At 37.0% G+C, this 1,153,433-nt stretch overlaps 78 protein-coding genes, 3 long non-coding RNA genes and 7 other non-coding genes across 176 annotated transcripts in view; 37 read left to right on the forward strand and 51 right to left on the reverse strand.

The window, feature by feature from the left end:
• Positions 1-833: 833 nt before the first annotated feature.
• Positions 834-18,528, reverse strand: LOC106157241 (general transcription factor IIH subunit 2). The gene is made up of 14 exons (XM_086994940.1): positions 18,367-18,528; positions 17,629-17,743; positions 17,211-17,297; positions 16,959-17,064; positions 16,476-16,581; positions 16,089-16,179; positions 15,614-15,701; positions 14,969-15,045; positions 14,435-14,465; positions 12,903-12,960; positions 3,830-3,933; positions 3,115-3,217; positions 2,501-2,540; positions 834-1,567 (listed from the first exon to the last, which is right to left on the reverse strand). The coding sequence occupies exons 1-14, from the start codon at positions 18,486-18,488 to the stop codon at positions 1,412-1,414; spliced, it is 1,284 nt and encodes a 427-aa protein (XP_086851066.1). The 5' UTR covers positions 18,489-18,528; the 3' UTR covers positions 834-1,411.
• Positions 5,770-11,237, forward strand: LOC106157240 (tripartite motif-containing protein 2). The gene is made up of 3 exons (XM_013532832.2): positions 5,770-6,178; positions 7,832-9,178; positions 10,231-11,237. Exons 1-3 carry the CDS (start codon positions 5,822-5,824, stop codon positions 10,525-10,527), a joined length of 2,001 nt encoding a protein of 666 aa, XP_013388286.2. The 5' UTR covers positions 5,770-5,821; the 3' UTR covers positions 10,528-11,237.
• Positions 18,529-18,622: 94 nt separating the features above from the next.
• LOC106157245 (dynamin-like GTPase OPA1, mitochondrial) lies at positions 18,623-33,347 on the forward strand. 7 transcript variants are annotated; one of them, XM_086994930.1, is made up of 30 exons: positions 18,623-18,754; positions 19,246-19,469; positions 19,819-19,952; positions 20,448-20,603; positions 21,079-21,157; positions 21,874-21,906; positions 22,945-23,033; positions 23,564-23,722; positions 24,037-24,123; positions 25,017-25,093; positions 25,333-25,450; positions 25,678-25,752; positions 26,124-26,195; positions 26,623-26,722; positions 27,078-27,208; positions 27,459-27,531; positions 27,879-27,951; positions 28,095-28,210; positions 28,503-28,567; positions 28,777-28,853; positions 29,133-29,225; positions 29,588-29,660; positions 29,996-30,151; positions 30,447-30,555; positions 31,036-31,169; positions 31,439-31,525; positions 31,862-31,978; positions 32,238-32,331; positions 32,673-32,783; positions 33,188-33,347. In XM_086994930.1, exons 1-30 carry the CDS (start codon positions 18,726-18,728, stop codon positions 33,250-33,252), a joined length of 3,006 nt encoding a protein of 1,001 aa, XP_086851056.1. In that variant the 5' UTR covers positions 18,623-18,725; the 3' UTR covers positions 33,253-33,347. The 7 variants fall into 7 exon arrangements, with proteins under 7 accessions (XP_086851056.1, XP_086851057.1, XP_086851058.1 ...); XM_086994931.1 differs by having other exon boundaries at positions 31,442-31,525; XM_086994932.1 differs by having other exon boundaries at positions 22,957-23,033.
• Positions 33,348-35,501: 2,154 nt separating this feature from the next.
• LOC147759864 (uncharacterized) lies at positions 35,502-39,472 on the reverse strand. The gene is made up of 3 exons (XM_086994937.1): positions 38,536-39,472; positions 37,234-37,977; positions 35,502-36,561 (listed from the first exon to the last, which is right to left on the reverse strand). The coding sequence occupies exons 1-3, from the start codon at positions 38,766-38,768 to the stop codon at positions 35,865-35,867; spliced, it is 1,674 nt and encodes a 557-aa protein (XP_086851063.1). The 5' UTR covers positions 38,769-39,472; the 3' UTR covers positions 35,502-35,864.
• Positions 39,473-40,346: 874 nt separating this feature from the next.
• Positions 40,347-45,375, reverse strand: LOC147759865 (uncharacterized). Of its 2 annotated transcripts, XM_086994938.1 has the most exons (4): positions 44,960-45,375; positions 44,113-44,312; positions 42,798-43,541; positions 40,347-42,241 (listed from the first exon to the last, which is right to left on the reverse strand). In XM_086994938.1, the coding sequence occupies exons 2-4, from the start codon at positions 44,304-44,306 to the stop codon at positions 41,515-41,517; spliced, it is 1,665 nt and encodes a 554-aa protein (XP_086851064.1). In that variant the 5' UTR covers positions 44,307-44,312; positions 44,960-45,375; the 3' UTR covers positions 40,347-41,514. The 2 variants fall into 2 exon arrangements, with proteins under 2 accessions (XP_086851064.1, XP_086851065.1); XM_086994939.1 differs by lacking the exon at positions 44,960-45,375 and having other exon boundaries at positions 44,113-44,319.
• Positions 45,376-50,518: 5,143 nt separating this feature from the next.
• Positions 50,519-56,258, reverse strand: LOC106161052 (uncharacterized). Its single transcript, XM_013537902.2, has 3 exons — positions 54,871-56,258; positions 53,534-54,277; positions 50,519-53,174 (listed from the first exon to the last, which is right to left on the reverse strand). The coding sequence occupies exons 1-3, from the start codon at positions 55,062-55,064 to the stop codon at positions 52,478-52,480; spliced, it is 1,635 nt and encodes a 544-aa protein (XP_013393356.2). The 5' UTR covers positions 55,065-56,258; the 3' UTR covers positions 50,519-52,477.
• Positions 56,259-56,391: 133 nt separating this feature from the next.
• LOC106161053 (uncharacterized) lies at positions 56,392-61,146 on the reverse strand. The gene is made up of 4 exons (XM_013537903.2): positions 60,771-61,146; positions 60,218-60,418; positions 58,992-59,735; positions 56,392-58,419 (listed from the first exon to the last, which is right to left on the reverse strand). Exons 1-4 carry the CDS (start codon positions 60,788-60,790, stop codon positions 57,693-57,695), a joined length of 1,692 nt encoding a protein of 563 aa, XP_013393357.2. The 5' UTR covers positions 60,791-61,146; the 3' UTR covers positions 56,392-57,692.
• A 2,853-nt stretch (positions 61,147-63,999) lies between these two features.
• Positions 64,000-66,949, reverse strand: LOC147759866 (uncharacterized). The gene is made up of 3 exons (XM_086994803.1): positions 66,741-66,949; positions 65,520-66,263; positions 64,000-64,940 (listed from the first exon to the last, which is right to left on the reverse strand). Exons 1-3 carry the CDS (start codon positions 66,932-66,934, stop codon positions 64,313-64,315), a joined length of 1,566 nt encoding a protein of 521 aa, XP_086850929.1. The 5' UTR covers positions 66,935-66,949; the 3' UTR covers positions 64,000-64,312.
• Positions 66,950-73,502: 6,553 nt separating this feature from the next.
• On the reverse strand, positions 73,503-86,147 carry LOC106157243 (uncharacterized). 2 transcript variants are annotated; one of them, XM_086995315.1, is made up of 4 exons: positions 85,827-86,147; positions 76,357-76,552; positions 75,213-75,941; positions 73,503-74,447 (listed from the first exon to the last, which is right to left on the reverse strand). In XM_086995315.1, the coding sequence occupies exons 2-4, from the start codon at positions 76,545-76,547 to the stop codon at positions 73,724-73,726; spliced, it is 1,644 nt and encodes a 547-aa protein (XP_086851441.1). In that variant the 5' UTR covers positions 76,548-76,552; positions 85,827-86,147; the 3' UTR covers positions 73,503-73,723. The 2 variants fall into 2 exon arrangements, with proteins under 2 accessions (XP_086851441.1, XP_013388290.2); XM_013532836.2 differs by lacking the exon at positions 85,827-86,147 and adding an exon at positions 77,583-77,729.
• On the reverse strand, positions 80,471-95,936 carry LOC106161021 (uncharacterized). 4 transcript variants are annotated; one of them, XM_086995316.1, is made up of 4 exons: positions 93,230-93,485; positions 84,491-84,686; positions 83,345-84,073; positions 80,471-82,390 (listed from the first exon to the last, which is right to left on the reverse strand). In XM_086995316.1, exons 2-4 carry the CDS (start codon positions 84,679-84,681, stop codon positions 81,673-81,675), a joined length of 1,638 nt encoding a protein of 545 aa, XP_086851442.1. In that variant the 5' UTR covers positions 84,682-84,686; positions 93,230-93,485; the 3' UTR covers positions 80,471-81,672. The 4 variants fall into 4 exon arrangements, 1 of the variants encoding a protein (XP_086851442.1); XR_015331020.1 differs by lacking the exons at positions 80,471-82,390; positions 83,345-84,073; positions 84,491-84,686; positions 93,230-93,485 and adding exons at positions 91,183-91,783; positions 95,588-95,936; XR_015331021.1 differs by lacking the exons at positions 80,471-82,390; positions 83,345-84,073; positions 84,491-84,686 and adding an exon at positions 91,183-91,783 and having other exon boundaries at positions 93,230-93,488.
• A 336-nt stretch (positions 95,937-96,272) lies between these two features.
• LOC106161008 (OTU domain-containing protein 3-like) lies at positions 96,273-107,840 on the forward strand. Of its 3 annotated transcripts, none has more exons than XM_086995319.1 (9): positions 96,273-96,413; positions 100,982-101,397; positions 101,938-102,086; positions 102,404-102,516; positions 104,169-104,291; positions 104,776-104,967; positions 105,278-105,383; positions 105,701-105,840; positions 106,336-107,840. In XM_086995319.1, the coding sequence occupies exons 2-9, from the start codon at positions 101,183-101,185 to the stop codon at positions 106,534-106,536; spliced, it is 1,239 nt and encodes a 412-aa protein (XP_086851445.1). In that variant the 5' UTR covers positions 96,273-96,413; positions 100,982-101,182; the 3' UTR covers positions 106,537-107,840. The 3 variants fall into 3 exon arrangements, with proteins under 3 accessions (XP_086851445.1, XP_086851443.1, XP_086851444.1); XM_086995317.1 differs by lacking the exon at positions 96,273-96,413 and adding an exon at positions 100,052-100,185; XM_086995318.1 differs by lacking the exon at positions 96,273-96,413 and adding an exon at positions 100,057-100,180.
• Positions 96,735-99,137, reverse strand: LOC106161042 (uncharacterized). The gene is made up of 3 exons (XM_013537874.2): positions 98,835-99,137; positions 97,412-98,250; positions 96,735-97,114 (listed from the first exon to the last, which is right to left on the reverse strand). The coding sequence occupies exons 2-3, from the start codon at positions 98,133-98,135 to the stop codon at positions 96,951-96,953; spliced, it is 888 nt and encodes a 295-aa protein (XP_013393328.2). The 5' UTR covers positions 98,136-98,250; positions 98,835-99,137; the 3' UTR covers positions 96,735-96,950.
• A 696-nt stretch (positions 107,841-108,536) lies between the features above and the next one.
• Positions 108,537-117,047, reverse strand: LOC106161027 (uncharacterized). 2 transcript variants are annotated; one of them, XM_086996038.1, is made up of 5 exons: positions 116,894-117,047; positions 115,545-115,629; positions 115,086-115,241; positions 111,193-114,545; positions 108,537-110,191 (listed from the first exon to the last, which is right to left on the reverse strand). In XM_086996038.1, the coding sequence occupies exons 1-4, from the start codon at positions 116,904-116,906 to the stop codon at positions 114,443-114,445; spliced, it is 357 nt and encodes a 118-aa protein (XP_086852164.1). In that variant the 5' UTR covers positions 116,907-117,047; the 3' UTR covers positions 108,537-110,191; positions 111,193-114,442. The 2 variants fall into 2 exon arrangements, with proteins under 2 accessions (XP_086852164.1, XP_013393303.2); XM_013537849.2 differs by lacking the exons at positions 115,086-115,241; positions 115,545-115,629; positions 116,894-117,047 and having other exon boundaries at positions 111,193-114,446.
• A 2,234-nt stretch (positions 117,048-119,281) lies between these two features.
• On the reverse strand, positions 119,282-136,322 carry LOC106158898 (uncharacterized). Its single transcript, XM_086995973.1, has 18 exons — positions 136,119-136,322; positions 133,157-133,350; positions 132,326-132,415; positions 132,025-132,187; positions 131,527-131,656; positions 130,976-131,069; positions 130,745-130,822; positions 130,261-130,406; positions 129,841-129,896; positions 129,484-129,589; positions 129,026-129,202; positions 128,349-128,493; positions 127,434-127,553; positions 126,697-126,748; positions 125,901-126,062; positions 125,527-125,646; positions 121,017-124,119; positions 119,282-120,361 (listed from the first exon to the last, which is right to left on the reverse strand). The coding sequence occupies exons 1-18, from the start codon at positions 136,219-136,221 to the stop codon at positions 119,677-119,679; spliced, it is 5,724 nt and encodes a 1,907-aa protein (XP_086852099.1). The 5' UTR covers positions 136,222-136,322; the 3' UTR covers positions 119,282-119,676.
• Positions 136,323-137,617: 1,295 nt separating this feature from the next.
• Positions 137,618-141,720, reverse strand: LOC106161024 (uncharacterized). The gene is made up of 5 exons (XM_024076472.2): positions 141,219-141,720; positions 140,862-140,949; positions 139,981-140,065; positions 139,155-139,253; positions 137,618-138,527 (listed from the first exon to the last, which is right to left on the reverse strand). The coding sequence occupies exons 2-5, from the start codon at positions 140,878-140,880 to the stop codon at positions 137,894-137,896; spliced, it is 837 nt and encodes a 278-aa protein (XP_023932240.2). The 5' UTR covers positions 140,881-140,949; positions 141,219-141,720; the 3' UTR covers positions 137,618-137,893.
• A 12-nt stretch (positions 141,721-141,732) lies between these two features.
• On the reverse strand, positions 141,733-147,680 carry LOC106161010 (uncharacterized; the record flags this gene model as incomplete). Its single annotated transcript, XM_086995579.1, has 6 exons — positions 141,733-143,264; positions 143,469-143,556; positions 143,847-144,620; positions 144,949-145,113; positions 145,427-147,414; positions 147,499-147,680. Coding segments are annotated over 6 exons (3,390 nt in total), but the record flags the coding sequence as incomplete, so codon positions are not given.
• Positions 147,681-152,581: 4,901 nt separating this feature from the next.
• Positions 152,582-159,090, reverse strand: LOC147759867 (uncharacterized). Its single transcript, XM_086994826.1, has 4 exons — positions 158,969-159,090; positions 154,464-155,147; positions 153,832-153,919; positions 152,582-153,517 (listed from the first exon to the last, which is right to left on the reverse strand). Exons 1-4 carry the CDS (start codon positions 159,039-159,041, stop codon positions 153,472-153,474), a joined length of 891 nt encoding a protein of 296 aa, XP_086850952.1. The 5' UTR covers positions 159,042-159,090; the 3' UTR covers positions 152,582-153,471.
• Positions 159,091-159,262: 172 nt separating this feature from the next.
• Positions 159,263-163,437, reverse strand: LOC106161013 (uncharacterized). The gene is made up of 5 exons (XM_086994827.1): positions 163,102-163,437; positions 162,410-162,718; positions 160,734-160,883; positions 159,937-160,068; positions 159,263-159,496 (listed from the first exon to the last, which is right to left on the reverse strand). The coding sequence occupies exons 1-5, from the start codon at positions 163,175-163,177 to the stop codon at positions 159,363-159,365; spliced, it is 801 nt and encodes a 266-aa protein (XP_086850953.1). The 5' UTR covers positions 163,178-163,437; the 3' UTR covers positions 159,263-159,362.
• A 343-nt stretch (positions 163,438-163,780) lies between these two features.
• On the reverse strand, positions 163,781-177,570 carry LOC106161014 (uncharacterized). 7 transcript variants are annotated; one of them, XM_086996087.1, is made up of 23 exons: positions 177,539-177,570; positions 177,147-177,298; positions 176,475-176,783; positions 174,649-174,804; positions 173,886-174,008; positions 173,289-173,411; positions 172,180-172,302; positions 171,732-171,854; positions 171,168-171,290; positions 170,631-170,753; positions 170,156-170,278; positions 169,553-169,675; positions 169,222-169,347; positions 169,009-169,131; positions 168,673-168,795; positions 168,201-168,323; positions 167,782-167,904; positions 167,551-167,673; positions 167,334-167,456; positions 167,097-167,219; positions 165,749-166,681; positions 165,182-165,266; positions 163,783-164,591 (listed from the first exon to the last, which is right to left on the reverse strand). In XM_086996087.1, exons 2-23 carry the CDS (start codon positions 177,217-177,219, stop codon positions 164,429-164,431), a joined length of 3,690 nt encoding a protein of 1,229 aa, XP_086852213.1. In that variant the 5' UTR covers positions 177,220-177,298; positions 177,539-177,570; the 3' UTR covers positions 163,783-164,428. The 7 variants fall into 7 exon arrangements, with proteins under 7 accessions (XP_086852217.1, XP_086852215.1, XP_086852216.1 ...); XM_086996086.1 differs by lacking the exon at positions 177,539-177,570 and having other exon boundaries at positions 177,147-177,525; XM_086996088.1 differs by lacking the exons at positions 169,222-169,347; positions 177,539-177,570 and having other exon boundaries at positions 177,147-177,525.
• Positions 177,571-178,281: 711 nt separating this feature from the next.
• LOC106161044 (anoctamin-7) lies at positions 178,282-216,027 on the reverse strand. 10 transcript variants are annotated; one of them, XM_086995117.1, is made up of 24 exons: positions 215,867-216,027; positions 212,187-212,269; positions 205,406-205,564; positions 200,698-200,867; positions 192,568-192,609; positions 190,559-190,664; positions 190,147-190,307; positions 189,600-189,707; positions 188,695-188,831; positions 188,137-188,305; positions 187,781-187,946; positions 187,140-187,230; positions 186,507-186,673; positions 185,932-186,152; positions 185,128-185,323; positions 184,537-184,648; positions 184,010-184,064; positions 183,644-183,741; positions 182,984-183,108; positions 182,464-182,669; positions 182,181-182,314; positions 181,636-181,726; positions 181,188-181,319; positions 178,282-180,892 (listed from the first exon to the last, which is right to left on the reverse strand). In XM_086995117.1, the coding sequence occupies exons 4-24, from the start codon at positions 200,821-200,823 to the stop codon at positions 180,815-180,817; spliced, it is 2,721 nt and encodes a 906-aa protein (XP_086851243.1). In that variant the 5' UTR covers positions 200,824-200,867; positions 205,406-205,564; positions 212,187-212,269; positions 215,867-216,027; the 3' UTR covers positions 178,282-180,814. The 10 variants fall into 10 exon arrangements, with proteins under 10 accessions (XP_086851243.1, XP_086851242.1, XP_086851246.1 ...); XM_086995116.1 differs by lacking the exon at positions 215,867-216,027 and adding an exon at positions 212,416-212,563; XM_086995120.1 differs by lacking the exon at positions 215,867-216,027 and having other exon boundaries at positions 192,568-192,606; positions 212,187-212,342.
• A 3,077-nt stretch (positions 216,028-219,104) lies between these two features.
• LOC106165527 (60S ribosome subunit biogenesis protein NIP7 homolog) lies at positions 219,105-221,445 on the reverse strand. Its single transcript, XM_013543737.3, has 5 exons — positions 221,306-221,445; positions 220,904-220,990; positions 220,371-220,509; positions 219,978-220,118; positions 219,105-219,572 (listed from the first exon to the last, which is right to left on the reverse strand). Exons 1-5 carry the CDS (start codon positions 221,359-221,361, stop codon positions 219,453-219,455), a joined length of 543 nt encoding a protein of 180 aa, XP_013399191.1. The 5' UTR covers positions 221,362-221,445; the 3' UTR covers positions 219,105-219,452.
• On the forward strand, positions 221,437-226,431 carry LOC106165526 (uncharacterized). Its single transcript, XM_013543736.3, has 5 exons — positions 221,437-221,612; positions 222,102-223,003; positions 223,314-223,877; positions 224,305-224,498; positions 224,778-226,431. The coding sequence occupies exons 2-5, from the start codon at positions 222,145-222,147 to the stop codon at positions 224,979-224,981; spliced, it is 1,821 nt and encodes a 606-aa protein (XP_013399190.3). The 5' UTR covers positions 221,437-221,612; positions 222,102-222,144; the 3' UTR covers positions 224,982-226,431.
• A 1,863-nt stretch (positions 226,432-228,294) lies between these two features.
• LOC106155122 (uncharacterized) lies at positions 228,295-232,654 on the reverse strand. The gene has a single exon (XM_013529799.2). It carries the CDS (start codon positions 232,239-232,241, stop codon positions 228,795-228,797), a length of 3,447 nt encoding a protein of 1,148 aa, XP_013385253.2. The 5' UTR covers positions 232,242-232,654; the 3' UTR covers positions 228,295-228,794.
• Positions 232,655-237,539: 4,885 nt separating this feature from the next.
• LOC147759868 (uncharacterized) lies at positions 237,540-239,806 on the reverse strand. Its single transcript, XM_086994843.1, has 2 exons — positions 238,379-239,806; positions 237,540-237,800 (listed from the first exon to the last, which is right to left on the reverse strand). Exons 1-2 carry the CDS (start codon positions 239,075-239,077, stop codon positions 237,774-237,776), a joined length of 726 nt encoding a protein of 241 aa, XP_086850969.1. The 5' UTR covers positions 239,078-239,806; the 3' UTR covers positions 237,540-237,773.
• Positions 239,807-240,111: 305 nt separating this feature from the next.
• LOC106155121 (sulfite oxidase) lies at positions 240,112-251,332 on the reverse strand. Its single transcript, XM_013529797.2, has 4 exons — positions 251,077-251,332; positions 245,259-245,486; positions 244,537-244,831; positions 240,112-244,094 (listed from the first exon to the last, which is right to left on the reverse strand). The coding sequence occupies exons 1-4, from the start codon at positions 251,279-251,281 to the stop codon at positions 243,134-243,136; spliced, it is 1,689 nt and encodes a 562-aa protein (XP_013385251.2). The 5' UTR covers positions 251,282-251,332; the 3' UTR covers positions 240,112-243,133.
• A 1,188-nt stretch (positions 251,333-252,520) lies between these two features.
• Positions 252,521-258,617, reverse strand: LOC106155127 (F-box only protein 42). The gene is made up of 7 exons (XM_013529804.2): positions 258,446-258,617; positions 257,090-257,326; positions 256,236-256,509; positions 255,871-255,967; positions 255,411-255,467; positions 254,877-254,996; positions 252,521-254,341 (listed from the first exon to the last, which is right to left on the reverse strand). Exons 1-7 carry the CDS (start codon positions 258,591-258,593, stop codon positions 253,541-253,543), a joined length of 1,734 nt encoding a protein of 577 aa, XP_013385258.2. The 5' UTR covers positions 258,594-258,617; the 3' UTR covers positions 252,521-253,540.
• Positions 258,618-258,692: 75 nt separating this feature from the next.
• Positions 258,693-260,017, forward strand: LOC106155128 (vacuolar ATPase assembly protein VMA22). The gene is made up of 2 exons (XM_013529805.2): positions 258,693-258,841; positions 259,028-260,017. The coding sequence occupies exon 2, from the start codon at positions 259,045-259,047 to the stop codon at positions 259,774-259,776; it is 732 nt and encodes a 243-aa protein (XP_013385259.2). The 5' UTR covers positions 258,693-258,841; positions 259,028-259,044; the 3' UTR covers positions 259,777-260,017.
• LOC106155324 (sigma non-opioid intracellular receptor 1-like) lies at positions 260,015-264,001 on the reverse strand. Its single transcript, XM_013530109.2, has 4 exons — positions 263,810-264,001; positions 263,080-263,280; positions 262,394-262,486; positions 260,015-261,622 (listed from the first exon to the last, which is right to left on the reverse strand). Exons 1-4 carry the CDS (start codon positions 263,958-263,960, stop codon positions 261,378-261,380), a joined length of 690 nt encoding a protein of 229 aa, XP_013385563.1. The 5' UTR covers positions 263,961-264,001; the 3' UTR covers positions 260,015-261,377.
• A 65-nt stretch (positions 264,002-264,066) lies between these two features.
• LOC106155130 (uncharacterized) lies at positions 264,067-278,109 on the forward strand. Of its 2 annotated transcripts, none has more exons than XM_013529806.2 (6): positions 264,067-264,155; positions 272,793-273,272; positions 273,692-273,877; positions 274,097-274,342; positions 274,667-274,762; positions 275,065-278,109. In XM_013529806.2, the coding sequence occupies exons 2-6, from the start codon at positions 273,092-273,094 to the stop codon at positions 276,963-276,965; spliced, it is 2,610 nt and encodes an 869-aa protein (XP_013385260.1). In that variant the 5' UTR covers positions 264,067-264,155; positions 272,793-273,091; the 3' UTR covers positions 276,966-278,109. The 2 variants fall into 2 exon arrangements, with proteins under 2 accessions (XP_013385260.1, XP_086851255.1); XM_086995129.1 differs by having other exon boundaries at positions 264,103-264,155; positions 273,009-273,272.
• Positions 278,110-284,123: 6,014 nt separating this feature from the next.
• LOC147759869 (uncharacterized) lies at positions 284,124-292,034 on the forward strand. The gene is made up of 3 exons (XM_086995497.1): positions 284,124-285,496; positions 285,985-286,079; positions 290,010-292,034. Exons 1-3 carry the CDS (start codon positions 284,242-284,244, stop codon positions 290,643-290,645), a joined length of 1,986 nt encoding a protein of 661 aa, XP_086851623.1. The 5' UTR covers positions 284,124-284,241; the 3' UTR covers positions 290,646-292,034.
• Positions 292,035-292,740: 706 nt separating this feature from the next.
• On the reverse strand, positions 292,741-304,624 carry LOC106155131 (cation-dependent mannose-6-phosphate receptor). The gene is made up of 6 exons (XM_013529808.2): positions 304,332-304,624; positions 296,203-296,366; positions 295,737-295,846; positions 294,986-295,131; positions 294,637-294,763; positions 292,741-294,181 (listed from the first exon to the last, which is right to left on the reverse strand). Exons 1-6 carry the CDS (start codon positions 304,502-304,504, stop codon positions 294,059-294,061), a joined length of 843 nt encoding a protein of 280 aa, XP_013385262.1. The 5' UTR covers positions 304,505-304,624; the 3' UTR covers positions 292,741-294,058.
• A 3,093-nt stretch (positions 304,625-307,717) lies between these two features.
• LOC106155120 (uncharacterized) lies at positions 307,718-352,721 on the reverse strand. Of its 4 annotated transcripts, none has more exons than XM_086995995.1 (4): positions 352,640-352,721; positions 338,117-339,572; positions 312,611-312,901; positions 307,718-309,663 (listed from the first exon to the last, which is right to left on the reverse strand). In XM_086995995.1, the coding sequence occupies exons 2-4, from the start codon at positions 338,325-338,327 to the stop codon at positions 309,326-309,328; spliced, it is 840 nt and encodes a 279-aa protein (XP_086852121.1). In that variant the 5' UTR covers positions 338,328-339,572; positions 352,640-352,721; the 3' UTR covers positions 307,718-309,325. The 4 variants fall into 4 exon arrangements, with proteins under 4 accessions (XP_086852121.1, XP_013385249.2, XP_086852123.1 ...); XM_013529795.2 differs by lacking the exon at positions 352,640-352,721 and adding an exon at positions 349,998-350,234; XM_086995998.1 differs by lacking the exons at positions 307,718-309,663; positions 352,640-352,721 and adding exons at positions 309,670-312,391; positions 349,998-350,252.
• Positions 352,722-356,129: 3,408 nt separating this feature from the next.
• LOC106155125 (DBH-like monooxygenase protein 1) lies at positions 356,130-363,507 on the forward strand. The gene is made up of 13 exons (XM_086995020.1): positions 356,130-356,444; positions 356,688-356,792; positions 356,991-357,137; positions 357,714-357,893; positions 358,531-358,617; positions 358,937-359,119; positions 359,638-359,740; positions 360,014-360,183; positions 360,505-360,690; positions 360,979-361,038; positions 361,586-361,710; positions 362,137-362,293; positions 362,585-363,507. Exons 1-13 carry the CDS (start codon positions 356,250-356,252, stop codon positions 363,011-363,013), a joined length of 2,127 nt encoding a protein of 708 aa, XP_086851146.1. The 5' UTR covers positions 356,130-356,249; the 3' UTR covers positions 363,014-363,507.
• Positions 363,508-364,363: 856 nt separating this feature from the next.
• Positions 364,364-364,435, forward strand: Trnae-uuc (transfer RNA glutamic acid (anticodon UUC)). Its single transcript has one exon. It is a non-coding gene; the product is annotated as a tRNA-Glu (tRNA).
• Positions 364,436-365,132: 697 nt separating this feature from the next.
• On the forward strand, positions 365,133-392,699 carry LOC106161641 (uncharacterized). 2 transcript variants are annotated; one of them, XM_086995021.1, is made up of 8 exons: positions 365,133-365,410; positions 366,680-366,885; positions 367,298-367,406; positions 367,856-367,993; positions 368,369-368,565; positions 368,893-369,178; positions 369,414-369,557; positions 392,020-392,699. In XM_086995021.1, the coding sequence occupies exons 1-8, from the start codon at positions 365,386-365,388 to the stop codon at positions 392,100-392,102; spliced, it is 1,188 nt and encodes a 395-aa protein (XP_086851147.1). In that variant the 5' UTR covers positions 365,133-365,385; the 3' UTR covers positions 392,103-392,699. The 2 variants fall into 2 exon arrangements, with proteins under 2 accessions (XP_086851147.1, XP_023932179.2); XM_024076411.2 differs by lacking the exon at positions 392,020-392,699 and adding an exon at positions 370,309-370,722 and having other exon boundaries at positions 365,140-365,410.
• LOC147759870 (uncharacterized) lies at positions 372,784-386,816 on the reverse strand. Its single transcript, XM_086995522.1, has 8 exons — positions 386,720-386,816; positions 386,276-386,422; positions 385,841-385,957; positions 384,295-384,531; positions 375,583-375,684; positions 374,814-375,110; positions 373,157-374,215; positions 372,784-372,980 (listed from the first exon to the last, which is right to left on the reverse strand). Exons 1-8 carry the CDS (start codon positions 386,814-386,816, stop codon positions 372,784-372,786), a joined length of 2,253 nt encoding a protein of 750 aa, XP_086851648.1.
• Positions 392,700-393,869: 1,170 nt separating the features above from the next.
• On the reverse strand, positions 393,870-406,952 carry LOC106161639 (uncharacterized). Of its 2 annotated transcripts, XM_086995018.1 has the most exons (14): positions 406,828-406,952; positions 406,392-406,538; positions 405,959-406,075; positions 402,875-403,048; positions 401,927-402,214; positions 400,996-401,220; positions 400,516-400,668; positions 400,053-400,268; positions 399,441-399,572; positions 398,644-398,733; positions 397,905-398,204; positions 396,444-397,241; positions 396,036-396,227; positions 393,870-395,683 (listed from the first exon to the last, which is right to left on the reverse strand). In XM_086995018.1, exons 1-14 carry the CDS (start codon positions 406,922-406,924, stop codon positions 395,256-395,258), a joined length of 3,357 nt encoding a protein of 1,118 aa, XP_086851144.1. In that variant the 5' UTR covers positions 406,925-406,952; the 3' UTR covers positions 393,870-395,255. The 2 variants fall into 2 exon arrangements, with proteins under 2 accessions (XP_086851144.1, XP_086851145.1); XM_086995019.1 differs by lacking the exon at positions 401,927-402,214.
• A 714-nt stretch (positions 406,953-407,666) lies between these two features.
• LOC147759871 (uncharacterized) lies at positions 407,667-417,412 on the reverse strand. The gene is made up of 3 exons (XR_015331000.1): positions 417,300-417,412; positions 416,868-416,951; positions 407,667-408,031 (listed from the first exon to the last, which is right to left on the reverse strand). It is a non-coding gene; the product is annotated as an uncharacterized LOC147759871 (long non-coding RNA).
• A 2,069-nt stretch (positions 417,413-419,481) lies between these two features.
• LOC106158924 (uncharacterized) lies at positions 419,482-430,362 on the reverse strand. The gene is made up of 2 exons (XM_086995582.1): positions 427,630-430,362; positions 419,482-423,990 (listed from the first exon to the last, which is right to left on the reverse strand). The coding sequence occupies exons 1-2, from the start codon at positions 430,359-430,361 to the stop codon at positions 420,996-420,998; spliced, it is 5,727 nt and encodes a 1,908-aa protein (XP_086851708.1). The 5' UTR covers position 430,362; the 3' UTR covers positions 419,482-420,995.
• A 3,674-nt stretch (positions 430,363-434,036) lies between these two features.
• LOC106158967 (uncharacterized) lies at positions 434,037-439,839 on the reverse strand. 3 transcript variants are annotated; one of them, XM_086995765.1, is made up of 3 exons: positions 439,611-439,714; positions 438,884-438,973; positions 434,037-437,507 (listed from the first exon to the last, which is right to left on the reverse strand). In XM_086995765.1, exon 3 carries the CDS (start codon positions 437,501-437,503, stop codon positions 434,573-434,575), a length of 2,931 nt encoding a protein of 976 aa, XP_086851891.1. In that variant the 5' UTR covers positions 437,504-437,507; positions 438,884-438,973; positions 439,611-439,714; the 3' UTR covers positions 434,037-434,572. The 3 variants fall into 3 exon arrangements, with proteins under 3 accessions (XP_086851891.1, XP_086851890.1, XP_086851889.1); XM_086995764.1 differs by having other exon boundaries at positions 438,848-438,973; XM_086995763.1 differs by lacking the exon at positions 438,884-438,973 and having other exon boundaries at positions 439,611-439,839.
• Positions 439,840-440,868: 1,029 nt separating this feature from the next.
• Positions 440,869-444,701, forward strand: LOC147759872 (melanocortin receptor 4-like). The gene has a single exon (XM_086994838.1). It carries the CDS (start codon positions 442,768-442,770, stop codon positions 443,812-443,814), a length of 1,047 nt encoding a protein of 348 aa, XP_086850964.1. The 5' UTR covers positions 440,869-442,767; the 3' UTR covers positions 443,815-444,701.
• A 466-nt stretch (positions 444,702-445,167) lies between these two features.
• LOC106159007 (uncharacterized) lies at positions 445,168-449,055 on the forward strand. Of its 2 annotated transcripts, none has more exons than XM_086994976.1 (2): positions 445,168-445,301; positions 446,601-449,055. In XM_086994976.1, exons 1-2 carry the CDS (start codon positions 445,249-445,251, stop codon positions 448,810-448,812), a joined length of 2,265 nt encoding a protein of 754 aa, XP_086851102.1. In that variant the 5' UTR covers positions 445,168-445,248; the 3' UTR covers positions 448,813-449,055. The 2 variants fall into 2 exon arrangements, with proteins under 2 accessions (XP_086851102.1, XP_086851103.1); XM_086994977.1 differs by having other exon boundaries at positions 445,219-445,379.
• Positions 449,056-450,401: 1,346 nt separating this feature from the next.
• On the forward strand, positions 450,402-454,345 carry LOC106159026 (uncharacterized). The gene is made up of 2 exons (XM_013535192.2): positions 450,402-450,634; positions 451,998-454,345. The coding sequence occupies exon 2, from the start codon at positions 452,005-452,007 to the stop codon at positions 454,162-454,164; it is 2,160 nt and encodes a 719-aa protein (XP_013390646.2). The 5' UTR covers positions 450,402-450,634; positions 451,998-452,004; the 3' UTR covers positions 454,165-454,345.
• Positions 454,346-454,730: 385 nt separating this feature from the next.
• LOC106159036 (exocyst complex component 8) lies at positions 454,731-469,235 on the reverse strand. 2 transcript variants are annotated; one of them, XM_086994979.1, is made up of 17 exons: positions 469,086-469,235; positions 468,674-468,823; positions 468,271-468,366; positions 467,790-467,884; positions 467,187-467,329; positions 466,546-466,699; positions 465,932-466,052; positions 462,408-462,566; positions 462,127-462,178; positions 461,305-461,449; positions 460,591-460,771; positions 460,058-460,188; positions 459,538-459,657; positions 459,177-459,282; positions 458,624-458,814; positions 456,793-456,935; positions 454,731-455,407 (listed from the first exon to the last, which is right to left on the reverse strand). In XM_086994979.1, the coding sequence occupies exons 1-17, from the start codon at positions 469,144-469,146 to the stop codon at positions 455,392-455,394; spliced, it is 2,064 nt and encodes a 687-aa protein (XP_086851105.1). In that variant the 5' UTR covers positions 469,147-469,235; the 3' UTR covers positions 454,731-455,391. The 2 variants fall into 2 exon arrangements, with proteins under 2 accessions (XP_086851105.1, XP_086851104.1); XM_086994978.1 differs by lacking the exon at positions 456,793-456,935.
• Positions 463,177-465,377, reverse strand: LOC106172131 (lactadherin-like). Its single transcript, XM_013552771.3, has 2 exons — positions 464,351-465,377; positions 463,177-463,948 (listed from the first exon to the last, which is right to left on the reverse strand). The coding sequence occupies exons 1-2, from the start codon at positions 465,077-465,079 to the stop codon at positions 463,811-463,813; spliced, it is 867 nt and encodes a 288-aa protein (XP_013408225.2). The 5' UTR covers positions 465,080-465,377; the 3' UTR covers positions 463,177-463,810.
• Positions 469,236-469,279: 44 nt separating the features above from the next.
• LOC106158992 (uncharacterized) lies at positions 469,280-472,228 on the forward strand. The gene is made up of 5 exons (XM_013535141.3): positions 469,280-469,469; positions 469,850-469,918; positions 470,431-470,512; positions 470,822-470,956; positions 471,349-472,228. Exons 1-5 carry the CDS (start codon positions 469,386-469,388, stop codon positions 471,936-471,938), a joined length of 960 nt encoding a protein of 319 aa, XP_013390595.2. The 5' UTR covers positions 469,280-469,385; the 3' UTR covers positions 471,939-472,228.
• A 215-nt stretch (positions 472,229-472,443) lies between these two features.
• Positions 472,444-482,579, reverse strand: LOC106159070 (ubiquitin carboxyl-terminal hydrolase 5-like). Its single transcript, XM_013535249.2, has 20 exons — positions 482,410-482,579; positions 482,088-482,213; positions 481,862-481,916; positions 481,327-481,445; positions 480,566-480,672; positions 480,059-480,294; positions 479,501-479,595; positions 478,973-479,166; positions 478,461-478,532; positions 478,069-478,150; positions 477,614-477,736; positions 477,192-477,345; positions 476,943-477,000; positions 476,580-476,702; positions 476,042-476,130; positions 475,519-475,629; positions 475,006-475,146; positions 474,543-474,673; positions 474,083-474,206; positions 472,444-473,835 (listed from the first exon to the last, which is right to left on the reverse strand). The coding sequence occupies exons 1-20, from the start codon at positions 482,557-482,559 to the stop codon at positions 473,660-473,662; spliced, it is 2,466 nt and encodes an 821-aa protein (XP_013390703.2). The 5' UTR covers positions 482,560-482,579; the 3' UTR covers positions 472,444-473,659.
• On the forward strand, positions 482,545-486,265 carry LOC106158907 (uncharacterized). Of its 3 annotated transcripts, XR_015330997.1 has the most exons (6): positions 482,545-482,707; positions 483,154-483,362; positions 483,726-483,936; positions 484,345-484,530; positions 485,005-485,389; positions 485,449-486,265. XR_015330997.1 is itself a non-coding variant. In XM_013535036.3 (5 exons), exons 2-5 carry the CDS (start codon positions 483,219-483,221, stop codon positions 485,262-485,264), a joined length of 801 nt encoding a protein of 266 aa, XP_013390490.1. In that variant the 5' UTR covers positions 482,545-482,707; positions 483,154-483,218; the 3' UTR covers positions 485,265-486,265. The 3 variants fall into 3 exon arrangements, 2 of the variants coding, with proteins under 2 accessions (XP_013390490.1, XP_013390498.1); XM_013535036.3 differs by having other exon boundaries at positions 485,005-486,265; XM_013535044.3 differs by having other exon boundaries at positions 482,577-482,698; positions 485,005-486,265.
• A 117-nt stretch (positions 486,266-486,382) lies between these two features.
• On the reverse strand, positions 486,383-488,268 carry LOC106173706 (lactadherin-like). The gene is made up of 3 exons (XM_013554955.2): positions 487,852-488,268; positions 487,342-487,482; positions 486,383-486,709 (listed from the first exon to the last, which is right to left on the reverse strand). The coding sequence occupies exons 1-3, from the start codon at positions 488,149-488,151 to the stop codon at positions 486,536-486,538; spliced, it is 615 nt and encodes a 204-aa protein (XP_013410409.2). The 5' UTR covers positions 488,152-488,268; the 3' UTR covers positions 486,383-486,535.
• A 1,505-nt stretch (positions 488,269-489,773) lies between these two features.
• On the forward strand, positions 489,774-500,228 carry LOC106159077 (glutathione S-transferase kappa 1). 2 transcript variants are annotated; one of them, XM_086996270.1, is made up of 9 exons: positions 489,774-489,901; positions 490,550-490,690; positions 492,886-492,967; positions 493,461-493,561; positions 493,837-493,965; positions 494,303-494,338; positions 494,510-494,626; positions 494,930-495,023; positions 499,721-500,228. In XM_086996270.1, the coding sequence occupies exons 2-9, from the start codon at positions 490,616-490,618 to the stop codon at positions 499,762-499,764; spliced, it is 678 nt and encodes a 225-aa protein (XP_086852396.1). In that variant the 5' UTR covers positions 489,774-489,901; positions 490,550-490,615; the 3' UTR covers positions 499,765-500,228. The 2 variants fall into 2 exon arrangements, with proteins under 2 accessions (XP_086852396.1, XP_086852397.1); XM_086996271.1 differs by lacking the exon at positions 493,837-493,965.
• Positions 500,066-512,035, reverse strand: LOC106173620 (alkaline phosphatase-like). Of its 2 annotated transcripts, none has more exons than XM_086996268.1 (10): positions 511,787-512,035; positions 508,829-509,061; positions 508,033-508,207; positions 507,389-507,564; positions 506,172-506,273; positions 505,464-505,566; positions 505,061-505,195; positions 504,279-504,470; positions 503,740-503,850; positions 500,066-503,426 (listed from the first exon to the last, which is right to left on the reverse strand). In XM_086996268.1, the coding sequence occupies exons 1-10, from the start codon at positions 511,845-511,847 to the stop codon at positions 503,128-503,130; spliced, it is 1,587 nt and encodes a 528-aa protein (XP_086852394.1). In that variant the 5' UTR covers positions 511,848-512,035; the 3' UTR covers positions 500,066-503,127. The 2 variants fall into 2 exon arrangements, with proteins under 2 accessions (XP_086852394.1, XP_086852395.1); XM_086996269.1 differs by lacking the exon at positions 511,787-512,035 and adding an exon at positions 510,528-510,708.
• Positions 512,036-515,285: 3,250 nt separating this feature from the next.
• On the reverse strand, positions 515,286-543,715 carry LOC106175130 (guanine nucleotide-binding protein subunit beta). 2 transcript variants are annotated; one of them, XM_013557014.2, is made up of 10 exons: positions 543,538-543,715; positions 539,343-539,443; positions 535,548-535,693; positions 534,509-534,523; positions 533,193-533,256; positions 528,068-528,297; positions 527,460-527,589; positions 519,350-519,421; positions 518,859-519,075; positions 515,286-518,545 (listed from the first exon to the last, which is right to left on the reverse strand). In XM_013557014.2, the coding sequence occupies exons 2-10, from the start codon at positions 539,397-539,399 to the stop codon at positions 518,439-518,441; spliced, it is 1,038 nt and encodes a 345-aa protein (XP_013412468.1). In that variant the 5' UTR covers positions 539,400-539,443; positions 543,538-543,715; the 3' UTR covers positions 515,286-518,438. The 2 variants fall into 2 exon arrangements, with proteins under 2 accessions (XP_013412468.1, XP_013412550.1); XM_013557096.3 differs by lacking the exon at positions 534,509-534,523.
• Positions 543,716-545,702: 1,987 nt separating this feature from the next.
• Positions 545,703-549,385, forward strand: LOC106173868 (ankyrin repeat domain-containing protein 49). 3 transcript variants are annotated; one of them, XM_013555208.3, is made up of 7 exons: positions 545,703-545,887; positions 546,127-546,255; positions 546,473-546,664; positions 547,534-547,629; positions 548,078-548,174; positions 548,413-548,573; positions 548,863-549,385. In XM_013555208.3, exons 2-7 carry the CDS (start codon positions 546,163-546,165, stop codon positions 549,196-549,198), a joined length of 975 nt encoding a protein of 324 aa, XP_013410662.2. In that variant the 5' UTR covers positions 545,703-545,887; positions 546,127-546,162; the 3' UTR covers positions 549,199-549,385. The 3 variants fall into 3 exon arrangements, with proteins under 3 accessions (XP_013410662.2, XP_013410732.2, XP_013410809.2); XM_013555278.3 differs by having other exon boundaries at positions 545,720-545,826; XM_013555355.3 differs by having other exon boundaries at positions 545,761-545,930.
• Positions 549,386-552,037: 2,652 nt separating this feature from the next.
• Positions 552,038-555,247, forward strand: LOC106176840 (uncharacterized). The gene is made up of 3 exons (XM_013559426.2): positions 552,038-552,230; positions 552,673-552,813; positions 553,236-555,247. Exons 2-3 carry the CDS (start codon positions 552,693-552,695, stop codon positions 554,582-554,584), a joined length of 1,470 nt encoding a protein of 489 aa, XP_013414880.2. The 5' UTR covers positions 552,038-552,230; positions 552,673-552,692; the 3' UTR covers positions 554,585-555,247.
• Positions 555,248-556,039: 792 nt separating this feature from the next.
• On the forward strand, positions 556,040-556,110 carry Trnag-ccc (transfer RNA glycine (anticodon CCC)). Its single transcript has one exon. It is a non-coding gene; the product is annotated as a tRNA-Gly (tRNA).
• Positions 556,111-556,358: 248 nt separating this feature from the next.
• Trnag-ccc (transfer RNA glycine (anticodon CCC)) lies at positions 556,359-556,429 on the forward strand. Its single transcript has one exon. It is a non-coding gene; the product is annotated as a tRNA-Gly (tRNA).
• A 258-nt stretch (positions 556,430-556,687) lies between these two features.
• On the forward strand, positions 556,688-556,758 carry Trnag-ccc (transfer RNA glycine (anticodon CCC)). The gene has a single exon. It is a non-coding gene; the product is annotated as a tRNA-Gly (tRNA).
• Positions 556,759-557,000: 242 nt separating this feature from the next.
• Trnag-ccc (transfer RNA glycine (anticodon CCC)) lies at positions 557,001-557,071 on the forward strand. Its single transcript has one exon. It is a non-coding gene; the product is annotated as a tRNA-Gly (tRNA).
• A 142-nt stretch (positions 557,072-557,213) lies between these two features.
• LOC106173525 (agrin) lies at positions 557,214-700,137 on the reverse strand. Of its 10 annotated transcripts, none has more exons than XM_086996368.1 (38): positions 699,400-700,137; positions 643,218-643,253; positions 636,896-637,114; positions 636,636-636,647; positions 626,719-626,955; positions 620,019-620,231; positions 613,972-614,193; positions 605,958-606,079; positions 599,436-599,544; positions 592,885-592,982; positions 592,351-592,465; positions 581,618-581,830; positions 580,215-580,323; positions 579,696-579,793; positions 579,261-579,419; positions 578,387-578,483; positions 576,072-576,232; positions 575,484-575,645; positions 574,789-575,001; positions 574,084-574,221; positions 573,182-573,211; positions 570,621-570,743; positions 570,076-570,283; positions 569,609-569,821; positions 569,220-569,368; positions 568,504-568,611; positions 567,839-567,973; positions 567,334-567,471; positions 566,906-567,023; positions 566,412-566,526; positions 565,994-566,110; positions 565,537-565,723; positions 565,162-565,240; positions 564,296-564,331; positions 563,228-563,293; positions 561,187-561,426; positions 560,324-560,427; positions 557,214-560,045 (listed from the first exon to the last, which is right to left on the reverse strand). In XM_086996368.1, exons 1-38 carry the CDS (start codon positions 699,836-699,838, stop codon positions 559,897-559,899), a joined length of 5,487 nt encoding a protein of 1,828 aa, XP_086852494.1. In that variant the 5' UTR covers positions 699,839-700,137; the 3' UTR covers positions 557,214-559,896. The 10 variants fall into 10 exon arrangements, with proteins under 10 accessions (XP_086852494.1, XP_086852503.1, XP_086852495.1 ...); XM_086996377.1 differs by lacking the exon at positions 699,400-700,137 and adding an exon at positions 645,982-646,642; XM_086996369.1 differs by lacking the exon at positions 636,636-636,647.
• Positions 632,613-636,626, reverse strand: LOC106176753 (uncharacterized). The gene has a single exon (XM_013559306.2). The coding sequence runs from the start codon at positions 635,176-635,178 to the stop codon at positions 633,604-633,606; it is 1,575 nt and encodes a 524-aa protein (XP_013414760.2). The 5' UTR covers positions 635,179-636,626; the 3' UTR covers positions 632,613-633,603.
• Positions 700,138-702,749: 2,612 nt separating the features above from the next.
• LOC106173429 (leucine-rich repeats and immunoglobulin-like domains protein 1) lies at positions 702,750-752,865 on the forward strand. 9 transcript variants are annotated; one of them, XM_086995178.1, is made up of 14 exons: positions 702,750-702,877; positions 705,733-705,808; positions 731,774-731,958; positions 733,105-733,219; positions 735,730-735,893; positions 737,848-737,971; positions 740,376-740,557; positions 740,706-740,849; positions 742,265-742,414; positions 742,839-742,977; positions 746,115-746,305; positions 747,098-747,323; positions 749,441-749,498; positions 749,969-752,865. In XM_086995178.1, the coding sequence occupies exons 3-14, from the start codon at positions 731,796-731,798 to the stop codon at positions 750,017-750,019; spliced, it is 1,707 nt and encodes a 568-aa protein (XP_086851304.1). In that variant the 5' UTR covers positions 702,750-702,877; positions 705,733-705,808; positions 731,774-731,795; the 3' UTR covers positions 750,020-752,865. The 9 variants fall into 9 exon arrangements, 8 of the variants coding, with proteins under 8 accessions (XP_086851304.1, XP_086851306.1, XP_086851308.1 ...); XM_086995176.1 differs by lacking the exons at positions 702,750-702,877; positions 705,733-705,808 and adding exons at positions 721,347-721,534; positions 722,681-722,757; XR_015331009.1 differs by lacking the exons at positions 702,750-702,877; positions 705,733-705,808 and adding exons at positions 730,516-730,828; positions 747,547-747,594.
• LOC147759873 (uncharacterized) lies at positions 723,984-729,539 on the forward strand. The gene is made up of 2 exons (XM_086995523.1): positions 723,984-724,115; positions 724,230-729,539. Exon 2 carries the CDS (start codon positions 725,004-725,006, stop codon positions 729,537-729,539), a length of 4,536 nt encoding a protein of 1,511 aa, XP_086851649.1. The 5' UTR covers positions 723,984-724,115; positions 724,230-725,003.
• Positions 752,866-754,533: 1,668 nt separating the features above from the next.
• Positions 754,534-767,128, forward strand: LOC106178262 (uncharacterized). 5 transcript variants are annotated; one of them, XM_086995562.1, is made up of 11 exons: positions 754,770-755,063; positions 755,476-755,599; positions 759,170-759,352; positions 759,701-759,815; positions 760,263-760,459; positions 760,972-761,047; positions 761,374-761,453; positions 761,824-762,081; positions 762,899-763,024; positions 763,527-763,688; positions 764,419-767,128. In XM_086995562.1, the coding sequence occupies exons 3-11, from the start codon at positions 759,199-759,201 to the stop codon at positions 764,478-764,480; spliced, it is 1,230 nt and encodes a 409-aa protein (XP_086851688.1). In that variant the 5' UTR covers positions 754,770-755,063; positions 755,476-755,599; positions 759,170-759,198; the 3' UTR covers positions 764,481-767,128. The 5 variants fall into 5 exon arrangements, with proteins under 5 accessions (XP_013417021.2, XP_086851688.1, XP_086851689.1 ...); XM_086995563.1 differs by having other exon boundaries at positions 754,770-755,040; XM_013561567.2 differs by lacking the exons at positions 754,770-755,063; positions 755,476-755,599 and adding an exon at positions 754,534-754,715.
• A 1,445-nt stretch (positions 767,129-768,573) lies between these two features.
• LOC106172305 (matrilin-1) lies at positions 768,574-787,420 on the forward strand. Its single transcript, XM_013552984.2, has 5 exons — positions 768,574-768,753; positions 769,452-769,865; positions 783,897-784,052; positions 786,092-786,307; positions 786,929-787,420. Exons 1-5 carry the CDS (start codon positions 768,690-768,692, stop codon positions 787,147-787,149), a joined length of 1,071 nt encoding a protein of 356 aa, XP_013408438.1. The 5' UTR covers positions 768,574-768,689; the 3' UTR covers positions 787,150-787,420.
• On the reverse strand, positions 777,493-780,736 carry LOC147759874 (uncharacterized). 2 transcript variants are annotated; one of them, XR_015331263.1, is made up of 2 exons: positions 779,962-780,736; positions 777,493-778,832 (listed from the first exon to the last, which is right to left on the reverse strand). XR_015331263.1 is itself a non-coding variant. In XM_086996442.1 (2 exons), exon 1 carries the CDS (start codon positions 780,725-780,727, stop codon positions 779,366-779,368), a length of 1,362 nt encoding a protein of 453 aa, XP_086852568.1. In that variant the 5' UTR covers positions 780,728-780,736; the 3' UTR covers positions 777,493-778,832; positions 779,362-779,365. The 2 variants fall into 2 exon arrangements, 1 of the variants encoding a protein (XP_086852568.1); XM_086996442.1 differs by having other exon boundaries at positions 779,362-780,736.
• A 14,123-nt stretch (positions 787,421-801,543) lies between the features above and the next one.
• Positions 801,544-816,648, reverse strand: LOC106173342 (uncharacterized). Its single transcript, XM_086995873.1, has 9 exons — positions 816,556-816,648; positions 815,098-815,283; positions 814,423-814,670; positions 804,150-814,159; positions 803,736-803,870; positions 803,390-803,573; positions 803,003-803,101; positions 802,490-802,625; positions 801,544-802,298 (listed from the first exon to the last, which is right to left on the reverse strand). Exons 2-9 carry the CDS (start codon positions 815,119-815,121, stop codon positions 801,933-801,935), a joined length of 11,202 nt encoding a protein of 3,733 aa, XP_086851999.1. The 5' UTR covers positions 815,122-815,283; positions 816,556-816,648; the 3' UTR covers positions 801,544-801,932.
• A 3,705-nt stretch (positions 816,649-820,353) lies between these two features.
• On the reverse strand, positions 820,354-828,800 carry LOC106174986 (uncharacterized). 2 transcript variants are annotated; one of them, XM_086996228.1, is made up of 12 exons: positions 828,067-828,799; positions 826,803-826,953; positions 826,211-826,353; positions 825,519-825,728; positions 824,415-825,161; positions 823,955-824,023; positions 823,617-823,679; positions 823,313-823,357; positions 822,595-822,639; positions 821,399-821,440; positions 821,220-821,270; positions 820,354-821,077 (listed from the first exon to the last, which is right to left on the reverse strand). In XM_086996228.1, exons 1-12 carry the CDS (start codon positions 828,130-828,132, stop codon positions 821,057-821,059), a joined length of 1,653 nt encoding a protein of 550 aa, XP_086852354.1. In that variant the 5' UTR covers positions 828,133-828,799; the 3' UTR covers positions 820,354-821,056. The 2 variants fall into 2 exon arrangements, with proteins under 2 accessions (XP_086852354.1, XP_013412271.2); XM_013556817.2 differs by lacking the exon at positions 822,595-822,639 and having other exon boundaries at positions 828,067-828,800.
• A 1,063-nt stretch (positions 828,801-829,863) lies between these two features.
• Positions 829,864-841,009, reverse strand: LOC106178181 (glyceraldehyde-3-phosphate dehydrogenase). Its single transcript, XM_013561305.2, has 11 exons — positions 840,853-841,009; positions 839,583-839,650; positions 836,936-837,035; positions 836,447-836,553; positions 835,789-835,879; positions 835,241-835,359; positions 832,686-832,824; positions 832,330-832,424; positions 831,972-832,050; positions 831,125-831,306; positions 829,864-830,811 (listed from the first exon to the last, which is right to left on the reverse strand). The coding sequence occupies exons 2-11, from the start codon at positions 839,609-839,611 to the stop codon at positions 830,742-830,744; spliced, it is 1,011 nt and encodes a 336-aa protein (XP_013416759.2). The 5' UTR covers positions 839,612-839,650; positions 840,853-841,009; the 3' UTR covers positions 829,864-830,741.
• Positions 841,010-841,165: 156 nt separating this feature from the next.
• LOC106174569 (mitochondrial 2-oxoglutarate/malate carrier protein) lies at positions 841,166-849,614 on the forward strand. Its single transcript, XM_013556227.2, has 10 exons — positions 841,166-841,347; positions 842,035-842,096; positions 842,378-842,468; positions 842,911-842,997; positions 843,561-843,683; positions 844,830-844,920; positions 845,258-845,348; positions 846,096-846,195; positions 846,811-846,862; positions 847,165-849,614. The coding sequence occupies exons 1-10, from the start codon at positions 841,292-841,294 to the stop codon at positions 847,336-847,338; spliced, it is 927 nt and encodes a 308-aa protein (XP_013411681.1). The 5' UTR covers positions 841,166-841,291; the 3' UTR covers positions 847,339-849,614.
• Positions 849,615-849,837: 223 nt separating this feature from the next.
• On the forward strand, positions 849,838-858,153 carry LOC106174648 (mitochondrial 2-oxoglutarate/malate carrier protein). The gene is made up of 10 exons (XM_013556341.3): positions 849,838-849,986; positions 850,586-850,647; positions 850,929-851,019; positions 851,724-851,810; positions 852,464-852,586; positions 853,298-853,388; positions 853,724-853,814; positions 854,229-854,328; positions 855,155-855,206; positions 855,964-858,153. The coding sequence occupies exons 1-10, from the start codon at positions 849,931-849,933 to the stop codon at positions 856,135-856,137; spliced, it is 927 nt and encodes a 308-aa protein (XP_013411795.1). The 5' UTR covers positions 849,838-849,930; the 3' UTR covers positions 856,138-858,153.
• On the forward strand, positions 851,016-851,539 carry LOC147759875 (uncharacterized). Its single transcript, XR_015331195.1, has 2 exons — positions 851,016-851,135; positions 851,260-851,539. It is a non-coding gene; the product is annotated as an uncharacterized LOC147759875 (long non-coding RNA).
• LOC106174742 (glutathione-independent glyoxalase DJR-1.1) lies at positions 858,150-861,486 on the reverse strand. Of its 2 annotated transcripts, none has more exons than XM_013556457.3 (5): positions 861,281-861,486; positions 860,779-860,937; positions 860,379-860,448; positions 859,809-859,892; positions 858,150-859,326 (listed from the first exon to the last, which is right to left on the reverse strand). In XM_013556457.3, the coding sequence occupies exons 1-5, from the start codon at positions 861,440-861,442 to the stop codon at positions 859,169-859,171; spliced, it is 633 nt and encodes a 210-aa protein (XP_013411911.2). In that variant the 5' UTR covers positions 861,443-861,486; the 3' UTR covers positions 858,150-859,168. The 2 variants fall into 2 exon arrangements, with proteins under 2 accessions (XP_013411911.2, XP_086852249.1); XM_086996123.1 differs by lacking the exon at positions 861,281-861,486 and adding an exon at positions 861,120-861,255.
• A 189-nt stretch (positions 861,487-861,675) lies between these two features.
• On the forward strand, positions 861,676-892,941 carry LOC106173268 (forkhead-associated domain-containing protein 1). Of its 5 annotated transcripts, XM_086996109.1 has the most exons (29): positions 861,676-862,078; positions 865,745-865,954; positions 866,657-866,677; positions 867,455-867,737; positions 868,069-868,139; positions 868,547-868,780; positions 869,158-869,310; positions 870,819-870,911; positions 871,220-871,270; positions 871,964-872,041; positions 872,347-872,559; positions 873,264-873,503; positions 873,847-874,045; positions 874,321-874,509; positions 875,146-875,273; positions 877,109-877,198; positions 878,574-878,811; positions 879,397-879,520; positions 879,838-879,944; positions 880,307-880,466; positions 881,510-881,642; positions 881,854-881,992; positions 883,524-883,643; positions 884,874-885,103; positions 885,504-885,776; positions 886,168-886,281; positions 888,909-888,986; positions 889,461-889,601; positions 889,885-892,941. In XM_086996109.1, exons 1-29 carry the CDS (start codon positions 861,986-861,988, stop codon positions 889,918-889,920), a joined length of 4,239 nt encoding a protein of 1,412 aa, XP_086852235.1. In that variant the 5' UTR covers positions 861,676-861,985; the 3' UTR covers positions 889,921-892,941. The 5 variants fall into 5 exon arrangements, with proteins under 5 accessions (XP_086852235.1, XP_086852238.1, XP_086852237.1 ...); XM_086996112.1 differs by lacking the exon at positions 883,524-883,643; XM_086996111.1 differs by lacking the exon at positions 871,220-871,270.
• On the reverse strand, positions 891,031-897,329 carry LOC106174484 (45 kDa calcium-binding protein). Its single transcript, XM_013556103.2, has 7 exons — positions 897,152-897,329; positions 896,044-896,610; positions 895,657-895,793; positions 894,823-894,942; positions 894,161-894,316; positions 893,318-893,505; positions 891,031-892,941 (listed from the first exon to the last, which is right to left on the reverse strand). Exons 2-7 carry the CDS (start codon positions 896,583-896,585, stop codon positions 892,765-892,767), a joined length of 1,320 nt encoding a protein of 439 aa, XP_013411557.2. The 5' UTR covers positions 896,586-896,610; positions 897,152-897,329; the 3' UTR covers positions 891,031-892,764.
• A 605-nt stretch (positions 897,330-897,934) lies between these two features.
• Positions 897,935-907,419, forward strand: LOC106174191 (cyclin-L1). Its single transcript, XM_013555660.2, has 10 exons — positions 897,935-898,165; positions 898,277-898,351; positions 898,562-898,671; positions 901,117-901,237; positions 901,880-901,944; positions 904,171-904,270; positions 904,586-904,693; positions 904,939-905,062; positions 905,370-905,550; positions 905,844-907,419. The coding sequence occupies exons 1-10, from the start codon at positions 897,962-897,964 to the stop codon at positions 906,217-906,219; spliced, it is 1,464 nt and encodes a 487-aa protein (XP_013411114.1). The 5' UTR covers positions 897,935-897,961; the 3' UTR covers positions 906,220-907,419.
• Positions 907,420-907,621: 202 nt separating this feature from the next.
• Positions 907,622-913,623, reverse strand: LOC106174268 (ATP-dependent RNA helicase DDX19A). Its single transcript, XM_013555787.2, has 11 exons — positions 913,446-913,623; positions 912,952-913,066; positions 912,372-912,516; positions 911,974-912,066; positions 911,440-911,542; positions 910,937-911,048; positions 910,362-910,539; positions 909,663-909,900; positions 909,171-909,333; positions 908,486-908,677; positions 907,622-908,162 (listed from the first exon to the last, which is right to left on the reverse strand). The coding sequence occupies exons 1-11, from the start codon at positions 913,503-913,505 to the stop codon at positions 908,101-908,103; spliced, it is 1,461 nt and encodes a 486-aa protein (XP_013411241.2). The 5' UTR covers positions 913,506-913,623; the 3' UTR covers positions 907,622-908,100.
• On the forward strand, positions 913,619-918,952 carry LOC106174341 (cytosolic acyl coenzyme A thioester hydrolase). Of its 2 annotated transcripts, none has more exons than XM_013555986.2 (8): positions 913,619-913,751; positions 914,724-914,788; positions 915,151-915,271; positions 915,598-915,769; positions 916,148-916,342; positions 916,816-917,025; positions 917,506-917,690; positions 918,094-918,952. In XM_013555986.2, exons 2-8 carry the CDS (start codon positions 914,727-914,729, stop codon positions 918,184-918,186), a joined length of 1,038 nt encoding a protein of 345 aa, XP_013411440.2. In that variant the 5' UTR covers positions 913,619-913,751; positions 914,724-914,726; the 3' UTR covers positions 918,187-918,952. The 2 variants fall into 2 exon arrangements, with proteins under 2 accessions (XP_013411440.2, XP_013411365.2); XM_013555911.2 differs by lacking the exon at positions 913,619-913,751 and adding an exon at positions 913,761-913,927.
• Positions 918,953-920,360: 1,408 nt separating this feature from the next.
• Positions 920,361-973,285, forward strand: LOC106177443 (uncharacterized). Of its 4 annotated transcripts, XM_013560327.2 has the most exons (7): positions 920,361-920,449; positions 932,695-932,756; positions 935,362-935,566; positions 953,192-953,403; positions 967,209-967,431; positions 968,294-968,478; positions 969,136-973,285. In XM_013560327.2, exons 2-7 carry the CDS (start codon positions 932,724-932,726, stop codon positions 969,826-969,828), a joined length of 1,551 nt encoding a protein of 516 aa, XP_013415781.2. In that variant the 5' UTR covers positions 920,361-920,449; positions 932,695-932,723; the 3' UTR covers positions 969,829-973,285. The 4 variants fall into 4 exon arrangements, with proteins under 4 accessions (XP_013415781.2, XP_013415698.2, XP_086852245.1 ...); XM_013560244.2 differs by lacking the exons at positions 967,209-967,431; positions 968,294-968,478; positions 969,136-973,285 and adding an exon at positions 957,282-961,646; XM_086996119.1 differs by lacking the exons at positions 967,209-967,431; positions 968,294-968,478; positions 969,136-973,285 and adding an exon at positions 957,282-961,646 and having other exon boundaries at positions 935,365-935,566.
• An 863-nt stretch (positions 973,286-974,148) lies between these two features.
• LOC106176919 (condensin complex subunit 1) lies at positions 974,149-997,999 on the reverse strand. 2 transcript variants are annotated; one of them, XM_086996104.1, is made up of 34 exons: positions 997,829-997,999; positions 997,032-997,167; positions 996,653-996,728; positions 996,192-996,250; positions 995,637-995,806; positions 994,945-995,093; positions 994,651-994,772; positions 994,134-994,257; positions 993,537-993,684; positions 993,117-993,239; positions 992,580-992,789; positions 992,156-992,240; positions 991,692-991,845; positions 991,382-991,501; positions 991,008-991,096; positions 990,469-990,596; positions 989,888-990,032; positions 989,482-989,590; positions 988,867-988,951; positions 988,470-988,606; positions 987,831-987,963; positions 987,122-987,209; positions 986,722-986,898; positions 986,050-986,375; positions 985,583-985,694; positions 985,274-985,397; positions 984,465-984,620; positions 984,072-984,249; positions 981,862-981,956; positions 981,335-981,415; positions 980,612-980,795; positions 980,152-980,302; positions 975,472-975,687; positions 974,149-975,077 (listed from the first exon to the last, which is right to left on the reverse strand). In XM_086996104.1, exons 2-34 carry the CDS (start codon positions 997,147-997,149, stop codon positions 974,899-974,901), a joined length of 4,551 nt encoding a protein of 1,516 aa, XP_086852230.1. In that variant the 5' UTR covers positions 997,150-997,167; positions 997,829-997,999; the 3' UTR covers positions 974,149-974,898. The 2 variants fall into 2 exon arrangements, with proteins under 2 accessions (XP_086852230.1, XP_086852231.1); XM_086996105.1 differs by lacking the exons at positions 994,134-994,257; positions 994,651-994,772; positions 994,945-995,093; ... (3 more) ...; positions 997,032-997,167; positions 997,829-997,999 and adding an exon at positions 994,062-994,099.
• Positions 997,915-1,010,492, forward strand: LOC106169031 (uncharacterized). 3 transcript variants are annotated; one of them, XM_086996108.1, is made up of 14 exons: positions 997,915-997,964; positions 998,336-998,397; positions 998,691-999,046; positions 999,568-999,810; positions 1,000,322-1,000,405; positions 1,001,236-1,001,307; positions 1,001,560-1,001,806; positions 1,003,084-1,003,205; positions 1,003,438-1,003,624; positions 1,003,869-1,003,989; positions 1,004,521-1,005,566; positions 1,005,874-1,005,973; positions 1,006,511-1,007,734; positions 1,007,872-1,010,492. In XM_086996108.1, exons 3-14 carry the CDS (start codon positions 998,712-998,714, stop codon positions 1,008,174-1,008,176), a joined length of 4,086 nt encoding a protein of 1,361 aa, XP_086852234.1. In that variant the 5' UTR covers positions 997,915-997,964; positions 998,336-998,397; positions 998,691-998,711; the 3' UTR covers positions 1,008,177-1,010,492. The 3 variants fall into 3 exon arrangements, with proteins under 3 accessions (XP_086852234.1, XP_086852233.1, XP_086852232.1); XM_086996107.1 differs by lacking the exon at positions 997,915-997,964 and having other exon boundaries at positions 998,090-998,397; positions 1,003,441-1,003,624; XM_086996106.1 differs by lacking the exon at positions 997,915-997,964 and having other exon boundaries at positions 998,093-998,397.
• Positions 1,010,326-1,018,250, reverse strand: LOC147759876 (uncharacterized). The gene is made up of 3 exons (XR_015331194.1): positions 1,018,095-1,018,250; positions 1,013,227-1,013,385; positions 1,010,326-1,013,055 (listed from the first exon to the last, which is right to left on the reverse strand). It is a non-coding gene; the product is annotated as an uncharacterized LOC147759876 (long non-coding RNA).
• Positions 1,013,406-1,031,582, forward strand: LOC106172216 (ras GTPase-activating protein 1-like). Of its 5 annotated transcripts, none has more exons than XM_086996118.1 (19): positions 1,018,217-1,018,389; positions 1,019,212-1,019,414; positions 1,019,581-1,019,679; positions 1,021,395-1,021,477; positions 1,021,671-1,021,744; positions 1,022,012-1,022,096; positions 1,022,646-1,022,869; positions 1,023,421-1,023,497; positions 1,023,759-1,023,952; positions 1,024,514-1,024,673; positions 1,025,069-1,025,211; positions 1,025,795-1,025,910; positions 1,026,421-1,026,507; positions 1,026,827-1,026,894; positions 1,027,257-1,027,345; positions 1,027,584-1,027,661; positions 1,028,531-1,028,689; positions 1,029,190-1,029,253; positions 1,029,950-1,031,582. In XM_086996118.1, exons 4-19 carry the CDS (start codon positions 1,021,421-1,021,423, stop codon positions 1,029,964-1,029,966), a joined length of 1,692 nt encoding a protein of 563 aa, XP_086852244.1. In that variant the 5' UTR covers positions 1,018,217-1,018,389; positions 1,019,212-1,019,414; positions 1,019,581-1,019,679; positions 1,021,395-1,021,420; the 3' UTR covers positions 1,029,967-1,031,582. The 5 variants fall into 5 exon arrangements, with proteins under 5 accessions (XP_086852240.1, XP_086852244.1, XP_086852243.1 ...); XM_086996117.1 differs by having other exon boundaries at positions 1,019,212-1,019,309; XM_086996114.1 differs by lacking the exons at positions 1,018,217-1,018,389; positions 1,019,212-1,019,414; positions 1,019,581-1,019,679 and adding exons at positions 1,013,406-1,013,629; positions 1,014,603-1,014,774.
• A 138-nt stretch (positions 1,031,583-1,031,720) lies between these two features.
• On the reverse strand, positions 1,031,721-1,082,136 carry LOC106177225 (high affinity cGMP-specific 3',5'-cyclic phosphodiesterase 9A-like). Of its 3 annotated transcripts, none has more exons than XM_086996122.1 (13): positions 1,081,689-1,082,136; positions 1,068,814-1,068,963; positions 1,067,113-1,067,149; positions 1,061,798-1,061,900; positions 1,045,244-1,045,386; positions 1,044,218-1,044,359; positions 1,043,514-1,043,609; positions 1,037,649-1,037,771; positions 1,037,085-1,037,245; positions 1,036,351-1,036,453; positions 1,035,854-1,035,958; positions 1,035,287-1,035,433; positions 1,031,721-1,035,071 (listed from the first exon to the last, which is right to left on the reverse strand). In XM_086996122.1, the coding sequence occupies exons 1-13, from the start codon at positions 1,081,774-1,081,776 to the stop codon at positions 1,034,847-1,034,849; spliced, it is 1,623 nt and encodes a 540-aa protein (XP_086852248.1). In that variant the 5' UTR covers positions 1,081,777-1,082,136; the 3' UTR covers positions 1,031,721-1,034,846. The 3 variants fall into 3 exon arrangements, with proteins under 3 accessions (XP_086852248.1, XP_086852247.1, XP_086852246.1); XM_086996121.1 differs by having other exon boundaries at positions 1,067,113-1,067,152; XM_086996120.1 differs by having other exon boundaries at positions 1,067,113-1,067,164.
• A 4,503-nt stretch (positions 1,082,137-1,086,639) lies between these two features.
• LOC106174052 (echinoderm microtubule-associated protein-like 2) lies at positions 1,086,640-1,105,732 on the forward strand. 2 transcript variants are annotated; one of them, XM_013555467.2, is made up of 22 exons: positions 1,086,640-1,087,291; positions 1,089,035-1,089,835; positions 1,092,311-1,092,515; positions 1,092,965-1,093,135; positions 1,093,529-1,093,618; positions 1,094,250-1,094,328; positions 1,094,760-1,094,909; positions 1,095,032-1,095,101; positions 1,095,469-1,095,570; positions 1,096,294-1,096,389; positions 1,096,842-1,096,883; positions 1,098,195-1,098,353; positions 1,098,907-1,099,065; positions 1,099,268-1,099,381; positions 1,099,993-1,100,130; positions 1,100,559-1,100,709; positions 1,102,020-1,102,157; positions 1,102,503-1,102,606; positions 1,103,080-1,103,167; positions 1,103,432-1,103,527; positions 1,103,950-1,104,080; positions 1,104,422-1,105,731. In XM_013555467.2, the coding sequence occupies exons 1-22, from the start codon at positions 1,087,238-1,087,240 to the stop codon at positions 1,104,563-1,104,565; spliced, it is 3,282 nt and encodes a 1,093-aa protein (XP_013410921.2). In that variant the 5' UTR covers positions 1,086,640-1,087,237; the 3' UTR covers positions 1,104,566-1,105,731. The 2 variants fall into 2 exon arrangements, with proteins under 2 accessions (XP_013410921.2, XP_086852173.1); XM_086996047.1 differs by lacking the exon at positions 1,096,842-1,096,883 and having other exon boundaries at positions 1,104,422-1,105,732.
• Trnas-aga (transfer RNA serine (anticodon AGA)) lies at positions 1,097,632-1,097,713 on the reverse strand. Its single transcript has one exon. It is a non-coding gene; the product is annotated as a tRNA-Ser (tRNA).
• Positions 1,098,601-1,098,674, forward strand: Trnat-agu (transfer RNA threonine (anticodon AGU)). The gene has a single exon. It is a non-coding gene; the product is annotated as a tRNA-Thr (tRNA).
• A 5,425-nt stretch (positions 1,105,733-1,111,157) lies between the features above and the next one.
• Positions 1,111,158-1,141,478, reverse strand: LOC106172762 (ski oncogene-like). The gene is made up of 7 exons (XM_086995037.1): positions 1,140,092-1,141,478; positions 1,118,973-1,119,178; positions 1,117,481-1,117,573; positions 1,116,843-1,116,994; positions 1,116,191-1,116,402; positions 1,114,484-1,114,684; positions 1,111,158-1,112,837 (listed from the first exon to the last, which is right to left on the reverse strand). The coding sequence occupies exons 1-7, from the start codon at positions 1,141,001-1,141,003 to the stop codon at positions 1,112,517-1,112,519; spliced, it is 2,097 nt and encodes a 698-aa protein (XP_086851163.1). The 5' UTR covers positions 1,141,004-1,141,478; the 3' UTR covers positions 1,111,158-1,112,516.
• A 2,600-nt stretch (positions 1,141,479-1,144,078) lies between these two features.
• Positions 1,144,079-1,153,433, reverse strand: part of LOC106178465 (uncharacterized) — a 19,189-nt gene continuing 9,834 nt past the window's right edge. The window contains exons 2-6 of the mRNA XM_013561695.2: positions 1,150,111-1,150,262; positions 1,148,263-1,148,366; positions 1,147,332-1,147,671; positions 1,146,431-1,147,013; positions 1,144,079-1,145,973 (exon numbers count right to left, since the gene is read on the reverse strand). Of these exons, the coding sequence (XP_013417149.2) occupies positions 1,145,788-1,145,973; positions 1,146,431-1,147,013; positions 1,147,332-1,147,671; positions 1,148,263-1,148,366; positions 1,150,111-1,150,262 (1,365 nt within the window). The 3' untranslated portion in view covers positions 1,144,079-1,145,787. The remainder of the gene's footprint in view (positions 1,145,974-1,146,430; positions 1,147,014-1,147,331; positions 1,147,672-1,148,262; positions 1,148,367-1,150,110; positions 1,150,263-1,153,433) is intronic.

Consider the following 1,153,433-nt stretch of genomic DNA (forward strand, 5'->3'; position numbering starts at 1 on the left):
AAGGCTAGAAATGGCCAGCTACAGGTGGCTGGAAATGGCCAGCTACAGGTGGCTGGAAATGACCAGTTACAGGGGGCTGGAAATGACCGCCCGGGGGGGGGGGGGTGTCAAATAGTGCATGGCTGAAAATAGCCAACTGAAGACGGACAGAGAGTGACCGTAGAGGTGTATAAATACCGGTAGGGGCGCACTCTCAGACTATGGAGAGAGTAGCAGTATTAGTATAAAAGCAGCGTTAGATCACTATTAGCAGAGCACTGACGTTTTCAGACTTAGATTTAGAGCACCTACTTACTAGTCATTGACTGTTACTTAGTTTCAATAAACAGAAAGTGAATTTGCAAGAAAAAGCAACGTCGTCTGCCTTGGTTTCTTCGGGTGAAAAACGTAACAATAATACTTAGTGACCTTCAATAGTAGTTCAAGGTTGCCTACATATATACAGCAGATTTAACTTTGCAAGGTTACAATGACTGTGAACTTGTATCAATAAAAGTCATTAAACGTGTGACTTTTCCATCTGTTGATGACATTGAGAGGGTTCATGGTAGTCTACAGAATTAAAACCGTTGGCTGAGCTACATCACTGTTGGTCCAACTTAAAATAACAATAATCATTACCAGAGTACCGCCTTTAGTGATGGTCAACAGATGTCTAGCCATTGACCCACTAGTGATGTGTTATGGGGGGGGGGGGGGGGGGGGGTAACGTGAATATCAAGATTCCCTCTTGGACAGCAGGATTGGAACATTTTGTGATGCAAGCAGAAAATGTGTCTGTTGCAATCAACTACTTATGAATTCAAAATGTCAAGTCAAGCTGACACCAAAGAGAACATTTATAATTTTTTTGTGATAGCTTCCAAATCTATAGTACTGTTTCTTATAATGAAATGTTTTGGAATATTCCCATGCCAACTGAAATATTTCCGAGGAGTAAATTAATTGATTACATATGACAAAAGTTCAACAAAACAGATTTAGACACAACTTGTTCCATTGCCAGAAGTTTTCTAGGTGTCAGTTGGCTGAGCAAATGCAAGCACACTGGTTGACAATGAAAGGAGTGACTGGACACAATTGTTTATTTGCTGACCAGTCCAGAGATCAGTGTCAAAGATATGTCCTTTGTACAACCAACGTGAGCGGTTAACCTTGTCAGAACTTCCTCTGAGATTGCTCTTGTACAAAGAGGTCAACAATCAAGTTTCTCAGACCAATTTTGGTCATTCCCCTGTTAACTCTGCCAGAGCTTCCCCTGAGATTGCTCAAACTTATACAAAAAAAGAGGTCAACAATCAAGTGTCTCAGACCAATTTTGGTCAGTTCTCTGTTAACCCTGCCAAAACTGCCTGCAGGATTGCTCTTATACAAAAAGGTCTAACAATCAAGTGTCGAAGACCAATTTTGGTCATTTCCCTGTTAACCCGGCCAGAAGTGTCCCTGAGATTTGGCGTTCCTGTGTGTGACGGGACCCAGAGCAGCCTGGGCAAGAATGGAGAGCTTCATGGATAAAGACATCACAATCAATGCAGAACCCTTTCTGGCACCGTCCACAGACATACACCTGCAAATACAAGATGAATTAATTTATCATAAGAATTTTTTTAATATTTTATTTTTCATATTAAACAATTCCAACACCTAATAAACAAACATGCATGAATGCATTGCTGAACAAAGCACCCAAAGCACTCAAATTTATCCCTGCACCTTGTTTAATATATGGATATTTTACAAGCAGTTTTTTTTCTCTTTTAAATAAATTTGCTACTATTAGACAAAACACTTACATTTTGCATAATATTTATACGTCTATCTAATATCATTTTTTAATTGTTGCATGTGGAATTTTTATATACTGGAGGGTATGTGGTATAACAATTACCACAAAAATTTTAGGTGGGGGGGGGGGGGAGGGGGGTGGTGGTGGTGTAGGGAGTCAAAAATATAATAAGCAATTATTACACAAAATGTATACATCACATCTTGACCTGATTCAAATGACTCATGAATGCAGCTTTTTATTATTATTCGTTTTTCATGAAACAAAGTTATTACAGTTTTTGCTTCATGATATTTTCTGTGATTTGTGAATTGAGGATTTTATTTCCCATGAACTGTGAACATTACCCCCTCCCAATAAGACCCTCTTAAAACTTAACTGAACCATTTGGGCTGGGAATTGCCTTCAAGGTGTAGGGGATACGTGTTTTTTCTTCTATAACACTTGTTGAAAGGTTAACAGATGTAAATATACAGCTATTGGCAGACAAACTGAGAGCATCTAAATGATTACAAAATACATGTATACAGTATTAGAATCAAATTTTGGATGAGAAGTATTTGTAGGAAATGTAGAATCAGATGTAACTCTTCACAGTCTCTGCAATTGCCTTTTTTACAGCAGGTCTATGCTCTTCAGGTGTTCTTTGTTTCTTTTTTTTAAAAACAATTTTCACCTACAAATATAATTAACCTTCAACAAATCTCTACTTACGGGATGTTCTGTGAATTCTGCCTGGCAGGAAAAACAGTGACTGAAAACCAGAACAAAATCTTCAATTAGTTACAGTTTGATTTAAAAATACAAAATGTTGTTTATATAAAAAGGCCAACAGGCTGTATTTGTACTAATTCTTGTAATTTCAAGAAAATCATGACATTCAATTCATATTATTAAGACTGACAACCATATGGCAAACTACAATAAATAAACCCATCAGTTTATTTAGAAATCTGTCTCACACTAAGCCCTAAGTTTCTGGGCTTACCTTTGACTGAGGAAGGTTGGCTTATTTAATACATACTCATAACTGATCATTTTTTTGTAAAAATATTGTCCAAGTTAACAATGCAATAACTACTGATCCTGGCTTACAGTTCCATAATTCTGAAATGGCCTAATTACAGATGTTCAATAAAGTTGAGTCAACCAATTCAACACTTCATTTTCTTAAAAAAAAAAAAAAAAAAAAGTTACGCCACTCCACATCTGATACACTTAAGATATATGTAGATTTTTTTACATACAAAAATAGAGTAAAAATGGCAATATAGTGACTTAAATTGATTGTTTAATTTAACAAAATGGTTCACATGAAGGCATCTCACCTCTGCAAAACTGAAGATTTATCCTGCACCTCCTTGTACGATTCTAGTGGAAACAAATGGTGGTATGACCTGGCCAGATGTGGAGCCGAAACTAGTGTTAACCCTAGAAAATATATAAAGAAATGATGCTTCATGAATAGCCATTAAAATAGAGCCAGAGCCCTCTCACCTCACGACTACTTTTAATTTTTCACACAGATTACATAACCTTCTATTGAAGCATGAATGCATTCATATCAAATATCTTCAATAAAAGTAAAAAAACTATCAACTTCTGTGTCTGTGTACAAAGTAAAACAAATTTCTAAAAATATGTTTAGTTCCTTTTATTTGGTACCTCCCTTGCCATTGTTACAGCAGGCAGATTGAGCTGTTCATCTCACTGAGTCATTTTCCCACGTGATTGAATTATGCCAGATGGGAGAAGGGATCTGCACTGTGAGAACAGCTTTCCAGCTGGGAGAATGGAAACCAGCTGGGGAAGATGAACAGATCGACCACTCCCAGGCAGACAGGTAAATAACAATCAGATATATGTCAGTCAGACAGGTGGACAACAGACGGATAGATATGAGACCGACAAGAGGAAAACAAACTGATGAATAACAGACAGAGAGGTGCAAAACAAACTGATGGATATGAAGAAGAAGGTGGATGGATAACAAACAGATGGATATTAGGCAGACTGAGATGGATAACTAAAAAATGGACTCACCACAGGCTTTACATTCTACTGGCAGCTCACAGTATTTACTCTTGCACTGTGGACAGAAATATCCTCCACTGCGAAACCCTTGGAATGTCTGGCTGTCCAGGTGACTGAAATGAAAAATAAAATAAAATAATATAAAATAAAATAAAATAAAATAATATAGGCAGTTTTTCAAGATATATTTTGAAAAAATATCCCTTTGTATTTTTTAAAGTCTTGATTTGACATGACTTCTTATTCAAGTTCAATTATAAATAACTATATGTGAATTTCCTCTTGGTTTGGAGACACAAGGGCCAGAATATTTGCAAAAGTGTATTTCAAGTTGGGCAGTAGGTCAAAGGTCAGAAGCTGAAAGAAAATAAATAAAAAAAAACAAGAAAATGTTTCAATACCATAAACTAGAGAAAATTGGAGTTTGTTTTTTAATAAAATAAGAAAAATAGAAATATCTCAGAAAATAGGAAAAAATAGAAACCCCTAGCTCTTCATTAACAGTATGAAAACTGAGATTTAGCCTGTGAATAAATGAATGACTGCTAATTATTACAGAGAGAATAATTATCTCTTCAATTTGTTTGACATTATCTGCTTTGGTTTCAATGTCAGCCAGACAAACTACAATTTGTACAAAGTTCTGGTTTAACATATGTTTGTGCAAAATCCTTAATACACCCTACTTAGAATGTGTCTTAGTGGGAGGTCTCTATGAATAACTGAAATACGCAGATATATGGTAATGGCCCCAATATCGTTTCAACCAAGGAAAATTATCAATTTTTCAGATACATAATTTAGGAATTATTAAAAAATACATTTCTTTCTAGCAATTTGGTGTTTTTACTGTTTAGCATAGAACTATTAAGTATTCTGCCTTTCAATTTTGTTCCTACCACTCAACAGGAATGTTCTTATTTTAAGAATTTATTACTTATAAAAATACAGTATCTGTGAAATTAATAATTTTTCCAGGATGAAATGATCAAGCCATTACCATAATATAACAGTACAAAATAATATTAAGGTGGCTGAGAGTGATTCAAGTGTTTTTCTCACCATTTATTAATAAGGTCCCATAAAAAGTTGGTTCCAAACAGAAAGCATTTTTTTAAATCAAAATAATAACTTTTTCTTCATCATATAAATCTCACAAATTTGTCATGAACTTCATATAATTAATTTGGTGTCACTTTTGAAAATGAATTTAGGATGAAGTTCAATATCTTATTTGGCAGTGCGTTATATCAACAGAATGCACCTTTCAGACTATCTATTTTGGCAACAAATACACATTATGTAGGACACGTACTTTCTATAGAACCAGCTGATGCCCACAGCACTGCAATTAGTATAGCTATTGACATTCAGCTCATTCTCGATTTTCATATGCCACTGAGTGCAAAAGATTTATGGTCTTTTGAAAGAGCTATAAAACTAAATGCTGTAGGCACTGGGTATTCAAAAAGGAGTTACTGTAGTGTTATACTATTTTTTTATTATTAAAAATTATAAATGCTAATTTCTATCAACTCCTGGCAATTAATTTCTGCTAATGGGTGGACTTTTTAAATTATAAATACATTATTAATATTTAATATTATAATATTTATAGCCACTGATCATGATTAACTGTTAAGTTTGTTCCGCAAACTGGAATAATATACATGTATGAATAATTCTATGAATAATTTTGGAGCAAAAAACCAAATAGTTATACTGTGTCAAGGTGCAGCCTACATGTATATGTGATCACACAGTCATTTATTTTTATCAATTTAAAACGGAGCACAGACAAATAAATCTATTAATAAATTGAAAACAGTTTTGTTGTATACATAGAGAGGGATACTGTGATTTTATCTATCCAACATGGCATAATTATTCAGCCATTGTTTACAGGCTCAGATATGCTACCACAAAGCCAAATCTAGGTCAACATCTCAGGTCAACAGAGGTCATGGTCGTTCACAGCAAAACAGAAAGGAAGATCAGTTAATGGCAGCTTCTGAGAGCAAGGGAGGCATAGGGGCACATGCAGCCGCCTCAGCAGATGAAACCTCAGATTTTCTCAAATGTCCTGTGTGCAAACGGGAGTACACAGATCCTGTCATCCTTCCATGTTTACACACGTACTGCAGGCACTGTTTGACTTCCACTCTCCCTCACGGAGATTTGGGTCGGGCACTGCCATTCAAGTGCAGTGTGTGTAAACACGAGGTTATAATGCCCGCTGATAAGGTGGAGGAAGGATTCAAGAGAAACTATTATGTGGAAGGTGTACTGAACAACAAATCCCCTGCTTCGGGACAGAGAAAGTGTGTAGTTTGTGAAATAGTGAAAAAGGGAGGGGAGGTAGGTTTTTCTCTATACATACACTGTACATATGCATATAAACAACATCATCATCATCATCATCATCCACAACGACCACAACAACAAACTTAATTCAAAGATGGTAAAATCTGTTCAGTAAACCTAGACATTTGATGGGTGGATTGCACGTGACGTCACACAGCTGGTCAACAAAAAAGGCAATGTATACGGGTTTGGAGAAATAACACACAATAGTATATATAGGAAAAGGTGCCTACATAGGAACTCAGTCAATATTTCATAGCTCATGAGTACACCTCATTAAAAAGACTTCAGAAATTGCCCTTTAAATACAGAGCTCCTAACATAATATCACCTCATGTCAATTCAAATAACAGATAACATTTCAAAGGGTTAAATTACTGGATTATAAACCAAGCCTTTACAATGTGGCAGCCGTGAATTGAATTGTCATCTGCTAATTACGGAGTCCAACAAAAGTGAATTGGAATTGATGCAGTCACATAAACCTTATACACAGAGTTTTAAGGAATTAATGATGGAGAAGGGGTGCACACTAGATTAAAATGTCAGTAACTGTTTTATTCCTTTGGAATACTTCTAATATTATCCTTTATATCAAGCAACGAGGGGAAAAAAAAACAGGGCCTGTCAAATCAGTCACATGATTCCAGTGACAATGTGTTGACCCCAAGAAACTTTGTAATTGTTTGTGTTACTGGCATAGTAAAATCCTGTTTCAGTTCACGTCTTTTCTAACATATCAGTAACACTGTGACTGTACATGTTGCAAAGTGCTATATATATTTCAGTTATAAAAATTTTTGAGAAACATAATAATCATAAAACTTTCATTATTCACTGTTCATGAATATCAAACATGAAAAATTCTTACAACACACATATCATTCCATCCCTTATTAAGGTAGCAGGCAGGATTTATGATAGAAAAAAATGAAAATTAGGTTTTTCTAATTAATTTTCTGTATTAATTTCTAATTATTCAATAATGCCTACCTTTATGCTGTTTAATAACAATAACAATACCCTGAAACATTAAATACATTCACCTTAACTTTATATCTCATTGCTAAGCATAAGCACCTCACAGCATTTACCGTCCATTTAACATCTTTCTATTTTGAGGTGAGCTAGCAATAGGTATAGGACGTTAACTTCATCCCTGAACAAGATCTTATCAGGAAATTGGTATAAGTGACAACAAGTATATGGGCTTCAGTCCAGGGCCATCAATTGGGTTTAAATATTTTTTTGTCTCGGAGTTTTGAGCCCTATATACAGGCATCGAAAGGTGTTTTTGGGTGCTAAGCAAAAGGAAAAATTTGAGAAACCAACGTTGCATTTTTTATCTCAAATATGTATGAAAAGACAGTCATGTACTTGTAGGCGTTTTTGTTTAACCCTGTCCATAGCCTTAACCCGATCTTAAGTCCAGTCTCTTCTAAATTCACTTATAAAGTTAGTATGTAGCAGTATTATTGGATTATACAAACATTGTATCTGCTGGGCCAGAGTCATTTAAAATGTTGTAGTGCGGAAATAAATTAATCACTAAATCAAATAATTTTAATTAAAGAGTAAATGAATAAATAAGAACCAAAGTGATCACTCTTCACCATTATAACCAAGAATGTTCATGGTTCATTTCAGGTGAACGATGCCTCTTCAAAATGTATCAGTTGCCAGGATTACTTGTGTTCCCAATGTGCAGTTTACCACTGCGCTACAAAGCTAACAAGAGATCACAAAATCCTCACATTTCAGCAGCTAGGGTTGGCAGAGTACCAAAAAGAGATCCAAGCAAACCAGGCCATCCCATGTGCTACTCACACGGACCAGTTGCTGAAGTATTACTGCCTGCCTTGCCAGACACCAATCTGTCGGGACTGCAAGGCACTGGACCATGATGACCACAAATCTCTCTCACTTCCCGCAGCTTTTGAAGTAATCAAACCCAAACTGCTTCACAAAGTGGAGGATTTAGAAAGAAGGCATGACAATGAGAGTGAAAAAGTTGCGAGGCTGACTGAAATGGCGGCAGAGCTTGAGGAGAGTAAAAAGAAAATCCAGGCTATTATACACCAGAGGGCAGAGGGTCTCAGGAAAATCGTGTTATTTAGAGAAAATCAACTTCTAGAAGAAATTGATAATGAGGTCTGCAAACAACAGGCAATATTGGCTGTGTCACGTGACCATCACCATGGCAACCATACTTTGTTTGCAGATGCGCTGCAGATCATTAAAAATATTCTCCAGCAAGGTTCCCCCCTGGAAGTGCTCCTTTTAAAACCTGAGCTCAGTCAACGACTCGAGAATCTCCAAGACACATCCTTTGATGACAGCCTCCCGAATCAACCACAATTCAAACTTGAAACAAGTCAGGAATTTGAGACCAACCTAAAAACAGGAATGGCCTTTGGGAAGGTGGAAATCGATTGGGAAGAGGTTCAAGTTCCCATGCAGCCTCCACCTTCACCAAAACTGCAAGCCAAAGCAGAGTGCATCTTAGAGTTTGATTCTGGATGTAATTTCCAGACTGGTATCTCGGTCAGCCCAGATAACGAGTACGTGATCGTGAATGAAAACCCAGGGAAACTGTGCATCTTCACCTCACAAGGGAAGCTGAAGAGAGAAATCGTTGATGTTTCGGGGACCCCACTGAAGAATCCCATTGGCATCTGCCATCTTCCCAATGGCACCACAGTTGTCACTGACATTGGTAACAATGCTGTCATGTCGCTGACGTCACAATGGGAACAACAACAGTCCCTGGACATTCATTCCCTTCAGGGTGTTGCATTGAACTTGAACAACCACATTGCCATAGCGCAGCATGCAGAGAAATGCATCAGTATTTTCAGTGTTGACACGAAAGGCCTTCTGACCAAAACGGCCACCATTAAGGAGAACAAGAGCAGGGAGATATTTGCTGTGCCCTATTCAGTGGCGTATATGTCCACTGGTGATCTAGTTGTTGGAGATTTGTCTCAGATTCAGGTATAAATTTTTCCCCAACTTTTATTAAAAGTCTGTTCTTTCATTTCTTTTTCTCTCTTACTACGGACATTCATTACATATAACTGCAGTTTAAATTTAACATGACATGTTAAAATCATTGAAGCCAATCACAAGACATGCTTTAAAAATTATTTTGCTATTAAAAGCAAACTGGAACCCCGACTTTGAAATGTTTATTAAATGGCCCAAAAATTACCCAGCCAAGACTAAAATATAATCAATAAAGAAAATATTACATACAAAGCTTTTAAAAATTAAACTGATAATTTAGGGCTGTTGTAATGTATAAAATGCATCTTGCTGTATTGGGTGCAAATTTTAATCAAATTAACTAAAAAATATATAATCCACACCAAAAAAAGTTACCCCAATTTAATTAACTACTGAAATTAGGACCATGCGTTAAAGATTTATTATGCAAATACTTATGTCAAATGTTTGCCACTAAACCCAACCAAATGCCACAGTGTAGTTTCAAATAGCATAACCGAAAGAAATGCCACAGAATTTTGATACGCTATTTCCTGAAAGATGATTATTGTACTGTACAGTACAGATGTTTTCTCCTTATCTTCTGTGTTTTATTGACTGGAGAAAAGATAAGTAGGTCAACTTTAGAACTTGAAATTTGAAAAGGGTGCAGTTTTTAAGCCATTTTTTCTGCTGCCAGAGAGAAGGATTTTGGTCAATTTTTTGGCAATGCACGTGAACTTAACGTTGTGTACAAAATATACTAAATAAAATGTAATATTATGGGCACAAGTCATTCAGTTAATTGTTTGCCTAAAGCTACTTGTCTGGAATTCCTTTTTCTTGACCAAAAAGAGCTATTCGAATTCACTTATTCCCCCCCCCCCCCCAAAAAAAAAGGAAGATTCTTGCAAAGATTTGTGCGCTAAATTCACTAGACCCTTCAGACAAGCAAATCACATAAGCATTTTCACTTGCCCCGGACTGTGCCATTCATTTCCCACTGGACGATATAATCAGTCGAGCCTTATTAATTATGTTCTCTCTTTTTTCCAATTCAGGTCCACATCCTGAGTTACGCAGGCGAACCAAAGCACGCCTACACAGTGCTGGGTCCTGATAACAACAAGGGCCAACCGTATGGTGTCTGCGCGGACAGATACAATAATATCTTTGTAGCAGACCATAATAATCACTGCATTCATGTTGTATCAGCGGAGGGAAATTTTGTCAAGTATTTGGTGACCAGAGATGATGATCTGCGGCACCCTTGGGCCTTGGCCATCAACCATGATGGCGATTTGGTAGTTACCCAAGAAGAAGGGAAGGTTAAAGTTTTCAGATATCTTGAGAAATAGAAACTAGACTTCAAAGGTGACACACACACACTTGACCAAAAATGTTCGGAAACATCATTATTTTGAATAATTGTAAAGTAACCATCAAATAAAGATCTTTATTTTAGGCATAAAGTAGTTAAAATTAAATCTTAAGTTTGTTCAGCATCAGTATCGTGTGAAATCTCCACTGTCAATTGTCAAGACTTGATCAGTCACTCCATTTGCATGACTTGTGCAAATGAAATTCGAAAGGTAGCTGTAATTTCCACAAAGTTCCTTTTGTTGCAAAAATTTCAAAGAGGAATGAATGATGGGTGCATTATTCCTTCAATATTTGGTTAAAATATTTACCTTAGCTCATATGGTTACTTTATAATTATTCAAAATAACGAGGTTTCTGACCTTATTGGGCAAAGAGAACAAAAATATGGTGTGGCACTTACGAGGCCAACGACACCAAAATACATACAGGAAAGAAAATCAATCACTTTCATAAAAATAATTTGACCATGCTGATTTTAAAAAGGAACCTGTCCTTCTGACCACTAGGCCACTTGATAAATTAAAGAAAATTACTTTAGCATTTACAGGGTGAGCAACAGATGTTACCAACGGCAGAGCGAATAGATACATATAGACAATAACATAGAATATATATATATATATATATATATATATATAATAACTTCTGTGCTGTACTTGTCTGTCCTGTATTTGTCTAAAATAAAGTTGAACCTCTCTATACATGTGTTACTTTTTCGTATTAGCACAACTATGTTCCACTCTAACTCATATTTTAAGTAATAATTAGTCAAACCAGATAATTGTTTTTAAAGCTCTTTCAGCAAATTAGTTAACAAGATCCTGTGAAATTATCTGTTAAATGTTCATATTTAATGCCACAATTGTGTTTCACCCTTACCCCTATTTAAAGTAATAATTAGTCAAACCAGATAATTGTCTTTAAAGCTCTTTTAACAAATATGTACAGGCCCGTAGCCAGCAATTTCAAAAGGGGGGTTCTTTTTCTGAAAAAGTGGACCTTTTCCCATAATAACTTCATGTACATAGATCAAATTTTACTCAGAGTGGACCTTTTCCCAGCAAAAGGGGCGGTTCTTTCGAACCCCCCGAACCCCCCCCCCCCCCGGCTACGGGCCTGATGTAAGTTAGCAAGATCCTGTGAAAATTTTTCAAACATTCACACATCCATGGAGAACACATGGAGAATTAATGAAAAAACCCAGGTGCAGCCAAATCTAGTCGAGGAAATCAGCCTTGTGAAAACGAGTTTTACATGTTGAAAAGCAGATTATTTCATGCATACCACGCTATGAAAAATGACAATAAGTGATAGATACAATACGAGTCGCCGAGCTGTACGTGAAATATTACGAGTGTATTGGCGAGCCGCAGGCGAGACAATACACGAGTAATTTTCACGTACAGCTCGGCGACGAGTGTTGTATCTGGCTTAAACCACGGCCTCTGATTGGCTACTACACTAGTAGTGCAACAGACCGTGGAACGCACTCGTACATGACGTGCTTGTATGTCGCATACAGCACGGCCGAGTCTTTTGTTCTACGCGCTAGCCGTGGTTTAAGATATAAAAAAAAAGCCCTGAGAGCAGCCCATTAAGTACAGTAAAAAGTTGAACATTTCATCACTTAAAAATAAAATAATATTTGAAAATGCCTGAAGCGGAGTTGGACATATTAGATGACAAACTTTTCAAAATTATTAAGAAGCCCACTTTCAAGTTTGACTTAATATTCTAACTGAAAAAAATTATGTCAGCGGAGAAATGTCTTTTGAAAAAATTTTCAAGACTGACTAAATTTTCAAGTTTTTACCATATCCTGAAGCATGGCTTTCCCAAAACTTATGTATATAACACAATGTAGCTAATATACACAATAAATTCTTAGTATCTATTTTAATCAGATATCATATTATTTGCCTCAAATCTAGATACCTTGGATCAGTATGCACATTCATAAGGGTCATTTTCAGACACAAGTTTAGAAACTTGGGAGAATACCCACACCACAAAACATTTCGTGAAAACTGACCAGTTTCCAATTCAAACACCAAAAGATGCCCATTTCCACTAAACACAGTAGCTTTATGTCATTGGCATTAGAGCAATTGTGACATCCATTTGTTTTCAAATTATGACATAATGGTCTTGACCCCACATTATAAAGTTTGGACCAGAAATAACCTACACATTCTTTAGTTTGGACCAGAAATGACCCACACATTCTTTAGTTTGGACCAGAAATAACCCACACATTCTTTAGTTTGGACCAGAAATGACCCACACATTCAAAACCTATTGCACAGCAGTCTGTCTACCCAGATCATATATAAATAAATACACTACTCACCACATGCACATTGCTGGTTTTTCCTCTTTGTTTCCAGAGAGTTGGTGATGAGGAAATCCTACAACAAAACATAAAGGACACGTAAAAACAGGTATTTAAGTTGCCAGGAAGAATCCTGGGTCAACTTCACCTATCCTGGCTGACCACCTGATTACAATAACATTTTCTAATCACAAAGTGCCAATCTACACGTAACAGCATTCAACTTACTTAATATTACAATGGTGGTGGTGGTGGTGGTGGTGGGGGTGGGGGTGGGGGGGGTGGGTGGGGAGGGGGGGGGGGCATAAGGATCATAGTGGCTTTTTATGCTGAAATTATCATCATCATCATCACCAGAAAAACTGGGGAGATAATTTATACTGTTCTACAGCAAAGGATGAGACACCATAGGGATAAGATTGGCTTTTATGCTGAAATTATCATCATCATCATCACCAGAAAGACTGGGGAGATAATTTATACTGTTCTACAGCAAAGGATGAGACACCATAGGGATAAGATTGGCTTTTATGGTGACTTTATCATAATCAGAGAGCCTGTGAGTTCATACTTAGTATACCCAGATTTAACACAATGACATACGGCAAAGAATCCTTGTCATATCTTGGGCCAAAAATATGGAATGATCTCTCCAATGACTTAAAGCAAAGCATCAATTCAAATGAGTTTAAATAACTTTTAAAGGGTTCGGGAAGGACCCAAATGCAGATGTAGCCTGTGTAACCTATATGCTTTTAGTGAAACTGCGTAATAATACGACATGTTTACATTTAAAGCTGGCAGGCTAAAGGGTGCAGGTTTAAAAAAAATGAATGAATGAATAAATACCACTCAATATGTACTTTCTATGCTCTAAATTCAAATAGAGGACGCCCCTCCCTCCCCTTTGTTTGAAATTTAGTTTTAAATTTAGCTATATATGTCCACTCTTGTAGTGTTTGGCTCCACTACAAACCACACCTTCATATTGCATTATGCAACTTTTTGAAGCTGTTTTCAGTCACGTTTTTAATGATAGAGAAAGGCACTTGCTTACATATATCAGTACTAAAAATGCCTTCATCTGGCACTTTTATTTACACCTTTTTTTGACACCTGCCTACTATCATTATGGTGATTATATTAGATATCAAACTAAAAGGAAGGCAAATAGACATGCACATAACAGGAAACCAATTACTGTATGCTGATTTTTCATAAGGATCTTGCCTTTTTACCAAGCAAAACCACACAAAATATTTCTATAAAAGCAAAAATTATTTTATCAGTTAAAAGGTGAACGACAGATGTGAGGAAAGCATACACACTGATCAGAACATACACAGATACATTCAATATCTGTATCCAAAAATGTAAAAGGGCAAATGTACAATTTTTCATGCTACTCCTAGTACTTAGAAACAGGTCTCAAGTGGTCAATACTGAATAAAACAGACTGTGTGTTTTGGATACATATATGCATAAATATACTAGCTGGTGTTTTTTTTAATTTTTTTTAGACCTCTGAATTTGTAACAAGATTTACTCACCCATTCTTATTAGAGAAGATTCTGCATTATTCTGGAAGAAAAAAAAAGATATTCCATACACACTAGGCCAACATTCATTTGTTATCTGAATAATTATAAAATAACCACAGGAGCTATTGTGAATATTTTTTATCAAATATTGACGAATAATGCATCCCTGATCCGTTACTTTTTCAAATTTTACCAGGAAAAGAATTTTGTGACAATTACAGAGGCATAAATTTTATGAATATGGATCAAATTCACTTTCACCAATCCTGCAAATGGAGTGAAAAAGTTTGAAGTTTGCAGTTGTAGCAAGTCTTGATAATAAACAGTAAAAAAATCTTAATTTTTGGCATACAATATGTAGGATGCAGTTAAAATAAAGCCTTAAGGTTGCTCAACATGAGTATAATGTGAAACCTCCACGTCAAAACTTGCTCATACTTTGTCATTTCCACATTTCCATGACAGTAATTATCTTTATTGACTTTGTTTTGAAATGATATTGAGGGACACCTTATAGACTACTAGAGCAAAGCCTGGACTTACCCTGGCTGGTGGTGGTGTCACATGATAGGTCAGAAGGTCTCTAAAGTGGGTTTCATCCAGTATAACATGATAGCTACCTGACAATTATAAAAGTTAATTCACACATAACAATAAAGTAATATTTTCTTCAATCAACAACTATATATTGAAATAGTTAATTACCTCCAATATTTTGATGTTTATCAGGTGCGGGTGAATAGCCTCCATACAGGAGATATACTTGCCCCCCCCCCCCCCCCCCCTTTCCCCCACCTGTTGCTTTAAGAAAGGCAGGTATGGCAGGCCTTATAGATGGATTAGGCATTTCCTAACACTACCCACAGATCTTTAAGCACTAACACCTATATTAGCCACCAAACCCACAAATTAACCAACTCATCATACAATTATTTTGCACCAACAAAGCAATACCTAGCACTTACTTTCATCGACTCTGGTAGTGCTGGTTAATTTGTGGGTGTTGGTACCAAAAGATCTGGGATTTTTTTTTAAACAAATAATAATAAATAAATAAATGAATAAAAACTGCATTTCTAATTGCACAAATTAAAAACTTTAACGCTAAACAAATCATGATATATATGATAATCTAATTTTTCTTCAAATTTGTGATATTTCCTCACAGCAGCTACTGCTATTTATTACCTTTAGTTTCTTGACATATTTTTTTGCATATCTGTACTTCTGCAGCCAGGCCAATGATGGAGCACCTGATGTTTAACTCCTTCAAAGACTGAAAACAAATGGAAACAGTCTGATTGACAAAATATTTCACAAATCTGTTTTTTAGTTATGATTAACAACAATCTTTAAAAAGTTTCTCTTCAAATTAAAAAAAAAATTGTCGAGCTGTAGATAACAATGATTCTGCATCGCAAAATTATAGTAAATTTTTAGAAAATTAATGATTAAAAAACTGATAACTGCCCACTACTTATGCTGAAAAACAATGGGACAAAAAAAGTACTTGAAACAGAACATAAACAAAGTGCTCTAGGAAGGAGGAAGATTCTGAATGAAATGTTTTCAAATGACTAATTAGCAGTGTTCAAGGATTTCAGTAACTATACATCTGATTACATACTTAAACATTGTTGTGGTGGGTTATAAATTTCCATACCTTAACAGTTTCATAGATGTCCCCAGGATCACAAGTTGTCAAGCTTCCATAGATGATGAGAATTTCTCTACTGGCATGACCAGGCATGTGTCTGAAATGGTCATGTTGACATCTCTTTAAGTGTATCCAGCACAATGTGTACTTGTATCCAACACAATGTGTAAGTGTATCCAGCGCAACGTGTAAATGTATCCAGCGCAATGTGTAAGTGTATCCAGTGCATTGTGTAAGTGTATTCAGCACAATGTGTAAGTGTATCCAGCACAATGTGTTAAAAGTGTACTAAGGTTTTAAAATGGATATATCACAGACAAATAATAAGTCACAAAACTCACTTTTTTAAGACAATTTATGAAACAAAAATGCCCCTTTAAATATGAAACATACCGTAATGTTTGCATGGCAAGTTCTAAACTGTTCTGCAGAGATGGCTCTCCCTGGCATGGCTTCACTGCTAGTTTCTGTATTAGCTGGATATGTTTTCTGGGATTGCCTGTAAAAAAAACACTCCTTCACTTGAATCTTTTTTTTTTAACCTGTAGGAGTAATATGAATAATAAATTTCAAACGACTCATTTATTTCTCCAATTTTTCATGTCTTCAGAGAAATTAGACAAGGAAGTGTTCAAAGTGTCCACATTCTAATACAGAGTGAAAACTTTTCACTTTTTGTTATATTCATATAATCACCAACTTAGCTTCTCCATCCTAATCAATGACAAGAGCGGCCATGTTAGTCTATTAACCTGATTCCATTCAGCAAGAGTCCCCGTGGAGTTAGTGTACATTAGCTAGGACAACATTACTCATTCAGAAACGGTCCCATGAACACAGACAAAACTCCAAAATCTTTCTACGTTCTTTACCCACCTCCGAGCTCTGTCACTTTTTCTGCTCTCTTGTTTCTGGTGTCTATCACCCCCAGCTGACTGATGGGGTTCTGGTCAAAATACTCCTCTATGAAGCTTTCCAGCAACTACAGAAATAATCAATAAAAAGATTAGAGCAGACATTTGGAAAAGCAGACTAATAAATCCCCAGATCAAATATGGCCGAGTCTAAGTCACAAGACTTTGGGCCATCTGAAATTATTTACATTACGTACCACAATGACCCACTGACCTTTAGAGAAGACAATAGTCTGCTAGGCCTGAGATCCTGATCTTCCATAGACTCCGACATGTCAAGTACTAGAAATAGATGCCGCATCTACAAATATAATGATAATTTAAATAAGAATAAAATATGTATTGATGAACACGTTCACGGATTAGACTTACGTGTTTTTCAACTTTGTTGATTGAACTTGAGGACTGGAAGTGGCAAAAGTGTTTTATAAGGAGAATAAAGATTTCTCACTAAGGAGGATTTTGTACCATGACCACTTTTTAATCACTTTTAAACAAAAAAAGAAAAGTTTTAAGTAACAAAAAATAAGTGACATGTTTTATCTGGCACATAAATAAAAAATAAGGATATATATATATATTGTCAGTGTATAAAAATTCTATTCTCTAAAATCTCCGTATCATATACGTACCATCCCCAACCTGATGTTTGCCTTCTTCTCCAGCAGCCGTTTTCTCTTTCCTTTGTGAATGATGCCATCCACAGCTGTGCGGAGGGAACCTTCATCATCCTCTTGCAGAGCTTCCCTGTAGAGATATGAAATAAAGCTACAGAGTTATAGAACATGGACATAAAAGCCTCAATTTGTTGTATACAGGTCATGAAAATAAGGCTGTAGAGATATAGACTACGGACACAGGAGCTGAATGTGAGTCATTATTAAAATAAGGCTGTAGGGATATGAAAAAAAAAAAAAAAAAGGCTATGGTGATAAAGACTAAAGGCAAAACTGGAACAAGCTAAACTGAATGTGTATTCGTTCTACATATTTTGCAATTAACGCTTTTCTTAATATTTATTTTATTTTTCAAAGATAAAAATCACGATTTTTTGTTTGATTCTTATTATTTTTTTTTTTTCGGGACGGCGGTTGAAGGTGATTTTCCAACGTTAACTATATCTTTTACTTCAAACTCCAGCAATCTCAGTAAACATAAAAATAACTACACTGCAAGAGACCAAAACACAACCGGTCAGGATAGTCGCTGGGGGAGGGGGGGGGGGGGCGGTGGGGAGGGGGGGGCAAGGTTTTCTTTCACAGTTTAAATACTTCACTGGTTATAACGCAAGGTCACAACAAGTAATTAGTTAGTCACATACTCAGCTCTACATGTGATGTTAATAAATCACGTAAACGATGCCTTCTTACCAAGTTCTCTCATATTCGTTTTCCCACGTGTATCCTTGATCGACTTCGTCGTCCGCCATGTTTACATTTGTGTGGTCAATGTAAATAACAATTAGTTTCGTAATAATTTTCATATGTAACATTTAGCAAAAATTTGATCATTCATCAAAATTTATCTATGTAGTGTTTTGAAATATATATTCTGCATGTTGATTTTTAAAAACCAAAATATTACTTTCCATTGCTGTATACGAAATAAAATAATGAAAAATTTGTGTCTTTGCGTCCGAGAACTAAGGGTGACATCTACGTTCGCCTCCTTGAATTTTGCCTTAAGAAGATGCCGTAGTCAATTTGTTAATCTGTATCTCAGTCGCAGAATGTTAAGAATTCTTCGTGGTTCTTTTGGGTAAGCAAATGTGACTTTTGAGCTCATCATTCTTATGTGAACCATGGCATGCCGCATTGCAGACCAACGTGACATTTCAGATTTCAGTTCCGACGCAATCGAAGGCTGTTTCTTGAGTTCGCTGACGAAATTTAAGTAGAACGTTAACGTGCATCTAGTCATCTCTTTTGCTTTTATACATTTGTGATATATTATTTACCAACATGCAGACTGATGCTATGATCAAATACATCAACTTCTGTGGCGGTTTTCGAAAAAAAAATTACACATAAAAAAACGCCATTTTTTACCCTTCTTACACTCACTGCACGAGCAGAATTTTTGTAAAGAAGACATTCTGATGTTCAACCTACATTTTAAAAAGTCTACCCTTTATAGTATATTTGTACCTGTCAGTGCCATTACTGTTGCAGCAACCAATTTTCACATTTAGAAACAAATTAAACTTGATAAAAGTCAAAAATTAAGAAAAGAAATTCATTGTTTTCCAGCCCTGGCTGCCAGGCATGCCTAAAGAATCACATGAAGGCGTGCGCGGATGCACAGAAAACACTGGCCCACAAGAGGGCGCTACTTACCTACACTGGTTTGGCGGGGAAGAACTCTGCGCTACACTTTACACAGAACCACCAGCCCTCAGGGTATAGGCAAACCACTTCATCCTTGGGGTACACTAGGAGTGTTCTGTTAAAGAGCACACTACTATCAGTTGGGGGTCAGTATTTTTTACTGTAGATCTGTGTGCTTGTTATCCCCGCACTTTTGGGACAAAAGTCGGGGATCATGTTATTTAGTATTTTTATGATTATTATTATGCCTTATTTTTTGTTATTTTACTGTGGAAAACCCCACTATTTTCCCATTGTAAAGATCTTACTGTTTCAATGTATTTTGCCTCATCATATAGTTAAGAAAAAGGTTTACAAAAAAGATTTCACAGTGTAACTTTTTTCTTTAAAGAAATGCACAATAAAGGAGTAAAATTTTCAAGAGAAGATGCAGTTCTTGCAGCTGGATTAAAATGGTTTGCAGTATAACTTCTGATGGTGTAGTCTGATTTTCAGGTGTTAGACATGTGAATACCAAACAACAGTACAAAATACCAAAGGTGCTGAAGATTGGCCAATCCACAGTGGCAATGGGACGCGGGCTGATAACACTTGTATTGGGAACTGCCACCACACTCATAATAGTGAAGGTGATCTTCTTTCATGATAATATGACTGTTCAGTTTTTAGATTTTTGTTTTATTTCTTAACTTTTAAATAAGATATGTAAACTTAACTGAAATTTTACTTTTCAGATTTACTTAATTTCTCAGGCATTATTATTTTGGAATAATATATTATTATTTGATATATTTTAATTCAGTTATTATAATATTTGAAAATTATGTTTTGGAATTTTAATGTATGTGAAAACAGTTATTATCATGATTATCATTATGGATTTAAAGATGAACTTTCAGTTCCAAAATAGATATGTTGGAAGCATGGTAGAGATTTAATATTTTTAGTTTCACTAGCGTTGGTAAAGTCCTTAACCTGTTTCAAGATAAAACAAATAAAGGCAGCAACCTCTCCAAAATCTTTGAAAGTCCATCCCAGAGATCACAGCATAAACAAATGTCTTGTGTTTTCCAAGATTAATACGTAATATATGATTGTATATTAATTTTTTTCTCTCCATGTAGACATATGTATTATGGAAAGACAAGGTACCAGATATGGGCTGGGTAAAACCTACCATGGAGAAGTGGAAAAGCAACACGGTGAAGTCTCTGAGGACGGCTTCGGAGATTACTTCAAGGACGTTGGCCACCATGTCTAACGATGCTGCCAGTCTAATGGTAGGAATGAAATCTAGGGGTGGAATGAAGGGTGTGAATTTTAAGTTCTCCAACTTTTTTTTTTTCCTGTGTCTGTAACATTTTTGTCACTTACCTCTAAAAAAACTTATAGCTATAAACTGTATGTTCATAAAAATAGAGTGTCACCTCTGTTATGTTTTTAATACCTGTATTATGGTAGTGACTCAATTGTTTCAATGGGGAAAATTGTGAATTTCACAGATTTTTTTTTTTTTTTTTTTTTTTTTTTTTTTTTTTTTTTTTTTTTTTTTTAGGCACTAATTCTAAAAATTAGAACATTTTATTGAGTAGTAGCAACCAAAATGAAAAAACAGGCTACGATGCTTCCAAGAACTGCACAGAAATATATTTTCAATGATTCCAAAATTGTGTAACAGAAAGATTGATATTTATTCCCCCCCCCCCCTTGAAAGTCATTACTGTAACATAACATTTAATTACTTTTTTACTCCAGGTCACCGTAAAGAATAATTTGCCAGGGTTGTCATCTCTGAGGGATGCTTTAGAAAATATGTCAGACAAGGGAGAAATAGGTAATATTTTTCTCTTTTTTCCTTGGGAGCATTAATGTAGCACTTGTCATACAACTGCTGGGCTCAGTTTCATCAACATTGGCTAACACTGGCTATGGATAAAATTGGTATCTTCTTTTCAGTTATCTGGAGAATAGAGTAATGTTTCACAAACACTGGAATCTTCTTTTGTCTCTGACATTAACATCCAGTGGTTACATATTGCTGTTATCCTCAGGATAACTGTTCAGAGGATAACAATCCTATCCAATGGACAGCATTATCCATAGGACACCAGTATTCACTTGATGAAATTTAATAGGCCCAGTGGGGAAGGAGTTTTGAAGTACATGATGTCAACTACTGTAGCCATAATCAAAGTTGCTTTTTAATGTGTTTAACCTAGTTGCTTTTACTCATTTAACCTTTGTGCACATGGACTTTTTCCCTTTATTTGACCCCAATTTGAAAATTGACCTCGTTGAGATTATTTAGAACAGCGGACTTACAGATCTACGAATCAAATATGGCAGACCTGATTAAATGCTTGTTGTGTAATCCTCACGTGGAATCTCTTCAGTATATAATTGGGAATTGAGCAGCAAGCTTCTTAGTGGGTCGCCATATTTGATCCGCAGATATGTAAGTCCGCTGTTCTGAGTGCGCACATTGTGTCATGTGACCTCTAAAAATATAACCTTGCCCTTATTTGTTACTATTTTGTATATATTTCACAGGGAAGAAGCAACATTTAACAACCTCAGGCAAAGGTTTGTAGAATTCAAGAATCAAGAGAGAAGTTAGTTATAGAACATATAATATATTATTTTTTATATTCCTCAGATTTTTTTATGTCTAAAGTAACTAAGTAAGATTTGAAATATGTAGTTCAACGAAAAATTTTGGTCATGTTTAAATGATCTCATTTTAAACCTGCCATTAAATTTGGCAGTTTATCTCAATGACTTTCTTACTGTGATTCAGAAATTGGAGACTAACTTCAAATTTGAGTGCTGTTCATTCAAAATTATTAGTTTCTAGATTTTTAGATTTAAAAATAAACTGTCGCAAAGTAGTTGTATAATTTCTTGAATTCTGCACCTGCTCTTACCAAGCCTGTGTACTTTTTCTACAGTGCTTGTGGTGGCCTTGTGTGTGCTACATACTATTTATTTATTTATTTATTTATTTATTTATTTATTTATTTATTTATTTATTTATTCAGTTATTTATATATTTATTATTATTTTTTGCATTCACAGCATATACAGTAGTAAAGCTCAGTTGCCCTGTCATATAAAATTTATTTAAAGAAAAGTTACTTTAAAGTTTCATATGAAGTCAAATCTTTACAACTAAACCTGACCAAATGTCACCATTTAGTAACATATAAAATATTAACTTAAAGTGAACTACTTCCCACATTGGCTACTTATCAAAAGTAGATATTTGAACAGATGTTTTCTGCTTTCTTTCTGTGCTTTGTGTGTCATTTTAAAGCTATTTTTGGCTGACCTATTTATTTAATAATATTTGGTTTATTTGTTGGCATGTCGACATTAGAGTCGTATAACAAACTAGTAAAAGTGGTTATGTGTGTTACAAGGAATCTACTCTCGCTTCATATGTAACTTTAAAGTTTGTAAACAATATAACCATGCGCCCTTTTTTCGTTTCACAAAGATTTAAGGAAAAATACCCCCTCCCTTTAAAGAATCTTAAATGAGTAAGTTGCGTTCATCAAAAGAACCACAGACTACTTACTGTACATTTTGTGGTCTCATAATTATTTTATGTTAATATGACAGATTTAACCTTAGACACTCCAGGATCAATTTCTGTATTTAATGCTATGGCAACTCCAACAGATTACGACAAAGCTGCTGAAAAACCAAAGGTAGGCATATTGTTCTTTCTTTTTTATTTAGGGAACAATTATTTGTTAGTCCAAGTGTTCTCACATGGTTTTAGAACACTCCAATTTTGAAGCAGCAATTATCATTTAGCAATGGGGTAACCATGCTGTTTTCTAAGAAGTGGGTTTTAAAATCAATACCAGAATTCAATTTGATAGTGATTCAGTTAATAGCAACATTTTCAGATTAACGGTGTTGGCCATTCAATTGAACAACTTGACCTGATTATTATTTCAGAATCTCCAGTGAATACAAGTGAGATAATAAATAATGAGTCTTCTTTCAAAATTTAGTCTGTAGTATTATAATAAACAAGCTTACTCTTCATTTTTTTTTATTTTCTGTTTGTTATTGATTAATCGATTTATTCATTTAGCTTAATAAATTGATTTATATATGTCAGGAAAAATCATTTTTAAGTAATTTTCCTGAAATAGAAAAATTAATTTATTAATCTAAATAAATAAAAAAAACCCAAATAAATAAATAAATGAAAATCCTTTCACTTTAGACAGAGAAACAGAGGCTGGAGGCAGCCCAGGAAGAGATGATGCAGGTTCAGCTGAGGTACCAGAAGGAGGTGGAGAGATTGGAGAAAGAAAACAGGGAGCTGAAGAAACAGCTATTGCTACTGAAATCACAGAAGACGGGCAAAAAGAGGACCATGAAGGTGGGTAGAGCTTGAAATTGGGGATTGATAATGAAAGATAAGAAAGTAAAGGCATGACTGTACTTGCAGCCTTGGCATAAATGAAACTGATTTAAAATTAGATGCAGTGTATTGCAATCTCTTTGGCGACATTTTGTAGTAACAGCTGTATTTTTTGAAAAAAAATTTTTTTCTATCTGTCTTTCCATAAATTTTTTCTAATGTTGCTTCTTCAAATTTAAATCTTCACAAAAATAGCTTTAAAAAATCTTAGTCTTCCACATTAAAACTTAACTTGATATAATTTTTGGATGCAACTTTTGTTCTCTTTGCAGAAGTCTCTGATTGACATGTACTCTGAGGTGTTGGATGAACTGTCAGGCTTTGATTCCAGTTACAACACACAGGATCATCTTCCAAGGGTGAGGAGAGAGAAGCATTGGAGAGAGAGAGAGAGAGAGAGAGAGAGACATAAGAGAGAGAGATAAAGAAAGAGAGAGAGAGAGAGAAAGAGGGGGGGGGAGAAACGCATTAGAGACAGAGGGAGGCCTTAGAGAGAGAGAGAGAGAGAGAGAGAGAGAGAGAGAGGGGCATTAGAGAGAGAGGGAGAGGGAGGCCTTAGAGAGAAAGAGATAAAGAGAGAGAGAGAGAAGGGGGGAGAAATGCATTAGAGACACAGAGAGAGAAAGAGAGAGAGAGGGGCATTAGAGAGAGAGGGAGAGAGAGGCATAAGAGAGAGAGATAAAGAGAGAGAGAGAAAGAGGGGGGGAGAAATGCATTAGAGACAGAGGGAGGCCTTAGAGAGAGAGAGAGAGAGAGAGAGAGAGAGAGAGAGAGAGGGGCATTAGAGAGAGAGGGAGAGAGAGGCATAATAGAGAGAAAGAGATAAAGAGAGAGAGAGAGAGAAGGGGGGAGAAATGCATTAGAGACAGAGAGAGAGAAAGAGAGAGAGGGGCATTAGAGAGAGAGGGAGAGAGAGGCATAAGAGAGAGAGAGAGAGAGAGAGAGAGAGGGGGAGAAACACATTAGAGACAGAGGGAGGCCTGAGAGAGAGAGAGAGAGAGAGAGAGAGAGAGAGAGAGAGAGCACAAAACAGAGCAAGAATTGGAAAAAGAGAAGGGAAACAAATGCATATTTTTCAGAAAAAGCCAAATTAATAGAGAACAGTACCCAACTTGAAATCAAAATGGTTATTAACTGAGGCAAAATAATCATGATAGTAATAATAAAACTAACTGAAAAAAAAAGGACAGCACATAGTTCAAACTATATCTGTATTAGCCCAGTATGACGTTGAGATCCATTAATATTCCAGATAGTGGTGGTTGGAGACCAGAGTTCAGGGAAGACCAGTGTTCTTGAAATGATAGCTCAGGCCAGGATATTCCCCAGGTGAGAGGATGAAAAGTTATTTTATTTATTTTTAGTATCCAGGGATAGGAGAGCTCACTAGCTCACTTAGCAGGCAGCATTGTCAGTCCGCATGCGTAGTGAATGCTGATGTGCCCAAACTAACCAGTGGTTAATGGTTAATAAATCATTTCCAACATTCAAAAATAGTATTTTTTAAAAATTATTTTACAATTATTGTTATTATGTATCCCTTTTACATGGTAAAATTTCTTTACCAGAGGTTCTGGAGAAATGATGACCAGGTCTCCAGTGAAAGTGACCCTCAGTGAAGGACCCTACCACGTGGCACAGTTCAAAGACAGCTCCAGGGAGTTTGACCTGTCCAAGGAAGCCGACGTAAGCACTGCTGCTCTATATAAAGGATTAAAAAACAAATGTATGATATAAACCTTCTGTGGTGGCAGTGGCAGTGGTCTCTTATAAATTGAAGTTCATCAACTAAATTCATTGATGGTCAGTTGTTCATAAACCACTCTTATAGACCAACATTACAAAGTCAACTTTGTTGTGATAATAAGATTTGATGCAATTATTATTATTATTATTATTGTGTTCTAATTTAGTTGGCAGCCCTACGCAAAGAAGTTGAGATCCGTATGAAAGCTAGTGTACCAGATGGCCAGACAGTCAGCAGTGATGTAAGTACCCGAGTTATTACCTAAAATAATGAACTTTGAAAAATAAGGTAAATAGGATAGAAAGATAAATAAAAGCTGTGAACCAGACAGACAGACAGACAGACAGACAGTCAGCGGTGATGTAAGTACATAGGTTATAACTTACTGAACTTTGAAAAATAACATAATAATATAAGATGGAAAGATAATAAGAGCTGTGTACCAGAAGGACAGACAGCTTTGATTTATAATTATAACTTGCTGAACTATGAAACGCAGAAAGGAAGCCATCCAGTGTAAAGAAGGCTTACACATCTTGATGTTTAGAAAAGAAAAGACTCATATTATAGATCTTTAATTGATGATATTATTGTTCTGCATTTTTGTCACAGGTTATATCAATGACAGTGAAGGGACCAGGGCTACAAAGAATGGTACTGGTGGATCTGCCTGGCATAATAAGTGTAGGTATTACAAAAACGGATATTTGAACTGTGTGTGTGTGTGTGTGTGTGTGTGTGTGTGTGTGTGTGTGTGTGTGTGTGTGTGTGTGTGTGTGTGTTTGAACATTAGTTTTGATTTTATAAAATTGTGAATGAATTAATGCATACTGATACTTGATAAAACATATATTGGGACTGTAGATTTATGTGGTGCTGGTTGAGATATATTATGACCGTTATATAAATGTGAAGTGAGTTTTATCAGTTATGATTTATCATTATTTCAGATATTTCTTTAGCATTTTAACTTTATCAAAATAATTGCCATGGGGACTGTAGCCAGAAAAATATTTTAATTGATTTTTTAAAATTGATTACAATATTGGATGTTGCATTTATCATGTTTTTCATGTGTGTCTCATCTTGTAGTGCTCCCCCTATCTTTCAGACGGTTACCACAAATATGGCTTCTGATACAAGAGATTCCATTAAAACTATTTGCAAGAACTACATGGAGAACCCCAACTCCATCATACTGTGCATACAGGGTATGCTTGTTACTTTGGTTATCTAAAATGCCGCTTAGAAGTCCATTAAAAGTTTGAGTTAATTTTAATTTGATATTTGTGATAATTGATTTATCCATGTTATATTTATATTTGCTCAGTGAAAAAGATCAACTAGAGTCTTAATTCCAGGTTAAGAAAACTTATTTACAAAATAAATATGTCGGCATTTTTGGAGCTGTTTTAGAAATACAAGTAAAACTCCATGAACGAATTCACCAAATTTCTGCACCATTTAGTAATAAATTAATTTCCTCAATGTTGAAATGCTATCACCATACTCTATTGTAAAGAAAAAGTATATTCTCACCCTGACACTTGTTTCTGTCTCTCACAGATGGCTCCCTGGATGCAGAGAGAAGTAACGTGACTGACCTGGTCAGTTCCATGGACCCCCAGGGCAAGAGGACGATATTTGTACTGACCAAGGTGGACCTGGCCGAAACCAATTTACTGAATCCTGAGAGGGTGAGGGGGTTACATTTGGACATAGTTTGGATGCGTCATTATTGCTGGCAACTTTTCACCCTAAACACATAAGTGGATAGCTGTGTGACTCATTATAGTAATCCTCAAACTTACTGTAGTGGTTCTAGGAGAAAAATATGCCATGAGTTCAAAGAACAGCCTCATTTGATTCTTTATCTTAAGAGTTGTTCATTTATTTAAAAAATTTATTTTGTGAATTTTACATTTTTCATTTATTCTTATTTCTCAGATCAAGCAGATACTGGAAGGAAAGTTGTTTCCGATGAAGGCTCTGGGATATTTTGCTGTTGTAACTGGAAAAGGTAGGCAAAGATCCTCCCATCATCATCATCATAACTTCTGTATAGTTTCTTTTAAGAAGGGAAAAGTAAATGTTCTAAACATTTACGTAGCATTTCATGCAGTTAGTAAAATTTTTTGTACAACATAAGGTGAAGTTATATATCAGATAATTTCAGGACAACATTTTTCTAGTATGTTGAATGTTTAAATCTTCATGTGGAATTAAAAGAGAATTGAATTAAGCAGTTGTACCTTAATAACTCTCTTGACCTTATAAGGTTTGGATGGAAGAGGCAGCAATTTTTATAGAGAATATAATGTTACAAAGGGGAATAAATCGATATCATGACCTTCTTTTTGATTCCAGGAAATGCTAATGACAGCATCCAGATCATCAAAGAATATGAAGAAAACTTCTTCAGAAATTCAAAACTTTTTAGGTAAGTTAATTTGAATTGGATAAAATTTTTCAGAATATTTGGCCTGGAAGTTAAGTCCCACTGTTGATTAATAAAAAGTTTTTGTGGTAATTGGTACAGTAATGCCTTGTGTTCTGTCATATCATGATTGAGGTGTTTTGCAGGGACGGAGTTTTGAAACCCACACAGATGACCACCCATAACATGAGTTTCGCTGTGTCCGAGTGTTTTTGGAAGATGGTGAAAAACACAGTAGAGAACCAGGCAGACGCTTATAAAGGTAAAACACAAGTAACATCATAACAACTCCACAAATTAAAACAAAATTATATTTTTATATTAAGGTAAATAGTTTTTTAAAGAGACTGAAGTGGTATTTTTTTACTTATAAGAAATCCAGAATTCTTCAGAAACAATTTGATATGTTTTTCTGCCCTGGACAATAAAGACAGTGGACAACGTAAAATATTTTTCACCAAAAAGGATGTTCATTAGTCTTCTTGCAGTGATGATTTGGTATTATAAGGTGATGAGATAATTGCAAAAAGTCATTTGGTGTGTATCTTTTTCAGCAACGAGGTTCAACTTAGAGACGGAGTGGAAGAACACCTTCCCCAAAATGAGAGAACTGGACAGGGTAAGTGAAAGCTATATTCCTAGATATTTTGAATGTAAAAAAATGAATTTTTTAAAGAAATTTTGTTTTTCAATAAAAAAAGATTAAATTTTGTTAGCATAGGTCTTCACTGCAATTGGTTTGTAATTGGTTTAGATTAAAAATCATAAGTAATACAAAATATGGTTTTCAGAATATCATATCCTAATATTAGTATTCCTTTAATACAGGAGGAACTGTTTGAAAAGGCCAGAGGAGAAATTTTAGATGAAGTTATAAATCTTAGTCAAGTTACCCCCAAGCACTGGTAGGGTTACATTTTCACATTTGGATATTTACAGGATGAAGATTTTTCATACCTACAAAACATTTTTTATCCAAAAGCTCATTTCTCTAAATAACTTAAATGCATGCTTCACTGCAGAACTTTCTTTATTTTCTGAATGAGTGTATTTTTTATTTCTAGTCAATACATTTTTTCTGACAATTGTGATTATTTTTATTATCTAGCCAAGTACAAAACTTGGTACTCACACTATTTTTTCCAAGTTGTACAAAAGAGGATAAATGTCAACTAAACTTTCAGGGAGGAGTCATTCCAGAAAAAGCTCTGGGAGAAGACTGCCACCTATGTATTTGAGAATATCTACTTACCTGCAACTCAGGCTCCCAGTGTTGGGTAAGTTGGGTAATCAAATTTCCCAAAATTAATATGTAGGAATCCAGTATTTCCCAGAAATACTATGTGCAGATCCCAGCTTTTCAGAAAATGGTATCTGGGAATTCCACTTTTACCAGATATTGGTTTCTGGGAATCCCACCTTTCTCAGAAATGGTGCGTGAGAGTCCCAGCCCCCTCCCCCCTTCTCTCTCTCTCAGCTGAACTTAATAAGGAAAATTTAAAAACTAAATAACAACACCATTATGTTGATAAAATTCAGAGGTACCAAAAATTTTCATTGCCTTTGGCAGCTTGGATCATAAAATTGACAGATTTTGTTTATTCACTTTAAAAAAAAAATGTCATATTTAACTATCCAGCACATTCAATACAATGGTGGACATCAGGCTGAAGCAGTGGGCTGAGAAGATGCTGCCAAAGTGCTGTGTGGAGGTAGGCTTTGTCACACTCATATTTCTGTAACTTGTCTGAATAGAATGATTAAGAATTTGTATTCTTGGTTTACTCAGGTTTTGCAGTTGATTACAGAATGGCCCAGACCTTATTGTTTTTCAAAATTAAAATGATGGATTCAGCTCCCACCCTAATCAGTTAGGGAATTAGCACTAATGATGTTTAAAAGCACTTCAAATTGTCCCAAATTGTACTATAATTTGATCCCTAAGTTTGCAGTGAGGAGAGGGGAAGAGGTAAAAGAGTATTTCCGCCTGCCTCTCTTCTTGGATTTTCTTGTTCTAGCAATGATTCCTGTTTTTACTTTTCACCAGGTTGGCTGGGATACTCTAAAACAGGAATTCTCCAGGTTTGTGGAAGAAGACCAGAAAAGCAAAGATCATGATCCGATTTTTGACAACCTTAAGGCCAGCGTCATCAACGAAAGTTTGGAGAAACACGAGTGGGACTCAAAGGCAGAAGAAAGTTTGGTAGGTTTTAAGAGAGGCAAATTAATTTAATTCAGCTTCTTGAAAATAAGTCAGTTTCACAAAGAAAAATCTTGCTTTTTATTATTGAAAAGGAGATTTTTAAGGGGTTTGAACTAACCATCCTTTTAGTCTACAAAAGTACCACTTCGAATCAAAATTTGATCCAAGTTCTGTGATTTAAAAGAAACACATGTAAGAAAAGCTTGACCTATTCAATGCTTTCGAAGACTCAGCCACCATGCCCAACACCTTTTTCTCCCAGTCACATGATTGATTCTTTTTCGTTTGGTCCCAGCGAGTTATCCAGCTGAACGCATTAGAGGACCGTTCTGTTCATGACAAGACACAGTGGGATGCTGCCATTCAGTTCATGGAGGAGGCCCTGAAGGAGAAGTTACAGCAAAGTAAGTATACTGAGTGGTGTACATTATTGCTGGATTTCCTCATTTTTACTAGAGTTGTAAAATACTGCAATGTAGTTTATAATGTGATAGATGTAAGATTGGTATTTACTAAAACTTACAGACATTGAATCTTTCTTTTTCTCAAAAAAAAAAAAAAAATGCTGCACCATAAGTGTCAGAGCTATGCAGAGTCTGCAGTCTTTAAAATATTATTTATTTATTACTGAGGATGTATTGATTGAAGAAGATTCAGGGTAGAGTCCATTCATAATCCAATACTTCTTTGCTATTTTGGACAATATCGAGCAATGTATTCCTATATAACTCAATATTTATATTTTTGCCTCGGGTCCTTTATCCTCTCACAAAATATGCAATGTCATGTGACACAGCTTTAGCCATGAGAGAGGGCATACTTACCAGTATAATGAGGTATATTGTTATGTTATGACTACCTGCAACCATTACACTATGTTTCAGCTGAAGAAGTTTTAAAGAAGATGACAGGCCCAGGAGGAAGGGAACAGTGGCTCTACTGGAAGTACAGGACACAAGAGCAGAAGAACAGAGCCGACACTAAAGGAGAGTTAGAAAAGATGTTAAACTCTGAAAAGGTGAGTAGAACATTCTTAGGCTAATGTATAGACATTTTTTGTGGCATATATTGAATTATTATTGATTTGGAGTTGAAGGAATTGACTTGGAAGGTTGTTTTGTGATGTTGTGAATGTGGAAACGCAGAAAAGGGGTTGCTTGCCTTTTTAATTTTCCTTTTTGATGAAAGAGTGGAAATCTTTACTTTTTTTTCACATAATATTAGTTGCAACACTGATTGGTTTTATCTTTCAAAATGGCAATGATATGTACAATTGTTTTTTTTTAGAAGCACGGCCCCCAGCTACAGCAGGATGAACTCACCACAGCCAGGAAAAACCTGCAGGCCAAGGGAGTGGATGTAGACAACACTTTTGTGAGTGTTTATTCAGCAAGTGAGGGTGGGTGCATATGTGTGTGTGTGTGTGTGTGTGTGTGTGTGTGTGTGAGAGAGAGAGAGAGAGAGAGAGAGAGAGAGAAAGGGGAAGTGAAATAGAAATGTACACAGAAAAGTCATACCTTACCATATTCAGTTCTTAAGTACCAAGTAGTATCTCATCAACAGTTAAACTAAATTATAAGTACAGAAGAAAGATTTTAAAACTATTTAATATGTAAAAACAACTGGATAATTGTGAGTACAGAAAAAGATTTAAAAACAGTTTATGTATAAACAACTGGATGGGTTATCAATGCAGTATTTTCTTGGTAGATTGAAGAGACTTGGCATCACGTGTATAGACATCACTTCTTGAAGAATGCCATCAGCAAAACACAGGAGTGCAAGAAGGGGTTCTATTATTATCAGAAAGGGTTCTCAGATGCAGGGGTGAGATGGTGTAGTTGGATATTCCCATGCACATCGTAGTGTAATATCATGAAATTTTATAAGTTTGTTTGGCAAAATTTCATGATTTTCACACAGTCTTTTTTTCTTTTGAATTTTGAGTTTTTGAGTGCACCTTTTAATGTAATATCATGAAATGATTTTCATTTCTTTTCTTTTCACAAGAGTTTTTTTTTTTTTTTTTTTACAAAGACATTTTGTTCACTATTTATAATTGATTGTTATTTATGTTCATGTACAGCTGGAATGTCATGATGTTGTGCTGTTTTGGAGGATACAGAAGATGCTGCAGATCACAAGTAATGCCCTCAGACAACAAGTGATGAATAATGAAGGTAGGGCACCAGTGGCTCCCCCTAGCACTTTTATCTCTCTTCTCCCTATAAGTCTTTGTCTTTTCTCCCCCCCTCTCCATTTTCTCTTTCTCTAGGACAACTGCCACTCTCACTACTTGCCTCTCTTTCTCTCTCTCTCTCTCTCTCTTTTGAACACCAGACACTCTCATAACTTTTTCTTTCTCTTTCTCTTCCTCCCCCTCTCTCTTTCAGACACACGCACGCACGCACGCACGCACGCACGCATGCACACACGTGTTCACTCAATTACAGGTGCATGTGTACACACACTTGAGCAATTAATCAGCTGCCTTGATTATATTCCATCTCATTTATTACAGCTAGAAGACTAGAGAGGAACATCAAAGATGAGCTGGAGGAATACAGCGATGACAAACCTAAACTATCAAAACTGCTTACAGGGCGTAGGGTAACTCTGGCAGAGGAACTAAGTATGTACTTCTACTTGCATCATCAGAAATGAGCCTTTTTTGCAGATTACAGAATTCCTACTATAAGGGACCATTCCCAGACCCTATTGTACTAACTCTGGAGCGATCTGTCTCCAAGGGGATTCTCGCTAAATTGCAATTAGGGAGTAATAAATTAATGTTAAACAGCTTCAGTAAGCGTGCCAGACATCATAAGCTGCTTAAGCTGATGGCAATTTAGCAAGAAAACCCTTTGGATATGGATTGATCCTGTTATATCGATCTGTGTATGGGAACATACTCCAACTGTTCGGTCCCACAAAAAATGTTTAAAGATTAAACAAAACGTTGCTCATGGCTTGATCAAATGAATATGATATATGGTAAGTGACTGACATTAAAATGTTACATTTTTTTCATTTCAGAGCAAGTTAGACAAATACAAGAGAAATTAGAAGAATTCATAGAAGCGCTAAACAAGGAAAAATAGAGACAAGGTAGTTTTGCATCAGTAGTGCGACCTTACTACACTTAAAAATGTGAGGGAGAAAAGAGAAAAAAAAACAATAATATTTGAATATATAATTATTTTTCCAAAATGAAGGTTGGCACAGCTAGGATAGCACATTTAAAGGTGGAGAACAGTGCCTGGAACTGCTTCTATGTGGCATTTGGAATTGTGGATTACTTTGCTGCCGCTTGTATCACATAATATGATATGTGTGAAATCTGTGTAACTAAAATATTTTTGTGTATGCAGTCTGTATAATATTAAATTTTCATTCATTATTGCAGTGCAATTTACAAAATTAATTTCAGATAAGAAACCTATCCATTGAAGTTTGCCAACTTATTTTCTGGACTGCAAAATGGCTTTGTGGAGTTGCCAGATTTACTGATTTTATTAATTCTCTTTTTGAGTATAGGTGGACACATTTTCCGTGCTGAGGATAAAAAGAAAAATGTCTGTCTATATGCCATGATGTAACTGTCTTCTGAAAAAATAAGGGTATACATTTTTATTTTTCATAATTTTTATTGTAGTTGCCTTACCCAAGTTACATAAGACCCAGTTGGTTCTATCTATATAAAAGCAGTCACATCAAGATTTTTTAACCACGAATTGTTTAATATACACAATTTATTTGCTCATCAATTATATGCCACTTAATATACATTTTAATACATTGAGATGTTTTTCTGCAATGTTTATTATTTGAGTAAAAATATGTGAAGAAAATTATACACCTTTATAAGTCAAGAGGTGATCTTATTTATTAGTTGCAATTATTGCTAGTTATACAATAAATAAACTTGTAAGTGCTTTATTGTCTTGATTTCGCTATAATAAACCGAGTAACATTGATGTAAAGGAGAAATAAAAGCTGGAACATGGAAACTTGTTGTTTATTGTCGGGTTGAAACTAAATCGTCAAAAAAGTTAAATTTGTCAACTTGAGCCTTGATTAAATTTACCAAGGGAGTCGCACGATAAAATGTACACGATTTCTTTGACATCGCTAGTAGCTACGGGCTAATGCGAGTACTTATACATTACGTGAAGGTACTTTGCCATTTCTCTGACATGAACTTGAAGTCGCGTAGGGAAATTTTGGTTGTCGGTTGAAAAGTGATCACACGGAGTCCTTTTAGTCTGCTAGCAGTTGCCGCACGCCTTCCGTGCTTTCTTGAAGATCGGTACGTTGTTGATGCAGCCCCTTACCATTATTTCGCCCATGTGGCCTGAGTTAGAAAACGCACAACTTCAAATCCATACAATTACGCTAGGTTTTAAACATCTTTACTATTGTTATGCACCATAAAACCACCAAAGGTGTAAGGGAAAGAGACCAACAACAGGTTCAACCACTATCACGATTGCCGCAAGTACACGCACAATGTTTGAACTGGCCGGCTGGAACTGTGCGCTTCCATCTACGATAAGGAATCGCTGACGGGCTTCCGATTTGAAAACTTGTCAAAAGTTTAAATTTGACAAAATCGTATAGACTACGGAGGCTGCGAATACGTATCATTATTGCTTGCCTCTGCACAGACGCCGCACAAAAAATGACCCAGGGTCCATTAGAACAGATGATCCGAGGACTAACTGATCCCCCGACTAAATATGGCCGACCCCACTTCAAAAACGACATTCTCCCCGCCTCCACACGAGCCGTCGCTGCAGGGGCCTAGAAACCGGGGAGCCGAGATTTAATCCGTTTAATGGCGGGGAGACTACCGAGAATCAGCGGCATCACTTCTGAAGTGGGGTCGGCCATATTTAGTTGGCTGATCATCTTGTTCTGAATGCGCCCTTACAGGCAGCATATGAGCACCGCACAGATAGGGGAGACCGGGGCTAGTTGGACCCCAAGGTAAGTTGGCCCCCATCAATTTATGACAAAGAATTGATCACATCATTTTGTAAAGTGGCCGTATCCAATAGTGCTAATAAAGCGTCGGCAGTGAGTCCAAATGAAATAATTAAGCATCTTAAAGTAACTTTATTAAAGAGCCTTGATGGGGGGTCAACTTACCCCGGGGTCCAACTAGCCCCGGTCTCCCCTATTGTTTGTCAAATCACTGTCAAATGCCATCCAGGCTTTATCAATATTTTGTAAGACTGTCAGTGTATTTTTAATTTACGTATGTATATAGAAAAAACAAGATTGCTTTCAGCTGGACCAAAAACACTGGGATAAATGAAGGTGATGAATCTCACCGGAAACATTGAACCAATGGTTAATTTAGATATATTGATGTATAGATAGATACAGGCATATAGATATTTCTTCGATATATGGTATAAAGGCAATGAAATAAAACCCAGCACCTGCAACCAATGCTTAATTTAGATATCTCGTAAAATGTTTCTTCGATATATGATATAAAGTCAATGAAGTAAATCCCAACACCTGTCTCTTTCTAGTAATGCATATGTTATAAATACAAATCAATTTTACAACTGAAAAGTATGTTAGAGGCCTTAATCAGTTAGCAGAATTGAAGAAGTTGCAATTTCGTAACGAAGATTAGGTCAATATGTGACAGTGCCAGTTTCGATATATTCAGGCGAAAGCGAAAGTGGCAGAATCAAGCTTAAAAACCAAACCTTCTGGAATATTTTCTTGAATACTTTCTCGCATATATCTTTTTGACAATATCATGATGGTTGAACGATATTGCCGAGTTTTTCACGGCAACTAGCCTCGTTGGCGCCCCACTCCCGTCAACATGAAGCATATGGAAGACAAATGCAGTGTATCCGGTTGGTGGCAGCTTGTCGAGATTGGCCACGCTCTCTATCGCGAGCAGCCTGGCGCGGAGAAAAGCCACGTGGGCCGGGAGAGATGTCGTCTGGCCTGCGTCAACACTATATGCGTCAGTCCCTACTCCGATGATTTTTCGGTTGTTTACCAACCACTCAGCTGCCTCTCCTGAGAAACCGGGGAAATGAAGGAGAGACTGTCCTTGATCGTTTCTCCAGTGGGTGCGGTTAGCAGTTCCGAGGTACTTCTCATAATCGTTCACGTAATTCCCCCATCCACTGTACAAAATTACCAGAGCATTGTCCGGTATCCGACCGTTCTCATATTCCCAATCACGGAGGTCTTTAACAGTCAACGTAGCGTCCGGGTTGTTTGCGGCTTTTTTGGAAATATCCACTCGGATGGCAGGACCAATGAGGGTGTGGGCTGGAATTTGATGGAGTCGCCACGAACCTTTGATGAAGTGCGCAGGCGCATCCAGATTCGTCCCAACATGCTCCGGGCTACAAAAGTCGTTGGACTCGAGCCTAATGATATAGAAGTGTCTACATAAAGGTGACAATCAATTCCAGTTGCTGGTTTATAATTAGATATGTCAAACTAGGGCTTTGAGGCTAACATGATCCACCATTATTCCGTTCAAACGTCATCAGACACTTATGCCACAATTTTAAGAAAAACAGATATTAGATCTTTACTGCCAGCTGGAATATTGGAGAAAAGTAACAGGCCTACCCAACTACCAGACTCGGCACCGAATGATCCTGAATTCACCGGTATATCAGACCACACTACTCGTTTTCAAGGTGTGTGTCAGATTGCATTACACAGTATCATACCCTGAACAAATTTTGAGTGGTGATGCAATGCTTTTTAACCCCGCTGAGAATTGTCACTTTCACATCGCGTACTAGGCAAGAGCGGTGTCACGTCTGATACTGTGTAATGCGATCTGACACACACCTCGAAAACGGTTAGTGTGGTCTGATCTACCGGTGAATTCAGGATCATTCGGTGCTGAGTCTGGTAGTTGGGTAGGCCTGAGTAAGCAATATTACTGAGGATCAACAAATCAATGTAGAACAGTAACGTAACGTGAAATAGGCACACTGAACAACTTTCTGATCAAGTTAATTTTTTCAATTAGCAAAATTTACTATTTAAAAAGAACGTTCACTCGGTGACCAAAGCATACGCACCATACAGTATTTTTGCCCAGTCTGGTATAACCTCTACGTCTCACTAGTAGTTCAAAACTGGCACTACCCGGCCACACTACCGTGTTGTTATCAAGGGTGTGCGTAAGGTCAATTACGTCAGCCGGGCCGGGAGAAATTTGGACAGTTTTGAACGCAATGATCCGCAAGGGGCCACCACTGCCGTCTTTTATTTTCATAGGCAGCATGGCCACTGAATATCCCTTGGGTGGAAGTTTGTCCAAATTGGCCACGACCTCTGCCATGTAGATGTTGTTTTTGCTTAGAGGAAGATGCGCCAAAGCAGTTTTACTTGGTCCTATCGAGGGACTGTCAATTCCAACGGCTGAGATTCTCCTGTTTTCTGCCAGCCATTTGGCGGCGCTTTCGGCAACTGCGGGGAAATTAAGACGGGAGTTTCCGTCACTGTCTCTTGCATTACCTGTGCCGTTATAACCAAAGAATGCAGCGCGATTGTTGATATATTTTCCCCAACCAGTGAAAACAAACAAGATGGCACCGTCTGGTATTTTGCCGTTGACCCTTTCCCATTTCATCAGATCTTCCACCTCAAGGTTGGAGTTGGGATTGAGGTCTGCTTTGGCAGATATGTCGACTTTGATCGCTGTACCGAAAAACCTATGAGGTGGAATGTCTTGCACGTGCCATTTTCCGCGAGCAAAATGCGCAGGCGCGTCCATGTGGGTGCTTTGATGTTCTGGTCGGCAAATGTCATTGCTCTCAAACCTGAAGAGTCAATAATTTAATCATTGTTCAGAACTTGAACAACATATCTTTCTACTTTTGCGTATGCCAATTCTTCTTCAATCAACAGCTAATACTGAACATATTGTTCGTCTCGAATATTTGGAGGTCTATTATAAAAAATTCTCATTTGCAAAAAGAAAGAAGAAGAGGGAAAAGATAATAATGATGAATATTAAATCTACTACATATAGACATGCTTAAAACTGTGACGTAGATAAAAAATATTGCTTTCTACACGCTAGTTGGTACCACGGGATATTCAGCAGAGGCGGATCCAGGATTATTTGAGGGGGGGGGGGGGGGTCCGGAATAACAGGCCTCGGATATGAAGCCGTCCATCGCCGTGTTTTGGAGAGGAAACTGTCATTTGGTACAGATTAGAACTATAATTTGGCTAGTCAAAATTCTCGTTTTAACAGGGGAATATTGGTGCTATATATATTTCAGAAACCGAAGGGTGGTTCAGGACCCCCTGACCCCCCTCTAAATCCGCCACTGATTCATTGCGAGGTATAGGTCTACTATTTATTTACATACCACCCAGCTCCAAAATCCACTGGACCCCTGTAGATACGTTTGTATCGAAACCCATCTCTCTCTCGCCCCGGCCAGACTAAACTGTCCTCTGACACCGCATACGTCATGTCTATGATCTCATGGGCGGCAGGACTCCAGTGCGCATGTACAATGTGGTTGCATAGCAACAGCATTAGAACAGACGACGGCGCCATTTTTAACTGAAGAAAAATAATTTTAATATACATGTGCATCTATGCCGAAAACTATTTTGCTCGAGTAATAAAAAACAGCTAGTTCTTTTGTACAATTCTTAAAGGGATAACAACTGTTCACTTGGCCAAAAAGTGGATTTTCCTGGGGTAAAGGACATATCCCATACTTACCCTACCAATGGTTAATGAATCCATTCCGACAAAGTTAGTTCCCTTTTTTTCTAAAATATTTGGTTTTTGTAATATTTTCTTATGAGATTATTACAGAGTGTAGCTATCTATGGAGGTCACGTGATGTGAAGGCAAGGGCAAATTCTAGAATACATGTAATTGCATCAACTGCCGTTTCAGTGGTAAAATATAATTTATTATATTTGAATGAGTTTTTTACACTGCATTTAATGTAAAATATGGATATCATACGAACAGTTGTTATCCCTTTAATAAGACAGTATTGCAAACTTGTTATCCCTTTAATAAGACAGTAATGCAAAGGTTTACTCTTGATATTGCACACTGGAATAAAGGACCTTTGAAGTTTTCAGATAAGGATCTCGAAATATATAGGTCTTCGGTGGAAGTTGGCTATCATCGTGTACAACATCGGAATAGCTTAGAAGGAATGAATTAGGTGTGATTACAAAATCCAGTCACGGCAGCATAGTCTGGGTAAACATACATAATGCATTTTGTCACGAAGATTTATTCGTTATTCCAAAGGAAAAAAAAAACAATTTTCTGTAGAATAAAAAGAGGCGAATTATGTAGGCCTATATTATAATTGGCCAAGTTTGTCGTTGATGTGGCCTGAATAAATATTGAACTTAAAAGAAATCAAATCGATTTATAAAAGGGGAAATTGAAATTCAATAATTTGCGCGCAATTGGCCAGAGATGCAAAACAGATGCACCGGTCCCACTAAAGTTCCAAATTAGACCAAGAAAACAAGTTTAGCCGTTGTTTTTTAAATGGTTTAAACTGGATATGAAAGTTTAATAAGACGGTATTGCAATGGTATACTCTTTTGCACATTGGAATAGAGGACCTTTGAAGTTTTCAGATAAGGATCTCGAAATATATAGGTCTATGGTGGAATTTGACTATCGTCGTGTATAACATTTGAATAGCTTTGGGGGAATTATATACGAGTGATTACAAAATCCGGCCAGGGCGGCATAGTCTGCGTAAGCATACATAATGCATTTTGTCACGAAGATTTATTCAAAATTCCAATGAAAAAAAGTACTTTTTTTTCTCAATTTACTGTAGAATAAAAAGAGACAAATTATGTAGGCCTTAATTATAATTGGCCAAGTTTTGTCGTTGATAAGCATTATGTGGCTCGAATAAATATTGAACTTAAAACAAATCAAATCCATTTATAAAAGGGGAAATTGAAATTCAATAATTTGCGCGCAATTGGCCAGAGATGCAAAACAGATGCACCGGTCCTACTAAAGTTCCAAATTAGACCAAGAAAACAAGTTTTGACGTTGTTTTTAGATGGTTTAAACTGGATATGAAAATGAATTTAAAATAACAATTCGTGATCACAGCCATATTACATCTCTCTGAGACAACAAACCGCCATCATGTCTATAAAATGGTGCAAACAACTCACGAAAAGTTTTATCTTTTTCAGAAAGAAAAGCCATAAAACGATGGTAAAGATACACAAGTTCTTCGTTGTCTATAAAATGTTATTAGAATATCTATCCTACAATAAATCTGGGGTATAGAGTGTTCTAAACAACAACATAAATGATAATTAACGCAGTTTTTCTTAGTTTGTGAATCTCTCTTTTGATCGAAGAAATGCGTCGTGGATGTTACTCCTTGAATGAATATTGAGTAATTTGATCACTATGGTTTTACTTATATCATTCAAGATTCATATATGTTCAGTTCGCCTATAAAACCCAGCCACAATCTTCATTATTATATCTCTGAGCAACGATGAAACACACCTTCCACACGCACTCTAACATAAGTTTGAAAACCATTCGTAACATAAGGGTTATAGCTTATAACAAAAAGTATATGTTAAAATCATCACACTGATTTTTAAACACAAGTATTTCATCAATGTTTCTTAAAGATTACCTGGTTAAGCTTAAGCACATGTATATCAGTCACTACAGGTGACTTGCCTCTGAATATCTTCTGCAAGATCCTGGGGGTAGGAGAGATCTAGGGAGCTCTTCGTCTATGTGTGTGCAGATTAGATGTTGTTCTGCTTGTGTGCCTTTTGGGCACCAAGGACGTGCCAAGATATGTTAAACCCATCTCACACGTGTTGTGTTGACATTAAGGTACAATCTGTACGTGAAGGAAGGCAATATTAAGGGACAATATATGTCTTATTAGGTCGGTAGCTTAGGTGAAAGATCACAGGATGCACGTACTTATTGGTTAGACTTGTCTTATAATGTCGGTTGCTCAGCTGTGTGAGCGTACCTATTAGTCTCATCGTGATGTTTGTGCAGAAGCTGAGAACAATTGCAGTCCTAGTTTATATGCATTTAAAGAGTATGAAAAATAATGAATTTAAGACATTTGAGTTTAGTATGAACAACTAGTGATTATTTTGCTACACCTTTCCTAAAAAGCCCAGTATTACACATCTGTTTAAACACTTCTAATAGACTCCAATGGAACAAAACATTACTAAAACAAGATCGTTTTCATTTACAATGTAAGATTGGAAAGCGCCTACGTTTGCATAAAGTATAACTATATATACTTGAAAACCTGTTATGCATATGGAAACTTTTTGCAACTGATCTATAATAATGATTGCGTAAGGATAAATAATGAGGGCAAAAACAAAATGGCAGAAAGAGGGTGTAAGACAAAACCACTTGATGCTGCTTTCGTATCATCTGAGTTAAAACTAATTGCTGAATTTTTCACGGCAACCAGCCTCGTTGGCGCTCCACTCCCGTCAACATGAACCATATGGAAGACAAATGCAGTGAATCCGGTTGGTGGCAGCTTGTCGAGATTGGCCACGCTCTCTAGCACGAGAAGCTTGGCGCCAAGAAAAGCCACGTGGGCCGGGAGAGATGTCGTCTGCCCTGCATCAACACTACGTGCGTCACTTCCGACTCCGATGAGTTTTCGATTGTTTTTCAACCACTCAGCTGCCTCTCCTGAGAAACCGGGGAAATGAACGAGAGCATGTCCTTGATAATTTTTCCAATGGGTGCGGTTAACAGTTCCGAGGTACTTCTTATAATCATCTACGTATTTCCCCCATCCACTGTACAAAAATACCATGGCATTGTCCGGTATCCGACCGTTCTCATATTCCCAATCATGGAGGTCTTTAACAGTCAACACGGCGTCCGGGTTGTTTGCGGCTTTTTTGGAAATATCCACTCGAATGGCCGGACCAATGAGGGTGTGGGCCGGAATTTGATGGATTCCCCATGAACCTTTGATGAAGTGCGCAGGCGCATCCAGATGCGTCCCAATATGCTCCGGGCCACAAAAGTCGTTGGTCTCGAGCCTAATGGTGTACAATTGTATATATGAAGGCGACAATAAATTCCAGTTGCTGGCTTATAATTGGATATGTCAATCAAGGCCTTTGAGGTATCATGATCCACAATTATTCCATTCAAATGTCATCAAACATTTATGGCACAATTTTAAGAAAACAAATATTAGTCTTTAAAAACCCCTTTACAATTGACGGCTTCCTTCCTGCGTCCTTTGTGCAACCATAAAACTGGCATGGCTGTGGTCATAGAAAGGAGACAAAAGCATCGCTTTGGTTGCAGAATGAATTGTCGCCACGAAAAGCATTATTTTTTTACTCATAAACGGGGCCGTACTATGGGGCACAGAAAGGACGCCGTCCAGTGTAAAGGGGGATTAACTGCAAGTTGGATGATTGGAGAAAAGTAAGCAATATTACTGAGGATAAAAAAATCAATAGAGAACAGTACATGACAGCATTGTAACGTGAAATACTTAACAACTTTCTGATCAAGGAAAATTTTTCAGTTAGCAAAATTTACCATTTAAAAAGAACGTTCACTCGGTGACCAAAGCATACTCACCATACAGTATTGTTGCCCAGTCTGGTATAACCTCTACGTCTCACTAGTAGTTCAAAATTGGCACTACCCGGCCACGTCACCGTGTTGTTATCAAGGGCGTACGTAAGGTCAATTATGTCATCCGGGCCGGGAGAAATTTGGACGGTTTTGAATGCAATGATCCGCAAGGGGCCACCACTGCCGCCCTTTATTTTAACAGGCAGCATGGCCACTGAATACCCCTTGGGTGGAAGTTTGTCCAGATTTGCCACGACTTCTGCCATGTAGATGTTGTTTTTGCTTAGAGGAATATGTGCCAAAGCAGTTTTACTTGGTCCTATCGAAGGACTGTCAATTCCAACGGCTGAGATTCTCCTGTTTTCTGCTAGCCATTTGGCGGCGCTTTCGGCAACTGCGGGGAAATTAAGAAGGGAATTTCCGTCACTGTCTCTTGCATTACCTGTGCCGTTATAACCAAAGAATGCAGTGCGATTGTTGATATATTTTCCCCAACCAGTGTAAACAAACAAGATGGCACCGTCTGGTATTTTGCCGTTGACCCTTTCCCAGTTCATCAGATCTTCCACCTCAAGGTTGGAGTTGGGATTGAGGTCTGCTTTGGCAGATATGTCGACTTTGATCGCTGTACCGAAAAACCTATGAGGTGGAATGTCTTGCACGTGCCATTTTCCTCGAGCAAAGTTCGCAGGCGCGTCCATGTGGGTGCCTTGATGTTCTGGTCGGCAAATGTCATGGTCTTCAAGCCTGAAGAGTCAATTATTAAATCATTTTCAGAACTTGAACAATAAATCTTTTTACTTATCAGTATGCCAATTCTCCTACTTCAACCAACAGCTAATACTGAACATATTGGTCGTCTCGTATATTTGGAGGTCTATTTTAAAAAATTGCTAATTGGGGAAAGGTAAGAAGAAGTGAGAAAAGATGAAGATGATGGGTATTGAATCTACAACTTCTAAAAATGCTTTACTGTGACGTAGATAAAAATGTTTCTTTTTACACGCTAGTTGGCACCATGGGATATTCAGCAGAGGCGGATCCAGGATTATTGGAAGGGGGGATGGTGGTCCAGAACAATAGGTCTCGGATGCGAAGCCGACCATCGCCCCTTTGGTGTGGGGTTCGGGGCCTGCTCAAGGCCACGAAAAATTTTTGGTGTTCTGGGGAGCAATAATTTAGCCAGTCAGAATTCTAATTTCAAAAGGGGAATATTGATGCAGTATATTTTTCAGAAACCGAAGGGTGGTTCAGGACCCCTGACTCCCCCTCTAAATCCTCTACTGATCCATTTCGAGGTATACTAATTTTTACATACCACCCAGCTCCAAAATCCACTGGACCCCTGTAGATACGTTTGTATCGAAACCTATTTCTCTCTTGCCCCGGCCAGACTAAACTGTCCTCTGACACCGCATACGTCATGTCTATAATCTCATGGGCGGCAGGACTCCATTGCGCATATACAATAGGGTTGCATAGCAACAGCATTAGAACAGACGACGGCACCATTTTTCACTGATGAAAAATAAATTTATATTCATGTACATCTATGCCGAGAACTATTTTGTTCGAGTGATAAAAAACAGTTCTAGTGAGCAATTCTTAAAGGGATAACAACTGTTCATTTTGGCCAAAAAGTGGATTTTCCTGGGGTGAAGGATCATTTTCCATACTAACTAACGGTAAATGAATCCATTCCAACATTCAAAGTTAGTCCCCCCTTTTTTATCTAAAAAGTTTGTGTTTTTGGTAATATTCTCTTGAGAGATTATTACAGAGTGTAGCCATCTATGAAAGTCACGTAATATGGGGGCAAGCATAAATTCTAGAACAATTGCTCTAACTGTCCTTTCGGTGGTAAAATAGAACTTATCATTTTCCAATAAGTTGTTTACGCTGTATTTATTGTGAGATATGGAGATCATACGAACAGCTGTTATCCCTTCAATAAGACAGTTATGCCAACGTTTACTCTTGATATTGCACACTGGAACTGAGGACTTTTGAAGTTTTCAGATAAGAATCTCGAAATATGGCTCTGCAGTGGAAGTTGGTTAAACCACTCGTAATATAAGGGTTATAGCTTATAACAAAAATTATATGTTAAAATCATCACATTGTTTTTAAACACAAGTATTTCGTTAATATTACTTAGAGATTACCTGGTTAAACTTAAGCACATGTATATCAGTCACTACAATGGCCTTGCCTCGGAATATCTTCTGCAAGATCTTGGGGGGTAGGGGAGATCTATGGAGCTCTCCGTCTACGTGTAAGCGGATCAGATGTTGTTCTGCTTGTGCGCCTTTTGGACAAGAAAGACGTGACAAGATATTTAAACCCGGCTTACATGTGTTTTGTTGACATTAAGGTACAGTTTGAACGTGAAGGAAGGCAGCATGAAGGGCCATGTCTTGTTAGGTCAGTAGCTCAAGAGAAAGATCACAGAATGCACGTGTTTAGACTTATCGCTTGCTTGTTAGACCTTGGATATAATAACGAATGAAACTTTCAATCGTGTCTTGAATTAAAATGTCGCAATTTCTCTCCGATTTCTTAGGCTCGGTGACATTTCTTTTAGGCTGGCATTTTTATGTGTCTTTTAAATAAAGATGATGTTAATGTCAAAGGCCCCAATCAAATCTAGTCCCATGCATATAAAGCCTAGACCCCCTGTTGATTACACCCTGGCTGGGCCCATTCTTTAAGGTGTCTCTGCATTGTTAACAGCATAATGGGCAAGTTAATTGACCAAGTTAATTGGCCAAGCTCCCAGTCTGTTTGTAGGTGTAATTATAAAGGGGGTGTCTTAGACCAAGTTAATTGCCCAAGCTGCCAGTTTGTTTGTTTGGCATGTGCAGGGGATGTCTCAGATCAAGGCACATATTATGATACTTACAGGTACTAACAAATGAGACATAGTTGTATTTCATTACCTGTGATTTGTAAAATACATCTGAGGATGATACTTTAAAAGATGTTAAATGTTTAAAGAAAAGACATGTAGGTTGATTTAGTAACATTTACTAAAGATATGTTAAATTAAAGATGGGCTTCATTTGTTCGTGTGTTATTTTGATTATCCAGATTTTATACAGATTATAGGAAAAATTCTGCCCATTAATGTTTTGTTGATCTCAGGGACCGCGAGAAATTGCGTTATCAGTGCAAAAGAACAGTAGAAATACACTGGGTCACAGCGCGCGCGACCTCTATAATAATCTGTTCAGGCTCCAATGGAACTATCAAAACCGCTTATCTGAGACAATGGACGCACATGTCTTCAAAGGGAGATGCTGCGTTTCAAGTCCCTTCGTTGTTAATAATGTCCAAGGTTAGATGTGTCTTATAATGTTGGTTGCTCAGCTGATATGTCCGAGTGTGAGCGTGCCTATTAGCCTCGTTGTGATGTTTGTGTAGAAGCCGAGCATAATTGCATTTCTAATTTCTATGCATTTAAAGCGTATGAAAAATAATAAATGTAAGACATTTGGTATAGTATGAACCTCTGGTTATAATTTTGCTATATATTTCGTAAAAATACTAGTATTACACATCTGTCTGAACACTTCAAATTGACGCCAATGGAATGAAATATTACATACACAAAATTGCTCTCATTTATCCTGTAAGATTTGAAAACGCCTCTATAAACTATATTTGACAAACTTTTATCTATATGGGACATTTTTGAAAATGATATATTATAATGTCCGCGAAAAGATAAATAATGAGGGCAGAAACAAAATGGCAGAAAGAGGGCGTTAGACAAAGCCACTTGATGCTGCTTTCGTATCCTCTGTGATAAAGGTAATTGCTGAGTTTTACACGGCAACCAGCCTCGTTGGCGCTCCACTCCCGTCAACGTGAAGCATATGACATATAAGGCCGTGTAACCATTTGTTGGCAGCTTGTCAAGATTGGCCGCGTTCTCTAGCATTTCTAATTTCAAAAGTTATGCTTTTTTCAGCTTTTTTTCAGCATCTATGCAACACTGATAACACATTTAAAAATACCGATCAGCCTTTTGTCTTGCAACTCACAGGAGTGATCAATCTTACTTATATACAGATCAAGTTCTAAAATGAGCTTGATCGGTCAAGTTTTGATGAAATTATGCCTTTTTTGTCTATAAGTGGTTTTTCCTCAGATTTAATTCTGAGGCATGTTAACGGTCTCATAATTGAACTAATTAGAAACGTAAAAGTGTTCTCTTAACATTTTCTACATCTTAACAATATTGTTAGTTGATTATAAAAAAATGATGGTAAACCTGTTATTGTGTATTGTGTAATAAAGTGTCAAAAACAGAAATAAACTCATATCATTGCAGTTTGTCATATTCAGTAACTCACTAAGTTCAGTATCTCAGTATGGAGCAAGTTGGACATTTAGAATTGTTCTATTGATATTTTTCCTATGTCAACAATTTTCTTAGTTGAACATATAAAAATGACAGTAAATTGATTATTTTGTTATATGTAAAAAAGGTGTTAAAATGGAAATAGATTTATTTCAGTACAGTTATCTTGTTTACTTTTTGACATTTTTAAGGTTTGACTCTGAACTTCCGTGGCCTTGAAGACTTTTGCCAGTCACATTTTCTGAATATCCATGGTACTTTCATATTATTATTATGATGGTCATTATGCTGTTAAACATTATGGAATATTGCATCAAAATTGAAGAAAACACTATTTTGGGCACTGCTTCCATAGTGACCATTAAAGAAACACCATGCCCCTTACTCTTCTTAAACTTACAGGAAAGAACTACAGGACTAAAATGCAGCCTAAGTTGGAGAAGCAGTCTAATTGGCTTCTTTTTTCTTTTGTACATTTTTGTGAATTTTTTATCTTTCACATATTAGCATTTTTAATGTAGGACTTGGAACTCCCACAGGCATGAAGCCGAGTGGTAATCAAAATTTCTAAATGCTCATGTTATTAATAGAATATAATTAAAATTTGGTGGTAAGTATACATTTAATCATTATGTAATATTGCATCAAAATTGGCAAAAAGCCTACAGTGCACTGTCACCACAAACGTTATGATAAAAAGAAAACTGTTACTTTTTTTTTACTTACAAGCATAATTCTTAGGGTTGATATTTAGTTCAATTAAGAAAACCAGCTTTACTGGATTATCATTTTTAGTGAATTAATGCAATTTTTTGTGAAATATTCATTTTTCTCATTTTGCCAAATTCTAAGTGTCAACTTGACCTCTCATGGGTCTGTTTTTTCTTTCAGCAGTATTATCTGTTGTGAGTAATTAAAATTTAAGCATAATGTATTATTGCAGCAGAATTGAATGCAAGTTTTCTGATCTTTATATCTCCAAGACTGGCAAAGATATTCCCATAGTTACTGCTGAGCTTAAATAGGAAGTCATATATTGGCAATCTGTGATCCTGAAATTGACCTTTGACCTAATTTTTACCATGAACTGAACTTTGCAAATTTTCCAGCCCATATACCGGTATCTCTTAAACTGGCAGAGATACGCCCAAAGTTGCACTTTGCAAGTTTTCTGATCTTTATATCTCCAAAACTGGCAAGGATATGTCCATAGTTACTGTTGAACTTCAGTAGGAAGTCCTACACTGGGAATCCTACTGTGACCTGTAGGTTTTCTCTTTTGTCATAGTAAGTCTCCTTACTATGCGGGCCGCTGCGGGTTGTTCATACAGCCTGGCGCGGTTACCATGGAAATAACATTGTCATCCATGCGCTGTTTGGTTTCTGTTAACAATAGTACCATTCCCTGACCCGTCGGGTAATTATCGTGTCTTACTTTTTGCTAACGAAAGAGCCCAACCCTAGCTTGCTGAGATAAAGATCGAAGCTGAGCGAGGTCGCAATAAAGTGTGTTCGTCCAAGCGTTAATTGACCTTTGATGCGTGGTGGCTTCACTCTACTTTGTTCACTCTACTCTGATACGGAGTTATTTTTAAAAGTGACTTTACCAAAAAGATTCGGTGATGAAAGCAACTTCGGTGTACATTTTAGCTATCAGGCCTAACCAACTACCAGACTCGGCACCTACGGATCCAGAATAAACCGGTATATCAGACCACACTACCCGTTTTCAAGGTGTGTGTCAGATCGCATTACAGAGTATCAGCCACCACACCGATTTTGCCTGGTGCGCGATGTGATAGCGATGATCGTAGTAATAGATAGACCCCGAGTCAACGAGGGTTATGTGGCATACACGAGTGCGAAGCAACGAGTGGATGTCACATAACCCTCGCTGACGAGGGATCTATCTTATTTAGACCACGGGTCCATTAGCGGGTTATAACGCATTCATGCGAGACGTGCGGTTATGCGAGTTACACCACGTCTGAGTCTTTTGTTCTTCACTTCCACCGTAGTCTAAAGCGGGGTTGGAAAGTAATGCATCTCATCTAGATTCATGCGCTTCTGCAATTTTCCCTGTTTATGCTAAAAATCTGACAAAACCGCAATTTTTAACATAAAATTTAGGTTCGAACATAGCCAATGATGTTTTGTAAATAGAACTTGCAAACTTATATATTCATTTAGAAAAGTAGACCTAATTTTGATAGCGGAAGCATATTCTGTCGGGGGTTAAATATTTTCTGGACGAGATTCAGTGAGTCGTCTGTCGCCATGTTGTCACTCGGAACTACTCCGATGTCTCCGCACTCGACAATAGTATGGAGCTTGCGGAATGAGCCTAGGATTGCCGATTTCCATGTTGTTGTATTCATACGACTCTTACTTGACGAAAATGAGGCGCGATACCCGGATGACAGGTAGGCTTACAAAATTTGTGATGGGGTATGATACTCTGTAATGCGATCTGACACACACCTTGAAAACGGGTAGTGTGGTCTGATAAACTGGTTTATTCTGGATCCGTAGGTGCCGAGTCTGGTAGTTGGGTAGGCCTGGCTATGAATAGATTGAATTCACATAGAGTTGAATAAATGAATTTATGGGAGATAAAATAAAACACTACTCGTACTTGTACATGTAATATTTCTTAGGCTTCAGACCGTTATTGCTATATACATACTATAAATCAACACGATTGAAATTTTTTATAGAAGTCCTGATAATTCTCTTTGCTTTATTCATGGATGGAATGCATTTTTCCAAAAAGACTTGTCAGTTGTTTAAGTAAGAAACATTTTGTAGGCCATATCAATAATATAATTCAGTCTTTATTTGCAAACAGGATCTCTCCCATCTACACCCGTAACATTTCTGTCCTTTTGAATTTTTTCATCAACAGTAAACAATCTTCCCATTAACTGCACGCAAAAGTTGCTTGGAGAACTGGCCCGTTGTCGAATATCAAAAATTTCTTTATATAACAAGGCGAAGGGTGGCGGACCGAAAGACTGACTCCTTGGTTCTGCAGCACACAAAGCAGGAAGAATTATAATTAAATACGCGTAAAAGAAATTCGCCTAAATTTTAATACAAATGTCTCTCTTTCGTTGTTTGATATTAACTCGCACCTATGTAATTCTAAACGATAAAAATAGTTAATGTTTAAGATCTAAACTCCAAACTTGACCAAAAGCCTTCTTCATACTTAAAACCATCAAAGAAAATTAATTTAAAAAGCTGGATTACAATCTCTAGGGTTAACATTACTGTTTAGCACGTGTCATCTCACATAAATTAACAATCAGTTCAGGTTAGCTTTATTCTTGACAGTAAGTAGGGGAAAATTGCCGTTTTTCCAGGAAAATCCAATTTTTGGCCAAAACGAAGAGTTATTATGACTTTAATATACACAATTTATTTGCTCATCATTTATATGCCACTTGATATACATTTTAATACATTGAGATGTTTTTCTGCAATGTTTATTATTTGAATAAAAGAATTGTGAAGAAAATTATACACCTTCATAAGTCAAGAGGTGATCTTATTTATTAGTTGCAAGTATTGCTAGTTATATAAGAAATAAACTTGTAAGTGCTATTCTGTTTTAGGTAACATTACTCTTTGTGCTTTATTGTCTTGATTTAACTATAATAAACCGAGTAACATTGATGTAAAGGAGAAATAAAAGCTGCAACTTCTGGAACATGAAAACTATCTTGTTGTTTATTGTCGGGTCGAAATTCAATTGTCAAAAAAGTTAAATTTGTCAACTTAAGCCTGGATTACATTCACCAAGGGCGTCGCACGATAAAATGTACACGATTTCCCGTATGGTTTCTTTGACATCGCAAGTAGCTACGGGCTAAGGCGAGTGCCTTTACATTACGTGAAGGTACTTTGCCATTTCTACGACATGAGCTTGAAGTCGCGTTGGAAAAATTTGGTTGTCAGTTGAAAAGTGCCCTTTCAGTCTTCTTGCAGTTGTCGCACGTATTCCGTGCGGCTTTCTTGAAGATCGGTACGTTGTTGAAGCCCATTACGATTATTTCTCCCATGTGGTCCGAGTTAGAAAACGCACAACTTCGAATCCATGCAAGTGAATTACGCTTGGTTTAAACATTTTAGGAAGTTAAAACTATTGTTACGTATGCCCCATAAAACCACCAAAGGTGGAAGGGAAAGAGACCAACAAGTTCAACCATTATCACGATTGCCGCAAGTTCACCGCACAATGTTTGCACTGGCCGGCCGGAACTGTGCGCTTCCATCTACGATAATGAACGGCAGACGGGCTTCCGATTTGAAAAATTGTCAAAAGTTTAAATTTGACAAAATCGTATAGACTACGGTCGCGAGGCTGTGAATAGACGTATCATTATTGCTTGCCTCTGCACAGACGCCACACAAAAAATTGACCCAGGTTGCATTCAGAACAGATGATCCGAGGACTAATTGATCCCCCGACTAAATATGGCCGACCACACTTCAAAAACGATATTCTCCCCGCCTCCACACGCACCGTCGCTGCAGGGGCCTAGAAACCGCGGAGCCGAGATTTAATCCGTTTAATGGCGCGTGTGGAGGTGGGGAGACCATGGGGAATCAGCGGCATCACTTTTGAAGTGGGGTCGGCCATATTTAGTCGGCGGATCTGTAAGCTGGCGGATCATCTTGTTCTGAATGTGCTCTTACAGGCAGCATATGAGCACCGCAAAGATATTGCTTGTCAAATTACTGCCAAATGCCAGATTTTATTAATATTTTGTAAGACTGTCAGTGTGTTTTTAGTTTACGTATTTATTTTGAAAAAACAAGATTGCTTTCAACTGGAGCAAAACTCTAGGTTAAATTAAGCTAATGAATGTCACCGCGTAGGGTCCGGAAACATCGAACCAATGGTTAATTTAGATATCTTGATTTCACTATAATAAACCGAGTAATATTGATGTAAAGGAGAAATAAAAGCTGCAACTTCTAAAACATAGATATATAGATGTTCATAGATGTATATGATATGAAGTCAATGTAGTAAAACCCAACACCTGTAACCAATGGTTAATTTAGATATTTGGTAAAATGTTTCTTCGATATATGATATAAAGTCAATGAAGCAAAACCCAACACCTGTCTCCTTCTAGTAATACATATGTCATAAATACAAATCAATTTTACAACTAAAAAGTATGTTAGAGGCCTTAATCAGTTAGCAGAATTGAAGAAGTAGCACTTTCGTAACGAGGATTAGGTCAATATGTGACAGTGCCAGTTTCGATATAATTAGGCGAAAGCGAATGTGGCAGAATCAAGCTTAAAACCCAAACCTTCTGGAATATTTTCTTGAATATTTTCTAGCATACATCTTTTTGACAATATTATGATATTTGAGCGATATTGCCGAGTGTTTCACGGCAACCAGCCTCGTTGGCGCTCCACTCCCGTCAACATGAACCATATGGAAGACAAATGCAGTGTATCCGGTTGGTGGCAGCTTGTCGAGATTGGCCACGCTCTCTAGCGCGAGAAGCTTGGCGCCGAGAAAAGCCACGTGGGCCGGGAGAGATGTCGTCTGCCCTGCATCAACACTACGTGCGTCAGTTCCGACTCCGATGATTTTTCGATTGTTTACCAACCACTCAGCTGCCTCTCCTGAGAAACCGGGGAAATGAACGAGAGCCTGTCCTTGATCATTTTTCCAATGGGTGCGGTTAGTAGTTCCGAAGTACTTCTCATAATTGTTCACGTATTTCCCCCATCCACTGTACAAAAATACCATGGCATTGTCCGGTATCCGACCGTTCTCATATTCCCAATCACGGAGGTCTTTAACAGTCAACACGGCGTCCGGGTTGTTTGCGGCTTTTTTGGAAATATCCACTCGAATGGCCGGACCAATGAGGGTGTGGGCCGGAATCTGATGGATTCGCCATGAACCTTTGATGAAGTGCGCAGGCGCATCCAGATGCGTCCCAATATGCTCCGGGCTACAAAAGTCGTTGGACTCGAGCCTAGTGGTGTACAAGTGTACTGTATATATGAAGGCGACAGTAAATTCCAGTTGCTGGTTTATAATTAGATATATCAAACTAGGACTTTGAGGCTAACATGATCCACGATTATGCCGTTTAAACGTCATCAAACACTTATCGCACAATTTTACGAAAAACAGAAATTAGATCTTTACTGCCAGTTGGAATATTGGAGAAAAATAAGCAATGATCAACTAATCAATAGAGAACAGTAACTGACAGCATTGTAACGTGAAATAGGCCTACTGAACAACTTTCTGATCAAGTAACTTTTCCAGTTGGCAAAATTTACCATTTAAAAAGAACGTTCACTCAGTGACCAAAGTATATATACGCACCATACAGTATTGTTGCCCAGTCTGGCATAGCCTCTACGTCTCACTAGTAGTTCAAAACTAGCACTACCTGGCCACGTCACCGTGTTGTTATCAAGGGGGTACGTAAGGTCAATTACGTCAGCCGGGCCGGGAGAAATTTGGACAGTTTTGAATGCAATGATCCGCAAGGGGCCACCACTGCCGTCCTTTATTTTAACAGGCAGCATGGCCACTGAATACCCCTTGGGTGGAAGTTTATCCAAATTTGCCACGACTTCTGCCATGTAGATGTTGTTTTTGCTTAGAGGAAGATGCGCCAAAGCAGTCTTACTTGGCCCTATCGAAGGACTGTCAATTCCAACGGCTGAGATTCTCCTGTTTTCTGCTAGCCATTTGGCGGCGCTTTCGGCAACTGCGGGGAAATTAAGACGGGAGTTTCCGTCACTGTCTCTTGCATTACCCGTGCCGTTATAACCAAAGAATGCAGTGCGATTGTTGATATATTTTCCCCAACCAGTGAAAACAAACAAAATGGCACCGTCTGGTATTTTGCCGTTGATCCTTTCCCAGTTCATCAGATCTTCCACCTCAAGGTTGGAGTTGGGATTGATGTCTGCTTTGGCAGATATGTCGACTTTGATCGCTGTACCGAAAAACCTATGAGGTGGAATGTCTTGCACGTGCCATTTTCCGCGAGCAAAGTGCGCAGGCGCGTCCATGTGGGTGCTTTGATGTTCTGGTCGGCAAATGTCATTGTCCTCAAGCCTGAAGAGTCAATAATTAAACCTTTTTACAGAACTTGAACAATATATCTTTCTACTTTTGAGTATGCCAATTCTTCTTATTCAGTCAACAGCTAATGCTGAACACATTGTTCGTTTCGAATATTTGGAGGGCTATTATAAAATTTTGCTCATTTGCAAAAAGTAAGAAGAAGAGGGAAAATATGATGATGATGAATATTGAATCTACTACTTAGAGACATGCTTTACTGTGGCGTTGATTAAAAACGATTCTTTCTACACGCTATTCAGCAGAGGCGGATCCAGGATTTTTTGAAGGGGGGGTGGGGGAGTCCGGAACAATAGACCTCGGATGCGAAAACGTTCATCGCCCCCTTGGTGTGGGGTTCGAGGCCTGCTCAAGGACCCGAAAAATTTTGGAGGGCAAACAGTGTCATTTGGTACGGTTTAGAACTATGATTTATCTAGTCAAAATTCTCGTTTCAAGAGGGGAATATTGGTGCGATATATTTTTCAGAGACCGAAGGTTGGTTCAGGACCCCCTGCCCCCCCCCCCCCCTCCCTGCTCTAAATCCGCCACTGATTCATTTCGAGATATACTATATTTTTACATACCACCCAGCTCCAAAATCCACTGGACCCCTGTAGATACGTTTGTATCGAAACCCATCTCTCTCTCGCCCCGGCCAGACTAAACTGTCCTCTGACACTGCATACGTCATGTCTATGATCTCATGGGCGGCAGGACTCCAGTACGCATGTACAATGTAGTTGCATAGCAACAGCATTAGAACAGACGACGGCGCCATTTTTAACTGATGAAAAATACATTATGATATAGATCTAGGCCTACATGAACATCTATGCTGAAGACTATTTTGCTCGAGTAATTAAAAACAGCTAGTTCTTTTGTACAATTTTTAAGGGAATAACAACTGTTCACTTTGGCCAAAATGTGGATTTTCCTGGAGTAAAGGACAATTCCCCATACTTAGCCTACCAATGGCTAATGAATCCATTCCGACAAAGTTAGTTCCTGTTTTTTTCTGAAATATTTGGTTTTTGTAATGTTTTCTTATGAGATTATTACAGAGTGTAGCTTTCTATGGAGGCCACGTGAGGTGAAGGCAAGGACAAATTCTAGAATAATTGCATCAACTGTCGTTACAGTGGTAAAATAGAATTTATTATATTTCAATAAGTAGGCCTATTTGTTTACACTGCATTTAATGTAAAATATGGATAGGCCTATCATACGAACAGTTGTTATCCCTTTAATAAGACAGTATTGCAAAAGTTTAGTCTTGGTGATATTGCACATTGGAAAAGATGACATTTGAATCTTTCAGATAAAGATCTCGAAATATAGGTCCCTATAGGTCAACAGTGGAATTTGGCTATCATCGTGTACAACATCTGAATAGCTTTGAAGGAATGAATTAAGTTTGATAACAAATTCCAGTCACGGCAGCATAGTCTGGGTAAGCATACGAAATGCATTTTGTCATGAAGATTTATTGTAATTCAAGTGAAAAAAAATTTTTTTTTCTAATTTTCTGTAGAATAAAAAGAGGCGAATTGTGTAGGCCTGTAGGGTATTATAATTGGCCAGGTTTTGTCGGTGATAAGCGTTATGTGGTTTGAATAAATATTGAACTTAAAACAAATCAAATCCATTAACAAAAGGGGAAATTGAAATTCAATAATTTGTGCGCAATTGGCCAGAGATGCAAAACAGATGCACTGGTCCTACTAAAATTCCAAAATTGACCAAGAAAACAAGACGTTGTTCATGAGACTATAAACGTATATTCGTGTGTGTGTGTGTGTGTGTGTGTGTGTGTGTGTGTGAGAGAGAGAGAGAGAGAGAGAGAGAGAGTGTGTGTGTGTGTGTAAGAGAGAGAGAGTGAGTAAGCATTTTCATACTAATGTATATGTACATTCATGGACTGAAATACAGTATATCAGTAGAAAAAGACGTTTTTAAATGGTTTAAACTGGATATGAAAATGAATTTAAAATAACAATTCGTGATCAAATCCATATTACATCTCTCTGAGTTAACAAACTGGTCACGAAGTCACGAAGTCACGAAAAAATTTATTTTTTTAAGGAAGAAAAGCCATAAAACGATGGTAAAGATACACAAGTTCTTCGTTTTCTATAAAATGTTATTAGAATGTCTATCCTACAATAAATCTGCAGTATAGAGTGTTCTAAACAACAACATATGTGATAAGAAACGCAGTTTTTCTTAGTTTGTGAATCTTCTCTTTTGATAGAAGAAATGCATCAAAGATGTTACTGCTAGAATGAATATATATAGTAATCTGATCACTATGGTTTTAATTATATCATTCAAGATTCATATGGGTTACCTTTAAATTTGCACGTTCAGTTCGCCTATGAAGCCCTGCCACAATCTCCATTATTATATCTCTGTGCAGCGATGAAACACACCTTTCACATGTAGGCTACCCTAACATTAGTTTGAAAACATGTTAAAATCATCACATAGTTTTTTTAACACAAGTAAATCGTCAATATTACTAAGAGATTACCTGGACAAGCTTAAGCACTTGATATCAGTCACTACTAGTGCCTTGAATTTCTTCTGCAAGATCTTGGGGGTAGGGGAGATCTAGGGAGCTCTCCGTCTACGTGTAAGCGGATCAGATGTTGTTCTGCTTGTGCTCCTTTTGGACAACAAGGACTTGACAAAATATTTAAACCCGGTTTACAGGTGGTGTGTCGACATTAAAGTACAGTCTGTACGTGAAGGAAGGCAATATAAAGGACCATGTCTTGTGAGGTCGGTAGCTCAGGTGAAGGATCACAGAAAGCAAGTGCTTATTTGGATAGATTTGTCTGATAATGTTGGTTGCTCAGCTGATAGGTCAAAGTGTGAGCGTGCCTATTTGGTTAGACTTGACGTATAATGTCAGTAGCTTAGCTGATAGGTCAAAGTGTGAGTGAGCCTATTTGGTTAGACTTGACGAATAATGTCAGTAGCTCAGCTGATAGGTGAAAGTGTGAGCGTGCCTATTTGGTTAGACTTGACGTATAATGTCAGTAGCTCAGCTGATAGATCAAAGTGTGAGCGTACAGGACTTTTAGTCTCATCGTGGTGTTTGTGAAGAAGCTGAGAACAATTGCATTTCTAATTTATATGCATTTAAAGAGTATGAAAAATAATGTATTTAAGGCATTTGAGTTTAGTATGAACAACAGATGATTACTTTGCTACACCTTTCTTAAAAAGCCCAGTATTACACATCTGTGTAAACATTTCTAATAGACGCCAATGGAACAAATCGATACTAAAACAAAATCGATTTCATTTACAATGTAAGATTGGAAAGCGCCTAAGTTTGCATTAAGTATAACTATATATATTTGAAAACCTGTTATGCATATGGAAACTTTTTGCAACTGATCTATAATAATGACTGCGTAAGGACAAATAATGATGGCAAAAACAAAATGGCAGAAAGAGGGTGTAAGACAAAACCACTCGATGCTGCTTTCGTATCATCTGAGTTAAAACTAATTGCAGAGTTATTCACGGCAACCAGCCTCGTTGGCGCTCCACTCCCGTCAACATGAACCATATGGAAGACAAATGCAGTGTATCCGGTTGGTGGCAGCTTGTCGAGATTGGCCACGCTCTCTAGCGCGAGAAGCTTGGCGCCGAGAAAAGCCACGTGGGCCGGGAGAGATGTCGTCTGCCCTGCATCAACACTACGTGCGTCACTTCCGACTCCGATGATTTTTCGATTGTTTACCAACCACTCAGCTGCCTCTCCTGAGAAACCGGGGAAATGAACGAGAGCCTGTCCTTGATCATTTTTCCAATGGGTGCGGTTAGCAGTTCCGAGGTACTTCTCATAATCATCTACGTATTTTCCCCATCCGCTGTACAAAAAAACCATGGCATTGTCCGGTATCCGACCGTTCTCATATTCCCAATCATGGAGGTCTTTAACAGTCAACGTAGCGTCCGGGTTGTTTGCGGCCTTTTGGGAAATATCCACTCGAATGGCCGGACCAATGAGGGTGTGGGCCGGAATTTGATGAATTCGCCATGAACCTTTGATAAAGTGCGCAGGCGCATCCAGATGCGTCCCAATATGCTCCGGGCCACAAAAGTCGTTGATCTCGGTCCTAACGGTGTACAATTGTATATATGAAGGCGACAAAATATTCCACTGGCTGGTTTATAATTAGATATGTCAATTAAGGCCTTTGAGGTATCATGATCCACAATTATTCCATTCAAACGTCATCAAACATTTATGGCAAAATTTTAAGAAAACAGAAATTAGACTTAAAAAAAAAAACCTTTACACTGGACGGCTTCCTTTCTGCGTCCTTTGTGCAACCATGAAACTGGCATGGCAATGGTCGTAGAAAGGAGACACAAGCATTGCCTTGGTTGCAGAATGACTGCTCAGTAATCGGCCAGTTGTCGGCACGTAAAGCATTATTTTTTAAATTTTAAACAGGGCCGTACTAGGGGGCACAGAAAGGACGCCGTCCAGTGTAAAGATGGTTTTACTGCCAACTGGATGATTGGAGAAAAGTAAGCAATATTACTGAGGATCAACAGTAACTGACAGCATTGTAACGTGAAATAGGCCTACTGAACAACTTTCTGATCAAGTTAATTTTTTCAGTTAGCAAAATTTACCATTTAAAAAGAACGTTCACTCAGTGACGCAAGTATATATACGTACCATACAGTATTGTTGCCCAATCTAGTAAAACCTCTTCGTCTCACTAGTAGTACAAAACTGGCACTACCCGGCCATGTAACCGTGGTGTTATCAAGGGCGTACGTAAGGTCAATTACGTCAGCCGGGCCGGGAGAAACTTGGACAGTTTTGAACGCAATGATCCGCAAGGGGCCACCACTGCCGTCTTTTATTTTAATAGGCAGCATGGCCACTGAATATCCCTTGGGTGGAAGTTTGTCCAAATTGGCCACGACGTCTGCCAAGTAGATGTTGTTTTTGCTTAGAGGAAGATGCGCCAAACCAGTTTTACTTGGTCCCATCGAAGGACTGTCAATTCCAACGGCTGAGATTCTCCTGTTTTCTGCCAGCCATTTGGCGGCGCTTTCGGCAACTGCGGGGAAATTAAGACGGGAATGTCCGTCACTGTCTCTTGCTTTACCCGTGCCGTTATAACCAAAGAATGCAGTGCGATTGTCGATATATTTTCCCCAACCAGTGTAAACAAACAAGATGGCACCATCTGGTATTTTGCCGTTGACCCTTTCCCAGTTCATCAGATCTTCCACCTCAAGGTTGGAGTTGGGATTGAGGTCTGCTTTGGCAGATATGTCGACTTTGATCGCTGTACCGAAAAACCTATGAGGTGGAATGTCTTGCACGCGCCATTTTCCGCGAGCAAAGTGCGCAGGCGCGTCCATATGGGTGCTATGATGTTCTGGTCGGCAAATGTCATGGTCTTCAAGCCTAAAGAGTCAATTATTAAATCATTTTCAGAACTAGTACAATATATCTTTCTACTTTTCAGTATGCCTATTCTCCTACTTCAACCAACAGCTAATAATGAACATATTGGTCATCTCGCATATTTGGAGGTCTATTATAAAATTTTGCTAAGTGGGAAAAAGTAAGAGAAGAGAGAAAAGACGAAGATGATGAATATTCAGCAGAGGCGGATCCAGGATTATTTGAAGGGGGGGGGGGGGGGGTCCAGAACAACAGATCTCGGATGCTAAGCCGACCATCGACCCCTTGGTGTGGGGACCGACACATTTTTGGTGTTCTGGGGAGCAAACAGGGTCATTCGGTACGGTTTAGAACTATAATTTAGCTAGTCAAAATTCCAATTTCAAAAGGGGAATATTTCAGAAACCGTAGTTGATTTAGGACCCTTGCCCTTCTCTAAACCCGCTACTGATTCATTTGGAGGTATAATATAGATTACATACCACCCAGCTCCAAAATCCACTGGACCCCTGTAGATACGTTTGTATCGAAACCCATTTCTCTCTTGCCCCGGCCAGGCTAAACTGTCCTCTGACACCGCATACGTCATGTCTATGATCTCATGGGCGGCAGGACTCCAGTGCGCATGTACAATGTGGTTGCATAGCAACAGCATTAGAACAGACGTCGACGCCATTTTTTCACTGAAGAAAAATAATTTGAATATACATGTACATGTACATCTATGCGGAAAACTATTTTTTCGAGCAATAAAAAAACAGCTCGTCCTATTGTACAATTCTTAAAGGGATAACAACTGTTCACTTGGCCAAAAAGTGTATTTCCTTGGGGTAAAGGACAAATTATTGCACAATGGAAATGAGGACCCCTGAAGTTTTCAGATGAGGATATCGAAATATGGCTCTACAATTGAAGTTGGTTAAACCATGCACTCATAACATGAGGGTTATAGCTTATAACAAAATTATACTAGTATGTTAAAATCTTCACGCTGTTTTAAACACAATTATTTCGTCAATATTACTAAGAGCTTACCTGGTTAAACTTAAGCACATGTATATCAGTCACTACAAGTGCCTTGCCTCTGAATATCTTCTGCAAGATCCTGGCGGTAGGAGAGATCTAGGGAGCTCTCCGACTTCGTGTAAGCGGATCAGATGTTGTTCTTCTTGTGCGCCTTTTGTACACGAAAAAGGTGACAAGAAATTTAAACCCGGCTTACATTTGTTGTGTTGACATTAAGGTACAGTCTGTACGTGAAGGAAGGCAACACAAAGGGCCATGCCTTGTTGGGTCGGTAGCTCAAGAGAAAGATCACAGGATGCACGTGTTTAGACTTGTCGCTTGCTTATTTAGTTAGACCTTGGATATAATAACGAATGGAACCTTCAATCGCGTCTTGAATTAAAATGACGCAATCTGTCTCCGATTTCTTAGGCTCGCTTACATTTCTTTAGGCTGGCGTTTTTTATGTACCTTTTAAATAAAGATGACGTCAACACTGCTGTGTACTTAATATATAGGTTTAATATATCCCTTTATCAAAGCTGGCATCAACACTGCTGTGAACTGCATATATATGTTCATGTTGCCGGCTAATGTCTGCTCGAATTTGGGGATGCTCATTAATATTTTTTACTCTCAATATCGGTTCTCGTTGCAATATGGCATCACACATGCATTTGTGACACAAAAAAACGCACCTGGGGGGCTTTTAATATCCTTTTATCAAAGTTGACACCAACACTGTGAACAGTATATATATATCTATGTGCATGTTACTGGCTATTGTCTGTTCGAATTTGGGGATGTTAATTGGTAATTGTATTACTCTTAATATCGGCCGATACATTGCTTTAAAACCAATTATATATATATATATATATATATAGGCCTATATATATATATCAGCTCAACATAGAACATTACAATCTTGGACGTGATAACAAGTATAAAAGACAAACGCCAGAACCCGTTTTTATGAGGTAACAGAAAAAAAAGAAACTGATAGCCCGAAACAAATTTCCATGTGTTGACGCAAGCCTATGTGCTCTCAACTGCAAGATGGCGGCAATGCTGTATCATAGCAACCACGAGGGACCGCGAGAAATTGCGTTATCAATGCAAAAAAAACAAAAAAACAGTAGAAATATACTGAGGCACAGCGCGCGCGACCTTGATACTAATCTGTTCAGGCTCCAATGGAACTATCAAAACCGCTTATCTGAGACAAGGGCGAATGTGTACCCGAACGCACATGTCTTCAAAGGAAGATGCCGCTTTTCAAGTCACTTCGATATTAATTATGTCCAAGGTTAGATGTGTCTTATAATGTCGGTTGCTCAGCTGATACAGATGTATGTAAGTGTGAACGTGCATATTTGGTTACACTTGTCGTATATATTTTCATTAGCTCAGCTAATAGGTCAGAGTGTGAGCGTGCCTATTAGCCTCATTGTGATGTTTGTGTAGAAGCCGAGCACAATTGCATTTCTCATTTACTGGTATATGCACTTAAAGCGTATGAAAAATAATTAATTTAAGACATTTGAGTATAGTATGAACCTCTGGTGGTAATTTTGCTATACATCTCGTAAAAAGACCAGTATTACACATCTGTCTGAACATTTCAAAATAACGCCAATGGAACAAAATATTAAATACACAAAATTGCTGTCATTTATCCTGTAAGATTTGAAAACGCCTTCATTTGCATAAAGTATAACTATATTTGACAAACTCTTATCTATATGCACCTTTTTGCGAATGATCTATTATATTGTCCGCGAAATGATAAATAAATAGGGCAGAAACAAAATGGAAGAAAGAGGGCGTAAGACAAAACCACTCTGTGCTGCTTTCCTATCATTTGAGATAAAAGTACATGCATGCCAGAAACAGGATAGCGAACTGGAGCATAAAATAAATATTTATAGCCATTTGCTTTTTACCATACAAAAATAAGTGCAAACACTGACTTCTGCACAAATACTATACTAGCTTGTCATAAACTTTGGAAGGATACTCCCAGTAAGACTATTGAATTGAAATATAGGCAAAATTACTCTGGACTCTTAATTATCATATTGATCAAATTATTAATTCAGGGTTGTAGTAATAACAAGACTTACAAAAACCATCAGAAAAGAGCATCATTATTGAGCCATTTCCCCCCTTTTTTTTTTTGCTACTTTATTGATTTCTCATTTAACGCCGAGAATAAATTAAAATGTAGGTATAGTACAACGCAATCTAGCTAGTACTGGGAACCACCTAGTAGTCATACCTTTGTCTTCTTACTGTCTCCCAAACGTCCCTGGAAATGCGAGGTTTACAGCAGAACTTCTCCATTCTATCTGCCTCCTCTGTGGAACAAAATATCTGCAACTATGCATGGTATTTTGCTAGGCGAACTCCCGGAGCCTTTTCAGTCTTATTTCACGCCCTGGTTGATATGAGTGTCTGCTACAGAAAGTAGAAGCTTGATTGTACATGTAACTTAGAACCATGCTATCTCTGGCTGAAATGCTTTGCGATCCGAGGGATTAATAAAGACAAAGTTTTCTTCCAAGCGTCACTCAAGGTGCCAACATCTGGGACTTTGGTATAAGCAATGAGGGATGCAGCCTAGTAACAACTTGGTGCATTAAGTTGAGCAAATTTAAGCATACAACGAGAGCACTGGTGATTATCTCATGACAAAGACAAAGAGGAAACTTGTCTGCAATGATATAACCTATTAACGGTATTATATTTAGAGCAGTTTGTAGCAAGAATAGCGTGGATTTTTACTTATGATGTATAAAGATTAGTATTTACGCGTCTGATGGGTATGTTCTTTCGTTGTTTGTCTTTTTATAGGGAACTATGGAACATTATACTGGTTTATTAAATCATACAGTGACCTGAAAAGGAGTAAAAAAATTATCACTTAGTAAATAGATATAATTGTCTTCGTCTATATTTAAAGCAAACGTACGTCCCATTGTCGTCAGGGAAGTTGTCCGGTTGGTTTCATATCTAATCGAACTAAATAACTATATTTTATATGTTTGATGTCAAAGCGAGAAAAAAAGCTATCATGCCACTCCGTACCTTTGATACTGGTACCACTCTGTAGTCCAATGGAATTTTAATGGGTGATTTTTATATAATATAATATAATATAATATAATATAATATAATATAATATATGATTGTGTATAATTTTATAAATTTCATTTTTGAAAGACAAGAAAGATCAAAACATTGAGTAAAATTGATATTTGTTGTTTACTTAATCCACGCAGAACGTTTAGTAGCCTATTGCACGCCTGTCTCAAGATTTTGAATAAGTCATAAGAGCGAAATAACCCACTACTAGTACATGAATATACATGTAGAATTTTAATCAGTCATTTACATTTAACAATTTAGAAAGTCTTGCCCGCATTAATGACTGTCTTTGAAATTTCTAAATACATGCTTCAATTTCCATTGACTTCAATCAAGAAAGTAAGGACAGAAAATGAGGGCAAAATCAATATAATAAATAGAGGGCGTGTTATAGGACCATATGAAGCTACTTTCCTATCAACCTAGTTAAAACTAATTGCTGAGTTTTTCACGGCAACCAGCCTCGTTGGCGCTCCACTCCCGTCAACATGAACCATATGGAAGACAAATGCAGTGAATCCGGTTGGTGGCAGCTTGTCGAGATTGGCCACGCTCTCTAGCGCGAGAAGCTTGGCGCCGAGAAAAGCCACGTGGGCCGGGAGAGATGTCGTCTGCCCTGCATCAACACTACGTGTGTCACTTCCGACTCCGATGATTTTCCTATTGTTCACCAACCACTCAGCTGCCTCTCCTGAGAAACCGGGGAAATGAACGAGAGCCTGTCCTTGATCATTTTTCCAGTGGGTGCGGTTAGCAGTTCCGAGGTACTTCTCATAATCATCTATATATTTCCCCCATCCACTGTACAAAAAAACCATGGCATTGTCCGGTATCCGACCATTCTCATATTCCCAATCATGGAGGTCTTTAGCAGTCAACATAGCGTCCGGGTTGTTTGCGGCTTTTTTGGAAATATCCACTCGAATGGCCGGACCAATGAGGGTGTGGGCCGGAATTTGATGGATTCGCCATGAACCTTTGATGAAGTGTGAAGGCGCATCCAGATGGGTCCCAATATGCTCCGGGATACAAAAGTCGTTGATCTCGTGCCTAATGGTGTACAATTGTATATATGAATGCAACAATAAATTCCAGTTGCTGGTTTATAATTAGATATGTCAATCAAGGCCTTTGAGGTATCATGATCCACAATTATTCCTTTCAAACGTCATCAAACACTTATGGCACAATTTTAAGAAAAACAGATGTTAGACTTTAAGAACCCCTTTACACTGGACGGCTTCCTTTCTGCGTCCTTTGTGCAACCATGAAACTGGCATGGCTGTGGTCATAGAAAGAAGGCACAAGCATCGCTTTGGTTGCAGAATGAATGCTCAATGATCGGCCAGTCGTCGGCACGTAAAGCATTATTTTTTTACTCTCAAACGGGGCCGTACTATGGGGCACAGAAAGGACGCCGTCCAGTGTAAAGGGGGCTTAACTGTCAGTTGGATGATTGGGGAAAAGTAAGCAATATAACTGAGGATCAAAAAATCAATAGAGAACAGTACATGACAGCATTGTAACGTGCAATACTAAACAACTTTCTGATCAAATAACATTTTTCAGATGGCAAAATTTACCATTTAAAAAGAACGTTCACTCAGTGACCAAAGTATATATACGTACCATACAGTATTGTTGCCCAGTCTGGTATAACCTCTACGTCTCACTAGTAGTTCAAAACTAGCACTACCCGGCCATGTAACCGTGGTGTTATCAAGGGCGTACGTAAGGTCAATTACGTCAGCCGGGCCGGGAGAAACTTGGACAGTTTTGAACGCAATGATCCGCAAGGGGCCACCACTGCCGTCTTTTATTTTCATAGGCAGCATGGCCACTGAATATCCCTTGGGTGGAAGTTTGTCCAAATTGGCCACGACGTCTGCCAAGTAGATGTTGTTTTTGCTTAGAGGAAGATGCGCCAAACCAGTTTTACTTGGTCCCATCGAAGGACTGTCAATTCCAACGGCTGAGATTCTCCTGTTTTCTGCTAGCCATTTGGCGGCGCTTTCGGCAACTGCGGGGAAATTAAGACGGGAGTTTCCGTCACTGTCTCTTGCATTACCCGTGCCGTTATAACCAAAGAATGCAGTGCGATTGCCGATATATTTTCCCCAACCAGTGAAAACAAACAAGATGGCACCATCTGGTATTTTGCCGTTGACCCTTTCCCAGTTCATCAGATCTTCCACCTCAAGGTTGGAGTTGGGATTGAGGTCTGCTTTGGCAGATATGTCGACTTTGATCGCAGTACCGAAAAACCTATGAGGTGGAATGTCTTGCACGCGCCATTTTCCGCGAGCAAAGTGCGCAGGCGCGTCCATGTGGGTGCTATGATGTTCTGGTCGGCAAATGTCATGGTCTTCAAACCTAAAGAGTCAATTATTAAATCATTTTCAGAACTAGTACAATATATCTTTCTACTTTTCAGTATGCCTATTCTCCTACTTCAACCAACAGCTAATACTGAACATATTGGTCATCTCGCATATTTGGAGGTCTCTAATAAAATTTTGCTAAGTGGGAAAAAGTAAGAGAAGAGAGAAAAGATGAAGATGATGAATATTCAGCAGAGGCGGATCCAGGATTAGTTGAAAGGGGGGGGGGTCCAGAACAACAGATCTCGGATGCGAAGCCGACCATCGACCCCTTGGTGTGGGGACCGACACATTTTTGGTGTTCTGGGGAGCAAACAGGGTCATTCGGTACGGTTTAGAACTATAATTTAGCTAGTCAAAATTCCAATTTCAAAAGGGGAATATTTCAGAAACCGTAGTTGATTCAGGACCCCGGCCCTTCTCTAAATCCGCTACTGATTCATTTGGAGGTATAATATAGTTTACATACCACCCAGCTCCAAAATCCACTGGACCCCTGTAGATACGTTTGTATCGAAACCCATTTCCCTCTTGCCCCGGCCAGACTAAACTGTTCTCTGACACCGCATACGTCATGTCTATGATCTCATGGGCGGCAGGACTCCAGTGCGCATGTACAATGTGGTTGCATAGCAACAGCATTAGAACAGACGTCGACGCCATTTTTTCACTGAAGAAAAATAATTTGAATATACATGTACATTTATGCCGAAAACTATTTTGCTCGAGTAATAAAAAACAGCTAGTTCTAGTGTATAATTCTTAAAGGGATAACAACTGTTGATTTTGGCTAAAAAGTGGATTCTACTGGGGTAAAGGACATTTTTTCCATCTTTACCAATGGTTAATGAATCCATTCCATCATTCAAAGTTATTCCCCCTCTTTTTTTCTAAAAAGATTGTGTTTTTTGCAATATTCTCTTAAGAGATTATTACAGAGTGTAGCCATCTATGGAATCACGTAATATGGGGGCAAGCATAAATTCTAGAATAATTAATTGTCCTTTCGGTGGTAAAACAGAATTTATCATTTTCCAATGAGTTTACTCTGTATATATTGTGAAATATGGAGATCATACGAACAGTTGTTATCCCTATAATAAGACAGTAATACCAACGTTTACTCTTGATATTGCACACTGGAATTGAGGACTTTTGAAGTTTTCAGATTAAGGATCTCGAAATATGGCTCTACAGTGGAAGTTGGTTAAACCACTCGTAACATAAGGGTTAATTATAGCTTAATTATAACAAAAATTATATGTTAAAATCATCACACTGTTTTTTAACACAAGCATTTCCTCAATATTACTTAGAGATCACCTGGTTTAGCTTAAGCACATGTATATCAGTCGCTACAAGTGCCTTGCCTCGGAATATCTTCTGAAAGATCTTGGGGGGTAGGGGAGATCTATGGAGCTCTCCGTCTACGTGTAAGCGGATCAGATGTTGCTCTGCTTGTGCTCCTTTTGGACAACAAGGACGTGACAAGATATTTAAACGCGGCTTACATGTGTTGTGTCGACATTAAGGTACATTGTGAACGTGAAGGAAGGCAACATAAAGGGCCATGTCTTGTTAGGTCGGTAGCTCAAGTAAAAGATCACAGGATGCACGTGTTTAGACTTGTCGCTTGCTTGTTAAACCTTGGATAAAATAACGAATGAAACCTTCAATCGTGTCTTGAATTAAAATGGCGCAATTTCTCTCAGATTTCTCAGGCTCGATGACATTTCTTTTAGGCTGGCATTTTTATGTACTAGTACCTTTTTAAATAAAGATGACGTCAACACTGCTGTGTACTGCATATATATGTTCATGTTACCAGCTAATGTCTGCTCTTAGCCTGAGATGCGGCTATAATGAAGCCTTCAATAGTGCCTTGAATTAAAATGACGCAGTCTCTCTGATTTCTACTACTATTTCCTTTTAATTTAATTTATGTATGTCTTTTGATCAAGGGCGAAAATATAGTACTACTAATAACACAAAATAATACAATACGTGATTTTTAAATGTATTTTTATTGCTATAAAATACTATGATTATAAAATTTCTCAAATATTTATTCATGTAGGTTTTAAGGCAAATGTAGGCCAAATTCGACAGAAGCGCAAATGGATTGCCAAATGCTTGTAAAACATTATAAACTGGAGGTCGCCTACATGGATCAAACACCATTCTTCACCGAGGGCGCTACATTGGAAACATGAAGCAGGTCAACTCCATTTCGAGGTCGACCTTGAAAAACTGGTCGCCCTTTCCGCGAGTGTTCGACAATATGGCGTGCTGTTGTGTCAGTGCAGTAGGAAGCTGAAATAAAAAGACCAAAACTTTATGAACATCGTGCCTGAAGGTACACGAAAACACTTTTAATTGGATTTACATACTACAAGGTGCAACAGAGGACCCACAGAGATTGTCAGAACGTGGATATTTCAAGGTACTTAAGTGTCTCAAGGTTTTTTGTTCAGACTGCTAAGAAGCCTTACCAGCGGTAAGGGTACCGTGAGCTTGTAAGGCCGAAAACTGAGGCAACCTTTGTCTTGGCATTTGTCACTGATTAGTGCCTACCCCGGTGTAAAAGGTGTATTAGTGTAATCATATGTGTGGAATTTCATGTCAGATGGACATATAAAGATCTAAAAATTCGTCACAATATTTAAAAAAGATACATCTTTGCACAGCAGTCGTAGATCGGTAAGATTCAGTTGTTAGTTACGAACTACTTCCTGGTTTTCACAAGGTCCTTCAATAACTCTAAAACATCATTATTATTGCAGCACATACCATAAAACACCCAAAAATACTTAGATGTGGACATATCGGATTATATAAATGTCAAAATTCCACATGAGAACGATTTATAGCCTCCTGGGAATTCCTTTCCATTTCTAATTTACTGGTATATGCATTTAAAGCGTATGAAAAATAATGAATTTCAGACATTTGATTATAGTATGAACCTCTGGTGATAATTTTGGTATACATCTCGTAAAAAGACCAGTATTACACATCTGTCTGAACACTTCAAATTGACGCCAATGGAACGAAATATTACATACACAAAATTGCTGTCATTTATCCTGTAAGATTTGAATACGCCTTCATTTGGATAAACTATAACTATATTTGACAAACTCTTATCTATATGAACATTTTTGCAAATGATATACAGTGTATTATAATGTCCGCGAAAGGATAAATAAATAGGGCAGAAACAAAATGGAAGAAAGAGGGCGTAAGACAAGACCGCTCGACGGTGCTTTCGTATCATCTGTGATAAAAGTAATTGCTGAGTTTTTCACGGCAACCAGCCTCGTTGGCGCTCCACTCCCGTCAACATGAACCATACGGAAGACAAATGCCGTGGAACCAGTTGGTGGCAGCTTGTCGAGATTGGCCAAGCTCTCTATCGCGAGCAGCTTGGCGCAGAGAAAAGTCGCGTGAGCCGGGAAAGATGTCGTCTGTCCTGCATCAACACTAAGTGTGTCACTTCCGATTTCGATGATTTTTCGATTGTTCACCAACCACTCTGCTGCCTCCGCTGAAAAACCGGGGAAATGGACGAGAATTTGCCCTTGGTCGTTTATCTATTGGGTGCGGTTAGCAGTTCCAAGGTACTTCTCATAATCGTTCACGTATTTCCCCCATCCACAGTGCAGGAACACCATAGCATTGTCCGGTATACGCCCGTTCTCGTATTCCCAATCATGGAGGTCTTTAACAGTCAACACGGCGTCTGGGTTGTTCGCCGCCTTTTTGGAAATATCCACTCGGATGGCCGGACCAATGATGGTGTGGGCTGGAATTTGATGGATTCGCCACGAACCTTCGATGAAGTGCGCAGGCGCATCCAGATGCGTCCCAACATGCTTTGGGCAACAAAAGTCGTTGTACTCAACCCTGCAGTGATATAGGAAGGAATATAAAGCGTGTACCTGGCCTCAATTAAAATGGCCACCGAAAATGATTTTACTAAATTATTTTACTAAAAGAAGATTAAACTGTACATACATCTTGCACAAAATATATGTAAAATCTATTTGTATACGCACCATACAGTAGTATTGGCTACCTCCATATATCCTTTCTGTACCGGAAGTTGTTTAAAGCTGGCCCTACCCGGCCACATTACCGTGCTGTTTCCAAGGGGATAAGAAAGGTCAACCACGTCTTCAGGACCGGGAGATATTTGGACACTTTTGAAGGCAATGATCCGCAAGGGGGCGCCGCTGCCGTCCTTAATATTGACAGGTAGCATGGCAACTGAGTACCCCTTGGACGGAAGTTTATCTAAGTTTGCTACACTCTCTGCGTTAAAGATGTTCTTTTCATGGAGTGGAACGTGGGCCATATAAGAACTGCTTGGTCCTATTGAAGGACTATCAACTCCGACGGCAGAGATTTTCCTGTTCTCTGCTAGCCATTTGGCGGCGCTCTGTGATACCGAGGGAAAGTGCAGATCGTTTTTCCAATCACCTGCCCCATCATAACCGTAATATGCTGTATTTTTGGTGTAATATTTTCCCCAACCCGTGTAAACGAACAATATAGCGCCGTCTGGTATTTTGCCATTGCTACTTTCCCATACTTCCAGATCTTCTACCTCTAGGTTTGAGTCGGGGTTATTGCCGCTTTTGCAGAAATGTCAACTTTTATCGCTGGACCAAAAAACCTGTAAGGCGGAATGTCTTGCACGTGCCATTTTCCCACGAGCAAAGTGTGCTGGCGCGTCCATGTGGGTGCTTTGATGTTCTGGTCGGCATATGTCATTGTCCTCTAGCCTAATATGAAAGAAATAGAAGACATGTTTTTTAAATCTATATGTTGTAATCCCACTAGACAAATATTATCGATGCACATATCAAATTTTTAAGGCAGAGAACGGTAAATTTTAAGTGCATTGCCACCTTACAGTGGAAGTATATACAGTGCATATGCACTGTCGTACTGTAGGCCTAGGTGCTGTCGTTGTATCTGAAAATGAGCGTGGCGGTAAGCACAATTTTAAATGGTCCTTTATAGCCATTTTCGAGTGATACATACCATCTAGTGCCAACCAGGCCCCTCTGAATACACGTATAGTGAAATTTCATTTTAGATCCAGGCCAAACTGGGGAGTCCTCTGACAATGCGTATGTCATGTCTATGATTTCATGGGCTGCAGGGCTCCAGAGCGCATGTGTAATATGGCTGCGCATGCATAGCAACACAAACAGAAGGAAAGTAGCTGGCGCCATTTTGACTGAAAAACAAATAAAAGAGACATGCAACTTTCTATTATAATCCTCATACTGCACGCAATAAAAACACTGATTAATTTCAAGTATTTTGTATAGGCCTATATGATTAACATGTATAAAAACTTGTTTGTGCAAATGTAGGTACTTTGTACATTTGAATACAATATACATGTATACCCTGGATGTCCATTTGCTCGTTCTCTATTGCCTTCACAACATTTTGCAATTAAAACAATAAAAATCACATTGTATATTCAATACGCAAAAAAAAAAAAAAAAAAAAAAAAAAAAAAAAAAAATCCCAAACATGAACACTATTTTATAGAAACGCAACTCACGTGAACTTCTGTACAATGAATCTGAGACTTCACCGAATCAGAACGAACTTAAAAAACGGAGACTTTTAAGCCTTCTGAACTAAAAGCCAGCTTGTACATTTTGTGACCTCGTGATTGCCAAACGTACCCTGTTCTAAAACATAGTTTGTTCCTTTTTATGTACAGGCGCAGTGTGTTGGCACATACATGTAGGCCTATAGATAAACTGTATCTGTCGTCGTTGACATGCTTTTTTTTTTACTTCACCGTTACTGCAATTGATGGAAAACCGTGTTACTCATTATTTTATAATAGCATGTACAGCTACTAAGATTTTTTTAAACTCATAGAGAGGGCAAAGAATTTGCCCAATGGCAAGTTTAATCAGATGAGGTATTGTCACTGATGGGTGGGGGAAGTAGGTACCTATATTAAATATTGTTTTCCTTTTCAATCTGTGGCTTCGTGCCTGGAACGAATGACATGCATGCCAGAACCAGCGTTGCGAACTGCAGAACAGAATAAATATTTATTGCCATTTGCTCTTTACTAGACACGACTAAGTCCAAACACTCCGTTCTGCACAAATACTATACTGTAATATACTATAACTTGTCATGAACTTTGGAAGGATACTACCAGTTGGACTATTGAATTGAAATGAAGGCAAAATTACTCTGGACTCTTGTCATGTTGATCTGATTATTAATTCAGGGTTGTATTCCTTACAAGACTTACATAAACCAATCAGAAAAGAGGACCATTAATAAGCCAGTTGTTTTCCATTTTTTGCTACTTTATTATTTCTCAGTTATAACGCCGAGAATAATTTAAAATATAGGTACAGTACAATATAATCTATCTGTTGTAATCAGGCCCGTAGCCAGCGATTTCAAAAGGGGGGTTCTTTTTCTAAAAATGTGGACCTTTTACTATGAAACCCTCGTGTACCTAGATAAAATTTCACCCAGAGGGGACCTTTTCCCAGCAAAAAAGAGGGTGGTTCTTTCTTCCCCCCTGGCAACGGGCCTGGTAATGTACTGGGTACCATCTAGTAGTCATACCTTTGTCTTCTTACTGTCCCCTGAACGAAATTGGAAAAATAGGGTTGGTTTCACATCTAACGAAACAAATAATTATTTTATTTGGTATCAAAGCTAGAAAAAGGCTATCACACAACTCAGTATCTTTGATACTGGTACAGTGTACCAGTACCACTCTGTAGCCCAATGAAATGTAATGTGGAAAAATACTTGGGCGTTTATAACCAATACAATCAAATTACAAGTTTTTTCATAAAACAATGTTATGTAAATACACATTCACTTGGATAAAATAGTCTTACAATTTCATGTTTTTTAGCTGATCGTTTTGATACCGAGCAACTAAATTCATTAGAAGTTTAGAGGGCGTGTTCTCTTTTATAATCTGTATTTGAAAAACGATTTTAATCACAGGTCGAGTCTGGACCTTTGCATAATCTTGCATCCCATTTAAAATCAATACATGTACAGAAGCCAAGGCTCGTGCCTGAGATCGTTAGCTCAGATGATAGACCTGTACATGTAACAGTGTAAGCATGCTTAAATATAATATTTATTATGATTTTGTGTAATTTCTCACTTAACATTTGAAAGACTTTGTGAAAAACAATCAAAACAATTAGAGTAAAATTGATATTTGCCGTTTATTTAACTACAATCCTCAAAGCACGTTCAGGAGTCTGTCTAAAGATATCGAAATAAAGTCAAAAGAGCGAAATATCCTACTTACCGGAATATACATGTAGAATTTTAATCAATCATTTACATTGAACAATTAAGAAAGACTTGCCTGCTTTAATGACAGTTTTTGAAGTTTCTAAATGCATGCTTCAATTTTGCAATGACTTACATCAAGACAGTAAGGACAACAAATGAGGGCAAAAGCAAAATAGCAAAAAGAGGACGTGACATTTGGCCATCTGAAGCTACTTTCGTATCATCCGAGTTAAAACTAATTGCTGAGTTTTTCACGGCAACCAGCCTCGTTGGTGCTCCACTCCCGTCAACATGAAGCATATGGAAGACAAATGCAGTGAATCCGATTGGTGGAAGCTTGTCGAGATTCGCCACGTTCTCTAGCGCGAGCAGCTTGGCGCGGAGAAAAGTCACGTGAGCCGGGCAAGATGTCGTCTGCCCTACATCAAAACTGATTGTGTCACTTCCGACTCCGATGATTTTTCGATTGTTTACCAGCCACTCAGCTGCCTCTCCTGAGAAACCGGGGAAATGGACGAGAATTTGCCCTTGGTCGTTCATCCAATGGGTGCGGTTAGCAGTTCCAAGGTACTTCTCATGATCATCCACGTATTTCCCCCATCCACTGTTCAAAAATACCATGGCATTGTCCGGTATCCGACCGTTCTCATATTCCCAGTCATGGAGGTCTTTAACAGTCAACATGGCGTCTGGGTTGTTTGCAGCCTTTTTGGAAATGTCTACTCGGATCGCCGGACCAATGAGGGTGTGGGCCGGAATTTGATGGATTCGCCATGAATCTTTTATGAAGTGTGCGGGCGCATCTAAATGCGTCCCTCCATGCTCTGGACCACAAAAGTCGTTATACTCAACCCTGCAATGATATGTAGAATTTAACACCTTTAAATTTCGTCGAATTTGTCAGATATGAGAGAGTGAATGTCCCGATTCACAAATCAGAATGATATAACAAGAGGAAAATTTAATATACAATACATACCACGGGGCTGATATCAAAACAAAAGGATTGCAGGGACCGATACAGTGAATGAGACGGAGTGACTGCCACGTGCGGAAGATGGGCAGGAAATCGGCCAACTACTCAGAAAACCACTAACGCAAACGAAGATGATTGGACGGTGACCGCAATTAGGCAGTAAACGCGAGGAAAGTCCATTCTTTGATATCACCCCATGCGCGGTGATATCAGCGTGTTCTATTCAAAGTTAGGGGTTTTGGGTGGGGAACACGCACGATTTCCCTTTGTATGTATGACAAATAATGCACTGTTACCCCCTCGCCCGATATCCACGATAGCATGCCTCGCTGGCGCTCGGTCTGCTATCGTGATATCGGGCTCGTGGACAGTGCATTATTTACTACTTACACCGGGCCTACGAGGTCATAACGCAACGATCCAACGTTGCAATCGGGATCACATACAGGTATTATCTTCTGCAGGGAAATGATTGTCAATGGCGGATCAAGTATATGGCCACCTTTTAAAAAGCTTGTCGTCTAATCCCCTAATCTGTATTAGATAGATTCCCTGCAGGGATATGCTTCTCATACCTCATATTGCTATCCTATTAACCTTTTTATTTCGAAATAAATGTAAAACTTATGTTTGTATACGCACCACACAGAATTGTTGCCTATCTTCATATATCCTTTTTGTACCGGAAGTAGTTTAAAGCTGGCCCTACCCGGCCACATCACCGTGCTGTTTCCAAGGGGATACGTAAGATCAACAACGTCTTCAGGACCGGGAGATATTTGGACTGTTTTGAATGCAATGACCCGCAAGGGGGCGCCGCTGCCGTCCTTTATATTGACCGGTAGCATGGCAACTGAATATCCTTTGGTTGGAAGTTTATCTAAGTTTGCTACACTCTCTGCGTTAAAGATGTTCTTTTCATGGAGTGGAACGTGGGCCATATAAGAACTGCTTGGTCCTATTGAAGGACTATCAACTCCTACGGCTGAGATTTTCCTGTTCTCTGCTAGCCATTTGGCGGCGCTCTGGGATACCGAGGGAAAGTGCAGATCGTTTTTCCAATCACCTGCCCCATCATAACCGTAATATGCTGAACTGTTGGTGTGATATTTTCCCCAACCCGTGTATACGAACAAGATGGCACCGTCTGGTATTTTGCCGTTGGCGCGTTCCCAGTTTTCTACATCTTTTACCTCAAGGTTATAGTCGCGGTTGAGTGCTGCTTTGGCAGAAATGTCAACCTTTATCGCCGGACCAAAAAACCTGTACGGAGGAATGTCCTGCACGTACCATTTTCCGCGAGCAAAGTGCGCAGGCGCGTCCAAGTGGGTGCCCTGATGTTCTGGTCGGCATATATCATTGTCTTCTAGCCTAATAGGAAAGCAATGAATGACTGAAATTACCAACTGAAAAACGCTGCTTTCTCTGTGCAAAATGAATTTACGCTACGGATTTTATTCACAATTTGCGGGAATGCGGAAAAGTAGCATCCAAAACCGAAAATAATATAGTGTATAATTAATACGGCTTGCCCTGTCTCTGGACCTTCTATATTTCCTCTAAGTAAAAGTAAAGTTTCAACTTTTGGAGGAAGCAGACGATAAAAAACTTTTATCAAACTGAGACATGCACTAAAACAGAATTTAAATGGAATAACAACTGTTCATAAGAGATTAAAATTCCACAATTAATACATTGTAAACTCATAGAAATATAATATACTCCATTTCACCACCAAAACATCGATTGTAGTGCATCTTTATAGTCATTTTCGAGTGATACGTACCAACCTGCACCGTACTTCCACTGGTCCCTTCTAATACGTGTATAATGAAACTTCATGTTAAACCCAGGCCAAACTAGGGAGTCCTCTGACATCACGTACGTCATGTCTATGATTTCATGGGCGGCAGGACTCCAGTGCGCATGTGCAATATGGTTACATAGCAACGCAAACAGAATGGTAGATGGTGCCATTTTGACTGGAAAAAAGAAGAAAAATTATCATTTAATGTGGATAGTCGATATTCTGGATATTTTTTCAAAATTGTCCAAGTATACTGTAAGTCACATCAAGAAGCTGAGTATTATTATTATGCAGTTCGAAGTAACTTTATCACATCTAAGAACTTGTTTGTGCTGTTGAAATACATACACTATGTATTTATAACCTAAAAGTCTAAAAGCCTAAAAGTCCTTATATGTTGAGTTACAACGTTTGGTAGAACGGGAAAAAGTCATTCTTACACTCAATGCACATAAGAAAAAAATCTTCTGATTGACACGTTTTATAGTAAACTCGCATGACAACTTTTGAACAATGAATCTGAAACGCCGCAAGACCCAGGTGAATTTTTAAGTTATAAAAACACAGCATAAACTTAGACATACTCGGCACTTGATATGAACCCTGAAGTCAAGAAAACTTAGTTTGTTACATTTATAGCGTTACCGTTTTTCAGAAAATGAGCACAGATTCTGTCCACTATTGAATTTAGCCAGACAGGGCATTTGCTTGGAATTTTTCACTGATTGGGTCGGAATGATATACGGAATAGCACTGCCTTGTACTCGTAACTTAACCTGTAGCAACAAGTCTGGAAAATAAACTAATGTATACTAAAGCAGGGGGCAAAACTTCAGCGTAGAATAAATATTTATTGCGATATGCTCCTTACTCTCGGGGTAGACATAACTAAAACAAAAGACTTCGTTGTGCTTAAATAGGCCCCGACTATTACTTGCCATGCATTTTGAAAGGACACTCCCAGCGTTGAATAGTGTTAAACTCAATGTTATCTAACATTAGTATAAATAAAACAGAAAGTATTACTATAAAGCCCCAATGAATTTTTACAATTTTGCATGGTAAACATCAAACAATCAAACAAAAAAAATCTGTTTTGTGTCTTTTTTTTTTGATTTTAGTCATTGTTTGGATGGTACCCTTGAGAATGATATAAAAGATTTGAAAATTATCTAGCAAATCTAGCCATCTGTTGGTGGACATACCTTGAATTTTATTGTCTCCAGAACGTCAAAGGAACGAGTTCGAGCTCTGGCGATTCCGCCTCTCCCGATTACCGTTGAACGTCGACTCGAACGTGCGGTATTTGCCAGAGATCTTTCATCCCGCTCTTGTTTATTGGATCACATTCAAGTCGTTGTTAGCAAAAATAGGCCCCATTCCCATAGACACCATCGGTCTTCGAAGATCGATCCAAATCCATGGGGACTGTTGCAGAAGGCAATTGGCTTAAAAGATAAACACGCGGCCCCCTGGCGTTAAGCAGAATACATATAACTGGCGATTATATGGATTAAATAGAAGACATGTTTTTAAAATCTATATGTTGTTATCCCACTAGACAAATATTATCGATGCACATATCAAATTTTTTAGGCAGAGAACGGTAAATTTTAAGTGCATTGGCACCTTACAGTGGAAGTATATACAGTGCATATGCACTGTCGTGGTGTTGGCCTAGGTGCTGTCGTTGTATCTGAAAATGAGCGTGGCGGTAAACACAATTTTAAATGGTTCTTTATAGCCATTTTCAAGTGATACATACCATCTAGTGCCAACCAGGCCCCTCTGAATACGCGTATAGTGAAATTTCATTTTAGACCCAGGCCAAACTGGGTAGTCCTCTGCGTATGTCATGTCTATGATTTCATGGGCTGCAGGGCTCCAGAGCGCATGTGTAATATGGCTGCGCATGCATAGCAACACAAACAGAAGGAAAGTAGCTGGCGCCATTTTGACTGAAAAACAAATAAAAGAGACATGCAACTTTCTATTATAATCCTCATACTGTAAGACACGCAATAAAAACACAGATTAATTTCAAGTATTTTGCATAGGCCTATATGATTAACATGTATAAAAACTTGTTTGTGCAAATGCAGGTACTTTGTACATTTGAATACAATATACATGTATACCCTGGATGTCCATTTGCTCGTTCTCTATTGCCTTCACAACATTTTGTAATTAAAACAATAAAAATCACATTGTATATTCAATGCGCAAACAAAAAAAAAAAAAAAAAAAAAAAAAAAAAAAAAAAAAAAAAAAGAAAAAAAAAATCCCAAACATGAACACTATTTTATAGAAACGCAACTCACGTGAACTTCTGCACAATGAATCTGAGACTTCACCGAATCAGAACGAATTTAAAAAACGCAGACTTTTAAGCCTTCTGAACTAAAAGCCAGCTTGTACATTTTGTGACCTCGTGATTGCCAAACGTACCCTGTTCCAAAACATCGTTTGTTACTTTTATGTACAGGCGCAGTGTGTTGGCACATACATGTAGGCCTATAGATAAACTGTATCTGTCGTCGTTGACATGCTTTTTTTTTACTTCACCGTTACTGCAATTGATGGAAAACCGTGTTACTCATTATTTTATAATAGCATGTACAGCTACTAAGATTTTTTTAAACTCATAGAGAGGGCAAAGAATTTGCCCAATGGCAAGTTTAATCAGATGAGGTATTGTCACTGATGGGTGGGGGAAGTAGGTACCTATATTAAATATTGTTTTCCTTTTCAGTCTGTGGCTTCGTGCCTGGAACGAATTACATGCATGCCAGAACCAGCGTTGCGAACTGCAGAACAGAATAAATATTTATTGCCATTTGCTCTTTACTAGACACGACTAAGTCCAAACACTCCGTTCTGCACAAATATTATACTGTAATATACTATAACTTGTCATGAACTTTGGAAGAATACTACCAGTTGGACTATTGAATTGAAATAAAGGCAAAATTACTCTGGACTCTTGTCATGTTGATCTGATTATTAATTCAGGGTTGTATTCCTTACAAGACTTACATAAACCAATCAGAAAAGAGGACCATTAATAAGCCAGTTGTTTTCCATTTTTTGCTACTTTATTATTTCTCAGTTATAACGCCGAGAATAATTTAAAATATAGGTACAGTACAATATAATCTATCTGTTGTAATCAGGCCCGTAGCCAGCGATTTCAAAAGGGGGGTTCTTTTTCTAAAAATGTGGACCTTTTACTATGAAACCCTCGTGTACTTAGATAAAATTTCACCCAAAGGGGACCTTTTCCAAGCAAAAAAGAGGGTGGTTCTTTCTTTCCCCCCCTGGCTACGGGCCTGGTAATGTACTGGGTACCACCAAGTAGCCATACCTTTGCCTTCTTACCGTCTCCCGAACGACACTGGAAAATTAGGGTTGGTTTCACATCTAATGAAACTAAATAATTATTTTATTTGGTGTCAAAACTAGAAAAAGGCTATCACGGAACTCAGTATCTTTGATACTGGTACAGTGTATCACTCTGGAACATAATGAAATATAATGTGGGAAAATACTTGTGCGTTTATAACCAATACAATGAAATAACAAGGTTTTACTAAAAAAATGTTATGTATACACATTCACTTGGATAAAATAGTCTTACAATTTCATGTTTTTTTCGCTTATCGTTTTGATACCGAGCAACTTAATTCATTAGAAGTTTAGAGGGCGTGTTCTCTTTTATAATCTGTATTTGAAAAACGATTTTAATCACAGGTCGAGTCTGGACCTTTGCATAGACCCCATTCCCAGAGATTAGATCGATCTATTTTAGATCGACTTAACGCCCTGGGGGTTCACGCTAAATAGCTGTCAGCCGAGTGGGCACGAAAGTTAATTACCCCCTTACAGCTTGTAGTAAGCGGGACGGACATTTAAGCCGGATTATCTGACAGTAATCTAGTGAGACTCACCGCGGTGATAGATCGATCTAAAAGCTCTGGGAATACGCCCATAGTCTTGCATCGCATTCAAAATCAATACATGTACAGAACCGTGAGCAAAGGTTCGTGCCTGCTGGGGTCGGTAGCTCAGCTGATAGATAACAATGTAAGCGTGCTTAAAATATACTGTAATATTTATTATGATCGTGTGTAATTTCTCACTTAATAACTCACTTAATATTTGAGACTGTTAAAAAAACTCTGAAAAAAATCGATCTTTGTCGTCTATTATCCTCGAAGCATGTTCAGGAGTCTGTCTCAAGATATCGAAATAAAGTCAAAAGAGCGAAAACCCCTACTACCGGTATATACATGTAGACTTTTCATCAATCATTTACATTTTTCAATTTAAAAAGACCTGCCTACGGAGCTTTGTTAGTATCATATTAACTTTTTTTATTTTCATTAAAGTTTTATGTCATGGAATTTTCACCGCGGTGAAAATTATTTTCACCGTGGTGAAAAATAATTTACACCGCGGTGGGAATCAATTTTCACCGCGGTGGAAAATAATTTTCACCGCGGTGGTAATTCCTGGCCATCTCGGCCCGGGTAATGCATACATGTAGGTTATACGAATCCAACAATTACCAGATGTCTGGAAAGGACGTTGATAAAGACAAGCATATGCACATGCACGCGGTTTAACCGGTCTATGTGCCAATCATCCCAGGAATCTGGAGGAAGCAGGCAGTATTCGAATAGATTAAAAATCACTGAAATGCTGCAATGTTGTACGTGGCTTTTCCCTTTATAATAACTTGTGCATTATTGGGAATATTGGTAGAAAAAAACTTTTCCGAAGAAACCGAGATTACATCTATTAAGATGAGATCTAAGAAACACATCACAAAATATTTAGTAATAACAATGGGATTCCCTTTGCATAAAACTGCAAGCGGGACTTTAATTTCATAGGTGGTAAATATAGATGGGAAACTTAAGTTAACGGCAGTGGCCCCACGAACAGATCCACCAACCTTGTGTGTATGTAACAATAGCATGCACCGTGACGGAATCTGGCAAATGTAAGGTTCTCATTACCTATTCATCACCCGGGCCGAGATGGCCAGGAATTACCACCGCGGTGAAAATTATTTTCCACCGTGGTGAAAATTAATTCCCACCGCGGTGTAAATTATTTTCACCGTGGTGAAAATTATTTTCACCGCGGTAGAAATTATTTTCACCGCGGTGAAAATTCCATAAAATAAAACTTAAATGAAAATAGAAAAAAGTTAATATGATACTAACAAAGCTCCGTACCTGCCTGCATTTATGACAGTTTTTTTCATGCATGCTTAAATTTTGCAATGACTTACAACAAGACAATAAGGACACAAAATAAGGGCAAAAGCAATATAGCAAAAAGAGGACGTGACATAGGGCCATCTGAAGCTATTTCATCCGAGTTAAAACTAATTGCTGAGTTTTTCACGGCAACCAGCCTCGTTGGTGCTCCACTCCCGTCAACATGAAGCATATGAAAAACAAATGCGGTATATCCAGATGGCGGAAGCTTGTCGAGATTAGCCACAATCTCTAACGCGAGCCGCTTGGCGCGGAGAAAAGTCACGTGGGCCGGGAAAGATGTCGTCTGCCCTGCATCATAACTGATTGTGTCACTTCCGACTCCGATGATTTTTCGATTGTTTACCAACCACTCAGCTGCCTCTCCTGAAAAACCGGGGACATGAAGGAGAGACTGTCCTTGATCATTTTCCCAGTGGGTGCGGTTAGCAGTTCCGAGGTACTTCTCATAATCATCTACGTATTTCCCCCATCCACTGTACAAAAATACCATGGCATTGTCCGGTATCCGACCGTTCTCATATTCCCAATCATGGAGGTCTTGAACAGTCAACACGGCGTCCGGGTTGTTTGCGGCTTTTTTGGAAATATCCACTCGAATGGCCGGACCAATGAGGGTGTGGGCCGGAATTTGATGGATTCGCCACGAACCTTTGATGAAGTGTGCAGGCGCATCTAAATGGGTCCCAGCATGCTCTGGACTACAAAAATTGTTAAAATCCACCCTGCAATGATATGTAGAATTTTACAGTTTTAAATTTTGAGTGTTTGTCAGATATGAGAGAGTGAGTGTCCCTATTCACCAATCAGAATGATATAACAAGAGGAAATTTCAATATATTATACCGGGCGTACGAGGTCATAACGCAACGATCCAATCGGCATCGCTTACATTTACAGGTATTATCTTTGACAGGGAAAATGAGTGTCAATGGCACAACAGCCATTCACAACAGCGGACTATCAAGTCCGCGGATCAAATATAGCCACCCGTTTAAAAAGCTTGTCGTTTTATCCCCTTATCTGTACTCAAAGGATTCCCCGCGGGGATTACCCAACAAGCATTCATGTGGGTCGACTGTATTTGATCCGCGGTCCTCTGACCAGTCACGTGACCAGGTTACATGTACCAGGTCACTGAAACTCATTTCCTTGTTGAAGACCAGTCTTACCGATCACAACGACGTGTCGAGGAATTATTACCTGGTAGGTCCAGTATATAAGACTGATAAGATTTTTCCTATGATGCTAGTCAGGCATATTCGCTTAAGGAACCGTCACCATGGACAGAAATGGCATTTTAAGGTATAACAACTGTTCATTTGGCCCAAAAAAGGATTTCCCTGGGGAAAACGACAAATTTCGCCATACTTACCAATGGTTAATGAATCCGTTCCAACATTCAAAGTAAGTTCTTATTTTATTTTCCAAAAAGTTTGTTTAATTTTGCAATTGTCTCCTTAAAATAATTATTAAGGTAGCCATCTATGGAGGCCACGTGGTGACGGCAAGCAAAGATTCCAGGATAATTGCGTTTTGGTAATAAAATAGAAATAACTATATTTCTATAAGTTGTTTACAATGTATTTCTTGTGAAATATGCTTCTCATATCTCATATTTCTATCCTATTAACCTTATTATTTCGAAATAAATGTAAAACTTATGTTTGTATACGCACCACACAGAATTGTTGCCTATTTTCATATATCCTTTCTGTACCGGAAGTAGTTTAAAGCTGGCCCTACCCGGCCACATCACCGTGTTGTTTCCAAGGGGATACGTAAGATCAACAACGTCTTCAGGACCGGGAGATATTTGGACTGTTTTGAATGCAATGATCCGCAAGGGGGCGCCGCTGCCGTCCTTTATATTGACCGGTAGCATGGCAACTGAATATCCTTTGGTTGGAAGTTTATCTAAGTTTGCTACACTCTCTGCGTTAAAGATGTTCTTTTCATGGAGTGGAACGTGGGCCATATAAGAACTGCTTGGTCCTATTGAAGGACTATCAACTCCGACGGCTGAGATTTTCCTGTTCTCTGCTAGCCATTTGGCGGCGCTCTGTGATACCGAGGGAAAGTGCAGATCGTTTTTCCAATCACCTGCCCCATCATAACCGTAATATGCTGAACTGTTGGTGTGATATTTTCCCCAACCCGTGTATACGAACAAGATGGCACCGTCTGGTATTTTGCCGTTGGCGCGTTCCCAGTTTTCTACATCTTTTACCTCAAGGTTATAGTCGCGGTTGAGTGCCGCTTTGGCAGAAATGTCGACCTTTATTGCCGGACCAAAAAACCTGTAAGGAGGAATGTCCTGCACGTGCCATTTTCCGCGAGCAAAGTGCGCAGGCGCGTCCAAGTGGGTGCCCTGATGTTCTGGTCGGCATATGTCATTGTCCTCTAGCCTAATATGAAAGCAATGAATGACTGAAATTACCAACTGAAAAACGCTGCTTCTTCTGTGCAAAATGAATTTACTCAACGGATTTTATTCATAATTTGCGGAAATGTGGAAATGTAGCATCCAAAACCGAAAATAATATAGTGTATAATTAATACGGCCTGCCCTGTCTGTGGACCTTCTACATTTCCTCTAACTAAAATTAGAGTTTCACCTTTTGGAGGAAGCAGACGATAAAAAAAACTTTTATCAAACTGAGACATGCACTAAAACAGAATTAAAATGGAAGAACAACTGTTCATAAGAGATTAAAATTTCACAATGAGTACATTGTAAACTCATAGAAATATAATGTACTCCATGTTACCACCAAAAAATCGGATGAAGTGCATCTTTATGGTCATTTTCGAGCGATACGTACCAACCTGCACCGTACTTCCACTGGTCCCTTCTAATACGTGTATAATGAAACTTCATGTTAAACCCAGGCCAAACTAGGGAGTCCTCTGACATCACGTACGTCATGTCTATGATTTCATGGGCGGCAGGACTCCAGTGCGCATGTGCAATTTGGTTGCATAGCAACGCAAACAGAATGGTATACGGTGCCATTTTGACTGGAAAAAAGAAGAAAAATTATCATTTGATGTGGATAGATATTCTGGATATTTTATCAAAATTGTCCAAGTATAATGTAAGTCACATCAAGAAGCTGGGTATTATTATTATTATTATTATTATGCAGTTCGAAGTAACTTTATCACATCTAAGAACTTGTTTGTGTTGTTGAAATACATGCACTATATATTTATACCCTCAAAGTCTAAAAGCCTAAAAGTCCTTACATGTTGAGTTAAAACGCTTGGTAGTAAGGAAAAAACTCATTCTTACACTCAATGCACAGAAGAAAAAAATCTTCTCATTGACACGTTTTATAGTAAACTCGCATGACAATTTTTGAACAATGAATCTGAAACGTCGCAAGACCCAGGTGAATTTTTTTAGGTATAAAAACACAGCCTAAACTTAGACATACTCGGCGCTTGATGTGAACCCTGAAGTTAAAAAACTTAGTTTGTTACATTTATAACGTTACCGGTACTATGTATGGATCTGTTTTAATATATATATATATATATATATATATATATATATATATATATATATATATATATATTCAGAAAATGAGCACAGATTCTGTCCACTGTCAAATTGAGACAGACTGGGCATTTGCTCGGAATTTTTCACTGATTGGGTGGGCATGATATACGGGATAGCATTGCCTTGTACTCGTAACTTGACCTGTAGTAACAAGCCTGGAAAATGAACTAATGTATACTAAAACAGGGTGCAAAACTTCAGCGTAGAATAAATATTTACTGCCATATGCTCGGTAGGCCTACTCTCGGGGTAGATATAACTAAAACAAAATACTTCGTTGTGCTTAAATAGGCCCCGACTATTACTTGCCATGAACTTTGAAAGGACACTTCAGCGTTGAATAGCGTAAAACTCAACTCTTACATTATTATTATTATTAACCTAACATTAGTATAAATTAAAGAGAATATTAATAGAAAGCCCCAATAAATTTTTACAATTTTGCATGGTAAACATCAAACAATCAAACCAAAAAATCTGTTTTGTCTGTGTTTCTTGTTTGATTTTAGTGATTGTGTGGATGGTTCCCTTGAGAATGATATTAAAGATAGTTTGAAAATTATCTAGCAAATCTAGTGATCTGGTGGTGGACATACCTTGACTTTCGATTGTCTCCAGAACGCTAAAGGAACGAGTTCGAGCTCTGCCGACTCCGCCTCTCCGGGTTACCGTTGAACTTCGACTCGAACGTGCGGTATTTGCCAGAGATCTTTCACCCCGCTCTTGTTTATTGGATCACATTCAAGTCAATGTTAGCAAAAATAGGCCCCATTCCTATAGACACCATTGGTCTTCGAAGATCGATCCAACTCCATGGGGACTGTTGCAGAAGGCAATAAGGGGTACCGGAGGAGACGAGAATTTATCAGAATTGTACCTCCAGATAAAAATGACCACTCAGCTTCGCGTCTTACACCACTATACGTCACTTCCGGCACAATTCTGATAAATTCTCGTCTCATTCTCTTCTCCTACGGTACCCCTTATTGGCTAAACAGATAAACACGCGGCCTCCTGACGTTAAGTAGAATACATAAAAGCTGGTGATTATACGGGTACGTTGGAAACAAGAAGTGGTAAAGCTGATTTCACTCAGCGGTACTTCCCGCAGAGTTGGGTCGATCCAAGTAGACCGTTGGTGTCTGTGGGTATGGGGTCTTAGTTTCTACCAAAATGAATATACGCTTTCAAGATTGGACGTAAAGGCTCTGGAATTCCAGGCTACAGCGCTAAGCAATATGAGGGAGTGGAGGAGTGTTAAAGCGATAGGTTAGAGTCCCCAGCGTCACCCACGGCTACAGCAACCTGGAGAAAATGATAAAACTGCTTCTGTTTAAACATTGCGGAACGCGGTCCAGTAAAACGGTTGGGCAAATATTCACCAAAAACGTTATCGTACAATAATTACTTAATTTCATTAGATCCAACCAATTGTATGGAGGATCCTCCTCCGTTTCTGTCATCATCATTTGCATTCAGCGTGATCCCCTTATTATGTAGACCGGTTTAGGTACGATCGCAAGTCCAACGTAAACGAGTCCTTGCTGCAAGGGTTTGTGTTTGCATTGTTCTTTACATGAACTTTTGCAATCCCTAAATTATAGGCTTAAAACTCCTTATTAATAATATGTGCTGCCTTACATACGTTCTTTTGGGCAAAAGATAAACCTTCAGTGTTCAGTGACTAAATTAATTAACATTTACACATATGGCGGCACAATTGCGATTTTGGGGTAAAAACTGAAAAGTCGGTTTCTCAAATTTCTCCGTTAGCTGAGCATCTACGATCACCTTTTTTAACTCCAAAATCCTCCTAGCGATTTTTCTTAGAAGTCTTGGGTAAGATTTTATCGCTGATAAAACAAATTAATGCCTTTGTTTAATGAAAATCTGTAATTAGGGACTCATAACTACTTAACAAAAAAATCCAAACCGAAATAGCGGCACGGGATTGTACACTCTAAGTCAACTCTGCCCATATTCGCGATAAAATCTTGTTCAGGGATGAAGTTAAGCCCCATACCGATCGCTTCCTTACCCAAAAATATAAAGGTGTTAAATTGACGATTAAAGCTTTGAGTTGCCTACGCTTATACATTGCAACGAGAAATATAAACACCAATATTTTATAGTTTCGATGTTTATGTTTTTTGTTGTTTTAAATCAGCACAAAGATAGATCCATTATTGAATGCAGGAAACCTCATTTTCGGTATCTGGATGATAATAAAGGGTTACAAGATCCTTAAGTCTAACATAACCGTTCCTATGCGGCAAAGGTTTATGTCTGCAATGTTTTTTCACACGGCCCTGGGCATGTAAAGGTTATGAATTGAGAGAGAAATGCTGGTGACTCTACTAATCCACTCGAAACCATTCACGTTATTGAACTTTGAAATAAGTAACGTTTTTTTAAGCACCAGATATATGGAGGGCGTTAAATTGTTTTTTTTTTTTATGGAATGTTGTCGTGTATTCTTACATTATCACAGGGTTAGCGAGGGATATACAGTGTGCCTGGAACCTAATGCTCCAGCCCTGGCCAAGGGTCTGGGGCCAGTAGGTTACACTGTATAACATTTGCCAGTCGATGTTTGGATCCTTACTAGAATTCGTGCGTCAAGCTGGTATGTGGACGACGTGGTATGGAGGAGGGGGTCTTTGGTTGCTACATGTCGAGAAAAAGAAAGAGAGAGTTATTGACATAGAGGGTGTCTTCTCATCTCTCTGTTTATATTCTTACGGGGGAAAGTGCACGGTGAAGACTACGACGCCGACAGGCACATTCATTTTTGGGCACCAACTTTCTTAAACGATTAAGTTGTATGTGTAGTACCTACCAAAAAATTTGCATATCAACTTTTATTGAATCCCTTGAAAATGCGACTTGAAGGTGGGTGATTTTTCACACGGCCCTGGGCATGTAAAGGTTATGAATTGAGAGAGAAATGCTGGTGACTCTACTAATCCACTCGAAACCATTCACGTTATTGAACTTTGAAATAAGTAACGTTTTTTTAAGCACCAGATATATGGAGGGCGTTAAATTGTTTTTTTTTTTTTATGGAATGTTGTCGTGTATTCTTACATTATCACAGGGTTAGCGAGGGATATACAGTGTGCCTGGAACCTAATGCTCCAGCCCTGGCCAAGGGTCTGGGGCCAGTAGGTTACACTGTATAACATTTGCCAGTCGATGTTTGGATCCTTACTAGAATTCGTGCGTCAAGCTGGTATGTGGACGACGTGGTATGGAGGAGGGGGTCTTTGGTTGCTACATGTCGAGAAAAAGAAAGAGAGAGTTATTGACATAGAGGGTGTCTTCTCATCTCTCTGTTTATATTCTTACGGGGGAAAGTGCACGGTGAAGACTACGACGCCGACAGGCACATTCATTTTTGGGCACCAACTTTCTTAAACGATTAAGTTGTATGTGTAGTACCTACCAAAAAATTTGCATATCAACTTTTATTGAATCCCTTGAAAATGCGACTTGAAGGTGGGTGATTTTGGACTTAAAATGGGGGGGGGGGGGGGGGGGGATGGGGGGGATGGGGAGGATAGGTTAGATTTATAATGAAAAAAAAAAATATTACGGTTATGAGCTTTTAACCCAAAGTTCCCTAAGCGTGGCAATGCCCCTGTCAGTTTGAAACCAGGGTGAAATGCATGTAACAGAGAGGGATTCCAAAGGTCACTAAGACCCCATTTCCATAGATTTTATATCGTTCTATCCCTGTGGGGAGTCTCACTAGATACTGTCAGCTTAGCCGGCTTAAGCGTCTGTCCCGCCTACTGAAAGCTGTAAGGGGGTAATTAATTATGGTGCGCGCTCGGCTGACTGCAATTTAGCTTGAATCCCCAGGGAGTTAGGTCGATCTAAATCTTAATCCCTAAATCGATCTAAATCTCTGGGAATACACCCTAAGGATAAAGTAATGACTTCCTCCATCCTATTTGGTGAAAAAAAAAACTTCCCCTATCTCTTCCCCTATCAGTTTCAGTATTTTTTACATACAAATACCTTGGATCCGACATAAGCAAACAATAACGTCTTTCTCAAGTTGCCTTTGTATTGAAGGAGGTTTAATACATTTAATTATGAAAATAATATTTAGAAACATTACGCACACTATATCCCCTTACTTGCAAATAGAGAACATGTGTGCATGGGAATACAGGAATATTTTAGGTTCATTATGATCGGGCGCATTATTTGAAGATGCTAAATCTACAATAACAATACTCTAGATAAGATTATTGTGTTTGTCAGCTAAGGCGAACCAACGTTCTGACTGATTGCGGTAGTAGAGTCATAGATGTGTCTCTTGAGCACTCCGGCAGTTTCAAGGCCTACGGCTGCTGGGAAGTGGGGGGGGGGGGGGGGGGGGGGGGAGTCTTTATTACATTTCGGCCTTTTCGATTTTCCAAGTTCACCATTTTTATTTCAATCAATTAAATAATTAATTGTTTAAGTGATTAACAAGTTGGTGAATTATCTAATTTATTTATTTATCTATTTTCTCTCTTTGTTTGCCTGGCCTTTTCTGAAATTCCAAATTAAGTGTGTGACGAATATATTCAGGCCTGTAGCCAGCAAAGGGGGTTCTTTTTATAAAAAAGTGGACCTTTTACCATGAAACCTTTGTGTACCTAAAAAAATTTTACCCAGAGGGAACCTTTTCTTAGCAAAAAGGGGGGAGGGATTCTTTCCCCCGGACAACCCTGACTACGGGCCTGAAATTGATAGATGTATAATACAACACATCCTTTAAAAAAACGCTCGTCGTTATCTCTTCTCTTCAGCAAATCATAGAAATAATATCAACGGGAGTGCTTTTTGTTTTCAAGAATGCTTCATCAATCAAACCAAGTGAGTGCATTTTGCGCATGCGCTATTATGAAATAAAAAAAAATCAGTAGGCCTACCGCAGGATGTGAAAATGCAAGGATGGGGGCGGCAATTGTTTAATTCCTACAATTAATGCTAACAGCTTATTTCTATCGCCTGTGGAAGGTTAGCACTTTGCAGGAAATAATGATTACGTTTTTTAATTACATTTCCATAAGTTATAATTTTCATTATTTTGTATATGTACAATTTAAAGCCATTACGAGTTACATGTATATATTGAGCACAAACTATTTTTTCATTTATTATTATTATTCATTTTTTTATTTTATTGTAATAATGATCCATTTAGAATTTTTTTTATAAAAGTTTGATTTAAATGTAATGTACATGTGGGTACTTCACCGTACATTCATTAAAACAAGGCAATTTAATAGCAAGGTCCGTTTGAGCATTAATCAAAATTACAGCACCATTTTTTTAAATGAGGAACAGTAGTGCATATAATCATTACGAAAAATACATGTACAAAGCACCAATTGTACATAAATTTAAGACATTATACAAAACATATGAATGTTGCTCTTTACATGCTGTTGTTAGAGTGCATGATAAATAATCTATGCTAATTACATGATAAATATTTGTTTTCTTCACACGATTAAATGTATCTGTTCTCTTTGAATAAGCCTTCTATTACGTTGTAAATACATGTATATCTCTAGAATGCTTTTAAGATCCTATTTTGTAGCTGTCACATAATTTATTGTTTCGAGGTTTTCTAGATCCTTTGCTGTCTTGAATCACAAGTTAAGCAGCTGGTCGGAGACTACGACAGTCCTCGGCGATCACCGGGTGCGCCCGAAGTAGACTTCGACTGTGATCGACTATCTTCGAGTCAAGCCGTCAACAAAATCTGACATTTTTCGAGACGATTCAGTGTCAGTGATAACTAATGAGAAGTCAGGCACCCTTGCAAGGGGAAACCGCTTCAACCTGGAGTGAATTCTCATTTCTACCAATGTCCAGTTCAAAATGATGCTTTAACATTGTCATCAAAATATGATTTATCAGTATTTGTCCGCTTTCTTTAAACCCACAGCTTTTGTAAAGTCTAATAGCTGCAGCCTGGGATTCTGAAGTTTTGATAACCAGTTTATCGTAGCCATTTTCGGCGCAGAACTTTTTGGCGTGATTCACCAAAATCTTGCCGAGGCCGACACCGCGACAGGATGGAGAAACAGACATGCGCACAAGTCTCGCTGTGCTTCCCGTCTCGCGTAGAACGGCAGTTGTTCCGACGACTTTACCTTGGTACTCCGCTACGAAAAAACTCTGCCTTGGTTGGATATAGCAGCTCATGATATTTTCCCTCACAAAAAATACCTTGAATACTGCGTAGAAATATGGAACGTAGACCAAAATCAACAATATAGCAGGAGCGGCAACGGATAAATATATCGCGTGCGTGTGCCGGTGACATAAAACCGATGTGAGCGCGAATAAGACGGCGATTTGCGTCCTCAGTGTCTTTTTCACGAAGTATGGGATTGTGAGAGTCCACAGGCTTTCTTCGATTAATCGCTTAGCTTGTAACTGTTCGTGTTTCTCTATTGGGCGAATGGTGATTTTGCTTGTGTCAAGCTCGGATCCGGATGCGCCAGTCCTTATTTTGGTGTTGTCAGACATGTTTGTCAGTTTCCTGGAGAGAAATAAACGTAAAAAATTAATAATGTGATAATTTATTGCTTTTGAGATTTATTTCACCATCAAAGCCAACCTATTTTAGTATATAGGATCTATCATAATGCGGCAATTCTACGTATTTAACTAAAAAGTAAACTCAAATTGTAGTCTGTTCGAGTTCAACCGCTTAGTGCGTGGGAATATATGGAATATTTCATTTATAAATCAGGCAAGGATTAAATATCCCCGGCCCCGTGGACCTTTATGTCACCATAATTGCTGTTTTTTTTAAACAAAAGCGTGCGCCAAATATTTAGCCAATTTTTTAGCATTCATAATCAATTTCAGTTTATCCTTTTATCGTTAATCCAGCCCAGTGTGTTATCAAAATAAGTCGCCTTCTCATGTCATCATTAAGTGGACATAATAAAAAGCGTAGTTCATCCTCATTTGTCCCATCATCATAGAAACGGCAGCTGCGTTCCTCCATTTCTTTTTACCTATAAACCTCCCGGTAATATTCTCATCAAGCAAACAAGCAGATTTCTAAGATCTGCATAGTGTATCATTCAGAAACTTACTTTGTTATTGTTTTGGGGCAGAACTCGTACACTTGCAAATTTTCTTTAAAATATTAACTCATATCCGTCTACTGGTTGCGTTAATCTTTAGCAAGTAGATCGAAGTTCAAGACTGCATGAGCTCATTGCGTTCCGCGAAAGTTTTATGTACTATCCGAGCCGGAGGGGCCAATTACGTCACACGCCCCGTGCAAAATGAGGACAAAGACATAGGTCTATATCGTTTTATTTTGTCAAAACTCGATCCAGTGCTGTTTTTGCGTCACACTGACCTGAAATCTTTTCGAAGGCACCATATAAACAGACGTCATAGAACCCCTCTTTTATTTGCCTGCTATTGTATGCTTATGCTTTCGACTATTTATACAGTAGTAAGAGCATTGTGCGAGCTTCTTGTCGAGGCATCGTTTACTTCTGTAAACTGTGTTATAGCCATAGCGAAGTTTGCCGAGTACTTCCGATTGACAACCAACCAATGGTGGTGAGACGTGAAATCACATGGTTAATCACTATACCCATATATGGCCGTAAAGTTTCCGGAGTTTTATTACTTTAACTTTAGAGGTCAATGCATTATCTTTTAGCAGATCGCTGATATCTACCGCTGCTGAAATTATTTGGAAATATAACTTACACTCAAACCAATATGATATAATTTCTGAAGCTAATGCTATACATGTAACACACGATTTTGCTCGAGCCTACAGCAAAGGGGCCTACTTTTATTACCAGTAGGTCCCTACATAATGTAGAAAATCAAAAGAAGGGTGGTTCACTTATGTGGACTATGTAGCTATATGTAGCTTTTTACACTGATTTCTTCAGCCTTTTTACTGTACAATCACTGGTTATTAATAATTTTTCAATATAGCTAGCCTCACCTCGTCAACAATATAAGGTCCCGATGGACACTCACAAAAGATGAAGGCGCATCTCCTTACGGCATTGTTATCTAGTCGGTGCAGAAAAGGCTAACTGCAGCCCCTGTGGTCAATTACCTGATCGAGTTTTAACTGGCATTTCAATTGCTTTAACTAACATTAAAGCAAATTTGGACGAACAACGGGGTTGGAAGCCTGTCAGCTATTGAACCAAGACAAACTACTGAAGTAATTATATTGTCAGAAGTTTGAAAGACGGTAAGTTACCTTATGAACTTCAGTTACAGGTTTGGACAGGATAGTTCAAATACTCTTGTGGGGATAAAAAGAGAACACGCCTCATTTTATATGTAAAAAAATCAACATTTGAACAAAAAAAAATGAAGTTGACAATACTCTGACTTTTAAAAAATATTTTGGTCTTCATTTGTGCAGAACGTTTCAAATTTTAATTTTAAAAAAGAAAAAAGATAGATTCAATTCCTGAAAAACATAGCACGGAGCATAAAATAAAACTTTTGTCCCTTTATAAAAATTATTTTAGACAAATACAGGGTTGCTACTTAATATGGAATATTTTTTATCATTGTTATTTTTGAGTGCTGATTAATTATTTTTTGGCTTGAGTCATTAAAAAAGTATGTCACTGAGTGATAAAAACATCTAGTCTTCTGTTGTGAGATATTTTGGTCAATGATATCAAATCTAACATAAGATGCCATTCAAAAGAAAGGAACACCCCCAGAAAACCATATCAACAGTTTGATGTCAGTATTAACTTTAAGCTAAGATATTAAAGAAAATGATAGCCTCCAGACAGTGATATGTTACACAGTCAAAGAACTCACTACAGTAAATCATGAAAAGTCAGTAACTGCGAGTATGACCTCCAGCAGCCGCTTGCAGCGCCCTCATCCTACATGGCATACCCTGTGACACGTTTTTTAGAGTTTGGATGGGGATATCATTCTACGCAGTGATATTTGCCTGTTGCAGTTCATCACTATTTACCGGCCGAGGACCATAGCTATTAATTCTGTGGGTTATTTTTGTCCAAAGTTTTTCAATTGGGTTCATATCTGGAGAGTTTGCAGGCCAGGGCAGTTGCTGAACCCATTGGTTTCGAAGAAAAACAGTGATTCTGCGGCCTCGATGTGGGGTTGCTCAGTCGTCTTGGTACACAAAGTTGTTCCTGAAGATGACTCTTACCAATCGAAGCATTGTTTGCTGTAGAATGTCTCTGTAGGAACCCTGGTTGAGGTTGCCTCCTAGAAAAACCAACTGGTTCTGGACACCGACATGAAATGCTCCCCAAACAGAGACGTTAACACCCCATGCTTGTACCCTAGGCAGTACACAATTATCGTTTTATGCCTCTCGTACACGTTGGCAGACACGGATTCCACCGCCAACCCTAAAAACTCCATATCTGGCCTCATCACCGAAAACGACGTGATTCCAGTGTTTTGGCTGCAAGGGCACGTGGTCCCCAGTCCATTGCAGACGGCGCTGTATATGACCTGCTGTTAACATTGGTTTCCCTACTGGTCTTCGTGCAAAATAACCAGCTTGCAGTAATCTCTTGTTCACGAGGGACCTTGAAACGGGCGTTTGAATGACATTCTTCCACTCTTTTCTGAAGACACTGGTTGTCTTTGACGACCAGCACGGCGCACTCTATGGAGAAAGCGATCCTGTCTTCCTGATGTGATACGCGGACACCCAGGTCGAGGTATTGGAGTAGGTCCCCTGTTGTAGCATTTCTTTGGAGGACTTTACTAACGGTTCCTGATAAATGTTGCATTGCCTGGCAATGGCTGTCCGTTTCTGGCCATTTTCTCTGAGAGCAAGAATCCCATAGTAAGCTGCGTTGCTTAGCTGTCGAACCATATCTTCACTACGGTACCAGTCAAGTTTCAGAGCGATCCCTTTGTTGCTTCTCTAAACACACTCCAAAGATTGGCCAAACCCATGCGTTTTTATACAAGGGCAGAAATTGCCGAAAAGACCACCCCTCACATTTCTGACAACAGAACATGCAGCTGCATGCATCAATTGTTTCGAGAGTTTTGTGGTAATTAGGTAACACACCTGGCTACACATGGAGTGACACCTCAGTTTTAGATTTAAAGTAGAAGTAAAGTAGAGAGAAATTAAATATTTTGTAGAAAATTTACTCGCCAAAAAATAATATTCCATATTAAGTGGTAACCCTGTATTTGATACGAAGTTCTCTTAAAAGAATTAAAATAAAATCTGTTGGAAATAACTATTAACTATGAATATCAAAACAAAAACGGGATTGCTACTGAAAAACTGAACGCTGAAACAAGACGAAATTAACGTAATAATACTTACAATCAAAGGGTATTTCCCAATCTTATATCAGCTTGCCCACAAGTTTGATATGTCCGTTCTTTATGCGCGTGTGTGAGCATTCCTTTTTTACTGCCGTGCATCAATATCCGTCTCCTGACCGCGATTTTTAATTTTAAAAAAAGTTTCAGAAAGTTCAAAGCTGGCGAACTTTGGGAAATCTCTCCAAAAACTACATGTATATAGCCACTATACCTCACGCGGGTGATAAAGAATTCCTTACTGGACCAAAACCATTTACCTCTCGCAATGTAAGTTTACCGTATCGAAACTTTACACTCGAAAGAAGTATCATGAATAGAAACATCCAATCAATCTCAGTATATATACAGTATACCTTCCAAATCCAGGAACGATGATTTGCAAAAAGAGAAAAACAAAAAGAATAAGAAAGCCAAAATATCCTGGCAAAACAGAATAGCGGACTTTGCGGTTTGAAGTGCCCACGCTTGTCCGAAAAGGGGAATGTAATGACTCGTCTCTTCTATCAAATAATTGAAGTCATTATTGGTGTGACTTGCGTAATCGCAATAATGTCCAATCAGACAAAGGTGAACAGATCTACTCGCGTATAATATAGAAAAGAGTCATCTTAAAGACAAGTGACTAACTTATTATATTATGTGCAGGTGAACAATAAGCCGACTTTGTGGTTTCACACGGGGCAAGCAGCTCCCTATACTATAGACATGTACGTAGATTGAAGGGATAACAACTGTACATTTTGGACGAAGCATAGATTTTCCTGGGGTTAACAACAATATTTTCCTACAAACCAATGGTCGATGAATCCATTTCAACATTCAAAGTTAGTTCCTGCTTTTTTTTCTAAACTGTTTGTTCTTTTGTAATATCTCTTTAATAATCGTAAGTGTGATTACGTTAATCCTCTATTACTCGAATAGGGTTGCCATCTATGGAGGTCACGTGGTCCGATGGCAAGCACAGAAACCAGAATAATTGCGATAACCGCCACTTTTGTGGTATAATAGAATTTATTATATCTCTGTGAGTTCGTTACAGTGTATTTATTGTGAAATATGGATTTCATACGATGCGTTGATATCCCTTTACACATAAATTTTGCTCTTTTTTTGCAATCAATTCTTCACAAACGCGACTGAATCTATAGACTTTATTGCATTTTATTGTCAGCTTCTAAGCATCAGTAATGATTTACATGTAGTAATGAGACGATATTTCAAAAATACCCGCCATTATTGTCAGGGGGTGCAGAGAAGGGGGGGGAGGGGGATCCACATCCACCCCACACCCAGTATGTCATACTGCCCTCTGTCAAGGCAAGGAGTTATAACTCCTTGGTCAAGGGGACCTTAATGGTTGATCACGTCCTCAGGTTTTTCCCATTTTGGTCCAGCTGCTGTGATTGTTTCCCGGATCCTGATCTTGACCCACTGCGCCGATTTAAAGTTGCCGATAAACGCTGTACCCATTTCCATGATTTTGACTTCTCGGAGTCGAGCATTCTTCTCCCGCAGGCTGCAACACCTGGTAATAGTTCATAATAAAATTATAGGCCCAAGTTGTAAACAATGTTTACTTGCCGAGAAACGTTCCAATTTTACCTGCCTATTAACAAGTCATTTGACTAATTAAATAGTTAAATTAAGTAATTTACACAACAGCATTAGACAACAGAGAGAGAGCGAGAAGAAGAAGAGAAAGAAGAAGTACCGGTAGAAGTAGAATAAGAAGAAAAAGAAGCAGAGAGTGAGAGAGAAAGAAAGAGAGCGCCTTTTCAGTATATAACCAAGGACGTCAATTGACGTTCTTGTTATAACTTACAACCCAGGGCAGATATCAGCAACAGCACCCCACCAAGAACACTGAGTATCACGTAGAATGAGACAGTATAAGGGTCTGTCGCATCGTATCCCGTCCGCACTTTCACGCATTTATTAGCAGTCCTAAACGCGTCTGATCTTAGCTGGTCGCGGGTCATCCCGGTAATTGTGGACGTCGGCACGAGACATACCACGTAAAGAACCATCCCAGCGTTCAGTCCCGACAGCGTCGCTGAGCGTGAGGTTACCGTTATAGGCGCCGTGCGGGCGTCACCGTTCGTCACGGCCGTCTCGTAGTATAGAAACGAGTACCCCGAAAGTGACGGCGTGGACGGCCATGTAAAACTCACTGACCTCGAATCGACGTTGTCGGTCACTGTGGTCAAATCGGCAATAGTGCACTGGGTTCCAAAGAAGTGTTGATAGCACTGACATTGCATTTGAGACTCGGCGTTGAGACTACACTGTCCGTTTTTACAAAATGTGTTCGACGGGCACGGCGGGTTTGACGTCGTCGTTGTTGTCGTTATAGTTGTATTTTCACCTGCGGTTGAGGATACGTCTACTGTCGCTGTTGTGGTCAGTGTTGCGTTCGTAGACGCTGTCTCATCGGTTGTGTTTGTCAGAATTGCAGTACTAGTTGTATTGTCAACGGCGTTGACGTCGTGAAAAAATGTCCCCGCTGACAAAGCAACGATGATGAGTCCCACTGCCGCTTTCTCCATTTTGTTTTAATTAGATTCCTTTTATGTTCAGCGAGACCTTCATTTCAAAAGAATCGATCGATAAGTATGTTTTTTTGCTTTATCAGATAAGATTTGGAGCTGGTGCACGGGAAATCTGAAATCAATGAATCGAGAAACGTTAAAATATAATATATTGATGATAATCACGATAAAGGTCTTTGTAACGTTATTGTATTCGTTTATACATGTGATGAAATGATAATTATTGTTAAGAATGGTGACAAAAGCAATGTATTCAGACTTAAATTGGTATATGAGTGCACAAATGTCCTATACACACATAGGCCTACAGTCATATCTTTGTGTTAGGCACCCTAGCCTTTGGTTATTGATTATTTGCGAAATCTCTCTCGCTGTGGTCTTGAAAAGGCTGTGCAACGCATGAAACAAATTTTACACGTTATCCACACCTAAAACCCGGGTGTTTCACCCCCTCCCCTCTCTACCCGTCCTCCATTCACTCTCCTCCTCATCCACCTCCACTCTCTGTTGATGTCAAATACGGTCACGCCGATATACTGTACTCGTAGTTGTCAGTTTTCCACATGCTTTACTTTTACACGCAACTGATCTATAAAAATACGACAGATTTTAACGAACTTGACTCGATTGCGTCTGACAGGTGCGTTGTATGACCTACTCTAAGACCCGAGACACATCCCAAAATTGTAGACATACCTGTAGAGGTGATCGAAGCTCCTCGACTCCACCACTCTTCTTCTCCATGTGCAACATGGCCACCGCCCTATTGAATTACAAAAGGTGGTTTTCCTATTGATCCAAAGGACGAGGACAATGCGACGCATTCCATAGGTGACGCAGAGTGCAACAGTGTGGGTATGCACTAGTACTTGCTTAGCGCTTGAGTAAACTTTAAACTTAGTCAAAACATGTTAGTCCCAAAATATGAGTCAACTAGACCAGACCTTTGCGTTTGTCCAGCGCCCACAATATATTTGTTTGTTTGTCCAGCGTGCCCTGTCCACTCTTTCCTTATTTATTTGACCTTTGGCCACGACTTATTATCTCTTTATCGTGTGCACAAGTTACGCTGTCTAACACTCGTGCGGTTTTGCCTCCTCCCTTGAAGTAATTTGTTTATTTTTCCTTTACCATTGAATTTCGCGCGTTTTTGCGTGTACATCGGGTTAGATTATAATGATAAAAATGGCTTCGGTGTTTTTTGGTTTAAATATGAAAAGACTAAAAGGGAATTAAAAAGATAATCATCATATTTGCATAACCTCTGAGGTAATATTGTGATTATTTCACAAATAGGTTCTATTTAGGGACGAAATTAGGCAAATCCAATCGATAAGATGGTTAAGGAGCGCGTCCGTCACTAAGTTTTAGAAAGTCAGAATTTTCATTTTTACTCCTAATTTTTTTTCTTTTTTTGTCTGTTGGTTTGGTAAGTGGAAGTACCGGTAATTCACAACTGAACCTAAGGAAAACCTTAATGCTGTTGTTTTTAGGCCTTAAAATGCCTACCGCAGATTTGGCATTTCCCCCTTTAAATAATAGTTTTAAAAATTAGTCGTGAAATTTAGCTTTTGTGATCTTTAAAAAATCATGTGTTTAATTTACAAAAATTAATTTTTTTTGTTAACCGACCCTGTATGGTCGCTAACCGACATCTGACCATTGTTAAAACCATCAATTGTGTCAGGCTTCATGATGCATTGTTTTTTAGTTTTCATTACCTTATGATAAAATCGTTAACGATAAGCCACAAAGATAAATAAAAAACGAGCCAACTTTTTCAAGGAAGCAACTGATTGCGAAGATAGTATGTTCGTTATCAGACAATAATCCACATGGTCTCGGAAGTTGTTTTTCAAATTGTGATTGTTGAGTTGCGACTTTCTTCTCTAACGCAATGATCTTATTGCGCATGTCTCTTCACTTAGCAAGTAAACTTCCGGTATATGTCACAACTCTCGGCAACTTCAAGTTGCGGTTTTATTTGCTCAAAAGTTGTCGAATTTAAGATTAAGGCTACAGGTGGACCAAGAACTAAAGCTGTAAGGTACATTTATGTTTGTTTTGTATTATAATGGATAATATTTTATAGTCTAAAGCGTATTTTAACAGTGTTGTCATGTGTCCAATTTAGCGTTTCTCTCACGTCCATGAAAAATTACCCTGTTCTGGAGTAATGAAACCTCACCCGACATCCCATTGTATAGGTTTTCATGTGCATTGAATAGCACATTCATATTTTTTAAGATGAATAAATTGGCTTTAGATATTATGCTTTCATTCAAAAAGATGAGCTCTCTTCAAATTTGTCGCCAAGAAAATCGGGAGATGTGTGTATTTTTGACCTTGGGTTGGACGATGAAAACCAGTGTCACTGATATGTATACTGGTCTCAGGCTATTTATTATTTTCGTTCATTTTTTAGCAAATATATTTTTACTGTTGCTGTGCGTTTATACTTATTTAAAGTGCACATGTGTCATTCCAATGATTTATGAGTTAGATTTTTTTTTTAATAATTCAATCTGGTAGAAAAATCGCTGATAGGACACCCTTAAGCACTCTTCAGCCAGCTAATGTCAGATACATACTAATGCATCATTCTGATACATTTGCTTAGGTTTCTTTATTTTAACAAGACTGCCAGTTTTGAAAATTTGGACAAATTGCTGATAGGAAACCTTTAAGCACTCTTCAACCAGCTACCACCAGATACAAACAAACAAACACACCATCCTTATACATTTTGCTGTAGGTTTCTTTATTTTAACATGACTGCCGATTTCAAAGGTCATGAGAAAGTAACTGACATTTACCATCTAATGTGTTGTATTGCTTTTCAGGTTGTGAAGTAGATGTTTATTGCTGAAGTAGAAGAACGCTTAAGGAAAACATCCAGAATTATCTTGAGGATATTTTTTCTTTAATGTGAGCTGAACCTAGAAAAGATAGATTGTACGTACCCTTTTATAAGTTGTCCAGAGAAATCATTAGTCATACCCTCTTTTGTATGAAGACACATGACGTAGGTACCGTGACTGCACATGTCAGGGAGATCAAAGGGCTCAGGTCATCGTAATTTAACCAAAGGTCAGAGACTCGACGCCATGGCTCGCAAGAAGGACGAGCGTGCAGTCCGGCAAGCGCACCAAAGAACTAAGAAAATGGAGTCTTACCTTGCGGACGATGATAATTTTGGCAGTTTTAAGAACCAGCTTGGGAAGCTTGGGTTGGAGTTGAGAGATATTCCGGGAGATGGGTAAGATGTGGCCTGAGTGTTGTCAGAATAGATTTATGTTGTCAGCAAGGGTTTTCCCAGCAAACTGTCCAGCCGTCTTTTGGATGGCTGCGGCTGCCAACGTCATGGGATGGCCTATATTTTCAAAGATGACTGAAGGTTTTTTTTTTTTTTTTTTTTTTTTTTTTTTTTTTTTTTTTTTTTTTTATGTTTGCTTTAGCCATATTTGGACTCCCTGAAATTTTGTAGGAAATTACAGGTGGTAATTTTGGATTGCCCGTACCCCCAATTACTGGTAGCTTTTACACTGTTGTAAGAAGACACATGAGGTACTACGAAGTTGTCTAATTATAAACAAAGAAAATCCACTCATAATTTTAGCATCATTAATCTGGAAAAAAATCTAGGAACTTAAATTCTACTGACTTCAGTATTAGTAACAAGAAATGTAATCATTATAGCCTTATAGGCAAAGGTAAAAAAGTAGTAATCAAAAGAAAATCCATTTATAATAGAATATCACTACTTGTTGTTAATCAGAATACACTTCTCTTGCTCCAGGAACTGTCTGTTTCGAGCTCTTGGGGACCAACTGGAAGGCCATGCTCGCAACCACTACAAACACAGACTGGACACCACAGAGTATATGATACAGAACAAGCAAGACTTTGAACCTTTTGTGGAAGACGATGTTCCCTTTGAAAGACACAGTGAGTAATGGATTTCGTTTATTTCTTTCTCTCTCTCTCTCTCTCTCTCTTTATAGATAAAAATTTAAAAAAAATTAAAAACAAGTTTAACACTATCACTAAATGTCTGATGGATTCATTAACCCATTGTTTCCCCCATGAAAATCCTTTTTTTTATTAAAACGAACAGTTGTTATCCCTCTAAATATGCATACTAATAAGGACTTATGAGGTGACCTTGGACCAGTTAGACATATGTTAAAAATCACAAAAAATTCCAAATATATATAATTGATTGAATTATTATGTCATTTGATCTTGACCCATTTTTCTCCCAGTTGCTCTACTGAAGAAGCAAGGCACATACGCTGGAAATGACGCTTTGGTAGCTTTTGCTCGACTACATGGAGTGAATGTGGTGATACATCAGCTGAGTTCCCCACTGTGGCAGGTGAGTCGTATTATTGTGGTTACAGTAATGTCTTTTCAGTGAGGGGGAAAATAGTGAATTTTGTATACTGTATTTAATATGGTTAAATATGGTATTAAAATAGTGTATTTTTTCAAGTCATAAACTCTTAAAATTAGGTGTCAGTGGTTGTCAGGTTCTTCTTTTTTCTTTTTCTTTTTGTTTTATTTATTTATTAATTGATTTTTTAGAGATTCCTATTTTTCTCATTTTTTTTCGAGAAATTTCCTAATTTTTTGGTCTAGAAATGATGTTTCGTGCCACTTTGGTTATCATAAAATAAAATGTGGATTGCTGTCAGCTTCCGGGAGCCGAGCGCACACCAAACTTAATTACCCCCTTACAGCTTTTAGTAGGCGGGACGGACATTTAAGCAATCTAGTGAAACTCCTCAGGGGGATAGATCGATCTTAATATCTGTGGAAATGGTCTCTTACACTGGGCCCCAGAATAGGGCACATTTCACTCTGGCTATGGTTTTACTCTATCTGTTGCTGTTAGCTGGAATTTTATGATCCATTGTTGAAAAATCGAATCTCATCTCCTTTGTTTTCTTGGAATTTATTGACATGTTGTTTTCTTGTGAGTCGTGACCTTTGAAAGGTTTCTGTTGCAGCAGTTTGCAGTTGGTCTGAAGAGCTATTGGTGCTAAAACTTTAATGTCGTCTTGGTATTCAAATGTGTCAGTGGATGGGTTGAGGTCATAGATTGTGACCACAAAAAAATAAAGGGTCGTGATTCGAATCTTGTAATACACTGGCATGTCAGTGTGACATGTTAGCTTGACATGTCAGTGTGACTTGTTAGCTTGACATGTCAGGGTGATATGTCAAGTTGCCATTTGCCAAGTTTTAGTGGAACAGGTGATAAGCAGGTTTATCAAGTGAATTCCCATACTGAAAATTGCATAATTAAGGGTGCTTTCCCAGAGATTTAGATCGATCTAAAGATTAAGTTTTAGATCGACCTAACTCCCTGGGGGTTCAGGCTAAATTGCAGTCAGCCAAGCGGGCACCATAGTTAATTACCCCCTTACAGCTTGTAGTAGGCGGGACGGACGCTTAAGCCGGCCAAGCTGACAGTAATCTAGTGAGACACCCCACAGCGATAGATCGATCTAAAAATCTATGGAAATGGGGTGTAAATGGTTTCATAACAAGGTGCCAAGTTTCTATTTTTCCTCTTTTTAACACATTCTTATTTTTCCTGTTTTCTAGAGAAACTTCTTGTTTTTTTCCAATTTGTCTTAAATGTTTGACTAATTGAAAACTTGTCTGAAATGTATGACCAATATGTCTGTTTTCAGTATTAACTATGTGACAAGACTACATTACGTATTACGTATGCACATACAGTAAAAACTCATATTTGTCACACATTTTAATTTTTTTTTTTTTTGAGAGAGAGAAAGTTGGTGTGTGTGTGTGTGTGTGTGTGTGTGTGTGTGTGTGTGTGAGAGAGAGAGAGAGAGAGAGAGGTAGCTCACAACTGTCTGGGCCATTAAAATTGCCAATATAACTTTATAATTTCAATTTGATTGAATCTGGCCACAGATTTTATGATTTAACAGCTACATGACACAGATAAAGTTTTTGGCAGTTTTAAATCTTTACATCAGTGATATTATTTTACAGATACATGGCACGGAGAAGACCAACGCCAGGCAGTTACACATCTCCTATCACAATGGAGATCACTACTCCAGTGTACGGAAGATTGGGGACAAGTCAGAGTCACCCACTAGCATTAAACTACAGGTAAATATACAAAATATATTATGTTATTTTTTTATTTAATTCTTTTATTTAATTTTTTTTACAATGTTTATAAATTATTTGCGACTGACAGTGATGGGATTGGATAATTACGTGAAGTATTTAAATATAGTATGGTATAAAGAAGATGAAGGGCATTACATACTGGGAGGATCTCCCCCTATCTTGGGAGGATACAGCACAGCTGCCGGGTGACAGGCTCTAAAGCTAACAAGCTAACAACATCTTTTTCTGTCATAAACTGGACAAAAATGTGAAAATATTGTGTACTGAGTTATCAATAGGATGTCTAGTTTCTAGGAATCCAGAAATCGTGGAAAATTATAGTAATATATAATATAAATCAGGAATTTGCTTATACATATTCTTTATAATATTAAATGTCTCACAGTTTGTACTGTTCACATGTGTAGTACTAGTTGTGTAATGTATGTAAAATTTAATGTGACTTTTTTGTGTTCTCTAGATTGGTGATGAAGAACCAAAGTCCACAAAATCTAAAAACCCCAAGAAACCATATGAATACTCCTATTACAATGGTGATAACTACGATGCATACTGTGATACTGAGGACTATGGTTACGAGGATGAGGTAGCGAGGATTGTGAGGAGCGAGGAGGATGTGCAGGAAAATGTGATGAAGATGACAGGCTGTGCAGTAAGTTTTCAGAGATTTTTTTTTTCATGGTTGCTGAAAGTTGAAAAAAAACCCATTTTTTTTTCAATATATTTTTAAAAGTGTCCCTTATGGTTTTCATTTTTCAGCCCAGATAAACATTACAGAGGAATGGGTGGGTTGGTGGATGGATGGATGGAGGGAAGAAAGGAGGGATGAACAGATGGACTGTATTTTACACAAAATGCAATTTTTTACAATGAAAACTTCAATGAATTTCTTTCTGATGACAGACCTGTATAAAATACAAGTGAAACATTATTTGACAAGACTTTGTTTTCATTTTCTACAGGATGTCTCTCTGGTCAGGGAAGTTCTAGAAGAAAATAACTATGACGTGGAATCAGCAGTTGATCATTTACTGAGTATAATGGTCACTCTGGAAGACAGGGGTGTTGGTAAGATAGTCAGCATAATGAGAAATTGACTGGATTTCAGTTTCCAAGCCAAATTTCAAGACTCTTGTTTGGAAAAAGAAAAAAAATGAATATGACTAAACTAAGGTAGTTGATTTACCTAAACTTACTTTGCAGTAGTCAACTAAGTGTGTTTTGCAGACTATTAATAGTGCAGTCTAAACTCAGAAGCAGGTACTCGTAACAGCTCATGTTGTCTCTTCTTCTTGAATGATTGTTTATCAAAAATGAGATGAGGAAAAAAAATCAAACTTTCCTATGGGACTGTACACTACAATGCTAAGTGCCGGTATTTTCAGATCCAGGGTCAGCAGTTTCAAGTAGCTTTGCAGCAGCTTCCTCAGACTCCGTCAGTGTGGACAGTGGCATATGGTCACACCATGGGACGGGGACGAGAATTTTTGGGAATCCAGGGGCCGGAAGTGGAGCTAAACCTAAGGTAAGCATTCAGGGTATTGTTATTTCCTATATACAGTTCTGCTTAGTACCCTTGTCTTTTTGCAGTTACAGCTCATAGAATATTTATTTCTCTGCCATTGACGACCCCCCCCATCAGATATTTTTGAAAAAATATATTTTCAGGATTTTACTAAGTGTAAGATGATTTTTTCCTGTCCATCAGAAGTATCTTACTCTTACCTTCAGTAATATACTTTCTTTACCTTCATTCAGTGCCTAGATGATAATAATAATAATAATAATAATAATAATAATAACAATTTTTATTGAAATATTGCAACCCGAAGGTTGAAACAAATATAAATATACTTCTTATTTACCACAGGTGGTGCAAGTAACCTGCTTGCATGTATTGTAGGCCACTTTTAAGTGCTGGACCTTCAAAAGCTGCCCCCCCTCCCCACCCCCACCCCCCATCCAATGGATTTTTTAAAAGTCTGAGACCTAAAATGCTTTTGCCTTTTCAATTTCACAGGGTCAGAATCATCAAAAGGGTGCTACAAAACAACTAGGAAAACAGAAGAAACTTGAGAAGAAGAAAAGAGCCGAAGAACGCCATAGGTTAAAAGTGTTAGGAGAAGTCCCAGATAATCATAACCATAATCATAATGTACCTGACAGTGACAATGACGATACAGTTGTGATAACGAGCAATTTGGGGATGCTTAAAGTATAGTAGATTAGATGTGCAGAACATAGTGATACAATTGTGTTGAAATTCTGCATTAATTTTACATTAATGTTGCAGTAAGAGTCTAACTGATAATGTTATTAGTGATCAGATCTTTTGAACGATAGTTCAGGAGATGGATACATTGTAACCCAGTCTTACTACAATATTGGGATATTGCAAAAGCAATACAGTTACAGTATCAAAGTGATTTCCGGTTTTTACGCAATATTTAGTACTAGATTTATATTTCTCATTATCTCAACTGGAGGAATGCCAGCACTTTCATATTACCGTAGGGACAGTGTCTTTCATTAGACACGTGAAACCAAAACAAACTGTCGAAGAAATTAACTTTCATTGCAAAAAATTACTTTTCCACTTCTGTATTGTGAAAGTAATATTTGGTTTGCCAAAAATTTAACACCATTTTCAGTTTCATTCCTAAGCCAGCAAAAGAATGGTATAATGCAATTCACAATTAGGATACAGTGACATTAAAGTTCTTTACCAGATGTCAGCTGAGTGATGAAATAAGTTCTGTGCACAATTTGAATTAATTCTTGCTGGACAAAATGCAGAGAATTAGCCAGAGATTTGTGCAGATTTCGTAAAAAATGTACAGTGGCAGTGATACCTTATTCATCAACAGCGCACTGTCTGCCGTACATAGACGGTAAAGGTGATGATTGTAATCGTAAGACAGTTACAGTACTGTCACAGACAGTAGAGATATTGAAAGGAAAATCATGATACCGTCACGTTAAGACACGTATATTATGATGATGATGGTGCGACAAACGCAGCATGAACGAAGCACTCGATCTCACTGAGACAGAGACAGTGTTTATTAATTATATCTTAAATAAAATTCATTATTACTTTATTTATAGAGAAATAAATAGCACCACTGATGTTTTATGTGAACGACAACATTCTTGGAGGTATAAATCTGCTAAAATATTTTCACCTTGAAGTGTCTACCATCTAAAACGTAGGAGAGACCCATGGCATGGCTGCATGTTAGAAGGTAGCTAGCAAAAAGACCGCAGAATAAGCTATTCTCTGACCACAGAGATTTCTGTAACAAAATTGATGTATTGCTGATACTTCAATTTTGTATACTATTTAAGAACCCCCTGATGTCGGAGGATAAGAATAAGAATTGTGTACGAAGTCATAAAAAAATTATACCCCAAAGTTAAGAGTGATGAAGAGGGCCTGACGGGGCCTGTGTCAGAAAATCGCCATAACTAACTATAAGTAAGTAAGCTAATAAATTGGAAATAAAAGATAACTTTTTGATACAAGCTCTCCACATGATGTGATTTGTTTAGTTGTAGCTTTTGACGCGAGAACGGGGATAAAAGATGAGTTTTGAACCTCGGATGAAGTGACCAAAAAATTTAGACAAGCCAGACAATGCCATATTTACAAATGTTTTTTGGACCTGATGAGCTAAAAGTAAAAATCTAAAGACATTAAACATAAATGTCTGCAAATTAAATAATTTTTAAGGATGAGAACAATGAGAAATTGCCGAAATTTGTTTTAATCGCCGCGTTGAATCCCATAAAGGAGTCTCATGAAGTAAAAATATAAATAAACATAGTGAAAGTCTAAAAAACCATTATTACGTATACTACCTGTGAACGTGTGCCGATTTTACCATATGTCAGGAACGTATTGGAAATCAAAGGAGACGAGAACAAATAAACGCAATAAATCAGTAACTTGATTTAACAAAAAATAGAATATAAAAATCGATATAGACCACATGCCCGTAGCCGGGAAGGGGGGGGGGGGTCGAAAGAACACCGACAGGATGAGCCCGCGGTCGTCCTACAAGATTTGTTCTGGGGTATGATACCCCGAAATGCGATCTGACACACCTTGAAAACGGGTAGTGTGGTCCGATATAACGGTTAATTCAGGATCCTTATGTGCCGAGTCTGGTAGTTGGGTAGGCCTGGGTTTGCAGCTGTGGCGTACCACTAAATTAGGCGATGTTTTAATCAATTTATTTATTCAGTACATTTTACGATCAACAATATCGTGACAAAATATTCTATAACTACTGTACTAGGACTACATTTAACAATTAAAAATATCAGCAAATAAGTTTTATATTTAAATCTAATCTTACAAGAGCTTTTACAGTTTCTGTGCCATTCTCATTTATTATCCTCTACCAGGGCTGCAGATTAATTATGTGTATTTTTCCGCAGAGATATTTGTCATGTAAAATCCAGAAAACAATCTGTGAATATTTTGTGAAAAATTAATATGTAACCCTGGTAAAGGGTACGCATTCACAATATTATTGAAATTTAATGACGCTCGCGGAAGGCTGTTGAAGCTAAGACGAACATTTAACGCTTAACGTTATCATTTCTTTCTGCCAAGAAATTAACAGAACGAATTTTTAATAATTATCACATAAAGTCGCCATATATAGAGATTATAAGGTTATAATTCAGCGAGAATTAACGAGCCCAGATTGCCACACGTAGGCCTACTGTTTGCTAGCAGAATATTGACAATAAAGACATCCACAGTAAACTTTCAGAGATTTCAAGGTTAACTTGCATTTTCTTATTAAGAAAATTAATAGATATTAAAAGCTATTTCTTTAACTGTATTCTACAAAGACTGTAAGAAACTTGGCGCAGGTTAATGAACAGCGTAGCCTGCATCCAGGCCCGTAGCCAGGGGGGTTCGGGGGGTTCGAAAGAACCGCCCCTTTTGGTGGGAAAAGGTCCACTCTGGGTAAAATTTGATCTAGGTTCATGAAGTTTTTATTGAAAAAGGTCCACTTTTTCAGAACCCCCCTTTTGAAATTGCTGGCTATGGGCCTGCTGCATTGTTTGTTATTTACTGATATTAATTTTATTTTTTTTTTCAGGTCGTTTACTATACCTCTACTCTGCATATGTGTAGACTTGTGAATCTTTTTTTCCATGTCAAATCCGTGCAAATTTATAAGACGTCCTAATAGCTATATCCGGAATTATGGCTTCCTTTTTGATTCAAAACAATAACACGTTTTCTTAAATAAACTGTTTTCCTAAGGTAAACGTAAGCTTTACATAGCATAATGTGATTCTTACTAGTTATTCACATGCATGCAGACATACCTACTGTATTTGATTCCGCTTGACCTATCAAATATAAAGGTGTCAGAGGAAACAGCAATTCTGTCACAATGATAATAACGTGAACGTTCGGCCATAGATAACTGCATTTTTCTGCCATCACGTTGAGAATCTCACTTCTTCAAATGTTTGATTCTTCATATCGTCAATGGCAGATCTGAGAGGATGGAGCGTTTAATTTCCCCCCATCTTCTTGGATATCTTGTCTCCTTTTAGAATACCATTCTACTGCTGTGACAAAGGTAGGTCTGTACCCCCGACCACATGGCCCTGTTTTTCACCATACATATAGCGGTCACCGTTCCTCCTTTTAGCGCCCAACCGCAGCCTGGCCTGTTTCACGGTCGAACAAGGGTCGCACAAGGAACGCCTACCAGCGTGAAAGTTTTTTTTACATATAGCACCAGCACGCGCAGCTGGTTGCCTTCCGAAACTTCTTTGAACCGTACCAATAGATCAGGGGGTTCAAAACAGCGCTCATGCAGTTAAGAGAGGCGAAGAAAGACCTATAAAATATATTGGTTTCCGAAAGATGAAAACTTTTATTTTTGTGAAAACCATTAAATACTTCCCAGCAAAAAAGTGCCACCCCAAGCGCAATTATGTACATTGCTACAGAAGGGAGTTTTGACCCGTCGAATTGCCAGTAGGCTGGGTTGTTTGACGAGAACCGTTCAGAGGGTTACACGACATCATAACGAATCAGGCACAATAATGAATCAACCAATCAGGCAAGATAGCCTGGATATATGGCCGAACGAAGGAAACCAAACCCAAACTAGAAAAGCACTCCGAGAGCGCAGACCTCCGCCAAGGCAGCGATTTTTTATTATTATTAATTATTGATTGATTATTGATCCGGATCACCACCAAAACTAATCACTTCTAAGATAACCCATTTCCCACCTACCCTGAAAATTTCATCAAAATCGGTCCATAACTTTTTGAGTTATGTTGATGACAAACAAACAAACAGACACAGACAAACAGAGGTGAAAACATAACTTCCTTGGCGGAGGTAAATAGGATGTTAGCACGGCTTCCTCGTAGAAAACGAACTTCAGGTGCATCCTCCAAGCCAGAGGATACTGTATAAAAACGTGGCTTTGATTTTCTTACTATGGAGTACCTTATTCACAATTTGTATTTTTGTGTGAAAAAAAATCATTTTATCAGTTGAATAAAGAACATTGATTCATGGCATGATTTCCTGTATCACTTTTCGCGTTGCATTTGGGGTGACGCTTTTTTTTTTTTTTGCTAGGGGAGAATAAGCTTTAAGCTTTTAAAGCCGTTTAATTTCAACTTGCGATCTTTTGCAGCTGTGAAATCATGCAAAATTTGAAGGAATAATTGAATTAGAAAAGGAAGAGAAAATGTGACAAAAAACTAAGTCAGTTCTATGAAATGAAAGTCGACATTTGAGTCCCTAAACCTTTGTCAAACAGATTTTGGCCTTTTTTATCGACAACATGTGAAGTGGACATTGATGCTACATGTAACTTACCTGATATGTTTCAGCTGGGGAGTCATTCCATGCCTGAACTTCCAGGCTCCGATGACGGGTAGTGGGAGATAGAGAAGTAGCCATACAAATAGCACTAAGGCAAACGTCCTTGCCGCCAAGACGTCATTTCTCTGGTGTGGGATCTGCTGGATATCGGGCACCTGCTCGCGTTGCGGTAAATTTTGATCAGTACCCTGGTGAATATCTTGCAATCCTGTTGGATGCGCCCCTTGGTGAATATCTTGCAAACTTGCTGGTTCCACCCCTTGGTGAATGCCTTGCAATTCTGTTCGATGCCCCCATTTGTGAATATCTTGCGAAATTGCTGGATCAGCCCCCTGCTGTTCATGGCCATTTCTTTGAGGCTCTCCTCCACTTTGGTCCTGCACCTCCCTCGGCAGTGCCTGCGGCTGGGTAACACTTTTAATTTGGGTTCCCCTCTGGTCGTCATGATTCTCTACTGTAGTCATTACCTGATGGTCAGTCGGACTGACCCTTGCGTATTTCCTAACTCGGCAGTATATACCAAGATAAGACACTACGATTAGAATGGCGCTGAGGCCAAATACGGGCAGAAATAACGTGTAGTTGATGACTTCCTCTGTCCCGGGTAAATACTGCCGGTCGTCGTTCGTGCATATATAATAAGATGCTTTTGAATAAAAAGTGGCAGCTGTAGCCAGTGTCAGCCCCACCGTCGTGCTGACGACAATAGAGATGAATATAAGCACTCTGTTCGGTTGGTTATTCTGCTTTGCAAAGAACTGAATCAAGCGCAGTACAGAAATAGCACCGAGCAGGCAAACGTTGGTAATATTCGTAAAAACTGAAACGAATGACAGCGTGTAACATTCCCATTGACTAAGGCCCCGCTGACCCAAGATGTTCTGGCGCATATGAAGCGTAGCGCCGAAGAGGCATTGTAAAACGTCCATTAAAGATGTATAAGCTACTAGCGTGTTGATAGAAGTCCTGAACGAGCGTTTCTTTGCTATTGTCAAAATTACGCATACATTTTCAGGAAGTCCCACAACGATGACTATAAACAGAATCATACAGTTTATTAAAGGCAGTCCGTCAGGAAAATTGTTAGCGTTGGCGGTATTTGTTAAAGAAGAGTTTGATGAATTAACTGCATCGTTTATATGCACCGCTATGTCCTCTACACTGGCTGTATTATTAGGCATGCTAGCGTGTCATCAGTTTTACTGAGCAATAAGTTTCTTTGGTTTTAAACAGGAATCTGTCCGTTTATTTACGTTGCGTTTTAGTAACAAATGCCGATATCGAAAATCATTTGACATTACACGTTTTAAAAGTTACATACAGGTATGGACTTATATCCCTTGTTCTTCCATTGTGGTCTTAGCCTGGTCGACCTCTTCCTATTTTGGTAAACATGGCCTATTTCACCCCTCTGTTGATGAACTATATATCCGTTTTACTTCATGACTAGTCTTTGCGTTTTGTCTTTTGTCTTCAGTTCTCCTCTGGTAGGTTATAAATGCATCTCATTTCACATCTTCTTAAATATAGAGAAAACTACATGTACATGTACTGTCACGCACGCCCAGTTGTACCGCGTCTACCTTCTCGTAATAGAGAACGATAAAGTATAATACTATACATGGTTATTTATAGTACCTGCGTCACGATAATTCTCTCCTTTTTCCAGCCAATGGTATGATACGGCCCCATCCACTGGTGTAATGGACATCTGCAGCTGACGTTAACAGTTGACAGTTGAAATTTATCTTAAATATATCAAAACTTATTCACTTTGAAATAGCTCACAAAGTGCTTACATCTGTATTATTATTATTATTATCATCATTTTTTTTTTAGTATTTTCACGTGTCCTAAAAATTCCCGGTTTGCAATATACAGTGATCCAGTAAAATTACATCTGCCCTACTTTAACTGTATAGCCTCTGTATATAGCCTCGCGCGCTATAATATATCTTCATTAGTGACCGCAAATGCCTAAACTGAGAAAAGTGAGAACCTCAAGGATTTTTTATTTTCTGGGCATTGTCAACCTTTAAGTCATTTCACGATTTTAAGTAATTTCATTGATATATCCACAAAAAAGAGCCAAATGCATATATGGATTGATTCTTAACACCAGTCTATGTAAGTAGTTACTTGTGATTTAGCAATAAAATCGCCACAATAAGAATACCTTGACAAGCAATTATTAAGTCACTATTAGCTATATTTTGGACAAACGAGGAATGGGAAATGTTCCTAACGGTGCGTTTCAAGACACGGATGTGGCTGTTATAAAATCCGGGCTTAAATGTATGTTAATTGGGTAAATCCTGACAAATTATTGAGTAGTTTCTAAATTTCCGAAATCAGATATATATACAGTGAGTAATGCAATATGTTGATTTTGTCGCTAATGAGAAGATTAATTTTGTCCTAAATTTGTTTCAAGACACTGACGGCTGTTATTAACTTCAGATAAAAACAGGCACAAAGTACACTGCTGCTCAAAATAGAGTATCCGTACATTTTAACCAGCTCAGTCTGATGTGAAAAGTATGAATAATTAAAAATATAAATGTCTAAGCAAGGATTTTTTTATCTGGTCGACTCACCATTATAGGGACCTGTACCGGCACTCACATGTAGTGTACAGATAAGATACACACACATGCATGATACACCTAAGTGCTGGTCACATTATGAAATGATAATTGAAGGTGAAGTTAAGAATGTTGCGAGGCTAACACCCCATTTCCATAGATTAGATCGACCTACTTTAGATCGACCTAACTCCCTGGGGGTTCACGCTAAATAGCTGTCAGCCGGGCGGACACGAAAGTTAATTACCCCCTTACAGCTTGTAGTAGGCGGGACGGACATTTAAGTCGGATTATCTAAAGTAATCTAGTGAGACTCCCCGCGGGGATAGATCGATCTAAAATCTATAGGAATAGAGCCTAAGAAACACATACACTAGCATAATGTAGTAATGTATGTCTGGGGATGTCTTGTTCTCAGTTTTACGCAGGCTACGAGAATGTTTTCTACGTGCTTATTATTTTCTTGAATTTCTTTCGTCCTTTCACCTTGACCACTATCAAATTTTCCATTTATATCTGAGATCGGGTCAATACAACTCCCTGCATTTGTGAATGAGTCTTCTTCCCAGGAAATATTTTCAGTCATGACCAAAGAACAAGAGCATGGGTCGTCTGCGCTTGGGTTCAGTCTGCCAGGGCCTGGTGATGACGTCATGTTGCTATGGTGACGCCAGACTGGCAGGTGTGTGGTAAATTTCCTCGGATGTGTCAGGCGTTTCCTCAAACATGGTTCCGCTGACATCACTAACTCGACAGCGTCTCCTAGAGAACACAAGCACCATAAGTAACAAGAGTTAAAACAGTGACTTCAACCTAACAGCTGCTTTGCTTAACGGAAGGTTTATTTCTGTGCTTTGATTTGAACCCAAATTTATAAAATCAAATTTTATAAGCTGATGTACGGATGTATTTCAGTCCCCTTGTCTCATTTAGATCTGCCGGTCTTACAATCTATACCATTAAGTCACACAGTGCTGGGTATATCAATTAAACCAAATCGTAAAATGGATGAAACTGATGTAACCCAAAGCCTAGATTAAATTTACCATGCAATGGCCGTACGTTGCTCATATAGGCCTACTGCTCGTAATTCCTTTTTTTTTTCGCGCACGCAGACAATGGCCGTGCGAAATCGCACGGTTTCATGGCCTCCATAATCTCTACGATTTTGTCAAGCTGAAACTTTTAACAAATTAAAAGCACTATTTAAACGGTTTACAACTATAATGTATTTATTTGCATATAACAACACATGAGATTGGAGGTGTGACAACCTGTTTTGGTCAAGAGTATATTTCTTACCATTGAAAAGTCTTGAAAGGATAGCTGGACAGGCTGAAACTAATGGACGAGTTCCTCTGTTGGTCTAGGTTGTTCTTAGGGGTAACAACAGCTGGTAATATGTCGTATATTGGGGTCTTTTTTACAGAAGGCCGTGTCTCTCCTCCAGAGCTATTCCTGGGCACGAATCATAGAAAAATAAGTCTCAATTTCATGGCACTTCACTGATATGTACTGAACTTATGTAGCAAAGGAATTAGATAGCTACACGCAGGACCTACAATTGTAGCTAATTCCTTGGTTTTGAGCAAGACGGTGATATATTGAGGTAATATTGAGATAAAAGTGTCATTTTGTAATTTATCTCTCTGTCTCTCATACACACACGCAGACACACAAACACACACACAGCTTCTTGTGTTTTTTATGGTGCTTCACGCAACGATGCCTGTCTGAGTTAATAAGAAATTAACGATTTACCTTTTTGAAAGCCGACAACTGATCAACAGGACAACCCATACAACTACGATGACCACCAGAGCGGAAAGTATCCCAACACTTAGCCCTGAATTCAGAACATATACCAGTGTTAAGAACGTGTGTGTGTGTGCATAAATGTTTGCGTGTGCACCTCTACACGTAGCAATAGGATACTACTAAGTAAGCGGGTTTATAATGTGGTCGCCATCAGTGAATTTTATATCTATAATACTTTTTTGATGTCCGATGATATTTTCTCACTTTCTTAAAAATACATTTGAAGTCACATTTTTAGCACCAAAGCCGACCAATAACCACCATATAGTTTCATTAACCGGTAGTATATCTTTGAAAAATGCATCGTTTCATTTTACCCTCAAAATGATATTTGAACGGATTTTTTTCTGCTTGCTTTCTGTGCTGTATATAAACTGGGCAGATACGTAGGCCTACATGTAATAATTCACAGTTACTCGATATATTTGGACAAATGAGGAATATTGGAAATGTTGCTTCCGTTGGTTATAAGATTGCCCTTTTAGTACGTATCAAGGCACGGACGTGTCTGTTATAAAAACCAGGCTTAAAAGTTTGTTAATTGGCTAAACCTTGCCCACAATTTCCATAACCAGTTTTAAACAATGAGTAATGGAATATGTTGCTTTTGTCGCTAATGAGAAAATTAATTTTGTTCTACATTATTTTCAACTGTGATAAAAAACAGGTACACAGTGCACTGTTGCTCAAAATGGTTCCCCCATTCTCTAGAATTTGGTTTTTTTAAAATAATGTTATAGGTTTTAAAGTTATATCTATAGAATATTTCATATCTATAATGCTTTTTGATGTCTGATTTTATAGATGATATTTTTTCACTTTCTTAAAGATACATTTTAAGTCAAATTTTTTACCACGAAAGCCGACCATTAACCACCATATAATTTCAAATACCGGTAGTATAATTTTGAGAAATACCAACAGACATCGTTTCATTTTACCCAAAAATTGATATTCAAACGAATTTTTTTCTGCTTGTTTGCTGTGATGTATATAAACTGGGCAGATACATGTAGGCCTAAGTAGGGCAGATAAGTAGGTCAAAGTTACGACCAAAATTTTGATGAAGGTGCAGCTAAAACCTTTTCCATGGCTGAACGAATGATTAATTCGGTTTATTTCTTGGCATGCCGACTTCATTTTCTTCCAATACGTGCTGTTGTGCTAATGCTTATTATCATTATTATGGAAGGATAAACATAGCTTCACTAACATGAATCAATAAAAAAGACAATATTTAATCACCCAGTGAAAGGTATGTATACATTATCGGCAGTTATATTCCTACTCACTCTCATCAATCATCTTGTTAAATATTTCCTCACGTATTCCGTCCCTTGCAATGATCTTTTATTTTCAAATTTACTCCTATATATCTACTGGTTCCATCGCTGATTACATGGTTGATGTTTCTGCACGATCGTTCTAATGACGGGTATTAGAAAAGTCTGCACACGAAGCACAGAAATAACGCACTCTTTGATATGTTGGCCTATTATTCATATGTCATATGACTCCATTTTATTAATTGGTCACTACTTCCCAAATGATAAGTGGGTTAGAGAGTAAATCGTTTAATAAGATAGATAAGGTTTGTGAAATATTTTTGTTTTCCTTCATCGATATCATATGGCCCGCTCTTTGCATTAAGTAGTAACGTTAAAGCTATACTAACATTGTTTCGCGGGAAAAAAGAGGAAAAGAGCCAAAATGCCTGCTACGGAATATTTCTATTGCACTCCGTAGAAAAAATGTAACATAACTGTTGCATGGCTTTAAAACTGACGTCTTGACTTTGGAGAGGGTGGGCGGGGGAGAGGCCGTGGCTGTGTAACATGTACAAAAGAGTAAATCATTTGTCAGTACGATGGTCACTTTGCTTCTAATATGATTGCAAACAATAATTTCACTGAAGCGGATGATTAACTAGTCCAATTTATACCCGGAATCTCGACCGTGTTGAAACTGGCAGGTGTATTTGTTTCTCATTTCCACGTTGCAAACGTGAAATGCTCTGTCAATATCTTTTCGCACACACACAAAAATAAAATTTTCAACTGAGGCTTATTCAAGGTTCCTTCAAAATAAAATCGTGTCTATATCATAGGCCGTTATCACAGTTGCGATAACACGATATTTGGGATAATACTAATACTGAATGTTGTGCTCAATCAACAAATAAGGTGACACTTCAGATAATACGACGCAATTCATGGATAACGCACAAGTATCTGTAGATAGCCCTGCTCATAGGTTAAAGGGATAACAACTCTTCGTATGAGATCCATATTTCATAATAACAACATTATAAATAATTCATTAAGTATAATCATTCCTATTTTACCCCAAAACGGCGGTTATAGCAATCTGGAATCTGTGCTTGCCATCGGACCACGTGACCTCCATAGATGACTATCATCCGTAATAATCTCTTAAGAAATTATTACAAAAACAAACTTTTTTTTAGAAAAAAACAGGGATTAACTTTGAATGTCGGAACAAATTCATTATACATGGCAAGTATGGGGAATTTGTCGTTAACCCCAGGAGAATCCATTTTGGCCAAAATGAACAGTTGTTATCCCTTTAATCTTAATTGCTCTGTAGCCAGAGCCCCGTGTTGTAGCTGTTATTAAACTGGACAAAGGACTCCGTCCAATTTTGTTTACGTAACAGTCAGGACGAACGTCATAAAAATGCAATACGTCTTCCTTCACTATCAGTTCGTTCAGCGGCGTTGAACCTGCAAACACGCTGCAAACACGCTTCGTTTACGTCTAATAAAGCGCGTGACGGTAGATCAGGGCATTGTCTCAATATTTAAGGGAGATAAACACGTTTAAATGGCCCAAACTGATCAAAATCGCCTTTCCCCATTTCTTCGTAACGATATATTTATCTGATAATAATAATAATAGTAAAAAGGCTTAGTGGCTCTTTCCATTTCTTTTTAAAGAATACAATAGTTATCTACTGATAATTATCCAGTCGTAGTGCAATAAAGGTAAACACTTTTGAAGCGAAAGTTTCCTTTTTCATGTTTTGTTCACCACCCCAAGTGCTTCTGCTTTTAAGGTCTGTCCCCGTTTATCGTCAATCTATGTGAATATTTGTGAATTGGTGTACTTGGAAGATGTTGCTCGGTTTTCACGTTATTTTGAAAGTTGTTTCGATAGTTAAACATAATCTTTCATATTTTAAATTATGTTTATTTATTTTTACTAACGAGGGCCACGAGAAAGATAAATTATATATTTACCATGTTTTTTTTCCCGAAAAATAAATAGATTAATTAACACCGTAAAGGAGTCAGATATCACCATGAAAATTGACATATTGTGTAAAATGCAATCCGGCGCCAGGGTTTGTCTACTTGTTTTGTTGATGATATATGATGTTCAATCAAATAAAGGCCGCAGATCGCCCTTTTACTGATAAAATTAGAAGTTAGCCGTCCAAGGAGACATCCTAGCGCTAGATTGTAGCACTTATTGCTGTGAATAAATAGGCTTTAAAACGCTGTTGATAGCTGTTCGTTGAAGGAGATCTGTTAGAAATCGAAAACAATTTTCAACTTTCAGGAAAACGGTGCTGTTTCGTCACTCGAATTAACGAAATCTGATTGGGACAGTAAATCACTGTTTGTAGCAGGTTATATAAAATAAAATAAAAGTCATATGCGTGTTTAAATGTTTTTCATGAAGTAGGCATCAAGTTTGCAAGAAACTTACAGTAATTCATTGACAAAAAATAATTCTAAGCGTGAGAAAATAGCACCACCCACCCACAGATACACGGGTTCTTTTACTGTTGTTCCCTTATATAAAACATGCACGCTTAGCGGCTAATTACTGCTGCATGTAAAGTGCATTTATAATAAACCCGTTAAATCAAAGTCAATGTAAAAAAAAAATTAAACCACCAAATTTACAGAGAATATTTTGTATGGAAGTTTTATAGTGGTACTAAATAATTCCTTTCCCTTTTTATCAAATATAATGATAACTTTACAAGACATATATAAAGTGGTTTATGAAGAGTCATTTTCCTGAGTAGTGATTATAATTATGTGACGTTAATAGTCGTTGGTTGTTTCGTACGTGTAAGGCAGATCTTCATAGTCCGGAAGCACTGACAGCGCATGGGAAACGTGAATGTTACCAGAAGCAGTGGGTCGATAGAGAAGCTGTCTCATATCCCCGACAGATCTTTCAGGAGGTTGCTCTGGTGCGCCATATCCTGCATATGAATTGGTGTAGAAAGGTCGGTCGTGGAAATTTGTTGGGATAGGCATAGCCATTTCTCGAACTGGCATTCCGTACATATCTCTTGCGGTTTGGGGCATACCGTGATTCGAAGTGCCATGGACGTATTCAGTGACAATCACAGAGCCTCGATCATTAAGGGTCTTTTTGTTGTGCCCCCCTGACGCGGAACTGGTTCCGTCCTTGTATGCCTCAGTACTGACAAGTTTCTGCCTCTTTTTAACAAAACAGATGGCAACGATTAACAAGATGATGATTAAGACCATAACACCAACACCACTAACAAGTGCGATCACTATGGTTTTCCACTGCTGTACATCCGTCTCGCAATGGGTGCCCCCAAAATTGACCTTGCACGTGCAAACTGGTTCGCCATCTTGGATCTCGTTGCAGACACCGCCATTTTGGCAGTAAGAGTCGTCACAGACTCGCCCACATGATCGACCTGGCTTTATGGTAGGCAGGGCGGAGTTATCTCGGTAGTTTCCTCTACACCTGTCAAAATTAAGGTGACAATAATGTATTTTCATCAAAAAGAAAAGAAGTAAAGGGGCCCAACGCCCGGTTCTACTAGATAACCATGGTGGATATACAAAATGCCAGATGAGGAAGATTACGTAGGCCCCCTATATGACTAAGGAAGCGTTCGGATAAAACCATCGCACTAAGTGGATCGATCCAACTCTCCATAAGTGCAAACACTATTTCGGCTTGATTGTCTGACACGCCTCCTCGAGTTGCTATGGGGTAATCAACTTGTTGATTTCCTCCTCAAGGAGGCGTGTCAGACAATTACGCTGACAGCACTGAATGCAATTTAGCAACAATCCCCCACAAAGTAAGATGGATTCAGCCAGTACGATGTTTGAGTATTATAGAACTTCGCCACAGGTAAATATCTGGTGCTGTTTCCCTGGTATTAATAATAAAGAATTCGATTTCAAACAAAGAGATTTGGTAAGACAAAAGAGTAAGTATGAAATAAATCCAAGTGGAATGTCATGACAGAAACGAGTAAAGCATGGAAGGTGAAATTTCACAGGTTTTTGTCTCATTCATATCTCCATTAATCCGAAAACTAAAATTAAAGTACTTCTTCAAGAAACAGTAAGTTATCAAACAACATAAATGCATAATTTAAGTTACGCACTTGCATGTATACCCTCCTTCCTGGTTTACACATATGGCACTGGGGGAGCAGTCATTTGTATCAGGGTTTGCACATTCGTCTGCATCAGTGACACTTAGCGAAGTGACGTTTGAATCGGAGTTATTTAATAACTCCATCCTCAGCTCATCCTGGAGCTGTGTGGTATTGTATGTCACAGGCTGCTGAAGATCGTGTTCATAGCCAAGTTCAGTCTCTGCTATAATGCTTCCACTCCTGCATCTCCTAACCCTACAGTGAAATCCGATCCGTCGTCCTCTACGTAGCAATCTACATACCATCACCTCAACCAGTTTGAATCTGGAACTGCTTGGGTCATCCAAGTCAGGTGTGTACTGCAGCTTAAACACAATTATAATCCGGAACCAAATGAAGATAAGGAATCTGGGTGCCATGGTCGTGGTTGTTGAAATCGTGGAAGTACTCGGGCTCGTTGATGATGTGCTGGAAACAGAAGTGGTATGGAGGTTGTCGGTGGTTAATATTTCCTTTGTGGAGGCCGGATTTGGTGAAGTTGTCATATATTCGGGTATTGTTGTCTCACCACTTGTGGTGTATTTTGTAATAGTTGTTGTTACTGTTGTTGTTGAGGGTTCAGCTACTGTTGTGGATTCAGTCACCAAAGTTGTTGCAGGTTCATTTGTTGTCACTGATTCAGTTGTTGACATTGTTGTTGTTTCTGTTGTTGTTGTGGGTTCAGCTACTGTTGTGGATTCAGTCTCTGATGATGTTGCAGGTTCATTTGTTGTCACTGACTCAGTTGTTGACATTGTTGTTGTTTCTGTTGTTGTTGTGGGTTCAGCTACTGTTGTGGATTGGGTCACTGAAGTTGTTGCTGGTTCATCTGTTGTCACTGATTCAGTTGTTGACATTGTTGATGTTTTTGTTGTTGTGGGTTCAACAACTGAAGTTGTTGTGAGTTCACTTGTTGTCACTGATTCAGTTGTTGAAGTAGGTGGTATTTCTGTTATTGTTGTGGTTTCAGCTACTGTTGTGGATTCAGTAACTGAAGTTGTTGCAGGTTCATTTCTTGTCACTGATTCAGATGTTGACATTAATGTGGTTTCTGTTGTTGTTGTCGGTTCAGCTACTGTTGTGGATTCAACAACGGAAGTTGTTGTGGGTTCACTTTTTGTCACCAATTCAGGTGTTGAAGTTGGTGGTATTTCTGTCGTTGTTGTGGATTCAGCTACTGTTGTGGATTCAGTCACTGAAGTTGTTGCAGGTTCATCTGTTGTCACTGACTCAGTTGTTGCTGTTGTTGTTGTAGGTTTATCTTCTGTTGTGGATTCAGCCACTGAAGTCGTTGCAGGTTCATTTGTTGTCACTGATTCAGTTGTTGACATTGTTGTTGTGGGTTCAGCTACTGTTGTGGATTCAGTCACTGAAGTTGTTGCAGGTTCATTTGTTGTCACTGATTCAGATGTTGACATTGTTGTTGTAGATTCAGCTACTGTTGTGGATTCAGTCACTGAAGTTGTTTCCGGTTTATTTGTTGTCACTGATTCTGTTATTGACATTGTTGTTGTTTCTGTTGTTGTTGTGGGTTCAGCTACTGTTGTGGATTCAGTCACCGAAGTTGTTGTAGGTTCATTTGTTGTCCATGATTCAGTTGTTGACATTGTTGTTGGTTCTGTTGTTGTTGTGGATTCAGCTTCTGTTGTGGATTCAGTCACCGAAGTTGTTTCCGGTTTATTTGTTGTCACTGATTCTGTTATTGACATTGTTGTTGTTTCTGTTGTTGTTGTGGGTTCAGCCACTGTTGTGGATTCAGTCACCGAAGTTGTTGTAGGTTCATTTGTTGTCCATGATTCAGTTGTTGACATTGTTGTTGTTTCTGTTGTTGTTGTGGGTTCAGCTACTGTTGTGGATTCAGTCACCGAAGTTGTTTCCGGTTTATTTGTTGTCACTGATTCAGTTGTTGACATTGATGTTGATTCTGTTGTTGTGGGTTCAGCTACTGTTGTGGATTCAGTCACCGAAGTTGTTGCAGGTTCATTTGTTGTCACTGATTCAGTTGTTGATATTGTTGTTGTTTCTGTTGTTGTTGTAGGTTCAGCTACCGTTGTGGATTCAGTCACCGAAGTTGTTGTGGGTTCATTTGTTGTCACTGATTCAGTTATTGACATTGTTGTTGTTTCTGTTGTTGTTGTAGATTCAGCTACTGTTGTGGATTCAGTCACCAAAGTTGTTGCAGGTTCATTTGTTGTCACTGATTCAGTTGTTGATATTGTTGTTGTTTCTGTTGTTGTTGTAGGTTCAGCTACCGTTGTGGATTCAGTCACCGAAGTTGTTGTGGGTTCAGTTTCTGTTGTGGATTGGGTCACTGAAGTTGTTGCAGGTTCATCTGTTGTCACAGATTCAGTTGTTGACATTGTTGTTGTTTCTGTTGTTGTTGTTGTCGGTTCAGCTACTGTTGTGGATTCAGTCACCGAAGTTGTTGCAGGTTCATTTGTTGTCACTGATTCAGTTGTTGATATTGTTGTTGTTTCTGTTGTTGTTGTAGGTTCAGCTACCGTTGTGGATTCAGTCACCGAAGTTGTTGTGGGTTCAGTTTCTGTTGTGGATTGGGTCACTGAAGTTGTTGCAGGTTCATCTGTTGTCACAGATTCAGTTGTTGACATTGTTGTTGTTTCTGTTGTTGTTGTTGTCGGTTCAGCTACTGTTGTGGATTCAGTCACCGAAGGTGTTGCAGGTTCATTTGTTGTCACTGATTCAGTTGTTGATATTGTTGTTGTTTCTGTTGTTGTTGTAGGTTCAGCTACCGTTGTGGATTCAGTCACCGAAGTTGTTGTGGGTTCAGTTTCTGTTGTGGATTGGGTCACTGAAGTTGTTGCAGGTTCATCTGTTGTCACAGATTCAGTTGTTGACATTAATGTTGTTTCTGTTGTTGTTGTGGGTTCAGCTACTGTTGTGGATTCAGTCACTAAAGTTGTTGCCGGTTCATTTGTTGTCACTGATGCAGTTGTTGTTTCTGTTGTTGTTGGGGATTCAGGAGCTGTTGTGGATTCCGTCACTGAAGTTGTTGTAGGCTCAGTCACCGTTGTTACCACTCTTGTTGTTGCGGACACAGTTGTAGGTCTTTCTGCAAGATGATGACATTAGCGTAGAGCATATGTAATAGAAAACTGAACATGATGCGTTTGACACGATTAAAAAAGGGGAAACCTTTAGCGTGTTCACGCGTGCAGCTTTTCTAAATACATGCCACAAAAGACTACCTGCATGAGAACGCAGAAACAACGTTTCAACGACAATTTAATGATCCCATTTAGCACTCCAAAGCCCTGCCAGCGATTCTTCTTTAAAACCTTAGTTCAGATTTTATCGTTGATAAAGCAAAAACATGCCTTATTTAATGAAAATCTGTTATTTGGGGCTCATAGTTCATAAACATATAAACTAAAATGACGGCACGACATTGAAGCCCATACACTTGAAGTCCATTACGCAAATTTGTGTGATAGAATCTTGTTCAGGGATGAAGTAATATCCCACACCGATTGCTATCTCACCTCAACATAGAAATGTGTTAAGTTGATGATAAACGCTTTGAGTTGCCTTTGCTTATATATATATAGCAATGAAGAACATAAACGCCGATATTTTATATTCTCGAAGGAATTCTTATTGTTTTTAAACCGGTAGATTCATTATTGAATAATCAGACGAAGGCAAAAATACTCATTTTCGGTACCTGGGTGATAATTAACCCTTACAATACCCTTAAGCTTATCATTGGAGTAACTATTGAACAGCTTGAGGTCTTCAGAGGGTGAGTGCAAAAACCAAACATTGGACTGTATAAATGAAATGTTATAGAGCATAGAAAACGGCTTACTGGGGGTCCGAATAAATTTATCACATGATCATTTTAAATTTTACCCCCAGAGGGTGAGTGCAAAAACCAAACATTGGACTGTATAAATGAAATGTTATAGAGCATAGAAAACGGCTTACTGGGGGTCCGAATAAATTTATCACATGATCATTTTAAATTTTACCCCCAGAGGGTGAGTGCAAAAACCAAACATTGGACTGTATAAATGAAATGTTATAGAGCATAGAAAACGGCTTACTGGGGGTCCGAATAAATTTATCACATGATCATTTTAAATTTTACCCCCAGAGGGTGAGTGCAAAAACCAAACATTGGACTGTATAAATGAAATGTTACAGAGCATAGAAAACGGCTTACTGGGGGTCCGAATAAATTTATCACATGATCATTTTAAATTTTACCCCCAGAGGGTGAGTGCAAAAACCAAACATTGGACTGTATAAATGAAATGTTATAGAGCATAGAAAACGGCTTACTGGGGGTCCGAATAAATTTATCACATGATCATTCTAAATTTTACCCCCAGAGGGTGAGTGCAAAAACCAAACATTGGACTGTATACCGGTAAATCAAATACTATAGAGCATAGAAAAAGGGCTTATTGAGGATCCGAATAAACTGATCACATAATCATATTTGTTTTTTTTTTACCTCCACATGTTGCACAGCATCTCTCTTGTACTGTGGTCCCGTCAGAGAAAGTCCCTCTACACTGAGTTGATTGGTCGGTGATCGTAGCACAATATGAAAAGTGGTCCCCGTATTCGCATCCTGAAAAATAGATGGTTTGGTTGATTGTTTGTCTTGTTACACGACCGACTGGTTGATGGGCTGGTTGATTGATTCAATGAATCACTTTTTCCTGCTTTCTGAGAGCATAAAACAAAGAGCAGATAAACATACCAATTCACCGAAAACGCGCTCTCTAAACGCAGACAAAATTTTAGACCCAATAGTAATAATTTATTCTTTGAATATCATTTCAGAAATCTGAACCCCCCCCCCCCCAAAAAAAAAAATATTACCAATCCATGTGGGATCATATGCTTCCAAGCACAATAGGCAACAAAGATTTCTGAAGTAGTCCGTGTAACAGCCCCTTGTATCATTGTTTGACCTGTAAGTTTGGCAGGTCGCCTGACTGTTACTGTACACCTGGCTTAAACTGTCCCCATGCGTGCAGTTGTCTGTAATATAAGAGACCATTGCCAGAGACTATGGAACTAACTCTGGATCAAATCACCTCCAAGGGGATTCTCACTTAATTGCTATTCACGTAAGTGGATTAGATGTCTGTCACACCAACTGAAGCTGATAGGGGGTGATTAACTATCGTTTAGCAGCTACAGTAGGCGTCCCAGATATCTAAGCCACTTAAGCTGAAACCAATTTAGCGAGAAACCGCGTGGAGATGGACCGATCCTGTTAGATCGATCTAGGGATGGGAACCCAGTCTGAATGGTAAAACCCCCTTTACACTGGACGGCGTCCTTTTTGCGTCCTTTCTGCGACCAAGAAACTGGGATCGCTGTGGTTGTAGAAAGGAAGCACAAGTATCGCTTTGGTTGCAGAATAAATGATCAATGATCGGCCAGTTGTTGGAACGTAAAATATATTTTCTTTTACTCACAAACGGGACCGTACTACGGGGACGCAGAAAGGACGCCGTCCAGCGTAAAGGGGGCATAAGGCTTTTTTTAAGGTTTATCGACGTAGATTATATCTTTCTAAATATATATATGTACCTACTGTAAAGATATTTTTAATTATTTTTGTCCAAAGTCGATCCATGTATAAGAGGTAAAAGCAAACTGAACTTACCTCTACCGCTAGGGGAGCTGCTGTTATACGTGCACACACCTTCAATACACCACTATGAAAACAGAAAGGAAGGGACAGATATTCATAATTATATATATACAATTTTGAAAAAATATCAGTTGTACGAAGTGGCTTGAGGTATTTATTTTTCGCTGTCTGCCACATTCACTTTTGTCTTCTCACCTATGTAACTACTCTATACCCAAACGCTTACTCAAATGTTTTATGGGTCTTTTAGTTATGAAAGTAGAAAATTTAGACATTTCTCATGCTAATGTTTTTTTTTTTTTTTTCAGCAAGAATGACGGGAATTTACTCCTAACCAATACACAAAATGAATAAAAGGATAAGATACTGTTGTGGATTCAGTCACTAAAGTTGTTGCCGGTGTCATGTACCAGAATATGACAGCGAGTCCGCTTCCCATTCATATGTACAGATGAGCCTCGCCATAAAATTTGACCCACTTAGGTCAAACTAACCCCAACCATTATAACTATGTGGAGGGCGGACTTTCAGTCACACGGACCCTCAGTTTCGTGAAACCGGTTCATTTGTTGACACTGATTCAATTGCTGGGCTTTGTGGGTATTTCTGTTATCTTCTTGGGTTCAGATCCTGTGTTGGATTCATTATCTGATATTGTTGCGGGTTCATTTGATGTCACTGTCAGTTGTTGTCGTTGTTGTTGTTTCTGTTTTTGCCAGCAATATTTTTGTGACAACCTTAATTTTTACCTTATTGTCACCACACTGTGTGCCCCGTGCCGCTCTCAGTCCCGAAGGCTGGCTACACGATGCCTCGTTTGGGTTATAACAAAACATCCGCACACAGATGTTTGCGTCGGCTGTCGCGCCCTTGATGAAAAATGACAATTACATTTATTATTATTTTTATCTGCTTACTTTTACCAGTAGTCACGTCTCCCGGTGACAATGGTTAAGTTTTAACAGCCGACTTTTTCTACAACTACATTTGGCTTATAGTAAAGGTGCTAAACTGCAAGTAACTGATATATCGGATGCATATGCTGTTTATAACAGATCATAAATTCTTGCATTTCCAATGTGTTTCTGAGTTGAATTTACGTTCTTTATGTGCGTGCACAGGGGCGGATTTAGGCCGTCTTCTGGGTCTTCCGGAAGACGGTCAGATTTACATTGACGGGTATCTAATTTTTTCTGTTGGAAGACGGTCAAAAATGGAGGATGGATCAACAAAGATGATTTGGAAGACTGTCAGAAAATATTTCTGAATCCGCCCCTGCGTGCATACATGTAGTTTCCATCCAATCTACCACTTTTACAAAAAGCCACGAGGAACATCATGCTTTGAAGTGTAAACCAGCGCCATTTTTACTTTAAAAACAAAACGAAGATAAGCAATACGACATTAATTATACTCTTTCTACGTTTACTGCTGCAATACACTTGCTGATTGATCATGAACTAAATATTTTTGTAACATTTTAGCAATACTTAAAACAATGCCATCAATACTGCTCTCCATCACCTATCATTACCACTAGTACTTTCACTTTCACTCCAGCGAGCATCCAAATATATTGTCTCACCACACACTAAAAGTTTTAGCAGTTTCGACTAGCCACTTTCACTTTCATTTTCAGCAAGTAGCCGTTACTATTGTCTCACCCCACAGTAATAGGAAAGCGGGCCGTATATCTGCCTGCACTGCTCGTGTGGGGGATACCTTTGTCCCGGTGGCAGGTTCATGTACGCATCCCACTCACTGTCGTTGAAATGAACTGCCTCGTTGAGAAGACAGTTTATGTTGTTGCTGACAATAAATAATAATAATAATGATAATAATAATATAAAGACTTAAACCCACTTATGTTCAATAGATTTTTTAAATATTTTTTATTCCCAATTTATTTTAATTTATTTTTCTAAAACTTATTCTAAATATGTTATTAATATTGTACATGTATAAAATCAATTTGTAAATAAATAAATAAATGTTGTTTAAAAGCTAGACTGGAAATCCCTTCTCACGGGGAACAGATGAATCCTCTTTTCAAACGTTACTAATAACTAAGTGTAGATATTCCTGGTCATGTTATCCCATCTTGTAAAGATCTTAACCCCACAGGGAAATAAGGTGCTCAACTTGAAACTTCCCCTGAGCCCATTCAGTGTGTACAGACAACTTCGAAAAGTGGGACATCTTAAATGTTTGGGCCCTAAATCATTTATTTGCCAACAAAACCTACACAAATCATACATTTTTTGAAAGAAAATACATGTACCTGTACTCCAGGCCAAATGAAAATGACCTCAGCTGTGTTTAATGGGGAAGGGGGTCTTACCTGTTCAGATAATTGATACGTCTTCTGAAGTATTCAATGGAACAACTGGAGAAGTAGTAAGGGTTTAGGTGGGTGAGGGCTGATGTTGCACCGACAGATGGCGCCATAATAAACTGATCTGAAGCAGGACAGGAGTCAGCCGTACCGTCTATTGTCCCGTCATGCCAAGCGCCAAGACTGAAACCGAAAATCACGAACACGACCACTTGAATAAAGGTTATGAAAGACGCTGTCACTGTTTCAAAAACACACACATGCGTACACGAACGCATGCACATCCACAAACCCACAAAAAAGCACATAGCCTACACAATTTTGGTCAAGAGATATAACTCAACGTGCTGTTATTATTTTCTTAACTTTTACTTCTGAAAGACGTTATAGGCAATAAATAAAGGAACAATTGAACAACTTGGCGATTTCTTAATTATATACCGGTAGGCATAACCAATTCTTACTTGTGTCCTAACTCGTGAGCACACACTGTAATGCTTTTAAACCCTCCAAAATCCTCATTTATGGAATGTTTATTAGACCCACAGATGCCGTTTAAATGAGCAGTACCTAAAAAAGAACAAAAGAAGAAATTGAATGGCAACACGTAGGTTTCATCTTAGTTATTGTTGCCAACACACAGCAAAACAAACAATTCGCTTTTACCCATTGTCTTAGCGAAATAGAGAATTAATTGACTGCATATTCTCAGATATGTCTCCGACTTATTCTGCGCTCATTTCAGTGGAAATTTTAGCCCAGAAGTGACGTCACCACTTTAGCGGCATGTAGTGGAGAGTATTTCTAAATAAAGTACTTACCGGCCACCGCTGTGTTTCGGGTGCCGTCAGACCTGTAGTTGCGCCAAAGTTCGTATCTACAAAATAAAACGTACAGCACTTATTGCGACAACATTAATACGAGAGAGAGAGAGAAGTGTTCAAAAGTTATACACTGAAATTACGTATTGTTCAAAATACATCAATATTGGTATGGCGATTTTGTCGAAAATGTTCAAATATCTATGCGTTATTTAGGCAGATCAGATCATGCATCCTTAGGCGTGTCAATGTAAAAAGAGAATCACAAAAAAGGTTCTACAGGAAAATTATGATACTTAAAAGGAAAATTAAAAATAGACAAAAATGAATAAACAAATAATAAAGCGAAGATGATCATGAAAATTATACTGATCATGAAGATGATCTTGAAAATTACACTGAAACATCATTAATAAATACCCGGTAAACAACATCCCGTGGTCGTGGTTGGGTACTTCATTCGCGCTCTCTCTCGCATTAAGCCATGTCGTAAAAGCGTTCAAACCATCTAGAGAGTTCAGTTGGCTGTCTTTTATTGTCTCTATGAAAGATGCCGACGTTGCATCCTAAAAAGACAATATTTATCAAATATTTTAACTCGCTGGATAGTAAAAGAAATACAAAAAATAATTGAAAAGAAAAAGTAATATGTTAAAATGAGCTACAGCGTACAAAACTTTGCTTCACAATTATATTGTTAAGCAGTTATATGACGTCATTTCAATGCTTGACGACCACATGACGTCATGAACGTGCACTTTCCTTCAAATAGCGAAACTTGTGCCCAACCAAAAATGTTACAATGCCATGACAGCGATCATACAAGAAGTGCATTTTAAAAGCAAATTAAAAAGGCGAACCCTCATTCATTTATTTGTGCGTGGTAATGCTGCCCGTGCCTTACCTTCAGTATGACGTATCCAACGAGTCTGACATAAATCGAAAACTCAGAGTCGTCTATATTTCCGTATCGAATATCAATCTAAAAAAGTACAAATTAAAAAAAATGAGGTAGAATAAACACTTTTTATCGAGGAAAATTAGTTTAATAAGGCTAGACAATTAAGTAAATTAATGAATGGTAAATAGCTTGTCATGAAAAGACTGAACAAAAACGACACAAAACACACCTTACCCCGTTTGCTATATGAGCAAAATAATAGCGAATGTCTTCAATGGCTTTCTGTGCCTTCTCTTGTTCGGTACTACCAGTGCTGGTCGTGTAGTACCTTAAATTATACAATACAATGCACTACAATACAATACAATACAATGCAATACAGTATAATTTACAGCACCTATGTGTATAATACATGCGTACGGTGTTACTTTATGTCTGGTGGCCTGTTTTGCTAGAAGTCGTTTGTTTTCCGGATTACTACTATTTCTTCCAATCGTAAAAGCAGATATTCAGTTATAATTACGGAGGTCAATTTCGCAATTTTGTACTCAAAACATTTGAAGAATGATCAACTGGTAATAAATAAAGTTGACAAAACTAATAAGGATATTGCCGGAAAAAAATTACTGTCAAGAGATATTTTTTAAACTTCACAGTGAAAAAACATGTAATTTAAAAATCAAATAGCATGTGCATGATATAAAAAACTGAGACGGAAAGGGCACATATACAAATAACTGAATTTCAATTAATTTACAAATATTAATATTGAACAGAACAAATACCGTGAATAGATTGCATAGTCAATAACCTCCAGCAATTCGATGCCGAGGTTTTGCGTTGCTCGTTTGTGTCTGGTAACAGCTTTGGAATCGAAAATGGGTTGTTGGTTTGCTAAATTCCTTTCAAAGATCGCTGAAAAACAAAGAGCAAATAAAAAACTTCTTTGATTTTACTAAACTGGAAAAGAAAGTACAAACAATCATCAGCTTATAATTTAGTTTTGTAGGGGGTTATAGGCCTAAGTGAGTTTTGCACGTAAAAGCTGATGTGATAGCTACATTTTTGTTCTGACCCCGACATTTCCCCCCCTCCTCCGAAAAAAAAAATGAATAAAGTATACGAAAATACCACCGATTCTCATCTGGACAATAGTAGAATTGCATGAATGTATTTCATAGACACACTTTTCTTTGTGCTAGCATGACTTAGGTAGAACTACATGCACATGTAGGCTACACTGTAACTTTGTACAAGTGACTAGGTACTCCTAATACTTTTACCATCATTCTGAAAGGCGTAAGGGTCGATGGATTTCAGCATGTGCATGACGTGCCACGTTCCGCTGTCTTCAGTGTCGTCTGCATTTCTTCTCTTTCTGCGGACCTGCTCCTCGGTGGCTGGACCAATCACAAACTCAGCGCCGTCTATGGTAAAGTGTCCTTCCTGGGACATATATTGAGTAATTGTCAAAAAATTCCTATAGTCGAAACAATACTACCACACTGGGCGGCGATGCAACAAATAATTATAAAAAATATAAAAAGAGACTACATATTTGAGGGAGAAAGGGGTTGTACTTACCAAAATCCTTTCAAATCCGCCATCCGCTGTTGATCTCTTGGTGACAGACATAGCCGCCAAATATTTACCATCTTGGTAAAATTGAGTATCCTAATATTTGAAAATAAGCAAAGGTTTTGATCAAACACGTTTCAAGCTGCCCATATTTCGGGGTCATTATGTTGGTCTTCCGATGTATCAAGCCAACAAAGTTACCTTGGAAAGAAAGCACATGTAATGAAAACTACTCATGAATTACTGAATTATCAGCATGCAAAGATAACATTTATTTCAGTTTACTACTTTTCAAAACTGCTAAAACTTCACACTAAGAAATACAATACATGGTAAATATTTTAGAAATCTAAAAAGAAAGCGGCGTTTTGATATACTGAAGAACAATCTACACCGCTGATGAAATTAGTTTATTTGCTGAAAATGGTAACAGTAGCACACAGGAAAAGACTCTTTAAAAATATTGAGAGAATTCCCATGCTATATCGGACTACATGAGTCGGTCCAACTCTGCGGCGGGCTCTCGCCTAGTGCAATCAGCTTAACTGAATAACACGCCTCCTCGAGCAGCTAGGGGGTTATTAACAGCAATTAACATGAGAGTTAATTACCCTAGCTGCTCGAGGAGACGTATCAGACAATTAAGCTGATTCCGCTGATTGCACTTAACGAAGGTCTCCGCAGAGTTGGGTCGATTCAAGCAGTCCGATGGTGTGTCCCGAAATGGGGCCATCCTAACTATTAAAAATGATTACATAAACAGACGAAAAAAGAAAGAAAAAAAAAGAAAAGATAAAACGCAATGAAATTGATCTTGTAAAAAAAATTGCATATTACCTCAACATGGGGTAACTCGAGCTTGTGAATCTTCCCGTTCTCCACAACGTACACCGGCGCGTTCATGTTGGTGACGTGGGTTTTCTTTAAGTCTAAAACCAAGCTGCCGTTCAGACTGACCCGCAGACGATCAGGGTGGGGCTCGGGCGAACCATAGTCCTGGGATTGAGGTCGAAGGAAAACGAAGTCGTCATCTATTTATGGTAAAGGAAATAGTTTCAAATATAAAACATAAAGAGAATAATTTTAAAGTCTAACTCCATATATGAATTGCATAAGAAAAAAGAAATCCTTTATAGAATTTTTAATTTTTACCGTCTCAAACGAAATTCACCAGTCTCTATCTCCATAACGAGAGTGACTTTAAAATCTTGGTTGTATGGGTCGTAATTTACCGAACGTTTGGGATAAGAAGTATCTTGATGATTGAGGAAGTGGAATAATAATTTCTCAGGAGATTAATCTTGTGCTGATTTAAGACTGCTAGTCAAGGCTCACGGTCACCAACATTTCTAGTAGACACATTAAGACTTTAGTCTGTACTCCCAGAAATCAGAACAACAATCCGAGGATTACATGTTTTTGCTCGTTGGTATACTTTTAAAATCTTTCGATAAATTTTCATTTATTCTCTATGTAAATTTAATTTAATTTAATTTAATTTAATTTAATTTGATTTAATTTAATTTAATTTAATTTAATTTTATAACATTGATTTCCCTTGACGTGACTGTTTAGGCACCAATTTGAAAAAAGGCCGTGGCCACGCAAGACGAGGTTGTCGGGGCTTCTCTTCCTAGAAGTAGGTATAATTGTACATGTATATAATGTACCAAATTCTTAATCTGTCAGATCTGATAACAGATTACGCCTTCAACCCTTTTCAGACGACATACAATTACATCAACGTCGCTGACGTTTTCCTACGAACTTTGGTTTCTGAAAAAAAAAAAAAAAACACCAATGGTCCCCTCTTAAAATAAGAATTTTGACTAGCTGAATCATAGTTCTAAACTGTAACAAATGGCACCGTTCGCCCTCTAAAATACCAATTTTTTCGGGGCCCTTTAGCGGACCCCGAATCCCAAGGACATTGAAATACACTGAAATACTTTTCAAGAACTGCATTACCAATGAAATGTAAAATTGTAGTTGATAAGATTATAGGTGTCCTTAAAAACTGACGGTGCTGAGGAAAATAATAGCGGCACTTTAAATGTCTTAGCACTCCGTAGCGTATAAAAGTGTTCACTCTGCTTGGGCTCGGCAATTGATCACTTATGCCCATTGTTTGCAGCGCTATTTGCACAACATATAATACAACAAGGTTTAACCTGCATTCGGTCGGGGATGACCGTTGCGGCAAAAAGAAAATATAATAAGAACTGTTTTGAAACCACGCGTTGATGGTCAGATAAGGTTAAATTGATCGTAAATTTATCACGTGCAAAACATTTTGGACCAATTTTGCAATTTCGGAACAATCGTCAATTGGTTATAGGTTCCATCTTGACACTGAACAATAAAAAAGGTGACCTTCCTACTTACATTTACTAGAAAAAAAAAAAAAACAAGGGCGGACCCTCTGAACGACACTGCTGCCAAATTCTTTGGTTCGGTTGGACGAACACGGCAGGGAGACAACTCATTTTTTTATTGTTAAGACTTCAAAACAAGATCAGTTCTAGAAAAGCAATATTCTCTCATTATTACACGCACAGCACTTTTCGCTCTATGGAAGGCTAATTTTGACGTGTTTTTTTCAGTAGTGTTAACGGACAAAATGATCAGAGATTGGACATGAATATTAAAGGGATACGCCTAAAATTGTCACCTGGTTGCAATTGGGGATTTTAAACCCAATACCGTAGGTTAGTGGAGACGATTTGCAAAGGTGAGGGCAACACCTCCGCTTTGTTATACGGGGGCACACATTCAACATCCTAAAATGGTAAAACATTCGAAAATGATATATCATACAATACGTACCCTACGAATAGTGAATAAAAAGATGAAATAAGGGAAATCCAAATAAACATGTTTACATCCACATGTCCTGCTATACGACGCTGTCACAAAGAAGAAAACATGATTTCATGTGCAATTACCTCTTTAAATTATGATCGTCGCCGCTGGGCGGGGTAAATTATTCAATTATAAATTCTCTCGTGATATTATGTAGTTCTTAACCGAATACGCTAGAGCAGTGAGTAGTTTGAACAGTGCCCCTCTCAGTCTGTAAATGCACTCTTAATTCAGCATAAAAAGAAATCTTTAAATAATCAATTTCTCTCGTTGAAACATTACTGAACGGTTGACATAAACTTCTTAAATAGGAGATTTAAAGTAGAACAGGTATTATTTGCTGATGAGTCGTTTGCGTGCTTAACTGCAGCTTCTTTTCAACAGTTTGACGTAAACTTTGAGCTCTTGTCACGGTCTAGAAATTGGAAAGTGAGCAACGGTCAACCGATTCTTTAGGGTTAGAGAACTACGGTTTGTAAATACTAATATTGAATATCAGCCTGTCAGAAAATAAGTAGACAGGAGAAAGTTATTCACATAAAGGAAAATGAATCTAATAACGGATTGTTGGAGCAACAAAGCAACGATACCGCAATGGAAAAAGATCGAGAGACTATCATATCAGAAAATACTGCACACCGACACAAAATTCCTCGATTGAAAAGGCGCCATTATAAGGGAATAATTTCCACCAAAACCCCACTGCCTAAGAAAAGGGGGGGGGGGGGGGGGCATTCTTGCAACCATAGTAATCGAAACCTCTAACAGATTACCGGTAGCTATATTGGTTAACTTGTAATTGTCATTGGGATAACACATGAAACAATTTTAATCCGGACTGGAAAATGCATAATTTCCGCATGTACTTGTAAATTGGAACCCCGTGTAAAATACATACTGTACGTATAAACACGATCATTTAGGAAATGTCACTCACCTGCTCTGTCGCTTTCTTCCGCTGTCTTTCCAAATGAGGGTGATACAAATAAAGATGTGAAAAGCAACCAAAATGTCAGTATTAATAAGTTGCTCTTCTTCATTCTTTTAAGGAAATAACGACCTGTCCGTTGCACAGTCACTATCTTTTGCCTCTTCTGACTTTCTTACATTAGACGCCTCGTTTACTAAAAATCAGCACTTCTTTGAGTGCTGAATTCTATATTCTCACCCGGATCTCGTCCTTTTGTGAAATGACAATATAAAGAAATTCTTAAGGCTTTTAAAATGTTTATTTTCTGTGTCCTGCAAAAAAGAAAAAAAATTGACACGAATAGGATAGTATTACGCCTCCAGCATTAACGCTCTGTTTAATAGTACGTTCAGGGTATTGTGATGCGCATGACTGAGGTAGAATACAACACGAGACCAACAGATGTATGAGGAAAAATCTAATAATTTCAGTATTAATGACAAAAGGAGAGACTGCTGGGCTTGGTGTGCGGTGCATTTGACTATTGTATTCATTGTGTTATCATAATTTGATGTCGGGTGGAGCTGACTGAAAAATTACCACCAAAATAGCTGTTTTACGCACCCAGCCGCTAGGATGTAAAAAAATAATTTAAATTATTGTTTTTCTTTTTTTCTTTTTCAAGAGCTTATAAAATATGTAGGTTTTACCTCCAATACTAGTCAAAAATAAAAAATTAGTTTTCACAGCTGGCCAAGTTGGGCACGGATTTAAAAATTATCGTTATAAATTAAAGAACAGTCCGGTATAAAAATCCCAGTTACGTCATACTCAAAATCCACCTATTTTTCATTTGATAAGTGTACCAGGTCGGGGTGGTTGGGTAGGGTAGTGGTAGGGGGTGGACACCCTGGGGCATCTCGCTTTGTTGCACGGCGAATTTCATTGAATACTTCAAAACGGATTTGGGCATCAAGAAACTAGAATCGTTGTTGCGAATGAAAAAGAAAGGGGGTGGGGGCTCAGCGGTGAAATATACGAGGTTGGGATTGAATGTGTGGAAAGTCCTGGTTGTCTAGCCTTGCTGTACGGTGAATTATGTCTAACAGCTTTCTGGAATTAACCGATATTTTACAGATCATTGGTTTGCCTGCTTACAAACAGTAAGAATTTATCGGGGAATGGGGCTGTGATGGGTGTGATTTCCTATCGCCCCCAAATGAGCCCCTTCAATAACCCCCTCCCCCTTTCTGTGTACCCGCTCCCTGAGAAGTGGTAGTAGATAGAGTTTGGTTTATTTTAGTTTTTTCAAAAGGACTAAAGGACTTCCACATTTCCATAGAAATTTCGACTTAACAATTAAAATGCAATTTCACTGCATTTTTAATCCGTTTCACATGAAAATGTCAACTTTTAATTTTTCATTCAGTTAATAGACAGTGTACATAAAGACAGTGTGCGGTATTTAGAAAGTAAAATAACATGCTGAGATATATTGTTCTACGTGGAAAAACAAACGACGAAGATCAAAATTAAGAAATTTTATTACAAAAGCGAAAAACAATGTCCTTTTGATGTGAAATTTGTCGGAAAAGAAATTTATAGGGTAGATTCATGTAGATCGTCGTACCCACATCAGATTTTAATGTCTACTTATCAACATTTTAATTAATTATTTAATGAATCGTCGTAGTATACTACGCCAGTTCAACATGAACTGCATCTGGCATACACAGCCATCTGACTCTCTGCACAAAAAATTAAACGTGTAGGCCTAGTAAGTTTTTCTGCGATGGAGATATTTATATGTAATTTTCTCCAATTTCACCTAAAATCACAGGACTTGACGTGTAATCTGGTGTGTCACTCTCGCTTTGGTCATCACTCTCACTTTCACTCTCACGAACGAGACAAGCCGCAGGATAGTCGTAAAGAACACACCTATCACCATTTTCTGGCGACGTGCTTACGTCATAGTCCGGCGTGACGTCACATTCCAGCGATTCGTCCTGGAGCGATATGAAGTCACCCGCAAGGCTGTAAAGGGGATCATTGTCATAATCCGATGGTGGTTTGTCTGACGCTGGATAGGGTGGAAGCGGTAAATCTTCAACGGGCATAAACGAATTTTGTGGATAATCATACAGTGGGTCGAAATCCACGCCATCTTGGGCATCCACGACAGAGGAGGGGTTATCAACATCTGGTGATTCGAATGCATTGTAAATAGGGTTTGTGAAGTCTACAAGAGCAATGGAGCCGCGCGAATTAGTCTGAAACACCATATTTGTGTTTGCAAAATCAACAGCTGAAAAACTCGATCCATTTTGATTTTCAAGCGACATAGGGCCATAATTACTTGTTGTTACGTCAGTCTCATCTTGTCCGACTTGCCCAGCGACATCTATGGGATTGTTAGGACGTCTGCTAGGTGCCCTGGGGAACAAGTATAAGAAAATCCTACAGCGATTATTGTGAAGTTTCCTATACTTAAAAATCATTGCTATGAGATGTTCAATCTCTCTTGAATGAATATTCTTGAATGGGGGTTGGGGTAGTATGGGGAAAGAATAGCCTAATTCTGCTGGAGAACGTAAGCTGACGGAAACAATTAGCCTACCAAAAATGTGACTAACTTTGTGGTTTGGTGAGTGATACTGCACTCTCTATACGAAAAATTAATTTCTGTTTATTAGTAATTTATAGTAATAGCCAGTATTTTCACTTTTTTAAACACGAGGGTGGTCCTGTAATAAAACGCAACATGTGAGTAGGCCCTAAAGATGATAAAGACGAAAAAATGATATTGATTTCTATTTATCAAAAACTGCAGCTAGTTTGTCGCTTGGTGAATGACGCTGCCTTTGATATCAAATATTAATTTCTGCTTATTAGTAATATATACTAAAAGTCATTTCCAAAATCAGCAATATATGGGGAAATCATGCTTTGTTAACTGTGTGAGTATATTCACTATTTGAAACACCGGGGTCGTCTTTAATAAAACGCAACATTTGAGTAAAAATGTGAAAAAAAAAAATGATTTTTGTCTCTCTGGCTCACCGTCTGCTCTCCCTGTGATATAACTTTATTTCTTTAACCAGCCGCGCTGATCGTCTGCTGTATCCTGGGATCAGAGCTAAGTTTATCTTCCCCTGGAATCTGAAATTAAACATCAGTAATTGAAAAACCTTGTCAAATATTTCTTCTGAATCACAACAGGATCCAGGGGCAGATGGAGGCCATCTTCTGGGTCTTCCGGAAGACAGTCAGAATTTTTCAAGTTAACATTGACATCTGATTTTTTTCTGTTTGAATGCTGTCAGTTATGGAGGGTGGATCAACAAAGATTATTAGGAAGACTGTCAGAAATGTATCTGGATCAACCCCTGGCGTTCATCTGGCGTGTCTGGGGTACGCCAAAGTCACATTCCTTGCGCTTATTTACCAATGCAATTTATTTGCACTCCCGTTCGCCATGATGACATCCTCATTTCTACAGCTCACATGAGTGAGTCAGCCGTATGAACGGGGTATTTTAGAGTAAGGATAAAAAGGCCATGGCTCATACTCTAAGTAGGTGAAAAAGTCAAAAACATTAACCTGTTCCGTTGTCATTATTCAAAAGTTTTTTTTTTGCAAGCAACTTCGATGAATAGATTTATTTGGCAATCAATGTTACAGTTCTGTAGTGGTTTAGTAATTGTTCACATATTTATCGTTTCACAAACGATACACTGTAGATAATTAAACACGGGAAAAATTCCCAACTTTATCCTGGTCCCCTTTTTTAGAAAGCCTCGAAATCATGAAGCAGGTTTGTCGTCTCGTGTACATGTGCGAACAGTACTGAAATCGAGATTTTTGTTTGGAGATAGGCATACTTTACCTTTTTGCACACACGCAACTAATGAGTAAAACTATTCCAATGACTGTCAATACAAGCAATGCGGCTCCGATACCGATGATAAGTTCTGAAATGCAAAAAATATATATAACACAGTGTGGTCGCCGTTACTGCATACTTTCACTAAAGAAATTTGATTTTTTTCGTTTTGGGATATAAAGGACGCTTTGATGCTCTTAACAGTGGAACATACAATCTGTCTACATGTATTATCTTAGACAACTTCAATATTGAGACATTTAAAACATCAAGTTTATGCTTAACTGATTTAGGATGGACATATTCACTTTGAGAGATCCTAATATGCAATTACACCCTTTCGAAAGTTCTCTGCATGTTCGTTCCCTGTTGTTAAACCATTTATTGGCCACTACGATCGCAGATGCTCCGTTTAAGTGACTCTCTCATGTTGTAGCCGGACTATTATGTTGTCAGTCTCTTTCTGAGTGAACTGGTCCAGATTGGGTCAGTCAAATAAACTGCTCAGTGCGAAACGAGCCTATGGGAGCGTTCACAACCAGTTGATCCGCGGACTAAATATGGCCGACCTACTTCAAAGATTGTTGCGTAACCCCCTACTAGACACTAAATAGGTACCTGCGGGGATTTCGCGGCAAGCTTTTGGCTGAGATTTCAACTGGGTCGGCCTTATTTGATCCGTGGACTAGTTAGTCCGAGGATCAACTGGTTCTGGATGCTCTCTTTGTCTGTTTTTTTTCGGTGCTAGCTGTTATCTGGCTGAATGACATTCGGACAGACAGACGGACAAACAGACTGTCAGCAGTCGCATTACTTTAACTACTTAATGATAAAAGCAACAAACAAAATCTGGATCTATTGTATCTCAGCACATTAATTCTTACTTTCTTCATCGGTGTCCATCTCTGGGTCTGCTTCCGTTGACTTAACTGCACACGCACTCTTTCGCCCCGGTGCTACTGCTTTGACTGACTTAAACATAAGAGAGATAAAATATTTTACTTGCACTGTGGTTTGCTAATTTGTTTAAGGAACAAAACATAAGATTTTACTTGCTGTACTTTTTTTTAAATTCTATTATAGATATAATTTTAAAAGGGACAAAAAGCTGAAAGGAAGCAATGCAAGGGTTGTGGAAGATTTTTCAGGTACTTGATTTACTAGATTTTCGCCCCAAAGAAGTAAAGGGTGACATTTAGAAAATTTTACGAGTGAAAAATAAATAATATTCATGCACTTACCTGTCAATATTTGGACCGAGGACATAAATATCATGAATGCCTCTGTAGGAATATTTTTGATTCATGTGTCACGACATTTACATGTATGTCCCGTAAAATCCGTTCAGATGTAACTAGTTAGACATCCGGCAAATCTGGTAGAACGCTGGTGTGATTTTGTGACTCCTTTATTCGTCAGTTGTGAGAGAATATTAGCACACGATAGTAAGAAGTATCAACGTCCAAATTTCTCATCAGAGCTTTACATTTAACATATTGTTATTTGAAACTAATATAATCCCCGACTGAGACTTGTAAATCAACTTATACTGTAAACGTAGCACTAGTACTTCGGCATTCAACTTGTGAACAGCTGAGTATTCAAAAACCAACTGATAGAATACAAACCATCATATATATATATACACACATTAAAAACACAAGCTTCGTAAAAATAACTAAATGTCATATTAATTTCTGATCCCTAAAGACCAGATATGTCTTCACCCTGCCTGTCAGATTGAAACATGGCGGTTTCATTTAAAACACCTACTCTATGAATCAAGTAGGACCTCCTAGCGCAAGAAAATCAGGGTACAAATTAAGTGTTATCAAATTATTGAAATCTCAGACGAGGATTAGTGGAGATCATTAGTGATACTAGACCTTTGTTCCCACTTGCGTTACTATTGTCTTGACGCCGCGTTATCTATTTCAGTCACTTTTGGCCGTACCCTCAAACGTGAGAGTTAGATAACAACAATGTTATGCATTTATATAAACGGGAAATTAAATTTTGATTTAACGTTATCTACGCACATACTCGAGAGACTTTGCCAGAGTGCAAATGGACCACACGCACAAGTGCTTAGTTTAATATGTGAAACATTTGATCTATTTTCACTTGATTAACGAGTCATTTTTATCATGTGAAAATGAAAGTTTTAATTCATTGGCTTGTTATGAACAGAGATAGTTGCTTTAAACGTTAGCTTCAGTATGAACTTTAATTACGACTTATCTTTATCTCATCTTTATCTTGTTGTGTTAGTATAACTCTTGTTACACTGACCCACTCTCGGCATTAAATTTCATTAAAGTTCATTTAAAGTGCACTGACACTGATGTATAAAATTGACGTTGACTCTAACATATTGTTAAAGCCCCAACTTTCAGGGGGGGGGGGGGGAGTGGGTATAAAATCGTTCTCCAAACGGTAGCAGGCCCTGAGTATTGGGGTTACAGGAACAAGGGCTTAAATAATTAAGGCACCTTTCTATCAGAAAGTTTGCGAGATTTCATTGGGATGCCAATGTTAAACACAACAGGCAGTGCTTCAATTGTTAAGTATCTGAGCACATGTTAATTTAATAATTAATTAAGTACTAATTATATATGATACAAGTACTCATGAAAGGTTACAAATGCTCTAGGTGTGTTTCGTAAAGCTGTGATTGGTATTTAGATGTCTGTACAGGTAAACATTCTAATGTGTGCTCATGTAGTCACCGTCATATTGTATGTTATTTGTCTCGAAGATATTGTTTCCATGACAACAACACAGTGCATGCTATAAATCACCATCTCTAAATACGTTCAAAACTATCTAACATAAGATAACGGTGTTTTTAGAGTCTCTTTGTGTATATTTGGGCATTCATTTTTTGGACATACAGCACATGTAATGCCTTTGTATTACCATATATGCATCCAGTTACACTGTATATACTGTTAGTAATAAGAACAAGTACAAGTCTAATTCGGACCCAGATTTTTTATATCTAATACATTGTTTGTGTGTTCCCAGCAAAGATGTATTAAATTGCTGACGTCAAAACTACAAATACGTTTTTAAACGTCTTTCTGCTACGTCATCAAATTTTGGATACGTCACCACTTTTGCAGTCCATGCTGAATTCAGAGGGCCTTCTATCGCCATATTCCTCGTTTTCTACAAGACCGAGTTCTGATGGCGTCACAGAAAGATTGCGAAACATTGGGTTTTTAAACTCCACCCTCTCTAGCGTTTCGATATCATCATAGTCAGAACGAGGCTGTTTGCGTCTTCTGCAACAAAAAACAAGGACCACCCTTATCTCTTTTGCATGTCGTAAATACTAGTACATGACCTTTGGAACTGATTTCACATTCAGACTGTCGTTTAACAGAAATAAATTTATGTTTATCGAAGATCAAAATGGGTTATTATCAAAAACACGTTTTAACACTGAATGTGGCTTTGACCAACGAACGTGAAAGCATATGTTTTACCTTTGCAATGCTATGACGACTACCACGACTACAAGCACCAGAAGTAATATTCCACCACCTGCGCCAGATCCAATATACGTATACATTTCTGGAATAGGAACTTGTTTTTAGCAGCCACATAAAATGTAGAAAAAGACGTGTTGTTCCATAATGTGTTATCAAATGATGAGAATAAGAATTATCAAAATGTCCTTATCCGTTTCAGAAAAACCTTATTGGTTATATTATTGTCTTAAAATCCTGTGAGCAACACAAGACAAACATTTTTAACAGACAAAGATCAGAGTGCGGGTTAAGGAAACTTAACCGATGAATTCTTCAACATGTGCTTTTCACTAAATTCCACAGTATTTTAATATCAAAACTGACAATACTCACGTTGCTCAGCCTTGCGTTTTGCCGCTTCTTGCTGAGAAGCCGACCCCTCCATTGCGCTCTCTGGTGTGGTCGACTTGCCGGTTAAGGGGCTGCCATTTGATGGTGTTGTCTCACGCGATGGCGTCGTGTCGCTCTTTCTGTCCGTAGATTTTCTGGAGGACGCTGTAGCGACTGTTTTGGTCGATAGGACTGTAAACACAGCTGGACCGAAACTCTGTGACCCCGTTGAGGTGCTCCTAACGGTGGTTGTTGCGGCGGTTGGCGTGGCAGTTGTTTTAGACATATTTGATGAGGTTTGCGTAGTTTTCGTAGTCTTAGTAGAAGTAGGTGTGGTTTTATATTTTGTTGTGGTAGGTGTTGGGGGTGTCGCACTAGTTGATGTTGTAGAAGGCAGTGTTGTAGTAGTTTTAAAAATAGTCGGTGACTTTGGTGCTGAGGAAGTAGAAGTTTTGGTGGGTAAAGACGATGCGGTTGTTGTAGCTGTAGAACTAGATTTTCCTGTACTTGTAGACTTTGTCTTGGAAATATCTGTTGAGAGAACAGCTACAGAAGGCGTATTTGTAGCGGGCATTGTAGTTGTAGTTGGTTTTGTGCTAATTGTTGTTGTTGTTGTTGTTGTGGGAGTGGTTGTAACTGCAGTGGTTGGTATCTTAGTTGCAGTAGATGTAGTTGGTGTAGTAGTTGCAGATGATGAAGTGGTTGTAGTAGAACTAGTAGTAGTGGTGGACGGAGTAGTCGTGGGTTCTGTCTTCACTGTAGTAGTTAGCAACGTTCCTGTGTGAAAACAGTAAACAGATTACATTCACGACACAAAAACATGACATAGTGATTTACTTATCTAAAATAAGTCAAATTTCAGTTCAGTGAAAACTCCACTTTATTTAAACAATGGATGTATTTAATTATTATTTTACAATCAAAACATAATTACGCACCCAATACGTATTACCACTCAGCAAACATAAAACGCTTCATAACGTTACGATAACTTTTTTGGTTAAATAAACGTTATGGTAACGTTCTAATAACGTTCTGTGTTTGCTGGTGTCCGTTATTGTACTTCTCTTACAGACTGTTCATGTTATGTGTTATGTGCCCTCACCGTATTGGCACAAATAGCTGGCCCTGGCAATACAGGTAACGTCATGCCATCTCCATTTGGTGTTGAAAAAGGAGATGCCGTGGTAGATCTGAACACAATACTCGAAACCCAAGTTCTGCAAAGTGTCAAATGGTGGAGTCCAACCAGAGGTGGGGAGAGGGGTGCCTTGAATGAATGTGTGAAATGCGAGACTGGAGCAAGTCGTTGTTCTGCACGTAGAAGTTCAAAAGTTGTACCCAGCAAACACGTCAAGTTGGTAGCACGTGGTTAATCCGTCGCTATGATAATGTGGTAGCAACGTGCTAGCCACGTGATCCGAACGTGACGTGTTTGCTGGGTACAAGACTTTTGCTTCAATGTATAAAAACGGTCACTCAATTGGTCATTATTCAAAACTTTTAGAGGGTTTTTACACAATACATTAATGCATAAACCAAGTACATCTTTACACATTTGTTTTATTATATGCCATATTTACCTGAACCAACCCACACCCACTTCATACTCCTAGTGGGATCATGTAGGCCTATCCACGTGGAGCTATCAATAATTCCCGTCAGTCCGTCCTTAAGTCGCACCCAGACATCGTTATTTATAGCCTCAGCAAGAGTGCCGCCATATCTCCTGCAGTCGTCAAGAGCATCTGCCCATGACTTTTTCTCCGAGTACATGCCCGTCACGTATTCGTAACAAATACCGCCGATGGTTTTTGTCACCACCTTTACCCCAGCTGGTCGGTTTGGACAACTGGCTACTGTTATTTTCTTAGTACTCGACACGATGGGGTTAAACGATGTTATAGAGGTTGATGAAGCTGTGGTTGACATGGTTGTTGTAGGGGCTGTCGTTGTAGTTGGTGTTGTAGTCTGCATAGTTGTAGCTGATGTAGTAGTTGTAGTGGGTGTGGTAGATGTGGTAGGAGTAGTTGTAGTCGGTGTAGTATTTGTAGTGGGTGTAGTTGTTGTGGTAGGAGTAGTTGTAGACGGTGTAGTAGTTGTAGTGGGTGTAGTAGTTGTGGTGGGTGTTGTAGTTGTAGTTGGTGTAGTAGTTGTAGTAGGTGTTGTAGTTGTTGTTGGTGTAGTAGTTGTAGTAGGTGTAGTAGCTGTGGTGGGTGTAGTAGTTGTAGTAGGTGTAGTAGTTGTGGTGGGTGTAGTAGTTGAGGTAAGCGTTGTAGTTGTAGTGGGTGTAGTTGTTGTAGTTGGTGTAGTAGTTGTAGTGGGTGTAGTTGTTGTGGTAAGCGTTGTAGTTGTAGTTGGTGTAGTAGTTGTAGTAGGTGTTGTAGTTGTTGTTGGTGTAGTAGTTGTAGTAGGTGTAGTAGCTGTGGTGGGTGTAGTAGTTGTAGTAGGTGTAGTAGTTGTGGTGGGCGTAGTAGGTATAGTAGTTGTAGTTGGTGTAGTAGTTGTAGTTGGTTTAGTAGTTGTAGTGGGTGTAGTAGTTGTAGTAGGTGTAGTAGTTGTAGTTGGTCTAGTAGTTGTGGTAGGCGTTGAGGTTGTAGTAGTTGTGGTAGGCCTTGTAGTTGTAGTGGGCTTAGTTGTTGTAGTAGTTGTAGTGGGTGTAGTAGTTGTGGTAGGCGTTGTAATTGTAGTGGATGTAGAAGTGGTAGTAGGTGTAGTAGTTGTAGTAGGTGTAGTCGTTGTTGTAGGTGTTGTAGTTGTAGTGGGGTTAGTAGTTGTTGTAGGTGTAGTTGGTGTAGTTGTTGTGGTGAATGTTGTAGTTGTAGTTGGTGTAGTAGTTGTAGTGGGTGTAGTAGTTGTGGTAGGCGTAGTAGTTGTAGTTGGTGTAGTAGTTGTGGTAGGCGTTGTGGTTGTAGTAGTTGTAGTGGGCGTAGTAGTTGTGGTAGGCATTGTGGTTGTAGTAGTTGTAGCTGGTGTAGTAGTTGTAGTGGGTGTAGTTGCTGTAGTGGGTGTAGTAGTTGTAGTGGATGTAGTAGCTGTAGTGGGTGTAGTAGTTGTAGTGGAAGTAGTAGTTGTGGTAGGTGTAGTAGTTGAAGGCTTTGTGGTTGTAGTTTGCGTAGTAGTCGTAGCAGGTGTGGTAGTTGTGGTAGGCACTGTAGTTGTAGTAGGTGTAGTAGTTGTAGTAAGCGTTGTAGTTGTAGTGGGTGTAGTTGTTGTAGTTGGTGTAGTAGTTGTAGTTGGTGTAGTAGTTGTGGTAGGCGTTGTAGTTGTAGTTGGTGTAGTAGTTGTAGTAGGTGTAGTAGTTGTGGTAGGCGTTGTAGTTGTAGTGGGTGTAGTTGTTGTAGTAGGTGTAGTGGTTGTAGTTGGTGTAGTAGTTGTAGTGGATGTAGTAGTTGTAGTTGGCGTAGTAGTTGTACTTGGTGTAGTAGTTGTGGAAGGTGTAGTAGTTGTAGTTGGCGTAGTAGTTGTAGTTGGTGTAGTAGTTGTAGTTGGTGTAGTTGTTGTAGTTGGCGTAGTAGTTGTAGTGGGTGTAGTAGTTGTGGTAGGCGTTGTAGTGGTATTTGGCGTAGTAGTTGTAGTGGGTGTAGTAGTTGTAGTTGGCGTAGTAGTTGTAGTGGGTGTAGTAGTTGTAGTGGGTGTAGTAGTTGTGGTAGGCGTTGTAGTGGTAGTTGGTGTAGTAGTTGTAGTAGGTGTAGTAGTTGTAGTGGGTGTAGTAGTTGTAGTGGGTGTAATGGTTGTAGTGGATGTAGTAGTTGTAGTTGGTGTAGTAGTTGTAGTAGGCGTTGTAGTGGTAGTTGGCGTAGTAGTTGTAGTGGGCGTAGTAGTTGTAGTGGGTGTAGTAGTTGTGGTAGGCGTTGTAGTTGTAGTTGGTGTAGTAGTTGCAGTGGGTGTAGTAGTTGTAGTGGGTGTAGTAGTTGTAGTGGGTGTAGTAGTTGTGGTAGGCGTTGTAGTTGCAGTGGGTGTAGTAGTTGTAGTGGGTGTAGTAGTTGTAGTGGGTGTAGTAGTTGTAGTGGGTGTAGTAGTTGTGGTAGGCGTTGTAGTTGTAGTGGGTGTAGTAGTTGTAGTAGGTGTAATAGTTGTAGTGGGTGTAGTAGTTGTAGTAGGCGTTGTAGTGGTAGTGGGTGTAATAGTTGTAGTGGGTGTAGTAGTTGTGGTAGGCGTTGTAGTGGTAGTTGGCGTAGTAGTTGTAGTAGGTGTAGTGGTAGTAGTCGTACTAGTTGTTGTCAGGAAAGGACCTGAAATCAAAACGTTTTACATAAATTGTAAGGACTGACAAAGGTACCCTTAGCACGGCACAACTGACTTTGCATTGCTGCTGGTTAACTTCCAGAGTACGATGTCAAAATATTTCGAATTAACAATATTACAGTATATACAATATTATATATTGTTTCATACATATCTTTCATGAGTTTTTAATCAATATGACAGCGTTCTTAAATATATTTTTACGTTGTGCGATAATATCTGCTAATAACACTTGAAAAATTCTACAGACTTAATCTGTATATATACTGACAGTCAATGGAAACGCATCATTCATTTATCAAATAATATTTTAAGTTCCTTTGGCACATTAAAAAAAAAAACAGTTTTCGTGTGAAATATGTGAAATATGAAATTGTGGTCAGCCCACTCTCTTATGACCAAACAAGATTCTCGGTAAAAAAAAGTACAAGTGAGTTTTCTGATGCGTTTTCATTGACTGTCAGTATATATTCTCATGTGCATAATCCCATTTTTTTCATTTTAGATCTGTCATATATCACGAATCTTTGTGCTCCAACTTCAATAAACAAACCTTGCTTCAATCACAGATTATAAGACGTCTTTTATTTTCCATTGTAACATTTGATGTTATTATTGAAAATTGTTTGATTAGATTTCCTAGCATTTTCTAATCTCTCAACGTACTTGAAATGAATTAAAACTGCAAAACTTTCATAGCCTCTAGATAACATTATTTAAAATAAACTGCGACTTTCTAGAGTAAAAAATAGAAACCCGTTCTCTTGGGGTCGAATTCAAGTGCGAAATCGCTAGCCACGTTACCAAGGCCCATACAGCAGATGGTAGATCATAGCGTCGTTTACGTCTTTCATTATTTAGTCTTTAAATATGAGATAATACGCTGTTACCTGAGCAAAATATGCCAGAACACCCAGAGTGTGAGGGAGCGGTGTTCAAGGCATTTTATGCGAGAGACTGGCAGTGTATTATCTGACATATATGCATACCGAGAGAAAGTACATGTACTCGCATTTCACCAAAAAACATTCCTTCAACCGAATAAAGCGTATGCCGCCACGGTAACATCTCTATGTATGTTTGTCAATAATTATTCTGTTCAGTTTTACTCACCGTATTGGCATAGGTATTTAGCCTTGTTTGTACAGCTGTTATCATGCCATGACCATTTTTTATTGAACCAGCTGTACCCCTGATATATCTGTACGCAGTACTCGTAACCGCGGTTTTGGTTATTGTCCCATGGAATTTTCCATCCTGTCTCGGGTAGAAGGGTACCTAAAACATGATTAACAGATGATTATGTGACATTCTCGACGCCTCTGCCAAAGTTGGTTAGTATTGTACGCAAGTCAGATTTTGTACGAAAATGGCGCTATCAATGAAATTTATACTTAATGTGCTGGTAGGTGTAGAAGTGGCAGTGGGTGTAGTACTGTAGTGAAAGTTGTAGTTGGTGTACATGTGGTTGCTGTTGACCTTTAATGCACTAGTTGGTTTGCGTTGGCACGCGGCCCCAACATGAAACGCTACTAACAAAAGTTTCTTAATATGTACATTACTTTTTAAAGGGATAACAATTCTTCGCATGGAATCTATATTTCACAATAAAAACCTGGTAAACAACTCAAGGAAATATAGTATATTCTATTTCACCACCAAAAATAATGGCAGTTAAAGCAATTATTCTAAAATCTGTGCTTGTCATCCGACCATGTTACCTATATACATGTGGATGGCTATTGTCTGTAATAATATCTTAAGAGATTATTACAAAAAAGCAAACTTTCTAGAAAAAAAACAAAAAACAGGGAATAAATATGAATCTAGAAATGGATTCATTAACCATTGGTAAGGCTGGGAAAATTGTTGTTTACCCCAGGAAAATTCACTTTTTGGCCAAAATGAACGGTTTTTATCCCTTTAATATTAACTATCTTGCCTGATCCAACCCATTCCCACCGCTTGTTCTTCTGTGGATCATGGAGACCTATCCACGTTGTACTTTTCATAATACTGTTAAAACCATCCTTGATGTCCTGCCAAATTTCACTACTAATTGCCTCCGCCAAGGTGCCGTTGTACAGCCTACAATCCGCCAAGGCATCCTCCCAATTCTTCGAAGAACTGTACATTCCAGACACGTATTCGTAGCAAATACCGTTGATGATTTTTGTCTCTATCTTGATATTTCTATCGGTAGGTCGCATTGGACAACTGACAGCATTGGCCCCTAGAAATAGCATTTATACAGTATTATAGTTTCTTACAGTACCATAAATGAACGCAAGAATAAATATTTTTTCTCTGTTTCACAGGTTAAGCGAAATATCATAGTGAAAATAATTTCTGGGTGAGATGAATACAACGCAACACTGCATATTATTTCTTACATCGAAACTTATTATTTTCTATTTCAATCTAATTTTATTTATTTTTTACTTTATATCGAAAACGTTTTTTCCTAGGTATTGTAATGATATTAATGTTTGTTCTACAAGGAAGTAGATTGGACCTTTATACTTCCTTTGTTTTACATACTCCACCAAAACAACAAATAATAAGTGGGTGTATTTTCATAAAATCGTTTGTCATCTGGCATTACCATTTGACAAGAAAGAAATTCATTGCTGAAATCCATTATACCTCATGTATAATGAAGAAATGTACATGTCTAAATAACTATTAGTGAATTTCCTGCAATGCATTCATAAATTTAAAAAATCGTATTAAGCTTACCCTTTGGTAGAAGTGCAAAAACGCAAATTGCAATCACTGCCAAAATCCTAAATCTTTGTCTAAGACTGTGTTGCTGCGCGTTACTCCCTGTGATTAACATGGCGAAAGCTTAACTCGTAACTGGTCGCACACCTATTGATATACCGTATATTAAGAACTGGAGGAAGGTGAATTTGGTCTGTTCGTGGGATGATATCGATGAATACATGACAACAATAGGGAGTGCACAAGTCCAACATGAAGGCGAAAGTTCTCTTGGCTGTGTACCGTCCATGTCAGCGGTTCAATAAGACAATGCGTTACGTCATCCGCGGCCAGATCAAACACGCTCCAGCTATATAGTTAAAGCCAGTCTTAAGTTTCAAAGCAGAGATTTTGAATATAAGATTTGCGACCTCCTCCTACCTCCATAAATAATAATAATAATAATAATAATAATAATAATAATAATAATAATAATGATGATGATGATGCATCTCAGCCCTGTTTACACATGTACATAAAATCTAAAAATACGCATATAAATTAAAAACTAATATAAAAGTAATTTAACTAAAACTAATAGATACAAGTTAACCAAAATATTTTTGATATCATAAGGTTTTAAGATTTTCATTAAAGCAATGATAACAGTCATTTAAACACACATTTGATTTTTTCATAAAATTGGGCCATATAATAGGAGCAGCAGTCTCAATACTCTTGTGACCATGTTTTAAGAGTCTTTTTCGTATCATTTCGCTAAGTTGAAATTGACCGCTGGATCTAAGGATTCTAATGGGAGTTAAACGTTATATTAAATTGCTTGTGTAAAATGGGCAGGTATATTCATTCTATTTGTTTACACTAAAACAGACCAGTGTCACTTTGCAGATAAACAATGTACCTGTATACTGATATAGCCACTTGAATGAGTACTATACTGCAAGGAAAATATTTCTTTTTAAAATTTACAAAAAAGTATTCTGGCCCCTGCCTAAATATTTAATGTGTCTCGAAAGAACATGATGGGAATGCGTATTATATGTTGTATGGTATATTTTATTTGAAATGCATGCACAGGCCCGTAGCCGGGGGGGGGGGGGGGGGGGTCTAGGATATCTAACTTACCGCCCTTTTCGCCGAGAAAAAAAAGACCCCCCCTCCCTTGGAAATTTCTGGCTAGGGGCCTGTTAAGTATTTGGTCCGGATAGGATTCATGTAGCATGCTGTGTGTGTGTGTGTGTGTGTATGTGTGTGTGTGTGCTCGTTAACCCCTTATTGTTCTATCGACCTCCGTCAAGTACGGCTGATCTGTTTACTTTGTCATCATGTAACTGATAAACAGCATCGGTATAACGTCAAGTACCTCCTGTTTACTACTTGATTGGCATAGAAGCAGTTGGATTTCTCTCCCTCGCTTTCTCAATCTCTCTCTCTCTCTTGCATACTAATACACACGTGTAAGTACGCACAAACAATAATTCTAGTTGCTTTCTTGTTTTTTTCTTTTCTTTACAGCTGGTTCGATTCCCTGAACAAGAAGTTAATTTGGTGGGTTAATAAAACATGTATAGATAAAACTGGAATGAAACTTCAATTCATATTTTTTTTATTAAGTGGATCGAGCACTGTAGCCATCAATTTCAAAGGGGGTGGGGTGTGGGTGTTCTTTTCCAGACAAAGTGCCCCTTTTCCCACCTTAGTTGACAAAACTGACACACAAAATTGATCAAATTTGGACGTTGCGTGGATCTTTTCTAGTCGGAAAACGGTTGTTTAGCATGCCCCCCAGTCCCCTATTCTAGACTTTTTAAAAATATTAAAGTAACCGTCTCAAATATCTGCGTGATATTTAAATATGACAATGCGACATTAAACGCTATTCAAACCAGATTTATTCAAGCTAAAAACCCGTATTATGGAAATGACATTATCATTTCAAACTGGCCACGCCATCGTAACCACGTGACAGCACGCGCTTGTTTCACGTTTTCCTTGTGCAGTACACTGGAATAGTTCTACTTTGTCTCTGTGTGATACTTTTTTTTCTAAACATTTATTCAGACTACTTTCCCAGCAGTTTCCACCACAAAATGTTACATATATGGTGCATATAATCCATGTGCGAATGCAATTTGTATTCCAACTGGAATGGGGGTATTTTCGGCTGACTCCTATCCCGTCTTACTGGCGTTATCAGACATTTCGCCCTCTTAATGCTGTTGGCGTATATCATCTGCCTCAATTTACACACATTACTCGATTTACGGTGAATAATATTTTTTCAACATGAAACAATCATTCAGGGAGGTATTGACCTGAGTATTTAGCGCACAGCTGTTTCACAAAAGGGCTTCAAACCAAAAGAAAGTTTGAAATTGTTTAAAGAAAGAAATCTTAAAAGTGGATATACCTGCACTTGTTCACTTTGGTCGATTATTTAACCCTTTTCCATTCTTTTGAATTAAAACGTTTGTTGAACTAAACCTGCGGCTCTAGTCGAAACTTATATTGAGTTAAATAATATGAAAAGCTAATTTACATGCGTGTGGCAAAAGGCTATAGCTAGTGGAAAACAACTGCTACTCCCGTCCATATTGTCATGCTGTCCTGTCAATGATGCAAAAATTCTTCCTGAATGACTGCCAGTACTTCAGGGTTATAGATGGGTGCTGTCTTGTAGAAGTCTACTAACTTGAGACAAGCTGGAATACAAATAATTAGATAAAAGAATGCAGTTTTTGCTCAATGCAATAAAGTCGACAAAATAAGAAAGGCGACAAAAATTGGGCTATGTGGTAAATTGGCAATAAAAACTGTGAAACTAAAAAGGGTTAATTTATTACGACGCCTTTGGTACAAAACATGCTTTGTGAATGTCTTTTGGAAACAAGTATTAACACATTATAAGTAAAGCATGATTTCTATTAAGATATATTTTTTTTGCGAAAATGTGTCGTTAACGATATCAATACCGCGAATTCACATGAGTTTACTATCGTGTGTCTGTCATTCTTACCGTCTGTATAACACTGACGCAATTATCACTATAACAAACATGAGAACAACTCCCGTTCCATATCCAGCAAAAATAAAGTGGAGTCCCACTGAAAATAGAAAATACAATCAGGCTCATGACGCTGAAAGATTTTACCTTGCAATTGGTTTTATTCTAACTGCTGAATAATTTGGGACTTACTTTATAATGTCGTCGGCGGGAATCAGAAACGGCTTTGACAAGGCAGCTGTTTAATTTATGTACAATGATAATTACAAATCTGCAAACATGCTGCAATCTGTACGTAAAAAAACGCAACTATATCAACTGTTCATATTTTGCAGCTAAAGCGACGATCGATCATGAACATCGATTTTTATGAGAAGTTATTCAATAGGTTTTAAAATATATATATATCAAGGAGTAAAAAAAATCGATTTTGTTTGCGACCCTGATGAGGCCTCTGGGCCGAAACAGCTGTAGGGCCTTATATTAATCAACATGGAGATAACAGATTAACTTTGTTCGTTTTCTTGTCTTTCTATATATGTTATTATTGTAGTTAAAACATATATACTTATATATAATTAACTTCAATACATATATATGTACTTTATTTAAGAAAAATGCATATGTGTACTATGTCTTCTTACATGGCTGTTCATCAAGAATTTCTTCCTGATGAATAGCGAGATGGCGGTAACCGTTCGGCTGTCCGGGCAACTTATGCGTGTCAGGTGTCGTTCCATCACCTTCAGGCTTTGTTGTAGTTGCAACCAGAGCTGATGACGATGGTCCAATAGAGTTCTCCGGCGTCGCTCCACTAGATGCCGCTGTTTCATTGCCTGCAGATGGTGTTGACTGTTCACCCGGTGACACTGATTGCTGTGGAGGGGTATTATTGGACGAACCCGTTGCCGTAGAAACCGTTTCCGTGGAAACATCCGGTGACACTGATTGCTGGGGAGTGGTCTTATCGGACGAACCCGTTGCCGCAGAAACCGTTTCCGTGGTAACACCCGGTGACACTGATTGCTGTGGAGTGGTCTCACTGGATGAACCCGTTGCCGTAGATATTGTTTCTGTCGTTACATCACCGGGTTGCGTGCTGGCGTCATTTATTTCCGTAGTTTTTTCCGTAGTTGGGACTACTGTTGTCATAGCCGTGTTTTCCGTGGATGATGACATTGTCGCCGCAGTTTGCGTTGGACTTTCTATACCAGCGCTCATTGTCTGTGTAACCGTAGTTGCCTGTGAAGTTGTAGTTTCCTGCGTAGTTGTTGGAGTGGTCGATGTAGTTGTTGTAGTCGTTGTGGTGGAGGTTGTAGTGACGATAACTGAAAGTGATTTCGGAGACAAATTATAATGGAATGTTCTGGTGTCAGCACAATTCCTAACAATGCGACAGTAAAATGCCGAATTTCCCAGTGCAGCAGTCTTTATTTCTCTCAATTCTTGCGTTTGTTCAAATTAACATGTCCAAAATAATCATACTTATTTGAAGAAAATGTTAGACAAAGATTAAAGTTACAGAGACATTTGTTAAAATTAGTTGACAAAGATCATCCATTTACTTTAATTCTCCTGCAATACACCAAAAAGCTTTAAATGTACCCTGAGGACGTAACTTGGCTTAAGCCAGATAGATGGCATCAAGATACTAAATTCCCACTGAGTAAATGCAGTTTAACTATGAAGATTCATCTTATCACATCACTGTGTTGATCTTGTTTAAGAAATAAATAAATGAAACTAAAATCGCATGTGCAAAGATCAACTAAAGATTAGAGCGCTGAAGTTAGTGTCTAGTTTCTAGTTTCCAGTTTCGTTTTTCAAAAACGAACCTGGCAACCAGAAACTAGTGTCGTTTTTCAAAAACGAACCTGGCAACCAGAAACTAGTATCGTTTTTCAAAAACGATTCTGGCAACCAGAAACTAGTGTCTTTTTTCAAAAACGATTCTGAGAAGCCAGAATCGTTTTTGCGGAGAGAAACAGGGGTGGGTAGAGGGAGAGGCAACCAGCGGTTAGCGTGTACCGCGATTAGGTAACCCTCACCACGAAAGCCGGGCAGGGTTTTACGGTCTCTCCTCGACGTGCGCTGAGACCGAGACGGTCGCCGATTATTGCCTACGGGGTACGGGCAACCCTCATCGCAGAAACTTGACAGGGTGTTTACAGTGTTACGGTCTTTCCTCGCCGCGCTGGGAGGCCGAGTTGACCGCCGCTACCAGTCACAGGCAGCCTGCACAGTGGTAGCCTGGAATGGAGTTTAAGTGGGGGTGGGGGTGGGGTAATAAGGGTGAGTTGAAGAGCGGGAAGGCCCCCCCGGGGCCTCCCTTTGTAGTTTGAATTGTAATTTTTAATTTTATTGAATTTTTCAAAAACGACTCTGATGCCCAGAGACCAGTGTCGTTTTTTGAAAAACGATTCTGGCAACCAGAAACCAGTGTCGTTTTTCGAAAAACGACTCTGGCAACCAGAAACCAGTGTCGTTTTTCAAAAACGATTCTGAGAAGCCAGAATCGTTTTTGCGGAGAGAAACAGGGGAGGACGGAGGGAGAAGCAAGCAGCGGTGAGCGTATACCGCGACTAGGTAACCCTCACCGCGAAAGCCGGGCAGGGTTTTACGGTATCTCCTCGACGTGCGCTGAGACCGAGACCGTCGCCGATTATTGCCTACGGGGTACGGGCAACTCTAATCGCAGAATATACCGCCTCTCTTACTCGTGTGGCCGCTGATCCGCATCAGCGCGCACAGGCAGCTTTCACCGCGTAGGTATTCAGGGAGTTACGTTATTTATTTATTTATTTATTTATTTATTTATTTTTATCTTATTATTATTAATTTTTTTTTTTTGCTACGCTCTTTCGAGATGTCCGCCGATCGATGCCTATCGATGATGCGGTGAAGTTGATCTGTGCACCGCAGCTAGACATCGATCGGCGGACGTCTCGAGAGAGCGTATCACCTTGCCCAGATACACAGGGAGGTTTACCTGGTCGCGGTAGACACTAATGCATTGCCAGTTCCCTCTCCCTATGTCCACCCCTGTTTCTCTCAGCAAAAACGATTCTGGCTTCTCAGAATCGTTTTCAAAGAAAAAAAACGACAATGATTTCCGATTTCCAGAATCGTTTTTATTATTATTATTATTCAATAAAATTAAAAACTATACCTCTAACTACAAAGAGTGAGCCTGAGGGCCCTTCCCCCTTTTTCCTCTCATCCGCCCACCGTTCACGGCTTACGCTATGAAGGCGGCCTGTTAAGGCGGCCGGTCATCTGGTCCTCACCGCACAACGAGAAAAAAAAGCGTAACTCCCTGAATACCTACGCTGTGAAAGCTGCCTGTGCGGCGCTGATGCAGTTCAGCGGCCACACGAGCGAGACAGGCGTTATATTCAGCACAGCTTCCTCGGTGAAGGCTACCTGTACGCTGTAGGCAATAATCGGCGACCGTCTCGGTCTCAGCGCATGTGGAGGAGAGACCGTAAGAGTTTGCCCAGCTTTCGCGGTGAGGGTTACCTAGTCGCGGTAAACGCTCGCCGCTGTATCTCTCCGCAAAAACATTTCTGGCTCCTCAGAACCGTTTTCGAAAAACGACACTAGTTTCTGGTTGCCAGAATCGTTTTTCAAAAAACGACACTGGTTTCTGGTTGCCAGAATCGTTTTTCAAAAAACGACACTGGTTTCTGGTTATCAGAACAGTTTTTGAAAACTTCAATTAAATTAAAAATCATACTTCAAACTATGAAGGGAGGTCCCGGGGGCCCCTTTCCCCTTTCCCCTCTTCAACCTCATCCTTATTCCCCCACCCCCACCCCCACTTAAACTCCATTCCCGGCTTCCACGGTGCAGGCTGCCTGTGACTGGTAGCGGTGGTCAACTCGGCCTCCCAGCGCGGCGAGGAAAGACCGTAACACTGTAAACACCCTGTCAAGCTTCTGCGATGAGGGTTGCCCGTACCCCGTAGGCAATAATCGGCGACCGTCTCGGTCTCAGCGCACGTCAAGGAGAGACCGTAAAACCCTGCCCGGCTTTCGTGGTGAGGGTTACCTAATCACGGTACACGCTAACCGCTGGTTGCCTCTCCCTCTACCCACCCCTGTTTCTCTCCGCAAAAGCGATTCTGGCTTCTCAGAATCGTTTTTGAAAAAACGACACTAGTTTCTGGTTGCCAGAATCGTTTTTCGAAAAACGACACTAGTTTCTGGATGCCAGAATCGTTTTTGAGAAACGACACTAGTTTCTGGTTGCCAGAATCGTTTTTGAAAAACGACACTAGTTTCTGGTTGCCAGGTTCGTTTTTGAAAAACGACACTGGTTTCTGGTTGCCAGGTTCGTTTTTGAAAAACGAAACTGGAAACTAGAAACTAGACACTAACTTCAGCGCTCTCTAAAGATTGGTATAAAACTCCCGAGCTTTGGAAATATGTGATCTGCCGAAAGCTCGGGAGTTCTGCCCAAGTTTTAGTTGATATTTATAGATCCGTTTTAGCTTAATCTATTTAGAGTCTACTGTGAAACGAATTTAAAACTTAAATTGGCTATAGAAATGTCTTTTGAAAACGCATACATGTATTCCCTATATAGAAGGCACACACAATATTTATGCGGACGTGGTCAAAATTATATAGAAGTAAATGAACGGGGACACGCGATGACGTACGTATTTCTCAACACACTTCATAAACAATTGAAATCATATTGAGCAATCATATCACCTTTAATTAAATATTGAGATATGAGGGATAAACTTCAGCGGTGCACGTACTATTAAGTACTTCATCAGTGTAAGTTGACCTGTGTTGCAGAGCATCCAGTTCAAATTTGTGTTTTTTGAAAGAAATAGTCAAATATGTAAAAAAAGAAATTGGAAGATGAAAAGCACTTCCTACTTCAGTGCATTGGTGATAGAAGAAAAATATAAATTTTATAAAAGTTTTGTCCCCGAACTAATTAAATTATTTCTTCGGAATACATAACAAAAAAAAAACGTAAGACGGCTTGCTAAATTTTTAATTAAAACATATGATAAAAGACACTATAACATTCTATGTGGTTCTTTACATTAGTAGATATCATCATTGATAGCAAGTAGACATGTTCAACAGTTAACCTTGTCTGTCATAAGTCAAAAACACAATGGACTTACGTATACACCTGCCGTCTGCTTTCTCGTACCCTGATTTGCAGCCCCTGCGATCACATCGATATGAGCCCACCATGTTCCTACATTTACCAGCACATCCTCCATTGCTCCTCGAACATTCATTATCATCTGTAAAAAAACGTGAACTGGACTTGTTAATATTAAGTCAGTGAAGCTGCTAAACGATAGTTAATTACCCCGTAACAGCTTCAGTAGGCGTGGCAGACATCAGAGCCGCTTAAGCTCAAAGCAATTTAGCCAGAAATCCCTCGGAGGTGGGTCGATCCTGCTAGATCGATGTAAGTGTGGGAACGGACTCTAATTTGATCGACGACAATGTATAAACTGCATTCTAATTGGTTGTGCATGGAAGAGAGTGAAAGGGCATCCTGCGTAGCTACTTACCTACACATACCGTCCGGACTCGCCTGTACCCCTCTGCACACCCCTTGGAGTCACACCGGTAACCCCCAACTGTGTTCCTACACGTGCCTGCGCAGCCGCCATTTTCAGTGTTACACTCGTTTTTATCTGGCGTAGAAAAACATGGATAGATTTATAAGGGTGGTTTCTATAATATAATGCTTTTAAGAGATATCAGTATAACGTATTTTAAGTAGTGTATGTATTCATCTTGTAGTAGACCTTTGCATGATTGCATGTTGAAATTTATCGTGTAAAAAATCAATTCAGTTGTGAATAGTAATAAAAAACAAAACAATTTAATTACAGGCAATTAAAAGTATTATTAAAGGGCAGTAGAAGAAAACCGACTTATGCCGATGTCGAGTACGCGAAAGTTTCCTGTGATACTGAGTCCAGGTTCCATTGACTTTTACAAGGAGAAACATGCCTAATATATTGCCCCACTTACGTCACGCTAAGCCTAACCTGTTTAAATGTAATGGAGGGGGGTTCTTTGTTTACGGGCCCGCAGTTGCTTTACACCGGAGAAAGTTATGTGTAATTACCATTGCATTTTTTTTCTGCGGAAGAGTAAACGTATCCTTTCCGGCACTTTTTGGTTGCGCATTCGTAAGAGCCATTAGTATTTTTACATAGATCCAAACATCCACCGTTCCCACGGAAACACTCGTCGAGGTCTGAAATAGCATGAATGACATCGTAGCATATGTGATTGTTGAATAGTGTATGACATCATTTACAGCGCAGAAATAGGCCTACGAATATGTACATGTATACCAGTAAACACCCACACCTTTGCTACTCAAAGGTGTATCGCATTTAGAAATTATATAAGCCACATAAGTAATTAGTAATACTAATGAATAAACAAAAAGAGTAGCCTCCTGCACAATGTGCCTACATCCAAACACTCTGCAGTACTGGTACGTACATGTATAGGAGTTTGGTTAAATTAATTTGGTCGTCCTTAATTGGTTGAGTTGACGGTTAGGTTTACAAATGTATGTGTAAATCCGTCCTTTTGTATCACGCGTGGGTACATGTATGATACCATACAGTGGCGTAATTAATAATACAATTAATTACAAATGACCTTGCCATGTAAACATAGTGTATTAAAATCTCAGTTCGATTTTTTAATAAGTTTCGAAATACAGGTACAGTGGTACATGCATCGACGTGACACTGGCATCTGTGAATTAACGAAGTTTTTTGTATCAAAATCTTTTTCTTGTCAAGTTTCTTTTTCCTTTTTATCAATTTATCATCCACTGAACAAAGAATTACAGACGGCTGTGTGAACTAATGCAAAAACAAGTTTCATTTTCTCATTCACACGTACCGTACTGACACATGAACTTCCGCCTGCGTGAGTTCTTATCATCATCCCAGTACCAGCTACTTCCGCCTGCAGTGGTCTCGATATGAGCACAGCACTGGCTTCTCACGTGATTATGGTTTTTCCAAACATCCCACTCACCCAAGGACGCACCTGTTGAAAAAAGTACATTTTGAAACAACATTATGTAACATATTTTATTTGCTAGTGTAAAATATTTAAGTAAAAAAAACAATGAAATGTATTTTGACAGCTTTTAATTACTTAATTTCCATTATGATAAGATACAAAATATTCAGTTCACTCTAAAGATCTCTCTGAATTTAACACATTATACGTCCAAGAGGTTTTCAAAATATATAATTTTATGTTTATTTTATCTGTTCTCTCCATATTCCTTTACCATCTTTCGACTTGCCCTGTGTAATCTCGGATGCTGATGATTCATTGCAAAATGTACTGATAAAGGCATTTATCAGTTTTAAATGCAATGCAGTATAGCCAAACTATATATACGTAAGTAAATGTACGTTTAAGTTATGTATAGTTTATAAAGCACACCTCATCTACCATAAGATGTAAAATTAAGCGTTTTTTAATGGAACCACTCTTCTCTAAAGTGTTTAAAGCGACAAATAATTAATAACGATAAATGAATAATCAGAAAAAACGAAACACAATTATAGTTGCATTTGTTTCTTTCGCTAGCAAATATATACCTACTGTATAGTGGAGATAAGAATGTACATCACTTTGAATTTACCAGCAAAATTACGATTCATTGACAGAAAAACTCAAGTGTGTGTAAAACGACAGATGATTTCCCATAATGCAAAGTTAATTGCAATCAAAAGACTGGTTGTATCTTCGACAGGAACTGCTGTAACTGATTCTAAACCCAATTGAAAGAATAACGCGTGGTTTAAGGATCGTTACTCACAAACATTATCCCCGTCCAATATTAAAGACCCGTATCGATACCAACGCATCTTCTGTGTCCATCGATAATGTGTTGTTCGCGAGTCTTCACAACCTGCAGTTTTATCCACCAATGCAAATTCGCATTAAGGATTGTGGTAATTCATTTTAGCACGTTGATCTTTGATTAATATTGCGTTTACTGTTGGTGGATCCCGAGTTTTCTGTGACTTTTTTTGTTTACTACTGTACTTACAAGCAATATATCGCACCCCCGTCTGTATCTAACACCGGCCGATAATGGTCGAAACTGATAGAAATCGGAGTAAATTCACAGTCTGTGACCTGAGAGCGTGTGAAACATACGTATGCAGACAGAGTTACTTATTTTATGGACTTCAATGCGTTGCTACATCGTCCGAGTCATTCTCAGAACAGCACTCTCCAAACACCTTGATGTACACGGTCCTTATATCATTTATGTTTTACACATTGAGTATACGATTATAAAAAACCAAAGACAATTCAGTTCCTCTAATAGGCATGCCTCTGATACATTTCATACAATGGGCCGCCTTATTGGCCAGTCTGTAGTTAAAACCAATACCACGTTGTCGACATCATATGAACTTTTAGAATATTTCAGTCCTTAAGACTGGCTATACCCCCCCTCCTCCCCCCCCCCCCCCCCCACAAACACACACCCAACATAACCAGAAATTACCCAGAGCAACTTATTCAGATTAATATTAATACCGTACCTGAAACCCATGTCCAGTTATGTCCTCCTTGGCCGGTACTGTGTAAACCAAACCAAACTCCCCCCGACAAGTCTTCATTCTTAAACATGTCCATCACTGCGTTCCATTTGACCTCCGTGTCCAGGACGGCCAGAGTTCCGTGCCCTTGCTCCAAACAGTCGTCTCTGGCGCCAATCCAGGTTTTGTAGTCTCTTGAAACGAATTCATAACAATAGCCCAAGTCGAAATTATTCCTTATAATTGTCCGATGTCCTGCAACGACCCTCCGCGGGCATCCAACTCCGTCCACTCCATGAGTAATACATGTAACTACAACGAGGAAGATTTTAATTAATATAGAAGATGTTCTGGACTGGGCAGGAATAAAGTGTAATAAATGTGACCCCATCTTAAAGATCCAATGAAAGCAAAAATAATCTAATATAATTTATAAAACATAAAAATACATGTAAAATGATAATATATACAATATATATTATTTAAGTCGTCGAAGCCATTTTCCCAGATTTTTTATTCTGTAGCTTGGCATGAGGTTCATGGCTGATTTCACGAAATCAAAAACTATGGTACTGCTATTCGTGTTTCACGTTTCCACTTACCCTCAAGAACAAAATAATAAACAAGCAAATGCTAAATAATATTGGAACATACTGTTTGAGTTTTGTCAAACTGTACTTCACAAGTGCTCTTACCTTGAAGGACAATCACCAGAAGCCATCGACCAGATATGGTCTGGACGCGTTTCCCATGCGTCCATTGGTACCCCATGCCGTTCTCCCGTTTTCAAACGCCTTTTGCCATGGGGACTACTTTACTAATGAGGATTGCAGTGGAAATAGGTGCGTGCTAAGAAATATTACTATCAAATTAAATTATGCTGGTAGTGTGTGTGTCATTACTCGGCTACTTCCTCCGCATTCTACCGCCTTTATGATATGGCGGTATTTGCGTACGCTGAGATGTGCATATAATGACCTAAGAGGTCAAAGGTTGCGGCATAAATACTTATTGATGTACATAGGTTAATTTGACAGTTTAAATCATGGCAGTTTTCAGTAAAAGTCACAGGTCTATTTATTAGACACGAAGTCATGTTTAACTAATGTTTTATATTGTATTGTGTTGGGTGTGCCGTAATAATTAGACTGTGAATGGATCATTAAAGTACAGACCACCAAGGAGTTCGGTTATTTGCAAACTTTTTTTTGTGAAGAGGTTGTTTATAAAATAAGCAAATGAGACAAAAGGTTTAAGGAGCCGTGGTGTTCAAAACACTAGAATCGATTACCGCTGGCGGTTTTGGGGGTTTTAAAAGTGAGGATGTCCTTCTTCAGGATGAGTGTGCGTTTACAATACTACACCTGCATGTAGATTGTTTATTTTTTTTATTATTTATTGATTACCAACAGAAGAGACTGCAATAAACGAATATATACTTAATACAGGTGACATCAGTTTCAATAAACGAAAATGTTATTGAAACAAAACATGTTTATGAAGAAGATTTGGCGTTTAAAACATTTTTAGTGTGTTGATATTTCCAAAGCAACTATAGGCCACATTTACGTCTCCGACCTCACGAAGGAGAAGTCTATTATTCAAATGGAAAACAATTTACAAATATGCCATTGTTGTGTGTAAAAACCCCACATTCTTCTATTACTACATATTAAGTAAGTGTAGCAGAGAAACCGGTCTAATATGACCGGATGTTGTACTGGCAATTATACAGTATATTCGTGTAAACGGGGACGAACTGTAGACAAGATCCAGTTGCAGCATGCTGCACTTTACATCATTCTTCCACGAGCCAGCTACTTTTAGTTCTACATCGTTTCCACCACATATACGATATATGCATATCCTCGCAGTATATGCTGCTTCTTATTTTGTACAGTAGTTAAGTATCAGAAACCATCTAAAATTTCAACTGAATAAAATATATTGATTCCAAATGGCACAAAAAGCATCCAATGGTCCAAAAAAAAAAAATTACCGCTTTTTTCTGGATATATGCTTTCAAGCATCCAGATCGATGTCTATCATCCCATCTTGCGATAAATTTAAGACATCACAGTAGGTGGGGTTTTCGAAAGCTTTGTCCGAGTTCTCCTCTGGTTGAGAAATGTTGTCGTCCAGGTCATCAAAATACAGCCGGTCGGGACCTTTTCCTACACGTCTCCTGTAATTATAGTACGAAATGGTATGGTTTGGCATGGCATGGCCAGATGTATGATATGGTATGATATGACATGGTATGCTATACAGGGGTAGTATTGTGTCGTATGGTATATGGTATGTATGCCTATGGTATTGTATGGCATGGCATAGTACGACATGGTTTTATACAATATGGTTTGGTATTATACAGTAGCGTTATTGTATAGCAGAGAAGAAGAGTAGTATATAAGAATAGTAGGGCATAACATATCATACATGCATAATACAATAAAAAATCTTCGGCTCTTGAGAGACACAATTATTATGGTCGAACAGGTCATTCAAGAAAAGCAGTGAAATTTTAACAAAAAATTAGCACATATATTCTTATTCTAGAAACTGATTAATATTAACAACCAGCATTTTTTTAAAGAACAAAGTACGTTTTTCTAAGAAAGTCCAAGTATCTCAGTCAAAATTTTTAATCTTTCAAACTGACTTTCAGACTGCATTCTGGGGAAACGTTTTCTAGATATTCTTAGTTTTCACAAATTGTAGCTAAATAACGGAGAACTGACAACTTGGTGTTACTGGTAGTTTAAAAGCATTTACCTTTTAATCATAAAAGCAGAGATGGCGGTTATAACGATGATTATAACCCCTGCCCCGACTCCTACGCCAGCATACGTATATGTTTCTGGAGTTGATAATAATAATAATAATAATAATAATATAGTGAAATCATATATAAATACGTGGACAAATTTACGATCCGTAAAACGCCTCGAACAAGAAAATGACCATGGCCCCATTTATAATAGGGGACTAAGTAGTCCGAGGATCAAATATGAATACTTCCCCACTGGACATCTATTCAGTGTCTATTAGCGGATTAGAGTCAAGCTTTTTTAGTGGGTTGCCATATTTGATCATTGTACTTGTTAGTCCCAAATTCTGAATGGGGCCCATGTCAACCATTACCTGATATATTTAGTCATTTAAAAAGTATATACTAGATATATTATCTTTAAAGGGTATGTTGGATTTGGTGGCGACACTGGAATTTTCACAAATGCCCCTACATATGTCAATTTTCATGCTTGTAGGAAAAAAATGCACGATTTTCACCAAAGACTTTTTGCTAGACTTTTTCACAGAAGTGTTTTAATCCAAGCCTACCTTGCTGCTGCGCTTGCCTTTCTGCCTGACGTTTATCAGAAATGGAGGGGAGATCAGATGGTTTTGTCACAGGGTTAGTATTCATTGCAGCTTTGGTACTGTCTTTGGGTGCGTCTGTCTTGTCTACAGATTTCGTATTTTTAGCACCTAAACTAGTTGTCGTAACTTCAATAAATTCAGTCGTCTGTTCTGTGGACTCTTTCGATGTTTGCACTTTGGGGACAGCGGTTGTTTCTCTTCTGGTACTGGTTGTCGTGTATTTTGTCCTGTCTGTAGATAATCTTTCAATTGCTTTTGTAGATTGAAATCCGCCCGCAGTGGTTAATTGCTTCGCGGAAGACGTAATATGAGCTGGAGTCAATGTCGTCTCTACATTCAGTTTCGTAACTGGATTGAGCTTCGTAACTGGCCCACTTGGCAAAGTTGTTCGTTCGACTGATGGTTTAGTTAAACCCACCACGGTTTCCGTAGAAACAGCCAAAACTGACTGTGTGTATTGCGACGAGACAGTAGTCTTGCCACGTAAGGTTGACGATTTTGTGCTTAAAGCCTCATTGGTCTTTGCAGGCATCCTCGAAGTCACTGACTGGCTTTTCACGGCGGTTGTTTTTGCAGTTAAAGCCTCGCTAGTATATGTGTAAACGGGCGAAGCTGCTGATGTGATTTTCACTGAGGTCGTCTTTGTCACGAGAATGTCGTTGGTCTGAGAGGGCATACTCATTGTCGTTGACGTCTTTTCTCCTGTGGACGTTTCTGAGATAAAATACTCTGTGGTACTAATAGGCCCAGCTGGATTGCTTTTGGGGGATGGTTTGGTTTCCGGTGCCAGTGTTTTCTTGGTTTGAGTCGTCGCCTCCGGGGTAACAATGGGGACATGCTCTGAGGTAATAGTTTCCGTGCTGGTCGTTTTTTGTGCTTCTGTGGTTGGTACAGCTGATTACAATACATTGAGATTAATTTTTAGTTATCCCATTTACCTAAGTGTTTATAATTATCATGGCTTGTTATTAAAATGATACAGAATGTTAAATAATATATATACAGATAGCTTTCAGTGAGCGAATATGACAAAATGGTCGGAACCTATACACGTTTTATTGTCCAATATTAAGATGTGCCCCCCTGGGACAGCTACACTGCATAAGATCCAAGGGCGTTGTTACATGTATGTGGACATCTGCATTAGTTAATAATTAAATATCATTAAAACGTATATACACAACTTAAGTGGTTAAGTGGGAACAATTGTTCAAGATCCTGTTGTTACATATCATACATTTTTGCAGGTGCGTCCCATCATTTGTTTGCTTCCAATAATTTCAGTTAATTTAATTTGTTTAGAATATACCTTCACAACTCTTTTCGTCCTTTCTCATTGTGTATCCGTCGGGACAGCTACAGTTGTATGATCCTTGGTAGTTGTGACACGTGTGGGAACATCCACCATTGTTCTTGTTGCATTCATTTACATCTAATATTAATCAATGAAAATAAAAAAAAGTTAAGCAAAACGTTACAATAAAACATGCGTAATGGAAATATATTTAAATTGAAATCAATAATTTCGCCATATCAAAATATATACCTTGACAGTTTTTCCCATCTTTGAGTAAGTTGTATCCATCGGGACAACTACAGTTGTATGATCCTTGGTAGTTATGACACGTGTGTGAACATCCGCCATTTTTAACACTGCATTCGTTGATATCTAAAACATAAACCAATGAAAGAAAAATCACTTGAGAGCCTAATGAAGATACCTATGAATTGAAATCAATAAAAAGTCAAACTAAAATATATACCTTGACAGTTTTTCTCGTCTTTTAGTAAGTTGTATCCATCAGGACAACTACAGTTATATGATCCTTGGTAGTTGTGGCACGTGTGGGAACACCCACCATTTTCAACACTGCATTCGTCGATATCTAGAACATAAACCAATGAAAGCAAAATCAGTTATACAATTAGAACAGGTCTCATGCAGACAATTAAATGAACTGCATTCAATAATTTCGCCATATCAAAATATATACCTTGACAGTTTTTCCCATCTTTAAGTAAGTTGTATCCATCGGGACAACCACAGTTATATGATCCTTGGTAGTTGTGGCACGTGTGGGAACACCCACCATTTTCAACACTGCATTCGTCGATATCTAGAATATAAAATAATGAAAGTAAAATCATTTATACAGATAGATCAAACCTTATGCAAATCTAACAACAAATTAAAATCAGTAATAATAACGTTAATCAAACGTCAAACCAAAATATTTAACCTTGACAGTTTTTCCTATCTTTCAGTAAGTTGTATTTTTAACGCTGCATTCGTTGATATCTAGAATATAAATTGATAAAATTAAAATCAGTTATGAAGTAAAATCAAGTCTGATGCATGTATCTAGAAACTTAAATCAGTAATACTCAGTAAAACTCAAACCAAAATATATACCTTGACAGTTTTTCCTATCTTTTAGTAAGTTGTATCCATCGGGACAACTACAGTTATATGATCCTTGGTAGTTGTGGCACGTGTGGGAACATTCGCCATTTTTAACACTGCATTCGTCGATATCTAGAACATTAATCAATGAAAGCAAAATCAGTTATACAGTTACAACAGGTCTTATGCAGGTATATAAATGAATTGCAATCAATAAAGACGTCATATCAAAATATGTGCCTTGACAGTTTTTCCCATCTTTAAGTAAGTTGTATCCATCTGAACAGCTACAGTTGTATGTTCCTTGGAAGTTGTGGCACGTGTGTGAACGTGTTGTGGCACGTGTTGTTCATTCTGCATTCATTCACATCTGAAATATTCGGCATAGTGAAATAACGTTATTTCCAACATTATACACAGATCTTACATAATACTTGTATATATGAACTAAATAAATAAGACCTAATAACTTAAACCAAACCTTGACAGTTTTTCAAATCTTTCAGTAAGTTATATCCGGCTGGGCAACTGCAAGCATATGTTCCGGCTTGGTTCTGACACGTGTGCGAACATCCACCGTTGTTGGAACGGCATTCGTCGATATCTGAAATATTATGGGACAAGAGCAACGTGGTGTAATGTGCGACAATTATAACTTATCAAAAAATCAAAAGCAGACTTTTCTTATTCCAAGGTATCATAATGAGATGCATACATAGACAGTTTTCTCATATTATAGCAAGTTGTGCTGAAATGACTTCCTAAAATCAATGTCTTCCATAAATGAAGTACACGTGCACGCTGTATCAGGGCTTACCCTTACACGTCTTCTTATCTATGTTTAACTCATATCCATCAGGACAGCTACAGTTATATGAACCCGGATAGTTTTTACATTTGTAAGAACAGCCACCATTACCACTGCTGCACTCGTCAACATCTGAAAGAAAGAGAAGAATGTTTTGTTTCGAATCTGCCTAACAAGAAGGGTATTTGATTTTCACAAAATGTTTCTGCTTCAGTTACTCACCTTCACATGTCTTTTTGTTGTTATTTAGTAAATTGTATCCATCAGGACAACTACAGTTATATGATCCCGGGAAGTTGTTACATTGATGTGAACAGCCGCCATTGCTATTGTTGCATTCATTGACATCTGAAAACAAAAAGCATGGGGAACCATCTCTGTTGGCATGTTATTTTCTGCCTTACAGATAAAACGTAATGTTTTTCAAAATACCTTTATATTAACCGTAAAAAAAAACAAGGAGAATATGTTTGGACTCATTTATTCTAAAAATTATTGTTCATCATGCTTAATAGCAATCGCGTGTAATAGCACCGATGTTCTCGTAAATTACCTTTGCAGCTTCTCTTATCGCCAGATAGAGAGTACCCTTCTCGGCAGCTACATTTAAAGGAGCCCATGGTGTTACTGCAGTTATGGGAGCAGCCGCCATTTTTGTTTCTGCATTCATTCACGTCTTTTTGAACAAACCAAGTATGCAAAACACAATGATAATTAAGAAATTGATTATTTCATAGAAAATAGTTATAAATCATGAAATGATAAACGTGGTTATTTTTCTTTGTCGAAAAAGGGTTTAATCTTTTACGAGTGCCATATAGATGAACATATAACTTGCATATTACATACATATAGGAATAGTTGAAAATTGTCAGGGTTCCCAGCACTTTGGAATATACTCAAGTACCAAATAATGCTTTACGAAAAGATTTATATCTATACCACAAATAAGCCATAAATATAAATTATAAATACAATGTATATCTTTCCCATTTTCTTTTGTTTTTTTGTTCAGAAAGTGGCGTCGTGTTTGCAATACCGCAAATCAGTATTATTCCATTGCAACCAAAGGTCTATACTCCGGCTTTTTTATACTACAACAAACAAACAAACAAACAAATGCATATATAAACAAACTATTCAATAAAGTATTCACCCGTGCATGTTCGTTTATCAGCAGCAAGAGCGTACCCAGTTCTACACCCACACCTGAAGGAACCAACCGTGTTGGAACATGTCTGAGAGCAGTTGCCTTTTTGGAACCTGCATTCGTCTATGTCTGAATAACGTATACAAGTGATTGTAAATGTATCTAATAAAAGGTGCATCACATCTCTTTTATTTGATCATATTTGTACAGTATATAATACTATGCTGATTAGTCATCCAGTAGTACTTTACATAGTTTGAGTTTTTAGATTTATCATGGGATTTACATTGGGATACCAGCTGTAATCGCAACATCATCAACACTGATAATGATAATTCAAGTTATGATTTTAGGAAAATATATATTCTTTGTTTAGTGCACTGTAAGTAATAATAAAATTTTAGTTGTTAAAATCAGTTCTCACATTAGTCGTAGATGTCTGACAAAAAACTAAAGCAACCACATTTGAAGTAATAAATACCTGAGCATGTCTTGCCATCAGAGGAGAGGACAAACCCTCTTTTACAGGCACAGGTGAAGGACCCAGGGGTGTTATGACACGTGTGCTGGCACCCACCATTTTTATTGCTACATTCGTCATTGTCTTTAAAAAATGCACATGGTCCTCTGTCGGATCAATTACAAAGAGTTATTGCAATACAGTAAGGTAGGCACTGCTCAGTGTAAATCAGATAAAGTTATTAAAAGAAAGTGCGTGATAATCAGATGCCTTGAATCATGTTTATAACAGAGGCTAAATATATCCACAAAGAAATGCTATCATAAGAAATTCTTCATTTCATTATATACAAAAAATAAATAAATAAATAAATAAATAAATAAAAAATAATAATAAAATTAAAAAATCGCAGAAAAAGATACAGCCAAATGTTGTTATAATGAAATAGTAGTAATATTGTTGCATGTAGTTATGCCCTTGCGTGTGCTTATTTAAATCTAAGCATTTTACATTTGCTTTTATATCAGTATATTTATTGTGGTTTCTTGTTTATCTTACCATTACACCGTTTTTTGTCTGATGCTAGGGAGTAGCCAGTCCGGCAAATGCACTTAAATGAACCTGGACGGTTCTTACAGATTTGTGAGCAGCCGCCGTTGTTAGTCTTGCATTCATCTACGTCTGAGAAATAATAGGTGGCTCAAAAAGACGTTACTAATTACAGAATTCAATAACTACCACAGTTCATTAGCTTTTAAATTGAAATTTTACACAGATTTTTAATACATTATTAATGGTCAACCTTGAAATTCCAGATGTTAAAATGAAACCGTTTTGGTATTATCAGCAAATCAAATACACGCAAATTACATTGCAACGTCTTTCAAAACTGTTTAATTTATTGAAATAAGTACCCTTTAGTAACATAGCATTATCCACTAACCATTTTCATCGAAAAACACAATTACCTATAATATACAGTACGTGTAAGTGGTTTTTCATTCCTATTTTGCCATCACAAATAAACGATCACAGCAATGACTTCTTAAATCATGATGCGAGCAATGTGAAAACGTATTAAATAGTGAAGTGAGTACATTTAAAAACTACTGTGTAATGTACCTTTGCATGTTTTGGCATCGGTGCCTAACGTATATCCCTTGCCACAGCTACAATTGTATGATCCCGGCAGGTTAATACACGTATCTGAACAGCCGCCTTTTTTATTGCTGCATTCATTTATATCTAGGTTGAGAGGATTAACTGAATAGTTTAGTGATCAGTGAGCAAGCATGTACAATATGATGAGCTGCATAATTCTTAAAACCGCTCGGTTTTTGTTAACATATATGTTTTAAAATATTGTTAAAACAAAAACTGAGTGTTTCACCAAGCATCAAAACATACAAATTAATTCAAATAAATTACCATTTAAGGACTGAACTGATGCCCAAATAAGTTGTATTGTTGCATGTAGTTATGTTCTTGCGTGTGCTTATTAAGATCTAAGTATTTTACATTAGTTTTTTTTTATGTCAGTATATTTATTGTGGTTTCTTGTTTATCTTACCATTACACCGTTTTTTGTCTGATGCTAGGGAGTAGCCTGTCCGGCAACTGCACTTTAATGACCCTGGACGGTTCTTACAGATTTGTGAGCAGCCGCCGTTGTTAGTCTTGCATTCATCTACGTCTGAGAAATAATAGGTGGCTCAAAAAGACGTTACTAATTACAGAATTCAATAACTACCACAGCTCATTAGCTTTTAACTTGAAATTTTACACAGATTTTTAATACATTATTAATGGTCAACCTTGAAATTCCAGGTGTTAAAATGAAACCGTTTTGGTATTATCAGCAAATCAAATACACGCAAATTACATTGCAACGTCTTTCAAAACTGTTTAATTTATTGAAATAAGTACCCTTTAGTAACATAGCATTATCCACTAACCATTTTCATCGAAAAACACAATTACCTATAATATACAGTACGTGTAAGTGGTTTTTCATTCCTATTTTGCCATCACAAATAAACGATCACAGCAATGACTTCTTAAATCATGATGCGAGCAATGTGAAAACGTATTAAATAGTGAAGTGAGTACATTTAAAAACTACTGTGTAATGAACCTTTGCATGTTTTGGCATCTGTGTCTAACGTATATCCCTTGCCACAGCTACAATTGTATGATCCCGGCAGGTTTACGCACATATCTGAACAGCCGCCTTTTTTATTGCTGCATTCATTTATATCTAGGTTGAGAGGATTAACTGAATAGTTTGATGATCAGTGTGCAAATATGTACACTATGATGAGCTGCATAATTCTTAGAAACACTCGGTTTTTGTTAACATGTATGTTTTAATATATTGTTAAAAAAAAACTGAATGTATAAAGTCTTCAACGAAGCCTCTCTTTTTCTTTAATTTTCACCAAGCATCAAAACATACAAATTAATTCAAATAAATTACCGTTTAAGGACTGAATTGATGCCCAAATAAGTACTATTGTTGCAAATGGTCACATCCTTGCATGTGCTACATAGGCACTCATCACATGGATGATACAAAAAATCCAATGTCTATAAAAATCTATATATACAAGTACTAGATACACAAGTGCTAGATAAATGTTAAGATTTTACGCTATTGTAAAGAGTGTAAAATGTTTTTACCTGTACATCTATTCCCTATAGCAGAATACCCTTTCTTGCAGCCACCAGTACAGGTATGGGAGCCGTTGGCATTGGTGCACCGACCGGAACAACCACCATTGTTGACGGCGCATTCATCAATATCTATGAAATGGAACAAATTAGATCTCGGAACTGGTAACATATTATAACCTAGCCATCGGTTTCACATGTTTGGGCATAAAGTAGGCCTATCTCCGATCAATAATGGTTATGAATAAATGGTACTGAAGTTTTGATATTTGAAACTATGCAGTTAGATATGGTGGTTAGGGCCTACCACAGTTCTGGCAGAAACTATGAGAAGCATGACAACATTATTTTAGAAAAAATATGAAAACGTTGAAATACAAATAGCCAAACATAATTATCTTATCTAAAAATTACAAAGCTTGTTCAAATACGTTGAATTGTTTAACTTGATTATATCATTGCGTCTGTTAGATAGGCACTATTCATATGGCTGATATAATAAAGCCAATTGTCGATAAAACTTTAAACAGATAAACTAGTCAAATTTAAAGATTTTAAGTTATCGTCTGTATGAAAAGGGTGTAAAAGGATGTAAAATAGTTGCACCTGTACATCTATTCCCTGTAGCAGTATACCCTTTCTTGCAGCCACCAGTACAGGTATGGGAGCCGTTGGCATTGGTGCACCGACCAGCACAGCCACCATTGTTGACGGCGCATTCATCAATATCTATGAAATGGAACAATGTCGATCATGAACTTGTTACATATTATAATCTAGCCAGCGTTTTCACGTTTGGGCATAAAGTATCTTCGATCAATAGTGGTTATGCAAAAATGGTACTGAAGTTCTGACTTTCGAAACTATGCAGCTGGATATGGTGGTTACCAAGCCTAAACCAATTTGCGTCCATATTACTAGGAGGAGCATGGCAAATTTATTTTAGAAAAAAATGAAATGTGTGAAATACGAACAGCCAAACAAAATTTCCTATCTACAGGTTACATACTTTGCTCTTGTTTGATTGTAAGTATGCATGGATCGTTACATATGAAATATTTGGTGCTTTCCAATCCCCTTTCAATCTTGTTTTTATTTTTGTGTACTTCAGTCACTGATAGGCCTACTTTTTAAAACTGTTTCTCTGATTTTCAAAGGCACCAGTCCCCGATATCCTATACCACCACTTTATTAACATTAAAAGTTCGAGTGTTCTATTTACAATTACACATATGCATTCTTAAACTGAAATAATTATTACTTTTCTCTTATGTGGTGCCTTAACACTACATGTACCATAAATATAAACCTTTAACCCTCAGTTCGTGGTTTGTAAGTCTATTTCTTTAGATATGGCACTTGTACTTACCGTATTGGCACAGATATGATCGTGGCGTGGAACAAGGGCCGACGTACCAATTGTATGCTAACGGTTTCTTACTCTTCCTTTTCACCCAAACACAGTTTTGTGCCTTTGGTGCATAACTTCGAAATGGGATACCTTCCCATTGTACCAAAGAATCACCTGGTAAAGGGAAAATAATCTTGACTTACACAGTCATTGTCTCTCTAAGAAAACTAAAACCGAAGAGTTATTTTTTTATTCATTTCTGTATTGAGAGAGAGAGAGAGAGAGAGAGAGAGAGAGAGAGAGAGAGAGAAATTGGGTTTCTGGCTTAATTAAGCAGCTGTATACACATATTCTTAATTTATCGGTTGTTGGCAAATTTAATAGTTTCGTCGTTATCAAATTACTAAATTATCTAAACATTGTTTAATACTGAAAAAACATGTTTCTAGTGATAATTCTGTGTATAAAGGGAACAGATTATGTATTTACATGACGTCTATTTCATCAAAGGTAAAATAAAGATATATTACAACTACATATAAATATATAATGAGCAACACTGTTCAACATTCTTCAAGATAAACTGTTGATTAAAGATAAATTTAATGATAAGTTACAGTTTAGGGGGAAAGATACGTAATAAAGGTCTAAATTTGGCAAAACAACCTTTTCCATTTTCATTTACGTGAAATACATGTACATATCTTGGTGTTGTTGCAAATAGAATAGTCACTTTCAGAGCACAAACTCCCATTATTGCTGCTTAAAGGACACAGAAGTAAGATTTGAAGTTCACGGGATTCCGCGAGGTTTTGTCACTTCCGGGGACAAGTAAGGCCTAGACTGGGTCCCCATACATAGATCGATCCATCTGGATTATCTGGATCGATCTAACTCCTTGGGGAGTCTCACTAAATTGTTATCACTTAACCGGCTTAAATGTCTGTCACGCCTACCACATCAGCTACCGGTAGGGGATAAAGATAATTACCCCTAACAGCTTTACTAGGCGTGACAAACATTTAAGCCGGCCAAGTTGACAGCAATTTAGTGAGACTCCCCAGGGAGATAGATCGATCCAAATATCTGTGGGAATGGACCCCTAGATTACATTTGAAAAGCGATGCCTGAACTGTGCACGAATACTGCCCGTAATTCCATTTTCGTATAGTGTCTGAGCGGAGGTAGACGGTGGCCGTGCGAAATCGGACGGAATCGTACGGATTTAAGACCATGTGACATAGGGGGCCTACTCGGCGTAGCCTGTAGATCCTTACGGCTTAAAAAAAATCGTACGGACAATTTCCTCGCACGGCGCCCGTGTAAATGTAATTTAGGCTTAATATATTGCACAACATTGAGGCTACAGTGGCTAAAGCTGTCAACGTGGTTTCTGCTTTGTTTTTGGGTGTGTTACCGAGGTAGCACGGAGAAGTGTTCATTTTTTTCGGCATCCTGTGAATAACCTAAAACAGTGTAAATAGGACAGACAGAATCTGAGATGGCGAGGAAATATCGTCGCAGTATTCGCTATATTATCACGCACATGCAAACGAGACTTCAGAACCCTATTAACCACTTCCCTCGTTTCTGATGTCATTTTGATGCAACGGCATTTTCTCATAGCTTGACAATGTTTATATCCGATTAGGTAAGCGGATAAAGCAAAATCTTAACGTATCTGTCTTCCTTCAGAGAGAGAGAGAGGGAGAGAGAGAGAGAGAGAGAGAGAGAGAAATAAAGTGGTTAGCCTTCGGGCGGACAGACAGAGAAACAACACAAAATTCAAACAATCACTCAACAAAATATTATCTAACTTGACAAAATAATCCAAAAACACTTGCCGGTCGCCCAAGTCCATTTCCACCTTTTTCCTTGCTTTGAGGTATGCAATCCAATCCAACTTCCGATAATCTTTTTCCCAAAAAGCTGTTTAATTGACTTCCATACCTCTGCCGACTGTATAACAACAAGTTCCCCTTTGTTTTTAGCACAATCGGCATTAGCTTCTGACCAGTCTTTCCGGATGTTAGTCTTTTTAGGCCGCACGGATTCATAACAGTACGTAGAGGTAGTCGGCGCTTTTGATACTATCAGCGTGTTATTCAGAGTCCTTTTAGGACAGTCCTGTCCATTTACCTCTATTGCGGCACCTTGAATGAATGAAAAGAGGAAACTACACATGCCAGTGTATTTTCAATGAAAATGATTAAAATGAGCATTTAATTGCGAAACCCAAAATACAGACAAAGCAAATTCAGGCATTTCTTTAAAAGGATAAAACTAGAATTACTTTATGTATCATATCAATAACCCAAAAACCAGAACGCAACCAGTCCCTTCTTGTATGATTTTGCTTTTACATATAATCGATATAATCTGCGTTAACTATGACTACTTTAACTAATGCTTAATCTCTACAAGGTCATTAACTTATTTAATTGTGTCTTTAATATTTGTTCTTAATGTGATGAAGAATGTCGGCTTCCCCGATACCTAACAATGACGGTACTCACCCTGCAGCAGAAAACACAGCACAGCCACCACTACCAACACAGAGCACCTGCCCCGAAATCTTCGCCAAACCATCGGATTGTCATACACTCATTCAGTTACAAAACCAGATAGTAATATACAAATATCTTCTTACTTCCACGAAGCCAAATCCCTGAAAAATTCTTGACAAAATGAAATTAGAAGAACATTGCATTAGAAGTGTGAACTTAGCGATTTAACTCCGGTATGAACATCCACTTCGTTGACGTTGGACGGAAGGTGACGATCTCCAAAACTCAACTCTACTAGCTGTAGAGGCGTAAGGCGTTAAGGCGTATTGGTAAGAACTTGTGCACTAGCCTATATACCGAATGTGTCCTTTTTGCAGACTTGTGAACAAGATCATATTTACCTTTAGAGATGTACGCGGCCATAAGATATCCCTTCTTACATAGAATTAAGATAAGTTCGGTTAATTTTTAACTCTATATGATAACAAGTTGCCTCTTGATAGTCACTATTAAATATGTAAAGGTATTGTCGGATGATAAATTGTCTACTTGGAAAGATGGCTCAAGGGTTGATTATTAATAAGTAAGAATTCCTCTTCAATTCAAGTTATGGTGTTAATTGAGTAGCGACCAATTTCCTTATCTTGCGACAATAACGGTAGACAATGATAATATATAGGTTTGCACGTATCCCTGCACCTTTGTTACAGATGTCGGGGGTTGTGATATATTTGACTTAAACTTTTTTCTGTTTGTCTGTCTGACTGGCTCTCTGTTCACCCGTCCAACCATCTTGTACGTGTACTAGCATCGCAGTATCTACCTGCAGTCTCAGTCCAATGTGAGAGGAATGGTACGTAGTCCGCTAGGAACCGAAGTCCGTTCCCCATTACATTTTTACAGGTGAGATTAGTCCCATATACTAACCCCATTTCTCCGACTAATCTTAATCTGTACTAATGATATTATATCGGACCCAGGACCTCCATTCTCAATCGTCATGACACAGGAAGAACAAAATACGTTTGTTGCACTGGTACATGTGTATTTGATGTGTTAGTGACTTAATTTTCTTTTTTTGTGGATAATGATTATTAATCATTGAACCAATATGGAATTATGACAAAACAAGCTTGAAAAAATGTCAAGTCAAACAAGAAATAATTTTATTGAACCTGCTGACATATGATCTCAGAAAAAATGTACATTTAGCATAAATGGATATTTTCTTTCAAATAAGAAAACAATCTTTGTGGTACAACTGAAATGTATACCACTTCTGAAAGTTAAAGTAAATTTCAAGATAATAGAACATCAGAGAACATCACATGATTTAATCAAAACTACGAAAGTATTTTTCGTTTTGGTTAAAGAATAGGCAAAACTCTATAATCTACTGGCCTAAGACATGCGTCTTGTAAGAAACAAATACTGTATTATCATTAATGCATCAATAGCAAATAATTGGTCTACAAAAACTATTCAAATGTGTAAGTCAGTTTAACCCTCGTAAAATTTGCCATCAAATAAATAAATAAATAAATAAATACTAAGGAATAAATGAAAAATATAATGAAATAAAAATAAATATAAAAAATAAATATAATTATAATACACAGATAATTAAGAAAATGCCAAGATGAAATGCATTAATAATGAAAAAAAACTGAAAAAAAAATTAATGCAACTTAATAGTTGTGGCAACCGAGGTATTTTTACAAGTATCATGATAGTCTTACTGTGCCAATACAATTATATACCCCGACTCCTTTTAGCCATAGAAAGGATCTCAACTGAAATATTCTCACACAAAGAAACATGGAAAGGGCATTCATCATATTTTAAGCTCTGAATATAATGTCTCTGTTAAAATCTAAATTTAATAAATGAATAGTAAAAAGTACTATGTTTTTATACCTTAATATATTAAATTGCACATTCATTTCAGAATTAAAATGTAAAAAACATAACAAAACACAATTTCACCCATAACTACATCTTTTAGAAAGGTGTGGCAACCTCCTCCAGCTTGAGGGGGATTTTTTTAGGAGGGGGGGACTCTATTCCCTTCAGGGTAGTTAAACTTTTCAGTCATTTTAGTCTGGTCTTATTTCAAGCCCAGCATAATCCAATCTCTGCCACCTAAACAAGGTAATAAAAGAGTTTATAATTATCCTTACATATAAAATACCACCATTCACTACAGCAACCTCAGCATTCTTACAGCTGAAGTTTTCTTTCAGCCCCCTGACTAAGTAATAAAATATTTTTTGAAAAATGTGTACCTAAATTTGACAATCATTATATGAAATAAATGGCAATTTTTTACATCTAATGTTCTTAGATCAAGACTGTTATATATTTACCACCACTATAGGCCAATCAGACAGTGTAAGAACAAAGCTTTACCCTTTACCAAGATCCTAGTCTTTGCGGCAGCTGAAAAGTTTTACAAACAAATGTATTTCTTCAATGCTGCTACAATAAATAAGCATATTAAAAGACGGCAAGCTTAAGCTCAAAGCCTAACAGAACCTTTGGCAGAAATGGAGTCAATTTGCTAGATGTTAGAAGATGACAAATTATTAACCTACAGTCTTGCTTGGCTGCAGCACAAGACAAAATGCAGTAAGTTCTTTTAAAAACAAACTTCAGCTCAGGGAAAACAGCGGGTTTTTTTTCTTCTATTAACATGTACAGTTTTTCACAAAAATCTATAAGCACAAAATGAATGTGTTTGTTAACACATGTTGGCAAGTTGTTAAAACTACGGACTGCACATTGCCGAGTGTGACATCAATGTCCTAGCAGGATGTCACTGTCCCACTGTGATGGCACTGTCTAAATATGACACCATTGTCAAAGTGTGATGTCACTGTCTAAGCATGACACCACAGCTGAAGTATGATGTCACTGTCTAAGCATGACATCATTATCATAGTGTGATGTCACTATCCTTGTATGATGTCACAGTTTCATGTTGATTGCACTTGCCCCCATATAATTTGACTCCAGTGTGACTGCTGCAGAATGTTCCAGCATTGATTTGAGCACGACTCCAGACGACATGAAGAAAGAGTGAAGAATTCCATATTAAGATCTGTCAGCCTCTCATTTGCAATCATGAAAGTTTCTTTAACCAGCATCTGAGATGAGTGTAATTGTTCTGAAAATTTCGGAGGCCTTTCTATTTGCTTCATTTGGGTAACAACCTGTATCTTTAATGTTTGAAGATAGTGTCTTGAAAGACACCGAAATATCAACGTAAAGTGACTCTAGTCCTAGATTTTGACTGAAGAATCCTGCTATCACACAGGTGGATCCAGCATTTTGCTATGGGGAAAAGGGGGACAGAGGGGAAAATTCTGTGTTATGCCATTTTCCAGGGAGGGAGGAGGGACCTCTGAAGCTGAGAGAGAGAGAGGAGGGGGGGGGGGGGGGGGGAGCGTACCCTTGTGAGCCCTCCCTGGGTCCACTGTATCATGCATGCAGTCAACTGTTTGAGATGACAAATATCTCCACAGAGACCACAATATAGTCAAGTAAGAACACAAATTAAATGGCCTCGGCTGTTCCAATCCCGGAAGCAACAGAAAATCCTCTACAAAATCCATTGAACTGTGAGATTCTGGTTCTTCTCCATATTGTTAAATCAAATTTTATATTTTTCAGTAATGCTATACTGGGTCTTGAGGGACCTGCAACGTGTCCTGGCCATTTTTATCCTCAGGTTCCTCTTCGTCTCGTCTTGCAAGCTGTAAATACACAGGTAATATAAATAAGTGAATAAGACTTGAGATTATTTACAAAACAGTAAAAATAATGGGGAAAGTCAAAAATAATGCAAAAATTACACAAAATGTGTGCAAAGGAGGATCAATTTGGCAGTACCTTGAAGCAGTAAGAGATTAAAGAATCCAAGAGCACAAACAGTTGAAATACATCCAAAATAAATCTGAATTGTTAGCACAATCAATTATTTCTGAATCAAAGTCCCAATGGACACAAACTTTAGGATATATACTCTAAATCAATTATAAAACAACCTACCACCATGATAGCATCAGTATCAGCGAGGGCCTGCTTGGCTAAGTAGCGTTCACGTTTGATTTTTAGCTCTAAGACTTCAGGAACATCAGGTACTAGAACGTCTATAAGACGGCAGATGCCGAATACAACATGCTGAAAAATAGAGGAAAATTACTGTGTTAAGGTTTTTACTTTTCAATTATACACACTGTGCGAAAATATAAATGCCTCATGTGAATTTTAATTAAAATTATGTAACATGTAATGTTGAGATAAGTTTACAGACTAAGTGAATATTGTTGTAATGTAATTCTCAAGCAATGTAACAAAGTTTAACTTTAAATTAAGTTAAATTTGGCTACCTTGAAGGACTGCAAACCATCCTAAGAACCCATTATCAACATACAATTGCAGAAGATATGGCATATATGTTGTAATTCGAACAGAATTGCATGCATGCAGCACTCACCTCAAATACTATGACAAAGGCTAATCGTATAGCTATTAGGTGCCAGAAAAACATGGTATATTTGCCATCTTTATCACGGAAATCTCTATACCTAAAATTAAAATGACAAAATATGCATTTTCGTTCAGTTGAACTGCAAAGCACATTTTTTTTTTGTAATAAACTTCAAATGTTGACAACAGTTAATTTTTTTAAATCTCTCACTGTTAAAAACTACTTTTGCTATAGGAACTATCACTAACTACTACTAATGTAACAGTTACTATGACTGCATTCCCACAGATTTTAGATCAATCTATCCCCCTGGGGAGTCTCACTAGATTACTGTCAGCTTAGCCGGCTTAAATGTCTGTCCTCCCTACTTAAAGCTGTAAGGGGGTAATTAACTTCCGTGCACGCTCGGCTGACAGCAATTTAGCATGAACCCCCAGGGAGTTAGGTTGATCCAGATGGATCCATCTAAATCTGTGGGAATGCAGTCTATGACTACTTCTGCAATAACAACTACTAATACTACTACTGCTACTGCTACTGCTACTACATACCTGCACTCATGTCTCATGGTTCCATTAGGAGAGAATGCCAGTGTGAAGTTAGTATATCCTGTAAGGTCCCAGTTATACTGGTATTTATATAGTAGTCTGGGGAGGAACTCCGACGTGAAAGCTATGAGGAAAGCCTGAAGTGACAAAAGTATATACATCCCTTATTAATTCTTATTTTGAATTCTGTGTAGTTTGAAATAACTCTGCCCAAAAGATACTTGCCACAGCACAACTACGATATAAAATTACATAACTGATAATATTTGAGAAAATCAAGACTCACATTACTTATTACAGCCAACTGTGCTAGACCATCCAAGATGGAGAACCAGACACCTATATCTTGTGCCCTCTCCGCTACAGGGCGCCTCGTTTCTGTCACAAACTTCTGGGCATCTAGACGTATCTCTATCCAGTTGTTCATTAGAGCGAAAAGTGGAGCGAGAGGGAATGCCGCCACAAATATGGTGATGAAACCAAACTGCAGCACTGAAAATGAAAAACATACCTCATAAATAATAAATGTGTGTGTGTGTGTGTGTACTTTTATATGTACAATGGAATTGAAAACTTGATAAAGTAAATACAACCATTACCATTTACAGTGCATGGAAATTAATGGGTTCAATTACTTGTAGCTAAAACATAATTCTAACCAAATCAAAAATTTGAACCATTTAATGGCAAATTGGACAAAAAAAGAATACTGTGCTAAACATGCTGATATGTTGTCCAAAATGACTCAACAAATTGAGCTCATTTTACTACACTATAGGACCATATCTTATTTAATATCAACCCACCCATTTCTAAGTATTCCTGGAAGAGTCCTTCATTTTCTATGAGTTCGTAATCTTCCTCCCATCTCGCCTTCTCGACATTCTTTCCAGAGCCCAGTTTTCTTTGGTGCAGCCATGCTTTCAGTTTTCTAGAAATAAAAGAATGGAAACAGTAATTTACTGTTATCAATGGTGATGCAGACTTTCAAATGACTTTCATTTCAGTTCAGCAATGTAAATGGCAAAACCCACCTCTCTCCCTCTATTGTAACTGGAGATTTTGAATATTGCCTATATTCATACACAGTGGCAGAATCAAGTACATATTCCATGATTGCGCAATAACTGTTTGAAAAAATGGGGACAGCACAAGTGCCCCAGCAAATGAGATGAAATAATGATAAATTCAATTTAAAAAATCCTCTTATTTAAACAGAAATAACACATAAGATATGTGCTGTGAGTGTATGAGTATGGTGGTAGTGGGGTGGGGTGGGGTGGGATGGGGGCAATATCTAATATGAGAGACACAAAAACGTGATTTCTTTAAGACAATTGTGAGCATTTATACAGGACACATAAGCATCATGAACCCCATACACTCACCATAAGTCATTTTACAGCAGTGTTACTGTAAGCTAGAACAATAAATTTTATTATCCAACACCACACTCGACTACTTACGGTACTAATATTTCCTGGGCATTATTGATCACTTGTTTGCCTATCATTATAACACCAAGCTGCTGGGCCAGCTCTACAAGACACCCAGCTTGATTGCACTATAATATAATATAATATAATATAATATAATATAATATAATATAATATAATATAATATAATATAATATAATATAATATAATAAACCCATGGTACATATTAAAAGGCTTCTAGGCAATAAATTAATTTCACCAAAATATAAAACACATCATGTACATGGTTAATTTGGTCATTCAAATTAAATCTAAATCTAAGTATAAGGAGGATACTCATTATGAAAAAATCTATTTCTGCCAAACTTAGCTCCTAGTGCTATATGTGCTTCTTACCTCTTCATTGCGAAGCCCGAAAAGTGTATTATAGTGGCCCGGATATCCCACAAATCTGGAAATGAAACACATATTATATTAAATTTAAAAAAACATTCTTCATATTACATTTTTTTTGTATTTTAAAAGTTTTTAGTTTTTTCCTTTTAAGATAATAACCCAAGCATATTCAGTATTGAGTAGCAACTTCAAGTTAATGGAAAAGTACATCTCTCTTTGAAAAATTTAAGAAAAGGCAACAATGCAGCTTTTTTGCTATATAGCATAATAAATCAAAACATCATTAAATTGCACTTGATTCCTTCTGCCCTCTATAGTACCAGTTTTATTAAAATAGCAATGGCAAACACAATTTATACATTCTGAATCATCGACATTCAGGCAGTTAAGTCTCCTATATTTTTTGCCAAATTTAAGTGACATTCTACAATTTTCCTGTAAAGGATTGACCAGCTAATCAAAAGGAGTCATTGGTATATGGACTTAACTTAACAGAAATGTCATCTGACATGAATATCTTTTCTCACCTTCCTTTAAAAAATCCAATGTAAAAAATTGATGAGTAGAAGTTCACAAATTGGAAAATGAAAACCTTGAATGTCAACTGGTCTTCAAACTCAGTCTGTGTCCGATGCATTTCTAGAAATAAAATAAAACATATAAATTGATAACAATAATTAAAATTTATCATTATCATCATACTCATTATCCTTACATCTCGTATGTCTGGAGAGTTCTTTAAAGAAACTTAAATGTTTTATTAAAATACAAAGTGAAAAGAGTGAAGTGAATTCTTGACAAAATACATAATTATCGTCATGAAGAATTATTGGGCCTATTATTGATGCCTAAATTTCTAGTCTCAAATTGGTAAATATTTTTCAATGTGTCTTCACACACACACACACACACACACACACACACACACACACACACACACACACAAAATAAATAAATAAATTAATTTAAAAAAAACTGTGGCCTATTGAGCCCAAATTATGCTGGCCAAACAAAACTGAAAAAATTTACAGAATTTTTCATGGCCAACCTTCAATTTTACTGGCAGTTTTCATATTAAAGCTACAAACTAATATCAGGAGATTATTTCTACATCTTACCCCATTGTGTCAGTTTATAAGCCAGTTTCTCATAGACCTTACTGAGCACCATGATAAGGATTAAGTTGACCACAGCTGAGGTCATACTGGCTATCATCTCAGCTCGTGGCCGAAATGCCTTACTTTGGAATAAAGGAATGCTGACCAGTACCCGGTACATGATGACTGCTATGATGAATATCAACACTAGTACTATCTGTAAGTTAATAATAATAATAATGATAATGATAATAATAACAAGTACTCATTTCATGGTACATTTCATTATAAAAATCTAAAACTAACCAAAGTATTGACAATAATCAATAAAAGGATGCTGACAACAGATCAATCAGTTATTATAATATTACAATGTGCTGTTTCTAAATATTTATTTTTCCAAATAGGGTAAAATTGGGCTATTAATGCAAATTAGTGTCTGCATTTAATGACTGAAACATTAAACCTATCTAAAAAAAAAAACATTTTCCACCTGTTCATTTAAGAAAAATGACTTAATAGTTACAGACAGAATGCCACCACACACTTCAAATTAACCATTTCTGTCTACAGGATGAGGTAGAAATACATCAATATTTCAAATATATATATATATATATATATATATATATATATATATATATATAATTTTACTGCATATGATTTACAAAACAGTTTCTTTCTTATGCGCAGTTATATTCTTTAATTGAATTTCAAAACCTTAACTAACTTTATTGTAACCAACTGAGGGTAACTTTTAACAGACTGAGCTACTCTAGACTTCCTAGAAAACCCCACATAAAATGACATTAAGTTAACAAATACCATAATGATTATTGCAGCTGCTCCAGAAATAATTCTCGGTAATCTGTCCCTCTCGGGGAAATAGGGCTCTTTGATTCCAGTGATGGGATTTTTCTCATATGTAGGACACAGTACGGTGTACTGAGGCCGGGGGCGCTCTTCTTCCTCCTCGAACTCAAGACAGTCCCAATGATGTGCCAGACTGGCATTTTTACGTTTCCAATATTCCAGAAATGTCACAGCTGGGTAAAAAAATCATGAAACACTTTCAAAATGCACCAAAGAATATCCAGCTAGCACATTTCTGGCAATTCAGGTGATAGGTTTCACTGTCTTAAGTTTTATGTTTTTGGTATTCTAGGTATATGTTGTAAGTAACAATGAGATATTGATGAATTGTCATATGGTTTTAGTTGAAATAAGTGTTAATTTAATTTAGATAATTATATTTAATCACCTATAACTGTATCTTTTACACTGAAAAAAAATTAGTGCCTGATACAAGTTTTCAATCTGTCAAAATAAGGCAGTTTCTGTACAAAAAACTATACCACTCCATGTGAAATGGGGCCTGTGTTTATAATCAAGATACCTACCCCAGAAAGACATGAAGACAGCATAAAACACGGTCCCAGGATGGTCAAAGAGATAGCCTATCTTGGTGTAGAGACAGACGTCTGACAGGTTCCAGTACTGACATCCTATGTGCTCGTCACAGCGAGGACACATCATAAAGTCGTTGCTTGGGTCACACAACTCATTACTGAAAATGAATAACAATGACCTATTTAATTAGTCAGGTATGTTGTACTTTGTTTTTTACTTTATTTAAATATGCTATTAATGCAGCCTTAAAATCTGAACATTTTATTGAAAAAATTTAACCTAATGAACGAACATGCATATCATGCAGTGCATCTTACATATTTTTAGCACTTATCTAACACACTGTTATGCTGAGCATTTTAATTTTAATCAATAACTTTAACCTTAGGGTGGGTGAGGTGGGGTGGGTTGTGGGTGGGGGGGGGGGTTGATAGTACTTCTCAGGCAACTATGACAACTGTGAGTCATTCCCTGATTACAGTGTCTTAATCAAACCTACCATTGGAGCAGTAATAACTCACAGCATGGTTTTTACTGTTTTTGGAAGAAATCATTTCTGTCATTTTGAATGCAATACACAGCTGAATAAATACCGCGCTGGACAAAACTAAATGTATACTTACGCAGGTGTGTTTGCTCCCATTGAAAACAGGCCATACATGAAAACAAGTAATCCAACTATGGAAGATGGCAGTAGCCAGGCTGTGTAAAAACCTGTTATAATATTATAATACAATTCAGTCAATCATACAGTTCCATTAAACATCAGAAATACAGTGTGTCAGTTTTCTTGGAGATGCATATAGAATAGCTGAATAATTAGCTTGTATTGGCATGGAAATACCCCATCAAATATCTTAAATTAGTACTTCATACAAGTTTTAAACTTAAAGTTATGAAAGTTTGACTTGCTCTCAGAATTATTGTATAGCCTAGTGTGAAAATATTGAAAACTTTCATAAAAGATGTGTAAGCCTATGCGGACTTAATTGCATAATACTATTTAGAGTAAAATCATTCATGTAATTTCAACAGTCATTTATAAAAAATAATAAATATTTAAAGTAAATGACAAAATAACATTATAAGTACATGATACTTGGTCATAAATAGCCACAGCATATTCAATAAAAGTTACTAGTTACAACATTTTTTGGAATCATTCATTATGGAGAAACTGATGATCTTAAAATATTCCCTGACACACACACACACAAGTACAACAAAATCAGTTGTCTCAAAGAATCAAACTGTTCAATCTTACCCAACCAAGCAAAGTAAATGCCAATTTTTTCTCCGAAGTAATCTCGTATATGGTCCAGTGGCTGATATTTATACCACTTGCCCCACCTCGCCCAGTATTCTTGCAGTATTTGACGAGGATTTAGACACTCGACTGATACGTAATGCTTGGGTTTTTCATATGGTCCCTACAAATCAAAATAATATGTGGCATCATAAATTCAATCTGTCGATATATACATGTATATCAGTCATAATATGCAATAATTGGCAGTTCTGAGCTTTTCCGTTACCAAAAACTGGCATGAATGGTGAATATTTCACCAAATTTGTGAGATGCATAGTTTTTCAGGAATGAGGTCTTATTTAAAAACTCACATCATGCAATGGGAATGCTGCCTCATAGACTCCCTCTTCCAGTAGGCGTTCTATGCCAATTTCAGCTCTCTTTCTCTTTCCATACGCTGACGTCGAGAGAATTTCCCAGACCACGCGACTCCTTTGTGTTGATGAGAAATAAGTGTCATGATTCTCATTGCCCAGGAACCTAAACGACACAAAATTATGAAAGTATAGAAGCTACATAGAAGCAGTGCCAAATTATCCTTTAAGCTAATTAAATTATGCAATGTGTGAGGAACCATTATTGTTGCATGAGGAAAACAAGATTACTTATAGTTCTCTTCAGGCTTTTATACTTTAAAATATCATTACTGAAATGTGATAAATTGCTTTATTAATAATTAACTGCCATATAATGAAATTTTTGTTTGTCAGACTCTCTCTCTCTCTCCTGATTTAACAAAATATTTTTATATATGCATATACATACAAGCATGTAGATATCTGTTGTATGCAAAGTATCCAGAGAGCATACAACAAAACCTTAAACCATAAACTCTCTCCCACATTAAACAGGCCAATAATGGTACAGACCTATCCAGCTTAGATCTCTTAAAAGTGCATGTGTAGTAGTCTAGAGGGGTGTTTGGCACTTCCTGGTCCATGATGTTAGGAATTCTCAATGTTTCCAGGATCTTCCCTGACCAGTTACTGCTGGGGTTGGGGTGTGCCTGAATTTGAATTTTTTTTTAAATTTAAATAATGATAATTAATATTTTAAGAGTTTATTCAGATAAGACAATTTTCTGTTTACTGTAGAGATGTTTCTCTTTCTCTGTCTCTCTGTGTCTGTATCCTTAGATATGGAAAATCATTTAATATGTCTGGCTCACACTAATATAATTTGAAAGCTTTGCCATCAATACACAGAGCCAGATTCAGTAGTGAAAAACAATCCAAATTCTCCAATGCACTGACATTTGGTTTTTTGTCTCAAAATAGTTCTATTGACTAATCATGCTGATACATTATTTATGCCCCGTGTTTGGTACAAATTCATATGGGGATTTTTTTCTGAAATTAAACCAACAGATCATCCAGAAATGTATCCCAATAGAGAATTTCTGAGTGAAAATTAGAATCAGTTCTTGGAACAATGATTTCAGCCTTAAGTGCATGACACTGACAGTGCCTAAAGAGAATTGTTTGATAAAAAATTAAAACAGTTTCTATTTTGGAAACAGGTATGTCTCAACTGCATGGGACAGAAATAACACAAAAGGAATTCTAAAGGAAAGGAAAGCATCATTTTGTTCTTAGACTCCAAGATAAGTCATTTATTACACAAAATTTGTATAACAGTGAAGAGAAAATGTTGATTTAAAGCAGGATAATATTTTAATTCCTAAAGTTAATATGACAAACTTCTGTCATTTGAATTAATAAATAATTTTGTGAAAGTGGTTTGTGACAGCAAAACAGTAACCATAGAAACCAACCTGCAGTGGCGCCCTCATGCTGAGGTCTTCCGCGTACACACACAGCACATCCCAGGGGGCTGACAGCTTAATGTAGAAAATCATCTTCTTTTCTCCCTGAACAACTTCCTAGAAACATGACAAAAATGTAGACAATATGAAAATCATTTATATTTTCCCTGAAAAACTGCCTTGAAAGACGGAGACCAAAAATGTAGAAAATAGTCTTCTTTTCTCCATGAGCAAATTCTGTGAAATATATTACAGTCACAATTATTATTAAATTATTATTTATTATTATTATATTTATTAATTTAATTATTAATTAATTATTAAATTCCATCAAACCTGGTTTGTCTTGCATACAGGAAACAACAGAGCTAACTAACACATCTCCTCTTGTTTCCAAGATACTGGTATAATCACCATATTTTGATTTTTACTCAAAGCCAGGAGGAGGCATGTTAGTCAGTTAACCTGACTGCATTCAGCGAGAGTCAGTGTGGAATGAGTGTGCATTAACTAGGTCAACAGAATTTGTTGTTAATGGTCCTTATCTCTCTAATACCTCTTCCATATCCAGACCAGCTTTTTTCAGATTTTTCAGGAATTTTTGCCGCCATATTTCTTTTCTTTCATCTTCCGACAACTTCCTTTTCTTGTCTGCAGGGTCGGCAGTTTTCTTCTTCTCTGGCTTTTCCACTTTGTCTTCATATACAAGAACAAAGTCTGAAACAAACAGACATGGCATCCATTTGCTTAATTCATATAAAATTATATGAATCTCATATAAAGTTCTATGTGAAAGAGAGAATAAAAAAAAATCAAATAAAATGAAAGAGAAGACATGAAAAAATGCAATGTCAATTATGAACAGTCACATTATATTATGTATCAAATGAATATATGTATTGAAAAAGGGGGGGGGGGGGCAACTTATTAGTATCAAGCCAAATCAGCATATCACTCATACACTGTACCTATTTTTCTTTTTCCATCCCTGAAGTAACTCCCCTTATCAAGAGTGGGATCATACTTTCCAACGTTATCATGGGGTGCAGGCCCTTCGTCGTCACTCGAGATCATCTGCAATAATACAAAAATAGTGTAATATTTAACACTTCATCATATACATGTATATATGACATTTTATCATCTGAGTTCAGGTTCTTTGTTGTTAACTGTGGAAATCCTTGGAGATGTCTGTAGCCAGGTGTCACTTGCCGATGTGATAACACTTTAAATTAGCATTTAAGTACAATAATATTATATATTTTATTACAAATATTTATATATAGGATTAAAGCATAAGATTTGAAATGAACTGTTCTCTCTGCCATATAAAAAGATGCCAGTCAAAGCTGCTCTAAAATCAAATAAATTTTGACCATGCAGTTGACCTGCATGTTGAAATAAGCCACTTACTTTTTTAGCGATGTCTACATGGTACCATGAACAGCATGCAGTGATTTTATCAAAGCCAATTTCAACAAAGTATCAAAACATACCAGTATCTGATCAATTTTCAAAGTTTCAAAGCCTGGTTATTTGTCTGATAAATCCTCTGCATATAAGCAAAGAGAACAAGTCCATGAAAGAAACAGGTCCTACTTTTCACCTCTGTCTCTTTTATATAAATGTCATGCACTATATCCTGTAGCCTGTCAATAGTGATTTACAGATAAAGATCAGCAAAAGTATGCACAACAACTATGGTGTGCCCCACAAGAAACCAATTAACTGACACCTGAATGATCAAAAACTAATAGACCAAAAATTTCCAACAGGTTTAAGCAAAAGTGATTATTCATACGTACTTCTCGAGTTAATGTTTTGTCAGTAATAGTTTTTAAAATTTAAGACATTTTTTGGGGAGAACAAGTTCCAGGGTTAATCTGGCCCTTCCCTTAATTCATTCTAAACATCTCAGTGTTAATAGACAAGTTTAGAAGAAAGAGCAGAAGGTAGCCCCACGTAGGATCTAGTTGGCGGGGAGAGGGAGGGGGGAGGCTGAAACAAACATATAGGGTGTGGTGGGGGGAGGGGACTGAAACCTACACCTGGGCCATGTAAAGACTCTTAAAGATATATAAGAAGCAAGAATAAATGCCCTGTAACAACATAATATATGTAATTTTTCAAACTGTAGGGTGAAAAAAATAGAGGCTTTAAAGAGGCACTTAACATTTCTTGTTGTAAATTTGATCATAGACTACTTATTTTTCCTCCGGTCTATCAAACCAAGAAAATAAACAGAATATATCTGAGCAAATCTCTTTTTTTTTTTTTTTTGAGAAAAACAACTAGGTTCAAAATAATGTGGTAATATAGTGGTATTTGGCCGGTTTAAATAATAATAACTCTTCGTTTTGACCAAAAATTGGATATTCCTGGAGTAAACGGCAATTTTCCCATACTTACCAATGGTCAGCAACCCCATTCCTGCATTCAAAGTTAGTCCAGGGTTTTTTCCTAAATGTTTGGTTTTTTTGTTAAAATCTCTTAAGAGATTTTAATCTCTTAAGAGATTTTAACTGACGGAGCCCTCTCTGACATTGCAGAGTCACGCGATATCGAGCGATAGTTTCTGGTGACCTACTTAAACAACCTACAACAACGCTACTAAGTATATAACAATTGGCAACGGATGCCTTGACGACTGGGAAGAAAGGCATCGAAAGCCCTATTGACAAGCACAGATTTTAGTTTTACTCCAATAACGGCTGTGGTAAAATGCAATAGAATATATTTCCATGCGTTGTTTACAATGTATTTCTTGCGGAATTTTGAATCTCAAAGGAAGAGTTATTATTGCTTTAAGTAGATAATAATTTGAATTAAGTACTTGCTTAATATGTATCTTTATATGAAAGTCCACTGGTCCAAAGGGTAATGTGCAATTTAATAATCCAGTAATTAAAATAGAGTTATTGTCAGTTTCCAAACACCACGCAAGTTTCCCAAAACCAGTTCAACCCACATATCATACCCTTTCACTTTTTATTGTGTGCTCATCTTCACTTGTAAGCTGCTGAAACAAAATAGAAAATCAAAAGGTTTTAAATTCTTATCAAAAAAAAAAAAAAAGCTGTTTATTCAGTGACATGTGGACTATCACTGGAAAGTCAGCATGAAACTGGGCACAAATGATGAAAAATTAACAGTCACGCATGTCTGCAGTAGTAAGGGCCTAAAACTGAAAGGAAATCAAATGACAGCATTAATTAACATATACTACTACCGCCCAGGATGGTCTGCTTAATGTACACAACATATCCTGACAATCTCCTAAAGAGAAAGAGAGAGGAGAGAGGTGAAAGACAGAGATGAGAGAGAAGGGTGCATTGCTTTCTATCATAGCAGTGTAAGAAGCCAACTTAATTTAGACGTATATATGTAATATATGACTAAAATCTTTATCTTCAAGAATTAAGTCAGAATTTTATATAATGAGGATTATCTTTATATTCTTTAATTCCCTTCAGAAGAGCATTTGCCTTGAAGTCTTACAATCAATTGATGAAAAGTAAAACAATGTAATTAACACCTGAACAATATACAGTCATTCATCCTTAAAAACCCTAAAAAGGGGGAGAAAGCACTCACCAAGGTATCCCCTAATCTTCTGTATTCAGCTGTTTCAGCCATGGTAAGATATTTGATCCAAATAGGTTATAATGCAAACTCCATCAAATCAGTGAAATAAGTAAATTAAAATATTTTGTGCACATATGGTTCCAACGTACAGCATGCATGCAGGACTCCTTTTTGCCTCTGAAATCTGCTTTCATGGAAATGTAGATCGAATAAAGGATGAGTGATCATTCCAGCAGTGAGTGTCTGGATCTGTAGCTATTAACGTCTACCTCACAAGTCTATTCAATCCAAAATCAAACTCCTTTCTAATCCTAGTGTACAAATGGGTCAATCCTCTGGGGTTTTTGAAAGGTCTTCAATCCATCTCTTGATTTGCTATGAATATACAACCAAACATCATCTTGGAGTCTAATTTTGAGAAATCAGTCAAATTCAAAAAGTGTTCTTTGCAGACTATATAATATACAGTGTTTTCTTTATTCCACAAGTGACCAAGAACATGTCACTGAAATCACACTGTCACATGAAAAAATCAAATCAAAATTAATATATTAAAGTTGAGAGATCGCTTTTACATTTTAAAAGTGCCATGACTGCCATCCCTTGGGGGAAAATGCCATTAAAAAAATTCACCACTCTCAAGAAGCAGTCAGTAAAATCCCCAATTTTGGGGATTCTGAGAGGTACTTTATCCACAATCTAAACAATTCTGTCAATCTTCTCAATGGAACCTAAAAAAATCCATTCATTAAAAAATGACATTACTAATAAGTTAAACATAATTATAACAATTACCACTGCTGATCCTCCAGCTATTTCAGTCCCCCACAACATTCACACACTGGCTTCATCACTAACTCTTGTACATTCAAATCAACAACTGACCTTTCACTGAAACTCCTTCACTGAACGTGCATGGATTAAAGTATTATTATGATTACACATTCCCCATTGAGGCTGGACATTGTATGGTGTGTGGACACAAACTGGCCACTGTAGGTGGATTTTAAGTGGTCACTGTACATTGAGCCCAATCATGGTAGCTGGAGCCTGCTGCGTACTTAATATAAATACTTAACCACATATAGCGAATTCAGAACAGAGGAGTGACAAATCTGCGGATCAAATATGACTGATCCACTTGAATGCTTGTTGCATAATCCCTGCTGGGTATCTATTCAGTGTCTAATCAGGAATTTAGCGGCAAGTGGATCTACTCGTCTGCTGTTCTGTATGTGCTCTTATATTTACGTAATACCTGTTTCCAGTGGGGACTGGTTGACCTAGCTTGGAACTGCCCATCTATACTGAGTTTGACAATGAAGACTGAAGTTTTGTCATGAAAATATCTGATTCTCTACCTGAATTTTCCTAGCAAGCAGACTCTTTCTCTTTCACAATATTATTAACAATTCACAAACAGCTCAAAGGAACTCGATCCTTCTCCACTCAATGTCATGTAACTCATATTGCTCAAAACACACCAAATGTATATAAAAAAGTACTTTTTGAAAATACCTGTATTATAAGTCAAATATTTCTGTTACAGTATCACAAATGAGAGGTGCAGAGTTCATAATTCTATTTCTTGCCTTCATTATTTCTGTAAAATAAATGGAAGTTAGAACAAAAAGTTGCTTTTATGTGTAGGCCTTTGTGTGTATACCCCTACACCCACAACGTTTAACTGAATCCTATATGCCAGTGACCTGAGAAGAAATGTTTATATTGAGACCTGAGCCCCGTGTCAGGTGAGGAATTTATGTACTAGTACACGTTTTTTTCCAGATCAGTTACTACTAGTATATAGTTACCAATAAATCTATAGCATGCGATTTGCACCAACCCTCATAACCTTGCTCACAATTACATGCGTACGGATGGATGGATGGATACCCTTACTATTAAATACAAAACATTTCCTGCATCCTTCATTGTACACCAAAATAAAGGCCTGCACTTTTTCTGAAATTTTATCCCCTTAGTTCAATTCACCCAACATGAAAAGAAGCACATAAGGTAAAACCAGTAGCTAGATCAAATTTTGATTCAGAGAGGGCCTTTATCTTTCAATCATCCTGAATCCATCCCGACCCCATCCCGCCTGCTAAAAAATCAAACTATTAGATAGTATCTACAAATGTGCCCTGATGGTTCTTCATCGATGAACCATCCAATACACTATACTTACTCACATCTGCACAATCCTAAATCACAAACTGGAACTCTGGATGCTCAATTTAACTGTCTCATGTCAAATAAATTTCACACAGAATTTTGAATCAAATTAAAGAAATTTCTCTCCCATTATAACATTGTGCCTGTGGTGAAATTTATGGTAATAACTGGTGTTTATTTGCAGCTTTTCAATTTGTGATGATGCTAGAACCAGAGCAATGGAGAGCCCATTATACCATACATGGCCAACCTTGCATGAAGTCTGTCATGGTCTGCATGGTTGTTAAGAGACATGATTCACAGATTTAAACAAAGGATGGATTCCGAAATATTTCAATATAAAACCATTTTTTGAAATCAAAGTTACCAAAAAATGTCTTATAGGTTATGTTCTGATTAAAGGGGAATCAAGGGAATCATTTTGTCATGTGCACTAGTCCTGAAAAGGGCACGAATAGCATTAGCTTAAGCTCCTTCTAGTGAAATGATCATCTCATGCCATCTTCATATGATCATAAGTATTCTATAATGCCATGCCTGCCAAGAAGTTACTGACTAGAGTATCTTTAATATCAGTTATTCCTTTTTGTGGTCTCAAAGGTGTAATTTGCCACTGACTAATTAAAAAAGCATAATGGGGCACTTACATGATGGTAAATATAATGATAAGTGATATTTTCACTCTTTTATTATTTTACTGCGCACATTACATTTTACCCAGCACAGAAACTCCAAAAACTCTTATTCATTTTTTAAGCACTGCATGGTCACAGACTAGATACAAAACTGCACACTAAGAATTATATACAACCCACATCTATATAGAGTACAGAGCTTCAATATACAAATACTATAACATCTCTTAATAATTTATTGAAACAGGACAAAAACCACATAAGCGTAAAACATGCTTCTTTGTCATTATTTCTATGTCAATGCAATTTTGTTTTCATGTTGAACAATACGAATTCTGAAATAAGGTTTGAATTAGTAGAAAACTGGACTGTTTTATTGTCACCACTGTAAATGACTTACCATGTGTCCCTGAAGAAAACTTTAAGGCACAGTCAACTAGAGGGTACCAAGTGTTCTGGGGTCATCATTTTCCTGCCACATAAAAAGTGTGCACTGAGCACTGACCTAAAGCTACTGTATAGGCTGTCACCGAGCACCAAATCAAATTATTCCCCATATCTTGTCCTAACCTCAGCAGGAGGTGACCCAATTTATTTTTCCTAATAAACTTGAAAATAATATCCTCACATCAGTGACCACAAAAGGGTTGTGGATTTTTCAAAGGCATATCTTTTTTCTCCACTGTGGCAATAAACAATCTTTAAAGGTGGGCAGAAATTCATCTTACAGTGGAAACCCTGTTTAATAGTAAATGATACCCTCGATACTGAAATTCACTCCAAGGGTTTTAACCTGTCCAATTATATATAACCTCCAATGACATCTCAGGTACAACAGGGCAGTTTGAAAAGAAAAAAAAAATTCCAAGTTAACAAAAATGTTTAGCTTGAGGCAAGAGAGAATTAATACAGTATTAATATACATGCTTTGCATTTTTACTTTGTCTAAAATAAGTCAAATTCAAAATGTGTGCACAAAAAGAAAAAAAAGTGTCAAAGGTGCATGAACACCACATTTATTAAAATCTCATTTGCAGAATTCCATTTTTAGTCGACCCATGGCTGGTTACTGATTTCTCTGAATAATGGCCCTATAAGGTACAAAGTATGTTTCAAATCATACCAATTGCAGTTTCATTGAAATTTGAAAAAGAAAAAAGAAAATTGAGTCCCATACACTTCACCTAGGTACAGCTGATACAAGCTCTGCATTTGTCAACATTGACCGCTGCTGTCCTAATATGGAATATAGGCAAAATGCCAAAGCTCACACTGTCTGCACATGAGTATCAAGTGTGCTGCTCAATTTTCATTCCTCATTCATTCAAATTTATTCTGTTTCCATAATAACATAATTGATCACAATTTATGTAGTCCCATCTTGAGAATTTACAATTTTGGCAACTATGCCTCTGGTAACTTGATACAAAAATATCCCCGCCTGCCATTATCATCTCTATACATCAGACAAAATAGCTACAATAACAGTTGTATATATACCATATCCGTTTAAAATCAACACAGTATCTTCTAGCCTAATTACTTCAGTCAATCTCCAATTTTGTCAATTTCTCCACTTACACTGAGCACAGACAGGCACTCTGTCATTATTGCCAAAATTTTCAACCTGCCTCTTAAAGTAATGGTGCACATCACTACAGTAACAGTACTGAATGATGGCAAGATTATAATGAAATATGAGTACCTGCTTTTTGATCTTTATGTGCCAGGTATTTTGTTTTTATTCAAAGCTGTTCTGTATCTTTAAATATACTGCTTTGATTTTGTCAACCTAAACTTCTCTTAAGTATGCGCTGACAGGCATTTTTGCAACGATAATGTTGTAGAAATATTTTCAAAACCTTCCTCTTGATAATACTGATGTATGGTTTCAGGAATAAGTTTTGTAAGTAGAATTTTTTTTTTGAAATTTTAAAGTCTATAAAAACCATCAGTTAACATGGATCGGCCCAACTCTGCAGGGGCCCTCGCTGACTACAATTAGCTTAACTGAATGACATACCTCCTCCTGACATTAAGTACTATACAGAAAAGCTGGTGTTTACAGAAGTGCATTGGAAACAAAAGGAAGCATGCCATTCAGTTAAGCTGATTGCACTTAGCAAGAGTCCGTGCAGAGTTGGGTCAATCCATGTAGACTGATGGTGTCTATGAGAATGGGGTCCTACTCAACTAAAAAAAAAACAAAACTTTCTTTTATAGCTTATTTCTATTACTTTTATGGCTCTAAGGCCACATTCACATCGAGTTGAGCCATGGCTCTACAAAGCCACGACCTAAATATGGCGGACGTACATGAAAGGAAAACCGCCTAATCTTTTAATAGTCTCTCCGCCTCTCACACGCCTCCCCATGTGTCGTCCCAATGGAGCCGACATTTAATGACTGTACCCCCGCAGAGAAGATGCATGGGGAGGCGTGTGAGAGGCGGAGAGACTATTAAAAGATTAGGCGGTTTTCCTTTCACGTACGTCCACCATATTTAGGTCATGGCTTTGTTGAGCCATGGCTCAACTCGATGTGAATGCGGCCTAACAATTTATTGAGACACATGTGCATGGAAGCATGTATTGATGATGATAACACACCAAATTTTGTGTTATTTTCCACATTTTTGTCCTTTATCTTTGAAATTGACTGAGACAACATAAAACCATACCGTGAAGAGATAAGACACATGGCTGAATGCATGGCTGATGCTAAATGTGAAGAATTTCACAAGGGTTGACTAGAAAAGAAAAAACCAACTGAACCAGAGAAGATATTTTTCATCCCCTATAGGGAATACATAATGGTCAGGGTTGTTGGACAACTATAAAGCATGAACATTGTTGGTTTTATTGAATATGTGAAAATTAATGTTGTAATGATAAAACCTGCTATGTATATCAAGTCACATGGCTTTTAACTAAAAGACTAAGCATAATTTTGATGAATTTTTTTTCCTGTATGAAACAGACTTTTTGCATGCTCTTTGCGAGCAAAACATTAAAACTGCTATCATTATAATGAGACAATGAGACTCAACCATTACTACCCTGTTATTGTTAAGAATATGTAAATTTAATTGAACCATGACCTGAATCAACATTATTAATAATCAAACTCAATATTATACGATTTTCACTGTCGTAAATTTAATCACCAGATGCACCTATTTTGACATAACAAGTTACATGACTCTTTTGAGGATATGCATTATCAAGTCCCAATGCATGACTCCCTTTCTACAGGCTCTCTGACTCAGTTCACTGATTCTTTTTATACATGTTTTGGCACAGTTTTACTTTTACATAAAGCAAGGTACTTTTACATAAAATAGAATGCACTCAGAACATGGAGGTCATATTGGAAAAAAAATTCAATCCTCAGTGAAATTGTGCTTGATATTAATATCATACTAATAATGATCCAAGCATCCACTGATTTGACCACAAACTACTCAAAAACTATTGCACTGTTTTCTGGGCCAAATCCAAAAAATGATTGGACAGCACAGATGTGCAAAAATTATAAGCGAAATAAATGGAATTAAGTTAACTGATTACCATGTTGTGAACAACATACAATATTGAATACCAGCCTTTCAGCACATGCCTGCAATACAATATATACATCTGGGACCCCTATATTTCAAAATTAGTAATTTAAGATAACCTGTAACTGCTGAAATAAGAAAGCTATAATTTTCTTCATATTGGCAATGATAGTTTAATCTGTCAGGCTTTCAATCATCATATCAAATGTTGTGTCTAATATATCAAGTTGAAATGCATCCCAAACTGTTTTTGCACCAGTGGGGCTTATGTAATATATATATATTTCAATTCAAAGCAAATCAATAGCCACTGATACACTCTAACTCAAAGTACCAAAAATTCCCATTAAGATTTTTTATTTTTAGTTAACTTTCTGGAGAAATTGTTGGTTTTTTAATTTCAAAGTGCAACTCTGTAATTAATTATCTATAATAATTGATCACCATGATAACACTCCACTTGTGAAAACATTTTGAATGTAAAATTATTAGGCTGTGCCAAATTCTAAAACACCCCTTGATAAAAATACCTTCTTAAATTGCTTTATGTAGACAGCAAAATCATATTTTTCCTATTTCGACTATCTCAGTCTATAATGTAATTTGCCAAAAAATAATGATGATGACATCTTTGCCTGCAAGCATAGCAATCAATAAACCAAATTATATTTATTGCTATTATATCATGATGTCCTTAGCATGGTTACCACCAATTCAAATGCATTACTGTAAGTGGACTAAAAAATGGAGATATCATAATGTACATAGCTGACTTAAAGAGGCACTGAGAAAGAGAGAAAGTGAAGGAGGAAGAGAGACAGGCTGACTTTGATGGATCCAAAACTGGCTGAAATGCATCAATCAATACAAAATCTGCAATAAAAAAAAAAGAAAGAAAAACAAAAAAAATGAACATTCACAGAACTGGTTATGAAGCAAACCAGGCTGCCAAACTGAAAAAAAAGAAGAAAAAAAAAAAACAACAGTGTTGATGATCAGTCGACATATTTGTCATCACCTCATAAAATTTAGCCCAATATTCAGCATCAATAAATAACAATATAAACTATGAAAAAAAGATATAATGAGAAAAGTGGATGCAGCACACTGAAATAGATGAGATAGGTTATTGACAATAAATATCACTTACCAATTCATCTTCCCTGATAAAGTTGACCTTATCATCTCCAGAATTTGTTGAAATTGTCCCATAATCCTCCATGGGGACAGCAACGCCATTGATAATTCCTTTTTCTGGTTTTCCACGTAATGACATTTTGTCTGCAACTGTATATCTGCAGTAATTCAAGCTAGGTCATTCTGAAAAATTAGAAAAAAATCCTAAAATTAATATAGTTGGAAATATAAATGCACACATGCACACACATGCACACACACACACACACACGCACACAAATGCATGACCATACCCAGAGCCTCAGAAATTCTCATGCCAGACCCCCCTTTCCACCCTCTAATTACAATGACTTTCTTGAACTTTTGGAATTAACTGCACTGAGTCACAGTGGTAAACAGCAGAGTAAAAAGTCAGAAGAAGAAAATGAGAAAAACAAAATTTAATCTACGACTTGCAGTCCTGCTTGGCTGCACAAAACATATTTAGTAGCTTTTTTTTTGCTATCACTGAAATAATTGAGGTTTTTGAAATTTGTGAGCAACATAGATGACATTAAGAATGTATCATGGGAATACATTCCTGATGACATATGAAGCTTCTTGGCTGTCTACAAGCAAAAAATCTTAAGTCTTTTTTTATTAAAAACAACAATTATTTTAATCTTCACAGGAATAATTGTTTTTTTTTTTTTTTTTTTTTTTTTGTGAGTTATTGCAGCATTTATCAATAATACTAGTGGGCGAAGGTCATGACTTCATTAATACAAATAATTATTTCTTAATACATAAAATATTAATCATTCCACTCGGTAACAACATCTAAGTGGAAATTAAATTAACAGCAGGAAATCTCAACGGTAACCAGGACAGCAAGTCAGACAATTTATACTTAGTGGTTGCAATTTTGGGATTAACACACACAAATACGAATAAAAAAAAAATCAATCAAATGTCCTGAAGACAAGTCTCGGATTGAGAGAACAAACGAGACATGGCGTTACTTCAACAGTTGCTGGATTGGAATGACTGAACAAAATCGTTTCTCCTGTGGTCTGATTATCTTAAAATGATTTTTATCAACCCATCTCTTATGACTTACCAAGTCTAAGGGTACATTCACAATGAATATCTCATGTACTAGGTACTGCACACTCTAAACTCCAAAAGTACCCAATGGCATGCTAGTTGCAATCAGATTAACACACCAAATGTTTCTTATGTACTTAATCACCAGGTAGAGATGTGCTAATCTGTTAATCCGATTGCAATCAGCAAGAGTTCCCCTTGGTATGCAGTAGCTAGTACGCTAGACACATTGTGAAGCCTCCCTTAAATACTGTATAAATTTTTATATTCAGACAATGACAATATAGGATGACTATGTGCCATACATTTCCATTTCTAAACCAGTTAAAACAATTATATTAATTTATCATAAAAAGTACATTTGTTTCTAAAGAGAATAAATGTGTTTTTAACCTTTGAGGCATTTTATGTTCCCATACTTCAACAAAGGGGCTTACAGGTAAGAAACAGTAAAGGTAAGAAAAAAATTAGATTCTTTAAGAACAAATTAATTTTTTATCACAAGAGTCAACCCAAAACCTATTTTAACATTCAATTTTCTTAGCAGAGGAAGTTAAACTACTGGACATAAGCACATATAATGTACCAAATATGAGATGTGTCATTTATCTGGAATAGTTACATTATTATATGTGCAGCCTGTTTAAATAATAAATGGGCATGGACTAGGATACCAAATATCCAATAATTGTCTCCTATATTGTGATATTTGATGAGTGTATAGGATCACAGCTGACGCTAATTACACATACAAGTTGTATGTACAATACAGTCAAGTAAATATGAAATTAAAACATATATTATTGTTTCCACGATGGTTGTCTCACAATATATAAACACCTGCTACTGTCAAATAAGAAACACTTGAAACAACACCTGAGCCATTAAATTGATCGTCACAATTAGTGTAACTACATTGTGTGGTAGAAATACTTGTTTTACACTGCTTTATACACGGGCCTCAAAAAGGATAATTTCTGTTTGCTACCACAAGCCATAGATTTTGGAGCACAAATGTCCAAATTAGAAACTCCAACCACGGATTAAGTACCCAAACGTAAAATTAGTAGCCACGAACACAGCGTCAGAGCGATTTGTAGGTCATAACACTGTGCATGGGCTCTTAATTTGTGGCTCCCGTTGATAATTTTGGCATTTGTGCTCACAATTCTGAGATTTGAGTTCACAAATGCACGATCCCTTTATAAGGCCTGAAACACACGTGAGCTACAAAGTGCTCTAGAAACGTACATTACTCTTCTTAAATATCAGCATACACATGTACCTTGATCTGCCTTTTCCAGTATCAGAGTATTAATAACAGTAAATGCAATTGAAAAATAAAAAGGGAAATACCATTTCCTCTTTGATAGAAATAAGCAACAAATATTTTATATACTTATATCTAAAATAAAAAATAAATAGAAAAAAAACTTGGAACAAACTCATAATATTTTAATCAATAAACAATGTCATTTTCCCTGACATTGTTCACCAAATACATAATTCATCACTGCACCAGATATGTGGGCAGTTTCATCATACCTTCAGAGAATACATTTTGCGGTGTTATGGGTTTGGAGAGATAATCTGTCTGATATGATGCGAATATTGCTGCAAGTCATAATTGATGATTTCCATGAAATATATTATATTGACCTTAAATGGGTTAAGTTTGCTTTTATTTATTTATTTATTTATTTATTTATTTATTTATTTATTTATTTATTTATTTATTTATTTTTGAGGAGAGGGAGAGAGTGAGAGAGAGAAGAAGAAGTAAATGAGATGGAGAAAAAGGAAGAAGGAAGAAAAGAAGAGAGAGAAAGAGAGAGAGAGAGTATATCTATATGAAAGAGAGAGAGAGTATATCTATACTATCCAGGCCCGTAGCCCTTTTTGCTGGGAAAAGGTCCACTCTGGGTAAAATTTGATCTAGATACATGGGGATTATATGGTAAAAGGTCCACTTTTTCAGAAAAAAAAAAACCCTTTGAAATTTCTGGCTACAGGCCTGCTATATCTAGCATGCTATGGTGATTTTGCAGCAACTCCACAGATCACTCCCGCAGGACCTGGTCTCAGTCTTCAGCACTCAATAAACACGTAAATAAGTCATGGCACTTAATCAGTGACACACTGGTCAGTAAGACAATTTTCCATCCAAGGCTTTTGTTCTGGAGGAACCAATTATAGAGCCAGTCTGGATATCGAGATACACGCTTACATTTATAGGACTATATACCAGACCTGGGAATCTGTCTAGCTGCATGAGGCTTCAATACACATCTATAGGGAACATTAAGTCCCCATTATGTGCCTATAGTAGTACACAATTTGATCCAACATGGTATATTTTTTGAGGCAAAAAATTCAAATGTATCCTCTGAATTGACCGGCTTTAGGCTGCTTTTACAACCAGCTGATCCATGGACTAACTAGTCCAAGGATCAAATATGGTCTGACCCACTTGAAAGCACGCTGAAATTTAATTGTCTCAGCTGGAACAGCAAGCCTGAGAGGTATAGGAATCCATTGTCAAGTGCACGCCATATTTGATCTGCAGACTAGTTAGTCTGCGGTCAACTGGTTGTGAACGCAGCCTTAGACCAATGATTCTGTTATGTACAAAACTGCATGACTAAGATCCCATTCTCAGAGATTAGATCGATCCAAACTAGATCGACCTAACTCCCTGGGGGTTCACGCTAAATAGCTGTCAGCCGAGAGGGGTCGAAAGTTAATTACCCCCTTACAGCTTGTAGTAGGCGGGACGGACATTAAAGCCGGATTAACTGACAGTAATCTAGTGAGACTCCCCATGGGGATAGATCGCTCTAAATGTCTGGGAATACGCCCTAAGTCAGACTAAACAGTTCTGATATGTAGGCAGCTTACACAGACTGAAAACAATACATCAATGCCAGTATAGGTTTTCTGGCTTCCTCCAAGTAATTTCATTAACACGTGCCAATATTAAGCCTCACATGCTACCCATGAAAGGAAATTATAACAGCACATTTAACCTCTCATCATCAGTATTATAAATCTTTTAAGGCTTGTGGGTTGCCACCAACACTAGGTTGTTAGGTTATCACCTAATGTACCTAGTATTTGATTTATAAATTATTTTACAATTATTTTCATTCCTTCTGTATTGATATATATTAAGACTGCAATATCATATGTTACCAAATGCACGACACTGTTTATCATAAAATCATGTTATCAAGCTTATTTTCTTACACAGTTCATTCATATCCCAACCAATGTAATGCAATGTAATACAATGTAGAATAATTCTATGAGACTTCTATGGTATATACATAAAATTATATAAAACAAAGTCGAAAGCAATATAATGTCTGAAATACTACAGAGCCTCATGAACAGAAAAATAGACGCATATTCAATACAAAATCTGATACATAAATAGCATGATCCCCATCTTTTGAATCAAAAGTGCAGGGATAAAAATCCTGTTTCCAAAAATTATATATAATTGTAGTATACTGTAAAAATTGGAGAATTCCTATCAAAAAACAGTCCAAAATGATGCACAACACAAAAAATACATAGAATTGAAAAGAGCCAACATGAAAAACAACACTAACTCCATCTAAAACCTTCCTCACCTGAAACAGTTTTTCCAGAAAATGTCCTCAACTGTGCTTAACTCGGCATGACAGCGTTATTTCAACAGCAGCCACATTATCTGAGCACAGTCATCATGTCTGCTCTCAGCTTGGCAAATGTTCTGAACGTTCTGTCCTCAGATCAGGTTCTCTCCCCCTCTGTAACAGAAAAAATGAGAAATCAATAAAAAAGCAGCGATTAGTTACTTTAAAAGCAGTGGAAGCCTGACAATTGTCTACTCGCATAAATATATTATGTTTACTTATTGAATTTTGCATGATCACGTTCCTGAATCTCTTGGGGATTTTCATTGACAAACGGTGCTTCCCTGGTAAAAGACAATTGGGAGATGCCTTGCTGTTCACACTTTGCTTAGTGAGTTAGGTCCTAAACCGGTAATTGAGCCAGAATTAGGTGTTAATTTTTGCTCATTTTCCTGGTATAGATCGAGCAGCATGCACACTAGCTGGAACTGGTAACATTAGAGACGTTTCGTTTTTTTAATGAAATACGTACTCGCTAACAGATATGCAATCCATTGATCTAAACTCTTGAAAACAAATTGCGAGTGACCCAATTATGATGAGAAACTTACTAAAGAACTATTTAACACAAACCAGTTCAAAGATCATAATTTTGTGACATGCTGCAGTTATTTAACCCCAACTATTGGGCAATGAACAATGGACTCCTGAATACCACATGGCCTCTATCATTCACTACTCCAAGGTGGTCTCAACCAATATCTTACCCACGATATATCTTGGAACGGTTACAATACAGTCTCCTTAAGTGCCAAGACTTCAATTTTGCTAACTTACAGCCAATGAAACAGGGTAATTATTCACTGCATGATTACAAACAGTGGCATTTTGTTATTGGTATATAATGTCTTAAAAACAATATTTCAATTATAGTAAAAATGTAGGGGACGATTCTGAGGTTACGAAGGAGCAAATTTAATTCTTGCCATTTCATAACACAAATCATCTTTTGCAAAGGAAACAAAAATTTAAAAAAATAAACAAAAATAAATAAATAAATGAAAATAATAAGAGAAATAATAATAACAATAACAACAACAATAATAATAACAATTATGTGAGGTGTATGAAAATTTAGAAGCATTACCATATTAAAAAATAGTGCCATTTCCATATAATACCTGAACAGGTAGTGCTGTATGTTCAATTACCTGATGATGGTTATTTAATGAAAAACATCCATCATACCAACAGCTAGTAATAGAAGTCTGTTCACACAGGAGCATACTTTAGACTGAAAATAGGGCTAACCCACGTCAGATGACTGGATGGATGGATGGATGCATTGATTAACAGGGAAATGTATATGTCAAAGGCACAGGTGGATGTCTGTACAGAAAATAGTTTCAGAAATAAATCATGATGGATCTCAGGATTGTTGGAAACCACTCTTTTATTTTAGATAGCTCAGCTATTTTAGATCACCAAGCAAAATGGAGAAATTATAGCCAAATGGGAATCTGAATGTCTAGGAAACGATTGGAGATCAAAACAGGCACACAAGCCTGTTCTCTTTGTACATTATTATGCTTATCAGAAAGATTTATGTGAAATTTTGGTCTTGGAGGTTACTCATTCTGATAACTCAAGAATGATGTCATTATATTCTCATCAGATTTAACTAATATGTCTGCCATGATGTATGAATTATAGAATTAACCTAAGAGCTCATTACTGTTGAAGCTATTGGTTTATGCAAATTGATCCAACTTTGCAAGGGCTTTTGCTGAATGCAATGAGTGTACGTAACAGATTAACACGCCCCCTCCTGGTATTGGGTAGAATGCAGTAATATGTGTATGTTGGAAACAAAAAAAGGCTTGTTCATTCACTGACTGCATACAGTGAGAGTCCCCACTGATCAGTTGGATCGATCTACATAGGCTGATAACTTCAGTGGAAATGAACCCTAATGCTCAGCTGAAACCATTCCTCTTTGTTATGGAATGCTATATCACACTAAATAATACAAAAACATTCATGATAAAAATTATACAAGGGTACCTGAACATAATACCCTGAGTTTCAGTATATATTTCTTATAACCTCTGCATTACAATGGCCATATTCAGAACAGTGGAATAACTGGTCCGAGGGTCAAATATGGCAGAACCACATGAATACTTCCCCACTGGAAATCTATTTAGAGTCTATTAGCGGATTAGTGAGTCGCCACATTTTACCCGCGGACTAGTTAGTCCACAGTTCTGAATGCAGCCTATGACATGGGCGTATGACACACTACGGATGTGTCACAAGGAATCTGTCGAACAAGTTACTGTGCACTTATTATCATTTATCACTTATCTTTACAAAAGCCCGGGCACTGCTGCCAGAGAATCAATTGAACAATAATATGTATTACCAGAATGAGTCGAATAATTTCCTTTGGCTTCTTATCCTCTTGGGTCTCCCCATCTCAACCCTGTAATGTCTTTATCATTGCACAGCTGCTTTCAGCAGACATTCAACTGTGTCTGCCTAATTGAATATGCATCAATGTCTAATATGGAATAATGGACTTCATAGAGAGTCATGTTTTTTGCACAAAATTAAGGTATTGAATCCTGGAACCATAGCAGTAGTCTGAAGGTTCATTGGTCAGAATGTTTACTACAGAAGCTTAGGACCAATGAACCCTCGATTAAAAAACTGATGAAAATGATACAATTTTTCAGACCAATGAACCTTCATTTGAATGATCGAGACGCACCCTTAAATCCTATCCACACAGAGACTTCCTGCTCTTTATAAGTCCTAAATTGTGAAGTTTTTTTTCTTTTTTGGACTGAGTCTGTGATACAACAGACTTAATTTATACTGTGACTGTGTAGTCACGTCAAACACATTGTCTGCTAAAAATGGCCATGAAATCACACATTTGTTATCAATCTTATCCTTAATCTCCATTAGTGATGCCCTTCAGGGTTTTTGATCATTTTCAGCAGTCTTGAAATCTATAGTAACTGCATGTGAGTGGCTTAGGTGGCACATGTCCAGTATTAGTCTCTAATATGGAATAACATAGTGTCATTGTGGTTTCTACAATAGGTCATGGAGTCAATTTTGATAAATCTTTTATCCTGTAATAAGCTTTACCTGTACGAGTATTAGGACTTTTTCAGGGGCGGATCCAAAGATATTTTCTGACAGTCTTCCAAATTATCTTTGTTGATCCATCCTCCATTTTTGACTGTCTTCCGACAGAAAACATTAGATGCCTGACAATGTAAAAACTTGAAAAACTGACTGTCTTCCGGAAGACCCAGAAGACGGCCTAAATCCGCCCCTGTTTTTGACAGTAAAAGACTAAGCAGCAAGATAATTAGATAAACTCCTAAACTTAATAACCATCCAGTTCAACAGAATATATATATATACGTAAAAACTATTCTATTTGACCATCCAAATGAATTATTGGATGACGCAAGAGGATCAATTTGCAAACTATTATCCATTAAATAATTCTTATGGGATCCAGTCGTAAATCTTTCTAGCAGACACCTGATAGAAGCCACATACAGCTAATATAATAGCTATAGAACACTCTCAGGTTTTGAGAAGAAGTGTCTTTTACTTCATTGGTTTAATATATTGCCACAGTTTCTGCAAAAGGTAACGAAATCAATTTAGACAAATTGATTCACCAGCATGCTTTTATTCAGTAAAGCACCTGAGTGCATTGAATTTCTATGATGCCATTACAAGTGGATCAGTTGGCTAACTTTAATCTATCGAATAGTTCCAATTAAGTAGATCACAGATGAATCCTCTTGGGCTTCCCTCAGTTCCCGGGCCCTGAACATTCAGGCATTGTTCATCGGCCATTAAATAACTACTCATGGTGTCTCTCTTTTTCTGGCTAATGGAATATGCAATAATGAAAGCCAATATGGTATAGCGAGATCATCACCTCCCACAGAGATACATGTATAATATGACACTGCAGAACACTGCCAATTTAATGTGACCAGGCTTCAATATTATTTAAAGGTACTCCATACTGGATTTACCCACAAAAATTAATTTTTCTCAAAAAATAAATAAATAAATAAATAAATAATAATAATAATAATAATAATAATAATAATAATAATAATAATATTATTATTATACTCGTGATTCATTGCTCTACCAGCATCCCTGCATTTGGATTTAATGCTCTTTACATTTTTCTATTCAGTTATTTGGTTCTAAATGGAAGGCCGGTCACTTAGAATGGCATGTCTTCCTGCACATTAAATATTTTCAGGAGGAACTGTCAATGTCAAGTACTTTTATTTGTCAATGAGGGTATTTATATAATTTTTTAAGGTCTGAATTGGGAAAGATCAGTAGATTTGCAAGACATGTAGACATAGAAAATATATCTTTGGGGATTTTTTTTTTAATGTGTACAGTGTACTTTTAATTATCAAATAAGTTCCAATAAACAGATCAAGGAATAATTCTCTTGGGCTCTGACCCCCATATGATTATTTTCTAGCCTTGGTGATCTTTCTGTCCCCCCCCCCCCCCCCCCAATAAATGAATTTGACATATTGAAGAAAGGTTATATATAATCATTTGTGGACAAACTTAGAGAAGCAAGAATGAAGCTAGAGAAGCACAAATGAAAAAGTTCTGAATATTCATAACTTGATATCATGGTGTCATAATATTTAAATTTCCTGTATAAAAGGTCCAGGTTTAACTCGGGAGGAAACCAGACAGAAAGTAGTCTGAATTGATGTGTAAACTCAAAATTCCGGGCATAAATGAGCAGGAGATGAAAACTGCTGTTCATACTTGCTCAGTTAAGTCTGTAATCCAGGCGTCATTTTTCCATTTTCCCGGCGTAATTCAAATTTGAGGTCAACATAACATGGACGTAAACTCTGAGACTCTAATATATTAAAAATGAATTACTGACTGGCTAAAACTTGATCAAATATCTTATTAGTTTTTTATTATTTATAGGGTTTGGTAAAAATATTTCATTTAAGCTAATGTTTGTTAACATGTATTTACATGCATGGATAATTTTAGCTGCAACTTCACTGTATACTTGTGTTCCATTTTTTACCTCAGTCGCCCTTTGTATGGGGCCATAGTTATTTTATCAAAGGTGAAGATATTCCTTAGGGGCAAAAGAAAAAACAAAAACATCATGATAAAAATACCTTTGTGACACTCAACAGACCGACCTGACTGAACATTCACAGTTGAGGCTTGACACCTTGTGCTAAACAACAAGTTGCCCGGTAGGTATTTCTCCTTTAGTAACAGATTATAGAGGTGTGTGTGTGTGTGTGTGTGTGTGTGTGTGAGAGAGAGAGAGAGAAAGAGACAGAAAGACAGAGAGAGAGAGAGAGAGAGATTAATAGTGCACATGTAGCATGTCAAAAACACATTCAGTTGCACAGTGTATCTCCACCACCTGTAGGCAACTTACCTGTGCCCTTGTTAATACATATGCCTAGATTCTCAACTCCTCTGAGATCACTTATATGGTGTAATATCCATGGCAGAAGATAGACTTAGATATTTCATTCTATTTATCATTATAAAACTACATGTGCACTGACTTTTTTTGTGGTTTCCTGACTACAATGATAGCTGAGCACCATATAGCCTACTTAGTGTTGTTGACAGAGTTCATCATGTGCTAATACATCATCACACGATCACATCCAGTGGTATTTCAGTCAATTTTTTATAAGTTAAACCACAGTACATTAAATAACGTAATGTACTGGTACATTCTTGCCTAGCTAGGTTCTGGCATGTCTCTCAGTGTTCGATCATCCTCCACAGTAAATGTATATTAATAATAATAATAATAATTTATTGAGCACTGAAATGTTTTTACATTTAGAGGCTCTCTAACTACTATACATTATACATACGAAAAGATAGTAATGATAGTAAGTAAATGAAAGAGAGAAAAAAAAAAATTATACTTATATAATGTTACACAATATACATTCTCTTAATATGCAGGTGAGATGCATGAAATCATTTGTGCACTTCCAGTTAATTACGTTTTTTCATAATTTTACTTACAAAATTCCCTACTGCAATCGCACTCTGCTCAGTGGGTGGGTTTAGAATGATGTCAAGCTGTTTGACCTCGTCTGTTAGACCTTGCAAGTTTACCTCTGGTATGCATTCAAACAGCAATTTCCTTTCAATTTTGTGATGGGCGCATTTTAGGAAAAAATGTATTTCATCTTCTACCTCATTACAATGAGGGCATTTTCGTTCTGAAAGTTGTGTTTTTGGGATTGTATGCCGCCCTTTTTCAATTTCTAGGTCATGGTCACTAATTCTCATTTTTGCCAAAAGTATTTTGTGGGTGCGTGAAATATTCATTTTCAAGTATGGTTCGGGTTCATATTGATGTTTAATTTTCCTGTATGTCCTCAGCTTATTATATTAAGGTTTTGTTTTAAACATGTGATGTATTTAATAACAACTATATAATGAACTTAAGCATCTGACTGTCTCTTTGAAAACAAAACTGGAACAATACTTACCTGATCAAGTTTAAGCTGCACATCAAATCCTTTACACTGTTAATAATTCCTGCTGACTGAATTGTCCAGACAAGTCCAATGTACGTGATGTATAATAATGTAATACAGTCAAGTAAATTTATAAATTATAAATCCCTGGTTCCATCTACAGAATGATATTCTGCATCCAGCCTGTCTTTCAGTATATAAAATACTACATTTATATAATATGAATATACCTTGAAATACTTGTATATATCTGTACAGATTCAGTACTTCAGGAGGCGACTTCACTCATTTGAATTCCTATATGCCCATAGTCCTAGAATAAAGAAGATAAAATCTACAGTCATTTGACTATCTCAAAATATCTTCCTGTGTGCATCCTGAACCCCATCAAACATGCCCCCCACATTTGCCAACTAGACTTGGCATAAACCAAGATAACATCTATCCTATAGCATATACCTCCTAATGTATTGTGTTAGTCTGTAAATGCATCCTTAAAATCCCAAGTGATAGCATCTGGTCTGTGGAATACCTTCATGCAGCAACCAACCTGTTGATTACGGCCACCATCCCCACCATATACACACCAAGGCTGGCAAATCAGATATTATCTGAAGATCAGAAATAATTTAGCCTCATGCTCAGTAGTGTGATGGGTCTCTGGAGTTCTCTGCATTAATTTATTTGTTGGGGAGAGGTAATGATTCTCTGTCATGAGATGCCTGGGCATGAAGGACAAATAAATGCCACGTCCCTGATGCAGAGTCCAGCTGACATTTTCGTGTCAACTGCAGACGATAAACTTTGTGATACATTCAGCTCTGTAGTTGTACAATTTTTTTGTTTCGTGACATTTGCGTCTGGTGAATCCAGTTAAATTGTACATGTACCTGCATATACAGGTACATGTACAATGTAGAAGATAATTATTATCATAGAAATTTAATATGCTCATTCTGGGTTGATACAGAAAAAAGGACTGGCATAAACGAAGAATAAAACATTGTTACAACGGGGGCGTCTCGATAGTCCGAAGGTTCATTGGTCCAAAAAACGGTAACATTTTCATCGCTTTTTTAATCAAGGGTTCATTGGTCCGAAGATTCTGTGGTGAACATTTGGACCAATGAACCTTCGGACTATTGCTACGGCCCTGTTACAACAGGTCCATGTACTGGTACATTAGTTGCTGGTCTTGAACATAAAAAAAAAAATTAATGTGCTAATTTGTAATGCTTATGTTAAAATCTTTGAAGAAAAATAAAAGACCAGTCTTATATATTACATAATATTTATTAAATAATTATTATAAATGACCTGTATATCATAATAAGTCAAACATAACCATCAGACTGAAATGGATATATAATAATTTATTAATTAGACTTTTACAACTCTCTTTAACTCTGGGTGTAAGTTGTTGAAATTTATTGTAAGCTTCCATATTGTACCTCTGTTAAAGTACTGTATCAACAAGACTGCAGTAAAATAGAAAACTTCAACAATTTTAACATTCAAGCTGTTATTCCTTTGAGGATTTTGTTGGGTGATCTGAATTTAGGTTGCTTTTATTGATGTGAATAACATGACTTACATCGGGTCATATACCGGTAGAGTGAAATGTATCCTTAAACTTCATGTACTGAAAGCATGCTGTAGATCATAAAAACATCTTCAGTTACACATGCTACACTGTATATAATCTTGTTGTTTGAAGTTCCCAATAATTAATACAAATATGTTCATGAGGACAACATACCTACCTGTACCAAGACTTTCCATTACACTCCTAGAAGAGACTATATAAAATGTGTTAAGTTCGTAACTGACTATAACGGACATATAAAGGGCATGATTTTCAACTTTGTTTGTTTATTTACTCACCCGTACATTATAAGAACGGTCCTTGCTCAGCTGATCTATTTAAATATCAATTCAGGTATTTTCCTTTTGTTGACGCAGGGTGTTTACCAGCTGATTGAATCTACTTATCAGGTAAATAGCAACCATTAGGGCTTAAGTATGAGAAAGAAACCAGATTCTATCAATGGGGGAGGAGGGAGGGGGAGGGGAGAGATGGGGCTAGGGTTGGGGGGTGAGGGTTAATTTTCTGCTTTTCTCCATAACTGGGCCTCAATTCTGTAATGATCTTCAGCAAAAAGTAAGACGCAGGTATTAACATCTTTCAATGGGCAAAACTTTCAGATACACAACTTTATAATCACAAAAATTATATTTCTATCCATATAGCATAGAACTAAGGAGTAGGCTGCTTTCCAATTTTGTTGCTTTAACTCAATAGGATTGTTCTAATTTGAAAATAAAATTTGACTTTGACTCTGTAAAATTCACATTTTTTCCACTTGAAAAGATTGACTAATTACCATACCTAGTATTTTCTAAAGGTTACATAATCCAGTAAAAAAAAATTGCATTTTTCTCAGCGAGGCAGTTACCATTTTGTGTACCTTTACAAACACAAGTGATTATAATCAATTTGAAAGCACTGTCCTATCAATGTCTTTTACAGAAAATTCAAGCTCACTTCACAAAATAAATAATCTATGTAATTCTTATGCTGAGGCAGATATTTTTCAATCCTTAGAAATATTGTGCCATATCGCCCAAGAGACTGTAATAATTCAATTGCGCCTTCTCTCTGTCCAAACACCCAATCCCCTGTTTTCAAATGGACTGTAACCCCAAGGGGGTTAAACCCCTAAGATGAAATTACATTGAGTATATTGATAATGTTGGCATAATGTTGGCAATTTGTCTTTTTACACACAGTAAAAACAATATATGCACAGAATAACTACATACCTTGGCTTTCTTTATCCATGAAGAAGTACAGAGACTTCAGTAAAAAAAAAAAAAAAAAAAAAAACACATGATTGTAAAATTTGTACCTGGCTCACTGCAGGTAAATTTATGGTAATTTAAAACCCTATACCTTATTTCATGCATGTGTCACTCACACAATAGTGAATACCTTGAACAAATTCAATAAAAAAAAAAACATTTTAGGAATTCAGCTGTTCTACTAGTTACTTCAGCTTACAATATCACAATACAACTTAATTTGTTTTCTAACAAGCAACCTGAATACACAGGCACTCCCTCCCTCAGTGACTTCTGTATGTTTTGCTAATATATTAACCCAAACAGAAGAAAGCACCACTTTACCATACTGTAAGAATTACAACCCCTCTTCAAAAGTCAAAAGAAACAGGTTGTTTAACTAAAATGAAGCAAATTGCGCATATTTTTCTACATAATAATTGATTTATTATTTTAAACACATTTTAACAACATTATGATATGGAAAAATTTTGTACAGGTTGGATTCAAATCAGAATTGTATTTTTTTTTTTTGCATGATATATATATTTAGAATGACCACAGCACACTGAAATAGGTTTTTCGTTCAATTTGTCTATGGGCCAATGATGACAAAACAATGAATTGTCTCTTTAAAAAATTGTTTCCATGAAGGGTTAAAACTTCTTCTAAATTATTATCTTGCCCTGTAACACATAAAAGGATTAGTGCTCGTTTCCTACACAACACATAATATTTCCGTGAAAAAAAAAATTACTCTTTCCAGCAGTTGAAAAAACACCAAAACTGCACCTTCTTCAAATTTCTTGTTATATATTTGGCATGCTTATTTTCCCTATAGGCTGTAAAGCACAGAGGGGAGAAATTATCTGTGCAAATATTATTTTTTAATGTAACATAATCTGTGTTATTTGTTCAAGTTATACTATTTGAACCACTATATATATACAGTGTTATTTGGAAATGTATTAAATAGGAAAAATTTGACATATAAGCACTTGCTAAATGTGCATCGTTCAACATCTGATGAAAATAATTTATTTCATATATCATACAATAAATTACTCACCCTCTCTGCAAATTTGCATCTCCACGTTTTTTACCCAAAGTGATGGCAAGTTCTGGGGCAGAATCTAAGACACAGGTGCTCGTCTTTCACTTGATATGAAATGACCAAAGCAATCCAAAAACCTCGATCTGCTGCTGGAACTTTGATGTGCCCGTTGCTTCTCTGATAGCAGACTGGAGATCGAGTCTTTAGAGTCTTTTTTTCCACAGTCCTGTGACAGGTAGTCTTTGGCGGCGCTGGCTGGGTCAAAAAAACAACTGAATCTATCCACACACAAGTGCAAACACACTCACACAACAGACAGTTCTGGTTGGCAAACTGGTGGCAAAAATCAATACTCAGCAACTATCCGACTATCAGCGTGTATTCACCTGTTGTAATATGACACCCTGTATCAAGGCAAGATCTAATTTTCATCGCCACTCACCCACTTGGGCACGGTTAGATAGATATACACGATTGTAATAAGAAAGAAAATGTAGCACGTGTCATTTAGTGTCAGTCGGCCAATGACCTCCCCCATGCAAAATTAAAAAGCAATGCTTTGTTGGAAAATGCTTCAACTGTACGCTATGCTGCTGTGCGTGCATTCCAATAGAATGCCGATGTAATTAGTAATGGCACATGCTTATTTTCATTAGCAGTTCTTGAAATGAGAATCAGGATAAAAAATATTGGATACAGAAGAAAAATTATAAGTAACAAGCACTGACAAAATTACTTCATATAGATATGCAATTTCAGCTCTTTATCTTCATTGCATTAAAAAAACCTCTAACGATTTCTGTCCAAAAAAGACACCACAATCTGTAATTTTTTTTCATTTTTTCAGACACACTTGTTCACTGATATAACACTAATGATTGGTAACATGAACTATCCTGCAAGGAAAAAAAAGCTGCTTTCCTAGGCAATAGCCGGCCAGACTTGGGAGTTGCTGTGCAGTAAATTACAAATCAATTATGCCAAATTGCCAAGCTATTTCCGTGCCTATTGTCTGTATCTCCTTGTACACAGCAGTAAGTGCGCCATATCACATTAGAATAGGCCAAGGTGATAGCTGGACTAACTTATAAATGAGAATATATAAATTCATATATATTACATTGGGAAGGTCTAAACGAAGGTTATATTTAAATAAGATATTTGGCGCTATCTTGATAATAATATTAAATAAAATAAAATTGAAAAATTGAAAAAAAAAGCCAACTGCGTGAAGGGATAACATTTTTGTTATAGTGCAAGGAAGTGTCACCTAGACTTTTACGTCATAACATCAGACATGAGCTTAGGTTTCAAAAAAAAAAAAAAAAAGAAACTCTGAACATTTATCCTGGGACCCAACACCTAACCTTGATGAATCTCAGGAACCCTCAGATATTGAATTTAAAAAAATGCAGAATTCTCGATTTTCTGCAGAAAAAGCTCATGTCTTTATCATACATTCGGCTCTATGTCTGAAGTTTCTAAATGCGTCCGGCACAAGAGTAACATTATCCAGTGACTTCCAAAATTCAGGGACAGAGTAGGTATTTAATTATAACCTCATCTTCCCACGAAAACATTGTAATGGACCTCAAAAGAAACAACAACCTATCCAGCCAAATTATTTTCAATATTGGCAACATTACGTGGGGAAAAATCAATATCTGCCATGACAGTAATGTTACATCACCTCACAATTTATGAGGGAAAACTCACATTTAGAGGCAAAATGAAAATGAAGGTATTGGCTTAAAGCCCAGCATCCTAGAAACAACCTCAGTTGGCAATATATATACACAATTAGGTTTTTGCCTCTGAACTTATCAGCAAAGGGGCATGTCTTAAAACATGCAATATGTGGCAAACATGTTATGTTGTGCAAAAGATTCATTCTATAGGACTTGTGAGGAATCAACCAGAAAAATATGTGGATAAATTATGCCAACTTTTATTCATTGATGCACTGACCTTGTGCAGTCTGTCATAATTTTCAATCCCATTCCCTTCCAAATCTGGCCGAATTGTGCTTAATTTTACTCTAAGGCCGCATTCAGAACAGTGGACTTACTAGTCTACGGGTCACATGTGGTGACCCACTAAAAAGCTTGACGTCTAATCGGCTAATAGACACTGAATAGATGTCCTGTGGAGTATTCAATTAGGTCGGCCATATTTGACCCGATCTAGGTAGTCCACTGTTCTGATTGCGCTCTTAGATGCTTCCCACAGCAATCCCCCTATTTTATCCTACCCACAGATTATACATATACAAAGAAATATATTTCTCATGGTGCTGAGATAACTTTAATAAATCATTTACTTCATGAACTTGGGATGAAAAAAATGGTATTAGCTTTAACTTATCTAAAAATGGCCTACAGACATATTATTGGTTTTGACTCTGATCTCAAAATTATATAAATTATGTGTTGATGCGTTTCCTATTCTGTCTGCTTATTTGACTCCAGAGGTCTGCAAAATGTGCATTCTCGTAAGGAAAACCAAGGCTTCAAACAAACCCAAGACCAATACATAACACTACGTCAACTAATTTGACATTAAGTGAGGCTTGAATGAGAAATTTGCTACTGTATAATGAAAATTAATAACTCGACAAGAAATTGGCTGATAATCTAACTCCACACCACAACAAGCAATGCTCTGATACCATACAAAATAGGGAGACAGTATACAAGCAGACAGAATAGGTTTGTGGTGTATCTGGCTACAGATCTTTGAAGTCTTTATATATAAGAGATTATATTGCAGTCTGTGTCATAATCTTTTCATCTTATTGGCCATTCGACCACCAGTTACATAAAAACTACTGGTCCGAATCAGAATTCACTGGTCCAAATAAAGATTTCAATAATACTGGTCAGTTTCCCCTATTGCATAAATATTAATAAGACCTTGATTTTGCCAAAGAAAAAAGGTACAAATAACTTCCAGCATTCATCAATGGCAACAGACAGGGACCTGTAGCAAGTACAGAAGCACCACTGGGTGACACAGAGTAGCATATATCCTTATTAACTGCAGTAGAGGAGACTGCACAATCGCATTCTCCCAAAACACAATCACTCATTGTAGCTAAGTCCATACAAAACTAAGGATTTCTAAAATTAAACCATGCATCATAAATAACGTAAAGGTATTTCATGTGGATCATTATTTTTTGTAATCAAAGCATATAAGCTTATTGATTATCATCATACACTTTAATTGAAAATCAAATGAAACATAAAGAATATAAAATATAACAACATAATTTATTTGTTCACTTATGCATTTAAATAAGTCATATATCTTACCATGGTTGGGGTTGCTATTCAGTATTGGCAGTTCCTCAATGGATAATCCTACATCTGATTCACAGCATTGAGTGTTTGCAGTATGTGTTAATTATTGAATTATATTTCGTCTTTCTTTTAAGTCAAAATAAACTGCACAGGACAGGCTGACCTGGCCTATGGACCAAGTATTAAAAACACCGAATACATTGGGCCAGCTCATGCAGACAAATGCTTTCATGCAACTGAAATACATTCAGTTTATCGAGATAAACACGGATTAAATTAAATAAGAGTCTGGTAATGTTTCAAGTCAACGTGTCCTCACTTCGTATATATTCCCCAATGTCAGCTTGGTGGAATGTGACTACTGTCATTGGGTCCACCCGTCTGCAGTCTTCTGTCGACTTGGCAGCTACTCCAAAACCCTGAAATTCAAAGACAGTGCATTTTTTAGTTATCCATGTTGCTCAATAATCCAGAGATCAAATCTCAAAATAATAAACTGGGTGCAGGATAAAAACTTGTCATTGATTTAAGTAGTTAATGTGTGTGCATGCGCCATCTTTTTAAAAAGATTAACAATTTACAAAATATACTATTACACATTACAATCAGTGAAAGAACCTGGCATATTTTTGTCAATTTACTACAGTAACTGTGTTTACTAAGAAAAGTTTGATTTTGTTTTAAAATCACAGCTTTTCTACAAATTAAAAACAAATTAATAAGTACTATCAATAAAACAGATTCCAGTTCCTAAAGTGGCCACAAGATGGAGCCAGGAGTTCAGTTCTAAAAGTGGCCACAAGACGGAGCCAGTGCCCACTCACCAGTGGTAGGTCACTCATGGAGTACACTATGACCCCCTGGTACTGGGGGGTGTTTTCTGTGATCCTTCCAAGACCAGACTTCATCACATGGTGTCCATAGAGGAACTGCTGTTCTGCACTGGGTTTCACCCAGATTTTATACTGAATGAAAACAATTATAAAAATGAACATACTAGTATGGTGATATACAACAGAAGGAGCAAAATGAAGAGTCAGTTTGTAACTGTGATACAAAGAATCTCGGTGAACACAATAAAACATTAAAAGGAATATGAAACAACCACAAATCTCACACAAATGCTTTGTAGGGCCTTTGTAGGATTTAATATATATATTTTAATTAATTAATTTTTTTGGGGGGGGGTCAACTTGTATATGGTGTCTTCCTCTTACCTTTGCATATGGTGCCAGAAAATCCAGAGCAGTAATGTGCAAACGAAACTTTCCTGACTTGGTAAATTTTCCAAAACAAGTACCAAAGCTGACCAAATTTTCTCTGGAAATGTTTGCTGCCTTCTTCATCGTCTCTTCCCTAAAACAAGTTATGAATAATGAACAAGTAATTTTATAAAAAGCATCATGATATATATGTTCAAAATAATTGATGCAAATATAAAAACATAAAATACAGTTACAACACCTCTCAGAGAGGATAAAATCATTGATCAGGTTTTGCAATTCTGTAGCACATTCAGTGATGATTGAAAAGTTGCTTTTAAATACATCTGTTAGAGAATAACTGCTGTATGGATATGAATCAGTTATAAGATGCTTGTAGCTAATATAATGTATGTAAGGACTTATATTTATTTGTTTATTCACTGGAGGGTGAGAGGCTAGGAGAATAAAATCAATATGGAAAGAGCTAGGAAGCACAAAACAGATTCATGGAGCTTGCTTGAATTCTGTGTGTTCAGCAGACTTACATAACATAATAAACCCTATCCTTGTGTAGTCTGAAGCAATAGGTACCATCTGGTCTGTCTATCAACAACTTGATGTTTTCACCAATGCTAAAAAAAAATAAAATAAAATATAAATAACCCTGTTGATTAAAAATTTATTTAGTAATAATGAAAAAACGCTGTTATTACAAGCACGTCGGTACTAACATAAATATATGACAATTAACTGATGATATGAGGGCCAGGGTGTGAGGCATTAAGTAACTTAGTGAGGCCCTAAAAAGTAAATTGAAGTAGCCTAGTAGGCATACTAACTTGTACGCTGAATGATTTTAAATCAAATACAAGTTGGGCATATCTATCTAGACAAGATATATCAAGATATTCCTTATAAACAACTGACGTATATAACTATACACTTACTACTTAGAAAGCTTTTCGAAAAATGTTTTGGTCTCTTCTTCAGTTAGTGGTCGCATGTTCTTTTTAGTCAACGTGCCGTAACAACATCAATCCTTGTGTAGCACCTTCGGAAGCACATGTGTAAATTTACATCTCGCGAGACTTTGTGTGACTTCCGGGATTGTTGCCATGTGACCGCGTACACATTGTTTACAAATGGCAGCAGTTTCACTGTGTACGCTGTACCTTTAACTGCCATTTGGAATAACGATTTCGTTATTGCTTTGGTTTATTGAACAACAGCTAAACACGTCTCTGGAGATGTAGAGTAAGTATTATTGAAGTTCTTAAAGGCAACAGAGGATATGGCATTGTTGAAAACACTTGAATTGTGACGTTTTGGTGTCGAGCCCTCTGACGTGACCTTTGTGAGTTAGATGACCACAGCACGGCAAGTGTCAGTTGATATTGTTATTGTTAAATTGACGAAGCAGGGTAAAATTTATATATATCAGGTTGTAATTATCGAAGCACCGTTTTTAATTTTATTATTATTATTGCAGAACATGAAGATAAGTACACGCGTACATAGTCAAAATTACCCTGTAATTATAATTTTAAGTACTGGGTATAACGGTAGCTGCAGGTTTACATATGTACATGTATCTATAAAAAATCCATTTGTTGGAAGGAATAATTTAATTAGTATTAGAATGGGATTTACATACGTATATATACCCCAGTACATTACATACGTATACTGTATATAATGAGAATTGGAATGTAAGCTAACATGATTTCATTCATATTATTCCAGTGGAGGTGGGCGAGAAACTGCAAGAGCTGACATTGAACCAGAAATGATGCTGGTCCAAAGCATCCAGTCACCAAAAACTCCTCTAGCCAATTTTGTTATTGGAGGTAGCACTAGCAATGTGCTACATGGCAAGACAGACCCCAGTGAATTAGTGGACTATAGTAGGGCAAAGACAGCTGGGAGCAGGGGAAGCAGCACCCCTGGAAGTGCCAAGCTCCTTTTAAAGATCAGCCATAGTCAGGGAAACATCAGTTCACCCCTACACCCTGAGAACCATAATGAGTTTGGTGCACTGTCGTCAAACACCCTGCAAGTCACAACACGGACTGCAGCATTACAACCTGGAAATCTTGGTGAATTAAGTTCACAGAGTGCATCTGCCCTGCATCTCACAGCAGGTAATTCTGTGCTTGGACATGCAGGTATCACAGGGGCTGCTACGCTGCAGCATACAACTTCCTATGATCCCAGGTTGGGAGCAACAGATGTGTTACCTAGCATTAACTCCTGTCGTGTCGGCTCAGGGAAATCTGTTTCTTCTGTACACAGCATACGTCTGGATGCAGCAGACATACTGAGATCTGCTGGGTGCTCTAGTGGGACACCAACCATGAGGGTCCCCAGCGCCACCCTAAGACTCCAGTCTCTATTGTGCAATGCTCAGACTAAAACTAGGCCAGTATCCAGTCATTTCTCCATAACACATGTTGATGTCCCCAAAGCATCAAACCTGTTACGGAAACTCAGGGTTGATAGTGATACTGACAGCACCCTGGGTACAGGGGGATACTTACAGGATGAAATACAAGTGGCAAAGACTGTGCTGCAGAGGGAGGACTCAGGGTACAGTGAGCCCCTCTCTAATAGATCTGCTGACACTGAGGAAAATGTATCCAGGACTGGTGAGTTTTTAAAAAAAATTTTTATTTCATAACACTTTTGCTTCCTTAGACAACATTCCCAGTAAAAAGTGTTTCCCCTTATGGCTAAAAAGTTTGCCCAAACGTATATTCTTGCATTTTCTGAAGGCTTGTTTGACTCCATGCAGTGCTGACAACTAAATAAAATCTCCTTTTAATCATTTTCAGTTGAACTCCATTGACATTGGCCAAGGTATTCAAAGTTAGTCAAGACTTTTAAATACCATAAATTTGTTTCAAATTGTCTGTTAAAAATAATACAACTCACAACTGTCAATTTTTGAACCTTCAGGATCTCGCAAGTCAAGACCCAAGTCTAGGAGGAAGAAAAGGAGAGAAAAAAGTTCCAGGGTGCGCCAAGGTCTAAAAGTGATAGGCAACAAAGCTCCCACGAAGCTCAACCAGATCAAGTTTTCACCTCGAAACTCTGAGACAATAAATACCAATAACAACAGGGCAGTACCCAGTCCCAGGGGCCCTAAAAGGGAAAACACAATGAACTTCCAAGTGTACTGCAAGCCTATACAGACACTGCCCCCTTCATACAGGCCCCCTAAGCCTGAGAAGCCTGCTGTGATCAGGCAGTCTGATATAAAGAGTCAGAATCTCTTAACTCTTGGTCATGCTAATACCGTATATACGTCTACAGGCGGTTCCAGTACTCTGAGCTTTAGTTTAAGTAAGAGCTGGGGCTCTATGCAGTCTGGCAACACACCAGCAGGCTCACCAAGGAGGAGTGTTAATGAGAACCAGCTGAACAAAGTGGTGAAAATTTACCTGTCTGAGAAACAGAGTGAGAATATTGTTGAGGCTGGGGGTGTGGTTCCCTGTGCCCCGCCTGCTTCTCCAACTCCAGGTAAGTTGAATATAAACATGTTGTGGAGTGGCTGTTTCATATTGATGGCAATGACTCAATTTTTTCAATGAAAAAATTGAGTCATGACCATTTGTCTTTATTTCGTTATTCTATTTTAAATTTATTTAAAAAAAAACACCATTACTAAAATGATTTATTCCTCTGATTTATCATTATAACCTGTTATTTGATTTCATTTCACAATAATAATTTTTTTATTATGAGTACTTTTGATACATAATGATATCTTTTCTTAAAATTTTGTTTAGTCCCAATTGAATCAATATTACCAAGCACAAGTTCTGTCACCCCCTATACTTGAAACTTCATTTCTTTCTTTTCCCATATATATTCACATTGGTAGGTATATGTATCTGACCATTTATAATTTTTATTTATTCATTTTTGCCTTTTGAATCTTTTTCAGAACATCTCTTCACTCACAAGTATGTACCTAGCATGAGTGACAATGTTGCACAGAGAGCGATGAAAGGACGTCTGGAAGTTTTAGAGAAAAAACAAAAGAAAAAAGAGCTCCAGAAAGAAGTTGAGAAAGACAAAATGATGAAACAACTCCAGAAGGAACAAGAAAAAGAAAAAAGGAAGAAACAGAGACAGGAGGTAGTGTTTTAACATTCTTATATTTTAAAAAATATTTTTTAATATTTGTATAATTGTGCACAGACCCAAGGCCACAAATATTAACAATCTTTGAGTTCAAAAATTTCAAGTATTTGTCTATCATTTAATTTCAACAAATTCGATTGAATGATTGATAGTTCATTCATCTCCATGATAATGTGAATAAAATTGGTCCATGTAAAAAAAGATGAATAATAACCAATGTATTTTAATGATTTTAAAGCTTAAAAATTTTATACTAATTTTGTCTCTTTTTAGATATATGCATTGAACAAAGTGATGACCAATTTGGAGTTCAGAAACTTCCTAGCTTTCTGCAAATTAAAGGGAATCAATATTGAGACAGAGGATACGGATTCGGAGAAAAAACATTCTGGCAAACGTCGGAAGAAATCAGCCAAAAAATCAAAATCCTCAGACCGGGGAACTGATCTGCCCCTGTCTTCACTTGTGGATGGCTAGAGAAACAGACCAAGCTCAACAGGTGCTACCACTTTAAAAATCCACCCCACCCTCCACACATGTACAAAATACTACATTGTCAGTGAGTGTTCACACACCATGCATTTATACACATGCATCCAAACATACACATACATGTACACAAAAGCACATACATGGCCACATGCTCAAGTTTATATGTTATATGTTGCATATGTGCCGGCATATATATTGACTGATAAATTGGGGAAACTTAGTACATAAATAATAACAATAATTATGGTCTGTGGATTTTGTTTTTATGTTGAAATTGTATACGTCTGTGATAACCAGTAATTAATGGTAATTAATGCAGCAATATACTTTCCATTGTATAGTAATTTACCATGTTTTATAAAGGTGTGTTAATAGTTTCCTCTGTGATGGTAATCCAGACTTCCACACAATGACAACTTTTATCTGTTATTATATAGATAAAGTGCCAAAATATTTAGAATGGGTGGAAACATTGTTTAGTAACGTATATATTAGTATCATGAAGTCATGCAGATTTGTTTTTATTGTAAAAAGATATTTTCCAATAATTAAACATGCACACACACACACACACACACATAGAGGAAATGTAGACCATTGGAAGGCACTTTAAAAATGTCTTCCAAGAAATTAAAGGTAGGCATAGTGTGATATCATGACAGGAACAAGACAATAATGGTTTACTTCTTCTTCATCGTGGCAAAAGTTGCAGAATAGGTATGTACTTTTAGCTGCTTCCTTAATGGTCTTTCAAGGATATGTTTATCAGTAGATTTTTTATTTTGCTAATGGCCTGATTATATATATTGTGACACATTTGAAATTTATTTCTAAATCTAAATGAACTGTTTTGTTGTGAATGTTTTGATTATCATGTAGATGCTCAAATGATGAAATTTTAAGTCTAAAATTGTCTTGATTCTAACTATGTTGGTCTAAAGAGAATGTCAAAAATCATGTACATGTTGCAGTAGTTACATTCCCTGTTTTTTTTTTCATTATTCTATAAAGTTAAATTTGATTTGATAATCATGATTTAGAGTTGAAATACCTTACAATTTTACCTGCAAGTCTTACTTGTAAGTTATTCCATGTACCAGTCATTGAATGTGTTTCAAGTGATAAAATAATTTCAATATAAACATGATCTGTTGATATGTAATAATATATGTTATTTTGCTTATTATACCATTAACATTTACTAGATGATTTTAGCCAATATTTATGTAATTATATTGCAATACAAAATATATGATTAGCATTTTTATATACCCATTTATGTTAGAAGACAACTCTTTTAGATTTATACCTAATATATATTTATATGATATTTTTGTGACTTATGTAAATCCTAATCAGACCAAACATTGCATAATACAGCTATTACTAACGGTGTCTTGATGTAAGTGCAATAAATCAATAATGATACATACTTTTGAAGTGTGTGAATGACTTTATTAAAAAAAAACAGATGAAGAATTATTTATTGTCAAGGAACAATTTCATGCTTGGCTGTAACATTGATTGCGTAATGAACATAAAAACCGAATTGACCTCGACATCTATAATAAGACACGAATGTTCCTTGGTGCAAAAAATCTTGATCAAAACCAATTAAGTAATTTAAACAAATTAAATGAAATCGCTATATAAAACCCATAATCTTTTACCTAGGACCCTCGTCCACCCCCATACACTTTGTGTCATTTATGAGCGCAGGGAAGCAGTGGGTAAGGGGGGGGGGGGGGGGGGGGGGAGGCTAAGGGACCCTCTCAAAATGGCGTTACTTTTTTTTATTGTTTTACAATCTGCAAAATTTGATTCCTTTCGTCTGTCTACAAGTAGATCGGTAAGGGGCCGTCCATTTTTATCATCATTTGCCCAGTGTTTCCAGAACCCCCCTCCCCCAGCCCACCCCTTTCAGAGAGAACTAGGCAAAAAGCTTAAAATGATAACCTTTGTGAAATGATGATAAAAATGGATGAGTCCTAAATTATTCAGTTAAATTGTTTTCGCTCCAGTTAATCTTACCAAGAATTGTCTCAGTGTTGGTTTTACATTTTGCGATTGTACTCTTGCAAAAAAAAAAAAAAAAAAAAAAAAAAACAGGAAGTCTTTTCACATTTTTATTAAATATCACTTTGCTACTATTACAAAGAATTCTAATCTGCACGTTTTACAGTATAACAGTTTGGGAAATTTAATAGGACAAACAACTTTAACATTAAACGCAAAAAAAAAAAATCCTCCTTGTGTAAAGAATTTTACAATTGGTTCTTTTCCATTTCTTTCATTTCTAAAAAATACATGCATAACAAAATTTGGTTTGTATACACGATTTGTTTAAGAGGTACCGAGTGCTAGAATGAAGTCTAATATATAAAAATCCGTTGTGCGTGTTATTCAGCAATAAAGATATACTATACACATTTAATTGAAAAGACACAAAGGTGATATTTTTAATGTCTTCATGCTCTGCAAAGCTACAGTGTACGTATATTTCCCAATTCAGACCGTACGAGAAACTTCAAATAAAAATACCTGACGACGACTTTTCCTTCTGAAATACACAGTAAGGCTAGGCAGTCAAAACGTCAGACATTCATAACTAAACCATACCCAGTAGTTAGATACGGTGTAAAACCTCAAATCCAGGTACTAAGATTCATAAGTAACCAGAAATAGCTTTTTCTATAGGTAATTTTGATTGTGCCCGAAAATCCAGGATATGTTTCCTTTAATGTAAGTTTGTAAAAACCGCCTAGATACCAGGCAAAAAGTTTACTCATTCCCCTCCCTGTCCATTTAAGTAAATCCTGGAATATGATCCGATACTAGAGACATTCGGGGAGGGGGGGGGGGGGGTCAGTTTTCAGAAAAAGAACCCCCCTTTGAAATTGCTGGCTATGGGCCTGGTCTCTACAGCTTCTTACATATTCTAAGTACAAATGCCGTAATCCATACACTCCTGTCTTTTCCCCAGCTTATATCAAATCATAAACACAATACATGTATTACTGAATGAATATGCACTGGTACTCGAGTCAGTGCTATACTTATAGACACATAGTCTGTAAAATAATTGACAGCTGAAATATCTGTCAAAACATCAGTGTCCCATTCTCAAAGAATTAGTCCATAAAATCTTATTCGCCATAGTAGTTAGTGCTGGAGTAGTTAGTACTGACTGTTTGTAGAAACTATCCCAAATGTATAACCACAGCCCAGCGTAAATTTAACCCGACTTCGTTACGTTTCGGGGCGAGAACGTGTGCACTGAAGCACGTCCATGTCAACGTAATTTTGCAAGATATGTATTTCTGGAATACATTAACTTACATGTATATTTCAATATTTGGCTAGTACTATTAGATATAAGTAGAGTTCGCTTTCAGAATGCGACCATTCTAGTACAATGTATAGCTGAAAATTTTGTTGACAGTCACGCCTTTGATTTTTTTGTCACAGATAGGCCACGTCCGATACGTCCTTCTTAAGTTCACAATTCTAGGACTCCCTATCCGAGCAAATGTCAAGCAAAAACAATGTCAAATAGGGGCAGACATCGCCAAGTTCACTGCAAAATGTTGTCATTTAATTGGGAGAGCACAAGGTGACAGGAAAAAACCATACGTCAATATATGTTAAACATTAATTCCTACATTATATGTATTTTAGAAAATTTACATATAGTTAAATGACTTGCAATATCTCTCAATATGCGTTGAGCTTGTGGAAGTAATCCGGTACTGACAAGTTAAAGGATGCGTAGAGATGGCGTCCTGTCCCCTACTCCCTTCACATGTGATCAATAATTTTTGCCTTAGAACCCATGGAATCAACAGACGCGTTGGAAATGGTCCTTGGCATAATACAATTGACGCCATATGCTTCCTGTTTCCAAGGTGACAACGACGTCTGGCAGCGGCACGCGGACTTATACAAATCGTACACGCGGCGATTACAGATGAAGGCAAAGAAGATGAACATGCCTTGAGAGCAGTTGAATACTATGAACAAAATGTTCATGGTGTATAAAACGTAACACACGGTTGCCGTATGAGTCGGAACAATTCCGCTGATGACGGAGGAGGCCAGGCCAAACACCCAGGTGAATCCCATAAACGTGGACATGCGCACATACAGCATGACGTCAGCGTGACCGGTGAGGCGACTCACGGACGCTCGCCGTCGGCTTAGTTTTGTCACTTTCATAGTGGCGCGGATGCTTAAAATTGTGCGCCCGAAGAAAAAGGCGTTGACGAAGCAAATGAAAAAGAGCGGCCCACCGAAGACAGTTAGTGTTGCTGTAGGAACACTAATCCAGCACCCAGACGCTTGGATATCAACAGCGGTGTTCATGGCAGCGGAACCGTTTGACGTGAAACTGGTCTCCATGTTGACTCGGCCATACCCGATATTGAAGTCCAACTCCTCGAAGAAGGGTATCTTGTCCACCAAGACACACGCCATGACAATGAGTGCCGGACATCCCCAAGCGTACAACATGTACCGCGGAAAGAATTTCCCCTTTTCGCGCACTCTTGGAAGGATGCATTTTGTGGTGAAAGTCTTGTACAAATCAAACGCCATCACGTTCATCCAGAAAAACGCGGCAAGAAAAAGGTAGTGGGTGCCTACAGCGACAGCAACGCAAAGCTCTTCGTGTTTTATCAGTGATCCAGAGAAAAACGCGGCCTGTCCAAGTAGAAGCGCTGCTGTTAGGTTCATGACGTTAGTCCCTGGGAGGTTGCGCAGTTGACGAAACAGCAGAAACGTAAATAATGTTATTGCCATGGCAACCACAGACGTGACTCCCAATATGACAGTGAGATACGACTCTGCGGATTCAAAGGCACCGAAGATTTCCGAAGCACAGGCTAATTTGTAGTGAGTCTCATACTGAGTGAGCGAAGTGACATTGGCTTCACTACCATTTCTCCAGACTTCCGGTACGCATATCAATAGCTTTCCGGCATCTCTGGTGTACTGATATTCATTAAGCGAATAATTTTTGCCATGGAACTTAAAATGTCTATTTGGGTAAAATTTGGCGTCCGTGACGTTGATCGGCATCTTAGGGCAGGAAGTGTCTCTAAGACGCGGGTGCTTTTCACATACAGTGGCATAACCGTCAAAGTTGTGATGCACGGGACCAAGAAAGTCCCATTCACCTTGTAGGAGCACAGTCAAGTCGAATTCCCCAACTTTGTAAATAGTTTCAGTAACGTTGATGTAGACCCCAGAGCGCGTTAAGTTCAAATTTTCGTCAAAGTACTGGATGAGGGTAAAATTCGACGCGAGGTAGACTCGCGCTCTTCCATCCTTACACCAGTCGATGAGACCGACGTTGTTGTGGCCCCCAGAAATGTTAAATTTAAGCTGATGAAACTCCAGCATAATCGGACGTCTCTTGAAAGCTGCCGTAATGCGATCGATGTAAGCATCCATGTCGTCATAGGTATCTTTTTCCTCTGCCTCGTCCGGCTTTACCAGAAAAATCATCTGTTTGTGGACAAGGTCGCTTAGCTCATCTGGCTCTCCCGAACCTTCGAAGGAGTAATCGTGGTCAAACTGATCAAGTGTCATTGCCTGCTCACGAGAAGCGGAATAATCGATCTTTGTCAGGTTATCTGTAGCGTTGACGTAGTCTCCAAATGTCACATCAATAATTTGATCCGGTCTTATACCCGCAGCGTCACTGACGGCCCGTACGGATTCATTAATAAAGCGATCAAAGCCGGTCTCTATTTTCTTAATCAGACCTCGGCTCATGTAAAAACTCAGCTTGATTTTAAACGGGGAAACAGCCGACGCGGCGTCAACCGGGGCAGCGTCAATTGGTTCGCAGACCTGCTTCTCGGCGTTGATGACGTACCCCTCTTGGCAGAGAATTAGGAAGCACGCTTTCTTTACTGGGTCGAAGATCTGTTCGTCTGTGCAAGAAGGCAGCTCATTGACGGTGTTCGTGTTTTTGGTCAGTTGTTGTGTACTGGTCAGTAGAATGTGGGCTTGACCATTGATGCCAAAATTCATAAGAATAGAGAAAGAGGTTGTGAATCGGTTTGACGCCATCCCGAGTACGTTGCTCGCATCCCTGCGGACGAGGCGTTGCGCATTTGGGGGTGCGGGGTGGTCGCAGTGTTTTATCAACTCCTGAATTTGAATCGGAGGCTGGATCGCTTCAACTCGGCAATCTTCGTCAACGTACCGACTGATGTCCTGCAAGTTCATCGCATGCACTTTGGGTTCCTTCTCAAGAGGGTTGTGGTTACAAGTCACAGATTTAGTCCATATTTCCATATCTGTCACCATATTACACTGAGCACAGAACACGTCGCGATACGTGTTGCCATAAAAATCGGACACGGGCACGTCAGAAAATATGGCGTCGTGTTGGACATGTTCACAGAAGTCTCGGACATCATTGTCCAGCCAGTGGGCCGGACATCGGGACACTACTGCAATACCTGTGGCGTTGTACCCTGGAAGGTGAATACACTGGGGCATTACCGGCCTCGGCACGTACTTGGCATAATCGCTTAAATCAATGGGAGTTTGGGGGACGGCGGGGTGGGGAATGTCTTGCGTTGAAGCGCCTCCGCACGCTGGATTGGATGTAGTAACGCCATCTTCGGATTGTTCGCAGTTCTTCTTGTCCGTCATTTCGTGTTGTGTCTCAGTCTGCGCCTCGTTTGTCAGTCCCTCTTCCTTCCAATCGAGCGTGTCGTCTGTCGATAATCCATTTTCGTCATGGCTTGTGTTTTTGTCCACAGCGTTTCTCTGGTACCGTTTTTTATGTGTTGATATTTCTTTCCAGTCCGCAGTGTTTTCATTTATTTTAATTAACACTTTTCCTTTCATAACCAAGTCGTTTGTATCAAATTTTTTGCTAAACATCCCTGCTTGAATTCTGTCATCGTCGTTGATGTCGACGTAGCTTTTTCTATGACTTAATGTTTTTGCTGTGTTAGAGAAATGTCCCCATACATTGAGTATCTCCGGATGAAATTTGCTTCCTACTTGGCTCCTTTCTTGTCCTGGCGCTTGCTTTTGCGCTTGATATTTTTCTCGCTTGACGCCATCTTTTGATACAGGTAACGTTGCTGCAACAACCAATAGAAGGCTAAACCAAAACATGGCTGTCAACACTTTTAACGATTTCCTTGTCTCTACTGTCAGGAAATGTTTTTCTGTTAACCCAGTCAGTCTAACAAATTCACGTGAAGCGTCGGCGAGCGACATTTCGCATAAAACACACAGTAAAACATGGCACTTTCACAAAATGACGTCGAAGCACGACAGCGCTGACTGTTAGATCCTTCACTAATGTCATAAAGTCGGGGAAGAGAAACAGCTGTTAAGAACTCCGATAACGCGTGCCTCGGTGGTAGGGGCCTTCCAGGCGGAACGGTACCTTTAAGCCTCCTTGATCAACAGGTCGCAACAGCTGTTTCAGGTGTATTGATTCCCACTGAGGCCCATTAGATAATTCAAACTGCAATTTCCCCGTTATCAACCCTGCACACTAAGTGAAGGGCGAATCTTCATTCATCCCGGGATGGGGATTAGAAAAAGACAACACACGCGGCCAACTGGATCGTTCAAATGTGCCCATCCTTTTGCGGTGAATCTGACGGATCTCTGTGTACATTTAAAGACGCCGGGGCGTTTTATCGATAACCCTTCACAACGCTCTCTGGCGCACTAACTGCGCGTGTGCCTATGTGTACACAGCGAATCTGAACAGATTAGACACTCAACTAATATAAACCGCGTCTTTAAGATGTTTTCATTCTTCAACTGTTTGTCATTTATAGCAAAATGAACGTGCACAGGCTCAAGCAATGGTTTTATATTAAAAAATCCCTTTTTATACAATAATTAAAATTAAACAAATCGAGCACAGTCCCGAGTGCACTACAAAGAATAAGTCTCAGTGAGAGGAGATAGGGAGCTATTAATTGTTATAATAACAACATATACGTGATTGTAAATTAGCGTTTACTTTGTAATGGAGACCCGTCACGCACGATCCAAAATTTCAAGTTCACCAAGGCGTTGAAATACAGAATATCTGTTTATACCGGTTATAAATAAAACACTTTACCATTTTTCTACATTGATAAAGGGGTCACAGAATATAACATATTCTATCGAATAACCTTAACCTCAAAAAGCGGCACTGTTACAAGTTACAGATGGTTATTGAAATATTAGAACGTTTTTCAAGTCCTGCTTGTTTATTCTTCGCAGCACATCTTCATTTTAGAGGAACATCGTAGTGTATAGTAGTTCTTCAAGAGACGATGCACTTAAAACGATTAAAAATAATCATTTATACCTTTTTGTCATCCATGTCGCCGCCCTTCTTCAAATTGTTATTTTTGATAAACGCGGTATGTGTTCTTAGACAAAGGAAATTGCTTTTCTAAAATTAAATCTGAAGTATTTAAAATGAAACAAAACAACTCATTTTTGCACGAGGTAACGCAGAATGCCTTTGATATTTAACCTTGTCGCCGTCTCTCATGTAGTAATCCCGGAAAACGCGACATTCGTTCGTGAAGAATTCAATACTTTGTCTAAAATTAAATTTAAATTATTAATTTAAAGTGTTTTTGTATGTAGTAATACGCCGAACTCGAGCCTCATACGCCGTTCGCATCAAGTATATAGCAAAGCACCAAAGCACACGTAATAGGAACACAATATCTATGTTCATGCATTGGAGACATGGAAGTGAATACTGGACCAATAGAATTCCTCTCGACTGTCACGTGAGTCACGTAATTCACAGCTGTTAAATTACCAAAGCTGCCCTTTCCACTACCCTCTAGCAGGGCCGCAGTTATTATTATTATTATTATTATTATTATTATAATTATTATTTATTTTATTATTATTATTATTATTATTATTATTATTATTATTATTATTATTTCGTGGACATTTTTGCTGAGACGGTACAGAGATTAGCCATCAATTAAACCACGCAGAGGCATATCTGTTAATATCTAGTGAAAAATCAACTTGTGGCCCTGGTAGAGGGTATCTTCCCACTACGTCTAGATACCTAACTCAAATGTCGTCATGCAGTCGACTGTAACCACGAGTGCTTCAGTTGACAACATAATAATGTCATGTGTGAAACACCTCATACTACGTGTTCTCAACAATGATTTAGAAAACAGCAATCATGTTTATTGGATTTGCTTGAAAAGCAACAGTTTGAATTGTCATTTGAGATTAATCTTTTTTTCTTCAGTCTAAAGCTCGTCGACAAAATAGCACCACAAGCCCTAGCTTTTCCCGGTTTTATCTCTTCTCAATATAGTGACTGTGGCGATAACGGTGTTGACTTGTGTTTGTATTTAACTAGCATGATGTCGCTTAATGACATTATTTATAAGTGAAACTGTAAACTGTATATGTAATAGAACTAGGTTTCGGATGTCCTAGTTTAGAATTGTGCCAGGCATGATTACAAACTAGGACATATGATCAAGTTACAATCAAGCGAATATTGATAAGACATCGAAACGGGCTAACTCCAATATTTTTTGAAATTCATAGGTCAGGCCTGTAGCCAGCAATTTCAAAAGGGGGTTCTTTTTCTGAAAAACTGGACCTTTTTCCATAAAAAACTTCATGTACCTAGATCAAATTTTACCCAGAGTGGACCTTTTCCCAGCAAAAGGAGTGGTTCTTTCGAACCCCCCGAACCCCCCTAGCTACGGCCTGTAGGTGCAAAAGAAATCGGCCTTTTTCCACATTTTGGCTTGGTATTATTGCTCATTGTCATTTATCACTTAAAAAGGCAAATTCATTTCTTTTTATTTTCTCGGAAGCCATACATAATACTCAATATTTGTCCAGAACGCTGTCTGAAAGATGTAAGAAAATTGGCATTACCGACGAGACATATGTCTACAGGCTACGTTCAAACCAACACTTCTTTAAAACCGACATCGATTCAACTTTCTTTATCAGTGGACCAAACTGCAGAGAGAGAGAGAGAGAGAGAGAGAGAGAGAGAGAGAGAGAGAAAGAGAGAGTCCCAAAAGTGAGCGTCATAGGTCATTGTCTGTGCACTGTGGATTACTTCATGTAAGCCACGGCCATCTGCAGCTTGCTCCTTGAATGGCGCGAGTCGGGTCGATTTTTCGGTCTGCAGCATTCCTGGCTGGAACACTCGGTCGTGAACTTGATGGGGATATGAAACCACTCAACTTCGACAAAGCACTCCGCGCTATCACCACTTAATAGAGCTAACACTGTTAATAACCTCCCTGACGGAACCCTTCAGAGTGCTGTGTCAACACATACGGACGGGCAATTTGTTGCCATTACACGCGCCTGCGTCCTGCTCCCTTCATACGCACAAGTTACGCTGAGATCTGCGGTTAATTCAGCCAAGGTCTTGGTCTTTTGATTTCAATTTGTGTCATTTAGATAGTAGCCACTACCTGCTCGTAATATTCTATTTGTAGATATGAGACACAGAAATGGATTCATTCATAAAATTCACAACTCAATAATGATGAGATAAAAAATAATATATAAAGATACAAAGATATTGACACACTGCACGGCTGACATTGGTTTCGTAGGCCTTGTAATGCTTTAACATGACAACTGGAAGGATCCATTAGTAAGTCAATTAGTTTGTCTAAAATGATCATTGTTGAAATGAGCAATAGTTAGTCTTTGGGTAGTATTTTGGTTTTATGCTAATTTTCATCGTAAGTGCCTGGGTAATTTTGGTCACCATGGGGCATCTATGAGTGCTTGATTTCTGCAGTTCCTCCCTCTCCCTCAGTACTTTATTTCATTCTCTTTATTTATTTATTTATTTATTTTGGAAGATCACTTTTTTCATATGTAAAGACAAATAGTATACTTTTAATAACCTGTACGTAGGAAGGCTCACCAAATGCACACAAAATTCGAGGCACTCAATAGCTAAGCACCTGAGCAGTATAGTATTTTATGGGCACATTTTGGACGAAGAAAGTCAAGATATGTAGTTAGTCTGTGCACATATTAGTTTTTTGTGTACTCTTAGTGATCACAAACAAACACACACACACACACACACACACACACACACAGAGAGAGAGAGAGAGAAAATGTCACCTCCCACCCATCACTCAGGGAACTTCCGTTCAGCCCCCTTGAACCACTCCATGTTATCTTGAAGGTTAGGGCAGATGTCCCGTGAATTACACTGGATGTGGGACCTATCTCCCGCCCACGTCTCGTTTATTCTGTCTGCTGCACTAGCTTGTTAACAGACGACAACTATAGATATTGAGAGAGAGAGAGAGAGAGAGAGAGAGAGAGAGAGAGAGAGTTGCGAAAAAGGAGCAATTTATATAAATGCCTTTGAATTGATTTTTAAAATAAAATAAGTTAGTACATATAAGTTGATTACTGCCAAAGATGCGTTTTTAAAAATGATTACTAAGCTTTTGCATGTATTGGTCCAATGCTGTAAAATTATAAAGCCGTTAAAACCAGATTTTGATATTTAATCTTTTCCATGTATTTGCAGTGACATATTTCACAGATGGATGTTGTTTCTTAAACATTGTTTTATTCAAGCAATTGCTTTAATCCATTTACAGCAACACGGCATCAATTTAGCGTTGGCAAGACATTAACCACCATCAGTTAACTATTTGTAATTATAAATTTCATTTAAGATGATAAGTTTCACAAAATCACAACTGTCTCCAATCAATACGGTCTCTAGCATTCTACAAATTGAACATACCAAACAATTGTTTTACTACTTTTAAAAAGGAAAAACATATTTGATTCGCTATCCATCTGTATACGTTTCGATTGATAAAAGTCCTCAAAACCAAAGACAAATATTGACTCGGGAAAAGTGCGTAAATATGATTGTATAACATAGACGAACTTATTAACAACTGAAAATAATAATTAATAGAGTTATATATGTTAATTAAAATTACTTGACTATTGAAAATAACAGTTACCATTTCTCAATTACCATGTAAACTCTACCAAATATTCTTAATATAAGGACGACCACAAGTATACGTCTTGGAGACAAAATCAGAATAAAATTTTCAGTCCTTAAGGGATAAAAACTCTGCCCTACCTGGGCACTGGTAAATGGGCTGCGTTTCATAGCGGACTACCATTCCTGTCACACCGGTTCAACTTAAGTAGTTTAAATCCCAGCGACTTTGCTCAAAATTATTGTATGGGATAAATCAAAATCTAGATCTGTATAGGCCTTATTGTGCAGAAGCCTCTGAAATCAGAGGGAACCCCTAGATGACACAAGAATGTGCTTGCTAGACTAAGTGAGCATCTCCACCTCCTCCCAAAGGCTTCACTACCACAATAATCATCATATGTTGCAATATTATCAGGATCTTTCATTTTGGTTGAGATTTGCAGGGGTGGGAGGGGCGACAACGGCAGCAGGCACGCGCCCCTTCCTTAGTTTCTGAGGCACCCCCGGCCTTCTCCCCCCAACCCTCTTAACCTCCCCCCTTCAAAAAAAAAAAAAAAAAAAAATCGGTAAAACTAGCGAAATGAGACAAAATCAAGCACCACACCCTCTCTGTGCCGTTCGTATAATATTAAGTTTGTCCCCATCTAGTGTTTTACGCTTGCCAAGCGAAGCAAGATTCTAAATAAAAAAATTCTTGACCCTCCCCTTAATTTTCTAAATCCTGAATAGGACAGTGCCTGCAGAAATGCATCCTGCAGCGCTAATGTGTTGTTGTCCCACAATTATATACCTTTTGCGTGGAATGATGACTGGAATAAAAAAGAAGATATATCGTTACTAAAGCGTGAAATGCTCATTCGAATACATTGTATAAATAGCTTAAAGCAAACGAAAAAAATGGTTTGATAACAATTAAGGACTATCACATCATTTTCATTGCAATGAACGTCCTTGTCGTTTATGAACTACGCAGTATAAACAGAGAATTGTTTTGATCAGTTAAAACAACAGCTCAGATAGTTTTCCTTATATGCTCCTCCACAAAATACAAAACTTTTATAATACGATATTTTTCAAATAACAATTGAGCCATGAAGCGGTGAGTCATTGCAATTGTATTTATCTTTCAGTAAATATCCAATTGTTTGTTGCAATATTTTTACTATTTAGAAGTTTGCTATGGGCCTTATGAGATTTTACAAATGAAAACCATGCTATTTAAGACTTCGATAGCTACAGCAGTGGCTGTATAATTTGCCATCGCAAAAAGATTGACTCAGTCCCATGTAAACCTGCACCGACAAACCATCATTTCAAAGATAACGAAACAGCTACTTGTATAAAGGACATACAGCAATATTCATAAATGAATACTCTATATACTCACCACAATCTTCTGAAGGGTCCCCTTTCCTTTCAGCACAGCAACTGTGAATCCTACAACACTGAGAGCTTCGTCCTTGAGGGCAGTCTCTAGAACCTCCTTGTAATTCTCGGTAGTCAGTTTACCGCACAGGTCACTCACGGAGTCCAGTAAGGCCTCCACGCACTCGCGACTGGCGCTAGCGGTCACTTCGTACTGGATGCGACAAACCTGCCGCATGGTGTCCGCTATAGGCAACAAGACACCGTACGGGTCCCTACCAAAAACCGACACCTCACTCAAATCTGGGTAGAGTGTCAACTTTAATTGATCACGTTCGTCACAGTGACGTAGGTCGGAATCACTGACGTCATCAAATAGATCATCTACTGGTGACGTCATGACATGCACCGCAGAATGTTCGAGCACGTGCAGCGTGACGTTCCCATGGCACAAGTAGATCCAGTTTTCACCGCTCTTGGTTTCTCTGGGTTTGAAATCCAACAAAAAAGCTGGCTCGTCGTCCATTTTGATGCAGATCCCCGTGCCGTTGTACGGCATGCCTTGGACGGGGGTTTGATAAACACACCAGCTAAATTTACTGAAAGGTCTCTGTTTTTTGAGGGAGACCAAGTCTAGCAATGTCTCAAGCCGTTCCTCCAGCTCGTCTGCTAAAATGTCACGTGCATACACGCGCACAAATTTCGTGTTTGATAAAGCCATGCTTGCTTGTTGCTACCTATAAACAGGGAATTTCCTGTTAAATTTCATCCAAATGTTTCTAAAAATTCGGTGCTCGTGGAAGTAGCTAAAGGGTCATTATGTTACCTTGGCAGTCTTTGGATCATTTCAAGTGTCTGTCAGTGGCTTAATTCAAGAGTTCACAAAGATAACAAAACACACTGTACATTTTCTTTGGACAGCAGCGTACAGCGTAGAAGCGTAGAGAACGGCCAGCACCTGGCTGCGGAATCTCTTGCGAGTTAACCACTGCCACTGGATTTTTAACACGATTTTTGGCGCCGATAATAAAAGTAACGAAACTCAAATGTAGTGAGGGTTGCCGATGATCATACACGAAAATGCCGATCTTGATTAGACCGAAATTATCCCTTCTGTGTCGTCTTCCAAAGGCGTGAAATTCACGAGTCCGTGCGGTCCATATAATTATTATAAGGAAACTAGAACTCACAGTGGATCTGTTGACACCGGGTCCTTCATAAAAGACAATGTTTACAGACTGTAGTGTGCCCCTGAACTGAAGTTGCTATGTGAGAAGAGAAAAGTCAATATTGATATTGACTAGTTATGTCAAAGATCAAGAAAACGTCAGTTGTAGGGGCATTGATCAGGCTGTTTAATTAGCCTGTACACGTGCAATGGGCCATAAACAGTGCACATATAGATAAAGGTACTGGTTTACTTGGTCTTGTAGCTCTTTAGACAATAAACTGGGAATATGTTGACAGCAAATGCCTCTCTTCACCGTATATTCTTGTCATCATCTCCCGACGTAAGGCTAATAACGCCGATGTAATATCAGGGCAAATCCATGCTTGGGGGCTTCGAGAGAAAGTAGGCGAAGGACGTGCAATTGCTTTTATTTTGGTTCCCTTTGAATGACGTGCATATAAAAATCTTTAAAAATCCTTTTTTATTGTGAAATTCTCGACTACCGCGCGGTTCATGCAAAAAAAAAAAAAAAGTGTACAACTTTTATACCAGTATGCTAGTAATGACCAAGAACCACTATAAAGTTGTCTTTCGATCCCTTTTATTTTACCAAAACGACAACATATCAAAATATGCAAATTGCAAGTGCTTGCAGTACAGTGGCAAAACTGTATCACACTAACCTAGTTTACTCAGTGTTTTCTTTATTGCCATAGAAACATATAAAGTGACGTCATGGATTTCGTATCATCAGCATTATCTTTGACCCCTTAAGCGACTGACTGGAAAATTTCATACATTGAAGGATTCAAAAGTACAACCATAATTAAAATTTGAATATTATTTTTTATCAACTTGAATAAAAAGAATAAGGATATTTTGCACAAAGAAATGTGAAAAAATTGTTACATTTAATTTAAACAAATTAAGCTTATGATGACACAAACTAAATGACATTTATAGAATTACAAAAAAAAAAAAAAAAAAAAACGCCAATGATTATAAACAATCACTGATATATTTTTAAGAAATATTTGTTAATTTTAGCCTAAGCTTTTGTGCATTAAAAAGATAAGCAAGCCTAGAAATTATCTGCAATTAACACTTATACCATAATACAGGTTAACGAAATCAGTGCTTTAAAAATAAAGGCTTCCATAACCATATAATAAAAACTATACTAAAACTTAGCCTCTATTTTCAGCAGAAAAATTAAATATTGTGCGTTGATAATGGAGACGTAGAGTACATCAGACTTAATGACATCACTTAATGACAAAAAATCATCCTGACATCAATCAGATGCTAAGTTTGGTAGGTTGATGATGTTAATTAGACTTTTACAATTCAACTCAGTCCTGATGTGAACGCACACACCGAGTAGTGTAGAGGTACTCTGTTCATAACCTTAAACTATGTTATATTGCTTCTAATCCCCCCCCCCCCAAAAAAAAAAAAAAAAAAAAAAAAAAATCAACAATCCCAACATTTCATTTTTTATCATTATCAGTAGCTATAAAAAAAATTTATGACATGAAACCAAACTCAGTATTCAAATTCAGTTTTGGAACTATCTGTTTTCATCTATTATTACCATTAGCAGAAATAATGGCAAGTAATTAACCAATTTAATAACCATATTTTACTGCTATTTGGTGTTGCACCAATGCTAATGCCACAGACAGCAATTATACAATAACAAATCTGGTCTCATAGACCCTGTTCCCATACCTAGATTGATCTAGCAGGATTAACCCATATCTGAGGGGTTTCTTGCTAAATTGCATTCAGCTTAAGTGGCTCTGATGTGTGGCATGCTGTTAGGGGGTAATAAGCTATTGTAAAGCAGCTTCAATAGGCGTGCCAGACATCTAAGCCCCTTAATCTGAATGCAATTTAATGAGAAACCCCTCAAAGATGGGTCGATCCTGCTAGATCGCTCTAGGTATGCAAATGGGGTCTTAATCATTCATTCTCAGGCCTTATAAACAAATAAAGCCTCAGATTTGTGAGCCACAAATCAAGAACTCCAACATAAAATATTTAGTTAAAAGCACAACCATAGGACCCACAAACCGTAAATCCAAATAGTTTGTCATGTCCAACGCTGTGCTCATGGCTACTAATTTTCGTTGGGGCACTTAACTCTGGGCTTGTTTGCGCTCTCAAATCTAAAGCTCGTGTTAGCAAGCCACAATTATTGTTTATGAGGCCCGAGTCGTATATAACAGTGTCTAATGATGAGAAAAAGATTCTGCTCATTAGACTTGAGGTATCTTAGTCTCTGTATAGAAGTACATGTACATATAATCCAGAGAGATTTCACTATGTACTTTCTTCTGTTTAATATTATAGGTTGACCAAACCCTTATGGTTAAATGTTACCACTGCCAACAATCATAAATAGATAATAATAATAACAGTGATAAATTTCAAATTGCATAATTAATGCAATTGTCTCACACAAGTATAACATCTACTAATAAAAGCAAAGATTTAATGAATATTCAGGATCTAAACCATTAAAACCGCACCAAAACTTATAAATAAATATATCAATCACTGAACAAGTACCAATCTAATGGTAAAAGTTAAATCAACTTTCCATTTTTTTTAAGGGTTTGGGTATGAAAATAATATGTACTTCTTACATCAAAATAATATTGGCAAGGCATTTTGGAAAAAAGGTAAATGGTTTCAATACCCTGTAATGCTGTATGTAAAAAAAAAGGTCTGGATATAACAGTAACAACTGAAAAAGAGAAAAAGTATCCTTCTTCACCTATTTATCTAGTTAAACAAAACGGGTTAGCTTTCAACTCTCTTGTATATATCTGAAAAAAGAAAAAAAATTGCTCTTTAACTCTCTTGTTTTTACCCAACTACCCAAAAATAAAAGAATATAAATAATACAAAATCCAGGCTGGTAATCTCCATATAAAATTTGTAGTTTTGCATTGGGGTAGATCACTTGGAAATGGCACGTTTATCATGTTTTCATGATGGAAACTATGCTTTCTAAATTCCATGAACAATGCTACAATTACAATTCTTTATTGAGTTTATATAAGTTCAATATCAATGTGTAGAAAGAACAGCAACTAATAAATAAAAACATCAAAAAAGAAACTAGCCTGTTCCTTTTTGTCACTAATAAAAAAGTAAGATAAAATTATCGTATTAATGATTAAAAAATGACTTTGTATGTATTAAAACATTACCAAAAACAGATCAACCACAAGATTAACCTCCTTAAATAAGAAAAGAAAAAAATTTTCATTGCTGTCATTAACCACAAGAGATATTATCTAATAATAAATCATCAATAATAAAAGTTGAGTCATCCTGTATGGGATATTCCCACCAAATCACACTTTTTTCTCTGACAAGAAATAATTTTTTCCTGCTCACAAATATTCCAGACAAAAATAAATTTTAAATCAACAACAACAAAGACAGTAGAGGTTGCTCCACAGCAAGGTAAGACTGGATACAACCAATGCCATCTCCAAAAGAAGAAAACCTGACATTTTTTATTGCAACTGAGAGATGAATTTTTAGTAATCTCTAAAACTCTGATGTGACATGGTTTGAATCAAATTTTATCTAATTCACCTCCACATTAATTCTATGCCATGAGTTATTCATTAGTCCTCTCAGGTTCCATATTCCAGCTACAGAGTCGGGTTGAACGTTGTGCGAGGAATCCACAGCCTTGCATATCAGCTCCATGTTTCCTTTGAAACCATCAGGGATGGGGACGTCCACTTCCCAGAGGGTCCAAGACCACTCCTGATAGGGCCTCTGACCAGGTTTTTGAAGACTGGCAACTTGCCAAGTCTTTCCACCATCGGCCGAAATATCGACACGCATGATGCCTCGTCCGCCTCCGCTCCAGGCATAGCCTTTCAGAGTAATCTCACCCTCTTCACCATCAATTTTCTGCCCCGCGCTGGGGACGCAAATGGCGGATGTGACGGGAAAATCCTGCAGAGCTGGAGACTTTGAGAAGTCCGCTGTGTCCCAGTCGATGGATGGACTGAAACTTTTGTAATCCCTCTGCTGCCAGAAGCTGGGGCTCTCATCAGGACTGACCACAATCTTTGACAGCCATTTCACATTGCGGGCTCCTGCTATCCCGGGGCAAATCACTCTGACAGGATACCCATGATCGGTGGGGATATCCTCTCCATTCATTTCATAAGCCAAGAGAACCTCTCTGAAAGGGTTCATTGCTATCTCAATGGGTACAGAAGCACCATACGGGTTGTTTGACTCGTCCTTGTCAAGACCCTCAAATTGTACGTGGCAGTTTTTGGGATCATCAAGGGAGACACCTGCAGCCTTCAAAACGTCCACTAGGAGGACACCAGACCATTCGGCATTGCTGATGGCAGTGAAAGTCCAAGACAGTCCCTTGACAGGTCTTTGACTTGACATCTCTTTCCTGCGGTTCCCAGCACACTGGAGTGTTGCCGTAATTGTATGCTTTTTGTATTTCTTCTTCAGGTCCTGCAGAGAAAGTGAAATTGGTTTCTTGCCCTGGACTTCAATCACTAATCTGTACCTGAGGGGAAAAAGAGAAAAAATATTTGTTTGGAACAATATGATGTCCTTTCCAATCCACTTTCCCTCTTTAATAACTTTTTTTGCTCTGTTAGTGTATTGTGCCATGTGTGATTATTTAATGTGTATGTTAGATGAGATATTGTGTTAGGTAAGACAATGAAGAGACGTGGCAATGTGCTAGGTGTGATCACTTAATGTGTGTGTTAGATGAGGCATTGTGTTAGGGGTGCCAGTGAAGAGATGTGACAATGCGCTAGGTGTGACCACCTAACGTGCGTGTTAGATAAGACATTGTGTTAGGTGTGACAGTGAACAGAAATGACAATGTGCTAGGTGTCATTCCTTACAACGTGCGTGTTAGAAGTTAGAGGTAACTTTTAAATGTGCATGTTAGATAACAGAGCATGAAGTGTGAGTCAACAGTGCAAATAAATTCTCACTTTTTCATATCCACCTCAGGCACTGGCAGATGATTCCGCACAAAAAATAAACTGCTTGGAGTGATGAAATTATCCACCAAAAGTTCTGGTGGGCTCTCTGCGTTGAATGGCTTTTCTGTGTTTCGCTTGAGTGCTGGATGGCGATCTGGATCAAATCGATATGGGTCGCTAGCGTCCTTCAAAGCAACCTTTCCAGCATCCTTGAAGTTCCCTATGCGATAAGTCTCCAAGATTTCGTAGACTTCAGGTTTTTTGTGTGCAGCATACAAATGCCAAAATGGTTCTAATGAGCCACCTGTAAAGAGAAAAATAAGATTCATGACTCCACCTTTATTAAAAGAAACATTTTCACTGAACAGCCTAAAGAGCAGTAAGCAGTAATATTTCGCAATTAACAATGGGCTTGTATCGTTAAGGTAAAACTAAAGACAGTTCTATGCAACAAATTTGGAGATGACAGGATGTGAAAAAACTCTCTTTTTATTTTCCTTACGCCCGTGTAGGTAGATACACTTTAAAAATCCCCTCTCTTATTTTTCACCGCCATTTGATGCATAATTAATATCATAATTAACTGAAACCAAGGCTTAAAGCTGTCAAGACACAGGTCTCTCCCTTTTTCCTTTAATTTCCTTTTTTAAATCTTGATAGATGTTATTTAGAACTTCAGATACTGTATGGGTTCAACAGACGGTCTGTCAAACCCAGACAGTTCAATGTACCTGCAGCAAGCTTTATCTTTTCTCCTCCAGGGTGCAGTTCTATAAATTCTGTGATATCATAGACGCCATGTTTGTACGTCACCCAGATGCGACTGCCATTTCCTTTATGTTTCTCAACATCTTTCAGGCTGTACTCTGGCAGTCCCGCCTTCCTGTCTCCTCCCTGTAGTTCACCACTCGCTGCGTGTAAAATCCAGAATCTTGATTTTTTGAAGTAAACCAGAACACCTGAAATAAAAGTGATAATTGTTCTTTTTTTTCTTCCTTTGGATGTCTTAAGTTCTGTTGATCTCTTCAAAATTTCTACTGTATGCACATGTAATTATATCATTTACACCTTTGAGACTTGCATTAAGATTTTGCAAAACTTTTCAAAGTTACTATCATGGCCAAAAATACAAGACCCGCAAATATGTTACACAGAAAATTTAGATGAAAAGAAATATTTCCAAATCTAATTAAAGGGATAATAACTCTTCGTTTTGGCCAAAAAATGAATTTTCCTGGAGTAAACAACAATTTTTCCATACTAACCAGTGGTTAATGAATCCATTTTTACATTCAAAGTTAGTCCCTGGTTTTTTTCTAAAAAGTTTGGTTTTTTGTTATAATCTCTGAAGAGATTATAACAGAGTATAGCTATCAATGGAGGTCACGTGGTCTAAAGACAAGCTCAGATATCAGAATAATAGCTATACCTGTCATTTTTTCTTATACAACAGAATATATTATATTTCTATGAGTTGTTCACAATGTTTTTATTGTGAAATATACATCTCATACAAAGAGTTATTAACCCTTTAATTTGCTTCTGAAGTTATTGAACTTTTGATGGCTTTGGGTGACCTGTAGCCATTACGGTATCTTGACTGCCATCTGTGAGAAAGTTTCTAAATTCCACTCAGATATATAGATTCACTTTTAGGGAAAAAATCTCTTTTTCATTACAAATACATTATACTGTGTTCAAATGTATTTTTACATACATGTGTATTCCTACATGTATTTCTGGTGTCAGTGGGTCTTCAGTGATCAAGACAAGGCCAAACAGCACTAACAGATATTGTTTACACGTTTGAGAAAAAACTTAAAGTTCAGGAGATTAATTCAGCACAAAATGTCTGTTAATGTTATTGGATTGAGCGAGAGTTAGTAGACAGTGGAGTTAGTGTGCAGCAGCTACAATGTAGATTCATTGTGAAAACATCCTTTTACATTAGAGTAACTTTAGAAGTAAAGGCATGTGGCATGCCTATTCAAAGTTAAGCCTTGTGTAAAACTACCCTCCATGGGAAGATAGATAGGAATTTTTCAGGCCATGTATTTCTGTATTAGGTCTTTACAAACTCAGTAGAGCAAAGACTCTTTTGAATCTGTACTTCATTCAACAGCCAAATTAAACTAGGCACCAATTTTTGAGATCTTAAGAAAAATTACTAGCTGCTGGTACATTGTGCATTATTTATATTGCTTTAATGGGACTGCATTGATTTTATTGACCACCAAATTGAGCACCTTTTTTCTTTGCTTTTTTTTCCATAAGGCAAGTTAAGAACAACTCCTTCATGCAAGGTTTATACTTTAAAGGACATATCTGCGAGATAAAACTTGAAATTACTTGAAGTGAACTGTACTAAAAGTACTTACAGTGTACTAGCTTTTAACTACAGAATACATGTGCTGAGTATGAATATTAAAACACTTCATTTTTGAACTCCCAAACATTTTATATCTGTTGTATATATATTGGAAGCCAACTGGTTATCGTCATCTAATTTCTGAATAAATAAAATGTTTTCCATAGAAAAAAATAGTGGAAAATCGAAATAACACTTCTATATTATGACCTTGCAACAGTACTATTCTTTTTTTTTCTCAGTGAGACCCTCTTCAAGCAAATTAAACAAATTGCTTTCCACAAGCACACATTTCTGACATGCTGCTTTGGTCACATCAATGTAATTTCCATGAGCATGAAAAGTATTTAGGTTGTTGGGATTACTTTACAAGTGATATGGTTTCAGTGACCTTCACCCAAGGACGTTTCAAGGTCACCTTGAAACATGTTCAAGGGCATGAAGGTCTTACTTGTCAAAAGAGAGGACATTCTTGAAGTGTGTGACTACAGATGTGTGAAATTAAACCATGCAGGCATCAGCAACTTTAAGAATGTTACTGTATTGACTGGAAATAAAACTGATGACACTGTGTGTTTCTAGAATACATGTACATACAGTATGATAATAAATAAATAAATAAATAAATAAATAAATAAACAAACAAACAAACAAACAAACAAACAAATAAATAAACAAATAAATAAATAATTTAAATGCCTTTATCAGTACATTTCTGTAGATCTTTAATGACCAAGGCGTATGTAAGAATTAAAGCTTTCAAGACTGGTTCTTGCAGGGGCTTACACAAATATTTACCTATAAATTTATAGCCATGACTTTTACATCAAAATAAAACACATAACAGTTGTTATAAACTGCAGTGGTGTGTTCCAAGAAAAAATAATGTCATAAAGTCAATGTTTTCTTATTTTGTATGCTGTAATGTTCAACTTCTTCAGACAAAACAATATTTTCCACCTGCTATTAAGGCACATATTTATGTCCTGACATGCTGCTTTGGTCACACCAAGGTAATTTCCAAGAGCATGTCAAACAGGTATTTATTTTGTTTGGATCCTTTTTAATTTAATGTGATGATTTCAATGATATGATATGACCTTCATCCAAGGACATCTCAAGGTCACCTTGAAACATGCCCAATGACATGAAGGTTGACAGAAGAGAAGCTATTTAAGGAACATATATTATAGACAAATGTGAAACTGGGTGTCGGCATAAATATGCCCCCGTAAAAAACTTAAAATGAAACTGATTATACTGTGTGCTTTTATAATACATACAGTAAATTTTAAAAAGGAATAGTTTTAATGATTTTATCAGCGCACTTCTATAAATCTTTAATGACTAAGGTAAGAAAGCTTTCAGGATTTGTTCAGATCCTTACACTGACTGACATTACATCAAAAGAGAGTTTATAGCTTGGATTGCTATACAAAGTTAAGCATATATATATTTGTTATAAACCATGGCATATGTTTCAGGAAAAAAGATGGACCAACTGTTTATATTATTCATCCCAACCAGTACAACATGAACTCTTTTTTTATTTTTATTTTTTTGTATAATGTAATATAATTCAACTTTTCGGACAAAATATTTTCCACCTGGTCCTGCACATTTTTGTCAAGACAAGCCACTTTGATCTTTTCAAGGCAATTTCCATGAGCATGCCAAACTTGTCCTTATGTTATTTTAAATTATATGCAATGTTTTCAATATGATATGACCTTCACCCAAGGACATCTCAAGGTCACCTTGAAACATGCCCAAGGACATGAAGGTCTTGCCTGTCAACAGAAAAGACATTATATTTGTGTACTAGTAGTATTGTAATATTCACCTTACAGCACTCAAAACTGTCGATCCTTGTTAAAATTCATGGTAACATGAGATAAAATAAGACATATTTATGATTATGCAGATTGCAGGGTGACAGAAAACATCACGTTTGTCTCCTCACTCCCTAACCTTTCTTTCTCCCCAAATACCCTGGATCCACCCCCAGTGCATATTTTAACATTCAAAATTGTGTTTAGGATCTTTTCATCTCACTTCAAGGTGCCCTCAGAACATTACACAGAGGCATCAATATCAGTGCCTGGGGGTCAACTGACTTCTCTATCTGAGTATTAATGTGTTCTCGTGCACACCAGCAACTGCCTGACACTCACTGAAAACCCCATTAGTTGCCCCGAATCATGTGTACAATTCACTGGAATTCAGCAACTTAATTAGACCATGAATTACTTCAAAGCTTTTAATACTGTACATTGCTTAATTTATCTATTAGACTGAGAAGACAATGCAACATATACATGTATTATAATAGAATATTGACAGCCAATATATGTATGTGTAAACATCCATCTATCTCACAGTATATATACCTAGTAGAACATCATCCTTGCCTACTTGTATGTATATATCTGGGTCATAGTGCTTCAGTGGATGTTTTTACAGTGATAAGAAAAAGTGGAAATGGGTCATTTAACATTCATCCTATTGTATTCAACTCATGCACCTGTATATGGTAACCCCAGCTGAGTTTCAAAGAAAGTTAATAAACCAGGAACTTCTCTCTAAGTTGTCAACATACACTAGAAATATTAGGAGGTTAATCCCCTGTTAAATGTGAAACGCAGGTTGTAAGAAGTGAAGTTGGAAAAGGGGGGGAGGGGGGGGGGTGGAGGGGACGGGGGAGGGTGGGACAAAAAAATGCATTGAGAGGCTTGGACAAGTGGTAAACTCAAGGGTACAGATTGCACTGATCTTGATCAGAGTGTGTGTGTGTGTGTGTGTGTGTGTGTGTGTGTGTGTGTGTGTGCGCGCGCGCGCACACATGTTCATACATGAGCATGCTGTTTAATTCATTAAAGAGCATAACTGGAATAAATTCGACAGGCTCCTGATTACCACATACAAATATTTGCAGTAAGGTTATAAATAAACTCTCAACTTATCCCGATAACTGATCTTTAGTCCCATTTTGGGATGACATTCATCTGGCACTGTCTGCTGAGTGTAACTGGGACATTGAAGATAATTGTGTCAACCTGGCTGCAGAACGCTGCCCTTGCCTAGACATTTCTTATATAACCAAATCGAAAAACGTGCTCCTCATGTACTAAATGGTTTCAAGTTACCTAGCTAGGTGTCATTCAATGTATTAAAGGTCATGTGTATACTATTTAAAGCACAACAATGCAGGGGTGCATGAGAGGCTGGCTGATCTGGTACAGCTAAAATATGATTTCTTGTATTAATTCAGGGCTGGCAGGCATAACTATGAGATCCCCCCCCCCCCCCCCCCCCCAAAGTGCACCCCCATCCCTCTGCACCAGCCCTCATACTTCATGCAAATGCCTCTTTAGTTTCTATTTCAATAAATGTGTGAAGATGAAAAAATAAATTGTAATGCAAACCTTAACTGGGGGAGAAATGGAGAAGAGCAGAAATCAGTAATGTATACCAGTAAATGCATTAATTAATCATTTATCATTTTGCCTGGTAAAATTCCCATATATCTTTCCAAATCATTCATATTCCCTTTCAGTGATATGGTTTATTTATTAATTATTTGCAGCCTGCCATATATGTTTCTGTATGAAAATACAGATTAATTATTTAGGATGGGGGTATAGATGTTGTGTATATAAAATTATACTTGTATATCAAATGACTGCAACTCTTAATTGTTATATTTGAATGAATTTCACTATCTTGTAAAAACCATTGTAAACTGGAAAGTTAGTTGCCAATTTTAAGTTATTTATTTGAATATTGACAGCCGTTTTATACTGGTTTATTTTTGTCAGAATATGGATCTGTTAAAGCTTATATGGACTATACAATATCAAATGGTAACAAGATTCTTGAAAGACACTATAGCGATGTTTGGGGGCAATACCTTGCAAAGTAACATAGAGGTTTTTTCTTAGGCGCAGTTTACTGGCAATCTAGTAGCAGTATTACTACAATACTGTCTCAAGTGTAAACAAACATTATCCTTGTAGCACGCGAACGCCAATAATCCCTTTAATCTGTAGTGCACTTACGTCTGAGGCAATTGGCACCATAAATTATCACGTTATATATGGTGAAGTATATCATGTGTTATATAAAAAGAATGCAAACTGCAAATAGAATGTAATAATATCGGCATTTTTTAAAAATCTTACCAACGCCAGCGACGGCTGCCAAGCCGCCAAGCAACACTTTTTGATGTCTTCCTTTCTGGAACTTGGCTGTCAGTTTTCCCGGGGACGTGTGCAGCCTTGAGACACGTGCACTGATTCCTTGCACCCCCAACAGACCGCTGAAAGGGCTTACATTTCGCGACACGGCGGCAGAAAGACGCGCACACTTCCCCAGGACAGCTGCCATCTCGCTCTCACTGTCGGTCTTACTGCACCGACGCTTAAATCAATCTAAAATAATGTAAACAAAAACCATGCGCAAGGTCTTTATCGTTGAGACATTTTATTTTGGGCCAATCAGGAATGCGAGTAATAAAAAAAGAATAGCGCTCACCCCTTTTTATTCATTAATAGACATGAGAGCTAAAATGCGAAATTAAGTGGGGGAGGTCCAGAAATTAAGCATTGTGATTGGCTGAAAAGGGCCAAGGTCATTTAGTGCGTGGTTAATTAGGTCGACGTTGAGGACTACGTTTCTTTGCAGAAATTTAGCTTCCATCCTTTGAAAAGAACTTTTGTAACATGTACTGAAAACATACCTAAATCCATACAGAATTTAAAAGCAAATTGATATCAAAACATCATATTTATATTATAATCAAAATATGGCATATTTTATTATGACTAGGAACTGGTGGACATAGCACGGTGCCTGCATGTACCGTACTTTATATTTAACAGTTCAGAAATATTCGATTAAATTACATTGCATTACAAAAGGTCGATCAATAACGATCGATGATTACCGCCTAGGGTACATAACAGTTCCTTAGCAAAATGAAAAGTTTGCAGCAATAATGCTGCAATTAAGCTAAAAGTTTGCAAGAGTTAATTTGCAAGAAAAATTCGCTGCAGTAGGTCTGATATCTTGCTTATAGGGAGGGTAGGGAGGGTATATGTACATGCAGCATGCATGGTTTCATGAGAAAAGCCGTGTTTATAATCATGATGACGATAGAAGGCGTTTGTTAGAAAATATAATAACAATAATAATAATAAATAGATTTATAATTAAATGACAAGATATATAGAAAAAAAAATAAGATGAAATTTTATTTGGAAATTTTATTTGAGGACAAAAATGCATATTAGTAGAGTTTTTAAGGAGTACAAAACCATAAAGCCACTTTACATAAAAGTGCAATTGATTGAATTCAAAACAGGATCAAAACATGACTATTCAGTACTTTGCTTCTAGATTATTTTTGGCTCATTATAAGTTTTTTTTTCTTTTAGTCGTATGCTATTAGGGAATGTGATAGATGCGACAATCTCAATGTGTCCATTCAGTCAGGTGCCCCTGGGCAGTGAAATGTTATTTTTCAACAAAGATAATATATACTATTGTTCCTGGCCCACAGATACATTTAAAAAGACACTGTAATCTGATATACATTAAAGACACATTAAAAAATATCCCAAAGCCAAATTTTTATCCAGTTAAGCATGTTATCTTTTATTTCCCCAATTCAGACCTTACAGACCATAAAGACCCTTAAATAAGTTTATCTGAAGCACACTTACTGTCACTATTTCCTGCAGAACCTTTGATTTTTGCAAGTTGTAAGCCATGGGATTGCACAATATTAAATGATATATAAAACTGTCTATATTATACATGAAGCTAGATCGCAATACAAAACAGGGCATATTTGTGTTATGAAATGAAAATGAGACAAATTCTAATTCTAGGAAGAATACTACTGTGGACATCAGGAAAAATGGAATAAAATACCAAATCCAATTGCAGGGAGGGGGTGATGCTGGATTAGGAGCAAATTGCCCACCCCCTTTCCACAAAACAGAAAATTTGTGTCGGCAGAGAAATGTTTGATATATTTCCTTTAATCTATTCTTGATGAAGGAATTTCTTTTAATTCACTCTTTGAAGATGTTAAAAGTAATGCTGTTAGCATGCATTCAACAGTAAGCATTCTAAATAAAGTGGGTTTATCAAGAGCTTCCATAAAAGATTTATTTTTCCCTAAAAATAAACATGCAACAAGACAGTTTATTTAGATGATCAAGTTTGAACATAATTTATTAACTCAAAGAAAAAAAAATTCATGAAGCCGACATCTTTTCAATAAGAGCTGCAACATCTTTCTCTTGTCCTGATGACAAGTTAATGTATTGCAGTGATTACTACATTGATTTATCAAAAACTGATTGATAATACTAACCACTTTACAGGGATGAGACTGCCAGTTAGTGGAAAAGTTGGAAAATATGGCATGGGATCCTGGGGACCACCTAGGGCAATGATATTTCTGTCTCCAAAAATTGGAAAATCCATCAATAGTTAGAAAAATCTCATCCCTAATCTAAATTTATATATAAATAATAGCATTAACTAAAATTTAACAACAAGAAAAGAGATTTGATTTAAGTTCATGTCAATCGACTAGATAAATCTAAAAGAAAAAAAAATGTACAAAATCTGTAATTATTTTATGCACTCAACGGCAGATATAATCCTAATGTCATTACTGACAACATGTGTGATAGACCCCCTGTCTCTCTGCATCGAATTCAACTCTGTCTTAATTCCCCCAAACATCACAAGTTCTCCCCTCCCTGCCACTAACGAATAAAATATTGTCTCCTCTGGGGCATCCTCCATAAAGTTCTCTCTGATTGGTTGCCACGTGACACACCCCTCTGTGATGGCAGTGCTTACATCCAGCACATGAAGTTGCATTGTATTTTTCTTGTCTCTTGGATAAAGGTAACTATTGCACTTCCTTGCCTTAAACTTTGAGGACTTTTTATGTTGTGCCTGAATAGCTTGAGCCCTAAGTCGATCCTCGTGCTTCCTCAGCATTTCTAACTGTTTCTGTCTGTTGCTCATCGCATTAGGGCGAACAGAAGGCATTCCTGCTCTAAGTGCAGATGGGGAAACATTACACGCACCTCCCTGTTCTCCAGATGGTGCTGCAACCTGTTGATCATTAAAACTGTCACTAGATGGTGCTGCAGACACATTATTATAACTGTCACTGTCATCACTGGAGCTGTCACTAGTATCAATCAGTGCTCTTTTTGAGGGCACAGAATGTGCTGACAGACCAGGCTGAGAATTTAATATCTGACCCTGTGGCCTTTGACCTCTGACCTGATCCTCCCTGGGTGGCACCCATACCCTAGATGGTGCTGGTCTGGGCTGAGGAGGAGGCTCGTGGGAGGAAAGGGCATGTGGGGCTCTGGCTTTGTGTGGCTTGCTTAACACCACCACCTTGTCTCCAACCTGAGGAAAGTAAAGCATTCAAAATATACTGTGAAAAAGAAAAGACAAGAAAAAAAAAAAAAAAAACACTGCAAAGATTGAAAAAGCATTTGTGTACAGAGTCTATGCTTTTATATAAAAGCCCAAACACTACAGAGTTGGCTCTCCAAAACAAAATGGGGCATATTTGATAATTTGGCACTAAATAAAATAATACAATTGGTACAATTGTAAAAAATAAGTTATTTGGCATTCAATAAAACAGCTCACTTGACATGCTTTCAAGCAGCATGATTTAAAGTTGAGGCTTTCCCCAGAGAACCGTCCAGCCATCATTTGGAAGGCAAAAGCCTGCCTATATTTTCAAAGACAGCTGAATAACTTACAAAATTTTTGGAAAATGACAGGTTGTTTGGTTGGGCTTGTTTGGGTTGGACTCCCTGTAAATTTACCAAATCACGGATTCACATTCTGGATTCCCTGTACCCCAAATCTTGGGGAAATCTGTAGTAGAGAATGTGTACCCATAAACATTAAAGGGGGAAAAAAAGCTTACCTGACATGCTGGATGACACCACAACTGAGGGGAACTATTCTCTGGATTATGAATCTCCATTTCCTTCCACTCCCAAGGCTCATCATGCTTCACTGTAAGCAGCCAGATGTCACTGTATTGCTGAAATAAGACGGTAATCATTATTGGAAATAGAGCAAGGAAGTTTATCGACACAGAGTGTATTCATCAATGATTATCATGATAATGATTTGATTATTATATGTATGGCCAAAGGCTTCACAACCATACATAACTCATAAACAAGTAGTAGCAAGTCATGATATCATAAAACACATGTGCACAAGCATGCTTAGCAGCACAAACATTCATGGCAGCACAGGGGTTGAAACGAAAATTTGGAGTCAGTGGTCCTATGGGTCTAGTGACTTTGCTGTGTCATCAGCCAAATTTTAATGGTTCTCATACAGCTATATGCATTTTAGCATGTTAAATTGATGTTTGGCATGACAAAAATATATAATTATATTCATGAAACAGTGTGATCAGACACTGGTTTAAAGTGATGAAACTCACCATATTCGGTCCCCCACAACCTCCAACTATCAGAATATGGTGTGAATCCAGCACAATCTAAAATAAAAGACAATTCAAGTAATCTTAAAATGTGTACTTGAGAAAATTATCCTTCAGAAATATTCTATTCCTATCGTGGTCTATGCACAGAATCTTGCTGCGGATCACAGTTGCTTTGTTTGTTTGTTTTTTTCGCTCGGATAACATCAGTGATTGTAATTATGATAAAGCCTTGCACTGCTGATAAAGGATCTATATTCAAGCAGGCATGGTTTTAATGACTAGGTCTTTTTCAAATGGGGAAAATTCTGTACTTCACAGATCCTGTATTTATTTTTAGGTCATAAATTCTGAGAACCTTCATATTGAGTAATGGCAACCAAACTAAAAAGCAAGTTACCTTATAGTTGAGCAAAATTGTTCATTGGCTTGAAAATTGGATTATCATTGAACGTTTTACCTGAGATTGCCCATATCTGGCCAAGGGCTTGGGACTGGTGGTAGCAACTTTGCTCCATGTCATGGTTTGTAAGTTCAACACTGCCAGGTCATTGCAGCTGAAAGAGAACATACCAGGTAATTTTAAAGCAAAAATATATCTTCAAACATGATTGGCTTTGCCATACCCAGCATAACCAAAAATCTGCTGGCTTTGAGGCCTGTACCTGTCAAGAAACAAATAGGTTGGTTGGTGATCTTTGAGCAGTACATCTGAAGATTGTGACTGTCACAACTAACACAATTTAGGATTGTGACTATTACAAGTAACACAATCCAGAACTTAGATTGTGAGTGTCACAACTAACACAATACAGCATATCTCACCTACTACCCAGTCCATGAGATCCACCAAACACAACCATCATCCCATCGCCTATGATACTGGCTGAATGTCCAGCAGTGGGCAGTGGTGGGCAGTGCGTGTGGACCAACGTCCACCTATTGGACACAGGACTATAGATGTGCAGCTCGTTGAAGAGTCTGGCCGGACCTAGCTGATGTAATGGATAGGGGGTAGGGTGGCTCCATCCCCCAAATAGTATCAGGCTGTCTTTATATTTCACCATGGAAGCGTAGCCCTTTGGAGCTGGGTAAATACCTACAATAGATATAGAAAACATAATAAGACAGCTGATGATGCAAAGTCTTATATACTTACTGTCTTTTTAATTTGCATTACAGTCCCAGATAAAAAGATATCTGTTCAACTGATTGTGGTTTAAAGGTATGCTATCAGTGTTTGGAATGTCTCAAAGTTATATTTCAGACAGTTATGCAAAGCCACTCATTTTTCAAAATAAAGATTTTCAAAAACGAGAAACCCCTCAAATAAAATCACCTGACAGCAATATTTCCTTATGAAATGTAAAGGAAGACAGGGCAGTCTAAGTAACTTTCCAATTAAATCCATAAGAACTTAATTTTTTAATGAGTAATGGCATTACAAAAAGTCAAATCCTCAAGTCAGTGTAAGAGGAGTTACTGATACTATATAGTGAAGGGTATAACTTTTCATATGCCTAGTTGTACATGGAATAGGAACCTAGGAAAGCCAGGAAAGATACTACAAGAGGGCATAGTGCATATACAACATGTGGGTTGGTTTAAAGCACTGTTCAGAGTAAAACCCCACGAGCAAATGGTTATTGCTTAGGGCTTTATCTTCACCCTCAACTTACCCATGGCTAGTGGCCTTATCCATTGTCTTGTCCCAAGGTCATACCTCCAAATATCATTGAAGGTAGTATTCGTTGATGTACAGCCACCAAACACATACATCGACTTGTCAAAGTAGCACACACTGTGAGAGTATCTCTCCACTATGGTGGGGCCATCCTCTGGAGGAATAAAGGTCCAGGTGATATTGGACTCTGTTAGGGCACGGTAAAGGGCTTGTTGTTTATGGACCATAAGACCTGAAATTCAGGTGAAAAAATAGATTAACAATAAATTTGAAAGTATAGCTGTGAATAAAAGAAAAAGTGTCCTCAGCTAAGCAGGTCAAAGAGGACAGTGTGTTTTACAGTATTAATAATATACTATGAACATTCTTTGTGACACCGGTCTCTTAGTCTTACCTTGATTAATTAATAAAAAAAGAAATAAAATGAAAAAAATAAAACGGTCTAGATGGGTATATCACAATCCGCTAGGGGCGCTACAGTAGTGACTATCCAGGGGTAGTGAAGTGTAAAACTGATATCAGCCTGCTGACAGCTCACCTATGGCAACCCTTTCTTAAATCTCTCTTTTAGCGCCGTGTAAATAAACAAATACAAGCCATTTACTAGATAAGCTGTAAATCAAAGAGTAAATTCCGGTCATGTGATTTTCCGTGTTGCAGTCTTAGAGAACTTTGATTTGAGGACGTTTTTAAGTTTTGCCTCGACAAAATGTTTAAAATTTCAGATATGTACTGCATGGGAGTTTTTGTAATTTATGCCGTGTAAAGTTCATGAAATTTGCAATATTATGCCGAAAAATCGTGAAAATTGAACCATGCTAAGTATAGTTTATTTGATGAGCAATATTTATAGTACATGATATGCACGGAAGCCATCCCAGCCATGTGCTTGTGCGGTCCCCAATTGGGGTTTGTTTCCAGGTCATTAGATTAACATACAGCCCTAATTGCCCTAATTTGGTCACAAGCAATTTGAGCTGCAGCTACAGCTGAGTGATCACCGCTGGTCAGTAGTTACAGATTCTTAGCTGAAGAGTGTGGACACTTTTGGTGAATTTTTGCAGTTAAAAAACTTCAATATCTTTGTTGCTTGTAGGAATATTTCAAAAATTCCAAAAGAATTCATCTGTTTTTTGTATCACCTTTCAGAAGATATAAGTATAGTAATTTTCTGATCAGTTTGAAAAATTTTCTGATATACCTAGTCTAGGAAAATTACACTGTAATTTCCTTTCACTACAGATACTAATAAAAAATAAAAAAGCTACTTTTCATTTAAGAAATAAATAAATAACTTGTTTCATCTTTACAAAAGAGCATAAAATGTTAGAAAATAACCCGTGTTTCTTACCTTTCACCACTCGGTTCCAAGCTTTGCACACCTGTAACGCCGATTTAAAGTCTTTGTAAGGCGACAAGTACCACAAAATATGCTCCAATATTTCTTCTGGTAAGTCATCGATAGCGGTACAAAATACTGTATTCTTTGATCCATCCATTATTTCAATAAGGACTTAAATACCGAATCAATTTAATCAAAGTTTACACATCAATTTTGTATTCGACTGGAGGCAGCCATTTTTTGTGCCGTAGTAGAACGCTAAAGGTGATTGGCCAGAATTCCTAAGTTGGCCTATTAAAGAGCATGTTCCCATTTCTGCGTGCTTCTTGTAGAAAACTTCCGGTTCTGGGTCAAGTGACAGCTCAATCCACAGGGCTTTTTCCGAACAAGAGCAAGACATATTTAGTAGGTGGCACTTTACCTTTTTGTTGAAACAGGTAGTGGAGAAGTAAATTGCCTTTTCATGGGACAATACCACACATACATATTTGTTTTTATTATTTGATCCATTTGGATCACAAAAATTAAATGAAAGCTGCGCCAATACATGTACATTGACATTATAATTTATATTGTAACTTCCTGTTGCAGATTGTGGGACCACCAGCATGGAAGACAGTGATCAGCTGGACAAGGTATGCAGACAACTGGATCAGCTTGTCTTGGACTTCTTTAACACTCTGGACTCTTTGTATTCTGAACAAGCTAATCTTGACCTACAAATGAAAGATGGCTACCTCCAGATGTCCAAGGCTCGCTACACCATGGGAAACAAAGCAGTGTCTTCTCTACAGTATGACACCAGAAACATGCAAGCTGTGGTCAAAGTTGATGCAGTGGCGCCCTCTGTCGATGGTGGTGGAAACGATTACGTGTTTTCTTTAGTGAAATGTGGCGAAAAAGGAGAGGGTGTTGCTCCATCTGGTGGGGAAGGAGATGCAACATCAAAAGGCTTGAGGCACAGAAATGTGAAATCGGAAAATGTGAAAGATAGTGGTTCGTCAGATCAGCATGATAGGAGTAAGAAAGAGGAAGATGAGACGTGTGAATTGGAAAATAAAGAAAGCACGGAAAATGAAAAATGTGCAAATGATAATAAGAAAAAAAGTGAGGACAAAGTCTCATCCAAGAAGGAGAACAATTCAGCTGTTCGATGTTACGATCCTCTGAAATGGTTTGGGGTGCTTGTACCACAGAGTCTTAGACAGAGCCAAACTGATTTTAAAAAAGCCATTGAAACTGCATGCAAAATTGCAGAGCTTCGCACAAACTTGGAAAAAACTCGTATGAAATACGGATCTCTACTACTACAGAAAAAAGAATTACAAGCAGAACAGTAATCCTCCAACAACTGGGATAAGAAATTGATTTAAAATTGCATTAAACTCAATAGTATGTGTACACTACCTTTTTCTTTTTTTGATTTTATCTTTCACATTTATTAAATATATGTAATCACAGGATATTATGCGGAATATGATAGCACAGCTGGGTAATTGACTTTAACTTGCTCCTGAATTTTATCCTTGGGATTAAAGTGGAAGTGTGACTGTGTCAAAGAAATAATACTTTAAGAAATCACTTGTATAAGGTTTTTATTTTTCGTTGGTGTAAATCTCCTCTTGAGGACATGATCAAATTGGTTGGTAACATGATCATATGAGTACAAATAAGAGTTAACTTCACTTAAATATTAATAAAAACCTGTGTAATGGAAAAAAAAATTTGAAGGGGAAGTCGTATGCACATATTGTGCAAAAAGTTTAACAATAGCTGGGTGTTTGACAATATTTACATTAAATTGAGTATTAAACAGCAAAACTAACAACAGATATGCCTCACAAATTTATGCAATAATTCATTTTACTTGTGCACTACAAAAAAAAAAAAAATCATATCTAATATTATGGCACCATATACGGTTAAATTCATTCCCATTCAGAAGTAGCAAGCATGAACATTTGTGCTTTGGATGAAGAGAGTAATGTTACATGACATTGTACATCAAATAGGAATGTAAAAATATATGTATAATATGTTAACTGTCAATGACAATAATGCTGTAAAAATTACAGAATAATCCTTTCTCTGAAAACCAATTGAACTTTAAAATACATGATAAAATGTTTTGTAGCAAAATTTATAATCACAATCAACAAAACTAAGAGATTTTTGTTAATCATTAAAGTTTAAGTTAGAATTGAACTAAATACAAACAGATATGGAAAAAAATTAAAAGCAGAAAAAGTTCAAATTTAAATAACGACATAAAATTTATAATAAGCAAAAATAAGAAAAAAATGTTTTGTTTTTTAAAGATCAGTTTTGTGATTGTTTTTCTGTTAAACAGTGACCTTTTTTCAGAATAACACCGATATCAGTGCTATGGAAGATTGCTATGCATATTCCAACAAAAGATCACAAAATGATGAAAAGAATCTATTTCTCTCTCATGCACACACGAACAAACACAAACCTAGTCTACAGTGCCTGGATAGGAAACAAGGTTGTGGTATTTTATTTGCTGTACTTATTATGACAGAAAAAATAAATTTTGAAAAATACCCAAAATATGCCATCACAAACCTAAGACAGATGGGATAAGGTTATTTATAAACAAAATTCAATCACACGCTCTAGTCCTCTTTATTGCTCTCCACCTTGTTTTGCACTAAAATTTTCTTAATGTTTTCCACAAATAAGTATCGTGACATCTATAAGATTCTTTAGAATCTTACACAGTGTATATGATCACAGTGTTCCCAATATTAAATCTCAAGAATTACAAATCCCTTGCCTAACAATAATTACGTAAATATATCTGGTCAATCTTCATCTAATACATCCTGTTCTGGTAAAAAACCTAATTACTGGGGGGGAAAAAATAATAAAACATGAGCCCATTTCAATTTTAAAAAAATGTTGCTTTCACCCCATTAAATCACAGATTTCCCTTTAAATAATCACGGAACTCCCCGACAAACAAAGACCCTTCCATCCACAATGCCTTTGCATACACCCTCACGGTGTAGAAAGCTGTAACAAAGTCTGTGGTTCCAAACACAGTGTCCGCCAGGGCAAAGGGAAGTGTGGATGGTATAAATCCTCGGCCATACTCTACCATCCATGTGTCAGCTTTGAAGTTAAGAGATGTGACCTCTCCCATTCCATGATAAATGGTGTCCCCTGAAATGTATTTGGCGAGAAGGAGATTGATATTGCAGTGATGAATAAGTAAAGAAGCAAAGAAATAAGAGTGCATAAAAAATCTGAATGAAAATTATTTAAAAAAAGAAACGAGTGATTGAGTGAATGTGCATTTACAGGGTGGGTGAGTTGATATATATACCAGTGAATGAATTAATGAAAAAACAAAGAAACAAACAAATATATTATGAATGAAGGTCTATCACATCTTACAACTATTTGAGGTAGAGACTATTAACGCGGGTAACACATCACCATACACGTCAACAAGTCTAAATGGTGGCTTGAAATGTAGCTTATGAATCTCATCATCAATAACTTAAAGATGGCATACAAAAGTGTGCTGTTAAGCTCTTGTTATTAATGTGATGGTATATCAGGGGCAGATCCAGAGATTTTTTCTGACAGTCTTCCAAATTATCCTTGTTGATCCAGCCTCCATTTTTGACCGTCTTCCGACAAAAAAATTAGATACCCATCAATGAAAAATTGAAAATCTGACCGTCTTCCGGAAGACCCAGAAGACGGCCTGAATCCGCCCCTGTATATAGCAACGTAACGGTAGTGTATGGCTCTCATTATCAATAAAAAAGTGAACAGAAACATAGCAGATGGGCCTCTGAATTAATTCTGTATATATTGGAGTCAAGAACTACTGTGTTTTATCACCAGGTCCTATGTATTACCAGGCCCATAAAGTATTAAATCTGTATTGAAGTCAAGAAAAACTGCATTTTATAAACTCCTTACCAGGTCCATAAACAGTGCTTTTCATTTCCCCTTCCTTCCACTGCAAGTATTGTCCAGTGATCAATGTATCTGAGATATTGGCCCAGTACCTGCCTGTTTAAATAAGGGACATATATTTAGACAGCTGGCTACTAGATGAAATTTGTAATAATTGGGAGGAAAACTACAAAATCAGAATGCAAACAGATATTCTTCTTTAGAATAAGGCTGCTGTATATTTCTGCTGTGAATACTTGCACAATCAGAAATATTGAGTTGTGTCATGGTATCTTTGTCACCTCATAAATTTCCTTGGGACTCTTACTCTCCACTCTTAAGAATGTAACAAATGAAAAGATAGGATATAAAAATATGACTCCTCATCTATGTATACACCAAAGCCCAAGGTATAAAGTCTATGGAAACTCACCATACATGGCTAAAGAATTTAATACTTAAATAAAAATAAAGAATAGAGGCACAATCAGCCCTATGATATCCAGTGTCTGGGGTAGCGCTAGCAATTTTTGTCGCTTAACCAAATCACCACTTTTTTGTCAATTTGTTATCAAAATGGTTATAATTTGACTAAAACAACTCAAATCAAGCCCTTTTTCTTTAGCCAATTTAAGTAAGTTTTAGCATTTGGCTAAATTGGCCAGTGTTAGCGCTACCCCAGAGTGTAAAAAACTTTACGTCTGTGATACCTGAGTGCCCTGCTGTATCGATGGCTGTACCAAAGAAGAGAACATACTCTGTGAGGGAGGCATGAACCACCATCATACTCCCCATCCAGCCTCCTGCATTGACAAAGATCCATTGATGATCTCTACTGGGAAGTATGTGCCCTGGGTACAGATCCTCTAGTTCTTTGAGGATATCTCTGAATGCTGCCTCAGCCTCATAGCCTGAAAAATTAAGTGTGTTAGGTGAGATAGTGAGCTGTTTGTTATTGTGCTTGGCGTGATAGTGGGCCAAGTGACAATCTGTTAGGTTAGATAGCTGTGACAGTCTTAGAAAATGTCAACAGACAAATGTTAGTCTTTGTAACTGTTTTTTTTAAACAACTATTACTGTTATTACTAATTTTTACCATATTATTTAGATTATTAGATTATGTACTTGGTGTGATTGCACTAGGCGTGTTAAAGCACTGGAGAGAAAAGGTCTTGTGCAGAGGCATTCATTTTCTTTGAATGAAGGATTAATTTGTTATTCAGTGGCATCATGTTCTGTAGGATTTTTTTAGGAAGCAGCTCTCTATTCACAGCCTGTCAGTGATATTGCATTAGACTAGGATAAGGCAAAATATTTCATTAATTTACGCATCTGTGCTGAATGACACAAGCAAACGATTCACTGATCGTCTATGCATGGTCATAGGGCTCGTACACAATGAAAACAAACGATGTTAAACAATGACACAACGGTAAATACCTGCATATTTCTCTGATATCTTGGCTATCTTCCCTGCATCAAACACATAATCTTTGTTGGATAGCCAAAAGTGTATACCATAAACAAGTACACCTAGAAGTAAGCTAATTTTAACTAAAGAAATGATACATCTTAGCATGCAGACCACCATTTTGAACCAAACAAACTTTGCCGCTTTTCATTGGTCGAGTCTTGTAAGCATGACCATGATTGGCTTATTTTTTAAATAGTTTTCCAATCTCCTTAAAAGAAGATTATTCAGTTTATCAGGCAATGAGGTTGTAGTATTTTCAAGACTGCGGAGTTCTATTTAAACAATTTAATAATTACTTCCGTTTTAGGACAGGTGAGTTGTTTGTGGTTACCTAAGCAAGCTAAAGCTTTTCCCGTGTTACTTATTTTTTAAAATGCAAATTGAAGTGAAAGCAAAGAGTTTTGTGTGACCAAACTTACAGTTCTTTTGGAGTTGTGCTTAATATGTCTAACTAGTCGATTGCTTGTTCAAAAATTAGTTAAAAATTTAAAAAAATAAACACGCCTTGCGGCATGCTATCGACGAATTCTTAATTAAAGCCGAGCTTGCCTAAGGGTGCACAAAACAGCAAAAACTTGGAATTAGATAATAATAATAATAATAATAATAATAATAATAATAATAATAATAATAAAACGCCCCCCCCCCCCAAATTAAAGAAAAAAAGTCCTCGATCATTACAGTACAAACATGAGACATACAGTAGCTCTCCTGAGTCCTACCCGAAATGAAGAGACCGAGGATGAGAAATTGAAGAAAAAAAATGCTGAGCTCATTACACAAAGTTGATATCAAACAACTATCATTTGATATTTAATTTTTAGTTGTATCATGAGTGACTCTTTCTAAAAGTGATCTCGAAAACTTAAACATTTAATCTTTATTTTCTTATGATCACCATCATTGGTGTTTTTCAAAACTTCCAAGAACCCTTGTTTTGCAAAGGCAACTAGTAACTTCAGATACATAGACAACACATGGTATCACAATCATTGGTGTTTTTCGAAACTTCAAGAACCCTTGTTTTGCGTAGGCAACTCTCAAGACCCTGCAGGAACTGGTAAAAACACGGTCAAAAGCTTTCAATATTGCGTCATTTCCCTCTCGAACTTGTCGCCCATGGGGAGGATGCACAATTTTCCCATCAATATGTCATTTCTTGACAGAGAGATAACAAGCTGACAGTGTGCTGAGGGTCAATTAGCTATGATGTCTTTGGATCTGACCAGCTGATCCAAATCATATCCAGCAAGATGAAATGACTTTGATTGCTACTTGAACAACCATTTGGAAGACTTTGATTGTCTCTAAGGAAACATCACCCTGAGATTTTTGGTGAACCTCTTTCTTGACATGTTCCTCCAGTCCACATGGGAAATAACTTTTTCACAATTAGATTTAAGACTACTCCAATCTTGCACATCGTCAAACAAGTTTCTTTGGTGCATTCTTGTTCATCTTGTGTAAGGGTCTTTGTAATCTCATCTTTTCTGATGTGGTGGCCAAAACCTTTAGTTTCATTCTTGAGATGGTTTGTAAGATATTCTCAGACTCACTTTGAATAGTTTCTTTAAGCTTACACCATAAAATGTTCCAAAAATGTTTAGTAGCTTTCCTACTGATTTAAATTCGGACACTGTGAGCTTCTTTTGCATATTCTTGGATGGTGTCCAAAAAAAAAAAAAAAAAAAATGGACATGAATGATGAATTTCACCATGTTTTGTCCATGTTTTCACCATTTATTTATTTTCAAATAAAGACCAAAGGAACTATTTAATGCAATAGAATTATATGGCAAAAGATCAAACACTTATTAATTGTTTTTCTAAAATCCTCCATACACTTAATAATCTCTGTAAATAAGGTTATTATTATTATTATTATTATTATTGATTTGTTTTCTATGGGTTTTGATTTCTTTTTTTAGGTTTATAAATTATGAATTAATTTTATTTGTAACAGTAATTAACATGCAAAAATGATAAAAGAACACTACTTTAGGGTCTATGAGGAATGGGTTGTCTGTGAGAACAGATGATTTTATTTATTTATTTATTTATTTATTTATTTATTTATTTATTTATTTTTATTTTGTTTTTATGTTTAGAATGGATTAATCAGTACTTACAAAACAGAAAATGCATGAAGGCAGAATACACATGCTGTTATTATGTTTTTCATCATGAGTAATCAATACCCAGACTAAGCCCAAACTAGCCAACAGGATTGGCATGAAAGTACAGCCTAACATGACTGAAATTTGTCAAATTAAAAATAAACAGAGCTTTCTACCTAAGGAGAACTGATGTAGTTTTTTAATACTGTAAGTTGTATTATAATTAAATTACGAAAATATTGAGTAGAATACATACTAAGGGAGGTAGACTGATATATCATTGCGTGCACATTTCTAATCAAAACTCCATTCAGCACAGAGGAATCAGTAACACAGACAACACCTGGCATCGCTATCATTAGTGAGAAACTTCAAGAACCCTTGTTTTGCGTAGGCAGCTATCAAGACCCTGCAGGAACTGGTAAACACGAGTCGAAAGCTTTCAATACTGCGTCATTTCCCTTGATCTTGTCGCCCATGGGGAGGATGCACAATTTTCCCATCAATATGTCCCCTCTTGACAGACAGATAACAAGCTGACAGTGTGCTGAGGGTCAGTTAGCTATGATGTCTTTAGTTCTGACCAGCTGATCCTAATCATATCCAGCAAGATGAAATGACTTCTATTGCTACTTGAACAACCATTTGGAAAACTTTGATTGTCTCTAAGGAAACATCACCTATGCCCCTGAGATTTTTGGTGAACCTCTTTCTTGACATGTTCCTCCAGTCTACACGAGAAATAACTTTTTCACAGTTAAGCTTAGACCATAAAATGTTCCAAAAATGTTTAGTAACTTTTCTACTGATTTAAAGTCAGACACTAAGCGTCTTTTGCATATTCTTGGATAGTGTCCAAAAAATGGACATGGCTGGTGAATTTCACCACCATTTGTCTTGACATTTATTATTATTTTTTTTTTTTTCAAATGAGGGTCAAAGGAACTATTTTATGAACAGAATTATATAGCAAAAGACCAAACACTTAGTACTAGTACTAATATTGTCTTTCTAAAATCCTCCATACTCTTAATCTTCGTAAATTAGGTTATTAATTTTTTTCTTTTTTTTAACATGGATTTTAATATTTATCTATTGGTTTGTAAATTATGAATTAATTTTATATGTAACAGTAATTAACATGCATGTTTTATAATAAGGAACAACAATTAAAAAATGACACTACTGTAGGGTGTGTGAGGATTGGGTTGTCTGTAAGAACAGATGATTTTTTTTCATTATGTTTTTATGTTTAGAATGGATTAATCAGTACAAAAAAAAAAAAAAAAAATGCACAAAGGCAGACTACCTATGTTGTAATTATGCTATTTTTCATCAAAAATCAATACCTAGACCAAGACAAAGCTAGCCAAGAGGATGAAGGTGACAACCTAAATGACTGAAATTTGTCAAATCAGAAAAATAAAAAGAGATCTCTACCATAAGAAGGACTTATGAATTTTTAAAATATTTTAAATTGTATAATAACTAAATTTAGCGGATATTGAAAAGAATATATACTAAGGCAGGTAGACTGATTTATCATCGCGTGCACATTACTAATCAAAACTCCATTCAGCATAGAGGTATTTTAGTAACATACACAACACATGGCATCACGATCATTTTTCAAGACTTCAAGAACCCATGTTTTGCGTAGGCAACTATCAAGACATCCATTACCTCGCACAAACTGGTAAACATGTCAAAAGTTTACAATACTTTTACCCTTACAATACTTTCTAGTAATTTCCTTCTCAAATGTCTTGTTATCACTTTATGTATTGGCTCTTTCACAATTAGGGGTACAAAATAGGGGTCACATTGAGAGAAAAATGAACTCTGATGCATGTGTTTAATTTTGTAACAGATAAAAAGAATAACATCTCAACTATGACATCCAACATTTTCAGAACACAATATTAATTTTTTTTTGTTTTACGTTCAAATTAACAGAACGCCTCTTAGGCTATGATTTGGGGGTACGGACAATACACATTCAAGTAACTGATGCTTTTGTAACTGAAATATCATATTGTTTACCAGTTATTTTTGCCAACATTCTAAAATATCAAAATAAATATATAACAACAGTACTTTAACCAAAAGGATACAAGTACATGTATTAATCAAAATATTTTTTGGAGAAACACCACAGCACGTTTTTCAGTGGATGCTGGCGCTTGGTTGTGTGTCATTCTGTTTTACTTTTATTCACCAGACATTAATTTAAACTTTTTCTTTCTGTTGCTTGGTCTTTTTATTTATTTATTTATTTATTTATTTATTTATTTATTTATTTATTTATTGATTGATTGATTGATTTTTGTTTCCGTCTTGATTCTTGTATTTCGAGTCTTTTCTTCTTTTTCATCTCTCGTTAATTTGCACCTCTTGCTCTGCTGCTTTCAGGATTGTTGGGTTTCTGCTTCTCCTTGACTCTCTGTCAGTATGCCCTTATTTCTTTCTCTCATCTTTAGTCTTTCTTGCTGGACCAGCCTTGGATGATTCTTCATTTTTTGCTTCTCTGCTATGTTACGTCCATTCAACATCTTCCTTACGTGCTTCAGCATGACTACTAGCTCTTTGACGTTTTTTTTTTTTTTTTTTTCAAATTATTTTTACTGACAGTAAAAATTTCAGGTTTCCCTTTTCTTTTCCTATTTGGCTTTTGTTCATTGTCATCCATGTTTGATACTCTATCCACTGAGATAAATATACCTCTGTTAATTATGCATATATTGTAGTGTCCGCACCCCCTCAAAATATATCATATACATTAATCCATAGAATATGAAATTGGAAGCAATATTGCTCATTTTGAATGCAAAGAACTCGGTATCTTTAATGATATTATTTTTTTTGCAAAATGTCTTGCCTGACTCTTATTAATTAGTATCACTTTATCGAATATACATTTATATACAATGTTTTTGCTACACGTCATAGGACATGAATGCATTTTATACAATCTAGAACAATATTTTGTACCATATTTTGAAGTTTTATCATCATTGATAAGTAGCCAGTTATCCAATGGTTAATGTATAACTTGGGGGGTACGGACACTACAGTAGGGGTACGGACACTACATAATTCTTGCATATCTTTTCATAATAAGGGGCAATGTGTTATTTTCTTCCTGAAAATAAGTGTCAGTGTGGACATACATAAAATAATAAAATCAGACAGAATATGCTGTGATTCCTATATAGAACAGATAGGGGGGTACGGACACTACAAAAATTAGGACACACCAAGGGGCTCATGATTATAAATGCCATAGCATTATTAATAATGGTTACATATGCACAAATCCTTTATTATGTTTAAGTCATAACATGGGAAATTCATCTTATTATCGCGTAGGTGATTTCAAAGTAATATTTGGCCTTATCAAATATGGTTTTCATTGCATTAACAAAAATAAGTAAAATGTGTACAAAAGCCTGTTTCAGCAAAATGGTAAAAATAATTTTTTTCTCAGAACATTTCTTTGGAAGAACCTGCTAGAAGAGAAGACATGTTGTGGGAATTATATACCAATATCACATTCACCATAAATCATTGCCATAAAGAGCTAGTACATCATATTTCCTTTTTGAACACATAATTGGCTATATTTTTATGTACAGACTACACTGCTCTATTGATATTTTTCCCATCTCATCAATTTTCTTAGTTGATCATATAAAAATGGCAGTAAACTGTTAATTTTGTTTAATGTTAAAAATTGTTAAAAATGGAAAAAAAAATTCAGAACAGTGCTGTCTTGTTTACATTTTGGCATTTTCAAGTTGTAACTTTGAAGTTCCATGGGCCTGAAGACCTTTGCTAGTCACATTTTCTGAATATCCATGATACTAATATTTTATTATTAAAAATTGATGGTCAATATGCTGTTAAACATTATGTAATATTGCATCAAAATTTGAAAAAAACCTATTTTGGGCACTGCTCCCATGCTGACCATTTAAGAAAAACCATGTCACTTCAGAATCTCAGAATGGAAGAAATTGGACATTTAACACTGTTTTATTGATATTTTTCCCATCTCATCAATTTTCTTAGTTGATCATATAAAAATGGCAGTAAACTGTTAATTTTGTTTCATGTTAAAAATTGTAAAAAATGGGAAAAAAAAAACATTTCAGAACAGTGCTGTCTTGTTTACATTTTGGCATTTTCAAGTTGTGACTTTGAAGTTCCATGGGCCTGAAGACCTTTGCTATTTACATTTTCTGAATATCCGTGATACTTATATTTTTTTATTAAAAATTGATGGTCATTTTGCTGTTAAACATTATGTAATATTGCATCAAAATTTGAAAAAAACCTATTTTGGACACTGCTCCCATGATGACCATTTAAGAAAAACCATGTCAACTACTGTTCTCAAACAGTACAGTAAATATATATAGATGTGTCTGTACATATTGCCATCACCTGCGTCTGTCGTCGCCGGCGCCGTGCACTTTCATTGTAAACACGATAAGTGGAAGGCAGTTTTACTTTTGGGCTTTATATTTACAAGCTGATGAATATTCATAAAACACAGGTCAAGTTCGAAAATCAGCATGATCGTGCCATTATTGCAGAAGTTATGCTTTTTTTTTTCACTTTTCGGCATACATGCAACACTGTAAACACATTTCAAGGAAAACCGATAGGCCTGTTGTCATGAAACTCACAGGAGTAATTATCTTACTAAAACGCAAGTCAAGTTCGAAAATCGGCATGCAGCCTGAGTTGGAAAAGCAGTCTAATTGGCTTCTTTTTCTGGAAGTTATACATTTTCAAAGTGTGAACTTGAACTCCCATGGGCCTGAAGCCTTATGCTTGTTACACATTTTACTTACATTGGTATTACCTGTTGAGCATAATTAAAATTTGATGTTGAATTTGCAGTTTAACATAATGTACTTTTGCATCAAAATTGACAGTAGCCTATTTTGTGCATAGTTATTTCCTGCTTTTTGTCTGTACATTTGACAGCTTTGCTGCCTTGTTGTAAATTGTAGTCCAATTATTATAATTCTTTTTTTTTATTTTGCTCCTATGAACAGTGTCTTTGATATCAGTCTATCAGCAATCTCTAATCATAAATTGCTAATTTATCAGACACTTGTAACATTAACCACATTTAATTGTTCACCCTGATTGTGAAACAGCCGTATATATGTAGTACTTATCACTTCTAAGCTTGCCATCCACATAGGTCACATAGGTACCTTTTGTTTTACCAGACAGTCAAGCTAGTTCAATGACAAGCTGATAACAAGCTGACAGCTTGTTTAGAGTCCAATTAGCCATTGATGCCTTGCGTTATAACAATCTGATCACTAGCACATTATCCTGTAAAAGGAGACCACTTGGCTCGCTGACACGCACTTCTTGAGATTTTACTGCAAACTTCTATTCATATAATAATGAGTATTCAGCAAAATTGCTGAAATTCCCAAGAAAGTATGGTCTTCCTTGTAATATTGGTGCAAACTTGCATGTTTTTTTTTTCTTGCAAACTTGCCACAAATTAATGTGAAAGTATGGTTTTCTCGTGAACTTGCCACAAACCCATTTGTAAGATATGATTTTTTCATTATGTTTTTATGTTAAGAATGGATTAATCAGTACAAAAAAAAAAAGGGAATGCAGACTACCTATGTTGTAATTATGCTATTTTTCATCAAAAATCAATACCTAGACCAAGACAAAGCTAGCCAAGAGGATGGGCATGAAGGTGACAACCTTAATGACTGAAATTTGTCAAATCAAAAAATAAAAAGAGATCTCTACCGTAAGAAGGACTTATGAATTTTTAAAATATTTTAAATTGTATAATAACTAAATTTAGCGGATATTGAATAGAATACATACTAAGGCAGGTAGACTGATTTATCATCGCGTGCACATTACTAATCAAAACTCCATCCAGCATAGAGGTATTTCAGGTAACATGCACAACACATGGCATCACGATCATTGGTGTTTTTCAAGACTTCAAGAACCCATGTTTTGCGTAGGCAACTATCAAGACATCCATTACCTCGCACAAACTGGTAAACATGTCAAAAGTTTACAAAACTTTTACCCTTACAATACTTTCTAATAATTTCCTTCTCAAATGTCTTTTTATCACCTTATGTATATGTGTAGTACTTATCACTTCAAAGCTTGCCATCCACATAGGTACCTTTTGTTTTACCAGACAATCAAGCTAGTTCAATGACAAGCTGATAACAAGCTGACAGCTTGTTTAGAGTCCAATTAGCCATTGATGCCCTGGGTTATAACAACCTGATCACTAGCATATTATCCTGTAAAAGGAGACAACTTGGCTCGCTGACACGCACTTCTTAAGATTTTACTGCAAACTTCTATTCATATGAGTTTTCAGCAAAATTGCCACAAATTAATGTGAAAGTATGGTTTTCTCGTGAACTTGCCACAAACCCATTTGTAAGATCTGCTTCTTTCCAACCAGTCACTTTTTTGAAAGTGTAAAAGTTCTGTATATTTCCAGTAAAATGTTAATATTCCAGCAAATATTTGCAGCAAATGTTATTCTCTTTGCAACATCCTGCAAACTGTTATAAATATATTAAAAAAAGTTATCTACATTTTTTTTTTTTTGCCTGTTTGATTTGAACATACTGTAAATGTATATATATATATATATGCAACAAATGTAAACGGCATTGCTACAGACAGATTATGCAAAATACAGTGCAGAACCCATGAGTACAATTACATGAATGCAGCACATGATATATTCCTTTTACATTTTTTGCTTTCACATATGTAATTTTTTTTTTGTTTGTTTGTTTTTCAGAACCAGAAACAAATACAAGATGTGGTCACATAAAGAAGAAACAAAAGAAAATGCAGTGAACACTCCATAGCAGTCTGCTGCTCACTACCAATCACTGTATTTTATTATATGGACCCCCTTATTGTCAAAACCAACAAGAAAAAAAAGTTCTAAAACTTCTGTAAGTTCCTTTTAACTGGATACAACAAATGAAACAATCTTAAAACTTTATTGCAGATGCATTCCTAACTACGAATAATGAGATGAAATCAAAATTTGGTCTTGATGCGGTATAGCCTCACCAGCAGAGTGATAATGCAATGGCAGCGAAAGACACAAGACTCCACGAAGCAGTGCGTTACTGTGATATCGATCAGGTGCGTGAGGCGCTCAAGGATCGTCTTAGTCCCAATGACATTGGGTTGTACCAGTGGAGTGCCCTGCATGAGGCAGCACAGCAGGGAGAGCTGGAGATTCTAAGGCTGTTGCTGAAACATAAAGGTAAAAAAAGGAACCATTCCCATAACCCTGTGGCACTAGCTGGATCGATCTAACTCCTTGGGGATTCACACTAAATTGCACGCAGTTTAAGTGGCTGAAATGTTTGGCACACCCCCTGGTAATTTCAAGTACTGGTACTTGGGTAAAGTTGGAAAAACTTTGTTGTCCATGATTTTGTTCATATTGCTCTGCTTTGCCAGACAATTAAGAGGTTTTTACAGAGTATAGCCCTTTATGGAGGTCACGTGGTCCAATGACAAGCACAGATTTCAGAATAATTGCTATAACTGCTGTGTTTGTGGTAATATAAATTATATTTCTATGAGTTGTTTACAATGTATTTAGTGTGAAATATAGATCTCATTTGAAGAGTTGTTATCCCTTTAATAACTGAACGTACATTTATTTTTTAACACCAGGAGACCCAAATAAAAAGGACCACCTGAGAAACTGCACAGCGGTACACTATGCAGCAAAAGAGGGCCATATGGAATGTCTAAAACTGCTGATTAAATATGGCGGTAGATATGATGTCCTCAACAGTGATGGGGAGTCCCCACTAGATGTCGCTGTGGGAGAATGTGAGAATTTGTTACAGACTCAAAGTAAGTAACGCGATCATTTATTACTAGGGCTTGAAGATAAGATTTTTTTATTATGCAGGATTGATATTTTATCATTGTTCTTGGAAAACATTATCCTAAGTCAGATGTATTTTCTTTTTTAAATTAAAGTTACTGTATGCAAAATGTTTGTTTTTAGGCATGAATTTATGCAACAGGACATACTATTTCCTAATTTTGTTGCATATTTTGTTTTTACAGTGGTTCAAGATTTGATAAAAACATCGAGACAAGAGGCAAAACATCAAGCTGAAGAACAAGCAAAAAAACTGGAAGAAAAGAAAAAGAAATCTCTTAGTATTGGGGAAAAGAATGACCTTAACCTTGGCCCCAAGGGCAATGAAGATGACCTTGACATTCAAAACATTCCTCGTATTATTGAACCTCAGAAAGAATCTTCTGGATTAAAGGCTTGGGAAAGTGAAAGGGATGGAAAACAGAAAGATAGTAAGAATTTAAAAAAAACTTATGTTAATTCCATTAACAAGACTCAAGGTATAGATTTATGTAAATTTAAAAGAAAATCACACAGCAGTGAATAAACTACAAGAATTTTGATCAAATGACATGAAAAATAATTTTGTTCATGTGCCTTTCAGTTGTGCATTATTCTTATTTCACACTTAATCACCAGGCTTGAATCAATCCAGATTTTTATGGTTGGATTATATTATCTTATTATTCCAACTTCACAAATGGCACAATGTACATGTATGACGTAAGACTCCTTTTTTCCGCACACTCATAATTCGAGTCATCTTTATGTTTCAGATTCTGCATACTTGCAGCTGTCATTTGAGTATAACTCCCATAAAGCCAACCTGAAGATCCGCGTCTGGCAGATTAGCAATATCTTACTGCCACCTCGTGAGTTGACAAATATACTAATAATTTCTATATTTTAATGCAGTTTAATAGATCATTTTTCAGGCATGTGATGATCATTCATCTGAAATGCTACTTTTAAGTATAAAATGTGATATTAAAACATCAAATGCCCATTGGAATTTCATTTCAACCATGTATCTAAATCAGAAGGCCCTTATCCCCAGGAAAATTAGAGCCTCAAGGTTTGCATAACAGGAAAAAATGTAGAGGTGTGCAAATCATTCTCTATATGTAAGATTTTTTTAACTGAAAAAAACCTGTAATCTTTTCTTTTGTTTTAGCTGAGAATTCCATGATCAGCACCATCTACATCAAGAGCTACCTGATTCCTGACAAAGATAAAGAGAGCAAAAGGAAAACTGAAGAGGTTAAAGTTCAAAGTAATGCCAAGGGTCAAGGTCAGACAGAAGAGGTCAAGTTTGATTCGAAAGCAGCTCAGAAGGATGACGGTAACCATCCACCAATTCAAATCACCCAAGTCGTGTTCACACCTTCAACTTTTAAGTTTTCAAAACCATTGGAGTATGCAAACCTTACCAAGGAAATAGTGAAAGACAGGACAGTAGATATTCAAGTGTTTGTGACGCAGAAATTCACCAGGAAGAGTTACATCATCGCTTATACGCGGATTCCACTCAGAAGTGCAGTGAAAAAACTTATCAGGGAGAAATTCCCCCTGACCCCTTGCATGGGAAAGGGGATTCCTGACAGCATGAAAGTATATAGCTCCAGTGAATATCTACCACATCATGCCTATAGGAATTTCAGTAGCGATCCTAATCTTAGGCATCCATCAATGGCAAGTCTTTTTGTGCCTCACGCAGAGCGTGCATCCAGTGACACAAATCTGCGACAGATTAAAAGCGAGGAGCCTGTCCACAAGACGCCTTCTGTGGAAATTACTGTCCAACCTGACAGAGAAGGAGCTGCTGCTGATGATGGTGATGATGAATACCTTGCTGCGGTCAGAGTTCACAGTGCCAAAGAACGCCATGCAGGACAGAGTAAAAGCATGTTAAATTTGAGCATCCCAATGCCGGGTGAGATCTCCTCTGCTGATGAACCAGAGCAGGTCAGAGTACTCAAATATGAACATCCTAGCTCCACTTATGTCAAAATGCCTGGTGCCATGAAAAAACTAGAACGTCGCAAAAGTTTGAGCACCCCGGAACTTACCACCACAGATGATTCAGAGATGAGTGAATTGGACAGCTCTTTGAATAGTCAGAAAGGGGGGCTTGTAGGGAGAATGACTCAGCAGAGACGGGATGTTTTATCACAGCTAGAAAAAGGGAAAAGACGGACAAAGATAGACAGGGTGGCCAGGCGAGTCCAGTCACCTCTTGTGGAAGCGGAGACCAGTTTCTCCAACATCGCTGGTGTACATCAAGGTCCAAGTACAATTGTGTCATTAGGGCGACGAAAGTCACAGTGTAAGAGCCCTGAAGTATTGAGGTCTTTGTCCCCTCCAGTTACAGTTTCAATAGAAACAACAACGCGCGTCAATTCATTGAGTCCCACCCCTCATAGTGTGGGTCATTATATTGCTGAACATGAGCATAAGGAAAATGAACAGACACATTTGCCATCTATACAGACACGCAAGTCGCTGCGCTCAGCATCCAAATCCAATCACCGACCACCTTCTGTCCCAGGAAAGGCGGCCATTGTTGACTCAGCTGTCCACTTTGAGGATGACCTGACTGGACAGAGGTCACCAGGAAAACAATATATAGGTGGACGTAGAGACAGTTTGCAATCATTCCAACCCAAACCAGTTAGAGATTACTCCCCAGCTAAATCACCCACAAGAACTAGGTCAAGGTTATCAGGGGGTCAAGTTCATCAAGGCCAAGGTTGCCACAGTAGGAGTGGGACAGGTTCAAGCAGAGATTCTGATACGCCCACTCCAAGTCCTAGGGAGTCCATAGAAATGAGACATCTAGATAGGGATGAGTTACGGAAACAGTATTTGGACAGGGCAGCAAAAATCACCATGACAGCGACCCCTGAGGTCAGAGTTAGAATGTTTCAAAGAACTGGGAGGGAGCCACACCCTGCCACACCCCACCATCTCAGAGGAAAGCATCAGTTTTCAGATAATCCTGAGGATGACAGTTTGGACCCCTTTTATATTCCAGGAACTCCAGTTGACTCTCCTGCCCATGGAGGGAAAAAGTGAATTATATTTGACTGGAAAACATGGGAAAAGAACTAGATAACATGAGGTGATAAAGTGAGGGGGAAATCTAAAAAAAAAGCCTCAGTTTCTAAAATTTTAGTATATTTTCCCTAGGTGCTTTTATTGATTGTCTTTTATGCAAAATGTGCAGATAATGTGCATGATTTCCAAAAAGAAATTACTAAGTAGAATGTTAATAAGTATGGAGTAAATAAAAGGGGGAGATATTTGTTATATGTTCATATACTATACTAAGATATTATGATACTTAGATTTTTCTGACACAGGAGTGAAATTTCAATATTAGCATTAGTATTTTAGACTTTATTTCCCATGCGTTTTACAGCATCTGACAGTTTTTTTTTTTTCGTTAGCCAGTTTGTGTTTCTTATATACAGATTTAGGGCACAAATATTTCAAACACATTTTTTTACTGCAGCAGGGTCCAATAAAAAGTGAACGAAAAGCGCAAGAACTTCGAAACAACCACAGGTTTTGTAGAAATTTTGAAAAGTGATCTCTATTCAGTCAGTTTAAGTGGATATGTATGTAGGTGTTATACACGAAGCTATTTTCCATCCTCTGTCCGTGGTTATTAAGTTAAAACCAAGAGCATTCCGACTCGGCCATTCTCGGGTGTTTTCGTATCAAACCTACTTGTTACGGAAATGGATTATGAGAGACCCGTATGGAACCGTGCATTCAAAATCATTATTATCTGTGATTAGATTTTTAGTGTTTCAAGAGAAGATTTATTGAGTATTTATTCATTATCAGTTTTTCGGTTTTTGAAAACTGTTTTTGTATATCTTGTCTATGTGGAGATAAACGATTAGTTTCCTGTTTTAAATACAAATGATGTTAGAATACGCACCAAGTTAACTTATTATTTACTATCATGTTTTCTCTTAATATTTAGGTTACCGTTCATAAAACTTCATTTAGAGTATATTTATTAAATTTCTGTCTTAACCGCACAAATGATTTATGCATTCAGAAGAAAATAATGAATTTGTAATATTAAACTAATTCATCATACTGTGAAAACATTTTTTTGTGTTTAAATTAATTGGTGCATGGGTTAATTATACTAAAATAACGCAAAGGTTCAGCGATTTGTTAAAAAATAAATCATTGAAATGTTTGTGTGGATGCGTTGGGCGTTTCCTGATTTTGGTGACTCAGTAGCAAATATTAGCGTTTTCTTTTATACAATGGCAAATATTAGCGTGTTGCATAATTTAAATGTCCTTTTTACTTTAAATTTTGGATAACTTGACATGTTTTAACTTCTTGAATTTCGATCATTTGAAGGTTTTGGTAGACTTCTGACATTTATAACGTTATTTGAACCTAGTGACCTTTATGAAACGATTCGAGCAATAAGAAACAAAAATATTTTGTACTATATTATGGGGACTCGGCAGTTAAATATGCTAAGTTGGGAATGGAGGGGGGTTAAACATATTTATTCGTTCATGAAAAATATATAATATTTACATCTAAAGAATTGCTTTAAGACCTGTACGCTCATCTTAAAAGAATCTAAAAATATAACCAATTAACTAATAAATATCTAGTGAAGACGGAAAAAAAGAAATGTTTTATTATGAGAAATACTATATAACAGTAATTAAAGAAGGGTTGGCACGTGTTGAGGCGGTGAGACCATAAGGAAAATAGGCGGCTTTGCTTTCAGTTGGTAACGGCCATATTTCTTCCGCGGATCAGTTAGTCCGCGGATTATATGTTCTGAATGCGGCCCAATGGGTCCATGGATGAAATATGGTCGACCCACTTGAAAGCAATGCCGAATAACCCTCTTCCAGTTTTGGAAATAAAAAAAGGGTTGGATAATTTGCAAAGGTCATTTCATGGTTCGTGGCTGCGATCTGTTAAATTGCAAGGCCCCGGCAGGCCCGACGTGTGTATAGTGGGCGGGGAGACCATTAACGTTATACTGAAATATGGACACGACAAAAACGATTGAGAATTCAGCCAATAGTGAAGGGAAAAATCGAAAAGGTGAGATTGACTCCTCCTAAGGTCTTTACATCACGTATAAATAAATATATAAATACATATGCGCAGAGCAAATGCCACTTTTTCTATGCGCAATGATGTCCATGAATTCGTCCAGCGATAAGATGGCAACAAAAAACGAAACTAGCCTGTGGAATATGCCAGGATTTTTTGATGATACAAGATGGGCAAACATCACCGTGACTCTGTTGACCGTCATCTTTTCAATGCTTGGTACGTTCGGTAACATTTGCGTTATTATCATCACAAGAAGTACTCCGTCTCTGAGAACATGGTGGAATTCATTCCACATTAACTTAGCAATAGTCGATCTGTTCATGTCCACCGTTGGGTGCCTGGGAGCCATTTTGATTGTTTGGTTATGGGATGAATCGACACCTTCTATCGTTTGCTTTCTAGGGCGCATTTTGGCCATTGGGCCATTTATGAATATTGTTATTTTGACGAATATTAGTATCTTGCGAGCAGCAAAATTTCACAAGCCTACCTTGACCATCCGTAAATATATTTTTAAACTATGTCTGACTGCACATTGGATTCTTGGCGCCGTATTCATCATCTTTCAAACAGTGTCTGACAATATAGTTGTGTTACCCCTGCAATGTCACACGGGCGAAGAGCGATCACTCGGGGTTTTGTCCGTACTCACGTATACATTTGTGATAACTTTCATTTTACTTTTAGCCTTGTGTTACACGTCAGTAATAAAGAAACTGATGAAGCAACACAAGGCCATTAAGCCATATTTCGCTGGCTACTCAGTGCAGACGATATCGGCCAGTGTCGCCGATATGTTTTTAGCGGACGGTGGCAACAATAGAGGGGAGTCACCTCATCCGAATTTTACTTCGTTAGAGCGTGTCTCTAGGCGGGAGCAGGGACAAAGTGTTCGAGTACCAAAATCTGCAAACAATGTGCCATCCGAGATAGAAGATCTTTCAGATAGAGACGGCCAGGGACTACCAGGAGTTCCATCTCCACCTTCTTCTGTCCTGCAGCAAACGAATGTAATAGAATTCTTTCAAAGAGAAAATTGCGCGAATGCTCAAGTTCGATGGACAAGAGGCAACGAGAACCCTGACACTATAGATATAACACCGCAGGCAACAACTGACGTGATGGATGTTCGCGTAGGTTCGGACACGCACTACGTAGAACTCATACAGGTAGACCAGCAAGTAATTTTGTCTAATTTGATTTTAATGGGCATATTTCTAATTAGTATTTTGCCATTTCTGATAGCTAATTTGGTGTTTCAGTTACAATCGCCAAATCTTAATACGAACCAGTATATTATCAGTCTTATTGCAAGTTCATGTGGATTTATAAATACATGTGCTAATCCTTACATATATACGCTGCGATCCCGCGTGTTTCGGGAGCGCCTTTGGTCCCTAGTTCACGATGGTACTAATTGCTGTCGACGTAGCTCCACCTATGTTGTAAGGAGCGAATTTATTTAGGTGCTGAAGTGCTTTATTTCCATTTGATGAACTAAACATCAACATGAACAGAGTGTTTTTATTCATATCTTCTGGGGATGTGAACGTGAACATAAATTTTGTACATTTACACGTGGTTTTATAACGTTCTTTGCTTTAGCTTCCCCCCCCCCCTGTCCCCATTATGCTTTAGCGAAAGATAACAATAAATATCTGATAACGTGCCATTGCTTGTTTCGCTCATGCTTTTCACATGTATTGACAGTATAGGAAAAACGTGCATTTATTTGTATCACTAACAGGAATAAAGGTAGTTGTCGGCGCCATTCTCGTGCCAAATAATCTTATCATTTTGGTATGGTTACCATGGCAAAATCCCCTTATAGGCTTTGCTACATCAGAAATGTCTACTACTAGACAGGTATCAAATTTTAAATTCTGATTCATCCTGTTGTGATATTCACAAACAAGAATATTAACTCTAATACTGGGCACTCACGTTGATCTATGAGATGTTTTGCAGAGACTTCGACGTTTCAAGGACATCTTCAGGAAATTGTCACTACAGGTGACGACAATCAAGTGACGACTGCAATACCACCGGCAGTGTCACCCATAGTGACAGTTCCCTGAAAATGGCCTTGTGATAAGTCAAGACAATGTGATCAATTAGTTAAAGAAACTTAGTTTTGACAAACCCAAATGTTTTTCTTAAGAAAAATGATCTTAATTTTACTCCAAAACCTATACTTACATGCCAAATGTGTTTGAATTTATTTCTTGTGCTATTTATTAGTGATGTGACATGAAGAAATAACTAAGGTCAAAATTCATGAGACTTGCGGATAAACCGTGAGTTCGACAAATCTGCAGGCTTTAAATATCTGATAAAAAACAGCCGACGCCTCCTTTCAGTTTCTGTACCTACACATCCATTCTCATAAAAAAAGGTGCATATCGGTATTAAAATACAGGAAAAAAACTGAGGAAATAATGTTCACAGTTAAATATTGATCAGTGGAAACGCACAACATTTCAGTGCTGAACGTGCGGTATCCGCTGTTATATCGCACGCGCACACACACACACACACACACACACACACAAAGAATTCCTATGACCTGTAGAAATCTGTAGAAAAAAATCTAAACGCAACAAGATTTCCCACAGATCTTGTGATGGTCTGAGCCATGCCTAGCTTTCTTCACTGTTAAGGATATACAAGTGAAGTTGAAAATTCTTAAAAATCAATTTCTGTTGCACCACAACTGATCATATCATACCTCCCTACGGCGGGGGCGTATTGAACAATGTATAAGGAACCGACAAGCATACCCAAAGACAAAATTAATGGCTTTATGGCTTGAATGAATATTGGTGCATATGATGCAAGTTTTGAAAAGTAATGGAATTGAAAAAAAAAGTGCAATCGAAAATTTTAAGGAGAATAAATATTGTTGTCTTTGGAAGATCTTTTATGAAATGAATAATTATCACATCGAACATTGCCGTTATGGGTCTTGCACAAAGATAATATGAGTTTTTACCTCCACATACTGCACAACATGGGCCGTTTCACAATATCTCTTGTACTGTGGCTCCGTCAGAATAAGTCAACTTACACTGAGTTGATGGGTGCGTAATTCCTGTAGAAATAACGCGGTCACCTTAATATACCTAAATACACTGATGGTGTGATTGATTATCTGTCTGGTTATACGACTGACTGACTGACTACTCGATTTATTGATTAGCTGGTTGGTTATTACTGTATCCCCCCCCCTCTCTCTCTCCTGCTTTCATTCAGCATAAAGCAAGGAGCAGACAGTCTTATTTCGTACCAATAATGCTCCTACTTTCAATCATGTAGACAAAAATGCATTTTTAAAGGCTAACAATCATGTGTTTGATAAACTGACTTCGGTCGTTTCTATTAAAAAAATAAATAAATAAATAAATAAAAAAAATTACGGCCACGGAATTCATCTCAATAACAAACAAACAAAAAGAAATAGACTGTGCAAGTTTGAGTTTTTCCATGCAATAAAATTGTGGAGATACACATAAATATCCCCTTTTTTGTTTCAATGAAATAAAAAAAAAACACGTTTGGAATTGCAAACAGGATTTTTACGACTCCCGCATTATGCATCTGAAAGATTTTTCACTGAAAAATGAATACTTTACAATCAAAGTTCAAATTACAGAGATATTAGTTTCGTTTACTTATGGCGCACAGCTTTGCGGGATTTTAAAAAAGAAGATCCCTGGGGTTATTTGGATTCCAATTAGTAAAGATATACGTTTTACTGTAATTTAGACTGTGCTGACGTCACTGGAATCGTTATAACGAGGATCATCCAAGGAATCAGCACCGCCAAACAACTTTCCGTTTTTACTTGTAACTTTTCAGATAACGCACTTGATACAAATAAAGATATAAATGACAAGCTCTGAAGTCCCTTTTCCTGCTCAAGCATAAAGGATAGGCATTTCATGAGCATAATTAGCGTCGTATTTCGATACCCCAGGTGAGCCAAAGGGTGAATATTATCGGCAGAACCTTTGCGCAAGGAAGACTCAATTTACATGACGGTTCCTCGGAGTAATTATCGAGAAAGCCACGCCTGTCTACAACCGTTACTTAGACAGAAATGGCGTGACTGAATACTTTCTGTCAGTCATTTGCATGTAGTGCTGAGACACACCACGCAGCTGAAGCATGAACCAATGAGTGGCCAATGGCTGCAGACTTCTCGCTGATGTTTCGCGCATCTCTTCTATTTGTGAAATAGGCTCACGTAATCAGTCTTAAACGGCAACAACTCTTAGTATGATATCCATACTTCACAATATTTACATTGTAAACAGTTTATACAAACATAACGAATCCTATTTTACTACAAAAACGGCAGTTATCGCAGAGCAGCCATCTAGGCCTATAGAGAACAATTGTCCTTGCTATTGGACCATTGATCTCTGTAGACCTAGATGGCTACTCTCTCTAATAATCTACTAAGAGATTGATTATTACAAGAAACGCAATTTTTTAGGGAAAACATTGACTAACTTCGAATGTCGGAACTAATTCATTATCATAGAAAAGTACATGTATGAAAAAAAAAATTTTCTCATTTTATCATCATCGGTAAAAAAAACCTGAAATCGTGCTGGACCGACGTTTTAAAACTAATGTTTCAACTTAAAATATTCACAGAGGTAATTAGAAGGCAGAAAAAGCCATAACATGAATAAGGTATCAGGATAGCTGACCGTGCATGCGACCACAGCTGCCAGGGAACACTGCCAAACACTGGGCTTAAATTTATTCATTTATATTTTATTATTTTATAGGCATATACATTTTCTCCTACACTCTCACACACTCCCATTCAAGCACCTTCTTCTACATATAAATATATGCTGATATATACTCTTCCACTTACATTATTTTTTGCATATGTATCGCGCAATATATTTATTTTATTTATTTACATATTTATTTATTTTACTGCATCGCAAATTTGAACTGTCTGTGGTGTCATTTAATAAACTGACCAATATCGACGAGGAATTGTTTCCATGAGGAAGTATTGACATTTTCTCATTGCTGAGAAGGTATGGCAACTGCTATCAAATTCTCCAATTCGATGAGTCATGCAAGAAGGCGGTGACAAACATCCATGTCGTAAAGGTATAAAATCTCAAAATCACGAAACCTGCCTAGCAGTGCCGGTTAGTCCGTGGAAGGCGTACTATGAAATAGCCGGAGATTCGTAATCAGTGGCACGATGTTCAGTGCCAAGTCTACTCTCAGCGGCGTGTTTCTGTTTCTTGTTCTCACAACGGTCACTGGGCAAGGAAACGGCATTCCCGAGCTAGATGCTACAAATTACGGGAGCACCACGCCAACTTTTCAAAACACAACGGTTTTGAATTCAACTTTCACCCAGGACAGTACGTCCACTCAAAATAAAACCAGAAATGACGAAAACGCAAAGGAAGTGTCTACAGTACCTTGGACCTCGTCGGACTCTAGTCTTGAACAACCAGAAACAAAAACAGCGATTACCGCGGGATTCAGTCGTCCAGAGGCGTCCACTGGCAAGACCTCTTACCCTTGGCGCGGGTTCACAGTTGCTTTGTCCTTTCAAAATAGTACCGGACAACACAGCGAGGATCCCGCTCCTCTCACTACTACAGTAGCTGGATCCAGTTCGGAATCAAATTCAGGGGATGCAGGGCTGATTTTTAACCGTACTTTTCCGCCACAGATCTGCGCCAGAAACCCAGACAAACGTGTTAAAGTGTTTTGCTACTGCGATGAATTCTGCGACGTGTTCAATGATTGCTGTCCGCCGCTTCACACCTGTCCGGAGAGCTCACAAGCCGAAGAGGATCACGGGAAAAGGAGGGCGCGAGTGGGACTTGGACGAAATAACATTGCTTGTAAGTCACAGTCCACAATACGTTTAAGAGGAGTTGTAAGTCATAACTTTTGGATGATATCAGCGTGTCCGAATGAATGGGGTAACGACAGCGTTCGTGATAAATGTGAAAATTCAACCAACAGAAATGCCATTGACCGCCTTCTTCCTGTATCGGATCCCGTCACAAAATTGGCATTTCAAAATCAATACTGCGCGGAGTGCCACCTTTCTACCAACCCAATCAAGTGGACGTCATATGTCACGTGTTTTTGGCCCGGCACAGTTGAGGGTCTTTCCATTACAAGCGTGACCGATGTCATGGATCTTTTGAAATCAAGACCGTCGTGTGGGCTACGCTTTGAACCGCCAGCAGATTTATCCGGACGCCCATGTGCCCCGAATGGAAACCCACCAGCCAGGTTTTTGTCGTGGCAAACCGGGCGACATTGCGGACCGAATGCGGACCCACGACTTAAAGAGCTGTGTTCCACCGGACCAATGTTAATTACACGCGTCCGACAGGAATGGCGTCCCTCCACCTACATGAGAAACGTCTTTTGTTGGCTTTGTGAAAAAGACAGCGTGATGCCGGCGGATATAGATTGTCCAGAAGAGAGTAAGTTGTAACCGAAATCATATCGTATATAACTATTGGGTTATTTAGACATTGTTGCAAGTAAATATATGTCACTGTTTGTAAATCTGCTACCAAAACATTGCATTATTGAGGCCAAATCCACCACATGATAAAACTTAAGTTGTAACTACCAAATAAATACCATTTTATTTGTGTCCAGGCCATTGCTTAATAGTTCTCTAAATACATTGCACATGTACTGTATGTTTCACGTTGTTAAATTCGACCGAAGAAATAACGTAAGATCTCATTAATATGTTGATGATGCCTGGTATCCTTTTAAATAATTTAACTAATTGATGTTGGACTTTTGGGATAAAGTGTCCATTAAGTAATTCAAAATATTCTCTTCGAACTGAATTTGGTATACTTTTGTTCAATATTCAAAGCCACATTCAAAACCGAAGGCTGAAACGTAAAAAAATCCCTTGTACCTCCAAAACCCATGGTATTGATCTTATTTTCAGTCCCAGATGGTGCCCGCGGCTTCAGTCCCGTAGGCCTCACAATGCTGCTTGATCCCTCAGCCGAACATTCTAAAGCCTGTAAAGCAGTGCGAAAGGTGAGTTTGTCGTAGATCACCATAAGAAATTTCAGCTGAAGATGGAACAAAAACAGGATAGGAAAAATTATTGCATTATAATTATTTATTATTATTATTATTATTATTATTTTTTTTTTTTAATTTTTTGCTGTATTTAGAAAAACAAATTCAAGATTTTTTGGTTGTCCGTGCTCTTTTTCCAAACTATGTTGCTTTAGAGGATGGTATTTTTGTACAAAAAATTTTAAAAATTTAAAATTTAAAATTATGTCCGTAAAATTTAAAACGAGTTTTTTGGAGGTTCAATTAGTTTATAAACCACGTCTTTGAAGCCAATATATTGTAAATGTCGCGTGTGTACACCAATCTCTTGGTCTTTTCTTTCTACGTCTATTCAATCGCGAAACGGTCTTAAAATATTTTTGAAATAACCATTGGATTGCAGTTTGAAACATCTGTGTGGCTTTTTGTGGTTTTTATTTTGCTTGGATGTGGTACGGTTTATTTCCGAATTTTAAATTACAAGCAATTTTTGGGAATTTTGTTGCATCTGCGTCCTGAACAAAAATCGATTAAAGGGTACATTTTCTAAAAAATAAAAAGAGACAGCCTCAGGGGTTAGAATTACATTTATTTTATTTGTATTCTTTATTTTTTATTGCATTAAATTAACTTTATTTTGTGAATTAATAATTTTACAGAGCGTTTAACTTTAAAATGTGAACATCTGCATTACGAGCGGAATTTAAAAATTATTTTCCTACTGCCTTTATTAATGTTTTTAAGAAATTCATACCCTAAAATATTTTTTATTCATCCTCTCCTCATACTAGTTCTATATCAAGCAAAGACCAAATAAAATTGCTTTAAGACGTATTTGATGATAAATAAAACCTTTATTACAAATCATTATGAACGGCTAATTAGCATGTATGGACGGAAATGCAACTGTACATTGTTACCTGGGTACAACAGGTGTACAGAGAAACTTCATATAATTTCTAAACCGATTCAGATCTTTTAAAACTTAAAGAGGATAAAAGATAAAGATTATTATGAATTGAAAAAAAATTTGAAAGATAAAATATTCAATGAATACATATTTTGTATCAAAAAGTGCATTCTCACTTGGCAAATCATGTAAGTGACATTGTCATCCATAGCACGTGTATAGTTATTAACACAAACCTTGTTTATGATGCATTGTTTCTTCAAAGTATTTTCAGTTACTTTAAGTGCAATTTCAGGAGGCTTTTTCACTCCGTTCTGAGTGTCCCCGAAAGTTTATCACCCCCTAGCTGCTCGTAGAGGCGTATTATTCAGTTAATGTGATTGCATTCAGCAAAAGTCCCTGCGAAGTTGGATCGATCTACGTAAATTCATTAGGAATACGCTTCGTGTATATGTTTGGCACTTGGAGATATTTGCTATCCGTGATTTTCCATCCGTAATTGCAGATCGTCTTTCAAACTTTCGCAACATTTTTTTCAAAACTTATCTTTTACGTTTCTTATATTACAATTAGAGTTATGAATTAACCATTTCAAAATAGTTTATCCTTTAAATAGATCACTAACAAAGAGCAGAGTTTTGAGGTTTTGAGATAATTTTCCGTCCAATAGTTCTCAAGCTTTTCAATTTTTTCAAAACCAAATCAAGTCAGAAGCTTAGGGTTGCACTTGTTAATATTTGACAAACTTGAACAATACATTTCTTATAGTTTTTGTGAAAAGGAACAATTTTAAATAGAAAAATTCCTTCCGTACTGCAAAACGAATGTCACGCTTGCATTTTGAGATTTGCTGTGGTGTTTCTAGCAAGGTTCTGTTTCAGTTAATCAATCAATTAATCAATCAATTCTTCATCAAAAGCATACTTTTTGTAGAACTTGCACCCCCTCCCCGTGTTCTAAAACAAAATAGGTAACATTACATAGCAAATTTTGAAAGAAACATCTCTCCTCTCAAAGCAACAATTATTCCAAAAAACATGCTGACGACACTACCCTCATTCTCAACGGCAGCAGACTCTCATTTCTTGCAGCATTTAATACACTTGATTTCTTTTTAAAAATATCAGGTTTGGCGATAAATAAGAGTAAGACTAAATTAATTTGGATTGGCGCAAAAAAGTTTAGCAATGAGGTATTTCACCATGTAAGATGGAAGATGAATTGGGTTTATGACAGTTTTAATTTGTTAGGTATTGAATTTACATTGAAGTTGCAGGATATGATAAAAATAATTTTGAACAGTACATCGTGAAAATTAAAAGAATGTTGCAACAATGGGAAAGGAGACCTTTGACGCCCATTGGCAAAATCACTGAACTGAAAACCCTTGTTGTATACCCATGTTAAACCACCTATTCATTTCCCTTCCCAATCCAGATGAAACATACATGAAAACATTAAACACAATGTTCTTTCAATTTATATGGGACAAAAAGTCGGGTAAAAGTGAAAAGGAGTGTAATAACTGGTAACTATGAACAAGGTGGTCGTAAGATGTTAGATTTATTTGACTTTATTGCTTCTCTTAAATGTACTTGGATTAGAAGAATTAATTCATCAGACAGACAACATATTATGGTCCACTTCTCCAAGCTATTTTTGATCGAGATGTAATAAGTTATATATTTGCTTTTGGGAACGCGTATTTAGACAAGCTTATTAAGGACTGTAGTAACTGTTTTTGGAAAGATGTTCTGGTTTCCTGGAAAGTAGTGATAACACGCTTACTAGAAAGAAAAAGTATAATATCTGTGGAGCCGATTTGGTATAATGATAATTTTAAGATTGGAGGTAAGCCTATGTTTATAAGGAATTGGTTTAACAAAGGCGTTAAAATTGTTGGCGATTTTCTTGAAAATAACAGAATTTTAACAAAGGAAGAATTTGAACAAAAATTTAGCCTACAAAACTGTGGTGAGCTTACATTTTACGGTATATGAAATTCTATTAAGCACAGGCTTATGAATAAAACACAAAACGATGTTCTTGAGATCACCTTTCATCCATTTTTGCCTCAAGCAATAGAGCTTCTTATCAAACATAGTAAAGGCTGTACAGACTTTTATCAAACTCTCTACAAGCCAGCTACACGGATGAAAAACGAAAAAAAAATGGAACGCAAAATCAAATTTTGATATGCATTGGAAAGATGTCTATAAGAACTGTTTCGAAACAACAAAGAACACCAAACTGCAGTGGTTCCAATACCGCATAATACATAGGCTCCTGCCTTTTAAATCATATTTAAAAACTATAGGGCTTGAGAACGATGACGTCTGGTCTCTTTGAAAATTTGGGAAGAACTGAAAGCTTACATCTTTCATAGAACGAATAAAAACATTACCTTTAATGAAAAATGCTTCCTTCTCGGCTATCCAACAAACCAAAACAGCCCAATTAATTTTGTTACTCTTCGTACGAAATTTTATATTTACAAAAGTTTCAAAAAGAAAGAATGTATGCGCCTTTCTTCACTCATAAATTACATAAAGGATCAATTTATAATAGAAAGATTCAATGCATTAAAAAAGCTAAATTTAACAAACTTTGAAAAAAATGGGAAAATTGGTCAGACATGTTTGAATTTAATTAGTATTCATCTGTTTCAGCAAAATAATATATTGCACTTTTGTCTTGTTTAATAATCTATTGTATGTTTGATTGAATACATTGTGGTATCGATCTTTATTATTATTATTATTTTTTTATTTTTACATCTATTGTTCGTGAGATTATATACGTATATTCGTGTGTGTGTAAGAGAGAGAGTGAGTGTGCATTAACCATACTTAGGTATATGTACATTCCTGTCCTGAAATTTTTCAATTAAAAAAAAATTATTCCAAAAAAAAAAGGAAAGGAGCAGTATGACAGCCTGTACACGTTGAGGTAGATTTGTTTGATAGAATATGAAAGTCAGAATGGTTTTCTTCCAGGCATCTTGCGATGATGATGATGATGATGATGATGAGAGCCAATGCCAGTCAGTGATTTCATCCTTGTTTAACGTGGAGTTTCCTTTCCAAGTGGCTGTCATCGCCAACGCTGCTTTGAAAGCTTCGGCCTACCGTGGTGTTTGCGCAGCTGTTTATATACATGCTAACAGCGTATTTGTTACGGATCCACCTCTTTACACTTTGGCTCATACACCATGGCATTTCAGTCGTGGCAATGGCATGAATTGCACGGAGATGGCAGAAACACAAAATGGACAAAACACGACCCACAGCGTTGTAGCAATTTGGTCCATGGGGATTCACTTGCGGGAAGATATCCAGCAGTACAGCGAGGGTCTCAAGAGGCTCGAATCTTTCAAAGAAGAAGTTAACAGAGAGCTGCTCGCCAGGGACGAAAAGGTTACGTATGGCGGCAAGACGTATCAACTTCGTGTTTTGCTTAATGAAGGTTTGCATTGCGCAAACGTCACAACAAGGAATGGTTCCAAGATCATGACTCCAACGGCAACCAATCCAGGAGATGTCCCACGTTCTCGAGGGGAGGTTGCTTTCGCACCACCGACACATGCATTTTTATTTGTGGCATTTTGGTTTCAACATTACCATGAGCATTAAGTGTGAACTACGCTTCACAGACAGCACCAAAGCCGCAGTCTTTAAACACTTCAATGTGCATTGTTTAATTTTGTCTCCGAATGATAATTGCATTATGAAGATAATCTTGATAAGAACGGAGTATACATAATGTTTATTTGATTTATTTGATTATTTGGTCGGTCAGCTCCAAAATGCGATTGTAAATTCTTGTTAAGGGGATCAGGACGTCGTTATAAATTTGGCAAAATGGCTTTTTTGTTTCTTATATGTAAAACAATTACCTTAATATTATTGCAACAAAACACGTTAAGAGTACTGTTAGAACGATTTTATTTATCCAGTTTACCGGTCTCTATGTTCTGTAATATTTACACCTTTAATGTTATGGTTTAGAGCTAGCATGGACACCTCATGAAGCATGGACACCTGAAAAACTTAATATAGTTAGATCACACCATCTCCAAGCATTCGAAAGATAAACGTTATGTTAGAAAGTAAATTCCACAGAAACCTTCCACAGAACTTGTTACACTGCAGCGTGAAGTATCAAACTATGATAAATCCTGTATAAGTTACTATGAAAGTTATATCAAGGTGTAGATATTAGTGTAAGCTTCTCGTAAGCACAGAAGAAATGCTAAATCAGAGAAAAACACTGTTTTGCCTTATCACCGTGTTCTCATATCTATTCAAGAAGCAGAGAAGAAAGGCTAAATCAGAGAAAAACACTGTTTTGCCTTATCACCGTGTTCTCATATTTATTCAAGAAGCAGAGAAGAAAGGCTAAATCAGAGAAAAACACTGTTTTGCCTTATCACCGTGTTCTCATATTTATTCAAGAAGCAGAGAAGAAAGGCTAAATCGGAGAAAAACACTGTTTTGCCTTATCACCGTGTTCTCATATTTATTCAAGAAACAGAGAAGAAAGGCTAAATCGGAGAAAAACACTGTTTTGCCTTTTCACCGTGTTCTCATATCTATTCAAGAAGCAGAGAAGAAAGGCTAAATCGGAGAAAAACACTGTTTTGCCTTATCACCGTGTTCTCATATCTATTCAAGAAGCAGAGAAGAAAGGCTAAATCGGAGAAAAACACTGTTTTGCCTTTTCACCGTGTTCTCATATCTATTCAAGAAGCAGAGAAGAAAGGCTAAATCGGAGAAAAACACTGTTTTGCCTTATCACCGTGTTCTCATATTTATTCAAGAAGCAGAGAAGAAGGCCAAATCGGAGAAAAACACCGTTTTGCCTTTTCACCGTGTTCTCATATCTATTCAAGTAGCAGAGAAGAAAGGCTAAATCGGAGAAAAACACTGTTTTGCCTATTATGGCCGTGTTCTAGATTATTCCAGAGAATATGTGTAAAGAAATCATTTAAAGGAAAGAATAAAGCACCATATTTAACCGGACTCTGGACTCGGTTGATCAATTACGTTTTACCCTTGTGAACAACAACTAAATCGCGGTAATAGTCCGAAGTCTCTTTTCGTTGCGTTATTCATCACTTAACTCGCTTTACGGGGTTCGACTGGGTGCCCAACCGTTAATTTTCCATTTAGCTGCTTTGTAAATTTGGGTGAGGTAGCAATCGCTTTTCGACGAAACTCCATTACTCGGCAAGCTATTCTCATGCAAACTGGCCTGGTTGACGACCACGGTGGCAGCATTTTAGAATAAGATAGGAGAAAAACATTGAAAGTGCGAAATTACAATCTCATCTTGATATTACCCAGGATACTAAAAAGGCTTAATGGAGGAAATAATACCAATCTAATTCACTGGAGACTGTAAAAACTGACATAATTAAAACTATCAAGACAATTTGACGATATATATTCAAACAAGAGGAAAGGGGCTTTAATACAGATGTTTCTCAAGACATTTAGTATGGTTAAGCGCCGTCAATTTCGCTTCCGTTCTTTCTTTCTTCAACACAGTTACTTCAGTTTCCGAAGCAAGGCGCTGGGCGATAAACACCACATTTTACGTATTTAATATGAAGGCGCTTTCAGTTCAGTGGAAAATAATAAATAAGATTGCTAAATAACCGAGAAAAATATTTTCCACCACGAAGATTACGAACCAACACTGCAGCAAAAAACCTTTGAAGACCAGTAAGGTGTCTATTATCCATTTTATTTCTCTCTTTCTTAAGAACTGAACCCATTAATAAATAGCCAACAGGAAAAATTACAACCTTAATACATTAACATGATTGGAGAATACTGAAAGCTGTCACTGAGGGTTACAGGGTCTCAGGGAGTGAAAATAGCAAAAAAGTCTGCGTCCCACCCCTTACTTGTCCACAACTTTCTACCACTACGTAGTGCTGGCGTCCATACAAAGTCCCCACATGGACTGCTAAACGTTACACAAGCATATCTACCCAGAACATGACCATTTGTCTACTAATCAACAAATAATAGGAACCAGTTTATCCCGGATAATGTTAAATTTATCACAAGGGCTCTGTAAAGCTACAGAAATCTTCATTAAGACAAAATAGCCCCCCTTCTGCTAAATTTAAGCACATAAAAGTACCCCCTTTTCTCTAAAAATACAGAAAAATTTGTTTCTTATTTATGTTAATTTACAATAGTTAAAATGGCCATACAAAAACAAGCAAATCTTCGTACAGTGCAACAAACAACACAAAGCCAAAAAAATTCGAAAAGTGAAGAAAAGCTAAGCGCAAATGAGAAATCAATCTCAACTACAAGTTTAAAACGCAGAAAAAATCTACCTTGCAAAATCTTTCTTCTTAGCTTTATTGTACCTGGAATGTTACAATTGTGTCTACGTGTCGGCTTCTCCAAGACAGTCGCCATTCAGGCAATTGTGTCAGATGTGACAGAGCGCAATCAGTCACTGATGCAGAAAAAACATTCTGACTAATGATCATTTGCAAAAGGTGTAAAAGCACAGTCAAGTGCTTTGCGGATAGGGCAGCATCAGCCTCTGATGTTTGTGTTTTATACAAATATATACTCTCTTTAATAAAATAAAATGTACACTGTGCTACCTGTACAAACAATTTTTATGTCAGTAGTGAATCACTCGATTGTCCATGGAGCCTATCCATTCCAGCATAGAGGAAGAGCACTTTTTTCATTAACACTCATGGTTTTTAAAAACAAGAAGCTACCACGAGTTGAAACCAAGAGTCTTGCACGTAACATGTTCGTAGCTCAATTTTGCTTTAATATTCACCCCATTTTGGGGAATTGTGCTTGCTTTGAAAACATTTCAGAAACATGGAAAGCTTTTCTCTAAAAAAAAAAAAAAAAAAAAAAAAAAAACTCTACCCCCAGATAACGAAACTACTGACATTATAACCGCAAGAGAGAGAAACAGCAGGGAAGTGAACAAGAACAATGAAATTCAAACAACATTGTACAAGATACAGAAGTTGCCTCCTCTCGACTTCAACCTTTCACATTGGTAGTAAGTGATCATCTATATCCTGTTCATCGTCCCCTAGCTGGTCATCGCCAATCCCTTTGTACGCCCTTGAACTAAATCTCTGGCCTGAACGGCAGACGAGGTCACAGCCATCCTAGAACAGAGGGTAAAACTAGCCTAAGGTCTGGATGTAATAAAGCCTCTGAGGAATATTGCTCAATATTAGAAAATTAAATCTAAGACACACAGACTTGCTACGATAATACTAATAATAATAACAATAATAATAAATAGTCCATAGCAGAATAAGAGGATACCTATTCGTAGATGAATACAACCACTGAGGCACCCTCAATGGTTTTTCTTCTTTTTTTTCTTCTCCATATTACAATAAGTTTAGAACTGATACCAGTACTTACTATTACAGCAATGTATTTAGTATTTACACTCTCTCACGTTTAATTCCAAAAGAACTTTGCATATGAGAGAGAGAGAGAGAGACTCAGAAAGAGAGAGGGTTTGAGAATGTGTGAATGAATGCATGTGTACATGCTCACTAGCTTGCACATGTGCATGTGTCTGAGCACCCCAAGGCAGGTGCACACTTACTGCTTGTAAATTGCCAAAATCTTGCCAGAATGCATAGTTTGGAATCTGCTCCATGCCCTTAGCACCCCGCACAAACCTCTGGTATAATAAGCCCACTATGCAGTACAAGGCCATAAGAGAGATAAATCTGAAATTAAATCAAGTCAGTTTACTATCTTGGATAATATTTGTGTCCACTGAAGGTATATCTATACATATTATTTAACATAAAATGCCACTATGTTCACCAAAGCGACAAAACAAGCAGTTTGATAACCATAAATTCAAGTGTCTTGTGGGTTCAATAATTAAGCCCCCCCCTCCACTTCTCAATATCTTCATGCCAGTGCCAAGCCTTTATCATACTAACATTATGATGATGACAGATCCAGCACTTAGTCCCTGCAGTAGCTGGAACGACGGAACCTCTGTGCACACGGCGCTGTGGGAGTATTCAAACAGGTAATAACACTCATCTGTCTTCTGGTTATTTTCTTCTACCACTTTACCATGACCCTGAAAAGGAAAAGACTAAAGGTCATATTTAACATTCCTCTTCCTTTGATGAACTAATATAGAATACAACAGGATTTGGCATGAGTGAGTTGGAGTGGGCAGTTCTGCCTAGTCCACCCATGTGTTTGCATGCATGATTGTGCATGTGTGTGCACAAATGCCTATGTATGCATGTTGACAGTAGATTTTTACACGACAAACAGGTGTATGCACAGCCTTCAAATAATTATGACAATTAACAACAGGATGACTAGTCAATTATGCAACTCAGGGCCGGATCCAGAAATATTTTCTGACAGTATTCCAAATTATCTTTGTTACCATCCTCCATTTTTGACCGTCTTCCGACAGAAAAAAATAGATACCTGTCAATGTAAACTTGAAAATCTGACCGTCTTCCAGAAGACGGCCTGAATCCGCCCCTGCAACTGCCTTTCAGTTAGCTGTGTGAAATATCAACACTGGACAATGCACATGCATCCCCCAACCCTGCCCCTAGTCTATGCCCCCTTTTTGCAGGGAAACTGACAATGTTGATAGAACATGTTTGCATGGAAACAACTTAAAAGAATACATGTATATTAATCATTCAATAAAATAACCACCTCACTATCATTAGGATCACAGACAATCATGATGATAGCTTTTTTGTTCTCGTGTGTACAGTGGGTGCCGTAGTTTTCTCCCCCGCGATATTCTAGAGATATCCAGTCAGCTAGTAATGAAAGAAAACCAGATTATACAATATATTTTTGAAATCAATATTGCTTCAGGTATTTTATTTTTATTGAAAAAATAATATATTCCACTCATATATGTTATCTAAAAAAAATTTAAAAAAATAAATAAATAAATACAAAGATAAAATCCTAAATGTCTTATCAAAACCTTCACTAGATCCACGATTAAATGAAAAACACACTTATGCCAAAGGTAGTCAATGTTTAATGAAAAAAAAATTCCCACTAGAAATTTTTTCAAACCTTTAAAAGAGAAAAAGAATAAAATCCTTTATATTTTACCAAAACTTACATACGACCCATGGATGAATGAAAAACATAAAATACTTACTACCACCAGTTAAATGCGAGTCATTGTAAAATCCAATCCTGTGTTTATGTTTATCTTTCACCTTTACTTGGACTACTCCTACATTATCCATAGCGTCATCATCTGCTTTAGTACAGATTCCAATCTTGTATTCATATTCCCCTTTATCGTCTTTATCTACAAATCTAAAGGAAAACTGATATAAAGAAAAATGTAAAATTGATATAAATGACTAAGACCCCATTCCCACAGATTTTAGATCGATCTATCCCTGTGGGGAGTCTTACTGTCTGCTTAAATGTCTGTCCCGCTTACTAAAAGCTGTAAGGGGGTAATTAACTACCGTGCGCGCTCAGCTGACATTTTAGCGTGAACCTACAGGGAGTTAGGTCTATCCGGATGGATCGATCTTAATCTCTGGGAATGCACTCATAGAGAAAGGTCTCAGTTGCCATATCTGACACTCATTAAGGCTACTAATAAGGTCAGCCCTGAAGAGTGGTCTGGACCCCCCTCCCCCCCCCCCCCCCCAAAAAAAAAAAAAAAGGTTGGGTTGCTTCATCACTTTTCATATAACGACAAAATGATATGTTTGTTTTACCTTAGGAAGGCATCATTACACCCTGTGTTAAAAACTCCCAAGGCTACATGTACAGTAACACCGCCGACAAATAGAGAGAAGGACCCCAATTTCACACACACACACACACACATACTTGTCTATGTGTACCAACCGAGGACATCAGCACAACACCATACAACCGAGGACATCTTATTCCTTGGTTAAATCAAAATAAAAACATTCAATTTGGGTAAAATCTATTCGAGTATGAATGTTATAAATTAATTTTTTATAAAAACTAATTTTTTGCTGACAAGAATTTTACATTCTAACCGAGGACACACACGGACACACACACGGACAGACACTACACATTACAACCGAGGACATGCATGCATCTACATGTAATAATGATTGTACTTTTAATGCAAAGCAAATTTTATATAGCGTTACTTTGCAGCAACTCACATTTTTATGAAATTCTTTCATATTTAAGGTAAATTCCAAAATAACACCAGAGGTGATGATTAAATGAACAGTTATACAATATTTAATGCTGGGCTTTGCCACTTTTTTAGAATTGAAGATTATCAGATAAAACATCAATTAATTTAGGAAAAGAAAGGATACTGATGAAATAAAATAAAAGACCAAAGAAATTCGTTTTCAAACATTTTATTTTCATAATGCTTATTTTCTATTTAGCACTCTTTTATTATCATGAATTTTGTATTTTGATAACACAAAGTGTCGTCCATTGGATACAGACTTGAACAGTACACAATTTTACAATTGAGGACATCATGCCAGCAGCACCCAAAATTGTGCTTTCTTCCAATTTGATGCAATATTATATAATGCTTAACAGCATAATGATCATCAATTTTTTATAATAAAATATTAGTATCATGAATATTCAGAAAATGTGACTAGCAAAGGTTTTCAGGTTCATGGAACTCCAAAGTCATACTTTGAAAATGCTAAATGTATACAAGAGAGCACTGTACTGAAATGGGTTTCTTTCCATTTTTAACTTTTTTACATAAAATAATACAGTTTACTGCCATTTCACATGATCAACTAAGAAAATTGTTGAGATGGCAAAAATATCAATATAACAAGTTTAAATGTCCAATTTCCTCCATTCCGAACATTGTGAATGATTGAATCTGACAAACTACAATGATACGAGTTCATTTCCATTTTGGCACTTTTTTACACAATACAAGATAACAGGTTTACCACCATTTTTATATAATCAACTAGCAACATTGTCAAGACGCAGAAATTGTCAAACAACCCATTTTACATATCTAGTAAATTCAATAATGAGACTGTTTACATGCCTGACAATCAAATCTGAGGAAAACCACTTATATACAAATAAAAGCTGAAGTCCCTCAAAACTCAACCAATCAATCTTATATTTAAATTTGATTTGTATATAGATAACATTGATCACTCTTGTGAGTTTAATGACAACAGGCCTATCGGTTCTCCCTGAAATGTGCTTACAGTGTTACTAATATGCTTTTACTAATAATCATCAGTTCTGTGAGTTTCATGAAAACAGGCTTTAAGTTATTGGTTCTCCCTGAAATGTGCTTACAGTGTTACATATATGCTGAAAAAAAAAAAAAAAAAAAAAAAAACAGCATAACATTTGAAAGAAAAGGGCCTGGTCTTGCTGATTTTCAATCTTGACCATTCTTTTACTAATAATCATCATTTCTGTGAGTTTCATGAAAACAGGCTTATTGGTTCTCCTTGAAATATGTTAACAGTGTTGCATGTACACTGAAAAAAGGAGAAAAAATGCAAAACTTTTGAAAATAATCACCCCATTTCCTCCATTTTAGGACACTGTATTACACAGTACATGATAACATGTTTACCGTCATATTTATATAATCAACTAGCAATGTTGTAAATATGCAGACAATTTCAGAGAAACACTAACATATTTACATATCTAGTTAATTCAATAACGAAACTGTCAACATGCCTGACAATCAAATCTGAGGAAAACCACTTATATACAAATAAAAGCTGAAGTCCCTCAGAACTCAACCAATCTATCTTATTTTTAAATTTGATTTGTATATAGATAACATTGATCACTCTTGTGAGTTTAATGACACCAGGCCTATCGGTTCTCCCTGAAATGTGCTTACAGTGTTACTTATATGCTGAAAAAAACCAGCATAAAATTTGAAAGAAAAGGGCCTGGTCATGCTGATTTTCAATCTTGACCATTCTTTTACTCATAATAATCAGTTCTGTGAGTTTCATGAAAACAGGCTTTAAGTTATTGGTTCTTCCTGAAATGTGCTTACAGTGTTACTTATATGCTTAAAAAAACAGCATAACATTTGAAAGAAAAGGGCCTGGTCATGCTGATTTTCAATGTTGACCATTCTTTTACTAATAATCATCAGTTCTGTGAGTTTCATGAAAACAGGCTTATTGGTTCTCCTTGAAATGTGCTTACAGTGTTACATATATGCTGAAAAAAAACCAGCATAATATTTGAAAGAAAAGGGCCTGGTCATGCTGATTTTCAATCTTGATCATTCTTTTTAATTTACTAAATTGATTTGTATATAGATAACATTGATCACTCTTGTGAGTTTAATGACACCAGGCCTATCGGTTCTCCCTGAAATGTGCTTACAGTGTTACTTATATGCTGAAAAAAAACCAGCATAACATTTGAAAGAAAAGGGCCTGGTCATGCTGATTTTCAATCTTGATCATTCTTTTTAATTTACTAATAATCATCAGTTCTCTGAGTTTCATGAAAACAGGCCTATTGGTTCTCCTTGAAGTGTGTTTACAGTGTTGCATGTACACTGAAAAAAGGAGAAAAAAAAAAGCAAAACTTTTGAAAATAATCACCCCATTTCCTCCATTTTGAGACACTGTATTACACAGTACATGATAACATGTTTACCGTCATATTTATTTAATCAACTAGCAATGTTGTAAAGATGCAGAAAATTTCAGACAAACACTAACATATTTACATATCTAGTTAGTTCAATAACGAAACTGTCAACATGCCTGACAATCAAATCTGAGGAAAACCACTTATATACAAATAAAAGCTGAAGTCCCTCAAAACTCAACCAATCAATCTTATTTTTAAACTTGATTTGTATATAGATAACATTGATTACTCCTGTGAGTTTCATGAAAACAGGCTTATTGGTTCTCCCTGAAATGTGCTTACAGTGTTACTTATATGCTGAAAAAAAAACAAAAAAAAAAACAGCATAACATTTGAAAGAAAAGGGCCTGGTCATGCTGATTTTCAATCTTGACCATTCTTTTACTTATAATCATCAGTTCTGTGAGTTTTATGAAAAGCCTACTCTGAAGTATCGAATAAAAGTACTGATGGAATAAAAGTACTGGGTGGAAAAAATCTCAAAATTTAATAAAAGTACTGATGGAATAAAAGTACTGCGTGGAAAAAATCTCGAAATTTAATAAAAGTACTGGATGGAATAAAAGTACTGGGTGGAAAAAATCTTTACACCGCTCCCCCCCCCCCCCCCCCCAAAAAAAATGAAATAAATAAATAAAAGTAAAGAAGAAGAAGAGAAAGAAACAAGGCAGCAAAGCTGTCAAATGTACAGACAAAAACCAGAAAATAAAAACGCAGGAAATAGGATACTGTCAATTCTGATGAACTAATGTATTATGCTAACTGTAAATGCATAGCCAAAATCAAATTCTTATTCTGCATAACATTGGATTAGGATGAAAGTAAAATGTGTATCAAGCATTAGACTAAGTTCCCATACCTAGATCAATCTAACAGGATCAATCCAACTCCAAGGGGTTTCTCACTAAATTGCTTTCAGTTTGAGAGTCTTAGGATTCTGGCATGCCAGTTTCAATAGGCGTGACAGACAACTAAGCCACTTACATTGATTGCAATTTAGCGAGAATTCCCATGGAGATAGATCGATCCACAGTTAGCGTGATAGGGTCTGGAAATAGTCCCTAAGGTGTCAGGCTGATAAGAGTTAAACTTTGGAAATGCCAGAATGAGGTACAGTGAAAATTAAACACAAAAAAAATTGCTTAAACTCATTAAAATATATATATATATATATATATATATATATATATATATATATATATATATTATTAATTTTTTTTTTTTTTTTTTTTTTTTTTTTTGCTGTATGTCAATCCTAAGAATCATTCTTGTAACTTAACAAAATACAGAAAATGTTAAAAGTAAGAGTACAGGGCTCCTGGCAGATGGGAGTGATAAGTCACGACTTGAAAATGCCAGTATAGCACTCTATAAACCTGCATTGCCTCCAAAACAGAAAACAATCACACTGGTTTTCAAACACAAGCTGCACTTCTGTCTTATGAAACTTTTCAGTAAGTTTCAGCATCGTAAGTAACATGGTTTTTCCCTTAACCGCTATCCTGGCAGCAGTGTCCAAAATAGGGTTTTCTTCAACTTTCATGCAATAAACCATAATACTTAACAGCATAATGACCATCAAATTTTTTATAAAAAAATAAAAGTATCATGAATATTCAGAAAATGTGATTTGGGAAGGTCTTCAAGGCCATGGAAGTTCAGAGTCACACTTTCAAAATGCCAAAATGTAAACAAGAGATAACTGTACTGAAATGATTTTCTTTCCATTTTCAACACCTTTTCTAAAACAAAATGATCAATAAACTGTCATTTTTAAATGTTCAACTAGGAAAATTGTTGACATAGGAAAACTATCAATAGAACAATTTTCAATGTCCAATTTGCTCCATTTGCAAATGCTGAACATGGTGAATGATTAAATCTGACAAACTGCAATGATGAGTTCCTTTCCATTTATGATACTTTATTACACAATGCACAATATTATAACAGGTTTACCGTCATTTTTATATAATCAACAATATTGTTAAGAAGCAGAAAATGTCAAAACAACACTTTTACATATCTTATTAGTTCCATAATGAGACTGTTAACATGCCTAAGAATTAAATCTGAAGAAATAACAATTATATACAAAAATACAGAAAATGCACAGCACTTCTGGTGGATGGGAGTAAAAAATCACATCTTGAAGATGCTAGTGTTTGAAAAATAATTTAAAAAAAAATTAAAAAAAAAAAACGTAAAATATTCCAATAAAGCTGCTATTCAAACTTTTAATCTAGCTGTATTAACTTGATATTAATAACCCCACCAAGTTTGAGAAAAATAAAGCACTGTTATTCATCTATAGCATGTTGGCATAACACATTCTTTTTGTTGTAAATTTATTTGCAATGTTTAACACCATTTATCTGCACAATTATCACCAAATCCTAATTTTGTGACACAGTTAAGAGAGCTAAACCTATGGGACTTTACAGGGAAATCTCAAGGAGTGTTTTATGTAATCTCATTTAATGGCCAATTGAAAATTAATGAGTAGGCAAGTGACTTTATAGACCTTAATTTAATTAGTGATCACCCAAGGGACAATTTTATAGACTGCCATCCATACAGTACCATCATATAGCACAAAGGTGTTGCATACATGCTGAAAAAAGTGAAAAACAGCATTACTTCCCTAAAAATGACCCAATCACGCCGATTTTCAAACTTGACCTGCGTATTATGAATATTCATCAGTTCTGTAAGTTTGAAACCAAAAGGTAAAATGGTTTTCCACTTATCTTGTTATCGGTGCTGCATATATGCTGAAAAAAGTGAAAAAACAGCATAAATTCCCTATAAGTGACCCGATCATGCTGATTTTCGAACTTGACCTGCGTATTACGAATATTCATCAGTTCTGTAAGTTTCAAGCCAAAAGAAAAAAACAGTTTTCCACTTATCGTGTTATCGGTAAAAGTGCACGGCGACGACGGCGACGGCGACGACAGACGCAGATGACGGCTATATGTAAAGACACATCTGTGTCTGTACATAAAAAGCTAGCTATTGATCATTGTAAAAAAAAAATTCACCAGGTAAAATTCACTCAGTATTAAAATTCATCTTAAAAACGGGATGAGTTAAATTTCATAATTGTCAGGGGCCGAAGACCCAGATATATCGCACCTAAGCCGCCTCCGAGAGCCATACGGTTCATACTAGTAAATTTATTCTCAGATATAAGGTTCGTTTTGCATACCTGTAAACTCCTAAGGGTTTATCTTACATAGAAATGTGATTTAACATCGTTTAAATCATAAATCGGCATGAAATAATTGACGTTTGAAAACAGACACAACTTCTTTGCTGCACTTGAAATGACCTCCTTAGCTATAAATATGATCCTATCACCTTGCGACATTGCATCATTCGATCGATATACATGAGTAGTTGTCACTTCTGAAGGGAAAGCACGTCTATTTATAGAAACTGAAATCAGGTGACGCATGTACTGTTGTGTTCAGAGAGCGACTTCCGCTTGACCTACTTTCCAGTGCTGTTTGTGGAACAGTAGGTAATGAGTTGAGATCTCGATTTTCTTCTCATTATACTTAAATTTAAGAAAATAAAAAGCGTGACTTGTACTTGTGTAATTTCCCACCGGTACAATAGGTATTTAATAAACATACCGGGTGGAAGATTTTTGAAAAATTAATAAGCGTAGGCTACTGGGTGAAAATGGAGCGTACCGGCGGGAAGAAATTTGGAAAATTAATTAACGTACCGGTACGTTTATTTGATACTTCAGAGTAGGAGAGCTTAATTTGATAAAAAAGACCTTTAGTTTAAAAATATGAACTTACTGAATATATAGACATCTGAGATACAACATTAGTTTCAGTTTAGTCTGCCCTTTACAGCACAACCGAGGACGCGGAATTTGGTCTGCCCTTTACAGCACAACCGAGGACGCGTGTGTATAGCCCGATTTCAGACAAAAAGTTGGACAGTATTTCTGATACACTCGTGGCGGGAATTTGGCCCGCGCTATACAGCATAACCGAGGACTGGCTCAGAATAGCGTCAAATTTCACCACCTAACTTGAAATGGGCCCCTTTATGCATTCCACTGCTTATGTCAACCGAGGACGTCCTCGGTTGGAGGTGTGTCCTCGGTTAGTGGGTTTCGGGCGGGTGTGTGTCCTCGGTTAGAATGCGTGCACAAGAGCACACACACAGACACACACATACACACACAAAAAAAGGAAAAAAATAAGAATAATTTAGTTCCCTGGATACATGTAATGCCACTGACAATGGAAGCATTGCATGCTGTATAGCAGGTTATAAAATTAAAAAAAAAACTCAAATTGGTGCATCAATCCATACAAATCGCCAATGGGAAAATATATAACGGGATGCAACAGAGGACACACAGTTTTCTTAGGACGTGGATATGTACAGCCTTGAAAGGGTGAAATGTGGCTCTACCTGTGATAAGTAGCAAGCATACAAATTACATGTAGTACAACGTACTACTACAGGGCCAAAAACTGAGAGAAGCCCCACCCCCTTGCAAAATACCCTCATGTACTGGTGCTGTTGGTGTTACATTTAAGGCACTGTTGTTATAAGATCAGGAAAAAATAAATCACTTCATTTGTTTGAAACAGTATGTCAACTTACCTTGTTCCAGTTAGCTTAGTTAATACTCCTAACGCTCTTTTTACTGCTGGTGGAAGATCTGTACCGGGGTTGTGCTTAGGATAGGCACAGATATCTGTGTTAATATCATCAGTCATTACCACAGAAATTAAATAAAATACTACACAGTTTCTAAATACTGTCTTCAGCTGCATTGTTAAAATATGTAAGCTGCACGAGAAATTATCTCCTCAGTCGAATGAAAAGTGAAAGATAGAGGAAAGTCTTGTGCACATCACAACAAAATTTCACGTGACTCTTTCTCATGGTTCCTGATGTGTGCGTACTTCTGATTGGACGACTGGTCACAAAAGCAGCTCCGTCGATATAAAATTACTAGCTATGTTGGAATTATGTAGGGCAATAGGAAAGAATTTCTATTTTTTAATATCATAAGTATCAAAAACTGATAGAGAGGGGGTGTGGTAGATTTATAGCACGTTTTTAAACACATTTAGTCACTTGGAATTCTCTGTTTGCAACGACCAATCACAGTCGATTTGACATGCGTGACATTTAGGGTCTCATAATACAGAAGAGCTCGGCAGGAGAATCCGCTACGACTTCAATCGGCAATCCTCGGCTCATTCCGCAAGCTCCATACTAACTCATTGTCGAGTGCGGAGACATCCGAGTAGTTCCGAGTGCTACGACTTTGCCACGCAGGCGAACAAATGAAATATGAGAGATGAGGGCGGGATGAAAAATTTTACTTTATGAATGAAGATAAATTTATGGTTCTCTTTTACTGTCTCCATATCTCTGCCTTTCCCTTTATTAAAAACTGTCTTTGTTTTTTGTCCTTATTTCTGTAATCTTTTTTTTTTTTTTTTCAAAAATAAGTGGGCCTATAGGCCCCACATGTAGGCCCCTATAATGTGCCGGTAGGGGCCAAAATAGATAAATGAATAAACAAATATATAATAAAATAGATAGAAATAAGTAAAATTGTATATAATTAAATGATTTTTCTCCGCACACTTGTACTAGTAGGGCCTATATTGAATAAATGGGAATACTGGTAGGCTTAATGCATAAAGAATTAATGATAATACAATAATGATAATAGGCCTATACCCGGTGCATGTATTGAGAAGATTGCACAGTGATTGCAACCCATTGGATTTGGACTTTAAAATAAATGCACGTGGAATAAAATACTATATTTTACTACTGAAAATTTAAAAGAGCATATGGAATAAAGGAGCATGAGAATCTTTTAAATTTTCAAACGATGTCTACTGAGTATTGTTTGGTCTTCAAAAAGACAAATGGATTGCTGAATTAAGATATAATTCAGTTTGTCAGAGGGTTTGAAGTCATTTTCTAATTGAAAAATTCGCAAAGATCTTCCCTTCGTTTATCTAAAGTAGGCTAAGTATATAATGAACAGGACCAGAGCTTCATCATAAGGTAAATTAAGGGGGAATTACGTTGATCTATTAAATTAATTATTAGAATATTACTTTCGTGTGCTGTACAGGTATGGCAGGAGTGCACGTCCTAGTACTGTTACACCGACACAGACCCGCCAGGATTTCTAAAAAAAATTACATGTATTTATAAACTGGTTAATTTATTCAAAGGCCGATAATATTTCAATCCGTCTATCCGTTTTTGGCCTCCTTTACCCAATCAACTAATTAATCCACTTCATTAAAATTATCAATCAATTGACGATTTTCATTTTCTCCATGAGGGAAATTGCACCGTGGAAAAAAAGAGTCCTTTTAATGTCCAAACACATGGAGTGGTAGGCTACTAAGAACGTTAACCGTGCCTGGCTTTACGTGCTGTACGTGTGTCCTAATGCTACAATTCCCATAAGCGAGATCGATACTTGGGATTTTCATATAGCTCCCAACGGCCAAGTCAGAAAAAAAAATATGGGCAGACAACATCAGTAGAGCCGGAAAGAAATGAAAGTTTAGCAGGTTTGGCCAAGAACAGGGCACCGCATTTGCGCCTAACATTTCGAAGGCGGGGAGAAAACCTCTGAATTAACTGAATTATATTTTAATTCAGCAATCCATTCGTCTTTTTTAAGACCAAACAATACTCAGTAGACATCGTGTGAAAATTTAAGACAAAAAAATCTCATGCTCCTTTATTCCATATGCTCTTTTAAATTTTCAATAGTAAAATATATTATTTTTTTCCACGTACATTTCGAAGGCGGGGAGAAAACCTCTAACGATAGAAGACCAACGGTATTTTAATAAAAACCAGAGAGGGTTAATTGTTCTGGGAGACTTTGGCAAGACAACCGTTGCATGTCAGTGAAAAATCTAATAATACAGTAAGAGACGTCGGATGACCATTCCTACTGTTCGCCGCATTCAGACACTAATGCACTGCTAAAATTTGTGAATGACAAAAAAAAAAAAAAAAAAAAAAAAAAAAAGGGGGGGTTATTTATAAATTTGGGGACAAAGTACACGATCGTCAATAATTTTCAGAGTAATTGAAGAATATACGATTTGTAATATTATGTCGCACCGACTTGCAACAAGCAAAAAAAGTATGCAGTGGAAAACGATGTGCGGAAAGAACATTATAAAGATATGAAGATTTAAAGATCTGAATGTTGAAGATGATAAAAAGAAAGAAAACACTTTCAGTATGAAGTTATTAAAGGAGAATCCAGAACCTGTAAAGTTTTAGACAGGGTTTGCAACTTACGAAGAAATTCAAGAACTTTCATGATTCCTTGTATCCGGATAGGCCTATTACTGATAGTTTACTATTAGAGTTCAAATTACAAAGACAGAAACACAGAGGAAAATGCAACTGGCACATGGACATGATATGGATCATATGTTGTTTTTTATTTAATGTACAAAAGCCTTAATATTGTCTGATTAAATGTTAAAAATTATCATATGCAGACTGAATATTGTCAGTGTCCTGGCAAGAAAGGGACAATGACCGGGGAAACCAGAACATCTGAAGGTCAAGTAACAAGAATGTAAATATTTTATAAAAATTTAAAACTGTTCCATCACAGATGGATGCCTTCAATCACAGTACACCCCTGACAAAATGATGCCAGACAAGGGGAAAATTATCTCCCATGTTTTTGCCCTCAACTTATATTGAAAATGAACTTGATGAACTGTGACGTCATTCTGGATACATTTTTTTAGTGCAGGTCCCCGCCCTATATAAGTGAATCGAATTACAAAAAATCCGCGAGGAAATGTTAAAATATGATTTCTTGAAATATCACTCAATATTACACACATACACACAAACACACACACACAAACCGACCAAGCATACAAACCAACATATTCCAGAAACCCCCCAAAGGGAAATCCGAGGTACTAAAAACAAGAAAAATAATGAAAAAGAATAAAGAAAGAAGATACAAAAATGAATTCTTATTTTCGTGTTAGCGGTGGTTACAAAACTTCAAAGTTATATTTGTACACCCTAAACGTTGAAAAGAGTGCGTTTTCACCACAGATACGTAAACAAATTAATGGGTAGACGGATAAATAGACGGTTCCTCTGTCTTGTTATGTTGAAATTGTTGAATTGTAATAACAATACAAAGAACAACACTTCTCATGTGGGCTGACGATATCTAAAACAACTGTCATGGTTATACCTTGTGCGGTAAGAGAATATAAGCCTCAGATTATAATTTCAATAAGCTAAATAATCGAGTAATACCAATATCAAATTACGCACTTGTAGACTCCCTGTGGCTACAATACTGCTTAATAATAATAATAATAATAATAATAATAATAATAATAATAATAATGGCAAGTATATAGGTCCCTTTTTTAAAAATAATATGTTTTTACGCTATTTGAAGTGATTTTCATGAGATGTCATGCATGTATAAACCGTTGCAATTCAGGAAAACAAGTTAACTGATTTTTGAAGAACACATTGTACCAAAGCTAATGTTGCTGAAATGAGCAATTATGTTCAGCACCTTCATTGTCTCATCAGCAAACACGCATAAAATAGATGATCACAGATCCAAATGCAGCATATATTATAGCATAATGGCGCAACAAGCGCGCCCCCTGATCTCAACAACCGCAGCGATTGATTGTGCTCAGTTGTCGCACCTAACACAATGAACACATCTGTTCTTATTTATTTACCCTCACAGAGAATTATATTGCTTCTCGCATTGTCACATTTGGATTAACTTGCGTAGGGTATGTGCCTACGGTTATTCACCTTACACATAATATCTGGATGTGCTGCTTTTCCGTACATACCACAATATATAAATATACTTAAAGTTTTACACTGAAATAATATCCCGATTGTCGACTGCTGCACTTGGTTACTGGTAAATACAGCAAATAACCATTTCCTTATAAAATTTAATGTATTTTTTATATGTTTGCTACCACTGATGTAAGTAATCATTTATAATAAAGTATGTCTTTGCACCAGCGAGTGTCATTCGTCCGTGTCGATTTATTGTATCTTTTATGCTGACTGTATAAATGCATTAATACACGATTAAGGCCGAGAAAAGGAGGGCAAAGTGTTAAATCCTGAACAAAACAAAATATTTACGTGCATTGTTTTTCCTACACAATAGGGACTACAATGCACTGAAGTAGGCTACGAATTTCTGTCTCTCACATTGTACCGTGCCTCATGGTCATCAGAAGACATCACAACAATGTTCACAGCTCCTGGTATTCTCTGACCTGCAAAACGAACCCTCGTAAGTGTCATCTTCTTGTGTCCTGTGGTATGGGTACACGACAGTAAACGAAAACAAATGATCTGCATGGTTGTATTTCCCAGTCGTAACTGTAACAATGTGCGCGAATATCCCTTCGTAGCACGAGTACAAATGGACTTATGTTCCTGTGACGGATAAGCAGAATGCGCGCTGCTTTTATTTATATGTCACACCAAGCACAATTGGTGCACCCCATCTCACCTATCGCAATAGGCGCATGCTTCGTACCACAAGTCACAAACAGCACGTGCTACATTTTCGTCACCTCTTCCTCAATGGTCACCGCAGGCATGGACGCCAGTGTGTGCATCCTTTCAAAGCGTTTCTCTCTTTCTATCATCGTAAACGACATCTGTCGGCTGTAACTCTTATAAATCACACTATCATTGGCCCGTTTTACCACTTTCACGTTCTCCAAGTTCTTTGGGGAGTGTTTATATCTGTGTTCCCTTGCCGGCAAAACTCTGAGATTGCTCCATTTACATATAAATATTGATATGGACACACCCCATGCCAGGAGGATCATGCATATTATTAGAAGGTCCACCGGAAGAAGCATTGCGCTTGCGCGCTTTACCAGCTCGGCATCTGAAAGTAGCAAAGGGAGTATGTATATTAAATTTATAGAAAAGTCAATCTTCCTTTTTTTAAATTAAGTCTTAATTGACAAAAGATAGTTAGAAAAACATATTCAAATTAAAAAAAACGATGAGTCTTTTTTTTAAATTGTTAACAAGCAATTGGAACCATCTTTATATCTTCTAGAATAATTTTGCAAAATGGGCTAGAATAAATCAATAGATTAGTTATAATGAAAATACATGTACATGATAGAATGCGCTGGTCGTTCTCTTCAGTCGTTACTACATGAACCACAAAATACAAAATGTTTTTTTTTTAGATATTCCTTTTCCCCCTTTTTCACAACTAAAACAATGGAACGGTTGTAGAATGCATATATCCCTGTAAAGTTACAAACTGTAGTTGGGGGTGTTCCAAAACAACAGAGTTTTGATTGGTTAGTTCTACAAAATTGTTGAACATCTAAGAAAATTAATTTCTCTAAGTTATGTGCTTCGTCGTTTTTTGTTTTGTATCCAATTGCAACATTTTCCTAGTTTGACAAAAACCAATACACTTAATGAAAAAAAACCTACCATGCTACGACTCTGCAAAATGAAAATAATTAACTAAAAGGAAAATCCTTGCGGGATGTTGTACTGGGGCTAGGGACTATGTCATTAAGCTTAAGCCCTTCCAGTTCCTAAGTTCGGTTTATTGATTCAAAGACAAATCAAAATTATTGGCAATCAGTTTCGATAGTTTATAGTATATGTACTAGTACGGTGTGGTAGCATAAACATTTTGTACATATTATCCAATAAAAAGCACAAAGCGTACACAGAACTTATAAAAAAAGTACTGCGGGTAACCATCTACACGGAGCCTCCGAGGTCGATCCTGCCAATAAATTAACTTAACTAAACATCGGCTCGGCTTACTAACTTGTGGAGAGCTTGACAAAGAAGTTCAAACTTTTTTTATACATGCTAGGTTCTTCCTCTAAGTATACCGGTACAGATATATATATAGCTTAAGTATACCTTTCGTCCAAGTTGTTGCCATAGATAGATAGATAGGTAGATGAATCTAATAGATAAATAAGATTTTTCTGAATTGTGAGCCGAAGAAATACAAAAGGAACCCCCGACCAGCGAACTTTTTTTCGCGCTACTATATTAGGTCATGAGACGAAATTAGGTAATTATATATTTATAACACGGACGCCCATATTCATTATCATTCAGTGGTGTGCATATGCCATTTATTCACATTTATTCATTTACATTATGGGCCACAGCGGGGAAGACCATGCGACAGAAATGGTTTTCAAAGGACTGGAGGTCTGTGATCCCATCCGGTATGCCGTGATCCCATTCGGTGGCACTAGTAAAGGTAAAGGTTAGCCGGACGTATAGCGGGGTCAGTGTATAGGACGGATATCATTTGTATGAATTGAATTGATACAGAAAAGCAGACTACTAGTACCATTCCGGTCATAGGGTCAGGGTTGAAATCTGAGTACAAACTAATAAAAAGGAGCATCAGTCACGTGACAGCTATGATAGATCTAACGTATTGCAGAAGTCTGTAAGTCCATTATTTATCGCAAAAGTGGAGGAAACGAAATGATGTCTCAGAATACCACATGTACAACGACGACAGCTCCCAGATAATCTTTTCACGTTATGTCTTTTTGGGCATAATTTCAATCAATACAAAACCGTCCCATATGCATCGTTTTGCGTCACATTTAAGGAGATTGTGTATGCTGAACTACTTGAGCAAATGACATTAAGTAGACTTGTGACATTATGTAGACGAGAGATGAAAAGTAAATCGTTGAAATTGTCGTTTAAGTATTTGCGAGCGTAGACTCTGACACAGACAGTAGGCTTACACCTGGCGGTTGGCCTGCATCAGAAGATCGACGTCGCTGGACTTTGTGTACAGAAAACTGCACTCTCTGTCCGTAGCTGAATACCCATTAACGGCTGCTGTGGGAGATTGATCATTTTCCTAAACAGCATGCGGAAAGCAATTTATCATGGACACACTTTGCCTGATCGTAATGGCGACTAAGTGACGGGCAATTAGTTTTCTTGGTCGACAGTTTGAACTTTGCCAAACGACACGGAGTAATTTCTGTGGTAAAATTGTTAGGATAAACAAATGCTGACTTTACTACTGGGATTCAGTAATTGCTTCATTCTAGATGAAAACAATTTATTGCGGGGGCATTCATATAGATTTGTCATTGCTTCTTTATGCCCATTAGCAACTTTCATTTTTCCCGCTTTCATTTTTCTATACGCAAGCTGTAAATTTTTACGCTATTGTATCTTTGACCAAATTTTAAAATAAAAATAAAAACATTCAAAGAGTTTCATTAACAAAATGGCACCAATATTTTGTCAAAATTACAGCTACTTAGAGTGTACACAAGAGAACCTCACGTGTTATTTGTTTGTACAGTACAAAAGGAATAATAGGTTAAATGCACGTGCATTTCATAAGTCTCGTTCCGGTAGAAAAGAATTCCCCTAGCAACAGTTTTTCCCCGAACCACATTTCCTTTAAACCGTCTCCGCTATAAGCAATACCCATTACACAACTATACAGGATGTAGGTAGGAGCTCTTTTTGAATTCGCGTATTTTTTTTTTTTTTTTTTCAAATTTGGGTATAATTGTGGTAATGTGGAAATGTATACTTTCCTGATCAGCAGGTTGGGCATTGATTTTGATTCATTTACACTGAAAAATGAAGGTACAAGGAAACATGTTAGACACTGCATTCTTCGTGTTATTTATCCTTATCATTCAATATAGTTAGCGTGCATGCACGACCCCTTAAAAACATGCAGTCATCACATCTTTTGCTCCTCGTTACAAAAAAAGAAAAAGACTTTCTAAATTAATCAATTTTCATTCTCTTTACACTGAACAGAGATCAGTTGATTAGTTTGTACTTACTGGACCGTGTAAGGAATATCACGATCTCGCTACTATTACTCATCCCTGCTATGAACGCCGTCAGGCTAACTTCGTACTTGGTTCTTTCTAATAACCCGTTTATTCTCAACGCGCTGGTTGTTCCGTCTAGTTCTATCACAGTCCTGCTTTTAGATGTGCCCATGGCCGAGAAAGTTCTGTGACTGAGTTCGAGATACGTAACATTCCATGTGGAGGAGATGTTCCAAGCTATCGTGGCGGCTGTTGGCTCGATGTCAACCACTGTCAAATTGAGGGATATGTGTCCGATATCTGAAAAAAAATTATGCCATATATATATATATATATATATATAAAAGAAATTTACATTTTTGAGATATTGAAAATGGAATGTCATATGCGCTGAGAACACACCCCGAGACGAAAATGCAAACAACGATTGCCAGTAAGATCTCTGGAATGAAATGTTTAGATGTACTTATCGTTATTACGTTGGCGTCCGTAGGGAAAGCTTCCCAGTTATCTGAAATCACTCAAGAGGATACATATTAATGCGAAATTAGCATGTTTAGCTATTTAGGGCACATTCTGTAACGCAACTTTTGACGTGAAGGAAATTAAACAATTTATGGCTTCTGTCGTGTTTCAGAAACAAATAAAACCAATCAAAAGAAACCTATAAAACGCCCATCTTTAAAAAAAGTAAGTTGATAAACTGATTGAAAGACATGTAAGTAGCCAAAATAAAGTAGGAAAGGTAAAAAAATCAGGAACCAATTAAATTTATGAAGAACCAAAGAGGCCAATAATGTAGTTTATAGTTACTATCTATATATCTGTAATTTGTTTTTGTACACAGCATTAAGCAAGCCGTCCTTTCTATATATATAGTATTATAGTAATGTTTTCGTTTTACATAAATACCTTTTGACTGTTATTTCTTTGTGAGCTGAAACAGTTTGTTATAAATATCGGGCACTGTCTTAACAATAAAACCAAATTACTTCTATCTTATTCACACTATATACCTGTACGTAGCAGGTATGTCGGAGCTAGATTCACGCGTGGTGAGTTCCTCAACAAAAACGGTAATATATACTCATCTCTTCGTGTTTTTGGTTGTTATGACTTTTATACCCCAATAAACCGTACTCAAAAGCAATCAAAGTCACTGAAATGCTTTTATAGGCCTAACATCAAAATATTTATTACGGCAATGTGTGAATTGAACTAATTACAACTATTCATTAAGTAGTCTAAATTGTCTGTATGACCAGATATCTCAGGTAAGAATTGCTTCCCCGTGTGTTCCACGCAGTATTTTTCTAATATAACAGCCATGTTATCAAATACAGTGAGAGATGCTGTTTATTAGGGTGCATTTATCAGTTTAATGTTGCCAGTAGATAGAAACTGCCTGGGTTCTAGTACCCATGGAGTACTTCGATTGAGATATACGCTATCCAGTGGGGTTGCGTTGGCAACACCACAGCCAGAATGGTGAATAAATCGAAACAACTTCAGGCCGATATCAGATATAAAGCTCTATAGCTTGCGAACTTGTGATCCCAGTTAAGGAACAGTAATGGCTTATAGACAAGAAGGAATGAATTAATTCCAAGATGACAAGAATGTCGCAGGGATGAATCCGCTTAGCCGGGGGTTGTCTGTCTCGTTGCCTAGCAGCCTCTCCATGGTAACCATAGGCTGTGCTCTAGCAATCAACTCAGATTTAGTTTTTTATTCTCGTAAATCAAGATTGTCGACTGCTACAAAATGCAGACACAGAGAAATGTCACAAAATAATTGAAAAAGTTAGCAAATAGTTATGGGTATGTTTATGTTTATGCCAGATTATCTATTCTTCCTTAAATTTACTTAACGGATTTTCATAAATTTAAAAGTAAAAGAGGGGGGATTGAAAGGTATGGTCACGGTTACCATGGTTTCCAGGTGTCAAGAGACTCAACGCCTACGCTCTCACAAAAAAGGCAGTTAATGGCATAGCACACATAGTTGTGTTATCCAAAAATGTTTGGAGGTATGGTTATGAAAACAATGGCGTATCTTTACACGCAGAAAAAACGTTTCAACGCCGGCATGTTGGCAATATCGTGTTCTAATACCAGAAATAATTGCGTCACGTAAGTTTTTATTCTATTGCGCAAAAATACAGATTATGGCTGCTTAGCATTCCCATGTGAGAATTTAGCACCTGAAAAAATTGACCTTATTTCCACGACAGAAAATAATCAACCGCTGTAGTCCTAATAAAATATAAGGTTCAGATTTCCAGCAGAATCGATTGGAATCAGAGGAAAAAAACTTTGTGCTATGTTCACAAACAAAATGTCAAATGAATTTGATGCAGAATATCCACCTTCACATCAATGTTCTTCATCCAAAAGATTTGCACTTAATCTTCATGATATCAAATAGCAGGAAACAAGACTATAATTCGACCATGTATATTAATTGCATAATACCTTCACAATTTTCCAGAACAAATACTTCGCCATAGTGGATCGAATTTGTGCGTACAGAATTGGCCTACACAGATTCACCCGTTCATCCACCAACGCCGTAAATACTAATAGTATTAGTAATAGTTTTTTTTTCCTTAAATACGGTTACAACCCACGATATTTCTTTTTAAATTTTGAACAGAAAAGTGAGGCGTCACCTAATTAAGTCTTTCACGGTGCCGATACTCATGTACGCGTACGTACGTCTTGCTTATGACCATCGTAAGGTGATCAAAGAATGTGAATATCATTAAATAACACACACACCCACCCACATACGAACTCGGACACAAACACACATGCGTGTGTACATACACACACTCAAGCACGCCTGTGGTCGCATCTCAAACTATTTTATCTATTATCCAAAACACAGCGTGCATGTCGTGTGACACAACACCCTCAACAGTTACAAACGTGACATTAATGTCTACTGGTTAAGTACCCTAAAAACTACCCCGATATCAAAACGCACACCAGCCAGACCATACTCCTAGCAAACACAGAACGTTATTCTAACGATAACATAATGTTTATATTAACCAAAAACATTACGGTAACGTTATGGTAACGTTAGAAAACGCTCTGTGTTTGTTGGACTTGGATTATACTTGCGTGTTACAGTTTCAAGCGACAACTACAGTACGACACCAATGTGTCTCCCTGCCGATCCAAACCAGTTCAATGACCTTCCATGCAGTTGACTTTTAAAAAACACAAAGTCAAATTCACTTTCACTAATTCCAGTCCATATGCCTTCAATCTGTCTCCAAGTGCGATGAACACAATTCTGCCAAATGCGAGCACTTCGATGATTTGAAAGTCTCTGCGTGTAAAAGATACGGTGATCCTCAAAACTGTGGGAACACCATAACCACTGGTTGTAATTGTGAAGACGCTATTGCGGTCTTATCACGTATTCGTTAAAACTGATACAAATACTTATGAGAGACCCTGTTTGTTCAGTCATGTGTTTATGCAAAGGCTATTTGAAAAGGCTCTTTAGACCAAGAGTATGGTCATTTTTCTCATTACATGTCGGCACTTGTCTACAAGAAAATGATAAATGGAATGCATTTGGTAAACTCTGTACGTAGAAGTTAATCTGAACCTATTGGTGGATGGCAACGTGATTATTGGTTTAAGAAACACAGTTAAAGCCTCAGTGCGTTTCTCGGCACGTTTATATTTAATAACACTGTGAGGATCGTCACGATTTGAATCTGGAAACACGACGCAAAGTTTGAACACAATGAGATTAATTGTCGATGTTCTTTAGTGTTACGCTGCATTCTTTTTAAAGGTATTAGAATAAGGCCCAAGGAAACACGATTTTAACCTTACGGGTGCATGTCCACGGAATAAAATGTACTGCTTAGCTTGTTAAAAAAACCCATTAACTAACTGATTGAGGTACACCTGTTCACTAAAACAATCAAAGGGAAAACAACCGGTCGTTTTGCTCACAAAATCGATTTTCTCGGGGTAAAGGATGTTATTTCCATACTTACCAATGGTTGGTGAATCCATTCCGACATTCAAAGTTAGTCCATGTTTTTTTTCCTTATTTTCTTTTGTAATTACCTCTTAAGAGATTATTAGGGAGTTATAGCCATCTGTGAGGGACCACGTGGTCTGATGGCAAGCACAGATTCTTGAATAATTACCATAACCGACATTTTGCTGGTAAAATGGAATTTGTTATATCTTTATGAGTTTGTTTACAGTATTTTTATTGTGAAATATAAATCTCATGCAAACAGTTGTTATCCCTTTTATTGTGAATGGTTATATAATCGTTGAATGGCGTTCATTGTTATGCAGCCAGGTTTTATTATGACGTGACCTGTGAAGCACTTGAAACCGTGTTATCTTTTATTTTACGTTCAGTCATGCGCTTCCGTGTTGGCAGAAGATAAAATAAAAAGATAAAATGCCAGTGATTTATTGTTTTCCTTTTCAATTCAAACAGTGTGTTTCAGAGATACGCGTATCGTGTGCTCTTTATTCGCTCTTGGTATTGTGCATGTTCACAACAGTCTCATCTACATAACGTCATTTCGTAATTATTGTGAAATCATATATGACGTCACATATTTGCCATGGCAATATCGTTTTCCTCTCTGTATGTGTGCTTGCATCTTCAGAATAAGAAAGTCACATATGTATATGTATGACTGTGCTATGGACGTTATTAACAGTGTACATTCAAGTCGATCATACAAATTAATACTAGTACAGAAGCGCCACAAGATAAATTAGAAAAAGGATAACTAAGTTTTCAATTTGTGGAGTGTGGTTAATGGTTGAGATATGGCGATAGCATGGAAGAAACAACTTTGATAAATCATTCATGAAGAGAAGGTCTACTGCCTCGGATGTCAATTTCGAAGAAACACCTCCGCTGAGTTGTGCTTCTAGGGGTCTGACATTTTAAGGTAACACTTACAGAAATCGGCGCTTAATCTCACGGGAATCTAAGAAAATATGGCATATTGCTAAATGGATTTTATTTTGACGTGTCCTTTTGATAAGTTTCAATCAGGATAGGAGGAAGTAGTCAACAATTCTCCAAGGGGTGAAGAAAAGTCAAATAAATCAGATTATATTTCGTTGATATAAAGCTAAATACTTCATGGTATAGAGCAAACATTCGTTACGATTGAAACAGCTTGTATTAATTTTGCTGTTTCATTTTCATGGAAAGATCGGGGTGATCATTTTGTAGTAAAGGGGGGCGTATGAGAAATTTCTGAAGGGAAATTTATTTATTTATTTGCCAGTTTGTATATTGACTGATTACGATTTACACAGCACAAGTACCGGTATCAATAAGAGTGCGAATAGAATGTGTTGATCGGGATAAAATGCTACGTTTCAAAGCAAAACGTGAAAATTAATTTCGAGTACTGATCATACTAAATAATTAAAACACCGATTCGACTTTGCAACCTACGCCAACGATTTTCAAGATAGAAATGATGTCTGGGACTCAGTGAGCTGGTCACGCCTGACCATTGCTTTTATTATTTCCTAAGTCAAGTATTAGATTTATTTTTTTTCTTTAACTTCTTATGTGATATCGGTGTGATATCACAATGCTGGATGAAACAGAATATTCACCCTGTTGTTTAGAAACAAACTCTGGTTGGAACTCAAACAATCGTCCATTCTTGACACACAATGCCATTTAAGCATTTTTATTGAACGATTTTTTTTCACTTCGAAAACACACATTTCCTTTATCATTGCCTACTTCCTACTTGAAGCAATCTTAATGTTTTAATGGTACTCAAGCTTTAAAAAATGCTGCTGTATGACGTCAAAAGTTAATGCCCAGGAAGCAACAAGCTGATTTGAGCCATGGACTATGCAAAAGCACACGGCGACACGCACGGGCGTGTATATTTAGATGGTTTTATCTTAAAAGAAGATGCTCGCTCAAGGACTGTCCTGATATACGCGTCATCGTTAATGGAAAGATAGACCCTAAATACTCCACATGCTCAGTGATTTAAAACACATTTTATTCAAATGTGCATGCGTGTGCTAGGTTTCTGAAACGCAAATGAAACATACTAAAGTTCTGTATTCGTTTTCTGCGAGTTGCCTATAGATTCAATGTCCGTTACTTTTACCAGAAAGTTTCACAGTTTACGTGATATCATAATGGATTATTTGATGGCCATTGTTCGTTGAACCACATCAGTTGTTGTGCCAATACTCTCTGAAAGCAATCTAGGTAGAAATATTGCCTCTGCTTCCAAATGATCACGTTATATATAATGAGATTTTTCGTGTCTGACTACTAACCTACTGGGTATGGGTGATGGACGCAAACGAGGAGCCAGTGCGCTTTTCGGAAGGCTATGCGAGCGTGGTCGATAGGATCTTCATCAGCTATATAAGGTGTTCATCAGCCTATTAGAACGGCGGAATTGAAGGAGGTATTCTGACAAATTACCAGAAGGATTCAAGACGGGGGAATATTGCATTTGAAAACTTATGACACTTTAGCAACTTTATGAGAGTTTACAAGGGTTTACGTTTTTTATCGTATGATTATTTTAACAAAACGGTCGACTGGAAACCATAGATTGAACTTATTTATTATTAATATAATTTTTGCTTCTACGTCTTTGCCAAAAGAAATTGTTACCTTTAAACATTTATTGACCGGTGGGGTTTCCGTTAAGTATCTACAGAGCGATGCCATCATTTCCAGTCACTGGGTACCAACCCTAAACCTAGCGTTTTGATCTCCCTCACTGTACTTCCACGTTCAAAATCCAATATAGTATATGTAAAAGCTATTAATGCGATAGTAGAACCAACACAAAATAACTGAAACAATATATCTAATCTTGCAGCTTTTCTGAGAGGTTTTTAACGGCTGAATCATATATTTCAATTAACGGAATCAGGTGTCAAGGGCCCTCATAGGTTATAAGCATGCAGTAATGTTGTCCAAATAGGACGCGCTGGTTTTCAATAAAATCCCACTTAAAACGCACACACTATCACATGCTATGCAGAAAAATGAAAAAAAAAATTCAAAGAGACGATTGTCAAAGCAAAACAAATGGATAAATGCCAATTTCCTTCAGTCTAGTTGCAAATTGAATTCTGACAAACTCTGCGCGAACATTACTTTTCATTTGCCTTCATAAAGAAATTAATAATAATTCGTGCCACAATTAAGGGTCTTGCACAACACTCAACTGCACCTAAGCCTTGGTAATTAATCGAGATTTATTGATCTTGCCCCAGTGTTTTGGTGTTTATGATCATTTGCTGGCAAATGCATTTATTGCTTATGTTGTCTTGAAGGATAAAAGGAGCCACGTGAACACTTTATTTCTTAATTGCCTTGTGTTAAATGTCTGTTCATCGGACAAATACATCATACACGCACTAATACACAAAGAGAGAGAGAGAGAGAGAGAGAGAGATAGAGAGAGAGAGAGAGGTGGAGGTTTGATTCACCAAGCAGTTACATGCAATTGCACGTTCAAACAACATTTTTCGAAATTGAGAAAATGATGTAAGTTGCACAAAGCAATACATGTACCATCCGGCATTGTCACTTCCAAATGGGATCATAGTGCAAGACGCCAGTACCTTCATTTTACACCGAAAAACGATGACTTGGACTCCTACAATAAATCAATCGTAGACCCCATTTCCAGAGATTAGATCGATCTACTTTAGATCGCCCTAACTCCCTGGGGATTCACGCTAAATAGCGAATAACGAAAGTTAATTACCCTCTTACAGCTTGTAGTAGGCGGGACGGACATTTAAGCCGGATTATCTGACAGTAATCAAGTGAGACTCCCCGCGGAGATAGATCGATCTAAAAGCTCTGGGAATACAGCCGTAGTCTTGTACCTCATTCTGGGACAACTCCTAAGAGACCTGGTACAAATCAAAACATTCTTCGAGACCAGATGTTTCCTACCAGAATAACAATGCAGATCTCATTACTTTACATTCATTAAATAGACTTTACCATATACGTAGCAACGCCTGTCACCTCTAATAACAAATCAAATAAGACGGAAGGTCATTGCAAAGAGAAAGAAGTGCAGTTCAATTCAACAGCCATCCGTAATTTTTTAAGTATGTTCCCTATGTATGTGGGTGTAGGATCGAAGAATGTTTGTTGTGAGACAGGTATATAAATACATACTTTCTACCAAGTAAACCAAATGCTATAATGAAAAGAAACATCACAATTTTCACTACTAGCCAAACCAACAAGGAACCCAATATTCTTCTATATGGCCTACAGTGAATATGTGGTGCGGTTGCGATATTCATGAAAAATTTGTAGAGGCCATTGTGAACAGTGAAACTGCATGCGGTGACATCCATTTTACATCAGTCTATATGTCAGTGAACATATCTGTAAAAACTGACGGCACAGTTATGGATAAGGAGTTATCTGCTATAATAAGAAAGGCAAACGAGATTCTGAGAAGATTACGCAACAAAATACTTAAACTCCATGATGTTACCATGGCACAAACTTAAAGTGTGCGAGATTATTCCTACTTAACAGTGACATCATAGACTTCCGGTGACAAAATAGCTGGGGCATTGTTAGTCCAGAATTGGACTACATGTGGACTGCATACTAGCTATATATGAGGACTCTCAAACGCCAGTAGCTGGCTAAAATGTGTAAAGTCTTCCTCGAACCAAAGGACTACCATTTATGTAAAAATTAATTAGTGAAAAAAACATTTCAAAGTCCGATTTCCCCTTAATATATACAAGCACGGGTTACGAGCAATTTATCAGAACAGTTTTTTTACTTGTGTTATTCTTTATTTTTTATTATCTCTAAGGACAATAACGCTATTTCACCCAACCAAACACTTTGATTCGAGGCGATGTCACCCGCTGCGCCAAATGACCTCTAGAAAATATGAACTATCAGACCCTAACCGATCATATTAATAAAACTAGTCAAGATGGCGTCATTCGCTGACCTACGCCTAGCATTTACAACGCGAAGTCAATCGTTAAGCAAGTACTTGATTTTCTAAACTGAAATTAACGTCCCAAAGATTCCCTACTTCCGGCTTGTGTGTTCTGTTAACCATTCACACTAGATCTTTTGTTGGATGTTCTTAATCGCTTTTGAGAGTATCAACGTGCAATTTACTGAACTTTGCATTTATCGTGGTATGAATTGAGCAGCCAAAGCTTGTAATCGTAAAGTTAACGCACGATTTTTTTTCAGGACCTAGGTATTCCGACAAGCTCTTAGGCAGAGGCAGTCCAGATCGCGAACATTCAGAGTGCACATCGCGGGTTAATGATTTATCAGCAGTCCTGAGTGTAAAGCACACATTAATAACCTGAACAAGAAGAGTTACGCGACAGAGCAATAACTGCGGCGTAACAATAATAACCTACACAAACACGTACAAGTGGTTTGTCGAAGCTGAAAATCCATTTAATTTTACCTTGCCACGACATTTGTTTCTAGTTGAATTAGAATGAAGATATCACATCCGAATTTTGGCTTATGTTGTACGATGTGCTTGTTTAAAACCTTGCACCATCTAGAACCAAAACGACACACTGTTCTAGATCTAGACCTTTGCTTCATTTGATTTTGTATACAAATTTAATTTTGAGTTTATTTGTGCATCCATAAGGCATGCTGTACCCTACGGATGACACTAGTTTCAATGGGTTATTGTTACTGCAGGAGAAACACGCATTTCCAGATATAGAAAACGTCAAGCATAGTTTGATAACACATTGTTGCAACTCATTACAACGTTATTGAAAATCAAGTCGTAAAATCCAATTACAGGTGCCTTTCATTATTAATCCATTGTTATCTCATAGGTTGCACTTCATCTTTAGAGCGAGAAAGCAATCAGTGTTGAACAAGGGGACGTATCGGGGGATTATATCATCCTAACGACGTAAAATAGAATCAGATTAGTTGCTATTAATACCCGGAAAATTAACACATTCACCCGTGCTAATACCTCTGGCAGTTGAGTTAATTGGAAGCTATTATTGACAGGCCAGAGCGACAGACTTTGCAACGACTCGCTCCACCTCCGTGTAGAACGCTGAGGCTTCCTTTCAAACATTCCCAGACAATTGTGCGCCAGTCCGTCAATCAACGGCGGAAATGCCACAAATTATTGAAAAATGTAATTTCTTTTACGCATTAGCGGTTTTCCGAAATGCAAAAACAACTAAAATTGATTTTGTGTCAAACTTTTATATTTTGAAAAGAGGCCAAGGAAACGCAAACAGCAATTAATTCGAGTCAATAGCAGAATTCCAAGGCGAAGTCATTGATTCATATTGGTTTGAAGAAAATTACACTCGCTTGTCGTATTCTTGGGGTATCTAACAAATCCCTAGAACTCCAAGTTTTATTACAAACCATCACCTTATCATTTTAAGCACATAGTCTTTAAAAAAAAGCAGGGAATGATATCTTCCAAATCATTTGGGGCTAGTTAAAACAGATCAATATTCTGCTTGGAGACGGCGAATGCTATTATATCATTATATCACCGTATCAATCACGGAAAACAATTAATGATTTGACGGCAATTCCTTTGCGATTATCAAGTGAGCCAATCTGCGTAACAATCACAATGATTGGACATTATGTTGATTGACATATTTTCGTGGGTGGGCTAAAAGATTGACTGTGAATAATATTATGTTCAGACCAATTTTTTAAACAATTAACTTTCCATAAATCGTGATCATCTCACTTTGTAAAATGTTGGGAATATACATTAATTCCGTTGCAAATCAAATATATATATCCATGGACTGTATATCGACAATGAAAAAAAAATTACGTCATAAATAATAGTGCTTCTTTCTTTAGCAGATCTTTTAAAAGATACTCCAACCAAATAGTGATAGACATTAATATATTACTTGCAGATGCCGTGATAGCAATGTAATGTCATGTTTTTATCGATACCAATCTGTGCATCATTGTATCATAATTACATTGTATCGATCATGTAATAACAGTCGTTTCACTTGCCTACAATTCTTGAAGGCTTCCTAACACCGAGAACAATAAGGATTGATGAGTCTGTTTGGTTGGGTACTTAAGGTTTCCATATATATATATATATATATATATATATATATATATATATATATATATATATATATATATATATATACCATTATTTCCTATTGTGGTATATATTTCCTTCAAATTTTCGTGTCCATATTTCGGAAGATGGGATTGAAAATTCTATTCCTTTATTTCATATAAAACCCAAGCAGAGAAGTTTTTAATTCATCTATTTTATGGAATAAATCTCAGTTCTTTCTTTTTTGAATTGTAAACATTCCACGGTCCTATGAACGATTTGTTAACCCATGAAAGTCATGACATTAACCTTCTCTTTAGCGGAGATAATCTAGTAGAATGGTGTCAAACTAAGGAAACTTATGCTCATGATCTCAACGGTCTTTAACATACCAATACCTGAATGGTAAGTGTGGTTTTAAAAAAGCAAGACAATACGAGCTACGTTGAATTACACCTGCATTTTGCAATGTTTTTAATATTTGCATTTACAAACTGTCATGTTGTTAGTAACGAATCTACTTATATTGATAAAATTTAAACCCGTCTAAACCATTTATTTTCATTCATAAGTTTAAGTTGCCCTTTGGTTCGTTAGACCCAATTTTACGTTAAATGATATTTGTTCTTGCCCGCCGTTCGTGAGAAGTGTTCCCATTCTCTGACAGTAGTTGCCATACAACTTTTCAGACAAATGTGAAACGGTTTCGGGCCAAGGTACACAAGGTTTGGTAAACCTTGGGGTCGATTATCGAGACCCCCCCACCACCACCACCACCACCTGCAGCTGATGGTCAAGGTCAAACCAAACCCATGTCCATCGTTTAACCTATTTAACCAATATGTCACCTATGCCTTAACTGACGCTAATGTAAATAAAAAAGACTTGAATTTTCCTCAACTTACAGTCACACGTTAAACAATATTAACTCTCAAACGTCTTAATTTTGACAATAAAGTAAATAAGATGATTCGACTTTACATCAACTTATTGTCAGATGTCCAACACTGCCAGCTCTAAAAAGTCTCCAATCTGACAAAAATGAATAAGACAAATTGGATTTACTTCAACTTATTGTTAGGCGTCCAATATTTTCAGCTCTCAAAAGTCATAAATGTGAAAATAAAGTAAATAAATTCATTTGAATTTACCTCAACTTACAGACGGACGTCCTACACTGCCCTCTCTCAAAAGTCATAAATGTGACAAAAAAGTGAATGAAATGGCTTGAATTTACCTCAACTTATACTCAGCCGTCCAACATTGTCAGCTCTCAAAATAAAATCCCCGTTGGAAGAAGATGAAGCAAAGTCGTAAACGCTTATGAACATTCAATGTTGATGAGGCCAGGAAAACATAACATAGAGTCTATGGCGCTGTCTGTCACTTACGGCTAATTCCACCCTGGCGTGGTTTATATTTTCTCATAGCTTAATGACGATCGATATTCTGAAACAACCACTGTGTATTAATATGCGGCTTTCCGTATTTTTCCGCCTATTAACTGTTGCACAAATCCCATGTTAAGATCATCGCTTTGATGTTTAAAGCTAATCATGTCTGTCTGCCATTCTCTTACGCGTGTTTGAGACATCAGCGAGACTCTTACAGTAAGATTGAGTTGCAGTCACACCTAATATAATGTTGATCGAGCAGCGAGCAGGACATACAGCGTTTTATTTACCTTTACGTCGTGTAATGTTGGGGTACATACATGTATACCGGGCCAACATGTACCGTTATTATATCTGAGCTTGAATTTGAGTTTGAGCCCATTTTTTGGAATGTCTCAGACAACACAAAGCTAGGAGGTGATTTCACTGGTGCTAAAGTTTGCTATGTTAGGAGAAAACTGGCCGACTGCCTTAAATTACACGTGTTCTGCCTGTTGGCGAATACGCATTGGATCAAATTACGTCTGATAAGCTTTACACGAACCAACTGTATTCATCCAATGTATTTTTCTCGATTTATGTCGCAATCACCATTAACCAAAATATCTGATATATATTGGAACCGACACAGTATTCATACAACCAATGATGATATTGGAAATGTTGCATGGCGCCGACCGGCTCAAATCCTGAACCACTGTTGGCTTCAAAGGGCAATTGCCATTCGTCTGAACTAATTGCTGATCGCAAATTGCGCTCTAAAGACAAGGATTGATAACGGTGAGGTGACAGAACTATTTAACCAAGTAGAAAGTTATTTTATTCCATTCAGATTTGATAACAAGATACCAATGGCCCAATACTGGTTCCAAACCGACATACGGCTAATAAATCGGTCAATTAATCTTTCTGGCGTGCATGGAAAAGTGGTTTTCGACAGAGTCCGATGAAAAATCGGTTTTCAGAATCAATTACGCAACTCACCAACCCCATCAGTCACGTAACTGTGATACCGTTACCAAGCTTTACGTTCGCTTTGAAGCGGTCTAAAATGCACGCAATGTCTTTGAGTACAATGCCCACTAAATCCAGCCATGGTTCCCAATGACTGATATGTGATCATCCATTCTGAAGATTATCGAGCTCAACGGTCGATTAGACGTCAATGTGTGTTGTTCTTGTGATGTGCACTTACGGGTTGACATTTCCCATTAACTGACAAAAAAGTTGCGGACGTGAAGGCTCGGAGTGATTAATGGGACTTTTTGTTGTCCCGGGAACCGGAGAATAAAGTCCATCCTTTTTTATCAAAAACGCCTGTTAATGGCTTTATCCCTCGTTTTAATGCGCCACTTCAAAAAACCTTTAATTCGTCCATTTCTCTACACGCCAATATATTTAATTACCTGATATCCAAATAACCAACATTTATGCTTCTCTGAAATTCAATTCGTAGCATAAGCTGCGCGATAAATCGTAAAATGAGTAGGCCTATATCTTCAAAGGCGCATCTGTATGTTAAGTTTGTCGCATGTAAAAACTTTTACTTTTACTGCCATCACATCTGCAGATGGACAAAAATGCAAACTGCTTGCATCCATATAATCCCAAATGACTTCATAATTGCGAGTGTTTTAATTTGCTGGTGAACACAATCAGAATACACTACCAGGTACATTGATATTGCGTGACGGACGTTCTATGTAATTTATCAGTCTTAAAAAGCACAACCAGTTTACGAACACGTTTCTCTCCTGCTACAATTCGTGCTTTCAGCTACATTATGCAATTTTTCCACTGATAAGCGTTGTCATGTGAAAACTTGTTTTGAACTCACATAATTAGGTAAACGAAATATAAATGGTATACATACATCGTTTTTAAAGTTTTCAAGGAAGATCAGTACGGAGTTATACACAGCTTTTACATGAACCAAAACACGTTAGGTCCATCATCAACATCATCACCACCATTATTATTATTATTATTATTATTATTATTATTATTATTATTATAACTATTATTATTATTTTATGTGTCCGAGCAGCAATGGCATAACATACAGTATATCTTAGGTGTCAGTAGTTAATGGCATTTCTGAGCCGAGAAAAAAAACCTTAATCCACTGATTGCATGTCACTGCATCCATACAGCATAGCGTGAAGTGGTAATAAATTTTCAGTTCATTTAAAGAAGAAATTATTGATAGGGAGAAGACCTTTATGACTTAACCTTGTTGTTTGGATTGAGGAAATGAGGTTCTTTGGCACTGTGTCACACGTTTGAAGTGCAATTTGGCCAATTTGTTGCTTGATGATTTATTCTATTTTCGACATCAAACATTATATCTAGTTCTCCATCTTGATAGCACCGTGGCTGATGGAAGGATGGAACGATCGAGCGATTTCAAATTGACGATAAAGGCTTAGGCTTCTTTTCACATCGAGGATTATAATTTGTTACTTTTTATTTCAGAACAGTCTCCACTCTTTGAGAGTTCCAGCACAGCAAATGAATCAACTTAACTAAATGGCCGAAGCGAATTTTTTGTGGACATCTTGCGAAAGGACGTAAAACCAACCACCTTTAGTACAGTTTACATCTTAGCCATAAGAGATACACATCGTATCCCGTAAAGATACACTCCATGAGATTTATATGCCAAAATGGATTTTCCAGGGAAAATAAACAATTTTCACGTACTCACGAATCATTTATCTATCCCTCGCTGCACTTGGATTTGACCTTTGGTAAAATTCAAGGTTGATTTTAGTTTAAAATAACTGGCCATGCAGTCATTGTCAAAGTGACCATTTTCCTGTAAGCTCTATTGGAAAATAACAACATCGGGTACGCTCCAGAAAATATACTAAAGGGGGTTAGATAATTTTAAGGTGTATGTCAGGTTTTATAAGAAGCTGTGACTGGCAAAATTGAGCATTTTGGGGATTTTCAAACCCCTGGAATGCGCCTTTAAGTATACCGCTTGACGTGAAAGGGGGCTAAGCTAATAAACTTGAAAATCAATAAAAGAATGGATGGATAGATGAAAAAGGGATGAATAAAAAGGACGAGATGACAGGAAAATGAAACCGATAATGAAATACGTGACTCGTGGGTGTGAAAGTCATAAAACCTCGAATTAAATGAAACACCAATTCGTCTCCCTCAGTCCCAGATTATTCCGCTGATACCGAGCTTACGTTATTCTGATCCCAGGGACATATTTTATTATATTATCAATTCCGGAAATGTTATGTCATGTCTTGGTAAATCAAATAACACTGCCGCTAATGTAGATGAAATTATATCACCGTCCTTTAAAATTATATCGCCCCATGTTGAACAACTGAACAAATGTAATTTGTCGTGCTCTTGACATTTTCTATTTTATATGTGATATATCTTATTTTATATTCTACTTTAATCAACAAAGAATACATGCTTTTGGCAAGAGCATAAAATCAATACAGTATACAGCGTTAATCGTGCGTGAGTTGCTCGTTTATTTTGAAGGCATTAATTGTGTTTGTCAGTACTCGGTGGTGACCTGATTTCATCGCTAAATGTACGAGTTTGTTCACAAATTTTGGTTCTTCGCAAACAGAAGCAAATTAAGTAACAAAAATCGGTTCTTTTTCGCATCTGTCCCATTTCCAGTGGTCTCAGTTATAGAAATCACCAACACTGTAACACGTTAAATTTAGGAGTCAAAATAGAGCATGGATGTCGAAAAACGCATTGTATAACACATGGAACCGCATGCTGTCCCTTTCATTAACGAAGAAAAATGAACTGACACGCCTTGGTTACGAAAATCCATTGCAATCAGTGCCGGTGGTTGATTGCTTTATAACGTCGCCTAATTTTAGAATAGTAGCATATTGTTCTTATAGGCCTACAGATACCAATCGCTAATACGGTACTTGCAATACTGCTTATTCATATATTGTTGAATTCTATTACTGATAGTACAGTATAATGCAATCAACGCAACTCTGCGACGTTGCAGTCTTTTTAGACATCCAGAATTAATTAATACCCTCCTCAGTTACCTCACTCAGCCAGCCTTTCTCTCGCCAACATCATTGTTATCAACACAAACAGCAACATCACCGATGTCTTTTTCAACAGCATCAGCATTAAATTCCAACACCATCTTTATCATGTCCTTAATCATCAACAAAAGCATCAACAAGCACAGCGTCATATACAAAATGAACTTCGTCAAAAAAAAAAATCAAAATTATCATCATCATCATCATTATAATCATCAAATCCATGGTCATCATTATAACTATCAACGACACCATTATCATCAACATCATTAACGCCATATATCTGATTACATTATGGTTGAAATGAACGACTCTGGTTTATTGCTTGACAACATGCAATAAACACATACAGAGTCCATGACAACACTCTTATCTAGTCTCGGTCTCAAACCTAAACCGGTTTGAAGAGTGGGAATGGTTCTTTTGCACATTTATCAATTGGTAAGTTGCTCTGCCATAATCATCATCATGATCATTAAGCGCTAATTTGATTCCTTATCACGATTTAAATGAACGATCGAAAAGGCCATGTAATTGATAATAAATCTCTCAGGACCCAATGCTCTTTAATTCACCAAAGATCACACAGTCCAAATCAATAGAATGTGCGGTTAAGTGTTTCTTTTGTATTGCGGAAAAACAGTTTCCATTCGTGCGTACCGCATCAACTTGCTGTATGACTGCGGTTTCTAGTTTGAAGTGCTGTGGTTTTAAGGTTCCAAGATCAATTGTTTTTGACACTCCTGTTTGTACGAGTCTAAAATTGTGTGATTTCAAGGTCTGCTAAGTAGGAACATGTAGCTATTGAAGACTTATCAAATAAGATTATTTATTAGTAAGGCAAACGCTATTGAAGAATCCTTCAAAACGTTCTTCCTGAAGTGGTTTTGAATAAAATGATTGCAATATATATATATGAAAGTCAAACTCACGTTTTTCTTAGAGACAAAATTACGCACTCTCAAAGTTCGATGTTTCCCGGCAAGCACCAGCGATTACTGTAGACTAGATATTTCTTCATGATGTCAAAACGCAAGTAAATCAAAACGCACACATCAAACGATAAAAATGCCTACTTTGTAACTGCCATGACAGCACTGGATGATGGCCATCAATCAATGTAAATAAATAAATAAATAAATATACCTTAACATTATACTGCAACTGCAAGATGTACGTTTAAAACACTATATATTGGAATCGCGTAATTAATATAGAATGTGTATCTAATTTTTAGGTTTGACTGACAGTACAGGTATATTTGGTGGTGTTTCATAAACAAGATGCAAAGGTGTATAATGTTGTATAATGTGGATACACAAGCGGGAACGCGGATCGCACATTAGGATTGTGTAGTAAATTATGCGACGTTTGAAGTCGAACGTTTGTTTGTACAGGTGTGATGTTCGCTAAATAATAAGCCCACGTTTTACAAGATTCCATGTAAGACATAACATAAACTTCAGCGTCCATAACTAATATTTACAGATTACTGACTTTGGCAAAACGTGACTGCTGTGCGTTATGATGTAGGTAATGGGCAAGTTTGTTTGCACAGTGGACAATGAATACTTTTTACAGTTGCGGCTGCCTGATTTCCAAGATCAGCGCTTCCAAGGTATAATGTTTATTATTCCCGGCAAAGCGTTTTGACGGCCATGTCCTATAAGCCAATATTAATATCACTCTCCTATAAGTAATGTTATTTTCAAAAATCAATGGGAAGAGAGAAAGGGAAGCAAGTGGCATTATAACTTCCTTTTCCTAAATTCACGGATGTACGTCAAAATGTTACGAAAGCCTCTTTTTCTTATGATATCAAACAAAAACACGCTTGCTGTCTTGCACACTGCCAACAAATGCGATGTCATGGCTTTACAGGTAAGGTGTTCTTAACTTTGCCCATACGTTGATTCTCAAAAAGAGACACATAACAAAATGATCAAGAGGAGCAACATATTTTCTCTGTATAATGCATGGGACATTTGATATGTTTTAACAAATGTCAGAATCTATGATATAACTCTAGTTGATAAAAATCTGTTAAAAAAGCTGATGCATATACGTGTTATATTCTTTGTTTTTCTGTATTTTTCTTCCCTTAAATTTAAGTTTAAAAAAACATGATAAGCTGTTTCACGTATCTACTTATATCTAGGTTTGTACTAATTGTAATTGTTCTATACTTTTCTCTAACCATAAAAATGGAAAAATTCTCACGGATGCCACTGAGCTGAGAACTGACGCTGTAGTGATGACCTTTGAAGTTGGGGACGCTTTACATGAAATACAAAGTAATGACGTTAAGGCAATGTAAATAATTAACAGGATGCTATGACAGGACAATATAATGCAAGAAATTAGGTATTCTGACAGGACAAGTTAAAGACTGAAGAGATGTGGCATTTATAATAAAGGAAGAATGGCAAGATACCTCTCAATGGGAATGAAGGATTCCATTGTGTTTTCCAATGTGAATGTATCTCTCTCTCTCTCTCTCTCTCTCTCTCTCTCTCTCTCTCTCTGTGTGTGTGTGTGTGTGTGTGTGTGTGTGTGTGTGTGAAAGAGAGAGAGAGTCGTATAATGCATTAGCGTAAAAAAGCTCAAAAATGTCAATATTGATTATTCTAATGTAATTCAACCCCATGTTTGTGAGAATGGAGGAAATAACAGTGAATACATTCCGTGATGGCTGTTGTTGCCTTGTTTGTCATTATACCAATAAATCAAAAATTTATAATATTGATTGTTGATAAAACTGCCTGCTTACCCTGTAAATCAATATGAAAATTCTATCACTCGTATGTTTCCAGTAATTGGTGTAAAGTGAAAATGTATATCACCTTTATCATTGGTGTTTTTACTTTGCAGCAATGAGCCATATTCAATCCGCATCGCGCTTACTTAAGCCCCTGATGCAACTTGGCTTGGCCATTACTTGTAGAACGAATAGTGCCCACCCCCATCTTGCAAATTTGGGGCTTGACACTTTTTGACAGTCAAGATCAAGTTGGTACATCAGTGTTGATGAACGTAAATTTTTCACCTTTTTCTTTTATAACGTGTTTTTGAGAGTCGTCACAAGTGCGGTGTAACAGGAGCTAAAGGGAGTCTATTCAAAGTGCGTGTGTGCGCGCGCGCGCGTGTGTGTGTGTGTACGTATATGTGTGTATGTACGCGCGCGCGTGTGTGTGCGTGTGTGTGTTTGGAGGGGAGTGGTAACCATACAGAAAAAAATAGCTACGGTTCTGTGTCCATTATTGACGTGGTTGAAAATGGTGAAAAGGGGGTTAATTATATATATACTAGTAAGTCCTTCCGGTACTTTGCCAATACTCATAAATATAGAGTCCATTTCTTACTTTTTAAATTCGCTGATCCAAGATGCCAAATCACACCCTCTCTCTTTATGGCACGTAAAATGCGCAGTCATTCTAGATCTCCTAGCAACTGCAAACAAAGGTAATGTCACAGGGTACATTTGCAGTAACTTTCTTATTCATGATCACCCTTTCTCTCATATAACCTTCCATTCACTCACCCCTACGGGGGGCTCCAAGCTTTTGTCCTCACGGAAAAGGGGTCGTTAAAAAACCAATTTCCTGAGCTACTTCGCCCTATTAACACATATGAACATCACATAATAAACACTGGCTGGCAATTGCCGGCCATTCTTCCACCATGATCAGCTTCAATCTCATTAGGCAAATGGGCATTTCATGCCAAATAAGATTAGTTGGATGGGGACATTTTTTCCTCCAGTTATACCGGTTATTATTTGGCGGCTTTCTTCTAGTAATTATAAAACAGCATCTTTCGAGATAGTCTAAAAAGAGGCCGATGGTAGAACGCGCTTGAAATAATAGGTGATTAGAAAAAGGGAAAGAATCCGCGTGGGGTGGGCTGAGCTTTTCAGCACTAAGGTTAAAGCACCATGTGACGGGGATAAACACAAAAGTGACAAACAAAACATGGCAGTTTCGTACTGTTGTGAAATAGACGTGTATATTTTAAAATAATGTGTCCTAGCACGTAAATTTTCATGTACCGTCCTTTCTTTTATTATATTTATTCATTTATTTATACTTTAATAATAATAATAATAATAATAATAATAATAATAATAATAATAATTTATATAAAACTCGCAAAATTTCATTTTAATATTGATGGGCTTTTCAAGCCGGGAGTCTTTTTATTTGTCATTTATTTGTTTATCTATTTATTTTTCAATGTATCTATTTCTGCGACGGGTTAATATGGCATTACGTGCTTCTAAACCTATCAACATTTTCAGCGTTTGATAATTAATAGATATACATCGTGCATCATACTGAAATAGCTCATGTCGTATTTAGTTTGAATTATGGTAAGTGGTTTGTAAAACAATGATAAATCTGCTATACACTTAGACAGTTATCAAACAACTAAATCTAACCTATATATCCATACTTAGATTCTCAACGTAACAAAACTTATTCTACTGTAATAAATCTCATTCCATCGTATTTTGGCCATGTTACACATCCACAGTATACTCGTTGGCGCAAATATTGGAAAATGACTGGTACCGAAATAAATAAATAAATAAATAAATAAATAAATAAATAAATAAATAAATAAAAACTACATTAAATAATATGACAAATATTTCATCACAGTGCTCTCTCGGTTGCCAGTGACATTATATTGTATATTCCCATCCACTGCCTACTTTACCCAGTTGCTTCAGGTAGGTAATTGGAAATCTGTTTAGAAGTAACTGGGTCTTAATTTGCAGCTGTGATGGTAAAGATATTACTTCACCGCATATTGTTTGCGCCAGCTGTTTTTGCTTTGTGTAAATTCCCCTTGGGGAATGGGATCCACCGACGCATAATGATGAAAAAACAAAAAAGCTGGGGCAGCCCATCGATTGAATACCACATTAACTGTTCACGTGCCAGAGTAGATCGGCTCAGATCATGTGGAAAATACAGATATACATTTACCGGAGATTCTTATTGAATTTCACAGCAATAATGTTAACAGCTATATTTGGAAGTTCACAATATTCAGTATGGTAGAAGAAGGGATTTTAGAACGCCCACTCAAACGCGCTTGTGTAATTTAAGCAAAGCAATTGTGTCAGACAGAAAAGTGACATTTGCCTGTCTTCTGGATTACGTTGGAGATTATAACTTCGTATTAAAATTACGATGGAATATTGGAACGCCCAAATACTCATGACGATTGCATGTGAAGAAATGTTTGATTCTGTTTTGTTATTGTTGATAATTGTTTTGGAAGGAACATATTCATGACTGTCAAAGGTTGTCGACGTAACGCCTCTGGTAAATTGGGATTTTATGCAATTGCTGCTTGGCGGAAATTGGTATTGCTTTTGCTAAATCAAGACCAAGGAAAGCGTCCAAAGAGTGCAATGTTATGATTTAAGAATACAGTGTAGTCAGATAATAAATGCACTGTATTTGAAAACATATGAAAAATGAAACCCATGATTACCCTTAAGTCTCTGCATGGACAAATATGAATAGAAGTGAGACCAAGTGTTAACCTCAGTTGACCGGTAATGATCTGCTGTTGTCTGCATTATAATCACCGTATTCAGTGTCCGTCTTCTATCATGAGTTTGGGTTTACATAATTTGAGATTAGGTTTGAAGATATATTTTATCCAAAATTTCCTTCAACGAATTCGCCATGACAAGAATGGTAGTCCGCTAGGAAACGTATGTGTACATTACTTTGTACCAGTACAGATGACGTTCGTCCCATATACTAACCCCAATACTACGACCAACCCTAACCTATACTTATCATATAGGACCCCAGACTACCATTCTTAAGACTACCATTCCTGTCACCAAGGTTTACATATTTTTGCAGCGCCAAAGATGAGAAAGGAGCTGAATTCTTACAATCAGAACATCGTTAAAGTACAGTATGTGCTATATCCGCCCTCAACATACACCCCGGCGTCATTCCCCGCGTTAAATTGGATAATCAGAAAAAGACACTTAGTCCCAGGAACCCATTATGATTTGATGAGGAGATACGAAATCTCTATAAATTCTGAGAATTCTGGCATGTGTCAATGTAAAAATGTGTCCAGAAGACTTATTATTTTACATTAGTAAAAACCTATGTCTTACAGGTTTAAGTGTTTCTACGATGTTTGTATATCTTATCGTGTGTCGAAGCATGTCCGGGAGCACGTCTCTGGATTTTCTAATAGTGCTGCGTTACACGGACGTCAAAATACCTTAAGGGAAAAAACAGCCCAGATTACCTTGGACCAGAGAGTTAAATCACTTAGATTGACCAGGTTGTAATCCCAATGCACAAATGCCGTTTGTTGGAATCGAGACCAGTTTTTGTACTCGTGTTAAAATTCAGTTATCAGATCCGTCACAAGTGAAATGTGAAAATGCTTCTCTTATTAATTGACAATGATGTTCTTTCTATTAAATTTCATTGGAGCTGTTGGTAGAGTGGATGGTGCAATCTGGAACCTATATCAGGAAGGGATTGGTCTTACATGTATGTTTTCCACCTTAACTTTTAAAGCGCATTCAGAACACGGACTTACAGATCATCGGATCAAATATGGCGTTCCATTAAAAAGCTTGCCGCTTAATCCCCGATAAGATACTGAATAGATTCCCCGCAGGGATTACGCAACAAACATTCAAGTGGGTCGAACATATTTGATCCTTGGAACTGTTAGTCAGCGGTTCTGGATGAGCTCTTAGTCTATACTGCTGTGCTTTATGTCTACCAATACACAAAGAGAAATTAAGAAGTAATTTATATCTCTTACAATACTTATTATTCCGTAAAATAATCCACGATTATATATCCAATACACATAAAATTATTTTCAAAAGAAATAAAAACTCTGTGCAATTTTGTCGAATCTAAATCATTAATATATTAATGCGAAAGAAACTTCTTATTTCAAACCGTGCTCGAATGTTCATTTATGTTACTAAGGCAACGAATCATTAGCGGATCATTAGTATGCTGTCGACAGTCGCTCTTTATCGTTTTATCCGATGGTCCAATTAAGTACACCATATGTTGCAATGATTATACCAGAAAACTGTGTTAATAATCACCTAATTGTGCAATGACACACAACGAGCATATAACTGTGTTTTAACAAGCATGGCGGTAATGCAACATTAATAATAATGGAATGTCATTTTATCTCAGCTTTATAGAAGACTCTCTGTACATTTATGGTGAATCCGGTTGCATACTACCTGTATCTAATAGCACGAACCACAATAATAAATAAATAAATAAATAAATAAATAAATAAATAATACAAATTGCACAAGCTCCTTGATCACTTCGTACTGATATAGCTTTAATGATAACGTTATGAACACTGAACATACAGTAATGGGGTGGTGGGTCGGTGACTCCACACTCATCTCGCACAAAGATCATGATAAAAATCTCAATCTTTTAACAATCCACCACGGCTGAATACTTCACTGCGTTTATTCAGTCACTTTGGTCAAATATACCACTGTTTCACCTGACTATTTACTCTACTCTTTCCCGCTAAGTATAAAATCAATACACGGGAAATCAGAACACGAAAGCATGGCAATGGGCTTATTTCAATATTCATCGATGCTATCCGCAGAAGTCATGGGTAGCCATGTGTAACAACATATTATTGGTAGTCCACTGATTGGCCCCTTGAAAATAACACTTGGATAGATGGGGGTATGGAAATCTATGTACAAGTATACGCTATCATGCTAGTTAAGTGTGAGGGTGGTATGGGTAATTGTTTTGGTGTTTACATTGGATGCCGATAACTCAAGTGCAGGATTCTTGGATCGAATGATAAAGGTGTACAGTACGTGTATATACTGGGTGATGTAATGACAAATAGCACTGGTGTGTGTGTGTGTGTGTGTGTGTGTGTGTGTGAGAGAGAGAGAGAGAGAGAGAGAGAGATGCACGGACGCACGTGTGTACGCACGTGCGTGCGTGCGTGCGAATGTATGTATGTATTTTGTTATAAGCTCTGTGTACGCTTGTGTGTTTTTCTTGTGCATTGTTTATTAAATATTTATTTTGCCACACCGTAATATACAGGTATAATAAACTGCCACTGTGTGTGTGTGTGTGTGTGTGTGTGTGTGTGTGTGTGACAGAGAAAGAGAGAAAGAGAAAAAAGAAAGTGACGGTACTAGTTATATCGCTGTGTTATGATACGCACGATTTGTTTATTTCTGCATGCAATATTTCATATTTGAAATGTGGCTGATACATGTATCACTGACAGTGTCCTCCTCCTTCACTTTAATTTCTCGTTGTTTTCCATTGGTCTCGCTCCAGTTTATATACATGTATATGACAAAACTATACCCGCACGTGTTGAACACACGTCAGTAATTGGCTATTTTAGGCCTACAGCACACCTCCATAGCGTAGAAGAAAGCGTGTCACATTATATGTGTTTTGTTCATGTTTGTAACGGTGTGCCTGTGGTTGTTTTAGAGCGCGTGCATGTGTGCGCCACAGGAGACTTGGGGTCGTGTGTGATTATCTTCCCCTGTGTGTGTGTGTGTGTGTGTGTGTGTGTGTGTGTGTGCGTGAGTGAGACGATGAGTGTGCGCGCATGCTGTGCCCGTACATGAAGCTCCTGGGCCTGCTGCTATATCAGTGAATGGGTCTTTACATGCTTCTGTGCATTTTCATGTGTGCAAACCATGAATAGTAAAATATCTTGAACACATGCTATCCATACCAAAAAATACGTTTTATAATATACCTCAACGCAAACTAGAGCCTCAAACTAGAATGTATAGCCGCTTATGACTACAATTCCAAGCACACACACACACACGCGCGCGCGCGCGCGGGCACACACACACACACAAACACAATGCGACACTCCATTCACAATATCAACGTACCTGGTTGTAGAAGCCTTGACTGCGCCATCTCGCCGACCATGGCGAGAATTATCAAGATCACCTGATGGACGTAAAGAGTCTTGGCAAGCGTCCTTAGTGCTCCCATTCCAACGGCTGTCTTCGGTTGACTCTTTGTCAAACAGTGGTTCTGGCAATTCGGCAATAGCACCATTGGTTTTCCTAGAGGTCTCTCCGTCTCACTGACGTTCATTATTAATTTGATGCCTCTGATATGACAACAGATTGGTCCACTGACATCTAAGCATGCCTCTACACGTGCTGGAATGACGTGTCTCGATCGTCAAGCCACTCAGGTGCGCTTGACAGGCAGGCAATGTGTCAACTCTGTCTCCAGGAACACCTGCCTTTGTTTGTCGTGGTCAGTTAAACGCCATGGTTCCTTTAAATGCATCGAAATTCCCCTGCACTTCTCTGTTTATTTACGTATTGTGCGTTTAATGTCTGGTTCTATGTTAACATATCGAGCTACTAATTTGACTGTTAGTGCATATGAGGCCCTTGGTTAATTCATTCGATATGCACGGCAATTGGATATGTTTAACCTGAAGTCCATTTTAAACTGTGCATGTTGTCTGTACTTTCTACCTCTTCTCTCATCAGACTGTTGCAAATGTGTTCTCTGTCAGTGATCCGGGCTGGAATCTTGAGTCATTTTGGCACTTGCATATGACAATGACCAGGTCTTGGTAAAATACAAATGACGGCCTCCGAAACAATTGTAATTCGATAAAAAGAGAGCGGATTTTGACAAGCGTTATCAACTCCCGCAAATCCAGTTCCTTTACATAACACTAGCGTTATTGTGGTTCCCTTTCGCAGTAACAAACGCTATATCATTCTTACAAAACGTCACCACATCAATTATTCAACGGGCCAATAGCATTAGTAAGTATTTCCATTTAACCGAGGCCTGTCAATTAATGAAGTCCTGTGTTCATCAATTAACTTCCCTGAAAAGTCAACTCGTTACCACCGACGCCGCGTTCGAGGAGGCTGGATTAATGCTGATGGATTCCACGTTGAGTTGCAAATAGAAAACGTCGTATAATGTGGAACTCCTCGATGTGTTAACTTTGGCTAATACAACGGATCGTCGATATAATCCTTAACGTATATAATCCCTCCAGCAATAAGCTATGTCTTGTTTCGTTTCTAAGGATTTACGTGACAGCGTACTGTTCATGTAGATGTCGATATGAAGGAGGCTGATAATGCCATCGATGATCCTGGCTTTCAAAAGAAATGAGCTGTGGTTTTTGTTGTGGTGGGTTCTGAATCCAATACCAAAGTGGTTGACCTATAACAACGAAGCTATCAGAACTGCAGCCCTGTCTTTAAAAAAGGAAGAAAAAATAACAAGTTTGTTGTTGCTCCCAAGGTCGTTGATCGTGTTTGTTTGCTTCCTGACTTCCTATCGACGATCGAGCAGGGTAATCTGAAGCAGAAGAAATATATTGGTTATTTTTTAGACTTACACGCCGACACGCGGAGAATTGTATATCACACACCCGACACGGGTAGCTATTATATCTGCAAGTATATGACTTGGAATCGGAGGCGGAAACTGCAGTGAACAATCGTGACGGTAACGTTCACACATCGTTCCATTAGAGCGAGGCTGAACCAGTTCGTTTGACGTCTCTCTTCCATGGGAGACAAATGACAATAATGATGCAGCCTATTAATACAACCATTACACGTGCACTGACTATCCACGTTGAAGTTGGAGAGGTCACTTTCCGAGTTAATTGCAATAAAAAAAACGTAGACACTTTCAGGCAGGAAGATTGTCCATAACGACTGGGCAGTGCGCTAGTATGTTTGTACATCTTGTTACCTGTCGCCTTAAATTTCAGACTCCCTTATTTTCATTCTTACATCTACCTTCGCCCGTTTCGCCAGCCGCTATGCACTCCTTAATTATCTTGACAGCCTCTGTAAACGCGTACGGTTAGTGTTAAACAAGCCGTCATAGACGTATCTCATTTTTCCAGCTTTTATTTTCGTTCAAAGTGAGTACGCAATCTGGTAAATTTCCTGCAACTCCTTCCGGCAACCTATTGTATTTTATAACAGGAATGAACTTAACGTGCCTTTTTATTCTTTTATTCTCAAACCTTCATTTTATCAAACTGTTTTACAAGTACACCTTATTTCATCTCGTTTCTCTTGTTATTTTAATAACCTAATCAATCTTCTATTTCACAACAGTCAACAGGATAGCGCTCAAATCTACCTATTACTAGCTTGCTATTACTGGCTTTTATTTTATCTTTTGTAATAAACGCCGGAGTTTCCATGCCACGGAAGTAAATTAAACCAGCGCCGTTAAAATGTTTGGATCATGCATTTACCGTATGGCAAAGATACATATATGACTCTAGGTTATATGCCCTTGACTTTACACAGTGCCTTTTATATAAACACCTGTGTTAAGAGCGTCATTATTTACATGTTGTCATGGAAACCGTCTTGCTGCAGGAAAAAGCACAACACAATTAAAAATATCATTCACTGTTACCTGTGTCAACTGAACATCGTATTGACATTTGACAGTCTTTTCTTTGGTCTCAGCTTAATTGTCTAACAGCAGAAGCCCTTCATATTGCGCTGAAAATATCGCGTTGGAATTTAATCCTTAGACTATATTTATAGTTGTGGAAAACGTGTATCTTTTGCGGTCAGATGAGTAAAGTATATTAAATTAGATGTATTCATGTAAAATACTGATCACAGAATGGCAATGCACTAATTGTATTATTTTATCATATATAATATTGGACAACGTCATGATAATCTATATAACAGCTAGTGCAGAAATATATTGAATTGAACTGAATTGAAGAAATTACCAAACCGCTCTCACTACATTGTATCACGGTAAGGTTCTCACGTCTCCTCTTGTTTCATACGTCCTCGTATAATAACCTGCTTTTCTGTATTCTACACAACACCAGGAGGAGGCGTGCTCATCTGTTAAACTGATTGCATTCAGCGAGAGTCTCCGCAGAGTTGGATCGATGTACATAGACCAATGGTGTCTATGGAAACGAGCCCTCTAAAGCGAGAAAATAACAGCTCGCAGCTATAAGCATTCTGTGACTTTCACCCTATCGCATTTGAAAACAACGGAAATTGTCGCTGGAAAAAACTCTAGAAGCCAAAACATCATCACTGCTTACACAGGAATCTTTCCAGTGACAGAATCCGTTTCACACGCACGTTGCTACATGTATCAGGGCCCTAGCCTCCGGGGGGGGGGGGGGGGGGGGGGGGGGGGGGGGGGGGCAGCTGCCCCCCCCCTGGAATTTGGAATTTTACACACCACACCCTCCCCCCTCGGTAGCTTCGCCCCCTCGTGTCCGCTTACTGCCCCCCCCTGGCATTTTGCTCAGGCTATGGCCCTGTGTATGTCACTTGTTGTGAACTGATATGGCGCATTTAAATCTCTTGGTGTACAGAATCACACGAAAATACAGGGGCACACGAAAACACTGGTACATATAAAGCTGAGTTCCGCCCATTGCAACGTTCTTTTGCTTGTTCGAACAGTATAAAATGATCATACCAAACGTATGCTTTTTGCCTTTTAGCATTTTAGGACTCAAGAAGGTTTTAAACTAACGTGGCATTTTTGTTCAGGTTAATGGTGCTGTTGTCTTAGAAACAATTCAAACTGTAATCGAAACTCAAATGAATTATAGTTCGACACTTTAAGCCCCCTTTACACTGGGCGGCGTCCTTTCTGCGTTCCGTAGTACGCCCCCCCTCCCTTTGAGAGTAAAAAAATAATACTTAACGTGCCGACAACTGGCCGATTATTGAACATTCATTCTTTAACCAAAGCGAGGTTTTTGTCTCCTTTCTACGACCACAGCGATGCCAGTTCCATGGTGGCACAGAAAACGCAGAAAGGACGCCTTCTAGTGCATAGGGGGCTTAACCGACAACAGCAAATGTACTTGCAATCTTGAATATTGCAAATGCACAGATGCGGTGGTTAAAGGAACAACCGGTAGTTAACCTGTATGAATTCACGATCATTCAATAAACTTATGCTGAGGAAAGTATTCACAAGAAAATTGTCACCGCCTGAGATACAGCCGTCTTTACAGAACACCCACAGAAAGACTCCAGGGTATTTTAGGGACAAAAAACACGACTCAGAGTGACGTAGGCTACGACATATCCTTTTCCTTAATGAAGTAAATACATGTCTCTAGGTACCAATACAGAGTCATGGTATACGATTTTACGTTAACGTTGTCTTGGTGTTATCTACCTGCGAAGGATTCGAGAAAGCGTGCCATTGTATTACAACCGCAAAATACGCATTGTGAATTCACACCTTAAGACATCTCTGTGGTGTAGAATTCGATTTTATCTGTTGACATCTTTGCCCTCTTTTTCTTTGTGAACAGCTGAGACCCACTTGTACATGTACGTGCACACGAAATATATTTACATGATATATATATATATATATATTTATATATATATATATATATACACGGTATATATATATATATGCAGATATGTTTAATGTATATTTTTCCAACTTCCTATGCATAAAACACCTTGTTGGAACAATTGTATGGGAACAATTACATGCTTTCTGTCACTCGTTGTACGTATTGTATGAATCAGAGGGAAATGCTAGAGATATGAATGATGGATAATATCAATTGCTTCTTTTTCTTTCTTTCTTTCTTTTTGTGCTCAAAATAAAATAATCATAAGCACTGTTGAAGCTGATAAGACTCAAATAATACCACTCAGCTTGCGCAGAATAATGTCAAAGGATGATTTTAAAAAGATTCTCTCTTTTTTTTAATTTCATGGTTGAAGTTTTTTTTTAAGCATGAATCTATTAATGTAATGTTGAATTTGCCCTTCAATTTACACACATAAATACAATTATTATTATTTTATACCCTTCGAAATTAAAGGACGACAGTAGACAAAAACTGAGGACGACTCCACGATGTAATGCCATGCATTATCCAAGTATATTAATTCAGGCCAAGAAGGGAAAATTGTCCAACAAGTATGTACAACCTCCAGATCGCTGTGAGAATGCATACAGGTGATCGGCTAGAATTTACAGAGAAACACGCGTTAATATGTATGTTTTTCTCGGAACACTGTTAGTTTACCGATGTGGGACTCTTGTTATTAGAAAACATTGAAACGCCCGTCCACAAGTTTGAAAACGACAGCAGGAGAGTCTCCCAACATAGCCCAATCTACCTAGTACATTTACACCTGGGTAAACAACGGTCTTCTCTCACCTTGAAAACACAAACACAAAACCAGTGTCACCTTAGAAGCAGATGATCAGATACGTTTAATTCAATACTGTCATATTTAACGTGAAGCCAAAGGTGTTGAATTAAAGGTGTGGAGTTACTTAAAACAGTGTTGGGCGTTTACCGTGTTAATTAAGCTCTCTCGCGTTACAAGACTTCCGCTCGATCTTCCCTAGGATGTATCTGTAATAACGTTTACACCTACAACCTGTTTGGTTCAATTCAATAGCACAACGCGTGCATGGCATTAGGAAGAGTTTGTAAGTGGTGCTCTTGTTCTGTTAAATTTACGCCGTTTATCATATCGCCTGCTACTTGTTTCTGCCCTGTTGTGATGCAGAATAGTAGATCGACCGCATCGAGCTCGCCTGGGGGCGGAGGCGTGTCTGTTAAATCGAACCTATAAGCTTCAACCACCTAAGCTTTTCCCGAAAAAATAAACGTTCAAAACAGAGCCGAGTAGAGCTTCAAACCAACTATAAAACATACAGTATAAGGCCCACGGAGAGTGTTTTTATTTTGTTTATTTATTTATTTTCTGGGTGGGGGAGGGCTGTGTTACATTCTTTATCCCATCTACTATTATCAGCATTGTTTTGTTTTGTCTTTTGAGATTTAACAAAGTACCTCAACGGGTTTTTTTTTATTAACCACAAGCAGAATTCTGTGTAATTCTTTGAGAATCTAATACAGTTGAGAGAACTGTCTGTATCATCTTGGCACGTACTTTTTTATAATCATCTTTTTTCTGCTGGCCTCACAATGTATTCTGGTATATACAGCTACACGCGCCGTTAACACTATACTGAAATGGAGCCCGCTCCTAATGCGCACCTTCCAAAAACCAATCCACATGCCACTGTCTACACCTAAACTCTCTACAGTTAACACTACAGTTAGCCTTAATTGTCTTTTCTAAATATTTCTATGCAGATGCCAGCATTCCACCTAAAAACCAAAATCGGACAAAAGATTCGCGCGTAAATTCGGCGCGTCCGAGAGCCTATAAGGGGCAACCGTTGTTGAATTAAGTGAGTTTAAATGCTGGAAAATGATAGATGCGATTAAATCTACAATTCTAAATCACAGAAATCAATTGGCCTGCTGGCTCAGACTACTTAATCCTTGGGTGTACTTTGTAGTGTATTTCAGCTGTGCTCCACGTGCGTCATTGGGGCGACTACGTATATATTTATGTAAATATAGTACGGATAGTGTACATTGAAGTCTATACATATAAAAGCAACAACTAGGTAATTTTAGATTTTGACAAGATGTGTAGTTTAAAGACTATACATATAAAAGCAACAAATAGGTAATTTTAGATTTTGACAATTGTTTAGGATAACTAGCATTGTCGAATTCAACGTTTTTCGCATAACGATCACGTGTGCCTTAAGAGTTTGCACTTTAGTTCGTATACATGTAGAGGCTCTATCAAACAAAAATTCTTTCGATATGAAAAAATTGTATGTCTATATGAAACAAGTCTCTAGCATTAAGCAGTATACTGTTTTACATCAATTTTACAATTTTTATTTGGATCAATATTAAGATGGATAAATCGAATAAAACGTTCGGAACATTTACATTAATAAAGCAATTTCTATTCATAGCGTTTTCTATCGGGTATTTTTAAAATATTAAATAGCTGGCTCAGACTACTTAATCCTTGTGTGTACTTTATACATGTAGTATAATTCAGCTGCTCTCCATGTGCGTCATTGCGGCGACTACGTATACATAAATGTAAGACTATACATATTAAAGCAATAAATGTTTCATTTTACAGTTTGACAATTTGCTATAGCTTGTATAGCTTGTACTGACAAATTCAACGTCTTTTGCATAGCAATCACGTGTGCTTAAAATTTACACTTTTGTTCGTACATGTAGAGACTGTACACTGTATCAAAGAAATCATATTCTTGTATGTTTATATGTTTATATAAAATATTTCTGTAGTATTTAGTAGTCTACCATTTTTATATCAATTGTACAAATTTATCAGTATCAATAAAAAGATGGATAAATAAAATAAAACATTCGAAACATTTACATTATCTGTAATAAAGCAATTTCTATTCATAGTCTTTTCTATCGGGTATTATTAAAATATAAAACAGCTTTAAGTGCAATGCTTTATAAATGACTATGATTATCTGCCCCAAGTTAAAAAAGGCATCCTCCATGACATATTCGTTTCGACGATCGTCATTTCTCGGCAATTTTTGTTTCCTTGCTGACCTACGCTTTGTTAAGTAGCGAAGTTTTTTGAGTGCGCAGTTCCTGAGAAGGAAACAGCCAAATTAGTTTTCAAAGTGCACATTCCTTTGATGTGTTTGTTTACAGCTCAGGCAACGTGGAGCATTTCCTATCCAAACTATGAGAAAATCAATCGAGTTTAATAGTGAAAAAAGGTAACTCCAGATGGTACAATTATGATATTGCTCGCATTAAGCTGTAACTGTTGTCTGAGCAGTGAACCCGCGCCGCCGCATCCAGGGACCCATCTCACTTTTAGATTCGTTTTATTATCTAAGTTTACACATAGGAACTTACGTTTTTCGGCGGGCTTCGTCTAGACGGCTTAAATCGGATAGCCGACTATGACTACGACTTTGCGATTTATGATCAGTCTCACAATTTAACGAACATTTGGTAAACTATAAATGTACAAATGTAATTGGTTAACACTGATATTTATAGACCATCGTCACCACTAAGAGTAAAACAATGAACATTGCCAAGACAATCAAGACAATTGACAATAGCTCTGTAGGGTATCAGTAAAACAGCTGAAAAAAAGTAATCCCCCAAGTAGCAAATTTATGAAACGCATTTTGCCAGGCTTAGGCTGGATTCTTAGCAGTCTCCTTTCAAACTGACTTTCACCGTTTTGCTAAGCAAGCTCCGGGGGAAAGGGGCAAAGGGCACGCGACAATGTGACAACACGATGCCCAACTCAGAAATCCCCACAGACATCTGAAATAACGAATAGAAGGCTGTGATTCAGAATGTTATCTGTTTCAAAATAAACATACAATAAAGCAATTTAGACAGCAGTGAATTATATTCAGTTACTTGATAAATGTTGTTTTTTTTTTCATATATAAATGTTAAACACTAGTGAACCGCATTCACTGGGGTACAGGCGAAGATGGCCAAGCTAATGAGCTTCTCTCTTCATTGCCGTGTTGCGTTTGACAAAAGTTGACTCCATAACTCGCATTGCATGTAGGATTCATGTCGGAAATAATCTTCTTTTATACAAATCCATTCTTTTTTATGAGGGTGTTCAATCTCCGTGTTTTTGCTCGCTCGGTGCCCAGCAGGCGATAGTAACATTACGAGCAGACGTAATTCATTTGAACGAAAACCACCGATAATTTTCAGACGGTTATCATGCAATTGCCGGATCCCCCTAAAAAACTCATCATTTTCTAATAATGATTCACAGAAAAGTGCGATGAATGAGGTAGGGAGTTAAATAGAGTTCAAATTTGACACTTAATCTTATCCAGATTTATTTATTTATTTATTTATTTATTTATTTATTTATTTATTACAGCCCTAATCGTTAGTGAGAAATTTAAAGTTTTTTGTTCCTGGTAAAACGTGATTAAATTTTGAAACATTTCAAGTTACAGTCAAATGGTTCAAAACAGGCCATATAGATAACGCACCCCAGAAAGCCTGCAAGTCGACAAGTACAAGGTGTTAAATACTGTAGGCAGGTACCGGCACGTGTAGCAAACTATCTGGGCATACCGGTACCTAGAATAAACTCTTGTCCAGCAGTCTTCTTGTTTATTTGACATAAAACCAAACAGGAAAATAGGCAGAAGGATTTCACGTGGATTTACGCGCAATTTTCGTCCGCTCTAGGTTGAAGGTCAGACACTCCGACGCTGACCCTTAGAGGGCGTTCACGTTCACACATATCTCGGACCTGAATCGACACGAACCCGGTCCAATTCACGTGTAGTCACATATGGCAGTTGGGGGATTGGTTGCATACTTTCCGAAGAGAACACAGAATATATTAATTCTAACCTACTAATGATTTATTGCAATCTACATGTATGTACTTCCTTCACGCCAACTGACCCTAGCCTTGGAAATCAGCCATCTCGACAATTCGAGACCTAATTGGGCTAAAACTATATGTGTTTTGCTCTGTATTTTCCACTATATATATATATATATATATATATATATATATATATATATATATATATATATATATCATTGTTATTTTTATTTTAGCAAGAGTAATCGACGTGTACGAGGCAACACTATTGATATTTAAATCTGCTAGCAAAGAATTCTGTCCTGAATAAAGGCTTTAGTGAGTTAGTATATGATGAGACAATCCACAATTTGTGTTCCTATCTCCAACTCCCTCTAAAGGAAAGTCATGTTTATGAAAGGATCATTAAACTCTAGGCTTTTCCCTCGCAACTTCCTCATTCCCAATCCTAATTACGTCCTGTTGTTCTTTCTGTGCACGTAAACGGAGTGGCTGAGTGCATTTATAGCGATGCTCATAATAAAGCTTTTCTTAATGTGTTTTTAGCAAACTGCAGAACTGCTGTAATCATTGCAAAAAATAACTTCGCTAATGCACGTTTTAAGTAACTTTTATCAAAAGAAAATTCATAAACCACATGGCGCATTAGGGTGGAAAAAAGTTGGCTATCCCATCCTTGTGCTTTCAAGTTAGGTCGGCAAAGTAAGCCTTGCGTCTATTTTTATCTTTTATGCCCAAAATTTATTATCTTGTTTTGGCACAAGAGGTACATCTAAGACTGCATTCCCACAGATTTAAATCGATCCATTTGGATGGACCTAACTCCCTGGGTGTTCACGCTTAATTGCCGTCAGTCGAGCGCGCACTATAGTTAATTACCCCCTTACAGCTTTTAGTACGCGGGACAGGCATTTAAGCCGGCTAAGCTAACAGTAAACTAGTGAGAATCCCCACGGGGATAGATCGATCTAAAATATGTGGGAATGCAGTCTGAATTTGATGGAAGCGTCCAGTGACATAAAACCGACTGAATTTCCGCTTATGTTCCCACTGCCAATTTGGACATAATTGTGATGATTCAATTGATTACTAATCCTGCATTCCTTACACAATTTTGCAACAGCGTCTGTATCCTTAACGACATCAGGTGCATGTTTAAGAAGCATATCGTATCGTTGCTAAAAATACCAGGTCAATATTAAAGTTGAAGTTTTTTCCCGGTCTTTTTTTCCCTGACACCTGTTATAACTCTCAGTGTTACATTGTCCTACGGGTTGCAGTATATAAATTAGTGGTTTTAAACAGGAATGGTAACATAACAATATTTCTCCGACTCTCAGTCATTGTTAAAGTACAAAAAGGGTTCAAGTCAGTCAAATGATTAGACTAACATGGTGTATTCCGCAGACACAGAGCGGTATACTTTATCGATACAGATTGGTCTGGCCATATCGTAAGAGAAACATCCTAAATGGTAAACATTGGAAAAGAACTTGTAAACGAACCCCCCCCCCCCCCCAACCCTCTAGGCGCAATTACGTGTTTGAACTCTTTTAAAGTGTACCGATCCGATACGGACTGCGTTAAATGATCCGTCCTTGGTCTATCCACTTACGGGTTAAATAATTGCACAGCTGAAACCATGTATTGTTTTAATCCCTCAGGACACCGCCAACCATTGTTTTGTTAACCCACATAATTAACAACAGGTGATTTATAAACCAATCATTGAAATTACCCTGATGGTATTTCCCAGATCGCTTTGGGAGGTAGCTTTAGGGAAGAAAAAACGTAATTTTGAAAGGCAAAATACGCAGATTAATTACCAAGTAATGTGCAGAAGCCCAGAGAGGCATTTTTTCTTTTTCTTTTATGAGACACAAACTAAATGTCTTCAAGTAGTAAATTGCTAAATTGTTTACGGTTGCGATCAGCAGAGCTTTGGGAATGAAAAGCAATAGACTGTGTCATAAATAATTGCGAAGCGGCTATTAACGAAATGAGACGAATTGACGAATATTAACGAAAAGAAAAAAAGACAGAGGAAGGAGACGTTTATTTTTTTAACCCATGTTCTAATACTTTGAAGTCCCTTTCACTGCATGAGCTCCGGTCCGATGCGACAAAATAAGGCAAACATTACCGGATTTGAGAAAGACGTAAAATAATTGGCCTATAGTGTGAAAAGGTATATAACAGAACGGTTAAATCTAGTGCAAGTAAATACAAAAAGAAATGCAGCGCAATCCGTCATGATTTTAAAGAGACCCACTTTCTCGCTTTTTGAATCTAAGCATAATGTTGATTATTTAAATTAATATATTTCTGATACCTTAGAATACCAAACAATGCCACCATTTCTCCACTATATTGGACATCTCAAATTATATGTATATAAAAGTGAAAAAAGGAGAGAGATAAGCTCAGTTATTATTCTACGAGAGAGAGAGAGAGAGAGAGAGAGAGAGAGAGAGACAGAGAAAGAGAGAGAGAGAGAGATGGTTTCACGTCAACTTACCTTAAAAACCAATCATGAAAAATTCCAAATTTGAACTCCAACCATTTCCCGCATCAAAAGTTGCTCGACATGTTTCAACCATTCACGTCGTTTATGATTTAGTGTCTGTTCTAGTGTCTGTTCTTATTGTGTTAGAGCTATGCATCCCATCATCAGCGAAATCCCCTCGCTAATTACGTCTCTTCTTTATCCACTGAAACATATGATCTTTGTCCGTTCAATTAAAAGGCCAGCTAACACGGCTTAGCACGTGAAGCAATGTGCATATTTACCGTAAAGCTTAGAGTCCCGTTCAAACTTAGCTAAAATAGTTCAGAGGCAAATCGGTCGATGTGACGTCTGTTCGAACTAATCAATAGCAGTTGCAATTAACCCATCGCGCACTTGGATTTTAATCTTTGAACCATGGCAATGATCGGTTCGTTTACGCATACATTTTATGTAAATAGTTTAATTACTTTGGAACAATACATTCCATCAGCCTCATACATACAGTAAGATCACATATACATAGCAGATCTGATACACGCTGGCTAATTCGATAAGCGTTACCTACGGCCGTAAAAATCACCGGGAATCGATCCACCTGAGGGTGGTGTGAATGTGTCCCCGGGAATCAATACACATTTCCCGGAGCCGTGGCTAATGAGTCTGACTGACGACTGGTTGAGCCGGAGACATAATATGCCTCATTGTGCTTTAAGCCTTAGTGTGTGTGTGTGTGTGTGTGAGAGAGAGAGAGAGAGAGTGTTTGTATGTGTGTACATGTGCGTGCTCGCGCACGTGTTGTGTGTGTTGAGGGGGTGTCTTCTTCTTATTGTCTACAATGGGGATACAATAGCCATATAGTGTATACTCAAATGACAATGAATTAGAAAAGGAGCACCGGTCACGAAGAGAGTTTGGCGATTTGGCGATTGGGGGGGGGGGGCTTTCTTGTCTACAATGCATGATGATCTACATAGAGTATATTCAAATGACAACAAATAAAGAAGGGACACTCTGCAGTAACACAAAGTACTTGCCACAGTAGATTATCTATGTAGTAATACTATTGTGGTGCAAACCTTTCTCATATAATAATGAGAAGTATCAATGCTCAAAGTACATGTTGTCTTTCTAGGAATTTGACTGTTTTATGTGCACCGTCACTGTCTTCTATCCTATTGGAGAAAGTTATTCTTTATGTAGATAGCTGACAAATGTGGATATGCGTCTACCAGAGCACAATGACCAATTATTATTATTATTATTATTATATACGTGTTTGTACAAAAAGCCGTCCCATGACTGTCAATGTTATTAGCATTGTATCCGTTTTGTACAATGGCACCATAATCGTTGCACGGTTGGAGATGCCATCTGCTCTCTCTCTCTCTCTCTCTCTCTCTCTCTCTCTCTGTCGAGGGAGTGTTTTTTCTTAAGGTTTTTCTTGTTCGTTTAAAAGGAACTGCTATTTAATTTAATGTGAGTTAATTTAATATCAGTCAGCAGTCTCGTATGGCTTATCAAGGTACTAGTTGTTTATGTAAATAGGACTCTAAAAAAACAAATTATCCCCTTCTTAAAAATTTATCAGAGGCAAAAAGAAAGATATATATATGGCATTAAGTCCAGTAAACGCAGTCATTGATCCTAACACGACTTTTATTGACTATCCCGTTAACTTCCATTTATTGTTGAAAGTATTCTTTTGGGGAGATTTAAGAATTTCTCATCGGGAAACTTTTAAAAATAAGCAAGGAAACGGGCCATCAATTATACAGCAAGCGACAAGACTTAATGTGGCTAGATCTGTAAGAAAGTCACATTTTGTGTCAGCAAATGGGAGATAATGGCGCTAGAATATATTGATATTCGTTTTAAGACACTCTGATGTCCCCAGCGAGCTTTTAAACCCATTATATACCAAATTTCTGGATGTGGTGAAAAGTCATTCTTTAAAATGTGCTATCAAGTTTTCTCTTTAAGATTATTTTTGGCTAGCTCTTAATGTTCATAGATACAGTGCAACAATTTTTCTAAGTCTATCGCGTAATATCAAACGTCAATCGTTAATGATATTTAACGAGTCTACCACATCTGACATAGAATTACACGCAAGATTTACATTTTGCACATCGATTTTTCTCGCGTGCTTCTAGTTTCTCTTTACCTCAACAATCAAATATCACATATTCTTAGACCGTTGCGCTTTATTTCCCTTGATCGTTTTGTGCGTCTCCTATCTTTTTAAGATAAGAAGTGTAGATGCACGTTTGCAGTGAAATCACAAGACATCAGCTTTCATTTCTACCATCCCAACACCTTTAGACAAAGATCTCACAATAAAGTTGTCAGTGCTTCCATAACCTTATCTTAAATCTGACGAGCGCTTGTTTCCATCGCCCTTCTATGTCCGACAGCGAAGACTTTGAGCGAAGTCATTTTAATCGGCTACGGTTGACAGAGCCTCTTTAGAGAGCATTGCTCTCTTTATGGGCATAATCAATTTCCCTTACGAACTGATGACAGAAAGACACTTAACGTAGTCATTGCAGTACAATTGACCCCAAACAACGGGGGCGAGCCACTCAATCTAGAAGGCACGCTCAAGTGCGAGCGAGAATCGATCATAAGAAAATGAAAAAAAAGGCACTTACCGGAAAAATTCTCAAGATATATATGTACAAAGTCCAAAATTGTGTTTATGTTTCTATACTCGGGTTGTGAGGGACACATTCTTTAAATGGCGGTCGTTCGAAATCTGGTGTGAAGTCACAGAGGGGTTGGTGCCCAATGATCAAGCTCAAGGTAGCCCAGCCGTAGGTATCGACCCACTGAATGGTACGTCACGCTTATCCTATCCTGTACGAATCTAATGGAGGACGGACTCCCTGTTATACGGACTCAAGTTTTGTCACAGTGACACCGGCGTCGACTCTTAACAAAATGACAAACTGTTCAGAAAAATGGGTCGCAAATTTGTTGCAGACTTAATTTTTGCTAAGGGGGGAGTGCACTAAAATGACAAAGTGTTCACTCCTGGAGGGTATGCAGACATCACCGTACACAACCTCTTAATATACCGTGATCGGCTTTCATTTTTCAAATCAAAAGATCAATATCAGTCCACTTAGTCACCTAATCGTAATTTGAATATGGCGTGAAATTTCTGTGTGGCGGCCGATCGCCCTAAACACATCTTGCGTGTCAGAAGTCACTTGAAACTCTCCTCTATTAATAATACGCCGTTTCCAATAACGGCAAAAGAGGAGGAATTACAGAAAACCCCCTGAAACGCAGGTTACTACATGTATGAAGCGCGCAACTGTTCGAAAGATGACACAGAGTAATCACAGTGACGGGATTGTGCCGGTTTTTTGTAATGCGTATTCAGGTGAAAAAATACACGCAGAATCTTTTAGGATATAGTCTGATTTAGGAAGCATTATCGTGAATTCTTCACAGTTTCTTTGATTTTTTATCAGTTTGTGATATTTTTCGACTCATTTCTTTCCCTTTTTTTTGTCTGCTTGATAAAATGTATACCTGCCTACCTGTCTGCCCCGCCGTCTGGCTGTCAGTCTGTCTGGCTGTCTGTCTGTCAGACTGATAACCTGGTAGCTTTTCTTTCACTCCTCTCATCCGTCCATCAATCAATTAGTCCTAATCTGCATCCACTCACCCGCTCATCTATCTTCAAATATAAATTTTTTGCTGAAATGGCGGTCTTGTCATTCCTTTAATGTCCTTGTACATGATTTATCCCATCACTTAACGATCGCTTCGTAAATTATTTAGGGGCGTTATCAGATGAGCGGCAGGGCACAGGGGATTTGCACTTTAGATTTGCGATGTAGAGGAGTGAGAATGCCCCCATTGATGTCCGCTTAAAACTTTTAGTTCAGGTCCAAGTTTTTTTTTTCATGCTAAAAGTGTGCCATAAATTGTTCTTTGCACAAATGGAAGTGTCAATTTTCCTCTACGGGGTACGATTAATTTTATCGTCATAAAGCTACAGACTTGGCATTTAATGTGGAGAATTTATTCCAAATCATTTTTCTTTTTTTTTTTTGTTTTTGCTGATAAATGAAAACAATGACTAACATTGTTTTAATAACTTTTAATAATCTGTACAATGTAATTGTGACATCGATGCATTAACTGAATTCACCTAATAAAGCAAACAAAAATACGTGGCCGATTCTAAATCGTACATCAACCATGAAAAGTGTTATTTTGATCTCCACATTTTCCAAATTATAATCTGTGAAAGAAAACAACACTATTATCTGCAAATACAAGTGCTCCGTGTGGAGGGATATTTTCATTTTGTAAAATGAAATTGTTCCTGAGGTGCCCCCGGCAAATTTGAGGCAGTTGGTTTTCACCAAATGGGAGGTAGTTGGTTTTCAGAATATTCCTGCATTTTATCTGGTTAAGGTTTCCAACGATGACTTCAAATAACGAACATATTTTAGCATATTACATATATCTAACATCTTACATTTACTTTACTGTACTGAAGTACATTTTTACCTATAAACAGCACTGTCTTTGCGCGCGCGCGCGCGCGCGTGTGTGTGCGTGTCAAAAATATCCAGACTATCGACCACGGTATATCTTACCAGCAAAAGAGGCAGCGACGTTATACAGTAGCTAACCAAGTAAGCAATGCATGCATGTCGTATTCTCACGAGAACTGAATTAATCAATTGCAAATATGATTTTCAAATTAATTTCATTGCTTTCTTTAATGAAACAGGTGATGGTCATTCATGTATTTATGTGTTGCACGTTAGGGATCATTTAGCCGGGGAGTGCGAGTACCCGATCGATTTTCTGCCAAAATCTCGGGTACACGGAGCAAGGGAAATCTCTGCTTCTGGGTTATTATCAATATAAATATAAATATCAATATCAATGGACGTAAACGTCCTCCCCCAGGGCCGAATTTGAAAGTGGTTTTTGATGACTTTCAAAAGAAGAGAGAAAAGCAAGGGTCTTCTCATGACAATAAAAGCATGCTTCTTTCACAAGATTTGCAATGTTATTACATGTATAACGGGTAGAGTACATGTTAGAGATGCCAAATAGGTCCCTTATACACTTTGTTAATAAATTTGCACAAATTATTGAGTTCTTTTTTTCTTTTCTTTTTTGTTGAGAATAATTGACTTGATTACATTTGGTTTGATACATGATTTTCTTTGGGATAAATAAACTTCTTTCTACAAAAGAGGAGCAATTAAATATATAGTGATATTCACTGCTTATATCTTCTTTACACAAGTTACATTATCTCTAATTCCTAGGTTGTTTGTCCATCTTCGAAGTCGAGCACTATGGTCAAGGAAACGGGGGGCACGAGTCATCGACCGGAATCTCGAAAGTTCTCGCGTTCTGGTGGAGCAACTCGATTGCACCACCAACATGAGGCGAGTCGCATCTGCTGCATTCGTTAAACACATCGCGGCCCAACACATAAAAGGGTTGTGAGCTGGCCTGACAAGCATTTCCTAGTTTTATTAATGATCTTACGTTTTAAATTTTGAGTCTCATTTGAGTGAAATATAAAAAATAAGACAGAGTATAATATACATATATTCATCCTATACGCCTATGTAAGTCATTTTCATCACCTTCCAAGTGTACTAGCTTTAAATATGAGCAACATTTCACTTTTGAAAACACTTTCAAATGTTCAAAGAATTGATTCAATAATAATTTAGACAGGATGATACATGTACATGTACCGGCATGCATGCCTATTTGTTTACTTTTGTTATCTTTCTTTATACTGTTAATCGGTTTATGAGACTTATCTGAGTAACGCGAGGCAAAAGGACTCAAGTTCCCTATGTCAAAAAACTTTCAGAAAAAAGGGGGGGTATATGTACATGTAGTGCCTCATTTGAGATTGTCCAGGTGAATAACGCACAAGATGTACAATCATATACCTTTTTATAAATTGATTAACAAAGGGAGGGAATACTTACAGGTGTATGTAACGAACTCAAATTAAAGCTGTTGAGACGTTTTATTGATAAGATATGCAAAACTGACCCTCGCAAGGATTGTTACTTGTGATTTAAAAGATACAGTTGATGACCCCCCAATTTACTCTGCTGTTATACCCCTACCGGTAATTATTCAGCCGCAGACCCCAGACAAGACGCTTATCGCATATGGGTGAATATTGTAGTTAGTTTAATACAGTGTATATAGGACAGGCACATTTCCTGCTTACAAACTTTCTGTTAGGCCACCATGGAGAGGATTTTAGTCTGTTCTGTGTTGTGGATATTTGTGTGTGTCGTGATACATGTACATGTATGTAATGGTGATGTACCGGTAGCTGAGTCAAAGGATGGTGGAGGTTTTATCCACAGCGCTGTGCTCAAGTCTGGGATATTTTATTTGTTTTGGAAATATGACGACAATCGTATTACATTTGAAGTACAGGTGGGTTAGGACAATTACGGATATTTCTTAGTATTGAACTCGGGCTTATTTGTAATTCGCCATGGTCTCGTAATAATGATATACCGGTATATGGCGAAAAAATAGAACAAGTGGAAAGTTTGCTATTGCCTACATTTCATGCACATATATAGTTTAGATACATACATACATGTACATGTATTTACTAGTTCTCTTTGTCTAAAATATCATATCTTTATTCCTCTCTTTTTACAATTCGTAAAGGTTAGGACTGCCGGGTACGTAGGCGTAGGATTCTCACCGAAAGGTGGAATGGCGGGAGCAGATATTGTTTTAGCTTGGGTCAAAGACGGTCAAGTTTACGTTAAGGTAATGTTGAATTTTTTGTCATTTTATTTCATTAATGAAGTGCATTTTGAAGTAACTCATGTAAAAATTGAGAAATGTAGCATGTACTGAATAGTTTAATACTTAAAATATACAAGTACATACCTTGGGAATGACAAAATACACTTCCACCCCCTCCTCCTTTTTTTATTTATTTATTTATTTATTTTTTTTTATCAGGACTGCTTCGCTACTCACAACGGACAACCTGCCATAGATAAGACGCAAGACGTAAAACTTGTTTCTGGCAGCGAGAACGGAACGTTTACGACAATCAGATTCAGCCGAGAATTAAACACGTGTGATAAGAATGATAGAGATATCACTGTGAGTATTTTGCTAGTTGAAATGATAATAAATACTTTCGCGCTAGGGCATAATTCGGTTCGTACTGTATGCCCTAGTTTTGCGAGATTAAGCCTACTTTGTAAATTGTGGCTTCGGAAAAAATTCTGATAAATGTTTATTTTTCTCATATCATGTCAAGTGATATGATATTATTAATGTAAAAAACACCTGCGTCCTATTCAAGCACTAGTAGCAAAAATGGCTTGGGGTTATCATTCCCCTGACCATCGTTTCGTTGCATCCTTCTTAGACAGTTGCAAATGATATTTTTAAGTACTTTTGGTCATACTTCATACTGGCAAGATCATACGAACGTTCCTCTTTTGTCCCTTAGTGATTTGCGGCTTTAATCCTATATTTCTAGAATATCAAATTGGTTCTTGGTCATTACGTCCCTTATTGTTTGATTACACTAATGGGTTTGACTATATTGGTTCGATCCCACGAGTGCGATGTCACGCAAAGTTAAAGACCAAAAACATACATCGAAGCGAAATCAAAATATAGGCTGACACGATCTCGTAGTCTTTAATTGGATTTTTCATTCGTCTTCAGGAGGGCACGGTGCGGTTAATTTGGGCGTACGGCGATGCTAATCCCGAAACAGAGGCCAGTATGAACTACCACGGCGTTAAACAGCGCGGGACAAAAAGCATCCAGCTCCTTGCAGCTAGAGCTGCTGCCGTCAGAACGGTTCCTTCCGATGCTTACAATATTGATATGCTTAATCTAAATGTAAGTGTAATTATAACAGTAAACGAGCTGCGTTAAGCAGTAACTTATATACTTGTAAATGCATAAAGCTCATTAGTTTAGCATGGTTCCTTTTCACATCTTTTACTTCTTCGCCCCATTTTGAAGGACTTAATTATAATGTAAGTTGTACTAGTACTTACGCTATAGGGTTTTACTCCCTTTCATAAGTTCGCCTTTAACTGTATCGACTTAATCAAAATTAATCCGGTTAATCTAGTGAGAGGACTCTCTTTAGCAATAGCCAAGCTATTCATTTAATTGTTTACATTTATCTTCCGAAATGGTGCAAAACAGTTAAGTCTATTATTGGAATACTTTTGTTTTCTGATATTCTACTCTCATCTATTTTGCTTTAAGACTTTTGCTTAAGTTATATTTCAAGATAAAGATCTCATTAATAACAGTATCATTACTCATAATTTTACCAAAAAAAGTTGAAATCGAGGCTGGTGTGACGTCATGATAATATGAGTACTATCGTTATCACAGCAACAAGTTAACGCTTTTGACATTGTTTTCGTTTTAATCTTTTTATTAAAATAAGGTATCATACTATCGAGCTACATGTACAGTACATAAAGACGTATTGCTTTAACAGAATTGATCTGATTTCTAGGTCACAATAAGGTCATCAGAGAGAACACTGTATTGGTGCCATGGAATCAAGTTGCCCTCTTTTCAAGGCGTACATCACGTGATAAAGGTGATACATGCTCACGTTTTCCGTTAAGCTGAAAATTTTGGTGGCGTTTTAGACACACACACACATACACACAGAGAGAGAAAACAGATACAGTTGACTCCTTAATGTTTATATTAAACAGAAATCAATATCTGTTTCTTGGTTTCTGAACAACCAAATAAAAATGTACGGGAAAGATAGAATAATGCACTTAAATAATACAACTTGCTTAAAAAGCCAAAAAAAAAAAAAAAAATCAGACATCTCGTATCTTTAGTACCCCAGCACTGCACAATTAAAAACAACGCCAAACAATGGACTTTTTTCTTTAATCCTTCAGTACGAGGCGATTATCCCAGAGAAGCACAAGTGGCTGGTCCATCACATCTTCCTGTATGCTTGCTATCACAAGGTGGACGTAGACAAACACGACGGGGCGGCATGGCGGTGCTATTCACCAATTACGCCTCCTGAACTGCGGGACTGCTTCAAGGTTGTGTTTGCCTGGGACAAGGGAGGAGAGGTTTGTATGGGCAAGAACCTAGAAACAGGAATAGCTACTACTCTGCTTGTACAATTGAAGCTTATTGTAATGGGTATATCGGCTATCTTTTGAGCTCCCAAATACTATCGCACTAACTTTGGATCGAACTATCTCCAAGGGGATTCTCGCTTAATTGCAAGCTTGGGCGGCTTAGATGTCTGTCACACCTACTGAAGCTGATAGGGGGTAATTAACTATCGTTTAGCAGCTTTAGTAGGCATACCAGACGTCTAAGCCACTTGAGCCGAAAGCAATTTAGCGAGAGACCCCGTGGAGATGGACCGATTCTGTTAGATCGACCTAGGGAGGGGAACCCAGTCTTAGTTAAATACCTCTAGCGGTTCACCATGCAGCTTTTGAATTAAAATTTTGCACAGATTGTTTGGTGCGTAATTGCTGGTCAACATTAAAAACTTAAAAATTTGAAGTGAAACAGTTTTGATATTATCATCAAATTGCATAATTGATCTTATTTTCTGAAGTTTTGTCCCTTTCAGGCATTCTACTTTCCCGAGCATGTGGGGTTTCCATTGGGAGACGACCAAGGCCCAACGTTTCTTATCATGGAAACCCATTACAATAACCCATCTGGAGAAGAAAGTACGGAGAGAGAGAGAGAGAGAGAGAGAGAGAGAGAGAGATGTCACACGTTAAAAAAATAACGTAGAGATGATTTATATATTTCTTGGCATATAATACCGTTTCATACATAGCAAAAATATAAACGGGCATATAACGAAAAACAGGAAAGGTAAATCATTACTCTTAACCATCTTAAATATTTTTCATATATAGAGACGCCCTGCTTTTGGTTGTTCATGCACATTCAAGACGAGATATGGTAATAATAACCATGCATTCTTCTGTTTAAAGTTCGTCAAGAAACCTCAGGTTTGCGACTAACTCTGATACCACGGCGGCGCCAGTACGATGCGGGTTTGATAGAGGCGGGAGTGACTCCAGTGAACATGCCGTTAATTATACCACACGGTCAACCCGGGTACAAAATCTGGGGATACTGCCCAGCGTCCTGCATTGCTAGGGTAAGGGAATAGTTTCGTTTTTGATTCAGTGCGACTAGTTGTCTTTTTTCAGTGAATAGTGTCTTCAGTAACCAACACTTGAGGAGTTCTGCCTTTAAATTAGCAGATCACACAATAAATAGAATTATTTGAGTGTCAGACCAAATACTAAATGTGCAAATCGCAAGTGTTTCTGTTATTATAAAAAATAAAAGTCTTATATTTTCCAAATACACCATCACTAGGATTTTGTATTTTTCCGATGTCCTGTCGGTGTACGGGTAGGAGAGAGGGTCAATAATGGATTGATTATTTATTTCTTTCTTTCGCTGTTAACTTCAGGGTATGGGAGAAGTGAAAGAAATCAGGGCTTTCGCCATAACCTTGCACAGTCATCTTTTAGCAACGAAAATGCACATTCGCCAATTCAGGGATGGTATAGAGCTCCCCTTTTTAGCAGCAGATGAAACTTATGATTTCGATTTCCAAGAAATTCGCCATCTTAAAAAGGAGGTGGTTATAAAAAAGGTAATGATTATGCGTAAAAACTGATTTTTCCGTGCCCTTAACTTTATGTGTTTCCATTTATTTATTTATTTAACATTGTATGCAGTACATTTTATCGGATATTATGTAATGCATTGTATTGAATTTTGAATGTAAATAGGAAATTGAGCTTCTCTCTCTTTATCAATAAATCCAATAGTTTTGAAGAGTTGCAATGTAATTTAAGATATTAAAAATGTTCTTGATAAATGCTGAAAGATTCATGCCTCTACCTTAACAATCGTGTTTTTCGTTTTTTTTTCCTCACAGGGCGACTCGCTGGTAACAATGTGTACGTATAACAGCACCAGAAGAGATAACCCCACATGGGTAAAATACTGCTTTTTCTGTTCTAATATTATTTTTGGTACATTAGAGTACATTGCATCTGCATTTATTTTTAGTAATTTTTACAATTACAGAATACCATAATGCTGTGATAATTTTCCGCTATTCTAAAGTGAGCGCAGTTATTTACATCTCGTTTGTTACGTGCCTTGAATGCAATTTTTGATTCTTTTCCACGAATTGATACAGAAAGTTTAAACTTTTTTATTACTGAGAAACAAAATTCAGTCACAACCCCTTCCAAAAAATTATGTGAAAAAAAAAAGGAGTAGAAGAAAAAGAAAATGCATAATAATCCCTCAGGGGTGCCTTAGAATTCCGATGTTGTTTTATTTCCCCCTTTTATGTTATTTCATTTATCTGTTTGACTGTAGATCTCATATTACTGATACACTGTAAACATATGACTTTAATTCTAGTTATTTGTTGATGATAAATAACCTTGGAATCTCTAAAACGCCTTCTCTGTCCTCATAATGTTATACATGAATATCACTTTTTTTTATCGCCGATTAAAATATTATTTCAGGGTGGTTTTAGCACAACCTCAGAAATGTGCCTGGGCTATGTCTTCTATTATCCAAGAATCGACCTCAGTAATTGCGAAACGTCGGTGAAAATGGACAAGTATTTTGATACCGTCGCAGAAAAATTGTAAGCCATTTTCTGTTGAAGTAGCTTTATTTCTTAATTGCAAAGAGTGCGTACTTGTTTGTTACAAAAGTTGCACTTGTTTGTTACAAAAGTTTTACACTCAGCGAGGAAAGCGATGTCCAAATGGCATTTTCAAACCATGAATTAGGCAAAGTAGTCTCTGTGTCAATTTTTTTAAGCGCGTGGGGGTTATTTTTCACAAGTTTTCTCTTTTTTATTGGCTCTATGGGAGTTTATGGGTGTTTAGCGACATTCGTTTTGAATACTTTAACCGATTTTGATAGTTTTTTTTTTTTTTTTTTTTTTTTGCTTTATGGTGCTTTTTTGGTTTTTTTTAATCATGTAACATTTTACAATAATCGTTTTCTTACCAATCAAGTTGACATCCGAGCGTGGTTTTCATGTTTTTTCTTTTCTTTTTTTCAGGAATATTACCGGAGATAAGGATAACCCTCTTTACCGAGTGTTGTTCCGGAGGTACATTAAACAGTTTTTGGAATTACCTGGAGGCGCAAAGACCCTTCAAGAAATGGAATATACAAGCCCCAGGGTTCAGAAATGCCAGGGACCAACATTTTTCGTGGTATGTTCAAAGGTTTCCCATTATTTCAATAAATGATACAATTAGCATAAGAAATTGAAAAAAATGATCGAGCGATTTTCTGCTAGATTGAGTCGTCATTATTTTTGTTTAATTAAGGAAGGACTTTCTTGTCCCTTAACGTGTTATCACTCCAAAACGTATTGACTGAACATGCTGGATATCAGGTAAACCTCTACATGTAATATAGAAAATATACCGACTGTTTATTTTTTGCTCAAGGTTATTTTAACAAATGAACAGTAAAAGTCTACACAAAATGTCTCTTCACAGAATGATGTGGTACCGCCATTGAACATCGCCAGCCCATACACACCACCAGCGGGAAGATGTACGGGGCCGAAAGTTCTCAATCACAATGACCAGATGAACGCTTTCAATGAAACAACTCCGTCTCATGAGTGGACATCTCCGTCTGGTGACAATACATTTGCATCTAATACTAATTTGGGAAAGATTGAGGACAATCAAAGATCTGTAGCAGATCCTGGACAACCGAAAAATACATCTTCTTGGCACACGAGCGGTCCGCTTCGTCATGATATTGGATTTAACGTTGTCCTCATCATTCTTATCATATTAGCAATATTCGGATTGTTTTACCGTTATAAAGACAACTTTAAGTCCTTTGTCAGTACCCAGTGGCAAAAATACCGGAGAGTTTCGTATTCTCTTGTTATGAATACAGACACAGTGGCATAAATGTAAGATAGCAATGTATTATGTTAAGATACGCCCCATCAGGATAAGCTGATCAGGGTGTAATTTTCATTTTATAATTTATATTAATTTTTTCGTATAATATTTAGTGGTTAGGAACACAGAGGAAAGGGTTACAGGTGTACCATGAAAATCTGACTCCCCTAAAATGTGACTCCCCAGTCAGATTTTCACCTTCAAACTAACAGAAAGTGCCAATGTGTCCTCCGTTATGCATACTACAAGATCATAGTCATTTACTCAAATAAAATGAGATCACAGTCATGTACTCAAAATAAAAGACGATTTATGAAGTTTTGTGGAGGGGGAGTCAAATTTTCATGGGGGAGTCAGATTTTCATTATGAGCACATTTTTAATTTTCTTATTTTTTCATGAAAATTTTCACCTGCTAACTACAAAAAAGTGTCAATGTATTCCCATTTTACATACTACAAGATCACAGTCATATACTCAAAATAAAATAAGATTTATGAAGTTTTGTGGAAGGGGAGTCAAATTTTCATGGGGGGAGTCAGATTTTCATGGGAGTCAGATTTTCATGTTACACCGGTACACGTTGCTTAATATTTCACAATGAAAGATTCAACCAAAGATTACGACAAAAACTTACTTATTATGCCCTCTACCAGGGTGGCAGATATTATAGGGAAATTTTGAAAAAGTCAGAGAATGAAATGACTATTTATCTAAAGTCATATCTGTGAATATCTTGTGAAAAATCAATCTGTCGCCCTGGTAGAGGGCATACTAAGTATGAAATTGAAAATGTCTGCAAGTCGTATTTTTATGTCTACCTCGAAGAGTTTCTTGTATATTTATCGTTAATTAGACATTAATTACATACTACAGTACAGTATACTAGTACACGCGTGAGCAGTGTTAGTCAGTGCGTTGTCTAAATGATAGCAAAAAAATGGTATCATCCTTTTATCCACATCATACTGGAGTCACCGTGAGTAATATCGATAAGTGGAAATTATCAGCGTACAGAGTTTTCAATCTTGAAGTTCAACCCACTTCACGCGGATTCGCGCATTTTTTTCTCGTCTCGAAGTCAATAGTCTCGTATGATGCACAGCCGTCAGCTTCTTTTTCTGCTGTTTCGAATACACAGATAAGCATACTAGTAACACGTCTATGGTCTAGTAGTTAGAATTCCTGGTCTTAACCCAGGCGGCCAGGGTATAGTTCGATAGTATTGTAATATGTTAGGTAGAAAAATTAAGGGAGGAACATCACAAAAGTGTGTTTTCGTCATCTTCTCTCTTGTCTCTTGAGTTGAAATTTTCCCAGGCATGAAAATCCAATAATAAACAGGTAGAACATACAGTCCGGTATGGTCTAGTGGCTAGGATTCCTGGTTTTCACCCAGGCGGCCCGGGTTCGATTCCCGGTACCGGAAAATATTTTTGTCTGTACGTGAAATTCACGCCAAGGTAGTCGACGGTGTAACGCCATTTTGACCAGCCAACCAACGGACGTTGGTATCAAGTATTATTTCAAAATCAAGTTTTATCTCTAATCAATATATATTGGATATGATAATGATGCAAATTTAAAAGAAGAAAAAAGAAGAAACGGTATACCGGTATATTAAAAGTAGCCCGCGAAAAAGATTTTCCCTCGGAAAACTCTGCAAATACTAGGAAAAACCTCTGTTACTCCATCCTGACACTTATCATAACTCTGAGACAATCTTGGGGAAATAAAGTTTTTAAGTCCGCCATCACTTCCAAAATAATCGTTACCTACATGAACAGTAGTACATGTAAGTACAGTTTTACGTGTAGACACTACATGTAAGTACTAATACACTGTGCCTATACAACAAATAGCATGAGATTTTATCAAAGAATCACTCAGCTGTCTAAAATCTATTGATCAGAACTAAGCTATCAACAATACGGATAACGGTAAATGTCGCGTATAAAACGGATCTGTCTCCGGGGTAACAACTATGTGACCAAGTAATAAAGAATGGTATGGTATGATAAGGATGATATATGACGTCAGCGACCTCTAAGCAATAAGTGTTTGCATGCGGCAATGCAGTTCAGCAAAGGTCTTCATCATACTTCTAAACTGAACAGGGTAACTCGTGCGATGCGCTACACCTCGAACAGGTACAATAGGCATAATTAACAGTGATTTATTGCTGAGACGTTATTGGTTGAGGTGAGATAAACAAATACTAGCTTCCCTTTTAAGATCCGGGTGTAAATTTTATGGGAATTTCTACAGGGGAGGCCCAGTGTATATAGACAGCGTACACGGCATAAGATCAGGAGGCGAGAGCTACAGTTATTTAGTACATATTGGCAGAGAAACAGTCTCAGCAGTTGGTTGCGGATCATGCGGGCGTTGCTGTCTATTTTAGGTGAGCTGATATTACTCGTTCTAGTACTCTGGTATAAGTGAATGAGTGCTGGAGTACGTCAAAACGCTCGGGCCTGCTAGGCACGTGAGAAAGTAGGTGTGGCGGGTGAGGAGTGACATATTACGAGTATCACTCTGAATGAAATAACCGAGAGATCGTGATTTCACAGCAGTATTGTCCAGTTGATTCCGCGAGGTCTTTATAGTACTTCCTGGTGTAAATGCCGTCCTGGTGTCTCACTGCTGCACTTTATATGAGATGTAAACAGCTATCGTTATACAATATATTATAGCATGTCTGAGCAGTGACCTATATTGTATAAATTGACAGTTGTCTGTACTAAAATAGGTCACGGCCCGATTTACATTGGTCCTGGTGAGGATCTTTTTAATTTTCACGTATCGTTTATAAAAATTTAGAGCAAATGCTACATGTAATAACATGGAATGTCATATAGAACACATATCCTTACACGCACGTATACCCTTCTATTGGAGGTGGGTGTCGGTTCGATGTGCACATTCCACACATTCTATATGTTTATATAATTGGACTGTTTAACCATAGGGTCTTTTATCAAGTTGATTTTTACAGGCGGGTTCCTGTAACGTGTGCAACTATGGTGGGGGTTACTCACATAGACTATACTACAAGTACAAACAGTGTGTACATGTACCTACATATGTTACGTGACCGAGGCGATATACGCTTTATTCGGTTTTAGGGTTGTTTTTCTGGGTGAAATGTGTAAATCATTACATGTAGATACCGGGTACTTATGTGGTATTATTACCATTCTTTTTTCAACCATTGAACGCTCTTGAAAAAAGAATGGTATTATTACCATTCTTTTTTCAAGAGCGTTCAATGTTTGATTATGTAAAAGCCAATGACAAAGTCGTAAAAAAGTACTGTAACAATTTTGGTGGCAGTTTTTAAGTTTGAAATACATGTTGGGCATTCACTCGTATCAACTGCATTCACAAAGAAAAATGCAATCTGTATGACGGTTGAAAGCCGTTTCACCATCAATCATAATTAAAATAGCATACTGCAGTACAAGAAGGATACGTCTGTTAAAGTATTTTACTACAACTTATTGATTCAAATAAATCTTGCAATGCCTGAAAGTCCTACTGTATTCGTTAAAATACATAAATTCGATAACATTCGTCATTCTTTTTATGCACACATTTCCTCCTTAATATATATTTTTTTGTTTTAGGCCCTATTTAGAATTATTTATTTCTAAAGCAAGTGTTGTTTCAGTTATTGTCCAGTTGACTAGTGCCAGCAAGATTGATATTGGTGGTACGTCATGGATAAAGGATGTTTTGCTGACTCATTTCTCGTTCACGCGACATCCCGACGTGAACGTGACTGCAAAGATGGCGGCCCAGCTTTTTATTCAAAATGGGTTTAAGGCGTACGGATTAGAAGTTCTTACGAACTCTTTTCCAACAACCAGATCTGACGTAAGAACTATTGATTACATGTGGTAATAATAATGTTAAGAAAAAAGAAAATCAGTTTAACTTGGCGTTAATTCGGTTTGTCTTAATAAGTGCACCTGTCTCTGAACATTTCCTATAATCAATTAGAAAATTATTGAAATTGCATCGGGAATAATTACAAGGACTTATTGGAAAAAAGAAATCAAAGTAATGTACTTTCTAGTGGGCTAGTGGTTCAGTAATCTACTTAAAAGATGCAATTTAAGTACTGATACATTTGCGAAAAGCTATGCAGTATTCCTAACCATATTCAGATAAAAAGTCTTCCGCTCTGGGTGGTTATTTGACCAGAGAAAAGAAATTTGAAAACCACTACATAACTAAATTTTTTCAATTTCATCTTTTTCCTCTTCATTTTTTTTTCAAAATGTAGGTGACGGGATATAATTATATTGGCGTAAAACGCGGTTTGCGCTATGGGACAGCAGACGACAGGCCAGTCATGCTTCTTGCCCACTACGATACCGTCAGCACAACAGAAGGTAACACCTAAGGCTGCGTTCACATGGAAAATCTATTTTCTAAAAATCTAAAAATCTATTTTCGGTATCTTGTGATCACGGTCTGTGCCCTGATTACCCCGCGGCGTAATTACTGGCAGCGCCGAGAATTAATTACAGCTTTGGAAGTAACTGGCTCGCGCTGCCCGTAATTACGCCGTGGGGTATTCAGGGCACAGACCGTGATCACAAGATACCGCAAATAGATTTTTAGATTTTTAGAAAATAGATTTTCCATGTGAACGGTCCCTTAAGGCCCTTTTCATAACGAGCGTTATACTTCAGCGATTCAATCTGTACCTGTACGTTTTGTAACCGTGGACGCTTTGTTTAGATTACTCTTGTAGCCTACGTAATGTATACGTAATTAACTTAATGATTAATTTTCAATTAAATTTTGTTATATTTGAATATTTGTTTTAACAACCCAGGGGTGGACGACAACGGCTCGGGGATAACTGCTTTACTTCAGGCGGCTAAAGCTCTGACGTCAACAGGGTGCACCTTTAATTACACTTTGATGTTTGCTGCAGTCGACTTCGAAGAAGGGATTGATTTGGATAATGACAGTGAGTAGTATTTCAAAATAAATTGTATACGACTTACAACTGCATAAACGTCGATTGTATTTTGCAACATACCATAACTGTATGCAGCAGTAAGGTCTATCGCATATACATGTAACCCTTGCTTATATTGTTTTAAGAAAGGAAGGCGCGCGCGCGCACACACACACACGCGCACGCACATGCCTTCACATGATATGCATTTTCATCACAGTAATAAATGATACCAAACCACTTATATCAATCCAAAATTATATTCATTGGTTTCTAACACTGACTCAATACGGCCTAAACTCACTAATACCTTCATTTAACAAATAAAATGTTTTTGAAAAGCAAAAAGTTCTGGTTTGAAATGATTAAAATCGATTTTACAAGCCAATCAACAGTTCAGCTGCAGAGGTTTGTGTGGAAGCAAGTTCTTGGCAGACGACTGGCTACCCAAGTGGTTTCAGAACGTCAGCGCCCTTGACCAAAACAACAACCCAACGTTTCAAGGCGCCATTGTTTTAGAGACTATTTTGCATATCAATATGACCAATGACAGCCAAATCGTCCCAGGCGCTTACAGACCGGTAAGTGTATATCTCTGTGAACTTGCACCCCATTTTACACCAAACTGCACGTTAGTGTCTTTGGGTAAATAATTATGAAAACTTCAATGTATAAGGCTTAAAATATTTGGAGAAAATTCCTTTGTAGGCCCTATACAAGGCCCCTTGCAGATGATTTCAGTCACCATCAACACTTGCAAATGAAACAATAGCTCAACAGAAAATGTTTCTTCATTTGTCTTTACACAACGCTAAACAAACCCCGCAAACAGAAGCGGGCAGATTAATATAAAAACAACGCTTTCAGGGTAACCAACCTCCACAAATGGCGCTTAATTTCCATTGCAGTACTTCCCTGACGTCTACACCAGAATCGAGGCCAGGGGACGGAGGGGAGACTTTATCGCAGCCATGGGTCGAGAGGGTCAACCTGAGATGGCCTTGCTGGACGCATTCACGGCCAGTTGGAAAGCTCAAAGCGCGTCACCGGAATTTGACGTAGAGAGGTTTAATATGCCGTACATCTCAAACCTTACATATGACCTGGCATGGAATACTTATCGCGACTTGGTTCGCAGTGACCACTTGAGGTTTTGGCTGGGCGGGCTCCCGGCCATTTGGATAACGGATACAGGTGGGATATTTTGAATTGTATTAAATGTATATTTTAACCATTAGACTTATCCAGACGTGAATTTACAAGTTCACTCCCAACTGCTTAATACAATCAGAAATAATCCATTTACCTTAATTGCTTCGCCTTGCGCGAGGTTTCCGTTTAATGAGTTTCTAAATGTAATCACTGAGCTAGTTTAATGTTGGCCAAAATGGTTATTTGTAACGCCATTAACTTATATATTTCATACCAGCCAACTTCCGAGGTTCCATGAGAACATGCTACCACAGCCCATGCGACAACCGTCACCTAGCAACCGAGCAGAGCTTGGACTTCCTCGGGAAATCTACACAGTCATTGGTGGATGCACTTGCAGCGCTGGCTGAGTTCAATGTCTGTAAGTAAATGAATACGCACGATGGTTTTGCAAATACTGGTACAACTGTAACGTTAATTAGCCGAAACTTAAGTTAGGTCAACACCTACACCCACAACAATTACAGAATCCGCAGCAGGTATGGTAGTCTCGGTTTGTGATCTGTTAGAGAAAGATTACTTCTAAAGCTACTAGGGGGGTTCCACCTCTAGTCCTGCCTTGCTGCGCCGCGAGTAAATTAAAACTTGCGAATTGTAGATTTAGCAAGAGGGCAAGATGTTTCCTCGTTCCGAAGCAGGTGACTGCAGTTGTTTCATATCATTCATTTGTTGTTGTACGTACATGTAAGACCTCAGTCGCTCTTTCTCTCTCATATTTTTGTAAGAACTTCTGTCTGGAACATCATTCTGTAATTAAGTTCAGACCCGTAGCCAGCAATTTCAAAAGAGAGGATTATTTTTCTGAAAAAGTAGACCATTTACCATGGAAGCTTCATGTACCTAGATAATACTTAACTCTGAGCGGACCTTTTCCCAGCAAAAGGGGGAGGGGGTTCTTTCGACCCCCCGAACTCCGCTTCCCCGGCTACGGACCTGAAGTTGGTAGAGTGTGACTTACGAACTAATCAAATATTGCACAAAGGTATTTGTGAAGAAATAAAAATAAAACAAATTTATTCTTTCTGTAAAATTGGAACTCCAATATGTGCTGCATGCTTCATTCTTTTGAAAATCCAACATAAAAGTTAAAGGTCCTGTTGATACCTTTACAGGTACAATGTCTACGACAACCGGCCCCGTGTCCGGAAGCAACTGCGTCCATGTTGACTCCATGTTCCTCACTGCGGCGATTTATGCCATATGGCAGAGCCTTTAGTCATCTTTGACTTTTTTTCTCTTCGAAAATTAAGTGTTGACATATTACGTTTGTATATGTTGGCATACTATGTTAATGCCGATGGTGATTTTCACGTGATATACAGACTTACAAAACAAATGGCTTACTAGCGTTTTGAACATGTTTGAAAAGTATTACAATTGACTTGTAAATTAACGTTAAAGCTAACATATTTGTGACACGTGTTTTAAAGGAGTAATAATTCACATGAGGGCTTACAATATATATATAACCTATGTGTTTCATTCGCAAAGATAACTTACAAGCTAGCAAATACAAAACAAACCAATTTAGTTGTTTGTTTTCTTACGGACTCTTAATTCACAACAGATTTGTTTATATACTCTACGTTATTCTATTGAAATGACGTATTTAAATGAGCTGCAGACTTGACATTTGATATGAAATATTTCATTTTAAAATGTATGTCATTAAATATAAACTTTCAAACTTTACAAACTTTCATCTCTTATGAGCTACTTGAATAAAAGAATTTGTAATCAAAGAAAAATATTCCACATCAATGTCTGCATATAAAATGTACGTACAAGGATGGGTTATATTAAAATACATAGAATTAAAGTATGTAACAACAACTTACTAAACTTCAGATAATCCAAAGATCACAAACTATTTCAAAAACCAATTTGTAAAACAAAGAATTAAAAAAAAACATAATATAATAATGAACTCTTAGACATTTACTAATGTACATTTAGTGATTAAGTATTCAAAAACATTTTCGTAACCTTATCAATAAATTTTGATTGACTAATTCTTAAACAAGTATTAAATTAATGCACACTAAGTAATAAAAAGGGATAACAACTGTTCATTTTGACCAAAGATTTTCTTCGAGTAAACGACAATTTTCCCATACCTAACGATGGTTGACGAATCTTTTTCGAAAAAATTTGCCTTTTTGTAATTATATCTTATTATATCTGAAATTTCAAAAAGTAGCCATATATGGAGGTCATGTGGTCCATTGGCAAGCACAGTTTCCAGGATAATTGCGATTTCTACCGTTTTGGTAGTAAAATAGAATTTATTGTATTTCTGAGTTTCTAACAATATATTTATCTATATTTTCTCATACGAAGAATCATTCTCCCTTTAGGAATTTAAAAACTAAAAATTGGTGGAAAGATATCGATAAATTATATAATTAATCAACTTTTTTTACATTTATGAAACTATTCCACTATTCTTTATAAATTGTTTGCGCAATTCCCCGTAAACACTGCCTATACGTCCCCTCTTATACCTACGTGCAACTTAATTAAATGGTCACCCCCTTCACTTTACTTACTTGGACTCTGTAAAAATGACCCCCCCCCCCCCCCCCCCCCCCGCTATACGTTAAGCGTCGTAACAAATTTCAAATTAAGCAAAGATTTATGGAGCTAGTGCTTTCTCTCTATATATAGCCCGAGTGTCCTAGCTTCAACGATATATTTGTATCATATATTCTTTATGTTACGACGCAGTTACTAGCCTATATCCATGACTGTAACTTATTTGTGCAGGTGTATATCAATAAAGGTATCTGAATCTGAACCCTACGGTCCAGACAATGAGTGCCCCGCCCCGCCAGTTCTCCCAGCAGTCTCACCTTCAATCCCACTTCCGGTTCCGGTTTGTCCTCTTCTCCTTTCCCCTCTTGCCTTTCTGAACTTCATATTATCACTTCCTTTAATTACTTTACTTGGACCTTCTTCAATCGCTCTCTCCTCGACCCACCTAACGGCGTGCACGGCGTTGCGCTTCAATCGTCGGCCCCTTTTCCAGAAGCAATTTAGGTTTCTTCGCATGGGTTTGGTGTGTCGATCCATAGATAAGCAATCTGAGATCACGACGCTGCCGACGAGGCACAGCAAAATCAACATACCCGTGATACCGTAAAATGGTCCTTGCGGTGACTCTTTGGGTGGTGTCGTTTTCCTTGAAGACTTCGGCATGGCAAATGCGTTCTTCACCTCGGAATGGTCTTTGAAAATAAAGAAAATGTAAAAACGTGTACTAATTGCTATAAAATTTGAATTAACTCTCTATGAGGTGCTCTGAATAAAATTCATTTAAAAATAAATTGTTCTTAAATTCGAGACTGGACTTTTACCGTCTAATTTTACTCCATTATTCATCTCTAGGAAACCGTTTATACAAGTTTATACAAATGTGCCGGTACAGGGTATTATAGGCCTCTACTCGTTTTAATTACTAGCACACGATATATATATATATATATATATATATATATATATATATATATATATATATATCATTATCAATGTTTCCTCAAATACAATAAAATGGACACACATTAAAATAGCTTCATTGTAAATGTTACTCAACTGTAACATTCCATCAGCTCAGGCTCCCAGTGGCCGTGGCCATAACACGTGGTTACCCGCTGGCGCCCCCCTGAGGAAAACACTTTATCGTCTCTGCACCAGTACCGAATCTTGGTGCCATAGCTTGTACTATTGTAGGGTTCTACCTCCACGCTTGAAGAGTTCAGTAACTGATCACTTGGACAGATGACCACTGTAAATATAAATTAACATTTAAAATACTTTCGTAATCAACATACTTGTATTTGTTTAATGGACTTGAATTCTTGATTTAGGACACACATCTGTCGTCATAAATGATCCTTTAAATATGCCTTTCTTAATTCTATGTTGCTGAAATACTATGTTGATGAAACGTGTAATAATTACATTTACAAATATCCGGTCTCCACGTGCCGTTCTGGGAACATGTCAACGCCTTTGTTCTGGTTTTATCATTAAACCTGTAGCCGTCTTTGCACCGGGTCATCAGCGTGGTGTTTACACTGAACTTGTTCTTGTTTCCCATTGAATCGAAAGATTCTGTGTCCGCAAGGGGAGCTTCAGAAAAATTAACCTTGGATATGTTTAGAACGGACAGAGAGGCAACCGCAAATGGCAAGGCACAGCTGGCAACAGAGACGTTGGGCGTGAATTCTGTAAATGTTGGCGTGGTTTCAAGGGCGGTTGTCGTGGTTTCATAGTCGGAGGGCGTAGTTTGGTTGAAAGGAGGTGTATATCCGGAGAAGGGAGGTGTTGTCTCGCCGGCTGTTATGGTTTCGGTGACAAGCCGCGTGGTTTCGGTGTCTATAGGCGTGGTCTTCATAAATGGTGATGCATTCTCGGTGAGTGTGGGCGTGGTCTCCATGAGGTGTGACGCGTTCTCGGTGACTGTTGGCGTGGTCTCGGTGACTGTTGGCATGGTCTCCGTGAGGGGTGACGCATTCTCGATGACTGCGGGCGTGGTTTCAGTGACTGCAGGCGTGGTATCAGTGAATCTTGACGCATTCTCGGTGACTGTGGGCGTGGTTTCAGTGACTGTAGGCATGGTCTCCGTGAGGGGTGACGCATTCTTGGTGGCTGTGGGCGTGGTTTCGGTGACTGTAGGCATGGTCTCCGTGAGGGGTGACGCGTTCTTGGTGACTGTGGGCGTGGTTTCGGTGACTGTAGGCATTGTCTCAGTGAGGGGTGACGCATTCTTGGTGATAGTGGGCGTGGTTTCGGTGACTGTAGGCATGGTCTCAGTGAGGGGTGACGCATTCTTGGTGACAGTGGGCGTGGTTTCGGTGACTGTAGGCGTGGTCTCCGTGAAGGGTAACGCGTGTCCAGTGACTGTGGGCGTGGTCTCAGTGAATTTAGGCTGGGTGTCAGAGACACTGAAGATTGTGACGTCACTAGTGATGTCACCAGGGCTTGGCATCGAGGCACATCTACTGGAAGTAGGTGTTCCTGGAATTCAAACAAATAAAATCAATGCTTTCACTCTGAATTTAGAAAAAAATCCTTTTCCGAGCATATGATTATAGATAGATTTCACTCCCAAGATACATGTCAGTTAGAGTGAAAAAGAGTTCAGAACGATAGAAATGAGAAAAAAAATTACAAATATCCCCGTACAATTAAGGACCATGAGTAAACTGAAAGAAAGTTATAACCCCCAAAAAAGACACCAGTCCAAATATTGCTTATGTAATACTGGATGTACTTGAGTCTGTTTCAAACAGTCACTGAATAGCTTTTTTTTTTTTTTTTTGGGGGGGGGGGGTGCAAAAATAAAAATTAAAAGTGGACGCGCAAGTTCCTTACGACAAGACAGGAATGGCAGTTCTAAGAATGACAGTCCTAGAAATGCTAATCATGTTAATTGTAGTCCAAGCAACGGTAGTCCTAGGAATTTAAGTTAGAAATCCCACTAAATGAGTACAGGCTAGGGTTATAGTCTGAGTATCTGAGTTAATATATGGGGAAAATGTCAACTGTTCAAAGTAACTGAGAATTACAGACTACCGTTCCCAGCAGACCTGTCACAGTTTAATATTTACTATACCTGAGACACAGGTGTACTTGACTTCAAGGTAATTATAATCTCCAGGGCATTCATTTTGGAGTGACAAATCCAATAATGATATAGACCCGGAGGTAGTATTCTCAAACACTCCTACAACTTTCTGGTAAGCTTGGGTGGAATTGCAGGCTGGTAAACTAGTCACGTGGTATCCTGAGGACTCACACATAAACTGTAGCTCTCTTCCGTACATGGCATCTACTATATGGATGGTAGAGTTAACCGGACACGTGATAGTCAGATTATCTTGTCGACATGCTCTTGTGGTATTGTATCTGTCTGAAAATGAAACCAATCGGAATCGTGGCGTCAACCATGTGGATGACTTTTAAGGTTGTATATTAGCACGAAACATGCAATGATTGATTTTCTACCCGATCGTCCGAGCAATGTACAAAACAGCATCGCTTACATTGATAAATAGGGTCTGTGCATTTTCGTTACACGGAAATTGATTACGCCATATTACTTGTATAATGTACAGCATGAGAAAATGTTGATAGCCTCTACTTGAATGCACTACATGCATGGTAGTAACATGTTACATAAATTATAAGGCGTAAGTGAGGAAAAAAAAACATCGGAAGCAATGAATGTGTTCAATAGCAAACTTCTTAATCAGAACGGGTAATTAAGATCAGTGACCAGAGCGTCTGTGCCAACTTTTGGTTTTCACGCTTAAGTATAATTTTAATAAAACGTGAACACAAGAGGAAAGGTAGTCTACTTTGATGGTTATCACAAAACGTACCATAAACGCAAACGAACTTGTTGTCTTGGTCACAATGCTCTTGTAGAAATGTACCATGTGCACCAGTAATCTGCTGGAGACAATATGAAAACTCGTAATCAGCTGGAAGAGAAATGCCGATATCAATCAACCATTCTTCCATACACTGACAAGTCTTTGTGTTGTAATAACATTGCCCTGTTTATGATATTCAGTATAAATTATTTCGCACTTAAAGCAATTGTTGTATAAAATTTTATTTTACTCTGTATATTGCTCCAAAAGGAAAATGATTTCCGATTTTAATAATTGGCTAAATAAACTCTTATCTTATCTTATCCCTTTACTCAACACAAAAAATAGCATTTTTCTAACATCCTACATGTAATACCATTCTTTGGCCAAGTTTAACTTAGCTGGTTAAATTATAAAAACAATTCTATTTTGAAATCATACAGAGAAGTTCCGTTTCTTTTGTGGCGATGGGACAGCTTTAATTGATATACATATGCTTAGGTAATATTTGTACTTGTGTTTCATTTTCTTCGTGTGTCAATTTTTTATTCTTTAGATGAAATATCCCAACACTCTTCTAGACTTTTATGAGTACCATATCTGAAAAGTCTGTTGAATACTGGAAAGTGATGTATTTTACAAAACCACAATATTCCGTTTTTTTTAACTGTTTTTAAACTGTAACATGTCACAATTAAGCATTTAAAATCAGGCACTCTTTGACGTCCAATATTCTGACACAGCTCAGTTTTGGGAAAAAATTGAACAAAGAACTTTCATTATTCTAATTTTCATTATTGTGTTAAATTAATTTTAAAATTCCATAATAGAGCAATCTATTTTGCCAAATAATTTTGTGATATTTAAAAGTATCGACCTACCAGGAAGAATTTCTCTGTTAGGACAAAATTGCTGAGCAACACATGGGCTGTCACCAGATTTGAGCCAGTAACAACGACGGTCGTTACAGTAATGAATGTCCTCATTGGGGTTCCACGCAAAATTATCTGAAAATGCAATCATCACGGTTCTTCGTCAACAAGGATAACATGCATTAATATATATATATGTGTGTGTGTGTGTGTGTGTGTGTGTACAAAACGAATGCACAATACTATTGCGTGTAAGTAGATGCCGTGTTATTGAGAGAGAGAGAGAGAGAGATAGAGAGAGAGAGAGAGAGTATCTATCTGTCTTGACTTGGGCATATGATTTTATTCCACTGGTTTAAGATATATAGTAAAAGAGTAATGAAATACCACGTTTTTCAATGACATGAGTGTCTCTGTAACTGACACTTAAATATGTATATACAAATCACACATACAATCCAATCACACTAAGGTATTGATACAGAGTGAGTATTTAGTTCTTTACAAGTCCATAATACAATTTTGAGGTTTTCCGCCATTCTATTTGGAGACTGCTTAATTAACAATTAACTATAAAATACCTACCGCAACGTTTCTTAATAAAATCATGTTCTTTGTCGCGGACTAGATTTTCTGTCTTATAATGTAAATAGCAATGTAGTGTGGGTCTTTCAAAAGTGGCACCCTTGCACCTGATGTCACGAAGACATTCTTTTTCGCACTCATGAACGTTTGCCGTGCGCATTTCACGAAGGTTGGACCCATCGTTTCTGTATTCTGCTCGTATCGTTGAATAACAATCTAAAAGTAATGCATATTGGTATTTATTTTGTAAATACATACTGTTTGTTCATACAAATGCCCATGTCACAATCGAGAATATTTTTTATTCCCCATATTCAAATCAGAATCGACATATATTAACTAGTACACTGTATACAATTACTAGAAACAAAAGTGCATATTGTCAGACTGGTTTGGATACTTCTAGTACACTTACACCTCGTAAGTCAATTAAAGATTGCATGCAAATTACTTACAATGCTGGCGCATGCAAATATAATTTCTGGTCACATTGCAGGGGGAGTTCTGCCAACCCCACTTTCCGTCGTTATACTTCAACGAAACGCATAGTCTCCCATTTCCACAATCTTGCTGGCCCGGGCTCCAATATGCCTCTTCAACATTATTCCCTAACACAATTAAATCTTAATTGTTTTTAATCCGTTGATGTGCCTTTGACTGAACCGATGATACTGATACTGATAATATTGGTGATTCCGGATTTTATGCTTTTTTAATAAGGAGTAGGCTACGTGGGTTAATTTTGGCTATATCTACTCTGTTGAAAGTCGCGCTTTTGGTTAAATGAGGATATAACATTTTGAAATTTTTCAATTCACCCGATCGGCATACCTAATGAAATTTGAGTTAAATTATCTGGCCGTTTCCCAGCAGGCATAGTGACGTTGGATCAACGTTGAAAACAGGTTGGTACGTTGAATTGACGTTGATCTACCTAAATTCAACGTAAAATCAACGTTGATCCAGCCACGCCAAAACACCGTCATAATGTGAACGTTGTTTGATCTTCGTGATGCAAGACATGGATTGTAATTTAAAATATTAATTATTGAAAACGTGATACTTTGTTTATCAATACTGTAACTAACTTTATCAAAATAATAAAAAAAGGTGTTTTAAAGTTAAAGTGACAGTTGTTTTGTGTCTTTAGTGAACTAGTGAATTTTCTTAACTTGTTATTCAGAAATACATTCCAATAAACTTCCTTGCAAGGTCAGCTAACACTAGGATGAATAAGTCGCTGTAACTGTGATTGAGTGAAGTTAACCAAGTTGACAGTTCTCGGTACCCTGTTATAGATAGACAGGTTGAGGTGGCCCTGACTTTGTTTTATATATATATATATATATATATATATATATATATATATAAAAGACTAAACCTTGGAAATTCTAACTTAAAGGCCATACATATATACCCTACATATATTTAGCCATCAAATATGTCGTACTGCTAAACACATCCAGGCTAAAAGAGTGAACCATGCTTAGGTGCAAAACATGCTAAGGAGCTAAATGCGTTGAAAAAATCAGACAAAGCAGGCACTTGGATATTTTTACAGTGTACGTTATACATGTAATTGTGTACCTGTGTTTGTACCAAAAATAAAAACATTTCAGGTCATTTTAATGTCTTTTCATGCAAGAATGTTGTCTAACAACTGGGGTTGATACAATGTTGTTATCTAACGTTGATCCAACTTCCAAATCCAATGTTTATCCAACGTCTTATCAACGTTACGGTTCAACGTTGTTTCAACGTTAAAACAACATAATTTGCCCGCTGGGTTGTTTGTCTGTCCTTCCGTCTGTCTGTTTGTCTTTTCGTCTGTCTGTGTATCCGTCTGCCTGCCTGCCTGCCTGTACGTCTGCCTGTCTGTGTATCTGTCCTAATCGCAAGGACATAAGCATATAATTGCATACCATTTACAATGACCAACACTTCCAACGCAACACTTGGCTTTATTGCAACACATGTCATTTTCTTACACTAAATATAACAATACACAACAGATATTAAGATTAAAATCAAAAACACACTTTGAGAGAATGAAGAGTAGTTTTCATTTGGTTTCAAATTCATTGCATCAGCTGAAGGCGCAATTCACCGAATTCGATATCTTGTATGGTCTTCTCTGGCGTCACGCACAGCCTGGATTCTGCGATGCATGGAGTCAATCAATTGCCGAATTTCAGCCTGTGTGATGCGGTCCCATTCCTCTTGGAGTGCTTGACGCAACTGTGGGACTGTGGCCGTTCTGGATCACGTCTTCTCACTCGGCGACCCAGAATATCCCATAGATGTTCTATAGGATTATAAATCTGGGGAATACACATGTAAAGCCTCTCTTCTGGTCCTCAAATCAAGTTCGGTCCCTTGGTTCTAAACTGTTTACCAGAGGCTCTGTTCTGGTCCTACACCTGTTAATGTCCATCATGACGTGTTCTAACGTGTTCCCCAAACGTGTCCTTGGCTGACTCTCTTTTGGGCCCCAAACTTTTTCTGCGGTATAGTCTTCATTTGGAAACCTGCCAGTATGACTTTCGGGGGAGGGGAGGGGATTAATTACTTGCAGTTAAGCAACTCAACTAACGGACATTTGGTTGATTCGCGAGATCAACGGACTATCTGGCTATTATTTCACAGCATAAATGGAAAGATATAAATTGCAGAGTAACCTAGTGTCGCAAGGATACTACTTATAGTTATATATTCCCTTCATGCTCCCTCTTCCTCCCCCCCCCCCCTCCCCGGGCACTTGTAATTGATACTCCGTATCTTGATTAATGTGGAAGAATTGAAAGATGAAAAGAGCGCCCAGACGTGCTTTTGACAGGTCAGGTCACGAAGTAACGGATACGGCATCTCAGGCTACAAAATATGGCTTCACAAGACAGTGAACAAACTCGAGAAATTCCCCTCTCCGACAAAATTCCGAGCATATATGGTAACCCTGCTTCCTATATGTCTTTACAACAATTCAGTATCATTATACTGAATTCTATTACTGTTCTATTACTAATGTTGTATTCAACCATTTAAAAAAATTTAATATTTGAAGAAAATTTTATTGCAGGATTTTACAATATCACTACTTTGCACCATTGCTATTATATGGCGCAGAGTACAGGTTCCAAACAGGTATACCTGCAAACAGTAAAATTGTTTGATATTAATAAAAATATAAACAATAATGTTGATCATAATAAGTAAACCACTCAGCAGTCTAATTGGCTACGGATTATTGCCAAGATGTGTTTAGTTTATAACACTCTCCCCTAGTTCGGGACATTTACAGAATGTCTTGACCTCTCTCTCCCTCGTCATAAATCTGACATTTAAAATTAGTATTTCAATTCAGGATATTTACAGAAATGTGTGAACATTATATTAATTTGAGAAAGGGTATTTTACAGTGTTCGTAAATGTTACAAAGGAAATTACCAAAAATATATAGATTTCCATATTGAGAAGACATGTTCCTCTACTCCCCCTCTCCAGATTTCCTGGCCCGAGGAGCAATATGTTTGTCCTAAGCTCTGAAGCTCTGAACGCGCTTAATAGAAACCAGATGTGGAGATAGTAAGATTTTATTGCCCTAGCCAGACTACCGACTTTCCAATCTTACAGGTTGAAATTAGTGTGGGGGGGGGGGGTATATATCTTCTTAACCGAACCATGATAAAGTATATCAGTAGAAAGGTTCAACTTGACTTTTTTTTTAATTTCAAATCGTTATTTCATAACATAATTTAGTTGCTATGCCCTTATGCCCCCTCCCACCCTGAACTCTTGTAATAAATATTCATTTTTTTTTTTCATATGAAAAATGAGAGCGTAAATTAACTTATCCCAACTGCTCACGTTTTGCATAACGTTTTTATGAATGTTTCACATTACTTTAAATAACTGCTGACGGCTTTCCCTATTAGAGGGTACAATAACATAAGCCAGTGAAAATTAATGGAACGTATCATATTCTTATTTCGATATTTATCTTAATATATGTGGCTCACATTATCACTTTTTGTTGAAAGTTTTCTCACATCGAACTTAATTGGGTTGGAGTGTCTACATCTGTAGCGGTGCTTTAAAAGGTCATAAAGTGACCAATTTTTTTAGATAGCGTTATGCGGGACTTAGGTAACTTTTATATAAACTGAAAATAATATACTGTAGATTGATTCACAACTCTGCCGCCGGTCGAATGCAAGCTCATAAGGACCTACCAAAATTAAATGCCCGTGTCTGGTGCGAGTCCTCACACATAATTATAAAACATAGCAAATTACAGTATTTTATTCCATAAGTCTTGGTTATAAAATTATCAAAGGCATTCCAATTATAATTGACACATAAATTGTATTCATATTGTCATTTTCATCCACACAAGTGGATGCATATGTTACAGTGAAATAAACTAAACTAAACTAAACATAAACCATACCCCAACCAAAAATTAATCCCTGACAAAGCTTAGATGTAACGAATTAACACAATCTTCCAACAATCTGCTTAAAAGCTCTAATTAGTATTGGCGCTCTTTTGAATCTTTCCCTTGAAGTGGTAAATTGAAACGGGGATGTTAGCCTTTAATTTTGCCCAAGGGAGAACGGCGTTGTGTAACAGTAAATTGCATTGGTATGCATACTTATACTACGTAGTTATACTGGATCTTTCCTCTACCATTAGTCCCTCAAATTTACTTTGGTCAGATCACTGGGATTTCATGATATTCCCTTCACTGTACGCTCCTAAAGCAATACAATTGGGATGCTACATGTAAGTTGTCATCCAGTAGCAAAACATCACTTGAACATTATCCGAATGATATGGGATATATAGCTTGTGAAAGCCTAGGTATAAATACCAACAAGGTATACAGCTCATCTCTAAACCAGACCCGTCAATCAAACACACATTATCTTCACTTGCGTCTTAGTTTAAATGCAGTCGAACAGGCTATAAATACGAATATATTGCGCGTTTATTTTAGATCCGCTGATTCGAAAATAATATAATCCATTTCTACTACTTGCACAAAACGCCTACATTTTGGTATTTTTATAGTGACCATACCTATACCCTAAATCCTGAAAATTGAAAAAAAAAATTCTGAAACAAAATGCGTGAATGAATAAAGTAGCTAGACTATCCTTCATAGGGAGCTCTTTACATAAATTGCAGTATTAATAGATTTATAAAACGTATGTAGTAAAAAACCATTATACTGTGCCTATATAAGCTCTGAATCACTATAGTTCTTGACAGTCCAGTGGACATTTAGGAAATTCACGGGAATAAACGCGTCCATATGAAAATAAGAGCTTATACTAACTTGAAACGGAATAAAGAACGAGTGAGTGAGTGAGTACACCCCCACTCCACACACACACACATGCACACAATCACCCACGAATGTAACTGTCTTGAAAACAAGAAGAAGAGAACGCCATAAACATTTCAGAAGTATTAGGCATCCTAAAGGTAGTCACGCAGCAAAACATGAGTGTTCTTTAAAAAATCTGAGAATATATTATAGCAAATATAATACAATTTAAATAATTGAAATGCATTTCTTTCCAACATTCAGTCTACGTACGTTTTTTGGTAGCCTCTCAAAGTTTTAAACCTCAAATATTGGAGACCATAATAGAGTCAGCCAAGGACACGTTTGGGGAACACGTTAGAACACGTCATGATGGACATTAGCAGGTGTAGGACCAGAACAGAGCCTCTGGTAAACAGTTTAGAACCAAGGGACCGAACTTGATTTTAGGACCAGAAGAGAGGCTATACATACGCAGGCCAATCAAGACACTGAACATTATTCTGCCTCAGCTAGTCCGACATGTGGTCTTGCCTTATCCTGTTGCAGCGCTAGGCGATAAGATTGACGAGTGGAACTGCGACAGGGGTCAGGATTTCGTCACGGTAACGGGCCGCATCGAGGTTTCCATCAATGAAAATGAGGTCTGTCTTGTGTCTACTGCTTATTCCAGCCCAAACCATTACACTGGGTCCACCCCACGCTGCAGGATGGTAGCGTCAGCGTAACGTTCCCGTCGCCTGCGCCAAACACGCAGTCTTACGTCAGCCACACTCAACTTGAACCTCGATTATTCTGAGAAGAGCCCCCTGTTCCACCTGAGACCATTCCAGCCCAAATGTGCCCTTGACCATCGCAGCGAGTTGCAGGAGTCAACACCACACCACGTTGGATGTGCAAGTTGGCTTCGCGCAGACGGTTGCGTACGGTTTGGCCCCTAATCTGGTTCTGGTGACAACCTCTGGTCTGGGCAGCAGTGAATGTAACAGGCAGGAAGCGATTGCGTAGGTGCTGGAGGCGAATATGGCGATTCTTCTGAGGGGTGGTGACACTTGGTCTGGGGGCACGTGGTCAATCACTGGTGCTTCCTGTTTCACTATACCGGCTCCAGAGACGTGATATGGTCGCCATGTGGACACCAAGGTTCCTGGCAATGGCAACGTGTCTTCGCGACATTTCACCAATGAGCATACCAAGGGCTCTCTCTCGCTGATTTTGACCTAGGTGCTGCATGGTTACACGTTGACCCAGAAAAATGCAAAGGAATATTTAAATTGCCCATTGCCAGGCTAGTCAAATTTTGGAAGGATTGATCAGAGTTCTACTCAACCTTGGCGGGAAAGGCAAAATTCTAAACAATGTGCTATCAAGCGGAACGAGCTGCCCACACGAAAAAATCAAAACAATTTTCTGAGCTTTTAAAGGTACATACGAACCGAGCATCGGTGGAGTGTGGATTCCCAGTAACACATGTAAACCACTTCTACTAGATTCTTATATGACTCAAATAATTTCGACATGCCAAGGGATAAACTGAATAGATCACTCGATCGGCCATAAAAGACCTTTAGACTGCTCCTTTCTTTAAATTTATGGTTGTAAATTTAACCTACTTCCGTGACCTACTTTCCTGCCCCATTGACATACAGCTTAGAATGCCAGCAGAAAAATCTGTTCAAACATCACTTTGGGGTAAAATTAAACAATGCCTTTTGGTAATTCTCTTAGTTATACTACTTGTAACTATATGCTGGCATTTGGTTGGTTTTTGTGACAAAAAATTGACTTTGTATGCATCTTTAAGGTGTAGTTGATATATATTATATCATGACTCAAAACCAATATCCCATTTTATGTACATTAAATGTTTCAAAATTGTGTGTTGCGTTGGAAGTTTTGGTCCGTACAGATGTTTAAGTTCGAATGTCTTACCTGACGGCCACTGCCAATGTTCAGTACGAAATCCTCTCCTTGCTCCTATCCAGAATTCAATATCTGCGTGATCATTCTTTGTTAAGATGGCTGAGATAAAATCATTCATGTACTGGTCGTGGATTTCTGCCAACATGCCATCGTATTGCTTTACACAATGTCTTGCTGCCTCGGACCACGTGAGATTATAATCTTCGACGATATGAAAGGAATAGCCTATCTGGTATCTTGCTTGTGCTGAATTAGAAAAAATTAATTTCAATATAAGATGGACATTTTAAAACTATTTTGATATGATATTTAAGGGCCGATAAAGATTGTGATAAAGATTGAGCTGCTAAGACGCTGAGCAGTAGATGCTGTAGACGTGCTTATATATGTGCTTGATTTTACGACTGCTCCTTTTCGGGAGAGTTAAAAAAAAGGAGGGGGGGTAGGGTGAACCGTCGCTGACAAATGTGTTGCTGGAAGATCCCATATAACAATGTACAGTACCATCTAGTTTCACTGCATTCCTTGTCACTTAATATTACATGCAGGCGACTTAATGTGTGTGTCACAAATGCGACCATCTAACTGACGTAGATATGTGTTAGTGTTGTCGTGTTAGGAAGTGGCCACTTCCTTTGTCCAATTTGGCAAATGCAGGGAAGAACAAGCACTTGGCCAGACTACAGTATGTCATTACAATCGCTTTATGTGGCAAGAGTACTTGGAAACATTTGCTCTAGATTTCGACGAGTTCCAGTCCAAATTGGACGCAAAGAACAACGATTTATATTATGCAAATCCTGACCGAAACATCATTTTGGTGCAGGGCTCCAGGCCCACGTAACCATAAAACACGGGTCGTGCAAGACGCTCTGCAACATATCAGTATCCAACATATTGGTTGACCTATATATTCGACAGGACAGACCTCCGTGTCATAGAATATGCTTTATATATGATTGGTAGGGCAGATTGGTAAAACTGATTCTGCATATTTCGGTGCAACATTGTTCATAAAGCCATTTGTGAAATAAAACTCATCGTGTGGTGTCTTTTCTTATAATGGAAACGCTCACTTTTAGATATGCTTATAATATGCTTTGGATGTGATTGGTAAAGCAGTGAACGAGAGGCAACCCCAAATGCAAAAATAAAATACAGACAACTCTAGCAGACGAGAAATGACAAGTGAAATAGGCTCCCAATACCAACTTTAAAGAATCTGCATTGTGGCAAGTTGCACTCTTTTTCCCCCCTGAATCCAGCACTAAAGGGGTTCAGTTTAGATTAATTATCAGAATAAACAATCTCAGGGCAGACTATTCTTAAAAAGTTTTTAATTTATTGTTCTACCTTTACAGTCTTTTTAACGCTATGCAATTTTATATTTTTATTCAATTGTTAAAGGTGGTTATATCAATAAATGAATTAACTAACAATCCAGATTTTATTTTCATAATAAGCTATTTTAACCAGGTGGCATTGTTTGCTGTGTTAGCATACTTTTTAGTCATGTGCGTGTTTATGTGTGTGTGTGCGTATTCAGTTAACCTACCATATTCGCAGCTGGTTCCGCTAAATCCAGAAACGCAGGTACAAGAATAGGAAAACAGCCCGTCTGTGCAGTTTCCGCCATTTTGGCACGGCCCGCTGGCACACTGGTCTACCGAGTCTGAATATTAACATAATTTAATAGTGTTACTGCACTGATAAGTAACTTTTAAAATTTTGATTTAATTAATTTTTATTAAAGTACAGTACGTGTACGGACTTTCACAGGACAAAATTGTTCTGTTTTTGTCCCATCACTGTAATTTTTGTATTGGAATGAATGTCAAATTTCACTTTATTTTTAACGATAATGAATAAGGATGGAATAAACTAGTATTAATCCAAAACTATTTGGCATAAGCCAAACATAGGAACTGTATAGGTATAAACTATAACGTGAATACGTGCATTTGAAAGAGAATGAAAGAGAGAAACTCACCTGTGTAGTCTTGTGCAATGCATTTATTCATGGCTTCTGTCGCGTCGGACGTACTAATCAATGTATCAAATAAAAACAGGCATCTCACGTATCCCATGAAACGGCTATTGGACGGAATGTTTTCGCAGTCCCCCGTATATTCCTCACCTGTGAATAAGTGATTGTATGTGTTATGGACTTGATGCAGCTAAGCTTGCGGGGCTGAGTGAAAACAAACAAAATAAATTAACAAGCCAACAAAGAAACAGATTGAAACATAACAAAATAAACCCACACCATGTAATTGAGCACCTGTTCAGCAGACCCCATTTACCTAACTAATTGAAACAATAAATTATTTAATAACGTTACAAATCAACCATTTTGCTTTCATGGTATCTGGGTAATTTTGGGTGCCTTTAAATAGTTGGTTCGCATGTCTACAAAACATTTGAACACCATTACCAATGATAATGTCTCCGGACATTTTAAACGGTCCTTCAATGGAGGTCAATTTTGCTGCAGTCGGATAAGACGTACTGGTGCCGTAGCGTAGAGCCATAACCTGGCTGGGGGCGTCGTAAGTCAAAAACAACCAGGAATCCGAAGTAAAATTTATACTTCTCTCTGGAACGAATTTGTAGATGTCTACGGTTATGCGTACGCTTCTAATAAAAACAGTGCAAGAATTTTCTGCACAATATGTTCCCATAAGTCTTGCTTTTTTGTAAAATACGTGTATCTACAGTACCATTGGTGACCTGTCGAATTATAGAATGTTAATGTCATATCTTTTCTTTTACTGCTTATATATTAAAGTGTGTCCACAGTTCAAACATTAAGTGTAACGACTTATTTCTGGTGGACTGCATAGTCCAAATAAGTCAATTTAAACTTTGTTCACATTTTTTGTAATAAGAGTAAAACTGAAAACCGCCCATGTAGCAAACGGATGATATATTTTCTGGTTTCTTTGGATAACACAGTTGAGTAAATAAAGCGAACAGCAACCACCAAAAACGAAAAAAAAAACAGTACGTTTTTTTTTTTTCAATTCCATTTTTTCTATTTTCTACCACATGCTTGCTTTTAAATAACGCTTATTTTACCCACCAGGTGTCTGTAGTAGTCTGTGACAGGACATACACGGTGTCATTGCTGTAATGGCGTACCCCCCGGTGTCGATGGAGAGGGTAAATCCACCGTCAAATTGGAAAATGACAAAGTCATCAGAATCGAAGTTGCCAAAATTATGATGGCGTAGTTTGATCCCCACTGAATTATTATAAAATCACAATTAGAAATGCAAAAAATAAATCAACAAAAAACTTAATACTTAAAATAGAATCAAAATACATGTCCGTTTGGTGTGTATTTTTGGAACATGCGGTTTCTTAATATCAACTTTAACTGTTAGTCTAGAAACGTGTTACGATGTGTACACAATTAAGTACCACATTTTCGTCCCAATGAGAAAAAGGCATTCTAGTACTAGAAAGAAACACGCTAAACAGTATTGAAAAATACAACAGATAATCTTCGATACTAACTTATGATACTAAACGACCCAGTCATCTGGTATCGTCCCCCGTTAGCTATGGTCACGTCGCTAAAAGGCCACGAGAGAGAACTGGCCAGATACCTGGACGTTTCGACATCATTAAGTAATGCATCATTGCCACTGTCGCTTTTGTCTGCTCCGAGCGTGTCTTTGTGGAGAGGCCAAAAGCCTCGGAGGCTTGCAGCTGTACCTGCAATACACACGGTACCACCAACACTTTCAAGCAAAAATGCTAAATTACCTATATGTAAGAACCCAAATATCACAGAAACATGCTGAAAGTATCAATTCCTATTGAGTGAGGTTCTGTCAGTCATTTGCAGTTTCTATCAAGGTCACCATAGGTCAAGGTTATAGCTTAACTATAAGCTTAAACTATAGCTTAACTATAAGATCAAAACATTCAAAAATGTCATCATGGTAACATTTTGATAGCCCAGTGTCACAAAAACATATTTAAAGTATCAATTCTTACTAAGTGAGGCATTGCCTTCCATTTGAAATTTTTTCCTAAGGTCACCGAGGTCAGTGAGAAATACACCATCATTCCCCAAACATGTAATAAGCCGTCTTTGAAAATATAATATTATGATGTCAGTGGCCGCCCAAATGAAGGCTGGACGATCCTCTGTGTAAAGCTTTTCCCATTACCACTTTCAACGTCACAACAAGTAGACCCATTACATTAGCCACAGGATAGCAGTAAGATCCAATTAGAGTTGCCATTCTCCTAACTCACCTGGTGAATACCACAAGGTTCGGATCATGCCTATATATTGGTTTCCAGATTTAGCAGGTAATATGGGAACAAAGGACTACTATTTTAATGTTAAAACACTGGTGAGCGCACCCCATAAAACAGCACCTTCCAGCCTTGTCGCCCAGAACACACATTTTTACTAGGGTGTGTACTTGCGGTCAAGGATGTGCTCCCTGGCAAATGACTTGCATTTACTTGCAATATCCTAAAGACCAAGCAGCGGGATGTTCAGGACACCAGATGAAGAAATGACACTCCAAAGAGTTTTAACAACAAAGAGATGTCCTCGCGCAAGATAACTTACTGATCTGCCACTCAGTATCTTATTCAATGAATCAACAGCACAGGAAGAGGATAGCTTTCAGCCTCATCCATCCGTGATGGGGTTTCTTATTGAAACCACCAAGAATCAGCACATGGCACTTTTAACAACTTACATTGATGGCTGGTCTTTGATGGTCGTATAAGCAACCAAATACAGTTACTGAATAAATGTGCCAGTAAACATGCTATCAATCCTCTCTTCAATGTCACACAGTTACTCTCAAGTGGATAATACTGGTAAATACACATGACCAGAACGTTTTAGGTCAATCATTTGACAGACAAGAAGAGAGCCGATGCCTATAATATGTATTGGAATAAAGTACCTACCCCTGTACATCTAACCACAATGGGCCGGGCGTTCCATAAAAGGTAACGCTTGCCATGGACAATAGGGATGTATATTTTTCTCTTAAACTGTCTTTTGGGTGGTATTTTGATCACCGTAATATCAATTTTTTTTTAATAAAGTTTCATGATGGCCTGGCAATTACAGTAGGTCATGCTTGGTTCTCTTGTGACTAAACATTGTTACAGTCAAATAATTGGCAGTGCCTTACAAGGAATTGGCTTACTTAGATATATAAACATTTTAGGCATTTTCGCTTGAAAAGCCAATAACCATGTACTTGCATCATAACTTTGACCTCTGGTAACCTTAAATTACATGTACTTGCACCCGATCGGTGATTCCTCACTTAGAAAGAATTGGCACTTAACAAACAATGACATTGGGTTACCAAGATAAGATACCATGGCATTTGTTACTTACAGTTTCGGCAAATTGACAGACTGAACACTAACGCCAGCAGGGATATCCACGGTACACCTCCTCTTTTTAGCCTCACTGCCATCTCTACAAACAAACAAACACATGTTTACATGTAGTTTCCACGTACAATCTTCTTTTACACCCGAACATTTAAACGTGTCAAGTTTTAAAAGAATGACTTTTACAAAATGCTGTAAGCCATAAGCTTCAAAACACTAAAAAATGACACTGTACATATTGTATGTAGAGTTTTCGAAGATAAAGAAGATCTGGTACTTGCGATGAACACATATGCAGAATCAGAGAGAGAAAGAGAGAGAGAGAGAGAGATAACTATAAATGAAATCACAAATAAATACGTATCGACTCTCACAAAGGAGAGTGTTGATGTTCACATACCTTTTGCGTCATTGACATCCGAGGAAACTCGTATCTGTGACTGCAAAGTGGTTCCCTGGTTGTTAAATGCATGGGGCACGATACCTTGGTGTTTATAAATCCAGTTGTTATGTTGAATGGAAAATCGTAACTCTTCTCTTGCTTTAAATAATTCATGGAGACCGTCTACTTTTTTCGCGACATGCATTAATCTAGCAGTATAGAGTATGCTTCTGCTGCCGTTGGACTTGCACACTTGGGTAATTCATTTACAAACGATATGCCAGAAACTTACAACGGCGTACTTTAGTGTATGATCGCTCCACTGACAACAGTTTGGAAAGTTTGTATTGTTCTGTATTTGTAAAAACAACTAAATGGATCCGATTCACTTGAAAATCCAATCAGATAAATACTCATTGAACAGACAGACTTAATCACTTTCCAAAAGGGGAGAACAGACTAACACTAACACTGAGAAATAATATTCTTGATTTTTTTCGCAATGGTTGACATCTTTCATCCCCCATCTGTTTAGTCTATTACTCATGCACCGCGACCCAATATCTGATGTATAGACGTTTAATTACAGATTGATGTGGGCCATGACAAACAAACTTTAACTGCCACCAAGAGATAGGAAGTATACCGAAGTATTTCAAAATAATAATAATAATAATTATTATTATTTTTTATATTTATTTTTATGCATTTGTGAAAATGAATATTTTAAAGATGTTTCATCAACATTCAGGGATTCAACCAACACATTTTCTACGTTTACAATAAGTGTAATTTAGGATTCGGAACAAAAATAGGCCAGACCTTATGGAGGCTGTGGTGGACATTATTGAGCTTAGTTTGTAAAATGTGAGAAGAATAACATACCTGGCTGAGCCGCTAATAGAAGCACTTACTTCCTTCACAGAGAGAAGTGTTGCTCATCAGTCCAAGTGACCCGAGGTTATACATTATATGGTTAGGTTTATTCTTTCTTTCTTTCTTGTAGTCGTGAAATCTTCGTTCTTTAAACCCAAATAGTCTCTCTGTACTATGGTTCTATGTTGTGATTTACAGAACTGCAGCATAAATTATATACCACGGTTTCTCCTCGGTTCCAGGTGAGAAACTCAAATGCCAGCTAATTGATATCCCATATCTTACTGACGAGACTGATAATAATAATGAATAATATACGTATGTCAAGTGCAGGACATGCAAGGTTGTTTTTGCCAGGGTTAGTGTGATGTGACATTTAGAGTGTTAATTTGTACTCAGTAAAATCTGTATTATTTTCTTTTAGCAAAAGGGTGAGTGGCAAAAGTCTGTTTAAAGAGTTAAAACCCACACAAAGAGCTAACTGACAAACATTTCTTGTGACAAGCAAGAATGATAATTTCGTGATATCATTTCTCAGCAGCTTTTGCCAATATTTTGAAAACTTACTATTGTGCAGTTTTTTTCTTGTGATTAAGGAACGATTCAAATCCTAGAGACAGCTTGCTTTTGGGGCCTATTTTTACTGTTAATTGTTTACAGCCATACATGTATTCAGACCTAGCTTAGGATCGTCTCATTATGTTAAAGTACGTCAAGTCGGGAAGGGTAGACTGTACTTCACTTTCTTTTTTCATTTTTTCAAATCATTTTAAAGTCTAGTTCAAATCCTAATTATTTAGATCAATTAACCCATAGAAGTTTGCAAAAAAAAAAAAAAGAGAGAGATTTTAAACTTGCCAATTAAAAGCTGCAAAACAAACATTTAGCAGCTGTCACTTTTTTATTTTCAACATGATGATTTTTATTATTTACGAGAAAATGAATTTTTGTTAGAACATTTTCTAGTCTGAGCAAATTAATTTAAAAAGCATACAAGTAAAGAAAATAGAATTCATTTTCCTTTTCCTCAGGTGTTTGAAGATGGTATCAAATCGAGCTAACTTCTGTGCTTCTTTTCATTTCTTCCACAGCGTGCTGTTTCTACACGCCTTTGACGAGACAGAGTTTAGCGGGGTGGAAACAAAGGTGCAATGGCAAGTTTTCATCCCGTTAAATTTCTTCAGTTCCTCCCACACTCTCATACTCTCTTAGTACACACGATTGCTAGAAAAATATATACACCATCCAATGTGGCAGTGGCAATAAAAATATACCACATAACATCGGATACAGTGTAACAAATTGGCAATGAGGTACATTTACATGAGGAACCGTTTTCTCGACCCTTCCGATCGGTCGGATGTCAGTGACGATTTCGAATGCAATGGCGTTCATCAACAGGAAAAAAACAGTAAACTTCTATGGAACAGTACAGTAACAACTTGGCATCCGACTTCGTTGCCAGGGAAAAAAAGTCTCATTAGGAAGGGACCGTCGATATGAAGTGGTCGAAAACGAGGCAAAAGTCTCCCTGGAAACGTCCAAAAGACGGCAACACACGGATGCAAGACAAGCCTTATAAGAATACATAAAGATGTTAGACTAAACATATTACAAGAGAACAGTTATATTAGCTCTGTATGTATCAATTTAAATTATCGTTTTTCTTTTTATCAAGACCTTATAAAATATGTGGGTATTACCTCCAATATTTCTGTGACTGTCAGTCACCATCATCAGGAAGTAAATGACTAGGGTCATGGTTATTATATTTCTATGTGTGTCTATATATTTCTTTTATAATGTATTTATAGTGGAATTTAGAGCCCCATACGAAGAGTATTTATGATTTCCATATGACAAGTATCTCTGGTACGGTCTACAGGTGGTGGATAGGATTCCTAGTTTTCAACCAAGCGGTCCGGGTTTGTGATATTTAAATTTTGGATAAAGATTTTTGATCCTGTGAATTAAAACGTGCTTTTCTACCCAAATCTAGTTTGATAGTGCTCGATTAAATGGAACAGCTGTAATACGTTAGATAGAGAAATTAAGGGAGGAACTTTGCAAAAAAAATTTTTTTCGCTATCTCCTTCCTAGTCTCTGGAGTACGTTGAAATTATCCCAGGAATAAACTATATATAATTAGTGAGTAGAATACGCAGTCCGGTATGGTCTAGTGGCTAGTATTCCTGGTTTTCACCCAGGCCAACCGGGTTCGATTCCCCGTACCGGAAGCAGTTCCTTTGATTCCAATTTTAAATGTTGAAGAAATGTTTTTGATGCTATGAATTAAAACGTGTTTTTCTACATCTGTCTAGTTCGATAGGCGCTGGGTTAAATGGAGCACCTGCAAAACGACAGACGGAGAATTAAGCGAGGAATTTTGCAAAAAAAATCGCCATCTCCCTCTAATCTTTGGAGTTGAAATGATCCCAGACATGAAACCCAGATAGTTAGCAAGGGGATGTGTAGTCCGGTATGGTCTAGTGGCTAGGATTCCTGGTTTTCACCCAGGCGGCACGGGTTCAATTCAGGGAAGGTTTATCTTTTTATCTATACTAGGCCAAAGATTTTCTTGGGGTAGACTGCATTTTTCCCATACCTAACAATGGTTGATGAATCTTTTCCGTAATAGTTTTTCTTTTTTTGTAATAATATGATATTATATCTGAGATTTCAAAAAGTATCCATCTATGGAGGTCATGTGGTCCATTGGCAAGCACAAAGTCCAGAAATAATTACGATTTCTACCGTTTTGTAATCAAAGAAAAATATCCCACTTTAATGTCCGTATATAAAATGTACGATAAGGATACGTTATATTAAAATACATAAAATTAAAGTATGTAACTACAACTTACTAACTTCAGATAATCGAAAGATCACAAACAATGTCAAAACTAATCCATAAAAAGAATTCAATAAATATGGCTTAATATTTTATTCTTACACATTTATTACAGTAATGTACATTAAGTGATTTAGTATTCAAAACATTTTCGTAAGAGGATCTCAATAAATTTTTGATTGATTTATTCTTAAACAAGTATTAAACTAATGCACATTAAGTAATTAAAAAAAGGATAGGAACTGTTCATTTTGGCCAAAGATTTTCTTGGGGTAATTAAACAATAATTTTGCCATGCCTAACAATGCTTAACGAATCTTTTTCGAAAAAGTTTGTTTGTTTTTTGTAATGATATCTTATTATATCTGAGATTTCAAAAAGAAGCCAACTATGGAGGTCAAGTGGTCCATTGGCAAGCAAAGATTCCAGAATAATTAGGATTTCTACCTTTTTGTAACCAAAGAAAAATATTCCACATTAATGTCTCTATATAAAATGTACGATAAGGATACGTTATATTAAAATACACAAAATTAAAGTATGTAACTACAACTTACTCAACTTCAGATAATCGAAAGATCACAAACAACGTCAAAAACTAATTCATAAAAAGAATTCAATAATTCAATAATTAATTCTGACACATTCATTAAAGTAAAGTACATTAAGTGATTAAGTATTCAAAACATTTTCGTAAGAAGATCTCAATAAATTCTGATTAATTAATTCTTAAACAAGTATTAAACTAATGCACATTAAGTAATAAAAAAGGATAACAGCTGTTCATTTTGACCAAATATTTTCTTGGGGTAAACGACAATTTTCCCAAACCTAACAGTGGTTGACGAATCTTTTTCGATAAAGATGTTTCTTTTTCTTTTTTTCTTCTTTTTTTTTTTTTTTGTAATGATATCTTATTATATCTGAGATTTCGAAAATTAGCCATCTATGAAGGCCATGTGGTCCATTGGCAAGCAGAGATTCCAGAATAATTGCGATTTCTACCGTTTTGGTGGAAAATAGAATTTACTGTATTTCTATGAGTTGTTTACAATATATTTATTTATATTTTCTCGTATAAAGAGTTGCTATCCCTTTAATTTTTTAAAACCTTATAGGTCAAAAAGTCTCGATAAATTGTATAATGAATCAACTATTATACATGCATCAAACTATTGAACTATCCTCTATACGTTATTTGCGCAATTCCCCGTAAACACTGCCTATACGTCTCTTCTTATACCCACATATAAGGTTGGGGTCACCCCCTTCACTCCTTCACCCCCGCCGCTACATGTACATGTATGAGTAGAGCTAGTGCTCTCTACATGTACATATATAAAGCCCAAGTGTCCTTTATCAATGATATATTTGTGTCATTTATTCATTTATTTTACGACGCAGTTTGTACCCTTCATCCACGATTCTAACTTGTTACTGCAGGTGTATATCAGTAAATGAATCTGAATCTGAACCCTACTGTCTGGACAGTGAGTACCCCGCCCCACCAGCTCTCCCAGCAGTCTCACCTTCAATCCCACTTCCGGTTCCGGTTTGTCCTCTTCTCCTTTCCCCTCTTGCCTTTCTGAACTTCATATTATCACTTCCTTCAATCACTTTACTTGGACCTTTTTCAATCGCTCTCTCCTCGACCCACCTAACGGCGTGCACGGCGTTGCGCTTCAATCGTCGGTGCCTTTTCCAGAAGCAATTTAGGTTTCTTCGCATGGGTCTTGTGTGTCGATCAATAGATAAGCAATCTGAGAAAACGACGCTGCCGGCGAGAAATAGCAAAAACAAAATACCTGTGATACCGTAGACCGGTCCCTGTGGTGACTCTTTGGGTGGTGTCGTTTTCCTTGAAGGCTTTGGCATGGCAAATGCGCTCTTCACCTCAGATTGGTCTGTGAAATTAAAGAATATGTAAATATACAATTTAATATATAATTTGAATGAACTCCCTATGAAGTGTTCTGAAGAACAATTCATATAAAGATTAATTGTTCTTAAAGTCGATACTGGATTTTTACCGTCTAATTTCACTTCATTATACATCTCAGGAAACCGTTAATACAGGATTATACAAATGTACTAGTACATGGTATTATACTTGTTTTAATTACTAGCACACCTATATATATATATATATATATATATATATATATATATATATATATATATATATATATCAATGTTTCCACAAATACGATAAAATGGAAACACATCTAACTATTTCAATTATAAATGTTACTCAACTGTAACATTCCATCAGCTCAGGCTCCCATTGGCCGTGGCCATAACACGTGGCTACCCGCTGGCGCCCCCCCGTGGAAAACACTTTATCGTCTCTGCACCAGTACCGAATCTTGGTGCCATAGCTTGTACTGTTGTAGGGTTCTACATCCACGCTTGAAGAGTTCAGTAACTGATAAGTTGGACAGGTGACCACTGTAAAGATAAATTACCGTTTAAAACCAATACTTAATCGATTGAAAGACAACCATGACTAATACTTTCGTAATCAACGCACTTGTTTTTGTTTTGTGGACTTCTTGATTAAGATGCATGTCTGTCATCATGTCTAAATGATGCTTTACATGTAGACACACCCCTCTTAATTTCATGTTGCTGAACTGCCATGTTGATGAAACGTGTAATAATTACATTTACAAGTATCCGGTCTCCACGTGCCGTTCTGGGAACATGTCAACGCCTTTGTTCTTGTTTTATCATTAAACCTGTAGCCGTCTTTGCACCGGGCCATCAGCGTGGTGTTTTCACTGAACATGATCTTGTTACTCATTGAATCGAAAGATTCTGTGTCCGCTAGGGGAGCTCCAGAAAGATTAGCCTTGGATATGTTCAGGACGGACAGAGAGTCAACCGCAAAAGGCAGGGCACAGCTGGCCACAGAGACGTTGGGCGTGACTTCTGTAAAGGTTGGCGTGATTTCAACGGCGGAAGTCGTGGTTTCATAGTCGGAGGACGTAGAGTAAGCGGAGCTTAGCGGAGCTGCTGTCAACATCGGGATGGTTTTGTTGGCTTGAGATGCGGTTTCGTCGACTGTAGCCGTGGTTTGGTTGATAGGTGGTGTATTTCTGGTGACAGGTGGTGTGGTTTCGCCGGCTCTTGTTATGGTTTCGGTGACATTCCGCGTTGTTTCGTCCACTGTAGGCGTGGTCTCCGTGACGAGAGACGCGTTCTCGGTGACTGCGGGCGTGGTCTCGGTTACTGTGGGCGTGGTCTCAGTGATTGTGGGCGTGGTCTCGGTGACGGTGGGTGTGGTCTTGGTGACTATGGTGACTGTAGGCGTGGTCTCAGTGACGGTGGGAGTGGTCTCACTGACTGCGGGCGTGGTCTCGGTGAGTGTAGGCTGGGTGTCAGAGACACTGGAAATTGGGATTTGACTGGTGGTGCTGTCGCTGTTTGCCACGGAGTCACATCTGCTGGTATTATATGTTCCTGAAATTCAAACAAACCAAACAGAAATATCATTTTAAAATACTTTCACTCTGAATTTAGAAAAAGTTTCTTTTATTGTGCATATGATTATAGATAGATTTTTCTCCTAAGATACATGTCAATCAGAGTGAAAAAGAATTCAGCACTATAAAAATATATATATTTACATATACCCCCGTATAATTAAGACTAACAAACCAATCAACTTGATGCCATACAGGATAATCAATGAAAAAAACACCAATCCAAAAAATTGCTTTTGTAATGCTTAATGTTCTTAGGCGTGTTTCAAACAGTCACTGCATAGCTATGGTTGATTTTTTTTTTTTTTTTTTTTTTGGGGGGGGGGTCAAAACAAAATAAATTAAAAATGTGTCATTGCAAAAGTGAGCGCGCAATCCTGTACAACAAGACAGGAATGGCTCCTAAGAATGACAGTCGAAGAAATGTTTATGCTGTAAATTGTAGTCCAAGTAATGGTAGTCCTAGGAATGGAAGTCCGAGATCCCATTAAACGTTACAGGTTAGGGTTAGTCGGAGTATTTGGTTTAGTTTATGGGACGAATGTCAACTGTACAAAGTAACTGGGAACGGACTGCGGTTCCCAGCAGACTACCATTTCTGACACATTAATATTAATATTAACATTAATATTTACTATACCTAAAACACAGGTGTACTTGACTTCAAGGTACATGTAATATCCAGGGCATTCATTGTGGAATGATGAATCCATTAATGATATAGACCCGGAGGTAGCATTCTCAAACACTTCGACAACTTGTTGGTAATTTTGGGTCAAATAGCAGGCTGTAATAGAATTTTTCTGGGTGCCTGAAGACGTGCACAGGGGCCCTGGTAGCTCATTTCCGTACAAGGCGTCCACTATATGAATGGTAGAGTTAACCGGACACGTGATGGTAAGATTATCTTGTAGACATGCTCTTGCGGTATTGTATCTGTCTGAAAATGAATACGATCGGCATCGTGGCGTCAACCATGTGGATGACGTTTAGGTTGTATATTAGCACGTAAATGCAATGATTGATTTTCTACCCAATCGTCCGAACATTGATAAATAGGATCTGTGCATTTTCGTTACACGGAAATTGATTACGCCATAATCTACAGCATGAAAAAATCTTGATAGTCTCTACTTCAATGCACTGCATGCATGTTAGTAACTTATTACTTAAACCATAAGGCGTACGCGAGAAAAAAATACCAGCGGAAGCACTGAATGTGTTCAATAGCAAACCTCTTGATCAGGACAGGTAATAAGGTCAGTGACCAGAACGTCTGTGTTTATTATTTGTTTTCACGCTTAAGTATAATTTAAATAAAACGTGAGCATAACAGGAAATGTAATATACCGTACTTTAATGGTTATCACAAAACGTACCATAAACGCAAACGAACTTGTGGTTTTGGTCACAATGCCATAGTTGAAATGTACCATCAGCAGTCAGCTGGAAACAATATGAATTCCCACCTGGAAGAGTAAAACCGATGTTGATCAACCAGTTTTCCATACACTGTCACGTCTTCGGTGTTGTAATAACAGTGCCCGGTTTTTTATATTCAGTATAAAATTATTTTGCATTTAAAGCAATTGTTGTATTAAATCTTTCCTCTACTCTCCACAAAAAAAAAGCATTTTTCTAACATCCTGATACCATTCTTTGACCAAGTTTTGCTAAGCTGGTTAAATTATAAAAACAATTCTATACTGAAAGCATACCGAGAAGTTCCGTTTCTTTTGTGGCGAGGGAACATTTGTGATGTACATATGTGTAGGAAATATTTTTACTTTAACTTGTGTTTCATTTTCTTTCATGTGCCATTTTTTTTTTTTTGGGGGGGGGGGGTGGGGGTGATGGAATAGATAAAATATCCCAATACCTTTCGCCACGTTCATAAGTGCCATATCTAAAACGTTTATTGAATACTGGGAAGGGATGTATATTCTGTCTTTTGAAAACTGTTTATAAACTGCAACATATCCCAATTAAGCATGTAAAATCAAGCACACTTTGACGCTCAAGCTTTTGACACAGTTCAGCTTTTGGTTAGAATTTTCCCATCTTGAAAAAGAACATCAACTATTCTAATACCCTTACGTGCAATAAATTGCGAAATTTCATTAAAGAGCAGTCAGCTGGAAAAAATTATTTGTGACATTTAAAAATATCGACCTACCAGTAAGAACCTCTCCATCCGTATCCTGACAAAATTGCTGGGGATTACTTGTGTTGTCACCAGATTTGAGCCAGTAACAATGACGGTCGTTACAGTAATGAATGTCATCATTGGTTTCCCATGCAAAATAATCTGAAAATGTAATCATCATGGTGCGTCATCAACAAGAATAACATTATTATGTTTATTTACAGTATATGTACATAACAAACGCATCAATATAAATATATGTATAAAACGAATGCACAATACTATTGCGTGTAAGTAGATGCCGTGCTACTGAGAGAGAGAGAGAAAGAGAGAGAGAGAGAGAGAGAGGGCAACAGAGAGAGTATTTAGCTGTCTTGACGTGTGCATATGTTTTTATTCTACTGGTTTAAGTTTTCAACGGCTACTAAATGGCTAATGAAATATACCGCAGTTTTTTAATGTCATCAGTGGCTGTATAACTTGCATTAAAAAATGTTTATACAAACCAAATGTACAATACAATCACACTAAGGTATCGATACAGAGTGAGTATTTAGCTGTCTTTACAAGACCATAATACAATTTTGAAGTTTTCCGCCATTCGGAGGCTGCTAAATGACCAATTAATTATGGGATACCTACCACAACGTTTCTTAATGAAATAATGCTTATCTCCAGGAACTACATTGTCTGTCTTATGATGTAAATAGCAACGTAGTATGGGTATGTTAAAAGTGGCACCCTTGCATCTGATGTCACGAAGACATTCTTTTTCGCACTCATGAACGTTTGTCGTGAACAGTTCACGTAGGTTAAACCCATCGTTCCGGTAGCCTGCTTGTATTGTTGAATAACAATCTAAAAATAATGTATGCTGGTATTTATTTTGTAAATACATATTGTTTGTTCATACAAATGCCCAAGTCACAATCGAGAATATTTTTCATTTCCCATATTCAACCGAGAATCCAACCTGTATTACAGGGTATACAAGAAAGAAAAATGCATATTCCCAGACTGGTTGGGATAGTTCTAATGTAATTACACCTAGAAAATCAATTCAAGATTGCATACAAATCACGATGGCAACATGCAAATTACTTACAATGCTGGCGCATGCAAATATAATTCTTGGTCACATTGCAGGGGGAGTTCTGCCAACTCCACTTTCCGTCGTTAAACTTTAAAGAAACGCAGAGCCTCCCTTTTACACAATCTGGCTGGCCTGGGCCCCAATGTACCTCTTCAACATTATTCCCTAGGGGAAATAAATGTTTTTAATCCAAGGATGTGGCTCTCACTGAACTGATACTGATACTGGTAAAGCGTTTTTAGTTTTAAATCTATAAATGAGGATATAACATTCTGAGATTTTAATTCACCCAATCGGTATACCTAATGAAGAAATTTGAGTAAAATTATCTGGCCGTTTGTTTGTCTGTACTTCCGTCTGTCTGCTTGTCTTTCCGTCTGTCTGTCCATCTGTCTACCTGCCTGCCAGTACGCCTGTCTGTCTCTGTATCAGTCTTAATCGCAAGGGCCTATAATTGCCTACCAGTTACATGTTTTATTTCGAATGTCTTACCTGACGACCACTGCCAATGCTCAGTAAATTGTTCTCTCCTTGCTCCTATCCAGAATTCAATATCAAACTTTGTTATGATGGCTGAGATAAAATCATTCATGTACTGGTCGTGAATTTCTGCCAACATGCCATGGTGTTGACTTTTACAACGCCTTCTTGCCTCGAACCACGTGAGATTATCTTCGACGATATGAAAGGAGTAGCCTAGCTGGTATCTTGCTTGTGCTGAATTAGAAAAATTAATGTCAATATAAGATGGGGATTTTTTCAACTATTTTTACATGATATTTAAGGGCCGATTAAGAATGTGTTCATCTCGCTTTGCCCCTACCAAAGGCTTTGCCATTACGACACGGTGCTTTGCCCTTTTTAACCAAAGCATTATAAAGCATTCCATTAAAAACAAATGCTTGACTTTAATGAAGAAAAAAGCTAGCACTTACTTGCATACACGTATTAAGCTTAAAGTTGGGTATAAACTGTTTATGATTACGTTATGACATACACAGTGAGGCAAGAACCACTCTGGAGAGCAAACACCAGAGGCTCTCCATGGAGGACGTCACTTGCTTTCTAGCATGCTGGAGCCCAGCAACGTTCATGTTGAACTGTCTCTACCATTGGTAGGCTTCAACAACTGGACCAATGTTCGGATTTTTGGCTACTTTTGTCTTGAGTGCTTGCTGTGCATTAATACACAAATCTTAACAAAACAAACAAACAAAAAATAGCCGTAGAGTTTGGGGCCCGCTGAAAGGGCACGAACATTTTTGATATTTTAGAGGGAGAACGGTGCCATTCGGTACGGTTTAGAACTGTGACTCAACAAGTGTTTTTTTTTTTCAGAAATCGAAGGGGGGGGGGGATCAGGACCCCCCTGACAACACCCTTAAATACGCCACTGGTCGGGTTTACCAACATGCCTGTTTACCTTGACAACTATAGTTAATCTGTAGGTACTTGAAGGTTCCTTCACAAGGATCCTGATCGAATGTTGACCTATTTGCTACCACAGAACAGGACTGCTGACCTTCGCATGCTTCAGACACAACGCTGTAGGAATTGCTGGCGTTGCAGCCTGTGTTGGACATAGCAGTGTGCTTACACGTCAAATTGTTGGTCCGGCCATACAAAGCGTCCACAATATGGATGACATGGTTAGAGGGACACCGTGGTGCTGCTGTCTTCTGTTCGCACGCAACCTCGATGCTGTAGCTCTCTACATTAAAATGTAACAGTAAATATGCGCATTATGCCAGTAGACAAGCAAATCATCACCATTTAACCCGACCACATACAGGTACCACCAAACAGTTTCAAATAATGTACCCTGAAGAAAAGACACAGAGTTTCGTTTCATTTATTACGAACTGTAAGGGACGGATAAACAGGTCAAGTGTAAGACCATATATTAAAAGAAGGTGCGGTTTTAGTATTTTTTCAACTGACTGAGTGATTTTGATATTTAAATATAGTAGTAACTGATAATAGTAATCTGTAAGCGTTCCATGGAATGTACACAACTATACTCTAGTTTATTAGACTTAATTAATTTCAAAAACAAATGGATTTGAAGCGGGTGTAGTAAAGAAATGCGAAGAAAGGGGAATACTCTGTAGCAACCCCGCCCCTCCCCCACCTCCCTAGCTTTTTTTCGCTTACGGCAGATGCGACTGGAAAAAGAGGGGAGAGGCTAAACCGCCATTCCCATTTACTGTCTTTCTCCTACGCAATTCAGCCACACAATGAATTATTTCCACAGGTTCCAAGGTGTCTCTCATGGCTAAATCAACTCAAAACATTGATCACTGGCCTCACATACGTGTTCATTGTGATAAAAGAATAATAAAAAAAGGGACATGAACTACGTTATGCATACCACATACGGGCTCCTGGCCGCTCCATGTCCCGTTATCCTGACACACCCGCACGAGGTCGCCCTTTGTCCGCGAGGTACCAGTAACACACGTGTAGGTGATATTGTCCCCTATGTGTAAACCGCCGACCACCTGACAGACGTTGGCAGGCGTTGCGGGAAGAGGACAGCGTTCAACTGGAACAAAAATGTCAAGCATCAAGGGCTTAAGTTAATAAAACTGTTCCTATAGATACACGCTTTTGGCAAAACTTTATTCCGACGACCCGTGTAAATTTTGACTGCAACAAAATGCGGGTTTAAAATGAGCTGTAATAACCGCCCTTTTTCCAAAGGTCATCAACGAATGTGCAGGTGTCAAATGATCGTGCAGCCACCTTTGCTACCCCCCCCCCCCCCCCCCCCCTTTACACGGCGTTCTTTCTCCGTCCCGTAGTAAGGCCCCGTTTAAGATTAACAATAATGATACTGGCCGATCATTGAGCATAAATTTTGCAACCAAAGCGATGCTTGTGCCTCCTTTCTTCGACAACACAGCGATGCCAGTTTCATGGTCGCACAAAGAACGCAGAAGGACGCCGCCCAGTGTAAAAGGGGTTTAAACAGTTTTGAGGAGTTTTTATGGTCACGACGAGCGTAAAAAAAAAAGTCAATTCGCGACAGATTAAAGAGAAGTGCTTCCGAAAGCCTATATAAATTTGATAATATTTCAATTTGATTTAATAAAATAAATTTTACTTTGACTGATATCTATTATCAACGGACAACTTTCTGTTGAAAACCTGTAGCTTACAGGTTACCTGTGTAGCTAGAAAAAAAGGCCAACATATAAGCTAGATGCTTCGGGCCTGAAAAATGGTTTTATTTCTTCGGTAATCTATACTTGACACGGGGTGCGAAAAATAAAGAATACTTTCAATCAAATAGGTGATTTTGAAGGTTTAAGAACAAACTTTCTTTTCATAATCACAATTGAAAAATATTATTTTCTTTACTATTTCGGCAAATTTATTATGTTGGTGGTTTGGGGGCGATCATATTTCTCTATATATTGCACTGAGAGTAGTATAATTTGCCCTGTTTATGAAAAGGTATTTCTAATTATATAACCGTCATAAGAAGTTGCACTCATTGTATGCCTTAATGCTGCCCTTCATTGATGATCCAGAACTGTTATTTTCGATATGTGATGGGCAGCATTACGGCATTTATTGGAGTGTTGCTTCATATGACAAATATAACTTTTAATGGACAGGACAAATTGTATTATTTTCAGTGCACTATAAAGAGAAATATGATCGACCAGAGACCACCAACACAGTAAATTTACCGCAAGTTTCAATTATGATTCTGCAAAGATTGTTTGTTCCTTAACCTTCAAAATCATTTATCATATTGAAAGTAATATTGTTGGTTGATTCTGAGATTTTCGGGATACAAGTCACTTGTGAAATTACGTAATCACCAATAAAATATTGACAACAAGACTAAAATGTCCATTTTTGCACCTTTCGCTGACTTTAGCGCCCTGTATCAATGTCACGACCCATTGGTTTTATAGGACGCCCACCCTGAAATAAACCGTCATGCATCATAATCCAGTGTCAAACCGAGTACAGATCACCGAGGAAATACAAGTTAGTTTATAAGCCTCTTTTCAGGATCAGCGTCTACATGTAGTCTAAATAAATACAATATCAACATTTTCCTAACATTTACGTATTCGTATGAATTTAGTAATTTATAAAATACAGAGAACATACTTAAGAGTATCCAAAGTTAACAAACTACACGGATTATGTCACTACCATGTTGACTTTGAAATGCATGTATCTGCAAAATTTGGAAACCACCCGGTGTATTTTGCTGTTTACATAATCAGATTTGCAGTATCCACTGTACCAAATAAAAAACAACGCGCCAAAATCGCTAAACTCGTGCTAAAATTTTTGCTAAAATATATCAATGTATATTTCAGCTTAAGCGGCTTAGATGTCTGAAACGCCTACTGAAGCTGCTGAACGATAATTAATTACCTCCTACACTGTAGCAGCTTCAGTAGGCGTGACAGATATCTAAGCCGCTTAAATTGATTGCAATTTAGCGAGAATCCCCTTGGAGATAGATCGATCCACAGTCTGTACGACAGGGTCTGGGAATGGTCCCTTAAACACATGCTGCATCACTTCCTAACAGCGTATATAATTTGACCTTTTGAAGTGTGTCGTTAGTTTCCCTACAATGTCACGAAAACCAAAATCGGAAACAATATCTACCACAGTGGATTGAACAGGCCAAAACACTTTATATTCTCCTAATACAATATCAACATTTCTAACTTCAATAGGGGACCAAAAATCGAAGGGGGGGGGGAAGGACCCACCCCCCCCCCTGACCCCCCCCCCCTCTAAATCCATCACTGCATAAAGGTCGTGCAAGACACTGCGACATAGCGGTTCCAACATTGGTTGACCTATATATTCGACAGGACAGACTTAAGTGTTGTAGAATATGCTTTATGTATGATTGGCAGAGCAGTGCACGGCAGGCAAACAACAATGCAAAAACTGATTCTGCATATTTCGGTACAACTTTTTTCATGAAGCAATTTATAAAATAAAACTTATTGTGTGGTGCTCTTATAATAGAAACGCCCACTTTTAAATGTGCTTAAAATATGCTTTGGGTGTGATTTGGAAAGCAGTACGAGAGGCAACCCCAATGCAAAAAAAAACTTAAAAGAATCTGTATTGTGGCAAGTTGCACTCTTTATTCCCTGAATCCAGCACTAAAGGGCTCAGTTTAGATAAATTATAAGAACAAACAATCTCAGGACAGATAACTCTGAAAAGATTTTCAACTTATTACTTTATATGTACCTTTACAGTCTTTTTAACGCCTTGTAATTTTATGTTTTATTCCATTGTTAAAGATGGTTATATCAATAAATGAATTAACTAGCACCAATCCAGATTTTATTTTCCTAATAAGCTATTTTAAACAGGTGGCATTGTTTGCTGTGTTACCATACCTTTTAGTCATGTGCGTGTTTATGTGTGTGTGTGTGTGTGCGTTCAGTTTACCTACCATATTCGCAGGTGGTTCCGCTAAATCCAGAAACGCAGGTACAAGAATAGGAAAACAGCCCGTCTTTGCAGGTCCCGCCATTTTGGCACGGCCCACTGGCACACTGGTCTACCGAGTCTGAATATTGACATAATTTAATAGTGTTGCTGCACTGATTATTAACTTTCTAAAATTTGTTTTAATTAATTTTTATTAAAGTCCAGTACGTGTACGGACTTTCACAGGACAAAATTGTTCTGTTTTTGTCCCATCACTGTAATTTTTGTATTGGAATGAATGTCAAATTTCACGTTATTTTTAACGATAATGAACAAGGATGGAATAAACTAGTATTAATCAAAAACTATTTGGAATAAGTTAAACATAGGCGCTGTATGGGTATAAACTATAACGTGAATACGTGTATTTGAAAGAGAAAGAGAGAGAAACTCACCTTCGTAGTCTTGTGCAATGCATTTATCCATGGCATTGGTCGCGTCGGACGTACTAATCAATGTATCAAATAAAAACACGCATCTCACGGATCCCTTAAAACGGCTATTGGACGAAAGTTCTCCGCAGTTCCCCGTATATTCCCCACCTGTGAATAAGTGATTGCATGTGAAATAGACTTGATGCGTGGCTGAGTGAAAACAAACAAAAAATTAACAAGCCAACAAACAAACAAATTGAAACATAACAAAACAAACACACACCTGTTCAGCTTACCCCATTTACCTGACTAATTGAAACAATAAATAATTTTAATGACGTTACAAATCAACTATTTTGCTTTTCATGGTAGGCTATTTGGTTAATTTTGGTTGCCTTTACATATTGATTTTTCAAGTCGGTTTGTATGACAAAAAAAAACATTTGAACACCATTACCAATGATAATGTCTCCGGACATTTCAAACGGTCCTTTAATGGAGGTAAAGTTTGCTGCAGTCAGAGAAGACGTACTGGTGCCGTAGCGTAGAGTCATAACCTGGTTTGGCTCGTCGTAAGTCAAAAACAGCGTGGAATCCAAAGGAAATATCGCACTATTCCCTGAAACGAATTCATATACAGTATGTCTACTGTTACACGTGCGGCGCCTATTCAAAAAACAGTGCAATAATTTTCTTCGCAATATTTTGCCATAAATCTCGCATTTTTGTAAAATATGTGTATCTACCATTGGTGACCTGTCGTGTAATTAAATGTTAATATCTTACAACTTTTCTTTTACTGCTTATATATTTGTTGTAATAAGAGTAAAGCTGAAAACTGGCAGTGGAGCAGACAGATGATGTATTTTCTGGTTTCTTTGGATAACATTGCTGAGAAAATAAAACGAACAGCAAGCACCGGAAATGCGAAAAGGCAACACGTGTAGGTTTTTTTTAAATTAATTTTTTAATTCCATTCCGTACTTGCTTTTGAAATTAACTCTTATTTTACCCACCAGGTGTCACTAGTTGCCTGGGACAGGACTTACACGGTATCACTGCTGTAATAGCGTACCCATTTTTGTCGATGGAGAGGGTAAATCCACCGTCAAATAGGAAAATGACAAAGTTGCCAAGTTGCCAAGAGGGTATTCTGATCCCCACTGAATTATTATAAAATCAACGTCATCACAACTAGAATCCATATGCAAAAAATCAATAAACAAAAGAACTTAATACTTAAAATAGAATTAAAAATGCATGTCCGTTCGGTGTGTATTTTTGGAACAAGCGGTTTCTAATATCAACTTTAACTGTTAGTCTATGAAGGTGTGACGATGTACCGCTTTTTGTCCCAATGAGAAAAGGCTACAAGACATTCTAGTACTAGAAAGAAAGAAACAAAGAAACACACTATACAGTGTTGAAAACTGCAACAGATAGTCTCCGATACTAACTTATGATACTAAACGACCCAGTCATCACGTATCGTCCCTCGTTAGCTATGGTCAGGTGCGCGTCGCTGTAAATCCACGTGAAACGGTTATTCAGATACGACCATTTGACATTACTGAGCACCGCGTCATTGCCTTTGCCGCTTTCGTCTGCCCCGGCCGTGTTTTGGGAGAGGGGCCAAAAGCCTAGTAGGCTTGCGGTTGTACCTGCAATAAACACGGTGTCACCAAGACATTTGTCAAACAAAAATGCAAAAATTACATATATATATATATGCAGACTTGACATCTAATATCGAATATTTCAGTTTCGAAGGTATGCCTATGTAAAAATGCGTTCTTTTTTCAAAATACTCCGATGTCAAATAAGATATGTGAATGGAGAAGTGTGTAGTCAGGCGTGTCGCTACCAATTAACTGAATACCAGGTTAGTTGAGCTGCTGCATTATGTAATATGCAGTGATTTAATTGGGTAGTGCTCCTTTGGGCAGGTCAAAGCTTGGCTTTAGCAAAGCATGGTCCTGTCAAAAAAGTATCCATATGTCGACAACTACTGCATAAAAGAATTTGAAATTTTGCATGCAAGTGGTAGGTTTTGCAGTGTGTAAAAAGAGCTATGCAGTGCTTTACAAATTTGTTAATCTGTGGCAGAATGGTGCGTAAAAGACAGACATTGCCAGACACATAATAAAAAATAAAATAAAAATAAAAAAGGCTGGACGGTTCTCTGTGGAAAGCTTTTCCCATATCCACTTTCAACGTCACAACAGGAAGACCCATTACATTGGCCAAAAGCTAGGGCACAATGTATGACCTCTAAGAAAGGATGGCAGTGAGAGCCAATTAGAGTTGACATTCTCCTATCCTAACAGGCCTGGTGAATACCACCAGGGTTTGGAACATGTCTATAGACTGGTTTCCAGATCTAGCAGGTAATATGGGAACATAGAACTACTACATGTAATAATACTGGAGAGTGCAGCCCATGAGACTGGCAAGCATGCAGCTTCCAGCCTTGTCGCCCAGAACACGCATCATCTATAAGGGTGTGTTATTGTGGTCAAAGATGCAGGGTCGGATCCAGAGATATATTCTGACAGTCTTCCAAATTAACTGTTGATTCATTGTCAATTTTTGACCGTCTTCCGACAGAAAAAATCAGATACCAGTCAATGTGAACTTGAAAATCTGACATTCGTCCGTAAGACCCAGAAGACTGCCCCTATGGCTGGTCTTTGATGGTGGTACAAGCAACCAAATGCAGTTATTGATTAAATGTGCCAATGAATATGTTTTATGTGAAGATTAACGTTTGTTAATCTGATTTAAACGCATCACACAACGCCAGCTGCCAATGAATATGTTTTATCAAGCCTCTCTTCAATGTCAAGCAGTTACTCTCAAGTAGATAATACTGGTACATACAAAGGACTAGAAAATTTTAGGTCAATCATTTGACAGACAAGAACAGAGTCGATGCCTATAATATCTATATTAGAATGAAGTACCTACATTTAATCACAATGGGTCGGGTGTTCTATAAAAGGTAACGCTTTCCATAAAGAATAGAGATGTATATTTTTCTATTAAAGATGCATACAAAGCCAATATTTTGCCACAAAAACTGACCAAATGCCAGCATATAGTTTCAAGTTGTATAACTAAGAGAATTACCAAACGGCACTGTTTAATTTTTCCCGAAAATGATGTTTGAACGGATTTTTCTGCTAGCATTCTATGCTGTATGTCAATGGGGCAGAAAAGTAGGTCATGAAAGTAGGTTAAATTTTCAACCAAAAATTTAAGGAAAGGAGCAGTCTAAAGCTCTTTTATGGCTGATCAAGTGATCTATTCAGTTTATCCCTAGGCATGTCAAATTTATTTGAGTCATGTAAGAAACTAGTAGAATTAAGTGGTTTAGATGTGTTACTTGGAATCCACACTCCACTGATGCTCGGTTCACATGTACCTTTAAACTTTCTTTTGGGTTGTATTTTGATCACCGTGATATCAATTTCTATCATTTCATGATGGCCTTGGAATTACGTCATGTCTGGTTCTCTGAAGTTACAGTCAAATAATTGACAGTGCCTCACTTACTAAGAATTGGGTTACTAAGATATATAAACATTATAGCTTTTTTCGCTTGAAAATACAATGGTCTTGTAATTGCATCATAACTTCGACCTCTGGTAACTTTAAAATTATTTGCAAATATTTGGTGATCCCTCATTTACAGGGAATTGATACACTTTTCAATGACATTAGTGTTGAGGATGGAACGAAGATTAAAAGGCAACAAGTTAAAAATAAATCAAATAAATAATGAATTTAATGTGACGGAAATAATAGTACAAAATTATGATAAAAATAAAAACAGACTGAAAATTGCTGCTGGTGAGATTGCTGACGGCTAAGCCGCGAAAACGCAGAGTAGTAGATGCTACCGTCAAATGTGTAATCTGAGCAGTAGAAACTGCCCAGCTTTTATGTGTGACGGAGTTTACGACTGCTCCTTCTCGGGATAGTTTAGAAAAAGGAGGGGGTGGGTGAGCTGTCGCTGACAATTGGTTTACCAAGTTATAGATAACATGGATTCTTTGCTCTAAAATGCTGTGACCTTGTAATATTCCTGACCTCTGGGGACCTTGAAAAGGTTTGCAAAAGAGTTGTAATAGTGTCTCACATGGAAAAACTGGAATCTTAAAGCCTGTTTCTGTGACATTAGGTAAATAAAATAAAGACATAACGACATTTTTGCTTGAAAAGTGATTTGACCTTGTAATTAGGCCATTATCTTGACTTCCCTGACATTGAAAGTTTTTGCAAATGACTGGTGGTACCACGCTTAGTACAGGTGTGAGTTGATATTTTAAACGTTTCTGTGAAATTTGATTGACTTACGTACATGTTATGAAGAATGTTTTTCAAATAATCGATAAATAATTAATGTTGATAATTATTTCCCAATTTTTCGTAAACTTATAATGAATAATTCAGTGTTTTTGCCTGTTTTCCACCTACCTAATTTAGATTCATGACCTTATTAATTGTTCAGATGTTGAGGCAAAAGGAAAACTGACCGTCAAAAGAAAGTTTTGTTTGAATTTTCTACAAGACAAAATTGTGCTTCTAAGACAAATTATTTTAAGTGATGCCTGTGTGCTTCGGTGACCCGACTGGTACTAATGTACCCCTGTGATAAAGTAGCTTGCGGTAATGAACTATTTCTTTCCCTCTTTCTTTTTATCCTTCCCCTTACCCTTTTTCCCAATTTTCAAAGCGACAAATTATGCCTAGAGGGAGTTGTACACAGCAAAATAAATCCTGGTGGGATAATTGTTTATTTAGAAAACAAAACTAATCTAAAATGTAGACACTAAGGATAACGACAAATGTAGGTTTGGATTTATAGTCAGACATATACATGTAGCACATGAACCCCTTCTTCCATCAAAATTCCAATATGTGACTTTTAACCTACTTTATTGGGTAGTCCTCTTTCGGCAGGTCTTACAATGTACCATTACTATGGCAGCTATAGAGCATGCATGTTCTATTGAAAAGTGCATGTCTTTAACGCCTGCATAGATGACTCCGACATTTTGCATACTGGTACAATTAACAGTGCGTGAACTATGCGGGGCAGTACGTGTGTCATAACATAGACCCCATTCCCACAGATTTTAGATCGATCTATCCCCGTGGGGAGTCTCACTAGATTACTGTCAGCTTAACCGGCTAAAATGTCTGTCCCGCCTACTAAAAGCTGTAAGGAGGTAATTAACTTCCGTGCGCGGAAAATTAAGCGTGAACCCCCAGGGAGTTAGGTCGATCTAGTTGGATCTATCTAAATCTCTGGGAATGCGGTCATAGTTGCTCTGCCCCATATGTTTTTGGCAGTCCGTGTTTTGATTGTTATTTACTTGTAAAATCTTGGCATGAAGGTGTTATTTTGTTAAAAGCTTAACCCAGAAAACAAACAATTGTGTTAAAATATAATAAAGTGATTAATTCCGGCCACAACATATGGTTAAAATATATATAAATATTTTCAAGTCAAACAAAGCCCAAAAAACTAGTTAGACCGATGAGCCCAATGTCAATTCTCATCCTTCCTCTGTGGACTATTACCTGTAAGTATCATTTTTTTTTTTTTTTTTTTTTTTTTTTTTTTTTTTTTTTTTTTTTTACGGCGCAGATTATTATTATCTGATTTAATACAGACCGTCACTTACTAACTGATGTATACCTATCTTTCATGGCAATCGTATTAAGCAATAAAACATCGACGGTGTACCCGGTATGTTTCTAAAACGGTATTGATGTATAGTGTGTAACATGTGCAAAATGATAGACCCTCTGCAAAAATCCTACCCGATGTGCAAAAATATTCCAATGGGATTGTTGTGCTGTCGTTATGGTGATATCCAAGCAGCAACAGCACCATAAAATAGGATAAAATCCACAAGAACACTTCAATTTTTCCCGAAATACAATATTAATATTTATCTAATGCTTACATATCTGTATGCACTTCATTGGATAAATGCCCTGATTTTACTGACAAATCGACTTCATAGGATAAAATGCGACTTCATATCCACATAAGATATTGCCTGCTACTTCATGGGATAAAGGTGAAAAAACTATTGTTGGCCCAACGTTATGAGAGATAACGTTTTTGAAATGTAATGTTTTTGTACTTTAAATATTATCCAAAATAGGTAAACTGTACGTTTTAATTTACTTGCATGACTGAGTAGGGTTTCTTAAGTGGTATTGGATGCATGTTTTGAGCAATTTTACAATACACAGGCATATGCAGGTGAGGATCCAGGATTTCTGAAAAATCAGTACATTATGGGGATAACAGTCAGCGTTGAAAAAAGGGGGGATCCAGATCCCCTGGGCCCTCCCTTCCCAGATCCTCTAACCACAATGGGCCGTAAAACTACTGGATCAGGTAAACCAGGCTATGATAACATTATTTACCCGTGGGTTATTGGACTATAAGATGGATAAATAAACAAATAGGAATAAATTATTTAACAGAAATAAATAGATAATAGTGTTGAAAAAGAAGCAGAGAAGGCATATAAATGTGCACTACAGTCGTCTTGATCAAGTCGCATCCCACTCTGAAAATACTATTTTTCCATGAGGAAAGACACACGCAAGTGTAATGTCTTTACGTCTGTCTCTTGGTTTCCGAGGGGCTTTGTTCTGGTCCTACACCTGTGAATGTCCATCACGGCGTGATCAAACGTGTTCCCGAAATACTTAGCTGGCTCTCTTTTGACCCGAAAATATTATCTGCGGCACAGTCTGCATTTGGAAACCTGCTAATAAGGCGTTCGGGGGAGGGGGGTTACTTGTTGTTTAGCAGCCTAATTAACGTGGTTGATCTGCGAGATCAACAGGCTTGTAGTATGATATTTATACAGAATAAATTGATGAATCTGAATTTAAAAAGTTAAGTTGCAAAGTAACCATGTGTCTCAAGTATATTGCATATGATTGCTTATTTCTTTCGTGCTTCCACCTCACGCGAGCACTTGTAATTGATACACTGTTACTTGGTTTAAGATAAGAGCGTAAATTAACTACAGCAACTACCGCCTAGAGAGTCATTCCACATGACAGTTGTAAAGCTGCATTTTGCAACCAACAAAATACGTGAAAATGCAATCTGCAACTGTAAGTACGCATTTAGCAACCAATTTCTTTAAAGTAACTGGAACAATTTGAAATAATACAGAGATAGAATTGGGATGGGAACGGGGTTGCCTTGACACAATAGGCTGAATCTGGTGTCTGCCCCCAAGGTGGGTGATTTATATTTTATACATATATCACAATTTCTGTCATCTCCCCCAAGAACACAACGAGCAGTTTTTAATTGGATTCCTTGTCCTACATTCAAGCACTCAGCTGTTCAGCGCTGTGTGCTGCCCTTCTCTTTTTTCAAGGACCCATTCACATTCATAATGACAGTTGTAGAGCCGCATTTTGCAACTGCAATGCATTTTGCAACCAGGTTTTTTTGTAAGTCCCTGAAACGGTTTGAATAATGGGGTGTGGTTGTACCATAGGGTGGTTGATTGTAATTTTCACATCGTAATTTCTGCCATCTACCCGCAAGCTGAAACATTGGGAATTAATAAACCTATATGCAAAGGCTCTTCGGAATTTTAGTGTGACTTTGCAGTCCTTTGGGGGGGTATATTTTTATATCGCTGTTACTGTTATCTACCCCTATCCATTAAAGTGAGGAACATGAGACGTTGGGCATATTTAAACTTGCCATTAGGCATGTGCACATGTCTTCGGATTTTTCTGACTATGGGGGTCGCCGTCCCTAGGGGTGGTTGATTATTATCTTTGCGTTATATTTTCTGCTATATACTTATAGGTGTTTAGGTTGAGGAAACTAAATAGTCGGGGTAAGCATAGGCACATTTTTTTTTCTTTTTTGTGACTATGGGTGTGGCTCTCCCTGGAGGTTGTTGCTGCAATCTTTCAATCGTATTTTCTGGTGGACCTTATATTAAGGAAATCGAAATGCAACGTGCTTGGGCACATCAGAATTTTGGGTGACTTGGGGTCTTGGGGTGTAGCCATCCCTGGGGATGGTTGACTATTATCTTACCGTACTTATTTCATCTTCTCCTAGACCATTCCAATTAGGAACATGAGTCTTTAATTAGTGCTTGAGTGGGCTACATGGGAATTTTAGCGTGACTTGGGGTGTGGCCGTCCCTAGTGGTGGAGTGATTGGTAGTTTGTCAGACAATGAAGCTGATTTAATTGCACTTAAGTCAGATTCCCCGCAGAGTTGGACCGACCCAGCTATAGTACGATGTGTGAATCTAAAGGCGGTCTTTGGGTTATAGGAAGGAAGGGGAAATGCAGAGAAATTAGCAGACAGCACCTGATAACAGACCTTCAGTCGTATTCTTGAATATAGGTCAAGTTAATTAAAACTTATGGAAGCGTGTAAGGGTCACAACACCAAACAAAACTCACAACACCAAAAACAAAACTCACAACACCAACAGTGTGAGTGGTCGTATAGTGCAGACATATGATACGGTATACATGATACTCAGGTTTGTTTAAAGCGCTCTTTATTTGGTGTTGTGAGTTTTGTTTTTGGTGTTGGTGTTGTGAAGTTTGTTTGTTTTTGGTGTTGGTGTTGTGAGTTTTGTTTTTGGTGTTGGTGTTGTGAGTTTTGTTTGGTGTTGTGACCCTTACACGCTTCCATAAAAACTCCATTCAAGACCCCATACTCTCAGGAATCCTAGGGTCCAAGTCCCGTTGTTCTTTAACATAAAACACACATGTTAATTACTGCTCTTGGGTAATTAACATTTTTGTTTTGTGTTAAGACACAACAGCTAGCAGTTGAACGCTAGGATTCCTGAGTGGGGCCTTGAATTAGTTTTTAATTGGATTCCCTGACCTATATTCATGCATATGGCTGGCGTTTAGTTCTGTATGTGCTTCTACTGTTCTCTGCATTTCTCAAGGACCCATGCACATTCATTAAAAATGTCTGATTCATCAATCCTCAACGTTTCGTGTTCCTTAAAATTTCAGGGTATAGACGGCAGAAATAACGACGTGAAAAATAAAATCAACCACCCCCACCCCCTGGGATAGCCACACCTGAAATATCATACTAACATTCCCGGAAATCTATGTATATCCTCAATGGTAAGCTTATCAGCATGGAAGGTTTCATGTTCCTAACTGTAATTGCGTAAGGGTGGAAGCAGCCAGGAATAATGATGTAAAATTTAAAATCAACCTCCCCAGGGACGGCCACACCCAATTTCACAAAAAAGACCCAGAAGGACCCATACACATCCCCAAAGACAGGTTTTTCAGTCTAAGGGTAAATAGCAGGAATTACAATGTCAATTAGACTCATCCGCCCCCAGGACCACATCCCCAAAAAAAATCCGAAGTGCCCTTCCACATCCAAAATGATATGTAGCTACGTTTCATGTTCCTATCGTAAAATACGATGTAAAAATTATAATAGACCACCCCCAGAGACGACCACACCCCAAGTCACAATAAAATTCGGAAGAGCCTTTGCAAACCCCAAATGATAGGTTTATTAATCTCTGACGTATCAAGTTCCGCACTATGATGGTCTAGGAAGTAACAATGTGAAACAGGTTATGCATGTATATAATTGTCCACACCAGGGGGAAGCTTGACGAATGTCGGCGTACTTAGCCGAGGCAACACCGTCCCCATTCTAATTCTACCTCTATAGAACTTTACACTATTTAGCCACCAGGAAAAAATTCCTGGTTGGAAAATGCGTTCAGCTGCAAAAATGCGGCTCTATTTGTAACGCGGCATTTTGCAACTGAATGCATTTTGCAACCGGTTGCAAAATGCGGCTCTACACCAGTTTTATGAATCCCCAGCATATCATTCTCCCCGACATCTATCTGGACAGCTGACCGTTTCAATTTATTCAGATTTCAGTCTTTCCGACCTTAAAGGTTAAAGGTTTTTATTTTAATATACTTAAAAGTATATAGGCCAGGGGGTCTATCTTTGTAATCGATCGAGATATTATCGAAATGTTATGTTGCATATCAATAGAAAAGCTTATTTTGACAGCATGTTATTTCAAGCAACACTTCCAAACCAGCGCAACTAATTTCATATTTTGAACTGTGTCTTTTGTTCCCTACAGTGTCACAAATACCAAAATCGGTAACAATATCTACATATATCATAGTGTATTGAACAGGCAAATACACTTTATATTCTCATAATACAATATCAACATTTTCCTTATATTTATATATTTATATATTTATATTCAGGTATGTATTCAATAACCTCACCAGCGCTCATAATTTGGCCTATTAAACTGTGCCTTTAGTTCCCTATAAATCCACGAAAATCATAGGTGACAATATCCACCACAAATTTGGTTTACACGAAGATATAAAAACGGAGATATAAAAAAAGACTATACCCTAAACAAAATGTTCTTTTTATGTTACTTACGGTTTCGGCAAACTGCCAGACTGAACACTAACGCCAGCAGGGATATCCACGGTACACCTCCACTTTTTAGCCTCACTGCCATCTCTACAAACAAACACGCACCTCTTTAGTTTCCCCGTACAGTCTTATTTTACAACATGTCAAGTTTAAAAGAATGACTTTTACAAAATGCTATAAGCTATAAGCTCAAAACACTAAAAAATGACTCTGTACATACAGTATGTGGATTGCGGAAAATGAGTTCATTGAGTCGTCAAATAAAAAAAAGATCTGGTACTTGCGATGAGGCATTCGATGCAACAGGAAACAAAAATACATGTGCTATGGGACTTGCATTGTCCAGCTTCAGAGAGAGAGAGAGAGGGAGCTATAAATAAAAAAAATCACAAATTACATACCGAGTGTCACAACAGAGTGTTGATGTTCACATACCTTTTGTGTCATTGACATCCGATGAAACTCGTATCTGAGACTGCAAAGTGGTTCCCTGGTTGTTAAATGCATTGGGCACGACAACTTGGTGTTTATAAATGCAGTTGTTATGATGAAATGGGAAGGTTTAACTGTCTATGTTAAATGGGCAATCGTACGTTTTTCTATTGCTTTAAATAATTAATCGCGATCTTCTGTTTTTACACGACATGCATCAATCTAACAGTATAGATTACGCTTCTGCTTCTGCTGCTGTTGCAAGGGACGTACAGAGTTAGGTAATTCATTTGCAAACGATTTTGCCATAAACTAATAACCGCGTACATTAGACCCCATTTCCAGAGATTAGATCGATCTACTTTAGACGACATTTAAGCCGTATTATCTGACAGTAATCTAGGGAAACTCCCCGCGGGGATAGATAGATCTAAAAGCTCTGGGAATACAGCCTTAGTGTGTTATATCGCTCCACTGATGACAGATAGCACAAAACCACTGGAAAGTTTGTGTTGTTCTGTATTTGTAAAACAACCAAATGGAATCTGATTCACTTGAAAATCCAATCAGAAATATACTCATTGTATATATAGTAATACATTGTAGTTACACGCACGTGCTACTTCTTTCAGAATTAAATGGAAATGCGGTAGAACCTTACAGCAACAGCACAAAATGTAAATCTATCAGTGATTTAGTGAATTTTAGTAATTCCCTTATGAAATTAAGTTAAGTGCTATTATGAGGACAGAATATACAAGAGAGAAAATGTAAAAAAAGAATCACTTCGATAGAATACAAGGAACCACTCTCCTTTTTTTAAATCAAAATCGAAGTGTACGACTCCGTCTAAATCACTTTCCAAAAGGCGAAATAGACTAACACTGAAACTGAGAAATAATATTCGTGATTTTTTCCACAGTGGTTGACATCTTTCATCCCCACATCTGTTTAGTTTTTTAAGCCCCATTTACACTGAACGGCGTCCTTTCTGCGTCCCGTAGTACAGCCCCGTTTGGGAGTAAAAAAAAAAAATAATACTTTACATGCCGACAACTGGCCGACCACTGAGCATTCTTTCTGCAACCAAAGCGATGCTTGTGTCTCCTTTCTACGACCACCGCCATGCCAGTTTCATGGTCGCACAAAGAACGCAGAAAGGACGCCGTCCAGTGTAAAGGAGATTTTACTCACGTCCCGCGACCCAATACCTGGATTTTGTCATTCAGCGTATGTTACGATACTGAGACTCTGAGGTATAATAATAATAATAATAATAATAATAATAATTATTATTATTATTATTATTATTATTATTATTATACCTTTGTTGTGAAAATAAATATTTTTAAATATGAATCGTCATCATTTAGGGATTTCAACCCGCATATTTTTTACCTTTACGATGAGTGAATTTTTTTGTGGATTTGGAACAAAAATAGGCCAGACTTTATAGAGGCTGTGGTGGACATTATTGAGCTTAGTTTGTAAAATGTGAGAAGAATAACATACTTGAGTGTGTCGCAAATAGAAACACTTTATTCCTTCAAAGTGTTGTTCATCAGTTCAAGTGATCCCAGTATATGCATTCTATGATTAGGTTATATCTTTCTTTATATCATTTATTTATTTATTTATTTATTTATTTATTTATTTATTGTAGTCGTATAATCTCCGTTCGTTAAATACAAGTAGTCCGTGTACTATGGTTCTGTATAGCTTGACATCAAATGTGATTATACAGAACCACAGCATAAATTATATACCACGGTTTCTCCTCGGTTTCAGGTTAGAAACTCAGATCGTGATGGCAGCCGATCGATATCCCGTATTCTTCTAATGATAGACTTATAATGATAAATAACATACGTAGATCGAGTTGTACTCAGTATTATCTGTTAAATTTTTTTCCGTGACAAAAGTGCGAGTGGCAAATTGACAAATATCACTTCTTGGCACTAACAAAAATGATAATTATGGAACGTATTTTATCAGCGGCTTTTTGAAAACTAATTATTGTGCTTTTTTCTTGTGATTAAGGTAACGAGTCATATCCTAGATGCCGCTTGCTTTTGGGGCTTGTTTTTACTGTAAATTGTTCACAGCTATACTTGCATGTAAGGGAAATAGGTTACGATTTCATCAATTTCATCAATCGCAAAAACATTAAAACATCAAATCCAAATAAACAAAAGCCCAGTAAGTTATTATCGTAAGAGTCAATTGGTGCGAAATTGTTTTCGTATTTGTCGAGAAAGGACATTTTCAAAGTCAGATGAGCTTTTGATTGATTGGTTAATTTCATATACTGTACATAAAGTGATATTCCATAACTTGACTAACAGCTACAAACTAGTAGACTTGGGCCCTTTAATGTGATGTAATAAAACAAGAGGCGTAAACAGGGGCTCATACAGATTGCCTTATTAGGAAAGACCGATTAGTTCAAAATAAACAATAGTACAAAATAAAGTCCATGTAGGACGGAAGATTCCAATAGTACATAAAAGCTGACGTAAAGCAGATAACGAGTCCTCCGTTCGGAGAGAAAGAGTGTATATAAATATATAAGAGACTGCATGTCAAGAAATTGGGGATCTCAATTTCATTTTTTTTTTTTAGGATCTGGTTTATCTTGACGTCTTGGTCCCTATAAATTGCTGTTACATGAAAATCTAACTCCCCCATGAAATTTTGATCCCCAAAAAAAACTATATCTTATTTTATTTGAGTATATGACTTTTATCTAGTAGTATGCAATGGGAGTACAAATCCTATGGCTAGTTATTTTTACCACCAAGCTTTCAAATACTAATTAAATATACGTCACAATGCAAACTATGTGGAAAATCATGGTATGGTGACTAAATATAAAATAGGGCCTTTCCTTCATGGGAGACCAAATCCCATGGATATGAAAATGAAAGATTTTTCATGATTTTTTTTTTTTCATTTTTTTTGCACCCAATATTTTAACACCAAACTTGCAAATATTTCCAATATATTTTTATAAAGTACACTAAAAAGAAAAAGGTTGAAATGATCACCAAATATCAAATAAATAGCTTTTTCAAGAAGAGTCATTGGGTGGTAGAATACACATTTTTAATTTTCTTTTTTATTGAAAATTATCACCTGCAAAGTAACAAAAAGCTCCAATGTATTTTCCATTATGCATACTACAAGATAAAAGTCATACAGTGTATACTCAAATAAAATAAGATTTGTGAAGTTTGTGGGGGGAGTAAAAATTTCATTATGAAACTTCGACTGGGGAGTCAGATTTTCATGAGGAAAATTTGACTGGGGAGTCACCTTTTAAGGGAGTCAGATTTTCATGGTAACTCTGGTTGAAAAAGGAAGGGTTGAAAAATTGAAAACTACCTGCTCCTATGTTCTTCAGCGTTTCGATATTCTCTCCTTTCGAAGCACTTTATATACAACATTTCCCAAATATTCTAAAATTATAACGTGACATTTTAGATTACAATACACGACCTGTGTTTTGTCACATTTCGCCATTAAGATCGCCCGGTAGTCTAGCAGCTGTCATTTTTTAAATCTTCAACCTGATAATTCAATTATTTACTAGAAAATGACGAATCTCAGAACATTTGTGAGTCTGGCTAACTTGACAAAAAACAGAGTAGCAAAGAAAAGAAAATCCATTTCCTTTTCCTCAGGTGATTGCAGATAGTATCAAATCGAGCTAACTTCGGTGCTTCTTTTCTTCGACGGCATGCTGTTTCTACAGGTATTTGACGAGACAGAATTTAGCGGAGTGGAATCAGATGTGAGATGGCAAGTTTTCAGCCCGTTCAATTTCTTCAGTTCCTCCCATACCCTCTTGGTACACACGGTTGCTATAAAAATATATACACCGTCCAATGTGGCAGTGACAATAAAAATATACCACATAATATTGGATATAGTAGGGTCGTGGAACAAACTGGCAACGAATCCAAAAATCCAATTTACTCCCATCAGGACAAATATTTTAACGTATATAGCAAATGAGTGGTTTTTATTCTGCGAGGAACTGAGTCCCTCTGCTCTTTTCATAGCACCGCGGATGGAACGGGAGATGATGACAAAAAGGATCAGGTTCACAATAATGACCAAACCAATCGGTGCTACCATGAATATAATCAGAGGAAATTTTTTAGAAATCCAGCAAACCCCTGATGTGTAACTTGGTTGGAAGTTTTCGTCGATGTGGGCATAGTCCAACACAAGGCATGACACCACGACAATGACCGAGCAAAGCAAGGTATAGATGTGGTACGTGAAGAACCGTTTTCTCGACCCTTCAGATCGGTCGGAAGTCAGTGACGATTTCGTGCTAAATGTCCGCGTCATGTCGACTGCAATGGCGTTCATCCAGAGAAAGGAACACAGTACACTCCAATGGAACAATACACCAACAATTTGGCATCCGACTTCGTTGCCTAGAAAAAATGGTCTCATTAAGAAGAGAACTTTCGATATGAAGAGGACAAAAACGAGGCAAAATTGAAGTCTCCCTGGAAACGTCCGAAAGACGGCTACACACGATTGCAAGACAAGCCTTACAAGAATACATAAAGATGATATGACTAAACATACGACCGTTACAATTCCTTCCGCTTGCGTTAAGTTACCGACGTTCTGGCTGTTTCCCGTTAAGTTATTATTTGATAGTTCCTCTGATATATTGACAACATCAGCACATACCCATGCCCGATTATCCCACACTTGATAATTCTTTCTGTCTATCAGGGTGTTTGAGACATGAACTAAAATGGACCCGTTTCCCGAAATGTCATAATCGGACGTATTAAGGCCAATACGAGGGCAGTCACTAACCCCGGAGTGGAAAGGATCGAAGCTGTAGGTGTTACCGACGTATTTAAATATTTTCTTTGAGTCATTATTAAAGACAGAAATTATTGATTCAAGTGCAATGTCCAGCGAGAGGATGAGAGTTGCATTTATTTGGCTTTGGGTAACGTTTGCCTCTATAGATTTTAATAAAAAACGGCTTTCCATGGTAGCAGCTCGAGGATTAATAGTGTCAACATAGTTCGTCACAACGGTTCCATATACAGGAAATCCAGTCTCAAAGATCTTTGACAGTGTTCGGGCTATGTCTGCCTTCTGCTCTTTAAAATAAGGAATTTTCTGAAAAGGACTCCCTTTTACGAAGGTTAGTCTCTCGTTTGGGTCTTTCGTCACCCATGACGTCACGATTCTCACATCACTTAAAGGGTATTTATACATGCAGACGCCTTCCACAAGCTTGAAGTCTAGTGAGCACTGAATCGGCTGGCAAGATGCATCAAAAACATGACAGTCTAATAAAGTTTCTCTACCAGCAATCTCTCCCTCATCCTGCTGTGTATTGACGCCAATTCGAAGACCATCAAGGCTGTTAAAATCCATGATAACTCTAAAGGAGAAAAATGAAATGTCAGTGCCTGGTTTGCCACTAGGGGCGGTCACTGGTTTACACCCCAAGTCAGGTAAATTCTCATGGTTGCACAAGGCACAAAACTTGTTTTTGTAGCTGTCTCTATTTTCGACGTACAATTGGTAACGATGGCAGTCGCGGATCATTTTTTCATTGAAACAGTCTTTCGAGCACTCCCTGATAACATGCTCGCACGTGCGGATGGGGCTCCAAGCTGGGGGAATAATGGTTTTTGTGCATGCGTCACTCTTTTCTAGTTCGATGAAGGGGTTCGAAGAATTTTCAAGGTAGACAGGCCGTGAACAATTGAAATTTACTTGCCAGAACGTATAGTTCTCGATCCCATGGCAGGTGGCGCAGTAAGCGTTACGAAAATGCACGCCTGTGTTTTTGTCGGTAACTGGTAAAATGTATTTTAAATCAAGTTCCCAAGGATTGCCTTCTATCTCACATGCACCCGAGATTGTGTCAGACACCCAGTCCGTTGGACACTTACCAAAAACAAGCACATTCATTATTGAGCTCATGTATATTGAGGCAAAACGGTACTTCAGAGTTTGGCACGTGGCCCCCGGATGATAGCTCAGGTTAAAGTTCAGGGTTGTTTTTCTAAGCTCATACTTCGTCTTTTCATCCGGGCATTTTGCTTCTACATCCGGGCAACAATCCCCGTAAAGATAACACTGGTGGTCGCAAGAACACCACTTTGGAATGCCGCCCCGTTGACTGCTGACGTTACCGCAATGCCCTTCGCACGTTAACATTCTGGCGTAGTGGGAACAACTGGGTATGTCATTGTGGCCAGGGGGCGGGGGCTCGCGATCAGGTCCTCCACAGACGTACTCTGGAGAATCAGGTGGTGGAGACATGACTTTTAGAAGTGGAGGGGGTGGGGGTGTCATTGGGATCCATTGCGGAAATTGGTCGACTGTTAGTGTGCTCCCGTTATATCCCGTTGTTGTTGTTGGTGGTGGTGGTGGTGGTGGCGGCGGCGGTGGTGATGGCGCTGCTTTTACTCTTATTTTTGTTGCTGGTGGAACTTTTGTTATTGTTGCTGCTGCTGCTGGTGATGCTTTCATTGCCGTTGTTATTGCCGGTGGTGAGAGTGGTGGGGGAGGTGACAATGCTCTTGCTGTCGTTGTAGCCAAAAGTCCATTTACATCCCAAGTACAGCAGAAGAAGTACAAGCACAGTGCAACAGCACTCATAGTTCTGTAACGTGGCCCTGTGCTGGAATTCATGGTCCTGAAATCAATTAAATTTAACTGAAGTGCGGGGTGTTGCACACATGGCAAAAGATATATTCTAAAACACACGCAATATGTTTTAATTTAAAAAACCCGCTGTCTGAATGAGGCTCATCACTCTGCTCAGTCGCACCTGTTTAATATGGCCTGTTTATTCGTCGGATGAGCTATTTTTAGATGAGATGAGACAAGGTGACAATATTGTAACCGCCATACTCGTCATAAGTGAAAAAGGAGAGTGTGATGAATACATGAATATAATTTGAATTCAGATTAGGTGTAACTGCGGTTGTTGATGATTTCAAGATTTTTCAAAACTAATCTCTCTCTCTCTCTCTCTCTCTCTCTCTCTCTCTCTCTCTCTCTCTCTCTTGTTCCGTGTTCCTATTTAATATTTATCTACTTACCTTTACAAGTTGAGATTCTTTTTCATCCCAGCTCTACCCACTCCGCCCCTTTTATCGCTCTCACTGAACTTAAGAGTAGAGCTCATATTACTCGTACAGTATTGTACGGAACAAGGCTCACATTAAGGTACTACTATGCCTTTCAGCATTCCTTCCATGTCCTTTAAGATATTACCTTATCACTGGCTAATACATGTAATGCAACTTACCAGAATAAACTGTTATCCGTTTTAAATTCTACATTTCACGAAACAACATCATTTCCCATATAAATTGTTATGGATTTCATCTTCCTATTTGGAATAACACATACATGTCGTACCCATCCTGTCTTGTGAAAATAGCTCTTTTTCAGTTAATTTTTATAGCAGGTTCCTGACCTTCTTCAACCGTGCAGAGTCCACAAAGAAATAACTGGTGTTCATCTACCGTAGGCGTTTAATGTCTGCGCGCATGCCACTTAACTCAAGTCTTACGGGTCCCTTTTCCCTAAGCACTGAATATAAATTGACTAAGATCTTACTAGCATAAACTCGTGTGCTTATTAGCCATTTGTTACTGTCCTCCTTAATTGGATGGGACAGGGGACGGGGTAAACCTTATCGAATACTAAAAAGGTAAGTTCACAATGAAACTGTTGTGCCAGGTAGTTTGAACTCACTCTATATCCCTCCTGTTGGCTTTGAGTAGAAAGCAGAAAAGCGGGTACTAAACAAGAGGAGGCTTGTTCATCTGTTATACAGACTGCATTCAGCAAGAGTCCCCGCGGAGCTAGTTCGAACTGCCTAGTAAGAAAGTTTCATTGTAAACGCACCCAAAGTCAAATACGCTAGTGGAGATTGTCACGCTGTATTCTATGAAATTATTAGAGCAGTTGACAGCTAGATAGGTGTTATTTTGGATAACGTTGAACCCGTGTCACCTGCCTGTCCTGAATTTGAATCAAGGTGGTATTCAGGTAAATAAGCGATGACTGTTTCTCATCTCGCTGAATATTTATAACTCATGACGTCCTTTAACCATGGCTCTCGCGCTGAATATAGTAAACTTTGCATAACAATAACTATTTTTGTCTGTAAAGACGTCGAGTGGTTGAGGAGATATTTCTATAAAGCATTTTTTTATATTGAAAAAATCCTTTTATTGCCTATTTCTAACAGATATATACTGACAGTCAATGAAAACGCATCATTTATTTATCAAATAATATTTTAAGTTCCTTTGGCACATTAAGAAAATAACAGTTTTCGTGTGAAATATGAAATAGTGGTCAGCCCACTCTCTTATGACCAAACAAGTGCATTTGTACTCGTTAATATGGTTGGAATCGATTCTCGGTAAAAAAAAAAGTAGAAGAACGTTTTCTGATGCGTTTTCATTGACTGTCAGTATATTTTTACGTTTAGCATTCCCAGCGATGTTTGAAAACACGTTTTCAAAACCCAGCATTGCTGACGCGATAAGCACAATGCAGCGGCCTATATTAATACACGCCAGGATTTGTAGAGTGAGGACCTAAAGAAATAAACAGGAGAGTACAGGTTCATGAAAAACCCGTTAGATAATACGTTGACATTTTTACAACAGTTGATGATAATGATATTATGAGTGTTGTCTAGGATTGATCTTGTCACGACTTTTGAAAGGGTTTTTAAAAGTAGCGACCTAAAAACTATGAGTTGACTTAGATTTTGATTGTTGAACAAGTACATGTATGCCTTCAGGGACCGATTTCACAAAACGGCTATGGTCTCAAAGTTGGTCTAAACTTTTGTCTTCTTCCGGTCAAAATAAACTCATACATTTAGATGAAACATTGACCTATAACAGCAGTTTTATCGCACATGTTGTAAAATGGGCACAGTATTTCATTTAAATGCCTAATGTCAAAATGGACACAATTTTTCTTCTTTAAGTTCAGACCAATTTTTTTTTTTTTTTTTTTTTTTTTTGGGGGGGGGGGGGGGGGGCTGTGGTCGTTTCATACAACCGGCCCATGTAGTTTTCCGGGCTGCAGCTCTTATTGTTAAATAATATTTTCTAAGTCTAGTGCCAAACACCGATTAAACGATTTTTCGGACCCCCATAAGATGCGGTAACTTCAAACTCCAGTTTACTGTAAACATGACGCAAAAAAAGCAACTGTCTCTCCGAAATGAATTTACGGACAAAACACTACAGGCACTTATTTTGACTTTGTCTCATTTCTCTTGGCAAAATGTAAACTCTTCTTTAGATGTGCTGACGTGAATATAAATAATAAATGTAATCGACGTGGGATTGTTCATTAATGTATCATTCTCGGTGAAAACATTTCATTGAAAGGCAGCGAAGCAATGAACCGTCCCTCCATTGCCAAAAACCTACTTTTAAAACGATATCTTATTCACTTCCTGTTTGCGACGATCTCTTCAGTTAACTAATTGGACTAACTGCTTAGAAATGGGGTGAGTGTTTGATCTTTTTATTGATTACACCCGTGACACCTGGGAGCACTCTAAGAGATCAGAACGCCGTATAATCCAAACAACAACTTTTATAATCAAGCAGACAGCACCATATACAGGGGATTTAAAACAGCGGCTGTGTCAACTTACACATTTCAAATAAGATGCTTTATTCATTATAACGAATACATCAATATGGGTAGATGAAAATGTACCATAGGAATAAAATTATAGATACATTTACTATTCAGTAATGATAAAATATAATAAAGACATTTTATTCTGGGATAATGAATGCTAATAGGTTAAGGCTTGTAAAACCTGTCAGTGACGCACCTTTTAAATGGCCCCGGGCCAACTGGCGTGATCTCCCCTATTTGAAACAGACAGCAGACAAGTTCTGCTAGTTGCCTAAATGGTCATTTTCTGTAAAATGGATTTTCTAGAAAGCAGTTTAAGTATAGAATAGTAGCATGCTTTTTAGGTGTCAAATGTAATACATTAATATATATTATTAGAGAAATAAGAGACAAAACGTCCTGTGAATTGTTCTTTGTGCGGTTTTTCATTGATTCTGGGACTTCAATTATCCCTCTCCGTTCATAGTACAGCCTCTGTGAGCTGTTTTCGCCACAGTTTCAGATATTCTCTGGGCTTTCAATGTTATTCGTGCAATCACTCTCACATCAGAGATACGTTTTACATGAGATTTTATTCTTCGACGCTCCTTTTTGGCGAGGCGGGAAGCACAGGTGTAGAGCCCGTGGCATGGTGGCTTGTTTTCAATCTGATTTTTTCCTCAAATCTTCCAATACTCTCTTGGTGCACACTGTAGATAAAAAGATGTACGCACCGTCCAATGAGGCTGTGACAATAAATATATACCAAAACACAGTGAACACTGTTGGGTCACTCATCAGACTGGCAATAAAACCAAAAATCCAATGTGCTCCCATCAATGTAAACAACTTCACGTAGATGAAAAAGGGGTGGTTTTTATTTTTAGAAGAGTTCAGTTCTTTGGCGTTGTTCATGGCGCCATGAATTGCTCGGGAGGCTATCGTGAAAAGTATCAGATTCACAAGGATAATCAAACCGACTGGGGCCACCATGAATATAATAAGAGGGTATTTCTTGGAAATCCAGCAAATTCCTGACGTGTAATTCGCTTGGAAGTCTTCGTTGATGTCGACAAAATCCAAAATGAGACACGTCGCCACAATCAACCCGGAGCAAAGCGAGGTATAGATACAGTACGTGAGGAACCGTTTCCTCGACCCTCCAGATCGGTCGGAAGTCAGAGGCGATTTCGTACCAAATGTCCGCGTCATGTCGACTGCAATGGCGTTCATCCAGAGGAAGGAACACAGTACGCCCCAATGGTACAATACAGCGACAACTTGGCATCCGACTTTGTTGCCAAGAAAAAATGGTCTCATTAGGAAGAGGACTTTAGATATGAAGAGGACAAAAACGAGGCAAAACTGAAGTCTCCCTGGAAACGTCCGAAAGACGGCAACACATGGCTGTAAGACAATCCGTATAAGTATACATAAACAAGATATAGCTAAGCATATCACAGTTACGATTCCTTCAGAAGCGGACAGATTGTTATTTATTTGGTTGACGTATGGATTAGAAGAGTTTCCCGTAGAATCATTAACCTCATGTCTTCTGAATAACGACTCCAGGGTATCAGCACATACCCATACCTGATTATCCCACACTTGATAATCCTCTCTGTCTATCACGGTATTTGCGACATGAACTGAAATAGACCCATTCTGCAAAATACCATAGTCAGAAGTATTAAGGGCAATACGAGGGCAGTCGCTTACCCCAGAGTGGAAAGGGCTGAAGGTGTATGTGTTACCGATATATTTAAATGTTTCATTCGTGTTGTTATTATAAGCAGCAACTATCACGTCAATGACTTGACCAAGCGCTATTATGATTGTTGCATTAAGTTGGTTTTCGCCAACTTTCGTATCATTTGTTTTCAGTAGAAATTGGGTTTCTATGTTGGCAGCCCTTGGATTAACAGTGTCGACATAGTTCGTTACAACTTCTCCATGTGATGGGAATGCTTTCTCAAAGAACGTTGTCAGTGCCCGTGCTATGTCCGTCTTCTGTCCTTTAAAAGGGTGAAGTATTTGAAATTTGTCAATGCCCAAAGGAACCGTCTCGTTTGGGTCTTTCGTAGCCCATACCGTCACGATTTTCACGTTACTAAGAGGGTATCTGTACACGCAGACGCCGTCCTGCAACAAGTAATCTCTTGAGCATTGAATCGGTTTACACGACTGGTCAAAGACAAAGCAATTTGACAGTGTTTCCTTGATAACTGCCCTCTCTTCTTCCTGGGACGTTTTGACACTAATGCGAAGGCCATCGAGGCCGTTAAAATCCATAAGAACTCGAAAGGAGAAAAAAGAAATATCCGTGTCCCGATCACCGATTAATCCTCCAAAGCAGTTCACGTTAAGCCGATCCTTAAAGTTACACATACCACAGAATTCATTTTTAAACTTTTGTCCACCAAAGACGTATAATTGGTAACGATGGCATTCGCGGACCAATTTTTCATTGGTGCAGTTTTTCGAGCAGTCCCCGACGGCATGCTCACACAGGCGATACGGACTCCAGGCCGGAGGCATGATGGCCTGTTTGCACTGGTCACTGTTCTCTAGCTCAGTGATGGCGTTTGATGAATTTTCGAGGTAAACAGGTTGAGAGCAGTTGAATTGCAGCTCCCAGAATATGAAGTCGCCTATACCGTTGCAGACGGCACAAAAGGAGTTTCGGTAATGGACTCCGGTTCTTCTGTCGGTTACGGGCAGGAGATATTTTACATCGAGATAAAGGGGATTGCCCTCTTTCTCACAGCCATTGGTAACCATCTGAGATGTCCAGTTGGTGGGGCATTTTCCAATGACAAGCACATTATTACTTGAGGTCCTCTCTGTTGAGTAAAAAGGATACTTCATCCTCTGGCAGATAGTTCCCGAATGGTAATCGACACTCATGTTCAGAGTTGATTTCAACGCAGAATACTTCGCCTTTACATCCGGGCATTTGCTGTCCACATCTGGACAACAGTCGCCGTTAAAATTACACATGTAATCGCAAGAGCACCACTTCAGTCGGTCTTTCCATCGACTGCTGACTGCACCACAGTGGCCTTCGCACGTCATGTTATTGGCGTATAGTCCACATGGGGGCGCGGTTTCGAAGCGCGGAGTTGGTGGCTCGCGGTCTGGTTCTCCGCAGAGAAACTCGGAAGAAACCGACATCGTTTTGGTCGACACTGTGTAGGCTTCGATGGCTGTGAACGTGCTTCCGTTATACCCCTCTGTTGCTGTTGTAGTTGCTGTTGTTGTCATAGCAGTTGTTGGTGTTGGTGTTGACGTCGCCAAAAGTCCATGTCCATCCTGTATACAGCAAATGAAGTACAAGCTTAGTACGAAATAGCCCGCGTGTCTGCAGCGTGGCCTTGTGTTACGGGTAGAAACCATGGTGCTGAAATGAATAAACGTGTAGTGAAGTACGATCCCTTATAAGGATGCTGTCCTTACTAATGTCAATCATTGACAGTAATAATTATTGAAACATTGCAATCCTGCCCCATTAGTGCCTATTAAATATCGATCAACTGTTTTGCAAATACAAAATCAATGATTAGAGGATACGCTTAAGGATATTGTCACCCTTCGACCAAAATTCTTTTTGTACTGCCTCACACATTATTTTGGGTATTAAATAATTCTTCAGTGTTCATTTACACATATGTTATCTTACGAGTGACATCATAATTGCGATTATGAGGTAAAAACTGGAAAAAATACGGTTTCTTAAATTTCTCTTTTACCTAAGCACCCAAGAATAAAAGCACAGGTACAACTATCTCTAATGTGAGAGAGACTGCAAGGATACCATTGATATTTCCGAGGTTTTTTTCATTGTTTTAAATCTCCACAAAGAGATGAATTATTGAATACATTTGATTCAGGAAAAAACTCATTTTCGGTATCTGAATGATAATAAAGTGTTACAATATCCTTAATGGACTATGTAACAGCTTTCAGTCAACGCCGATTTAATGACACCATTTAGTGCTCTAAAACCCAGACAGCGATTTTTTTAAAGGCTTAGTTCAATTTTTTTTTTACGTTGATATAACAAAATAATACCTATGTTTTATGAAAATTTGTACGGTATCTGAATGATAATAAAGAGTTACAATATCCTTAATGGACTATGTAACAGCTTTCAGTAAACGCCGATTTAATGAGACCATTTAGTACGCCAAAACCCAGCCAGCGATTTTTTTAGAAAGGCTTAGTTCAGATTTTATCATTGAAAAAGCAAAATGATACCTTTGTTTTATGAAAAGTTTGCAATTATGCGCTCATAACTCCATAACAAAAACATTTAAACCAAAATGACGACACAGGACTGTGGCCTATGCACCCCTGGTCTACTATGCTAATTTTTGTGATAAAATCTTGTTCAGGGATGAAGTTACGCTCCATACCGATTGCCATCTCACCTCAAAATAGAAATTGTTAAACTGACGATTAAAGCTTTGAGTTGCTTATGCTTATACATTGCAACGAAAAATATATGAGTTCAATGCCTGTCTTATGTGCATCGTTATCTGGTAGCGCATTTTGTTTTAAAGGCCCACTAAGCAGGGTAAACGTGATCGGTGCATGATGAGAGATGAATGTGCCCGATGAAAACTTCGCAATATTAGTAAAAGATATGGATTCAGCTAGCAGCTAGCTTGTTATCAGTCATACAAAACATCCATTTCTTGTTTTTGTAAAACTAAAATGGCAAAATTTGTCCCGTTTAATTGGACTGTTTCTGAATTTTCTACCTTTGTGATAAAAATTTTCATTTGAATCTTAGGTCTTACAGTTTTACCAACCTTTTTTACCGCTAAAGCGCGGCACTGCTCTAGTTTCGTTTGCGTGTCTTCGAGATCAGGCATACGAAGGGATTGGGCGCATAACTTTAATATGGGCGCAATAAAAACAAACTGATCTGTGAACTTACAGATCTGCGGATCAAATATGGCGCCACCCACTGGAAAGCGTGCCGTGATATTTAACTGCTCTGCCCCCGCTGGGACGGTGTTCGTGGGAAACGGAGATCCATTGTAAAGTGCTAGTGAGTCCGCCAGTCAACTTTGTTGTGAATGCTCTCTGTAATATACGATGACTTTGAACTGTATTCTAAAACTACCAACTCCCGACATGTGTACCTTTAATTTGTGAGAATAGCTTTCTGATAATTGGGACGACAAACAATGACTGAAAGGCTGCTTAATGAACCTTGGATCCATAAGTGATGGCTCCAAGTTTTTTTTTTTTAATTGTAGCTACTGCCATTAGTTTTAAGGATTATGATACATGCTTAACACATTTATCTCTCTTCTGCCATTCATATTCTTTCAAAGGAACTAAAGAAAGAATAGATAATAAAACAGCTGAACTCATGGTGATACAAATGTTAGTAAAACGCAACGGTCCATACCGGTAGCCGACTTTGATAAAAGTACTTTTTATCTTTGTACGTTTCAGAAAAGTACCGTCAGAATTACTTGGGCCATTTTATGCTTCTTAAAAGGACATCAATGATTTAACCAAAACATTGACAAAAAAATGCCTCACCTACATATGCACTATTGCCTTAACCTTGAGCGGGTTTTTTTTTTTTTTTTTAACGATACGCAAGCTAGGGCACTATGAACTGTAATGTGCGTAAGCTCCCGAACACACAGTTGGGCATGTGTATGAATTGCAAGTACATTCCCGTACATATGTGTAAAAATGCACTTCACTACCCTTTTTACATATACTATACATGCACAGGTAAGTGGTAGAAAACTCCCCCCCACCCATCAACCCGTCCATTAACAAGGGTATCTACTGTGGTAAACACTTAACACTATCGTTAAGTCGTCAACATACTAACTCCAATACTCCAACTGACCCTAACTTGCACTAACCATTTGGAAGCCCGGTGTCATATACCAGAAAGTCCCCCGTGACAGAGAGTCCGTTTCCCATTACTTTGAAGAGGTGAGCCGCGCCCTAGATTTTGACCCACTTAGGTCAGACTTACCCTAACCATTATAAATATATGGAGGGCGGACTTTCTGCCACACGGACCCTCAGTTTCGTGACACCGGACTTCCAGCCCTATTACACTGGGACAATTAGGCTACTATAAGTTACTATAAGTAACTGGCTCGCGCTGCCAGTAATTACGCGGCGGGATATTCAGGGCACAGACCGTGATCATAAGATAGCGCGAACAGAAAATAGAATTTAGAAAATAGACATTGCATGTGAACGAATCCTTAGTGTGTTATCTCTTTTCAAACAGATATCAGACCAATTGCAGTTCTGCTTTACATTAGTTGCCTAAATGGTCTTATCATCTGAAAAGAGAAAAGATTATAAAATGCATTGTGACATGCTTTTTAGGTATCAAATATAATACATTTAGATATATTATTAGACAAATAAGAGAAAAAACGTCCTGTGAACTGTTCTTGGTTCGATTTTCGCTTGATTCTGGGATTTCTTTTATCCCTCTCCAATCATAGTACAAGCTCTGGGAACTGTTTTTGTCACAGTATCAGATAGTCTCTGGGCTATCCTTGCAGTCTCTCTCACATTAGAGATAGTTGTACCTGTACTTTTATTCTTTGACGTTCCGTTGCTCTAAGAGATTAGAACATTGTATAATCTAAAAATTTTTATAGTCAGGTAATTCAAAACAGCGGCTGTCAAGTAAACTCCTTGTTAGATGTGCTGACGTGAATATAAATAATAAATGTAATCGACTTGGGATTGTTCATGAATGTATCATTCTCGGTGAAAACATTTCATTGAAAAGCAGCAAAGCACTGAACCTCCCCTCCATTGCCAAATTCCTACCTTTAAAACTATATCTAATTCATTTCCTGTTTGCGACGAGCACTTCAATTAACTGATTGGGCTAACTGCTTAGAAATGGGGTGAGTGTTTGATCTTTTTAATGATTACACCCGTGACACCTGGGAGCACTCTAAGAGATCAGAACGCCGTATAATCCAAACAACAACTTTTATAATCAAGCAGACAGCGCCATATACAGGGGATTTAAAACAGCGGCTGTGTCAATTAAGCCACACATTTCAAATAAGATGCTTTATTCATTGTAACGTATACATCCACATGGGTAGATGAAATTGTACAATAGAAATTGAGGTTATAGATACATTTAATATTCAGTAATGACATAATAAAATAAAGGCATTTTCATACAAGGACAATGAATTCTAATAGGTTAAGGCTTGTAAAACCTGTCAGTGACGCACCTTTTAAATGGCCCGCGGGCCAACTGGTGTGATTTCCCCTATTTGAAACAGACAGCAGACAAGTTCTGCTAGTTGCCTTAATGGTCTTTTTCTGTAAAATGGATTTTCTAGAAAGCAGTTTAAATATAGAATAATAGCATGCCTTGTAGGTGTCAAATGTAATACAATTATATAAATTATTAGAGAAATAAGAGACAAAACGTCCTGTGAACTATTTTTAGTGCGATTTTTTATTGATTCTGGAATTTCAATTATCCTTCTCCAATCGAAGTACAAGCTCTGTTAACTGTTTTTGCCACAGTTTCAGATAGCCTCTGGGCTTTCAATGGTATCCTTGCAATCTCTCTCACATTAGAGATGCGTTGTACCTGTGCTTTTATTCTTCGACGTTGCGTTGCTCCTATTTGACGAAGCGGGAAGGACGGGTGTAGAGCCCGAAGCATGGTGGCTTGTTTTCAGTCTGATTTTTTCCCTCAAATCTTCCAATACTCTCTTGGTGCACACTGTAGATAAAAAGATGTACGCACCGTCCAATGAGGCTGTGACAATAAATATATACCAAAACACAGTGAACACTGTTGGGTCACTCATCAGACTGGCAATAAAACCAAAAATCCAATGTGCCCCCATTAATGTAAACAGCTTCACATAGATAGAAAAAGGGTGATTTTTATTTTTAGAAGAGTTCAGTTCTTTGGCGCTGTTCATGGCGCCATGAATTGCTCGGGAGGCTATCGTAAAAAGTATCAGATTCACAAGGATAATCAAGCCGACTGGGGCCACCATGAATATAATAAGAGGGTATTTCTTGGAAATCCAGCAAATTCCTGACGCGTAATTCGCTTGGAAGTCTTCGTTGATGTCGACAAAGTCCAAAATTAGACATGTCGCCACAATCAACCCAGAGCAAAGCGAGGTGTAGATAGAGTACGTGAGGAACCGTTTCCTCGACCCTCCAGATCGATCGGAAGTCAGAGACGATTTCGTACCAAATGTCCGCGTCATGTCGACTGCAATGGCGTTCATCCAAAGAACGGAACACAGTACACTCCAATGGAACAATACAGCAATAACTTGGCATCCGACTTTGTTGCCGAGAAAAAAAGGCCTTATTAGGAAGAGGACTTTCGATATGAAGAGCACGAAAACGAGGCAAAATTGAAGTCTCCCTGGAAACGTCCGAAAGATGGAAACAAATGGCTGCAACACAATCCGTAAAAGTAAACATAAACAAGATATGGCTAAGCATATCACCGTCACGATTCCTTCAGTAACGGACAGATTACTGTATATTTGGTTGACGAATGGATTAGAAGAGTTTCCCGTAGAATTATTAACCTCATGACTTGTGAATAACGACTCCAGGGTATCAGCGCATACCCATACCTGATTATCCCACACTTGATAATCCTTTCTGTCTATCACGGTATTTGCGACATGAACTGAAATAGACCCATTCTCCAAAATGTCATAGTCAGAAGTATTAAGGGCAATACGAGGGCAGTCGCTAACCCCAGAGTGGAAGGGGCTAAAGGTGTACGTGTTACCGATATATTTAAATGTTTCATTCGTGTTGTTATTATAAGCAGCAACTATCACGTCAATGACCTGACCAAGGGCTAGCATGATTGTTACATTAAGCCGGTTTTGACCAACGTTCGCATCATTTGTTTTCAGTAGAAACTGGGTTTCCATGGTGGCAGCCCGTGGATTTGCAGTGTCAAAATAGTTCGTTACAACTTCTCCATGTGATGAGAATGCTTTCTCAAAGAATGCCGTCAGTGCCTGGACGATGTCCGTCTTTTGTTCTTTAAAAGGGTAAAGTCTTTGAATGTGTGTGGCGGAAGGAACCGTCTCGTTTGGGTCTTTAGTAACCCATGTCGTCACGATTTTAACATCACTAAGAGGGTATCTGTACACGCAGACGCCGTCCAGCAACGTGAAATCTCTTGAGCATTGAATCGGTTTACACGACTGGCCAAAGATAATGCAATTTGACAGCGTTTCCTTGATAACTGGCTTTTCGTCTTTCAGTGACGTTTTGACACCAATGCGAAGGCCGTCGAGACTGTTGAAATCCATAAGAACTCGAAAAGAGAAGAAAGAAATATCTGTGCCCGGAATGTCGCCAGGCAATGTGCCTTTAGAACAGTACATGTCAAGCAGATTCTCATAGTTACACATACCGCAGAATTCGTTTTTATAGTCATTTCCACTTGAGACGTACAATTGGTAACGATGGCATTCGCGGACCAATTTTTCATTGGTGCAGTTTTTCGAGCACTCCCCGACGACATGCTTACACAGGCGATACGGACTCCAGGCCGGAGGCATGATGGCCTGTTTGCACTGGTCGCTGTTCTCTAGCTCAGTGATGGGGTTTGAAGAATTTTCAAGGTAAACTGGTTGGGAACAGTTGAATTGCAACTCCCAGAATATGAAGTCATCAATACCGTTGCAGACAGCACAAAAAGAGTTTCGGTAATGGACTCCGGTCCTTCTGTCGGTTACGGGCAAGAGATATTTTACATCCAGATAAAGGGGATCGCCCTCTTTCTCGCAGCCATTGGTAACCATCTGAGATGTCCAGTTGGTGGGGCATTTTCCAATGACAAGCACATTATTCGTTATTTCGTTCTCTGTTGAGCGAAAAGGATATTTCATCTTCTGGCAGATAGTTCCCGAGTGGAAATCGGCAGTCATGTTCAGCGTTGGTTTCAAAGCCGAATACTTCACCTTTTCATCCGGGCATTTGCTATCCACATCCGGGCAACAGTCGCCGTAGAAATTACACATGTAGTCGCAAGAGCACCACTTTGGGCGTTGGTCTTCCCAACGACTGCTGACGGTACCACAGTGGCTTTCGCACGTCAACTTATTGGCGTATTGTCCACATGAGGGCACGTTTTCGAAGCCCGGAGTTGGTGGCTCGTGGTCTGGCCCTCCGCAGAGAAACTCGGAAGAAACAGCCATCACCGGGGCCGGCACTGTGTGGGGTATGAGTGGTATTGGCGTCGTCTGCGGGAGGTTTATTATTAAAGGCGGTGGAGTTAGTAGTACGGGCGCTGGGGGTGTCATAGGAATCACTTCGATGACTGTGAACGTGCTTCCGTTATATCCCTCTGTTGCTGTTGTAGTTGTTGTTGTCGTAGCAGTTGTTGGTGTTGTTGATGATGTCGTCAAAAGTCCATAACCATCCCGAATACAGCAAATTATGTACAAGCTTAGTACGAAATAGCCCGCATTTCTGTAGCCTGGCCTTGTGTTACGGGTAGAATCCATGGTGCTGAAATGAGTAAACGTGCAGTGAAGTACGATCCCTTATACGGATGCTGCCCTTATTAATATCAATATTATTGACAGTAAACATTATTGAAACATTGCGTCCCGGCCCCATTAGTGTCTATTAGATATCGATCAACTGTTTTGCAAATAGGATTAATGATTAAAGCATACGCTTAATGGACTATGTAACATCTTTCAGTTAGTTGTGGGCAATTATCCGGAAAGGAAATCCCAATGGTTGAATGAATGATTTAGCATTGACTTTTAACGGCCATTAATCATAGGAGTTCATGAAATAAGGACAGAGAGGGGAGGTTTGCGCTAATCTTTTAAGCCCACTGCCAATGGGACTGGTTTGCCTCAGACATACATGTATGCCTGGTGGTCAGAATTAATAAATAAAAATTAATTCGTTCGAAGTTCTTGAAATCGAAAGGTTATGCAAAATAATCCAAGCCAACCACTAAAAATTATTTCCAGTCAGACCCAATTAGTCACTTCTCTCGAACCCGCCCACCCTCAATTTACTTTCTCAAAACGAAGTGCTTTTTATTAAGCGAGAGAGAAGGCGCGCGGCGGCCCGTTTTCTTTCTTTCCCATATTATACACCACAACTTTGGTCTACGTCAACCTTTTTCCTTTAATATTTGGCGTTGTTACCGTAAATAAAAGCTGAGGGCGTGGACGAAATGATTTATGGTTTAAATGTCCCTAAATATATGCATGGAGTTAGTCGTATGAGAAAAACGGTCAGCCACATACATGTGTTTGCTTTTTCGCCTACGTGGCACTGCACAAGCGGTTTTTTATTAAAGGGATAATAACTCTTCGTATGAGATCTATTTTTCACAATAAAAACATTGTGAACAACTCATAGAAATATAATATATTCTGTTTTACCACAAAAACGGCAGTTATAGCTATTATTCTGATATCTGAGCTTGTCTTTAGACCACGTGATCTCCATTGATGGCTATACTCTGTCATAATCTCTTAAGAGATTATAACTTAAAAACAAACTTTTTAGAAAAAAAAAAAACAGGGACTAACTTTGAATGTAAAAATGGCTTCGTTAACCATTGGTAAGAATGGGAAAATTGTTGTTTACTCCAGGAAAATTCATTTTTTGGCCAAAACGAAGAGTTATTATCCCTTTAAATACACGTGCGCCTTTTTTATTTGTGACTTGTCTAGTGTGGAAAATGATATCCTCGATTACCTGTGAAAAGGTAATATACAGCGAGTAACAAGTGCTTAATTATCACCGTCTATATATATATATATATATATATATATATATATATATATATATATATATATATATATATATATATACAATACCTGTGTTACTATCCGGTGCCCGTATGCCCCATGTACCTGTATAATTACACCTTTATCTGTCTCTTGTGCTGAGCCTTGGTCACGGCCAAGGCGCCGAGTAGTTAAATAGGATCTTCAGCACCTTTTCTTTAGATGGGGTCATTGTAAAGCAAAATATTTACCAAATCAGTCACGGCAAAGTCAAAAGAAGAAAAATTTTCTTTCTGCGACCTACCAGCCGTGTTTATATATATATAATGTCAGACAAGTCCCCTCCGAATTACTTGGGTCATTTTATGTTTCTTTGCAAAGTATATCAATGATTCACCGAAATGATGCACAACAAAATACCGCACCTACAATGTACCTATGTACTAGGATCCTAACCGGAGCTTGAACGCGTTTTAACAATATGCAAGCTAGGGCACTGAGTACTGTAATTAACACCAGCTTCCGACCACACAGGCGGGCCTGCATATGAATTACATGTACATTCCTGTACATATGCACATTCCTGTATAAAAATGCACTTGACTACCCTCCCTTACACATACTATATATGTACAGGTAAATGGTAGAAAAGTTCGCCCACCCACCAGCCTGGCCATTAACAAAGGTACCCACTGTGGTAAATACTTAACACCGTTACGCTGAAGGTCCTCAGTTAGGCTTACATGTACTCAAGAGGGGTGTATGTACTGTACTGTCTTATTTCCATCCTACATCTTCATAAACTAGGACCAAATCAATGCCGTTTAAGCTGTACATATTTTACACAACTCACCTGTAGATTCTGAATAAAACCGTGCCCTTTTTAACTTCTACATTCCCCCTAACAAAACAGTAACAGTTTCTGGTAACGATATTAATGCTGTCATTGTCATCCTGCGTTCTAGGAAGGTTGACGTCATAGCCCATCCCGTCCACAATGCAGGCCGCTATTATTCGAGTATGTAACCCGCGACGACATGCCTAGGCCTAGAGTGAAATTGCCTGCGACGCGAAAAGTCAAATTACCCCTTATCGTTATATATCGCCGAGCTGAACTTGAATTACGAGTGTATTGTCTGTGGTTATAATTATCAATTGAAAAAAAATAATCTGAGGTCCCGGAAGAGGATATTTAGGGTCCGTTGTGATCACTTTGACCACGCATCATGGACGATAAAGGACGAGAGTGAACACGTGTCTTGGACACATACTGCTACATGCATTTTAAAAATACCCACGTAATCTCTTTAATACAATATATAGCGAAAGATGGACCACCCTAGAGATTTGAAGATCCTCCAGACAATTCTACATTCAGCGAGAGTGTACACGTCCGTTACCAGCGATTTTTAAAAGGAGTTCTCTTTCTGAAAACATGGACCTTTAACCATGAAACCTTGATGTACCTAGATCAAATTTTAACTCAGAGCGGATCTTTCTGGGCAAAAAAGGTGGTTCGTTCGCACAATCCGACCCCCACCGTCCCTAGCTACGGGCCTGATATGGCAATTAGGATATCAGCACATACACGTGCGCAAGTACTAAAAGCATTGAATTTGTTCTGCGAGTGACGCACCTGGCGTAATTTCAGAGAGGTGGCAATAAAATTATAAAGCAAATAACTAGGATACACTACTTCTCCCCCTCAAGTAATGAAATTAAAAGAAGCTTGACACTCCACGTGTCTTTCCAAATTTACATATGAATTCTTATAGTTTATGACGGCGGAAAATTTTATTTTTCTCTGGAAGATTAGATTAAATACATTAATTTTATTTTCACATTCTGTACTTGAAGCTCAATAAAAAGAGCTTGTAAATTACAATTTGAAGACAAAAATGTGAGTTTTCATTTCAGCATGGTGCGCAGTTTGGATAGATACTGATTCATAGTATTGGGATTTTATTTCTGCAAGATGTGCGGTAAGATCTAGGTTTCAAAATACAGAAACTAGGTCTAAGTTGGAGACACATTCGCGCAAGACGTGCTGCTTGAATAATACAGTAGGGAAGAGGCCTTTACTGTACGCGCTAGCCGTGGTTTAACTAATATCTATCTTATGTATATCTATAAACCATTATTGTCCATGTACGTAGGGGTCACGTGGTGGCAATGAATGAGAAAGCAATTTAGTTCTATTGGCAGAATGCCGTACTATTTAATTATTTAGCTCAATTAATACCCAGTTGTTATACTGTAACGATGCAGCAATAAGACAAAGCGTGAGATCTAACGATACGGCTTAGGGCCCATGGTGTTTCCACGTGCAATATTTTACGATTTGTCATTTTTAACAGTTATTTATAATTACTCTTTGTGTACTGTAGTGTACACATGGTAACAGAAGGAATCAACATTTCTTATCATTTATTTGCTGGTATTTAAAAACGTTCTTAAAGGTATTCACAATATTTGTTTTATTATTATTATTATTATTATTATTATTATTATTATTATTATTATTTGATCTTAATCTGCCTAGCCTTGGACAAATACACCGAGAGCTTAGCATGCATGTAACTCACAAACTACATCTTTATTGATTACCAACTCAAACAAAATTGACGCGAATTGAAATACCCATTAGTGTTGAAAGGTTTGACACAAATTAAGTCATATAATGAAAGGCTGATGTTTTATTGAATAATAACGCTCTTATCTCTTCAGCACGTTTGATAAATGCAAAAAAGCCATCCATATTAATGTTAAAAACAATGACTAAAACGCGGATGAAAGTAAGTGCAAGGGAACTGAGTGCTTTCTGTTTTAATCCTACTTTAAAACTAGACCTGTGCTTTCACGGGGGAAATTTGCACGTAAGGCACGGACCTTATTGAACCTGTGGTGGATATTGCTTCTTTGGAAAAATTATAAAAAATTATTTTAATGATGAAGATTCAATCATCGATCGATGCCAATAGACCTACAAAACTGCGCCGCAGGTATGGATGGATTGGGGAATTTTGCTTAAACCTAAGGTTTCTAAAACTTATCCATCATATGAACACATAAGTACCAAAAATACATCAAACCAAATATTACACTGGGCGTGTTCTTTGGCATGGAGTTAGTTGCTACATACTGTACAGTTCAGCCACAGATTGCCCTGGCTTTGACATGGCATCCGATAAGCGTGGGGTTTTGAATCTCGAAATTGATGAATCATGCTGTACAATATATAGAACTTTCACACAGTTTATTGGACCGGTCAAGAGCAATGTAAAGACAATCTTATCATTGCCCTTAGTTATTCCTAAGCTTGTTATGAAGTTAGAATATCACGACATTCACTTCACCTTTGCTGCCTCCACTTTGCCGTGATTGCTATATCGATAAACGGTGCCATTAGAGTGTGAGTTGGACAGCAGAGTAAACGGTAAAGATTCAACGCGTGGGCACAAATTTTAGTTGAAAAAAAAAATAATGATGTGCATGTAGATATATTTAAATGCGACTCAAAAGTTATCTTACACGATCAAACACGTCATTGGATGGCCTGAACTATATAAATAACTGGTACAGCAACAAAAATGTATTTGGCCGCTACGAAGCGAGGAACAGTAATGGGCAACAACAGAATATACTACAGAGTCGTCTAACAAAAAAGGGACACGGACTGTCAAAGAAAGCTGGCCTTTTTGTCAGTAAATGGGAAGAAAGGAAACATTCAATTGATACGTGTGGACCATGACATTGATCATGACAACAACTGATCGACGAAGAACTGATAACGCATTTAGTGTGAAGTATATGCATTTCTTTTTTCAACAGTTTAAATGAATGAAGGTGGAAAAAGGCCTACGAATTTGTTCGAAAATTGGTGTACTGTGGTCATTGATTTCAGACGGCCAATAGTACATGTACAGCACGGGTGGAGGCATTCTCTGACAGATTAAGTGACAGGCTCATTTCACAGGATATCATTGAAATAAAGAAAGATCGACGCAGGAATGTTTGGTACCAACAGCACCGTTCCTGTGAACAACAGTTACGTGGAAGAGAGCGTAACCATACTCCGTGCGGGCGCACCTGTGATGTTGATCTTTTCCTTCCTTGGGTTCGCCTTCAACAGAATATCACTAGAAGCTATCAGGATGGTGCGTCCTACTACCAAACCCTACCACCTTCTCTTGTTGAACCTTTGCCTGGCCGACATGTTTGTGTTCTTTTGCTTATTCTGGATGTCAGTTCTTTTGATTGTGTACGCGTACAGCGGAGACGGTGAGATAATTGCCCGCATGTATGCCATGGACAGCAGCATCACTCGATGTCAAGTTGCTGTCGATAACGCCATTGGACTTATCCCATTGCTTGCCTCGGCATTGACAATTTTAGTTATTGTGCTAAACCTGTATATAGCAATAAGACACCCTTTTCGGTACAATACTCTCATCACAAAGAAGAGGGCGGTAATTGTGAACATTCTGGTATGGGTCGTGGCTTTCCTGCTCGGTGGACTAAATATATTTGTAGCCCTCGGAAACTTATTGCTAACGTCGCCGAAAGATGCCACATATGCGAAATTTTGTTTGCTTCTCTGGAAAACCGACGCTCAAGGATACTACCTAATTCTTCCTATACTTATAGGGTTGGAGGTCGTTATACTGGCCTGTATGAAGTTGAGAGTGTTTCTGACGGCAAAGAAGAAAATGTGCGAGCCGCCAGCCGCCCAACTGCACACTTTGTCTCAAAGTTGTAGGTTCAAACTAGCAAAGTTAGTCATCACATTGTTTGGAAGCCTCATTTGCTGTTGGTTGCCCTTTGTATTGTCAAATTTCATTTATAACATAATTGAGCCCATATCTGCTATTCGACTGCAGTATCTTTCGTTCTTTTTGCTGCTTTTCAATTCCATATTGAATCCCTTTGTTTACGGATTAAGTTTGGCCGAAGTTAGGGAGGCACATCGCTGTCTCTTTAAAGATGCCTTTAAAAACATGTTAAAGCAAGAGCCTTTTACCATAAGCATAACAGCGGGAGAGGAACAGAACACCTAGATCTAAGACGATAAAGAGCAGAACGCTTAGAAGGTAAAATGACAGCTGTGCAAGTCGCTTATCCAAATCGACCAACATGAATAATGACAATGAAGAATTTATTTTTGAACACATAATGAATTATTTTGTAGATGCATAATGTAAGATTATTGCATTGTGCTTAAATAGGTAAAGTTAACAAGGTAATTTGTTTGTTGAATTGTATATCCGCTTTCACTGTGTCAGTGTCTAGATGCCTGGAAAGTTACTTATTATAAAAAATCTGTGTTGTCGATATCTCCGGTGTTTGGAGTGTATTTAGACTCAGGTTATTCTAATTAATTGTTGACAGTGCAGTTTTTCAATTTGAAACAATTTTGAAAGGGCAAAGATAAGCGTACCACTGAAAATAAATATCACCACTATTCACGAGGTTTAAATTTGTGTTGGTGGCCTTGATGTTTATTTTTACCTTTTTCCGAAAAATTAATCGCACCTTTGAAAAGATAGTGCTAGCTAAAGAGAGGCATGGTGATAGTTCAAGCGCAATAACAACGTGTTGGGCACTTGATTCAAAACAAGTCGTGCCAACTGTGACCTGTTTCACAGAACAGACTGTGTCGGAAACAAGTCCTTACAAAGCTTAATAAGAAATTGAATGGGTCGAGTAAGTTAGGTCACTTACCTTTTTTATTATGATTGTTTACAATAAGAAAATTAATAATAATAATAATAATAATAATAATAATAATAAAACAGTAGGCCTACCTCTTTCATATATTTATTATTTTTTAATCCCAAGAGCAAATTGTGACTGTAATAATCTTTTGAATTGTCAATAGCGACAGTAGACCTAATCTCTTGGGAAACATACTGCAGTCAACAATATGTAGTCGCTATACACTTAAAGGGATAATAACTCTTCGTTTCGGCCAAAAAATGAATTTTCCTGGAGTAAACAACAATTTTTCCATACTTACCAATGGTTGATGAATCCATTTTTACATTCAAAGTTAGTCCTTGGTTTTTTTCAAAAAAGTTTTGGTTTTTTTGTTAAAATTTCTTAAGAGATTTTAACAGAGTATAGTCATCAATGGAGGTCACGTGGTCTAAAAAAGCTCAGATATCAGAATAATAGCTATAATTGCCGTTTTTGTGGTAAAACAGAATATATTATATTTCTATGAGTTATTCACAATGTTTTTATTTTGAAATGTAGATCTCATACGAAGAGTTATTATCCTTTTAAGTGTAATACGTTAGACTTTTAGTTAAACAGCAACTGGGTATCACACTGGCGAACACCTCATTGTAGCAGTTGAGATCAACGCAATGGAGTCCCGCACAGCTTCGCGTCCAACAACCAATCACGTTACCTTTAGTTGTAGATTCTACGTCACGAGTTATTTTTAGAAAAATGGGAAATATACGGAAGCGAATGTGATCCTTGTATATATGCATATCAGTCTCCACAATACCGGATATTGGAGGAAACCAGTCGCACGAAGGCAAGTTTACAGTGTGCATGCTTGTAAATGGTGTGAAGATCAGTAGAACTTTTCGGAATTATACTGCCTTATCTGTTGGTAAGTTATTTATAAACAACTAAACGTATGGGGGTACGAACGTAGGTACTTGTTAGCTATTACAGTATTTTCACCAACGACGGTGGTTATGTTATATCGGAGTTGGTTCGCCGGTTTGTAAGCTGACGAAACATCATCGATAGTTCGTCACAAGTTTGGATGGGGCTTTCAGGACAGACGGTTATGCAGAAGGGAACAAAGTGGTTAGAAATATTATTTATCGGCTAGGGTAGTATTAGACCTTATTACACTGTGCATGTGTAGGCCTATTGTGTAATCAATCTGGAATCCAAGTTCAGGTTATGATTCCAGAACGACTCGAGTGGATATACTTTGATGTCAGGATTTTCTATGACTAATTAGCCAAATAAACAACACGGTGAAAAATAGAATTGATATTCTAAGAATTATGCGCAAATAGGCACGTGTAACCCCGCTTAGCTACGTTCAAGAGAGACGGTTTGGGGTATTCACTGACAATGGTGAAACAAAGCCAGGCTTTATCTTAAACCTATTACCTTCTACACGACCCAACTCCTTTAAAATCAGGGGCGGATTTAGGCCGTCTTCTGGGTCTTCTGGAAGACGGTCAGATTTTCAAGTTTACATTGTCAGCCATGTAAAGTTTTCTGTCGGAAGACGGTCAAAAATGGAAGATTGATCAACAAAGATAATTTGGAAGACTGTCAGAAAATATCTCTGGATCCGCCCCTGAAAATGTATCCTATACATTTCGCTGGCGTTAAACAGACGAAACAACCCCCGATAGCACATTGATTGGATTGAAGTCATGAGGTGTATATATATATAACCCTGTATATAAACATATATATGACTGGCCGTGTGTCAATGAGATAATGGGATGGAAATACCAAGTCCTTGTTTACTAGTCGACACTGAATCAGTGCATGCGCTAATGTGTGAATTATTCAACAGGTGGGCGGCTATTGATGCGGTCGCATATTATTGCCCGAATACCACTGGTGCGCTACCTGTTGCTACACTACCGTGGCTCTGGCTAGGTCTACCTTTACCTCTTGAGGGCGGCTCCTGTATTAGAAATCAAATTACACAACTCTTGCTATTATTCATGCTTAATTCATTAGTTTTGAAAGACCTCTCCAAACAAACACTATGATTTTTTAAAACGCTGAAGTATTGAAAAACATATTCTCTAGCAAAATCTGTCAATTTTTTTAGAATTTTTTTTCTGTATTGCAGAGTCCTTATGGAACTTGACCAAAAAGAAAGTCTGCGGCGCCATCGCGTGGCAATAACTGATGATTTGGAGCCAAAAGAGGTGTTGGACTACTTAAATCAAGATGGCGTCCTCACAGATAACGACTGCGAGCTTGTGTCCACGGGTAAGACAAGAAAGGTGCGCTGTCAGCTGCTGCTGTGTCTCCTTCCTCGCCGAGGACCCAGTGCATACGGGGCCTTCACTCGCGCCCTTGGTGACGCTCGATACGAACACATTCAACAGCTGCTCATGCCTGCAGACGACAGCGGAGAAATTGGTTCTGGAACTGAGGCATTTTCGACGGAGATAAAAGAACTCGTTGAGACATGCTCAACTGAAAGAAAAGAATTCGAAGATGCGTGTTCGACAAGGAAAAAAGAAATTTCTGATTCAGGTGACGAAACTTTACGTAAGAATGTCTTAACCAATGCAATGAGTGATGAATCTCAACCGAAACGACAAGCATCCACGACCGCAAACGCAAGAAACGATGCAGAACACAACCCTTGTACTAAGTGCCGAAATCTTCTCATTGGTGTATCAGGTAATAAACAATTATCCAGTCTTTTACACCGGCATTGCTGTCTCTTTTTCGATAACGTTGAGCCGATAGATTTGATTGATCATCATTTCCAAGAAGGCGTTTTGAGCGATGATGAATGCGAGCGCGTGCGGGCAAGAGCAACGCGAAAGGACAGATGTGAGACTCTGTTCAAGGAGTTGGCAAAGCGCCCAGCAGCCAACGGGGTTCTTTCAACGTTAAGAAAATCTCTGGAGAAAAAGTACAACTTCATTCTTGATCGCATTGATGATGATATCCACGGCCAACTGACAGAAGTTCCTGGCGATTTATCACCATCAAGAAAACAAGAGCTACGCCAGAATCGACATGAAAACGTACTCCACGACGATAATTCACTCACTACTGTTGACCGTGCCAAAGCGTATGTTGATAAATTGGCCAGCAAACTCTGTCAGAAACAAGAATCTCCGCATCCAAAGAAGGCACCTAAGTGCCATAATCGAGTTGCCACACCAAAAGTAAGTTCTGATACGGACTCCGACGGTTATCTTCAGATTGCGACAAGAAAACGGCAGCAGCGAAGGCGAAAAACACGCCAACGTGATGAACAACATGGCGACGTGGTTGTCATTCACCATTCACCCAAAACACTATTTACGACAAAGCCAAGCTCGACGTTCACTGAATCTGCCGCTTGCAAACGCTTGTCAGTGGCCTTCAATTACCTCAGCACTCTCATCAACCAGGGCTGTTATGAGGAATTCGAGTCAGTTTCTGCCAACCTCCAGAACCAGTATGTCCACGAGCCCGACATGACTTGTCTGCTATCGTATCTCCACGCAAGTAGGGACCTGTTTAAAAACGACTTTGATGCAGCAAAGCGTCACATTGACCTCGCGTTTGAGACCGTCCCTAAGACCTCGGACCCAAAGTACTTCACGGTGGAGCTCTTTACCGCAAAGACGCGCATGTACGTCACCCAGAAGAGACTCGAAAAGCTCGAGAATGCCCTGGATGACGTCAAGCAAATCATCGAGACTGATCCAACCGGATGCACCGGCCGAGCCGCCGGATGGCTATACATGAACGACGGTCGGAGCAAAACCTCGCAAATGACCACGCTGAACCCTTACAACCGAAACTACTTGACCAACTACAGCCAGCTCCACGCCATGGCCAAGGAAAGCTTTCAGCGTGCCCTTGAAAACTTCCAGCGGGACGGGGGCAAGGATGGGCCGCTTGGAAGCGGCTACGCGATATGCCGGCTCTGCATCCTGCTCCTCAAATGCGGGGACAACGGTTTGACAATGAACACTCTCCACCCTTCCGAGGACGACGTTAAAACCGCAGGTGGTTATATTCGCCAATTAGAGGACTCCTCTATTCCAATTCCCAAAATTCTCGAGGTTCACTTACTTCTTGGGAAGTGCGACTATCAATTCAGAAGAGGAAACATCGTGAGAGCCCTAGAGCACGCAGAGGCTGCTCTGAGCCTCGCCACGCAACTAAACATGCTAGAGTTTACAGAGCATGCGCGGAATAGAGTCGTGTTTTTGAAAACGGAGACCCCGTTGCAGTTAAAAGAAGTGACGGATGAGAAAGATCTGGCAGTTCTGTTTGAGAAAAACTCGGAAACAGCAGAAGAAACTGATGGAATTACATCGGCTTAAATGCTACGTTGTTGCTAATTAAAAGAGACCATCGAGAGTCTCACTAAAAATAACCTTAAAAAGTTAAAATTTAAAAGGCTATAGGAATTCAGCAGTGGGACAGAATAATGTATAGGCCTACATACGCGAAGTAGAGGGTAAATGGAATGCCAACAGCAGTGACTGATTAATATTTTTCTTCGGAATACGAGTTGGCCTCATTATAAATTTTAACATATTATCAATAAATGTTTAAAAATATAAGCTACGGTCTTGTGTTTTCAACAAAAATTGTAAAGAGGAACGATAACAATGACTATTTATCAACGAAGTGTTATTACATCAATTTATGAACTGAAAAAGATATTAGCGCGACATTCTGTAAACACGTTTTCTTTATCCGTGTAGGCCTACTTTATGATAAAGATAAAGGATAAGTCAATAGTGGGCCTACCAGTGATATGCCTTTGATATTTCAATAAGTAATTAACCTACACTAAGCTTGAATTATTTTCAATTAGACAGAAAAGAAAAAAGGAATCAATGCTCTGTCATCTAGCTTTGTGGTATCCTACCTTTTTTATGATAAATTTTAATCTTCTATTGGCTAAAGTTCACTTCACTGACAAATACCAGCGCAAATATTAGCAAACTGTCGGACAAGAACTATGTAGGGATATGTAAACAAACGAATGTATACATGTATAGGGCCTATACAAATATTACACATCACTCGGAAACAGTAAGTAATAATGGTATTTTTAGAAATAAAATTATGTTGAATGAAGTCATTTCATAACTAGAATAGCTGCAGGAAATGTAAATATATAAATAAGTGTAACTTCAATAATGTCAGGCTAGGCTTACATAATTCAGCTAGCACTTTTCAAAACGTTTGGCAGACAAAACTCAGTTATTCCATCTATTCCTTTCTCTTTCCTTGAGAGGTGATAAATCGTGAACTTAAATTTAGATTAAAGAACCAAGCTGTTTCTCATTCAATAACCGATTCAACTCTTTTACCCATGTCCATATTAAATCCAGATGAAGTAGCGCCATCAAGCAGAGAATAAATTGGACCATTAAAAAATCCAGAAATGCAGCTCTATAGTGTGGTCCGGGGCATAAATACAACATCAAAAATAACCTTATTTTCAGATAAATACGAAAAATATATCCATCTCTCGGATCAATAACACAATGAATTTGGGTGGCAAGACGTATAGTGGCGTAGCACTTGGTTAACGTCGTCAGCTGTAGTTTGTATGTCGTATCCCGTTCTCTTCTGAAGGGGACGGGGTCCTTCATCCGCGGACTCCCCCCTCCCCCCCCTCCCCCCCCCCCCCCCCCCCTTCAAATAATCCTGAGTCCACCCCTGCTAAATTACTTGTATTTTAAGAAAATGCCTGTGAATTGATTTGCACCTCTATATTGAGTATGGGTGTGTGGCAACAATAGGACCAGTCACTTTTGAAACTCACAAAGGACTTGCATTCCAGACCCATCTTTATGTACTTAGGCGTTAAAATATTCTATCGATGCGATACTAAATGTTACTTTTCGTAGATCTAAAACGGCCCCGAAGACATTTACCCTGGCGAAGACTTTCATTGCAGCAGTTGAGCTTAACGCAGTGATGGTAAATACTGACTTGGGTGGAATTGATGACTCACTGTGTCTGTGTACGCAATCCACGTCATGAGTAATTTTAGAAAGTGAAAGAAGCGAGCGGCGTTTACTCCTACTGTAAACGGGGAGTATATTCAAAACAACTTCCGTAGGCCTACATACCGAATGTTGGAAGAACCTGTTGAAGACAGTGCAAGCTTTCGGAATTATACTGGCAAGTATTTCCAGCGTACTTACGCCAAGTTAATTTATTAATAAGATGGTTGTTTTGGTTTGTCAGTTTGTTGAATGTTGTTTGATAGACAGTTTTGCACGAGAGAGAGAGAGAGAGAGAGAGCTGTTGCATTATTATACAACAAGGAGGACAATTTTTATTTTCTCCCTCGTTTGTCGTGTTTGGCCAAGGTATTTGTCGAACTCCCAAGACCGAAGTTCGAGTTCGTTGAGTACTGAGTATACATTTTTCCAGAGCTGATTTCGAAGGTTAGTTAATTTTTCACTTAGGTAGGATGCACGAATGCCAGTACTGTAAACCATGCGAAAAATTGACTTTTACCAAAATCTACATGCATTACTTCCAGAAAAATTATCTTGTCAGGCTGATTTTTCCAATTCAAGCTCTGTTTTATTCCTATGAGTCTTTCCTGTAAGTTTGAGAATCGTAATCTCAAGTTTTGAATTAACATGTACCTGTACGGGTATTTATTTGGACCAAAAATTCGAGCCTGTATATATATGCTTATAAAATAATCCAAGGTTCCCCAGACCTCACCCTGAACTTCAGAGAAAACTTGACACTAACCTCTTCACTATAGCCTATCTTCATCGTGTCAATTAAGTAAGGATGAAGATAGGCTATAGTGAAGAGTTTAGTGTCAAGCTATCTCTGAAGCTCAGGGTGCCAGACCTGTTCATGCACAAGCAAACCATTTTGGCACTCACATGAGACTTCCATCAGTAAGGCAGGGTCCTGTGTTTATGACGTTACACAATCGCACACCTGTATACGTACAGCTGATATAGTACATGTATAAGTATTTTTCATCTCTGGGTGCTGCTTTTTTTTTTTTTCAGCTTACTGTAAGTGCAAAATTAGGGGGTTTGCTATTGCCATCATTACATGTATGACTGGATTTTTTTTTTTTTTTTAATGTCCAAGAAGTATAGTTTCATGCTAAATGGATGTTATTTTGCATGGCTGCTAACAAATGATGACAAAAATGGATATTCGTGCAGTATACAGGCTCAATCAGGATATTGCATGGCAAATGTAACCTGGGCTTTAGGCTGTAAGGTTACTAATATCTATAATGTGGGGATGAGCATTTGTCTCTAGTCAGTTGAGTACTCTACCTGAGGTTTCCACATGGACCATTTCTTGGTTTGCACTTTTTTATTTTTTATTTCAGTTCTTCTGTTTTTGCATTTTCTTCTTTAGATCTGTTGAGTTCATGCTAAAATTTGATATTTAGGTGCACTACCTGTATAAACAGCTATCAAGTAAAAAAAAATGTAAAAAATCTTTTCTGTGAAATCTGTCTTAGTACGTTCTTTTAAGATTTGTTGCTGTATTTCAGAGACATTATGGATCCTGACCAGGAAGAAAATTTGCGCCGCCACCATGTTGCAATAACTAATGATTTGGAGCCAAAAGAGGTGTTGGACTACTTAAATCAAGATGGCGTCCTCACAGATAATGACTGCGAGCTTGTGTCCACAGGTAAGACAAGAAAGGAGCGCTGTCAGTTGCTGCTGTCTCTCCTTCGTCGTCGAGGACAAAGTGCGTACAGTGCCTTCACTAGCGCCCTTGCTGTCACTCAATACAAGCACATTCAGCAGTTGCTGATCCCTGCAGAAGAAAGCAAAGAAATTGGAGAGATTTGTTCAATTGGACAAAAAGAATATGAAGAAGCATGTTCATCAAGCAGTAAAGATATCTCTCATTTAGATGATGAAACGCTTCAAGTATGTAGAAAACATAGACATGTCTTAACCAATGCAAGAAGTGATAAATCTTGCATGAAACGAGCAGCATCCACAACCGAAAACGTGAAAAACGATGCAGAATACAACCCTTGTGATAAATGTAAAAATCTTCTCACTGGTGTATCAGGTAACAATCAACTATCTAGTCTTTTACACCGACATTGCTGCCTCTTCTTAGACAACATTGAGCCTATAGATTTGATTGATTATCATTTCCAAGAAGGCATTTTGAGCGATGACCAATGTGAGCGTGTTCGAGTGGGAGTGACACGAAAGGACAGGTGTAGGACTCTTTTCAAGGAGCTTGGGAAATTTCCAGCAGCCAATGGGGTTCTCCCAACATTAAAAAAATCTCTGGAGAAAAAGTACAATTTTATCCTTGCTCACATTCATGACAACATCCAGGGATGCCTGTCAGAAGTTTGTAATGATTTATCACCATCAAGACAACAAGAGCTATGTCAGAAGCAACAAGAAAACGTACTCCACGATGATAATTCACACACTACTGTTGACGGTGCCAAAGCGTTTGTTGATAAATTGGCCAGCAAACTCTGTCAGAAACAAAAATCTCTGCATTCAAAGAAGGCACCTAAGTGCCAGAAACAAGTTGCCACTCCAAAAGTAAGTTCTGATACGGATTCTGACAATTATCTTCAGGCTAAGACAAGAAGACGACATAAGCCAAGGCGAAGAACATGCCAACTCAAACAACACAGTGACATGGTAGTCATTCAGCGTTCACCCAATACACTATTTATCACAAAGCCAAGCTCAACATTCACTGAATCTGCAGCTTGCAAACGCTTGTCAGTGGCCTTCAATTACCTTAGCACTCTCATCAACCAGGGCTGTTATGAGGAATTCGAATCAGTTTCTGCAAACCTCCAAAGTCAGTTTGTCCACCAGCCCGATATGACTTGCCTATTATCATATCTCCATGCAAGTAAGGATCTGTTTAAAAACGATATTGATGCAGCAAAACGTCACATTGACCATGCATTTGAGACCCTTCCTAAGACTTCAGACCCAAAGTACTTCATGGTGGAGCTCTTCACTGCCAAGACACGAATGTATGTTAAACAGAAGAGACTCGAGAAGCTTGAAAATTCCCTGGATGATGTCAAACAAATCATCCAGACAGATCCAGCAGGATGCACTGGCCGAGCTGCAGGGTGGCTGTACATGAATGATGGCAGAAATAAGACCTCACAAATGACCATGCTTAATCCTTACAACCCAAGCTACTTGTCCAACTACAACCAACTCCACGCCATGGCCAAGGAAAGCTTTCAGCGTGCCCTGGAAAACTTCCAGCGGGACGGGGGCAAGGATGGGCCATTTGGAAGCGGCTATGCAATATGCCGGCTCTGCATCCTGCTCCTCAAATGCGGGGACAATGGTTTGACAATGAACACTCTCCACCCTTCCGAGGATGACATTAAAACAGCGGGTGGTTATATTCGTCAGTTAGAGGACTCTTCTATTCCAATCCCCAAAATTCTCCAGGTTAACTTACTCCTTGGGAAATGTGACTACCAGTTCAGACAAGGAAACATGGTGAGAGCCGTAGAACATGCAGAAGCAGCTGTGAACCTCGCTAAAGAACTGAACATGTTCGAGTTTGCAGAGCATGCACAGAAAAGAGTCATGTTTTTGAAAAAGAAGACCCCTTTGCACATAGAAGAAATTACAGAGGAGAGGGATTTGATAACTCTGCTTGGGATAAACTCCGAAACAACAGAAGAAACTGATTAAATTATATCAGTTTGAATAATGATGGAAAGAAGAGAAATTTTAAATTTTGACTATAGATTATACTTTTAGGCTCAGTATTCAGTATTGGTTTTGACATAAACTTATAATTTCACATTATTTTATCCATGTAGAAGGGGATTGATAACAATAATAGCACAGTAATAATATCTTCTTATGAAAACATGTCAGTTTCAGTTATAAATGTTTATGTATTACAGGCAGGGTGGATGGGAAATTCAAACAAAATGGCTTCTTTGGAAGGAAAAAGATCTGCTCTGAGTCAATATTTGTTTTGTGCCAATATCTTTCAATCAAATGCACTTGTACTACATGTATTTCTTGAACAAGTTGGATTATTCATTTGTTTTAAATTATATATATAAAATAAAATGGACAGAAAAGAAAAAGAATTTACTGTTCTGCCTACCAGTTAGGGTATTCAAACTTTTTGGTGATAAATTTTAATTCACTATCAACCACAGTTCACTGCACTGACAAAAAAATCAGCACGAATAAACAAAAATAAAATTCAAAGAATTGCCTGACAAACAAGACAACTACGTATGTACATAGGTAAACAACAGAATGTATTTATACAAATATTACACATAGGTCACAAATAGTGAGTAATGAAAGTAATCTTAGAAATCAAGTTTTATGAAGTAAATAACTGACTGGCGGAAATAGATGAATAAGTCTCCCTTTCAAGTCAGTATTTCATTATTTAGTCAGCACCTTTCAAAACGCTTGGCAAACAAAACTGCCAATTCCTCCTCTTCTGAAAATTCATGTTTTTCTCTGTCCTTTGTGATAAATCGTGAACTTAAATATTTATTACACGAAGTCTCTCTTTCAGGAGCCAGGTCAATTGATCTACCCATGTCCATAATCCAGATAAAAAGCATCATCAAAAACAGAGAGTAAACTGAGCCTTTAAAAAATCAGGAAAATGTAGTTCTATTGTCACTGTGGTGGACATGGGCTAAAAAAAAACTACAACATCCAGAGAACCGTATTTCCAGATAAATCCTGAACAATTTTTTTCTTGACTGAAAAGCAGTTCCTGTAGGTTTATTCAGACCAAAGCACCACTTGTCTCCCAAATCCTCTTCAGTTTTTTATATTCCTTATTCAGGTTGATAATATCCTTTGGTGTATGCCCCAGTTTTTCCTTGAACATTTTCTCCGCAACAGGAAGTACCGACTTGGCCAGAAACTTGGCATTCTTTACGATGAAATCATGCTGGAATGGAACACGGTATTGTTACAGGTCTGTCAGCATAACACATAGCACAGTTTTATATATAACTCCATTCATTATGCGTTAAACATTGGAAAAGCCTTGAACTTAAATAGGCACAAAAACAGTCAGTGGTGGTTGTAAGGTGAAATTACAAACACTGACATTAATTCTGATATGATAATGACATGGTGTTAGATGTTTCAATGACATATACATTTCACTGTGAGACAGGCTTGTTAAAACATGACGTAACGAACTAAATATGATCTTTGTAAAAATGGACAAAGAAACGACACAATATATTACACCAAGCACAATAGTTTTACTAGAAAGTAGATAGTTAAGAAATTAAAAAATTGCTTGGAAAATACCTAGAGAAGCAAGCAGCTTTGCAACAAGAAAACACATTTAAGGAATAAACATTCAATCACACAGTTCAGTTTATGATACAATTAAGAATCCGAATAAAATATAAATTGTGAAACTTTTCGCTGAAATTCCAAAATTATGATACTATATTATTCCTTCATCAGAAATTATAAACAAAATCAATAAATTCTGGTGCTTGGGGAACAGTCATCAATTAATATCACTGACGGTATAAAAAATTATAATTTTTCAATTTGATATAAAAATATAAACAAAGAGCAGCAGGGTGAGGCAAAAAAAAAAAATGTTCATTAGTTTAAACTAAAGTTAATTATTTAAATTAAAGGGTTTTGCTAGCTTTTCAAAACTGCTGCTACAGACAATATGAAGAAGCAATTACAATCCAATTGGCTAAAACCTCTCAACAAATTGGCTGAAGATTTATAATAACAATAATAATAATAATTCAATTTTCACATCTTGGTTATTCTCTGTAAAAGACTGCCAAATACATGTACCACAGAACTGCTTATTAATCAGTTTACTTAGTTTACTTTCATGTAGCCATATCTTTACCTTAATCAAGATGATGTTAAAACTAAGGAAAGTATTAAAATATAGTAAGTTACACTAAATCATTCACTGGAAACCTTTTATAATCTGTAAATATTACAATATAAAATTACAATCATTTGTCCGTTAGTGTGTTGCAAAAATTTGGTAAATCAAATAAAACCAATCTGAGGCAGCAGTATAAAAAAATGACTTGTCTAAAGCAGGTCCCATCACCAAATGAAGAAGCTATAAAACGAAAATCAACTTTTTATCATCAAGGAGATCCAAATGCCAGCCTATAAGAAGCCATTAAATAAAATGTAATAATTAAATTTATTTCACAGCAACTAATCAGAATGGATCACCCAAGAAAGAAACTGTTAAATAATTAGAAGTCTTTGTTTCACAGCTACAAATAAGAATTGATCACCCAAGAAAGAAGCTGTAAAATAAAAACTAACTTTCTTTCAATATTATTCAGTTCCTGATGCACAGCGTCAAACTCTGTGCAATCCTGCTGAGTGTGACCTTTAACCCTTTCCTCCACCAGTGGCACTAGGGCCTCATTGAGAAAACCCAATGTGCTCAGAAACAGAGAATCATGCTGGAACATGGGAGAGAGAGGGTTAGTGTAGACAGATGGAATGTTAGGTGAGTGAAAGAAGCTTTAGGTGACAAAAAGGTGCATTGTCTTTGACCTAACTTTCTTTTGAAACTTAAATCTAGAGAACAAATTATAACAATCATACATTAAGTTTTCTATATTTCACCCAACTTTATGTCTCAAAGTCTTAACCATAAAATAATAAAATAGAAAAACTCTTTTACTGTACCTAGATGCAAAGAATCTGCAGTAGAAGATTTTTAATAATCTTTTCAAAGATATCTACATGATGTTCTTATTTTCACAAATGGAAAGCCCAAAAGGAAATATAAGCACTAACTAAAATACAACGTATCACTAAGGGTCTATTCCCACAACTTTAAATCGATCTATCACCACGGGGGGTCTCACTAGATTACTGTCAGATAATCCCCCTTAAGTGTCCGTCCCTGTCTACTACAAGCCGTAAGGGGTAATTAACTCTCGTGTCCGCCTGGCTGACAGCTATTTAGCGTGAACCCCCAGGGAGTTAGGTCGATCTAAAGTAGGTCGATCTAATCTATGGAAATGGGGTGTCAGGCTCATCTGACAAGTAGTATATTCAAGAAAACGGGACTACATTACAATAAAAAGAGACTTGGACACACAAAAGTTAGTATAGAATCATGCACACATAAGTTAGTAGAGAATCAGTACACAAATAAGTTAGTAGAAAATATAACATAAAATACAGTAAAATGTTTTAGATTGGATGCAGAAGGTCCATTCAAACAACTGAAATGGCATGATTGACATTTTAAACAAAATTGAAATGTTCATCAAATCTCATTCAAGAATACCCCCCCCCCCCAATAAAAAGGACCATTTTATTTATTTCAAGCCAAATACTAAACTTAGCTAAATTTCCTGTGATCAAAATTGAACATTTGACATAACGAAGCAGGTTTAAACAATAAAACTAATCGTCACTGCTTATTATCATTAATAATGGCTGACTAAGACCCCTTATCAGCTAGACACAATCTGTTTACATGGTTTGACCCAACTCTGAAGGGACTCAAGCTTAATGCAATCAGCTTAACATTCTAACACGCCTCCTATTATTTCCAACATACCTGACATATATAATCACCAGTTTTTCTGTATTCTACTTAATGCCAAGGAAGTTTGCTATTCAGTTAAGCTGAATGCAATCAACGAGAGTCTCCCCAGAGCTGGGTTGATCCACACAGACCCATGGTGTCAATGAGAATGGGGCTTTAGAGTGTATCTTAATGTAACAATTTTCAAAACAAAAGCCTACAAGGCCATTTGTAGAAGAAACTGTAATCCTCTGTACCTGCAACACACTCTTTGCAAAATACTCAGCTTTGGGCTCAAAAACAGTCATAAGACCCCATTTCTATACCTAGATCAATCTAGCACGATCTATCCATCCCCAAAGGATTTCTCTCTAAATTATATTCAGCTTAAGTGGCTCTGCTGTCTGGCAGGAATACTGAAGCTGTTAGGGGGGTAATTAACTATCATTTAGCAGCCACAGTAGGCATGCCAGACATCTAAGCCACTTAAGCTGAATGCAATTTAGCAAAAATCCCCTCGGAGATAAATCCATCTTGCTAGATCAATATACTTACAGAAATGGGGTCTATGACCAAAAAATGCTATCAACAACCACACCCCCTTACCTCACGCAGGAATTTATGCGAGTTCAGCGAAGTCTCCATGTGCTTGCACTGGCTTTTAAAGATGGCCACCAGTGAGGTGACCACCAGGTGGTGAAGCTCTGGGATGTACAGTTTCAGGAGATCATCAAGAAATGAGAGGTACGATCTAGTGAACTGCACTGTGTTGGTGGTGAGTGCTATGAGACAGCCATCTACAAAGAAAAAAAATTTTTGTACCCTTATTAGTTTTTAATAGCAGGTGCTGCAACTCAAACAAGTAATCATTTATTTAATACATCAGTACTCGGTAAAATATAATGAGTGTAAAGTTTAAATTTTTTTGGTCAAGTAAGAGATAAAGCACATAATCAAGAAATCAATAAATTATCTATTTTGATTCCTTTCACAAGGGAAATAACTAAATATCTCTCTCAATTAAAAAAGCATACATCTACTTACTTATATATATCTTAATTTTATAATAGTGTGTGTGTGTGTGTGTGTGTGTGGGGGGGGGGGGGGGGGGGGGAGGGGGAGAGGATAATTCTTATCTTGAATTCTCTCCTGAACCTACTGTAGATGTACTTGTCCATGTGTGCTATACCCAGATCTTCTAACTCGCTGACAAACTTATCAACAGCATCTTCATCATGGAGGTTGATGGGGCGCCACAGGTCGTCCTGAGAGATATGACCATACATTTTTACTTCTAAGATCATATATATTGTAAAGTTAAATGTTTGTCAGTAGCATACATTCTACGAAACTGAAATATTTCATGTCTTAAAAGAGACTGAAAAGAGTTTGAAATTAATAGAGATTATGAAGGCTCTCTCTCTCTCTCTCTCTCTCTCTTAAGTTTCACTAACAAAATAAATCTACCAACTCCATCTTGTTCGAATTAAAAGATGATATACAGTAAAAAAGGCACATACAGCAGCTCTGAGCTTGGTAGCCTCTATCAGCTGGTCTCTGTTGTCTGCCACCGTCTTCTCCACGTCTGGTAGCAGCATGGTGTTGAGGTTAAAGGTCAACTCTAGTCCTATATCACTCAGCTGGAACATAAAACAGAGCGCATTCAGAACAGACGATCCGTGGACTAACTGAGAAGTCACTGACTAAATATGGCCAAATCAAAGTTGCCAATTCCCCAATGGTCTCCCTGCCTCCATACGTGCCGTCACTGCAGGTGCCTAGCAATTAAACCTCGGGGCCGAGATTTTATCTGTTTAATGGCGTGTGTGGAGGCAGGGAGACTATCAGGGAATCCGGCATATACACACAAATATAAATATATAACATACACTGGTGGAACAGTATAGTATAAGTACCTGATTGCAGTGTTCCCTGACTAACTTCACACAGTCTGCTATAGTGGTGAGACTCATTTGACTGGCAAATACACACATATATAAATATATAACACACACTGGTGGAACAGTATAAGTACTGTACCTGATTGCAGTGTTCCCTGACTAACTTCACACAGTCTGCTATAGTGGTGAGACTCATTTGACTGGCAAACACCTGGCGTCCAAATAAACTCACAAATGACTGCAACTCTTCACTGACCCAGACTACAAAGGCTGAGAGAGACAAAAGAATTTATTATTTAACTCATAAACGACTGTAGCTCTTTACAGCACCAGAATACACGGGATGAGAGATGGAAAAAGAGAGATTATGAGAAAACATCTTACAGACTTAAAATATTTGATACATTATAACTTACAAAGTTGGCCAAAGAATCAACAGAATGAGAATAAATGACACAATGCTAATACAGTAACTGTTATACCTATATGTAAATGTGACATACATATCTGATAAAGGAAATTTAAAGATCATATTGCTGATAATTTTTCATCTTATTTCTACCCAAAAAGCATGCATTAGGCTCTCAAAATGCTTTGATTAATTCCTTAAATAAGTTTTGACAAAAACCAAGTACACATAAACCAATTCTGATATCATGGTAATAAATGTACCTGAGAAGCAAGCATAATGCTCTGGAAATGCCTTCATGAATTCCTTCCCAGTTTCTTTCAGGGTGTTAAAGAACACATTGCACAATGTACGTATGTAGATGGTAGTGGCCCCTTCAAACTTCAGCTGCTTCAGGTTGAATTTAATGATGGCACTTCTGTTTTTGAGGAATAAATCACAAGCCTAATGATAAAAAAGAGAAATGATTTAACACTGATGTTCTTACACTTGACGGGTACCACAACAGAAATGTTTTATTTTTAGAAACAAAACACAATTTGAAAGATTTTTTTTTAATGTAAGTTTTAATTGTAAAATTTGAACTGTTTTAAAATGAAACAACTGCCAAGCATGCTATTAAAGGAAAGATCAAGAGATACCCAAGTAAGCCAGAGTAATGGTATCATTCTTTGAAAAATTTCAAAAGAATACAGAAAAAAAATCGCAACAACATAGAAAAAAAATCAACACTTCAAACCAAAAAGGGGAAAAAGCATTTTGGCTCTATTCTGTATACTGTTAATAGAAAACAACACATTTTGAACATTTATGACTTTTATGGACCCTCGAATTCATTACAATTTAAACTCAATAGCATAGTCAAGAAGGATAAGAGTCTGACAGGGTTTACAATGTCAGGATATATGGCACAGACACCTGTTTAAGATAACACCTGGTCTGACACAGGGAGCATTATCATGGTTACAGGTACTTACCTGTGCTGATTTACCCAGTTTGACGAGGTGTGTGACTGCGCGACGTGCAGCACGTGGTCCTCCTCTTAAAGATCTCTCTGGAGATACCTGTAGCTCATGCATCAGCACCTCTGTGAGTTGTTTTACTCTGTGGTCAATACGTACTCTATGACAAAAGCAAGGTGAAAAACTATAAGAAAAAGGCATTTCTTTTTCATAGTAAAAGTGCATCAAAAAACACAAAAAACTGTTTTTGAATAAAGAGCTGAAATATTTAAATTTTCATCATCAAAATATACTGTAATAGTACTAAATTTATTATGTAAATGTAAAAGGAAAGAATAATGTCTATGACATTTAAAAAACATACCCATTAAGTTGAGTTATAATAATGTGAGCAAATGCCAAAAATGACTTAATCAATTGTTAAAGGTACATACGAACCGAGCATCGGTGGAGCATGGATTCCCAGTAACACATGTAAACCACTTCTACTAGTTTCTTATATGACTCAAATAAATTGGACATGCCAAGGGATAAACTGAATAGATCACTCGATCAGCCATAAAAGAGCTTTAGACTGCTCCTTTCTTTAAATTTCTGGTCAGAAATTTAACCTACTTTCGTGACCTACTTTGCTTCCCCATTGACATACAGCATAGCATGCTAGCAGAAAAATCTGTTCAAACATCATTTTCGGGTAAAATTAAACAATGCCTTTTGGTAATTCTCTTAGTTATACTACTTGAAACTATATGCTGGCATTTGGTCGTTTTTTGTGACAAAAAATTGACTTTGTATGCATCTTTAACTATCTTTTTTTTAATATTTTAAATTTCTCACCTGTACTCCTTGACAGAGGCTGAATTTGGAATCTTCTGTAAATGTTCATTGACTGAAAACAAAGTGAGTAAAAAGCTAGTTACAAAGCCATTATCTTTATCATTAATCAAACTGTAATACATAGGAATACTATTCAATTTCACATAACATTGTGCACATCATGAAAAGTTATAATATTAACCATACAGGTGAGTATACCTGCAAATGCCTCTGACTGAGTATAAACCATGCATCTCAACGAACTAACACACTCACACATGCAAACACAGACACTCATATACCTCTATCTATCAACTCCACGGCTCCTTCAAAGTCTCTCTGTGCTATGCACACATCCAGGTCCTCGGGTAGGTCTTGGACCCATTCTTCTTTTAATAACAGGTCCACCTCAGACGGAATGGTTAACGACTCATCTGGCTCATCATCATCTTCATTAAATGCTGAAAGTGTACGTTTTAAGAAAGCTAGAGTTTTGTGGTGAGGTACACAACAGATTGTGTTAGTTGTGCTTGTTGTCTGCTTGTGTTGGTTGTGCCAGATTGTGTCTGCTGTGACTGATTGCATTAGTTGTGCTTGATTGTGTTGGTTGTGCCTGTTAGTGCTTGTGGTGGGAGATTGGTGCTGGTGGCTGATTGTGTTAGTTGTGCTTCACTATGTAAGTTAAACATGGTTGCCTGGTTGGGCCCGACTGTATTGCCTGGGCCTGAATGCCAGATCCATTTTAGAGATGCACCTGGATAAGATAATCATTTTATCTTAATCAGAATGTCTTTATTGACTGTAAATAACCCCACTGAAAAACTGTTGTTATGTCAGTGCCTGTTAGGATTCCCCTCCAATTAAAATACAATATTTTATGAAGTACATGTAAAAGTATTTCAAGGAGTGACTGTGTTGAAAAACTAGAGTGAATGTGACAAAATCATTTTAACAACTTACTTCTAGCTTGTATATACTAGAAAGGAAAAAAGGAAGAAAGAAAGAATGGAGGCTAAGGGGAAGAAAGCATGAAAATCTAATAAAAGGGGAGAGGAATAAAAGAAGAAAAAGAAACAATCGATCAATATGATTGGATATTCTTTTTAATAAAAATAATTTTATGACCATTACAAAATTTATTCTTAAACATTGGACAAAGGTATCAAAAGAAGTTCAATCCTAGCTATAAAATCATTATCCATCATTACCATCATTTATATTTCATGTATTAATTGATGGTCACATTTCTTGCCACTGTCAGAGACAAGGGGAAAATGAACTTGTATGTAGCTCCTATACATATCTGATATATACTGACAAATATAAAACTTATCTGTAATTTCCCTCACTTGACCCCTTAAGCAAATGGCCACATCAGAATATCAATATCTCACTTGATAATCATATCTATCATTTCATTTACTCAAAATTAACCTATCAATTATCAGTTCAAGCTTTCATATAACACATTTCATGATCTCACTTAATGTCAAAGCATTTAATTTACTTTTAAGTTTAAACATTACAAATTTTAATTCTGTTTAATTATTTCAACAAAATTTTTTTTATTTATTTACCAAATGACCATCTGTTCAATAAATTTGTGCTTTAAAAAAAAGTTCATTCCATGAAAAAAGTGCTCAACATTCAACTGGCATAATACAACTCTAGCAGGTAGCAGAATGTTAAATCATAAAGCCCAAATCTAACATCCACGAACATCAGCCCTCATACAAATGTGACCTTGCCAGGATGTTGGGTTGATTCGCAGATACCGAGTATATATTGGAGGGGTCAGAATGTTCTCTTTGACCGTGTCCAAGTCAACATTTCCTTGGAAGGTCTGGAAAATATGTATAAGAATTAAGGTTAGGCTATTTAATTTACAGTTGCACTAATATATAAAAACATATTCTTCTAAATAAACAACAATATTATCATTACTAAACATGAAGAAAACATAAATGTATAATCTTATTCAAATCTTGACAAAATCATTTTTACACTTTTTAAAATTCACAAAAAAACTGTACAAACAAATTCAAAGCTAATTCTATAATGTGCTTTTCCAAATGTCAAGTACAACATGTACCTCTTATCAAATAAACAACAACTTTGACTAATGAAAAATGAAAATGAATGAAAGAACAAAATGAATCAGATCTGAACAAACACTAAAAAAAAAAAAAACAAACAAATCATTAACGCACAAAACTAGACACACAAAAATGTATTCAACACAAACCTCAATCTGCCCTTTTGAATTTGTGTATGGTTTCATCAACAACGTGTTATTTCCATAATGTAGCTGGAAGTTCATAACAAAGTAGTACTTCATGTTTGTCCCCTTTGTCAGTATGGCAGTCACTTTTCTAAATCTCCCAAAATCATACTGCAGCCACTGAGTCATGTCATTGCTGTGGGCACACCACCCACCATACAGTGAATCAGTTGTCACGTAGTATATTCTAGAACGAGTGCTGGCATACTTTGCATTGTTACCAGATACAGAGGAAACAGTAATCTGGGAGTCAGAAATGGGTGTCTTTCCTGACACCAGTAAATCTCCACAGTCATCAGGCACTTGGGGATTAGCTGACTCCAACTGCTGCATTTTCAACTCTGTTTGCTGAACCTTTGCAACAAGGTTTTCAATCTGCACTTTTTGCTGGTTCAACCGCTGGCTGAACGTCTGTTTCTGTTGCATAATCAGCACGCTCTGGGATTCCAGCAGGCTACTCTGATCCCGAACTTTCTGCTGAAGCTCGGACACCAAGGCGGCAGTGTGTGCATCCCCACTGACTCCAGCGCTTGCAGGGAATTCAAACGTGTAGCTCACTTTAGTGCCATTGCTTGAAAAACTCTTTTGACAACTGCAAGATGGGGGTGGCTGTTGAATGTTAGGCCTCTGGGCTAATACAGAACTGCAGGAAAATGCTACGAACAGCAGCAATGACATCATAAAATAGCGCATCTTGAAAGAACTACAAACAGCCCTCTGTGTTGGCCTTGAAGACAGAGTGTGAGAGTGCAATTTAATTCAGTTCCCCCTGGGTGCACATCTTTTATAGCTGACACTAGTCCTGTTCACTCAAAGCACTATGTTATTGTTAGTGCTGAGCACATTCTGAGTCGGTTAAATGGTTTTGTGTATTAGTGTGTGTGTGTGTTTACTAGTATGTGAGTGAAGAAGGGGAGGGATTGCATTTCAGTGCCCTGGTGACACAGCATGTTGTCAAGCAGTCAACTTTGACGGGCATGGCTGAGAACAGAAAAATGTGTGAAGAAAACACTATCACTTTCTTTTTTGTCTTCAAAAGGGAGGAAGAAGCCCATCACTGGCATATTTTTACAACATCCGTGTGCATAAATACTGATGATATAAACCTTAACTTTCAAAATGCAGAAAATATTTACTGTGGGGGATAAAAACTGTGAACAAATCAAATCATTTCTAAACCAATGCAGAAATGGATAATAATCAAGTTATGTGAATGCGACCATTGCACAAATTATGGAGTATCTCATGACCTTCATCCGTACAGGCACCTGTTGTTGTTTGTACATCCCCGGCATCAGTTTTTCGAAGGTTTCAAAGCTGATATATTAAGAAGAGTAAAGCATATAATCAGAGACTATCTATGAAAGTGGTGATTTGCAGTCCTTGAATAATCTGCTTTGCTATCTGGGATCACAGGTTACAAAGTAAACAATTTTGGTGAGAAAGTTTGGACATAATGACAGAACTGTCTTTCTTATCTTTATATAGATGTGTGTAGCCATAGCCTTATTTTTATTACTTTTTAATTTTTTTTTTTTTACTTACGATTCCCTGAATCCACTGATAACGTGCTGGTTCGCTCTGCCACCTGTGCCACCTCCTTTTTCAGCGTGTCTGACACCATCTTCTTTTTCTTGGTCTCTTCTATGACATCCAGCCATGATCTCTATTATGACCAGTACAGTGACCATTATACATTATAACCATATACTTCTATGACATCCGGCCATGATCTCTATTATGACCAGTACAGTGACCATTATACATTATGATCATACAGTCCATTATGTGTGAGTCGATGACATATGACTATGATGTATTGCCCTTTCCTCTCTCCCTCTCTCTCTCTCTCTCTCTCTCTCTCTCACACACACACACACACACACACACACACACACACACACACACACACACACACACACACACACACACACACACACACACATTTACTCTCATAATGGAGATAGAGACTGGTGAATTTCACTGGTAGCAGTAAAAATTAGAAATCAAGAGCTATAAAAACAAGGTTTTTAGAAATGGGCCAAAACATTTTCTCATCTGTTCTCAGCTATGTCAAAGGGAAAATTACTAAACTTCTTTCCCTATGCAAAATAAGCCTACTTTTTAACTACATTTAGTGGACAGGGGAATACACCCACCTTTGCCTTGGGAGTGTCACACTGGTAAAGCTTGCTGTCAGGAAACATGAGTATTTTGAAGGCATTTCTGACTGAGCCCATATCACGGACATTGACCACAGCAAAACTGTCCAACTCGTATAGGACCTGGAACTTATAGCGAACTGGTCCCCTCCTGAAAAAGTATAAGATAATGAAAATATTTTTACAATTATAATTGTAGTCTCTCTCACAAGGGGGGGGGGGGGGGGATACTGAGATAATTCTGAAAATCACTGTTGGATGGAGAAAATGAAAATGAGGCATGGGCAAAAATTGTAAGTTTCCAAAGTTTATCAATTTGCTAACAATTCCAAGGCACAATAGAAATCCCATACTGCAATATGTAATAGGCATCATCATTGAGTAAGACCATTACAACAGATTCTTCAGATAACAGTTAAAAATCTAATATTCACAAGCTTAGACACCAGGGGATGAGGCTGTAGGTGCTAAAGTAGCCACTAACTTGGAGTATAGATAGTCCCCCCCCCTTCTTTACTCTGATTTAAGCAGTTGTTTGAAGAATCCATTACAACTGTTACTTTGAGTGATGAAATTCTTTGCTTGGTTTATGTAACATAAAGAGTTCAGTGAGAATGTGTTAGATGAGAAGGCCTCACCTGGAGGGCAACCAGTCAGCAATCATCAAGCTGTCATTCAGGAGGAAAGCGTGGACTTTCTTCAGAGCGGAGTAACTCTCTGGGTCCAGTTCTACGAGGTCTCCGTTGTGGATCAGGTGGCGCCCAGGCACCTCTGTGATACTCTGTCCATTATAAGATAATTTTCAATTGTTAGTTGTTTCTAGCGTGCTTTAGATCAACAGTAATTTAATAAAGACCAATATTCATTTGTTTAATATGCATTCTTCATTTGCCCTTTTTTTTTTTTTTTTTTGGGGGGGGGGGGGTATTGAACTGCAGTGATATTCTGCAATTACAAATTTTAATCATGATAATGGCAACTGTTACCTAGAATGGGAAACTGTGTACCTCTTTGATTTTAAATTTCAGTTTGACAGTTTGTTTTAATATTAACTAGAACTGAGAACTTTTAATTTTTTCTTGTAATACCTTGTTTAATAGTCTGTAAACATTTAACAGACAAAAGCCAAGGGCAAAAACCTGTGATCTTAACATGAGGCTTTAATCTTTGTGACATTTCTAAAGCAGCTTCAAAATTGCTGAGGGTCTCATTATTCAGCAATTTTATTTTTCACCACTTACGGAACATCCCTCCACTTTCTCCAAAAGGAAAGCTAGGTTTCTCCTTGTGTCTTCTTCTGGGGTTTCCTCTTTTACTTTCTCCTTAGGAAGTTCAACTATGGAGGTAAAAAGTCCATGATTAGTTGCTATGTGTCTTAAATAATTTCAAAAATAAATAACATGAAACATTTGACTCATCTCTTTTGTTATTGCAAATTTTGAAGCCCTTTTTCCCAAAAAATTTTGGAAGTCGAGTCTGCCAAATAGAAATTATACATTTGCTCATCATTTAATCAAATTCTTTTAAAAATTCCAAGTAATTAATATTCCCATAATGATCATCATTTAGTATTTAATAACAGAAATCTATGACATAAAGATTTTCAAAAGAAAATCAACAGTTAATATTATGACAATAATTAAAAGCTCAGTACAATTAAATAGCATCTAGTCCATAAATGAGACGTAAAAATATGTTTATGTGTGAGTAGTAACCACCTACTTTTGTCACTTGTGAGAGAAGTTTCCAACATAGCCCCCATGATAGCTTTCTGTTCCAACAACATGTGACTCAGCTGGTACATCTCTCCTTCAAGGACTAAAAATCACAGTGAAGGAACACACATTTTGAAGACAGGAAATCTTATAGCTGTTCAATTTTACATGTATAAGTGCTTTACAAAAAAGATCAAGGCCAAAAGAAAAGGAATAAATGAATTACCTATTCTCTTATCTTGTTAATATAAGATTTACATGTATTTAAATGGATAACCTGATCTAAACAGCGATGAGACTGCCATTTAGTGAAAATGTCAGAAAATATGGCAAAGGGGTCCAGAGGGCCAAGTTAATCAGTAAATTCTCATCCCTCTTTTAATCTTATTGTATTGTTGATATAAGGATACTGGACACCTCCTTGGCAGTCTCAATAAACTGTGAATAGTTCCTGTAAACATTCTTCTTCAAGGCCTGGGCGGTATCTTCTGCTAAGGATTGTATTTTTCTTCTGTTATTCTGCAGGTCTTCCTCGCCTCCCTGGGAAATGCTATTAACAACTGAAATATTAAAGTTCAATAACAGCTAAGAAAGCGAGGGAGAATCAGCTTAAAATAAAAAAAAACATTTAAAAGAATAGGTTAAAATGCATGATGTGTACAGGTATAATGTTGAAGCTTGTCATGCAGTCAATCGATGTGTCAGTGGCTTAGACATATTCAAATCACAAATAGCATGAACCAGAGCATAAAATGCTTTCATACATAACTCTCAGGACACACAAACACGCCAAGGGAACCATATCAATTCCATCTCACTTACATGGTTTAGGGTCAAACCCTGCTTTCCCCAAAACTCTGGCCAAGCCCCCACTCTCCGCCATGTTTACAATTTGCAGACGAAATCTCGTTCATAGTCTCGTTTACTTGATTTCCTTGATGTGGTGCTGATACCTAAAATCGCTACGTATTGCGATAACTTTTTCCTGATGGTATCTATATAACATATTCATAGTTTTAAATTGGAATAGTACAATTTGTTCACCTAAATAACCGTAAATTTTGGTTAAATTTCTGGTGTCACGTGATACAAAAAATCTAGGACACGAGAAGTAAACTCAGCATGGCAGATCGTGGCAAGCCGCCGAGACCGAAAAGTGGCAACAAGAAACGACCCCCTAGACAGAAACGAAAAAATGAAGGATCAGTAAGATGAAAATGCACATTTGACCCATTTTTGTAAATACACAGTTCTCTGTGTGCCTTATGTTTCAAGAATGTCTGTGTCTCCGTTGATCTATTGACATACAAATGTACAGTAGTCGTGCTAATCATGCAGTTTCATTCAATCTCATTATTTTGATAAGTTCACACGATGCTCAGATTTTAAATAAGGACAACCATCCCACGTTTATAAGTCTCAATCGTTGGTCCTGATAATTACATTGAGCACATTTTAGTAAACTATACAGTGTCTTAAAGGATCTAAAAGAGATCATATTTTTAAATTAAAAGTTTTGAAAGAGGTTTTTAACTTTTATATATAATATTAACTAATATAATTGTTATTTGGACTTTTTACTTCAGTCAGATGCTGGTGGAGATACTGGTTCAAATACAAACCCTGACACACCAGATAATGGACTCTCCCCTGAGGTATAACATAATTAAAACCAAGTTCAGGAATAATTATTCTGTTCAACATATTGATTCTACTGCATACTAACAGCTTGGTGTTATGGATATACAGGTTAATTTGCCTGAACAGTTTATGCCAATTAATTCTTTATGGATCAATTCATGAATCTTTCTCGAATGCACAAGGGGTGTTTTTTTGTGTACAACCCTAACTGCTGCTTATGTAGTTGAAATATATCTAACTAGCATTTACAGTTGTCTAACATTGTATCACTACCATTCCGATGTATTAAGCTCCAAACCTTTTGTGTTGACTGCATAGTAAATCCAGCTGGGGATGTCAGGTGTCCATACATGTTTAATGACCTTCAATATTGGTTTTAGAATGCTTTAAGTAGCCAAACAAATTTTCAAGAGGAGAAGATAGAGAAAGCTTGATATGCACATAAAATCATTCTCAGACATTGCATGTCAACATCCCCAGTTTTGATTCAGTTTCATATGAAAAAAGAAAATGTTTGCCATTTTAGGAAAGTCTGGAAAGAGAGCTGGTGTGGTGTATTCAGCAGCTTGAAGCTGGGCTGGCATCACAGAAAGCAGATTCTAAACAAGGTACGTAGTCATTTACGTCTGCTTTGAATTAGTACCAAAGATGGGCTGGCATTGAACTTCAATTACAATTTATTTTGAGTGTTCCAGGAAAGGATAAAAGAAACTTTTCATGCCAATAGAAAAAATTCAGAAGACCATTTTATATTTTATTTTTTTTATTTTTGCAAACTTGGCTCTGATTTGGTGATAAATTAGTCATTTTATATCTACTGCTTGTCATTTATTTACACACACACACACACACACACACACACACACACACACAATTTACACACAAATATGCACAAATATTTTAATATATTTTTCCAGTGCAAGACTCGCTGAAAATCCTCAAGACTCTTAAGAACCCTAAGGCACCACTTGTGAAGAAACGGCAAATGATGCGCATGACATTTGGCGATTATAGAAAGAAAATGCAAGAAGAAGAGAAGCGATTTGCTGCAAGTAGGTCTATTTATAATACTTTAGCCCTACCCCCAGCCCACATCCCCACCCCTCCCCATCTTCAGGGTACTGGTAGCATCTTATTCCTACCAAACATATGCTCTGTGATACTGCTACTGGAATGAAGAAATCAGAACATTTTTTAAACTCGCCTAGTTACAGCTTTTATGTAAGAGTGTGTGTTTGTGTGCGTGAGAAAGAGAGAGAGATGGTTAGGGGTTCATATAACAACAAAGTGCTGATAGAGCAGCAGTGTTTTGACATACAGTACAAGAGATTTTCGTGAAATGTTTAAGTTTGTGGTGCAACATCTTAATGTTTGAAATTACTGATAAGTAAAAATGGTATGCTGTTTTTAATGATTCATGGATAATAAATTATTATTTGCACAGGTGCCAAGAAAATCTGCCTCAAACCCGCACCCCAGAAACACTCCCAGAAGTCAAGTACTTTCCTCAGAAAGTCTCAGCATGTCACTAGTCAAGGCCAGACAAATGATTCACAGAACTCCAACACATCTTGTGGCTCTATAATGTCCAATACAGGATCTGGATTTACGTTCAGTTTTCAGTTGAACTCTGACAAAGGAGATTCATCAGAGAAATCGGCTGTGGGTGGTGTAATAACGGAAAATGGGAGGGAGCCTGTTGTTACGGCAGTTGATTCAAATGCAAGTGTTAATTACTACAGAATGATGCCCAGTGGGCAAAACTTTACATTCAATTTCTCAGCAGGAAAAACAGAGAACAATAGTGATCTAATAGTTGATACAAAAGTGAAACCCACAGGTAGTGACAGGAGAATTGACAAGGCCAGCACCAAAGGTAGCAGTGAAATAAGTCACCAGGGTGGAAGGCAACAAGGAGAGACTGAAAGCAATGCAACAGGTGCTGTTCAGCACTCGACTACTGACCCTTTGAGTGTTGTTACTGATGAAAATTCTGCCAAATTTGCTGCCATGGAAATATCAGAAAGCTCTTGATGTTTGTTACAGGGAACTAAATGCAGTGCATTTGGCAATGAGCACTGAAAAAGTTAATAAAACTGAACAAAAATAGATGGAGCAATGTGTCAGATGTTTATGCATATAGTCAAAAACTGGATGACCAAGACAAGACCAACTTTGAGTTCCTGGCCATACAAATTGATGAAATAGGGTAAAATGAAATCATTGTTTATTTAAATAAGCCTAAGGGAACAGGGCATTACAGATGTTGGATATGCTCAGAATGACAAGGAAAGTAATAAATGGTGCACTTTTCATTTACTGGAGATGCCTTCGTTTTCTTTTTTCTGCAGCAGAAGATACACTGATGTATTTTCACCTTATTTATAATTTTTAATTTTGCCTTGTTAAATTGCATATTTTAGAAATTTGAAAATTTAATTACAATATTTAATAAAATTTTTGGAGAACATGTACCCAAGCCTCCACAAGAACAAATGGCATAAGACATTTCTTTTCAGGTATCAAAATCAAGACAAAGTTTAGTAGATTTCAAGAATATTTTAATGACAGACAATGCTGTTAACCTGCATTTTAAACATCAACCAGTGGCCACAGCAATTTCTGAATCTAGCAGTACAATGCATGTAACAAACATAAACAAGTAATTTTTTCTCAGCTAACTTGTAAAACAGTGACGACCTACTGCATTAATTCAGAAAGCATGAAATTGCAACCCACTATCCATAGCTTCGGCACAATTTGAACATTAAAGTCCACTTTTTTTGTAATGGGACAATTGCATCTCCATCAGAACAAAGGGTTTTGAACCCTTGTGATGCTCTAGAGTATGAGATAGATATTCAAACACCTGTACAAACTTAACCAGGTAGACATAACAAAATTGAAAACTTTTAAGGATTTTGAACCCATCCAGTTTCACCAACTAGAGATAAATGTTCAAGTTGTACTTGTTAAGTTATACCAAGTTGACCTTGTGATATTACAAACTAAGTAGAAGATAGCATGCAACATATACGAACTACTGATGCATCATGTTTTGGTAAAAATTTCCAACATTAACAAAAGGTTATCAGAGCGACTTTTCCCTTCTACATTACAAAACTCCTTTCAATTGGCAGTTTTCACGTGTTCTTGTTACAATATGTATCACTGCAAATAGGCCCATCACGTCCCCATGCTCAACCTTACATTAATATAGTAGTGAACATAAATGTTGTACACAATGAACCCTGTTGTGTAAAATCACTTATCTAACATAGCAGATATTAGCATTTAAATGCTATGTGTTTTAAAACTGACATTTACATAACGTCAACTCATAATGACATAGTCCACACAAATAACCAAAAGATGAAAACAGAGAATTATACAATAGACACAACTGCACTGAGTTTGTTTTGAGTTTTGATAATTTTTGCAGAAATATTTTATGAGCCCTCTCAGTTTACACCTTTCCACTTGACAGTCCTTTACAGAAGGCACTAAATAATAATGGTATACATTTAAGAATAGTTTTGAGTGAAAGTTTAAAACCTTATCTATGTGAGTGACCCAGTTTTTTTTTGAAGCAGAACTTTGACACAGCTAACTCTAATTCTTCTTCACATTTACTTTGCAATATTTTGTGTATTCTCTGAGAAAAACAGAGATAGGCTATATCCTTAGGAGTGTGTTCAGAAAGCACAATTTCCTCTTTGAAATTTGATTCTGTTACATTTTACAGTATGGAGCCCTTACTGCACTCTCTGATATACATATAGATAAGCTAAGTCCTTTGGAGGGTGTTCTGAAAGTGCAACTTTCTCATCGTTGAAGATGATCCACCTCCCTTCCTTTCGTATGTGGCACACGTAATGGCCCACTAGGGTAGATGTTCCCATGTGACTGATGAATCCAAGAAGTTTGTACTCTGAAACAAAGAGAACAAGGTTACAATACATACTGCAAAAAGGAAAAGACTCTTTCTGAAATGTGTAACTGAAAAAAAGTTTAAAATACAGCTAACATGTCCAGAGATTTTCAAGTATAATAAAGGTGTACTTTAGGAAAAATCATCTTAAAAAGTGAAAAAAAAAATGTATTTAAATGGAAAAACATCAAGCCTGATGTTGAAAATAGATAATTCCTCAGAGCAACGGTTCGACATGGACACTTACTTCCTGGCCCATCCCTATACTTTGGCTGTGAATCAGATGCTGACTCTGCCTCTGTCTCCATAGGTTGGTCTAATTCGTCTGCGTGACTAAATATCCAATCCACAGCCCTCTCTGTGTTATTGTCCTATGAGAATCGCAATGAAAAAATTTACAATTACTTAAATCCTCACTACTTAAATCCTCACTGTCTAAACCAAAATCATTTCCCAAAATATCTGTAAACCACATCAAGTTCCCCCACCCCTTTATACTAGGTTTAATTTCATGATGAATGTTCAAGGACAAAACCTAATAATTATTCCTTCTTGTAAAAATCTACAAATCTTTTTTGTAACACAGTGATATAGGTTGATAAATCAGAAAAGGAAAATCTGACTTATACAGAGAAAAACACACCCACGTGGTGGTGAAAATACACAAGGTAACAATAAGAAAACTTGACATGCTGTGATCTACTCACTGTTGCTTTCAGGGCTCTGACGGCCTGCTCGCCACTGAAACCCATGGACATAATCATGGCCAGGCCTTCCTCACTCACGGCAAAGTCATCTCTCTTGGGTTGCCCCAGAACTTGAAGAGGCTCAGCAAAATCTAGGTGAAAAGAGGAAAGTGTTCTTCACACCAAAGGCGCTTGACTACATACCTTGAAAAAAGTCTGATGCCCATATGACATATGGTTACAAATTAAGAATGGATATAATAAGTCATACTGGTAATTCTAGAAATCATGGCTGGATGTGATAGGAGAGAATAGGAAAAAAAGATGAATTAGTGTGTCACTAAAATAAGGCATATCTTGGTCTTCTTAATATTCTTTATCTAGTTAAACACACACACACACACACTATCACATGAGAGAGAGAGCGAGTAAGAGAAAGCCATGAGATTTGGGTGAGAGAGAGAGAGAGAGAGAGAGGACAAACCTTGATCGTCCATGTGTTGCATGACCCAGTTCATAGCTGACTCCACCCCTGTGTTATTAGTATAGTACACGGCCTTCCTGCAGGCATTGGCAGGAAACCCCATGTCTGCCAGCTGTTGCACCACAGCTTCATCCACTGTCACTGAATGGTGTACAAATAAATACATCTTCATTCATCATTGTCAGCTTTAACCCAAATGTTATAGAATAACAGGCAACAGGCCCATTCAAATGTTTAATCTGTCGCTTTTGGTTGACACTAATGCATGTGCCAAGAAAACTGCAGAGATGCAGTTTCTGGATTAACTCCTTCACGTTAATCTGAATGAAATAATATGCCTAACAAGCTGAGCTATAAAATTCACTGAAAAGACTTCTAAAAGAACTGATTTAAGGATAGTTGGAATTTCTAATCATGTAACATTTGAAAATATCATTTTAAAACATACCTACTAAGTAATACTGAAATGAATTTCAATGTAAAAATGTGCAAACATAATAGACAGCTTCTAACCTTTTTCACTCTGATCTCCAGCTTCCTCAGGCAGCTCTTCCTCTCCTGGCTGACGACCTTGACCTCTCAGGTCACTAAGGTCAAGGTCATCTGGGATATCAACAGAGACATCTGGAACACAGCGTATATGATTGTCAGTGTTAATTTTTAAAAAATTATTTTGATAAGAACATAACACCATAGTATACCTACACATGATTATGTCAATTTGGACATTTTGACAACTTACTTGTAAATCTCAATGAAAAATGTAATTATTAATCTCTCAATGTAATAACATTAATAACAATGCAGACATATTTTGAAAATATGCTAGATAGATGCAAAATAAATAACTGTAATTTATCTGTATTTCATTTCCATATTTTTCACCATTTATATCTAAATAATAAAGAACATTATTGTATAGCAAATAACTCAGAAACACATATTATTGCAGAACAATATGGAGATTGCAAATCAAAACAGAGGATAGAAATCCTCAAGAGCATCTAAACATTATCAACTTCATCTCACTTCTTACCTAACTTCTTTGGTACCCAGTCATCCCCTATTGTGAATTTCTTCAGCTGTATGATCAAATAATCTGGAAATGTGGACAACCGCGTCATTCTGAAATTGGAAAACATGTTGTATACTGTGACAAGTTATGCTGAAAACACTGTCAGCAAGCAGAAGGTTGGCTGGTAAAGTATTAGCTTATTCCTATATCACAAAAAAAATCTACATTTCTGTTTCAAACAATAATTTATTAATATTTACTTCTTTTTTTATTGGTTACTGACTTAAATTAATTTATTTCAAGCTTAATTCAAATTGAATGAATATATTTATATAGAAACTCGCAGTCTTTAGTTACATTCAAATGTGAAAATTGTATAGCTTCATTCTTGTTTAGCTAAATATTAATATGTAATCCTACCTTCACATTATAAGAAAAAATCTGTTATTTGACTGAATTTTTCAGATGTGCTGGATGATTTTAGAGGATGCAATTATGCTTCATAACTGATATACAAATATAAAAGTGAAAACAAGCAGAATATATCAGTTTTACATACTTCTGGGCCACTGATTTGGCCTTGAGAGCAGTGCTGTAAAAGTCATCAACCATTTCCTGGGCAGCAAAGGCTTCTATACACGACTTCAGAGGAATCTTTGGCCTGACTAGCTCTTTAGGGTCACTGAAACACCACCGCATAATGTGTTATTTTTGAGAACTAAAAAAATGCTACAGCCAATCTACACTTCTTCACTGTCATTAAAGAGATGCAAATTTAAAGATAAGCTTTAAGGATTTCAAGAAATAATTCTAGAGTATCAATACTAGACTTAATTGCTTTTAGAAGAAGTAGTAAATTGAACGATGTTATTTGTTTTTAAAATATGTAAAAAAATGTATTTTTTAGAGTATCATATCTTACAGTCTGTCACCGCTAGCCTCTACTTCCTTCCGTTTTGATTCATATGCTGCAAATTCATCTGAAAGTGGAAGGTAACCTCAATACTTGGAAAAGTGACGATGCACAAGTTTTTGAAAAGTTAGCTGGGACTGATCAAAAAGTAAACTTTGTGTTTGAAAATGTCTAATTAATCTTGATAAGAGCACAGAAAAAGTATAAGAAAAAAAGAGCTCAGCACCTTAACAAACTTTAATTAATCTCTTATGTTACCTTTGTTGACTAAGGCATCCAGTGGGATGGGTAAAGCTAGAATGTAATCTGCCCTCTTTGTATATTTAACTTTCTGGCTTTGTATACACTTGATTCTCTCCTCTACCTCAAACCTAAAGCAATCACATGGATTGGAAGAGTTACGACTGTTTCTCTGAAAAAGAAAGGTGAACAGACTTCCTTATTTTTCCAAAAAAAAAAAATTAATTCTTCTTATAATGCAAGTTGTTACACAATGAAAGCAATATATGAAAAAAAAAATGTTCATTATCTATTTATGTTTTTCAAAAACTACTGATTTTACATGCTTGTTTTAAATTTCTGATGTGCTTACACTGATATCTTAGAATCCTATAAATGAACAATATGCATTTTGAATTCAGTGAAATTTGTTACATGTTAAGGAATGTTATAAACATTACCTCTATCACTGATATTAAGTGTAGTAGAAATTCTTGTGCATCTTGCTGCCTCTTAGTGGAGAATTCAGGATGTCCTTGCCCTATTAAGTTCTTAAACATGTGTGGACGAATCCCATTTGGTTTCTGCAAGGGAACACAAGCATATTATTATTTTTTTTATTCCATAGCAAAAAACTTAAATCTTACAACAGAATCAAAACCAGCAATATGGACATTTAAACCAGTAAATCACACATATACACACCCACTTTCTCTCAGTATAAGTATATTTAGGTATAGTAGTACACGTAAAAAAAAAATAAAGATTGATCTGTAGTATTTCTTTTTCACCTAACACTTCAATTTGACACACCAGCACAATTTTGTCATTTCAAACATTTCTGGAAAGTTATGCTCACAAATTTACACTCACACTATCACTGACAATTTCCAATGTCATATGCTAGTATACTTACTACAACTTTTATTCCATTGCTGTCTTCAGGCTCCTCTGGCTTAGAATAATCACCAGACAATAGACCATGGCCAAGTTTGGCCCTAATAAAAAATGAAATTCACTGTATAAAATGTCATCAAATGTTAACTTTTAATCTAAAGACAAGCAAACTGATATGCTTTACAGTATGTAAACAGCTATGGTAGTATTATATTTACTAAATGATTTGGCCACTTTCTCATCATGTCAAGAAAGTGCATGAAATTTCACCAAAAATTGTGCCAAAGGTAATTTTTTCTCTTATGCTTTTACTACTGGCAAATTGTTTTAGCACAGACACTTTCCAATCCATGAACCTATTTGATTAACAAACTATAAAATCTTCCAGATCTTTCAAGCCTCCATACTTACATCTGAACATTAAAATCACTGGTTGGGTCTAATGGGGCACTGTCATAGTAGCTCTCAGCTTGGTCTGCATATCTATGAAAATTAGAGCAAAATTTTTAAAATTATGTTTCACAACAAGCTTTTTTGTGAAAATGCGCCTCAAACATACAACTCTATGTAAAAAACAGCAGATTTGTCTTTTTTTTTTCTTTTTGGACATACCAGAGTGGCATGAGCTGTAGCTTTCACTTTCTGAAGTTGAAAATCTTTGATAAAGCATTGTGAAATACAGTGGTCCTAATCAAGCCTGACTGTCATATACCTTCATCTGTCGTAGGTGAAATCAAGACTTCCAGATAAAATATGCTATAGACTAGTATCCAGTTTAAGTGAGTTTGTTATATGTGAGCCCTATATCCAGTTGAGATAATATAAACATATTTCAATCAATTTCTCTTCATCATAGCCATCTTCTTTTGGCAAATGTTATAAGCCCAGGAAAAGATTCATTAAATGTTTCAAACTGTACTCACTTCTGTTTAAACTCTGGCACGGAAAAGAGCACTTGCATGGTGGAGTTCATGTAACAGCTGTTGCCTAGGTTATGCATGCCAGTGTAACCGGAACCATAGACAGGCTCTAGCTTGCTCCCTGCTTCCTGTATGACATCCCATTCTCCTATCTTCTGGTTCAAGTCTATCTCCAGTTCTAGCATGGTTTTATCAGTCTAAAAATTATATATGTGAGGATTACCATAAAGATGAGTCTTACTTGTCAGTAATACAAAAATGAATTTAAAAAAAAAACATAAGCAATCATGCCAATGCAACTCTTTACTTCTTTTTCTGACTCATGGAGATAATGTACATTTTTCCAGTACGAAAATGATTAGGTTTGATGTTTTAAAAAAATGAATCAGATTTTCCATCTTTTATATAAAGTGAAAAAGAAAATGTCCTGACTCTTATTATTATTATGGGTCATATTACACATATAAAACAATAAACTATGGTGTCAGTCTATAACTGGACATGATACAAAATATACCACCCTCTGCCTACCTTTTCCATGGCAGCCACATTAATACCCCAGTGAGCCAGGTGCTTGGCCAGATATGGATCTTCCACCATGTCATCTTCATCATAGGAATACACATCTAAAGGGAAACCACAATCTTAAGATAATGCAACGTATAAAAAAAAAAATACGCTCAGCAGCCACTTAATTTAGCATCATATGGCATTATCTTTCTTTCATTTATTAATTTTTAAAACATATTATAATAGCTCAAAATAATAAGTTCAGATATGAATATGTATCAGCTCTAAGTAAAAGAACAATACCTTTAAACAGAACACTATCATATCACCAAACAAATGCTCTAAATATGATTTAATAAGCAGTTAGGCTTTGTTTAGCAAAATCTTTTACTCAGTGCTTGTTTGGCCAAAAAAAAAAAAAATTAATCATACTTTTCCTACTGGCCACATTCTGTATTAATTTAATCCAATTTAAAATACTGAGATAACTAAAACTAGATATTTGGCAAAAATAAATAAGTAAATAAATAAATACTGGTCCCAAAGTGGGCTAAGGGTAGGGTGTAAACTTAAACTTACCAGCCCCGTCTGGAGTAATAGTCCCCAGTTTCACAGCAAGAGGGTACTTGGTTTGTGCATAGTAATCAACAGCATGATTGTTTCCACCGGAACCATCAAAGAATTTACGTCCACACAAGATGGCGCCATCAGTCAAGTTGAGCCAGAGGTTTGAGGTCAGATCACACATTTCGCATTTCCAACCTTTGGGAGGGATCTTTTTGCCATTGTCTAGTTGCACTAAGTTTTCAGCATGTCTAGCACAAATATGGGAAAAATATCAAATACAGTGCTAAGTCTAAAATGCTTGTTTTAGCCTATCAGCATAAAATGTTCAGTCTTACATGTGTTCTTTCCAAACATGTAAAAAGTAAAAGGAGAGAAATTCACTTAAATTTTATATCCATGTATGGAAACTTATTACTCTGAAATATTTGGGGAATAATAACCCATGGCCAAGTAGTTTAGATTTATATCTTTTAAAAAGCATCACGAACCACTCATATAAACATAATCTGCAACTCTTACTTGGATACAATTCTCTTTTCTCCTTCCCATGTTCCAGCCATGGCTGCAGCCTCTGCCAGTTTGGTAGCAGACTCTGCTGCCAACACTGCAGCAACTGACAGAGATACCTGTAACAAACAGCAATTTGACGGAACATTTCATATGTAACTAAACAGTTCATGGATTTCCTATTAGTAGTACTGTTTAAAACTACTGTAAAAGACAACCGTCTGGATACTGTAATCAAACTGGTCTTACATATTTCTCTATATTTATTTTTTTAATAATTTTACACTGTTTATTTAATATACATATACTGAAAATAGCATAATTATTTAATTATCATCATCATTATAACTAGAGTCTGCGTTGTAAGCCTTTTGCTCTTCTTAGCCAGGAAAATTTTGTATGGACCAACAGACTTTTCACAATGTGTGAATTTATTGGTCAAATATGGCCATTAAACTTTTTTTTTTAAGTTTTCAAAATAGATTACAGTTTGATCTAACTTTTCTGAAATGTAACTGCAACATGATTTTATTTTTAAAAGGAAGTTTGAAAAAATCAAGGTCTTGTTATCACTAATATTAATGCAATAGAGGAAAATGGCCAGTCTTATTGAAACTTTAATTTCGGAATGGCCAGTCTTCTTGAAACTTTAAGTTCGGACCAGTGAATCCTGTTTCAATACTAGGATAGTGTTGCTCCGTATGGCCAGTAAACCATAAGGATCAACAACTCTTCAATTTATGTTGTTATTATTACATAATCGGTTTTAATACCATGTCAGGGATCTCTGTATTGGGAAGTGGAATCTTGGTCCAGTCTGGCAGGACCACCACAGAGTTGTGTTCTTCAAAATCATACTTCTTCTCATCCACTGCAAATCCTCCTTCAACACCTTAAATAATAATAATAATAATAATAATAATAATAATAATAATAAAGATCAATTGTACATTAAAAATATTTTGAATACAAATGTGAAATATATTGACTATTCAAAAAGAGTAGCTAGTTCATTTTACTCCTACATATAATATTATATTACAGATTTAGTAAACAATTTTCTAAATGTTAATATTAACTGGGACTACAATTACCGTAATTCCTTTAATAAAAAGAAAAAAGACCCTTTTTTAATTCTTTCAATGAACAGAAAAAGACAGAGTTTTATATGATAAAATGTTCTAATAAACTCTGAACCTAAAACTTTCACACAAATTCTTTCATTTCAATTTCAAGCAAGGGTCCTCTCTGTGTTAATGGTTCAATCTCCCCTGACAAACACACACACACACACACACACACACAAACCTATGGCAAGCTTGGTAGGCTTCTTTTTCTCAGGTTCTTCATCTGACTTGGGAAGCTGTAACAAGATAAAATAGAATACATGGAAATGTTTTATATTCATTACTCAAATACAGGGCTATCACTTGTAAAATATCAATGACAAGTGTCACTGTAATTGGCTCCTGGGACAACCCATTTCCAGAAATCCATTATTAATTTTAATCAAAGTGGATGTGTCTTCACATACCTCTCTTTTTATCCTTCTCAAATGAAGGAAAACTGCATTCCCAGTCTTGCGAAAATACCTCTCAACGTGTCTTCTTCCGAATCCCAGGAAAGAATTAAGACAAACATAGAGTCCTGTCTCTGATTCCTTTGAAAATAAGAACAGATGATAGAGAACAATCCACCATTCCATGCAGACATGAATGGAAGTAGATAACAACACAAACTTCATTCTTCAATAACATTTTGCCGGCCCAAATAACTACAACAAATTTACGGATCCTGAGGACAGCACTCGTAATCTATATAAAGAGAAAATTATAACGGTTTATTTGCATACTTACTGGATTATCGAATGAGAAAACACATTCATCTTTGTAGACTTTTTCGCCTCCTGATGGGATGCGAATCTTTGACAAATGCTGCATCATGGAGGCCGCCATGTTTAAGAATGAGATTAGATGGCCAATCAAAGAAGCCGATTCATCAGCCATTAAATACCCTGCACTTCCTTTCAAGTTCAAACACAAATTTGATTGGCTAGAGCGCGAACTTTAAAATGAGCTGAGTTTATGTTTTCAGACGGTGAAAGGTGCTCTGTAAATATTTCATTTAATGTTCCATTTATTACAGGTTTGTAAGGTAACTGCATTTTGGATTGCCTGTATGTTAAAGTAAATTTTGTTTAAGTTGTATCAAGGATATCTTTACAATCAAAATTGTCTTTTGCATTTCAATCTGTTGTCAACATGTTAGGTTCAGTTCGATGTTTAGATCTAGCTTTGTTGATATGATTATTATGACGAGAAATGTTGGATTTGAGTTGCAATGCAAGGGTATGTTCGTTGTATTGATCTTTGTGGATTGAACTTTATACCATCTCTATCTGCACTAAGATGAATGGAACTTGAAAGATAAACATGAATAATCAGCATTTAGTTTAATTTACGATTAATGAAGTCCCCTACTGTACTAAATGTGGATATAAATACTGGCCCTGAAGCTGAACCCTCAATGAGTTCCAAATTTTAAAAGAAGATATCTTGTATTTGGAATTTTCATACAAATTTTATTTATTTTTTATACAGGAGTCGTCTGCAGCAGAATAAATTTTTCAAACTGAAACACAGTCATCGTCTGCTTGTAAAACACCATGGGCTCGGTGAATTCACAGGAGTTTATTGAAATATTGAATGAAGATGAAGACCAGGTTTCCCCAGCCTCAGCAGTGCCCCAGAGAGTGCTGAGAATGGACCCCAGGTCCCCCACTGTTGGGATCAACAGAACTCCTATTCAGGTATTTACTAGTAAATTGAATTTACTAGGAGGTGAAATTGATAAGTAGATGCTAAGAGGCTACATTTTTTAATTAAGTAATAAGAAAATGCATAGTGTCTCATTCTTTAAAAAAAAAAACTTGGCTAACAGAAAACAAAAAAACTTGATCTTTCTAAACTAATTTTTATTATAGCCTAAAAATGAATTTCGTTTTAGTTAGTAGATTTAATAATTAGGTAGAGCTTACACCGTTACACGCACATACAGTGAGTTAATCTAACAAATTGAGCACTTTAGAAGCAGTGTACACCATGCCAACAAAAACAGAATATCAATTGTACCACTGCTAGTAAATAAATAAATAAAACATCATTTCTCTAAGGTTGAGAAAACTCCAGATGCAGACTTAAACCATGTGGCTAAAACCCCACAGCAGGAGAAGAGTCTGCCGTCACACCTGGACCCCCGTTCCCCGACCACCCACATCACTCGCACACCTCTCCAGTTGGAGAAGGTCAAGCTGGCCCAGGCTGACCCCAGGTCACCCACTGTGGGCATCTGCAGGACACCACTGGTCATGGACAAGGCTGAGGGTTAGTGTTGTATAGGTCACTTGATGTTGTTGGTTTGTTAGAAATGAGGGAAAACTTTTTTGCTGAGAAATTAGTTTCATTTTTTTTTTTTTTTTTTTTTTTTTTTTTTTTTTTTTTTTTTTTTTTTTTTTTTGGTTCTGCTAATATTACTTTCTGTAATGGTGAGAAACAGGATGAAGAAAATATTTTGTTTGCTTATTTATTTTTATTTATTTAATCTATTATGTATTTTTTGTATTTAATGTCATTGTTATTATTATTGATAATTTTATTGAATTTTGCTGAAAGTTTCCTCTGAATCTCATCTAGACTGAGTGACTGATTTTATTTATTATTTTGAAGTCAGTTGTAGAAATATGAGTCAGTTCAACAACATATTTAAATCAGTACTTATTCTTCCTGCTGCAGTTTTTCCTGTAGAAGATGGTGATACCCCGCTGAGCACCCTGAACCTTGACGACTCTGGTCTGGACCTCCCTCCACTAGAGCTGCCCCCTGACGAGACAGACAGCGATAATGTCACCACGCTGCTTCTCAACAGGTCTGCCTCTGAGCCTGATCTGACTTCTACACTCCCTGCCAAAACTAACTCTGGTAAGTCAGTCACTTTTATCATTTTATTTTAAAAATGGCAGTGTGATTGCCAATATTCTAAATGTGATATTTTTTTAAATGAAAAAATTGAATTTCCAATGCATCTTATAGTTTGGCATTGCTGAAGAGAAAAAGATCAATGAAGCACTGGACTGAGTATAAACAAAATTCTTGTTTATCCTGTTTCAGTCTCATTTTCATGGTGTATGAAAAGTAATGTCTGTTGAAAAATTACATTTATGTTCTTGAAGAACTTCTAATGATTTACTTGGTAGTTTTTATACTGAATTATCAGAAACACTATCATTGTAAATTTGTTTATTAGTTATAATATTAATTTTTAGTGGTTTTTATATTGCTTAGTCAAAGTATTTAAAAATGGAACAATTTTTTTCCACAAAGAAATTTTAACTACTCCAGTTACTCCTTTATTATGTTGTTAAAAATTGTCACAATTATACATTATAACTTCAGGTCCAAACTCTGACAAGAAAGTCAAGCCCCTTTCTGCCAGGAAGCTAAAAAAGCGCAGCAAACCAAAATCCCTCTTCCCATTGGACAGCTCAACGCCACCGCGATCGCCTCTGGCCTTCATAGACAGCAGTTCTCCTCGCGTCATTATGCAGAAAAAACAGCTATCCAAATTCGGACTACACAGACACGGCAGTCAGGCACTGGGAAAATACCAACCCATCGTGGACAAGGAGAATTTGCAAAGTGAAACTAACAAGTGAAATGGATAGGTGTTAAGAGATATAGTGGGCTTAACGCAGTACAGCTTTGAGTGAACTGGACATTTGGCAATGACTTGGTATTACCCTTATAATAACCGTGAACATGATACATTGTAATGGGAAATCTTGGTCACTTTCAAGGGGCTTTACATATAACATTAACAAACATAAATTTTAAAAAAACCTTTTCCAATTTGTATGTTACATGCAATATTCCTTGAATTCAATCATAACTTTTTTATGATTATTATTGGGGTTTGGGTGAGAGAACAAAGTCCATTTTTAAACCTTTTTCCCTCAGTTGCATTTGATAGATGAATTAATCATAAAAGAAGCCAGTAGCTGGCTAAGATTTCATGATGTGGAACTTGGATGCCTGTGAAAAGTCGGCATGTGAAAAAATGTCGGTTTTTGCCCTGAATTTAGATATAAGAACTATAAAGGGCATAAGCTACAATGTCAAATGAACCCAAACGATTGAGATTAAATGAGAAATGTATATGTGGTGATATAGAGATCTAGGAGGATAATGGATGGAAAAATGTATTGTTAGCATGTTTGTTTTCCTGTTAGTTGGTTAATAGTTGATCGGTGATTTTTTTGTGACTTACATTAATTACAAAGAGATACTCTTAATTAATCCTCTGCAATTGTAAGCAAGAGTTATTGCCATTTCAATTTTTTTTTTTTTTTTTTTTTTTTGTATGAACATTCATGCCACCAAATATAATGCAGCATTGTCTGTTTTTGGTACTTTGCCATTGGTTTAAAGATGGCATGATGGATGTTATGTTGTATCCATAGGGAGATGAATAATGAAGTTTTCATGTGATTGCAAATGCTTTGAAGCTACACGAGGGACCATTGTTTTTCTTTTCAAAAATGTGTTGAATATTTGTGAATTTGGTAGTGGTGTATAAGTTGAATGAAATAAGTTTGTGTTAGAATTGTGAGAGTCATTTGTGTAAAAATTTAAAAATAAAATAATCCTTCAAAAAAGATATTTGTCCATTGACTCATGAATAGGTTGACCTCGAAATTCAATTTTTAAAGCAAACTTATCTATTCCATTTTCTCTATTGCAACGGTACTGGACACTCTTGAAATAAAAAGAAACATTTTATACCAAAGGTTTATTTCCACACAGTCTAAAAACTGTTATAAACTGCAAGTTACAACAACGACAGCAAGCTTTTTGTGCGCAAATAAATACTCTGAAATGGAAACATTGCATTGACTTCGTATCGTATGCCAATTCCTATCTGTGTCCACTACCCAATAATAGTGGCCTTGCTGGTGTCCGTCAGTGGACATCCAAGAAGGTCAGCACGCATGGACACGTGGTTGTGCCACTTGACTGGGTTAATCCGGATGTACCTGGCGTTGATAGGGGGGTCAAGGAGTTGCACCTGCGGCGTGACGGGGTTCCAGTTGGCACCAAACACCTGGAATTGCACGTTTGGGAATAATGAGCATTATCACCTGTTGATGTATGGGTTTATTAAACCATCGTATATGTATTAGTAAATTTCAACTTTCATAAATTTCACCATTTCCCCTTCACCTTTTTCCTACGAGCGCATTATAATTCTTCGATAGGATTTGACAATATTTAAAAACTGATAAAGACTTTATAACCTCATAAAAAGCGAGCAAAAGCACTGTATTTAGTATTTGTAAGAAATTTCCATTTGGAATCTTACACAAAAGATGAATATTGATAAAAATAGAGCTGGCGCTTGTGTCGATTATTTTTCAAATTCGCAAAGAACGATATGTTAAAATCTGACTATAACTTTTCCAAAATTCTTTAATTATATCATCGAAATAATGAAAAATATTCTAAAGTCCATCGTATAAGCGAACATGATAAATTAATATATTTACAGACACTTAAAAACATGTTTTTTAAGTATGACCACATCATTTGAGTCGGTCTTTTGACAGGAGGATCGAATCGCAGAGTAAAAATGAAACAATGTGTGAAAAATATATGAAAACAATTAACTGCATTATCCAGTCATTTAGATATAAACATAAGCCGTCTAAGCTTTCTTCCACCAAATAGGATGCTCACCCCTGGCTCGTAGTCGTGGTCACTATAAACGCTCATATCATCGGTTGCGTTCCCGTACTGGAGTCTGTAGGCGGTCACGTACTGCCATCTGCTTTGGTCTGTTCCATACCCTTGTCTCCCTTTGGTGATCACGCCCGTTATCTGAATGCCATAAAATTTAAAAAACAAATATTTAACAAAAATTTATGTTTGTTGCAGTTTTCCACCGTTTTCCAGCCTGAGTGTGGGAGGACACAGGAAACAGCCAGGACCTCGACCTGTCGCTTCTGCCGCTTCGAGAATCTGAAATTCAGACGCTGAAAACGGAAGAGTAATGCTAAAAATGTATACGCTTGTTTCGTATGTCTTTGATTTGCTGCCTTCTCAGCCCCCCTCCCCGCTCTCTCTCTCTCTCTCTCTCTCTCTCTCTCTCTCTCTCTCTCTCACACACACACACACACACACACACACAGACAGAGAGAGAGAGAGATTTCAGCAGTAATTCCCACTTTCAATCTTAAATAAAATTACCTTCCTAGAAAATCCCAGATCAAACTGCAGCCACTGTTTATCGTCGTTGAAGTTTGCGCTCCACCCTCCGTTGCCGACCGCGTCAAGGCCTAGATCAATACGGGACCTTTGCGGAATGTGCTTCGTGTCCACGTTAACGGCCCAGGTCGAAGACGCCGTGATAGCGCTGTCTGGAACAGGGTTCTTCCCAGATACGAGCAATTCACTACATTGGCTTCCGTGAGCATGAACAGCCTGAACAGCAGCAGAAATTATTAGAAAGAAAAAGGTGAAACCGGAGAGCAAGTTTTTGGCAACCATGACGTTCACTTTTAATTTGCTCAAATTATTCTCATCTAAATATAGCTATGTATACTTCCTCCAACCTCTTCTATTTATCTTCAAATCCTATGTACATGGTACGGATGTTGTATTCTCACGACAAGGATTATTATGAGTAATATGGGACGTGCACCGGACATACTCCGGTTATAGGGGCCTACTCAACGTTCACCACGTCAATCTCTCCGTCTCCCTCCCCCCCCCTCTCTCTCTCTCTCTCTCTCTCTCTCTGATCAGAGTGTATTAGATTTTCATAAACTGAGGAATGTGTGCAACCACGCTAGGCTGTCACCCTGATGCCACCTGATAAACGAACCTAAAAACCATGCTTGTCAACCATACTTGTCCAACATCAGTCGAAACATAATATAAATAAATTAATTAAATTAAAAAAACGCTCAAAAGCATCGAAATATTTTTCAACAAATCTAATAAAATCGCCATATACACCCCATATAGACCATAATTTATGGAAGCTTATGAAACGTAATCTCGGGGAAAAAAGCGATTCAATCCAAATAGAGTAGGCCTACCCAATAGAAGCAGACCCTGGATCATGCATCCTCGAACACGTTACCGTGCATCTTTCTTTAATTTCCATGGCTTCACCGGCTTAACTAAAAAGAATGAGATTTCAGGCCCGTAACCAGCAATTTCTGAAAAAGTGGACCTTTCACCACGAAACCTTCGTATTTAGATCAATTTTTACCCAGGGCGGACCTTTTCCCGACCAAAAGGAAGGTTTGTTCGGACCCCCACACCCCTAGCTAAAGCCCTGGATTTTGATGAAATTTTCATGCAGGCTAGGTCACAAAAATGGACTAAATCAAAAGTGATTACAGTAGATTTTAGTGGTGTTCCGGTTAACCATCTGGTCGCAGGAATATTTCAAAGGATTCTTCACCATTGCGAGATAGGATCAGTTAGTTTTTTTTCTTAAAACTACACAATTGATGATGAGAATAGCTATATAAGCTATAAAATAGTTATTTGATGAATTGATCAATAAATAATAAAGAGAAATGAGGGCCTTAGCTGAGGTTAAGCTGCGCTCTATGAGCTGCGCTTTTCTAGTTTATTCTGAAAAGTAGCCTACAGGAAGACATGGCGCTGTCTAAACGTATTACAGGCAACTTTCATTGTCATTTAGAAAGAAATTATTTCATTTATAATAAACGTGAAATGCAAGAGCAGGGACAGGACAGATCGAATACTGATTTATGTGTGGAAGAAAATTACTTTTTTATCAAGGAGAAATCGGTTTTGCGGGAAAACTCTGATAGGATAGTCTACATGTAGGCCTACCTAAGCAACACGCCCGTGAAATCAGTTGTCGCAGGTGTCAAAATAATTGTAGCTGTGTCTTGTTCCATATTGGGCTACTTTTCTGTAGTACCAACCGATGCTAGATAAGCTCTTATTGTCATGTCTGGAAAGGTACGTGGGTATTTACTGCAGGTGGCTGTTCCATTTTAGGCCTAACTATTAAAATATTTCAGTTGACATTTCTGTTTAATGAGTATTTCTGATTTTGTTTCTTTGTCTTTCTTCATTTAGTTCCAGGCTAGTTAATTCGTGTGAATTAAGTTACAATGTGAACTTAAGTTACAATGATAGCGTTGATAATAAAGATAAGGATAGCGTAATTTGACCGACTTGAGATTGGTCTCATCTTGCCGATGTACACCTATCGGCTACTTTTAAGATCCAACTCTGCCTCCAGAACTGTGTAAGTAGAAATGAGATTGCTTGATAAGGCAATGTCAAAAGAATTGTCTATATTAAGCACAATTTTTGTTGTGATCGAGTAACTTGGATAATGTTTATATGAATGCTATTATCAAGACAGAAGGTGGTAGGCGGTAGTTGGCGGGGGGGGGGGGGGGGGGGGGGGGGGGGGGGCATATTTTGATAAGTGTTCACTTCTAGCTGTTAGTCCTGCATTTCCGATTATGCATGTGGTCCTAATATCTTCACCTCTCGACCTCATTCCCCACACCAGTACCTGCAAATTGCTGTTATAATTATAAATATCCCAATGTTTATAGCTATATTGTACCCTGTACGAACAGTGACACTCAGTGACACTGTAACACACGCCACAGTGTGTGTGTGTGTGTATGTGTGTGTTTGTGGAGTTCAGAGGGGGAGGTTGGTCCAGACACAGGGAAGTGCTCGTAACACACTCACACACACACATGCACAAACACACACAAAATTGTGTGTGTGTGGGGGGGGGGGGGGGGGGGAGACAGGTGCTGAGGTGATAGACTGGGCTTGTACAGTACCATGTGCACATGCTACCGGTAGATCTTACTTGCCACCTCCTTTTCAAACGTGAAGTAAAGCAACAGGGTTGCACTGCTGTTTTTTCCAGGGTGACCAAATCACAGATTTTGGTGCTAAGAGGATTGTGAGCTGACTGTCATAATTAGTACACATAATGGGCTCCCCAGTGAAGAAAACTGTAGAACTCTTCTATGATGTGATATCACCCTATTCTTGGCTGGCCTTTGAAGTAAGTATGCCTGTTGTTATTAAAGGTATCCTGTCTAGGAATTTCCCACCAAAGAGCAGATATATGAATCTATTTTTATGTACAGACACAGATGTGTCTGTACATATTGCCATCACCTGCGTCTGTCGTCGCCGATGCCGATGCCGATGCCGATGCCGATGCCGTCGCCGGCGCCGTGCACTTACCTTGTAAACACGATAACTGCAAGGCAGTTTTACTTTTTGGCTTTATATTTACAGAGCTGATGAATATTCATAAAACGCAGGTCAAGTTCGAAAATCAGCATGATCGGGCCATTATTGTAGAAGTTATGCTGTTTTTTCACTTTTCAGCATATATGCAACCTTGTAAACACATTTTAAGGAAAACCGTTAGGCCTGTTGTCATGAAACTCACAGGAGTAATCAATCTTACTAAAACGCAGGTTAAGTTCGAAAATCAGCATGATGGGCCACTATTTCAGTAGTTATGCGGTTTTTTCACTTTTCAGCATATATGCAACACTGTAAACACAATATAAGAAAAACAAAAAGCCCAATTGTCATTAAACTCACAGGAATGGTCAGTCTTACTAAAACGCAGGTTGAGTTTGAAAATCAGCATAATCGGGGCATTATTTTAGAAGTTATGCTGTTTTTTCACATTTCCTCAGATTTCCTCAGATTTAATTCTTAGGCATGTTAACAGTCTTATTATTTTACTAATAAGATACATAAAAGTGTTTGTTTGACATTTCCTGCATCTTTACAACATTGTTAGTTGATTATGTAAAAATGATGGTAAACTTGTTATCGTGTATTGTGTAATAAAGTGTCAAAAATGGAAATAAACTCATATCATTGCAGTTTGTCAGATTCAATCATTCACTATGTTCAGAATCTCAGAATGGAAGAAATTGGACATTTAACACTGTTCTATTGATATTTTTCACATCTCATCAATTTTCTTAGTTGATCGTATAAAAATGGCAGTAACCTATTAATTTTGTTTTATGTTAAAAAAAGTGTTAAAAATGGAAATAAACCCATTTCAGAACAGTGCAGTCTTGTTTACATTTTGGCATTGTTAAGGTGTGACTTTGAAGTTCTATCGGCCTAAAAACCTTTGTAAGTCACGTTTACTATTTGTCCATGATACTAATATTTTATTATTAAAAATTGATGATCATTATGCTGTTAAACATTATGTAATATTGCATCAAAATTTGAAAAAAACCTATTTTGGGCACTGCTCCCATGATGACCATTTAAGAAAAACCATGTCACATACTGTTCTCAAATAGTACAGTTAATATGTAGAGATGTGTCTATACATATTGCCATCACCTGCGTCTGTCGTCGCCGTCGTCGCCGTCACTGGCGCCGGTGCCATGCACTTTCATTGTAAACACGATAAGTGGAAGGCAGTTTTACTTTTTGGCTGTATATTTACAGAGCTGATGAATATTCATAAAATGCAGGCCAAGTTCAAAAATCAGCATGATCGGGCCATTAATGTAGAAGTTATGCTGTTTTTTCACTTTTCAGCATATATGCAACACTGTAAACACATTTCAAGGAAAACCGATGAGCTTTTTGTCATGAAACTCACAGGATTAATCGATCCTACTATAACGCAGGTCAACTTCGAAAATCGGCATGATCAGGGCACTATTTTAGTAGTTATGCTTTTTTTTCACTTTTCAGCATATATGCAACACTGTAAACACAATATAAGAAAAACAGATAGGCCAATTGTCATTAAACTCACAGGAGTGGTCATTCCTGCTAAAACGCAGGTTGAGTTCAAAAATCAGCATAATCGGGCCATTATTTTAAAGAAATGCAGTTTTTTCACATTTCCTCAGATTCAATTCTTAGGCATGTAAACAGTTTCATTATTGAACTAATAAGAAAAGTAAAAGTGTTTGTTTGGCATTTCCTGCAATTTTACAACATTATTAGTTGATTATGTAAAAATGATGGTAAACTTGTTATCGTGTATTGTGTAATAAAGTTTCAAAAATGGAAATAAACTCATATCATTGCAGTTTGTCAGATTCAATCATTAAAATTTTGCATCAGAATTGACAGTAGCCTATTTTGTGCATAGTTATTTCCTGTTTTTTGTCTGTACATTTGACAGCTTTGCTGCCTTGTTTTGTTTTTGTCTGAAATTTTTTTTATTTTAATTTTTGCAATTTTCTGCTCTTTCAGGTATTAACCAGGTACAAGACAAAATGGAATATGGACTTACATCTGAAACCTTTTTTTCTTGGTGGCATTATGCAAGGGGCAGGTAAGATATATCAGTTACACCCCGAGGGACACAGTCTAGGGACCACTTCCTTCTATGATCACATTCGGAACAAGTTGATCCGAGAACTAACAGATTCTTAGACTTAATATGACCTCTCCACTTAAAGCAATGCTGCTAACTCCCTGATGGTTTCCCCTCCTGCACATGCACCATCCCTGCAGGGGTCTAGCAATTAAAACTCAAGAGCCAAGATTTAATCCGTTCAATAGCGCATGTGGAGGCGGGGAGACTGTTAACTGTTAACAGAATCATTCTGTAGTTTATTTGGCCATGCAAAATCATGCCCCTCTGTCAAAATTGGAAAACATTTTAAAGAGAACTAGCATTGCCTGGTAATCATTATATGAATTATTTTTATACTTTTGTGTACAAAATCTCTTGGTAGGTTTATTGGATGCTGTCATTTATACATTCTTTATTTTCAGACTGTTTTGAGTACAGTTTTATACTAAAAATGACTATCATATTTCAGGTAATAGACCACCTGGTCTGGTGCCAAACAAGATGGCTTACATGGACAAAGACTTGAAGAGATTAGGAGAATATTTTAGGGTACCTTTAAAAGCTCCATCGGTAGGCAAGAAAATTTTCATTATATATTTGTTGCTCTGTTTGATTGGTGGGGTCTGGACATGTAAAGCTTAAACAATGCACTCAGTAAAAAATTAAACTAAAACCAATAAAAGAAATATCCTTTCTGTGCAGGGGTTTAGCCAAGACCAAGAGTGGGGTGGGGTCTTCTGATAATTTTAAAAATCTGTTCAGCTAAAAGATAGGCCATCCTCTGCTGGAAGTCTCACTGGTTTAAACTTTGTTTCTGTATGAAATAACCCCTGTTTGTTATACAGGATCCAGCAGATGTCATGTTCAATAAAGGATCACTGGCCGCCATGAGGTATGTCCTGTCTGTAGACTTGTTACAGAAGGAGAAGACAGAACCAATCAGCAGAGAGTTCTGGATGCGGGTCTGGAGCAGGGTAATTATTACCCTTTACCAGGGCGACAAATAGATTTATCTTTAGATACTCACGAATGTCTCTGGCTAATTCATGCCTCATTTCTCTATGGCAGAGAAAATGGTCATGGATTAGCTAGGGCCATATCTATGAATACCTAGTGAAAAATCAATATTTGTCCCTGGTAGAAGGTAGGAATTGTAGCTCTTAGACTAGCAAAATTTCTCTTGTGTATCTTTCAAAAAAAAAAAGCAAGTGCTATATTCAATATAATGAGTTTAATGAAGTCTATGACCCTTTACACAAAGGAAAGTGCTCACAGTGACAGGTTATTTTTATATGGATTGTTTTATTCCAGGATGAAGACATTACAAAGCCTGAGAGTTTTCTACAGGTATGACAAGGTTTTTCTAAGATAACTTGCCTTTTTTTTGAGTTCTTGAAAAAGCATTATGAAGTGAGTGTGTGTGGCGTCCCTGTGTGTATGTCCTTGCAAATATGTAATCGTTGATGGGTATTTTAAAATTCAAATGTATTTAAAAGATGATGTTGCATACAATTTTAGGCAGCTGCCAAAGCTCAACTTTCTGATGATGTTGCAAAAACTGCATTAGAAAAAATGACCACAGATGAAATTAAAAACAAGCTAAAGGCAAATACACAAGAAGCTCTCGACATGGGGGTAAGAATGTGAATCTCTCAATCTCTCTCTCTCTCTCTCTCTCTCTCGCTCTCTCACACACACACACATTTCAAACAATTTCTACCTAAAATATGTTTCTATCATTTCAGAAAAGTTATGAAACAAGCACACACACATTTCAGTGGAAGTAATACTCAAGTTAATTGCATTTCTACCTGCGCAGTATCCCCATATTATATCACTCCATATCTACATTTCTTTACCCATGTCTCATAATTTGATTTTTTTTTTTTTTTTTTTTTTTTTTTTTTTTTTTTTTTTTTTTTTTTTTTGTGAAACCAGACTTTTGGAGCTCCCACCATCATATTGCACAAAGATGGAGAGAAACATCTTTTCTTTGGAGGGGATAGGTTTGAATTAATGGCACACATAATGGGTAAGCATATCTTTCTTTTCCTGTTATTAACATTTATCTGTAAATACTTCTGGTATGCAATGTGAGGCTTTGCTTCCTTCCCCCCCCCCCTGGTCCCCACCCCCACCCCCAGCCCCAGCCCCACCCCCAGCCCATCCCTATCCTAATCCTCATCAATTGTGGGCATGTAATAGGCCAGTAAACGAGCATATTTTCCCCATTGAGGTTGGAAAAAATTGGTGACAAAGGTTTCTCAACTGATTCTGGTCCGTTGAAGGCCCAATATAACCCAAAAAATTTCCCCCATGAATCCCCCCATGGCAAAGTCCTGTTTTCGGCGAAAATCCAAAATGGCCGCCATTGAATGGGGTGGGTCACCTTGAAGTCCATATCTTGGGAACACAATGTCACAGAAACATGTTTAAAGTATAAACTCCTACTAAGTGAGGGATCCCCAATCTTTTGCAACTAGTCTCAAGGTCACAGGAGGTCAAGGTCATGACCTAATCCCAAGATCTATACATTTTGCGAGCAAAAAAATGACGTGATGTCCATATATTGGTAACCTAATGTCACAAAAACATATTTTAGTCTTAACTATTATTGAATAATGTACAGACAATCTTTTGCAAATTTATTCAGAGTCATTAGAGGTCAAGGTCATGACCCTCATTTCAAGGACACTGCATTTTTCGAGCAGAAAATTCCCATATTATCTAAACCTTTGTAATTGGATGTCACAGAAGCATGTTTAAATATCATTTCCTACTAAGTGAGGTTCTGCGAATAATTTTTAAATGCTTTCTAGGCCACCAGAGGTCAATGTCATGACCTTATTTTCAAGGTCATGTCATTTTTAGCTTGAACAAAATGCCATCATGTCTATATTTTGATAACCCTATGTCACAGAAACATGTTTAAAGTATCGATTCATACTAAGTTACATATTGCCGATCATTTGAAACTATTTCTAGGATCACCACCGGTCAGAGTCATACCCTTATAACAAGGTTGTCATAACATTTAAGAAAAATTGATTTTACACTAATCAAAAACAACACAGGTGATTGTTTAAAGAATATTTCATTACAGAAAAGGCATCGGCACTACTGCATAGTACTCATTTAAATCAATGACATTCGGTTTACAAGGCTTAAGGGTATACTGTACCCATTTCAAAATCACTAAATGTTATACAGTTATATGTTTAAATAAAGCTGTGTTTTACATTATACAGGAACTAAAAGTGAAAAAAAAACATTAAGTACCTGAACCTTGTGTGAATATTCCACTATATGTCAGAACTACATTGTTCAAAACTTCCTATTCTATTGTAGGGAGGAGTTGAGCAATGCTTTGTGTTTTTTTCCCAAGATAAATTTCATTTCTTCAAAAATCTTCAAATACATGTGGGAGACCTTTAAAGCTTAATAACATGATATAAACTTGTTTCATACTGGGCAAAGACAGCCTATTACACTATAACCATTGTAGCCTCACATAAGACATGTAAAAATTGGAATATTCAAAATCTTATTACAGCATTCTATAATACTGCAATGGGGGAATTAATTCATTTTGGGTACATAAATATTTAGATAAAATATTATGGAATTAGAAATGAGGATGTTTTATATTGGCCACAGGCTGGGGGGGAAATATAACCAGGTGGAATGGCACCTTTTTATGGTATTTACCTTCTTTTCCAGAAGACAGGTTGCTACACCATTTGAACATCCGTAACCGTTTCTCTCCAGCTTTTATACTAACAGTAGGTCTACATGTAGTTGTGGCATAAGCAGTGTTAGGTATGGGTCAAATAAAAGTGTCCCTTTCAGAGAAAAAATACATTTTCCTGGAGAAATTCAAGGAGCAATTTGACTGCATGATGGACAGTGGTTAAAGGGCAAATGTGTCCTCTGCAGATAAGTTGGACTATTTACTTCAGTGCAACTTGAGGATAAGGCAGTCTGCATTAATGCACAACATTCAATAAGCATTTATTACCACCTGATCAACTGATATTTGTTAGAAGGCTATTTCTACATGATGAGCTTCAAACTGAAGGATACAAAGTCCTTTACATACGTGTTAGATCCTCGCCCACAGCTACAACTGTTTGTAAGTCCCTTGTCCTTGGTGCTTTGACCATCAAATACAGGCCTGTAGCCAGTGGCATTCTGGGTAAAATTTTATCTAGGTACACAAATATTTCTAGGTCCACTTTTTCAGAAAAAGCCCCCCTCCCCCCTTTTGAGACTGCTACCTTGTCACAATGACTGTCGAATGAGATGCAGCAAAGTAAACGAAGGATGATGGTGAGAACCTGTAGCCAGTTTCCTATCCTAACAGACCTGATGAAAACTTCCAGTTTGCAATCATGTCTCAGTACTAGTTCTCCAATCTGACAGGAGCTGGCATGATTTGAAAACATATAACTACTTTTGACACAGATGAGCACACCAAAAAACAGCGGCTTTAAAGTTTGTTGACCAAAACATATTACACTTTCTAATAGAGAGTTCACTTGTTGTGAACAAGTTCTCCCCAGCAAGTGGCCTGCTGCTTATTTCAGAATTCCACTGCAGGACCAAGAATTGGGATATTTAGGAAAACAGATGCTGAAATGACACTCAAAGGGCACCATCTACAAGTGTGTCTTCACACAAGACAAGTTACTAATTTTCCACTCAGCACATTAAAATTACCCAATTAACCCAAGTATCGACTTGCGACAGCATGCTCAGTAGGCTTGGGAGAGGGTGTAGCTTTTAGACCTCGCCCATCCATGATGGAGCAGAGTCGGAGCTACCGTATAGGTATTGAATCAACCATTAAGAATTAACACATTTTAACATTGGCAATTCAGTAATGGCTAGCCTTTGGTTGTCATAAAAGCAACCAAATACAGATACTGATTAAATGGGCAAATAAATGTGCTTTATCCACTATCTCCTCTCTACAATGGCACACAGATACTCCGAAGTAGATCATACATACAAAGGTGGCTTTAGGTCAATCACTGGGCAGACATGAAGACAGCTTATGCCAATAGTACCTGTATTTAAATGAAGTATTTACATCAAACAACAATGGGCTCAGCTCGCTCTATAAAATGTAACATTTATCATTAAGAATGGAGATGCATATTTTGCTCTTAAACAATCTTATGTGTTGTACTTAGATCACCCTAGAATTAAATTTTCATTAAATTTCATGATGAACTTGCAATAAGGTCAAGCCTGTACCTCCTAGATTTTGGAAATAAATAGTTGCAAACGATAAACAGGACCCCATTTACAAGGCATTAATGGCACGCTTAACACGTTTCTGTAACATTTGGTAATTGAGAAATTATGGAATTTTGCTTGAAAATCTCACGACCTTGTAATTAGCGGCCATAACCTTTACCTCTGGTGACCTTTAAATTAGTTGCAATTGATTGTTGACTTCTCATTTAGTAGGAATAGATACATTAAAATGCATGTTTTAGTGACATACGGTTACCAAGTTATAGATAATATGATGTAATTAACTTGGAAAATACCATGCCCTTGAAATTTTCTCATAATCTTGGCCTCTGGTGACCTTGAAAATAGTTGCAAGTGTTTGGCAGTGTCCCACTTGGTTGATATTGTTTCTTATAACATGTTTCTATGACAACGGGGGAACTGGCATATAGACCTATGGGGTTTTTTGCTCCAAAAATGCTTTGACCTTGTAATAAGGTCATGACCTTGACCTCCATTGACCTTGAGACTAGTTGCAAAAGATTGGGGATCACTCATTTAGTAGGAGTTGATACTTAAAACATGTTTCTGTGACATTGGGAAACTGTCATATAGACATAACGGGTTTTTTTTCCTCCAAAAATGCTTTGTCCTTGTAATAAGGTCATGACCTTGACCTCCAGTGACCTTGACACTAGTTGCAAAAGATTGGGTATCACTCAATAAATAGGAGTTGATACTTAAAACCTGTTTCTGTGACATTGGGAAACTGTCATATAGACATTATAGTTTTTTTTTTCTCCAAAAATGCCTTGACCTTGTAATAAGGCCATGACCTTGACCTTCAGTGACCTTGAGACTACTTGCAAAAGATTGGGGATCCCTCACTTAGTAGGAGTTGATACTTAAAACATGTTTCTGTGACATTGGGTTCCCAAGTTATGGATTTCAAATCCACCCACCCCATTCAATAGCGGCCATTTTGGATTTTTGTGGAAAATGAGACTTTGCCATGGGGGGATTCATGGGGGAATTTTTTTGGGCTATATTGGGCCTTCAACGGACCAGAATCAGTTGAGAAACCTTTGTCACCAATTTTTTCCAACCTAAGTTGTTTATTGACTGGCCTATAACACAGTAAACACATAAAGGCTACAATTAGAAATTTAAAAGTGTTACATCAGTTTTCAAGTTTTGTCCTCCCATGCATGTTCGACCTTTAAATTAAAGGGCAAAATAGACTTTTTTCTTGGAATATCTGCCGATTTTTTCTTTACCCCTATCCCTATCCAATTGATTCCAAAAGCAAATTGTGGTTTATGAACCTGTTTTTGAGTTTTGAATTTATTAGTAGTCGTATGTATATCAAGATCACTTGGAAGATGCATGCACCAGAAATCTGTGATCTTTTTAATGTAAATTTTTAGATTTTAAATTGATGTAATTCATATTACAATTTTCAACTGCTGATTTTTTTTCTCATTTTAGGAGAAAAATGGGAAGGTCCTCTTCCAGAACTCAGTAAGATGTAAATTAATTGTGAGGATTTGAAAAACAAAGAAGCCAGGAGCAGTGCCCTACAAGGGCAAAAGTGATTTTACAGTATAAATGTTTTTGTTGACACTTTAAAGTATTGTATTTTTAATATTAACTGTCTCTGTAAGAAAATTCAGTATGCTGTATACTTAATCACGATACGTTCCCAATCACGATGTGTAATTTCATTGTAATATGCACAACACCATTTTACAGATGAAGATTTCTATTTTTATAATTTTATGATGAGTATATGTTCAAGTTCTGATAGCATAAAAATAATCACTTTTTAACACCTTTTCAGCGTATTTCTATCTTTTATTATTCATCAATAACAATACATGTAAAAATGAGTAAGAGATGCTGCACATGATAAAAAATAGACCCTGAAGTTCTTCAGTGGTTGTTTACAAAATACTGGACTGACATCAAGTGTTTATTAAATTGAATTTGCTTCTCATTCAAGTTTTCTTTATTGTATACAGCAAATTAACCAATCCTTGTTTTCTATACACCAACGTAAGATTGGAAGGAACAAGTCAAAAAGCGATCGCTAATCAAACGGCTGTTCATAGTCGACTAATATGCCTGCACAGCCAGACAAAACCCCCTATATATCTGTATGTACCCTGATCACTGCACTGTATCCGTATCTGTCCGCCAATGTTTTCGCCGTCCAACACCTCACTAGTCGCTATAACTAGTCGCAATAACTACCAAACTATGTTTTAGTTTCAATTTAAATTTACCGAGTGGCTCTGCTTGATTGAAAAAAAAAACTGGTTTCTTTTTACAGGCGTTATTGATTGTGTGCATGTGCGTTTTTCCTCGTATTATATACTTCCATGATTTTAAATAAGTTCAAATTCTGTTGCATTGGAATATTAAATCATTTTAACATCTCTATGAAAATCTTATCTTAACAAATAAATGCTCCTATGATTTTCTATTTATATTATATTAATCCTTTTTGTTATTCAAATATCAAATACTGAATATCTCTCTGGTTAAAATGAATATTCTGCAGTGTGGTTATGTAGATAGAAAAAAATGTAATCTATTGAAGTAAGGACTAAAAAGCTAAAACAGAGTTGCTTTGTTTATATACACTAAAACAGATAAATGTGGATTATCAAATAATATAAACGTGTAATGCTATCATCTTACTGATGAAATCACAGCGATTTGAGTGTAAACGAATCCTGTCTGACTTTCAGATTATGCACTTGTATAGAAAAAAAAAAGGAAACGGTAAAGTAACAAGGCAGCAAAGCTGTCAAATGTACAGACAAAAAGCAAGAAATAACAAAACAGGCTACTGTCAATTCTGATGCAAAAGTACATTATGCTTAACTGCAAATTCAACATCAAATTTTAATTATGCTCAACAGGTAATACCAATGTAAGTGAAATGTGTAACAAGCGTAAGGCTTCAGGCCCATGGGAGTTTAAGTTCACACTTTGAAAATGCCAGAATGAGAAAAATGAAAATTTCACATAAAACTGCTTAAATTCAATAATAAATGATAACCCATTTGAGCTGGCTTCCTTATTTGAACTGCATGCCAATCCTACAAATCATACTTGTAAGTTGAAAATAATAATAAGTAACACAGTTTTCTTTTCATAATGTTTGCAGTAGCAGTGCAAAAAGATTTTTGTCAATTTTGATGTAACATTACATAATAAATTACAGAATAATTATCACCAATTTTTGATTATTGACTAGCATGGACATGTAGAAAATTTGATTACCATTTGGCTTCATGTCCATGGGAGCAGCACCCAAAATTGTGTTTTCTTCTATTTAATGCAATATTACATAATGCTTAACAGAATAATGACCATCAGTTTTTAATAATAAAAGATCCGAATCATGGATTTTCAGAAATGTGACCAGCATGGGTCTTCAAGCCGGTGGAGATTCTTAAGTCACACCTTGAAAATGCCAATATGTGAAAAATTAAATTTTCACAAAAAACTGATTAACTGCCAAAAAAATTTACCAAATAGACTGCATTGCCCACTGAAGCTTTATTTAAGTCCCATGTTTCTTCCTGTAAGTTTGAGAACAGTAAGTGACATGGTTTTCCTTAAATGGTCATCATGGGAGCAGTGTCCAAAATAGGGGTGTCTTCAAATTTTGATGCAATATTACATAATGTTTAACAGGATAATTACCATCAATTTTTAATAATAAAATATTAGTATCATGGATATTCAGAAAATGTTCCTAGCAAAGGTCTTCAGGTCCAAGGAACTTCAAAGTCACACCTTGAAAATGCTAAAATGTAGACAAGACAGCACTGTCCTGAAATGTTTTTTTTTTCCATTTTTAACAATTTTTTAACATATAACAAAATTAACAATTTACTGCCATTTATATATGATCAACAAAGAAAATTGATGAGATGGGAAAAATATCAATAGAACAGTGTTTAATGTCCAATTTCCTCCATTCTGAGTTTCTGAACATAGTGAATGAATGAATCTGACAAACTGCAATGATATGAGTTTATTTCCATTTTTGAAACTCTATTATACAATACATGATAACAAGTTTACCATCATTTTTACATAATCAACTAACAATGTTGTAAAGATGCAGGAAATGTCAAACAAACACTTTTACTAGTCTTATTAGTTAAATAATGAGACTGTTAACATGCCTAAGAATTGAATCTGAGGAAATGTGAAAAAACAGCATAACTTATAAAATAATGGCCCGATTATGCTGATTTTCGAACTTGACCTGCGTTTTAGTAAGATTGATTACTCCTGTGAGTTTCATGACAACAGGTCTATCGGTTTTCCTTGAAATGTGTTAACAGTGTTGCACATATGCTGAAAAGTGAAAAAACAGCATAACTACTAAAATAGTGGCCCGATCATGCCGATTTTCGAACTTGATCTGCATTTTAGTAAGATTGATAACTCCTGTGAGTTTCATGACAACAGGCCTATCGGTTTTCCTTGAAATGTGTTAACAGTGTTGCATATATGCTAAAAAGTGAAAAAACAGGATAAATTCTACAATAATGGCCCGATCATGCTGATTTTCGAACTTGACCTGCATTTTATGAATATTAGTCAGCTCTGTAAATATAAAGCCAAAAAGTAAAACTGTCTTCCACTTATGGTGTTAACGCTGAAAGTGCACGGCGACGGCGACGGCGACATGATCGGCGACGGCGACGGCGACGGCGACGACAGACGCAGGTGATGGCAATATGTACAGACACATCTGTGTCTGTACATAAAAAGAAAATGGTCCTCAAAAAAGTAGAATGCTTCAATTCTGCTATAATTCTTTGAAAAACTATAACTGTGTCAGGAAATGATGCCTAAAGATGTATCCGCTAAAGAATGACTGCTACCATCACAGCGACTGCCATTTTCGTCACAACCAATGCCTTTGTCACAGAAAACTCTAAAGAAGATCCACCGGAAGTGGTAGGGGTTGGTGGCGCCATCTTGCAGTGGTCTTTGTTGGGCCCCACGCACGCCGCGTACGCCATGACGTGTGCGATGTAACTCTGCTCGTATACAAAATCGAAGAGGTGAGACATGGGGCCTTGCGCGTAAACCGGAACCTCCTCTCCTCCGTGAGTTTCTGAGGCTGTCAAAACTGCGCTTTGGTACACGTAATTCCATGATGCTGAAAAATGTTCAATTTCTGTCATCAGTTTGTTTCTTTTACTTTCTCTCTTTATAATTTTGGATAATAAAATTATCGAATAACGAATCAAATCAAAGTAAAAATGGTCAATTGCAAAATATACTTGTTTGTATTACGTGCTTGATAGATAGAATCTAAGATAGATTTAATAAATAAATACAAACCTCTTATGAGATCATTCACTACATTTTGTACACCACCCCATCACCTTCCATATACAAGATTAACCCTACATTTTAACCGTTAATATTGGGTGATTAATAATTATTCTTACGTTAACCCCTGTACTTACATGTATTGACGGTGGTCGGGTCCTCACGTGGTGCCGTGTACCCAGGGCCGTTCCCGTACGATAGCACCGTGTAGGGAACGCCGTTCTTGTCGCTCTCTGCATCATTAACACCTGGAAATGTTGGTGACATTGCTTTCACTGACAGATTATATGGAGACTGTATACAACTTTTTTTGAAAGGAAAAAAACACAGAAAAAGAAAGAAAGAAAGAAACAATCCTGAAGATCTCAATTGTTTAAGTACTTAGTCTGTTCTATTCGAAACTTTTTGTCGTTCGGTTGCTAAACTCTATGGCACAGGTATTGTATTGTTAAAGATTTGATATGCAACGCCCCCCCCCCACCACCAAAAAAAAAAAAAATTAAATAAATAAAAAGAATGATGATAGAGAGTAGAAAAATGGCCTGAAGCTGAGCGGTAAATGTTGCGCAGAAATTGACCCCCGCGGATGATTCTACCAATTAACCTTATTGGATACGACACGAAAAGAACAATGCCCTTTCATCAAGTCGCGCATTTCTGACAATATGTAAATTACCCAAAATCGGGATACCCCGTCCGGCATATCCACCGATGTTGAAGACGTGGGAATGGTCTGCAGTGACCACAGTCAACGTGTCATTTGCGCTCGTGAGTTCCGCCGCCTTTTTTACCGCCGCCTCCATGGCGATGGTGTCTGTGACCGCATGGCGAGCTAACGACGCATGGTGGCCGTGGTCTATTCTTCCACCTAGACGAGAATTTAAAAAGTTCAACTGAAGAAGGCCTGCTGAGGTCAAAATGTTGTGACTGCCGTTCCGAAACATAAGATCCAGTATGGGAGTATATTTCATTTCAATGTCAAAGTAAAATAAATAGCATAGCCTACAGTGCAATGTGGTATCTATACAACATTTTTTATATACTCATTTTAAGCAAAACTCCGCCTTAAATTACACACAATGGACAATAGAAGTGTCACCCCTACTGAGCCAATACTTTGGGGGAGATAAATGACTGTGGAATGATATGCTCCTGGTATCATTTTATTAACATCAAATTCCAAAAAATAAAAAAATGTAGACCAGGCATTATAACTACTCAAGATCTGCCTACTTTGATTATTGATTACTTAATTATTATTTGATTACTCTGATTCATTGGGTGACACTTCTATTGTCCATTGTGTGTACGCAACGAAGGGACTATTATGATCCCACGTCGAATGTTGAGTATAAAAAAGATGTATCCATTCCAAAACGCACTAAAATGTATTAAGAGTCCGCAGGGGTACTCCACAGAATTCAAAATTTAATTGTAAATATAAGCCTTGTTTCTCACCCTCGACAAGGAGAACAAATCCCTTGGCATTTTTCTTCAGTATTTTGATGGCTTTTTCGGTCATTTCTGCCAAGGACGGCTCCATGTCATGGTTCCTTTCACCTTCATACTGCATGTGACTCGGCTCAAATAGGCCTAGAAAGGGGGAAAGAAAAGTAGATTTTCAACATTACAATCGTGTGTGACGTGTGTTGGAATACCGCATGGTGGTCGACTGTGAGGTTAAATTTACTTTCACTCTGTACTGAAATTTAAGAGTGGTGCAAGGGCAGTGCGTGCCTGCATGAGAGAGAGAGAGAGAGAGAGAGAGAGAGAGAGAAATGAAGGGAGGAAGAGAGAGAGAAAGAGAGAGAGAGAAATAAAGAGAGAGAGAGAAAGAGAGAGAAAGAGAGAGATGAGATACCTATTAAGAAGTCGACATCTGCGGGCTCTACGCTGTTGAACCCAGTGCTGTTCCAGACATATTCGGCTCTCATATTCATGTCAGCCTTAGCTTGGAGCCATTGCTGAAGAAAACACACGTATATTTTATCAACGTTGTGCATTTATTGTAAAAGGGTTACTTTGAAAGTGGCCACCAGCTGTCCCTACTGTACTTTTTAGTATTTCGCCGGCAAGAACGGGGGCGAAGGGGGTGTCCTCCGAAATGAATGTTATATAGACACACCTGAGTAACGTGACAGAGAGTCCCCCATGATAGAGTCCGCTTCCCATGCATTTGTACAGATAAGCCTGGCCCTAGATTTTGACCCACTTAGGTCAGGCTAACCCTAACCATTATAACTAAATGGAGGGCGGACTTTCTTTTACACTGACCCCCAGTTTCGTTTCAGCGGTCCGAAGGGAACGGATGTCCACCTAGTAAGTGGTTATATAGGCACACCGGAACCTTTCACCTGTGAGACTAGATTGCTCTTGTTTTTTCATTTACGACAGCAAGCAATGTTAATGGGTTCCAGAATTTAGTATAGCGCCCTTCTACCGCGATTTCACGTTTTACAACTGCTCTTCATTTTTACAATTCTCGACTTATTCTGTTTAATCAAATAGATAGATATCTGCCTCTTTGGTTTAATAATATAAAAGGGAACAAATTTTTCACAATACTCACATTGATCAGATTTCTGTCCGTTCTCTTTCCTTTCACATTTGGGTATTCTGGATCGCTTTCATTTCTGTGATAAAACTGCCGTCTTCCTCCTCCTAAAATAACCTGAAACAAAGTTCACTTCAAACGTATAACAGAGACCTTCGTATCTCTTCCGTTCATCTTTCGTAATTGAAATTGAAATCTGGAATAATATCTGTCAATTCTCCACGAGAAAATACACTATTGGACAAAGGCCCGATTCACAGATTCTGTCCGCACATACAATAATACATGCATATGCATTACTATGTACAATAGCAGCTAATAAATTTATATAAACAATGAGATGCCTAATAAGATTGTATGTAAGCATACTGTACTCAGTTTACGTACATACATACATACTATAAAGGAAGATTATATTTTGAAAATGATGAAAAAATTGTTAGGTTGGTAAATAAATACAATTGCAAGAGGATGAAACATCAAAGAACCACCAAACGCCACATTTTATTCTCTAAGCTCAAATGATTTTGTTAAAATGTAGCAATTTTAACGCATCCCTGTCGGTAGTACGTAGGTTTCATATTGCATCTCTTTAGCAATTGTAGGGAATCATTTTAGTGAAGGTAGACGGGAGTCTCTCTCCATTATGCAGGCGTGGTATTGCATCACAAATGAGCTTAGTCCTAAACATAATTTTGTTGACAAGATCAACATGATTTGTTTGTTCTTTTGGACGTCGGTCAAGTATAATATGAGGCTGGGTTGTTTGCATTTAGACCAAGTTTTGCCGATGCACAGTGGTTATTAATGGCGGTCACTGCGTCTGTGTTCTAGTAACTTCTACTGGGAGTTAAGAGAACGGTAAAAGTTCAATTAACGAATTTAAGGAAAAACTTAATTTACACTCATATCCCGTCATTGGGAATTTTGGGTGAAGACGGTTTTTTGTTTGTTTGTTTGTTTGTTTGTTTTTGTTTATTTAAAAAAATTATCAATTTTTCTTTTGATTGAATTAACTATATTGTCTCTCTCTTTACTTAATTCCAGTTTATTGGGTTTAATTTATTTATATCCTTTCTCAGAGCTGGTTGCGGTGTCCATATTTAGGATAGGGCTATATAATCCTCCGTTATTGCATTCAGATACGATAACCATGCCAAGTTGTGAGTGCTGTGTAACACTTTTCAAAACATCATAAAACCTTCCTTGTTTAAACTGAGCCTCCAACTTACCTTGATAAAACTTCCATCTCCTTCGATCATTTGTTTTGCTATGTCGGTGCACGTGCCGCGCGCGTCAGCAGGAAGATCTGCGTCTGCTTCCCAGTATCTGCTAGCAGAATGGGCGAACCCCGAAGCGGGGGTGGCGTGCGTTATGCGAGTCGTGGTGATGATACCGGTGGACTTGCCTGTAAAAATATTCTATTTATTTTTTTTAACAAACATATGCACTTTTTAATAAATAAGTGTTTAATAAGTGTTTCATAAGCAAAAAAAAAACTAAAATTTACTAAAATTAAGAAAAGTCAGGAGCACAAGCGAAGTCGGCTGTCAGTATAAATCTGCCACTAGAAGCACATGTTCCAGACATAAACCTAAGGGCGCATTCCCAATGACAATATCGTTCTACTTAGTTCGATCCCAATCAACAGGTACTCCAGCTGAATGCTATCAGATTAATAGATTAACAGGCTTCCTATTGTTACCAACGCACTCGTATAACGACCGGCTTTTCTGAATTGCACTCAAAGGCAAGAGGAGGGATGTTTAAACAGATTAAAATCTGTTAAGCTGATTGCATTCAACGAGAGTCCCCGCAGAGTTGGATGAATCTACGTAGAACGATAGTTTCATTGAGAATGATCAATAAACATCACCTTCAGCGTTTGCCCATTTCAGTATGGAATCTACCGAGGCGCCCTCTTCTGAGGTGCAGTTACCAAACGAGGTGCGGTCGTCCACACCAATCAGCCCAAATTTGGTCTTGACGCCACACAAGATGGCCGTGGCTGTTCCTGCAGAATCGCTGACCATCCGGTCCGTGTTATACGTCTAGAAATAACGATTCCATGTTATGTATGCATGCAACAGCTGTTTAACATTTATAGTTTTTGACTCTACATGTAGGGCCTACTAATACATTTTCATAGTTGGAGTTGATTACCCCATGATGACTTTCAATTTGTTTGAGAACAATTACGTTTGAGTACATACAAGAAAAAGAGAAAATTTATTTGTGGGAACCCTTTCATCCGACGTCACGTGAGAAAGGAAAACGAGCGAGAATCCGCGTGAGGTGGGGCTACTCTATGCGCCGGGAAGGTCGTCTTGGGAAGAAATACCCGAAAAACATAGTGATTTCCTACAAGAGACTGAGATTTGACAGAGCTTAAGATGAAATAACCATAAAAACTTAAACTGACTGCCCTTCGCGAGAGTCCTGCAGAGTTGGATCGGTCTATGGGAATGGGGCCTTAGGAACCATTCAGAATAGGAGACTAATTAGTCCGAGGGTCAAATTTGGCGACCCATTACAAAGCTTGCCGTCTAATCCGCTGATAGACACTGAAGAAATATCCATCGATATCTTTTCAAGTGGGTTGGCCATATTTGACCTTCGGACTACATGTAGTCAGTCCCGTATTCTGAATGAGGCCTATGTCACCTACATACCTTAGACAACCCGACATACGGGAAATTCTCGAAAAACAGACTCCCCTCTTCCCCTGTTTTGCCTTGTAACTGTCCCTTGTGGATCCGAGCTGCTGTCACTGTTGACACTCCCAGCCCGTCTCCTATAAATATGATGACGTTCTTGGCGACGTTAGTGTTCGGTTTGGTGTTCAGTTTCTCTCTGAGTTTTCTCTGGCCGAGATCCATCCAGTAGTCCTTGAGTTGCTGAGGCCCTGTGTATGACATGAAAGTAGTGAGATTAAGAGAAATAGATATGTAGAATGTATTTTAATTTGTAGAATGTGTAAATAAGGTAGGGGCCTATTTTTAAAAGATGCTTAAAACATGCAGTTATCGCACATAAGCTAGGTGTTTATGGCGACATTTGTGTTTGGTTTGATTTTCCAATTACACTTCACCGTCTTCTCGACCAGCTTCACAAAACAATTAAACGTTATTTATCAGTTCATCTGATTGCACTCAGCGAGAGTCCCCGCGAAGTTGGATCGATCTACGTAGAACGATAATGTCATTGGGAATGAGCCCTAGGTTCAAACCATCCCCCGGGGCAAAGAGTTTGTGTTGGAAAAATGATTATTTCTTTTCACAGCGGCGTGTATATCTGTCTTAGTTATGCAAGGTAGGGCATCATCCATACTTCTTGACATACTTGAATGAGAGCCGGGAAAAGGGTGATTTATGAAAAGTATACGGTTAAACCAGTGTATGACTATATGTTAGACTCCATTCCCATTAAGACACAATCTATTTTAATCTTTGAATCTGTAATTCTCGTGCCCCAGGACCCATTTTCATAGACACAATCGGTCTACGTAGATCGACCCAACTCTGCCGGGACTCTTACTGAGTGCACTTAGCTCAATAAAGTAAAGCTAGTAATCATAGGAGTACGTTAGAAACAAGAGGAAGCGTATCATTCAGTTTAGCCGGATGCACTCAGCGAGAGTCCCCACAGAGTTGGATCGATCTAGGTAGACCGATTGTGTCTATGAGGATGGGTCCTGGGGCACAAGAATTACAGATTCAAAGATAGGAATAGCGCTGTCATGTATTATCATAATAATACCTCAACGTCATGTCTCTGTATATAAGTTTATGTAATAAATGATCATATGCCTGCTCGTGTATGAATAATGCCCGTTGGGACGAATGGTGTCTATGGGAATGGGGTCTTAGTGAACCTAAGGATTGCGAGTTCATGTTTTTTTGCATATCATGCGTGAAAAGAAAGTTTCATATTACACGCCGTTATACAAAGTATGCGTATACTAATACCACTCCTCGGCCTTACCTGAATACCAGTATAAGATGCGTATAAATAAAAAGAGTAATTTATGCAATTTTTACTTGATGACGACTGTAAAGTAACTCGTTTATTTGGAGGGGATGGTCACACACTTTGTCTTGGTTAAACTTTTGGATAGATAACTACGTTTTGAATATTTGAATAAATGAAATCCGATAAGTTTTGTCTGATAAAAAAAAAGGCATGGCGAATGCCAAAGTCCGAAGATAGATCTGCCTAAGTTATTACAACCCAAACTAGTCTGACTTCGATATGCTCTTAACCATTGAACTTAACGTATCTCAACTTGTCGTGATTACAATGGCGAGGGGGGATAACAGGGTGATTAGAATGGCCCCTGTTATGAGCTAGTCGTATTTGACAGCTGCTCACATGAGTCTCTCTAAGTTAGATCGCCCCTTCTACATTGGACACTGGCTTCTAATGATAGCATGTTTTCTCTTGTTTTCGTAACGTTGCGTGAGTAAGCCCATTTCAAACTTGGGTGCAGTTTGCCCTCCCAGCGTCGGCTGATGATAAGTTAAATGTGCCATCTAGATAAACATAGGGAATACGGAACTAATTTGTTCAAGTGTGCTTTCCTAAAACACAAGTCAAGCTGATTGCAATAATCCCAAAATCCTGGTTACGAGGTCGATTGAATGCAGCTTGCATCGTGATTGAAATACAAGTCGGCGAGCTACAAACACTGTATATTTACTTATGACTTACACTATTTACTCGAAAATTGTAAATATAACTCCCGTACCACATAATTCATTGATAAACGGAAGTACCACTCGGAGCTTCAGGGTTTGCTTAAACTCCAATCCCTCAACAGCTGCATAACCATGCCAACTGGTGGCTTGATAAGGACAGCGTATGCTGTAGGCAAAACTAAGGGGGGGGGGCGAAGCAGGGTCTGAGAGGGGGTTCCAAAGAACCTCGATCCTTTTGGTCTGAAAAGGCCAACATTGGACACAGAAGCCAAAGATTGCCATTAAATGAATGAATGTCTTTGGAAAATTCTGGGACTTATCGAACTAAGTGAGTGTGTTGGTTCACAGGATAAACCATTAAATCTTAACCTCTTATTCCACAATCTGTATTTCTGTTTATAACTGGTGGTAAATGTTGGCTGTACCTGTACCCTCTACCAGAGCCGCAGATTAACCATCAGCCCCGAATTATGTGGGATTTTCCTCAGCAGAAAAACTTGTCACGAAGCAGCCAGTGACATTTATATATGTGAATATGTAGTGAAAAACCATTGTGACCCTAGGCCTGGTAAAGTATATAGGCAACCTGAGAGGGCAAAGGCCCGAAGAAATCTTTGTACTTTTCATATGTGCCTAGAAGCCATTAACCGTAGAATGTTGGGATTATTCCATTATAATTTGTCCAAACATTTGTTCAGAAATACTCGCCACTGGAGACGGTTCCTAAGGCCAAACTGATTTTCCAAAATGTCCTCAGTAAAAGTAAAATGCCAAGTCCAAGGTATGGTTTAAATGTTGCTTAACAGCTTTATAGGGCAACCCGGTTTTATTTTTGGGACGAAACACCCAAGCAACCTTAGCAGTGCACGACCTATCCCTTAAAACGCACGTTCATAACAGAGTTTACACTTTGAAAGTCGGGTTTATACTTACGTTGTAAATCCACCGTAACAAAGACACATGCCAGTACAAGAACCCAGAACGCCTGCCTCATTTTAATAGCTAATAGTTTGCCCGAGGAGTAGAGCCAGTTTCCTTGTCAGTCAGTGCCTGGTGGTGCTGGAATGCTGAAACGGTGATTGTTTTCCTGACCCGGCTGAAATGGGGATTGCTTTCCTGACCCGGATACCTTACTCGCTAGCACGAGTGCTGTGTTGCTTTTATGTAGGTAAAAGAGGGCGCGTTGTTTGCATTGGGTGTACTGGCTTGTGGGGCCAGGGGTCGTTTTGAAAACGTATGCAGGACCGTAGGCTTCGTGTGTCGGATGTGCAAGTGTGTGTGCGTGTGCGCGCGCGCGCGTGTGTATAGGGAGGGAGAAGGGGGAGCAACTGTCCCTTCTGCACCCCCGCCCCATCTCAGGTATGTATTTTTTATATTTAGTATGCAAAACAATATTCATTGCATGTAAGGTATATAGTCTATGTTGTGTGCGTGCTTTATGTGCTAATACAGTGCTGCTGTTTTATCAAGTACAACCAATCGTGTTATTCTTAAAGAAGACATATATACAAGTGTATACAGGTATATACTAGATCTTTTCAATTGGCAATTTTTTTTAATTTTACAGATACTGTATAACATATTCCCGTTGAGTTGCAGCAATAACAATATTATACTACAAAAAAAAAAAAAGGTTTCTATATAGTTCTATTCTATTCTCTACAATACAATCACCATAAATGTTATATAGAAATAATTTTTTGTTATAATAAAATTGTGTCTGAAAATTTGATCGTTTTTGCCATTGAAAAGTTCATGTCATTACCGTATTGTGCACAGCTCTCAATCTACAAATACATGGCTTTAATTTGTGATACAGATAGAACCATTGGCCCGATGATTGACGGGTCCTAGTTTAAATGTTTTAGAAAAAACTCACATTCATAAAAATAAAAAAAAACATTTCACCTAAGAATTCTAACCCTTTCTTTTTAAATGTGTTACATGTATAATAAGAAAAGATTCCAAGTGTGCGTCTTCGGTCGAATGATGAGTTAATTAGGTTGTTACCCTTCATCTTGGCTGCCAGCACTATTATTTATTTGTTGAGTCCCAGTTTTTATGCTTTACCCTGCGAGTGATTTTAATACCGGCAGGTGTTTACACTTATTGACGTCATACCTGTTGATTTTTCATCCCCTGATTGACATGTGACAGTCGAAACAGATAAATGAACAACACTTCAGTTGTTAACTTTATCATTATTGTTCATCTTGACATTTCAGTCGAAGATTTAATTACATTACTGTTGTATAATAAACACGTGTTTGTCATATCTTTGATTCTGAAAACAATGAGATAAGTTTGTTGCTGGAAAGCGTGTATCTTCCCATTTATTTTGATTCTTTGCCCGATAATGTTTAAAAATCATGTCTTCTTGTGACAAGAAGGAGGAGGAAATCGAAATGGAATATGTAACCCCGGTTGGTTACTTAATTCCGAGCGAGTAGCAAACTTGAAAACACCGAAGACATCAATGGTATCTCATGAAGATCTTTATTTGTTGACGGGCTACAATCTGGCACGCAGGCAGGGACAGTCACGACGATCTCCCGGGGTCTCTCTCTCACTAACTGAGAAGCCCTCATTTTATAGGGAATCGTTCTAAGTCCTGCGTGTCCAATCACTATCACTAAATGTGTGTAATTTATAGGAATAATAAAGGAACTAAAGGTAACATACGTGATTAATAGGAAGTATCAGAAAACTAAATACAGGGACTATATTACATTTCATAGTAGCCCTGAACACGGATATGTTCTCCGGGTAGGAAGGTTACATAACGCTCGGACCTGGGAATGGCCTCAACTGAAATTTCCCCAGGTGTAGTGACTGTTTTTGGTGGAAAAGATCAAAAGAGCGAAATGACTATAATGAGGCCAAAGTATTTCTACAATTTTAGAGTCGGCACCGGGTTTCCATTTTCTGTCATCTGAAAGGGGTGTATCTTCAATTACTTAAATAAATTACTCTACCGAGATTTTTGTTTCTAATTTTGGTTTCTCTTCCGTGATTGAAAATGTGATTTAAAGGCAGAGACAAATTGTATAACACTACCGTGTTATAAATATAAAGACGAGGATATTAATATTGCGAAACAAACGATACAGAGAGAAAAACTGTGGTCACCTGGTTAATCTTCAGAAAACAAGACAGAACAGAGATAAAAAGAAGAAAAACAAAAATAATATGGGGTAAAATATTTGTCTAACAGCCCAAACCCCTGGGTAAAAGAAGTAAAGAGCACAATAAGAGACGCCTCTCTCTCTCTCTCTCTAAAAAAAGAAGAAAAAAAACTGAAAGCAGTGAGGTTTCAGGTGGAAATAAACTGATTAAAAAGGGAAAAACATGAGTTGTTTTGGGGCAACCAATCTACTCGTAATTTGGCATTTCAATTAGTAACTATCTATAAGTAAAAATTAAGGTGTCATTCGTGTCGTCAGGGGTTGCATTCGATCCCCTTCTATATATCGCCTTTACCATGTGTATCTCCCATCGCCAATTTCAATTTCTCGTGTTTTTTTTTTTTTTTTTTTTTTTTTTCGCATTCAAATGCAATAGGAGAATATAGTGGATAACATGATTAACAGCGACTAAAACTTCATTAGATTAGGTAATGGTGTGTATCCACGCAGATTTAAACAGGCGTGACCATACCCGACCTGGTCTAACCTGATCTAACCTGACCTGGTGAAAAACACGGTGACGCTTCACCGACTTCGTACTACCTTAGAATATAACGCAATGGAATGAATTGTACCTGGAAAGTCAAATCGATTGCGGTAGTTGTGCTGTCGCAACCAGTGCAATTGTGAATGCATTGACAACCAGTGTCACGAAAGAGATTCCTTAACTTGATCACCCAATTCCTTTTAACTGGCATATTGGCCTCCATCGCTATACCTGGTCACTTTCAGTTTCGTTTTTGCTGATGACAATCCCCCCCCCTTTCCATGTTTGCCAACACTTTACATAACTGATCTTTACGTGTTTGGTAGACTTCACCACAAAAATCGTATACTTCCCCCCCTTGCTTTCAACTGTACCTAACTGCGACATCACCAGTACGCGAGCTGATTGACGGGGATTTCAGTGGTCGCGACTTCACATGGTTGTTATGATTAGATATATTAGGTATAAGGAAGTATTGAAAACTTTCTCAAAGGCGGATGCTCTACCCATTACCAAAGCGTCAGGTTTTGCATTGCATACGTGATATACTGGTCGTTTTGGTCGAGACTAGCTTCTTAAAATTATAACCATTTTATGTTTCGACTCTGCTGATTCATCCATAATTATAAACTGTTACGTCTGATAAGACCATGGCATTTGTAGAGCAACAGACAAATTTAAGTGCCAGTTATCCATTTTTACCTCGTTCATCATGTCTTTCTCATCTATTTTGCCCATTCAAAACACAGAAAACAACCAGTATTGACAAAGAATTTATTACACTTACTTACAATACAGTTACACGAAAAGTATGCATGTTATATAAGAGAATAAGAATAACTGCTTGAGCCAAATACAAAGCTTCACGTAATCGCTTCACATCATTATCATCATCCTCATAATTGTACTATGAAACATCATTTACTAAAGTATTACCAAGCTTGATTAATAATATCAATAATATATTAACTTTATCTTGATAGCACTGCCCCATACAATAAAACCAAATTCTGGGCTACTTTTGCCACGCAATCTACTTCAGTTCTCTTGATATTACACTTAAAACAAATTTTAGGGCTTCTTGTTGGCCGCGCAAGCTATGATTTATCTTATCATAAATTGAGAAATAAAAAAACTCTCAATCTCATTTCACTAGATTCTATGAGGTTTCACAATATGTTGTTCTGTAGATATTTTCCATCTACAAGAAGTAATAATAATAATAATAAGAACATGAAACAGTGATACTGTACAAAAAAGTTTTCTAGCTTATACTTACTTACACATAATTGTTTTCACACTATAGAACTATACAACAACAACTTTGTCTGGCCCGATAGTAGGAATAATAATCATAATAGTGTTACATCTTATCATATCGTAATGTTAATGATATAGGTCTTGCAGTCAGTTACGATTTGAAGAGGGAACAGGCAGGATGGCAGTTTAGAATTAAAGCAATGCACACTTTGGTTACAACTCTTCTTGCACAAGACAACAGAGTCGGTGACACAGGACTCAAACCAATGGCCTTCACCTCTTAGAAGGTCACGGTGTCAAATGTCAACCATTTGAAGGTCAAAAGAATTAGGCCAATGACAAAATTGGGCTTCACATTTCCGGGTCGATCAAATGAGACTGCTGAATTATATATCCCCAACAGTTCATTCAAGACTGGGTACAATGGCAAGTATGCATGTACCTCTCTCTCTCTCTCTGCCTTTGAAAATGAATGTAACTAAACATGCCAAATCATTTATCCATGCCAGTGACTTAACTTTGTACGTAAATTTTATCAGGTCATGACATAATTGAGTATCATCCATACCTATCAAAAGAACCCAAGGCTTTGCCTCTTGTAAATGAACTTTCAATAGCATTGTGTTTCATTTACAGTTGAATATTAAGGGCCATCAGGTAAATGACTGCTCTCTTTCAAAATGCTAATAAAGCCCAATATTTCCATTGCCAATGGCATAGTGTACAAGATTCTCTATAACAGCATGTTCAAACCGAGAAGAATATTCAATTCACTGGCTACAGCTCAAAGACCATTACTTCACCAAAGCTTCCAAGCACAAACAAATATATTCCAGAAGAGGATTTGCAAAACATTTTTTTTTCCAATTCAACATCAGTCAATGACCAAGTAACTCGAAACTGTCTGCTGTTGTTAGAGGCATTGTGTTGACCTCATTTAATTTTTTTCCAGAAAATAATCTTAAAAAGCCCTTCCAAATATAACCTAGATTCCTTTGTTGCTGCTTCAGTTGCCACTGGTACTTCTAGGGCTTCCCCCTTTCCCCTTGTTTCTTTTTTAAATGCATGCACTGAATATTCCATTCATCTGATACCCCCCAGCCATCCTTCCAGAGAGACTATACCTTTCCAGATGAGCCAAAACTAAAACAATGTAGATTTCACAAATTTTCAAATAAATTTTTCTATCTTACTCAATTTTGTAAAACTGAACCCTAAGTCAGTGTCTCGGCCCACCTTGCCATCATGCCCCACTATTGCCTCCTATAATCAGTGCTATGAACAAAAATGATGGAAAGCGGGTGCCTTGACTTTATACCTAGTGAACAACGATACAAAAGCCTGCCATGCCACAAACTTGACTGTGACATCATCAATGTGCGAGTCTCTACAAGGTAGAAATTTCTATACACATACAAATGTACATTGGCTGTATGCAATGGCAAACAAAGGTAGAGCAAGTTCAATGCAGCATGGGCAGTAATTCAAGCGAGCCAATGGAAACTTGTCCTTTGCCAAGATTTCATACTTTTAGAATTTCAAATATCACCGAAACCCAGCAAATGTGAAAGTGACATTCCCACAGTTTCCAATCTATTGTGAAATACACATATCACTTAAGCTTAAAGGACTTAAACACTGCTCAACAACTATAGTCCTTTACCAGCCCCAAGCCTTAACATACTCGGTACATTACACAAGCAACTTAAAATAAACTTTTAAAAAGTTTTTTTAGATTTAGAAATGAGACCCTATTGCACTGTAGGAAAAGATCCTCCGTATCAAAACAAATCTCTCAAGACAATTCTTAATTTTTTTCTTGCTCTCTGCCTGCAATATTTTCTCAACTCGATCTTCTAGAGAGAAAAAAAAAAAAAAAAACACTTGGTGCACAAAGTTGGTTTTACTGAATCTGATGATATAACAAAACCTTCCACAGGAGTTACCTTTTACAGCCAGCAGTCATTTTTCACTGTGTGCTGGTAAGTAACTTTGAACCCCTGCACTCTTACAAGAGTGGTCACGCTGTTGACTAACCCAAAGCCTCAAACCTATAAATGAGTTAAAAGTTAAAGCAAGTGCTGACAGATCAAGATCCTGCCATATGTGACATAGCAGTAGCACCCCCTTCTCAAGGTCCCCGTGACCAGTGACCTTCACCCTTTATGCTCAAGGCAATAACCTTGACATGCCCTTGACCCTGGCAACTACTGCTACAGAAATAAGCAGCACGTTTGCGGTCTCCGTTGAATATACTTTCAGAGGAGGGGCTTCCTTCCCTTTTGACAGCACAAGAAAACTATAAACACACACACATGCCTGCTGACATACTGACTGACTTACAATTTAGTTACTAATGTTTGAAATGACTTGTTGTTCTGACTCCCCTTTGATGTGCCCTCCTCTTCCGCAGTAAGCTCACTACGGAGAAAAAAACAGATCATCATAAATATATAGAAACAGCCTTGCCATAGTTGATCTCGAGTCTTTTTATGTTGCTTTTTTTTTTAATGTCTTCTTTGTCTATTTTGGACTTCATGATGATGGAAATTTTTTTTAAAAATGTCTTTTATTCCTCCTTTTCTTCTTCATCTTGTTTGATATCTATATGTTTGTTTATTTCCTCAACGTCTGTGCGTCGTGCCTGGGGAGACTAGTTCCATATCTTAAGGAAACTGTCCCAGGAGCCTGTGGCTACAGCCATGCCGTCCTCTGTGACGCCTAGGCAACTCACACGATTGTCATGACCAGCCAGCACACCTGAAACAGTCATAAAAACGGGGTTCTTTATAAGACAGAAAAGGCCTCACAGTCCAGCAAACATATCATTTCTAAGGGAACCAAAAAGGTCTTCATTTGACTAAAAAGGTCAGGCAAAAAAATGAAAATAAAAAAAATTTAAGACCCACTTAATGAACTGTCATTAAGGAACAAACATTTATATTTAAATATCAAGATATTTTCAAAATTAATAGGTGCCCTTCACACAACTGGGCATAGACTATCACTTTCCATCAGGCATCAAATGATAATCTACATATGCAACCACAATCACCACACCAAATGTACTCACCGGCTCTGTCTTGCCTCAAAGTATCCCAAACATTGCAGTTGAAATCATCGTAGCCGCCCAGTAGAAGTCGGCCACTCTTGGAAAAGGCAACTGACGTGATCCCGCAGATGATGTTGTCGTGTGAATACATGCCGATCTCCTGATCAGCACGAATGTCAAATAACCTGCATGTGGCATCATCCGAGCCGGTGGCAAAGGCATAGCCGTTGGGAAAATACTGAAGAAGATATTGTCATTATGTCAGGGAGCAGAGCATGATAAGATGGGAGGCCTGGGGAAAGACACTTGCCATTTTTTAATCCACTGCACCATTGCTGATGGCACAAATATAATTATGAAAGCAACCAGTCTAGTAACAAATAACTTTTCTCATTAATTTCCAAGTAAAAAGATGTTAAGAAGTACTGACTGAAACATTTAACTAGTACATGGAAATAAAAAAAAATGCACTTTTAAAATAAAACCTAAAAAGTCCAATTAGATTTACTCACTGTGATGGCATTAATATCAGATTCGTGTCCTGTGAAAGTCTGGTGACACATTCCGTCTCTGGTGTCCCATAGCTGCAAGGAGAATAGAAGAAAACATCAGTTCATCTGTTGATAAAAGCCATGGTATGCATGTGGAACTAGTACTCTACTTTCACAACTGACCTTACTCTCAAAAGCAGTGTTGTAACATGTACTGTGTTGTGTGTGAGTTTTTGCCTTAAGTGTGTCCTCTATTTTATAGCTTTTTAATTTATTTCAATGTAAATGTAACAACGAGAGATCAAATTATTATTATTATTATTATTATCCACAAAAGGCTTTTAAATCACAGTGACTGACATTGCACATAAAAAATAAAATGCTTATTTTGGAGCACTAAATGTGAAGCACTACACGAGAAGCACAAGATTTAAACCTTCGGAGTGATCTCTTTTTCTCATTTTTATTGAACTCATAGTTAAAATAAACCCAATGCCTAAAAAGGTACGAGAGAGATGAAGATGGACAGATAGAATGAGCTCCTATCTTGTGTGATTCCATTTTCATCCTCTGTTTGAAAACTACAACTGGGTAACCTTAATATACAGCATTCACAAAGCTAAGAGGAATTCCCTTGTAAGTTGGGTACTATCATGGATGTAATTTGCCCAATTTTTTGCCGAAAACAATATCTCTGCTGTAATGAGTCCAATATAGCATCTCTTTAAACTGTTTAACTGCTACTATAGATATAGACAAGGATGTGGAAATATTCTTGTAGAAATGAACTTAAAACTGTTAATAATTGTATGTGTAGATATAGACAAGGATATGGTCAATAAATAGAGAATCTTTTTATTGATTTTCTTGGAATCGTTTAACTGCTATTATAGATACAGACAGGGTACAGACAATACACATTCTCTTGGAAACATTTAACTGCTTTTGTAGATAAAGACAAGGATGTGAGCATTACATATCATGTCCATTTTTAGACCTTCTTGGAACATTATATACAGAATATCAATTGACATATTCCCTAGAAATTGTTAAACAGCTATTGTTGTCTGTTGATATAGACAAGGGTGTGAACATTATAAATAGAATCTAAATTCACATATTCTCTTGTAAATGTTACACTGCTATTGTAGACATAGAAAAGGGTGTGAACATTCTGTAAAATCTCCCTGTAGAAATCATCTCCAAACTGTTAACTCTGCCCAAGTGGAGGCCCAGGTGTGCTGCAGAGAACAGCACTTACACAACATGTACCATTTTTGCCCTCTGTAGGTAAAAGCTTCCTGCACATGAACTACTACCCAGCTGTTACTATCTCCATTAAAGACGTACAGTTAAGACTTCCCTTCACCAAGCACCTGCCTGCTTATAAACTCCGATTACTCACCAAACTCGACCAATCTTGCTTAAAAATATTTTCACAATAGAGATAATTGGTTGATTTATAAAATTTCAAAAGTCGAGTGAGGATATTGTCATATACCAAGCTTTTGGTATGAACAAATGATTTTATGTCTGAAAAAATTAGACATTAGATTAATAGGACGAGTTGTCTGAAAATTTTGAGTAATTGCCCTACCTTTTTTTTTTCCAGAAAATATCTGACAAAATAAGACATGACATACAGTAGAGCTTGTAGACATGAGAGAAGTGTGGAGAAGTGAGGCAGGTGCTATAAAAAGATGTGCATCAGATGCATACATGGATTTCTTTATATTATCACTTAACATCCTCAAGACTGAGGAGATTTTTTGCATTTTTTCCCCTTTGTAATGAGCCAAGCAAACATGCAAACTTTCTTACACAAAGGTAAAAAATTATCTGTAATATATATTTCCTGAGGTGGAAATAAGGCAAATAAAATACAGGAGATAATTCCTACTCTCCCTCCCCCTTCTACACACTCACATTTTCACTCCTATTTTTTTTTTCTTTTGAAACTCATTTGCACACAAACCAAAATATCCTCCAAAAGAAACAAAATTTGCAGCCCAGTTCGCTGTCAGCCAATGCTTTCCACTTTAAACAGAGCCATTCAAAATCTCAGATGCCCCACCTTCCAAGCGTTGGTACGTAGGCGTTCATAATGTGAAAAGTATTGATCCATATAAAGGTCATTAGTATGACTGAATGCACTGGAGACATAGCAAAGGGGGCTCTCTGCATACATTTCACAATTACCAGTCCCATAGTTTTACATGTACCATACACTCATCTGATTATCAATCTCCTTTGTTCTTTCCCTTCTTACTTCCTTTTACCATATAGACTTACATATTATTACTCTTAAATGAACATTGATTAAAAAATGATTCCTGTTATGCAAGCTACAAAAATCTTTTTTATATTCATTAATTACTCTCTAAATTTTAATCCAAGGTAAAGATCCACGGTAAACCACATCTTCACTCACACATGCCCCCCTATAATACATATTCATTCATATTGACAGTGTAAATCGACACATTTTCTGTGCTTTTGTGTACAAAACCTTGGTTTGTGCCTTATGTACACTTTCCCAGAACCTCTCAACAGAATTGATTTCCTGCAGTCTTGATTATTACAAATGCATAAGGTTACTTATCTATATACTCCTCATCCCATATACTATGCAGCCTACACCGTACTATTCAGCCTATATCTGACAATGACGATTAGTCAGGGGAAGAGCTACTAAACAAAAGCAACCAAACTTTATCCTGTGTTTTGTAGTCTGCAAGGTAAATAGGTCCATCTTTCTTGGACTGACCCTTCTTACTTGGCATGAAGCATAATGCTCAAGGCCACCAAATAAATCTTTCAACAATTTTTCTTAATTAGCAGTAGATGTGGTAAATTTTAAAGAAACCCAGAGGGCTAAGACATTTTTTGGGCTCAAGTGTTCCCCCATCAATGTGTTTAACACCAGTTCTATTTCACACAAGAATATCGCAACTGCACATGACATTTTATAGTAGACTGGCTTTCTGCCTTATTAATATTGAACCAGCATAATATGAATCAAACCCTAACATATAGTCTGTGGCAAGGTTTGGGAGCCATCAAGAGAGAAACAGCCTGATACAGAGATCAATATATAGGTTTCCTATAACAACTGGAAATGCCCGTCATTTTTTTCCATTGTTGAAATAGCATTGATCAACAGCAATAAAAACTGGTATGTTTACACCCTTTTCCCCTGGGGAAACAAACCTGGTCTGCTCTAGTTATTAATTCATTTTATGTCTCTGGTGTGCATGTGTTTTCACTTTAAACTAGAGGATCAGAGAGGCGATACCGCCTCCGAATATTGTACCACCAGCTGGAGCAAGCGCATTCATATAGACCCCCACATATACAAAATAAGGAACACAGCCACCAGTCTTGTGCTTGACAAGCTGTAAAAATGCAATCAACAAGAATTTTCAAAATATGCAAAAAATATATATATTACTAAAAATGGTACAATCAAAGTTAAGTTCATCGCAAGGTAGGTCAAAGGTCAATTCCAAGGTCACAGTAAATTGCCAGTATATGACTTCCTATTCAACTTCAATAGTAACTATGGGCCTATCTCTGCCAGGTTTGGAGTTAAAAGAGAAAGAAATTAGCAGAGTTCAGTTCATGATAATAAGTAGGTCAAAGGTCAATTTCAAGGTCACACTTAGATTGCCAGTATATGACTTCCTATTCACGTTCAATAGTAACTATGGACCTATCTCTGCCAGTTTTGGAGATAAAGGGGAAGCAAACTATGCAAAGTTCAGTTCATGGTGAAAAGTAGGTCAAAGGTCAATTTCAAGGTCACTTTAAGATTGCCAGTATATGACTTCCTATTCAACTTCAATAGAGACTATGGACCTATCTCTGCCAGTTTTGGAGATAAAAGGGAATCAAAATTTGCAAAGTTCAGTTCATGGTGAAAAGTAGGTCAAAGGTCAATTTTAAGGTCACATTTAGATTGCCAGTATATGTCTTCCTATTCAACTTCAATAGTAACTATGGACCTATCTCTGCCAGTTTTGGAGATAAAAAGGAAGCAAAATTTGCAAAGTTCAGTTCTTGGTGAAAAGTAGGTCAAAGGTCAATTTTAAGGTCACATTTGGATTGCCAGTATATGACTTCCTATTCAACTTCAATAGTAACTATGGACCTATCTCTGCCAGTTTTGGAGATAAAAGGAATCAAAATTTGAAAAGTTCAGTTCATGGTGAAAAGTAGGTCAAAGGTCAATTTTAAGGTCACATTTAGATTGCCAGTATATGACTTCCTATTCAAGTTCAATAGTAACTATGGACCTATCTCTGCCAGTTTTGGAGATAAAAGGGAAGCAAAATTTGCAAAGTTCAGTTCATGGTGAAAAGTAGGTCAAAGGTCAATTTTAAGGTCACATTTAGATTGCCAGTATATGACTTCCTATTCAAGTTCAATAGTAACTATGGACCTATCTCTGCCAGTTTTGGAGATAAAAGGGAAGCAAAATTTGCAAAGTTCAGTTCATGGTGAAAAGTAGGTCAAAGGTCAATTTTAAGGTCACATTTAGATTGCCAGTATATGACTTCCTATTCAAGTTCAATAGAAACTATGGACCTATCTCTGCCAGTTTTGGAGATAAAAAGGAAGCAAAATTTGCAAAGTTCAGTTCATGGTGAAAAGTAGGTCAAAGGTCAATTTTAAGGTCACATTTAGATTGCCAGTGTATGACTTCCTATTCAAGTTCAATAGTAACTATGGTCCTATCTCTGCCAGTTTTGGAGATATAAGGGACTAAATGTTATAATTTTGGAGTTACCATAATGTGCCATAAATTTCCTACAAAAAAAATTAATTAAAATAAAGACAAGGTCATTTTGGTCAAAATTCTTGAAATGGGAGGTGCTCTGAAGTTCCAGATGTTCAAATATGATGAAATAATGTCATTTTTGACCACAAGTTGTCTGCTTTGCCAAGCCTTATGTTTTATTTTTCCGGAGTTCAAAATTTATTATCCATTACCGTACTGCACATTTTGCTTTCACCACCAATATGTACTTTTTGATACAGCGTAACTCGAAAACCGTATGGAATACAAAAAAACGGAGACCACCTCCAGTGTTGGGCTTTACATGCTCTACAAAATGCAAAAAAGAATGGGTGTCTAGCATTAACGGTTCCCGAATTAGAGACAGTTTTCAGTTTCGATATCTTATGGCCGCTACTCCCGTGAAAATGCACCGATTGACCCCAAATTCACGGAGATGAAAGATGACCTGAAGGGTAACACTTTCCATTAATATTATTAGTTAAGTCTGTGTGGTGTCTGAATAAGACCGCAAATAATTTTTTTTTCGGCAAAAATTTTGTTTTTTTGAAAATTTTGGCCCGTTTGACCTTAAAATAAAGGTCAAAGGTCAAATCCAAGGGCATATTTGAAATCTACACATATGACTTTAGGAAAGCTGTCTGTAGAAATTTTTCCCATAATTCCTTCTGTAGGGGAGATAATTAGCATTTAATTTTGCCATTTTTGGACAAGGGTGCATTGCAATGAGTGCCACACCTAGACCCCAATACCGACAAAGCCCAAATTTTACGTGGAACGAGTTGAGATTATAGGTGACCTAAATCCAAGAGATGGGTATGGAGGCTCTTACCGTCTAGGAGGAGAAGCGGTAACGGTGACTTGGCGGCGGAGCCGCAGGAGCCGGCGGAACATACGGGTCGGGACTAAAACCATGTGTACCGCCAGCGCCTACGCTGGTGGTACAATAACTTTGCTTTACTAGACCTTGCTCATTTTTTAAAATCATTTTTATTTAGTAATGCTTATTTCTTTTATTTACAGGTACTCTCATAATAATTATACATTATGAAATATATTTTTTCCCACATAAATAATAATCTTATAAATTAGTTGTGCAAAAAGAAAGAAATGGTTTATATTTTCACACTGACAGTAATTATCGATTATCTTGCCCACCCAAACATCCAGTCTTGGAAGTGCAGACCTGCTTTTTGGCCATTTTTTCCCTTTTTTTTTTCCCTCTTTTAAACTAAACAGATCAAATATCTCTCTTTTCAACACATTACTAACACTAGAATGGGCACTCAGTACTAAAAACTAGATTTGTGCCAAAACTGGTCCAAATCTTCTATCATGTATAGTAAAACAGCTGCCAAAGCTTCTGATCTAGGTTTGATGTATCACACCAACTAGAATATTTGCAAGAGGTGCCCAGGACAGCAAAGCACTTATGTTGGCCATTGTAGAAGGCTTTGGCATTTGGTAACTAGATAATAGACTCGATGTGTTCCGATGGGACATATATGGGACGAGAGGAAAAAAAACAAAAAAAAAAAACAGAGCAGTGGAAAGCAATTGAAATCTCTGGATAACATGATCATTATTCTATGCAGAAATACCATAAAAACAGACAAAGAGACAGCTTCAGAAAATTGTAAAATTCAGCTGGGCATGGGGTACTACTTTTCTGCTTAGCTTAATTATGGAACGCCATCCACGCAAAAAATCAGACTTGCAATTTAATAGCCAAATGACATTCTAACAGCCTACAAGAAATCTAACAGTGGTCAAAATAATCTAATAGCCAACTCATAAAATTTAACAGTGTTGAAAAATCTAATAGCCAACTCATAAAATTTAACAGCGTTAAAAAATCTTACAGCCAACTCATAATCTTACAGCCAACTTCTCAAAACAGGCAAGTCAGCATCTAACGCTAGAGGTCACTGCTGTCACGGGTCTATCCGTGGACGGCGCGTAAAGTGATGACGTCATTTAAATATGAATGTAACTCCCAGTGCTTGTAATATATTCTCTTTTCTGTATATGAACATGTAACATAAAGATAAACTCCCAAGTACGCATATGTTTGTCCTAATTGAATATTTTATGTGGTTTTGATATTAATCTGGAATGAATTTAGCGTGAAAATGTAAGAGCAAAAAAGCCTCAGTATACATAGAATTATTTCCCCATTGTTTTGGTCCCTTTACCATATTTTTATTTTATAATAAAAATCTTTTCAACAAAGCGTTTGTTTTATCTTGTTCTATATATTAAATCACTTATAAATATATGTTTCTAAAAGAATCATTTTAAATAGAACGTTCACTGTCATCCCATCGGTGATTGTAATGCGATGAACGTTGGACTTGTATTACCATCTTACCAGATTATGTATTAGGTGAAATTAGGTCACAGTTTTGATTCATGCATATGCAGATTACGTCCAGTTGCGGCCTATGATAGGACAATGCGTCCTAGGCACCGCCATGTTTTACCCTACGCGATGTAACCTTGCATTACTTAGTGCGGGGGTTTGAAACTGAACACCGTTTTCTTGTGCATCTTTCGAGAAGGAACTCCACGGATTCCGGTGGCAAAATACTCTTTCATATTAGTTCTGATTCGACCTTCCATCCACGTAATGTGGATGTTAAACAACATCTCTCAGGCTCCAGATGACGTCATCACTTTACGCGCCGTCCACGGATAGACCCGTGACAGCAGTGACCTCTAGCGTTAGATGCTGACTTGCCTGTTTTGAGAAGTTGGCTGTAAGATTATGAGTTGGCTGTAAGATTTTTTAACGCTGTCAAATTTTATGATTTGGCTATTGGATTTTTTATCACTGTTAAATTTTATGGGTTGGCTATTAGTTTATTTTGACCACTGTTAGATTTCTTGTAGGCTGTTAGAATGCCATTTGGCTATTAAATTGCAAGTCTGATTTTTTGCGTGGATGGCGTTCCATACTTAATGTATTCATTTTTGACTCATTCTTTCCCCACTGACAAAATTGGCAGGAAATCTTGAACAACACATTAGAGGTAATAGATTACTCTATTCTTTTCTATAGTCTATAAATTATGTTAATTTTTAAAAACTGAAAACCACAGAGATTTTCCATAACCTTTATCTCTGCCCCTTCTCATGCATAAAATATTCCTAAAACTGAATAAACCAGCATTTCCAAGACCTACCTCGACTGATGAGACACAAGCGCCACCTACATATCTCAGCTATTAATCTCTTGCTATCATTTCAAAACTTAACAGAGGGATAGCAGAGAGGGGTTTCTTTTCCACTAAAATAATAAACCAAGTCAAAAAATCTTCACCCATAACCTACCTTAGCTGATGCGTCACATGCACCAGATACAAAAGTCCTCATGTCTGGTGCCAGAGACAAGCTCATGACGTCTCCAGTGTGCCCTGCGAACGTGGTTGTGTTCTGACCTGTCTCTATGTCCCACAATGCACTGAAATGTACAGAAGTTTGATGTGAACACAAGGGTGCTGCAAAAGCCATGTACTTGGCAAGGAGTGTTTTTTTTTTGTTTTTTTTTTTTTTAATCTTCTGCTGAGTCATTGCATACTTTTTTTTTGCTAAAAATTGGAAACAAATCATTCCACTGAAAGTTCATGGTAATTCTTATAATGGCTGATACTAAAAAATATGAATGCAAACTTATTCTCCATCAAATAATTTACATTTAGATACTTATTCATAAACATGCATTCAGGGATTATACACAATCAAGAAAGAAATCAGATATACAATTTATTATCTTTGTATTAATACAAAACTTAAACTGAAGGTAAATCTCCATCTGATTCAATATTGCACTATTTCGGAAGATACATCTCATTTCTCAAAATCCCCCCCCCCCCTCCTTTTTAATTCTTGTTTAAAAGTTAAACGCACAAGAACCTCTCCACAAGAATCACACCACTCACCAAGTCATGTCTCCAGAACTTGTGACTATTTGATTATCGTCAATAAATCGACAACAGGATAGGTAGCCAGTGTGGCCAGGTAATTCTCTAGTCACTCGCACGTTGCCTTCCCTCGTCTTAAGACTGTAGATGGAACAGATGTTGTCTAGGCCGCCGCATGCAACGAAGCTCCCTGACGGGGCATAGGCACAAGTCATTACCCAGCTGGAGCGCAGAGGTATAGCATGGACCTGGAAATAGAACGCCTTGCTGCAGTATACGGGCGATACTATTACAACAAGCCTAAAAATGTTACACCAAAGAATGCCAGAGAGATTATGAATGATATTATCATGAAAAAAGTTAGTATTTTCACAAAGAAGCGATTACATTTAATGTGCTTTATTATTAAGAGGTGTTGTCGAAAAACTTACTCATTGGCAGCAGTATACAGGCAATACTAGTACAAGTGAAAAATCTTACACCAAAGAATGCCACAGCATGTGTGATGTATGATGTATGACTAATATTATCATAAAAAGTCAAAAATCTTTACCAAAAGATTACTGTTAATGCACTACATTATTAATGTATATTGTCAAAAATTATCTCGATGGCAGAAACTTAGAAGTTATTTCCAGATGTAATTGTCTCAAACCATAATTAACAGTTGGTAGTATAAGGGTGATATCATTAAGTTGTCAGCAAAAAATGTTATCGGAAAGGTAGCTGTAGTAAAGAGGTTATTTTTATACAACCAGGTTGAAAATCCTCGCCGATAGATGGCTGTAGTGTATGCATGAAACAATACAAGTTGTCAAAAAGTCAATTGAGATGGCTTCAGTTTCACAGTAATACCAATATAATATTGACAAGCTGATACTTGGCTCAAGTTTATGGGTGATACTGTTGCATGTTGTCAAAAATTAGGGCCACCATGATAAGCATCACTGATCTTATCCAACAACAGTAAATTGCTATTAATTATTATGGTGGGAGTTAGCTGATGCTCTCTATTGTTGAATATGACACTTCCCACGTGTGTGTGTGTGTGTGTGTGTGTGTGTGTGTGGGGGGGGGGGGGGGGGGTATTCCCAAGTCGTCTTCACAAAGGATTATTTTAGATTTGAAATCAGTCAGATTATAAACACCTGAAGACACTTAATCTATCTTTACTTAACAATTTGCACTAGCTTAAAAAATCAGTTAACTTTTTTCCCTTTTTTTTTTAAAACTAAAATCTTAGGTGAAGGACCTAACCCATCTCAGTCAATATACATACCGATCATAGTGTGTGTGGACAAGAGCCATTTTGTGGTACAAAAATTAACACCACAAGCTAGGGGATATATTACGAGAGCCACACTTCCTGCCTCGGTGACACCAGATGTGATTTACAAGGATTAAACTTTATCCGAGACATCAGTGTCTCTTTTCTCAGACTTCAGCCAGGGCTTCCAAGTCACAGGGGTCAAGCGGTAATAACAATTTGCACATCATCCAGCTTATTCTTCTTCACAGATATGACAGTGGACTTCTCTGGAAACTATTCCAGAAAATGCAAACAGCAGAGGCCATTAGCTCTATGTGGGGGAATGGAGGATATGAATACAACGCCCTAAACATCCGTTTTCCAAATTTCTTACTCATTGACACCTCAAGGTTAGAAACTGCAACCACACACACCCTTTCTGACTCTTCAGCATCCCTTCGTGATCTGAAAACAAGCTCAGATATCAGAATAATAGCTTTCTGAAGTTGCAACCACACACACCCTTTCTTTTTTAACTCATTTTTGTTCATATTTCACACGTGAATCCACCTTCACGTGCACTGGAAAAAAAAACATCACCACCTGTCATTTCAACCAATAATCAATGGAAACAATATCATTTAAAGGGGGAGGGGGGGGGGAATGTACTTCAATTAGACACCACTTTACAAATCACACACTTCCTTCAGGACCCACCCACCCACCCCCTTCCATACACCACCCACTTTACACCCAAATGCATATTGATACATTCAGCCAGATTCAGCATAGTGGCAACAATCTACAAAGCCTTGTGATAATCTGAGAAATTTTCCTAGAAATTGAGAAACACTTTCCAGGAGCTTTATTGATCTGTTTTTGTATTGCACACGCCATAGTGCTGCAGACAGCAGTCACACAGAGACCAAGGCAGTCCTTCTGAATTGGTCTGAATACAAGTCAGTCACAGCAACAAAGAAACTTGCCAGGATGGCAACATCCTATGTAATCTACTGAGTGAAATTTCACCCATAGCAGTCATCTGCATTTAAAGCAGTAGGGATGTTGAGATGGGCTTTGCAGCATTTAGACTCGATTCCAATCCAAAACAACCTAGTGTAAACACGAGCACAACGTGTAGGACACTGAAGTCGTCAATGTTGTTATTGTACTCCATCTCATGCATTAAGATTAGACTCAATCTCCCTGCTTACTTTTATGTCCTACCACGCAACATATGCTTTTGTGTGATTATTAATTTGTATTTGGTCTGTGTTTGTAAACAGGTTTTACCTGGAATAATAGATGAAACCCTGGACTTACGGGTTTTTGTTATCAAGTTACATTTATCATTGAAAAGTGGTGGAAATTAGAGGCAGTAAAAACATGAGATATCAAGTAATAAAGGCAACAGCTAGGAAAGAAAGGGACATCTATGTGTCTGATATCAATGCCCTGGTGCCTTATTTTTTGAACTGTCATTCTCAGCATCGATTCAAGTAAGTCGACTAAACATTTCAAATGGGCCGTTCTGACATCAACCAAGCTTAATTTTTAGTCATTTGCAGTAATTTTCTGCACATTTTGCTCACTTTAGGGTTCTACACAGGGAAGTGGAAGGTTATTATCCAGTTTAACACCACCAACGCAAGTGTAGATCTCTGCTCACTACAAAGTGTGCTAAACATCAATGACGTCTATGCTGTAACAAGCATTAGAATGGGCGTAGATCTACACTTCCACCAATGGCGTAAACACCGTCTGTCAACCCCCACTACCCATGTTTACCACTTAATCACAAGGTGAAGAAAATGACTGTGAAAGACCAGTAGTTTTCATTAACTTCAGTTTTGGGCTCTGGAAAGTGATTTTTACCTATGAGAGTTGGAAAGTATAAACATTTTCACAAAGTTATCACAAAAAGACAATTGTGATTAAAAATAATAATAACACCAAAACTGATGTCTTCCTCACACAGTATTTCTAGCAAGTTGCTGGAACAGCAGTCTGTTTTTAAATGTTTTACCCTACTGGCATTTCAGGCTGCATGGGAATAGTAATATACTGACCCATGCAAGATACAGTCGTCAGTTATTGAACACATTAACAAAGATTTACTGGCTGTGCTCAGATGCGACAGGCCAGGCATGGGGCCAAGCAGTGGTTAGGGCAGCACACTGGAACAGTGTATGTAAATAGAGCCTATGTTGTGAAGTAAGAAGGGCCATGTAAACAGCAACATGGACTGGGAGAAAGCCACCCTGGGAACGGCAAATTAAGAGGTGGAAAGCAAACATCAGCGAAACTGATGACAAGGCACTCAAATACACCACACTATAGTAATTTCCTTTTAGCCAGGGATATTATTTCTCAGTTCTCTCATAATACAACAAAGCTATGAGGTATGGCAAATTTATAAGGGTGAAAGCGACATGTCAATAAACGAGAGGTTGCTTAGGAAAGTACAATCATACATATAATGGAGATGTTTTGTTGTTTACTGCCAACAAGCTATTTTGATGAGATTTTAGCACTACACTTTTTGTGTTTCAAGTCAAGTCAAAGGAACCCAGTACAACCCATCTGAGGAAACAACCGAATTACAATTAACCAACTAACCACTAAAAGCCATTGAAACAGCATCCAAATTATAAACTGGGACGGTCTAAAAAAAGTCACATAAGCGATGTAATTAGTAAGACTCTACACCTTTAACTGGATTATAACCGATTTATCTTGAGCTAAGATCTAAGTCCTGTGTTAAAGTTGACTTAAATATTAGTCTAAAAGTCCAGACCAGGTTTCATAAGTGAAACCCAACTCTAGTACTCAGCAGAATAGTTCAGCCATGTCTTTTCCAATTTGGGTGAGAAAAATTAAAACATTCTAATTTTTTGTTACTTCTGCTGATAAAAAAAAATTATATATAAGCAAGAATCTACTTGGAATTTCAACTCAAGATCCAGTAACATCAGAGTGGCTGAACCAGGTCTTAACATTTTAACATTTAACTAACAACAGCAATAAACCATAACAGTGACATAAGACGAAAAAAATGTGACAGCACACAAAGACAATAACTATAACAAGCATAATGCACAGCCAAAATCCCTCTGAACATGCTGTTAATAAAGCAAAAACATACACTACGAGTTCTTTAAGTAGTTAAACTAAAAAAACAATTGTTAGAGATTCAGGAAAGGTTTCAAAGTTATAAACTCAAGAAAAAAAAAAAAAAATTAAGCAGCACAGCAAAATTTATGCAATTCCTTTATGCTAAACATCAAATGCAATATAGACAATGTGGACATTATTCTTGAAAGTTTCCTTCAATAGGTCTGAAAACTTTTAATAATATCTGGCCAAAAATGCTGTGCTCAAGTGATCCCAGAGTGGTATGATCAAACACCAACTTCATTGGTGGACAATTTAAGAACGACCGAAGGCAGACATACAAACTAATCAGGCTAACAAACTAGAGTGGACATCTGCAAAGGTCAAGGTCACCAATAACATAATTAGGTCAAGATCAAGTCCCAAAGAACCATCTGACATTAGTCTCGACTGAATTTAAGTTAGCTGAGAGCAAATAAGCACAAAGGATATATCCGTTCCCAAAATGTAGTTCAATTTGTCTATATTTTCCTGCTTGTGGTTCCTAGCTTTCTAGGTCCAGAAAAATAAGCTTTGTTGTACACAGTTGTCCATGCCATTTTCTTTCTTTTTTCTTGTCATTTATTTTTTTCCACACGATATGTTTATGATGTTGGTTCAGGTGTATTGATGTTATTTACTGTGTGCAAACAAATATAACCACATTTTGTTCATTGTGATATTACTGCAAGTTTATCTTGTAAGCTTTCATTTACAAGTATGCAGTTTATATATGCCTACCTTATTTGTTGTATAACCATCCCATACAATTAATTTACCATCTTGAGAAGCTGATACTAGATTTCTGTAATAAAGACAAACAAACATTTAGTCTACTAGAATCTATATTCCATGCAGGGGGCTTTCCAAACACAGGCCTCATTCTGGATGCTATAATTAAGGTGCATAATAGCACCCAGGATGAGGCACTAAAAAATCTACTGTATCATCCTACTTTAGCTATTTGCATCTATTCAAAGAGAGGAAACTTTTTTTTCACTAGATTTACTTTTTTTTATTAAAATCACTAGATATATCCACAATTTTTTCTTTTGTGAAATTGCAAAACTGGATCTAGTCAACAACATGCATTTTTATTTCACAAATTGGGTGAATTTTGTTTCAAACACACAACAAGTCTGCTGCTGCTAAACTAGAGATAATACAGCAGTATTTAAACAAACAAACAAAAAAAAAATTGAAGCTACTGTATTGTACATGGCCCCATGTATTCAAAATGGCAGTCAAAAACAAAATGGTCTACTGAACTTTTTTTAAATACATGAAAATACCAAATCCATATTTCTTTTGATGATGACTTTGCTCTTTAAACTAAATGATCCAGTCACCAGATATTTCCATAATTGAGTTTTTTCTGCACCTCAGTCCATCATCAAATGTTTCAAATCATTTTGGGAGATTAATTGCCATTTTTATCGAAACTTGTACAAACAGTAGTCTTGCAAGTGCAAGTTTTGCATTCTCAGAGCCGAGGAACCTCACAGGCTGAAATGAGTAGCTGGCAGAAAGGTATGGAACCAGTTTTATACATGAGTGAAATTCAAACCGAGATGTGACAGGTAAACATTGGGCGTGTGTGGCGTTCATAATTATTCTGTACCAGTACACATAAAAATTGACAACATGGAATTTTGACCAAATTGTTTTCAAAAGAGGGAGTACATCAAAACCAGGTGTTCCATAAACTAGAACCATTTCTATTATCTATCTTATTGTTTCACTAGCAAATGTTTCATTGTGCATTTTAAGCATTAATGGATTGAATTTTTTTAAAGTATATGCTTAAACATTTGCAACTATGAACTAAATGGTTCTTTCTAATTTGTTACCAAATACATAACTAATATGAACAGTACACACAAAAAAGAGCTAGGGTTTCATTTGCCTTCAACCAACAAGCGATCAAAACTGGTTCTCATTCCATTCAAACCACCAACTCCCCAACAGATAGCCTGCCATTCCTTAGCCATGACTTGACAAGGCTCTAGAAGAGGATAAAAATAATTGTATAAAAAACCAAAGAACATATAACTTGCCTGTTGGTAGCTCCACTGTGTATAGAGATGGAAGAGAGCATACGAGTGTGGAGTCAGTGTATATACATATATATTCATATTGCAGTAAAATTTCATATATATCAACTCAACAAAGTCGGCAGTCATTTGCATAACCTGAGTATCACATACAGTACTTGGGCTCACTTAAAATTTCTTGGATATAACAGATTTTTGGAACAAGACTAGGAGAAAGAAGATATTTCACGACCAAATTTGATAGATTTAAGAAATTTTTAGTTCCTTACTAAAAAAAATATTTTTCTTGCATCCACAATCAGTTATATGTGGCATAAATTTTATAAATATGAGAGAAGGAATGAAAATTACCACACTAACCACAAGCTCATATTAACTCTTAATTTTTTTTCTGACAATATCCAGTGGGGAAAAATTTTTGACTGACAGCTCAAAAGCATATCTAGATTGTTTATTTGCCTTCAAAAAAAAAAAAAAAATACTCTAGTGAGCCCAATAAAATACCAGTGCATGGATGAATGTGAAGGAAAAGCTGTACATTTATAGCAGAGTTTAACTGACACAATGCATCAACAAAGCAGTCTTTGATGTCTCTTCCAATATGGAAATTGAGATCATAAAAAAAAAAATACACAAGTTTTACAACCAAAGCCGATTCGGAAACTTAAAGTATCCATTCAAGTGTCTTTATTTAACTGATTGGAGAAATGATTCATGAGTTCATGCTGGTATCAAAGATAAAATATTTTTAAAAGGGTCATTCTGAAAAAAAAAACATTTAAACATATCTAAAATAGATAATTTCATATCTGACTTTCAATCCATACAAACGCCAACATACTTCTTCTGGGCATATTTACCATACTTTCTCTCCTGAGAAGTTCCACTTTAGTGAATCTATGTCTCCTCAATATATCTGAGGTTTTCCCAAACTTTGGCCATCAAACTTACAATTAGGCCAACAAATATGCACACAGACCCCCCCCCTTTCCAATACACACACACACGCACACATATATCCACACATACAAATATACCTCACCTTGAATCTGTCGCCCAATGCATGGCATAAATTTTTGCAAGATGTCCACGCAGGGTGCGCCGCGTACGCATTTGTATCCTGCCGACGGGTTCCACATTGGCAGCTGCTTGTGCAAGAGATGTGTCGCAAGCATTTTTTCTAGCATCCTGAAAGTAATCGTGTGAAATCAAAGTTAAAATATAATCCTTTAGTTTCATATGAAGAATAAATAAAATGTGTACTTTTTGCTTTTTGAGCAGTTGGTTTTAGAATAAAAATTAATAAGCTGATGAAAAATGCCGGTGGAAGGAAAAGTTTAAATTGTTTCTCTTTGTCAATTTTCTATGCTGATGCTGAATATTGTTGTATTTTTAACAATTAACTTTGCTCTGCAAAATATCGCCTTGCTCAATTTGGACATATTTTTCTTGCAAACAAATACATTATCTTTTTTACAAGTATTAAGCAAAAACTTATCTTATTACTATTCAAAACCATTTTCCTATTATGAAAAACACAGTTGCAAGACTTTCTGCATTAAAAAAAAAAAAAAAGAAATAGCACCTTATTTTCACAATATATCCGATCTGCCAGGTTCTACAATACCCTCCAGTAAAAATCATGTTTTTCTCTGATATATGCAGCTTTCATATAAACCCTTAACTTAAGCACTGCTTTCTTAGTCTATATATATATATTGTCCTTGTATGGTTACACAGCTATAATTTCTATCAATATTCTCACATGGAGAACCATTGATTTCTTGCTCTAATGCATTAAGGGCCTTATGTACGTCATCTGTGAGTCAGCGTGGACGTAATGTTGATAAATCATGCATTGACAGTGTGTCGGTAGAAGTGCTTCTGTTGATTAGGATTGCCCTCGATAATTATAATAATTCATCAATGAGCCCAGCAAAGCCATGAACTTCTGTATAAAAGTCAGTTTTGGTGACTAGTTTTGTTTTAACCAATAAGGTGAAGCATTTTGTATGCAAGTGCAGTGTTTCCCCTGCACTTAAATGAGCGAGGCGCCCGCCTCGATGATATTTGCAAGCGCCTCACTGAAATTTGTCAAAAGCACCGCCTCGCTAGACTATATGAAACAACAAAGTATATTTTCACTCATGCTAACTGAAAATTATATTTATTTCTAAGCAAATATGGCATTTTCTGTTTACATACGTAATCCCATGCTTCTGAGCACTTGATTTAGTAGTAACGTAAAGACGCATGCGCGTATGCCTAAAATAATCAGCAGTTACTATCTCCCTGTGAGTGCCTCGTTTTCGCAGTTCTGTGCCTTATTTGAAGTATAAGAAACAGAGCGAAACGAGGCAACTGTTCTTGACACCATTTAATCACGTGTCAAGAATACACTTTCTCTATCACTTCATGTTCCGAAATTCAGACCGCCTGTTGTTTGTTTTTATAGTTTACGAATATTCACTGATAAAAAGGAGTAAATAAAGTGGACTTCGTTGATTTTATAAACTTGGAGAAGATTTTCTATTGATTTACGGGTGAGTTTTGTGAAAGCAGTAGCGTTGTAAAACTGGGTCACGTCAGTATTTCGCGTGGAAACCTATGCATTGAATATGAATTTCCATGACTGAATAGAACCATATAAATTAATAAACGAAGAACTAAAATTGATGATAAGTGTGATTTTCATCTCTTTAATTCCGAAGCATTCATTTAACGGTGTTTGAAGTTGTTGATTATAAATTACATCTCAAACTACGTATAACTAGTAGCGGGAGTCGCTTTGCGCTGAACGACAAGAGAGAGAACTTTTGCGGCAGTTTTATATTAGGATGAAGCGCTCCCACACGCAAAGTCAATTGACCAGTTACTTTCACAAGAATGTGAAAACGGTAAAAACAACATATTTTATCAACTTTTTGGTCAATTTAAAAATAATTCAATGTAGTAAGCCCTTTTTCCCGTTTCTTGTAAGTATTAAAGTAGTTAACTTTTTTTTTTTTTTTTTGAAAGTATTAACTTTTTTTTTTTTTTTTTGAAAGAGTATGTTCTATAAACTGAAAAGGACTAAACTGAGTGAATGCACAGACTGGAAAATAAATTTTGTCCAAACCTTTGTTATGTCATTACTGAATTTACTCCTCAAAACATCTAAAACAAGACAATTCAGTGCCACATAAAATGTAAAAAAAATCAGTTCTAAATACCCTAAAATGCACCAAATTGCACCTCGATTTAAAAAATTTTCCGGGGGGGCATGCCCCCGGACCCCCCTAGTATTGCTGGGATCGCGGACTGCCTACCACCTCGCAGAGCTTGAAAGCCAGGGGAAACACTGCAAGTGACAAGCCTCAACTAAGGAATTATGAAATACCTTATTTTTGCAAAAGCCAGGTTTCAATACTGCAGATGTCTATAGTGGGAATCATCAGAAATAACCAAAATTCCTTCAAACTTTTCAGAAATGGACAGGAATGTGTCAGAAATAATTGCAAAACAGTGAGTGCATCCAAGAAAAAACATTGATTTTATAACACATCCATTTTATAATTTTCTGCTTCTGTACAATTAGATATTTGCACAACTGTATGTATTCACCATGTTTGGAACAGTTTTTCAGCTACTTGAAAAAAACGTCTAGAAAATATAATTTCATCTTAATTGATTAAAGGTCAGCTTCATCTTGTGCAGATTCTTGTCTGTTTTCTAGTCTCATGACAACACGCAGCACAGCACCTTTGCTCGTTTTATTTATTAACTTGTTACTAAAATTTCTATGACAATGATAAGTAATATCCTATGTTGCAGGATATCCAATTTTAGTGCAATTTTATCTGATTCGAAAAAAAAAGTAAAATGTTTTTGCAGCACGCAACTTCATATACTACTAGTATTTGACCAAGAAAAAAATTTATGTATCCATTACTTCAATCAATTTTCCTCCCAAAAATGTCTTCATATTCTTCTCTATTATCAGCAAACTTGATTGACCAAAAGAAATTTTTTTCTTTTAATATAAAATAAGCAGCCACAAGCACCTCAAAAAGTATGGATAATTTGGCCAGCTTTCATCAGGGTCTCTTGGCTGTACAAATACAAGACATTTTCTCTTCTTTCTACTTCTTTGATGAAAGAGAAAGGATTCTTGACGTCCACACCATAAGAGTGCATTCCCAGAGATTTAGATTGATCCATCCGGATCAACCTAACTCCCTGGGGGTTCACGCTAAATTGCAGTCAGTCGAGCGCTCACGGTAGTTAATTACCCCCTTACAGCTTTTAGTAGGCGGGACAGACGCTTAAGCCGGCTAAACTGACAGTAATCTAGTGAGACTCCCCACAGGGATAGATCGATCTAAAATCTATGGGAATGGGGTCTAAGTCTCAAAACAAATTAAACCAATGTATTCCTATAATCTACTACCATTCCGCATATTAATATGACATCAATGTGCTCTCAACAACCTCCAGGATATCGGAACGGGAAGGTAAGCAGCTATATGGTTCACGTTTTGTAGAATGGCGCTTGCGCCAGCTAATTTTACATTTAATTTTACATAAAATTTTACAAATTGTGGCTCTAGTTGTTAATTTGGGGTTTCAAGCTCACAAACCCGAGGCTCCAGCTCGCAAACATCTTTTTTAGGCCTGTTGGATATAAGCCCAGAGCATCCCACGTCCAAAGACATCAATAAATGTTATGATATCGATTTTACACAGAAAAAATTAAAGATGAGAGGTTTAGAAACAGAAAAACAAAATAATTAACAGTCACCACTAATTGTTAAAGCATAATGATTCCACTTAATTCAATGACAACTTTTTAACTCACCCTAATTTGGTTTTTTAGCTGCTCTGCTTCCTGACGAAGCTGTTCCAGCTCACTCATTGTGTACTTCTATGTTATATGTTTATATATTTATATATATGGACCTGAAAAATACAAATAAAGATTTGAACACAAGGTACAAAAGGTATACCACATTCATTGGGTATGTGTAGTTTTCAAAACATGCAAAGAAACATTTTCTTCACCTATTGTACATGAGGCTAGCAAATAAAGAAATAAAAAATAAAACACAGAAAACGTTGTGTGTAGTGAACATATGTGGAACTGGAGAAAAAATGGCTGAATTCTTACTGGCATTCAGCTGAATTTTTCTGCCAACCCAAGTTCATCTACCATAAAAACTATTAAAAATTTTTGAAATACATATCAACTATAGTATTGGGCCTAGATTCCATCTGTTAACATTAGCTAAGGAAATACATAGTGGTGATTGCTGTGTTTATAAATATACAGATATCTGTTAAGTAAGCTCACTGCCAGACATATCAATCTAGACTTTAAACATATATTGATTGTCTGCCCAAGAACTAAGTCAGATAAAGTATTATATAGATCTGGGTATATCAAACAAACTTGCATGGTTACACCGTGGGACTATGATGAGTTGGGTACCCCATGATGCTATCCCAGTAATTAATGACTTTTTCATGCATTTTGATGAAAAAATTAAATGAAATGGGGTGGGGCAGGACCACAGGACAATTTGCACTACACTTGCACTGTATAAGGTGAATATATGAAAAAAAAAAAAAAAAAAAAAACGCAAGCCAACTGCATTTCAGTTTTAGCGATTTGGCCATATTGGCAAGTGTTAGCACTACCCCAGCATCTAACATATAAGAATCACCATCGTTTACGTATTCTATGTTTATCACATTTAGTGAAAGTAACCAATTTTGCTTTCATCCTGCAACTACTATTCCAAATAGGAAATATAAGATGCTTCACCTACACTGTTTTGCTCTGCAAAACAAACAGATACAAAAGAACAGCACACACCAATTTTCAAGTAACCTGCATGATAAGCCTTGCCAAACTGGTCATTTAGTAATCATATAGATATTTGGGAGTTTCAGCCTCAATGCCAGCAAGATAAAAAGTGAAAACGGCAATTTATACACATGTCATGACAGGTAAAACTGCAGTCTGAACAATGTATTAAAGGGATAGTAACTCTTTGTATGAGATCTATATTTCATAATAAAAAACATTGTGAACAACTCATAGAAATATAATATATTCTGTTTTACCATAAAAACAGCAGTTATAGCTATTATTCTGATATCTGAGCTTGTCTTCAGACCACGTGACCTCCACTGATAGCTATACTCCACTATAATCTCTTAAGAGATTTTAACAAAAAACCAAACTTTTTAGAAAAAAAAACAGGGACTAACTTTGAATGTAAAAATGGATTCATTAACCATTGGTAAGTATGGGAAAATTGTTGTTTACTCCAATTAAATTAATTTTTTGTCCAAAACAAAGAGTTTCTATCCCTTTAACTTTTTCTCCAAATCATCAACTGGGGTCTTAACAATATATTAACTTATTTATCCAAAAATTTAGTTTACTTTAAAAAAAGATGTGGCAAAAACAGACATAAAACAATCTTAATTGTTATCAGCAATGGCAAAAGAGGATGATTTTTTCATCTGAACCATTTACAGATCACTAAATGGTCTTAACCATACTGTAAGTGAGAAATGAAGATTAGACAAATCACAATTTAATCACTACTGAAATCAAGTAAAAAATTTAAGGGTATTTTTATTATAGGGTGGCATAACTGAAATTACTTTATAAAATATAAAGAATAACTGAGATTTGAATTTTTGTTGTGTAAATAAGATCACTTGAATGGATGTGAACAAGAGATGAGCGTGCTTTATCCAATACCAGTGCCAATTAGCCATCTACAAGGGAAGAACACCTGCCAACAAGTAAACTATATGTTTTTTTAATGAGATTTGGAACCCAGAGTATAGAACTGATCCAAAAATATAACTTATATTCTGCTTTAACAAAATTCAGAGGTGAGAATATAAAAGAATGCTCCTAGGTGAGAAATTGGGTTAATCCTAAGAGAAGGTATCACTTTTTTTTTTCAAGCAATATGCTATAGTAACTTGCTACACCACAGTCACCACACGTGCATAATTTCATGGCAAGGAAGTGTAAATGTTTATATCCAATTTCTTCCCCTTGTTAATGCAAACACTCCAGTCAAATTGCAAGATTAATCAAATTTCAGAGCTTTAACTGTGCCTGGGATTGTGAATTTTTTATGGTAAATAGTGGTATTTTTTACTAAACATAATATTGAACTTGTACAAAAAGAGGAGGCAAACGGTATTGTCAGTAGAGAACTACATGATATCTATAGCACTCTTGTAGAATACAGAACTTGTAATAAAATCCCCAGGTATGTTATTTACCATGTAAAATATATGACTATTGACTCGGTCAAGATAATTGATACAGTTCTTATATATAATGCATAAGTGGTAGGACTTTCTCGATGTGTACTGAAACTAAGTCAGATAAAGTATAAAATAATACCTGTTCAAAATTCAACTAGCTGTAACTTTACATTCCATTGATGAGAATCAGAGATATATGATATGTATGGGCATGATGAATTTTCATGACATAACTTAAAAGGTGACCTAAGTTCGAATGGAAGTTTATAAGTATTGGCAGATGACAATGTCCTAGAGCAATATACAGTACAGACCAATTTTTTATTATTGGGATGGGGATGGAGATAAATCCAACCAGGAAACTCATTCCTTGACAATATCCGAGAAACAGAAGCATCCTCTGAAGACTGAACAACACTAAAGAAAATGATAGTTTCATTTTCTGAACAATAAAACAATTGGTTTCAATTAGCTCTCGATTGTTATAGAAATGACACAAAATTTGATCAGAACAGATCAAATGTTTTTACTATGGGCAACTACTTAAAAAAAAAAAAAAAAAAAAAAAAAAAAAAAAAAAAAAATCAGCCCAAAAGTATCAAGCTAATATAAAATGCACGAAGGCCCTTTTCACAAAAAGTAAAAACTTTGGCATACAGTCTACTGTGAGAGGTCTAGCTATATTACTATCATGTTAACTTATTGCTTTTGCAGGTTTAACACCTTTTAAGGCCTTTCTGGGAGATTGCAATTAGAGGACATTCAAAGGGAAAAGATTAAATATATATACACAATTTCCATGGGAGTCCAATTATATCAAATAAACTTTGTTTGCATGTGTGTGGGGTGTGTGTGTGTGTGTATGTGGAAGGGGTGTCCAGTGTACATAGTCTGTCAATTTGGTCAGTATCAATATACCATTATTCAATGTGATCTTCACTGTAAATGAAATGAAATATCAAAATGCATGAAAATAAATAATGATCCAAGTGTAAGGTTACACTTAACAGAATACACAAGTCCTTGGCAATGTCAGCAAAAGGATGGCAACAAGGAACCTAGAACAAATAAAACATGCCTAGTTTAGACCATGTCCTCTTTAGTTCTGTATGGATAATAGCACTGACGTGTGTTGCAAGTAAAAATTAATCATTTTACAAAATGAGCAAAGGACAGCTTAACACCACAAAATGCAAAAGTGGTCCCTAACTTCAGTAAAAGCACAACTGGAAATTGAAATGTATGAGTGTTGCTACTTGATGTACTGGCACTGAATCAAAAGCAATGTCATAATTTCAATGAGTTTCGGTACAGCAAATAATTACAACAGAGAGGGGATTTCAGGAGCTAAGAAGGTGTCTGCTGACTATAAAAAATTACGAATTTCATTTACACTGAAGATGTATCCAAACCACAAAGAAAAGCAAACAAGCCAGATCCTGCAACAATCCGCCATTTGCAACCGACGACAGCAATTTTCAGGGGACTTCTACAAATCTCGTTTTCCGTATCAAGGTAGCATTAACTATATCAAGACTGGGGGAGATTGCGGCATAGATCTCGACTTCAATGTCCGACATTATAATGGAAATCTTTCTTTCTAAACACAGAATAAGTACACAGAGGCTGCCATTTTCCCCCAATTTGCATATTTTTGACGGACCGGCTGCAAACGTTAGGCAGGATAAGCATCAATTTCGAGCGATCGGAACGAAATCAAGGAGTGCCAAATAAATTGAACGGTGCATACTTACCTAAAGTCTTTTTATGCAACTGTAGAAAAAGGCTAGATCACCATACACAATGTAATTGTACTCCTTTTGAATGAATAAACATAGGACTTCTTTTCTAAGGGTGCGGCGCCCTTGCAATAAACTCAGGAATCCCCGTAAGTCCTCATTGCGCAGGCGCGATTGTCCCTGATGACGTCAATCCTTGGAACAACTAACACAATCAGGCCTAACGTGACGCTTGAATTCGGGGGGAAATGTTGAGAAATAATTTATAGTCATTCAGGCCTGCTTTCTGGTCCTCTGATCAGATGAATTATTTTATCCTTATACGGGTACACTTCTATGTAACTGATAACAGACAAGTCCTTTCAGAATACAGTAGCCTATCTCATGCTGTTATAAAAATATACAGTAGGCTATATCCTATAATTTTCTATGTACATGTAATTTAAAGTGGAATGAGTAAAGAACTACATATTTTAATGTTTGTTCTTGGTATAAATCATTTGTTGTATCTTAAATGACAAGGCGAATGAAATTAACGTTTCCGTTATGTAAGGGCTGCAAACATTGTGTAATTCGTTCTGCAAGGGTTGCAAGGAAAATAATTTTATAATTTTTCTTTGTTAACTAGTAGGCCTACCAATTAGCGCAATTTTATTACACATGCCAGACCAGTAAAAGGAAATCCCGATGTAAAAATAAAAATGTTTTATAAGATGTACTTAAGGTTTCGTAACATTTATTTTCCCCTAGATTTTATGTTTGAGCAGTGGCGGATTTAGGGAGTAGTCAGGGGATCCTGCCTCCCCCCCCCCCCCCCCCCCCCCCCCCCCACACACACACACACACACACACAACCCTTCGATTTCTGAAAAAAAAAAATCCCACCAACAGTCCCCTCTTGAAATTGAAATTTGGACTAGCTAAATCATAGTTCTCAACTGTACCAAATGGCACTGTTCGCCCTCCAGAATACCAAAAATTTCTGAGGCCCTCAAGAGGGGGTTGAGGGTCGGGTAGCTTTCCAGCCTATTCCTGTCATTCCTATCAAACTGGGCCTCCTTCCCCCGCCCCCTTCAAATAATCCTGAATCCGCCCCTGACGAGGGTCCCATTTGGGGAAGGGGGTAGTCATAACACTTGACGGGAGATAAAATAATCAATCCACAAATCACAGTAAATAAAACATCATTCATATATCTTATTCAACATACGAGTTGAAAATCACGCATCACTGAGCATAGTGACAACGTTACACGAATGACGAAGAGTAAATGAAGCCGCTTGAGAATGGTGTTCTTCACGTTTCGCGCTTAATAATATAATACGAACGGTTTACGCATCTCAGCTTTTACGGGTAGCGATAAAAAAACAAGTGAACCCTCATGTAGGGCCTACTAATACACACACTGGACTATTAAAGAAGTGTCATCTCTACTGAACCAATACTTTGGGGGGAGATAAATGACTGTGGAATGATAGATCTATTGTCCATTATGTGTAGGCCTTACTGAACACATTATCATTGGTTAGCTACGCCCTACAATGAATTCGTTCATGACCATGTTAATTTTGATCTGAAATCCAAAATAAAAGTGACACCTTTTTTTTTTTTTTTTTTTTTTTGTCAAAATGTCAAAATGAAACCCAACTGTAGGCCTGAATGTTGCCATGGTAGAGCTCTCAAGGGTGTGTATATAATATTTATGAACTTAGAAGTAGCCTGAGGTACGTCAGCATCATAGGCCTTACGAATGGCAATAGGCTATACTGTACCGTAGGCCTATATTATTACTATATAATATAGGCGTAGCCTACGTGTGCAAATGACACGTGCGTACATGTATATTTTAATACCATTTATTATATAACGATAGATGTGATGCAAATAACGTAAGAAACTTCTTCTGTTTTACACAATTTAGAATCTATATTTACATAGACTGCCGGGGCATACACCTACCGGTAGGAGTAACGATAAAGAGAATTTATTAATAAAGAAAATTTTCAGAATAATATCCATCCGCTATGGTTGTGTAACATGCATGTGCGTGGTTATGAAATTAAAATATGAAATACACAAATAGCTTAAATAGAGTTTGTACCGGATACGAAGAGGCTATATATATGTTTTTCTTAATTTCCTTGGAACTGATTATATATATTGTCTATATACAAATGTCAGAGGACCCGCTTCTCGCGAATGTGTTAGGTGTGACAACTTAAGCTTCCGGCGGAAGTAAATCTGAAAAAATACTATTAGTACAGCTGTAGTAAACCTAGTTGCTACTAGAGGTAGAAGAAAAAGGTTAGCAAACAGCAGCTTTTTTACCATTTCACATTGGACATTTTCCACTACCTGAAGTAGGGTGAGGGACTCACAATTAATTCGGATTTCATAATAAATGCAATGTGCGTGCATCGCTTTTTCACTAGGATACATGGAAAACACCATGGACCTTGTCATTAGCATTGCCATTTAGCATTGTCATTAGCAGACTACAAAATACATTAAGTAGTAGTACTTCTCTCACTTTTACTGCTGTAAATTGTCATATGTAAGGTAGAATTTACAGCTTAGTATAATGCCTCTGTTGCTTTGATTCAGTGATTGCAGCAAGAATTTCCAAACACCATGTAAACCATGGCAGGAAGCGATCCCTTGAAATATGCCAATGAATTAGAATCGGTACTGAACCTTCTGAAAAATGATGCAGACTTGCGTGAAATGTTTAAGGTAAATGTGCTAAATAGTTTTGATCAGTATTATCAACATGACAGCTTAATTGCCCCCCCCCCCCCCCCCCCTTAATTTGCATCTCTTATTCATGTAATGGTAGTACTAATATTTGAAATATTTTTTTATTGGGATATTGGGATTTTCATTTTGCTTTATTTGACAAAAGACCTAATCTAAAAATGCCCTTTTATATTAATTTTGTATATATTTGCAGGAGGGAGAGGTCTCTCAAGCCTTCAAGGAAATAGCCAGAGATCCATCAGCCATACCAAAATATCAGGAAAATGTCAAAATTCAAAAGCTTCTGAAAATGATGGGAGATAAAATTCAGGGGTTTGCCACATCGGTTGTAGCTGAAAGTGACGCTTCTGCAACCACAGCCTCAGCTCAAGGTGACACTGTGGAGGTAATCACTCTTTTTTAGGTTGTTACTAAGTAAATTTGTGTCAGCAATAAATATTTTGTCATTATAAAGTCTCCTTAACAAACATGCTCCACATTCATCTTCTTGCACTGTAAACAGTACTGAGATTCATACACAAAATTCAGAAACTTACTGTTGTTAAAGGTACATGTATACTCCACATGTATGAAAATCACCCATGAAAGTCATTTATTCTTATGGGTGCATTCCCAGAGATTTAGATTGATCTAGAGATTTAGATTTAGATCCGCCTAACTCCCTGGGGGTTCTCGCTAAATTGCAGTCAGCCGTGCGCACACCATAGTTAATTACCCCCTTACAGCTTTAAGTAGGCGGGACAGACGCTTAAGCCAGCTAAGCTGACAGTAATCTAGTGAGACTCCCCACAGGGATAGAGCGATCTAAAATCTGTGGGAATGGGGTCTATGTCTTCACATATCCTGCAAAGCTACTACTCTTTCCCAATTCAGACCCTTTAAAACTATAAAACCCTAAAATAAAAGTAACTGACATCAGCAGTTCTCTCTGAAATGTACAAGAAGACTCAGTGCACTGAATGACTGGCCAGTCATTTACAAGTAATCGATCATTAAATTTAAATGGAATAAAACAACGAATCTAAGGGTAGGGGTGGGTCGAGCAATGATCTTTAGAATGAGAATTTTTTTCCTGAAGGAAATTCTTTTTGATGGGTGATGCAAACAGTACCTTTGAATTAATCATAGTTACAGTTACTAGTGCATGCGAAAAAAGCGCAATGAGTACTGGTAATTTCTTAACTGCACGTAAGACATTCATAGTATCAGTTTTTAGATAGTCTATGTTTTTAAAAAGAAAACCTTATTTTACAGTCATCAGAGGAATTAGCAATGGATGGAGAAAGCACAGATCTATTTGATGAAGATGCTGCAGTGCAGCCTTTAGTGGGAGTAGATGTATTAGAACAGGTAAGGAAGATAAAAAAGTACAAGTTGAAGATTGCAATACCTCAGAAGACAAATTGGCACATTTCACATAATATCAGTATTTGCAAGTAACTGAAATCAATTAATGTGAAAAAGCTCATTCTACTGAAAAAATGAATATATTGGACCAAAGGTCATGTCAGTGGTGCAAAAATTTTGTGTAATATTTTCATAATTGTTACATTTATCTTCTTCATTACTGTGTAGCATTAAACCGCAAAAATACTGGGGCGAGTCAAAATTATGCAACATGATACAAGATATTTACCACTGATTTGACTTAAATGTTCCCTTACAGACTTTTCTGTGAAATGACTCTAAAAATGAAATAATTGAAATCTGTGAGTAATCTCTTTATATATAGTTAGGTTGCAAATCTGATTCTTTCTTTTAATACCTACTAAGAATTGGTGATATTTTCTAACTCTAGATACTACGTGCCAAGAAAGGGGACCCCAGCAAGTTTCAGAGTCACTGGGAGCAAGATGAAGAAGACATTGATTTTGCCACAGATGAGGAAATAAAAAGTGAGATACAAGAATTGCCAAATGTTTACCCTATAATATTCTGTCCTGCAGATGTTTTCATGCATTTAGTTTATTTAATTTTATTTTTATTTAGTTCATTTGATTTTTATTTATTGTCATTTGGAAAGTCAAATCAGCTTGGTTTCTGCTTGAAGAAATTTGATTACTTGTCATCAAGCATATTAAATGCTCTACTTACTAAATTATTTATTTATTTATTTATTTATTTATTTGAAAGACAATCCAGTTCAGAGAATTCTGTGGGCTGCAGAGAATGGCGAAGTGGACATTGTGACTGAACTCTTACAGAAAGATGCATCCTTGATTCAAGCTGTAGATAAGGATGGCTATACACCTTTGCACAGAGCAGCCTACAATGGAGAGATGGACATTGTCAAGGTTAGATACCTAAAATTATACGTTAATGGCACTAAAGGGGTATCTTTATATTATAAAGGCCTAAATTTGTCAAAAATAGCTATTTTCATTGTTTCTTTTATGTGAACTACTTATCTAATATTATTGCAGTATACATAAACATTTTTAGAGTACTCCATTTTTTGTTCCTTTATTCACCATCCCACTCTTTTCTGCACATACGTTCAGGTGAAAATCAAATTCTCTGGTATTCTCTGTTTTGTACATTGGGGCTATTCTAAGAGAGAATTAAAAAAAAAAAACATTTCAGATATTGCTGTCCCAGGGAGCAGACGTCAATGCCCAAACCAAAGATGGCTGGCAACCAATACACAGCGCAGCGAGATGGAACCAGGTTGAGGTTGTCTCTCTCCTACTCCAAAATGGCGGCAATATCAATGCTCAAACAAATGGCGGTCAGACACCTCTGATGTTGGCAGCGTCAAACAGGGAAGGGAAAGAGACCACAGAGTTTTTGCTCATGAATCGTTACGTCGACCCACATTTGATGAACAATATTGGAGAGACAGCATACACATTGTGTCAGAGATACACTGGATTTTACTATCTATTTGATATTGTTCACCCGAGTATAAACAGTTTTTGAATTTGAATTGGAACCTGGGTGAAATGAGAAGATAGCCTGGAGAATATGTGTAGTATATGACTACTTGTCGCTGTTGTTTTTTCTTTTAGATAAATCGTTTATGCCACCTTTCTTTTTTTTTGTTGGTGCATATTTTAACAAAACTTCGCATGAGATCCATATTTCACAATAAATACTTTGTAAACAACTCATAGAAGTATGATACATTTTATGTTACCACAAAACGGCGGTTATTGCAATTAATCTGGAATCTGTGCTTGTCATCGGACCACGTGGCCTCCAAATATGGCTACCTTTTGTAATATTCTCTTAGATTCATAACAAAAAACTTTGTAGAAAAATTGGACCAACTTTGAATGTTGGAACGGATTAACTTACCATTGGTAAATGTGGGAAAATTGACGTTTACCCTAGGAAATTTAATTTTTTTGCAAAAATGAAGAGTTGCTTAACCTTAATTAAATGCCGTCTTTCTTTTATCTTGGTGCATACTTTATTTAAGGTTGATCTGCTATGCGGTTATTATGATTACGAACATGTAGACGCTCCGTTTTCTCTGAAATCCATTATGCCGATTTGTACCAAAATGGCGCAGCGACTCGAACGTTTCCTCAAGTCCGACAAGGAGATCACTTTTTACAAAACATTTCTAACTACAGTATTAATATAAGTCCTTGTCTGCATTTAAAGAGTGGATGCACGTACAGGTAAAATAACACGAGATGAAAAGAAAATAAACACGGATCAGGATCAGGGTTGGGTTTCGGGCTCGTCATGTTTTCAGAATATGGTCTGCCACATGGGTGAAAATTATGCCCGATTTCAGGATTTTCAGACTTCATTTTGATCGTTTCTAAGTGCGGTGAGGAACTGCAAGCTACATGTACGTTTTCAGAATTTTCAGTTTTTACAACTTTCACCCACACTCACACTCTTTACCCCGAACTGAGTGGAAAGTTGGATGGCTACCCTCCGTCATGGCTTGTATATATGCTTTTATATTTAATATATATCAATAACCCTCGAGAAAATGATCCATATTTTGTCACTACCTTTTTGTTAAAATATATTGACGTAGTTTTTGTTGTTGTGTTTTAGTCCCGGATTCGATGTACAAATAAACGTTTTGTATAACGATCTGGCCCAATGCCAATATACTCGGTGCATTGAGCTAGTAAATAATCACCATGTAAATCGCCGAGATAAAAATGCAAGTTTTAAAAATTATTTTAAAGATGCGGTTGTCAAACAACACGCGATTTTTAGTTCATTAAAATTCATCTGGAATCCGCATTTACATTTATTGTTTTTTTTCCTTTCCATTTTTTGAAAAATTATTTTAGTATACAAAAAATGTGACACGTTGGGGCTTTTATTCTTTTATTATTATTTTGTTGGGGGGGGGGGTCACAACGCGATAAAAATCCCTCCAATAGTTTACCCTTTGCCTTCAATATGTACCATTACGCGGTGACTAAAAACTTTACACATAGTATGAAGAATTAGTGGAATACTTAACCATTTAGATCATTCGACGAAGATTACATTTACAAACAAGTGACGTATTTTTCCACCGCACTCTCACAGTCACGTGACAAGAAGGATTGCGGACACACCTTGAGGCAGATTAGATGGAATGATAATAAACTGTGTCAAAATAGACGTATGTATGCCTGGTCCTGTATTTTTATCAGTAAAAGTCCGGGATAGAGTCGCAGTCTTTTTTCCTTCTCGTGAAGTTTATTATGTCAGTGTATAATTGTGCAGCGAGGTGTAACATTTCCTCATTCTACCTGTATTGACGAGGTCAGTCTTTACGGCAATTCACGGACCTTGACACGCCTACCCTTTCTATGTGTTAATATATGAGGGAGGTGGATACAGGGAATTAATTGCCAAATATTGTAAAAAATGTGTTTCTATTGAAGCTTTTTTTTTTTTTAGAGAAATTGAAATGTAAACGTATTTTGTCGTGCAGAGAGATGGCAAATGAAACACTATCGTTTTGAGCTCAATACATTTTATTATTATTATTATTATTATTATTATTATTATTATTATTATTATTATTATTATTATACGCTCCATCCTCTTAATCTACATGTTTAGTTGGACATTTCCGTGTGTTTAATAATTCTATTTTAAATTTTGTTTAATCACGGATAAACAAATTGTTTGGGTAAAAATCTGGCCAAAATTCTGATCAATTAATTTTTATGTCGAGACGAACAATATTTTCTTTTTTTCTTGCTTCTTTTCGTAAATGTATTCATTAAATTTTCTTATATACAAAATGCACCGGAAATCGAAAAAAAAATACAAGTCGCATTTTTTTGGGGGGAGGGGGGGGGACGCTTTTTTCTTTGCGAAAACTAGTGCCAGTTGATGACAAAATAATTTTAGACGTTATTTCCAGGAAGAAAACGCTTTAGTTTACAATTAAGCTGGCTGTCACGGGGGCGGGGACGATGTTATCCCTCAATTAACGATAGTGCTGAGCTCGATTCCTTTACGCTAGTATCTCATTTCCTCGTTCAAATGAAGGAAACCGTATGGCAATTAATAAAAGTGAAAAAATTACATGCCCTTAAGTTGTAATAAAGCACAACAAACACTGTGAACGCCTATGGCCAGCGTCCAACCGTACATTAAGATATAAATCACAAACACGGAAATCTGGCCAAGGACACCAGGGAACGTGAATGATAAAATCACCGGAACCGGACCGCTACGGTCTAATAAAGACGTCCAATGGGTTGATGAAGAAGACGTCCAATACAAAACAGTGACGCTGACATAAATCATAGACAAGGAAGTGGAGTACTGAGCTAGGTGTATATAAGTAAAGGATTTGGAATGTTGACATCAGTGAAACTTTTCTGTGTTAAAGCGTGCACAGCCGAGGACGCCGAAAAAGTTGACATAATTTGAAGATCTCATATTCGCGATAGTTTTGTTTTTTCAGTAACAGCCAGTCAGGGTTGTCTTTTTGCGGGACGAATATTGGTGGACCATTCTGTTATTTTTGCAAGGTAGGTGTCCGTATATTAACATGCAGCTCGAGAGCGAGGTGAATGTTGGGGGAAAGTTATTTATTTATTTATTTATTTATTTATTTATTTATTTTACAATGTGTTGGGAGTGTGTTTGCATCTTTGACTGTTTAGGCATTCAACTGCGGTTTAACAGGTCCATTTCCCGTTTTGCGGCTTAAAACTATTTTTCGTTCATCCCCTTTCATACAAAAAAAGGGCTGAAGAAAAGCGTTACACATTTTAAATTGATTATCACGTTTTTGACTTCACAACTTCATAAAGTGACAAAGTAATTAACGATGATTACGTTATTTTGTCTAGATGCGAATATATTTTACATACGGCACATCTGAGGGAAGCTTATAGATCTAATGTAGATGCGTATGATTATTCATGACACTATTGTGACGTGCGTTGAGGTTTTTACTGTTCTTTACAGCGGCCGCTCGATCACTTGAAATGGCGACCTCAATTTTCTCAACCATTCCTTTGTTGTTTTGTGCGGCGATCATCAGTTCTTCGACAGCATTCCGTCTTGACAGACTAGCATCTTTACGTCTACCTGTAAAAGAATCCATTGGTAAGTTTTTGTCATTTTTGTAGTTTTTCATCTCAGACTAAAAAACGGGCATTTGCCATGCATACAGTGCCGACAGTATATAAGACAGTCCCGGACATGAATATTTCTGTTATCACAAATAATATAATATAATATATCCATAACTGTACAAGGTAATACCAAGAGAAACTTTCTTAAAGACTTAAGCATACTAGTGCGACTTTTGAGCAAGTATTCATAATTTACATGTATATATTCTTGTGCACTTCATGTAACAACAGTAACCAATATACCACCTGCAACATGCTTATTTAAAGGAGAATTATAGAACTGTTTTATAAAACAGTATGCAGTGTGTGTGACACAACCTCAAGGTCGCTTCATCTGCATAAACTCTTTCCATAATTACGTAACTCGATCATGGTTCCTTTTTCTAACTTCAGCGATACCGCTACCGTCGCCATCATGCCCAGCTGGACAAGTCCAAGAACAGACGTCCTATCTTCATTACCCACAGCAAACCTACAGCACCGTATTCTGTAACTCGGTGGCCGCAAATGCTCAAAACGAATGCGGTTATCACTGCAAGAAAGTGTGTAGAGATAACCATGGAGCGTCTGCTACTGTGGCCAGTGTTACCCTGAACGCGTGCGTTCCGAGTAGTTCTGTGCCAGGATTTTCTTCCGGAACTCTTGTGAAGATGGATGTTTGCTGTTCTCCTCCACCGCCGCCATCTTGCCCAAGCGGACAGGTGCCAGAACAGACGTCCTACCTTCATTACCCACAACAAACCCACAGCATAGCATTCTGTAACTCGGTGGCCGCTGATGCCCAAAACGAATGTGGTTTTCACTGCAAGAAAGTATGTAGAGATAACCATGGAGCGTCTGCTACTGTTGCCAGTGTTACCCTGAACGCGTGCGTTCCGAGTAGTTCTGTGCCAGGATTTTCTTCCGGAACTCTTGTGAAGATGGATGTTTGCTGTTCTCCACCGCCGCCATCTTGCCCAAGCGGACAGGTGCCAGAACAGACTTCTTACCTTCATTACCCACAACAAACCCACACCACGGCATTCTGTAACTCGGTGGCCGCAGATGCACAAAATGAATGTGGTTTTCACTGCAAGAAAGTGTGTAGAGATAACCACGGAGCGTCTGCTACTGTGGCCAGTGTAACTTTGAATGCTTGCGTCCCAGGAAACTCTGTGCCAGGATTTTCTTCCGGAACTCTTGTGAAGATGGATGTTTGCTGTTCTCCACCACCACCGCCATCTTGCCCAAGCGGACAGGTGCCAGAACAGACGCCTTACCTTCATTACCCACAACAAACCCACAGCACGGCATTCTGTAACTCGGTGGCCGCAGATGCTCAAAACGAATGTGGTTTTCACTGCAAGAAAGTGTGTAGAGATAACCATGGAGCGTCTGCTGCTGTGGCCAGTGTTACTTTGAACGCGTGCGTTCCGAGTAATTCTGTTCCAGGATTTCCTACCGGAACTCTTGTGAAGATGGATGTTTGCTGTTTGCCACCAACTTGCCCAGCTGGACAAGTCCAAGAACAGACGCCTTACCTTCATTATCCACAACAAACCCACAGCACGGCATTCTGTAACTCGGTGGCCGCAGATGCACAAAATGAATGTGGTTTTCACTGCAAGAAAGTGTGTAGAGATAACCATGGAGCGTCTGCTACTGTTGCCAGTGTTACTTTGAACGCGTGCGTTCCGAGTAATTCTGTGCCAGGATTTTCTACCGGAACTCTTGTGAAGATGGACGTTTGTTGTAACCCTTAAACTAAAGTTCCCAACCCGAGTGTTGACAGTGTTCTCCTTTGTATTTGGAAGAACATCGTAGAAACTGCACGTTGAGAATATATGCTTTTTCAATCAGTTCATTTACTGCATAATTAGTTCTTTATGCATCCATGCTGTAACATTGCATAAAATATTGAAAATTGTTGGTAAAACTCTTCATTGAGGGTTTGATTGTTATGAGCGTACTTTGTGAAACCCCCTTTAAGGCTCTTTATTTGCTTACATCCATAATCAGAGTATTTTTACAGCTTTTTTCAAAACTTTGAAGTGTCTAAACATACCCGTATACCCGTCGATTTTGAGAAATATGACTACCAGAAACATTACTAATCTTTTTTTATGAATATAATACGTTTAACTTATTTACAGTCATTTAAATATTCAAATATGTTAGAAATTTGTTGCGATTGAAACTGTAACTTGCAAAATGTCTCATAGTTTTATTCGATAGAAATATATCTTAAGTGGTATTCAGGACTCGCCAAGAGGATTATGCACGATTGAGAGAATTTCGCGGTCTTTTTCTACGTTCTGTTTTTACACATCTCTTTGTAGATATTCTCCATTTCACTAAACACTGACATTTTATTATCCATGTGTACGAAATAAATGGAATTTTCTTTTGTTTGTTTTATCAAACAACTTGTTATCGTTTCTCATTCAAATCTCTTATAGCTTAGTATCGTTTGGATTTGAGAAATCTAGATACAATATTTGGCGTATTCATGAAAAAGGTCTATATATTCAATAAACATAAGTAATTTATATATTATCGAATACCTTTGATTTAACAGAGCCACTCCCGTTATCGGGTGGCGTAAAATATTGTTTCTGTCACACGAATCTTTATTGCATATCAATGGCAACGATTTTTACTTCATGAATTAAACGCGCTGCTTGAGTAGTGACATTATTTAAGAGAGTCGTTCTCCATTTGGACGGAGAATCATTTTTACTTACATTTTGTTAATTTTGTGACATCAAATCTTAATTTTGTGTAGCAGATCATAAAAAAAGCGTCGCTTGGTACAGTGGTATGATGCATTGCTATGATGTTACATGCATTGCATTCCAGGAATTAAAAGTGTTATCTATTTTTTATGATTTGGATTTGCAAACGAGCGACGTAAATCTGTGCGGCTGGTGTAGTGGTATTGTGCAAAATTCCCTTTATTGCGACCCTTTATTCGATTCTGGGGCGGCGCACTGATCTTACTGATAATTTATCAAAAAATTTGTATTGAATTTGACTTTTAAAAAATTATGATATAAGTGCAAAATTATTATGTGCAAGTACATGCAAAAAGTGCCATTGCTATCAGAGGTATTATCATTTTTGGCGTCGCAATAATTTTATTCACTTTTGTTGAAGTATTTAACATGAAATAACAACTAAGAAAACTTTTTGCAACTCTCCGACCTAGTATACGTGTGGCGCCGCTGGTGTAGTGGTATCATGCAAGATTCCCATTCTTGCGACCCGGGTTCGATTCCCGGGCGGCGCATACTTTTTTAGTTAAACTTTTCTTGATATGTTTTACTCACCTTAATAGTTTCATAGTTAAGTTTATAATATTATCTTTAGCACTGATCGCCAAAGATTCCTGTCCCCTGTCCACTGGAATTATAATTATGTAAGATTTTTACTTTTGCGACACACATTCTATTCCCTGGAAAACCTTACAAATTGTAGTCTATTTCATATTTGACTGCAATTTCCATGAATTCGAAATCGAACAACAGAAGAATAACAGCGCCGCTGGTGTAGTGGTATCATGCAAGATTCCCATTCTTGCGACCCGGGTTCGATTCCCGGGCGGCGCATAAATTGTAGTTAAATTTATATGTAAATCACTTTTTCATATTTATTAAACTAGTAAAACTTATGCGTTACTCACCTTTATAAAATTATCTTTATCACTGATCGCGAAGGATGCCCCTGGTTCACTGGTTTGGTGAAAGATATTTATATTTGCAATATGCATTCCATTCCCTGGAAAGCCTTTTAAATGTTTCTTTATAAATTCTATATATTTTATATATTTGTTAACAATTTCCATGATTACGTAAGTCCGATATAAGGCGCCGCTGGTGTAGTGGTATCATGCAAGATTCCCATTCTTGCGACCCGGGTTCGATTCCCGGGCGGCGCATAAATTGTAGTTAAACTTTTATGTAAATCACTTTTTCATATTTATTAAACTATTAAAACGTATGCGTTACTCACCTTTATAAAATTATCTTTATCACTGATCGCGAAGGATTCCCCTGGTTCACTGGTTTGGTGAAAGATATTTATATTTGCAATACGCATTCCATTCCCTGGAAAGACTTTTAAATTCTATATATTTTATATTTGTTAACAATTTCCATGATTACGTAGGTGCGATATAAGGCGCCGCTGGTGTAGTGGTATCATGCAAGATTCCCATTCTTGCGACCCGGGTTCGATTCCCGGGCGGCGCACATGTTTTTCTGATATTTTCTCAACTGTTTTATGTCGAGTTTATCTTAAATGCTGTCACGTAAATTTGATAAACAATGCGTCTGTATGTGTGTGCGTGAGCGGCTCACAGCTATACGAAAAATAATGAACAGAAAGCAATGCTTTAGGTACAAAATATTTTATTTAAACCATTATGAGTGAAACGATGAATTCAACACGCAAGTTAACATATACAGTGCGCGTATCAAGCAACACACATGGGTATGGGTATTACAAGTAAACCGTATGGATAAAACATTAATTATCGTAAGAGAATTTGCCAGCACATATGGCATGCGTGTACGGATTCTAAATGAAACTGCCCTGTCTGTACATCCATTACGTACAAATTCCAGCACAGATGTGTCATTAAAATCGCGAAAATAACGGTCTCTAAAAGCAGTATTTTACTTCAAGGAAAAAATATTCTTTAAAATAAGGCAAGCTGTATGTAACATTTTACCACACAACGGAGTTTAGATAACATTGTACAGGGGAATAGAGAGTTTTTTTTCAAAAGTTTTTCATCAAGCATACAGATACAGTGTAGCAAAATATGACGTATACGATTACAATGTGTTAATGTACAAAATAAGTAAACATATCAATACATTCATCATTTTTTGACATAATAACAGTATTTCATTCACATGATGTTATACTAGTTTAAATAAATATCATTTTACTGTGCAATTACTTCATGAGGAATATTTCATATTCTGTATCTCAATATACAAAAACTAAGTAGACTATTACCGTCATTAGCTATTCAAGTGCATCTTAATACTTAAGTTTTGAGTAACACATTACCTTGTTAGCTATATAGTTTATATCTATATGGTATCGTACAAAAAGTGGTTGCCATTGTCACTAGCGAGGGGCCCCACTTTACACATTGCGTTAGGTGAGAAATAAGCACAACTAATCTCGGCAACAAGTGCCAAACAATAAAAGAGCTGACATTTTTATAGGAAATTGCAATATTACGGCTCTAGCATATTTTAAATTCGTCTTATGGGGGCGCATATCAGGGACCAATTCTCAGCTGCCATTACATGTCAAGATGTTTGAGATAACCACTAATGATTCAGCCCATTCCATACAGTCAAACACTCCTTTAAATGATTCCTTTACAGTATTTGCAAGACTATTACAAATTCGTCATATGCAATGTGGTAATTCTAGCCCCCACTCCCCCAGGCCTATACTATTATTCAGCATAATGTACCACTTATTCTTATCTTCACAAGAGTTGTATATATTTTACACCTATGCCAGTGACAATCCATTCATGATGCACAATATGCAAAAGAAAAAAATTAAACAGTGAACATTTAGCTACAAACAGCACCAAGGAGTTTTACCTGATAAACCTATATCATGATTTTAACATATAATTTACATATATTAACTTTTATGTTGACATCAAGGTACTGGTTTAGAGTTTGTTCATTTTAAAGTATCAATGGGGGCGTCTCGATAGTCCGAAGGTTCATTGGTCCGAAGGTTCATTGGTCCGAAAAGTGGTAACATTTTCATCGATTTTTTAATCAAGGGTTCATTGGTCCGAAGGTTCTATAGTGAATATTCGGACCAATGAACCTTCGGACTATTGAACCTTCGGACTATTGCTACGGCCCCGTATCAATTACAGAAAAGGATTCAAGTTATCTACTTTTGTGATTTTTTGAGGGAATTCGAGTAATTCTCTCATGTAAATCAAAAGTTTTAAATCTCCAGGTTTTTACTTGAAAATTAAAGAACCTTGTGGGACAATTGATCAGTGAAGAATAACTTGATCTGAAGACAAAATATGTTGGCAAACCGTCTTTTGTCAAAATATGCCTAAGTAGTTTTAATTTCTTAACTGGGGTTTGTAAAGCAAAAATCCACTACAATATGCTCCATTCTAATCACAATGTAGTAGTACCAATACTTACAAATTGGGTTACTTATACAGCAATATATATCTCAAACTGCTTTGTGTCCCAATTTTTGACATGGAGAGACCCCAATCTCCCCCCCCCTCAAATATTGGCATGCAAAAAGGTTCTTGGGAAACTTGAAAATTACACAGATTTTCAATTATGCATTAATGTATATATTTGCACATTAAATCTGTCCAGTCATTGAGCATATGATCACGTCAGTCAGAACACTTTTGGCATTTTAAAATTTATAACACGACACGTACCGAGGAACGGAAAAAGCAAAGTTTTTACACTCTAAAAGGCTTATAGTATGTACACTGCTGTGATAAGTTGTTATATGTGTCTTACAGCTCTCAATATGCTAAAACAATTATTCCTTAAAAAAATTGCATGGTTATCCCTAGATACATATTGACTTCATGCGTTGTGTGTAAAAAGGTATTTCAAAATTAATACTTCATATTGGTGGGATAACACAATGCTAGAGCCTCAGTTCTGTTAGGTGAGATGGTATGGCAGGATGCCATTGCATTAAAAATAGATTGCCTTACAGACAAACGTACATACATGAACTATTAAATGCTGTCATTTATACACAATGACCAATGAGATGTTTGTACCACAACAGCATGCTGTAATTGTGTACAGTAAAATGCAGTCACTTTTGGCAGAGAAATTTCCAAATGTTTAATAAGACGTGTAGGAATTAGGTTACAAAACTGGGAATGTGGGCCATATAATATTGAATGCTGCTTATCATCACCCTGGAGTGGAGAAAAAAAAAACGATGCTGTTACATGGTACTGGCCATCCAAACTGGGTTAAATTCGTTACATAAATGCACATATATACATATAATATTAACTGAATTTACACTATGTTTTGCAAAATTTTATAGAACTTCGTCCTTTCCGGTGGTCAACTAAATGTAACTCTTCTTTGTCCAGTGTTACGTATTGGATACAGCCCTGGAAACCTTTATAGTATGCTCTTGGAAGGCCATCTGGGGGCATGCGTTTGCCGCCTGGAAAAAAGTTCAATATCAATTACACTTCTTCATACTTGTCTTTAACATTTCATATTGGTAATTAAATACAAAGCCTGCAACCAGCATTTCCCTGGGGGGAGTTTTTTTTTTTTATCTGGAAAAGTGGATCTTATTTCCTTTGAATTGTCACAACTTGAGAAATGGCTGGCATATAGCCTTGATAGAATTTGAATTCAGAGCAGTCTTATTTCGGAAAAAAAGGCAGTACTTTCAAACCCTCCAAACCTGATCACTGAATTACATGGCATACTGACCTATCCACAGCTGACCATCAGTGTCCAGTTGAGTTGCCCCTTGCCTCGACACCTTGGTTATCGGCCGATTTCCGTCAACCGTTAACACTCCTTTCCTCTTGTCCCTAGTGTAACAAAAATAAGTTTCACCAAAGCTAGGTAATTTAAAGAATGTTTAAAATGACAAAAGACAGATTAACAAATTAAGAATTATAAATTAAGAAGACAGATTAAAATGACAGATTAACACCCCCTCCTTTGCAGGCACCCTGCTGTGATGTAATAATCTCCAGTAATCTGACTACGTATACTCCTCTACCACAATATAACATTTACCTGTAAAAAAGAGCAGACAGTTGCTCCTAAAAAGTCCAGATAAAAGAAATTCCTATGCAGAATGATCTGCTTTTTATTTCCGGGTATAAACATATTGCTGAACATGTTATAAATTGAATAAAACCTGGACGCAGTTAGTAGAAATCACAACCTCTAAGCTCAATTGCTCTAGTTTAGATTATGTTACAAAATGAGGAGTCTACTGGAGTGAATAAATAAATAAATAAACAAAATCTTTATGTCTGATACAAATAAATTGTACTATGTAAATGAAATTAATGAAAGCTTTGTGCCAGTAATTGTTGCTGAATGAGCAAATTGCAAGCCTTGAAAAAATTACTGATTTAAAATAGTACATCGATGGAACTTTAAAATACTATACTCAGGCACCAATACTCAGACACCTTCATTATTGGAACAAAAAAATAATAATAATAAAAAATAGGAAATAAAAATAAAAAAATGGCACTTATATCTGAAAATTTGTAGAATACTCAAAAACTTAATACAATTGAGAATAATTTGCAGTTAAGAAAACAGTAAGTTACCTCTCAGCTATTATTGTATGCCAGTCGCCATCATCTACTCGCACTGCAGATCTTATTTTATGGATGTCAGTGGGTGATTGTTTTCCTAGATTGTAGCTAAACTCTACGTGACCATTCACTATAGCTAGGGCCAGGTAATCTCCTCTAATGGTAGGACTTTTGTGAACTATTAAAACAAGGCCGTTCTTTTCCGTCGTTCTAAGTCGGATAAGGTATCTATTTTGCCTTTGACTGCGTTGTCTGAAAAAAATTGAAAAGCAAATCAAAATTAAGTGTAATTTTTTACATTTTTTAAATGAAAAATTTTAAAACTTGGTTCAATTATGGCTATCACACTTAAATTTCAGTGACACCACTAATAAAAAAAAAAATTAATATTCATCCTTTCAGGCTGATCACTTGAACAATTCTAGATGGTAACCAAACTCTCTTTCCTTAACCTGAAAAATTATTTTTCAGGAATCTCCAACTGCAAATTATTTTGCAAAATACTTATTTAGTATTACTTGTCTATAAATGTAGTAAGAAATTGCCATACCAACAAGTTTAAAAATCCAAATAATTAAAATAACATATAAGTTAAAGGTTTCAAACAAAATTTTAAAATAATTCCAATGACAATAAAATGCACATTTGGAAAGCTGTATATTATGTACTCTTATAATGATTAGTCCTTTTTTTAAAGTTCCACATAATGCTTTTTCTCAATACAAAACAAAGCTAGTAATAATAATAATAATAATAATAATAATAATAATAATGTTATTATTATTATAATTATTATTATTTCTTGCACATTAAATAACTATATTCTATTAGTGTGTTTGTGAAAAAAATCTGTGAACTGCAATAAAAAACTGTGACCAATCCTGTGATGAAATATTTAGGCCCTAAACTAGAATGACTCTGCTAAAACTGCTTTAAAACTAAAGGAATGAAGTAGACAGTTTTCATGAATCTGCAGCAAAACCAAACTAATACCTCCAACCAGTATATTTCATTGAGTAAAAGTCATCTTCTTCCTCGAGTTGGTTTTAAAACAGTTTTAAGTGACCCGTTGGTGGATGGGGCCTTAATCATTAGGTGAAATGGGGTGAAATAAGTATTTATAGTACAGACAAAAAACTCTTTCATCACCCTCCAACAGTTAATTTGAAATATATCAAGAGTAGTCTACATAACTGTGTTGTCTTAACAGTTTTCAAACTTCTACATTTTTTTCACATTTGAATTCTAAATAATAAGAGAAACATTAACACTATCAACCCAATGTGAACAGTTCCTCTAAATGTGATGAATCAAGTCTCTGAACACAAAGATGTGGCATTAAATAGTATTGAAAGAACAAAATGAGAAGAACAAAATGAATAATGTGTAAAACCATGGAGTACCTACTAAACACAACTTCAAGGTTGCAAGACTTAGTGATATACAGCAGTATACTACTATTGAGTGAAGGTATTATAGAAGTGTTCAAGAAATTGTCACAATACAGATGAAAATAAAAATACTGATAAAATCACATTCCACCTTCTGAAACTTTCAAGGCAGATGAAAAAGTGCCATATTGCTAAAATAAGAGAACAAAGTGTTTTCTTTGACATCATGTTCTCTTGTTCTAAAAAGTGAATATTACTAGAGAGAAGGCAGATTTGACTAAATCTGGGTTTAAAGCAGAACAAAATTTTCTTCACAAATCAATTCTTTACACAATTTCACAGTATTTAAATAATATTAAAAACATATCAAGGCCAACGTAGAGAAAGTTTTCAAACATCTCTATTTTTCTATTTTACTCTTTTTACAATTTATCATCTCAAACATTTACAACAACAACTGTCTATTCAAAACTTCAGCATTCTTTGGTAGAAAATACTAACAAAACATGTCTGAAGGGGGGGGGGCAATCATCACACTTAAAGTCAGCTTTAAAATATCTGCCTTCTCACACACAAAAAAAGAATAGAATGCCAAATACTAAAACAAAAGAAATAACAGGCATCTTCAGGAAATAATACTCAGTTATCAGAGACCCGTTTACCTGCGAGCCAACTCCACTAACAGCTTTCCTAATGTTTTAACATCCATTCCTTCCATTACTGCCCAGCTGGATAAACATACGTGGTAATAAGGTGACATGCATTTTACATGCAAGTGTTACATTAAGCTTTCAGAAATATCCCCCTTTGATGGAAATCCACACGCTTATTTTTGTGTCAAAATTTTTAAAGGGGTAAGAACTCTTCTTATTGGCCATAAAAATGCCTTAAAAAGATTTTCCTGTGGTAAACGACAATGTTTCCATTACTTAATAATAGGTAACGAACTAGTTCCAACATTCAAAGTTAATCAATTGTGCTTTTTGTAATTATCTATTTTAAAAGAGATTTTTATAGAGGGTATCAAACTATAAAGGCTCATGTGGTCCAATGTCACACACAGATTTCAGAATAATTAATATATTGCAATAAATGCTGCTTCATTGGTAAAATGGACTTCTCTGTGCTGTTTACAATGTATTTATTGTGGAATTTTGAATCTCAAATGAAAAGTTGTTATCCCTTCCAACAAATTTCAAGTGTTTTTGCCTTATATAGTTCATATATGCCCATAAAGCACTGTTAGACCCTTCTCACAGTGTGCTGTGTGTTGTTTTCTGACATATAATTTGCTCCAATTTGACAGAATGTCAACCTGATAGCCTGGATTTTAATTCAACCTTTACAAATTTTATTTTTATATAATTATTCATGAATACCAGGACATTTCTTATTTCAATGGATGACATCTGTGGATTTCATCAAAATATTGGGGATATATCACTGAAGTAAAAACAAAAATACCATGCTGTAAGATTAAAAACAAACACCTTTTTCAATTTCTGTAAATAATAATAAAAAAAAAAAAAAAAAAAAATCACTTGACATAAAATATGTCAATATGCATATTATTTTCACCCAATTATTTAACACGTTTTGTTAATTTATTGTTAAATAACTCAAACCAAACCTTATCTAAATTAGTGAAAAATCAAACATGTGAAAATGTCTCAAAATAAAAATAGTGCTAAAAAAGAAAAGAAATCTTGGGAAAAAAATTCTACACATACATCGCTGTCTTGTCTAGGGTCTTGTTCTTGAGTGGGCTGCAGAATCAAACATTTGAGGCTTGTTAGAAGTATAATGCACACTCTAAATCACAACCAAACACAATGAAGAGAAGTCTCAACTAATGCATTCATAGCACATAGAAAATATCATTCTACAGCAAATATATTCTCTATACAGCAGCTGTTTGCTACACAGTTTCAATACACACACCTACGTGCTGTATATTACACTAATCACAAAAAGATACATATTTTTCTAATTAAATCTGAGATCAATCAGTTATTAACAAAATTAACAAATATACAGCAGATCATGTTTTGAAGATAAAAAAAAGAGTGATCTTAAAAGTAAAATTGCTCATTATTCTAATGAACATAAAAAAAACAGAGATTTGTGCATAGAACTGAAAATGGTGGTTTTTATTTCATTCCCTCTAAATACATGCCAATCAATAAAATCTATGTGCAACTTAAAACCTCACAGCCTTTATTTGTCACCCATGGTGTAACAGATAAAAAGAGTGATATAATAATAATAATAATAATAATGAAAACTGCCATAACCTTTGTATTGAGTGCATTTCAAGGTCCACACATTTTACTTGAGAGAGAGAGAGAGAGAGAGAGAGAGAGAGAGAGAGAGAGAGAGAGAGAGAGAGAGAGAGAGAGAGAGAGATTCCCTATATACAGAACATGTGGAGTGTAGCATTAAAATTTCTTTTATAATAACTATGGTGGATGCAGTGTGCTCACTGGTAAGAATATGAACCAAAAACTCAGATTATCCTCAAACCAGCATGCATCTATGATAAAGGTTTCTTCTTCCCATTAATAATTATGTAAAAGGTAAAGAAATGCATACTTACTTCCTCACAGCTTGGTTATCATACTGTAGAAAAGTTGACCCGTCAAATTGAACGGGACTGTTTTTGTCGATGTCAGTTTCTGAAAATGAAAATGAAATGAACTGAAATTATGGGTGTTATCAAAAAAAAAAAAAAAAAAAAAAAAAGAAGAAAATCAATCAGGGAATATACAGACCACGTGAATATCAATACTGGAATCTATCAAAAATCAAATCAAAATATTATGAAAGCATATTCATGTACCAATATTAAACCACATACTAAATATCATTTTAGGAATTAAAAGAATTAATATGAAAATTCAACTTAAACTCATAATTAGTAAAACCATCAAAACAAAACAAGGCATTATCACTATATATTACTATAATATACCTCTCTGACAATGTTCCCCAGTATATCCTATTCTACATTTACACTCGTATTCCGCTAATTTTGGCTTACAATAGCCGCCATTTTGACAAGGGTTGCTGGTACAGGGTGGCCCCTGATATATACCCATATGTTCATTGGCTACTGCACCAGCCAGTAAATTATCATACATGCGCCCATTTATGTACAGCTGAAAGTATATACAATTGACCCCATTTACATTTCACAAGAAAGTTGAATATGTGATAGCAACTTTAAAAGTAGCAAACTGACTTTCTTCAGTGCTTATGACAATTAATTGTAACATCATATTTTATCTAAAAAAGGATTTGATTCTGAACATAGTTTACTTTGAATATCAATTCTTATACATAACTCGGTATAAACTGAGGGTTCCATCAGCAGCAATATTAAATTCCTGCTTCAAAATATTTTTAAAATAAAAAATAAATTTACTTACTCTCTGTATAGCACCATGGAAACCGGACTTAATACCGGAGTCTGGGTTGATAGAGCTTTTGTCTTTAAAACCACCTATATAAAGCGGCTGTCCAAGATTAAGATCTTTCAAAGTTCCCTAGTGAATTATGAAAAAAAAGTAGGTTGTATATAAAAACTAAGAATGAACATGATCAATGTGTTTTCTCTGAAGTAAAAGCATCACACACACACACAAACACACACAGATACATTGTACAATCTCTTCTTCTTCTCTCTCTCTCTCTTCACCAGTGTTCTTCCAAAAATTCTTGAGAGAAACCTACACAGAAATCAACCTGTTAAGCAAAAACTTGTAAGCACAGTGCATACATGTATATGCCTACTATCACACTTAGTTTCCAATTTTACTTAATGGCAAAGTTTAAATTCATCCTTACCTTGGATTGCCCTGACTGACTGACAGAGGTGCCATTTATAATCATGTTGCCTTGACGATTTCTCCTCTCAACCGTCACTCTGTGCCACACATTCAGAGCAATGCGTTTGGGTGATCTGAAATTATTATAGTAGCTCCATATGAATAAGATATGAATTTGGTGGTATGAATTTGCCCCAATAGGTGGCACCCCAGAGCATGCTAAGAAGTGCAGATGAAAAACATAAATGAATATTTTGGGCTCTGTCTTCCAATTTTGTACACATACTTGTCCTGGCTTATCCATAAGTAAAGATGCTACATAATGAACTGAAAACAATTATGATTTTTAAGACACAGTAATCTGATCTACATATAATCTTCACATAAAAATGTGTATCAAATTGCTAATTTTTTATATAACATTGTCTGAGAAAATAAAAGAATAATTTTCTTATACAACCCCAAAATTCTTAAAATCACATTATATTTAAGAGGAAAAAAATTCAAACTTACTTTATATAGGCAGGGCCTCCACCAAGATCAAACTTGAATTCCAGGAAGCCATTTTTAAGGTTTAAAGAAATGAAGTCCCCTTTCCCATTAGCTCTCTGGCCACAGTATAAGATCATGCCTAGCAAGATGATAAGGACACATTTCTACCATACTACTTATAAGTAAGTTTTTCAAAGTTTTTTTATTTTAAATGTCTGAAATTCTGAATTGAATCAATTAAATTCATTTATCCAATCTAGATATTGAGACAGTTTATCGGCATATTAAAAACTGCAGATACATTTCAATATAATTAACAGATAAGGAAAGAAAAGGTTAATAAAAAAAAATGTTTATGATTTGTATGTTTAAATTCAAAGTATGAGAAAAGGAAAGATGAAGGACAAGGTAGTCAGAGCAGAGGGAGGGTAAAAGAAGAGCCATCATACCATTTCCTTTGGTGGGTAAAAACCAGACTTCAAAGGCTATTGCCCTAAGGACATTGTCATTGAATTCCCTTTCTATGTAAGAATTTCCATTGAATTCAGGGATAGTATAGAGTGGCAAGGTCGTTGGTGATACAAGTACTGAAAAAATATATATACACTTCAAATGATACAACTTTTAATGAGGAACATATAAAATTAGTCAATTTTAACACCCAAGTTTGATATATCAACAGAAAATGTAGAAATACTATATAACACTGTCAAAAAGTTGCATACTCTGAGATTTTAAAAAATTTATAAAATGAAATGTGCTCAATGGCAAGTTTTAAAGTACTGATAAAAACTTCTAATTTCTGAACAATAATATTAAACTAGTCTGAAAAAACAAACAAGTTTAATCAAATTAGATTAGTTTAAACACACAAGCACTTTCATGCTCCCAGCTAGGAAACCAGACCATTTCAAAATTATGTCACAAAGAACTATTTTTAACCATATGACCTACAATTTTCACAATACTGGCCACTCCTCCCACTGGGACAGTTGCATTTGACCTCATTATCTGACACCACCTGACAGGTGGAGCCACCTTCACAGGGGTTTGAAGAGCACGGGTCCCTCCCCTCTGCACACTGTGGGCCTGGTGAAAAAATTACAAATAATAACAAAAATAAGTTTAAAATGTTGAATTTGGAATCACAACCAATATACTAGTAAACATTTACTGAAAGGTGATTAAATAATGCGATTTTTGTAAGTATACATTAAATTGGTAGCACATAGAATAGAAGGAAGCAGTCAAATGAAATTTATTTGACAGACATGCTGTGTGTGCTCACGCTTGATTGGAATCAAACATTTGAAGTGGTATCCTTGTATTATATAAACAGAAAATACAATGATGTTTCAGAAGTTACAGATGTACTGGTACTGCTAAGGTGGAGATTTCTTTATATTATCAATAACAACAATATAATTAACTGACAATATCAAAATTTACCCATATTCACAGAATAATCTATTTTTCAATCCAAAATGAACATGAAAAAAAAAACTTAAAAACACAGAAAAGCAGTAGGCCAAATGGCATAAAACCATATAAAATTTTTCAATTTTTTTAACCAAAATTAAATTTTTTTCATTAAAAAATAAATCGATTAAATATCTCACCTTTAAACCCTGGTCGGCAAACACACAGGAAGTTTTCTTCATCGCGGAAGTAACACGAGCCACCATTTTGGCATGGAAGACTTCTGCAAGGATTGTCCCTGCATTCACCTTCAATATAAAATCAGCATATTTTTTACTGATTTCATAATTCAGAAATAGATATCCTTAGTTTATTTCACCACCATCAACATCACTCAAGTGCACATTTTACATATTTTTAATAATTAATACTACTCTCTGGTTCCTAATTGCCATCTGGTTTTGAATAGTAGTACAGGGTAGAAAAATGCTCAAAATCTAATAATAGTATGGTCCCGTAAAAACATACAGGGTTGAAATTTGACCAATAAAGAACCAGAAATCTATCACGTGATGTGAGTGCGACTGGATGTGATTGCGTATATGCCTTGAAATGCACTGTTGTCACAATCTACAGTAAACACAGGGTGCCGCCATATTGAATTTCTCTTGAGTGTTAAAATGGGTCAACACACGTATGTGGTGCATGAACAGGTCTGGGGAAACTGGGATTTTTAATAAGCGTACAGTCTCGAATATGGCTGTACAGTGTGGAATATTGTGACAAATAAATACCCGTACATGTACAGCAATTAGGAACCAGAGAGTATACAGCTAATAACCACCATGGGGTGGCTTTCGGGAATGCAAAATTCCCCGAAAGCCAACTTAACAATTCCATGGTACAGTCAACTTACCAATTCCATGGTGAGACACAATATCGCCCGATTGTGGCAAGTCCAGCGTGTACGCTCGGGTAGTGATTGAATTGCCATCTGATTTAGATACTGTTAAAGCAAACACACAGCCAACTAGGCCATGGCCTGTGCCAATCTCTGTCACCACACTGGAAAGTTATGAGCATAGCATTAGCATTAATAAATTAACATATCATTAGCATGTCATTAACATCTCTTTAATTTAGCTTTCAATTTAATTTCGAACATGCTTATTTTTAGTTTCATTATTACTATTATTATTATTATTATTATTATTATTATTATTATTATTATCTGTTAAAATGATTCCCACTTAAGGTCAAGACTTTTAGAAAATCGGGCAAAGTTCAAAATTGAATTAATCTTACTCATTGGTCATGTCTGGAATCCCACCAACATAGAGTGGCTGGTCAAGGTTCAGTGACCGCAGATTCCCCTGTGAACTGCCCAGGACCTCCTCTCCATTGTCCACTTGTAGCGCCCCCTGGCTACCAGATCTGTTGACCATCACATGATGTTGTTTGTTGAGTTGGATGGGCTTGGTACTTCTTATCAGAGCTGGGCCACTGCCAAGGTCATACCTAGAAAACAAAAAAGGAAATGAAAAAGTTGCAATAATAATAATAATAATAATAATAATAATAGTAATAATAAATTACAGTGTCCTCTTTGGAACATATACTAAGATAATGGATGCAACTAAAAAGGACTGCATATATTTTAAATTAGGTATGAAATATTAATATAATGCTCAATTTAATATTAATTATAAACAATTCTCAGCCCATGGTTTTTATACAGTTATAAATCAATTTTATCCTTCACAATTCCTCACCTATACTCTACATAACCATTGACAATAGCCAGAGAAATGAAGTCCCCTCGCCCCTCCACAAACTGGCTATTGTACAGCAATATGCCATCCTTATTGTGGGTCTTAAAGGTAATCTCTATCCTATTAAATTTATCCACACCGGTAAGCATTCTAAACTGAAGCCAAGACTGATTGCTGAATGAAGGGGTGCTGATGCCTGATGGATTGGCTGAAAAAAAGGGCAAAATAATTTGGTGTTGGTGTGACAGATAAAATGTAACGTATTCGACAATACCATCTGAAGACTGCCGCAATTTGTTTAACCTATGCTTCCACAACTTAAAAGTTTATTTAAGTATGTCAAAATACAAGATGCCTAAAATGTAATGAATGTGATTGTATGTTAGATGTGACAATGTGTTAGGTGTGACAACAGTTTTGTCAGAAATTGTTTCATTGATCAAAGAAAAATAAACCTCAAAATAAAATTTTTAATTGAAAAAAAAAAATAAATAAATAAAAAAATCAAACAACTGAAGCATTGGAATTGTGAATGATTCCCGTACCTATGCACAGACTGTTGAATTCAGAAGGAATGAAATCTTGGTCACATACACAGAAGCTGCGTTCGCAGTGACTGTGGGCAACAGAACACTCTTCGTCAGTTTGGCACACATCCCCTATCCTACCTGTAATATAGATTTTCTCTTGAATTAATTGAACATAATCTATATTTGGGCCATTCCACAAAAAAGTTACTCTGAGTCATGCTAGTGATGTACATATTTGGTGTGACATTTGCATGTTTCACATCACTTTTAAAATACTGTTTTTACATTGGAGGGCACTATAGTTTAAATTGGCACAAATAATGAGTTAATCAAAAATCATATATAAACTGTGAACATCACTGACATGACTCAAAAATTTTGTTCCTTTTTTGACATGAAATAAATCAATTTTTCATAATTCATATTTGTCCTTTTTTTGGTCAAGAAATAAAGTTAAAAGCATCCCAAACAAAAAGCTTGAGTTTTAAAGATTACTCAGAATCACATGTAACTTCTATTATCAGCAAGCGTCAACAATGTTGATATTACTTTCCAGTAACTTCTCAATTTTAGTTTGTCAATGCAAAGACGTATACATCAACTGCTTTATCAAATCCGAATTGTTCAGCATAATATATCTTTACCAGTCACTGTCCCCATATCCATTATGTAGCTGTAGAATATTCATTCAAATCTCCAATTTATATATTCTCATTAGACAATTTCTAGGGCATTTAAAATATTTGACAACTTGCAAGCAAATGAAAAGCTGGACTATATGATGCTGAGTTTGTAAAAACCATCTGTAATCCATTGATAGTCTTCAGTCCTTCAATCAATATGATTTCTGTATATTTTCTGTAGTGGATTAATTAGGATAAAAAACAATTCATTCAAATTTAAATGTCTATAAAACTATTTAAAATATCAATTTAAGACTTATTATTTGTATTATTCATAAAATGAACTGCGGAGCTAGAGTACATCATTCTATTCTTTTATTTAAATTATGATACTAATATGTTAGTTACTTAAAATATATTATATCACCTATAACTATCATATATATATATGGATATTTAGCTATTGTAATTATCATATCTGTGTAACTTCCCCATTATCTTTCTAAAATAATCTTTCTAATATTTCTACCACTACAGAACATAATATAGTAGTATACTGTATGTGATAGATACAATACGAGTCGCCGAGCTGTACGTGAAATATAACGAGTGTATTGGCCAGCCAAAGGCGAGACAATACAAGAGTAATTTTCACGTACAGCTCGGCGACGAGTGTTGTATCTGGCTTAAACCACGGCCTTTGATTGGCTACTACACTAGTGAGTAATGGGAGTGCAACAGACCGTGGAACGCACTCGTACATGACGTGCTTGTATGTCAAATACAGCATGGCTGCGTCTTTTGTTCTATGCGCTAGCCGTGGTTTAAATATTGGTGTTAGCATCTTGAAAAGTTAGAATATTACAGTAGTTACGTTGTTATTTTGACTACTTATTATTCTATGTTCATATATATATTGGAGTACAGTTACAACCCTTAATAATATTATGTACTATCATGTAGATATATATATATAAATGTTAGACATTATTTATTTTAAGATCAGGTATGCAGCAAAGGATAATTTTTTAACAGGGATCACTCAAGCTGATTTGTTACTTCTTGTAAGCCTGTTAGATTTTTATAATTATATAGATCTAACAGCAAATTTGGGCTCTGATAGCCTTTCATTACACTTTGTGCAGTGACAGTAATATATATTAGATATCAAAGATATATCATTTCAATTAAAAAATTTAGACAATCAACAACTGTAGAACAGACATAAATTTAAGTGATCAACCACTTAATTCATACTAAAATATTTAGTAAATAAAAAAATCGTGTGAACTTAAAAGTAACAGTTAATGTAAATTTTTTACCCACAAAATTAAGACATTTCAAAACAGTTTCTAATAATTAAAAAAAATGGTTTCCTTTATCATGGTCATTTCACCTGCACCCAAACATAACAAAGTCATGCAATGTTACTGTATCTTTGTTTGCGTGCATGCACATGTGTGTTTGCATGTACATTCAAGTATGTGTGCATGCATGTTACGATATATGCACAAGCATATAAAACATAATAAGCATCACCATGCAATGTTATTTATATAAGCATATTCATGCAGTCAGCGATTAAATGGCCGTTGGTTGTGGGGAAAAAATTTGGGGAAGGGTTCTGTGACAAAAACATGAACTTTACTTTAATATTTCAAAAATCAAGGAAGTAGATAAATTCTGTGGCATGTTCCACATATTTCCTCTCACCCATCAAAAAAAATAAAATAAAAAAGTAAATAAATAAAAAAGACCAGAAAATGTCATCTTTTTGGCACAGAAAGTTTATTTCACAGCAAGATGTATATGTGAGCATGTGTGCAAAGCGCGTGTACCCGTATGGAAATGCATGCATGTCTTCTGAGGGAGGGGGGGGGGTAAAGGTGGGAGAGGGGTCGAAGATTTCTTACATCACCAACAGATTTGTTTACAACAAACAAAAGTACATACCGTAAAAAGGTTGATCTGACAATGAACCGCCTACAATGCAATTACATCATGTTCTTTTGATAACTTGAAAATCAGACATATATATCTAGCAATCAGTGAGAGGAAGCTGAGATGTACTCTAAAATCATGAAATTTAAGTATGTTCAGACATATTTGGCAAAAAACAGAGAAACATGGCGATTTTTCATACACTTTAGTAACCTTAGTTATTCCTATATTATTTTTTTGTTTTAATCTAAAAAGTTATAGCCAATAATGGTGTATTAATACACATATAATAAATTCATCGATAAATTTGAATCATAAATTATTTTCCCCTCAAGTATGAAAATGTAGTTTTTTAAAGTAAGGAATTTTAATCTCATAATATGTGCCAAAATGTCTGAAGCAAAAAAATCTCATGATTAAAAGAGCAAACATTTAAAAAATGATTTTTCTAAAGCATACATCCAAATCAAAACACATAAATCAATCAGTGTGTCAATCTTGCAGTAAATTGTGGCAATGCAATGTTAATGTGACAATTAATGAAAAAAGTGACATAGATTAATGGCAACAAGAAATGCCAAATAGGAAATTGAAATCTTCTTAGCAAGTGAAAAAAAAAGCTGATGTGTAACTATATTGACAACAGAAAAAAATCTAACTTGAATTTATTGATAGGTGGATCATGAAGGGTAAAAACTAGCAGGTGATCAAATTTGCTAGACAGTCTTAGCTTGGACAATAACCTCTTACTGACTGTGAATGTTACATGTAAAGGCTATCGCCAGTCTAAAACTCTCTGTTAAGACTAAAATGTGATTTTAAAAAATGCAACAACTTTAGAAGCTTCTGACCAAGAGCTTTATTTCTTAAACAAGAAATAATTCATCAAGATTAAATGACTAAGTCAAACTTACCAAATTTCTGGTCTTCTTCTTCTTCAGGTGGTTTTTGTGTTGGTTCAGGCGGACTAGAATCAGCAAGATGGCGTGTGGTTTTTCTTGAAGAGCCATTTGGTGGGGGACCAGTTGTGCTGCTCTCTAGTGGTGAAATACCTATTTATAAACATACCGTGTATATATATATGTTATGATTTTTACATGATGTATTTATGACATTACATCCTTCAATTTAGTAAAGAAAAGCTTCTAAGACAGCCACTAGAACCAATTTTGATTACATCTTTATCCCACTAGTTTAAAAGATACCTGCTTACTTCTCTTCTGTTTGTTCAAGGGACATCTTATTTTGTATGTAAAGATTAGAAGTACACTAAAAAACAGTGCATGGAGTAATTACACATCTTGGCTTTCTTGATCCTAAATGCGCACTGAAAATGTACACATGTAGCACACTGCTTACTTCTGCCCCAATTAGAGTAAAATGCAGGGGTGGTTTGAAGCCATCTTCTGGAAGATGGTCAGAATTTTTCAAGGTTACACTGCTGGGCATCTAATTTTTCTGTTGGAAGACAGTCAAAAATTGAGGATGGATCAAAAAGGACTATTGGGAAGACTGTCAGAAAATATCTCTAGATACACCCCTGCATTGGACTGCTCACCAAGTTGGAGAAATCTTTCATCATTTATGGAAAACTTAAATTTCCAACTTCAAAGGCCTACCTGCACAACTTCCTTTCTTCACAATTCTAATTTCTTTCTGCTCTCGACATTGGAACTCTCTCAGCGTACACTCATCAGGGTATTGTCTGCCATCAGAGCCACAAACTTTACCAGGTGTTGCGCCTGTACAATCCATTTTACACCTACATTCTGCTTGTCCATCTACAACTTCACAGGTGGCACTAAAGTTGCAAGACAAGCTCTCACAGCTAGCTGAGAAGAAAAGAATGACATAATTCATACAGACTGAGTGAATGTAAAAATGTGACTGTACCTTTGTGTTTTATTTGGGGGGGGGGGGGGGGGGTTCTAAATTATATGCACTTTATCAAAATGTACCTAATTACTAGTGTGGTATGTTTTTTACGAGTGGGTTCTGAAAGCTCAAGTCAAAAAGTCATTAAATAAACAATTTGGGAAGTTTTTAAGGAGCTCCTTCTCAGGGATGCATGGGGAATATCTTTATAAAAGTTAATCTGGAATATCTTTATAAAAATTAAATCAGATTAACATGCCTTTTCTTGTTTCTAACGAACTCATATAATCACCAGCTTTTTTGCATTCTATTCAATGCCAAAAGTAGGTGTATTAATCTGTAAATCTGATATTGTGATCCCAGTTCGTCCCCCCTGGAGTTTGTTTCAACTACTTAGTATGATCGTTTCACTGTGAATGGACCCTTAGAGCATGCTTACTTGGACCAGGTGTGTCACATCCATTAGGTCCTGGAGGTTTGCCTGAAAGACACCTGTCGCACTTGTCACCCGTCACCCCGCCAGGAATTTGCTTACATAAACAGCGTCCCTTTGTCTGCTCACAGTCATCCCGCTCCGTCCCATACCGATTACAGTTGCATGCTGGGAAAGGAAAAGATTTATTTATATAGTGTTTTTACGACATACCCTAATAGTTTTCTGTTATTGTTGCATGTTGAGAAATGCACATGGCAGTGTTTTGTTAATGGCAAGCTACAGTACAAATCCAAAGCAAAATTAATTTCCTCTCCGTAAAACTGAAAATTCAGCTCTAAAATAGTTTTAATTTTTTTTTTCAAAATTTGAACAGAAAAATCTAGTTGACTAAATCTTAACACCTTTGCTATCCAAACTTTGTGACATTACTCCAACGAAATTTGGTCTAAATCAAATGAATATAATTGTGAAATTTGATTAACTACCCTAAATAAAAAATGAAATTATGAAATAAAATTATTTAAATCTGCACTTTCATAAAAAGCTAACTTTTCTTCAAAAAAAAAAAAGAGAAAAAAAGAAAAAACTTACGAATGCAGCCACTGTTACCATCAGTTGTAATCTTACGAAATCCCCAATAACCGATTTCGCAACGATCACAATGCAGTCCACTTACGCCGGGCTTGCACGAGCATTGTTTTGAAGTGGGGTCGCATGTCTTTCCGAATGAACCAAAAGGGTTACACTCACAGCTACCTTGAAAGCGATAAAACAATATTAAAAAAAAAATTTTGAAAAAAAGTTAATGAAAATGTTCAATAATGACTAAAATGACTGAGCTACAAAGAGAAATACATTTCAATTCTACACTTGTGAAAGATGCAGCTTATGATTATTAATAACAGGTGCATCATGCTTGTTAGGCAAAACAATGCATGGATATTGATCATTTTCAACAATGCAGGTTACATACACTGTACTACAGTATACTTATAACTAGCATTTTATAGATTATCATAACTTTTTTTAAATGCTCTCAAGTATAAGACCCCATTTCCAGAGATTAGATCGATCTACTTTAGATCGACCTAACTCCCTGGGGGTTCACGCTAAATAGCTGTCAGCTTAGCGGACACAAAAGTTAATTACCCCCTTACAGCTTGTAGTAGGCGGGACGGACATTTAAGCCGGATTATCTGACAGTAATCTAGTGAGACTCCCCGCAGGGATAGATGGATCTAAAAGCTCTGGGAATACAGCCTAAGTATGGCACTATTCATTAGTACAGTATTTGAGATTTCCATCCCAGATGCAAATATGCAGATGCACTACATATTAATTACATAATTATGGACAAAGGCAGTCATCAACAGAGACATAACTACCTAAAGTGCAGATGACATGGGATTCTCGATTAGAATTTCCCATGTTAAGTTCCTGGCTGTAGTCCTGTTTGTGAATTGCATGACCATAAAATAGTTAATACGTACTGCATTCATATGCAGTGTTAACAAGAAGGTTAAATATATTACAGGATTTTAATGTCATGCATGCAGGCTGGTTAAATTTTAGAGAGATCATTGTTAATATATTTTTACATATTGATATACACATGTACATGCTCAAATATACGTGATGTAGTACCAAAATGCTTTTGACTATATACTAATATATCTCAACAAAGCTGAAGCAAAGCTCAAGAAATATTGTTATGATAATCACTTCAATTATTGATATCAAAAAATTTTGTACTGTCAAATATTTCACAAATGTTCATGTTTTTAGTTGAAAACATACTGCTGTAACCCTGCTTTTCTTCCTGTTCCATGTGTAATTTTATTCAACCGGTATACATATTGTGCTTTGATGATGATTATTAGATTTTGAAGCTGGAGCCTATATGTAATCGTATTGCAGTAAGTTTTGTTTTCACTTGTCAATTTTTTTTTCACAAGCCATCATCCATAAAGAGTCAGTCGCATTCACACAGGTCCTAAACTCAAATGGTTTTGTGCCCAAAATGCATTGCCAAAATATTACCTAAAATACACCCGAGTTTAAAACATGTCAAGGATGGATTTACTGTGTAAAAACTGGGACTAGAAATATCTGTCCCAAGTTGTAAACTCTTTAGTGTTCTGGGGATGCACTGATACCTGAGACGGTTCTCGGTCCCTCCAAAACCTGTCTGACTGCACCTTAAGAGCTCACCTTTGCTGGTTACATATAATATTGGAAACTCATGGAAGCTGAAGCACATAACTCAATACCCACAAAGTGAATAAGTAATTACAGCCATAAGCTGTTGCAATTTTAACAAAGTCTGAAAATTACTTTTCTGATAAGTTCAAATTGTTAATTCATATTATAATTAGATAACTTTACCATTATTCATTTATGGCATTAAACTTCATATGCATGTTAAATATCAGATGCAGCAAGTTGAAGCATAGACAAGAAGTTAAATGTCTGTTTTAAAGAAAGATACAAGAAACCTTACACCATCCACATTTCAGGGGGGTAGTACACAGCAAAAAACCACATAACCAGCATCAACCCATCATCCTCTCCAAATGTCGACAAAATTTGTTACAGTAGCACAAACAGTAAAATCAGTCGTTTATTTCCATAATGAGTATCATTGAGCAACAGATTTAAAAAGAATGATTCATATTCACAAAAATATTAACCAATCGCCCTTAAAAATGGATTATGACATCACAATGAAAACTCATAAATTGTACCAGAACCACCTACTAGATACTTCTTTTTGCACATTGAAGAAATTAAATGTAGGTCATAAATGATCAACTCCCTCACACATGCATGTTCGTGCACACACACACACACATACACACACACACACACACACACACACACACATGCATGCATGCTACACCTAAGACCTACTAGGACATCCGGCTCCATTGGGACCAGGAGAAGACGTCTTTCCGTCAGGACAGCAGCCATATTTACTCTCCGCACAAGGAATAGGAATAGGCTCTGGAATGTAAAATTTAAGTACTATGTATACATCTCGGGGAAAATATTTTTATATTTTATATATTAAAATACTTAAGCAAAGATGAGCTGCACATGTGATGCACACTTTTCATTTTGCTAAGGGTAACCTTTTGCTCCTGCCAAATGTGAAAATACAGCGGTAATAGCATCTTGTGAAAATCTGTAAACAGAGACATAAAGTAATCAAGCCACCAAAACCCCTTTCATAATAAATCATGAATCATCGGAAATGACCAAAACTCTATGAACTGAACACAAAATCAAGTAAGATATGGCAGAATATGGAAGAGAATGGGTCGAGAAATAATGGCAGGTTTCTCGCACATTTTTAAATCTCAAATAACATCATGCAGTGTTCACAGCCTCAATTTCAGTTACATTAAGAAAATAATTGCACCTACTTATAACTTCCAAACAATACAGTATATATAAATTTAGTTGTAATGACATGTTTTTTCATCTCAAATATAATAATAATAATAATAATAATATTTATTTCTTATATAGCGCATTCCATTTTTTACATTTCAATGCACTTTACAAATAATTAAAAAGTCTAAAAATAACAATACTAAAATACTTTAACATTTACTGATAAAATTAATTAATTAAAGAAAGCAGAGAAAATTTATTGATATAACTTTAAAATACTACTAAAATTAACCCAAGCTAAATATGCCATCATGCAGTGTACACAGCCTCAATTTCAGAAACAGGTAGCTCAGATGATTTCTGTTCCAATAATTTTGCACCTACTTGTAACTTCCAAACAACATTTGGCAAACTTTGGTCCCTTGTGGCAGTAACTGTTAGCTGGACAAGGGTCATCAAGACTGTCAATGCTGCAGTCGTAGTCTTTGCCAGTTCTTGGGTTGACCAACGGCGTCTCTCCATCACAGGCAATCGAAGGAGGGCCTGGAATTGTCATTAATATTGAGTCATTAAAAATAAATAATAATAATAAAAAATAAGAGTCATGTCAGTGATGTATGAATTTTGTGTTATATTCACAATTTTTTGACTAGCCCATCACTTTTTCTGTTTTATTATGAAATACCCTTAAATATAACTTCAAGATAAATAATTGTATGCATTCTAAAATTTTAAAATTTGCGATTAAGAAAGATCCATCATCTATTTATAACATCTGTTTGATATTCTAATGCAGAAAATTCAGCTGAACAACATTACATGGTACTTCTTTGATCTCTCTCTGGCGTTTACACATGGCGACTTCCAAGTGACATTTACTCATGTACCGCTTGCCGTCATTGCCACAAACTGGCGACCTGGTAACAAAAACACCATTTTTTTTTCAGTTGTAATACTAATTTACAGACTAAACATGCATTTACACTGCAGAAAGAAGCCATTAAAAGAAAGTATTCACCCCTTTGCTCTTTGTAACAATCTCTGTTTAAATACTAATACAGTATGTATGATAGCTAGAATAAATGTTTGTTAATTAATTCATGCTGCAGTCTTTTTGTCTCAAAACTGATCATAGTTTAAGTCAAATGTTCCACTTGTCAGAACAACGTCCGGGTGTATGTAACACCCACTCACGCTTCGAACTTGTTTTAACAAGTTAAAACATCGCATTCACATGGTGGTTTTGTGGTGTATCTATAAGTTTAGACAAGAACTTCAATAGGTACATTAACTGACATCATATATTACAGTTATCAAAAGAAAGTTGGTAACATTTACCCAATGGCTGGGCAATCTGTTTTACAGACACATCCATTTCCTTCTGCGTCAAAGTCACAAACTCCACCAAAGCGACATGTAGTTTCTTCACATACTGTTTCTCCTGAACCTGTGTGTGTTGAAAATGCCTTTAGTGGTATAATAACAGAATTCTGTTTTTAAATTACCCAGAATAATAGTTGCAGTTCCAAACTGCAGCCCGATATATTCATCAGATTTGTAGCCACAATGATTGCACTTTAGAAATTACTGCACTACAAGTATAAATTCGCAGAAAAGAGATAATCATTTGGTTAACCCCAAACCAAAGTCATTTGCATATATTTTAGTTTAGCAGCAGCCCAAGATGTTAATGCTGAAAGTTATATATTATATGTTTACATATAATTTATATCTGATTCATTTAAGCAAAATTCATCACAAGATGGCAGCACAAAGCCAAAAATGTCCCTTTTTCAGCACAAGACAAGCCACTATCAGTTACCATACCAGATTATTTTTTCTTTAAGTAGAATAAGGCCTCATACCACATCAAACTAATAATAAGTTTCTCTGATTAAAAGAGTATGAATATGAAAAACAACATTCTCCAATACCACGCAAAAATAATGACAATAAAGCAAAAATAAGGTAAATTTACCAAAAAGAAAGCTGGCAGTAAAGAAGTATACATGTACTTACGGTCTTGAAAACGCTTAGTTTATAAAAAATACCAAATATTCAGCAAAAAACTAGATTCTGCAATTGCATCCAAAAAAGGTTGTCTGTGTTATTTTCAGACTAAGAGATCCTGATTGAATTTGAGCTTTGCTTCCTTTATACAAGTTAGTTATGATAAACATTCATATGCAGTCATGCAGTATTAGAAGCACTATCTACAGGTTAGATGTCAAATCTAGTGAAACTACTAGTATGATACTAATACTAAAAGGAACCATAGTCATAGTTCTATACACAAAAAATGAAAGTAAAAATTTCATATTACTGTACAGTTATCACAATATTCAAAATAATCACATTTTTTGGCACTCTGAGATTATATGCTATTCAATCCAAAATTTTACTGATTCTAATATAAAGTAAATTTTTATTAGTTCATGATCAAGATTACGCTTACACAGTTAACATTTAACAAAGTCACCCTTTACTCCATTATACATTAAGGTATAGAGAGGTCTCATAAATCACAGAGACAAACACTGTAGCTTGAGATTTAGACCGTGTTAGTAAGACAACTTCATGAGCAAATTTCCACAAATACTCGCTCTAATCCCATTTCATAGGAGTGCACATGTGGAGATTTGAAAATGAAGAAGCTGGTTCACACAGAATTGAATTCAAGCTCAGCTAGGTCAGGGCGCTGAGACAAAGTGGCCCCGAGAAACTTAATTTTCTTCATCTACCTGACCCAGACAGCTCATCACAAACACCCTGATGGTCTATGCTTATCTCAGTGTTGGTAATACATGCTTCCCGATTCATCTCGCATTCGTTATCATAGGTCTCTCCATCTGAGCCACAAACGGGGTCGTAATGATTTGGGCAATCTTCACGACAAATGCAGCGGCCATTTTGACAGGTGGCATTGTACAGGCACCGTATATTTGAACAATCACCTATGAAAAGAACAAAATCAATAACATTTAAAACTGATTTATAACTTTAAATAAATATAAGTAGCAGAGTTGTGGTAAATCAGCTGGAATAAAAAATCAACAGCTGTTAATGATATATATTCTTCTCGCCAATCTTCAATTTTCTCTCTTCCAGGCAACTTATGTTTCTTTTAGGAAGTAGCCAGACTCTTGTTCCTGATAGGAGCCAGTTGCTTTACTTTCCTATCTTCACAAATACCTGCTCACATGGCAAATGAACAAATGAGGGGATTTATAAAGTAGCGAATGTGACATTCATTGGGGCTCCTAGTAAAAAGTAGTCTGGTTCTAATATATTTATATATATCATGGAGAATATAATCGATTGACTTTCGAAGAGTGTTCTACCCATGGGGACGGACCATGGGGAGCTGATACAGAAAGACATTATATATATATATATATATATATATATATATATATATATATATATATATATATATATATATACATACACAGTACTGTGCTATAGCTTACAATATGCCTAGAATGTCTTTTGGCCTCCTGGAGACTGGTATGCATCAATTGTCACCCCCCCCCCCCCCCCCCCCCCCCCCCAAGTGGTGAGTATAAAGGGGAAGAGGGATTGGTCTAGACTGACAATTTTCACAACTATGCATGTACTTTCAATATTTTAGTGTGATACATTTTTTATTATAGCATTAGGAATGACATTCTGAAAAATAATTCTGAGAACTTAAGTTCAAAAGTTAGGAGAAAACTGTTGGGATAGCAAAATGGCCAACATAAGTAAAATGGCAGACAAATGAAATTTACACTTACAGAAAACTGGCTTGACATTTTATGTAAGATAAACTAAATTATTGACAGACATCAATAATTGAAATTTATTAAAATGCTGATCTTTCAAAAACAGCTAGAAAAAAATGAAAAGTAGCACATTATCAAAGAATTAGCTATACATACCTCACACCAAAATTATTCCAATACATATATTCCAAGCAGCATTGAACAAATGAATTGACATTAAAACTTAAAATGTATTCAAAATAATTTAATGCACTTCTAGTAGATGAACACTGAGAGCAGCCAACATGAATGATTTTTAAAAGATTATTGATGGAAATATCATTTAAGTTTTTCCAATATTTGTCAGAGCAACATTGCAGCCACAGGCACATAAATATAGATAAAACCCATGACATTAAAAATCTTCCTGACAAAGATATACTTCAATTTTAAAGAATAGCCTGTATATCATATGTTTACACAGACACAAATGAAAGATTTCATCAAAAGTGATCTCGTCTCATCCAAAATGCAATACTTTGTGTTGTGCTTCACTCCTAACACAATGAAGGGGTGATGGTGGGGTGGGTGGTGGAGGTCATCCCTCCCACTCAATTATAGTGCCACACACGAAAAACAAGTGAACTACGACATATGTGGACTGTGCTCCAGTGCGACAGACTATGTGCAGTACCTAAAATATGCTTTTTCTTATACAAGGCACAGCATGTGCATTTGTGTGTGTGTGTGTGTGCGTGTGGGGGGGGGGGGGTGCGTGCATATGTATGTGTCACAGCGCAACATCTGTTCACATCAAATCAAACAGCCACACTGCAGGATTAGCTCAGATCTTTATCCCTTAATTCCCTTTAAACTCTGAAACTGACCAGTTTGGTATACTATTTTCACAAAAGTCCTTTAGACAGATAATTTTTTCTAAACTTTAGACCAAATATTTCACCAAATTTGATCTAAGACAAGACCATACTTACAAGGATAATTATATCTTTGGTCAAAAGCATTAGCCATATATTTCATTTAATAAAACAGCCAAAATATTTATTTGTACTCATTATTTGTAATTGTTTAGGGTCAAAGGACACTAAACACTTTTTAAGTCTGGAACAATTTCTAGCCTTAAGTTCTTTTTGTGGAACCAGCCTATGGTATATGGTAACATATAATTCTTTAGTTTTTTTCTCTGGTCTTAGCCAGTCCTGCAGTGTGAAAATGACCTTGGTGAACATGAACTACAGCCTTACAATTATATGAAACATACTGTATATGAAGGCAATATCAAAATGTTGGGCACATGTCCAGATGCTTTCATAACAATAATATCATAGCCACGAGGTGACTCAACAGTAACTATCAGGGGCAGATTGAGAGATATTTTCTGACAGTCTTCCAAATTATCTTTGTCAATCCATTCTTCATTTCTGACCGTCTTCCGACAGAAAAATTAGACACCCTTCAATGTAAACTTGAAAATCTGACCGTCTTCCGGAAGACCCAGAAGACGGCCTAAATCCGCCCCTGACTATTGCATAATTTGGTAGTCTGGATAAGCCCAGTGCTTTGTGAACATGATTTATTTTGTACATTCTATCATACTATTCTCTCATGTAGTTTTAAGCTGTGTTATAACTAAATAAAATGCTGTCATTTTATGTAATACAATATACTTTAGAGACATAATGCAGTAAAAGTATCTTTCCATTGTTTGACTGCCCCAAAAAATGATCATTTCTTTGGTAAAACAAAAATGGCTTGTCTCCACAAGCTGAAAAATAGATGAAACTTGTAGACATCAAAGCATTTAGATACTTTACATATTCAGGGGCAGATTTAGGCCGTCTTCTGGGTCTTCCAGAAGACGGTCAGATTTTCAAGTTTACATTGACAGATATCTATTTTGTTCTGTCGGAAGACGGTCAAAAGTGGAGAATGGATCAATAAAGATAATTCGGAAACCTGTCAGAAAATATCTCTGGATCCTCCCCTGATATTGTTTGTAAAACTGTAGTTCGTGGTAAGAACATTTGAAAACACAAAACACAACAACACTTTGAAACACTTTTCTACAATACAATCATCTAACAAACCTGAATCTGCTTTCAGTTTGGAACATCAGTGAAGTAATTGGAGAGAAAAAAGATAAAAAATGTCAATTCTTTGTTCTCAAATTGATGACTTTATAAGTAATCACTTTATATTTTCCATATTTTCTTTCTTAAAATAAAAAATGGTTATTAATATCTTTTTCCATGTGCAAACAGAAAATAATGTTCAAGATCAAATACTTCCGTTTGTTTATCCATATTAATATTTGTCTATATTGATATTAATTTATATTTTTGTCAACATGATCTGCCTAAATATGAAACAGGCTAAGAACATCTATTCTGTAGGGGATTCAGGCATTTACAATGGAATGCAAAAAAATCATGCAAATCCAATGGAAAATAAATGATAGCCCATTTTGAAACTAAGCAGAAAATCCAAAACAACATGTATGGTATGGCAATGATCAAATTAAAATGTCAAAATGCAGTCTCTTTAACTGTTGTAATTTCTAATATTTTTTGCATATTAAATACCATAGGACTCTTATTTGGGAATAAATCCCCCTATTCATATAGTATGAAATATTGTCGTTTTTTCCTGTGCAAAAATGTTCATTTCTGTATCCAAAATTCAGATTCATAACATACATTCACTTATGTAGAATGTTCAAAATGCAGAACAAGCTTGCTTTGGTATGTTTTAATTATTGCTGGAAATATATTAATATGCAGTTCTTTAAGTTCTTAAATTGAATGAAGGCATCATGCATATAGAAACAAATGATAGGGCAATTCTTCATTTTTTGTTCTTCATTAAAAATCATCATGCCATCAATGCTCTTTATGTAATCAATAAAATGTAAGCACATTCCTTAAAAAAAGAAAAAACTGAACATACATGTATTGCATGCAGTAAAAACAAGTTCTTTGAAGGTCAAATTTAAAGCGACATAAAAAGCCTTGTACTGATCACATGACATAATGACATCATAACTCCCTTTTTGTTAACACGAAAAAAGAGGCATCATGAGTCAAACCCGGATCACATGATATGGCCATGACATCACAAAGGAAACATTATAAAACTGTGACATAACACTCAGGAAACATTCATATTGTGTTGCATTCATATAAACGATATCACAATAAATTTTTATCTAGTAATTAACTAGAAAAGCACCCAAAGAGCGCAGACCAACACCAAGGATCCTGTACTGATATTGGAGAGTACATCCATCGCATGAGGCCAAGGTCATTGGCCCTATTTTGCAATGGTAACAAACCAACAGACAGACAGAGGTGAAATATAACCTCCTTGGCATAGGTAAAAATGGTCATATGACATTCATATTCATATCCAATATTCTGATCACATTTTGCATATCAAAAACAATGACATCACAATCCACTTCCTGACCACATGAAAGGACAATGATCTGCCTTCACTGAACACCATGTCACATCACATCACAATCACTGTCACAACTAACACAATTTCAAAGCTGTGCAACTATGCATCTGAATAAACAGAGAGTCAGGTTTGCCAAATATACAGTTCTATCTGTATTATTTGCATTTTTGGTCAACAGCCATCTTTCTGTTGGGACAAATTAAACATTTTATACATATATATACATGACGTAAAGCCCCTAATAATTTCAATAATGATATCTTTGGCAACCTGTGTCAGTAAACTTGTACTTCCAACTGTAAAATCAGAATAATCATCCACATGTAGAGTAGAGCCAAGAAATGTTAGACTTCACAATAAGTACACTGACAAAATGTAGTACTGTAAAGGAAAAAGGTATGAACAAAGAAAAGAAAGGGTGTGCAATTTATGCCCAGTTTACATGGTAAGTGTTGAACATCATGTAAGGTCCATTAAAGAGAAGTTATATATCATGAACACCCTTACGAAAAAGTCCTATAGGATCCTATAAGATCCTATAGGATCCTATAGGAAATTGGGCCAATTTCCTATAGGATCCTATAGGACTTTTTCGTAAGGGCAGTATTAAGCTTAGCAGTATTAAGTCTATCAATAAAGATACAAGTTCAAGGTCCAGAGTGAATAAAACTGCCAATAGCACGGTCTCAGTTTGCAAAATGTTTGAAGACAAAGGTTACTTCTATGGCCTACAGACCTGTTTGGCTGCATTGCAGTTGAAAATGCCTCACATTCGAATTATCAAAATGTTTAGCAGTTTCCACAATGCCTGCCTCCTTACAGTTTGAATAAACTTATGCATTATATCATAATTTGGACAAAGATTTCAAGAAATATAGATGGTTAAAACAATGACTGGAAGACATTTGTTTAGATTATTGACCATGTAAACAGAGTATAAGAAAATTACTTGATTTTCAAGCAGGTATATAATAAGAACATGCAGCTAACAATCTTGCATGTTTTACTCTTAACATTGAGACATCATTATGAGGAGAGAACAGCTAATATCTTGGTATAACAGAAGTCAAGAATTTTCAGTCAGAACATTTCAAGCCACTTAAAAATTGAGACAAATAGGTGCCAATTATTTTGCAGCTTCCAGAAACAGCTCATAAGCAATGGCATAACACATGACAAAATAAAATGCAGTGTTTATATAATATAGCGCTAAAATTGCACCGATCTTAGATAAATAATGTTCTAATGCTTTCTTAAAAAGGAGAAAATTTACTGCTCATGCTACCAGAAGGCTAGTATTTATGGAATAATTATTTTCTCTTTAAACTTGAAAAAAGATGTCTCATTCTGGGTTTAAATCCAAAATTTTGGCTATCCTTATGCTGTTTTTTTTTTTCGAAATCTTTTTGGCAAATGATCGTCTGAAGAATTATGAATAGTTTTGATATTCATTTGCTAGTTTGTTTGTTCTTAATCTTTATTTAAAAAGTATAATCAGACAAAAAAGACAGTGCCATAATTAATCAAAAGATATTTTTCACCAACAAAAAATTGAGCTTTTACTTCAATACTGATAAAAATTCACTTCACTTCTAGCCCCATAGACATCACAAAGATCTTGCTTGATAATCATGTGTCAACTAACATTTTTACCCACAAAAAAGGTAAACATTTTGGCACCTAATGTCACTTCACTTTTCTCACTTAGACTTCATCACACACAGCAAGCAACTCGTAATACTTTGCGGGGGTTGGACTAAGTGATAAAAACATTCAAGAATAACTAAAGGCATCTATGGTAGGTACTATAATCAAAAGATGATATTACTTTTCTCCAATAACCGCCAAACATTGTAAATTGTTCTTGGGATAAAGTCAGTCAGTTGTGGATTCTTTAAATCCCCTGGCTGTATCGATGGACGAGAGGTGACGGTAGAGGTCAGATTAGATGCAGAAGGTGAGACATCGGCGGCTGCATGGACAAAGAGAGAAAGCGACAAGAAAGAAATAAAAGTTTCACAACACCTCTTAGTTTTCTCATCATTGCCATTCATTCCAGTAAATAAAATGAGCAAGATTTGGTTGTGAAAAGATGAAGAATCATAAAAGCTAATTCCTTTCATTCCATTCAGTAAAACTAGCAAGATATGGTAGTGAAAAGACATAGGATCAGATCATTGTAAGATGCAAGGTGTGGAAGTGTGTTAGATGTGACATTTGAGTGTGCTTGGTTGAGACAGAGTGGGATGCATATGAAAGTACATAGGTGAAAGTATTTCAGTACTACTTCAGTGAACCTTGGTGAAAACTGCATTCAGTGTTGAAAACAATATATGCAGCTTTCCACATCCAAACAATGTGATAATTATATGAAATTGGTTAATAACAATGGTCTGACATTGGAAATCCCGTAAAAATTAATTTCCAGAAAGTTGACGACAAAGCAACCATACAAACTTCAACCAGAAATTGTCCAGTTTACAAATATAAGAAAAACAGAAAATACAGGGAGTGTGTGCTGCCTCCATGTGATTCACAGCAAATACATTCCTTCTCTTCTCTTGTTTATGTCATAAGGACCATTCAGATCGAGAAGGGCTGAGTGCTAGCAAGGCCGCAAACTAAATATGGCGGACCTACATGAAAGGAAGACCGCTTAATCCTGTAATGGTCTCTCTGCCTCTCACACGCCTCCCCACATGTCGATTCTCCACCGGTTGAATTGAGCCGAGATTTAATTACTTCCTTTCATGTAGGTCCCCCATATTTAGTTCGTGGCCTAGCTAGCACTCGGCTCTTCTTGATCTGGATGGTCCCATATATGCCCATTGCTAGGAACCATCCACAGCTTACTTACAATTAGATCAAGTTAGCTGTCTATGATAAAGCAATACACTAAATCAAGTGGCTAAGATGGGTTGACTTAAGATGGACCTACTTAAATTGACTCTAAATACACCTTTTGAAATCAAATAACAAGCAATTTCATTGTCCATTGACAAAATGGACAATTTCCAGTTCATGTTTATATGGTTTGGAGGAGCACCAGGGTTCTAAATATAATAATTATTTATTATGCTGAGTAAGGCTTTTCTCATGCTGTATGTGTAAACTATGGGGCATGTCAGAGGAATTATAATCTGAACAAAGATAAGAGCTGAAAACATGACAACTTTTTCAGTACCAGTTGGTTACAGCACATAACAATAAACATATTTCTTTTCAATCATAAATAAACTTGATACTGCCCACAAAATCCTAAATTATAATAACTGAGATGATAAAATTCAGAAAGTAAAATATGAAATACATGTAAGCAATGGTAACTTAAATGACAGAATAAAATAAAATGGAGAAGAAACATATTATTAAAATGTCATTAAGCCCTTCTGACATGAATTACGGAAAATATATTGAAATTTCAAGTATTTTACTCACATTTCATTCATTCATTTTATTCAATTTTGAAAAATAAATAAAAGACAATTGAAATGTGAATCATGCATGCCAGTAGATAAAGTAAGCAAATCAAATGAGCAAGATTAAAAAATATAAGAGGAAAAAACACATGTATTCTGAAGGTTTGGGGATCAATTGTAAGAGGTTGAATCAAAAAGGATATAAATTATTATAATTTTTTTTTTTGGCAACTTATGAGATATAAAATGACGGTGTATCATCTTCCCAGCATCCACAAACACAACAAAATAATCCTTACATAATAAAATACTCCAGTTTACAAATTTTATGTTTACTTTGATGTAATGTAACTCAAAGCATTACAACTGAATTACCCAGTAAGTCTTTCTGGGTGTGGATGTCATAATCATATATAATCATACATACATACATTTCATGCAACACAATAGAATTATAAATATCCAGTTGAATAATTTGAGAGAGAGAGAGAGAGAGAGAGAGAGAGAGAGAGAGAGAGAAATTTCAAGCAACCACTAAGTACAACATCAATTATATATGAACAATAATGCGTACAACATCCCTTTCCCAGGGTTCCAAACATTTTACCGAGACAAAGCTCCCGATCTTTCTCTGATATGACCCTGATGGGAGTGAATAATTTAAAATCAAGATTTAGACCTATTTCTTGCTTTAAACATCTTCAATATACAGCTCTTGTAGGCCCTAAGACATAAACAATTGTTGTTTGGTATGGTCAAAAGCTGAGAAAGTCTGACCAAACAAAAATTTGCTGATTCTTTTCTGATTTGAAAAACTTTTTGGAAGTCCCTGACTGAGAAAAGGGGAAGTAATTTTTGAGGTTTTACCCCAGTTCTCAGGTAGGCTAGAAAGCCTGCGTCCTACTTTAAAAAAAAAGCATGCTCTTAACAGCGGTCAATTGCAGCATGCTACATGCTTTAAATCAAAATGTGCATTGTGTCATGAGTGAAACCCCCAAACTGCTCTTTTATTTGATGTTTAGGTCAAAGTAAACCCAACGCATGCAACCCAATTTTAAATGAAAATTTGCACAAATAGCTAGACCACAAAAAATTCTAGATAAAATTTCACAAACAAAAAGTTGTGCCTATAGTTTGTGATTCATTGTCTTCTCATTTGTCTGTCCAATTTAATATTTTTATTTGTTAAAAAAATATCTACTCTTGACAAGGAGATTCCTACTGAAACAGTAAAAAATTAATTTTTCCTTGATTCTAGTGTGCTGGTCAATCCCCTAAACTAACTATCATAAACCATTTCTAAATTATTCTGTGAATGAAAATGAAATAAAATCACATTAATAAAGTGAACATAACACATACACATATACACACACACACATACACCCATGCACACATGCAAGTTTGCCAACACTGTCCATTCCTGTGTATTCTAAATATTCTTTTGGTTCTTTTGGTTCTTTTTCAGAGGCGGATTTAGGCCGACTTCTGGGTCTTCTGGAAGACGGTCAGATTTTCAAGTTTACAATGACGGGTATCTAATTTTTTCTGTCGGAAGACTGTCAAAAGTGGAAAGTGGATCAATAAAGATAATTCTGAAGCCTGTCACAAAATATCTCTCTATCCGCCCCTGTTATTCATATATATATAAGTGTGTATTTACAATGAAACTATCAGAATAGTTAGATCAAACTAACTCTGCAGGGACTGTTTCTGAATGCAATCAAATTGACAGATTAACATGCTGCCTCTTGTCTGAACATATGTATAATGATCACCTTTTCTGTATTCTACTACATTGCCAGGTAAAGGTGTAATACTTTTAATCTGATTGTATTCAGCAAGAGTCCCCACGGAGTAAGTTTGAAGTGCCTAGTACAATAGCTTTATTGTGAATGCACCATAATTCTTCTGTTGTCAGGCCAAAAGACAAACACATTTCTATGAACAATTTTGCTGGCATACCTGAATATGACATACATCAATACAAAGCATATTAAGTTACCTATCATTCCTTCACTAGTTTCTGGGAGCGCAAGATGAATAATTTGGTAATAATTGTTTTTAGACTAATATGAGACTTCTGTTTAACTGAACTGTATTAAAAACAACTACGTTAAAAGGTGGTGTTAGGATGGATTGGCTTGAAACTGTTCAAACTGATTTGAATTTATGAAAAAAAAAACATTTTAAAAAATCAGCACATTAAAAGTGTTTTTCTGAAAAGACAGCACTGTGACAGTCTTCCATTGATTCCCGTGAACATCACAACATGATGCATTATTTCTAATCTACCAAAATAAATACAATATCTAACAAAACATACAATACCAAACTTCGTTCTACAACTATTCAACGCAACAAACAGCAACACATATATCATATGGACAAATACTATATCTACTACTACTATTGGGTTGGTCAAATTGATTCCATCCAAGCAAATTAAACAAAATGATGATGCATTTATTCTTATATGTCATGTACAATAATTATCAATATGCACCTCCAATAAACAAAATGTCATTGTATTGTCATGATATATAACTTTCATGTGAGTTACACATTCACAAGCAAATTTTGCCACTAATTCCACACCATAACAACCAATGGACATGAATGGGAACCTACAGGCAGAGATTGACTGCCAACTTTCAATTTCAACACTTTTTTATGTAAAAAAAAGAAACTACCAATAAGAATGTGAAATATGCCATGTACACATGGTCATCAGTCCCCATTACACACATGCTTCTGTAAAATGCTTAAAAAATTTGTTAAAATACACAACAATGAGCAATTGGAAATGGTGCAAAAATTATGGTGAGAACTTACCACATGCGCCCTGCCTACGGACATGTATTGGTGTCCTCTTTCGACAAGATTCCAACTGAAGTTCACACTCATTGTTGTAAGTTATGCCGTCTGTGCCACATACTTTGTTGGTAGTCTGTAAAAAAATTAAAGAAAGTAAGCTTGAATGGAAGTTAAATTGGTACAGCTGATATACAGTACAAGTATATAGTACACGCCTTCGCTGCAGGGGCCTAGCAATTAAACCTCGGAGCTGAGATTTGATCTGTTTAATAGCACGTGTGGAGGTGGGGAGACTATTGGAAATCAGTGGCATTGCTTTTGAAGTGGGGTTGGCCATATTTAGTTAGCAGATCAGTTAGTTCTCGGAACACCTATTCTGAGTGGCCCCTAACAGAGCATCTTCATCAGGGAATGTGGCTATCCAGTTGAATAGCCTCCATTCAGGAAATATACATGCCATTTAATAAAAAGTAGAGGTCCAATTTGACTAGAGACACGCCATGTAATAAGAAGCAGCGGCCCAATTTGACTAGAAATATGCCTTGTACTGACCTGCTGACAGTCCTCCTGACACAAACATTTGGCATTGCCCCTGCTGTCGGCCACACAGATAGAATTAAACTCACACTCCGGGTTAGGACCACAACCAGCTGTAAGAAAAAAGACATTATAAAATAATATCTTATCAAAATATATATCATATAATCAAACATAATATTATGTATCATAATGTAAAAAATACATATCATATTATCACATATATTTTATATAAAATAAATTGAATAAAATAATGCTGTTCCAGTAGCATCATCAAGGCTATAGTTTTATTTTTCGATTCAGGCATTTAACAAATCCAAAGCAAAGATAAGGATGCAACATACTGTATTTCCTTCGTTTATCTTTATAAAATGCTCCAGTTACCTTTGCAAATTTTAAGTAAACAACATAAAATATTTGAAATATTTTGCCAATTCATAAAACATAGCTATGCTTAAAGATTTTAGATAATATGGCATATCATTTCCTATGTGGCTAGGTGTTTGCTAACTTGTGCCACATAATAGCCTAACAACTTTCTTAAACTTTAGAGAAACTCTAAAGAAAAGAAAAGAGAACAAAAAAGTTATTTCCGTGCACCTTGCCTGAAACCACCTTTTAAATAAATAATCACTGACTGTGTCTTTGTCAGAAATCCCACTGCTGAATATAATATTTTCCATCAGGTTCCATCATCTCCATAGAGGTGGATATTTGTGGAATTCAGTTCTGACTACTTAAAAATGTGAAATCATGAAAGATCACATCTTTCATTTGATCAATGATGAAATTTGGAGAAAATACCTATTAGAGGAAAAAAAAATACCTGTCACAGTCACAGTTTGAAAAGCTCTTACTAAAGTTGCTACTGTACACAATTTATTTACTCCTAGAAATTTGTTCAAAAAGTTGATTATTGCCCTGTACTAACCAATAATGTTAAGACACAGCAAATCCAATGTCACAGATTAACCTACACTATTTTGATAAGACACACTTTGCTATTAAAATACCAGGTTACCACATGTGATGGGTGGCAAGAAGATGTGACATGGAAAAACATGTCAGGACAAAAGATGTGACATTCTATAAAAATGTGACACTGTTATAAATGTGACATAGTGACAAAAATATGACATGGTGACAAACATGATGTAGTGACAAATACATAACATGGTGACAAATGTGATATGTGGATAAATGTGATAAGGTGACAAAAATGTTTAGTTATGGTAACAATGTGATAAAGCAACAAAAATATGACACGATGATGAACTCATGCATGTTATAGTGACAAAAGGGACACCCCAATCAAATACCTATCAAGATCACAACATGAGCATGGCAATCCTCAATGTGGAAACACACACAGTGACAAATTTCAATGGAAAGGTGACAGTTGTGCTAGTGAAATGATAAAAAAATACCTAGGGGTGGAGGGGTGGTGGTCTGATATCCCTCATCATGTAAACTGAAGACTGTAGTGGGAATCACTATAAAACCAATGAACACAAACACATTAAAATAATCTTGCACAATAAAATGATTACATATGATCCCTTTTAGAGCCAAAAACTTCAGTTATATTTACAAAATATTACCTCCAATATAATCATGTTTTACTGTTTGTTTTCTCAAATTTTGAGATGAAAATAATATTTTTTCATTTCTATCCGTTTTTGACACTAAATACTAACTGTTCCAACTGAAAGACTTGGCTTTCTGCCAAGTCGTGCAGCTGTGGTTTGGCTTATTCAGGTTTAATTACACTAAAAGAGATCAGAGAACCATTTTATTAATTCACAATGAACCACAGAAATATTCATAGTTTCATTTTGTTAAATGCTTGGTGATTGGATCTAGGCATACAATATATAATACATAAAAAGAAAAAGACTCAAGTCATGAAAACTGAAATTTCCCCGAATGAATAAAAGTCCCTTGTGCCATGCAAAATATCATTTTTCACATATCATATCCAAGTTATCTAACCTCCCTTTGAGCTGGTGCATGGTCATTTTATTTATCTCTTCATCAATTTTGCAAAAGCGTTTCATCATTATTAACATTTACCTGGGAGGAGAGTGAAAACATGAAAGCATGATTACACCAGAAAGTACAGCCTGGAAGTTGAGTCAAGTACTTAAAAAACATCAGAATATGTCCCTTAAATCCAACACGAAATAAACCCCCCCTCAGATATATCAACAAATTATTATCAGGTTACGTGTTTTCATGCAACCCTTACAGCTATTTATTTGCAAGGATACCTAAGTACTGAAAATTGGCAAATATCTCAATCATTGCTTGAACAGTGAATGACAGATGCAAGATGGGTATCACTTTTTCAGAAAGGGGTGTTATACTTAACTAAAGGGATATGGTGTAAGATTTTAAAAAGTCATGACATTATTAAACGATATAAGGTAACCTAATTTATTGCCTCCATAAAACCTTGCCACCTATTTACCACATTGAAAAAGTTTTGAATTGCTTTTAAGACAGGGAGGTCAGAGCTCCAAATGATGGTGGAATTTGAAATCTATGCTTAAGCCTGGGTTAAGGACTTTTTTGCATATTTCCAGGTTTTTAATAGATAGGGCAAGTATCACACAAGGAGGACCAAAGGTTGGTCAGTTAAAGGAAAATAGTTTACGCCCAGAAATTTTGTTAAATATCAGTTTTTTGAGGGAAAGTGTAATACTGAGCATCCTTTCATGATGCATAAGCATGATACTGTCCCCTTTTCTCTACCCATTTCTTAAAGAAAAATTTTGCAATGTTTAAACATACAAATAATTAATTATCATCAAGTTACATGTAACCATGCAACAGACATATTTTGATGCTTTTTGCCTTGTGTGCAAGGTATTCTACATGCAAAATTGCTTTCAAACAAAACCCTAATTTCCATCGAATTGTTTTCATGGAGCCAAAAGAACACTGTATCCCTATAAATGTCTCTTCATCCAATAAATTGTCTAAGGCTGTATTCCCAGAGCTTTTAGATCGATCTATCCCTGTGGGGAGTCTCACTAGATTACTGTCAGATAATCCAGCTTAAATGTCCGTCCCGCCTACTACAAGCTGTAAGGGGGTAATTAACTTTCGTGTCCGCCCGGCTGACAGCTATTTAGCGTGAACCCCCAGGGAGTTAGGTTGATCTAAAGTAGATCGATCTAATCTCTGGAAATGGGGTCTAAAACTGCTGGGTCATATAAATCATAAACTGGTGAAGATAATATATTTTTCATTTCTTTTAAGAAAATTTCATTTCTAGAGTTTGGAAAAGGATGCCAAAAACTTCGAATTTTATTACTTATAAAGACAAAGACAATTAAAATATTTGTAGTCCCAATTTGAAGATGGGGCACATTCAAAGAAGTAAAAGAGTATAGCCTTTTTTTACACAAAAAAAAAAAACTTAGCTTTGGTATTGTTATTATTAAACCATTTAACTATCTTTTCTGCAATGAACTTTGCAGGAATAAAGGTTAGTTTGCCCAACTCATGGCTTTGCAATTGTTTAGCTACCAGTTCATTCCAATAAGTGTAGTTGGCAACAGATATAATGAAAACAACTGTGTTGACTTAGCATTATAATTCAATCATCATACAATAGGGCAAACCAAATACCCAATCAGTTAATAATTATCTCCCTGAAAGACAAATTCCCTAAAAGACATACTTAAAGAGTGCAGTTCCTGGAAAGGTTACATTACTGTGATGAGAAAGAAGTTCCCAGAGAAAATATATTCTCACAGAGAGCAATTCTGTGGACATTTCTTCTAACTGTTGGTGTATTTAAGGCAATTCCCAAATAGACCTTCTGTCAGAGTGCAATTTCTGGACAAAAATTACCAGTAGTCAATTTTCACTCCTCAAATCTTCCATTTCATCACATAATAAACAGACCGGATCCCTGTTATCTGTACTTTGTGATATAGTTTTTCAGCCTCCCTTTCAAGGAAGTCCCAAATGAGTTCAAGCAGACAATTTGAAAGGCAAATGAAATTTACATTTCCTTGAGAAGGACGTGGATTAATCTGATAAAACTTCACGTATCCAGTGGAATATATCTAGACAACCACAAGTAAAACTCACTTTAAATCATATATATCCTTTACCTTTATGTTAGTTATATTTTACAGTTCTATTCTCTAGCACATACGGTAATGACTTAATCTTTTCAATAGGAAATATTATCAATATTTCAGATACATAAACTATGAAATCATTAATATTAATATTCTGTATAGAATTTTTGTGCCTTCACTATGTGCTTCCAATATCAGGTAGCCTGCTTATCAATTTTTTGCTACAACTCGACAAGAATGTGTTAATTTTTAGAATTTATGATTAAAAAAATTACAGTATTTGTACAATTCACAATTTCCTCAATTGAAAGATCGAGGCACTACAGTAAAACTCTTGGAAAATCAAGCTGTTTTGCTGGCAAAGCACATATATCCATCACCCATGTAGTATACCCGGTAAAACAAATAAATTGAGAAATGCTACTCAATATCAATTTACTAGCACTCTCTCTCTCTCTCACTCTCTCTCTTTCTCTCTCACTTGCTAAAAGCCAGCCCTGCTCCCAAAAGTGCACACAGCGGGGATTAAATGAAATGTAAGCTAGAGAAACTTTGCAAAATCTAATTACAATCCCAAATAAGATGGATCTATTTCAGGGTGTTATTTTGGATAGGGAAGGAAAACCGCTCCAACTGTTTCTTTTATCTTCTATAAAACACCCAAATAGACCAAAATCAATCAGGTTCTCAACTTCGCCAGTCCCCAGGGGGAGCCACATAAGGGAATGCTCCAAATATATCATACAGAATAAGAGAGCCATCAAGTTAAATTGCAGTGACACATTACGTTCAAAAATGTGAATATTACAATACAGTAAGTTCAATACAATACTTCAAAAATTAAAAAAAAAGCAAAAAAATGGATCCGACTGCAAAAAATATACAACAGAATGTACAAGCATTATAGCCATTTGATTTGACTTTGCTACATTCTGTGTAGTGAAGATATCATATATATATATGATATCTGCTTTTGTGGTATGAAGATATCATATATATATATATATATATATAATGTGTAGTACGTCCTATACATCTTATCACCTATCTCAACCTTAGTCTACAAAGTAAGTATTCTCATATTGACTAATTTCCCAAGGTAGAATTTCAACAGGATAATCAAATTCTAGTATTAACTCATAACTCAGTTTTCAACATTACTAGGATTGCAATTTCATGTTCTGCCACATTCACTGTTCCTTAATGTAAGGGCTCCGAGTTTAAGTGCCGGAATCAGAGTGGAAATCTACATCTGGGACAGCAAGGGATTTCCAGAAGAGTCACGAGTACTAAAAGCATTGGGGGTGGATAGAACTGCATAAAAACTTTGAATGAAAAATGTCCACTTTGTGTAGTCAGAAGAACACTGTGTGTGTGTGTGTGTGTGTGTGAGAAAGAGAGAGAGAGAGTTTAGATAAGATATACTATATAACTGTTTACTAATAATAACTGAAGTATCACTAGGAGCTAGGTAACAATTACACAAAAGGCATTCCAAGTAAAACAATATTTCATTGGAGACTGTAATTCATTGATCTTCAAATCCAATCTGCCATTCATGTATAAAATGTGTCAAAACTGCTTGGAAATAAGAGATAATATTCTATGCATGAGTGACCGTACCACTGATGAGATATTTGCATGAAAGCAGAACAGGGATGGGCCGAGAATTGCGAAGCTGGAACATGCCCGAGGACAGTTTTCAGCGTGTCATTTCAAGCTAGTTGATTTTATATACGCAATGACTCTCAACATTCAGGCACATCACTGGATGAACCCACTTAATATGTTGTAATGTTACTAAGCTGTTAGTTCATGGTCTAGTAGATTTCCATGCAATGACTCTTGTCATTTAGGCATATCTTTGGCACCAGTGCAACATGCTGACAAACGAATAACCAGAGATATGTCTCTATTCCAAGAAAAATGAAAACTCTCAGACCCTTTTAACTATCAATCGAGACAAAGAGGATAAGCACTCGCTATAACCTATATCACCTCTTCTCTTACTGTAATCCAAAGGCAATCAACACTCCCTGTCTTAGCAAAATGAAAAGTATGCAGCAATATTGCTGCAAACTTTAGGCAACAAGTTTGCAAAAAAATTGAATATGCTGCAAATTTGCTGCTAAATTGCAAAAAGGAATTGCAGTTTGAAGCAAAATTGTGGCAAATCTGCAGCAAATTTGCGGAAGGCCTGACATTTTGCTAATATATACAATTACATGAATGGTCTAGTATAAAGCAACTGGGGATAAGTGTAAGTCAGTTATAAACCATTATGCCTCCAATTACAATACAATTCAAACAAAGTCTTCAATACCAGACCTTTTCCCTTTTCACCTAACTTTATTTGTTCTCTCTTTTTCTTCTATCTGAATTCAAAAGGCTGTCTTCAATATCACTCATTTTTTTCTCTTTCTGTTCAGCAATCTAAATTAAAAACGCTGTCTTAAAAGCCATACTTACGGCAGTGGCCATCATGTGACTTGTTCACCTTAACCGTTCTTTTCAGCTCACAGTTTTCTTTTTCAAGCTTGCAAAGATTAGGGTATGTAATGCCATTGCTTCCACAGACCTGAAGTGAAAAAGAAAACAAAAAACAATCAATATTTCATAATTTCTTTTTACTTCATCATGTCATTTTACAGGCATGCCCAATTTCATAATTTCTTTTTACTTCATCATGTCATTTTACAGGCATGCCCAGTCTCTTTTTGTATTTTCAAACAAATTAAGTTTTTATGGTACATGCTATCACTTTCAGATTGCTCATCATTTATTTGTCAAAGTTTAATTTAGGTAAATTAAAAACAGTTTCTGCTAAAATGGTTCCTGACATTTTTATTTGGACTGAAATATTATGTCTATGTTCATGCCTACAAAAAAGGAGCCAGATTCATAACCATGTTTGTACCATAAAGGATGGAAGAGGGCCAGGCTGCAGAGAGTACGGAGGCCATTTGGTTCTTTTGTACGGATAAAGATCTGGGCACCTTGGGAAAATATGCGTGAACATAGTACTCTTGAACTCTTTTGCAGCTAGAAGAATCACCTTTGGGTGAAAGCACTTAGATCAAATGGACCACACCTGACTCAAACTCCATAGCATTAAATATTGATGGAAGAACTCACTTGAGGCTGTAATTATTATCAAGAAAAGTGAATACATCGTACGCGCTATACAAGGAATGTGCGTTGTCATGCTTTAGTGAATGTCACTGACCAGTCTTAATTGAAAAGAAATCTCGCAGGATTTTAACTTCCAGAAACATCAACATGCAAATACTGTATATTGTTCAAACTTTCTTAAAATAAATTGCCATGAATAGAATTCTATCCCAAATGCTTCAAGTTTCATGAAATAGACAAAGTAAAAGGCAATTTAACATGCAATTAAAGCTATGAAAATTAGAAGGACAGAAATCACATGCATGCAATGCATATTCACTACAAAAAAGATGAACTCCAAGACTTCACCATGAAATGCCAATGCGGAAATAAAATGACTAAAGGGAGAAAAAAACATTTTAGTCATTAAAGTTCTTTGTGCCAAAAAATAATGTTCAAAACATGGATATACTGAAAAGCTATATCACTTATATAAATGATGACAAATGTCGAAATTCACCCTTTTCAAACACCTTTTATTTAGAAAAGTATTTAACCTTTACAACTGCATGAAATGTCTGGACCCCAAAAGCAACATTTAAACATGTACTTTCTATTTAATTTTCACTATGAAATATGCTGTCTGTATCAAGAATAATCATTAGTAAAAATAAATATAATTTTTGGGTCCAGATGTTGATACTATATTATTACTATTATCATTATTATTATTATTGTTATTTTAATGAAAATATACAATGATTCCGAGTCTGATGCAACATGTCAACAGGTGACACTTCCCTTTCCATGACAAGTAGAAGAATGGTGGTTCTGGGACATATAAAACAGACATTTTTTTCTTCTGTTTGTATTTATTTTTCACAGAATATCTTATGAATATGTATTTTAAATGTATATTCCAGTAATATTGTCATCTATTGTAAACTGCACTGAGACACAGTGAAGTAAGAACTGGATTTTAATTTTTTTTAAGAATTTAAACATTTTATATTGAAGGCAACATTGCAAGGCCACAAAATGAATACTCATGAATAAAAAAAAAAAGAAAGCCCTGAAAACTCTGACTTCTGAAAGCTCTGATTAAACTTTAAGTCCAAATGAGCCAACAACTTAATCTATATCCATGCATGCCAGACCCCACGTCTTGAAAAAAGGTCCCTGAGGACTGATTGGCTGGTTGATCTGAATCATAGTACAATTGATACACCTAGTTTTACTCGATAGTATAATTAAGGGATTTCATTTTTGATAAAAGACTACATGGCCTGTGTATGTGTATTGATGTACAAGGTCAGATGAATTAGATCTTAGGACTGCCTGCGACCTTCCCAACGTTCAGTTCAAAGAATTATTCGCCTTAGATTTGACCCAAATTAACGAAATCAATTGTACATGGTTCACACCACTAAATTTGCTGGAAGGAGTTCAAAGTGAGCATGAGCATTTTTCAATTTAGATAGAAGTGAGGCATCCATGTGTGTGTGTGTGTGTGTGTGTGTGTGTGCGTGCGCACATGCACGTGCGTGTGCGCACATGTGCATGTAAGCATGCCTTCTTGTCGTGACCTTGTCGCAGAATCTTCCCCTCCAAGGCCAACCCATCATCATTAGACAATGACATTATAAGTGATCAACATCTGTTGCAAATTACCAACAGTTGATGGTATCATCTGCCGATGCAATTAAGTATATTTTTTTTGCTGCTGCTGTAGGGCATCTCACAATAAATGATGTCCCCTAGTATCTGTCAGTACATGTAGTTATGTACCTTGTGGTGTTTCGTAATTGTTGCACCAGAAAAAAGACCAATTGTGTAAAAAAGGACAGTGTCTGTTGCACGGTTAGGTCAATTTTAGATGGCAGTAGCAATTAATTCACAATAGCAGGTATATGTATAAGGGTCCACTTCCAGACTTTTTTTTTCTTTTTTGAAATGTAATTTATGAGAGTAGAAGGATGTGGTGCTAATTATCCAGGTATTACAAAGTAAAGCAATTTATCATTCCAATATTTAATTTTTTTCTGGGTTACTGTTTATTGTAAAATGTTTTCTGTAATTAGTCTTACAAAACATTAAAAAAAAATTTCGAAAATAATCAAGTCAATTTAAGTATAAAATAAATCCATTATTATCATTCTAGTACTAGTCCACTTAAATTAAGTATCACGAAAGTATTAATCTGAACCGTAAGTCATGTCTTAATACTTATAAAACAGGCACAATATTTCATTTAATTTGGCTGTTACTTATTCATCTTCAAAGTAAACTCAATCTTTGGTCTAAAATGTTAGACCCCTTTTTGGGCAATAACTCTGGAAATGATCCAATTTACATTTTACAGCTTAGGGATCTTTTTAGTATAAGAAAAGGTAATAAAATTTTGTTACTGAATATAAAATTAATGTCTTATCAACTTTTGGCAAAATGTGGGGAATAACTGCTACTGTAACAATTATTGTAAAAACATGTAATTTAAGAAAATTTCAAAAACAGGCAGGGACAGGGGGATACGGGGGGGGGGGGGAGGAGGTTCAAAGGAACTCACTGCAACACTGATTGAAAAAGATCCACTTTGAATCAAATGTGATCTGTTTCTAAACCATATCTCAAGTAGGGTCAATTAAGGGGATAAAAAGGTTCATGGTTCACTCATTTGTTTAGCCAAAGACCTCAGAGTGTTCCCCTATCCAAAAGTATTAAAGACAGGTCTGCATTGCACAAGTCTCTTTATTTCTCTTCTTTCTAGCTAGCTGTGAGACAAAGTGTAAGGCCGCATTCACATCGAGTTGAGCCATGGCTCTACAAAGCCACGAACTAAATATGGCGGACGTACATGAAAGGAAAACCACCTCATCTTTTGATAGTCTCTCTGCCTCTCACACGCCTCCCCTAGCGTCATCCCAGTGGGGGTACAGTCATTAAATCTCAGCTCCATTGGGACGACACATGGGGAGGCGTGTGAGAGGCGGAGAGACTATTAAAAGATTAGGCGGTTTTCGTTTCATGTATGTCCACCATATTTAGTTCGTGGCTTTGTACAGCCATGGCTCAACTCGATGTGAATGCGGTCTAAGATTATAATGGATATGTCTACTTAATTCTTAGTAACCTTGCTTGAAAAAAAAGCCATAAACTAATCCATGTTCCCTTGAGATGCGTGTGTGTGTGGAACTTTGCAATTCTCTGACAATAAATATCTGCAAGAAATTAATTTCAATGATATCTCTTATCCCAGTGTCACACTAATCCTTCTGGAAATCTGCTTTGATAAAAATAATCATTTCTTTTCCCTTGTGCTCAAAGTTCATGTAAATATAAAACTTCTTATCGTGTCCTATCATAATGCATTTACCTACAATATGGTACTTGGTACACATCACTCAATGACAGCGAGAATGGCCGACAGGAAAATACACCGGTCGTTGGACAATAATAAGGGCACCATATTTGTTCAGAGCTCAATTTTATTACACCAAATTCACCCAATTTCATTAAAGATTAATATGAGATCACGGACATTGATATTTCAATCTATTTCCACTTCAATCAACTCTCAAAGCACATACAATGACAATGCAGTCATGTAGCTATCATGGCAAATGATTATTTTGCTTGATACACTGTAATAAAGCATAATGTTAACGACATTTTTTTATGTCTTAGTACGAAATCCGACACTTTGCACACTAATGATATGTCACCTAGAATGGAAAATAATTAATTAAATCAAATAATGCTTTAATATCTGGTGTTTAAGATAATTATGTGTCAATTAATTTATAATGCATGTACTTAATTAATAAACAGATGGTGCTGACAGATGAAGTTCGTGGCTATATGGCTATTTTAGTTGACAGAATTTGATCATGTGTAATTCATAATTTAAGACGGTACATGTAACTTTGTTTAGAATTTTAAATTTTAATCTGCAATCCTCACATTGTAGAGTGCTGAGATTAACATGGAGTGCTGTTTCAAAGAAAATTATTATTATTACTATATAGTGCTTGTCCATATAAAACATGTATTTCAGTCAGTTAAACAAAAACATAATGATTCATAGAAGTCTTTCACACAATACATAAATTGCATGTGTAACAAAATTGCTTAATGAAATAGCTTCCACTCAAAGGAAAAATTGCAACGACACTTCTCTTCCCCATGTAATCACTGCTGTGATCAAACCATTCAACGACATTGTGTCATTCAATAGTGTGTGGCATTGGAACGGTTGCCAATCACATGCTGTTTACCTCCCTGGGGATTAGTGACTGAATGACATAATTTGTTCAAGCAGATTTGAGAACTGTTCAGACAAGATCAAATTTGAACCGGAAATGTGATTTCAGTCAAATCAATCGATGATATTTCATAACCACACATTCAAATGTCTTACTTAGACAAAAATTGGGCCATTCTATCAGAGGTTCAGACTACAGGGAATAAATTCCACTGCAACGTAAAGCACTGTCTGATGAACCTGTTCAGTTCATGATAAAGCTTTGTCCAAATATCAGTCCAGAATGCATTTCATGAACAATTAATTTAATAAGACTATAAAAAGGTAAAAGGTAAAAGCAGGACTTTAAAAAGCCATACTAATCAACTATGGAGTGTGTAAGGTGATGGTTTCCAAGTTATAATACTATGAGATTAAACCACATGCAATTGTATGTTAACTTAGTCAAAGAGTTTTTTTGTCTGAATATCAATTGCTTTATCATTTTTATTTCTAAGGGCCTATACAGAACCAGCTGATTCATTGACTAAATATGGCGCAATCAACCTACTTAAAATCATGCCAAGATTTCACTGCTCTCCCTCTGCAGGGACAGCATACGTGAGAGGCAGGAATCCATTGTCAGGTGTACACCATATTTGATCCCTGGACTAGTTTGTCTGAGGTTCAACTGGTTGTGAACAAGCCCTAAAACACACCCACACATATTCCTCTCATCGGCACATAAGACATGTAGCCTGGAGATTGTCAGAAAACATTTTCAGACCAACAACCACTAATTTGACCTAATGCCCCCCCTCCCACTGTTCTTAGACATCACAATTAAGTTAGCTTGACTAGTTTTTTTAAACATATATTATTCAGTGCCCATAAGCTTAATGGAAATTGCTCAAGCGTTAGGGCATTCGGGGACCCCCTGGGGTTTGTAATTTGCCCTTGTGAGTATTCCACCTCTGCTCTTAAATGTACAGTGCCTTGTTGTACACAGAGAGCTCGTTATTATATCTAAAATTGCTGGTAACTTCAGTAATAAGGATAATAGCCCATATTTTGTATTCAGACACTGTACCTTAAATTGATTTTTTCATCTTTCAAAGATTAATTTTTGTTTGCTTCATTCAATTTAATTAATCAAATTATATACAAGGTATCTATATAATTGCATGTAAAACCTAATAAACTACATTTACTCAAATTAATATTGATGTTCATGTAATCATTTATGTCAATTTTTGTTTGCTTTTGTACAGAAAAAAATTAAGCCATTAAATCAAAATAATAATAACAACACTGGTGTTAGTTTGTAAGCAGAGTGCCCATATAGCAATATACTACACTAACTGACATAAACCCCAATCTTACAATATAATTATTCAAAAAGAAAAAGAAATATATTCCAACTTTTTTCAATCAACAAAGGACGAAATATGCATGCTTCTTGTCTTGACAAAGCAAAAGAAAGAGATAAATACTTATAAATTGATAATAATGTGCAACACACAATGGGCTAACAAATTTAAGAAAACTCTGTACAAAGTGCAATAAAATAATAATAAATAAAAATATTAAAAAAAATAATAATTTGTATTTAGTATAATCAGTAAGAAAATGCCACCTACCGGTTTATCGTCATCGGGACACGTCTTACATGTGCAAACACCCCTGCCTTGTTGAACGGTGCATACGCCTCCGTGCTTGCATGTGACAGATTCACACGGGTTGGTCACCATGGGTCCAGTACCTGTTATAACAACACAAACAACTGTCACAAAGGCGAGAGCAGTGTAAAATGCAGTCCTCTCATCACACATCCCAGAATCCTCTCCTGCTGTCACTGTCGTCTGCTAATTTCTACATTCAAGATGGAAAACTGTTGAATTTTTAAAAATTCACTGTCACAAAAACCAGCGCAGGACATTTTTCCCCATCATCAAACATCCCATAATGATCAACTGCTGGGCCGTCTGCTACTTTTCTGTCATCTGTTAATGTCTTCTTCCAAAATGGAGGGAAAGTTGAAAAAAGAAATCAAATTATATGAGTGATAGGGGTTAACCATAGCAATCTTTTATGTCTAAATGAGCAAATAGTTTTTCCTCCCTGTAAGTCATTCACTGTGTCAGTTTCCAAGATGGAGAAACGGACTTCCAAAAAACAAGTCCTGATACAAGTTTGACGTTGTTATCAAGATTTTGTCAATGAGGCACTATCATGCAATAAATCCCTCTGCGATAAATCTTGTCTACGGCATCTTAGAAAACAGTCAACTGGATCAGTTATTGAATATGAAACCAACTCGATCCTCGACGGGGTCCCTAAGAAAAATGCATTTGCAATAAATATCCCAATATCTGGAAAAAACGTTCCCACAAAACAACCAAATTAGTGGCTATCAACCTCCTTCGTCTGGCTTGTCCGATGGATTTGTGATCTGCCAATTTTACTTTCATCGGTGGCTTTCATTCCTCCTCCTTGCTTTTAATGAGTTTGCAAATACAATTATGACACTGGGCTTAGAAGGGAACTCAGAGCTATTGATCCTTCCAAATGTTTTTTCGGAGAAGGCGGAGGCTTTCACTTAATTGGCTGCAAAATGTAGCAGCCAACTTCAACTGTCAAGAAAAAATGTTTTAACAAACTGTTGCCTTGTGGCCAATAATTTAAGGAATTGTATAATAAATTAGCTTTAGTCTGTCTTTATAAAACTGATATCCATAAATAAGATATTTCAATGAGCTAGCTAGGACACTTCAGTCAAGTGTTTAAATCGTCACAAATGAATCAAATGGACTCCCAGCTGAGTACCTTAAATAAAGTTTCCAGAGCTTACCATTAAAAAAAATGGTCACTCATTCGTCTGACTCGTTTCAATCTCCACGAGTTTTTTTTTCATTCATGCAAATTCAGTATCAGCAAAAAATATACACATTGTCATTTTTCCATTAATTGCTTTCCTCACGTCACATTCGTATTTTACCACCAACAAAAAAAGCTCTTCACTGATGAAATTAGGACATAGTGCAATCAAGTATCATTTTCTATCCTAAAATTCTGAAATGTTCCTAATCCATGCACTGATCTGTCTTCAATTAACTAATTAATGTCTTATAAAAAGTCTCAAAAGACTTTCTACAGTAACTGTAAGAGAATAAACCCAGACAGGATTTTTTTTAACCACGTTAAGTCTAAGAAGCTACTCTAAGATGCTCTTTGATGAACTTAGTTCCACAGTCAACAAACAATGTGATCCTGGCATCTCAACCCAAGACTTCTGGTCTGTATTAAGTCAACCGATCTGGTTATATACCGGGTACATACACCAAGATGGACGCAGGGATCCCAAAGGGGATATTAAGGTCCCCTTGGCTTTCGCAGCCTAAATGGAGTTCATAGAATTTCTTTTCCATATTGAAATCTAATTGTGGCTGATTATGTTCAGTCATCTGTAAAAATGAAGAGTAATATTATCACAGATTATGATGTCTTAATCAAATAGGCTGTATAGTTTTCTCCCCCAAGACATACATACGAACATATACGTGTCGCTTGGTTAAAAGGTTTGATTCAAAATTTACTGCCTTCTTCATATTTTTGTCTAAATAAAATGAATTACAAATAGTTTGCTCAGTTATACAAATCCCTTGCTTGACAAATTTTAATCAAAATTGTCTCTGAAGTATATAACCCAGTAATCTCGATACTTTAATCAAAATGTCTTGCCAATTCTTATTCTAAGCCAGATAAAACGTTTTTTGTCAGAACCACTCACTCTGCCCTCCCCTCTTGAGGATATTTCCTCTCCCTCTGAGCACTTAATATTCTTTCCTTCAAAACCCTCTATATTTTTCTGTCAGTAAAATTGAAAACCAAAGTAAGATGTTCTATAGAACTCCCAAGTAATTCCGTTACAGCTTCCTACAACTAAAAGAGCACTTATCATTTCTCCAGCACAACACTGTCATCTCGTCAAAGCCATTGAAAGCCAGAAATAAGCCTTTCTATAAAGAAGAAGACAGGGTTTTCTTCTCACGCAAGCCAATTGACTACCAATCGATTTTACGCTATTTAATTTGGGTTAATTAATAAAATGTGAAGAGACCATTAAGCATCTCTCCTGACATCTTGATTGGCAGGTGGTATGGCTGGGCATCCCTGATGGATCTGATATGTCTGGGAGTGTACTCACAAGAGATTCTGAATAGCTTGTGAAAAGCAAATTCTTTCATTTTGTAAATATTTATTTATTAGTTTGTTTGTTTGTTTGTTTTTTAACATTATGTACCTGAAGGGAGATATTATTCTTGCTTCCAGGCAGCCAACTCTAGCATTTGATGCTGGAACTTTTGCCCACATCAAGATGTCAGATTTTGACATTTTCAAACATGCTGATGTATCTCGAGATAAAATCAATAAACTAAACTGGTCAGACAAATCAATAATTAAAAGCTCTGACAGTCTATGGCTATGGGCAAATTCACACAAGATTCAGCTAGATCTCTTATGACAAATATTAAAAACTCTTCTCTAAATCAGTGGCTAAGAGCTAGCTTTCAGTTGTAAATTGCAGGAATGCCACATATATTGTGCAACACTTTTTGGTGTGTGTGTGTGTGTGTGTGCGTGCGCGCGTACGTGTTTTTTTTCACATGTACTTGGTGTGTATGCATGTGTGCGTGTATGTGCGTGTGTACATGTGCTTGGTGTGTATGTGTGTGCACAAGTGTGATATGGATGTGTGCATATGCATCTGTGCACAGAGACATGCACATATCTATTTGCATGCATGCATGTACATGCATGCACATGTACATGAGCCTTCAAGTGGAAGGCATATATATCATAACATAACCCAGAGCCTAAACCACACTAATCACATCAAATACTATCTCCTATACAGACAGCCAGCCAATTATCCCCAGTCAGGAATTATACCTTCATTCCACAATAATGGAAGGGTGTTTATAGACATAAAAACACAATCAGCTGAGATCAAAGTATTTGCTAATGATGACTAGTGTATGACTAGGAATTCTAAGTTCATTATGAATTGCTGTTCTTCTAATTTTTTTCTGCAATAAATTCTCCCATGTGTTTTAAAACATTGTGGAAAAATGAAATTGCCCAATGAGTATCACAATTTTATCAATTACCTCTTTTTAATGGTGACATTTTATCCCACTGGTAGCTTAGACTTGAAATAAATCACCAACATTTTGTTTTCCTTTTGTTCTTTTTCTTCTACCTTCAAAAAATTTCAAATGGATGTTTAAAACATCTTCAGTCAAGCAAATTTGTTCTATTACTGATCTTAAGATTTAAATGTTCATATACAAGTAATTATTAACTCTCTAACTGATGACACATTCCATTTTTTTAATTAAAAAGTTGAGACCTAGCTTAGTGGCATATGCAAGAGACTTTTGCACATCACTTGAGATTTTCTAGGGAAATATCCCTTGAAGTTTTCTTGAAAAAAAAAAAAAAAAAAAAAACAGGCGAAATACTTGAAATCATGCACTGCTGCACTGCAAAAAAGAGCCACAACTCATAATTTTATTTATGAAGCTCCCCTCATCTTGCAATCTAAAATACTGGGATGACTTGGGCCTGGGAGCAATTACAGAAACTATCTCGTCTACATTTTCTTTTTTGACAAAAAATATATACTCTCTCGAAGTTAAAAAACTACAAGGCAATTACAAGGAGCATCTAATCCCACTGCTGTGGTACCATTTTCTTGATAATCTAAAGAAATCAATGCTTCTGGGACGCCAGAGACTCAAACTAACACGGTGAGTTGATTGGTATATTTACAGTGGAGTCGGCTCGGGATTCTGACACCCAGTAATCTTATTGATTTGAGAGCCAATCTCTTTTCTTTTTCTTTTTTTTTTTCTGTCTCTTACGATTTTCGGAGTCCTACTCGTATCAGCCCTCAGTCTTCCTACTCTGGGATGAAACCAATCTCATGAACTTGTGCAACATAAAAAATACTGATTTTAATATGCCATTGAAAATCGAAGAAATAAGGTCAAGATATTTACTTTTGAATGGGCATGGTCTGTTTGTTTCATTGTGATCAGTGTTACGATGAATTGGTAAACACTGGTAGACAAAATATGTTGGAGCTTGCACTGCAGTTAAGGGATTCATAGAAAAAAGCCTTAAGACTAAAAAAAGGATATTCAAATAATATTCAAATATTTGGAAAAATATTGAGTGTCCGATAGTTCAAATTTTTCTTAGTCCGAGGGTCTGCTTTTATGATAATGGTTATTGATGCGAAAGCTGCATGTGAAAGAAGAGCTTTTAACTATTACATGCCCTGACATTTTGTGTATGGATTTCATGCGTACTATTTTCTCTTACCTATTTTGAATATACACATATAAACATGAGTCCATGTACTATTATTATATTACTATTGTTTGCCTGTTATTTCGCAACATGTGCATTTGCATATCATGCATATAGAGTTAATTCTTCATAGCAGAATATACAGTGTCCATTTTATTCCTGACGCCATTTTTTGTCTGCACTCAAATACTTTAGCCCATATACTCATATACATAAGGCCTCAGAACAGCATTCCCTAGATACACTGGTCCCTCGGTACAAAAGACCTTCAGCACAATGAACCCTTGAAACAACGCACCCTAATTCTGAACTTAACATATTTGTTACGCACGTCCCTTTGGTGAATTACTTTATTAAATAAACATGGCTTTGCTCCTACTATCTACTCCAATCAATATTTGTAATCTGATCACTGTAGGAAAACAATATCTCACTTACACATATTCTAAAAGGGGCCAAATTTTTAAAAGTGCGAACATGCCAACTGTTTCTTAATCTTGTCTCTCCATATGTAACAGGTATTCCCACTATTTTACTACTTAATCCTCCTTTGATCAGTTTCCATTATTATCATAAGTTGTAGTATTAGTGGTAGTAGTAGTAGTAGTAGTAGAAAAAGTAGTACTTGTATGATATTTTATTAGTTAATTCTACTTTGATCAGTTATCATTATTATCATTGTTCTGTCATTCTGTTATTGCCATCTGTCATAAGTAGAACTGGTAGAAGTATGCCATGTAGTTACTGTAGTAGTCAGGGGCGGATTCAGAGATATTTTCTGACAGTCTTTCAAATTATCTTTGTTGATACATTCTTCTTTTTTGACCGTCTTCCAACAAAAAAATTAGATACCCGTCAATGTTAACATGAAAATCTGACCGTCTTCCGGAAGACCCAGAAGACGACCTAAATCCACCCCTAGTAGTAGTACATTTAGTAGTAGCAGAAGTAGTTCCTAGCAGTAGAATGTAGTAATACCAAGCATGAATGTACCAATTATAGATTAGCATAAAATTCCTCTTTATATATATATATATATATATCTACATAACATGAGGGAATTCTTTTCAAAAATTGCCCTTTTTGTTGGAAAAGGTCCTTGCGAACTCAAAATTTCAACTAGTTTCTTTGCCATTTCTCAAGCTGGGTAAATTTCAGTCAGTGGTAATTAAAAAAAACTGATGTTTTCAGAATAATCCTTTGAGGCTTTCAAATGTCTGACTGGAGGCCTGATTGTACAGTAAGCATCAACTGTCAATTCCAAGCTACTGTTTGTCAGGACCAATTAGTCAACCATCTGATAAAGAAATGTGCTGACTAGTTAATTAACACACACTATCAGATATCTCTGTATGGAGCTTTTCAAAGAGTTCAGTGATTAGCAGAGGAAGTGAACTGAGAAACTGCTGACACATTCACTACTCCTCTCTCTCTCTCTATATATATATATATATAGGTACTTGTATATACATACTTGTAGCACATAGTAGTTAGAAAGCCTTTAAATGTAAAAACATTTCTGTGCTCAATAATAATAATAATAATAATAATAATAATAATAATAATAATAATAATAATAATATTATTATTATTATTACAAGTAGCTCCTTGCAAAAAACTGGATAGGCATGAAGCAAGTGATGGCTACAATATAAATTTATGAAAACATCAGATTTGCTGAAATACTTAAAACATCTTTGGCTGGATTAGCTGTAACATGGTATTATCAAACCCCTTGACTTACAGTGAAAAACCAAAGAGCAGTTTTCTTTATAAGTAATGAGTTTGTACAAACAATCTGCAAAAAAAAAAGTATTTTTAAAAACTGGTAGTATTTAGGTTCTTCATGCAACACAATGTGCAATGTTATATCTTGAATCTGATAAAAAAAAAAACAAGAACAAAAATCGATAAAAGAATCATAAAAACGACTCATTTCCAAACTGCTCTGAGTCCTCTTGCTGAAAGATAAGTGGATAAAGTGCGGAAAGAGCATCAAACCCTCACCAATATGTTTCATTTATTTATATCCCAAAAACATACACTTGATCTTCTGGGAGAACTATAATTGTCCATCGTTGGAATGGTGGATGGTTCTTAATTCGGTTTCGGCACATTATGTGTTGACATTATCTAATTTGGATTGTTTTTGATAGTTTTCTTCCTCAGCTCACAGATACATTTGAAAAGAAAACCTCATCAAGTGTGCATGATGGTGGCTATAAAAGGAAAGCGTGGTCATTATCAAGCAAGTGCTTTTTGTGTTTTTGCTGTATACATGGACTTTTAATTAGGGTGTACTGAAGTTTCATTTGGTGGTAAATTGAAATATCAGTCCATTTTGTCATTGAGCAGTACAGTTTTCTGTACTGTTTTAGTGTCAATTTCCAATACTTATGAACTGAGAGTGTGCTCCTATAATGTTCAGTAAAAGCAGGATAGGTCAAACTGAGATTAAATATATTATGCCAGTTTTATCTAGTTCCTTGTGAGTCTGCATCAATTTATCATTTATCTTTCCAAACTCTTTTTTTATGGACAAGACTCTTATACAACTTTTTTAACTTTGAAATCTTGAATAAATTTATTGAGTATTGCAGTTTATAACAATTCATGAAGAAATTCAATCAAAACTTGATTAAAGGGTATGTACCAATATCACATTCAATTAGTTTATAATAATAAAACAAATAAGAAAATTAATATAATAATTTACTGAGTTCAACATAAGGTTATAGTGAATAATGTTTATATTCAAATTATAAAAAGTGAAAGTAAAATCCTGCAAAGAATGTGTTACATCTGACAGAAATTAACAGGAAAGTGTGTTAGGTGTGACAGTGATGAAATATAGCAAAGAAAACTGAATGTGCTATATTCAACAATTTGTCAGAGAGAGAAAATAAAGAGTATAATAATAATATAAAAATAAAGAGAAGATCAAAAATGATACTGCACAGTTTATTAAATTGTTGGTAATACAAATTTAACCAGGCCAACATTAAAACACTGAAAATCTATCCCTACATCCATTTTGTTGTTATATTCAACAATTTGTCAGAGAGAGAAAATAAAGAGTATTAGAGAAGATCAAAAATGATACTGCACAGTTTATTAAATTGTTGGTAATACAAATTTAACCAGGCCAACATTAAAACACTGAAAATCTATCCCTACATCCCCGATATTTTTTAACAGCTATGAAGAAAGCAACCAATAGTGAAAATTTATTTAATATGTTTCCATACGGTAAAAAACAGTAATTATACAACTTACCACATGCCCTTTCATGCTTCAAAGTCACACCTGAATTGGTTTCACAAGCAGTCCTATTAAGCTCACACCAATTCGAGTATGTCTTTCCATCCGTCCCGCACACAGGTGACCCTACAGGTTCGCAGTGGCCACATGTGCATCTGGCAATCTGGAGGCGATCTATATAGCATACTTTCAGTGGTCCACAGTTTATATTTCGGCAGGGGTGAGGCTGTGGCGAATCTGAAGAAGATATGATGAAGTATGCATATTAATTTTTTTTACGATAAATCTAAATTATTTTTAAAAATTTGTATATATTGCACATCCCATGTACATTTCACATCCCCCTTTCTTGGAAATTTGAGATAAATCTATTTAAAAAAAAATTTTTTTTTTTTTGGGGGGGGGAGGTGGAAGAAAAATGTCAAACGTAATAGAATTCTAGAATTTTTATATCACTCCTCAACTAATCAGAAATTTCCCTAGCACATTATTGTAATTCAGTGCTGTTATATGATTAATATAAATTTAAAGCTTTCCTTTTGTGGTAACAAAAGTTTTTTGTTATTTGATTTTTTTTTTCATAGGCAAAATTTTCAAACTATAAATATATGTTACCATATCTAACCCCTTTTTCCTTTCCAACTGCAGGAGAGGGCAGATTGTTCTTTTCTCAAAACTTGCTTTGTTAAACACAAGAAGGTACAAACATTACAATAAACGTAAATAAATTGCAATATAAATACCAGGACCCAACCCAAACGCCAAAAAAATTATAGTCAAACCAGCACATCGTTTTGTGTATTTTTTACATTCAGCCAATGGCTACTGTTTCTTCATTACACCAGTAGATTTTTAGACCCTGCTGGTCCATTGGGGCCAGTGAACAAGAAAGTTTTTATTATAATTATAATTATTGTTTATTTATTTATTATTTAATATTATTATTATCATTATTATTATTATTTTATTTTTATTTTTTGCAAAGGCTGATTTAATATTTCAGAAAGAAGTGGGAATACTTGGTGAGTGGTTCCATTACAGCAGTCACTAGTGTACAGAACTGCACTTGTATTGACCCTCGTGAGAGTGCCTGAACGATTATTCCCACGTTTTCAAAGTTTTTTATGTTTGATGACGTGTGTTGAGGGATATGAACTTATTTGAAACAAGTAAAATAATTGAATCAAAATATATAATCTAAAACCACTGAAGAACTTAATTAACATATTTCCCAAACCAGGTGTTCAAAATGGCTAACTTAGTTTTATAAAAATATGACCCTGACCTTGTCACCATGCATACAATTTACCTTTTATTAAACAAATGAAATCAATAAAATAATATTTTTTGGATTTAAAAGGGTAACATTCAATACTTATCCATATACCAAATAAACAAATAAGTTTAATATGAAAAGACAAAAATTGCATTACAAAATAATCATCTAATCTGATTATGTATGTATATATATATCATTCAAATCAATATCAATCAGTTAAAAGATAAATATTTCTTTGGGAAAAAAGACTAAAAAACACAATCACAGACATCATGCAAATGGCTTCACTGTCACATTCTATATGCTTGGTGAATGGTGCAAGCAGATTCTCAGCAGTCTAATGTGTTAGTATGTGTGCTTTACAATAAAAAGTGCCATAGTGTTAAAATCACATTCAACATTTATCATTATCTGCAAAGTAATAAAAAATTAATTTAATAAGTTACCATAATAGTGTCATCTTTTCTTTCACAAAAAACTGCTTTTTTATCATTATGTCATTAAAATCCAGACAAGCTTGAATGAAAAACTGGTTCTCCCTCAAGATGGCGCCAGTTGTCCATTTCCCAAAAAAAAAAAAAAAAAAAAAAAAAAAAAAAAAAAAAAAAAAAAAAAAAAATCAGCCAAGCAACATTAACAGCCAAATAAGCTGCATTTTATACAGAATCTAAAATGCCCTGTATCTTCTTTATCCCCTTGAGCAAACTGTGGTTGTCTTGATGACAGCTTCAACCCTCACTAGTGACAGTAGCCCATTTAGGTATGTCAAATACACTTACTGTGGGCCAATTATTATTGAAAGCTCTTAGATCAATATAAAAAGGCCTTGAATCCCACGTGAATGTTTTATGGCATCTGCAAAACTTTTAAAGCTTTTATACATCGAGTCTAGCTTTGAACTTGTCTGAGCATAATTCTGGCTCACAGCCAGAGCTAAAAAATCTTGGTAAACTATGATCAGGGGTCTGATCATGGGAGTGGGTAGGGAGGCTTTGTATTTTTTTTTTTTTTTAATTTTTTTTTTTTTTTTTGGGGGGGGGGGGGGGAGAAGGGACAAGCTTCTTCCCAGGGGACAGGTTTTTCAATGTGATAAGCCAGGCCAACTTACGAACAAAAAGCTTGAGATAAAGTGCAAACATGCTCACTGAGAGTTTATGCTACAAGAGATATTTCCCAGTGGATAATCTCAGAGAGTTCAACTAGGAATTTTCCTTTAAAAAGAGGAATTAAGAGTCTCTCATAATGGCATAATTAAAGATCAACTCTGCTCTGTATACATGGTATTTCTGAACATAAATCAATTAATGGAACAGACTCCTGAGGTTTTCTAGCACACATCCCACTTTTAATTTGTTTAAACAGACATTTAAATGCCCTGGTACTCCAAAAAGACATTATAATTATGATAGTTAGATAAATAATCATGGTGAAATACTTGGAGCAGTTGGGCAAAATGCAATAAAAAGTCCATTACCTCTTTACCGACGTCTACCTATATAGGGGTTTGATCATAAATTTCACTCTTGCTTGAACATAATTGTAGAGATTAATAAAGATCATTGTTTTTTAATTCAGAAAAAAAATATTATAACATAACAAGAAAAATGCCAAGCACATCATCCCAATGTATCAAGTCCAGTTGCTTTATGTTGTTATAACTTGCCATCATCTAAAGAATAAATGTAAGGTAATGCAGTGTACCAAAATAACAGATGATCAGTGGACTAACTGATCAACGGATCAAATATGGCCGACCCACTTTCCGTGTAAATCACTTTAAAGAATTCCTCCAGTGGATTACGCAGCAAGCTTTCAAATCCATGACTCAAACCGGTTCTGAACAGGCCCTTAAACATACGTTAGCACTGGTTCTGCTGCCTGATATAATTAATGGACAATATGTGCTATATTCAGATAATGCAAACATCCTTCCATCAGCAGAGTAGATAAAAATGGAAGTACATCTCTATAAAAAGCAGATTCGTCTTCATTTGTCCTGGTTTAATGGAAACAGAGAAGCTGCACTGTGTCAATTAGTGCTCGAACATGGAGAAAATGTGGTAAAATATGGATTCTGGTTTGCATTTAGGATATGATATTCTCTTTAGGATGCAGCTTTCTAGCAAAACTGAAGGGCCAGTAAGACTTTATAAGATTACGATACGAGATCTTGTTAAAAACGAGACATTTAAGTTTGAATTCTCAAATTTTCATTCAGTTAACTTTGTTGGGCATATCTAAAACAACTGAAACAGTCCATAAAATTCAAATTTTCTTTTTAAGTTAAACGTGGTCTTATTAATCCGATCATGTTACTTCTTAATTATAACATGAAAAAAAGAGAGAACAAATTTAAGTTTCTGGGGAATTTTGGTGAGGGACAGAAACTCACATTTACCAAAACCACAGTAACAGTATTTAAATACAAGTGACAATATAAAAATATAACAAACTAGAATCAGCATCATACTAAATGGATGTCACTTTACTAGTACATCAAGATCAAATATCATATTCATGTTCTTTTTTTACTGTAAAGCAAAGTTACATCATCTGATAATGTATGCAACTTTGTATCAAACTGCATGTATAACATTGCATCTTTATTTAATTATGACAATGTAACTCAATGCATATAATATTCTATTACAAAATTGCAAATTGGGTGAATTTACCTGTAAAAATACACTTAATATAAAAGCAACAATTAATAACAGTAAATGTTACAATGTGTTATGTTAAAGTGTCACAATCAGTGCAGAATAACAATTGTACTGCTTGTAACATTGCATCTTTATAGCAGTAACAATGTAATACATGAAACAATGTATTACAATGTTGCCAAACAGGTTCTGAATTTACCTGTAAAAATGCACTTTAATATATGAAAATAACAATGCATGACAATAAACATAACAATGTGTTACAATATGTAACAATATATAACAAAGTGCCACAACTACATATCAGTGCATAGCTATTAATAGTAAGGTGCAGAAATTGGCACAAACTGTGCAGTTACCAGGATTGCTTGTGCGCTGCAGCGGGTTCCTCGGACTCAAAGTCCGATCTAGAAGGCGTGGAAAGATATGCTGGGTTACTAAAAAAACAATATTGGCAATACTTGTGCTGTATGTGATCCCGAAGTGTGCACACATGAAAGAATGTCCCGTTTTATCATAACGACAGTCACTGTAATCTTAATTAAAAATTGTCTCCCTTTTCATCTTAACGGGTATAACAATAATATATTTCAGTAGCAATTTATTTTTATTAAACAATGTGAACATAAACTGTTTTCACAATATATACAGAAAAACTCCCAGTCTGGATAAAAAGATAAGAAAATATCTTTCCATTTATATCAAAGACCCCACCCCCACCCCCTCCACGCACACACACACACACACGTCCCACTTTTTGCTTCTCTGGGCCCCCTGTGTATTATGTGATGCATACTCAGTAACTGACAATTAAATTATTTTACTTTTAACAGTCCTCCTCTGCTTCCAATTTAATTAACAGATGACGCCAATGTGACTCATGCCACAAATGAGTGAAAACATCTGCATTGTTGTGGTTCCATAGCCATGATATTACATTTTTACCTTAGTTCTTCCCACGTTCATAATACAAGTACATGCAAAGCGCTTCCGTTCTTATCTGCATTAACATGATCATGTGTTTTAGGTTTAACCTGCTAATGAGAAAGTATAAACATATTCCCTTCAGTTTCACAAAAGAATTAATAACCAAAAGTTGATTTCAACTCCTACTCAACTTGTAAAACTAAATTTTGGTGTTTTTTATTCATTCAAGCTGCCAGTAAATATGGTGTAGTCCCCTATTTTAGAGTGATTATTGGTCCAAAATATTTTCCATTTTTTTTTTTTTTTTTTGTTATATAACAGATACAATACATCATTTAACAAAGGGACTTAGTACTGATTTAGCCTGAATCATAAGAGACAAAATATGGTCACAGTGTTTAGACCATCACAGGGCTCAAACAGTTTTCAAGTCAAACAGGTACCAGAAGAAAACTGCATTCAAATTTGTTTTAATATTCAAGATTTGAAGCAGATCACTATATAAGAGTAATTGTTGGTCCTACCTAAACATTTGCCAATTTTTTCTTGCCATTAAACAGGACAATATATCAATTTATCTCAAACAGTTCCCAGAATTAAGCTGCATTCACTTTTTTTCCACATAATCTGTTTTAAGCTTTATCCTGGAAAGTAACATTAATGGGAAGCATCCTGTGTATAATAATTAGGACAAGGTCTCACGCATATGATCAAATGAAACTTGGGATCTGAACGAGAGTGGGGTTAGAAATAATGGCACACTAGCAAGCATAGTGCATCATTGAATAAAAAGTGACAGAATATTATAAGTTCTGTTAACTTAAGTCTATTTCCACAATGTACAGAAACAAATGTTGCTTTTGCATTGCTTTCTAAGATGACATGCCCAACATGTACTGTAGTTCAATGAAAAGCTATAATTTCACCTCGTCCCACAAATTCCCACAAATTCTTGCAAATTCAATGCAGCTTTAGAAATGGAAATATCTTGGAACAGGTTCTTGCCTGTGTGTCAGAGAGAGAGAAAGAGAGAGAGAGAGAGAATGATTCAAGTTATTTCAGTGGGAGATATTAAAAGAAATATAACTGTGTAGAGTCAACTTTTTTGTTATATGTCAGCCAGATCTATAAAATAGCATCCCAAATCAGGATTTAAAAAACTGCAGATTTTGCACAAAAGAATTTTTTCTTACCATCACATTTTCCTTGGAAAAATACATGAATCTCCTTCTTCTGTTTGCATGCCTCGAGTTTCAGGAAACACTCATTACTGTATGTCTTTCCATCCGTACCACACACGGGGGCGAAATCAGAAGAGCACAGTCCACCGCATTTACACACAGGTTTTCGGTTTGAGTCCAACTGACACATTTCTGTTGCATTACATTTGTGGTCTTTACAGGGATCTAAATAAATTAATTAAGAAAAAAAGAAAAAGTTTGAAACATACTAATAGGGACAAAATTAAATAAAATGACATGCTAACCCTGACATGAGAATCAAATTAAAAATCTCAGAATTCCATGGTTCAGAGGAAAAAGCTTAATTATTTATGCTAAATGCTAAAATACACAACCAATTTTCAACCAAGTATTCATGATGAAAAAAAAGATTGAAACATATTAACTCAGCCAAAATTAAATAAAATGACATGCTAATCCTGACACGAGAATCCAACTAATAATCTCAAAATTCCATAGTTCTGAGGAAAAGCTTAATCATGTATGCCAAATGATAAAATAAGCAACAAATTAAATTAAACAATTGTAAATGAAAAAAAATTTTTTTTAAATTATTAAATGAAATCATTACTTATATGCAAGAAATCAATCCAAGGTTTTAATACTTTCAATATTTCTACAAAAAAAAAAAAAAAAAAAAAAAAAAAAAAAAAAAAAAAAAAAAACGTGCTATTCACCAACATAAAAAGAAGATTATAAAAAGGTGTTTTATATATTCCATGACTGCTTTCGATTAAACACAATTCAAAATTACTTCAAAATGGAATTGTCATTAATTACAAACTAAGAAAAAATGATAAATAAAAACATTTTTCAGGTCACTGAAAGAAAATGTCTTATCTATGAAAATAACTACAAAAATTGTCTGGGAAATAAATTACATTTTACATTTAGGGTTAGCAAAATAACTGCATAAGAGATTATAACCAATGAAACAATTGTTTTCAGTACTCCTGCAGGTCAAATTCAATTTGTTCAAAAATTAAATAAAATAACATTGGGATACCAACACTGCATTTTTAAGACTTCATAGCCAGGTTTGCCAATGCAACAAAACTCTTCTCAGAATGTGCATACATATTGGTGAACATTATATAAACACCACTCTAGTAGTACATCGACACCTTAGGCACTCAGGAAAGTTGATTATGCAAGTACAACTGCCAGCTAAGGTGACTAAAGATGGCTTAAACCATAAGCGATCTAGACAGCTTACACTTCTTATCACCATCACTGTGTGGGAGTATAGTGTACAGAGACGTTCTGTTGGGGTTAATACCGCAAAATCACAAAAATCATGGATTTTAATATGTATATTTAGGGCAGCTTGATCTAGCCCCATGATTACAACAATTAGCCTTGGTTAATTACTGCTCACTTGACATAATTGCCAAGGGCATAGGCTGGTGAAAAATTACAAGGTAAACTGCTCAAGCTGAAGGTTCTGTCCCAGCCATATCGTTTCAATCAATTTGGGGATATTCCAGATAGTCTTGAATTAGTGAAGTTTATTGCCTGCCTTTAACTAGTTATGCTTTCAAAATAGGTAACCATAACATTCACACACATACATATGCATGTGTACATACAGTGCACACATACCCCCCCCCCCCCCCCCCACACACACACACACACACAAACTCAACACAGATACGCAGATAATCTAACTGGCCTACAACCAGCAATTTCAAAGAAGGGGAAGAAGCTTCTTTTTCAGAAAAATTGGACTTTCCTTCCCTTCACTGAAACAACTTTAACCTAAATTTTAATTCTTCTCTGGCAAAAAGGTGGTTCTTGCACTCCATCTCCTAAGGGGTTTGTTTATTAAAAACTGCACTTATTATTACTTTTCCGTCTATGGATGTGTGTACATGTGTGCGCGCACACGTGTCTGTGTGAAAATGAGTACCTTGGTGACTTGAAAGAATGTCATATAGAACCTAGATCAGATTTGGATTCAGAATGGATCTCCATTGGCAAAAAAGGTGGTTCTTGCTCTCCATCTCCCAAAAGGGTTTGTTTAATATTGAAAGCTGTATTATGGTAATAAATCAATCTTTTCAATGAGGGCAAAATAGTGAATTTTACAGATACTGTATTTTTAGAGTCATAATTTCTTAAAATTTGAACAATTTTATTGACTGGTGGCAACAACATTAAAAAGCAGGCTATAATCTATAATTCTATTCGGTGTAGTAAAAGCACCCCAAAATCATTACCATAGTGTGTGTGTGTGTGTGTGTGTGTGTGTGTGTGTGTGTGAGACAAAAATTAGTACCTTGGTGACCTGAGAAAACATGGTACAGATGCATTGCAAGAACTAAATTGCCCATTCAGATCTAAAAATGCTTGAAAATCGTCAATCTTCCTCACTTACAATTCCCATATGCCTAAAATAAAAGAGTAACATTACAAAAAAAGGCAACTTCTTCTGCTGTTTCATTAGATTAGTGGTTAGCAACAATTCTACAGCTGTGGTATATGGAGGATCATGATCCATAGTTCTATTGCCTTCCTTTTTCTTCCAATATTCTTCTTTGTACAAAAATCATCCATCTACTAGCTGTAAAATTTACAATTTTTCCTTAATATCCAAAGACTAATTTCACAAGAGAAACTAGTTCCCTTTATTAATTTTTTTCTCAAGATAATCATCTTATGGTAATAATGGATCTGGAAAAAGGAAAACATTTAAAAAAGATTTGGACTACTAAAAGAAGAAAAAAATCCTTTAAATGATCTTAACCTTTTTGATTTTAATCCTGTATTTATTATTGCATTAACACAGGGTTCATATTTGAAAAATGATGTGGTTGGTTTTCTTATTGCTCTTTTATCATGAGGTTATTCCTTAAATTGTTCCTTACATTTCCTCCATTCATTCATGCAATGTTCTGGTCTCATGTCTTTATGTAAGACCCGTAAGGCACTGTAAAGCCATCCTCATCTTATAATTTTACCAAAGTCTTTAAAGATTTAAAATCAAAATTCAAATCTATTTTACTACTATAATATTTTTCAAGTTAATAGTTTTATTATTTTGAAGCTGGCCAAACTTGAGATAAAATTCATGTCTACATTCATAACATTTCTAAATACACTGTAGAAGAGACAGGAAGGACACAGTATCCTTGTAATCAAATCACATTCAACTGGCACAGAAATTGAATGGGAAGCATTTATCAGATAAGGAAAAAAGTAATGGATGATGTCTACATCCGGTGGTAAATGTATGCATCAGACTGGAAAAAACGGCATGGGTACATGCACAAAAGGAAAAAAACATTATAATCAGTGATAAAAATAGGTTTAAAAAAACATGTTTAGTTTCTTAAGAGATTATTTGCTTTTTCATTACCATCCTACAAGATACAATAAAAAAAACTGTACTTCAACATATTCTAATTGGGGTGTAAGTTTTTGTTGTTTTTTTTTAAATTTCTTTTAGCTGCACTCTTTTATATTGAGGGTACCATTATTATATAGAGTGGTGCTTATTAATAAGGCAGTTTGTTACTTTATTTCAACATTGTATAATAAGACAGCAAAAGCTATATTAAAAAGGTATGTACAGACATTGACCATATTTTCAATATCAAAACAGCATGTGCTACAAATTTATATCCATGTAGTTTTCCATAAACAGTATAATTATTTTAAACCAAAACTGTTGTTCAAGTTCTTCAAATTATTATTAACAGGATCATATAACATACACTAACCATCTCAGAGTGATAGCCAATATCACAGCAAATCAATGTCTGTACATAAAAAATGGAAAACAGTTGATGGATCCCTTTTGCCAATTAATTGTAACTGAGAACACCTGTTTCTGGCATACAGACTTGAGAACTAGACACATTGGTCGCATTCAGAACAAATGATCCTCGGATCTACTGGTCTACGGATCAAATATGGCTGACCCTACATGAAAGCAAGACCATCTTATCCTTTCATGGTCTCCCCGCCTCCACACAGATTAAATTTTGGCTTCAAGGTTTAATTGCTAGGCCCCCACAAGGATGGTACATGTGGAGGTGTGGAGACCATAAGCGAATCAGTCAGCTCTTCTTTCATGTAGGGTCTGCCATATTTGATCCATGGATCAGTAGACCCTTGGATCTTCTGTTCTGAATGACCTCCTAGACATACAGACATTGAAGAAGTGGTCATCATGGAAGATTAAAAACAGTATTCAATAAGTTGTGTCATAGGCCTGGAAAATACATGCACACAGATGTACAGTATAACTGATAGGGTTCCTTTTTCCTTATTTGAGTTAATTTATTAATGAATAAAATATTGGTTTGACCTGAGCTAGATCAATGAATCTCAAGGCCAACACTCAAATCTGATATAATTCAATTGGCAATGGAAGGCAGACACAATTGTTCTGCAGTGCCAAAACAGCATAGTTTCCAAGACAGGGAGCAGCCAGCAAATTGCATTAAACAATATAATAATACTACTTGAATGTAAAGAAACTCAATTTCAATTGATTTTGCCTTCTCTGTATACCTTGAATATGTGTATGTTGAGCATATAGGGAGGTTACACACACAAACACCTATGCCATACAGAAACAGCAATGAACAGTGTTCCAATTAGATTTAAGAAAAATGTTTCCGAATCGTTAATCACTAAGAGAAGAGATGCTAAATTGCAAACTTCAACTTTTCTATTATAAATTTGAAGTAATCCAAAAGTTCAGGGATCAAAGTTCAGCACAATGACTTAATGACGAATGGGTGAAATCACAATTGGGGCAGTAGGAAGGATAGGAATTGCAATCAAATCGCTGTTGGCTCATTAAAAATTTTGGATTAAAAAACCATCACTACATTTTTCCATCATCCATTTTCACACAATAATGTATAGCATTCACTATTTTTTGCTACAATTGAGATATTTTGTTTTTACTATATGCCATATGTGTAACTAATAAAAAATTACACATACCATGTGAGATAGCACAGTCAGACAAACCATAATGTATTCAAATGAATAAAAAATTCAGGCCAACATGATTACAAACATACTGACATATACATGTACAAGCAAAAGCACATACATGTGCATGAGAATTTGGGACATGCACATGCATGTGCACATGGGCCCATACATATGTGCATACACACGCACACACACACATACACACACACACACATACACTAAAACAAACACACATACAAGCACAGTTACAAATGCCTATTTTACAATGTATAAAACCCTGATCATGAAACTAAATTCCATAATTTAATATGACTAAACACAACCCCATATCTGCTACATGGTGTGTACAATATATTTCAATCAAGTCTCATATAATAATGACATAATAATTACCGGTAACTTCAATAATAATCAAGCATAACATTCAACTAATTGAGACATCAGAATCAATCACATTTCCAAGGATGCAGTAATTTACAGGAAAAAGGGTGGACCAATTTCCAGTGTGACGATGTAACATTATATTAATCTACAGTAAAATTACGCTCCATTAAGCAACTGATCAAGCAGAAAACATACCATAACATGTTTTTTTTTTATTTGTCACAACACAGATCAATGCGCGAGCACACAGTATAGAGTATGTGGCCAGCCATTTTGTTTTCTGCTCCAATCATGGTTTAAGTCAGATAAAGTGCCTGTCACAAAACTTGACACAAAAATTGCGGAAACAACTGTCTTCACTTCACCTCAACAAAATTTCATTTCCACTCAACTTTGTCTCGAAAATTACCTCCTTTATTTTGTGTAAAGATTTAATACTCAAACTTTAGCTACTGAAGTTGGTAATAAGTAACCCAAACTATTACTTTTTGGAATGGTCCCCACAACTGGGGCTGTTTCATATCAGAACTTTGGATCAAAATTTTGTTCTATTTCAATTCATGATAAATCTACTGTATCGCAACTGTTTCGCATCTAAAAAAAAATTAGCAATTACTTTCTTGTTATTAAGTGGGTGCAACATTTCATATAAGTGAAATACTTTTCAGTAATAATTTAAATTATAATATTTAGATCAATCTCTGTGTCAAAGTTTTATGCTAAAATTTTGGTCTACTGGTAAAAGTTTCAACCAAATTTCTGTCCTTTCAATAAACAGGCCCAAGAGCACAGCTCTTGATTTAATTCAATAACAATCCCAGTGAGCAGGAAAAAAGAAGGGTTAGATCACTATCATCATGCATCCTTATCTCATGGTCTGCTGAAATGGTTGATTTATCTCTGTTGGACTGTAGATTTGCCCACTGACTGATGACAGACATTTGACTTAACCATGATGTTTGTCCAATCTACAGGCACAGTAGTTGTATCCAATAAAATATTATGATTATCGTGACAGTTTAAATTTCCATATGCTTGTATCTAATTAGCTAAATGAATCATTTTGATATAGTCTAAGATACCTATATAGAGTATATACTCTAAAATAAAAGAGCTGCATTGATGAATCAAATAAATCAATAAATTTAAGTTCCTGGTTCCATCCCATCCAAGTGCAACTATATATATAAATCTTGAATAAAATATACTCTTGATAAGAAAATCATTGTGGCCAATATTTCTCATCAATTAACTCAAAAGCAAACTTGAAATCTGGAAAAGAAATCCCCATTACAAAATAAATAGTAAAACTTACTGCATTTTCCATAATATAGCACCCTGAGGTCACTCTGGTTCCTGCATGCCTTGGCGTTCATCTCACATTCATTTTTATAGTCTCTCCCATCTGAGCCGCATACTTCACGATCCTGTAAGCTGTCGCCATAACTGTAGCACACGCTCGGACACTGACATTGGTATTCCATTCCCCCTTCTGCAGGCACGCACACTCCCTTGAAGGGGCACGTCACATTTTTACACGGATCCTCGATACCTTCGTAAAGATAACAGCACTGTGAGACTGCAACTAATGACAGTAGGAGAGGTCCATATTTATGCAATATGTGTACGGACCAACACTGAATGACCAGATCAGAAAATGTGTCCGAATGAAACTTCATTGTTCATTGTGAAGTGAATGATAATCAATAGACTTTCACCAGCCAACTTTATAAGTGGTGACTGACACTCGGAAGAAGTTAATGTAATTCAGATCACTGTCAGGATAGCGAGAAGCCCTCAGGTGGCTCAACAATCCCCCATACGCTTCTCGGAATTAATCAACACGGTAACAACGTCACTTAACCTCCGCTGATCTGAATTTTTGCTTCTCGTCCTTTTGGTCAATGAAGTCATGTCCCAGAGCCCAATTAAATACAATTAACTATCGGAAAACTTCCCGTGAGGTAATCAGATTAAGAGATATTGGAGAGACTGGTGGTAGGTGCATTTGTGTTCTAAATTTATTATGTATGTGTCTGCCTTCCATGCAAAATTACCTGTCAAATATTATCTCCTCATTCAGTGACTTTTAGTAATTGAAAGTAATTTAAGGGACTTTCAGTAATTAATGAAAAACCAAGAATAAGGTTTTTAAAACTTGGACTAATATGTGTTGCTCATAATTAGTCCTTTATTCAATTTCTACCAAATTCCTCTTCATAATATACTTGGTAAGTGCAATATCTGTATTCAATAGATCAGACGATACATATATAAATGATGAAAAGTTGTTAAAGATTTTGAGAGAGGCATATGAATAAATGTATCCTTAATCTATTCTGATGTTTGGCATCTACATTGTATTTCTCCAGGAAGGGCAGCAAGCAGACGTTTCTTCTTGGATAGATCTTTCCAGAAAAATTATCAGTCAGATCTCCTGCATTTTCCAATGATTCCTGGTGATAATCCTAGGTAAATTAATTGATTCATTCAAGTCCCCATTGCGTGAGATTTGCAGGTCTCCTTGTCTCACAAAAATTCCTGGCAAATCCCGAAGGATTATGGGAAATGAGCCACCAGCACAGCCAAATAATGAAGAAATTGCGATGAATCTTTTATGTGGATCGAGAGCAATCCAGAAAAAAACCTGAAAGTTCAATCCTTATTGCTCCTGGGATACGTAACTTGAAGAGGAGGCAAGTTGCGCAACTCCCCAAAAAAGTAATGCTCCTAAAATTCCAGGAAACTAAATTCAGATCTACTACGAGTGAGTTCTCTTTAGTGTTATCTGCATTTTAAAAGAGAATGCTTCCTTCGTGTTGAGGTAGAATTTAAGAAAAAAAAATACTCAGACAACAAAACCTGGATTCTCTCTGTTTCGAATCTGGATCAGTGATTGTGATTCCTTGAGAAAAAGCACAAATTGTGAAAAATATGCATTTTCTCTACAAGCTGTGTGCTCGATCAGAGGAGGTTTTTTCAGGAATTTCATTGGTAGATTTAACGTTCTCCAGCAGCACTCCTTCCTTGAGGTCAATGATTCAAAAAACAAAAGTAATATTTAACACCTGAAGTCTCCTAGGCCCCAGGAGACACCAACCAGTCATGTAAGTTTACAATTACACTGACATCCCTTCCTCTGAAGAGCGAAGAGTCAAATAAAAATGTGTCTGCTCCGATGGCACTGACATTTGCTAAGTCAAATTTCTTTCGCACAAGTGAAGATTTTCAAAAAAAATTTGGAAGATTAAATATCTTATACACATACCCCAAAGCTATACTGGGCGAGTCTGGCAGTTTCTGCAGGATTAGCAGACCATTCACAAAGTGAAGGACAATTAAGACAAACCTGAAAGTAGAGCTGCGGCATCAACAGCATCACCATAATGATTAAAAATGGATGAAATCTCTATAGGGAATGGTACTCATGCAAAAACATTCACTTTGAACCAGCTCAGCTGAAACTGTAACCGTGAATAGAGAAGAAGCAATTACAGTTCAGTTCACACTGGTCTTGACTGGACCGAATCTGGTTAAGTCTGAAATATGTCAACCGTTCTAATTGTAATCAAACCAGCAAAGTGGTCACAGGATTAGCATTTCAGTGACAATATCCACTTCTGTGTGCAATTACCAGTGTGCGGGAAAAAAATATAGAGAATATAAGATAAATAACTCATCAAAATAGGGGCATATTCACATCAGTAAATGGTGGATATTTGCTTTTAAATTTGTCTAAATTACATAAGGGTTCAGTTTTGAAGGTGCTGATAGTAATCAAGTAAATTTTCTCAGACCTTACACTTGCCTCGAAAGGCCACCATTCTGAGTATAGCACTTCACGAAGCAGTTATATAAATTCTTTAAATTTTTTAAAAATCACATTTTTAAGATTCAAAACCAACCAAACCGCATCACGTGTGAACAGGTCTTTAACAGTTAGTGACAATGTTGAGAAAATTGAAATGGCATAATAATGGTATGGGGGTTCCTATGTCTATTGCCTTTAATAATGCATTATAATTGTTCCTCTCTCTTCCCTAGCACTTTTCACAAGTAGATTACACGATTGTGGCACTACAGAAAGAACTCCCATGATGCCCATCAATATATTAGACCTCAGAAACATACAAAATACTATTAAGAGTGGGGCACAATCATTATAAACATTTTGAGGCCATTCCAGACAGAAGATCCAAGGATCTGCTGATCCACAAATCAAATATGGCAGACCCTACATGAAAGAAGAGCCAATCAATCTGCTGATGGTCTATCCACCTACATACACGCCTTTAAATGGCTTAAACCACGGCTCTGAGGTTTAATTGCTAGATCCCGTGTGGAGGCAGGAAGACCGTCAGTGGATTAGTCGGCTCTTCTTTCATGTAGGGTCTGCCATATTTGATCCATAGATCAGAAGATCCTTGGATCTTCTGTTTCTTAATGGCCACTATTAGGGATCATTCTCATTCTCACTAAATTGCTATCAGCTTAACCGGCTTAAATATCTGTCACGCCTACTAAAACTGTTAGGGGGTAATTATCTTTACCCCCTAGCTGATTTGGTAGGCGTGACAGACATTTAAGCCTATTAGTTGACAGCAATTTAGTGAGACTCCCCAAGGAGTTAGACGGATGCCACTGGATCGATCTAGGCATGGGAACCCAGTCATATTTTAACTTCTAAGGAGTCTCATAACTGTGCAGGTAAATGTCAACATTGATTGGTGCCATTATCTGACCTTTGAAATGAGAGAAACTTCTCCGAAATAAGAAATTACACCACCAATTCATAATATCTGTATATCAGCCATTGATGAAGATCCTTCTTTCAACATAGAGAACACTGAAAGTCAATGCTCTCAGCTCTTGAGTAAACCAAACTAGACCATGCCACAAGTTTGACACCTGAATTCAACTCAGCCGCCCTCTTTTCAAGAACATAGGGGCACTTCGAAGCCAACTAGACTGTGAATGCCAATGTCTTTATACCGAGACCCTACAGTTATATACTCCCTTTATCAAAAGAATGTTAAAGGAAATGTCACTATCTTTATATCAGAATGTGCACAGATGTATGTGGTGCCTGCGTATAATCAGATTGAATTTTTTTGTAAAGAAGAAGTGTAACAATGAGATCGCTTAAACATGCTATGGGCTTTAAGGTGCATGTTTATACAGAATCGCTGACATACATGTAATTATGTACAAGTCATGTTACTCAAGATATTATCCCTCTGCAACAATTTGGCCAAAATGGGATTGGTTAAATTAATTACACATCCATGAAACCTTTTAGTTTTCATAATTTTTGTTATATATTTATTAATGAATTAATGCCTTGGAGGTAAATCTGTTCATCATACTGTACATCTTTATAATTTCACAATATAATTTGTCAATAGCAAAATGTCACCTAAATACATGAAAATATGATGATGAATACAAGCATGAAATGCTGCCATTCAATTTGATTGTCACTGATGGTATAAATGAGCAATTATAGTTATGACATTAAGATGCAATTAATAAATGATTAAAATGAACAATTCACATATAATAATGATTCATGTGGCATTCTGCTGAACAATCCTTGATAAACAATTTGGAAAATGAATTCACAGTAGTAATAGGATTATTGTAATGGCCCATTATTTTGTGCAGAAATGGATTTCTTGGTAGTATGGCACTTATTATATGAACCTGTAATTCCACAGTATCCCCCCCTCTATAACAGATTACATAGCTCAATAAAACTTATTTCCCACTTTAATTTAGTTTTTATATACTTAAAAACAGTTTAAGGTACTACATATGAGATTTACCCACCAAAATTAAATTTCCTTGGGGGGAAAAAGCAATTTTTCATCCTCACAAATCATTACGCAAACCTGTTCCTGCAAATGGATTCGGATGATTTTGTCTCAACTGAATGGCCAGTCATTTAAAACATCATGTCTTCTTGTTCAGTGCAGAAAAATATCAGCATCAAATTCTTTTATTTGAGTTTTTTTAATGTTCTTAAGGTCTGACTTGGAAAAGGCAAGTGGTTTTGCAAAATATGCAGTAATTAAGACATAAAAATATATATATTCAGATAATATGCCTCTGAGATAAATCGCAATTAGTTTTGAGTTTGTAAGACCAAGGGGGGGGGGGGGGGGTTACAGAGTGGGAAAACTCTTGTGAAATGATCCTAAAATTAACCCATAGCAGCATACAGTTTTATATAGTTCATATCTGTACTTCATAAAAAAGGACATTTGCCTTCAAAAGTCCTGTGAGAAGTTAATTTTCACAAACTTTAATTTACTATCAAATACCTCCCTTTACTGACCTAACATGATGCCAAAATGTAACAAAATACATGTGTTGTTTTGGGAAGAGTATTATATTGGCGTCACTTCTCTCTGAAATGAAATGGATTTACCTAATCAGGCAAAATCTTCATGACGGCTTCCATTTAAGAACAAGGATCAATACATTAACACTTCTTTTCCACTGACAGCCAATTTTATCATAAAGAACATCTACTGTAGCTAAGCAAGCATTTCTCACTCCTGAGTAGAATTCAATGAGCAAGATCGTAACGTTATTTTTTAAGGATAATGATAATGCCACTGTGCCATGGTATAATTTTTTCATCGAGCATTTACTTTAAATTAAAATGGTACAACTTGTAAAATTAATGGCTCTTATTTGCCCACACAGATACTAATTTATGCACAGCATGTGTATTTAATCTCTCATATTGAAATAAATTAAATTTATCTCATCATTTCATTGGATTAAGACCTAACCAATCAATGGTGATGACACATTTCCTTCCCCTGAGTTTCAAAGTTTAGAGGAGATGGAATTGGCAGGAATATATGCATGTTCACAATAGATGGTGACCAGCATCCAGCAAAAGAAACTTGGTGTACTTTTAATAAATTATGGTAATTACTCGATCTTTTTTACATGTATCTTGTTATAACGCATATTGTATAATGCTATATTTATTATTTCATTTATTTATTATTATTACTACTAATATATATATATATATATATATATATATATATATATATATATATATATATATATATATATATATATATATATATATATATATATATATATATATATATATATATTACATAGCAGTTAGAAAGCCTTTAAATGTAAAAACATTTCTGTGCTCAATAAAAATCATTATTATTATTAATTTTTACAAAGCTTTCTATAGCTACAAACTTAAAAAGAGGCTGCTTTATAGTTCTAATTTATGCAGTAAAAGCTCGCAAACTAGAAATATAATTTTTGTGAATATAAAATAATATACCTGAAAGTTTGATAATTTTTGTTCATTGAAAAGATTGAGTCATCACAATATATTGTACTCTGATAAAACATTCTGTTTCAAGCAATCAAGACGAATAAATGAGAAAATGGCAGCTAAGCACTGTCCGGAGTACAGTTTCACTTGACCTATCAGTGATCTTGTTACATTCCAAGAATAAAGTCATCAGCCTTTCTAAATGTCATTTTAAGAGCAGCATTTATCATTTACTGTAGTTTCAAATAACAAAATTGTTCAAAAAGACCTTTTAACTCCATAACAGACAGTGATATGGAAGGATGGTTTAATTCAATCAGATCAATCTGTATTTGTTCCATGATTGAAATACTATCATTATAATAACCTTAGCATTTACATCTTGCTGCCAATCCAAGTGACATTCTTTTAAGCAGTTTCTGTAAAATATAACAGATTCATCTATTGAATTCAATTAAAAGACAACACGTATCTCATTTGACAAGTTCTAAATATCCAGACTGCATTACATTTTTCACTGTCAAAATTGAAATCCTTAGACTGCACTTGGTTGCACCTCATTGTTTTACATAGACATGTGCCACAGGAAACATCTATTCAGATGATTTTCTTTACAAGATTTTAATACACAACCATTATCCAATTGGAAAGCTAAGACCTTTAAAAAACACTAGTCAAGAGCAACCATCGACCCACAGGATACTGAATAAGAACAGCATTCCATCCATGTATCACATGAATAACATTGTAAAATTTACGAAATGATCTCCTATTTGATTTTTTGTTGAGAAATGAAACAGGCAGGTCAAAACAAACCATGAAAATATTGTTTTTACCAATGTTTTTTTTCTGAAAATATAATAAGGTGTAAATACAACTTTAGTCTCTGTACTTGAAAATCTGTATTTTTCCCTTGCACTCCGTCACAACCAGGTGGCCATCGCTATCAACTTCAATACCTCTAGGATACTGCAACCCGTCGTCCTTGGTAACCAGGTCACGTATAAACTTCCCATCAGGTGACACCAAGTGAACACGATGTGTCACCCAATCGGCAACCATAATGTTCCCTAACTTATCAACACAGACGCCCCTTGGTTCGCTCATTTCTTCACCCTCACCAGACCCTTTGCGACCATATCGAAACACAACATCACCCTCTAGTGTTAAACCACACATGCAGTATTTTCCATTATCTGAAACTACAATCACATTCTTGCGAGTTTTGGTGAGAAACCATGGGTGGTCAAAAAGCTGATTTCCTTGACTGTCAATGGCGATGGTTTTTAGCTTGGCCCCATTTATGTTGACCAACGTGACTGCTTTGGTGGCATCCCCCACAAAGGCTAACTCATTCTGACTGAGCCATACCACACCTCTGCACTTTGGTGCTACAAGGGCTTTTTTCACTCGGAATGTGGAATCTAATATAAAAAGGCTATCATTTCCAGTGCTGGCCACAGCAATGTTGCCATCTTGACCACAGGAAATATCCCAGGGGTGGTCAAGATGGTGTCCACCATCCCCTGACCATTCATAAATAAGATTGCCACTCTTCTTGAAAACTTTGATTTTGTGGTTGTTGAAGTCCGTCACAAGCATGGTGGAGTCCTTGGCAATAGCTACACCTGCAATCCAAGGATCACTGGCATCTGACTTTGACCGAGCATTAAATTCTTGGACTTTGGTGGCTTTAGGTCTGATAGCGTACGGTTCTTGTTTTCCTGGTTCCACATCTGGTTGTGATTTGTCACCCTGGCTAACTGTAGTGGCAGGCGGCTGATGGCAGGAATGTGTTGGATTACACGGTAATGTGTTAGGTGTGATTGTGCTAGGTGTGACACTGCAAGGAATGTCACTCTCAATAGATGGCATCACAGGCAGCTGGACGGTTGACTCAGGATTTTCTTTTCCTGTTAACCCTAATTCTAAAATTCCTAATGGAGATGTCATATCATCAGTGACTTCTTTAATGAATTTGTCATTTGGAATAAACTTTAAAGACCTTGGAGACACTGGGTGATGTTTCAATGCATCCTTTTCTTTCAAAAGTTTGGTCTGGTCATAGATTTGTTGGGCAACTCTTTTCACTTCAGCTTTTGATCTGGAATGTGACACGCTGCTGCCCAAAGCCAAGGAGCCCTCAATCTGATGCTGAAACAACGACAATTCAGCCATCTTGGTTTTCACTTGACGCATATCTTCATCAGCTACTGTGTTAACTTTGCTGTGTAATTTTGCTTGGTGCTGTCTGATAATATTTATAACCCTCTCACAATGAGCATCAATAGTATTTCTCATTTCATCCTGCTGTTGAGAAATTTTGACTTCATTGTCTTTCAGAACTTTGACATGCTCCGCACATTGTCTCTCAATGAACAGAAGAGATAATCTATTTTTCTGAAGCTCATCTAATACATCCTTTGCATCTTCACAATCTGCTTGACAAGACATTTTTCTAAGGTTCACTCCTTTCTATCACTCTGTTGACAAAAAAATCACTTTTTTCCCAGCACCTACTTTGGAATGGTGGAACTCTGCGTGACAGGAAGCCCCATAGGGCTCTCGAAGGCTGTTACTTCTATATATGACTAACTTTCAGTTCAGATTATCAAAGATACAGTGATATTGATACATATAGTATGAAGTGGACTGAATCATTGATATCATTCACATGAACTGAACTCTTTATCTGCAGAATGATATCCATGATTGAAATTTAGGTCAGAATAATTTGATCAGGAAACTTGCCTATATTAGCTTATGGCAAGTTCAACTAGTACCTTGATGATTATCATGTTTGGGGTTTCACCCCGAGTTCCATACATACTATAACCTCCAATGCCAGTGCCAGTAACATGTGTAATTGATGTATAAGTAACCTTTGAATCTCAGGGACAGCAGAGAATGGGAAAAAATAAGATGAGATTCTGATTTTCCCAGAAAATCTCGAAACATTTTTTAGTCAATGCCTGACAGTGTACGGTACCTCATTCACCTCTTTCAGAAATGAAAGAAGAGGCTATATTTGGTGGGTTGGACTGTCAATAAATTCACCAAGGCAGAAATGCACAATCATTAGATAATAGGCAAATATTCAATCTACATCTATATGTGCGAGGAATTATAAAAACACAAATTGGTCTGCATCATATGAGTGTGGTAAGAAATCAATTGCAAGTCAAACATAAAATGAGCAATGTGTTACAAGCAGTGTGGTAGTTGAGAAGCAATCTCAACCTGGTGCAATCAGTATTTTCACTTCAAGGGTCTGTTCAGAACCAAGTTGATCTGCTGACTAACTGATCATCGGATCAAATATGGCATATACTTGACAATGGATTCCCTGCCTCTCACGCATGCCATCCCTGCAGGGACAGAGCAATTAAATCTCTGCATGCTTTCAAGTGGGTTGCTCCATATTTGATCTGTGGCATAGTTAGCCCGCGGATCAACTTGGTTCTGAACAGGCTCCAATACTCAACATTCACATAGTTTGTTTTGGTAGTTTCCTTCAGCTATCAAGAACTTTTTTAAACCAAAAAATGGGAAACTTTACACATGAAATTGTGCATAATTAGTAATCTCCTTCTAAAACAGGACCAAAAACAAGCATCAACCAAGCCCCCTCGATATGTAAGAAGTATAAAAGAGATCCATCTCTAATAGGGGACTTCAAAACAAACACAATTTACTGATGAAAAGTGCCAACAGTTTGGTAATTATAATAAATTGAGTGTAATTGGTATCTATAAGATCAACTAATATAAAAAAGAAAAATATCCTTTTTTTTAATATTTTTATATTTTTTATCAGTTGATCTTATAGATTTATCTATCTACATTTGTCACATGGGTGAGAATGTTTAAACATGTGCAATGAATGTGCTGTAGTCTGTAATAGACACTTACCAACTTCACTTTCTGCAATAATTACAAAAGCAAAATGCTTTAAATACATATGGTGTTATTTAAAATATTGTAATTTCTAAAAAAAATATGCATAACAAACCCTTTTTTATCATGAGAACCACAGGTATACAGAATACAACAAACTTAAACTGATATTTCATAATTATCCTGTCTTTATCAATTTAAATCTGAAAATTATTGATTAAATATAACGAAAACAAAATATATCTTAAATGTTAAAAATAAAATAAGAACCTTACCATTAACACAAGCACCTCGTAGTTTCTGTACGATCCTCCTCTGCGTGACACAGCTCAGTCGGCGCATCTGACATTCACTCGAGTACGTGACACCATCGCTGCCGCATACTGGCGCATGCACAGAGGAACAATGCTCGATGCATTTACAATATGGCTCGTTTGTTGTGGCATTGACTAAACACTGTGCTCCAAAAGCACAGTAGAGTTTCTCGCAGGGCTCTGCAATGTGTATGTGATAATAACATTTTTACATATTTTTTTAGCTATAATGTTCAGATCATCATGAAAAATTACTACTATTATAAAAGTTGGTTTTAAAATTCTCTGGCATCTATCCAAAAATAGGAACTAATCTAAAAATTTCTCTCTCTCTCTCTCTCTCTCTCTCTCTCTCTCTCTCTCTCTCGGGCCATTCATACTAGCAAGTTAACCCCGAAAGAATCGTGGTCAAACAAACCCACTTTCTTTGTGTTCACACTGATACTAGCAGTGATAGCCTTTCACCAATCATATTTCCTGCTTAGCATGTGTATTATTGTTCTCATTAAAAAGTAATAAGAAGAACATGGCTAGAGTTGGCAACAATGACTCTTATGCTGCACAAAATATTTATTTTACCAAGAAATACTTCCATGAGAAAAAATTACAATTTCTGCAAATATGCGTGGCAAGGAGAAGAAATATTATTGAATATGATGTGCCATGTCTGATAAAATCAGTATCAGTATACTGTCAGAAGTTCCTGCGAAATCTGACTACTGCACACAAAGTTCACTTCGATAGAACTGTAGTTCCGATCTGGTTTATTTGGACAGCAGTCAGGGTACATAGTCCACTAGAAAAGTTTAGACCTGATAGGACAGCGATCAGGCCTTAACCACAGTCAAAATTAGCAGTGTGAATGGACCTTCTCTCTCTCTCTCTCTCTTTCGCCATAATGCCACTAATTTCACACAATGAGGTGAATTGGATCAGCACAGCATACATTCCATACTTCTGTGGTTGCAATTACATCTCCATTAGCTTGATGCTTTGGATCAATTCCATCAGCAGGAGAGCCATTTTTTTCTTTCCTCTCTGTGTTCTATATTCAGCACATCTAATGAGAAAGATTATTGTGTTGCATTCCTTTGGGAATAATAACAGGGGCACTTTGGCATGTTCTGGGGTATAGTGCGGTCAGGGGTGTGACACAGTCAAGGTCATGTAGTTGTCAGGGGTGTGACACAGTCACCAACGTGATACAGTCAGGGGTGTGACACAGTCAAGGTCGTGTAGTTGTCAGAGGTGTGACAAAGTCACCAACGTGACACAGTTAGGTGTGTGACACAGTCAGAGACATGAGTCAAGGGTATGACGTGGTGAGGGATATGACAGTCATGGACGTGACAAAAGGGTGTAGTGTGGTCAGGGATATAGCACAGTCAAGGTATGACACAGGGGTGTGAACTGGTCAAGGGTATAGCACAGTCAGGGGTGTGAAGTGGTCAGGGGTATAGCACAGTCAGGTGTATGTGTGAGGTGGTCAAGGAAATGACAGGTGACAGTTTAGAAAGGTTGACACTACTAAAAACAAGGGTTAAGTTCAGTTTTCTTTTTCAGGGCATCTAAATTATTTTTGAAATATATCTTGTTGTTTTTGTTGTTGTTTTTCTTTTTTATTTTTATTACCTTTTCTTTTTAGTAAAATTACCACAAAAGATTGAGAAAAATACCCCAACTACACCTGTAAACCCACATGACAATTTGCCTTTTTATAAGTCAATATTCACAAATTAAACTTGATAAGATTTTCTTTTTTTGTTCAGTTCAAATGTGATATTTTCCCCCCAAATCTTAACACTGAAAAATCTTGACAAAATTGCTGAACTGAGAAGTACTTCTAAAAGCTATCCTCATCCACATTCTTTAATTCTATTAAAATATTAGTTCATTTCAGCAACCTTTATATAAAATGTGCAAAATATCTATATTTAGTAATTTAGCACCAGAACATGACAGATCGGCTGTTTCCATTTGTAAACCTTTTGCTAGTATCTCTAAGCTATTAGGCTGTTATGTCAGTTATCAGGCCAGACATGCTCTTTCAGTAATTTAAGATATTACTCTCAGTTGGAAATATGTATTACAGAAAGGCCAACATTTTCTGCGCGATTCTCACAAATGCTCTTTATGCGCACTTAGAGTGACATATTGCTTTTAAGCTGTTTCCCAAATGAAAAAATGTGGGGTAACTTTATAACTTATTCATCAAGATTCAGACTGTATACAAATGTTGGTTTTGCCTATGTTTTGTTTTTCTTCCTGATAATGATTGCTTCAGAAACTCATATCAACTGCACTTCAAATATATTTTGAAAAAGTTCTACAAACAACTAGCATCAACCTTAATTTTTTAACATTCAATTAAAAATATTCTGCATTCTTTATCTTTCTACAGTCAAGTAACTTAGACCATTTTTGGACAGTTTTATAACATAATTATTACCAATGGATAAGAGCGGCTGTGAAAAATGTGTTGCTTCACTACTTTAATCGAGAAATATTCATTCTACTCACTTCAAACTGTGCAATGAGAGGTTTCTAGGTTATTTTGGAAAAAAAAACAATCATAATCTTTTTTTTTCCTTTTCAAATGGAAAACAGAAGCCATGCACGTAATCAGGCTTATTCTGTCTTAATGGAAGCCATTTTGCCAACATCCCCTATGAAAACACAACACCTAATTCAGCTCAAATAATGTATATTGAATGGCACGCCTTTCCATCACAAAACAAGAAATTAATCAAGAAAAACAATTAAAGTAATGGAAAAATGGAGAGGTTTGGACATACACGAGATGGGTTAAATCAGCGGTGTGTGCATGCAGTACATCTCTTGATAAGCAGCATCAACCATCTTCATCAGTTTTAATAAATAAAATGTTTTGTACTAATCAACCGCACCCTCCTTTTGTTTGAAAGTGCTTAAGGACTCATTCGACATAACACAAAGAGCAGCACACTGATGAGAAATGACAAAATATAATGGCATATAGTGTCATTTCTTTGGTAACCATTTTAGATTTGATTAAGCTGAATCAATCACCTTGTGGCTTGCTCCCCCATGAATGCTTGGGTGGCAAATGAAAGCGAATTGTAAACTAATCATCCACAAAGGGACGTAATTTAGAGAAAAATTCCCGTTATCTACACTCATTATCGTCAATCAGTGTAAATCACGGGAATGATTCATTTGTCAGCGCCAGGTTTTATCTCGAATGCTACTGGTACACAAAATACTGAGAAGATCACACACAAAATGGCAGTCATCTATCTCATTTCACAGGTAGTTTTTTTTTCTACTTTTGGGAAACCACCACATGGAAAAAGGTGACACAAAAAAAAATAAGAACATGTTATATCTACGACTGGTTAAATAAAAACAGAAGAGATTTACCCTGATAAGATAAAAAACTAGTAAAAACAAAGACAAAAAAGATGCAGGCTTTAGATAAAAATGTACATATAACTACACAAATAAAACCATGTCACAAACTGCTGCTGCAAATTCCCACATGTTATAATGTGTCTCCCTCTCCACCCTCCCCCCTGTCATGCTCAAGAAACCCCCAACCCCATTATGCTCTAGACCCCCTCAGCCATGATCCAACACCCCCTCAGCCATGCTAACACCCCTCCTATCTCCACTCCAGCCATGCTCCAGACCCCTCCCCCCAAACCATGATCCACCCCCTCATGCTCCCCCCCCCCACCCCAGCCATGCTTGACAGGTATCTATTTTTTCTGTTGGAAAACGGTCAAAAATGTAGGATGGATCAACAAAGCTAATTTAGAAGACAGTCAGAAAATATCTCTGGATCCTCCCCTGCCTTGCATATTCAATTTACTTAGCATGTGTTGGTGGTAGCCAAACTAATTATGGCAAATGAGCAGAGAGAATGTGTCAGATCACTAGGGATCTTGGAGAAGAAAAAAAAACTTGCTTTTAAGTTAATAAATGAACATCTCAACAGGTGGACAGACATGTGCTGAACACTTATTAAGGAGCACGTTAAAGTTACTGTTGTGACCTTTTGTCTTGCCCATTTGTTATCTAGGTGATCAATTCTAATAAGGAAAATAAAACCATCTTTCTCCCTGGCACTGTATACAGCATTTTATTTGACTCTATGACCTGAGATGGTCACTGTACTTCTAGTCAATACAAGCACATTTTATTTGTGCTAAGTGTTCAACATCTCCTCCCCCCCCCCCAAAAAAAAAAAAAAGGTTTTTAATAAATAAATTAGAAAGAAAGAAAAGAAAGGAAGAAAAATATGTTTTGGATTTGACAACACTATATTAGTATTGTCACGGCAGTTGTAAAGAATGCATATAATAGTGACTAGCAAAAAAAAAAAAATCACTTGATTATCTGATTATCAGAGAAATAAGGGGTGTACATAATCAAAAATTAAAAGAAAGAAAGAATTAAACGATGCTCAAGATTTCTGGTATATTTTGTTGTAACTGTCTAATAAAGTGAAACAGATGCATTTTTGTGATCTCCAAGTCTAATTCGGCACTGTGTGTATGATTTTCACTGCAATCAGTTGGTTTTGAATGGTCAGAGTTTTTAAAGTCTTGTATATGCTGCCTAGCTTGAACTTTTCAAATCAATTACATCTCAGTCACATTAAGGAACCTTGGACAAAGCGCGTCATTCAGCTGATTGTCATTTCATAGAAATCCAGGATATTATTCATTAGAAGGGGCCAGGGATCCGTGACAGGTTTCTGGAGAATTGAATCAAACATGACATGTCTTTAGGTCTGTTCACACACTGGGCTAACTTACAAAAGATGTCTTTGGGTCTGTTCAAACACTGGACTAACTTACAGAAGATGTCTTTGGGTCTGTTCACACACTGGGCTAATTTACTTACAGGAGATGTCTTTGGGTTTGTTCACACACTGGACTAACTTACTTACAGAAGATGTCTTTGGGTCTGTTCACACACTGGACTAGCTTACTTACAGAAGATATCTTTGACTATGTTCACACACTGGACTAACTTACTTACAGAAGATGTCTTTGGGTCTGTTCACACACTGGACTAACTTGAAGAAGATGTCTTAATATGAGTCTGTTCACACAATGGATTAATTTAATCATGGATAAACTGACCGTATGGTAGTTCATTTTCAAATATAAAAATACTGGGCCTGTTCACAAAAGTTAAAGTAAAAAAAAACAGAAATAATGCTTTGGACAATCTTTTTGATTACTACTTCTCTATCACCCCATTTCCATAGATTTTTAGATCGATCTATCCCTGTGGGGAGTCTCACTAGATTACTGTCAGCTTGACTGGCTTAAGCGTCTATCCCGCCTACTAAAAGCTGTAAGGGGGTAATTAACTATGGTGCCCGCTCGGCTGACTGCAATTTAGCGTGAACCCCCAGGGAGTTAGGTCGATCTAAAACTTAATCTTTATATCGATCTAAATCTCTGGGAAAGCACCCTATTCCTACCCAGGGTTCTGGTCAAAGCAGATCAAAAACTGAAGGTCTTCAATTTAAGACTAACTTTCAGCTCAAGTTCTCAACCAAAAATGGTATTGGAAAAAAGGATTGCTGTGACAGTCCCAAGAGTTACGCAGCATTACTCTAATGCAAAAACATGCAACCATCTCATAAATGTTTACAGGATAAAACCAACTGAAAACCTTATCCACTGGCATTTCTAGAATGAAAACAACATCCAATAAAAAAATATCAAATTGTCATCATTCACCCAGAGCTCGTAAAAGTCCATAATATTTCTTTTATCATAACATTACAATCATTCCCTATCTGTGGCCCGGACACAAAAAAGTCCTGGAACTCACAGATCAATTACCTACAGCCATTACTGTCTTGACGTCAATCAAAACGACATATTTTCTCATTTAGAATAATCTAAATCCACCACAATGAGAGGTCCCATGCAGATCAACACTTAAACTGTCATTACGGTTTCATCATGTCAATGCTATGGTTTTTTCCGTGCTTTTTGTAAGGAATGTGCGTATGAAGGTAGAAGCGAGATGAGGAGAGTGGTTTTACATGATTTTTGTAAAGTATGTGCATGTGCACATTGTGGCGTGATAGGAAAATCAAAGAAAGGACCCTTTCTCTCTCTCTCTCTCTCTCTCTCTCTCTCTCTCTCTCTCTCTCTCTCTCTCTCTCTCTCTTATTGATTTTCTTTTAGCCAAATAGGATGATTTTAGCCATTTGACTAAAATTGTCATACAACAGTGAGCTAAGAATGTTAAAATTAAATTAAAATAATAGCCTTACCTTGTGGGGGTGGTGGCTTGGGAACAAATGGCATATCTGGAAATAAAAGAATGAACTGTAAATGGATTCATAAATCTTGATTATATTATCAAATTATTTTCGTTAAGTATTACATTTGGAGATTAAATTTATTGAGTAAACATCTCAAAACAAAGCAAATGTTTGCTTGATCAATCATTCTCTCTCTCTCTCTCTCTCTCTCTCTTTCTCTCTCTGTTATTTACACCCAACAGTTGAGAATTAATTAAGTAGCATACCATTTTACATTTTGTAAAAAAAAAAAAGGTATTAAATCCTAAATAAAAAATTCATTTTAAATAAAAGAGAAAAACATCTGCACTTGAGAACCTTTGTCAAGAAAAAAGTTCAATGATGTACTTCTACAGGTAGGTCCTACATATCTCAATCATTTACAAAGACCCACTCAAAATCTTAAAACACTTTTAACTGGGCCATCTGACATTAATGTATATATCAAGAAGTGCTTATTCCATAGGAAGCACCAATTTGATGGTTTATAATGAAAATAAGAATCTCATAAACATGGCAACCCACTTGGGAAGTTGGCAATCATATATTAAAGGCCTACTGCGCTCTAGGAACACATAGCGTTCACTGCTTTTTTTACAGTATAAAAACTATAAATCCACGTCAAAAAATTGTTCTTTTTAAGTTTTAGAGAGAAAAGATGAGATTTAGATGAGAAAATTCTGATTGGTCAGTTTCTAGTGACGTAACCCGTGGAGTAGCTTCCCACAGCTGTACTAGTAATAGTATATACTATGCAGTAGGCGACTAAACATCCAGGTGTCAGAAAAACAAATGCCGCAAAGTTGTGTTGCTCCCGGGTGCCGTAATGTAGGTTACAATAAGAAAGACATCTGCTATTATATCCTGCCTGCGGATGCCGCTAAACGTAAAATTTGGCTCAATTCTCTGAAGTTAAAAAATCCCAGCACAGTGTCAAAACACGCGAGGATCTGTAGCGACCACTTCGAGCCGGAATGCTTCGTACGTGACCTGCGAGCTGAATTGTGCGGTGGAAAAGCAAGGAGAAAACTAAAAGATGATGCTGTACCCAGTATATTCGATTTTTCGGAGTACCAAAATGCGACAGTAAATGCCAGAGCGCTGCCGACGAGAGTCTTACCTGTAGGATGTGTGCATGATGCGGCCGTCGAAAGGAAGAAGAGAGCAGCTTCTAGAGCCCAAAAAATAGTTCGTAGCAGAATTACGTTGTCGAATTTTTTGGTTATGTTAGTGAAAACGTTAATATTAACATGATAGTGGAATCAAATTTTTACTCGACATACTGCTGCACTGATCACGTGTAAGGCAGAAGTAGCGAGGTAAGTTGCAGAGGTGTGAAATGTAGTGTCCGATGCTATCAGTCCGATATCTTTGGCCTTTTGTCCACTGACCTGGCTCTCCCGGAATGACACTGGTAAACTGCACGGGTGTGAAAAATAATGTTAGCTGTCACACCTGCATGTATTAGGTAACTTTCTCTTATCAGTCGGGATAAGAACGTTCAGCCGACGCGACAGATGGGCAATGTGTGAAAAACTGTGTTCGCTGCCCTGCTTCCAAACCTTTACTGTTAACATAGTTTTGGTGTATTTTGTTGGTTAATAAATGGTAACCACGTGGGGAATTCATCTTTTTTTGTGTATCTATCTTCAAAAGTTTGAATTTATAAATGATCATGTAGTGATCAATTGCGTGTATCGCTTTTAGTTTGCACTGCTAGCAAGCGGATAGCTGATTCGAATATGGCTTTCTGAGCCTTGACGCTAGTGACGTCACTCGCCTTAAAGCGCCACCACGCGGGAGTATCATAAACTACATTCACACCTGCATAAAATCGGCTTTAAAAACTAAATAAACGTAAGAACTTTTTTTTCATTACTCAAAAATGACTTTTGGGCACCTAACGGATAGTTTTAACCCGTTTTTTCATCACAGTATACCTTTAAGCCAACTGATGTAACATCTCCACAGGGAACAGGTAGTAATACCAGCTCTGCGACAGTGAAACTCTATAGGAGAACTAAACATATTCTTCTTGGTGCCTGTGGGGAATTGCTTCTGTATATCATGCATGAGAAAGTTGGACTGTTGTGCACTTTCTGATTCCAAATTAACGTCAAGATTTACAATAAGAACTAGTGAAAGGAAAACTCAACATGCAATGCAAGAAGTCCAATAATTTTTGTCAAATGGATTTTTTCTCTTTTTTATTGTTCATATAAATGCTATAGCATGGTACAATACACATAAAATGCTGGAAAACTGTGCAGACCCATTTAGAGATTGAATTATCATGATAACCTAGTGTTCTCATTAATAACTCATTAATTTAGATGACAGTATTGCCTGATAATACATCATTGTGTTACGAGCTATCGTAATTTCTATCAGGTAATAATCACTGTAATTGTGGAATTATCTGTATACTATTATTATTATTGTTATCATCATTATTTTACCTTCATACATAAGCATAAAAATTCTGAAATAATCTAAGAATAGTTTATAACAAGTTTACAGGAGGTTCAAAAGTGGAAATTTAAAGTAAAGAGTATCCAAAAAACCCATCCCCTCTCTCCATCCCGGGACACACACCCATAAAAAGCAATATGTGTTCTTCAAACACAGAATCAAATATTTCCCACATATACTGTGCACATTTCTGGTTGTTTTTTTTTTTTTGTTTTGTTTTTTTTTTACCACAAAAATTATATTCCACATGAAAATTAGTTACCTGTAGGATTCTGGCCGGCCTCAAACATGTGATCCAGGTAGCCCCCATATAGTAAGATCATGGAGCATGCTAGCCCACACCAAAACAGACCAAACAGAAAGCAGACAGCAGTCAGTACTCTACGTCTGCTGCAACTGTCCTTCAGTTTTATGTGTCGTCTTCCACTGACAATTATTTTTGCCATGTTTTTTGGTCTGGTTGCATAAGTATCTTTTTCATATCCTTCTCCAGTATTTTTCCTTTGAATATTTTATATTTGAACTGTATCCTGTGAAAATACTCCCAAATAATGTTAATTCTTGGAGTGGATGTGTCACAATTTTTTCATATCTTTCTCTACTTTTCTTCTGAATATTCTATGATCTATTCAAATATGAACCCCTCTCATAAGAGCCCCTAATGGAAAACTGGGCTTATCATTGGATCATATATCTTCTGATACATTATAAATAACTGGATCTTCTTTGGTCTAGCAGTATATAACACTTAAAGCCTTCCCTGTCCTATGAAAAGTTCCCATTTTTTACATGTCTTCATTATTACACCCATGTAAATATCTAACGTCATTTTTTAGGAATTTTTTTGAGCAGAAAAATCTGTATTTCATTTCAGTATTCTCTCACTTTTACATTTGTCTCAGTCATGAGTCCTGAAATGGGAAAACAACATCAGCGTGCACAAATATTCACATATCCATTTTGAGATACTGGTAAAAAAAAAAAGCATAAAAGTGAAAAACTTAGTTCTCCCCACACAAACAGCCTTCAGTTGTACTCTAAAGATATGTGAATATTGTGAATAATCTAAAATCAATGAATAAAATGAATATATCCTAACTGTAATGTACTGTTACAAAGTACATGTGAACCATTTTCATGTGGAATGAAAATAAAACTATCCTTATAACTTGGCTGATTCCCTCGGGTTCTACTGACCTTAGCAATACCTTAGCAATGCCAAGAACATTTCCTACCCAACTTCAGGCAATCAAATAACAACTTCTAGATTCCTATTTTAGTTTTATAAGGAACACAGTTCAGTTGACATTTAACGAAATTCATTTAGTTGACAAATGAAGTGTCATGTCACACTGTACATCTTCATGCACACCCAGCGAGCTCCAAGTTCCATAAAAAAACAGGACATCAGTGTTAATGATTCCTACCTTTCCATTAGAACAAGCAACTAAACTGGTGTTTCAAGTCATTTTTATCGACTTGACTCATTACCACCCATCTCTAAGGGACCATTCCCAGACCCTATCTTACTAACTGTAGATCGATCTATCTCCAAGAGGATTCTCACTATTGCAATCAACTTAAGCAGCTTAGATGTCTATCACTCCTACTGAAGCTGCTAGGGGGTAATTAATTATCGTTTAGCAGCTTCAGCAGGCGTGCCAGACATCTAAGCCGCCGAAGTTAAAAGCAATTTAGTGAGAAACCCCTTGGAGATGGATCGATCCTGTTAGATTGATCTAGGTATGGGAATCCAGCCTAAAGCTAGCTGCCTCATAACCATTATGTTGCTCACTACAAGAAGACAAGCTAACAAATTAAAGGCCTAAGAAGCATATTCAGAACAGATGATCTGCAGACTAACTGATTACCATCAGCAGGCCTATGGCCAGCAATTTTAAAAGGGAGTTCTTAATTATTCTGAAAAAGACGACACTTTTGACCCTCTTACTTGACCCAACTAAAGAAATGACATACAGGCATACATAAAACCTTAGGTTCAAATTTTGTTTCAGAGCAGGCCGTTTCTGGCTAAAAAGGTCCTTTGACCCTCCCCCCACCCCACCCCCCAAAAAATGAGCCACAACACCCAACCTCACCTATGGGCTGGAAATATTCTAGACACTCAATACTTCAAATATTCAGGACACTCAATACTTCAAAAATTAAAAGGTGGCTGTCTCAATTCCAATGCAAGCAAGACTATTTTCTCTTGGATGGTTTCAAACACCCTAATGGTTTCATTTTCTGATGGCAATGGTTTCACACACTCTGAGGACAATGATCTATCTTCTCTCCAAAGATGTTTAGAACCAGACCTCCACTTCTTCCAAGTAATTACTTTTTAATATCCACAAAAGCTTGACCTGATCAATAGGAAAATGGCATTTCTCAAACAAAGACTGAGCATAGTACCTATATATAAAAGTATAGAATATTTCTAAAGGAATTTCTCAGCTGTGTACCATGATCAGGATTAATAAAAAGACCAGTTCACAACTGTGAAAATGCTAACAGCAAACATTTTAACTGACAGTCATCAAATTTCAAGATCACCAGAGGAGCCCAAATTGGAACCCTCAGTGGTCCTAATTTGAGCACACTTTTCCATACCCCATGCGTAAAACAATCTTTTCAACCAGTAAGGTCTGTTATGCACTGGTTCAGCTTCAATAAGTGAGAACTCTTACACAGGTTGCACTATGTTAGGCAAGTCCAATCTAACTAGAAACACGACTTTCTGGTAAAGTACATGCATGTCAATAATAGCTGTCTCCATTCCTTAAGATAAATTGTCCTATGTGTAATCCACGTTCCTCTGAAAAAGTTCCTGGAAAACAATTGCCTAGTAACTACCTGTACATGTAGTATTCCTCCCATATGCAAGTATTTCAAGGATAAAAATTGAGAGGATGTGAAAATCAAGAGTATATATTTGCTACAAGTACTGAGATATCCACATACTTCATCGGCAGTAACTGTGAAATGTACACTACTTAACAAGGCTCCACACTAACTTTGATGACCGCCTGTCCTATTCCTGTGTTTCACATTTTAAATGTCTTCCATTTTCCATGATAATTGATGGAAAGTTTTCTATGATCCAGAAACGAAGTTCCAAAATATCATCCACTGAGAAATCTCCAAAACAGTTCTAAATAATAAATGAGAAACACCGAAAAATGCCTTCTGTCTATACCATATAAAATGTCTCAGGAGATCCTGCTTTTTCCTTAAAAATCATTAAGAAAGCATGGAACACATGTTCTTTTGGGCCGGTTCTTTCTATAAATCTCATGCAATCATTTCTAGGATACTGTACTACAAGACTCCTCCTTCTGTGATTGGTTCATTTGGATCACATGGTTGCATGAGAACAACAAATCAATTTTAATACAAGTTTATATCATCAATTACCACTATCACTGAAAAGCCCTTGGTTGAACCCTGCATGAAAGAATCCACTTTGGTATTATCAAAACAGATTTATATGTTGAGCAGAAAAGTGGAAAGCAATCATCAGTTTTGTCTGCATGCCCTTGAAGTGCTTACAGATATATAAAGTACAGTACAGAAAAAGAAGACTACAGAGTTACTGTATTTATCTCTAGGAATAATGTGTACAGAATTATCTTTGTAATGTAGCAATTCTTTGCAGACATGTTCTTGATTGTATGCAATAACTGTACTTTGCTGATGTCCGCTGTTTCCCTGTACCGTTCTCTATGGTAGAGATGTGAACCAATGACAATTACAAAAACAGGAGTTTCTGTTTTTCTTTCTGGTGTGTGTGTGTGTGTTTGTGTGTGTGTGTGTGTGTGTGTGTGTGTGTGTATGTGCGCGCATGCATGCATGAGGGTGTGAGCAGGCATGTGTACTAGTAAGCCTATGCATGTGTCCATGCAGTTAATAATTTTGGTCTAATTTTGCATTATATAACATCTACCTTAAATGGCGCAATCCTAAATATATCTGCCAAAATGAATTAGAGAGAAGGAAATTATCTTTAAAATCAGTTTCTTGTAGAGTTAAGCTAAAAATAACATTGAACAGACAGCAACATGTCGAAGAAGATCCTACAAAGAAAAAAAAGAAGGAAAGAAAAAAGGGAAAATGTGATGATTTCTATTGCAAATCAAACCTTCAGAGATCTGAACAGACAAGAACTTGGAAATAAATTGAAAAGAAGCCATGCTTCCCATCTTTTTGTTGGGTTCGAAGAAACAAACTACTTCATCAAAAGATTTCTTTAATTATCTGGTCTGACTGTAGAACAGCTTTTAAGCATCCACATCCATTAAAGCAATGTACTGAAAGGAAACCACGGCCTGTGTCTCTTTCCACTGTGTAAAGGGATCGCCTGAATGCACAATTAAGGGTATGTGTTATCTGGTAATCTCGTAGGAATTCCCAAGCAAACGACTGCTTTTTTAAGCCTGACACAAGCTGCACACATTGAGTTAGCTGGACGTGATGGGATTTATCAAGTAAAATGAATGATGCAACAAAGGCACTTACGCAGCGTCCACAGGGATGAATCCTATCATTGATCTTTTCATTTATTCATTCCTTTTTGTTCTAATCTGTGAACTGTTCTTTTTTTTTCCTTTTTGTTTCAATCCAAGTTGCAATTGTTTTATTTCAATTTTATACCAAAGCCAAACAAACATAACATTTATCAGTAATAACCCATTATGCATGTTATACATTTCATATCATACAGTGTTTTATCCAAAAAGTTGCCTTACTCATCCTTACAATTTTCTTTTTTCCATCAAAACCCCTAGTGCATGTATGTCAACCTTGAGCAAAAGACCTCGGTTTAAAGTCTCTTCAATGCCTAGTTCCACTTAATTCCTGTCAGCTAACTCTCCTCAAATGGATTCAAATCCCAGTAAAGATTAAAAGATCTAATTGTGAGCTGTGTATGTGGAGACATTTCCAGTCTCTAATTTTTTCCCTTCTTTTAAGCCATCAGACTTTATATAGTCTGGATATAAAAAAGATAGCAGAAATAAAGGTTAGTCTACTTGATTTAGAAACTTTGAAAATCTAATTTTTATCTTGTCACTTGTACAATACCAAAGCATGACAGATGGACAAAAAGGCTGACAGAATGAACCCCAAGATGTGGACACAGAGACCAAGGGAAGCCTCGCACGTAAGAGGTAGATAGATGAGCTAGATGAATATTAGAAGAAAGCAAACTGGTAGTCCAAAGCCCAAGGTAGAAGACAGTGGAAGCATGCTGAGGCCATTGCCCAACAGTGGAACACTTTTGGCTGAGCCGCTCTTCTATGAATACCAAAGCTTGTTGTCTTACGACTTGTGGATCAGGTCAAGATAGTCTGATGATGATTTCCTTCGATAAAATCTTTTTTCAAAAGCTATTTTTTAATCGCTTCGCTCAGCTGACCATACTGATATCTTAACAATAGTTACAATTGGCTGACAGGAATATTACAGCCTGATAGAGTGCTAACCATCTGATTGGACTGAAGTTCAATTCCCTGAAAATCAATGAGCATGAAAAACAATTTCATATTCAGTCCAGTCCTCCTTACATCTGCAATGATCCTATTTCTACCACATTCTTCATGAGTATCTAAGCTCTCTTTTTTTTTCAGCATGAGAAATGACACGAAGATTCATCATTCTGCCCTCATCGTAGGTATGAATGTCAGTAATTTTACCTAATAATACCGAAACCTAACTGATACTTCTCCTGAGACCTGGACAAAAAGATACTACCGCGGCATACAGAGGGTTTAGATGTCAGTAATTACCTTTACTCTGAAGAACTTTTGGGAATATCATAAATCTTTTTTTTTTTCCTCACGAAATTGTAGACATAATCATTAATCCATTTCCTCAGCTTCTTCTGAGAAATAGAAAGAATAACAACGATGATGACGAATCATCGACCTCAAGACTAAAATTACGCCCCCCCGTGCTCAGTTGGAAAAACTCTCTGCTCAAAACTAGAAAAGCAATCAGTGTCGAAATTAATCTAATAAAAAAATTCATTCTGCATTGCTTTAAGTAATGATGGCCTTAAAGTAATGTCCCCTTAAATAACCCACCATCAGTTTCAGTTCCAGGGGTTGATTTCTCATCCAATATTCAATTTGGATAGATTTTCCTCCAACAAGAGATGAAAGATTTTTCCACACTACATGCCTAGCATGTCTTTTCACTTTAAATTTCCAGTTATTGGCTCTTTGTTCTTTGAACAAGTGATACATTCTCCCTAAGTCAGTTTTTAATCCTCAATCTGAGAGCTAATTCTACCACACCAAGCAGGTCTTATTTTCTTTTTTTTTTCTTCTTCTTTTTTTTTTTCCTAAACTGCCCAGGTATCTGAACTGTCCAGGTATCACTTGAATTCTTCTGGCAAGGAAAATATTGTTTTCCTGATAGAGGTCAAAATCTTCATCCACAATTAGAGCAGGAATTCTTCCATGTGATTTAAGTGAATAAGACTTCTTTCTATACAGGGACATGTCTTTTAACCCAAGCCCATAGGCAGGGCGGGGGAGGGGGGGGTGCATGGTTAGTAAAAAATCCCTTGTGGCATGAAAATGATTGATTTTGAGTCCAAATTTGATCTAAGCCATTCCCCAACTTGGGTTAACTAAGAGGGTAAGAAGGTACACTTTTTCAGAAAAAAGAACCCACGCCCTTTAAAATTGCTGGCTCCAGGATAAACCTTTTCATCTGACCAAGTAGCATTTGAAATATGATGAAATATGTATGATGGTGGTGGGGTCACATGGCCAGACCTGTACATCTCTCTTCCTCTCTCACTTGAGAAGCACTGATTAAAAACAACAAGATGATCCCTTTTATCATCTCCATCCATCCCTTTAAATTGTCCAGACATTTGTCACAAATCCTCACAGCAATTTTCCAATCAAACCTGTCCATGGGTGAGAAGATCAACCACTAATTCAATGATTATTTTCAAAATGAACGGTCTTAAATTATCCAGGCCATGCTCTCTGACAGGCCATACAACAGGCAATTCAATAAGAACGAATGATGAGTCTGCCCTTGGTCAGCCATCACTGTCTTGTCAGGCCTTTTAATCACTTAAAGTGAGGGGTCACTCAGTGTCCAGAGGCCATACAAAAGGACTGACCACTTACACTGCACACCTGACCTGTGCACAGGTGTGGTATGTTTTCTGGCAGATGCCCAGAAGATGTCAGATTTGCAATTTGTCCAATATAAAACATATTCACTCATGAATACTAGTGTTTTGATGGAGAGAGTGGTAGAAGACTGAAAATCTGAATTTGGCAATTTTCCAAACTATACACAATAAAAACTCCTTAAGTTGGAGACAGTGAATCAAATTTTGTAATTTTTTTTTTATGAAATAAAGTAATTTGAAATGACTACACCATGTTCCAATGAATTCAGTCTACACATGCCATATCTGAGAAAACAAAAACTGCAACAGATCATTAACGATGTTCACATACCATTTTCACATACAGTTGTCACTGTAGAAAAAAATATTGAAATTAAAGTTGCTTAAAGTCACAGCCAACAAGGCACCTTATCATAACAGTTTCCAAAATTAAGCCCTCACCATTTTTTTCTCCATTTATGCACATTTCAGTGCACGATACATGTCAAATAAAGCACTTATACCTCCAATTGCCCAATCCCCACCATTTTTTCCACTTCCCCCCCCCCCCCCAACCATCCCCCCTTTCCCCACCAATGAAAAAAAAAGATGAAAAAGTTCAACGCTTTGGAGTAAACCTTCTCACTAAAATTCATCTTACAAAAAAAAAAAAGACTGTGACAAGAGTTCTGAAATGTGCATTATCTATCACAGTTTTCTCATAACTTATGCAGTAAGCAAGCCTCCGAACTGTGAACTGGCGCTAGGCTGTCTTAATGTTTTAGTAGCTAAAAGGCAATCATCCCGCGGGGATTCAAACAGACAAAGCATACACACACCATGACATTTGTACAAGCAATACATTATATGCTGATACTTCTGCTGGAAACTTGTTAAATAAGTGCGAACTGTTTGCTAGAAGATGTCCAATATCCTAGAAGTTCTCCATGCAAAATTCCTGTCATTAACCACATAAACAATCATTTATAAAATTCCCAGAAATATCTCCAGATAAAATATGGTTTCTTTTTCCTTTTCTGGACTTTCTTTTGCAAGCCTGGGTTTATATAAATGGATCGTCCTGAATACAAGTCATCTGTATTAGATTCATTTCAGAAAAACAATTTTCAGGAAAAAATTGCTGACAGATGATTGCGTTGTAATGAAATTATGCTTTTTTTCTTGTGTTATATTTCTCCTATTTGATGCTCCCCTCTGGGAATAAGTCTTGGACTAATGGCAAACATCAATATTTCAAGAAACTAAAATTGTCTCAGGATCAGAGATAGTTGTTGGGTTTCTTATAATGTCTTCTGCTGATTTATTTTATTACGACTTTTCCCCTTAAGTTTTTAAACTAAAAAGCTTCATTTCTTTTTATCTATTTTTACCGAAGATTCTGTATTATAAGTACAGTTTCCTTATTATGTATAAAATGTTGCAAAAGCTGTAGCCCAATAAACCAGCCAGTAAGCCACACATTCCAGCATGAGGAAGAATTTCTAATCCTATGCATTACAGGCCAATATAGGCAGGTGACTGGGGGTGGGGTGGGGGGGGGGGGGGGGGGAGGGGTAAAAAAAAAACACCCTTTTGGCAAGAAAAGATCTGCTCTGAATCAAACTATGATCTGGATTCTATGCCATTTTCTAAAGTTGGGTCATGTAGGGAGATAATTTTGAAATATCACTCCTTTCTGAAAAAGACCTCCCTCCCCCTTTTTAAAGAGTACTTATACCTGTTCTTTTAGGTATCAGTGCCCATGTTATTACGTGTTTATCATTAATTGTTATGTTTAACAGCAGCAAACCCCTTAAAACGAACTTTGTGCACATTTTTCTAAAACTTTGAGCATGCATCTTCAAGAAGACAGTAAAGACCACCTCAAACTACGATCTCTAAAACTAAAGGATTACGTCTGCAACAGCTTGCACAGTTTACATCACATTATTGTGCATTACAATAGACATGTGAAAAATCATCAGTTCATATGCAATGACAGACTTCCAATAACACTCCTGAATCTGCCCAATATAAGGCTGCATTCAGCATCATACTTACTGAAAATGTTTTCAAACATATAATAGTGTTCCAGGAAGTTACGACAACAGCATGATTGCAATATTTGTGCAATATTTGCCATGCTAAAAAAAACCAACATCAACCTGACATGCTTGACTGATTTCTCTTGTAAGTGACCTGTTCTTTGAATAATAAACATACTAACCAGCCTCTATCACTTTAACTCTCCATTTACATGTCAACCTGAGACACAGATAATAGTTAGATGATAAATTAAATGGCCCAAAACTTCTAAGATGAATCGAAAAGAAAAAATATTTTCTATTATCATCTATCTATGATCTACATTCAGCATTGCTAACATTCCTAAATATAAAAGTTTGTCCAAATGACCTCATGCCTCATTTTGAAAAAAAAAAACAGCTAGTAAATTCCTTGTGAATTTCTCTGCCTTGTTGATTATGCCATTTTGTGTCCAGGTAAATCTTGCCCAAAGTCTCCAGATTTTACTCCCAGTATCTTCTCTAAGCTTTAGTATTCAAAATAAACCTGAGAGTGTGAAGACTGACAGAAAAGTGCTCTGTCGATCCACCTTCCCCGTGTAACAACATATTTACAGAATACCACCTCTCTTTGATGTAAAGTATATCTATCTTAGTTCGTCACTTGGCTGATGTCAACCTTTTCAGTTACAGATCACAATGAAGCCATAAATTATATTCCAAAAGGAGAAGTCCTTCCTCCATACCATGCAGCGCCAAACTTGGGATACACTGTATACAATCTTCGACTTGTATGTATCATTATTATCATGTTTCAAGCTAACGTGGTGATTTATATGATCCCCAAATACCTCCAAATCCCCAGTGAATACAGGGCAGACAAATGGACGTAATAATTTTGTCATGCACTCATGCGAGGCATCTCATTTGGGGGAAAACAGATATTCAATATTTTCGTTCTTACAAATATTTGGGAGATCCTAGTGTTTTTGTTATTGGCACGTTGCCAATTGGAGTGGTTCACAATGAAAAATGGATATACTATGGTGTTTAATTTTCTGAAAGTACTTTCTATTATGTGACTATGTTATTGATACCTGCTTCATCACGATAATTATTGTAATTATGTTGTCAAACATGTTTTCACCTAGGATTTGGAGGATAAAACACCCCATGACCCTCATTTCTCATAATGTAATCAAAAGTCGTTTTTCAGTCATTTTGGGTCTTACCCCCACCCCAGCCTGTTGTTACGGATATCTGCTATATCATGAAAATTTTCCTAATTATCTTGTCTCGTGAGTCTCTACTCACTTACATGATCCCAACCTGGCACACATTTCCCATGAGGTCATAAACAGTCAGGCTAGCTCCACCTAATTTAGCACCCCCCTCTCTCTCCCCAACCCAACCCACCCCTACCCACCCCTTCATCACATTTCAGCAAGCAATCTGGTTATCTTAAGCTTATTACCAGGAGAACAAAATCTTGCTGCCATAGACTGGGTTCCCATACATAGATCGGTCCATCTGGATCGATCCAACTCCCTGGGGTGTCTCACGAAATTGTTATCAACTAACCGGCTTAAATGTCTGTCACACCTTCAAAATCAGCTAGGGGGTAAAGATAACCACCCCTTAACAGCTTTACTAGGCGTGACAGACATTGAAGCCAGCCAAGTTGACAACAATTTAGTGAGACTCCCCAAGGATTTGGATCGATCCAAATATCTGTAGGAAGGGTCCCATAGTTTCATTTCTCTTTGCAAATGAAAAAAGACAGGTGCTAGAAACAATGCTAGGGACAACCCTCTGCTTTGGGCTGCCCCAAGTTACACCAATCCTTCTTCACTAGAAACAGGCCTGGGTTGCCAACATTGTGCATCTCAACACATAGATCTTCTGTTAATCACATAATTAACAATAAATGAACACCAAAAGAAACTAAGGGAATCAATTACCAGAATTACCTAAATTTGTATTAATACAAAAGAGCTGGTATGGTAATTACTGTATAAATTTGGACAAAAATTAATTAACAATTTTTCCAATAAAATGTTAGTTATATTCTAAAATGCAAATTCAAATGCATTAAAAAGTAAGTTGACACTTACTGTGATTAATAAAAATTTATTTATAAGTCAAATAAAAGTTGTTTTAAAAGACATGAGACATTTGACACTTTTAAGTAATTACCTAACTTTTTTGTTTATACTGACATAACCAAAGTAAGGCTAAGTTACCTAGTCCTAATTGGTAACTAACTCTACCTAATTCTTAACTCTGTTCCATACCTTTTTTGTGTCAAAATAAATAAGTCACTATTCCCTGTACACTTGTTCACATGCAAATTAAACATCTGTATTTAAAGGACCTACAGGCAATATTGTGAGCCAGCTTTGTTTTTTATCACTGTTTTTAAAAAGATTAAAACCTACATTGAACCCCTCCATATAACTGAAGGCTGATTATATGGTCTCATAACTGATCTTTGTCTTCCATGTAAACCAATTTACAAACTTTAATGCATATGAAGGGAGAATGAATGAATGAATGAAAAGATAAACTTTAAGAATAGACATATAAATAAATGAATGAATGAATGAATGAATGAAAAGATAAACTTTAAGAATAGACAAATTAAAAATAAATAAATGATTAAAAAACTCTCTCAAAACTCTCTTAAAATTCTAACTGGTTAAATCTCCACCATCTCAATGTCAATTGGGATCACCCATTGCTTCAAAATTTGCAATCCACTTCAAATATTGATTCCTTTGTCACCTAATTGTCGCAGCCTCCATTTGACAAGCCAGAGAAGTACATCTCCATCACCTGCCAAGCCAAACATCCATTATAATAATTCCATGTGTGAGGGAGAACATGAAAACTCCATCACCAGGATCTTTCACCAGCATTGAGATGAGCCAGGTCATCCTTCATCATGAGATGTCCTCCGTAAAACACAACAACCAAAAATACGTTCAAAGGTGCCTGGAAACAGCTTGGAAACTTCTCAGCTCAATCACTGTTCTTCAAAACTATAGATCTATAAATTGTCCATCACATTTTTAGAAACAAGCTATAACACCTGAAAATAAGGGCAATCGCAATCCAAACATGTTTAGAACATGTGAAAATGTGCCTTAAACTGGCAGCATGAAGACTTTCATCCATACTTGTACTTGTATTCAGATATTGTGCCTCCAGTATGGAAAAACACCATGCCTAAGGAGTGTCTAGTGTGTGTAACTCGAAAAATCAAAGGAACATTCGCTCAGTAATCACGTTAAGACAGGTTAAAAGCTTTAGCTCATAGCTATGGAAAGGACCCTCCTTGCGCTGTTGTGTTTGCTTAGCATGGTTGGGCTACAAAGGGTATCTATCACATATAGATGATGAGAGACTTAAGAAGCGCGGACATCCATCATCTGTACCTCGATAGTTATGAAACAAGATCAAGACAATACAGATTTGGCGTGTCGGAGACCATAAATTCCTACAAAATTTTATTTCAAGGTAATTAATAGGCCAAATGAAAGGGGGCTTTTTCCATAGTATGCTTTATGATCACTAAGATTTTCAACCAAAAAAGCTCATTTCCAATGTCAAAATAATATCTTAAATGACAATACTTTCCACTCTCAATTTTCCCATAAAAGGCATCTTTTTAAGCCTTCTATCAATATAACAAAGAGCACTTCACCTTTGCAAAAAAGTTCTTACGTACAAATATAAATAGCTACCCTCCCCATCTGTAGCCCTACAACTTAACATAGTTAATTGAGCCAGATTTCCGATACTTTTTCTTCTACGGAGTGAGGAGAATGATTTCAGCAGAGCATGCTCGTACAGTTTGTCATGTGCTGGACCCATTATTCTGATCACATTACATATAATAGATATGTCCCTCCTTGCTTGACATGAGTGCGACGACACAGACATGCTGGCAATGTATGGGTGTGTCACAGTGAAGGTGGTCTACAGCAGAAAACATGAAAATAAATAAATAAATAAATAAATAAATAAATAAATAAATAAATAAATATATGTGCAGATGGATAAAAAACCTCTTATCAAGGAATAAAAAGTCAAAGTTCAGTTGAACAAAGACAGGGAGTTAACAAATTGCTGCTGATCAGCTAACACTAGAACTAAAGCAGAGAAAAATGAGTGATTTGAAGTTTCATAAAACCAAGACAGAAACTCATTACTCAGGATATATTTTCAGTTTTGTAACAACAAAACAAGCTGACTGCATTCCCAAATTACATATGACAGGTAGAGTATGGGTCCAAATGGGTGAGGCAACAAGATCGCGACAAGAATTTCCATTTTTCTCTTTGAGGTGTCAGGATCTTTTCCATGGTGGTTTAAATTCAAAGGAGAAAGTAAGCAAAAATTAGATGTCATTTTGAAAACGCACCATTGATTGAGACACTCAGGTCTAGCACCCAAAATAATGACTCAAATTATTAGTGGGCAATTACTGAAGTCAAATACATGGAAGCAGACTTCATGTCTATTAAAATTTGTTGTGTAAATGTCACAGTCTGTGTGTTGTGTGTTCATCTCTTATTAGGCAGATGATGGCTCATTTACAACTGGTTAAATGGTACAAGTGGCAGGTAAGTGGTTGTAAAGCATGCTCTTATGTCAGCTTATGAATAAAGCGGTTTATGATGAATAACAGATGGGTGGATTCATTCTCTCTCTCTCTCTCTCTCTCTCTCTCTCCTGAACAGAAGGGCAATATCTGACAAAAGCCCCACACCATCTATCAAATTTTTTCCCCTTCCCATAACTATGATCCAGTTTGAAGTGATCCCTTGCTGTTTGTCTGCTTTCATCACTTTTTTCCTATTCAACCCACAGAATTTCTTCTGTGGATATATATCTGTCTATGATATCGATATCAAATTGAAGGGTCTCATGATCTCATCGCGAGATACGATTCATTATAAATCACTCTCCTCAATACAGTAACAGATAAGAGACGGGTTAAACTTGTGGAAGAGAGATAGCGTCTTAATAACAGATACATCAGATGTCAGGCAAACTAATATTTTAAGTGTTTTTTTCTTGTTGCTGTGGGGAAAGTGAATATGATTTAACTTTGTACAAAAAAAAAATACATGCATTGCTTGGAGCTATGGAATTTCGTGTTTGAAGTCGACATTAATGTCAATTTTGACTAAACATTCTGTTTTACCTGCCGTCATAGAACTAAGTTACTGAATGGGAAAAAAACATGAAAAAATACCTGAGGTAATTCCACACATCTTACCCTATTATTTCGCATAAATATTTGCATATGTTTTAGACATCAAAGAGTTTTGGTAAAAAAATATATATCGCTTTTTCCAAATGGAGGAATAGCATTTGGTCTAAACAGCCAAAAATCAAGAAAATTTCTTCAATTTAAAAGATTGTAACTTATAACTCTACACTGAAAAAAATTATATAACTAAAATTTCCTTAAACAATCCCACTGATATGGTACAAGTTTTGTATTGCAATTCAGCTTTGTCACACCAGAAAGGAATTTTCTTTAAGTAAACCAAACAACTACAAAACAAACATGAAAAAAAAATGATATTGGAACAGGAGAGAACGTGATATTTAAAGATTGATAGATTTCTGGCTGAAAAAGGACCACTCGGAATCAAAAATTGATCTAGGTTTTGCACCATGATTCCAATTGGATCAAATAGGAGGTAAAAAATGCTCACTTTTTCAGAAAAAGTCCCTCCCCCTAATGAGAGAGAGAGAGAGTGAATGGTCAGATTATGGAGGGGTTTAGAAATAAAAAAAAAATGAACTATTCACAAGAAAGTGGATCAGAGAAGAAGAAGATGAATTCCAAGGGGTAATTCTTAAAGCACATATCACCCTCATATCACATTCCAATCATAATGATGAATAGGATCATTCCTCTTGTGATCCGAGATAGAGTAAGGAGGATATTGCCTTCAGAGATGACATTTAAACACAAATTGACCCGTGAGAAAAGCGTGATAAGAATCTGTCACTGTCTGCAGGGTATATGACTTTCAAGTGTGAACTGGGTGCTAATATCAATTTTCTTCAACATGTGCCTGGAACAAAACAGAAGATGAATGAGTTTTTTTTTTTTTTTTTTTTTTTTTTTAATGCTACCTTGTTGGAGGTGATAGGTTGTCCAAGAATTATGCCAAAAACCAGTCCATACAAGTACTAAAGACAAATGGGTCTATCAAATAATAATTTTTAGACAAAGTTTTGAACCATAAAAGTGGCAAATTTTACTTTGAAAAACTAATTAATGTATACTTTTCTGAGTAAAATTAGTAAGAATTAGAACATCTTTAGCAACTGTGCTAAAATTATCTACGAGAGACCAAACAGAAACACACAAGCAATGGTTAGTGGTAAGTACTAACATTTACAGTCTGCTACGACACCGATCATTACACATTTAACTTTTATGTATTTTAACTGTAGCCCCCTTTCTGGCACACCACTATCCTAGTCAATTTAACCTATTTTTACACTTTGGTTCAAAATTAAAAAAAAAAAAAAAAAAAAAAAAACATGACATTTTTTCAGCACACAATTTCTGACCTTAACCTTCCTAATAAGCCTAAAAAAATGAAAAAATAAAAAAAAAGAAAAAACTAAAAGAAAAATATATATAGTTTATCTATGGAGTTTAATGTTGGACTAGCACACAATTTCTGAACTTCACCTTTGAATTCCCAAGCTTATAAAATATAAAAGCCAGGAATAAAAAACCTAAAGAGACAAAATGCATTTTTTTCCTACAGAGTAAATGTTGAATCACTTATTTTCCATATCAAGTAAGCAAAAAAAAAAAAAAAAAAAAAAAGAAAAGAAAATTACAATAATGTTCACTATAAACATAATACATCATTTCTATCCATTACTTCGGTCTCCAGGGCATTTTTACTACATACAACACGGCACAATTATCTTTCCCTTAATTTCTTTACACAAATTACAATCCCCTGATGAATCAACTACCATGTTTCGGCATGCAAGTGTGACAAGCAACGAAACAAATAATTACACGCCCTATTGACTGGTAGGACACAAAATGACTTAGCGTGCAAGTCTTTTGTGGTTCAAGGAGGTATTTTGGAAATAAAATAAAAATGCAGTGCATATTGTGTCCTATGTAAAATATTAGAAATAATATTTCAAAAGCATATATTTTGTACAGGTCGCACTTATGAGGATGGTTATAACTTATATCATATGGGTAGTTAACATCTGACACTCCATAATAATACAGGGGCGGATTGAAGCCGTCTTCTGGGTCTTCTGGAAGACGGTCATATTTTCAAGTTTAAATTGACGGGTATCTAATTTTTTCTGTCGGAAGACGGTCAAAAATGGATGGATCAACAAAGATTATTTGGAAGACTGTCAGAAAATATCTCTGAATTCCGCCCCTGATAATACACAGTACTGATAACAGACTAAAGCCCCCTTCAATTTGGTTTTACAATTACATGACACAGATACTAAATTACCCCCCCCCCCCCCAACTCCAATCCTCAAATTCACATAATCCATTTTCCAATCTCTGAATTTACATGAATGCTGGATATGTGCCACAAAGTATCTGCACGCCAAAATTCGGACTCTAAAATATTTAATGACTGACATGGATCTGAATGAATTGATTCACAAGATCTGAGAGTAAAGCAGTGGCGAATGCGTTAGTTGTGCTTCCACCACATCTCAACCAAGCAATGACTGACTGTGCTTTTGTCTTTGCCAACACAACCTGCCATTATGAAGAATTGCAATGAAATCAAACTAAATGAACCGGCAACAATTATTGTTTTTCCTTGTTGTAAGCATGTTCATATGGATCCCATCTAAATAAATAAAGATTTAACTAGAGATTTGGGGGAAAAAACTGTAGGCTTTCCTGCCCGGCAAAAAGACATGCCTATGCATGGCACCAGCGGACGTATCAAGTAGGCACACAAAGTGTTTCCTTTGTTTCTGCAGGATAAAACATCTTTAAATTTGGAAGAAACATTCATTAATTAATCCAAACAATGCAGATGGCAAGAAAAATGTGGTCCTTACAGAAAAATGAGCACAGGAGAACTTTCTTATCAAGAGGAAAGACATGTGTTCAGCAACTGATAGTAAAAAGTTATAGGAAGGGCATGCCATTAGTCAGATATGCTGAAAAGAGAGAATGAAAGGGGTTTCACTTTACCATTTTAACTCTGGAGCATACTGATCTAAACAATAATGTAAGGTCCCATAAAATGAAAGCATGTGAACTGCATCTGGCACATTTTTTAACCAAAAATTGTTTCAACTCATGATACACTAGGGCGGGGCGGGGGCAGGGGGGGGGAGGATGAAGGTCTGTCTCATAAAGCTCACACTAAAACACATTATAACAAACATAGGCCTTACAGATTGCAGCCATACATGTAAAACCCATTACCTCTCTTTCAACACCAGATGTCAACCATCAAATTTTGATACCATCGATGCTTTAACTTTATTCAACAACTTCAACAACATCTAAGACTTGGCTAACCTGCATACTCTACATCTCATGAGGTACAGAGTCTGTACAACATTTGGCAATTAGCTGACATAGCTTGAATAATGAACGACTGTTTTTTTTTTTTTTTTTTTTTTTTTTTTTTTTTTTTTTTTTTTTTTTTTTAAATCAAAATGGCTGAAAAAGTTGCTGTTTAGTAAACATATCTTACAAAAAAGAGTGTAGCCAAGTATGGGGTATTGACAGTACCTAGAGGACTAACATAATACATACACTGATTTGCAATAGTTTCGCCAAAATTAAGATTTGGCTCAAACTTCAACCTGATCTACAGTACGTGTGAACTCAGAAGCTCCAATTTTAACTTAAACTAGATTATAAAAAGGAACCAGAATGAAAATGAGACAAAAATTGAATTCCATATATTTCAGCTAAAATAATTTAATTTACCAGTGCTTGGAGCATCATGTCCCTTCATCAAAAATGATGCTTTTGTGAATCCAGGACAACTGACATATTTGAACTTCGCTTATAAGTCCTAACCAGACAAATTGTGCTACTTCCCAGAGTGCTGAGAAACATGAATTCCTGATTACCCAGTATCAATAATTCAATAATTTCATTTCAGCAGTGTTCAGATGTTCTATTCTCCTAAACACCAATAAATGAGAAAATATGAACCACAAATTATGGTAAATGAAATCACACCGTACACAGCTGGGCTCAGTTTGGCAATACTGATACAGTTTAAACATCTTACGTACTGCCTGTTTTCAATGCCTACCTCAAACCAACTTGCTTTTTTTCAAGATCAGACAGGGTGGGTTTAATGTCAACAGGTTGGGTTTAAAGTCAGACAGGATTCAAAAGAAATTGTACTTGTTTGAATGAATGTTACAGAAGAATTAACTGACAAAGTTAAGAGAAAATAAATGGTTAAAATATACCATAATCCAAACAATGCAAAAATTATAGACAACATAAACCTAGTACATATCTATGGAATCATATATATCTTATCTAATATATCTGGCATGATTCTTTAAAGGCTTAACATCTAATTTGGGATTCATAATAGATCTAAAATGGTGGATTTCAACTCTTCCAAAATCAAATGCCATAGCTACTGGTCATCTTGGTGATACTTAAGTGCAAATTAAACACCCCAGACCCATAGCCAGCAATTTCAAAAGGAGGGCTCTTTTTCTGAAAGAATGAAAGCTTTGTTTACTTGGATCAAATTTTACCCAGAATAGACCTATTCCTCACTAAAAGGGCGGTTCTTTCAAACCCCGACCCCCCCCCCCACCCCCCCCGTTACGGGTCTGCACCCTGTCATCAAAGGTTCCATGCACTAAACATGTCTAATTTGGTGCACAACTGTGTGAAAAAAGATTTCTCAAGAAACATGTGACTCTCAGGGTAATTAAATGAACTGATCAACTTTATTGAAGCAGTCAACCTAGGAGATCTACAGACACATAAGTTCTCAAAACTTAATTTAGAAAATTCAATTACAGTACTGATTGTGGGTGATCAGAGACAATCTGTACGTGTGTGGTGGGTGTTTCAATTCTTAGCAAATATAATTTTTGTCTGTCTTTATTGAATGAGAGATACACTTATTTCATTACACTTAAAAATATGGTATTACCAAAGCCAAATTCTTCTGTCTGCTGAATTATTCCAATCAACCTAATACAAACATTAGGTTTTTGATTAGATCTGACAGAATCTTTCATTTTTCTCAATTAAGAAAATGGTTCATCTCAGATATCATAGAATTCAGTAAGGGAGTTGCGGTGGGGCTTCTCCCCCCCCCCCCTCCCCCCCCCCGTATCAAACCCTGACAAAACATTCCTGAGGTGAGGGGTGATCATAAGATAACAGGGGCTATGTGATGTTTGCACTTCCGATAAACTAACATCATTTGCTTGTACTGAAAGTGATTACTGCATGCTGCCACCTTTGGTGTTCAATTTATGAAATAATTTATACTGATAAGGCCTAATTAATTTTCTATTGATTATGCAAAAAGGGAGAATCAATTACCAGAATGAATGAATGAATGAATGAATAAATGTATGAAAGAAAGAAAGAAAGAAAGAAAGAAAGAAAGAAAGAAAGAAAGAAAGAAAGAAAAAGAAAGAGAAGGTATAAAATCTAATACTGGGTGTGGGTATTTAATATTCTGAATATTAGCTGTTATTATGCATTAAATTAATGTTAAGGGAGCACCAGTAAAAAGTGAAATCTGATTTGAAATTTAAGGGAATGAATTCTGGAATAACTGCTGCATTGCATTTATCACATCTGAAATGTTTTACACCTGTACTTATGTGCACTACTGCTCTTTCAAACAATGGTGATTTTTAATGTATTAAAAGTATACTCATTCTTCATACAACAGTTTTGATCTCAGAAATAAATATATGTAAGATTTTCTGTTAAAATATCCGAAACAAGTTGATAAACATGCTCCCAAAATTCTATTTAAAAAATAGTGCAGTCAGCTCCTTCCATGTCTTTTTTCAGCTTGTTTTTGCTGTAAAAATGTTTACAATTAACATCTGTTATGATCATTTAGGGGTCAAACCTTCAAGTGTTATATTTTCACCAGCTGTCAACGTAACTGTGATAGGGGAAGCCTTAAAACAGGTGTCATTATGAAAAAAATAAATGTCATTCATCTCTGTAATATTTGAAGTGTGTTACTTGGTAAACAAATGTTATGTTTTTTTACAGTCTCTTTTTTTTTTTTTTTTGTCCATTAAGTATTTATTTATTCTACTTGGTGCCAATATCCCTCAGATCATCTACCACTGGGCTGGCATCATTTGAGTTAAGTGAAGCTGAAATATTTCACAGCAGTCTGTATGTAGTTTTTCCCTCTCTCTCTCTCTCTCTCTCTCTCTCTCTCTCTCTCTCTCTCTCGTAATAGCTAGATTAATGAGATGTGTTCAATGGTTTCTGTGCAAAATAATTCATTAAGCACAGTTTATATTTGGCACAGTACTTAGCACATCAAAGGCTTCAACCTACTCAAGTACAGCTTTAACATTTCCAGGCAGGTAAGTTGCTCTCAGGTTACTTGGGGAGTATCCCAAAAGTTTTCCAAGTAAAAAAAAAAAGAGAACCACTTTAATCACTGGCTCCAGTGGCTCCTTGCAATGTTATAGACACATACAGGGTACAAATAATTGCATATTTATCATTTGATGTGCAAATGGGAGATATATCATATTATAACGTGTGTGTGTGTGTGTGTGTGTGTGTGTGTGTGTGTGTGTGCATGTTCGCGTACATGCTTGACTACATTTTTTTGCCTGTGTACAACTTTGCAACTATGTTCATGCACACTTGGAAATTCTAGCTTTTTTCAAAACACTCCACGCTTCTCCACATACCCACAATACCACAACTGCTGAAAAAAAGACAAAGGTTCACCACAAAACAAAACATACTCTAATCACCAATTACAGCCTGTCTGTGCATTTGATATAGAAGGCCTGTCAACTTTGATTTCTTTTTCCACTTTACCAGCTGATTTGTTAGCAATGAAGCAATCAGTCTGCCCCCACACAATGAAAACACAGAAGGTTATTGCCCTTTCTTGCAATTTTATTCTCAGAATTCCAAGACTGCAGTGTACATGGGCCGGTAAAATGTTTTAAACTGGCATGTTTTAACGTCAGTTTTGTACGTACAATGTTCAACAAGAAACATAAAGATGCATGGCTTTGTCTGTAATCCAATCTGCTTACTCAATTTAATTCATGATTTAATATCAACTAAAAATCACTTTATTCCCATTTGTACAATTTCAGAAAAGCTATTTCTGCATTTTCACTGGAAAAAGTGCCTCAGCAACTGAGCAATTTTAATTAAAAGATATAAATAAATACAATGGGTTGCCTTTCCCATATCCAAGCTTAGCTATTGTTAAATCTTAATTAAATGTACATTTAAAAGAAAGATTGCCACCCACATGGATTCTGAAACAAATTTCTCCAAATTAAGTTAAGTATTACTAAATCATATTTCAGAACATTTCTATTTCATCCAATAAAACCGAACAAACATTCAGTTTGTGCTGAGTACATAATGTGAATGAAGTCTTTGTTATATTTCATCTTCACTTCATAAAATTGTCATGGGAAATTGTCCTGACAGAGATATCGACAACAAATTTCATCAAGAAAACATATTATATATTGGTAACATTTTCATTAGTTCAAATACTATTACTATTACTATTGTTTTCAGCCAGTCTGGTTAGAATTATTCAATTGAAACTAATAGGAAAAAACCCTAGAGCATGTTTTTAAAATACATTTGAATTTTTCCATAAATAATAGGCTTCGTTCACATGCAATGTCTATTTTCTAAATTCTATTTTCTATTCGCGCTATCTGATGATCATGGTCTGTGCACTGAATATCCCGCCGCGTAATTACTGGCAGCGCGAGCCAGTTACTATAAGTTACTATATTACGCGGCGGGATATTCAGTGCACAGACCGTGATCATAAGACATGCCGCAAATAGAAAATAGAATTTAGAAAATAGACATTGCATGTGAACGAAGCCTTAAATACAAACTAATTACTCACTTAAAATGTGCTATACAACATACTGGTAAGTACATGTACTGTAGCTATTAAAAAATGGGAAGGGAATAGGGAGAAGGAAAAAGAATTCAAACAGAGAAGAAACTTGCCAATGGGTCTTTTTTCTGTTGGCATGAAGATTACGTCATTAAAAATATTGTCACAACTGCAAAGGCACTTTTCACCTGCTGGCTGCTACAGCTGAAGCTTAATCTTTTTTTTTTTTAATTTTTACAAAATATTTCATCTCAGAGAGGACATTACATCTACTGTCAGATCATACATGTATTTCTTCACGGCTTCAGATTATGTCTGCAAAATGCTTTCCACAAGTTCAGAAAAATACCAATCAGACCATAAGTATGCATTACAGAAGTACATCATACTCTTACACCCCATTTCCATAGATTTTTAGATCGATCTATCCCTGTGGGGTGTCTCACTAGATTACTGTCAGCCTGGCCGGCTTAAGCGTCTGTCCCGCCTACTAAAAGCTGTAAGGGGGTAATTAACTATGGTGCCCGCTTGGCTGACTGCAATTTAGCGTGAACCCCCAGGGAGTTAGGTCGATCTAAATCTTAATCTTTAGATCGATCTAAATCTCTGGGAAAGCACCCTTGTACAGTGTAAATGTTCATATACCAGTAACTTCCAAATGTCCTCAGCAGGTGGCTCCCTCTATAAACTAAGGTAATTGCAATCACCACTATTAAGTCAGACCATTTGTATCTGAGATCAAATACACAGGAATCTAAATATTTAAGTCTGATTCTGGCATTCCACAGTAATTACACACTGCAGTCTTACCATAGGGCTGTCACCTAATATGTTTTCTTAGGGTTATGTAGACCCAGCAAAAAATACATGTCGTTATTAGTGTAAACTACATGAAGGCCTACTGCCCATGGGTGTTTACACCGGGAATCTTATTTTTAAACAAAACTCTGGGCGGGTTAATGTGTACTTTTATTACAGTAGCGGGGAGAATCTGTGTTCACCATGACCTTTTTTCTTTACTTTTTTTCCCTTTTATTTACTGGTAGTGAAATATTTCTTTTACATAAAACAAGAGTGATTTGATTTTGATAAAACATGCATTTTTCCTGGGCCACGGTATTACCGAGTACAGTGAGTGACTAGTAATAGCCTGTCTATGCATGGTAATGAATTGCTGTAAGACAGTAATCGATGCTTTTTTTTCTGTTTTTTATCTCAAGAGAACAATCACTGCATTACAACCAAAGTCTAAATGTGAATGGTTCACTTGTTCTTTTTATTCTTTTCATCAACCGATCCACTTGGGAGCAGAAGAGGACGAAAAATGACACCACAAAAATTCAGGCAATCATCAAGGGCAATGTTTTTATATAAGAAAAATTCAACCAATAAATAAACTTGCTATCTGCAAGCCAAAACTGTGAAAAAATCATCAAATTAAACACCATATTTTCACAACAGAAAGTTACTTTATTAATAATATTTTTCTATAATCCCTGTATTTTCCAAATGGAACACAAAAAGTCCTTTTGAGAAGATAAGCCCAAGTTGTATGAGCAAACACAAAATTGGAGACCATACTTGCTCAACAATAACAGGAAACAATCACAAAACTAAGAAACATTTTCACAACAGAAACCTAACATATTTTCACAACAGAAACCTCTACTGATTTAAAAGATTAAAAACTATTAGCTCAGAGTTCCCTAACTACTACTAGTCCATACACTACGCAACAGTGTACACCTTATATGCTCCTAAGCGTATTTATATTGTAAACAGCAACTACTGTTTGCAGCATTACAGCAACAGTAGCCTTCTCACACACCTTTACCCCCTGAACAATACCAACATCAACACACCTATTAACTCTACGTTTAACTGAACAGCTTGCCCACAAACATCATAATTGGCCAGTTCAACCGTCCAAGTGTGCACAACATAGGGCTTAATAATGCATAATGCAAAATAATGCGATTATGCTTCAGATTAGTGCCCTTGTAAATGGCCGCCCTGTGCCAACAATGGCCCCGCGCATTGTCATCGCTAACACAGGGGGATGGAAAGAAAACATTGAGGGGTGAAAGTCTGGTGTTTTGACTAGGATTGAGTGGATAAAAGGCACCGCCCCCCTACGGCAGCACAATAATGCTGGGTCGAACGGTGCATGTTGAACTAAGGGAACTCAATGAGCGTTGCTTGCATAGCTTTGGCTCTCAAACACCGAACTTCGATCTTTTCTTTTGGCACATGTCCCATGGCAGTCAAAATGTTCAACAACTTAATTAATAAATGCTAAACATATATTATTGACAAAGTTTATGTGCAAAAAAAAAAAAAAGAAAGAAAAAAAACTTGCTTGTCACAATTTTTTGGTCAAACATGCACAATACGGGGTATTTTAAGAACGTGCGGGCATGCTGACAGCGACCCTTTCAGCTCAAACAGAACAGAAGCCACATGAGTCAAACAATGAGAATATACGCAGCCTATTCATTTCAACAAATTTCACAGGACTGAATGTGATTTTAGACCCAAACATCAGGAACAGTGCTGCTGTCTCAATCAACACAGCAATTTCCTTTTCCAGATGGAGCAACAGTGAGCTGTTAACAACAATAAAACCATGTTGGCACTCTCATCTGGAATTGCTCAATATTTCACCAATCAGTACCACAATATATACAGCTGTATTCTGATCAATTGACATAATGTGACTACATAATGACATGATGATAATTAAAATAAACAATGATACAGACAATTGCAATGTGACATGGATGCAGAAACACTTCTGCACATTATCTGCACATTCTTTTATCAAATTTTGAATTTTCTTATTATTGTAATAAATGCAGTCCCTGATGAGCTTCTTATAATATATTTACAGCCATGCCAAATATTGACTTAATTGTTGTTTAATATATCAGCAGCTTGGATAATCAGATGATTAAATGTGCACAACAGAAGTAGGAAATAATTTTTAGACAAAGAAAGACATTTTCACAAAAAAAAAAATTGCAACATATGGGGATTCAGCCAACTTCTTTTCTTAGAATGATACAAAATGAAGGAACAAAATAAGATTACGTGTAAAAAATAACAAAGATTAGGACAAAAAAAAAAACGGGGAAAAAATCTTTTAAACATTCCTCCTCTGACTAGTACCTCTTTCTACTTAACATAAAACAACTTCATTTCCCCTCGTAAGATCAGGTTATCAGTCATTCAATCTTTCTCTATTGAACCACAGGCCCCTCTCAATTTCACAAATTCTAAAGCACAGAACCTTGTGCTCAACGTCTCTGTTCACATTAGTTTCATTTGGACGGTTATGAATCGGTTTTAGTTATGCCAACTAAATAGTACCATAAGCTTCTTATTGTAAATCATCAACTTCGCTGGGTTATGCACTCAAAGGATCAAGTTGTGTGGATTTCTGCTATGTTAACAAACTTTTTAAAACCACATTGGATGTCAAAAATGAAAGATGCAGATATGGTACAGCATCTAGCACACACAAACATTGCCTTCAGTATGAGTATGAGTTGCACCATGCCTGGGCCTATTTTTATGCTATTGTATATGTCATATGTACATCTTGTAAGCAAAGCATACATGATTTTCACTTGTGATTTGCACCATGCACATCACATGCACTTGGCTGCCTCAGTGAATATCTATTTCATAAACCAGCATGTTCCATCAGAATCACATTATAAAGGATGCACCACCACCACCCCCATTCAAACACAGGATCATTAATTTTTCTAGGCATTTTCTTGATTATAAATAGGTAGCCAGTCATACAGCATGCGACTTGCCTTAACTGAAATAGTGGAGGGTGGGTCCACAAAGGGATTAGAGTAACTGCATGAGGTGAGCTGATCGCAACCAGAACTGAGGTGGAGATGGATTGTACAATGATAGGTCTAAACAACCTGACTGGGAACACGGCTTTGAGGTTCAGAGTTTGAACATCAAACATACTTATTTATCATCTTGATTTTAGTAATTGCAAGCGAGCAAGAGAGCTCATAAAGAAGGTTCATATCCAGAAAGGTCACCCAAATTTGATTATAAATCAACCTCAAGCATCTCAACCATCTCAACCAACCATTTCAACCATCTTAACCATGGATTTAAACCATGTGCAGGCCAACTCAGAAGCAGACTAACAAACCAGTGGAGTGAACTGAGCCCACATGTTCCACAATTTGAACATCAAAATGCCTTTATTAAGTCTCCAATTCCCACCCTATTTATCTCCATTTTGTTAAGTATCTCTGGTCAATACATCAACTTCGGGGTAGATTTCCCTCATAAACTGCTTGATTGTGCCAGGAAAATAAGCTTCCGATTGAGAAAATAGAATAAAAGAGACATAAAATGATGCTGATGTCGCGATCGCAGGGGTCGATAGGTTGGATTCACAGGTAAATAAAGGTTTCACCTCAGTCTTGGGACTGCTGAGAGAAAAATGCCTAAAATCACAGACGCGTTTGTGAAGAATCAAGTGGAAAAGAGGGAAAAAAAACACAACAAAAATACAACTTTTTTTGACAAAAGTTTCAGGAAGAATACATGCTCACCTGTGTATATAAAGGAAGTTTTCATTATCTTGCTCAAAAAAAGCCACAAAAACATGATACTGTTGAAATATTTCTGATAAACTTAAGAACCTTTTAAGATACTTTTTTTGGGAGGGGGGGGGGCTAAAAAAAGGGCTAAAAAAAGATAAAGAGCAGGCTAGTAGCCAGGTGGGATTTGGGGATTCTAAAGAACTGCCCTTTTTGCAGAGAAAAGGTCCATTGTGGGTAAAATTTGATCTAGTTACATGGAAGGTTTGATAGTAAAAGGTCCACTTTTTCAGAAAAAAAAAACCTTTTAAAATTGCGGGCTCTGGGCCTGCTGAGTTATCTATGTTTTACAGTTACCGACAAAATATTCATGCAACCATGATGGATTTTTTTTTTTTTTTTTTTTTTTGGTACGTAAATTGTTTATCCACATCAATCTATAATTATGAGAGACTTATGAGACTTAAAACTTAGAAACTGGCATTCATTTCAGGGATATGACATTGGATTCATGCCAAACTGGTTAAAATGGGGGGCAGGAACAAAAAAGCTTATACAAAAGGAGAATATTTTTTCAGTTTACATATACTCACTCTGCTGTAAAAATAAATACTGGTGGAGTTTGGAATTCATATCAGCAGTAACTAATCCTTAGTGTCAGATACCCTATGGAGATTGATTATTGAAAGAATGTGGGAGAAAATGGGAATAAAAATGCATCTGTTTGGTAAAAGGAAAAGATAAATTGCTCTACATGCTGAGAAAGATATATAAACGCTCAGGTGAACTTGCACATATAAACATAACAACGCCTTGTTTTTTCCGGATGTGCAATAAATTATGACTGTTGAAATAGACGGTGACACCGAATTATGTATATGTCTGTACTGTAAAATGAACAGATAACATCTCCGCTTACTGATAGATAAAATAAACACAAAGGGACTTCTGAACAGAAAAGCATTTCTGAACATAACACCTTGCAGGTGTGCTTTCATTTTTGATTGCTGAAAAAAGATGAAAATGGGAAAACAAAAATGATATTTGGTGCATGAAAAATGCTGTATAAACAAAACATATGAGCAGATATATAAATGTTTATGGGAGGGTCCACAGGAGAGCTTGCCATCTTCCCTGGTGTCACCTGTTTATGGCCTTTGGTTTAAGGACTTAATAGCTAGGCTGATATGAATAAAGCCCTGTTTATTTGAAGAAATTTTGATGTTAATGCAGAAGTTTAAACAAACTGCTCAGGTAACAGAAGACATATTGATATGTTCATGTCCCTCATAGAAGACTGGTACAAGCAAGTATGCGAGCCCTCACCCACTTGTACAGTCCTTTCTGTCTCCATCTCTCCCTCTCTCTCTCTTTCTGTCTCTGTATCTTTTTCTCTCCCTCTCTCTCTCTCTCTCTCTCTTCTCTCTCTCTCTCTCTCTCTCTCTCTCTCTCTCTCACACACACGTACACAAACACACACACACTCATACATGCACACACACACATTCACACACCGATGTACATTCTCATACATACACACACATTAACATGTATGTGTGCGCACACACACACACACACACACACACACACACACACACACACACACACACACACACACCAATCTGACAATCACCAGCTATGTTTAGATTCACCCAATTTCAAGAAGGAACAGTATTAAAAGAAGTCTCTTTTCGAGCATAAATCACTCATAAATGTGTATGTTGTAGCCTATTCTAATCTGATGTTGATCTTACATTAACTTCCTCTTCATAATGTGACTAGCCTGATAAAAAGAGCACACATGTCATTGAAATGGAAGCATGTCTAAACATTTAGCCTATTTCTCATCTTACAGGTGGATTGGGGCTGCACACAATGACAGACACAGCAAATAGCTGAAAAGTTCTTTAATTACATTTTAATGGCATTTTAACGACTTAAGAAGAAGGGCTGATGAAAATGTATGTTTTGTGAAGTGATATATGTGAATAAATAACACTGGTGTTACAGACAGAAGCTACCTGACAGCCTGTCATGTGCCAACCATCCTAAAACTTTAACTACAGAGAAGCCAAACCATCTTCAGAGAGAGAGAGGGGGGGGGGGGGGAGAGAGAGGGAGAGAAAGCAAAGGGTTAAATTTCTCAATCCCAAACAGTCAGAGAGAGAGAGAGAGAGAGAGAGAGAGAGAGAGAGAGAGAGAGAGAGAGAAAGCAAAGGGTTATATTTCTCAATCCCAAACATTCAGAGAGAGAGAGAGAGAGAGAGAAATACAGCAAGCAAAGGGTTAAAATTCTAAAACAGTCTCCTAATACAGTTTACTTAGGCACAGTCGACCTCTTCTAAATCCCATTCAAGCTGCCGAATCTGTCAATACCATCAACATCACACCACTTATAGGGTGCTGTGCACATTGGGCAGGGTTTAAACACTGATTGCTGCTCACACCCACACAGTCAGTTCATACAATACTAAGTATTTTTTAATGACAGAGTATTTTTTATTTCTGTTTAATCTAATTAGCTTCTCCCTTTATAAACATTCTTTCAAGGTATACAGGAATTGGTATCATTTTTGAAGTTTGATAAGAAAACATGATCTGATTAATAAATTGCAGGGAATGTAAGACAACCATTCTAAAGCAAGGGTGATTGATATTTTTTAGCAGGGGGGGGTTAGATATTCAAGATATATTCATCAAATAATTTGTGGGAAATATAAGCACATTTTGGTAATGGCCCTTTTGGCTTTGTCAAACAAAGTAGCAGGAATGATTCAGCTAGGAAGAATTCCCTGACGGACTGAGCTGTGCTTATCAAAAATTAGAATACCCCAGAACAAATAAGCTCAAATCAAGCAATATGTATGCTGAACTTCAAAACCTTTGGTAAGATTCTGTTCAGCTCTATCCATATTAATAATGATAATAATGGGACACACAGCTTATACAGAATAGCTCTCCATCTTAGGAATCTTTTTTAAATGAAGGTAAATCTCCTTGGTTAATAGTAAGATAAATTTGAAGACACTTTATTAGTAATCCCACAGAAAGTAATTTACTAGTACTTAAATCTAGGACCCATCTAGCACAAATGGGATACTAATCTAAAAGTAGTCTTATTAAAATGAGCAAATTTATGGGAGAATTATCAATGTTTATCATAAATTATCATCCCATGTTGTTAAGTTGCTTTCCGTTGTAGAGCCAAAATCTTCTCATTTGTGATAAACAACACAAATCTTTTTGCATTCTTCTTATCATAATGCTTTTGATAGCCACATCAAAGTGACCGCTCTGACGTTGTAAGTTCTTTGTACTCTGACTTAAATGCAGTGCTGTCAGAAAATGTGTGAATCTGATGATGGATTCTCATAATAGAAACTTTTATAACAGAAGCTTTCTTGACATGATCTCCTTGTTGAAACATTCTCAACACAACATATCTTTGCAATGCCAACAAGATACTTTCTCTACATCATTTCCTCGATGATATATTTTCAACACAATATATATATTTACAAGACAAACAGATGACAGGGGACATATTCTCTTTCCTTGTGCAAGCTGCATAAAAATTTTGAGCTCTCTTCTACCCCACCTCACCCCTCACTATTCATAAAAGATAGATATTACACCAGATCCGGAACACCTGCAGCTGACAAGATGCTAATATATCGTCCCAGTCAGGCCATGTTACTTTTTTATGACAGAGATTTAAGTATTTTTCTATGTTTAAACAAGATATTCTTTATTCCAGTATCACACAAACACCAATGTAAACGTACACCAGATTAATGCACCTGGACGTACATCATTTATTCTTGAATTCCTTCTGAAAAGCAAACAGGAGTTTTTTTTCCTCATAAATTTCACATTTTCACATGGGGACCCCACCTATGAGGCTTGACACTTCAACCTATCATTTAAAATTACATTGGCAGCAAGCATAGATTCCCTGTAATGCATATAAATAACTACCCCTAGTTTCTTACATGATTCAAATAAATTCACAGGGAAACTAAATAAATAATCAATCAGTCAAAAAATAGCTATAAAAGTGCACCTTCTTTAATTTCTATAACTCGCTTCAAATGTATCTTAAAGTATCAGTTTTTTATTCCTTCATTTTCCAAATGCCACTATTCTCTCCTAATAGCTATTACTTAGACTAGCAGTGTCTTGACTCCCAAATGAAGTATAATTTGGGTCTGGATATGATAAGGGCCCTTAACTCACTAAATAAAGCACTTTTTCAGGTTTTGCTGCTCACAGACATCACCGAGACCTTCGGGTTTAAAAAAGGAAAGGTTGAACGCACATCTGCCCAATTCATGTTGACTAGAATAGATACAGTAGCCATTAAATGACAGTTATTATAGGACTTAACGTGATCTTAGCACACTTCAACTGGGAGGAGATAAACTTTTAAGTGCCTGAAGTACCTTTTCAAGATCACCTAAATGGTCTTGTAATCGAGCATAATGGCGTTAGTCACCGAGACAGGCATGCAAAAATGCAGACCTAACTAAAGACAGAACTAAAAAAAGAGAGGAAAGTTTATAATTTAAGATTGCTCAAAATTAAAAATCAACTACTTCATGCAGAATGCTCACTCTGTGCTAAAACTGGGACAGAATCTATATCTTTTTCTGTTTACTGGAATATTTGTTTATATTCTTCAAATAAAAATAATCCTCTTAAAGGTTATTCTATTCTTGCACTTCACAAAAATGCTGAACCATGGCATGTTTCCAGTCACACTGGCCAAATCTATGATAAATATATAATTATCATTATCGTTTTTCTTCATTTAGCAGATTTGGTAATATTGATGAGCCAATAATAACCAGGCCTACTGGGATAACCAAGTTGGGTAGACCCAAACTTGAACAGAAACAAGGCGACAAACCAAGACAAGGACAGTATCAACACCCAATATTGGAAGCCAACCAAAAAGAGCTTCAGTCAAGTTCAACTACAGAACTATACTAATAACTCTCCTACAAGCATGATAAAAAAGTATCATTTTAACAAAGAAAATGACCGAATGAACAAGAATAATGACTACTTGTACGAGAATAATGACCACTTGCAGATGATGGATGACCTGTGTCCACTTCAGATATGACACGAGGACAATGACGGAAAAGTTTCCCTTTGAGTTAAGTGACACCTAAGAAAGTGTGTACCCTCTACTTAGGTGACACGGTCTGGGCGTGCACTCAGTGTCTCGCGGCACATTGGACACCAGCTGCACACACGCATGCCAGCGGTCTTTTTTTTTTCGCAATCATTTTACATCATGCAGAAGAATCAAGGTGTGGCAAGAAAGGATCAGAATTTCAGAGTTTTAATGTTCCTTTGGTATTATTAGTCTTTTGAAATGATCAACCCCAATTTATGTATCTTTTTATACCTATATAACATATCTGATTCAGGGAACAGTTTTATTTTTTAAATGAAATCTCTCATATTAACCACTCAAAAATCATTACTATTTAATTCACTAATCTCTTTGCAAGGATTTATACACAAAACAAAGGTCTTTTCTTAATAAAAGTTCTCATTCTAACCACATTTCATAAGATGCCATATAAAAATACTCCTTCAGGACAAAATGTATAATTTGTTCTCCGCCCCCTCTGAAACTGACCCTTTCATTACCAGTAAGCTAGCTAACAACTGTTAATCTCTGTGGTAGAAACTAAAGCCCACCCTCTATTTACAGTGTCAGATAAACTAACTGTGCTCTCCATATTTTATAACCACAGGTATCTGACCACAAGATTGAAGGTTATAATGGTTGGGCTTTAAAAATGGGATGAAAGGCGGGGTAGAGGTAGGGGAAGGGTTAGTACGATAAGACATATGGGGAAAGAGGGGTAATAGGTACAATTGGGTAACTAAGGCGAGGTGGAAGGGAACTGAACATGGACTTGTTGGTTGTATATAAGGGTCTGTCCAGAACCAGTTGAACGGTCTATCAGATATACGGTATAGAACCAAATATGGTGCGAAATTGACAATGGATTCCCATCTTCCACGCTGTCCTTGCAGGGGCAGAGCAGTTAAATCTCAGCATGCTTTCAAGTGTGTGTTAGTTAGTTCCCGGGTCAACTGGTTCTGAACGGACCCTAAGGCAGCCTGAAGGATGAGAGGGAGTGAGGTAGAATGTTTATGGTTGAATCCTAGGGCCAGGCCAGGCAGTAAAGGGTCCGGTTAAAGGTGGTATATAGTTGTGGGGCAATAAATACACAAGTAGGCATAGCACTAGTGCAATGTACTGTCAGGAAAAAAGTACATATTTCAAGTGCAGTTTTAAAAGCACCTGGTTCAAATTCCAACCTCAATTGTCTACCTAACCCACTTAGTCCTTTTCCCTCTAACCACTTCATGTTTAACCTATGGCCCAGTTTTACATAATCCTAGACTGGGTTCCCATGCCTAGATCGATCCATCTGGATCGATGTAACTCCTTGGGGAGTCTCACTAAATTGCTGTCAACTACCAAATTAGCTAGGGGGTAAAGATAATTACCCCCTAACAGCTTTACTAGGAGTGACAGACATTTAAGCCAGTCAAGTTGATAGCAGTTTAGTGAGACTCCCCAGGGATATAGATCGATCCAAATATCTGTGGGAATAGTCCCCTAGTGAATACGGGAGTTTCTGTTTCAACATGTGACTATAGGACAATGAAAAGATTTTACCGCATCTTTTTTTCTTCCTTTGTCTAGTATACTCAGCCTTGCATAAGTGCATGTCAGTGCCTTTTCTCTTATTTGTCAAAGTATGTTTTCACTTGCCGCAACAAAGTTACACAACCTAAATGCCAGAACCAGTGCAAAGGAATCGTGTGTGCATGTGTGTGTGTATGTGTGTGTGTGCATGTGTGTGTGTATGTGTGTGTGTGTATGTGTGTGTGTGTGTGTGTGTGGGTGTTTGTGTTTGTGCTGGATTACCTATGCTAGGTTTGTTACATATATTTATGTGTTTTCGACTATATAAAAATATATACACATGTATTCACAAAACAAAGTGTCAAATTGAAATAAATATCCAAGGTATGGAAGTAAACAGTGCGTTATCTGCTTCAGAAGGAATGCTGTCTCACCTGCGCCCACGTCAGCAGGGTCAAGTATGGGAAATCTTTAGTTAGTAAAAGTAATTACCAATCAAGTGTCTGTTTGATATAAAAATAGATTGTTGAACTCAGTCAAATATGGTGGGTGGTAGGCAAGCACAGGTCTAGTGTCACAGACACAAGCAGTGCCAGTGTGGGTGTGAGTGACTGCATTTTATGGTGCATTACGATGTAATTTAGGGTGCTTTCCCAAAGATTTAGATCGATCTAAAGATTAAGATTTAGATCGATCTAACTCCCTGGGGGTTCACGCTAAATTGCAGTCAGCCGAGCGGGCACCATAGTTAATTACCCCCTTACAGCTTTAAGTAGGCGGGACAGACGCTTAAGCCCGCCAAGCTGACAGTAATCTAGCGAGACTCCCAACAGGGATAGATCGATCTAAAATCTATGGAAATGGGGTGTAAGTCTGAGTAATCATGTTCAAACATGCTTTTAGAGAAGAACTTATTTCAATAATGTTTCTAGGCCAACGCTTCTTATACTTGAAACAATGCATGGTGGTAGCCATATTTGATTTTTGCAGGGTTTAAAATGTAGAGTAAATGTTGAGACTAAAATTTGAGTCCAATTTTTGAATTTCTTTTACAAAACCGGTCCCGAGTCATCCACAGACAGGCCCAACTCCGTCAAAACATGCCCTCTTGTTTTTATGTCCTGTTCTCCGAAATATCCTATAACAAGTAGCTTATTGTCCCTCCACATGAGAACTGAACATCTTTATCCCAGACGTTATTGCAATGGGAAAGAACATCCTTTTTTGAAGTCTTTGATGTCAGAAATCGAGCCCACCCATATCTTCTTTACCTTTTCACCTTGATATCTCATCACTGAAAGACTATTTTCCTTTTTTTACTTTTTCAAAAAGGTAAAATAGAGCAATTCTGATTGGATGCACTACAAACTTCTTGGTATAACAGTTGTACATGGTAATTAGCCTTTTGTTTTGCTCTGGTTGCAACATTAATATTTAAATTCAGCTGTCAATCATTTCCCTGTCCTAATAAATGGTCAAACAGACACCTTTTTTGCCATATGAAATATATGGTAAAAGATTTCATATTTTACCTATCTTTATATCTACCAGATTTTCTTTTTTAGCTCTATTTATCAAATAATTCACCATAGATGATTAATTACAAGCCATCCTGTTATAACGTGACCTTTCGATCCTTCCAACAGGCGTCAGAACAGCTTGCCCAGCAGTCATCAAATCACAGATGACATTGTGACAAAATAATACCAAGATTGGAATGATTGCAATCGCAACACAAACAGAGGGAAATGCTATGTATACTTCTGTGTCCAAACAATTTAAAAAGGTAGCCTGCAGAGCAACAATTTTATTACCCACAGGGGTCATACAATTAAGATATATTCATAATAAACACTTCTGACAACTTATAAAGGTATGTAAATTGAACACAGCCAGGGCAGGAATTCTTACTAGACTGGCAGGGCTGAAATTTCAGATTTGGCTGTTTCATTTTTTTATCCATTTTCTTATAGATTGACTTAAAATAAAGCAGAGTGTAAAAAACACCAGATCAACATAACTACAGGCGTCTAAAATATAAAAGTAAATCTGCTGCGAATTTTTGGTTAAAAAATATACTTAAATAAAAAGTCAATAATGATAAATACTAGAATTTTATGAAGCATGTCTGAAGTTGTTCCAAAGGGTAAATTTTAGAATTTCTACTTTTTACATGACAGACTTTTTTTGGACTTTTTTCTCTCTTTCTTTTTTCTTTTTTAGCAAACAAGTTAACAACCTGACTATTATGTGTAATATGGGTGGCATTTTAACATGAGATATCATGCTGTCATGGGTTTGAGTGGCAATTATGGAATATGACAGCTCGCTTTTAAATGCATGAAAGTTGTGAAACAGCTAGATCATTATCGAAAGACTAGGAGTCCTTGATGACTTCAGGGCTTCTGGCGCTACAAGGATGTGTTTCCATTTGATCCTTTGACAGCTCACAAAATGTGCATTTTTTGAGCAAAACTTTTGTACTTGATGACTTACTAAAGGGCCTCTTTCAGCACTGTTTCAGATAAAATGGTTTTTTATTATCTCCATAGTGGGCAGTAGAAATTTTGGCAATCAATAACTAGCAGGCCACAATGAGGAGCTAGGCTACATTATAGTTCTCGCAGGCTTAGATCCATTAATTTTCTTCATCCATTTCTTTGGTACAAAAAACAGTATGAAAACAATAATTATAATAAATTTAGTTCTGCTAGCCCATGTATAGGTCTAGTGAAGATTTTAACTTCAGAAAAATCTTGTATTTTAATACCCTGGCAATTACACTACAACTCCAGCTAAATGGAGACCTGTAGAGTAGTCATTTTTGCTGGAGTTGTAGTTTTCTCACTCTTTGGTGATAAATCTAACCCCTTACCTCATGGATGACATTATGGTTGATAGGTAAAACTACACTCATTCACCTCTGAAGTTAAACAAAATGTTAACTTTTTTTTTTTTTTTTTTTTTTTTTGGGGGGGGGGGGGTTCATGTATAGCAGTTTGAAAGCATGGATGACACACTGTAGTTAATGGGTGTTTCTTCGTAAATCGAACTAAACTTCAAGCAGATTTGGTTAAAATGGTCTCAAAGAACTGCTTCCCATACATGTACAGGCATAAATATCTACTGTTATCAACACCACAGTCGAAGATATATATTGATCAATTGACTTAAAATAGATAGGATTAAAGCCCACTTCTCAATAAATGAGGCTATTCATTTCTTAATTTAATTTGATTTTAATCCCACCTGATCCATTGGGATATGTCATCCTCAGTTATATGACACCGCGTGGCCTTATTGAATGGCTTCGACTTTGAAACGGGTCACAGGAGGATATTTTTAAGACGAGGAATGGAGGAAATTACAGACAAGAGAGGAAAATTCTTGCCTTTTTATTTCACCTTTTTTTGTCTCATTATAGAAAAGGGTCACTATATAAGTGCACAAATGTCTGTGAAATTTTTCTTCTTGCAGCATGAAGTTTTGATAATTGTGCCTGTGGAAAATTTGAAAGTAGATATAGCTCTTTTTCAAGACTGACATTGTGGAGAACTTGTCTTTTTTTCTGGTGAATCAAATGCATAAAAATCAATGTATGGACATTAAATAAGCCCTTTTGTAAGGGTCATTGTTTTTTTTCTGTGCACTGAAATGAACTATAACAAGGACTGGAATACAGAAAACTGGAGGGTACCAGCAATTTTAGAAAAACATGACAAAAGCAATCAGTTTCATGACTATAAACAACTTTCTCCTAACTTGAGATCTTAAGAAGTTTAATTTTTTCAAACACTGAGCAATAAGTGTATGTGACATGCTTTCTTTATACAAAATATATTGTATTTTTTTCTAATACACATCTGCAATTATTCATCCATGCACTGTAAAACAAAGACTGACTTTTATGGCCTGGCCCCAACATAACAGAAAAAAAAAAACATGAATTATGAGCAATTCTCAACAGGAATGTGAAGAACTGTCTGTACATCTTTGAAGCCCTCCACTTTTATTGTATCTTGTAGAGTTTTAGCATACTTTTTACAAGCACCTTCGTCTTCAGGTTGGAATTTTCCCAGCAGGCAAGTGTTTCATGTGAGGTATCAGTAGTGATCTGACTGAACATTTTACTGAATGACCTGTGTCATCATCTTCAACAGCCTGATGTCTATCCAGTAAAACCCAAGGCTGAATAGCCACATTTTCCTCAAATCTGCCTTACCCTCTGGTAACAACAAAGAGTCCCAAAGCCAGGTATGCCTGAGACATTGTAAATCCAGAATTAGACCATTTAGCCATGTGAGGACTCCTAAAACACCTGAGCAGCTAACAGAAAGTCTTCCTTGAATCAAAGGACTACCATTAATGAATCAATTAATAACTAGCATTTTTATCTTGTTTTTCTTTCTGCATTTTCATTTATTCATGCATTTATCATCTTTTTTAGCCAAATAAAGTATATTTGATAAAATTAAGTGATGTTGGCTTAATTCAAGTCCTAGGTTTAACAGCATGTCAACATCAGGCTCGAATAAGAAGAGTAACACTTTGAAAGGCTTATGGTTTAGTAAGCTATAGACAGGTTAAAAAAACGTGGCTAGCAATCAGTCATATGTTGATTGCTTAGCAGCGCATTGCAGAAGACAGCAATGCATTGCAACCTACATGATTATTTTTGTTTGTGAGTATATTGGAATTAGAGCTGTGAGAATTTGGTCTCTAATCTCAATCTGCAACCCTAACCTTTTCCTTGGGTCTTTTGCTGCTTAAATGCATTGCTCCCACAGAATCCATAATGTAAATTGAACTTTTTGATGCACACCGCCTCGAGAAAACATTTGCAAAAATTGTTTATAATATCCTTCCAAAATACACACACATTATTACTGTAAACCGTCCCAGGATTTCTGTCGGTTTCAGTCAAAAGGGATTTTAACAAAATTATCAAGGGCTGTTTCAAGAGGAAATAGACCTTATATGAACTGGAAACAAATTTGATACAGCTTTGTTTGTTTTACTTTGTTTGTGAGGTATTTAGCCTGGAATTTTATTGATGTTATTTATTATTTTGTTTTGTGTACATAACCTGAGGGAAAGTTTAACCCAGGGCTGGGTTTCCACTATATTCTCTGTTTTATGATTTCAAGGGGTCTTGACTCGACCTAGGAGATGCTTCAATAAAGCTATCTCAGTCCTTCAGTCACAGACTGATCATACCCCTTCCAGACTTGAATCAAGGCTTCCTATATTCTTTAGCTAAGACCACTGCATGATATTATCATGCCTCAACCATTATTATTTTTTTCATAAATTCATAATTTATAGTGTTTTTATCATTACAAAAATCCTGTCATGCAACTTGCACATCTTAATTTGGAAATATTATCTTTCCTTACAGCACTTTATGTTCAAGGAAATTACAGAACAGTCTGAAAACAAGGTAAAATATAATGACCAAATATTACACAAAGTGGGTACATTTTACGTTACACAGGTGTGGAAGAGATGTCTGCAAAAAGATGTCTAGTACAGATTACCACCCACGCACATACGGATTTGTATCAGGTGTCTAATACACTTCAAAAGGCTGATGCTTAAGTACCTAGCTGTTAACAAGCACAATCTTCACCTTATGACAGCCAGCTAAATCTTCATAACGTGCTACTGATTACTAGTCCATACAACCCCCCTCCTCTACCCTGCAAACAAAGTCTTTGCATTTTTTTTTTTAATTCTTCAAATGCCAATGAAGACAAAAAATGATACACCTTTGTTTAAAACATTGTACATCAAGGTAGCGTGAGCACCCTTTTCTCTTCTGTGAGTTAAACTCTCTTTAATGGGCTTAATCTTAAACATTAATCTAGACATATACAGGTAATCCCCTGCCTCTGACTGATTTGTGGCTTTCTTGGCAAATTGGATTAAAAGGAACACAACAGAGTTGTTGAAGATAGATCAAGGTGTGCATGTTTTGCCAGGTGGAGTCTGGTTCAGAATTATCACAGATTATATCAAATATGTATTAATCGTGATATCAAGAATCTATTACCAAGAATGTGACTGTGCAATGTGCAATCAAAATTGTTGAAAATCAGCCGTGTTTGTGGCATAGGTTTTGGATGGCATTTTCAGTTTCAATGCTGTAAACACACACCCACACAAACACGCACACACACAGAGAGAGAGAGAGAGAGAGAGAGAGAGAGAAGAAGAAGAGAGATAATTAGAGAGATAATTCAATCTCTTCAACTGTAAAGCACACATGTGTACACACACATCTGAAATCACATTTGCAAGCAATTTCCCTATAAATAAGTGTTAATACAGTAATACAGTTACAAATCATTAAAACATACAAACAAATGGAATTTAGTGCATAATCTAATTCACCAATTCCGTCAATTTATTAAGTAACACAACAAACAGAGGATAAATTTCCACTACCGGGGCCTTCCTCATCTTGCTGGTGAATTTTATCAAGTATCAATATTTACCCAGTATTCTGAAGTCTCCATCTTTGATAGAACAAACAAGCCCAAATCTATTCCCCAGTGAGGAGGCGTGATTATGGGTCATGCTCTTATATAGCGCATGGGTATTTTTTGTTTCTTTTTCTTTGTAATATGTGAGAAGAGTTCACTTCATAGTCGATGAAACTGGGCACCACTTTTATGCTCCTGCTGGCTACTTAATATGTACTGGTCAATGCATGATGTCTGGATTCTTGACGACATTATTGAAATTTTTATCATATCGTAGTTGATACTCAGGAGATTAAAAAGTTATAAAATTTTGCTCTGGTTAAGTTCCATGTGTGTGTGTATGAGCATGTGTGTGGGTGTATGTGTTTGTGCCTGGACGTGTTTGTGTTCGTGCATGCTTGTGCATGCTCTGCTAAGTTTTGTAGTCAATAAAGCAAACTTCCATCTTAAACGGACTCTCCATAAACATAAGCATGCCTACTGGTTTGCTTTTTTATTACTTTATATTATCTTCCTCCATACTGGAAGCCAGTTTATGAGAAAAAAAAAAAACAAACTTCTATCTTGTGTCCAAACTTCCTTTCATACCACCCAATGTCTACCAAAAATAGGAAACATGCACTATAAATGACAGAAGATTAATCTGGACAATAAAACGCAAAGTCTGATAAGAGTCAAAATATCCTGGGTCAAGTGGCATTCTAATTCGATGTTTTAGTGCCTCAGATGTTGGTTATGACAGGTGGACATCCAGGGATGATTTGACCGTTAAGTATTCAAAGAGCGCATTCAGAACAGTGGACTAAGGCTGTATTCCCAGAGCTTTTAGATCGATCTATCCCCGCGGGGAGTCTCACTAGATTACTGTCAGATAATCCGGCTTAAATGTCCGTCCCGCCTACTACAAGCTGTAAGGGGGTAATTGACTTTCGTGTCCCCTCGGCTGACAGCTATTTAGCATGAACTCCCAGGGAGTTGGGTCGATCTAAAGTAGATCGATCTAATCTCTGGAAATGGGGTCTAACAGATCCACAGATCAAATATGGCCGACTCACTTGAATACTTGTTGCATAATCCCAGAGAGAAATCTATTCAGTGTCTAATTGGGAACTAAGCAACAAACTTTTAAGTGAGGCACCATATACTTGATGCACAGATCCCTTAGTCTGGTGTTCTGAATGTGCTCAAAGTGAAAACCACTCCACTATGTCTACAGGGGTGACACTTGTCCTCTTGTAAGATATGTAGAGACAAACTGACATCACTGTTGTTTGTGTGTGTTTAAGATGTCAGTCTTGTAAGCTGGACAGTGGTCTTATCGGATGGTATATCAAATGACCCTGTGTGTGTGTGTGTGTGTGTGTGTGTGTGTGTGTGTGTGTGTTGTTTGTGTGTATGCATTCATGCATGTGCATGCGTGTGTACACACATGCCTGTATTTGCATATACAGCACATTTGGCATTAAACATGCATGTATACATTCAATTCATGTGTATATATGTATGTGTACATGCATGCACACACTAACATCAATGTCTCATGAAGGAAGACTTTTTTAAAAAGCAGAAACTTGTCAACCCTAACCCTCCACCATCATCTTCATACAGAAAGTAAAAGATGGACAAGAAAATTACATGTTTCAACCCCAATGTTCCAAAAGTACCACCATTCTCGAACACAACGATTTATGAAAGGTACACCTACATGTAATTATTGTCTCTATTTCAGTGACATCAAGGTGTCCTCTTATCCACATCACACAACTTTGCAGTGAATCCTCGGCATGGTCTACAATTACTATTACACAATAACCGTATCACACCATTCTGAAATGACCCATCAACTTCTCAGCACACAATCATCAAATAAAGATCACAATTTTCTGAAATGTTACATTGTGTGATTAATGTCTTTCTTCTCTTAGATTATGTTCCTGATTATGTGTATTGCGACCATTCTCAAATGACATTTTACTGTCATGATGTCTCTGATCCTTCCTCTTGTATATTGTACTATTAGATAATGCATAGAAAATGACAGATTAATTAGTCATTTATTACACTGAAGCAACTGAAAGACCACTCATATCATGACGTCTCCTCCACTAGACTCGTTTTACTTTCTTCTTTGTTACAGCTATTTCTTACAACAGGTATGAAACAAAAAAAAAATGATTTAATTCTCTCCTTTAAATAACCTTTTGTCCATAATTCCTAGAAGTTTGATCATGACATTCAGAAAAGCAAATTATTTTAAATTAAATTTCCTCTTCTGATCTATACATTTGATTCTTTATCATTCTTTCACCACTAAAGTAAAAAATTAGCCATCAAAATAAAAATATAATCGAAATAAATGGTATGTGAAATTTTTGAGCAATTACTGTAACCCCATTATGTGATACCACACTGCTTATCATAATCCGTGTGTCTTACAGTCCACTTATCACACTGGACAGGTCATAATACACTAATTATCGGACCCTTGACAAGATGAAGTGGACACTCATCATTTTACCTCTGAGGCTTTGTTTTGCAAAATAGCTTTCACCCAAAAATGTGTCTCTTTGGTCAAACTTTTCATCAACATTCACATATGATAAACCAAGAGCAGTTCCAGAAAATGGAATATTGTTCCCATTTTATAGCAAGAAACATCTCAGGCTAATTCCTTTTTTTATTTATTTCATGTTAGAATGCTATGGCAGGCCTGTAACCAGCAATTTCAAGGTGGGGGGGGGGGGGGGTCTTTTTCTGTAAAAGTGGATCCTTTACCAAGAAACCTATTTCAAACTGTACTCAGAGCAGACCTTTTTCCATAACGCCCCCCCTCCCCCATGGGCCCCCTCTGGCAACAGGCCTGTGTGGAGTAATTTTGAGCCAAATAAGGCCAAATTTCCCATCTAAAAATTAAGACCAATTTCTAAGCTAAATTTCTTTTGTGAAATCTATTAAAATGACTCTATCCATGAGGATATATTATATTGCAGTGCTTTAAACCTGGTAACATATTTGTTCATCAGATTTCCAAAGGGCTTACGTTGTTTGTATTCAAACGCATTGTGGGCACAGACGTCTGGGGAATTATTGACATACGGTAACTTTGGTTTTATATTCTCTGCAGAGTGTGTACTGGACTACACTAATATCTGAGCTGTGAATAAAGCATCTCCCTTGGCATTATTTCTGAGATACTCCACCCCCAGTACCTACCCACCCAACCCCCACCCCCTTACAGTAATTGATTATATTTATTGTATTAACTTGTGTGGTATTATAAATGAATTGATAGTCCTTTTAATAAAATTTTGAGAAATGAGCTATGTTTTTTCTGTATGTTACTGCAGTGAAATGAAAACAGATATTAAGGGCTGTATATATGCTACTGTTTTTGATTGCGAAAGGTAGTCTTGTTTTGACAGAAAATTTTCTGACTGGTTTCTTGAAACTTTCTTCTCAACCTTTTTTTCTTTTTTGTTTAAACTATTGTTAATAGGTCACCACTTGCTGGAAAGACAATGTGAAGCGACACTCCCCCCCCCCCCCCCCCCCCACCCCCCACAACTCTCTCCACCCAATTTTTTACGTACAGCCACCATCATTTTAACTGGTTCAGGTCACCTTCAACTTGTTAAAGTTTATATCATTATGCTGATGTACAAGTTTTCTAAACACAATTACATCAGGTGCTACTGCTTCTGTTCAGAACTGGTTTGAATTTTAAGACATGTGGCCGAGTTACTATGCTATGCTTGGGGAAAAAATGAGAATATTCCAGTTCACACAATCCCAATTGAAAGTACAATGTTGCAGGAAGAAAACAAAACAGCAAGATGGTAAAAAGATGTGTATACTATCGGGAAGTGTGTAGTTAATCCATTACCAGAAAATCAAATCAGCTGCAAAACGAAATCAGTTCTTATAAGGTCAACTGAGAAGAAAACCAAAGTTGAAATGAAAAGATCCACTGCCAAAATGGCAATTTCCAAATGTAGTTGAATCTTCTCTTTAAGCGAAGATGGGTTGATCCTGCTAGATTGATCTAGGTATGGAAACAGGGTCAAAGCCAATGCTGCTAATATACTAGTAGAGAGGTGACTTTCAAGTGGCCTACAGAACCCAGGGTGAAGATAACTTGAGTCAACAGCAAAATTCTTGTTCACAATACAATATATAAGATGCCTACACTGATCTTTTTCGTTATCTTATTTAAAAAAGCTAGATCACCTGAGCAATAAGCCTTGGTGAAGAATTATTAAAGAGCAAGGTGTGAACACACTTAAATCCATATTCTGGGCCCCATTTCATTTCACCAATAGGCCTGGACCATGTATGACCTCGACTTTGTTGTGATTTCAGGTGTGTATTTACACTGGAGTCAAGTGCGTTGACCCAGTTAAAATTAAATTGAATCAAAACCTTCAAACACCTCTGGTACTTTTGTGGGAACCATTTTCAAAGTCATGCACCCGATTTGCGTCAAAGTGAACAAGGACAGATCTTCTGATGACTGAACGCCCTCCAAAGAAAGTATGTAAAGTTTGGAGCCTTGTTTAGCCAATTGAGGAGTCACTCATGATAAATATTTTTGAATTCTCATATAAAATATTGCTTTAAGCAGCGTTATGAAAGGCCCTTTGACTCCTGTCAACCGCCCGTCACCTCGGCAATTCAAACTGACATGCTATGTCTAAAGTCACCATTTCCGCCTTTGGGGAAGTAATAACATGTCCGCCCGTTGCAGACAAATACTTGGTACACATGCTGGGTTGTAGTTTTGTAAGATGATGAAACCTATACATAAAATACACAAACACCTGGTCTAACAACAGCATGTTGAATTTCCAGTAGTAGGAAGAATGACTCCTTGGGCTGAAAATTAATACTTCTGATTTATATATATATATTATATTTTTGTCCATTTTTTCTTATTTAACCCTAAATAACTCAACAGATACTAATCTATGTTTAATGGCAATAATAAAAGGTATGCTCGGAGAGGGACAAAAAAACAACCACAAATAGATCAGGGCAACCACATTAAGTACGAGAGGCACGCAGCTGAAGGGAGACATCAAAGAGACAAAGGGGATGACATCACATTTTGGCGAGACTCCGGCTTGTTACCTTGGAAGTTGTGCCAATAAGGTTATTGGTACAGGGTGTTTGAAAAAAATTGTCTACCACTGACATGAAAACAGCCTTGGATCATTTCTTATTTACACACCAAATGCATAAGTTTATCAAAGTTAAAGCTTAATGGGGAGAGAGGAATAGAGGAGATTCTACTTCTTAAAAACAATTTTTAAACATTTAAATTTAGTATTTGCTTTCAAGAATCCAAAATAACCAAAAAAAAAAAAACTTTTTACACCCCCTGTACAAGGCATTTTTCTAAACAAAGTCTGTCAGACAGGCACAAGGCTTCATATTAATCTACAATCACAGGCATAATCCCACTTGTACCCTTAAGTAACATATTTAAGGTGATGGAATGACTGCCAATTGAAAACATGATCCTCCTAGAACGATGACACAACTTCAACTTGTTACAGCCCCATACAGGTGTATTTTTCATTCCAAGAGCATGTGGTTCATTTCCAGAATCGATTCAATTAAGCTTGTGCACTGGTTCAATTACTGGTCCAACAAACATACATGTATGAGAAACCAATGGAACTTTCAGGTCCACTTCCATTGTAAATAGATCGACCAAACTTATGTCTCCCTATTTCATAATGCTGTCCAATGACGTTTAGTTCACCATAGAACGCAATCTAATCACTTTGATGTCCACCATTATTGGGTATAAGTCATTGTATGCCAGAAGACTGGCTTTTATTTGTTACGATGAACTTATCCCTGTCAATGACCTTACAGAAATTGTCAGAAAGGTTAAAGACATAAATTAAGGATAAACCCAGTTCTCCACTAATCACACGTCTTAAAGATCAACAATTTAGTTGTTTTTTTTTTTTGTTTTTTTTTTTTCATGACAGATGCATGCGTATTGAATTGGAAATATTTCTGATTTATCAAGAGTGAAAGTAGCCTAAGGCTCTATTCCCATAGATTTTAGATCGATCTATCCCCGCGGGGAGTCTCACTAGATTACTTTCAGATAATCCGACTTAAATGTCCGTCCCGCCTACTACAAGCTATAAGGGGATAATTAACTTTTGTGTCCACCCGGCTGACAGCTATTTGGCGTGAACCCCCAGGGAGTTAGGTCGATCTAAAGTAGGTCGATCTAATCTATGGAAATGGGGTGTAAAACAACCTGGGCCCCATAACGCAAAAGCATCGCGCACTGCGACCTAGCACAAGCATCTCGATTCCATAACTGGCCCTTACTCGCCCGAATATGGGGGTTATGGAATCGAGACTTGTGTTCAGTCGCAATGCACAATGCTTTAGAGTTACAGGGCCCTGGTCTCAAAGTTAAATAAACTTTAATTCTGGTATAAACTTCTTTGTATCATTAAACCAGCGACAGAAAACCTGCAGAGATGGGCCATATACTAGTACTAAAGCATGCCATCTCTCCATAAAAAGGGTTTTAAAGTGCATGTCATCAGAAACTATCTTTAGGCAACGTCACTGCTTAGGAGAGTCCTAAGGCATGGTGGCGTCTATCTCGGATCACAAGGGCAGTGGTACTTAACAAGATTTCATGACACCTTTTATTATAATGCCATTAGTGTACTTAACCAGATTTCATGATACTGAATACAATGAAACCACTCATCAATTAAAATTGATCTTTTTATCTTGTTTCTCAAGTCAGACCACAATTTGAGTTCAGTTGTAAATGAAGGTACAAATAACATAGCACCTTGCATCTAACAAAACAAGGGTAGTTATGCCATTTATTAACCATAATGATTTTCCCTCAGTTTTTTTCCCCTTCTCTTTATTCAATTCACTATGAAGCCTCAACTTTTAATGTACACATGCTATCCGGTGACTATCTCAGTGGACCCCATGTGTACGATTTCTTTCCATAGGCTCCTGTTGAAATTCTAGGGAATAACAGCATTTGGAGCATTTGCTGGGTTCACAGCAGAGGCACTTAGTCCGTGTGAGAATCACAGGGAAAGTTTGTTTGTTTAACACCACTCACTCAGTATGTAGCTTACACACTTGCCTTGGTCAGTATTCTACTGGACGGCTGAGTGATATTAGAACCTGACTGGTGATAAAAAAAGATTTGGTTGTATACCTATTGATATAATAATGCAGCATGTTTCTGCTATCTTTCATAATTCTGAAAATATTCCATGTATTAATTCTTTTTTCATCTTTTTATTCCGATTCATTTTCAGATAACCTTTCTTAATTTGCACTTTTTCTCTTTTTTATGTCTTTGATCTTTTCATAGCATTTAGTAACATCCAACTCTTTTTTAAAACAAGGCAGCAAAGCTGTCAAATGTACAGACAAAAAGCAGGAAATAACTATGCACAAAATAGGCTACTGTCAATTCTGATGCAAAAGTACATTATGTTAAACTGCAAATTCAACATCAAATTTTAATTATGCTCAACAGGTAATACCAATGTAAGTAAAACATGTAACAAGCATAAGGCTTCAGGCCCATGGGAGTTCAAGTTCACACTTTGAAAATGTATAACTTCCAGAAAAAGAAGCCAATTAGACTACTTTTCCAACCCAGGCTGCATTTTAGTCCTGCATTTCTTTTTTGAACATTTGGCAATCATAAGTAACATGGTTTTCCCATAATGGTCATCATGGCAGCAGCACCCATAATTGTTTTCTTCTATTCTGATGCAATATTACATATTGGTTAACAGCATAATGACCGTCAATTTTTAATAATAAAATATACGTATCATGGATTTTCAGAAAATGTGACTAGCATGGGTCTTCAAGCATGCATGTAGAACTTCAAAGTCACACCTTGAAAATGCCAATATGTGAAATATGCTGAAAAGTGAAAAAAAGCATGACTTCTACAATAATGGCCCGATCATGCTGATTTTCAAACTTGACCTGCATTTTATGAATATTCATCAGCTCTGTAAATATAAAGCCCAAAAGTAAAACTGCCTTCCACTTATCGTGTTTACAATGAAAGTGCAAGGCGCAGGTGATGACGGTGACGGCGCTGACGGCGAAGACAGGCGCAGGTGATGGCAATATGTACAGACACATTTTTGACACATCTGTACATATTTACTGTACTGTTTGAGAACAGTAAGTGACATGGTTTTTCTCAAATGGTCATCATGGAAGCAGTGCCCAAAATAGTTTTTTTTTTCAAATTTTGATGCAATATTACATAATGTTTAACAGCATAATGACCATCAATTTTTAATAATAAAATATTAGTATCATGGATATTCAGAAAATGTGACTAGCAAAGGTCTTCAGGCCCATGGAACTTCAAAGTCACAACTTGAAAATGCCAAAATGTAAACAAGACAACACTGTTCTGAAATGTTTTTTTTCCCATTTTTAACAATTTTTAACATAAAACAAAATTAACAGTTTACTGCCATTTTTATATGATCAACTAAGAATATTGATGAGATGGGAAAAATATCAATAAAGCAGTGTTAAATGTCCAATTTCTTCCATTCTGAGATTCTGAACATAGTGAATGATTGAATCTGACAAACTGCAATGATATGAGTTTATTTCCATTTTTGAAACTTTATTACACAATACATGATAACAAGTTTACCATCATTTTTACAAAATCAACTAACAATGTTGTAAAGATGCAGGAAATGTCAAACAAAAACTTTTACGTATCTTATTAGTTTAATAATGAGACTGTTAACATGCCTAAGAATTAAATCTGAGGAAATGTGAAAAATATGCTGAAAAGTGAAAAAACAGCATAACTTCTACAATAATGGCCCGATCATGCTGATTTTAGAACTTGACCTGCGTTTTATGAATATTCACCAGCTCTGTAAATATAAAGCCAAAAAGTAAAACTGCCCTCCACTTATCGTGTTTACAAGGAAAGTGCACGGCATCGGCATCGGCATCGGCATCGCCATCGGCGACGACAGACGCAGGTGATGGCAATATGTACAGACACATCTGTGTCTGTACATAAAAACAAAATAACATATTTTAAGCAAACTGCCTGCTGATATCCCTATATTAATGACTAATCATCAATATTTCTCGGTGTGAATTACTGGTTGGATTGATATCAATTACCCAAATAAAGTATACATTACATAATGCCAGAGACAATATATCAACAGCTAACAACATGACTGATCCCCATGAGCATCTTGGAATTAAATCAAAAATTATTATCAAATTCCACAACCACCTGCTGTAAAAAGGAAATAAACTTGACTGATCGTTTGCCAGCGTGTATGTATGTATGTGTGTGTGTGTGTTAGAGAGAGAGAGAGAGAGAGAGAGAGAGAGAGAGAGAGAGAGAGAGAGAGAGAGAGAGAGAGAGTGTGTGTGTGTGTGTGTACGCACACTTCATTATGTATATGTGAGCACTCACTGCGGCCTTATGACAAAGAACAGTTCAGTCAGTTATAAATAAGAAACGACATCTTTCAATAAAGTTCACACACAATGAACTGAAATTTTCAATTAACAAACATGTCTTTCCAGAAATTTAATTCAAGTCACATATCAACCTTTAAATCACAGAACAAAATTACCCTGAGTTTCAGAGCTTACTGTAAACTCATCTTTATTATTAACATATCTCTACTGTTATTGGAAATGATAAAATTAATTTCCAGTAATTGCTGACACTAGTGGTGAACAGTATTTGGCAACAACATCACATTAGGCACACTTCAACTGCATTCTACCTGTGTAAATCCACTCCTATCATCTCTTATGCCTTCTCTACTCAAGGGGGATAAACCACTCACATTCATACCTAGAAATGAATAATATTTTCACAATAAGTAGCAAATACCTCTGTCAGTTATGTAACTCTTTCTGCTTAGAACCACTTAGTCATGGGATATCCTTGTGAATGTCCATAATTTTCTGTAATAGTACGATATGGGGAATATAGGAAATACTAGATGGAAACACTTGGAGCTTGTGAATGAATAGACAATTCAAATACATTATTTGAGCTGCCATATATGATAGGTGACCAACAAATAGGCAAGGCTGATGTAAAATCAATTTAAAAATAAGCAAGGATAAAATTCTATGAAGAGTTGTGGAGAGAGAATATGTAATCGAAACTGGAAAGATTGTGGACTGTAGCAAAATCAAAGCCAAGAAAATGACACAAACTAGTGAGGATTCACAAGTCATGTATGACTTTATCCACAGAAATAAAAAAAACACCAGCATTCAGGTCTTAGGTGGCTTTTTAAAGAAACTGGCCTCCATAAACTTACGTATGCATCACTTCTGACAGCATTGAACAAATCAAATGAGCATCTAACTTTCAAACAACCTCAACTTCCAAACAACAGCAGAAAATGCAAGATATTTTTTAAGAAATAAGTACTACAGATCTATAACAATCTTAAAGTATCAGTGTCATATAAAATTCTAACAATTCGACATTCAAATCAGAGTCTAAGACACCCTGAGTAGCGAGGTGAGGTTCCGGTGTGACCTATGAACATCAGGGTGAAACCTACCCTACATTTCCAGACCCTGAACCTTCGATTTCAGAAAGGGGATCTTTTTCTAAAAAGAGGTCAACCCCCCCCCCCCCCCCCCTTGCTCCCTTAATGCAATTTGAAAAATGACAAAGATCCTTCCAGGGTATATCAAATTTTGATTCAAAAGACTCAGGCCTTTCAAATATATCCCCCCCCCCCCCCCCTTCATTCGTCCTAACCTAAAATCTGCCTGTTGAGTGTCATCGCAGATGAATAAGTCAACCTCCAGCTAACAATGCCTGAAATATTCCCAGTCTGATGTTTGTGATGACAAATTACCAAGTCCCCCACCTGGTATTACCTGAGGTGGGTTCACTTTTGCGACCATGTAAGGGTGCTCTATTTTGTCCATTAAAGCCCATTTACACTTTTTAAAATGGATCAATTCAACTGGCTCAAACGAAAAAAAAAATGCAAATGCGTGAGTGTGAGAGAGAGAGAGAGAAAGAGAGAAAGAAGCAAAAGAAAAAAAAGAGAGAGGAGAGGGAGGAAGGGATCAGAAGCATAGCTTTATAGCCACTCATACAGCAAGTTAAAGTAGCAGACACTTGATTGCAATTAAAGTGGCTGCCTCCTGAATTAGATCTACTGTAGCTGTTGTAGTAAAAGGGGATGCAAAAGAAGACTTGATGTTCCACAGATCTGAGCATATCACAAGCACTTGATTTTTTTTTCTTTTTTTGCATCCTTTCAACAAGCCCACAGGTGTGTGTTTACATTAAATGACAACATGTTTACATGCATATCAGAGGTCGTATTTCCAGTCAGGCAATGATGGCATAACTTAGGCAGTACCATCTGAGCAGATCATGTGGCTGTAAGTTCCAACCAGAGGAAGACACATCTAGAATGACTTACCTCTATGGCAATGGGACAACAACAAAACTAGATAAGTTTAACAATGATTAGACGTAATCACAGTCTGCTGAGACAGCATGTTCTAATTAGTTAAGCTGTAATAACATCACTAGAAATTGATCTTAAACAAACTCCCAATACATTATCTGTATAAACCAGACACAAATAAAAATTGTCATTCTTTATCTTGAAATGTACATCCATCTTTACTATATTTCCTTTTTTTCTAGCCCATAAACTTTTTTTTCTAACTGCTGTTTACATTTACCAGGTGCACATGATTCTGGAAGAAGATAAGAATAATGGAATTTAATGGTACTGTACATGAGGAGTCATGTCTGAGTATATATGCAGTTGATTCCCAGTGCAAAGACCACCAGAGTTCTGTAACTCGAAAGCATTGCGAATTGCGACAGCGATATAACCTTTTTCTCAATGCTATTACGTGGGGCGAATAAATGCCGAGTTATGGAATAGAGACACTTGCGCTAGGTCGCAATTTGCGACGCTTTTGAGTTACAGAGCCCGGATCAACCCAAGTATCAAGTTATATTTGAAGACTAATGAAGATGCATATAATTGTCATAAAATCAACATAAAAATAGTGCAGTGGTTCGTAAGAAACTAGAATCTTTGATGGAAGATTATTATTGTTTCTGCATTCACAGCAAGAGCTGTACTCTGATATATGCATAACTTCATGCCGTATATATTAACCTACAGGATAACATGGTTGCATAAGTCAAAGATAAAAACAGCACATTCTTTGTAATTGTTCTTTAACATTCATTTCAGGACAACGGCTTTAGGCAAGTATGTAACTTATAACCTGGCAGAGCTGAAACTATTCTGCACAATGTAAAATTTGTTCTTCTTGATGACAATTGCATTCTGGTTACACAACAATACTGATGCGTTGTAACATTTAACTTGTCAGTTGTTTGCGGAAAAATTCTTTTTAAATTTGCTGTCCTGGCTCTCTTTATAAATTCACTGTCTGCTACTATAGGCAGTCAACACACAGTTACAATATAGTCAATGTAGCACAAAGTGTATTATACCAGCTCTACACAGGCACTGCTTGTATACAGCCCTGATAACATCTCCCTCCCTCCCCCTGCCCTTCTTTTACCCTCCCTCCACTATTCACAATTCTCGTTATCCATCATCAAGAGAACCCAACTCCTGGGTGGCAGTACATTGTAGCAGTTCCCATTCAGTAACATTAAAGAAAAAAGTTTCCTGTTCATTCTTATAGAATGTGGTGGCTGTGTATTGAAATAAACAGTATAACAGTGGTACATGTATTTAAGTACACTGACAAGGGGTTGTGATTTCATTTGCCTGTTTATACAGGCCTATTGGACTTGGGCACTGATGCTGAAATAAAAGGCCCTTACAGGAACAGGCTGCAGCTTTTAAGGTCCTGTTAATGTCTTTCAGATCTGATTAACTGTTAAAGATGTGTGCCAATGTGTGGTACACAGGTAAATTGTTAATGTCGGGCACATTGTGTCGATATACCTAGCTGGCATTCCGTCATGTTCACAAACCATGCAGTTCCACGACAACCCATATATAACTCGCTACTTCATCACAATACATAAACAACAGATCATATGTATGATATACTAGTAGCTGTATGTGCAATATATTACACAAATGCCAGACTCACTATGTCATTTTTAATTTTTCCCACTAGCTAAAGAAAATTGCCTCTAATAAACAATTGATGAGTATATATTTAGCAATATTAATGACATTGCACATGGTGGGAGAAGGGTTAATATTTGCAAAGCAATTTTTTTCTTTTATTTGACTTTAATTGGTATTGGGTGGCTGGTGAGTGGGAACAAGTGGGAATTTATCTTTTAAAGGAAAATATATAACAAAAGGAATATAATTTCACAAGAAAAAAAAGTTGACGCATCAGCAATGTGTTTTCAAGTTGCTCCACCACTGTACACTGTATATTATCTGTAGTGGTTATGATAATCTATCCCCTGTCAACCCCCCCCCCCCACACACACACACACACACACACAAAACACCATCCACACAAGCAATCCATTTGGCACCTAGGTCTACTTTTCAATCTCCATTATAATCACACTCTCATCCCTTCACCTACCTTTGACAACCGCGTCAGCATGGTCGATGTTATTCAAAGTAATCCGCATGACGCTGGAGTTCAGCTTCAGCTTTCCATGCCCGTTCTCTGACAGCAGAAATATCCGAGTGTCATATTTGTGAACCATGCTCTCGCAAAGGTCCGGATCCCCAATGCCATCTACCATTACCATCTCGTGCTTTCGATCGGCGGCGGGGAATGTTTTGATCATGTTTTGTCCCTTCATCACTCGCTTGATTTCCACCTCCCCCATGTACATTTCAGGGTTGTCGGAATGAGGGAAGAGTTCTCGCACCGTGCCCGTCATGACAACGTTCGCCTCCTCTTCTCTCTCTTCTAGACTTTTACCTAAGTCTTTACAACGTTTGGACTGTACAACCGAAAGTGGACTTACTATCAGAAATGATAAACAAAACAACGATAATAGTTCCAACCGCATCGTGATGCTGTATGCAGTGCGACTAATTTGTTGTTACCCGCTGGAATCCTTCGCGAGGAGGTCTCGCACAGGTGGTTGCACGAGGAATTCCCCGCGAATATTGACTCAAATAAGCTCCACAGTTTAACACCGAATCTCTCTGACTTTTCTTCTAGCCTTGATCACAGCGTCTACAGCGTCAGATATGTGATCCACAGTGATATATAGCCTGGTTTTCCTCTTGAAATGCAGAGGTCTCTCCCTCTCTTCTCATTCACTCGCCGGTTGCGGCACAGCTGATTTTAGTGCGTTTCCGGAAGTCGTCGAGGGTTGCCGGAAACATGCGGAAATTCTAGATAACGATTGGCTGAAAGTTTTGTAATGCAGGTGGTTTGAGTTGACATAGAAAATTATTTACAGGTCTTCTCCTGTTTTTGTTTAGATAGCTGCACACGGACGAAGAGAAATGTTATGTATTGGCATTCAGTAGTAGGTTGTTACTTTCATGGCTTTACCTTCCTTTATGTCAGTAATCATTACACTCCACAAATATTCAACGAAATTCTGACATTTATAGGTGATAAATGAGATAATTAGAAAAGCAATTAGTTTCACAATAATGTTAGATGCATGATAATATGCAGTTATTTACTCCCCCATGAAAAGTTCATCTTTCCGAAAGCTATAAAAAGTTGCTTCAGTGTATTTTTCTTCTTTTCGTTTGACCTTCGTTTGTTTGTTATATTTTCTATTATGACTATATGAGTTTCATCAAAATGTGGTTTCTCTTTACGTAAATAATAAGTCACTGCACCAAGTGTCAAAAAAAAGTTTTCTGAATGTTGATTTCGACAATTGGCCTTGTCGGGCTAGTTAAAATCTAAATTGTGTTAGTTGTGATCGTCTTTGGTCTTTTTTCAACTATCGCATTCAAAGAAAACCTCCTTAGTAGGGACATTGATAGTGACGTTATTTTAACAAATGGCACATAAATATGGTAAATATAACACGCATGCTATTTCACTGGTGGATACAAGATTTGGATACGGGGGTGGGGTTGGATGTGAAGAACAAAATAAGAACACTTTTGTCTCTCTTTACTCTATAAATATAAGACGTAATCGGGGACTGTTTTACAGATATATACAATGTATACTAGCTAACATACTGTAAAATACAAATATGGAAAAGTTGCTACTGTTATCCTCTGCATTCTTCACTCACGCACTTGTGGATTTTTTTTACATTTTATTATTATATTTTTCATGCTACTAGCACTTTGTCGGCATTGAGCAATGGTCACGAATGAGGTGCTACTGACTGCGCTTAAGCCTAGTAAAACGCTTTCAATATTTCACTGAACATCGTTCAACACTCAGTGAAGGGAAATATTGAGAGCGTTTTAAAACCCTGTTGTGTGAACGATGCTCAGTAAAATATTGAGAGCTTTTTAACTGGGGACGCATGAACTGCACATTTACCTATTTGGGGGCCATTTAATACGTGATTTACACGCAAAATCTATTTTCCTAAAAAGAGAAAAAAAGCAAAACCCCAACTTACAATCTTGGTCTGTCTCTGCACTTGTTTTCCATGTTTATTTCCCTGTTTCTTCTCAAATAACTTAGTTTTGAAAGAGACGATTCTTGGACAGAGCGACACCGACGATAACATTTGGCCGAATACTGGAATCATATACAAAAATGCTTTGCGTACATTAAAGACTGGCGTAATCTTTCACCTGGTGGTATAAAAGTTCAGTACATGTGTAAAAATAAATAAATAAATAAATAAATAAAATAAAATAAAATAAAATAAAATAAAATAAAATAAAATAAAATTGTATATGCTATGATATCGCCGCAAGACTCGCGTTTTTCGCGCGAACTATAGTAAGCTGAAATCACGTAAGAGCTGTAGTTTTAATTTAACATTATGATTTTTCTGAATTATTTATTCAGACCGAGATATGAGCTGGAGAATAAGCCCTAGCATTTTCAACCCAAACGCTTGTATACCGCGAGGTAGAGTTCTGGGCCCCGTATCTCGAAAGCTTCGCTTAAGGCGAGCGGGCGCAAGCATGGCGATTCCTCGCTATCCCATATCTCGAAAGCTTCGCAAATCGCGACCGTGCGCTAATAACGAAATCACCATTAGTTTTGAGGTTATTAATTGCTATCTGATATATGTACAAAGAACGGTGACTTGTAGGCCCATGAGGCCGGGTGATGTAGGCCCTACTCATATCATATGTCACGTTAATAAATAAATAATATTTGCGGCGATACAAACTAGTCGCAGTGGCCTCTGCGTATGCATAATAAGCCATTTTAATGTGTCTTTCATGTAATTACACGTGGCGGCATGTTTGGGTTGCTAGTCATAATAGCACATTACAAAACATATAACAAAAACATGGAAGCTTATAATAGAGTGAATCACTCGGTACCTCTTATAGAAAAACTTGCGGAAAATATCCACGTGATGAATGCTAAAGTCATCTTTTATTATGCACAAAAATTTCAAAATTAAACATTTCATACATCATTTTAAATTTTCTTACGAATATAATTCATCTGCGTGGTCTATTGATAATAATCATAAATTTAAAAGTGTCATTTTCCACACAAAATGAAAAAGCAGACTGTCTGCAGAAACAAAGCATTCGGTCGCACCGTGACCTTCCTCAATGTCTATTATTGTGATCAGTCATGTGTCAGTAATTGTGTCAGTCCAAGCTTCGCTTATTGAATTGTTTTTTTTCTCTTTCGAGATACGGGGTGTTGGATCCATGTACGCACTTTCAAAGCCGGCATGGTGACTCACACAGCTTTTGGCTTCGACAATGCATTGACTTAACGCGAGCCAATCAGAGGCCGTTAAATATTAATCCAGGTGGGCATGCGAATTATACTTCTTGAAAGTTCTATCACAACATTGACCATCGGAAATTTAGGACAATATCTTTCTGTGGAATTTGTGTACGTGGACTGTCATTTATAAACAACGAGCGGTGAATAACGAAGTAGGAGATCCGGCGAAACTTTAACAATTCTACAGGTGAGGCGAATACTTTTTCACCCATAAACGAATATATAAATAATCAATATGGATGTAATATTTTTTTTTTCTAAAATGGCCGGTGAGGCGTGGTTGGTGATGAGCAAGGCTTTTTCCAGTGTGGTACACAGTTCTATGGCCTCTTAGACCACCTACCCTCTACCTGGGCGACAAATTGATTTTTTTTTCACAAGATATTTACAGATATGTCTTTTTGATATGGCTTTTTGAAATTTTACCTATAATATATCTGCCACCCTGGTAGAGGGTACAGACTAGCCAGGCAGCAGAGTTCTGATCTGCCGCTACGGGGACTTAAAACAAACCGGGTGTCTGAGTATTTTAAGGGAGATGCGTCTCTGGGTGATCTGGTCCCGATTTTTTAAAATATGTAGCCTGAGTTTGGAATCGAAACTTTGTGCATGTTAGCAATTACACAAGTTAAAATTCACCACTAATGCTTGCACACATAAGAGGTCTTTATATGTGTTTTATATGATTCTCACTTAAGTCACCCTGAGCTTCAGAGATAACTTGACACCTCTTCACAATAGCTTATCTTCATCGTGTCTCGATGAAGATCGATAGGCCATAGTGAAGAGGTTAGTGTCAAGTTATCTCTGAAGCCTAGGGTGACTTAAGTCCGTGTAAACACGATTTTTTTCACGCATATCCCATATAAGACACCCGCATTATTATATTTCCCATTAGTAACCAAGCATACCAACAGTATTTCAGCGTAAGATAATGTCCCCCACTCTGCATTTGATATGAATACAAAAAGAACGTATAGAAAGTATCATGATCTGTATGATAGATACGATACATGATACGACTAAATATTACGTGTGTATTGTCAAGCCGCAAGTACGTCACTGCCCTTGCGATATTTTACTCATACAACTTTACGGCTTACTCTTTTCCTGGGGCCAGCTGAGTGGTGAAAAATTAATTCCAAGCAAAATAAGTGCTGGAGAAAAGAAAAATTGGCAAGAAAAATCCAGGTGCGTATCTTTGAATTTTAGGTTAAAAATCTATCTGTGAGTCCCGGTAGAGAGGCGGCCACGATAAATTACTCTAGTTAAGATACACTGTTCAATTGACCGTTAACTAGTGTCTAAGACCCCATTTCCATAGATTTTAGATCGATCTATCCCTGTGGGGAGTCTCACTAGATTACTGTTAGCTTAGCCGGCTTAAGCGTCTGTCCCGCCTACTGAAAGCTGTAAGAGGGTAATTAACTATGGTGCGCGCTCGGCTGACTGCTATTTAGCTTGAACCCCTAGGGAGTTAGGTCGATCTAAATCTTAATCCCTGGATCGATCTAAATCTCTGGGAATACACCCTAAGTATAACCAATGGTCCATTTAAGAAACGTGCAAAACAAGATACATTACCTCAATGTGTGTGTGGTTGACAGGACCCCGCCCGATTTTTTATTGAGGGGCCTCTCACAGAGATACCTCAGGGGAGACCGTTTAGATGACCAATCCTGCCCCCCCCCGCCCCCCCCCCCTCCCCGACGTTCCGTGTCATACTATGGGCTATTAGAAAAAGGATTTATAATAACATTTTGGGTTAAGCCTTATCTTGCCCAGCACGGGCGATCACTGGTCAAATATAATATCCCCTCGATCTCAAGTAAGCTGTTGGGTTATCAGTTCTTTTATTTTCTTTAATATATTTCTATTACATAAACCAAGGAGTTATAACTAAGCAGACATCCCATTCACCTTACATTGCAGTAACGCAGTAAAGGTGCATCTTATCATTGCCCTTTGCCTATATTCCTTGCCTTCTTCTCCGAAGTTTTTTCTTTGTTCCAAGGGGCTTGTGCCAAAATATTATCAGTTAGTCTAAGTGTTCTCGGCTTCAACATTTCTTCTACCTCGCCCGGCCCAAAAGGTTACAACTTCTTGCCCGGCCCCACATGCGGCTCGACAATACACTCGTTATATTTCAGGTACAGCTCGGCGACTCGTATTGTATCTATCACTGACTTCCCTTAACCAAGGTGTCAAATATTATAGGCACAGTTTTCACATCCCAAAAAAAGCAAATGACCATCAAAAGGGTAATAATCGACAGCCATGAGTGAATAAAGAGTGGTTTCGTATCTCCTAGCTTTTAACAATACTAAATGAAACTGAATCGACATTTTCTCATTTTTTTCGCAAAGCAAAGGACTGTAATGTAAACAGGAAAGAAATCAATAAATGACGTGAAAGTATTTTACGGTGTTGTATTTACTATCAACAAAAGATAAAGGCAACAGCTTTGGCTTTGATAAGACGTGCGCCGTGGACAACCCCATTCCGCAGCTTTATTTGTTTTCTAGTTTTTCAACCTGGTTTAGCTATGAAGATACCAGCACTCCCTTCTATTACATTATGGAAAGTTGCTGAAGCGGACACCTTATGGAAAGTTCCGTAACCTTAGATTTCTAGCCTGTATTTAATAAATAACGTTCTCTCGAGGCTACATAAATGAATTCTTTAAGTTTAACAGGAAAGTCTCGCCAGTGGAAAAACTCTTTTTATGAAGGTTGATAACAGTAATATGACATCAGATAACTTTTGAAGGCGCTCTCAAAGAAAAAAGAAGGCAACATTTAGACTTTTGGCACCTGTAACAAAACATAAAAAGAATAACATAAGAAGGATCGTCCCTCGTGGAAGTATATATAATTAGATGACCCAACTACTAGTCAGTGTGAGCAAGGAGTTATAACTCCTTGATGTAAGCTAGCTGTGCTGTCAGTAGGACGCTTAATTCATTTCTCTGGCTCTTCACATTTGTTTGTGGACACTTTTTGCTTCTTAGGACAATTTCTTCTTTTATTTGAATTTTCGTAGGTGGACTGTGATTTGTAAGCAACCAGCAGTGAAAAACAAAGGAGGAATCCGTGGAAAAACGTTAACAGTTCTACAGGTGAGGCGACTACTTTTTCATTGATTGGTATAAACGAATATATGAACAATATGGATGTAATAATTTTTTTCTGAGGCATGGTTGGTGATGAGCAAGGCTCTTTCCAGTGTGGTACACAGTTCTATGGCCTCTCAGACCACCTGCCCTCTACGTAATGAAAACGGGAGGAGTTTCTTTGGAGGTTCTTTAGCTTTTTTGGGCAGAGATAAAAATTAAAAGAAGAGGGGGCAGGAACTAATTGGAAAGTAGTTAATAATTAACATGACAGAATATAAGGGCGTTGCATTTACTACCACGCGTGACGGCGTTATGTACAACATAAGTTAAAGACAACAACTTCGTCACAATATTATTGTTATTAATCGTTACATGTATTGTAAGGTTGGTGATTTATTACCCTCTACTAGGGCCACAGTTATTATTCTGTGGATATTTTGCTGACAGTACAGAGATTAACCATACATTTAACTAGAGACATATCTGTGAATATCTAGTGAAAATTCAATCTGTGGTCCTTGTAGAGGGTAATGATTTACAGCTATAAGTGAGTAAGATCGGGGAGTATTTTGTAGATAATTGATTACATATCCTCGTAGTTCATTAGCACGCTTGAGTTTTATTTCGCGACATGGGTCGTGTCAATCTCGCATCTATGGAGTTCAGTAAGTGGCGAAAGAGACACAGCCATGTCATTTACGGCTCTCAAAGCTCTGTAGTAAAAGACAAACTCGGCATATAGGCATTGTCGTTTTCGCATGTAAAGGGGCGTCTAAAACACGCATGCGTAGGCTTCCATCATTATTCATTGCTATAGTAACAATCAGTTCTGGAGCTTCTCGCTCCATTCAGATATTAAGGACTCATTTATAGTTTAACGGAAAAGCTGTGCTCTCAGTAGGGCCCTTGATTCATTTATCTGGCTTTTTTACACTTGTTTGTGGACACTTTGGTGTTAGTTATTTGATTCTTAGGACAATTTCGTTTATTTTGAATTTTCGTACGTGGACTGTATTTGTAAACAACGAACGGTGAATAACAGAAGAGGGATCCGGGGAAAACTGAAGCAATTCTACAGGTGAGGCGAATCATTTTTCACTGAATGGTATAAACGAATACATGAACAATATGGATGTAATATTTTTCTAAATTAGCCGGTGAGGCGTGGTTGGTGATGAGCAAGGCTCTCTCCAGTGTGGTACACAGTTCTATGACCGCTCGGACCACCTGCCCTCTACGTAATGAAAACGGGGAGGAGGTCACTTAAAATTCTTTGAGGTAAAGAAAATAATAAAAGAAGAGGGGGCGGAAACTAATTGGAAAGTAGTTAATAATTAATATGATTGAATATAAGGTCGATGCATTAACTAGCAAGCGTTAAAACATAAGTTAAAGACAACTTTATTACAACAATATTATTATTATTATTATTCATGTGTATTGTAATGTTGGTGATTTATAGCTATAAGTGAGTAAGAGCGGATAGTATTTTGTAGATAAACTGAATTTATTGACATATCCTTATAGTACTTAAGCAAAGGAATGTAATGTTAACTGGTAGAAGGCCGCTACAGATTGCATGGGATAGATATAGACCCCTTTTCCAGAGATTAGATCGATCTACTTTAGATCGACCTAACTCCCTGGGGGTTCACGCTAAATAGCTGTCAGCCTGGCGGACACGAAAGTTAATTACCCCCTTTACAGCTTGTAGTAGGCGGGACAGACATTTAAGCCGGATTATCTGACAGTAATCTAGTGAGACTCCCCGCGGGGATAGATCGACCTAAAAGCTCTGGGAATACAGCGATAGAAATGGAAAGAAGGGGCGCGGAATCTAACTAAAAAGAAGTGAATTAATAACGTGAATGAATATAACGGTGTTGTATTTACTACCTCGCATAACAACAGAAGTTAAAGGCAACAGCTCCATTCCCGTGCCACTCGGGATGCAGGTTTATTAGCTGGTACATTTTTCAAACCTATGAAAATACCTATTGAAAAGACCAGCCCATACATGCTTGCGAAGTATTATTTAATAGCCATTCTGTAAGTGGCACACCTGGTGTAATTTCAGAGAGGTGTCAGTAAAAGACAGTGACCAAATACCCCCCCCCCCCTCATACACACACCCTATCACGTTATGCAAAAAGTGATATCTTGACACTCCACGTGCTAATCAAAAAGTAAATGGTTATAATTTAAGATGGCAGATACTCACTCGAAGAACATACAGTAGACTTTGATTTCCATTTGCAAGAAAATATAGAGATATTTATTAAATATTGCAACACATATCATGCCATACTGGACTATATAGGTTTTATTTTTGCAAGACTCGCGACAAGAGCTAGGGTTCGATACAGCTATATATTTTGTCCATGTGACATGCTTGAGTTTTATTTTTTGTCCGGTGTGCCGTAATTCCCTTGGATAGATTTATAAATGTGTAAGGGGACGACAAGAGTGACGTGTCAGCCTTAGGGCGCATTCCCATAGATTTTAGATCAATCTATCCCCGTGGGGAGTCTCACTAGATTACTGTCAGACAATCCGGCTTAAATGCCCGTCCCGCCTACTACAAGCCGTAAGGGGGTAATTGACTTTCGTGCCCGCTGACAGCTATTTAGCGTGAACCCCCAGGGAGTTAGGTCGATCTAGTTGGATCGATCTAATCTCTGGGAATGGAATCTTGAAGTGGTATTAGAGGATGGAAAATATGTGATCAGTGCTGTGTTCAGTTTCGTGTGTGGTGTTGCCAGTTCGTTTGGTGTTTTGACTTTCGTGTGGAGTTGTGACCTTTACTCGCTTCCGTAGCCTTGCGTTTGGGAGTGTGCGTCTGCTTGAGCAGAATACAAAGACAGATTATACACTCAAATTAAATGCACAGCAAGAACGTGTCGTTCTCACCAGGGAATTATATCCAATATAATTCCCTGTTCTCACCAAGGTGTCTAGCCTTTGTATATATAAATATGCTTACCTGCTAAGCAGATCACGCGGGAAAAAAAGCGTTCCGTAGTGTGTACAGATAGACATGCGTCGCTTAGATACAGTGTAATAAGTTAAATGGACCGAGCTACTACAATAGCACATTGCCAAAAGTAGAGAAATGTGATTGCTTTTGTCTCTGTACGTGACATTAGCGTTTCACTTCATAGATCCAGGAAATTATCAGTTTTGGTTTAATCATAATTAAATAATTAATAACCAAAGAACCGGGCAAATCATGAGTATAAGTCGGAGGTCGAGAATCAATGTTTTTAATAATTAAATAAATGTTGATCCAAGCTTCTACCCATGACGTGAGAAATTAATCACCTGTCACCCTTATTTTGTTACAAAAAGAAGCGTTTTCCCGCATTTGCAGTCGGGAAAGGAAACGTGTAATAAAGCCTTCGAACAAGGAGATAGATAGAAGTAACCATATTTTCTATCCTATTTTAGTTTTTAACTCTAAACTAAAATATGAGAGAAAATATGGTTGTTCAATCAAAGGGCCTTAAGGTCGGTGATAGGGTTAAATACGCTTAAAATCGTGTTTTTGAGTTTTTTGTGTGTTTATATTAATCAAAAAAGTATCTAATGTTGGATGTAATAATTTTTATGAATTTGCATCGCAAAATGCGTCTTTTGATGAGTTTTTCAACCGGCACGCGCCCCAGTCAGGCTGACAACTAAGCCACGCCTCTGTTACTAAGGGCCGTTGCCATGAGGGGGTCGGAGCACAGTTAATGAGTTATAAGCCGATTACGTGTGCGGTAATAGGTCATAAGTCTTACATCAGCTTAGCAGCGAAGAAGTCTAGCTAGTACACTATGGGGAAGAGAAAAGTTTGTGTTAAAAGTCCCTTTCCAGAGGAAAGAAGGAAAATTTTAAGAGTAAGGCCTATGCGTGGCGGTTGGGGAAAACCGGCCCTATTTGTTCAGTCGGATGACTGATTTCTGTATACCTAATAAATGGGTGAAAGAGTTAATCGAAACGTCTAAATTAATTGACAAATGAAAGAAAAATCGATAAAAACATAAATAAAAAAAGCTAAAAAAGGATACTTTTAGCCTAGCCTTTAATTTTTGCGATATATATCGTCGAGCGTATCTGCGACACGTTACGAAACCGGAAATGATTGTTGGTCGCCGTTTGCAAAAGGTAAATCTAATGTTGACAAAATAAAATTTTATTCTCCAAGATATGATATTATGGAGCTTGAGAGACACGCGAAAAATTGTGATTTGAATGGCCAAACAAGAGAAATCCAAGCAAAGGTTGACAGCATGATTAAAACAATAAAAATAAAAACGCATGTTAGCGGCTTTGCATTTTGCGATATTTGGAGAAAAACAATTTCAAAATCACTGATCAAGCGGGAAGAAAGAGTTCAAGTGTCCAAAAATGAAAATCACAAAAAGACCCCGAGAATAGTCAAGGGTAGCAGGTAAAAAGCAAATAGGGTCTAAGTGTCATGTGTGTAAAAATAAAATATTTATTCAAAAGCCTTCTCTCAGCCACTTTTACCGCTGAATCTTGTGCAGCTGAGCGTCTCCCCTTTATCTTAGCTGGCATTTTGAGCGAGACCGCTCTGAAGTAATCACTGGATTTTTCCGTTGATCTGACGACTACCAAGTGCCGTGCAAAATAATCATGCAGCGTTACCCGTCAAAAAACTCGTATCAACACAAGTGACGGACACTTGCTCTCGACACAGTTTTATCTGATCACTTTGCCGATAACAAAGAAGGAATCTCTCAGGTAAAATTACTCGATTGCCGAGGAAGAGCCATTGAAACGTTCAAATGCAACTTCACACCTCTAAATTGCGGTTAAACGTAATCGCCTTTGTTAGCGCTTCCTTCTACATATCCTTGACACCCTACTGGGCATCACAAGGCTAGGGCCCTCTCCAGAGCTGTCAATCAAAATGGCGGCACGCTTACACGCCTAACGAGTGGTCGGAAAATGTAACAAAAGCACGATTTTCTGCCCCTTCAAAGCACCCAAACAAAATATTTTTAGATGACAATAAGCAATGGTTCCAGCTGATCGTATAACCGATAACAGGTAAATTTGCCAGCTAAGCATTTTACTAATAAGCCCTGTTAACCAACCTGTGAACGTTTTTGGCTGTTTTAACAGCTTTCTATATTGACGAGATAAGTGAATCGCTGCCAAGTATATCTCACTATCTGAGCAACCGATCGTTACAAAAGTTGCACCTATTGTTGTTAGGAATGTGGACTACAGCATGATATCAGGGGTTTAAGAGAAAATTGTTTGTTTGAAAGATATCGCCTTTTGAAGTGAATAAGCCATTGAAATATGGGGTAATTTAACGTAAAAGATGATAAAATCAAAAGTAAATAGTTTAAGACAATTCCCTGGTACCGCGCTGAAGTGCTTTCACCCAGCTTTATGAGGCCTTTTGAATCACTTGAATAGCTGTCTTGGTTATAGAGAAAATCCCAATACCGAAAACGGCATTTTTCCCCTCAAATTGGCGCCAGAGCGTCATCCGTTGGACACTGTACTTAATCCCCGTCTTTAATTGGCCTTTTGGGAAGTTTATTTTAATTTTTTATAAAAACTTATAAGCCCAGGGCTTTGTTTCTATGACTTTGGTCCTTTTACTATCACCGCCCTTAAACTTGACAATTGATTGTTCTTTAATGGCCACTGAAGTGGGTCAAGTAGAGTGGTTATCTAATGCAGACATGATACGGTATACATGATACTCAGGTTTGTTTAAAGCGCTCTTTGTTTGGTGTTGTGAGTTTTGTTTTTGGTGTTGGTGTTGTGAAGTTTGTTTTTGGTGTTGGTGTTGTGAGTTTTGTTTTTGGTGTTGGTGTTGTGACCCTTACACGCTTCCATACCTGGTGAAAACAAATATACTTTGAATATTATTGGCCCTCGTCACAAGAAAAGTTGCCTCGATTACTTGTCATCTTGGCTGCCTTACAACATTATTTAGTTAATTCGAACACTGATTTTGCACACCGATCTGATCATTCACCATTCACGACCTACATGTACTTTGAAAGCCGGGGTAAAACATTTTAAAACCTAGTACAGTACTTGAAAATCTCTCGGTTGAAATATTTCTCGTGTGACAAATTTGGTTTACGAATCACTTTACGCACCGCCGCGGCTATTCCAAATCTTTTATTTTTTCTGTTTTTGAGGGGCGTGACCTTTCTACCACACGTGCACAATACGAGTCGATGTCAAATACAGCACGGCCGAGTCTTTATACCCTCTACCAGGGCGAGTGAACTCAATTGAGTTGAGTTCACAGATATGTCTCTAGCTAGATAGATGGTCATTCAGAGCTCAACTCAGTTGAGTTGAGAGCTCAACTCAGTTGAGTTGAGCTTTAAATCGATCACCATCTATCTAGCTAGAGACATATCTGTGAATATCAATAAAAAATCTATCACTCGCCCTGGTAGAGGGTAGAGTCTTTACGCGCTAGCCATGGTAACGTTTAATATCATGTAACAACCAGTTGGGGTTGAAAAGATCCGCTGCCTCATTTACGTGTGTCACTCAACTGAGGTACTCCTGGTTAAGGGACCGTTCACGTGGAAAGTCTATTTTCTAAAAATCCATTTTCTATTCGCGGTATCCAGTGATCACGGTCTGTGCCCTGAATACCCCGCGGCGTAATTACTTGCAGCGCGAGCCAGTTACTCCCTGCGCTGCCAGTAATTACTCCGCGGGATATTCAGGGCACAGATCGTGATCACAAGATACCGCGAATAGAAAATAGATTTTTAGAAAATAGACTTTCCATGTGAACGGTCCCTAAGTTTAACGGGAAAGTCTCGAGAGTCCAGTGGTAAGCTAGCTGTGCTGTCAGAGCAGAGTACAAAGACAGATTATGCACTCAAATGCACAGCAAGAACGTATCGTTCTCACCAAAGTGTCTCGCCTTTGTATATGCGTATCTGCTAAGCAGATCACGCGAAAAAAAAAAACGTTTCGAAGTGTCTACAGATAGGCACGCATCGCTTTGATTACAAGTTAAATGGACCGAGCTACTACAATTGCACATTGTCAATAATAGAAAAATGTATCTGACATTAGTGTTAAACAAACACTTCATAGATCCAGGAAATGACTCGTTTTTGGTTCAGTCATAATCAAATATTAATAATCAAAGATCCGGGCAAATCACAAGTCTAAGTCGAAGGTCGAGAATAATTGAGTAAATGTTGATCCAAACTTCTAACCATGGCGTAAGAACCATACCCTCTACCAGGGTCGCAGTTATTATTCTGTGGACATTTTTGCTGAGGCGAGTACAGAGATAAGCCATCTATTTAACCAGAGACATATCTCTTAATATCTAGTGAAAAAATCGATCTGTGGCCCAGGTAGAGGGTATGAGAACCACCTGTCACCTCGTTCCGCTTAACGCGTCTTCTGCTCAGGCCCCCAGCGTTCAGCTCCAACTCTTCTTTGCTGTTACCGATTGGTCGATATGAAGAGGCAATTTTTTAGTAAGTAAATAGTCTTACTCATTGTGATTGTTTGGTAGCATATTCACTTTTAACTCTTTATTTGATCCTTGAAGCACCCCATTCCCAAGCCATTCGCGCCGCAGGTTAATTACTCTGTACATTTTCACGCCTGTTGTTGAAGCGAACAGTTTGGTGGTGCGTTTTCCTTATTCTTCGAGTCTGTATTTAATGACCAACGTCCTCTCGAGGCTAATTAATGAATTCCTGCTTCAGTTTAACTGGAAAGTCTCGAGCGTGGAAAAGTTCTTTTTTTTTTTTTTTATGAAGGTTCATAACAGTAATATGACATCAGATAACTTTTGACGGCGCTATCAAAGGAGATAGAACCACCACACCTTTGCACACGTATCAATAGCGAATACATATGAAGAATCGACCCTCGTGGAAGTATTAAAGTTAGATGACGCAACTCCTAGTCAGTGTGAGCTAGCTGTGCTGTCAGTAGGACGCTTTATTCATTGTTCTGACTCTTCACACTTGTTTGTGGTCACATTTTGGTGTAGGTTATTTGCTTCTCAGGACAATTTCATTTATTTTGAATTTGCGTACATGGACTGTGATTTGTAAACAACGAGAGGTGAAAAACAAGAGGGATCTGGGGAAAACTGAAAGCAATTCTACAGGTGAGACGAATACTTTTTCACTGATTGGTTTAAACGAGTATATGAACAATAGGGATGTTATTTTTTTCTAAACTGGCCGGTGAGACGTGGTTGGTGTTGAGCAAGGCTCTTTCCAGTGTGGTACACAGTTCTATGGCCTCTCAGACCAGCTACCATCTACGAAATGAAAACGGGAGGAGTTTCTTTGGAGGTTCTTTAGCTTTTTTGGGCTGAGATAAAAATTAAAAGAAGAGGGGGCGGGAACTAATTGGAAAGTAGTTAATAATTAACATGACAGAATCCCTATAAGGGCGTTGCATTTACTACCACGCGTGACGGCGTTATGTACAACATAAGTTAAAGACAACAACTTCGTCACAATATTATTGTTATTATTCGTTCGTTACATGTATTGTAAGGTTGGTGATTTATTACCCTCTACTAGGGCCACAGTTATTATTCTGTGGATATTTTGCTGACAGTACAGAGATTAACCATACATTTAACTAGAGACATATCTGTGAATATCTAGTGAAAATTCAATCTGTGGTCCTTGTAGAGGGTAATGATTTACAACTAGCTACAAGTGAGTAAAAGCGGGAAGTACTTAGGATGCTTTCCCAGAGATTTAGATCGATCTTAAGATTAAGATTTAGATCGACCTAACTCCCTGGGGGTTCACGCTAAATTGCAGTCAGCCGAGCGGGCACCATAGTTAATTACCGTCTTACAGCTTTTAGTAGGCGGGACAAACGCTTAAGCCGGCCAAGCTGACAGTAATCTAGTGAGACTCCCCACAGGGATAGATCGATCTAAAAATCTATGGAATGGAATGGGGTGTTAGTAGATAAACTGAATTGATTGACATATCCTCGTAGTACATTAGCACGCTTGAGTTTTATTTCTTTGTCCGGGGTGCTGCAATTCCCTTGGATAGCTTTATTAAAACAGCGGTAATAGGGGTCGGGAGAAGGGGTGATCAGTGCTGTGTTCAGTTCCGTTTGTGGTGTTTGAGTTCGATGGTGTTGTCTTTCGTGTGGAGTTGTGGCCTTTACTTGCTTCGCCTTGGGAGTGTGCAGAGAAAAATTATGCACTCAAATGCACATCAAGAACGTATCGTCCTCACCAAGGTTTCTAGTCTTTATATATATATACATGGGCGTAACTAGGCATACGCACGGATGTACTGTGCGTACAATTTTTTGGCCAACCATGATATTATTTTATATAAATTTAGTGTATTTTTCACGGAATATAAAAGAAAATCCTCTGCTTATTAAAGTCACCTGTATACCTGTATACAAATCCTCTGTATCAATTGTATAGGCACAATTGTTCTGAGTCATGTATGGGTCATGTATGGTGAGGTGGCAACGTCTAATTCCGATTTACAAATAATAATGAAAATACCACACAAAGAGTATTTACTCAATGCAACGCGAGCCAATCAGAGGCCGTTAAATCCAGGTGGGCGAGACATAATATTATTGTACAGCAACTCGTATTTTATCACAAGTGTGAGTGACTGACGGTAGAATTGCATACGAATTAATACTTCTTGAACGTTCTATCACAGATGATTAAAACGGCAACATTCACCATCGGGAATTTAGGACAATATCTTTATGTGGAATTTGTTTGCGTGGACTGTGATTTATAAACAACGAGCGGTGAAAAACGAAGTAGGAGATCCGGGGAAACTTTAACAATTCTACAGGTGAGGCGAATACTTTTTCACCTATAAACGAATATATATATGATCAATATATCCAAACTAATATAATTGCAGGAGAAAAGAAAAATTAACAAGAAAGACGCAGGTGCGTGTCTTTGAATTTTAGGTAGTCTATAAAAATCTATCTGTGGGTCCCGGTAGAGAGTATTTACCTGTACCTGTAGGTCCCCTTTTTGTCGCTTTGCCCATGTCTTGGACTATTGAAACGAGTGTGAACGCATGTCTAGGACGTAACATTTTAACATACCCACGTAATCTCTTTTTATAAGATTGAGAAAGAGGGACCAAACAGACATTTTTACAATTTACAGTTAGTGAGAATGTACAGGCCCGTAACCTGCAATTTCAAAAGTGGGCATTTTACCAAACACACCTTCTTGTGCTTGACGACCTTTTCACGACAAACGGCTGCACGTATGTGGCTGGCAAAATATTGCTCTTTAATACTGTTTCGAAGTCTAAGAAAGATCGTGAGACAGTCACACGACAGTGTGTCAGTTTTACCTATGTATGAAAATTGCAGTCTGCCGGATTTCCAGTGGTGGGTGTGGTCGGGGGGGGGGGGGGGGGGGTCCAAAACATAGGCCACTCAAACCCAGCTAGCGGGACTTTTTAGGGGAACCCTTAGAACCCTATTGGGGGTCTTTCAGCATGGTCTCAGGTATACTAAATAGATACTGACAGACAATTTGAGTTGCGAGGTGTGGCCGGCAGACCCTGATTTATAGGGGGTGGAAATCCGGCTAGCAGGACCTAAAAGCTAACCCTACAAAAATAACTGCCTTATATCTCCACTAGTAGAGAACCTTAGATATTATTGTTGATAATTACTAAAAATTTGGACAAGGGGCCTCCCATAAATTAAAACACTGGCGTTGCCTTTTCCCTAAAAATTTTGCAACATCGACGCAAATTCTTCTATTTCCTGGCTACACAATCGTAAAACATTTTTGCTTCCAACAGTTTCGATTTGCATTCAAGACTTTTTAAATTAATTTCATTGTTGGTTAGGGACTAAGTAACTGAAATAGTTTTCTGTAGGGGGATAACATTTGGCAGAAGTTAAAAGGGTCTTCAGGCAAGTATCTCAGCCCAATAAGGTCAAATTCTGTTAACCTTCACCTTGCCCCACTTGTCTGGTGCTTAAAAAAAACTGGCACTCAATGAGAAAAAAATATAAAAAGTCAATGTTAGTTTTGATAGTATTACTGTAGCTTAGAACGCACGAATAAACACCTTCAGCACAATATTTTCATAATTTCACTTCAAGTAGTACCCTATACATACGAGTATTGTTCCTTGTGGAACACGATCGCTTTGATATTAGAAGCCAGTCGTATAAATTCAATAACGGGATATTTTCGTTTGATTGAATTGGTTATTTGCACAGGGACCTAAATGTTACAACAGAACAAACAAGCGATTGACTTATTCGTGCTTTATTTGTAGTTTATTTGTGGTGGCCTAAAAGGAAATTACAAAAATAGCCATTTTAATATAAAGAAATGAATAAATTTATACTCATAAAGAAATGATTACATAAATAATTACATAAATTCAAGATGTACATTATGAAAAAATGTGAATACCTATTCAATATTAATATCCCCTGGCTATACATCCCGAGATGCGTTATACCCCCTTTACACTGGACGGCGTTCTTTCTGCGTTCTTTCTGCAACTAAAATTTGGCATCGCTGTGGTCTTAATAAGGAGACACGAGCATTGTTTTTGTATCAGAATGAATGCTCAATGATCGTCCAGTTGTCGGCATGTTAAGATTAGATTAGATTAGCGTTGATTTCCGATTCAGGTTCCTACTGGATCCTCTTTATCGGACTCTTCCTCCAAAACTAACTTGTGACTTCCGATGATGTTGATTTCGGACCTATAATTGTCATATTTGATTTCCTGGTCATCCCACCACTTGTCTAATCTGTTCTTAAAAGAGTTGAGGCTTTTTGCCCTGACAACTTGATCGGGTAGGCTATTCCATATTTGTGTTGTACGCACAGTGAAGCTGTATTTTCTCAAGTCTAATTTGGCTCTTTGAGGGAATAGCTTAAAACAATTTCCTCTATTACCATTCTATCTTGACACTCCACGTGCCTAATTAAAAAAGCAAATGGTTATCGTTTAAGATGGCAGGTGCTTACTCTGAGAGCGGAGACTTAATATTTGATTTCCATTTGCATGAAAATATAGAGATATTTATTAAATATTGCAACACATATCATGCCATATACAAGACTACATAGGTTTTATTTTTGATAAGAGCTAGAGTTCGATACACCTGATACCATTTTGTCCATGTGACATGCTTGAGTTTTATCTTTTTGTCCGGGGTGCTGTAATTCCCTTGGATAGCTTTATAAATGTGTAAGGGGACGACAAGAGTAACGTGGTATTAGAGGGTGGGAAAACGTGTGCTCATTGCTGTGTTCAGTTTCGTGTGTGGTGTTGCGAGTTCGTTTGGTGTTGTGACTTTCGTGTGGAGTTGTTGCCTTTGCTCGCTTCCTTAGCCAGAGCGCTGAAGTTAGTGTCTAGTTTCTAGTTTCGTTTTTCAAAAACGAACCTGGCATACCGCGACTAGGTAACCCTCACCGTGAAAGCCGGGCAGGGTGTTACGGTCTCTTGTCGACGTGCGCTGAGACCGAGACGGTCGCCGATTATTTCCTACGGCGTACAGGCAACCCTCATCGCGGTAGCTTGCCAGGCTGTTTACGCTGTTAGTAGTTACGGTCTTACCTTGCTGTGCTGGGAGGTCGATTTGACCGCCTCTACCAGTCGCAGGCGGAAGCAGGGAATGGGGCTTAAGTGGGGGTGGGGAAATAAGGGTGAGAGTGAATAGGGGGAAGGGGACCCCGGGGTCTCCGTTTTTAGTTTGAAGTATAATTTTTGATTTTATTGAATTTTTGAAAGACGATTCTGATGCTCAGAAACCAGTGTCGTTTTTTGAAAAACGATTCTGGCAACCAGAAACTAGTGTCGCTTTTCAAAAACGATTCTGTGAAGCCAGAATCGTTTTTGCGGAGAAAAACAGGGGTGGGCAGAGGGAGAGAGAACCAGAGGTGTGCGTGTACGGCGACCAGGTAACTCTCTCTGTGAAAGCCGGACAGGGTGTTACGGTCTCTCCTCGTCGTGCGCTGAGATCGAGACGGTCGCCGATCATTGCCTACGGCGTACAGGTAGCCTTCACCGCGGAAACTGTGTAGAATATAACGGTCTCTCTCGGCCGCGTGGGTAGGCCTAGACGGCCGCTGATCCGCATCAGCGGCGCACAAGCAGCTTTCACCGTCGATGCCGGGCAGGGTATTCAGGGAGTTTCGTTTTTTTTCTGGCCGTGCGCTGAAGACTAGATGACCGCCTCTACGAGGCACAGGCCGCCTTTACAGCGAAAGCCGTGAAGGGTGTTTAGGTGGGGTTGGGGGTGGGCGGAAGAGAGTGAGAAGGGGGAAGGGCCTCCAGGGCCTTTGTAGTTTGAGGTACAATTTTTTATTTTATTGAAAAAAAAGATTCTGGCTTCTCAGAATCGTTTTTAAAAAACGGCACTAGTTTCTCGTTACCTGAATCGTTTTTTAAAAAAGACACCTATTTCGTTGACCGCTAGGTACCGTCTCGGTCTCAGCGCACGGCGAGAAGAGAGCGTATAACATCCTTTCCGACTTCTGCAGTGAAGGTATCCTGGTCACGGTAGACGATAATCGCGCGTTGCCTCTCCCCCGTCCACTCCTGTTTCTCCCCGTAAAAACTATTATGGCTTCTTAGAATCGTTTTTGAAGAACAAAACAAGTTTCTGGATGCCAGAATCGTTTATCAAAAAACGACACTGATATTTAGGCATCTAACCCAACCTTACCCTCAACCCCGCCTTCTCCCGCCAATCTTAACATCTTGCCCGGCTTTCGCAGTGAGGGCTACTTGTGCGCTGTACATAAAGATTTTGAAATAATCTCATTTATATGCAAGGATTTTGGAGTCGCTTCCTGAGCCACAAATTGTGTCTCATAAGTGTTATAAGCTGATGTATACACCCGCCAGTCGCTCCTCCTACTACTCCAGAATAGACCAATAAAAACTTGCGCATGTTCGTCACTCAACACAACGCGTGATACGCGCGAGAACAGAAGGCAACAGCAGATCGCTTCTTTACATAGAAGAGACAGCACGGTGGTTAATAAAAATGACGCCACATTACACAATAGGAAGCAAGTATTTTACTTATTAGGTTTAAAAAATATAAAGGAGTTATTCATCTCTGGTAAAGATTTGGAATTAGAAGTGACTCCAAAGTCCCAAAAGTTGAAAAATGACCATAAAACAGAACAAAAAATACTCGCCTTTTTTATATTCCTCAAAAATCCGTAGCTGTTATAAATAGACGCTTATCAGCGGGCGTCTCGGTCTTAGCACACGGCGCGGAGAGTTTGTAACATATTGCCGGCTTCCGAGATGAGGGTTACCTGGTTGCAGTAGCACGCCGGTTGCCTTTCCCTCTGTCCACCCCTTACCTGTTTTTCTTTGCAAAACAATTCTGGCTTCTCTCAGAATCGTTTTTGAGAAGCGACACTACTTTATAGTTGCCAGAATAGTTTTTCGAAAACGACACTAGTTTCTGGTTGCCAGAATGGTTTGTGAAAAAACGACACTGGTTTCTCGGCATCAGAATCCTTTTCAAAAATGCAATAAAATTAAAAATTATATTTCAAACTACAAAGGGAGGCCCCGGGGGCCCCTTCCCCCTCTTCAACCTCACCCTTATTCCCCCACCCCCACCCCCACTTAAACTCCATTCCCGGCTTCCGCTGTGCAGGCTGCCTGTGACTGGTAGCGGCGGTCAACTCGGCCTCCCAGCGCGGCGAGGAAAGACCGTAACACTGTAAACACCCTGGCAAGCTTCTGCTGTGAGGGTTGCCCGTACCCCGTAAACAATAATCGGCGACCGTCTCGGTCTCAGCGCAAGTAAAGCAAGGGAAGAGGTTAATAAATAACATGAAAGAATACAACGATGTTGCTTTGGCGCACTAATAGTCTAATATTTGACGTTGTCCGTGAAACACCACATTCCCATGCCACTTGGGGCGCAGGTTAATTAGTTTGACAATTTTCAAGCCTGATTTAGCTATGAAAATACCACTCCACCCCTCTATCACGTCATAAAAAGTTGTTGAAGCGGACAAATTTGTTGCGTTTTCCTCGGGCTTTGAGCCTGTATTTAATAACATTTTTATCTTTCATAAACCAAACAAACACCCCATTCTACTTACATTGCAGCAACGGTGCATATTAATAATGAGGCTAATAAATAAATTCCTGCTTCATGTCAACAGGTAAGTCTCAAGAGTGGAAAAGTTATTTTTATGAAGGTTCATGACAGTAATGTGACATCGGATACCTTTTGAAGGCGCTGTCAAAGAAGGAAGAATGCAACAATTTTCTATTATTGTCACCACGCCAATGACTCCGTTGACCTTCCTTATTATATACATTAACCGTGCTGCCACACGTGCACAATACGAGAAAATACAGCACGGTCGAGTCTTTACTTGCCAGCCGTGGTTTAATACCATGACAAAAAGTTTGTTGAAAAGATTCGTTGCCTCATTGACATGTGTCACTCAACTTAGGTACACCTGGTTTAGTTTAACGGGAAAGTCTTGAGAGTCCAGTGGTAAGCTAGCTGTGCTTTCTGCAGGAAGCTTTTCTTCATTTCTCTGACTCTTCACACTTGTTTGTGGTCACATTTTGGTGTAAGTTATTTGCTTTTTAGGGCAATTTCATTTATTTTGAATTTGCGTACGTGGACTGTGATTTGTAAGAAACGAGCAGATGAAAAAAGGAGGGATCCGGGGAAACGCGCTCTTCAGTTCTACAGGTGAGGCGACTACTTTTTCATTGATTGGTATAAACGAATATATGGACAACATGGATTCAATTTTTTTCTGAAATGGCCGGTGAGGCGTGGTTGGTGTTGAGCAAGGCTCACTCCAGTGTGGTACACAGTTCTATGGCCTCTCAGACCACCTACCCTCTATCAAGGCGACAGATTTTTTTTCACGAGATATTTACATATGTCTTTAGATAGATAGACAGTCATTTATATTAATTAATTGACGTCTTCATAGCACTTAAAAAGGAATGTAATGAAAACGGTGAGGAGGTCGTTTAAAATTTTGAGGTAGAGATAAAAATTAAAAGAAGAGGGGGCAGAAACCAATTGGAAAGTAGTTTATTAACTTGATAGAATACAAGGGCGTTGCATTTACTACCACGCGTTACAACATAAAGTCAACAACTTCGTCACAATATTATTGTTATTATTCGTTACATGTATTGTAGGGTTGGTGATTTATAGCTATAAGTGAGTTGGAGCGGGGAGTATTTTGTAGATAAACTGAATTGACTGACATAGTACTTACGCAAAGGAATGTAATGTAAACTGGGAGAAAGCCGCTAGAGATTGCATGAGATAGATTTAGAAATGGAAAGAAGGCGGCGCGGAATCTAACTAGAAAGAAGTGAATTAATAACGTGAAAGAATATAACGGTGTTGTATTTACAACCTTGCGAAACAACATAATTTAAAGACAACAATGTTTATCTAACGTGAGCCGTGAAACAAGCGATACTGCTATCATGAATGCGTCTTTTTATTCCTCGTGCTTCGTGCGTAAGCTGATTCATTATGTGCGGGCCGCAAGCGAGACAATATTCACGGCTTATTTTTAAATACAGCTTGATGACGAGTGCTGTATCTACCTTTATTCGTTTGTACACTTTTTAAGTCTGATTAGCAATGAAAATCCCAGCCCACACATGCCTGCGAAGTATTACTAAATAGCCATTTGTAAGTGGCACACCTAGTGTAATTTCAGAGAGATGTTTCAGTAAAAGACAGTGACCAAAAAATACCCCCCCCCCCCCATACACACACACACACACACACCCTATCACGTTTTGCAAAAAGTGATATCTTGACACTCCATGTGCTAATCAAAAAAGTTAATGGTTATAATTTCAGGCCTACCCAACTACCAGACTCGGCACATAAGGATCCTGAATTAACTGGTATTTCGGATCACACTACCCGTTTTCAAGGTGTGTGTCAGATCGCATGTCATTGCTTCATATCGTACCATTCATCTAAATTTCAAAAGATTATTTCAGATGTAAAACGTAAAAAAAACTATTTATGGATCTGTCTCAGCCATTCCAAAAGACTCATACTCCTCTTTCATAAATATTTGTTGACTTACATGGCTGTTGTTGTTAGAGTCTTTTGGATAAATACGGCGTGGCACAGAAGATTAAAAAGCAACCTGCCAATCAACGGAAAAGATCAACGGAAAAGATCATTCTGCCTCGTTTAACATAGATCACTCAATGATTCTAATTCTAAACAAAGAAGGCTCGAGTGTCCAATAGTTCTTTCATGGAGGTTGAAGGTTCTTAGACCACGGTGGAAGTGAAGAACAAAAGACTCAGACGTGGTGTAACTCGCATAACCGCACGTCTCGCATGAATGCGTTATAACCCGCTAAAACACACATATACTACTCATCGAAGCACAGAACCGTAAACACACCTGAAAGCAAGTTAATTAGGGACTGAGCGTTTATCACCACATATGAAAAAAGAAAGAACAAAAAACAAGCTGTATTATATTTCAAAAGTGATCTTTTTGCCGTTTTTTTATTATTACAGCTTTCTCAATAACAGAAGGTATTTCAATTGTTAAAATTTTGTCGTCCTTTTCCGTATTTTGCTTCATTGGAGGTGCCGATAAAGAGCTTGCAGGCTGGGTTGAAGATGACGTTACTGAAGCGCACGATGCTTTTGAAATTCAAAATATAGTTGTTTCACGAATATTGCATATTTATTTGAAATGTCTTAACAATATTGAAGCAGGGTGCTGCTGCGACTTAAAAGATAATAACGAATGATAAGAAAAATTAAACACACCTGGCGGATAGGAACTGCCATCTTGGCGCTTAATTTCCGTTATGAATTTAGCCAACCAATAGTCCAAAATCTCTAGATTTCCCTCCTCAAGGGTTGGAATAGGCCAGTGAGGGTCGGCCATAGTGACAGTTCTAAAATTACGCCACGTGAGCCAGTCCTTAAAGATATTACATGCCCAGGTCGTATTTTTCTGTGTGTTTGCTGGAATTCTGTCTGCAACCATTTTTTCAAATTCAGCGGAATGTACTGGCTCTTCGAACCGCTTTGATTCTGCATCGACATCCACCTTATATAACGATTGGGTTGGTAATAAATCTAGCTGAGACGAGGGTGACGTCCTCCTCCGCTCCAAACATGATGAATAGTGTTAAGGTTTTGGCCCGTCTTAGCTGTTATGCACATCGGTGGAGATAGCGTTTTACTTTTTTGACTAGAGCACGCGCTTATAGTTAGTTATGTTCTGATCATTAAAAGTCACTAATTCCCGCAATGAGGTAAGACTTTATGAATCATTTAGTAATTTAAACAGTTAATAAGAACTTTATAAGTTGTAATTGTAACATAATTTAAGGATAATTTCTTAATTTGATGTATTTTGTTCATTTCAGTTTCTACGTGACAATTTCAATGACAAGCAAATAAAATAGATGTGAAAAAGACTAAAGAAGTTTGCTTATTCGTAACAGTAGAAACTCAGCGACGATTTAGTGAAAGATAATAGAAACTGAGCGACGATTTAGTGAAAGACGATCAGCATAGTATTTAGAAAAGATGGCAACACAAGCGGAAATGTTACTGCTGCAAGCAGAACTGAAAAGGGTAGAGTCGGATATAGACCAAACCATGTGTGAGTTGGAAAAGCATTTTAATTTCACAAAGTCAAATATAAAAAGACATCTACGCCCAAAAATGCACTAACATCTTGTGCCCCACTCACTTTGTGTGAGCAAACTACGATAGCAAAGGAACTCAGTAAACCAAGAATTCAGATTCAAGTATTTGAAGGTGACCCGATCAAATATGTGCTGTTTAAGAGACAGTTCAAAAGTAGAATCATAGAAACATGCGACTCTGACGATGAAAAACTGAACTATCTACTGCAATACACCAGAGGTGAGCCTCATGAAATTACGCTAGGATTCGCTCACTTAGATGCATCCATTGGTTTCAAGGCCACATGGAAGGAATTTGAGAGAAGGTATGGGGACCAAGAACAGATTGCGACATCGTATATAAACCGTGCCTTACAGTGGCCAGTGATAAAGCATGATGATTATGTCGCATTAGACAAATACGGCATATTTTTAAGGGAATGTGAATATGCAGTAAAAGAAATAGATGCCATTCCAGTCCTCGAGTATCCCGATAACCTTAAGAGGCTAATGACGAAGCTGCCGCTCAAATTGCATGATAAATGGAGAAGCATAGTATATGAAAGGAAGGAAAGGGGACAGAAGATAACCTTTCAGGTTTTCGTCGATTTTGTGCAGAAAGAAGCACGAAAATTGGCTGACCCCATTTTTGGAAAGGTTCCACCGCCACCAGAGAGACCTATACCAGCACCAAGGAGAAGAGTTCCAGCACAAACAGTACTGTCTAGTGCCTCTGCATCCAGCAACGAAAGACACGTTCACAAGTGTATATTATGCAAGGAACAACATAAACTTCACCAATGCCCAGAAATGCAAGAAAAGACAATGGATGAAAGAATCGGCATTATAAAGAATAATGGGTTATGTTTTGGGTGCCTTGCATATGGTCACAGAAAACATGAATGCAGAAGTAAAATGAAATGCCAAAAATGTAACTCTTATCATCCAACAATTCTACATGATGACAATTACACTAGTAAAGTAGTGGGAGCAGCTGTATGCCATACCACCCACAGTTCTGAGAATGTGCATTCCATGATAGTGCCAGTTGTAGTGCACCACGAGGATAATCCAGACGTTTATTCAGTGGTATATGCAGTACTAGACGAGCAGTCAGATGCCTGCTTTGTAAAGTCCTCGACCCTCAGTGAACTCGAATGTAAAGGGAAGCATGTAGACATCAGACTTTCAACCATACTTGGAGAAAAAACCGTCCCGAGCAGGAAAGTTGGAGGACTTGTTGTGAGAGGTCTGAACCAAGAGACATTGATTGAGCTCCCAGATACATACTCCAGAGACTCCATTCCAGTTAAGCGATCACAGATACCCAGACCAGAAACTGCTAAGAAATGGCCACACTTGCACTCAATTGCTGATAAGATTACTCCTTATCGCCCAGACATAGAGGTAGGACTGCTGTTGGGAGTAAACTGTATGAAAGCCATTAGAGGTCTGGAATACGTACATGGTAGAGGAGAGGATCCATATGCATACAGATGTAACCTAGGTTGGGGTATAGTAGGGCCAGTGGACAAATCAAGACCCATAGATGAGAACAAGAGCTTTGCAACACGCGCCTTTGCCTTTAGAACACAAGTGACAGAGATCAGCCCCGCTGAGGTTTGCAGTCTCTTTGACCAAGGTTTCGACCAACAGAAAGATGAGAAGTTAAGCCTTCAAGACCAGAAGTTCATGAAGATTATGGAGGAGGGCATACATTTCAACGAGGGTTTTTACGAGATGCCACTACCATTTAAAGACGGACATCCAGCATTGCCAAACAATAAACCAGCAGCTGAGATCAGACTAGAGCAGCTAAAGAAAAGGCTAATCCACAACCCGAAGTATTATGAGCACTATAACAGTTTTATGCAGGACCTCATAGATAAATGCTATGCAGAAGAAACACCTCATGAAGATGGAGGTTGGTACTTACCACATCATGGTGTATATCACCCCAAGAAACGTGAGAAATTACGAGTGGTGTTTGATGCCAGTGCAAAACATGAAAATGTTGCGCTAAACGACTGCCTGTTGAAAGGACCTGATCAGAATAACTCGCTCATAGGTGTTTTATTGAGGTTTAGAGAGCAGCCAGTAGCAATCATGGGTGACATGGAGAACATGTTTCACAGGTTTAAAGTGAAAGAAGAGGATAGAAAGTTTTTACAGTTCCTATGGTGGAAAGACGGTGACCTCAGTAGTAATCCCATCACATACAGAATGACGTCTCATATATTTGGAGCGATAAGTTCACCAGCATGCGCATTGTATGGACTGAGGAAACTAGCAGAGGACTACCAAGATGAGTATTCACCAGACGTCATTGCCTTTCTTAAGAATGACTTTTATGTAGACGATGGACTCAAGAGCATCGAGTCAAGTGAAGAAGCTATACGTCTTGTTAGAGAAACAAGAGAGCTGCTGAACAAAGGTAACCTAAGACTTCACAAGCTAGTATCAAACAACCGTGAAGTGATGAATACAATCCAAATGTCAGAGAGAGCCAAAGAAATGAGAAACATTGACCTTAACAGAGACACATTGCCAATATGCCCAGCTTTAGGGGTACAGTGGTGTGTAGAAGCGGACAGTTTTCAATTTAAGGTCCAGATCAATGATAAGCCATTAACAAGAAGGGGAATTCTCTCCACTGTAAGTTCCATATTTGACCCTTTAGGCCTTGTCTCACCATTCATCCTTGCCGGTAAGAAAATTCTCCAAGAGCTATGCAGAGACGGTGCAGAGTGGGATGATCAAGTGCCAGAGAGTATTAGATGCAGATGGGAAAGATGGCGCTCAGATTTGCTGAACTTAACCAAGTTGAATATACCACGGTGCTATAAGCCAAATGATTTTGGTGAAGTGACTACTGCAGAACTTCATCACTTCTCAGATGCCAGTGTAGAAGGCCTAGGTCAGTGCAGTTACTTGAGACTTAAAAGCAACACAGGAAGAATAGCAACCACATTAGTTATGGGCAAGTCCAAGGTAGCTCCCTCTAAACCAGTGACAGTCCCACGCCTAGAGTTGTCAGCAGCAGTGATGTCTATAAAGGTGGGGACCTTTCTTGCCAAGGAGTTAGAGTATGAGGACATCACCCATGTGTATTGGACTGACAGCAAAGTTGTTCTAGGGTATGTCAATAATGATGCTAAGAGATTTCATGTCTTTGTAGCAAATAGAATACAACAAATTAGAGAAGTCAGTCAGCCATCCCAATGGAGGCATGTTAAGTCCAGTGACAACCCAGCTGATATAGCCTCCAGGGGAACAGGTGTGACAGAGCTATTACAGAATGAACAGTGGTGGAATGGGCCAGACTTCCTACTCATTGATGAACCACTATCTACCACTGATACCCAATTCAGTCTAGCACCAGATGACCCAGAAGTACGCAAATCTGAAGTCAATGTATTTGCTACTAAAGTAGAAACCAACCAAGATCACTTGTCTGATGTATTGAAAAGGTTTTCTTCCTGGAACAGAGCAACACGAGTTGTTACGTGGTGTTTACGATTCATACAGAAGCTGAAACAAGCTAAGAACAGGAAATCTACACAGCAGAACACAGTTGAGACCAGCAATGAACCGTTGAATGTTCAAGAAATACAAGTGGCAGAAAAGATCATTCTCAAGTCAACACAGACTGCTACATTTGAGAAGGAAATTGAAATACTGAAAGCAATTAACAGAGAAGATAACAGTGAACACACAGAGAGAAAACAGGCAAGATATCGCAACAAACAAATCAAGAAAACCAGTTCACTATACCGCCTAGACCCATTTTTATGTGAAGATGGACTACTCAGAGTAGGTGGTCGTATAAAGAGGGCAAATCTACCCAGAGAGCTAACACACCCAGTGATTCTGCCTAAGCATCATCACGTTACAAATCTCATAATCGACCACTATCATACCCGATGCGGACATTCAGGAAGTGGCATTACTCTTAATGAAGTCCGAGCTAGTGGTTATTGGATAATTTCTGGCCGTGCCAAGATTGGATCATATATATGGAAATGTGTGACCTGTCGTAAGCTTCGAGCAAACCCACAGAGTCAGAAAATGTCAGATCTTCCAGCTGACAGACTGGAACCAGCACCTCCATTCACCTACAGTGCAGTAGATTTCTTTGGACCATTCTATGTGAAGGAGGGAAGAAAGCAGATTAAGAGATACGGTGCAATGTTTACATGTTTAGCATCACGTGCTATTCATATAGAAGTTGCATATTCACTCAGCACAGATTCTTTCATTAACTGCTACAGACGCTTTGTATGCAGGCGTGGACCAGTACGTCTACTCAGAGCAGACCGTGGAACCAATTTCATTGGAGTTAAGGGAGAACAAGAAACTGCCTTTATGGATATGGATCAGAACAAGATCAGGAGAGAACTTCTGAAAGACCATTGTGACTGGATTCAGTTTGAAATGAATGTTCCTCATGCTTCACATATGGGAGGCGTGTGGGAAAGGATGATCAGATCAGCCAGAAATGCTTTATCAGGACTTCTCACAGCTCACAGTGACCGTTTAGATGATGATTCCTTGTCCACATTGTTAACTGAGGCAGAAGCCATAGTTAACAGTAGACCTTTGACTTACATTGATACACAGTCACCAGATTCTCCAATGCCTTTGTCTCCAAATCAGCTCCTGACCCTGAAAACTAAGGTCGTGATGCCACCAACTGGGAATTTCATAAGGAAAGACACATACCTTCATCGAAGATGGCGACATGTTCAATATCTAGCCAATGAATTTTGGAACAGGTGGAGAAAGGAATTTCTTCCTACATTACAAGAGAGAAAAAAGTGGATCAAACAACATAGAGATGTACAAGTTGGAGATATTGTTCTCATGATAGATGACAGTGCACCAAGAAATCAGTGGCCACTTGGTCGCATAGTAGAAACCTTTCAAAGTGCAGATGGATATGTGCGTAAGGTCAAGTTGAAAGTTAGGGACTCTACATATGAGAGACCAGTGCACAAGTTAATTCTTTTATTGACCGGAGAAGACCCCGTCGAGGAGCCAAAATAACTGTTAACTGTGACAATGTCAGTTTGTTATGATTCTATGCTACAGTTTGTGTAGATTTAATGAACACTTTTGTTTTCTAAAGACAGTTACATGTTGAGCTATTTGTGTTTATGGGATTGCAAAGTATTTTATGTTTTAATAACAGTAAGTTTTGATGTTCCTTAAAGGTGTTTAAGGTACGGTAATTCTTAATAATTTCCGAGCAAATATTTTTTATACGTAATGATAAGGTAAACAGTGTATATTGTGTAAATTGCTTTCACAATTTAGGGGAGCCATGTTAAGGTTTTGGCCCGTCTTAGCTGTTATGCACATCGGTGGAGATAGCGTTTTACTTTTTTGACTAGAGCACGCGCTTATAGTTAGTTATGTTCTGATCATTAAAAGTCACTAATTCCCGCAATGAGGTAAGACTTTATGAATCATTTAGTAATTTAAACAGTTAATAAGAACTTTATAAGTTGTAATTGTAACATAATTTAAGGATAATTTCTTAATTTGATGTATTTTGTTCATTTCAGTTTCTACGTGACAATTTCAATGACAAGCAAATAAAATAGATGTGAAAAAGACTAAAGAAGTTTGCTTATTCGTAACAAATAGTGTGGTAATGAAGATAGCAGGGTAGTTGCGTGAGTGTGATGTCGTGAACTGTTGTTGAAGTTAATGGACCGTGGTCTAAGTAAGATAGACCCCTCGTCAGCGAGGGTTATGTGGTATACACGAGTGCGTAGCACGAGTGGATGTCACATAACCCTCGCTGACGAGGGGTCTATCTTACTTAGACCACGAGTGCGTAGCACGAGTGGATGTCACATAACCCTCGCTGACGAGGGGTCTATCTATTACATAATCAATCGTTAAAAGAGACAAATTTTCGCAGAGGGAGTTACCTGTCATTACCTGTCTTAGTGAGTGCGGCGGTGCGTAATTAACAAGTTTTATTGTTTACGAGCTCTATAGCGTATCATCTGGTCAACTACCAGGCATTTTAATTGCTTCAGCAAAAAGTAAGTTTGTCAACTGATGATGTGATCTAAACCACTCGAGGCGACTGTAGTTTCGTGGCATCTATTGTCACCGAAGTGAGTAAAGCTCCCTTCAATTGGGCGGCGTCCTCCCGTTTGAGAGCGAAAAAAAAAAAAAAAAAAAAAAATTACGCGCCGACAACTAGCCGATCATTGATCATTCATTCTGCAACCAAAGCGATGCTTGTGCCTATACTATTTACGACCACAGCGATGCCAGTTTCATAGGCGCAAAAAGACCGCAGAAAGGACGCCGTTCAGGTAAAAGGGATTTAACTTAAGGAAGTCATGGAAGAGCGTCACAGACAAAGCAAGATAAATCTTGGGGTCTTGGTTTTTATATCCTGTCGATATAAAAAAATTACATGTAGATGTACGTCAAAGTAAACTTGAAAAAGCTGACCTAGAACTAGGATCCAAAAAAAAACTTTATTTTGGATCCTAGCCTAGAAGTCGGTCTCCATCCGCCCCTGAATTGTAGTATTACCAAATGCGCGAAGTTTCTGTTCGATGTCTTTGAAAATTTCCGGTGTGTCACTGTTAGGTCCATTAATAGTCACAAGGTTAAAGCGCGTTTCTTGCACAGTAATATGTCTAGGATGACAAAATTTCCATCGGGGTCTAATAACTTATTGTGTATTCTGTAATTAGAGGAATTTCGGAGAAATATCACTACTACTGGGTACCTTGCTTTGTCAAGAGAATGAGCTCCACCCTATTCATTTTTCCACGTAGCCAGCCTCTTTTTTTTTTTTTTTTTTTTTTTTTGCAGTTTGTATAACTATCTGTTAGCAGGGCTACATTAGTTTTTTTTTCTCTTCTTTCAAAAAATCTCTCCTTTTAACTCGCTCTGAACTCAACCACCTAAAGTTCACACATCCTATTTTAATACTCGCCATGATCACTAAATAGCAATAGGTAATAGATATTATACTGATCATAACACCACCAACTACTGTCTTTTGTATTTGAATCCAATAAGCTCTAGTACTAGTACATTCATGCACTCAAACACATATACAACAACACTACACACAACAACATAAGGGTTACCGGGGTCACGTGAAGAAACCGTCGTCGTGAATAAACCGAATTTCCAGCCCACCTTCCACCTCAGGGAGACTCTTTTAATGAGAAGCAATTGGATACACATTATGGAATTTTCAGTGTGATTTTGAATTTCAACTTAGCCGTTTCCTTTTCCAGATACAAGGACAATTGAGAAAGCATGCTTGAGAGTTGGAATTTCTTCTGTCTTTTGGCTGTTATGCTAATACCTGCACCAAAACTGTGCCTGGGGACGTCTGCCATTCCCTCCGATGATTTGATTCAAGTTAATAATCAATATTACAATCAGGATGTGAAATGTGTGAATATTAAATGTGCACCTGGTACGTCATATTTTTTCTAATTTATTTTGTTTTATTGCATTTAATGTTCATTTTATCCAAAGTTGAAGAACACTATTTTTGGTGCTGATGCCATGATGACTTAAAAAGGAAATTCATGTTATTTATGATTCTTAAACTTACATAAAGCATACTTCAATATATTGTCTTTAAACTTACAGGATTGATCAATTTACTTAATTTGCTAAAATACAAGTTCCAAAGTTAGTTGGACTGGATATTTTTGGCAAAAGGTTTGCTTTATTTCCTGTTTTATGCATATTTTAAAAGTTAAATGGTAAATATTTCCCAAAATGAAAGAATCATGGGAAAAGTAACTCTATATGCTGACAAAAAGTCATATTTAGAGATTTTGGATATGACTTTAGATTTGACATTTGACCTTTATTTCAAATTCAAATGGGCCAAAATTTAGTAAAAATATAAATTCTTATGGAAAAATATTTATTTGCGCTGAATTGTTTTGACAGTCTGGAGAGAAGTTACACTTGGTGCCATCTTTCATTATCTTGAGCTGGGGTCAATTGGTGCATTTTCATGAGAGAAGTAGTCATAAGATGCTAAAACTGAAAACTCTTGTCATTCTGGAACAGTAAAAATTTGATCCCTCTTGTTTGTTGTACTTTGTAGAGCTTTTTATGTGCAACACTGCAAGTGGTTTCATTTTTTGTTGTTGTTTATGTTTTTGTTAGTTTGTTTTCCATCTGGTTTAGGAGTTGCATTATTTCAAAAAGTAATGCTCATTGATGTTTTTTTTTGATGTTTTTTTTATGTCTGAAGTGAACATTTGGACCAGTGAACCTTCAGACTATTGCTACGGCCCTGATATTTCAATTGCTTTTCCACATTTTGCAAATCAACTAACCCACATTTGTCTAGATGCAGCTAAAATGGATCCATCTATTGCTATGATATAATTTTATTGGGCTTAATCTCTTAAAAATTAGGTATTGATTTTAGTGTTAAGCATCATCAAAATTGACAAAATAACCTATTTTTGCATCATTATTTACTTTTATGTCTGTATGTATATATATATATATATATTACATCTTTGCTGCTTGTATTCTTTAATTTAATTATTGCTATAATTATTATTTTGTTTTAAATATAAATTTGTTTTTCTAGGTTATCAAGCAGAACCATGTGACCCAAGGAACAAATCTTCCGCCTTTTGTAAAGAGTGTCCGGATGAGAGTTTTCAGCAATTTGAAAATGATTTGACGGTCCGCTGCTCTGATAAGTAAGTATATGCATATAGATGGGAATGCTCTCTTATCTCTTATTGTGCAATCATTTCAAAACTGACAACTTCTGTTGAAACATTGGTCAACTTTATGATAAGCATATCTTTTGACTTGGCAAGCTTTCAAACATGCACTTTTTAAATGTACAGACACAGATGTAGATGCACATAGCCATTTGTGTCTGTCCTCGACATCATCAATATTGCCATGCACTTTCACTGTAATACAAATAAAATGAAAACCATTTTACGTTCTATCTTTAAACTTTTGATAAAATGCAAGTCAAGTTGGCGGATCAGTCTGGGCTCCTTTCCTCAACTTAACATGGCAATTTGTTACTACGCCATAACTCAAAACTGTCCCAGTTTTCAATTTTCGACTGAGCGCTAATATTGATATCACTTTTACATTTGAGGCTGTTACATTCGACAAGTAAATTCTGTCACAATTGCCTTAATTTGCACATGCATAATTGGCATTTTATAATGTCTGTCATGTACGTAATCAAATATGGCAGCAAGTTCTGGTTGCTAGTCAGAATAGCATATAACAAAGCATGAAAGCTTATAAAAGATTGAGTCAACCTCTAATGGGGAAAACCTACAGTAAATTTAAAAGTGAAGAATGCTATGTATATAGAATATTATTTCATTAACCCCCCCAAAAAAAAATATGATGAACATTTTATAAAGTCATGATTTCTCATTATTTATTAAAAAAATCAAAGTTCAACATTTTGTGCATTATTTGATATTTCTGATGAATAAAAATCTGTGTAGTGTATTGATAAAAATCATGTTTTAAAGTTTCATTTTCTGCACAAAATGAAAAAGCAAAAACAAAGCATTCGGTCACACCATGACCTTCCTCTACTCTCTACCAGGGCGAGTGATAGATTTTTTACAGATATTCACAGATATGTCTCTAGCTAGATAGATGTTCATTTAAGCTCAACTCTGAGTTGAGTTTAAAATGAACATCTATCTAGCTAGAGAAATATCTGTGAATATCTGTAAAATATCTATCACTCGCCCTGGTAGAGGGTAACCTTCCTCAGAGTCTGTTATAAGACTGAACACTACTAACCAATGTATCAATCCTTATAAAATAACATATGCTTTTCACTTATTGAATTGTTTTTGACATTTTATTGATGTTAACTCTTCAAATACACTGTAAAAGTATTTGTAATTGTGATACTCTTGTTAATTAAAACAATCTCTTGGTTATTTATGAAATTACATTTTGTAACTGTGTTATGACATCTTTACTTTATGCAGCACTTGAACTTTAGTAGCGTGACAGGCTGTAGTTGTACTTCTGAACACGCAAATATTGCATGGTGTTTGCTAAAGTTTTGAGTTAACAGTTAAAGGGATAATAACTCTTCGTATGAAATCTGTATTTCACCATAAAAACATTGTGAATGACTCATAAAAATATAACATATTCTGTTTTCCCACAAAAACGGCTGTTATAGCTATTATTCTGATATCTGAGCTTGTCTTTAGACCACGTGACCTCCATTGATAGCTATACTCTGATAAAATCTCTTAAGAGATTTTAACAAAAAACCAAACTTTTTAGAAAAAAACCAGGGACTAACTTTGAATGTAAAAATGGATTCATTAACCATTGGTAAGTATGGGAAAATTGTTGTTTACTCCAGGAAAATTATTTTTTTGGCCGAAACGAAGAGTTATTATCACTTTAAGTGCTATCAGCATCACAAATAACGATCCATCATTATGTTTGTGTGTGGTCGCAATTTGCAATGTTTTTTTGCACCATTATACAAAAGGAATAAAAAAGGTTTTAATTTTTGTCTTCAAAATTGCAGAACTGATTAATATTCATTAAAGCAAGGCCAATTTTGAAAATCAGCCTGATCGGACCACATTTTTCCAAATGTAATGCTCTTTTTATGTTCAGATACTGTAAGTGTCTGGATATAGTCTAGCTGATTGGTTCGTCTGTCAGTGTTGTTGCTGTCCCCATCGCTTCGCCTTCACTGTCACTGTCCCATAATTGCCAAACAATGGCTTTTTTTTTGTTTGTTAAAGAGGCAGGTTGCTTTCAAAAGTTGGCACAATCGGTTTACATTTAAAGTTATTGAAATTGATGTTAAGTGTAATGTAACATTGTTCAAAAATTGATAGAAAATGTTTTGTGTGAGTTGCCACTGCAATACTCTAAAATGAAAATTGTATTATTTATTATTTTGTAACTGACAAGAATGGTTCACATACTGGTGCAGCTTAAATTGGCAAACCAGCTTTTTTTTTTTTTTTTTTTTCTTGTTGTCTGTGCATTTGACAGCTTTGCTGTCTTGCTGTATGCAAACATAAGCTCCAGGTTGATATTTACAATTATGATTCCATGTTTATTATAGTTTAAAGCCACATTTTTAGTAGTGGGTCATGACACTGAATATTATATTAAATAATATATATTATAACATTAAATATTATATTTTGATGTAATAATTATGTTCATCATTTTGAAGGCAGAAGTGTAGAGACCAGCCAGAGTCTGCGCGCCGTTGCACGGTGTATAAAAGCTATGGTTCCACTACAGAGGACGCCAAGTGTGGATGTCTGGACGGCTGTGAATGGCGGAAAAATCTAAACGCTTGTATACCACTTTCTGGGCATACTGCAGATGACAAAGGTTTGTGTTGTCCCTTGATCTCCTCTCTCTCTCTCTTTCTTGTTTTACCTTAACTTTTCTAAGATCAATACAATTACATCATGTGGATGCATGCATATAGTGTGAATATTGTTATTCAGTTTTTATGAGGAAAGGAATGGAGGGGGATATATTTTTATGGGCTCAGCTTTTTTCACTGACTTTAAATGTATATACATAATAATATTTATTTATTTGCTATAATCACCACCCAAGTGTTGAAGTTTTACAATGTATCATGTATAAAATCATAAGGTATTTAAAGGTAACTAAAAATTATAAGGTTAAAGACCAAAGCTAAAAACAAGACTTATAAGTGTGGGGCAGTATTTTACATAAAAAACTGTGCATTATAAAGGATGATTTAAGATGCTCTGTTTTCACTCTTGGTATTAAAAATTTGTTGCTGACCCTGAGATTTCTTGGATTCTTTTCTTAAAGCAGATGGTGTATTAACTTATTAAAATTCTTGATTTTTGTAAAATAGTTCTTAAAAAAAAACATCACTTCTCTCCCTTAGAGAGGTAAGATTACTAGCCTGTAGGGCATCCTTGTAAGTTTAAAATGGGTAAATATATATATATATATATATATATATATATATATATATATATATATATATATATATAAGGAAGCCATACCGTTCATATCAACATATAATCCAAAAAATCCGGAAGTACACAATGTCATAACTGGAAACTTACCTTTGGTAAAACAAGATGACAAAATGAATGAGATACTAACCGAAATGCAGATTATAAAGAGTAAGAGACAAAGTCCATCACTAAAGCAAATTTTAACAAAAGCAAAATTTGAAAACAATTCCAGGACAAATGTGGAAACCTCAACAATACAAGTACAGAAATGTGAGGTACCCAGGTGTGGCACCTGTCCACTAATTAAAGAGGGGAGCCATATAACATTTAAAAATGGACTCACATTTAGAATTAAACACCCATTCACCTGCACTAGCTCAAATTTGATTTATGCATTAACTTGCAGTGGATGCGGTGAGAACTATATAGGACAAACTGGAGACACTCTCTGACATAGAATGACCGTTCACAGACAACAAATAAGACAACCTAAATATCAGTGCACGTCTGTGAGTGGGCACATTAGGGATTGCTCTATGAACAAAAACAAGGACTTTACGGTATTCCCATTTTATAAATTCACTAGGGAAACAACCCAAACAGAAAGGAAAATGAAAGAAAATCTATTCATTAATAAGTATAAACCTACATTGAATAGATAAAAGCATTGGTAAAAGTAACAATTAAACACCCATTGTTAAAGACGTCACATTTTAGCCTTTATGACATCACCTAGTAACATATATATATATATGTAACATCTTAAGGACACTTATAAGGACACATTCCCCTACATGTTTAACGATTATGACGAGTTTTTTTTTGGTGATGATAAGTTCAGCTACCATGAAATTCCACTTAATTAGGTATGGGCATATCAGATAACATACTTGCAAATATTCCACATGGCAAGATTTACAGACTCTGAGAAATTTTTCCCATGACACTCTTTGTCCCGCTGACAGCATATCTCTCAAAACAAATTGACTGCAAACTGAACCTTTAAGTAGCATAACATTTTTTCATATCATATGTACCTATTATTTATACAAGTATTTTCTCCCCAAAACACTGCAAGAAAAAAATGTTATCTCACTACATTGTTGGAAAATCTGCTTTTTTCTCTTAGCCAACATCTTCACTCCTGTTCACCTCCAGCTAAATTTTGATATTTATTTTCTTCGTTTTACTTTAAGATTAAAATTCTGTATTTTCAGATAAACTTATTTAAAAACACTTCCTTCATTTTTTAAGGTTCAATGAGGTCTTTGTCCCCTTTATGTAGCGATCCATGTTAGAACTCATCGTTATCATTGCAATAATCATAATTATCATTTCAGCTTATCCCATGGCCAACAAAGACCCAGTTCTAATGTGCAATACTGCACCAGAACCTTCTTCAGGAGCACCTTTTGTCTTCTTAAAGGGAGAAAAGATGACTTTGAACTGTGATTGTTCTGAAAAGTAAGTGCATATAACTTTAAATTGAATTGCCACTCAAAATCTTGCTTTCCGAGTTACATATATTAAGCAATGAATATGGATTTGTTTATTGTGGAAAAATACCTCAACTTGCCTCGAGACAATTTAATTTGCCAGTTGCAATCAAAATATTATGAACACCACTGTAGTGGTTCGTCAAAACCTAATGTGCACATTACCAAAGTACTTAGACCCCATTCCCAGAGAATAGATCGATCCAACTGCCTGGGGGTTCACGCTAAAAAGCTGTCAGCCAAGCCGGCATGAAAGTTAATTACCCCCTCACAGCTTGTAGTAGGCGGGACAGACATTTAAGCTGGATTATCTGACAGTAATTTAATGAGATTCCCCACAGGGATAGAACGATCTAAAATATATGGGAATGTGCCCTTATATTCCATATTTTATGTAAATAAAGATTAGGGAATACCTTTTGCGTTCCGCATCATGGGCCTTATTTTTCGAGCGTGATTCTGCATGAAACATGATTCAGGAATTCTTGGGATTGGTGATTGACCTGTTTGTTTCCACAAGATCCATGGATGAGGTTTTAAAGCCAAAACTATGCTTGTGTGTTCAACCTGTCAACTATATTCTAGCAAACACAGCTAATGGTTTTATAGAAAATGTTTTGCTTTGTTCCTAAATACTTAAAAATATATAAAAAGACATGTTTGTCAGACAGTCCACCCTTGTCATGTCCGACATAGATATCTTTTGAAGACATATGACGTAATGTGTTGTAGGGCAAATAGCTCTTAAGTACTGGTAATGTGGCGGCCTCTTTACATAGCGCCGAAGTAAAGAATTCAATTAACTATGCAATTAAAAGTAATTAGAGTTGATGTACATTGCACAATAGTGCAGTTTTCAATTCAATAATTAATTAGTATGTAAGCGATGAGAACTGAGACCTTAGGGACAAGAGAGAGAGGAGACAGGAGAAGGAAAGGAGACTGGGAGCGACAGAGTACTGAGACATAGATTAGAGCTAGGAGTTGGAGACTTCACGTAGAATATGTACAGTAGCTACCGCGCGTCAACTAATAAATTGTTTAACTGGTCATTATGTGGACTTGGGTTTTCTTTGCTTGACCTTACGTAAATCTGACACGAACCGTGGGTTGCGTTATCCACTAAGTTAGACCAAAACGTATTGTCCTATTTCGAGCACACCCTTGAATTAAGCATATAAAATTATATAAGTTTAGGACATGTATTCATTCCATATGTATGAAAAGGTTCATTACACCCTGTCCAAATCTTTACCTATTCGGACTGAACTTTCGCCTATCCCAGACTGTCAGACATGCACTAATATGGAGTCCACAGTCATAACTGTGCTTCCAGTTCATTTTGTGTCAAAGCAGACACAATTATACTAGATTGATCCAACTTGAACTGTGCAGGAGATTCTCCCTATAGCTAAGTGATCACTGTAATCAGTTTAAATGTCTGACAGACCTAGAGTTGTACGAGACAGGGTAATTTAGCTGAGTGCACATGAAAGTTAATGGGGTCATGTCGATACTACCTCACACCGTTACTCCCCCGCACCGATCGATATATTCCCTTGCACCATTACTCCCTCGTACCGATAATCCCCCTTAGTAATTTTTTGTATTATGCGCATCAATACCGATATTGCACACCGATAGATCCCCGCACTGGTACATCCCGGCACCGATACTCCCCCTCAGTATGTCTGTAATTGTGGGGGAGTATCCGTGTGGGGTAGTATTGGTGCGGGGATGTACCGGTGTGGGGGAGTATCAGTGCAGGGGATGTATAGGTATATATGTAACCAATTCAAGTTAATCACCCCTAGCTACTCAAGGAGGTGTGTCACACAAATTAACTGATTACACTAAATACGATTTACGGAGAATCCCAGGCAGTGCTGGAGTGTTCCAGCTTGTACAAAATGTTTGAATCTCACATGGTCTAAAAGTTTTGACAACCCCAATCATTGATATTGCATTCTTAAACCAGGACCAGTTGGCCAAAAAGTTTTTTGCACCTGAGGTGGTTAAAGGGATAATAACTCTAAGTATGAGATTTATATTTCACAATGAACATTAACATTGTTTTACCACAAAAACGACAGTTATAGCTATTATTCTGATATCGGAGCTGGTCTTCAGACCACGTGACCTCCATTGACGACTATATACTCTGTTATAATCTCTTAAGAGATTTTAACAAAAAAAAAACAAACTTTTTAGAAAAAAAAAAAAAAACAGGGACTAACTTTGAATGTAAATTTAAAATGGATTCATTAACCATTGGTAAGTATGGGTAATTGTTGTTTACTCCAGGAAAATTCATTTTTTGGCCAAAATGAAGAGTTATTATCCCTTAAATTCAAATGTCTATTTATTTTCAGACCTGACCCCACCATTGGCTGGTACAAATTGGCCGCCAATGGCACAGAAACGAACCCAGATGGCATTGCAGACAAGATCCCAAGCCTGTTCATTCCAAATGTGACCTTTGATCATGAAGGGACCTATCGCTGCACTTTGTCCAATGGTTCTCGGAGCGAAGAAATTCAAGTTGTTGTGGAAGGTGAGCCAGTTTAATTTACTCTCTCTCTCTCTCTCTCTCTCTCTCTCTCTCTCTCTCTCACACACACACACACACACACACACACACACACACTATAGCATTGCCAAACAGTATCACTGACTTATTGATTTCATCTTGTCTTGCTTAGGTGCCCCCGACTGGACAAAACCTGGGAGACCTAAGGACACCAATGTTACACTTACAGCTGGTGATGATTTTACCTTTGAATGTGATGCTGAGGGAATTCCAACTCCTGACAAACCCAAGTTTTATTCCAATGGTCTGGAACTGGGTAAGCTAGGCTTCTGAACACTTTTCATATCATAGCAAACATTTCTGGGGTTTTGCAGCAGGGAGATATTAAAAAATATGAGCACTGCATATCCTAATTGGGCACTTTTCATTATATAGTCCCCGACAGAATGTGCACAAATTATTTTTTTTTTACTTAACGACTGTCTTCGTGGGTACAAAGAAAACAACTTTCAGTTTAGAATTACTAGATATAAATATGTAGTCAACATCCTTTACATCATTTTAATATAACTACCATACACACCCAAACCCCATTATTACTTAATGTGGCAACCACTCTTTCACTGTTCCCCCTACCCCAATATTGCAACTATATAGTCATAAATGAATGACGACATTATATGTCAACACAAAGTTATGCTATCCAAAGACATTATTCAATAGTTTGTGGTAACTGACCAACCAGAGGCCTACAGTGCTACAAGAGTCAATCATATACAGTAATATAATAAAAGAGTACTCTCTACCAGGGAGACAGACTGATTTTTCACAGATATTAACAGATGTGTCTCTAGATAAATAAACAGTCATTTGGCTCTGTGACTTTTCCCATTTTTCCCTATATAATCTGCCACCTTGGTAGAGGGTAATAAAAGAGAGTGTCATTGTTACAATAAAAAGAATGTTTTTTTTTTTTACATGTTAGGGTTTAGAAGCTCTATTTGGCTTTGAAATTCAATAAATTTGTGTTAAATTTTAACCACCACCAGAAGCTAAATTAAAACTGAAAGAGTGCAATGCTCCTTCACAATAGATAGAAGCAATAGAATCATAGCCAAGTTAACTTAATGTTGGTTAAAACAAAATATTAAATATTAACCTAAATATAAACCTAAGAGGTGCGACATCATCAAAGAACTTTGATAACATGACTTGATGTCAATCCCCACTGACACAAACATGTTTGGTCTTTTGGGAATAGTTTACATTTTTATCATCAATACTGTATACCAATACAATACTCTCTACCAGGGCAACAGTTTGATTTTCGAAAGATATTCACAGATATGTCTATAGATAAAAAGGCGATCATTTTGGTCTGTTGATCTAGAGACATATATCTGTGGAATATCAATCTGTCGCCCTGGTAGAGGGTACCAATACAAGATACATGTGTTATCATTTCACCATAACCCAGTGTATAAGGGACTGTTCACATGCAAAATCTATTTTCTAAAAATCTATTTTCTATTCGCGGTATCTTGTGATCACGGTCTGTGCCCTGAATAACCTGCGGCGTAATTACTGGCAGCGCGAGCCAGTTACTTCCAAAGCTGTAATTAATTCTCGGCAGCGCTCGGAGTGATCACAAGATACCGCGAATAGAAAATAGATTTTTAGAAAATAGATTTTTCATGTGAACGGAGTCTAAGTCTATTTTTCATGTGATAGATCTCAGTGAGCCCAGGATTGTGTATGATGAGCAGGAGCCGACCAAGTTTACCCTGAAGAACGTCAGCAAAGATGATATACAGGCATTTCAGTGTAACGTCAGCAACAAACATGGCTACCTCTTGGCCAACATTAACCTGAATGTTTTACGTGAGTTGAAATGCCCTCCTTTCCTACTCAAGTTTCATCTTATCTTGTTAAACTGCCCTCTATAGTACAAAAGACGGAATCAAGATTAGTAATCTTGGTGATCCTGTACACAGCTTTATTGTTAATCATGCTGCATGAATATGAACACATGCATGTTCTAACACACACACACACACACACACACACACACACACACATTACAATCACTGTTATTCTGTTTTCTTGATCACAAGATTCAGATATAGAGTATCACATTCATTTTGATATTTGTTGTAAGTAGCTAAATTACTAGTTACTTTTGGTGTCCTGTTATCTTTCCATTTGTTTTATGGTATTATTTATTTTACTAATTATTCATTTGATTGTGTATTTCTTTCTTTCTTTTTTAATTTCTTTTTTCTTTCTTTATTTATTGTATTATCAGGAAGGACTCAGTTGCTTGTAGATCCTGAACAAAAAATTGTCTTTGAAGATGACAATAAGCCAACTAGTGTTAGGTTTAATTGCTCTGCCAGGGGAGACCCAAGCACCCCACTGAACTTCTCCTGGTTGTACTGGTACAGGTAAGCAGCAAATCAGGGCCCCGTATCTCGAAAGCATCGCGTATTGCGAATTGCTATATCAAATAGAATCTACAATGCATTATAAATATGGGACGAGTATGGGCGAGTTATGGAATCGAGACGCTTGCGCACATGCGCAACATAGCGAACCTTTCAAGATACGGAGCCCAGAACATCGTGGTTCTATAGGAGCCCGCTCTTGAAATTTTGATTTGCGTCATTTGTGTGGTGAATGGTTTTTATGTACAGACACAGATGTGTCTGTACATATTGCCATCACCTGCGTCTGTCGTCGATGCCGGTGCCGATGCCGATGCCGTCGCCGTGCACTTTCCTTGTAAACACGATAAGTGGAGGACAGTTTTACTTTTTGGCTTTATATTTACAGAGCTGATGAATATTTATAAAATGCAGGTCAAGTTCGAAAATCAGCATGATCGGGCCATTATTGTAGAAGTTATGCTGTTTTTTCACTTTTCAGCACATATGCAACCCTGTAAACACATTTTAAGAAAAACCGTTAGGCCTGTTGTCATGAGACTCACAGGAGTAATCAATCTTACTAAAATGCAGGTCAAGTTTGAAAATAGGCATGATCGGGCCACTATTTTAGTAGCTATGCTGTTTTTTCATTTTTCAGCATATATGCAACACTGTAAACACAATATAAGAAAAACAGATCGGCCAATTCTCATTAAACTTACAGGAAAGGTCAATCTTACTAAAACGCAGGTTGAGTTCGAAAATCAGCATAATCAGGGCATTATTTCAGAAGTTATGCTGTTTTTTCACATTTCCTCAGATTCAACTCTTAGGCATGTAAACAGTCTCATTATTGAACTAATAAGATACGTAAAAGTGTTTGTTTGACATTTCCTGCATCTTTACAACATTGTTAGTTGATTGTGTAAAAAAGATGGTAAACTTGTTATTGTATATTGTGTAATAAAGTGTCAAAAATGGAAATAAACTCATATCATTGCAGTTTGTCAGATTCAATCATTCACAATGTTCAGAATCTCAGAATGGAGGAAATTGGACATTTGACACTATTCTATTGATATTATTCCCATCTCAGCAATTTTTTTAGTTGATCATATAAAAATTGCAGTAAACTGTTTATTTTGTTTTATGTTAAAAAAAGTGTTAAAAATGGAAATAAACCCATGTCAGAACAGTGCTGTCTTGTTTCACATTTCCTCAGATTCAATTCTTAGGCATGTAAACAGTCTCATTATTTAACTAATAAGACATGTAAAAGTGTTTGGTTGACATTTCCTGCATCTTTACAACAGTATTAGTTGATTATGTAAAAATGATGGTAAACTTGTTATCGTGTATTGTGTAATAAAGTTTCAAAAATGGAAATAAACTCATATCATTGCAGTTTGTCAGATTCAATCATTCACTATGTTCAGAATCTCAGAATGGAGGAAATTGGACATTTAACACTGTTGCATTGATATTTTTCCCATCTCATCAATTTTCTTAGTTGGGCGTATAAAAATGGCAGTAACCTGTTAATTTTGTTTTATGTTAAAAAAAATTGTTAAAAATGGAAAAAAAAAACATTTCAGAATAGTGCTGTCTTGTTTACCTTTTGGCATTTTCAAGTTGTGACTTTGAAGTTCCATGGGCCTGAAGACCTTTGCTAGTCACATTTTCTGAATATCCATGATACTAATATTTTATTATTAAAAATTGATGGTCATTATGCTGTTAAACATTATGTAATATTGCATCAAAATTTGAAAAAAAACTATTTTGGGCACTGCTCCCATGACCATTTAAGAAAAACCATGTCACTTACTGTTCTCAAACTTTCAGGAAAGAAACATGGGACTAAAATACAGCTTCAGTAGGCAATGCAGAATGTTTGGTAATTCTTACTGCCAGTTAAACAGTTTTTTTTTTAATTTATTTTTTCACATATTGGCATTTTCAAGGTGTGATTTTGAAGTTCCACGGGCTTGAAGACCCATGCTAGTCACATTTTCTAAAAATCCATGATACATATATTTTATTATTAAAAATTGACGGTCATTATGCTGTTAACCATTATGTAATATTGCATCAGAATAGAAGAAAACACAATTTTGGGTGCTGCTGCCATGATGACCATTATGGGAAAACCATGTTACTTATGACTTTCAAAAAAGAAATACAGGACTAAAATGCAGCCTGAGTTGGAAAAGCAGTCTAATTGGCTTCTTTTTCTGGAAGTTATACATTTTCAAAGTGTGAACTTGAACTCCCATGGGCCTGAAGCCTTATGCTTGTTACACATTTTACTTACATTGGTATTACCTGTTGAGCATAATTAAAATTTGATGTTGAATTTGCAGTTTAACATAATGTACTTTTGCATCGGAATTGACAGTAGCCTATTTTGTGCATAGTAATTTCCTGCTATTTGTCTGTACATTTGACAGCTTTGCTGCCTTGTTTAAAGCTGTAGGTCTGGGATGGCATATGCCTGTAATTGAATAAATTAAACTATAGGAAGCTACTAATTAATTACTGAATTACAATATAGCACTTTTTTTAGGATTTTAAACATGTGCCTCTATATATCAACTTACATGTATTTTCCTTTTAATTTTGAGATGGCCCATGCCTGTATAATTAAACAAACAATAACTCATCTTCCATCATATGACATCCAAAAGTACATGTGTGAGTCTCTATCAGCAGGTGGCCTATGTATTTCAAAATCCTGAAGTGAGACATATATTTAACTAGAAAAGCACTCCAAGAGTGCAGACCTCCTCCAAGGTAGTGGTTTTTTATTATTGTTGATTATTGATTGATTATTGATCCGGATCACCACCAAAAACTAATCATCTCTTCCTTCGCCCACTTCTGACAGTTCCTGAAAATTTCATCAAAATCGGTCCATGCATAACTTTTTGAGTTATGTTGATGACAGACAGACAAACAAACAAACAAACAGGGGTGAAAACATAAGGGGAGGTAATTAGTGGTCTAGTGCGTCGATGTTTAGTTCAGTTCTGTGACATATGTAAATAAGTTACTGTACACTTAATAATACTAATGCCATATCGATGTTACATATGTGAGTACCGGTATATGTAAATCACGAACTGTATGCTAAATGTTACTTACGCTTCTTCTAGCCCCCCAGGCACTGAGAAATGGATGCCTCTCTCCTCAGAGGGCCCGTACACCTTCATCAAGGACAATGAGCATGCGGTGGACTTGAACATAAGTCTGGAGAAGGGGCGAGTCCATGACCAGTACAAATGTGTGGTGGATAACGGATATGTGCCAGTGGAGGTGTTGGCCTCCTTGAGACAAAGGGACACAGGTAAGAAGACAGGAGATTTGATTTGAATTTCTTTTTGATTTTTAATGTTCAACATTGTCAGTATTTTTATAGTTGCATGTACTAGTATAGCAAATTTAAATTGAATATCCATTTAAGAAATCAACTGAATTTTATACCAAAAAAATTGCATATTTTACAGACAACTATTCACTTAAATATTTTGATGATATTATTGTGTTTTTAATGAGATTTTTTATTTACTTAGTCAGTTAGATTTACTATGACCTTGAATTTGACCTTTGACCTACTTTTCACCATAATCTGAACTTTGCAGAGATTTGCACATAGTTACTGTTGAGCATGGATGGCCGGGAGGTCTTATATTGGCAATGTTGCTGTGACCTTGAATTTGGTCTCTGACTTACTTTTTGCCTTGAACTTAACATTGCAAAATGTCCAACCCTTATTTCTCCAAAACTGGCAGAGATGCACCCATAGTTGCTGCTGAACCTCAATAGCAAGTCATATATATATATATATATGATGTGACCTTGAATTTGAACTTGATTTACTTTTTCCCCACCATTAAGAAAAAAATTCTACAAAAAATTGTTTGTGGCTATCTTTAAAAAATACAGACATAAGCTTTAGGATTATGATGGATCAAGGAGCAAAAACGCATGTCACCCAGAATCTGCAGACATATTTGGGGAGAACACATTTTTTATGTATCTGATAAAATGCCATGAATATTTGGATGCACTTGCACATAGTTGTTATGAATTTTACTATTAGTTCAGTTCATAACCAAGGTTTGTTCTTTACTTTTAGGAACTAAAAAAACAGATGCTTCAGAGAAAGGAGGTCTCTCACCTGGTGCTATTATTGTCATAGTGATTGCCAGCATGACAGTTGTGTTCCTGATTTTTCTAGACATTCTTTGCTGCTTCAAATACAATCGTGGTGTGCTCATGTGCTTGTGCACTCACCTGCGTGGCAAGGAAATGCCCTGCGGTCCAGCTAACTGTAAAATAGCAGATGTGGAGAATGGAACTGGGTAGGTGATCCATATTGATATGCTCGTGCTTTCATCTTCTGATCCACTTCTCCACCTTCACCTCTGATCTTTCTTCCAGCCTCTTCTTGAATTGTAAGCACTATAGTCTCTCTGATAGTAGCTTTCTGTAAGGACTACAACATGCTCCCAAAGGACTCTCTGGATCAAAGAAAAATATCTTATCCATGTGGCTTTGTGACAAAGATGCCAAATAATGTTTCAGTTACCTTTGTTGAGCTGAGCTGAATTTCTTATAAGAAGTGGATTTGGGGTATGGCGCTGCTCCTGACTTAGGATTGGCTATTTTTTTGCACTGATGAGCATTTTTTTTTCATTAAATCTAAAAAATCATTTGTTTGGTGGTGGTAGAGGTTAACAAATGTTAACAAATGTTAATTCTGTTTGTAGATTGCCAGTAGTATCATCTTGTTTGAATTGTTACAGTAAGTTCGCTGTTCTTTCATGTGTTGTCTTAGCATGTGCCCAGTCAAGCTGTGGATTAACAATTAACTGCTTTGGTTGAGAAATCTCCACTTGCTTGTCCTAACACAATAGTCAACCCAAAAAAATGTAACCAGCTATTGCAACTACTACAACAGACACCCAGAAATATACCGAGTTGTCACAATTTCCACAATGGATTACTAAAATGTGTCTATCTGTCACATTGTACCAACTTATGCCCAGATAAGACCAGTTGAAGTTCTTAAGAAGAAAGGGTGACAAATTAATCATGGCATTTGCTATATATATATAATTGTGATATTTGTTTTGAGTTTGCAACCAGTATTTTATGAATTTATTTGAAAAGATTTTTTATCCAAACAGGGATAAAAAGGCTTATTCCCAAAAGTTAAAATCAAGCTGCCAAACAGAAAACTGTCTGAAATTGATGTCTTTCTATTCAAACTTCTTTAAACTGGCTCTGTCATCATAAGTGTAGTGTCAGTAAAATCGTCTTTGTTCATGTACACTCCCAAATAAATGAGTTATTCCTGACATTGTGTTGCTTTATTTGTTATCGCAGAGAATGTTAGCAAGCATTGCCTGAGGATGATAAGATTCGGCCAATAGATGGAGCTATACTGAGGCAGCAAAGGAGTAAAATGCCCAGCATGAAAGTGTATTTGTTATATGTGATGTGTCCAGTGTCATTATCCTGTTATTTTTGCAAGCCTGTTTCAGCTAGCCTGTGCCCAGACCTTTAAACCTGTAGCTACAGTCAAAAAGGCCACCAAGGTCTGAGAATCTACAGGCATTAAAATAAGTCCGAACATTGGCTGCTAACAGAACAAAGCTGAAATGTGAAAAAAAAATGTTGGAAAACTGTCATAGCTCTTTATATGTTATGAAGTCTTCTTAGGGCCTAGCTAAACCTGTTGTTTAGTTCATCTAAATAAGCCAGAATTGCCATTGTGTTACATAAACTGTTAAACAAATGGCTTATTTTTCAAACCAACAAGTTATTTCATAGACAACTACAAATTTATTTGTGAGAAATTGGAAATATGGTGGCTTAAAGTTAAGACCAAACTTTAGTCCCAAATTCCATATTAACCGAACCCCCTGCTCAATGACCTTGCCATTGTGGTGATTGGCATACTGTCCCAGGGATGACTCTAAACATTTTCCCATTGTCTGCTGGGATCAATAGCAAGGTACAAATTAAAGTTAGGCTATTACAGCTTTGATGTAGTATACCTCAAAGGGCGGAGTTTTCATCAGCCTTGTTATGAAAAATGCATGTTTATTATTTTCATTATTGTTGTTGTTGTGACTATTATTATGATTATTATTAAAATTTAAAAAAAAAACATCTAAATGTATTTTTTTATCTTCTTTTCAACTGGTTTGGTAAAATTAACTCCTTATGTTTTTATTTATTTTTCACTCACTTCAAAGGTGTTTTTAAAGCCAGTTAGTTGGGTACTTTTGAAATTAATATTTAGACGATGAATGCATCCTCAATCATGTATGTTAATTCAAATAAGAGATGGGGGTAATTCAACCAGGAACATTTGGTTCTTTACTGTTCTCGCCACAAACATTTCAATAATGAGTTGACTGACAATTGCATGCTTAATATGTTACTAGTACTGGTTTTTATTGTCTTGCAGTGACGAGAAACAAAACCTTAAAGGTGACACAGAAACAGCTGATTGTGAAGATAAGAAGGTAATTACTTTTAATCCTTAAATTTTTATATTATTTTATTTGCATTTGTCAGCAGTAGAATACACTGAGACTAGAGAAAGAAAGTCAGAAGAAGATATATCATGCAAATCATAAAATGTTCATTGGTGTTCTCGAGATGTTTTTAAATTTCAGTTTTATGTAAATTTGCTCAAATTTGAAAAAAAAAGTTTTTTAAATTCTTTACTCAAGATGCATGTCCTGAGCATTTGGTAAACCTTTTTTTGCACTGTATTTTTAAATGGAGAACATTTTTGATAAATTCTTTATATTTACTGTGTCAGTGGAGTTCTTTTTCAAAATGCCTGTCAAAATGAAAAGAAATTACTTATTTTTATGCTACTTCTGCTCATATGGTTGCATTGCTTTTGGAAATCCATATTTGTCGACATGTCATTGGACTGTGTTTGTTACACTTTTATTGGACTTTTATCATTTGTTTTTTTATATAGCCTGATGCAGGTCCAGAGGAGATAGAACTTGAGGAGAAGACCCCCCAATAAAAATCATGCAGAGGAGAACAATGAAGAAAGAGAAAGAGAAGAAAGGAAAATGCATTACCATCCTTCCAGATACTATGAAAAGAAAGAAATAAAGATGAAATATAAGAAATTAAAAAATGAATTAATGGCTGGATCAATTAATGGAAGAATTCTATTTTAACAGAGTAAAATCAGTAGATTTTGAATCTAGGGCAGCCATCTAAAACTTGAAATGCTTTATTATGCTTACCCAGAAAGTACTTTTTTTTTATTAGGAAACAATGACAGATAAGTCAATTTGTCTTTGAAAGTTTGTTACAATCTCAAATATTTGGCAACATTCCCATTTAAGATGAAATTATATTAACACTACAGTATTATGTTATAATAGGGTACCTTTATATAGATTTGGATGGTGCTTAAGGCACCGTTCACATGAAACATCCGAATTCTAAAAATCCATTAGTGGTATTAATGGTACCCTGAATACCCCGCGGTGCAATTAACAAACAGAGCGAGTGAGTTGTTTCCAAAGCTGTACTTAATTCTCAGCTGTGCTTGGAGGAGATTCTGACGCCTGCTAGTTAATTGCACTGTGGGGTATTCAGGGCACAGACCGTGATCACTTGATACTGCCAATAGATTTTTGGATTTTTAGAATTTGGATTTTTCATGTGAACCGTGCCTAAAAGGTTGTTCTTGTCAGCTTCCCCCTCCCACTGTACATCACACGCTTAATGATTTTGAAATATTTATTCACCATTTTGCATTTAGCCAAGCAAACGAAGATTTAAAAAACAGGCTGAACAGTAAATTGGCATTTTTAGACATTACAGTCAAAATATGAGTAATTTTATTCATATATTTATATTGTAGGTTAATCAGTTTACTTTTTGAAATATATTTCTCATTGGGTATTTGAGAACATTAGCATATAATTCTATGAATATTGGTATCAGTGCTTCAGTTTAATCAGGAAACTTAATCATTCCATGACATTTTGTTTAGAATTTTTAACATCTTCCATGTGATTCCAAATTGCAAGGTGATTGAGGATTGATGCTTTTAATCTCATTATCTAGTCGGTATATAGAAAGGAAGGAAAAGTTACAGATAAGTCCTGATGATGTCAAAATTTACCATCACATCTATGGTGCATTTTTTTTTTCAATGTATTTGGTGAACAGTCATTATCAGACAGCGTTGCCTGTATCAAGAAACAACGAAACTGCTGCCTCAGTTCCAAAATCAAGGTTTCTTTATTCAATTTTAATCACATTTTTTAACAATTTGCCAGTCAAAATAACATTTTTATCATGTGTAACTTTTTTTTTACTTTACACAGTGAGGTGCATAATGACTATATATGTAAACTGAACATAGTTTAAAAACCTTCAGAAGTCTGATTAATTTATTTCATTTTGTTGCGTTGGACAATTTATTATTTTATTTATAATTTTATTTTATGGTTTGTAGTGAATAATAGTTCAAGTATTCAGTTACTATGGATACAGAAAAACATTATAGTTTAAGTATCTGATGTCCTAAAGTCACCACTATCTAGTATTCTTAGAGTGGTTTTGTAACTTAAACAAGTCTGACAACAGAGACCCTTCCTAGGAACAATTAACACGTACAGTATGTGGAATATATCTCAGCATACCCAGAAATAGTTGCTTTTCTGTTTGAGAGTTGTTCTATATGATTCTCTTCATGATAGTATAATGTTCATTCAAAAACAACCCTTGAAACTACGTATTTCAATATATTTGTTGGATTCCAGGACAATCCCCCACCCCCCGAACATTTCCCCCCAAGGAATATATTTATATACAAATATGAAGTAAAGTTTTAAGGACAAAACATTTCATCCTTTTTCTTTCAAAATATTTTTAATGTGATAATGCAACACCATCATTTAACGGACTATCTTATAACAAATTCCTTTTATTTATTAAATATCCAGAATCAAAGTAAAACCACCTATCTTCCAGGTTAAGGTGGGGTAAAGAGATGAACGGGTACACAACATTTTATGAATATTTTTATTGAAGTGGGTAGTGGACAAGCAATTAAAAGTGACAGATAATCAACGAGATACCAAGATAAGTGGGAAAATAAGTTTACCAAACCTCTACCTAGAGATGCACCTTGATTCAAAGCAGGCAACTTGATCAATTAAAAGTAACAGTTAATTCATCAAAGGGTTACCTAGATCAGTTTGAACATTTGTTTACCCCACCTTTAACTGGAGCTATACTTTGATTAGATTTTTGCTAAATTTTCTGTACTCAGATCTATTTCAAAAACTTTCTGTGTTTGTACTCCATGAAAAGCATTTGTTAAATGAAATTAATATTCTGTCTTCGAGTTGCATCATCACACTAAGAAACCACAGTATTGAAGACTACAGTATTTTAAAAAGTGTTATAAGTATTTTAAAAACTTTGATACATGATGTATCATTAACTTTATCAGTGCATGGAAGCCTTTGTCTCATAAAATCCACACTTGGGAAACCAAGATGTATACTAGTAAGTAGCTTTAGATTATATTTCACATCTAGCAGTTCAAAATTGTTAAAATGTCCTTTGTTTCAAGCTCATAATCTGTTAGTTATCAAGCACTAACATGGGAGTTACCCAGGGTGCTTACCATGAAGGGGTGGACTGATGTCTGAAGTTACCAGTCAGTTTATAATTAAGTTAAATGATTGACAAGTTTAGCATAAATATCTGTGAACTTATATCTAGAGGAGGATAAACAGGAGATTGAGATAGGGGGAGAGACTGAGGAGAGATCAGTTTGACGTTGAGAAGTTACATTTCTTGTAAAATGTTGGGAAATATATTCTGTTGAAGTTGCAACATGAAGTTGTTTTATTCTTTTCTGTGTGCATATATAAGACATAGAACCTGGGAATCTCTGTAGCAGTATTTCAGATTGCATCATCATCAAGGATATGAGCCCATTGTGCCCAACCCCTGGGGTTTTATTATCAAAGGTATATGTCATGTAATGTGGGGGACGGGCGGTCATTAAAAGGGTCCCCCACAAGTGGCAAGCTTGCCAGGACATGTCTGGAACAGTGCAAAATTAAGCTATGAATCAAATTTAGAAACGGCCTTTTTAATAATTCATGCAAAAATTTATGTGATCATGGACACTAACGTCATTCAAGTTTAGAGAAAGTTGTATTTTTGCTAAAGTCATTCAAGAACAGTACATTTCTAACTAGCTGAAAAGATTATCCCTTTAAAAGAAGTCATGGGTGGGCTTAAAAGCAATTATTGCTTCAATAACCAGAGAATTATATCCGATATAATTCCCTGCTTTAAAGGGATAATAACTCTTTGTATTTGTATGAGATCTATATTTCACAATAAAAACATTGTGAATAACTCAAACACCCCATTTTCAGATCGATCTATCCCTGTGGGGAGTCTCACTAGATTACTGTCAGCTTGGCCAGCTTAAGCGTCTGTCCCGCCTACTAAAAGCCGTAAAGGGGTAATTTACTATGGTGCCCGCTCGGCTGACTGCAATTTAGCGTGAACCCCCAGGGAGTTAGGTCGATCTAAATTTTAATCCCTGGATCGATCTAAATCTCTGGAAATATACCCATAGAAATACATTCTGTTTTACCACAAAAACAGCAGTTAAAGCTATTATTCTGATATCTGAGCTTGTCTTCAGACCACGTGACCTCCATTGATGGCTATACTCTGTTAAAATCTCTTAAGAGATTTTAACAAAAAAACAAACTTTTTAGAAAAAAAACAGGGACTAATTTTAAATGTAAAAATGGATTCATTAACCATTGGTAAGTATGGGAAAATTCTTGTTTACTCCAGGAAAATTCTTTTTTTTTTTTTTTTTTGGGGGGGGGGGGGGGGGGGCGAAACAAAGAGTTATTATCCCTTTAACAAATATCACTACCTGGCAAGGAAAACAAGTCAAACAAGACTATTTCTCATCAATTCTATATAGCACAGTATTTCTTAGGATCAGTGAGACCCTTATCACAAGGGATACTAGGGTGATAAGAAACGAAGGCAAGAATATAATTTCTCCTTTGCGACAGTGATTGCACGTGTAATTTCAACTCCACAAGTCGTCCCTGATACTATACATGTACATGCGCACGCTTAATGACGACTGACTAGTAACTGTGGGATATTTAGGAAATTTAGAAAGTGTTCTTTACCCTGAAATAACTAAAATTACGTCAAACAAGAGACAAATTATAAGCAAGTAACCTTTTTGGGGCACGACTTAAATATTCTAGTTGCCTGAACCTTGGACATAATGACGTCATTATGTCCAAGCCTGAACAGATCCTCCCCCCCCCCCCCCCTCCCCTACTATCTGTCATTGGTAATTTCATTTCATTGGTAATTATCTTAGCTTGAGCAATTAGGCAAGAAGGCACGTCTACTACATATGGGATGTCATGAGCCTGTAATTCCAGAATAAACAACCAGGCAGAAAACACTATATATGGATCAAGCGTAACTGTTACATGACTATTTAAACTCTTTAGCCTCAGCGGGTACCTGCTCTCTGACATGACCCACTGAGGACAGAGGTATTTTGGATACTATTGCACATGCGCGCCAATGATAAAGAATAGACTATTTATCGGCACGCCCTACATTGTTAGACGGTGAGGTAATTGATAACCACCGCGAGACCGAGCTGCGAGATGTCAGTTAATGTGAGTTTTTACTATTAAAATTAATGTATTAGCTGCAGTTTTTAACAAATATCACAACACACTGTTATATTAAAAACATAATGTGAGATTCCTCCGCAGAAGGTTGTAGAAGGTTCTTGAAAGTTCGAGAAGCCTCGATTTGAGTAGGGGAATCCCCCCCAAAGTTTAGAAAACTTTACCGCGGCACAGGAGTAACTTGGCTCATTCTTACGCAATAATATAAAATATCAACAGTATATTTTACGAGCACCAGACAATTTAAAACGTACAGAGACAAACGATTGGCGAACACTGTGAGAAATACAAAGAACAGTCTGATTCGCAGGTGAGTGGCACAACAGTCAACAGGTGGGTGTTTTTAAAACTTTTTTCTTCATGTCTTACTGCGTAGTTTAAGTATGACTAATTACACATGTACTTAACTTCAGGTTAATATTGTATTCAGCTTCGTAAAGAGAATACTTCATGGAACATGAGAAACTCTGAATCTTTGTTTTCATAAAAATCAAGCCTTGAAGCCGTAGATTTAGTGTTAAGATTGAATAAATGAGACGAGGAGATTGGGGCAGTTTGGCCCATTGATCGAGACACTTATAGACTTGCAGATCGAATCAACTAGTTTAGAACAAGTTTAAAAGATTTGCTTCATGCCGTCAGAATGGCCTGAACGGAACATATTCTTCAGAAAACATGTCCAACTAACGATATCTTTATTCAAATACACAAATTAAAAGCTCATTTTGTAAATTTTTGGCTTTAGAAAACGTCCTATTTGCCCGGCCTGGGAGTTAATGAGTCACATGGTCACGTGGTCCGATGACGACAATCGTGCCACCGGAGAACAGAGCGTGCTAAGCTGTCAAACTGAGCTGCATTGTCTACCTGTAAGATGACTTCTCTGGCTTCTGATAAAAGTTTATACTCATTCAAATCTCTTACCCGAGGGGTCTAAATCCTCGTAGGGCTGTGTAAAATCATTTCCCGTCTAGTCAATTCTTTAACAAGCATTTAATTATGGTTATCCCAAGTTGTATAAAACACTGCATTTGAATGAGTTAAGGGTACTGTTGATTACTGCATATGAGGTCCATGTTATTTGTGAAATTCAATAAATTTTATTAAACCGCTGACACTCCGTCTTGCATACTTTTATTAAACTGAGGTAAACAATGCCCGTTACCTTTACAAGTCCTATCTTAATCATCCATCTAACTGGAACTTCCTTTACCTCTTAATTAGACGGTTAAATGACATTCAATTTGTCTTGCTTGTATGGAACACACTCTAAGCTTTACTCCAGTTATCTCAGGTAAAAATCTATCTGTGCGTTAGTTTCAAAGAGCAGCTCCCGTAGACCTGGGGGTACTAGATAAAATCTGAACACCAGGTTTATCGAGGAGTTACACCCCATTTCCATAGATTAGATCGATCTACTTTAGATCGACCTAACTCCCTGGGGGTTCACGCTAAATAGCTGTCAGCCGGGCAGACACGAAAGTTAATTACCTCCTTACAGCTTGTAGTAGGCGGGACGGACATTTAAGTCGGATTATCTGAAAGTAATCTAGTGAGACTCCCCGCGGGGATAGATCGATCTAAAACCTATGGGAATAGAGCCTTAGAGAAAGAAAGGAAGAATTTTTCCTGCACAGCTTCATAGGAATTTTAACACGGACTTGATCCAGCTTAGACCTCCAAACTAACAGGGTGACATGGGCAATTTTCACAAACAAATCATAAAACTATATTTCAGTTAGCCGCCTTTAAAATAAATATACCGTTCTGGGTAAATTAGAATATTTATTAAATCACGAGAATATTTTTGACTTCAATGATGATTTTATTATAAATGGGAATTAAGCTACTATATGAGGTACATTTGCTGTGATTACGCTATCCTTCATGTTTTGCGTAAGTCTACATTTTGCTGTACGTGCTTGTAATTTTTTAAAATCCGTGCGTACAATTTTTGCAGGTCTGGTTACGCCCCTGTTATGAGATGAGAGTCTTAATTTTGCAATTAGTTCCTTAGCTTATTTAAATAGAATTGCAGTGTAAAATTTCAACAAGATGTTGGCGAAATAGCCCTTTACTCTTTGTAGATATTTCCCCCGTCAAAGTTTGTCTAAAATTATCTTTCAATCTTTACTCTTTCAAAGATGGTATAAAGTTATCTGACATATTTTCGTGTTAACTTAATAAGCCAAGTGTCCCCAGTTCATTCCATACTCAATTTTACCCAAGCAAATTTTTTTCTTGGGTAGACCTTTATAGCACGGTGTTATAAGCTTACAAATTTGCAAAAAGTTTTGCGTACAGACGCAGAATTTGCGTTTCAAGTTATAAAATGATCAATCTTTTAAATTATTTAATATTTCAGATGAAATAATCTTCAGAAACAAATCCTCAAGGCATAAACGAATTAGGATTACGAACCATTTTATTACAGCCGTTCCCATTTTTTATGTAATATAACGTTCTTTTTCCTGTTTTTCCTCAACACGTTTTCTTCCACGGAAGTATAGCCTGGGCATACGCATGCTTCAAGATACCCTGAGAGCAATTTCTTTTATTAATGTTCGCGACCGTGTTTGAACTTAATTGTTTAAATATTGATATTTAACGTCATTTACAAATACCAATAAAATAACCATATGAAATAAATAAGATATATTGAAAAATATGAAAGCCCACCAAGACGAGTTTCATACCTGTTATTACCTGGGTTGGGAAGTGCAGCGGTGCATATTTAACAGGTTTGTTGTAAACGAGCTTTTGGTCAACTACAATGCATTTAAAATGCATCAGCAATCAGTAAGTTTGCCAACTGATGACAGTTAATCTGAAAGACTACCAGCTCTTGATATGATCTAAACCACCTGAGGTGACCATGATGCACTTTTTTTTTTTTGAAAGCGTTGTAGCCATTTTTTTATGCTAGAATAGAACGTGAAAATTTTCAAAAGTAATCAGAAATGTTATTTTTAGAACAATTTTTTTTAGTTAAGACTGTTTATGTGATTTCAACATGTCAGATAGACCAATTCAATTGAAAAAAATGTCAGTAGCAGGCCTGTAACCAAAATTTTCAAAGAGGGTTTCCTTTTTTTGAATAAGTCGATCTACATAATACTATTAAGGTTGTTTGAAACTTTGATGATTCAGCTAGAAGAGGCCATTTCCTGGTCAAAAGAGTGTCTTTCAGAACCGTCCCACCCCCTTGAACCCCCCTCCCACCCCCACCCCATGTCCGCAGGCCTAGCTAGTTACATAAATGCCTTAATTATGTTGGTCATGAATACAATCAACTGACTTTTTATGTAGAAAGATCTTCTATTTTACCCTTTTTAACAAGTAGTCCATTAACTGTAGCAGTGATAAACTGAGTAGGGTCCATAGTCCCCCTTTTATCCTGCTTATGATATCAGAGCGTGCATTGTGGAATTATCTTGGGGATTTTTTTTATCACCTGCTTACTAAATGTATAGAACAAAAAAGGGATGGGCAAAGTCACTTTAAATACACATTTAAAACAAGATGATGCATTATATTTTTCTTTTGATATCATGATTCTGTTGTTTTCTTTACTTTTCTTCTGCTGTAATATGGAATGATAGCATTGCTAGTTTTTTCATTTGTTCATGCAATTTTTTATTCTTGAAAGCATTGAATGTTGTTGGATTTTTTATGACAGATACATGTACATTTGCCTTGGTTTTGTGTTTTCTTCTCTTCTTTTATCAATTAAATTTTTATTTCACTCATGAGGTCATCGGCAAAAACATATAATGGACCTGTTCCATGATCATGTCACTAAAGCTATTTTGTTTTAGCTGATTATTAACTTGACAAGTGAATTTAAGTTCCAAACACGTAGGATTTGGAATTTACAGTTTTAGATAAAGCACTTCTTGTTGAACTTGTTTTGGTGACAACCAACTAAGTGATATGCCATGGTGCTTTATTAATCAGTGATATGTTACTATTATGTATTGCAAGTTCATCATGAACTTTGGTCAACAAGTTTTGGAAAGCTAGTATGTTGAAATATAACTGTGACCTTGACATTGTACTGATATTAACAGGAATGATTCAGCAATTTTTCAAATAAATATGTTAAGGTTGCTAACTAAACATGAAAAATTTGCCATTTTTTTCACAAGATTCCTTCATTCATTCAGTTATTTATTTATTTATTTATTTATTTATTTATTTATTTATTTATTTATTTATTTATTTAATCAGATGTTTTTTTAATGGGGGGGGGGGGGGGGGGGGGGGAGCTCCAGAAGGCTGATAATACAGTTCAGGCCATTGTGATTGGATAGGATGATAATTGTTATGTGGTATTCTCCCCACCCTCCCCCCTCCCATTAAAATCAGACTTCTTATAGGCACAGATTTGTTAGTGACTTTTATGTATGATTTTGTATCTTGGCCATTTTCTTTTCCAGAAACAAGGATAATTATAGAAGGCAAAATAATGTCAATGAGGTTGATGATCCTTCTTCTGGCTGTAATGGCTACACCAGAACTGGTCCTGGAGGCGTCTGCTGTTCCTGTCCCCGAGTTCGTTTGGGTTGAAAATCCAGATTACAACCAAAAAGTGTATTGCAGGAATATAATTTGTTACCCTGGTAAGTCATCATGTTTTTTTTTAAATTTATTTACTCATAATGTTTTACTGTATTTTATTTTTATTTCTTTCAATGATTTATATCGATTTATTTAAGAACTTGGATGTAGTGTTTGGTCATTATACTGTGCTCGCTTAAAAATATTTCAGAGAAGTCGAGTAAATGCGATACCTTTTGCTTCAAACTCTATGATTACACTTGTTGGTATTATACAGCCCAAATTTGAAAATAAGCATGATCCTTGTATTCTTCATAGTATTTTAAATATAATAATAATAATAATAGTTATGATTATAATAATAATAATAATAATAGTTATTATTACTTAATTTGAATTTGTGTTTTTAGGACAGGAAGCAGTACCATGTAAGCCATGGGACAAATACTCATCCACTTGTAGAGACTGTAAGAATGGGACTTACCAGACATCAACAAATGATTTGCTGAACAATTGCTCACCAAAGTAGGTTGATGTAAAGAACAGTAAAAACTTGAAAATTTCGTCACTTAAAAATTAATTAATATCTTGAAATGCTTGACCATACTAGGTGACAAAAATGTCAGATTTATCAAGAGGTCCATTTTCAAGTTTGACAAAATTTCAGAAGTGAAAAATTTTATGACAGCAGAGAATCGTCTTCTAGCAAAATTTTCAAGACAGACTAAATTTGCAAGTTTATACCATATGCAGGGATGGGAAAGCTCTGTCATCTCTCTTTCCCTGCTAGCATTTTGATATGAAAGGAATGTGTCACTTGATAAACTGATGACAATTTGGTGATCAGAATTACATAGACTGACTGATATGCATGAGTAATGTTTTGGCATACTTAAAAAAGAAAAGTTTATTTTTTAAACATTTTTTTAACATTTATAGTTTGATGTAATAATTGTATTCATTGTCTTGTAGGAGGATCTGCAGTGACCAGCCGGAGTCTGCGTACCACTGCACAGAGTATGAATCCTGGGGTTCCACTACAGAGGACGCCACGTGTCGATGTCTGGAAGGCTGCTATGAGGACAATAATGCCCGTGCTTGTCTACGAGCACCTGATGTCCCCACCACCAAGAAAGTGTGCCCCCTGGGGAGAATTGCAGATGGGAAAGGTATGTTTCCCTTCCTCTTTCTCTCTCTCTCTCTCTCTCTCTCTCTCTCTCTCTCTCTCTCTCTCTCTCATGTTTTACCTAAACTTTTAAAGGTCAGTGCATTATTATCTAATATAGAATTACTTTAATACAGATTACTGAATAAATAAGACGGGAAGCCATGATGAAGGGTCTGAAACAACGCGCCAGGCACTACTTTATTGTTCATATTCATGCGCATAACAATGTGCGGCTTGACATATAGTACACAAATACATATAGCATAGTACATACAGTAGAGTAAACAGTTCTACTTAACTACATACTGTTACAATTACAGCATGCATGTAGTGTAAATAATAGTTTCTTCACATTATTCAGATTTTATTGGGTAAGGGGGGTATCTTTAAGGGTTCATCTTTAATTGAATTTGATATTTTCTATTGTAAAACCTAAACTTTCTTATATACAAAATGCCTGAGCAGTACATGAACATTGGCATGAGAATTTTAATGACAATTTCCCTCCACAAGGTGACTGCTCAGATTGTCAAGACGGCTGGTTTTCCAAGACAGGCCTCTCTGATGTCCCTTGTCAAGAGCACACCAAGTAAGTTTTGTCAGTCGATATGTAGTGGTTCCTTTGTGCTGCTTCAAAATTTGATGAAAGAATTACATGATTCAATTGCATTCCATTCCTAGTATTCACCCGGTATTACTTTGTTTGCATGCTTTGATATTTCATTTGGTTCAAAATTGGAAATATTTTGGTCAAGTGAGCTTGTATAAAACTGGTAGTATATGCACAGGATCTTAAAATTGACAACATTCAGTGTCACTGATGATTTTTTTAATGCCATTGAAAGTCTTATATATACCTATTAGAAATCCATCTTGAAATTCTGTTAATTCTATGTAACTGTTTTAACATTTCAGCTGTACGTCTTTGGGAAAATGTGTAATCCAGAGAGGCAACAGTACTGCAGATAATGAGTGTTCTGTCAAAACAGTATCTGGTAGGTCAATTAAGGCACTGGTGGAGGCTCTACTCTGCTGGGTTGTGCATAAATGTTTGGTCACAGTTTCAGTAACTAGAAACAACGATTACATTTATTTTGTTAAGCATTTCTACTTTATTTGTTAATACTGTACAGTTGTTTAGCTTTATATGTTTTTTGTGAATGTGTGAATTAAAACTTTTTTTAAGTAATTTGTTTTAATATTTATCTGTAAAATTTTGATGATTTTGACATGGAAAAGTTTTTTATTTGTTTTGTTCTGTTTTACTTTGTTAGCATATACTGTAGATTTTTTCATGGTAAGATAATTCTTGTAAAATTGTTATTTCTACCATTTTTACTACTATAACACTCTGTTTTATTTTAGATCCCTCAAGCTGTGGACAGACCCCTGATGAGATCCCTGCTATACCAATTGCTAAGGATGATGGGATATCAGTAGGAGGATGGGTCGGCATTGCCATTGCCATTGCAGTATTTACCTTTGCTGTACTTGGTGTTTGCTACTGTATGCACAAGTTTGAAAAGGGTTGCTTCAAACACTCTCCTCCAAGTTGCCTCACTTCTGAAGACATTGGCTCAAGGGAGGACTTTGTAGATGGAGACTATGCTTTTCAGAATGAAGGTATGTGTTAAAGCTGTCAGAATGTTTTAGTTCTGCACGGCATGGGGGGGGGGGTGATGTTCACTTGCACTAACATGAGCCTTCTGTACAATGAGAGAGAGAGAGAGAGAGAGAGAGAGAGAGAGAAAGCAGGCCCGTAGCCAGCAATTTCAAAGGGGGGGGTTCTTTTTCTAAAAAAGTGAACCTTTTACCATATAATCCCAATGTACACTGTACCTAGGTCAAATTTTATCCAGAGTGGACCTTTTTCCACCAAAAAGGGGGGTTTGAACCCCCCGAACCCCCCCTGGCTACGGGCCTGGAAAGAGAGAGAGAGAGGCCTCTGTTGGGGCTGGCTGTTGGTTGAACTTGTATCTAGGACACACCTGACAGGAGTCATAAAATTTATAAGCACCTGGTAGGAATTGATAGGCAACTGAAGTCGCCTATTATTAAAATTTTTTTTTTCATGAAATAAGAAAACTTTTTATTTCATGGTGTGCTGACACTTTGATTTTTGAATGTTGCTTTTTTCTTATCAAAGAAGTTTTCAATGCAACGTGAACAATTAATGTGCCATTATAGTATTAACAAAAATATGCTGGTTCAAATTATAATAATAATAATAATTATTATTATTATTATTATTATTATTATATATGTTTCATTTTTGGTATCTTCAGTTATTTCTGATCACCCGTACTTGCAGAGGCTGATGGTATAATACATGTGTTTTTGAAAATATAGATACTTGTATGCACAAAGTTGAAATGGACAGACAAGATACCCATTGCATGCATTTGTAATCCTAATGATCTCACTGTCATTTATTTTTTAGTGCTTAGAGAGGTTTTCGAACTCCTAGAAAAAGAGATACCAGAGTGCTGGGAGGAACTTATAGGACATCTTTGGCCAAATGATAAAGTGGAAACCATTCGTGCTTCAGTTTTTAATGACATGGGAGGTGAGTAATTTATAATAAATTGATAATAATAATAATTTATAGAGCACTGAAATGTTTTTATAATAAAAAAGGCTCTCTGGCTACTAAATATGACTCCACACTTGCCATCCTTGCCTCCTACTGATATCCCATCATCCTTAGCAATTGGTATAGCAGGGATCTCATCAGGGGTCTGTCCACAGCTTGAGGGATCCTTGCAACTGTGGAGCCGTGATTTAATCTGATCAGTGCACCTGTGGAGACCATCAGCGGACTAGTTGGCTCTTCTTTCATGTAGAGTCTGCCATATTTGATCTGTGGATCAGTAGATCCTTGGATCTTTTGTTCTTTAAGGGATTAAGGTGTCTTTACTGTGCCAGGTTCGTGTATTGAAGTTGACATGGGTGTATGGGGGTAGGATAGGATGTTGTGATGTAATGAATTACGGTCTGATTTTTTGTCATACGAACAAACCCATTTTGTGGTAACTTAGATTTTTTTCTTTTATTTTTTCATAATTTAGAGAAATCAAGCACTCTGAGGCAGAAAATGAACTGTGTGCTACACTTGTGGAAGCAACGGAATGCCGAGCAGGCCACTGTGAAAGTTTTAGAGAAGGCGGTGAAGAAAATTAGCAGCAACAAAGTCAAGGCAGTGGTTGAGAGGATTCATGATGTTGTTAAAAGTTTGTATATTATATTTCTTTATTATTTTTCAAAATGAAATGAATTATTGCTTCTACCCAAAAGGTTCTATTTTTGGTTGGTTTGTCTGTTAGCTAGCAACATTATGCAAAGAGTTATGAATGGGTTTTTGATGTAATTTTCAAAATAACACCCCATTTCCATAGATTTTTAGATCACTCTATCCCTGTGGGGAGTCTCACTAGATTACTGTCAGCTTGGCTGGCTTAAGCATCTGTCCGGCCAACTAAAAGCTGTAAGGGGGTAATTAACTATGGTGCTCGCTCGTCTGACTGCAATTTAGCATGAACCCCCAGGGAGTTAGGTTGATCTAAATTTTAATCCCTGGATCGATCTAAATCTCTGGAAATACACCCTAAGTCAGAAATTGGCTATCAGGAGAATCAGTTGTAGATTTTAGTAATTAACCAATTACTCATCTTTTCAATGGGCAAAAATGATCACACTTTAAGGTGCACGATTTTATAATCACAAAAATCATATTTCTGTATGTGATTTGTGGTGCTTTTACTGCATAGAATAGAACTACAGAGTACCCTGCTTTTTAATTTTGTTGCTAACACTAAATAGGGATATTCTAATTTCAGAAAATTATGACCTAAAAAAACAAGGTATCATTAAAAGAAAATGCAAAAAGCTCACAATTTTCCCCCATATGAAAAAAGATGTTTTTCGGAAGCAATTTATGAATTCATATTCATTTATTTGTAGAGGTCAGGAGTTTAAGAGATGGGGACCAACCAGAGAGCTCCTCTGTTGAGATCCAGCTGTGACCAAGGTGAAGGTCATGGACTTGACAATTTAGACAATGACAGAAGCCAGGATGAGAGGGACCCAGGACCAGAAGTAATTGTAGATGTCGCTGAAGTTCACTATAGCAACAGACCTTCAAGTCAGTGCGAAGGATGTTTAGGTTTGGAACATCTCCAGCGATCAAGTTCAGAACACAGCATGAACAGATTTGCCTCACAACCATATCTATCACCCCTCCGCCACTCTGTCTCTGAGCCCAACAACGAACAGGAAATGAAACTTTGCGAAATGAGGGCGACTCAGCTCAAACATCTGGCATTGATCTCTCTTTCAAATCCTTAAATGTTAGTTCTACAGATGTGGCAATGGTACAGGATTAGTAGCCAGTCGTGATAGTCTAGGTTCACTAAGTGTAGATTCTTAAAATTTTGTATTCTGTATTATGTCAAAAGGGGGTAGCCTTGAAAGGTCAAGCAAAGAAGTCACAACAGGAAATTTTTTTAATATCCCCTCCCCCCCCCCCCAAAAAAAGAAGACATTAAAAAGATTTTTAAAGATTTAAAAGAGATTAAGAAAAATAAAAAGATTTTTTAAAGATTAAAAAAAAAAGATTTAAAAATATTATAAAGGTATGAAAGATAAAAACTAATATTAATTATTTCTTAACCAAAATATGATATCTTGTAGAGTGATAGTCTGATGTTTTTAAGGTATTTTAATGCTGGAGATGAAGAGGACCTGAGAGTGTACATAATATAATTAAGAATTATTTGTATGATTAACCTAAATGCACAGTTACTTAGAGTATATACCCAAAGGGGCCATTCAGGATAGATGATCCGAGTACTAACTGTACTTGGATTATCTATTCTGAATGGCCCCAAAATGCTCATAGGTGTAAGTACTACCAATGTTTAGACATATGCATAGACAGTTATTTTTTATCATCGAAAAGTTCATTTTTGTTATTCATTGTTATTGATGCAAACTTAAGATGCACTTGGAAATATGCAGCAAATAATTCTTGCAACTTTTTGCAAACTTCCTGAGATGTTTGCCTCAAACTGTATAGCAAATTTATTTATTAGAAGCAGTGATTAGATACATAATGGTTTGCTAAAGCAGTTCTATTTAATAAGCCTGAGATAGAGTATGTAATAACTTGGATATTTTCCCTTATGTCATTTTTGTCACAGAAAGTGCTTGTATTAATGGGCATTGTTTTTTGGGAAACTTCTGTGTGTTAAAAGAATTAAGAGTGTCTTAGGGAAGTGAAGAATGGTGTTTGATATTAATTTTTTTTTAGACAAACAATGAGCGCATTCAGGACAGATGATCCTCAGACCAATTGATCCACGGACTAAACATGGCCAATCCCACTTAGAAGCAAGCCAACTAATCCCCTAATGGTCTCCCTGCCTCCACTTCTGCCATTAAAGAGCTTAATTTTTGGCTACGCTATTAAATTGCTAGGCCCCTGCACGGACAGTGTATTTGGAGGTGGGGAGACCAGTCAGCCTTGTTTTTAAGTGGGTCAGCCATTTTTGATCCGTGGATCTGTTAGTCCGCGGATTAACTTGTTCTGAATGTACTCAGTGACAAGGCGAAAAAAAAAAATTATGAGACAGAAATTGAGTAGAATACAGAAAAGCTGATATTACACAAGATTGTTGGAAACAAGAGAAAGCTTGTAACTATCCATGGAGACTGATAGTGTCATTGGAAATGAGCCAGTGGTTGATTTTTTTGTGTCCAAGTTAGAAGCATGTATAAACAGACAATTTCGCACATCAAACACGGTGGTATTCTTGCCAAATGCTGGTCTGTGTTATTGACATACAGACCTTTCCAGATGTCACATCACAATCATGGAATCGGTGACATCACATATGACGTGAATGCAGGGAGCTCTTTAGCTGAGCTTACCATTTAAGGTTGTTTGCAATGGGAATGAGGAAGGATTTCCAAAACCTGGTGGGTTTTCAAGGTCAAAATTGTGGGTACAAGGTTTGTTATGAGATTGAGAGCTAGTAAGAAAGTTGGAGGTTTTACCCTTTGAAAACCCACCAGGCTTTCAAGCCCCTTCCTCACTCCAACTGCAAAGCAGTTTAAATGGCAACCTCAGCCTAAAAGCTCTCTGCATTCCCGGTCACATGTAATGAGACCCCATGATTGTTCTATCATATCCGGAAAGGTCTATAAAATGAGCTTTGCTGGTGAACCGAAACCGAATGCCTGCTCAAAGCTGGCAAATGATTTCACCAAAAGAAGTTCATTCTGTTTGCAATGACAGAGCAGCATTTGGAGAAGAATGACTTGTAATTTTTTTTTACTTCCCTAAGACACATTATACTATATAAAACTTTCTTTTAGGCTCAAATGAATAAAACAAGGTTTAAAACTCAGTTTTACATATCTGAGCCTAAACTCTACTTGTATATTTGTACATATGGTAATTTTGCTGTGGTTTAAGTAAAAGTGTTTATTGAAAGAAAATAAAACAGTTGCCTGATGAACGTCACAGTGGAAGGTCGTGGAAATTAAGTTATAATGAAAACAATGCCGTCTAATAATTGAATGTGAATTTTTCTGATGTATAACAGCATGTCTTGTTGTGTGTAAGATGTGGATGATCCTGTATAGTAATAAAGTTTTCTTTAGATGTGCAGCAGCAGTTCTTTTGTTGTAATTAATATAATTTTTCTTTCTTCGCCTGACTGGGTTGCCGTACACCACAAGTAACAAATGCTTTTATGTCTCCTTGATCTAAGCCGACTCGAATAATATGACATACTGGTACCTATTAAGAGAATAGATCAAACTCAAGCATGATGTACGAAGTTTAGTCGATAACGTCGTATTTATTATATTATAATGAAGCTGATTAGTGATAAACATTGAATAGTGTTGATAAATGATATTAACGTAATATGTACGCCTGGAATATCTACCTAAAATGTAATTTCCAAACAAATAGTGCACACATTTCAATTTTTTGGGCTGCACTCCCTATAAAATTATATACAATAACCCCTTGGGCTATGAATTTTTCACGCGTCTCGGAAATGTCACAAAGAAAAATTACATAGATCTACGTAAGGGTCAATTATGTGAAAAATAAATTTTCATGCAACAGATAAATTCTGGAAAAGGGTAAGGGGTTCCAGTTATGATGAGTACACTGTAGTGTGGATATGATGACTATTAAGTCACTGACCATATACCTTGAGAGTTCCCGCCCCGCGAGTATTCGATCTCCACCAGAGGCCAGTTGACATAAATTCTAAAACACCGTGCAAAAATTCACCAAGTAGAGAAATGTGCTAGTGCACATAAGTAGTTAGAGAAATTTCCGTGAAAGTTTGCGACCAGTGAAATAAATTTTTGTGATCTTCTTAGAGGATTCCCCTGCCTCCCTCCCCTTCCCCCACGAGAGACTACAGTTACCGGGATACGTATGCATCAAACACGGACTGAATGTGTATGTATTGTCACTTGTCATTTTCATCTGGGACTTAAAACTCATTAATTTCTTGCCCTTTGCTCTTGAATGAAACATCCTTGACATCTCTTTAACAGGAGGTCCAATACCAGCGCATGTACAGTACGTGCAACTCACTGAAGGCCTTTTACATTTTATTGTAACATCACTTTACACTCTGAAATTACATGTTATTTGTAAACAGCTTTGAGCCGTTTGTGTAGCGTACATTATTATCATTATTTTAGATTTAAATTGTCAGTTCAGCCTATTTCATTCATTTTATGTCTCCCTTAAAGCCTTTATTAATTAATTTATTTATTTATTTATTTATTTATTTATTTATTTATTTATTATCTGATAACCATTATAAAGCACCTGTTTACTTATCTATGAGACATAAACGTAACCAGTTGAAGAGTGACAGAGGAATTAATTAGGTTGTTATCAAATTTTCTAGTTAATTCCTCTGCCACTCTTCAAATGATTTTATCCAAAATACTGATAATGGAGGACGTCGCTGGCTGGCCATATCACCATTGACCTTCATCAATTTATTAATTTGGTACCTTTTGAAGTGAGCAATCCTCGATATCACAACCTTTTAACTTCATATACAGTATATGGTTTAACCCCGTTCTACTGAGCATAACTGTGAAGTGCGAATTCAGTTTATATACAGGCTTCTGTATTGGTGATCTGTATTGTAGTTATCACTAAGGTTGGGAAGGATACACGTAAAGTTATAATGAATCGGTGGAAATTACTGCGATTCTGTTTCTTACTACTCTTCGTCATCCCAACTGAAAGCAGTAAGTAATAGTGCTCTGTGCGTTAAAGGCATTCCTGACGAGAGTTGTCGCGTCATGTTTTGGTATTTAAATGAGCATGTAAGTTTTTTTCTCTTATACAAATTTGAAGCATGCCCGTAAAATATTTCCAGTGTAAGGCACCTTGCAGATGTTTTTTTTTTTTTTTTTTTTTTTTCGTATCGAAACGCTGGCAGTATAATTTCATGCTATTTGATATCCCTGGCTTTTGTTTCAAAGTTTACATGATCCGAATAAATATTTTTTTCAGAAATTATTATCATCATCATAATCTTGTTCTTATTTATTGGCTTACACGCTCAATATTATTATCGTGTGTTGTTGTTGCTTTATAAATACAAAGCGAGCATAGTCTCTAGTCTCTACGTTGGTGTACAACTTACAGACGGTGCGTCTATAAAGATACATGAACCACTGTCGTAGGCTACATAGGCGGTCCAAGAATCCCATTTTTCAAAAACATGATGGGTGGATTAAAAGATTGTATCCCGACCAACGTACAAGTATGACTCGCTGAAGTGCGTCTAAAGGTCATATTTGATATGTTATAGCAGATTATTTTTCGATGGGATTGTGGGAAGGAAAGAAACGGAGGGGGGGGGGGGGGGGCAACATAGGACCTCTTCTATCTTCATACCTAATATTCGCCAATGTATAGAATACAATTTCTCTTTCTTTAGGTTTCGGTCCGAAGGCTGATATTGCCTTTATTGTCGACGCCTCTGGTAGCGTGGGGGCTGACAACTGGAAAAAACAACTGAGCTTCGTCAAAAACATTGTTCAACGTTTCGACATTGGTCCAAACGCCACTCATTTTGGAGCGTTATCATTTTCCACGGGTTACAGATATGGATTTCATCTGCAAGAACACGAAGATAAACCTTCAGTCTTAGCAGCCATCGATAAAATGAACTATCAAGGAGGCTCTACCGCAACCCACAGGGCACTCCATATATTAAGGATGGGGATGTTCAACCCAAGAAACCGAAGAGGACCACGTGCTGGAGTACCGCGTGTAGGGATTCTCATTACAGACGGACTGCCGGACGACATAGCAGCCACAATACAAGAAGCAGCATTTGTCAAACGATCAGGTAGGACTGACAAATGTACATTTTCTTTTTAACCCATAAGCCGAGATAGCCTCATAACGAGGCAGTCAGACCTGTGCAACGTCACAGGAGAAGGGAAAAGTGCGAGAGTTCTCGTGAGGTGGGGTTTACTTTTAACGATAAGGGTGGGAGTCTGTGCGCCGGGTATGTTGTTCTGTGTGACGTCAAAGGAGACTAGGAAAGCACTAAAACCGGCGTAACGCATCAGTGTGTTCGGAACCAATTTTAGACAGCTCGCACCGGAGAGCTTTGATCCTTGTTATAGCTGTTCAAAATTTGTAATTTACAGTCAGGAGTGAATTTAGCCAATCCCCATATCCCCTGCTGCAGTGAGTGGAAATTTCAGAAACTTCTGAGAATTAACAACTTAGAACACAAACTATCGTGCCTATATCTTTCGATATTTCGTCATGCAACTACACGCTAATTCAAAACCACGAAACTGAGACCACAAATTGTGCCTAAAATAAGAATCTTCCCTCTTCCCTTTAATTGCAACTTTCTTTATGTAAGCACAAAATCTGCCATGCCTTGGTGCATAGAAGTAGAAAAAGTATGCTTAGACACACACACACACACACACACACACACACCAAGAATAGAATATTGCTTATGAAAATTATTTTTATTCCCTCACGAGTACTTACAACAAACAATAAGTTAACTAAGGACTTTGGTACATTTTCAAACTCGCAATAGTATACCTGTAACATATTTTAGGCCTACGATTACACGATATTGTCAAAGCTTTAACGCTATAGGCTTTTGTCAAACGCATACACATATAACACTCGAAACTAATACGTTTTTAGTCATTTTCAGTGAAAGATAATTCTAAACTGCGGTGAGTTATATGAAATCTGTTGACTTGTGTATAAAACGGTGCTACTAGTGCACTGAGGATTATACTTAACTTTATGAAAAAATGATAACAAAATGCCATTTTGACCAATATTAATAAGAAATTAAACATAATTAGCAAATTAATTTACGGTATTTGGAATAAAGAAACTCCACAGTGAAAGTTGGTCTTGCTATTTAGACGAAAAATTAAGCCGTTTTTATTTCATTCAGAGTGATTTTACGGTAGTCCACTAAAATAAAATGAGAGTTGGATTTCCCAGTTACCGTTTCTTTCTTTTTATACAACAGATACCAAACATAATTTTTCTGGTATACCTAACGTTGGTCAAACAGACTCAGTTTTATTCTAAATGAAATGTTTATATTAACTGTCGGTCTAAAATGCTTCTGCAAAACAATCCCCAATACCGTTCCACTAGAAGACTTTCATCTCTGACCGAAGGAGGTAATTTTCCGTTTCTCTCGGGAAAATTTCACCGTATCTAACCACAGCATATTGTGCAGACTTAGTCAGTGACCTTCTGTGGTATTTGGTTTTTATAGTCACATCCTCAACACGCGATTGAAAGCTGCAATTATATTTCACAGAAACCTCTTACCGGTCAAAAAGAGCTTTGAACATGCGATATCTTCTCTAATGTGACCTGATCATACTATCGGTTCCATTATATGATCACGATCTACATATACTGATTATTTAATTATACTGTTTACAAAACACGTAATGGAAGTTCTGTTGTCATTCTGGGACATAATCCAGTGTCTAACGTCCAAGAGTGACAAAATGTCCTAAAATTACCCTCTACCAGTTGATTTTTTCACTTAATATACACAGACAACATCTCTGGTTAAATATGTAAAACTTTCTTACTGCGGAAAATGTAAAAATGTGCCGATAATATCTGCTGCCCTTGTAGAGGTATACTAACATAAGTGCTGGACGAAAGCTCTTATAGATTTAGATGGCTTACGAGTCATGGGAAAAGAGTGAAAAGTTTAAAATAGTTAAATGGCGTAATTTTCCCACACAGTATGGATTTCAACACATTTACAGCAATGAATACACCATGTAACGCTGCAGGAGAAATGCATGCGTAGATGGGTTCCATGGGTTGGGGGGGGGGGGGGAGGCAGTGATCAGAATTCACCGAAACTGAAATCAGCCAATCACAAATTACAGTACGTAGGACTGTTCATATCTAATTGATGATGTGAGTCAGCCGCATTTAAAATCACCGAGTTCAATGTTTCCCTTCACGGAGAACGAGGAATAAAAAACCGCATGCACGAGTAAAACGACTTTGCGGTTATTCACGGATCACGCTAAATAATATAAACGTTTCACGCATCGCGGAAAAAAAAATGGGTTTCACGAATAACAAATTAAAATAACCATTGGGACCCTCATACAAGTGATAATGTGATCTTAATTAATGGAGAGAAATTAACGATTACACATTAAGCTGTCCCAAGGATTAATTTCCTTTGCATTTTCTGTTTTTTTATTATTATTCATTTACTCGTACATTGGTCATTTAAAGACATAGATTCACTTAAGTCCAAAAATGTTTATAGCCCATTGATAAAAGAATTAAATCGATAAACCAAGGAATTGTAGAAACTTCTTGGGTAAACTATTCGAAACCAAAATAATCACTATATTGGATCAAAAAGACACGTTTTATAAGTATTATACCTAGTAGTTATAATTTAATGGCATGTTAAAACAAATAGATGACACTTCTTCATATATTTCATTATTTCTATGAGTCTCATTGAAGTGAAACTTCTGACCTAGGTTGAGCACTAAGGGTGCATTCCCAGAGATATAGATCGATCCAGAGATTAAGATTTAGATCGACCTAACTCCCTGGGGGTTCACGCTAAATTGCAGTCGGTCGAGCGCGCACCATAGTTAATTACCCCCTTACAGCTTTTAGTAGGCGGGGCAGACGCTTAAGCCGGCTAAGCTGACGGTAATCTAGTGAGACTCCCCACAGGGAAAGATCGATTTAAAATCTATGGGAATGAGGTCTAAATAGACTAAAAGCGCATTCAGAACAGTGACCCTACAGATCTACAGATCAAATATGGCGACCCACTAAAAAGCGATGTCGCTTTATTCAGGATTAGACACTGAATAGATTTTTTGTGGGATTAAGCAACAAGCATCGAGTGGGTTGGTCATATTTGATCCGCAGTTCTCTTAGTCCGCTGTTCTGAATGGGGCCTAAAATAAGACATTTGCCGACTAAATATGGTTGACTCCACTTAAGAAGCGATGCCACTATTTCCCTGAAGGCCTCCACACGCGCCTCCACACGTGCAGGGGGTCTAGCAATTAAACCTCGTGGCCGAGATTTAATCTGTTAAATGGCGCATGTGGAAGCGGGAAGACCATCAGGAAATTAGGGACATCGCTTTTAAATTGGGTCGGCCATATTTTGTCTGCTGATCATATGTTCTGAATGCGTTCTTTGAGGCGTGTTGGCTAAGATCTGGACCTAAGCTCGTGTGCTGGTTGTGCTAGGAAAAAATAACATCTTGAACTGTGACCTAAATTCCGAACCACTGATCAGAAACACCAGTAAGTTGAACACATGATACAGCAACTCGGAAAGTCTGCCAATATAAAAGGTGTAGGCGACAAACCAAGGCAAATCTTCAGTAGATTTATATGCCATTATGACCATGCTAATAACAGATGTCGTGCACATGAATAGAAAACAAACAGACGAAGCCAAAAGAGAAACAGTGCTAATTATTTCTTTCGTCTTTTTTTCGTCACCTCTTCCAGACGTGAGTCCTTTTCGAGCTTTTCTTTGAACCCAGATAAAGTGTATTATCTTTATGTTCATCCCGGTAATGGTGAGTAACATCATGGCTCTTCCGGAGATACGAATTGCTGTTACAATGCCTAGGCGACTTTGCCACTGATGGTAGTTCTGAACAGATATCGCACAGGGAGCATCGGTGTACATCAAGCTTGCAAACGCCACGGTCCCGGATGCTAATGCTGTGGTAAAGACAATCTGTGAAAATAAAAAAAGGTGCCAGTTTTCCGATAACGGTTTATAATCTAAGAGAAGTGACGCTTTGTGTCAAATAAGAGTATGGTTTCTTATTTAGGTTAGATGGCTTAAGTGTATGTAATTGGCGGGTCGTAGGAGGCAGTTTGGGCCACGCGCAACCAGCTTTGGAGATACCACCTTTCCACCCCCATCCCCCATATAATTAAATAGAAAAACGGTATAACATAACATGCAAAACGAGGCAAAATCCAGCAATGTTCAACGAATGGGTCCTATGTAATACGGTCCTATTTCATATTTCAAACTCAATGCCTCAATGAGCAAAATCCTGAATCCATTTATAAATGATTCAAATAATCTAACGACTGTATCTTTCATTTCTTTAAGTCTAAAATACTTACCGTTTTGAAGAGCATTTTTCTGGAACATATGAAACTGGTTTTGAACGGCCAACAGACGAAAAGAAACCGATCGAGTGTTATGACGAAGATGAGAACTGCAGACCAGTCGGAGGTAAAGATAATGGCAAAGGCTGAAATGTCACAAATACCTAAGGTACTTGAATCCCAGCTGGCATTTTCCGACTTGGTCAATATCGCCAGTACGCACTCACTCACTGCACTTAGGCAGTGCGCTATGCCGAGGGTGCAGGACAAAAATGACTTGGTTTCTGATCTTCCTTTGAGTCGCCTTTCGCCGCTTACGATGACAAAGATGAGGATGATGTTGCTCAAAAGGGACAACGGAGAGAGCGCAAAAACAGTATATATGTAAGCATTTAACGCCGTGATAATTTTATCCACGTTATGAAGCGAATTCTCGGAAAACCATATGAAACAGTCTAAAGGATCGCTTTTCACAACCATACGCGGATTTCTCTCTTCCACATCCATCGGGCATACGCGCTTTGCTATTTCCCACGTTTTATTTAAAACTTCAACCGGAAGTGCTTTGGGTCGAAAAGGGCAGACGTGATCTGAACCTTGCCGAACGCAAAGATACAACTTATTTCTGGTTTCTTCACTTCCTTGTGTATTACCGGCCAGGCACTCTTCTTCTTCCACCCCGTATAGCACCCTGGGCGTGAAAAGCTCCTCCGACAGCTCAACGATCCCGCAATACTCAGAATATGTACCGTTAGAAAACCAAGAGTCAGTCTTTCGAAAACTGTCTGTTAGTCCACTCGAAGCCTTTGGTGAGCAATAGAAATATCTGTCTTCGAAAGCAGTTTTTAAAACTGAGGTATCATGATCTAAATTCACATGACGATTTCGAGGTGACGCTTCGATGCATACATACGTGCTAGCTGTAGAGTTTTTACCTCGTGTAAGGTTACGGTGGCCACTTGAAATGTTTTTCTCTTCATTGTCGGCTTCGAAGACGATTTGAGATATGCGGTTAAGGCCATCTTTTATCAGCTCGTCGACTGTTTTCCTGAAGTCAACAAAAGTGCTTCGTTTTGCGCTATCTTTCAGCTGAGTGCAATTGTCCCCTTCAACTCCTGTTAATATAATAGGCCCACGTCTCGTGCCCAAAATAGTGGTGTAATTAAAGAAACAAGTTGAATCCATCGTTTTCAGGACTTCCTTTGCCTCGACTTGCAGCCCGAATGTTGCTGTCATCTGGTCGAATAATTGCCTCGTAAGGTTAATGTGACACTCAGAGAGAACTTGAATCTTACCTACTCTTCGCGAAACAGGATTTTCAGCAAACAAGTTTCTTAACTGAAACAATGTGAGCTGCATAATACAAATAGGAATAATGTAGAACACCATGATTTTGACTTGGAAATAAACGCAGAATTTCCTATGAATTGTTGAAGAGTAAGACAAAGTGTGCTTTATTTATATTAGGCATTAATAATAGCTTTAAAAACATTTTCATTGGCAGATGCCATTAGCCTATCAGCAGTTCTTAAATAGCAGTGTAGGTTGTTTAATATCAATTTAATATGTTAATATGTTGAACGACTGATGGGTTGCTCCTGTCTTTTTCATGTTTACCTGCTAGTTAACATTTCTATAAAAACACGTTGTAAGTAACGTGTTTCGTTGAAGCTTTTGGGAGTATACAGGAGAAAGTAAACAGCAGAAGTATACGGCTGTAAAAATACAATTTTTAATTTGCTATTATTTTATGAAAATACGTGCCTTTTAGGTGAGCAGGGGAATTAATAATTTTAACATCTCCACTTGTTTAAATTATCATGCGTTATTTTATCACTAATTCTCAGTATATACATGAAATCCATCAAAAGCGAACAGAAAACTGAAAAATTAACTTAAAGATAGCGTCGTGATGTCTACTTTTTCTAAATATCCGATAACAGGGAGTGATAAATCTAGGATTTTTTATATATCATTTTACAGTTTATAATTTTATTAATGGCTAAAATATTGCAAACACAATAAGAAACTAAAAATAATGACATGCGCCAAAAGACGTAGAGAAGTTTTGTCAATTTTTAAAAACTCGGCAAGATCGCTTTAGTAGACGCAAGCTGAGACATTTTCTAAGACGTGTATCAAACTCGCTTCCCGAGGAGTTGCAGATTTTCTATTTTAGTAAAAATAGATTAAATTTATTGTTTTGAGATGGTGCTGCTAGCGACAGTAACAAAGGTTTAAAATTTGGACTGTTTATGTTGTTTGTGTGAGAACAGATACTGAACCAATACTTTAATACTTTGGGGAAGATAAATGACTGTAGAATGATATGCTCCTGGTATCATTTTATTAACAACAAATTTCACAAAAAGGCCAACAATGCAATTCCATGGTACAGCGGTTTTATACTCATTAGTCACATTATAGGCCCAAGTAGACCGGACATTATAACTTTGATTACTCTGATTCAGGGGGTGACACTTCTATTGTCCATTGTGCGTAGTTTCATGTCAGTTAAGTTCCACTTGGACAAACAATTCTTACGCTGGCTTACTTTTAATTTTTTTAAATGTTAAATGAACCTTTATATTGAATGAGTATATACTCTTAATGTAATACATAAAACTTACAAAAAAAGATCGAGTGGAGTACTTTTTGGGCAGAGCATTTGGGTCGAAGGTTCGATCTCTGGATCTGATCAAATCTGTAAAATCAGTGGTATTCAATGTGTCTTAGCTATATCTAAGCAATCAACATACAGGGGTTATGCAACAAATGCTCGTGAGTTAATGAATATGACACTCGTGAAGTATTTTTTGTCACCAGTGTTTATAACATTTTGAAAATTTTTGAAAAAGTTAAAAAAAAAACATTTTTGAATTATATGTCATCAAGGAAGTCAAACGGCTTACAAAACAATTCATTTCAAAACACTGCATACTTGTCCATGGTTAACTCTACAATGAGCAACAGACCTTTGTATTGGAGAAACGGATTTTCCTAGAAATGTATCTTATTCTCAATCACAGAAACCACCATCCAAAACTGAAGAACAAGGTACACTGTACCATATTTTAATATGTTAGCTTATTCTTAGTTCTCAGTTTCTTTTTTATTCTATCTCTCTCTCTCATTAGTGATTCAAATTATGAATCTGACGACGGAACTTGCAGACAGTACTTTTTTTTCACGTAAAAATTTATTTTATGATACTCTTAAATTCTTTTCGAAAATTTTTAAATTGTTAATATCACCAAAAATTTGACCGATGGCATATATAGCTGCACTGCATATCTGCTTAGAAAAAAAGAGAAAAAACTGTATAACTTATGGAAAATTGTTCGATCAAGCAGATTTTCGAACTCGACTTGTATTACATGATTATATATCAGCTCTGTAGGTTTTAAGACAATGGATCAAACGGTATTTCACTTATCTTGTTTTCACTGAAAGTGTGCGTGATACGACACCGCCCACTTTTATTAATTGGCCTGTTTTGTATCGTACTGTGAAAACGCAGTTATTTTAATATCAAATATGGCTTATTTCCCGTCACATCAATGATGCAACAGTTTCCAGCTTCCTTTGAGCGTGACTCGGCGGTTTTGGGTAGGGTGTGCCTTTGTGATTAAGGGAACGTTTATAGGAAAATTAATTTTTGCTGTATAAAGGTGAAACGCTAGGTTGACTACTGTGTTCCCGTCACACCAATGATGCAACAGTTTCCAGCTAACATCTGTCGACTATATATATAGCAGACCCAACTTAAAAAGCGATGCCGCTAATAAAGGGTACCGGAGGAGACTGATTGTGCCCGGAAGTCACGTGGAGTACATACCACAAAACACCCAAAATTACTTAGATACATCACATGACATCACACTTCCGGCACAATTTTAACTAATTCTCGTCTCCTCCGGTACCCTTTATTCTCTGACGGTCTCCACACGTGCAATCGCTGCAGGGGCTAACAATTAAACCTCGGAGCCGAGATTTAATCCGTTTAATGGCGCGTATGGAGGCGGGGAGGCCAGCACGGAAATAGCGGCACCGCTTTTTTAAGTGGGGGAGGCCATATTTAGTCCGCTGATCATCTGTTCTGAATGCATTCTTTGAGGTGTGCTGGCTAAGATCTGGACCTAAGCTCGTGTGCTGGTTGTGCTAGGAAAAAATAACATCTTGAACTGTGACCTAAATTCCGAACCACTGATCAGAAACACCAGTAAGTTGAACACGTGGTACAACGACTCGGAGATTCTACCAATATAAAAGATGTAGGCGACAAACCAAAGATATTCTTCTGTAAATATATATGCCGTTAGAACCATGCTAATAACCGATGTCGTGCACATGAATAGAAAACAAGTAGACGAAGCCAACAGAGAAACAGTGCTAATTATTTCTTTCGTTTTTTTCTCGACCCTTTGTCCAGATGTGAGTCCTTTTCGAGCTTTTCTTTGAGCCCAGATAAAGTGTATTATCTTGATGTTCATCCCAGTAATGGTGAGTAACATCATGGCTCTTCCAGTGATCCGTATCGCTGTAACAATCCCTAAACGCCTTTGCCATTCCTGGTATTTCTGAACAGATACCTCACAAGGGGCGTCGGTGTAGATTAAGCTTGCAAAAGCGACGGCTCCAGATGCTGTTGCTGCGGCAAAGACCATCTGCCAAAATAAAAATAGGTGCCAGTTTCAGATACTCGTTTTTAATATTAAATAGGTAACGCTTTGTATCAAAATAACATTATTGTAGCCTATAGACGCTATAGGTGGCAAAAATATATTTTTCGCTCAAAAATCCAAAAATGGCGGTCATTGAATAGGTTGGGCAACTTTAATGACAAAAGCGCTTTCGGAAAAAATAATAAAAATGATGATAAGGAGCTCGCCTTCCCCACATCGAGCGAGGTGGCAAAGGTTATCATATTAGCTTTTCGCCTTTTACTCTCTAATGAAAATTATGATAAAACTGATGACCCCTTAATGATGTTTTTTTTTCTTGGATTAAAGTCACGTGACCAGTAGCAACCATAAGAGTGACGAATATTGAGAATGGATGGTGTTTTCATTGATTTAAAAGGATATATGCACTAGAGGTTTAAACATTATCGTTTAAAGAAAAACAACGAGATTAAAAAATTCCAAAAAAATCTAACAACTGTGCCTTTCATTTCTGTAAGTCTATAACACTTACCGATCTAAAGAGTATTTTTCTGGAGCACATAAAACTGGTTTTTAACGGCAAACAGACGAAAAGAAACCTGTCGAGTGTTATGACGAAGATGAGAACTGCAGACCAGTCGGGCAACTTTAATGTTTGCAAAGGCTGAAATGTTACAAACAACACTTGATTCCCAGTTAACTGTTATGTTGGTCTCTATCGCCAGTACGCACTCACTCACTGCACTTAGGCAGTGCGCTATACCAAGGGTACAAGACAAGAATGACTTGGTTTCTGATCTTCCTTTGAGTCTTCTTTCGCCTCTTACAACAACAACAATGAGGATGATGTTGCTCAAAAGGGACACTGGGCAGAGGACATAAACAGTATATATGTAAACATTTGACGCCGTGATAACTTTATCCACGTTCAAAAACAAACCTTTGGTAAACCATATGAAGCAGTCTAAAGGATCGCTTTTTACAACCATGCGCGGTTTCATCTTTTCCACATCCATTGGACATACGCGCTTTGCTATTTCCCACGTGTTATTTAAAACTTCTACCGGAAGTGCATGGGGTCGGAAAGGGCAGATGTGATCTGAACCTTGCTGAACGCAGAGATACAACTTACTGCTGGTTTCTTCATCTCCTTGTGTAATACCAGCCAGGCACTCTTCTTCGCTCATCCCGTATAGCAACCTGGGCGTGAAAAGCTCTTCTGACAGCTCGACGATTCCGCAATACTCAGAATATGTACCGTTAGAGAACCAAGAGTCAGTCTTGCGAAAACTGTCTGTCAGTCCACCCAAAACCCTTGGTGAGCAATAGAAATATCTGTTTTCAAAGGCACTTTTTAAAACTGAGGTATCATGATCTAAATTTACATGAAGATTTCGAGGTGACGCTTCGATGCACACATACTTGCTAGCTGTAGAGTTTTTACCTCGTGTAAGGTTACGGTGGCCACTTGAAATGTATTTCTGCTCATTATCGGTTTCGAAGACGATTTGAGACATGCGCTTAAGGCCATCTAGTATCAGCCCGTCGACTGTTTTCTTGAAGTCAACAAAAGTGCTTCTTTTTGCGCTGTCTTTCAGCTGAGTGCAATTGTCCCCTTCAACTCCTGTTAATATAATAGCTTCACGCCTCGTGCCCAACGTACTAATGTTATGAAAGGGACAAGATGAATCCATAATTTTCAGGACTTCCCTTGTCTCGGCTGGCAGTCCGAATGTTGCGGTCATTTGGTCGAATAATTGCCTCGTTAGGTTAATGTGACACTCAGAGAGCACTTGAATCTTACCTACTCTTCGCGAAACAGGATTTTCAGCAAACAAGTTTCTTAACTGAAACAATGTGAGCTGCATAATACAAATAGGAATAATGTAGAACACCATGATTTTGACTTGGAAATAAACGAAGAATTTCCTATGAATTGTTGAAGAGTAAGACAAAGTTTGCTTTATTTATATTGGGCATGAATAATTGCTTTAAAGACATTTTCATTGGCAGATGCCGTAAGCCTATCACCAGTTCTTAAAGAGCAGTTAACGTTATTCAATATCACATGTTGAACGATTGAATGGTTGCTCCTGTCTTTTTCATGTCATGCGAGTTAAAGTTGCTAGAAAACCGCGTTGGAAGTATTGAAGATTTTTGAAGTATTGAAGATTTTTGAAGTATACAGGAGAAAGTAAACAGCTGAAGTCTACGGCTGTAAAAATACCATTTTTCAATTCGCTAATTTTCATTAAAATACGTTCCTTTTAGGTAAGTAGGAAAACAAGAATATTTTTAAACATACCTATTTGTTTACATGATCATGCATTACTTTATCATTCATTCTCACTACATGTAGGTCCACTTAAAGCAAACAGAAAATCGATAAATGAATTTAAAGATAAAGGCGTGCTTTCTACCTTTTCTAAATCTCCGATGACATAAAGTGATAAATCTAGGATTGTTTTTATAAATCATTAAAAATGTTATAAAATTCACGCCTTGCTATAATGGGGACGAAGCAACGAAGGTTTAACTTATTTTGGTGACAAAAGTTTTAAAAACAACTCTTTTGGATAACATTCGGACGTTATTAATACTAACAAAAATTAGACTGCGCTAGAAGGGGATTAGGATGCACTTTTATTTTACCGACACGTTTGTCCTCCACCTCAAATATGTTTTTTCACAATGCCTGTTTCGTATAAAACATTTGACTGGGTCTTATCACCATATTCTCTGGCTAGTAATGGATAAAACTAAATTGAAGATTTTATCAATGGCTAAAATATTACAAAAAACATCAAGCAACTAAAAATAAGGACATGCGCCAAAAGACGTAGATAAGTTTTTTTTTAATTATTGAAAAACCAGGCGAGTACGCCATACTAATCTAATATAGATGTACTTCTCAGAATTGATCATTACTGATTGAAATTATGAATCTGAAGATGGAACTTGCAGACAGTATGTCTTTTTATTTTTGCACGTAAAAAATTATTTTATGATACTTATATTACCCAAAAATTTGGCAAATGGCATATAAAGCTGCACTGCATATATGCTTAGAAAAAAAAGAGAAAAAAAAGCATAACTTTGTCCGATCAAGCAGATTTTCGAACGCTGTATAACATGAATATTTGTCAGTTCTGCAGGTTTTAAGACAACGGCAATCTGCTAAGAACTGTAAAGTTCTCCTGTATTAATTGCGTGATACGACACAGCCCACTTTTGTTAATTGACCTGTTTTGTATCGTACTGTGAAAACACGGTTATTTTAGTATCAAATATTGCTTATTTCACGTCACACCAATCATGCAACAGTTTCCAGCTTCCTTTGAGCGTGACTCGGTGGTTTTGGGTAGGGTGTGCCTTTCTGATTAAGGAAACGTTTATAGGAAAATTAGTTTTTGCTATATAAAAGTAAAACGCTAGGTTGTACCATTTAGTCATCTGATTACCTGCTTTGTGAATCATCTTAAAATGATATCATTTTCGTGTTGAAGTGTGATTTTGAAACATTTCAAAACTTTTACACATTGGCGAAAGAAATATTTCATAAAAATTCCACGAGCTGGCAACACATACAGGCATACTGCTTTACACTATAAATATTGAGTGGTTACATATAGCTGAGTACAATTTATATATTATTTTGGCCACATTTGCCAGGAGATGAAATACAATGACTCAATGTTGTTTACAACAAACAGCACTCTTTCATTCGATCTAGCCCAGGGGCGGATCCAGGATTATTTGAAGGGGGAATCCAGTGTTTTTTAAGAATGGCAGGCCTCGGATGCGAAGCCGACCCTTGCCCTCTTGATGTGGGGTTCAGTGTTTTGGAGGGCAAACGTCGCCATTTGGTGCAGTATAGAACTATGATTCAGCTCTTCAAAATTCTAATCTAGAGGGGAATGTTGCAGTGTTTCTTTCCAGAATCCGAAGGGGGGGGGGGGGTGTGGTCAGGACCCTCCTGACAATTTCCCTAACTTCGCCGCTGTGGCCTGTCTGTTTTACGCATGACAATTACAGCATATGCATGGGAAGAAAAATGGAAAAACGAATCTCAAAAAGTTGTGTATCTCACAGTTCTTGCAGGGCAGCGGACTAACAGATCCACGGATCAAATATGGCAGACCCACTAGAATGCTTGTTGCGTATTCCCCGCTGGAAGTCTATTCAGCGTCTTTTCGGGAATTTAGCGACAACTACTTGATCCGCGGATCTGTTAGTCCGCTGTTCTGAATTCGCTCTAAGGTAAACGAGTTTCTGTACACGGTAAACATAAACTCATAATATCCCATCATTATTTCCACGGAAGCTGCATGCATAATGGGTAATATTCAAGATCTCTCCGGGTATCACTTTAAGGTATAGGCCCCATTCAGAAAATGTGACTCACTAACTAGTCCGAGGGTCAAATATGGCCGACCCACTTGAATATTTCCCCACGGGTTGTTTATTCAGTGTCTATTAGCGGATTACAGGGCAAGCTTTATAGTGGATCGACATATTTGACCCTCGGACTAGGAATAGTTAGTCCCCTATTCTGAATGGAGCCTTACATGAGTGGCCTAACCCCGGTCGCATTCACAACAGATGATCAATGGATCTACTCCATACTCGCCTTACCTAGAGGTGCCTAGCAATTAAACCTCGAAGCCGAAATTTAATCCGTGTGGATGCGAGGAAACCATTACAGGATTAGGCGGTCTTGCTTTCATTTAGGGCCCGCCATATTTGATCCGCGGACTAGTAGATCAGAGGATCATCTGTTGTGAATGCGACCTTAATATTCTCAGACTGACTGCCCTGACAGCATGCATCTGATCGATGCATGAAATATCAGATGACAGTATACCCTGGGGGGAATGAATGTTATAACATTATATGTTTTACTCATTTGAAATACCACATTTATCAAAAGCAAATCCCTTCAACGTTTTTTTTTTCTCTTTTCTTTTTTATTTACGCAAATATTCGAAAACATGCTTTATTTCACTGATGGCCAACACACGATTGGGTGTAATGGAAGTTAAATGTTTCCATCTTCTATCTGTTCAGGCATAACATTGTTCGCGGTAGGTATAGGTGACCAGGTGAATGAGACCCTCCTGTCCACTCTGGCGTCCATTCCGTCGGACAGACACCTCTTGACCGCGGCGGACTTTGACGGCTTGTTCCACTTGGCTGACTCTCTCGCAAATCGCATCAACGCAGGTATGATATGCTACCATAGAATTTTCCACTAGATGTTGACAGATACCTTTCCGCTGGATAATTCTGTACAAATTTTCTTAACTTCCAAGCGTGAAATGTTCACAAAAAAAAATAAGCTAGGGATGTGATAAGCAGGCCTACCCAACTACCAGACTCGGCACCGAATGATCCTGGGCTCGGAATCTCGAAAGGTTCGCTATGTTGCGCACACGCTCTAGCATGGCTAGCGTGCGCTATCCCGTATCTCGAAAGAATCGCTATTTTGAGCGCCTGCGCTAGCATGGCTAGCGTGCGCTATCCCGTATCTCGAAAGCTTCGCAAATCCCGGCCGTGCGCTAATGTCCAAATCGCCATTAGTTTCGAGGCTATTATTTGCGGCGATACAAACTAGTCGCAAAGGCCTCTGCGAATGCAAAATTCGTCATTTTGATGTGTCTTATATGTAATTAAACATGGTGGCAAGTTTGGGTTGCTAGTCATAATAGCATATAATAAAACATATAACAAAAACATGGAAGCTTTTAATTGATTGAATCACTGGTACCTCTGATAGAAAAACTTGCGGTAAATATTCAAGTGAAGAATGCCAAAGTCATGTTTTATTATGCAGAAAATTTCAAAATTAAACATTTCATACATCATTTTATATTTTCTGGTGCATTTCATTCATCTGTGTAGTCTATTGATAATAATAATAAATTTAAAAGTGTCATTTTCCACACAAAATGAAAAAGCAGAAACAAAGCATTCGGTCGCACCGTCACCTTCCTCAATGTCTATTATTGTGAGACTGAACACTACTCACCAGTGTGTCAGTAATTGTGTCAGTCCAAGCTTCGCTTATTGAATTGTTTTTTGACATTTTATTGGTGTCAAATACTTTAAATATCAGTATTTGTTATTATGATATTCCTATAAATTAAAACAACCTCTTGATTTGCGTCATGGTGAAAAAAATTGCATTTTGTGTAATTGTGTTATGACGTCTTCACTTTATGCGGCAATCGAATTTTAGTAGAGTTTGGGGTTATAATTGCGTTGCGTCTGCTAAGGCTTCGAGATAGCAGGTGGGTGCAATCGTACTAGCAAATAGCGCACGCTAGCTATGCTATAGCGCGTGCGCAACATAGCGAACCTTTCGAGATTCCGAGCCCTGATCATCGGTAGATCAGACCACACTACCCGTTTTCAAGGTGTGAGTCAGTACGCATTATACAGTATCATACCCTGAACAAATTTTGAGTGGTGATGCAATGCTTTTACAACCCCGCTGAGAATCGTCACTATCACATCGCGTACTAGGCAAGAGCGGTGTCGCGTCTGATACTGTGAAATGCGTACTGATACAGAGCTTGAAAACGGGTAGTGTGGTCCGATTTACCGGTGAATTCAGGATCATTCGGTGCCGAGTCTGGTAGTTGGGTAGGCCTGTAGTAAGGCATGCAGCCAGCTTTTTCAAAAGTTTCGTTTTCGGAAAAAAGGGGATCCCTGTACCCAATTTGACCCAATTTGGGAAATGGCATAGAAACTAGAACAAAAGTTGATCCAGAACGTTGTCGATGTTTAAGAAGTTGAATGAAGTGTCGATTATACACAGGCCTACCCAACTACCAGATGTGATAGTGACGATTCTCAGCGGGGTTGAAAAGCATTGCATCACCACTCAAAATTTGTTCGGGGTATGATACTGTGAAATGCGCACTGACTCACACCTTGAAAACGGGTAGTGTGGTCCGATCTACCGGTAAATTTGGGATCATTCGGTGCCGAGTCTGGTAGGTGGGTAGGCCTGACACAACAGAGCTGAATTTTTCAAAGATGGACTGTCCACTTGCCCATGCCTTTTCCGAACCTGCTTCGGAAGTTTTCGTTTTGCCTCGATAAACCATTCATCCCATCTGCATGCATATTTCTTTACTTATCGTTTACACGTTTTCTAACACAAAAAGGTCATTTTTATCAACTTTTTGTTTCGACTTGTTTTATTCACAATGCATTCACAAGGCAATTTGAGTCACGCCCCACGTATCTCTTTCCAGATTTTTCTGGTCATTGCCCGGCATCCTGGATAGAAATACGAGGGCGTTGTCTGCTACCCTCTGAGAACGAAGTCAGTTACGAAAAGGCACGAACCGAGTGCGCGTCACGCCATGAGCGGGGATCTTTAGCTACAGCAAGCAACAAAATACTTTATAAGGACTTGACGAAGCGACTTGTCTATCCGCTTACAGGATACGAGTTCTCTTATTACATTGGTGAGTCTGGGTCTGCTGGGGCAATATTAATGATGCCAAAAATTTACACTTTAAAGCAAAATGAGCGAATATTTACGTCTGAAGAGTCTGCAGGTGGAAGGGGCGGAAGCTTACCTTGACTACTTGTGCAATTTCTGTGGATTACTTTGAACATTTTAATAGAGATTTCTGCCAACACGTCGAGAATGACAACCGTACTCGAAGGGTCGGTGGAAGAATGGCAAAGCATTTTGCCAGGCTGACCGAAATTTTAAATTTTTAAATTGGTCTGCCGTACCTCATGCACTTAGAAAACGCACCTAGTAAAAGTGGCTTGGAAGAGTGGACAGCATCGTTGTAAGGTTAATAATTTATCGTCAGAATAATCAAATTCGTTTTCATAGTTTATTTGAAAAAAATGGCCACATCCCATTTTTGCTACTGGAGCTTTTACCGCACTGCATACCCATTTTAGTCGAGATAGAACAGCGTGTGATGTATATCAAACAGAAAATAAGAGAGAAAAACAAAGAGTTTAATTGATTCATTGTTCAAGTATCGACGTTCCCGCTCTATTAAAATGCAGAAAGAAAATTAAAATTTATTGAAATCATATTATAACCTTGGCTTCTTTTCCCCTAGGATTGGATGACAAAGCTGAAAAGGGCGTGTACGTCTTCAGTGACGGCATTACGATTGATGGAAATTATTCAGAGTGGATTCCATACATCAAGCCGTATAATAAAGAAGGTCCCGGATGTGTTTGCCTTGACAACAACGAGGCGTTTATGTGGAGAGTGACAGATTGTATGGAGAGAAAGCGATATATATGTGAAATTATAACTGGGATGTTAATATTGTAACACAACATTATTTTTAACGAGATATATTTAAGTCATGTAATTGATTAATCGCACAACTTGCTTTATTCGGGCACTGATAATTTCCCAGAATTCTTCGGACTCTGATGATTTCCCAGGATACTTCGGGCACTGATAATTTCCCAGGATTCTCATAAAACTCATTGCATATTTTTATTTCCTTTTATCGAGATTACTGAAACAGAAAACAACCCTCATTTTTTTCTTCATAAAGTAGCATAATTCTTTATTTCGTAATAAAAGTATTTAGGTAGCCAAATGTTCAAAAGCACAACGAGGATACTCTTGAGTAAATTGGAGGAAAGCCTGGAAAGGTCTGGGCCTGGTTTCACAAAAAAATTTAGTCAGGTTCCCTGTCCAAGAACTTATTTACCAAGGTTACATGGTCACGTGGGCATATCTTACCCTATCAGGAGCAAAGTAACAGCACTTCTCTGGAAATCCTATTCGACTAAGCCAAGGAACTGACTAAAGGGTATTGTTACCCTTTTTTATCATCCAGATTCCGAAAATGAGGTTCTTCTACATTTAATTATTAAATAAGGCATCTTTCTTTGTTCTGGGATAAAACAAAAAAAAAAACATCGAAAAATATAAAATATAAGCGTTTATATTTCTCGTTGGAATGTATAAGCATAGACAAATCAAAGCTTTAATCGTCAATTTAACACCTTTCTGTTGTGAGATAAAAGCAATCGGTAAGGGGCGTAGCTTCATCCCTGAACTAGATTTTATCACAAAAATTGGCATAGTGTACCCTGAGTGTATGGGCTACAATCCAATGCTGTCAGTTTGGTTAAATGTTTTTGTTATATAGTTATGGGAAACTGATTACAGATTTTAATTAAGCAAAGGCATTATTTTGCTTTATCAACGATAAAATCTGAAGACTTTTAAGAAAAATTGCTATCAGGGTTTTGTAGTATTAAATGGTGTCATCAAATCGGCGTTAAAAGGGTGCTCGTGTGTACTCAGGTGAAAGAGAAATCTGATAAACCGATTTTTTTCAGTTTTTATCCCAAAATCGCAATTATGACGTCACACGTAAGGTGACATAATGATATTTATAAATGTTAAATGATTTAGTCACTGAACACTGGAGATTTATCTATTATCGAAAAGAATGTATGTAAGGCAGTTATTGTAGACGACGTTAAGCATAAAATGTCTGAATCCTTTATTATTTATACAGACAGCACAATTTGTAACAATTCCGTTAGCACAATAGAAACCGTGACACGTTTGTTCTTTGTGTACTTTGGACTTTTTGTGCAAATCTAAAAAAAAATGAAAAAATTACGTAAGTATGCGATAAATAATAAACTCAAAGAAACTAATAGAAACAAACTACAATATATGCGTTAAACTAAAAAATACATTTTACAATTACTCACATTATATGCTATCTACGGTTCCAAACACAGGTGACCGACCGGTATGCTTGCTACTTGACTACTAAATTCTCTCGAGATTTCTATACCATCCACACCCAAAACCACGTGACTGATTACTGTTCAACTAACTAAGAGTGACCACAGGGTCATGTGACTTGGCGCACTAACAGCAGTAAATAAGGAGTTTTGGGCGAAGGTTGAATATAACCTTATTTATTTATTTATTTATTTTTTGTGAAACTGGGGCCTGATGTCATATTGCTTTCAATTTGAATTTTAAAAGAAGCATTTGATCTTCGAGTTCCATTTGAATTACAATAAATCACTGCATTTTTATCATTAAACTATGAGGAAAACGCAGCAAGCCCACAGTTTATTGATGGAGCATTCATACTTTAGATCCCCCTTCCCCAAAAAGAGAATAGTGGTTGTAAAATTGTTTATTCCACCACGAGAACCTTACAACTAACAATGAGTTAATCGCTGACATTCATTTTTTGTGCATAGACACTATTAAAGTTATTCTGTCTGAGAAGATTAATTTTCTCCCTGTACTTGAATTCGATGCTTTCTGTCATTTCCGACTTCGTAAAGTGAACTCCTTAATTCCCGAATTAATATCAACATCAGTTAATGTATAATGCTTGAATGTTTTCTTCCTTAGAATAGAAAAAAATGTGACGAGTTTTGCATGATGTGTAGGCAAAGAGTAAAGGACTTTGGATAATTCTTAAACTCGGAAGTATACCTTTAATATACCTTATACATGTATACTTTGGTGCACTGCACGATGTTTTCAATTTGAACGCTTCTGTTAAAGCACGAACACATTCAAATACATATAATACTCGAAACTGTTACGTATTTATACATTTACTCTGAAAGATAATTCTAAAATGCGGTGAGTTATATGAAATCTGCAGACTTGTGTAAAGTAAAACGGTGCTACAGTGCCGCCGGAATCTCCCCTTACTTACCCTCCGGGTCGCTGCGGGTTGTACGGACGGCCTCTCTCGGTAACTATGGAAATAACATTGTCATGCATACGCTGTTTGGTTTCTGTTAACAGTAGTTCCATACCCTGCCCGTCGGGCAATTATCGTGACAAACTTTCTGCTAACAAAAGAGCCTAACCCTAGCTCGCTGAGATAAAGATCGAAGGTGAGCGTAGTCGCAATTAAGTGTTCGTCCAAGCATTAATTGACCTTTAATGCGCGGTGGCTTCACTCTACTTTGATCACTCTACTCTTATACGGATATTTTAAGTATAAAAACTTGCCAACAGTGATTTTTAAAAGTCGCTTTACCAAAAAGATTCGGTGATGACAGCAATTTTCATGTACATTGTAGCTATGAATTGATTGAATTTACATAGAGTTTAATAAATGAATTTATGAATTTATTAAAGATCAAATAAAACACTACTCGTACTTGTACATGTAATATTTATTAGGCTTCAAACTGTCTTTACTATATGCATATTATTAGCAAGAATGAAATTTATTTTTATAGTATGTCCTTATATTTCTATTAGCTTTGTTCATAGACGAAATGCGTTTTTTCCAAAAAGACTTGTCAGTTGCTTCAGTGATAAACATTTTGTTAGCCATATCTTTAATATTGTTCAGTCTATATTTGCATATAGGATCTCTCCCATCTACACCCGTAACATTTCTGTCCTTTCGTATTCGTTCATCAATCGTAAACAACCTTCCCATCAACTGAACGCAAAAGTTGCCTGGGGAACTGGCCCATTGTCGAATTTCGAATATTTCTTTATTTGACAAGGCGACGGATGGCCGGCCGAAAGATTGATTCCTTGATTCTGTAGGACACAAAGTAGGAACTGTTTCTCTGTCATTGTTTGATATGTAATTCAAAACGATAGGAATAGTTCATCTTTACGATCTAAAGCCCAAACTTAACCAAAAGCCTTCTTCATACTTAAAAGCATCAAAAGAAATTAATTTAAAAAGCTGGATTACAATCTCTCGGGCTAACTTCACTGGTTGGCACGTGTCATCTTACATTAATTAACAATCAGTACAGGTTAGCTTTATTCATGCTGGGTAAACACAGTGATTAAGCCCTGACTATTACATAATCACTACTGTGTGACACGCGTCGTCTAAAATTAATGTTAACATTGCGATGACGCTCTCCAATCCAAACTAATCAATTGCACATAGTTCTAAATCAACTGACACGTGTCAACAGGATTGTTTGTGTACCTGAACTTCCTAAATGGCCAATAAGTATTTTGTTTAATATGACATGTTTATGTCACTGATTTCCATGCCATCGTGTCACCTGCCAAGTGAACGGTATAAATCGACACTCAAATTTTCCAAATCATCACAATTCCAAGATGCCTCTTAGCGATTACGTGCGTCTGCGTATCATCGCCCTCCGAGAACAAGGGGTGGGAATTAAAAACATAACCGCACAAATGGAAAATGAAGGCCATAAAGTGTCGCGACAAGCCATTTACTTTGTGTTAAAGAAATACGACGAGTGCACGATACAAATGGAATCTAACAGTAAGCTGATGTATTAATTGGTTTCGCTCCCCTCCAGAAAGCCCTGACCTTAACCCCATTGAAAACGTATGGGCTGAAATCAAACATCACCTGCGTACGCGTGTTAAGCCTACCACGAGAGAACAACTTGTTGACGGCATTAGAGAGGCATGGGAAATATTAACGCAGAAAAGTGTAATAAATATATTAATCACCTTAAGAAGGTGATTCCAGCGGTAATTGAGCGAGAAGGTCGTGCATCAGGCTACTAAATTAGCAACACATGTAATAAAGGTAATGAGGCATTGATATTTATTTGATGTTTTAGCTATTTAAAATTTTCCATTTTAACTACGCTTTTGTTGATCGTGACTTATTATCATCAAATAAAATTGTTATACGTGTTTTAAAACTAAGCCTGATTTGTTCTTCAGAGTTTTGTTCTAATATTCGACTTGCCTTTACTCAAGTCTTCTGTTGCAGTTGATACATAACCCGGTATTGTTTGCTCGTGTCGATAGCAATCTCTTTGCATCAGCTATAATAGAAACCTTACGTGAGGCAATTAAGAAGGGGCAGACCGTGTTCGTTGAACCGACTAATTTGGTTGTCCGATAAGGATTGCTTGGGGATTCCCCTACCCTGTAATTATCATACGGCCTCTATTGTTCGACCATATGGGGCAGGGTTGGGAAACCATACGGCCATTTGGTAAGGGGACATTCCGGCGGCACTGTACTTGTACATGTACACTGATGATTATACTTCACTATATATAAAATGATAACAAAGAGCTATTTTGACCAATATTAATAATAAGCTAAACATGACTAGCAACAACTAATAATCTTTAACTAAATTATTTGGAGAAACTGCACACTGAAAGATTGGTCTTGCTGTTTAGACCAAAAACTTAGCCTACTTTTATTCAGGGTGGTTTTACAGTAGTCCACTGAAATAAAATGAGTGTTGGATTTGCCAGTTACTCTTTCTTTCTTGTCATAAAACAGATACTTTTTACTGGTATACTGCTGAATTATCTTTGGTCAAACAGATTCAGATGTGTTCTAAATGAAAAGTTTATACTAACATTCAACCACAAGTTCGTCTGTGGAATGGTCCACAGTACAGTTCCATTAAGAAAACTTTCGTCTCTGACCGCAGGGCGCAATTTTCCGTTTCTCCAGGGAAAATTTCACCGTGTGTAAAACCTTAACAATATCGACATCTAACCATTTGTTGTGATCGAGTCTGTCAGAGTGAGCAGACGAAACAGTCAACAAGTAAATCAAATATTGTGGATCTATCATAAATGAAAACTTTTCAACTATCAAAATTACTTAATTTCGCTCCAAGCCAACATGCGATCATTCGGTCCGTCTGAGGTATTTGGTTTCTGTACTCACATCCTTCACACGCGATTGAAAGCTGTAACTATATTTCACAGAAATCTCTTATCCAGTCAGAAAGAGCTTTGGACATGCGAGCTCTTCTCTCATGTGACTTGATCATACTATCGATTTCATGATTTGATCACGATCTACCTATACTGATTATATAATGATGATGATTACTAAACACGAAATGGAAGTTCTTTTGTCTTTCTGAGACAAAACCAAGACACCAACGCCCTCGAGTGACTAAAGAAGTCCTAATAATTATTACCCCCTACCAGGGCCACAGATTGATTTTTTCACTAGATTTTTACAAACAATTAATGTCTCTGCCTAAATATGGTCAATCTTCTAACTGAGGAAAAATCCGCCACTGAGTCATGTGAAAACGGTGAAAAGTTTAAACTATTCAAATGGCGTGATTTCCCACACAGTATGGATTACAACATTAATGTAAGTTACAGTAATTCAAATACAGTACGTAACAAAATGTACCCAATTGGACCCTCGTACAGGAGATAATGTGATCTTGATTAATGGAGAGTAATTAACGATTGCACATTAAGTTGCTCTGGAGATTTAATCTCTAAATTCATTTTTACATGTTCTGGTATCAGTCAATTTAAGGCAAAAATTCACTTCTATCTGAAAAATGATTAATCCACTGGTAAAAATAATAAGATCAATAAACCAAGGAATTGGGTAATCTTCTATAATAAAAAATTCGAATAATCACTATATTGGGTCAAAAAGTATTATATATTAAGTTATATATAGCTAGTTAAGGCATGTTAAAACAAATGTTTTACACTTCTTCATATATTATATTGAATTTTTACTGAGGTTAGACTTGTGACCAAGGTCGAGCAGTGCTACATCAAGTGACGTGCTGGTCGGTGTCACGAAACTGAGGGTCCGTGTAACAGAAAGTCCCCCCTCCATATAGTTATAATGGTTAGGGTTAGCCTGACCTAAATGGGTCAAGATATAGGGCGAGGCTTACCTGTACAAATGGACAGGAAGCGGACTCTCCATCATGGGGGTCTCTCTGTCACGTTACGCCGGCCCTAAGTTCGTGAGCTGGTTGTGCTAGGAAAAAATAACATCTTGAACTGTGACCTAAATTCCGAACCACTGATCAGAAGCACCAGTAAACTGAACACGTGGTACAGCGACTCGGAGATTCTACCAATATAAAAGATGTAGGTGACATACCAAGGAAATTCTTCTGTAAATATATATGACGTTATCACCATACAAATAACAGATGCTGTGCACATAATTAGAAAAGTTATAGACAAGCCTAACAGAGAAACAGTACTAATTATTTCTTTAACCTTTTTCTCACCCCCTCTTCCAGATGTCAGTTCTTTTCGAATTTTTCTTTGAGCCCAGATAAAGTGTATTATCCTTATGTTCATCCCAGTAATGGTGAGTAACATCATGGCTCTTCCAGTGATCCGTATTGCTGATACAATCCCTAAACGCCTTTGCCATTCCTGGTATTCCTGAACAGATACCTCACAAGGGGCATCGGTGTAGATTAAGCTTGCAAAGGCCACGGCTCCAGATGCTGCTGCTGCGGAAAAGACCATCTACGAAAACGGAAAGCATTAGTTTAAGATACTGGTTTATAAAATTAGGGAGGTGACGCTTTGTATCAGAATAACATGATGATAGATTATAGACGCTAGATGGCAAGTATCATTTTCGCTGAAAATCCTAAATGGCCGCCATTGAATAGGATGGGTCACTATGTCAATAGCGCTTTCGGAAAAAAATAATAAAAAATGATGATAAAGAGCTTTCACTCCCTCATGACGTGTGATGGCAAAGGTAAATAATTTTTAGCTTTTCACCTTGTTCCCCCTAAAGGGCGGAAAGGGTCTGAAAGTGAAGCCTCTTTGCAATCTTGTGAAAATTATGATAAAATCGACGACCCCTTAATGATCGCTTTTTTCTTCGATTGGATTAAAGTAACGTGACCAGTAGTAACGTGAGTGTTGAGAACGGATGGTGTCTTGATTTAAAAGGATATATGCGCTTGAGATTTAAGCATTGTCGTTTAAAGGACAACAACGAGATTTTAAATAATTTTAAAAATCTAACAACCGTACCTTTCATTTCTGTAAATCTAAGATACTTACCGATTTGAAGAGTATTTTTCTGGGCCATATAAATCTGGTTTTTAACGGCCAACAGACGAAAAGAAACCTGTCGAGTGTTATGACGAAGATGAGAACTGCAGACCAGTCGGATGTAAAAATACCTGCAAAGGCTGAAATGTTACAAACAACACTGGACTCCCAGATACCAGCTGTGTTGGTCACTATCGCCAGTGCGCACTCACTCACTGCACTTAGGCAGTGCGCTATACCAAGGGTACAAGACAAGAATGACTTGGTTTCTGATCTTCCTTTGAGTCTTCTTTCGCCGGTTACAATAACAACAATGACGATGATGTTGCTCAAAAGGGACACCGGTAAGAGGGCATAAACTGTATATATGTAAACATTTAACGCGGTGATAACTTCACCCACGATCAAAAGTGAGCCCTTGGAAAACCATATGAAACACTCTAAAGGATCGCTTTTCACAATCATACGCGGTTTTATCTCTTCCACGTCCATCGGGCATACGCGCTTTGCTATTTCCCACGTGTTATTTAAAACTTCTACCGGAAGTGTATTGGGTCGGAAAGGGCAGATGTGATCTGAACCTTTCACAACGCAAAGATACAACTTATTACTGGTGTCTTCATCTCCTTGTGTATTACCGGCCAGGCACTCTTCTTCGTTCACCCCGTATAGCAACCTGGGCGTAAAAAGCTCATTTGACAACTCGACGATTCCGCAGTACTCAGAATATGTACCGTTAGAAAACCAAGAGTCAGTCTTTCGATAACTGTCTGTCAGTCCACTCAAAACCCTTGGTGAGCAATAGAAATATCTGTCTTCAAAAGCAGTTTTTAAGACTGAGGTATCATGATTTAAATTTACATGACGATTTCGAGGAGACGCTTCGATGCACACATACGTGCTAGCTGTAGAGTTTTTATCTCGTGTAAGGTTACGGTGGCCACTTGAAATGTTTTTCTCTTCATTATCGGTTTCGAAGACGATTTGAGACATGCGCTTAAGGCCATCTAGCATCAACCCGTCGACTGTTTTCTTGAAGTCAACAAAAGTGCTTCTTTTTGCGCTATCTTTCAGCTGAGTGCAATTGTCCCCTTCAACTCCTGTTAATATAATAGCTCCACGTCTCGTGCCCAACGTACTGATGTTATGAAAGGGACAAGTTGAATCCATTATTTTTAGGACTTCCCTCGTCTCGGCTGGCAGTCCTAATGTTGCTGTCATCTGGTCGTATGATTGCCTTGTAAGGTTGAAGTGACACTCGGAGAGCACTTGAATCTTACCAACTCTTCGCGAAACAGGATTCTCAGCAAACAAATTACTTAACTGAAAAAATGTAAACTGCATAATACAAATAGGAATAATGTAGAACACCATGATTTTGACTTGGAAATAAACGTAGAATTTCCTATGAATTGTTGAAGAGTAAGACAAAGTGTGCTTTATTTATATTAGGCATGAATAATTGCTTTAAAGCCATTTTCATTGGCAGATTCCATTAGCCTATCACCTGTTCTTAAATAGCAGTGTACGTTCTTGAATATCACTGAAGGGTTGCTCCTGTTTATTTCATGTTTACCAGCTAGTTAATGTTGATAGAAAATCACGTTCGAAGTAACGTGTTTTATTAAAGCCTTTTGAGGTATACAGGAAGAAAGTGAACAGCTGAAGTATACGCCTGTAAAAATACAATTTTTAATTCGCTATCTTTTATTAACATACCTTTTAGGTGCGCAAGGGAACGAAAATGTTTTAAACATGTTTGTGTTATCATGCGTTACTTTACCACTAATTCTCAGTATATACATGTAGGTCCATTTTAAGCAAACAGAAAAGTGAAAAATGAAGTCCAAGATAAATTCACTGTGATTTCCACTTTTTCTAAATTTCCGATGACAGATAGTGATAAATCTAGGATTTATTTTTTAAATAAAATATTGAAAATTTGAAAATTCACCCCTTGCTAGTATAGGCACGAAGTAACGAAGATTTAAGTTATTTTGGTGACAAAAGTTTTAAAAACAACAACTCTTTGTGATAATTTTTGCACGTTATTAATACTAACAAAAATTAGACTACGCTAAAAGGGGATTACGAGAGGCATAATTATTTTACCGACACTTTTTGTCCTCCACTTCAAATATATTTTTTCACAATGCCTGGTAACGAAGGTTTTGCAAATTACTTTCTATGAGGATGCAGATTTGCCGTGTTTCATCCTAAATATTTGACTGTGTCCTGTCACTATATTATCTCGCTAATAATGAATAGAACTAAATTGAGGAGTTTATTAATGGTTTATTAATGGTCCATTTTTTTAAAGAATGGCTGGCATTGGATGGTTTAGAACCATGATTCAGCTCGTCATGATTTTAATATCAAAAGGGGAATATTGGTGTGAATTTTTTCAAAAAGCTGAAGAGGGGGTCAAGACTCCGCTGATACCCCCTAAATCTGCCACTGTGGCCTTTCTATTATACGCATAACAATTACAATATATAACTTTAATATACCCGTATCACGTTGCTAACAATCGTAAGTATCTATACCCGGTTAACATAAACTCAAAATATCCCATCCTTTATTTCTACGGAAACATTTGGTCGTGAAAACACGGAAGGACTCGTTTTGTCATACATCTGCACGTCCACGATACTGGGTAACAAAATTGGGACATGGGGAAACATGGCGTCGATCTTGGCAGCACTTTTTCCGCTTAGAATACGCATCGTATTTTACTTGATATTCATAATTCTGGAAAATGTAACATTAAACACGTTCAAAGATTATTAAGAAATAGTAAACTTAACTCCACAGAGTTGAGAAAGCACGCTGCGATCCTGAATCGGCAATAAAACAGCGATGACATGAAGTCGTTTTTGGTGAGTTACACGCCCAAAAGTGTGAACCAGATAGAGCTTATTTAATTAGACTCATTTAACATTCATGTGACCGGGTCATAACGTCATCAGTGAAAATTTCCACTCTTTAGTCTAAGTCCCTGGGCCGCAGCTGAATGCGGAAACGGAACTACACGCTAGCTGTGGTTTCGTTGTCGTGCGAGTCTGAAGGACACGAAACAGGATTGGATCATAACATCTGTGATTACACGCTCAGATGTCAGGATTTCCTTACACGTTGTTGTTTTTTGAAAGGCAGACTGTATTTCAGATATCTAAATTGAACGATATGTAGTTCAAGTGATTGGGAGATAATACAAATGTACTTCTCAAGTTGAAAACGAACACAAAAGTAACGCACAACAATCCGTTTTTGTCACCCATCAGAATTTGCGACGAAGAGTAATTTTTGTTTTTCTCTAGTGTGTGTACCCTGATATGACAAAAAAAAAAAAACATGACAATATTTTTCTGAGAGCTTTCTTTTCCATAATATACAGCTGCAAAATGGGCTGGTATGTCTGTGTCCCAGATTTAAGCGCTGTTTTAGTGTAATTTTCTGCTAAAATTTAAAAAGTTTAAAATACACAGCAATATTTGGAAACATGAAATTGTCTGTTGTAATAAGACAAATCCACCCCTTTCACATGAAAGCACCCCCATTATAATCCAACGCATAGGAATATTTTAACAGACTTTCAAAGATGATCACCACCTGCTGTTACCCAGTATTGTGGACGTGCAGACATTATATTGCATGTTGTTAAATGAAATGTAAACCTCTATAATAGCTTGTAATTGGCTAACGGTATTGCCCAATTACATTGTAATACCTACAATCATTTATGTCGTCACCACATAAATTGGATGACAAAGCCGAACAGGGCGTGTACGTCTTCAGTAACGGCATAACGATTGATGGAAATTATTCAGAGTGGATTCAAGCCGAATGAAAAGAAGGTCCCGGATGTGTTTGCATTGACAACAACGAGGCTTTAATGATCAGAGTGACAGATTGTATGGAGAGAAAGCGTTACATATGTGAAATTGAAACTGGGATGTGAATGCTTAAATGTATTTTTCTCTCTCAAAAGAGAGTTTTGATATAAAATTAATTTAAAAAATATTATTGGAAAAGCGTTTGGAAGCAAATTTGATATTTTACGCAAACGAAAATTGTACATTTGTCGAGAACGCTTATATAAATGTCCGTAACTTCATGATCGAAGAATACACTTTGATTGCAGTACATTGCGGTGTAATTGAGTTGTTATCGCTGAGATTACGCACTGACGTTACAGATTATAATTTTTAACTCCCGAACAACACGGAGGGGCCTTTCAGACAAAACATGCATGAATCCTTGTAAAGGCTAACATTGTAAGACAACTTTATTTTTAACGAGATATATTTTAGACATGTAATGCAAATTTATCACACAACTTGCTCAATTTGGGCACTGATAATGTCCCAAGAATTTCGGGCACTGATAATTTTCCAGCATTCTTCGGGCACTGATAATTTTCCAGAATTCTTTGGGCACTGATATCTTCCCAGAATTCTTCGGGCACTGATAATTTCCCAGGATTCTCTTAAAACTCACTGCATATTTTTATTTACTTTAATCAAGATAACTGTAATAGAAAACAACCCTCTTTTTTTCTTCATGAAATAGCAAAATACTCTATTTCGTAATAAAATCATTTATGTAGGCAAATGTTCACAAACACAACGAAGCTCGTTTTTTTTTGCTCAAAATTAAATAAGAAACAAGTCCATATGACTGATATTGTCATTTATTAAAACGACGAAATGTAATGTGATACGAAGTTAAGGGGCGTTATTTCATCCCTGAACAAGATTTTATCACGAAAATTAGCAGAGTTAAGAGTTAAGTCATAAATTAAAGCTTTTCAACTATCAAAATTACTTAATTTCGCTCTTAACCAACATGCGATCATTTGGTCTGTGACAATCTGAGTTATTTGATTTCTATACTCACATCCTTAACACGCGAGTGAAAGCTGTAACTATATTCCACAGAAATCTCTTATCTAGTCAGAAAGAGCTTTGGACATGCGAGCTCTTCTCTCATGTGACTTGATCATGCTATCGATTTCATGATTTGATCACGATCTACCTATACTGATTATATAATGATGATGTTTGCTTAACACGAAATGGAAGTTCTTTTGTCTTTCTGAGACAAAACCCGGACACCAGCGCCCTAGAGTGACTAAAGAAGTTCTAATATTACACCCTAACAGGGCTACAGATTGATTTTTTTCACTAGATTTTCACAGACAATGTCTCTGGTTAAAAATGGTCAATATTGTAACTGAGCTAAATTCGCCACTGATTCATGTGTAAACAGTGAAAAGTTTAAAATATTTAAATGGCGTCATTTCCCACAAACTGTAACAGAAAGTCCGCCCTTCATTTAGTTATTATGGTTAGGGTTAGCCTGACCAAAGTGGGTCAAAATGTACAAATGAATGTCATGGGGGACTCTGTCACGTTACACCGACCCTAAGTTCGTGTGCTGGTTGTGCTTAGAAAAATAACATCTTGAACTGTGACCTAAATTCCGAACCACTGATCAGAAACACCAATAAATTGAACACATGTACAGCGACTCGGAGATTCTACCAATATAAAAGATGTAGGTGACATACCAAGGGAATTCTTTTGTAAATATATATGCCATTGTCACCATACAAATAACAGATGCTGTGCACATAATTAGAAAAGTATTAGACGAGGCCAACAGAGAAACAGTACTAATTATTTCTTTAAACTTTTTCTCACCAGCTCTTCCAGATGTTAGTTCTTTTCGAGTTTGTCTTTGAACTGTGTTGGAAGCAAGCAGCACTCTTTGACCCCATTCCCATACCTTGATCGATGTAACAAGATCGATCCATCTCCGAAGGGTTTCTCGTTTAATTGCTTTCAGATTAAGCGGCTTAGATGTCTGGCAAGCCTACTGAAGCTGCTAAACGATAGTTTATTAAAATTATATAATTATATAGATAGATAATTAAAATTACCCCCTGAGCGTGACAGACATCCTCTGCGAAAATTTATCTTCACTTACGGTTCTCAATCTATTTTAGAACATTTGGTGTATTTTTTTTACAATTCTAATGTTGTTCTGTAATGAATGTAACAGTTCGATAACTGTTTTGGGGAAGTCCTTCAAAATGTCCTATAACAGATTAAGAATTTTTTCATTAAATGAGAAAAATATTAGGTTCTTGGACAGATTGAGAACCGCAAGTGAGCGTTAAATGAGACAAATTTTCGCAGGGGATTTTCAGTACGTTATAATGTGTACGTTATCGGTGTTTGCAACATTTGTAAAGGGTAACATTGTAAGACAGTTATATTTTTAACGAGACATATTTAAGTCATGTAATACAAATTAATCACACATCTTGGTTAATTTGGACACTGATAAATTCCAAGGATTCCCATAAAAATCATAGACTATTTTTCACTTCCTTTTGTCGGGATTACTAAAATAGATAACAATTAACCCTCATTTTTTATTCATAAAATAGCATAATACTTTATTTCGTAATAAAATTATTCTCTTTAAATCTTATATACACCTTTGTACACGTTATTTATTCTTATTTACATTGCTGTAGATGTATATAGAATAAAAGTACAAGTAAAAGTTGGAGGATCCAAATTTCACGTTTGAAGGAAGTGGCGGGTAGAGAAGATTAGTTTGACCTTGAAAAGGGTTCCGAATGAACTTCGGGTCAAGCCACCCATCCGCTACAATACGACAGAGGTCTCTGTAGTGTGAAATAGAAATAAAATACAATTTTGTTCAACTTTGTAACAAACTACAGAGACCCCTGCCGGGCGGTACCCCTCCTTTCTCTTCCTTTTATTTAGTTCTGCTGCATATCCTCCCTGTTTAGATGTGAAATAACGTGTTGCGCACAATCCCATTACTACTCAGGCCCATAGCCGGGGGGGGGGGGGGGGGGGGGGTTCGAAAAAAAACACCCTTTTTGCTGGGAAAAGGTCCACTCTGGGTAAAACTTGATCTATGTACTTGAGGATTTTATGGTAAAAGGTCCACTTTTTCAGAAAACGAACACCCCCTCTGAAACTGCTGGCTACGGGCCTGCTACTAAAATTACATGCACCCAGGCGTGGTCACATCACTGTGTGCAATCTGACCTCGCTGTAAGATCGATGTTTGGCTTGGTGACCATATCGGAAATCAAATCGTTCATGATTATTGTTGTTTGGCATAGCTTTAAGCCTACTCGCCCTCTGCTTTGTGTATACGACAAAGTTGTGAAATTCACAATGGACTGTTTTTCAGAGAGAGATAAACAAGCGTTTTACAACCAGTGTTCGTTTGTCTGGCAAATTCGCTTGGTAAATGGTGTTTTTATGGTTTTTACATGAGCGTGCTTCCATCTTGACTCTCGTCGTCTCCAATGGGTGGTAGGGGGTCGACATTGTACTGAAAACGTCCAGGGCGTCCGAACCTCAACGGGCCCATTTTCGCCCGCTTTCTGATAATGGCATAAGCGTTCGCTATCCGCAATGAAGGGAAACTTTTCAAATCTTTCTTGATTTTGTTCAGCGGAACGGTGCTGAAGTTGTTTTTCGTCGAAACTTGAGCGACTTGAGAGGAGTGTTCCCGCTTTTTCGCCTCTCGTCTGCCGTAGGTGCTGTCCCACGAGCTGAGCATTTTGGACGGTACGTTCAGAGGTTGGAATGGAAGCTTTATACGACCGTCGGAGAATTTGACCCTGGGGTTCTGAAAAGTCAATAAAATGTGAATAGAAATCGTTTTTACGCATGTTTTTAAAAAGATGCACGTTTAACAATAAGGGAAATGTCTTAAACATATAACTACCAAAATCACACTATAATGTTTAACAAACAAAAATGAAAGGAAAACACAGGGATTCCATTATTTACAGCACCAAGAATGTTTTTATATCTTACCTCTTCAAATGCGATCTTCCTCTGTCCCTGTCTCAATATACTCCTATAAGGGTTGGGGGCTATGGGAGGGAGTACTGTGTGCTTATTAAGCTGACTTTCAGCCGACGAGGGACGCTTGCCAACAGCTTCCTTTTTCCTGTCAATAAGAATTTAGATTGTAATCTAGATCTAGATACAAGCAAGATTTTTTCAAACGCGTCAACATACATTTACATTTCTTATAAAGGAAAGGCCAACAGTTAATTTGAATTTGAATAACTAAATGAGAAGCGTTCATAGTGTTTGAAAATTTAAGGGTAAGTGAATATGTTGTCAAACTCAACTTTATTACAACGGATTCTGCTTTGATGACGTTTTAACAACACAATGTACAAAAATCTTTCCTCTATCCAATATCATTAAAATGTTTTCACTGTTACATTTCTACGTAATATAACGCTCAAACAAGCAAACTCGTTATATTTCCACAATAAATGATTGGCCTAGTTTTTCTTCAAAGCTAGTCTCGCGTACCTTTGGGACAGAACACTATCAGCGGAGAGTGGCAACCCTTCCCGCCTGGCCTGGCTACTGCTCCGTAACTTACTGGCCCTCCGAAGGGCAAAGTCTTGCCTGAAGGGGAAGAAAGGTTCCAACTGAGTTGAAGGAAATGGGTGGTAAAATACGTCAGAGAGAAGAAATGAGTATTGGGTGTTTTTATGTGCCTTTTTCACTTCTAAGAGATACATGTACCATGTTTCTTTATTTTCATGCTTCACAATGGAGGCGTGCTTATGAGATAATTGCTGCCTTGTCAAAATTAAGAAAGAAATTTTTCTCTCTTTTAAGCATTCCCTATATCTTTTGACATCTTATATTCTATCAATTTTTTTAATCACTCGTCTTTCGCTTGTTTCTAACCTGCGTTTACTCCTAGCAGACAGAACGCTCTCGGAGCTGCTGGCCACGGACTCGCTGTCGTCGCTGCCGGAAACTACCGAACCGCTGTCCGCCGAGGACCCGCTGTCCGCCGACGATGCCCTGGTGGATGACGTCACCCACTTATCATCTTGCTGCTTTGGTTTCCTCGGGACAGCATTAAAGCCTAATGATCATTATGAAAGATAAAACATCTTAAAGAATAATATTTGTGTTGTAAGAGAAATGGTATTAAGTTAGTTAACTAATAAATACAGCTACATTTGATCATTATTATTATTATTAAATATAAGTCATTTTTGTGTTTACGTGTTGTAATATACAGTACCTGCCCCAGCGGCTATATGTTTCTTTTCTGACGGTTGTTCCTCGGTCTCTGTGTCCGAACCCTCGCCACTGTCCGTTTCTGTGTCGGATTCGGAGCCGCTGTCTTCTTCGTCATTGGTAGCGGCCGTAGGGGCGGCTGAAATTGGCAGTCAACAGCTTGGTTTAAAGTACAGTGTAATACATATGTAATATATAAACGTATAATTTAATTATTTCAATACGTTAATTTTCTTATTGTAAACCTCATCATCCATATGTGACAGAGCATTTTTCTACATTTTTTAAATTTAATAAATGATATCCATTAGGTGAACCTTCAGTGAGTGGATATAGACGTAACACCGATCTAAATTTTACGAGGTAAAGCCAGATGAACATGAATGGTCAGTGAATTTTTGCGTATACTATACTATACCTTTCACCGTGTCTGGTGCACCATCGGGGCCAGATTTTTTGACCGTTTCCTCTGTCTCCGTGTCACTGCCACTATCGTCATCAGACCCCGAGTCACTGCCGCTCTCGTCATCGTCGGCTTTTGCCGAGGCTTCTTCAGTCTTAGTTTCGTTCTCTTCCTTGGCACCACCGGCTGGCTGTTGATCAGAAGAGGCGGTGGCCGTGACGTCATCACCAGCTTTAGTGGCTGTGGCGTCATCAGCAGCTTTGGTGGTTGTGACGTCATCACCATTTTTGGTGGCTGTGGCGTCATCTTCAGCTTTGGCGGCTTTGGCGTCATCACCAGTTTTTTCGCCCTCTTCTGGGGGTTTGGCCTCTGTAGGCGTGTCCTCTTTAGGGGGAACAACGAATGTTCCTTGTTTGTCCCCATCCCCTGGTTGGTCTCCGTCCGGTGGCTTTCCCGGTTCTGTTGTCTTCTCATCGTTCTTCTGTTCATCCTTTGTTGGTTCGGCGCTTTCGGCGTCTGCCTTTTCCTTTTCCTCCTTTGCCTTGTCTTCTGTTGAGTCGCCCTCATCTTCACTTTCACTTTCACTTTCACTTCCACTGTCACTGTCATCTTTTTCACTTTTTGGTTTCTCAGTGGTGACCTCTCTAGCTGTTACAGGCTCCTCATCCTCGCTATCACTTTCGCTTTCACTGTCACTTTCGCTTTCACTTTCTGCTTCCTTCGTGTCGGTTTTAACCTCGGTTTTGTCCTCTTCCTTTTGCTCTTTTGGATCCGATTCATTTCCTATATTCTCTGGCTGATTTCCTTGACCGCTGTTATCGGGTGCATCGCCAGCTGTATCCTTGATCTCGGCCACATCACTGTTAGCTTCTTGGACCTCGTTTATGTTATCCATCTCACTGTCTACAGGAGTGGGCTCCCTGGCATTATCCATGCCCGCCTGTTGGAATAAGGTTGGCAGTGGAGTGATAAAAGGACCATTATATTTGGGTCCAAGCTCATAAACAAAACTCTTGGCGTATTGCTTTTTCCTGTATTTATTAGCGGAAAATATAGGGTCAACAATAGGGGGTTCTTCCACAACTGGGGGCTGTGCTTCTTTCTTCTGTTGTTCTTCTGCTTCTCCTTCTTCAGCTGGTTTCACGGATGTTTTGTCTGTTTTGCGGTGAGGCGGTTTCTTTTTGATGAGAGAAAGGACGTTGCTTCTGTTGGTATTTACCAAGGGAGTTTTCTTCGCCCCCAAGTTGTTTCCTTTAATGTCTGATTTTGTCTTCTTTTTGGGATCTCTAAAATAGTTGGTAACCGATTCCATTCGCCCTTGTCTTGGACCTGGTTGGTTTTTCACCACTCCTGTTTTGTTAGCTTTCTGTTGTGGTTTCGTTTTCTCCTGCTTAGGTTCTGCTATACATTCTTTCTCAGTTTTCTCCTCGTAAAGCTGTTCAATTACTATCGAGCCTTGGGCGGCTGGAACATTTGCTTTCTCTTGATTTTCATCAGAGTCACCTTCACCTTCACTTTCACTTTCACTTTCGCTTTCTCCACTTTCTTCACTTTCCCCGCTGCTTTCGTTTTCTTTGTTGTCAGTTTCCTTGATTTCATCCTCCTTTTTCGTACCTTCTTCTTGCTTGTTGTCGCTGTCTGACTTTTCAGTGGCGGAAATCTCCTCTTTATTCACATCCTCTTCGTCTTCACTTTCCCCACTACTTCCTTCGTCACTAGTGTTAATGATCTTCTGTGTAGGCGACGATACTTCTTTGCGTTTTGGCGGCTCAGATTTTGCACTGCTGACTTTGGATTCGGCCTCAGCAGCCTCACCAGAGTCTGACTCGTCGTCTTCTGAATCAGAGCTTTCTTCCCCATCATCGTCTGCAGTCTTTTGCTTTTCAGCTGTTTTCGATGCTGCTGTGGTAGTGCTGGCATCATCCCCTTCTTCGTTGTCATTATTATCTTTTTCGTCAGCTTTCTCAGTGACGCCAGTGGTTTCTCTGCTTTGGGTGGCCTCTGTCGAAACCGTTTCTTTCTTTTCCGTCTGGTCTGTGGCCTTCACCGTTTCTTCATTCTTTGCAGTTTTTGACTGATCACTGTCGCTATCTGCATCCTCATCATCATCATCTTCACCTTCCGACGATGACCCACTGTTTTCTTCAGAGTCACTTTCACTTCCTTTAGTGTCAGCTGTTGTCTTCGTTGATGCACTTGCTTTTCTAGTATTGTCTTTTTCTTTTTCGTCATCGGCTACATCGTCACTTTTTGGAGCTTTAACTTCGATATCCTTTTCAGTACTAGCTGGTTCTTCCTCCTTTTGGCCAGATTCGTCTGCCTTATTCTGGACAGCTGCAGGTTTAACAACCACCGTCGTTTTTTCCTTCTTTCCTTGGACTTTCGTGTTTTCCTTTGCTACTTTTATTTTTGCGTTGGACCCCTTTGTTGGGTTAAGATAGGAAGGAGTCTTTTTCGAACCCGTCTCCGTTTTGTCGAATGTTTTAGATGGCTTAACTTGAAATGTTGACTCTTTTCTTGGAGCAACTGATGCCTTTGTATCTTCTCTCTTGACGTATGTCTTGTCACGGTTAGACAAAGATACTTTAGTGCGTTGATTTGTAACTGGGGCAACAGGTTTTCTTTTAGTGTTTGTCGCAGCCAGTGTTTGTTTCTTTTGCTCAGCCACCTTCTCCCTACGCAATGTGCTCTTAGACTTAGTCGTCTCCTTTTTAGCAAGAATTGACGCTTCTTTGGTTCCAGCTCTTTTTAGGGGTTCCTTTTGTGTTGATGCAACTGTAACTGAAGCGTTGGTCGCTCCTGGTGCTGCCTTTTCAGCTAAAGCTGCTTCTGTAAAAGTCACCTGTTTCTGGGTACTTGCATGTTCCTGGTCGTCTGGTTTCTGTCCAGGCTGTGGTTTAACGGGTCCTTCTTTATCATCCTCGTCATCCTCGCTTTCTTCATCATCAGAGTCCTTCGAATCACTTTCACTCTCCGATTCTTCTTCGTTTGCCTTTTCTGTTGCATCAGTTTTTGCAACGGACTTATCAGCTGTTGCGTCTTTATTTTCTTCTGATTCCTTCTTAGCTGTATCCTCTGTTTCTTCTTTGGATTCGTTCACCTTATTTTCCTCTAAACCTTCTTTTGCATTTTCTTCTGTTTTTACCTCTGTGTTCTCGGCATGGTCAGGGATTTTTTCCTTATCATCTTCTACTTTCTGCTCTGTTTTGTTGGTATCTTGCTGACTTGCCTCTGTTTTAACAGCATCAGGACTTCCTGTCTCGGTACCAGACGCCGTTCCTTTCACCTCGGCATTCTGCTCAGCACCCAGTGTTATTTCTTCAGGTTTAACTTCTTTTTCTCCTTTGACATCTCCCCCATTGTCTGATGACGTAGTTTCCTGTTCAGCACCAGGGGTTGTAACTTCCGCCGCTTCTTCCTCACCTTTCACGTCTGCTTCCTTTTCCTCGATAGACTGTTCCTCAGACGAAGTAACTTCTTTATTTTTGATCTCCTCCGTCGTTTCTGTCTTGTTTACAGCACTTTCCTTTACATCGTCAGTGACAGTTGCACTTTGTCCTGTAGTCACTTGTTTCGACTTCTCTTTCATGCTTGTAGATGTGGCCGTTTTACCTGGTGCAAGTTTATTTGACGTTGTATTGCGAGACATGGGTGGTTTTTGGGAAGTTTTTGTGGGCTGTCTGCTCAGATTTGTTTTCGTCGGTGCCCGAGATGATACAGTTGTGTCATTCTTCTTGACTAATGTGTTGTTTTTGGATACTGATCCCTGGCCCTGGTTTGTATTTTCTTTTTTGAGAGAGGTTGTCGTTTTTGCTTTAGTCGCAGTCGTATCTTCTTTTTTAATTGATGTTGAAGTTTTGCTGGCAGCTTTAGAATCTTCTTTTTTCAAATCGGTTGACGTTTTGACTTTAGCTGCTGTCGTATCTTCTATTTTCAATGACGTTGAAGTTTTGCTGACAGCTTTGGAATCTTCTTTTTTCAAAGTGGTTGAAGTTTTTGTTTTTGGCGTTGTGTCTTCCTTTTTCAGCGACGTTGACGTCTTGGTCCCAGCTTTAATGATTTCTTTTTTTAAACCCGGTGTCGGCAGCGGAGGTTTTGACGATTGCGAAAGCTTGGAGTCTTGTTTTGAGATATCCGTCTTCTGAGTGGTTGACAGTCCTCGCGTGGGCTGTCTTGTAGCCTGTGGCGGCTTTCCTCTTCCCCTAGGCGCCGACTTTCGGACAACTTGGTTATCTTTCCCAGGTGCTCCCTGAACAACCACTGACGACTTATCACTCTGCAACATCGTTATGTTAACAGACATTTCCATTTCAGAAGGGGTTTGCTGGGCAGACCTACTTGTCCTGGCGCTGGATTTCGCTGTTGCGGCACTGGCATGTCTGGCAACGACTTCAGTAGAATTTTGGTGTTCATCGGCCTGTTTTTCATTTCCACCCGTGTTGGTCAAATTGGTATCATCTTTGTTTAAGGAGACTGCAGTGACCACAGCTTCACTTGAATTTGCTTTATCATCATCGCCGCTTTCACTTTCATCTTCCTCGTCTTCATCCTCGTCAGAACCATCATCTTGCTGCACTGGTAATGTGGGAGGTTTATCGTCACCGTCTGCTTTACTAATTGAGGTGTCTTCTGTTTTTCCTGTCTGGTCGTCTGCCTTACTTATGGAGGTTACATCTTTAACAATGGAGACCTGAGTGACAACTGCATCGCCATCTTTGTGTACCTCTGTGGCCGGTGCGTCTTCATCATCTTCGTCCTCGTCTTCACTTTCATCATCCGCGCTGGAGGCTGTCTGCTCACGCTGAGGCACTGCTAATAAATCCTTTGTATCTTGAACCACGACGGTAGAATCTTCGGTCTTTGTTTCAGTAGGTGTCGCTGCTTTTACTGCGCTTTCTTCCGTTTTGGAGATTGCTGTTTCATCTTTCTTTGTTTCATTGACAATAGGCGTTGTCACGCTTGTTGCCTTGTCTGTTTCGTCTCTTTTTTCCGTTGTGCTACTCTCTGGTTTTGTTTCGACGACAATGGGTGTTGCTGCTTTGTCCTTATCCACAGTTTCTTCTTTGTTAAGGGCACTCTCTGGCTTCGTTTCAGTTGCAGCAGGTGTTGGTGCTTTTTCAGTGGTTTCTTTGTTTCCGCTTGTGTCAGCTTCTGGCTTGTTTTCGTTTACAACAGGTGTTGCCGCTTGGCCTGTTGTCTGACTGGTCTGGCTTTCCTCTTTATTTTCAACCGACGTGCTCTCTGATTTTATATTGGGCACTGGTGACGTTATTTTGTCATCTTGCTTGGGTTCAGTAGCAACAGGTGTTGCTGTTTTATCCACACTCTGGGTAGTTGTGTTTATCTCCTCACTTTTGTCACTTTCCTCTTTTGTTTCAGTTGCAGCAGGTGGGGTTGGTTGACCAGCGCTTTGAGTTTCACTTTTCACTTCTGTTTCGATCACAGCAGGTGTCGTTGCTTTAGATGGGGTGGCAGTGATTTCATTCTTGTCATTGTTAACACCTGGCTTAATTTCAGCGGCCACTGGTGTTGCTGCTTTGACAGCGGTTTGATTTTCTTCCTTTGTTTTATCCTTAGCGCTCTCTGGTTTTGTTTTGGCGGAAGTAGGAGTTGGAGCTTTTGCATTTTTGACTGTATCTTCTTCCTGGTTATTTACACTAACTTGGGTGTCAATGGCCCTATCGTCTTGATGGTGTGATTTTTTTACTGCTGCGTCTTCATCATCAGATTCATCTTCATCCTCGCTTTCACCGTTACTAGCTGCGGTGGATGCAGTCTGTGCCCGCTGCGGGACAGCAAGTGAAGTATTTGTATTTTGGATTGCGACTGGTGGTGCTTTGGCCACCTCGGTTTCCTTGGAAGTTTCTGATTTCACTTCGTTGGCAACAGCTTTGACATCACCATCTACTTTCTGCTCCGTAACTTGCCCTTCTGCCTTCGTGTTGCCACTGTCTTGAGGCTTTGGTTCTTGTTCAGCATTACTGACATCAGCTTTGGTCACGGAAGTCTCCTCCTTGGTGACCTGCACCTGTGAGATGATATTAGCATCAAGAGGCTTTGTAGTAGGCTCGTCCTCGTCACTTTCTCCGTCGTCTTCTTCTTCCACTTCTTCATACTCACTGGTAGTTGTAGCTGACTTAAGTCTCTTAGCAGCTGTTTCCTTTTCGTCCTTGGGATCTGCTTTTGTGATGCTAACAGACGGTGGCTGAGCGACAGGTGTGTTCTTCTGATCCGACGCCATGCTTCTAGTAGACTTTGTTGACGCTGGTTTACTTTCAGTGCCACCAGTCTGGGATTTAGCGGTTGGGCTTTTGCTGGTAGATTTGATGGACATTTGAGAGCCTTGTTTCTGTGTTGCTGGCGACGGTTGACTGGGGACTTTTATTGACACTTGGGAACCTTGCTTCTGTTTTATTGAAGAAGTTGGACTGGGACCTTTGAGTGAAGCTTTTGACCCTTGTTTCTGTTTTGCAGACAAAGCTGAACTGGGTACTTTGAGTGAAACTTGTGATCCTTGCTTCTGTTTGGCAGAAGAAGCTGGACTGGGAACTTTGAGTGAAGCTTGTGATCCTTGCCTCTGTTTTGCAGAGGTAGCAGAACTGGGGACTTTCAAAGAAACATGAGACCCTTGCTTCTGTTTTACTGAAGAGGTTGGACTAGGTACTTTGAGTGAAACTTGTGACCCCTGCTTCTGTTTGGCAGAAGAAGCTGGACTGGGGACTTTCAGGGAAACCTGTGACCCTTGCTTGTCTACCCCAGGTGATTTAGCTTCTGATCCCTTGGGTGTAGGTGAAACGCTACCCTGGGGTACCTGCAACGTCAATGATGCTCGAGACGGATTCTTCCTACTATCATTAGCTGAAGGTGGTTTTGACGCAGTGGGATCCTTTGGCACTTGAAGTGACGGTGAGGGAGTTGGTGCTTTTGGACTTGCATTATTTGTCTCTTTCGTTTCTACACTTTTTGGTGGCTCACTTGTCCCTTTTTCACCAGAGTTTTGAGACGAAGATGTCGCACTATCAGATGTTCCCTTTTCTTGCTCTATGGTCAGCTGAGTCTGTGTGTTTTCAGTATTCGATTTTATCTCATTGTTGCCAGCTGGTTCTTGTAGTGATGTTGTTGTAGGAACCGGGGTGGTTTTCTCTGACTTAGCTCCTGTTGGGGTTTGATTATTGGGTGAAGGTGATGCAGGTGCTTGAGATGTTTTCTCCCCTGTCGTAGTTTGAATTTTGCTTTCTGGGGCAGGCGATGGAGACTTTTCTTTATCTGGAGCAGCTGCTTGCAACGATTCTGAAGATACCGCAGTGACAGCTTTCTCAGATTTTGCTGATGAGCTTTTTGGTGTCTGTGATGGCACATTCGGAGTGGTATCTACAACGGGGACATGTAATGTTGCTCCACCTGTGGTGGGGCTGGCTCGAGGGACTGGGGAGGAAGGCTTGGAGGAAGGGTTGTCTTGGGGAACCAGCAGAGAGCTGGCAGTTGGCGACTTCTGGGGAGAGGGTTCGGCGTCCACTGGCAACTGCAGGGATGCGCTTGTTACTGGTTCAGTGGGTTTGGCTTGCCCTGCTCCATGGCTTTCTTGTTTGATAATTGTACTCGGTGCTTCATCTGCTGCTTTGTTTTCTTTTGATCCATTCTCCTGTGTTGCTGGGACATTGTTACCTGAAGCTGCCGCACCAACCGTAGCACTTGTCTCAAGCGGTATTGTGACGGCAGTAAGTGGTTGGGGAGAAGGTTGAATGGCTGAATCAGGCTTTTTCTCAGAGACTGGAGGCGAAGCGGCTTTTGATGTCGACGATGACATTAATTTGTCATTTGTTTCTATCTTCACTACTGCTTGGGAAACCGTGGTTGATGAATTTTCTGATATTGTTGTTACATTTTTGGTTGCTGTTGTAGTTGCAACTGTCGTTGCTGTTGCTGTAACTGGTGCTGATGCTGCTGAAGAAGTTACTGTTGACGTCGCTGATGACTTTGTTGTTGTAACTGTTGTTGCTATTGTTACTGCTGCTGATGTAGCTGATGATGACGTTGCTGATGATGTCACTGTTGTAGTTGTTGTTGTAACTGTTGTCGCTGTCACTGCTGCTGAAGCTGATGATGAAGTTTCACTCGATGTAACTGTTGCTGTGGTTGCTGCTGTAACTGGTGCTGTTGTGGCTGTTGTAACTGCTGCCGTTGCTGTTGTTACAGATGATTTTGATGTATCTACTGTTGTCGCTGTAACTGATGTAGCGGTTGATACTGTCGCAGTTGTAGATGGATTTGACGTGGCCTGTTTTGTAACTTCTGTAACTGTGGTTGTTGTTGTGGACGCCGTTATACCCGCAGATACGCTGCTCGTGTTTTTCGTAGCTGCAGATGTTTGCACCTCATTCTTCTCTGTCTTTTCGTCACTCTTTTTTGCCGTGATATCGCTTTTACTTGTTGACGTGGCTATCACTTCCTTTTTTTCCTCAGATTCTTTTGTGATTGACACTGCAGTTACAATATTTTCCTGTGAAGGCACATCATCTGCGTCTTCATCAGTTTCTTCCTCGTCTTCATCAGTTTCGTACTCTGATGACCCTTCTTCTTCCTCTTCCTCCTCCTCTTCAGCTTTTGCAGTTTCAATTATTGGTTTCGTTGCTGTGTTGTTGGGAGATGTGGCCTGCTTTGGAGTATTATTTGGTGCCAACGCAGATGGACCTTGTGGTTTGGGGGTTGCGTTACTAACTGTTGTAGATTGTTTCTGGGCGGCATTGCTCACTGTCGTATTCTGTTTCTGTGTTCCAGGTGGGACTTTTTTCAATGTTGAGTTGTTAACGGATAGTGTTGTGCCTTGTTTCTGTGTTCCGATTTTGTTAGAGACATTTGTTCCTTGTTTATGGGCGACTGATACAGTTGTACCTTGCTTTTGAGCTGCAGATACAGTTGTGCCTTGCTTTTGAGCTGCGGATACAGTTGTGCCTTGCTTTGGAGCTGCTGATACAATTGTACCTTGCTTTTGAGCAGTGGATACAGTTGTGCCATGCTTTTGGGCGGTGGATACAGTTGTGCCTTGCTTTGGAGCTGCAGATACAGTTGTACCTTGCTTTTGAGCTATGGATACAGTTGCGCCTTGTTTCTGGGCGTTGGATACAGTTGTCCCTTGTTTTTGGGCAGTGGATACAGTTGTGCCTTGTTTTTGGGCGGTGGATAAAGTTGTGCCTTGTTTTTGGGCGGCCGATACAGTTGTGCCTTGTTTTGGAGCGGCACTGTTTGTGGCAACTTTTTTTTGACTCGCGTTATTAACAGTAACGGTCGCTGTCTCTTTCTCTTCTTTTTCAGAAGTACCTGTAATAGATACTGCGGTGACAATATTTTCCTGCGCCTGCCTGTGGTTGTCAGCATTTTCATCTTCGTCCTCGTCATCCGTCTCCTCCTCTGTTTCTTCCTCCTCATCGGTCTCGTATTGGGCACTGGTTGGCTTTGCGGTGGGTTGGTCGTCTTCGCTTTCTTCACTGTCACTATATAAGCGGTTTCTACCTTGGATCGATTTTTCATCCTCAGTGTCACTAGGTGGCGGCTTGGACGTTTTGGGTGGCGTGGGTGTTGGAGTGTCGTCATCATCGCTCTCTTCCACTTTGGCAGCCTGTGGCTTACCATTTGTGGCATTTGACTGCACTGCTTTAGAAGGGGGTGCCTTCGATGCTGTAGCGGGTTTCTGGGCTGACTTTTGAGAATTTGCTGCATTTGTTGCTTGTTGAGTTTTCGTGGCGCCGGGTTTTGGGGGCGTTTTGACAGCACTGCCTTTGTTGTTTGTGGACGCTTTTGTGTTAGCGTCAGTTCTGGGCGTTATAGTTACTTTTGGCACAGATGGCTCTTCCTCTTCTTCCTCCTCAGTTGATTCATCTGAAGGCGATGGCTTTCCGTTGGTTGCTGCGTTTCCGTTAGCTTTAGGCGCAGTTTTGGAATTATTATTGTTTTGTGCATTTTTCTTTGTCGTCCCTTCGTCTTCACTCTCTGTGTCGCTGTAGTTTATCTTACCCGACCGGATAGATCTGTAACATTAAACCCATATAAATAAGGATATATTGATATAAATAAGAAATAGAAAATTAAAAAAGCTTACTTCACAAACAGAAGTTACTTTCTATGTGCACGTGATTAAGATTTTTTCTGATCATTTGGTACAAAGGCCAATATTTCCAAGCATTGGGATGATTTCCGTGGCAATTCCCAAGACCAAACAAATAACATGCGATGTACAATGCAATTTTTTTTTCAAATTTAATTTGGTTCATGATGAAACATTCCACTGTACCTGGCTTGGCTTGTCACAGAACTTCTATCATCGTCACTAGGTAGGAGAGAGAAGGACACGGACTTCTTGAGCCCTGGCCTCTTCCGGCTGCCAGCGCTACTTGCTGTAGATCTGACGTCGTCATCGCTATCATCACTGTAGGCGGGCGCCACGATCTTCTTTCCCCAGCCCGCGCGCGTGGCCGCGGGTTTGACGGGCTCGTCGTCACTGTCCGTGTCATCGTCCGCATCAGACGGGGGTGCTTTTTTCTTGAAAAGAAGTTTATTGTGATGAGTCATTTTAAAATGATATTATAAAAATGCTATTTTAAATATAAACGATGCTACATTTGCAAGTTCAAGGAAATGGAAAAAAAGAAAGAAAAGAGAAAGAAGCAGTGAAGCATTTTGAGAGACAGGCTTAAAAAGGGGGGACATTAGAATATGTGAAAAATAACGTAACACAGTAGTTTCTTGGAACTAAAACAAACAGTATAAGACACACAATCAAATAGGAGTAATTTAGTTGGACCGCTAGACAATGTGAAAGGGCATGTACTGCCGTTTGCATATCACACCTTAAAATCATTCACATGTTGTAAACAGTGCGACTTCATGAAAATATTACAATTTTTACAGACGATGGAATTTACACTAAGGGAATATGTTTTCTTTTTAAAGGACTTCCGCGCAGTACCATGATTGGTTTTGGTGGCGGCATTTCGTCTTCACTCTCCGTTTCTTCGGTTGCTATGGATGGTGACTTGTTCTTTTTCCAGAGTTGGTAGGTAGTTTTTGGGGTCGGTTCTCTGCTCTCGTCGGAGTCAGTAGAGGCAAAAGAGGCTGCTTGGGTATACTTAAGCAGTTTTGGAAGAAATTGAGCCTGAAAAAAAAGAGCATGGACAGTGAATACTTTTTTCCCTGGACCAGTTTCACCAATAAACTGCACAGCATGAACGGAAATAATGACATCGCAATATACCAATATTATACCAATATTAAAAAAAATATGAAAGAAAAATCAGAAAAGAAAAATGTATATTCACTAAATAAACTGACTAATACATGCACTTTTAAAAACGCTTTTGAACTCCAAGCCCTATTGTTGAGAAATTTGATGGGTTGATGACGTCATAATTATATCACATATGTCGAGATGGAGTACCCAGTTATAACTTATTAATTTCTACCTTTCAAAAGTATCAAGCAACAGAAATATGGATTTTTCCATAAATGGCCAAGTATATGTAGTCTGAAGATATTTAGACCATTAGGCATTTTGTTGATTTTAAACCTTGAAGCATAAAACTGTAGTGTAGAGAGATGGAAATGGGAAAATGTATCATTTAGATCTCAATAAACTGTTTTCATTAGCATTATCATTATATGAGACATGTATTTTGAGATTCAGAGAATATTGTCTTCAGTATATAACTTTTGATAAGACACAACATTTTGCAAGGCGCTTCTTTAGCTTGTGACATGAATTATAGCAAGAAATTTGCATTATCCACAATTACGTCTATTCTGTTAAAATGCAGGTCAGTGGAAAAGCTACACTTTGCACAAACACTAACTATAAAATCACGTGTTTATATATCATGTGTTATATCATTTACAAAAAATCCCTGAAGAAGGCCTTGTACTGCAATATTTATTGCATGGCATTGAACACAATTTTATGTAGTGAAAGTTAACATTTAGATATTTTTCCAGCTTTCCATGATCAACTGTGTACGGTTAAAACTGTTAATCACTATATCATACTACTAAGAACCAGGCTGTAGTCAGTCGTAGTCTACCATTTACCTTTTATCTTTAACAAAGCATCAAAAACATGACAAGTTTTATTTTGACGTATTCATTAAGCGTTACATCTATCTATCTATCTATCTATCTATCTATCCATTATTGTTTTTGGCATTTTCCCGATTATTTTTTTTTTTTCATACTTTTCCAACACTACATAACACCATATTGCCGTGCGCCAAGGAATAATCTCAGTGACACTCTACTCACCACAACACCCGCCGTCCCAAGATTAAACTTCTTCTTTGGATCCATACTTAACCTTATTATCTCAATCGATGCAGCTTATTATAAAGCAGAGCCTGAAAGAAGAATATCACTTATGGTTATCCACTCACTAACTCACCTCTCTTTTTGGTCTGTTTCATAAAATGTCTGTATTTTTTCGACATTTTCTGTCTACAGTGTTTCTGACATTGCAGGGCTCTCGTGGTACAGAATTTTGTTTGGTTGCTATAAACCTCCAGCTTTTCTGCACCAGTCGATATTTAACCCATAAAATCGAAGAAAATCGGTTCTACTGAATGCAGCTCCAGCAAGCATTCTTTTGTTTATGCATTTTATGGGACAAGCGATCACTAGGCTCATTTATGAATTATTGATATTGTTCAACTCGTAAGAATCAATCAGACATTGTAAAAATGGCGATTGAGTTAAAATGCTGGCGAGTGTATACCACATAGCACAGCACATTAAAATGTAAAGAATGAGGGGAATCAAGGCCCGTAGCCGGGGGGGGGGGGGGGGGGGATTCGAAAGTACCGCTCTTTTTGTCAGGAAAAGGTCCATTCTGGGTAAAATTTGATCTAGGTACAGAAAGGTTTTACTGTAAAAAATCCACTTTTTGGGAAAAAGAAACCCCCTTTTGAAATTGCTAGCTACGGGCCTGATATTTGATAATGGATTGTTTTAGATCATAATTGATTCCCCTTACATAAAAAGGCAAAGAGATACACACTGTATCAAGGATCATTGATATAATGCCATCATCATTGTCATCACTGAGGTGCCCTTGACACGATGAAGTGTCGTTTCAGCACTTATGTAAGCGGTCTTGCAAAATAAATAAATAAATTTTTTATTCCGGCATTGAGTTTTTGGACTATGAATATTTAAACCGAGTACCAGAGGGGTGTTATGATAACTGTTGTGTAAAAGCTTTCAAGTAACAGAGACATAACTATGATACAGTAAAAAATGAAATTTCATATAATGATGACAGCTAAGGCTTTACCACACCGCTATTCCAGGTCACATTAAAGCAAAAATAAGTTTATACAAAATCTGAAAGGGAGTCGCCAGTCACTAAACGATATTACATACATTGCATGTAACATTAGGGGCAGGAGACAGCCCCTCCGCCGCCCCCCCCCCCTCCCCAGATTTTTTGTAAAAGGCTAGCTTTTTCTTGCCATGAAATTCAACAGCTGAAATTCAACAATTCCTCCTTCAAGCATTTTAACCCTACGGTCCTGAATTTAAATTTGTATATTTTTTTAAAAAAGTATGGCATTCCTTCTTTCGCCACAAATGTCACATTAAAATAGTTGTGTGAGAAAGGTCAATAAATACATAGATGAAAAAAGTCCAGAAATAAAATACGTAAGATGTGACTGGTCAGAATAGGCAGTTTTTAAGTTCGAATTTGGAAACATGAGTAGCTTTGCAGGGTAATAGACATAAAAAATCAGTTATTAGTATGTGAAAGCTTGTCGGGATCCGAGAAGCAAAACATAATAGGATCGGTTTAGCATTATACCCTAGAGCAAACAGGAGCAAAATTGAATTACCACTTACGATATTTAAGACATGAGAGTCAATGAATATAATCGCCTAATACAAACACAATGAGCAAATATCAATTACAAGACCAACATCCGCTTCAATGAGCAGTAATACCGACGAAAGGGGGCGCCAATGAAGTTTGCTTAGTTACCCCGCTATCCAAAATCAATTATGCGATCGATCTGAAAGAAAATCTCCGCAGTAAGACTTTTTGTTCTTGTGTATAGCTGACATCGATGAAGGGTTCATTTAAGGAATAGTCATGCACCGATTATAGAGTTTGATTCGTGTGTTGTTTCGCAATTTTGACAGTTATGCCTCAACATGGTACTAATGTTTTGTGTGCTATTTGGTTCAAAAAATGAAAATTGTCATCGAAAGAAAATTACTCAGAATCGATAAAAATACAAATTCAAAAGTCATATCGTCATAATTTTGAAGCCAAAAACTTAGTGTTATTGCATTTGGGGTGTATTTGATATGTTAGATAACCTGTCTGGGCAAACAATAAATAGAAAAAAACTATCATAGAACCTCATACGGTTTTCATATTTTTTTCCAATAATCAAAATAAGCCTCCATTATCCGGGGACTGATTCTAAAACATGATAATAATAAAGAAATGGAAAAACATATTACTCTGCTGCTATATACAGTATACCCCAGTACTTAGTACCGCCCACATCTATCTTTAATAATTCAGCTTTTATTGTCCGTGAAAAACCTAAACCAGTGTTACGCCACGATAAATCGATTAAATAAATATTGGTGTGTGTGTGTGTGTGTGCGTGCGTGCGTGCGAGCGAGCGAGCGAGAGAGAGAGGGAGAGAGCAAAGTCACAGTAATGAACAATTTGCAAGTTATGATGAAAAAATCTAGCTATGTTATATATAATTGGGCAAAAAACAACAGTGGCTATTTACTCCTATTTAGATACTTTAATGTAATGAGTTTGTGTTTAAGAAACAATTGGGCATAAAATTCAAGATACTAATCCTTCGTTTTTATTTGTCATTTAATATTTATCTTTTACGAATCTAATCTCTGCTGCGAATGAATATGTTGACTAAAAAAAAGATTAGTCTATTTATAATAAAACTAAAGAACAGGGCGGTTACCATTTTTTAACGTGCCTAATATTTTAGTTTAGACAAATTTAAGCAAAAGATCAAAATTTAAGATAACACGATATTTAAGAACCAAAAATACTACTGATTATAAGTTATCGTAGTCAAAACTTATGTTTGCTGTTGTTTCCTTTCAAAAAGATAAAAAATTAAGATCGATATGCTCACCGTAAACTGAATAAAGCACCATAACTAGCTTTCTGGTAAGTGGTTTTGTTGGAAGACGAGCAAACGCATACAATAAACCCAGTTCAGTCATGCCGACACGAAAATTGGAGACTTGGCAAAAAAAGCTAGAAGCACATCCCAGGTGACTCTTTCCGATGAGAAATCCCAAAGATCCTTCTGAATAAATACTTCAATAAAGCGCAGATAATGTATTTCTCAGACTATGTGATTTCCCTGATTTTAGCACCAGTAGTTCCCGTTCGCTGTGCTCGTTATTTCTTAATTTTTTCTAATCGTACCATTTTCTGACTCTATTTGTTTGGCTGAGCGTTTTAAGACGACGATTAGCAACCATTGCTTCTCGGATCCTGACAGGCTTTGAAATACCAATAATGTTAGCAAGTCGCTTCATACTCGGTAGCGTAGTTGCATTTATTTGACAAATGGAGTTGAAATCAATTGTAAAACACTTTGAAGTTTTGCCAGGGTCGAACGAAAAAAATGACTCGCGGATCGATTGGCTGAAATTTCATTAGTCAATTAACCCTTCATAGAACACAGGTAATGTTAGATTGTATACGTGTAGTTGTAACAGGTGAATGCGTTCCCTCGGATTTTTCTCCGTGGTTCTATGCGGAACAAACATTTTGAATTATTCAAGTCTTAAGTGTTGTTGGCACTTCCACTGTATACGGTATAGCTTAATGCTGTTATTATGTTTGACTTCATTTGAGACAATACGCAGTGTCAGGGTAGTATTACTGTGACATCGGGTTCAACTGACTGCTAAACAAACCGTCGTGCACGCATGGGCGTTCGTTTTCACGTGTTTGCGAGTGTGAATGTGCTTGTGTAAGTACGTGGTTATTTTTCATACTACATGCTCATAACATAAAGATTATTTGTTTTCCATATTTGCGGGTTAACATAGCTCATAATTCTTGCACAAATTAAATGCGGACTTCTCCTTTAGTATTGGTATTATACCATGCTTCATTAAAAACCACATAAATCGATGGATTAGACATAATATAGATAATCAATAGTAAATACAAACATATCGGTAGGAATAGCTTTATTTTCCATTATCAGTTGCTATTTTTAAAAAGCATTACCTTTTAAAAATAGGTAGTTAATGACTTTTTTCGACTAAAACACTTTCAATTTTCTTTTTTATTATGATTATCAGGAATATATAGATAACAAGCAATTCAACAACCATATTGTTAATAGGGATAATAAATTCAGAAAATTTGCTTCATTATCATATTTAAAGTACAGTCCTCCTAGAAGAGAGGCTACATGCTTTTATATACAGTAAAAAAATGTAACTCTGTGTAGGTTTCTCCATGAGCTAAGTTAATATGCAAATAAATAAATCCACGCTCTGTCCATATAAAGAATTATCATTATAAAGCGGCGTTTTTACTTTATTTCTCCTTTCTGAACACTATCTATGTAATCATACGTCTTAAGAAAGGTTGTTTAAAAATGCGTCTTTTGTCAGTTCTTCGAGAAAGATCGATATACAATATCTGTATCTTTAATCCCGTACCTGTAAACGGCCCGTTTCGCTAAAAAACGTTTACTACTAAAACGAAACCTCCCCTAGAGTTCCAGGTATTTTCTATTTCTCTTTCTGGGAAATAGCATAGTCGCTTCATCTGAGCGGACTTCTAATGAATCATAACCAAGACAGAAGTTGTTATTCCTTTTTTTCCAAAATTTCAGCCTCTTTGTTCCATTCAAAAATGTCTTGTGATCACATCACACCACTTGCTGCGCCCCCTGAAATAATACAAAATGGGTTAAAGACGCCCTTCTGGTGAACTCATCTAGATATATTAAAAAGAAAAAGCACACATTATCAAGGGGCAATCCAAAGTGCACGCTTTTAAGGGTGCGCATGCGCAACAGGAAGGAAACTCACCGTGGGAGCCATGGTGTCGTGGGACACGGCGAGAACCGGGGCAGTGTTAGCCTGCAAAGGAGAGAGATAGAGATGTTTCATTTTTAAAAACTATATTTTTGATCAGTGTTTTTAAATTAAAGTCATTGTGTAAGATATAGTGAGATTTTAGTGGTAGGGGTCAATATTATTATTATTACCTCTGCTGATAAGACTGTGATTTCTGCTACCGCTGTTATGTCCTGCAACAAATAAAAATGCATAAATTATGGTCCTCATCAAAACAATTCTTTAATAAAGTGTTCAATTATTTGATAATTACAACTATCAGAAATCCGCAAAAAAAAGGTCTTCAGACTAAAAAAGTAAAACACGAATTAAAGTCAGAAGCACAGCACATATTTCCCTTTTTTTTTTTTTTTTTTTTTTTTTTTTTTTTTTTTTTTGTTGTTACTTTGTGAGATCATTATTTCCAAGACTTTTGACTACAGTTACCAAGTGTTTCCGAAATAAGAAAACTGCATGAAAACTGGTAAAGTGGTATAACTGGGCATGTGCAGGCAAGGTTTGGATAGAAACAAACGGATGACACCAGTCACTCTCATGCAGGTTTATAAAACACTTTGCACAACTGATTACAGGTAACATTCTCTTGCAAAACAAAAACATCACGGAAACCTGCATTGGGCCAGCCTGATTATCAGAATCACGTTTTACAAGTCTGCATTGCCATAGTGCCCTGGGAAAGCAGTGTTATACAGGGTGGTATTGGGCATGCGCGCAGAAAGCTCAAGACACTCCCACGTGGAGCATATGTAGGAATACACAAAACATGACAGCATGCAGCAATAAACCACTGAATGAACAAGCGAAAGCACATTTAAAGCGTGAAACATCAGAGTTCTCATGCAAGTACTTCCCCATCCGCATTGGTCCAACCCCACTACCGACGATTTCTGGCGTCAGTTCCACAAAACGGCGAGTCTTGGCAAAGATTTGTGAGAATTTTATCCAAATAATTTTCTTTTAATCAAAAAGGCCGCTTTCCTGACCTTTAAGTCTCTTCTTAACAAAACCATAAAGCATAGTGCCAGGTCGACTAAGCGTAGTTGGCTATCCGAAACTGAGCCCCTGTTGCACGGAGCTTGCAACAGCATGGAAAACGAATTTTGGTCCACTGTCGCTATAGTAACAGTGGGCCCAAAATTCGTTCTCCAAACGGTCGCAGAAGCGGTGTAACAGGGGCTTTAGCAGTCATTTGTTATGAAATGAAATAAACCCCAGAACGTGAGGCCTTTTGAAAAACAGACCCCTGAGGAAACATTTATCAAACAAGCCACAACATGTATCACTTCAAAAGCTCAACCACCGCATATGTTCTTCTTTAGTTATGTACCTCACTGGCGCCGGCTTTTACTTTCTTTTTCTTCTTCTTTTTCTTCTGTTTTGGGAAAAAGGAAATAGTAATAAAAGCTACTCTAAACACGTCTAAAATGTTTTGCTGCTTTCAAGTACAAGAAAAGAAAAAATACACCTCTAAAAATATGTCTACACTAGTGACTTCATCTAAGAATGTCAAGTATATTTGTATACTATTGCATATAAAAAAATTACAAAAGGGGCCACGTTAGCAACGTTAACATTGTGCAATATTGTATACTGTAAGTCAAAATCCATTTGGAATCAATATTGCTTACAGCCTTAAACAAATCAACAACGAGTCCGACAATACTTGTTTCGACTTTTTTACATTTTCTTTTTGGAATAAGTTTTTTATATATTGGTCAATATCTTTTAATGGTTGTAAAATAATGTTGTTGGCCTGAAGGGAAAATGTCGACATCAGACACTTTTTTTGTCTGTCTGAGACTCCCAAAAAGTGGTATAGGTATCTAAGACAAAACAATGATTAGAAATAATTCTTCGTGTTAATTATTGAATAAAATATGACTCACTTGTGCGTTTGTGTTTTCGTTTTGTGATTTATAATTTTTGGGAGACTATTTTGTTAAGAGAGATGGCTAGATGTAAGTTTCACATTTCTTTTATCGTTTAAACTATGAAGGTTATTTATAACGTTATTCATAATTTATTCATGTTATAACAACCCTTACCTTTTCATCGCCTCCCGCGTCTGTCGCTGTGGCGTCAATCTGCGGCTGAATTGTAAAATATTGTATATGTATAAAGCACTTGCCAATTAAAAAGTGAGAGCTTGAGACTCACTCAAATCGAACACATTAAATTTTCATCTGTTACATGTTTTCAAGACTTAGTTATACGCTTGAAAATAAGTGGTGATGCGCACGCGAGCGCGTGTATGCAATGAATGCGCACGTATATCTATACATGTAAGTGTATTCAAAATTAATTTAAAATCCCGAAAGTTTGGGATTATACGCATGGTTTTCTACTTACAAGGGGAACAACTGACGACTGTGGTCTATGTTTGTTTGCAGTCTTTGGAGTTCCAATAGTTGGCTGAAAAGTTATACAATATTATGTTAAATAATTCATCCTATAAGTTAAATGATATAAAACTAGGTGTTCAATTCCCCTTTTTACAGATTAATTTGATAAATGATTCTTTTTTAAAAAGGGGGCTTACCCCTGCCATCAATTGTAAAACCTTTAGTCTAAATAGCAATCTGTTTATGTCTTCAAATATCCGGTCAATACGCTGTATTATTGAATTACGTATGTTGGGATCTTCAGTAATATCATTATTTTCTAAATATTAAAAGCGTCGCATTTACCAAAAAGGGCTCTCCTTTGTTTTTATTTTCCCCTTGTTGTTCTTGTTCAGAGTTTGTGTTTGGTGCATCCTGTAAAATACAAAATGGGGTCTATATGAAAAATAACGTTATATAAATAGAAAAATGGCGGGCCAGAATGGCTCTGACCTTTTCACTGACTGTGGGAAGCTATAAGTTTCAGGAATGACTGAGAACGGCGGGACTGCCCTAAAGCAATTAACATGAGACTACAAGCTCTTCGACAATATATCAATGAAGCATTAAGGTATGTAAATATGAAGTTCAAGCAATCGCCCATTATAGCTGTAACATAAGAATTTCAAATTAATACACCATTAATCGATTGGGCCTACTATATCAAATAATAGGTCAATACAAATGTTTGACTGTCAAGAATTACCATTTCCCGACTTCCATACTAAAGTGGCTGGGATGACAAAAACAAAGAACAGAATCTCACCTCGCCATTGGAAAGAGGCTCTGCTGGTATCACTGGTTCGGCACCCGATGTTATCCCCGTTGCTATGACAGCATTGGCAGCAGCTACCAGCTTCTTCTTTTTCTTTACTTTCTTCTTTTTCTTATCTGCCCCTTCATCGGCATCTCCGTCGGCTCCTTCGTTTTCACCAGCCTCACCGACTTTCTTTTTCTTCTTGATCACTTTCTTTTTCTTGTCGTCGGATGCGGCTTCACCGGCTAACTCAGCGCCATCTTGCGGAGTAGCTGTGTCGTCTGGGTACGGGTTTTTCCCGCCTATTCCTGGTAGCGGTTGGTATGGATTCAACTGAGGTTCTCCTTTACTTTGAATTGTGCTGGTCACCGTGGTAGAATCGTTCCCTCCTGCCTCTTGACCATTGGGTTCGATTTGACCGTCACTATTATGTTCTGTTACAGATGTAGCCGCAATCGTGACGTCAGTAGGTGTTGTGACGTCAATATCGTTCCTCGTGGCAGTTTTCACCTCTGAAGAAGCTTCACCATGTTGCGAATTATTTGTCACTGTTTCTTTTGAAATTTCCACAGGTGTAATGTCACTAAAAACAGGGGCGCCTAATTTTGCATCTGGCTCGACAGTTTTTTGGGCGTTTGAATTGTTTTTAGTTGGCAAAACAGTATTGTTTGAGTTGGTCGTGACCGGAGTGATGATTGCCGTTGTCTTCATTTCGTTATGTTTTGCCGGCGCAACAGCAATCGCTGGCTGAGTTGTCTGAAAAATATGAGATTTCACATTTGAAATCTGGCAAAAATGTTACAGATGTTCAACGTTATCGTTCAAAAACCCACTTTGAATCCACAATTAGGCCTATAAACAGTATTGGCATCCACAATAAAATGTCATTCACACGTTTTGTCTTATTGACTACCCGATATAACGAAGACAATATATGAATATACTATATGAAACAATTAACCCCAATTTTCATCTCGAGCGCAACAACGTGAAAATTTCAAGTAAAGTAATTTTATGCCAATTTAACAAGCGGCTCTCTAATAAAAAAAAATTATATCACAGAAAAATAAAGATGATACAGGTTTACTCAAAATAGACTGGTAGCGCATGTACCTGCTCCGTTGCTGAAGATACAGCCGCGTTCGTTGTGGGGTCAGATGGCGTATCGAGATCTGTAGCTTTTTTCTCTTTCTTTTTCTTCTTAAAGGCATTTGCCGCTGTGATGAGCGCGCTCATGGACGAGATGACCTGGGCGTCTACTGGGACTGTCTTGGTCTTCACCCACAGGACCTTCTTGATCTTTTTAACCTTTGGTGGCGGCGCCTACAATAAATTAAGAATAGGAATGAACGAATGAATGAATGAATTTATGGATTAGTGAATTAATGAATGGGTAATGAATGAGTGATATATGGGGGAAGGGAGGGAGGGAGTGAAGGAGGGTTAATGCCAGACATATTGTGAGTATATAATGGAGTGCTTAGGTGAGTTATGACGTGAATTGGTTAATTAAATATTAAATTAGTTAATAAGTGCATGAGACAATAAATTGGTGAGCTAAGAAAGAAGTGAGTTAGTGTATTAGTGACAACGGGCACTAGAGCCCAGGAAACATGAAGCATTTATATACTCAATGTTGACAATATATTGTTATATACATAAGATTTTAAGCAAAATTTGCCTTTTTGGGGGGCACAAGGGAAATAAAACAAAAAAGAAATTACAATAACGAACTTTCGTTTCGAACCTCTTTCACCTGTAGAAAAATATCGGAATGACACCCCTTAAATGAAATTCCTTCATACCTGTTCCTTTTCTTCTTTCTTTTCCTCTTTATCTTCAGACACGTCCTCCATCACGAGAACCTGCACCTCGTCTCCTGTCGTCTCAGCGTTCGCTTTCGTGTTGTCCGACAGGATGTCCTGTAAATCCGGTTTTCGGCGCTCCTCTGAAACGAGGCCATTTCACAGTGTTAACAATTATTTTCTTTTTTTGATTCGTAATTTTTTATTTAAACCTAAACCGTCAACGCTTCGCATGCCTGAGCCAACAAAAACTCTATTGATATGGAACGTTGAGGATAATCACAATTTAAAGCACATGTGACAACGTGCAAAATAACTAAAAAAAAAAGCCTCTTAGATATGACGACAAATGACGCCAAGTATACAAAGCGCCCTCTTACGCAGGTATTTTCTAAAATAATAACTATTTCAAAGTAGTATTCTTTAAAAGATAAATTTAAATTGTTTTTAAGATGCAGAAATTATATGAAAACATATAATTCCTTCACAAAATAAATAAATAAATAAATAAATAAATGAGCAATCCACTTCCCCATCTCATCCTCCTTCATTTCTAGATCCAGATTCAGGACGGACAGGAAAGATAACATACCTAAGACTCCCTTCAACATGGCTTGTTTCTCCTTCAATTCTTCATAGTCTTCATTCATCATCTTCACCGTTTTCTTCGAGTGCCCTATTTGCGTGAGCACGCTGCTGCTCTCTTTGGCGTAGATACGCCTCATCGCTCGCAGAAACACGATCTAAAATTTATCAGAATAAATATTTACTTGAAGGAATTATTTGATCATGCAATATATGCTCAGTATAAACCTGATCAAGTTGAATTTCATTTCTGTATCTTCGTCGTCCTTGAAAAGGTCCCAACCCTTTTTTTAAAAGAGTATTAAAATACTCTACTATTAATAGTCACAATGCACTGATGCACTATCGGTCACAATTGAAATATATATAAAGCCACGCTTTAGAGTTTGCTACCAAGACCGTAACGTATCATTTACTAATTCCGACAACAAATAAAATTCCGCTGATATTATCAGATAGACATACACAGGGTACACGTATTTAGTGAGATGCATTCTTATGTGTGGCACACAGGATGAGATAAATTATGCACGAATGTGGACGGACGTGAATTCCAGCGTTCGAGAAAGGTCACGTCCAGCTAGTTTTCTTTCATAAGCAATTAATTAATTAGTTAAATACACTGCACGAGATGTTTTTCTCGGAACAGGCCAAGAAACGTAAGCATGTGCGCGCACGCTAGAGTATGTCAGTGATTTTATATCCACTTTTTATTCTTTTACAAGTTCAGCAGAGTAAAATAGTGGTGTTTTTCTCTGCCCAGATGACCATAGGCGAATACTCTCTCAGAGGAGGTAGAGTTTAAAAAAGATTGACACATGAATGTAAACTGAACGAAGAAAAAATATGAGAAAGAAACAGTAACATGTCAAGTTACCGTGCACGCACAGCAAGGCATTCTCCCACTTATGCACGCGCAAACAAACACACACAAATCGATACAATTTCATGGTGGTTTGCGTCTTAAAAGTGTCAACAAGGGGTCCATTATCTGTGTTGTCACCTCTTAATTATTGTTCTTTTTTATTGTTTTAACGGTTAAACTATCGTTAAAATTAAAAATACCGTTTTTCAGGTTTACCACAGCTGTAAATGTTTTAGTGTAACTATCACGTTATGCAAATACATGTACACATTGTAAAAAAGTAATATTAATCCTGCTTTATGTGCCATACTTTAACCGTTGATTTAAATCAAGGAGGCAAGAGAAATTTAAAGAAACTTAAAATTAAAAAGAAAAGAGGCAGAAAATTAAAAGCAAAGGGTCTCACCTGCATCTCCGGCTTCATTTTGCTCAGTTTATCCTGGACCTCCTCGTTTTCCCAAATGTCACTCATCTTGATCTTTTTTGTATTATTTCAATAAGCAGCCTTTATTGGATGTGTCATCGAAGAAGTACCACAATTCAGTTAACAGTAAGACCCCTGTAAGATTCCCGTTGTAACTGTCACCATACATGTACATGTATCTCTCCTTTGGCTAGTCATGTCAGGCTGGAGGAAACGTGACAGACCTTGTGGTGAAGTTTGTCAGAAACGCAGGCTTAATTTTCTTGATTTTTCTTGAAGTTGTTTATCCAATGACTGAAGAGTACTTGACTCCGCTCATTTCTAACTTTATCATGAAGTTAAACGCCTTTCTTTGGGAGAAAAAGTGTCTAAGAGCTCAGTTGAGCTGCCAAACGCCTTTCTCGTCCTCCATTTTGAGAAAAGTATCAAATTGATTATTGGGGCTTTCGCAAGAAATCAATTCGACCATGGTGAAACAGAAAACACAACATTTCTTGAAAGAAATATCGAATAATTCAATATAAAGGACTGCGTGTGCTATGGATATTGGATTTGTGCAATATGGGATGCAGAACAAGAGGTTGGTTATCGTCTGCTGGGTAGAGCCTCCTTATGCAGACGATTGTCAAAACGCCAGGTGGTGAACGGAACTGAGAATAATTTCTTTAAAATCAGTTAACGGTTTTAGGAATTTAGTTTTGACATCCTTATAAGTCGGACGCAACATTTTGGTGGCTTTCTTATTTTTTCATCTCAAACAAACAAATAAAAAACTTGTCTTTTGGGCCTTTTTATGATATTGTCCATCGTAGGGCTTGGGGGTGGGGTTATATTTGAAATTCTTAAAATCATGCGTTTGTTTGAAGAGATCACTTACTTTCGAACCAGGAACTCCAGAAAACAGAAAATAAGAATTGCTGAATTTATATTAAGACCTTTTTGAACCAAGAACTCAGCCTCCTCCCTCCCAAATAAACAAGAAACGGTGAAAAGTTAAAATACCACACAAAAAACTACGCCATATTGTTAGACGACCATAAATTTAACACGACTCATATTTGACCAATATTCTCGGTCTTGGTAATACTAAGAATACACGGATCATTACACAAATTTAATCGTGCCGGCTGTGGCAGCGGGTATTGACGATTGATCCCGGGGCCTACCTACCTGTATTTTGGCAACCTGGTCCAAGATCAATAGGGGTCATTAAGTTATGTATATATAAACTGGCCTGGTGTGTTACTGTGTTTAGTAACGATGTCAAAAATCAAAACATAGACAATCATTCACTGCCTGTTGATCAATCGGCATAAAATGAGGCAAAGGAAGACGGGATTGAGGCAAATTTACGATAAAACGTCGACCACATTGTGTAGGTTAATCAATTTTTAGAATATATCTGTTGTAAAAAGTTCATATCTCATTCGACCAACATTAGGCGATCTCACGCCTGCCACGTGGTACGGAATTAGACGAAATTACCCGAAGAAATATCCGTGTTGCCAATGCGAGCATAGGTTGAGTTGAGACGTTAATTATTCTCTAACCATTTGAACCCCAATTTAATTACATCCTTAATCAAATTTATGTTATATGCAGGAGTGTGCGCTTATATAGCATTTTTTTGTATCACAGAGTTATGCCCTGTCCAAAAGTGTTGAGAAAATTCCGACCTATAAACCCGTTTTGAAGTTCTCATTTCTAATTTTGAACCAGAAACATTCAGCTTCAACAAAGAGTAAGACATTCTCGTTCATCAAATCAACAAACAACGAGTCAAAATGTTTAAAACATTTTAATGAGTTTTAAGCCAGTTCCCCTCCAGTATCGTTTGGTGCCTGTGGAAAGACCAACCAACGCACACATTAACTTCAATAATTACACTGTTAGCTACGGTTTGAAAAAACAAAACCAAAAAACAACTTTGTTCAACTCCTACAAAGTATCTCTATTAAATCTATTCAAACCCTTTCACTCTCAGTGCAAACAATTTCAACTGATAACAGGTACGGGTCTTTCAGACCTAACATGGACAATTATTGTGATACAAATATTTACTGTCTTACTGAATCAATAAAAGGGAAAGATCTTCCAGGAATTTCCTGATCCAATATCTCCAATGTATTACTGGCAATATGCTTTATAATATATATTTTGCTTAATTCATTGTGACAAAGTTTAAGTATACAAGTAGATGGCAGCACCCGATTTGGTCTTAGTATTATGCAGTACTGCATTTCTAGAAGTCAAGCGATGGTGTCCAGCAGTTACCTTTTTAGAGTCCACGATATTTGTGGTAACAATCCAAAATTCTAAGTTAATGGTTGGGAAAAAAAGGGTAATAATTGAGACAAGACAAGACAAAAATTTCTACAGGCTATTATCTACAACCCTTCTTTTAAAAAGTCAACTGAAATAAACAAATGAAGATGGCACAAGAAAATAATAATAATAATAATAAAAAAACACTGAATTCACGCTTTCACAATATTGGCAGAACAGGAGTGGCTGGTTTTCTGTTACCATGTAGAAAAATCTGTGGTAGCAGAAAAAAAAGATCTCAAAATTCCTTGGCGCTGGGTCCCATTTGCGAAGGGCTGTGAAATAAAATGACTGAGAAATGTCTAAATCTTGGAGGTGACGGCTCGAGGGGTTCATTTCTTGCTGTTGATGTATGCTAGGAGGTCCACCACTCGGCAGCTGTATCCAAACTCGTTGTCGTACCTGAAAAATGACCAATGAATTTTAGGAACTTTTATTTTCAGTAGGACGCAGAGATAATTTCTTAGGATTTCAGTGTGACAGAAATGGCAGTTCGCTTGGAACCGTAGTCCATTCCACATTACTTTGTACAGGTGTCATTCACCCACATACTAACCCCAATACTTCGTCTAACCCTAACCTGTACTAAAAATAAGGGGCCCTGGACTTCCATGCCTAGGACTAGCATTCCCGTCACACAGGCACTCAATGCCAAGAGACACATACTAGGCTTTCCCTGACTATTCCCATAACTCCCTCTTTCACCCCTACTTACCAGGAGACGACCTTGACAAAGTTGTCATTCAGGGAGATTCCAGCCTTGGCATCGAAAATGCTGCTGCGCTCGTCTCCATTGAAATCGGAGTTGACAACCATGTCTTCGGTGTAGCCTAGCACACCCTTCAGTGAACCCTCCGAAGCCTCCTTCATGGCAGCACAGATGTCAGCATATGGAGCCTGTCATTACAAAATAAATTTGGTTTCAAGGTTTATAAACGTACATATTCTGATAAAGTATGTGTTTAATACAGTTTTTGTAGCTTTCCAGGCCTGTAGCCTGGGGGCAGTGGGGGTGGGGAAGGATGGGGTGGGGATGTGGGGGAGGGGTTCCTGGGGGTTAGAAAGATCTGCCCTTTTTGTCAGGGAAAAGCTCTATTCTGGCTAAAATTTGATCGAAGTACACAAACGTTTCATTGTAAAAGGTCCAATTTCTTTTACAGAAAAAGAACCCCCCTTTTGAAATTGCTGGCTACAGGCTTTCATTTCTGAATCGCTCTCTGGTGCTGGTCTCAAAATAGAATTCGGGTCGAAATTTGGTCTTAAGTGAAACACTTGAGGTTTTAGTCAACTCTGGCCAAGATAAATCACTGGTAATGAGTATCGTCCCTTTACATATGAGGTAACTCGTCACTTAAAAACTAAAAAATAAATATTTTTGAATGTGTGAATCCCACGGAGCCATTTAAGGTGACAAACTTCTCAAAATTACCAAGAAGCCTATTTTCAAGTTTGACAAAATTTTCAAAGTTAAAAAAATAACGTTGGAATAGAATTGTATTCTGACAAAATTTTCAAGATCGACTATATTTTCGAGTTTTAACTGTATCCCATCCAGCACTTACCCCTGCCTTCAGGCGGCACGTCAGGTCCACAACTGAAACATTGGCCACCGGCACACGGAATGCCATACCTGTCAGTTTACTGGAAACCAGAAAGGAACAATTACATAAAAATAATACACGTAGAACTTAATTTTTGCACTGAGCCTCAGGCTTTCAAAGGCCAGCAGGCCTAGCTATTTTGTTTCAGAAAACAATCACATTTTGTACTGTAATCTTATAAACAGAAAATATTTCCTTGATAAGAAAAATATGTATATGCCCCCCTCCAAAATAAATAAATAAATAAATAAATAAATAAATAAATAAAATAAGAAGATTAATAATAATAATAATAATTAATAATAATAAACACTGTTACCCATTGAGTTCTGGGATAACTTTGCCTACAGCCTTGGCAGCACCAGTGGAAGAGGGGATGATGTTTGTAGCAGCTGTACGTCCACCACGCCAGTCCTGTAATAACAATATATTGGTATGTCACTGGGGTCCTCTCTAGCACAATCTAAATACCTCACAGCTGTCTTCACTAGAGCCAACAAAACCTAAATATGTCACAACTGCCTTCTCTACCGCATTTTTTAAATCAAAGAACACAATCTTAAAATGTGTCACATCTGTCTTCTCTGTTGCATTTTCTATACCTTCCAACACAATCTACACACATGCCACGCCTAGGACTAGACATCTGGACCAGACCATCCACAAAACGCTCACCTTGGCACTTGGTCCATCTACAGTCTTCTGTGTGGCCGTGTAGGCGTGGACAGTGGTCATCAGTCCCTCCACAATGCCAAACTTGTCGTTAAGCACCTTGGCTACGGGAGCCAGGCAGTTTGTTGTGCAGGAAGCATTACTGGATATAAAAAACATTATATAATAACAGTAAGTTTTTTTTTTATACTATTTCCGTTAGTATAAAACTGAATTTTTTGCAACAAATTCATTCTTTCCAAAGACAGCAAGACAGCAGTTGATGGGAGCTGCTTAAAACAACAATTCTGTGCATGTCAGAGGACAAGGATGAGACTTTTTGTGCCCCCCCCCCCCCCCCCCCCCCAAAAAAAAAAAAAAGTAAATCTCAACCCTCAACTAACAATCTCTCTTCGTAAGATCTATATTTTATAAACACTACAGCACACAGGGGTCGAAATGTTTAGAAAATCATACTTTCCCTGCCGGGAAAGTGATTTTGTACATTACTTTCCCTGCAAGAAAGTAGCTTTCCCTGACAACAAAATCATGAAAACCGATTTCCCTGATATTAAATTAGATTATTTTAATAAAATGATGAATTATAAAGGTAAGAACATATCTTTGAGAAATGAACGTTTATTGATATGAAATAAACTAACATGGCATCCATATATAGTGTTTTTTATAGCAACTAGGTATATTTGTTAACATTAATGTGACTGAAATCTTAGAACCAAATTCGTATGCTGCATCTGTAGTGCTGACTGAAAGGACCATCACAATGGCCAAGAGAGCACGAATATTAGGGTAAATGTCTTTAAGTACAGTCAGCATTCTACTTAAAAAGGCAACTATGTCCTGGCCCTTTTCATGAAGTTCCAGCATGGATTTTTTTAATGAGGCCATTCAGCCTGGCACGTTTGTTTTAAAGCCAGCATTATCCAGTGTCCTAAAATGTTCTGAAAGCCTTTCAACTGTCTCATCTCCATACTCGTCACTGTCTATATTCTCCATGGGTCCATCTTTGGCAGCTAAAAAGTAAATATTAATAGTAATTGATTGATTGAGATTTTATTGCAATTATATACAGTTACAGAGAAATAACTGGAAACTGTACACTAGAATGGTAATGTGAATACTTTACTATGAACTGAAGGCAGACTTGCAATTATCATGTAATCATGGTCAAACCAATAAACAATTGGACTTGTTCCTAGTGTGCACAATGATTAATTCCATTTGAAACTTGGGGCATTTTCTTAATAGTAGACAATTTCACACCAATTAGAAAAGGGTAAGTTGAAGAAGTGCAGTGAAATTTTGATGTTACAAACACTCCATTTTCAAAATTAAAGGGAATAAAGGTATTAGGTCCTTAATTATAAAGGCTAGAATAACCCAAGACATCTTTAAAAAGGTCATCAGTTTGGTAGGAGTTCAATGAAAAAGAAATCAATCACTTCTCAAATAAATTAAATAAGTCCAGGTGGAGCTCTTGAGAAGAGCCGAAAATTCGAGGGTAAGAAAAACTCAGTCGGTAAAAAGGCCCATTTGTTTTTCAATACATCATGTCTTCAGCAAAGAGAACGAGGTAGGGCAATTTTAATGTTTACTACGTAACAGAAAAGTAAAAACGTCTTGTTTATCATTAAATTTACAGTTCATTGGATATGAAACTTGTTAGACATTATTATTTACGACGTACCTGTATCGTCGCCATGTGCACCTGCTTCACCCTCATTTCTTATCGTGTCTTGAAGTTTACATGTGTCTTGTTTAGCGAGTTTGCTTGGTTTTCCCTTGCTTTCGTCATTAATTTACCACTTGAGGAACTTCATTTTCTGACCATCAACCCCCGTTAGACTTGAGCCCGACTTATGCGCGCAACCTGAATCTTGCATCAGCTGATCGTGCATAAATGGCTGACCGATATTCGTTCCCCGTACTACGCTGTCTGGTGCCCGTTATTTGTGTAGGCTTGGACGCGGCGTCAACTTTGTTCCCGCACATTAATTTGTTTCCGTGAGCTGCGTAGGTTTGTACTTCTCTATGTTATACCTGCTAGCTGCGCAGCCTTGATCCTTTCTATGTTTAACATTGTGTAAATGGGATAGGGAACGAGTCAGATATACCACTGTAAATGCCTCGAGACGATTTTGATTGACAACTCTCTTGAAATTCAAAAGGAGGCCCCGTAACAAATTCTAGCTAGTCACGTGCATGCGTCCTTAGTTTCAGAGTGAGTACTTACGTCGAGCTTACTTGCGTTGTGGAAAATGGTTAAATAATTGACGGCTTGGTGCCAGGAAATAAATTTCATTATAGGTAACAGTTCTTCGGGAAAGCGACTTCTAAGTGCGGTTTCCCAAGAGGTTTTTGCATTTCCCGGGCATTTCCATTGATTTACCGGACGGGAAAGTAAGATTTGACATAGATTTCCCGAGCTCGCAATAGCTTTCCCACGGGAAAGCGGGAAAGTAACATTTCGACCCCTGAGCACATGTAACTGTTGATTTTCAGTTGGCATGCATGCTCATTTGTAGGGTCAAGAGACTGCATACATGAGTGCACCTTACCTAATGACAGGCATGCTGGGGTCGTATTTTCCTTCATTGACGCCCATCACAAACATGGGTGCATCTGCTGAGGGTGCAGAGATCACCACTTTCTTTGCTCCGCCCTTTGCAATATGAGGCTAAAACAAAAGAAACATACATACAGGTTGTACAACAAGTTTTTTATACGAGTGACCATATCACGCTCAAGAGCTTTTGTTAACTATGTATTCAAATGTCAAATGCAGTTTGTCCACATCTGATTGTTCGTCCCGATTCAATGCATTCTTTCCTAGAACCCATTAAATTTAGGACTAAATTAATTCCTAGCAAATTTGTATATGTGTGTGGGGGCGCAGACACAACTAAAAAGAGGATACAGATAAAATAATGTCTTGGATTCAGACCCCATTACGGGGTCCACTACTCTTGTCTGTTTGTGAAACAGATTCTTTGGTTGTTGTGATAAAACAGTCAGATTCATGAGGTTACTTCAATACGATTTCAGTTTGAATGTTGCTGTATTTTCCAGACGCTAACCAAGTAATCACAAGTTATACTCTACCTACCATTGCCTTTTCCACAGTGGTGAAAACACCCGTGGATTCTACTACATACTCGGCTCCAGCACTCCCCCACATAATTTTTTCAGGCTCTCTCCTGAAAGATTATAAAAAACATCTAATCAACAACTTTTCATTAAATCATTTATAAAGGACTGGAAATAGTTCTACATTAACTGCTACTACTTCACTACTTTTATGGTCGTTGTGAGGTCTTAATTACTTCACACCTTATGAGCTGTACATCAAACAAACTCTCCTGCTTGAGGGTATATCTCGTATCATGTAACATATACCATCCACTGCCACGCGGGAACTATAAATATACAGAATGCATATTATCCATTACTGCCAGCAATACACATTTCCTACGTTATGTGTTACTGCTATACTGCTGCTGCTACTGTAATAACTACTGCTGCTACTACTAATGCTACTACAAACTGTAGCCAGCAATTTCAAAGGGGCGGGGGTGTCTTTCTCTGAAAAAGTGGACCCTTTAGCTAGATCAAATTTTACCCAATGTGGACCTTTTCCCCCCGCAAAAGGGGCAGTTCTTTCGAACCCCTCAAACCCCCATGGCTACCACCTGTACTACTACTAACTGCTGCTGCTGCTGCTACTACTGCTACTGCTGCTACTACTACTAGAGCTGTAAACTTACTCTTGGAATACAGTAATGGCGTGGCCATCCACCACCAGCTTGCCGCCCTCTGCCTTCACTTCTCCAGGGTACCGACCATGGGTGGAGTCGTACTTAAACATGTACACCTAGGGAGAAAGACCAGTAATAATGACTACCACATGGGTTACAGACCAAACAGACCATGAAGCAAAATTAATTTATCCAGGGCCCCGTATCTCGAAAGCATCGCGCATTGCGACCATGCGCAAGCGTCTCGATTCCATAACTTGCCCATACTCGCCCCATATAATACCTTGTAGTCTCTATGTGATATCGCCATATTCGCAATACGCGATGCTTTCGAGATACGGGGCCCAGGTTAACATAAAAGAAAACACCTTCTTTTTTCACTCTCGATTATATCACTGAAAGTTCATGAGAGCTGCCCCCAACTGCTGTGTTCTTAACTAAGGTAATTGTTGTGGGTTCCCCATTTACGTATTACCATGTTAACTGTTATCAGATTACCATGTAATCCAGTGCAATGAAAGGATCGTTGACCGCTACTACATTGACTGTTCCTTTCTTGAGGGCAGCTCGTAGCACGAGACGACCAATACGGCCAAATCTGCAAAAATTTAATAGCAATTATAAATATAACAATCATATCTTACTGTTTATATTTCAAGACCTAATATTATATGTCATGTTTGAAATGAATATGGGTTAAATACATTGACTTTTTATAGAAAAATGATTTTTTTTATTTCATAAAATTGCTGAATTTTACTTAAAAAGTTAAACCATGCAAATATTTTAATCTATATAGGAAGGAATGAACGAATGGTGTAAATTTTCACAGATCTTTCAAAGTGCAGAAAGATACTGGTGTGGGGTAGTCAACACATGCTTTGGCCACAAACACTGAATGGGGATCGCACCAATGTAATTATTATATAGGTCAAGGAATTTATTCAGCACCACAGGTTCACCTGACATAAAACAGGATGTAAAAAGTTTTTTCTGTTTCTTAATCTGTAAGCCAAAGCAAGTTGCCCTTTTTAGCATTTGGTTAACAATTCCTCAGCTAGCCCTGACCTCAAATAAGTAGTGAACTAGCATTCACTAAATACTTCTTTATTGCAAAAATTCAAAAGCATCCTTCCAAAATCAAAAGTGAATCCTAAGTAAAACTGAAACTTCACACTGATCTTCTTACCATACTCATTAAATGAAAATGAACTTAATTTCACCATTTTCAATTAGATGTATTCCAGGCAAGGGGAGTTTTAGGGGCAATTCACTGCAACAAGTAGGCTTACTGGACATAAATCATAAAAATCTAGGTCATACGGAAGCAGGTATCACTCAACCTCCAACACAAACTGTACAATAAGCCTGTGCTCAACCCTGCACAATTTGTGTCAGTATTGTATGTACAACTTGATTCCATATTCATTGTAGTACAGCCAACCTTTGTCAACTGCTTATTTATATAAAAAAATTCTAGACGGCTGAAGAAAATGTCAAAGTCTAAATAATTTTTGACAAAGTTTGTCCTTGATTTGATTCGACATTATGATTTTGCTTTAATCATCCAGGCATTAAGAGAAAAAAATCCATCCCCCAAAATTCAAGTTAAGCTTAAGATAATTGGATCTTTACTCAATTTTTTGCCAAACTTTATCCTTGATATAATGGCTAAACTCATCAGGGCATCTGGCAAAGAAAAGGAAAAAAAAATACAACAATTTTCAGATATCACTGAAGAACCCTCGACTTCTATGACAGCCAGCACAGCAACCCTCTCCATCAGTAAGGGGCATATATGCAATGGAATGTACAGGTAGGACATATATGCAATGGAATGTACAGGTAGACCAGCAGAGGCAGGTATATATTACAGCTGGCACTGTAGACTGAAGATCAGACAGATCAGGTTACATTGACCAGGTACACACTAGCAGGATACTGGTAGATAGCGTTCACTCCCCTCTGACCACCTGCTGCATATATATAGACTTATATCATGATAACTGTGTGCCAGATACTGAATTAATTCTTCAGTTCTAACCTTTAAAACTATATACTTTTAAATACAAGTGCCTAGCATGTAGCTCTTTTAAGGGTGGGGTAGGGGGATATGGTAACTCCCCCCCCCCCTTCATAACGCTACTTGGCATAAAGGCAGAAGAGGAAATAGGTGGCAATACAGTCTTCTTCACCAGGTGTCCCTCAGCCTGTATGAGGTACCTGTACTTATATAATGGATAAATTATTTGACCAGCACCTGTTGAACAGACACACATAAATCTACCACCTGATATAAGGCAATGATGATCATGGGCAAGACACATCCGGGTCAGTCATACAGAGGTGACTGGTTTATCTTAAGGCACAGACATAAGCCGGAGTTAAAAAAAAAAAAAAAAAAAAAAAACTGAACATTTATCATGGGACCCAATACCTAAACTTAATGAATCTCAGGAATCATTAGAGAGAGAAAACAAAAAAAAACAAAAAAACTTCCACTTTTCTGCAGAAAACACTCATATCTAAAGACATATTCAGACACAGCCAAGACATGTTTCCAGTATTGTTGGATCTAGCTATCTCTCTACAATACAGATTACATAAAAGTCCATCTTAAAGTGCATTCAGAACAGCGGACCAAAACCCCATTTCCAGAGATTAGATCGATCTACTTTAGATCGACCTAACTCCCTGGGGGTTCACGCTAAATAGCTGTCAGCCGAGCGGACACGAAAGTTAATTACCCCCTTACAGCTTGTAGTAGGCGGGACGGACATTTAAGCCAGATTATCTGACAGTAATCTAGTGAGACTCCCCGCGGGAATAGATCGATCTAAAAGCTCTGGGAATGCAGACTAACAGAGCTGTGGGTCAAAAATGGCAGACCCACTTGAATACTTGTTGTTTACCATAATCCCTGCGGGTAATCTATTCAGTGTCTAATGGGGAATTCAGCTGCAAGCTTTTTAGTGTGCCATATTTGATCTGCAGAGCTGTTAGTCCACTGTTCTAAAGGCCATCTTGTGTCTCTCTTAGTATTGGACTTGATCTTAACAGGTCATGTATTTATTGATGGTAACCACAATAACAAAAATACACAGTGACAGACAGACAGACAGACAGACTTGTCTCCATTACTTACCCATTGATGCCAACATTTGCTTTTGCCATGTTTGATGTTTGGTTACCACTGAGAGACACTATACAAGCCTGAAAAAAATATGCACATGTAAAACACCCAAGTACTAGTAGGCATACATAAGACTTAAAGGGGGTTTTGGTGATATATTAACTTCAGTTGCAAAGAAATTAATTTTCCATGAAAACTTTTACCGGATTACTCATTTATCCCAATTAAAGCAAATTTGATGCAAAATTCTTCAGAAAATAGAGATCGTATGAAAGGTTACCAAAAAAAAATTCAAAGGCAGCGTTATGAAAACTGAATACATTACAACATGACCAAAATCTGAAGGTGCAGTTCAAAGCTCTTTTGCAGCTGATCGAGTGATTAATTCGGTTTATCCCTTGGAATATCAACTTTATTGGAGTTATATAAGAAAATGGTGAAGAAAGTGGTTTATATGAGTGACTGGGAGTCTACACTCCACTGAGTTAATAAATTAAGAAAGAATAATAAAACAACTAAAAAAAAAACCAAATGAATAATGTAACCCATACTAATATTGGCAAAAATAGTAAAGCATATAACATTTATAGGCCAATTTAGAGTACATTTACCACTTGTTTGAGCTTTCCTATGTCATATTACTTCAATCTAAGATATCAATATTTAAAAGCTGTATAAACTAAGTCAATGTCACATATAAGTCAAGGGCAACTGCTTATCACGATTGTTTGTATACGATATGGTCAATGTCATTGTAATGTCCTCTCAATGACAACTGCATCGAATAGTAAGACAATTGCAAAGGAAGGCAAAAGACAGGCGATCTTCATATAAAACCAGAAAAGGTGTTAAACTACAAAAGATGTCTTTCTTTCATGTTGTCCTTTTCATGGTAAAATAAAGACAAAGAACTCTGATAAAAATGTGCACGCTCTGGCTGACATACAGTACATGCCTCCTAAGCTTTATCATTAAACAACAAGTCAGCATTCGAATGGCACAAAGTTTTTTTGAATTTCTCTCAACATTCTCCCTAAAATTGACAAGGTCAAAGGAATAAAAAACACGCTGTTTTTTGTCAGCCATGTTTTTCTCGTCTCCGATTTACCGGTTAAATTTCGCAATCGAATAATTAATGCAGTTCACATTTACAGCTTGCAATAACTGGACGGTCAGCTACTAGAATATGTACTTAATCATGACGTCCAAAAGATAAGCATGGTTCTTAGATAATGTGACAAAAAAGCAGAAGACTGAACATCTTCATACGGAAAGCACTCACCTTGCAGGAGTGAAGAGTCAGCCGGGAAGGGCATTGCTCACGTGACCTCGTGACGTGATGATAAAGATTTTTTTATTACTGACATTCAAACCAAAAAGAAAATAATGAAAGAATAAAATTTTGGTGTTTATTATGAAGCGACAATTTAAGTGCAACATTTACAAATTAATCGGCATCAAAAGTTAATGTAGTTTTACAAAAAGGGTGGTTATTTCAGAAGTTCCCGTCCAAAAGATCTTTAATAAATTAGAAAGGTGCACCTTATTTGAAAAGTTTGTGAAAATATCAGTATTTACACAGCGTTTGGGTTATTTTCCAAGGTTTTATTGATTTAATTATAGATATTATATGTATATTCCATAAATAGAAATATTTGTGTCACATGACATGTTCGTGATAAGCTGTACGTGGAGCAAGGTAAAGGTCACCAAGCGGCAAGATGGCGGATCAAGGGATACCCAAGAGTGTTAATTTCCTCTTTGGGGGAAGCGCGGGGTAAGAATATGTTGGCATTTAGTAAAGGGGCAGCTCCAGGTTCTGTGCTATTCGTCATTTCAATTTTCTTTTCATCGCAAAACGAAGCGAATGAAAGATTTTGCCCTGCGATCTTCCGAATGAACGGGAACGCATTGGTATTTAGAGGTCAACGATGTCATTACAGATTTTAGCAGAGAGATTTTAAAAGGTTCCTCCTGTGCCAAGACCATTGTGAGATTAGACTGTACACCAAATTTTAGAAGATAACGCAAACATGTATGGGTACTTCCACTGTATTACCCCCCCCCCCCCCCCCAAGTGTGGTTGCTTAAAGCCCACTTTGATCAGTTAGTGAATTGAAAAAACATGTGAAATGATTTTACAATACACCACCCTAGTAAATCACAATGCAAAATTACATCTTTCAAGTATTTTTAAACAAATTGCATAAAAATGCCTGTTTAATACACCCTTTCTAGCTTGTTTATATTCCATATCATGCAAGATTTCTGAACAAAGAACATACAATAAAAACTCAAAATAAAATAATTAGCATTGTCATTTGACCCTCAATACATGCCATGCTTACAGTACCCTACATGTTGCAGGCTGCAACCTCAATCCATATAAACACATTTATCTTTTAATGATTTTAAGTTACAATGTTTATAAAAGGTGCAAACATAATATTCCATTGCCTTTCAGCATGCTGGCAACATGCTTTGTGCAACCCTTGGATGTGGTGAAGAACAGATTGCAATTAAGTGGTGCGTAAGTTTCCCAGAACATTGTACATAGAAAAACAAAGTACTGCTTGTTTGATTAAATTAGCTATATAATGCATTTCACCAAAAATGCACTGGCATCGGTCTGTCACAGTCAGTGTGTGTGTGTGTGTGTGTGTGTGTGTGTGTGTCTTTTTGTATCAGTGTATCTGTGCTCCTGTTTTTACGAAGAGGCATAAGTAATTGACTACCCGAATTTTTCTGTATGTTTGTCAGCTTTGGTGTCTAGTCAAGCCAAGTACGGATATCACATTATATTCTAGGAGAAGGAGGGGCGCCTAGGCTCTACAACAGTTCCTTTGACGCCATCAGGGCCATCTATGTGAAGGAAGGATTTAATGGCTTGTTTGCTGGGTAAGTACACTTTCTCTCTTGAGACAGGCTGTTAGACAGACAGACAGGGTAAGCTATGCTGAGATGCTGAGAGATAGTTGAACAGACAAATGGGTAGACATGCAGACAGATACAGACATACGAAATGATAACATTATTGACAGATAGACAATCAGACAGACTGACAAGGTGACAGATAGACAAGTTGACAGACTGCCAAGGTGACAGATAGACAATCAGACAGACTGACAAGGTGACAGATAGACAGACACATACACACTCACACATTTGGGCATAGATGCTGAGAGGTAATTGAACATGCAGAAGGATAGACATGCAGACACACACAGACATACGAAATGATAGCATTATTGACAGATATATACTGTCAGACATTGATATGACATCAAAGATAATATTAATACAATTTTGATTTATTAGTTCTCTCTCTTTTGATCTGCAGTCTTTCAGCAGGGTTGCTAAGGCAGGCAACATACACTACTACCAGGCTTGGGATCTATACTACTCTCTTGGATAGGGTCAGGGCTAGGTAAGGTCAATTTGCATTCAGTTAAAATAATGAAACTGAGAGTGTATTCAGAACAGCGGACTAACAGATACCCTGGTCAAATGTTGTGACCCACTATTGACATTGCATTCATGCGGACTGACCATATTTGATCCTTAGATTTGTTAGTCTGCTGTTCTGAATGTGCTGTAAGATACGTTGATAAAAAACATTATTGGAACTTCCAGTTGTGAGAATGCATTTTCATGACTTTTTTTTTTGTTCTTACTGTTAACAGCCCGAGTCCTTGTAAAAAGTTGGCAACATTGTCTAAGGGCCTGTTCAGAACCAAGCTGATTTGTGGACTAACTGATCTGCGGATCAAATATGGACGACCCACTTAAAAGAGTAACGCTTAATCCAGTAATGCATTCCCCACAGAGATTACAGGCATACTTTCAAGTAAGTCTGCCATATTTGATCTGCAGATCATTGAGTCCATGGATTCAACTTGGTTTTAAACAGGGCCTAAATCATAGCATTGCAAATCAGTGAATTTTAGACAGGGACATTTGTGGATGAAAGTGTTTTCTTGTCTTTCACAGGAACCAGGGGGAAAATCCTAATTTTGCTTCTTTGTTGGCTATTGGTCTTGTTGCTGGTGGTTGTGGGGCAGTCGTTGGAACCCCCGCTGAGATTTCCCTCATACGAATGTGTGCTGATGGCAGGTAAGTTTGTGTGAGTTTGTGCACACGTGATCGAATGCATGTGTGCATGTTGCACCAGGGCCTTACAAAAACTTGATGCTCAAAACCATTTCACTCCCAAGGGGATTAATTTTTTTGTTATGAAATTTTTCCCACTAGTATCAGCACTAGTGGGCTAGACATGGTCTTAAAGTGCAATTTAAGTTCACAAGTGATCTTACACGATCTTAATCATTACAACAGAAGTCTTAAAATGGACTGAATCTGCTTTTAAGATCAAAAATGATCTAACATTTATTTAAGTGGTCAAGCAGTTTCCTCCCGTCACAAGGGGACACCTCCCCTCACAATAGAGGACACCTCTGCTCACAATAGGAGAATGTGTAAGGGGAGGTCTGGTCTTACACATGTTTTAAGATCATGTTTTAAGATCATTTGTGTTTTTTAATTGCACTTTAAGACCAAATGAAGCCCACTAGTGCAGCAGATTTCCAACTTTATGGGAGCCAAAAGTATTATTTTTGAGCCAGATACAGAGGGCCTCATGCGATTTTTTTCAGAATTTTTCACTAACTAGCAGTCTCATCCCTGGTATTTAGAAACACTAAATATGTGCACTCGCACACGTGAAAGTACACACACATACATACACACGCATACATACACTAAGATGTGTGCAGGTGAATTTAATTTCTTTTAAAAATTTAACTTTTCATGAGAATAACTTACCAGGTCTTTTGTTGCTTTCAATTCTACATTGTTATGTAAAGAAGAATATGATTGCAGCGGAAGGAGTGAGGGAGGGGCAAAAAAAGAGACAGAGAGTGAGAGCAGACATGCTGAGAACTTTTCAGAATGGTCGGACATTTGGACTGGCAGTAATGACTGGCTTACTAGTACTTTATTTGTGAATGTGACAGGTTTGAAATGGAAGTGAAAAAACACTTTGGGTCTTATATAATTTTATTAGTGAAGTATGCCGAATGATGACTGTAAATTCAAAATTGCAGCTCTTAAAACTCTTGTCGGTCCTTTGGACCGACCGAGTCCAATTTTTTTACCAGTCCAGACAAATTTTGCCATTCATGCTGATCAGACCGACAGTTTCAGCATGTCTGTTAGAGGAAACCCAAATAAGCCTGCAATACACATGTTGCAATATTCCAGGTTACCAAAAGAACAACAGAGAGGGTACACCAATGTGTTTAATGCTTTGTCAAGAATAACGAAAGAAGAGGGAATTGCCACATTGTGGAGGGTATGGCTACTTTATGTGATATTTCAGTTATTCTGAAAAATTCCATAATATGAAATGAAGTAAGCAATGAAACACCACATCAGGAATTAAGCCATGAGAAGCTTAGAGAAGTACATGTTAATGAATGCAATATTTATTTATTATGTGGTAGAGAACAAGTGTGGTTTTTTGCTAGATTCATGTTTACAAAATGACACCTATTTTAAACCATCTGTCTTGAACTTAGTATTTTGGCCTCTACTCTCTGGCTTTACCGCTGCACACACCCCTATCTCTCACCTTGACTGTGTTATTGACCTTGACCCTGTGTTGAACTATGACCTTGACCTGGTTCCAGGGTTGCCTCCCCACAGTTGGCCGTGCTATGGTGGTGAATGCTGCACAACTGGGCACCTACTCCCGGGCAAAACAGATGCTTCTCAAAACAGGTGAATGTTAGGGTGCCTCCCATAGATTTAGATCGATCTAAAGATTAAGTTATAGGGTCTATTCCCACAACTTTAGATCGATCTATCACTGCGGGGAGTCTCACTAGATTACTGTCAGATAATCCGCCTTAAGTGTCCGTCCCCGCCTACTACAAGCTGTAAGGGGTAATTAACTTTTGTGTCCGCCCGGCTGACAGCTATTTAGCGTGAACCCCCAGGGAGTAAGGTCGATCTAATCTATGGAAATGGGCTGTTAGATCGACCTAACTCCCTGGGGGTTCACACTTAATTGCAGTCAGCCGAGCGGGCACCATAGTTGATTACCCCCTTTTAGGTGGGACAGACGCTTAAGCCAGCCAAGCTGACAGTAATCTAGTGGGACTCCTCACAGGGATAGATGGAACTAAAAATCTATGGAAATGGGGCGTAACACACATGTTCAAATGCTTGCACACACACACACGAACACACACTCAAGTACAAACCAACAAATGCGCTCACAGATGTGCACACTAACACACTCTCATACATGCACACACACACACATACTTTTACACGTATACATGCTTCCATACACACATTTATCTAATTGCGTTATGACTGATTTATCATTTTACTTCCTTTGGTAAATTATTTGAATCAAGGAAGCAATGAATTTTTTTATTTTTTTGATTGATAAAGAGAAAATATGTCAAGTGAAAATTATTTAATTATATATACATTTGCTGTGTTTATGGAATATTTCAGGTTATTTCCGTGATAATCTTTTCTGCCACTTTAATGCCAGTATGATCAGTGGTCTGGTAACAACCATTGCCTCCATGCCAGTGGATATTGTGAAAACCAGGTATGGCTTCCTTCCTGACTGTATGAAAATATTGTAAAGCTCGTTGAACTGTTATTTTCTAAACCAGGAATGTCATTGTTCTTGTCATATATGTAATAAAAAAAATATGTGAATAGTTGCTAAAATTGGGTTTTAACCATTTGTAGAGCTTGTTTCTTGGGAAGAAATGTGAAGCTGTTTAAATCCTTATTTTTTAAAAATCAGGTTAAAACCAGATATGGTTTGTTTCTAGTAAAGTAATATTAATCCATATGAACGCTAATTGTCTAAACTAGGCATGATTTGTTTCATGTATAAAAGAAGGCTGATTGGACTGAAGTTGGGATGAAATGTAGGTTTTTTTGCAGTTTCCTGGGGTGCCTACTGAAGCTGCTAAACAATAATTAATTACCTACTAGCAGCTTCAGTAGGTGTGACAGACATCTAAGCCACTTAAGTTGATTGCAATTTAGCGAGAATCTCCTCGGAGATGGATCAATCCACAGTTAGTACGATAGGGTCTAGGAATGGTCCCTATGAAGCAGAGTGATGTTCGTTACATGTGAATAAGCAGGTAGTCAGGAAGATGTGAAAATGAACTTGTCATTTTATAGCCCACTTTCTGTCTTGTTTTAGGTTACAAAATATGAAAGTCGTAAGTGGAGTGCCGGAATACTCTGGTGCCATAGTAAGTATTGATATATGATGTTCAAGTAAAAAAAAATAATTGTTAGAAGATAGTTGAGATAAAAGATTTGCTGTAACTTTCTCCTGATACTTTTAGTTTGTTCTGTCTAGTTTGTTCTGTTTTCAGTCCTACAATTCATCAATCTCAGTGCGTGAAAATCTGTTTTTCAATGAACTAATTTTTTTTACTCCTATTATTTTTTATCAATGAAAATATCTTTTAAGATCTTAAGATATTTTACATTTAAAAACATTGCTCTCGACTCATTTTAATCCCTTATTTGTTTTATTTTTTAAATTCAGAACTGCTTCACACGCGTAATCAAGGTAGAAGGCGTGTTCAGTCTATGGAAGGGTTTCATGCCGTACTATTTCCGCCTTGGTCCTCATACGGTGCTCACCTTCATATTCTTGGAATTTTTTATCAAGACCTACAAGAAGACTAAGGGCATTGAAGGCTCATCAGGTGGTCTCTGAAGAGGGTTTCTCTTAAGATCCAGGAAGGGAGTCCCAGAATTACAAAACATAGGTTTATGTCGGATTCAGTGCAGAGCAGAGAATTACAACATTACAACTATCACACAGGATGCTGTTAATATAAACTGTTAGTCCTTAAATATTTTTGGTCTTATTCAGTTCAGGATAAGTCTGCAGTTGTCTACTAAAACAGAGTGGAGAATATTTTATTTAGAACAGAAACTATTTCTTTCTTGTTATCACAAGGATGCAATGTTTGTTTGAATTGGACTGCCAGTGCTTTGAGTAAGACAATTTTTCCTTCTTTCTTTTTTTTTTTTCTTTTCTTTTTCTTGAAACAGGACCATGGTCACATTTTCTTTCTTTAAAAAGTTACAATATTGCATAGACTCTAACTTCTACCCATTTCATATAGATGGTTACAATGAGGGTGGCATTTGCAGGTCCCGATCCAGATGTGCTCGCTACCAAGCCATCTGTAACAGGCAAAAGGGACCGTAAGCCCCCTTTACACTGGAAGGTGTTCTTTCTGCATCCCGTAGTACGACACCGTTGGAGAGTGAAAAAAATAATAATCATTTAAAGCAATAATAACTCTTCGTTTCGGCCAAAAAATGAATTTTCCTGGAGTAAACAACAATTTTCCCATACTTTCCAATGGTTAATGAATCCATTTTTACATTCAAAGTTGGTCCCTGGTTTTTTTCTAAAAAGTTTGGTTTTTTGTTAAAATCTCTTAAGAGATTTTAACATAGTATAGCCATCAATGGAGGTCACGTGGTCTAAAGACAAGCTCAGATATCAGAATAATAGCTATAACTGCTTTTTTGTGGTAAAACAGAATATACTATATTTCTATGAGTTATTCACAAGGTTTTTATTGTGAAATATAGATCTCATACGAAGAGTTATTACCCCTTTAAGGGATAACAACTGTTCATTTTGGCCAAAAAATGGATTTTCCTGGGGTAAAGGACAGTTTACTTTATTATGGTTAATGAATCCATTCCCACATTTTTTTTCTAATAATTTTGGTGTTTTATGATTTCTCTTAAGAGATTATTAGAGTGTAGCCATCTATGGAGGTCACATGATGTGGTGGCAAACAAATTCCAGAATAATTGTGTTAACCATTTTTGGTGGTAAACTAGAATTAATTATATTTCTATGAGCTGTTTACAATGCATTTATTATGAAAAATAGATAACTTACAAACAGTTGTTATCCCTTTAACATGCTGACAACTGGCCGATCATTGAACATTCATTCTGCAACCAAAGTGATGCTTACCTCCAGTTTCATGGTCACGCAAGGAAGGACATCGTCCAGTGTCTTGTGCAGTTTTGAAATCCTGTGTGTCTTGCCTAGAAATGTCTTTAGTTGTGCAAGTTTTTTTTTTTCTTTTAGGACTATAACTAAGCTTGGTGTAAAGTATTAATGACACAATTTGCTTCATATAAATGCTTCGACTTTAAATGCCACAAACCTATTTTTGGGACCTGTACTTCGGTTTAGTCAAATATATATTATATAATTTTACATGTATTACTAAATAAATATTGTTTAAATGCAAAGTACTTTATAATTTTTTCCCCTCATTGGAGGCACATTTTTTCTTAATTACTTTGTCAGATAGCTGTGAGCTTTATACTACTATACATATTTTTGCCATATTGTCAACAGATCTGAAGAAAAAAAAATTATTTTGATAATATCCACCAGTTTTATTCAGAACTGCCTTTTTGTGTAAGGTTTCACAAGTGCATAGGATCCTAAGGGGGGGGGGGGGGGGGGGGGGGGCACATGCAAAAATTGTCCATATTGATCATGTTTTGTCTTTTTGATACCTCTGCAATGACCCCACTCATTGGTGGGTAAAAAAATTGCTTTTTTTCTTTTAAAAAATTACCTTCAGCATACCAGTTTAGATACAAGGATACCATTAAATACAGTGCTTTAGAAGTAACTTGATGTACAAAAATGGATTCCTTTTCATTACTGAACATATAACTGAAAGAGTAGGACATAATATTGGTGGTGCAAAGATGCTGAATTTGTTTTCTCTGCAACTTACTGTTGATAGAAACAATTTGCCACAAGAAAAGAAAGTAAAATAATTGTGAATTTCAAAATTTGTTAATATTCAGTATAACAGTTATTCAGCTAAAGTCTATAATGTAACTGTAGAGGCTTGGATGTATGTGTGGCACAGTTTTTTTTCTCTTGGTATGTTTCTCCTCACTGTTAAAGAATAAAAAAAAGAACACTGATACAAAGTATTTGGAATTTTTTACTTCAATCTCCTTGAAAACTGAGCACCTAAACTCAAACGCACTCCTCAGGTAGAAGGTACAATAAAATTATTATAGGCCAAAAATGGTTAAAGCAGTGACCTTTACCTTGCTCCATACAGCTTATCACGAACGTGTCATGTGACACAAATATTGATATTTATGAGAGATACATATAATATGTATAATTAAATAAAAATGAAAAAACAAACATTGGAAAATAACCAAAAGGAAAATAGAAATGTTTGTGTCACATTACACGTTCGTGAAGTGGAGAAGGTAAAGGTCACCAAGCGGCAAGATGGCGGATAAAGGGATCCCCAAGCGTATTAAGTTCCTCTTTGGGGGAAGCGCGGGGTAAGAATTTGTTGTCATTTAGTGAAGGGACAGCTCCAGGTTTTGTGCTATTCGTCATTTCAATTTTGTTTTCATCGCAAAACGAAGCGAATGAAAGATTTTGCATGGCGATCTTCCGAATGAACGGAAACGCATTGGTATTGCATTGATAGAGGTCAACGTAGCACGTAGCACGAAAATTCATGCGAATAAGCACTCCTATTGACGATTCTGATATGTACTGGCTATGCTTACACATATGTGGTAACACCTTGATAAGTTAATGAATTGAAATAGCATGTAAAATGATTTTACAGTACACCACGCTAGTAAATCACAATGCAAAATTACATCTTTCAAGTATAACAATTTGCATAAAACTGCCTGTTTTTATACACCCTATCTATCTTGTTTTTATTCACAATGCCAGCTATCAGAACAAAGAACATACAATAAAAACTTATAATAATATAATTAACATTGTCATTTGACCCTCAAAATATGCCATGCCTACAGTACCCTACATGTTGCAGGCTACAACCTCAATCCATATAAACACATGTAGCTTTTGAAGATTTTAAGTTACAGTGATGCAAACATAATGTTCCATTTTCTTTCAGCATGCTGGCAACATGCTTTGTGCAACCCTTGGATGTGGTGAAGAACAGATTGCAATTAAGTGGTACATAAGTTTCCCAGTACATTGTACATAGAAAAACGAAGTACTGCATGTTTTATTAAATTAGATATGTAATTATTCATTTCACCAAAAATGCACTGGCATTGGTGTAAGTCACAGTCACTGTGTATGTGCGTGCGCATTCGTGCGTGTGTCTTTCTGTATTGGTGTATCTGTGCTCCTTTTTTTTGCAAAGAGGCTTAAGTAATTGACCACCCTGATTTTCCTGTATGTTTGCCAGCTTTGGTATCTAGTCAAACCAAGTATATCACATTATATTCTAGGAGAAGGAGGGGCGCCTAGGCTCTACAACAGTTCCTTTGATGCCATCAGGGCCATCCATGTTAAGGAAGGACTTAATGGCTTGTTTGCTGGGTAAGTACACTTTCTCTCTTGAGACAGGCTTTTAGACAGCCAGACAGACAGGGCAACAAGCCAACAGTTAGTCAGACTGACAAGATGGCAGATAGACAATCAGACAGACTGACAAGGTGACAGATAGACAGAAAGACTGACATGGTGACAGATAGACAATCAGTCAGGCTGACAAGGTGACAGATAGACTATCAGACAGACTGACAAGGTGACAGATAGACATTCCAAAAGACTGACAAGGTGACAGATAGACAATCAGTCAGGCTGACAAGGTGACAGATAGACTATCAGACAGACTGATAAGGTGACATATAGACATTCCAAAAGACTGGCAAGGTGACAGATAGACAATCAGACAGACTGACAAGGTGACAGACAGACAGGCACACACACACACACACACACACACACACACACACACACACACACACACACACACACACACACACACACACACACACACACACACACACACACACACACACACACACACACACACACACACACACACACACACTAGTATTTGGGCATAGATACTTAGAGATAATTGAACATGCAGATGGATAGGCACACAGACACACATAGACATACGAAATGATAGCATTACTGACATATACATACCGTCAAACATTGATATGACATCACAGATAATATAAATACAGTTTTGACTTATTAGTTCTCTGTCTCTCTCTCTTTCTCTGCAGTCTTTCAGCAGGGTTGCTAAGGCAGGCAACATACACTACTACCAGACTTGGGATCTATACAAGTCTTTTGGAGAGGGTCAGGGCTAGGTATGTTCAATTTGCATTCTGTTAAAATAATGACACTGAGAGTGCATTCAGAACAGCGGACTAACAGATACCCTGGTCAAATGTGGTGACCCACTATTGACTAAAGAACTTGTCGCTTAATTTCCAATGAGACACTGAATGGATTCCCTGCAGGTATTACGCAGCAGGCATTCAAGTGGACTGACCATTTTTAATCCGCAGATTTGTTAGTCTGCTGTTCTGAATGTGCTGTAAGATACGTCACTAAAAACATTATTGGACACGTCCAGTTGTGAGAACACATTGCTAAAAATTTCTTGACTTTTACTGTTTTTTTTTCGTGTTTTTTTTTTTGTTTTTACTGTTAATAGCCTGAGTCCTTCTAAAAAGTTGGCAACATTGTCTAAGTCACTGTTCAGAACCAAGCTGATTTGCGGACTAACAGATCTGCGGATCAAATATGGACAACCCACTTGAAAGTGTACAGCTTAATCCAGTAATGCGAATACACGGCATGCTTTCAAGTAGGTCTGCCATATTTGATCCGCAGATCAGTTGGTCCATGGATTCAACTTGGTGTTGAACAGTACCTAAATCATAGCATTGCAAGTCAGTGAATATTAGACATGGACATTTGTGGATAAAATGTCAAAGTGTTTTCTTGTCTTTCACAGGAACCAGGGGGAGAATCCTAATTTTGCTTCTTTGTTGGCTATTGGTCTTGTTGCTGGTGGTTGTGGGGCAGTTGTTGGTACCCCCGCTGAGATTTCCCTCATACGAATGTGTGCTGATGGCAGGTAAGTTTGTGTGTGTGCATTTTGCACGTTGCATCAGGGCCTCACAAAAACCTTGCTGCTCCAAGTATTAATTTTTTCGTTATGAGATTTTTCCTACTATCAGCAGATTTCCAACTTAATGGGAGCCAGAAGTATTATTATTTTTGAAATCGATACAGAGAGCCCCATGCCACATTTCAGAATTTTTCTCTAAATAGCAGTCTCCACCCTGACATTTAGAAAACACTAAATATGTGCGTTCGCACACATGAAAATGCACAGACACACATACATACATACATACATAAACACACACAAATACATGCACACATACACATACACACACCAAGAAGAGTGCAGAAGAATTTGAATTTTAAACAATTAACTTTTCATGAGAATAACTTACAGGTCTTTTGTTTCTTTCAATTCTACTTTGTTATGTATAGAAGAATGTGATTGTAGCATTTAGCTTTTAATTGCCATCGGAGCTTCATATTTATCACATGCTTTGAGAAAAGCTTTTTGGAGTTCATGCTGCAGATATTAGGCATATAAAGTAAGACAATCTTGCATGCGCAGAGGGAGAGAGAGCAGGGGAAGTAGTGAGGGAGGGTCAAAAAAGAGGGAGGGAGGGTGGGAGAGTGAGAGATGGAGAGAGAGAGAGAGAGAGAGAGAGAGAGAGAGAGAGAGAAACCCTAATTAACCTTTAATACACATGTTGCAATATTCCAGGTTACCAAAAGAACAACAGAGAGGGTACACCAATGTGTTTAATGCTTTGTCAAGAATAACGAAAGAAGAGGGAATTGCCACATTGTGGAGGGTATGGCTACTTTATGTGATATTTCAGTTATTCTGAAAAATTCCATAATATGAAATAAAGTAAGCGATGAAGCACCACATTAAGAGTTGACCCATGAGTAGGTTTGAGAAGTACATGTTAATGAATGATATGTATATTTATAATATGATAGAAAATAAATGTTTGTTGGCTAGATTCATGTTTACAAAATGACACCTATTTTAAACCATCTGCCTTGAACTTAGTATCTTGGCCTCTACTCTCTGGCTTTACCGCTGCACTCATCCCTATCTCTTACCTTGACTGTGTTATTGACCTTGACCCTGTGTTGAACTATGACCTTGACCTGGTTCCAGGGTTGCCTCCCCACAGTTGGCCGTGCTATGGTGGTGAATGCTGCACAACTGGGCACCTACTCCCAGGCAAAACAGATGCTTCTCAAATCAGGTGAAAGTTACACACATGTTCAAATGCTTGCACACACACACACACACACACACACACACACACACGTACAAACCCTTGCTTTTTCTCATACACATAGACACAAATGCACTCACAGATGTGCACACTAACACACACTCATACATGCACACATACACACATACTTTTACACGTATACATGCTTCCATACACACATTTATCTAATCGTGTTATGACTGATTTATCATTTTACTTACTTTGGTAAATTATATGTCAAGGAAGCAATGAAAATTTTTTTTGATTCATAAAGAGAAATAATGTCAAGTGAAAATTAAGAAACAGAATTTAAATTGTATAACTTGCTTTCTGAATAAAAAAAAATTCATCCCAGTAGAGCATTAATGATTATATATATGCTGTATTTATGAAATATTTCAGGTTATTTCCGTGATAATCTTTTCTGTCACTTTAATGCCAGTATGATCAGTGGTCTGGTAACAACCATTGCCTCCATGCCAGTGGATATTGTGAAAACCAGGTATGGCTTCCTTCCTGACTGTATGAAAATATTGTAAAGCCGGTTGAACTCTTATTGTTAAAACCAGGAACGTCATTGTTCTTGTCAAATATGTAATAAAAACTGTTTGAACAGTTGCTAAAATTGGGCTTTAACCATTTACATGTAGGGCTTGTTTCTTGGGAAGAAATGTGAAGCTGTTTGAATTCTTATTTTTTCAAAATCAGGTCAAAACCAGATATGGTTTGTTTCTAGTAAAGTAATATTAATCCATATAAACGCTAAATTTTGTCAAAACTAGGCATGATTTGTTTCATGTATAAAGGAAGGCTGATTGGACTAAAGTTGGGCTGAGATGTAGGTTTTTTGCAGTTTCCACCCCCTGCCCCACCCTCTAACTCTCTAATTTTAAATGTTCTTCAAAATTAAGTTATGTGATGACTTTCATTGTCTCTCCTATTCAAATAAGTTATTAAATTTACTAACTCATTTTTCATCTTTTTTTTTTAATGAAACCTTCAAGCTCCATCTCCGAGGGTTTTCTTGCTAAATTGTTTTCAGATTAAGCAGCTTACATGCCTGGGGTGCCTACTGAAGCTGCTAAACAATAATTAATAGCAGCTTCAGAAGGCGTGACAGACATCTAAGCTGCTTGAAAGTTGATTGCAATTTAGCGAGAATCCCCTTGGAGAATCCCCATCGGAGATCAATCCACAGTTAGTACGATAGGGTCTGGGAATGGTCCCTCAGAAGCAGAGTGATGTCTGTTACATGTGAATAAGCAGGTAGTCAGGAAGATGTGAAAATGAACTTGTCATTTTATAGCCCACTTTCTGTCTTGTTTTAGGTTACAAAATATGAAAGTCGTAAGTGGAGTGCCAGAATACTCTGGTGCCATGGTAAGTATTGATATATGATGTTCAAGTAAAAAAAATATAATTGTAAGAAGATAGTTGAGATAAAAGATTTGCTGTAACTTTTCAATTTGCTCTAATGTTGGAAGATATAAAAAAAACTATGTTTCTGGAAATTTTTGTAAATGTTTTGCTTTCGTTACAGCATTTGTAGATTTAAAAAGGATAACATTACCACTGTTTTCAAAAAACTTAAAACTATATTGGTGTAAGTGAAACTTGGTGGCCTTTCTGAACTGCATCTGACCTTTTTACCAATGTGTTTATCAACGCTGCAGACTTTTTGTTAGGGAAAATCATTTTTGCTGTAGACTTATTTACAGAAAACTGGATAATTATAATTATTATTTCTCCTAATACTGTTAGTTTATTCTGCTTAGGCTTGTTTTAACTCCTTATATTCATCAATTTCAGTGGGTGAAAATCTGTTTTTCAGTGAACTAATTTTTTCTCACTCCTATTATTTTATCAATGAAAATATCTTTTAAGATCTTAACAGGGCTTGACACTAACTTTTTTCGATACTGGCCTGAGATATCGGTAAACATTCAAGGATGATTGGACACTTGACATTTTACTTGCTCTTTGGGCCAGTGACCCCATTCATTCAATGGCCCTAGGTTGGTTTTCAGTGGCCCAGGGCCATTGGGCCACCCTTGATGTGAAGTCCTGCTTAATATCTTTTATGTTTAAAAACATTGCTCTCAACTCATTTTTATCCCTTGTTTTTGTTTTAATCCAGAACTGCTTCACACGCGTGGTCAAGGTAGAAGGCGTGTTCAGTCTATGGAAGGGGTTCTTACCGTACTATTTCCGCCTTGGTCCTCATACGGTGCTCACCTTCATCTTCCTGGAATTTTTTATCAAGACCTACAAGAAGACTGCTGGCATCGAAGGCTCATCAGGTGGTCTCTGACGAGGGTTCCTCTTAAGATCCAGGAAGGGAGTCCCAGAATTACAAAACATAGGTTTATGTCGGACTCATTGCAGAGCAGAGAATTACAACATTACAACTATCACACAGGTTGCTGTTAATATAAACTGTTAGTCCTTAAATATTTTTGGTCTTATTCAGTTCAGGATAAGGTTGCAGTTGTCTACTAAAACAGAATGGAGAATATTTATTTTATTTAGAACAGAAACTATTTCATTCTTGTTATCACAAGGGTGCTTTTTCTTTCTTCCTTTTTTCTTTTTTTTTTCTTTTTCTTGAGACAGGACCATGGTCACATTTTTGTTCTTTACAAAGTTACAATATTGCATAGACTCTTAACTTCTATCCATTTCATATAGACCGTTTCAATGAAGGTGGCATTTGCAGGTCCAGACCAAGATGTGCTCACTATACCTAGCCATCTGTAATGGGCAAAAGGGACCGTAAGCCCCCTTTACACTGCACTATACCTAGCCATCTGTAATGGGCAAAAGGGACCGTAAGCCCCCTTTACACTGGAAGGCGTTCTTTCTGCACCGTTAGAGAGTGAAAAAATAATAACCATTAACATGCCGACAACTGACGAGCATTGAGCATTCATTCTGCAACCAAAGTGATGCTTGTGCCTTCTTTCTACGTCCAGTTTCATGGTCATGCAAGGAAGGACGTTGTCCAGTGTAAAGAGGGTTTTAGAAACTTGTGCAGTTTTGAAATCCTGTGTCTTGCCTAGAAATGTCTTTAGTATTGTTGTGCAATGTTTTTTTTTTTTTAAAGAAATCTAGCTAAGCTTGGTGTAAAGTATTAATGACACAATTTGCTTCATATTAATGCTACACCTTTAAATGTCACAAACCTGTTTTTGGGACCTGTACTTTGGTTTAGTCAAATATATATTATATAATTTTATATGTAAATTAATATTGTTTAAACACAAAGTACTTTAAAATGACTTTCTCCTTCACAGCACATTTTTTCTTAATTATTTTGACAGATAGCTGTGAGCTTTATACTACTATACATATTTTTGCCATATTGTCAACAGATCTGAAGAAAGAAAAATTCCTTTGATAATATCCGTCAGTTTTATTCAGAACTGTCTTTTTGTGCAAGGTTGTGCAAGATTTCACAAGTGCATAGGATCCTATTGGGGGTGGGGGGGGGGGGGGGGTGGGGGGGGGGTGACCATATGCAAAAATTGTCCATATTGATCATGTTTGGTCTTTCTGATACCTCTGCAAGGACTTATTGGTGGGTAAACAATTGCTTTTTTTAAAATTACCTTCAGCATACCAGTTTAGATACAAGGATACCATTAAAGGGATAATAACTCTTCGTATGAGATCTATATTGCACTATAAAAACATTGCGAATAACTCATAGAAATATAATATATTCTGTTTTACAACAAAAACAGCAGTTATAGCTATTATTCTGATATCTGAGCTTGTCTTCATATCACGTGACCTCCATTGATGGCAATACTCTGTTATAATCTCTTAAGAGATTTTAACAAAAAACCAAACTTTTTAGAAAAAAACCAGGGACTAACTTTGAATGTGAAAATGGGTTCATTAACCATTGGTAAGTATGGGAAAATTGTTGTTTACTACAGAAAAATTCATTTTTTGGCCAAAACGAAGAGTTATTATCCCTTTGAATACAGTGCTTTAGAAGTAACTTCATGTACAAAAATGGATTCCTTTTCATTACTGAACATATAACTGAAAGAGTGGGACACAATATTGGTTGTGCGATGACCAAGACTTACTGTTGATAGAAACAATTTGCCACAAAAAAAGAAAGTGAAATAATTGAATTATTATATTGTGAATTTCAGAATTTGTTAATATTCAGTATAACAGTTATTCAACTTAAAGTTTGTAATGTAACTGTAGAGGCTTGGATGTATGTGTGGTGCATTTTTTTTTCACTTTATGTGTGTTATGGTATGTTTTTCCCCTCACTGTTAAAGAATTAAAAAAAGAACACTGATACAAAGTATTTGGCATTATTTAATTCACTCTCTTTGAAAACTGAGCACCATTCCTGCCATGCTAGTCAGGATCATGCAGCAAATGAATGTAATTTTGATAAAGATTAATTTTTTCTATGGATTTTAACCATTGTCTACTATGTTGACAAATGCCATTATAACTTTTTTCAATTTATAGAGGTTACAGTTTCTACTAACTTAATTTCGAACTCGAAATCAGATTGTTATTATCACGGTAACTGAAAAAAAAAAGTTCAGCTCAGCCCCAGTTTATACTTCCCTCTCTTAAAAAAAATTAAAACTTGTTATCCAAAGTTGCCTTCCTTAAAACCTGCCACATACTGTTAGGTGCCAACTTCTACACACAGAATAATTACACATTTCATGTGTTCAATTCCACATTTTTATAAAATGATGATATATATTTAATATCCAATATTTCAGAAGCATACAGAATGCATCAGTGCACTATTTTTGTTAACCAACATGAACCAGGTATTGCTACCAAACCCTTAAAGTCTTGGGTCCTTATTATCAAGTCTATGTAAATTTGAGTTCAAAGTCCTCAATTTCTGTGTATTCAAACATTTAAAAAGTTTCAAATAACACCTAAACTCAAATGCACTCCTCGGGTAGAAGGCACAATAAAATTAATATAGACCTGTAGCCAGACATTAAAAAGGGAATGGGAAGGGGGGTTCTGCTGCAAAGAAGAACCTTTTACAAATTAAGTTGACCCAACTCGAAAAATGGTATAGAACCCAGAAAAATGGTGACTCAAAACAAACTTTTGTCGGGCAGTTCTTTTGAATCTACCTTGCCAAGGGGCCTGTGTAAACCACCACCACCCCTCCCGAGGAAGGTGTCTTGTGAGACACTAAAATATTGATGTGCAAACAACTTCAATTTTAGATGCTGCTTGAAGAAACTAATAAATAAGTTGTAATTGTCCCTTCTGACTCAGGGTCAATATATCAACCTTGATTACGGTCGTGGCCAGGCCAGTGACAGACTGACCAATCAGGCCTTGACCAGCATTGGCGGGATGATGGCGTCCCTCTTCTCTTTTCCCATCAGTTCCTGGACAATGTCCAGAGCAAACTCAAAGGCAGTCCCTGGCCCTCTGCTGGTCAGCAGCTTCCCATCCTTGACCACTCGCTCCTCGGAATAAGTGCAACCTGAAAGACGGCAAAGATAACAGGGCCTTGTTTCACAAATTAAATGAATAGTGGATATGTGAAGATAGTACTTAAGTTTTAAAGACCATTCTACAGACATTTAGATCGATCTATCCCCCTAGGGAGTCTCACAAGATTGCTGTCAGCTTAACCAACTTAAATGTCCGTCCCGCCTACTAAAAGCTGTAAGGGGGTAATTAACTTTTGTGCGCGTTAGGCTCCCGGAAGCTGACAGCAATTTAGCGTGAACCCCCAGGGAGTTAGATCGACCCAGATGGATCGATCCAAATCTGTTGGAACCCAGATAAGTATGGTACTTTATTTCATTTTTTTTACGTAATTCCTCTCATTGATTAAAATTTAAAGTCATAAAAAATTTCCTTTGGTAAAATTATAACATGCTTAAAACACAGGTTTAACAGTAAATCTTACTTGTTTTCTTTTTTAATTAACTGCCAACAAAAATTGTTTAATTAACTTACCGGGCAGCATCTTGTCTTTGACTGAGGGATGAGATGTCATAGTTTTACCTTTGCAAATACCATGACTAACAAGGGCTATGGGAGCTTAAAATCAAAAACCAAAATTTGAATATTTCATTTCACTCAATTGGAAAATAAATCCATGTACTGAAAATAACAATCTGCAGTGTAATGGTGTAATCAACTATGTACTTTGAATGAAAATTTTTAGAAACTTTTGGACAAAAATGTTATAGGCAATATATAAAGACCAGCACATGCACTAGTAGCAGAGATTTATGGGAGAAGATGATTGGTGACTCTTTGTCAAGTGACTTTAACCACAGTTTGAGGTAAAAACAATAGTCTGTGCTTTACTCTGTTATATATATTTGTGCATCATGTATGCCTTGACTCTGCAAGAATTGAACATGGTGCGAACTATTATTTTCTGCTCAAACCATAGCTCTAAAAATCCATATAGCACTGAAACTACTTGTTATGCAAATGATATAAAACTTTTAAACTGATAAATACAGAAGAACGAAATTAATCAATTTAATTGATGAGACAAATTTTAATCTCTCACACCTGCACAAATGGCTGCAATCCATTTTCCTGAAGCCTCCTGGGCCTGTAACACTTCTTTCACTTTGTTTGACTGTTACAAATAAAAGGCACAGTGACTGTTATTTACATAAATTCCATCAAATTCAACATAAATAAGAATAATTTCATCCAAATTGGACAGCAAAGACAGCATAATAATAACAATGATAATTAAGATTTATAAAGTCAAGATATGCCTACTACAATTTCTTCAATCTTATCAGCTTAGACTATTTTGTCAGAAAGGTTGTGGACTGAAGTGTAATTGATGATATATGATTAAAAGTCACATAAAAAAGTACAGTAGAAAAATTAACAAATAAATATTTAAAAAAAAAAAGAAAATAATGCTTAAAATGCCAACTATATCATTTATTCTTACCTGTGAAAATGTGTTGGCACCTCCCAGGCCCCCAGGCAATACCACCATGTCGTAAGTATCCTTTGTGGCCTCGTCCAAGCTTTTATCGGGGACAACAACAACCCCACGACTACACTTCACTGGGTCTGTCCCTGTGACACCTGCCACTGTCACATCAATCTGGGGGTAAAGAAAATAAGTTTCTACTGGACAAGTTAAATTAATTTTATCTCGTCTTTCTGTTTATCTTGTATAATCCTTCTAAAATGTATTAGTTACATGTATTAGTATTTAAATAAGCAATACATATTACACTGACTGAATATGGAAAACAAGATAGATGTTTTGCAAAATTAGAATACCTTTTTACTTCAGTTTTGACCTGTGGTAAATGCAATAATATACCCAATTTCTACAAGGAGAAGATGAAAACTGAAGCATTCCTTAAAAAATGAAATGTTATTGTTATGTTAATGAAACTGAAAGCGAATTTGTAGGGGCTGCATGGATCGAGGTCGCTCACCCCTCCGCGTCTCATCACGTCTATAGAAATGACTGCCTCCATCTCTTCACTCCCTTCAGCGACCAGCAGAAGTGCAGACGGCATTTTGGCAACGCTGCAATAATTTCTGTTAACCAAAAGAGGAATTCGGAGTAAATTTCTGCGTAAGACGTGTAAAACCATGCAAAAAGTTTACAAAGACCTTGACCCAATTAAGAAGGACATAGCCTCAATGCCTTTTCCGGTCTGAATGATGTTTCTTCAATTTTTGCCTTATATAAGAAGGTTGAATACAGATTTTATCTAATCTATTATTTGTATAATTCATTTTCTTTCATAAAATGATAGCAAAGATATACATTGACGTCATGTTTTGGGGAAATTGAGTAAAAACACAATGTTTACAGTTTCTAGGTTAGAGAGTAAAACAATCTGGTTGCCATGTTGGTTTGGAGCAGAGGTTGAACTGTCAAGGTTTTCTATTATAATAGGTTTCACTATACATAATTTAAACTACGCGAAAAAAAGAAGAATTTTCACATAAAGCTCAGCAGTACTAAGACCACTGTAAAAATACAAAATATTCAAATCGACAGAAGAGGGTAGAATTTGGTTATTTTGGACCTACGATAGCGAGCACCTGCTGAAGAGAGTCAGCTAATTCACATAAGATTGGACTTTAATTTATCATATGGGATTCCTAGGGATTTGGACGTTATAGCGACCATGAAAGGATATCTTAAGGGACCCGAAGGTGTTTTTCTACTGGCCCCTAAAGTGACCACTGTTGGAAGAGAGGGGTGTGACCTGGCCATTCAGGTAAGGACTGGAACTTAGTATGTGTATAAAGAACAATTAAAAATTATATATGTATTTTATAATCTTACTTAAGTTGAAATATATAACATCATCTCTCTCTCACACACACTCTCTCTCTTACACACACACAGTTTTGAACATGGTTTATTCCCCCCCCCCCCCCCAAGGCACCCAACACATACACAACAGGTACATTAAAAACCTATGCAAAAATAACAAGTTAATGAAACAAGTAAATCCTGTGTTAAGTTACTTTCAAATATATTTATTAAACTAATAAAGAACATTTGAGCAATACAAGTAATATGAGGAAGGCGGAGAGAGACCATGTTATTAATATGTCTACTTTTTCTTTTTTTAATACATTATTTTATAGTAGTGTGAGAAAAATACATTCTTTGCATTTTTTGTTCCAAATACCTTCTCTCCCCTTCCCAATGTGCAGTAATTATCACTTTAATCAAAGCTATAGGACCATAGAAGAGCAATGTTAGAAGCTTAGCACCATTAAAGACATTGTTTTTCTATAAATTGCCCATGATAACATGTGCTAATAGCCTCCAGCAACCAAACATTACCATTACTCACCCTGAGCTTCAGAGCTAACTTGACACTAACCTCTTCACTGTAGCCTATCTTCATCGTGTCAAGTAACCTCTGACCAGATTCGATTGCCTCCGCCGCCCGCCAATCAAATTTAAAAGCCCGCACTCAATGACTCATTAAACGATCTAGCCAATGAACGCGAACGAGTCAAAGCGCGCTTTGTTCAAATCCGGACCAATCAAAGATAAGGCTGAATATCAGGGACTTGCCGTAACCTGTGGGCAGCACGCAAATAACATCGTCTCTCAGTAGATAATGATGCAGGGCTTCAAACTGCTAGACCCTATGGTTTCAATTCCGATTTACTCATATTTTGCAAAGAATCAAGAGATAACTTAACACACTCTTTTTCGTAGTCACTCGCCTTGCTTTCTTTGTGTACGGTAATACACTCGGAACTACTCGGATGTCTCCGCACTCGACAATAACTATGTTGTTAGTATGGAGCTTGCGGAATCAGCCGAGGATTGCCGATTGACGGTCAACCAATCAGCGTTTTCACCAAACTTTGGTGAAAAATTTTGAAACATGGATTTGATTGGCTTATATAAACTAGGTCAAACTATTTTCGTCAGAGGTTACTTGACACGATGGAGAATAGGCTACAGTGAAAAGGTTAGTGTCAAGTTAGCTCTGAAGCTCAGGGTGCCATTACTGGACAGGTATGCCAAATCTTCAGATATGAAGCAAGATAATGTCTGACCAACCTGAAGCAGTTAGACCCCATTCCCATAGATATTTAGATCGATCTATCCCCCTGGGGAGTCTCACTAGATTGGTGTCGGCTTAACAGGCTTAAATGTCTGTCCCGCCTACTAAAAGCTGCAAGGGGGTAATTAACTATGGTGCGCGCTCGGCTGACTGTAATTTAGTGTGAACCCACAGGGAGTTAGGTCGATCTAAATCTAAATCTCTGGATCGATCTAAATCTTTGGGAATTCACCCTTAGTTACCCAATTCTCTCCATGGAACATCACACACTGGGCTGTCATCAGAGATCACTGTTGCCCCCATGCCTACCCTGAAACCTAATTTCCTGGGACTGTCTTCTGGTTTCCTTGGACCTTTCTCTCTTCCCTTACCTTGCTGTGCCCACCTCATGGTTGCCCTTGTGATGGGGTCTGGGTACTTCCCGTTGACATGTTCGGTCCATCTCATTGTTGTTGTTTTTTTTTAGTGACAGAAGAGTAGATCCACCAGAAACTTTGGTTAAATTAGGAAATTTATTTTAGATCAGTCTGCTGTCAGAACAAAAAGCTCTGTCAGATCTACAGCAACTGATTATCAACTGGTATAGATGTTAGCGTGCATGCACCTGTATACACATGCATGTGTGCACACTCACTTGTGTACAAGCACATGCAGTCCCATGCACTAGCTTTCCATTTACACAGAAATGCATTTTATACTTTTAAAAAAATTAATCTAAATTAATGCAACATACAATATGTTTGAAGAAGAAAAATTGTAAATAAGGTAATTTCATCGTGAATCATATGAAAAAGTGAATAGATTAACTTGAAGGTTATATTTGTTTATTAATTGTGAAGATTTCTTGCCAAATAAAGTAATTGAGCCAAAGAAGAGATTAATTGAAAAAAGATGTCTTTTTTATTTTTAGCCAAATTTTCGTCAAATACTTTATACACTACAGTGATATCATAGGAATTATCTGATTCACATGCTTAAGTTTGCTGCTGGATTGACTCTTAAATGTGATTGTTGAAACTCTGGGATTATAGCCTAATTGCAACAGGTGTTATGTGGTCTATACAACCTGTGAAAATCAATTTGCTGTTCTTTTTTTCTACCTTAATATTTTTTTTCGGTTTGTACTTTTTTTTCGATATAAATTGTATAGATGAAATTTTAATTTTTGAAAAATATTTGAAAGTGAACACATTGAAATAATGTTTACAAGTTTTTGCATCAAATTTTGATTTCCACTTTTTTTTTTACATACCAGTAGATTGTCTCCAAGTTAGAGGGATAATAACTCTTCGTTTTGGCCAAAAAATGAATTTTCCTGAAGTAAACAACAATTTTCCCATACTTACCAATGGTTATTGAATCCATTTTGACATTCAAAGTTAGTCCCTGTTTTTTTTCTAAAAAGTTTGGTTTTTTGTTAAAATCTCTTAAAATATTTGAACAGAGTATAGCCATCAATGGAGGTCACGTGCTCTAAAGACAAGCTCAGATATCAGAATAATAGCTATGACTGCCGTTTTTGTGGTAAAACAGAATATATTATATTTCTGTGAGTTGCTCACAATGTTTTAATTGTGAAATATAGATCTCATACGAAGAGTTATTATCCCTTTAACTTTGTTGTTCAGGTGTTCATGACTTATAATATTGGATAAAGATTTTTGGTCGGAGTATTGAAAAAATGATTATAGCAAGCACACAGTCAATGTACCCTGAATGCAATATCAATATGCTTGACATCTGTCGCGACTGGGAAGTGTTTGTTGTCATTTCTGCCCGAAACCATGCCTGTGACAACGCCAGATTATTTTCTTGATTATGACTATTTTCCAGACTCGTACAGTTTCAAGGTACTAGTATTTAGATTTATCTGAGTGTCCAAAGCCTGTGAAGCCAAGGTTTCTTTGGCTGGGGCTTTTGGGTTGGTTTGTTGAAATTTTGCTACACAGGAAGCTTATAAAATGACACAGGCCAGTAGTGATTTTTTCTTTTTTTGTATGGGATGAATTTGTTCAAGTTTTATGCATTTCTTTTCATATTATTAAGTAGAGTATTGAAAGTATCTAAAAAGGCCAAAGATAAAACAGGATGAGTGACTTAACCAGAATATATATAACAAGAGCAGTAAAAGACAAGAACTTTATAGAAGCATTTCAGGAAAGGGCTCTATAAATGGATTGATTTAACCATGGATTGAGATAAAGATGAGGAACAGGTCTTCAGGCTGATAGATGGGACTACCAGTGGTTGGATTCTTTAAAAAATGTGACACCTGACATCAAGTTTTGGCTTATTAGTATCATATTGTTAGATGAAAACTAAGACTGATATTCAACTCTTTTATTTCAGTCGTCCAACGTAGACCAGCAACATGCCGTTATAGAGTACAGCGACCAAGAGCAGTGCTACGTATTACAGGATTTGAATACAGCGACAGGAACCTATGTCAACGACTGTCGCGTGCAGAATGCTGCAGTCAGACTCGCCCCTGGTGATGTCGTTCGCTTCGGGTTTAATGGGACGCCTTACGAGCTGCAAATTGATAATACCCAACAGACGGTAAGTAACGCTTCTGGCTCAAAATGGTGTTTTGATGTTTGCAATTTTTTTTTTCTGTGCTGATAAAATATGGAACAAAGATGTACAGGCAAATTCTGTGTTCTGAATTTTATTTATTTATTTATTTATTTGGAATGGAGGTGCAGAAATAGATGATGCACAAAATTTAAGTGTATTTGTTGAAACGTTAGAAATTTATGCTGAAAAATGGGCCCAACTTTCTGGGCTATTATTGCCTTCAAACTGCTGAGAGAAAGGCAACCCCACAACCAATCAATAATAACCCATTATTATATTAACCATTTGTACAGATGTGATTGATTTATGACATTTTGTTCCATTAATTGGAAGCCGAAAGGCAATTCTTATCACTAGGGAAAGATAAATGTGGGTGGGATTTTGTTAATTTATTTCCAGTTTTATCTATTGGGATTTGGATTTTATAGGCTCTATTTTAAAAAGCAATTGAGAATTTGATGATAACTAAACATCGGAGAAAATTACGTCATTATTGAATAGGAAATGGGTTAGGATTGATGAAAAAGATTGGTTTATTTTTATGTTTTACAATTTGTCAAAGGAAAAAAAAGCAATACTACAGCTACTTATACTATGGTATATTTTATTCATTGGCATTTGTTTTTCACATGTTTTGTATTTTTGTGATTATTTCATTTATTTTTTTAATCATAATAATTCCAGGACTCATTTGAACCAATTGAGGTAAAAATGTCTAGCTTCCTTACTGCCTATGAAATTTAAATTAATATGCTTTGTTCCTGAAATCATCTTTGTGATAGGGTATGGTGAGGCGGTTGGGGGGGGGGGGGGGGGCAAGAAGGGAGGGGGGATATGAGGGGAGGATACAGCTAAAGGGCTCCTTCATTTTTTCTCTAGATGTGCTACAAAATTAATGCATTACATTTTCCAAAAATCAGCAATATCAGAATGGTTTAATGATGAAATAGACATAGATGGATGGAAATTATGCTTCATTTCTTAAAGCTTGATGAAGAATTATGTGTGCCTTTCTTAATTTTATTTCTGAAGAAATTAATATGTAGTGATCATTAATGTTTTAGGAATATGAACAATTTTAATAGTACTGTGATTAGAAGCAAATTTGATCTCAAACAATAGTTGATGTCTAGGCATATAATCTTCTTAGATTCTTTGATCTGTTTGGAGCTATTTGACGTCTAGAATTAGAAAATTCTAGCTAAAACTTTGTTTTGCCAAAACATTTTGCTTGTCTATTTTCTGAGCTTTGGTAGCAATCTGCTTATATGTTGCCATGGAAACAGGGTTGCTAAATCTTTGCATTCACACGTTGTAATTACAAAGTTGTAATTTACACCATTGTGTACAGGTATTAATCTATAAATAATAATTATTGATAAACAGATTGTTTTTGAAAATTTTATATATTAAATATTCTTTTTCCTAATTTACACCCACCTTTCCCATATAAATTCTATAATTTTACTTTACCCTTTCCAGCCCCAGCCAGGTTACCCAGTGCACCAGCAGATGCGCGCAGCATGGACCTCCCCTTATTCCAACCCCGTGCCTACCAGTAGCCTGCCTTATCTAAGCATGCCTTCATCGCAGCCAGTCACCACATGGGTGCCAACAGGGGGCGCTCCGGGGGCACTTCCCCCTCACCCGCCCCCCAGCACACTGAGACAGAGGCCACTCAGCGCTGGCGCCAGGAGGCCGAGTTACGAGAATTTGCAGAGAGTTGGAGCGGCGACTTCTGGAAGCCCCATGGTACAAAATAAAAGTAAGATATTTTGTTTGTGTGATTGATTTATGGGCATTTAATTTGATTTAATTTTTTTTAAAAATGATATCGACAAGTTTAACACAAATTTTAGTGATATCAAAAAAGTGCTGAATTTTTAATTTTTCATACTTTTCTTACTAGGCATAAAATTTGAATCACATTCTGTAGAGTCAATTTCTACACATGCACACACACACACTTTGGTATTTAAGTTTTCATCACAGACTGGAAGGGTTGATAATCTACCGTATATAAATTTTTTGTTACCAAAATATTGTTAAATTTGTTTGTGTGTGTATATATTTATATACATATATTTTTCTTTCAGCTGTAGGCTGGCAAGCCAGTAGGAGCGCAGGAAGCTCTCCCACCAATGATATTTTACTCCTGCAAGAAAAGGTGACTTTCATTTTTATCAAAGAAAAAAAATAATGTAATTTTGTTGACTTGAGTTATACTCTTGAAAGGAGCCTTGATAGAAACTGGAAGTTACATATATGTTATTTGTTCAAGCTGATGGCATAGAATGCTGCTTTGGATACTGCATTGTGTAATGCAATCAACTTTCTTTAGTTGAATTTGTTAGATCTGCTTGGTCATAGACAAATAAATTAATGCTCAAATAAATAAATATAATAAACAAATTTGAAAAGAGGAGAAATTGTCTAAAACTACATGTAAATGGACAACATTTGTTAAAGAAATTTCATTTTAAGTCAATCACATTCCAAGACAGTCATTTGACAATGTAAAAAAAAAAATCATTCATAGAAAAATAAATTCATAATTCTCATTCAATCTTTCAGGAACAAAAAATCATGCGAATGGGAGATGAAATAAATCGGCTGGCCGCCTTTGAGGCAGAAAACCAGCGTAAAGATCAAGTTATTGCACAACTTCAGGAGGAAAACAACAGACTGCGAGCTATTCAGAACACAGGGGGAGTTTTTGGAATGGATGCTCAGCTGACACAGAAGTTATTGGAATTGGAAAATGAACTTTCAGCAAAGAAAATTGAAATAGGGCACCTGCGAGATCAGGTAAAAAACGTACTGTATTTTGAAGTATACTGATAAATGGAGTAACCTGTATTTCATTTATTAAAAAAAATTATGGAGAAGATGAAATGCAATTTGATATATTCTTAAGTTTTCTTGGTAACATCTTAAAAATATGATCACTGTCAGTCCAGTTTTTTTTTAGAAGGTTTAAAGATGCAATGGTGAGTGCTGAGTAACTTTAGTAGAAAAAATCTGTGCAATTGTCATGATTTTCAGTAATAAAATGTGATGTTCAGCTCAGCAGTATTTCTGAAAGTTATACTATTTGAAATGCTATGGATGTATATGCTGGGGTTTAGTGGCAATGATTTGACACAAGTACTGGCTTAACATGCATCTTTAACTTTGAACTTTAGCTGAACAGACTCCAGCAGGAGGCCGCCTTCCGGGGTCCGACCACGACTCCGGACGATCTCAAGAACATGAAGAACGAGCTGGAGAGGGTGAAGAAGGATAAGAATATCACCTCTGGTTTGGTCACCCAGATGCAGAGGGATATGTCTAACAAGGTGAGAGAAACTTATGCTCAGTGACATATTTTATAGTTAAATCTATATGCTGGACTATGTGCTGGCTTTCTGTATATGATTTCTGTGACTTTGATGGCATTGCTAACAATTCCAAAATGTTTCCCCCAAGTTTTTTTTTATTTTTTCGCATGGTGTTAATTCTTTAAAGGAATGATTGTCATTGCAAATTCATTGCTACATGTAAAAAATTTATTTGTCCTTCTTTAAAATTTTCATCACAAAATATTACTAAATTTATTTTGATTATTTGTTTGTTTGTTTTCCTCAGCCAATGGATATAATTTTAATTGCACAAGCGGTGTTAAGCACATCTTTAAAAAAAAAATGGTGTAAATGCATTCTTCCAAAATCGGTTCAAGAACAGTTTCAAGAGGCTAAAGTTAATTAAAAAGCCTAAAGATTATTTAAAGAAAATAGCTTTCTGTATAGTTTTTACTATTCAATATACACTCCCTGGGTTGCGTTCAGATAGAAACACATTAAACAACATCCAGCACCCATCTAAGGCATGTTGCCATGGTAACTGATCTAATCAATATTACACTGTGTTGTGTGTAATTATATCGTCATTGATTGGAATGTTGGTATTAGGAACATTAAGGTTACCCTTCTCAAATTTCATAAAAATCCTCTCATTTATTCTGATATTTTATTTTTTACGTGTTGTCATTTGTTTATCATTCATCATAATTATGAGAACATTTAAATGAATCCAACCCTCTCTTAGATACTGCTGAATTATTTCAAGATATTGTTTGAAATGTTATTTGGGGAAAATGAATGAATACTGTTTGTTCAAATTTAGTGAGGAATTACCGTATTGCAATGATATTGTGCGGAAATATCCTTCCCAAGTTCAATAATACACCAAGAATCGCTATTGATTTTGATACCTACACCTATTATTTCCTTCTGTACTACCTGTATATGTGCAACTGAGGTTGCCCTACAACAATTTTTTAAGCAAAAGGCAAATTCCTCAATTATCTAGAAATAAATTTGGAAATGGCCGAAGATACTCAAATGTTTTAAGATGATTAGTACTTAGTGAAGGTTCTTTTTCATCCAATGAGTAATCTCTGAAGCATTTAGGATCTTGCATTTTACATGTATGCATACAGTGTTCATTTTGCAATCAGAAAAATTACTCCATCTAATTTTTGATTGTGTATCATAGTCAGAGCCAAGGTCAGGTTATATACAAGGTTCTCTCAAACAATATCTGTCTTTTTAAAGACTTTGAAAACAGTTTTCCAAATTTTTTTTTTGATTTAGGACAATAATTGATAATTTTTTTTTTTTTAACCAAAATTAGGAAAATAAGTATGAGGTCAATTTGGTGCAGTCCCTTTTTTCCACATGATTTTTAGCTTTTGAGACCTTCCCCCATTCTTTTCAGGCATTAATTAATACAATTCCCTGTAGTAAGTCTCTCTGGAAATTACTGTTAATGATCTATATCTAATTATTTGCTGTGGCCATTACAGGACTCCACCATAAGCCGCCTGACACGAGAGATCGAGAAGTTAAAGAAAGACGTACGTGAGAAAGATGTACAGATGACAGCAATGTCGGCCAAGGTAGTGCTTTTTCAAACATTATTTTCTCAATTATGAGTTTTATTTAATTGCAGTAGCTAAGAAATACTTGGATTGTTTCTGCTGAGCCCTGTTGTAAAAAGAAAAAAAGTGAGGGATTGAAAGTAATAAGCAAGGGGCAAGAAGGAATGAATGAGTTTACAATATGAATGCTTCATTTGCTGAATAGAGTTTGTGCATAACTAGTTATAATCTAATATCACTTGGATATTCTTCAATGTTTAATGTATTTTGATTAAGAAAATGAACAAAAAAATCTCAGTGCCTGATATAACTTACCCATTTAACAGCCTGGCAGTAAAATGGAGAAAAAATTACTGCTGAAAGCCACTGAAGAGCAGGTAGAAATCTGCAGTGTTTTTTTTTTTCAAAGATAATGCTTTAGTGCTTATTGTGTGCATTTCAGAGGTTACATCTACCTGCATGTACAGGGTACCATAAGGTTGAAGTGAAATGAGATTTCTGCAATGATAGTTTCTTCTAAACAACATCTCCCATTTTAACAAACGCCTTCAGTGATGAAGCTGTTACGATTGCTGACTAATTTTTGAGGAAACCGTTATTGTTACTTTGAGTGCATATATAACTCTGTTGATGAGAATTCTATGCTGAAATGAGACTTTTGCATGCAAAAATTATTCTTTCATTTGCACCTCTGTTTGATAAGATGTGATGGTGGAGGGCCCCTGAAATGGTGATCAATACACATTCAACCAGATAGACATTTTAATATTTTACCATGTTACACATCCATATTATATGTCTTTAGCCACTTGTCTGAGGCAGTTGACTAGAAGATTGGAAGTGTTAGTAGTAAAATCAGATTCTTCTGTGTTGACATTGAGATACATCCATTGTTTTATCATTCACCACCTGTACTACTGTATATAAAATTCCCCTGTGGATTAGGCTATTTTGATTCAATCTCACATGATAGTTCCGAGGCCTAACATTCTGGACAGGTGACCAGAAGTGTAGGCTGAATGTAACCTTTTTTTTTTTCGATCACGTTAAAGTTTTATTTTTAATTCCAGGCTGCCAGATTGAGAGACAGTAAGAAGGTGGATGAACACTCTGATGCTAGAGACAAGGAATTGATGAGCTTGAGACACGTAAGGGAGCATTTAGATAGACACATCATACTAGTTGGGTCAGTTCAGCTCTGTGGGGGATCTTACTAAGTGCAATCAGCTTAACTGAATGACACGCCTCCTGGAGGGTAATTGTATCTGGGTCAATTACCCCTTAGCTGCTAGAGTAGACATCTGACAATTAAGCTGATTCCACTGATTGCACTTTGCAAGAATCCCCGCAGGGTTGAACCAACCCATTTAGACTGTAAATAATTTGCCAATCTCTAAAAATATTTTAGATAGATTTTAGATTTCTAATTTTTTTTCTAATTTCTACCCAACAGAAATTCAAGGCAGCAGAAAACAAAGTCCAGGACATGAACGATTTAGTGAAGTCACTGAAAGAAGAGATCGAGAAGCTGAAGACATCAGTGGGAGAGGAGAAAGAGGGCCAGAAGAAACTACAGGCTGAAGTGGACCACGGAAAGCAGCAGTACCTGGACATGCAGAGGGCCGAGAGGCTGGTCAGGGTGGACCTGGAACAGGCGACAAAAAGGGTGAGATGATGGTCACTGGTTTCCTTCCTTTCTTCCTTCCTCCCTCTCTCCTTCCCTCTTTCTTTCCTGCCCCTCTCTCTTTCTCTTCCTTCCTCCTTCCCTTCTTTCCTTATTTAAGACAGTCATCTGCACTGGACAGTTAACCCAGACATGCTGAAAACTTTTTTGGAATGGTCGGACATTTGGACCGGCAGTAATGAAAAATGTGCTGGTTTGAATGGATTTTTGTCGGACCGAAAATCACTATTCGTTTGAGACAGATACTACCAGTACAATTAGGGTAGCTTACTTTGTTTGTGAATGTGTTGGATTTGAAATGGAAGGGAAAAATCACTTTGGGTTTTATAAAATTTTATTAGTGACGTATGTTGAATGATGACTGTAAATTCAAAATTGCGGCTCTTAAAACTCTTGTCAGTACTTTGGACTGACCCAGTCCAATTTTTTACTGGTCCAGACAAATTTTCCCAGTCATGACCGATCGGACCGACAGTTTCAGCATGTCTGGTTAACCAGACTAATTTTGAATGGTCCAAGCAATTCAAATTGAACTTGTGAAAGGGAGTAACCTCTCGCTATTGTTATTTCATGTTAGAACCAATCAAAATGGTGTGAAATAGAAAATTGGAAGGAATGCTATGAAATGAGCCTTTTTTAATACCCACAATTTTTATTTGCGTATGTCTTCTTTCTTTTACCTATAGCTGGAGCGCTTCAGAAGCCGAGTCGTTCAAATAACTTTCTCCACTCCTGGAATAAAAGCCCCAGACGGGGAAATTAGTGATGATGAACTGTTGACAAAATTGAAAAAAGTTGTGGATGACAGAACAGAATTTCGGAGAAAACTTCAAGACACAAAAGAGTCATTACAAGTTGCAAATACTACAAATAAAGAGGTGGCTGACAGTTTGAAGGCTTTGAAACAACATCTCAATGATGCTGAGGTGAGGAAAAAATATTTGTTGTAAACCACAGTTGGTTTTGAATTTGGTAAATATTTACCAATTTGGAACACAACTTATTCAAAGGTTTGCAATATTTTGAGATGAAATGAAAAGCCATAAACCTTGATGAATATCTTGGAAATAAAAAAAAAATTATTTTGAAATGAATTAGTAAATGAATAGTAAATGTATCATTTTTGAAATTACCATAATACTATTTTATATATTTTGAACACCAAATGGGCAAAATGCAGTGCATGGTATAAATTATGCAAAAGCTGCTGTCATTTACCGAGCATCTACCAAGTTGCCAAAATCATCATGTTTATTATTTTTCCTTCAGGGCCGTCTTCGAGACAATGGCCGTCTTGCCCGCCAAATCAAACAGGAAATCAACCTTCTGCAGTCTGTTGGGGTCGAAGACAGCATGCAGTGGGTAAAAGACAGGGTGGTCGCCTTCATGTCTTCAGAGTTGTCATGGGAACAGGACATAGAGAATGCCCTGGAAAGATGTGGGGTCAATGTCAAGGTCTCTACTGATGGTGAGTTACCAGGATGTTGATTTGTGTCGTCTGCTAATGAAAGCATTATAATGTTTGTATACTTTTGTATTTTGTTGGCTATTAAAAATGAACACAGAATTAACATGAATTAAAAAGTAAAGAGGTGATACAATAGATAAATGAATGAATAAATAAATTAATTAAAATGACAAGATAGATAAAAAGTCATATTATTATTGAAATTTTACAGATGTCTTCACCAAATATAGTTTGTTTTTTTCATTTCATTTCCTTTTGTTTTTCTAAAATTTCAGAACCAGGAAAGCACATCGCCAATCTGTATAACAGATGGGAGTCATCCTTGTCTGAGAAAGAAAAACTGAATGCTCAGATTGCTTTACTGGAGACTCAGCACAAGGCAGACATCCTAGAGCATGTGACCAAGGTCAAGGCTGAGATGCAAGACAAGCTTACAGATGCTGTGGAAAAAGCTAAACTAGAAAGTAAGTTTAGGTGTTTCTCTTTGGGATACGTGCTTTGCTGCAAGGTTGATTTTATTTTCCCACTATAAGAGATGTTTGGTTTTCATTAAAAAAATTTCATTCACCTTTTCAGAAATTTAAATAATAATTCATTTTAAAGCAAAACATTATGAATAACACCAAACAGAAATTGGAACATGGCAGGTATTGAATTTAAGTTAGATCTTTTAATCAAGAGTTTTTCACATAGCAACCTGTGTGGGTATAAGGCCATTATTGTTCAAGTGACAAACAAACCAGTTTTGGTGACCCCTTTTTACATGACAGTGTCACCACACAGCTTCTCTGTTGTTATATAATATGCCACATGGAGACCAAAAAACTGAGACCTGAATACTAATGCCTAAACTGCATGCAAATCATACATCAAAGTATTCTTATTCTAATGATTTTCAATAATTTTAAAAGGAAGAATTAGTCACCCCTTTATTTATTCTCGACCTTTGACTTCCTCTATTGATAATCTATTGATCTGCAGCAGACAGGCTTGATTTTCGACAAAGACGGTCGATACAGGGTACAGTTGTGAATACCTATATTAGTCCCAGTAGCAACAATCGATGCTAAGCAAACAAATCTGATTTCGGTTTGTTTTAGGTGAGGAAAAAATGAATAAAGCCATTGATGAGATACGGAGTGTGGAGCAAGAAAAACGAGAGAATGCTGTTGAAGCTGAGCGAAAGAAAATAGAAGAGTTACAAGGCACCGTGCAACAACTGAGACAGGTAAGATTGGGGAGATACAGTGTTGATAAGGTTTGTCAAAGAGTGAGTGGATTAAAAGGGGAGAATGAAAGAATTGGAATATATTATTTGTTACACATTATTTTAGTGTACAAAATACACCAACTTGAGTAAACAGACTATGACGTATCTCTGACAGCTTTTTAATGATTTTGTAAAAATGACATTGGTAAACTTAATAAATAGATGAATACTAGTACTATATTATAATTATACTTTGTATGTTGCAAGTTCAGTGGATTTAGTTATAACTTTTTTCATCAGTTACAATGGATTTGTATGAATGCCCCCATTACCAGCTTTCTTTCTTCCTTCAGGTGCATAAAATGAAAAGATAGCAACATACAAACATAAGTTGTGTCATACGTAATCCATATGTTATCCATTGATAGAAAACTGAAATGTAAAACTAGAGGGTAAAATCCAATGATATCCACTTTATGTGCAGAAAGCGCTGATAAAAAAAAAATTGACTTGAATTAAACATGGCAAGGTCACATTATATTATATGTACCTGATGCCGACCAATCAGAGTCCGTCCCTTTTAGGTTTTATTTAAATATGAAATCTGCTTATATGAAATTGCAAAGGAAATTTATCAAATGCAAACAAAATTTGGTGACTGCAAGTATGAATCAAAAGTTATTTGATTTACTCCAGCAGAAGAAGGTATAATAGTGTAAGTGGGGTCTCATTGTTTGTTTGTATTTGTGCAACAGCGACATTGTTGATATTTGCACAAGCGATTAACTGTAAACAGTCCAAGATTGTATTAAAATATTAAAATAAGAAAAGAAGCTCCAGACAATATTCCAGTACATGCAAAGTATCATGACAAGGTTAAACAAATGTTTTCCACGGTCTGAAACAACACACAAACCCAGGAGTAATATTGACATAATTCTTTATGTGGAACAAATCCTTTCTTACATAACCCACTGCATAGTATAGCAACATTGTGCATTATATCAGTACCCGGCACAAAAAAGATCAGGGGTTTGACCCACTGATTTGTTGCAATCAATACTACCTGAGGAGTTGATTAGTATGGGTTAAATGTTTCTATAGATACTGGAAGAGAGTCACTGCGTTGAACTGCTTAGTGTGCAACAAACTAGTTACTGTGTGGGCCACGTTAGAGGAGTCTTGCCAAAAATACTTCTTCGGGCCAAGCTGCGTCTTTTTAAAGCAGTGATTTTAGCAAAGTTAGCTTAAAAGCAGTTATTTTAGCAGAGTTGACAAGACCATGGATCCACAACTTTAAATCTTAAATTGCTTGAAGGTAGTTTTAAAAAACTAAGGTCCGATCAACAGCCTAGGATGATTTCCCTGGAACTTACAAGTTGTCAGAAGAATTATCAACAATGTGACGAAAAATTTGCTTGGAATTTTAGCTGATTTTTGTCAGTTTTGATTCAAAGAATAGCACACAGCGATATTATGATATGAAAGATTATTAGAAATTCATAACTTGTGTCACGATGGACACGGATGTGTTCCGACTGTGGCATATACATGACAGGGTAAGTCAGGATTGCATAGCCAACAACTTGAAAAAATCCTGGGGTTTTTTTTTATTTTATTTTATTTTATTTTTTTATTTTTATTTTTTTTTTTTTTGTGAATAGTCCCGACTGGATAAATGGGTTTAAATTTTGATTCAGAGGGAACTTTTCTTTCTCCCCTGAACAGCAGCAACAACAACAACAAAAGCTGCCTGGGCCTGGAGCATGTGGATTGGTTTTATGTATTACAAATTAACTTGGTGGGATATTTAGAAATACAGTACATGTGAAACTTTTTTCTCTTATTTCCAGAATTTGACAGCTAAAGCAGAAGAAGATAAAGAGACATTGGAATCTGCCAAAGAGGCCCTAACACAGGTAGAAGACTACAAGAAGTTAGAGGTAAGTAAGGATCTAGAAATTGCATTTGGTATTTAAAAGACTGATTGATTGGTTAATTAAACACAGGGATATTAGGCATTGAGGTTATATAAAATTGATAAATTTGTACATGAGGGCAGCCAACCCTAATTTTGAGAAAATCGGATTTTGTTGCTATTTTATTTTCCTGCTTGTCTTTTAAAGTTTGACTTTAAAATGCTTATGTGTTAGGATTAGGATTAGATTTGGGAAATAGATGAGTGCATCTGATCCACAAATAAATTCATTCAATATTTCATAATCAAATTGAAAATAAAATTTGAGGAGGGGGGGAGGGGGGTAACATATGTTGAAGGTAATTTAACATTTCGATATTTCCTTCCCATTTTGACCACTGTTCTTGTCCTGTGCATTTCACAATCACATCTTTCATGTTTTTTTCTTTTTTAATCTCCAATCATCATTTGACAGTCTTAATTTCAACCTACTGATAATATAAAAAAAGTACAAAGATGTCTTTCCACTTACCTTTTTCATTGACTCCATATGAAAAATTGACAAGTTGACATAGAGTGTAATGGATTATTTTATTGATATAGGGATAATACAACCTGATTAATTTACTGGTCTCAGCGTGTTTGTATTGAGTCTGCCTTTCATTGGGTGAAGGTAGATAAAAAGTAAATATACTTACGGGGTGTTGCTTGGTGTCCGATTGTGTTTGTGCGATGGTGTCTGACTTTAGAGTCTGAGAGCCCACTATTGGTATTGTAGATCCTTAATATAGTCAGGGGAAAACATTTTAGCTTCTATTCAGTCTGTGTTTGAACTCTCCAATTGATGCAGGATATAGATAGGTAAGGATAAGATGGGGACTCTAGATATTACTTTATATCTTGTAGGAAGTATACATGTATATTCAGTATATTAGTATGCTATAGGAGTGTTTCAAGATATGACAGTAATCCAACTGCTGGTTATAGCTTTGAGATAAGATATTGCATTTTAAAGTATAGATAAAGCTTGTTGGTATATACATTTGTACATATGTATGTTTTAAAGCAAGGTTCAGCTTCAGATTTTAAGTCTAAGTTTGGGTCTGATTTTATATTCTGGTAAAGTGTAAAATACAAAGGTGATTCATCTAGAGAAGACAGATATTTTGCATTCACCTGAATTAATATAAATAAATCTAAAATATAAACATGAGGCAGCCCATGTAATTATAATTCAATTTGCAAATTTCTTAGAGTATAGACAGAAAAAAATTAATAACAAAGTGTTTTTTTTTTTGGTTTTTTTTTGAAGTCTAAGTTTTGCTGGTATTTTGTGGGGGATTTCTTCATTTCTTTTTTTTTCTTTTTTTGACTAAATATTAAATTGTTTGCCTCTGCAGGCCGAGCTTCGTGACCAGCTAGCAAAACTAGAATCGGAGAAGAATGCAGAGATCGCAGAGCTAAAACTGTCCCGCAGCGACGCAGCAGAGGAGTCGAACAAGGAGGTGACGAGTTACAAGGAACAGATCAAGCAGCACTCCGTCACCATCTGCGCCATGGAGGAAAGGGTGATGAAACTGACCAAGAAGAACAAGGACTACCAGACTGAAGTGACCGCTCTGAAGCAACAGATCCAAGGTTGGTGGGCATTTTGTTACAATTTGACCACAGTGGTCAAGTTTTGTCACCTTTGTGGCATTGAATAATTGATAATGAAGACTACTTCTTCCCTGACTAGTATATACTTTAAGTTGCTTAAAAGGAAAAAAAAGAGTGAAAGGTAGATCGATCCAGTCTGGTGGCTTATAATGTTTGTTGGAGAAAGCTTAATATGATACATTAATTATTTGATATAAATATTTGTGCTGTACAACATTCCTTACTCCTGACCAATAGGTACATACTTTATTATTTTATGTCTACAAACAAACCTTCACATAATCTAAACCACCATTAGATGTCATCAAACTTGATAATCTTTTATTTAATTATAAATAACACCCGTATCACACCATTATATCGAAAAACTGCATCTGATTTAAAGGAGATATGAAAGGGATGGGATGTTGGCATTAAAATAATTGTCAGTTATTGTATTGTGCCGAGATGCAATTGCTTGTTGGTTATATATATATATATATATATATATATATATATATATTATTTTATTTTATTTTATTTTTTTTTATCAATTTGATAAGTAGTGCATTTGTGTCATTTTAGAATTGAAGAGCAGGCCCCCACCTCAGCCAAAAGTTGTGAGACCGAAGACGCCGCCCAAGCATACAGTGGTGGTAGAACCAGGCCCTGATGTGGCAGCTTTAGAGCAAATACTACTGGCTGTTAGGTAAGACCCCCACTTTCTCTTTCTTCTTCTTCTTCTTCTCCTCTCTCTCTCTCTCTCTCTCTCTCATTCTTTCAAATAATATCCTAGTAGTATATAAGTATGTTTGTAAATATGTGTTATGCTAACCAAACCCAGTTTTAGAAAGCTGTAAAATTTTATGCGATATTTAAAAGAGGACAGTACTATTTGTTTTCGCTCTTAATTTCTTGTTCTCAGAAGTGTTTTGCTGTGATAGTAATTTGAAAATATTCTTTATTTTGTAATATTGGTGATATTTTCTAACTTATGGATGGATTTTTGGATTCTTCTGTTATTAGGCGAGAAAACCAGGAATTGAAGAGCAAGCTTCAGGAGCAGCAAGATGTCATCCTTGCTCTCAGGCGAGACTTGGCAGGTGCTTCAGCCAGGATGTCAGACATGACAGGTAAGTCCAAATTGCAATGTCAGCCAGGACAGGTGAGTCCAAATCAGAATGTCAGCCATGAAAAGTGAGGTCAACTAAAAATGTCAGAGGTGACGTGAGCCCAAATTCAAACGTCAACTTTGCCCAGCGAGTCTAAATTAGAGTGTCAGCCAATGACAGGTAACTAGAGATAAAATAGCATATATATATATATATATATATAGGTGTAAAGGACTAAAGAACATTTAAATTAGAGACCAACACAAGACATTTAGTTATTTATAAGTATGTGGTATATCACAGTTAATGTTATTCAAAAGAATAATAATAACCTCTTTACCACTATTAACAATACAATAAAATATCCCATTTTGCCATTCCAGGTGAATTAAGTGAGGCTCAGAAGGAGAAACTGGAGCAGAGCACAGTGCAGGTCCAACAGAAGCAAAGAGAACTGGACGAGGAAAGACAAAAACTAGCCAAAATGTCTGCCATTGTGGACAGTCAGAAAAAGGAAATACAGGACTACTCCAATGAAATGAGGTAATTTTGTGTGGAATGGATGATAAACTGATATGCCATTGTTTTGTTTAGTTAGAATAAATAAGTTGAAATTATTAAAATGTGTGTGATGGGTGATGCTTCAAGTGATACAAAGGAGGATATTTGTATTCAGAGGCTGGCTTGTTTACACAAGTATAACTGTACTTAAGGTTGAAATCTGTAATAAAAAGACAAAATATGCTTATATAACTGAAAAAAAACCTTTGAAGCTTACAGCACATTATATAAATATATATAAAGATACTTAAATAGATAAATATTAAATACAAATGAATTAAATAAAATAAAAAAAGAAAACAAATGACAAGCTACTTGCTAATAATCTGTGGCCCAACAAAGGAAACAAAGAAAGTAAATTAACAAATGACAAACTACCCCCAATAATATAATAATATGCATAAAAATGTGACAGTGCAAGTTACCGCACTTCATTTGAAATAATACATGTTGGCCAGACCCCAATCTAAACTCCTACAAAAACAACATTATATTTATCAAAAAAAAAAAAAAGTAAATAAATAAAAACCACCTCCAAATATAAACATTAAACTATTAGTGACAATGCAGTATGACATCTGAGAATAAAGGGTGAGCAAAACATTGAACTTACAATTTGATGTCCTCTTTTGCACCACTGAATCTTTCTAACTTCTTACTTCTGTGATGTCTGCTGTGTGAATGAACTACTCACTCTCAGTGGCACTGCCTATTACTGACTGTGGGGGGTGTGGGTCGTACTAAGTGCATAAAGCAAAGGGGTGTAAGGTTATCTGTCCTTTACTATCTCAATATTACAATGATGGCAGTGATGGGATGAAACGTGGTGGCAATTTGTCCTGAAACAATTCATTAAGAATAATATAGCAGTGTGAATATAAATGTTTATTGCTTCTATGCTAAAACTGTGTGTGTGTGTGTGTGTGTGTGTGTGTGTGTGTGTGTGTGTGTGTGAGGAAATTTCAAAAAAGAAAAAATATATGAGTATTTCAAAATTCATAACTTTTAAATTAATGTAATTCCAGCAAACTGAAGTCCCAGTTGAACAAGTTGAAGACAGAGACAAGTGATAAAAACTCTCAGGTCCAGGAGCTGGAGCTGGCTCTGACCAGGGAAAAAGATGAACAAAAGAAACAGCTCAGCTTGGTAGAGGAAGAGGTAAAAATTGTCCTCCTTTTAGTTATTAATTTGCTTTTTTTCTTGCTCAAATTTTTTCTCGGGTTTGGAGAAATGTTTTCATTTGAGGCAACTTTTAAAAAGCAGAACAATTAAGATTAAGAAGACTCTGGTCCCTTCAATGCAGTGTTGGCGTGCTTTAACACTTGTAATCTTGTTGTCAAGTTGCATTTTCTTTATTCTTAATTTCCAGGGTCGCATAACCTCAGAGCTGACATCCTATGGTGCTCAATGTAGAGGTGAGAGACATGAGCAGGTCATCGCCAGGCAGAGAGAGGCTCTGGCAGAGCTCAGGCAGCGCATCAAATCTCTGGAACAAGTCAGACCACCAGGTGGGGCTGGAAGCATGAATGTTCGTTCATGTGTCCTGGGTTTATAATTCTTTTGATTATTGAACTGGGCACTTGAAAGCAGTCAGTAATTGTTCCTAAAATTAACATTTTTATACATATACATGCAAAATTGTCAAATTTTTATCCATTTGAGACAATTATGAATGCTATTTTGAGCCCAGTTTTATCTATTCATATCGACTAATATGAAGTAACAATTAGAATTAAAAAAAAAAAACAGCTAACTTAAGTGTGTTGTTTATTACTAATGAATGTGTTGAAATTAATTCTTTAAATACAACAAAGAACCTGGTTACAATTTCACTTTTCAGTTTTGCATATTTGTAACATCCTAGACCTACTCTTTTTTTAATAACATGCCATCACTAACATCTAGCAGCATAATCATGCTCTGCCCTTTTCAGGGCCCCCGTTTCACACTTAAGTCTTTATTTTCAATCCAAGTGCTGTTGGCTTTGACTCTGTCTTTGCTTAAGTGACAAAATGGCTTTTAAACATTATATTTTCCAGTTAAGGCTGAATACTTGCTGAAGCACACCCAAATAAGCATCCTGCATTTTCTTTTGTGTTAAATACGCATGCTAATTCTTGCTTATTTTGTTTTTAGTGAAAGGGCAATTCAAACATATCAACTTTATTACTTATTTTCATATGCCATCTTAAAGTCATTTTGTTTGTTTCTCTGACATCTGTTTCTTATATTTTAGGATTATTTAGGCAAGCTGAGTGTACTGTTTTTTCATTTGTCTTTTTCCAACAATTTGGAAAACAGTATTACAAAACAGTACTTAACAGTAGTTTTGTGTATCTTGCAGGCTGTGCTTTTTAGTTTTCACCTTTTGCCTTTTTTACGGCTATAGCAGACTGAAAACTTTACATGTGTCATATGAAACTTTTATGTGTCTTTATGTATCTTCCTGATGTTTAGGTCTAGCCTTTGGGTATGATCCATATGATATCTGCCTTATCTATCAAGTCTTGCGGATTCATCTGAATATTTTAGTATACATGTCTCTACCTGCTTTGAACACAGCTTTCAATGTTTTTTGTTTTTCTTCATGAGTTCCTGTTTAATTTACCTGAATCAGTTAACTCTAATTATAATAATGGAAAATCTGTTCTTTACCTTATATCCCAACCCACATTTTCCATCAAGCTTTTTGTGTTTGATTCACTGCCTGCATGACCCTTCACTCTATTTTTTCTCTTATATGTAACATTCATGTGGATAGATCTTTTACCAGTCTTAAACCAGTTTGATTGACAGCCATCTAGATTAAAAACTAAATAAATAACAACAAAGAAACAAGTACAAACAATCATGAAGCTATTATTAATACTTTTTTTGGTTGGAGACAGTATTATCACCTTGCCTGATGATATCAGTTACACTGGTTTAGAACTGGCTTCACTTTCTCCCTAAGACCAATCCTTTTTGACCCAATCACCAAACATCAGTAATCCCCCTAACACTTATTATTATTTTTTTTACTAATCCCTCTGAACCCAGGATTTGGCATGGCACCCCCGAGCACATGTGGCAGTGGTCTAGGTATGAACATCACCAAAGTGCCCTCCAGTCCCGCCCTGACTTCCTACCCCGCTGGTAACTCTGGCGGTGGGTCTTCAGGTCAGAAGCGCGTTGGTTATGGAGGTGGTGGTGGTGGTGGTGCTAGTAGCAACAGCCCATTACCCATTGGAAGTAGCAGTAGTATACACACAACACATCAGAATAGATCCCAGATGCAAAATGGCCATGGAGGGGGTGTGGCTGGCATTCTGGGTGGGGGTGGGGGTGCGGGTGGATACGGTGGGAGAAATAGCCCCAAGAACCCCACCCCTCCCATCGGAAACGGCCCTAATTCTGCTGCTGGTATGCACCGCTCCGTGTCTTACGGTGGGTCTACTGTCAATGGTTATGGTGGTGGTGGCAGCGGTGGGATGAGTAGTGGTTATGGTGGTGGCAGCGGTGGGATGAGTAGTGGTTTTGGCGGTGGCAGCGGTGGGATTAGTGGTGCCAGTAGTTCAGGCTTCAATATAAGTAGCAACAATGCTGGTAGCCCTAGCTTCGCACAAACCAGTGTCTTAGATTTGATTGATAATGGTCAAGGTAATTCAGATGTGGTGATGCGAATGGAGAGCAGTTTGTTTAGTTCCACTTATGTCTGCATGTTTGTTATTTTTTATTTTAATGAAACCTTTCCTGTTGATTATCGTGAGTGAATATATATCATGAATGAATCAGATTATTTACTTTTCAGCTGTTATTTTGTATTGAAGAGCTTGTTTATTTGATTTTGTGTCTTTTTGACTAATATTGCTTTTTTACTGCATGCATGTTTTGGTGCTTTCAGATGCATAACAATAATGTACTAACTTCTTTTCCTCATTACTAATTTTTTTCCCTATTTTCAGGCTTTACACACTAGTTTGCTTTCATCTGTTGTAGATTATTTATGTCAAAATGATTTGTACATGATTTAAAAACAACAGAATTTCTTATGTACAAAACACTGATTAATATTTGAATGAGATTTTTCACAATTGGATGAAAGTCTTCCAATAATCAATGCATGGCATGATACTGACATGTAGGCTTGTTAATTTTGTCCACCGTATTTGTAGATATTATAAGAATATAATATGTTAGATGACAAGTATTTTGAAGTTAGAATTGACATGTGTTATATTGTTGCAGTGGACCACCTGTAGTAAACAATTTAAAGATCTACTTACTTTTAGCCTGTGACGACATCATTAAAACTTGTTCGGTAACTCTCCCAATAAATGGCACCCACAGTTTATCAGCCAATTAATTTGTTCTCACATACATTGATCATTTTGTTCTGTCTTATTCCAGTACCCACTCATGACCAAGCCTTACAACAGGTGGCGCTGTTGAAGAAGGAGCTGGCCGAGCTAAGAGCCAATCAGGCGCTGGCAGAGGACAAACATATCATGGCAAGCACGTCATTGGATCGGCAAGTGAGCAAGGCGCGGGGGATCATCCACAGCGTCAATGCCGAGGCAGATATCGAGAAGAGTGCACACAGGGAGACTATGGATGCCTTGGACGATAGCGAGAATTCGGTATGTGTTTATTAGGTGGCTTTTACTCTGTGATTTTTAATATTTTAATTTTTTCTTCAAGTTTGTAATAGCTTTTTAGCTGCAGTGCAATCAAGTCAATATAGATTATAACATTAATTTACTTTGTATTAAACTTCATCTTCTTACATTTTGCAAACCAATGCTTATACAATCTGCTGCAAGTTTTGTTAGGTTTGAATTCCCCCCCCCCCCCCCCCCTTTTTTTTTTGAGATAAATTAGATGCAGATATTTTAGTTTTGTTAGTTACTCTTTGACCACAGTCAAGAGATGGTGTAAATTTGACTCACTTTTGATATGAAATTGTTCAATTCACTCACAGGATCATAATAATCAGTAAGGTCATTGATATTTTAAAACTTAATATTGATGAAATTTCAGTATCTTACCCTGCTCCGTGCTATAGCCAGTTCCCTTGAGATGGAGGAGGTCAAAGGGCTCCGTTCCATGTCGCACATTCCAAAAGACGAGCGCCGTAAATTGTACGACGATCGTGAAAAGTCATGCGAAATGCTGGCCAGTCGAATTAAAGTTTTGAAGGAAAGAATAGCGAGGAAGGATGAACTTTTACAAACTTATGAAAGAGACTTAGCGAGGTTACGGCAAGCAGAGCAGTTGGCCGAGAAGAAGAACGCACAAGTAGAAAGTTTAACTGTGAGTAGAAGTATAACACAACATTTTTTCTATAATAAACCATAGTCAGAGTCATAAAGGTCCTCTTCCACCCTTTATCCATATTTTTTTAATAGGTTTGATCTTGTGAACAATGTATTATCTACATGATAAATCTTTTTAAATGTAGACCTTAATTTTCTTGTCTGGCAGTGGAAAATATTGTTCATTTGTTATAATTAGCTTTCATTGTCTCATACGGCAACTGGGCTGTATCCTCCCCAGGGAGGGTAGAGCGCCAGCAACCAGTTTGTATCAAGGCCAATAATGACCAAGCATCCTATGTAAACATGGAGTGTGGTACACAAGAACTGTACTTTACTTTATATTATATATTTGAAAAGAAAATGATTAAAAATTGGTTTTGTTCCAGAATGATGTGATAAGTAAACTAGATGAGACTCAGTATCTGAGGGAGTCCCTGAACAGAACCAGAGACAGACTGGACCAGGAGAAGAGGCTCAACTCTGCAATAAAACAGAAAAAGGTGAGACTGAAGTAGACTTAATTCACTAATAGGTTTTTTTTTTACTGAACAGAAAATCATTTTGCAGACTGATGGTTTTCCATGAATCCAAGTAGTCTGCCTTCTAAATGACAAGGTTCAAATGTAAATTCAGTTACCATACTAGAAATCTTAAACTTTCGAAACTTTTTTTTAAAAGTTTACAAAGTTTAACCTTATCAGTAAAGAATCAACTTGTAATTAAATGGGTGGACATTAGTCTTCTTCAATTTGTCAGTTTTTTTTCAAGAGATTATGACCTTGTCTATCATATCAACTGTACAGATGATATTGTAATCATGATAAGGCAAACACATTTTGCAACCAGACCCAAACTAAATTTCAAAAATTCAATAGCACATTTTCAGCATGGTATACTTCATAATTGTACCACCAGCGTTAGCGCTGGCGGTACACATGGTTTCGGTCCCGTCCGGATCGTTCCGCCGGCTCCGCCGGACGGCTACCGTTACCGCTTCTCCTCCTAGACGGTAAGGGCCCCCGTACCCATCTCATGGATTTAGGTCACCTATAATCTCAACTCCTTCCACGTAAAATTTGGGCTTTGTCGGTATTGGGGTCTGGGTGTGGCACTCATTGCAATGCACCCTTGTCTAAAAATGGCAAAATTAAATGCTAATTATCTACCCTACGGAAGGAGTTATGGGAAAAATTTCTATAGACGGCTTTCCAAAAGTCATATGTGTAGATTTCAAATATACCCTTGGATTTGACCTTTGACCTCTACTTCAAGGTCAAATGGGCCAAAATTTTCAAAAAAATGAAATTTTTTACGAAAAAAAATTTTTTTGCCCTGTTATTCAGACACCACACAGACTTAACCAATAATATTATTGGAAAGTGTTACCCTTCAGGTCATCTTTCATCTCCATGAATTTGGGGTCAATCGGTGCATTTTCACGGGAGTAGCGGCCATAAGATACCGAAACTGAAAACTGTCTCTAATTCGGGAACCGATAATGCTAGAGACCCATTCTTTTTTGCATTTTGTAGAGCATGTAAAGCCCAACACTGGAGGTGGTCTCGTTTTTTTTGTATTCCATACGGTTTTCGAGTTACGCTGTATCAAAAAGTACATATTGGTGGTAAAAGCAAAATGTGCAGTACGGTAATGGATAATAAATTTTGAACTCTGGAAAAATAAAACATAAGGCTTGGCAAAGCAGACAACTTGTGTTCAAAAATGACATTATTTCATCAAATTTGAACTTCTGAAACTTCAGAGCACCTCCTATTTCAAGAATTTTGACCAAAATGACATTTTCTTTATTTTGATTAATTTTTTCTGTACGAAATTTAAGGCACATTATGGTAACTCCAAAATTATAACATCTAGTCCCTTATATCTCCAAAACTGGCAGAGATAGGTCCATAGTTACTATTGAAGTTGAATAGGAAGTCATATACTGGCAATCTTACTATGACCTTGAAATTGACCTTTGACCTACTTTTCACCATGAACTGAACTTTGCAAATTTTTCTTCCCTTTTATCTCCAAAACTGGCAGAGATAGGTCCATAGTTACTATTGAACTTGAATAGGAAGTCATATACTGGCAATCTAAATGTGACCTTTAAATTGACCTTTGACCTACTTTACACCATGAACTGAATTTTGCAAATTTTGCTTTCCTTTTATCTCCAAAACTGGCAGAGATAGGTCCGTAGTTACTATTGAACTTGAATAGGAAGTCATATACTGGCAATCTATATGTGACATTATAATTGACCTTTGACCTACTTTTCACCATGAACTGAATTTTGCAAATTTTGCTTTCCTTTTATCTCCAAAACTGGCTGAGATAGGTCCATAGTTACTATTGAACTTGAATAGGAAGTCATATACTGGCAATCTAAATGTGACCTTGAAATTGACCTTTGACCTACTTTTCACCATAAACTGAACTTTGCAAAATTTGCTTCCCTTTTATCTCCAAAACTGGCAGAGATAGGTCCATAGTTACTATTGAACTTGAATAGGAAGTCATATACTGGCAATCTAAATGTGACCTTAAAATTGACCTTTGTCCTACTTTTCACCATAAACTGAATTTTGCAAATTTTGCTTCCCTTTTATCTCCAAAACTGGCTGAGATAGGTCCATAGTTACTATTGAAGTTGAATAGGAAGTCCTATACTGGCAATCTAAGTGTGACCTTGAAATTGACCTTTGACCTACTTTTTATCATGAACTGAACTCTGTTTATTTCTTTCTCTTTTAACTTCAAACTTGACAGAGATAGGTCCATAGTTACTCTTGAACTTGAATAGGAAGTCATATACTGGCAATTTACTGTGACCTTGAAATTGACCCTTGACCTACCTTACGAAGAACTTAAATTTGATTGTACCATATAAATTTTTTGCAATGGTTTAAAAATTCTTGTTGATTGCATTTTTACAGCTTGTCAAGCACAAAACTGGTGGCTGTGTCCCTTATTTTGTATATGTGGGGGTCTATACGAATGCGTTTGCTCCAGCTGGTGGTACAATATTTGGAGGCGGTATCGCCTCTCTGATCCTCTAGTTTTGTACGAGTTCTTCAAATTGAATGAATTTTCCACTAAGTTTTATTTTTCCCCCTTGTAGACCTACCACATGGAGAATGAGAAGCCAGAACCAAAGTGGTCCAAACACAGGTGTCCCCCAGATGACATCTTTGGCAAGGTAAGCTGTTGAATCCGTCACTCTGATATCCCAAAGGATGGACCTGATATTTCAAATGCCTGTGAGCTTTAATGAGGGTCTCATTCAAGGGAAAGGGGGGGGGGGGGGGGATTGTGATCACAGTTCACAAGAAATTTTATTATTAATTCACAAATCACAGTAGGTAAAATCTTATTCATATCTCACTGATAATGTGTTCTGATATTCCTGAAAATCAGAAAAATCAGAAAGCAAGTGCTACATTTAATTCCTACAAGATAATCAACAAAAAGCATACAGCTGTCAGAAGAGGAGAGGCATTCTCTAGATTTGAACAAACAAAATTTTACAATTGGAGATATATAATTTGTTGAGAATTGTAGATTTATAATTCAGTTGTTGATTGTGTTAACTTTATAGTTTTGTGCTTTTGTTTAATATGCAGAAATAGCAGTTGGGTGTGAACCATTTTGTATATTTTTTGTATATGAACAGAAAGCAGCCAAAGAGAGAGCACACAGAGAAAAAGTAAAGAGGAAAAATTACGAGATGAGAGCTCTCAAAGGTGAACTTACGGAAAGGGACCGGGAGCTGGTCCAGGCCTCGAGGAGAATCCATGACTTAGAAACTAGTCTGGTGAGGGGAATTTTTGTCTTTAACTGACTAAGCCCAGATATATGATCATTTGTTTGGGCTTGTAATAGAGAGGGTGTCCTCTATTTACATGCTGTTAAAAGGAAAATGTTAAATATCGATATTCGAAATGTTTCTTTTTTCAAGATTTACACATTATTGAAGGAAAAAGTCTTCAAAATATTGATATTTGAAATTTGATAGGTATTTATTTTCTTCTGTTATAACCTGGCTACAAATCACACTGGAAAGGGTATCTTATTTGCCTTCTTTTTGTAAATTTTAGGGACTTGACAGTGAAGAGTTCGTGGATGTGGAGTAAACCAATGTAAAAGCATCTCAGCGACACACGCAAATAGGAATTTTGAAGAATTAGCATAGAATAAGAGAACTTACATATATAAAATCCATGCAGGCTCAGGGTCTGACTGGAGAGAAATATTGATGTTAAATATCAATTCTCCAACAGAGTATGACATTTTTTTCTCCATGATTTGTGTTTATATGATAAATATGACACGCTTTGTTAAAAAATATCATCTTTTCTGTAAAAACAGCTGCTCATGCCTCAATTTTCACTGCAGTTTTAAGCAGGAGACAAATTCATGTTGCAGATATATTATCTTGTACATGAATCAAACCATTATGATTTGTGTGACAAACTGTATACTACGAATCAATTGCATTTATGAACAAGCAAGAGTAGAGTGATATGGTAGTATTTTTTATGCTTTTGCATTTTGCAAGCCAAATGATCAAAATTGTTTAGTAAAAATAGTAGCCGCAGTGGATGCTGATGTATGATACAGTATCTGTACTTACTTATTTTAACAGCATTCTGATTAAGCCATTTTTTTTTTTTTTTTGCTACACCTCATTCCGTCCTCTGTATTATTTTATTTTCATCATCTGTTGAGCTGTAAAACAAAGTGGGCCACACAAGTGATCTCATGTCATTATTTTTTTTACTGCAAGTTTCAAGTTAATGGTCATTTAAAGCTTAATTGACACAGAGATAAGCTGCTTAAAATGAGAGGAATATGGTTTGTCTGTATTTGTTGTATTAGTTTGCATTTAGTACATGCTTTTTTAAAATTGTTTTTGTACCTAAAAATAATGTGATTTGGAGATCATTTTTTTTATGAAAGACGGTAAATGTGCAATATAAACATCTATACCGCACTGTACATTTATTTTCTCACTCCAGCATTTTTTATACAAATGGTTGAATGTATTGAGAGATATTTACACCAACTATTCATTTTTCTGACATTTATGAAAGATGAAATTTATTGTAAATTAGTTATTTTATGAAAAAAAATCACACATGTTCAGTAATATTTTTAGCCTTTAAACAAATATTCAGTTTTACCGTCCTAAATAAATTTTGTAATTAAGATTTCACTTTAAAGAAATAATAAATATCTATGTATTCTTTTTTTATTATTTTTATTTATTTTAAAGCTCTTTATACTTTCTTTCTTTTACTCTGTCCAAAATAAAAATGGACAACTATGAATATTTCTTTATCTTTAACAACTTATGTGCTACTCTAACAGGAGATTTTAAATTACTTCACCCAGAAATGTCTCGTATCGTGTAAAAAATAAACAATTACAAATAAAATGAATTTTAAATAAAAATTGCTTAATATTTTAGTAAACAAAATTAACATATGATAATTTTCCAAAGTAATTTGCAATAGACAACTTGAGTCATATTTTAAAACTGACAATTTACGGACACAAGACTGCTTTTCTCTTGCTAACAAAAAATAAATTCCCTCCTATGTTATACACACAGTACGTCTAACATGCTGAATTTTTTTAAAACAGATACATATTTAGACCCTTATCCACATCTCTACACTAAATATATTTTTGTATACTTACACCATGAACCAAAAACGTAAAAACATAGATGTACAGAATGTATGATCAAGTCACCTCCCCCACATAAAGGAAATTAAAGAACTGGCTACCATTAAACAAGGTAGGTCTTGCCAATCATCAACAACAACTGTATTATGAAATGCCAGCATGGCCAATGACAATGTGAAAACAAATGCAATTATTCCCAAAGAGTTCAACTTTTGATTATGAAAATTATATATGAGTGACCTTGCACTTTTTGGGACTGGAAGATCTGCAGTCTACATTAGGTTTATTTATTGCCAATTTATCAATGATTTAACACAAAAATATTAGTTAACATGTCAAAAACAAGTGGCCCCTCCACCCTTTTAGCTTGGAAAGGAAAAATACTGACATTAAGCACACAATTCTCCATTTGCATTTAAGGCTGAATAGTAGCCATACATGTGACCATCTTAAAAATAAAACAAAAATCTAAACAATGTGAAAATACTTATATGTTGATATATCCAAATAACTGTATTTAACTAGCATTTCAGAAAATACTAAAAATAGGGCCACTGACAATGATCAATTTTTGCCCTGTAACTACACTTAAATCAAAGTTCGAGCAGGAAACAGTAGATCCTGTCATGCTCTACCATGTACTACAGTAACGACACGCACAAATGCAATTCATTAACCAACTGTGGTTTAAGTCAGATTAAGAACTTGCCTTGCCAATTAAATTGGATTCCTTTATTTTGTGCAAAGCTCCATTGGTTGTCTTTATAATCTATTTCATAATATCTAAATGCACTGGTAAAGCCCTACTAATTTGGCATACACATCAACCTTTTCCACAAGCTCAGGTGTATTCTTAGCTTATCTAAGGGAGATGCAATCCCAGTGGTTGCAAAATAATAATAACAATAATAGTATGTAAATGACAATACGTATCAGACAAAAAAGAGAATTCTCATCCAAATATGTTTCCCCAGAGAGAGAGAGAGAGAGAGAGAGAAAAATCCCCACACCAATTTTATGCTGAAAAAATTTATCCACACACTATTTTAATGCTGAAACTGTTTATCTTAACATCCTGTGGTTAAATGACCTCAATTAATCTTTGTAAACAAAACTGCCAAGTCCATTGGCTTCATGAAGAACAAGATACTTGCAGGCGAGATCTAGCCATCTGATGGATAAGGCAAACTAACGACGCCACAAAAAGGTGTAGATAAAGGTTTGTTATTACTATTATTACTATTGTTAAGAACTCCTTTCCCTGTTAAGCACATGATAAGGATGAATCAAAACTCATCGTGGAAATTTCTTCCAGCATTTATCATTTTGCTGCCATAGAAGAGATCGGGGTTGTTTAGCACTTCTCTGAGAGAAAGTTTTCCATCTTTATCTCCATCGGCTATTGCAATCAAGTTCTCCGCTTCTTGTCTGGCATTGTTAGGATTTTTAGGATTAACATATTCCTAGAAGAAGAAAACAATGCTTAGTATGAAGAGTTATGAATTTCCAACTGATGACAAAAGCATCATATACAATTTTTAGGATTTCGCCCACATTCTTGGGTTGTTTGAGTCACATGATGCAGATTCTCAGGTGTAAGAGTCATATGACAGTCATATAACAAGATGTTTAAAGGAGCCGAAAGACAGTTATAGAATTTAGAAAATAAAAGTAGAGTATGACTGACATGCTAAAGTTTAAATAACATTTGTCTTTTGCTGATCGTTTGGCTTTTCAGATATCAGTTCTAAATTTCTAATGTTCTGGAAAGTTTTCAACTTGATTTAAAGTAGGTATCTCGTTAATCTACCATGTTCTTTTGTCTTTCTTTTTACTCACAAATAATTCATCTTTGGTCAGATTGCCATCTTTATTAATGTCAATAACTTCGCGGAATGCAGTTTTCCTCTCGTCCTGCCATCTTTTATCTGACGCCTTCCATTCATCTGTGTTAAATTGTTCGTCCAGTTCCCCACCAGGGAGCGCTGCAAACTCATCTATGCTGAGTATGCCATCGCTGTTGCTATCTGAAAATAAAATTAAGAAATGCATGGTTTATCTGTAAACTCTAATATAATGAAAATAAATAATGATAATAATAATATTTTAAATAGTAATCTTCCTTTCTTGAGTCTGAAAGCTAGTAAAAAAAGTTTTAAAAAGTTTCATCATTTTGGTAGATTATTTTTCTTTCATTTGTAACTAACTGCAAAACAAAGTATTTTTACCAACATATAATAATACTGTCAACAGACTCAACACCAACACAACTATGAATATACTACAAGAGAAACATTCAGAACACACCACCTGGCCCCCTTCCCAAATCTTAAAGGGATAATAACTCTTCATATGAGATCTATATTTCACAATAAAAACATTGTGAATAACTCATAGAAATATAATATATTCTGTTTTACCACAAAACCGGCAGTTATAGCTATTACTCTGATATCTGAGCTTGTCTTTAGACGACGTAACCTCCATTGATGGCTATACTCTGTTAAAATCTCTTAAGAGATTTTAACAAAAAACCAAACTTTTTAGAAAAAAACCAGGGACTAACTTTTAATGTAAAAATGGATTCATTAACCATTGGTAAGTATGAGAAAATTGTTGTTCACTCCAGGAAAATTCATTTTTTGGCCGAAACGAAGAGTTATTATTGCTTTAAGAACTCACCCAAATTCTCCAAGATATCTCGAACCATGTTTTCGGTCATTTTTTTGCTCCCCTCAGGGTGCATAAAATTTTTGAACTCCTCCAGCGTCAGTTTGTTGTCGTTGTCATCATCAGCCTCGGCCCACCGAAACTTGTTTGTAATCAGCTGATCACGGTCTTTTTAAAAAATATGAAATAATTTTGACTGAATAACATAAAAAAACAAGCTGATGTATAGGTTGATAAAAAAAATCAACAAAAAAATATCCACAACTAGTTGTACATTATTAAAAAGATAACATAAAAATATTACACGAGCAGCTCTGAAAGTCCATAAGAAAGTAGGTAAAAACTTAATCAAAAAGAAAATTCAATGGGCAAGAGCAACATATTAACTCTGTCAGTCTCTTGAAATAACAACTGAGCACCATATTAAATAAGGGTGACATTTAGCAAACTGCCACTGTGATAGGTGAAACCATCTTTTGACTAAATTCTCTTCATGATCATCTAGTTTGTGTGCAATGGCTGCTTTTCGAAGATCCCAAACAACCAATAAATAAATAAATAAATAAAATAATAATAAAAATAATGATAATTTTTTAGCTTTGCCCTGTAATACAGGCATATCTACTACTCTTTCTCATCCCACACTTGACTTTTACTCAGATTTAGGATCTTACGTTCGCTCTCCACTCCTTGCATTGCCTTCTCGGGATCTCTGGCCTTGACCTCAGCATCTGCTCGCTTCCAATTCAAAGCCACCAAGAACTCTGTGAGGAATTCCTCCCAGGCTATCTGTCCTGAAAGAACATGTACTTCAACTTATAGCCTGCTAAATAACTGATTAAAAAAAGACTATTGCACATAATGATAATAATTATTATTACTATTATTATCATAATATTCAACAGTCCCAAAAGAACATTTACTTCAACTTCTAGCCTGCCGAATTATTGATTAATAAACACTATTGCACAAAATAATAATCAAAAATATAATAATAATAATAATTTTCACCATTATATTCAGCAGACCTAAAACAGCACTTATTCAACTTATTGGCAGCTGAAATACTGATTAAAAAACACTTTCACTCATAAAATGTAAACTTATAATAAATAATTGTTAACATTATTATAACAGAAGAAAAATGCATGATACTCCCCACAAAAAATATACACATTCTGAGAACAGTTGAAGAATTTAGACTTCCCTATAGATGTATTTGCCCAGTACACTCAAAAGACACTGTTACTCATTAAACACAATGCAATATTTATGACAGGCAATTCAAATAACCAAACATTCCTCTCATTCAATATTTACTATGAGATGAAAAAGATACTGCACATACTCATTCAATGACAAACTTAAATATATTGTATATGAAAGACAATCAAATATTTACCATCTGAATTCAAAGATAATACATTCATTCAAAGCCATATAAATGGTGTATCTATTGCTATCAATTGAGAATGGTGCACCTAGAATGTGACATTCATATAACTCACCATCATTGTCAAGGTCTAAAGATTTGAAAATATCAGCATTCTCCTTTGCTGCCTGACCAAAGTGTTCTTCAATCTTCTTGACTATCCAATCTTGAATTTCCTTCTGGTCTATGAACTCATCTGTGTTTGTATCTACTCTGTGAAAGACAAAAATACAGTAATTTTTTAAAAATTATTTTCTTTTTTTATTTTTTATTTTTAATATAAAAAGCTCAATAATCATATTGTTAGAAGATTTAACAAAATCATTTGCAGTTATCAAAAGTAAGATAAAAACTTATGTTTATCTTACAAAAAATTAATATAAATGTATACATTTCCTCCTCTCAACAGTAATGACACAAAATCATATTTAAAAACAAGTTTATAATTATGAGAACAACTTACATGTGAAATATCCCAGTTAGCCTCTTAGCTTTTTCTTCAGGGGTATCTTTTTCCATTTCTTCGTGTTCACCGAGCAGAACCTCTTTTTTATAATCACGGTTAAGATGTCCATCTTGCTCCATTTTTACAGCATCAAGATGATCTGGGGGTTTAAGTTTCTTTACTGAGAGTTTGACATCAGGGGCTTTCCCATATTCCAACGTCCCACCATCCCCCTTTTTATTTTCATGCCCTTCACCAACCTTGACATCAGTGTTCTTTGCCTCTGCATCAATGTCCCTGACCTTGGAATCAACAACCTTGACCTTAGGATCAGCAACCTTGACCTTGAGATCAGAATTTGGTTGGCTGTACTTTTGAGATGCAACTGGCAGCTGTGGTGGATTGGCTGGACTCTGCTTTTCTACAATCTTTTGCTGCTCACCCCTATTCCTCCTTACATTACTGGGGACAATGGGAAGTGTCCATATTGCATTAGGAATGATCACAGTAATACATAACACCAAGGTGAAATGTCTGGACAGATCACAGTTAAACAACATCTTCCTGCTTCTTGACTGTATGACCCTGAAAATAGTAAAAAAAAAAAAAGGGGGGGGGGGGCAATTAACACTGATGCCATGGTAAATAAACCTCAAATTTAAACAAAATGAATTCATAATTTATCTCTAAACAGCATTTTGTTAGTTTGAAACTGGGTAATTGTAACTTCAGTTATTCTGAAAATCTGTCCATGCAGTCATTGACTGGTAGAAGATACTGTTAACGAGTAATTTAAGAAATATCTATCTGTAAAATCTCCAACCTTGAGCTAGATAAAACACAAAACGTACACCCATTACCAGACGAAGAGGCATATTTTTCGTCTGTATTACTGGTTTTAAATAAAGCGATGCTGATACGTATGGTGATAATGTTATAATGAGGGTACACAAGCAGCAGCAGCAGTCGAGAGTAAGTTCCAACTTTGTTTTTCACGTCCAAGTTAGTTCGTAAATAAGTAAACTTACAAAAACAAAGGGATGTTTGTGATACGATAAACAGGATGTTATTAAAATATATCACTCATGCATATGGCATACAAATAAGTAACAATACCATAGACTACCTTTTTTAGCGCGTTGTCAGCAAGACTTCGTCATCGAGTGTTCTACCTGCATCGTTGATCTTCTTCAGCTAACTGAGTCAAGGCCATTCTACAATATACCACCCAACCACCGCTACCGCTGGAGACCGGGGATACGCTATTAGAGGTCACAAGATGGCTGCTACATGTCATCTCAGGCCAGTCAGTTCATCATTTAATTTTTCTTTTTGCTAGTTCAGGATTTTCGAAGCTTAAATATTATGTTTCATTAAGTTTGGTATTGATCCACATGGCACCTTACATAAAAATCAGCTTAGTTTAGATTTTTTTTATATAAAATGGCCATCAGTTTTTACAGAAAAATTCACCATTCTATTTTGGGTTATATATATATTTATACTATCTCCATTAAATTGTGCTTTAGAAAATTGTTATGTGAGTACCATTTATGTAATGATAAATAAAATTTGAGTCCAGATTACTTTAAAAAATGGTGTGTGTATGTAAAAAATAATATATAGTCTGACGGGACATAATGTGGTCTGTCAAGTTATTTCTGTGGGCTCTAGCTAGTATTATATAGGACTTTCTCTGACGTCATGTCACCGATTAACAGCTGTAGTGATTATTTTCTTTCGCCTTAAAATAGTCCATGTATCGGCAACCGATACATAAGATAAAGGCGTTTTGAAATTAAATTTGTAATATTAAGTTGACTTTGCCTTGTATTCTCTTAGCGAGCATTACGGAAATGATTGTATTTTATTATGTGCGAATGGTTATCAACGCATTGATCACATGCCTGGAACTATTTGCTTACAAAGAACCAAAATGGCGGAAGTCAAGGAAGAGACGAGCGTGAATCAGGAATATGGAAGGGTCATTTTAACCCTTGATAATGTTCTTATTCCACCAGAGAAACTGTCTCCAACTCCTTCAATGTCCGATGGACTAGACCACGAAGCAGAAACAGACTTGCGAATATTAGGATGCGAGTTAATTCAAACTGCTGGCATCCTTCTCAAACTTCCTCAGGTCAGTCGGGCTTTGTCTGAAAACTGGTTTAAATTTAAATAATCAGATTGATGTTTATCATTATTTAAAACATTCCAAGTTTTCATAATTATCTTTTTGTTTTTTTTTCAGGTTGCAATGGCCACGGGGCAGTTATTATTTCAACGTTTTTACTATTCTAAATCATTCATTAAACACAGTATGGAGGTGAGTAGTGTAATTTTTTCTTTTTCGAAAATTGGCTAAAATTACAAGCCTTGGTTAAAATCTTCAAATGGCACGGTCTTTTTAGTTGAAAGTTCCAATGTAACTGAGTGGTGGTTTTCTGAAATAAAGTAACAAATTAATTGCATTTTGCAACTACTAATCATTTTGTGAGTATTGCTGATTTTTAAAAAACATTTCACATTCTAACAGACTACAGCTATGGCTTGTATGCACCTTGCATCAAAAATTGAAGAAGACCCACGAAGAATAAGAGATGTTGTGAATGTGTTCCACCACATCAAGCAAGTAAGGAATGGAAAGTAAGTATTATTTATTTCTCATGCTAACAGTAATTTCAAAATATGACTTTGTTTTTTGTAGAACTTTGCCTTTTTTTAATTTGTATGACACCAAATTGGAATTTTTTTTTTACACATAAAGATATTTCTGTGGAGGGGGTTTTACTCTTGCGAGTGAAAATGTGAATTTGAATTGCATTTTCTCAACCAGGAATTGAATTCCTTTTGTAACTAATGCATTTTATTAATAATAACAGTTCTCTTTCAGGTTTAATAGAAATTGCAGTTTATTTCCACTTTTCTTTTCTTTTTTAGCCAACATTTCATGTTTTCTTTTAGTCATTTAATTGTTCTGAGATTATGCCTTATATCAAATACAAGTTGAACACAATTTAATTAGTTTTCTTCTCTTTCTTTCCTTACCATCTCAGTGGTCTGCAGGGATTCTGGAAACAGCTGAGTAACTCGGCGTTACAAATGGCATCACACTTCTGTGTTGGCCTACTAAGTCACGCAGGTTTGTAGACCTCACCACGGGTCCGGGGGCAAGGTACATTGTTTAGTATACAAATCTGTATGCATGCATCAGTATGATTGTCCAGGTTTACTTTTCCATGCCATATTATTATGGATAGTCCATGTTTTTAAATCAATTATTCCGTACTGTGTGGCTTATGCCATACAGACTATTGGGTTATCTGTATCGTGTAACTCATGTCTTGAAACTTCTTCTGGTCTCATATAATATGGCTCACTTGATTTATGAAGCAAATGGAAAAGATTTTCCATTTTACTATTTCTTAAAGGCAGAACAAGGCATTTCAGAAATCCAAAAATGTTTCTTGGTGAATAAATCCTTGTACTCGGATATCTTGTAAATTGATTTGCTTAGACTTCCTGCAACTAAAATGTACTGAATTCCCAAGTTAAACAGTTGTAGATTGTGCCATCCATTTTATGTTTTATTTTAATGGAATGAATAATTATTCCATGGCACATTTGAGACTTGTTCCTATTTTACCTTTGTTGCGAATGATGTTATAAAGTATTTTTTTTTTTTTATTATTTTATTATTTATTTATTTTTTTTTTGTTGGGGAGGGGCTTTTGTTACACTATTAATTAGTCAATGGAACATTTCAGAGGAGATGTGAATATTTATTTTCTTTGGTAAAGATGCATATATATATATAGTTGACTAATTTTAAGCATAGAAAAACTATTATGACACAATATTACAAAAAAACTTTTTATAAAAAGTTTTTGGTTTCTTCATCTTTGGATTTCAGACAGTTTTTGTCTTTTTCTGATTTTTTTTTCACTTTGCTCCTTCATACTAGACATTAACTTTTGAGACTTAGGTGTTGATTTGTTACAAAACATATCTTTTGGTGCTAGATATATGTACTTCACTATAGAAGAAGTATAAAGTGTTTCAAGTTTTTTTTTTTTTTTTTTTTTTACCAAAGTGAAATACCCCATTGTTGCTATTGACCCAGTATGTCTGAATCATTTATGTTATGTTAGTATTTTGATATCTTCTCTAATTTTTTTTGTGGTCCGTAAAAACAACCAGGTGTTTATTAAGTATCCTGCATAAAAACTATCTGTTAATAGTTCAGCTCTTGAACATATATTTGTATAATAGAAGTTGCTATGGTATAATGCTAAGTTCATGAGTTATTAAGAAGGGGGATTTTTCGCTTTTGAAACTGTCAGTAATAGTCTGCCAACACTTGCATTAAAACATGAATAGATTATTCAGCTGTCACTTTGTTCCCCCCCCCCCCCCCCCTTCCATTTTTACCAACTTGTCATCCTATTTCATTCTTCTATACTCAGTTGATGCTCCAAGCTGGCAGTCTTCTTTGGTAAATTTAAGGGGAAATTATTAGGTCTAAAGAGGGTATCTGTCAATAATATTCTAAATCTAAATATTTTAAATCTAAATGTGCTTTTGCTGATGTTATTAATAAGACGACAATTGATTGTACAACACCTATGCAATCATACTGATGCAAGTTCTTGTTGTGACCACCGAGTCCAATGCATGACAATGTACCTGAATCCCAACCCCATGGTGACCCCACTAGAGATGGTAAAATTAGGTTTAGGCAAGGAAAAAAAAATTGCGGAAAATTGTTATTCAAAGAGGTCTTGTTTATTATTATTATTCCTCTCTTAGTCAGATGACATTTTTCAAAAGAAGAAAAACGATGTTTTTACTTACCAGCATTCAGATCCAATTTGTGATTTAATGGATGAACCTTAGCCTATGGTGGAGAGCCAGTATATTACTTGTGTGACTGACCGTTTTAATTTCCAGAGGCAGTAAACTAAACGGACCATGGCACCAACAACTATTCAGGAACCACCAGCTGTTTTTATAACCAATGGATCTACTGGGGGCGTATTTTGTTTGAACATGTTCTCAGTTTGGAAACCCTTGTTTTTCTGTCTATTTCAGGATAATCAAGCCTTTGATCATAGACGAAGGTTACGTCAGTATAAAGAATCAAGTGATCAAGGCAGAGAGAAGGGTCCTGAAGGAGCTGGGCTTCTGCGTTCACGTCAAACATCCACATAAGGTACGCTGATGTCCTAAAATGCCTGTGGGTTATTCTTACAATGGCTCCTGTAATAATATGTGGATTTTCCTGTTGCTTTGTCGGCTCTTAATGGCACATAAAACATTATGGCTTTGGCAAAGAGTCTTTCATTTATTGAGGATATAGAAATTCTTTAAACATTCACAGAATGGTCTAAAATTTTAATGTCATAGATTTAAAGCTATTTGGCAATAATAATATGAATAATGATGATAAATAAAATAATAATGAAAAGGATGTTTCCACCATTGTTCATGGACAATTTGTAAAACTAATCTTCATGGCATTTCCCTGAATTTGATGTTGTAGTAGTATTTGTATCCTGTAAATCATTGCTGCATCTCTCTTGAGAATCGCCTGATAAATTGAAGCAGAAAGACTCTGTGAAGGACATGGACTTTTTTATTAGTCTTCTAAATAGATAAATGCTTGGGTGATCAATATATTTTTCCAACGCCTCGTGATGGCATATGCTTCAAGATTGAGAGCAGAGATCTAAAACTTTGAGGGCTGAAGGCTGGTCTTACCTACCACCACTACAACAAGGTAAGTGAGGGCAAGGGACAAAGGAGTCGAGCTGTACCCTAGATAACATTGCCGTTTTCTATTTTCTATCCTCAGATCATCGTGATGTATCTACGAGTGTTGAAGAGCGAGCGTCACCAGCGCCTTGTACAGACAGCATGGTAAGTTCCGGGTTTCTTTAACACTCTACGAAGTTTGTTTGTAGTCCATTAGCATTGTTGAACTGGGGTTTTAAGGTTAACTGTATTATGATGTGTACTGAAAGTAAAAGTAGTAAAAGTATTGAAACAAGAATCATTGTAAGAAAGTCTCAGGCTAGCATATTTGTCTTTGTTTCTTGTCTTTATCCTAAATTTTTTTTACTGTATGGATTGCAAATTGGAAAATTCAAGAAATGTCCTTTGTTTTCTTGGTTGAAGAAAGGACCTTGAGTTTTGATGAGATTGTATGTGCTAGCGTGAGACTTGTCAGAAATTAAGAGGAAAAAATACTCATTCAATATATAGATGTTGAAACTGATGTCGATTCTCAGATGTTGGGCGACTTCATATCAGTCTTCTTGTTATGTATGATTGATTAGGTCATTGAGTAAACAAACTTATTGTTAAAAGAATTACATTGTAGGACATGATTATTGATTCTTTAAGATGATTTTCTATAAGCTGAAATGTATGTTTTTGTGTATTGTTGTGAAAAACAAATGCAGAATGTATTAAATGTATGGAGAACAGTATATTTTCACTTGTAGTCATTTACGTGGTGTCTGCTGTCAATGAAAAAAATTGTTATTAATGTCAGTAAAAGAATACTATATTTTTAGTTTGTGCACAAGATTTTTAAGTTTTAAAGCTTTGGATAAATTCATCGAAAAAGGAGTTTGACAAAAACCTCAGAGATTAAGTAAAGAATAGTTGAGGTCTCTCCAAAGTGATTGTAGAAATTTTGAAATTTTGTGCACAGCCCCAGTGCAACAATGTATGCAGTTACTACAAGCATTCTTCATAAATTGTTCATTATTAATCCACAGAGACCTGTATTAATACTTTACTTTTTCCTTTTGCCTACCCAGCTTAGGTGGGTAGAAGTGAGACACATGAGTTGATCAGAGAACAACCAGATGTCCTTGACCTCTCCCAAGCTGTGATTGGTCGGGATGTGTAAAAGGTCAAAGGTCATGTACAACAGCCTGTGACTGAGCCAGTGTAACCTATTCTTAACATCATAATGGTCGCCACATATCTGGATGCAAGATGGCGGAGAAGATGCAACGCTTGCCGTAGGGAGCATGGTACATGCTTCCTCTCATAAGGGGGGCACATGCTACAATGGTGTGAGCAGCATGCGTTCTCTTGATGATCAAAGTTATTAACATGTTTTTACCTCTGATAAAATGCAGTTGTATATATATGCATTTGTGTATCTTTTCATTTTCATTTTCTGGCAGTTGTGACTGCTCTCTAAGTAACTGTTACTTAACTCAGATGACCGACTTTCTTTCACAAGGTTCAAGTATATGTTGGTCTTAGAGATGTGTATCTATGTATTTGCAAAAGAAAGAAGGCAGTGAGTAACTTTGTTAAAGAAAATTTTGCTGTAAGGAGAAAATTGAACTTACAAGGTGTACAGGCAAATGTTGCAGGTTGCAGGCGTAGGACTTGATATCATTCATGGCTAAAAGGATGTGGAATAGCCTACTAACTCTCTCCAAGCAGATCAGGGCCAGCCAGATTGGAAAGACTTAACCAACCAGGCATTGTATAGACCAGAACTCTATAGTTCCAGAATCATGGAAGGATCTCCAAAACATGGAGGGAGAAAAAGTGTCCCAAAAAGAACAATTGATGAGATGTGTGTTTAAAATGTTGCTCCCATTCAGCACCTAATATCCAGGATGTGTATTCTCTTGAAAAGGTTTGGGTTGATCAATGCTCTGTGTTTCCACCACCCTAAGTTGTCTGTATAGAAATGTTGATACATGCGAAGGTGAATGTGATATCATGTTTCCCCTCAACCCATGCTGAGTTCTCACTCTACCCACCTAAGCTGCAGGTCAGGAAAAGGAAAGGTAAAACTTAGTGTAAATATTCCTTGCTCACCAATGGTGAATAGGCGTATATGTATATATATATTAAAAAAAAAAAAAAATCTTACATAATGGTCCAATGAAAAGGGGAGTTGAAAATCTTGCATAACCATTCATTGTAAAAGGAAGTTGAAAACTTAAAAGGGTACTGTATTCTCTTGAGATGCGACTTCGGAAATTTCGGACAAAATCATGTGTGCATCATAAGCTCTGACAAACATTCAGTGTTTTAGCACCAGCTTTGACAATCGATCTCTGTGACATTTGTATGCCTCATTGTGCATGCTGTTAAAATATTTTGTAGGAACTACATGAATGACAGTTTCCGTACGGACGTGTTTGTGAGGTACTACCCAGAGACCATAGCCTGTGCCTGCATCTATCTGGCTGCCCGGCAACTCAGGGTAAGAAACACTTGACTGGCTTTTGCTTACTTTTAAAGTAAGCTATTGCTTAAGCTACATATATTTATTATTTTTTATTGCCCAACCTGGAGGTTGAGACTTACTCTCACACAAAAAAATGAATTGCTAAACATCCTGGCTTACATTTTCAAACTTTTATAAGAAGGTTACATTTTCAGACTTTTATTACAAAGTTATCTCTAAAAACTTCTGTTTCTCAAAAGAAAAGATTAAAAAAATTATTAAAAAAGAAAAAGTAAAAAAGGTAAAGCATATTACAAAGAAAACTTACCCCGTCCTCCATATTTCTTTCAGATTCCTATGCCTAGCAGTCCGCGCCCCTGGTTTGAACTGTTTGGTGTGGAAGAAGAAGACATCCGCGCCATCTGTATGACCTTGCTCAAGTTGTATGCCAGACCTAAGGTGAGAAGCTTGTTTAGAATACTGGAGTTGTATAATGATAGAAAACCCATAAATTTATTTGCTTTTTTTTTGGAAAAAAGGAAAGTTATTTCTTTTGTAACATAGTATTTTTGTGATGGATTAGAAAATTTGTTTCTAGTAAGTGATTGCGGATGGTATGTACAAATGTTTTATATTAACTTCTTTTTGAAAGACATAAAATTAGAAAATGAGCAAGAATCAAATGTAAATGATTTAATTTCCAGCCTAATGCAGAGAAGCTGGACGCTCTAGTCAAACAGTGCCACCAGATCATCAATGATAAGAAGAAGACGTTAAAGGACCTAGGAATCTCCGCGGGAAATACTCCAAACTCCACTTCAAGGCCTTGTAAGTTCTTTTTTTACAAAAGAAAAAAAAATGCATACGGATAATTTTTCTTGAAGAGCGCTTTTAGTTTGTGACAGTTGTAGACCAGTTTCTCAATGCTAGACATGTAGTGAAATTTCTCAATGATGCACACCTTGGAATACTAAGAGAAAGATTATTTCCGCATAAATCCACAGAACACTTTTGCTTGATGATTGATTTGTACTGCTTCTCTGTCCACTTGTTAAGATCTGAAACTGGTAACTAGCTTTGTAAAGAATGAACCTTTGAAAAATAAAAGTCACTTTCTCTTTCTTTCTCTCTGTAGCATCCCCAAAGAATGTCAGCCCTTCTCCCCACACCCTAGTCGCCAAGGTGAAGCAGGAAGAGGACAGGTCGGACAGGAGTGGAAGCCTCAAGGACTACAACCATGTAGATCGCAAGAAGAAAAGAGGTCACACGCGTAGCAGGAGTAGGAGCTCTTCTGTGCCAAGAAGTTACAAAAACAGGTGGGTTTTGCAAGGCGCTGGCCTTATAATCTGTAGACTTGTTTGACACAGTTGTAGAATCTGGCGAATATTATTACGTGAAGATAGCTGACTGTATATAAAATCTGCTTTGTGATTTTGGTCTCAGGGCCTTTTGTTAAGGATAAGGGGACATTAAATGCAAGTGACATAACATAATTGGTTTGTGGTCAGTTTTGTAAGGAATATCTGGATAATGCTATTTGTATTCTAAATAAGTATTAACCTTACCCTTTCTTTTGTTCAGCCTCCTGGTATTATCTTTTGTATTTCAGAAATACCTCAAGCAGAAGTCACAGCAAAAGTCCATCACCTAAGAAGAAACGACATTCTCCCCCTAGAAAATATAAGAAGGACAAAGCTTACGACCACTACGATCCCAAAGACAAGCATCGCAATGTGCACAAGCGTCGAAGGAGCAGGTCTCTCTCGCCTCGAGCAAGGAGCCGTAGTCGCTCTTACAGCCGCTCTCCCGATCGCAAACACTCCAAGAAGAACTTGAAGGAGAAAGAAAGATACAGGTCAAGGTCGAGGTCAAAGGATCGCCATAGGTCCAAGAAACACGGAGGCAGCGCCAATGGGCATCACAAGTCCAGTGAAAAGTATAAAGCCTATGATAAGCATAGATATGATGATAGGTATAGAAGATGATGAGTCCTGATTTAAGTTCTGTTGTGAAGTATGTACTTGTATGATGACTCTGTTCTGTTGCCTTTACATTGATTGGTACCTTTGGTGGTGGCGTTTTGTCTTTTTTTGGCAAATTCGGATTTCTTTTTTCTCACACTTTGGCAGTCTAGTGACAGCTAGGGAGAAGCATAAATTTATTAGCGAAAAGATAAAATCCAGAAGTTAAAGTAAAAAAAAAAGGCTAAAAAAATATTATGTAAACTTAAAGAATATGAAAGAAAAACTTACTGACTTGCACTTTCCAATGAATAGGTTAACATGTGAGATGTAGGAGAGGATGCGTCTCAGGGATCCTTTGGTTGTATAGCTTGAAATGTTTGAAGAGTAAGTCAACTGATTAACGATACACGTTCACTGTATTCTGTTTATGAAATGTTTGGGGTATAGTTACCAGAACATATGTAAATAAAGCATATGACAGCCCATATGTATGTTGTGTAGCACTAAGCTAAGGTAGACTTGAAAATTTTTGTGAAAAACATGGATTAAAATTTTTTCTCCTCAAGTTCAATCATGGGATGCGACAGTTTGTAGAAAAAAGGAGTTTGTAGTTGTTGTTGCATATATTTTTATTTATCTTGAGTCTACTCGAAACTGAGAGGTTAGGAAGCAACATTTCCTCCCACAACATGTAAGAATTCCAAAGTACTGGGAATGTTGTTCATATCTGTTGAACCATATACATCAGGCAGTTATAGAGGCTTGTAGAAATGTGCATGTCCAACTGAATTTAGAGCTTATTTTTATAGGCTTGTCTATTTAGGAATCTGCTTAATCCTCTTGGCATTAGATGTACAGTGCCTTACTTGGCCACATTTGCTTCACTGTGTAGTTATACATTTAATTGATGTTTTGTAATTTTCTTTCTGCAAATTGTGAAAAATGAAATAATCCCCCTTGTATATATGTAAAATAGTGAAAATATTTATTTTTATTGTAATACTTCTTAGATATAGGGGCTGCAAAATTGCAGTCTCCCAATTTTCAGGTTTGGAAGGGTATTCACACAAGTTGTTGACAAGACTGGACGATAAACAAAGTGCCATCGTGCAATTTTTTCCTCTCAAATATTACAGACAATAAGTTTGAGCCTTATTGTTGCTACTCATTACAATAAAGCCAGTATTTTAATAAAAAAAAAGTCAAAATGTTTTTGTTCAATCTGCATTCTTTATTTATAGAAAATATACTTTGAACAAGTAAATGTTCATTTTATAATAGTTTGCGGTAATGAAATGAACAGTGCAGTCAACTTCTGAGTCCTACTGCCAAGTGAAAAAATAATAACTTGATGGAATCTCTTTCAACGTGTTGCATCACCCAAGAGCTGCCAAAATCAGAAGTTGAGCAGAATACCTAAAAATGCATGTTCTTCAGCATATTTTATTTGCAGATCTAAAATAAGCATTGCAAATTGTCCTCAAATTAAAAATAGTGAATACTGAATAGACCTTATGGGTAAAAGTAGTTATAAAACGTCACACTGTTCTCAATAAACCTTTGGCTCTATAGTTCAGTGTTTGCATTTCAAATATGAATTTGACAAAACCAAATAATTCACCTAATGTCATATGAACTTTCTCAATTGTCAGAATTTTTTTTTCAATGGTTGGAAATTTTCAGATTTGTGCAAACGGCAACCCAGGAAAATCTCCAAATGACGTGACGGTCCAGATTGCAACATAAGTTCTGTCATAAGACTGCAGTGAAACTCAAGATTTCTCTGGCAGCTCTTCAAAGAAAGGCAATCTGTTTATCTTCTAAAACTACATCCTGTAAACTTGCTGCTTAAATAACTGCCTGTTTTCTTTTAAAACTTTAAAATCTGTCATAACACATCCACTAGGAGGTGATCTTTTCTATTTCATCCATATCTTCAGCATCCAGATGATAGATCTTCTTGCCTGAAAAACATCAAAAAAATCTGTAACTTGCTGATTTAACTATTATGACACTGTGTGAAACCATTTATAAGTACAGTTTCTTTGACATAAAGACAGTTTCACAATTACCAACATTGGTTGTCTTTTGAATATAACTTTAGATTCTATTATTTCTCAAGTTAGCAAACAACCTATCAAAAGAATTTTTTCAATTTAAATTCTACATTTTATTAACAGGATGCTAAAAATTTAACTTTATAATGAGTACAAATGTGACAATAAATAGCTACTATTACTATCAACTGGTATCAAGATAGTTACAATCTTTAACCAAAAAAACTTACCAAAATGAGCTTCAATCTTCTTCAAGTTATGCAAGTTTCTGTCGCTGTCTATCATGTTAATAGCAAGACCAGACTTTCCAAACCTGCCCGTCCGCCCAATCCTGTGGAGGTAAGTTTCACAATCGGGGTTCCCTTTTTGATCTATAGGGAGGTCAAAGTTCACCACCACGGTGACCTGCTCAATATCTATACCTGAAAGAGATGACAAAGACTTGCTGCTAACAAATTGTTAATTCAATAATCCAGAAAAAAATTAAATGATAGGTTGAAAAATTTGGTCTGAAAATGGGGAATACATCTTAACGCCCATACAGATATGGACATATTCAAATTGGAAATCAGACCAGAATGGGTTCTCTTATGGGCAGATCACCTTGAAAAGGGACTCTACAGAGCCAGTAGCATATTAAAGATTAAAATCACCCCTGGTTAATCAATAAATTTCCATTGTCTGATGACACAAGCCAGTGTAACAAGAAGTGAAGTCTGGGCTCCCATATGATAAGTATAGGTTAGGGTTAGTCGGAGTATTGGGCTCAGTATACGAGATGAATGTCACCAAAGTAAAGGGAGTAGAAGTAAAGGGAGATGGACTACGGTTCCTAGCAGACTTCCATTTCTGTTACACCAGCTCTGATTTCTGGTCCAAATGTTGACCTGGTCTGCCCAGACCTTCCATACACACCTCTGGCAGACACATTGGTGGTTATCAGGACCTTCTCTTTTCCCTCCCGGAACCTGTTGATGACACTGGACCTCTGTTCTACCGTCAGCTCTCCGCTGAGAAGTGCCACGGCATGACCCTCTTTGCTCATCTGCTCAGATAGCCACGACGCAGTGCGACGAGTCTGGAAAAGGAAGAAGAAATCTTTGAGTTCATCTTTTAAGACAGACAGCCAAGATGCAGTGCGACGGGTCTGGAAAGAAAAAAGAAAACTTGTCTATCTTTTAAGACAGATAAGCAAGACCCAGTGTGATGGGTCTGAAAAAGGAAAGAAAGCGTTGAGGTCATCTTTTAGGACAGATGGCCAAGATGCAGTGGAAGGGTCTGGAAAAGTGGTACAATTTTTTCCCAATTGCATTCAGCAAGAGTCCCCATGGAGTGAGTGCGTGTCAGCTAGGTCAGTATAAAGAATGGTCCCAAAGTCAAGTATTTAAACCTAAATATCGCACTTACATGACAAAATATCATGCTCTGACCGATGGAAATGGTGCCATATATATTGGACAGTGCCTGGAATTTCTCCTGCTGATCTCTGCACATGATGTAGAATTGCTTGATGTTGTCGAGACTCTCCTCCTCCCTGCGTAGACGTATTACGACTGCATCTCGTACCACTGCCTGCGCAAATCTCATGACAGGTTCGTCATAAGTGGCAGAGAATAGGAGCATCTGGCAGTCCTTTCTTAGGCCTCTAGAAATATTGAAAACACATTTTATTGCAGCTTTATGACACTTAGATAACTTATAAGAATACCCCTTGAATAAAAAATGGATGAATCCAGACCTCTAGAAATGATTAAAAAAGTTAACTAAATATTAACAATTACTTAACTTTATACAAAAGATAACCTTTGAAACTAAAGAAGAACCATCTTGCAGTCTTTTCTAAGAGCTCTAAAGATAACAAAAAAGAAATAATTTGACATATAAGAAACTTATACTCAGAATAGTCCTGAAAGAAGCAATAAACAAACTCAGTTTCTGTAAGCTAAACTTTTTTCAAAACATCCCAGGCCAATTCCAATTCCATGCCATTACATCAAGTACATACAGCTAATATTGCACTCATGCAATCTACTGACACAGCATCTACGGAGTTGAGCCAACGCAACTTTAGTGAAAACACACCCTAGGTCACACACACAAATATACCTGTGTATACGGACAGACTGGTCTTGGTGACCTTGAGTGGCGATCATGACGTCCGCCTCGTCCAGCACAAACACCTCGATTTTCTTGAGATCAAATGCCTTGAACTTTAACCCCCAGTCCATCACTGTGCCAGGCGTGCCTATGATGATGTGATCTGTTAGCCTCTCTCCTCTGCTCACTAGAAAGATAGGTTGATTGTGTTAATTTTTTAAAGCATTCTGGGTGCAGCAAAGAATTTCTTTTTTTACTACTCGCTCAATGAGAGAGAAACTGCCTTGAATTCATGCTTACTGAACGATGCTGCCACACTTAGAGATTGGGGGTCATCAGAGCACAAGACAAGACAGAAATGCAGCAGCACATACACACAAACAAACATGCAAACACAAAAACACACACTAAGTCAGCAACAATCTACTACTAGTAATGAATGTTGACATTTTAAAAGAATCCAGAAAATGCAAGCACCAAAGTGGGCAACTCTATACCGCAGGTCTGAGGAGAATATATTAAATAAAGCACCAAAATATCCAGATTATCCGCAAAAACCTGGAAGTCTTACACTTCAACATTACCTCTCTCTCCTCGAACTGCATATCCTATCTTGACTTGCATGAACTGGGACATCTGTTGAGTAACTTCCCCTATTTGTAAGGCTAGCTCATAGGTTGGAGCAAGACACAGGCACTGTAAGGAATTGACAGTATATAAAGTATTGCTATCCTACCAACAATTTCCCCAAGTTTTATTGGCACATATGTAGAAAAGGTTTATCTCCTTGCCAAATCTTGTGTTTGCACACACAAAAAATTCTTAATTTTTAATCCCCCCCCCCCCACCCAATTGTGTTTTTGTGCTGAATATTCAATAGGCCTAATAGTACGATTTGTTACCAGTGCCTCATTTAAAACTGTGAAAATGATACTAGTAACTGAAAATATTGACATGTTGAAAGACACCATTTAATATGCAAATCTATTCTTTTTTCCACTGTAAAGCACTTGCATTTTTCAAAATATTGAATAAAATCTAAATTTATCAAACATAAAATCTCCTTAGTTTCTAACATTATACAGACCTGAGGATAGTGTCTAGTGGGGTCCACTCTACTTAACATTGTGAGGACAAATGCTGCTGTTTTTCCTGTACCACTTTGAGACTGGGCTATCATATTACTGGGTCTGAAATAGTATCAAATATTAAACTTCATATTAAACATAGGCAGTTTCACAGTACTCTTACATGAAGTGTATTCATTAACCTGGTGGTTAAAATTAGTTTTTCCTATACCACTCTGGGACTAGGTTATCATATCTTTGGGCATTGATTTATGTATATGATCTCATGGTGTTCCAGCTTTATTTATTTATTTATTTATTTGCAATTATTATATAACGTGTGAATCAGAGGGACAGACAGTGCCCTTTGAACAGAAATGCTGTTTTAGCCATGCCAATTTCTTGAGATTAAACATGATAAATTGCTTTAAAAATCTTTCAATTGTACTTTTTTTCTGTCAGATTCTCTAATTCAGATCAAATTCAGATTCTCTAAAATATCCTAGACATCAAACCTTTGATACAGTTCTATAAAGTAAAGAGAGGATACTTACGGGTCTGCAAGTAGTGTAGGTAGAGCCGTTTCTTGAATCTTTGACGGTGCATTGAAACCCATTGCATACACACCCTTCAACAGCTCAGGTTTACTAGAATCACCAAAGGAATCATTCATTTTTTATTCCAAAACAGGAACGGGATGTCATGATTTTTGTAGAAAAAAATTCTTGTTTATTTTTTAATACTTTACTCGTTTTATTGAGATAAAAATTGCGCTTGAAAATTATAGAAAATCTGAATTATCAGTTTCTTTTTAAATGCCACAACTAAAAAGAAACTTTCCTTTACAATGGCTAGCTTGAGTAAAAATTGTACATGATATCATTTCTTTATTAAGCACATCAAGGGTCTCTTTAATTAAAATGTTATGGTCATTTCTATCCATAATGCTCACAGATTCAAAGCCTCGAAAGACTTGACAGAATACAAAGGGGAGTTGGGATCTTTCTGAAGTACTTCTAAATCTGATTTGGTTTGGACAAGTTTACTGTGTAGTTTCTTCATCAGCAGTGACTGTGTAGCGAGATCTGCTGCATCACCTGGAAATATAATGACCATTAACATTTAATTATTTTTCAATTTGAAAATCTTAATTTTCTGCTCGCTTGTTCAATGTACATACCTTGTCAAAACACTATAATTACAGTCACACAAGCATGTAGTTTTAGATACACCAGTATTATTATTATTGGAGCTCTACAATACCAACTCTGTCAATTTGGGGTGCACTTCCAATGAGCTTTATTGTTCTAGCTGAGTGACTCCATGAGCAAGTAATTACAAAAATTAATAATAAATTAACAAAATATAATTTGAAACAAAATTAATGCTTAGAGTTGGATAATACAAAGTGATTAAATATTCAAAGTACTAGACTTCTGTACTTTGAAAGATCATTTTACTGTTTTCTTTTTTCTATCTCTTTTTTTATTATTTATTTATTTATTTATTTATTTTTATAGAGCTATGCTTACCCTCCTCGCCCTCTGGGGCAGCTGAGGCAGTAGCTGAGGGGGTTGCTGAGGGGGTTGCTAAGGGGGAAGCTGCGGGGGCATCTCCCTGTCCTGTTGCAAGTTTAAGATTCTCCACCTAGGACAATTAAAGTTATGAAGCTTCTCTATTTTTTATTCATGAATACGCTTATTCATCTGTTCAGTAATGTAAATGTTAAGAAGTTAGAAATTCAATTCAAAGGGGAAGTACAACTTAGTTTGATAACTAAACTGGGATGACTGTGCAAATAAGAATATTTTAAAGAACAAAAAGGGTATGTACATGTATGTATTTAACCCTCATTCAAAATCACAGTCATTTTAAAACATCTAGTGGACAGTATTCAACAAAAAAAGCAGAGCGTTCGATAAAAAAAAATCACCAATAACAAAAATGAAAACTCACGAGGACAAAACGCCGGTAAAATCACGCAAAACTACAACGTTATCTACTGACTTTTATTACTCTTCCTTACCTTTTCTGTTATTTGATTTTCCTGAGCATCAACAGCCTGTGCCCAGTCGTCATCTGCCATTATGTTTTATGAAAAATACAGGGATTTTATACCAATAAAAGTTTGAGAACCCCTGTGACTGTTCGGATATAAATGGTCTTTTTAAGTTGAAGAGCTCGACAGCTTCAAGATAAGACGGTTTCCAAAGCGCAATGAGTGGTTGCTTTCACCACATTCCTAAAAGGTTTAAAACGAAAAAACCAAAAAACCGAGGAGCATTTAATTCCACTGAGACTGAAATAGGATTGTTGATGCCTTCAGATAAGTGTGAGTGGTAAAATGACATCATCTATTTTGACTTTGAATTTTGCGTCACGACGTGCGGTCAACCAAAACTGATGTTGAAATGTTATGCAGTATTAACACAGTGTCGAAACGCTGTGTTTTCTTCTTGTGCTGCTGCTTGGCCAACTTTTCCTCGACATTTGCACAACCCAAGACGTGTAAGGAAGATATCTCTCTCAGGATCCTCTTGTTTTCACATTGATAAATAATCAGTGATTTGGTTAATTTCATGTCATTACATGTTATTGTTTGTTATTGTTTATGTCTTGGCTAGTATATGTAGAATTTCTTATAAACTGTACATGGAATAAGTATCATGTTTGCATATTTGTTCAGACCTACCTTTCTTTGAATTCATTGTTCTTACAAGTTTTTCAGACATATGGATAAGCTGTTGTAATTGTTAGTTTTACGGGGGCGTCTCGATAGTCCGAAGGTTCATTAGTCCGAAGGTTCATTGGTCCGAAAAGTGGTAACATTTTTATCGATTTTTTAATCAAGGGTTCATTGGTCCGAAGGTTCTATAGTGAACATTCGGACCAATGAACCTTCGGGCTATTGAACCTTCGGACTATCGCTACGGCCCCAGTTTTACTGCAGTACTCGGTACATGTACATGTGTATCTATGATATGACCTTCATCAATCTTTTCTAATTTTTATGTAAAATTAAACAGATCGATATCATATAACACTGTAAAGAGATTGTATTATGTAGTACAAGTACTAGTGTGTAATTTCTGTGAGAAGTCTAGTGGTGCAATTTTCTCTGGACATGGTCGTAGACATGCTCCCATGTTCAAAATGGATATGTGCATCATGCAGCTACAGGTACATGTATATCATACCCAGTACTGTATATGTCATGGCATGTAGTACTAGTACATCATGTGTATTAATATTTCAATTATTTGGTTGATTGTTAATTGATATTAAAAAAAAAACTACTTTTCAGTTTATGATGGCAGCTCTCATAGAAGAGGACCTGAAACATTGCCTAGAAGGCGTAACAGTCTCCAGGTAAAAATAGTTGAAATAAGAGACAGGAGAAGAGACTTAATATTGTTAAGAAAAAATTACATATTATTTTCCAATTTTGGTGAATTTAACAATAAGTCTGTCCCTGTATCATGAAAAAAAATTTTTTAGGGCTGAAATACGGATGATGCTGAGCATTTGTATGGCCCAGATTGTCTTAATACATTTTCAGCTTTCAGAAAGATGATATTGATATAAACTAAAATATTTTAAAATATTCATTCATTCATTCATTCATTCATTCATCTCTCTCTCTCTCTCTCTCTCTCTCTCTCTCTCTCTCTCTCTCTCTCTCTCTCTCTCTCTCTCTCTCTTTTATTCACTTATTTTCATTTTTCTTTCAGGTTGATGGGTCCCAATGAAGCCAATTTTGCTGGGAATGTTCATGGTGGGAATATCCTAAAGCTAATGGAGGAGGCAGGGTGCATCCTAGCCACTAGATACTATAATGTGGCTGGCAAAAAGGTACACCAGTACAGTCTGTGCCATAAAATTTATAGCTTAATTTGTACATTTGGATCACCAGTTTTCTAAAATCTAGTGATCCAAACCAGGATTCACTGGTACAATGAAATATTCAATTAGACTGGAATTTTTTCACTCACTGCCAAAGTCAGTTTACTTGGAGTGTGCATGTGTACAAATGTGTTGCATCACATTTACAAGTACAGCAAGAAAATAGCAATGGAAGACGAATTAGGGATTAAAGAATATGCAATGCTTCACATATATTTTTTTCAGAACAAAATTTGTTTGCTTATTATTATATACTTTTTGCTCGATGTTTTCAGAACCTCCCCAACTACCAGCCAGGTATGGCAGCGCTGGTCAGGGTTGAACGCACTGACTTTTTACAACCCATGTATATAGGTGAGGTGGCCGAACTCCACACAGAGCTCACCTTCACCTCTGCTCACTCCATAGAAGTCTTAATCACCGTATTTGCTGAGGACTGTATCAAGGGTAAGTAGTTGTTTATGTGAACCTTGACCTGGTAACTGGTACCATGGGAACAATATGGTATTATGCCTGGTAACTGGTGTCATGACAACTGTTGTCATGACAACTTTGGGAGAATAATGTCTGGCAGCTGGTCTTTTTGAGATATTAGTCTATGACATTGCCACTCTAGAAATATTTTGATAATGGTAATCTGTAATGAAGAAATATGAATATATGTTTCAGTTTATTTTTTAGATCTAAATGCTTTACCAGATTGGAATAGCATTTCATGTGATCTGATTATATTTAAGTGTCATTTAAGTGTCTTATTCATAAATGTGTTTTTACCTTTATTTATTTATTTATTTATTTATTTATTTATTTATTTATTTTATGCAGGACAAAAACGTCTCACAAACAGAGCTAGACTATGGTACGTCTCCATGAGCTCTGATGAGAAGGTGCTGCCCATTCCTCCACTACCTAACACCAAGAAAATAGAACAGGGAAAAATTAGATATGAGAAACAGAAGAAGGAGCGTGCTGGCCATAGACATACCAGGATTGAGAGAGTTCCGTCTATTTTGCAAGAAGGTAAAAATAAGAAGACCCGGTGTAGAATAATTTTCAACCAAACTTTTTTTGAGTTCTAGAATATACAGGCCTGTATAGCCACCAATTTCAAAAGGAGGGTTCTTTTTCTGAAAAAGTGGACCTTTAACCATGAAACGTTTGGGTACCTAGATTAAATTTTACCCAGAGGGGCCCTTTTCCCGACAAAATGGGGGATTTTTTCGAACCCACCACAACCCCCCTGGCTATGGGCCTGATATTATTTCACTGGATTTGATAACATCATGCAGTAGTTTAGTGTCTTAGATGCAGTGTGCAGACAGGTTCCCACCATTATTCTATTTATTCCAGGGAACTGTCATGTTAAATGTATTATATCTCTCTCTTTTGGACCTTTAACTTAGTATTTGAGTTCCCTACATTAAAAAATCACATTTTGAAATGACTTGGTATTAAACAAAGAAAAAAAAAGATTCATTTCTGCTCTCTTTCAGAACTGGATCCTCAAACTGTGGGCTACTCCCAAACTACACTACGCCATCTAGTGGGAGTGGTAGATACTAACAGCGCGGGTTATGTAATGGGAGGAGTCATCATGAAGTTAATGGACGAGTGTGCCGGACTTGTGGCGGTCAAACACTGCAAAACTAACGTGGTGACAGCCAGCATGGATGCGACAAACTTTCACCAGAAAGTTAAAAAGGGTGAAATATCATTTTAAAATGATTCATTATTCCACATATTTATTTCTATTTCCATTCTTTTTAAGTATGTTTTTTTCTTGTTTTTAAATTAGATAGTTTGGTGATAGCAATTGTGTCTGTTGTCCTTGCCACCCACAAGAAAGGGATAAATCTTCTAATGACCTTGGAATAATACTCTTTTTAATATCAGCGGGTAATGTCTGGATCTATGAAATAACTGCTGTCTTGAGTTCCAAAAATCAAGGTTAATCTTAAATTAATTTCACTGCCATTTATGTAAATTGGCATGAGGAAAATTGAATTTCTCCACGTTTTGCATTTCTTTTTTCCACTGAGAAATTCTGGAAGTCAACCCTCACACACACCTTATTAATACAAACATAACTCTTACTATTGCTTTGCCACAGTGACTCAGCATAGTACAAAAAAACTTAACTCTATCATATTAATATTTTAATTTATTATATTCTTGTAAACCAGGTAGCTTGGTTACCTTGACGGGGTTCATCACCTTCACCAGTCCCAAGTCAATAGAGATAGAAGTTGTAGTCGATGCAGAGTTTCTAAGATCTGGGTCAGCTCAAAAAGAGAGGGCAGTCAGTTCTTTCTTTACGTTTGTCTCTCTGGACTCAAATCACAGACCAATGCCTGTGCCACAGATTATGGTAGGTTATGCTGGAGGGAAAGTTGAAAGGGGAGAGGTTTTTCAGTTTTTACATGTGCCAGGCCTGTAGTCAACAAATTCGAAGGGGGGGGGGGGGGGGGGAGAGGTAGGCTTTTTCTGAAAAAGTGGACTCAGGCCAATAGATGTCGCTACTGGCAACAGTTATACCTGAAATATTGTGGAGCTAATTTTGGAAACTCATGAAATTTAAATGATACCTCAGCAAGGTAGAGGCTTGTTCATGGTGTGAGCTATATTTATTGATTAATGATGACTATGATAGTGGACTTAGTCCTGAAATAATTCTTTTTCAGTGGTAGTTAATTCTTTGTAGTATCAGTAAATAATGGCTTCAGTTTAGATGTTCTTATTTTGACTGTTTTCAAATTTCAATTCTTCACCAGCCTGTGACAGAAGAGGAGCTAGAACGACACAAAGCTGCAGAAGAGCGATACCTGGAAAGAAAACGTCAACGCGAACAAGAGAGCACATCTTAAACAACATGCCAGAGATGGGACTAAGTCAGCCATTTCAGGGCTTTCCCCCTTTTATGTGGGAAAGAAGGCGTGGAGTAGTTTCTTTGTTTTGTATAATTGTGAAAATGCAATAATTTTATTTGGTGGGGAGGGGTATTCTCTCTTTCCATCTCTGCAATAGAGAAGGAGAGTACCTGCCAAAATTGATTTAAAAGTTGGAACAAATTTTAAGTCACAGATTGGTGTTCAGATACTTTGTTGTTGATTAAATGCACAATCATTTAATTTTATTGAATGAGCCTACTGTTAGGAATGATGTGTTATATTGCTAGAAATTAGTGATTTTATTGAATTACGTTGCATTCCATTTTTGTTTTGTCAGAAGAATCTGAGTAATTGTGGCAGTATTTCTGCATTTACATGATCTTTCACTTTAACTTTTTAGCCGTTTTGTGTTTGAAGGGAAACTTTGTCTTAAACATTTCTATTTGAAATAGACTGTTATCATGTTATTATGTCCTTTATGTGCTTTTTGTGTGAGGAATTAATGAGTGGAATCAAGCAGAAAAAATTAGGAAATCAAAGCTTTCATTAAAACTTATTTATTTTAGATATTTTAAATATTGTGAACAAATTAGATTATTGTTGATCAGTGCCACGGTAAAGTTTTTAAAAACCCTTACCTAAGTTATTTTTCCCTTTTAAGATAATTTGTATACTAATGTCAGTTTAAGGTCAACATTTGATAGTCCTGCACACAAATAAAGATTAATTTAAGAGAAATGAATTATTGCGTTGAAATATCTAAAATGTGTAATGAAATATACACAATTTCTGAAAGTAAAGCTGCATATGTCACAACTAGCACAATAAATTGCTACTGATACTTGGTAAACGTAGAGCACTAGCAGTACCTTTGCCTGTCAAGCCACACATAAAAATACCATAAAGATGGAGTATTAAGGTTACAAAAGGTCGACATTACCCTTCTCAATCTACTTCAGCGTGAGGAGTTTCAATGAAACCAAAGTAATCAGCACTTTGAAAGATCCAAAACTATCAGTTGGTAACCTTTCAAGGAAAGCAATATTTCTTTCAGTCAATGGGCCTATACCCTCCCCCCCCTTACACACACACACACACACGCACACACACACACACACACACACACACATGGGACCTAATTTCTGTTCCTTTTCATCTTTGGGGATCATAGTGATCAGAAAGCCATAGTTATATATTTTTATTAAAAAATTAATAATAATAATTTTTCTTTAAAAAATTAATAATAATTGAAACTACCATACTGGATTTAGTTTAAAACTACAAGTACATTGTACGTCGTTTTAGTTATAATAGGTATAGTAGTATAGAGGGTACATCAGGGATAATTTTACCCCATATATTTTTATATGCATATATTTTTGCCTGTGTCTGAGTAAAACAAAAACCACATCAATGTAGATAAACCATACAAAGTTTGATAAGAATTAGACTAATATTATTTTTACAAGGTATTTAAATTCATGATCCCTGCTGAACCTCCAGCTCTATTGTGAAGCATGAATAAGCATAAAAAATGTGGAAGTACCTTTGAGCCAAACACAATAATATAACAAATAAAAATGGTAAATTATTTTATTGCACAAACTTTTTTTTTAGTTCACACAATCACAAATTTACACTCTAAAGGGGATGTTTAGATTATTTAAAAGGAAGTTATTATAAATTTAGGCTTCTGCTTTTGTAAAGAGAGTTAAGAGTACAATTTTTTGTGTAGTAACCCTTGTAATTTTGAGTTTTACATGTGATTGAAAAGCATATTGGAAAAAGCTTTTAGATATTTTATCATTATGCGATGTTTCAAAAGCACATATTTCTATAAATAAGAAATGTATCACTGAAAATACGGGCACAAATAGCGTTCCTGTCGATTATTAACTAGAGTATAGTACCTGCACCTACTAGTATGTCTAAAAAGATATGTCTGGGATAATGATAATAAAAAACATTTTATTCTTAGAGCAAAAATAATGGGAAATTTAGAATACACTTTAAGCATTAAATCAATTTTATTAATTATCACACTCGTATAAATCGTCCGTCATGACTGCAACCTTCAGTATTATAAGAACGGATATTACGCAATATAAAAAAAAATGGGAATGAATAATTTATTGATGCCGTCAGACCTGGAGCTATAGCAACAGTACGCATGCGTTGGTGAATGACAACATGGCGCCTCGAGAAGACTAACCTAGAAGCATATCCTGAAGAATTTTATGTAAGTAAACTTACTTTTTTGATGCAATCGAGTGTACACTCCCCTTAATAATGATCTATATGCCCATAATTTGCTCTAGATAAGAAAGTCATAAAAGGTCCATTCGTGACATCGTCATAAAACCCGCGGAATTTAGACCGGGGTCTCGTCCAGAAATTGACAAAAAAAGTAGAAAGAAAAAAGTTTACGAGGTGCAAGCATTTGACATCAAACGCGTTTGGTTGGGCTTAAACTGTGTTTTATATGATCTTTCTTGGTATTGTTGGCACTGAATTGTCCATCTGAGTTTGTTTGGCAACACATTGATTGTGAGACCTAATGAAATTGGGAGTTCAATAAGCATCAAAAGTAATTATACAATAAGTATTACTATGTGCCTTTGTACACTGTCACCGTATAGTACTAATTGTAACAAGTAGTTCTTTAAATTGCAATTTTGCACCTTGCTAACATTTCAACACCTGGATTAGCACTAGTAACGGGTTTCCACTGACACTTTGCAATAAACAACATTTTGCTACAATGTTTTTGTTTTGAATTTTGTTTTAAAAATATTTTCATGATATGCAGTGCATCATCTGTCTCACTGATCACCAAAATAATGCGAAATGACACTCTGAGGTTGCTTAAAAGCAAAATGAGGAGATGACGTGAACTGCCATCTTAATCATTTCTGGTCATTTTGGTGTTTAGTTAGGCGGGTACATCATAACTTTTGTTTTTGCAAATTGTTCTAAATATAAGTCAATATTATACAGGGAAAGGAGTTGAGAATATGTGGAATTGAAGAAAAACATATTGTCTCCAGTCTAGGATATGTGCTTTGCATTAATTACATGCCTTCCCCATCCCCCCCCCCCTCCCCTTACACACACACATACATAAAGATACACATACACACCATTACATGTACTAGATGTTTTCCCCCCAAATCGGAAAAGCTGTTTAAAATGTTTAAGGAATTATTAATGTTAAGTCCACTTTTTTATGAGAAAAAAAATCAGATTTCTCTTACTTCTCAAATCATTGATGGATCTAGCCCTGATTCTGGTATCATTGTTTTGTACCATTTCTAATTTTTTTTTTCTTAGTTCTTTAAAAACAAAACAGTTAGATTGGTTAAGTAGTCTTTCTGACATTTCAAACGGAAATATTGCCAACAGGTTCTGTTTTTTAAGGGGTTTTATTGTTTTTTAACGCATTATTAAGGAAAAATAAAGAAGTATAATTTTGTGATTATAAAACAATTAGTGTATCTGAAAGTTTGTTAATTTTTGCACATTGAAAAGATTGAATCATTACCGTAGCTTTACAGGGCATTGACATGAAAAAATGACCTTGACATTATCAAATATGTATAATGTATCTTTAAACCCTTGAAACCTACACAAATTATTTTGATTGATTTGTAAAAAAAAAAAAAAAAGAAAAAGAAAAAAAGAAAATAGCAGTCTTAGAGTATGGACTAGATTTTGAATGGAAGGAGGTGGGCGATGGTCTTGATATCAAATGAAGAAAATGGGAAAGGGGAGGTGGAGGGGCATTTTAGAATCATTGTGCTAGATAATAAAAGTACGTTTCATGAATGTTTTAGCAAATGAAATGCCTATAATCTGTCATCTTAAAAATGCAGCTTAACTGATATGGGAGATATAATACAAATCTTTCTGTTGACATCTTTAAGATACAGGATGCTCTGACGTGAATTGGTGTGCAAGAGGTGAAGGATAAACGGAATTAAGATGCAAGTTCCTTGATAGAATAAAGCTGATGTAACAAAATTGGGTATAAGCAGACGTTGAGCATAGGCCAGGAAGAGTAGAAAAATTCAGTTCATGTTTCCATAGAGAAAGGGTGGACAGTTCAGATAGAGAAACACCCTTTTTACCCAAAACCATGTCTGGCCAAATCATATCTAGGGGACCATTCCCACAGATATTTGGATCAATCTAACTCCCTCGGGAGTCTCACTAAATTGCTATCAAACTATCTGGCTTAAATGTCTGTCACGTCTAGTAAAGCTGTTAGGGGGTAATTATCTTTACCCTTAGCTGATTCAGTAGGCGTGACAGACATTTAAGCCTCTTGAGCTGATAGCAATTTAGCGTGAACCCCCAGGGAGTTAGGTCGATCCAGATGGATTGATCTAAGCATGGGAACCACGAACCAACAGATCCACAGATCAAATATGGGTGACCCATTGAAAGCTTTCCACTTAATACCCCTGTTGAATATATTTATTATCTGTTAGGGGATTATGCGGCAGGCCTTTTAGTGGGTTGGCCATATGTCATAGGGATCTGTAAGTCTACGAAAAAAAATGGGAGTGATGGTCAATGTCAGTGGTCAACGCCAGTCTTGCTTTGTCCACTTTGGATATTACACACAGGGGGTCCCTACATTGATCTGGTCAGTTTATTATCGTCCATGGTGGTAGATGGCCAGTTTAGAAAGTGAGCTGCTGTACTTTTTGGTTTTATCTCGTGTGTCGTTTTTCTTTTCTGTAGTTCAGTCTGTGACTGAAATGAATAATTAAAATCTAGCACCGTGGCAGCTTATGCAATGCCAGACAGTGGTTAAAGTTTTAATGTGCAGGCTTGCATAATCTTTTTTGCAGGCAGTCGATATGTCTTTTTTAGTATTGAATATTTATCAGTAGAGATCTCAGACTGTGTGGGTGCATGTACGCAAGACTAGAGAGAGAGAGAGAGAGAGAGAGAGAGAGAAAGGAAAGACAGAGGGAGCGAGAGAGACAGAGGAAGAGAGAGAATGAGCAGGCCTGTATTGGGCAGTTATGAAAAGGGGGTTAACTCACTTAGCCAGGGTCTGATGGAGTAAAATTTAAACTTTACATAATATGCAGTGCAGTAGCCAGTTTAATTGCAGTTAGTACTCTGAACATTATTTGGACCAGTCAGCAATTCAATCTATCTCAGTCTAGTGAGATTTTGGCTTGATGTTGGGTTCTCACAATATGATCACTTTATAAGGTGCAAATATGATGCTTCTTAATTAAAAAAAAAAAAAAAATGACAAAACCAAGGTCTTGTTTATTACTAATATTAATGCAATAGGGAGAAAAATGTCCAGTCTTACCAAAATTTTTATTTGGCAAGTGAATGATTTGACTTGTTTTTTTTTTTTTTGTCAAGTGAATCCCAATTCAGACCAATAGATTGTATGAACCTGGTGGCAGGAGTGGCCAGCAAACCGAAAGATTTTTTTGCACAAACTACTATCATGCCGTTAATAGTAAACCTGCTGTGTTCTTCCACACACGCACACACACGCTATCGAAAGGACAATGCAGTGTTGGTGTCTGGGTTAGCGATAGCAAATACTCGCCACTTAAGCCAAATGCTAAAACTAACTTAAATTGGCTAAACAAATTAGGGTTGATATGATTTGTTTTTAGTCAAATTTAAACCAGTAGGGGAAAAAAGAGGTGAAAAAGTAGTGATTTGGCTTAGTGAAATAATTGCTAGCGGTATTTCAGAGTGCCCCTTGTTTTGGATACAGTATTGATCTCATTGATTGTCCTTATCACAAGGCCACATCTATTGATTGGACATTTTGTCAATATTGACCATCAGGGAGTGAGTAATAGTATTTAGTATTGACCATTTGAGGTGGAGGGGGAAGGGGGGGGAGGTGAAGTACTTGATATACACTGAAACTACTTGAGCGTAAATATTGGTGGAGCCAATTATCCAAGTTTTTTTTTTTTCAGCATAATCAATGACATTGAACAAATTATCATGTGCTTTAACTCAATTAATTTTGTTTGTTTTTATGTAGTTGATGAAAAGGGTTGACTTATGTAATGCAAACTGGATTTTAGTTCCCCGATGAAAATTAGTAGAAAGTACTTTTTGATGAATTTGATGAACAACTTGCTGTTTTTTCATCATTATCTGTATCTTATTGAATTTTTTATCTGGTGTAGCATGCAGAGAGGAATCAGTTGTGGCAGTTTTAATAATGAAAAATACCAGTATGATATTTAGACCATGCATTTAAGAAAAAAATATTTTTGAGGTCAAGAAAGCAAAAACGTTTAAAATACTGTTTAACAGTGTAATGATAAGGCATTGAATGTAAATCCAGTGTAGACTTGTTGATTGTAAGAAAAATCATCCACATTTGGTCTTAAATATCAAGCAGCTGTTTGTCCACTTCTTCATTAACAGACAGGGGACATGTTAATTAATGGGTATAAACCTCAAATTTTATACTTATTTCTTTAGACTGCTAGTAATTCATCTTACATCAAAGTACAGAGAGAAATTTTGATCTGAAACTTAATGCACAGACCATTATTTATTATTATTATTATTATTTTTTTTTTTTCAATTTTATTTTTATGAAACTGATCCCAGGCAACTTCTAACGGAGGACTTTGGTTGTATATTGAAAGCTTTTGGACCGAAAAAATGTCCTTCTTGGTCCTGTCTGAGTGGGGCTTAATTGAAGCAATAAGGTCACACATACCAGTCTAGACTGGAAGTAAGAGGTAATCAGATAGGAATGTGGAGGGAGAGAGAGATGGACAGGATTATTTCTCTAAGGTCCATTACACCACTGGAGGGGCCATGCTGATATAATTTATAATTTAACTTCTGTTTTCTTTTTACAAATTTCTGGCAAATGGATTAAAATAAGTGCCCACGTCACCTTAGTTTTTTTTTTTCAATAAGTCAGATGTCGTATTTTACACTTTTTTTTCGGTGTTTTATTGCATGGTTGATTAGGTTAATCCAGAAAAAGGAAACAAATGCACAGAAGGTCAAGGTCAAGGTTTTTGTTAAAATGCAATACCTAGGCTACTCAAAAATTTGTATCTCTTCTGAGATCACAACTCATCAATTTTTGAACTGGAACAAAAATTCTGCTCACATTTTTTTTCTTTGAAAGAGAGAGTTTTTTTAAAAAAATTAAATAAACCAAATAAATTCTTAAACCAAATTGGTTAATAAATCAGTAAAATAAAAATTTCGCAAGGTTCATTTGGGCTGATTAAAATAATTACAAAGCCTGTAAGTTATCAGCAAGTTCCAATTTAGGTGCGTGTGTAGTAGGTCAGGGACTTTATCAGGATTCTTACTGTTGCTTTATTTATCAGGATTCTTTCCATTTCTTGGTTACATAAGATGAGAGAATGATGAACATTGGGGCAGTCTGAAAGATATCTAGACTGAGTGATAGACAGTGACTGGTAAGCAGGGTTGGGTAGGCAAATAGAGAGACAGGCAGACAGACAAACAGACAGATAGACTAGCTATCTTGACTGAATTAGCTATCTAGAATGGAGCAAAAGTGGAAGATAGACAGCTAGAGTGATAGATACTAGCTATCTAGAATGAAATAAGAGATAGATGACAGTGACAGGTAAACAAGTGTCAGGCAGACGGATAGACAGACGGACAGACAGGCACAATGGCTGGTTAGCTGATGTATATGGTGTGCCAGATGGACCAACTGGTTTTGCAGCAAGAAAATAAAAAAGGAAATAACTAGTGAAATTTTAAACATTAAACCCTAAGTATAGGCCAAATAAGAGTATCAAGTTGAAACAGTCAAGATTATCAGATCAAAGTGAAGTCCACATTTAGAAAAAATTATTTTAGCTAATTAAAATTATTTTTGATACATGCTAACTCTCCGTGCTGCCTGAACCTAGTCATCTTGCTGCACGGAATATGACGGTCCAAGCAGGGAAAAGGGAGACATTGACTGATTTACATATAAGCAATAGGGGCAAAAATATCTATAGAATATTGAAATAAAAACATTGAAAACAGAGTTGTTCTCAGCAAGGTGAACACATTGAAATTGCAGTGGCTGCTGTAAATGAGGTTAGTGTAAAAAGATATCAATATACAAAATTATTATTTTGAGGCAAGTGTCTCATTTTTTAAGACATAAGTGCAAAAATAAGTGTTTTAGCTACAGAAAAAGTTAAAACTATATTAATGATTGAATCATATATTCAAATTTTTGCAGAATGGTGGCTGTGAATCATACATTTACAAGCTGTTGTATAATGGTAGCATTGAGCTTCAACATACCCAATGCTTGATTGTATTTTCCCTTTCTCCCCCTCTCTCTCTCTCACTCGCGCGTGCATGCACACACACACACACACACACACACACACACACACACACACAACCCATGTGTAGAAACACATACACACGTGCCAGCGTGCTGTGCCAGGGCCGCACTCGCCAGTGTATCCAGAAATTTGTATCAGTTTTGGTTTCACTGGAGTTCAGAAGGTCATCTCCCCTCTAATGTGTTGATGGATAGATTGACAAGGGCTGCAGTCCCAGATAGAGTGTATATCATCAGCGGAGGGTGGGTCTATGGCTGCAGACACCCGGGGTCAAAAGGACAACGCATCTCCCAACCTTCGTTGGTGGATAATTTGTGCCGATGGGAGATCATTCTTTATGTTGATGTGGAGGCTTTAGAGTAAAAAAGAGGAAATTTATGCTGATGGTGATTTAATGAAAATTCAGATTTGGTGGAGAAAGTGCCTTTGTACTCAGGGATGGTTGAAATGTGGTAATACGGTAATTGTGCCTGAACCTCAAGCGCTAAATACTATATTTAGCATATTGATGTTTATGGAGATTCATCATGTTAGTGGAGTTGTAAACACTTTAGCAATAATGATAATAAGGTTTTTAGTGCACTTTTGTTACAATTATAAATATCTTCCTTAATTTATTATAAAATCTGCGTTTTGTTAAATCCGACTAATACTAAAGAAAGGACTTAAATGCACCTTTATCAGTCATCAGTGAAGTGATGAATGGAATCCGTCTGAATTTAATGATTGTCCCAATTTAAGATTGAAACAGACAAGTATGTTCCATGGGGACATACCACCACACCACGATTCCCCACACATTATCTAGTCGTATTTAGCAGGCAGGTTTTAAGTGACATTAGTCTATATCTTTGGTCTAACGAAGTCTTCAGTGCAAACAGGCCCACTGCCAGGTTTCTAACATGAGATCTACACCTTTCGTTTAAATTGAACGTGATTCAAGCATGCTCTACTAGAATTACACACCTAGATTTTTTTTCACATGATTAGTTATTAGGTATTTAAATATATGTTGTGGTCAATGAAGGCTCAGAAACTTGTTATATATATATATTAAAATTGTTTAACCACGAAGATATATTCTCATTGGTGTGGAAACATCTGGTCAAGCAAGGTTGTTGACCTGAGCTGAATAATATAACTTGATTGGTACAGAGTAGGAAACACTGTCATGTACACTTTAAGTGGAAGAGATTCAGATAATTGCTATTGTTAGTGCAGTTTTGGAGTCTACTTCCATTGTGACTGGTGTTGTGATTGTCACCTGTAAGGCAGATAATAGAACAACCATCTTCACTAACTTAATGCCACCATACATCCACATCCACCTTGTGTCCTCCCACACCCACCTAAAGTCACCACACACCCACATCCACCTAAAGTCACAACACACCCATATAAAGGCACCACATATCCACACCCACATTAAGTCACCACACACCCACACCCATCTTGTGCCACCACCCACCCACATCCAATGTCACCACCCAACAACCCATCTCATGTCTCCACACCCATACACACCTCACATCACCATACACCCAAACCCATTTTGTGTTACCACACACCCACCTCATGCCATCACTCAGTCATATCCATTCGGGTCACCATACACCCACCTCATGTTACAAAATGTCCACACCCATGTTTTGTCAGTGTTCATATCTTATGCCACACATCCATACCCACATATCACCATACACCAACCTCATGGCCAAACACCCATCACCATATACCCATATCCATCCTATATTACCATACACCCGCCTCATGCCATCAGACACCCATATCCTTATTATATAACCACATACCCACATCCACCTTGGGCTACCACACACCCACTTTATGCTACTACATAGCACAACACACATTTCATGCCATCCATACCCACCATACATCCAGACCCATCATATGCCATCACACACCCATATCCACCATATACCCACACCCACACCCATCTTATGCCACCACACGCCCACACCCATCTCATTCTAACATATACCCATACCTACCATACTCCTGCACCCACCTTATGCCAGCCCACACCCACACCCATCTTATGCCACCACACACCCATCTAAGGCCACCACAAAACCACATCCCCCTTGCTTCAAGTGCATATCTTTTATAAGGCTGATGTAGCATTCAGGTAGTGAGTATTGCGACCTACTCATGCCCAGACAGCCTGGTATTGATCCATGGGGAATGACACAAAAACACACACAGCTCTGTCGCATTGTCTGGCTGAAATCGAATACAGTAATTATGTATATTATAAGGGCACGATAATACTCTTTTTTTTTGTCAAACTCGGACTGTTTTCATTTCTTCATTCAGTTTTTTTTTTTTTTTTTTTGATAACTTGTTGGACACCTTTGTCAGGATAACAGCGCACAGGTCATTGGCCTGTAAAGTGTATTTTAAGAATCGTGTGACGGAGGCTGTATGGTGTGGGCCCCCCCCCCCCCCTTCCTCTTCTCCTCCCTCTCCCTCAGTCTACCTCCAGTCTTGACCTTAAGGGCTACAACCTGATCAAGATGGCTGACAGGGGACCGGAAATTTGTCAGTGAGGAAATATTGAACTTTCTGGGTTTTATAATGACACTGTTATTATTACAATGCCAGATTTGAGAAAGATTCCAAATTTATGAAAATTTAAGTGTGGATGTTCTAATCCAGGAAATAAGGGATGCATTTGGAATGTGAGGCTTATCAGAATAGATAAAAAATGTCTTCGGGGACATGATTCAGTAAAGCTGATTATATTATTGAATTACTTTTTAACACGATAATGGCATGTACATGATTTTTGTTCAAAGGAAATTGGGAATTATATGTTTTCATTTTCTTTTATAACAGTTATGTAATTTGAGACCAGGACCTAATTTAGTATAGAAATTTTAGCAGTCCTTGAAACACTTTTATGTTTAAAAACCTGAAATGGTTTTGGAAATTACCCCCAATTTCCTTTTATTTCCAGTTCACACTTTCTAATTAACTTGAAGATTATCATAAACATATGTCATTATTGTAATAAAAAGTTGTTAGGCTACAACCTTTTGTAAAAAAAAAAAAATGAACTAGAACCATTATAAATATTGAATGATAAATGTCAAAATCAAGTTGAAATCCCAAAGTCAAAGGTTATAACTAAGTAGCAATTCAAAAACCTACATCTTTACATAGAACAATATATATCTTCATTAAACCTGTTCTGTATCACAGGTGAAAAGAGAATTGATGAAACAACATCATGTACTGTTTAACAGTTGGAGTTGTATTGTTCGGCAACAGACATACCACTCAAAACACACCTGGGCATCAATTTGTGTATAAGGGCAGGCCCGTAGCCGGGGGGGGGGGGGGTCAAAAGAACCGTCCCTTTTGCTGGGAAAAGGTCCACTCTGGGTAAAATTTGATCTAGGTGCGTGAAGTTTTTATGGAAAAAGGTCCACTTTTTTGGAAAGAAACCCCCTTTTGAAATTGCTGGCGATGGGGCTGATTGACTGAAAGTTATTAAACATTTTAATTAAAACCAACGCTAGTATTTATCTGGTTTGAGTGCAGTAAGAAGTCTGGATCTGAATGGGACCGATTGAAGTATGTGTAATCGGTCAGTTGTCCAGTCCACGTTGGTCATTTTGCTGATCATTCAACTCCTGGATTATAAGTCAGCTGGTGGATGCAAAGCAGTGGAAATAGCCCTCAAATAGGAATCGGCCTTGAAACGAAATTAAGGTGAATCCGTTGATGAATGGGGCCCTGTTGTGTTTCTTTCTATTGAAATATGCATTAGTGAATAGAGTCTGAGTGAAAAAACAAGGACATAATACCAATTCATGAGGGCTTATCTAAATGCTGGTAACAGCTTACAACAACCCTGTATATGTGCGGATGATATTATGGCTTGAGAATGAATGCCATTTTTGGATATGTGTAAGAAAGATGAATCTTCATGTGAATTATAATATTATTTTGTGTAATTGAGATGATCTGAAAATTGTAAAAAACGGAAAAGGCAACAACTTTTCTGTCTATTTGATTATCTGTTTTGGTTGTCTGGTGCTGTGGTTTTATAAAGCTATTATGTTCATACAAGGAAAATAATGACTATAAAGCTGTTAAATTCCTATATTTTTATTGTCATTTTTTTGTAGCTTGAGCTAATACTTTACAAAAAAAAATCCTGTGGCATAAACAGCAGGGTGATAAAACATTGTTTCACATTTCTCTCTTGTTCCCCCCCCCTCCCCCCCCCCCCACCTCTTACACACACACACACACACACACACACACACACACACACACACACACACACACACACACACACACGTATTTTTTTCCTGTTTTAAGTTATACCTGGATTTTAAACAAGGTTTAAAAGCTCCTCATGAAGTGAACCGTATCTTGTGAAGAACTCGTCAGTGACCCAAAGGTAGTTATAAAATAGGTGGTTCAGGCGCAGCTAGGAAAGTTCTAGTGTTATCAGCAGACAGTTAAGTAAATAGCAAAACGGAAAGGTAATCTATAACAGCCCTTACAGTGGTGTCTGTCTGGCTGGTAAATTTAGAGCTGCAAGTGTCAGATGTGGTCACTATGGTCCAGTCCAGTGTAGAAATTTTAGAAGGGACAGTGGAAAGTGTTTTTAAGAAATTAGGAATGCGTAGGTGGTGATTTGCGTTCAAGGCTGGAGGTGTGTGTATGTATTCTTGTATGCGTGTGTGTGTGTGTGTGTGTGTGTGTGTGCCCATGTGTGAGTGTGTGTGTCCATGTGTGAGTGTGTGTGTCTATCTGTATGTTAAAGAAAGATATAGAGAAAGTTAAAAGGTACACAGCTCAGATATTGAACTTCCTTTTTTTTTTTTGTATTGATCTGTTATTGGTTCCCACAGGAAAATCTTTACACATACTTCACCATTGTTACATTTGGTAAACAGTCTTTAGAAAACCCCCGCGACATTCTCCATTTTATCCCTACTTTGTTAAACATTAAACCTGAGTGAAATTTAACTCTAAGAAATCTTTTCTAACCTGTTCAGTTGATGCAATACCCCCCGTCTAAAGCATATAGAACACAAAAAGATATCAGCTTGTTTCTGACCTAGATAATCGGCCACAGTAACTGGGTCAAGACTCAAGCCCACTGTGGGTTACATTTTAGCATTTTAGACAAATGACTTGATTTATTTAGTGAGTTTAGTGAGAGGGAGGGGGAGGAGGCATTTTAAATAACTATGATGCTATCAGAGGGGATGTTTTAGATTTTATAGGCATTACATTGGGTAAAACTTACTTTGATTTTTTTTTTTAGCAGATTTTTTTTTTCTTTTTTTTTTTTTTTTGACATAAAAAACCCTTTTAGAGAGATTTAAATGATTGAGAACAATTTCCAATTTGTCTGAGAGAAGTATGGAATGTTTCACTTTTTTGTTCTGAGTCACAAAAATAATCTTCCGGTTCAAATTTTTGAGTAACTTACCAGCAAAGATAGTTGTCTTAAAAAATTTTATCTGAAAGTTAGCCTGATAAAAGCTTATACTAGATGTCCATGCTGCTCCACCCTCTTGTATTTCATTTTTACAACAGGGCGTATCTGCTTTTTAAAAAACCATGATATCAGCGGTCACTCCATCATACCTCTATACAGAATCACATGGCAAAATCTACACACCATTAATGTATTGTAATGACTCCAAATGTCCTGTCGAACAAGAAAAAGATGGGGGAGGGTTTCGGTATTTAAGATGTGATAGAGATGGTCAGACGTACTTAAAAAAAGATTATGTGTAATTTGTATTTCATGATAATCGGTCAAACTGTCCGTATGATGGGAAGTTGAGTGTGGTGCCACATTTTTTTTTTTTTTTTTGGTCTTCTGTTAAGTGGTAGGTTTAAGTGGTGACCGTTCCGTAGGATGACCACCGAGGGGTCAGTTGAGATGGTGTGATGGCCAGTCTGTATTTCACTCAGGTCATTTTAAAAGGAAAAAAAAAAATGAAGTAAAGAAAAACTTGTATTTTTCTCCTAAACCCACATTTTGCCACCACAACCACAAAGACAAAAAATAAGCGTTTTTGTTCACAGTAAGTCATATTTCAATTTTTAATGATTTTGGAATCTTTTCTTCCAGATCTATTTTGACGAGGGATTGAGTCCGCCATGGCAGAAGCATATGTATGGAGTCGACTACAGGTGAGTTTTGACCAGTCACATTATATATCTAAGTATCCAAGTACACACACATATGTATATATATACACTCAGGCCAGTCCAGGGCAGCTAGAATGTAATAATAGGCATTTTAATTTGTTTTTAAAATAAATTTGGTTTACAATACTTCCATTGCCTATTTACCCTAGAGTATTTTATAATATTTGCCTAGTTAAATTTGTGTAAATCGCGTTGAACTTATCAATGGTCAGAAGCTGTTTAAACTAAACAAATGTGCTTAGTCTTTGCCTATTAGTGACAACTATGGGTTTTGAGATTCATACTTCAAAATAAATACATTGTAAACAACTCCTAGAAATATAATATATTCCATATTGCCACCATAACAGAGGTTAACTTAATTTTTCTGGAATCTGCTTGCCGTCAGACCATGTGGACCTTCATAGAAGGCTGTAACTCCTTAATAATCTTTTAAAAATTATTTAAAAAAAAAGAAAAAAAAAAGATGGACTAACTGTGAATGTAGAAATGGATTCATTAACCATTGGAAAGTATGGGAAAATCATTGTTTACCCAAGGAAAATCTTTTTTCTTTACCAAAATGAGCAGTTGTTGTACCTTAAATGAATAAACATCAAGGTCAATATTTCTGGCAGTAATAACATGAACCCCATTTGACTTACATTGTTTTAAAGGCATTCTATCCAAGACCCCCCCTCCCCCCGTCTCCCCCAAATGAAAATGATAATAATAAAGGACTAGCCCCTACACTTGGATTCAATGTTTCACACCAAGGCATTTCTAATAAATGATCTAGAGTGGGGAATCACATGATTTTAGTTCTAGGGTATAACCATTTTGATAGTTTGAATTAGAAAAGATTGCCAACTTTGCAGGATAATTTAGACATAAAAATAAGGAAAATTTTGAGATGTAGATAGTATACCTTAAAGGTTGAAAATTATAGTCCAGTATTATCCTGAATTTGTGTGAAGAAGTCCAGTAAACTGTATGAACTGTATATAATTGCTTGGTTTTTTTTTGGAAATAAACCTAATATCCTAATTAAGTGGGCTTATACTGACTGATCGTGGATCAGTTTAGACTAAATTTTTCCTATCTCCTTTTCACATAAGTTCCTGAAATATCAAAAAAGAAGGTAAGTCGTTACAACAGATAACTAATTCATGTTTTGTGAAAATTATTAATTAGGATATGAAATTCAGTTGAATAGTAACCTGTCACTGGATTTTAGTACAAAACTTTTAAGCTGCTGGATAGTAATAACTAATTTCTAGTCTGAGTCTTCCCATGTGTGAACAGGACAAAATAGAATAATGTATTTTCCCAATTAGCAGTTTATCCAGTATTTATAGTAATCTTAATGAAGCCGTAGTGCCTGGATTAGCTAATCCATAGTAAGTTTTAAAGGATTCCTGACAGTTGTAATACCCCTTTAATTGCTGGGTTGGGCGGGGAGGGATGACGATAATTGGTAAACCAAAATAACCCCTACATCTTGATTCACACAATTTGCTTAATAGGTCTCCAGCTCTTTGTGTCCTTCTTTAGTATTTTTTAATACTGGATTGCCATTTCAGGGATTCAGTCTGCAAATCTGAGGGTGTGTTCACACAAATTGATTTGTGGATCGGTTTGAAGTGGGCGTAATGTTCAACAAAGGCCACATCGAGCACCATTTTAATCCAAATCTTTCAAGGCTTATTAACAGTATATTAGTATAATTTGAATGCCTCCAGTAGCCTCCTTCTCTACCTATTGTCTTGACTGTGAGATAAAAGGAATAAGGCGAACTTCACCAGTTGGTTTTCGAAAATCCCAACCTGAGCAGAAATCATTCAAGATAGTCTTAGGCCCCATTCAGAATGGATGATCCGAGTACTTACTGATGTGCTGACTAAATATGGTCGATCACAGTTCAAAAGCGATGCTGCTGATTCCTGATGGCCTCCCCGCCTTCACACGAGGAGCAGAGATTTCATCCATTTAAAAGGGCGTGTGAAGTCTGGAAACCATCAGGAATCAGCGGAATTGTTTTTGAACTGTGGTCGGCCATATTTAGGCGTCAGATCAGTTATTACTAGGATCATCCATTCTGAATGGGGCCTTAGACTTGGCATACATGGCATCATGTGACGTGTGAAAACATGCATAAATCCTCATGAGTTGGGATTAACTTTTCAGAATCTCAGTTATAAGGGAGAAACACTCATTAACCAGGAATGATGTTAGATAAAGGGTAACAAAAGTGACACGCAAAACATGGCAAATTTTTACTGTTATGTAAAAAAGATTGTAAGAAAAAAAAACAACAAGAAAAATATCCATGGATAAATTCAGGCTTTTCTGTTGTTGCCACACCACACTTACTAGTTTGCCAATTATTTTGTCCCTACTTTTCTCAAAATCTTGTGAAATTGCACTTGATTTTACAATAAGTCACAAGACTTCAGTCTATATAAGGTAATTACCATTACAGAGAGCTTTTCCTGCACCTTACCCAAAAAACCATAGATCTACATCTACATTTCAATTAAATACAACATCATCAACATCAGTAACAACAACAGTAATGACGCACAGCATTGTTTTGTTTTTTTTCCAGCAGCACCATCAGCTACAGCAACTGCACCAGCAGCATCAGCTGCAGCAACAACATCATCATCATCACCATCAACAGCAGCAGCCACAGCATATGCAACAGCAGCAACAACAACAGTTACATAATCAGCAACAACAACAGCATAGTCCTGTGGCAAGCTCTGGTTGTAGCAGTTCAAGCTTGACTCTGAATACAAGAAATAGTACAGGTAAGTGAGGATATGGTGTAGTGTGGTATGGAATGCCTATGGTATGGCATGTGGTATTGTATGGTATACTATACCTATGGCATGATATTCCCATGGTATGCCTATGGTATGGTATTGTATGGTATTGTATGGTATGGTATGCCTATGGTATTGTATGGTATGGTATGCCTATGGTATGATATGCCCATAGTATGCCTATGGTATGCTATGCCCTTAGTATGCCTAAGGTATGATATGCCCATAGTATGCCTATGGTATGGCATTACAGTTTGTGCCATTAACTTTTCAGCTTTCTGGCCATTTGGACCACCAATTTCCTGAAATCTACTGGCTGGAACTGTAATTCACTGGTCTGGATAATAATTTTAATAAAAGAACTTTAAAAAAAGCCCCCCAAAAAAAGCAAAATATAAAGCTGGATATTTCAAAAGAGAGAAAAGTCATGTATGAGGTTCTTTTGCATATTTCCCGGTTTTGCCAAGATTAGTAAAGTGATCTCGATATTCACATACGTCCACCAAGAAAAATAATTGAAAAGGGTCTCAAAGCCCACATTCAGTATCAAAAAGGATTTTTCATCCAATGGGACACTTGGTCGCTGACAATTTTAGTGAAATTTCCTGTATTTTCTTTAAAACTTATTGCATCTAAGACACTGGTTCCTGAACAATAAAAATGAACAGTATAGAATGAAAGGGTGAGGACAAAAAAAGGGGACAACAGGCCCTGTAGTTTAACCCTCATTAGGTTGCCTTCACCTCTCCTACACGGGTTACCAGGATGACGCAAGGGGACCGCATTTACCAGCACTTGTTTTTCCAGTTTATTGCTACAATTTCTAATTGTTTGGACAGACAGAGCAGAGTTGTACATATTGCTCCAGGTCCACTTCCAACAGTTTCTTACACAAGGCAGGTTTCCACTTTAGAATATATGCTCGATTATTGATCTTGGTGCTCGGTTCACTGAAGTCAGTGGCTGGTTTCTGAGAAGAACTTTAGCCAAAAAAACCTGGCCCCAGTTTCACAAAAAACTTAGGTCAGTTTCTTGGCTTAGTTGACTAGGACTTGAGATTGCTGTTACACTGCTCATGATAGGGTAAGATGTGCCCAAAGGACCATGTAACCTTGGTAATTAAGTTATTAGCCTAAGTTTTTTTGTGAAACCAGGGCCTGGTCTAAACTTCTAGACTACAATTTGAGCTACTTCATTTCAAGCTAAATTTAAATTAGTCTACTTTAGTTTAAAAAACAGGCCCATACCAATAACCATTGCTTTCTTGCTGTTAAAAAAAAAAAAAGAAAAGAAAACAGTGAAACATTTTCCTGAATAGAACAAAATTTAAATATCTAGGGTCAAATCTGTCTGTCTGGTCTTAAAATTAAGACTAAATAATTTTCAGGTGAAAGTTTTTTATGAAACATCTCGGGTTCAGATTGGGTTATGAAGAAGCTATTTTTGGGCTGAATTTTATCAGCGGAATTAATAAGTTTGCAGTGATTAAAACATGTAGGCAGTTACTCATGAATCATTGCTCAAACCATCACAGCCTGCATTCGAATTCATTTTTTTCCTATTTTTAATTGAATAGTTTTGTTCTAAATGTTTGGCCAGATGCCACTGTCTTTCTGTATATTTCATAAGAAAATAGCGACATCAGGCACTTCTATATGAGTCAGTTTAAAATCTTTCATACGGGAAATACAGGAAGCTTTGTAAAATATGAAATCAAAAAAGAGATAGGACCTTTTTTTGACTTTTTAAAACATGTATAGTATACCTTAAATTGTTACATCATAAAAACATATACTTAAAATATTTGAATAAGAAAAAAAACTATAATTATTGTTTCGGAATTAAATAAATTGTGGCTTTCTAAGGTTCTTGTTTCGCCGAGTCTTTTGATTACAGCAAAACCATAAGCTTGTTGCAACTGGTTACCCACTTATGTAAAAATAGTCCCAGTAAAAGACAGTCATTTGATGATGACCGATGACCAAGTCCATGATGGCGGGCAGTTTAATGGACAGTTGACCAGGAGAAGGATGGTTATGGGAAAATAAGCTGCCTGTTACATCCATTTTGGTAGCCACAACAAGTCTGTACATTTTTTTCCTTTCCCCTTTTTTTTTTCTTCAGTATTATTTGTCCTCCTTTCTTTGGACTAGAATTCATGTGGAATTGATAGTTTTGGCCACTCTCAAACACTGGTTGTTTCTTCTCAAAAGGAGGTTTGAATTATTGATGCTTCAACATGGTTGTGTGATGGGTTATGGACAGACTTTGGTCAGCCAAATGGAGGGTTTACTGTCCGAAGCATGGTGACCATAACGGTGCCCCTACAGAGTTGTATTGGTATAGGGAAATGTTCAGAAAACCCTACTTTCCCTGCTGGGAAAGTGATTTGGTATATTACTTTCTTGAAAGAAATAGATTTCCTTGATACAAAAAAATGAGTTAAAGCAAACAACAAAAATTATTTGTTTTTAAGATTTTTGTTCCCATACAGTTGTTAATGTCGATCCCTGTACATTTTTGTGTCAGATCATTGGGAAAGTAGTCTCTGATGGCGATTTCCCTACAGGTTTCGGCATTTCCTGGATTTTTTTAATGATTTACTGGACGAGAAAGTAAGATTTAACATAGATTTCCCAAGCTCGCAATAGCTTTTCCATGAGATACCGAGAAAGCAACATTTCGATCCCTGATAGCAGTTTCATCGTGATTGTTCCATGAGATCTTAGTATTGCTACAGTAAGGGCAGTTTTTAAACAAAAGTTTGAAAACAAATCCACATGTATGATTTTATCTCCAGCTGCTAAATATGTCACAGCTTCAGAATCAAAAAAGATATTTGTTTGTGATTAATTTTCACTTTTCACAGTTTATCTCAGTTGGCAAAATAGACAATTTTATGTTTGTTGTGAATACAAGGATATCATTTGAGGTATTTGATTTTTTTCTAATTGTGGAGCCCTTTGTTATCTTAATCAACAGACACAATGATCTCGTTCTCTGAGGTTTTTATCACAATATGTTTTTTGATCTGAATGATTAAAGATTGTCTTTTGTAGCTTTTAGAATTATGTAACCTGGATGAGATACAAACGCACGTGTTCGTAGCAGTGATGTTGATGTGAAGGGAATCCCTCAAAGCCAAATAGAAAATGTTTTGAAAGTGGCTGTAGAAAGGTTGTTCAAATAGAGGCTTCGGGGATGTTTTGCCGCTGCCTGGTAGCCAGTGATGGTGTCTTGCATTAATTTTTTTGCCGGAATTTTAAGTGAAGTTGACATTATACAGAGAAAGTTCAGTACTGGCAATGAAACAGACATTAGTGGGCAGTCAAGATTAAAAAAAAAAAAAAAAAAAAAAAAAAACTATCAGTTGTATTTTATGAAAGACTCCAGTTTCCAGCAGAAGCAAAAAAGTGAGATAGTAGAGGTTCATTAATTCCTCACTATATTCAAACAAAATTGATAAATAATTATGTATGTTTGGCTTATAATAGCTGGATCATATTATTCAAAAGGTTCCTCAAGAAAGTTGAGTTATCAAAGACTGCATTTATGAGTGATTTGAAATAATATAATAAAATGGGAAATTGTCCTGTAATTGAAATTTATGAGAAATTACCGTAAAGTGTACCACTTTTACTTTGTCAACCATAGTGGAGAAAGTTTCCTATCGTTTGTATCTTTATAATAACTGTGAGGTTTCTTCTTTTTTCTGATTTTTTCATGTTTTTAGTAGTAACAGGCTTGCCCATAATGATACAGTTGGCATAAAATTTGATGGGTCTTTGACATTTGATTGGAGAAAAAAAAAATAATAATCAACATCTTTTGGTTATTTTTACTAGTGTTAAGAAATCGTCTGTGCTGGCTGTGTGAAATATGAGTCTAGCCATTAATAGCTTAACCGTTTAATTTGGCATAATTTGGCAAACTTGTAGTTATTTATTTTGAAATAGTTCTTTTGAATAACTTTCATCTTTTGTGTGGTATTTTGCCAGGTTGGATTCTGGTTCTGGTTCTGGCTGCTTGGGTTGAGGTTCCAGTGTTAAAGGGCCCACTTGTTTCATTCCCCGACCAACATGTCTTGGCGGGGCCACCGTATATTTACACAGGTGGCAGTGATAACTGCTCAGCATCTCCTGTATTTCTTCAGGTGGCTGGACAGGGAAATAGAACAGCACATGTCAGTGGAGATGAAATCGTCCGACTGCGTCGGAAAGTTTTCCTGGCAATCGGAATAACCATGTACTGACTGTCTATATCTATCTTCAGATTTACCATACATTTTCATAAAAAATTAGCAAATCTGTTTGTTTGTTTGTTTTTTTGTTTCTGTAATCAATTCTTGGTGTTTCAAACTGTTCTGTACAACAGATTAATTTTTTTTTTAATCTGATAATTCATGTTTATTGTACCACCAGCGTTAGCGCTGGCGGTACACATGGTTTCGGTCCCGTCCGGATCGTTCCGCCGGCTCCGCCGGCTCCGCCGGCTCCGTTGGCTCCGCCGGATGGCTACCGTTACCGCTTCTCCTCCTAGACGGTAAGGGCCCCCGTACCCATCTCATGGATTTAGGTCACCTATAATCTCAACTCGTTCCACGTAAAATTTGGGCTTTGTCGGTATTGGGGTCTGGGTGTGGCACTCATTGCAATGCACCCTTGTCTAAAAATGGCAAAATTAAATGCTAATTATCTACCCTACGGAAGGAGTTATGGGAAAAATTTCTATAGACGGCTTTCCAAAAGTCATATGTGTAGATTTCAAATATACCCTTGGATTTGACCATTGACCTTTACTTCAAGGTCAAATGGGCCAAAATTTTCAAAAAAATGAAATTTTTTACGAAAAAAAATTTTTTTGCCCTGTTATTCAGACACCACACAGACTTAACCAATAATATTATTTGAAGGTGTTACCCTTCAGGTCATCTTTCATCTCCATGAATTTGGGGTCAATCGGTGCATTTTCACGGGAGTAGCGGCCATAAGATACCAAAACTGAAAACTGTCTCTAATTCGGGAACCGTTAATGCTAGAGACCCATTCTTTTTTGCATTTTGTAGAGCATGTAAAGCCCAACACTGGAGGTGGTCTCGGTTTTTTTGTATTCCATACGGTTTTCGAGTTACGCTGTATCAAAAAGTACATATTGGTGGTAAAAGCAAAATGTGCAGTACGGTAATGGATAATAAATTTTGAACTCTGGAAAAATAAAACATAAGGCTTGGCAAAGCAGACAACTTGTGTTCAAAAATGACATTATTTCATCAAATTTGAACTTCTGAAACTTCAGAGCACCTCCTATTTCAAGAATTTTGACCAAAATGACATTTTCTTTATTTTAATTAATTTTTTCTGTACGAAATTTAAGGCACATTATGGTAACTCCAAAATTATAACATTTAGTCCCTTATATCTCCAAAACTGGCAGAGATAGGTCCATAGTTACTATTGAAGTTGAATAGGAAGTCATATACTGGCAATCTTACTATGACCTTGAAAGTGACCTTTGACCTACTTTTCACCATGAACTGAACTTTGCAAATTTTTCTTCCCTTTTATCTCCAAAACTGGCAGAGATAGGTCCATAGTTACTATTGAAGTTGAATAGGAAGTCATATACTGGCAATCTTACTATGACCTTGAAAGTGACCTTTGACCTACTTTTCACCATGAACTGAACTTTGCAAATTTTTCTTCCCTTTTATCTCCAAAACTGGCAGAGATAGGTCCATAGTTACTATTGAACTTGAATAGGAAGTCATATACTGGCAATCTAAATGTGACCTTAAAATTGACCTTTGACCTACTTTTCACCATAAACTGAACTTTGCAAAATTTGCTTCCCTTTTATCTCCAAAACTGGCAGAGATAGGTCCATAGTTACTATTGAACTTGAATAGGAAGTCATATACTGGCAATCTAAATGTGACCTTAAAATTGACCTTTGACCTACTTTACACCATGAACTGAATTTTGCAAATTTTGCTTTCCTTTTATCTCCAAAACTGGCTGAGATAGGTCCGTAGTTACTATTGAACTTGAATAGGAAGTCATATACTGGCAATCTAAATGTGACCTCAAAATTGACCTTTGACCTACTTTTCACCATAAACTGAACTTTGCAAATTTTGCTTCCCTTTTATCTCCAAAACTGGCAGAGATAGGTCCATAGTTACTATTGAACTTGAATAGGAAGTCATATACTGGCAATCTAAATGTGACCTTGAAATTGACCTTTGACCTACTTTTCACCATGAACTGAATTTTGCAAATTTTGCTTCCCTTTTATCTCCAAAACTGGCAGAGATAGGTCCATAGTTACTATTGAACTTGAAAAGGAAGTCATATACTGGCAATCTAAATGTGACCTTAAAATTGACCTTTGACCTACTTTACACCATAAACTGAATTTTGCAAATTTTGCTTTCCTTTTATCTCCAAAACTGGCAGAGATAGGTCCATAGTTACTATTGAACTTGAATAGAAAGTCATATACTGGCAATCTAAATGTGACCTTGAAATTGACCTTTGACCTACTTTTTATCATGAACTGAACTCTGCTAATTTCTTTCTCTTTTAACTTCAAACTTGACAGAGATAGGTCCATAGTTACTTTTGAACTTGAATAGGAAGTCATATACTGGCAATTTACTGTGACCTTGAAATTGACCCTTGACCTACGGTAATGTGCCATGAATTTCGAACAGTAGAAAATAATTAAATTTGGGAAAAGATCGTTCTGGCCGAAATTCATGAAATGGAGGTGCTCAGAACTTCTGAAAGTTCGAAATTCATGGAATTCTGTCAATTTTGACCGGAAGTTGCCTGTTCGTCGCTTGGCCTTCTGTTATCTTCTCCCGACGATCTATTTAGAGTTACCATAATGTATGATGTGTGAGTGTCGGTAATTGCGACCAAAGGTATACACGTACTTTCACCCGATCACTGTGTATGGTCCATAGATAGAGCGGTACTGTTGTCTAGGGCCGCAAAACAGCATCGTTATCAGTAGCATCGTTTTTCAAAAGCGATTCTGGCAGCCAGAAACTAGTGTCGTTTTTCAAAAACGATCCTGGCGCTCAGAACGGGAGTGGACGGAGGGAGAGACGGCCGACGATTAGCGTCTGCCACGGCCAGATAACCTTTACTATGGAAGCTGAGTGTTACCGGTGCTCCTTTCCGTGCACTGAAACCGAGACGACAGCCGATCAGTGTCTATGGCGCACGTGCAGGTAGCCTTCATCTGCGATTTATAAGTGTCTTCCGCGACCAGGTTCGTTGCCTTTACCGTTAAAGTCGGGCGGAGCTTTACGCGCGAATGCGTCCTCATCTCGCCGTTCGCGGGTCGGTGTCTCCGACGCATACGTAGCCTTCCCTGCAGAAGCCGGCCTCGTCACTACGGCCTCTCCTCCGTGCGGGGAGGCCACTACGACCGCAGATCGGTATGTGCGGCGCACAGGTAGCCTTCGCCACGGCAGCCGAACTGTGTATTACGGTCTCTCTCCGTCGTGCGCTGCGACCAAGATGACCGCTGATTGTTGTCTTCGATCAAATATACTAGGTTTGGGGGTTGGGGGGGGGGGGGTGCAGGGCCGTTTTTTTTTTTTTTTTTTTTTTTTTCGCTCAGGCAACCCAATCTTAATCAGCAGCAGCAACTGATTTCCTGGCGCATAGTTGCGTCAATGTACGCATTTGAAAAGCGTGTACGTTTTGTCATTGAAACCATTTTCAAACAAACGCGAGAGATAGGTAATCTAGAGTAAACCGAAAAGGCAGTTTTTATATTCGTTCAAGGGACTGGAAGATCGTCAATGGGAGATAGTGAGCGATCTGAGCGCGACAATAAGCCAATTTCCACACTAGTTCAAGGGACTTCGTTACTATATTCGTCAGCAAGAGATCGTCAGCGATCCGAGCAAGCATAGAAGCTTGGACTTTTTGTCCATGCTAGAAGGCAATTTTCATGTAGTCAGCAGGATATGGTTTGCTGGTTTGCGACAGGGGCGTAACCAGGCATACGCACGGATACACTGTGCGTATATAATATTTTGGCCAACCATGATATTATTCTCTATAAATCTAGTGTACTTTTTAAGGAATATTATCGAAAATCCCCTTCGATTATAAGTTAACGTCACCTGAATGTACAAATTCTCTGTATAATTTATATATGCACCATTGTTCTGACACCCTTCTCGTTTGCTTTCACAGAATTGAGGTAAACAATACTCCTTATCATCTGAAGTCCGATCTTAATCGTCCATCTAGCTGGAACTTGCTTTACCTCTTAATTAGAGGGTAAAGCGCCCTTCAGCTCACAGGTAGCTTTTGTCTTGAGTGTATCGAACGCGATATTTATCTCAGATAAAAATCTACCTGTGTGTTATTTTCAAAGAGCTGCTCCAGCAGACCTGGGGGCACTAGATAAATCTGATCATAGGGCTAAACAAGGAGCCAGAGAAACAAAGGAAGATTGATTTTTCCTGCAAAGTTTCAAAGAATTTTGACACGCCGCTGACATCACCGGACGGCCTATATTTTCAAAGACGGCTAGACGGCTTGCGACTTTTTTTTAATGACGTCTTGGCTTGTCGGGACAGCCGTGGACGTTGTAAGAAATTTTCTTAGAGTAATTTGACGTACCTAGCTTTTATGATGCGTCACAGATGAATGGTACTACTTTGTAGTGTACGCTGATATTCAGTCACGACGAAACTACTTCCTAAAGCTTACAAAACACAATAAAATGCTACGAAATTTAAGATACACATTCCACGCCGTATGCAGCAGTGACAAGAGTGACCTTCATGCGGTACAAAACACTAAGCAAACTACAGGCCAATTTGTGAAAGGGGACACCTGCCGGACCTTCATACGCACGGCAACTGACAAAGCTGATTGACAAAAAGGAAAATTTCAAATTTTCAGCGAGAGATCGTTCGCAATCCGAGAGAGACCAGGAGGCAATTTTCATATTTGTTAAAGAGACTTCGTAAGCTATAGGGTGAGACGAGAACGCAATTTTCGTATCGTCAGCGTCGCAATCCGAGTGAAACGAGAAAGCTCATACTCGTTCAGTGGCTTTCGTTTGCGGAAGATCGTCAGCCGGAGATCGTTCTCGATTGTTTTTAACCCTCCATCCCTCCCCATTGGAATTTATAATTTTTAAAAATATTTTTCATTTCATTTGTACATTTCAAGTGACTTCATTAGCGGAAGATCGTCAGCGGGAGATCGTGAACGATCTGAGCGAGACAAGAAAGCAATAATGGTAATCTTTTTTGCAGCTCTTAATATTGCTCTTTTGGTCTGTTACTGAAGTCTCTACTGTTAACAATGCTATTGTGCGCCTCAGCAAAACTACCGATCGCTATCTCACACCGAATACTGCGGTAAAGAAACAACAGCCCGACAGTACAACTCTTAATAGATTCTCCTGTTATCTGAATGAATGAATATGACGATGTTGTTTAGCGTCCTAAACTAACTGTACCGATCGTTATCTTGCACCTTGGGCCGCACACGTAGTACTCAGGTAAAGGTACGCTAGGTCAATATTGCCGACTGTTAGATCTTTATAAGCGTGAGAATAGCCCGGTGGCCGATTTTAAGGTGTACGAAATACACGAAATCAAGATCGCGCAAAATTGCTTACTGGCCGAAATTCATGGTCCAGAAAAAACTCCAGACGGCCGATTTTAAGATCGTTCGAAATTCAAGAGCCGTTCGAAATTCATGGCACTTTACCGTACCTTACGAAGAACTTAAATTTGATTGTACCATATATATTTTTTGCAATAGTTTAAAAATTCTTGTTGATTGCATTTTTACAGCTTGTCAAGCACAAAACTGTCGGCTATGTCCCTTATTTTGTGTATGTGGGGGTCTATACGAATGCGCTTGCTCCAGCTGGTGGTACAATATTCGGAGGCGGTATCGCCTCTCTGATCCTCTAGTTTTATGTTATTTTTGAAAGAATTTTTGAACGTCTTCATGATAAATAATATAAGAAAGATCAAGGCAAATTTTGTCTTTTGGTTCACATACAATTTCACATGAAATATTACAAGTGCTGGAAATGAGGAAGCGTGTCATTAAGTCAAGCTGATTGCACTCAGCTAGAGTCCCTGCAGAGTAGGATCAATCTAAATAGAACAGTGGTGTCCATGAGAATGGAGTCTTGGACTCTGTGTATAAGATGCCCTGGCCTTGATAGTCCGACTATGTGATTATATCAGCTCATTGATGTTGACATAAAAGTGGATTCTTTGAAGATTGGTTGAATTTTTTTTTTTTTCTTTTTTTTTTGCCAGACAAACTTCCATGAATAGTCTCTGTCTGTCTGACTGTCACAGATTTGTGATGAAAGGGATGAGTGATCCAATACCTCTCATGGAGCTATTGGATCAAGTTGCCTAATGATTCACCTTGACCTTTTCAAGGTTTATTCTGAAGGGGGGGGAGGGGGTAAAATTCCTTTTTAAACAATCAGCAAACTTCTCAGATGATCACCATAAAGAAGAAGATACATAGATGCATATGCTCATTAGATTTTTAGTATGTCATTTAAGGTGTTGCCATGGACCCCCCCCCCCCCCCCCCCAGCATCTCTGTATTTCTTCAGGTGGCTGGACAAAGAAATAGAACAGCACGTCATTTTTTGTATGTCATTTAAGATGTTGCCATGGAAACATCCCCCCCCCCACTTTATCCATTAATTTACACCCTATCAAAAGAGTAGGTTGATGAGGCAATTAATAATAATAAGTTTATTGAGCACTAAATGATGTGAATACATTTGCAGGCTCTCTAGACTACAATATTTACACAATATATATATGGATATACAATTATATATGTTTACATATGTAGTATGTTAAATCATATATGTGTTAATGCAAATTATGCTATAATATTAATTAATTAAGCTATATAATTAAGTATCAGTAGTATCAATTTTAAGACGATTCATTATTTTGGTATTATGTGGCATAAATTTTATAACATTTTTCGTGATTTAGATCTTGTCACAAGAGTAAAACAAAGCTGTTTCTTAAAATTTTACTCCAAAGTGACTGTAATCATCAAAATGTTATTAGATAGAATTCCTTGAAACCATGAATGATCTGTTAGATAATTAAATGTCAAAAATTGTTTTCAGAAAAGGAAAGGGGTTGCCATAGTTAAACTCTCAGATTTTGGTTTGGGGAGAGTGTCACAGTAATCTCCTTTTTTTTTCTAAGCCAGAGGATATTATCCCCTTCATATGTCATGTTTAATGGGTGGAAATCACGAAAGTCTGTGGCATCATAACACTGAAGATCATGCAGCCAAAAGATTGTTAAGTGCTTTTCAGTTTGGAGTCGATATTCTAAGTAAACAGGTGGTGGGGATTGCGGGATTGCGTTTGGCTATGTCTCAAGGTTGAGTGTCTGAGTGCATTAATATTCTCTGTCAATATGCAGGGCAAACGGCGATGAGTCGTCATGTATTGGGAATTTCGTGTTTTGTCCTGTTATGACACATAACCAGGTTTAATAGACTACGTGCATGACTTCAGGGGCAGAAAAAGGAAGAAATTATCCTGTTGGGTTTTTTTGTGTCATATTTGAGATTTGAGTGCTGTGGAGAACGGTTGCCAAGGCTAAGTTCCTATGTTAATGAGAGGCATAAGAAAAAATATCAGTTTTAAAATGAGTAATAATGATGTAATAGTATAATTAGTGCATCTTCCACATATCACATAAGGTGTCTCTGTATCTAGTAAAGAAATAAACTCTTGATTCTGGGGGAGGGCGAGGGGGGGGGAGGCTCTTACCATTTAGTATATTTTATCTGAAATTAATATAATAATATCAATATGGGAAATACACCCATTTAATATGCTTTGATAGTGATCTCTTTATCTTGGTAGCACATCTGTAAAACTATGCTGGCAATCTTCTAGAAGGAGATGTCTCGGCAGGGGGAAAAAAGGAGCCATGAACTGCAGAAGCCTCCTGATCATTAAAAGGGAACTCGATCCATTTATCAGTCGATTAAGACCTTTAAGTCTCTGAGAATTGCATGGGCTTTGTTACTTTGTATCAAAGTTCACCCACCAGTTGGGTCTGATAGGCGGATTGGGAGGCGATCTTTTGGCCTTGGGTTCTGGGCTGTGATAAAGTGTTTCTTCCCATTATTATATGTACAGGCGAGGCTTATAAATATTTTGTTTAAATTATGTGTGGAGAGAAAATCTAGCAAATCTTGCTCTGGCAAAACAATATAATTTTTCCAAATAAAAAAAAAGGCAAAGAGGCGATTTGCCTTGACTGAATTATTGAAAGTAAAATATATGTTTGGTGGCATTTGCATGTGATTTTTGAATTCAGCTCAAGCAAAAGATGTCATAGTGCTAGTTTCTTCTGATGGAAGGCTATCACTTGAAAAAAATGTGAAAACTTGTTTTATTGGAAGAATTGTATCAAAAGCTCTGCATGGAAAGTGTAGGTGATGCTCTTTTAGATTGTGCGCTATAGCAAAACTTTTTTTCTTTTTTGCAAAGATTTTTTCTAAGATTGTACCATTTAAATGTTTCCTTACCTGAGGCTGAGGTAGTGTTTACTGAAATGATGATCTCTAATGTTAAGAGTGTCAACTGACAGAAATGCTTTGAAATAGTAGGAAAAACTTTTTTGGGCTTGAAAAAATGTTGCCATGTTTCTTACACAGGTCCGTCAGAGAGAGAGAGAGAGAAAGGCAGAGGAGGGTGGTGCTAGCTGCACTCCTATTGGTAGAAACCTCTTGTCTATATACCACCTAGATCTAGAGCCTCAATCCATGATGAAAATGTGTCGTGACACAAAGAGATATTAGAAAAACAATAAGTCTGAATATTTAGCTGTTTTTGGGAAAAATGTATTCTAATTGACTGCAATTTTGATTGCATAACTCACAATCAGTCAGTGACATTATTTCCTGGAAAACACCAGTGAAGCTGTTTCGTGTTTCATTCCTCTCACTAACTAGAACCATTGGTAGATGAATGAGGTCATCAGGTAGACAACTTAGGTGTCTGGTTCTTTTCCATAGACATATAACTAGTAACAACTTTCTGAATGCGGAATATGTATTTTCAACAAAGTAACAGAGAGCAAAAGGAAATGGCAGGGCATATGTGTGTTTGTGTGTGTATTTTTGTGTGCGTGTGTGTGTGCGTGTGCATGTGCATGTGTGTGTGGGTGAGAGAGAGAGAGAAGGGAGAGATGAGGGAAGTTGGGGAGAGAGAGAGAAGGAGGAGGAGATGGAAAAAGAGATTCAAAGTGTTAAAATGAGTTTAAGGCTTTAGAACATTGCACTGTGCATTGTTCCAGATAAACATACCTCTGTGAAAAAAAATGGAATTGTTTTCACAGTTGCGGTTAGTTGAAGGTTAATCTTGCAAGCAGTTGAGTGATTGAGATTCAAGGGAAAAAAAAACTAGAGAAAATTGAGGAACAGGCGCCAAAACTTGATTTTACAGCCTCAACCATCATTACCTCGGAACATTTAAGAGAATGGGTTTGGTCTATTTTCAAGTAAATTGATATTAGTTTTGCTGTTTGTATATTCAAGCATTGTTTATTTTTAGAATTATTTTCTAGTTATTTATTTTTTAGACAATGTGAGAAGTACATATGATCTGGTGCAACCCTCTAAATTTTTTTTAAAAAACACATATTAAGTTTTAGATTGATTGAGGTTTCTTTGCAAACAACTATTTCTTAAATATATGGTGATGTGTTTCTTCCTCTCCTACTCCTTCTTTCCCTTTCATTCTAAGGGTGGATTCAGAACAAGCTGATCCATGGACTAACAGATCCGCGGACCAAATATGGCCGAGCCACTTGAAAGCTTGTTGCATCATCTCCTAAAAGACACTGAAAAGATTTTACTGCTGGTATTACGCAGTGAGCGTTCAAGTGGGTCGGCCATGTTTGATCTGAGGATCTGTTAGTTCGTGGATCATCTTTGGTTGTGAGTGCTGCCTTTGCTCTCTGTCTTGCTTATTGTCTTCCCTACTAAAAAATTCCAACAACATCAAAAGAACCCCGAAAACAATTAAATGGATAGCTTTTTGTCAGGTACTGTATACGCTAACAAAGTTTATACGATGGCAACAAGCAATTGACATGTCGAGCTTGCTAATAGGTCTCATGCAGGCAAATTGTGCTTTGTTTTTTTAATGGGCCTTTGCATTTATACTTCCCCACTTAATCGATTAATATGGTGAGGTAAGGCTGTGCAAACATGTGACTTGAGACTCTAATGATAAACCTCATCAATTCAGCGGGTGATTTCATACCTCACTACACCAGTGAGGATCAAATTGGTTTGCCTGATAATACACCTTTCTGAGGTGGAAAAAAAGAAGCTAAATAGTATGCTGATAAAAATTAGTTTAAATATTCTTCAGTGTTTATTTTTAGACTCATATTTTCATTGTGTGAGTGTATCTTCAGTATAGCAGAAGACTGATTAGCAGAGAACTTGTGTATCTTTTGGTGTTTGATTAAAAAGCACAGGGAATATAATTGGTGAAAATACTTTATGAAACAGGTTATGATTGTGATTTGTAAGCCACCTAATATGTATATCATGATTATGCTTGAATGTGTGTGTGTGTCTGTGTGCACGCGGGCGTGTATGTGTGTGGCACTTTACACAAAGGTCTCGCACTTTGTTAAAAGTATGAAATGGTCAAACTGAGCTTTTTGTTGTTGTTTTGCCTGGAAGTTAAGCAGAATGAAATAAAAAGAGCTGATGATTATGTAGAAAAAAGTAAGCTATTGGTTATAAAAAGAGCTAAATTAAGAAGGGAAAAAACAGGTCTTTTCAGGGCCAATTTAAAACCTCTTAAGGCTATTTAAAATTATGAGGTGTTTGTAGGTAAGAGACAGGACAAAGAACCAATATTTCCTTAAGCATGGAGTTAGGAAGAAAAGATGAATAACTGTTTATTATTCTCATCACTTAATTGTGGATAAAAAATGATTTGTAAGACGTTTATAACAGTTTTTAAAAAATTGTTTCTACTAAAAAAGGCATGCTTATACACAGAACAACGAGAAGTTATTGTTGGCTGCCATCGAAAAGATGCCATTAACCTTATTTAATCTGATGCAATGGGAGGAAAAAGCAGGAAATTTATTGAATTAAAATGAAGTGAGAAGTGGTTTTAATTGAGAGAAATTCAAACTTATCAGCTCTTGGTAACAAGGAACAAGCACATTGCACGTCCCAGTATTGAAAGGTCAACCATGTGCCTTATGGCATGGAGAATATGGGAACTGGTGCAGTGCTAGCTATCAGAACAAGGCCGCAATGTATTAAGAGCCTGTTAGTGAAATGGACTCCAGACGGGCGTAATATAATCCTTGCTGTAAGCCACCAGGCCGCCAATTGGAGGCACCCTACCTTAAATTGTCTGTTTTGTAATCCAGACACGCTATTACACGAGGACCTAAAACCAGAGGTTAAAAGAGTCACTGTAACTGTTTGTTTGCCCTCATGATAGAATTTGGTGGTCAAAGCAGCCCACAGGTTTCGTTTTCACCTGGAACCGCTTGTACTCTCTATTAGGGTGGAATTTAACTGGAGTTGCCAATATTCTGGGCTTGCCAGTCTTTTTTTCCAAATGGGTTCCCGCTGCTAGCCCAGACTCCTGACAGCTTGGCCTAAATATTTGGGTACAAAGGCTTTGGGAAGTGGTTGGCAGTTGTGGAACGTGTTGAAGTGAAATAGTAGCGCGGGCACAAAAGGAGGACAGAACGGAATAGCGCTGGATTTCTTGTACAGTCCTTTTGACAGAAACCCCTCTATGGGTTTGACCTCTCTACACGACCAAGGAAGCATGAAGTTTGAGGGATTCTCTCCGGATTGCTTCTGGTTTGGTAGGTTGAATTGGAACTGTCTGTAGGGTTTTTTCTCCCCTTCCATTTTTTTTTTTTTTTTACTGAATCATAGGCAGTTCAAGATGGTTGGGAAACAAAGCACTGAAAAAATGAGTCACCACATATGGAGGGCTGGTTCGGACTCCTGGTGTGCTTTACAAGATGGAAGGTTGGGAAACTCGATTTTTTTTTGTTGTTGTTGTTGTTGTTGCTGTTACATAATTTGGCCTTAGAAAGGTGATTTTTTTCAAAAGTGGAATCAACCAAAGAAGGCAGAGGGAAATTTACTAGTATGTTGACCAAAGATTGTATGATCCAAGATGGCCGAAATAAATGTCTCGCATAATTTGTTTCAATTAATTAAAGGTAACAAAGATATAATTACATTTTTTTTTTGCATATTTTATATTTTAGAATTTAAAATCTTGAATAGTTATTTTACTTTTGCCGTTGTTGTATATGTTTTTTGTTTTTATTTAATTATTGGTTTTATTTTTTAATGCAAATTTCATCATGTGTAAGCTTCAGATATCATGTTTTCACATATATATGTTTACAAACAACACACATATTTCTAACTTATCATCGTATTCCCGAAAACATACTAAAGCCACAAAAAGTGGTGTTCCCCTTAAAGACTTCAAATGCCTTGGTAAAGAAAAAGTTTGAAGAACAGTATTGAGGCAGAAAAAAACTGCCAAAAAGATGTAATCTTACGAGAAACTCGTGAGGTTTGCAGCATTGCAAAAGACATTAAATTGGTGAAAAAAGTTAAGATTAAGAAAAGATGACTGACAGGCATTGACAATAATGGTGGTCCATCGTTCTTTTACCCTCATCGCAATTTCTGCAGCTCTGTCTTTCTTGATGTCTTTCTTGATGTGTCTCCTGTTTCTGAGACCCCCCACACACACACCCGCACGCGCACACACACTTCTCTGAGGTTTTTGAAAAGAAATTATTGTTTTAACTTTGTCCATAATTACTGTGATTTTCACTCAGGTTGAAAGAGAATTTTGAAAACCGTTTTAGAAACGAATGCTTTGAATGAGTGAAAGAAGTTTAAGTGACAAAATATCTAAACATGAGCAGAATGTTAACCTTAAGTATATTACATTTAATGTATCTCACCAGTCAATTGCCCATATGTGTTTAAACAAAAATACATAATTTACCTTCATTCTCTAATTTTTTTTTTCAGTCTTTGTCAAATCATCATTTTTTTTTCACCTTTGAAAAAGCCACCATAATTGTGTCGTTCAGTGTACAACTCTTCAGCCTTTTTTATCTCCAATTGTTTCGGGACAAGACCCGCATGCATGGAGCTTGATCAACTATTAACATTAGTGAAGCTTGAAGCTTCATTTATTTAATATTGTAGTGGAAAAAAGAGGTTATATTTTTACCATAGTGGAAAAATACCTTATAATATGTTTTAAACTGAAAAAGCATGGGTATTCAGAGCCTGTATAGCATATGAAGGTGAAATAGAAAAAAAGGGATCTCAGCCAATCTATAAAACTGCAAGGTTTGAAATTTTCAACACATTTTACCAACTTTTATATTTTATTCACTGAAATATATCATTCGCCTGAACAGTTTCTGTTATTGGAAGCAAAAATGACAGAAGTTGGTCTTGGAGGTCAGCTCTCTCATATAAATCACAATTTGCCTCATTCCATCTTTTCCAGAAAACCTAAATCAAGACATTTTGTTCCCTCCTCGACAATTCACCAGTGGTGTTGCTAGTGTCCCCCAGACGCCATCACCGGAGTCCCACCATTCGTCGCCCATTAACAAGAGCCCCACAACACCGCTCTCTCCGAATCAACTTGTCGTTCCACAACCGGTGAAACCAAAAGCTGCCAGCGGGAAGAGTTACCAGTGTAAAATGTGTGAGCAGGTAGGATTGCATGGTTTTCTTCGTGAACTTTTTTCATTTCATGCAAATACTTTAGTGTGTGTGTGTGTGTGTGCGTGCGTGCGTGTGTCTGGATGTTGCAGAACTTCAAATTGAAATGCGTTTTACTTGTCCGATCTCACAAAGAATTTTTAATATTTTCCATAATAATTTATGTTACAAGAAATCACATGATTATGAACTTGAAAACCCTAGCTTGAGCGAACTTGGTAACAGAATTTGTTTGAATAATTTATTATTATTTTCCTGTATTATTTTCCTCCATGGTCTCATATTTAAAAGAAATGGAAAAAAATTTGTACTCCTATGTCATTGTGACTCCAATCTAAATGTGGCATGGTAGGCGTTTGGTCTTTGTGATCGCTGCCCCCCCCCCCCCCTCCCCTTTCAACTAATTGCCAATAACCAAATGAATAGCAAATTTGATTCGTTAAAATTCATGCAAAGTTGAAGGATGCATACTTTTGATTTTCTTATTTCTACAGTCTCATTAACTTGACCTACCTTTCAAAATGCAATATTCATATATTGTGGCTTTCTTCTCATATATATTTCAAAAAGAAAACCCTTTTGCTGTGAGGCATAGTTTGATTAACAGTAGGTCACCTTAATCATAAATGAATGCAATTTTCCATGGAGGTCTGATTGGTTGTCTGTATAGCCATCACCTGCGTCTGTCGCCATAGTAGGTGGCGTCAGCACCACCTTGCACTTTCACAGACAGCACAATAAGTCAAAAACTGTTAGACTTTTTGTCTTCAAACTTACAGAACCAATGAATATTAGTAAAATATAGGTTGAGATGCAATCTCAGCATGATCTGACCATTTTCTGCAGATCATTTAGTCCCAGGATTAAACTGTTTTAAGCGGGGTCTAAAATTGCATCGAAAATAACAGAATAACCGATATGTGCATCATCATTTGCTTTTATGTTGGTACATTTTACAGCTTTGCTGCTTGTTGATCTACCAAATCAAGCAGCCCCCCCCCCCCCCCTGCATACACATACACACACACACACACACACACACACACACACACACAGAAATAAATCCATAAAAAAGAACCCTGTGACCCTTCTGGTAGTGTTAAATTAGTATTAGGGTGTAGGCGCTCCTACCATGGCTCCCAATGGACTGGTACCATATGGGGCCCAGAGACTGTTTTTTAACCCGTCCTTTGCCCGTTCTGTAAGGAGAAATCTCCCTTCAATGGCCCCAGAAGCTGGCCTGTTGCCCAAAACCTTTATCGAATCCTAAGGTCAGAAAGGCAATGAACATGTGGCTGGCGGCAAATGCAATCTCTCACCCCATGTATTGTGTTTGCATTGGTAATTGAAGAATTATGGAGGAAGGATGTTACTGGGGACCACTGGAAAAGGTTGAACTAGTAGTCCCTGGTTGCTGTTTTATAGTACGGGGTAAACAGTTGCTACCTTTATCCAAGTCCTATTACAATACCAACCGAGGGGGGTACAAACAAACCAATATCCATTATGATGGTTTGGGACTTAGATGAACAAATACACCAATTTTCATCAAAATCCAAGAGGCTCATGTGCCACCCTATTCTTAACCTCACAGAGACTGGTACAGAGCTCCTTTGCTCTCCCTCCTAGGTTTAGCCCTGAAAGGTCATGTTTTGTCTTGTACCCTATAATTGTACTCTATATGTATTGAGGAAGAGTATTTATTGGGCAAGGATAAAAAAATAGCAGAGAAAGTGGTATCTCTCAAATTTGTAGTGTGGTCAGAACCTTGCCAAGTAAATGGAGATTGTATTGAACTTGAACTAGAGCTCTGCTGTTTTTGTTAGTTCATGAAAATTATGATTTAGTAATAAGAATGATAACTCTTCTTACTAGATTCAAAATTTCAAAATAAAAACATGGCAAACCTTTATAGGTGACTACCCTGGCCTGCATAATAATCTTTTAAGAGATATTACAAAAAATGAAAAAAAATAAAAATAAAAAAAAGAATAAATAAATAAAATAAAATAAAAACAATTGACTAGCTATGAATGTCAGATCAGATTCATTAACCGTTGGAAAGTAGGAGAAAATTGTTGTTTCCCTTGGAAAATCCGTTTTATAACACTTTTCCTGCCAAAATGAAGAGTAGTCATCACTTCAACTTTGCAATAAACACCCAAAGTTTAGACGAGGTCAGCTTGAACTGCATAGGACAATTCATAATGAGTCAAGTTGTTAGGTGTAATGTTATATCAAAATGCAGACCTTTCCATAAGACTTAATTAACCATATCATGGAGTTTTGTATGAAATAAAAAAGAAAAGAGGAAATCATGGTATGGATGATTAGTGAATGTGTCTGTTGTAACTCTTTGTTGCTTCAGCCAGCATCTTCAACCAACCCACATGCGTCCCTTGTCTGTTTTTGTTGAAAAATGAATAAAACACGCTAGTAGGTATTTTAATTTTAGTCAGCTGGTTATGACATTTATGCAGTTCTTTTATTTGTCAGTCTTTTTAGGGCTTGGTATTATGTTTCTTTACTTTGATTTGATTTGATATGATTAAACTTTTCTTTCTGTTGGTATTTTATTATTTCGGTTATTCTCTTTCTCTTTTCTCTCTTAATAAAACGCCAGGAGACATTAGGTAGCACGGTTTAATATATTAACTCACTTTGATTATTAGCAGTTATATACTATATTAACTAAGAGGGGAAAGAGAGAGAGAGAACATAAAACTTAATTCTAGATTATTGATAAAGCCCTACCCTGTTTAATCTAAACAGGTCGTCCTTGTATTATTTACACAAATAAATATCTGGGAAGTCTTTTCCATACTGTATTTAAATATTAATGTAGAAATTACCACAAAAAGTATAACAGGTCATCCCAATGCCACACAAATCCAAAACCATTCACCCTTCAAAATTTTAAGTCAGACTGATGATGGATAGGACCTAAACCAGTGGAGAAACCAAATCCATTCATCCTTCATTGCCTGATGGTAAATAAATGGAGAACCTAAAAAAAATTTTCATTTATTGATATCTGTGTCCCATTGCCCTGATATATTATTTATGAAGGGAATGTAGGGATGGAAGCAGGGAGTTGAGTCAAGTCACATATGTGGTCTACGTGGGAGACATTGGGTTGGAGTGCAGAGATGTGTGCAAAGTTCCCCTTCATTTTCTGAGCATGGCACTACTGGTTTACTTCAAAATATTCATCCAAATTTTGACTTATTATCCTTTATTCAACACTTGACTTTATGTGGTGGTGTTTGAGAGAAGAAACTATTTGTTTCTATTTTTCTGTTGTTGTTGTTATTATTATATTCACATATATTTTATTACATTTCTTGTTTTTATGTCACTAAACCCTTTTATATTGAAAAAAAAAAGGAAAATGATGAAAAAGGAACACATTTCTTTGAGATCAAATCGCATGGTGGATTGTTGCCCTGACAACAGTGGAAAAGTAAGTTACCGTCGTTCTTCACCCTTGCAGCTCCATGGAAACGCAATGTCGACCCTGTGTAACAGAAGATATTATAATTGAAGGCGGTGCTGTGGTCATGTGACTGTCAGGTGTTTGCCATGTGTTACCGTGTCGACCTCCCGTTACCATGGAGCGCGCAAGATGTGTGGAGATCTCAGCCAGTCAGTGATTCTAATGTCTTAAGGTCTGGTTAACTTCAGATGCCCATGAAAGCCGAGGAAAATGATCCAGAAGAAGAAAGTGAAGATCAACAGAGACGTTTGGCTTATTTTCAGATCCAGACGGAATGTGGGATCACTGAGGCCTGTTGCGGAGAAATGCTCTTTTTGTAAATGTGAACAAACACTGCACTGTATTTGAATGCCCTGTCTTTGTTCTATTGCAGATGTTTGAGTCCAAATCCGACATGCTCGTTCATTGTCAACGAGTGCATAAGCAGGACCCCAAGCCTTACAAATGTAACACCTGCGGCAAGAGCTTCGCAAACTCTTCGTATTTGTCGCAACACAACAGGATCCACGCTGGGATCAAGCCGTACAAGTGCGAGATCTGCGAACGCCGCTTCACGCAGTTGTCCCATCTCCAGCAGCACATGCGTACCCACACAGGCGAGAAACCGTACAAGTGCTCGCACAATGGCTGCGGGAAGGCTTTCACCCAGCTGGCCAACCTACAACAGCATTCACGCTCGCACATGACCGACAAGCCTTTTAGGTGCAACTCGTGCTACAAGTGTTACTCATCGGAAGAAGAGTTGCGGGAGCACATCCCCAAGCATTCGGACACGAAGCACCTGAAGACGCACATTTGCAACGTCTGTGGAAAGTCGTACACACAGGAAACTTATCTGGCACGTCACATGACCAAGCACGCCCTTAACAATAACAACAACAATAACAACGGCCCCAACAAGCCGGCGCCAACGCCCAACAATGATCTAAGCCCCGTGGAAAGCAACCACAGCAGTAGCAATACGAAAACTTACACTAATCACCAATTTGGCAACAACAACCACCACGAGATCAAGCAGAATGGGGACCTGAGCGGGGGAAAGTACAGTATGCATCATAATAACAACAATAACAACCCATACGACAAGCTGAGGCTGCAGATCAAGCAAGAAGACCTCAGCTGTCTCTATCCCGGTGAGGACCTGCGCAAGCCAAAGATGTCCAACTACGACATGAACATGCTGGACACCATGTGTATGTACCTGGGCTCCAAGTCCCCTCCCGGGCAGCGTAGTCCACCAACCCCCAACCATCATGGCGGGTCTCCCCCAGCGGCAGTGACCAAGACGTCGTCGTCTGCGTTCATGTCCTTCTCGCAGCCCAACTCCACCATGATGTCCCCGACGCTGCCGTCAAACCTGTCCAACTTTCCATTCCTTCCCAGTAATACTCTGAACCATCCCTCCAGTCCCCACCTCTCCTCCATCACCTCGCAGAGGTACTTCCCCTACGAGCCCATCAGCTTTCGCAAAGATCACGTCAACATGGACAAGACCCTCCCCAGCAGCCGCGAGGGCGCCATGATCGCCAACAGCTTGTTGAGCCTTCAGCATATCAAGAATTACTCCTCACATCAGATGTACGCCCAGGGAGTGCCCCATGGAGGCATGAACTGAAGTTGGGACAGGGGTGGAGGTTGTTGCTCTACAGGGTACATCAGCATCAGGATGACACACTTTTGTTTATAAACTACTCTATCAGCCTGTGAACTGCATCCTTTGTATTTAGGATATGACTCTGAGGACTGTTTGAAAGATACTCTAGTTTTCTGAGAACAATAAGAACTAGAAAGCGATAGTTGAGCTAAGACTGGTTATTGATTGAGTTGGTGATGTGGAAAAAGGTCGGAACCTGCCAGACAGACTTTGAAAAAGACCGAAATCTGAGCCATAGTCAGAACATTGAAGGAATGTAATTTTTGAAAAATTAAAGTGACTGCAAGAATCATAAATATAAACAAAGTTCAAAGGTCTTTTGTGGAAAAAAAGTTTTAAAGACCATGAGTAGCCGTAGGAAGATCTGGAGATGTCCGTAGGAAGATTTGGAGATGTCGGGGGAGTATCTTTTAACTGTCAAAGCTGGTCAAGTTCCTGCCAAACAACACATACTGGCAGCTGTTGGGCAAGTGACATCAGAGGAAGTAGTTTATTTGTTCACCTGTGCTGAAATCAGACTGCAACTGAAAAAAAATATATAACAAGAACGTATTGTACTCCATGACAATTCTGTGCCGAAGAGGAGCAGTTTAAATAGAGGTGTAAGAAGTCATTTTATTGAACAGTAATAATCTGAAAAACTGATGTGGTGACAAAGCCGTGCTTAACACGAGCAGGTTACAATGAACACGACAAGTTCAGCCATTCTGAACATTCTGAATTAGAGCTGTATGTATAGACTTTTATATTACCCTGTATACCCATTATATATATATATACACACACACATACATATAAATATATATATATTGTCTGTACCATGGAGTACAGGGGTGCCCTAAAGTTTTTAGGGGGCATCACACTGATGTTTGCGACTGACCCAGTTTCACTGAGAGTTTGGAAATGGGCCTGACAATGACGACATATTCAGATTTTCTGAATGTAAATTATGCTTAGATATTTCATCATAAAATCTATGATGCTGGTATGTTTTTTTTTCTCCTCCCTCCTTTTTTAATCTTTAAGAGAAAAGTTGAGGGTGAGTCTGTAAAATAGGTAATAGGTAAAATAGGTAAAATAGGTAAGATATATGGATGGGGGGGAAAAGACGTGGAGGCGACACAGGGGCGGCAATATCAGCACTGCTCTGACAGAATAACAAAATACGGCCAGTGCAATTGACCATGAAGTGTAGAAGCAATCTTTAAAGGCTTCCTTTTTATAATCAAAACAGAAAAATCTGTGATTTATCATGTGTTCCATTCTGTAACCATGTTATTTACCAACAGCACAAGTTCCTTTTATTTTTGTTGAAGGGATGCTTTTTTTTTTTTTTTTTTCCTTAATTAAGGTATGGTAGACAGGGAATCCTTCATTGTCACCTGCTTATTAAAAGTTAAAAATGGATTCCCTCCCCCAGGAAATAGGTTATCTTGGTCCACTTCCCCAAAGTGCCTAATGCCACTTGAAAAATTATATATTTTGCATAAAATGTCTCGCATTACAATAATTTTTGATACTAATTCTGTTCAAATTACTGTAACAGGAAGCATGTCATCCTGCTAAAGGGAAAACAAAAAAAAGACCTTCATTGCCATTGAAAGTTATCATTGACATCAAAAGTCTAAATATTTGAAAGGAAAAAAATAATTAACATGATCAAGTGGGTAACCATGGGTTTTGTGGCATTTGTTAGTTTAAAATTAACACATTCTGTTAAAGAAATGCTCCTTCATAAAGCAATTACAGATATTTTGATAGTATCGAGTTGTTTCTAGGATTGCCAATAGTAGTTATTGAAATGTTGAAATAAAAATCATCTGTTAGTAATAAGTAGCTTGGTCAAAGGGCATACCTTCCAAAGGGCCTTATTTTGACCTTGATCTGACTGGCCAGTCAGAATTGTTCTTTCATTGGCTACCACATTGCTTCACAGTAATCTAACCAATGATATTCCCTGTTGCATGTCGTTGACCATGAAGATGGCCTTTTTTTTTTTTTTTTTTTTTTGTCAGAGCAGTTCTGTAATGAGGGCCAAGTTCCAAAGTGCCAAAAAGAAACTTACGTAGATAGTTGGTATGAGTTATAAAATAATTACAAGTATTTCCTCCTGGTTGCCGACTAGGTGTGCTGCTGCTACAATGGCTACCTATTGAAATTTTATTTTATTTATTTTTTTTTTAATCAGAAAAAAAGCTCATGTTAGATATAGAATGATCTCAGTGAGTTTCAAAGAAAGTCACATGATTGCTCCTGACCAATCAAATTGAAGAAAATGTTGTAGCCATTTCTTGAGTATTAATGTTGTTCTAACACTTTCTCCCCTGTTGTTATATTTAGATTTATAGTCAGACTAATTACATATTTGACTGATGCCTTGGCTCCTCCTGGCGAGAAATGGAACATTCCAACCTTGTCGAGCATTTCTTCTTTTACACAGTAGATTATTCCATTCTCAGTCAGAGGGGTGAGAGGTTGTACAAAAGATAATATAAGGCATTAGTGGAATATAAGGTTATTATCATGGTGACCAGGGTTTTTTTAGGGAAAAAAGACCTGGATGATTTTTTATATTGACTTGAAGCATGTATTTATATGATATGCTTTAGTATATAGTTCTATACATATACATATGAATGTTTATATTATCAATGGTAAGATTGGTGATAGCTTAGTTAGATATCCCAAAGTTAGACGGATTATGCTATTAGGAAAATATCATCATAAAATTTTTGCAGGTTTGGGAGATTCTAAAACTTAAGGAAAAAAGAAAACAACTTTGTCTTTATGTTTATATCCCTTTATAAAGGGCCATTCCTGCATAATATTTTGATGGAATGATTCCTTGCATTTCCCAAAAATTAGAGCTTCATTTCTTTTTTTTTTTTTCCTGTGGGGATGGGTTCCAACGTGAACTATGCACTAGGTTAGTGATGGTTGTATATCACTTTAATTTTTTATTTATTTATTTTTATTATTATTATTTTTTTTTTAAATAGATCCCTTAACATTAGACATTCACATAGGAGCTAAACCATTTCAATTAATCGTCTGGTAGAAACTGCACACAAGGGGGGGGGGGGGGGGGGGGGGGGGGGCAACATCCTAGATCATATTTTGATTCAGAGTGGACTTTTCCATTCTCTGAACCCCTCCCGCCCCTGCCCAAACACCACCCCAATTCTCCCTTTTTCTTTCCTAATGTAATGGTTTGGCTTGTGTGGTCAAGCTGGCTATCAAAATTTCGAGTGTAGTTGGTCAAGTGTCATGAACTCTGTAAGCAGCTTGCAATCGACAGAGCCTGCACAACATGAGTGAACCAACTCATAACTGATCTGAATTCAGTCTGTCTATTGGGAACAGGGTCTTTTATTATTATTATTTTCATTTTTTTTTCATATCTTTTGTTTCTCAGCATCATGTAGTGTAAAGACTATTAATGTGATGGATCTCGGTCTAGTCCCTGTAATAGGAATTGACAAGTATTTTAAGAGATAGGAAACAAGCATATATATATATATTGCCATGGTGAAATCAACCCTAGTCTCTCTACTGTTGAGTGGGCTTTCTGAGGTCTGACTTAGTAAGTAGGTCAACTTTATACTGGAATCACCTGTACCAGTACTGCTTTCTTGGGTGTAAGGGTTCAGTAATTGATAGGTCGGATTTGCACTGGAATTGTGAGTGCAGTTTTGTAGTCTGTTTTCTATAGATATATAGATAGTTATATTATCAGTACATGCTGCAATTTTTTCAAAGTGTTGGTGCTTCACTACTTTTTATGTGCAGTAACTAGTTAAGATGGTTTTGTTTTCTTTTTTCATCAGAAATGATGTTGACTGCTTACCTTTTTAGTAAATATAGGAATATTTTGCCTCAAATCACAACAAGGAGTATTCAGTTTTTTATGATTTAATCAGCTTGCCGGACATTTTGATGCAGATAATCAACACAGTGTATATAAGCCTTGTTGGTGTTATGATTTTAATATTCTCTGCTAGGGATTTAAAAAAAAATGTTATTATGGTAATCTTTGTTTTGTATCATAAATTGGATTTAACCATGGCATTGTAGGAAGAGCTTCAAAAATCAAATTTACAATTTCAAGCACAGCTTGGTGGTTTGTGGTAGTGAGCCATTTATAATATTCATAGGTTTATGTATTTTAATATTTCATATGGATGGAAGATGTTACCAAGCACTCCTTTCTTACTGAGAATGTCACAGCCTGTCCCCATCACGCGAATAATCAAACCTTTGCATTATAAAACGTGAATAATATTGTAAAGGATTGGATATGATTGTTTATGTCAAGGTTTTTTTCTCTCTATACCAGAAAGAATTAGACTGTTATATTTTTGGTATATTTATTAAATTGGCTGAGCATTATTCCCTGATAGATAATAGATAGAGCAAGACCTTCAAAAGGCAAGAAATGTCCATGGCATATTTACTATATAGGATAGCTTAATTCAGAAACCTTTCAAAGGCTACACACAAATATGTATATTTTCTGCCAAAAGTCATTGTTTATTGAATTTTTAAATAATATATAGATATGTATGTTTATGGCAACAAAACAGCTATACTAGATATTATTTTTATTTAAGCTTTACTATAGACCTTGCCTTGTTAGCCTTTTGTAAAATTTGCTTTGGAAAAAAATCAAAAGATTAAGATAAAGAACACATGCAATAAGCTTAAAGCAAATGGTAAAATATGAATGATCTTCATTGTAAATGGGGTCATTTCTGTGCTTTGGAGTTGCATCTTTTTTTAATCGACTATCTTAAGTGCTAATTGCTTTGTTTGGTTGCATGTAATTGGCTTAATGTTGGTGAGCTTGAGCTTCAACTGCAATACTTACCTGTTTATTTTATACCTATATCTTATTCATTTTATACTTATATTCATAGTAATAATTGTTGATATTTTATTCAGCCTTTGTTTTGAATAAGGATTTTTATTACACATTTGCCACCTTGTTTTTAGTTGTTTGCAAAAGTGAATGGTAGTATAAGATTGCTAAAACCTACAGGTTTTAAATGGCCATTCTTGTACTCGCTCAAGCAAATAGTTTCAAATATTTTGCTTCTTGTGGACTTTTAGTAAAATTGCTAGTTCTTGAGAGATTGGAAAAAGGTTACAAGGTGATTGCTTGTATCCGTCATTAAAAAGATGGAGTGGTTTTTACGGTTTTGTGGCAGGCAACGGGAGCATGAGTGCTTAAAAGCAGTTGTTTCTAATTGCCTTAAGGTGCTATAGAAATAGGGAAACTCATCTTTACTACTGTTTTTATCACAATTTTTCCCTAAGATTTACCTTGTGATGACACATGCATATCATGTTACTTTGTGGGTGTTGTAACCTTGGCGGCAGCTGTGGGATAGTTTACCGTGGTGGCAGCGGCGGGATAACTTTTTAAAAAGAAGTAAGCTGCTTCCACCATTGTGTATAATTACAAGTAAAGAATCATTCTAGTTTATGACAAAATTGTTCTTGCCTTTAAGTCTTGCTAAGAAATAGCTCTTAAGAATATGATATGGTATTGGATTGAAAGTTTGAAACCTACATGTTCAACTAATTTTATGTAGACAGTCCTTAAAATATACGGTGCTTGCTGTAGATGGGCTTTTAAAAAGTCATATTTGAGTGACAAAGGGATCCAATTCTGACCCTAGTAAATGGGTGAAGAAGCTTTCACGAGTCACTCTGAGATAAAGAAGCTATAAGATTCCTGTAACATAGGGCTGGAAAACTTTTTCATACTATGCTAACTTAACAGTACAACTGAAACGCCCAGATAAAAATATATGTCACAATTATTTTTGTTATATTCAGCTTTGCTCTTGAGTGCAAAACTTTTCTTTACTCATTTACACTAAACATTTTTAGCAGTTATTAATAATAATTTCAGTTTTGCTTAAGCTTAATAGGTTCTAGGGCTGAAAGAAATTTGTGTACAAAACTTTATGTAACCCTGTATATGACAAATCTACGGCACAAAATTACGACTCAGTAGATCCGTTGATCTATGTTGTATGTTACCATGTGTTCAGTTTATTGTGAGCCAATCGCTGCATATTTGTAATGATTATTTAGCAGTATGACTATTATGCTATAAGTATACTTTTATTCATACTATTATAACTTTGATATATTATTAGTCGATTCAGTGCTCTGTCAAAGCCAACTAATGTGTTTGTGATCTGTACATCAGCACAATGACATGTGACAAAAAATTGTCATGAAATTATTTTTTATTCTTACCCACAGTGCATTTCTTCCCTGTATTTAAATCAAAAACGAATGGCACAATCCCAGAGCTCCATTTGAACATTCAGCAGTAAATTTTGTCATGTCTCTGACTGGTCAATTGTATTTTTTGATTGACTTTTTATAATATTTTTTTGGGGTTGGTGCATTTTTTCCCTTTTAAACTACCAGTACATTTCTTGTCACATCCATTTCCAGGAAATGTGGTATTCAAAGTTTGTTATTTTTCACGGAGGTAAAGGCAATTCAAAATTGTATGCTTGAAGTGCATTGGGGTCGGTAAATGTTGAAAACGGCTTTCAAAAAAGCAAACAAAAAATCGGTAGTTATTCAGTATTTATGTAGATGGAATAGCATATGCATGTTACAAGGTCACCCTGCGTTTCATAGCGTCATCGCCCATTTTACTCAAAAATGAGTACATTCTAGGTAAAAACTGGGGAAATGTTTGCTCTGAAACTCTGGGTTGCCTCAATTACCAGTTCATATAATTGTCAATTGAGAACGCACTTCGTTGATCTTAAAAACAAAAAGTAGTGCTTGACTTCATTTTGTATGACAAAATGTAAACGTGTCTAAAAGCAGCACGAACAAATGAGATGTTAAGTGGTAATTGTCTGTGGACTTGTTGTACTGTTTTGTCTTTTCCTTACGAGGAGGAACCCTGCTTTGTAATAAAATCTGAATTTCAAACAGAAGAGTGCATTGTTTTTACTTTAGACAGTTACATTGATATTTAGAGAAAAATCCATGTGAGTGTGTACTGAATCTACATGCATTTTTCCGTTGATTTTGCTATGTCTCTTCCTGGATAACCCACAGTAAACATGAGTGTAATAGAATAGACTAATACATATATATGACGAAATAGGGAAAGTTTGGACCCCGAAGAGGTCATTTTGAAATGCAGAATCTTACAAGTTTCTGTGATATATGTCGTCGTGAGATGAGGTTACTACTGGTTGAATTTTGTTTCTATTGTGGAAAACGCGGTTTGACACAATGCGATGAAATAATTATGATTTCAGAAATGTGATAACACTATAAATCGTCGCTGGTTAGAATAGGTAAAAGTACATGTTGTTGACTGAAGATCAATGAAAAAGTCCAAAATTTTCCCTGAAGTCATTTCCAAAATTTGGGTGGAGCGATCGCCCCTTTAATTTCCCGTAAGGGTGGATTTCTTGGTAAGATCAATCATGCCAACCTTGAACTGCGAACAACTTATTACAACTTATTTCCTCACTAAGTGTGAGAGGTGTCTGATCAGGTTGGTGGTCGTCTTTGATGCCAAGAGGGAACTTCCTCGCGTGCTCGCGTGCCGCAGTCACCGTGGGGCAAAGACCCTGGACCAAGCTCTTGACCCTGGCTTTGAAGTTTCAGTGGCGATTAGCCACCCTGTATTTTAAAGTTTTATTGGATACACTTCCCCTGGATCTCGACAATCCTGTACCAGGGTCACAGGCTGATTTTTCACTAGATAGTCACAGATACGTTTCTGGGTAATTCATGGCACAATTCTCGCGTTGGAGCAAAGTGCACAATAACCTGTGGCTCTGGTTCACGTAAGACTTTCAATTTACAAGAACACTAAATCTTTGCTCAGTCAAACATTGGTTGCAACCAGTTTTGAAATTTGGTACATGACCATTTTAGAGTTTGGCTCCGTCCACAACCAAGCTGATCCGCGGACTTACTGAACCGCGGATCAAATAAAGCACGAGCCAGTTGAAAGCTTGTCGCGTAATCCCGCGGGGAATCCATAAGGGAATTAAGCGGCAAATTTTAAAGTGCGTTGCGTCATATTTGATCGACGGATTAGTTAGTCCGCGGATCAACTTGGTTGTGAACAGGCCCTATGTAGGGTCTAACTGAATATTCAGTGTACCGACTGCATGATTTTGTAAATTGATTTTATAGGCCGAAAATTTCTTTTTATTTCTAATTTTTTAAAGATAAAAATTATATGTCCAGCAACTACGTTTCTGTTTTATCTGATGCAACTGGTGGCTCAAGACTTGAGTAAAGGCAAAAGAGGATTAAAAGGGACTGAAACTTTTGAAATTTTGCTTTGCGCTTGAAGGGGTGCAGTCCGCACTAACCCTCTTCCCAACCCCACCCTTCACATGACCCTGATACCTACATTTACAATTATTTGGCATACGATATGCAGGTTCGTAGCCAGGGGGTTCGGGAGGTTCGAAAGCCCCCCCCCCCTTTTTTTAGCCGGGAAAAGGTCCCCTCTTGGTATAATTTTATCTAGGTACACGGAGGTTTCATGATAAAATGTCCACTTTGTCAGAAAAGAACCCCCATTTGAAATTGCTGGCTACGAGCCTGATATATGTATATTTTTCTTGAAATTCTCAGAGATTCACGACCAAGTCCGAGGCCGTGCAGCACACCCGCAACGACCACGGGAAGGAGGAGAAACGCCACAAATGTCCCGAGTGCGTGAAGTCGTTCCCGTCGTCCCAGCAACTGGCCCAGCACATGCTGGTCCACACCAACGAGCGATCTCATCACTGCGAATACTGCGACAAGTCCTTCAAGCAGCTGTCCCATCTCCAGCAGCACCGGAGAAGACACACGGGTACGTTAAAGACCATTTCCAGAGCCTATCGTACTAACTTTGGATCGATCTATCTCCAGAGGCATTCTAACGAAAGAGCTATCAACTAAGCGGCTTAAATGTTTGTCATGCCTACTATAGTTGTTGGGGGATAATTAACTACCGTAAGGCCGAGCGTGCACGAAAGTTAATTACCCCCTAGCTGATTCGGTAGGCGTGACAGACATTTAAGCTGCTTAAGTTGATAGCAATTTAGCGTGAATCCCCATGGCATGGGAACCCAGGCTTAGTCGAAAAGTTTTCATTTATGATAGATTCACTTTTCGACTATTAAAACTGAGATCCAATGAAACTATTTTCATATTCACACACAGGTATGCTTGTGAAAATTGCAGAATGAAAATTTAACAGTTGGAAAATGAGAAAGGGGAAAGGGGATGACATTTTATTTATTTATTTATTTATTTATTTATTTATTTATTTATTTATTTCTAATTTTATATATTAATTTATGTATGCGTTTCTTTGTTTCTTCCTCTCTTTTATTTTTGTGCTCAGTAACTAGACAAATCTTACTTTATTTTTTTCTACAAATGTGATCAACAACTAGATAAATTACCTCTGAAAACATTGAAGCTGGCCAATCTTCAGCAATGCATCGGAATACATATACTTTAGTAAAATGTCCCAAAATTGGACGTATACTAAAGCAAAGACTAAGAGATAGAATGGGGGTGAACTTTTTTATTTTTAAGAACATAAAACAGACGATGAGGCAACGAATTGTATTTCTGTCCAGCAGCCGGGTATATTTGAAAAAGAAAAATGTTTTTTCTTCAACAATATTCTAATTACGTATTGTCCTCGTTTGTGCTCTTACCAGGTGAACGTCCATACAACTGCCCCATGGAGGGGTGCGAGCTCGCGTTTGCGCAACTCTCGAATCTTCAACAGCACGTGCGTAACCATGCCAACCAGGAAGCGAAGTCCGCCAGCCGAGATTACCAATGCGAGGTTTGTAAGCGGAGGTTTACCACAGTCTCAAGCCTGCAGAAACATTCGGCGAAGGTGAGAGGAGGCGAACGCCATGACTGTCTCATGCTTCGTATGTGCACAAGTGCCTTACGCAATTTGGTCTCGTTAAACTTCTGCTCTTCATGTGTTATTACAGAGCGCATTCAGGACAGCGGACTAACATCCGCGGATCAAATATGGCCAACCCGCTTGAATGCTTGTTTCAAAATCCCTTTTAGTGGGTCGCCATATTTGATCCGCGGATCTGTTAGTCTGGTGTTCTGAATATGCCCACAGTCTTAAGGTGAAGAGGAGTGATTTTAACCCTAAAATTTTGCAAGGGAAGAAAACGTTGCTACATATTAATTTTTATGTAACAGTTTCTAAACATCTTCATCTGTAACTATAGCTGGCCTAGTATAGACAATGTTGGAAAGTTGGGGACCATTCCATGTATTAGTGAAAGAAGCACCTTGCGTATGCCTAAATTCCTCCGTTCACACCATGTATTGACGTCAACCCAATGATGGCAATGATGTACATAACTTTTTACATGTGCCCTATTTGTTCCAGTCATTACAGTAGTCTTTTATGATACGCTTCATGACACGATGCAACTGTTTCAATTCGCAAAATAATATATAAATAAATAAATAAATAAATAAAAACTACATGATTATTAACACAAAAAATATATATATTCATCTCCAGGTTCACATTCACCTCGTGCCATCCCCCGAACAGATGATCAAGGAAGTCGCAGAGAAACTGAACAAGAGCACCAAGCCAACAAAGAAACGCAAAGCGACAGCCACGACGTCAAGGGAGCCCACAATGGTCCCAATCCATTACCCGGATCTTCAGCTCCGAGACCCCAATCTCGGTCCGTACCACCAAACGGATCAGAGGCCGGAGCGACCCGAGAGACCGCCCACTATAATATACCCCGACCTTCAGTTGAGAGATCCCAACGTCGATTCGTACAGAAGCAGTGAGAGGGGTCGAGAGAACAGAGATGGATCGTCACAGGATGACCTCAGAGGCGAAGGTCAAGGTCAAGGCCGAAGTCTATCTGAAGGTCGTGGTCATGAAAATCAACCTTCATTCAATACGCTGCCGCCGCAGCCGTCGTCGTCGTCTTCATCCTCGGGTTTGTCCGCGCTTCCGCCGTTCTCGCAAGCGCTCTCCCAGCATGCTCCACAGGATTCGTCGCCCGCCTTCCCACGCCTGCCGAACGACGGAGATCCGCGGGTTCCTTTTCATCATTTCCCTTTGCTTATGCCGCCAGATCGCCACCATCTTGGACCCCCCAGGTTGCACCCTCATCAGACACCAATCTCTGTCCACGAACACCAGAGGGCAGCAGAGTCGGAGAGAACCGAAGAAAGAGCGAAGGATAAATAAATAAATAAGTCTTCGTGTGTTTAGGGTAAGATATGAAGTATCTTAACTAGAAGTGTACCTTGCACGTACACATGGAACATAAGGAAGTTTCGTACTTGTAGTCATCGGTAACATTCATCGCCGTCGGATGGGGGGAGGGAAAAATAGTGTTCAATGTTAGCTGTTAAGTAAAGTATAACGTTATTTGCGCGCTTTCTTTGTTTATAAGGGTGATTGGGTATATTGAACCGGCAGTCATAAAATGAATGGAAGTGCATCTGACCGGCAATTTTTTTAAAAAATCTGGTCTTATGTTGTATCGATTGTGGAGCTATTTACCAACATTTCCTGTGTTAGAGAAGTGCGTGCACACGATAAGCTACAAGCTGAGTTATCTGTTCCGCACGGGCTGAGCTTCAAGTTCAGCTTGTGCGCGGTCCCGAGGCACTCTGATTTTCTTACTATATCTGAAAGTCTCGGTGACTCAAGATAAGATGAGAGAAGCCAATCTCTCGAGGGCTCGATACATGTAATTTTAAAACACTTTAAAAAGTGTGGTAGTCAGGCTGTAGATAGATGGAGTAAAATGGCCCGTAGAAAAAACCGTCACGTGTCACTTGGAGCCATTTAAAGTATTTCATTAGTTACTACGGGTCATCGTAGTAAAGCACTTTAATTTAGCTCTGTTCAATTGTTGTATCTTTTTAATGATATTGTATTATGCATTTTTGTTAGCGATCTGTTGTATAATTAGCAGATCTTTTTGACCACATTTTTATGTGTGTGAACGTATAAAGTAGAAAAACGACTTACTTTTCTTTAGAAATTTATAATTGTCAAGCATTTTTAGTTATAAATTACTATTATATATCCCAGAAAGGTTGGTATCTTGCTGTTGAGAAACGTATTTGGGAAAATGAATAGTGCCATTTGTCCCTTGATTTCTGTTTGAAGAAAAATATTTCAAGATGCATGACCTGCTTAAAGGGCGACGGCCTATAATCAGAAGTATTATTATGTAAGATTCTAGGAGTTATTAGAAAATTAAAAGTTTTCACGAGGCGTGGCTTGTCATAGACGTAGGCTATTTTGTTCTGCGTTAAATAATACAGTACCCGGCTACCTATCAAGCGTGCAATCCTTTTTTGTTTTGTTTTTTTCATGTTCAAAATTAGCAAATTGTAGAAAACCTTATAGGCGGTGCAATATTTCAAGTCACGCACATTAAGGAAGGTAACGTGATTGTGTAACCAATGTTTGCATCAAATTCACCTATTCGTTGCTGTTTAGGTGGAGAGAAACGCCTGAAGAAAATGGCTCCGATGAAGACTTAGATTCATGTTACTGCTCTCGTGTCTTTTTACGCCTTATAAAGGCAGGTGAAGTGTCAAAGATCATGTTACTGATTTTTTTCATGATTGAATACACCGGCTGTGCCATACGCCTAGTGCACCTAGTGAAAGTTCTTTGAATAAAGTTTTTAAATTGATGTATATATTCCCTGGCAAGCTGCTCTCTAAGGCCTCATTCAGAATAGGGGACTAACTAGTCCGAGGGTCAAATATGGCCGACCCACTTGAATACTTCCCCACGGGATATCTATTCAGTGTCTATTGGCGGATTAGCCGGCAAGCTTTGTAGTGGGTGGCCGTATTTGACCCTCGGACTAATAACCCCCCTATTCTGAATGGGACCTAAGGCGGCTGACTGTTTATGTCACAAAGTGCATTCTGGGTGCCTCGGCGTATAACGGTGATCATCTTTTTACTGACATGCTTTTGTTCATCTTGCTCTAATATAATTTCCGGATATCTAACGGCAGTACGAAATGTGCACCAGTACACCGACGTGGCCAGGATTTTGCCTAGGGGGTGGGGGGTGGGGGTTGATTGGGGAGGGGTGTAGAACAAGGATCAAAATGTAAAACGGACGAGGATAATTTTGCTATAATGTGTAGGCACAGGGATGGAAAAATCGATCGCTTTTTTCTCTCGTTTTGCTCGCTATACTTTTTTTTGAGTGGGGATACAAGTTCGTGACGTAACCTTAGGTGCTCTCTGTTAAAGTTTGTGTCATGTATCAAGGCGTTGACTTCTTTCAAAGGTCGTCGTCACGTTAGGTGTTTTTTGTAAGTATATCCGATTTCATTTCGATATGAAGAAATGAGTTTTTTTATGTGAAAAAAAGATGTACCTGTTGTCGGTTCTTGTGAGTTAATTTTGTAGCACGAGAAGCGTTTTTTTCGGAAAAAAAGTTATAAGTCCAGAAGCAGGTTGTATTATATTCGATCTCTCTAAAAATATAACTGTCGTTGGCACAGCAGAAGGACACCGTTGTTTTTAACCTTGGGTAGCAAAAATAATTTATCAGTTATATAGATTCAATTTTTCTATATTTTTTTTCACATTTTTTGTCAGATTGTCATCTCAGCGGTCGGCTTATTCAGTCGAATGTGACAAGTATTAGGTGAAAAAACTGAAAAAGTAATGGAAAAATTGAAAATATAATTTACTGATGTGAACATAATATATTATAAGAGTTAATCAATGGTTGGTTGTTGATCCACTGCTCCAAAGAATTCCAACTGGTTGATTTGGAGGACTTAAACTACTTCTGAATTGGGTTAGCTTTTCGTAAAGCAATGTACCTATATAGACCTTTTGCAATGTCGTCATAACATAAGGGAGGAAAAAAAACAGCAGACCCTTGCAAAGGCAACCCTTCTTAGTTTTATAGGCCTAGAGCAAAATGTTTAACTTTTAATTTTGCCACATTCGAAATGTCAGCTTTCCGAATGGAATGGCAAAAAAAAAAAAAAAAGAATGCGTAGTGTTATTGGGAATGAGGTATTCTCGTAAGTTTCTCTGTCCATTTACATGAAAATCCTCGACCGAGTTGCCAACTACATAACATGTCCACAGTCGGTGTGTGGCGTCACCGCAATAAGGTCTATAGAATATACAGCAGGTATGTGACGTCAACGGAATAAGATCTGTAGAAAGTCATTTTTTACGATTCAATATATTAATAGGTGATGTTGTAAACGTCCCTCTCGCTTCAATGTCGTACAAAGGCATTTTTGCCTGCTTAAAAAGCATTACTGGTGCACATATTTTACTATTACTATTTTCTGTTTAAGGTTATTCTGTAGGCATTATCACAGTAGTGATATTTCTTTATGATATTAGTTTGTTACATCATTTTTTCCAGTTATATTTTATGTTAGTCAGAGCTAGTTCAGTTATATTTTATGTCCAGTTCTATTTTCAGACTAAGCAGTTGGTAATTTCCTTTTTACTTATCAATGGTAATGCAGTTTTCCACATAATATAAATGCTTTAGTTTGCACAGGCAGTCATGAAAACCTTTAGAGATTTGTCGGCAATGCAATAACTCCTTGCAAAAGAGCATGGATCAATAACAATGCTTATTTTAGGTAGAAAACTAAGTTACGTAATAAAGAAATGTTTAGATACCACGTGTAGTATTCCTTCTTTAGATTTTGACAAAGGATTTCAACTACAGACGGAGAGAATCGTGTTACCAACTATGTTTAAGCAATTTTGACTGTCATATTCTTGGAATATCTTATCCAGTCGATTCTTGGAAAAGATATTGCGGATTCTTTTTTAAAGAAATACTTGAAGAAATGCTTGGCTTCTTGTATGACATGGATTGTTTGTGCGCTTTGCTCTATTTGATACCATTCTGTTCAGTTACTCGAGTTTCGTTCAATTATAGGTTCACTACCTCGAGTCATCGTCGGCATGCTCAACCACTCATTCCACGTCCGCTGAACCAAGCTTGTTTAACAGACCCGTAGACACGTTTTTCCGAAATAAAAAAGGAGAAATTCCAGGAAGTTCATTGTCACAGACATCGTGCTTTGTTACAGTGTCATTAAAACATTATGTTGATTGAAAAAGAACCCAGACCCTATTCTGGTGCAAAAAGATGACTATAATTTGTTATGCGGACCAAGAGTACGACCATAAATTTTTAATTAAATTACCGTTTATGAAAGTACAGATAGATTGCACAGCACTCTCTTTCTTTTGTTTGGTCACATTACTGCTAAATTACGTGCGCGACAAACATCAGTGTTATTCACTCTTAAAATTCCGTTTTCGCGCGCCAGGCACTCTCGGTTTGCTGTGACGTCAACTTAATTACCCTTTCATAAATTAAAAGGCTGAAATAGTTACTTGAATAAAAAATAATTATATTAATTAAATAAGACCCACGACTTTTTTTTGAAGTATGTAATGTTCTATGGAACAAGAATTGTTGGCAATCACACAGACATGCATTCAAGTATAGACAAACCTGAAGAAGTAACAGTAAAACTGTACACACGATTTATTCTAAAATTCACATGTAAAATAATTATAATACATAAAATGATACCAAGTCAGGTATATTCTCCAGAATATGTATATATAATTTCTGACACAAGACAAATTGTGTTGACACTAATAAAGTCTTTTAAAAAATCACCATTCAACATCTTTTCACACCATTCTTCTAATTAACACCGTTCACACATTCTCTATCAGATTTAAATTATTTATCAATAATCCATCCACAGAACATATGTAAAAATGTGAAGTATTCCAATAGGTACAAAATAAGTCATTATAACAGGAAATATCCAGACGTGCGGAAGCACACACAGAGAGAGAGAGAGAGAGAGAGAGAGAGAGAGGAGGGGGAGGGTCGCTTAAACTTAAGGACAATTCATTCACTATTTTCAGTGATGCCAAAGAGGCTGACCTTCACTGTGTCTGCACAGGTCAATACATTCTTGAAGACATAAAAGTCAACTAACGACATAAATTACCCAACAGTTTATGAGATATAAAAAGTGTGAAAGAAACATCCTTTTTGTGAATGAGATAGCGTGCCTGATTCTTTCAAACCATATCCATTTTTGATAGTCATTCCAAGTACTAAACAAAAGGTTACTTCTTTAAAAAAAATAAATAAAAAACATTAACAACTCTATACCACTAAATGCTCTTGCTAAAATTGTCTCTGCTGTGTCTATTCATTAGTAGACATAACATGTAAGAATAAAACATTCAGCCACTGTTAGCACTTCTGACTTCGTGATGCCCTCGTGCCTCGTTTTGGTATGACCTCCGGCCTCCGACAGGAGACTGATTTTTTTGGTTTTCGAACGGGAAGTGGAGAGGGACTGTCCACATTGGGATTCGTGTTTTCTGCATCGCTGTCTTTTTCTTCTTCTTCGACCTCCACAGTTTTCTCTTCTGCAAAGTAAATAATGGATAATTTTGCTTAATGTTGTTTAATACAGTATGTATAGTCCTTTAATACAGTGTACAACCTTAACTATAAGTTTTAATCATCCTCCTGCAGTTGTGCAAAAAATGAAAACACAAATATATTCTTCTTAAAAATCTACACCATTCAGAGATGAAAGTGGACCTTTTTAAAAAAAAATCACGCAAAGCACAAAAGGCACGTTTCTATATTGGGGGTCCAGGCAGCATAATTATCACACCCAAATTTTAAAATTTCAGGACAAGTCCTAATACTCTCTGGAAGCCTTATCTAAACATGCTAAAAATAAATGAGGATATACCAGAAAAAAAAACTAAATTAAAAAATAAAAAGATAGGAAAATCATCCTCCTTTTCTCACCTTTCCCTGAGACATCATAAAGCTCTATATCGCTGTCGTCACTAAAGACCAGTGCTGGTTTGGCCTTGCCAGCCGCCTTATGCCGCCCTCTAGCAGCAGGATTGGAAACCTCCTCTGTCTCAGCCCCCTCCTCCTCCCCCTCACCGCCTTGGTCGGACTCCTCGTCCGAGTCCTCAAACCTCCGCGTTGTCCTACCACGCCCCTTCTTACCCTTTCCTGCAGCCGAAAAGACAAGTGTCACAAAAGGTTAAAACAAGGCAGCAAAGCTGTCAAATGTACAGACAAAAAAAAGAAAATAAAGATGCAAAATAGGTCACTTTGTCAATTTTGATGCAATAATAAATAATGCTTATAATAACACAGTCGGTTAACACTGATTTTTAATCATGCACAACAGGTAACATGGTCAATAACAGGAGCAGATCCAGAGATATTTTCTGACAGTATTCCAAAAGTATCTTTGTTGATCCATCCTCCACTTTTGATGGTCTTCCAACAGAAAAAAATTGATACCAGTCAATGTAAACTTTAAAATCTGACCGTCATCTGAAAGACCCAGAAGACGGCCTCAATCCACCCCTGCAATAAGATTACAGTTTCTGGACTATGAGAGTTCAAATTCACATAATGAAAATCCCAATATTTGAAAAATGTTGACAGTGCATAGAATAATATTACATAATGTTTAAAGACATAAAAACCTATGCAACTGCTTATGTGGAAATACAGAAAATCTGAAGAGCTTCAGGTGGATGGGAGTTCAAAATGCCAGTGTTTAGAAAAAAAATTAAAAAGAAAACACACACACACAAAAAAAAATCCAATAAAGCTGCTATTCAAACTTTTAATCTTGCTGTATTAACATGATATGAATAACCCCAATGTGTTTGAGGATAATAAGGCACTGTTATTCATCTATAGCATTAATGTTGGCATTACACAATTTTTTTTCTTTTGTAAACTTATTTGCATTATTAAACAACATTTACCTGCATAATTATCACCAATTCCTAATTATGTGACACAGTTAAGAGAGCTTAACCTATAAGACTTGAATGGGAAATCTCAACGTGTGTTTTATGTAATCTTATTTAATGGGCACTTGAAAATCAATTAGGCAAGTAATTTTATAGCTCTGAATTTAGCTAGTGATTATCCCAAGGGACAATTACCACCATCCATAAACAGTAGCCCCATATAGCACTCCATAGAGCTGCATTGCCTCCAAAACAGAAAACAATCACACTGATTTCCAACACAAGCTACACTTCAGTCCTATGAAACTTTTCAGTAAGTTAGAATATCATAAGTAAAATGGTTTTTCCTTAATGGTCATCCCAGCAGCGATGTCCAAAAAAGGTTTTTTTTCATCTTTTATGCAATTTAACATAATGCTTAACAGCACCATGGTCATCAATTTTTAATAATAAAGTAAATGTATCATAGCTATTCAAAAGATGTGACTAGCAATGGTATTCAAGCCAATGGAAGTTCAAAGACTAAGTCACACCTTGAAAATGTCCATATGTGAAAATTTTAATTGTAACAAAAAACTATAATGCTTAACAGCATAATGACCATCAATTTTTAATAATAAAATAAAAGTATCATGGATATTCAGAAAAATTGATATGGAAAGGTCTTCAGGGCCATGGAAGTTCAGAGTCACAACTTCAAAATGCCAAAATGTACACAAGAGATAACTGTACTGAAATGAATTTCTTTCCACTTTCAACACTTTTTTTTACATATATATATATCAAAATAATCAATTTACTGTCGTTTTTAAATGATCAACTAAGAAAGTTGTTGACATAGGAAAAATATCAATAGAACAATTTTAAATGTCCAATTTGTTCCATTCTGAGATTCTGAACATGGTGAATGGTTGAATCTGACAAACTGTAAAGATATGAGTTTATTTCCATTTTTGACACTTTATTACACAATGCACAATAACAGGTTTACCATCATTTTTATATAATCAACTAACAATATTGTTAAGATGCAGAAAATGTCAAAAGAACACCTTTACATTACTAATTAGTTCACAAATGAGATTCTTAACATGCCTATGAATTAAATCCGAGGAAAAAAGACTTATATACAAAAAAAAGGCACAATTTCACCAAAACTGAACCGATCAAGCTTATTTTCAAACCTCATCTGTATTTTAGTAAATCTGATCACCCCTGTAAATTTCAAGACGATTGCCCAATTGATTTTCCTTGAAATGTGTTATCAGTGTTGCACATATGCTGAAAAAAGTGAAAAAACAGCATAACTTCCATAAAAGTGACCCGATCATGCTGATTTTCGAACTTGACCTGCGTATTATGAATATTCATCATTTTAGTAAGTTTCAAGCCAAAAGGTAAAACGGTTTTTCACTTATCGTGTTATCGGTGTTGCATTTATGCTGAAAAAAATGAAAAAATAGCACAACTTCTACAAATATGGCCCAATCACTCTGATTTTCGAACTTGACCTGCGTATTATGAATATTCATCAGTTCTGTAACTTTCAAGCCCAAAGGTAAAATGGTTTTCCACTTAACTTGTTATCGGTGCTGCATATATGCTGAAAAAAGTGAAAAAAACAGCATAAATTCCCTATAAGTGACCCGATCATGCTGATTTTCGAACTTGACCTGCGTATTATGAATATTCATCAGTTCTGTAAGTTTCAAGTCAAAAGGTAAAATGGTTTTCCACTTATCGTGTTATCGGTGCTGCATATATGCTGAAAAAAAGTGAAAAAACAGCATAACTACCCTAAAAATGACCCGATCATGCTGATTTTCAAACTTGACCTGCGTAATATGAATATTCATTAGTTCTGCAAGTTTAAAGCCAAAAGGTAAAATGATTTTTCACTTATCACGTTATCAGTGTTGCATATATGGTGAAAAAAGTGAAAAACAGCATAACTTCCCTAAAAATGACCCAATCATGCTGATTTTCGAACTTGACCTGCGTATTATGAATATTCATCAGTTTTGTAAGTTTCAAGGGAAAAGGTAAAATGGTTTTCCACTTATCGTGTTATCGGTGCTGCATATATGCTGAAACAAGACAGCACTGTTCTGAAATGGGTTTATTTCCATTTTTAACACTTTTTTAACATAAACAAAATAAACATTTTACTGCCATTTTTATATGTCCAACTAAGAAAATTGATGAGATGGGAAAAGTATCAATAGAACAGTGTTAAATGTCCAATTTCCTCCATTCTGAGATTCTGAACATAGTGGATGATTGAATCTGACAAACTGCAATGATATGAGTTTATTTCCATTTTTGACACTTTATTACACAATACATGATAACAAGTTTACCATGTTTTTTACATAATCAACTAACAATGTTGTAAAGATGCAGGAAATATCAAACAAACACTTTTAGGCATCTTATTAGTTAAATAATGAGACTGTTAACATGCCTAATAATTGAATCTGAGGAAATGTGAAAAAACAGTATAATTTCTTAAGTAATGGCCCGATTATGCTTATTTTCGAACTCAATCTGCGTTTTAGTAAGATTGACCACTCCTGTGAGTATAATAACAATTGGCCAATCCGTTTTTCTTATATTGTGTTATCAGTGTTGCATTTATATTGAAAATAGTGAAAAAACAGCATAAATTACCTAAAAGTGACCCGATCAGGCCGATTTACAAACTTGAACTGCGTATTATGAATATTCATCAGTTCTGTAAGTTTCAAGTCAAAAGGTAAAATGGTTTTCCACTTATCGTGTTAACGGTGCTGCATATATGCTGAAAAAAGTGAAAAAACAGCATAAATTCCCTAAAAGTGACCCGATCATGCTGATTTTCGAACTTGACCTGCGTATTATGAATATTCATCAGTTCTATAAGTTTCAAGTCAAAAGGTAAAATGGTTTTCCACTTATCGTGTTATCGGTGCTGCATACATGCTGAAAAAAGTGAAAAAACAGCATAAATTCCCTAAAAGTAACCCGATCATGCTGATTTTCGAACTTGACCTGCGTATTATGAATATTCATCAGTTCTGTAAGTTTCAAGTCAAAAGGTAAAATGGTTTTCCACTTATCGTGTTATCGGTGCTGTATATATGCTGAAAAAAGTGAAAAAACAGCATAAATTCCCTAAAAGTGACCCGATCATGCTGATTTTCGAACTTGACCTGCGTATTATGAATATTCATCAGTTCTGCAAGTTTCAAGTCAAAAGGTAAAATGGTTTTCCACTTATCGTGTTATCGGTTAAAGTGCACGGCGACGGCGACGGCGACGACGGCGACGACGGCGACGGCGACGACAGACGCAGATGATGGCTATATGTACAGACACATCTGTGTCTGTACATAAAAATAAAGTTAAAAGAAATTTAGAACTAATAAATAGATTTAATAGAACATGGTTTTCTCAACAGTTTTGGATAAGGCACAGCTTGGGGGTTAAGAGAAAATTGATTTAATTTCCAAAAAACAGAAACGACAAACATTACAGCAGTTAAAATAGGAATTTAAAACGGTAATTTTCAAGACAGCTTTGGATTGGATATACCATTGGTGATGAATGAAAAAGTGTTTAAAATTCAAGGAAAAATTATGTATTTTTTCATGCAATAAAAAAGGTCTAACATGCATTGTCTGTAATGTTCCTCCATGGAACTGGTCCAAGATCTAAATCATACCTGGTGTTTTGGCTGGTGTCTTCCCTCTGTTCTTTCTTCCCCCCGCTGCTGCTGCCGCAGAGGCCTTGGTGGCCTTCATCATGGCAGCCTCGTCATCCATCCCCTTGGTGTGGCACTCCTCCAGCCTCTGCTCAAACTCCTCAACCATGGCCTGCAGTGGGGGAGAATACAATGCCATGAGTAAATAAAGAAAATAAAAAGAAAGAGAGAAACAAAAAAGAAAAGAAAAAACTAAAAAAAAATAGACATTTTTCGCTACATCCTTACATTTTCTAGAGCCAAACTGTAAGTTAGACTTAGTATGAATGAAAATGAAAAAAAGTTTCTGACTGGTGAAATCAATCAATCAATCAATCAAAAAAAAAAAATAATAATAAATAAATAAATTTTGTACAGGTCATGAACTGCCATCTGGTGGCCAGCCACACACATTACTGTGAAGATTATTTCTATCCACTACCTTGGTCTCAGGCTTGGCAAACTTCTTGGCTCCACTGATGATGGTGGTGAAACAGCTGTACACTTCTTCCTCGTGCAACTTGTCCCCGAAACATGCAAAATTCTCCTGCAGTTTACGAATGCTCTTCTCGTTGTACGACAGCATGGACAGGCAAAATGATAGGTCGCGCCACTGTCTCTCGGTCCTGTTGTAAATAGGAATAGAAAGATATTCATAGTGGTCACAAACTAACAGAGGACAATTTTCCTTTCCCAATTTTTGCGATCAGGTTTATTTTGGAAAGGTGGGAAGAAAATTAAAAACAAAGATTTGAAAATAAAAACACATGAAAGAGGTAAAGTAAAATACAATGCTCAACATGATTGTTTCTCACACATGATTGTGGTCTGTCCATCCACCACTCTTTGGGTATTCCAATATGTTAACAGTGGTTGCCACCACCACCGCCTACCACAAATGTTATATGTTTGTTTTTCTGGTTATATGCCTATGTCAAGTTGATTCGGCAATAAACTATACTATACTACACTGTGATTTTACATAAATCAACAATCACACTGTCTAAAACAAAATCATGTGCCAAACTGGGCTGATCTCAATATCTGCTAGATCTGTTATATCAAGATCTGTTAGTCCACTGTTCTGAATACACTCTTAAAACAAGGCTCCAGATATGAAATATGGACCTAACTATTCAAAGCTCCAATGAAACCATGTCCTCACCTTGTAGCTCTAAACCTGTGACAGAGTTTCTCCACCAGACTCTCACACTGCTTGTCCTTCTGGATGAATGAGAACAGATACCTGAAATTAAGAAGAGATCGAAAAACAGTTTAACATTTTTTCTCCATGCGATGATTCAATAGGTTCTCCATAAGTTAGTCATGAAATCAGTGTCCTTCCATGAAGGGTCAAAAGATGTGACATGCCTCAAAGATAAAAAACTGTGACATATTTAGTGAATAAAAAACATTTTCTCAAATATGATGTTAGCAAAAGGCAGGACATAAAGAGTTGATCATTTAAAGGGGGGGGGGGGGTTAAAAACACGAGCTGAGAACTATTTTCAACCAATGTGAATAAGTGTCTGTTGATAACTATAGGTAATTCCTCTAGCAAGGATGAAATTGTATGCAAGGACTCTGGTGCATTAATATTTGGGGATGGGGGAGGGGGGGGGCACCAAAACCACCAACTATCCACATAAGTCTGGAGGATAGAAGACTGTCCTTCCTACCCCAGGGACTCACTTCATGATTGTCTTGAAGTTTTCTTCTTCCACACCAACATCAGGGTCTGACAGCCTGCTGATCACGTCCGGCATGATGTTGTACACTGCGTTGCCCTGGAAACAAAAAACAAAAGTAACGATGAAGATATTAATAATTACAATAATAAAATTAATAAATTATTTCTTTAAAAAAAGTACTACTGTCTTAGTGCTCGGTACATGTGCAGAATTAAATCAACTGAAATTAACATAATAAACAAGGCAGCAAAGCTGTCAAATGTACAGACAAAAAGCAGGAAATAACAAAATAGGCTACTGTCAATTCTGATGTAAAAGTACATTATGTTAAACTGCAAATTCAACATCAAATTTTAATTATGCTCAACAGGTAATACCAATGTAAGTAAAATGTGTAACAAGCATAAGGCTTCAGGCCCATGGGAGTTCAAGTTCACACTTTGAAAATGTAAAACTTCCAGAAAAAGAAGTCAATTAGACTGCTTTTCCAACTCGAGCTGCATTTTAGTCCTGTGTTTCTTTTTTAAAAGTTTGACAATCATAAGTAATATGGTTTTCCCATGATGGTCATCATGGCAGCAATACCCAAAATTGTGTTTTCTTCTATTTTGATGCAATATTTCATAATGCTTAACAGCATAAAGACCATCAGTTTTTAATAATAAAATATACGTATCGTGGATTTTCAGAAAATGTGACTAGCATGGGTCTTCAAGCCGGTGGAGATTCTTAAGTCACACCTTGAAAATGCCAATATGTGAAAAATTAAATTTTCACAAAAAACTGATTAACTGCCAAAAAAATTTACCAAATAGACTGCATTGCCCACTGAAGCTTTATTTTAGTCCCATGTTTCTTCCTGTAAGTTTGAGAACAGTAAGTGACATGGTTTTCCTTAAATGGTCATCATGGGAGCAGTGTCCAAAATAGGGGTGTCTTCAAATTTTGATGCAATATTACATAATGTTTAACAGGATAATTACCATCAATTTTTAATAATAAAATATTAGTATAATGGATATTCAGAAAATGTTCCTAGCAAAGGTCTTCAGGTCCAAGGAACTTCAAAGTCACACCTTGAAAATGCTAAAATGTAGACAAGACAGCACTGTCCTGAAATGTTTTTTTTTTTTCCATTTTTAACAATTTTTTAACATATAACAAAATTAACAATTTACTGCCATTTATATATGATCAACTAAGAAAATTGATGAGATGGGAAAAATATCAATAGAACAGTGTTTAATGTCCAATTTCCTCCATTCTGAGTTTCTGAACATAGTGAATGAATGAATCTGACAAACTGCAATGATATGAGTTTATTTCCATTTTTGAAACTCTATTATACAATACATGATAACAAGTTTACCATCATTTTTACATAATCAACTAACAATGTTGTAAAGATGCAGGAAATGTCAAACAAACACTTTTACTAATCTTATTAGTTAAATAATGAGACTGTTAACATGCCTAAGAATTGAATCTGAGGAAATGTGAAAAAACAGCATAACTTATAAAATAATGGCCCGATTATGCTGATTTTCGAACTTGACCTGCGTTTTAGTAAGATTGATTACTCCTGTGAGTTTCATGACAACAGGTCTATCGGTTTTCCTTGAAATGTGTTAACAGTGTTGCACATATGCTGAAAAGTGAAAAAACAGCATAACTACTAAAATAGTGGCCCAATCATGCCGATTTTCGAAATTGATCTGCATTTTAGTAAGATTGATAACTCCTGTGAGTTTCATGACAACAGGCCTATCGGTTTTCCTTGAAATGTGTTAACAGTGTTGCATATATGCTAAAAAGTGAAAAAACAGGATAAATTCTACAATAATGGCCCGATCATGCTGATTTTTGAACTTGACCTGCATTTTATGAATATTAGTCAGCTCTGTAAATATAAAGCCAAAAAGTAAAACTGTCTTCCACTTATGGTGTTAACGCTGAAAGTGCACGGCGACATGATCGGCGACGGCGACGGCGACGGCGACGACAGACGCAGGTGATGGCAATATGTACAGACACATCTGTGTCTGTACATAAAAATGACCACTGAAATTGAAAATCGTCCCTAAACAGCATTCACATTGCCACATCCTGACAGTGTAATTCTTCCTTTATAACTTTTATCACAAAAAGCGAAACGGACAAACATTTTCAACCTCGACCTCAATGACCTTGACACCAGTGACCTTGACCTACCTTCTTGGACAGCTCGTGGAAGAAGAGTCTGGCCAGTCCTGCGATTCTGGGGTCAGGGTCACATAGACAGGTGGCCATCTCGCTGATCTGACCTTTGACCTTGACCATGTCGTTCAGGATCAGATGGGTCAGCACCATCATGGTATTCTTGCGGACCTGCGGCGAGTCATCGCGCAGCCTGAAAAGAGGATGCAGTAGGTAAGGGTTGGTTTATTCAAAATTCAGGGGTGGTTTTCATCTTTTTTTTTTTTCAGAAGCAGCTGGACTGAAACCACCAAAATATTGACCAAATGCTATTAAAAAATATAATTAAATTTGATTTAATTGAAACCAAAAATTCAACATCCATAATCATTTATCATCTTTTATCTATTTATCCTTAGTGTCTACTACCTGGCATATAAATGAGGCGTCCAAGGCTCAATCAAGTTAGGAAAGCGGAAAGTCAGGTCGCCCAGGGTGATGATTGTGTTGGCACGAATGACAGGATTCTGTGACTTCTCCAAGATGGTGAACAGAAGCTGCAAGTGAGCCTCGCAGAACTCGGAGCTGGAAAAAGTAATAAAGTGATGCATTAACTTTTAATTTTTGGTCTGAAATTTTTGAAAAGATCTTTCATGAGGTGGGAGTATTTGTATGAAGAATAAAGAATGTCTTCATATTAGCACAGGATCAACTGTGGTTTTGAACATATCACCTAGCTGCAAAAACATCAATTTAAGCAGTTTTGAGGTCTATGTACTCTAGGCAAGTCAACCAATGTCGCCATCTTTCACTGCAGTGGCAGTTTTTCATTTCTCTCTCACCCTCTGCCAAACAGGGCTGGAAAAACTGCATCCCTGATCATAACCAAAACGGGAATAAGTTTCACAAGCAATTTCTAAAAACTGGAATAATACCACCACAGTTCAACACTTCGGCCATGACAAGACTATGTATTGGAAATCTGTTCTCTGTCTGGTTCTCAGCATACATATGGTAAAAATTTGAACTTTTCATCACTTAAAGATTAATTAATATTCGAAAACGCCTGAATCCAACATGCCCACATTATGCGAAGAACTTTTCAAAATTATCCAGAGGCCCATTATCAAGTTTGACAAAATTATGTAAGTGAAAAAAAAAATGTCAGTGGAGAATGGTTTTCTGAAAAAAATTTCAAGACCCACTAAATTTTCAAGTCAAGTTTTGTAAATACCTACCTAACCATCATGAACTTGGCCAGAGCCAGTGTGGCAGCAGTTCGTAGTTCAGGATCTGGGTACTTGACCTGGTTGTTGCATACGGCCACCAGTAGAGGGCGCAGCATGGCCAACAGGTTGCGACCTATATCAGTGTACACATGTTAATGTTTATAGAAATGAAACAGAATACCCAAAAAACATCTCTTTCAAAAAAATGTTACTGTATAATAAGTATAATCCTTAAGAATTTCTCACCAACTCAGAGAGAGAGAGAGAGAGAGAGAGAGAGAGAGAGAGAGAGAGAGAGAGAGAGAGATATTCTCTCACCTGTCACAATGTCAGTCTCACATATCTTCCTGATGTACTCGGCCTCAGCGTCATCAGCAGTGGCTCCAGTCAGTCCCAGCTCCTCCTCTATAGACTCCTGCTGAGTGGTGTCCTAGACATGATAAAATCACATATGTTAGCATATGGACAATGTACATGTATGCAAAGGGCATGTGCGTGAGTATCTGTGCCTTTGCATGTGCATCAGTGCACACATTTGAGTGTTTGTATTTTCACAATTTCTGTACATTTTTGGGATGAATTAGTGTGTCTGTACATGAGTGCATGTCAAAAAATTCCCTTTTCTTGTGACTCGAGCTAGATGGTGTTCTCAAAAAAGCTGGTTTTTCTTTAAACATACTCATCTCCCCATGCCCTACCAATACTCATACACACAGCAATAGCATTTACACATGCACACACCAGTGCAGACTACAAACACACCAAACATTTTAATTATACCATACCTTAGTTGTATTAGAGCTAGCAGTAGTATTAACAGTGGTGTCCTTAGATTTCTTCTTCCCGCTGTCGGCCTCTCGGAGCATGTTTCTCCTCTTCAGCTCCCCCATCACGCTGTTATCCAGGAACACCAGTTGGCGCAGTGCCACGTGGCCCGCCAGGGACAGCAATCGAGTCAGTACACCTGAGGGACAGGTGAACTCCTTGTTCTGGCTGAGAGGGAGGTCCTGGCCTTGACTTGGCTCTGTTTGACCTTCACCTTCAGTGTGATCTTCAACTTCATTTTCACCTTCACCTTTGCCCTCAGTATGATCTTCAATTTTCTCTTCAACTAAAATGAAATTGAAAACCCTTGGGTTTACTTCAGTCAATGTTTTCAGGATTTCTGTGTAAGAAGTGTTGCCAGTGCTAGAGGCACTCTTTGTTATTTCATCTAAAAGTAGGATAATATTAAAAAACAGCCCCAAAAGGGAGGCCTAGATCAATGAAATTTTTGGCTCCCAGAGATTCGGAAATCTGCCAATAGTAAGAAAAGTCTCATCCCTGTATCACATCTTACAGAAGGATGACATTAAAAAAAAAAAAAAAAAAAAAAAAAAAAAAAAAAAAAAAAAAAAACTTCCACAAGAGAGGCCTAGATCCAAGAATATGCAGTGGAAATCCAATGCACTCCTCACCCTTGTTCTCCTCTGACGCCATCTTGTTGTTCGTCTGGTTCATCTTCATGACCACATCTGCCAGCCTCTTTATGAGAGTCCCACAAATGGCGTCTGGGTGCTCGGCCAGTTTGTAGGTCGTGTTCACGGCCTGCTCCGCCATTGGGATCCAGTAGCAGTCCTCCAGCTTGGTCACGCCTGGATCGCAGAAATGTTCCATGTTAATACTGTGAGCTTCCCCATGACTGCCACATTCAATATGTGCACATTTAGAGATATCACCAAAAAATGCATTACATATTACTTAATTGTAACTCTTAGTTGACATACATTATTTTATCAAACATTGTTCAATTTGTCTCAATTTATGTTTAACATAATGATGTACTGTAACTAAGAAAGAGGTAGGGAAAGCCCCTACCATTGACAATGATGTCTGCCAGTCTCTGGAATATGGCATGCTGCTGGGGAAACCTGAAAGGTTCTGCAGCGGCCTGCCCTGGCTTGGTCTAAAAGGAGAATGGCTCATATATTTAAATAGGCATATTTTTAGGCTGTTACAAGGAAATTATACACAAAGATGGCCACTTTTAGAGCATCATTACAATTTAAGTTTCTTTTGTTTTTTTTATGAAAACACATGCATGTTAACACATGCATGCACACACACCAGGTCACCCACAAACATGCACAGACAATGCCACACACACACATATAGACAAGAACAAAAACACTCACTCACAGACAATACCATATAACACACACACACACACACACACACACACACACACACACACACAATACCATATATATATATATCTGTGCACAGAAAAAAAGCACACACACACACACACACAAGCACACATAAGCATACCAACATCACACACACAGACAATACCATACACTAACACACAAACATACCACAGCACCACATACAATACCACAAACATGCAGACACAATAACACCAACACGCTAGCCAGGCCACACACTCATATACATGGTCAACGCACGCTCACACAACCCACACGCATGCAACTTCAAACAAAATCCTTATCTAAAGTCACACTCTTCCCTGGCTTCATCTGAAATTAAAAAAAAAAAAAATGCCAGCCACCCCCAGTATACCCACCTTGTTGTGTGCTGCTATTTTCTGCAGTGCCAGACAGGTGTCCCTGACCAGCTGGAAGTCCTCCTCTGCCCTGGGTCCCAGCCCCTCCTTCAGCAGTACCTCCACATTACAGTGGATGATGTCCACCTGGGCCCTGGAGGTGTGGAAAATGTCACAAAAACAAATATCAGAAAACAAGTATTAGAAAATATGAGAAAATAGTACAAGCCACAGTTCTAAAAAGCTGCCAAACTGTCCGTATCATTGTAGATGGTAGATAAATTGAACTCTATTCTAAGGGAAAATAAATAAATTAATTAATAGTCAAATAAATAAATAATTAGATAAATAAAACAAACCAATAAATAACTAAGCGAATAAAAATTATTCTTAAAATTTTTACCAAGAAAAGGTTTTTATTTTCCTAAGGATAGTAAAAAAATATGCTACATGGCTGACTGTACCCTAACGGAAGCCATGCCCATCCATCATAAAAGACCATAATGGGGAGATGGCCTTCTCATGAGAACCAAACCCCAACAGGTGCCATGCACAGTGGCTGTATCTAACCACCCATTACAACACACTATAAAGGCTGGGGGAAGCGGAAGGGGAAGATTACTGCCAAATGAACCCCAAAAATCATAGGGGGGAACCTACCCAGCAGCCATCCCCAGCAGGACCAGAGCCAGCCTGCTCTCCTCGGCTGTGGTCCCCTGGATCTTCAGGGTGAACTTCTCCCACAACATCTGGATAACACCGTGGCCTAGGTCCTCCGACTTGACAAACTCCGCAATCTGAAATTGTGAAGTACTCCAGATATTATACACAAACACACACCTGCAGAACACGCTTGTATTGCACCATGCCCTGTGTCCACAGATTTTTAAATCTCTGAAGAACTGAAATATTGAGTAGTGACGCTAGGATTTCCTATAACAAATCTGAGATAAATTTTTTACTGGGACAACAGAATTACAAAAAACAAATTGAAGAGATAATACCCACAGAAGGAGCACATTTTAATCAAAAAGTTTTAATATTTAAGCTTCCCTACCAGCTCCTCTAGGGAGGTGAGATCTCCAACACTTGCTCCCTGACACAGAGCCACCAGGTTGTTAACAATGGCCAGGGACTTGGCTCTGAAATAAAAATAAAACACTCTGCATTTATACTGTGCCAATGAGCATGAGTATCACGTGGGCATGGGTAATAGCAGTGGTAAAAATTACCAGTAAAAATTTAAGCCAATCCTGTGAAATTTTGAAAAAAAAAAATTGTCCTGTAACTGGCCTCTGTTTCTGTTTTGGGGCAGTGGATTCTTAGACCATTTGGTGGTCTGATTTTAATAGAAATGCAGAAGTTCTTTTGTTAAAAGCTTGAAAAAAAAACTTATTCAGCCAATTTTTGATGGCCCCATTTCCTGATGAGGTTTCACTGTAAGCAGATAAAATGACGGTTAACAAATAACTTAGAAAAAAAAAAATACAATTCCACATGTTGATAATTCACCCAGACATGCTTTTGGGCTGTGAGAAAAAGTAGAAAAAAAATGGCTCAGTGACTAGACTCACCCTTTGTGACCAGGGGTCTGGGGACCATTTTAGGCAAAAAAAAAAAAAAAAAAAAAAAATTTTTTTAATTTTAATCAGGAAAAAAAATGTCTTGGTACCTCTGATTTCCGCCCTGAGGTCTGAGGTAGAGTCTCTTGTATGCATCCACAACTCCCTCCTTGACACCAGCCTCCTTAGACCAGACCAGGGCCAACATGCGGCGAATACCTGGAATATGAATTTAAAGTCATTATCCAGGGGCGGATTTAGGCCGTCTTCTGGGTCTTCCGGAAGACGGTCAGATTTTCAAGTTTACACTGACGGGTATTTAATTTTTTTCTGTCAGAAGATGGTCAAAAATGAGGATGGATCAACAAAGATAATTTGGAAGACTGTCAGAAAATAGCTCTGGATCTGCCCCTGTTATCATCATCATTATCATCATCTTTCCCCAGGATATGGGGTACAAGGAGTCAAAAATGTTACAGGTAATTTGGTAATAGATCTTCACCAAAGCTTTCTTACCCGTCATGGCATTACTGACTCCAAACTCAAACCCAGTGACAAAAAACTCAATAGCTTCCATGATGTCGGTGACATTTTTGGAGCCCAGCAGTTGACAGATGACAGGGGTGGCCGTCTGGATCTGTGACACAAATGTCATGGTGTCCTGGAAGAGGAAACAAGGTGTTGACATCTGTGCCAGCAAACAAATGGCAAGACTTAAACATGATTGTAAGAGGCATCTTGAATGACTTTTTGAAACCTAGATTTTCCAGTTTTTTTTGTTTTTTTTGACAAGATAATTTGTAGAGTAGACACTTAACACAATTTTTACTAATTTTTTTATTCATTTGCGTAAACTTACAATAGTGCTAAGATATAAGACCAGTAATATCTAAGAACAATATACAAATTCTAAAACTTTGGGGAGTTAAATCTTTGTCAGAATTTTTTTCTGAGAGCTAAGCGTCCTTCTTAAATTTGTCTAAGATAACCCTACCAGGATCTGTTTTGTTGACCCCACAGTGTCTTGTGTATTGATCTTGACCTACTATTAATTTGACCTTCAATAACTTCAATAACTGAAACTTTTGCTTACGTACCTTTAGATACTGTACCAAGACCTGTTGCTTGGAGACCTCGTTGACGATGGCCGTCTCTGGCGCTTCTTGCTGCTCCTGGGCAGCTTCTGTGACCCTGGCTAGAGCAGCAACTGTGCTTTCATCTTCGCCTGGAGGAAAAATAAAAAAGTGCTTTTTTGTTTTGTACAATCTCAGAAAGAATTTTGCATCAAAATCTGGACATACAATCACTTAAGAGACATAAATATCATCTTAAGATAAATATTTTTGTTTAAAAGACTGCTTATAAACATAAGTTGAAAACTGCAAAAACAGAAAAGAAAACAAAAACTTTAATGACAAGATCATATCCAAAATAGCAGTAAAACACATTCAGAGGATCAAAATTATAATAATTTGTCAACATATTTATCCACTTCAGTGGATGTAAAAACAAAACACACACCTATGAACAACATCTAAAAAGCTCTCGGTTAATGTAAATAAAATATGCTGTTTCTTTCTATCAAGCAGGACACAAAACATCCAAGATACATATAGTGACAAATCAGTACACTTACTAGTGAACACAGCTTGTAAACATTTCAATAATTTAGACTTCTGAACTTCTACTTCATCCTCTTCTTGTTCATCTTTCTCTTCATCTCTTCTGAAAAATAATAATTACATAGATTACAAGTAACCCGGAAGTTTTCAAATGTTACACACGCGCGTGCACACACAATAAAAAGAATCACATACATAACTACAACAGCTGTTTAGTCTGATACAAGGTTAAACATAATAAATAAATAAACAAACAAAACATATCATACTTTCTACACAGTTCAATAACAGTCCAAATCAAAATTATATCAGAAAGCTACGAAGATACAAAGAAAACATCTCGTTCGATTAATTGTCTTGTTTCAATTCAGCATCATGAAGATCTTACCCGTCTTCTTCTATAAGAAACAATTCATAAGTGGGCCAGGCTTCCAGGGCAACCTGCAGTAGACGAACAGCCTTTTCTTTTTCCTGGGCCTTTATATGACTGTGAATCCTTTCCACTACACTGCAAATTTTTGAAAAAAAAAATTCAATTTAAACAACCTTTTTATACCAGAAAAATCCTAGTACAGCAAAATATTCTCCTCCTTTTTAGCAAAATTGAAAAAAAAATTGAATGAAAAAATTCATTACAGATAAATAAAACATAAAACAAAGAATGCACATCAGCAAATCAACAAACTTCAAATAAAAACCTTTCAATTGTTTCGCTTTCTTCAATCAGCATTTCTTCTTCAATGTTCTCTTCTTCCTCATCTCCATCTTTGAGTTGTTCCAACACCTTAACAATGGCCGCCATCAACTCTGGCTCCATGTTCTTCCACCCGGCCAGAGGATCTTCCGTTTCTCCTGTCAACAAAATGTTAGAACACATTTTTTAAGTTTTTATTAAAATACATACTACTTCTACCTAACCAATGATTTTATACAGATATAAAGATTCAAACAGCAGGCTGTTCAATTTCTTAATTTGGAACTTGGGAACCAAATGAAATTTTTGGCTTAACTTTCCCAACAAGAAGAAAAAAATTCCAGAAAAAAATGGCTAAAGAGAATAAAAATAAACCTACTACCTTTCTTTGTTACTTAGCTTTAGCATACGAAACGAGAAATGAAAATAATTTCATGGAAAACATGAGTGAACATTCCATGTACTCACCAGACTCTTCCAGTGTCTCCGGCATCATTTCTTTCAGTTTGTCTCTTTCCTTCTCATAATTCTCCTTCAGATCTTCTACAGACAACTAGACAAAATAAAAAAAACAGGCATTTACAAAACAGTAATGACTAAATATATTTAAAAAGTAAATGAACAAATTCATATTTAAAAAATATAAAGAAGTCTTAGATTTCAATTCAAATAAACTTAAGCAGCAAAGAATTTGATCTAGAAAATATCTCAATTAAAGCAACCTTTGGCCTAAAACATTTGTAATTTCTTACATTTTCTGATACATAGGTACAATATCTTCATTTAAAGGGACAACCACTAATTCTTCCTGAGTCAAAAGAAACCAATTTTTTTTTTTTTTTTTTTTGGAAATTGGCAGACATAGCCCAGGCTTTACCCCCAATATACTAACCTTAGCAGCAAAGGGGTTACTCCTCAGTAAAGCAGTGATCAGCTGTACAGCATATTTACGCACTTGGCTGGACCGATCCTGAAGCCTCCCTATCACAAGGTCCACCAGGTGGTGCTGCCGAGGCAGAGGGAGGGCCTTCTCGTTCACGACAGTCAGCCAAACCTGAAGGACTTTGCTACGGACGAATGCATGGACGTCATGGATATGGTCCTGTTAAAACAATTTCAATTTTTTTTAAATTTTATAATTATAAAACAAGAAAATTGCATTTTCAAAACCTGACAAATTCAATCATTTGCAAATTACATACAACTAAGCACATTAAGACATAATTAACTTCAGACCAGTGCTTAAGCTTATTGTCTTTGTCTTAAAATTTGGCACTATTTTCGAAATCAAAATTAAGCTGCCAAAAAGTAGTTTTTTTGGGCAACCATCAAATTTGCACTGCTTCTATTTATAACCCCCCCCCCTCCACCCCCTAAGAATAAAAATAAAACAAAAAAATTTATTATATCAAACCAAATTCAAACTCACTTCCAACTTATCCAGAAACTGGTCCCTAGTGTTTTTCAAGTTGGCATCCAGGTCTTCTTTGCTGAGTACCTTCACTAGGATCTCCCCAAGTACTCCCAGCACCCCGTTACGCATAGAGTAGGACTGGAAGATAACACGCGAGATTTTGGTACAATGACAGAACATAACAGAATTTCTGGGGAAGCCCTAACACTTGCCAATTTAGTCAAATGCTAAAACCAACTTAAACTGGCAAAACAAAATAGGGTTGATTTGACTTGTTTTAGTCAAAAAGGCCTAAAAGGAAAATAAATTGATTACAAAACATACCAGGCAGCTGAAAACACATCTGAGAAAAACAACCTTGTGATATCCTTGCAATAAAAAATTACTTCCCCATCTGAGAACTACAAAAAAGTTGAGATGCCGCAGAAAACTCACCTCCCCATCCAACAGTGGTATAAGCACACTGATATTGGGCAGCATAACCTCCGGGATCCTCTCTGCTAGCTCCACCATGAAAGCTGCATAAGCCCGCGTTCCGGAGTTGTCCCGAGCCAGGTCCCGGGGGTCCATCTTGCCAAGCTCCCTGGGGTTAGATGAGTGAAAAAATTGAATGAAACAAAATCAATACCAAAGTTATTTGAACTAAAATAAACATATCAAAGCAACTATCAATTCATCACAAACCATCATCAAAACTGTTAATCAAAAGACTTATGATCCAATTTTAGAAAAATGAATGAGGATGTATGTCCCAAACATTGTGAAATAATATGGATGCATGTGTGTGTCTAAGCTTATGGATGTGCACAACTTTTACCTGTTAATTTCACCTTCCATCTCCCTTCAACCCCAATAATGTCAGATACCCCAATACACACCCACCCTTACCTCATAATCTCACCCACCACCCCCTTCAACCCCAGCTCTGTCACCCACACCCACCCTGCAGACCACCCTTACCTCATGATCTCACCCACCACCCCCTTCAACCCCATCTCCATCACCCACACCCACCGTGCAGACCAACCTTACCTCATGATCTCACCCACCACCCCCTTCAACCCCAGCTCCGTCACAAAGAGCTCCAGACCCTGGGCTAGGGGGCTGGACAGGTGCTCGAAGTGCTGTAACAGCTGAATGATCTTCAAGCTGGCCCCTGAAACAGAACCACAGACATATTACTACAATACAGGAGCCATTGAAATGCGATTGCACAAACAACAATGTAGCTTAAATCTTCATCACCTTGCCTTTTCAAAATTGTAAAAATATTTTGGCTACAAGATACTGTTTTTTTATGTGTTCTCTCTCTCTCTCTCTCTCTCTCTCTCTCTTTTTTTTTTTTTTTTTTTTTTGCAAACAACAGGAGCAAACGAGCGAGAGAGAGAGAGAGAGAGAGAGAGAGAGAAAGAGAGGGGGGGGGGAGGAATTTGGTTAATTCTCTCGATAATGGCCAAATACATTGATCAGAGGGTCAGAGGGGCCTAAGTGTACTCCCAACAACAACAAGTTCAAAATCCTAATCCATTCTTACACACAATCTACTCACCAAGACCATGATTATATTTCTTGACCATGGTCCCCAGGAGGTGGAAGATGGCGTCTTTGGTGACTCTGTTCTTGGTGACACTGGGGTTCTCCAGCAGCTTGTAGCAGCAGCAGGTGACCAGGCTGGAAGGGAAGTAGAGTCATCTTGAGAAATCACAGGGAACGAGACAGTAAAAGTCCAGGGCCCAGGGATCCTAATGCAGAGCACTAGTTACCCTATGAATAAACCCCCAATCCCTGTGAAATGAAGAGCCTCATTAGCCATTAGCATAATCAGATTTGATGAGTATCTTACTTCACAAACTCCTCCTCTGCCACAGGCGGGTCCCACAATCTGTTCAGGTTGAGCTGCAGCACCTGGAGCAGCGTCTGCACACTCTTCTCACGCTCCGCCTCCCAGTCCCAACCTGTCAGTACTTCCTTCTTCTTTGCCTTGCCACGCCCCTAGTGGGAGGAGTTAGCATACATTTGCATAGTTATTTCATTCAAGTATCAGATGATGCACAGTTGTGACCTTATGGTTCATATATTCAGAAGACATCTCTATTAGCTAGACCAAGTATATCGATCCATAAATGCTTATATAATAATAAAATTTGTTTAAAAAAAAAAATGAAAGATGTTTGAAACTTTTTTATTATGTTAATTCATAAGTTTTTGAACAAAATTTTGATTTGGGTGAATTGAAGTTGGCTAACATACACATTTGTATGTAATTATGTGCCCCCAACACATGCATGCACACTGGCATACATACACAACAAACTCAAATAAAAATGTAAGTGTGAGCCAAAACGTAAATGTATTAATATACTAGTAAGCACTTTCTCCAACTTCTCTTTCTCTATCTCTCTCTCTCTCTCTCTCTCTCACACACACACACACACACACACACACACACACACACACACACACACACACACACACACACACACACACACACACACACACACACACACACACACAGACACACACATGCACGCACACCTTTGTTGCAGCGTTCACGCTGGGTTTGGTTGCCTCAGCCTCAAAACTCTCCACAAACTGGCACAGCAGGTATGTGGTCATCTTCAGGATGTTCAAGTGGTCCAAGCGGTCATTACTGTCCAGTTCTCCATCCAGGATAGATGGAAGTTGACTGCCGTGTGCTGTCATCACTGGAGAAGATGAGGCAAAAAAATAATAATAGAAGTTACAAGTAGGTTTTCTATTCATCTTGGAATTGCAATAAAAATGGCATTTTTTGAGTGAATGGAAAATGACTGACAAAATTTTGCAACTGATTATTGTATCATTTTCAAATGTTAACCACTTATATCTGAAGATTTCTTTAATCCTTTTTTTGTTTTCATTTTAATTTTATTCCACTGATGTTCTAAGAAGATTATGAAACTTATTATGCAACATATCCATAAAATATAACTGGTAACCATTTTGCCATAAATAGTTAGACAAGAGCTCAACTTCAACAGAAAAAAGGTGCCATTCTTATGAGCATTGGATGGAGATGAAATGATACGTTAAAATAAACAAATCCCAAACCTTTCAGTAAAAGTTCCCACGTTTCTTCCCTTAGTCCAAACTCAATGTTATGCTGATGTCTGTCAATAAAAAATTTAAAATCTTTACAGTAATAAGGAAAAGGATTTTAAAAATGTCTCAGACATAGCATCATGTAAGATAATAAATTTGTGTCAAAATTTATTTTTCTCACAATATTACAAGTGCCAGTCCAAAATCACACAATATTACAAGTGCCAGTCCAAAATCACACAATATTTTATTACAAGTGCCAGTCCAAAATCACACAATATTACAAGTGCCAGTCCAAAATAAAATTTCCAATGTAAACAGCAGCTTATAAAACATCCAACACAATAGCAGATTTGCTGATTACAAGCACAACAAGCCTGTGCATCTTAATATTTCATATTCATTTTATATTTCATATTTTATATATATCACATATTAAAATGTTGAAAACAAATATTAAAGCAACTTACGTAAGAACACTGAAAAGTGAATCAAAGGCCTCTAACATGGCTCTTGGTCCCTTGGCTCTGAAAGCACTTCTACATTCTGAAAGAGAGCACATCCATCAAGACTTGAGTGACTGGAACGTCAAATTACAAAACACACTTGCCAAACATTAATATACCATAAAATTGGCTTTTCATGGCCTCTTTGTAATGCTGACTGAAGGAATGTTTAGTGGTAAGAATTGTGCGTGTGTGCCCGCATGCACATGTGTATGCATGTATTCATGTTTGGGCACGTGACAATGTGTGTGAACGCATGTGTGAGTGAGAGAGAGATACCACGGTAATGTTTGTAATTGTTTATTTCTGTAAAAAATTTTTTAAATCAGATAATTAAGATTACCCTGCAGCTTGCCCGGCAGCTGCCTGATACTGTAGACTTCATCCACCACATACTGGCTGGCACCTGTTCTGTTCAACAAGTCATCTTTACACAGTGGCAAGGTGAAATCAAAACTCATCTTGGATGAAGGCAGCTTCTGAAAAAATAAAAACCATATTCAGACAACTGATTATTATTTAATTATATATGTAGGCAGCAATGAGTATTCCAAACATAAAAAAAAATCTATTCTCCTTGCCATTTTGGCAATGGGGGTCTAAATGTCGGCTAGTGTTATATAAAATTAAAATGTTTTTAGTAGTCTAGTGCCTTTTTTTAGTATGTGAGCAACTGCCACGGGCAAGATACCTATGACTCTGACTGAAAAATTTCAGAAACTGTACCTTTAGTAATCAATTTGTTTGATTAAAGGGAAAGCAACCCTTGAATTCAGTGAACTTGCTGTAAAATGAGTTAAGACCCCCCCCCCCCCTCCCCCGCTCTTATTTGGTGAGACGCACCTGGCATTCTCCGAGGACTTTATGGAAAATTAAAAAGTGAATAACTGTTAAGTAGTGCTTAACCTAGGAATATTGGAGTCAAGTCTAGCCTAGAGAGAGAGTGAAACAGTCGTAACCAATCTATTGCCACTACCAAACCTCCCTAGGAAGGAACAAACACTAAAATTAGCAAACTGCAATAAGTCACTTCGCAATGATTTCCGATTAAAGACGATGATCGTGTCCAATGACATATATTTAGGAATATTTTTCAATTCTGAATATGGCATATAACATGGACAGTACAGCAGTATTTACCTTTCACAGGAGTAAATCCCTGTTTAAACCTTCCGAAATGGCCGCCTATTTTCGAATGGCCTATTTGATTTATTTTGACCAATCAAAATCGCGTTCTGACAGCGGCCCTTATTTTCTGCACGGTGTGCGTGATTCAGTAAGATCTTTTATTTTCATTTCGTTGTTATTAAAATATTTGATTTTGTGTAGCATATATGATTAGTAATATAGTATACTAGCCGATGTTTTGTATAAACCATATACCAACATTTGATGTTAAAAACCAACGTAATGACCGTATAATTTGCACAATATTTGTCTCTTCATTATCGACAAAGACAAATCACACGACGTATTTTCATTTAATGCTGAAAACTTCCTGCCCGCCATCTTGTTCAAAAGATGTGCGAGGGTATTTGAAAATCATGTGGGAAAACTCGCAAAATATTCGCCTTTTATTTATATCCACGTCTTTATTTCTTGGGGGATATATTTTAGGACTACATTACACTGTTGTTTTGTGTATAGTATGCCTAATCGGAGCTGTTGCAGTGAAGATCTGGAAAGTCCACCGCGGTTGTCTGCTCGAAGTAAGTATGCCTTTCATTGCTGTGGAAATGAAGCAGACCTTGTCAGTGTCAAATGTTACAGTACGGTTTCATCAAAATTACACTGCAAAATTAGTTGAATCAATTAAGTATTTTACCCTCAGAATTAGTGTAATGTTCATGTCACAGCATTATTGGGGCATTCATGTTATGTAGACCATGGAAGTTTATCCAGAGAAAATTTGAAAAATTGCCCTGTTGTCTGTCACTGTCAGCCAGGCTTTCTATTAAAATAATCTTTTGAATAATCACTCATTGACAATTTTTTCAATCAGGTTATACTGAAGCCAGCAGAAATGATGAATGGATTCAGCATCAACAAAATGCAACCGATGTCTCAGACGGAAGGATTTCACAAACTCAAACACTCTTCACCAAAATCAAACTCAAAAATGAACTCTTCCTACAAAGAAAACAGCCACTTTTACAATTCAGATTTATCCCTGAACAATGGGTCCATGGGTCTGCAGTCTCCAATTAGGAGTAGGACCAATACCCCGAATTCAAGTTTTTTATCCTCAAGTTTTCTGAATGCAGTTCCGAGTAGCGGAAGTTTTGTCAGAAGGAGACTGGGACCAGAGGCGGGAAACCCACTTCCTCGAGTGACACGGGTTCACCCTCATGTGGCAAGGTCAGGCAATAAATAAGAAGTTCCTATCTATTAATCTATCTATCCAGTCATCTAACTCTCTGTCTGTCTATCTATCTATTTTATTTTATTTTATTTTGTTTTGTTTTATTATTATTTTTTTAATGGCAAGACAGATACTGGATGAATGATATAAGTCTTTGGTCACTTATGTCATAATTTCACATGGCCTTCAAGGCTTGAGAAAATATCATTCATCTATTAAAAAATGTTGACATTTTCTGTAACATTTACAGTGTTTGTTTCTCTGTCAGGTATTCTGCTTTTTTTTCTTTTGTTTTCACAAGTGAACAGATAACACTGTTTTCTGCAGTTGTGAAGATGAATAACTTGAGAGAAATTATGTGGTCAAAAAAGTCAGATGTTTCTGAAAAGGGCTAACCATTACCTATGATGCATGTCTTTTGACCTTTTGGTCAATTTTCCACCTTTACACATAAGCCATTTGAAAAACCTATTTCACCTGATTCTTATAATATTACTTAAATTCAATTCCACTTCAGTCCTGCTAGTGTTGACAGACCCAGTGTGACCGCACCCTATTCAGGGAGATCTACATTATTCGAGTCTGTATGTTCGCCGGTGCCGGAGACAACACACCCGGGGCTAGGTGTACCCACAGTGCATCTGAAGCCGTATCAGAAGCCACTGTTAAACTTGAGCCGTGTAGCCGAGATGAATGAGAAGAGGTGCACTGTGAGGATAGCTAGCCCCAATCCCGGGGTTTCTCCATGGAGTCATTCTATGTAAGTTGCTGTGTGTGTGCGTGCGTGCGTACATGCGTGTGTGTGTGTGTTCATGTGCATGTGTGGCACAAGGATAACTTTGCATTTATATGAAGAGCACAGGGATGGAATGATTACTTGATTTAGCCATTGACAGAGAGAGAGGTGGGGGGGTTGGAAAGTGAGAGGGAGGGAGAAGGAGGGAGAATGGGGGGAGAAGACAGAGAAAGCCAAGTAGGATGGAAATTGTCTGCCCATGAGAGCAGTGTGCATGTTGGAGTTCAGTGTTGTATGTCTCGATATGCACATAGCTAGTACATGTATATGTCTTCATGCATTTGTCCTTGTCTTTCATTTTTGTAGTGTTTTTTGGTTTGGCAGAGTAAAAGTCATGTTTTCTTCTACTTAAATTAGGAACATTGACATAATAGTAGTTGTTTTTGTTCTGTATGCAAAAAAAAGGAAATAATAAATATGAAGTAAGAAAACAAATTGAAGTATTTTTATAACCCCATGATGATGTCCTTTCCAGACTCCAGAGTCCTGACGGCAGTAAGAAGCCTAACCCATGTGATGCCCAGACTATCATAGCTGCACTCAAAGAATCTCAGAAAAGGTTAGATGGCTGCCATGCACACTTACTAATGGTAGATTTAAATGGGGTGTGGGGCCGGGGGGGAGGGGGGGGGGCAAGAATGAAAAGAAATTGTCTTCCTTTGGGCAAATATAATATAGTTGGCACGATTTTATGCATATGGATGGAAAATTTGCCAAATTCTGTCTTGTTGTGCACATTGGGAGGGGGGGGGGTACCCCCTTGAAGCTAAGGGAGGCCCAGGCTGTGCCCAACCCTTAAATGAGTTATAATGATTAATTGACCTGTGTTCTTCAGCAAAGAATTCATTCGCTATTTTGTGCACTTGCAATGAATGTTATATTAGTTTCTGTAGAGGGCTGAAGATGACTTACTTGCATTCTTTTCACTTACTATTTTGGTATCTGTTGTTTGGAGAAACTATTGTTGTAACGCATGTTTTGTTTTATTACTGGGTTCACTGTACTAAGATAACTTTTCTTTTTTCCCAAATGTGGAATGATTTTTTAGGCAGATTGGGATGTGGAACTAAAGAAAGGATATATATGTTTAAAAAAAAAGATTGAAATATGAAAAAAAAGTGAAATATTTTGTTTTCTTTGGTCAAATTGCAATACAAAGCATATGCATCAAATTTAGTATATTATAATCTTGTCTGCTGTTTGCTCATGAATGAGCTTCAAATAAAGAGAAAATATATACGGTTTAATTAAGAAGATATGCTTAGATTATAATGATAAAAATTAGTGGTATACATCTAAATGTCCTGTTTCTTACCCTTTTTGACTGACATTAATCAGTTGTCACATTTTGTCGATATTAAGTATTTTGTAAAAATTTGCTCAATTCAGAAAAAGAAAAATTGCCACTGAGGAAGAACTGAACACCACTATTTCAACACCAGAGAAAGCCAGTAAAAAGAGGTAAATGCCATGATATTACCAAAGCAGTAGATATAGCCCAACCTGGAGTTAGATGTCCAGCCATTTTCAACATTAGTTTATATACCTTTTATGAGAATAGACTCCATTAAACATTTTAATTAAAAACTTAATTTCTAGGTATGACTTACGGAATTCTATTTATATTGAGAAAACCATCTTGGTTTACATTTTACAGTGCAGAAAAACAAAATTGATTTTGAATTTTTTAAAAATTCTATTTTTAAAATATAGGAAACAGATGAAAATGACAGAGAAAAGTCCAGAGACCCACATGCCAGCTTTTCCAAATGGAGAACTGGGCATGAACTTTTCCCCCAAAAGGATATCCTCCTTAAAAAGACCTGCACTGTCGTCTGCTGGACAGGATAATCGGGAGTATCATATAAAACACAGCTCGGCAAAAAGAGCCAAAAGCAACAAGAACAATCCCATTCTCAGTTCATTGAGCTCATCTAAAAGATGGATTCAGAAGCAGAAGGTAAGAATTATCTGGGATATTTAACAGCGTAGTGGACAACCATTTTTATCTTCATTTTCACAAGTCTGCACACTGTACACTCTTGGTGTGGAGAGGTTAATGCCCTCTGTACAATAGAGTCTTTTCCACGGTCACGTGTCTTCCGCTAAATTATCCGTGGGAACGCGAGATTTTGCGGGATTTGAAGTTTCAGGGGGAAAGTGTGGAGTGTACACGACGGACGCCATATCGAGGAGTGCTCATTTCAATCTGAATTTTCAAAGTTTCGTAACATGTTATCACTTGATTTTTTTCGAAAACACATTCATGGGAGCAGTTGGAATAGAAATTAAGCAGAAGTACCTGATGACTTTTCAATGAAAGAACTAAAAACTTACCTCATCGACAGCAAAGATAGGACATTCGGTACTTTTGAAGTATACCCCCCCCACCCTGTAACTTCCTGAAACCTTCATTTTTCAAACATTTTTTACAGTGTCTTTTGCACCTATGTCAAAGCTGTTGAAATAAAATGTTTTTGTAATTACCTGTGGTCTTTTTATTAGTTTTAATCACGTTTAATCCACCCCATTGAAATACAATGTGAGAATTTACAATGTAACCGCAGTCAATAACTTGCTGCGTTTTTGTTGGCTAACTCTACCTTATTTTATGTGAACATAGGATTGATACATTGTATACTTGGATTTCCTCTGTGAAATTATTATGAGCTACTTGTTCACATAAAATTACCTTAGAGTTAGCCAACGAAAATGCGGCAAGTTATTGACTGCGGGTGTAAATTGAAGATTCTAACTTTGTATTTCAATGGGCTGGATTAAACGTGATTAACACTAATAAAAAGTCCACAGGTAATTACAAAAGCATTTTATTTCAACAGCTTTGACATAGATAAACAATAAAATGTAAAAAACTGTTTGAAAAGTGAAAGTTACAGAAAGTTACAGGGTGGGGGGTATACTACAAAAGTACCGAAGGCCCCTTCTACTCAGTGCCTTCTACTCTTTCCCCCTGAGAAACAGTCCCGCACAAAATGGCGCGAACTGCGCATGCTCACGATTTCGTGGAAAAGACTCTATTGGGTAAATATTAAATATGGTGATCTAAAGTGCTGTCAAATTCTTCATCAAAGGTCATCATTTTTACCTTGGATCACTCATTAATGTCCTTTATGGAAAATTGTAGTAGGGTTCAGTGCCTATTTTGTGCTCTTTTGGTGGATCGTTGTAATGACAGCATTAGTGACTTTTTTTTGTGAGTTTTTATCTGTGTTTCAGCTCAAAGAAAAGAAGAGGAAATCTATATCCAGTCACAGCAGGGCCAGCACTCCGGCCAGCTTGGACAGAAGTTCTAAAGACTCGGACAGTGCAATAGGAGATAGCAATAGGAGTAGCCCAAGGTAGGACCCTCCACCCCCTGCCTCCCTCCCTCCCTCTCCTCTCTCTCTCTCTCTCTCTCTCTCTCTCTCTCTCTCTCTCTCTCTCTCTCTCTCTCTCTCTCTCTCTCTCTCTCTCTCTCTCTCTCTCTCTCTCTAACACACACACACATCTTTCATCCATTGCTGATAGTAACATTGGAAGACTACGACTGGTAAACCTTCATCAGCAAGAAGTTTTCTTATAATTTTCTAGTAGAGAAGAAGCAACAGCAAATAAAAATGATGAAGCCCCTGCCTCAAAGGAGAGCCAATCAGAACATGACGAGGTCTCCAACACTATGTCTACTCCAAAGAGAAATTTATTTCCGCAGAAAACGATAGGTTCAGCAAAACGAAGAATGGGGCAGATACATATCGCACCAGATATGCTGAATAAACAGGTAGAGTGATAGCAACTAATTCCAAACATCAGGCTTATGACAGTATTGAATTTCTCACAATATTGAAACTATATTAATTATATTAAAGGTTTTCTCCAGGAAATTTCTTGGGGGAAAAGGAACATTTTCTCCTTGTGATGAATCATTGCTTTATCTGTCCCGACATATGTAGTTGATAGTTGATTTTTTTCCTTTTTCTTATTATTTTTCTGTTATTATATTTTGATTATTTTTTTCTTTTCAGAAACAGGTAGAACCATACTTTATACCCTCTCCAGAAGATTATGAAAAAGATCGTGAGATGGCAGAGAAGAGATTGGATCATATGTTAGCCATGGTGGACAAAGGGTTGCAGGAGAAGAAAGGTATAAACTTGTGAAGTAAATTGTCTAAAATTTAATTTTGGTGTGAGAAAAAGTGTTTTTATGATTTGTTTAAAAACTTTTTTTGAATTAAATCATAAAGGAATTATTATTTGGTTTGGAGAGAGGCTCATAAAAGCATACACCGTGCATTAGTTGACAAAAAAAAAATTATTACAAACTCCCAAGTGCTTTAATTCTTATTTTTAACATCATGAGTGAGCACTCTTTATAAACCTGATGCAAGTGTCTCAAAAACTACATACATGAACTCAAAAATGGTTTTATGGATTGTAATACTGATAACAGTTTTATAAATTGTAAACTTTGCTTATAAAGACAAAAGTGTTGAAATGTCCAGAAAAAATGTTTTTTTTTTTATAAGTCTAGCATTCAGTGTTTGTCTTTGATGAAATAAGATAGCAACATTTTTTGACAAGCTAGCTTATAGAGCTCAATTGTTTACTGTTGCATGATTTTTATTGTAATTCATGTATTGTGAATTATTTCTGTTGACGTTTAATTATGTTACAGATAAACAGAAGTTACAACAGGCAAGTGAAACATCTTTGGCCAGTCAAAGCAGCACTCTGTCCACTGTGACCACATCGATATCGGTCAGTAACATTTCCCTGCCCACAACAGCAGCAACAACAACTGTAAGTGGTGGATTTTCTTTAAATCTGCCATCTTCAAGTTCCAACGCTTCATCGTCATCAACAACGGGTACGACAACTGTATCAACAACAGCAGGAACAACAACTACTTCTGCCACAGGTTTTAGTTTGACATTGCCTACTCCTGTCAGTCAGAGCACAGGTTTGAGCAGCTTGCCCACGACAAGTCAATCCAAGACTTCAGGGTCAGAGACTGTTGCCCATGCAACTGCAGTAGCACCTGGTGGCTTGCAGTTTGGTGCAGCCGCATCAGATAAGGCAAACAAAAATGTAGGTGGAGACACTAAACAGGAAAATACCAGTTCTCAGTCATCTGCTCAGACTCAGTCACAGTTTTCATTTAAGCCAGCATTCCCTGTTGTGTCGGCCACTCCCACAGTAACATCATCACAGTCCTCCTCCATAGGTGGCAGCACAAACTCCACTCCAAGTACAACTCCAGCAGGTGGGATTAATTTTGGAACGTTGGGGGCATCCCAGGCTTCCACAACACCTAGTTTTACACCAGTTTTTGGTCAGAGTACAAGCAGCCAAAGTAGTGCTGCTGGCTTAGCTGGTGGCTTATCTTCTGCAGCCACATCAACAGCGCCACCTACAGGAGGTTTCTCCTTTGGCAAGGACCCAGCCACAACATCTACTTCAGCCATGGGAACGGGAGTGTCAACAGGAGCTGCCCCGGGTGCGAGTGGGTTTAGTTTCGGTATGACAAACACCACCTCTACAACGTCAGGAACTGGCACCACCACCACTCAGCCGAAAAGTGGGTTCAGTTTTGGTGGTGTTGGCGGTGGCACCCAGCAGACAACTACGCCTGCAGCACCACCTCCGGCCTATGGTGCCATGTTTGGGCAGGGGGTTGGTGCTACGTCACCAGCTAATACCACGGCGCCTGTATTTGGCCAGGTGGGTATTGAAAAGGGTTGTGGGTCATTATGATCATCATCATAGACTTTACAAATCTATCAGCCCCAATTAAAATTAATTCATCTGAATGTGATATCTACAGATAGAGTGTTATTACTAATAATCTGTTAAAAAATGAGATTTAAAAAATATAATTTCCAATAATGAAATCAGAATATTATCATTGAAAAACCACTGCTTTACTTGAAGTAAGTTAAATCCACTGCTCGTAATTTGTTGCCTGGATAACAGCAGAATGAAAAAGAAATTATCCATTTAATAATGTATTTGTATATTTTTTTCACAGACTAATACTGTGACAACAGTTGGTACTACAAAGGCTACCTTTGGCTTTAGTTCCACCACCACACAGCCATCTCCAGCACCTGGTACAGGGTTCTCTTTTGGTGAGTTATTTTTTGAGACTGGAGGCTCAGCAAAGAAATAAAGTGTTAATTTTGTTTGCCTTATTCCCCCAGTTGGAGTTGCAGTCAAATAAAGAATTGAAAAATTCAACCCCACACTGGACACACTGGCACAGATTGTAGCTGCGACAACAGTGACAATTAGTTTGTTTTCTTAGTGAAGCTTGTTATATATAGATAAAATGTCTGAGATCATGAGTCTTACTCTAACATGAGGTTCTTTATATGAAGGAAGAGGTTTCTTTTGTGTCGACTTCAGTTCATAGATTTTGAAGGGTAATCATTTATCAGTAATCTGAAAGAAGCTTTTACACCATTTAACTTTAATTATACAGAATTCACACATTTTAAAAATTCACAAAGAATGTTTGTATAATATACCTTCAAGTAATCATTTTCATGTATTACAAACAGCATGGTATGTTAGAACATTTGGTTTTATCAGAATTAGGCAGTTGCAGTGATAGACATTTAGTCTCTATGTGATGAGTGTGTTTATGTTCAACTTCCTCACTTCAGGTGGGTTGGGAGCTACTGCAAGCACCACAGCAAGCACCACCACCACTTCAGGCACCACTGGATTTACCTTTGGCACCACTTCTACTGGTGCAGGAGGAACCACTGGCACGACATTTGGTGGCTTTGGCACTACTTCCACCAGCGCTGGAACCATTGGCGCCACTTTTGGTGGTGCTCCAACTACAGCATCATCGGCACAACTGGGGTTTGGCTCGACAGGGGTCACGCAGAGCAGTGTCTTCTCCTTTGGTGGATCTAGCAACACTACTGCTGCCCCAAGTGGTGGCACAGGATTTGGAAATACGAACACAACCCAAGCTAATGGCGTCTTTAATTTTGCTGCCTCTGTTGGTACTGCAGCATCACAAGCTAAAGGCACAACAGGGCCCCTTTTTAACCCTGGTGGTGCCACTACACAAACTACAACAGCCAGTAGTGGATTTAATTTCTCTACAGGGATCACTCAGTCCTCAGCAGGTTTTAATTTTGGTGCCGCCGCTGCCTCCCAAACGGGCACTGGGTCTGTCTTTGGTCAGACAGCTGCCCAAGTAACGGGAGGTGTTGGAGCCAAGCCGTCTGGTTTGTTCACATTTGGCAGTGGTAGTAACAGTACTTCTAACAGTAATAACAGTACTCAGCAGCAACAACAGCAGCAACAATCTCAATCCAGTGGATTGTTCATGTTTGGTGCCACAGTTGGTGCGAAAAGTGACACCCAGACAGCTGGTACTGGGCTGTTCAGTTTTGGTGGTAATTCTGTAGGGCAAAGTGCAGGAACGGCCTTCGGAACACAGGGCTCTAGTACTGGAACAGCCTTCGGAACACAGGGTGCTAGTACTGGAACAGCCTTTGGAACACAGGGCACTAGTACTGGAACAGCCTTCGGAACACAGGGTGCTAGTACTGGAACAGCCTTTGGAACACAGGGCACTAGTACTGGAACAGCCTTCGGAACACAGGGCTCTAGTACTGGAACAGCCTTCGGAACACAGGGCGCTAGTACTGGAACAGCCTTTGGAACACAGGGCACTAGTTCTGGAACTGGCTTTGGAGCGCAAGGGACAGGGTTTTCATTTGGAGCAACTGCGACTCCTAATGCATTTGGGAATCCTCAGAAACAAACCCAAAGTGCATTTGGTGGAGCTTTGCCGTCCCAGAATGCTTTTGGAACAAGTGGGCCTTCCCAGAATGCTTTTGGTGCTAATCAAGGTCAAGCAGCCAATGGTAAGTTAAAAATGTGGGTTTTTGCATTTATAAATGAACATATAATATTTAATATTTCAGTTAAATTTATATACTTTATGAATCATATTAATTTCATATTTTAGCTCTTAATAGATTTTTTATTAATTTATTCCTAGGAACCCAGCAAGTGTCTTTTAACTTCGGTCAGTCCTCTGGGCAAACACCAGCGTTTGGTCAGTCAGGGAAAACTGGACCTCCGACCTTTGGTCAGTCCACGCCCGCCCCGCCCTTTGGCACTCCTGGCGGTCAGGGTGCCACGCCTACCTTTGGTCAGTCAACGCCAGCAGCTCCAACGTTCGGAAGCCCTGCTGCACCTGGATTTGCCCCTGGCACCCCTACAAACTTTAACTTTGCTGCAGGCACATCAGCGCCGCGACCACGTGTTGCTGCACGTGGAAGGAGAACAGTTAGGAAGCGCTAACTGTGTTAGGTTTTATTAAATGTATGTACGCACTCCAGTCCAGCTAACGTAACTGCTAACTCTTTGTGGCTGCTCCAGTGCAGCTAACAAAACTTGACCATCAAAGAAATTTAGCCACAGACAAGTAGACAGCTAACTGTTTGTGGCTGCTCCAGTGCAGCTTTCTTACTTTACCCTCCATGAATTTCAGCTGCAAGCAAGTCCACAGCTTAATCAAGTGTCATCAGAAGTGCCGATAGATTCGGAAACATTTGCTGAGGAAAAAAATCAAGTGTAATTGTGATTATATCTGTATGGAGGCACTACATCTTTTCCCAGCACTTCCTTCAGTGATAATTCTCTGCAAGTACTGCTGTGTTGCTTAAATGTGCTACATATTTTAACAATATTTATATATATGTATATTGTACAAAGATATGTAATCAAATATATGATATACGATATAGGTCATCAGAAGGGGATTCACTCGGTCAGCTAAGCTGCCATGGTTTTCCACGTTTCCAGTTTTGCCATAGGTTGCAGAACGTGGATTCTGTGAAATTCAAAGAATTAAGATTACTGGAATACCAATTAGTTTACTTATTAGTAATGAAATATGAAAAAAAATATTGTTCTTGGAAATCGAAATTGTGTAATTTTCCAGACAGTGTTCTTCATCTTCTGATATGTATGTTGATTTCTAGAAACTCTTGTAATATTAACTATTCTTGTTTGTTACATCATTTTTTTCAGGATATAAAAAAGATGATGGGCATTTGGTGTTTGTTTTAGTAGGACAGTAATGTTGAGTAAACTTGATAATGTTCATGTTGTCACTATAGAACTTTTTTTTTCTCTTCATTAATCTACTCTCAGTTACTAGCTCCTGTTAATCTTCAATTTCACAATTTTGATTTGGAATCTATTTTTTATTAGAATTGCAGTTATGTAGATGTGAACTTACTTTTTGCAAAGGAAAAAAAAAGAAGACCACAATTACACAAAGAAAATAAATAATTTATTTTTCTACCATTTTGCACTAAGAATTCTGAATTCTGAGAGAGAAAGTTAGTTCAGTTAGCAAATGTTTTGCTTAAGTTGTTTTATATGATGTCATATATTTAGTTCAAATGTCAAGGGCATAAAAGGTCAAATATAACTGTCAAGTAATTAAATTTGTATTACCTTTCCTGAATGTGAGAAACTTGTATCTTTGTCTTGCAAAAAGAATATGTGAACCATTGGGGGAATTCAAAATGTTTGCTTTGAACATGAAATGATAATTTTGGCATGTGTGACACATTAGATGAAAAAGGGAATGCTTCAGTGAATTTAATAATTTATATTTCGTGCAAAAAGGTATACTTGTTGAATTTCAGATTCTATGTATCTTTTGTAAAAGTGGAGTGGATATTTGAGTGAGACCGACTCTGTTACAGTGAATGTGTTAAATACTGTAGCATAGTTAATATGTGAACACATGATAATGTTTTAGCATTATTAGTTGTATATTAATGTATTAAGTTGGGATTGTATTGCTACCATCTTTGATAAAGCTAGGGCACTGAAGTTCTTCCTTTTTGGTGCTATCTTTGATAAAGTTATGGCACTTTTTGGCAAAGTTCTTCCTTTTTGATGCTATCTTTGATGAAGATAGGACATTTTCGGACAATTTTTTTTCTTCCGTCAAGCCTGTTATATAGGTAAAAGCAGAAGTTGAAAATAAATTGTAACTCTTTAAAAATTAATTTTACATTCTTTTCAGACAGAACTGGCATCATTTGCAATTGGAGAATCCTTTTTGTGCTGAAAATGGTTTTATATCAATGATTTCAAAGATTCATTACCAATGAAATGGCTGTACCACATGTAAAAATGTGTGAATAGGTAGTTTTTCTTTTATTAATGGCTGGACACTTTTCTTAGCTTATTGACAAAGTTTAAGCATAAGGCCAAAGTAATTAAAGAGTCACCTGTTGTTTGATATAATAAGTATGATTTATATGGTGAAACTGTCGAGATGTATGTCGTGTAGTAACTTTTGAAAAGGGGCAATTCTTGCTAGGGTCATGGGAGATGGTTTTGTTCTCTGTTACAATCAATATTTTAAGAATGATTCCTATTTTAAAAAACCCTGCTCAGCTTATGATACAGAGCAAGATGGAGCTACTTTAATTTTTTTGTGACTGAGAAAAAAGGCGATATTCTTCATGAGAGGCTAGAATTTCTCCTTGAGTGTAAGATGAATTATATTATTTTAAATGCCTGTGTGAATGTAGGTAATGGAAAAGATGGAATATCATATCATGTGTTGGCAATAAATTTGTTAACTTTTTTTATACTGTGTTTTCCTTCTGGATATAGATGGTTTTTACGTTAATAAAAGCCTCAGTATTCGTATTATTAGTACCACCAGCATGTATGCTGGCAGTGCTCATGGTTTAAGTCCCGGCCCGTCTCATACAGCTCCGCACTCTGGTGCCGGATACAAGTCACCGTTACCACTTCTCCTAGTTCACAAGGACCTGTGTCCCCATGTCTCGGTTTTAGGTGACATATAATCTCAACTTGCACCCCATGTTTTTTTTTTCCTCAGTTGGTGCGTTGGCCTTGGCGTGATGCTCGTTGAAACACATCCTTGTCAAAATTTGCAAAATGGAATGCTAAATGTCTCCCAAACTGAAGGAATTATGTGGAAAATTACTGTAGAAGTCTGACTGAGAGTCCTGTGGTGATTCCAAATGGATTTGACCTTTGACCGTTATTGCAAGGTCAAACAGGCCAAAATTTTCTAAAAATGAGAATTTTCTGCAAAAAAAAAAAAAAAAAATTGTCCCAATTTTCAGAACCTACACAGACCGATGATATTATACTAATGTGAGGGGTTACAATTAGGGACTCCTTTCATCTTCAGGAGTTTGGGATCAATCGGTGCATTTTCACAGGAGAAGCAGCCATAAGCCATCAGAATTAATGTTAACTGTAACGTTAAAACATTTACCCCAGTTACAAATAAGCTAACAGCAAGCTAAGCCCATGAGCTAGTTAACCTGAATTATTTACTTCAGCTTCGAAAAAAGGTGATGTATTCTTGGTACATAATGAGGAATTAAGGGACAGCTGGATATGGGTGACATTCTTGGTACATAATGAATTGGTGGACGGCTGGATATGGGTGACATTCTTGGTACATAATGAATTGGTGGACGGCTGGATATGGGTGACATTCTTGGTACATAATGAATTGGTGGACGGCTGGATATGGGTGACATTCTTGGTACATAATGAATTGGTGGACGGCTGGATATGGGTGACATTCTTGGTACATAATGAATTGGTGGACGGCTGGATATGGGTGACATTCTTGGTACATAATGAATTGGTGGACGGCTGGATATGGGTGACATTCTTGGTACATAATGAATTGGTGGACGGCTGGATATAGGTGACATTCTTGGTACATAATGAATTGGTGGACGGCTGGATATGGGTGACATTCTTGGTACATAATGAATTGGTGGACGGCTGGATATAGGTGACATTCTTGGTACATAATGAATTGGTGGACGGCTGGATATGGGTGACATTCTTGGTACATAATGAATTGGTGGACGGCTGGATATGGGTGACATTCTTGGTACATAATGAATTGGTGGACGGCTGGATATAGGTGGCATCTCTTACAACTAAAGAGAGTGGCATTGTGTACTAGGAGCTGGTCATAGATCTGGTAAGAATCTTTTGCATTTTTAATATAGATTTAGTAAGTATCTTCATGTTTACAAATTTAAGATTTTCTGTGTTTAATTATACATAATAGGCCTTCTTTGCGCCTGCACGCTAAACTGAAGCTAAGCAGTAATGGCCTTTATAACAGATGCAATTGAACTTAGTAGTGTCCATTTGACCTTACATTTAACCTTCATTTGGAGAATTTATCCAGATTGCACATCAAATGAAGAAATCAGAAATTCAAGCAAAAAGAAAATGTTGCTGTTATTGAATAGAAAGACCAGACTATGGTTGGAACATTTAACTATAATTTTTTCAGCTTGTAAACATGGGAACAGGAGGAACATTAATGGGTTTATAGCAAGGATGTCATTTATACAGTTATGAAAACTGGTCTGTACATCAGGCATCTTAGACTGGGTTCCCATACTTAGATTGATCCATCTGGATTGACCTAACTCCCTGGGGGTTCACACTAAATTGCTATCAGCTCAAAAGATAATTGCCCCCTAGCAGCTTTACTAGGTGTGACATACATTTAAGCCAGCCAAGTTGACAGCATTTTAGTGAGACCCCCCAGGGAGATAGATCGATCCAAATATCTGTGGGAATGGTTCCTTAAACTCTTATTGCTTTTCTGGTTTTTCTCTGAATCGCTCATTTTACTGTTGTATGCTAAAACTTCAACTTGTCAAATGTTTCTTGTTGAAGGAAGCACAATGTTTTTCTTTTGATATTAAGAAAGGCAGTCATGATCTTGTGGAAAATAATCTTTGGTTTCATCCAGGTATTGCAAAACAAGAGGTTTCCCAGAAAAAGAAAAGACATCAAAATTCCAGTAATTTTCATAATTAAAATAATATATTTATGTTTAGTAATATATTTTGATCAAATGAGTCTGATAAATTGTTTTGATGTCAACTGTTTTACATCTGGTTCTGGTAGTTTTCTGGTCAGACCAAGTGAAATGGCACCTGGAGACTTCACACTCTATTTTTATGTTGAAATCAAATTCAGAAGTTAAAAATATCTAGAAAAAGAAGGGAGCCAATTTGCCTTAGGAGGAGGATATTTTGAAAGGTATGCTTCTAATATGTTTTCTGGTGTGTCGATGAAAGTCCAAATACCACTGTGACAAGAGTTTCAAAAAGTACTTTGTCTCCTCAGTCTGAAAAAAAACCAAAAAAAACAGTGCTTATACATTCCAACAAGAAATATAAATGCCGATTTTTTGTTTTTGAAGGTTATTTGTTGTTTTAAATCAGCGCAAAGATAGATGCATTATTGAAGATGCACGAAAAACCACATTTTCGTTATCTGGATGATAATAAAGGGTTACCATATCCTTCAATTTCTCCCTCCACCTGTCAGTTCAAGCTGGCTTATAAGCAATTTATTTTCAAAATCTTGAAATGTGGTTTGCCAATCTGCATCCTTCTCAGGTTTTCATTATTTTATGTCAAATTACTTCTCTGGAACCCTTCAGGCATATTAGGACCTGAAATTTTATAAATTGAATTATGTGTCACATTCAATTTTTGTGACATCAGCATATGTATATATATATATAATATTTTGTGATATTTTTGAATTATTTTGTACTGGAAAGACAAAAGGGTAGGATGGCTTCATTAAATGGTGATTCTGATGCTTCTTGTTGTTTTAGTATAAGGGCCATAACAGGTAGGTACAAAAAAGAGGAAATCGTTGAAGTGGACACGTTAGGAGATCCTGTTCTACAGGTAAGATATCATGAAAGATTTGTAATATTTGTCAAGATTTAATTAATCATTAGACAAAGAATATATATGCACACATATATATCATCCATATGACCAAAAAACTTCAGACATATTTTGTGATTGTTTGAAAATGTCATCAATGGTGTTAATGCTCTGGAAAAGAAGAGATAAATTAATGATGCACAAAGGAAACGTGGTCTTTATAGAGGTCACTTATATTTTTTTATGTCAACTTAGTCTTAAAGAAACCTGTATAGAGATAGTTTCATGTGGTCATCACCTGCATCTTTCGTTGCTGTCAGCATTGCCTTCGTTGCCATGTGCTTTTTACCCATAAACACCATTGAAGGAAAAATGTGTTACATATTATTCTCAAACTTGCAAGAATGATTCACTAAACTTTTAAGTGTAAAAAACTTTAAAAACAAGAATTATTCACTGAACTAATACAAAAAAAAGTCTGATTGGTTCACTGATTGACTTTTTCTGATTGGTTTCTTTTCGCTTGAATGTAATGCATATGTAATGCATTCAAAGCCTGCTAGGATTAGTTAATTTTTCTTGAAGTTGTTAAGTTTTTTTGGAATTTTTCATTTTTCACTTTTACCACTTTCCAGGTGTGACTTTGAGTTAACATGGGTCTGAAACCCTTTTCTTGATCTCCACAGTAAAAATTGTATATAATGTACTATTGCATCAAAACTGACAAAAAACTGGTACTGTCATTGTTACCTTTATTGGGTTTTCATCATTTTCACTCTGTTACAGGACCAATGCTTAATAAGTTTTATCATTTATATGTCTGCTCTTTTGCCATCTTTGCTGCTTTGTTTTTGTTTGGGCATAGTTTGTTGCAGTGATGTAATGGTTACAGAAAACTTTGTTGTTAAAAATACAGTTGTAATAAGTGTGCCCATTAAGCTTTAAGAAATATTTTCATTCTTTTGATTGAAGATTTGTTAAAAAATTACAGAATGCAACAGAAGATGATGAATGTATCTATGAACTGGATACAGATGAAACAGATGCAAGAACAAGACAGTTCTATCCTGCAGTTTGGCAGATGCCAAGTACCAGTAGTGGGTCAAATTTTCTCATCAACAGAAATGATCACATTGTCCTGAAAGGATTTTTGAACAAAAAAAGTAAGTCTCTTAATGTCTTCAGAATCGCTTGAAATTGATATTATATTAGTAAGAAATTTATTTATTAATAACAATCGTAAGGCTGCAGGTACCTTAAAATATTTACAAAATTACTACTACTAAATACGAGTGACTGAAAATATAGATATGTGTTCACCACAACCTGTTTTTGGTGGCGCAGCGCCACCTTATCTCGATGCTGCGCCACCTGATGCGAGCCTGCGCCACCTAATGTGATTGGACCGCTACCTTATATTTCAAGCATTGAGAAGATCTTAATAATATTTTCTGGTAGAAATATAAGATATTAAACTTCATTTTGTATAAGTCGACTGTCGTTTTTGCATCAGTTCAACGCGCTGTCAATTAAACACTGCGGCCGGCAGTAGCCGGGCAGTCTGGAGCCGTAGCAATAGTCCGAAGGTTCATTGGTCCGAATATTCACTCTAGAACCTTCGGACCAATGAACCCTTGATTAAAAAATCGATGAAAATGTTACCACTTTTCGGACCAATGAACCTTCGGACCAATGAACCTTCGGACTATCGAGACGCCCCCGTCTCGGAACAGTTTACCCGTAATGCGTTTTTCGTGAGAACGTATTATGCGAGCGTCAGGTTTCATTCCGGCAACTCTACCTCTCCGACACAGATACCACAAGATACTCAGTTTTTCTCATTAGAATCTCATACAGTGGATTTACAGACCTGGGAATAGTCAATTAGAAATAAAGTATATAATCATAACAAGCACAAGCGAATACGGCACTTACTAGAACACTTAAGGCTACTGTACCGTTCACCTCCCGGTAAAACGAATTTATTACTGCTAAAACAATAATCAAAGGGAATTATTCCCATTTTTCCAAAAGTCTGAAGAATGAAAAGCCTACTACTAGTATATGAAACTTTCAAAGAAATCTGCTGACTTCTACCAACTATAACTACAAAAGTACCTTTAAATGTAGACGTTATATTAGCATGGCGTCGTTTTTAATGGTGCGGAGATTCACCTTCAACAGACAAAATCATGGAAGCGCCCAAAACAACAGGTGAGATAAAGGCTTTGGAACCAGTAGCCTAATTTCGAAGGGACATTTACGCTCTTCGTTTGTGTAAGCGTGGCTTCGGCATGAACCAGGGGAAGGTAAGTTTACTACAAAATTTGTGGTTATAAAATTTCAGATATTTCGTCGTATCTTAATTGTGTCATTACTCGCAGAAATCTAAACACAGGTAGAAGATAACATTAAAACAAAACACTTTAGCAATTAATGTTGTTTTTAATTCAGTAGTATATCTCTCGTAATGCTGATAGAAATGTGTGATGAAAAACGTGGTGTAATCACGTAGACAGTTTTATCTAGATTTAACTAGTTTCAGTCATGTGCTCTTGTTTGTGACAAGTAGTCATGCTTTGCGAAGCTTTGCAATAGGCTGAATCTGCCACGTGTTCTTATTAGTCCCGCCTTTATACCTTTTAGGGCGCTGGCAATCACGTACACACAGTATGATGTAGGCCTACTCTGTACATCGTCAAATGGGAGCACTGAGTCGTTATCCCCGGGTGTGATCTGTGATTGATATTTTAGAAGAATAAAAGAAGCTACATCGAGACTTTTGAACAGATTGTGCATAAAAATATCAATAAAATATTTTAATAAGGTATAAGTGCACTCACAAACGTCTATACAGTGTATCAGTGTCAACACAGAGGGGCTGGGAGGGGGGCATACGACGACTTACATGTATATGCGTCCGACGGAAGATCGTTACGTCGTTAAGGGACGGATGTACCCAAATATAGCTAAAAATTGGTTTTTTATGTCTAATTATTGGTTAAATGTGTATCTAACGTTTAACAGAATAAATTTTTTACAATTTGAACAAAAAGGAGGATTCTGATGCTGCACACATCGGCACCGGTGGCCTGGTCTATGCGCCGCCTTCGTTGTCAAGGGCCGTTGGCATGGGTAAACTCGGTGGGCGGACCTTAGCAGCATCAGCACGTCTAGAGAAACAATAGAACAGGGATGCGCCATGCCCCCTTTGTCATAAACAGCGATCGGCAAAGCAGTGCCTATTGTTCCGCTTAAGCTGTTTTGATAGTCACTCTTGATTGTGATCAGCGCTAAGATGAATCTTTTCCGACACATTGGATTTTCTCGAAATACGCGTTCTCCCTTGAATATTGCTTGTTGTTACACGCGCTCTTTCGATTTTCTTGTTAACTTTTTGAGATACGCAAAAAAAGAAGAAAATTCCGTTGCTTGCTTCCCGTGACAATAATCGTCATACTTTCTATCCATTTCTCCCCCCCCCCCCCCCTCCGTCTTGCATACTGTTATTGAACTGAGGTAAACAATGCCTGAAACCTTAACAAGTTTTATCTTAATCATCCATCTAACTGGAACTTCCTTTACCTCTTAATTGGAGGGTTCAGTGGCCCACAACTCTCCTGAAGCCTCGCTGGCGATATTTAGCTCAGGTAAAAATCTACCCGAGTGTTATTTTCAGAGCATCTCCCGCAACCCTCAGGGCACTAGATAAAATCTGGACACCAGGTTTTCTAAGGAGCTAGAGAAACAAAGCAAGGATTTTTCCTGCAAAGCGTCAAAGAATTTTGACACGGACTTGACCCAGCTTACCCCTCCAAACTAACAGGGTGACATGGGCATTTTTTACAAACAAATAATAAAACTTAGATGTATCAGAGCTCTGTCGTGTCGTACGGTTGGTTGTTTTGGGGAGCCATGCATCCACATGTAAGGTGAATGAACATGTATGTTAGTTCAACTCAGAGGCGGATCCAGGATTATTCGAAGGGGGTTCCACGTATGCGAAGCTAGCCTCCTTTTAAATAAATATACCGTTCTGGGTAATAAGTATATTGAAACTTTTTTAATTGCGAGAATATTTCTGACTAAATGATGTTTTTATTATTAATGGAAATTAAGCTGCGATGTGTGGTACATATGCTGTGATTACGCTGTCCTTCATCTCTTGCGTTAGTCTACATTTTGCTGGGAATTTTAAAAATCTGTGCGTACAATTTTTAAAGGTCTGGTTAAGCCCCTGAATCTATGCAACTTGGGCAATTCGGCCTAGCATCGAGGCGCAACTAGTCCCTAGCCCTCTCTTAATTATTTCTGCTTACCATTGATCATCGGAAAATCAACAATGATATTATTTAACCTTTCCACCTGAGACACAGTTAACGCAAGTGTCAAGATGACATCAAGCTCTAGTTTTGCTAGCATACTATACTAATTTTCTGCTTATCTGCAATCATTTATTTGTGCATCACCTAAAGTTAAATACCTTGATTTCGGCTTATTTGCAACTTAGACATTTCCTCTAACAAAGCCTGTCTATTTCTTGTTGTTGATGGTGCGATCGGCGTCCTGTAACACGACCGTGTTTTCAAACCATTTTTCGCTTGGCGAATGTGGACAAGACCGCCTGCGATGCTGCTATTGTGTGCACATCCTAGAGCGCATCCCTTAACCTTTCCCCGACGGCAATTGACGTGGCCACTGATTGCTTGAGTCAGTAGGGCTTACTGTCAATCATTCTGGCAGTGCTAGCGGTAACCCCTTGAAGTTACTAACAGGAGGTGAGATTGATACAAAAATAAGATTTTCTGACATCCAAATACATGCAAACAAGCTAATTTCAACCGGTAGTAGAGTACCCATCTTCGCGATCGTCAGAACGATAACAGGTAAAGCTGTCAACAATTTAATTTGCTAATTTGGACAATTAACCTCCCTGAAAGGATTTTTGCTCGTTTCCTTTGCTTTCAATATTGACGAGATAGCGTTATCTTAGCAAGCTATAAATGTCTACCTGTACACCTCAGGGAGACCAAATTCACCATGCTAATCATGAAAAGTATGCACTAAAAGTGCTTTTTAAGAAATTTTGATTGATCCCCTTTTTTCTAATTTATAGACTTTGAAAGTGAAAATTCCCTTATATTTTGATGTAATTTCACGTTTTTATAGATAAAATCAACAATAAGTGTCTAAAGAAAAATCCCTGACTCCATCCTGTAGTACTTTGTTCAAGTGTTATAATGCCATTAAAAGCAAGTTTATAGCTGTCCATATGCCTTAGAAAGTCAGGTGTATAAAAATGGTGTTTTTGTCCCCAAAATCCAAATATTACGTCACACGATGAAGTTGGAGCTGTGTTCCAAGCATAATTAGATATTTTGAAGATACATTAAATGAATGTGACAAGAATAAAAAAGCCAAGACCTTTATTTTAAGAGAAAATCTCAAACCTACATTCCCACCTTAAATTGTATCGCTAATTGCATATAGTTAATGTTTAGAGAAATGCAAGTTTTCGGGTGTGCTTTGTGTGTTGCTTATCTTGCAAAGTTAGTTTTTAGTTATTATCATTATTGTATTTTCTTTCTTTTTCGCCGCAGCTGGCATCAGATCATTACCAAGCAATCATAGACCAGAACGGCTTTATGGCACGGGGACCACAGTTGTCTCAACCCTGCCAGATGAATAAAAATTTGCAGTATGTATTAAATTTTATCACTGACCATACAGACCCCTTTGTTATGTTGACTCAGCTTTCTAAAAGGAACCTGGTTTGCCAATATCAGCCGCACACCGACTGAAAGTAAGAAAAAATCGGATTCATTTTTGACGTAAATGTGCTTTATATATGTCATATTTTCATTACTACTAGTAATTAAGTGGATGATACGGGTTAGATAAATACTAGTTATATCATTTGCAATGACTACACAACTGGTTTAATAGATTACAATGATTTGATATTTCAGACTGTGAGAGAATGTTCTGAAATTTTCTGTGGTCCAAAAGATGGAGACCAGGCTGAGAAACACCAAGTCGGGAGACTCTCCTGCCAGTTTCAACTGAAGGTTTATCTCTGAAAGAACTTATTTGCACTGAAGCAGCAATGCTATGGTCTCAATGAGGAAATAGAAAGATCTCTTTGGATGCTTAACATTGTCTGTCATTTTATTTTATCTTATTTATAGATCTGCTACTTTCTTAGAGATTAATTTTCCAATATTGTTTCAGTATAGTGTTGAGTGTTTTGCTTAAAAAAATTGAGTATTATGATGTGCTAATTTGGAATTTTAGTGTTTCTTTAAGAATTCATCAATTGTTGCTTGTATATGCAGAGTGTAAACTGAATCAAACACTGTGTGATTATTCAGAACTATGTGTTTTTGTATACAGACCTGGATGATCCTATGGTAATTTAAAACCGAAAAAGTTGCTCTATACTATGTATGATAAGCAGAACAATTCTCCATGATCACGTCACTGTAACCCTTCAAACTTTTTCAATATCCTGTTCAATGCCTTGTATTTCAGGCAAATTGAAAAATAAAAGTGGTCCAGTTGTAATCCTTCTTAGTCTGTCTTTACTCTTGGAGACTTGAGTCTTATATTTCTGATTAAATGACAAAACATAAAAGGGATTTTCCCACACTTGCTACAATATTCCAAGAAGAAACATTTTTTCTCTCTGCAAGTTCTTCAATGACATTTATTTCATGCAATTCAATCTGATGGATTTAATATGTATTGCCGTCTTAAATTAGTAATTTTTGGTAATACCACGGTCTTTTAAAAAATGACACTGCATAGGGACCTCAAATTCTCTTTTAAAAATGGGCAGTGAAAATGGATTTCCAAATAATTTAACTAATAAGTAAATAATTTAATTTTGGCATCTAAAATTGCTTAAAATACATGAAATTGCACCATTTTTTCAAAATTTTCCCTGGGAAGCATGCCCCTGGACCCCCCCTAGCATTGCTAGGACCCACACCAAAATTATTCTCCCCCACCTTATAATTTTGACTTGTGGAGAAACCTGTTAATAGTTATATTTTTACAAAAAGTCCTGTTCAGAATCATGGAAAGGGAAAAGGTTATGTTACATGCAATGATTGTAAAATTGAATTCTTTTTACCTAGAATAATCTCAGTTATTGTTTTAACAAAAGATCAAGGGATCTTTCTCATGATATGCTAGTGTTGACGGATATCTTCTTTGCACATTCATTATGGGTCTTTTTTTTTTTTTTTTTTTTTTTTTTGACATACAAACGTGGTTTTGCAGAGCAGGATTCTTCCCTTGCCAAAATGTCTCGTAAAAAATTTGAATGGACACTCCACGCCCAAACATTTTACACATTCCATAAGCATCCAAGGCCCCATTCAGAATAGGGGACCAACTAGTCTGAGGGTCAAATATGGCGACCCACTACAAAACTGGCTGTCTAATCCACTTACAGAAACTGAATAAATATCCCATGGGTTGGGCATATTTGACCCTCGGACTAGTTAGTCCCCTATTTTGAATGGGGCCAAAGATAACCCTTTTCCCATCCAACCACTGATGGTGCTATTCATTTGTGTGTGTAAACATTTTCCAGTATCTTACAAGAACTTACAAGTTCATATTTAAACACAAAGGATGAGTGAAAAATATTAAAATTACAATTTTTGACTAAAGCAAGGCATTATACCATCATAAGGAAAGATATCTATTGTACCTTGTAAGCAGTTTTTTTTTTCAGTGAGTCAAGTTAAATGATGAGATGCCTTTACATTTGCAGGTGAAAGGGGAAACAAATGGGAAAATATGCACTTTGTACTGAATGGGACCAAGCAGCAGCTGTACTTTTTCGAAAATGATAAGGTACAAAGATCTAAAAATTCCTATTGTCTTAAGTGTTTTCTTTCTTGGGAATCCAACGTTGCATTTCACTTTTTCATGTTCCAATTTTATTGTTGTTTTGAAGGGTAAATGAATTCAAATTACTGAGTAGGCTAGGTTTTGAGGTAATTTGCCATTGGATCGTGTAATTATATACCCAGATTTACTGTTACAGCGCTCCAAACCAAAAGGTCTGATAGACCTACATTCCAGCTCCCTCTACCCAGTTCATGACAGTTTATTTGGAAGGTAAGAATCCGTTCTAAAAGAGATGTAATCTAACCATAATTTTCCATACGTTAATTTATTCATTTATTTTTATTATTATTATTTTGTTATTTTTTATTGATATTGTCATTTATCTAACTAGTATTAATACCTGCAAGTTGATAGAGTTGACATTTTTTGTTGTGTTCTAGTATTAACACAATCTGTCAGTGCACACTTTCCAGTTTAATTCAGTTGACTTTTATGTACGTGTGTTTTGTTTCTATCTTTTTTTTTTTTTTTCCGCAGGCCCAGCTGTTTTCAGCTGGTGGTTAGAGCCTTAAACGAGTTTTTAGTCCATTATTTGTGTGCTGAAAATGCTGATGCTGCACGGGTAATATTATTTTCTGTTATTTCCTTGCCTTGACTCAAGTGATATTTGGTGAGTCTATCAAATATTTCAAATTTAATCTCAGATTACCAACACTTATGGTTAGACCACGGTTAGGATTTTTATATATCACATAAAAATTAGAAGCAACACTGGGAGCCCAAATTAGCTTTGGAAATTGCTAGCCAATGTTCCATTGTGTAGCAACAATTTACACAAAACAATTAGAAACTACATAGGTTTATTGTCATAAAATGATAAGTGTTATATATATATATATATATATATATATATATATATATATATATATATATATATATATATGTTTGTTTAATCCTAACCCAAACAGATTTTTATTTGATTGTTCAATGTTGTCTATCAGAATATGTTATTGGAATGAAGAAAACCTGTCCATATACTGAATAAAATATGGAGTTTAGCATCATAAGGCTCATTTACACAATGATGAATGTTTACAATATTTCTGATGAAATTTTTTAAAAATTAATTAATGTAGGCCCATTCAATTAATTAGTTTTTTTTTCACCATAGGAATGGGTGCAGGCTCTGAAACCGTACTGTATCAACTCCACTCCTGCGAAAAGTTCCTTAAGACATCTGTTAAGTTTGAACATTCACGTATTCGATGCCCATCATCTTCCCGTAAAAAGCGTGCCTTATCCCTACTGCACAATTTCAATAAATGAGGTGAAAGTTTGCCGCACAGAGGCAAAAGAGGCACCAAATCCAGTTTGGGAAGATGACTTTGTTTTGGAGTAAGTATCAAGTATGAAAAGTATGGATTTCATGTGCAGTTTACTTTGTAATATATATATATATATATATATATATATATATATATATATATATATATATGGAGTAAGTATCAAGTATGAAAAGTATGGATTTCATGTGCAGTTTAGTTTGTAATATATATATATATATTCGAGTAAAAAAAGGATCCTATCGAAAATCAGATTATTTTTTTGATAACTGTTCAATTTTTTTTTATTTGGTGGTCTTTTTATGTATTTTGGAGACATTCTTCCTTTAATTACCAAGCCATTTTTTTGTTTGTTTGTTTCATTTCAAATTTCACTGAGTGACTTTGTTTATTAAAAAGGAAGGTTCCTTTAAAATTAACAATATTGAATTATTTATTTATTTATTTATAATAAAAATGTTTATTTGTTTTTTCTCTATTGTGGCTGTATATTCTCCAGCAGTTTCACAAGCTTATTTGTACCACCTGCGAGAGTGCTGGGGTTAAATGTGGCTTTACCTGGTACTAGTTTCTAAAGATTTCAATTTAAGCATGTCCTTTCAGGGACATTCCTCAAGATGTCTGTAGCTTTACTGTCATTGTTCACAATAAGGGAATAAGGTCCAAAGATACAGAAGTTTGTAAGTAGAATTAATTATGTTCTTAGGAAATCATAAAGAATACCATTAATGAGGCTTTTCTATAATTAATTGCTTAATTTTCTGAATTTTCTCTTGGATTTATACTGGCATTTAGATGAGTATAAAAACACGATAGCTTCATTCTCTAATGAAGAGAGCTGTAATAACTAAGTTATAGCTGTGTAGCTCAAACTGTCATTATCCCTTTGAGTGTATGACACAGCTGATGAAATTCTATGCTACTTTGTAAATGTATTGTAGTGTTCAAGACTGTCTTATTGAATGAGGTGAACCAGGGTGAGTGCAGGGAGGAGTGGTACTGCCTGTCCCCCACATCAGTCCAGGCATTTCAGGCAGTGAAAGGCAGGAAGGAGAAAATGGGATCAATTCGAGTCAAATGGAAATTCTTGCATGAGATGATCATGCCAATCAATGAATACTCTAGCCTGAAGGAGGTGAGACCTGTATGATCTGTCAGGGACTGGTTTCTCCAGAAAAAAAAAAATGTCACCAGAAATTTTGTCTTGAGTTTTAGATTCAAATGTCTTTTTTTTTTTTTTACCAGATTTAAATCTGTGATAGCCTTATTGACTGGAATATTATGCCTGTTTTATAACAGGAAAGATGAATGACTTGTGTTTCAAACCAATACTTAATTTAAGCGGACTGCTATGGTGTTATCTTGAAATAAAAAAGACTACATTTTTGAGTAAGTTTAGACCATTTTTATGGACCAAAGTAACAGTTTTTATCTATTTATTTATTTATTTAGTATTGTGAAATCAGTCCCTGCAGGCTTGTGTAATGCCGGCTCAATCTTAACCACTGACTATCAAAAAAAAATATTACCTTAATGAGGAATGAGAGTAAGCCTAGGGTAAATTATTCACATAAGTTCCTTCTCTCTTAAATAATAGAAATTTGTTTTCTCTGAGAAAGGTTGAGTATTAATAATAACACTCCTGGAATGTTAGAATACATGCAGTGTGAACAAAAAATCATTCCCTTTGTTTCAGCTGCTGATAGCCAAAGACTTGGAGGCTGTGAAGGCATTATCTCAAGTTTGCGGAAATGATAGGATTCTGCTGGCCAAATCCTTAATAAATATCTTTCGCACAGAGAAACAGGAGGCTCATCTTATTCGCACAATGAATGACAGGGAAATTGATGAAGAATGTAAGTTACGGCTTTTAAAACTTAAAAAAATAAACAGAGAGAATTTACTGAAAGATTCCATGGAAAGTTCCATGAAAATTGCTGGTGACAGACTGTAAACTTACATAAAAGCTAAAAAAAATTCTGTAAACGGTAAATGAAATTTCCTTGCAACCACAGTTGATCTTTAACTATATCATAGCTCCCAATTCAATTTCCTTATATCTGAGCTTTAAATTCATTTGCCTGATATCTGACCTTAAAATTCAGTAATTTGACACGACAGAAAAGTTATGAAACTCATAACAAAGGATATAGTGCCTTGATTTATATCAAGGTTTGGACATGCTCTGACTTCAACCTTAATTTGATTTTTATTTTATAAGAAACTTAATCGCGATTCTTATGTTCTACAGGTACTGTATCAAATTTGTTCCGTGCAACTTCCTTTGCTACCACGCTGATGGATCAGTATATGAAGATGGTTGCTACAGACTTCGTGCGTCATGCTACTAACTCATTTGTTATGAAAGTTATAGAGTCAAGGCAATCTTGTGAGGTATAAAAAGACTAGCAATTATGATCTGATAGCTTTTTGTTGAATTTTAATACCAGTTGTTTTTGATACTTTGTTGCATATCAGAGAAATGAAGGATTAAAAAAAATTCTTTTTTTTTTTTTATCGACAGACACTTGGTTTTTGGATGTATAGCAGTCAGCACTTTCCACATTAATACATTCAAAGGAAAACTCCTTTTTTACTATAATATTTTTCAGTTTTTGTGGATTTCCTTAGCCAATACAATAATAGGAAAACCCATGTTTTTTCTATTATTCTCAAACTTACAAGAGTGATTCTTAGTGTTTAAATGCTACAGCTAGAGTTCAAAAACTAGCTTAATTGAATTATTTTTATTGCTTCAATATGCTGTATACTAAACAGGGGCGGATTGAGGCAGTCTTCTGGGTCTTCCGGAAGACGGTCAAATTTCTAAGTTTACATTGATAAGTACCTAATTTTTTTTGTCGGAAGACGGTCAAAAAAGGGGGGTTGAACAACAATTATAATGTGGAAGACAGTCAGAAAATATTTCTGGATCCGCCCCTGCTAAAGGAATTCCTTCCATGCTTTCCATTTTCAGCTCAATCCAACCCTTCTTGACAACCCAGCAGATGCTACTGCCAATAGGGAACATCTCTTATCTGTGCTTGAAGATGTTGTTCGAAATATTTTCATGTCAACAGACAAGTGTCCTTTGTAAGTAAGGGGGTGTTTCGGTAGTCTGACGATTCATTGGTTCGAAGGTTCATTGCTCTGAAAAATCTTGGCATTTTCATCAGATTTTAATCAAGGGTTCTTTGGTCAGCATTCGGACCAATGAACCTTTGGACTATTGCTACAGCCCCGTAAGTAACAGAGAAGTATAGTCCTTAATTTTTGCTGATGCACCTGTTGTACCCTAAGTGCAGAGCTGAAGGTAGCTTGGATTTACACCTGTTTATGATAAACAGTTACAGCAGGTAATCAAATTGCTGTTGCTCTGAAAATGCCTTTGTATCTATTTTTTTTCTGTCGAAAGATAGTCAAAAAATGGAGGATGGATCAACAAAGATAACGTGGTAGACTGTCAGAAAATATCTCTGGATCAACCCCTGAGCTATGCCTCTCAATTAAAATGTTGATTATTCTGATGTGACATTAGAAATTTAAAGAAAGCTAAGTACCGAAAAATAAAGCCAATTGTAAATACTTAAAATATTCTTCTAGGGTGCTTCGATATATCTGCGGATGCTTGCAGAAAAAAGTCATATCCAAATGGCCAGAAGATGAAACAGTTAAGACAAGAGTAGTTAGGTAGGCAACTTGTCCAACTATTTTTTCACAATGATAAAATAAATTTAGAATACATTTTGTTACTTTGTAAAAAGGAAATTATTATTGTATCGTTAAAGAAACTATTCTTAAGTATGCATGGATGTACCTGGTTTTGAAATGAAACTGGACACTAATTAGCAGTGAATCAATATCAGAACTAGTTCATTATTTTCAGCTTTGTAAATTAAAACTCTGTGATATTTATAAATCATAAAATCTGCATATTTTGTGATGCAAGTCATTGCTCCTCTTCCCAGTGCAAGGTATATTATTTAAATGAATTTGAATTTGTTTCTAGCGCATTCATTTTCCTGAGGTTGTTGTGTCCAGCATTACTTAATCCCAAGTGTTTTAACATTATATCAGGTAGGATTTTGTTTCATTGGCCAAGCTTGAACCCTTGAACCCTTGACATATCACTCAGTGTTTTCGGAGTTGAAAATAACCCATTTCTAATGAGAATTACAGATTATTTGTATGTGTATTTTGTTGAGAAAAGACTTGGCCAATGAGTTATTAAATCTATTATATCAGGTAGGATTTCTTCTTTAAAAAATTATTTACTTCCTTGTTCTTTTCTGGCCACTAATATATTATCACTTAATGTTTCGGGGGTTACAGGATAGAATAAAAACCTTTTCTATTAAAAATGACAGATTTTTGTGAAGAGAAAATGGTTTTAAGAAAAAGCTTGACTTGGGCCATATAATTTATTTTGCATAATGAAGAAACTCCTTCAGAAATGGCAGCAAGAAGTTTAAAACTGGTGGCAAAGTCCCTGCAGAATCTAGCAAATTTAGTGGAATTTGGTGCAAAGGTAACACAACTAATAGAAATCTTTTAGATGCATTAATGATGTTGGATATTTTTCTGAAGATTGTACAACAAGAAGTATTTTATTCCATCAAGCAATATAGTAAGGAAAAAAAATAACAATTGCATTTGCTGAAGTTTAAGTACACTCTGTACATGCTTTCATAAAATGGCACTTTTTTTAAATATTATAATGCTTTTCTTAAAATAATGTGTTGCCTGTAAAATTTTCTATTTTCCAGGAGCCTTTCATGGAAGTACTTAATTCTTTTATCCTTGAAAACAAGCAAAGAATGGTCTTGTTTCTGGATGAATTGTCTGTAAGTGTTAGTTAGGTAATAATATTTTTAAGTATAAAAGTGATAACAGAAGAAAATGCTATAATAATTACAGTTTTGCAATGAACATGTTTTTAGCCAAATGTTTTGCCACAGGCGTGTTAAGCATATTAGGGACCATTCCCACAGACATTTGAATCGATCTATCTCCATGGGGAGTCTCATTAAATTGCTATCAACTTAACCGGCTTAAATGTCTGTCACCATGCAGATGGATCGATCTAGGCATGGGAACCCAGTTTTAAAAAAGGTGTAAAGCCTGACTATACAACACAGTGCAAAATACACCCTTAGCTAACATTCAGAGAAATATCCCCCTTTCTGGCAGAGTGGAACAAGTGGTTTTACAAAGCATTTTATAACTTTAAAAAAAATAAAAAAATTTCACTCACTAAGTAAAGTTGAAACAGCCCAGGGGGTGACTTTTAAATGTAACATGAGGAAATAGCATGCTTATAATGTGGCTTTTGACGTTACCAGTTAAATTACCACATGTAATTTCTTGTTATGACACTGTACTGGAAACTTTTGAAGTGCAACCTTCGATTTTATTATTCAAATCTCAATAATAGGAAAAACAACTTACTCCTAAGTCTCTATAATTATCTTTGGATTTTGCGTTAGGTTTCAGGATATTCCAAATACATCATTCATACAGCAAAGACTTTTCATATAATTCTGTATTCTCAATGTTTGTGTGATAAAATTTCAAAAATTAATTTTTGATATATTTTAACAATAAATATCAAGATTTTCTAGATTCATCAATTACACAAGAAAGAGGCATATCATGTACATGCAAATCTTTATATATTTCTATTGCATTTGGATGTTTTTGCTTTAAATATCAGAATGTCCCTGAGTACCCTGAAGTAGAAGACTACCAAGTAGCAAACATTGGAAGGGACTTGGCTAATGTGCATCAGATATGCTCTTCCCGTGCTGAGGAGCTTCGGGCATTAGACCAGGCACAGGCAGCACAGGGGGATCAGAGGGACCAGAAGAAACAGGTAGGCCGCCTCAAATGATGTTCAAAGACCCCTAGACTCTTTAATAGCAAATTTTCTTGGAAATTTCTTTTTTTTTTCAATTACCAAATGTATCTCTATGTATCTCTATGTATCTCTAATGTTCTCTATTCAGAAACCCTTGACCTAATCTATAAATATACTCTGTTCAAAACTATTGACTTATTTTATATTTAATTTCGAAGCTTTTATTTTATTTTTTTAGGCAATCTGGTAATGTAGAAGGAGACTTGTAAATTTAGGTTTCATGGGTTGAAATTAGAAATGTTGTCTTCGACCTGTTTATAGAACTAAACATCAAACATTTAGGAGATGAATGTATTTGCTAACCATTCACGGGTTACCTTTGTGTCTCATGTACCTGAATCTTTGTGTCTTTTGTCCCAGTGTACCTTTTTACTTTTTTAATTGGCGAAAATGAGTTTTTTTTTATCATGCCATTTGTGATCTTAACAGATTTGTGCACTTTACTTCTGTTTCAGCACTCGTTAAAAAGACTTGCGGCTGTGACGGATATGCTGACCAAGCATAAGCAGCACTATTTAGGTAATCTTTAATGACACTTTCCACATGAATGGGGTTGTATCATTTAGAGGAAAGCTGTACCTGTCCTTCTGACAAGGTTAAAAGGAAGAGTGAGAATCTGACTTGGTACAGCGCATGGGGAGCATCCCTCTCCCTAGTGGAAGATTTAGAGGGGGGTCAGAGGGGTCCTGACCCCCCCCCCCCTTCCATTTCTGAAAATCAAATCACACTAATTGTCCCCTCTTGAAATTATAATTTCGACTAGCTGAATCATAGTTGTAAACCGTACCTAATGGCACCATTCGCCCTCTAAAATACCTTTTTTTTTCATGGCCCTTTAGCAGGCTCTGAACCCCACGCAAAGGGTGGGGTGGGGGTAGCTTCGCATCAATTAATGAAAATGAGCAGCTTATGATACTATTAACAATTTAGAGCAAAAGATCCATCAGATGCTGCAATAAGATGAAGTAAATTGTTCATAACATAGCCTGTTTAAACAAAACTTTATGTTAAATCCATTAAATGAATGGTAGTTATTCTTGACCTTTAATAATGAATGCCTATTATTCTTGAAGCATTATCATCAGTAAATTATAGGATTTGAAGTTGACATTATTTTTCATTTATTTATTTATTGCATGATCAATATGCCAGTTGTTGCTGTTATGCCAAATATACTTTAGCAATTCATGTTTTCTTTTTTTCCCTGTTTTACAGAAAATCAAGCTGTCTAAATTGGGTTAGAGAACTGTGAAGTTGCCATAACCAGCCATAACAACTTTGGGTTCAAGATCAAATCATAACTTGTGATGCACTAATTATTACATTGTTTTAAATATGGTTAGACCTTGTTTTATATGTGCATCTCATTATAATTGAAACAAATGAGGCAACTGTAATTGCAGATGGGATTGTGTGTTCTCAACATGCATCGTGGATATTCAATTATTACAGACTGTACACACACACTTGACAACAGAAGTGTCACCCCCTGATCAGTGGAATCAAAGTTATAATGCCTAGTCTACTTATAATGTGATTAATGAGTATAAAACTGCTGTACCATGAAATTGTATTGTTGGTCTTTTTGTGAAATTTGATGTTAATAAAATGATACCAGGAGCATATCATTCCACAGTCATTTATCTCCCCCAAAGTATTAGTTCAGTAGGGGTGACACTTCTATTGTCCAGTGTGAGTAATTTTACTTGGTATTTTTATATAATGTTTACAGGAAGGTGCAAGGTAGTCAATCATTTTAAGCATAGCTTAACGTGCAAGGGATGCCGTATTCTACTTAATATGTACTTTTGATGATTTTTAGTATTTACTACTTTCACCCATACTAATGGACACAGGCCTGTAGCCAGCAATTTCAAAAGGGGGGTTCTTTTTCTGAAAAAGTGGACCTTTTTCCATAAAAACTTAATGTGTCTAGATCAAATTTTACCCAGAGTGGACCTTTTCCCAGCAAAAGGGGCGGTTCTTTCGAACCCCCCGAACCCCCCCTGGCTACGGGCCTGGTACAAATCAAAATTATTCTAGTTAACTGGTCAGTGTTGAGTGTGAGGGCTAGTTTAGGTGACTCTCTTACAGGTAATAGCCAGATAGCCAGGCTTTTAACTTGTCAATCTCTTTAACTTTTGTGATAAAGAAAGAAGATGAGAAAAGGGCTTTAGTTGTTATCTATTGTACTTATTGTACTTATACTGCACAGTTTTACTAAACTTGATCAAGCACAGCAACATAAGATGCCCTTAATGTGTTTACTTCATCTATTCTTGTTTGTAAGAAAATGGGAGCATTTTTCTGTATTTGTATCATGTTGTTTTCAATAATGCCAGATACTTAATATTTTGCTTAGGGATGGAACTTTTTGCCCAGATATTTACAATATGGGTGTTCTATGGTATGCAGTGAGTTGTCCTTTAAATAGATGAGCAAAATAAAGAGAGGACAGTTTATGGGATTTGTTTATAGTAGATATCATTTTAATTTTCCAATAAGTTTTGGTAATTCATCAATAGTATCTTAATTTTTTAGAACCCACCAAACAACAGGAAAGAGATAGTCTTCCTTTGACTATGCCTTTTTTTCACCTTTAACTGTTTCGATTGCCACATTTGATTGTAATCATAACTGTGAATAACCTATTTTCTGTGTGGTTTACAGGATTTCTCAATGTTGTTAAAGATGTCATCAAGTCCACCAATATGTGTTTATGGTTTACAGTTTCATTTGCATTCCAACTCATAACTGAATTCTGCACAGCCAGTCTCAAGTGGTTATTTATTCAGATTTTATATAGTGTCACCACATTATGCAAATATGTATTTTGTGATCAAGATCAGTTCTGCTTGTTTGTTTTATCGCCCACTTATCAATGAAATTTTCTTTAAAAGCTAACCCATAGCTAACTTAATGCCCCCATGAATGAACACGGATGATTGCTCAGTCAGAGTACGAGTCAATTCATAACATTCACAACTTTCAGAGAAAGAATATTTATTCCTTATGAAGAAGAACTACAGTTCTGAAGTACACTTGTCTTCATTGGGAATTTAAAAACATACAGTAGTAGCTTTGGTAAGATTTTAAAAGAAAACAATGGATATTTGCAGATAAACGGGGGTAGGGATTGCACTGCTGCCACGATTACACAAAAAAATTTGTCAAACTTGTGCAGTTATGTAAATAAAGTTCTTTGCAAAGTTTTCAACCTGACATAATTCTGACATCTACTTGGTACCTTTGAGATGATATAATGTATCAAACTGCTCTGAAACTTGCAGATAATTTGTTTTTTCATGTACCTTCATCCAAAATACCATGAAATTGAGTCCATTTTCCCCACTCATTTGTATGGAAAAAACTACAGAGGGGCATGTTTAATAAACAACTGAATTTGAAAATCGGTTATAGCCAAGTCTGTTTAAACTTTAGTCAACTAAGTTGTGCCACAAAGAATGAGAAAGCCATTTAAGCAAATAAAAACTTTACAATGATTTTTACTCTAAATGATAAAAATGGCTCATAGACAGAGTTCAGCTACACTTAATTTTAGTATGCCATTTGGTATATATGCTCTTACAATAATATCACAAAAATTTGCTTTGCGTAGACAGCTATCCTGTTTTAATAGTGTTAAGTCTAAAACTTCACCTTTTTGTGTGAAACGGGGGTGGCCCCCTGGTAAGTGTGACAATGTCCAATCCATCTGTTCCAGTAAGGGACATTGACTCTACAATAAACATACAATTAATGTCTAAATATATACAGGCAAGTGGAACAAAACTGATCTTAGAAAAAATAAAATCACACCATTAATTTAACAATACAAAAATAGCGCTAACATCTTAAACATAATCACTTTGTACAAAACTGGCTCTCAGAGAGCGCATTCAGAACTGTTACAGTGGACTAACAGATATGCAGACAAAATGTGGCGACACCAACTAAAAAGCTTATCGCTTAATTCAGGATTAGACACCGAATAGATTTCCTGCAGGGATTACGCAACAAGCATTGAAGTGGGTCTGCGATATTTGATCTTTGGATCTGTTAGTCCACTGTTCTGAATGAGTCTAGAGAAACTGTGGCTTTTGCCATGGCCTACCTGATACCAAGCAGCAATGGCAGATCCAGAGGGGGTGGGGGTAGGGGGGTGGGGGGCAGTAAACAAAGTACCCCTCAGTTTCTGATACCCTTTTCTCCTTCCCTCCAAAATGTACAAAACCAAACAAAACCTATTTATTATACTCAAGTCAATGGTTTCATATTGTGAAGCAAGGCAAATTTTTATAAAATGTTTGTATCCCACCCCCACCCCCAGTATCAAACCCTTGGATCAGCCACCACTGCGGAAGAAGTCTGTACAGCATCAAATAATTGCAATATTTGCCCTAAAGCTCCCATGGAAAAACATACAGCAAACATGTTTGATTTTTGTGAGGTCACTTGTACTTGTAAAATTTTCACCCATCTGATGTTGAGCCCGGTCCCCTGGTTTCAAATTAATCTGAGAAAGAAACATTTCGGACTTGAACCCAAACAGAAAGTTTCAAACTCTATGTTAGGAAGTACAAAACAAAAACTGCTTTGCAAAAATGGAAATATTACTGCGTGTTCCAAATTACTAAGGAATTACCATATACATTCTACAAGGTAAGTTGTGAAGAGGATGACATACAAAAGGAAAACAAAGAGCTAAAATAAATAATCTTATGATGGCTTATTACAAACTAAACAATGAAACATAAAGAATTATTGCACAACCATTCTAATGATTCTAAAGATGTTAAACAGAATGTGCTGAAAGGGAGATTGAGGTTGGGGGGAGGGGGTGTGCAAAGGGGTCGCCAGAATCCAAATGTGAACATTTATTGCCAAAATTAGGCCACCTTAACCTTACTAAATACTTCGAAAGCATATTTCTTCAGATTGTAACATTGGTAGTAGGATAAAACATCAATCTGGACAGTGAGGGAGTTACACAGTACCTATCAGTTCCATTAGAAAATTTTCTACATCTTAACTGAACCAGGGCTTTTAATATTAATTAAAAATAAAAATAAAAATTTACTTTGCCTTTTATAGTTCCACCATGTTTCCCTGTTGTTTTGAAATTTCACATTATCCAATTTTTAATGAACTGCAATCATGGCACATTAAGAAAATTAAAATAACATTTTAGAAACAAAAAAGGGGGTAAGTGATGCCCTTTTTGAGCAAATTTGGTCAAAAGTTGGCCTTTACTCAAAAAATTTTAATTTAGTGACTTTAGTATAAAAATGGAAGCCATTTACTGCACTTCGTGAAACTGCCTAATTGCTTCATTTCAGTGAATTTAACCGATTCATAGTAGACTGCACTTTTCATCTCAATGGCAACTATCGAATTAGAATGATAGGTTTAACGGAATCCAGTTCCAGGCCCCAGTTTCACTAAAAAACTGAAGTCAGTTCCTTGGCTTAGTTGACTAGGATTTCCATGAGAGTGCTGTTACACTACTCCTGATAGGGTAAGATGTGCCCATGTAACCATGGTAATTAAGTTCTTAGACAAGTTTTTTTGTGAAGCTGGGGCCAGTTACACTGTTCATCACACAAACATCTCTACATTTAATTTCAGTTTGAAAGGTGAAGAGACATTTTTTTGTCCATCATTACCCGCTTCCTTCGGCAGTGAAATGTAACTTGGTGAAAGAATTGTTCCTTTCCCTCGATATAATGACCAAGATTTTACAAGCAAACCCTTGTGTCCCAACTTCTTTCTTAAAAATAAGTTGCTGGTATCTATGGATACATCTCAAGTTTCTAAACTGGCTAGCATACTGCAGCATATAAAAAGAGGACACTGCTGCTTCTTGGTCACCTACTCTTTTGTTCAAATGATTTTAACATTTTCACTCTCCATAAGGAGCCATTTTTGCTTTGTTTTTCTCTTTTTTTTTCAGCGAATATAACTCACTGTTGGTCTGCTGCTTTTGCCTTTTTTGGGCAAATAATGTTGTTCTTCAATCAGTTTGCAATAATATACATTGGTTGATTGCTTACTTCAACCTTTTTTGGCAAATAATTATTCCCCCAATTTCATGCCAACAACATAATCAGTATCAGGATTTGATTTTTCCGTTCTCTGGTTTACTATAACTGGCACCTGCCGGGGAAGCGATTTCTGTCTCTTCAATCTTTGGCATGTCTAACGCAGACCTGAGTTCGTCTGTGAGTTCTCCAGTGAGTTCCCGGCTACCCCGCCTCTTAATTAGTTCTTCCTGTTGTGCGCTGTGCATGTCTGTGTAGTACTTCAGACCTATACGAACAGGTTCTATAATCTGCTCCTGGAGAATATAAGATTTTATCAATATATATATATATATATATATATATATATATATATATATATATATATATATATATATATATATATATATATATATATATATATATTTCCCATAAATCTGTACAACTCACACTTGATCCCATACATACATTAATATTATGAATTTGTAATGCCAAAATAATAATACTAAAACTTGGTGGTCATATAACCTACCTCTATACATGGAAATAATTCTCCCAGAGCTTCGAAGAGAGGAAGAAGAACATATTTGATAAAGCCCATCTGAGACGATGATTTGGTGACTTTTTCCCGGTCCATAAAAGGAGCAACGGGCAATCCTTCCAGCTTCTCCACATCACTCTGAAAGTATAATTTCACAGGTACTATCTTTATAACAGTGTTCAGTAGTACAAGTACATTTGTTTCAAAAGGTTATGGCCTCAGATATTTCAGTTGTATAAGAGCCAGAATATATAAATCACATCTATACTAACTGAGGATTGCTAAAAAAATCTGACCACGAGATTGTGTGTACTGTCTCCAAGAAATCGCTTTAGCTGTGACAAGCATTTGTTGGCTTTGACTAAGATACTGTTTTAGTTAAAACAAGGAAAATATGTTGCCTGTGACAAAGATTTTGTGTTAGTTGTAACAAGGAGATCATTGGCTGAGACAGTGAGACTGGGTCAGGCGAAACAGTGAAACAGATTGCATTAGCTGTGAAAGTGAGATTATGTTAATAGAGACAGCGAGATTGTGTGAGTTGAGACAAAGCCCTACCTGTGTGAAGAACTCTGTAAGGAGACAGTCCAGCCAAGGTTCTGCCACCTCCAGTGGACGTGCCTCATTTGAAATATCTGCCACCTTAATCAGGATCATCATTAGCTGAAAGGGAAACACAAATAAGTTTCACAGAAGTCTACAAATGTGGTTTCTTTTCAATATCGATTAAGTTTTTTTCTGTCAATTTACACTGTAGCATTCAAATCGGTACATTGTATTATGCTTAAGGTTCTGTTTCATGCAAGTTACCTACCCACACCATATTTTTGTTTGAGCAAGTTACCAATAATTTTAATTTCCAACCAACAATATAACTTTTTATATCTAATGCTGGTAAAATCAACCAAGAAATATTCAATTAATATACGCACGCAGTTCTGAAAATTAAAGGAGCATAAGCTACAAAGATCAAGTCTGTTAGTACACACACTTTCTTTTTTTTTAACTATTCAATTCAATACTGTTCAATTCCTGAATTTACCAGCAAAACTTACCAGAGATTTGTGTTCTTTGTTCTTAAAATCAAAGTTTGGTATGAGTGACTTGAAATTGTTGACAATCTCAGAGTGTTTGGCCATATCTGTGGCTAGAATGCACCTGGAGGGAAAAAGGGTATTCACTAATATTCAGCTGGAGAAATGTGTGATGTGTACAGTGACAGACTCGTATACATACTATAATCTAACTTAAGAGTGAAAACTCTCATTCATTGACAAGGAAAAAAAAAAACTGGGAATAATCTTCCAGTACAGTTGTTCCATTGTTATAGATAATTGTTGTTATCAGGTTTCTACCAATGCACTGAATCACTGAATAATATGTAAAATGATACAAGATAGTGATTTTTGCCTCATTACCACTGTTTTGGTGGTAATACAGAAATCGTTATATTTCTACGTTTCTACGCGTTGTTTACAATGTATTAATTGTGAAATATGGATCTCACAGAGTTGGTATCCCTTAAACCAGCTGACCTGTTTCCCTTAAGTGAGACGCTTAGGGTGTATTCCCAGAGATTTAGATCGATCCAGGGATTAAGATTTAGATCGACCTAACTCCCTGGGGGTTCACGCTAAATTGCAATCAGCCGAGCGCACACCATAGTTAATTACCCCCTTACAGCTTTCAGTAGGCGGGACAGATGCTTAAGCCGGCTAAGCTGACAGTAATCAAGTGAGACTCCCCACAGGGATAGATCGATCTAAAATCTATGGAAATGGGGTCTTACTTGATCATGCCTTCCCTGATTCTTTTAAATGTGTCGACTGGTACATTCCTGAATATATTTGCATTGTTCTTCTCCAGAATCTCGAAGGCGACAGAACAGTGGTGGTTTTCCAGAGGAGAGATATCATTGTAGCGCAGAGCCAGCTCTGTTCTTGCATTGATCTGAAAAAAGGGTACAAGGCACAAAGTGCTAATATAAGTTCATAATATGTTGATTCAATGTCATTTCTCAAATTACAACTGTTCTCAATGTAACAGTTTCAGCTAGAATTTACTATTTAAACCAATACTAACCAATCTAATTTACCTGTAAGGAATTTATTACTCATATCAAAATAATTATCAATCTGACAGGTAGAAATTCATTACTCAAAATATATAAATATGTAAACATTTATTTATTTATTTATTTATTTTAATTATAAATCTGACTACTCAAATCAAAGTAACTATCAATCTGGTTGACCTGTTATGGATTACGTTACTCATATCAAAATAATTATCAGTCTGACAGACCAGGTTGGAATCCATTACACAAATTAACAACATTATTAATCCCACAGACCTGGTAGGCATTATTATACCCTGGATGCCCCAGATCATGACATATAGCTGAGGTAATGAGGATTAAGACTTCTAAATCATCAATGTAGCTGGACAGATCTATTAACCAGGTCATTCCATACATCTGAAATAGAACAGAAAGACATTAATAACTAGAGGATCAGAGAGGCGATACCGCCTCCGAATATTGTACCACCAGCTGGAGCAAGCGCATTCTTTTAGACCCCCACATACACAAAATAAGGGACACAGCCACCAGTCTTGTGCTTGACAAGCTGTAAACATGCAACAAGAATTTTAAAAATATGCAAAAAATACATATAACTAAAAATGGTACAATCAAATTTAAGTTAATCGTAAGGTAGGTCAAAGGTCAATTTCAAGGTCACAGTAAATTGCCAGTATATGACTTCCTATTCAAGTTCAATAGTAACTATGGACCTATCTCTGCCAGTTTTAGAGATAAAAGGGAAGCAAATTTTGCAAAGTTCAGTTCATGGTGAAAAGTAGGTCAAAAGTCAATTTTAAGGTCTCATCTAGATTGCCAGTATATGACTTCCTATTCAAGTTCTATAGTAACTATTGACCTATCTCTGCCAGTTTTGGAGATAAAAGGGAAGCAAAATTTGCAAAGTTCAGTTCATGGTGAAAAGTAGGTCAAAGGTCAATTTCAAGGTCACACTTAGATTGCCAGTATATGACTTCCTATTCAAGTTCAATAGTAACTATGGACCTATCTCTGCCAGTTTTGGAGATAAAAGGGAAGCAAAATTTGCAAAGTTCAGTTCATGGTGAAAAGTAGGTCAAAGGTCAATTTCAAGGTCACACTTAGATTGCCAGTATATGACTTCCTTTTCAAGTTCAATAGTAACTATGGACCTATCTCTGCCAGTTTTGGAGATAAAAGGGAAGCAAAATTTGCAAAGTTCAGTTCATGGTGAAAAGTAGGTCAAAGGTCAATTTCAAGGTCACATCTAGATTGCCAGTATATGACTTCCTATTCCAGTTCAATAGTAACTATGGACCTATCTCTGCCAGTTTTGGAGATAAAAGGGAAGCAAATTTTGCAAAGTTCAGTTCAGGGTGAAACGTAGGTCAAAGGTTAATTTAAAGGTCACATTTAGAAGTAGGTCAAAGGTCAATTTCAAGGTCACAGTTGACCACAAGTTGTCTGCTTTGCCCAGCCTTATATATTATTTTTCCAGAGTTCAAAATTTATTATCCATTACGGTACTGCACATTTTGCTTTCACCACCAATATGTAATTTTTGATATAGCGTAACTCGAAAACCGTATGGAATACAAAAAAACGGAGACCACCTGCAGTGTTGGGCTTTACATGCTCTACAAAATGCAAAAAAGAATGGGTCTTTAGCATTAACGGTTCCCCAATAAGAGACAGTTTTCAGTTACGGTAGTTTATGGCCGCTACTCCCGTGAAAATGCACCGAATGACCCCAAATTCACGGAGATGAAAGATGACCCCAAGGGTAACAGTTTCCAATAATATAATTGGTTAAGTATGTGTGGTGTCTGAATAACAGGGCAAAAAATTTTTTTTTCGTAAAAAAAATCATTTGTTTTGAAAATTTTGGCCCATTTGACCTTGAAATAAAGGTCAAAGGTCAAATCCAAGGGCATATTTGAAATCTACACATATGACTTTTGGAAAGCCGTCTGTAGAAAATTTTCCCATAACTCCTTCCGTAGGGTAGATAATTTGCATTTAATTTTGCCATTTTTAGACAAGGGTGCATTGCAATGAGTGCCACACCTAGACCCCAATACCGACAAAGCCCAAATTTTACGTGGAACGAGTTGAGATTATAGGTGGCCTAAATCCAAGAGATGGGTACGGGAACCCTTATCGTCTAGGAGGAGAAGCGGTAACGGTGACTTGGCGGCGGAGCCGCAGGAGCCGGCGGAGCCGCAGGAGCCGGCGGAACATACGGGTCGGGACTAAAACCATGGGTACCGCCAGCGCCTACGCTGGTGGTACAATAAGTCACTATCACAGAATCTTCTCTCAAAAAAAAAAAAAAAACTGAGCATTTATCATGGGACCAACACCCAGATTTTTTTGTGGATCTTGACAAATTTTAGGAACCATCAGAAGTGAATTAAAAAACACAAAAATTCCACATTTCCGTGGAAAAAGCTCATGTCTGATAATAATAATAATAATATTTTCAACTTATTAAAAAATCTCAACCATATCTTCTCTACTGCAATATTCAGTGGACCTCGGCAGGTTTACCAGCAACATCAGTCATGAAATTGATAAAAAAAAAAAAAAATACAGATCTCACTCCATAATACTAATGTGCTCTTCTCATCCAGTTCACATCAAAGACTTTTATCACATCTACAGATCAATAGCCAGTCAGTTGTGTGATCAAAGTCCTTTGATAAAGGATCAAAACATCACTGGGTAGAAAAACATGTTTTCTCTCTTTAGAAATGATTCAATCTTTTATCTTCATAACACAAGAGAGGACTAAAAGCCCTGTAGTTAACCTATACATTGTCTTTTTCAGGGGCGGATTTAGGCCGTCTTTTGGGTCTTCCGGAAGACGGTGAGATTTTCAAGTTTACATTGCCAGGTATCTAATGTTTTCTGTCGGACAACAGTCAAAATGGAGGATTGATGAACAAAGATAAATTGGAAGACTGTCAGAAAATATCTCTGGATCTGCCCCTGTTTTTTAGAAAAGGACAAATATAGTTTTACTTCCACTGTGAAACACTCACCCCCCACACAGTGCATTGTAGTTAACAAGGCAATTACACTGATTATTTGATGGCACTACCGGTAACAGTGGCTTATTGACCTATACCTGCAAGCAGTAGTCACAATATAATATGAGTCTCAAGAGTAAAGCAAGCTCTTAAGTTTTCACTTAATTTGCACAAATGAACTCACTCCTGTCTCATTCATCCATCAACTAGATCATATTATAAAGGCCTTAAAATATAAGATTTATAGGGATCTCTCTCTCACTCTCTCTTTCTCTCTCACACACATAAATAAATAAATAAATAAATAAATAAATAAATAAATAAATAAATAAATAAATAAATATGTCACAAAACCTCAGAGCAAGGTTTACCAGGTAGGTTATTCACTGATGTGAGTTAGTCTGCTTTCCGGTCTTAGGTAACTATAATTGTCTGTACTCGTCATTATTTTGATATCAAGACACCACAATATGGGTTTTAATATCCTCTGGAAGGAGGATATGGCCCCCTTACGTCAAGCAATAATTTCTAGTATAAGATGACATGTGCCGATCTCATTTCCACCTTCGATACGAGACCTGAACTTAATTACGTCCCTTGATTCAGCAACCCCAAACAACACTATAATGAGAACCAAGATAGGGCTTCAAATGGTAAAACTTAATATAAAATAAATATGTAGTGGTCCATTAAGTATCAGACTACAGCATTAGTTCTTATTTCTTTCTTTTCTTTTAATATAAAAAGGTGAAATTTTCTCGTGCAGTTTTGTCATTTATTTGGGGACAATGTGGAAAGGAAAACGTTGTCCTTACAGTTACGAACAACATAAGACTTAAGTTATTTTGTTAATCCAAAACTGACTCCTGGTTTTAATTTAGTGGCATTCTTTTAGGAAAGAAATATTCTGTAATCCTTGTGATGAGAAGTCTCTAGGTGGACAGGCAGTCATTATTTCAGTTAATGGCCGATGTTTTTATTCAGCTCTTTCTCTCTCTCTCTCTCTAAGATAAAGACGGAATTATAATCAAATCCTTAGTTTTTTTTCAGTGAGACATCAAATTAGCAAAATTTTATTTTTCCTTTTGTTGGTCAAATAAGTCATCTTTAGCCCATATGTTTAAAATGTGTGTGTGTGTGTGTGTGTATGTGTGTATGCGTGCCCACACGTGTACAAACATGCATGTGTGTAATCAGGAAAATCATGTGACAATTTAGTATACTTAACAAATGATTGTGTTAACGAAAGGAAGTGAGCTGCTTTCAAAGGTGAGTTTATATGGACATTTTCCTCTCTGATTGCATGTCAACTATGCATGTGTGATTGTTCTCACGGCATAGAGGTTTGTATAACTGCCCTAAATATTTCATAAGTGTTCAAGATAGAAGAGGCTTCATGTTTCATATAGATAAGGTTTCAACTTCCTTTTAAGGCCTAAAAAAGTACTGTGTTTTTTGTCAAGAAAAAATTTGAAAGTGGTGCAATGTTTTTTTTTTTTAATACACATTCAGTCCAGATCCTGCCATTCAGGTAACCGGCTTTGGATAGCATGCTAAATGGTAACTTACTTAAACTTCTGCTCAGTTAAAAATGCATAAAATCAAAGTAAAAACATGTCAGCATGACATATAATATAAAGATAAACTTGGGCACCAACAAAATACCACATGCAGCCACAAAATACTGCAAGCAGAGCTGCATGTGCTTGAATGTCATCCAGAGCGGCGAACGCCCATGCGATGAGAAGTATGGGACCGTTCACATGAAAAATCTATTTTCTAAAAATAAAGATATTGGCGGTATCTTTATTTTTAGAAAATAGATATTTCATGTGAACGGTCCCTTAATGTATGTGTGAATAAACAAAGTGAAAAGCTTCCTCACATTTTTTGTTTGCTTGTGATGTAGGACCTGTAACACATGCAGTATCGGGGTAGTGTGAAGCCAAGGACCCGAATGTTACGGTGAAATTCCTTTAGTTTACTTTATTATTTTAGTTCAAAATAAACCTCTAGCCGACATGCAGATTTAAACCGGTCTCCAACTGATAATGCGGGACTGATAGGCCCAATACTAACTTGGTGCCAAAGGCCATGTGGCACCTCCGACAACAAAACGCAAAAAAGATTATATTTTCAAAAATGTTGTTATAGGTGTCTCTTTTATATTGATAATTTTAGTTGCATTTGATACTGAAATGTTGTGCATTACACTCCCTTAGATAAAAAGACAAAAACATCTTTTGAAAATACATGATATCCCACATTTTTTTTTATCTCATACATTTGTGATGGAAATATTTCATACCTCAAGCCTTATTTATGTCATTCTACTTCTTTTCTTCCTTTTGTAGAGACTATCAATTCTTTTGACTCAATCAACCAGTAAGTGCATTTCTTCCGCATGACATTTTCAACAGGACACCCAAGTTATTTTCACCCTTCAGCAGAAAAATATTCTTTAAATCTTAACCAAGTGTCAGTAAGTCGAATTTCTCAGAAAGGAACCTGCTAAGCTTTCCTACATTATAAAGCCTCAACTATTCCGTGAATAATTTCATCTTCATTATTGCAAATCCTCTCAGAAAGTGGAAATGCAAATATTTCTTGCATTACCTTAATTTATTATCTTTGGGCTGAAAAAAAATGCATGGTCATCGAAGGACCTCTCAAACCAAAACTAAAAAAAATAGAACTTTTGATGTGACAAGGCTTGGAGAGTTGCAGACAGTGACCTAAACCACACGGAAAACTTCCTGCTTTTCACTTTGTGGCACTGTGACTTCATGGTCAACATCCACACAGACTTAAACAGACTGCATGTAGAGAAGAGAAACTCCAACAGAAGTGGCAAGACAGAAGATTTTGTCATGCTCATTCAAATCATGACTTAATGTCAACTTGCCACCTGAGCACTAAAACATAAGACAGTTGTAAAAAATTGTCTAGATAAAAAGAACAAAATGAGCTGAATATTTGGAAGCATCAATTCAAACCATGAATTACAGGGGTGGATCCAGAGATATTTTCTGGCTGTCTTCCAAATTATCTTTGTTGATCCATCCTCCAATTTTTTTTACTGTCTTCCGTCAGAACAAATTATTCCCTGAATTATGTGTCAACTTACCATTTGAGCCACCATGAAACAATGTTTGAAGTTGTGAAAGGGAACGGGATTGTAATGGCGGTACACCTCAAACAGCCAATGCTGCAGCACTGAGAGCTGAAAAAGGATAAAAGCAACATTTTATATGTATTGATCTTATTGTCATTAATAATGTTATATGTTTGAGGCTTCTTTATTTTAGATAAAATCCTAAAGCTGATGACAATCGAATCACAGACAAAAGAACAAGATCGCATTCACAACGAGTTGAGCCAGGCTTTACAAATCTCACAGGCCTCCCCATGTGTCATCCCAATGGAGCTGAGATTTAATGACTGTCCCCCCGCAGGGACGACGTGTGGGGAGGCGTGTGAGAGGCGGAGAGACTATTAAAAGATTAGGCTTTTTTCTTTCATGTACGACCGCCATATTTAGTCCCCAAGATTTGTAAAGCCTGGCTCAACTTGTTGTGAATGCGATCCAAGACAACCAATATCTCTCTCTCTCTCTCAAATTCAGAAAGTGAGAATTGCATAATTTATAGCATCAAATATGTTGAATTTGGTGAGGAAACAGAGGCCTCATATAGCTGTTGCAGTAAAGAGCTGGAAACACACTCTCTTTCTCTCTCACTTTGTTAGAGTGTATGCATGTGTGTACATACATGCCTGTGCGTTCACATTTTCAGATAGTGTCACAATTATATATCCTGTACAACACTCTACCTCTATGTTGAACTTTGTGAGGAACCCCAGATCTATGTACATCTGCTGCAATAATATCAGCATTTCTGCATCGTCCCACTGCCAGTTATCGAATGTCGGCTTTTTCAGATAATCTCTCACTTCATCCGTTACCTGAACAGTGCTGAAAATACAGGCGTATGCACAGGTTTTAGGTGTTTTATTCTCCAAACAAAAAACCACCTAGATTTTCTGGGTACATTGTAAGGCCATATTCACAACCAGCTGATCAACGGTCAAAGTAGTCCTTGGATCAAATATGGCACAACACACTTAAAAGCTTGCCGAAATTTAATTACTCTGCCCCTGCTAGGACAGCAAGCATGGGAGGTGGGAAGCCATTGTCAAGTGCGGGCCATGTTTGATCCGCAGACTAGTTAGTCCATGGTTCAACTGGTTGTGAATGCTGCCGAAGTCATGTTTCCATTCAACCTAGGCGCAACTAATTCAGTCCACCAAGTTCAGCAGGTGGTTTGATTATGATTATCTCATCATGGGAGGCCATTCTAATGGCACTTGTCTTCACACAATTAAATGGCAATGGGCGGGACAGCAGGGAGACTGGACAGGTTGCTTGTGGAGAGGTAATCGTAACAAGATGACTTTCCAAAAAATAGTACCAATACTGACTGACATAACTTTAATGGAAACATGACCCACACATGACCCACAGCCACTTCTTCTGTAAAAACTCGTTCATGGAAGTTTTGTCCCATTTTACTCCAAAACCATCATTCATTTCATTAGTCTTTTCAGATATATTTTTGTAGCTAAATTTGATTTAAAAAAAGAAATTCCAACCAGAAATGTCTTCAAGCCTTTGTCTAGCTTGAGGGTCTTCACATGCAATCTTGTACTTCGTACTGTAAGTATACTTCAATAAGGATTAAATATCTTAAATTGTAACATTACAGTCATTATAAAGCCGATAAACGTTGACCCTTTCTTTTTGTATATCAACAATTGCCTAATTTCCCTTAATACTATTGATTTTTTGTCATTGCTCACCTCATCTTTTTAAATTTCTCAAAAATCCTCTTATAATGTGCGTCATTTTGCTTTGGTGAGTTATTTTTGTCCCAAAATGGCTTGAGGGACGTCTTCACAGAGATGTCTTTTGAAAGACCGAGCCAGCTTAAATGGTCTACATGCTGAAAATAAAATATATCAATAATTGAAAAATAACAAAAAATGTATGGGATTCATTCAAGTGCATCAATGCAGCATGGTTATGTAAACACATATAATTCTATACTTAATTTTTCTCTTTAAAAATTAAAGTTTGGGTTTATAGCCTGGTATATTAGATAGATTAGAAAAGCAAGCTTCACAACTCTTCCAATCCAAAAAGAGACCGAGATTATTGATGACTTTGGCTTCAAATCAAAGTACTCAAAATTTGTACAGAAATAACTCATAGATGGCTTTTTTAAAAAAAGCTCACTTTTTATTTATATATGCAAAAGTAAAAAAAAGGGAGAGTAAGAAAGTTTTGCAAATTATAAACTTTCAAAATAATCACTGCTGATGTCTACGGAAACCAAAGGTCACAATGCAACTTGAGAATGTCAAGGCTTATTATGGTCTAATCAAATTGGCATTCTCACTTTCACAATTAAGGGTGCCTGAAATGATTGCAAGAAAAGCTGCACCAAAAATTGCTAGAACATTTTGCAAATTCAAAGAAATGCCAATATAATTATATAAGTGAAACTTCATGTTAGAATCAAGCTCTACTTCACTGCCCTGTTGGAGAGTCTAAAACCATTCTTGACCTAAAGAAAATGATCACAATAAAGTAGAAAATGAACCAACTTGATGCTAGTGACTCAAATGTAATTTTTTTTTTATTTGGTATTTCTTTGAAAATGACAGTTACAAAACAACAATTCAGATTTAATCCATCTTAAATTATGGCAGAGCTGTTTTTCATTGTATGCTGTCATTAACAATGAGGCAAAGATTCTTTTTTGACATGTGCAAGAGACACATAGATCTAGTGAGCTAGTGTGGTAGCAGAACTGAGCTAAGGTATGGTATAGCTTCCCTTTATCTATGTAATTTATGATGGTAATTTCTACTCTCTCTCTCTCTCTCTGGTCCCCTTGGCTTCAGTTTTAACTTAAAATAGATTATTAATAGAGGTTTTATAATTTTTTTCCTTTGCACAAAATCTTTTTTTTTTAGCTAAAAGCACGGAAGACTTGAAAAGATTATTACAGGATAGTGCAATAGGAAAAGACCAAGAAGAAAATTTATTCATAAATCTAACCAAATCACTCCACAGACTGTTAGCAAGAAATACTCTTTAAAAACAAAAGTGCAATATCATCTTCACTAATTCTATCCATTTAAAAGGAATGCATATTTTTCAGAAAAATATCACTTAGAGATCAATATTCATCCCTCACCATTAAAAACGTCTGCGAATAATACACATTATGATCTCATAAACTAAGTCTTAGCCAATAAACCCTGTGGGGGAAGAACGATGTACATATTCAGTAATTACTCTCCCTATTCGAGCAAATATCGATTCAGCTTATGTCCCCAAATAACAGTTATGTCAGTAACATGTGTAAAAGATAAAATGACAGTTAAGAAAATCAAACTGGTTTCAAGTCAGAGTGGAATTTTTTGTGAGAATCTTATAAACCAATAATAAATCATTGAAAAAAAATATGTAATGGATTATTTTAGGGGTGAAAAATGTGTAAATAAATGTAGTATTTGTGCATGTGACACATGCCGTAAAAATTTTTGTCCAATGTTGGCAAATTCTATAATTCTGATATGTTCCTTGAAAGGAACTTGAGACAGCAACTAGGTGATACTATCCCCAAATAATCAAGTTAAAAAAAAATCACCTCATAAGACGATGATACAGTCTCTGAATCACAATAACAGAGCATTCAACAACCATTTTTCTTTGTCACAGATAATCTGGGCACTTTTCCTCTTTTTCCCCAAACAAATCATCTGCTTGCCCTTAATGCTAAAAATTAATCGATCTCAACGTTTGATTAATCTGCTCTGAGCCCCGAGGTTTTCTCGTCAATTATTTCTTCTAGTCTATTAGTAGTCTATCTAAACTTCTCTGTTGACAACATTTTTATCATTATTCAACTAGTAACTAGTGAATGCTTGTTCAGAGAGAGAAATTGTCAAACCTGGGACAGATCAGGGTCTATATGAGGTCATCAGAAAGAGATAAACCTGGGACAGATCAGGGTCTATATGATGTCATCAGAAAGAGATGAACCTGGGACAGATCAGGGTCTATATGATGTCATCAGAAAGAGATGAACCTGGGACAGATCAGGGTCTATGTGATGTCATCAGAAAGAGATGAACCTGGGACAGATCAGGGTCTATGTGATGTCATCAGAAAGAGATGAACCTGGGACAGATCAGGGTCTATGTGATGTCATCAGAAAGAGATGAACCTGGGACAGATCAGGGTCTATATGATGTCATCAGAAAGTCAGGAATTTGGGACAGATCAGGGTCTATATGATGTCATCACAGATCAACCTGGGACAGATCAGGGTCTATATGATGTCATCAGCTGACCAAATTAATTATTACAGGGCTTGTATCAGAAAAGCACCAAAATATGTCTAAATTGGCCTGTAACCAGGGGTTTTAGGGATGGGGGTGGGGAAGAGGTCCGCTCTAAGTAAAATTTGATCTAGGCATGTGATGTTTTCATAGTTAAAGGTCCACATTTTCAGAAAAAGACTCCCCCCCCCTTTTTTTTTTTTTTTTTTTGATGACTACGAGCCTGATATACACATATATACACACATAAAAGAAAGGTTGAGTTTTTAAGTTGAGTGTGACCCTATAGGCATAAGGGTCCATAAACTGGGTTTTAGGCAAATGAATAACTTCCATGTATTTTGGGGGTGGGGTGGGGTGGGGGATGGGGGAGAGGAGCAGTCCATGAAAGTCATCGACATAAACCAGATGGGGTTTATTTGTATCTGAGCGAGACATTATACACACTAAGAAGACTGGCAGACTTCAGCAAATTACAATAAACCTTTTGAGTCCGAAAAAAAAAAAATATTGCAATCCTTTTAACAAACCAGCTCTCAACTAACTATAATCACTGCTTTCCCTGTAAACAAAAGCATGATTTTTTTCAAAGCTTTGAAAAATGAAGAAAAAACATATTCATGAACCAATAAACCAACCTTATCCTCTTGATTCTGAGAAAATTAAGACCCCAGCAAATTGATTCATGAATTTATAACTGCTGTTAAGTAAATGTTATTCCCTTACCACAATCCAATGGTTTTATCCAGAATATGCATATAAAGTTACTGTTACATATTTAACAATTACTTGCATTGGGTAGAGGCAGTGTATGCATATCTCTCTCTCTTTCCTTCTCTCATTCTTTGCATGTGCATGTGTGTGCATGAAGAAATAGTAAAGAAATATGACAGCAACGCAAGTCCCATATATTCCAATACAGGTGTTTGAATGAGGCTAGTGCTATTCTTAAACAAAATAGATAGTATTTTGTCTACAATTAACCAGACCCTGAATATTTTGAAATGCCATTTTAAGGTACTCTCTCTCCCCATGCCTTTGCGCATTTTGAAATAGTGGGGTTGGGGTTTGAGACTGTTAGCAACACACACACATACAAACACATACACACATGCAAACATACACACATATACACAAACACACACACACACACACACACACACACACACACACACACGCAAACACACATTTCGGTTCTTCATTACCATCAGTTTTGCCTACCACCAATACTCTTGGCCCATTACTGACACTGCATACAATGAAAAAAGTCTAACATCAGCTGCCATAAAGCGTTATCAATTTTTTCTACAATCTCTCTAGTGTTTTTAAATGTAAAACACATCTTCTTGCATCAATCTCCATTGAAGGTAACTGAACCATTATCGTCTCAGAATTTTCAATATTCTTCTCTTCAATTTCTTATCTGTTTCCATATCCTAGACTCGTAATTTCACATCACATATCCCTCAAGCTAATATATCGATCAAAAACTAAGCATTATGTTTTTTTTTCTGCAATTCTCATCTGTTTTCATATTCTTAACATGCCATCTTGAATCAATCTTTCCTGAAGTAAATTGATCCATTATAATCTCATCAATATTGCCTTTTTTCTATAATTCTTACTTTATTTTCATATCCTAACCATGTCCTCTTAAAACCACCTTTATTGAAGTAAATCTTTCCATTATAAAGCGCTTTTTCTTTTTTCTCTACAAAATCTTATCTGTTTTCATATCTTCGCTGTCTTCTCGTATCCCTCAATTGAACTGAGCCATTAAAATCCGTGCATTATCATGTAAAATGCTTTTCTGAAATGATCACGAGGGAAATCAAAAAAATTTATCCCTAGCCCTAATCCAGGCAGATGCATTACTAACCATCGATATATAATAGCCCTAATCTTGCATGATCATTGATCCCTCTGATTAGATTATGCAACAGGTTCACATAAGTACATCCAAACAGTAAAATAATAAGTCCCACAGTTTTCCACAAATTGCATTTAAGGTGAAAAGTGCACAGAGACAACGCAAACAACACACAGGTGATGACTAAGGCTTCGTTCACATGCAATGTCTATTTTCTAAATTCTATTTTCTATTCGCGGTATGTCTTATGATCACGGTCTGTGCCCTGAATATCCCGCGGCGTAATTACTGGCAGCGCGAGCCAGTTACTATAAGTTGCTATAAGTAACTGGCTCGCGCTGCCAATAATTACGTGGCGGGATATTCAGGGCACAGACCGTGATCATAAGATAGCGCGAATAGAAAATAGAATTTAGAAAATAGACATTGCATGTGAACGAAGCCTAAATGCCAGGGCAAATGGAGGCCGTATTCTGGGTCTTCCAGAAGACGGTCAGAATTTTTCAAGTTTACATTGACGGGCATCAAAATGGAGGAAGACTCAACAAAGATAATTGGGAAGACTGTCAGACTGAAAAAATATCTGGATCAGCCTCTGAAATATACAGATACTTTGTTTACACATAAAAAAAGGGATTTATCTGCAGAGCCTGCAGTAAAACAATTACATCACTATACAGTGACTGAGTGTATCCTATAAAATCATTCATAGACTGTAATATTTAAATAAACAAACAAATAAAACTTTGCAGCAAACTGTGTCCCATGCTCTTAAAATGCAAAATACTGCATATAGTTGCCGATTCATCTCAGGAGTAGCACAAAATTTGACTTCCCAGGCTACTACATTGCTTGTGAACCATCTCCATGGCACAAAAAGAATGAAGTATTTCTTTTTCTTCAATAGATTTTGAGAAGGAAAGGATTTGGAACAGTCTGGTACTAACAACAAACATGCAGAAAAGTAAATGCACAAAATTTTACAGCCCAAGCTACAAATACTTTACCAACATCAAGCAGGGAGGCAATACCAGGGTTGAATACTAAGGGGCCATTGCCATAACCTTACTGTACTAACAGGATCAATATATCTCCAATGGGATTCTTTCCATTCAGTTTAGATGTGCACAAAAGTTAATTATCCCCCCCCCCCTTAACAGCTTCAAAGGGCATGACAGACATTTAAGCCACTTAAACTGATTGCAATTTCGCGAAAATCCCCTCGGAGTTGGATCGAACCAGCTAGAACATAGGTTTATGGGAACCCAGTCTAGATGAATTCACAATCACATGCTAAACAGCGCTTTGTGTGAGCAGGTCAAAGAGACAACCTGGCCACTAAACCACTTCTAGGAAAACTGAAATGGCATTTGGGTAAATTTGCCGATTCCTAATCTGATCTATGATCTGGCGTGATGCCAGTGATCTAACATATAGACATCTCTCTGTGAACCTAACTTAATCAAGAGATCACTTCTGAAGGGATGTGCAAGAGAATACTGTAAAAATAATGAAGGAATACAATGGATTTCCTCCAATTTTGAAAATTTCAAACATAGGCCAGGAAATTTATACAATATCTGTGGCACAAAAAGAAGGAAATATTTTTTTTCTACAAAGAGGACAATTCCCATCCCGGATTTTCAGAACGAGAGCATTTGGAACAGCCTGGCACAATAAAGGCGCAGAAAAGTAACCAGTATAAAGAGAACATAACAGACATCCACACGCTACTAAATTCTCATGGGAAAGCTTTCAAATGCCTGGGTAAATTTACCAATCTCTAATCAGATCAGTGATGAAGAATCAAAGCCCCGATCAAACATGGGAGACCTTTGTGAGCGGAGCTTCATCAGTAAATCAGCAGATATAAATCTCCCCAGACATTTTAAAAGGTTGAAGAATTACAACACTTTCCTGATATCGCTAGGTGATACATCAACTCTACATGCTATGTGCACATCAGCACATGATGAAAAATAAAAAGAGAGAAAAAGAAAATGAGCATTGTTGCCAAATCAACACATTCAACAGGAGTTTTTTTTCTTTTTTTTAATTGCAATGAAATGTTGTGGAATGGCCCAAATGACAGTTTATTATTATCATTATAATAATAACAGAACAGCACTGTAATCACTGTTCAAACTGAATTCTATGCAAGAAATATAGTTATCACTCAAATTTCAATTTTCTCATTTATTCAGATTCCAATTTTTTCCCCCAGCTTCCCTCATTAATTTTGTTGCACATTGTTGTCTTTCTGTCTTTTTCGTTTTCAATCTAGAAATATACTGTACAACAACGGCCACTGCGTAGGGTCATTAGGCCGACTGCGTAGGGTCGTTAGGCCATTTCTTAGAACCAAAAGAAAAACGTGATAATCATGGAGGAAAAATTACCATGGTCATTATGACTATCCTGAAAAACCTGAGACCTCAAAACTGAGACAGAAGCACCAGATATTTTTCAATCATCAGTTAATCCAATACTGACATATTATTAATATCACTGCTTATTGGCTGTCGCTGTGAATTCTAATATGATCTCCACTGGAAAATATATCAGTTCTCCAAAACCTATCAAGTTGCGAATTCTGATATCAAGAAACAAATCACCTAATCATATGGCCTCATTAGACAAGTCAAGATCCTGTGAGCTTAGAAAGATACATGGTCTGAACATGCAATAAAGATATTTTCTGCCTTAAGTCACTTAAGACTTACATGTATCCCCTGACATAGGGCATAAAAGGTACATAATAATAACCCTGAAAATAAGGTATCCTGGGGTAGCCCTGGCAATTTTTTTCTCTTAGGCCACTTTTTTATTTTTATGGATGACATCCTGTGCGCGCACCGATATTCGTCCGTTCTCAAAATAAAAAAAAAAAAATCCCCCCCCCCCCCAAAGAAATCAATTGTCGCAAACATCGTTATTGAATTTGCCGGAAAATGCAATCGGCAATCCTCAGCTAATTCCGCAAGCTCCATACTGTCATTGTCGACTGCGGAGACATCCGAGTAGTTCGGAGTGCGGAAAATGAGCTTTCTGCGCATGCGTATTATCACCATGTGGAAATATGGCTGCTTTGCCTTCAAATTCTTCTCTTTATGACTTTAATTGCCGTCGTTTTGGATTGGTTTGCCATTGATATTGGACATGGAGATATCACCCTTTTACAATTATACGAAAGGCTGGCCGCAGCCAGCGATCATCGCCCGGAAAATTTCAGTGACATTCTGTCCAAAGCAGCACATACCAGTTTTTTTTTCTTGTAGCGAAAAAAGGGTCGACAAGAGCCTCGTGGTATTTGGTGGACTGAAGGTCGGACAGGCTACCTGATAGTTGGCTGCTATGTGTGAGTCGAAGTAGACAAAATGGCATCGACCGAAATTACCTTTTTTAGATTTGGTAGTAGGAAGCATAGGCCTATCTTTGCTTCATTTTTTTTAACAATTCTGTGAAGTGTTTACAATGCTTTAATTTTCTGAGAGCACAAATAAAGACACGCTGTTTATTTGATATTTGTTTTATTGATTGCTATACCAACAGAATGCATGAAATAACCTTAAATAGATTTGGAAATATGCAGCATATATATTCATGACTTTTTACCTTTCTATGAAGTAGGCCCTATTCACAATGCTTTAATATTTTGAGAGCATGGATAAAGACATGTTGTTAGTTTGATACGTGTTTCTGTGGTAAATTAGTGTTTCCAGCTGTGTACTGAACACATAACTTTTCTTAAGCAGTTTTTTTTTTTTGGACTGTTTTTTTTTTTTTTTTTTTCGCCCGCTCGCACCGATTTTGGGGTCCCCAGAGGATGTCATCCATAAAAATAAAAAAGTGTGGCCTTATTCAAAACACTACTTTTTAATCACCTTTTTCTCCAAATGGCTTTAATTTGACTAAAACAAGTCAGATCAAGCAGTCTTTGTTTAGCAGACTTAAGTCAGTTTTAGCATTTGGCTAAATTGGCGAGTGTTAGGCCTACCCAAGCTACCTATTTGAAAATGTCCAAAACTCATATTTTCTGTGTCTACACATCCTGCAAAGCTACTTTTCGCTCTCGATTAAGAATTTAAAAAGATAAAAAATTTTTCAAACAAAAGCACCCTATGTAGATATTTCCATTTCGACAGTTCAGGAAGATATGGTGATTTAAGGGGCTGGCTAGTCATTTAGAACTAAATTGCGTAATTAAAAATGATATAAAGCATTGAAAAGTGCAGGGACAGGTTGACTAATGATTCATGAGTAAGAGAAAATCATTTTCACTGTGGAAAACAGAATTTGCTGGGATAATCTCAAGTAAAATACCTTCAATATATTAAATTTTTATAACCTTGCAGGTTAAGTTGCTGGGTCAGACAATGACATCACTCTAAATTTAAAGGTACACTCATACTTTTCAATAGCATAAACTGACTGTTGTGACTAAACTGTTGTGAAAGATCAATCCTCATCTCACATCACCGAAGAATTCATTAGCTTGAATTCAGCTGCCTATTAGACTGGTTTGGAACAATTTTGATTTTCATGCATAAATCTTTGTAATTCAATTTTATTTGTATTTATTTATGTGTATAACTTTGACCCTCTTGTTGGTATACTTTTTAAATCTACTTACCAAAAAATATTTTTTAAAAATGTAGAATCAATATGGTTGTCTGCCCATGTAATTTGAATCTAATTCCGTTCCAAGGCTATGCAGTTGTCTGAACGTTCCTTGAGATGATGCAAACTAATCAAATTGTGAAACATACACAACTGAAAGGCCATCAAAACAAACTGACGGGATGATTTCCTAAGGCAGATTAGACACTAAATTTCTTAGGAATATGCCAAATTCAAAGAAAACAACAAATTATCATCTACCTTTATGCCACTACCGGAGGCCACCCTTAAAGTGGGTCAAGGTCACCTGAATTGGAACGAACACCACTGTGTCAAGACCCGGGCCCGTGGCCAGGGAGGCTTGGGAAAGGAGGGGTTTAAAAGAACCCCCTTTTTTTTGCTGGGAAAAGGTCCCCTCTGGATAAAATTTTATCTACGTATATGAAGGTTTCCATTTTTCCAGAAAAAGAACCCTCTTTTGAAATTGTTGGCCACAGGCCTGTGACTCAACCCTTCCATGATCAGAGGGTCATGCTCAAACTATAATCATGGTACTTAACATGGACAGTGCTCATTGGGCTACGAAAATACAGGGATTATATGTAGGAGAGGACAGTTAGGTACCTTCTCAATAAAGTAGAAACTACAATTATTTGGATTACAACTATTTTTCAGACTGGCATAGAGATATTTTGAATGAATGAATGAATGAAATCGGATAAAATAATCTAATAACATGGATAAAAGCAATGGTTCAGAAATTGCCACCTCTGTGAAACAAACCCCCGTTTGGCAGATCCCTATGTGGTGTTAGAAACCAGAGGTGTTTTTATCTATAATATCTAGAAACACATTTTAAAAAATCCAATAACACAAATTCACAGCCTTAAGCAATAAATCTGTAATTGTTAAGCAAACACTTATGGTGCAGATCGCACCATGGTGTGAGATAAACAAGGCGTTTTCATCATCAGTTATTTGCACTATTACATTAATTACTCCGTCTTTGCAATGGGCAAAAACTTTCAAACCTTCCGATACATAATTTTATGATCACAAAATTATATTTCTATGTAGCAGTTGTGGTGCTTTTACCTCATAGAATAAAACCATACAGCAGCATGCTTTTTTAAAATTTTGTTGCTATCACTCAATAGGAATGTTCTAATTCTAAGAATCTATTACTTTTAAAAATACAGTATCTATGAAATTCACAATTTTCACCCCATTGAAAAGATGGTGTTATTACCGTATATACAGACTTTGGGAACCCAGTTATATATCACCCGCCCAACATAGCTACTCGTCATGAAAATCACATCCCTTTTGAATCATTGCTCAATTAGCAAGATGAGCTTTTCTAATTCAATTTGGCATAATTCATCCTCTTTTTTTCCTGGAAATCTCTTGGTATTCCTGCTTTATAGTTCAGTCACGAGTGATATTCGCAAGTTGGAGCTCCTGTTAACAGTACAATTGTGAACTCCTTTTGTTTACGTTTGTAGATTGTCAGGCATTTCAAGTGCAGCTTTTCACAGCCCTAATTTAGTTAGGGTTGTGCTCTTTTTAAGAGACACTTTCTCCATAATGGCATTAGACTCCTTACTCACAGGGGAACTACGGTGATTACTTCAAAATTATGAACACTTTGTTTTATCTTAAATCTTCTCTCTCTCTCTCTCTTACACACACACACACACACACACACACACACACACACACACACACACACATAAAAAATTAAACTTAAAACAAATTCATCTTTGCTAACTTCACACTCTCCTTATTTTTTCCAGTTCTGTCAAAATTATTTTTGAGACATATAAATATCATGTTTTGGTCAAATGTAAAGTGCAGTTACTAATAGCTTTTTTTCTGCGCTGTCAGAAGTGATTTTCAAAGCAATCCATGTAACCTCTCACTTGCTGAGTACTGCTCTATTCCAAACAAAAAAGATTTGTGTTTAAACCCGTAACTGGGCGATCAACTGAACACACAACTGATCTACATGTTCAAGGCCATCCTTTGTACCAACAGTGTATTCAGGCCCATAGCCAGCAATTTCACAGGGTGGGGTGGGGTGGGGGGTCGTTTTCTGAAAAAGTGGACCTTTTACCATAAAATCCTCAAGTACATAGATCAAATTGTATCCAGAGTGGACTTTTTCCCAGCAAAAAGGGTGGTTCTTTCGACCCACCCACCCACCCACCCCGGCTACAGGCCTGGTATTCAACATGAGGAATGAATACCTCAACAAGGCAGCAAAGCTGTCAAATGTACAGACAAAAAGCAGACAATAACAATGCACAAAACAGGCTACTGTCAATTCTGATGCAAAAGTACATTATGTTTAACTGCAAATTCAACATCAAATTTTAATTATGCTCAACAGGTAATACCAATGTAAGTGAAATGTGTAACAAGCGTAAGGCTTCAGGCCCATGGGAGTTTAAATTCACACTTTGAAAATGCCAGAATAAGAAAAATGAAAATTTCACATAAAACTGCTTAAATTCAATAATAAACTAGAGGATCAGAGAGGCGATACCGCCTCCGAATATTGTACCACCAGCTGGAGCAAGCGCATTCGTATAGACCCCCACATACACAAAATAAGGGACACAGTCACCAGTCTTGTGCTTGACAAGCTGTAAACATGCAATCAACAAGAATTTTCAATATATGCAAAAAATATATGAAACTATAAATGGTACAATCAAATTTAAGTTCATCGTAAGGTAGGTGAAAGGTCATTTTCAAGGTCACAGTAAATTGCCAGTATATGACTTCCTATTCAAGTTCAATAGTAACTATGGACCTATCTCTGCCAGGTTTGGAGTTAAAAGAGAAAGAAATTAGCAGAGTTCAGTTCATGATAATAAGTAGATCAAAGGTCAATTTCAAGGTCACACTTAGATTGCCAGTATATGACTTCCTATTCAAGTTCAATAGTAACTATGGACCTATCTCTGCCAGTTTTAGAGATAAAAGGGAAGCAAAATTTGCAAAGTTCAGTTCATGGTGAAAAATAGGTCAAATGTCAATTTCAAGGTCACAGTAAGATTGCCAGTATATGACTTTCTATTCAAGTTCAATAGTATCTATGGACCTATCTCTGCCAGTTTTGCAGATAAAAGGGACTAAATGTTATAATTTTGGAGTTACCATAATGTGCCATAAATTTCCTACAGAAAAGATTAATTAAAATAAAGAAAACATCATTTTGGTCAAAATTCTTAAAATAGGAGGTGCTCTGAAGTTCCAGAAGTTCAAATTTGATGAAATAATGTCATTTTTGACCACAAGTTGTCTGCTTTGCCAAGCCTTATGTATTATTTTTCCGGAGTTCAAAATTTATTATCCATTACCGTACTGCACATTTTGCTTTCACCACCAATATGTATTTTTTGATACAGTGTAACTTTAGAGATAAAAGGGAAGCAAAATTTGCAAAGTTCAGTTCATGATAATAAGTAGATCAAAGGTCAATTTCAAGGTCACACTTAGATTGCCAGTATATGACTTCCTATTCAAGTTCAATAGTAACTATGGACCTATCTCTGCCAGTTTTAGAGATAAAAGGGAAGCAAAATTTGCAAAGTTCAGTTCATGGTGAAAAATAGGTCAAATGTCAATTTCAAGGTCACATTTAGATTGCCAGTATATGACTTCCTATTCAAGTTCAATAGTAACTATGGACCTATCTCTCCCAGTTTTAGAGATAAAAGGGAAGCAAAATTTGTAAAGTTCAGTTCATGGTGAAAAGTAGGTCAAAGGTCAATTTTAAGGTCACATATAGATTGCCAGTATATTACTTCCTATTCAAGTTCAATAGTAACTATGGACCTATCTCTGCCAGTTTTGGAGATAAAAGGGAAGCAAAATTTGCAAAGTTCAGTTCATGGTGAAAAGTAGGTCAAAGGTCAATTTTACGGTCATTTTAAGACTGCCAGTATATGACTTCCTATTCAAGTTCAATAGAAACTATGGACCTATCTCTGCCAGTTTTGGAGATAAAAGGGAAGCAAAATATGCAAAGTTCAGTTCATGGTGAAAAATAGGTCAAAGGTCAATTTTAAGGTCACATATAGATTGCCAGTATATTACTTCCCATTCAAGTTCAATAAAAACTATGGACCTATCTCTGCCAGTTTTGGAGATATAAGGGAAGCAAAATTTGCAAAGTTCAGTTCATGGTGAAAAGTAGGTCAAAGGTCAATTTCAAGGTCACATTTGGATTGCCAGTATGTTACTTCCTATTCAACTTCAATAGTAACTATGGACCTATCTCTGCCAGTTTTGGAGATATAAGGGACTAAATGTTATAATTTTGGAGTTACCATAATGTGCCATAAATTTCCTACAGAAAAGATTAATTAAAATAAAGAAAACATCATTTTGGTCAAAATTCTTAAAATAGGAGGTGCTCTGAATTTCCAGAAGTTCAAATTTGATGAAATAATGTCATTTTTGACCACAAGTTGTCTGCTTTGCCAAGCCTTATGTATTATTTTTCCAGAGTTCAAAATTTATTATCCATTACCGTACTGCACATTTTGCTTTCACCACCAATATGTACTTTTTGATACAGCGTAACTTGAAAATCGTATGGAATACAAAAAAATGGAGACCACCTCCAGTGTTGGGCTTTACATGCTCTACAAAATGCAAAAAAGAATGGGTCTCTAGCATTAACGGTTCCCGAATTAGAGACAGTTTTCAGTTTCGGTACTTTATGGCCGCTACTCCCGTGAAAATGCACCGATTGACCCCAAATTCACGGAGATGAAAGATGACCCGAAGGGTTACACTTTCCAATAATATTATTGGTTAAGTCTGTGTGGTATCTGAATAACAGGGCAAAAAAAATTTTTTTCGTAAAAAAATTCATTTTTTTGAAAATTTTGGCCCGTTTGACCTTGAAATAAAGGTCAAAGGTCAAATCCAAGGGCATATTTAAAATCTACACATATGACTTTTGGAAAGCTGTCTGTAGAAATTTTTCCCATAACTCCTTCCGAAGGGTAGATAATTAGCATTTAATTTTGCCATTTTTAGACAAGGGTGCATTGCAATGAGTGCCACACCTAGACCCCAATACCGACAAAGCCCAAATTTTACGTGGAACGAGTTGAGATTATAGGTGACCTAAATCCAAGAGATGGGTACAGGGGCCCTTACCGTCTAGGAGGAGAAGCGGTAACGGTGACTTGGCGGCGGAGCCGGCGGAGCCGCAGGAGCCGGCGGAACATACGGGTCGGGACTAAAACCATGGGTACCGCCAGCGCCTACGCTGGTGGTACAATGATAACCCATTTGAGCTGGCTTTCTTATTTGAACTGCATGCCAATCCTACAAATCATACTTGTAAGTTGAAAATAATAATAAGTAACACAGTTTTCTTTTCATAATGTTTGTAGTAGCAGTGCGAAAAGATTTTTGTCAATTTTGATGTAACATTACATAGTAAATTACAGAATAATTATCACCAATTTTTGATTATTGACTATAAATAGCATGGACATGTAGAAAATTTGATTACCATTTGGCTTCATGTCCATGGGAGCTTCGAGTCCCACAATGAATATGCCAACATGATAAAAATGAATATTTCACTAAAATGTATAACTTCCAGAAAAAGAAGCCAATTAGACTGCTTTTCCAACTCAGGCTGCATTTTAGTCCTTTGTTTCTTTTTTGAAAGTTTGACAATCATAAGTAACATGGTTTTCCCATAATGGTCATCATGGCAGCAGCACCCAAAATTGTGTTTTCTTCTATTTAAATGCAATATTACATAATGCTTAACAGCATAATGACCATGAGTTTTTAATAATAAAAGATCTGTATCATGGATTTTCAGAAAATGTGATTAGCATGGGTCTTCAAGCTTGTGGAGGTTCTTAAGTCACACCTTGAAAATGCCAATATGTGAGAAATTAAATTTTCACAAAAAAAAAAAGTTTAACTGCCAGAAAAATTTACCAAACAAACTGCATTGCCCACTGAAGCTTTATTTTTAAAAGTACCTTGTTTCTTTCCTGTAAGTTTGAGAACAGTAAGTGACATGGTTTTCCTTAAAGGTGATCATGGGAGCAGTGCCCAAAATAGGGGTTTCTTCAAATTTTGCTGCAACATAGCATAATATTTAACAGCATAATGACCATCAATTTTTAATAATAAAATGTTAGTATCATGGATATTTAGAAAATGTGACTAGCAAAGGTCTTCAGTACCATGGAACTTCAAAGTCACACCTTGAAAATGCCAAAATGTAAACAAGACAGCACTGTTCTGAAATGTTTTTTTTCCATTTTTAACAATTTTTTAACATAAAACAAAATTAACAGTTTACTGCCATTTTTATATGATCAACTAAGAAAATTGATGAGATGGGAAAAATATCAATAGAACAGTGTTAAATGTCCAATTTCCTCCATTCTGAGATTCTGAACATAGTGAATGATTAAATCTGACAAACTGCAATGATATGAGTTTATTTCCATTTTTGACACTTTTTTACACAAGACATGATAACAAGTTTACCATCATTTTTACTAAATCAACTAACAATGTTGTAAAGATGCAGGAAAAGTCAAACAAACGCTTTTACGTATCTTATTAGTTTAATAATGAGACTGTTAATATGCCTAAGAAATGAATCTGAGGAAATGTGAAAAAAAAACAGCATACCTTCTAAAATATTGGCACGATTATGCTGATTTACGAACTTGACCTGCGTTTTAGTAAGATTAATTACTATTGTGAGTTTCATGACAACAGGTCTATCGGTTTTCCTTGAAATGTGTTAACAGTGTTGCACATATGCTGAAAAGTGAAAAAAACAGCATAACTACTAAAATAGTGGCCCGATCATGCCGATTTTAGAACTTGATCTGCCTTTTAGTAAGATTGATTACTCCTGTGAGTTGCATGACAACAGGCCTATCGGTTTTCCTTGAAATGTGTTAACAGTATTGCATATATGCTAAAAAGTGAAAAAACAGCATAAATTCTACAATAATGGCCCAATCATGCTGATTTTCGAACTTGACCTGCGTTTTAGGAATATTAGTCAGCTCTGTAAATATAAAGTCAAAAAGTAAAACTGTCTTCCACTTATGGTGTTAACGCTGAAAGTGCACGGCGACGGCGACATGATCGGCGACGGCGACGGCGACGACAGACGCAGGTGATGGCAATATGTACAGACACATCTGTGTCTGTACATAAAAATGGTGAAACATTTTCCAGCAATCCATCTACTTTTCCATGATAATCATTTTTAAAACAGAGGCAACATGATAACTTCCCTACTTTTATGAAACAATTTAATAAAACAGACCTGTCTGCCATCTTGGGAGTTATTTCTTGCAACATTCCTGTCATCAAAACTGTTCTATGGGCTTTTCTGCCATCTTGGGAGTTATTTCTTGCACTATAGCTCTTATTTCTGCCAAAATCGTGCCATGGGACACTCAGGCATCTTGGAACTATTTCTTACAACTTACCTCTAATCTTTCCCTAAATTCTTCCACTTTATGCCTAATATCATATACAAGGGAAGGGGTGTCTCCTTTGTCCACCAGTATTTTCTTTTCCAAATTCTGAAGTCTGCAAAAAATACAAAGTAAAGCTTATAACATTTTCTTGGCAGACTTGGTCTGTAGGCGGTTCCTTTATTAAGACTGGGTTCCCATACACAGATTGATCTAACAGGATCGATCCATCTTTGAGGGGTTTCTCACTAAACTGCTTTCAGCTTAAGCGGCTTAGATGTCTGGCCACCTACTGAAGCTGCTAAATGATAATAATAAGCCAATAATTATAAGTCCATAATGATAACTATAATTGCACATCTAAGCTGCTCAGATTGATTGCAATTTAGCGGGAATCCCTGCGGAGATAGATCAATCCACAGTTAGTATAACAGGGCCTGGGAATGGTCCGTAAGACATCATTGTGGATGTTTCTGTAGTTTGCCCATTGGCCTTCAAAATGACTTAAAGCACTCTCCTGTCAAAAGACATTAGGTCGCGCTGTGCTTTATTTCGTGTAAAGTCAAGTCATCCATGAATCCGTTCCACGCACCAATGCACAGGGTTAATTACTCACTTTAAGCCAGGTAAGCACTCGGCGCTGAGCTTTACCCGAAATAGAGCAGATAATTGTCTCGGCTTCGCCTCGCCAATTATCTGCTCTATTTCGCGTAAAGCTCAGCGCCTCGTACTTTATCTATACCTTAAGAACTCACTGCATACTGAAGTCATTACAGAATTCACAAGCCTTTTAGTGACTACATTTAGATCCATTTTGTGACTTCATTTATACCCAAATCACAAGTATTTTGGTCTTTTTGTATATACATTTAGAACCCTTTCACAAGTATTTTGGTCTTTTTGTGACTCCATAATAGACCTGGACTGTTAGTTTTTCTCTGTCTGAACACACCTGTAGCATTTGAAGGTAACAAGGGAGGATTAGGATCTCATATTAAATGCAAAAGGGAAATTGACCAGGTACTTTTAAATTGTATTCAGTCTTGACCTTTTTTCATCTTAAAGCACTGGGCCTTCAAAGTGCACTAAGAAAAATTTTTTTTGCTGTTTTACTAAAAGCATTCTCGCCACAAAAACATGACAGTAGATTACCATTAAGTGACATTTTATTAGTTAATGCACTTTTGGCTCACTCCCATTACAAGCAGAACGTGACAACTTTTCCCTTTAGAGCTTTCATAAATCTAGAATACTTGGAAAATTTCGACATCAATATAGCTGATCTGGCGCTAGTGTCAGTTATAATTTAATCATCTACTGTCAAAATGAAGATATTTCTATCTTGCAAAAGATATTTCCGTCTTTTTTTTTTTTTTTTGCATAATTGTACATAGTTTCTTTTTCTGTCAATTCACATGTGAATATGTCTGGGTGACAATACTCAAGTTTTATAAGAAATATTTTCAGTCTTGATCTGACCCTGAAATGTGGTGAGCATGACAACATGTGAATGATTTTTTTCTCAATATGTATAACTTTTAGTTCTTCACAAAATATACTTAATTTGTTCTTCAGAAGTATCTTATAATATTCTTGTAGTCTTTTGGAAATCAATTTAATTTTTTTTTTTGTTTGAATTCAGTGACAAATATTTAGGACACAAGTAAGCAGTGGTTGATCTAGTGGAGCGCAGCTATGCAGAGACAGGTTATAAGTAATTCTTGGAGCTCACGCTGTTAAATCTCTGGTACAAATATTTCACTCAGGTGTCAATGACGTTTAGACCTTGACTTGTCCAGGTAAATCTATACATCAGACTGGAGTGATAAGTTTCTATGCAACACTTTCAAAACATACACAAAAACTGAAACAAGAGGATGTTGAGAAAAAATTACTTTATCACCTAACATCAATTCTGCGTAAATTTAAACCTTCCTTCTGTCTGTTTTTAAATGCACGACTGATCAAATTTCATGTAACATCCAGCAAATTGTCACAATATGTAACAATTTTTTTGCCAAAAATTAGAAAATTTCCCCAAAAGAGCGAAACTGATACTATGATTATGCTATTATCTCCTATCATGTTCTAGGTTAATTCATGAAGATGGTGGCATTTCTATCCAAGAGTTGGCAATAATTTAGAGTATCAAATGTCCATCATTTTCAACCTCTAACCTGTAACCATGAGAAACCAAATGTAACATCAATCTTTATTTGGTCAAAGATAAGATTAAAGATAGCAATTTTCCTAATTAAAGAGTGATTTTCGCGGATGGAAATTTTCTGTCACATTGTCTGATTTGCTTACTCTTCCCGAAAAACATTACAAAAGATGAGAAAAATGCCTCACATTTCCTTAGATCTCTGTGTAATGGAAAAATAATGGGATGACTTATGACATGTCTTTCTTCTCTGTCGACTTTTTAGGTAACAATGTCATTGGCCTTGTGCCCTATAAATAAATGTTCGGTCTCAGGGCTTTAACGCACTGTTCACGTACGAGTCAATATGTACGTGCAAATATGCATGAGTGTGCAGCAGGTATGTTTGTTAATGTTTTTCTGTGAGATTTTATCATGTCTATTTCTTCTTTTCAACTAATCTGTAAATTCACTAATCCATCAATATGTGTTTTTGGCCTTCCTTCAATAAGTCCTTTCTTTTATCTTTTCTGTTCCATCTACTCCTTCACTCTTACATTCTCACAACAGGGTAAACCAACTTTCAAATCTTTTCAACACTGAAAAAGTGCACAAGTCCCCATTTTTTTATTACCTCCACCAAGGCACCAAGGTGGTTATGTTTTCACCCCTGTTTGTCTGTTTGTCTGTCTGTCATCAACATAACTCAAAAAGTTATGGACCGATTTTGATTAAATCTTTATAGGGAATGTCAGAAGTGGGCCAAGGAAGAGATGATTAGTTTTTGTTGATGATCTGGATTAATAATCAATCAATAATCAATAATCAAAAATATCGAAAATTTAGGGGTGAAACGGCATTGGATGGAGACTTTGCTGTCTTGGCGGAGGTCTGTGCTCTCTGACAGCTTTTCTAGTTTCTTTCTCCTTCTCCTTCCTCCTTTCTCTATTACAGAACTGATAGTGTGTGTTCAAAACCAAACAATGGACATATTGCTTGTTTTTATTCCCTTTTCTCTTTTTTTTTATTTCTTTATTCATTCTTATTCTTTCTTATTTCTTTTTCAACTTATACACTCTTCGATCCTTTGGTTTTCAATTTCCTCTTCTTTTTTCTTTTCTATGTTTCTCTTTTTTTCCTGTCTGCGTCAACTCATTTTCGATATCAAGAACTGTACTACGAACTACAACCTGCAATTATAACTGGAGTAGGATTGAGACAAATCAAACATAAAATGGCAATACAACAATCTTGCAGGATTTACAGCTTTAGTAAGATTTGCAATCTGTGGGCGCTTATCTAAAATCTTAACACTTACAGAGCTGCCATAACATTGCATGGTTTCTATGCTGTTTTGAAATCCCACAGCATAAAAATAAAACGATACAAAAGCAACTCAAACTTACTCGCGCAGGTGAGCGTGTGTTACTCTAAAGTTGAAATTTTGTGGTGTTAACAACAAACAAATAATGAAAAGTTTCAGTCAGTTTACAACTCAAAATAATTTTGATGGTTGCTAAGACCTACGAATAAATCTGACTTTCGCCTTTGACAATTTCCCAGTGCTTCGAACTTATATCCTTTCTTTGAAGTTACAAACTGTCTATATGTCTTGGAAATTGTAAACATGGGGGATATGCTCTGGCCATTCTTTGTTTTAGCACTCCCCCTGCAGTGTTGATTGTCTAGGGACCATTCCCATACCCTATCGTACTAGCAGGATCGATCTACCTTCCAGGGGTTTCTCGCTAAAATGCATTTAGTTAAAACGTGCACGAAAGTTAATTACCCCCCTTGCAGTTTCAGTGGCCGTGACAGATATTTTAGTCGATTGAACTGAAATCAACTTAGCGAGAATCCCCTCGGAGTTAGATTGATCCTGCTAGTATGATAGGTTTATGGGAACCCAGTCTAAGTGGGCTATATATTGGAAACAAACTTAAACAAACAAAAGCCAGAACTTGCAGGCATTTGCCAAAGGTTCTGTAAAACAGTCCATTTATATTTTAAGGCAGTGGTGACCGATATATTTAGAAAAGACAGGGCACCGGATTCCACCAAAAATGTATCTTCATCAGACAGTAAACTGATATATATATAATAATATGTGTCTCCCATCCAGTTTGAGACAAGGAACCACTATATCTGGCATGGATAATTTTTTTTTTTTTTTTTTTTTTTTGTCCAGTTTACGTTAAGAATTCATTATTACTATAATTATAAATATTATTATTCCATTATTTTTCATTATTATTATTATTTCATTTTCCTATTACTATTATTATCATTATTTTTTGTGAAAATTCTATTCAAATTACCCTAGACTGCAACCTATTTGCAATCATAAAATTGCTGTTTCTACCACAAACCTTGGCTATTCGCTGCTTTGGTCGCAGTTAACTCTCCGAACATTCCCTCAAAAAATTACACCATGTGATGCTACTGAATGCTGAGTGACTTGGGAGTCTATTTCAATCATTGAAACCCACTGGAGAGTGACATAAAGCTGTGTGACCCGGTTATATCATACTTGCTGTTACCCTACTGAGATGTGTGAGGGCATTCAGAAACAAACTGATCTGTTGACTAACAAATCAGGATATCAAATATGGCCGACCCACATGGAAGCAGAGCCGACTAATCCGCTGATGGTCTCCCTGCCTCCACATGTGCAGTTCCTGCAGGGTCTAGCAATTGAATCTCTGATTAAATCCATTTAATGGGAGTGAAAGTTTGATGATTTTTGCCCATTAAAAAGATCAAGTCATTACGGTATAAGGTTTTTTAGCAGCTGCTTCATATCAAAGTGCGTATCTTTAGACCATCTCATAGGTTAAAAAATTTGTTTCGTACAAGTAGAATTCTGAGTGCCACAAGATGGTTCCTTTACACCCCCTCCCCACCCACACACCCACCCACCCATCCCCTTCTCTCCCATGAGACCAGACTGTGACTGGGTTCCCACAGATTTAGATCGATCCATCTGGATCGACCTTATTCCCTTACTCCTCCGGGTTCAAAACAGCCGAGTGCGCACAAAAGTTAATTGCGCACAAAAGTTTTTAGTAGGCGGGACAGACATTTAAGCCGGTTAAGCTGACAGCTATCTAGTGAGACTCTCCAGGGGGATAGATCGATCAAAATATCTATGGGAATGGTCTCTATGAAAGGCTGCCAATCTTACCTGGATTCCACATTGTGAATGTTAAAGCCAAGCTGTTCTGCTATGGAGGAATCTGTAACATAAGAAGCTTGTTCTTATTAAAGATTATTACAGGAATACTACTAGGACTGCTAGAATAGTTTACAGTCACCAGCAGTGACAACAGTATTCACAGGAAAGACAATATGCTGCTCAGTTGAAAATTGTTTATGGTTTGGAATTTATTGGTTGCAAGACGCAGCAATGTCCTTGAATGTTTATTTCATTTTATTACCGACTTATCAGTTCAAAATTGTTTTCATTGTTCTCAAAACTACAAATTTCATAGGCAGGACTGTAATAACAGCTTAGAATATAAAAATCTAAATCTCATTCTAACAGATTCCTTCGTATTTTGATATTGTAGTAAAAAGCTACAGCAGGTGTGAATATGCCATACACTCATAGAGGCAATATTGTGATTAAGCCAATCATGTCTTTATTACCTGGTCAGTGGCGATAACGAAGTCTATAAATAATTTATACACTGTATGTGTAGAAGTATTAGGTTGAGAAGGAACATTATCTGAGTAAGTAAACCTGAGTTATGATGTCATTCATTTTTTATTCTTCTTTCCTTCCTTTTTTGTACAGACTACCATATTTCAAATTTTTCAAAAAATAATTAATGGCTTCAAGAATGAATGATACTAATATACTCTTGTGTACAATGCCAAATAATAATAATAATAATAATAATAATAATAATTCTGAATCAATTTTTAGTGTAAAGTGGTAAAAATGTGTATACTGACACGTTTAACTTAAACAAATATTACACACAATTTTAGTCTTAAAATAAAAACAGAAAGCAACAACTTGAGTTTGTCCAATGTATAAAAAAAAAAACAGGAAATGCAGCAACATCTGTTGCAATCAAAAATCATCTAAAGCTATATCAGTCACACCTATCACAATCAAAACCATCTAGCACAATAAGTCACACCTGACACAATCAAAACCATCTAGCACAATAAGTCACACCTATCACAATCAAAACCATCTAGCACAATAAGTCACACCTGACACAATCAAAAAACCATCTAGCACAATAAGTCTCACCTGACACAATCAAAACCATTTAGCACAACAAGTCACACCTATCACAATCAAAAACCATCTAGCACAATAAGTCACACCTATCACAATCAAAAACCATCTGGCACAATAAGTCACACCTATCACAATCAAAAACCATCAAGCACAATAAGTCACACCTATCACAATCAAAAACCATCTAGCACAATAAGTCACACCTGACACAATCAAAACCATTTGGCACAATAAGTCACACCTATCACAATCAAAAACCATCTGGTACAATAAATCACACCTGAGTCACACATGACACAACAAAAATCATCCAGCACATTAAGTCACACCTACCACAATCAAAAATCATCTAGCACAATAAGTCACACCTGACACAATTAAAACCACCTAACAGAATAAGACAAGTCAAAATCCTCTGAGATACCCAAAGTCCTGTCACTTTTTGTAAAATAAGACTCCACCCCTTTCGTAATCACGCACATTTTCTAGTCTCCAACTAATTTTTCTTATCTTGAATAATTCTCCAACAACTCTAATTTTAAGTAAAGCAATCAGAAATCTATCAAGATCTTTGCCACAGCTAACACAATCCCGGACGTGACAACACAATTGAAACATCTGCATGCTTACCCGTACATTGGGCGGCAACCACATCCAACTTGTAGCGGGATTCGGGAGTATTCTGTTCAAGCTTTGAGGAGATATTAATTAGGTTGCCTTTGGTGTTGTACAGTTTGAGAATGTCGTGAGGACCCGCCTCAGCCGCAGCGCGGAATATATCTGCCATGAAAAAGAGAAAAAAAGGAAATAAGTTTCTCTTGGACAGTGACATCTGATAACAGATTCATTTGGTGGAAAAAATGTCAGTCGTCAAAAGATTAAATAAGAAAATCAAGTTATTGTTTAAAAGCTTATATGTATATTAACATATTCTGTAAATTGAGATACAACTCCAATGAATGTATTCAACATTAAAAGAAAATATATTTTATTAACTCAATCAAGATTGATAATATATCAAGTAACACTTTGCCTAATGGCACATAATACATATATATTCTTCCTACATTAAATAATACCCTTTTTTAATACGTATATAAAAACATAAAGCAGCCTGAAGAAAACAAAAACCCCAAAACGATTTTCACTCATTCCACTCTACTCAATCATCTAGGCCAGTAGCCTTGATAAGATAAACAACCAAATGAATCAACAAGTATAATCTCCTTATCAAAACCCATGTATTCATTAGTATAAATGAATAGGTTGGGAACTGCATAATAGAACAATAACAGTGTTTTTCTCTATTAGAACTTTTCTCCCAGGCACATCCTCATTACATATGTATAGCAAAAGAAATATCGTGTATTTGTGCAGAGAGCACAAAAGTGACAATTTCCTCATTAAAAACAAAACAACAACCTGATTAACGAATTTAAATTCTGGTTTGAATTTCTGTGAGTCTATGCTTACATATGATTCATTTAAATATATTGTATTTTCACATAAACTTTGCCTGTCCAGATGACCAGCAATATGAAAATTGTGCTGATCCTCTCACTGGCATCTGGTTTTTCAAGTGTTCATGACCAGTCAGACCAGTACTTCGTTTCCAGTATTTTTGGAGAAATTTCAAGCTTTTGCCACATTGGCAAAAGTAGTCATTTTAATTTAGCCAATGGTGAAATGGCACACCATCAGCATGAGCCCAGGCAGTCCGTGAACTCACTCAGAACAAGTTGATCCACGAGCTAACAGATCTGCACGCTAAAAATGGTCTACCTCCAAGCGCGCTTTTGCTGCAAGGCTTAGCAATTCAAACTTGGAGCCGAGATTTTATCTGTTTAATGGTGTGTGTGTGTGTGTGTGTGTGTGCGTGCATGTGTGTGTGTGTGCATGTGTGTGCATGCGTGTGTGGAGGCTGGGAGACCATCAGGGGATTAGAGCGGCTTGCTTTTTAGTGGGGTCAGCAATATTTTGTCCGCGGACCATCTGTTATGAATGTACTCTCTATATATACATAAATCTGTTCTATTACCTAACATAAACGGTTATCTAAACCATTGTTCTGCAGTAGGGAACAGGTGGCAGAGGGAGAAATGAAAATAAAAAACATGTGTTTTTCCATTGTATCGATTTCAATATCACTTTCCCTGAGGTGTCTGTTTTCTGATATTGCATTGAGGTGTAGGTGCGTAAACAATGGCAATTTTTGCAACTGGTAATTATTGATTTCAGCACCAGCTGTCTTAATTAGTCTGTTTACCAGTGGTGCATCTGGAGCCCTATCAAATACTGAAATCAATCCAACCTGTCTTGGATCAAAATAATGACAAAAAATAACTATTCTAATTATAATACTCCTTATCATTTAGTAGGTTTTGTTAATCTCAAACCCATGCATAGGTCTGATAAAAAAAAACACTCTGCCAACTGAACATGACCCCCATGTTTAAGATTAAAAAAAGAAAAAAAAAACTCTTATACAAGTACACTGTTTCAATGGCTGACCTTATATAGGCCACCTAGTGACATTTATCCCTAAACCAATTCAGATATGTCTTAAGTCTGAATGCGTCTTGGATTTTCGTGATCCATTAAACAGGAATTAATTTAACCAACAAATGGGTTTAGCAATAAACTGCAGCTGGGGCAGTACGAGTGACGTCAGGTTGGTAAAGAAGCATCTTAAAAAATTTATCTATGACAGTGAGTCAGCAACTGTCATGTTTCTAGCATTGTTTGGCCCAATATTTTCACTTGTATATCTACTTTTCTTTCTTTCTTCATTTATTTTTTTTAATTTATTTATTCATTCATCTATCCATCATTATTGTTTATAAATGCTGAAATTTTTCACTAATTCATCCAATTAATTTCTTTTAAAACACTAGCTCATTCATTCTCTTCACCAGGGGTATGATTATTCCTAATAACAGGGTATCTATAAACAAAACAAAATATATGCTAAATATATTTAATCATTGTCAGAGTCAGGCTAAAACATAAACAAATAACTTAAATATAAAGATTCTGTATCAAAATCAAGTCTGGCTACTAAAAACAAATATGGAAGTTAGTGCCCTTGGTTTATGTACAAGTTCATGGTATATACAGTATTTTTATCAATAATTTTTTCTGTCTTTTTTCTATTTCATTTAGATTCTATTTCATTTCATTCTATTTTTACTTTTTCATTGGGCTTGTGCCAATTCAACTGGTATCATTCTATTAATAATTATCCGGGCTGAATTATTTACACTACATCAAGATCCCTGGTTTATTAGTGCCATTCACGTAGTCAGCTTTTTCATCTTATTATTATTTTTTCATTGGGCTTGTGCCAATACTACTAGTATCACTTTACTACTAATTAACGGGGCTGAACTATTTACGCTACATCAAGACCCCTGGTTTATTTGTGTCATTAACAGAGTTTGTTTGAAAACTAATGAACCTCCTCTTAACTATGTCTGTGTTCGCAAATAATGTTCAGGTATATTTCTTTGAAATAGTTGTTGGATAACGTGGTTACTCTCTACCCGAATCGAGGGCTTGAAATTATGGCATGAGTGGGATGTGGCAACGAATAAAAGCTGACAGAATTTATCAACTACTATTTTTCTGGTTTTTTCCTTTGTAATTTTGGTCAAATTATAGTTGGTTGCACAACAGTATGAAGTCATCACATGATCATCTCATCACAGTTCTATTCAATGAAGTAAAAGAACCACAAGTGCTTTACAGAAACATAATTACAGTATATGTATCTGAAAGTTGGAGAATTTTTCCCCATCAAAAAGGCAGAATACATTACCGTAACAGGGAATGCCCCCCCCCCCCCCCCAACCCCCTTTCAACACCTAAACTGTACAATTTCATAATCCCTGTTCGCCTTGGGTTGAACACAGAATGAAAATAACCTTATCCAATCTCAGACAGAGGTGTACTTTGTGCATGCACATTTGCATGTGTGATTCGTTCGGTGGAGATCACAATATCACAGGATATTCCATTAGCCTGAAAGGTATCAAATTTTTGTCAAAGATCTTCAACATACTATGTTTCAGGGTAATGGTGAGATATTTCTACAGTATATATAATATTTCTGCTCTTACTCAAAAGCATCATTATGCAATATAGTTTTTAACAAAATCAACACAAAATGGCTTAAGTCAAGTTAAAAAAATATTTTAAACATGTAAAATTCTGAGGTATTTCTGAATTTTGAATAAGATATAAGATGCACAAGTACTCGGAATTGAAATATCCATAATGCTAAAATATTGCAATTTCAGATTTTTGTCTTTTTAATAAAAACCCCGAAACATTCTTTAAATAAGCACGCTCCGCTCTATGGGAAATTAAGCATGTTGATTCTACCTCGAGTTCTATACACGCAATTGGCTAATATCACTTCACATAATCGTGTTTCTCAAATTATTCATCCATTTACTTAAATGCCAGCCAGGTCTTTTAAAAAAGCAAATGTTCAAATTGTGCAGGTAAATGCATGCCGATTGCAAACAGATTCCCTCGTATATATACGCCTGCACACACGCCCTCACTCATATGGCATAAGCACGACAGTAAAATTAACTGAATGGGAAGAATTCTCTGACTTTTGCTAAAGAGGACCAAAATATATGTTCTCGTTTTCTATATTGTCTTTGTGCTGTTTAATTGTAATCATAGAAGTCACCCCCCCATATACCCACACGTGCCCCCATGCACACACACACACACACACACACACACACACACACACACACAAAATCATGACCCATGGTTGCCAAATTTAGTACTTTCAGAGAAGCAAACTGCCAGGCATTGAGAGGAATCTTTGGAAATGCTATTCAGCCCAAAGCTATGGCAGGCATTAAGAAATTCAGACTAAACAAGCCAGGTAAAAACCTTATGACGCAGTTACAGATCTTAAAATCACAATGCTTTCCAGATCTTGAACTTCCAATGACTTGCAGTAATAAAACTGCAGTTATCATAGCCCCTACAAGACCCTAATTTATTTCCAATGTTATTCAATTAGACACCTACCACAAGTCAACTTCATCGGATCTTTCACCTTTTTGTGAACAGCAAAAGGGGATTACCTTACCTCCAAAAAAATCAATAAATTCAGGGCCTGCAATGATTAACATATCTGGCCCGTGCAATGGATAGTCAACAAGCAAGTTAACAATTATCTCTCTTCATAAAGAATTACGATTGATCAATCTTATCAATGCCCTCCCACTCTCCCAATTATTTAAAGGCATGGCCCCGTGCTATGGATAGAAAATTGGAACTTCTCTCTCTAAATCCAAGAGCTTTTCACTCCAATTCAAGAATGGCCCCTAAACCTTCTTCCTAATATTACCCCTAATGCCTATTTGTTTTCTCAAGTAATATTTGACTTTTGGAAGGTATACACACACACAAAATGAATTTGACCAGTATGATGCAGACACCATTGAATTTCAAGAGCAAATTTGCGCAGGGTTCTGTTACCTTATAAAACCATTAATGGTCAATCAACATGCATGGAATGAATCTCGAATTTATTTACCGAGTACTGTCTGAATTGGAAACCCCTTAGGCACTAACATGCCTGTACTTAAGAATATGAGCAATTTGAGCAACTTATCTATGGGGAATATTTGTTGGGCCTTATTGGTTTTTGCTAACATCAAGTTTTGATGGAATCAATATGAATTTCTTAGCACTCTTGAAAGATCTTATGGGCAGACTGAGAATCAATTACTAACCTTTTAGAGCAGGCTGTCAAAGAGTCCTTCACAAAAAGACCTAAGGTCTTAACCTTCTGGAAAATTTAGAATATCCGTATGCAAAAATTGGAATAGGCTATGTTCAAAAAGTACTACCATCACAATTAACACTTTGCTCACTTCTGGCAGAAGTTGCATATTTAAGACCACCAAGCTACTGACTTTTCAAACTTGATTTTTTTATTTTTCCTAACAGAAATACTTATTTCATTCAGTTCACTGTGAACTTTATAATCATAACAAGACTGACTTCAATAAAATCTAGATGCGATCAGTTTTCATTCAAAAGTCTTCGTCATCTGACTGAACTAGGAACACCTGCCTGTGATCTCAATTTCTTTTCCTTTTTTTTTAAATTCCTGTTAACGCATGGAAAACATGACAAAGTACATAAGGGGTGTTCATTCACAATAAAACTCACTTAACCAAGTAACTAAGAATCAACTTCCTTCCTATTAATGACTTGACAGTTAAAGGTAAGTTAAAGGTAGCCTGCCTCTCATACTGTTAAAGTAAATCATAATTTATCCACAAAGCAAGTTTAATGCACATACTAACAATTTACATAGCAAAAAATTACTTATCCCTTTTCTATTCTCGATAATACAAATGCACAAATGCAGATACTAGTAAGAACTATTGTATTTCATTCCTGCCAGTAATTATTACAACTTGGAGCTCAAAATTGGGTCTATATATATTTTATAATTTCTTAAATTTTTTATTCTTGGTGATATTGAAGTGAAAAGTAATATTGAAGACATTTCATGTATTTCATTTCTCCTTATTTTTCATATAAAAAGTGTGTATTTATTTTCTTTTTGTAAATTAAATTAAATTTTTGGTATGTGAGATAGTTCAGTCACTTGAAAGAGAGAGAGAGAGAGAGAGAGAGAGAGAGAGAGAGAGAGTAAAAAGTAATATCACAGCATCATATGTCCCACAAGTTCTAATAATCACATGAACTTCCAAGGGTTTGAGCGAGGTCTCATGGCTTGTTTTCCTAGCATGCTTTATTGGTACCTAACTGCATACGGGTATACGGCTTTGAACTTCTGTTTGATACAATAAAGATGCCAACATTTTGTTTAATAAATAATGACATCGGTCTCAAAATTTCATGATATAACTGCAGTTTATCACGTTCATTTTTCTACCCGAGTATGTGTACACAAAAAAAATTGAGCAGAAAAAGACAGACAGACAGACAGACACACACAGGAGCCTTCTTAATCAGTCTAAGTTAGGTCGGCTGTGAACACAGCCAAATAGACCAAGGTGCAGTCTAAGTTAAGTCAGCTATGAACACAGCCATGCACTCCTACATAAAATTAAATTTTAAGGAGCAAATTTCGTTTAAATTGTATCTAAAAAGAGACAGTCATTGTCATCCAATGTATATCTCTTCCAATTTAAAACTGAATTGTTTTTTATTATATATTTTTATATTAAAACATCATGATCAGGTTCTACTTCTACATCTTTATCAACAACAAAGATACCTCTTTATATTACCAACATGTAAACCGTTTTGTCAAAACTAATCTTATCAAGGTGAAAAAAGTATTAGAATACCCAAATTTGTGCCTGGCTTGCTAAACCTACCAAGGGCCAACAATCCGATTCATCCGTGTTTAGTGTAAACACGCCAAAGCATCAGCCGAGGTTAGAACTGCGGGGTTGGAACTGCGTAGGTGAACACATGTCCTAGTTTTTAGTGTACATGTGAATTATGCTGTCTGTCAGTCTTTTGATCCTTTGTGTTGATGTAAAACATGTGGATCATAAAGAATGTTTCTGTAAATGTTAATTCCATTTTACAAAAACTGGACCGCGGGTGCCCCGCAAATATAGATATCTACCAGTACTTTCCTAGGTTGTCCCTAACTCTGAGCTCTGAGTATGTTGTCTAATTTTCAACAAAATTGTTCTCATTGTGACGGAGTTCCAGCACTTTTTATCCCCTCCTTCTGTTTAATGCAAGGACTTTAAATGACATGAGTACGAAAGCAGAACTAAGTCAAGAATTGTCAAGTTTACAAAACAATGTGGAGTTGGCCCATTGTGAGGCTTAACTTGACGCTACTTTCTGGACAGATCGACAGATCGGCATGTGGTTCTACACGTCCCTCGCAACTATGACGGCATTTCTTCACATTAATACTGGCCCTGTTACTACATGTAGTACCTTTTTTTGCCAGATTTCATTTTTTCTAGGTGATGTTTGAGGTAGACTCGCCCTTCGAGGAATTGACGCCTTCAAGAAATCAACAAAAACCAGAAATACTGTTTTTTCACTGTTTTTCCCCCGTCATGCCCATGTCCATTCTGTTCAGGATTTTCACAAAAAATATTTTCAGTGAGAAGAACGGTTCTTCTATTTATGGTTTTTTAATGTGTTTTTTTTAAAGAGTAAAAAAAGATAAATAGCATTGCAGAAAATTTTAGAAGCATTTTTAAAAGCTCCATTCCCTGTAATGTTCTCTCTGCTTCTTTCACGCCTCCCCACACGTCATCCCTGCAGGGGCAAAGTAATTAAATCTCGTCTCAATGCGACTGTTCGAGGGACGACGCGTGGGGAGGGGCGTGAGAGGCAGAGAGACCATTACAGGATTAAGCGGTCTTCTTTCCATGTAGGTCTGCCATATTTAAGCCATGGACCAGCTAGCACTCAGCTCTTCTAATTCTGAATGGCCCCTTTCTCTTAGCCATTTACCTATGTAGCTATCCATCTATATATTTTACTTCTTGATCTTTAAAAATTTTTGCCACTTCTGAATCTATTGTTACAAACAATTTTGTTTTGCCTACAGAAAATGTTCATTCAAGTATAAAGATTTTAATTTGTTTTTTATCATTTTGATCACGAAAATGAGATAGTAGTGTGACAACATTTAATCCACAGAAAAGATTGTAAGAAGTCATGCATTCCAGTAAATATAGCTTTTATATCCCACTGCATAAATAAGTAAAACTGATGAAAAACCAATAAATAAATAAATAAACAAACTAAAATTTCTGCCTGTTTACCGTAACCATGATCCTAAAATCCAGAGATTATGATGTATATGACAGAGTACAAGCAGTGAGAGCATAGCAATGTGAACTGTATGGTAAAACACTTTTGTTTTTCATCATCCAAAAAGTCAACCGTCTTTTAACTAGGCGTAAAATCAAGTGGGATTTCGTGGGAATTAAAGAGATGGGGTCAGATATAATGGCAGCCTTGCAAGTGCTGTGCAGCAACGAACAAATGCTGACAAAATTTCTCCAATGACATGTTTCTGGTTGTTTCTTTTTGAGTTCATACTGTAGAATTGGGCCCCATTCCCATAGAAACCATCTGATCAGTCTACATAGATCAATCCAGCTCCGTTGGGATTCTCATTTAGGCTGCGTTCACATGAAAAATCTATTTTCTAAAAATCTAAAAATCTATTTGCGGTATCTTGTGATCAAGGTCTATGCCCTTAATACCCTGCGGCGTAATTACCGGCAGTGCCGAGAATCAATTACAGCTTTGGAAGTAACTGGCTCAAGCTGCCCGTAATTACGCCGTGGGATATTCAGGGCACAGACCGTGATCACAAGATACCGCAAATAGATTTTTAGATTTTTAGAAAATAGATTTTTCATGTGAACACAGCCTTAATGCAATCAGTTTAACAGATTAAACATACACAGTCAAAGGGATAGAATGGGTCCACTTTGGAAAAGTTTTGATAGTCTTTTTTTGCAAAAACCTGGCTTCATTTTAAACCCAAGATCAACTTCGCCTTTCCAATTTTACCCTAAGACCCCATACCCAGAGATTAGATCGATCCAACTAGATCGACCTAACTCCCTAGGGGTTCACACTAAATAGCTGTCAGCCGAGCGGGCACGAAAGTTAATTACCCCCTTTCATCTTGTAGGAGGAGGGACGGACATTTAAGCTGGATTATCTGACAGTAATCTAGTGAGACTTCCCACGGGGATAGTTTGATCTAAAATCTATGGGAATGCGCCCTAAGACTTGTTTTCAAGTAATACCACCAATATTAATAATTTTCATTTAATGAGGAAATTTTACCCTCAATAGCTTGCATGGCCTGATTGAAACGGTTCTCTGGGTAAAATCAAGAAACACTATATAAATATGTCTCAGATCTCTTTTTTTAATGCCAAATAATCTTTTGGGAATTCAATAAGTCTCATTAGATCTGACAAAAATGCATCTATCATATTAATCATCAAAGATGTTTCAAAAATAATTTATCATTAATTCAATCATGCAATACCTACAGCAAAACTTTGTAAACATCAGTCGAGAAAGATCCGATGTCATGATGAAATATAAATATAATATGCATCCACAAGATAGAAAATGCAGATGAAGGGGCTTCAATTCAAAGTCAAGGACACTTGTAAATATTTGCAAATAATGGCTCATAACCAACTCCATCTGTAAGTCAAAAGGCAAATATAATTCATAATTTTTTAAGCAGTATCAATAAGGGTTTAACGCTCAATTTTTCCCTAACTGCCAGAGACTGCTTAATAGAACTGTTGAGGCAACCTTAGTATTGACGATTAACTCAGTGAGTTGGCTGTTCAATAACTAGGTAATAGCTGATGTAAAACATGAAACGCTTTGCTACTGCTGCCTGTATGTGGCACAGCAGTTTATCACATCCATTACCCCATTCATATATTCCCACAGGTCCACGAGATGATTATTGAAATCGAAAATTTAGAGTCATTACATAACCTCTCTCTATTCATTTCTCCTTGCCCATAGAATATAAACTGTGTATCAATAATTCATATGAAAAGCAGAAACAATCATACCTTTAGGAAACGAATAAAAATATGCTGCCAGTGTTAGTGTATGCAGAAATAATTGACATTTTTCACAGCATAGTCAGCCTGCAACATTAATACCTGCAACCTGACTTCAATCGGCCCCAATACCTAATTACAGCAAAACTGAAGCCAGCTCAGTGAAATTTTGAAAATTGCTACAGTTATTGGCCACTTTTTCTGCTTTGAACCACAGAGTATGTCCTTCAAAACTGGTTCCCTAAAAGGGCAGAAAGCGGCCAGAAGGTTTTTGGTTTGGTTCACTGACAGGAGCTGTCTTTTTTTAATCAGACAAAAATAAAAGAGAATGCTACTTTCTAGTAAATCACTGATCAAAAGATGCATCATATTTTTTTTTATTTATAGCTTATGAAGCAGGAAGATAAAAACTCACTTCAATCCTTTTTTTATAAAATGAGTTAATATGGAAAATAAGACTAAAATACTTTACTCGCATAAGCATGATTCATACGGCAAATGGGAAATGCTTGCTTCCCCTTCTGCCCCCCCCCCCCATCCTCCTCTTCTGACTCATGCCTTCTCCTTCCTCAGGTGTGTGCTATAATTTTAAACCTTCATTATTAATTCAAAAAAATACCACCTCCTATAAACCTAATTCCAAATTCTTTCGCTAAAAAAAACGGGGTCATTCATTTTAATGGCACGGTTACTAACCATGGTTTCATTCAATTATTTTTCTCAGCTGTATGCATGCCAGTGAGAAGTGCTGAAGTGCAACTTGACCTAACTCTCTCTGTATTCGGATCGTTTCTTTCGTCCCATTAAAAAAATGAAAATAAAATGTCGCCTGATAAGAAGAAAGATTTATTTCAAATTCATTATATGTGGCATATCTAACTGGATAAACACCTCTGAAATTTAAGTAAGAAATCAATGTATGAGAGATTTGGTTTCACTAAAGAAATATGTTGCACTGTCATAGAAATGTCTCGAACATGTTGAAAACAGGGTAAAATGCAGGTAGACCAACAGGCATACGCTGAGGTGAAAAAGTCAACTACAGTTCAAAAATGGAGTATTTGCTAATCAGTAATGGCTTCTAATCGCCCAATGTCATCATATATTATAATGATAAAACAAAAGTCATTAAAAATGTTAACAAAAATTTACTGAGGTGAAAATCTGATAAAAATTAACTCGTGGACGTTTTTTATCATGAACAGAGAAAAAAATTTTTTTTCAAATCCTGTGTGTAATAACTCTCTACCAAAGACCACCAGACTAATGATGTCAATTCTATTAAAAAAAAAAAAGTATGAAACCGTTTGATAGAACCAATTATTTCTGCACGCAAGTAAATCCTTCTGACTTTGCATAGCTAGGAACTCTGCTTATTGCTCAATGAATCTTTACCTTTTATTTTTTGCCTGGGGTCTACAAGGAAAACCTTAAACTGGTTATGATCTATTATGATTACTGCGTAATTCAGAGAAAGCAGATAAGAGGATAATATGGGGGGGGGGGGGGGGGGGGGGGGTAGGGGGGGGGGGGGTAGAGCATTAGCCAGGCAATCATCCAGCTGTCTTTTAAGCCACATTCAGAACAGTGGACTAACTAGTCCGCAGATCAAATATGGCGACCCACTAAAAACTTGCCCAAAATTACATCACGCGATGAACTTGGAGTTTTGTACCAAGCATAATTAGATGTTTTGAAGATACATTAAATGAATGCAACAGGAATAAAAAAGCTAAGGCCTTTAATTTAAGATTAAATCTCCAACCTGCAGTCCTACCTTAAGAAATGTGCCAAAGCAATGAAACTTTTTCACCCTGGTCATAACAAGCATGTTCATTTCGAGCAGCTTAAACATCACGTGCAAGGAAGCCAATTAACAGTATAGCACAGCTCAAATAATTAGAAACCAAATGATTAACAACAAGATAACAGCAGAACACAAAAGGATCAATAGTCCAAATATAATGCGTGTATGTGGGGCTGAAAATGCTGTATTTGAACAGTGTAGCAGCTATATGCATGTTGTTAGGGGTGAATTTCTTCCATCGACACTACATTGGCTTGGTTAAAACCATAATTTCCACCTATGCACATTGCTTAATTGACTTCAACTGATCAGAATCAATGCTAATAACTTGCTCTTTGGGCCATAAGTAGTTCAGCATCGTTTAAAAGAGGCAAAGGACTTGCCTCCCACCTGACTGGGTTACCAAAGTCAAAGTTGTCACGGTCATTGGTTTTTTAAGAAGGCAGGCCAGGCAGGCCCAAATTAGCAAACCCCATATGCCAAACGCATTGACTGAAGGTACTGGTTAGCATATATTAATATAAGAGGGTAAAGAGTGACCTTAAAAGCCTGCTAACTGTCTCAGTTGGTATGTACAGTAATTAGCATGCGGTTTCACATGTGCTAACGCTATAAGCTGCTATTTACGTTTTGTGAGGTATAAGTATTTGTTTTAGCACTACTATCATAAACTGCACAAATCAAAAATGTGCGCTTATATAAGCATGAAAGTTTGTGCTAAGTTGGTAATATGACATGTAAACACACATAACCGCACAGTGAAAGAGAGGGGGATGGAGGAGAGAGAGAAACATTGGCAGCAGTAACTAGAATGTAAGCAGTGGTACAACTAGTACATGTTATACGGGAAATTACCATAATCTGACCCCGTTACTAGAGAGCTTATACATGTACTAGATTGCGGGGTTGTCAATTTCGTTCTGGGTCATTCCTTCCCATATAGTTATCCTTGTTCTTCATTGCGTTGACTTGTGTTTTCCTTGTACCCTTGGCAATAAACAAATATTACACTAGTCCCGTAGTTATATAAATGCCGATCTTAGCCAAGTTGTGAAATTCTACATGCAAGTTCAAGTAAATGTTGGCCTTACCTCTGACATCGTCTTGGTTATCCGTGCTTCGGAATTCTGCCTGTTCTTCTTTCCCGGCAACGGTGAAATATATCACCTTGGTTGCCATTCTATGCGTCCTGTGCAAAAGATCGGTTGTCTCCAAGGCTGAATCTCACGTCATTTTCTCTCAGTGTTGGGGTAAAATCCACTCGCGCTTAGCAGCCGCAGTGTAACTTACCGTAGACCAATGTAAACATGCATGTGCCCGCGGAGTGGGGAACGTAAGGAAACAGGTGTATCAATTTCAAAAATTTTAATTATTTTAGCCTGTTTTATTTTCCCCCATGCATGCATACAAACAAGTCAACAGCAATAATAATGCTATCTGAATAATATCAAGCATCACATGTCTCTTCAAAGGAACAGCGGAAGCTCTTCCTAAATGCAGGTGAGGTTTTCACATATCACTTTTACTTACTAGCACTTATCGATTGCCCTGCCACCTGGGGTCAGTTGCGCTGCCTTCAACAGGTCAACGCGATCAATAATTTATTTTATAAGAGTCAGAAAAGCATGTAACTTGAGCTGCCTGAGGTAGATTTAACGTCAAAATTCTTTTCTAATGAGCACATTTAATATGAAAGAGTGTATCGACGGCGTTGATAAATTATTCATTTCCAACTACAACTCGATTTTGGGTGCCTCCATTTAACTATGATATAGGTTCGGAAAATCGCCCCAAAATTTTGCGGGGGAAAAAAGGCCAGGGAACTTCGAAAAAAACTTTGAAAACTAGAAATAAGAAGACTCCACAACAATAAGAATACGGTTTTATATCAATTAATAACTGTAATGTGATTATAATATATTAAAAAAAAAAAACTAAATCAATGGTAAACACTCCTCCCACCTCTAACTTACTTGTTTGAATGCCATACTCGACGAAGAAGGGGACAACATGCTTTACCTTCAATGCTTAATATCCAGGTTGGGTAGGGGATCGCTTTGTGAAAGATTGGACACTACCATGCGTTACAAAACTGTTAGACTATGTGAGGTGCATAAATCATTTCCCTCAAGGCTCTATCATGAACAAATAGGCCTAGAGCACGTTTTGCTCGCCGTTATAATAAACTGAGGCTTATAATAAACAGGTGGAGAAAATAGGTAAACAAGAGTGAGGGAGAAACGAAATATAACTAATTAAACAAGACATTAACGGCTTCATTACGTAGACGTGTTATATGCTGTGTGCGAAATGGATGCGGCTACCGTTATGTTACGCAACCTGTTTGTAACTCTTCGGGCTTTTAAAATCGACAGTAACATAGGAAAATACATAGCGTAGACCCATTATAACAGAATTTTGTATCTGAAACAGTTTTCATTAAAATTGTAGGAGTTTAGTTAATTGAACGGGTCGGCATAGGGGTATAATGAGGGCATTGACTTGATATGGGAGATAACATGGGCGCATTTACATATCAATAGTTTATTTTTCATTTGGATGAAGTCCTTATCATCCATTTATTTATTATCTTTTTAATGCATTTTCTCATTTTTGGAAATAAATCTATTTTATCCATTTCTACTATCTAAACGCGATATTCAAGTAAGACCTGGCATATTTCAAATCCACTTGTGTTGAGTGCATAAGGGTCGGTGTACTTTATTAAGTAGTCTACAAAGGCATATTGACGAACCTAAATGCAAACGTCATCCTGGTTTAAAATATTACTGATCGCTGTACCAGAAATATTGATTAATTGCCCTAGATTGTCCCTGTCCTTATTTCATATTTGACTTTAAATCTAGATCGGAGATAAATCGAATCGAGAGAAATGCCGATAATAATACAAAATCTGTACCTTTCGAGATGTAGATGGGGAGAACTCTTATCTCACTGTCAACAGTCTAAACAATAACGTAAACTGGACGTACTGCAATCATTTTTTGATTGTGTTAGTTGTGTCTCAAGAATATTTTTGGAATGTGTTGGCGCAACAACCGCAATGCGCAATCACCCGAACAAAGCATCCTGTTTTGTCTAAAACCGTGTCATCATAACAGCGGCCAAACAGAATGCATAGATTTGTTTGTAATCGGTATTCGAAATGCAGTTCAGGAGGGTCCTGACGCCCCCCCCCCCTTCGCTTTCTGAAAAAAATTACACTAATATTCCCCTCTTGAAATTAGAATTTTGACTAGTTGAATCAATGTTCCAAAACGTACCAAATCGCACCGTTAGATCCCTGTACGGTTTTAAAGTGGTCGGTTTGCATCGGGTGGTTCTGTTTCTCTGACGTCACTTCGTATCCTGAACAGCTGCACTGTGCAACTACCGGTATTGCTTATACTTCCGTACAATGCGTCCTTCTTTCTTCATTAACCTAGCTTATGTTTTGATCCACTCGTGCCTAATTTGCAATTAAGGATGACCGAAGTGCGTAGATTACCCCACGCATTCGATTTGTTTATTCCAATGGACATTAGGATCACTTTGCCACCGATAACCTATCACAAACCTCCCGAAAAACAACTTCTGCTCTGGATATAAATACACTCGATGTTGTGCTATTTTGTCAACCTTATCAACGCGTTTACATGATACACCATAGCAACTGCAAAACTTGTTCAATCATAATATATAAAAATATGAATGGGCTTTAACATAAAGGTATACCGTTTTGACGCAGTGTTTCCTATGTCAGTAATTATTCAAAGGAACGTTCGTGAAAGTGGCAACGGTGATTTATTATCCAGACATTTCTTCGATTTGAATACTGGTGCGTTTATTTATTAATATTTGTTTTAAATAAGTGGATTTATAATCCATTGTTATGTCAGTTTTGCACTGTTGAGGACCACAATATTTCATGAAGGCAAAGTGATGACGCTGTCTGACAGCGCGTTTTGAATAGGCCTAACACGTGACAACGGACAGAAGAAAGTATTTCATCGAAAAGCAGGTTTCATCAATTGCTCGGGTGAAAAAAAAAATCGATATTGTTTTCATAGACCAAAAACGTTCAAAATGACGGACTTTGGCATAAAAGACATCAACCTTCATATAGGCAACGACACGTTCACCATCAAAGCAGATACACTGGCCAGCGAGAGCGGCGAGATTGACGTCACGACACACGTTTTCAAGGAAAATAAAATTAACGGTGAGTGCGAAGAGGAAGACGATGAAATTGAGATCGACGTGTCTGCCATAAAAACGACGGAGATCGTCAAACGTCCCGTGGCACCCACCCCCAACGCCGAGACAAAATACTCCCCTTACACGACACCAACCCACAGCAGACCATCTTCTAATGACGTCACTGCTGCTTTGGATAATGAGCAAGACCAAAATCATGACGTCACAGATGACGTCATCGAAGTGGAGCACATAACAATCCCAATTGAAATCCGAGTACCCCAGAAAACATACGAACTAATACAGCGTCCCCCTACTGAGGAAACAATCTTTGAAGAAATCGAGGATGAGGAGGGGGAAGAGGAAGAGGGCGATGGCGAAGCAAAGGGTGGAAACACCACAGACAGAAAAGACAACGCCAAGGATACCTCCGGACAGTCAGACACCTCTGCCGGCCTACCAAGCCAGCTTCGCCGAGCTCTGAGAGAGGAGATCAGGCAACGCGCAGAATCCGTTCTCGACAGCAGTCGTTATGGAGATACAGTCACCCCTAGTGCTTCCTTGCTACAAGATACTGGAAAACAAAGTCCTGATGGGAAGAAAGATGCGGCTTCATCAAAAGGAACAGCCGGGAATGATGAGGGAGATAGAAAGGTTGGGTTTTATATGAATTATCAATTCATAATTGTTCCACCCCCATCCCCCTCCCTCACCCCCCGATTTCTCTCTTACTCATGCCACCAATAGCTACATATATGATTTTACTTGTTTCGTCTAATTTGGCTTTTTTTTTAAATGATACCCTCTCCTTTTGGCGGATATGATTTTGCAATATGATCGGGTTTCCGTCGAAACTTGCCGGTTAAATTTTGTCACGATGGAGAAAGCTAGGTAATATGTTACTGGAATTCAATCACTGCATTGTATCATGTTTACGTCTGATTAAGCCGAAAAAGGTTACCGAGCAGGTGTAATTATACACGTGTCTTGTATGGAGAGATGCGGGAAGGGGGGGAGGAGATGTCGGACATAAGATATACAGGGGCGGATTCAGAGATATTTTCTGACAGTCTTCCAAATTATCTTTGTTGATCCGTTCGTCATTTTTGACCGTCTTCCGACAGAAAAAAATGGATACCCGTCAATGTAAACTTGAAAATCTGACCGTCTTCCGGAAGACCCAGAATGCGAGAATATCGAGAATGCGACCCAAAGTGTGTCATCGGAGTATTTTCCTAAAATCCACCTCATTTGCCTTCACAAATTTTTACATGAACGCGCACCTCCATTTTTTTTTTCAATTAGAAGTGATTCTACCTAGGGCTCTCAGTGGCGGATTTAGAGGGGGGGTCAGGGTGGGGGTTCTGAAAATAAATCACACTAATATTCTTCTCTTTGAATTGGTACTAAAACGTACCAAATAGCACCGTTCGCCCTCTAAAATACCCCAAAAATCTCACGCCAACCGGGAGGGGGGGTAGGCTTCGCATCCGCAGACCCCCCCCCCCCCCCCTTCAAATAGTCTTGGATCCGCCCCTGGCCTCTTACGGGTCAATTTGGATGTAGATTCTGTTTGATGATTAACATCTGTGTTATTTTAGTATTTTGCTTTAAAAAACGACCAAATTTACCTTAAAACAAATATAGTAAACCCCAATTCATTTTTTCATGTACCAGTACCAGTAGGTCAAATGAAGTCAGGTGCATTATGGGTATACTATGTTAGTATAGGTTTTGTTTGATGATCAACACTTGAAGACAGAATACACCTCGACATCGAGGCCAATGAACACATTGTACTAAACCTTAATCCATAAAAACGGTTCTTAAATTATTTTCAACAGTGTGAGAGATGAGAAGAATATTGATCTGCTGTCTGGAAAATCGGTCGTTAAAAGCATTCACTGTCGTTATACAGATTTCTCCCGGCCTAAATTGAAAATAGGCCCTGGCGCTTTGATAGTCAATAATCTTACTAGTATCGTTTAGTGGAAACAAGTACATAACTGGTAGATTGTCTTGCCAATAAAGGACCAGCTATACAAATTTGGGATGTAACTAAAGCCTGTAGTTGGATTTATTTACACTCGAATCAGTTCGATATTGCAAACAATGGATCGCTATGACGATATCGGGTAGTTCCGTCGGGAGCCCAACCTCTGTAGAAAAAATATCCGAAATCGAACGAGCAAATTAGATCTACATCTTCAAAAAGGCGTCCCGGAATACACCTTGCATTGGTATTGAATATTTTGCGCTCTTTAAGCGTATCACGTAGTAGGCCTATGGGGGAGATATTCTGGTGTTTTCGCTCATCTTAAGTGACAAGTAATGTACGACACCATTCGTCAAGGATGGGCTGACTTAATGAGTAAGACGGATTATGATAGAGGTAGCTGAATATTGAATTGTAGCGTCTGAAGAATAGCTGCGACATATTTTCATGATGGCGCACGGGACGTATCATGGCCGAGGTAGCAACAACAGTTATGTACAGGTATGGGGGACGCTGTATTTCTCTCAGTTTATATCTGACTTACGCTGTGTTACCTATATTGTTTAATTTATATCATGCTTTCTCTCTAAGTGGCGCTTGCGCTATGGTTTTACTTTAAAGGCGCTGAACGCGGGTTTGTTGTTAAAACCTTTAAATCCAAGTGTTGTCATCTAGATACCTAATTTGGGATATAATAGGATATTGAGTTGCATTATAATCCCACGGGGAAAACCGCTATTTTCGTGAGTTTGTCAGGTTGATATTGAATGCAATGATTTCCTCGCCGTTTGCAACATATCCTAGAGTCCTTCATATGGATTTCTTTCCAGAAGTTTTCACTGGCCTGTAGTCAGCTTTTTCAAAGAGGGTTCTATTTCTGAAAAAAAAACAACCAAAAACGGGCCTTTTCATTTTTTTTAAGTTGAGCTAAATTTTGATTAAAATTGGACCTTTTCCGATAAAAAGAGCGTTTTTAAACCCCCCCCCCCCCCTCGACAAATTCGATGCGACGTTATAAGGTCCCGCGGAAGGTTTGAAAAACAAACGACACTAAATTATTTAGTGCTCTCATTATTGAACGCCTTAGCTGGCGCTAATTTACAAAAGCCGTATATGAGCTGTGACGAATGACCCAGAATGACGTCACCAGCATTAAGGACAAATGACATTTAATCAAAATTACTGAAAAGATTGCACTGAACTTTTATTGCACGCCTGTCTAATGTTACTCTACCTATGATTTGCTTTCTGAGTTTTGCTTCTTTTAAGTATTATATAGATTTCTAACAAGCGACATACATCAAGCGACATAGTATGTGTAGCGTAAGCAAAGTACCTTACAGCATGTTTCTTGAATCGTGCAAAGAAAAATCAATCAAGAATAACAGTTGAAAATTAACTTTTTTACTAAAAGTAGCGTCGATAGGGGATGACAAACACCGTGCCCTTAGAAACAGTTAGTGAGGATTTTTACAAACCTTTTAGAAATTGTAATTTTCCCGTAGTGCTGCTACTTGCTAATAAAAAGATTTACAAAATTGTCCTTCGTTTTTTAAAGCTGATTTTAAGGTAAAGTTGCCTTTAAAATTGGCGAAAGCTGTTAAAACAGGAGTGTCCTTTTTAGTGCTTACTTCTCGTAGCCTACCCTAGGTTCTAGATTTCATATATAACCCACATCAGCAATATCAGCACTGTAAGGCTACCGCATAAAAAGGTATAGTGAGCAAGCTAGCTTTATAGTGCCCTGACACTCAGGGCCTAGAAGTTCTAGGAATATGAAATGTTATGTATAGAATATCAACCCAGATTTTCACAGGACTCTGGAAACCCACTTCTCTGATGTCAACATGCCTCTCAGGCCCGTAGCCAGCGATTTCAAAGGGGGGGGGGGGGGGGGGCTTTTTCTGCAAAAGTGGACTTTTTAACTTGAAACCTACGTGTGCCTAGATAAAATTTTACCCAGAGTGGGTGCGGATTTGATGTATTGTTCTTCGCTGCATAGTGCAGGGGTGATACCCTAAGATTTCTCGATTAAAACTATTTTTAAAAAGACCCAAACCATTCTCATGTACAGTGCTTTGAATGAATGTTAAATGTAAGTTGACAAAGACAAAGGTAAAATATCTAATCACCCAATCCGCCGACCACCTCCTTCCCACACGCGCGCGCGCGCGCGCGCGCACACACACACACACACACCTCTTACTTTGCCCTTAACAAAATATCATATTTCACATATTCCAGAACTATCTCAACCGACGCCAGTTGGTAGGCGGGGTGCCGGTGGAGGGCAACGCCTCGGACTATGAGGACGAGGACGACATGGTCTCTGATCACGACGAGATGGATTACGAGATTTACCCCAATCCGCATCTCTCCCGCAACAAGGCCCTCACTCGCCCCTACGAGGACGCCGGCCGTTTTGAGGCCTCTAAGCTACGGGAGGCTAAGGACACGGGTCCAAATAAGGGACATGGGCACAAAAAGTTCAGTAAGCGCGGCAGGCTTGTAACTTTTTACCGTAACGACGACCCACATTTTAAAGGTATTCAAACGGCTGTCAGCCAGAAGTGCTTTGTGTCTTTTGAAACTTTATTATCTTGGTTGACGGAAAAGATTCCCCTAACGAAGGGAGTTCGGCATGTGTTTAGCCTCCCCGAGGGGAGAGAGATAACGGACGTTAAGGATTTCGTTGGTGGTAAAGATTACGTTGTTTCAAACGATAAGAAAATACGTCTCAACGTTCAATACGGCAATTCTAAAGAACAATACTGGAATAACCGTAAGCCATCGGCAGGGAAATTTCGCAAACACGAAAAGCAATTATTTCTTGGTGAAAACGGAGATGTTTTGTCCACATCAAACCCTTCGCCTCGTATATTGTCCATTATGAGCAACACGCACAGGAATAGCATAGAAAAGGTGATCCTGAACCCGAAAACGAATCAAACTTTCGAAGAGATGTTGGAGGACATTACTGCAATGCTCAAGCTGCTAAAACCACCGGTGACCAGCCTTTATACAGCCAAGGAACCTTTTAGGAAGGTAGGTGTCCAAATTGCGGAGGTTGAAGTATTGGTTTATATGTGTGGCCATCCTGTAGATTTTCAGGCTCGAATGGCCATCACTTTCACTTGTAAGAGCGCATTCCGAACAGTGGACTAACAGATCAGCGGATCAAATATAGCAGACCTTTTTGAATGTTTGTTGCGTAATCCCCGCGGGGAACCTATTCAGTGTCAAGCGGCAAGCTTTTAAGTCGGTGGCCATATTTGATCCGCGGATCAGTTTGTCCGCTGTTCTGAATGACCTCTAATTAATGAAATCAGGACAGCAGTAGAATTGTTTTCCTCCAGCTCCCTTGTGAACTTGATGTTACGGTCCTGGATGTTGAAATAGTCGGAGATAGCGGTCACGTGGTCTCTGTGGTATCTACATATCTCAACCAAAGGCGAGGAGGTTTGGGCATGGTCCCTCAATACGGCTTCTTCAAAGTTCCCCATATACAGATTGGTCAATAATTTTATGCATTCGTGAAAGGTCAAAACAAAAGTTACAAGTGCACAAACCATTTTAAACGTGGTATAACTGCCAATTACTACCGTTGGATTAATAACCCGCAATTGTCGTGGAACTATTTAAAAACCCTTTGTCGCAAAAAAGTGTTATTATATGGAAACTATACCACGAACGTTATTTTTATTAGCCCCTGTTATTCACAACTACAACAGATACGTCCATAGCTAATTGAACTTGAATGTACTTGATTTCGTTGAAGGTGATCCGCTAGTTTGATTAAGAAATCACGATAAGTTGCGCAGCGTTTTAGATACATGCATATGATGATTCTGACATCGCACACACGAAGGGAAACGTTTAGAAAAGAAGATCAAAATCCAAATTTTCTCCTTATTTTTTGATTGACGTTTTTTTTTTTTTTTTTATTTCTTGTTGGACGGAAATATGCAAAGATATGTCTGTAAACATCTATCTGTATGTGATCCTGGTGGACTTAATAGTAGCTTAAAATACCGTTTAGCAGGCAAAATGTTGTTTACAAAACGCTTCAACCCTCTCCATTTCGGCAACTAGGGCTTTTCGATATCCTAGAATGACCCAAGCGCTCATTGCAGTCTCTTGCACGTAAACGTAATATCCATTTCGATTTCCACAAATGGCGCCCTGAGTTTCGAGGTTTTATTTATACCAACCCCATTGAACGGTAACAGTTAAAGGCACACTGCACACTTTGTCCCAGGGTGTCTGTTGGCTAATTATTAACAATTTCTTACACACTGAATCTGCAAATTTTTCAGTCTGTCAAGCTGTCTGCGCTTAATATTAATAGTATAATATCCGCCCCTGACGGCAACATCAAGAAACAATGGTTGATCTTGACCTATCGTTTCCAATGGGTCCCCTTCGGAGACTGGGCTTTAATATATTCTCAAATAAAAAGCTTTGGTGCAAAAACTCTTATTTTCATAAAAAAAAGAAAGAAAAAAAGAAACCTCGAGTACACGTGCCCTTATTTTCCTTCCATCTGATTGAACCAGTTGCGGTAGGTGCCTATCAGCATAAGAGTAAGTAAATTCAGTGAAGGGTGAAGTAAACCTTACCTTCTTTGTACTTTCTCTTGAGGTAGGAGCTGTAAAGAGGATATTATTTTTAAAAAATGATAATAATAATAATAATAATTATAAGAAGAAGAAGAAGAAGCAAAAGAAGATGAAGAATGACGTATTACGTTATTTTTATCTTTATTTTATTTTTTATTCCTTTTTTTTCACTTGTTACGTCAAGTCTTTCAAGATTGATTACGCTGCCGACAAAAAGCCAGCGAATAACATATTTACCGTTGTATTCTTGGATTACGAATATCCGTATTTTTCTTTTGTAGTGTCAGCGCAAAACATCTTTTCAATTAATTTACTGAAGGCACTTGAGTTTCTAAAGAAATCTTGTTTGATGATTAAATAAAAAACGCTGGTAAAATGTTCTCAAATTTCCGATTCAACGACAAAAATAACGTATTTGCACACCGAGTCCACCGTCGTTGAAATTCGGTCAAATAAATAATACAGAGTTGTCAGGGAGAATCATATTGTAGTGTCAATTGAAAACTTCACGAGTGACTCTCTATATTTACTTTATATAACCAATTATAGGTAAACGCCATAAGCGTTATATTTCTAGCACCGATGAAATTACATCAAAACAAAGAAGCTGTTTTCTGTAGAAACACGTGGAATAGTGGCTATTTATATAATTGATCACGAAATCGACCAGGTCACCTCCTCTTATAAGGCGGAAAAGGGCAAATGAATACGTATTTATATACAGTATGTACACAATACTGTGTCCATTGAAAACAAAGAATTGATCATAAAAAGAATGCATTGTGTCAGATAGTTATCAGTATTTTATCATTGTGCTATTACTTAATGTTTTCCTTTGTTGGAATGCAAAAAAAAAAAAAAAAAAAAAAAAAAAAAGATTATTTCATATTCTCGTTCATAGGTCCAAAGTTTCTCCCAGCTCCACAGGGACTTTAAGGACCACGACCTGTTTATTGCATGTGGGCGTGAGGGGAGGCCCAAAGAAATGTTGACGAACGCGTTCAGCAAGCGGGAAGCACCCAGTAGTAACTCGAGTAACGACTCGCTCATCACGGGGCAGGCGGCCCTCAGGAAACCCAAGAAAATACGAAGACCAAATATCCCAGGTAATAATAATAATAATAATAATAATAATAATAATAATAATATCTGTTCTTGCAACTGAAAATTAAATTGTACATGCACTATAAAAGAGTGAAAGATAAAAGTAACTTAAACGCATTACGATATTATGCCCACTTAAAACATAAAAGAATAATCCAGTGATTAAAATATCGATTCTACCAACTTCTTTAAAATTGTTCAATGCGATTTAGTTTATACATTTAACAATTATGAGTGCCCATGGAATTTAAGTCCCTGCAGTTCAAATGGGAGTTATATTTACTAGTTATAGTGTTTTAAGTGTTTTCTAAAGCTATAAGAGGAGGGGTTTCTCTGTCTGTGTGTGTGTGTGGGGGGAGGGGGGTGAGTGGGTGGGTGTGAGAGCACGCGCTCGCACAAATGTGTGTGTGTGTTGTGCGTGTGTATATAGCCAACCTATTCTGTACTTCAGATTACGAGAGCAACCCCAGTTTCGTTCGCTCTGTGTCACCTGTCACCCCACAGCCAGCCCGAGGAAACAGCCACCCCAACATAGCCACCAGAAGCAGGATACCCAAGCCCAGGACAAAGGCCATCATCAAGGCAGGGAGGTCTGTCACGCCCCAGTTTTCCAAGCCTGAAGGTACGAAAAAGCTTATAGGGACCATTCCCACAGACATTTGGATCGATCTATCTCCCTGGGGAGTCTCACTAAATTGCTATCAACTTAACCGGCTTAAATGTCTGTCACGCCTAGTAAAGCTAGTTAGGGGTTAGTATCTTTACCCCCTAGTTGATTCGGTAGGCATGACAGACATTTAAGCCGTTTAAGTTGAGAACAATTTAGTGAGACTCCCCAGGGAGTTATACCGATCCAGATGGGTCAATCTAAGCATGGGAACCCAGTGAATGAGACTTAAAGTGTAAATGTCGACTCGATGTGGCTTTACAAAGAAGCATATGTATCTGTTTGACAAGGCTGTTTAGTTTAAAAGCCACCGTCATTTAAAATCAAAACTGAAAACTGTTATTCTAGGTGTCGGAAAGAAGAAAACGCAGCGTCTAGGTAAACGACTTGACCACTCAGTGGATGTCATCAAGGTGGACATCCACGGACGCCGAAGAGGTGAGCGTTCTTCAGACTATGTAACTGTCTATATCATCAGATTTATTTATTTATTTAAAAAACAAGCTCTTTGAATAGAGGGTTTAAGAGGGTTTAAAGTAAGTTACAGGGTGGTCCATAAAAAACGACCTATTTTACTTTCCATCTCAATTCAAATAGGTCGTTTTTTTATGGACCACCCTGTATTTTATGTCACATCCACCAACCTGTGTGAAGTGTAAGGATTTGACGTCGACATCGATTTGCCTTCGATAAGGGTGGAGGAAATGTATTAACCTCTATTTGACTATTTGTTTGTTCTTCTGCTTTTCACCAGCCTATCTAAAAATATGAGTAGATTTTGATTAAATAATTCAGAAATGAGCTCTCCAGTGAAGTGATCAAATTTATGGTAGTGATCCCGATCACCATCTGGACTTTTCATGGGATTCTTCAATTCTTCACCATTGCCAATTTGATCATTTTAACTTTCGACTCCAACAAATATTGTAGTTTATCAATTATCTATGAGAATTTAGCTTATTTATTAGTTGGTAAATGATTATTTAATAATAACAAAAATTGAGCTGCCTTGGCGGAGGTCTGCCCTCTCCGAGTGCTTTGCTAGCTATAGTCGTTTATGTCTTTCCAGAGTTTTATCCACCAACATTGAGTGATGGTAACATCGACGACGGGGAGCGTCCCGACAAAAAACTCAGATTGGACTGGGTGTATCCTTTTTTGCCGAAGGAAACTATGACAAAGCCCCCCCCCCCCCTCTCTCTCTCTCTCTCTGTGTGTGTGTGTGTGTGTGTGTGTGCGTGTGTGTGTTTGTTTGACAGAACGTGTGTTGGTGTGTATGTGGAGGGGGGGGGGTGCATGCCATACAACGAACCCACAAAATGCTTTGGTGGTCATTTTAATCGGTCATCTCAAAGTTTTTTTAAACTAAATTTCTTGAAACCACGCGCTGAGGATCATTTTGTAGGTGAGGAGTACTGCGAGAATGTCTCCGAATTGATAATGGGAGCATTTTGGCAACATTCTCCTTGCATTTTCATCCATGGCATGAAGAATGTAGTAGAAACTAAATAAAGCGATTAAATGTTTATAAGAACACCGTTTCCATATATGGTCATTTTATCCTTAACTGGTTGTTAAGTTACGGGTACCGTGGTCATGACGCCCGTAATAATCTGTACGTGTTGCCCAGCAACGAGCTGCTGTATTACGTCGCTGCCGTCGCCATAGTTTACGACAAACAAAGAGAATTACAGCGACATTATACTGGACACAACGAAGACATTTCTAGGTTAGTGTGACAAAAGATAAACTTCATTTATATTTAAAACCAAGAGTGTAGATTTGACAACTTTTGAAATTTAAAGAAAATTCACAGTTATGTATGCCTGTATAACTTGTATCAAATTTCAGCATGGCGCTTCATCCAAACGAGACATACGTGGCAACTGCACAGCTAGCGGGCGAGACGGCTGACACGGCGGTATGTTTCTATACATAAAACATTGTAACATGGATTAAAAAAAAAAGATTACATTGATTTAAATTTCTTAATTGCCCCTTCGTGTTTATGTTATGTGGTTATTCAATTTTGGGTTTCAATACTTTGTCATATCTAATACATTATCCTAACTTCATAGCATACGAAACATTTTTTAAATTTGATTTCATTTAGTTCAAACATCTATTGGTGTTGAAAAGCAGCACAGAAATTAAAAAAAGACCTTAACATCTGGAAATAATATCTATATAGCTAAAACTGTGTAAACGTCAATATGAAGATTAACTTTTTTGAAGCCATTCTGTATCTCCACCGTTTTTAATTTTGGTACATTTTGCTATTATTTCAGGCTCACATTCGCGTCTGGGACGTGCGTTCCCTATCGACCTATGCTATCATTGGTTTGGGTGTTTTCCAAGTGGGGTTGAGCTCTCTTGATTTTTCCGCGGAGGTAAGACAATATTGACTAGTTTCCCGAAAAAGAATTATAATGTGGCCACAGAATAAAAAGAAGCAAATCTCAACGGACATTACTTTATTTTTAGTATATTCAGGACACTGCCGTGAAACATTGTATGCCTCTTTTAACTTAATTCACATCAGAGTCTGCCTCTGTATTGCTCTGGAAAACTGCATTCTTCTTACTTCTTCTTACTTCAACTGGTACACACAAGGATGTGACCACCAAAAACTGTTCATTTATGCAAATCAAGGTCCTTGTGCAAATGAAGTGTAGTGGATGTGCTTTGTCAGCACACCTAATGCAATAGTGACCACCTACTGACTATTTTGTTCTTACAAATGTAGCACCTTCGAAAAAACTACAACTGACATTTCACATTAAACAGAATAAAAATAAAATTTTGGAAGGCGTAAATAAAGGTATAAACAAATAATATACATATAAATGCAATTAATATGTTACAATTAATAAAAACATCTTTGCATTTTGGACTTTAAAGACATTATTATTCCATTATATTTTTCAAACTACTAGTTTCGTTATTTAGAAAGACAGCCTTATGATACTTGTATATTTTTTCGTGTACGTGGTGTGCTGTGGACTCGTTTCATCTTCTACTCCATTGAAAATTTATGTTTTGCCCAATATGTTTATATATTTTTATGTTACTTTTGCAACCGCAAAATATTCATTCTATTTTCATTCCCGTAGAGCGAGGGGGAGTACCTAATGGCTATAGACGAAGGAGAGCGTCACGTGATGAGTGTGTGGAACTGGCAGGACGAGAAGATGCTGGCTAAAACTACGGTAAGGATTGACTTAAACTATGTTAAAAACTAGCTAAAATTACGTCAAGAATTGGCTAAAATTCGTTAAAAATTGGCTAAAGCAACGATAAGAAAAGATTGGCTAAGATAAGAATTGGCTGAATCTAGGTCAGAATTACAATAACCAACGAACCTTTTCTTTGAGTAAACGGTCTTTTAAGACGGCTTTTAATACGTATCAACATGGTTTTTACGTTTGGAGTTAAACCCTAAATTGCTGATGACGGTAGCACAGTTGTTGACTAAAAGCACTCTAAGAATCAAAATAAAGAACAATTCTTTGCACTGTAATGGAATTTGCATGAAATCGTACTTGACACACACATGCACACATCTTCTCATGCATGCTCGCGCGCCCACACGCGCATATTCCAATATAGTAGATTTACCCAATGATAATATCCGAGTCTTGATATGATATCTCACTTATAGCTTACAAACGCCCCAAAGCATTCTTTGGATGACGAAGAGGATGTAAGTATTTCACATGCATGCTTAAATATTCTTACTTGTCCGGTGTGTTTCCTATGCAGATGAGTGCACGCTTTTACGTCATAGGATGGGTTCACAATGAATCTGTCGCACTGGCTACTGCACACAAACTCCGCGGGGACTCTCGCTGAATGCATTCAGATTAACATATGACCACGCCCCCTCCTGGTTTAGAGTAGCATACAGAAGAGCTGTCGATTATAAATACGACAACGTTGGAAACAAGAGGGGTAGTGTTCATGCGTAATCTGGTAACGTTCAGCGAGAGTCTCAAAGGAGTAAGTGTGCAGAAGCTAGTACGATAGATTCATTGCGAGCAAATCCTAAGATATATTTTTTTACTTGTGTTTTGATAATCTGTTTATGTCAAATGTTTAACCATTTGAACCTGATATCGTCATTCAACTTTTTTTTTTTTTCAATTTATAGTGTCTCTTTTTCATCGAAGTTGCTTTGGTGCCTTTTTGAGTGTTTGCTGCTTTCCATCTATAAATGATAATAATAATAATAATAAACTGAATTGTTCCTTTCTGGTTTTTATCAGCTTTTATATGTATTTTAATACAACAACTTCTTTGTCTATAATGTCCGATATCAATCTGAAATCATTATCATTCTGAAATCGTAAGTTTAAAGTAGAGAGGCAAAATTTTCACATATGTCGTACGTGTGCGTCGCTGACTAAACTGCTTATGTAGAAAGAAAAAAATCAAAAGCAGGGAAAAAGGTACGCAGTCGACAGGATTCGAACCTGTGCGGGGAGACCCCAACAGATTTCTAGTCTGTCGCCTTAACCACTCGGCCACGACTGCTTATTGCTTCCACCGCGGCAAGAAAATTCGAGCCTCCGATAAATCATTTATATATCTTAAATGGTATTGCAAATATATATCTTTATTTTGTATACACTGATATATATATATATATATATATTTTTTTTTTGATAAGCTTTTTAAAGATTTGCGATAATGGGATTTACATCTTTAATATTAATATATTTATTTCCATCGTAAAGACAATATTTTAAATTAAATTAAATATAAAGCCATCCTTTAAAAAGGTGTTCCAAATGCATTTAGAATTGTTACCAAAATGACGTTTTGACGTTTTAACATCTCTTACTGTTTTTACTTAAAACTATAAAAATTAAAAAAAAAGATGATAATGAGATTTTATACCAAGTAAACTATACAGTATATAAACAGTAAATCTGCATGCTTGAATGCAGTTTGAATCTAATATCTACAGTGCCGCCGGAAAGTCACCTTACTTACTCTGCGGGTCCCATTTCAGACGTCCATAGAGACGGTAATATGGGGCTGTTTCCACCCGCAAGACGACACGACTCTTGTGACGTACGGTGAGGAACATATCCACTTCTGGAAAATATTCTGGGACAGTCGGTCCAAAACTGCCAAGATCCTCAGAGACAAGAAAAGTGGTTTCTTTAAAGTAAGTACAAATGATAGACAATCTCTCTTTCTCTCTCTCTCTCTCTCTCTCTCTCTCTCTCTCTCTCTCTATATATATATATATATATATATATTAGCTTTTTATCATATAGTAAAATGGTCCTCACTTGAATTGATTCTTATAAGTAGGGTAGAATCTAGAGCTTTTTCTTTGTTAAATATGTATATAAAAAAGACAACATGATTTCGATCCTTGTTTGCACGGTGTTTTAATTTGCTGACGTAATGGCCTTGTGGCTTAGTTGGTTAAAGCGCCTGTCTAGTAAACAGGAGATCCTGAGTTCGAATCTCGGCAAGGCCTTTTTTTTTGTATAGCACTGTGTAAATGAAGATAAATCTTCGCCACACACCTGTGTTTTAGCGTTTATTGTCGTCCATCTCTGATAGCATTAATCCAACGCCAAAGCGAGATGAGTATTTAATTTAGTCTAACTCCTCCTCCTCCATTTTCTCATATTCCCTGTATATTGTATGTCACATTCTACATCTCGTATATGTAATATTAAAAATGATAATTTGATTCAACTCATCAGGAAGACCCTCCCAAGTTTGTGACCGCCATAGCGTTTTCTGCCAATGGTGACGTCATTACTGGCGATTCCAGTGGTCGCATTCTGGTGTGGTCACGTGACTCAGCTGACGCATACGTCATAAACACACGGTGCTCCGAAAGTATGCGACGCGCTCACAGGGTAGGGCTACTATCATTATTGTGAACCTGGTGGTATTATATAAAGCTAAACAAATAATGACTTACGGCAAAACATATATCCATAAAATTGATTACTTATAGTTGTGCTTAAGGCTTTATATTTCAAATTTCGTAGAATCAATTCCATTAAAAATATTAATTTTACTTCTCACTTTATGTATTTTGGTACTTTACATTTGTAGAAGACGGTGTTTGCCCTGTGCATGCTTGAAGACGGTTCTTTACTGTCGGGTGCCGGCGACGAAATCAAAGCCTGGGACTCCAGTGACAAGTACAGAAACATCAGGGACAGGACGGTAAGACTTCATCCGGACAAAGTGCAGATGGCAGCACTTACAGATTTTGTGTGACGTCACAAATACGGAATTACCCGATATTGACCGAATGGAATGGATCCGTTATACGGGACTGTGGGATTCCATATGACAATCTTCATTGAGCTTTTAGGCTCTTCTGTGGTTTTGTGTATGGCTGACAGCGCGCACTGAACGTAACTTAACTTGGTTTTCTCCGACCGTTCAACCTAATACATACATTTACAATGTGATTATAATTAATCAAGTATTTTTTCTTTCCTTTTTCTTTCCTTTACATTTATTTTTGATTCTTTCTTATTTTTGAACTAGTTAAAAAGAAAACCAGCGTGATTACATGTAACAGGATGGTAGGCCTATACATGAACACAATTATTGAGAAATGGGGCAAATTATGTTCCACCATATTATTTCTGTGACTTTTACACAATTAGTTCATTAAAATGCTTCAGACTTTATGTGATAATCCCACCACGTTCACGGGCGCCAATCCCGGAATACCGTCATTAACATATTCTTGAAATTTCCTATCAACCGCATTTCTGCTGTATTAACTTCTGCTGTATGAATAATTATCACTTTTTTAAATTTAGATCCCAGAAAGCGCTGGTTATGTCCGGACGCTGGTCCCCCAGAGCCTGCTGACAGCAGACGACACGTTGTTTGTTGGAACCACGAAGAATATCGTCCTAGAGGGGTCGCTGCAGCATAAGTTCAGAGCCGTTGTACAGGTGTGTTTTAAAAAAGATGTGGGCATCTGGTATTTTTATCTGAAAAAAAAATATGTAAAAATAATGTTAAAGAAAGAAACTTATTGGTATGGGTTTATATTTCTGTCTTCTTGTCAGCATCCAAACGAGGAGTCACATCCGGGTCACATCCGGGCTCTTACATTGTGGTTGTTTCTTTCCTTTCTTGATCCCAGGCTTCTGGCTTAGATATAAGTTATCGAATATTTAAATCAATTTACAATAGACTGTTTTATATTTCCACTAAATTTACCAGGGGCGTTTCGAATAAACTTGGCGGTCATAGGTCACAACCCTTCAAGATGTAACGTTTTTTCCCCTTTCTCTTCACTTCACTTTGATGTCTTTACATCACGCATATCTACATCATTTTTTCACACAGTTTAATTAATTTGCTATAAATTAACCAGGGACACGTGGAAGAGGTTTGGACGGCGGCCATATCCCCGTCAGAGCACGCGTTCGTCACCGCCGGCCATGACATGATGGTCTGCAAGTGGTCAGCGGTCAGTCATAAAATGCTGTGGAAGGTCTACGTGGACAGTGCCTGCTGGGCCTCAGGTAGATCTTATCAAACCCCCCTTTACACTAGACGGCGTCCTTTCTGCGTCCTTTGTATTGCGCGCCCATGAATCTGGCATCGCTGTGGTCGTAGAAAGGAGGAACATGCATTGCTCTGGTTGAAGAATGAATGCTCAATGATCGGCCAGTTGTCGGCACGTTAAGTATTATTTTTTTACTCCCAAACGGGGCCGTACTACGGGACAAAGAAAGGACGCCATCCAGTGTTAAGGGGGCTTAAGGACCCATCCGTTTATGGGGCCGTAGGTCTATTTGGAAGTAAAGGGAGGCGCCACTGACGACTGATATCACTTTGAAAGGAATGCTGTACAGGTTTAAAAATTCCCCAAAGTCACACATTCTGTTTCTATGTATCCTGCAAAACTACAAACCTTTCCCAATTTAGACCTTATAAACTATAAAACCTCTCAAATAAAAGTGCTCGACGTTGATAGGTTCTACAGAAAAACATGGCGTTCTAAATGACTGGTCAGCCATTTAGTACTAAAGCACTTAATTCAAAATAGAAAAGCATCGGATCCAAGTTATGGGACGGGTCGAGCAATAATTAGGGAGAAAATTGTTTTTCTCCCCGATTAAATATCATTTTGGTTGGCAAACCTCTTCTAGAGTACCTTGAAGCATTGCACCTCAAATTTAAGTGATTCCTGGAAACTTGTCCCTCTCCTGTCAGAATACAGATCTGATACTGCGAACTGCAAATGCATGTAGATGGCAGAGGAGTGAATTTCTAAGAAACTCTGAACACACAAAGGGCAATGACGTGGCAATTAGTGCATTCAAACCGTACACGCTAATCACTGTATTATCGAGATTAGACATGTATCCAGGTTCTATTTCTTTTAATATACAGAGCATGTACATGTATGTTCCCAGCTAATCCAGAACGTTAATTGTAACGTCATCACAATGTTACTAATCAATATATGACGTTATTGTAATCTCATCAAAACGTTTTGTGTAAGCTGGGTTGCTCATGACTTTTCTCATTTTAAATTCCTGGTATAAAAAGCTTAAAAAAGTTAAAAATTACTCGCTAAGACATTTTAATCTAAAAAAAAGCTTTTCTTCCGTTCGATTTCATTAAATGTGAATACATACTTCATTATGCAGTATAGTAACGCACTAACAACTTTTTGCCTGTCACAATCTGATTTACATGTTTACGTATAGCCATGCCTATTTATTTATTTATTTATTTATTTATTTATTTATTTATTTATTTATTTATTTCCACTAACGCCCTCCTGTGTCGGTGTATATATCATTAAAATAATTGTTTTCCATAGCGTATCACCCTGAGGGTCACACCGTTGTTATTGGGACAGAGACGGGACAGGTGATCGTGCTGAACGCTAACAATGGCAGCCAGCTCGCCTCCTTCAACGCTTCTCACGAGAAGATACAGACCGTGCAGTACTCCCCAGGTTTGTAGATATAGTTGATACGGTAACAAAGTTTACCTGTTTTGTTTGTTATTTTTATGTACAATCACAAAATAAAACTGTACAATCACAAAATCACAAAATAAAACTGACACAATTTTAAGACTTATATTCATCTAAATGGTTTTACTTCTTTTATTTAGTGTGCATGTGAATTTTTGTTTCTCATCTAAAATTTCTTTGGTCGAAAGATGCAAGAGTGCTCTCTCTCTCTCTCTCTCTCTCTCTCTCTCTCTCTCTCTCTCTCTCTCTCAATAGTTATGAAATATCATTTGAACGGTATGTAATGAAAACGAGTTTCTCCTTTATTGTATTTTCGTATTTCAGATGGTGCCATGCTGGCTATTGGTTGCCATGACAACACGATATACGTGTTTGATGTTCTGGAGAAGAGGCGATCATACCGGAGACACGGCCAGGGTTTTCTGAGGGTAATTTCATTTGACATAAAATAAGCTAACTTCAACATTTTCGGCTGACATCAACGTTGCGGACTGATATCGATATAAGTTTGATGTGATCATCTTACTTATGTCAGTTTTTCGTATTTCAGTACGTCAGTGAAAGGATTTTTTCAGCATCTTTCTTTTTGGTTTTCTATCATTAGTAAGATAACCGTTAGGGGTAAACCCCCCCTCACTCAGCTCTTATTGAGGTTTTCGTGAATGTTTTATTAAAGACTGACGTAAATGAACTTCGGATCAACCCGCCGTTCATTAACTTGTTCACGAGCTCATTCTTTAATTCAATTTAATTGTGTGGGCTTTGAAACAAAAAAGTACCGCCATCACTGTTTCTGAAAACATAGAATTACATGAAATGCATACATCCAGCGTTGTTTAATTATTCATGTTGTAGTGTATCATTTTATTACAAAACCACTTAGATATCTTTTTTAATTCAGGGACATAAAAATTTCGTGTTGAATCTCGACTGGTCACGCGACAGCGGTTTCCTAAGGAGCGTTTCTGGGGATTGCGACACCCTTTTCTGTGAGTAAACGTTCTCGTTTCTTGAAAATAAAAACATTAATAAATTCAAAACACGGTTCAAGGAAAAATATACGATAATGTGACATGGTTGAATAGTTTACACGCTGACACTCGTTTAACATATTATTTGAACATTATCATTATATATGTAGTTCTTTTAATTTTGAAAAATACGTGTATGTGACACTTATTTTATTTAATTTCTTATTGCTTATTTATTATTATCTTTGCGTTCCATTGCTAACTTGTTAATGTTCCTTTCAGGGAATGTTAATTCTATGCAGCAAGAAAAACCGGCCAAAAGTCTGCGTGACGTAGACTGGCACACGCACAACTGCATTCTGGGATACCATGTCATAGGTGCGAACATGGTCATTTAAAGAACCAGGATCTCTTCTAAAGAATTGCCAATTGTTTTGTTAGCGATAAGTCTTCATATCTACACGCTAGAAATTATCAAACATATGGTCATGAATACAGATTATTTGTAAAATGGAATCAGCTTCGTAATTATTTGGTTATTTGGCGTTATTATAACCTGCAGAGTCCAAAAAATAAAAATAAACTGGTCATCTTCAACATTCTTAAAGTTCCGAACTTGTGAACAAAATTCACTGGCATCACCCAAAATAGCCTACTTTGACGTCGTTTTTATCTACAAATGATGGAAATGCCGTTTCAATGCCTTTCACAGGATTTCTTCAATACAGATACTACTTATCGGTCAAATATACTTTTTACAGATATTTTGACACAAATAATTCACCTACTTTTCCTTTAAGGTGCTTGGTCCAACCTCGTGGAGGGGGAGGACCTTAGCTGCACGGCGCGTTCCCACTACAGGGACTATTTAGCTGTCGGAGATACAGAGGGCGCAGTTAGGCTCTACAAATATCCATGTGCTGCGCACAAGGTATGTTGTCCAGAAATGCCTCTACTTTGAAGTTTATAGTATATGGCTCTACTTTGTATATTTAAGAACCTGAACGATATATATTAGAATTGAAAAGTTTCGACTAATAAAGAGTGCACTTTCCCACAAGGAAAATTGAGTTTAGATTTCTTTGCTTCTGAAGGATAGTTAAACGAATAATTTGACTACGGACTTGTACCGAGATCGTATCAGCCTCTTAATACGTAGCCGTTCAAGCAGTACCGTCTGAAAATATTTTTCAAAAAATGTGAACAAACTTATTTCAACTACATTTCATCACGTAAAACTTGAAACACTCTCTTACTACATTACCATTTCAGCCTGAGTACTACGAAAAGAAGCACTATTCGTCCAACGTGACGTCAGTGGGTTTTCTGTTTGACGACAGTTACGTCATAAGCACGGGAGGAGTGGACGCCGGGGTGATGCAGTTTGCTGTGGTGGAACCGCTAACCCCAAGGTAGCCGATGATTTAACCCCACACCTTCTACGCCTCTCAACTGACACTCGCTGGAGACACACACTGGAAAATTATTCGCGATGTTAGATACTTACCATTTGCATCGTAATGCAGTAATTCATTGAGTCCTGGCGTAGGGAAGCTAAGGTCACGTGTGTCTCTGCAACTCGTAGGTCGGGGTGAGAAACCCATCGCTCCAAATTTACATTGTCAACACTGCTTGCGAATAAATAAATAAATAAATAAATAAATAAATAAATAAATAAATAAATAAATTGTTGATAGATGTATGGCTCCACTAATTTGTAAAACAAAAAATCAAATCGAAATATTTCAGTGTACAGTTTATATTAATTTTACAATGCTAAATAGGTTTGTTAACAATGAACGTTTAATCTGGCAATGAAAAACCGTGCATTGGAAAATCACTGCTAAATGATTAAAATGATTTCAAAATCGAATAAGATATATAGGAAAAAGATATAAAATATTTTGATATAAGAATGTAATGTTTTATTTTACAGTTTATGTGTATTGTAAAGACAAAGTACATGTAGAAAGGATTATTGTATCATATTTTTATATAAGTTTCTTTCTTTTTCTTTTCATGGTTTTTTCACTTTTTTATTGATAAAACGATAATAATGACAGGAAAGAATTAAAAATATATTTATAATTTTTAAATATGTATTTTTGCGCTTATGACTTGTAATTGCAAGGTTGCTTGGACACTTTGCTTGATTAAAAAACTTTCTACTTCACAGTTATGAGGTAATTGGGACATTTTGTGCTATAGGACCACTCTCAGCGACAAAATCATGAAATGACACCAGATATGATAATAACATTGATGATGATAATGATGAAATAAAATACACCGGATATAATAATAACGTTGATGATAATGATGAAATAAAATAGTTTTCATACAGAAATTGTATGTCGTTATAAAAATAAGGCTGTAAAGACTCCGTATCAACGATGTTAATCACATGCAGGGGCTAATATGATTTAAAGAAAAAAAGAATGTGAAAGGTGGTCTTAAATCGAAGAAAGAAAGCTTTAGCTTAGTTGACTACTTCAAGGGGGGAGATCCGGTCCGCTCTGGCTAAATTGATCTAGGCACATGACGCTTTCATAGTATAGGTCCACCTTTTCAGAAAGAAGACCTCCCCCCCCCCCTCCCCCCTTTGAAATTGCTGGCTACGGGCCTGTGGATATTGGATTTCTTTTTGAAATTAAAAAAAGATAAAACAAAGTGGTTATGTTTGAGTTTTAGAATTTTTGATGCTAATTACCTCAGTCGGGAAGGTATGTTTTCTCCACCTCTTTTTCTGTTGGTCTGCCTGTTTGACACCAGTTAAACTAGTGCTTTTCTAGTTTGTTTAGCAAACGTGTTCATTCTTCATCACTGAAGCAGACCAACAGATTCGTTCTTGCACTTACGTTCTTTTGGTACCCAAGATCAAACGAAATATACTACAGAAAACAGAAACTAATTTTTAGTGCATTTTATTTGTATATATTGGCCTAATCAATCATTATAAATTATTGCCATATAAGGTCCAGCGCGAAATGGTCGCGTCCAGAAATTCGTGCTCATCCGGCTGTCACATCTAACAGAACGAAGCTGTGGTCCTAATAATCTTTCCTGGGGATCTTAATTCTTTTCTTCTATATGCTTTTGGTACGGGATTTTCGTTCCGGTGTAACGTGACAGAGAGTCCCCCATAACAGAGTTTTCGCTTTTCATTCATTTGTACATATGTGCCTCATCCTAGATTTTGACCCACTTAGGTCAGACTAACCCCAACCATTATAACTATATGGAGGGCGGACTTTCTGTTACACGGACCCTCAGTTTCGTTACACCAGGTCTAATTATTTTTCAAGAATAAAGCGTTTTTCCTACACATGAATCATCACTCAATCCGTTCATGTTTTTGGATTCAATGCTCTGTTACATCTTTGTTTATTAAAATAGTTCCAAATGAGATATTATTCAATTTGACCGCCCGTCTTCCTGACATTTCAGGAACGAACATCGACATTTAGTACTTTTTTTGGGAGATTGAAGCTTTTAAGGTCAGAATTAGGAAAGTTAAATACCTTTGCAGGATATTCAAATATTCAAAATATGACTTAGGAACACTTCCAAAAACATAATGTACAGGCCTACTCATGATGACAAAAGCGGACCATTTTCAAAGCTCGGCAAGATTACAATCTATACATCATCAACAATATAAATCAATATAACATTGTGCCGCTGGAGTTTATACAAAACTTATGTCGTTTGGGGTACATAAGTAAGTACTATAAAGAATGGCAAATTTGAGCAAAATCTCCGAAAACTTTGATAACTTTCAACTCCAGCCCGTTTCCGAACGCGCAGACAAGCATGGCTTCGGCATACCCTCTACCAGAGCCGCAGTTATTATTGTGGACATTTTTTGCTGAATCAACTGAGAACCAAAATGACTGTCTATTTATCTATTGACATATCTGTGAATATCTGTGGAAAATCAATCTGTCGCCCTGGTAGAGGGTAGCTTCGACATAATAAGAGGATCAACCATATACCCTCCGACAGGGGTCTCTGCAGTATGTTACACAACTGAAAAAAAGTCAGTGGATGATGGGTATAAAACAAACACAAAGTTCAACTAAAGATATTTATTTACTTTTATACTTTTCAACATAGATCGCACCATTTGAATTCTTTCTTTATCAACACCATGTAGTTGTTATAGTAACTAGTACAAAGAAAATGTGTTCAAACTAACACAAAGTTCTGCTGCAACTATAATAATAATGTAAAAACAAAATATACAGGGAAAAATATTTACTTGACTGTACACAATTATATTAATATAACAATATCATCAATGCAGATTCAAAAAGATATTTTACAGGCGGTTCCAATTCAAACAGACATGCCATTTCAGAAGTAGGGTTAAAAATCAAAAACAGAAAAAAGATAAAAATCAAAACAATATCGATATGTATCCAGTGACTTACACCTGCGGTATTTAGTAAATTATTTAAAACATCATATGGACATCTAAAACAGTACTTCATTATCACATTAAAATCATCAACCATTCATTAGATATCTAGGTTACCATATGTGCACTTAAAAAAGCCAATCTGAAAGTGATAATAACAATAAGAAAATGCAATTGCTATTACTGTTTTCCAAATGCATTAAAAAATGGAAATGCAAAAAATCATATGTATTTATTCACATGCGAACAACTAATATTGTAATATTTTTGAAATATGCAAATAATTATTATTCTAGTTTTTCAATGGTTGGCTTTGGAGAACAGGAGAACAAAGACCTATGCAGCTATACCTGCACTTGATTATACATCATATATCATATATAAGCTGAGGTAATCTACTGCGCTGCAGTACAAAAGCACCATTATTTGGCATATTTACTAGAGACAATCTACTTTATATCAGAATCACTTCCTGCTACACAACCATGTTTCCAACCTCAAAGCGAGACTGTGCTCAAGATCTTTTCAATAAGGACACCTTTTAATAAAATATTTGTTTCATTTACAACTGTTGAATTTTTTTAGACTTTTCTTAGCTTTTACATGCAATTTTATAAATGCAATTTTATATTAATTGTTGAACTTTTTTTGTCCATGCTTCACAATCTTAGCCATTGGCCAAAATGTTCCATTCCGTTTTCCATCAAGACTGATGTCAACTCAAGCTTGGTGGTGACAGCAGGCAGCGATAAACGATATTTTGTTGAATTACACAAGTTAGGGGACTTTGCAATAACAATAGAAATCTCTAAAACTTCACCAAGTGCATACTAAAATATTTCTTATACAACTAATGAAAATTCCTGCTGTTTTTACTCATTTGGATTTTTACACTGGAAACCCATTTTTGCCCTTAATATCTATTAAAACATATCTATTTTTGAGGTAATGGAAATTAAATACATTGGCACCAAAGGGAAAAAAACACTGATAATTCTTACAAGGCATGAAGTAATTGTTCTTAGTTACGGTATGAAAAGGTAATCATAATAGCACTTTTAACACACAAGGATGCACAGTTCAATAACAATCAAAATATTACCAATTTTTTTCAGTGCTTGTGTTTTGTCACAGATATTACTCAACCACACCCATGGATACTTAGAACACATAAGTGCCATCTTGTATAACTGAGACTGTTCTGATTTCAAAAGTAAGTTTCTGTGGAGATCACAATGTTCAGTATTTTTCAAACCAGTCAACCATGAAATGAAATACTATTTTGAAAAAAAAAATGTATTGCTTCCTGCGCATTTAAATTTATGCCCTTATGTCCTTATTATACTAACAGCACACAAGCAGGCCATTCCAAAACCCTCCCCCTCCCCCCCCCCCAAATTAATTAAATAAAATAGACAGCATATACAGTACTAAGTTTGTATGACCTTGACCTACTTAACAATTGTATCCAGGGCAACAACCCGCATAATTATGAATAACCAAGCAATTTGAGGCAGAAGGCCTGACCTATAATTAGGCAACGGTAAAATATAAGATCAGAGGCTGAGACCTTCAGCTCACATATTCAGCTCTTTCTCACAATCTTTCTAGAAAAAAATAACATACTGTTAAAAATACCAAGGCAATTACATTTTGCTATACTAAAATATCTTATACATATACATATATTTAAATATACTGTACAAAGTTAATATAACATATTGATGATTACAATAATATTCATTATACCCGTATTTGAAAGCTAAATTCGTGCAGGTAGCTGCTTTGTGAACCTCCTAGTGACATCACAATGACACGTACACACATTTTGATGAGGTATATCACAACAAAATCAGTGAAACAATGCCACTGTGTTCCCAAACACGTAAGCCACTAGTAGGCCCTTGGGGCAAAAATTATCTAAGTATTCATATATACATAAACATATATACCATGCATACATCGATATACATATTTATACATATATATATCAATATGCATATTGACACATATATATATAAATCACTAAATAAACTGTTCCTAACATGTTCTTTTCAGGGCACTGGACTAGACTACCATGCTTGAGAACTACAAAGACATTTGCCCAATCTTTGCACTTGTTCACACACTATGAAAATCCTTTACTTTAACTATCAGGCAAACAAATTTATCTCACCGGGAGACAATCTGGCTTAAAAACATAACAAGGTCTGGAACACCCTAAAGGTTCAAGAGAACTTACACTGGGCAAACTCTCATGTGTATCCTCTTGTTTACGGATCTTAGAAGACCAAAGAAGCTCATTTTAAAAACATGGATCAAACTTTAGTGCATCATTCACAAATATACATATATATATATATATGCTTGTGTAAATACATACATACACAATTGCAGCTTCACCTAACTGAAACACTAGTAACCAGGTATAGTGCATTATGAACTATAAAGCACTCAGTATGACCTTGACCTAGTTAAAATTAGGTCAAGGCATTATCTCATCTGTTATTTTAGTCTTCACACAGAGTGTAGCCTTCACATCACATGTTTGCTTTAGTGTTGTTCTACTCCATTCACCGGGAACTTTGGGGAAAGTTCAGAGGTCAAGTTCCAAGGTCATTCAACCATTAGACAAACTGTCTCCTTGCCCAACCCAACCCAGGCAAGATCGCCATGACAACCATGGGAAACATGACATTTTAGGTCACTAGGGCCTATATCACAAAACAATGTTAACCCCTAAAAACCGGTTTTAACTTCCAAGGCCAATTTTTAAGGCCATTTTGACCCATTGGACTTTTTTCAAGCCAAAAGTTTACTGATAAAATTTATTATTTTTTAAATTTGAAATTGGCCCCAGTGCCTACACTTCCATGCGCCATCATTAACCCACTGGCCCTAACAATGAGTATTGAGTGCATCAATATGCTCTGAAGGATCTCTTGCTATATGCTAGCTTTAACCAATATTAACAATGGTCAAGCAAGGTACTGAAGGGTACAAGGTATGTACATGCTGTGGACTGATACCGTCTGCTGGTTGAGGTGGCAGTAAAGTACCAGTAACCACACAAAAACAGTGCAAACCTCTGACAAAACTCAGAGAGAGCACGAATAAGATAACTTTTAGTTTATACAAGAATGAATTACATTCTTGCTTTCAGGGGTTCATATTCCACGTAACAAGTTTAACAATGGCAGTGTTTACGTATCATACAAATGACCTTTTTATGTGATGAAAAAAGCTTAGATAACAATTATCTACTAAATGCAGAAAATAAATTTTGCATTAAAAATGGATAGATTATTCTGTGGAAAAAAAAACAACAACAGTTATCTGACAACCTAATTTTTGTATAGATATCAAATACTTTAGCATGGCCACTTAATTTAAAACCAACAAAGGTACTAAGCTTGTTGTCTCAAACATTAAGGCATTTACTCATAAATTTGCATCACCTCAGCTTATTCAATAATTCAACATTCTAAATTTCATCAATTTGAATAACTCACAAAAAAAAAAAAAAAAAAAAAAAAAAAAAATATATATATATATATATATATATATATATATATATATATATATATATATATATATATATATATATATATATCATGTGAAATTTAATTTTCTCCTCTTTTGAAAATAAATCTTTCAGAGCTGTGCCTTACAAAACAATTTTACAGAATCAACCTTCTGATTAAATTTGAATTTGAGTTTTTACAATATGCTATAAGCCAGTGAACAGTAATTGGAGATGTAAACTTTTCACCCCACCACATTCAAACCCCATTTTAGGCAAGCCATCCAGAACACTTCAATGTCTGAACAGTTTTTATGAAAACTGGATAATGCCTTGAGAACTGTACAGCAATATACAGAAAGAGCTACCTGCACTCGTAACTAATTCATGTGAGCTTCTGCTCTGTGTTGAACTGAGCTTTTTTTATACCCTGTGATATTTCATTCATTTTGCAAACTGAAATATTTCCTCGTCTAGGACTTCAATGGTGCAAAACACAACAGAACAAAGGTTCCAATCACTTCAATATGTACACACATGAAGCTAAACCTTGGGCTCTGGTGATAGAGGCTCCTTTCACATTAAACCGCGCAGTTTTCTGGAACAGTTTTTCCATAACACACCTGTTTGACTAATCTTAACATCGTAATTATGCAATAAGGGTTTTTACTCCCTTTTACAAGCCCCCATTGTATGATTCAAAATCAGTTTTGTTAACTGGTCGTAATGAGCATGGGGGCTCCGTTTAGAGGGCTCCCTCGCATAATGGCCAGGCTATCAAATAAGTCAATCTCCCAAACTGGAGTGCTTAAAAAACTGTTCCCATTGATGTGAAGAGGGCCTTGATGAATAGATAAAGAACCAGGCAAAGTGCAATAATATTCTCCTATAGATGGCAGCACAGAGCTGTTATATAGCATATAATAATAGTAGCACCTTGATTATTACTCATGAACACAATGATCCCTGATGTCAAAGGGGGAGGAGGGGGTCTTCAATGCTGACCCACTGATCTCGTACTCCTTAATGTTCTTCAGCTTGGAACTTGCCCCAGAAGTCAAGTCTTTTCATATGAACACCCAAGTGCATTGAAGATGCAGGGGCTGGTATATAGTCCCAAAGGTCATGGCCACTTTGAATAAACCTCCCTTGTGCTAACCATCATCTACACACGGCTAGATGTAGGCCAAGGATATACAAGGGTGACAAGTCTTTCAGTGTGTTAAGTAGTCAGTGTATGTATGCCTGTGAACTCTCTACACCAGGAGAGAGAAAATGAGAAAAAAACACCCGCACGTTCTAAGACAGGACTTCACTGTTCTTGCCATTGTTGTGTCTGCTCTCTCTAGATGCCACATCTCAGAATTTCCCCCCATTCTGGATGTCAACTGCAACCCTTGGTTTTTAACGTTAAAAGTTGCAGACTACTTTGGCGATGTGGATTTATTTCCAAAAGAAAATTTTGAATGAACATAAGAGGAGTCCCTACTGGATTTGTTGATAGGGTTTTCGCTTTTCTGGGAGAATTTCTCCTCGGATTCGAGTCTGCTTAAAACACTTTTTTTGGGTGACATTAACAAGTGGGGGCGAGATGCCAAGTGACTCTTCGTAGTTGACACGTCCTCGTTGTTCCTCCTCTCCTCCATCATGGTGGCGTTTTGCTTGCGGAGGTGTTCCACTTCCTTCTCGGCACACTGTAGCTTCAAAATCATTTCTTCTCTCTCTAGCTTCTGTTTCACTTCATTCTGGAATGAGATATTGCAGGTATTTAGATTAAGAGCACCGTTGGACTATGTATCCAGATTTAGACTGAATTATTTTCATTCTGGAAAAACATGCTCACCAAAAGTATCCCCTGTCCTCACCAGAATAATGAGAAAAACTGGTGAACAATATTCTCTTCCATTTCATCAACCAATAACTAATTGTTGGAAGTAACTATTAGATGACTTTTTAAAATTTTGAACAAACAGTGCAGAAAAAATGTTCATACACCCAAATGCTTTTATATAAACCTAAAATAAAATAATAAGCAAGATAACAATAAAAAAATATATACATATAATAATAATAATAATAATAATAATAATAATAATAATAATAATAATGTGAAAATCGGTCTCAAATTTTGCCAGTGGGAACACCTCCAGATTCATGTGTTAACTGAACCATTCCATTAAGCTGGGCTTTTAATACAAAGAGTGCCAAGAAAGCTTGCTAGAGTTAACAAAACAAATAGATTAATGGAAGACCATCAGACTGCAAAGATAAATTCCGCCTCCAGATCTCTGTAAGTGAAAACTACATATAAACCCTATATAACCCCTTCTAATCCAATAAAAGATATGATTCTCGGAAAAAGCACTGGTTGGCCCTTTTAGCTGACTAACTCGGTCCACTCCGCCTGGGGACCACATGTTTTGCAATGTGCCCCACTTGTCAAAACAAATGCCGCCATCTTAACCGCAGTTGTGTATGGCGCAGGGCATAAGTGCCACAGACCTTTTACGTCACACCAACACATGTGTTTATTTGTACACAGATTTACTGTGCTATTTTGGTTGGCAAGTGGTATGTTTTGATCTTTCCGGGTTCAGGAGGAAAACAGCAACCCTTCCTCGCTTGCTATTTAACCTTAATAACAGAGCGCATTGCTCCAGGTACAATGAAAGTCTTGATAAACTTTCCTATATTTTTCTTAATTTCTGTGACATCTGTATGCAGTAGGATGTGGGGGGACATGAAGGGTCCATTCAAACAGAGCCTAACTTCAAACCGATTTGAGCCAAAAATGCATTATTAGACTACCAACTTAATCAAAACTGGGTTCAAAAATTTGGGAAAACTCTCCAAAAATAAGAAAAAAAATGCCATATAACTCTATCTATACATTGCAGCATAATGACATACAATGAAACATATTTTTTTCCTAAGCCAATGTTTCTTATATCAGTCATGAGCTAGTAACAAAACCTAATAAAAAAGACAACTGCATTAGACACCTAATGCTATGTTTACTGGTTATCAAGGGGTTTTACTTCACAGCTGCTGTCTGCCTCAGAACAAACAGGATTTCTTGGAATTCTACACAAGCTAAGATTCCAGGAAAATGTTTTGCCTAGATAAGTGCATCAAAGAAGTCGATACTGTGGAGAGCTAGCCCAACTATATAGTCTGACAATGGAAAATGGGACTTGCCTTCCTTTTTTGTCATACATTTCAGTTTCATAAGCAGCTCTGTTTCAGTTAAATAAGAAAATATTTCATTTTTTAAACTTATAATTTCAGCCCAGATATAGGTTTTTCTATATATCTAACCACATGACCCTCTCTCTCTCTCTCTCTCTCTCTCTATATATATATATATATATATATATGATCATTTATATACCTTGGATGGATCAAAATTTTCTTGTTGCTGCTGTCTCAAAAAGCTGATCTCTTGTTGGAGTTCTTCTTCTCGAGCTTTAGCCATTTCCCATGCTTTAGCAAGCTCCTCTTGAGTTGCTTGCAGCTCTTTGTGCAGGCTTTTCTTTGCTGCAGACAATTCTCGGAGTTTTTGTTTGTTGGACAGTCTCAGGAATTCCAGCTCCTTAAATGGACGAAATATATTTCAGGAGGTTTTACTTTTATCTTTTTCAATTACTGCCATATACACAATATTTGAGATTTGTGACATGCATAAGCAGCTTATGATCACGTCAAAACCAACGTTACAAATATCCATGTCATAATGGGTCAATAATTCAGAGCAAAAATTCAATTTGGCTACATTTTTTTGCCATTCAACCAAAACCAATGCAAATTACAATTGAAAAATATTGGCAACACTCTTAATTAGACTTAACCATGCTGATTTAAAGTTAGCGATGATTAACTTGGCAAATGTAGTGAAACCACTCCCCACCCTCTACCCAATTGGTCAAAAATGTGGTACTTTACAAACTGATGATTTTTTCAGCAATTTAATGTTGGAGACAAAAAGGGGATTTACAGTAGCATGACGTAGAGGTTGCACATTCAGTCACACATTTCCTTTTTCTTTTCTGCAAAACAACTCTTTTTCTGCAAAACAACTAACTAGAATTTGTTGGAAATATGTCTTTGACGTCATATTCATTTTTACCTGTGGGCTAAAGACTTGCAATATGCATGTTACACCCTTAAAGAGAGAAAAGAAAGGAATTTTCTTGGAAACTAATTATCACCTTTATCACACAGGAAAATGATGACCTATAACTTATAGTATAAACCCAATTTTTCATTTTCCAACTGCTAATTTCACCTATGTTAGTTTTACTGTTCACTAGTCTCAAGAATGGCTGAAAAAATGAGAAAGTTTGTAATTTGTCTATGATTTTGAATTTGTTATATCTTGGTGGCTGAAGAAAAAGGGTTGTAATTTTCAAGAAAATAACACCCATTGTAAGCTTTAAAGTAGTCTAAGAGCATATTCAGAACAAATGATCCTCAACACGTGCTGTCGCTGTAGGGTCCTACCAATTCAATTTCAGAGCTGAGATTTGATCCATTTAATGGCAAGTGGGGAGGCGGGGAGACCATCAGGAAATGAGTGGCATTGCTTTTTAAGTGGGGTCAGCCATATTTAGAAGGCAGATCAGTAAGTCCACGGATCACCTGTTCTGAATGCACTATAAGTATAATGTAGTGTTTAGTACAGAAGAACTTAGGGCGTATTCCCAGACATTTAGATCGATCTATCCCCGTGGGGAGTCTCACTAGATAACTGTCAGATAATCTGGCTTAAATGTCCGTCCCGCCTACTACAAGCTGTAAGGGGGTAATTAACTTTCGTGCCCGCTCGGCTGACAGCTATTTAGCGTGAACCCCCAGGGAGTTAGGTCGATCTAGTTTGGATCGATCTAATCTCTGGGAATGGGGTCTTAGATTCCTAAGGCTTTTTTTGGTCATTTTTGGTGTAATTAGTCATGTGTAAGCCTTAAACCAAATGAAAGACCATATAAATGATTAGTTTTTGGGAAACAGGGTTGATTTTGGGAAACCAAGTAATTGTTATCCTATGGTTTTCCTTTTTTTATATATTAAACATTTAAAACTGTGTGATAAAATAAGTTACCTGTTGAAGTCTCTTTTTGCTCTCCAATGCAGAACTAAAATCAGTCTCCATCTTTTTATGTATCTCCTCAAACTCTTCTAAATACTTTTCTTTATTGGTGACTTCCCCATCCAGCGCCTTCTTCATCATTTCTACCTCCCTCTCTAAAGAGCTCTCAAATGTTTCCATTGTGGTCACTCGCCTGTCCCCAGTCTCTGTTGGGGTTGATGGCTCTATTTGTGAAGATAAAGTAGTCTTTTTATTGAAATATTAATAATTGAATGTTTAATTCTAGTCCCAATTTTACTGTTCAGATTCTAGCTAATTATGCCTAAAATGATGTTTCATAAAATTAGGTAAAAAAAATAACCTTTTGGGGTTAGTTTTTCAAAATGAATTATCATGATCTACATTTTTTAATTTTATTCACAGATTCCAAAGTGGGACATTTCTTTGTTTCTTTTAAAATAATAATAATATATGTTACTTTGCATCTCCAAACCCCCCAACAAGAAGTTAAAAGATAATAAATGAGAAAACAGAAAATGGTTTAAAAAATGTAACTTAAAAAGACACCTATTCACTACTGGGAGTCTGCATTTAAACCTTTTTGTCACAACACTGAGTTACAAAAAAAATTCATAAAATCATTCACAGCTCTTGTACTACTCACCTGAAACTGCTGAGTCATCAGTATCTGTTGTTGACAGGGCCAGATCTCCATCTTTTTCTTCTTCTTTTACCAGTTTTTCTTCCCCCTCTTCGTCTTCCTTTTTCTTGGCCAGGGGTGCCAAGGACACATTGGGGGCAAAGTGGGGCTCATACCTGATCAGATATTAAGGAATTTTAAAGGAATTTTGCCCCATCAGTAGGTTTCAAGTTTTTTAAAATGCATTTTTAATGTTTATTGGGTAAACCTACTATATGGCCCTTTCCACAGGAAAATGCAGTTTTTTTATTTATTTATTTACTTATCATGCATTGCTCAAAAGATGCCAATGCACTTTTTCAAATTCATATCTACTTCAACTAGACAGTAAATGAAAATTCTCATCACTTGCTCATTTTTCAACAGTCTTGTTATTTGCACAAGACAGCAAATCTGGCAATATCACTGATGACACGATGAACAAAAAATCAAATATATTTTCCATAAAGAAGAAAGGGTAATACAACTAAAACTTCATTGTAGCCAAAAACAGACAGCATCATATTCCTAGACATACTGTGTTTGCATATAGCAGCATGACATGAATGTAAATCTTATTACACTATGTGGCTCAGACACAACACATAAATTATCCTCCTTACCTGCCCGACTGGTAGTGCGGCACCACTCTCTCTGGGTTCAGCAATATTGGTGGCCCCGTGTGGAGATAAGATGGCAGCGCAGCCCTCACTCCACTGAAAGGCACAAAAACAAAATTGATACTTATTTGCAAAAATAATTTTAAAAAATAAAAGGCAGTATGTAAGCTAGAGCATAAATGCTGAAAACGGGTTTGGTTAAGTATAAGCTTCTTTCTTTCAAACTAAAAACATTTATTAACTTCAAACATACAAATTCAACATACCCTTCCCTGATTTTAATCAAATCCCCATTTTAATCCAAATCAATGATATATTGCTGCACATGTTCACACATTTTATTTATTTATTTTTTGCCCTAAACCAAATATAACTTTGCATGCTGGAAAAAAACCACATCACTGCCTTAACCAAAAGTAACAAACAGCACTCCATTGATTTTTCACCTTCACATTTCCCACATACATCAAACGGACATGAGCCCCTTTTAACAATACGAAGAAGTCATTGAACTCAGCAGAATGTAAGGTCAAGGATTCAGTGATTTTTCTTGGCATCTAGAAAATCAGACAAAATCGTCTGAAATCAGAACAACGCCTTCTTCAGGGCATCGTGAAATTTGTGTGCCAAGATGCCAACTTCAGTCAAAACAATGAGTCTAAAGACATAATAAATACAGACTCCTTATCTTAAAAGAGAGTTATAAAACAGTAATTGAAATGTCATGGGCAAACAGTCTGGAGAGGCAAGAATATTGACAAGGCAAAACATTTTGATAAAAAAGCACAGCCAGTACCAAATGAAACAATTTTCCTCCCTTTTTTTAAACACAGTAATTACCTGCAAATTTTAAACAGTTTCTTCCAATCATTTTATAATTTGGAAATTTCTAAGCACATAACAGTACACAAGGAGTCGTGACAGCAGTGTCAACATTCTACATTCATTCTGTAACAAAATATCTCCAATACTTTAACAGTACATCGCCTCCAGTACTTTTATAATACACAAAGAGACACACTAAAGTAGTGTCAATGTTCTGTCTGTGCTATGGTTGTGCATAACGTCTCCTGTGCTATAAAAGTACATAGGGGGCCATTAGCCAAACATCATTATCCATTCATGCTGCAATGCCTCATTCTGTGATTTCCTTGTCCTTTTTATTGTCAGAGTCCTGCCGAGGCTATTTAATGCAACATGGATGAGTCCTGCACCCCATATCCTTGTATAACCTTTTCAATTTATATCCTGTTAGCTGTGATTAAGAACATGCAAGTTCCCAGGTTTCAATTATGTTAATATCCTCCTTTTCAGTATTGACTGGTAGTTTTACATGTTTGTGCGCAAAAATATCATGTGAACATGTGTATGGAGTTACTCAGATGTATTCAAGGATACACATGGACAAACTTGAAAAAGACATAACTGCTCGAGAGAGAGAGAGAGAGAGAGAGAGAATGAAAGTTTTTGACACTTTAGGTTCTTAAAAGCTTACCTCTCCCTCATCAGTGCTGGTGGAGCAGGCAGTCCCTTTCCCTCTTTCAACAAGTTCAGAACGTTGGGGGACCATGGCCTGAATGCAGACATGTGTCCAGGATGGCGGACATCTGTCCACGACGATGACAGACCAACCTCCTGGCTTGGGCTGACAATTTCTTCATCATACTTTGTCTTTTTGGCCTCTTTCTCCTCGGACAACCCCTGTTGAGAACAAAAAAATAAATAAAAATATAGGCATGAAATTTAATCAACCTATATACAACAGAATTTTTCCTAGTTTGTATAGAAATTTATTTCAAAAACCTATGTCCTACAGATGTCACCTTACACTAGAAAAACTATGACCCCATTCCCAGAGATTAGATCGATCCAACTAGATCGACCTAACTCCCTGGGGGTTCACGCTAAATAGCTGTCAGCCGAGCAGGCATGAAAGTACCCCCTTACAGCTTCTAGTAAGCGGGACGGACATTCAAGCCGGATTATCTGACAGTAATCTAGTGAGACTCCCCACGGGGATAGATCGATCTTAAATCTATGGGAATGCGCCCTATGGCTCACAGACGTTACCTTACTATGCTAAAACAACCTTATTTCCAAGAGACAGTGCCTTATGTTAAAACAGGCTACATCTAACATATACTAGAGACAGTGCCATAGGCTAAAACAACCCTTGTCCCATACAGTACTGGCCCTGTGATTAGTTTTCAACCTGTCTAGGTCCATAAGTGTCTGAACATGATAAACATGCTTATTAATTACATATTATATTAACCACAATATAATGTTCCATCCATTTGCAGACGGAATGGCGAAGCAGTACTTTCACTGGAGGAACTGAGCAAATAAGTTCAAAGATTGAGGAAAATTGAATAGTTACTAAAAAGAAATTCCAAATGCTTTTCTAGTATGTTTCTAGAAAGTTACATACATGAAGGCCCTAGATAACATGTTTAATTCAAAATCTGATCTCAAAGGTGTTGATGTTGATATTACAGTGGGGGTGGGGGTGGGGGTGGGGGGTGATCAAGGCCCTTAGATGAAGGGTCAAAACATCATGGCACATGTGTAGAATAAAAACTCTTTTATATTCAAGTCTTTTAAAAACAATTTCTTATGTTATCAAGTTCGAAGGAACATGTAGAAAACCCCATCAACATTCACCAGGGTTCAGCAGTGAATGTAGCTGTGTGTCTATCATAACATATACTGAATGGACATCTATAGATATATTCATACTAGCAAATCAATTTGGTTACCGAGATGTTGACCCATTAAGGACCTAAAACGGTTTGGTTCTGTAACCGGTATAAACACAGTTTATGAAAGTGTCTCCATAGTTCTGAGTATAATGGGAGTTTAAGCTGGTAGCGAGATTAATTCAGACAGCAGCACTGTGCTTCGCCATTGATCCTTGTCAAATGACAGACAGAACATTCGTTTGCCTCTGTAAAATCAATACTCCGGCGACAGATGGGAAGCGAAGGATCATGGTTGTCGTCTGCAACTGGGCTATCAACGTATGTGGTGTCTAGGATCTTTAGTGTATGATCTGTGGAGCAGAAGTTGTTGAAAAGATGGCACAATATTTTCGTTTTCTCAGTAAATATGTTGGCCACTGTGTGGTGATATAGCTTAATGTACCAGCTTCATCTGTCTATCCAAGTATGGCAATTAATATGCATGCCGATTTATAGCTTGGTTGAGACACAAAAGACCAATTTATCAAACTTCCACTTTTTGAGCAAACCTTCCAGCACTGGTTGAATACAAAGTTAAATCACAGTAGGGGGGGGGGGGGGGTAGACGATAAACAATACGGTATTGATAGTGCTCTAGATTTCTTCCTGGTAATAAACTTCTGGGACAAAGACCTTTTCTTCTCTAGCCTGATAAAATCCAGGAATCAAATCAAACTTTGCCTTGTTCATTAAAAACAAGTATCTGAAAGGTAACCTGCTATGAATTTCATAATAAGGAACAGAAGCATGTAACTTTAATCTAGGTAACCACATTCTTTAAATAGTAATACAATTCTATTTATGTGAAGAAAACACTTGGTTCACCTTTCATCATGCAAAATGTCAAGATTGCCCCAGATATAGCAACAGAAAAATAGTCTTTACTTTATAGACATTTATATGTTGTAAGGGACCTTCAAATGCAATAAACAGGATATAAAAATTCACTTTTTCTTTCCTTGCTTGCCTCAGCACTTAAAAAGTTGTCATACTACGTTCAGCTGCCCAATGTAGTAAATAAAACAAACCAACTGTAATAATTTCCTCCAACCCTTGGGCCTTGTTTTGCTCAGTCTTGGTAAACTTTACGTCTATTCTACAATTCCCCCTTACTCTTCCCACTTGTTGTGAACAGCTTCTGTAATCTTAGTCTATTTTGAGTCAAGGGTTATCTGGTAATGCACTTGGAAATCTCCCCCTCAGGCAGCTTCACCCCTCTTCCCTGTCCCTCCCTTAATCAATGTACACAAAGGTCAGTCAGTTCACAAAACAGACACACTACAATCAGCTAGGAAATCAGCTCGTTAATGCCACAAATCTTCGGTCAGTTGGTGCAGTTAAAGAGTGAAAGAAAAGCGAGTGTATTGATTGACTAGTAAATCGTGCGGGTATAATTTGCTGCATTCCGCTTTTCTTATAGCTGGAGGAGGAGGAGGCACTGTTGAAGCGCAAGAAATAAAATTGAGTTGGCGCAGCACACTGGGTATTTCTCATTCCTTTCTGCCTTCCCAGAATTCCATGGGCTCTCCAAATGCTGACAGGTACTACATCGAATTGAAGACTTACTTCGGCAAAAAACACAATTATTTGCCATTATATTCTTATATATGATTTAGTAAAAAAAAACTAAAAAATGTAAATGGAAAAGTTTTTTACTGTATGTCACTTAGTTCTCAGAAATATGGTTATTTGCTTGAAGTCATCCTATTGTTACTTCTCAGGGCTTGACATAAAGGGTGGCCCACTGGCCCTGGGCAACTGAAAACCAACCTAGCGCCATTGAATCGAGGGGGTCACTGGCCCAAAAACCAAGTAAAATGTCATGTGTCAAATCATCCTTGCAATATTTACCCATATCGTGGGCCAGTATCGAAAAAAGTTGAGTGTCAAGCACTGCTTCTATACTGATTAATAACTCACACAGTATATGGGTACTATTCACATAATAATAAATATGTCAACAATATCCCAATGGGGGACTTCTGCCAAAAATTTATCAATTATTAAGCTAAGCAAACATTTTCTCCAAACTTTCCAAATAAATTTTACATTATATACACTCAAAACAACCAATCATCAATAAACAAAATCAATCAATCATTCAACCAATAAATCGATCATCACTTTAAGTGGTCTTGGTTTACCCTCAGATGTAACCCAGTGTATAGGTTCTCCACAACTGTCCTATACCATAAGGAAAAAAAATTGCAGTGCAGCATTTTACCAATAAAAATGGGACGTCAAATGAACTCTTCATCGCCAAGCCGACTCTAGTCAGCTTGTAAATGCAGCAGACCCTTTGAACTATTTGCAGCATGGCTGAGAGCCAAAATGTAATCCCATTTCCAGCCCAGCCTGCCTCGATATCTATGTTTAGCGTCTGTCCGCCCATATATATTATATTTTTTTCATCAGAGCACAACAGAAAAATCCTCACTCAATCAACCTATTTTGAAGCAGTTTTCCACATGGGCCATACACACAACTCACACACAGATGATAAAAAGTGCGTGCACTACAAGTAGCAATTATTTCATCCACTTGAGATAAATCGGGACAGATGATGGCACACAAGAGGCTGATATCCAATTTGCCGTGTGCATTCTTTGTCATATGGTTTGTGCAGCAACCCATCTTGGGCACCCCGTGATTTAGAAGTTTTTTTTTTCTTCATGTGGAAGCAACCAATGTTATACACCCTGACGTTGTGGAGTTAAGACTTCTTATCCGAAACACATCCCCATAAAGGAAATAAACTTAGCCTAATTACTTCTTATTATAACAAGTGAGATTTCATGGGAATTGGGGGAGAGTAGCGACAGAAATTCAGATTTAATAGAACATGTTATTTCAACTTCTGTTTCTTCCCTTTGAATAGATTTAAATGACTTACTAGACTTAAATCCAAAATCCTTGTTATAAAAATCAATAAATATGAAAAAGAAGAGTCTGCCTTCAACCAGGTATGCATCAGAGAATAGGTGAATGAGGGCCCTTAGTGGCCTTGAATGATACGATTTTTACGATCTCACATAACAAAAGTATCAGATATTGTGTTATCCATGTTCAGAAAATATTTTCTTAATACACAGGAGACCTCATTTCAAAACAGGGTCAAGCATGCCACTAACAATGACAGTTGGGGCTTCTTTTGTTATGTCTGTCAAAGTTATGCAAATATTATTCAGTGAAAAGAGAAAAAAAGTTGTTCATGGTAGTAAATGTCAATTACAACTTGGAGGGAATCGCCGACTGTTTCTTTGATCGTCTCACGTGCTGATCTTGGCCAACCTCGAAATATAATGATTTATTCAGCTTGCTCCGATAATGGGGCTTTGTTCCTCCATCGCACTTAAATGGTTTATCCTTAAAGTATTTAAGACAATGTTATTGATGTCACATTGGTCCAACTGGTTTCCATGGTTACCACATACGTCTGCTGTCTGCATTGTTTTTAATGGATGTTGTGCCATACAGCTAGAGAGTTGCTTCAAAAATACCTTTCTGCATTCTACTTTCATCAATAATTCTAAAACAATGGTTTCATCCAGTACAAATATATTTTTATGTGTGGGGTGGGGGGTTAGTCCACCCATTAGACGTTTTCAACATATAAAGCTAAGACGGAAATTCACTGCATTTCTGGCGCCCCTGACACCTCCAAAAATCACACAGTCTACAGATGGCCTGGTATCTTACATATAATCTGACACAACTTCTGCCAAGTTAAAGTATGTTCACTGCTGCCAGTGGCTAAATATAAAAGGTGGTTGTCCTGTCGTAACCTTTACTGTGGAGCAGACCAGACGTGACCTGTTACAACCTCTCCATAGTCATGTTGTGCAAACAATTGCTGTCTGTGAAGCTGGCAGGAGGTTATCTGCCAAACAACCAAGCAAAAACTGCCCTACAGCCAGCACTTTGAAAAAGGAGGCCATTTTCCTGAAAAAAAATTGCTCCTATCTTCCTCCTTTGTTGTTCTTACTTAAGGAACGGAATAAGCCCAATTTTGATTCAGAGGGAACCTTTTTGAAGCCAAAAGGAAGACTTGCACCATCTCCCCCCCCCCCCCCCCCAACATGCCTACACCCATTGCCTGAAAAACATATTTTGCAAAAGGACCAAGGTTTAAAAAATCTTGCCATTGCTTCACCCTCAAATATAAAAGAATAGACACAGACAATTTTACAATAATATGTGTTGCACAGGGATGGAAAAATCGGGCCCAGTGTTCCTCCTGTGGACCCCTTCTCTGGATCCTACATTGCAATATGCATGGCCATCTTGATTTATAATTAAACACTGCTCCATTTTCTGTTACTTATTATTTATCAGAGGTATCGGACATAACAAACGGGGCAGGCTTGTATCCAGCAATATCTCTTATTATACACACACACACACACACATTTATAGTCTTTGCCCTTATTAATATATAATATATGACATGACATCAATAGCAGTTGAAATACGCTTTTTATTGTCATGCAACATGTTGTTTTTTCTCGATTTGTTAGGAAGATAACCATGTTCCTGACGTCCTCCTGTTCTCATCAATAACTGATAGCACCAATTTCCAAGGGATACTACATTTGACGTCAACAGGTGAGTGAGCTGAGGATATTCACCCACATCCATGATATTACCAACCAATATTTCATTAAGCAGGTTGTCTGGTTCAGGTAATTTTCTTTGAGAGAAGTCTTAGTAAGGCCCTGTTTCTATGTAATCTTATTGAGCAGATTTCAGTTCAGAAAACTGTCTGCACGAAGCAGAGTGAGCCAATGAGAGCCTTCTGAGAAGATATCTCGAAACAATTACCGTCCTTTTGAGAGAGGGGCATCAAGAAAATGACATTTTAGTCTTTTGGACACACTTAAACACAGGGGACAATGAAGCAAACAATGTATAAAATTATTTTAAATTAACATTTAATTCAACTAAAATTTTTTAATAAGTCGTGTTTCAATTCAGACAGAGTAGAAACTTAGGATATAGACCATCTCAAAAGCCACCCAGATTTGATAACTTCCCCACAGGAAGCAAATCGAACCTGCAATTACAAATCTTTACCAAAAATGAGAGAGACAGAGAGTAGAGTATAGTATGTGCATGTCTGTTATCATGACATAAAACTTTAAAACTGGCCAACTCCATTTTGACTGGAAATATGACGTCAGTTGACTGCTTGGATGAGAGTACCCAGTTGAGAATGTTCATTTATTTTATATGACCATCTTGCCATCAATTTATAATTATAATTGTGTTTGTATACATGCGCATGCAACCCAAAACCTTGTTTTCTGTCCTGAACCCAGATGGCAGGTCATCATAACATATACCACGAATAATGCGAAATTGTGACTTTTCTGTCATAACAGCATTGTGGCTGCCATCAATTCCTTGCAACTATTTTCATCTCAAGGATTAACATTAAATGGATTCGCTATGACATTTCCTTGGCATTTATGTCACATAACATTACTATTTTACTGATGTTACTTTGGCTGACTTCTTGGAAATTGTGGACTCTTTTAAGTCAAACGTGTATTACCTTCTATAGAAGCATGTGATCACAGGCAGTAATTTACCTGCCTAGAGACAGAATAATCTAAATAACTGTTTGAAACTTCGAATACTGTCTCATTAACTGAATTAAGATTCAAATGGATTGAAGTACTGTTCCTCTTCTTTCTGCAAACTGGCGGTTTTTTATTGTATTTTATTAACAAGTGAAAAAAAACAACAATTGAATGCTTAATATACTCGTGAATAGGAAACTTTGAAACTTCCTAGAATACAGCTATCTTGCACTGAGGCAGAAATCAATACGTCGACTCTTGAATACATTCTGAAACACAACCTATACGTCATTTACGCTTATCTCTATTAAATCAATATCATGAATCCTAACACAAGAAGAAGCCCCTGTTTTGCCTACATTTTGAACAAGGAAGGTTTTTTGACACAAAATTTTGAAAATCAATTTATTTTCAGTGCAAGAGAGTTTCATGCATGGAGAGAAGTATCTTAGTGGAAATCATTCCATTGACAGTATGTTAATGGTAGAGATAGCTATAGAACATAATGCAACAAACAAACAAACCAATAAACAAACAAGCAACCCCCCCCCCAAAAAAAATCTAATTTTTGACCTCTAATTCTATGATTTGGCGGGGGGGGGGGGGGGGGGGTCACTGGACTGTAAATCCTGTTTAATTAAAAAGAGGACATTAAAAGCAATCCAGTTTCTAAAGCTCAAATTAAAAACACTCTGTTGTAATATCTATGAAGTATCGGATGTCTCTAACAAAAACTCATTTTTAAATTCTGACTTTCTTCCTGAAAAACACTCTGTTGTTATATTTATGAGGTATTGGGTGTCTAACAAAAACTCATTAAATTTCGACTTTCTTTCCTGAAAAACAGTAGTGGGTGCCAGCTGTCCTGGCTACGATTACATAATACAGCCAGACAGCCCCTATTTCAATGATGATGCTCTAACAGGTGATGCATATATTGATGTCAGCAGGCTCCCAGCAAAAAAAAAAGAAAAAAAAAAAAACTTTGGCAGCATTTTAGCGGCAATGGCATAGCCTGTAAAAGATGCACATATACACATGCATGCAGGCAAGCACTTGGTTTTGGAGTGGATATCCACATTCTTGAAAAAAAAAACATAAATGTAATAGGCAAAGATCAGGGCCAACATGAAAACAATAAATGTTTTTAGAACTTTTCAAAATATTTTAAGGAAAAAAAATGCATTATTTCACCCAGATGGTGGAATACCCTAAAAATTCTCACTGTGCCTTGATTTCCAAAATCTTTTGTTACAAAATTCATCTTTTAGTCCTGGGAAACTGGGTTATTCTGATTTTCAGTTTAAACCCCTTCTCTTCAGAACATCAATCAAGCTTTCCCCCCAAAACATGTCAAACATATCAAGTGAATGAAGCAGCATTTCTTACATAACTTCTAGCTTAAGTCTCATTCAGGTCACCTAGGGGTCAGCAACGAGCCACAGAAAAAGAATGTCATTATGTGAAAGGGGCCACATAAAAACTGACCAATAGATCACCAGTGGTGATGCTTAATACATAATATCAAGCTGGCCAGTATGTTACATCACTGGCAGTTAGCCTCATTCAGTTGACCAGTATAATAAGTAGAAGTTAAACAGCGATATCAGCATATCAGAGAGGAGTGGCTCGATTGTAGAAGGACCAGTATGTACGACCACATTCAGATTCCCATATTGTATTAGCTGGGTTTGTCCAACTCTGTGGAATCAGTATTAGCTGGGTTTGTCCAACTCTGTGGAATCAGTGGAATCAGCTTAATTGTCTGACAGAACTCCCCGAACTGCTAGGGGGTTATTAACTACTGTGTGCTAATTGAGCTGATTCCACTGATTGCACTTTAAGGAAGATCCCCTACAAAGTTGGATCGACTCAGCTAGCATAATGTATTAATCTGAGTACACCCAAAGGATTGGCCAGTCTGCATATAGTTAATATAATCTATCCAGAGCTGATATCAATAAAACTGACAATATATGACAAAGAGAGAATTTGACTTTTACCTGGTGTGTACTTCATTTTAAATGAAAAAAAAATTAATATATAACTGGTCAGTACACCTGACCAGTTATATATCCATGCATAAAAAATCACCATCAATATCATCATCTCTGAAATTATAAAGTACCACTGCACTCCTGAATCCAAAATGAAACGGAGCATAAACTATTCCCAGTCACCCACCACAAAGACTGACCACAGACACCAAGTCTGAGTTATGAGTGCAAACAGCCATTACAGCCGCCATGTTATTTATGGGGCCGTAGCGATAGTCCGAAGGTTCAATAGTCCGAAGGTTCATTGGTCCGAATGTTCACTATAGAACCTTCGGACCAATGAACCCTTGATTAAAAAATCGATAAAAATGTTACCACTTTTCGGACCAATGAACCTTCGGACCAATGAACCTTCGGACTATCGAGACGCCCCCTTATTTATAAGTCTCCGGGACGCTGCCTCAGTTTCATAACACTTTCATCTCAGGGACAGACTTAGATTGATCGATCATGGCTAGTTCCTTCAACACTGGACATGGGTCAATAAAGGCTGAATAAATTATGACACTATGGACTGGCCAGAGTACACACAATGGCCTGCTTTGACACAGCTCTCCCCATGAGGGCAGCCCGTCAATCCGACACTGACCAGTTGTAGATTGATCTAGTCAGTAGAAGAATGCTGGTTTTGAGATGATGGCGACATTGATTAATAAGAGGTAGCAACATGCCGCAGCTGTGCTCTAGCTAATGTCCCATCTAAATAGAGAATTAGTATTAAAGCCCAATCTTGGGTAGCGCTGGCAGTTTTTTTCTCTTATAGCCAAGTCGCTACTTTTTCATCACTTTTTTCTCCAAATGGCTAAATTTGACTAAAACAAGTCAAAATAGACCAGTTTTGTTTGGCCAACTTCAGTCAGTTTTAGCATTCTGCTAAATTGGCAAGTGTAAGCGCGCTACCCCAGCCAATGGTTTACCTTCACATTTGGCTCCACATTATGTTGAACTATAGGAAAAAACCAACTGGATTTATCAAAGGTATTTGCTGCACACATTTGAAAATGCTGCAGAGGCATATTTTCTAAGTAAAGAATTGATTAGGTTAAATTATTGAAGCTATCTGAAACTAAAATTATACAATTAAGATAGATCGGCTGCCTGGATATCCATGCGAAACAGAATAATAGATGAGACGTCATGAAGTAATGAACTTCCTTAAACTTAAATTTCCCCTTTATGCATTAACATTAAGCAAGTTTCAGTTTTTACTCATTAAGATCTAGTGATTACAGTAAACCTTTCATTGGTTGAACCACAGCAGGAGGTCGATATCTCAAAAGTCTGAAGCTTTTTTTTTTTTTTTGATAAATGATTGACAACAACCCAACAGAATTGTAAAATAGTTTTAACAAAATGACTTTATGACTTAAATAAGAATAAGAAAAGGAGGGGGGGTGGGGGGGGGGGGGAAGGAGGAGAGGGGAGATCTAGTACAGGTGTTCACAACATTTAACACCTGCTCTAAAGACCACCTCCAGCCATTTAAATAACAAGGCTCCAAGAGCAGACTGGGATGTTACATAAGCCCTCTCCAGTCTGTTTGTCCTGATATACTCATATCAGCTGTTAATGCCACACTGTGTGGCTCAGGGTCGGGCTGACCAATACTGGTCTCCTTTCATCTTTTGATAATTATACTGGTCAAAGGTCGGAGTTGGGTTTCCTATGAGGATTCCTAAGCAGGGAAGGGTGGTGTTGGTGGGGGTTTACTGGGGTTTGAAGAGGGTCAAAAACTTCTGCAGCACACTGTGTTTAACACTTCTATAAGTATTTGAACACCCAAGTACTGTTACTCTATGTTGTCAAGGGAAAATAATTTTTGTCGAAGAAGCAGCTGTTTTAATCACCCCAGTTGGTTTCACATTTACCTCCTTTGTGTGTGTGTGTGTGTGTGTGTGAGAGAGAGAGAGAGAGAGAGAGAGTTGATAATGGCTATAGTATATCCAGCTGCTTTCAGCAGCCCTACCTGGTGCAGTATGGCATTATGATTGCACCACCCCTCATTAAGTTAAACCCCGCCAGGATTGCAATCAACATGTCTAGCCGCCTCTTAGTGGATTTGAAGGTCTGACAAAGACACAGTGCAGGTGTAGCAGACTGGAGTTTGTAAAGCTCAGACCATGGTATTAACACACAATGGGCAGGTTATGTAAGAGCAAATGTTCCATCATGGTGTAGTTTTACCTGGGCTCATATAAACTCCCCCTCTGGGGACTGAATAGAATTTTGTGCTCCCTTCTCTCTCTCTCTCTCTCTCTCTCTCTCTCTCTCTCTCTCACAAGACACTTTTATCAGGGAATGAAGCTACAGAAATTATCACATTTTAACTTAGAATACATAACATGTTTATAGCTAATGGAATTTTTTGCCGAAGAAAGAACATCTCCCTCCCTCTCTCTCTCTTTTTGTTTCGAAATGCCAGGCCCTTGGAATCCAGGCTTCCTGAAAAACCTAAGAACCTTCCCTTACCCCGGCTTTATCCCCATAAATGATAAATGTCGTGCCAGACAATACTCGTCTGCTCATCTTTGCCAGTATGGCGCCAGTGCATGTTGATACACATTAAAAGTCAGAACTACACAGACACCTTTTGTTTTCACCAAGCACATGGCCATGATGTGAAACCATAACATAACATTTCCACATAAGGTTTGTCTAGACAAAGCAGTAACCGCATCAGGCAGAAACGACACCAGGTTTTTTCTTAATTTTTTTTCTTAAAAAGGAAACTAGTGCAGAAAGAGCTAATTTGAATGATGCAATTTTCCTTATTGTTGAAAACTGTTTCACCAATGATATATAATTATAACTGAAACACGAGTTGTAAACAGATCTCATCTCTTCTTGCCTCAGAACAAAAACAAAAACATTCGAAATGCGTGCCCATGGTCAATTCAGAGCTTGAATCTTTACCCCCAACTCTAAATGGGTCAAATGAACACTGTATGGAACAAACTCGTCCTCTTCTGCCTTTCAAAAAATAAAAACACCATGGAAATCTGCCAAGGGTCACAGCTGTCACAGGTCCCTTGTCTGCGCAGACAAGCGCAGACAAGCGTTTACAGTAACCTAGTTCAGTGAACTGAGAGAAGACTTCCATATATGATAATTATTAAACACAAACTGAAAATAACTTCATACCTTTATCTTGCGGGTAACCTGGACGTCAGGCTTGCTGCAGGCTAAACGGTATGAAATTATATTCAGCTTATGCTAAATAATAATCATATATGATCCAACTACCAAGCTTGTGAACATTTTTGCTTATTATAGAAGAAAACTTGTACATATCCAAAGATGTTATGTGACTATGGTGCTGTATGGCTTATCCGGGTTAAGGGGTGTTTTTTGTGAGACGCAAGTACCTTCTGTCATTTGGTATATCAAATAATAAACCGCAACCCTCTTTATACATATGCCTTATACACCTCCAGCGTTAGTGAGAGGTGTTTTGGCCCATATTGCTAAGGTGACAGTGCATTATCTCCCGTGTAATCAAAAAAGTGGCTGTAAGTCATGATGGTAGTTTCTAGTTACATGTTAATATATTCCATAAACTTTTACATTCCATCTCTTCTGCATACACATATGAGAGAGAGAGAGAGAGAGAGAGAGAGAGAGAGAGAGAGAGAGAGAGAGAGAGCACATATGCATGTATGGCATGAAGTGCACACCCATGCATGCACATACATACATACATATCCAGGCAGATTTACTTGACAAGAAAAAGAAAGTTCCCTGCCAAAAAGCATAGTTACAGATATACACAGAACCAAAACCACTACCAAAATCATCAAGCAGAACTAAATGCAAGATGAGGGTACCCTTCAATCATTTATAGTGTAACATAATTTTAGAGAAAAATTATTTGGGCAGCATATCATAAACAGCTGTATAACATCCGGAGTATTTCATCTTTTTTATTCTTACTAGTGAACCATGTTATAACAATGCCTTTATTTGATTTATCACTGCTGGTGTGTCGAGCTTCATATACCACTACATGAAATACCAACAGGACATTTTTTTTTACATATGTTTATCCCAATTTTGGCCTGAAGCCAGTTCAGACTCTGTATGTTGCCAAATGAATGCTGCAGTTTTTTTATGTATATACAGCTTCCTATTCCTGTTGTGGTCATATTCTGCCCTGGTTATGGTAATATCTTTTGAACTGAACACAATCAAATAATTTCAACTGCTCAAAGTAGTGCTTTCTTTTCAGTTCCGTTAAATTCAATTCCATAATTTTGAAAAGTGAATTGGGATTTTCTTTTTGAATTATTTTTAAACAGTATCTGAAACACGCCCACTCTCTCTCTCTCTCTTTCTCCAGACATCACAACATTTCATCAATATTAATCAAATATTTAACACATTTTGGCTTTTTTTTAAAACTTTTTTTGCTTTTATCTTTATTCACACAGCATAAACAAATCATAACCAAAATAGTTTTAAATCCAGCAAAACATAATGCCCAAACATAATGCCCACTGTTTCATGCATTTTTAAAAAAGGACCACAACAGCCGCTTCTGCAGGCTTCAAAGAAACAAAAAAAAAGAAAGATATATGGAAGCCATGCTTTTTGTGTGCCAGCCCCCATATACGCACGTGCCTGCATCCGAATCCAGGTCAAAATTTAACCCAGATCAACCAGTCAAGGCCAATTGTTCGTAAACAGCTTTATGCGTAGAACTGGAGTCAACTTTAATCGTTTTATCTATGCTCTGTTTCCATACCCAAGCAATGGTCACACTGTAAATTACATAACAAAGTTATAGTCTCAACAAAGATCTGGATCTCTCAAAAGAAACTGGTTCTCAGTTTTATTTTAAGCAGGAATATTGAATCCCATATCAAATTGCCTTATTTGATGAATTTCACCACAAAAAAATTGGAAATGAAAATTGATTATTTGCTAGATGAAAATCTTAATTACATTGTAGCTGTAGCATTGTAGCTACAACTTAAGCTAGCCAAGCACAATACGTATGACAATTATCTGTGGGTTTATACGGCCATGTGCTAACCAAACTTGTCAGTTCTTCATTTCCTTTAAAACATCACTCACTTTCATATTATTTTTTTAATTACACTTACTAATAAGACAATTATTTTCAGCAAAGCTTCTTTTCAATAAACATGGTATAGAAGCAGCAAAGCCTCAGACTTCCAACACAACAGCCCGTCAACAACACCTCCTAGATAATGTGCTTGAAATGCATTTGGCCCATCCCTGCAATCTTTTAAGAAAGCTGGTACTTAATGACTTTCCCTTAACATCACAACCCTGTCTCTTCGCTATCTGATGAAGTCTGGTGTCTGGACGAGTAAACAAACCGCTGTCCCTGGATCTGGTTGCCATTTACTCTAGATTCCCGATGGACTGATAGGGCGAATTCACACCAGATTAATCTTGACTGGTTATCTGACGAAATTGCACTGCAACCCTCCATTGAAGAAATTGATGCATTGGATTGATTAATATGTCTGAATTGGGGGGTAGGGGACTCTCTATGCAGGAAGTTAATTACAGACCCCACTGTGCATTAACTGCATTGGACCACATGGGACAAAACTCTTTGTCATCCCGCAGAAAGTTTGGCAATATGTTTACCATCTAAAAGAGTCCTAGTGTGGGCAGTGGTGTCACATTTGGCATCCTCGTATATCATCAGAGATCAGCATTCCTTGTCTGTGCGCTATGCATGGCTACACAGCTGTGTGGCCTGCCATCGTAGTTCTCAGACAGATTTTGAAAAAAAATTAGTCTCCCGGGTAAAAACTTTTCCTCCTCAAAACCACAAAAAATGAGTTTTTGAAAAAAATTCTGGCCAAAAATAATGCCAAACCGAAAGGAGATACAATGAGTGGGAAAGAAAGGAACTTCTTAGTGAGAAAATATCCAAACCGCCAACCACAGAATTTTTGTCTACCACAAAACCCCCTATACTGGTTGTGTAAAAACAAAATTCTTCTCTTGTCCCTTCCCCTCTCAAATTTAAGACTGAGTCACACGGGTGACAGTAAATCTAATTATTTTTCTTGAAAAGAGGGCCTCCTGTTCTTATGGTGACACCTTATCAATATTTTTAAAAACATTACAGCATAATGATTGTACCTGGAACTTCTAAGTCATATTCCTATTATCGCAAGGTAATGGTTATAACTGACCTTGGAAAGGTTTTCAATCGCAAAGTCCAAAAGAAAACACAGAAAAACACATCCAAATGCATAAATACAAAAGGTTGGTTTTATGTTGGTCATATTATAAATACAACCTCAAACCTCATCTGTCAAAAAGACAAAACAATTATTTCAATTTTGGTACGTTTACCACTTGATGATTGCACTTAATTTACTGTCTTACCTTCAAAACAACAAAATAAAGATTGATCAGCATTATTTGGCTTAAGACCTTGAAAAAAAAAAAAACAACAACAACAACAACAAAAAAAAAAAAAAATTGTTATACTACATGCCGGCTTCATAAAAATGGCCAGAATTAGCTGATTTTTAAAATGACAGACTCCGATAAAAATTTTCTAAGCATTTATCATTTCCAAAAACTTAATTTTCCATAGGTCCAACAGTCCCCATCAGATTTGAATTTTAAAACCTCAAAAAGAAAAAAATCCGGAATTCTGTAGAAAAGCTTATGTCCAACTGATCCAAAGGTGAATATGCATTTGGATATACACAGTTAGAAGGAATGAATAATTAGAATTTATTGGTATTGAAAAAGTAATCACAACCTACTTTAAGGACTAATTTGCACAAACAAAATGCCTCCTTCTCCTGTACAACTGAGGCTCCATGTACTCACATAGCTACATGTCTAGGTCTTTGCGGATAACCACAAGTACATATCAATAGCTACATAGCCAGTGCAAACATCCTTGAAGGCTTATTGGCTGAAATACTCTTTTTTGGACATGACTGCAATATAACAAACATTACGTGGTCGTTTTTTTTCTTTCTTTGCAATACGAGAGGAACGAAACAATTGCATTGCTTTGCATGAAGCTTTTAGTGCTAACAAGTATTGGATTTTGCCAAGCGTTTTATAGATGATGTTCATAAATTAGACAAATTTGTACAGAAAAAAAAAATGAATGTGTTAATACTAACGAATTGGTGCACATACTAGTGAATTGGTGCATCATAATGGCAGCACTTAGTTTTTTTGATCACGATTCTATGACTCAGTACTAAATTCTAAAATGATTCAACAACCTTCCTAAAATTTTTTTTTTCACTTTTGTGAATCGACTAGCCCAAAGGTTACCTGAGTATATAGCTACCGCATGCACATACCCTCTACCAGAGCCACAAATTTTTTTTTCACTATATATATTCACAGATATGTCTCTAGTTAAATGATGGGACTTTTTTGCATGTTAGAGAAAAGTGCCCATAATAATAATAATCTACGGCCCTGGTTAAGGGTACAGCACGCACAAAAGTGGCTTACGTGTGGCACGAAACTGCACCCATAGACCTTTTGGTTGTTCTAAAGGCTATTGTTGTTTTTGTGTTTTTTTATCCTCGTTGACCCTATAGCCTCATGCACATCTGATTTCAGAGATATCCCCCTACTAATGATAGTGTTGTCGAAACTAGAGGACATTATTATAACTGCCTTTCACATGAGGTAAGAAACATCCTCAAAACATTGATTATTTAGACACCCAAGTCTTAATGGTTTCCAAGCAGGGAATATGAGCTGTGTCTAAGAGATTAAGAATTCTCCAGCTTCCTTCATTGCACAGTATTTACAGAGCATTCTTTCCCTCGTAATGGAGCATAGGATGAATTCTGGATGATCTTTATTTGCTAAGATTTGTAAAATTGATGGAGCAAGGGATGAATTACTTGCTATAATTAATGAAATAAGCCCTCCTGTATCCACCTAGCCTATCAAGTTTTCGTAGTAAATCTTTTCCACAGAATCGACCTTTAATCGAGACAATGACTCAAGTGCACACGAACCAGCTGGGGCTCAACGGCAAGCACTTTTATGGACCCCATTTCCATAAATATTTCAGAGCATTTCCCTTTTCTGTTAAAACAAAGCCAGTTACGAGTTTAGGGTCTTTTAGGTAGCAGTTTCCTCGAGCAAATGTTGTCATGACAATTTTACTGAACATGACCCATGCAGTCTACTACATTATCTGTAGGTCCATTATTTGTTTAACGCTGTAGGGCTTATATTACAAGGTTGAGATAATCTTACAGACTATCCAATTTTAGCAGTCTAACCTAACAGCGGCCAAAACACACAGAGCCCAGACTCAATAATTTATGGAGTTTAAGTTCAAAATCCTTGGGTGTGATTAGGAAGGTGGGAAGGTGGGAAGGGGGGGGGGCTGGACGGGATTTTTTTAAAAATTGTATGTTTAAATTATTGGAAAATAAAAGAATTATGTCCATCTTCAAACAGTTGTAATATTTTGGACAGTGGTCTGAGCTCAAAAGAGTTTTCCATGAAACGACCACCCCGCCTACTACCAAGTCTCAATAATTCATGAGGCGGATCTAATCTAGTAAGCAAAAAAATATGGAGTCATTACATCATGAGTCTGTAGACAAATCTTTTATGTTCATATCAAGTAGACTTTGCAGTAGCAAAGCTTCCTTTCATTCCCTGAGCAACAGAATAAAATCAATGCCCATCTCAAAGCTACATGAAATCAATATATCTAAGTGAAAGAGTAAATAGCATGGTTACATCACAGCTCCTTCATGCATACGATATATAGATACATATACAACTGAAATATAGATACACAACCGTCTGTTTATGAGTGTTTACATGGATTTGCGAGAACAATGTTGGGGAAAAAAGGTCTAAGAGTATGAATGCACTTTGCTGTAAAGGTTTCCACAAGGTTTAAATACAACGTGTGTGCGTGTGTGCTTGCATGTACAGGAGTGTTGGCGACAAAAGTTGGTCGCGTGTATGTGATTGCTTATTAATATTAGAAGGGGTAGGAGGCGAAATTGCTAACGCACGCTTGCTCATGCACTTGCACGTGAAATTCCCTGATCAATACCAAACTAGTGCGCTGAAAGAAAAAAGTAACATACACACAATAACAAACATAATGCTATTACATTCGTGATCTTCTCAGATATATCCTAGTGGGTGTCGAATTGCTAAAAAAAATTCAGCCAGTAGTTTTCATTTTTCTTGTAGTCTCAAGGAAGCATCTTGCAATGTCTGGTTAACAGAAATAGCTAAAATGCCACTGAGCAGCCTGCTAACCACAATGAGGCCGACCTTTCTGCTCCGACAACCATTGGCAGTCTCTATAATTATCTGCCACTCTCTCTGCCGCGCCAATATCAGCAACCAGATCTGAAACCACTTCAGTGCAGACACCTTAATTCCAGGTGTTATAATAATGCATAATTCAGAAGTCCCGCCATGAAATGTAAAAGACCCCCCATGAATATGCTCATTTGTTCATCCTATCTGGCTCTTACACAAACCACAAAATGGCTGAAGCACTTGAGTGGTCTGAAAAATATTTGGATGTCAAACCACGATGTGAAATAACTGACACACTGCTGCTTAATCTCTTGAGAGAAAAAATTGTTAAGAAACTGTTCAGAATAAGTTATGAGGACCTAGCTAATGCGGATTTACTCCATGGGACTCCTGCTGAATGCAGTCAGATTAACAGACATTATAAATTGGCATAAAAAGACTACACATTATACTGTTTGAATTATTCTGAACCAACTTAAGTAGTATCCCTTTTTAAAAATGCAAGTACTACATCAGATATTTATTTCACATTCCTACACAATGCGACTATTCATGCAAACCACAAACACGTTATCAACTAATCATAATGTCTCAATGTTGTCCTCAGTCGACCTCTGATATTTCGGTGCAACACACGGTCACCTGTTACTGGTAACTCAAAGTTCAACATTTTACCTTTATGCATACTAAACGAAATGTGAATTTTGTTAAAAGGTGTTCATCTGGACAAATATAAAAAACAAAAAGCTGAAGGTATTTTTCAGTCACTTTGACAAAGATATGTAAAGAATTGTAATCTATTGTTTGTGCTTTATCAAGAAAAATATCCACCATGAAATCCGCTTATGTCACCAATCTTTATTGAAATTATTCAGTCCAACTAGTAGTCATTTTTTCTATCAATTAACCTTCCAAGTCACCCCACTACAAATCCTACCCACGATGAGATTATCTGGGCAATAAGCTTTACTAAGAAACGTGCAAATTTAATTGCAATTATAAAGCATCATATCAACAGAATGGCTCGCATGTAACAGTTACTAATCTTTATACAATAATAATTTCACGAAACTGTATTCAAACAGGGAATAACAGGATGCAGGTTATGAACATAATGACTCGAGCAATTAGTTTCTTCTTCCTTTTTTTAAAAGTTACAATAAACAACTTTCAGTGTTTTTATCTATTTTAATGACTATGTAAGATGCCCCTCCTAAATATGCATCCCCCCCCCCCCCCAAACAAAAAATAATAACAATAACAGTAAAATAAGCATAAATGGCAGACGAGGTGAAAGATAGTGGGACAGTAAAAGCTATTAAGGGCAGACACTCCTGTTGAGCACTTTGCTATCATTCCAGGTCATCAGTAGACAAAGCTGCACAGGCGTCCCCACCTGTCTGTGGTTAACTTGCAGATGGCTGTCTTTAAGATGCCATACGCCATCTCCTACCTCCCTTTACAAACAAATTAACTGTCTACATTCCTCTCTTCCTCCCTCGCTCTCCCTTCTATCCTCTTGGTTGTCTGCAAATCTTCCTCCCCTCCCCCCTCTTTCTTTCTTAGGTTATTCGATTCAGCTCATTTCAGTAGCATTAGAACTAGCATAGACAGCCCACAACATGAGAAGCTGCATAAATTATGATTATTTCAGAAAAACATTTTATAGGTCATCTACTCAGAACATAACTGTCTCTAATATTGACAGAACATTTAAGCCAACCTAACCACTCAAGTTTTTCTTCCAAAGGGGTATTTAGAATGGTAACAAACTAAAATGACATTACCAGAGGAAAAACTATTGGCATGATCTTTTTTGTTTGTTTTGCTTTGTTCAAAATCCTAAAGAACCAGTAAACTCCCTATGCATGCTAGCAGTTTGGTAATCTCATAAAAACTGTTTGGCTTAAAATAGTCTTGCTCCGCTCTTAACTTTAAACTGGTTTTGTGGCAGATGACAGTAAAATAGCCCTTTGAAAATTGGCCCAGTGCCTTCAGTGAACAAGTGTTAATTTGTGTCGAGAAAGACTAGCCGAAAGATATGTTATTAGCATTGCAGTTACTGATCATGTTATTTATCGCTTTGAGTTCTGAGGCATCTGCTATCAGTGTTGTCCTTCAAGGTATGGACCCAGGCAATAAAATTACTTTCAACTGGTTCAGAAAAATGGATGTAGGAATATCAGGAATTTGCTGAATAAGTGGATGTGAGGAAGGGATGAAAGTCATATTTTTTTAAAATTGATTTTATCTGAAAATTCTCGATGACAAATATATATTACAAATAACATTTTTTTCAGTTATCAAAACACATGATGGAAATGGGGGGGGGGGGGGGCACTGCCCTCTTAGCGTAAAAAGGCGTGCCATTAATCAAACTAAAATCTTAACTTAATGCCATTTTTAAAGACCAGTAAATTAAAGAGAGTTAAAATGCCCATGTTTTCCGAAGAAATAATTTCCCAACTTTGAACTTGCTTGCTACAGGTCTAGCAATACTTTTTGTGCCATTTCAAGACTTCAGCCTTGAGATTACTATCATTGACCCATAACATAACAGACAGGCTTACACACATAAATCACCCCCTGGTGTAGTTTTACTAATGAAATGAAATGCTGGGGTAGCACTAGCAATTTTTTTCGCTTACCCAAATCACCACATTTTTGTCAATTTGTTATCAAAATGGTTATAATTTGGCTAAAACATGTCAAATCAAGACCTTTTTCTTTAGCCAATTTAAGTCAGTTTTAGCATTTGGCTAAACTGGTGGGTGTTAGAGCTACCCCAGAAATGATATACTTTCTGTGCTTTCCTTGGCAGCACACCACTGATTAGAAGACCAGAAAACCATAAACAAAGGAAACACAACATTTATAATAACACAGTGATCATAATGACAAAAACACGGAATGAAACGGAATATGGTGCCATTAGGCCTTTATAGTATAGACACTTACCTCTTTTCTCTTGAGGCTTGTATTGAATCGATCTTTCATTCTCTCCAGGATACTCTGTAGCTTGTCCTTGCACTCTTGGTCCTTGGACAACAACAGATAGGATCTCCAGTTGGCAGAATCGAACCCCCAGTGACAGGTCCTATTCTCCAGGGCTTTGTGCGAGTGCCCCACGAATGTCATTACGCTGAACAGTCCGTGACAGTCGCAGCACTCGATGCAAGGGGAATCCGGCGAGGTGTACATCTCGGGGTTGAAAATCCCCTTGCACTTCCCGAAACATTCGTGGTACACCTTAAAGCTGTTGGGGGAGGGCGGCTCGCCTGTGCGCTCTGGTGAACGGTGCAGGAGAGCGTTACAGAGCCTCTCCGCGTCCGTTTTTGTGATCAGTCCGCAACTTGGTGCGGGAAAGGGGAGGATCCCTCCCATTTTCAGGCTCTGCAGCTGCTCCAGGCTGCAGCGCGAACAGTAAATATGCAGCTCATCGCAGACGCTGTTGATCTGCTGAAGGCTGAAGTCCCGAAGGACTGTGTTTAGGATTTGCGGTAAACAGAGTCGTTTCTCTCCACCTACAACGAAACAAGCAATGGTCTCCCCTTCCAACACCGTATCCGATCGCTCGCCCTTGGCAACGTCTATGGGGGTGAATACGGGCATGGATTGAACAGGAAAGGGTGGGGAAGCGTACACAGAGTCATACTCACATTTCACTAGTGTACGCTCCTGTTTTAAGGCTTCCGTGACCGCCTTTCTGTACTTCTCCAGTTCGACGTGATCCGCGCTTGTCAGTTTCGCTGGATTCCACGCGGCCGTGTATCCGCTCGGGCCGCTCAAACTGCGTATCGCTGCGTCCTGATAACATTTCAGTACTCTCTTAAGGTGTGGATTGTACGACTCCGGGACAATCGCATCCATACTTTTGCTTAAAACGCTCTAGATTTGCGGTAAACTCTCTCGCTCCTTTCTCGCATGTGTCTGTATACGTCAATGGCTTCCGTAAGGCTAAAGCTCTCGTCTCGTCATGAGCTAATTTGCATAGGTATGGCTGTTCCGGCTGGGCGTCACAACCCCCCGCAAACTGTCTGTGGTTTTCTTTTGCATTATTATTATGTTACATGTGGTAGATATATTCACTTTTGTAATGCTAGAACATTTTTCAAACTATTAAGATATAGTTACACGATACTTATGGCGGATGAACGTAACAGCTAGGGTGTTTATTTACATGCTATTCAGACACCCTCCCTCCGTATCCCTAGAACAATATTACTAGGGCATTGCGCATAATTTTCACCTATTTTCCATGTGGGTCATATGTACAAGCAAAAAGACACATCCCTGATTTGGTGCAGTTGTTTCGCTTTTCAGGGACGGCAACCTTTCCGGTGATTCGCGCGTTTTTGATGATATTGTTTTGTCTAGACGGTCATCCAAGTGAGACTAGACGGTAATTACCACTGACCTAGCTGACGTCAGCGATGACGTTTCGGCTGGTGGACTCGGTATAAACATTCAGTGGTATTGATTTCTGGCCAACAGATTTCCATTGACCTAGTTCTCGTTTGTTATATAATATTTCCATTCGCCAAAGCTGAAAAGCGGTATCAATATCTGAAATATAACACCGCCAGTACACGAGGGGAAACGGAGCGTGAATCGTAAACAACGAATCATGGAAATACGTTTCTAACTACAACCTGTCTTGGATAATTATGTAAAAACCTGCAACAGCCAGACGGAGCGGTTTGAATGTAAACCGTCTTGTTTTCGCTTTTGTGTTCCTCACGTGATTGAAATATAGCTTGTTGATTACATTTAATCTGGTTAAAAAGAGGTCATTAAAATACGTTTGAAATGGTTAAAGACTCGACCGTGTTTTGTCTGCGCAATTATAAGCGGTAGATCAGTAGATGGTATCAATGGTCATTTCCATCCTTAACGACCTCATCAGCTGTTTTGATACGTTCAACCCGCTTCGTTCTCGCCCGAATGCTTTTGCAGAGAGAGAGAGAGAGAGAGAGAGAGTATTTAAAAAATTATAAAATTCACGATAGAAAAAGAAAAAAGTTGCCGTGGTTAGATATTTGTATTCAATTAAATATTTGAATGATATGAATTCAAAGCAAATTTTTTTATGGCGCCATCATTTTATTCGATAAGTATCTAATATCCTACGCCTTTATCGTAGTTTTCACCACTTTTATTTATTTATTTATTTATTTATTTATTTATTTATTTATTTATAACAATATATATATATATGAGCTTCCGTATTAAAATACTCTGTTTTCCTGGTCAATGCACTGTATTGTTGTTCAAGGTTTCCGAGCTACAAGGTCCCCAGTTATAATGTTAGGTGCAAACAATACAGGGACATCTTGAGGAACAATGGAGTGCACTTATCAACCAGACAATCTGAGGTGCGCATAGATGACTGTTCAGTCATTCAGAAGACACATCCTAATTAAGGAGATGAATATCTCCTTGCTTGATATAAAGAGAGCCCGTCCGGGAACAACGAGTTAATTGTTGACGACGTAGCTGCTTCCCCTCACTTAGTTAACCTCTCTCTCTCTCTCTCTCTCTCTCTCTCTCTCTCTCCGCCCCACTGTTCCTCCTCCGTCCCTCCTCACCATTTTTTCTGTCATAAATTTTGCATGACACAAATTTATGTAGGTAAATGCTTCTTCCAACATAAGTTTGAAAAACTATGCTGAAGATAACCATATTTACTAATAACCAAGTAATGGTAGATGATAGCGAAAACATATGCACATGATCACAAACAATAGTTATCACATACGGACATTTCCTTGGTTTAAATATCAGGTTTTGATTGCGATAGTGGCGCAATCAGACATAGGCCTGATTGTGCTCCGTCTTTGGTCGCACCTGATGCAATATTTGCGGCAGGAGGTTTTGGCTGTAGATGAATCAGGCTTTCACTTTTAATCAAAAACGACCCACTCTGATCATCTAAGGGTAGAAAAAAATTTACATAAACGGACTAAATTTTAAACCTTCGTTACTGGCTCTCGCAGTACCATACCACAATCTTCGATTGATCTAGTATATTTTAAGAAAAATAGGAAATATGCAACTTGCCAGGAAGCGAGGATGGTGTCCAACGTCTAAGTAAGTGTTTTGAATGTTTATTTCATATGAATCAATAGGTAGCTTGCGGTTACTTTCATGGTGTCATCGGATTTTAAAAAATTGGATAACCTTCGGGGGCGCACGGCGTTTAGCTTAGAAACTCTATTTAGAGGGTGCCTTCGTTAGATCGTTCTCGTTATATAAGAAAACGGGGCATAAGAAAATAAGGTAATAGTCAGGGATTTGAGTCTATAAGTTAAGGATCTAATGGGGCCGTTTCATTTTGCAAATATAAACCGCAATAAACAGTTTCATTTATGTCAAGAGGGTACAATGAGAGACCTGATTAGATAAGAGATAAGAGAAAGATTTATGAAGCGGTATTACTTCTAATAATAGGGCTTGTTGCACAATATCAGTTATCAATTACTGTTATCGTTCATTGTGAACGGAGATGTGAATCTTACATTATACTAAACTGATTTTAAAAAGTTGGTTTCAAAAAGGATATGATCACGGAGAAAAAAAGTGTAAACCACTATGAGAAGTGCGGAGGTGGGTAAAGAGGGGTGGGGGTGGGGTTCAGTTCAATTGCACTATGCAATGTCAAAAGTGAAAGCAAACCATTTAGGACTCAATAAATCGACATTTTTTTCTTACTATACATTATAATACCAACGTTAAGTAAAAGAAAATTAAGAGTCCTCCCATTAGCAAAATCCTGTATCCGACAGTTTGAAGGTAGCCGATTGTTGCCTACAATTAGACTTTTTAAAAATCCCTTTTTAGAATCCACACTTTAATTGGAATAGATATCCACAAACCCACACTCTTAAATTACGAAAGAAACGGACATTTATATATAATATATAATAACTCGTGAATTAGGCAACGTAAGTTTTAATAATAAGTTATTTTATTATTCCTTGAAACGGAAATATGACACAAAATTAATGACTATATTTACAATGAGATAAACAATATACCGCCAAAATGATGAAAGTTAAATGTTCTATCAAATTCATTACACAATATTTTCTATCTTAACTATACCGTTTCTATATACAGCATTCCGTTAAACAATTTCTGAAGCGGCCTTTTTAGAGAATAGCAGAGTAACTTAGTTACTACTTGATCAATTTTTACAAGAAAAGTGCTGTTGGATTTTACTTCTTACCGAAAGAGTGAGGCAATGGATAATCCCACGACTTTATTTATGAATGACGTGTAAGCATAACTCTAGAGCATCTAGGTCGTGAGAACAGGTTCACCTTAAAGAAACTGCATTCGGAATTTCCATTTTCGCGCAGTTAAAGCCTCTAGTTATCTGTTGGGATATCCTGTATAATAGCTGTATTGATGTCCATTACGCATTATATACCCTTAAATATGAAAATAACTACACCCTGCTTATAGCTGCGTACATTACGCAACGTGAAAAGGCAAGGTATACTTGTAACTACCTACTAAGCTAAGGCCAGGTATAAACGGGTATAAAGCACATGTATATTTGATTTTGGAACTCGAATTGGTGATGACTGGAAAGTAGAGACACTAGAAATTTGTTTGTTTAAGGCAGATTTTTTGTATTAATTGTGTATGAGACCAAATTCCGCTTGCGGCCTATTTAAGGATTGTATCCAGTGGTGTTAACAGAACTAATAACCTAGCACTAAACAATGAGCAAACTTACCGACTATAGAAAAACATAAAAAAAAAAAAAAAAAAAAAGAAGAAAATGAACGGTAAGCCTTTAACATACTAGGTGCAGCTAATTTTAATCTCCCCCCCCCTCTCTCTCTCTTTGACACTTTATCTGGAAAAGGACGACCTAACAGCCCTCTACGGATGTGTTTTCTTTGAGCAATTATCGTGAAATCCCTAAAAACGTGGGAACAATGATAACTTGATTCATGACTATTAAAAGCTCCCTGTTCAAACGGTGCATTAAACTGTAAAGCTACGAAGAATACTAACGGACAAGCTAATTTATTGGCAATGGATCGATAGGGCACCGTATAATTTAAATAAATTCGTTACATCCTTTCTTGAAAAAAACTCGTGCAAATAAGTATGTGGAGTTAACTATACATTTCCAAATAGCATTTATCTTGTGTTTAGTATAAAGTTATAAATAAACAAACAAGCAAACGAATTTCAATAAGTTAAATCGTTATTGTAGCACAACTTTTTTACGGCAAAAACTTAACTGCCATCAAAGCTGCAACATGCTGACAATGTTTTTGGTACCTCTCTAAATTATCAAATGACATAATAAATAATAGTGTTTAATACACATTTGAAGAGATGTTTTTCCTGAAACTCTCTTCTTAAAGTTACCAAAAAAAAAATCAAAAACTTGTTGCTAATCAGGAATGTATATGGCTGCACCCAAAATACCGCCATTGTATTATTAATCGGTCGCTGAATCGTTTGATACACCTAGGCCTATCAAAAATACCCGAAGAAGGCCGAATGTATAGAACGAACGAAAGTCAACTTTGTATGCCACGTGCGTTAGCATTGCGTTAGGTGAGAACAGGCACAATTGTGTTGGCGGAGACATGTTGGTATTGCGTTGGCTGAAAGTCAACAGTTTCGCCTCAGTTTTCACTGTCGTTTTGATGGCAATGTAAGCAATGCCTGCACTGGTCACATTGGCCGCACAGTTTGGCTATAAAGGCCCGGAGATTGAGCGCCGGGCCAAGCTTCATTCCCAGAGAACTGGTTAACAGGTCCACACTCAGTAGACGCAGACTCTGACCATCGATGCGTTGCTCCCGGAAAGTCTGAAATGAGAGGAGAAAATTATGAGTCACTATGTTCAGAATTTACTATAATTCACTTCATTATTGTTGTATGTATTGTGAAACATATTTTCTAATGTGAGTAAATCTAGTAAAAACAAAATGTAAAAATTCTTTCGTCAAAGACGCTACAGTGATAAATTATTTTATATAGGGCCTATCTACAAGTTTTTTAATGAAAGATTTCCATCGCTGAAATGTAAAATCGGACATGTGTGAGTGAAAGAATTATCAATACAATTTTCCCAACAGAGATTAAGGGTCCCGTGCAATATGAATTATGGTAAAATATTAATGTTGGGTTTCAGCTAAATATGTCATCTTTTATGAATGCCGCTTTTCAGGCCTCGTGCAAGGCAAAACATCATACATGAAACGAGCATACAGCTAGAAGTTGTCGACTTTTGGTAAAGTTGGTCATCAAAATATGAGATTTTACCTCAACGTAATCTGCGCAGTCCGGGAACGTTTTGATAAAGTTAACGACGTCGTCCGCGCTCCAATACCGCATCTGCTGCACCATACTTTTCTGATCCGCTGTCATCTTCGGGCACTGCGGGCTTTCGTTTAAGTAATCTCGTAATAGCTCTCGCCCACGTGGTGTCGACGAGATATTGTCATTCAAGTCCACGTGTCGCTCACTTTTTATATTCGGCATGCAATTTGTTTGAAGTCCGTGCGAACCGACGTATACAGTATCGAACGCACTAAGTCTTTCTTGGGAACTAGCAAGTCTATTTCTTTTCACCGATAAATCTACTGGAGCGTCTTCGTCTCGAGGCGCAGGGCGTTTGAGTGTGTCGTATGCGTGTAGCGTGGTCAAGGGCCTCCTCATCTCTAGCAGACGACCTTGGGAATGTAAACCGTTCCTGACGGGGGACTGGTAAACCGCCTGCAGCAGAGGAGGGGGCGGGGGATAAAATCCGTGTGTCGGGTATCTCCCAATTTCTGGACATTGAGGTAGTCTTGGGATGGTTTCGCCCTCCATCATGGCCATGTGATCTGGCGTTTGTTTTTGGGAACTGCAAATATGGAAAAAGGGGGGCACTATAGTTTAAGGCGTATAGAAAACATATAATAAGCATGCTACAGTTTTCGATGTAAGTTAAAATTTCCAAAATGACAGCTACAGTTTCGTTTTTATTTCTACTTCCCTATAGGCCTACATCTTTTTTCCACGAAATCTTAGTTTACTTAGGGTTAATCCGTGTAGGTCTACAACTGCGTTATCTTGATCGGTATATTCTTATTAGATTAAAATTTATGAGCACGTATCAATGCGTTTCAAGACACACGTAAAGCGTTCACAGGTCACTCAAATTCCAGATAACAAAACAAACCTTTGAAACTTGCTGTGCTGCGCAGCAAGCTGACGAATCAAGTTACTACAATTTCCGGTCTCCATGGCTCGCGCATGCGCTTCATTTGCTAGCATAACCAATCCGCTTTCTGGACGTTCATTGGGCAAGCTGGAATCCACTTTTGATGGTGATTGATCTTGAGATCTGGCCGCTGATTCGAGCATCACACAGTTCGGTGCTGACTGCGGTCGCTGTGAATCCGTATTTTCTTCAGAACTCTTGTCAGCCCTGTCACGTGACGGTTCGAGATGTCCCGGAGCTGAGGAGTTTTCGAGCATGCGCGCTTTATCTACATCTGACACCACATTGTCGGCTGAACCTATAATAATAATAATAATAATAATAATAATAATAATAATAAACGTTTTACTTTTTAGGATAAATAAACCAAGCTTCAAAAGCGCGTAAAAATGTCCAAATATCTCTTACACATGCAAATCCCACGATGTGGGACAAAAGGATTAGGCCTACTCGCCTTTGAAAAAATTAACTCTTTCTTTAAAACGAATTTAATTTTTATTAGAAATTGGCCAGTTTATCGTCTCGACGTCTGCAAAAATTTGATTGTAAGACAACAGTATTCTAAATTATGATTAGTGATTAGTATGGCAGATTTTGTATTTGATTTTTCTATGTTTAGCCTCGCTCGGCTGTAACCTTTATTAGTCTAAAAAAAACATTAAACGATTAAGGATAGCACACTTCAATGTAGTCTACCATAGTGAGAAAAAAATCGATCGAAATGTGGTAGAGATATCTACTTATCTTTTCTATAGAAGTGAATAAACCTATGATCAAAAACGTGTTCCCCATGACAGTACAATATATGTCTTGATGCATATAAGGAGATGAACATTATGGGCCCGCTTTTCCCTCTCTCTCTCTCTCTCTCTCTCTCTCTCTCTCTCACCTTTAATACTGGTCTGATAACCCTCCTCCTGAAAGTGTTGAATCTCCTCCTTGCTCTTCCTCAACTGGTTTATTATACTTGTGAGACGGGACTCTCGCAGACTTCTGAAACAATACAAATGATGCGCTTATAAATTAAATCAAAAGTCACAAAAATGTCACAATTTCCTTGCGTAAAAGGTGCAAGCAATCCACACCTCCTCCGCTAAGAGTCAACCATACTGTGGCTGACAAATTACATTGCACGCAAGGTCACATAGTTCTTATGGTGGGCGATCCCCTAATCGTAAGGTTATTGGGGTGCATGACAATATCACACGTGGCACGTTTGATAAGAGTGCTTACCTCCCCCCCTCCCACCCGATCTACCGAGCCCAATATCACTCTAATGGGAAAATCCGAGACAGCTCTAAGTCTTGCGACTTAATCTTACATGAAGCGAGATTTAACGGGATTTGGAGGAGAGTGGGGTCAGAAATAAAGGCAGACTAACGAACAGACGGTAACAGAATTTAGCCACGGATATTTTTTGGCTGTTTTTTTATTTTTGTAAATTCTGAAGAACTAAAGTCTTTTTCACAACAGTGTGTAGCCTATTAACCATGCTTTACGTGTCACTTTTGTGTTGCTCCTAAAGACCAACGCGTTCCCATTTTTTAACATTCTATTGAACTCAAGTACCGAAACACCGCGGTTTTTTGGTGGATATTCATATTTCACTCATAGGTTGTTTAATAATCAAGCAATAAAACAATCAAATTATGATTGCATTTTACCAAGGAATCAACACTGGTCATTGGAGACACGACTGGAGTAATTCTTGCCACATAAAATAAACTATTTTAAAAAGAACTAAAAAAAAATATTCTGGAGTCTGAAGGCAAAAGTCTGAAGGCAAAAATTCAAACGGTTTTCCACTTAGCGTGTTATCACTGAAAGTGCACGAATACAACGACAACGGCGACAACAGACGCAGGTGATGGCTACGTGCAGAGACAAGACGTGTCTGTACATAAAAAAATACCCCGATTGTATTCCAGGTCACGATCAGAGGAGTACATGTTGAGGTACACGGCGAGATGACAGCCGCTATCACAAAACATGCACAGACAGATACACGCGGCATGGTTGCGCCGCCGTCCTAGCAACAATGTTATCGGATAAAACACGCGTGTAAACACGGAGAGTTGCTGGTGCGATAACCCCAGCCAAGGTCCACCCTCGACAACAGGCACGCGAGGAACTGCGTACGTGATTTTTTAAACGTCGCTCCAAATTGCATCGTGCCGTGATAAGGTACAGGGTGCTTAGAGGGCGACATATAGATTAAAAACGGGGAACTACGCTGACAGCGACCATCTATTATTCTGTCCTTCATCTGTTCCCCACGTGATAACTGTTGTATATAAATATAAATTTTGTGTCTGTTCCGTGCTTTGAAGGACAAAACGGAGCCAATTATTCGAAGTTTCCTCGTAAGAAAAATTCAAACCTCTTCATCTTTTCCATGAAGTCTGATAGTATGTTATTACCGGGTACTTGTTGACAGGACTACATGATTATTTGGGAGTAGTGGCCTCATTCGAAGAAGAGAATTTCGATAAATATGTCAGTTATCATAAATTTGATAATGCCAATCACTCAAGCAGGCGTGTCACGGACGTTAAACAAAACAAATGCTTAGTCAGTAAAATTATAGTGGTGAAGGCTACTGCACCCTGTTCGGGTTTGATCTCCCAGCCTACCGCAGAAATTTTTCAAAAAAAAAAAAATACTTCGAAAATTTATTCTGTTACAAGTCCATCCTTACTCTAATGTGTGCTAGTTCTATAAGGTCGATGGTACTTACTCTAACTGTTTTTCCCGTTGTTTCCAGAGCTCAGCCAGTGAAAAGGAGGCGGAATATGGCGCCCTCTCTAGGGGAACTCCATCGATACCTATGCGCATGCGCCCATAGTCGCTGAATTCTGGTGACTTCTTCTTGGTAAGCCTTGTTTTGTGCTGAAACAGAAGAGAAAGGTTACTTTTCCTCGAAATGAAGAGAGTTAGGGATATAACACATCATCCATTGACTTGCATGACAAATTAACTTATTTTGGTAAAAATATATTGCAATATAAAAAAACACAATAAAAGAATGTGACTTCTATAATATTAGATTTGTCTACCTTGTTGTTAGAATTATTAATAACTATATCAAATGGATGTTTTTTTAAAGCCATTAGAAAGAAAGGCCGTTTAAAATACTTGGATTTCACTTATGAATCAGGGCAACAAGAACGCTGTATTTTCCATTAGTCGTCTTTCTATATTCATTTACTTATTATAGTTTATTCATTCTTTTATCTTTGGAAAAGGCAGACAGTACAACGACAAAACTGCGTTTAGGCAGAGCACAGAAGAATCCCTCTCCACGGCGAGAGGCCATAATTTGTCACATAAGACACGTCTTGTGGATTATAATAATACCCTTCAAATTCAATCTATGAGGGTAAAATAAGGTCTCTCAACTTCCCAACTAACACATCAATTTCACCACAGTTTGAAGCTGTAATGCTGTCTCTCTCTCTCTCTCTCTCTCTCTCACACACACACACACACACACACACACACCTCTCTCTCTCTCTTCTCTCTCTCTCTCTCTGCTATCAAAGCAAGCAAACAGCGCCGGCCAAGGCTCCGCTGGCTGACAGGGCGATAATGAGTCTGCTGTCACGGCGGCCCGTAGAGACCGTTAGTTAAGGCGGGAAGCGAAGCTAACAAGAGTGGTGCCGGGGTTAAATTGGTAATCGAACCGCTCACGAAAGTTCACAATTTAACGGCGCCAGCAGGTCCTCCTCAGGCGCGATCCCAATTCCAACGGAGTCATGTCTTAATGTTGTGATCACCATGTCGGCAACTGCACACCATTATTTAGAATTACGCGTATTTATTCTGCGCTACTCCTTCCTCACTCATGCTGGGCGCAAACCACTGGTCGATTCATCAAGCTCGTTTGAATAAATAATATTGAGCTTTGGTCTTTTTTTTTAATCATCCTTAAACATCAACCTTAATTTTACCGACGCAGTCACTCATGCAAAATCCACGTTGAAGCGCAGACGACAGAGTTATCGCTGAAATCGCGCCAAATATCGATCAGCGTTCATAATCCCGCGTGACCCGGACTGCACTCACTCAACGTGCCTGGCAAAACTTCAAGATTAAACGAGAGAGAAAAAAAAATCGAATGCCTAAATTATTTCTGTTGTTAGTTTGACAGCGGCGTACAATAACGACCCTATTCTTTCACGCTCCACATCCGAGACGGCGCGGCCATCGGGGCGTGATGAAGGGTGAAATCGACCGCTGTTCATCTGTAAAAGGCGGCCGCCTCTTCCGAACACTAAGCGTATTGGGTGTCACGACTCAACGAACAGTGTATAGAAATTGGTATTTTTTTCTCCTCTCCGTCGGCCCTAGATGAAGCGTCGTAGTGTGAGAACGTATACGGGTGCGAATCGGTGCATTCAGAACATGCACTTGATAAAAAGGCAAGGGACTGAAAAAATACCGCAGAACGAAACAGAAATCGTAGAAAGAAAGGAGGCGTGAGAACAAAAGATGGTTATATAATTTCAAAAGAACGAACGTGACTGCACATTTAGTTTTTTACCTTTTGCAGGGTAACAAAAAACGAGAATTTTATGCCAAGTTTAACATCAATGCCCTCCTTAACATTTCTAACCACTCAGGTTTATTGTATTATGTAAAATGTTATTTAATTCACCTTCCTAAGATAATAAAGTTGGCTAAGTGTTAAGTTGGATCACAACTCAGCAGAGAACGAGCCTCGACTTTAATTTGCCAGAAAAAAATGACAGCTTGCATTAAATGGGGTCGTTATACAAAAGTACTAACCCTCCGCGTCCTTTAAGATAAAGTAGGAGAATTTAATTCTCAATCCAGAAAGGATTTTGATGGTTTAGTAATCAACCCGTTTGTCGCCTGCAGCGATCTAATGCGACACCCTTCGCTGATTTTCATTATTTGCAGACTTACTATGTTCGTTGTTACAAAACGCGGTCAGCTACGTAACGCACTGAATTCTCACATTTAAAGTCTGCAAATACAGTTATACAAAGCATGTCGGTTATTAGCGGGTCCCGTCATACTTGCCGGGCGGAGTTCACGCTCGATGAAGAAATTCAATTGGAAATTCGACCACAATACACAAGGGCCACCTCGACGTGTAAAGCGGCCCTATGCCCTGGATAATTGGAATGAGAAGTTCATTCGTAATCATGAGGCCGTAACGACGCGCATAGCAGCCCTTGACTCTGTTTTATAGAGGTTCATAATTCACCTGGAGTATGTATTACAACCGGCGATTACCATTACTTTACGTAAAGCGGCCCCAGGCTCTGCGTTTCTAAAATGAATAATTCACCTGGAATCTAGACCACACCGCAGAAGGGCCAAAACAGCACGGGGAGCAGCCCAAGCTCTGCATGAAGAAGAGCAAGATCCCGCGGACTGGCGTGACCTTCATTCGCCTCAATCGATAGCGGCTCTGCCGTAAGTCGCGCGTGAAATGTTATTGACGAGAGACCGTCTGCTTGTCTGCCGCGTGAACCTTTCCAGGCTAAAGGGGCACGGCGGGGAATCGATTGGAATTTTTTGTAGGGAAAAAGGTGCATAGATAATATGAATTACTGCCGTAAAAGACGGCGAAGAGAAATATGGATGAATTCGATTAGAGATAAAATCTCCTGACAAAATTGCGTAAAAGGAGACCACATAAAATTCATTCTATTGATATAATTCGATATTGTTTTTCTGGGTTCATAATAAAATCATGATGAAAAATAGTATTCAATCGTTTTAATTATTATTACTTTTTTTTTTCAAAATGATTTCTTGACTGAAAAGGAAAGAGTGCTTACGAGGCATTTCTGGACAGGTTTTAATTGTCCACTGACATAGGCTAACTAGAATTTAGATCAAATCAGGAAAATATTTTGAAGAAACATGACAGTCAGATTTGTATGATTTTGTTGTTGTTGTTATTATTGGTGCACGTAGGAGTTTGAAAAAACTTTCGAACAATTAAATGAATGTGAAATGCGAAAAAAAAGGGATGAAAGCGTGCACGCAGCGAACCTTCAAGTGCGGTCGGAGGGAATATTTTTG

Source organism: Lingula anatina, chromosome 9 (assembly GCF_051362555.1).
Source record: "Lingula anatina isolate TDL-2025a chromosome 9, LinAna3.0, whole genome shotgun sequence".
Lineage (NCBI taxonomy): Eukaryota > Metazoa > Brachiopoda > Lingulata > Lingulida > Lingulidae > Lingula > Lingula anatina.

Excerpts from the sequence above, each read along its gene's own strand:
- LOC106155131 (XM_013529808.2), bottom strand. The coding sequence starts at position 304,504 with ATGCAGCTGAAGACAGTATTTAGAAACTGTGTAGTATTTTATTTAATT. Across the intron at positions 295,847-296,202 it reads CTCGCATTTAACTGGTGGTA|CTGACTGGATATCTCTAGAA; the intron begins GTAAGTATTTTA and ends TTTCATTACTAG. Across the intron at positions 294,764-294,985 it reads GGATCTGTCATCATCATAAT|ATTTATCTCTCTTATGGCCT; the intron begins GTTAGTATGATA and ends ATTTAATTTCAG.
- LOC106175130 (XM_013557014.2), bottom strand. The coding sequence starts at position 539,399 with ATGAGTGAGCTGGAACAGCTTCGTCAGGAAGCAGAGCAGCTAAAAAAC. Across the intron at positions 528,298-533,192 it reads ATGGTTATACAACAAATAAG|GTCCATGCTATACCTCTGCG; the intron begins GTAGGCATATAT and ends TTCTATTTCCAG. Across the intron at positions 527,590-528,067 it reads AGTTCTGGAGACATGACTTG|TGCATTGTGGGACATAGAGA; the intron begins GTGAGTGGTGTG and ends TGTACATTTCAG.
- LOC106155122 (XM_013529799.2), bottom strand. The coding sequence starts at position 232,241 with ATGTCGCTCGCCGACGCTTCACGTGAATTTGTTAGACTGACTGGGTTA.
- LOC106158907 (XM_013535036.3), top strand. The coding sequence starts at position 483,219 with ATGGGCTCGGTGAATTCACAGGAGTTTATTGAAATATTGAATGAAGAT. Across the intron at positions 483,937-484,344 it reads GGTCATGGACAAGGCTGAGG|TTTTTCCTGTAGAAGATGGT; the intron begins GTTAGTGTTGTA and ends TTCCTGCTGCAG. Across the intron at positions 484,531-485,004 it reads CCCTGCCAAAACTAACTCTG|GTCCAAACTCTGACAAGAAA; the intron begins GTAAGTCAGTCA and ends TTATAACTTCAG.
- LOC106161014 (XM_086996087.1), bottom strand. The coding sequence starts at position 177,219 with ATGGTTTGGCGAAGATTTCGGGGCAGGTGCTCTGTGTTGGTAGTGGTG. Across the intron at positions 170,279-170,630 it reads TGATGGCAAGACATGCTCAG|ACATAGACGAATGCAGGTTC; the intron begins GTATTTATTACT and ends TACGTTATTCAG. Across the intron at positions 166,682-167,096 it reads GGACGAAAAGAGTTGTGAAG|CTGTACCAACCACAGAAGCA; the intron begins GTATATTCTAAA and ends TATTGTAATCAG.
- LOC106176840 (XM_013559426.2), top strand. The coding sequence starts at position 552,693 with ATGGCGACCTCAATTTTCTCAACCATTCCTTTGTTGTTTTGTGCGGCG. Across the intron at positions 552,814-553,235 it reads ACCTGTAAAAGAATCCATTG|CGATACCGCTACCGTCGCCA; the intron begins GTAAGTTTTTGT and ends TTCTAACTTCAG.
- LOC147759867 (XM_086994826.1), bottom strand. The coding sequence starts at position 159,041 with ATGGTGGGCTCATATCGATGTGATCGCAGGGGCTGCAAATCAGGGTAC. Across the intron at positions 155,148-158,968 it reads AGCAGACGGCAGGTGTATAC|TTATCGTCACTACAACCTCC; the intron begins GTAAGTCCATTG and ends AATCACTTTCAG. Across the intron at positions 153,920-154,463 it reads AATTCTTGATGAACAGCCAT|TGGGACTCCACTTTATTTTT; the intron begins GTAAGAAGACAT and ends TTCTATTTTCAG.
- LOC106158898 (XM_086995973.1), bottom strand. The coding sequence starts at position 136,221 with ATGAAGAAGAGCAACTTATTAATACTGACATTTTGGTTGCTTTTCACA. Across the intron at positions 130,823-130,975 it reads TTGCTCATATAGCAAACGGG|ATTGATATTCGATACGGAAA; the intron begins GTAAGGTGTGTT and ends GTACTTTTTTAG. Across the intron at positions 124,120-125,526 it reads ATGCTGTGCAACATGTGGAG|AAAGACCTACAACTGTGTCC; the intron begins GTAAAAAAAAAA and ends ATCATCTTGCAG.
- LOC106173868 (XM_013555208.3), top strand. The coding sequence starts at position 546,163 with ATGGCAGGAAGCGATCCCTTGAAATATGCCAATGAATTAGAATCGGTA. Across the intron at positions 546,256-546,472 it reads ACTTGCGTGAAATGTTTAAG|GAGGGAGAGGTCTCTCAAGC; the intron begins GTAAATGTGCTA and ends ATATATTTGCAG. Across the intron at positions 546,665-547,533 it reads CTCAAGGTGACACTGTGGAG|TCATCAGAGGAATTAGCAAT; the intron begins GTAATCACTCTT and ends CTTATTTTACAG.
- LOC106161008 (XM_086995319.1), top strand. The coding sequence starts at position 101,183 with ATGTCAGGGAGATCAAAGGGCTCAGGTCATCGTAATTTAACCAAAGGT. Across the intron at positions 101,398-101,937 it reads AGAGATATTCCGGGAGATGG|GAACTGTCTGTTTCGAGCTC; the intron begins GTAAGATGTGGC and ends CTCTTGCTCCAG. Across the intron at positions 104,292-104,775 it reads CCACTAGCATTAAACTACAG|ATTGGTGATGAAGAACCAAA; the intron begins GTAAATATACAA and ends TGTGTTCTCTAG.
- LOC106155125 (XM_086995020.1), top strand. The coding sequence starts at position 356,250 with ATGGAGAGGATTTTAGTCTGTTCTGTGTTGTGGATATTTGTGTGTGTC. Across the intron at positions 356,445-356,687 it reads GTATTACATTTGAAGTACAG|GTTAGGACTGCCGGGTACGT; the intron begins GTGGGTTAGGAC and ends CAATTCGTAAAG. Across the intron at positions 358,618-358,936 it reads GCGTACATCACGTGATAAAG|TACGAGGCGATTATCCCAGA; the intron begins GTGATACATGCT and ends TTAATCCTTCAG.
- LOC106178262 (XM_013561567.2), top strand. The coding sequence starts at position 759,199 with ATGTCAATGAGGTTGATGATCCTTCTTCTGGCTGTAATGGCTACACCA. Across the intron at positions 760,460-760,971 it reads GAGAATTGCAGATGGGAAAG|GTGACTGCTCAGATTGTCAA; the intron begins GTATGTTTCCCT and ends TCCCTCCACAAG. Across the intron at positions 762,082-762,898 it reads CTATGCTTTTCAGAATGAAG|TGCTTAGAGAGGTTTTCGAA; the intron begins GTATGTGTTAAA and ends TTTATTTTTTAG.
- LOC106155324 (XM_013530109.2), bottom strand. The coding sequence starts at position 263,960 with ATGGTGGTCTGCATGCTAAGATGTATCATTTCTTTAGTTAAAATTAGC. Across the intron at positions 263,281-263,809 it reads GATATCAGAGAAATATGCAG|GCTATGAGGCTGAGGCAGCA; the intron begins GTATTTACCGTT and ends TTAATTTTTCAG. Across the intron at positions 262,487-263,079 it reads CGATACAGCAGGGCACTCAG|GCAGGTACTGGGCCAATATC; the intron begins GTATCACAGACG and ends TTATTTAAACAG.
- LOC106159036 (XM_086994978.1), bottom strand. The coding sequence starts at position 469,146 with ATGGCGGAGAGTGGGGGCTTGGCCAGAGTTTTGGGGAAAGCAGGGTTT. Across the intron at positions 468,367-468,673 it reads GACTGCCAAGGAGGTGTCCA|TCCTTGAAGGAGAGATGTAC; the intron begins GTATCCTTATAT and ends TGTGATTTTTAG. Across the intron at positions 466,053-466,545 it reads GTGACACTCCCAAGGCAAAG|AGATCATGGCTGGATGTCAT; the intron begins GTGGGTGTATTC and ends TGGTCATAATAG.
- LOC106173342 (XM_086995873.1), bottom strand. The coding sequence starts at position 815,121 with ATGCCGCCACCAAAACCAATCATG. Across the intron at positions 814,160-814,422 it reads TCTGTGACAAGCCAAGCCAG|ATCTATCCGGTCGGGTAAGA; the intron begins GTACAGTGGAAT and ends TTAATGTTACAG. Across the intron at positions 802,299-802,489 it reads GGAAGATCGCATTTGAAGAG|AACCCCAGGGTCAAATTCTC; the intron begins GTAAGATATAAA and ends TTGACTTTTCAG.
- LOC106161053 (XM_013537903.2), bottom strand. The coding sequence starts at position 60,790 with ATGTGCTTAAGTTTAACCAG. Across the intron at positions 60,419-60,770 it reads ATGTGCTTAAGTTTAACCAG|TGAAAAAATGGCGTCGACGT; the intron begins GTAAGCTCTTAG and ends ATTTTTCTTCAG. Across the intron at positions 59,736-60,217 it reads GTGGATTTTGGAGCTGGGTG|GCTTGAAGACCATGACATTT; the intron begins GTATGTAATCTA and ends TTGACTCTTTAG.
- LOC106173706 (XM_013554955.2), bottom strand. The coding sequence starts at position 488,151 with ATGGTTGCCAAAAACTTGCTCTCCGGTTTCACCTTTTTCTTTCTAATA. Across the intron at positions 487,483-487,851 it reads ATCTGGGATTTTCTAGGAAG|ATAACGGGCGTGATCACCAA; the intron begins GTAATTTTATTT and ends TATGGCATTCAG. Across the intron at positions 486,710-487,341 it reads ACCACGACTACGAGCCAGGG|GTGTTTGGTGCCAACTGGAA; the intron begins GTGAGCATCCTA and ends GTGCAATTCCAG.
- LOC106161052 (XM_013537902.2), bottom strand. The coding sequence starts at position 55,064 with ATGGCGCCGTCGTCTGTTCTAATGCTGTTGCTATGCAACTACATTGTA. Across the intron at positions 54,278-54,870 it reads GTGGATTTTGGAGCTGGGTG|GCTTGAGGACAATGACATTT; the intron begins GTATGTAAAAAT and ends TTGACTCTTCAG. Across the intron at positions 53,175-53,533 it reads CTGGGCAACAATACTGTATG|GCTCGAGTCCAACGACTTTT; the intron begins GTGCGTATATAT and ends GTACACCACTAG.
- LOC147759866 (XM_086994803.1), bottom strand. The coding sequence starts at position 66,934 with ATGGCGTCGACGTCTGTTCTAATGCTGTTGCTATGCAACCACATTGTA. Across the intron at positions 66,264-66,740 it reads GTGGATTTTGGAGCTGGGTG|GTTTGAAGACCATGACATTT; the intron begins GTATGTAAACTA and ends TTGACTCTTTAG. Across the intron at positions 64,941-65,519 it reads CTGGGCAACAATACTGTATG|GCACGAGATCAACGACTTTT; the intron begins GTACGTATATAT and ends GTACACCATTAG.
- LOC106159026 (XM_013535192.2), top strand. The coding sequence starts at position 452,005 with ATGGATCCTGACCAGGAAGAAAATTTGCGCCGCCACCATGTTGCAATA.
- LOC106157243 (XM_086995315.1), bottom strand. The coding sequence starts at position 76,547 with ATGGCACCATCTACCATTCTGTTTGCGTTGCTATGTAACCATATTGCA. Across the intron at positions 75,942-76,356 it reads TGGAAGTACGGTGCAGGTTG|GCTAGAAGACAATGATATAT; the intron begins GTACGTATCACT and ends CTTTCCTATTAG. Across the intron at positions 74,448-75,212 it reads ATAGGCAACAATTCTGTGTG|GGTTGAGTATAACGACTTTT; the intron begins GTGCGTATACAA and ends ATATCATTGCAG.
- LOC106158924 (XM_086995582.1), bottom strand. The coding sequence starts at position 430,361 with ATGGTTTCTACCCGTAACACAAGGCCACGCTGCAGACACGCGGGCTAT. Across the intron at positions 423,991-427,629 it reads TTGAGGAAAAAATCAGATTG|GACCATGAATTCCAGCACAG; the intron begins AAAACAAGCCAC and ends AATTGATTTCAG.
- LOC106177225 (XM_086996120.1), bottom strand. The coding sequence starts at position 1,081,776 with ATGGCAACCAAGGTGATATATTTCACCGTTGCCGGGAAAGAAGAACAG. Across the intron at positions 1,037,246-1,037,648 it reads GGTATAATAATGCCTACCAG|ATCAATGCAAGAACAGAGCT; the intron begins GTCTGTGGGATT and ends CCCTTTTTTCAG. Across the intron at positions 1,035,434-1,035,853 it reads TTACAGAGTTCTTCACACAG|AGTGATGTGGAGAAGCTGGA; the intron begins GTAGGGCTTTGT and ends TTATACTTTCAG.
- LOC147759869 (XM_086995497.1), top strand. The coding sequence starts at position 284,242 with ATGTTCAGTGCCAAGTCTACTCTCAGCGGCGTGTTTCTGTTTCTTGTT. Across the intron at positions 285,497-285,984 it reads TATAGATTGTCCAGAAGAGA|TCCCAGATGGTGCCCGCGGC; the intron begins GTAAGTTGTAAC and ends TCTTATTTTCAG. Across the intron at positions 286,080-290,009 it reads CCTGTAAAGCAGTGCGAAAG|GCATCTTGCGATGATGATGA; the intron begins GTGAGTTTGTCG and ends GTTTTCTTCCAG.
- LOC106161044 (XM_086995117.1), bottom strand. The coding sequence starts at position 200,823 with ATGTCATTACGTGGAAAACCAGAAAAAGGAATTATCAATGGCGTTGCT. Across the intron at positions 188,306-188,694 it reads AAGAGATCTAAGCTGGATAG|GTTCCTGGGCAATGAGAATC; the intron begins GTCTGTACCATT and ends TGTGTCGTTTAG. Across the intron at positions 185,324-185,931 it reads CAGCTGCAATAATCATTATG|ATAGTACTAGTGTTGATATT; the intron begins GTATTTGTTAAC and ends ATTAACTTACAG.
- LOC106174191 (XM_013555660.2), top strand. The coding sequence starts at position 897,962 with ATGGCGGAAGTCAAGGAAGAGACGAGCGTGAATCAGGAATATGGAAGG. Across the intron at positions 898,166-898,276 it reads TCCTTCTCAAACTTCCTCAG|GTTGCAATGGCCACGGGGCA; the intron begins GTCAGTCGGGCT and ends TTTTTTTTTCAG. Across the intron at positions 898,352-898,561 it reads TCATTAAACACAGTATGGAG|ACTACAGCTATGGCTTGTAT; the intron begins GTGAGTAGTGTA and ends ACATTCTAACAG.
- LOC106157245 (XM_086994930.1), top strand. The coding sequence starts at position 18,726 with ATGTTAAGAATTCTTCGTGGTTCTTTTGG. Across the intron at positions 21,158-21,873 it reads GTCAGACAAGGGAGAAATAG|GGAAGAAGCAACATTTAACA; the intron begins GTAATATTTTTC and ends TATATTTCACAG. Across the intron at positions 31,979-32,237 it reads AAGGGTTCTCAGATGCAGGG|CTGGAATGTCATGATGTTGT; the intron begins GTGAGATGGTGT and ends GTTCATGTACAG.
- LOC147759865 (XM_086994938.1), bottom strand. The coding sequence starts at position 44,306 with ATGGTGCCGTCGTCTGTTCTAATGCTGTTGCTATGCAACCCTATTGTA. Across the intron at positions 43,542-44,112 it reads GTGGATTTTGGAGCTGGGTG|GCTTGAAGACCATGACATTT; the intron begins GTATGTAAAAAT and ends TTGACTCTTCAG. Across the intron at positions 42,242-42,797 it reads CTGGGCAACAATACTGTATG|GCTCGAGACCAACGACTTTT; the intron begins GTGAGTATGCTT and ends GTACACCATTAG.
- LOC106172305 (XM_013552984.2), top strand. The coding sequence starts at position 768,690 with ATGAATCGGTGGAAATTACTGCGATTCTGTTTCTTACTACTCTTCGTC. Across the intron at positions 768,754-769,451 it reads CGTCATCCCAACTGAAAGCA|GTTTCGGTCCGAAGGCTGAT; the intron begins GTAAGTAATAGT and ends CTCTTTCTTTAG. Across the intron at positions 786,308-786,928 it reads CGAGTTCTCTTATTACATTG|GATTGGATGACAAAGCTGAA; the intron begins GTGAGTCTGGGT and ends CTTTTCCCCTAG.
- LOC106174569 (XM_013556227.2), top strand. The coding sequence starts at position 841,292 with ATGGCGGATCAAGGGATACCCAAGAGTGTTAATTTCCTCTTTGGGGGA. Across the intron at positions 841,348-842,034 it reads CTCTTTGGGGGAAGCGCGGG|CATGCTGGCAACATGCTTTG; the intron begins GTAAGAATATGT and ends ATTGCCTTTCAG. Across the intron at positions 842,097-842,377 it reads GAACAGATTGCAATTAAGTG|GAGAAGGAGGGGCGCCTAGG; the intron begins GTGCGTAAGTTT and ends ATTATATTCTAG.
- LOC106174742 (XM_013556457.3), bottom strand. The coding sequence starts at position 861,442 with ATGGTTTTACACGTCTTACGCAGAAATTTACTCCGAATTCCTCTTTTG. Across the intron at positions 860,938-861,280 it reads ACGTGATGAGACGCGGAGGG|ATTGATGTGACAGTGGCAGG; the intron begins GTGAGCGACCTC and ends CTTTACCCCCAG. Across the intron at positions 859,893-860,378 it reads GATTGCAGCCATTTGTGCAG|CTCCCATAGCCCTTGTTAGT; the intron begins GTGTGAGAGATT and ends TTTGATTTTAAG.
- LOC106173429 (XM_086995178.1), top strand. The coding sequence starts at position 731,796 with ATGCTTGAGAGTTGGAATTTCTTCTGTCTTTTGGCTGTTATGCTAATA. Across the intron at positions 740,558-740,705 it reads AATTCAAGTTGTTGTGGAAG|GTGCCCCCGACTGGACAAAA; the intron begins GTGAGCCAGTTT and ends TGTCTTGCTTAG. Across the intron at positions 742,415-742,838 it reads CATTAACCTGAATGTTTTAC|GAAGGACTCAGTTGCTTGTA; the intron begins GTGAGTTGAAAT and ends TTGTATTATCAG.
- LOC106161639 (XM_086995018.1), bottom strand. The coding sequence starts at position 406,924 with ATGACTCTACGCTACGGCACCAGTACGTCTTCTCTGACTGCAGCAAAC. Across the intron at positions 400,269-400,515 it reads TATTTGCATGCGCCAGCATT|ATTGTTATTCAACAATACAA; the intron begins GTAAGTAATTTG and ends CATTATTTTTAG. Across the intron at positions 395,684-396,035 it reads TGAGCTGATGGAATGTTACA|ACCAATCTGAGGTGAAGAGC; the intron begins GTTGAGTAACAT and ends TTAATTTCACAG.
- LOC106172762 (XM_086995037.1), bottom strand. The coding sequence starts at position 1,141,003 with ATGGATGCGATTGTCCCGGAGTCGTACAATCCACACCTTAAGAGAGTA. Across the intron at positions 1,117,574-1,118,972 it reads CCAGCACTGATGAGGGAGAG|TGGAGTGAGGGCTGCGCTGC; the intron begins GTAAGCTTTTAA and ends TGTGCCTTTCAG. Across the intron at positions 1,116,995-1,117,480 it reads CCGCACTACCAGTCGGGCAG|GTATGAGCCCCACTTTGCCC; the intron begins GTAAGGAGGATA and ends ATATCTGATCAG.
- LOC106172131 (XM_013552771.3), bottom strand. The coding sequence starts at position 465,079 with ATGCGCTATTTTATGATGTCATTGCTGCTGTTCGTAGCATTTTCCTGC. Across the intron at positions 463,949-464,350 it reads ATTCAAAAGGGCAGATTGAG|ACCTTCCAAGGAAATGTTGA; the intron begins GTTTGTGTTGAA and ends CATATTTTCCAG.
- LOC106155128 (XM_013529805.2), top strand. The coding sequence starts at position 259,045 with ATGGAAGACAGTGATCAGCTGGACAAGGTATGCAGACAACTGGATCAG.
- LOC106157240 (XM_013532832.2), top strand. The coding sequence starts at position 5,822 with ATGGCAGCTTCTGAGAGCAAGGGAGGCATAGGGGCACATGCAGCCGCC. Across the intron at positions 6,179-7,831 it reads TAGTGAAAAAGGGAGGGGAG|GTGAACGATGCCTCTTCAAA; the intron begins GTAGGTTTTTCT and ends GGTTCATTTCAG. Across the intron at positions 9,179-10,230 it reads GAGATTTGTCTCAGATTCAG|GTCCACATCCTGAGTTACGC; the intron begins GTATAAATTTTT and ends TTTCCAATTCAG.
- LOC106178181 (XM_013561305.2), bottom strand. The coding sequence starts at position 839,611 with ATGGCAAAAGCAAATGTTGGCATCAATGG. Across the intron at positions 832,825-835,240 it reads CCCAGCATGCCTGTCATTAG|TAATGCTTCCTGCACAACAA; the intron begins GTAAGGTGCACT and ends TTTTATATCCAG. Across the intron at positions 830,812-831,124 it reads TTTGTCAAGGTCGTCTCCTG|GTACGACAACGAGTTTGGAT; the intron begins GTAAGTAGGGGT and ends GTCATTTTTCAG.
- LOC106173525 (XM_086996368.1), bottom strand. The coding sequence starts at position 699,838 with ATGCGGTTGGAACTATTATCGTTGTTTTGTTTATCATTTCTGATAGTA. Across the intron at positions 620,232-626,718 it reads GCTATATTATGGAAAATGCA|ATCCCTGTAAAGACCACAAA; the intron begins GTAAGTTTTACT and ends TAATTTATTTAG. Across the intron at positions 575,002-575,483 it reads ATGTGACACACCTGGTCCAA|CTAGCTGTGAGAGCTTGTCT; the intron begins GTAAGCATGCTC and ends TTTTCTTCTCAG.
- LOC106161013 (XM_086994827.1), bottom strand. The coding sequence starts at position 163,177 with ATGGGGTACCAATGGACGCATGGGAAACGCGTCCAGACCATATCTGGT. Across the intron at positions 162,719-163,101 it reads TCTGGTGATTGTCCTTCAAG|TTACATGTATTACTCATGGA; the intron begins GTAAGAGCACTT and ends TCCTCGTTGTAG. Across the intron at positions 160,884-162,409 it reads TAACTGGACATGGGTTTCAG|GTGCGTCCTTGGGTGAGTGG; the intron begins GTACGGTATTAA and ends TTTTTTCAACAG.
- LOC106174484 (XM_013556103.2), bottom strand. The coding sequence starts at position 896,585 with ATGTTGTTTAACTGTGATCTGTCCAGACATTTCACCTTGGTGTTATGT. Across the intron at positions 894,943-895,656 it reads TTTAGACCTTGACAATGATG|GACAGATAGCCTGGGAGGAA; the intron begins GTGAGTTATATG and ends ATGTTCTTTCAG. Across the intron at positions 892,942-893,317 it reads TGACCAAAGATGAATTATTT|GAATATGTTAATCCTAAAAA; the intron begins GTGAGTAAAAAG and ends TTCTTCTTCTAG.
- LOC106161641 (XM_024076411.2), top strand. The coding sequence starts at position 365,386 with ATGCGGGCGTTGCTGTCTATTTTAG. Across the intron at positions 368,566-368,892 it reads TCCCAGGCGCTTACAGACCG|TACTTCCCTGACGTCTACAC; the intron begins GTAAGTGTATAT and ends TTTCCATTGCAG. Across the intron at positions 369,558-370,308 it reads GCTGGCTGAGTTCAATGTCT|GTACAATGTCTACGACAACC; the intron begins GTAAGTAAATGA and ends ATACCTTTACAG.
- LOC147759864 (XM_086994937.1), bottom strand. The coding sequence starts at position 38,768 with ATGCACATGTATATTAAAATTATTTTTCTTCAGTTAAAAATGGCGCCG. Across the intron at positions 37,978-38,535 it reads GTGGATTTTGGAGCTGGGTG|GTTTGAGAGCAATGACATTT; the intron begins GTATGTAAATAA and ends TTGACTCTTCAG. Across the intron at positions 36,562-37,233 it reads CTGGGCAAAAATACTGTATG|GCTCGAGTCCAACGACTTTT; the intron begins GTGCGTATGCTT and ends CTATATCATTAG.
- LOC106174268 (XM_013555787.2), bottom strand. The coding sequence starts at position 913,505 with ATGGCAGATGACGACTGGGCACAGGCTGTTGATGCTCAGGAAAATCAA. Across the intron at positions 912,067-912,371 it reads TCTTTCGAGGCTTTGAATCT|TAAACCTGAGCTGTTGAAGG; the intron begins GTGAGCATTATG and ends TGGTGATTCTAG. Across the intron at positions 910,540-910,936 it reads TGCAGTTCGAGGAGAGAGAG|TGAGCAGAGGAGAGAGGCTA; the intron begins GTAATGTTGAAG and ends CTATCTTTCTAG.
- LOC106155121 (XM_013529797.2), bottom strand. The coding sequence starts at position 251,281 with ATGGCAGCTGTCCTGGGGAAGTGTGCGCGTCTTTCTGCCGCCGTGTCG. Across the intron at positions 245,487-251,076 it reads GGCAGCCGTCGCTGGCGTTG|GTGTTCTGGTTTACTTCAAA; the intron begins GTAAGATTTTTA and ends CTTTTATTTCAG. Across the intron at positions 244,832-245,258 it reads AAAGATAAAGCTTGCTGCAG|GTGGCTCATTAGAACCATTT; the intron begins GTACATTGAACT and ends TTCTCTTTACAG.
- LOC106157241 (XM_086994940.1), bottom strand. The coding sequence starts at position 18,488 with ATGTTACATATGAAAATTATTACGAAACTAATTGTTATTTACATTGAC. Across the intron at positions 17,744-18,366 it reads AACGAATATGAGAGAACTTG|GGAAGCTCTGCAAGAGGATG; the intron begins GTAAGAAGGCAT and ends ATATCTCTACAG. Across the intron at positions 3,218-3,829 it reads AGTAGAATGTAAAGCCTGTG|GGTTAACACTAGTTTCGGCT; the intron begins GTGAGTCCATTT and ends TATATTTTCTAG.
- LOC147759868 (XM_086994843.1), bottom strand. The coding sequence starts at position 239,077 with ATGGCTTTATCAAACACGAAATTTGTGCGCGTGTATGCACGTGACATT. Across the intron at positions 237,801-238,378 it reads GGACCCTTCAGAAGATTGTG|TCATCATTCCACGCAAAAGG; the intron begins GTGAGTATATAG and ends TTTTTATTCCAG.
- LOC106159077 (XM_086996270.1), top strand. The coding sequence starts at position 490,616 with ATGGGCTCCCCAGTGAAGAAAACTGTAGAACTCTTCTATGATGTGATA. Across the intron at positions 490,691-492,885 it reads ATTCTTGGCTGGCCTTTGAA|GTATTAACCAGGTACAAGAC; the intron begins GTAAGTATGCCT and ends CTGCTCTTTCAG. Across the intron at positions 495,024-499,720 it reads ATTAATGGCACACATAATGG|GAGAAAAATGGGAAGGTCCT; the intron begins GTAAGCATATCT and ends TTCTCATTTTAG.
- LOC106176753 (XM_013559306.2), bottom strand. The coding sequence starts at position 635,178 with ATGTCTTGTCAAGCAGATTGTGAAGATGCAAAGGATGTATTAGATGAG.
- LOC106159070 (XM_013535249.2), bottom strand. The coding sequence starts at position 482,559 with ATGGCTGATGAATCGGCTTCTTTGATTGGCCATCTAATCTCATTCTTA. Across the intron at positions 480,673-481,326 it reads ATACAGAGATCCCTGACATG|GTATCTCTGTCAGTTGCTGC; the intron begins GTATTAAAACCG and ends TGTTTGTTACAG. Across the intron at positions 477,001-477,191 it reads GGATGCCTTAGTCAACAAAG|ATGAATTTGCAGCATATGAA; the intron begins GTAACATAAGAG and ends TTCCACTTTCAG.
- LOC106174986 (XM_086996228.1), bottom strand. The coding sequence starts at position 828,132 with ATGAGTGACATTTGGGAAAACGAGGAGGTCCAGGATAAACTGAGCAAA. Across the intron at positions 826,354-826,802 it reads CATGTTGAAGGGAGTCTTAG|AGGAGCGCCGAAAACCGGAT; the intron begins GTATGTTATCTT and ends GCCTCGTTTCAG. Across the intron at positions 821,271-821,398 it reads TCACAGTCTTATCAGCAGAG|GCTAACACTGCCCCGGTTCT; the intron begins GTAATAATAATA and ends TCTCCTTTGCAG.
- LOC106174648 (XM_013556341.3), top strand. The coding sequence starts at position 849,931 with ATGGCGGATAAAGGGATCCCCAAGCGTATTAAGTTCCTCTTTGGGGGA. Across the intron at positions 854,329-855,154 it reads GTGGATATTGTGAAAACCAG|GTTACAAAATATGAAAGTCG; the intron begins GTATGGCTTCCT and ends GTCTTGTTTTAG. Across the intron at positions 855,207-855,963 it reads CAGAATACTCTGGTGCCATG|AACTGCTTCACACGCGTGGT; the intron begins GTAAGTATTGAT and ends GTTTTAATCCAG.
- LOC106165526 (XM_013543736.3), top strand. The coding sequence starts at position 222,145 with ATGATGCTGGTCCAAAGCATCCAGTCACCAAAAACTCCTCTAGCCAAT. Across the intron at positions 223,004-223,313 it reads GGAAAATGTATCCAGGACTG|GATCTCGCAAGTCAAGACCC; the intron begins GTGAGTTTTTAA and ends TTGAACCTTCAG. Across the intron at positions 223,878-224,304 it reads GCCTGCTTCTCCAACTCCAG|AACATCTCTTCACTCACAAG; the intron begins GTAAGTTGAATA and ends AATCTTTTTCAG.
- LOC106176919 (XM_086996104.1), bottom strand. The coding sequence starts at position 997,149 with ATGAGTTTTGATTTCACCTTGCCACTGTGTAAAGATGACTTGTTGAAC. Across the intron at positions 990,033-990,468 it reads TCTTGGTACAGTATCTAAAG|GACACCATGACATTTGTGTC; the intron begins GTACGTAAGCAA and ends TTCCTCTTCCAG. Across the intron at positions 988,952-989,481 it reads CCTCAGGGCGGAAATCAGAG|AGCCAAGTCCCTGGCCATTG; the intron begins GTACCAAGACAT and ends TTTTTATTTCAG.
- LOC147759873 (XM_086995523.1), top strand. The coding sequence starts at position 725,004 with ATGACGAAGCTGCCGCTCAAATTGCATGATAAATGGAGAAGCATAGTA.
- LOC106169031 (XM_086996106.1), top strand. The coding sequence starts at position 998,173 with ATGCTGAAAACTTCCTGCCCGCCATCTTGTTCAAAAGATGTGCGAGGG. Across the intron at positions 1,001,308-1,001,559 it reads GAGAAAGCCAGTAAAAAGAG|GAAACAGATGAAAATGACAG; the intron begins GTAAATGCCATG and ends TTTAAAATATAG. Across the intron at positions 1,001,807-1,003,083 it reads GATGGATTCAGAAGCAGAAG|CTCAAAGAAAAGAAGAGGAA; the intron begins GTAAGAATTATC and ends TCTGTGTTTCAG.
- LOC106172216 (XM_086996114.1), top strand. The coding sequence starts at position 1,013,510 with ATGGCTTCATTAAATGGTGATTCTGATGCTTCTTGTTGTTTTAGTATA. Across the intron at positions 1,013,630-1,014,602 it reads TAGGAGATCCTGTTCTACAG|AATGCAACAGAAGATGATGA; the intron begins GTAAGATATCAT and ends AAAAAATTACAG. Across the intron at positions 1,026,508-1,026,826 it reads GTTAAGACAAGAGTAGTTAG|CGCATTCATTTTCCTGAGGT; the intron begins GTAGGCAACTTG and ends ATTTGTTTCTAG.
- LOC106174052 (XM_013555467.2), top strand. The coding sequence starts at position 1,087,238 with ATGATGGCGCACGGGACGTATCATGGCCGAGGTAGCAACAACAGTTAT. Across the intron at positions 1,087,292-1,089,034 it reads GCAACAACAGTTATGTACAG|AACTATCTCAACCGACGCCA; the intron begins GTATGGGGGACG and ends CACATATTCCAG. Across the intron at positions 1,102,158-1,102,502 it reads GACCGTGCAGTACTCCCCAG|ATGGTGCCATGCTGGCTATT; the intron begins GTTTGTAGATAT and ends TTCGTATTTCAG.
- LOC106155130 (XM_013529806.2), top strand. The coding sequence starts at position 273,092 with ATGGCAGCGAAAGACACAAGACTCCACGAAGCAGTGCGTTACTGTGAT. Across the intron at positions 273,273-273,691 it reads GCTGTTGCTGAAACATAAAG|GAGACCCAAATAAAAAGGAC; the intron begins GTAAAAAAAGGA and ends TTTTAACACCAG. Across the intron at positions 274,343-274,666 it reads GGATGGAAAACAGAAAGATA|ATTCTGCATACTTGCAGCTG; the intron begins GTAAGAATTTAA and ends TTTATGTTTCAG.
- LOC106158967 (XM_086995763.1), bottom strand. The coding sequence starts at position 439,744 with ATGGGCTATGACGTCAACCTTCCTAGAACGCAGGATGACAATGACAGC. Across the intron at positions 437,508-439,610 it reads GTTTTATTCAGAATCTACAG|CACCATGGATTCTACCCGTA; the intron begins GTGAGTTGTGTA and ends TACTCATTTCAG.
- LOC106173620 (XM_086996268.1), bottom strand. The coding sequence starts at position 511,847 with ATGAGGCAGGCGTTCTGGGTTCTTGTACTGGCATGTGTCTTTGTTACG. Across the intron at positions 505,567-506,171 it reads CGGACAGAAATCTGATCAAT|CAATGGCTCCAAGCTAAGGC; the intron begins GTGAGTATTGTG and ends TGTTTTCTTCAG. Across the intron at positions 504,471-505,060 it reads ATTTGTTCTCCTTGTCGAGG|GTGGAAGAATAGACCACGGC; the intron begins GTGAGAAACAAG and ends ATTCTCGTCTAG.
- LOC106155127 (XM_013529804.2), bottom strand. The coding sequence starts at position 258,593 with ATGGATGGATCAAAGAATACAGTATTTTGTACCGCTATCGATGACTTA. Across the intron at positions 255,968-256,235 it reads TCTCATGGACTGGGTAGTAG|CTGCAATGACCTGGCAGTGT; the intron begins GTGAGATATGCT and ends GTTCTCTTTCAG. Across the intron at positions 255,468-255,870 it reads CCAGATATGGGCAATCTCAG|ATTGTGCTGGATTCACACCA; the intron begins GTAAAACGTTCA and ends CTTTTATTTTAG.
- LOC106173268 (XM_086996109.1), top strand. The coding sequence starts at position 861,986 with ATGAAAGGATATCTTAAGGGACCCGAAGGTGTTTTTCTACTGGCCCCT. Across the intron at positions 873,504-873,846 it reads AACATCTCAATGATGCTGAG|GGCCGTCTTCGAGACAATGG; the intron begins GTGAGGAAAAAA and ends TTTTTCCTTCAG. Across the intron at positions 874,510-875,145 it reads GGAAAAAGCTAAACTAGAAA|GTGAGGAAAAAATGAATAAA; the intron begins GTAAGTTTAGGT and ends GGTTTGTTTTAG.
- LOC106177443 (XM_013560244.2), top strand. The coding sequence starts at position 932,724 with ATGGCAGAAGCATATGTATGGAGTCGACTACAG. Across the intron at positions 935,567-953,191 it reads GAATACAAGAAATAGTACAG|AAAACCTAAATCAAGACATT; the intron begins GTAAGTGAGGAT and ends CATCTTTTCCAG. Across the intron at positions 953,404-957,281 it reads AGTGTAAAATGTGTGAGCAG|ATGTTTGAGTCCAAATCCGA; the intron begins GTAGGATTGCAT and ends GTTCTATTGCAG.
- LOC147759874 (XM_086996442.1), bottom strand. The coding sequence starts at position 780,727 with ATGGTGTTCTACATTATTCCTATTTGTATTATGCAGCTCACATTGTTT.
- LOC106155120 (XM_086995995.1), bottom strand. The coding sequence starts at position 338,327 with ATGAACGTCAGTGAGACGGAGAGACCTCTAGGAAAACCAATGGTGCTA. Across the intron at positions 312,902-338,116 it reads GTCAAGGCTTCTACAACCAG|ATATCGGACACATATCCCTC; the intron begins GTACGTTGATAT and ends ATTTTTTTTCAG. Across the intron at positions 309,664-312,610 it reads GATATTCCTTACACGGTCCA|ATGCCGAGCTGGTAAAGCGC; the intron begins GTAAGTACAAAC and ends TGCTACTTTCAG.
- LOC106159007 (XM_086994976.1), top strand. The coding sequence starts at position 445,249 with ATGCATATCAGTCTCCACAATACCGGATATTGGAGGAAACCAGTCGCA. Across the intron at positions 445,302-446,600 it reads AGGAAACCAGTCGCACGAAG|AGTCCTTATGGAACTTGACC; the intron begins GCAAGTTTACAG and ends TCTGTATTGCAG.
- LOC106174341 (XM_013555911.2), top strand. The coding sequence starts at position 913,823 with ATGTTGAAATGTTATGCAGTATTAACACAGTGTCGAAACGCTGTGTTT. Across the intron at positions 915,272-915,597 it reads ATAATGTGGCTGGCAAAAAG|AACCTCCCCAACTACCAGCC; the intron begins GTACACCAGTAC and ends CGATGTTTTCAG. Across the intron at positions 915,770-916,147 it reads TGCTGAGGACTGTATCAAGG|GACAAAAACGTCTCACAAAC; the intron begins GTAAGTAGTTGT and ends TATTTTATGCAG.
- LOC106161024 (XM_024076472.2), bottom strand. Across the intron at positions 139,254-139,980 it reads AGTTGCGTGTGTGCAAAAAG|ATTCCAGGGGAAGATAAACT; the intron begins GTAAAGTATGCC and ends GTTTAATTTCAG. Across the intron at positions 138,528-139,154 it reads TATCACAGGGAGAGCAGACG|GGCACCTAGCAGACGTCCTA; the intron begins GTGAGCCAGAGA and ends CTTGTTCCCCAG.
- LOC106161027 (XM_013537849.2), bottom strand. The coding sequence starts at position 112,379 with ATGCCTAATAATACAGCCAGTGTAGAGGACATAGCGGTGCATATAAAC. Across the intron at positions 110,192-111,192 it reads CCCCAGCTGAAACATATCAG|GTCTTTCTTCGCCTCTCTTA; the intron begins GTAAGTTACATG and ends TATATTTTATAG.
- LOC147759872 (XM_086994838.1), top strand. The coding sequence starts at position 442,768 with ATGTTTGGTACCAACAGCACCGTTCCTGTGAACAACAGTTACGTGGAA.
- LOC147759870 (XM_086995522.1), bottom strand. The coding sequence starts at position 386,816 with ATGGCTCTACGCTACGGCACCAGTACGTCTTATCCGACTGCAGCAAAA. Across the intron at positions 386,423-386,719 it reads GTCCGGAGACATTATCATTG|GTGAGGAATATACGGGGGAC; the intron begins GTAATGGTGTTC and ends ACTTATTCACAG. Across the intron at positions 374,216-374,813 it reads CAAGTACACCTGTGTCTCAG|GAACACCTACTTCCAGTAGA; the intron begins GTATAGTAAATA and ends TTTGAATTCCAG.
- LOC106158992 (XM_013535141.3), top strand. The coding sequence starts at position 469,386 with ATGGCAGATCGTGGCAAGCCGCCGAGACCGAAAAGTGGCAACAAGAAA. Across the intron at positions 469,470-469,849 it reads AACGAAAAAATGAAGGATCA|TCAGATGCTGGTGGAGATAC; the intron begins GTAAGATGAAAA and ends TTTTTACTTCAG. Across the intron at positions 469,919-470,430 it reads ATAATGGACTCTCCCCTGAG|GAAAGTCTGGAAAGAGAGCT; the intron begins GTATAACATAAT and ends TTGCCATTTTAG.
- LOC106161021 (XM_086995316.1), bottom strand. The coding sequence starts at position 84,681 with ATGGCACCGTATACCATTCTGTTTGCGTTGCTATGCAACCAAATTGCA. Across the intron at positions 84,074-84,490 it reads TGGAAGTACGGTGCAGGTTG|GCTAGAGGACAATGACATAT; the intron begins GTACGTATCGCT and ends CTTTCATATTAG. Across the intron at positions 82,391-83,344 it reads ATAGGCAACAATTCTGTGTG|GGTGGATTTTAACAATTTTT; the intron begins GTGCGTATACAA and ends ATATCATTGCAG.
- LOC106165527 (XM_013543737.3), bottom strand. The coding sequence starts at position 221,361 with ATGCGACCACTAACTGAAGAAGAGACCAAAACATTTTTCGAAAAGCTT. Across the intron at positions 220,991-221,305 it reads TTCGAAAAGCTTTCTAAGTA|CATTGGTGAAAACATCAAGT; the intron begins GTAAGTGTATAG and ends ATTTTTTTTTAG. Across the intron at positions 220,510-220,903 it reads GATAGGGTTTATTATGTTAT|GGAAGAGACGATGAAGAAGG; the intron begins GTAAGTCTGCTG and ends AACTTGTTTTAG.
- LOC106161042 (XM_013537874.2), bottom strand. The coding sequence starts at position 98,135 with ATGGAGAAAGCGGCAGTGGGACTCATCATCGTTGCTTTGTCAGCGGGG. Across the intron at positions 97,115-97,411 it reads GCTGATATCTGCCCTGGGTT|GTGTTGCAGCCTGCGGGAGA; the intron begins GTAAGTTATAAC and ends AACTATTACCAG.